The sequence below is a fragment of the Ambystoma mexicanum genome, chromosome 6p (genome assembly GCF_040938575.1).
Source record: "Ambystoma mexicanum isolate Mex_15411 chromosome 6p, UKY_AmexF1_1, whole genome shotgun sequence".
Classification (NCBI taxonomy): domain Eukaryota; kingdom Metazoa; phylum Chordata; class Amphibia; order Caudata; family Ambystomatidae; genus Ambystoma; species Ambystoma mexicanum.
In genome coordinates, this window is record NC_090935.1 from 572,677,441 (window position 1) to 573,785,463 (window position 1,108,023).

Sequence of the window (1,108,023 nt, forward strand, 5' to 3'; positions counted from 1 at the left end):
CAAGTTGGAGAGTTAGTCAGCTGCCTCCAACGCACTGTGCGGTCCAAGTAGCACAAAGAAGCTTTGGCCAGGCAGGAGATGTACATGTCAATGTAGCTCTCAATCAGTCCAATGCAGGAATCAGAGGCCAGAGCTGTTCCTTACTTCTGGGTTGCTGGGTAGCCCAATCCAGGGTGTCCAGGGACAAGATGAGTCATTCAGTCCTGCACTTCCGCCTGTGAAATTGGCTGGTAGATAAGGGCGGTCCTCACCTCCTGTGAACAGGGTCTGTCGTCCAGTGCAGGTATCAGTGAGACCTTAGTCAGTTACCCACAATGTTCCATGTGGATGCGCAGGAGATAGGTCTTCCCTCTTTCTCGGATGTCTTCTGTCTTCACCTCTAGGGTAGAGGACTTTGAAGTAGCCAATCATTCTAATAGAGGTCCACTGAATCATTCTTGTCCTTGTAAGAGTCCAAAGATGAATCAGAGAATGAGGGGGTGCCCCGCTCCTTTAAAGGCAAAATGACACATGGGACTGGTCCAAACCAATCCTGCTGTAGAGGTTTCAATCCCTGTTGTTAACAAATTCTCTTGGACGTATGCCATCACACTCAGAGTATGTGCCTGCAGAAGATGGAGGGCACAGGAAGAAGAAGAAAGCTCTAACAGAAACCAAGATGGTGGGACCCTTCCCTCAGTCCACCTCTCCCTTCTGTTTACTTTAACATCACCGCCTTCCCATGCATGCTGACTTCAAAGGGTGTCCAGCAATGTTCCCTCTAATTATTTTACTCTAAGTGTGGAAATGGTTGGCTTTCATGCGCACATTATTGTCCATTTGCGCAACTGATTAACAAGATAAGGCACTTGTGAGCATGCACAGTTAGAGAGCTAACAACTCTGAAGAGAACTTGGGAGGGAATTTCCCCAACCACTGCAATTCATTACAAATCAGTGCAAAAGGCACATCTTGGATTACTTTCCCCAAAAATATAGCCTTCAATAAACAAATTTGTTATATGTGATTATAAAGATTTATCATCAAAACGGACTTCAAGATCTGTCACAGCACCTAGCAAAAGTAATCCTATGCTGAGGAAAATATGTGTATGTGCAAAAAGAGCATTACATGCTCAGTACACACAATGGGCCTGATTCATGGAACGTTTTCCTATGGGATTGCACCATTATAAAACACTTCGATGAATCAGGCCCAATAGCTTTAGCTGTGGCTATTCCTTTGACCATGCTGTTCAGAGACAATGCAGAAATTGCTTTATGTCATTTGAAAAACCACTTGTACATTGCAAAAAACAAATCTAGTTTATCTTAACTGATGTAGCTAGCAACATATTCAGACATCATACTTTCCAATAAGAGTTTATGTGCCACTTTAATGAAGTAATTCAGGGACCAGGAGAACATCCCTCTCATAATTTGTTTCAGGATGATAATTGAGTCAGAATAACTGTACCAAAGTATGATAATCAGAATAGCTCTTCGCCTGCTTAACATAAACATTACATTGTCCTATGAACAGAGCAGCAACAAAACATACTCAAAACCAGCTTTACAGCTAAGAGGCATACAGACCACCCTTTATTACTCTGCAAACACAGTAAAGGTGTCCAAGAGAAAATGGGGAAAAAGGAACATATAGGAGCCTACCCCCACCCACAGAGTTCCACTGATATTTACGAATCAGTGACCAGCAGAGCAGTGGCATAGGAAAGAACTTTAACAATATAATTGGCTGGTCTTAAGAGAAACCTTATGGGGAAAGTGCCTCTTCTAATAAGCATAATGTATCCCATTTGCAAAGCTAATTACTTTTTTGCTTCCCAAAAATCATTTGAGTCCAAGTCGGAAATAAAATCTAATTAGAGCCATGCTTGTATCCCTTACATGGGAAATGAACCGACAGGGCACATAATACAGTTTAAAGTTGTGGCTACCCTTCCTGACCACAGCTAAGATGAAATTAAAGAAGTGCCTCACTATGTTTTCTTATGGAGCACCTTTGAAGGAAATCACATAGATGTGCCTTTTATGTTAATTGCAGCAATGCTCAGAGCTACAACAGATGGAGTACCTTCTACTGTAACTAGAGGCCCCTCTTCTGTAATTCACTCTTATCAGGCAAACAAAATGCATATGGATTGTAGAGCCACTAAAAACAACAAACACATTGTTGTATTGAAAAGCCCTCAGCAACTGAGCATAGAAAGGAACAGAAGGTGCAATTTCCTTGACAGTTACCCGAGGTTCATATCCTTTAATGGAAACAAAACACATTTCATTCATTGTACTGTACTGCAAAAACACCTGACTTGGATTTTGAAAGTTGCTGATTTTTGTTTTGCCCCCCAAGGGGTGTTATCCTGTGCTGCTTTTCAACACCTAAAACACCACCCTCCCCACCAAGCCCCTGTGCTAGCTTCCAAAACCAGTTGATAGGGCTCTTTAAAAAAGTGAGGGAAGGTAGCAGTAAAACAATCACTGGGATATTTGCATACCCAGAATACTTTGAAAGCAGAAAACATATAAAGCCTCACCATAATATAATGTGCAGTTTAAGAAGTACACACGTTTTTATGCAATACATACAAGATTGTTTGCAACATCACCCAACCTAATAATGTTGGGAAGGAATATACAACTGCTCAGTGGAAACATTTTTGTATAGCAGATAGTTACCATCTCATTTGTTGAGGTCTGTTCTATGCCCAATGGAACAATGAAAAGCTGGAGAGTATGTAGATTGAGTGAAAGCATTGTAGCTGTCGGGATATCTGTTGCCCTGAGGCTATGTGCGAGTAGTGCCAGGCCATAATTCCCTGCAGGCCAAGTAAATGACATTGCATTGTTGCTCTCCACTTATAGGCTGATGTCTGCAATGCTAAAGTAATAGATGATGATCATGACATTTGCCGTCTCAAATCCTTAGAGGGTAAATTAATATGTGAGTTTTATAATGCGGCACCACCTCAAAGTGCTTGTCAGGCAAAAAATAGGAGGCTTAGGATGAGGTTGCTGATCCACGTAGCTTGCTTACTTGCAGTCAGTATCCAATATTTGAGCTGACCGCTAGGTTACGTAGTATGGGTGACACTTTTGCTAAGGCACCATGGCTAACAAAGGTTGGTGCTCAAATGTTATTCATAGTACAACAAACATAAGACACATAGATGTAGGTTCAAGTCTGGGACCCTTTTGCAGAGGCATGGTAGGCAGCTTCAAGGTTGTCCGATAATAGGTTAATGTGGCCTAGACCGGGAGTTAGTCATAAGGTATAAGTGTTATAGAGTAAAGTATTAGAGTCATCGTCGTAGATCGTTTGTTCATGAATCCAGATTTTCCAAAACATTTTTTGTTTTTATTTATTGCATTTGTTTAAAATATCAATCTTTTACAATGCACCAAATTAGAAAAGTACATTACATACATTTACTTAGTACATTTGAATAAATTAACAATTCCCAGAAAGATATGAATTAATTTGTAGTACATTACCATTTAAACAAGTACAAGAATCTAAGAACCACTAAAACAAGTGAAACCCAGTCATGCGGTCACCCGCCTATAAGCATTGCCAAAGGATTTTGGTTCTATAAAGAACAAGCTATATACAAAACATTTCAAATACATAATCCTTTAAGACAGTAAGGCCGGGCAATACATCATCAAGTGCTTCAGATTTTCTTCTTCATCGATGTTGTTACAAAATCTGCAAAAATACAGGGACCTGTTTCACCAACTTAGATTTTTCTGGGGCAAGAGCCTCGATGGCACTGTTCATGGTGACAGTAAGATGTGCGGCAAGATCATTGGAGTTACTAAATGATTGAAGGGGGATAACCTGGCCATGAGCACAGTGGCCAATTTCTGTGGAGTAATGTTTTTGACATTTCTGTTTTTTTTAAATGTCACGGTACAGCATCCATTCTGACTGGGGTCGCTGGAAATAGGACTGAAGTGTTTACTACACATTGATCAGACCAGGGACATTGAGAGATGGTATTATTTATGACGGATAGGTGATGTGTCAACACCCAGTCAATCCTGTGTCCCCCTATATGAGTAGGGTAATTAACCGCTTGTGAAAATCCAATGGTGCCCAGGGAGGTAAGAAGAGACACAGCTTGCTTAACCTGTAGGTCATCGACCCAGAAATTAAAATCTCCTAGAATAATCACAGGGGTATTAGCTTTAGTGATGTTATTGAGGAGACTAAGGAAATGATCCTCAAAGGAGGGCATATCTCTGGGGGCTCTGTAGATAACACGGATAATCAAAGTTATGTTGCCATTGATTTTCATTTTATCCAGAAGGGATCACATGAACGGTACACTGTTTGTTAATAAGAATGGCTACCTCGCCCCTCCCACCTCTTTGGATGGAGCGATCAGCTCGATGGATTTGGTAGTCAGGCAGGATAGCCAAGGTAGCATCTGAGGGAGTAGCGTCATTCAGCCATGACTCTGTTATGGTGAGGAGGTCCAGAGAGGTTTCTGTAAGTAGATCTTGAATTTCCACCCTGTGCCGTAAAAGAGAACGTGTGTTAAGTAAAGAAAAGCTCAAAGATGTCTTGAGCCCTAGGCGGGGAGGCACTGGCAAATCGCTTGATCTAATTTCAGAGGCGATGGTAGAGAGTCCAATGACCTCCTGTGTGACGATGCCTGGGTCAGAATCAACCCCATAGTGGGCAACTGAGCTACTGTTTGTCAAATGGCAAATGCCTGAACCAGTGGCAGGATTCGGCAAAAGTACGGTGGCGGAAACTACATGAGACAGAAGGGACTCAGGGGCTGAGTGTGAGGTCGGAGCTGATGCCCAAGGGCAGAGCAGGGTCCGTAGCTTGCAACGCAATGCAGTAGATTGCGATGTGATTAGTCATGGCTTTAGAAAGTGTCTCAGGGGCACTGAATTTGACTAGGATATCTGCATGTTCTTTACGATAAGAGGCAATATTATGCGGTGCGGGAGCTGAAGGGGTTGAGCGGAGCTCTCCAATGGTGAGGTGGATGTCATGCATGGTGCAGGACGGGGGTAACGGGAAGAAAAATGGATACTGGCTGAATGTGAAGATTTGACAATAACCGGAGCGATTCAAATCTAGATGGCAAAACATTTCTAGATGTTATAGATAAAGATTTCAGTCGGGGATCGAATCTCGATGCAAGAGAATCAGCAAGAGTGTCAGCAGTTGAAATCTGGCAATTGTAAGGTAAGGCACTATTGTAAGGTACTAGTGCACATGTATGAAAAGCAACAATGCAGACCGTAGAATAAATGACTTTCACCCCTGCTCACAATTAATTTAACATTCAGCCATGCACAATACAGAACATATTTCACAGTGCAATTTCAGACTGCGCATCAGATTGCAGCGCTTCAGTCTCACACACACAGTGTTGGGGAGCTTTATCAGGTAAGATGCCAATGACCCACATTCTTGCTCTGCTCTGCTCCGAATTGAACATAAAAGGAGTCGTTTTGAATAGCAGAGCAGGTTTCTATACAATCTCTGCGTGTCAAAGCTAATTTCACCCTGCCAGGATTATGTATCAAAACTTTGTTGGTTAGATCCAAATCCAAAATCAATTCCCCAAATTTCAGTGCAAAAGCATTGGCCATATTGCCAGTAGTTTCAATAGCAATTACTGCAAGGTCTTTGTTTTTAACCTCTTGAGAGTAGACTCGATTTTTAAGGTTTTTAGGTTTTACGGTCACGCTTGCATAGTGTGTTAATGTAAATGGGCAAGCCCGGAATATCTATGCTAGTTAGTGTAGGTTAGCTTTATTAAGAAAGAAAGAAAATTGAGGTAAATGCTGTGGATTGTACCGTAATAATTCTTGAGAAGTTGGGGATTGCTTGTTTGCACTCTTCTGAGAAAAACAAAAGAGGTGATGGCTGAAAGGCTTGGAATTAATCCCAACCTCTGGCGTTGCTCTGGGCAACCCTCCAGACCATCATTCCTCAGCCTGCCAAGCCATTACAGAAGGGGAAAGACCATATTATGCGCCTTGAAACACAACTCTGCTGTATAGTGCGCATTACGAATAACCAATAAATAAATGAATATACAAATTTGGCTTTGTTCCCACCACAAAAGGGGCAGTTCAGTCCAAACTGATAGGTCACATCACTTCTGCATGAGACCGCAAACATCCCCAGACAGGTTTCGGCCTCAGTGGGCATCATAAGTGAGGAGTAGGTTGGGTCGCTAGGCCCATCAGGCTCGGGACGCACGTCTGGGCATACCCGCCCCACCCAGGGTGACTTATGCAAAACAAAAGAGGCGATGGCTAGAAGGTTGGGAATTAATCGTAACCTCTGGCATTGATCTGGGCAACCCTCCAGACCATCATGGGAAATGTTTTCACCATACAGCAGGCAAAAGTATTGGCTTTGTCAATGCTTGTTTATTTTGTGGCAGGTAAAGGTTAACTAAGTGTAATGAGGTGGCAAATGCCTTGCAGTTACCCTGGAGCATACAGAATGTTCTTGGGTCTAAAATCAAACCGAATTTAGAACAATTAGAAAACATTCTCAAAAATGATTGAGGCACCCCAGTCCAGGGATCGCGGGAATAAGGTTTCTATTGCACAACATCATGAATTTTGGGGCTTAAAGTATTGGTTAATCTCAATCGAACAAACTCGACATCAGCAGCTGATACCAATTCTCTGGAAAGGTGAAAGCCCAGGACAGCAAAAGTGTTGGGACAGTGTGATGAGGTCTTCTGCTCAACACTTTCAGGGTCATTATGAGTTGGGCGGTATTCCAATGGTAAATCCGCCAGGATACCACCCAATGGAATTACCGTTACCACCACTTGGTCTGGTCGAATTACCGCCAGATTACAAGTGGCGGTGGCAGAGTAAATCCCCATTTTTTCAGAGTCCATTGGTCTCTATGGGGCTTTTTTGGAGGAATTACCACAACAGTAATTCCGCTGAGGTGAAAGTCTGTGGATTTACCTCCAGCTCATATGTTAACACCACTGCATTTAACCCGCACCGTCCCAACTCGTAATGACCCCCTTTGTCATCTGCCCTTCTGAGAGGTTCGGATGGAAGCAGAGAGGGGTTGGCCTTCTGTTCACACACAAAGCAGGGAGTAAGAAGCACATGAAGGGGACACAGAGCGTGAGGCTAAGCCCCCACTTGATTACACTCTTCAATCTTTTTGATCTTATAATTACTGAGAAACTCTCAGCTACTACTCTTGTGAAAGATTAAAACATCATTATCCGCCGTACATAGTGCACGCTTAAGCAAATGTTAATAAACGGAGAGCATGAGAAATGACAGGACAGTTTCTTGGTATTGGGAGGCTAATGGAATTTCTATTGACTTTAATTCACATGTGCGAGCTGGAATTATTCTAATTCAGTCAAGGTGTCGGGTCCTGCAATCACCACTATCGAATGTAACCTATTGGACATGGAAATAGCCCGAACGAAGTCGTTCATCAAAGAATAATATGAAATATCTGTCAGCAGCCCGGGGTGAATATTACTTCTGGTGACCACCAATTCTTGATTATAATAATGCATTTTTAATGCCTTTGTGTTGCTTATTTACGACTTATGCGAGTATGGAAAAGAGAAATTTTCCTGAGAAGCAATGCATGCGAGTTCTTGTGCTGAGAAAACTACACAAGCACAAGTTGCAACACAATCTGATTTCTGACCAAAGTGGCTCGGACTTGGTTAAGATTAAAAACCAGTCTCACTGAGGACAACATTGCAGATTACCACACAATCACCAAATTTACCTACTGGGTCGAAGGTCATGGAGACCCCAGTAAGCATCCAATTTCACACAAAAAAGAGCAAAGAGTCCTATCACATGACTACGAAACTGGGTTCGGGCCCAGATGCAGCCGCGTGGCAGCAGCGATGCAGCACCGGGGCAGCCACCGTACAGGAAGCCGCTGGTGCCGCACTCCTTGTCAGAGGTAAAGGGGATTCATGAATCCTGGCTCTGCTCAACCTTACTGCAGCCTTTGGCCCCACCAACCGCAACACTAATCACACCACTAGAATCACAGCTGGCACCATTATTCTATGCACAAATTTTTTACGAGCTCTCCTCAATGACCTTGATATTTGAATCCACCATAAAGCAGAAAACACAGAATTATACCCTTGGGCCTCATTCCGAGTATGGCGGTGTGGAAAAAAAGGGCCGGTAACCGAATTACTGCCACTTTTCCCACTCCACCATACTACGTATTTAGCTCTGGAGTGGAGGATTTACCTCCAGCATCATTCAGGAGGTAAATCCTCCAATTTTATGCTGAAAAATCAGCAAAATCGATGGAATTATCATGGCGGTAATTCCACCAAAATCCCCAATCAATTCCACTGGGCGGTATAATGAGGCCCACTGTCTGTTGCACCCAAGATTAAAGCTAAGCTGCCTCATGCTTGTCCAATCTTGGATGTCAAGAACCTACCCAAAGCCAGTGGTGTAGCCAGGATTTCTTGCCACGGTGCACGCTACGCAGACGTGCTTAGGAGAGAAGCACTCAAAACCAAAAGAGATCTCGTGACTTTATTTGGGCATGCTCCCACACAGGGCCAATGTTTGAAATATTACAGGCTATTTTATACTTTATAAACTAACTGAAAGTCACAGTCCAACCCAATGCCCTCTTACATTGTACTACAACCAAACAGATGAAAGCCCAAACATCTCCTGATTTTTACTACTGTTTTTTAAGACCTACGACAAAAGAAACTAGTGATAAAGGCACCTGCTTTAAGTGATTGTTTTACAAGTGCCACCATCTATTTTTTGTCTGTGTGCCAAAAGATTTGAAGGGCTATAAAAAATCAAACCATTTTTATTGGTCCATCAAGCAGACATTATGAAAAGAAACTCTGCAGTTTAAAAAAAATATGATTTACATTGTGATCAGTTTGTTCAAATACATAACAGTGAGTACCAGTAGCTGCACAATATTGATATGACTCGATCTGGGACACCATGATCCAGTGTCAGGCTTTCATTTCTCCACTAATTAAACTGGAGAAGGCGTAGCCTTGAGTCACTTCAATTGAATATGATGGGGTGTCCCCAGCTATATGGATTCATCTAAATCATGCATGCTATTATACAATTAAATGGTATTCATTATGTGAACTGCATAAAGATGAAAGAAAATCAGCCCAGCCAGAATTCAAGCATATGCATGTTTTCTCTTTTGTTTACAACAGTTAAATGCATCAAAGGTAACTATTGAATATTTCTAATGCCTGCTAAAAGTAGCAATGCAGAAACCCACTATACACTTTGCTCAACTAACAACACTACTTGACGCACACACCTGATTCTCAAATATATACTGAGACACACCTTGCAAAGTATGTTGTATAAGTCATGGGGCCTCATTACGAGTTTGGAGGTAAGTAACGGCACTTACCGGCATGGAGCAAATACTGTGTCCGTGTTGCTTCAAGGCTGCTATTAGAGGGCCACTACGAGTACGCGGGCACGAGCTTTGCGCCATGCCGGTAACAACCTTACCGCCCTGCCGTTAAAAGGCGAAAAATCGCCTTTACCGGCATTGCGCAAAGCGCAGATTGCTCCACAGCCATCTATGCCACCAGCATTAGCGGTGACTGCTATTAGCGGTCACCGCTAATAAGCGGAACTGGAAGTAGCGTCATCGCACAGGAACGGGAAAGGAGCGGCCATCTTTAAAAACTCAATCCATTGCCATACTCTGTAACCAGGACCCATATCACCACCATACCTGTCTCAACATATACCTTCAGCATTTCACAATGCCCAAGGCCCTTAAAAAAGTGCTGAGTGCTTGCACAAGGAGCGCTTCTCACAAGAGGAGCTCAACATGCTGGCAGAGACGCTGGCAGAAAATGTGGATGTCATGTTCTCCACTAACATGCAGCGACGTGCAGCGCAAAAAAGAGATATGGGCGGAGGTGGCGCAGAAAGTGAGTGCCGTTGGCGACACCCCGCACACAGCTAAAGATGTCCAGAAGCGCTGGGACGACCTGCGCTTACGCGTCCGGAACATCATCTCTGCCAACCGTAACCTGGGGATGACAACAGGTGGTGGTGCGGCCTCCCCCATAAAGATGCAACCCTGGGAGGAGATCTGTGCAAGCACCATTGGGATGGAGTCAATTGAGGGAGTGGGGGATATGGAGCGTGGAGCCCCGTCCTCGGCTGATGCAGGTAGGTGTCCCAAGTGAAAAACTGTAAAGAACTACACGATGATGTCCCCCTGAAGTGACAGTGCAATGATGGGTAGCAGGGTCCACCAGACACATTTTTGCAAGACTGTCTACAGGCAGTGCACAGCACCATCTTGTCCCCATGCATTATGTACCCCATATATGTTTCATCCCAGACGCATCCATGCATAACCCACCAAAAAGGCAAGCAACGCGTATGTCACCACCCCAATGCCAATCACCTGCCATTCCATAGAAATGCAGCTACCACAATGCATGCCTGATGCATGTAGACCCATCACTAATGGACTCCCTCTCTTGGTCCCCCACAGGCACACAATCGGAGAGTGAAGATCAGGACCCCAGGAAGGATGCTGCGACACCAGCCAAGAGGTCTAGGGGCATGGCGCCAGCAAACCGTTCCTCAACATCCAGGGGAAGAGGGCAACCTGGACTACTGGGTAGGCCCAACACAACGCGGGATCCGACAGCACAACTTTCCATCACTGACACCACCACAGCACCCCCGCCAGCCACATCCACACAGGAGCCAGTGGCTGCAGGCACGGTTTCCACTGCAAGCAGTACCGTTGGTGAGACAGCTGCCACGGCAGCTGTGTCTGATGATGAACTATACACACCGACACCCGGAACACCTACTGGTACAGGCCCCCAGCAGTCACCCCAACACTCCCCACCCAGCAATCAGGATGCCAGCAGCCATGAGCTGTCCGCAGTGGAGTCCTGGCCAGGGAGCTTCAGCCCCATGGGGAGCATGCATGAGGCCCCAACCATTCTGCATGCACCAACAACATCCGCCAGTGTCCGGGACAGGCAGGAGGGCATCAGGGCAATACAACAGTGCCAGGAGGAGCTGACAGGGCTGCTGACCCAGCACATAACTGAATGTGGCCAGCAAGGAAGGAAATGAAGGAATGCACAGCATCCCTCAAATCTGCCATTGAGTCCACTCGCAAAGACAAATGTAGTGAAATGGTGGCTGTGAGGCAGGTCCTCACCCAAATGGTGTTAGCATTGGAGGCCATGCGTCCCACACAGGTGGTTCAATAACCAGAGACCTCCTCAAATAGCAGCTCCAGACAGACCAGCCCCCTGCGTAGGTCTGTCCGGAATGTGCGCAAGTCAGACAGGGGTCCACCCGATGTTGCCAGTGGAAAAGGGGTGTAGGTGCAGCCTGGCAATTCTAACTCCTGAAGAACAATGGTGCATGCAAGTGCAGGGGAAGTTGAGGGGGGAGGGGAAGGGGTGAGAGGATGTGTGTGGGGAAGTTGAGGGGGGTGGGGAGAGAGGGTGTGTGGGGAAGTTGAGGGGGAAGGGGAGGGGGAGAGGGTGTGTGGGGAAGTTGAGGGGGGAAGCTGAGGGGGGAGAGGGTGTGTGGGGAAGTTAAGGGGGAGAGGGTGTGTGGGGAAGTTGAGGGGGGAGGGTGTGTGGGGTGGAGGGCTTCTGCACTAAATATGTTACATTTCTTCAATACACCTGTTGTGAAATCAGAATTCGAATGAGCAGACATTGTTTATTGTGTACGTGTGCTTTATTGGTGAACAGTCTACAGTGTCCATGTCCCTGACACACCCAGTGCCCTGAGTCCCATCTCCATGTCACACTCCCCATCAATGTGTGCTAGAAACATTGGTTTATCAAAGTCTGACGCATGGCACGTCGCTCCTGTGCATCGCTGCCTCCCTGAAGTGCAGCCCCATCTCCACCCTCCTCATCCTCATCGTCAGGTGGTTGCAGTTCAGCATCAGGGGGCAGAGGTACATTCCGTCTGATGCACATATTGTGTAGCATGACACATGCCATGACGATCGTGCCCACCTTCTCATGCCCGTACAGGAGTGCCCCACCAGATCTGCTGAGGCAACGAAACCGTGCCTTCAAAAGGCCAAATGTCTGCTCAATCACCACGCGGGTACGTGTATGTACACGATTGTAGTCCTCTTCGTGCCTGTTCTGCGGGTTCCGGACTGGGGTAAGGAGCCACCTCTTCAAGGGATAGCCTTCATCACCTGCATGTGTGCAAGAATGGTTATGTGTAAGTGATCACATCATATGGAACTTGTATCAATGACACCATAGCATGCATTTATTTCCTGTTTGCACCCACATATCCATGCATGAATAGAGCCTCATGACGTTACTGCAATGTGTGTATTCATCAGATCGACAGATGTGCGTGGCATCGTCTAGTGAATGCAGGGGTGTCCTATTCCTTGTGAGTGCCCATGCACTGTGGTAGTTCATGCCGGTTGTTGCCATAATCTGGGCGCCGTGTGGTCAAATATATGCTTTCATCCTGTCACCGTTGATGGCAGACTCATGATGATCTCACTCTGCACAACAGATGTGGACATGCTGCTTTGGTAGGCCTCTGTGTTGGTGTTGAGGTGTGTTCATGTATTTTGCCCTCATGTGACTCCTTTGTATGCAGTAATGGAGAACTGTCCTTCTTGATGATGGTATTTGGTGCTGTGCATTGGCCATACTAACTGCTTGTCGCTGCATTATTGTGTTGCGGGGGCTACGGTCTGATTATGTGCAGTCTACATGTTGATGGCTGTGGAATGGTTGTAACACTGCATCATTTTCATGGTAGGGCAGCTTACGTCTTGCATTTTGAGGTCAGGTGTCAGGTGAAGGCTGGCCTGCTTTGGGGTATGAGCATGGTCCATCCTCTCAGGTACTCTCAGCCAGGTGTAGTATGCATCTCTCCCCCATCTCAGCCAGGTGTAGTATGCATCTCCCCCCCCCTTCTCAGCCAGGTGAAGTATGCATCTCTCCCCCCCATCTCAGCCAGGTGAAGTATGCATCCCCCCCATCTCAGTCAGGTGAAGTATGCATCTCACCCCCCAATCACCTACCCACATCGCGATGCCATGAGCCTGACATGCAACTCACCGAGAAGCCAGGATCTCTGCCCTGCATGTCGCTCCATGTAGCGTGGTATCGTGGAGTTCCGCAAGACCATTGAATCATGGGTTGATCCGGGAAATCAGGCACAACAATGGGCCTCATTACGACCCAGGCGGTAATTATGGCGCTAGTAGTGCCATGGTTGCCGCCGGTATTTTACCAACTCCTCCATGATGAATGGCGGAATTACCGCCCCTTTCCAAGGTTGGCGGGGCGGTAATTCCCCATTCACCATTGGCCCTTCCCCATTCCCATTTTTGCCCCATAGGGCTCAATGGGAATGGGGAAGGCGGTAATTATGGTACCGTAAATTGCGGTACCGTAATTAGCTCGAAAGTCCCTTTGCGGGTTCCTTCCTTAACGGCTGGTAAAACCAGCCGTTAAGGTCGGGACCCGCAAAGGGACCTCGTAAATTAGGCAGTAAGGGTTTAACGGCGCCGACACCTTTTACAGCGCCGTTAACCCCTTACCGCCTGGGTCGTAATGAGGCCCAATGTGTGATGATCTTGTTTGAGTCACATACCATCTGCACGTTGATGGAGTGGTATAATTTACGGTTGCGGTACACTGTCTCCATGGCATGTGGGACCACCAATTCAACATGGGTGCAGTCGATGGCGCCAATGCAACCAGGGATGCCGGCCAGTGAATGGAAACCAACTTTGGTGTTGGAGATCTGCTGGGTTGTCCGTGGTAGGAAAATGTGGTCGCCTGTGTGCTTCAGGAGGGCATTGAGCACTTGGTTCAGCGAACGTGAGAATAATGGCTGTGATATGCCATGCATGTGCCCCACTGTGTGCTGGTAGTTGCCTGTGGCCAGGAAGTGGAGCACAGACACTACCTTCAGTAGAGGTGGGATGGCGGTGCGTATTTCAATGAGGCTGACAATGTCGTCATGTATCATGTCCACAACGGTGGTGATGGTGTCCCGGTCAAGACGGTACAGGGTGTGGATCTGCTAAGGGGTTAGGTTGAATGGACTGGTTCTGATGCGAGGGATTGGGGGCTGCCTGCGTGGTACCACTGGCTGCAGAGGTTGAGCATGCTGGGCTTGCCTCACCCTCCTTCTCCTCCTGTGTCTCCTCTGTGCTGCCTGTTGTTGTTGTTGTTGTTGCTGCAGTTCCACTGCAATCATGTCCTCCAGCCCCAGCATTGCTAGTAGTATTGAAATCATTTTTGGGTGTGGCTGGGTGTGGGGAGGGGTGGGGTGTGCTCCTTTTGTGCTGGCCCAGTCTATATTGCCTCCACATGTGCTGATTGTGTGCACCTGTGACAGCTGGGAACACTGCACATGGCCGTTTACGGGTGGTCCGCGATGCCGGTATTTGCTCCATGCCGGTAAGGTACTTTTCTGTCTTGTGTAGGCCGTTATTTGCATGTCCGCATTACTTGTGTTCGGCTCCTGTTTACGCCATGGCGCTATTTCCGGCATGTGCGGTCGCGTGCCAGCGCCCATTGCGTTATTAGCGGCACCGTTATTTACGGTGCTGCTAATAGCGGGTTGGTGGGTAGTAATGGACCGGAGCGGTAGACGATGCCGGTTATCCTTTACCAGCATCGTTTTTCCGTTACCTCCATACTCGTAATGAGGCCCATGGTGTTTGTATTGCATGTTATTTTCATTTCTGCACATATTATGAATGCAGTTCAACATGTACCAGAATACAATATGATATAATAAATCAAACCTGTCGTTTAGGTCCACATCACAGGTGACACGGCACAACTCAAGATCTCTGTAAACTACGATATGACTAAACTATTTTCAAAATTACTTACAACACAGAAGAGCCTGTGTGATATTGGTAATATGCTTGTAGTTCTTCTTTGAAACATGAACGCTTCTTGGAACTACGCATAATATGCATAACATTTTCAAATCAGCAAATAAAGGTGTTTATAATCCTTTTAACAGATGCATAGGAAAAATCTAATGGTTGGGTCTGAGTTGGTACTATTCGGTTATTCAAGCACTTTCTTTTTTTTTCTTTTTTTAACAGAAGAAGCACCCAGTGCTTTCCCTTTGAGCCCCACGTGGGAAATACATTGTATTATGAATGTGCAGCTCCTGTGCAACCATTGTAGAATAAGAGTACAAAATCCCACTGTAAGAACAAATACTGCCTTCAGGTGTTTCTAATACTCATATTAGGCACAATTTCTATCTGTGGGAGGCACCAAAATAAGTGAAATATTGGGATGTGGTCGAAATGAGGGTGGTCTTTACCCCTTAGGCCACAGCCTCCCCACACCACTATTGAAATTGATGGGTAGTTGTTTAGTCTTGTAGATGCTTCCAGCATTGGCTGGTTAGGGGGGTCATTGGAGGTTTTTGGCATGCTCTTTATGACTTGCTGGATGTTTTTGATTTTGTTTTTTAAGGGGTCTGCAAGGTATTTGCATAGTTTTTTTGATGGCGTGGGTGTGTTGTTGCATGCTGTTGGGTTTCATAGCCGTCGATGATGTTAAACATACCTTCCTGGATATTGCTTGAGTTTATGATTCGTTCATTATAATGTGTCTTTTTTGCTTTAAGTATTTCCATGTTGTATAGTCGTATCTGTCTTTGATATGTGATTTTTTGTTTTGTTGATCGTAGTTTTTCCTACATGCTTATTCCACTTTCCTGTTAGTTTTCTTCAGTGCTCTGAGGTGAGGTGTGATGCATCTGGCCATTGTTTACTTTAGTGAGGGGGTGAATAGTTTTTCAGTTGCAATGTCATCTAGTGTTTTCGTGCTCCATTTTTGGATTGTCTCAATTCTTTCGTCGATGCTGGATGAGTCCAAGAAGTTGACTGATGGTTTTGTGGCTTCCAGTATGGTTTATAGGTCAGCAATGTTTATGGATTTCCAGTTTCTTTGATGAATTGGAGGATTTCTTGTGAGGTTAGTTAGTTTTTACGTTGGCAGATGGATCACAAAGGTGTTACGAGGTGGTTGCTCCAGAGGATTTGCATTAGGAGTGCAGTTGTGACAAGGTTTTTGGTGCAGAAGATTACATCTAGGGTGTGGCCTGCTGTGTGTGTCGCTCCCTTCACCAATTGCTGTAGATGTAGGGAGAGAAATATAATCTGCATTGCCTGGGGCAAATGAATCAGAGTGAAAGACATTGGGCCTCATTACGAATGTGGCGGAAAGGCAACAACGGCGCCGGTAGTGCTACCGGCGCCGTTGTTACCTCTCCGCCACATTCCGAGTTCTGCTTGCCAGTGCTGGACTGTACGCTGGTTTGACCAGGCATGCAAACCGGCACCCGCGAGAAGAACTCGTGATTGCAATGGCACCGTTATTAACAGTGCCGGTGCAACCATGCTCCCGACCCCTATTCTGCTCTATGGGGCAGCATGGGGATCAGAAGGTCGGCCATACCGACACCCGCAAATGGGCAAATTCATATCATAATGGGCCGGTAATGGCCCATTCGCGGGTGCCGCAGCCAGTAGCGAGTTTTGCCAAACTTGTAATGAGGCCCATTGTCAAGGTTTAATGCATCCTTGTAGAAGAAATTATTAACCCATTGTGGTCGTTGGAAATCAAAAGATGTATCCATGAAACAACTGTTGATTTAACTTTCCTCACTGAAGATTGAAGTGTGGAAAGTGTGAAGCAAACCTCACCACAAAGTATTGATAGTAGTTGTAGGAGTTTTATCCTAGCAGGGAAGTACACCAGGAAAGGGACATTGGGCCTCATTACGACCCAGGCGGTAAGTTACCGCCTGGGCCGTGACTTTACCACCATGGCGTAAACTACGTTTACGCCATGGTGTTTGGCGGACTTACCGCCCCATTCCGAGGTTGGCGGGGGCGGTAAGTCCCCAATCCCCATTTACCCTTCCCCATTCCCATTTTTGCCCCATAGGGCATAATGGGAGTGGGGAAGGCGTTAATTACGCCACCGTAAATTACGGTGGCGTAATTAACTCCATGGTCCCTTAGCGCCATGGATTTTAACACCTGCTAAAAGCAGGTGTTAAATCCGCCATGGCGCTAAGGGACCTCGTACTCAGGCGGTAAGGGTCGGCGCTGTTTACGCCGTCGTAAAACCCTTACCGCCTGAGTCGTAATGAGGCCCATTTAGTGGTTAGTCCTGGCAGGCGAGTGGACCAAGAAGAAGAGAAGTTGAAGTATTGTAATGTGGTAGAAGGTTGTGGTCGAAAGAATTTGGTACATCCACTGGTGTGCTTTATTGAACTATGGTGAAATCATCCTGACAAATCTGTGTTACTCATGAAGAAGAAATGTGATGTGATGAAGAGTGGTTGATCTTCAGAAATAAGAACATAGAAATAGAAATATTTTTGGTCTATCAAACAGCGGCTTGTGGATACTTTAACCATTGCTTTGAAGAGTGAGAAATCCGGTTGGAAAATAAGACTATTATATTGCCAAGTGACGAACCTATGGAATGAACAGAACTTTATGTCATATATCGAGTGGAACATGGATATTGAAAGAACTTTCTTTCTTTTAACCTTTGGTTGGAAACATCCTGAACTGATCCAGGGTGAGGGAAATCAACCCTGCACACAAGGATTTATGTTTATAATGTCTCCATTTGAATCTAAATGTTATTTTATGAAGTGTGAACAGCCAGATACGTCTTGTATGATGTGTTGTATGTATGAGTGTGAGGGACAGAGATCTTTGGACATTAGGTCATTTTCCTTTAGGTTTGGGTTTGATAGGTAGGGAAAACCTTGTTATGGTAGGGAAAGGCAGACGTTTGTCTCATCCTTATTGTTTAAATAAGTGGCCACTTGTGAGAAAACTCTATCTACTTATCGGTCTTGCATTTCTGACCCCTTACAGTAAATAAAAGGTGAAATTGATTAATGTTTCCATAAGATTGTGCCTTTGCTTTTTTTTGTTTGTTTCTTCATTGAGTAAGTAACAAAAGGTGGCATTTTGGGTCGATGTTTTCTTCCAAGCCATCTGTCTGCTTGTCTTGATCACTCTTTGTGTAATGCCAATTTTTTGTGACAAATGATGTGTTGGGGTTGTTTCACTCAGTTGTGCTTCTGTGAATTTCACGTCTGTATGGTGTGTTTCTGGCCATCCTCCTTATGTATGCATGGGTCTTATGGTTGGCTGTGCAAGTGGGTGGTAGGTTGCTAGGCAGCACGATAGGTAGAGTGATTTAGTCTTGTTCCAGCAAAGGGGCTTCCTCTGTTAGGCGGGTAGATGTGCGATTTCTTGATGTTGGTTGGTTCCCAGGTGTGGTGTTTTGAGATGGTTGGCCTTGTTCCATTTGGCTTGCTCTGTTTTGGCTGTTTCTTGTGCATTGGTCTTTCCTGGTACTGTGCATTTTGCGTTGTGGGCTTGTTGTCATTTGGGGGTTGGGTTTCTTGTTTGTTTATGTTTTTTCCCAATGCTGTTGGTTGATTAGGTTTTTTCCTGGTGTATTGTGTTTGTCCTAATGGTTTTTCTATTCCTTGGGCTTTTTGTGCTATTCCAGCATGGAGTTGAGATGTCGCTGGGTGTAGTTTGTAGGATGATATTATAGGGCTAGGCCAGTGGTCGAGCTATCCAAGGGGCTGGACTGTTTCAGGTGTCAAACCTTCCCATGGGTAAATCTATCTGTGGGGTTAACCTTGCCCCGGGGTCTAGCCTTATCTCAAATGGTAGCCTTATCCCTCACTGCGGCGCAGTTCCCTATTTTCTCACTCTTTGTGCGTGTCTTGCTCTGTATGTCACTATTTGCATCACTTTCTATATGTCTTTTCACTCACTTGCCCCCGTCCCAGTCCTATTTTCACCCTATTCCACTCACAAAGTCCCTTTTTTCTGAACTCGGGCCTTGGCCCCCTGGCACACTAAAACATTGCAATCAGTGATTCCAAGCAGAAAATCAGCAAAATGGAGTATTTTCACTTGGCATTTGATTCTGGCAGCTTAATGCAGTCACCTCTCAAAAACGTCCACCAAGCACAGACTGATGCTGCCCTGTTTTGGCACCAATGTAGTGATGCATAAAAGTTGTCAGGCTTTGATCAAAAAGGTGGGTCAGAAGGACAACTAATACTTTACAAATAACTAGGATCTATGGCTTACCAAAGGCGCTTAAAGAGAAAAGTCACTGATAAACTCTCACAATCCCCATTGACACCTGGTGAGGGACATGAGCCTGCTACAAAAATGAAACAATGAGCAGATGGGGGCAAAGCTGATCATCCTGATGAGTTGCTCTTCAGACTTTTAGATGTGTAACTTGGTTTCAAACCTGATCATCCAAAGGTAACCCTGGGCAACATACCACACCTACTCGTTGGTTGGAAGGGGGGCATTTTCTTTCCTCTGCTAATTGCAGAGAGAAGATGGCTCTTCCTAACATGGGCCTGTTAGCACTCCCTCCATGCAATTTTGATTTCTTGCACCACGAAGCATAAATGCATGGAAATTCAGGCGAACCCGAGTATCAGTTCATTCTTTGAACAATGCAGTCATCAATGCCTCCTGCCATGTATGTGCATGGGATGAGGCATTCCTATGGAATCCACCAGTTGCTAAAAGCCAGCGGATTCCATAGGAATATGATGCATGTCTGCCATCAGGGGGAGCGGCTGTGCTTTCCCCCGATTTGACGTTTCACAGGTCAAAGCGTGGACGCCGATCAGGAAAGGCTCTGCACTGCTGATGTATGTGGGTCACTGGCAATGTTTTTGAGTTCTGGCACTGTCCTCAAGCTTGGAGAAGTTCGGGCTCTCAAAATTGCCAAAAATCAGAAGTGCAGGTCCTGTTATAGAAGGCCCATTTAAACCAGGGCATATAGGAACATTTTTTTTAAAAGAAAGAGAAACGATATTGGTGAGGGGGAAAGAGTGGTACATGAGAGCAGTGAGGAAGTTCACTTCCATTTTAGAAGAGCTAAGCATCACATACCAGAATGTTGTCCAGTGATGGAAGTTGGAGAAATGGTTAGCGATGGTCAAGGAATGATCTAGAATGAGGGAGGGGAAGGAGAAGAAAATGTGGGTGTCTTAGCTGAATAAGTGACAGAACAAACTTGAAGAAGACATACGTTTGGGGTAGAGTGTGAAGAGAAGGGAATCCGGGCCTGATCCTTCAGGAACCTGTTATGTTGCACTTGAATGTATGAGTTTGTAGGAATGATGTCAATAAATGATGCCACCTCGCAGTGGTAGAAGTGTACCAAAAAAAGTAGTGGAACTGTGGTCTCTGCAGGGAAGAGGGTAGGCAGAAGCATAGTGCAAAATATAACAAGGTGTTGCAGCCTGGACATTGCAATAGTCTAAGTGACTAGTAACTAAGGCTCCTATTACAACTTTATGCTTGCACAGGGACATGATTGGTCAAATCGTCTATATAGAATGTGAATATTGTCGTATAAAGTAGAGGAATGGTAAACAGAAAAAAATAAAAGTAGTGGAACACTGCTCCTGACCGTTCCACTCAATTCGATCACTGCCACCTGGAGATGAGAGATTGAGCTGGACTCATGCTGTACCTCGAGGCAGAGGAGTGTTGCATCACAGGGCGCAACCCGAACCATGACTGAAACCAAGTTCTGGTGATTCGCAGCTGGTATGGTACATCCGTGCTGGAACACAGGTGGCAACCCGAACAATACTTTTAAGGTGCTGCCCCCACCTAATTACACAGATACAACTGTTGGGAATATAAAATGTTTCTGACAAACTAAAAAAACGGTTGGGTACAAAATAAGGAAGGCTGTGCTTTATGCAGTATTTCGCCAGATGACTCGTCGACGTTGATTACATTTCAGGTGGTTGACTGTCAGACTGGTCCTGCCTTCCAGCAGGGCAATATTGAGCGCCATATTGATTGATTGTTTGATTTGGTATTTATAATGCTCCGCTATGCAAGTGTTTCAAGGCGCAACAAGACAAGGGAGGGGGACAATGGGAGGACAAGACAAACAATCCTACTTGGCCTTGTGTCATTCGGATCGTGCAAGTGTGCAGCGAGAAGTGCAGGGAGAAGGTAAGGGGGAAGTGCAACAGGGCACCAAGACTCTGAGTTAAGTGCGAGGGAAAACAGGGTGCAGTCCCAGCCAGGAAGTGCAGGTAGACCAAGCGGCAGTGCAGGGGGGGCAGGCGGCAGAGAAAAGATGGCCAGGCGGCAGTGCAGGTGGACTGGACAGGGGGGGTAGCTGGTGCCCTGTATGACTCAGAGGGCACCGAGATGCCAGTCAAGCAGAGTAGGCAGAGCAGGAGGATAGATTTGCAGGGGAGAGTGAGTGAGAAGGCAGAGGAGAAAAGGAAGGTCTTGAGAAGCTTCCGGAACTTGAGGAGATCCGGCTCAAGACTGAGAAGTGCATGTAAGCCATTCCAGAGGGAGGCCTCAATTGAGGAAAGAAATCTGCCCATTCTCTGACTGGTGAAATTTCAGACCCGCAGACAGAGGAAGTCGAGAGGAGGGCTCTAGAAGAAAGATATTTAGGAAGAGAGAGTTGAATATAGTGTGGGCCACGGCCCCAGAAAGCCTTGTGGGTGATATAGAGGTGTGCAACGGGTGTGGAGGCTACCTGGGCCCAAGATCAGAGAGTAGTGTAAGGATCTGAGGAGACTGAGGCTGGAGCTATCCATGGAGTAAAGAGCACCATGGTAAGCAACCATGGAGCTATTTACTCCATGGATATCCGGCATGGTGAATGGAGTAATTACCGGTCCATTCCAAGGTTGGAGGGACCGGTAAGTCCCCATTCACCATACCGGTTCCCCATCCCCATTCCTGCCCCCATAGGGCTCAATGGGAATGGGGAAGGAGTAAATTACGGCACCGTAAATTACGGTGCCGTAATTTACTCCAAGGTCCCTTTGCGGGTTGGATTTTTAACGCCTGCTAAAAGCAGGCGTTAAATGCCAACCTGCAAAAGGGAACTCGGAATATGGTGGTAAGTGTTAACGGTCACCGTTGCCATTAACGGTGACCGTTAACCCTTACCTCCAGCCTCGGAATGAGGCCCTATGTGCTTTAATCAGAGAGATGATGCCATGATGTTGGAATGTATGGGAGACTAGAATGTTTCTCTGAGGGTTCTAGAGAGGACGGTTGGAGAGAGAGAGTGAGCTCTAATGAAGGGGCTGGTGGGTGTTCATAGCTCCGTCCTGATTTGACATATGAACTCATGTACAATCATTATAACTAGCACTGAGACTAAATAAAAGAGCTCTTAAATAAACGAAGCTTTGGACATGATTTATGTTAGGCGCACTTCGCTTCAAGTAGCCAGGTAAGCAGTGCAATTTCAGATTAAGCCAGGAGATCAGCAGTGGATAGGAGGAGAGAAAGCAGAAGCAAAGATAAAGGTCTAGATGTGCTTCTCGAAACAGAGATGCTTCTCCTCAAGTTTCAGAGAGGCATTGAGGCTGTTCCAGAGGGGAATCCCTGGCAGAAGAAAGAGATCTACCACCAACTCCCTGCTTAGAGATGCGACTGACCCTGAGGGAGTTGGAGGGGGATGAGCGAAGAGCTCGAGAAGGAAGATATTTAGGAAGAGAGGGTTGAAGATATTGAGGTTTCAGGCCCCAGAATGCCTTGTGGACAATGCAGAGGGTTTTGAACTTGATGCTTGCAGCCACAGGGATCTTTTCTCATTTGCAACCACCAACCGAAGGACAAGGATACTTATTCCACAAAGCTCCTTTCATGTCAATCTGTTTCCTTACTTCATCCCCCTGATGCGTAGGCAGACCCAATCCCAATATATAATAACCTTTTGATTTTGGGATACAAAAATAACTAATTCATTTGTTTTATTACAATTGCACAACAATAAGGGGCATTTGTTTTCCTTATGATCAACTAGTAAGAACACAGTTTATTAGTAACAAAATTGTCTTTTCAATTCTATATTTTTACTTGTTAAGACTTTATGTGTAATCCAAAAAGTGACGAAGAACAAATTTATGTTAATGTTCCCCACTAAGTGTTCTCATTTTTCTACACCAAATAATTGTATGTACCATTTATATCACTGATTTTATATGTTTGTACATGTTTGATTTCACCATGTGTGCTATTCTTGGTTTTTTTGACATAAAGCTTTTACTTTGCATTTTCCATAATGCTTATGCCTCATTTGTGAAGGAATGACTTCTACTTCTACCGCATGCAATATGTACAAATTACACTAGTTATACAGGTTTTGGACCAGATAAGCAATTATAATTCATTTATACCTTACACAGGCCAACCTTCTGATACACCAGGACTTCGTTTTGGTGTAATCTGCAGCCACAGGGAGCCTGTGGAGGGATTTCAGTGCCAGAGATGTGGTCCCTGGGTTTGAGGCCAAAGACATTCCTCACAGTCCTGTTCTGATTAGCTGAAGGGGCGGAGAGTAGAGTTATGAAGATTGAGAAAGAGGCTGTTCCAGTAGTCCAGCCTGGAGAGAAGCAGAGCTGTGGAGACAGTGAGCTTCTTGGGGAAGGTGAGAAAAGGGAGAATACCTCTGCAGACCATACGTTTATGCATGTACCTGTCTGATGATTCCCTTTTAGCATTAAAGTGTCACCTATTGATAGGTCTCCGAGTCTTTATTGTCAGAATTAGCAGCTTAATTGACTATGGCACAGTGTTAGGTGCAACAGTTTTTTTAACCTACATTAGAGCACTTTTTCCTTTCTAGTACACGAATATTTTTTTCCTGAAAAGGGGCATTGTGACATTCCCTATTTATCAATTTGATTAATATCGGAATCTATAGAAAAGTGACATTTTTAATACTATGCTCTCATTGCATTAATAGATTGCAAAACATTTCATTGTGACTGATCTGAATTTCAGGAACGTGTCGGCCCTCACCAGCCACACCATGCACTCATGTTTTTCAGAGGGAGCATGACTGAGCGTTACCAGATAGCGTGTGTTGGCTTCAATACGTGTGAATGTCGTTGTGCGCCCCTCGGCCTTGTCAGCCACTTGCGCCCGTGCCCTGTGATCACCTTCTGTTCCTTCCCGTGCTACTTAGTATGCTCCACTGGGGATATGTGTTCTGTTGTGTCTGAATGCATGAGCCTGTATGAGGGATGCCGTGGAAGGATGGCTGCATGGGCCCCCTCGCCTCTGGCTTAGTGACTCGTGTGAGTGGTCTGTGGATGTCAGTGGGGGATGGGATTTTCAGCTCTCTCCCTTTCCTTTCTTTTCAGTCTCTCTCTGCTCTCCTCTTTGGTATCAGGTCCTATGGATCTATGATGGGATATTTTATTGAATCGCGCTCATACACACGTGTTTCAGAGCGTGACTAGGCAAGGGAGGGATACAGGGAAGCACAAAAGAATGATCTTACTAGGCCCAGTGACATTGAGAACACGCAAGTGCAGGGGCGGAGTGGGGGAAGGTGCAAGGGGGAGGGGAGTAGTGGAAAGTGCTGAGCAAGGGATAAAACAACAACTGGTAGTGCAGCCAGCATGGTGGCAAATGCAAGGTTAAAGCGCAGACAAGGGGTGTCTAATAAGTGCAGGTAAGGGGACTGTAGGGTTGCACATACAGACCCACGTGCAAGGGTTGCCAGGAGGCAGTGCTGGTGTGTGACTGGGTGGGCAGGGACTTCGGCCCGAAAATCAGAGGGTAACCAAGTGCCCGGTGCTGAAGCAGGCAAATCAGCAGGGGAGAGGAAGAGCGAAGGCAGAAGCAAAGAGGAGGTCTTGAGGTGCTTCAGGAACCGAAGACGGTTCTCCTCAAGTTTCAGAGAGGCAGGGAGGCTGTTACAGACGGAAGCCCTAGCTGAGGAAAGAGACCTACCCCCAACTCGTTGCTTGGAGAAGCGACTGATCTGTTTGTATGTATTTTTATTTTTTTTTGCGTTAATGTATCATTATATTTTTATCTTTTTTTACTAGAAGCCTGCATATTTTAAAAATACCTTTGTATTTCTTGCTCGAAAGGCTTTTGCCAAATATAGATAATGGACAAAGGTATGAAATGAGCTAGAGGTTGACCGGTCGATTGTTGCACCCAGAGATGTGCATCGAGGGCCAGATCACAGGCAAGAAGAGTGAACATCAAGGTCAGTCTTTTTTTTTATATGAGTGTATCTTAGTTTACATAGACCTTTTTTACACATATTTAAAAAGACATAGAATACACAATATGAAAACGATACTGAGACATTCGATATAAAACCATAACTGTTTTCAAAAATCGAATCAAATACATTTGTAAATTGCCTGCGCCTTTCAAGTCAAATACATCCATAAAGTGCTTGTGCTTTCCCAAATGGCATTCAATTGAGCTTCTACCCCTTACTTAATAATAGGCAGAATAATAACATTTTAAAACTCTTGCAATGCAATGAGAAATAAAAAGTACACTCAACGTAGTACTTAAAAAGCCACTCATATTCCTGTCACAAAGTGTCTGTGCTATTGCAGGCCTCGGCTGAGCTCGCCTACACCTTACTTTATAGTAATTAAAACCTCAATCGTGAAAGTGCTAATAGTAATTTGTTCCCTCACTATATGTTGCCAGAATGTGTCCATCCAGCAGATATTGTCAACAAACTTCCGGAAGGTCTGATCTCTTGAGGTTTGTAAATCGGGGCATTCAATATCCAAATGAAACACATGTTCCTGGGCACCCTGTATCCTTTCTCAAGCTAGCTCAATCCTGGCCTGGGTTATTAGGGCATTACATATCGTCTTCAGGAGGGGTAGGGCTGTAGCCACATTGAAGAAGCCTGGACATGTCCCAGAGGTCAGTGATCATTTAAAGATGGGACAAGATACGGTAGCTAAGGAGTGCCCAAAAAACTTGATTGATTGGCAGGAATGGGTGAAGGGGATCACGGGCTAGTTTGGCTGGTTGGAAAGGCGGTACAAATTTGGCTGGGTGGGGGTTGCAGGAGAAGGAACAAAGAGAAGAAATGATGGGGGTGGGGTGTGGCAGGAAGGAGGATGGGGAAGATAGAAAAAGAAGAGCAGTGATAGTGCCCCTAACTTTGACAGTGCCAGAATGGAAGTAAAGGGCGGAAGTCTTGAGGAGAGAGAAAAGAGATGAGATGGGATGAGGATGAGCAAGCATGGAGTGAAGGGCTGAGGATAGCTTGGGAGATGGGAGCAAAGGGAAGAGATACAGTGCATGTAGTCATGTGATTTAGCACAGTACAGAGCAGTGGAGAGGCCGCAAAGACAGTCCATGCCTTTATTTTTTAAATTTTATTGAGCATGTGTTGGGCGCGTAGACAGCAGAATAGTGTTTCAAAGGCAAAGAGAGAGAGACAAGCGGAATCTCCACTTAGCTGTCCTTAGCTGGCAGGTCAGGTAGATAATCCAGGATTGAGGGTTGGGTTGAGTGGGAGAAAAGGAGTGAGCAGGTTAGTCATGTTGGAAAGGAGAGGCGAGTTCTGTGTTGAAATCTGAGAATGCCTGATCAATGTGGATGGCATGTGCTGCAATCTCAGCAAATGATAGGTCTAGGTGAGATCCGAAAAACCCTCATTTGCATAATTTGCACAAGGACTTGGAGGTCATCACCACTTATTGGCTAGCTAACTGTATAAAAGCAGGGCGTGTACCCCGCTGAGACACTCGGCTTCTGGGTTCAACCCAGACCCGTCTTCTGTCTCCTGCTCCGACCTGGAACCCCGAAGAAGCTCCTTGAAGGACATCATTGGAGCCTCATCAAGGAAGTGGTTGAAGACTGTGTTTGTTGCAGAATATCTGCAAGGCTAGCTGGGCTGGGAGAAGACCCTGCTAAGCATCTCAAGCACTGGGCATGGGCAGCAGCGTTCATTCTCTCAGTCATTTGTGAATGATGGGATCCCCTAGGTTGTTTTTACCAACTTGAACATGCAACATGAGTTTACCTGTAATCCACTAGAGGCTGAGCCCACCAAAATCAAACATCTTAGGTTTTTAGATATGACAGAGCAGCTGTGCCAGGGATAATAAAAAAGCCAATAAAAAGAGAAACTGAATAAATAAAACAAATACAAAATCTATTTCGCTGTAGAAGGCTTGGTGTGTGACTTTGAATCACGTTGTTGCTCAAGGTTATTTTCAGAAGTAGCTCTCATTACAGAAAAGGTTTATGTAAAAAAAAGAGAAAGCTTGGTGCATGCAAGGTAAAGTGCATGAGCGGCCTTATGTATGCACACAGGACGACTGCTTGAAGCCAGAGTGGAGTGGCAGAGGGAGATACAGAGAGAGAGAGAGAGAGAGTACCTCTGTAAAACGCTCTGGTATGTATCTGTATTGTTGTATACCTCTGTAAAGCGCTCTGTTGCTTCTTGAGGCTAGATCTGGGTTCAATAAATACCATAATAATTATTATAATAATAAAAGCAGCGAGAGAGAGGGGGATGTGAGGTTTCTCAATATGCCCCCGGTCCCCCCATTGACAGCCTTGCCCTCCCGTACCTGTAATGAATACGCAGGACACAGGTCTGCTTCGGATGAATGCCCGGCGTGCTCTGACGAGCTCCAGCCTGCTCACTTAATTAGTGCACATGCGCGACCTCGAACAGAGCCGTCGCACCCACGTGACTCTGTCACATCCCTCCCTTTTCATAACAAAACATTAGCTATGCTCAACTTTTAACTTACTGACAACATGACATACAAACATAAAGAATTATCATTAGCAGTGTCTGGGCCCAATGTGGGCAACCACTATCGTCTGCCGGCTTTCTTCAATCTGGGTCCAGGATGTAGTCCTTGAATCTCGCCGGCCGCCTGCGGCATTCCCAACAGTGATATCTCCCGTCGCTCTGCTCTTCCTCACATTCGGGCTCTTCCCTTTCGTGACCCCTCGGGTTTTCTTCGAGGGTATGTCCTCTGTGTGTCACCTGGAGCGGTGACATCTCTATCACTGGTTCAGGTTGTTGTTCCTCTGCAGCATTCTTTTTGAAGAAGCATGAGTTTCTCATTACCGATCCTTGCTGGTCAGCGGCCATCACCATGGACCCTTCACGTGTGTCACTCCCATGGGAGTGGGCTCATAGTTGAGGGATAATTTCCCTTCTGGCTGTCTGTTCCTCACCAAAACCATTTAGCCCGCTTCAGCGTACGTCTGGCAATTTCTTTTTCATTATGCATCTGCCTGTCATCGCGTCTTCTGATCATCAATGACCCCCGGTACTCGGCTGTCCATTTCGGGCATAAGTCCTCTCGGGTATCTGCTAAATAACGCTTCCACTGGAGGCATGCCTGTGTATTGGTGCGGAGTTGACCGATACTCTCTGAGGAACTGGTACAAGTTTCGCTTAAGTTCACCTCCTTGTCCCTGTGAGATGCGAAAAATGTTATTAAGCGTGCGCATAAAGCGTTCTGCACCCCATTAGCTCTCTGCCATCCCGGTGTTACCTTTCTGTGCAGGATACCATAGTCTTTCATACAATCAGCTAATTATTGGCCTTGAAACGGCAGCCCGTTGTCCGAGCATAAGACACAGGGCAAGCCATGGGTTGCGAACACCTTCTCTAATGCTTGCATGGTTTGTTCACACAATGTAGTCAACTAGTTCTACCTCTGGATATCATGACCTAGCACCAGAAAGTACATACCTCGCCCCATTGATCCAAAATCTGCATGCACAGTGTCCCACGGGCTGTTTCTTTGCTCCATGGACTCAATGCAGGGTTCTTTATTCAATGGGGCAGCTGCCTGGCACCAAACACAGTTTCTCATGGTCGTCAACCCTCTCCTCTAGTTCCGGGAACCACACTTTGGTTCTCTGCCTCACTTTGGTGTTTGCAGTGCTTTGGTGGCCACAGTGGGCTAATTCTATCACTCCACCGACCAGCTTTCTTGGTACCGCGATTTGTCGCCCTTGAAGGATCAGGCCTTCTGTCGACCTGGACAGTTTGTGTCAGACTTTTCATAACTGCTGCATCTCTCATTGAGTGTCTTTGTCTTTGCGGGACATGTCGGTGAGTGTCGAACTACAGTCCACACGTTCTACTGCCTCCTGGATGAGTTTGAAACATTTGTCCCCTCTCGATGCATCAGCCACCTCCTCCAGTGTCATGGCTACCGGTATGGCCGTGCCCACGACCAGGCAGATGTAATCCTCACACTCCCCAACTGGACTCGTCCCCTGCTCTCCATCACCCCTTGCATGACGGGACAGGTAGTCCACTGGGTTGTGAGTCCCTAGTCTGTACTGCAAGTTCAGCCCATATTCCGTGAGGGCTAGCATCCATCTCACTATCTTGGTGGTGGCTTGGAGGATAAGCCAGTCAGGATTGGGATAAGTGGCTTGTGGTCAGTGATGACGGATACTGTTTTTCCAAGAATATAAATGTGAAAATATATACAAACCCAAAGTATGGCCAGTGCCTCTCTTTTGATTTGGGTGTATCTTTGTTCGGTTGCTGTCAGTGCTTTGCTGGCATACGCGATGGGCCTCATTTGACCATGTAGATCAGGCTGGAGTAGCATGGCTCCTAGCCCCACAGGGCTGGCATCCACGACCAATTCGGATTCCTTCCCGGGGTCGAGAAATGCATGGTTTCACCCCCTGTGAGGGCTGCCTTCATGGTGTCAAAAGCCATCTGTTCGATGTCTGAGCAGACCCATGCAGTGTCTCTCTTTGTCAAGGCTCAGAGGGGTTCCGAAAGAGAATCTAGGTTTTGAATGAACCTTCCACAATACGTTACCATACCAAAGAAACTCCTCACCTCTGAGGCATTCTCTGGTGGCCTTGCGTCTTGAATGTCTTTCACTTTCTTCGGGTCAGGACAGATTCTTCTTGAGTGACAAATGAAACCGAAGAATTCTATGCTGTTTTTGAGAAATTCACATTTCTCGCGGTGTAAAGTTAATCCTAGATCCCTGATCCTCACTAATGCCTTCTCCAGCAGGATCATGTGTTCCGTCTCCGATGCTGCATATACCAATATATCATCACTTAAGTTGATTACTCCTTCCAGGCAAGCGAGGGGCCCTCTGATAACGTTTTGGAACACTTCCGCTGCCGAGGAGATGCCAAAACGTAGGCGCTTATATTGGTATAGTCCGTTGTGGTTGGTGACCATGGTTATGAAGCGTGAATCTGGGTGCAACTCAAGTTGGTGATATCCGGAGCATAGTTCAAGCTTCGAAAACACCTTGGCTCCTTTCAGCTCACCCACTACATCATCCAACGTTGCCCTGAGGTGCCATTCTCCTTTTATGGAGAGGTTAGGTAACCTCATGTCCACGCAAATGCGTACAGCACCTGGCTGGTTGGGTTTGGCTGCAACCACAATGGGGGACACCCACGGGATTGGACCTTCTACTTTTCAATGATGTTTGTGTCTTCAAGGCTTTCCAATTCTTTTTCCACTTTTGCAAGCAGATGGAAAAGTATATGACTGTGTTTGAGCGCCATCGGATGCACTGTTCCATCAATATGTAGCTTGATAAGTTCTCCTTTCAACTTTCCAACTCCCTGGAATATGTCTGCAAACTTTTCAATTATGTCTCGGATGTCTGCTTCATATAGTGAAAGCGCAAAATGCACAATATCTAGCACCTCTGAAGCGGCGCAGCTCAAGAGTGAGTGATGGCTGACATCCGTCATGAAGAATCTCGCTCTAATGGTGTTATAGGCGTGCGTAACTGGAGTTGTGAACACTCCCCTGAGAGGAAGTGGTCAGGCTCCTCCAAATGAGTATATTTTTGCTTTGGTCGCACCCAATGCCGGTGGTCCAGGGAGTGCCTCGTAGTGTTGTGTCGCAAGTATGCATACTGATGCACCGGTGACGATAAGCACAGTTCGAAGTCTCTCCGATGTTGACCGTGCACGTGGGTTGTGTAGTGATACACAAAATTGCAACCTTGCCAATCAGGGCTTTAGATGACAGCATTAGCCGCTGAAAGCCAATAGTGTATTCAAAGTATGTGCCAAAATGCTGACAGTAGTCTGTTGTAGCACTTCCATTATGCAGTAGTGAGCTACAAGGAATATGCAGGCCTAGTATGAGTGATAGGTCACATTATGCATTGTTGATAGACAGGCAGGGAGAGGGCCCTAGCTCTGTAGCTAATGGACATTTTTGGAGTGTTTGGAACATTATGGCACCTATATAGCGCTTAGATAGCCAGTCTTAAGCGCTATTAATACTAAGCTATGAGTGCATGCCTTTTAGAGCTTGCAGATGGGGTTAATACATCCCTGCTTCCCTTAAGAATATTCTGCCTCACTAACGGTATCCCTGCATGGCCCCAAGCTAATCTCCTTTTCTCTGGGAAGGCACTGATAAGACATTCCTGAGCTTTCGCGCAGATGGGAGCCAGGGAGGGGCTCAGAAGAAGGAGCAGTGGAAATTAACAGAGTTGGGTTTTTTCCATGAGCCAGCCTATATTTTGCACAGGGAAAGTTCTGGAACTGTGCGTCATGGACGGGCAGCACGAGATTATAATATATGCATGCTCACATGACTCGGGTGGGAGATCGTCCTGTGGACTTGATTCGAGCAAGATCAAGTGCCCGGAATTTGGAGCTCTGGCGGCACTCAGCAGCGCTGTTCTCTGAGCGGGGCTTGTTACAGCTAGCTTATGAGGGCCAGGGTCTCCCAGTGCTGATTGAAGGGGCGTAAGACTGTGTTTCTCTATGTTTCTCTATGTTTATCTAAGTTCTATGTTTCTCTATATTTTGCATTTCTCTAAGTTTTGTGCTTTGTAATCTTCTCTAACTTGAATCCCAAATGTATATGAAATTCACTGCTTAGAATAAATACTAAAACTTATTGAAGGTGTCATTTGTCACTAGCATGAGATCACTGCTCAGCACAATAGAACCTGTATTTTGGGCTGAATTGGGTATTTTTTGCTCTCAAAGGGCTGGCCCCGAGGAAGATTTTGCCCATATCAAGACATTTGGTGGCAGCGGTGGGATTTGTGAAGAGCAGTGCCTTGCTGTGAAATGACAAATTGTGTGAGAGAACACAGTGTAGAGTGAGGAGCAGGCTGTTGCATTTCCTTGGTGGTCTCACTGCAGCTCTGAGACTTCAAAAGACAGCAGCGTTGTGTCGGCTTGCCGTGGCCGATAGCTTGTGTGGTTAAGACTCCCTTCAGTAAATCAGTCGTGACTGACTTATTGCTTGGGAATGGAGCCAGGGAGTACAAGGCGATAAACAAGCGGGAAATGGCTTTGTTTAAAGCGCTCTGATGAATGGTCAAGAAAGATGTATGTTCAATTAGGAAAGAATTTTATCATGCGGTTTCCCCAGTTTAAAGTTGTAATTTGAAATGCAAAGTGAGACGGAGTTCTCATCTCTATTCTGTCATGAGGGCAGGGAAAAATAGTTGCGAGGATTTGACATGCAAATTGTGAATAGTAATCTAACCATTGACTCAGCCCCAGTGTGCTAGCGAGTGGGGGGCTGTAATTTTCGGAGGCGAAGGTTCGCTTTTTTAATGTATGCTTTTGAAGTGTTGACATTCCTGAAGATAACGTGGGGAATGAGCCGTGCTTAGGAGAAAGAGTAACATCTGTGCTGAGAGCCTAAAGGGTTTGTTTTTCTTTTGGCAACTGTAAATTCCATGTGCTGGTGGCGAATTATATTGCAATTTAAGCTGTGCCATGCTTATAATGGGTGAGAGACTCACTTAAAAAAGAAAGTGAGTGATGTTATTTGGATTTTCGATTTTTGTGTATTGATTTGAAATTGCAGAATCAGTTTGCAATGGTTTGGGGGGAAAAAACAATTTATATTTTTCTAAATTGCCTCTAAATTGCCCCTGGAGTATTTTTGACTGTTCCCACGCTATGCCATGGATTTGTACTGTTGCCTTATAAGTGATGTATGGTTTGGAAATAGTGACCTGTTGACTGTGATACATGGTGAAAAATGTTGTTGACACAATAACAGCCCACAAGCAATATAGAGTGTGGGTTGCTCTTGCAGGGAAATCGTGCAGGGAGCTGCACTAAACATGGCATTTTTTAAATGCACTGAAATAAGTGGTTATATTCTGGCAAGGGTACAACAGAATGAAAAATCTGTGTGTGATAAGATAGCACAAAGATTTAGTGGGTTGCAGGTTCTTTTGAAAGATCGCACATTGCATTGGAGTGAGCTTGTGAAGCCAAACTACAAGGTTACAAGAAAAAAAAACGTATGCTTTTAAATGGGACATTAATCAGTTCAAAACAGGCTAAAAGACGCTTTGACATTTTGCAAAATTACATGGAGTAGAATCTGATGACAAGAAAAGTGTCTCTTTTGAAAATAAGAGTCTTGCTGTGTGTGCAAAGCTTGTGCCTTGAAGCTGTCTTGGGCAAGGTGCGCGGAAAAAAAAAACTGTTGGAGGAAGGCAGACAAAAAGCAGAATACTGCACTCCTGTTTAATGAAATGGTGCTTCAGCTATGAGAGCTTTTCTGAGTTGCTGGAACAGTGCAGGAAAGAGTTAATCTGAATGAACTGTCTGAAACGAGTGCCTTTCCATTGAAGCCGCCACAGTGTAAGAGTTATAGGCAAAGAGATAAGCTTGCTGCGCGAAAGATAAACATTGACATTCCTGCATTCCATCCCCTGTGAGAGACACAGGTCAGTGTGAGCAAAAAACTGAGGAGAGGGGGTGCAAAGACAGAAATGCTGATCAGAAGTAAAGAATTTGCCCAGTAACACTGGAAGGAAAACAAAGGCTGCATGCAGGATGGCAGATGGGCACATCAAATCTGAACATTTGGGGAACCTGTGCATCTGTGAATGGGCTAAGAAAAGCCAGCTGCATATTTCAAGAGACTCCGTGCAAACTGCATTCCCATGCACCATGTGATGTGATGTGAAGCGACATTGCTGTGCAAGCGGCATCCCACTGCTCCATGTGATGTGAACTGAAGTAAAGCGCTGTGCACTGGAGAAGAAACCTCTAGGCGCTTTGAGAAATGAAAATACACAGCTGGTTAAAAATGCAAGCTACATTGCCAGGGCTGGAGTAACTGACAAAGACATTATGGCATTCCAGATGGAAGCAAAACTGACAAAAGCGCTTAGCCGTTTTGCAAGAGACAACATGCAGAGCGGGGCTTTGGAGTACAACATGAACACTGCACATTAGCCATGATCCAGAAGCCTCACGGCTTAGTGCAAGAATGAATGATTTGTTGAAGCAACAAAAGAAACTGACTTAGACTATCGCGCTCAAAGGGGTGGGCCAAGAAATCAGCAAACACCCTTTGAGAAAATGATAAGTGAAAAAAAACAGAGGCTTGAAAGACACTAGCTGTATGGAGAAAAATAAACAAAGCTGCTTGTGCAACTGCAGGCGATATTGGACTGAAACACTTTACCTTTGAAAAATGGAGTGATGCCAGCAGGGCAAACTAAATCAAGATCATGAGACACTGGAAGCAAGTTGGCGCCTGGCATTCGTGATCGCTTTGGTGAAAAAAGAAAAGCATTGTGCGACCTGGGTACTTATTATATGGCTTTTGTAAAAGCACAGATCAGTCTGAGGTACCATTGACCAACTATGATCGCATTGCACAAATGAGTTTGTGATTAGGCAGTTACACCCCGTATGGTTGAGTGTAAATAAGCCCCCAATAACATGCAGAAGGGTGATAAATAATTGCAGTAGCAATGATAAAGTGTGTAGTTACCTGGTGAGACTTCTGAAGATGGGGGTGGTGTTCAGGGAAGGGGTGGATAACGCTGATATTGAAGTTTTGATGACATCCTAATGTGAAGAATAACGACATTGTACTTTTGATGGCATCCTAACATTTCTGTTTGTATTTTGCCTAGGCAAAAAAGCAAGACAATAACAGAAGTAAATGTGTTCAATTTGCGGGTGACACTGATCAGTCAAGCAGACGCATTCTCAGAGAAAGCGAATTACTGCGAAACGTCCTGCACCGCACTCAATGCTGCTAACATGCATGACGTATGAGGACATTTGTTCTGCAACCTGCGAAAGGTGTCCAACAGAGTAATAACTTTTGCTAAACTGGCACGGTGCAGACTTGGCTAGTTATCAAATATTTGATGCTACACATTCAAATGATTCAGTTGCTGGAAATAACTTAATTGACATGTTTTGCCTTTCTTGTTTAAAGGACTATGGACAATGAGTTGTGGACTGTAACATCATGCACCACAAACAGCTGTGTGACACAGCACTTGAATGCTAACACATTGAAAAATGGTTTTTAAATGCACTTTTTGAGATGAATCTGAAAAAACGAAATGGTTTTGCTCTTCCAACTGAATTGCTTTAACCAGAGATGCTTTGTTTTTTTTGAAAAAAAAAAAAACTTCTACGTTGCACGTAGGCAGGAAAATGATTTATGAATTGTTGGGGCAGCAGAAATATGCAAGCAGGAGTGTAATTTATTTTGAGATAAAATTAGTGCGCACATCAAAGTCACCTGTGCGTAGGTTAAGATTCTTAATTTGAAGTAATGCTGCCAAGTGTGTGAGCTCTAATTTGAGATGGTAACCTTTGAAACACTGGATACTTTTACAGCCAGCTTTAAGGCGGGTAAATGAAACCATGACTGACTAGTTATTTGATTTTATGACACAGAGTGTGACACGGTTTTTGTTAAATCAACCAGTTTCATGTTTTTGTGGGGACAGCTGTCTCCAGCACACTAATGCAAAGAGTCATCTTTTTGATTGTAGACATTTGGAATAATTCTTTGGAAAAGCGCTACAAATGAGTATCCACATGGAATTGCTAGCGTACTGGCCTGGCACATTGTCAGACATCTTTTGTCACTGACTCATATGACTGGTGTCTATGAAGTCATAGGCCCAAATGTTTCAGTGAATGGATACAATGATTTGTTTCATTTGTTTAATGTTGTTTTTATGACCAAGAACTGCAGCGAGTGTTCTCGCCAAGATTTTATGGACTATAACTTGACTAAATGCATTTTACACAATGGTGTGATGAAACAGCCACTGCCGGATGGTAGTATGGTGTTTGTGGCTAAAACTAATATTGTATATGGTAGATATCCTACTTGAAGAAGGGTATTCTCCAAGTCACAATAGGTAGACACTGTGAACATGTTAGATTTTCCAGTAGTAAGGCTACATTTAAATTGTAGGCTGGTAATGCACACCTCCATTATTACAGTGATACACTTAGACATAGATTTATCATGAGGCAATGTTTCCTTAGTACTACCAAGCTGCTACAAATGGAGTCCATTTCTATGGCCCATCACTAGAGTGCGCGTAGCTAGGGAGCTAGATTCATTAATTGCAGGAGCTTTATATGCGTGTGACATCGAAACTGTGCACAATAAGCTAGCCACTATGGGTTCTGATGCCAGCTCTGCTATATAAATTCTGGCCTAGTGGGGCCTATTGATACGCCCAACACTGCTACAAGTATTGGCAACCACTGAAGATGGCAGAATTTTAGGTATGAAGACATTTTTTCTGCCATAGGGCAGGTCAACAAGACTGCTAAATACACACGATGCATTGTATGGCAAACATTGTTTAATCAGCAGGTGTTGGCTTTTTACTGAGTGGGGGCGACCATCCTCCACACACTGGCACGCAGAGCTACAGTTACCAGCATACATATGGATTAAATTGCTTGCTTTTGATTGCATGAATAACACATGCCATGCTTGATGTAAATTAGTAGAATTGTTTTTATTTAGATAACCTGGTGCCCAAGGGTTCACCTTGTTCACGAAATTAGGTGGTTTCTGGTTGGGTTCCACATACATGGGGGAAGTGGCTAGTCACACAGCCCATAGTCACGTTTGAATGCCCTGGAATCAGGGGGAGGGTAGGCCCTGAGAGTGAAAGGCTGCCAGGTTTTAGAATTGGTAGCCATACATAAATACAATAGTGCATTGTAGATTAGACTACACTGGATTGCCTTGACATTCTAACTGCATGCTGCTTTTTAACTGACAATCAGTTATACAATAATTATTTAGGTATTGTTGTGTAGGCCAGGTTTTGGCTAGAGTAAATGTCCATGTTCACTTTGTGTAGGTATTTTTGTGTAGGCCAGGTTTTGGCAAGGGTATATGTCACTGTTCACTTTGTGTACATTTTTGTTTAGGTAGTGTTTTTTACTAACCTTGCATGCCACGCTAACTAACCGCTAGAAGGTAGTTTGCTTAAACCTCTTGCAAAGCCCCAAGGTCTTTATCACTGCACTAAATACTATATTGATGTGTATTAGTCAGCATTTGTCGCACACACGTTGAATAGGGGTGGAATGTAGTGATACACAAAATTGCAACCTTGCCAATCAGGGCTTTAGATGACAGCATTAGCCGCTGAAAGCCAATAGTGTATTCAAAGTATGTGCCAAAATGCTGACAGTAGTCTGTTGTAGCACTTCCATTATGCAGTAGTGAGCTACAAGGAATATGCAGGCCTAGTATGAGTGATAGGTCACATTATGCATTGTTGATAGACAGGCAGGGAGAGGGCCCTAGCTCTGTAGCTAATGGACATTTTTGGAGTGTTTGGAACATTATGGCACCTATATAGCGCTTAGATAGCCAGTCTTAAGCGCTGTGAACACTAAGCTATGAGTGCATGCCTTTTAGAGCTTGCAGATGGGGTTAATACATCCCTGCTTCCCTTAAGAATATTCTGCCTCACTAACGGTAGCCCTGCATGGCCCCAAGCTAATCTCCTTTTCTCTGGGAAGGCACTGATAAGACATTCCTGAGCTTTCGCGCAGATGGGAGCCAGGGAGGGGCTCAGAAGAAGGAGCAGTGGAAATTAACAGAGTTGGGTTTTTTCCATGAGCCAGCCTATATTTTGCACAGGGAAAGTTCTGGAACTGTGCGTCATGGACGGGCAGCACGAGTTTATAAAATATGCATGCTCACATGACTCGGGTGGGAGATCGTCCTGTGGACTTGGTTCGAGCAAGATCAAGTGCCCGGAATTTGGAGCTCTGGCGGCACTCAGCAGCGCTGTCCTCTGAGCGGGGCTTGTTACAGCTAGCTTATGAGGGCCAGGGTCTCCCAGTGCTGATTGAAGGGACGTAAGACTGTGTTTCTCTATGTTTCTCTATGTTTATCTAAGTTCTATGTTTCTCTATATTTTGCATTTCTCTAAGTTTTGTGCTTTGTAATCTTCTCTAACTTGAATCCCAAATGTATATGAAATTCACTGTTTAGAATAAATACTAAAACTTATTGAAGGTGTCATTTGTCACTAGCATGAGATCACTGCTCAGCACAATAGAACCTGTATTTTGGGCTGAATTGGGTATTTTTTGCTCTCAAAGGGCTGGCCCCGAGGAAGATTTTGCCCATATCAAGACAGGTTGTTGCCATTTCTTTGCCTTCAAGTCAATGTTTGATATGAAGAACACCTCTTCGTCCTCTTCCTCTTCTTCGGCGATGTCCAGAACTTGGAACGCATCTTCCACTATGGCTACACTTTTCTGCCTGCGCGTCGCTGGATTGGTTGCTCTGCTCGGCCCCCTGGGCATTGCAGTCGGGGCAGCAGCCCGGCACATTCTGGCAAATTGACCTGCAGCCCCACAGCACCCACAGACTCTCCCTTTTGCCAGACAGTCACTAGTTTGCGGGAGATCATAGCTGCATTTTGAACAAGGTTGTGACAGGTCTGACATCTTCTGGGGCCAAAATGGTCATGACTGGTTGGCATTCGCTGTCCGTCTAACTGCGCATATCTCCTCACTCTTTACTACTTGACTGCGGCATCCATTCTTGCAGTGCGGCTTTCAGAAAGCTTATGGTACCTTCCCATATCCAGGATTCGTGTTAGAGAGCAGCCCAGGTTCTCGGAGTACCTGACGACGTAATTTCTCAGAGCTACAGCCTTGTTTCAGTCTGTTGCAGATCATTCCCTCTTCGTTCTCCCAGCGGCACGTGCTGGCTAGCTGACGTAGCCTTCGCAGAACTGATCAAGGGACTCTTCATCACATTGCTTTTCCCTACACATTACAAAACGCTCAAAATCTTGGTTAGCAAGTGGCAGAAAATGTTCCTTGAGTGCGTCTTTCACGGCTTGGTATGAGTCTGCAGTGAGAGTGAGAGATTTGTATATGCAGTGTACATCAGTTCCTGCAGCATACAGTAGCGTTGCCACCTTTGCCTCATCATCTGTTTCTCCCGTGGCCTGAAAATACATCTCTAGTTTCTTGAACCACAGCAGCCATTTTGGGCCTAGCTTCGATGGCGGGCCTGACATGTCGAACTCTGGCATGGGGGCCAGTGTGCCTTGTTGTCTGGGTATCTTCCTGACTTGTGGGGGATCAGCAGCCCCTCTGTAGGGTTACTCATGGCCACGGACGCACAGGCACCTAACACCTTGAGTGAAAGGCTGCAAGTCCGCCTAAGTGACAGTGCACCGGGGTGCAGCACACACACAAGCACGTTCAGCAGGTTTGTAGTGGGTCTAGGCGAAAAACACAGCATGAAGTGCCACACCTCCTTGGTCCTCTTGTCAGATGAAAAGGAAAAATAAATGTATCTGTACTAGAGAGTTCATCTATCTTGCTCTTCTCAGCATGTAATCTGCATATGTAATGCCCACAAGAGAAAAACTACGTAACGTTGAGATTGTGGCTTGTAAATAAACAATATATCTTTTTTGAAGAGATTGCAGGCCCCGCGGACATTTCCTGGTGGCCGCTGGTGTTCTTTTCTAAAGTATAGCCCTGGTAGGCTAAAAAAATTGGCAGGATGGCGCACGAGCACCCCACCTGTGGGCCCGCAACCATCAACGGCTCAAAATGGCGGTTGGGAAACTTCCTGCACCGGTAGCGCTCTTGGTAGGCGTCGGTACAGTAATCTGGATGATGATTCCGGCATCGGATTATGGACTCCCTACCCAGTCGCGTCCTGGTCGCCAGTGTGAGGTTTCTCAATATGCCCCAGGGCCCCCCATTAACAGCCTTGGCCTCCCGTACCTGTAATGAATACGCCCGACACAGGTCTGCTTCGAATGGGTGCCCGGGGCGCTCTGATAAGCTACGGCCCGCTCACTTTATTAGTGCGCATGCGTGACGGCGAACAGAGCCATCACGCGCACTTGACTCTGTCACAGGGGAGAGAGAAACATCCATCCATGTGCAATCTCTGCCCCATTCTGAACAGGGAAAGCAGATTCCCCCTTCCTCCACCTACTTAGTATAATAGTCCTGATTCCATGCAGCAGGGATCTGCAACCAGCGGCTCTCAGGATGGTTTGGACTACGTCTCCCATGATTCCTCACCATTAACTATGTTGGATGGGGCTGATGGGTGTTGTAGTGGAAACATCTGGAGATCCAAAGGCTGCAGACCCCTGCCCTACAGCCACAGAGGGCGGGAAGCAGCCATTTATGTTCTTATGTGAGCCACAGTTGCTTGTAGGCATTGTCCAAATGTGCCCAAAGCAGCCGAGTCACTGTGTCTGGTCGCACAGTGACTGGTGTGTAGTTCAGCAGAGTGCAATGGCTGTGTGCTTTAGGAATAATATTATGATATAACTTGTTCTCAAGAACACGCCTGCCCTTTTAATTTTGCACTTTCTTACTGATCATACACATAAATAATCCCTTATGCAAGGCTCAACCTCAAAGGGGTTAACTAGCACCTACAAAGGAACTTACACTGTGCTTGCTGGCCTGTTACACAGTTGAGGCCCGCATGACTGCTACTTTTAAAGAATGCCCGCTGTTTATAGTAAAACAAACCCATTTGAAGAATGGTGCTCTGTTTTTCAAAGACAGCCTTCTGCACCCAACCCTGGGGCTATTCCAGAGCCTTTGCAAAGGAAACTTTGCTGAATGTAAATACAGACGGCGAGAATTTCATTTTCAAAACACCCGTCTGCAGATGTGATAGTGTTGGGCCTGAGGCTCTCTCGGGCCCGGGGTGTCAAAGCAGGTTGTCCATTTGTCAGTAACACAAATGAGCTTCCCTTTTCACAGAACAAAAGCCTTTTAAGGAAAAGGTTCCGTCAAATATAATCTGGGGAAGATGGAGAAAGCACTCGAGGTCCACAGAGTTCAAATCCTGCAGAATTCTTGGCTGTAATCTTCGTTATTATTTCACGGTTATTGCCTACACTGGAGATCATGGTGTTGGATGCTTCGTTTCTGTAATGCTGCTGTTTTGTGTTAGTTGTTAGCGCTGATTTATCGGATAGTGTCATTTGGCTGTTTTGTGGTGGCTCCATTTTAGGGCCCCTTTCTGGGTGTTGGAAGACTCCAGGTTCAGTGGTACCGAATTGACTCTCGAGATGTCCCTCATTGACCTCTTTACAGTGTCGGACGAATTTAGGATTAGAGGTAAAGCTGCCTGACGCTGAAAAGGTCCCTCATTGTCCTCCTCTAGTTGTTGGAAGACTCTGTGTACAATGGTATTGCTGCTGGTGTTACTCTCGAGATGTTCCTCTTTGACCTCTTTACAGCGTGGGGCGACTTTGGGATTAGAGGTACTGCTGCCAGACAAAAGCGCTGACTCTAGAGATGGAGAGATGAGGCTTTGGATATGCAATGTGATAGGACTGATGTGTGTTCCACACAAGTAACAAAGCGAAAGAAACAATTCCCATCAGAGCAGCAGTGTGGTTGGGTGCAGTGCAGTGGTACAGTAAATTACTGTAATAAGGACAATGTGAGCTATCTTCGTAGCCTGCGGATGGGCGAAGGATTACAGTTGCCGAGTCGACGTTTGAAACTCTTACAATATGAGTAGGGAACTGTGAGAGACAAGACAGCAGAGTGAAATTGCACAATCGCCCTGACAGGAAATGGAGGGAAGTGTAGCGATTAGAGTGATCACCTGGAAATTATGCCAAGTAACTCAATACATATCAGAGAACAAAGGTCACTAGGGGAGGAATGAACAGCAGTACGTATGCCTCAAGAGTGTGTCCAGGTGAGAGAAGACTTAGAGCCTCATTGCGAGTTTGGTGGTATCTAGGCGGTAAACCTGGCCAGATACCACCAAACTGTATCACGGTTACTGCCACTTGGTTTGGCTGTATTACCACCGAATTACACGTGGAGGTCGCAGCGTAAATCCCAATTTTTTAGGACTTAATGGGGCATTTTCAGCAGAATTACGGCTGCGGTAAGCTGGCAGATTTACATTCAGCTCCTGGCTGGAGCCGAATCCTCCAACATTGCGCCACCTTGGGTGGTGTGGAAATGCGGCAGTATATGGTAATACCGCCACATTTCACCCGCATGGCCCAGCCTGTAATGAGGCCCTAATATATCCCATACGTATGCCACGAGAGTCTGTCCAGATGTATATCCACCAGCTCCATCAAAGAAGAGCAACTCAGGTGCAATGTGGTTTTTGGTCTTCGGTGTAGCCCTGGGTTTATATGGGCCCTTGCCCACTGAGGTAGCCATCGCAACTAGGCCAGGATGGGACCACTCCACACACATCCTCCCCACAGTCCAGCTGCCAGGAAATGGGGCTAGGCAACTTGCAAAAGAAATATGTCATCTCCCTATACCACACAAACAGTAAATGGGTTACCACCTGAATTTCTTAATTTTCGTTTTGCACCAATGACATCAGACACCAGGGTGGATATTTTAGGCACCAACGACGACCTCTATTTGATTAACAATAGTAACCTTAAACACAAATTCTTATCACCTTTTTGTACTCTTGACTATTTCCCTGCCCTGGCATGATCCTCCTCCTGGGGATCTGCTGCGTCACCCTGCCCTTCCTTAAAAGTGTCATGGGGGCTGTCAGGGTGAACCAATAGGACTGAGCCCTCCTTCCTGTCAGGCCCCAATCAGAGGTCGGGCCCGAGGTTGGCCCCTGTGGACGGCTCATTTCACAGGAAGGCATTTACGCAGGCCGAAACCTTAACTAACCCTCCAATGAAGTTCTTCCTCTAGCCACCCTGCTACTAATCCTAGCTACATACCCTCAGCTGGATCCTAACTTTTATGAAACTGTAACAAATACACCCACCCTGTGTAGTCAACCATATAAACCTATATAGGTATGTATATAAATAAATATATATATTACATGAAGGGGTGTGGCTGCTGCAGTCCACCACATCCAATGGTTCTCCTATACCTTGTTGGTCTTTTTGTAGGGTCGGGCCTCCCTCATTCAGCTCTTCCCTGCTGCTCCAGAGAGAATGGCCCACCCCAGGTGGCACAGCTCACCACCATGAACATCAAGTTCTTTCTCTTTCACATTGTGCACAACTACAAGGTGGGGTGCTACACACTGCATCCCTTCCATGTTCTAGGCCAGGCTCCTGACATTGGTCCCCTTCCAGAGAGCATGGGGACGGGGCTTACCCACTCATCATTGCGCCTGAGCGGCGCTGAAAGGCGGGCCCACTCAGTCTTTGCCAGTGCACATGCAGCGCTAATACCTCCCCACGCTGGGGACCGCAAAATCCTCTTCACCTGGGCCGCTGCGAGGACATGACCCGGGACTTCTGCCTTTGCTGGTCCGCCCCACCTGACCCCGGCATGCAGGCAGCACTCGCACTACTGGCATCACTCTTCAGGCTCACAAGCTGTAATGCCAACACATCCTGGGAACACAGAAAGCCTGGGCCCACCCCGACTGGCCCCAGGGCATGCTGTCTGCTCTCACGCCTGCACCACTTGGTTCCAGGCCTCCCTGCTCACACAATCCGGGTTGGGCAGCCCTGTTTTCAACTGGGTCGCCATCCATGCAGAGCTCAGGGCTTGCTTATCTTCTCACCCACCCCACCTGGCCCCAGGGTCTATGATGCTGCATGGGTCACTTTGGTTCCTGGACCGCCTCGCACATGAGGCATGGGCTGTGATCTTCTTAGAGTACAGGGTCTGGCCCCTAGGCAGGCCAACATATCCTCTGAAACTTCAAATGATTTTATCTTTGAGACTTCTCCAGTTCCCCAAGGCTACGAGAGCATTGGGGAACATTGGAGAATGTAGCCTTGGAGAACGTAGCCTTGAAGACCCTTCCAATGTTCACATTTCCTTATGATATCTAATCTCCCTAAATGGCCAATGTTCTTTTCTTTTAGTTAATTGGAAATGTTCTTTTCCAAAAATAAAACTTAACATAATATAACTTCAATGGGCCATGCCACAACGGTTCAACTGTGAAATCACCCTACAAAACTGCAGGTAACTAAGCCAGGCATCTCTCTACCTCGTCCAAGTACTTGTTTTTATTGGGACAAGGAAGAGTAGGGCTAGGAGTAGATATGATTAACAATAAGTAGCACATGCATTAAACACCACAAGCACACACCATTACCTCAATGTCACTCTTCCTCATCCCAGTACTCACCTATGGGGCACCTTGCCTCATCGGTAAGTACTGAGACGAGGAAGAGGGTATCAGGTAATAATGTCCCCATACATAATGTCCCCATACATAATGTCGCCGGGAAAAGCCATTGGCCCCTGCTCCCCTTGTAAAAAAGAAATCAGGGGTTGCGGGGGGGTGTAATAATGTAATAATGTCTCCGCAAAAATCAGCACCTTTTTTGTCAGGAGACACTTTTACGGGGACATTATTACATGGAACCAGGAAGAGTGGGATTAGGAGTTATGAAGACTACAGTAACTAAGCCAGGCATTACATCCACGTCCCTCTACCTCGTCTAAGTACTTGTGTATGAGGCAACGTGCCTCATACACAAGTACTGTGATGAGGAAGAGTAGGACTAGGTGTAATGAAGATTATCAGTAAGTAATCAGAGCATTTACCATACATTCACACATGCACACCCTGTCACCCATACATCATGCACTCACTCAGATGAGGTGCAGGTGCAAGTGGATCTGGGTCACCTGGCCTAAGCCCCGCCCACCTGGTGCCTTCCTGGTTGCTGCTCTTTTGACCTAAGCCCCGCCCAACTGGTGCCTTCCTGGTTGCCGCTCTTTTTCCCTGCTTAAGCAGCCTTCCAGCCTCGTTTCCTTTGCAGATGGGGATCAGGTGCAAGCATGCACCAACATGTGTTCACTCCCTCTATCCCCACAGGCCATCCCCACCTCTGTTCCCCTGTGATGTTCCGCTGTGTCCCTCCCCTTCTCGCCTACATGAGTTGCCTGTTTTGCTTGATTCTTCTACCCTGCTTCCCCTCACACCCTCTGGCCCTCTCCCCCCTACATCCTACCTCTGCAGGAGTCTGTCCTGATACATTCTGGTTTCACCATCAACGCCTTTTGCCAATGCCTGGATTTGACTTTTATGGACTTCATTGACTCACGGTGCGTCACCCTCTCTCAACTCTCATGCTGGACCTCCCCTGCATCTTGTACTCATGGTGGCCCTGAATCATGCTGTTCCCATTTTCATCTTGAATCCTGGCTTGTATTTGCTGTTCTGTCGCAACATTATTTATTACTACTGACATCTTCAATTGTATTCGCTCTCTCCTCTGGCTTCTCCACTTTTTCACTGCTCACTCTCTGTTCTCTCTTCCTCTCCCTTTCTCCCTTTCCTATCTCCCCCTCCTCCCCTTACTTTCTTCTATGCACTTGCTCTATCAGAATTGGCCTTGACCAAGTATGATAGCAACCTTGTTTTTCTCCTCCTTCTCCCCTGCTTGTTTTCTCCCCCACCCCCTCCAGCACTATCTGAAATGTCATCCGGCCTAGTATGTTAGTCGCTTGTTTTGTTCCTCCCCTCCCTTTCTGCATCCTTCTCCCTCACCTTTTGTTAATCCCCGGCTCTACCAGAAATGTCATCAGGCTTAGTACGGTAGTACGGTATTCGCCTGTCTGTTTCCATTTCCTTCCCACTCTCCCCCCTCCCCTCCTTAGCTATGTCTTAGCTCTTGCACTATCTGAAATGTCGGTCGCCGGGCCGAGTATGATAGTTCATGGCCTGTAAGAATGTCATTATATTTTTCCTTGTTCCCTCCCTTGCCTTGAAGCGCTTTGAAACACAGGCCTCATTACGAGTTTGGAGGCAGCCACGGAGCTATAAACTCCATGGCTGCCTTCAAACTGGGCTCCTTTACCTGGTTCCTGCAATGAGGAATAACTGGGTCATTCCGACATAGGAGGACCCGGTAATTCCTCCTTGCAGGAACCATTCCCCATTCCCATTCGAGCCCCGATAGGGCTCAATGGGAATGGGGATAGAGGCAACAAAGGGCACATTACATGTGTCCCGTTGTTACCTCCCTCTTCCCTTCGCGGGACCTGGAAAGGACGCCTGGTTTTGCCAGGCATCCGATCCGGGTCCCGCAAAGGGAAGCTTGTAATTGGCGCTCCCGTAATGAAGGGGGCCGGTCCCGTACCGGCCCCCTTCATTCCGGGAGCGCCAGGGTCCTAATGAGGCCCATTGTGTATAGGCGCTATGTAAATAAACTATCATGTCATATCATATCACTCACTCATTCACATATATACACTTACATTTACACAAAATAAATGTTCTTACTTTTGAATCCATTAATCCAGGACAGGGAACGAGGCCTCCAGTGCAGCAGGAACGCTTGTTCATGTCATGGAGCTGGAGGCCTCCATTTCATGGTGAGTGGTGAACCCCTATGACTTCAAAAATAAATAGTGTCTTTTTGTAGTCACTCTGCCTTCATAAAGAAATTATTTCCATTACAGGACCAATTAATATAATTGAAATAATGTCCTTATGGAGACAGAAGGACATCAAAAAGAAACAATGACCCTCATTCCGAGGTTGGTGCTAGTCATGGCGCTTTTAGCGCCATGACTAGCACCAATAGCAGTACCGCCACCGACGTGGTGGTATGGGGACTTACCGGTCCATTCCGCCCTTTGCGGGACCAGTAAGTACCCATTTGAAATGCCATTCCCCATTCCCATTTGAACCCCCATAGGGATCAATGGGAAGGGGGAAGGCGGCAATAACGGTACCACAAATTGCGGTACTGTTATTGACCCCGGTATCCCTTTGCGGGTCCCGTCCTTAACACCTGCTAAAACCAGGCGTTAAGGAAGGACCCGCAAAGGGACCTCGGAATAGGGTGCAAATGGATTACCGGCACCGGTGTCATTACCGGTGCCCGGTATCCCTTTGCGCCCGGTTGTAATGACCCCCAATTTCTTTTTGAAGTGATAAAGCTCCCCGACCCAGTGACATGGAAGTCTCCATGTCATTGGGGGTTAGGGTTACGGCTATGAATTCAAAAAGAAATAAAGTGCTTCTGCCTTCATAAAGAAATTATTTCTGTTACAGGAATGTATCGGAAATAATTTCTTTATGAAGTCAGAGTGATGTCAAAAAGAAAACTTTTCTTTTTGAAGTCTGAGGGCCCCCCAAATCATATGGCTGTGGAGGCCTCCGCTATGCCATTGGAAGAAATCTGAAAAATACCTTTGTGCAATGCAAGCATTCACAGAAAAAGCATAATTTGTTTGCTAAAAGGATACTTCCCAATTGTAACTAGGTTTTCCATCTTATACCTGCTACGATCCTCAGATGCTAGGAAAATAAATATGCATGTGTAATGCTCCTCACCATGAGCATAGACAGACACAAAACACAACAGAGTTTGAACAGGAAGATACCATTTCTCATCTCTCTCTGTGCTGTTCAGTGCACTCGGCTCAAAGACAAAAGTCTGAATGGCCTGCAGTTTCCTGTATGCGGAGAAAAATCAAAAGATGTGTTTTGGTGTCTGTCAAGTCTCCTGCCCTTTACAGTGACCTCTGCTCTCAGCTGTTGGTAAGTATAAAAAGATAAAAGGTGTCATATTTAGAAGATTTTTATGTGTAAAAGGGCCTGGCACCGCACTTATCTGGAGGCCTGCATCCGTCCCTTCAAAATGAACTTGTGTCAGTTGTTGCTGCTCTCGTCAGAGAGGGTATTGCTGAAAGCCTTAAAGGAAGCCCATTTTCTATTCTTGCTGATGACACTAAAGATCTCAGCAAAACCGAACAGCTGTCTGTTGTTGTGAAACACTTCCATAATAACTCTGTCCATGAAAGATTCCTGAAATTCTATGAAGCAGATAGCTTTGATGCAGAATCTTTAACATGTTATATATTTAATGTCCTGTCATCATTGGGCATTGATAAAAATGAATGTGTTGGCCAAGGGTATGATTGGGCCTCTGTGATGAGTGGTCGGGTTAATGGTGTACAACCACGGGTTCAAAAAGAGGTCCCCTCTGTACTTTATGTTCATTGTATGAATCACTGCCTTGATATAGTAATTGTTGACACGGTTAAGAACGTACATGCAGCAACTGAGGTTGTTTGTGAAATTGGAGAAATGCTAGTGTTTTGCAGTACATCTGCCGTTCACTCAGTGTTCATAAGTGTTCAAGCAAAAATGCCAAAACAGGTCATACGGTTAAAACACTTAAGTGAGACAAGTGGACATACTGATATTATGCCTGTAAAGCTGCCCTTCTAACCCTCAAGCCTCTTCTGGAAACCCTCAAAGTATTGGCAGAATGGAGACATACAGAGAGAGCAATAGAGGCAAATGGCATTCGGCAGTTCATTGACTTCAGCTTCATTCTAGCACTTGTGCGTTATGAAAACATATTAAAAAGGTCCCAGAATCTATCACATATGTTACAGCAAGCAGACCTTGACTTGGCCTTGTACGGACAGTCATACAAGAACTTGTGGAAATGCGTAATCAAGACTTGGCTGCAGCAATTCCAAATTTCTGGGATGAAGCAGTCCACCTGAGCAGTAAGTGTGGTATAGCAGTACCTATAAATGACAAACCTGAATTGGCTCGCAAAAAGCGTTATTGTCAACTGCCTTTTCACTTAAGAAATAGTGCCATACGTGAGACTGTGGGGCAGCGACCAAAACTGCGCACAAAAGACAATTTCACTAAATATTTTGTGCATGTAGTTCTTGAGCGAATAATCTCAAAACTAAAATCCTACTTTTCAAAAGATTCTTTGCCTGTCATGGAGGATATACCAGCAATGGCCAATGGCCAATGGCCACATTCTATTCCTGTGACCAGAAGAACTTGCAAACAGAACTAAAGCAGACCGTGGTAAACCTGGCAAGAAAGAAGGCATCTGAAGCCATTAAGGTGAACACAATTCTGAAGTTCACAAACTTTCTGCAGCCTTATGCTGTTCCATTCTTTGAACTGTACCGACTGTCTGAAATTGATTGTGTTTTGCCAATGAGTAGCACTTCATGTGAAAGAAGCTTTTTTGCACTAAAGTTAATAAAGTCTTATTGCACACAACAATGACCGAGGAAAGACTATCAAATCTTGCCACACTGACAATTGAGTCCAGACCTGCTGCCCAAATAAACATGGATATTGTAATTGACAGGTTTGCATCAATCCACAGAAATTCACGTTTAAATCTTTATTAACGTAAATGGCTTTCTGTAATTTGCGATCACAAACACCACGTTAAGCTTCATTCCTACCTTTCAGATCATTGGATTTCAAGTTAGGTTACATGTTGCAAATTGAGTGAAGAAAAACTGTGGAAAATAAATAGATTTGTAAAAGAATCTAGTCTTTAAATCCGGCCAGTTCTGTGTTTGCATGTCCTCAGGAGAGGCACTTTGTGCAGTGATGCAAAAGCTTACACATTGGTTACTTAGCAGGTCCATGAAGGCACTATTGGAGGGCATTTGAGAATCAACGTTGTACATGATGGCAGCATTTGATGCAAGGCTAGACCTTTTACGTGATGACTTACCAGGTATTTTAGGAGGCATTTGAATGTACACTTACAATATGATGGCAGCACCTGGAAATGGCCTGTTAGGCTATGCCTAACATATTGTGACTTTCAGCCTGTGTTGGGACTTTTGAGTTTGGACTTGTTTGGCTCAATCTTACATATGGTGACTCTACCGACAATCTAATACTATTAGTGGGGCTTGTGTGCTGCTGACTGCATCACCCCTCTGCAATGCCGGTCCCCTTTACTTATGTGCATGGGATCTGGTACAGCAGGCTCCTTTTTTAAAAAATGTTTCCTATCATGAGTGGGGGACACCCCCTCCACCCCTGTTGCCATTACAGCCAACAAGAGTGTGGGGGACACCCCTACAACCCCAGATTCCTTTGTTCGATATAATGGTAACAGTATGGTAGAATTGTTTGACATTTTTGGCTGTACGTACAGCAGAAATTGGAGAAATTCTACCGTTCGGTTTATTTTTCGATGTTTCATATGGATACTGTAGGGATGGGGGAAACCATTAATGAACTGTTGATTGCCAATGCTTCAAGTACTTCGGGTAGGGTTTTTCTTCCCAACCTTTGAAAAAGGGTATTTTGGACCTGTGCAGCTAATTCTAATGGGGTGTTTCATTATTCAGTGGATGGATTTCTTTGAACTTTAATCTATAGAAAGTTTCTGTTTGTCCTACTCTTTCTAGTAAATATGTTTTTATCTGAGATAATGAGGTAGTTCCTAGGGGATTTATAGTCTGATACAATGCTTGAAGATCACCTTTTAATAGTGGGGCAAGATTACACATTTTTACTACCTCATCCCATAGCAGCTGTGGACGAAATATCAAGGACGAAATATCAAGTGAATCTTCGTGGAAGAAACTGAGCACCGGTGACAAGCAACGGTGACAAGCCCCTGGCCTTGCTTTCCCGACCCGAACATGGTGACCGAATGGCGAATCCCTGGCTGGAGAGGACCCAGTGCGACTCAACACGATTGAGCCAGCCGAATTGACAGGGTGATCCGGAGCACAGCAACAGGAGGTGTGTGGCGGCAGCAGGAGAGGGGATAGAGCGGGAGAACCTAACAGAGAATGGTACATTACCCCTCCCTCACCCTGGCGCCCTCACCAGCATAGAGCCGCTCCAGCGGTCCGTAAAACACGTGGCTCCTCAGCGGTCACAACAGCGGTCTGCCCCTGACCGCTTGAAGGAGAGCGAGTGAGGCACCAAAACGCAAAGAGTGAAGTGTCAGAGGGGTCGAGCAGTGGCCGCGCAAGACCTCCAGCCCCCGGTTCATTGAGCAGAGGGGGTGCGGGGCGGCTGGGGGACCCCCCTCTATCCATAGCATCTCCCACCAGACAGAAGAAGGGGATCCCCCTCACCAGATCGAACGCCGTATCAGCGTCCACAATAATTATTAGTGCCAGAGCGGGCAGCGGCACCGCGGCCGCAAAGACACCAACTGCATCCATTAAAAGGACACTTCAGACACAAGGCGTGTGGTACACCTGGGCGGCATCAACAACGCTGCATACCTTAGGGCCACGGTCTCGGGTCCCGGGGAGCTACTGTGAAAACTCAACGGCTCACACACACCAAAGTGAGCAAGTGTGGGACAAATACCTATCAGCTAGGCTCCTTGCTCCTGGACTCATCAAGCCGCGACACGCACCCAAGTGGGGCAGTCTGAATAAATGGAGCGGAGCACTCCCCGCCTGCTAGTGAACTAAAAGGAGAGGGTGAAGGTTAGCAGGCAAACTCTGACCTGCATAAAGTGACAGGCTCGAACAACGTGCAAGCCAATGGCATTGGGGGCGCTCATACAGTAGCAGCAATACACTAGCGCCAACTGATATTAGGCTGGATCCAAACACCTTAGCGCTACTTCAAACGTTTCACTGTGCCAACACTGCCTTGTAGTCGAATGAAGTTCAGAGCTCCACAGAGATTCCAGGCAACAACCTTGATAGCGCCACCAAATCAGACATTCGGCTTCTGCTTGGTGAGATTAGGTCAATCAAGTCAAGCCTAACAGAGACCGTCTCAGATCTGCAGACCAAGATGGCCAAAGTTGAAGATCGACTGGATGCTGTGGAGAGCAACCAGCAATCAGGGGATATAGCAATGATGCAATATGAAGCCCGGCTTCAAGATCTAGAACAAAAGGAGAGAGACGTTGAGGTGAAGCTTGACGACTTCGAAAACAGAGAGTGAAGATAAAATATTCGAATACTGGACCTGGCAGAAGAACGGGAAAACCCCAGTAGGCTTGGAAAATAAAGTCAAGGCCCTTATCCAGACACTCTATGAGGATTTGGATCCCCAAAGCTGGAACTCGATAGAGTGCACAGGACTGGGGGTCCCTCGTGGGGTCCCCGATCAGTCCTCGTAAAATGCCACTACTATGCCCAGAGACAAGACATCCTGCTAAAGGCGAGAGTAAAAGGCATGATAGAATTCGGAGGTGCAAATGTGAAACTCTACCAAGACCTCTCGGCCATGACTCTTGCCAAGAGAAGGGCATGCCGCCCCCTCACTACCTGGTTGCAGGAAAAGGGAACTCGCTACCAGTGGGGCCACCCCTTCTCACTGTCGTTTGAATATGGAAGAGAGGACTTTTGAATAACATCGATATAAGAAGCGGAGAGAGCCCAGCGACACCTCCGAGACCCAGCAGAGGACATGGACACTGATCCCCGCAGTACACCTACAGGTCCATTGACAGACCCAGCGCCGAAGCCCCCCAGAAGAGTAAAAGCACAAACAAAATGGAAGTACAAGCACTTGAACACTCCATGATGTCGAACACTGAATCTTTTCCTTTTCTACCCGGCTTTTTTCATCTTGGTTGTCGCCGACTGGTAGATTAACGGAAGTAGCGAGCCTCATGCTGGGAGTTCTCGCCTAAATGAAGGAGGGATGGTTCTGATTCACCCATGTTACTAAACACCGTACCCATCGCATGTGTACAGTTGTATGTTTACATTTTCACATGAAGCCTGAAGAGGGGCCTCATCAGAGTGGCCCTTCTTATTTTAGGGCGTCTCCTTAGACGATAGAGAATGCTAGGTTTAGCTTTTCTCGGGAAAGTGGAGGGGGGGACACTCGACTAGAAGACGGGGAATATTAGAACCACAACATTAAATCGTGCTCACATTCAGCATTTGCAACATGAAAATTCCAAAACACTACAAGGAGGGAGCCTCATACAGCTCTAAGAACGCCAAACATGGAGGCTTTACACAACATACTTACACACCACTATGGCAAGGCTTGAAGGAATAGCCTTTGGATCCCTGAATGTAAGGGGTTTCAACTCCCCTCATAAAAGATCCATGCTAGCACAACAGCTTAAACAATCCAAACTAGACATATTATTTGTACAGGAAACAAAATATACCCGAGGGGAGGAACGCAGGATCGTGGGAAGGGATATCGGGGATACAATATGGGCCATGGGCCTCCAACAAAGAGGTGGGGTGGGCATTTTGTTTAGGAAGTCCTTGGCATTCCAATTAGAACATATACACAGAGATGCTCAGGGTAGATGTGTAGCGCTTAAAGCAGAACTGGGGACTCGCAAATTACCCTCTGTTCAGCCTACGCCCCAAATCAAAGTCAATGAAGTTTTTTTGAACTTTTTTGTTCGATTTTTTAGAGGACTGGAAGGCGGGTACACTAATTTGTGGGGTGGGGGGATTTGAATGTGGTAGCAGAATGGGAACTGGATTGGAACCCAGCACGGGAAGCTACACAGCCGCCCAGCAACCTGCAAGGAAAGCGATTCTTCAGTCAGCTGAAAGAGCACCACTTAATTGACACATGGCGCACATCCCATCCCAAAGACAAAAGTTTCACCTTTTTCTCCCCCCCGCATAAGATATTCTCCAGAATTGACTGTCTTTTTCTGGGGGCAGAATGCGAAAGTGAGATTCTAGAGACATCCATAGAGGTAGTGGCTTGGACGTATCACAAGCTATGCACACTCAGATTGGACCTGGGGCCCCCCTTTAGAGCAGATAGACGGTGGATCTGCAATGACTTCTTGTGTAGAGACCCAGTGTTTAAGGAGACTCCCTCGGAAACCATCACAAACTACTTTGAAATAAATGACGTAGATGGGATGTCACTAAATACGATATGGGAAGCAGCGAAGGCCACGATAAGGGGTATCCTAATATCCAAGGAGGCTTCTAAGAAGAGACGCAGGCTACTTAGGGGGGCAGAACTCAAATCCACTATTTTGCGTCTAAAACGCGATCTCTGCCAACACCCCATCCAAGCAGAAGATATGCTGTCTCAGATTGTGGGGCTAAGAGAGGAGCTAAAAGACATATGGAATGGAAAGGCACTCATACAACTCAAATATCTTAAACAAAACTTTTTCGAGAAGGGAGATAAAGCCCACACAATGCTAGCGAACCGGTTACAAAAACAGAGAGCTGACAGGACTGTATACAAAATACACGATAAAAGCGGAGCTGCGCTTACAGACCCCTATGAGATAGTGAACCGTTTTTCGAGGTTCTACTCGCAGTTGTATACTGCGGAAGGAGATAGTACACCCTCAGCAATCAACGAATACTTGGCAGATCTCCCTCAGCCTCCCATAGTATTAGAACATCTGGAAATATTAAATGCACCAATTACCACCATAGAGGTTCAAGGAGCCATCTCTAATCTGAGGGCGGGCTCGGCACCCGGGCAGGATGGCTACACCCCGGCCTTTTACACAATGAACAGCGGGACCCTCTCCCCCTTCCTCGCCAAGTTGTTTAATTCAATATTAATGACAGGTCAAGCCCCCAAATCATTCACAGAGTCGATAATCATAGTAATTCCCAAGGAAGGGAAAAATCCCCTGGATTGTACATCATACCGCCCAATCTCCTTATTAATGTAGACACGAAAATTTACTCCAGCATTCTGCCATACCGCCTCGCCCTGGTCCTCCCCCAGCAGGTACATACAGACCAGGTTGGCTATGTTAGGGGCTAACAGGGAACAGATAATATCAGGAAAACCTTAGATCTAATGGCTGGCCTCCGGGAGGCTGATGGTGACCCCCTTCTATTGTCCCTAGACGCTGAGAAGGCATTGAATCGCGTTGAATGGCCTTTCTTGAGGGCAGTATTGAAATGGGTAGGGTTGGGTACAGCATGGACACAGGGAGCTGGCGCACAATACCACACAACGCAGGCCAAGGTTTCCATCAATGGCACCTCCTTCGCCCCCATCGCCATCACACAAGGTACTAGGCAGGGCTGTCCACTCTCCCCCCTGATTTATGCCCTGGTTATTGAGCCCTTCGCTCAAGCACTGAGATCAAGCCCCCTAATTCACGGTGTGACACGGGGTGAAACAATGAATACAAACTGCCAATGTTTGCCGATGACATCCTTCTGTACTTCACCCGACCGGCAGAATCTATCCCAGTCCTCTTCCAAGAATTATCAAAATTCAGAGCCCTATCCGGTTTCTGTGCAAACCTTCAATAGACTATAGCAGTCCCACTGAGAACAGATGGTTATCTCCCCCAGTCACTTGATGCGAGCTGGGGCTTTCAGATACAATCCCAATCTGTGAGATACTTAGGGGTAAACATCACTGTGTCCCAATCGGACCTCTTCTAAGCAAATTATGTTCCCTTATGGAAGGCTGTCAGAGATAACATTAATGAATAGTCCAAATTGTCCCTGTCGTGGGCTGCAAGATTCACCTCCATTAAGATGAACATCTTGCCCCGGTTTCTGTTCCTCTTCCAATCCCTCCCGATACTTGTACCGGAATCCTTTCTTGCTGAAATTAAACGAACGTTATTAGTATACTTGTGTGCTGGAAAAAAGCCCAGAGTTCTCTATTCCACTCTCATCCGACCTAAGGAATCTGGTGGCATGGCATTTCCGGACTTTCAGGAATACTACAAAGCCACCCAACTGCAGGCTCTAGCTGACCATCTAGGGGAAAATCCTGAGAAACAATGGGTAGCCATGGAAAACATTGCCTTTGCGCCAGTCACTCTGGGGGAATGGTTGTGGGTACCCTTGCCAGCCATGACGCGAAGAATTCGAGAACATCCGGTGTTGAAGGTATTATGGTCACTCTGGCGTCCTTCCCGAGCCATGCGAGGAGTCACTACTTGGCCTTCCCCACTGAGCTGTGTCTGGTAACCCCGCATACAAAATCTTATTTGTGATGTCCACCTCTTTCAGGATTGGTATGAAGCTGGGCTTGTGAGGGCGGGCTGAATGTGGAAGGAGGGGGTGTACATCTCCGTAGAGGACCTTCAGGAGGCCCTGCATGGGGTCAACATATCTCCCATGCAATACCTCCAATTGCGGAGTGCCCTTAAGGACCCCCGCTGGGGAGACTCCGTCCGACGACCCCTTACTACATTAATCCTTATCGTCCCCCAAACTACAAAGGGCCTCATTGCCCGTATGTATAAAGCATTGATCACCAGAGGCCACCCGATTCGCCCGTCATCCGAGGTGAAATGGGAGGCAGAATTAGATCTGACAGACCAAGCCGTGGTTTGGAAGGCCATACGAAGTGCAGTATGGGCATCATCTATGTCTACACAATACAAGATGCATAATGCGTGCACATTGGTCAGGTGGCACTACACTCCTAAAAGGTTGTCCCACAATGTTGGAGAGGCTGTGGGGAAATCAGCGATTACTGGCATCAGTGGTGGGGATGCAGTAAAGTGAAAACGTACTTGAAGGAGGTCCTGGGGTGGATCCAAGGGATAGACGGGATTCCCAGAGTACTTACACCAGCACTAATTCTGTTTGGGGTGGAATCCGATGAGGATGATTCCCATGTGACCCTCTCACACATGCCACGTAACCTATTATCAGCAGCCAGAGTATGCCTAACCATTAAATGGAAGTCTGCGACCCTCCCCACTTACAGAGAATGGCTCATTAAAGCACATGCAATCTACGAAAAGGAAAGCCTGGCAGCTGCAGTCATGGAATCTTGAAAGAATGTAGATTTAATCTGGTTACCCTTCAAGGAATATTATGCAGAATACTGGAGTCCCTTAAGTCAAACTGAGTAAGTCCATCATCAAGTACTTACCACCATGCTATTAGGTAAGCCTCATGCCGTGTACACTTCCACAATCCAGCTGGAAATTATGTAATGCAAACTGAATGACACTCCGCACTGATGGTTTTGTGTGATTCTGTTTGTTTCCCACTTGTTCAATGCAGTTTAATTTCTTACCCGACGAGTGATGGAGAGGGAGGAGGGGGGAGGGAGGGAGAGGGGAGAGGAGACACACAAGTTACAGAATTCCGATCTATTGCATTCGCTTTCTTTTATGTTATAAAAATGTGTCACTGACCTTTACTGTGAATTCAACATGTACTATGTCAGACTTGTTATAAAATCTTTTTTTTTTTTTAAAAGATTTTTTTTTTTAAAAGAAGGCCCATAGATCTTAGCCTTCCTGATATGGTTGTGAAACTCCATGGGGAACTATATAGCCCACACTTGATCTAACCCTTCCTGAAGGCTTTGGTCTGCCAGGATCTGGTGGTATACCAGGTGATCTAGGACAGTTTCTCGGATCTTCATGATGTGATCTGGTTTACCCTCAGATGTTGAACTTTGGGGACCCTCACCCTCAGCTTCTTGCCAATTGTATGACGTTTCATTGCTATCTGCTTTATCCTCCGTTTCCCCTTCAATATATGAGTCATCAGGTAATTGTGAAGTTAGGGGAGTAGGGTTAATATTAATAACCACATGGTTCTTCCCTTTTATTAAGCTAGGTTTTATAGCCAATAACCTTACCGAAGGTAGTTTATTGATAGGTGTGGCCTTGTTCTCAGGGAAGGGTTTGGGTTGTCTCTATTTCAGGGCTTTATAATCCCAGTCCTGACACCAAATGTGGCATGTCAGAAGAATGATACATACTCTGATAATTCATTTCACTGGATTGTTTGTTAAAGAAAAGCATAAATGTCTATCTTTCCCTATACTATGAGGCATCCCTACCTAACAAAACTAGGGTGCTCATCAGTCATCAGTGAAAGTCTTAAAAGAATCTGTCCACCATCCAAACTAACCCTATCTGACCCTACCACTAACCTAATAACTATTCCAGGTGTATGTGCTTCTTGCAAACTTCAGTTCAAATGTTTATCTTCAAAAAGTCTCTTATGGCTCCTTTTATCAATTCATACAGTTCATTCAGTACTTCTTTGGGCTTTTCTCTCTCTTCTCATTGGTTATAGATTTGTGTTCTTTTTTGGTTTTCCTTTCGACTTTCTTTATCAATAATACTGTTTTTCTTTTCCCCTGGTAGGGTTATCCAATGTTGGCAAGTCTCTCCTTTGATACTTTCTATGTTTCTTGGCCTCTCTTTACTGATTGATCAGAGTATGACCATTCCAATACTGATTCGCATTCCTTCTTCCGGGTATTAACAGGATATTTTCATCTCTCTCTCACTGGGATGTGTCATGACCACTGTGAGGGGGCACAAGTTGTGCCACAAGCAGGATCCCACCAGAACCCTGAGGGCCTTAAAACCACTACAAAAGGACTCCTGGAGCCAGCCCTAGCGCCTTTGGCACCAGGCTCATATGTAGGAAGGAAGGGCTGTTCAAACTAGTTCCCATTTATGAACATGGGCCTTTAAATCCAACATGGAAGCACCCACACAGTCTAGTTCTAAGAACCAAGCCATGCGGTCTAGTGTTTTGGGTGTGGCAGGCCTGGAACTACTTTCCCTGGTACTAATTTACCTGGGCTATATAAACCACACCCTTACTGCAGAACACGCTGCGTGTTATTCTACAACCAGCAGCGTGACACTCACCGTGTCCAGCTCCTGGTCTTCAGCATCTTCCTGTAATCTTGCAAGAACAAGAACAAGATTATTCTGTCTTACCTGAGAAAACACCATCCAGCCATCAGCATCTCAATGGGCTGCAATCTGTGGAAACCGAGAGAAGAAGAAATATCACTCACCTGTGAGTACTAGCTTAAGGACTTCTGGCGAACCGCTACCACAGCTGCTGTTCGAACATTGCGACCTGCAATAACGAGAAAGGGAAAAACAATATTAGAACGTGCACTTCCAAAACATTGAATTTCATCGAGCTACGCCACACTTTCATCCGGAGCACCACAGCAACATCTGGTTTGCTTTCAATATTAAACAACCGCACAGTGCTGTACTTAACTTAATGGATTCCGGGGGGCCTGTTTTTCATCGCGCTCTCATCCACTCAGAGCACCACAGCGGCCTGTGAGGAGAAGAAGAAGAAAACACAGGTTAGCTTTAAAAGACAATAAAGGCGCTGCGCTTCGCGCTTTCTCTTACCTAGAAACGTGCCTCTCCATCCGGCACACCAGCATCAAGACCTTCGCACTTGAAAAGAAGGAGATAAAGACATTAACGAATTCCCACCATAAACAGAACAAAGACTTACAACTAACAAACCTACCTGCCTACCAGCAGATTCGGGGTCACAGCAGGCCTGGGCCCAAGGAAGGCGTACTGCACCAGTGAAGCAACTCGGGCAGCTCGCCAACAAACGTCAAGCGGCCCTACACAAGAAACGCAGGACGGATACCTCACGCTACAAATAACTAGGATTCATTATTCAGCACTGGGCAGCTAAGCATCCAGGGTTCCAGATCTCAGAGCCTTCCAGACGCCCCCAGGGATATCAGGTGAGCGTAACAGATGAGTATGAGGATTTCAGTAGTGAGTCTCCCTCACTTGTCGAGACATCAATGTGGTATACTTTTCTCCTTTACTGGGATGAGTATGAGCATTCCAATAACGATGATCATTTGCTTTTCTAGACATCCACGTGATATACTCTTCTCCTGTACAGGAACGAGTATGAGCATTTCAATAATGATTCTTTTTTGCTTCACTGGCTTTTAATATGATACTTAGGGGTGTACCAAAATTCAGCTTCGAGTGAGTATTCGGCTGATTTCCGGCTGAAAGTGAAATATTCACCTTTGGGCGTCTACTTAATTAATTATCACTTAAAGCTGAATAGTTTCACCTTCAAAATACATTAAGTACTGCTTTCGCTGCATGCCTGGAATCATTCAGGCATTTCATGTTTATCCCTTAAAAGGGTATTTAAATAAATGCAACTGTCACTTTTTTAATTTAATACGGGCAAATCAGTGATTTTAAAGTGCAAACAAAGTCCCTGTCCGTCATGTGCTGGACAAACTTTCATATGGTGGTTTGCTTAGGAGGGGAGAGCTGAAGCAAAATTCTTAATGTTTTGAATGTATCTCTGGTCTCCTCTGTATTTTGCAATTGAAAACCATTGAGCTGGAACAATAGTTTATGAAGTTGCTATTGGAAAATAGTATTTACTTTAGGTGCTCATGAATTTGCTAAGGATACATGTGAGAAATCTGAAAATTACAGGTTCCAATACCATTACTTAAAAACCCACATAATATAATTAAGTGGATGAATGTAGCTGTTGCAGACATCCCAGTTCCAAATCCGGAGTTAAATAGTTCAGGATGTAGTGTGCCTGCAGCAAAGAACTGTATTCAGCCTGCAGGCCAAGGTTATAAAGCAAGTAGAATAGCTCAGTAGGAAAAACACAATAGACGTGAGGGTCATCCCTACTCTGTCCAGGACTAGGGGAGCATAAGGTACAACACAACAAAGTGTCATGGCAGGGAAAAAGAACCAGATTATTCTAGAGAAATGAATCACTAGATTTTCACCTCAATGTTGAAAATTCACTGAGTTTGTTTATACTTGTTTCACCTACATTTTTTAGTGAGTACGTTTGGCTATTCTGTATATATTTAAACCAGAAAAGTCATACTTTATCTATAAATGTGTCACTTCAAATAGTCTATTGAGTTAATTTACAATGACAGAAAATGTATTCACATGTTTTTAGACATAAAAACGTGTGCAAAAAACAAACAAGAATGTATAGACTCAACCTTGACTACTGTAGAAAAATCTGAAGACAAAAAAGAGATAGAAAAACAATTATGTTAATGCAATTCTGAAAAACAATTTAAGCAGTTGATAAAACAGAGAGAATACAAAAGTACCGATTTATCTTTGCCTCTCTATCTAACTAGACAACTCTAATGTCTTGTTTCAAATGTTGCCACATGAATTCAATCGGACAGTGCAATAGGAAAAATGCCTGTGGAAAGGCCCCAGTCTGTGGCAGAAATATTCCTCCCAAAGTTAGGGTTAGAAAAGAGGGATATTTGCGTAATAAAGAAAGGGAGATACACATTTACAATTTAGAAACATTGGGCCAAATGGATGTACAAGTGAAACAAATATGTAAAATATACCTGCACATGCCAATTAAAGAACTGAAAATCATCACCGTTGCTTCTCTGTAGGGTCAGCCCAGAGCCATGGAGGACTCTGCATTCCCAATATAATTTTGTCTGGTGTCTTCTACCATGCCCCAAAACACCACAAACATGCTCTCCCCAAAAACAAACAAGAAAAATACAATCTATTAATGAAAAGACATTGTTCAAATACCTCATCTCCATTCAGTACCACAAGTAGAAAGCATGGCGTCCGTATCCCGAAAATGTGTATTCAGTAGCACTTCAGCAGTAAGCAGGGTGTTCACTCATGTAATCACCCCTTTCGTGTTTCAGTGCCTTGCTCAAACCAGAAAACGAAACATGAGCAGGCCTAAAACGAACATTTGACCGTATAAGTAGACACATTCCAGTCTCCGTCACAGTGATTGCATACGTGTATACTATACATTTGGGCTAGTCTTAAGTTATTTGGGACCTTCCCAACAAACGACACCTATAAATACAAACTCTGCCATTATGGAATAGTTTATTTTCTCATAATGTATTCCTTTCATGGTTTACACAAACACCTTCCGTAGACAACAAAGAAAAGCAATGCAAGAAAGAATGAATTTACAAATGTTAAAGTGTGTGTTTAATTTACAAAGTGTTTTTTCTTGTTGACATAACTTTATTATTATTATTATATTATATAATTATTTATTTTTAAAAGGCAAGTATTTGGCCCTGTATTCGTCTTTGGCCAAATACTTAAATCTACTATTCAGTACACCCCTAATGATAGTCTCTTTATCTGCGCTGGGTTGAGTATGAGAATTTCAATAAGGACTCTCCTTCCCCCCTCCCGGGTCTCCCGTCTTCCCTGTTACCTGTGGCTGGTATGGATACTATCACCTGGTCATCTTTCTTCTTCATCAAGTTGGCTTCTGATGTTTCCTTCACGCCTCTTTCTCTGTGTTGCCGTATTTGAAGGCCCTCCGGTCTTTCAGTTACCAGTTTGTTCCATTTTATTCAAACAGTATCAGCATTGTTAATAGGACCACAAGTCCACCACGAGTTTCCTGTGGTCAAGCCACCACTCTCCTTCTCGTTCCTTTCCCAGCTTCTAGGACGCAGTGCGTATAAATACGCTTCTCTCCTTCTCATCGCTGTGAGATGCTGCATGTGTCTCTCTGGTTCCAGGCTCCTCCCAATTCATATGCTATGTAGCCGTGGGACTTCCACAGCATATTTCCATAGTCCTTTCTCTCTGTCTCCCATGGCTTCTCTTCACCTCCACAGGTCATCTTTCTCATCTCATTTAATGGGGATTTCTTGGTTAAAGGAATATTCACAGATTCCTGTTGACAATAGTACATTCTGATATTTTCTTCATATATATCTTTACAGGATATGTTTGAAGAGGTGATATTGGAATGGTTTCTAGGGAGTTCCTCACAGGAATGAGAGTCCTTGTCCCCAAAGGGGCAGTCTCTCCACATGAGTTACCACTTGCCTTGAACTCTAGGCAGGGTTTTGCGCAGCACGCTCACCTCCCTACTCTCACAGGGGGGGCTCCCCTTGGGGAGAAGTGACATATTCTCGCGGTGTCACAAAGCCAGCCCCAATAACCTCTTATTATCCACATGCAAATTGAATATTGATGCATACCACACACAGGATCATCCCCCTGCACCCTTACTGCCCACTTATCTTGATGGACCACACACAGGATCATCTCCTTGCACCCCCACCTGCCGACACATGCAGGGAAGTGAGGACCTTCTCCCCCACTCGCTCCCAGCCCAGCACGAGCATGCTTGAAAATCACCGAAAATTGCGAAATATATTATTTAACATCAGCGACGTGAAACCTGCAAGCTTTCATCCAGCTCCTAAGCCACAGAAGGGTGCTGCCTTTATCTGCAAGCATTGGATGCCATTTTCCCATTGTTTGTTACACAAGGCTCTTTGCCATTCCAAGATGGCCGCCTCGAGTGCCTGTACCTCCTCTACCCCTCTGAGATCGTATCTACAAGCCCTGATTGGCTCCCTCTGCTGCTAAGAGGCCAATCAGGACACCGAGTAAGCGTGAGCCGGCCTCCGTGAGAAGGCATCGTGAAAAGGCTCAGGTCCTGACTGAGCTGACCGAACTGCAGGCTGTGCCAGGCATTAAGCCCTATCACCATTAGTCCTGTTTACTGCCCACTTATCATGCCCCTCTGGCTCCTGGACCTATCCAGACTATCCACTGGACCTGGCCCTCGCAGCACACCAGACTTCATTGGTGCTCCGTCGACGTACTCCATCACATCGAGGTAACTTACATGTGAACACTAATTACCTGTTACTTGTAACTGTGATACCAGTTGGCCCATTGGCAGTAACACTTGATAACTGCTCCCAAATTATGCCGTATGTTATCTAAACCCAGCCACCTGCTGCATCACCCTTTGTCAGATATACCCATCATATGGCCCCACAGCTGCACATGAATATGCATTTACATGCTACTATTCTATACTTTGAAAGCTGCATTTAGCTATTTAAATGTGCACCGCCATGGAAAGTTGCATTTAGCCTGCCATTGAAAGCTGCACCTAGCCTGCCTGCCACTACACTGTATTTTGATAGTTGCATTTAACCTGCCACTACACTCTACTTTGATAGATGCTTTCAGCCTGCCACTATATTGTATCTTGATTGTCGCATTTAGCTATCTATCCGGTATCTAGTTTCTGATTGTTGCATACTCATCCTAGATTAGCTTTGCCACTTGATTTCCACACCCCACTTACGGCCAACAAATTGTACCTACCAGGCATCTAATCAGTACTGGTGAGAGTCATTCTTTACCCGTAGCGCGTCCTCCATAGGCACCATTCCAACACCTTCTAGTATGCCTTACATCACAACCACTCTGCCCCAGTTCTCCAAACCATGTAGCTTCCCTGCGAGAAATACCAGACTACGTGCCAGACTACCAAAACTATACGAGCCTCGAGCCAGGGACGCCATCCAGTCTAAACTGACTAACTGCTCCCCAACTATGCATACGACCACTCTCGACAACATTCCTTTGGAAAGATCCAAGCATAACCCAACTAATACCATGACCAAGCATAAGGTGCACAACACAGACTCCAATCCTACCCACACCAAAAGTACTGTCTCGCCCATAAGAGGCTCCCTAATCAATGCGCACTCTATAGTAGCCCATGCCACAGACATAGCATACCTCATTCTAGCAGAAGATCTAGACATCATAGCCATTACTGAGTCCTTGCTCCATGCAGCCGCAGGTCCAGCCCTCTCGCTAGCCATTCCTGATGACTACACCATCCTCCGAGCGGCTAGAACAGAATCTAGAGGTGGTGGCCTGGCCATAATTGCCAAAACACACCTCAACATTAGACTTGACTCCTCTAACCACCTCCCATCTTGCGAATCGCTCACAGCTAAGCTGCCTACCGCCAATTCCCAAACTATATCCATTCACTTATTCTACAGACCTCCTGGACCCCTAGGTTCTTTCGAGGAAGACCTCACCATCATCTTCACGAATAACCTAAAAAACACCTCCCAGTGCCTCCTCCTAGGGGACTTCAACTTAGGCCTAAAAGAGCCCAAAGACCCCCAGGCCACCCTCATCAACAATACACTGTCAGAACTAGGCTTTACCCAAAGAGTGTCCAACCCTACCCATAATAAAGGGAGAACCCTTGGCTGGGTAGCAGACCATAACTGTGTGGCCTCCATCACAGCAAACTCCCCTCAACCATGGTCTGACCCCCATCTCCTTTCCTTTGCCCTCGTAGCCTCAAGCCCCATCACCAATAAAGTGCTAGCCTCAGCCATCCCTACGAGAAGTAAGAAAAATATCACAGTGGAAAAACTAATCCCCCTCATCTTACCGACTCTAAACCAACTCATAGCTACCTCCAACCCCCATGACCTTGTAGAAGATTACAACAAAATCATGAGCTCGGCCCTTGACTCTATTGCACCGTTAAAATTAAGAAAATGCAAGCGGAAAAAACACCTGAACTCCTGGTTCTCTTCTCACCTTAAAGCCCTTAGATTCGAGAAACGCAAAAAGGAACAAGCCTGGAGACAATCACCCACAGACAATAACAAGCTGATTCTCAATAAAATAACCTCCACCTACAAAAAAGAAATCATAGCCGCTAAACAAGAGTCCTACAACCAGAGAATAACACAAGCCAATTCTAGAACCAAAGACTTATTCACTATCATTAATGAACTGGAAACACCTGTCTTAATCCCAGACACTTGAGTAAAAGACAAACAATGGTGCACCAGTGTCCACAATGCCTTGTCTAACAAAGTAGCAGGCCTTCAAATTAAAATTAACAACAAGAAAGAATCCATAACTAAATTGACTAACTCCTCTAACACTGCCCCGTTGCCCACACCCCAACACCCTATACTCAATCCACTTACCCGCTTCAGCTTTTCCAAAGTCTCCACCCTACAAGTGGAAAAAATCATTCTCAGCCTTAAACCATCAAACTGCAAAGGTGACCCTTGCCCTTCACAAATTATTAAAGATGTGGCAAGAGACCTCTCACCATTCATTACCAAACTCATTAACGCTTCCTTTTCCTCAGGCACCATCCCCAGCAACCTTAAAGAGTCCTGGGTCCTCCCTCTTCTCAAAAAACCCTCTCTTGACCCTTCTATACCCACCAACTACAGGCCTTTTACCACCGTCCCCTTCTTGCTCAAAATATTAGACAAGACAGCATACCAACAAATACAAAAATACCTCGAACAAAACCATCTCCTGGGTATCCGGCAATTAGGCTTTAGACCCCAACATGGGACAGAAACGGCCCTTATCGATCTGAAGGCTCAAATTGACACCCTGAGAGACAATGAGAAAACTGCTTTACTGCTCCTCCTAGAACTCTCGGCAGCATTCGATCTAGTAGATCACAAAATTCTATGCAACCACTTGGACTCAGCTGCCCACTTCTCCCAAGAAGCCATCGGCTGGATCGAGTCATTCCTAAGTAACAGATCTATGCGTGTCTTCTCCACCTCAGCCGCCGCCGACCCCATCCCAATCACATGCGAAGTCCCTCAGGGATCTTGTGTCTCCCCCACACTGTACAACGTGTTCACGAAGCCCGTGTTTGATGATCTCGATGGCCTGGGTATCACCTACACTAACTATGCCGATGATACCCAGATCCTCATCCCGTTGACGGGAGATTACAACCATGATTTGGCCTTGGTGAACAGGGTGTACCTCATCATCCAGGCATGGATGGCCTCTCGTAGTCTATGCCTGAATGATGACAAGACCGAACTCATCATCCTCGATTCCACCCCCAACGTGACCAAATTGGATCACAAATACACCAGCTTCATCATTGACCGGAACCCAATCATGGTAGCCAAAGAAGTGAAAACATTAGGAATATACATTGACTACTCCCTCTCCTTCCACAAACAGGTTAGCTCCATGGCATCCTCCACTGCCTACACATGTAAGCTAATAAGAGCAGCCAAACCCTTCCTATCCTCACAGAGCTGCATCACGCTAGCCGGAGCCCTTGTACTATCAAAATTGGACTACTGCAAAGCCCTCTGCGTAGCAGCCAACAAGCAGGTTACCAATAAAATCCAGACATTGCAAAACAATGCTCTCAGAGCAGCGCTCAGTATCCCTAAGAGAGAACATATTTCCAATATCAGGAGAACCCATAACTGGCATACCATTACAGACAAAGTCCTGCTAAAAGTAGCCTCCCTAACTTATAAATGCCTCAACAATGCTGCCCCCCACTACCTAGTCGACAGAATAGGTAGATCAACCCCTAACAGACCAACCAGAACCGCTAATGCACATTTGCTCACAGTTCCCAGGTTCAAAAGAACCAAAACGGGCGGCAATAGCTTTCAGATGAAAGCAGCCCAACACTGGAACTCCTTACCGCCTTCCATAAGAACACCTCAATCCGACACCCACTTTAGACATAACTACATCCAGTGGATAAAAAACAATGACCGTTAATTGACTGCATAACTTACCCTGCCACTGTAAACTATGTAAATATGTATACTTTTAAAATGTATGTCACTGCCTCTATTGTAACTGTTCCAACCAATGTACTCACTGAAACCACTGTACAGCACTGTACCTAAGCTGAGAATAATCTTGTTTGCTCCTGCGCCCTCTTACCCTCGGGTCTGGCGCGCAATATAAATGAATAAACATAAACATACCACATGGGGCTGTTTTGCACCACCCTCACTTATTTACACTGGCCCTCATTACGACCCTGGCGGATTTTTTCTGCCGTCGGCGGACTTTTCCGCCATGGCGCAAAGTCCCTTTACGCCATGGCGGATGGCGGACTTACCGCCCCATTCCGAGGTCGGCGGGGCGGTAAGTCCCCATTGACCCATTTACCCTTCCCCATTCCCATTTCGGCCCCATAGGGCTCAATGGGAGTGGGGAAGGAGTTAATTACGCCACCGTAAATTACGGTGGCGTAATTAACACCAAGGTCCCATAGCGCCATGGATTTCTACGCCCGCAAAAAGCGGGCGGAAAAATGACCATGGCGCTATGGGAACTCGTAGTTGGCGGTAAGGGGTCGGCGCAGCTAACGCTGGCGCAAACCCCTTACCGCCAGGGTCGTAATGAGGGCCACTGTCTTTTGGAGACATATGGACATTATCTGCAGAGAACTCAATGGTTAAATATTGGCCAGGTGAAGGACTAAGGAACTTTGGTGCAAGTTCAGCCATGGTTAATTTAGGGAGTGTTGGGCAGGTGGAACCCTGGAAAAAACGTACTAGGTCACCAGCAACTGGGAGACGCTTTCTTTCTCCTCTGGTCTTGGAATACTGCAGTCAGCAAAATGCTGCGAAAAGCAGACACTGCAACCTTCCATCTCTTTACAATTACCGTGGTTGAGGGCTCTGGTTCCAGAGGACAGACAGCAGCAGTGTCACAGATCTTCTCCTCTTTACCTCTCTGGTTGTTGGGCTTTGGAGCTGGTGCAGCTCGTCCACAGTCTGAAGTGGGCTGCGGTTCAGTAGGGCACACAGTTTCCTCAGCTGAGTCCCCAAAACAGCAATCAAGTCTGGGTGTAGGATAGGACACGACAAAGGGCAAAACACCAAGCAACAAGGTCTCATGGCCAGGAAAAGGTAAGAGCACATGTGGATGCATGTACATGGTACCTAAAAGAGTGCCTCGAAAGCACAGACTACTGTGTAAGGGGCAAGGTAGATGTACCAAACAAGGGCATCGCTCATCTTTTCAAGGGTTTGGGAACATAGCAAGGACGTCCCCAGTACGAAACCTAGGGTGAGAGTGCAGTAATTATAAATGTTTACCTCAAACAAAGCATATGACTTCAAAGCTCGTGAGAAAACAGTGAAAGTGGAATTAAAATGGCGCTATTTTGAACATGGGTATAACAATATTTTTTGATAATAAAAAGTGAATGAATTAAAGCATCACATGGCTGTTCATATAGTTCAATGTTCATTTAAAGCACACTATTTCTTATGTATGTATGTATACACATTTAGTGATCGCAGACCAAGGCCAGAAGGCATCTGGGCGCTAAGACGCCAAACCGTGAAGAAGGACCAAACATAATGCCACATCACATCAAAACAACAGTGTCTTAAGGGCCTTCCAAAAGCAGACGTTGTCGGGACCCCCACAGATATTTTGGTAAGGAATTACCGGAACTGCAAAAGAACTACCCCCTGCTCAAGCTTTACAAAAATGCAGAACTTGCAACAAATTTGCAGAGTCTGACCTTAAAGCGCGAGAAGGCACATAGTGAGTATGTTTTGGCAAACGAAAATCCGGCCTGATCAAAAGGAAAGTGTTACGCTCACCTGGTTCCCACAGGGGCATCGATCGGACCCGGACAGCTGCGATCTCCACCAACATGATGCGTAGTGAAGAGATGACAGTCTGGACTGGCACACCTAATCTTGTCTGCTGGACTCGTAGAAGTATTCTCCTGCAAGTGGAGAAAGGGATTTAGCCACCCGTGGACTTTAGTGATGGCCCCCCAACAGTTCTCGTTCTCCCCACTAATCACCTCTGATATTCCCTTTTGGTAACCTCACCTTATGTTTTTAAATGATGAGCTCTCCATCCTGCATGGCATGCAGGGGCGCGTAGCTACCAGTTACTTCACTGGGTTGAAGGTACTGGAGGAGTTTCGGAAGAATATTGACCCCAGTGTCTATAAATTTCAAAGAGTTCAATATGTCCGATGTTCACTCTTGTTCCATTCCCTCGTTAGGTTGCAGCTGGGTCCAAAAGAATATTGCCTGGAGGCAGCTGATGGCGTTCAGGTAAGAGTCTGTATTACCAAACACTGTCCGGTAAAAGTTGCATGAGTTTAGCTTGCTGTTTTCTCTCCCTTTATAGGTGCGGCATTGGAAGATGCAGCGAATTAAAGAATAATACCTCCGGTGGTAAAGCAGGTAAGCCTATGGTGGCAAAGAGATTGTCCTTGTTGGTTTTCTCGGCTCACCTTGTTATTCCTTTTCTTTTCCCCCGCTGTATTTCGACGAAGAAAATGATGGAGGCAGCGCCGAGTCGAAAGATGCGGTGGACTGGTGAGTATAACGCGGCGCTGCTGCTGGCGAAGCGACGCGTGCTGAAATAATGTCCTTTCAAGGCTCGGAGATGTGCTGGGTCCGGAATCAGGTAAGGAATCAAATAATGTCTGTGATCTAACCTCTTCTCCTTTCTTTGCCTTTTGTCTAGGAGCTCCGGATTCGAGGCGGGCGTGGCAGAAGACTGGATGACACAGTGAGCGTCACGCTGCTGGATGCAGAATAACGCAAAGCATGGGCTGCTGTTCGGGCATGGTTTAAATAGCCTGCAAAGTAGTCCCAGGTAAGAAGTTCCCCAGAACCACACCCGAGTGAAAAATAGTCCCTGTAATAAAATAGTCCCATCCAGGCCTCACGTTGGCTTGGACTCATTTGCATTTTATGATGAGCCTGGCGCCTAAGGCACCAGGACTGAATCCAAACAGCCCCCAGCCGGGGCTGTTGGGGTTTTAATGAGTATCTGGATTCCTGCTCCCGGGGCTGATGGACTCGATCCGGATGCCCGGGGGTAGGCATCATGACAGCACTCCCCCCCAAGGCCCCTCCTAAAGTTGTTCTTCCCCTTGGCCGTGGCTTGTCTGGGAAGTCCTGATGGAATGTTTTCACCAATCGAGGAGCATGAACGTGGTCACTAGGTTCCCATGACCTTTCTTGTGGTCCGTAACCCTTCCAGTCGATTAAATAAAAAAGTCTTGATTTAACCATTTTAGAGTCCAGGATGTTTTTTACCTCGAATTCAGGTTCTCCATCTATTAGGATGGGGTCAGGTGGTTTAGTTAATCTTGTCCCGGGTTGAACTGGTTTTAGAAGTGAAACATGAAAGACAGGATGAATCCGCATATTAGAGGGTAATTCTAATTTGACGGCCACCGGGTTGATAATGGCCTTAATGGTGTAAGGTCCCAAATATCTAGGATTAAAAGCCTGAGTTCCTTTCAGAGGAATATGTCTTGTAGCCAGCCAAACTTGGTCTCCGATACGATATGGTGGGGTCTCACTTCTATGTTGATCAGCATTTTTCTTGTATTTCTCTTTTGCTTGTTTCAAATGTTTTGTTGCCTCTTTAAAGGCTTGTGTAATAGTAGAATGCAGATGAGTTACTGCCGGCATTTCTAAATGCTGGGGCGAATCGAGTTCTGAGGTTCGAGGATGATGTCCATATATGGTATAAAAGGGGTTTTATCCGGTTCCTGAATGTACAGAGTTATTGTATGCGTATTCAGAAATCCATAAAATGTCCTTCCAATTACCTTCGGTTTGGTGGAGCATACAACGTAGGTATTGTTCAAGAGTCTGGTTGGTTCTCCCCGTCTGACCATCGGTTTGGGGATGGTGACTGGTTGATAACCTTACGTCGATTTGTGCCAATTGACAACACTTCTGCCAAAATTGTGAAATGAACTGACTACCTCGGTCAGAGATCAATACGGAAGGAAATCCATATATTCGAACAACATTTTCGAGAAATTCCTTGGCCAAGATTGAAGCAGAAGGTAATCCTTTTAAAGGAATAAAGTGGGCCATCTTGGAAAAAAGATCCACAATAACTAGAATGGTGTTGAATCCATTACAAATCGCGGTAGATCTGTTATAAAGTCTAAAGACAAAGGCCCTCATTACGACCCTGGCGGAAAGTGACTGACCGGACCGCCACAGCGTAAATAGCGTTTCCGCCATTGCACGATGGAGCAAAGTGCGGCCCATTCCGACCCATCGGGCACGAGCACCATGGCATGGCGGAAGTGCAAAGTCCGCGATGGCGGAAATGACCCCAAAACGGCCCACACCGCCGCCGTACGGCGCCCTAGGTGCAATACCGCCACCCATTTTAGCGGACACCGCAGTGAGCGCCAACCGGAAAGTACGGTGACCGTAAATATACGGAAACGGAAGTAAAAACATGGGCCCGGAACGGGAAACAACACGCCGTACACCTATAAAACCACAAAATCCACACAACCACTAAAAACACTACCCTGAGACACATCCCAACCCGTCATCCACCCTAGTGAAACCAAGAAAAATGGGAAAAGTAGCGAAGAAAGCGTGCGACCGCAAGCAGCAGGTCCACTTCTCCCGTGAGGAACTCACCATGCTTACAGAGACCCTCCAGGAGAATGCCGCCGCCGTCTTCTCCACGCAAATGACCAGGACGGCACTTGCGAACAAGAAGGCCATATGGGCCCTGGTGGCACAGCGGGTAAGTGCGGTGGGGACCGCACCCCGCAACCCACAGCAATGCAGAAAGCGATGGGACGACCTGCGGATACGCGTCCGTAGCATACTTTCTGCCAACCGCAACATTGCCACAGCCACCGGGGGAGGATCGGAATCACCCATCAAGTTGACCCCCTGGGAAGAAATCTGTGCCTCCACCATTGGAATGGAGAGCATAGAGGGAGTCGGAGGGATGGAGAAAGGAGTGCAGACATCCGGAGAATCAGGTAGGTGGCCCAAATAAAACCATGCCAAATCCACAATGTCCAATCATGTGAATCACATGTGTCCACATAGCGCAACAGCAACACATGGCCAGGAGAACGTCCACACACATTGGCCTGATAGCGCACTTTAAAACTCACAATAAATACATAAATAATTAAAAACCCCAAAAACACCCACTACACGTGCAGCAGGCACACCCTAACTGCAGGCTGCCAAACAACTGCACCCTCACTCCACACACAAATGAAAGCACCTCCAAGGCCCCGACCCAAATCACCCTCAGGTACCACCCCAATGCATGTGATACATTGCCATTCCAATTCCCACAGACCCATTAATAACGCTCGCCCTCCTTTACTCCACCACAGGGTCCAATCCAAACGACGAGCTTCAGGACACCCCTACCAGCACACCTGCAAAGAGGGCCAAGACCGACGGCCAAAGACCCTCCACCTCAGCTGCACGCATCAAGACACGGCAGCAGCACAAATCAAGTGGCAGCACAGAGGAGGGAACATCAACAGGCACCCCAGCAGCCAGCATGCCCACAACAGCAGCACCACAGGTCCCCCCAATGGATGCCACAGAAGGCACTGCCTCTATTGGCAGCAGCACCATAGGTGACACCCCATTAATGGCAGCATGCTCCGACACAGAAGACGGGGATGTCGAAGTCAGATCCATCCATGACCTGTCCCAATCCCCCTGTCTGTTCCATCCCGTACACCATGAGGATACCACGCAGGGGCACCCACAAGACGACGACTGGCCATCCCCCACAAGCCCTGTGGCAGGGCAACATGAGGCGAACAGCCACTCTGTGATACCACCGCAAATGGCCATGGCCCAGCAGAGGCAACAGTCCCTCGACCAGTTAATCGTGCAACAGCAGCAACTGGCCACGCTCCTCAAGGACCATGCCGATGAATGTGGGGGCACTAAGGCAGACATAGAAACATCAACTGAGACACTTAGGGCAGAAATGGAGAGAAGTACAGAGACACTAAGGGCACAAATGGAGAGTAGCACCGAGTGCCTGAGAGTACAAATGGAGAGTAGCACCGAGAGCCTGAGAGTCCAAATGGAGAGAAGCACCGAGAGCCTGAGGGGGGAACTGCATGCGACGTCCAAAGACGTATGTGCCGAACTTGCCGCAGTGCGCCGTGTGCTCACTGAGCTCTCACAAACCCTTAGGGACATGCATGGACGTGAGCAGGCAGAGACATCATCCGTTGCAAGTTCCGTCCAGGGCAGCCCCCAACGTAGATCTGGGAGGAACCTGCGCTCCACAGGCAGGGGTGCCCCTGATACCCGCAGAGGGGGCTTGCAATAGCGACTGCCCACTGACAATGAGCATCTTTGGACACTGGTGTTCGGGGGGGAGGTAGGAGGGTGGAGGGGGTGTGTTGGGCTCACTTGGGTGGCGGGTCGATAGGGTGTTCAACATGATATCACATATGCCATAAACAATGCACGATCAACCAATGAGATGTGTGGACAATGATCTTTGTGTACTAGGCCATCATAGGCGTACAGTCCATATTGTGCATGTACCAGACACACACAGTGCCATGAGTCCCGTGTCCATGTATCAGCCACCAGGCGTGAGTGCTAGAAGCATGCATCAATGAGATGCTGACGAATGTCACGGCCCTCCTGTGCCTCGCGGACTCCTTGAGGTGCTGCCACATCCCCACCCTCATCATGACCATCTTCAGGTGCTTGCAGTTCAGCGTCAGGGGGCATGGGCACATTTCTACGTACGCACATGTTGTGTAGCATGACACATGCCATCACCATCTTTGCAACCTTCTCATGGCGGTACAGGAGTGCCCCGCCAGACCTGCTGAGGCACCGGAAACGAGTCTTCAGTAGGCCGAATGCCTGTTCAATGACTACACGGGTACGTGAGTGGGCATGGTTGTAGTCCTCCTCATGCTGGTCCCGTGGGTTCCGGACTGGTGTGAGGAGCCATCTCTTCAGTGGATATCCGGCATCACCTGTATGTGGACGATAAACGAATTATATGGAATGCCATTGCTACGTACGCACCCCCCCCCTTCCTGCTGCCAGGTCATTGCCGCATCACATACCCCACATCATCATGCATGAAATGAGACTCACCGAGTAGCCAGGATCTGTACCCTGCGTGTCGCTCCATGTAGCGTGGTATTGTTGAGTTCCTCAAGACCATAGAATCATGGGTTGATCCAGGGAATCGGGCACAACAATGTGTAATGATCCTGTTGGAGTCACACACCATTTGTACATTCAGAGAATGAAATTGTTTTCGGTTGCGGTACTGGGCCTCCATGGCATGTGGGACGACCAATTCCACATGGGTGCAGTCGATGGCACCAAGGCAACCCGGTATGCCGCCAAGTGCATGGAATCCGACTTTTGTGTTGGTAATTTCCTGCTCCGAGCGTGGTAGAGAGATGTAGTCGTCTGCGTGCTGCAGGAGGGCATCGAGCACTTGCAAAAGTGTCCGTGAGAACAGTGGCTGAGAAATGCAACTGTCCGACTGTGTGCTGGTAGGTGCCTGTGGCCAGGAAGTGGAGTACAGACACCACCTTCAGTAGGGGTGGGATGGCGGTTGGGCTATCTATCATGCTGACAAGGTCAGCCTGTGTCATGTCCACAATGGCGGCTATGGTGTCCCGGTCCAAACGGTAGAGGGTGTGGATCTGCTCATCAGTGAGGTTGAACGGATGTGCTCGGAGGCGTGGGATTGCGGGCTGCCTGCGTGGTGGTAGTGGCTGTGCTGGCGGCCCTTGCTGGCCCTGCCTTGCCCTCCTCCTCCTCCTGCGTCTCCTCCGTGCGGCCGGTTGTAGTTGGTGTTCGTCTTCTTCTTGGAGTTGGAGTACTTGCAGTGCTATCAGGTCCCCCAGGGCCAACATCGCGAGTCCTGCCGGTAGCATTTCGGAGTGGGTGTGGTTGTGGGAGGAGACTGGGTGTGCAATTTATGTGTTTTCAGGCTGTATGGCCTCCACCTGTGGTGATTCATTCCACCTGTGCAAGCTGCTCTCCCCTTTGGCCGAGCACGTCCCGCACACAACGCTGCAATTCGAGGAATGGCATCTTGCTATTACAATCATGTATTTATACCCGATGGCCGTGTAACATTGGTTGATATGTTCATTCGGCTATGGTCCCATTGTTTCACATACAATCTTTGCAGTCGCGAACAGACTTGTGAAGGGTCAGTGGAACGTAGTACTCGAGTAACGGTGGACCCTCATGCATCACTGTACCGAGTTGCAACGACGGGCGGGGCGTCCCATTTGTGAGTGAAGGCAGTTGCCATTTTCACACACAGCCGCACTAGATGTATTAATTTGTGATTTCAAGCGGCCACAGATGCCTTTTCGACGTGATGTTGCAAATGAGGAATTCGAAGGGCGGCGCTTTCGGTTATCAGCTAGCGGCGAGGAGATGCCCACAGGTCTGACTGCAAATATAACGTTCTATTGTTCAATGTCCTTGGGACAGGGGCCATGGCGAGGATGCAATGATTGATATGAATAGTTTGGGATGCGCAATAGCGAAGTGGACGATGAGGCCGGACATTCCCAAATACATGTTACTTCACAACACTGGAATTACGGGCTGGGGCACAGTGGATTTTGCAGGCTGCATAACGCACAGACTCAATGGAATTCTCACATGTTATGTGAATATGGAAACAGGCGTTATCATTACGGGATGAGGGAATGATGAATGGATGCATGGACAGATGATTTGATACAGTGTTTGCCATGTACAGGGCTTCTTGGAATCTGTCCGCCTCCCCTGCGCTATGTGATGCAGGGCTGCCATAGTGGGACCATCGTCTATCTGGCCTTGTTGAGCCCTCCCTGTCTCGACGCGCCTTCAGACACTTGTGTCCATGCACGTTACCAATCCCATCTGATGGATTCTGTTTTCACAGACGCATGCACAGGTACACTCGTTTGTGATGGTGTTTTCACCTCGATATAGATAGTTATGAGTCGCAAGTGGTTTTGGGGTGGTGATGATCCTTTGGAGTGGGCTAGCATGCATATGGCTGTGGATTTAGTGTGATCATTGAAGTGAGTTGTTCGAATGTAGTTCTGATGGCCATTCTATTCTTTTTCTTTTCTTTTGGTTGACAGGTATCTCCTCCCCTTTTGCCACTGCCATCTGTATGCCACTCCTGCAGATGGCTTTTACTCCCGACACCTGCTGCTTCGTGTTAATCAGTGGAGCAGCATTACGATCTTATGGGACGATCGCCAATGGGCCACATGCCCTTACGCAGTACTAGTGGCTCGGAGCAACATTTCGGCCTTTCAGCTGGACTAGTGCCTCCCTATTGGGACGGCCCTGCGGTTCTAGGCGCTTCCATGTTGCCTTTTCGTACGAGAATGTAGCCCCTGTGTACCATGAAGGAACAGGGCGTCACACAAGAAGTAGCTGGTCATTTCTTGCGGATGCAGCCCACAATGGTGAAATGTGTTTTGGAGTTCATGGCCTAATGGCTGTATGGGCTTGGTGAATTTGTTGTGCATTAAATTTCTATTCTGATATGGGCCGTGTAGCGTTCTTCTTTGCAAGTGATGTGGCATATTCCTATTTGGGGAGCGATGTATTGTGAGGAGATCTGCATTGGGTTCCAGCTTCGGAGTATAGTTGCGTGGTACTGTGCTGGGCGCGTTTGCCTACGAAGCCCAGTGAGGTCAGGGATGAGGGCTGCCAATATGACTGTTTGAATGATGTCATGCTCAGGGGCGGGGGATTAGGTTTTGTGTAACAGATGCCGGTCAGCCAGGTGGACTGGTGGAATGATGTGATTTTCGGAATATTGCTGGTCACAGGTGCCTGTGTTTGCGTGCGTTTCTTGGTGGGGGACTGAGGTCATGTCCATTGGAATGGCTTCTGTATTCGTGCCATCTGTGCCCTGCAGCTCCCATTGGCCCCTCTTGAGATTCTTTTGTTCGTTGGCATGCATGGGTGACTTGTACATTTCACTGGTTGCATTGTGACTTCATTGCACCTACGGGGAGTTGTACTATGTGGCCAGGGAGCGGTGTACAGGCACTCAGTGGGGCCGTTTACGGTTGATTCGCGATGCCGTACTTCTCACCATGGCGGAATGGTACTTTCCGCCGTGCTTGATGGCGTTAGGTACATGTCCGCTAGGGTCGGAATTCGCGTACCCTTGCGCCATGGTGGTATTTACGGTTTGGCATGGCGCGCGCGCGTACTTGGTGCAGTTAGCGTTGGCGTTCACTACGGTGTCGCTAATGGCATCGTACTTTGCGGTGACGGGTCATAGTCGCACCGAGCGCTATTCGATGGCGGTATTGCATTTCCGCCATCGTTTTTCGATTTCCGCCAGGGTCGTAATGAGGGCCAAAGTGTGCCATGGTGTGGGTGGAATACCTAAAGGTTGTAAAAGACCAGCTGGTTTCTTCTTTTGGCTTTTGTTCTGGGCGCAGATGCCACAAGAGAGTACAAATGACTTTACATCTTTTCGCCAGGTGGGCCACCAGAATTGTCTTTTAATTTTAGCTTCAGTTTTTGCAATACCTGGCTGCCCTTCCATCAGAGCTTCATGGTAATTGGAGATGACTTGTTCTTATAGTTCCTTGTGTGGTAGAAATAGACGCCCTTGATAGTAAGGTAGGTCATTGACAACTGAATAATCTTGGCCCTTTTTAACCCAGTCCTGCAGGGCTGCTGAATCGAAAAGTTGTTGGATCTTTAAATGAATATCTTCTAAGGTCTGTAGAGTAGTTATCCCAAGAATTCTTTGTTCAGGGATTATAGGCACCGGTTCCGGGTTTGATTATGCTTCTCCCATCCCTATTCGGGATAAAGCGTCTGCCTTACCATTCTTACAACCTGGTCGGTAAGTGATCACGAAATTGAATTCGGCAAGGAATAAGGCCCATCGAAGTTGACGCAATGATTGGGCCTTGGCTGTTTTTAAATACTGCAAGTTCCTGTGATCGGTGATTACAGTAATGGTATGCCTGGCACCGAGAAGATAATGCCGCCAAACCTTGAAGGCGGATTTGATGGCTGACAACTCTTTATCGGTAACTGCATAGTTTAATTCGGGGGCCGAGAATTTTCTGGACCAAAATGCTACTAGATGAAGTTGACCGGTTTCTGGATCATGGCTAAACTGGATGCATCGGTTTCAACTATGTATGGGAGCTCGGGGCGTTGATGCTTTAAGACAGGTGCCGACGTGAATTTCAATTTCAGTTCTTGGAAGTCTTTTTCAGCCTCTTGGGTCCACAAGAAGCGTTTGTTTTTTCGCAAAAGTGCTGTGATGGGGTGTACAATATATGAGAAGTCAGGAATAAATCTGCGGTGGAAATTAGCAAATCCAAGCATGCTTTGCTGCAACTGAACTGGGTGATGGCCACTTGAGAATTGCATCCACCTTTCGAGAGTCCATTCGGACTCCTTTTGGAGTCAGGATAAATCCAAGGAATTCAACTTCTGTAGCATGAAAAACACATTTTTCCAATTTTGCATATAACTTGTACTGCCGTAGTTTCTCAAGGACTGCACAAACGTGCTTAACATGGTCTGATTCTGAGGAGGAGTACACTAGAATATTGTCTATGTATACGACAACACAGACGTCAATGAGTTCACGAAGGAGATCGTTCATAAAATACTGGAAGGCTGCTGGTGCATTGCACAACCCGAAGGGCATCACCTGATATTCGAATAATCCGTACTTGGTGCGAAAAGCAGTCTTCCATTCGTCGCCCTTCATTACACGTACCAGATGATATGCCCCTCGAAGATTTAATTTAGCGTAGATGCAAGCATACTTTACTTGGTCTAGTAGTTCGGGGATTAGAGGCAATGGATATCGGTTCTTCACCGTGATCTGGTTTAATGCGCGGTAGTCTATACACGTTCTGAGGTCACCTTCCTTTTTGGGCACGAAGAATAAAGCTGAAGATGCAGGGGACTTAGATGGACGAATGAAGCCATTAGCAAGGTATTGGTCCAAGTATTGTCGTAGGTGATGGTTTTCGGGTTCCGTAAGAGCATAGATTCTACTGCATGGAGGTTGTGCACCGGGTATGAGGTCGATTTGACAATCGTATGATCTATGAGGTGGTAAGGTGTTTGCCTGTTCTTTTTGGAAAACATCCTGGAATTCTTGATATTCCTGAAGTAACTGCATGACTGGATTAGCGACTGTGGCCCGGCTTTTGTTCAAGGTTTTTTCCGGGTAACAGGTGTGTGCACACTCCGGGAAGGTTACTCTCTTCTCTCGCCAATCAATACAAGGATTATGTGTTTCCAACCAAGGTATCCCCAGTATTATTTGGAACTGCGGGGATTTGATTAAGTCAAACACAATAGTCTCTCAATGCCCATCTTGACCCAACAGTGTCATCTCTGTGGTGGAATGAGTTACAGGCCCAGAGGCAATTTCAGTTCCATCGACTGTGGTGATAACATCCGAAGTGGTCTTTTTGCAGATAGGTAGATTCATCCTAGAAGCCAATTCGTGGTCCACATAGTTTCCTACGGCCCCGCTATCAATGTATGCCCTAACTGCGTGCATACGTGATGGCTGCCTTGGATCAATAAGGACCATTGGTATGATTAGGTGCGAGGTCTGAGTGTCCTTCTTTAAGCTCGGCAAGCGGACCTCTACGCTTGTCGGGCGTGGTCGTTTCCTGAATCAGGCTCTGTTTGATTTCTATCAGCAACTCCGGCTACTTTCTTGGATGGTTTTATAGGGCAATCCTGTAGAAAATGTCCTGAGACCCCACAGTACAGATACAACTGCATCTGTCGTCTCCTTTCTCTTTCTTTTTGAGTTAAGGGTCACTTAACGCCCCCGATCTGCATTGGTTCTGATGCATCTGTTCCTTTGGGAGTAACATTGTGTTTAACCAATACCCGATTCTCGAACTTAGCTTGATTAGCTTTTCTATTCTGAAGTCGGTGGTCTAGCTGGACCACTAAGTCTATATATTCTGCGCAATCCTGAGGTGGGTTCACAACTTGGGCCAAAACATCTTTGAGTTCACCCCGAAGTCCACGATGAAATAATGTAATTCGCTTTACCTCTGGCCATCCGGTTTCCACCACCAACCTATTGAAGGTTGCGATATAAATTAGAAGGTCCTGGTTTCCTTGTCGTAGGGATAGAAGTTCGTTATCCAGGGCCTGTCCCTGTGAATGTCTGGCGAATAATCTTTCCATGCTCAATTGAAAACCCTGAAAATCCCGAAGAAGAGGGTCATCCTGGTTGACTAATGGAATTGACCAATCTGCTGCGCTGCCACTAAGGTATGACAGTACAAAGGCTACTTTGGCTTGGTCGTTTGGAAAAGCTCCTGGTCTGCATAAAAAGTGCAAGCGGCATTGGTTCATGAACACGGCGAACCTTTTCGGGTCCCCAGCAAAGCGTTTGGGTGGAGCTAAAGGAATGCTCCCTGGTAGAACCACTTGCACAGGGCTGCTCGATGAAACGGGGGTTGAATTCCCCCGAAGTCCAGGTAGTGGTGTTTGCCCAGCTTGGTTTTGCAGCAGTTGTCTGGCAAGATCATCAGTGCGCTCCTTTGACACAATCAGTTCTCGCCTGAGGGCATTAGTTTCTTGGCACGCGGAGTGGACTTCTGCCCTAAGTTCTCCTAACAATTGGGCTAGTTGGTCGGTTTCTGAGGTATCCATTATGCCCGGGTGGGGATTTGTAGATAGGCTTTGCGATCTGTTACGCTCACCTGGTTCCCACAGGGGCATCGATCGGACCCGGACAGCTGCTCTCCACCAACATGATGCGTAGTGAAGAGATGACAGTCTAGACTGGCCCGCCTAATCTTGTCTGCTGGACTCGTAGAAGTATTCTCCTGCAAGTGGATAAAGGGATTTAGCCACCCGTGGACTTTAGTGATGGCCCTACAACAGTTCTCGTTCTCCCCACTAATCACCTCCGATATCCCCTTTTGGTAACCTCACCTTATGTTTTTAAATGATGAGCTCTCCATCCTGCATGGCATGCAGGGGCGCGTAGATACCAGTTGCTTCACTGGATTGAAGGTACTGGAGGAGTTCCGGAGGAATATTGACTCCAGTGTCTATAAAGTTCAAAGAGTTCAATATGTCCGATGTTCACTCTTGTTCCATTCCCTCGTTAGGTTGCAGCTGGGTCCAAAAGAATATTTCCTGGAGGCAGCTGATGGCGTTCAGGTAAGAGTCTGTATTACCAAACACTGTCCGGTAAAAGTTGCATGAGTTTAACTTGCTGTTTTCTCTCCCTTTATAGGTGCGGCATAGGAAGATGCGGCGAATTAAAGAATAATACCTTCGGTGGTAAAGTAGGCAAGCATGTGGTGGCAAAGAGATTGTCCTTGTTGGTTTTCTCGGCTCACCTTGTTATTCCTTTTGTTTTCCCCCGCTGGGTTTCGACGAAGAAAATGATGGAGGCAGCGCCGACTCGAAAGATGCGGTGGACTGGTGAGTATAACGCGGCGCTGCTGCTGGCGAAGTAACGCGTACTGAAATAATGTCCTTTCCAGGCTTGGAGATGTGCTGGGTCCGGAATCAGGTAAGGAATCAAATAATGTCTGTGATCTAACCTCTTCTCCTTTCTTTGCCTTTTGTCTAGGAGCTCCGGATTCGAGGCGGGCGTGGCAGAAGACTGGATGCTGACTTGCAGACACGGTGAGCGTCACGCTGCTGGATGCAGAATAACGCAAAGCATGGGCTGCTGTTCGGGCGTGGTTTAAATAGCCTGCAAAGTAGTCCCAGGTAAGAAGTTCCCCAGAACCACACCCGAGTGAAAAATAGTCCCTGTAATAAAATAGTCCCATCCAGGCCTCACGTTGGCTTGGACTCATTTGCAGCATGGTCTGCATAAGGTAAGTAAAGTCTATGAGCCTGGCGCCTATGGCGCCAGGACTGATTTCTATGATGAGCCTGGCGCCTAAGGCACCAGGACTGAATCCAAACAGCCCCCAGCCGGGGCTGTTGGGGTTTTAATGAGTATCTGGATGCCTGCTCCCGGGGCTGAGGGACTCGATCCGGATGCCCGGTGGTAGGCATCATGACAGAAAGCCTGATAGGCAATACACAGTGCCTTAAACTTTATACAGCTTCTTGCAGGTAGCCAATAGAGTTTAGCCAATAGCAGCGAGGCAGAAGACCGTCTAGACACATTTAATGCCATTCGTGATGCAGAGTTCAGTAGTCTCTGATGCCATTGGATGAAGAAATCTATCTGTCCCAGGGAGATACCATTACAGTTGTACAGTGCCCCCATTATGGAGGCTGTGACTACTGGAGCATGAAATTGCAGTGGAACGAAAGGAAGAACCTTCCTAAGAAGTCTCAGTTTAAAAAAAAAAGTCTTCCAGATTGCTGCCATATGCCCTTCTCTAGAGCCAGAAGTGAGGAGTTTGACACCTAGGCTCTTGACAGATGGGCTAGGCGTTGAGCAGGGCCCTAAAGATTCTGGCCAGAAATCAGCATGCCAAAGTGAACAGGTCTCAGGCAGACCGACCACTAAGATCTCAGTTTTAATCCCATTTAGACTCAACCAATTTTGGGCCATCCAGCAGCCAATCTCTTCCAGGCAGGATTTCAGCCTCGATGGTGGTTCTAACACGGGGGAGTTAAGCTTGAAGGTTAATTGTGTATCATCGGCACAGGTATAAAAACTTACACCAAACGACATATAAGGTCAGCCAGCGGACTCAGATAGAGATTAAAAAGTAATGGGGATAAACCCTGAAAGACCCCACATAAGGTGGAGATGGAATGGGCGCCGAAGGGTGGCAATGATGTACTTTGCTTCCGGTCTGACAAAAGAGAAGAAAACCATCATTCCATTAATCTGAAAACACAGCTGTTACTGCCCACAAAAATGGTCCGTTTGTCACCTGCTCTTAGGACATGCCTTGCTTGACTGCAGCTTCAGACTGTCCATACTGGCACAGCACGATATGGCCTGCCAGTAAGGGCCTTGGGTCACACAGACCACTGGCTCTGTGTTGCAGACATACTAGTTGTACCACCTGTATTTCACAGTGGGCAACAATGACAATATGTGTTGTATTGTATATGATAGTGTATCTATAGGTGTGCCTATGCTGTGCCACATTGCAGAGGACATCAGTGAGTACAAATGAGTTGGGTAATAATAGCACCTATCATTTACAGTGTCTAGAAGTAGATGGAATCCATCATAAATACTATATAACATGATATCATTATTAGTAGCAGTAGTAATAGTAGTGGTATTAGTAGCATTGATAGTAATATGAATTATTAACATTAGTATTATTAATAATAATTAAACTCAATATGTGAAAGATCCCTGCTTTCAAGTATTTATCATATTAAGTCAGAGAAAAGCTTAAAGGGGAGGTTCGCTCAAAAATGTTATTCTTTTAAAAGAAGGCCATAATAAAAAATACCATAGAAAGACAGGGGGCACGTAAGACAAAGGCACCCAAGCACTTGCACACTACAATTGGTGTGTAAAAGGTTGTAGGGTGTGGGTGTTTAGCCCAACACTCCACAGTACCAGTAGTAAATGTATGAACATATACAGTCACACTGCGCCAAACACTGTAAATTTCATGCACAGATGCATGTATTTTTATTCCATCCAAGGTCAGCCTGACACGTGTTTCGAGACTAGGCTCTTCTTCTGAGGCTGAGATAGTTAATGCCATGTAGTTTATGAGTTCACAAATAGCAATAGTGAACAATATAGGTTGGACAAGGCAAAAACACAATGTTCAACAAGGGGTGTCATGAAAGTAAAGATTCCCATATATCAAAGGAAGTTCGCATAATGCATCCATAAGCATGATAATAAATAGAATTGTTAGAACACAGTGGTACAGGACATACATATAAGAGAAAGACAGAAGGAAATAATATAAAGGAGCAATTAGTAAATCCATGTCATTATCATTCGATTGACAAAGTACAAGAAAATATATATATTGTATAGTCATTTGGGTGGTGGGTCACATCACCTATGTCTCTTAAGTAAAGTCAGGTATTATTACCTTAAGTTATTCTTTGGTTCTCTTAGACCACTAGATAAAATAAATCAGAAAGTAGAAAGTGCTAGGAGTATTGAGATAAATAAAAAATGCTCACTAAGTTAAACATATAATTTAGTGAAACTTACTGCTACTCCGTCCTGCCACTTACCAATAGGCGTGTTGCCAAAAGATCAATTCAAAAACGTGCAGGAAAAATATTGGATATGATAGCCCATAACCATACAGTGCATGCTCTTTATCCATAGTGTATTATTAATTCACTATTAGTAAAAAAAACGTTGATTACCTGTATGTCACTGCGCTATTGCGTCTGCCCATCTGCCCAATTATAATTGCTGTTTTCAGATTGCGCAAGCCCATCATTTTCCATGGAAATCCAATCACACATTTATTTGCAATATGCATGTTTATCACAGTGAGGGTGAGGAAGCCAAAAATAAAAGCAAAAGGAGAAACCGAGCAAAACGACTTAATAAGTATTAATTGATAATACGATGTATTATCAATTATTATCAATTGTATTATCAATACAACAAGCCTGCCATCATTCTCTGCTCTTGTGGCAATTATCAAGCAAAAATCCCCTACTGGGAGCTTTTGCTCATTGCTGCCGGAGAGCAGAGAATGCTGGCAGGCTCGTTACATTGATAATTGCAGTTACTTTCTTTTTAAGTTCCCAGGGCTCCCCCGGCCAACAAGCACAGTGATCCCGATTTAACACAGGGACCACACAAACCATCTAGAATTTGATGGATTCAACCCTATAGATATTGACTTGCACATAAAATTCACTGTCTTTGAACTGTAGAGGATTACAAGACCTAGACCTAGTGCCCAGTTTTGAAAAAGACCTGAAAATGGTTGAAACACGTGTCAACCTAAGGGCACCTTCAGAAATAAAGGCAATTACAAACAACCATACAACACCTTGTCTCTTTGCAAGCTGAGTGCTGATGAGCAACATAATATTAATTATACATATCAGTGTACCTACCTAGTTGATGCCATTCTCAAATAGAGCAGGAAGCACTGGCTGTGCTGGAGGCGCTGCTTTCACTTCCACCTGTATGTTTATGGACCTCCGCTCACAGGGATCAGTGATCACAATCCTCTCCTGCCATTCACGTATGGCTCAGCACTATGTCCGCCCATTAGACTGGGCAGATGATTACTCGATCTCCAAGAGCATGGGATCAAATTCCAATTCCAAGATGGTGTCAACAATGCAGTGGAATACTTACTGAGGCACCCGCCTAAGCAGGCCAACATAAGAAAAGCCACAGACGATGGAGCAGAAGAACATGTGTGCATGGCAACAGGAGTGTCGGATCGTAAAACCACCCCTCTACCGGAGCCTGGTCTATTGTCCACCACGAAAGTCATGAAGATGGTTCTGAAACAACTTCAAAATGGGAACGGAACATTTTGTAGAAGAGCACTGCCAATGTATGGCCCCAGCCCAAATGTTCCTACAAGTCCTATGGAGGGAGAAAGTAGAGTTATCAGCCAGTCCTGATCGGATAATGCCATGTGATTCGTGATTGGTAATACCTCCTGATCTCATACCACAGGTAGTCCAATTGGCTCACACAGGGCAAAAAGGGGCATACAAGGTAGGGGGAAAGGTCTCATTACCACACCTTGAAAAAGTAGGTGATTCCTTCATTGTCTTCTGCACGTGGTGCTAGTCCACAAATCCAGCACCCCGTCCTCTGCCCATCCAATTTCCCCAGAGGAGCTCGAGCCGATAGCAGGCATTCGGCACAGATTATATCACAGTACTGAACTCACAACACCTTGTGATAGTCTTTGATACATTTTTCAGGTAGCCCAAGGTGAAATTCATACCGTCCACAGCAGCAGAGACAGTAATACCTACGCTGGAAGATATCTTTGCAACACACGACATTCCTCGTAGTTGAGGTCAGACAACAGGCCACCTGTCCAGGGCAAAGATGTTGGTTACTTCCTGAAAAGCTACAGGATAACCCACATGGGAATAAAGACTTGCTGACCCCATGCAAATGTGGACATCGGAAGATTCATGTTAAGGCTAACGATGGTGTTCCCAATATTGCACAAGATGGGGAACGTCTCCAAAGTGCTCTCATGTTATTCTTTATGGACTATCGGACGACACACCACACAATCACAAGAGTGAAATAAGAAAGTACGGTCAACCATTCCGGAATATGATTTGCGACAGAGGGCCAAAGTCAGCACAGAGGAAACACACCAGAGACAGCAACAAGAAAGCACTAATAGGGGGTGCTGCTGCGTGGCGAGCTAAGATGGCAGACGGCATTTGAGCTTAAAGAAGAGTGGGAACGTTTTTTATAACTTTCTCCAGTGGAAACCGATCTCTGCTCACCTCCTGATGATATTTTGGTGGATTAATGCTTGGTGCACAGCTAGAAGTGGCAGCACGAGAACAGCAGTGGAACTGGCTCCGACGCTAGAGGCCACTGTGCTGTGAGACGAGCTGAGCCTTGTGGAACTGAGAAGCGAGAGAAGGAGTGCAGCGGCAACTGGTAGCGAAGAGCAGGCGAACCGGTGCTGACCTGTGAGTACGCTGGGGTAAGAACTGTCAGCAGTTGCAGTTGACCGGCTCGCTCGGCCGCTGCTGCCCGCAGGGGTTCAAGGGGATTGGATTGCACCCTCAGAGGAGGATGATATAAGGAGTGGCGCTGGTCAGGCAGTGGTGAGGCGATCGACAGCACTGCTGCAGTGATTGTGTGGAGGTGGATTGGGCCCAATGTGGTCGAGCGCACATCTAGCCGACTGCAACGGAGGAAGCCCGTGATCATGGCACACTCTGTGCTGGGGAAACAGTGCTGTGACAACAGCAGCATAACGTAGGAGTCGGCGGTCTCTGGAGCTGGCGGCCCAGCTGCCATTTTGGATAGTGCTTCTCTACCTGTGAGGAGTAATTAATCACCTGGCAGGTGCCATTTCCCTGGCAACTGACTTGATCCCCTGGAAGTAGACGTGAGTGGACATGGTATCTGTACAGGAGTTGATCATTGAGGCTGCCCTTGAGACACAGAGAGACATAGGGCACAGTGCATGATTTAGGAGAGGCTGGCCGACCCCATAGCAACACGGACACCTCTAATGGCAAGATCCGGAGTGGTACAGGGCTCGGTGCAGGATCCAGGCACGCCCTCCAGGCCCCACTGTACTATGGGCATCTTGAGTGAGTGTAATTGTGAACTGTACTGATGTGTGGATGAACACTGGCTAGTTGAGGTTGAGAGGGGCTGGGGAAGGGCCCATCAGGAGGCCCCATGGTGCAGGAGGGTATGCGCCCAAGCAGTATTCAGAGTTACAATGAACAAAGGTTTGGGTGCAAAGAAAGGTGGCGTTATGGACCATTTCACTAAACCCACATCGTAGGCCCCTGCGGGCACAGGCAAATACCCGGCTGCTGCAAAATCGGCTGAAGTACCCCAGTTGCCATCTCCGGTGGACCTACATTGTTTGCTAAAGACATTGCAGCAAGGATTTGCCTCGGTAAACAACAAACTGGATAGCATCATAGCTAATATCTCCTCTATCCATGCACAGATAGAAAAAGAAACACAATGCGTAACGGAAGCTGAGCACTGGTTACGTTCTACAGAGGACACTGTGTCTACATTACAGGTGATAGTCTCAGTATTGACCCAGGACATGAGAAAGGTCCAAGCGAAATGCGAGGACCTAGAAGCCAGATCCCGCATAACAATGTCTGCATTATCGGGGTACCAGGAGATGCATTAAAGGGCAAGATGGAATTAGAGGTTGAGAATTTATTACAGGATCTGCTTCATAACCTTAATAACCTGCGGTGGCTGCTGCATTTCACAATGGAACAAGCTCACAAAGCACTGACAGCAAAACTGAAGCCAGGAGACTACCCCCAACCAATAATTGCTTGCATCATGAATTATCAAGACAGGGACCTGATTTTGCATGTGCCGCGGGAGAAGAAGGAACTAAAAATAGGCTCTAAAACTGTGCACATATATACTGACTATAATGTAGCGGTGCAACAAGAAAGGCAGAGATTTATATATGTGAAGAAGCTGCTTAGAGAATGAAACGTAGCCTATGCCATGCTGATCTTCGGATATACTACAATAACAAGTTGAGTTTTTTCACGGTTCCTGATGAAGCTCTGTCGTTTGTGGAGGCACAGATGCAGGTGCTGTCTAATCGTGTGACGGACTCCACCTGAATAGTCAGCCCGATACTAGCTGCGAGCAGTACATCCTTTGCTTATGTGTTAATAGTATCTAACAGATAATAATAATAATAATAATTAGGCTTTTATATAGCGCTACAAACCCTCAGGTATCTGAGCGCTGCTTATTATTACCCACGGTGTGTGGTGCTCATTTATCGACCTCGGAAGGATGAAAGGCTGAGTTTGGCCCCGCCGGGATTCGAACCTGCGTTAACAGGCTCTGCACGGGTGTCAAAGCGGGCGCTCTACTCGCTGTGCCACTTGACCGGCTGAGTGCTGGAGTGGGTATAATTGTATCCTGGCACTTGGATCACTGAGTGCATAATCACTATCCCACTTTGCATGATAACAGTTGCCCCACTATGCAAGTGTGTTTGTATTGTTCAAGGTTGGCCTTGTAGAGGGGTGGGATCCACACAGCCAGAGTTTGGGGAGCTATGAGGGAGGGGGTGGGAGTGGCGGGTTTACTTGTTGGGGGAGAGGCATAATAGAAAGCTCTTGGCGATGGTTTGGGTGAGAGTGGGAGAACCGAAAGGCAGGTCCATGGATTACAGAGGCCCAGAGGAGAACAGATGGCACAGACGGAAAGGGCGAGTCAAGTTCTCAACTTGCTGAATTGGAATTTTAGAGAAGTCGGGTGTCCCGTGAAAGCTTGTAAAATAATAGCCTATTCTAACCGGTTGGGGGCGAATGTCCTATTTTTGCAAGAAACGTATATGCTAGGTCCACATGCGGAGCGTCTGGCCCTGGGGTGGGTAGCAAATAGATACTTCACAAATTTGTCATCCCGAGCTAGGGGGTCATGATTTTGATACACCGTTCTTTCTCATTTGTACATTTCAATTCTAAATCAGATGAGAAGGGGCAATTTGTGATGGTTCATGGCATATTATGTGGGCGCAGGGGTGTTGCTAGGTGGGGCTAAGGGGGCTATAGCCCCTGATATTTTGGTTGTGGCCCTGGATAGAATCTCAGGAGCTACAGCCAAAAGGCTAGCTAGCCCCCAGTCCCAACAGTTCCGACATCAGTTTAGCCCCGGGTCTTTTCCGGACCTAGCAACTCCCCTGTGTGGGCGGGAGCCGAGGTCCTACTGATCAACGTTTCTGGCCCTAATATAGACGATCCTGAGCTCTATGATGAAGTCTTCCATCAATGTGCACGATATCCACTGGCTTTAGTGATCTGTGGCAGTACCACACTGAATCTGGGGCTAGACCCAACCAAAGCAACATTTAGGGCCCTTTCAAGCACAGCTCGCACTATCCTATTACATATGGAAGATTTTGATTTAATGGATATCTGGCACATCTTATACACCACGCATAGGGAATACACATATTATTCGACAGTTCACGATATGCATTCCCTCATATACTTATGGTTGGACACGGGGGCACTGTTTAATAGGGTGATCGAATGCTACATGTTTTGTTAAATTTGCGACTGGCAGAGGGTGGAAGGGGAAGGCCAAACTGGCATTTCAAACCTGGGGCAATGCATGACCTCGCCTGCATGACGAAATTGTGAGAACATGTGGCATTGTACTTTGAGGCCAACGTTGACTCAGTTACTTCCCCACTGACACCGTGGCCGGTGTTTAAGGCACAAATAAGGGGGAAAGGGATGCCGACTGAATTCGGGGTGTTGAAGTGTATTAGGAGGGAGATGCGATGTGATGGCACGAAGCCCAATTATCAATGTTACAGCACTGGAGGTGTTTAGAGATGCGGCTAGCAGAGAATTGCAATACTTTGACAGACCGGTGGCCCCTCGGCAATACAGAGAGGCCGATAGACCCGTCAGGTTGTTAGCTCATAGGATTGGCACAGAAAGAGGTACCACGCTTATGCCCTGTGTCCCGAAACAGGATGGCTCTATAGCACATGCAGATGCAAATATCAATAAAGTGTTTTTTGACTTGTATTCAGCGCTATACACTCCGAAAGAGGTAGCCACTGATATTGATAGCTATTTGAGCGGGATCCCGATAGCTCTGCACTCTGATAAGGCTAGAACTACGCTGGAAAAGCCTGTCAGTGTTGAAGAAATAACTGAAGCTATAAAAAACCTACCTAACGGGAAAGCAGTAGGGTCGGACGCCTTTGTATAAAGAATTTGGTGGGGTATCTGCCCCCTGCTTGTTACAAATATGGGTAGAGGCACTTTCGACAGGCAGGCTACCTGATACGCTTTTTGAGGCTATAATCGGTATACAGTGTTTATAACAAAATAAAAATAACAACAAGCTTTTTCAGTGAAACCTAAATAACAAATAAAATAATGATTTTTTTAGTAAAAGTATATATGGGATTGGGGTAAGGGATTAAAAAGGGTCGGGGGAGTTTGGGAGTGTAAAAAAAGCTATGAAAACAGGGGACTTGGGGGACCCCCAAATTAAAAAAAGACAAACTAATGGAACATGTTTTCATTCTTTTTATTTCCCCGAAAAAGTTTTTGTTATTTGTGTTGTCATTATAAAGACATGGAACCGCTACAGTCATCCTTCTTCTTAAGCCAGACAATGCTGTGTATGAGTGTGGATCATATAGGCCACTGTCATTAATAAATATCGATGCCAAGATATTTACCAAGGTCTTGGCATCCTGACTACCTCCGTTAATGCAATATATGGTCCATGAGGACCAAGCAGGGTTCATACCAGGAAGATCAACAGCACTGAACACCCATAGGTTTCATAACGTACTTGCACAAGTTCCACAAGATAGTTGCACTGTGGCAGTGTCCCTGGATATGCAAAAGGCCTTTGACACAGTCTCCTGGACGTTTCTCTTTTGGGTCATGGGCAATTATGGGTTTGGCCCCAACTTTATTTCATGGGTGAGGCTGTTATATATGCAACCGTTTGTGCAGGTGTATATCAATCGCATGCTATCTTCCATTTTACAGCTGGGAGGGGGTACCAGTCAAGGATGCCCCCTTTCGCCCCAATTGTTTGCATTAATAATTGAACCGTTGACTGATTCAATCTGTAACAGATTTAAGAGAGCTGGGATGCATTTAGAAGGGAAATCTGAGATAATATCCTTATATGCTGATGATATTTTACTGTACAGAGGCACAACTGCCTCGAGTGTTGGAGGCGGTGGTGGACTTCTCAAGTATTCTGGTCTTCGGCTCAATGGTAACAAGTCCGAAATATTTCCCTTCACAGAGGCCACACAGACACTCCTGGTCACGCTGGGGTTGCAGTGGGCTGCTGAGGACTTTAGATAGATACTTGGGAATAAGAGTAGCGCAATTGTGCACCTTGACATTCAAGTTGAATTATAAAGCGGACATGGTAAGGTTGAGAGCTAAACTTAGCAGATGGGGTAAACTTCCACTGTCGCTTGCAGGTTGCCTGGCATTGATTAAAATGACGATTTGGCCAAGCTCCTTTACTTCTTCCCTAATATTCCACTGTGGCCGGGGAAGGAGATTTTCTCTGAGTTAACTACGCTGTGCTCTTCGTTCCTTTGGCAGAGGCAGGTCAGGATGAAATGGCGGTACCTTGCTTGCCTCATTGAGAGGGGTGGACTGGTGGCACCTGATTTTGAACTCTATTACGTGGCCGCTCAAATACACTATGCTCCTATTGGCTATCTGAGTCCCCTACCACCCCTGAGGCACGTCTGGAGAATTTGCAGGGGGGACCTGACTCCATAATATTGTTATTGGCAGGCAATGGGTATTGTCATTCACATTGCCTAGATCCTGTTGAGGCAACATGCGAAGCGTCGGCCAAATTGAACAATCTTGCAAACAGGGTTGCACCGTACAACAAGAATTTACCACTGTGGGGGATGGCAGCGGTGAAACCGACCATGGATAGAGCAGTGGTGAGGGATTGAGGCAGTGTTGGTATTTAGAGGTTGGGCGACTTTTACGTACCGGGCAATTTCATTGCATGGGACTTGCAGAAGCTGCATGTTGGGGACACTATGATGCAACTGTTTCATTACCATCGTCTTGAAGTGGCCATTGCAGCGAGTTGACCGCCATTCCCCTCTGAGCCTGCCTCACATCTCTGCTTGACATAGTTAATATCCCAAACATTGGGGAAGAAGTCAATATCGTTTTTGTATAGGCAGGTGCAAACACAGTGTATTGCACTAGGTATGAACGCCAGGGTGAAGTGGGAAGGCGATGTGGGGCAGGTGTTCAGAGACATGCAGTGGGTACATATATGTAGGCTCACTAAGAGCGTTTCAATCAACTCAAGATATCTCCTGATACAATTAAAGTATTATACGCCTGCGCGGCTCATGACGTTCCAACCCAATGAAGTGAGAAAATGTCCCAGGTGTGGGGAGGCAGAAGCTCATCTCTTACATATGCTATGGAGCTGCCCAGAGCTGGTTGTCTACTAGGAGAGGGTATGCCAATCGTTAAATGATATAATGGGGAAGCAGCTGGGTCTGTCAGTGGTTGATTGCATGCTATGATATACTGGCAGGATGGCCACAGTGCAGTGTACATTTTTAAATTTGGGATTGTTATTGGAAAACAGGGCCATTCTGATGCGCTGGCCATGGAAGAACCCGCCTAAACTGTTGGACTGGCTGCACGATATGGTATGGGCGAATAACACTGAGAAGTTGTATGTGGACGCCAATGAATCGCCCCAGAGACGTATGGCAGGAATTCTGCCAGTACTTGGCCAAACTGGCTGCTTAAGGTGATGTTTTTCCGATCAAAGTCGTAAAGGTACTCAACTCTCTGGTGTATCTAGCCATATGACTGTAAAGTGTTGGACCGATAAAATTGTAACAAACGTTGACATAACCTGTTCACCAAGTGTCAATAAATAAAGTTGTTAAACATTATTTTTTTAAAGCAAGCCCTCACAGCAGGCTACAGGAAATGCCCCTCAGAATTGGAGACCACAGTCTCATTTCCACTCAAGACATCCTACACACAAGCTGTGCCTCCCATTTGTGACAACCCTGTGGACAGTGACAGAAAGTAAAGGCTCCATGATCCCTGCGGAAGCAGCATGCATCAACATCACAAGAAACTAGAGCTGGTTTGGAAGAGTACGGCTTTTACCCGCAACACCGTCGTTGTAGTTATGCTCATTGTATTGCACTAATGAGTTGTGATTTCAAGGTTGTTGTGCATGAAGAGAGATGTTGTGATGCGGGACACCCTGAGTCCTGTGATTTCAACCGTCACGGGTAAATGTCATGTGGTATTATAAAGAAACCCTGCCCCTTCCAAGTCGCGGTTAGTTCCGGTCTCATCTACATGTGTAGTGCATTATTGTGTGGCCTCTCCGTTATTTACCTCGTCGTAGGTCCGTCGTCGTTTTAGGTCTCCACCGCAGCGCCTACACGAGGGAGAAGGGCCAGTTCCTGCCATTTTCGTGTTATGATTCGCAAGAAGTTGCACATTTGACATTTGCACGTTGCAATTATGAATTCAAATATCATTTTCTGGTAAGCAAATATGAGTTCAGAATTCCCCAAAACAACACATTTTGTTTTTTGCTATTTTTTTCTAATGTAAAACCATACTGTATTTGCTTACAGCTACAAGAGGATGATGTTTCAGAATAGAGACTTGTAAGCAGATGTGTAGCGGATCATCGACCATAAACAAAAATGTTGCACGAACTCCAAAGCCGTTGAAATGATTGCAGTTGTCGCAAATTTCCTGATGGTGGTACTGTTGTACAATGTAAAACAAACATCAGGCAATCCATTGAGAGAACAGGTACACTGACATTTCAAGTTCGCAAGAGGTTGGGATTGCTGAAGAATCACAGCAATTAATCGAAAGCAATGAAATTACTAATGAGAGCAATGCACGGTCAGAGAACCTTTGACAGTGAACTGACTTAACAATTGCAAGTCGCTAAATATTTAGAAAAATGCAAACACCAATGAATGAAAGCGCTGGCTGTTCGTACACGTTTGAATAAGTATGTGTCCGTTTTTGTTGTCTGTTGCACCAGTCATACCTACCCAATGTTCACCCAAACTTCATACTGCCGCTCCTCACGCAGGCCTGGATGAACTTCCCCTGAGCGTCTGCCTGTTTGATGCACCAGTGTGCAGAGACAGAATGCCTTAAACTGCGCCATCGATGACTTGGTTTCAGAGTGACTGTCATATTCAGACAAAAAATAAATAACAATTAAGAGATTTGGTTCCATGTCATTTCCACGAAGCACATTGTTTATATATATATATATTTTTATTTGTTTTTCGTAGCAACATTTAATTTTTACACCTTTACATTCCTTTGTGGTAATTTACTTCGTGTAAATTATTTCGAAATGTTACCTCGAAATTGTTCTTTTTTTATGGGGTTTGGCCCTCCACAAACCCCCTCTATTAATACCCCTCAACCAAACCCCGCCACCCCCATTCACCCCTTAAACTATAAACACATACATTTCGAAGTATTGTCAAAGTAATTTCCGCAAAGTAAATACCCAGGAAGTAATTTACTTTGTGGAAACAACGGGAGGCCGAAGCTTGGACTAGTGAATGGAAGTCCCTTCTAGAGAGATGGCGCAGAGGCGACACTACTCATTACAAACACAAGAGCTCGGCAGATTGGACTCGATGGTTAACTATAACTTTACCTTACCGGCTGGGCTGCTCCACCATATGAGCTACTAGTCTCCAGCTTTGTTTTTTTGTTTGGCCAATCGTTTGCATTATGTGTGAAGTTTTCAAACTTCTCACAGATCCCTTTCCCTCAGGTTCACATATCAGTCTTTCATCCTTTACAGGGTGGTAATATAAGTACCATGTTAGAGGGTAATATCAGCTATTACGAAATGCTTCAAGAGAGGTCAGTTCAAATGCACTTCACAAATAGTGTGTCATCTGACTCCTCCATTGCTTCCATAATGCGCTCTACAGGATGCTGGAGAACAGTAGCCAAGAAACCCTAGCAAAACATGGCGGTGTTTGCACTTTATGAAAATCTCAGACTGTAATCTAGTGAGATAGCTCAGCAGTTACAGATTCCAATCCCAGTACATAGCTCTGCATGTTAAGGTGCCTTCAGAATTAGGCACAATGTAAACATGCTTAATTACTTTTCTTTAACGTTTTTATTAAATATGTACAAAACTAAATGCTTGAATTAAAGATGCACAAAACCACAATCGCTATAACATGAATACATGCACCAAGCAAGGTGCAGAATGCAACCACCCAGGACACCGCCAACAGACAGAAGAAGGAGCAATTGAAAAGAGTTTCCACCTCCAATGTGCAGACAAACGCATATGCAATGAGTCAACAGACTGTGAAATTAGATAAAAATAACTAAAAGCACAAAATATCTAACAGGAAATACACCTTGTGCCACGCTTGTGTGTTGACCCAGCACCTAACAGGTGTCTAAAATTCATAATGCCACATGGGAAAACAGATAAGAACCAAGCCACGAAGTTAGAAAAATGTCAAATGACAACTCGGGTTTCGGATAAAACTGGCCAAAGTGGTTTCAAAGGGCCAAGTCCTCCTCAGGGCAGAAAGAAGAATCGATAAGAGATCAGGCAGGTGCTGGACTCCTACCAATATATATATATATATATATATATATATATATATATATATATATATATATATATATATATATATATATATACGCTGGTTTAAATCATACACTGATATATTAAGCAAACAAGATCACGTCTAATGTAGTGTAAACATACCTAATTGTGTTCAGCTTTGGATGCCACTTTTTTCAAGTCTGTGTTGAAATAATTTGTGACCCAGCCTCTTCCTTTTGTGTTTTTTGTTAAGGTGGCTTCTGCAGAGATCAGTGTGTAGGCTGCTGTTTACAGGATGCAATCCTAATGAGCTAGCACAGCTGGATAATTTGCTGTAGAAATGTTCTCAATCACCAGGGCCCCCACAGTGATTGCACACCAAGCCCCCACAAGCTTCATCCAGACCGGTGGGCATTGCTGCCATTTGCATGGTCTCCAAATGCTCAGTGGATTTGAAAGAGGGGATGTGGTAGGTTAGTGGTGAGCATGCCGCATGTTAAAAGTTGAACATCCCAAAACAGATAAAGAAAGGATGTTGTTTGTTAACACCGAAAGCAAGAAAGTGAAAGTACATTTACCACAGAAGAGAATTTTTGAAGTTTGTCCCTATGTACAGAAAACAAGAAACAGTAACATGTTAGTACTTACCAGACAATAGGGGTCATCACAAGTTGGCCGGTATCCCAGTGGTAAATCCACCAGGATACCACCCAATGTAAATAACGTTACTGCAGCTCGGTCCGGCTGTATTAGCGCTGAATCCCTAGTTGAGGCAAGGCTGTAAATACCCATTTTATTACGAGTCCATAGGACTTTAGGGGTCAGTTTCAGAGCATTTACCGTGGTGCAATTGCACCACAGTAAATGCACCAAAAATGGGCATAAAGTCGGCAGATTTCCCTCCAGCTCACAGCTGCAGGTGACTCTCCTAACTTTCTTCCCAAACTCAGAATTGGGCAGAGCGGCAATGCGGCAGTAATAGTGTTACCTGTGCATTTTTACCTCTCCGCCCAACCTGTGTTGAGGCCAATGTGAATTAGCCAATAGCACTAAGGTAGTGAATTACCAAGTGTGTGACAAGTGTATGAATACAAGAAGCCCTGGCAGGTGAGTATACCAGGAAATCACAAGTGTGTGAATACAGGAAGCCCTGGCAGGAGACAATACCAAGCAATTACAAGTGTGTGAATACAGAAAGCCTTGGCAGGAGAGTAACCAGGCAATTACAAGTGTGTGAATAGAAGAAGTCCTGGCGGAAGAGTATACTAGGCAATTGCAAATGTGTGAATACAAGAGGCCCTGGCAGGAGAGTATACAGGCAACTACAAGTGTGTGAATATAGGGGAACAGAGAAACCCTGGCAGGAGAGTATACCAGGTATTCGGACAACCCAAAGGCTAAATGTAATTGTGCCTCATCCTGGTATTGATCAAAAGGAAAGATCAGAATTGTTATTTTCAAGAAAAGGTGAAGAAGAATCAGGGGGAAGGGAAACACCCTCTGGATTAAGATACAAAATCCTTGAAATACTTTTTTTAAAAAGTTATTTATTGCGTTTTCCATTATTGAACATCTATAAAATACTAAATGCTTAAAACAAAGGCCAAAGATAGTTGAATATAATTTTGGTATTAATCCAGAGAAAAGACAAGAATATTGGTTTGTAAGAAAACAGGGAGATGGATCCTGGGGAAAGGAGGCACCCTCTGGATTAAGGAGCAATATATATATATTTTTTTAATAATTTTATTGTTTTACATACAAACCTTTAAAATAAGTACACAAGACATTCATTCATTCCAATTCAAACCTTCTCTTTACAATCCTCCTTATCACTGAGTCCGACTCATCCATATAAGTGAGTGTTTAGCTGTTTCTACCTTATCGTAGGCTCGTCTTTGAAGGGTTTCACTAGAGGCCAAAAGGGGTTTTCACATCCTTATTTCAAGTACACTTGGGGCTAACAATCGATTTTCAATTATCACTAAGAAATGTGTTAAAGGCAGGACTAGTTTCATGTCTCTCCCGTTAAACATTAGTTGCCACCACTCTTCAGCGTTAAGAGACGGATGGGAATCACTCCAGAGGCCCAGATGATAAGTTCTTTCTGTCCGTAGACCACTACAAAATAGCACCAAGTGTTTTAATGTTTCAGGTTCTTGTGAGCAGCATCCACACATCGGGTTCAAGTTTGCATTTGTTGACCAGGCTCGCAACCGTTCATTGGTTTTAAACCCATTCAGCCGAAAACGCATGAACAACCTTCGGGCATTTGAATCCGGGAAGGAGCAATATCCTTGAAGAGACATTTTGTTGGAGTTATTTATTCCTTTTCCCATTTGAGCACTTTTGAAACACTGACGGCCAAAGACATTATCCTTTTCACCCTAAGATTTATTTCCTTTGAATGTGAGGGTCAGAAGAGTACTTTGGACACAGGAAGGTTTTGTTTTGGACATTCTGACACTGACAGAGCCTTAGTTTCTAGTTCAGGTAGGGTAACACCTCTAGCGCAGGGACAGTGAGGCATTTTCCCAAGCCCTTTTATTTATTTATTTTATTCATCAATTAAAGTCTTTAGCCAAAACCATATCTAATATGTGTCCAAATTTCATTGCTGACTCCTCACGCCTCCCATCCTTCTCTTACTAGACTTAGAGGGCCCTTAACACGATGGATGGCCAAGAAGAATCTCAAAGGGAATTAACCCTACTCTGTTCAGTGGCACCTGTCTGTAGGCAAACGGCAGTCATTACAGGAGAGCATGTCTCTTCAGGTGCTCTTCCAAGCCACCTTTCATGCCCTTTGGGGTTTTGTTGAATCTTGCCACAAGAGAATTTCCCTATCGGAGCGTTCCCTTTCATGGGGCTTGCATACTCCTCAAGGGGACTGCTTCAGGTACTGTGTGGCATGGTCTGACACTACCAAAATGCATTACTTCCCTAAGGTGGTTTGGAGAATTCAAATAACCCACAATGTCCAACCCTATCCTCTCAAAAGGCTGCCCAAACACTGTTGGACTTAGTTGCCACACTGAGTTGCCAGAAGCTTCGAAAAGGTAGCAGGAGTGCACACATTCCTTGATTTGTACACCCATCTGAGTCCAGTAAAAATGGGCTGACAACCTGTCACCTGTTTGGCCACTTCTTAGTGACCTGCAAAACGGATGTCTTCAGCTAAATTCACTAGAAACCTCCTGTGACACTTGGGAGCAATCCATCTTCAGGCCTGTTCCTCTGCCTGCTTTTACAGACCTGCCAGAGTGGGGCAGTCTCTGTGCCTGGAAAACATCAACCTGACTTGGCCTTCAGCTGGGGACAACTCGCTCATTTATGGAAGGCCCTTAAGGGCTGAAGCTACTGTGCTCTCATCTCAGATTAACTTTCTATGCAGTAGGCAACACTGGGATCAGTAAGTCCTGTGCTACAACAGTGGACAAAGTCTCTCTTCATCAGGAGCAGGCGCCCCAGAGGACTTAGGATATGTACAAGGCACTATTGGGGTGTCTCAACTCTCCAGTAGAAAGAGCCTCAAGGGCTTCCTCTCTTACTGCTTCTAAAGCTCTACAAAAACAGGAAGTTTATTACACAAGAAATATGCTACAAGAATGGAATCTTTAACTACTACACAACGTAAGGAGGGGTCTCCCCATCAAGCTAAATTCTACTATTGCCATCAAACCCTTCACAGAGCAGTGGGTGCCTTGGACATACTATCCATCCTTTATCCATTGTCACTTGATGGTAGTGACACTAGAAGCTGTGTCACTTAGCCCTCGAGCTTTGGTTCCATTAATGAAGATGAACTCCATAAATCGGAGTGTTTGCAGGACCTGAGGACTCAGTACCCTTCCTACTCAAAGTGGCTATGGAACATTCAGTCATCCCCTGACCTAGAGTGAATTCTTCAGCTACGAGTGCCACACAGATTAAGGACTCTTCCATGACACCAGCACTGACTATGGACTGTTTGGGTCTGTCCTTAAATGCTGGATCACGCTTCCTAAGGATCAAGTCCCCACAGAGAAAGCACTCTTGGTGTAGATGGGATTTGTACCTTAGTGTTATAGGTACCATTAGTTTTCCATTCTGTGAAAGCTGATGAGCTATGAGGCTGGGATTACCCATCGGATATATGGGTGCCTTTCTTGGAAGACGAGTTAGAACCTTTGTTCTTTCTCTCCTTGTATTTCCTTTTGTCAGATATCTTCGCTTTTGCTTTGGGTGTGCCCGCCTGAACATTTTCTGGATGTGAGCATTTGCATACTGATCAGCAGCCTTTGTAAGCTCTCTAGGGCCTGTGTTATTGGTGTCCACTGGATGCTGGTGTAACTCTGCCTCACAATGTTTAAGAATATTCTCATATGTAACAGAATTTTACATTTTCTCACATATGTCAACTTTGATTCTCGTCAACCACTCCCTCAGGTACTTCAGAGAAAAATACATAAACACCTCAAACATTTGCATTCTCCTTTCGATGAGTTCTCTATAACTCTGGTGTTGCTCTGGGGTTCTGCAAAACTTCCTGATGGACGGTTTCATTTTAGAATAAATGGCCCTCTTCTTGGGAACCTACTGAATGGTGACATCAATGCCATAAATGGGTAAACGGATTATCAGGCTGCACCCCACAATCCTTCTATCTCCTGGAGCCGAAAGGCTAATCCCAGTGTCTCAAACCAGTCACAGATGTCTTCCCCCACCTCATATGGGTGAACTAAGTCCTTTGGCACATGGCGCCTAGGCTCTCCATGGGTGCCAAGTCTTGAAACATTTCCCTTCCATGTAGAAGATTGTCTACAGGTCACCCTCTTTTCCTGCAAGGCCTAGATTGCACAGTTCTAGCATCATCAGATGTCCATGCTTGGATTCTGCTATTACTGCAAAATCCCACTGTTTCCTATCCTCTAAGGCTACCCTATCAGGGGGAAGGGAAACACCCTCTGTATTAAGGTGCAAAATCCTTGAAAGACTTTTTAAAAAAAGTTATTTATTGCGTTTTCCATTTTTGAACATCTATAAAATACTGAATGCTTAAAACAAAGGCCAAAGGTAGTTGAATATAATTTCAGTATTAATCCAGAGAAAAGACAAGAATATTGGTTTGTAAGAAAACAGGGAGATGGATCCTGGGGAAAGGAGGCACCCTCTGGATTAAGGAGCAATATTTTATTTTTATTTTTTAAATAATATTATTGGTTTACATACAAACCTTTAAAATAAGTACACAAGACATTCATTCATTCCAATTCAAACCTTTTCTTTACAATCCTCCTTATCACTGAGTCCGACTCATCCATATAAGTGAGTGTTTAGCTGTTTCTACCTTATCGTAGGCTCGACTTTGAAGGGTTTCACAAGAGGCCAAAAGGGTTTTTCACATCCTGACTTATTTCAAGTACACTTGGGGCTAACAATCGATTTTCAATTATCGCTAAAAAATGTGTTAAAGCAGGACTAGTTTCATGTGTCTCCCGTTAAACATTAGTTGCCACCACTCTTCAGCGTTAAGAGACGGATGACTACCCTAGATTTCTATCAGTGAGTCTACTCTGAGACCTAACTGAAACGCGGGATCTATGGAAACCACACTACCCGCCCTTGGAGAGGATTGGTGGCAACAGTTATCACTGTCCTGGACCCCATCCACTGCTACCACTTCCCCACTAGAATGGGAAACTGGCTAGGGGGAATCAGGGTCACTACCTGCCCCTGGGTTCTCCTTATCCACCCTAGCTCACTGAAAAGCTTGGCGGCTTTCCAGCATTCGATTCCTGCTAGCCTTACTGCATGGGGGAGTCACCATTCTTGACACATTTCACAAAGGGTGCTCAATTTCAATCCCTTCAGGGAATTAATGTGCAATTCAATAGTGAAAAAGAATTACCTGGCAGTGTTTCTAACATTGCCTGTACAGTTATTTCATTTTGGCTGATAAAGCGGCAGGAGCAGTCTGTGCTAGAAGCAAGCCATTTGATACCAATGTGACAAAATGACTACTGCTTTGCAGAAGTACAGGGATGAGTAGTGACTGACATTTCTACTCAGTGGAACAGTACTACTAAACCAGCAGTGATACCAATTGTAAAGGTGAAACAGGCCCAATCTGATACGTACATATCTTTCACCTCTTGTGGTAATGTGTGCCAGGGGCAGGGTATACTCTTCAAGGTGAATGTGAGCTAGCAAAGAAGCATCCAAGCAAAAATAATACTGTGGTACACAACTGTCCGACCAAGGTTCTATACAAATATAGGAGTCTTGAATTAAAACTGTAAGGGTGTGGAAGGAGGAGACCAGCACACAGGAGACATGTTTCTTGATATAGACGTATGTTGGTAATGAAGCAAAAGAGAAAACCCTGTCTGACCCTAGTTCTAAGAAGGGTTTCCCTGCCTCAAATAATACTAAGAAATGTATCAGGATGACAGTCTAAAACAAAGATTTAATCGTCCTGTGTCCAAAAACCTAATTCCATCCCTTACATTATATTCAACTAAAGAAAGTAATAGGTCTTCTTGGTTCAAAAGATAGGTTTCTTCCTTTGGGACGATTGCCTGAAATTTCAATTTTGGGTGATTGTTAATGAAATATTATTCTTAAGGGATACAAATCAAAAGTCTAAAAAAGGGTTCCTTGGGTTGAAGGTGCAATAAGGTACATAAGGCACCTACAATGTACCTCCAGGCTCTACGTAGTACTTGCAGCATCTCTTTATCTATGGCCTCAAGATTACGGTCGTCTAATAGCATCACTCCAACCTCATTCCTACCACCTTTCCTCCAAGAAGCAGAGACATTTTTATGGGAGGGCAAAATGGCACTTGCCCAGTGCCCCCACTTTGTGGGGGCCCCACAATGCTGCCTGATCTAAAGGAGTAAGATTCCTTTGTTCACCAGACATAAATTGCACACATCAGGATATTGTATTGCAAGGTGCCGAGGCTTTAAACCTATTGCCTGTCTGTTTTGGCAAGTACATTCTGCCTCGATCAATTCATCATGTAATGCTTTCTGTGTTCACTGTGGTATATATAGTTTGTGTTTTCCGTGTGGCACAACTCCTGTAGCATTCTTTCCTTCCTGTGGGAATTATGTTGATCATGTGCAATAGCCAAATTTCAAATGCATATTGGTAAATTGAAGGCCACAATGGTGCAGACGTTTGCTCAGTGTGTTAAGCACTCATTTCAGAGATATGTGTTACTATGCAAGATTAGAATATCACATTCCTGTAAGGCTGGCTGACCATTTCCTATGTCTGTTGTTTATAAATCTGCCTGCATATGTACTTGGGCTTTCAGCACAACAGGTGCTATTATCAGCAATGTACCAGCACCAGATAGGGGTTGCTATAAAAATGAACATGTAATCCTTATGGTGAAGATCTAGAAATTGGTTAGTTAAGGTGGGGTGTTTCAAAACCTAGGCAATCACCTCCAACGATGAGCATAAACTGTTAATCCAAGAGATGAAAAAGTATCCGAATTTGGAACCAAAGCATTCATGCTTGTATCCTAGCTTTGCCAGCAGACAATACAGTGGTCCTGGGCAATCATCTAATATCTTGTACATTAATGTACTGTCTTCTGTGAAGTTTGCCTCCTTGCATGCTGGTGGCATCGTTTAGCCCATTACTTGATCTTTCTTCTTAGGTAGGCCATTTGAGTGGAAGAGGTGGTAGACAGAAGGGAGCGGACGGGATGGTGAATGAGGCAAGCATATTTTAAAGTCTGCTCATTTGTCACAAAAAAAGCTTTGCATTTTTTGTAAAAGTCAAAGGTTTTTCTGCACGTTTATAAATTACAATTTCACAAGGCAGTGTTTTGGAAGTATGTCAAGCTTTAAAATACAAAAGACCAACCCAGATTAAATCTGTTAAATCACACTAATAGGTATTCTGGTACTTATATAGTTCTCTTGATGATGGGGAGAATGAAGCTAGAATCATTCTGTGTTACACCCTTCTATAATATTTAGTTTTTTAAAATGGTCATGTTTGGGAATATGATTGTTGTACTTTCCAAGTAGTTTTATAAAATGAGATTATTTTAGTTCATGCTAAGAACTGGTAATGAAAGTATTCAAATGCAGAAATGGCAGAGTTGCCACAAATCTCAGATCCACCCCTTAACCAGTGTGTGTAATGCTGGGCATCTCATTTAATCTTGTATTGCCCAGCCTCTCGAAATTGCCAGTCCCTAAACCTTTCAAAATTCCAAGCCCTTCAGAGAGATTTCCTTCACAGGGTATGCTCTTCAAAACAGCCTCAATCATAGTTGCGCTAGCTATAGTGTTGCTTTCACTATAACAGTGAGCATTGATATATTGCACACCATAGGCACTTTATTCTTTTGATCTCTAATGGCAACACTATTTGAAAACCGTGTCCCACTTCTAATCTCAGGCTGTCTGGATACAGACACCTTCCTGGTAGCTTCCAATCTGCATCCACTACCCATAATATGGTATGTGTAGCTTTCTCCTTCCTACTAATTGGTCTCCTCTATCCATGCTTGAACACGTTTGCATTCTGTGAGGCAGCAAATGTGAGTTCTATGTCTGTTCTGGGTTACATGTACCTTTTACATTCAGTCCTGCATTAAAACTACAGGCTGCATACCTTCCTTGATTCTATTGATAAAAAGTCTCCTGTATCTATGCTAGAACAGAAGTAACCTCTTCGTAGACTGATAAGGTTGGCCTTCAAATGGTAATTGTTTATCATTCTGATTAGAGCAAGAATGTAGTGGGTATGGGACTTAAAGGGAGTAAACATCCTTATTTTTAATGCTGTGAGGCAGCAGATCAACCTATGGGTTCTGATTGCGCCGTGGGTGGATGGAAGGAGGCGGTGCAGATATTCTTGATCACTTAATTCCTTTGGTTTGGTGAAGGGAGCCCCAAAGATGTCTATGCCCAGGGCCCCAAAAGTACTTAAAATGGCCATGCCAAGAAGAATCAATGTTCAAAATCCAAATAGCTCAAAATACCTCTCAGTCACTTTATCCCATCCAATGGATCAAACTTTTTGTCTCCAGACATACTCCTAACCAGACGTGCCCAACCACAATAAGGAACCTTAGACTAGGCTGCAGATTCCCACAAAGTATCTACTCAAACAACATTTGCAAAAGCAAACATTTCAACAATCTTGTGCCCATTATTGTGAATCAAACCCCCCGCAGTAAAGCCACTAATCCACCCTCTCTGCGAAATACTGCCCCTACTAAAGCAGACAGAAACACACGGCTCATTAAGGGAGCACTCATTAATGCCAGGTCTGTGACTGCCCATGCCCTTGATATTTCAGACCTTATAACCAACAATAACTTGACTACTTTCTAGCCTTCACAGAGACCTGGCTGCATGCAGCTGCAGAGCCACTACTCTCTCTTGCCATACCAGATCAATACACAATCTTCAGACATGAAAGAATATCCTCCAAAGGTTATGGCGGCGCCTTTATTGCTAAAACATAACTAAATCTCAGATCCCTTCCCAACCTGACTTTCCCGTCAGTTGACCTTCTGACAATCAAGCTAGCTAGCACTCCATCCCGTACCACAACTATCTACCTCATATACAGACCATCAGGTACTATATCTTCCTTTGAGAAGGACATGTCCCTACTTCTCATAACTAATACGAAACCAGGATCGCAAATGATCCTGATAGGTGACCTCAGCTTAGGACTGCACGACCCGAACGATGATAATGTGTCTGCTATCGCCAATACCATCTTAGAACTAGGCTTTGCACAATGCATCTCCCAACCTACCCACAACAAAGGGAGAATCCTAGATTGGATCAGGGACCTCAACTGTGACATCAGTATCCTCTCTAACACACCATGTGCTGCGTTTTCTGACCACCACATTATCCTATGCAATATACAGTACGGTAGCAACGTTAACCATTCTAATCCTATTAGACCCCCTTCACTCTCTAGGAACAATCACAGCATAACAGTGGCAAAACTACTCCATTTGCTACAACCTATTATTAACCATTCATACACTAGCACTGACCCATCTACTATAGTCAACATTTGTAATGTCACTCTCATCAACGCTATTAACACAATAGCACCCGTGAAGTTGCGAAAAGCTATAGCTCGTTCTCATATAAATACCTGGTTTACTCCCCACCTAAGAACTTTGCGCAAAAGTAAAAGAAACGCTGAAGCGCTGTGGAAAAGTCTCCCATCAGCACCCAACAAAGATAACTTCCTAAAAACATCCATTAGCTATAAAGCAGCAATCCACCAAGCTAAAAGCGACTCTTACAATGATAGAATCACTAAGGCTAAATCAAGCTCTAAAGAATTATTCAGCAACCTCAGAGAGTTGGAATCCCCCACTCCACCACCCGAGACTGCCACTAAAGACAAAGATTGGTGCAACAAAATTCAGAAAGCCCTCTCAGACAGAATTGAACTCCTCCAGGCCAAAATTGATCCTAAAAAAGCGAGCCTCACTGCCAACCTCGCTGAACCCCTGCCTCCAGTATCCTCACCTGACCTACTCAATCTATTCAAATTCTCTCCCATCTCCACCAAGGATGTTCTGAATACAATTTCGAACTTAAAACCCTCAAGATGCCAGGGGGAAATCATTAAGGAGGCAGCTAGTGAGCTAGCACCCTTTATTATCACCTCATTAATAAATGCCTCCTTCGAAACAGGCACAGTCCCCACAAGTCTCAAAGACGCCTGGGTCCCCCCACTTAAAAAAAAAACTACCCTCGACCCCATCATCCCCACTATCTTCAGACCAATTACTACAGTTCCGTTCCTCTTACAAATTGTTGACAGGGTAGCATACCTCCAGATTCAGGAACACCTAGAAAACAATAACCTACTAGGCCTTAGACAGTCAGGCTGCAGAACCAGACACGGTACTGAAACTGCCCTACTAGACTTAAAGACACAAATGGATAATATAATAGACAACAGCAACCTTGCCCTGCTATTGCTATTAGACCTATCGGCTGCATTTGACCTAGTAAATCACAAAGTCTTATGCAACCACCTCCTATCTGCAGCTCACTTCTCTGTCAAAGCGACCGCCTGGATCCAGTCATTCCTGGACAACAGAACTACAAGAGCATTCGCATCCACAGCATCAGCCGATCCTGCTCCAGTCACCTGTAGAGTCCCACAGGGATCCTGCATCTCCCCGACATTATATAAACATTTTGTACGAAGCCTCTCTTTGATGACTTGGACCATTGGGGTGTCTCCTACACTAATTATACGGATGACACCCAAATACTCATCCCCATCACAGGTGACTACCTTATCGACTCTAAACTTCTTAACAACATATACGCACTGATACAAGCCTGGATGGCTAAACATGGGGGGACATAACGAGTGTGGAGGAAGCCATGGCGCTATTAGCGCCATGGCTGCCTCCAAACCCGGGTCTGGTCTGACAGAATGGGGACTTACCGGGTCAACCCAACCTTGGAGGTCCCAGTATGTCCCCATTCTGTAGACCATTCCCCATTCCCATGTGAGCCCCCATAGGGCTCAATGGGGAAGGCACTAATTACGGGCCCACAAATAGCAGGCCCGTTATGAGCGCCCTGGTCCCTTAGTGGGACCCGCAAAGGACGTGTGGTCAGACCACATGTCCTTTGCGGGTCCCACTGAGGGAACTCGGAATTCATCTGTAAGGGTTTACCGGCACTTGTATCCTTACCGGTGCCCATAAACCCTTACGGCCCAACTCGGAATGAGGCCCATGGACTGTGCCTCAATGACGAGAAGACAGAGCTGCTCCTTTTAGGCTCACCAACCAGACTCAATAGACTCGACAAACAATTCAACTAATTTAACATTGACGGAAACAAGATTAATATCTCCGATGAAGTCAAATCATTAGCCATTTATCTCGACTCGGCACTAACTCTGATCAGACAAATCAAAGCCTTAGCCTCAGCCACTGCATACACGTACAAACTTATCACTGCTTGCAGACCTTTCTTGTCTACAACCAACTGCATAACAATAGCTAGAGCTCTTATCCTATCAAAGCTAGATTATTGTAACGCACTCTATCTAGGAACCTCACAAAGCAATACAAAAAAGCTCAAAATCCTTCAAAACAACGCGCTCCGAGCTGCAATGTACATCCCTACATCGCACCATATCTCTGAGATGCGGCGCAATGTGCACTGACTCTCAATCACATTCAAATCCTTATCGCTCACCCTTAAATGCCTGGCCAACCTAGCACCCAAATACCTGAGTGGCACGTTTTCCTTACATACCTCAATCCAACCAACCAGAGCATCTCAACAATCAATACCATAAGATCCCCAGATATGGACTACAGAGAGCAGGGGGCAGCAGCTTCCCTGTCCTTGCAGCTAAAACTTGGAACACACTACCATCAGCCTTCAGAACCGAACCATCTTATAGCAACTTTAGAAAAAAACGCCAGAAACTGGATCATCTCACAGGATACACAATAACCTACTCTACGATCAACTACTGTGACTCACCTCCTCTTTCTCCCGTATTGTACTGTATCAGCTTCATATATCTGCGATTTAAACTGTATCCTATGTAAGATGCACCTCTTTTTTCTACTATACTGTCTCTACCATCTTACATCTGTGATGTAAACTGTATGTAAATATGTAATTATGTAACCCCAAAAAATGCGCCCAGATACCTGAGGGTTAGGTGTGCTATATAAATAAAATAAATACAAATACAAATACCTAGAACAAAGAGTCTTGTATTTTCACAATGTCCACAAAACTCATCCAGATTCCTTTTACAATGTCCACAAATACTAGGGGATATGTCTCCTTCCCCATGTCTTTTCCACAATGCTCACTGTGTGCACAGCCTACCTGGTTCACTATCCTGCCAGGCACTGTGATCATAACTAAGGTTTTGTAGGGAGTTCATTTTTGGGTGTGGAACCTAATTCCTTCTTGGCTTGTGATGATTCTTTACAGTTTGCACTGGTTCACTATCCTGCCAGGTATTCTTGTTGTCGGGTCCCAGACGCCTGTGGTATTGGCATCCTTCTCTTTTTGGACCCAGAGGCCTTTAGTTTCTTGCTTTTGGGTCCCAGAGTCCTCCAGCTTCTTTCTCACGGGTCCCAGGCCCCTTTGGTTTCTTGCTCCCAGGTCCCAGACCCCTTGGATTTCTTGCCCTTGTGTCCCAGAACCCTTTGGCGTTTTTGCTCTCGAACTGGTCAGCCATGGTCTTCGATGCTCCCAGGGACTGGCACGAAGAAGATGGCTCTGGAGGACACGTCTTATTGGCTGCGGGTCTCTGACCCATGTCCCACTGCATGATAGTTTCTCTGGGTTCCCAGCAAGCCTACCAGTTTTCCAACCCTTCTCTGGTTGCTCACCGGTCTCGGTCGTCTGCTTCTGGGTCTCTCACCCTCGTTCGGAGACCTCATGCGTTCGAGTTCTGCGTTGACTTCCAGCTTTCGAGCTTTGCATCCCCGGTGGACCATGCTCTCTAGCTCCCTCGGTCAGCTGGCGCTTCATCTTCCTGCTTCCAGATGCAGTCCGACCACGGTGAAGCTCTCTGAAGCAGGTCTGCTGACTTTTAAGCGTCCCATCCTTGGTTGCTTCACTCGGCCCCTGACAGCTGTCTCCGCAGCTCCCGGTTCCTTCAGGATCTCTCACTGAGTTTTAATTTCCCTCTTCTATTTCACTCTTGTCTTGACCAATAGAAAATCCACAAAGACTACACTGCACAGTATGATTCACAGCAGTGCTCTCTATGCGTCCACACCTCGTCCTTGTCTCGGAACTGATCTTGAGTACTCTGTGAGGGTGTTGGAGTAAGAGTCAGACACAAGGGTGGCATGTTCATTGCACATTTTTTTTATTATTGACAAAAATGGGGGTAGTTGGAGGAAATTCTAACTAACCTTATCTCTAAGAGGGCTTCCCTGCCTCAACAAAACTAACTTGTGAAATGGTCCATTTCAGAATGTCCAAAGTAAAGTTTGCCATCCTGTATCCAAATCCTAATCTGTCCCTCACATGCTAAACTTAATATAAGGTGAAAAGGGAAATGTCTCTTGGCTGTCAGCCGGCAGCCCAGTTTTGCAGTTAAAAAAAAAAGTTCCAAAAGGGTGTATTAAAGCAAGTAAGAGTTCCACAAGACTCAAAGGGTTGACTCCCTTTCCCCACAGCCTTTCCACTTTGTTCAAACCTGTCGCTGTGTCTTTAATGGTTCAGATAAATCCTTATCTTTGCTTGGCAAGCCTGGGTCCCAGACACTGTAACACGGAAAAATGGGCTGGCCCCTTTTTCCAAGCCATCTCGGGTCCCAGACCCCTTTGTGAGCAGGCCCGACTACCAGGTACTGCATAGAGGAAGAAAAGCCTGGCTAACTTTCCCAGGATCTACTAAGGATCTTCTTTTCAATTGCCATGGGTCCCTGACCCTGTTCTCAGTACCCCTCATCTTGGTCCACTCTCCTACCAAGTGGGGTACTCAGCGTTCCTGCTTTCACAGACCACTATCACCCACAGCCTTGGTTTACTCTCCGGCCAAGTTCTCTGAGTGTCAGTTTTGCTCACACACTTTGGATTCCTCTTTACTACAGTTCGGGGTACGTCTCCCCAACATTGGTCTCAAACACTCTTCACTTGGTTTCTCTCACAGTGTTCCTTGACAACCCAAAACCTTGTTTACTCTCCTGCCAAGGTCTGTAAGTACCACGTGTGTGTGTAAAGTTTGTATCTCTCTTAGTTTCTGTTCGGGATATTCTTTCCCAATATGGGTACCAGGCCCCCTTAGCTTGGTTGCTTTTACAATTCTCACTGTCTGCTTTTTCTTCAGCCCACAGCCTTGGTTTACTCCCCTGCCAAAGTCTGTAAGTACCATTTCTGTGTACAAAGTCCATATTTATCTCATCTGCTGTTTGGGATATTCCTTCCCTAACTGGGTCCCAGACCCCCTTCACTTGGTTGTGTTCACAAGTATCCTTATCTGCTTTTTCATCAACCCACAGCCTTGTTTTACTCCCCTGCCAAGGTCTGTGAGTATCTCTAGCAAAAACAAAGAGGTGATGGCTGGAAGGTTTAGACTTAATCTTAACCACTGGCAATGCTCTGGGCAACCCTCCAGACCTACTCCTCACTGATGACGCCCAACAAGGCTGAAACATGTCTGGGGATGCTTGTGGTCTCGTGCAAAAGGGATGTGACCTAGCAGTTCGGGCTGGACTACCCCTTTGGGGGTGGGACCAAGCCTGATTTGCATATGGTTTTCCCCTTTTGTAATGGCTTGGCAGGCGAAGAACGATGGTCTGGAGGGTTGCCCAGAGCAATGCCAGAGGTCAAGATTTATTCTAAACCTTCCGGCCATCAACTCTTTTGTTTTGCTATTGTCACCCCGAGTGGGAAGGGTATGCCCAGACGTGGGTCCCTTGCCTGCTGGGCCTAGAGACCCAAGCTACTCCTCACTGATGACGCCCAACAAGGCTGAAACATGTCTGGGGATGCTTGTGGTCTCGTGCAAAAGGGATGTGACCTAGCAGTTCGGGCTGGACTACCCCTTTGGGGGTGGGACCAAGCCTGATTTGCATATGGTTTTTCCCCTTTTGTAGTGGCTTGGCAGGCGAAGAACGATGGTCTGGAGGGTTGCCCAGAGCAATGCCAGAGGTCAAGATTTATTCTAAACCTTCCGGCCATCAACTCTTTTGTTTTGCTATTGTCACCCCGAGTGGGAAGGGTATGCCTAGACGTGGGTCCCTTGCCTGCTGGGCCTAGAGACCCAAGCTACTCCTCACTGATGACGCCCAACAAGGCTGAAACATGTCTGGGGATGCTTGTGGTCTCGTGCAAAAGGGATGTGACCTAGCAGTTCGGGCTGGACTACCCCTTTGGGGGTGGGACCAAGCCTGATTTGCATATGGTTTTTTCCCCTTTTGTAATGGCTTGGCAGGCGAAGAACGATGGTCTGGAGGGTTGCCCAGAGCAATGCCAGAGGTCAAGATTTATTCTAAACCTTCCGGCCATCAACTCTTTTGTTTTGCTATTGTCACCCCGAGTGGGAAGGGTATGCCCAGACGTGGGTCCCTTGCCTGCTGGGCCTAGAGACCCAAGCTACTCCTCACTGATGACGCCCAACAAGGCTGAAACATGTCTAGGGATGCTTGTGGTCTCGTGCAAAAGGGATGTGACCTAGCAGTTCGGGCTGGACTACCCCTTTGGGGGTGGGACCAAGCCTGATTTGCATATGGTTTTTTCCCCTTTTGTAATGGCTTGGCAGGCGAAGAACGATGGTCTGGAGGGTTGCCCAGAGCAATGCCAGAGGTCAAGATTTATTCTAAACCTTCCGGCCATCAACTCTTTTGTTTTGCTATTGTGAGTATCTCTTGTGTTTACAAAATTTATATTTTTCTCAATTGCTGTTTGTGATATGTTTTCACAATATAGGTCCCAGGCCTCCTTTACTTGGCATCTCTGCCCTGGTGAAAATACCTTCTTTGCTTTAGGTTCAGCCTAAAGCAGCCTTCCCCAACTCTGGGTTTAGCCACTGTTGTACCTACAGGGTTGTGTCTGTCACTCTCTGGTACTCTATGCTTCACCTCTGCAGTTCGGCAGTCGTTGTCCTGCTCTCCAGCAGCCTCAGTCACCGGTGAGAACCTCTCCATTTCTTCTATGTTCCTTCTGCTTAGCAGGCCCTCCATGAGTGTGTCTCCCTCCCAAGCTCCCGACTCATGCCAAGCTCATATCGAAGACGCCATGGCTTTTTTTCCTCTGTCACTGAATAACAGCTGACCAATAAGATCGTCCGAAGGACTAGAGCAGGACCGCTTGTTCTCGCCATTGATCCGCATTACACGTGGCCTCTTCCTCGTCTCACTAGTTTCTACTGGGGATATATTACAAACATGCATGGGGGTATTGGGTGATGGCGAATTAAAGGGGGAAAGGATACTGCATTCTCCCTAAATATTCACCACTCTCAATGAGATTCCCCTGCTGACAACCACCCCCATGGGGACTATCGGCTAGCGGCCTCCCCTCCTGACCTCATGAAAAGGGGCTTCCCCATCTAAAGTAGTGACGACACCTCAGGATTCGTTAAAACTCCTAGTGAGTCAGTTGGACTCCTCCTCGTGCCAGTATTCCCTACCTTAGTGGTTTTAAGGTAACATATAGGAACACTAGGGATGGTGTTGTAGAGGGTTAGAGAGGAAGACTGGTTAGGGTTAGGTGGGCTATGGGGATACCATGTTCACCCTGTATTGTCCCCTCTCCCATAGGGGACTTCCCTCCTCATAAGATCCACTCACTGAGTACCACCCCCAGGGGGACTATCAGGTAGCCGCCTCCCCTCCCTAGCCTCATGTTAAGGGGCTCCTCCTACGGGAGAAGTGACGACATCTGGGGATTTGTCACAAAACACACTAATACACAACCCTCTAAGGAAATACACAGATTATACAGACTTTAGGATGAAAGAGGCACTCTGGTCTGAAGTCAGATGTAGACAGGCAGAAGTCTCTGCAGCAAAGATCAGGTTCAGAGAATATGCCTTTTAAATGTATAGAGTGGACTATTAAATGTCTCTAGGGTCCTCCAAACCAGGCCAGGGGGGCAGAACCACTATGAGTGGTTTTTTCCTTTTCTTTAGTGGCTCCACAGCATTGAGTCAGACTTCTTGGCATTTTCCAATGGGTCAAGTCAGTATCGAGACTGTCAAGTTGGGTGCTCCCACTGGACAAGTCAGCATTGAGATGGTTGAGTCTGTTTGATGTAGTTATGTGATGCGGGCCTGCAGCAGTGATCAACTTGAATCAGCTGAAGAACAGGCAGGCTATGGTCAAGTCGGCAGCTTGAAGAAGCCTTGTCGGTTTGACAAAGTCCCGTGATTTGATATGGTTCTTCAGCAGCAATTGGCTCAGCGACAGCTTGAGCATAGGCAGGTGATCGTTGAGTCAGTGGCTGGATGGCTTGAAGCAGTTAAAAATGTGGTGATTGTCAAAGGTAGCTCCAGGGCTCCTGCAGCAGCTCAGAAACGACTTGAAAGTGGTGGAGGTAGGAAACAGAGCCCAGAGCTGTCCCTTGGCTTCTTGGTTGCTGGGGAACCACATCCAGAATTACCAAGGAAAAGGTGAGTACTTCTTCTCTCCTTCCCAAGATGGCTTCTTCTTCTGTTCTTCCCGCCAAGGAAGATTGCCAGACAGCACTTGCAGTGGCTGTCTCCTCCATTGAGCAGGATCATGGTTACCAGTGTTCAGGCAGCAGACAGACCTTGTCCAAACACCAGTTCACCACAAATGGTCCTCTAGGATAATTCCTTGGTGTCTTCATCTTCACCTCTATGGCTGAGGATTTTGAGCAGACTGTACACAAGTAAATGTCCTGGTGAAATCGTCTTCTTCGGATGTCCAAAGATGATGTCTCAGAAGGATAGCTCAGGGGCAACGTGCTCGCCTTGGAAAAAGCATGACATCGAACACGACAGGTTTGATCGCCGCGCCTGCGCTTAGAAACCTATGGGTATTAAGCGTGTTATAAATAACCCTTCATATCATATCATTCAATTCAAGGGGGAGTCCCACTCTCTCATATACACATTTTGCTACAGGTCAATATAAAGCCTTCTGTAAATGTCCAATCCAATCTGGTATGACAAGAGTCTTTTCCTGGTGATGTGAGTCCTAGATGGCTTTGTCTGTAGGGTGTGATTAGGGCCACAGGAAGTGTGAGTGGCCTAACCAATCCTGAGATGCTGCAACCCCTCTCGTGCCTGCAACTTCTCTCCTGGGCTACTCTAACTCCTCCCACTCCTGTGGCAGTTTGACATCAAAGAGTACCAGTGATTACCACACTGGTGTCACCTCTCTATTGTACTGGCTGGGCTTGCCTTTGGAGCACTGGTTTCCAGCTAACTCCCTGGGGGTATATCCTGTGCTCTTGGGAAGGGAAGGTGAAAAATCGTCTCAGAGAGAACAGAAGGGTTTCAAGGGCTGAAACAAACCCAAAGTTTGTTTTGGGTGAAACTCAGCCGCATGCAGTGGTACACAAAATGCTGACAGTTGAACGGGTCACTAGAAGCTAGGTTGACAATCAAATGATATCAAAGGGTTTAGGCCACTATAACTGGATCTTTCCATAGACTACTGTTAGGGAGATGTATCATCGTTATGCTTCATCCCCTCTCTTAGTGAGACCCCGAGCACTTTTTCCTGGACTTCTGAACCCTTTTCTTTCTATCCTGAATGAGTGGAGTCTTTTTACACTCATTCATTATTATTTGCTCTGACTTTTGGAACTCTGTTCTCTGTGTTTTAACTTTACTATGGAGTCTATTTTCCTCACAATCTCTTTTAAGGTAACTTTTGCAGCACCCAGATCCTTATGGGCAGTGTTGCTGGGAACTTTTTGGGTTCTCCTTTGAGATTATTTTTTTTGTCCTCGAGTAGCTACAGTTCTTAAGGATAGAGGGATACTTTGTATCCCTCCTAAAACATTATACTAGGAGAGATTGGCACACACCACCTTATGTGGGGTGCCAAGGGGATACCTAGTATCCCCCCTATCTCTGATCCTGTGACTTTTAAGTCACATAGACAACCTTCTAGTTATGGCTGGTGGCAGTGGACGTGTTCTACCACCATTGTGCTCAGGGTGAGTGTTCAACCTTTTGTAGTGCTCATGCTCCATTTTTAAAACTGTAACATCTTGGATTTATATTGCGTTATTCTCTGTTAGCCTCAGCTGCATCGCACCTTTCAGAGCCTATTCGTCTTCTGTCTCTCATAAATTCCTCCACACTCCTGCCACTCCTCTTTCTGACACCCCTCTGGCCCCTCTGCCACCTCTGACGGATGTATCACACTCCTGTACCCCTCCTCTGAAGACTTTAAAAAGTGGCAACCTGGTCCGCTTAGCTACCCTCATGCTCTCGCTCTGCCGTCTAACACTCCTCTGACATCTGCCACCTCCCTGAAGACCTCACCCTAGACAGCTCTGCCACAGGTTTTGACACCTGAGTGGTACAAGATCCTCTGTAAGCCCAGGACTAAACGGCCCGGGGGTTCAGATTTGCCTTAATCTGCCTTGAGTGGGTCCCTGCTACTATCAAACCCACTGAGGCCTATTCCTCTTTTGAATGCCTTGTCTGAAGGCTTGGTGTCTCTCCTGGCCTCTCTCTGACTCTGACCATCATCTACAGGCACCCTGGCCAGGTGTCTCACTTCCTCTCAGAGTGGTCTGACCTCACCTCTTCTATCCTGGCCTCCTCCTCCAAGCTTCTCTTGCTTGGAGACTTCAATGTTCACCTTGACTCCCCTGATGGGACCTATGGGCTCTTCTGCAACCTCTGTGACTCTCTTTCTCTCTCCATTCTTCCCTTCAATCTGACGCACTCAACCGGACACAGCTTGGATGCTCTCATCTCTTCAGACATCCCTATCTCCAACCCTCTCTTTACTCCTCTCTCCTGGTCTGATCATGCTCTCCTGTCCTCTCACCTGGACCTCCTCGGTCCCCTGGCTAAACCCCTGCTTACATTTCCAGCCTCCTTCTCGGTCATTCGACCTAAGAAGCAAGTGTCAGTTGCCGCTTTTGCCGCCACCTTCACTCCACCTCCTACTCCTGCCACTGACTCTCACTCTGACACCGTCCTTACTAACCTTCAGCTCCCTATCTCCAACACTCCGGACATCCTTGCCCCTGTAATGAGGATCCACATGAAACCTGCCTCCAAGTGCAACTCCTGGTTTGACTCTGGCCTGGCCGCTCTGAAACGCAAGTGCAGAGCGGCTGAGCGGAAGTGGCCGGCTTTGAGAATGTCCTCTAACAAACTGGCCTGTCAGGCCAATACAGACTGTCTGTCTGCTCGAAGAAAAAGGCCTATATCCAAGCCTGCATCTCTGCAGCCACTAACAACACGGCTGAACCTTTCAACATCTGCAAGGAACTCGCCAACCCTACTGCAGTCTCCACTTCTCCTCTGCCTTCCCTGGCCCGCTGCACTTCTCTGGCCGCTCACTTCATTTCTAAAACTGGGGTCATATTGCCCTCACTCTCCCCTACTCCTCACCCTTCTCCCTCACCCACTGTCAGGCCCCCTTGGTCCCTCTCTTCCCTTCCCTCCTACTCTCCTCTTTTTCTCACATAATGCCTGATGCGATTTGTAGATAAGTCCACTCTATGAAAGTCTCATCAAAACAGGTTCTCCCCTTCTCCTCCAGAACTATCAAGGACAACATTGTCTCCGTTGCTCCAGCCTTGGTCGATTTCTGCGTTCACTCCTTTGCTACTGGATCCTTCCCCTCACTCCTCAAGCACTCCCTTGTGCACCCTCTCCTCAAAAAGCCTGCTGCCGACCCTTCCTGTCTGGCAAACTAACGCCCTATTTCCATTAGCCCCTTCCTGGGCAAGCTCTTTGAGAAGCTGCCATCTCCCAGCTTATCCACCACACTGAATCTGTTGGTTATCTCTACGACAACCAGTCTGGTCTCAGAGCTGCCAGAGGCACGGAAACTGCTCTCCTGAACACCCACGAAGACTTGCTCTCTATTCTTGATTCCAACTCTCCTTCCTTTCCCATGCTTCTTGAACTTTCCTCCGCCTTTGATATGGTCCATCATGCCACCCTGATAAATCGGCTCCATGATACCCTTGGCATCACAGACCTGGCTTTTGGCTGGTGGACCTCCTTCCTCTTGGACCGACCTTTCCAGGTTCAACTGGGCACTTTTCTCTCCACCTGTGGTGTCCTTCAGGGCTCTATCCTCTCGCCTTGCCTTTTCAATATCTACCTGGCCCTTCTAGCCCATTTGATCTCCAACTTCTCTCCTAACTTCCAGTGTTATGTGGATGACAGTCAGCTCTCCTTCAAGCTTCCCTCCTCTAGCTCCTCCTCTTCCTCTCTCATCCCTGACACCCTGTCTGCTATTCAGGCATGGTGCACTGCTAATTATCTCTACCTTCATGCCAGTAAGACAGAGATCCTTCTCATTTGGACCCCTGCTCCTTCTTTCCCCCCCACACTATGGCTGACCTCCATGGGTCCCCTCCCCTCACCCTCCTGTGAGGCAAAACACCTTGGTGTCACCTTCGACTCCTCACTCTCCTTCTGTACTCACATCTCAGACGTTGCCAAGAAGGCTCATTTCCTGCTGCACCTTCTCAGAGGCATTCTCCCTTTCCACACATTCCCCAGAAACTCAATGTCTACAGAGCTCTGTTTGCTCCAGGTTGGACTACTGCAACAGCCTCATCCTCAGTCTTCCTAACTCCTGCCTTTGCCCCCTTCAACTTATCCAGAACAGGACTGCGAGACTTATCCTTGGCCTCAAGCCCTAAAATCTCCCCACTTGCTCCTGGCTGCTGTGAAGTTCAAGTTCAAGACCCTCTGCATCATCCACAAGGCTTTCTGGGGCCTATGACCCCTCTATATCCAACTCTCCCTCCCTAAATACCACCCTGCCCTTCGTTCATCTAGCTCTAACTCTCTGCAGATCAGACACTTTTCCAAGCACAGGGTGTGACATAAATCCCTTTCCTCTGCTGACTCCTTGCTCGGGAACGGCCTCCCTGCCCCTCTCAGACTTCAGCCGGATCTCCTTATGTTCCAGAAGCTTCTCAAGACCTTCCTTTTCTCTTCTTCCTCCCTCTACCCCTCCCCTGCTAATGTCCCTTAGGCCTCTTGACTGGCTGCCTGGTTCCATCAGACACCAGGCCCCCCTAATCCAGACTACCCCTACACTTGGTCTCCCTAACCTCCCCATGTTCAACTTGCACATGCCCTTCCGGGCCCCTCTCCCTACACTAGACTGGCTGGGCCTGCTACTGTGTCGCCCTTCCAGCCCCTTAACTCGCACTTAGCTCATGGGTCCTCCTTCCACTGCACTCTCTGCTTTCCCCTGACTTGGTCTACCTGGTCTCCCCCTGCACTCGATTTTTGTCACGGGCCCCTCTGCCCCTGGCCGGCCCTTGCTCCTCTCCCCTGCACTTCTCTTTACTGCACTTGCATTATCTGAATGTCACAAGGCCTAGTAGGATCGTTTTTGTTTTGTCCTCCCTTTTCCCCCACCCTCTTGTCTTGTTGCGCCTCGAAACACATTGTGTATAGGCGCATTATAAATACCCAATAAAGAAAATAAATAAATATTGTGTTCTTTTTTACCACAGTCTGTATTTACAGTCTTGGTTGTGCACAGTAGGGTCACTTATGTTCTAACATGATGGCTACTTTCTTCACCATTTCTAGTGTGGTTGTTCTTTGTTAGCCCTTCTTCTACCATTTTGGGAGGGGGAGGTCTGTGTGTGTGTTTTGCCTTTGGCGGGAACCCGTAGGTGGCTTTGCTTAGGCTCCAGTGGGTCTAGGCAGGCAGGAAGTGGGGGAGGAGTTTTTCACTTCCCTGCTCTTTGTGTGCCACTGGGGGTCTGGCTGTCCAGATTGGACAGCCACCTGCCTCTTTCTGCAAGCTGCTGAGAGAGATTGCCAAGGAGTGTGTGCTGAAACTGAATAAAAGGTGAGGTTGCTGAGGTGAAAGACAAGTCATCCACTGGAAACTGAAGTAACTGACGAAGTCAACCAGATGAAATGCCTGCAGACCCTTTGCAACAACGTGAAGTTATCACTGCTGTCCTGACCCCTTTTTCTATGCAACAGGGTAGCTCCAAAGAGGACAACTCCTTCACTTTTGCTGGTGGCACCAACCAGAACTTAGACGAAATACAATTTGAGCCATCTCCCAAGGTGCTGTGCCTCCCCAGACCTGCAGACAGTGAATACCGGGAGAACTCAGACCCAATTGAAGTGCATCATCTTTGCAAGGCTGAATCCGTCCAAGTCTTTGCTGAGCTCCAGGTCAACCTCCAGAGACACAATCCAACTCACCCAGGTTTCCTCACCAGAGTGCAGACTCCAGGAATCGAAGAAGATTGACCAGGCGAATCGTGCCCTTTGTTGGTGCCACAGAAAAGGCTCCAAAACCACAAACTGACCAGAAGAGTTGAAGAAATCCATGCCAGAGGCCCTCTCTAGAATACTGCTGAGACATCCTGTTTATTGTCCTGCCTTTCATCACCAGAACAAGCAATCTGGACACTGGGTCGATCGCTGCTGCACAGAGGAGAATCCAGCCACGAACATTTCTTCTAACCTAAGGTACTGTGCAGTGAAAAGGTATTGCTAACCCTATTCCGAGAAGTTGCTTCAGAGCATTCGAGTGCATGAAGAGTTGTTCAGGGTGTCCACTCTTACCTCTGACCCAAGCTGCCAGCTTGTGTCCATTTTATGAGTCCTTTGACAGGGCCTCCACTGTTGTGTTGAGTCTTCAAGTATACTTTCATAGAGACTAGAAGAATCCTCATGAACCTTTGCTTTTCCCTGCTGCTTCGTAAGACTTTAAACCCTCTCCGACCTGACTTTTGCTGCTTGTTAGGGATTGGACTTTAAAAGCATTAGTTGGCTCCGATACCTCTCTAAAACGTAAAGCTCTGCTACTGTATGACCAACCAACTGTTTTCCTTCCCAAAAGACTTTACCTTATGTGGTTTTGCTAACTAAATACAATGTCCGTATTTCTTCTGTCTTATGCGAGTGCGCAGTAGTACCGATAATACTGTAGAACTGTCATTAGTGTCAAACGCTGTAACAGTTGTAACTGCGAGCAACTACACTAAGCAGTGGCATTTGAAAAGTATTCTTAAGTAATCCTATGTGTTTTGATTTTATGTGCTAAGTATTTTAAAACATATCTTGTGTAAATAAAATAAATATATATTTTATATACATTTATTGTTGTGTTTCTTTGAATTGCATTACTAACTGGGTTCAGTGTACTTACCTACAGCTTACATCTTGCTCTTATGAAAAGCCTCACTGCGCAGCCACTCTACCAAGTTTCCATGAGTAGTACAGACAGATACTAAGAGTTGGGGACCTGTATACCATTGGCATAGTTTTATGAAGTCTTACCTCTAGTCGACTTTAGCAAAACTCCCCTAACAACCACCATATAAAATCGTATATGGTATGTATTTATCCACAAACTGTTACCAGGCCCTGCGCCGGGGTATACAATTATATATAATCCGTATTAGGGTTGCCTAGGGTTAAAGGCAGCCCCTTGCTGTTGGAACATTGGGTTCGAGCAGCCTGTTTGTATAAATACACGTTTATCTGTAACTCGCATGTTGCAAATAACAAGGCGGCTGCTGGGGGTGTCAGTAGACTGTCACAGAGGTGATACATGTTTGCAGTATACCATTCAGCATACAGCATTATGAAAGTGAGGTCTGATTAGAAGATCTCACTTTCTAAGATAGAATAACCAGCACCATTTTGTTTCAAAAATCAAAAAAGCACAGGCTAATATGCCCTCACAGATGTCATTCTCTCACGTTAACCAATTGCAATAAGGGCTTCCTTTGCCACCCTATACATATAATATTCAGCAGGTACTGCAATGTTGCCAATCATCCTTGCACAAATACCCCTCCACCGTTTCTTATGCAGTATCTGTTGGTTTCATTATGCCAGAATACTGGAGTAGAAATAACTACTCAAGCTGGTCCAGATAACCTGTTTGTCAACTCTCCTTTCTTCTGTTTGTCATTGTTACTTTTTCACTGTCTGTTTTTTGTGGCCAGACCTCAGGAATAGAATTTGGTATATTGTCCTTAGCACATACCAGGTTTTTATCTGTTCCAGGGCCGTCCTCTCGCAGCCACTGTGCTGCGTGAAAATCTGGCTGACTTTGGTGGGCATTATTACACATATAAGCTGGTTCATATCAGTCCATGAGGCATTATAACACTCTGTCACTGGCACATATTGTTGGCTCTTCTCTAATGTTTGGCAAGACGTTGGGTAGGTTTCTGAGTTCCCCCATTGTCCATGGTGCATGAATTATCTTATTTCCTTTATCAGAGATCCCTGGGAGCTGTCACAGAGGGGTATGAATTATTGTTTTCTCTCTCCTGTAAGTGGTGTCTCCCCAAAAAACAGATAACTCCAGGGAGATTTGGCAGCATTCTGGGTGAACCAGGATGCAACCACCTCTTCAGGCACCTAGTTTGGAGAGTAAGCCGCAGGACCATCTGTGGGTATCTGACGTGGGGTAAACAATTGAGTCAAGAATGAGAAGGGAGTGGGAACCAGATACTGGGTAGAGTGCTGGTGGGTAATGGCCAGCTGTGGGCCCAGTTGGGTTGGAAGCTGGACAGTTTTCTGGGGTACAGTATGTTGGGCAGACCGAGCAGTGAATGGAGTAGTCTGTTGTGGATTAGTATGGACATTACTGGAAATATGTATATATATTCTATACTGTCCTCTCATCCTGCATATTATTTACCAATTGAGGACATGGCAGAGTGAGTGCTGGCCCAAAACCTATATCTTTGATCAATTTCTCTTTTGTTCTTTGGTTCTTCGTTTTTTTCTTAATTTTTAATAAATAATAATTTGGCATTTATATAGCGCTAGTGTGTGGTGCTCATTTATCGACCTCGGAAGGATGAAAGGCTGAGTTTGGCCCTGCCGGGATTCGAGCTCTGCACCGATGTCAAAGCGAGCTCTACTCGCTGTGCCACTTGATTCGTTTGAATCCTTAAATCCCTTTAATGTGGAGGCCTGGAGTCTGCTTGACAGGGGGGTTGCTAGGTCTGGAAAAGACCCGGGGCTAAGCTGATGTCAGAACTGTAGGGACTGGGGGCTAGCTAGTCTTTTGGCTGTAGCTCCTGAGATTCTATCCAGGGCTACAACCAAAAGATCAGGGGCTATAGTCCCCTTAGTGCCCCCCCCTAGCAACGCCCCTGCTGCTTGATGCATCATCAAGGCAAACTCAACGTATTGGACCGTTTTAACCCTTTTTATATTAGAGAGCATCCTTTAAATCTTCCAAATCTCAATAGTACCTTTAAGCAGGAATTAGTTATGCCGATGTTACTGCATACTTGCCATCCTTAGAAGTATCTGCCTGTTCTAGTGTTGTAATGAGTGTACATATAATGTGCTGGGGTGGCATTGGGTGGTGTGGGCTGACCTGTCCCTATTTATCTGGCCAAAGCTTCAGGATGTCTTAAAAGAGCCCCTTGGTTGCCTATTCTGTCCACACTCACACACAAAAGTAAACTGTTTTACTGGCCCTCAGTGGGAAAGATGTGTGGTATTAAGAAAGGGAAACCCTTGCTAAGTGGCTCTGTGATAATAAAGGAGATTATTAACTCATGAAAGCTCTGCAGGCGCAGAAGCAACAGAAAGAAGGCTGTCGAGTCATGGTGTTCCCCCCGCTCTTGGAGTGCCATCTGGTCTGAGTCGCAACACCAGATTGAGATAAACAGATAGAACCCATATAATTTATAAGAGTAGAAAGGAACACAGTTTATTACATTGCAGTGCAATACAAAAACCGAAAGCATTTTGCCTCCTAAACTTCACAGAACAACCCAACCTCCACCACCCAAATCGAACATATTTTTACAATTTTCAGAGCTGACGAATGATCAATAAAAGATAATGTGGCCCTAATGGGGGGTCCCCGTTAACCAGCTATAGGTTGAAACTCCACATATGAAGTAAGTTCCAAGGTAAGTGGCATACCCAGAATCAGTGAAAGAAAATCCTTTATTAAAAGAGAGAGAGACATGTATTTATAGAATGCTGTTTTTCTGGAAATAGAGAGTATTTACAAGAGCTTATTCCCATAAACAAAGAACCATGATTAGTATACCACAGAAGGCCTTTGTCAGGTGAAGATATTCTAATTGCAGTAGGTTTCCCATGACGCTGATCAAGATGAAAAACATTTGGCTAACCTGAAATCCACAATTGTAAATAATGACCAGAGCAATATTTTGGCCCATAATATCTAGAAACGAATCCCAAATCACTACAAATGTCACCCCAGTTAAATGGGACTGCTGCCATAGAGAAACCTGCGTCAATATCATTTGCACATATCCAGCAATCTGACACATTCTGGATGCATGCATAATGAAAGGTTGCATGCAAAAAAGTGTTCTTCCTCTCAATCCAAGAATGATCATTCAGGCCTCCTATTGGATGATATGGATGATATGAAGTATTTGAGGCATCAAAAAGTCTTGGCAGACAATAAAACCAGGAGATAGGGAAAGCCCATTTGCAAACAGTTTATAGTTTTTACAATTTAGAATCTTCTTAATGCAGGATGCCTGGTGCAGTTCAGAGGTCTATTTTGTCTTCACAGGCTTAAAATAAGTTAATTATCTGCATGTGATCCAAAACAGCAATAACAAGGAGTGTACACAGGGATTGTCATCTGGATGAGCCTGTGGAGGAACAGGACCATCAGCAATGTCCTGCATTATTAGAAATAATCGTAAATGTGCACAAAAATAGGATTCCAACTGTGAACAAGAGTACCAGTGATACAATTGTAGCGACCAAGCCAGGAATTTATCATGTCAAAGAGTTTCTTGCAGTTAATGTCTCTGTTTCTGTCATTCTCATCCTGATTGAAAGGTATCATAATATATAGGTGTGATGTTATTCTATCATATAGTGTGGCCAGCACATCAATGCATTATTTCCAGTGAATAAAGTAATCATGAGCTAGGGACCTATTGACTCAGTCGTTAGAGCATAGGGTTACCAATGGCAATAATGCATGCTCAAGTTCCCTCCTTGTCATGAAATGACACGTCCTCTGCATGAACGGAAATTATACCTGCACTGGAATGAGGATTCAGAATCTTGCAGGGCAAAAGGTGCTCTTCCTCTGCTTTTCTCTCAGCACTGATGGTGATGGGACTACACTATTGACTGGAGCTAGCGAAGAAGCCTGCACTGAAGTAGCATCGCCACTCTGCGCAGTCATCAAATACGTGGCTCTTGTCGTAGAAGAATGGCATGCAAGTGGAGATTCGGATGTAATGATTCTGCTGATGCAATCTCACCAGACGTGAGCAAAGCAGGGGTCTTCATAGACTTCGTAGTCAACTAATGGACCAATGCCATATCTTTTTAGCATTCAATGGTGGAATAATTGGTGAGTAAAATCTAGAAGGTTCCCAACCACCGTGGCTTCATTGTGGACTTCCTCTGGTGCACTTGCTAGGAAATCCGCTCTCTAGGTATGACAGATGGTAGGGTCCATCAGCAGGTTCTGACAGTCCTTCCTTGACCTGTGGACAAAGAGGTCTGAGGGCCTTCACAAGTGACTTAGAATAAGTCTCTCTAATATTTCTACTTCGCTCTTCTATTTCTTCTTCTTCTTCCTTGACGTTGAGCTATTCAAATTCTTCCTCCCCTATGATTTCTACATTATCCTCTCTCTCTGATGGTGATATTTCCCCTCCGCTAGCTAGAGCACATCCTACTTCTTCTCCTGATGACTCTCTTCCTTCTCCTTTTATCCACCTGGTTCGTTCAACATTTCTGCCATATCTCACTGCCCTCTTCAATGCCCCACTCTCTTCCTCTTCTGTTCCTTCATGTTTTAAACATGCTTCAATCCTTCCGATTCTGAAAAAAACTATGCTTGATTCTTCCTCGCCTTCTAACTTTCATCCTATATCTCTTCTTCCCTTTCTTTTTAAGCTTCTAGAATGCACCCAAGTGTTTGCTTTTATCATCTTAGACTCTATTCTTCCTCACTTCCAGCCTGGCTTTAGGCCACATCACTCAATGGAAACTGCCCTTCTACCTGTCACCAACACACTTCTTTATTCCTGTCACTCAAAACGTTATTCTCTTCTTGTTCTTCTTGCTCTTTCGCCCGCATTTGATACGGTCGACCACACTATCCTCCTCTCTTCTATTGACAATTTGCTTTTCTGTGATTCTGTTCTTAACTTCACCCTGCCCTCTGGGCACTCATTCTCTGTTTCCTGGGCTGGTAACTCCTCCCCCATTTTCCCCTCTTAGATGGTGCTCATCAAGCAGCAATCCTAAGTCCACTTCTTTTTTTTCTATACACTTTTCCTGTCTCTGATATTTCATCCTTTGGTTTTTTGTATCACCTCATCATTGTATAATTTGTGAATGTGGACGATTCACAAATCTTCCTATCTTTTCCCTCTTTTACTGTCTCTATCCACTCTTCCTTGTCTAATTGCCTCATTGCAATTCAATCCTGGATGTCTGCTCACTATCTTCACCTCAATCCCTTGAAAACTGAGGTTCATTTCCTCACAGTTTTGACTATCCCCCTCCCCTCTCTCTCACTTGCCTTTCCTTCCCCCTCTTCTCTTCCTATTTCTCCCTCTGCCTGTCATCTTGGCGTCAAACTCGATTCCTCACTATCCTTTTCTGCTCATATCTCTTCTCACTCCTGTTCTTGTCACTATCAACTATTTAATATTAAAAAAGCTAGAGTCGGATTCAAGATGGCCGCCCGCAGGGGATAGACGTGCCGGCGGTGCTCCCGAGTCCTGACACTGGGGAATGCCCACCACCCAGTCACGGGGATCGGAATAGTGGCGGCGGAACGGAGGTACACATACTGTGCAGTCTCCTGGTAGCGCGAACTGAGGAGGAACGGTGCGGCGGCTCATCCCCAGCGATCGCCGTGGCGTAGGTGCGGCAGAAGCGGGCCGGAGTCACTAAGGAGGAGGAGCCGCGTTGGATTCCGGCGAGGACAAGGCGGCGAAGAGAAAGAGCGGATCGCAGCCACCTGCAGGATTCCAGAGCCCGCGGTGAGGGAGCCAGGCCCGGGTCCGGCGGGCCCGGGAGAAGGCGGGGTGATTAGCAGTGGCTCCGGCACCTGAGAAGGCCTGAGGGGAGTGCCGGGAGGCCGGGATATCCAGGCGGGGGGTGCCCCGTGAGGAGCAGCAGGCCCCGCGAACAGCGTGTCCCCTTCGGCGGTGTGGAGAAGGGGCCCGGTGGTGTGCTACTGCCGACACGGCGAAGAGCAGAGGAAGAGGCGTCGGAGGGCATTGGAGGGCCACGGAGCAGTACCATCGGGGACTGTTCAAGGTACGGAGCAGTGTTGTTGTCCGGACTGGCTGGACTAGCCCCGTGGGGGCCCAAACTCGACCAGAGCAGCATTAGCCAGGTGGCCAAGAGGAGGGCTGCGAGACACAATTGGGGGAAGGGGGCTTGGACCAGCTCCCTATTGCGACATTGGGAGGGCCCCCCCCCCGAGAAGGAGAGCATTGGTGCCAGGGGCCTGGGGGAGTGCTGGCCCGGGAAATTCCATAAGGCCCAAGTCCCAGAGGAGAGTCACCTAAATAGCGCTGAGGGGAGATATAACCCCTGACGCCACAGGACCCCGCTGACCCCCCGGGTCTTCACTAGGAGAACCGTTAAGCGAGGGTAGCCCGCCCTCCATGGATGGGTGACTGTGGGATTATCATCAGGACAAGGCACGCCGCATAGCAGCCCAGGGAGCCGGGCAGATGAGCATCAAACTGAGTGGTGCAGCGAGGAGAACACTGCATGGTCAGACCCGGCACGGATATGGCTATGAAAGCTAAGGGGAAAAGTGCGAGAGCACTGCCAACCTCGGGGGAGGCCCCGGGCACCTTTCCTACCATAAAGCCAAAGCAAGAGGCAAGGGAGACGACTAGGGTCACAAAGGAGGACCTAGGGAGAAGTGCCTCACCAATTGAAGGGGAGAGCACAGCCACGCTGTCCTGGCAGGACTTTAGGGGGGAGATGCATGCTCTGCAGACCAGTCTTACAAAGACATTCCAGGATCAGTTCCAGCTCCTTCGGGCTGATCTCAGCTCAGCATTAGGGGAAATAAAACAGGAGTTGCGGCAGCAGGGTGAGCGGGCGGACCTGCTGGAGAGAGGCTTGCAAGAATTGGACAAGGAGGTGACGGCCAACAGTGAGGCAGTCGAAAGGCTAGACATAGCCACACATAACTTGGAGATTCAAATGGAGGACATGGAAAACAGGTCCCGTCGGATCAACATAAGAGTCAAAAGGCTACCGGAAACCGTCCACGACAAAGACCTAAAAGGGGTGATCCAATCTATCTTTGCAGAGATCCTGGGAGTCTCACCTTCGGAAAAGATTGAGCTCGATAGGGTCCATAGAGTGGGCAGAGGAGGCGCAGGACCACAGTCAAGGCCTAGAGATGTTTTGGTGGCTTTCACTAGGTATGCTCAAAAGGAGGAGGTCCTACGGGAAGCAAGGAAGCAAGAGCCAATCATGTTCCGCGAGCACCGCATCGCACTGTTTCAGGATTTAGCAAGCTTTACCCTAGTGAAGAGGCGCCTAATGGGACTGGTGCTCAAGGTGTTAAACGAGAGGGGGATTAAATACAGGTGGACCTTCCCATTTGGTCTGATGTTTACGTGGGAGGGGTCTCAGAGGCGGATAACTACGGTACAGGAAGGGGCAAGCACTCTACATCTGGACTTGGATGACGTCCCCTTGGGATCTAGGAAGCTGGCCACAACTGCTGGGTCAGATTCAAGGCCGTGGGCCTGGTCGACAGTGGGAGAGAAAAGAAGGAAAATGAAGGCAAGCAACAAAACTAGCAAGGAAAACAGTAAGGAAAGCTCTGCGGCAGTAGAAGGGGATGAGCAAGCGGAGACTTGAATTCAATATTAACGCTATAAGGGTGGTGGGCCACTAAAGGGAGCAATTTGGCAGGGAGGAGAGCATCCATCTATGAATCAGAAAGGAAGGGTATATCCGATGAGCGGGGGGAGGGGTAAGCGGGACGGGCATGTCCTTCTGGGAGTGGGGGGAGAGAGGATGCTGGATGGGCAGGTGGGGGGGCAGCAGAGGTTTCATGCAGGGGCCAGGGTACGGGGACCAAAAATCCTTTCCAGCACTAGGAGAGGAAGCGAGGTATCGGGGAGGACAGCTAGACCGCTCTGCCACTGGGGCACCCATAGAAGGGGAGACCTGGGGGGGGGGATGTGCGGGGTTAGGGAAGTGGAGATATACTAACTCACCTTCAAGTGGCTAACGCATAATGTGAGGGGTCTGAACACACCCCTCAAGAGGAAAAAATTAGAGCGATTTACGAGAAAGGAAAACCCGGATATTCTGGGACTTCAAGAAACGCATTTTAGACCCAAAGACCAGGAGCGCTTCAAGTTGCGGGGGTTTGATCGGATCCTACATGCCTCGGGCGGGAGCAGGTCAGCGGGGGTAGCTCTAGCTATCAAAAGCTCTGTGGGATTTAGGACCTCTGAAATTATAAGGGACAAGGAGGGCAGGTACATTATAGCAATCGGGATGCACCAGAGCAGCCCGTACACTTTGGCTGTAGTGTATGCACCAAACGTGGGCCAGATGCAATTTCTAGCATGTATTCTGGACAAGCTGAAGGAGAGAGCCCGGGAGCCAATTATTCTGCTGGGGGATCTCAACATAGCCTGAGAAGGGAACGAGATAGGTCGGGACGCCCAATGGGGGGAGGAGGAGCAGTGATGTCAACAACCCTAAAAGACAGAATACGCGGAATAGGGTTGAGGGATGTATGGCGGGAGGTTAAGGGGGAGGAGGAAGGGTATACTTACTTATCAGAGGTCCATGGATCTCAATCTAGAATCGACTACATCTGGGTGACCTCGAGTCTAGTGGGCCGGGTTCAAAAGGTAGCGACAGGCCCGGTTGGCATAGCGGATCATAAAGTGGTGTCCATGACAATGGATTTGGGTCGCAGGGAAAGAGGGGTATGTATGTGGAGATACCCAGGACACCTCCTTAGAGACCCGATAATTAGGCAGGAAAAAGAGAAGATTAGGAATTTCTTTGTAATTAACCAAAGGGTTGACACGAGGGAAGAGATAAAATGGGACGCCTTCAAGGCTACGTTGCGGGGGGAACTAATAGTGGCAATGTCTCAAAGGGAGATACAATTGAAAGGGCTGGAAATGCGGTTGGAAGAGGAAGTTGAGACCGCAAGGCGGAAGGCGGGGGTGACTCCAACAAGAGCATCCATGAGGGAGTATCGCAGAGCACTAGGGCAACTGGAGGTCCTCCGCACTAAAAAAGCTGAGGGAGCCCTCTTGAGGGTCCGCCAGCAATTCTACGCTAAAGCTAACAAGGCAGGTACTCTCCTTGCACATTTATTAAGGGGAGCGAAAGCCAGAAACACGATCACGGCCCTACAAACAGGATCGGGGGAAAGAATTACAGAGACAAGGGAGATACAAGAGTCGCTAGTGGCTTTCTACGAATCCCTATATGCGTCACAGTGCCTCCGGGATAGCTTGCAGTTAGAGTTCCTAGACAAGGTGGAGTTGGAGGGGATTAGGGAGGAGGCATCAGAATCATTAGACGGGGAGATTACTGAGGAGGAAGTAATGAAGGTGATCAGAGGGTTACCTTTGAATAAGGAACCAGGGCCCGATGGTTATACAGCGGCTTTCTATAACACCTTTGCAGTAGTGCTGGTCCCTGGAAGAGGCTAGATTGACCCTTGTTCTGAAGCCTAATAAGAACCCTGAGGAGAGATCATCTTATAGACCAATAGCACTGATTAACATCAACGCCAAGATCTTCACAAAAGTATTGGCGAATAGGTTGGAGAGTCTGCTTCTGGGCCTGATCCACCCGAATCAGGCGGGATTCATACGAGGTCGGCAGACAGCGGACAATATAAGGAGGGTGGCCCACTTGGTGGAGAAGACTCACAGAACGGACACTCCCGCGGTCCTCCTGTCTCTTGACGCAGAAAAAGCGTTCGACTGCGTGGAGTGGTCCTTTCTGTTTAAGGTAATGCGGACGATGGGTATTGGAGGGAACTTCTTACGCATGGTACAGGCCAACTACCAGACGCCCACTATGAGAATAGCCATGAACGGGTTCATGTCCAGACCCTTTAGAGTGAGTAGGGGTACTAAACAGGGATGCCCCCTGTCTCCCATGCTCTACGCAATTTATCTTGAGCCCTTATTGCAGTCGATTAGGGAGGCAGAGGGGATAAAAGGTATTCCATTTGGGGGAGTAACAAAAAGTGGCTGCATTTGCCGATGACATGTTACTAACCCTGACGGCACCAATGGAATCCATTCAACTAAGCAGGGTCTTACTGGAAGAGTTTGGGGAGGCTTCCGGCCTCAAGATTAACTTTGGCATATCGGAGCTCTTGAATTTGACTCTAGGGGCGGAGGATCGGGAATCCCTGAGGAAGGCTACCCCATTCATATGGAGCCCAGGGGGAATTAGATACTTAGGTTTAAAGATTACGCCGACCTTGACAGGTTGGTACCAAGCTAATTACCCACCAATATTGAAGGAAATTAAACAGGACTTTCGCAGGTGGAGGGGGCTTCGGATCTCATGGCTAGGTAGGGTGGCCGCAGTCAAAATGGTAACACTCCTGCGGTTGTTATATCTTTTTCAGGCTATACCTCAGGCAATTCCTGGGAGCTTCTTCAGGGAATTGAATTCCTTGACTGGAGACTTCTTGTGGGAAGGGAAGAAAGCGCGGGTTAGTAGACATTTGTTGATGGCTCCTAGGTGAGAGGGCGGTCTGGCATTGCCGAACTATCAACAATACAATGAGGCAACCCAGTTACGGGTAGTTAGGAACTGGCTACAGGAGGGAGAGGCCACACAAGACAAGCAATGGGTGGCGATGGATAGAGCAGTGGCACATCGAAGGTTAGCGGAAATATTATGGCTTCTAAAACAGCACAGGCCCAAGCATGTATATGAAAGCACCATCACGGAATTGATGGCAGAGAACTGGGAGAAATTGGTGAGGAACAGGGGAATCATGACCTTCCCATCTCCTTTCACACCCCTGTTTCACAACGGGGACTTCACCCCAGGGATGGAGGGAGGAGCATTTAAGCAATGGCAAGAGGGGGGTTGTAAGTGTTTGGGCGATATGTTCCGGGGGGAAGGTTTCTCTCTTTCGAGGAGTGTAAGAGGGAATACGGGGAGAAGGAGGGGGAAAGACTCAGATACGCGCAGCTGCGCCACTGGGTTCTGCACCCCCTGAATAAACAGGCTGTGACGAGGGCAAAGACACGGTTTGAAAGGTTCCTTTTGTCAAATTATGGGTCCAAGGGTCTAATATCTAATCTTTATAAGATTCTGGATGACGCCTCGGCCAGAAGTCAATGGTCATATATGGGGAGGTGGGAACAACTCCTGGGAAGGGCGATAGAGCGAGAAGAGTGGGAAAGTCTGTGGCCAAGCTGGTCAAAGCATCTCAGCTGCAGGAAATGTGGTATAAACTCCTGTTTGGGGGGCATTACAGGCCAGCACGTCTTCGGGAGATGTATCCTGCTACTTCTGGGAACTGTTGGCGGGGATGTGGAATGGAGGGCACAGCGCAGCACATATGGTGGACATGTCCCAAAATTAGGCCCTTTTGGTTAGAAGTTCAGAGGGCCCAGGAACAAGCATATTGGCCAGGAAGTAGCAGTCCTCCTGAGGAGGTCCTCTTGAGAGTAGAACGGGTCAACCGTGCGGTGGAGCCTAAATCCCGGGGGAAAGCAAGGGCGATCCTTACAATCGCAGCTATGACAGTAATAGCACATAGGTGGAAGAGCAAGGAAGTTCCTCTTCTGCAGGACCTGCTGCAAAAACTCTGGGAAATTGTGGCACTCGAATGGGCAACATATGCGAAGGATAACAATTTGCAGGCCTTTGCGAGGGACTGGGAGGAAACTTTGGCTTTTCTTAAGGATGACTTTCGGATTGGGTGGCGCCCCCAGCGCCTCGCTTATTGGACTTGTGCTGAGAGTCGGCTGGTGACCCTTGGAGGTAAAGGACCGTGGACAAGGAGGAGCCGCTTCGGGAGCAAGGGAGGGGGGGATTGTTGGGGAGTAATGATTGCCACTTATCTAATTTGACAACTTGGAGTGACTGGTCCGTGACGCTAATGGGCTACGGACACAAAGCTGCTGCCTTTGGGGGGCTTGAGGGTGGGTGGGGGTTGGGGCAATCACCTCTTTCATTTTTCTTGTTTCTTTCGTGTCTGTGTTGTAAAATCAATAAAAAAGAAGTTACAAAAACAAAAAGCTAGAGTCGGTTTCTTACCCTTCGCTCTGAGAAACGTCTTATATCCTTGCTAGTCTTCTCTCAACTGCTTTACTGCTCCTCTCTCCTCCTTGCACTCCCTGCATCTCATCTTGTTCCTCTCCGCTCTATATACCATTCTTCAATTCGGGTACTTTGCTCACTCTCTCCCCATGACTCAATCAAATCCACTCTGCACTCTTTGCATTGGCTTTCCTCTGAAAATCATCTACTTCTAACTTTGTCTGTATTGTTTTCAAAGGCTCTATGGCCTTGCTCTTCCATATCTCTGTTCCTTACTCTCTTTCTACTCACCTACTCATCCACTTCTTAACCAATTTCTCATCCGCTTAACTTGTGCCTGATCCCGTTTCCGTTCTTTTGCTTTCTTGGTCCCTAAGAATTGGAACTCTCCTCCCCTCTCTTTGTATTCCACACCATCCCTTCCCCTCTTCAAATCTCATCTAAATATCCATTTTCTATCCCATTAATATGTTGATTTTCTTGCATTTTCTCATGTGTTGTACCGTTGTTGCTATGTTCATTGCTTAGGCATGAAGCGCTATAATATTCAATAAAATACAAATGCAATAATTCATAATTGCATTATCTTCCAAATAGAGACTCAGACTGCTTGCCAACCTTGCAATAGCCCTCTGCATAGGGCACCCAGTAAGAATCATATAGGTTGACAGTTCATACTTTCCATTAGGATTAGTTGGCTTATGAAGGGAAACTAATGGGAGTGCCGCAGGCCACTTAATGCCAGTGTCCTTGCAGACTTCGGACAATCTATTTCTTTTATATTGCCACCCCTGCGTTCTACTTATTCACTAGATTTGGGTGTAATAAGCACAATGAAAGTGTTGGGAAATATTCAAAGCCTTGCAAGTATTTCTGGCCACAGTGAAATGTGTGCCTCTGTCACTGTCTATAACTGCAGGAAGACCAAAACGAGGAATACATTCCGCAAGAAAGTTTCTTTGCCACAGCGGCATAGTCAGCTTTTCGACATACATTAAGCTTCTACCCAACCAGAAAACATGTCAATAACAACTAAACAAAATTCAAAGGAAAGACATGGAGGTAGTTGTATAAAGTCAATGTGGGCATTCAAAAATGTAACTAATCAATCTGGGTGTGCATAAGGTAATACTTTTGCAGCTTGTTTCACGTGATGGGCCATGTGCACTGAACATGTGATGCAGTAGTTCTGCACAAAAGAAGGACAATATGGTGAAACCAGTCTCTGTTAACAGTGGAGACCATTGCCTCTTTATGGGAATGAGCCACTGAATGGGCCAATCTTGCAAGATATTACAGAAGCTATTTAGGCACAACCAGGTGATCCTCTGGACAATGCCACTGTGTATCAGGATGCAATTTACAACTCTTGCAGAACCCGTGAACTTTCTCTTTTTCAGGTGTGAAATCTTGAAGCACTGCCCGGCTAGAAAGAGCTGCAATCAGAGATGGATCCTCTGCAATACAGATAAGGACACCAATAGGAGCCAGCGTTCATTCTAGCACCACAGTTCAAGCTGTTTTATCGGCTAATGAATTTCCAATTGACACCACTGATTCTGACATGTGCCTTACACTTCACTACACACAGGGCAGAAGTAAAGCTTCAACAAAGCAGCAACATAAAGACCATCACATATAGGAGTACCACATGAAATCAGATTGGCACTCTTTTTCCACAATATGCCAAACTGTGAGTGGCACCATTGGCATAACAGGTAATCAGTGTAAATCGTGGCAGATTTCCAATTCACCAGAATTCAAGCACGAGACAGAGCAATCACTTCAGCAACCTAGACAGAATGAACATTTGGCAGCTGATATGCTTCTAAAACCTTAACCGGCACACAAATAGTAAAACCCAAAGTATTCTTCCCTGAGAATTCCTCAAAAAAGACACATATCACAGCGTCATGCAGTGGTACATACCATAAATAAATCCTGACAATCCAAAGATTTTCTGTTATTAGACCACCATCGTGGGGTACCCCATCAGACAGTGTTGGGACCACAGAAGGGGAGTTTAAAAAAGAGCATTGAGTTAATGTTACATTGGCAGCAGATAACTTTTAATATTTAGCTAAATGAGAATTAGAAACATGCTGTGATTTTCCTTTCAAAGATAATGCTAAAATGCCATGAGGTACTGCTACAGTCACTGGATGGCCCTGGATTAAAGCATCTACTTTTTCTACGAACATAACAGTTGTCATCACTGCACGCAAACAAGGTGTCAAGTCAGCAACCACGGGATCTAATGTTGCAATATAATATGCAATCAGACAGTGTTATCGCTATGAAGGGTAAAGAGTTTCTCATAATTTCGTAGACCTAAGGTTGGGGACTTTGACAATTCTAGGTTGATTTAAATACATGCCTCAACCACCTCAGTAGGCCATGGTAAGGGTTCAGAATTTTAATCAAGGGTAAGGTTTTGCAAAAGTTTTATCATTGAAGCATAGACCATTATCCACTTTCAGCACTACCAGCAATACCAAGAAATCCACTCTTTTGATTTTGGATCTGGTATTTGAGTACTTGTAAAATCACATTAATTCAAGCTTCAGACAAATGTCTCTCCCCAGCAGTGATTTCATGCACAAGATAATGAACTCAGGCCTGACACAATTGAACGTTTTCTTTCGAGGCTTTAGGTCCATCTAGGTCATGGGCTGTTTGTAAATCAAGAGAATCTTGTTTGCGGGTAACCAACTAAGAGGTCAGCAGTAAAAGGCCATACACGTACTGAATCAAAACTGACCCCAAAACATCAATGAATCAAGATTTTATTTTAACATTTTAGAAAACAGAATCAGACTTTCCGCAGAGCCTTGTGTGAGATGAGTAGATTGGTATTGTATGTTTTTATGGGGAGATTTAATATTGACTGTCAGAATGTACAGGTATAGAACAGAATGCAGAACATAAATCTACTAATGTAAGATATGTTGCAGTTGCAGGAATGCAAGATACCATGGTTGCAGGATTTGGCACAATGGGAAAGCTGGCAGAACCACTGCATTGATAGCACATAGGTCTTGCAGAAATCGATACACTCATTTCCTAGTTTTCTTCACAGTAAAAACAGGATTGTTGCAAGGACAACGAGTAGGCACAATCATTCTTTTCTGGAGTAAGGATTTAATAATTATTCCCTCTTCTGTTCCTTTTAAAATGGGATATTGTTGAATATACAGAAGAGGTTTGTCTGAGTTCAGAGTAATGCGTACAGGTTCTACATTCAATATTCGTCCAGCTTTGTTTGCTTGTGTGGCCAATATTTGTGGTGATACCTTGGTCCAACAGTCCCTTTTGCAACAAGGAAATGTCCAGCTGCTCCTCACTCAAATTTAGATTCTCTTATAACACAGCCAGAAATACTAGTTCCATATGTACAGGAATATCCAAATAAATGTCATCTGGGAAATAATAAGTACAGCAACCCATTTTACATAATAGACCCAAACCTAATAGATTCAGTGTGTGAAGGGATTAAAAAAAAAGGCATAATGTTCCGAAAAATAGGATCCAAGGTGACCGTCATAAGTCTTGGAACTGGGTGGGCTATTGGTAGAGCTTCAATACACACTGCATTTAACAGTTCATCTGAACGTGGAGCATGTGGAAATTCAGAGGTTCTTAGAGTGGAACCTAACACTCCAGTATCAACTAAACAAGTCACACTATTCCCCCTTACAGCACAATTTACATAAGAAGCACAACAATCAAGCAGAATCATGGTGCAACAATATTACTGTCCCCTGGGCTGTCCTATTGAGTATTAAAAAATGTAGAAGATGGAGGTTTTTGAAATGACAGCAAAAACAAAGAATGTAGCTGTGTGTCACGTAGCCTGCTAAGAAGGCCAATTCAGGTATTCAGACTTCCAATGTCCAAACTGTTTACAATAATTACACTGATCATTGTCTGGATTTTAACATCTGTATCTTGAGCTCATCTCTGTCCTATATTGACAGGGATTACTCTTCCTCTATCCCACCCCCGTCCCCAGCAGTTGGATCCGGTCCTGTTTCCTGCCATCCTTGTGAAGGTTGGAGCTGCTGAATTTGTAACGCAATTAGTTTAGCCTTGGTAGTCTCTACCTTTTCATAACATGCTGCACAGTTAACACCTCAGTCAATATCTTGCATTCCCAACCAATGAGTACTTCTTTAATTCCATCTACAATGTTGGGCTGCATCCTCATTACAATGCAGGAACTATGACTTTCGGCGCTGTTGCTCATGCATTGGTATCCCGCTGCACTGATCAAAACACTGTTTAAGCCTTTCAATATAATCTGCCAGATTCTCAGTGCTTATTCTGCTTATCATCATCCAAACTGTCATTTTGGAGAGGATCTCTGTAATGGTTCTTGTAGTTGGTCAGTAAATCTTGTTTAACTTAACTGTCAGGGGCCCTAGTAATGGCCAATTACTTCTCTGTCACCAGAAAGCAAATGTGTCAGGGGGATAGCAGCCAGCTCTCAACAGCTGATTAAGATAGCACAAGTGGGTTAAAAACAGTGTAGAATCGGATTTTAACTCATCTTTAAACTTAACTGCGCTTCAAATATTTTAGAAAGTCTTTGCACAATTTTAAATAAATCAGTGGAGCTCCATGGCACATACACAGAACCTATCATATTACCTGCCTCAGGAAACTCTCTTAAAAGGTAAGCTGCAGCGTCAGCTTCAGAAGATGTATTCAGCATAGGTGAGGTTCCAAAGATTGGAAATTGGCCATATATTGTCCAACGCATTGATAGCTGAAAGCAATTACGTAGTAGAGCCTCACGGTTATTGTACGGGGGTTCACTATATGCAGATGGTTTACTTAGGGATGAGTCCGGGTTCAGAAATGAATCTTGTCGACTTGGTTGAGATTGCAGAGCAGATGCAGCTCCTTGAGGTTGATAGGTGCCTGATTAGGCATAGGCTTTTATATAGCAGGATTATGTGCCTCAACATTAACTTCTAGGGATTCTATCAGAGACAGTTAACATTAGATCTTGTCTCTTCTGTGTACAAGTGGAAGGCTATTCCTACCAGGATTTCCTATATAGTCATTCACGAACTGGGTAGGACCCTTACAAGTATCAGGCCTTGCTCCAGGATTTGGAAAAACAGTAAAACCCAAAGAATTGTGGGAACACCTAGAGGTCAGAGGCCTTTCTAGGGGAGATGGTATTTCTGACAAATACTGGAACAAGGCCTGATACTTAGTAGGAATAACCTTCCACTTGTACACAGAAGAGACAAGATCTAATGTTAACTATCTCTATCCTCTCTCGCCCAGGGAATTGTTTTGTTTTTAATTGAGTGTGATGCAGTAAATGAATATTTGTTGAGGAGGGAAAGCTCTCTTGTTATCCCTATTAGATAGGCAGCGCACCACCGGCTACCTAGGGAAAGCTTGCCCTGAAAGGGTTAGGGAGTGCTTCCTACTAGGGACAGTCTATCTGTATTTCATGACAGTAGTGTATAAGTGCATACTAGTGTATTAATGCTCTAGTGCCTGTTTTTTTGTGTTACAAATTGTTGGCTTTAATGGCAGGAATGCAACAGAAGCAAGGATATGTTATAGTTTTACCCTAGGTGTTTTTGTATTCTTCGAGCAGCCCCTACGGGCTGTTGGGCCCGATTAGGTTCGGTCTAGGAAAAAGACATGCTTTTTCCATAATAATAAAACTTTCAAACAACCAGTATCCACCTTTATTCCCCCTTTTGCCCCACCCCCACTTTCCCCTCTCCCCATACCCCAAGACCTGTGTCCACCACATGACAACACAGGACAGGTTTCAATACAGCACATGAACATGCTGAGGAATTAGTGGAGGGCATTCATTCATTGCTCGGAGTAGAGCTGGGAACCAATGTTACCACCAACTCCGATGACTGGAATGAGATAGAAATCTTGAAGAAAAAGATTATACACACAGAACTACACAATGCCCTAATGACAGAATAACTATGCGCGCATGTGGCACCCAACTGACTAATTATTCGGATAGAACCACAGATCTTCCTGGAAAACCTGCAATTAAGAAGAGACTGGTCATGTATAGCAAATAAGTGTATGAGAGATTGGCTCATCTTAATTATTAACACCCCCAAGACAGTATCGGAACAAATGCTGAAAGAATTTAGTGAAAAAAGGGATGCCTTAAAAATCAAAATAGCTCTCAAAATCTACAACAACAGATTGACTGCTTTAGAAGCTATGATCAAAGAATTTAGAGATGTCAACCTTAGTAAAAAGATACTTAAATTAAAAAAGGACCTGTCAGCCTTCTCCCATGAGAAAGTATACACATATGTGGTAGAGGACTATTTCTCTGACAATGCCAAACAGGCGAGACGTGATGCAGCTCAGATTAGGTTTCAGAACATCCAAAGAGGCACAACCAGAGAAAGAACAGGATCATCTACATTCTTCAGCAACAGCTCAGACGATGATGTCCAGACTGGCCAGCGGGCGCAGTTCAATAGCTCAAGACAGAGAGGAGCTCCCTCAGGTCCTAATATGCCTTTTTTAGGACAACGCGGATCCGGGAGAGGCAAGCAACGGTGGCAGAAGCAATCGCCTCAGATCACCCGCAGCAGAGTGCAGGGATTGCCCCAACCAACCTTTGCCTAATAGTCAATTTGTCCACGCACAATCTGATGACGGCGGAAGAGGAGATCCTTCAGAAAGGACTGTCATTTGTGCCTACAGCACGCTAGGACCCTTTTTTCAGACAAGAATAGAACTGACCGAACTCATGCGGAAAGTAAGACTTAAAAACAAATTCCGATGATAAGACATTGAAACAACAAGATACCACCGGCTTAAGACCATCACCCAGTTCTTCTCTCCTTTTTTCTTTTTTATTGATCAATGTTTTAGTTGGAAACCCAACTTTTTCAATGGTTTATCTCACTTAATCTTGCACATAGTTTTACATATATGTTATATATTACACTCATCATAGCATAAATCAACACATCTTCCATAGATCATTTGGGTAGTCTCAATACAGTCAAGGGTTTGAAGCTAGAACATAGGTTAAAACAGCTGTATAAAATGTATTCTAATATTTATAAAGTAAAATATTGCGAATCCTTTTCTATTTAAGACATATAATTGATTAGGTTTTAAGTCTAATGGATAATATCACTTAAAAGAACTAGAATCTTCTTTAAAGGAATCCGGTATAAAAGTTACAACAATATTAAATAAGTTAAAATCTTTGATGTGAATGATGTAACAAAAGAAAAAGAAATTGCAATATTCTAGAGCCTGAGTACATGATTAGTGCGTGTAACAGATCTTTTCATCTTTGAATGCTATAGTAATAAGATGTTTCAATAAATATGCAACAAACATAGCTAGATTCCAATAAAATATAATACAATATATACATTGTTTGCTTCAAATAAATCTGTAAAAACAATTGGCTGGATTCTGTGTCTGAAGCATACTACCATTCACTGATTCCCTTTAGCTTTATATTACAGTTATTTTATTGTTGATCGGTCAGATATGTTTGGTGCTTGTAAATAATTTATGGTTGCTATATTCAAAGAGATTTTTGTGGAGTTGAATGTGTATATCCACATGTCATGTCCACATGTCATTCATTGTCATAGTATTTAATGGTTCCAAGTATTTGAGATATGTGTCTTTTCTCAATTGTAGTAAGGCAATACATTCTGTAATGAGATGGTGAAGAGTTTCTGCATGTTCTGCTAGTCTACAAAAACATCGTGTTATCTCAACAGTGGCGATTTTGTCATAACACACTAACTGAGTCTTTGTAGGCCATAAATCTAAGCAAAGTGTCATAATTGATGTTGCATATTTTGGTTGCGGTTATTTAGCAAGATATAATGGTATTTCATGTATTGGTTTAATTTGAAAAGGACCCACTCAATGGATATGATATGTATTGCATCTTTCCCATGTATTCAGCCAGTCATGCTGCCACAGCTTGAGTTTTGCCTTGTCAGGATTCTCTTTCAGTAATTGCAGTGAGATATCTGCATCAACTAGAGTGGACTTGCAATATAGATACCAAGGATTCAAAGGGTTTCATGTCTGCGAGATTAAACTTGATTCAAATATAGATAAAATAGTTTGAGGTTTGACATCATGGATAGTTGTAGCATGCTATTGTTTGCCAAGCTACTCTGGCAGCTATCGAGATGAGTCCAAGCTCAAAGTAGATCCCAGTTCTGACAGTTGGTCGGTAATTTCACTTGAGCTCCATAGATTATAATTGGGACTACTTTTTGGTTGTAAGAGATCATCGCTGGTTTAATGGAAAATGTACCATATTTATTTTGTATTGCTTTATCTTGAGCCGTAAGATTTTTCATTCTAGATCTTAATTCCGATTTGTATGGCAAATCCTGGGGATGAGTATTCACGTTTTGGCCTAGGTATTTATATGTTGAAACTTGGTCAAGTGATGATTTGGCTAATCTCCAATTGAATTTGTATTTTTGTTTAGAATCATTGTGTTGAAATACCATGGTATTTGATTTTTTGGCGTTGATAATTATATGGTTTTGTAGCGCATGTTTATCCTAGGCTGTCAATTTTCTCTGAAGGCCTATAGGGGTCTTATCTAAAATAATCAAATCATCTGCATATAGCAGTCAAGATATTTCCTTATCGCTAACTTTTAAGGGATACAAGTGTACTGAATTAAAAGCTTTATAAATATCTTTTATACAGAAATTGAATAAAATGGATGCAAAAATGCATCCTTGTTTAAGACCTGATGATGTTAAAATGTCTTTTGTTAAGAGACCATCCGTAGTTAATTTTATTATTACTGAGGTTTCAGAGTAAAATTGATAAATGAGATAAAAAATATAAGCAGGGTAATTTGCTTTAAGGAGTTTTAGACATAAAATGTTACAAGAGACTGAGTCGAATGCTTGTTTGAAGTCCACATAAGCTAGATGTTATTGCATGTTTCTTAAAGGCTGTCAGAAGGGTTAGAATAGGGGAGGTACCTATTCCTTTTATTGTCACACTCACCTGTGTCTCTGCAGGAGCGATGGACGAGCCTCCCTTGACCCCGAGTCTTCACTTCCCCTGTTTCACCCGGAGGAATACCTGTCAAATACAAGGTGTACACTCAGACCTGAATTCACCCGATTCCCCTGGGCGCTTCCATTCTCTTTACTGTGTGCTGTGATGTCCCCCTATGTGCTTACCTTGATCTTTAGTAGGGTGTCCACTCCATCCTGCATTTGCAGGGGCGCAAGTCACTCATGTGATTGGTGCCAATGTCTGTAGGCTGAGTTTAGATGCCAAACGCTGTTTTATGCCTTCACAGCGAGGCCGAGAGTTCAAGGCGCCAGTTTCTTCACTGGCTAGAAAGTCCTTCCCACAAGTGAACGTTGCACGGAGAATGTTGAGTGTCCAAAATTGTCCGTATGTTTGCCGGTATTTTTGTGGGTGAGTAGCGCTGCGTGTAGAAGCTAGCTGCTAGTAGGTTTGTGCAGCGCCTTCAATTCGAGCGCGCCTGTTAATGTTTCTCCCTTTCCCTTGCAGGAGGAATTATGTGGTATTAGCGCCTCAAGTCCGGGTTCAGCGCTACTGGAGACTTGGTGGTTAGGTAAGTTTGCACAGAGGCTTTTGGTAAGTATGCACCACGTAGAGAGAGAGAGCGCAGTGAAATAAGTGTCCGTTTTATTGGAGCGAGCGCAATGAATAATGTCTCTTCTTTCTTACAGGGGTTTGTGCGCTTGTGCAACTAACCTGGATTCCAGCGTCGCGGGAAGATTCGGTGAGTATGTGCAGCGTTACTGATGTGTGCGTGTTAACGCTGTTCTTCTTTGTTCTTACAGGTGCCGGTGTAGAAGTCCCCTCTTGACTGGAGATAGCTGCGGCATGGAGTAAGAACCAGGTAAGCTAAAGCTGAATGATCCAGAGCGGGTAAGCAGAAGCAGGATGATCCGGAGCAGGTAAGCAGAAGCAGGATGATCCGGAGCAGGTAAGCAGAAACAGGATGATCCGGAGCAGGTAAGCAGATGCTGGCTGATCCAGAGCACGGCAAGTGTGTTGCTGATACAGCTCACAGTAAGCAACACAAAGCACTGGAAGAATCTTGGGTGTGGCTTATATAGCCAGTCACACCCAAACACCAGAGAGCTCATGAGTTATCATGCACTCCCTGTTTGGCAACAAGAAGTGGTAACCAGGAAGTTACTACAAACACTAGGAAGGAATGAAGGGAGGGATTTGTTATGGGTTCTTTGTGTGCCTATGCCAGGCCTGCCAAGCCTCCAGCCAGCTTGCCCCAACTACCTGCCTGATACCCATGACAGTCTTCCCCCTCCCAATGGTGTGTATGAGGACTTTGGTTTCTCAGGATGGTCCCGATGACATTTCCACCAAATCGGGGGACATGCACATGCGTGCTGGGTTCCCATGATCTATCCTGGGGTCCGTACCCCTTCCAGTCAATCAAATAATACAGGGTCTTTCGTACTTGTTTAGAATCTAATATGTTCTTTACTTCATATTCTGGTGCTTCTTCACACACTTGTATGGATGCAGGAGGTGTGGAAGTTCAGGTTCCTGGGTGTGCTGGTTTTAATAGTGAGACATGAAATACAGGATGTATACGCATATGTTGAGGTAACACCAGTCTCATGGCTGCTGGATTAATTACTTTGTCTATTGTATACGGGCCGATGTATCTAGGCTGAAATTTCTTGGGACCCTTTAAAGCAATGTGTCTAGTTGCCAGCCAGATCTAGTCTCCCACTTGATAATCTGGGACTTTTTGTCGATGGCGATCAGCGTTTCTTTTCTGTGTTTCTTTGGCTTGCTGTAGGTTCCTGCTGGCTTCTCTGGCTGCTTTCATGATGCTGGCATGTAGATTCTTTACTGCGGGCATTTCAATCTTTTCTGGCTGATCGTAGACCGACGTTCTGGGGTTTCGACCATGTATAGTAAAGAAGGGTGTTGCTTGGGTTGATGAATGTGTTGAGCTGTTGTAGGCATACTCTGTCATTCATAGAATTTCTGTCCAGCTTTGGCTTGTTTGGTGTAATAGACAGCGCAAATACTGTTCCATGGTCTGGTTATGCTCTCGGTTTGGCCGTCCGTTTGAGGGTGGTGACTAGAAGACAGATGGACTTCTACTTTGCCAAGGCACAACATTTTTTCAAAAATCGAGATACAAATTGGCTGCCTCTGTCAGAAAGGATTATGGTAGGGAATCCATGTAACTTGACGATTCGGTCTAGAAAAACCTGCTTCAAGGTCTGAGCTGAGGGAATACCCTTTAGAGCTATGAAATGGGCCATTTTGGAAAACAGGTCCACTACTACGAGGATGGTATTATAACCGGAGTTAGGGGGTAGATCAGTGACGAAGTCCATTGATACTGTGTGCCAGGGTGCTGGCGAAATGGTGATTGGCTGAAGGAGGCCAGTTGGTTTTTGCCTGGATGTTTTGTATTTTGCATACACCTCACAGGTGCCTATGTAGGTGGCAATATCTTCTCGCCAAGTTGGCCACCAATAAGATTTGCTTACTTTCTTCATGATTTTGGCTATACCCGGATGGGCTTCTAACAGCGAGTCGTGACAGTCTGATATGATTGCTTGTTGCAGATCCTTAGTTGGAACGTAGAGGCATTTTTGGTAGTATGGTAGTTTGTCTTAAATGGTGAACTGATCTCTCTTCGTGTCCCAAGCCAGTAGGTCTTCTTCAGACATATTTTCTTTTATTGTTTCCTGCAGAGTATTTAACGGAGATGGGCCAATGCAGAGGCCGAGAATTTTAAGGCTGGGTATGATCTCCACAGGGCTAGGGGCATTGTAGACTTCCTCTCCTGTGCCAATGCGGGATAACGCATCCGCTTTCCCGTTCTTAAATCCGGTGCAGTAGGTGATTACAAAGTCGTATTCCATTAAGGATAGGGCCCAACTGAGCTGTCTAGAAGACTGAGCTTTTGCTGAGCATAAGTATTGCAAGTTCGGATGATCTGTTATTATTGTGATGGTGTGTTTTGCTCGTAGTACGTAATGTCACCATTCACACAGTGCGCTTTTGATTGCTAGGAGTTCTTTCTCAGAAATTGCATAGTTTAATTCTGCTGGGGAAAGTTTCCTTGACCAAAAGGCAATGGGGTGAAGGCATCCGGTTGCAGGATTTTGTTGAGAAAATACGGCCCCCATGGCAATGCTTGAAGCGTCCGTTTCCACGATGTAGGGTAAATCGAGCTGTGGGTGTTGCAGAATTGGGGCTGAGGTGAATTTTTCCTTGAGAGCTCGGAAAGCTTCTTCTGCTCCTGGTGTCCATTCGAACTTTCGGTGTTTGCACAGCAAGGGTGTTATTGGATGTACAATATGTGAGAATCCTGGTATGAAGCATCGATAAAAGTTTGCCAACCCTCGGAAACTCTGTACTCTCTTTACAGACGTGGGTGAGGACCAAGTGAGGATTGCGTCCACTTTTCTATTATTCAGCTTGATCCCCTGCGGTGTCAGTACATGTCCCAGAAACTCCACCTCAGTGATGTGGAAGGAGCATTTTTCTAGCTTTGCGTCAATTGGTTTTCACGCAGTTTGCGGAGTACAGCTCGCACGTGGGTTATGTGCTCTTGGGGAGTGGTGGAGTAGATCAGGATGTCATCGATATAGACGACTGCGCAGACATCGAGGAGTTCCCTTAACACATCATTCATAAAATGCTGGAACGCAGCCAGGGCATTGCAAAGCCCAAAGGGCATGACCTGGTATTCGTACAAGCCATAGCGGGTATGGAATGCAGTCTTCCACTCGTCCCCTTTCTTCATGCGTACCAGGTGATATGCACTGCGTAAGTCTAGCTTGGTGAAAATCTTCGCTTACCTCACCTGGTCTATGAGTACTGGTATCAAAGGTAACGGGTACTTATTTTTTATGGTGACTTGATTTAGGGCCCGGTAATCAATACACGTTCTTAAGTCCCCCTATTTCTTCGGTACGAAGAAGAGTGGGGAGGCGGCTGGTGACTTAGATGGTCTAATGAAGCCTTTGGCCAGGTACTGATCCAAGTAGGTCCTTAGATGAGTGTTTTCTTCCTCGGTTAATGCATAAATGCGGCTGCACGGTACTTGTGCCCCTGGTTGCAGGTCGATCTGGCAGTCGTAAACGCGATGTGGTGGTAGATTATTAGCTTGCTCCTTCGCGAACAAATCCTGGATCTCCTGGTATTCCTGTAAAGCTAACAATGGGCTTCCTTTGATCCCTTTGATGCCGTAACCAGAGGCGCATTTCGTGGAAAAGAGTAAGGTTCCAGCTCGCCAATCTATCTTTGGGTTGTGCGTCTCTAGCCACGGTATCCCAAGAATCAGCTGCAATTGGGGTGCAGCGATAAGGTTGAATCTGATACTTTCTCTGTAGCCATCTTGGCAGATTAAGGTGATGGTGGAAGTACACTGTGTCACTGGTCCCGAAAGGAGTTGTATGCCATCCACAGCTGTCACGCTTTCTGCGGTGTCCTTACGGTGGAATGCTAATCCCAAGGACTTTGCAGTGTTTATGTCCAGGTAGTTCCCAATAGCCCCACTGTTTATGAAAGCCTTGAGGGCATGCATTCGGGTGGCTGTGAAGGGTCTACCAAAACCACAGGAATACTAAAATGTGAGATCTGAGTGCTCCGTTCCTGGCTCGACAGACCGACCTCTACATCTGCCAGGCGTTGGCATTTTCCGCTACCGCACCTGTGTCTTCCCCAATGTTATCTAGAACCCCCATTGTCTTCCGTGGGGGTTTAATCGTGCAGTTCTGGAGGAAGTGGCCAGATTGGCCGCAATATAAGTACGGTTTTTCCTGACACCACCGTTCTCTCTCCGCCTTGGTGAGTGGTCCCCTGAGAACACCCAATTGCATGGGCTCTGAGAGTATTTCTGAGGCCAGTCGATGGGACACTTCCTTTGGTCGGACATACACTGGTCTATGCTCTGATCTGGTTCGGTCGGCCTTGCGATCCTGTAACTGGTGGTCTAGTTGCATAGTTAGGTCAATGTATTCACTGCAATCTTCGGGAGGATTAACTACTTGCGCCAAGACATCTTTTAATTCTCCTCTTAGTACTCAATAAAATAACGTTATTCGTTTCTCCTCTGGCCAACCTGATTCGGCTATTAAGCGATTGAATGTGGCGACATATGAGATTAGATCCTGACCACCCTGTCGCAGAGAGAGTAGCTCACCATCCAGGGCCTGACCTCGAGTCCGATGGGCAAATAGTTTTTCCAGTTCACGCTGAAAACCTGGGTAATTTCTCAGCACTAACGGGACAGACCAGTCCGCTGCGTGCCCTCCTAAATAGGAGAGGACAAAAGCTACTTTAGCTTGGTCGTTCAGAAAGGTGTCTGGTTTGCATATGAAATGTAGCCGGCATTGATTCATGCACGCTCCAAATTTCTTAGGATCCCCAGAGAAGCGTTCCGGGGGTGCTAAAGGGATGTTGCCTGGAAGCAATACCTGAACAGATGTGGCTACAGGTGCCACGGTAGGCTGCCCTTGTGGAACTCCACCTGGTAGGGGTGCTAGACCAGCTTGGGTCTGTAGGAGCTGTCTTGTCAAATCGTCTGTTTTGTCCCTGTTGACTACCAGTTTGCGCCTTAAGGCATTTGTCTCTGAGCGGGCTGCATGCACCTCAGCCTGTAGGTCACCTAACAATAGGCAAAGCTGGTCTACCTCAGAGGTTTCCATCGCTCGGGCAGAGGTATTGAGGATGGTTTCGTGTTCTGACACACTCAACTGTGTCTCTGCAGGAGCGATGGACGAGCCTCCCTTGACCCCGAGTCTTCACTTCCCCTGTTTCACCCGGAGGAATACCTGTCAAATACAAGGTGTACACTCAGACCTGAATTCACCCGATTCCACTGGGCCCTTCCCTTCTCTTTACTGTGTGCTGTGATGTCCCCCTATGGGCTTACCTTAATCTTTAGTAGGGTGTGCACTCCATCCTGCATTTGCAGGGGCGCGATTTACTCATGTGATTGGTGCCAATGTCTGTAGGCTGAGTTCAGATGCCAAACGCTGTTTTATGCCTTCACAGCGAGGCCGAGAGTTCAAGGCGCCATTTTCTTCACTGGCTAGAAAGTCCTTCCCACAAGTGAACGTTGCGCAGAGAATGTTGAGTGTCCAAAATTGTCTGTATGTTTGCTGGTATTTTTGTGGGTGAGTAGCACTGCATGTAGAAGCTAGCTGCTGGTAGGTTTGCGCAGCGCCTTCAATTCGAGCGCGCCTGGTAATGTCTCTCCCTTTCCCTTGCAGGAGGAATTATGTGGTATTAGCGCCTCGAGTCCGGGTTCAGCGCTACTGGAGACTTGGTGGTTAGGTAAGTTTGCACAGAGGCTTTTGGTAAGTATGCACCGCATAGAGAGAGAGAGCGCAGTGAAATAAGTGTCTGCGTTATTGGAGCGAGCGCAATGAATAATGTCTCTTCTTTCTTATAGGGGTTTGTGCGCTCGTGCAAATAGCCTGGATTCCAGGTAAAGCTGAATGATCCAGAGCGGGCAAGCAGAAGTAGGATGATCCGAAGCAGGTAAGCAGAAGCGGGATGATCCGGAGCAGGTAACCAGACACAGGATGATCCGGAGCAGGTAAGCAGAAACAGGATGATCCGGAGAAGGGAAGCAGATGCTGGCTGATCCAGAGCACGGCAAGTGTGTTGCTGATACAGCTCACAGTAAGCAACACGAAGCACTGGAAGAATCTTGGGTGTGGCTTATATAGCCAGCCACACCCAAACACTAGGAAGCTCATGAGTTATCATGCACTTCCTGTTTGGCAACAGGAAGTGGTAACCAAGAAGTTACTACAAAAACTAGGAAGGAATGAAGGGAGGGATTTGTTATGGGTTCTTTGTGTGCCTATGCCAGGTCTGCCAAGCCTCCAACCAGCTTGCCCCAACTACCTGCCTGATACCCATGACATTTATAAAAACCTGATTGGTATTTATCTAGGAGATTATTTTTGTTGAGCCATAAATTTAGGTCTCTTTGGACAGGTCTAGCATATACCTTTCCCGGTATGTCCAATAATGCAATAGCGCAATAGTTTAGCAGATCTGACTGCATGCCTTTTTTAAATGTTGGAATAATCACTGACTTTCGCCATGTTGGTGGAATTTGAGATGTATTGATTACGTTATTAAACATTATTTCAAGAATTGTGGCCCATTCAGATGGATGATATTTTATAATAATAATAATAATAATTTGGCATTTATATAGCGCTACGAACCCTCAGGTATCTGAGCGCTGCTTATTGTGTGGTGCTCATTTATCGACCTCGGAAGGATGAAAGGCTGAGTTTGGCCCCGCCGGGATTCGAACCTGCGTTAGCAGAGTCTGCACTGGTGTTCAAGCGAGTGCTCTACTCGCTGTGCCATTTGACCGGCATTTAGCATTTGCTAAGCTATCAGGTCCTGGGGCACGTGATGGACTTAGATTTTTGATTTAGAGGATTAAACCCAGTCTATCAAAAATCAGACTTTTAAGATCAGGAATTTCATCAAAAAAGTGTTATTGATCTTGAGTAGGATGATTCGCAAACAATCATGTGGAATGAGAAACCCACTCTTGTTCAGATACAGAAATGAGTAGGACTGAAGCTGTAGCACAATTATCTCTATTATTAATAAGGCTCCAAGTCTGAGAAGGGGATTTAGATATTAATGTTAGCAGCATTTTTTCTGTATTTGCCTGTTTCTGATTTAGTCTTGTTGTTTGATGCAATTCCTATGTATAGTTTTCAGGGTGCTTTTATTCTGAGAATCTGTGACCACAGTTAGTTTTCTCAGGTGTTGCTGAAGTTGTTTTTTGAGAATTCTTATATCTTCATTCTGAGGATGTTTGTATTTGAAAGTTGGTTTAGTCTGCAATAAAGTCGATTTGGTAATTAGTTGGATACAGTCAGTATAGAATATATTATTCGATATATCATGGTCATAAAAATGAAGTTTGTTTCTTAGAAGCTCTATACTATACAATGGCCAGATTAGACGATTTCTACCGTGGCTAATGTTTAATGGTTGTTTATAATGCTGAAGTGGTGCTGATTCATATGGAAGCCATGAAAGATCTGAAATATTATGATCGCTTGCAGAGTTTTCGATGACTTTGAAGGAGGCAACTTTTGGAATAGATGAGATAAAGACATAGTCCAGAGTTGAGCATGCAGATCCTCTTGACCATGTCGGGGTCGGTGGATGATCTACTATGGTTGTTCCATTAACCATAATAAAGTTGCGAACTTTCATTATTGGGAGCAACTTAGAGGTTCTTGATTGAAATTGTTTACTGGTTGTACTAATACAGCTAATATTAAAGTCACCTGCAATCACTGTACTTGCAATATGAGAGTCTGTGCAATGAGGTCCAGCATATCTTCTACATGCTCTAAGAATAATTCATCAGAAATGGTTAGCGGATTCCAATAAATATTGATAAGAGCTGCAGCGGGTTATAGTGGATGAAAAATGTTCGGTGTTGTGACTTTGGCTAACTGAATAGCTGAACATGGTAAGGCCATCTGTCTCAGATGAAGACTGGAATGAAGGTTGACTGTGATTAACAGGCTTGCTGCTGGGCGACCTTTAGTTGCTTTAGAGCAGCAACATGGGAAATGTGGAAGTCAGGCCATGTAGGAGGAGTAGTCATCCACGTCTCTTGTAATAGGAGGATGTCATATTTTTCAAGGGACTTTGCTTTCGAAGTGCAAATGTGAGAAAATCCCCTTGTAATCCATAACGCCATGATACAGTTCAATTATTTTTGACCTAAACAAATCTAGGTTTGTTTATGGTTTGCTTTTTCTATTATCGCTTCAGAGAGCCATGACCACTGAGATTGGGGGCCGACTTTAGCATTTGTTTGAGGTTGTGTCGAATTTCTCACAGATTTGCAAGAGCAGATGCATTTACATGAGGGTTGTAAAGAGTCTTTTATCTGTGACGTGTGTTCAGATACATTTTCTTTAGAGATGTTTGCAAGGTTTTGTTCTTTTTCAATATTGAGAGGTGGGTGTGTTATTCTTTTTTCAACTAGAAAACCACATGCTTTTAGATTGTCTTTATTCTGCCAGATCAGATTTATGATAATTTGAGAGGTCACATTTAGTTCCACAGTATTGAAATTTGATGCTTGTACAAAAGCTACTGATTGAAATTAGTTCAAGGTCAATAATTGAATTAAAAACTGTCAATATGGTCGATCTATTTGGATAACGATCAGAGAATAACGAACCTATTTAGCATCGTTATTCTACTATTCTCTGATTCCAAGATCGAATCTTGAGCAGCAATTGAATGGTTACCATGTATCATCAAATCATCATTGGTAGAGTTCTGATTCAAGGCTTGTTGATTGACTAGTTTGTCAGGCTTAGGATATATTTCATTTGATTTTATACAATTACCAGATGAAAGTAGTGTAAATTTCCTTTTTTGTTTCAAGGTTTTGAATTGTTCATAGTCCACACCTAAATTCACACAGATTCTTTGTTTATTTAGGTTTAGCCCTGACACTGGGTGGTGTAAGCTTTGGTGAACTACATCTATTTGTGGCAGGGATGAAACAGAATATACAGAGAAATTCATCAATTCAGCCTAAGTAATACCATCTGTGTTGCATTCAATAACAGCATTTTGAAAAATAGTACTTTCAACATTATTTGGTTTCAATACATTTGGTATACTACCTCGAGCTACTGCTGGTGATTGTAGTGAAGAAGTAGACAGGACGGCCTCCATCGAGTGTGATGCCATTTGGTGGGTATGAGACTTGTTTTCATTGGACTACTACTTGGGACTTCTAGACAACTCTGACAACTCTATGCTCAGCGTTGTGGTTTCTAAGCAACCGTGCTTAATAGCACCCAACATCCGCCGGAAGGCGGAAGAGCGGCCAGTATCAAAGGCCATTCTAAGGCCCTGTTTGCCCCTGTTCGCCGTGTTCGGCACGTGGCGAGTTACCTTAGTTGACTATAATGAACTATACTTCACGAAGGACCGAAACCGCTGTGAGTACCAATATGCTTCCCTCTACGGTGCACTGCATTAGCTGCTCCCCATTGCATATATCAGCACATCCAAATGTACGCGGCTCTTTAGCATAACCCTCGTACCTGCATAACCGATTGACTCAGCCCAGCACTCCTCCTATCTTTGCCCAGGCCTGTGATGTTCAGGTACATATCCTCATTGTACCTATGCAATGCGCTACCTGCCCACTGCTATCACCATTTTGAATACATGTCACCCCTGCATCCCTTCGCATTGCATGTGACATATAGCTGTTATTGCAGTGTGTCCTAAACTGTTAGTTAACTGCTGCATTGTGCCCAAACTCTTGCTACCTGGTTGCTGCATTGTGCCCAAAACTGTTAGTTAACTGCTGCATTGTGCCCAAACTCTTGCTACCTGGTTGCTGCATTGTGCCCAAAACTGTTAGTTAACTGCTGCATTGTGCCCAAACCCTTGCTACCTGGTTGCTGCACCGTGTCCTAAACTGTTAGTTAACTGCTGCATTGTGCCCAACCTCTTGCTACCTGGTTGCTGCACTGTGTCCTAAACTGTCAGTTAACTGTTGCATTGTGCCCAAACTCTTGCTACCTGGTTGGTGCACTGTGTCCTAAACTGTTAGTTAACTGCTGCATTGTGCCCAAACTTTTGCTACCTGGTTTCCCAAACTTTTGATACCTGATTGCTGCACTGTGTCCTACACTGACTGTACCTATAGATGACTGCTACCCTGTGCTCATCCATCATGGCAAACATCACACCCCCACCATCCGCACTCATCCCCCCTACTCCTTTCCTCCCATCATTCTTCACCAAACCTACAGAACACAAACCCATCACACTCTCAACGCGCCCCAGAACTACTAACTCCAGAAATCAAATATTAGGCCTCCGCTCTAGACACTCACCGCAAACCTCTCTAGGCAAAACTGAAAACAAACTTACCTCGGAACACCAGAAAATGACCACTACCAAGAAGGTAGCTAAAGGGCTTAATACCATTCCAACACCACTCCCAGACCTACAGTGTGCATTAATCAATGCTAGATCCCTCCCCACCCACGCTACTGAAATCCATGACCTTCTTACCAACCTCGACCTCGACATTCTCGCCATCACCGAAACCTGGCTACACAATGCCGCCGGCCCTGCCATCTCCCTAGCTATCCCATCTGGATACTCCATCCTCAGATAGGACAGAACACTGTCCACAGGTGGGGGAGTGGCACTCATAGCCAAAGACCACCTAGAAATAAGACACATTTCCTCCAAACTAGGGGATAACGTTGACTCTCTATCCGCCAAGATCGCACTCTCTCCCAACCCCACCATCACTTTTAATCTAATATATCGCCCACCAGGCCCGATACTGGACGCACACCTACTAGGTGAAAACCTTAAAACTACTACCAAAACCATTCTCCTAGGAGACCTTAACATGGGACTCCATGACGAGAAAGATAGACCTTCCGCTATGCTAGCACAAGCTCTCCAAGAAATGGGCTTTTAACAGAAAGTACTCCATCCTACCCACAGTAAAGGACACACTCTTGACTGGATAGCTGACCACAACTGTGGCATCGACATCAGCTCCATCACGCCTACCCCATGGTCCGACCACTTTCTCATTCACTTCCACATCCCTACACCGAATAACTTGGTAAAAAAAACTCATGCCCGCACCCCCAGCCTTGGCCAGAAGCACCAAGAACCTCACCAAAGAAAGTATTTCACCCTACCTAGACTCCCTCACAAACAACCTCCCTGCCACACCTGACCCAGCTGCACTGCCAGATATCTACAAATCCACCCTTAGCACTGCCATAGACATCATCGCCCCCCTACAAAAGAAAAAATCCCAAAATTCCAAACACTCCAATACTTGGTTCTCAGCAGAACTAAAAGAACTACGAACTAAAAAACGTAAAGCCCTAAACTTATAGCAAAATGCGCCCAACGCTTCTTCACTATCTTCCTACAAATCACTGGCCACCCAATACAAAAAAAGCATCATAGCAGCCAAATCCGCGTCCCAATAATGAAAGAATCTCCAATGCCACCTCAGAATCCAAAGAGCTCTTTGCCATCTTCAAGGAACTCTCCACACCGGCCACTAAGTCCCAAGAGATTGTCAAGGACCAAGCCTGGTGTAACACCATACAATCCGCCCTCCTAAAAAAAATTGAACTCCTCCAAGCTAAAATCCTAGACCATCACTAAAATCTCACTCAGCAAATCTTAGCAGCATCCCATAATGAAACAATGACTGAGAACAAAAAGACAAATCACATTACACCTTTTAAATTTAGAGAAGTCTCAGAAAAAGAGGTAGTCGATATCGTCAACAGAATCAAACCCTCCAATTGTAAAGGCGACGCCTGCCCTGCTAAACTAGTTAAAGACTGCATTGAAACATTAGCACCATTTCTCAAATCCTTCATCAATGCATCCTTCAACACAAACTCAGTCTCAACCAGCCTAAAAGAAGCTTGGGTGTGCCCTCTTCTCAAGAAACCCACTCTAGATGCGGAAAACACCAACAACTATAGACACATCACCACCGTTCCCTTCCTGCTCAAGATCCTCGACAAAGTTGCCTACACACAAATACAGCATTGCCTGGAAGAAAATCGCATTTTAGGAAAAAGGCAATCAGGCTTCCGACACCGGACATGGGACTGAATCGGCCCTACTTGTTCTAAAAATCCAACTCAATGACATCATGGACAAAGGCAAACCAGCACTCCTGCTACTATTAGACCTATCTGCTGCCTTTGACCTGGTCAACCATGACATTCTAGGCACGAAACTCAAAAATGAAGCTCACTTCTCGCCCGAAGCCATCACCTAGGTCAAATCCTTCCTCGAGGGTCGACTTATGAAAGACTTTTCTGAATCTGCGAACGCTACCCCCACCACTATCCACTGTGGCATCCCACAAGGATCCTGCACTGCACCCACCTTATACAACATCTTCACCCTCCCACTGTTCAATGACTTGGACCATCGCCACATAGCCTACACCAATTATGCTGACAACGCACAAGTCCTGCTCCCTCTTACATGTGTCTATGAACAGCATTAACCAAGATATACACAGCCATCCAAACTTGGATGGCAGCCAACGGCCTCTGCCTAAACGGGGACAAAACAGAGATCCTACTAGTTGGCACCAAAGAAACACTAAACAAACTCCTGCCGCAATACAGATCCTTTAACGTAGACAACTCCACCATCACAGTCTCCATTGCAGTAAAAACGCTAGGAGTATATCTTGACACCACTCTCTCTATGACACGGCAAGTCAATGACATAGCCTCCTCTGCAGCACTTACCACTAAGGTAATTAATGCCGTTAAACCCTTCCTCTCCTCTAAAAACTGCCTGGCTGTAGCCAGAGCCACAGTAGGTACCAAACTGGACTACTGAAATGCCCTCTTCCTCGGCATGTCTGCACAAAACATTTTTAAAAAATGCAAGTCACACAAAACAATGCTCTAAGAGCAGCCCTAAGCATACCAAAAAGGGAGCACATCTCCCAATCCAGAATAGAAGCCTACAGGTTACCTGTAAAAGAACGCATACTATTCAAATCCATGGCCATCACCCACAGATGCCTCTCTGCCAATGCTCCGCCCTATCTTTCTGAAAGAATCACCCTTAATGCATCCACTAGACCCACCAGGTCACACTTGACTAACCAGACCTACGTACCCACATTCAAAAGAAGTAAAGCCGGAGGATTCAGCTTTCAACACCTAGCAGCCAAAAACTGGAACGCACTCCCCACCGCCTTAAGGAATGAAAAATCATACCATGCCTTCCGTAGACTACTCAAAACCACGCTGTTTAACTAACCCATCCACCCCTCCTTACCTGTCCTCATGCATTTTGACTACTGTATGTAAATAACCTCAAATGTATGAAAATATGCACATATGCTCTGCATTGTATCTATATATATTCACCATATATGCCTGTAACAAGTAAAACGGCTTTCAGCGCCACGATGCCCCCGGGCAGATGTGCGTTATACAAATCCAAATGAATAAATAAAAATAAATAAATAAACTCATCATTCTGAGAGGAGGGAATTTTTAAAATACTTTGTTTGATTTTTGGTTCACATTTTTTTGCCGTTGGACAGGTTGGTTCTTCGTTTTTTTTTTTAGGTTGGGAGAGTATTGCCTCATTAGTTTGTCTATTTTTTTCTTCTTTGATTGAAAAACGTCATATAGAGCCTTTTCAGAGTTGTCAATTTCAATGGTTTCTAGATCTTTAATTAATTGCTGTTCTTCAGCTAATGAAGGAGATGTTGGTGCACAAGAAGCGATCGCCATCTCCAAAGATGTTATTTTGTCAGAAGAGACAGATTCCATTACAATCACCAGCAGGCTTTTCTTGGTAAGCATCAAGTTATCAGTATTTGTCACTCTCGGGTCCCTTGTATGAGGGAAATAATTATTTTTTTGCTGCACAATATACAAAGTCAACCAGTCTATGTTAGCAATTAGAATAAGGACGTTGTTATTTTGCTCTGTGATCCGCTGATCCATAGAGTCATGGAGTTTAGTCAGTATGATGATGTTTGGGTTGAGAGCAGCAAGAGCAGTATCCACTAGTAAGGTGGGATGTTGAGGGAAACCAAAGAAAGGTCTCAGTGTTGGTTTGCTGAAAGAGACAGCAGACACATTTTCAGAGAAAGAGGAAATGCTCTTTTCAGCAATGGTTTTATCTGTATAAAGTACGGGAGACATAGAGAGCCTGATTGGTGGTGGACCTGAATTCTCATCTGTGCCAGGAACTCCATCAGGTTTTAGGGATGATGAGATAGGGGGTGGAAAAACTGCATGTGAGGCTGTACTAGTCAAAGCTGTTACAGGGCAGGAGAGACTAGAAGGAATTAGATCATCCGCTACAGATACGTGTTGAACCACTTGTGAATATAGCCTCGGGATTTGTGAGGAGTCTGTTGTCTGAATAGCGACCTGCACATGCGATCCAAGCATGTTTTCAGATATAGCGGGAGGAGTATAGTAAAGATCTTGAAGCGGTTCTGCTAAGTGCGGGGTTATGCATGCTTTGAGATAATTCAGCATTTTGAATGAAAGTTGGTGACGGGTGCCTAGAAGAGGACAAAGAATGGGGAATTGTCATTGATTGCAGGGTAAGCACAGATGGGTGAGTATACGAGTGAATGCCCATTGAATCCTTGGGCATAAAACAAAATTGTCTGATATCCGTTCCTGCAATAGTGATTCGTTTGAGTTTTTGGTGGGGAGGAAGACGGCAAGTTGGAGTCATAGTGCCTGTGCTTTTCTGGTCTCCAGGTTTACTGAGAGGTGTTGCAGGGGTTCGAGGGGCGTGGGGCATTGTCGTCGTAAGTTTATAAATGCCATGAAGGAAATTAACCAGCTAAGAATAATTATGACAGTTCTCAAAGTGCTCAGAGTTATTAAGCATAATGGCCATCCGAGGAGTCCCTGGCACGAGCGGCACAGCCGAACAGCTGAACAGCACTCGCCGGTGCACTCCTCGGATGCGCACTTGCGGAGGCACACGCGTTCTTGGTTTTAAAGATTTTCATGTTGTTTGCGGGTGTAGCTAAATTAAAGAACAAAAAATGAAGTGTTTTAGCCACAATTAGTAGCGCTTATAAGTAAAATTACAGAGCATGTAATTGCAAGTCTATGTAAGAGTCCAAGTACGATTGGGTATGTGTAAAATCAGCTGAGAAAGTATCAGTTGTTGAAGACAGCAAGGCGGGCACTAGCAGGATGAGCAGAGTAACGGGCTGAACGTGGCTGAACAGCACTCGCCGGTGCACTCCTCGGATCCATCCTTTATGTATGAACTCTGCAGAATCAATCACGTTCGAACAAGCATTACTCAAGAAAATTGTTGAGTTTGAGAGCAACATACCCTTCGTACATGACAACTCTTCCAAGAAACAACTCTCAGCGCTGACAGATCTGGTCATGAATGATGCTGTTACCATAATTATTTCATAAAGAATGAAATACCCAAAATGAAAGCATATGTCAAAGACTCCACAGCCATGCTCATTCTCCTTCACACACTGGAGTTTGACAAGGCAACAGTATGGCTAGTGACCATGGACATAGAGTCCCTCTACAACAAAATCCAGCAGCAGGCAACTCTGTCCTTGATAAAGAATTTACTAGAATCGGGCATAGAACTTTACAATATACCCTCAGGTTTTATTATACAACTAGCCGAAATAGCCCTGACTAGGATTTTTTTTCTATGTAACGATACGTTTTACCAACAAATATCAGGGATGGTCATGGGTGTGATGTTTGCTCCCATTCTGGCTAATCTCTATGTGGACCTATTCGAGAGAAATCACATCCATCATGCCACCAACCCTTTTCTACATCAGATAAAGACCTGGCGGCGATATATAGATGATGTCTTCATGATTTTCCAAGGCACAATGGAAGAAATTAGAGCATTTCATCAGTAGATCAATGACTGCAATCCACATCTCAAATTCACTCTGGATCCGGACAAAGAGAATATACACTTTCTAGATCTCTAGATTGTTACATGTGACAGACGACCGTGTTCAAAAGTATAAAAAAAGCAGACGGACCGTAACTCATTGTTAGCGTATTACAGCTACCATTCACAAGCCCAGAGAGTCAATCTCACGTTTGGTCAGTTCTTACGATACTGACGCCTCTGCATGAAGACCTCGGATTATGTGGCCCAAGCCAAGACTCTAAACACACAACTGGTGAACTGTGGTTATCCTAAACGGATAGTGAACACCACGTACAAATGAGCTCGCAACATCTTGAGAGACATCACACTTCAGCAACAGCATAAAGCCCCCAAAAGGGAAAACATCACAGCGGTTTTCAGTTACTCTCCATTGTTTCATAAAATCAAAAAGGAGATTAAAAAACTGTGGCCAATCCTGAATTCTGGCAAACATCCCCTTCCAATGCCCTCCTTTGCCCTTAAACGCAAGCAAAACTTGAGAGACAAACTGGTGACGACACTGCCTGAACAAAGTAAAACAGACGATAACACCCAACCCACCCAATGGACCAGCAAGCCTCCGACAAGACATTCCGCCTGCGGGCAATGCTCCATGTGCACACAAACCTGACGGAGTGCACAAATTGATATTGAGTGGAAGACACTGTGGGTACAAAAACGTTTACAAATTACAATAGTTCTGGAGTCATTTACCTTATCACTTGCCGTTGCAATTTGAAATATGTTGGCATGACGACTCGGGCAGTGAAGAAAAGGATGATAGAGCACAAATCCTGCCTTAGGACAAATGAAATGACAGCACCTCTAGTATCTCATTTTGTCGCAGAAGGGCATATGATCATCGAAAAGATTCACCAAACCAGAAGGGGGTGGGACGGATTTCCAAAATCTACTGCTCCGGAGAGAGCAACACTGGATATTTAAGCTAGACACACACAACAGGGGTCTTAATGAAGCTGTGCAGTGACATGAGTTGGCAGTACTACCCCGGTTAGAGACCTCCAAGATCCATAGCAAAATCATAGAGTAGAGTGGCACGAGCTGATAGCATCACCCCGGTGTGAGCTTTGCAGCACTTAACTATCCATAATCACTTCAGGCGATGACATTTCCATCCTTAGCCACTTCATAGAATATAGTGGCACAAGCTGATTACACTACCCCGGTGTGAGTTTTGCAGCACTTTAGTGTCCAGAGTCACCTCAGGCGATGACATTCCCATCCATAAGGGTAACTGATCAGCCAAATAGGGGTGATACCACTCTATTGGTGCCAATAATTAATGGAGCCCAATGGACTATTATGGAATATGTAATTCAAATACAGTTGATATGGAGCACTTGGACAAAGAAATTGTCTTCAAGTGCTAGACTATTGGTGAGACACAGGTCTATGGAAGGACCCACCGCTGCATACGTCTGAAATGTAGCGCTAGGGAAAACAATTGCCAGAGAAAGATGTGGATTCTAGATCGGGTTGCGCTGGCCGAGCTGCTCATAGCGAGCAGGATACAATTGAGGTCAAGTGTAATATATACGCTGCTTATGTACACCAAAGATGCGCTCTTTCCGGTCTCCAGAGGAGGTCGTCACAGCTCCAACATGGCTGACCTCGGGTCTCACCACCTAAGCAGCCTCACGCAACACCACACCCCCTCATGACGTATACGGAAAAGCTCTCTTTACCAATACACAGCCGGCAGCGAGCACTACAGCAAGCACATTACCACGGAAGCGAGTTATCCGCATCATACCGGCTACTTACAGGTAGGCAGACCATGTCGCTGGAGATCTATGAACCTTAGCTCTGCCATACTCACACAAAAATATGAATAGAGTCCCTCTCTCCCCAGACCGAGGTAGACGAACGTAATGGAGAAGCATATTTGGCCCGTTCTCTGCAAAACCTTGAACGCCCTGATAGATGCCACAGATAGAGCTGGTAGGTGACACTTTCATCTATATGTGCATGCCTGATGACCGATCAGACACCCTGGAGGTGGCACAGTGTATCAGGTTATATGGGATTTTGGGTATTCTATCACTCCCCCCTTCCCTCAATCACTCCCCCCAACTTGACTCTCGTGTCTGTCACAGGACATTAAGCATGTCCTGAAAATTAGACACAACCAATTGGGTTGTTATAAGTAATCACACGACTGCATAGTACGAATCTAGCTACAATGAGAGTGCTGAGCAGCTGGGAATGACCCCCAATGTTTCACCTTTTGTCTCCCTCTAGGGGACGGAGGTACCGCCTGATCCGCAACTGCGGCTACTGATGGAGCAACGCCCATGATAGATGCAATTAGGTCCTGAAGATGATGACCCCACTTGTTTTGGTCATCGAAACGGGTCGACCCAAGGATCATGAGACTTCTCATGATCAAGATGATGTTCCTGTAAAATAAACAGGACACGTCAGAAATACCATCTCCCCTAGAAAGGCTTCTGACCTCTAGGTGTTCGCACAACTGTTTGGGTGTTACTGTTTTTTCCAAATCCTGGAACAAGGCCTCATACTTGGAATGGTCCTACCCAGTTGGTGAATAAATATATAGGAAATCCTCCTTGGCATAGCCTTCCACTTGTTCACAGAAGAGACAAGATGAAATGTTAACTGTCTCTATCCTCTCTCGCCCAGCGTTTTGTTTTGGCTACCTTTGTTGTATTTTTGTTTTGTTTTTAATTGAGTGTGATTCAGTAAATTAATATTTGTTGATGAGGGAAAGCTCTCTGGCTATCCCTATCAGATATGCGGCGCACCACCGGCTACCTAGGGAGAGCTTGCCCTGGCAGGGTTAGGGTGTGCTTCCTACTAAGGACAGTCTGTGTGTTTCATGGCAGTAGTGTATAAGTGCATACTAGTGTATTAATACTCCAGTGCCTGTTTTTTTGTGGTGTGGTACTTGCCATTTTACCTGAAGTCTGACTACTATTTTCATTTGGGAGGCGGTACTGTAGTCAAGCAAGAGCTGCATGCGCTTTAAAAAGTAATTTGCTACACGGAGCCCGGCGCCGAAAGAGCTGCCGTGGTGTGGACCTTGCCATTTCAGCAGAGCGGTTTATGTATGCATATTTGGTTCGTAGGGATTCGATAAAAAAGATATTGCAATTGTGGCCTGAGTCTCCACTGAGAGCAAAAGGAGCATATGAGCTCCGAATGAAAATCATTTCCTATGAAAAGTGTAAAACTATGTAGCAATATATTTATCTCTACAAAATAGACGCACAACTTATGGAAATGCTTGCCAGTGTTAAATTATTGCACGGGCCGCGCAGTTTCAAATGAAATACACGTCGTGTGTCACATGAAATAAACCAGTGGGTGTAATCGCTTCTTTATAAATTGAAAACGACACCAAACATCGCCGACTTTTTACGTAGGCTCTAATCAGGTCTTATTTTCTAGAACTCTTGGTTTGTATTGTGATATGACGTGTGGATGTCTTCTCATTTCCAGTGTTTTAATATTTTTTCGATACACAGAATTCTGCTGTCCTTGGTCCCGATGGGTCTGCCTTCAAAAGAACTCCTTCCGGGTGATCGGAGGCTGAGAAATACCGTCAGCCGGAATATACAGCCGTGCGTCTTAGTCTCCCTTATACTTCCGGTAGGACAGGCACAGACGATGGACAGAAATAGTTGGAATACCGGTGGTGTTGTGGTTGAGGGTACCCTAATTTGAGCTGAATTTCGGGTTGAAAAGGGGTTTCGAGATTGCAGCCTGCCTCCTGGCAACGGTCGGAGTGAGGACTACAAGAACAGAGCCCAGAACCAGTGCTGTGCTGTGACGTGGCCGCTTCCTCTCCCAACCCGGGTGCCCCTCCCTCTGCCCGGCTGTAGGAATTGCCTGGGTGCCCACTGCCCGGCATGGGAGCCGCGCTGGGTGACAGAGGGTGGGCCCTGTCAGGGGACTCGTGACGGACACTGTGAGTCGCCACTATGGAGGAGAAGTACAGCAGCAATGTGATAGGCAAGCTAGGGCCTGTGGAGGTGCCTAACTCCAGGTAAGGACAGCGCCCACAGGCAATTATGTGTTCCTAAGCAAAGATGTTACCTATTTCACTCGCCACTACCATTAGCTCTGTTTGAAAGCAATGCAAGCTGCCTTACCCACCCACAGCGTTACTTACAAATTTACCCGCTTAGACCAATGCCCGCCCAGGTAGGGTACACCCCATCTACTGCCCCCGATCCACGCTGGGGCATAGACACTAAGTAAAAGCAATACTGTACCTCCATACAGAGTAGCACCAGCCTTAGCATGGAAACTGATCTCCTCAAAGCAGGACAACTCCAGCCACACTAACGCCGATCATGCAGGGTAATGGAACCTTGTCTGACATCTCTACCTGAACCTGTCATCTGCTTGTCTTGGGTTGTAGCACACAGATGGTTTCCTGACACTTGAAACCTTGTACTACCAACCTCCTTCAATCCTCACCACCTCCATGTGTGTTGACTAACATGTGTAATCTCTCCCTATTGCAATTCCTTCTTGTTTTCTGGTCCATCTATTAGCTTGCTGCATGACTATCGCTCTCTTTTTCTGTTTCTCTTTCATGCCTCATCCCCATGCACCATGAACTCTTATTCCCATGTCAACCTCTTTTCCGTGTACTCTCTGTGCTACTTCTCGTTCGTCCATCGTAAAGTAGAATAGCAGAGGCACACACAAGATACCACAACAATGTAGTGTCTATCCTGGGTATCTGTAGAGACAGACATCCAGCAAGAACAACGCAGGACCCAGGATTATATAAAAGGAATGTTTTTTTATTGTTGCCGGTTACAAGGTATGTTGTTATGTTACTTGCCATTTATATAGCGCCTTATGTATCATTGGTATGATCTCAAAGCGCTGGTAGGTTGAACGCCCTCGGAAAGCAGTAGAGAGAGAAAGGGTCATAAGGTGCATGTGTGCACCGGCTATGTGTGCAGCCGATGTGGCAGTTGCGTGTTAACTGCTTCTTAGTGGTAGGTGTAGCGGTTGGGAGGTTAGACATATGTGTTCATTCTGGGGGGATGATGCCCAGACTGATTTGTGGCTGCGTTAGGCCTGAGGAGACGCTTAAGCTAGCGGTGTGCTCAGCTGATGTTTAGTTAGGATGATGGGGAGTATGTGGCGGGTGTTAGTATGAGAACAGCTATACTGAATGTGTCATAGTATCGCTGTGTTTTAGTTGAGTGTTGGTGTATAGGAGAGAGTAAGCGTGGTGGTGTAATATGTCAGTTATCAGTTATGGGCTTGAGATTGAGCACTCCATCTGTACAATCTAGCTATCCGTTTTGTTTACTCTGTCCGTTCATTCCACTTCGTCGGATCATCCATTTCGTCTGTTGCATCCATTTGGTTATCAGTAAGGCGTAACACTATCGTTTCCGTCTGGTCCATCCACTCTACCTGTTCCGTGGAATTGACGCTCCTGCCACTGCACCAGATGACAAAATGTTTACATTTGCTGGAGTAGCAGTGTCTGGTATTCGGTTTTCGTGCTTCCTGAAGTATGTCCATACATCCTTTAGGGAGTTTGATGTGCCCGAACACTATGACCTCAGGAGCCAGGCTACTAAGTTAAGAGTTTGAGGGCATGTATGTAGTGTTTCCCCCTTGTCTTGCGATAGCATGTTGTAAGGGCATGGCAGCTTTCTGGGAGGGAAGCCTGACATCGCCATGAGATGTGATTACCATGGTAGGCGGGCTCACATCGTGCACACCTGGCTCAGTTTGCCTGAGTCCTGGTGCATCTTGTGCACTATCTTGTTGAGCAGGGGGGCTTTGGTTGAGGTTGGAGCGTAAACAACTTTCCATGACAAAGTAATCCAAATTCCGTTCCCCCTGGAGTGGTTCTGCGGTTACCTGGAGGCGTAATCTGGCCATTGTGTGTTCTCCAGAGTTGGGAACTCCCAGCCTGCGAAGACGTTGAGAACAATGCTTCTTGTAGTCGCAACTCGCGCTCTACGGGTAGTGGGAAGTCTCTAATGAGCACATCCACCAGAAGATAAGTTTCCCTGGAACGTGTTGTGACAGGGGTAACATCTTGTGTTTGAGAGCCCATTTCCATATGTTCTGGGACAGTTTGGACAGCCCTAGAGAGTGAGTGCCCCCTTGTTTGTTCAGGTAATACAAGGCCGTGATACTGTCCGTGAGGGTTAGGACTGTCTTCCCCCAGAGATCTGTTTGGAATGCCTTCAGGGCCTTGAAAACTGCTAGCAATTCCAACAGGTTAATGTGGTTGCTTGCTACCACTGGAGACCACACGCCGTGCGCCGTCTGGTGAGGGAGTTGAGCCATCACCAGTCAGATTCGTCTGTGGTGAGAGTGGCTTCTTCTGCGGGGGTGGTGAAGGTTTTCCCCTACAAGAGGGTTTCCCTTAACCACTGTAATGCTGGAAATGCATCGGAGGGACAGGGCCTCTGTATCCTTGTACTTTACTGTTTTTTTATCATGTGCTCTGTCGTGTTTTCCACGCAGGAGTTCATGTGGGACTCCTGGCGGTGCAGCTATCTCATTTGGTTTGGTGTACAGATCCATGGGATACCCTTATGGCACCCATGGGTGGGGGTACAACCCTATGCCCCTAGTGTATGTTTTTGGCCACCTGTGTGTGGCCCACAGAGCAGGGTACTGGCTGGTGGCAGCTCTGTGCTGAATTGACAGGTGCCCTGAGTGTCCTCCATTTTGAGATGCCTAGGTCCTGTCATTGGAATTAGTAGATTCCTGATGGAAACAAGATGGCCCCGTGGCCTCTTGCCTTCCATCGACTGTTACTATGTTTTTCTGAAGTCCCGGGAAGCCCTGACTCTGTCCTTTCCCCCTGACTGGCTGTTGGGTGGAAGTTCCATATATGGTAGTGTGGGGAAGTGCCGAATAGACTGGCTGGAGCCTTCCCAACGACCGTATGTTGTGGGTACACCTGTGGGTGGGACCTGGGTGAATGGAGTGTGTGACGAATAGACGTTCTGTGTTGTGGATGTCTAGTATCTGGTGTTTGACACAATGACTGAGACAGCCCTGCCCGAAACTGGTATGAATGCAGTGTGTAGTGTTGAATGGCGTGGTACTTGTCCGAATCCACATTCGGTGTTTGTGTCTGGATGGAGAAGAATGTCCTGAATGCACCGTGCACCCGATTGGCTGACTGACTGCCTGAATGCCCTTCTGAGTGATTGGTTGCCTGAGTGTGACCCAGCAGAATGAATGGGAGATCCACAGTATATCTGGGGGCCTCTCACTGCTAGAATTCGTTCAGAAGCTGGAGTTGAAACTGACATTGAAACGGAAGCTTAACCTTGAAGCCCTGCTGGAAGAGAAGAATTGCTGCTGCTGCTCTACTTCATCGATCTGAAAGCTGCTGTGTCTTCAAGAACTGATGCAGAGAGGAACTAGTTAGGCACTCTCTTCGAGAGCTACGAGGGACCATCGTGCACTGCTAACCTTCACCAACGCTCCCTGGAAGTTAGACCCGAGACGGGGACCGACGAGTAGAATGAAGAGAAGCACCAGACATTCCGTCCACCGTCGTCGACCAGGGTTCGCAGGTTTGCTATAACCGCTGGAGGCCCGTCAAAGTTAGCCGCTCAGAAGCGGGGACTGCTTGATGTCGTGTCGTCGACGACCGGAGCCGCAACGCTCCATTGATTAAAACATTTGATTCCCGGACGTTCTCGTCTGCATCGCCGACCGCCTTATCCCGCCGAAGAAGGCCAGGCCGTCGACTTGCCGAGGAGCATCTGCCGGTTGGTTTCCCGCCACCCAAAGACCGTAGAGACACTGGATGACTCGACGCCCTTGCAGGGCCAAAGTTCTTCACAAACTCTTTACGGTCCTGAACCATTGTCATTGAGGTGCCCCGCACGCCTCTTCCTTGCAGGATGTCGTCGACGAGCACCGCCAGGACCGAAGCTGCTGCCTCAACGCCACCAAACTTTTCATCGAGGATCATCAACGCCAGGTTCACTTTCTTGAGGCCCATCGACAATCCGTGGCTCCTGCTTAAAGGGAGTTGCTCAAGAAGGATCCATCAACGCCTCCTCGAGGAACTCTACTATTCCAGGTACATTGGGGTGGTAGAAACACTTTAGAAGGAAATAAGACTAGTTGAACGATATATGGACTGGGCTTGTAGTATATCTTTATTTTACAGGTTGCCCAGGTGGGGGGATCTCCACACAGACCTGTGTCTAGTGGTAGGGGTCAGTATTCTGCCAATTGTTCTAACCAACTGCTTATTAATTGATTTGTGTGACATTCAAACAGAGTACAGTTGATGCACTTTAATGAGATCTGATAATTATTGTGGTACCACTAAGAACTGTATATATTTGCCATTGCAGATTAACTGAGCACAAAGTGAGTTATTGTGATTGTGTATATAACCTTGAACCTTAATTATATAAAGACTGTTTTCACTATTACAGTGTCTGGACATTCCCTTGTGGGTGCTTGGGGACTGTACTAAGAACCAGCCCGCATCACCTCCTGAGAAGCTAGGCCTTGATTGCTGGAACTGCGCTACCCTATAGAGAATCTTGGCTGGGGTCCTCTGTGCCTCTCCTCTGCCATATAGAGAGCAGGAGTACAGACACCCTCCTCCAGTCTTGACAACCACCAATGCAGAGACTGAACTAGGGCTGCCGAGACAACCACTAGATTGTAACATTGTCCACTGGCCTGACACCATTGGCTCGAGAGCCACTCCTGCATGGGGTACATGCGCAGACGTGCGCGAGGAACTAGGTAGATGCAAGAAGCCATCATCCCCCAACAGTTGCATAGCCTTGCGTATGGTGAACTCGTGACTGGCTACATAGTGAGGGATCTGTAACAGTATGTTCTGAACACTTTCGGAGGGAAAGACAAGGCTGTCTTGGTCCGAATTAGAGCCCCCAGAAACTGTTTGACTTGAATGGGGTCTAGATTGGATTTCTTCTCGTTGATCGAGAACCCTAGACTGAATGGGGGATCTATCGTCTTCTTGGTGTTTGTAAGGCATGGTCCGTACGAATCCCATGTTATGTGCCAGTTGTTGAGGTAAGGGTAGACTGGGATGGACTGCCTGCGCAGGTGAGCAGCTACTACCGCCAGTACCTTTTGTGAACACTTGTGGAGCCGAGCCAATGCCGAAGGGAAGAACTTGAACTGATAGTGCGCGTCCCCTATCTTGAACCTTGGGTACTTTCTGTGCGCTGGCAACATTGAAATATGAAAGTATGCATATTTCATACCCAATGTTGCCAAGTAATCCCCTGCACCAGCAGCGGGATTACTTTCTGCAGTGTAGTCACTACAAACTTTTGTGGTTTGACATGTTTGTTCGCTGGGCGCAAGTCTAAAACGGGGCACATGGTGAGATTTTTTTATGGGTACAAGTACACTGAATAAATACCCTTGCTTACCCGATGAATAGGGATGACTTCTATAGTGCCCTTTTCTTGAAGGATCTGCACCTATTCCAGCAGGATCTGCAGGTCTGCTGGTGATAGTCGTCTGCTCTTTGGAGGATATTGAGGTGGCCTGTGGAACTCGATATAATAACCATTGGTGAAGGTCTTTAGCACTCACTGGCCTGAGGTGATCCCCCTCCCATGCGTGAAAGAATGACAGCCGTCCCCCGACTGGGGATGCATGTTAGGGGACCCGCACTGGTGAGTCACTTTGGTGCAGAGGCCGGGGAGACTCTTGGGTGGAGTTTCTGCCCCTACCCTTGCCCCTGTGCTGGCCTCTTTGTTGATACTGGCTGGTGCCAGTTGAACCCTGTCCGGAGGACCACGCGGTAACCCCTGAGACGTATTGTCTGTGTGGAGATGGACTGCCCCCGAAAGGAACAGCGAGTGTTTGACCCTCCCCGCTGTTGAAATGGTTTGGCTTTTATTTGATTGAGGGATTTTAAGGTCTCATGCTCCTTCTTAGCTGGTTCTAAGGCGTCGTTCACAACCTTACCAAACAAGTTAGAGTCCTCTACTGGGTTGTTTATCGATGAGGGCTGGGTCTCCGGCTTTAAACCCGAATTCCTAAGCCACATGTGCCTTTTGAGAAGAATACCCTGTGCAAGGGTGTGTCCCGCTGTGTCTGCAGCATCTAGCGTGTTTAAAGATGTTGTGGGTCACTTGCTTTCCCTCAGAAACTATCGCCAGCAGGCATGATAGCACTGGTTCAGGGACCTCTTGGAGGCCTTCTTGAAGCAGGTTCCACTGCACATTGCTATAACTTGCGAGTAGAGTAGTGTTGTTTGGTATTCTGGTCAAATATGCTGCCGATGTGGTGATGTGCTTGCCAAGGGCATAGAGCTTCTTGCAGTCCTTGCCAGAGGGGCCTCTGCAGTAAATAATGGCACCCCAGCCCTTTTCCTGGTAGTGGTAACAACGAGTGAGTCTGGCGTGGCATGCCCCCGAATGTACATCGGGTCAGATGGAGAGGTACGAGTTTCTCAACACAAGGGTTGACAGCTCTTGTGAGTGAAGGGGACAGTAAGGAGGGTGCAAGGTGCTCCTTGACCGAATTCATCAGGGGAATAGTCTGGCTTGTGGGAGGTGTTTTCCTTTAGAATATACTTTACAAAATCAGATTCTTGAACAACCTCCTGAGTGGCGATTTGGAAGTGGTCCACAGCCCTCTTCCAGACGACATTGAAAGTCATTTGGTCGTCAATAGGCGACAGCAGCCTCTGTTGAGGCGAGGAGGGCGGATCCAGGCAAATTACGTCTAGGTCAGGAGTCGGTGTGGGTGAGAGCCAAGGTGCTTCACCTACTGGCTGATCTTGTCCCCAATCTGGGCACTGGTCAGTTTCATCCTGACCAAAAGGATTGTCCTTGTTAGGCAAGATTGTATGCAGTACCCTTTGGGTGCACTACAAAAACCCTGACCTCCTGGCAATAGGAACCCAGCCTTTGGTATAAATCTGTACTACACATGTTGGTAGCATGTTCAGCAGCCAGGCTTATCTCAAGAGGGGTCAATGTGAGCTGTAGGGGAGTTGCACAGCGATTCACAGTGACAAGTATTCAAATAAACACTTACACACAAGCTTTCTTGATTAAACACCTGTTCATTTATTTAACGGTCAGTTTGAGTAAGCCTTCTTCAGAAGGGGCAACATAATAGTAACACACAAACTTCAAAATACGCACTCTTAATATTTCTAAATCACAAGTACCCTTTTGGGATGGCACACAGACACCTCCTACACCCTCATGTGACTTTAGTAACTAGGACATTGATATATCACTGTTTGCATTTAGAACCAGACGTAAGAGTATCGCAAAGAAAAAGGTTATTAGAATAAAACAAGAGAACTCAAAAATATTCTGGAGCAGGTAAGTACTTTTGGTAACCCCCAATGCAAAGTAAGTTAACCCCTTCCTGAAGGAAGACTAAACACAATGTCAGAGGGAAGAAGAGTCATTCAGGGAGCCAGGCTAGGCCAAAGTCAATTGGGCAGAAGTCCAGGTGAGCTGAAGCACTTCTTGCAGGTAGGTAAAAGTCTTGCACAATGTCTTAGAAGTCTTTGTAGAAAAGAAGAAATGAAAGCATGGCCACAAGCTGATTAGGCTTGTGAGGTAAAGTAGCTGTTAGCTACAAAAGCAACCAAAACAAGTCCCAACTGAGAACAAGTGAGGTTACACAATCAGATGTACGTTCTTAGACATTACAGTACCTTTGGTTATAAGAAAAAGGGCTTTGGCTGGCTTCTGTTCCTGTGCAGCTCTGCAGATCCCGTTTTTCCTGGGCCTCACTCATGGGAACAAGAGGGAGGACGGCTGGAGGACTCCTGCACTGCGACGGGGCGGTCGGCGACAGAAAAGGACCAACTTCCATTCAGTGGCACTTCGCGGTTTCAGCTCCTTGGATCTAAGCAAATAGCAACACCACGGACTCTTGGCTGTCGAGATGGACCTTCCTTGCATCTGGGGTCCAGCACTCTGAGGTGGCTCAGGCTCGGCCAGTACTACTTCCTCGGAGTCTGGAGGATCTTCCTGGAGCTCTTGGCCAACTTAAAAGCAACTCACAAGATCTGGTGTTCCTCTCTCCTGGCTCTACCGTTTCCAGCAGCAAAGGCAGTGGAAATTCAACCAACTCCGAGAGGATGTCCAGGTGGCTTACTTTGAAGTTGATTGGTCCCACCAACTCAAGGGGAAAAGTTGTCCTTGCAGGGCTTCTCTAGTCGAGTCGAATTCGGAGCTTCAGCACAGCAGCAGGGCTTCACCGGGCAAACCAACGGACCAGGAGTTGCAGCAGGCGTCTCTTCCAAGTTCTTCTTCGGATTCCTTCGTCCACTGGTCGACTCTGCCTTCCAAACCAAAAAGCCTCGCCTTGTATGCAGGTTTCTCCCATTCAATCTAGCCTAGCTGTCAGTCACCCAGCAGGGTGGCTGTCATTGCCAGACAGCCAGCCGGCCAATCACCTAGGAGTGCATTCCTGTCTCCTAGGAGACTAAGCACAGGGAGTTTCGGGCACCTCCCTCGCTTCCTGCCCCCCCTCCCAGACACCCTGGAGCCAGAGGCAGAGGAATCCCGCCAAAGGCAAAAACAAGCAAAAGGACCAAACCTGGCTTGGCACGCAGAGTAAATCTCAAGGAGGACCTTTCCACAAAGAAATGCTGAGAAAGGAAGACCAGGGCCATTTTGATGAAAATGGCACCCTTGGGTGCTTTACTGCAGCTGCGAACGCAGCCCGCGGTAAAATAACACCACGGTAGCTAAAAGTAAACCACTGCCACCAGCCATTCATCAAGGAAAGGGTAACAAAATTGTTACATAAGAAGCTAGACAAAGGGGATACAAAGCACCATATTGTAAAATAGTGTGTTTTGGGTCTAGAAAGTTAAAAGTGTAAGTAAGTCAATTTCACTTCACTACTCTTGGAAACAGTAGTTTATTCAAGAGAAGGTAGTTAAACCTTAGGGAAATCTGAAAGACTTCCCTGTGCCACTACAATGAAGGTGCTGTGACACACAATGTAAAAGATGATGCCAGTGGAGTTTGTCAGACTCCACAACCAAAAGCAACGGTGTTCAAATCCCATTAAAAATGCAAGAGAGTGGGGGAAAAAGGATTTCACTCTCTGCAGGTTAAAAATTCAAGTCGTCAAAATCCAGCAAAGTTGCTGGTGATCTCTAAGGTAGAGCGGAATTAGCACATTTCCGAGAGTTCTCCCTAACAGCCCTTATGACTATAGGGGGTCCCCATATGGCCCAACTGGGTCTGAAAACTCAACTTCTTCTGGGTGAGTCGGAGTCTGGGTTGAAAGCCTCTGCAGCTTTGACAAAATGCGGTAGGAATCCTCCTCCCTAGGTTTGTTGGGAGTAATGAACCATTCTGAAAAGTCTATAAAAAGTGACATTTTGTCCATGTAATTTTCTAATCTTTCGAGGCAGAGGTGTCTGGAGGAGGGAAAGGCTCTCTAGAGAGGGGATGGAACAAGTTAATTATCTGTAACTGTTGTTCTCCAACACGGGTCTGGCATGGATTCATGGATTTGCATGCTCATGAACACTCTGCGTCGCGAGGCTGGGAATCCTAGACAAAGAAAAAAATAGCCAGCCTCAGCTTCACCTCTGAACTGTCTCCCCCTCCCCCCCTAAGCCCCGCCTCTGGCAGCCATCCTCAGTCTTGGTAGCACGTAAGGTGGCTGGCAGTAGGACCACCGGGTATCAATCCTTTCCAACTGTCACATGGAATTAAGTGAGCCTCAGACTTTGTTTGCTATTCTCATGAAATGTGGGTCTTGATTATTGTGGGGGATTGGTGCAATTTATTCCGCAGTGTTTTCACATAATTGGAATATGGGCTACTGGCTGGATATAAAGTTAACAAATCAAGGTCAGTTCTCTTTCCATTTGGTGATGAGCAGAGGAGAGATGTGGAAGCGTTGAAGCATTTGGCACTGGAGAGTTGCTCGGGAACTCTCACATATTTAGGGGTGATGGTGACTAGAACACTTGAAGAGTTATTTGAGGCTAATTATCCCCACCCCGCCCTTTACTGGAGACAGTGTATGGGGAAATGGAGCATTGGGGGAAACTGATCCTTTCCTGGATGGGACGACTGAACAATCTGAAGATGATGATTTTTCCCAGGGTTTTTTATTTGTTTCAAATGCTTCTGACAAGGGTACTGTTAAGGTGTGGGGTTGGGGTTATAAATAACCACTCAGGAGCCTTGTTAGGTTTAGGTATCTTTAGTAAGTCCACAGGAACATGGGTAAGTACATTAAGTATAATGCAGGACAAGTTCATAGGATAGAAGCGTCCACCGGTCCCCTTTCTCTTAGGCTTCAGTTCTCAACTGACTCTCTGTGGATTCAGAGCAGCTTCACACAATAACATTCCACAGCCAACACTCTATATTCCACACTACAAGCTCACACACACATAACAGGGAAAGACCAGAATAAGTAAAACCCAACACATCTCCCCCCCCTTACATAGCAATATAGAATAATGAAGAGACAGAGAATGATGGGCACTAAACAAATTTGAACAGAAGGATGATGGACACTAAACAGTTTTGAAACTAAACATTAAATGAAACACAATCTACAGACATCCTCCTAAAATATACCCATACAACAAACTGCTCCTAGCAAAAAGCTATCCCCTACAAGTCCTTAGAAAGCTACAATTAGCTAAACCAATCCCAACAATCACAAGAACCATAACAGACCTTTTATGGAACTCAACTTCAAGGGAACCAGCCCACACTCTCCTGCAAAACCATTTCCACCTACCTCACAACAATATTTCTACATCATCATCCACTAGCAACAAATTGTGTTAACACAATCTGCAGGGATAACCCCACTATCTGCCTAAAGCATAATATTTCAACTCCACTATGGGCGTCCTCAAAACACCCTCTAGAGAAACAAATGCTCACAACTGAGCATATTACAATTCCCTCCACTCCACCACTCCAGGCACCATGCCTGAGCTAATAAATGTTCACAATTGAACATCTCATGCTCACAATAGAGCAACCAAAACTCGCACTGCTCCACCACTCCAGGCACCATGCCTGAGCTAATAAATACCATTGAGCATCCCATTCTCACCATAGAGCAACTAATAACCCCCACTCCACCACTCCAGGCACCATGCCTGAGCTACTAAATGCTCATCATTGAACATCACATGCTCACCATCGAGTAACCGATGACCTCCACACCACCACTCCAGGCACCAAGCCTGAGCTACCAAATGCTCACCATTTGAGCATCCCATGCTCACCATAGAGCAATCAAAACACACACTAGTAACCTCCACTCCACCACTCCAGGCACCATGCCTGAGCTACTAAAAGCAACCTTATGCTCCACATTATGGTACTTGGCCTGAGCAACCACATGATCTCCACTCACTTGCACCACCACACACATTTCCCCCAAACACACCAGTCAGGAAAATTGAGCATTTAAATATGATAACAAGGGTTAAGCACCACACTTGAGTCCAATAATAAAGCTTACAAAGTCCTTCATGGTTGTTTTCCTGTGGAAGAATAATTGGTTAATACAGTGCAAAACATAAACACAACTCACATTAGGTTTTGAATTTCAGTACATAGCTTTTGAATTTCAGTACATAGCCAAGACATCAGAACTTCTCATAGACGCACCCATTAGTGCCACACAACGCCACCAATATTGGCAAAACACACCACCTCTTTAGGCACCTCAACACCGGGAACTACATCCCCAAACAAAATATGCCCTTAGAATGCCATATAGCATAATAACCAACACCACCAACTGCCACAATATACATTTGAGGTCAACACATCTTCTCACTGCAAGATCTGTAATGTTGAAATCTTTTGTCATTGACCCACCAATATCCAGCATTGCGATCAAACTGCCCCTAAAGCACACACTATCAGAGCATATGTCGAAAAGTGCCTGTGGAGAAATGGTCACGTTAGTGCAAATCAAACATTACTGAACATTTCTTCTAAAAGCAGTAGGACCAATCAATATTCAAAACTTGTCATAAACACCTTGACACCATGAAACGCCCAAAATCACATTTTGTCATCGCAAAGCACCACTTAAATTGGCACCATACCAGTAGATGGCTCCAACATAACAATTTTGCCCACCATAGAGCCATCATGCCAAATAATAAGGCTGTCCCTAGACTGGGAACAAACGTACACTACATGAAATAAAGACTGTAGCCACTTTGCAATCACCATGTTTCCAAACACACACAGTATATGTACAGAGAAGAGTACCACCATGTAGCAGCAGTGGTCTGACCCAGGAGTGACACACCAGGGGGGGTCAAAAAACATCTGTATGTTACAACAAAACAAGGTCCTGGTGTATCAAAGGTTGGCCCATACACACACAGCACATCCCTGTGACAGCACCACACACACAGGTTACAGCAGAACCGAGATCACCACTTGATGACTGCCAAAACATAGGTGACCCACCAAAAAAACATTGTGATATTCATTGAGATGTCACATTATGCACTACAACTTTTCCAATATTCGCGCACATCCCAAAAAACATTTCAAGCATGTATTGACCTTTGGTTTCCTATAAAAAAAAAATGCACAGCTAGTGACATGTTACTCTTAGTCAATTTAAATACTCGACCACTCAGAATGTCGATGTCAGGTGAGACTGGATGTAATTACTATCCCCCGTACAAATCGCTTTCTATATCCAGTAAAAGAAAGCGTTAGCACAGTACCTGATGACCACGGAACAGCAATGACACTGAAGTATGCGACGTGAAGCGTAAGTGGTAAGAACTGGCTTTTATTGTCATACAAAGATCATTGAATAAATAGCCGGCGCCCCGTACCGCAGCCTCCACCTTCACTCTCGCCTCCCTAACGGTTTTTCTCACCCCCGTCATCGCATTCCAAATTCTCTCATAACAATGGCTGGAGGCCACGAGATACGGAGCCTCGGGATGCTCATGGAATACCACATCATCCCCCCCTTACACAAATTTTGAAACAAATTACGAACTTGAATGTTCCTTAAACTTTTCCAGAACAATTAAAAAGTTAATACCGGAAGGAAACCTATTGAATAACATTACATAGATAAATGAATGCAACCTTATTAAGTCGTGAGAAAACTAACGAACTAGCATAATACAATTGCAATAATAAGTAATTTCACATGTCATAATCCCTAGACCAAAATGGTAATCTCCTCTCTCTTGAGCTACGCGCACTCCTATCATCAGACATCTCAACCACTTGTTGTCGTTGTGCATTCTCTCCACCAGATTGTCTCACCCTCACCAAATTATCATTCACCATATCCATACCCTTTAGAATATAGTCATCACCAAATAAATCACTCCCTCTTCTCCCCACTTTGGCTTGCATTAATCCCTCATTATTTCCTTTCCGCATCCACTTACTAACACTATCCAGATTCCAAACAGACCCTCCTACAACTCTAACTGCTCTCTTGAACACTTGTACCACCTTAACAGGTCTGCTGTATTTAGATTCACCCTTTTTGACACTCCGTCCAAGTCTGATTCGCACAAAATCTCCAGGTAGAATTCTCAATTTAAACTTCTCAGGAGGAGTATTATGTAAATCACACGTACCTTTCCATTTGTCGGAATTCCTTTATTTTGCCCTCACAACTTTCCTCCGATTAACCCATTCAGGAATTAATAATATATTGGGAGCTCTTCCACTCATTAATTCAAAAGGAGAAACCTTCATTCCTATCTTAACCGACATCCTAGTACTCCATACCCTCTCCTTTAGAACTTCATCAACTGGTATGTTGTTGCTCAATGCCAATTCCACTGCTTCTACAATTACACGGTTATATCTTTCCACCAACTCATTGGTTTGTGGGTGGTATAATGACGAGAACCTCCATTCAATTCCCATCTTCTTGGCAAAATATTTCATTTCACTACTTCTAAACTGAACACCATTATCACTTATTATTACTTTGGGAAATCCTTCCCTACTGCAAATCTGCATTAGAAACTTTACTACCTCACCTGTGTCAATTTTCTTCACCGCTTTGACTTCTACCCAACCTGAGTAATAGTCTACTAATACTATTAGGAACTTTTTCTCTCCCACTAACTTCATATATGGCCCGATGATATCAATTCCTAACATCTCCCATGGAGAATCACCCTTGTCCATGTTAATTGGCTAGGACTTGACAGTCTTGCAACTTTTATCACTGTTTTGACATGGCCAACAATTCCTGATATGTCTCAATCATAATATCCATGCCTGGCCACCAGTATTTCAAACGCACATTATTCTTAGTGCCTGTAATGCCGGGATGGCCTTGATGTGCCTTTTTCGTTGAGCTCACCCCAAAACCTGTGTGGGGGAATTAACTTATCCCCTCTAACTAAAAATCCATCCTCCATTGACAACTCATCCCTAATTTCCCAAAATCTCCTACAACCTTCGCTAATAACCTTTTTCTCAGGCCAACCTGACTCCGTGTACCTCTTTATCTCTTGCAACTCATCATCTTTGGCCAACTCCACCATCCACATCTCCTTGTGCGTGACCTCAAAAATAGTTGCTACTCTTTCTTCATCAGGATCAACACTTGTCTCATCACTCTTCAATGGCAACCTAGACAAATAATCAGCAATTGTGTTCCCTTTCCCTGTTACATACTTTACAGAGAAATTGTAATCTTGTAATTTTAAACTCGATCTAGCTAATCTCGGTGAAGCTTTACACATCCCCTTCACCGTGAGAACGTCTATTAAAGGTTTGTGGTCAGTCTGAACTATAAATTTATTTCCCCATAAATATTTTCTGAAATAATTCACTGCCCATGAACAAGCCAACAATTGCTTCTCGATCACAGAATATCTACCTTCTGTTTCTGAAATAGCACTTGAAGCATGACTGATAGTTTTCTCATTTGCCTCTTCATCAATCTGTGTCAACACTGCCCCTAAACCACTTACACTGGCATCCACTGTGATCTTGGTCAATCTTCCATAAACAAATCCTCCCTATTCTATAGAGTTACAAATTCCTTCTTTTATACTTCCAACTGCCTTACTACATTCATCACTCCAGGTAAATTTTGCATCCTTTTTTAACAGACTCCTCAATGGTTCTGTGGTACTAGCAAAATTCCTTACAAACCTGTTGTAGTATTCACACAATCCCAAAAATGACCTTAACTCGTCCTTGTTTTTAGGTTCAGGAGACTCCTTGATGGCTTTCAATGCATCCCCTTTTGGCTTATAGCCTTTGCCATTCACTGCATGTCCTAAAAACTCTACTTCCTCTACTCCAAATTTACACTTACTGTCTTCAACTTTCAATCCGACTTCCCCCAACCTCTTCAACACTTCCTTCAATCTTCTATCATGCTCCGCAGATCCCTTGCCAAACACTATTATATCATCTTGATATACAAGTGTTCCACTCAAACCTTTCAACACATTCGTCATGATTCTCTGGAATACTGCTGCTGCAGACGCCAGTCCAAACTGCATTCGTTTGTATCGGTACAACAACAAATGCAGTAATATCTCTACAATCTTCTGTCAGGGATATCTGATGATAAGCGCTAGATAGGTCTAACGTATAAAACACATCAGCATTATCAATACGATTTAGCATTTCAGATATGATAGGAAGTGGAAACACATCTGTTATAATGTTCTTATTGACGTCTCTTAAGTCCACACAAATCCTAGGTTTGCCATTTTTCTTTACTGCAATCACAATGGGGCTTATCCATTCAGATGACTCAATTTTCACGATCTCTCTTCAGATTCTAACAAAGTCAATTCCTGTTCTACCTTTTCAGCAATAGCAAACGGAATGGTTCTGGATTTAGTATGCCTGACAGGAATTGCTCCCTTCGTAAGGCGAATTCTGTGTTAAAAATCTTTCAACAAACCCAATTTAACCGATTTGTCCTGTTCTTTTTCTTTGACTTTCTTGCTTTTTACTGCTTGACTCTTGTTGACAACCAGGATTTGTTCTTCATTACTTGGATCCAACATGATCCCGAGTCCAGCTTGATCTCTCCAACCCAAAACGTTTACTCCCTTTTCTGCGACGTATACCATCACTTGAGATCTTCCACTTTTAAATTGAACGATGCTCGAGAACCACCCAACCATCTCGATTTTGGATCCCTCAAACCCACCAGGATTCAGAATGTCAGATGCCTCCATCCTGGTTTTGAGGCCACATTTTACTAAATTCTTCCATGTTTTCTTGGTGATAATTGTCCATGGTGAACAGCTATCCACTTTTACTTTTCTCTAAAAAACACGTAGCTTGTCCTAGGAGAGCGGGGACAGTTCCGCACAAACCAACGTGTAAACCTCAGTTCGGAGCAGCTGCTCTCTGTCTTGGCCTTGCACAACTGCACGAACCAACGCAATGCCAGTGCGCTAGTTCGGAGCGTCTGCTCTCCATCTGCACAAGCCAGCACACAATGGTGCAGCTACTTAGAGCACCCCCTCTCGGTGTCCACTATGACCGCTGTCGCTTCTGCTGACTTCTCCGACCTGTGGGCTCTCAAGGCGCCGGCATCCTCGTCGCCATTTGAAGTATGCGACGTGAAGCGTAAGTGGTAAGAACTGGCTTTTATTGGCATACAAAGATCATTGAATAAATAACCGGTGCCCCGTACCGCAGCCTCCACCTTCACTCTCGCCTCCCCAACGGTCATTCTCACCCCCGTCATCGCATTCCACATTCTCTCATACCATGGGCTGGAGGCCACGAGATACGGAGCCTCGGGATGCTCATGGAATACCACAGACACCATATGTACTAAGCAAAAAAAACACAAACTGATCCGATTCAGCAGCCTGTTCAGTTGATGCACTTGAATAATATCCATTCCATACGATGCCACAAACAAGTAGTCTGATCCAGATGTCATTTCCACACCATAATAGTACAACCTGCGCCATCCGGCGTATTGCCATTGTTGCCGTACTCTTCCCTGATGGATAGTTCATAGCACGCAGATGAAATGAAGTCTCAGACCCGGAAATAACCTCCGAGCACGTCGAAGGATGCGCTTTTCAAAGCTTCCATCCGCCTTCTGTGATGAGACGTTCTCCGTTGCAGAGTCCCAGAACGTTGGCATGAACATCCTGTGCCAGCAATCATCACCGATACCTTCAGCCGCCCAGTGACGTCATCACTTTAAAGATGAGCACAGCCACAAACGGAGCTCTCCGGGGCAACCGTCACCCACAGGACTGCTGCCCGACGCAGTGGACCACTGCCACAATATGCCAGCGCAGCAGCACCTCGACCAAAATCCAGGACGGTAATCACTTTGGGAAACACCTTAAACCTTTAATGTCTCCCTGACCGCCAACTGAGCTGCACACCTGATGTGCCCTGGTGCTTTACTAGCTGTATTTTCCCCAGCCCCTTGCGCGCTACTATGGCTGACTGAACTGCAGTCCCAAGCTCACCCACACACGAATGCCAAGTCGCACAGCGCAGCCCCTCCAGGCACAGATGCCTGCCTAAGTGAAAGCCGGCATGGGGCGCGCTTACCTTAAGGGCCAGGGGGGGGCGGTGGATGCCTCTGTGGTTCCTTCTTCTTACTGGTGGGCAACCTCCTTGCCACTTTTTTTTCTGGTAAGTCTTGTGCGTCTTTCCTTGTTCCTTTTCTGTTCCTGCTCCCTTCAGTTTCCAAACATCCTCGTCGCCAATGTTAAGGTGTGGGCTTGGGGTTATAAATAACCACTCGGGAGCCTTGTTAGGTTTAGGTATCTTTAGTAAGTCCACACGAACATGGGTAAGTACATTAAGTATAATGCAGGACAAGTTCATAGGATAGAAGCATCCACCGGTCCCCTTTCTCTTAGGCTTCAGTTCTCAACTGACTCTCTGTGGATTCAGAGCAGCTTCACACAATAACATTCCACAGCCAACACTCTATATTCCACACTACAAGCCCACACACACATAACAGGGAAAGACCAGAATAAGTAAAACCCAACAGGTACCTCAGGAGACGTTGAGGAAAGTGAAGGCTAAGAGATTGCGGTTCCTATGAGTTTAGTCGGCATATGCTGGCATGTGGTATCATCCTGCCAAAAGAGGGGGCCGGGGGGTTGGTTTCCCAGACTTGGCCACATACTATAGGGCAGCGCAGTTGAGGGGCATTGGTTCCCTATTTGTGTGGGAACCTACAAAAGCAATCAGTATACCTGGAAACCTTTGGCTACGACTGGTCATGGTGGGAGAATGGTTTTGGGTCCCCAGGGATAAAATCCCCAGAGGGGTTAGGGAGCACAGGATTCATGGGACGTTATGGGATATATCCACATAAGAAAGGAAGTTAACTATCTACCCGTTGGAAACTAGTGAAGGTATCTTCAACTAACTTTCCCCCCAGAGTCTCCCCAGTAGGCACACTGCTTTCGTCTCGTATATTGTTTATTGTTTGTCTCATGTGTCCATGTCTCTGCGCCCCGAAACTTGCGAGTTATCGGCGCAATAGAAATAGAAATAAATAAAATGGAGACAGCATCCGGGAATGCTAGGGGTCACTATGTGGCTGTCTCCATGGAGTCATTTTGGGGCCCCCGCAGTGAGGGGTAAGCTCCCTGACCCATTGTGGTTTCAAGCTTGGTATGAGACTGGGCTGAAATGTTTCTTGCTCATATACGGAGTGCTCTGCTTCCACCAGCACAGCAGTGCTTCAAGTGTGCACCGATTTAATGCACCAAATGTTATGCCCAAGTCGCATTCTGGGAAACCAAAATCCACAATCCTTTCTCAGTTTATTTTCAATATGCACAAACAACTTGTATTGTCTCCTGACCACATGGGACGTTCTCCACGGTGCCATTGACTCCTCTTGCACTTATTCCATCTGCGGCCACCACTGACATCCATGCCTCCAATGCTATGGGGGCATGCTCCTTACATCCTGCATCACTTCACGCGGTGCCATGACTCCACGTGGTGCCGTGACAGCAGGCACCGCTCCTGCTGATTCTCTAAGATGCCCTCTCTCCCTCAGGGCCGCCTTGATGCCTTTCTCCTTCATGGATGATTTTCACCAGCGCATCTCCATGAAACTTCCTCTTCCGTGGTCTTCATCTCATCATGGGCCCTCATTTCAACATCCTTGTCACCAAAATGTTGTATCTGTAGAGACAGGCAGCAAGCAGGAACACGAAGGACCCAGGATTATATGAAAGGAGAGTAAGTTATTAGTATCCACCAGGTATCGACTCCCATCCTGAATCCCTTTCAGCAACCACTCCTGGAACCTAGAGAGCCGCATATTCCAGACATTCCATGTGCCATTATGGCATTATACTTATACATTCCAACTCATGCACCCAAAGCAAAAGCCTAGTCACACACTTACTACCTTGTCAACCGCTTTTCCCTGTACTCTCTGTGCTACTTCTCGTTCCTTCATCCTACTCGCTTGCAACCACTGGAAAGCCTCTGCCTTACATCCAGTCCATCCTCACACTATCCGCCCTTAGTACTGTCCTAAAGAAGGGCCTCCCTTTACCTTGAAAGAGTACCCAAACAGTCTTCTAGTAGTTTCTTTCCCCCCCTTCCAATCCTGCCCTACCAACTGTATATACTTGTAATTATTGCAAGGTGGCCATATTGTAGCAAATGTAAATGTTCCAGACGTCTTATTGCACATTATGTTTTCCATGTAACTATGCATTAATGCCGTACGCTGTTTCTGACCCATTGCCTCCCCAATTACTTCTTAATGTAGCTCTGACTACATCTATTTTTTTATGGTAAGGCACCCAATCTTTTGATTGAGAAGTTAGTCAGAGGTGCTTAAGTACAGTTTCTGTTCAATGCTCTTCTCACTATCCAAACAAAAATACAAAAACATTTGAAAGACAATTAGTTCATTGTTTTGTCGTTCTGGCTTTGGATAATGGATGTTGTCTCGTCACCTCAGCAAAGTAATAATACATGGGAATCCTTCTTCAGTTCCCACTTTTTCTAATCGATTGCTCAACGCAATTAACCTTTTGATTTGAATGCTTCTCGTTTCCGTTACTTATTGATTACTATTGCTGCTGCTCACCTGCTGCCCGCTGTTAGATTGAGGATTTATGTGGACAACAATGTGCAATTCGAAACCTTTCTCTTGCATGGTGTGTGCTCAACTAAAATATTTTATGTGTGGCCAGTTCGATGTTTTAATGAAATTACTGTGAACCACCAGAGCTTGCTCTTTTGAAAACTGTGGCATAGAAATCATTTTCATTTTCTTGTTTTCCAGGGAGTTTATCTTTGAACTTTAAATAATATACATCTTATGTTCCTGCTCCTGATGTACGCACATTTTACCGGAACAGAGAGAAAGTGTGTGAAATATTTTTGTCACATGTATAACCTTTCCGCTTCTTGTGTACCCTTTTTTGTTTTTTAGTCCTTTCTCTTAATTTTCATAGAACAACCCCTGTTTGCGAACTTCCCAACTTCTTTGCAATATGCCTGATTCTGGTTTCAGAATGTACCCATTCTTTCGATTCCCCGCATACATGCCAAATCCTTCTTTAAACCCCGGCCAACGTCGTCCTCCTCTTTCAGCAGAGAATGGAGAAGCGGGTAGCTGCTCTCGTTTGTAGTTACATTGCGCACTGTGCCTGCATTAGCTCTGTACTTCAGCAACCTCGTATTCCCCCATGTCACTGTGCCCTGCCCCAACAATATATTGATTGGCCAGTTAAGGATCTCAGCGTCTGAAACCGATGCTCTCACGATTTCAGATAAGATTTAGAAGTGGGAGTAGTTTACTCCCCACCCCCCTTTTTTAAAAAAATGTATTATTATTTTTTTTGTATTGGGAGCACTGGGTTTAAAAAAAAAAGAACTTATTTTAGGCCATGTAATTCTTTGTACTTAGTAATTCATGCACATATAAAATGGGTGTTTTTTCTTTTTAAAGTTCCCTTTTCAGATCACTCAGTACTACAAGTAGATGGAGTTCCTTGCTGTATAGGTGCCTCTCAGTCGAATGTATCTGTACACCTGTGGAGTATCGTCATTTCTTATATCTTTTTTGATTTGCCTGTTTTTAAGGAGTAAACGTGAGTCTTAGACAGATTCTATGTAGGGCTATCTGCTCTCTCTCAGAAACTGTGAACATTTTCTGCTTTCCCACTATCGAATGGTGCTGAAGTACACATCTCTAAAGTAGCCAAACCCTTCATCAGCTCTCGAAGTCGAGGGTCTTGAGATGGGCCCCCCTGCACTCTGCCCATTTTGATTTGTTTACGCTCTTCCTATCTATCTTTGGATAGAATAATCCACCTTGTAAAGCACATCTTGTCCATGTGCCTTCTGCAGGGTCTCTCTGGGGCCACTGCTGGTATTTCATGTATCCCTCTCGAGGTTGTTTCATATTGGACCATCTTGCCCAGGTCAGTGAGAGAAGGATGCTCACACAGCAGGGGTAGGGGGCCGATTCAGACCTCTGCTGAGGTTCTAGGCCCCATACTTTGATGAGAGTTTGGTTAGACCTGATTGAGTTTGGCACTATAGTTCTGCTGAAGGTCTGGCAGTGTTGCCGGCAAAGCTGCCCTCATGAATGGTGCCATGAGTGGTTTGCATCATAGTTCATGGCATGGTTAGAAAGGAGCATTGGTTCACTTATCCTGGAGTAGCTCCAGGGATCTTGGTAGTTATAGGGGAGAACTTATGCCCGAAAACTACCCACCTTTGGGCAAAAGAAAAATATTGGGTTTTGTTCTCCTCCTGAAGGAATACACATCAAGATTTGAGTTTGTGCGATTGCGTTTTACCCTTACCTGGTCTGTTCTAACACTTTGCATTTGATGCACAGTATTATCTCAGTCCAGGAGGAACACTTTCTTGTCTTCCTGGACTTGGATAGCAATTGTAGTTTCAGATTGCTTTTGTTATCAAGTTTAGGGACGTGTATAAGACCTGTTTTGGTTTACAATGCCTGGAGAACTAAGGGGTGTATATATCGGATAACCGCAATCAATGTATCTGTGAAAGTTCCACTAACTTTACTGCCGCACCAAACTGAGGCCAATACCCCCTTTCCGGCACAGATTGGCAAGCCTGCAAATCATTTTGTCTTTCCAGAAGTATACAAACGGTCCTGTAATAACTGGAAAAGATGCATCTGCGTGGCATGAAGGTATGTTTATTCGTTACCATAAAGCCCGGCGCACCACCTGCATCCGCCGCCCTGGTCCGCACACTCTCAACTGCCTCTCACTTCCCACGCATTCCGACACGAACGCCCCAGCACTTCCAAACATAACATTCTATGCAGGCGGATGCAAGCAAGCACCAGCAAGCGTCATGGAAACATACCATGCAGTTTACAACACAACCCACCCTCCCCCTTATGAATAACGAACAATAAAATAAGAGTAACAAGAGAAACAAAGCATTTGGAGAAATGAAACTTAATAAACATCAAGAGAAACATGACAAATGCATAGTCTCAAAAATATTGATTAAAAAAAACACATTTGCAAAATCCTAATCCATAATATAATCTCTGGACCACACAGGATCTCTGGTCCTCTGCACTCCACCCCCACGCCCTCCAAACTCTCATACATATGCACTTCCTCATCAAACAACTAAACAGCTTTCCTTCTCTCACTCCTAGCCAAACCCTTTCCCCTCAAATAAGACTTCAAACCATTCCCTTGCCATCTCCACTTGCTGATGCGATCTAGATTCCAATTGGCTCCACCATGGACTCTGACAGGGCGTTTGAATACCACCTTCAACAGATCTGAATATTTAGACTCTCCTTTTCTGACAACTCTCCCCTTCTTTATCCTGACACAATCACGCAGAAAAATTCTCTATCTAACCTTCCCATCATTTCCAGTATCCACTCTGATGTTCCCTTTCACCCTCCTATGATTAAACCACTCGGGATTCAACAACGTGTTAGGCACCCTGCCCCTCATCTCAAACAGTGACTTGCCAGTCCCTATTGATTGCAATCCTACTGCTCCACAGTTTTTCCCGAAGGACTTCCTCAACTTGCATATTGTTCCTTAACACCTATTCTATGGTTTCCACCACCACCCTGTTGCACTTTTCCACCATGCCATTGGTCTGGGGTAAGAAGCCGAAAACCTCCACTCAATCCCCAATGCGTTTAGCAAAGCCTCTCATATCCTTGCTCTTGAATTGAACACCATTGTCACTTATCATCGTTCTTGGGTAACCCTCTCTCCTAAAAACTTGTAACATAAAGTTGATGACCTCATTCGTATCTATTTTGTTCACCAACTTGACCTCCATCCATTTGGAGTAATAATCTACCATGACCACAACAAACCTTTTCTTATTAGCCAAATTCTCATAAATTCCCACAATGTCAATGTCGACTCTCTCCCATGGTTGCTCAGCCTTACGTATGCTTATCGGTGCACTTTTGAAAATCTTACAACTTTTCTCACAGTTTTGACAAGGCCAACAATTCCTTACAAACCTCTCCACCATAATATCAATTCCACGCCACCAGTATTTTACCCGCACGTTGTTTTTTGTGCCCGAAATGCCAGGATACCCCTGATGAGTCTTACTAATTCTTCCGGCAAACTTTGGGGTGGAACCAACTTATCCCCTCTCAACAACAAACCATCTTCTAACGAGCATTCAACCTTAACCTCCCAAAATTTCAAACAATTTTCCTCCACCGCCCTCATATCTGGCCATCCACTTCTTGTGTACTCCATAACCTTGACCAATGTCTGATCCTTCATGAGCTCCTGCAACGATTCTTCTCTTGATGTCACCTCATTTACCACAGCTACCCCTTGTATATCCTCTAATTGACCAACATCTGGCCCTTCCAATGGCAACCTTGACAAAAAATCTGCAACCTGGTTTCTCTTGCCTGGAACATATTTTACTACATAATAATAATCTTGGAGCTTCAGACTTCAACGAGCTAACCTAGGAGACGCCTTGCACATGCCACTTACAGAAAGCACTTCCACCAGAGGTAGCCGCCCTGGTCCGCACACTCTCAGCTGCCTCTCACTTCCCACGCATTCTGACACGAACGCCTCAGCACTTCCAAACATAACATTCTATGCAGGCGGATGCAAGCAAGCACCAGCAAGCGTCATGGAAACATGCCATGCAGCTTACAACGGGTCCCATGCCCCACACAGTAGTTCACTGTAAAGAGATTAGAAAGACCAACAAGACTGACATTATTTCTATTATATAGCTTGATTTATTACATCACAGAGGAGTTCGACTTGTAGGCATCCCGTGTATGAGATGAGCTCAATGGTGTTAACCATGACAACGTCCACACACAGGTAGGAAGACCACTGTGATTCACGATATAGACTAACTTGACAATAGCAAACATAGGATAAGGGGAGCAACTGTTTCCATACTGAAAAGGTTGTCGGGGGGCTGAAAATATCTCTTTAAAGTCAGTCATATTTGAATAACAGAAACATCAAATTCCTAACCCAGGTCCTACATTTATATGTGGATCCTGAAATTAAGTTTAAAGTTCTCCGATAAGGCATCTTATTCCTTTCCCCCATGCACCCCTGAATTCACCAGCCCGGACCTTGACTCACTGTGTTTTGAAAACAAGCATTGGCAATGCCAATCTTTTGGGCTTTTGTGCAGGCATGAGAAAGGCACTTGCCAGGCACTGCGTAGTGGTATTAACTGATCATTGATGGTAGCAGGTGCACAATGGTGTGAGTACCTAGGCATCTAATAGCAGTTTCTGGCAACTGCCTCATGCTTATACACAAGCCAAAAATGTTTGCTTTGCCAATACTTGTTTTTAACCAGTACTTCAGTGAAGGACACAGAGTGCTCATAAATAGGGTGGTGGAAGGTAGACCTCGTAAGACACTTTTATTACACCAATAGCTGGTTTACAACTCCAATTAAGTAATATCAACTCACAGAAGACTGCTTTAAAAAACACTGGCATGCACTTTAAGTGCAAAGTTTGCTAAGGCTTGTGTAAATGTGCAAAAATAAGACTGACACGGAGGGGTCATCGTGGTTGTTACAGACTTTTATTAATGTGAGAAAATGAAAAGAAAACCCCATCATGCCCTAACTCGAAGAGGAGTTTACCTGCCTCAACACAAAAAACGAACGTCTCTGTCAGGATGTCCAAAAGCAAGTATACACTGTCCTATGTTGGAATCCTAACTGTGTCCCTCACCCTCTGATAAACTAAATCAAAGGGGTATTTTCCTAGGCCAGAGAAATTATTCCTTTCCCCTGGATGAAAGGTAGTTCTGGCTTTCAAAGATCAGTATCAACTAGTGAGGAAAAATGTCTCTTTCCGTGTCCCTATATATGGGTCCTTGTGAAAAATCAACTTCCGGGGCACCAGTGGTCCAGGAATGAATATCTGTTTCTAAACCCCACACCTCTAGTACACCAGAAGGGATCCGAACAGATTGGAATACAAGTGAATTATAAGACCCCCTTGTTCAATTTTGGTAATGTGGACGGAACGGCAGGCTTCTCTCTGCAAGTTCATGGATCGTTGGTTAGTTGCAAACGAGAATACAATTATTACCCAATGATAAAAGGGACTCTCCAGTCAAGGTTGTATAAAAAGATTTACTTTGTTATTACTACAACAGACAGTTCTAGCACACTACAAATAAGACCACCCTGTACAGGAACACAGAGGACCGACAGTTTCACAAAGGAAAGGGATGCACTCTGATAGGAAGGTAATTGGTAAAGTAATCGCTCTTACTGTTCAAGGTTATTCGGTTCCAGCACCAAGGGGGCAAAGGGTCGTAACGGTCTCTAGGGGCCTTTGGAGATGGGCCAGGGGGGCAGAACCACAATGTACCTGGCGCTGAAGAAGTTCCTGGTGGTCCACAGTGTTGAGGCAGTTCAGGGTGCTTTGCGGCCCATGAGACAAAGTTTGTGGTGGGAGACAGCTGCGGGTACCCGGCGGCAGGCAGTTCGGCAGGAGAGGCTGTACGGATGTCTGCAGGCTGTCCGGCATGGTGGCTTGGGGCCAAGAATCGTTGTCTCTGCGCTGGTTGGCGGATCTGGAATGCTGGTCAAGGTGGCTTGGACGGCTCTTGTGACTGCAGTGTGACAACAGTCGGTGGTGCAGCCGGATGCAGTTAGAGGACTAGACTGTCTAGAAAATGTCCTTCATAGATGGACGCTGGATGATGCTTGTGTGGCACTCCTCCTAGCTTCTTTGCAGGGCTCGTGTCCTTACCAGGCAGACAGCCCAAAGCTCAGGAGAGTGATTGCAGGCAACAGCCTTGTCCTTTGTCCAGAGACTCTCTGGCACTTCCCACCTAGGAAGCTTGCTGGCAGAACCTAGCAGGGCACGCTGTGTGCTGGCTGGGTACCGGTACTGGAGCTGCTGGACGGGTCCGTTGAGGCCGGTGTCTTCCCTCTGTACCCTGGGAGATGTTTAGGAGAGGGATCTTGCTTCCCTCTTGGAACGCCTGGCCTACCTTCACTGGCAGAAGATGTAAGGTAAACTGTACCTTCAGCTCAGGTCCAAATGAGTCCTTCTTGCTCCTTTCGAAGTTGTCTGATGATCTGCTAAATTAGGGGTTCAGCCCTCTTGTAAAGCCACGTGGGCCTCAGTGATTGGTGCAGCCTAAGCCTACCTTAATGAACCAATTGTCATGATCTCTGCTTCCAAAAGGTCAGGGTTTTCCCAACTCCCTTGGAAGCAGATCCATAACCCAGGTTCCGAGTGCCAACCAGTCCCAATTGGGACTTTTGGACCCAGTCCTGGCACCAGTGGCAGCAGGCTCATAAATATGCCCAGTCCCAGCGCTGGAAGCGGCGGGCTCATAATGCTTGGGTGGACTTACCTGCAGCAGACCATGCTGCTTACTTGCCTGCCAGTTGAGCCTCTGATCCTCTTCTGTTTGGAACTACTTTTCCTGTTGTGTGGGGCAGGAGCCACTCCCTAGATTCAGAACACTGGAACTCTTCTGGAAAGCAGGAACTCTTTTCTTACCTAGGCGTGGCTGTGGAAGGAGACACCTAAGCACTACAGGAGGCTATTTAAACCACACCCGATGGATGAATCTTGCTTTGCGTTATTCTGCATCCTCTGCAGCAGAACGCTCATTGTGTCTTCTGCATCTGATCCTGGGCCTAAGGAAAAAGGCTTACCATCCTGAATCCAGCCTTCAGCAACACCTAAAAAGACAAGAAAGAACAGGTTAGCATTACGGTCTTCAGTGACAGCTCTTCACTTACCTGGTCCATCGGCTGTCACCAACGCCTCGCGCTGCATTCCGGCATCTGAAAGACAAAAGCTTACCAACTCTTCGCACGCTCCGGAGGCCTTCGGCGCTGCATCCCGCATCTGAAAGACAAAACAAGGTGCGTTTAAAGACATTGGGGAACTTTAATACTCATGTGCCATTACTCCTTTCCACATCTAACCCAGTGGGTATTCCGGCACCCTGCAGCCGCTCCGAACTTGTACCTGCAAAATAAAAAGACAGTTAGAGCGCATCGTGAAGCAGGCAACAAGCGCTTACTTACGTGCTTCCAGGCGCTTCTATTCATCACACGGGCTCCATCTTCAACTCACTTCAGCCCGTCATCCGCCATCGCCGGAACCCTGCAAAACAAGAAACATCATTACTAAAGACTTTAAAGACATTAGAATTACTCGAAACTTACCGTTCGTGCAGTAAAAGACGGACAGCAGTCCTCTGAAGTCAAGAGGCCTGCTCCCCTTATCCAGTGAAGAAACTGGTTACAGCACCCTGCCCCGAGGCAGATGGAGAGCACGGCGTTCACTTACCTAAGGTGAGAGCGTTAACCTTTGGGGTTCTACAGGAGAAGAGAAAGGGAAGAAGAGAGAGACATTCAATAACCCAGTTCCTTAATCCCATATTTTCTATCTGCAGACATCTTACCCTTCAAGTCAGACATACAGTGCACAGAGGTCCAGCCCAAAGAGCCAGCCGTGTGTTACACATCACCTTTGAAGATACGGTATACGCCCAGTCAAGACCGGCGCCTCTACGGGAATCAGGTGAGCGTTACAGAACGCAAAGCCTACCACAAAACTCCCGTCCAGGCGCTATGGAAACCTCGGTTACCGACCAGCTAGCCCAGTTACTTGGGGAACTAAGGGCAGAAGTGCATGCAGCCCGTCAGGAAACGAACGCTCTAAGAAGGGAACTGATTATTTCCAAGGAGCGAACAGATGATCTCGCTAGACAATTGCTACAGTCACAAGCCGGACAGACCCCGTTACCCGCATCTCGGGGAAATCTTCCTTCTACATCCTCTATGAATCCAGTGCAGATCAACCTACCTGGGAATGTACCTCGATTTTCTGGTGACCCAAAGAGGTTTGCAGTATTTATCAATCAGTGCCGGTTGCATTTCTTATGCCGGCCAGCAGCCTTTCCAACTGATCAAGCTAAAGTAGCTTTCGTGCTTTCGTAACTTAGTGGCAATGCGGCAGACTGGTCGATCCCTCTAGTAAATCAAGATGATCCGGTCCTCCATGATTTTCAAGCTTTTCAGCTCAGTAAGGAAAAACTGTTCGCAAGACATTCACAGGGGCAGGCCTTGGACAATGAGCTTCTTTCGTTGCGACAAGGTAATCAAGACCTTTTGGCTTATATTGCGTCTTTCAACAGACTGATAGTGGAAACTCAATGGCCTGAGGACAAAAGGATTACGCTGTTTTATAGAGGTCTACGTGGAGAGCTCAAAGATGTGTTAGCCCAAGTAGTGAATCCCCCACAAGATTGTTCGGACTATATAGACTTAGTCGTTCAAATAGATCACAGACTGCAGAACAGGAAGGCCGATCGTTCCAAGTTTGATGCTCGAGTATTTTCCAAACCGCCAACTCCTTCCAAAGGAGTAGACTCCGGGGAACCCATGCAAATAGGGGGTCTGAAAGGTCCTCTAACACAAAAGGAGCGGGAAAGGAGAAAACAGTTGCAATTATGCCTCTATTGCGGAAATTCAGGGCACTTTCTTCGAGACTGTCCGGTGAAACCTGCCAAGAAGGCAGTAGGAGCTGCAGTTACCAAAGTTACAAACTCTGAGCAGGGAAACGACCTCGCCCGACAAGAATAGAGGTCCTCTTGCCGAGCGTGAAAACTATTTCCGTGACCTCGCATTTCGTGATACCTATGGTCCTCATTAGCCCTGATAATCCGGATCGATTACATGCAATTGAAGCTTACGTCGACAGCGGTGCCATCGGCAATTATGTGGATCATGAAATGGTTTTGAGGATGAATCTAACTCTTTGCCCCAAGGCTGTAAAGGACGTCATTACTACGGTGGATGGTACGGAGATAGCCTCCGGGCCAGTAACGCATACCACTCAAGAGGTGACGCTAGTAAGTCAAGATGGACACCATGAGAAGATCGTGTTCGATGTGATCAAGGCCCCTCAGTTTCAGATTATTCTAGGAATACCTTGGTTAGAGAAACACAATCCTCTGATCGATTGGCGAGCAAGAACGGTCCAGTTTCCAGAATGTGTCTCTACTTGTCACCCTCCACCTGGTGTTGCACTGGCAGAAATTTCTTCAGAGACTCCCCAGTTACCTCCCGAATACCTAGAATACCAAGATGTTTTCCGGAAGGATCAGGCTAACTCTCTACCTCCTCATAGGTCTTATGACTGCCAGATAGACCTGATACCTGGATCTACTCCTCCTTGTAGTAGAATTTATGCCCTCACCAAGCCTGAGAACCTTCACCTTCGACAATACCTGGATCAATACCTGGCAAATGGGTTTATTCGTCCTTCCAAGTCCCCTGCTTCTTCAGCTTTGTTCTTCGTTTCAAAAAAGGAAGGAGACCTTAGAACTTGTATAGATTATCGCTCCCTGAACCAGATCACCGTTAAGAATAGATATCCGTTACCTTTGATCCCTGAACTCCTGGACCAAGTCAGAAAAGCATGCATATATACAAAGCTGGATCTTAGAGGAGCCTACCACTTGGTACGAGTAAAAGAGGGCGATGAATGGAAGACGGCCTTCCGCACCAAGTATGGGCTATTTGAATATCAGGTCATGCCCTTCGGACTTTGCAATGCCCCGGCCGCCTTTCAATATTTTATGAACGATGTCCTCAGAGAGCTCATAGATGTGTGTGTTGTTGTTTATATTGACGACATCCTCGTTTATTCTTCATCGGAATCTGAACATCGGAAACACGTGAAAATGGTCCTCGAAAGATTGCGTCAACACAAACTTTTCGCTAAGTTGGAAAAATGTGTTTTCAACGTGACTGAAGTTGAATTCTTGGGATTCATATTATCACCTGGCGGAGTGCGTATGGATTCAAAGAAGGTCGATGCAGTTCTCAAATGGCCATCACCATCCTCCGTAAAAGGTGTGCAAAGCATTTTAGGCTTTGCTAACTTTTACCGCAGGTTTATCCCCGAATTCTCTCGAATAGTCCAGCCCATCACTGCCTTGTTAATGAAAAACAAACGTTTTGAATGGTCTACCGAGGCGGAACAAGCTTTCCAGGATTTGAAGACTAAATTTATCTCTGCACCAATCTTAAAACACCCTCGCCCCGAACTCCCCTACATCGTGGAAACTGATGCTTCAAGCCTTGCCATGGGGGCAGTTCTATCACAAAAGGACCCGGTAACCAATCAGTTGCATCCCGTGGCATTTTGGTCCCGCAAATTCTCGCCTCCTGAAATCAATTACACGATTACTGACGAGGAACTTCTGGCTATCAAGTCTGCCTTTAAGGCTTGGCGGCATTATCTGCTGGGGCCCCGACACACCGTTACTGTGATTACGGATCACCGAAACCTGAAATATTTGAAAACCGCAAAAGCCCAATCCTCTAGACAACTCCGTTGGGCATTATTCTTTGTCGAGTTTGACTTCATAATTACCTATCGACCTGGTACAAAGAACGGTAAAGCTGATGCCCTTTCTCGGATGGGAGTGGAAGGACACTTGATCAACCCTAAACCTGTACCAATCATTCCCGAACAAAGAATTCTGGGTGTAATCGCCACAGAATCCATAGAGGAAGTTAAGGATAAGGCCAGGCAACTTGTAACTCCAGCAGACATACAGAATTGGCATCTGCAGGGAAAGGACTTTGCAGTAAAGGACAACTTATTGTATTTCCAAGAACGATTATACCTACCCAGCACAGATTTACAGAAAAAAGTAATCTCTTGTTATCACGATTCTTTAATGGAAGGACATCCCGGTATGGCCAAGACCTCAGAAAAGATCAAGCGCTACTTCTGGTGGCCGTCTTGGAAAAAAGATATCAGAGACTTTATAATGTCCTGTGGAGTATGCGCCCAAAACAAGAGTCAAAAGGAAAGACCAGCAGGCCTCTTACGCCCTATTGACATCCCACCTCGCCCTTGGCATACGCTTTCTATGGACTTCATCACCGATCTACCTCCATGCTCCGGATACAATACGATTCTAGTAATCGTGGACTTATTCACCAAGATGGCGCATTTCATTCCGCTCAAAGGCTTGCCAACAGCAGCAACTCTGGCCCGAGAATTTCTCGAAAACATCGTCCGACTGCACGGTTTTCCTTCGGTTCTAATTTCGGATCGAGGTAGTCAATTTATTTCTCATTTTTGGCGAAGTTGCTGTCGGTCGGCTCAAATTGATGTGAGACTATCGACCAGTCACCACCCTCAGACCGACGGACAAACCGAGAGGACCAATCAAACTCTGGAACAGTATTTACGCTGCATGCTGCAACAAACTGAAAAAACTTGGAAAGACATCCTTTGGATAGCCGAATATGCCTACAATAACTCTGTCCATTCGGGAACTGGGAAAACCCCGTTTTTTCTTTTGTACGGCAGTCACCCTCGAACCTCGGAGTTGGATCCCCTCCAAGATCTTGAAACACCAGCAGTAGACTACCTGCATTCTACAATCACCCAAGCCTTTAAGGAAGCTGTTTCTCACCTTCAAAGGGCTAAAGAACAATACAAGAAAGGAGCAGATCAACATCGGAAGGAAGCCCCTCAATATCAAGTAGGGGATCAAGTCTGGTTATCCACCAAATATCTACCTCTAAAAGGGCCACGCACATTCAACCCAAGATACCTTGGTCCCTATTCCATCACTACCATAGTAAACCCAGTAGCAGTCAAGTTGGACTTGCCCCCGCACATGAAGATACATCCGGTCTTCCACGTCTCTCTATTAAAACCCGTGCAACCTCAAACCCGACTAACTAAATCTCCAACACCTATCCTAGTTGATGGAGAACTCGAGTTTGAAGTCAAAAGCATTCTGGATTCCAAGATCTCCAAATCTAAACTATTTTACCTAATTGACTGGAAAGGCTACGGCCCCCAAGAGAGATCCTGGGAACCTGCTGAATATGTCCACGCTCCTCGCCTAATCAAAAGATTTCACCGAACATTTCCTGACAAGCCAAAACCCCCGGAGAAGCCCGGTTTGGGAGGGGCCTTGAGGGGGGTACTGTCATGATCTCTGCTTCCAAAAGGTCAGGGTTTTCCCAACTCCCTTGGAAGCAGATCCATAACCCAGGTTCCGAGTGCCAACCAGTCCCAATTGGGACCTTTTTGGACCCAGTCCTGGCGCCAGTGGCACCAGGCTCATAAATATGCCCAGTCCCAGCGCTGGAAGCGCCGGGCTCATAATGCTTGGGTGGACTTACCTGCAGCAGACCATGCTGCTTTCTTGCCTGCCAGTTGAGCCTCTGATCCTCTTCTGTTTGGAACTACTTTTCCTGTTGGCTGGGGCAGGAGCCACTCCCTAGATTCAGAACACTGGAACTCTTCTGGAAAGCAGGAACTCTTTTCTTACCTAGGCGTGGCTGTGGAAGGAGACACCTAAGCACTACAGGAGGCTATTTAAACCACACCCGATGGATGAATCTTGCTTTGCGTTATTCTGCATCCTCTGCAGCAGAACGCTCATCGTGTCTTCTGCATCTGATCCTGGGCCTAAGGAAAAAGGCTTACCATCCTGAATCCAGTCTTCAGCAACACCTAAAAAGACAAGAAAGAACAGGTTAGCATTACGGTCTTCAGTGACAGCTCTTCACTTACCTGGTCCATCGGCTGTCAACAACGCCTCGCGCTGCATTCCGGCATCTGAAAGACAAAAGCTTACCAACTCTTCGCACGCTCCGGAGGCCTTCGGCGCTGCATCCCGCATCTGAAAGACAAAACAAGGTGCGTTTAAAGACATTGGGGAACTTTAATACTCACGTGCCATTACTCCTTTCCACATCTAACCCAGTGGGTATTCCGGCACCCTGCAGCCGCTCCGAACTTGTACATGCAATATAAAAAGACAGTTAGAGCGCATCGTGAAGCAGGCAACAAGCGCTTACTTACGTGCTTCCAGGCGCTTCTATTCATCACACGGGCTCCATCTTCAACTCACTTCAGCCCGTCATCCGCCATCGCCGGAACCCTGCAAAACTAGAAACATCATTACTAAAGATTTAAAGACATTAGAATTACTCGAAACTTACCGTTCATGCAGTAAACGACGGACAGCAGTCCTCTGAAGTCAAGAGGCCTGCTCCCCTTATCCAGTGAAGAAACTGGTTACAGCACCCTGCCCCGAGGCAGATGGAGAGCACGGCGTTCACTTACCTAAGGTGAGAGCGTTAACCTTTGGGGTTCTACAGGAGAAGAGAAAGGGAAGAAGAGAGAGACATTCAATAACCCAGTTCCTTAATCCCATATTTTCTATCTGCAGACATCTTACCCTTCAAGTCAGACATACAGTGCACAGAGGTCCAGCCCAAAGAGCCAGCTGTGTGTTACACATCACCTTTGCAGATACGGTATACGCCCAGTCAAGACTGGCGCCTCTACGGGAATCAGGTGAGCGTTACACCAATCCTGTGTCCCCCACCAACAATCTTCTGTTATGCAGGAGGTCAGGACCAGAGTGCTCTGCAACAGGACAGACAAGGGGTGACAGTATATACCTAAGTCCCACCCATCTTCCACCCATCTTGCTGTCTGTTGTCGATCAAAGTGTCTCTCTGGTTAACTGAGCCCTCTGTGACTCTAAGCACAGGTCTCCCTTGAGGTTTGTGCTGGGAACAGACTTCCTGTCGCACCTATATCACATCCTTCATCCCTCTGAAAGGGGTTTGCTCTGCAGGGACACCTGCGGTAGCTGCTAGACTCAGACAGGCCATTCACTGCCTTTCATATAGAGAGGTGGGAACTAGCTTCAAGTTGACACATTGCATACCAAAGGGTTGTTAGTCCGGCCTTCCTGTTGTCTCTTTCGACACTTATGCCTCCTCAGGCTTGCCTCAATTATCTCGTTAGTATGCACTGCCACCAGCCAGATTAGACAAAAGTAATGCAGATCCATGGAGCCTTTGTTATTTAAATTAGGCTGCCCATCACTGGAGGAAGGTGTGCCTTTCCCCCTTCTTGGGATGCTTTGATGTACATTCCAGCTGAATATGACAGGGGAAGATGGCACCTGTAGGCTGTGTCTTCATGGAGTACACGTGACAATGTGTTTTGTGCAGGAAGCAGATGAAATGTGCGTGGATTGGCCTGGCACATTTCTCAGGGGCTGATCTCCCCTCATTAATTTTCCTTATTCAAAAATAAAAAAATGCCCAGGCGAGTGCACTCACTGTGCAGCTGGTCGAATTCTTCAGTCGTAGACCCCTATTGGTAGACCTGGTTCACATCTCGCCCAGGTACTGTGACGAAGAAGAGTGGTTTGGATGCTTCTCCAACTGGTGGGACCCTGACACTGGTTGGCAGACTTGGTTCTCTTCTCTACCAGGTACTGCGACGAAGAGGAGTGGCTTGGCTGGTCCTTCAAACTGTGGTGGGACCCCGACCCTGGTTGGTTCCCTTCTCTCCCAGGTCTCTTAGTTTAAAACAGACTTGGTTTACTCACCTGGCAAGTTCTGTGTTCATATGTATTACTCTCACAGTTCTCTTCACGGTCTCTTAATCGCATATGCAGTCTTGGTTTGCTCTCCTGCCAAGTGCTGCGTCCAAAGGAATTACTCTCACAGCTTTATTCATGTTCCCCTCTGATTTTTGACAGCCCTGTGTCGTCTCTTCCCTCCCCCTCTCCCCTCTTCACCCCTATGGTACTGTCACGAGGAAGATAGGTTTCCTTGTTACATGATATGCTCTTCTCCGGTAAGGGTCCCAGAACCTATTCTCTGGTTATTGTGTCCTGATGAGGTTTCTCCTAATGTCCTGTTGGGGTTATCCTCTTTCCCTCACTTCACAGGCACTGTTTCTTTTTGGTTCCTTGTACCCTCTGGGGACCCCCAACCATAGGCATAGCCACCCAAATACCTTTATGGTCTTGGCTGCAGCCCTCTCGTCAGTCGCAGGCTTCCCCGTGTATCTTCCCTGTGTATCTCTGGTTCATCATCGCTGTGGAGCTGGCTCTGTGGCTCCTGACCCTGTTCGGCATGTTTCTCCCAGCCAGTCTCTAGATTCTCAGACTCTTGGTGTGTCCCCTTGCTTCTCGTCTTTCAGCGCTCCAGTCCCCCTGCTCTTCTCCAACACGTGCTTGGTTCCTCCAGGGAGGATCTGCTCCTCGGGTGAGTCTGTTGTCAGTTTTTATATTGGCATCCAGTAAGGTCTATAGTTGGAGACTAGACCATTAATGCAAGTTCATTTGATTGATCCCCGCAGAGCTACACCTCTTCCTCAACCTTGACTCTAACATTCCCTCTGTCCTCATCCTCCTCGATCTCTCTTCTGCCTTCGACACAGTCAACCATACCATCCTGCTCAACTGTCTCTGTGAAAACCTGGGTATCACTGATCAGGCTCTGGCTTGGCTGACCTCTTTCCTCTCAGATCAACCCTCCCAGGTCCAACTTGGGTCCTTCCTTTCATCTATCTTCTTCTCTACCTGTGGTGTTCCCCAGGGGTCTAACCTCTCGCCCTGGCTTTTCAACCAATACCTGGCAACTCTCGCCCACTGCATTGCCATTTTCTGCTCACATTTCCAGTGCTACGCTGACGACACTCAACTCATTTTCAGGCTGCCCTCTGCCACCTCCTCTCCCTCTCTCATCTCTGATTGCCTAACTGCCATTCAAGATTGGTGTGCCGCCAATGATCTTTGTCTGAATGCCAGCAAGACGGAGATCCTCCTCATCGGCACACCTTTACCATCCTTTCCCTTCACTCTCTGGCCGGCCTCACTTGTTCCTCCTCCTACCCCCACCTGCGAGGCTAAGAACCTCAGGGTCTTCTTTGACTCCACCCTTTCCTTCTCCGCCCACATCTCTGATGTCTAAAAAGTCAAATTTCCGACTGCTCCTCCTCAGAGGTACTCTGCCTTTCCTCTCCTTCCCCAGAAGCTCATGGTATCTCAAGCTCTGGTTCTCTCTAGCTTGGACTATTTTAACAGCCTCTTTCGAAATCTACCTGCCTCTACTCTCCGCCCTCTGCAACTAATCCTGAACAGGACTGCAAGACTTGTCCTTGGCCTCAAGCACTGGGATTGTACCTCTCCAGCTCTGAAATCCCTCCACTGGCTCTCAGTGGATGCAAGGATTAAATTCAAAACGTTATGCGTTGTCCACAAGGCTTTCTGGGGCCTGGGTCCAAAATACCTTCAGCTATCCCTCCGAAAATACCTCCTCTCTCGAGCTCTTCGCTCCTCTACCTCCAACTCACTCAGGGTCAGTCGTTTTTCTAAGAAACGAGCTGGGGGTAGATCTGTCTTCGGCTGGGGCCTCCCTTTGGAACAGCCTCTCTGCCACTCTAAAACTTGAGGAGAACCATCTCCCGTTCCGGAAGCACCTCAAGACCTTCCTTCTTTCTTCTGCCTTTGCTCCCCTCTCCCCTGCTGATCTGTTCTCTCTTGGCACCGTGCACCTGGCCACCCTCTGTCTTTTGGGCCCAGGTACCTGCTCATCCTGCCACCCTCCCGCACTGCCTCCGGGCCACCCCTTGCACTGGGGTCTGTATCTGTACCCATACAGCCCCCCCTTTTTCTTCCTGCACTTATCGGACCTACCCTGTCTGCTGCCTTAAACCTAGCACTTGCAAATTGCTGGCTGCATTACCACTGTTTGTTGCCTTTATTATTTATTTATTGTTATTTATCTGTTTCTCCTTTGCTTCGCACTTTCCACCTCCCCCCCCCCATGCACTTTTCCCCTTCCCCCTCTCCCATGCACTTGCACGTTCTCAATGTCACTGGGCCTAGTAAGATCCCTGTTCCCCTCCCTTGCCTTGTCGCGCTCTGAAACACTTGTGTACGAGCGCAATAGAAATCAAATATCAATCAATCAAATCAATCGTCAGTTTCTTGGCTTGCATCTTCATGATAGCTACATCTATTCTTCCTTGTCTCAGTCCTCATGGGATGGAGAGAGTGGGGGTGAAGGAGAGGTGTAGGTGTTAGGCAGATACCGTGTTCTCCCACAGTGTTCGTCACTGGTCCCATAGTTGGTTCCCCTGCCACAGAATCCATCCGCTGAGTACCACCCTCAGGGGAACTATCGGGTAACAGCCTCATCTCCCTGGTCTCGTGGGATGGGGCTCCCCCTACAGAAGCAGTGACAACATCCTGGGATGCGTCACACTTGATTAAAGCGAGCACAAATGGTTCCCACAAGGAGGTGTTTTGGGCATAGAGGGGCAAGGGCTGGGTGGGGAATGGCCATAGGGATTAGCATTGCCATGGGCAGTCAATAGGTGGGCACATAATCAAACAACACCTAGGGGCTGTCTGTGCCTCCTCATATGCCATTCCGCCCTATATGTACTCTAATGCAATGGTACCAGCGTATATAGGTGTTGCGTGCAACACCTAATAGCCAAAACTAATAACAAATGTGCCTTTTTAAATCATTCGCATTTTTTTTTTAAATGTTTATTTTAAACCAAGGCAGGAAAATTTACATATCACATTGTATAGAGATTTCACACCAATAACCATTCTCTTTCGCTCGTGTTCTCCCTCCCTCCTCCTCCCCCCCCTCTTGGACCCCATCATCCCCCCACCCCCCGGTCCTCACACTCCGCAGGGCTGATCGTCGCCCCCATCCCTCAGGTAGGCCCTTGATCCCTCAGTCCATTGCGTGCTGAGGGGTTTAAATGTTAAGGCGGGGAAACGTTGGTCGTACTCCAGCACAGGGTCCCATAAATTCTGGAAGCGGTGCAGGACTCCCGCCCTTGCCGCGGTCACCTTTTCCACGATCATGATATCCCAAAGTTTACCCCACCAATGGGCCATGCACGGGCCGTCCGGGGACTTCCAGAAGCGGGCTAGCACGGTTTTGCCAGCCAAAAGGCATCGAGTCACTAGTTTCGCTCTGTTTACGGAGCGTGAGTAGACCCCCGGGGTCGGGACCCCCAGCAGGACCGTCTCGGGCTCAAGGGGGAGAGACATCCCCGTAATGTGTTCGATCGTCCCCAGGCACTGTTCCCAGAATAGCTGAATCTTTGGGCAAGCCCACCACATATGGAAAAAGGAACCCGGCTGGAAGCCCCCCCCTCCAGCAAGAAGGGTCCACCCGGGGGTTCATGTGGTGTAGTCTAAGGGAGGGGGGTTAGTACCATCAAAGCAACAGCTTATATGCGCATTCCCTGTTGGTCACACAGGTAGATGAGGAGTGGGTGCGGGTCCAAATGTCTACCCAGGATTGGTCCTCGATCGGATGACCCAGGTCGGCCTCCCATTGGGCCATAGCCCGTGTTCTTGCGCTCCGGAAGTCCCCCAAGAAGCGTCTGTACAGGGTTGAAATCCTACTCCGGGATGGCAGGTCCTTCAGGGTTAGTTCCAGAGCGGTCAGAGGGCGGACCGCTGCCCGGAGGGTCTGGGGGTGAGAGCACCAGTGACGGAGTTGGCAGTATGTAAATCTATCCCTTTCCTGAAGTTGTAACTGTAGTGATACACGAAATTGCAACCTTGCCAATCAGGGCTTTAGATGACAGCATTAGCCGCTGAAAGCCAATAGTGTATTCAAAGTATGTGCTAAAAATGCTGACAGTAGTCTGTTGTAGCACTTCCATTATGCAGTAGTGAGCTACAAGGAATATGCAGGCCTAGTATGAGATAGGTCAAATTAAACATTGTTGATAGACAGGCAGGGAGGGCCCCTAGCCATGTAGCTAATAGGTTTTTGGAGTGTTTGGAACATCATGGCACCTATATAGCGCTTAGATAGCCAGTCTTAAGCGCTATAAACACTAAGCTATGAGTGCATGCCTTTTAGAGCTTGCAGATGGGGTTAATACATCCCTGCTTCCTCTAGAATATTCAGCCTCACTAACGTTAGCCCTGGCTCCAAGCTAATCTTCCTTTTCTCTGGGAAGGTACTGATAAGACATTCCTCAGCCAGCGCAGATGGGAACAAGGGAGGGGGTAGGAGCGAGCAGGGAGCATCTCAGAGAGAGCTGGGTTTTTTCCATGAACCAGCCTCACAGAGAAAGTTCTGGAACTATGCGTCATGGTGACTGACAGCAAGAGAGTATAAAGTATCCATGCACACATGGGATCAGGGGGAGATCGCCTGTGGACTTGATTCGTGTACAGTCAGGTGCCCGGAATTGGCTCTCACGGTGTCCTCCAGCCTTGTTTTTCTATGAGAAACCCAGGTCTCCCAGGGCTGAGATTAAGGGACGTAAGACTGTGTTTCTCTATGTTTCTCTATATTTCGCTATGTTTCTCTATGTTTATCTAAGTTCCATGTTTCACTATATTTTGCATTGCTCTTTGTTTTATGCTTTGTAATATTCTCTAACTTGAATCCCAAATGTATATGAAATTCACTGCTTAGAATAAATATGCTAAAGCTTTGAGGGTGTCATTTGTCACTAGCATGAGATCACTGCTCAGCACAATAGAACCTGTATTTTGGGCTGAATTGGGTATTTTTGCTCTCAAAGGGCTGGCCCCGAGGAAGATTTTGCCCAATATCAAGACAGTAACCTCGCCTTACATTGTTCAAAGGAGTGTGGCGCGTTTCCGGCGTATAGCTGCCCCAGGTTCTCGAGGCCTCCGTCGATCCAGTTCTGAAAGTTACGGGGGTTTGATCCTGGCGAGAAGTTTGGGTTGTGGAAAATAGGGGAGAGAGGGCTTTGTCCCCTTGGGATTCCTTTTTGTTTTAGGGCCCAGTCCCATGAGCTCAGCGTATGTTTTGTGGTTAGCAGGAGTGTTCTCGCACGGGGGCCTGGATGTGTGGGAGGAATCGCAGGGGGAGAGGCAGCTGGGCTTGCTCCAGTTCTACCCATCTAGGGCGGTCTGTAACGATTTGCCAGGCATGGATGTGTGCTAGCTGTGCTGCAGCCCTATAGGCCTGAAGATCGGGGACCCCCAAATCCCCCAGTCTCGAGTTCCCCAGCAGGGTTTTGTGGGGGATCCTGGCTTTCTTGCCTCTCCAAATGAACTTGAGCATTTTCTTTTGCAGGTCCTGGAGTGCCTGCCTTGGGATGGCCACCGCAAGGGCGGAGCAGGCATAGAGAAATCGCGGAAGCAGGTTCATTTTTGCAGCCGTGATCCGCCCCATTAAAGAGATTTCCTGGGTGGACCAGCGCCTCGGGTCTCCCTCCAACTCGCTAAATAATCTGGGGAAATTCGCCTGGTATGTGTCTTTTGGGTTCGCTGGGATGTGGACTCCCAAGTAGGGGATAGCTTGTTTATTCTATCTGATCGGGCATAGCCTGGATAATGCCTCTTGTTCCTCCTGGCGAAGGCCAATGCCCAGGCCCACTGATTTAGAGAAATTAACCGCGATCCGGTGACCTTTCCGGGCTATTTCTGCCAGGGCGTGTTCGGCTGAGGCGTTGGGATTCGAGAGTATCAGAAGGACGTTGTTGGTGTACAGTGCAATTTTATGTTGGGATGACCCTACCTGGGGTCCCTTAATGAACTCATTCCGTCTAACTCTTTGGGCAAACGGCTCCATTGTTAATGCGAAGAGGAGAGGAGATAGAGGGCAGCCCTGTCTTGTCCCGCAAGACATGGGGATCGGGGACGATAAGGAGCCATTGATCCTCAGGAGGGTCTTGGGAGATGCGTGGTTGGCCATTACCATAGATTTGAAGGTTGGACCAAAGCCAAAGGCACCTAGGGTGAGCTTCATGAATGACCAGTCTACTCTATCAAAGGCTTTGGTGGCATCTAGGGCCATCAGTGCGATACCCTGGGCGGTACAGTGGGCGATGTCAACCAAGTTCAGGGTTCTTCTGATGTTGTCCCCAGCCGCTCTGTTCCGAATAAAGCCTGTTTGGTCAGCCAGAATCTTGGAATAGAGGCTCGCGTCTATGTTCAGCAGGGCAATTGGCCTGTACGAGGCCGGGTCCCTCGGGTCCTTCCCTGGCTTGTGGAGGAGGATGGTTGTGGACTCCTGCATCGATGGTGTCACCGATCCAGTTTCCTTGAATGAGTTAGAGTGTTACCATAGGGGCGGATCAGCTGGGGTTTGAATATCTTGTGGAATCTCGAGGTGAAGCTGTCTGGGCCCGGGGCCCGAGTTTTGAGGGCTTTAATGGCTTCGACCTTCTCGTCCGTGATTGGGGCTTCAAGGACATCCCTCGTTGCAGTGGGCAAGAGTGGTAGGGTCGCCTCCCCCCCCTGTAGGTAGTCCTCCTGTTGGGACTGGTCCCGCGGTGGCGCAGTCATTACTTGAGCTAGGTGGTCCTCTGCCAATCGCTGTTTTTCTAGTTCGGTGTAGTGCGTCCTCCTCTGCGGGTCACGGAGCCCCGTGATGGTGTTGACTCGTCTCGTTTTGGCCAGTTTGGCTACTAGGAGTTTATCAGCTTTGTTGTTCTTGGCATAGTAAAATTGCCTAGTCTTGGCCAACAACTCTGCGGTGTGGTCAGCGTAATGGGCCTCTAATTTCTTTATGGCCAAGCGGATGGCTCAGTGAGACTTGGCAGACCACCCCTTCCGTTTCTGGGCCTCCTCTGCCATTAGCAGATCCTCTTTGGGGGCTTGTCAGGTTTGTCGGCGATGGCGGTGGAAGGCCACCCCTTGGGCTATCAGGGGTCCCCTGATCACTGCTTTCATCGCATCCCAGTTATTTGCAAGGGAAGTGTCCGTAGCAGGGTTGTCCTCGAGGAATTTTTTAAATTGAGGTTGCGATCCTATCCCTGACCAGCATGTCATTAAGGATGGGGTCGTAGAGTGTCCATCTGCGTGTAGAGTCGGCTCTGGGGTCCTGGGTTCGGAGCTCCATGATCATTGGTGCGTGGTCTGACAGAATGATTGGGCCAATGGAGACTTTGTTGGCTACGGAGAGGGTTTGGGGCGAGGTCAGGAGGAGGTCTATCCTTGAGAAGCTCCGATGGACGTGGGAGAAGAAGGAAAAGCCCCTCTCGGTAGGGTGAAGCACCTGCCACGCGTCCGCCACCTCCAAGGTTCTGAACAGGCGTAGGAGGCTGAGGGCTAGGGCGAAGTCGCCAGGGGAAGGCGGGTGAGATTTATCTTTGGTGGGGTCCGGTACTCCGTTAAAGTGCCCCCCCCCCCCCAGGATCGTCTGGCCTTCCGCGAAGCCCTAGAGGGCTGAGCCCAGGGAATCGTAGAAGCTTGCTTGTCCCGAATTGGGTGCATAGACGGAGACAAAGGTATATAGATCCCCCATCAGGAGGCATTTCACTGCTACGAAGCGTCCCTCTGGGCATAATATAGAGTCCAAGATCTGGGGATTGAGGCCATTTCTGAAGAGGATCGCCGTGCCCCCCTTCTTGAATCCCCCCGAGGTGAGGAATTGAAGTGGATATAAACATGAACGAAGGCACCAAAAGTCCGCTGGGAGGAGGTGAGTCTCTTGCAGCATCGCCACCCCGGCTGCCTCATCCTGCAGTTTCCGGAGGATCGATTTCCACTTAGTGGGGGAGTTCAGCCTGTTAACGTTTAGCGAGAGGCACTGTAGTGTCCGGTCTTCTTGTGTTGGAGACCCAGCTGTGATAAGTTCTGGTGGGAGGGGGCCGGAGGGCAGGTGGTCAGACGCCATTATTGGTGTTGGATAAGATTGAAATGTCCTGCTCTCGGGGTTTTAACAGGAGCCCCCAACGGGGGGGGGCTAACTTTTTATCTGGCGGGGTGGTGGACATTGTGAGTGCGGCCTTACCCCTGGCCAACAGGGCCAGTTGAGGCATCAAAGTAACTTGGATTTCCAAGGACATAAGGGTGGAGCGAACCTTGGAATAAGCATGGGCCGTAAGTAAAGCCCGCTGTATTTTGCTGTGGCAATTTTTGGCTACGTCGGAATGGGCGAGATGTTGCATAGGGAAGCAGGGCCCCTAGATTGATCATGTGACATTGATTCCCGTTGTCTGCCTGTGTGCCCTTCACCTTTTTCTGTTGTTTCGGGAGGTTCTCGACCATGCGGACCGCTTGGGCTGCGGGGCTGGGGTGGACTCCCTGTTATCTGTCGCCACTGAGGTTGACGTGGCGGCCTCCGTGAGGGAAGAAGGGTGCATGATTTTGTTGGCATCTTCTAGATGAGCAATTCTCTGCAGAGTGCCGTCGTATGAGAATTGCAGGGCCGTTGGGAAGAGCCATCTGTACCGGACCTGACGTTCTTGAAGGAAGAGGGTTAAGGGTCATAGAGCTTTCCTCTTCTGAAGGGTTAGGAGCGAGAGATCTTGGTAGATCTGGAGGCGCGAGCCCAGAAAGGTGAGCTCCTCTTTTGAGCGACTGATGGCGGATATGGCCTCTTTAGTGGAGTAGAAATGGTCCCTGGTGATAACATCTGGGGGAGTCTGATTCAACCCCCTGGCGAGGGCGCAGTCTGTGGGTGCAGTCCAGCAATAATAGGTGCTTGTCTAGGTCCGGGAGGAGGGCCTGGAAGAAGTCTCCTACATATTCAGCCAGTTGCTTGACCGAGGAGGGAACGCCTCGGATCCGGAGGTTATTGCGGCGGGCCCTATTCTCCAAGTCCTCCTGTTTGAACTCCAAAATTTCGCACCTGTCCTGAAGAGCTCTGACTGATTATTGGATTTCGCCCAGCGTTGTTTTGTGGTCCTGCGTGTGGGCCTCGACCTCTCCCAGTCTCTGCTCCACCTCAGCGACTCTGTTGTTGGTTTGTTCCAGGTTGGTGGAGAGCTCTGTCATGCAGGCTCTGAATTCGGCCTTAATGTCTGCCATAAATGCTAGTAGGTCGCCTCTGGTGGCCGGGGGATCGCCCTCTTTTTGTTGCTCTTGCAGGGTGGGACCGGCAAGATCGGGCTTCCTCCCCTTGTCTGAGGCTGTCAGCATGGTGGCTATGTCCGCATTTTTGATCACTTTTGCTTGTTTGGACGTAGTGCCAGGAGTGGGGCGGATGTTGAGCTGGGCGGCAAGGTTATGTTCTGGGTTGTGTTCTGCCTTGTTCCGTCCTGTGTCTTGCCTTGAGGATGCTGTCCCAGGCCGGGCAGCGCCGGGACCGGAGTCCACCCGCTAGGTTCACACAGACGACAGCCAGCGGAGATGAGGGGGGAAGAGATGGGCCGGGGCGTCCCAAGAAGAAGAGACTCGGGAGAAGAACAGGGCCCCAAGCGCCCACCGCAGAGACCCCACTGCACGGGTTATTGGGGTAGGGGGTGTTTGATGGGGTGAGGCTGGCCCTGCAGGAGAGCGTCGCAGGAACCCTGCAGGCCCCCGGCTGGAGCTTCCCAGGGTCGAGTTGGTGCTGACGTGGGGCCCACCAGCCTGCTGGGGGAAGGTGAGACCTCTGCTTGTGTTGTGCCAGGTGGGAGGATGGTGCTGGGCACCCCTCAATGCTGGAGGTGCAGGCCTTCTGCCGGGTCAGCACCCACTGGCCCTCGAAAAGGGGGGATGGTTAGGGTCCCAGGGAGGTGGGGCCAAGGTGTAGATGAGCTGGGGCGCCTCTGGAGTCGGGCCCGCAGGCCTGCAGTAAATGGAGCCGGCGGCGGCCCCCAGCGCGGAGCAGCCTGTGGGAGATCACGGGAGGAGGAGCCCGGTGGAGCCGGAATCCCTTCTCTGCTGGCGGGGGCCCAGGCGAGACGTGCTATGACCCCCCCCCCCTCCAGCGAGACCCACCTGGATGGGCTCTCCCCACGGCACCGGGGACAACGCCACGGGGAGCCCCCGCGCCGGGGACGGGGCCGAGGCTTCAGCTCCGCACCGGAGCAATGCGCTGGTGTCTCCTCCTCAGAGCTGGTGCCCAGTAGGCGCTGCAGGTCCCCGGATCGGGCACGCCGGAGCCGGGTGGCAGTCTGGGGGGGGGGCCCTCACGTATAAGGCTGCCCCTGAAACTCTCGGCGCTGTCACTGGACCAGCGGGCCGCGAGCGCCCGCCATTTTGGAATTTTGCAGCCGTCCAGCGCTGCGAGGAGGCGGCGGCGTAGCCGGTTCCCTGAAGAGCGGTATGCTCTGATCTTTAGGCACTCCATGCCCCATACGTTCTGATGGCCCCCGGTGTTACTGGGTCCCCGACAGGAGCTCGGGAAGCCGCATTTTTCGGGCTAACACGGTAGGCTTTGTACAGCTGGCATCATCGGAGCAGCCACATCGATGGTGCTCCAAGCCATGCCCTCCAATCATTTGCATTTATTGTAACCATTAAAGAAACTGCATAGCGAATGGCTCAAATCAAGAACGGACATTCATGTTCTTTTTATTTTCCTTTGCCATCGGAGACGGATTTCTCAATTCTGGCTTGTGGTTTCTTCTCTCGTATGATTTCCTTTTTGTCAGGGACATCCATTTTGCTGTTGCAGCAATATTGGATATCTACAATCAGTTTTCTTTAAATTCTGCTAGCTTTGCTTACATATGATATTGAGTCATGGGCACCTTTAACATTTTGTTACGAATGGAATTGCGTTCTCAGCCTTTTGTTATCGAAGGGTATGGGGTTCTAATCTGCAAAACTCCGAGCCCTGCGTCAAAAGCTCTGATATTTCAGAGGAAACCTGTTTTGGGTTAATTATTTCTGGTGCTGAGGGAGCCTAAAAATTCAGAATCGACAGCGAGAAACATATGCTCCCCACAGAGGAGGCTGTAACAATAACAATAAAGATCAAGATTGAGTTCCCAAGATGGTATTACTGCTGATAATGACAATGTTTCCGATGATCTTGCCCCTTTTGGATCAGGATGATCACATCTGTTAGAAATGAGAGGGGGGATTGCCAAGGATTTTACATTTTCTGGTTTATTTTAGTTTTTCTCCAAACCATTTACTTTTCAGTAATTTAATGTAAATAGCACCTAGGCAATTTTATATTGATTATCTGTGAAGTCTGGCCCAACTGTCCTTTCATTTTAATGGTATCGAGTTGATTTTTCCAACAGATTTTCAACGTCATTTTTAATGAAAACATTCCTTAGAAAAATCCCTTTGAAATACATGGGGGGGTATGGGGATAAAAGCGGTAGGGTTGAGGTAGGGATTCAAATATAAGGAACAAGGGTTTGTGGGACCCAAATATATATCTCAAAAATGCGAGAATTTTGTTGTTTTTTTAAAAAAGTTTTTTCGTCTAATAAAATAGCTTCGAAAAAACTCCTGTTGGCAAAAGGACATGCCGTTTTAACAAATTAAGACCCTGTCCTATATTCAGCTGTGTGTCGTCTGCAATTACTGGACCTTAATGTTGCTTGCTTTGGGGAAAACATGTACTGCTTTGACAGAACTACTAGATTATTATTTATGACTTTTAGGGATTACCTTTTTTGCGACTGTTAGATGCAGTGCTGGAAAGGACTGATACCAGTGCTCCAGATACGATTTGGAAGTGGGGGTGTTTTACTCCTTATTTTGTAAAGTTGGGAGTAAAATTTTGTAAAGCTAGGAGGAGGAGGATAATCGTGCGGCCAACAGGTGGCGGTGTATGGGTTAAGTGCAGACAACTAGTGTTGGATAAGTGCAAGTAGGAGGACTGTAGGGATGCAGATACAGCCAACGAGTGCAGGGTTGCCAGGAGGCAGTGCAAGTGTGCAACTCTGAGTGCAAGCACCTGGGTCCGTGATTCAGAGGGTAGCCAGGTAACAAGTGCATTTTCAGACGAGATCAGCAGGGAAGTGGAAAAAGAAGGCAGAAGCAAAGAGAAGTCTTGAGCTGCTTCCAAAACCGGAGATGGTTTTGGTCAAGTTTCAGAGAGGCAAGCAGGCTGTTCCAGAGGGAGGCACCATCCAAAGAGAGAGATCTGTCCCCAATTCATTGCTTAGAGAAGCGACTGACCCTCAGGGAGTTGGAGGAGAAAGAGCGAAGCCCTCGAGAAGGAACATCCTTCTGAAGAGAAAGCCGGAGGTATTTTGGTCCCAGGCCCCAGAAGGCCTTGTGGACAATGCAAGGGTCTTGAAATTTATCCTTGCAGCCACTGGGAGCCAATGGAGAGATTTCAGTGCTGGAGAGATGCGATCTCTGGGCTTGAGGCCAAGGACACGTCTCGCAGTCCTGTACTGGATGAGTTGCAGATGATGGGAGTGTAGAGGAGGGTAGATTTAAAAAGAGGCTGTTACAGTCATACCTATCCATGCATGACGACGGTACCTGATTCGGACCCTGCTAAAAGGGCAACAGTGTCATAACCTGATATGTTTATTTAGGTGTTTTATATTGCACACTTCTTGCAGTTAATTCTAAAGGGACTTGGTAAGATGATGCTAAACAATTGCAGTCTGTTAGTGGAATGCTTGGGTGAAGAGCAAGCGCTTCGATTGTGACAGAATTGGTTAAGGTTAGTCAATTGAGCTAAAGGAAATTCTCACAGACATCGCTGCGCTTCCTGTCAAGCTCCAAGCCCTGATTTGCTCACAGCTTTTCACTACATCTCCTAGATTTATTTCACCACTTTGCAAATACGGGAGAAATCATTGGTGGAGTCACTGAGTCTTCAATATTTGTCATCCCAAAAGAAAACAAAGACCTGCAACATCTGGCAAATTTATAGATCAGTTTTGATTCTCAGTGTAGATGGTAAGCTTTACACAAATATTATGGCTAATAGATTATCCAAAATAATACATTCCCTGGGTAAAAAACTATGAAGTTGCTAAAGCCATTCTCCACATGTGCACAGCACACGATTTCTTACTCATTAAGAGTCAACTATCCCTCACCAATGGCTAGGGGGGAGTGCAAATTCTGAGGCATGTTGCCTGCTGTCATCCTTCACCATCTGGGTACGCTCATAAACGTAGGCTAGCGATTATACCTGGTTGCTTTGCTGTATGTTACACCAAGCTCACAGAATCCCATATCCCGCAGCTATTGTAGCATTAGATGCTGGAAAAAAGCATTTGACAAGGGCTCTTGCCCATTCTTAAGTGGTATGCTCATAAAATTAAATTAAATTTAAATTTGGTTCCCAATTCATCAAACACATTGTGGGTCTGTATAACCACCCTAAGGCTTCTATCTGTGTTAATGGATGTCATTCTAATTGTTTCACCTTGAAACAAGCTACCAGAAAAGGATGCCCACTTTTCTCTTTGTTTATCATGGCATTGAAACCCTTTCTACACTCAGTTCGACATAATCCATTAGTAAAAGGTATTGCAATGGATAACACTTTTTTCTTACAGCGCTGTCTGCTGATATCCTCTCGCCATAGTCTCATCCGACATCCCTTCCTCCCCCGCTTCTCTGCACGAAACTATAAATACGTATTCTTAGCTATCTGGTTATACTCTAAATCAGATGGGGAAACCAATTAATATCCATTGCGCAAATGGTACGATACATTTTCTGTGTTACAGAAGTGCAACCTGGTCAACTAAAACATTTAGCCAGTACTCCACTACCGAGATCTACAATCTTCTCTTGAGGCCAAAGCAAAATATGAGATTGACAAAATTCTATGATTAACTGGGAAATGTGCCCCTAAATTCATATCTTGATGTGGTAGAATAGACTCGGTAAAGATGACACAATTGCCAATTATTGGGTCCAGTATCCGAATCCTTCAACTAAGATACTCAACCTCATTTTTCAAATCAATAGGCACCCAACTGTCTAACTTAATTGGATCTACTAAAAAGCCTGGGATTACCCTTCATAAACATAATGTAAGTCATAATTTAGGAAGCTTAAACATTGGTGAGCGTCATAGTGACCAACTGCCTTCTTGGCAGCACACGATGCAAAATGGTTGTCTCCCATTATGAATCCTCAGTACCTCCCACTCTGGCTTTTAGCAGAAGCTGAGCAAGTATCACCCCTTAGTCCTCTTGCTGTATTATCTACATCCTCTTTTAACAAAGACACGGACAACCCAGTCACTATTGACACCATTCCATCCCTACGTTTAATCGAGGGGAAATAAATCCTCCTTAAAATCAAAGATTCTATGTACACCACACTGTCAAAATAATCATATTGAGATTTCAATTGATTAACATGGATTAATATAGTAAAGAATGACAAAAGTAGAGTATCATTATATTGTTTAAGATTTGTCGGATGAAGAACACTTACTATCATTTGCACAACTCCAAGCAAGACACCCTCTTCAGAATATAGAATTGTGTAAGCTTTTTAAAGTTCAGAGCTTACCTTTTGTAAATTCCAAATATCCCAGAGAGTCCATAATAATTGAAACAAATTCTTGGTCAAACACCAACTACTATGGGCTTCTAGCTGGAAGTCTGCTCATCTTTCCAAATGTATCACTACCTTCTTGCAAACTAGAATTCTCACTTTAAACCATACAGATTGGACTCTTGATGAACTATGCAAAGCTGAAATGATAGGTTATTTATAAGGCGCTTAATACCCAGAGGTTTTTAAGCGCGGATCCGAGGATCAAACCTGTGTTGCTCCGGGTTGTCTTGCTTCCAAAGCGAACACGCTGCCGCTGAGCTATCCTCCCGAGAAATGGGAGAGATGAACCATTGCTGGCACTGTTCAGAAGGTACAGGAGACTTACTTGTTACATTCACATGTTATTCTGGTGCAAAAAGTTACACGTTTTTTCTGTCTTGCAATTTATTGAGAGATTAGCAATACATTCAAGTGCAAATTTAAAATCGCAGCTAACTCACCTGCTTAGGTGCCCTTGCCGCCCTGCTTAAAAGTCACTTTAGTTATCGAGACCTACTCCTGCTTGATTTCCTACTGACTCTTGTCACAAAAAATCTAGAACATGCAACTGGAAAAACCTCATTTCTCATCATACGTGTGGGGCATGGGTAAGCCAATCTTCAAATTATATTTAAACTACATATTGTGCCAATAATTTTGACATCTACTCTAATAATTAATTGACTACATGAGTAACTAGTTTCAGTTTTAATCGAATCTCAAAGATTGTCCTCACCGAAGCTTACAATTTGCAATGAGTGCATTATGATCGTCCATACATCTTTGGGCCCTCTTCCCTCACAATAACAAGGTTGGTTTTCTTGGTTTGGTCTATTTTACCTAAAACATTTGACCTTATCACATTTGATGTAATTTATTTGAGCTTTTTTTCTGTCTAAATTCCCCCCCCCCCAATTCCCCTCTCAACCTAATCTATACCCTTACCCACCCCCATAAATACATATATTTTTGATTAAATGTGACCGAAAAAATTGCCAAATTCAATCAAATGTTTTAGGTCAAATGTTTTTAGGTCAATTATCATAATGCCGGTTTTCTTACTTGTCTCCCATGATGGCTGCTTTTCTCCTTTTCGCCCTACTAATCTCTATATCCTGAACCCCCTTCCTCTCCACACCCTATACCTCTCGTAATGGTTTGTATCTCTTCTAAAATGCAATGCCTTGATTTCAGTATTGCGCAACCATCTTCAAATAGATACTTGTGTTCAGATAGTTTTGTTGTCCTGTTCTTTCTCAAACACAATGAAAAGCTTTAAAACAAAAACAAGTTTAGTCCAGGTTTGAACATGTTGGAGGAAAAAGTTCTAATGAAGCTTCTTGGACTGCAAATATTCTGCCACCCACTTTAGTATATTTACACACATTCTTGTGGGAGCAATAGAAGGGCTGAACAGGGCTGTAGTGAAAAGGAAGATTGGATAAGTGACCAGAAGCTTTGCCATTAAGCACTTTGTATACTGACCCCGGGGTCTTACATTTGCTTTGGCTCTCTCATTTGTAGCCTGATAAGGGATTGTAGAGACGGGTAAATGTGATCTTGGTGAGTGATGTTGGTGGTGAGCCTGGCTGTCAAAATCTCAAGTATTCGTTAGTGGTGTTGCCATTTGAACAGCTGCAAAAAGTCTATTAACAAAGAAGGTTAAGAAAGTAGATATTTATTTTTTGTAACCAATTACCCAAATTTATTTTTCTCAAATTCAGAGTTTTTTAATGTCTCTAATGATATTTCTGTTCATCAACATTTGATGGAAATAATATAAAAAGCGTAATTCCCATTCCAGCAAAAAGTTCTCTTGCTTGATATGTTTTCTTTTTATATTTGTTCTAGGTTGACAAGATACATCGTGCTGCTCTGCTTCACCAAGTTTTTCAAAGCTTTGGGAGTCTTTGAATCATATGATCTATTAAAGATTGTCCACATTGTACAGTTTATCTTTATTTTAAAATTGGGGTAAGTGGGCTTACTTTCCATCTGTGTATTTCAAGCTGTTACTTATAGCGTTTATCATGCAAAGAAACATTTCAAGCACAGAAAATCACAGTAATTATCATTAAAAATGTAAATATAATCTAACCTCTGTATTTTATAGAGCTACTCGCTCCTATAGGATTTTATTTGGCAACATTCCAAACCAATGTTACGATTTCATGTTAACCTTTCAAGTAGATAATCTAGATATTATTCGTTAACAGGTTATTTTGGAATGTAATTTTGCATGACTGACCAGGGTCGGACCAGTGCTTAAAATGAGCTTGGGTACTAATGAAAAAGTGGCGCACAATTGCAAGTAGAAACTTTTTCATTTTGTGACAAAATGTTTATACTCCTGGGCGAGTGTTTTGATTAAATGTGTTGCAAATTGAGTATTTTAAACACTAAGTGTTGAGCAACCCATGTCAAAACTACAAGCAGCGGAATAACGCATCAAACTGGCCGACTCTAATCGAAAAAACTGCCCAACACTAGCATGTAGGTGTTGCATTTTGGGTTTTGCCTTATAGGCCGGTCACAGCTTAACATTTCAACCCTTTTTTTACTTGTGAGTATATGGTTCTGGGTTGCCCTTAAGACTCCGAGACTCAGTGGTGTTTCTTAAGCACCCCTTCAGTGCCTTAGGTGTTATTTTGCGCTACATTGATTTTAGGAAGCAGTCTGGTGCCAACTGTAATTTAGTTTTGGCCACGTCCGGCAGTGCAAGCCATTTTGATTGCATTTGCACCCCAATTTACTTGTTGGTAGTCGTTAGGATACCATTTTTAAGTCCTGCTCTCTGCCATTTTGTTTTAGGGGCACTCTTTGTTTTAGGGAAACACAAGGTAGCCTTAAAATGACTGATCTGCCTATCTTTGTGAGCCCAGGTTGAAGCTTCTGTGTTGGGGTTTACTGGTTTAGACCAGTATCTGTCCCTGTGCTATTCCTATCAAATCCCATGGGGGTGGTCTGGGTTGGGTGGTAGTATTAGGGGCCAACAAGATTGGTTAGTTACCTGAACCCTTTGTCCATAGCCCCCCTTTTTAAGATTCGTAGGCTGGCTTTTGCAAGTCCCTCTCTGTGGTGGTACTTGAGGGGATACTCTGTTCCTAAACCCTATCACGTTGATGGATTTCTGGAAGAGGCAGGTTTACTTGCTGGAGGATTTCTTGCCGTTTGCCACAGTTGCTGCAGTGTTAGGCACACATTTGGCCCTATTGGCTGGGCGCAGGTTTGGGGTTCCTACTGATAGACATCCATGTTGGCACCGTCTCCACACTGTTTCCAGCTTTGGTGCTGGTCGCAGTTGTAGCCTGGACGGCTATTTAGGCAGCGATAACCCACCTCATTATCTCCTTGTGCCTTCATGGGTTGCCCCACGATTGTCTCTGCGCTGGCACTGTCTGTTGCTGGGTTGGTGCCTACTTTTCCATGTCGAAATCCACTTTGCCAAATTCCCTCACCAACATTGACTTCCTCGCTATTGCCATTGCTTCAGGCTTGAGGGTCTCCATCGTGGGAAGGCAGTTTGTTCTTCTTTTGCATAATTTGGAGAGCTATCTGGGTTCGAGCCCCAGGGAATAGCATCCTGTAAACCACACCTTGGAAACGAATCTCTGTACTTTCTGGATTATTTTGCTTTCTAGGAACTGCCTTTCTGTAAGCCTTTCCGGTAGCAAATACCATGAGAATCTACCTTTTTGGTTCTGAGGCGGTTTTTCAGTGGCATCTCTTTATTAACAAGTGTAAACAAAATAGATTCAGCAGGGATTTGAGAAGCAGTAGCTAAAAGCAGATTCTGTTTATCTGCCTCACCCAGTAAGCAGAAGATATCTCCTGGAGAATGAGGATCTAGTGCATAGCATAAGAATGCTTGCTTCCTCATGTGGTGCAGACTATCCTTTTGTCTATTGTATATGGGTCACTTATGTTTTAATATTGATGTGTCCGAGTGCTCCTTTAACACATTCCCAAATGTAATGTTGATGTCACAAGTTTGATTGTATGGCATGGGGAGCCAACAGTAGTTCCTGGTAACCTGTGTCAAGCTAACCAGACCAGTAGCGGAGATGGGAAATCGTATTCGCTGCCTGTTAATGTCAAAATGGGTGGCGGGCAGGTTGTGTTGCAATGTGGATGAGGTTCTTCAGGAAACCCGCGATTCAAGGTTTGAAAGGCATGTGTTTTGGTGCAACCAAAGCTTCTCCCCCCATGAACTGAAGTTGTCCTACTGAGCATATATGATTCGTGGTTTGGAAATATTTTCCTGTTGGGGCAAGTGTTGTGACACATGCACCAAGCCCATTATCCACCCAGTGCCACCTCAGACCTATTTCACAAATATAAAAATCTGTTGTCATTTTTTATGATCCCAAAATGATTTTATGTAAAGCATCCAGGACCCACTATGTGCTCTTTGGCAGCCTCCCTTTCAGGGACGTCATTTCACCAAAATGCCAGGGGTAGCGGAAGTGACATCACATGACACCTGACCTCCTGATGACATCACAGGAAGTGATGTCATTTCACCCGCCCCAAGTGACATCACACACAGTGATGTCCTATGGCATCGTCCCTCAGTACACTAAGACCAATATGGAATGTGACATAATAAGGCTACATATGATCCATTTTTGTCTGAAATATGTCAGTGTGTCAAGGCCCATGTTATCACGGGAAGTGTATGAACCCAAATCCCCTCTTTATGTGGATCCGCCCTGTTATTTCAACATGACTAAAGAGCGAAATCACATTCTGAAAAATAATTAAAATTATGCCTCCTACGGTACCATTATCAAAGGAAATTGGCTAAAATGTAATCGGTTACACGGGCAGTTTTGAATGAGAATAATACAATATTCCAATATGCCACGGCCTGTCACAATTCCAGAGCATCATTTTTTTCCAAAATTGCAAATGATGCTCTAATTTGAAGTACACCTCCAAGCAATAACAAACATGCCTTTTTTGTGACAAACAAGAGGGCTGTGCTGATTGGTCCTGGAATACCAAGCCTGTTAAATGTACGACAGCATGACAAAGGAAATTGTCATCTTTACGGCTGAATGGGCAGATGGGATTGGCATACATCCTCTGTAATCTATAGGACTCAATGATACAGAGCTACGCAATCTGTCACATTTAGGGCTCTATGCTCTAATGGAACTGGACTGGGGATTTACCTGTGGCCTAGGTGATTCATGGGCTGGCACAGGGTGGCATTTACCATGGATGATGGCAAGGTATCAATTTCCATTCCTGTGCACTCTCGTTCTATGCATTCCGTCTCCTCACACCCCAGTCACTGCACCCCACTATTGCTCTTCATCTTTCTCTTGTTACATCTGTCTCAGCACATTTGTGTTCTCTCAAGGCTTTCCCTGCAGCCTACCTTTCTCCCCAGACAACCCAACATGGGAGGTTCTGTCCTCAAACACCTACCCAATCTGCTCTATCTGACTATATTCATGCCTGTCGTTGCATTCTCTCCTCTTACACAACTGTCACAACTCTGTCACCTCAGACGTCTGTCACAGGAGTCAAACTCACTCCTCTTGTGGACCTATCCACCCCGCCCATGCCTCAAATACCTCTCTACTGACTTGTTCTACTCTCACACTATTTCCTAAAGCCTCCATCTTTTCACACATGCCTTGCAGTATGTTACACTTGTGTCTGCCCCTGTGAGGTCTCCCTTTCTCCTCTGCCTTGCCCTAGGGTGTTCCTCACTTCTCTCACCTTCTCTCACTCTTCGCTTACCTCTTTGGGCAGATTCTCTCATCTCTCACCGCAGCCCACTCTCTCCTCACTGCCTTACTTGTTAGTCTCTCATCACACACGTCCCTAAACCTGTAATTTCCATCTTTAAACCTGTGCCTGCATTCTCTCTCCAGCTCTCCTCTAACCTGGCTCTTCACTTTCCACTTAAACGGGTCTCTGCACTGAAATCGCTCTCGCTCATACACACTTCTTATCCATGTAGCATGGGGTCGTCCCAGATAATGTCTCTTCATACCTGTATTCTCTATCCCGATTTATCTTTATCCCATCACACCTGCTATATACACTGATTCCTCACACCACACCATGTAGACTACGAATGCTGTAGCAGCTCCGTGGGTACTAATATTTGAGGAAGGTCTTCGGCCAGTAAAAGGAAGCCACTGGGAGCATTGCCTTCATTGGATTGGGTCGACGTGTTAATGGACTGGTGAGGCAAGGCGATGCGTGGTGGGTAGATGAAAATGGCAGGCAGATGAAAATGGCAGGCAGAACAGGAGTGGCAGTGACCTCACACAGGTGGTACCGGGCGAAAGGACTGTGGCAGCTGCATTCAGACCCAGACCTGGCACATGGTAGATTCTTCCAGCCTTTCAGAGGAATGCCAATCCATTCTTCAAACCCTGGAAGACGACTGTCTTGATTCCACAACAACCCGCTAATTCCCAATAAACAAGTTCAAGAGGGTTTTTGTTTTCCATGGGTAGATTTTTGAGAGTCCGGCAAAGGGTCTTGAATCAAGCCCCACATGCTTACCTCACCCATCTTAAAAAAAGGCGGCTGCTGCAACCTCATTGCTTAATGGATTAGTCATCCTCTATATATTAAGTGTACTATGTATTGTGCAGCCAGGGATGCTTTGACTTAGCCACTTGCTAACCTCTAGAATTGTTAGAGGAAGGCTGAAGTACTGGACTTGGTAGAGGGCATACATGCACACATATCTCAGCTGCAAGCGCATTAAGTTGCAGAACTGTCTTTCTGTAGCTCACCTTATACAAAGTATAACAGGTGTATTTCCCCATGTCAGTTGAATCGTTCAGTGGTACTCACCAACTCTGTAGGAGGGCTGCAATGGGTTCTTTTGAACAGACGGGAATGCCGGAATACACAAAGGAATCCTTTGCCTCCAGCTCTCCCTTATTTTACCACTCAACAGTTTCGAGAAACAAAAAAGTGTGTCAAAATGTTAAAGGCAACTAGCAACAAGACGCCACTCTCGATGAACACATGAAATGGGTATCTGGCTGTAATATATGGGCCACTCGGGGGTACCTTTGCAGTCGTGCAGAGGACATGACTAAGTAGTGGCAGGCCGACTATATAATTGCATGCCTGGCAGCAGCTGTTTGTCAGTGCAATGTCATGGCTTTGAAAACAGAACTTGCCACATACACCAGAAACGTAAAAAAAGCCAGGTCTTATTTTCATGCCATTTCACCCTGCAATCTTTCCACGTGATTCCGGTGAGGTCGTCGAGCTCTTGCATTAACCCATGCCTTTCATGCACAGATTTCTTCCAATGTGTGAAGCTGCTTCCCGCCTGTTAATCATTAGTCCTGGATTAAGTTGACCTCCTTCAGGCCCATGGTGAGGGCCCCCCGCCCCCGCGCCGCGGACACCAATGGCAGATTCACCTGCATGACGGAAGAGCAGAGCAGCAGGAGCTCCAAGCTCCACAGGCTGAGGTTCATGTTTGCCGGGGTCCTGGGTCCTGTGCTGGGAGGAGGGAAGAGGAGCGAGGCGGGCAGCGGTGCTACGCTCATGGTTGCTCTTGAGACCAGTCCAGGCCAGATATATTGGCGCATGTTGGTTGGCTAACTGTGTTTGGTGGAGACGCTGGTGGTTGGTTTCAGCCATTGGTTGTAACCATGAAGTTCTTGGTTCGAAATAAAGGAGCAAGTCTTGAATTGTTGTCATCAGTGAGGGTTTAATGGTTTAATGTTATGGCACAAAAAACCGAGTTCGGGGATCAGAACACCGAACAACGGAATGCGTATCCGGCACGCCCAGATTGGCTAACCAGCCCGCCACCCAGAAGGACTAGGATTCTATTAACCAGACAAACTCATCCCAGAACTGGACCACCCATCATTGCCCGTGCCTTGATAAAGACCATGTTCGAAACATGTGTTGTCTCCCCTCTCACATGACCTAGCACAAGTTTTGTGCAATAACATTAAACCCTCACTGCTGACGACAATTCAAGACTTGCTCCTTTATTTCAAACAACCAAGAACCTCATGCTTATAACCAACAGTTGAAACCAACCACCTAGCACCTCCACCAAACAAGGTTTGCCAACCAACCCGCTCTAAATTAAATCCTTGGGAATCTTGGCGTTTGGTGCCCCGACAAACCATGTGCTAGGCTGCAGGTTCCATTACAGCAACAACTCTACCAACCACCAGGTAGCACAGGGGCCTGCTTGTCCTTCAAACTCCAACCAACCTTATCCAGATATAGTGGCGCCCCAAGGCAGAGGCAGGGCGCAGGCATCATTTAGCTTGAGCTTTTTAAAATAGTTTGTTGTTTTCAACAAACAATTTTTAAAAAACTGCAAGCTCCAGCAGGGGGCATGGCAGGGGACGCAAAAAATACCAGGAGTGACTGGGGAAATGCCAGGGGTCGTGCCTGCGATCCTCAAATGACGTTCATGTTTGCTTTTATCATAGGTGATGTACTCACTAAATTGGTGGAATTGTTTATGAATTTAGAATCCTGTATTCATAGATGACAATTTTATTTACCAACTGAGCCAGAGAGAGTTGGTTACAATATGCTTATTGAATGGAAAAAAGGGCACTTTTGCTGAGTGACCCAAAATGCATGTTTGCTGAAACGCAAGATGGTTGGGTCAGGCTCTGTGCTTTCTTTAGGTCACAGCCAGCCCTTAGGCGGACGACTCCCCTCACTGCCCCCTCGATTTCTTATCCCACTTAAAGCACTATTCACTGCAATGCCTACTGGAGCTGGGCTGGAGTTGACGCAAGAGCATTGCTTGCAAACCTTTTTCTGGTCCCCATGTCAGAAATCTGAAAGAGGATACCAAATATGTGCAGTTTTGCTTCGAATGAGCCAGTGCATGGCCTGAGGAGGAGGCAGGAAGAGTTGGGCACACTGAACTGGCATGGAAATATGGGAAAAGCCACATTGAGTGTTTAGTGTGGGCATACTGGCATACCAGCATGTACATGTTTTCTTACAGTGGCATGCCATTTATTAGGGACAAAGGCAACCAGGATGTATGTTCCTATGTGAGGATACTGACAGCCCCCCAGAAAACTCAAATCAGGCTTAGCTCTACTAGCGATTCCACGCTTCACTCCACTAGACTTGGTGGCTCTGCTTTCCCTATCCTAGCGCTCACCATCTGGAACACTCTTCTACTAAACATCCGCTGCACCGAAAACTACCTCTTCTTCAAAAAAGCCCTCAAAACCTGGCGCTTTACTACTCTATCCTAAAACCCCTTAAACCTGAAGTATATGAACTGTCTCCCCAGGTGGGGCTGCATTCGTGGCATCTTCGACTTCTTTGCTCCGAACTCCTGACGGTGCCGACTGTGTTCATGGCGGGCAGGACCCCACACACGCTCCTACACCTAGCACTAACCTACCGTCCCTCAAGATCCAGTAGCTGACTCATGGCACTCTCACAGGCATTGTGACACGACTGAACCTGGAAAACCGACAGAAAACAGGCAAATCACAACAATAGCAGTAGAAGCACAGCGGAGTGATTGAACCAACGCCACCTCAACTGCAATCAAATACCTAACCCACATAAAATAATCTGACCCACTGTGGCGATTAGTTGGAACATAGACTGTTGTTGCTGCTAACCGTTTCTATCACAGCCGCAAGAAATGGAAGAAGCCAACTACCTGAGTGGGCACCCTAACATCAAAGCGCCTCCAATTGGCAGCAGTGGTACTTATAATACACCACTCCACTGGCCGCAGGCATGACTAACCACACACATCAGTATACAGCAAGAACTATGACAACAATCCGGTCATGCTGTTCACATAAATTCTCGGTTTAGCTACACCCAACTATGCCTCAACACCTCATAACAGCAGAATAAGGCACAGTTCTACAATAAATTTGGGTACACTGAACACATAGCTAGTCACTAGTACTGACGCCACCCCCACTCCTCTCAGCACCCATACACATGCCTATCTAAATGGGTTTCTTTTTCTGCCAGAGCCTAGCCAGCCATGCCAAGTCTTTTTGGCCAAATGCACACGCATAACAATTGTGTCCCTAGACATGAAACACTCTGGTCTTCGGTCCTTCATGGGTGTTCCCATTAACCACACATAATGGTAAAATTGGCGCTATTCAAATGACAAGTACAATGCAATATATTGCAACAGCCAGCATGGACATGAAATATTTATCTCTGCTATAAAAATACAAGTTGCAAGCTCCTGGCCAGCAATAAAGTCCCTCGCCTCCTCGGTTCTCCACATGCACATAGCACACATTTTCTTCTCACCAGGAGTCACTTATCACTAGCCAACGGCTAGTGTTGGGTACAAATTCTGAGGCATGCTTATAGTATCATTTATTAGAAGGGACATATTGGGGAAAAACCTGTTGGTCCTCCATAGATGTTTTTCTTTGCAAATCATATGATATGAATTAGGGCTGGTATCAATAAATGGTATAATTAAATTGAGAGTGCTGTCTCTTTACTGTAAATTTCTGATAGGTGAAAGGAGAACACTGTATTCTGTGCTAGGGGAGGCCCTGAAATCTAAAGGTGATTCCTTTTTCTTGCAATGGGAATGGAGGTGTTCGAATTACATGGGGGTCGCAGGGGATAAGTAGGAAACTCATTTTGGATAACCCTGGAGGAGTAAAAATGTGTGGGATTGGATCAATACAAGTAACTAGTGTTCCACTATAATACCTTCAACTTATTAAGTGAAAATGCTGTACATCAGCAGCCAAATTATTTGTGGCGATTTCCCAACGCAAACTATAGAAAATGATTCATGAGATTTCATTTTGACTTGTACTTTACGAAGAATATACTGGAGAGACGAGCAAAATTGGCTAAAATTGCTCAGTGATGTAGATATTCCAAGGAGGTCGACACAATAGAGACGTTAAGATATCTGATGGTTTATTGTGCAAAGTTGGAAGAGGTGAGAAAACTGATATTTTGGAAAATGGCAGACCAATATAAGCCCTGTGATAGAGATGCCTGGTGGAACATGCTTTTTAGTGGTAAATATGTGAATATTGTTTTGGCCGTTTATAAGGTTTTTAAAGCGCCTTTTAATAGATAGAGATGGATAGTAAGAAGTGCACATTCAATGCTTTTTTTAAAAATTGTTTTTTGAAGGGTTTTATCAATTTTGAAGGGTTTGGTATAATGCTGATTTGGTTTTTGTATTTGTGTTTTATGCGTGAAAAAGGTTTTGTTAAACTATGACACAGTGATAATAAAAAATCATTACAGGCATTGTGGGCAAAGCAAATCTGAGAATTAAAAAAATGCTCCTGTGCATTGTTGGTGACTTGGCATCTATTTCTTTTTTCCTGTTGCCCTACAATGCCATATTGCAAATGGTGTGGCTTTTTACAAAATCCTACACGAAGTGTGCTGTAAAATACGCAATTTTACCTCTATTATTTAAAAATGTGTGTAAAGCCTGTGTCCACTGGCCAAAGTGCGTAAAGAAAGAAATGTTCAGAGTGTTAATGATTTATGTGGTATATTTTAATGTTAAAAGAAAAAAATATGAACACAGTAGGACAACTATAAATCTTAAGGCAACAGCTCCATCTAACGGTGACAACAGGCGAAGCTATGTGTGTTCGGGTAGTCTCTACGCGCACGACTGCATCGAATAAACATACATCTGACCTTTTTATGTTCTTTGACTGTAGCGCGGGACAGAAGCTGCCCCCCAAACCCTTCTTGGTTGGTCAGGGATCCCTCGCCACTTGCACACATTAATGGAAAATCGCCAGTTGCCCCTGCTTCTTAGGCCACTCTCAGTGGAGACAGAGAAGGCTGCTTCCTCCCACTGCAGTTACCTGCAGGGTGTAAAGTCTGCAGAACTGCGGTTGGATCAGCATCCATCTCTTGTTGTTGTGGGTGCGTCTGCAGACCCTTGTTCCTGGCTGTCCAGTCTCATCTCTCGATGGGGTGGAAAGATGATTCTAAGGTGTGTGTCAGTGCTGCCGATTGCGGCTATGGGTTAGCTGCACACTTTGCTCTGCTGAGGAACACTGCTTTCTAGAGCTCCTGTGTATGTGCAGATGGAACCTGCAGCGTGCATTATTAGTGGGTTTAAGAGCAGAGCCAAAGTGAGAATTCATAGGTGGGGATACTGGTAATGGGAATACCCGCTGCATGGACTTGTTATCTTGATGTGGTGTGGCATTAGTACCATTTTAGAGCAAAGCCAAAGTGTACAAGGTAACTTTATCTGATTTCAATTCAACAAAACGGTGCAAACCTTCAACCTCATAACTCTTATAAAGCACTCCTTGAGACCAGGATTTGATTCACTTCCCCGGCCCGGATCAATTCAGGAAAACCCTGGAAAAAGTTCGGATTCAACAAAGTTCTATTTAGTTCAACACAAAATGTCTTTTTCCTCCTATAAGTTCTTCCACTTGGCAAAGTAAAGTCTTTCACAAAAAAACACTTGTTATAAACTAAAGCAATTGTTTCCTCCACAAAGTATCCTTCCCAGGATGTGAAGCAGATATACGACTATCACAAGTGTTCTTCCAGTGGAATACTTTTGTCAGGACAGCACAGAAAAATTATTTTGTGATGCAGTGGTTTGTCAGGATGATAAAGTTAACAATGTCTTTCCACAACACTTATTTTTACCACAACCACAATTTTTCAAAGCAATTGTTTATTTCCTGGTATACTCTCCTCCCAGGAAGAACGGTTCCTACAACTACAATTGGTAACTTCTGTTCTTGGCAATATTTGTTTCAAGGTTCTCCACACCAGTATCCCGTGTGAGGAGTGTTGAATAATGTCTTTGTCTCTTGACTGTTGGCAATCCTCGGTTACAGGTTTCCCCAAACTGGTATCTCGGGGAAGGGAGAATTGTGCCCTTTTAGTTCTACTTTATGGCCTCTTGATTGTTGGCAACATGGGTTACAAGTTTCCCCAAGTTGATATCACAGAAAAGGTGAATTGTGCGAGTATTGCCCTTTTTACTCTATTTGTTCGGTATTCAAAATTGTCTGTCATTAATAAATGTTCTGCACTGAGCACCCCAGGGTTACCTTTTCCTCCAGGCCAACTGACCAGCTTCTTTCGGCGTCTCCTCATCACTCCCTGCTGCTGCGGCGGACCCTTTGCGGTTTGACAATACCTTTGACAGCTCCCTTTTAACTGCTGCCGCCTTCCCGGTCTTTCTCCGGAGATCCACTGACTCAGTCGGCTGTCTGCGTCCTCCAGCACACCTGAGTGACTCACGTCGGCTCAGGTGTACGTTTCCCACACAGCAGAGCTTCTCTCCCCGCTGCTGTCCATGACTCTGCTTCCTGCTGCGTGTACTCTGCAAAACCACACACCTTCTGTACCTGTGTCAACTCCTGGCAGCGCTCTTACTCCTATTTCAGCTCAAACCACTTCTCGGCAGTTGATGGCTACCCCGACATCTTCTGCCTCTCTCCTGACTGCTTCTGCTACTCCCTCCTTCTGCTGTGGCTCATTTCCACTTTTAAATAGCCCGTTTAGGTGACGTGAAACAACTAGACCGTACAGTTCATTTAGTATCATCGTTGGCTATGTTAGATATTCTAAAGTTTACTTGGGCCACCCGGAGGACCCATTGATCAAAATGGGGTTCGCTACCCAGAACCAATTGAGTTGGAAGGTCGGGTATTACTGCCACTAATTACAGTACCTCCTTTCCCAATATATTAGCATAAATCTGGGTTAAGGGTGTCACTTTGTCTGACCATGAACACATCCTACAGTTGTGTCCTGTAGGTTTCCAACCTGGAGGAAGATCATTGCGTTTAGGGCACATCTACTTCCTGAATCTAAATAGGCCTAAAAGTTTCTTTCCTGTGTTATCACTGGGATTCGATACAAATGCTTCTCCGAAATACAAAGCATTACATCATGTTTTTCCAAAGACATTGCTTCTCTGGAGTGGAAAGATATAGTGCTTCCACACGCCTGACATCTACCTTTTTCCGCCTTTCTTTAGGGGACTGTGGATAATGCAACAGGCACTTATGAGCTAACTGTTTGAAACTCCCACAAATAAAACATTCCCTATCTATTGGAGGAAGATTCCCAAAAGATTTAGGACCCTCCTAAGAAGGGTTCCATGTCATTTCATTGTCGGATGAAACGACGATGAGTTTTTCTCCCTGGTTACTTCAACGAGAAAACTCATCGTTTTTTGAAAGAAATTATTTTTGGGTGGTTCTCCCACCCTCTTGACCCCCCATCACCTTTAATTATTTAACTGTTCCCGAACACCCACACCCCATCTATATTTTTTTAACCCCCCCTACAAAATTTGATGGGTTTTCACATTGAAATAACAACGTAGAAAAACCGAGCGTCCTTTCATCCCACGACGAAAGGACGTTGTACTCAAAGAAGAATCTAATTCCTCATGATATAAGGCTTCAGAGTTTTGGTGTTCTGGCTTCAGGGTTTCTTGGGACGCTCCCTCCTAGTCGGTTTACTGTGCCGAGAAGTTTATTCAACTAACACACACACGCACACCCCAGCACCACTATGCCAATTCGATAACTCCAATTGCCCTGTTAACTCATGTACAATTTCTAGCAGCACCAGGTTCGCTTGTAACAAACAAACTTCGGTATGCTCCCCGGTCATTCTCTTGCATGTATCTGTTTCATCTGTGTTACAGGCAAGCTTACTTAGTAACAGCGCCACAATGCCCAAGGGCTGCCCTGTGCGCTTTCTAAATGTAAAATAAATAAATCCTCTTGCCTCGGAAGAAGGCTCTTATGTACGTGGCAACCAGTCTCTTTAGCCTTCCCAAGGAGGAAATATTTTCCTGGGATATTATTCGAGTAACTCTCAGGTTTAGCTGGGTCCCAAGATAACTCTAAATTATCAAAGTGTAACCCATTAGCTTCTTGATGGTCAAAATCCCAGGACCCTGACAAGGCCTTTTCAAAACATGTTAACATATTAGTGGATTCAACCTCCTTTTTGTTAGTGAACTTACAATTAGTTTCCTTTACCAAATAAGGGGGAAATATTTTGAATTGGTTGTTCTCCACATGGTTTTTAGGTTTATCTTTGTTCCAAGTCTTCCATGCAAGTTCATATACCAAATCCACCACTATATCACCCCTATTAACTTTAGGCGTGGGGAAGTGTTCAGGAACACAAACCTCAATTGTTTTCCACAAGAGATGGGAGGAAATATTTTCAGTCTTTTCTCCAGGGAAGGTATGATGTAGAGGGATATATTAGCAGGGTATTCGGTCTTTAATTGTAAACAAGGGGGCTATGAGATTTTTTTTATGCTCATGGAACACTCAAGGCCACTCTCATTACCCTCAGAGCATCCCAACACTCAACTGCTTTCAGATTATCTGTCTTCAAGAGACATGGCTCACCCAACAACTGGTGTCTGAAAACTATCTCACCATCATGAATCCAGCGATACAGGGACAAAAAGGTCACCCGGCTGCTGGCCTTCTGACTCTGATAAGAGTCGATGCAAATTTTGAAATCTTGGAATCCAGAAATGAAAATCCTTGGATCCAAATGACTACCTTGAGTTACCAACCTAATTGAAACTCATGGACCGTCACCAACTGACAAAAAGATCCTGACAATTGTGAATTTCTACTGGAATCCGGTAGCATTAAACGACAAGGTTTTTATAGATCACAGCTATTGACAACATCGATCGCTTTCAAAAAACAGAATTTATTATATGTGGAGATTTAAATTTACACCTATACGATCCTCAAGGGAAATTCCTAGACCCATGCTCTCTCACGCCCAGAGCAAGACGCTGGACTAAAAAGATGGACTGCCGACATCTCTTGCTCATAACCAAACTGTTGAACAACAAAGGGGAAATCCAGCCAACCTGGTCAAGAGGCCCGCTGTAGCAATCATCGACCACATGTATGCTTCTCAAGAAATAACACAAACCTTATTGGGACTTGATACAACTCATTCCAACACCAGCGACCATTGGATGCAACATCTAACCTGGCCATCAAAGCATCAAATAAGACCAAAGATGACGCTACCAAGAGTCGAGCTGGATGAAAGACAAATGACCTTGCGTCTAAATACAAAAAACACAAGCTCACTACCTGAAATCTTCCTGGCCACACAACAAAATGGAATGAGTTGTAAGTGATTTCAATTCAGCACTCCAACTAAGTCAATGCCTAGTATGGGATGCCCAATGGAAACCCTTCTTTATATATTTTTATGTCAAAAGTTCTTTTCATTCTGGATGATGTACCCTTATATAACGCCCCTCTCTTTGAATCCCCCCCGTCTCACTGAACCAAGAAATAGGTTTGTTTTGCAAATTAAAAGATGTATTTGAAGAATTGAACAATATATAGATTACACTTTTATGAATGTGAATAATATCTGAATATCACACTTATGAATATGAACAATGATCAGCAATGGGTAATATTACAATATCAACAATCTCTTTAATCAATTAGGAGTAGGAATAGGAAGAATAATGTAGCAGAGAATAACTTTGTATGGTTCAAGGAAATGCAATGATGGGAAAAAATGCAACACAGAAATAAAACTTGCTATGAATTCAATCAAAGACAATGGGATTACTCTTTCCCCCTGTTATTACTCACTCCCCACAATATGCAATATGAAGAGATGGAATGAGGGCACACAGGTATCAGGAATAACAATCAAAAATGCAGTTCAAATCCAATTCCCCCAGCAAGCTTAGAGAGAACAGGTATGATTTTAAAACTGGTCAATTGCTTTTCAATGTAATATGAAGTGATGGGAAAATGCTAAAAAAAGGATTTTAATTCTCTAAATTGAATTCAGAACAAGTGAGAGTAGCTTTGGATTGGTTCAGGTCAACACTAGCAATGATGGTAGAATGATTAGCAGATGGCAAACGAAATTCAGAAGTTGAAATCAAGAAATAGCTGTTTTTACATGTGGTGAACTTTGCCAATTGCAAATTCGCTGCAACTTTTCCGCGTGCGAGAAACGCGATTACAGAAAAACTATAAGGAATTGGAATGTCGTTTTGGGTTCGTTTGTAAGCTGAGGATGTTGGCTTCAAAATGACATTTCGTTTCTAGGACGTACGGTTCAACAGTTACAGAGGTTTTAGTAGAGGTCGATTTTTCTCAAAAGGAGTCAAGATTTCAAATGAAATTGCGCTTTGAATTACAAACAGGTTGGCTTACACTATTATCACAGGATTAGATGGATGAGAAAGGATTCAGAATGGACAAAAGAGATTCTACAATGCAGTCTGGATATGTTGGAATGTGTTGGATGGATTACTTTAAACTAAGAGATGACTAGGGACAGTTCTACGCTAAATACTCACAACTCTGGGTTAAAATGGACCCGTCAAGGGTTTGGCTGGGATTCGCTCGGGCACTTGGTTCTGCTCTCAGCACTCTGGTCTCTGCGCGGCCTCTTGGACTGGATGTGATGGGTTCTGGGTTACAGCTCTGCTGGACTGATCTGGATCTTGGGCTCTAGCACGGGTTTAGGCCAGAACCAGAAGCAGCAAAACAGCTCAGCCAGGCTGTTGAATGAGTTAGGTTAGGCCCCGTGGAAGTTTAGGGGTTAAATCAGGTTGCAAGATTTGAAAGGCCAGCTGAGAAGGGTTCAGCTTTTTGGATTGGCCTTTCTGCTTCAGAGTTCTGTAGTCTGGATCTAGGTTCTAGAGTCTGGATCTAGGTTCTGGAGTCTGGATCTTCCTGCAGGGTGCTTCGCCAGTGGATCAGTTGATGAATGAAAGTGTGTCTTTCTGCGTCCTCAACAGTCCCCATTTATCCATTTTCCAAAGTGGGTGGGGAGGCTGATTGTCTATGCCCAACCCTCTAAGGATCTGATAGGTCAGAGAATTCTCTGTCTGTCCCCTGATTTGAGAAAGTAACAGTGTGTCATGATGTGTCAGAGTGATGCTGCCGTTTACAATCTAGGGAAGAACCTCCCCTTTGCTTTTACCCAGCAAATCTATTTTTCCCAAAAACATATTTTCAATATGCACAACTTGTTAATAATACATAATTACATGACAGATTGACTAAGGAACGTTTCTGTCCAACTCTTATCTTCCTACGAGTTTTGGTTCATAAATGACAATGTTTCGCACTTTTGGTTGGTTACACATTTTCGGATCTGTACAATTTGTTTATACATACATGCACATACCCTCTGGGCATATTCCTGTAATTTTTCATGTTCCTAGCATAATCACAATAGCTACAATATTAAACATTTCGTGGTTCAGTCTCTGAATGTCGCACAGATTCCAGATTAGTTTTAAACTGAGCAAATTTTTCATTTTAATAATCTCTAAATTTCATATTTTTGTCAATTCGGCACAATGTTTTATGTCTTTTCCCAAAACATACAGTTACTTTAGTTTCCAATCCACATTTCCAGTCTGGCCCTCCTCCAAGCTTGGCTGAGTCAGAGAGTCACATGGTCTTCTTCCTGCCAGGGCAGCTGATGTCAGTCACACCCGAATTAGCATTTTCTATTCAGTTCAAGGAACACATTGTCTCTTTCCCAGATCAGCAGAGCAACAGGCCAAAGTGCCCCTCTTCCCCTTATTAGCATTCAAATGAAACTTCCTGTCCTTTTGGTGGGAAGCAAAAGGGTGGTATGTTCTCAGGAGAAGAAAGCCTATTTGAAGTTTTAGCTGAATCAGGTTACCTTAGGGTCAATTGTGACATAGTGCCTTGTAAATTACAGTTACAAATTTAAAATAAGCAAACATATCTTCAATTCCAGTCTTTTTTGAACATGAAAATCAATGTGTGGCACCCTATATTGCATTTGATGGAAATCCCTTCTTTGGCATATTTAGTTTTTTAGACACAAGTTTCTCCTGTCATGTTTAGGGATCGCCGGCGTCTGACGGAGGCGAGTAACGGTATTGCATCCATTTTTGACAGATTTCTTTCCAGCAAGCAATCTTCAATGTGGATTTTCTTCTGATAAGTGTACTTCTGTGGACATTTTATTTATGTGGATTCTTGAAGTAGAATGATGTTTAACACCCAACAAGGAAGTTGGGTCTTTTGGGTGGTTTGTAAGCCATGATTTTTGCAAATTTGACGACCAAGAAAAACAGATTTTCACACAGCTCTGTGTTTCTTTTGCAATCAGCCTTGCTCTGTGGGCAGCCAAATGATGGGTTTTGGCAATGGTCTCCTGTGTTACCACTGGCATAGGCAAAAGTCGATGGCGGCCTATTTTTCAGATTTTTACTACGCATTTCTGGGTGATTTTAGCGAGCAAAATGCTTTCCAGTGGCCATTCTGATGTTCCTGATGCAAGCAATGCACAGTAATGTTGCAGGGCCTAGACTATTGGGGAAAAACATCCCCCAGAGTAAGCTAAACTACGAATGGTTCCTACTGCCCTTCCAACAAAAAAGAACTTATAAGACTGCTCCACCGACACAACATCTTCATACTTTCAATCTTCAACAAAAAGAGAAACAAGCAGAGATGCCCAAGAATATCAAAACCATCATTAAAAGTCACAAAGCAAATAAACAACTTTTGATAAAAAAATGTGAAACATAAATACGCAAATTGGAGCAAAACCAATAGATACTTGTTAGTCCAACGGGACTCAGAAAGCATGCTTGAAGCCTTGTCCCATAAAAACACCAGGAATGCATGGAACATCCTAAACCAACGCGACAGTTCCAACAACAGATTAATCTCGAATGTACCTGAATCCAGTTGGATTACACATTTCACGAACTATATAAAACACGCGACTCAAACACAAAGGTAGAATTGGAGAAACATTCTGACAGATGGTCACTCGAGTTCAGCCAAGAGGACATTGCTGAAATAATATCGAAATTAAATGTGTCTCATGCCCCTGGCCCTGAGGGGCTATCTAACGCACTCATTAGATAGAATCCTCAGCAATGGACAAACCTTTGTACCCAGCTGTTCAGCCTGATTTTGGAATTAAATGCCGTACCATGTACATGGCAATCATCAATTCTGGTCCCCATTTTCAAGCAGGGAGATGGAAAACAACCAAGTAACTATTGCCCCATTGTCCTGCTTGGTCCGCTTGGGGAAAGTGTTTGCTCGTACCTACTGCAAAAACTATCTAATTGGGCTGCCAATAACCACAGACAAGCAAAAAGACAGACTGGATTTGTCAAAATGGTCGGGACCAATCTCAACTTGTTCTTATCAAATCTTCTAAAACAAGACGCCATCCAAGGAAAAATTCAAATGTACGCAGTTTTCGGCGATTTAAAACTTGCCTTCAACATGATCAACAGATAAGTGCTCTGGTCTAAACTGAAATCTTGGGGATGTCCTCCGGACATTTTGGAGCCCGTCAAATTATTATATACCAACACTAGTATACAAATACGTATGACAGCGGATGGCATAGTTTCGAAACCAATAACGACACCGAACGGCCTGAAACGGGGCTGTCCCCTGGCGGTGATACTCTTCAACCTTTTCACCTTTGATTTTGACGAGTATATGAATATTCCAACCCAAAATCCACTGAAACTCAACGCTACAGCCCTACCGCAGATGATGTACGCAGATGACATTGTGATCTTCGACAAAACACTGAGAGGCCTCCAGACCTGCTTAGATCGACTCGACGACTATATGATGCTGAACGAATTAAAGATCAATATTGAGAAAACCCAGATCATGCTGTTGACCAAGAAATAATCTAAGTCGAAGTCTTCATGGTTCCTACACCATAAAAAAACTTGTCCAGGTGAACTCTGTGAAATACCTGGGGTTATGGATTAACCAATCCAAATCTGAGACAGAATGGTGTCTTCACCTGAAATCTAAAACACATGCACTGGTGAGACAAGGCAGCTTCATTCATAGAAAATATGTGAAATTTTCTTCGACACTGGTACTAACTTTCTTTCGACAGAAAGTAGTAGCGATACTTACTTATGGAGCTGAAGCAATGATTAACCTTGACCCAGACATATGGCAACAACTCGAGGCCATATTCTGGCGTAAGGTGTTGTATCATTGCCTCCATCATTCCCCATGGCTAGGATTCGTTTCGAGATTGCCACCCAATCACTTCAATCCATTGTACTATGGAAAAACCTTGACACGTTCCGAAAAATTCTGAATGAAGATCAAGTCCCAGCTATGGAAATTCTTTCAAGTAACCCAACTGCAAGTAAAACAACCACCTCAAACAACTGGAAAAAGATTATGGAATTTGCACTTGTGAAATCAGAAATCTCAAACTAAATGCTGAATCAACGCCCACAGCATGCGAAAAAAAAAAATCATGCTCAATGACTGGATTCATACTATTGAAACCAAAACATACTATCGCACAATCTCAACTGTATACCAGTGACTAGGGCGATTAATCAGCTTCCAAACTTATTTGAAATTGTTCCCTGACAAAGACATACGTGATCTGTTCCTGCGATTATGTCTTAATTTGCTGGCAACGCCTGAACGGTTGATGAAAATAAAACAACTACCTACAGGCCAAGCATACTGCAGATTTTGTAAAGACCCTGACCACCCTGAATCTCTCTTCCATCTAATAATGGAATGCGAAGATCTGTTGGATCTGAGAAACACCTACAGGGAAATGTATGTGAAACTCACGACACAGTTGGATGAAAAAGATCGATGGGACCAAATTCTCCTAGGCAATAACAACAAAATGATATTTACGATCATTCAATCTTGGAGAAGAATACTGACGAAAGATTCAAAATCGGAGGATACAACTCCTTAGACTCTGTATCAATTTGTTTTAACACGATCAAATAAATTAAGAATTGTATATAAATTAAAAGTTTAGAAATAAAGAAAAACAATTGTAAAGAAACTACTATCATTTTGTCTTTCCCTGGGTCTATCACAGTCCTGAGGACAAAAAAGATGATCCAGATTGCCCTCCACAGTCTTTCTATTAGGGCTAATAGCTTGACTAGATAACCTTTGAACAATCACCCCTGCATTAACACACAAAGACCAACAATTTTCAGAATCTTCTCTCAATATTCCCGTCTCGCTGATACCAAAAAGGGTAATTCCCCAGGTATAGATGTGATAGAGCCCAGGTCTGGTGTTTGAGCATAAGACCTTTCAAGGGAAGGAGTGTACCCATGCCAGTCTTCCTCTCACCTAACATATGTGGGGTTAGTATCTGCCACACTCATGTGGGATCCCCAGTTTGTTTTAACTGAATCCAATCCCATTCCTGACACCGTAAGTGAGGGGGTCAGAAATGAAAGACGGATACAAAGTTGTTGTTTTTTCAATGTTTACCATTTTATTAAAAGTAAAGGCCCAGATAAATATATATCTGTCCCTATCTAACAAGAATGTTCCTACCTTGCAAACTAAAACTAAAGAAAGATGACCTTGTGTCCAAATGTATCTGACCCTCATACGAACACATAGAACCAAAGTGTACAAGGTAAATACATCTGCTTTCAATTCAACAAAACAGTGCAAAAGTTCAAGCTCCTAAATCTTATAAAGTACTCCATGTGGCCAGGGTTGGATTCCTTTCCCCTGGATCATTTCAGGAAAACTCTTGAAAAAGTTCTATTTAGTTCAACACAAAATGTCTTTTCCATCCATCATGTTCTTCCACTTTGCAAAGTAAATGTCTCTTTCACAAAAAAACACTTGTTCAAAACCAAAGCAATTGTTTCCTCCACAAAGTATCCTTCCCAGGATGTAAAGCAGATATAAGAATATCACAAGTGGAATACTTTTGTCAGGACAGCACAGAAAATGTCTTTTGTGATGCAACAGTGTATAAGGATAAGTTAACAATGTATTTCCACAACACTTTTCTTTTACCACAACCACATTTCTTCAAAGCAACTGTTTCTTTCCTGGGATATTCTCCTGCCATTACAAACTACCACTGATCCCCTTCCAGGTTTACTCACCTGCCAGAAAGAAAAGTTCCTACAACTACAATTGGTCACTTCTGTTCTTGGCAATACTTGTTCTAAGGTTCCCCACACCAGTATCCCATGTGAGAAGCGCTGAACAGTGGTTGTCTGTTTTAATAGTGTCTTGACAGTTGGCAATATAGGTTACAGGTTTCCGGAAACTGGTATCTTCGGAAAGGAGAATTGTGCCCATGTTGCCTTTTTATCTCTGTGTTATAGTCTCTTAGCTGTTGGCAATGTGGGTTACAGATTTCCCCAAGTTAGCTTTATTACTATGGGCATAATAGTGTTGCTTGGTTCTGAGTATTGCCTTAGCCGATCTGTCTGCTAAGTGCGCTTATAGTTTCATACGCATCACGTTTAGAGTATGAGTGTTGAGTGAGAACCTGCACTGGTGTGTGCAGAGTTAGCCACTCTTACCTCTGCTTCTAATTGGCTTTGAACCAGTTTGCGATCTCTAGTAAAGGCTGCAGTCCTGCTGATTAATTTCCCCCTCCCCTAACCACAGCCTTCATGGTGTCACATATGATGGCCATCTAGTGGTCTGTGTCGCAATTTTCTTTAAAGTAATTTGAAATGGCATCTGCAATGCTGGACATAAAACCAGGTGCCTCAATACCGGATTGTGCTATTTCAAGGGGTATGTAGTCGGCGGAGGCCTACCCATAATTGCTAAAGAGGCTAATACTGGGGCGTGATCGGCTAGTGTCTGCAGCTCCATTTCCACTCCCTGAACACATGGGTACAAGGCACTAAGAAGCAGTAACAGGTCGACATATGAATAAAATGAAAAAAAAAACCTTTCTTCCCCATTGAACAACCGCCATGTATCAACCAGTTTGTGTTAGAATGCAGCAAACGAGATGGTATTCTTATAGTCTGCTCTGGTCAGCTGTGAGGATTTGCTGATTATCAAATCTGGGACCAGGTTGAAACCCCCCCCCCCCCCCCACCCCAATTTCACTACCTGGCCTTCCTTCCACAAAGGCCAAAGCTTGGGGGACAAAGGTGTTGAGAAAGTGATCTTGCCCAATATTAGAAGCATACAAGGATATGAAGGTGAATTTGTGAGAAAATAGAGAACTTTAACAATGATAAATCTACACCGGGCGTCACGCAGAACCTCAACATTAGTAAATGGAACATTTCCAGCTATAAGGATAGACGCCCCTCATGCCCCTTGCTCCCCCCGCACCACCCCACCAGAAGCGAAGTATTGACTTGGGAAGGATCTATGCTTCAACCCTTTTTTTCATCGGGCGGAAGCAGGTGAGTCTCCTGTAAGAATACATTTGATAAGGACAATTCTAATAGTTTTTGAATGCTGATTTCCTCTTCACTGGGAAATTCAGGCCCTGAACCGTCCCCCACAAAGGCCAGACCGGCCAAACACAGAGTATTGAGCCAGCAGGCGCTTGCAAGAACAGTTGTCTAGGAGAAAACCAGCAGCCACAAAGAGTCACTGAGGCACAGCTATAGTTCCCATGTCAGTCGGTGCCTCGTGCATCAAAGGACAGACCTTTTGGTATCCTGGATTTTTCCACCTTCGATCATTTCCTTGCTTCCGCCGGACGTGAGGAGGAACCCGACTCTTCGACCTAAATGGCGGATTCATCACTCCCGGATCTCAGCAGTGTCTCCCCTCCTTCATGGATCTGATGGACCATCATCACCCCTGGTCCTCAGCCACTTCGTCATAGGGCATAGTGGTCGCCTTTTGGTTAAAGTTGAGGCTGCCATGTCTTGCAATAATGAGAGTGCAATATTTCTGAAGACAATAGTGGCTTTGGCAAGGGCAGAGGTCATTATGCATTCTTTAATGGTAAAAATAATGCACCTGTGTCAAAACGTCTGGAGGCATAGCCAGATTTGCAATGGTTGTTAGCCTCGTATGGTGGGTTCTGCCCAACTCCACACTGGATTCAGCTGGCAAATAGAGTATGGAGCGAAATAGGCTTTCAATGAATTTAGGAAGCTCTTTGTCCTGTATCATGAGTGGGAACCCCCTGGATACGCACGTTATTTCTGCGTGAGCGTTTCTCTGCATCTCCATCTCTCTGACCCTATTCTTATTCTCCGAAACTCTATCTAACGCCATGATCTTGCGTGATAGCTCTGCAGTGCAATTTTTGATTTCTTTCTTGATTTCGCAGAGCATGTCCTGCAAATCTGAATTGGTGGAGACCTGAGAGGTCTCTGATATGTGTCTGGAGCATGAACTTGGGTGGAAATCACTTCAGAGCGCTTACTCTTGACAGGTGATTGGAGCATTGTGGTGATGCCACTTTGCTTACCAGGTTTAGGTGTTTTGGCCATGCTCTGAGAGGCGCCAATCCAGATGGGATGTTATGTAATGTGCAACAGTTATGGAGAAGGGAGAGGCAAATCAAGTAAGGTTAGTTTGTGTGAGTAGTTAACCCCAGTGGCAGGCGTTTCTCTGCAATGCTCCACTACACGCATGGCTCAATGGGTGAGCTTCAAACAAGCTGTATGCAACAACGATCCTGGGTCCGTTCCCCTGCCAGTTTTGTGGGTCTCCACAGTCTGGAGTGATGTATTCCAGAGCTGATATGGACTGTCCAGCTGGGTCTAAACCAGTGCCCAGAGGGCAGGACGGGAGGTATAGCATCCCACAGAGCCTGCTAGTTGCAGGATATGAGGGCTAAGGGGGGGGTCGGCCTACGTGGGGTAGCCGCACAGGTCGCTTTAGTCTTGCATATGAAGACTCGCCAGAATGAAGATTTCTACATCCAGGAGCCCGTCTGCCACCGGTCCACAAGAGTGGCTTTGTAGCTTAGGTCATGGCCAGATTGCTGCTCTGTAGCTCTGGGCATTCAGAAGGCGTTGGGGGAGGTCGTGTGCAAGAGCCAGCGCATGGCGATTTCCCCCGGGTTATGCAAGCTATTGGCGGTGCGGCCCATGCTGTTATATTTTTACCTCTCCGGTCCGTGGGACCAAAAACGCAGTGAGCCGGCTCCCCAGGCACAAATTCGAGTTTGCAAGAAATTAAGAAGCATCGCAGCAACGCACCGCCCAAGATGCTGTCTTAAGTGGCTGCACAGCAGGGTAATATGAGCACCTCCAAGTGCTGCATGCCATCCTGAGATCGTTCGCTCCTCATTGCAAGGTTGTGCTTTCACTGCTTCCCACGTTCCACAAGTATCTGGAAAATGTTCCAGGTACTCGGCGGCAACTCCCCCACACTAATCCTGCATCTATCACCGACCGTGGCTGTGGGGAGAGGTGAGATCTTCTTTTGTTCGCTCTAGGCCACGCCCCCACAAGTAATTTTTGATAGCTGGCTAGTAGCTTGCAACTTGAATTATTGCCTCCCTGGACTAATGCAAAGTGAATAAATATATGTTTTATAGCTGAAAAACTATATATGCACTCTTATTGTTTTAGATGGCTTAGCAAGGGCCTATTATTATTATTATGATTATTATTAATAATAATATGATTTATTTTTTATAGAGCGCCATGAGCCTCAGGGTGCACATAAAGAAACTCAAAACACAAACATGACATACAAGGGTCGATGCTGGGGTGGAAGCTGCCAGGGTAGACTACTAAATCTGCCGGGTTTCAGGTTGAAAAGGTGGTAGTTTTGACCATATGGAACCTGTTGGAGCATTCCATGCCAGGGGGGCCCAGACATCAAAAGTAGTGCTGTCAAACCTGACAAGCCTGTATCTGGGTTGAAACCGTTTGGGATTGTCCTGGGAGCGGAAGTGGCGTACTGATTTGTTCACCTTGATCCGATCCTTACAGTATTTGGGCTGGTGTTGGTCCAACATTTATAAGACAGTGTTGGGATCTTATGCCTGATGCAGGGTTCTATGGGAAGCCAGTGAAGTTCTCTTCTGGCATCGGAAACATGATTCTGTCTAGACAGACGGTAAATGATGCGGACAGCACAGTTTTGAGATACCTGGAGCGATGGTAGATTAGCTTGTGTGGTGCCTGCTAGCAGCACACTATTGCAATAGTCTAGCTTTCAGTTCACCAGCGCAGTGGCTAGAAGAGAGCAGTTGCTTGCCGAAATGAAGAGGGGAATGTGACTGGAGAGCTTTGTTGTGTAACTGCATGAGGCGCGTGTGAAAAGACACAGAGCGTCTCCACACTCTTAGAGACACTGATGGGGTTGCCAGCAATGTTTAAAAAGCCATTTCCTGGATCATGTTTTTTCAGGCCAGGACCGAGGCTATGATCAGCAACTTAGTTTTGTGTCTGTTTAAAGCTGGTGAGTTATCGGCCATCCACGTCTGTACTTCGTTGATAGCATCAGAGTCCTTAGCATAATCCTTGGTGAGCTCAAGGACAACCTTTGTGTCGTCTGCATAGTTGGGATACTGCGCGCCCAGATGGTCCAAGAGACTGAGGAAGGGCCTAATATAGATATTAAAGAGTGTAGGAACAATACATGACCCCTGTGGGACACTGCATGTTTGTATGGTGCGCGATGAGTTTGCCTCACCAACCGCCACTCTTAACAGTGCGTTTGCAGAGAAAAGAACAGATCAATTGAGCTGCTAGATCTGAACACTGGGCCTGATCCCTTAATCTGGTGACAAGTAAGGAATTAACCAGATCAAAGGCCGCAGAGAGATCCAACAACATCAGCATTGCAGGATGGCCCTGATGCACTATGCCGGCCACGGTGGATATAAGGTCCAGCATGGCGGTTTCTGTCCCGTGCTGTGCTCTACAACCCAACTGGCGAGCCCCAAGGATACTATGTTCAATATGATCCTGCGGCTGTAAGTTAGCTACTTTATCCCTGATTTTCTGGAGAAATGGTACATTACTGATGGGTCGATAGTTTTTTGCCACTGCTGGATCAAGACTACTCTTCTTCAAAGGCGTAATCCAGGCCTCTTTAAGAATCGATAGAACCGTCCCTTCGTTGAAATAGAGATTGATGAGTCTAGTTATCCAGAGAACAAGAAGCTCCAAGTAGCCTTTTTAGGATGTGTACTGGGCAACTGTCTCTCAGCCATATCTGCTGTAATTTGCAGATAGAATACCGCCTCTGAGAGGGTCTCTCCCTTCAAGGACCATGTATGCAGAGGTTGCGCAGTGGGAAGCCTTAAGTATAGAAGCTTCCCCAGTGTGAAGTGGGCCCCGGGGGCAGGCGAGCACTGGAGTGTCCCAGAAGCGAGGAACGTTCCATTCCCGACCAGCATACGCCTCGGGAAGCGAAAAGGAGCAGTTTTCCGGGCGGAGTGCAGCAGAGAAGGCAGAAGACCCGAAGGCAGCCGAGTGAGCGGATGCGTATGCAATACCCGCTGAGTTTAATACTAGTGTGCGACCTGGAATGCTCCTTGATGGCCCACTAACCAAAAATAATGCTTTTGAATACCAAACGAATGTAAAGAACCTGAAGTGGAGGAATAATAATGCTTTTGAATGCCAAACAGATATAAAGCAGCTAAAGGGGCCCAATATTACCTCTTTTATATAGGGAAAGAGCTGCTATATTTCCAAGTGTGTAGGGTTAATGTCCCAAAGATTTTGCTATACATATTTGTTAGAAACATGGTTTATTTGTTAGAATATAAACTAGAAAGTGCTGGGAATCCCATTATGTACAAGTGCTCCTGTTGGCTTCATCTATTTTACCTTCAGTATTCTTTCTCATGGGGGGGACAAAATTCAAGTTGCATGCTACTAGCCAGCCATTAGAAGTCACTCACCACCTCAATTCTGTACATACACACAGCACACCATTCCTTACGCACCAAGAGTCAAATATCTAACTAGTTGCTACTGACGAGTGCACATTCACCCTGCCATTTCTATATTGGCTACATAAAGGAAATGGTCAGTGAATATGTTTGAGATGGAAATATTTCCTCCTCCTAAATTTCCTGAATAGTTGCTTCCAATAAAGTGGGTTCAATTTCCAGTGGTATCTGATTATGGTCTTTAAAGAGCCCCCTCTTTACCAAAGTATAGGACTGTGAATGGCGTCATCTTTTAAGCCCTTTTGTGCTAGTTACCAAGGATAATTAACTTTTCCACCAGTGTTTGAAATGTTAGTAGTTCCAATTGTATCCAAATGTATCAAAGTTCAATTGAACCAACATAAATAACACTGTTAGAAACACTAATGCACGGGTCTTTTGGCTCTCCAAATGTTTTGGTCTACAATGCCCATCAGCCCTAGCTAGTATAGCCAACGGAGAGGGATTGCAGAAGTTGTAGTCCAGAACATCTGAAGAGCCGAAGTTTGCAGACCCCATTCGTAATGTATAATGGTGTTCCCCTACTGCCTTTATTCTACAAAACCTAAAGATTTCTAAATAATGAAAAATAGCCAATGCTTAGACAAATCATCAACATTAAACTTTTCTTACGTCAAGTTGATTTGGTGTGGCTTTGCCACGCTGACGAAACTGGTGAAGGGGTGCTAATGCACAGACAACGAAATGGCCATAGATGCTCCTTCAAAGGTGATATCAAACATTTCTTCATGGCTCCCTCATGCAAAATGACAAAAAAGTAAAGGGGCCACAATCGTTACAGAATTAGCATAACACGATGATGATGCCTTCAACAAATAGTTTCTCCTCCCAGCTGCTAGTCACCTTTGTTTGGGACAAAATCCCCAATCTAAGTTCAGTGTACAGAGATCTCAATGGTAAGATGAAACATGCCAAAGGTATAACTATTGGCTACGTATCAGTTTTAAGCTGTGCCCTCTTTACTGATTACTTTAAGCTAGCAACCTTGCATACATGGACCATTTTCCACCATCCATTCATAGCGTTCCTCACTATATAATTTTCTAGCATCCAAGGAAAGTCCTATATCTCTCGGCAACCTATGTTGGCAACCTATGTTGCCAACCAACTTTGTGTTCTCAAATAATAGTGCTTCATTGGCTCTGTTTTTAAAGCAAACATTTGTTTCATATGGGACATCAACAGGGTCAACCTTTATATCAGTTCACAACTGAATCCAAAAAGGACTGGTCTAAAGGTCACTCTTTTCGTAATACCTTTATAGCATAGATTAAGTGTAAAGACCTAATGATGATCGTGTGTTTTCTGACAACCCTAGTGCATTGCAAATTGCACAGCTCCTTTAGTGCTAAGGAACAGGCACATCAAGCATGAAGGACCTTGTTTGATACAATACCACCAAAGCGTTTGTTAAATTGTTTTTTACCCACAGAGACCATTTTCATGACTCAATCCCTTTTTGTCACTTGTTCAGGCCAAGTGCATCTATGCGATAACCGAACGACTAAGTAATCGAATTACTTAACTGCATGCGTGGGATTGTTTTCTGAAGTCCTGGCCCAGGTACATTTCTTCGGATGCTGACCCCTAGTTTTTACCCTACGTTTCTAATAGTACATCTGTGTGATCCCCAGTGAATGAGTGATTGCATCTTCTCTTATCCATGGTGGCATACTCTGTGGCCATCATAGCCATTCTCCTACCATCCATGGAATTGGGGTCACTGGTGGTGCATAGAAGCAAATGTCTAACCTCAGTGGGACGATCGAAGTGGTGACCCTATGCTACAGTCAACATGTACTCCACAGTAGCAAAAAGACTCGTATTCCCTATATATCGGAATAAACTTGCTGTGCAGGTTGTGACTCCTTGCTAAATGGAGTAGTCTCTGAGGACAATACTTCTGAACACCAGGTTAGTCCTTTAAAGAAAGGGGCAAGAGTAACAAGGTTGGCCTGGACCGTGGTACAAGCAATGAAAGTGGGTCCTTCCCATCCACCCGGCACTGACCAAACATCTCTCACTCACCCTCGGCCAGTAATTTAATTTGTCAGACACTGAGGCAAAGGAGGCAGTGAACACCTCCTCTTCAAACATAAACCAGAGCCTGAATGGGAAGTAGCAGAAACTCCTGTCAATAGGCTGAGGTTTCCTGCTCTGCAGGTCTCTGGATCTCAGAGTATTGACTTGAATATTGCCATGTTGATAAATGGACAACAGCAATGGGGGCTTTATTTCAAGGCACACAAAATCAAGGCATACATTTGTTTTAAAAAATTGATCAGCAGAGTTTGCGAATTAAGCTTTTCTTGATTAGCAAACTCAAGTAATTGATTAGCAATTTTGCACTCCTATTTTCAGGGGTCGAAATTGAGATTAGATAAGCAAGAGCTAAAAACAGCTTCTGGATATCCGGCATAAACCAGTGAGTAGGAACTACCACTTGGAAGCTAGGAGCTAGTACATAGCGTTCTGCATATCTAACTTCAACATGAGATGTAAACAAACATTTTGTTTATTTTGTATGACCCATTATGCTGAAATGCACAGTGTTAAATTCAAATAGCTGTGTTTGTTTTTCATCAGTTGGCCTGAGGAGCCAAACGTAGCTCCTGGTAGCTGTTGTTGCCAGGCTAACCAGGCTCATTCAATTCAATTTCTTTATTTGTAAAGCACGCCTTGCCCTCAGGCATCTGGGTGCATATTTTATGGTTCTCCAGCATGGGGTCTGGCATGGATTGACATGCTCATGAATATTCCCTGTCGTCAGGCTGGGAATCCTCGCTAAAGAAAAAATCGGTATCAGTTTTGTTTTTGATCTGTCTTTCATAGTAGTAACCAATCATTGATATCTGGGTCATACTGGCCGCAGCCAATGACTGCCCTCTGCCTAAGCCCCTCCCCTGGCAGCCATCCTCAGATTTTTACCGCACGTTCAAGTGTTGAGTCCTCGTGCTATAGCTCTCGAGCTTTTGCTGCGTTTTTGCGCTTTTTCAAGATTTTCTCATTTTTCAGTCAAATCGAGCCTCAAGCTCCACCGTTTCCTCTTCCGATCAACGGGGACCCGTTTTGGAATTTCTTACGCCCCTCAAGGGTGAAGTTTTCATCGAGTGACGCTTCTTGGGGGGTTCCAGAAGATCTGAGGCCTACCATGGACGCGGCCCAGGACAAGGGTAGCTCGACGCCCGGATCCAAGCTGTTCAGGAACTGCCCTGGATGCTGGTTACAGAATGTTTTCAAGGAGGACGAGCATTCGAGATGTCTCTACTGCCTTCATGAGGACAAGACGCACGTGGAGAAGGACTGTGCGTTCTGCAAGAACCTATCGGACCATGAGGGATCGTCGTTCCCGCCTCGCCAGCTGGCTGGAGAAGGGCCCAGCAGGTGAGAAGAAGAAAAGGTCCGAGCGGTCTTCTAAGTCCTATGAGGGCGCCCCGGCGACAGGGGCCCAACAGAAGGCTAAGCACTGCGAGTCCGTGGGCACCGGAAGCGCCGAACGGTTGGGCTCTTCGGCTGCCAGGCAGGGCGCACCTTCCCCGGCACCATCAACCACGAGCCAACGCTCTGGTTCGGGGAAGAGGAAATCCGAGAACCCGGGTAAGCTTCTGGAGAGGCCCCAGTCGATCTTGAAGGATTCAGCCGAGGGGGAGCGAGGTGGTGACACTTCACCACCCCCCCCCTCAATGTTAAGGCCTCAGGCAAGCCCAAGGTGGTGAAGGCCTTGATTCACCCGGCTAAGGCCTCTATCGAGGGAGTCGCGGCGACCCTGGCGAAGCCTGTGGAGGCTACACCAGTGGAAGCGACCTCGGGGCCCAGAGTTTCCCTGGCACCGCAGAGGGAATCCTCTTTCCAGCCCATCGACAAGACCCCCGTGAAGACCCCGGTGGAAAAAGAGGTGGGGGCCGGTGGCCATTAAGGACACGGATTCAGCCTCTGAGAAGGAGCTGGTGGAGGCCGGGAAGAGCCTCAACGAGAGGTTCGAGAAGGTACGATCCCACGGGAGGGATCCCGAAGAGGTGGGCGGAGATAGCGACGGTGGCGCCGACGAGACCCCAGAGGAGGAGCGGCCAGCCCTCCCGTCACAGCCATTGCCCGAAAGCTCAGGACAACTCAGCGGCGATCCAAACCTTATGCACGGAGATGAGGACGAGATTACCACGAGCCCCGGCGGACGATCCAGAACCGGGCCCGTCGGGAAGCCCTCCGAACAAGCGGAGGAGAGTTCACCCCCCCCTGCCCTTCATGCCCTCGCGGCCCGTGTAGCCTTCATCCCCCCCCTCTCCGGTTCCCAGGGATGACACGGCGACGGACACGACGGGGACGGATGACGACGGTGTTGACGACGGGATCGATCTTCTATCACCACCCCCTCGGGCTTCCCCGCGCGATGAAATTGGCTCCTTTCATGCCATGATCGCCAGGGCATCCGAGCTCTTCCAGCTCTGCCCCGAGGAACAGAAGAAGGAAGGTTTCCTCTATCAACGGCGAGAGGCCAAGAGAAAGATGGTCCTCGTGGCACCATTACTCGACGATATCTGGGACGAGGGACTTGCGGTCCTGAAGAACCCGTCCACGATGCCTGCCAAGAGGGACCGGTACGAGAAGAAGTACCGGGTCCTCAATGCCACCCCCTTGTGCCTCAGGGCTCAGCCGACGCCGGATTCGGTTGTCTCAGCGGCGGCCAAGAATAAGGTGGCGGGGGCTTCAACCTCCACTTCCCCACCTAACGGCGAGGGAAAGAAATTGGACGCCATAGAGCGACGGGTCATCTCGTCGGCGGCGATGACAATTAAAGCGGCCAACGCCTTAGCGATTGTGGCCCGTTACAACAGGGAGCTATGGTACAAGATAGCTCCCCTACTGGACTTCCTACCAGATGACAAGAGGGTGTAGGCCCTAGAGATTCTGCAGGAAGGTGAGGTGGCGTCGGACCACCCCATAACGGTGGCAACGGACATTGCAGACACCGGGTTTCGTCAGTTAGGCAAGGGTGTTTGTCTTCAACGACGAGGCTGGCTCAAGGCGACAGACTTCCGTCAGGACGTGCAGACCAGGGTGTTGGACATGCCGTTCGACGGCAACAACCTGTTTGGGAAAACGGTGGATGAGTTGCTGCAGGCCATCAAGGCCGACACGGAGACGGCCCGAGCCCTGAGAGTCCTTCAGCAACAACATCCCTTTCGGAGCGCGGGAGGCAGACAGGGGGCCTCCAAGGGATCAGGTGGTGGTTCCTCTACGTACCGCCAGGCGGCCCGCTCCTTGTCCCAGGAGACCTACAGAGGTTGCGGCAAACAAGGAGGATCTCGTCGTTGCCAAGGTGCCAAGGCCGCCTCCAAGCAAGATTGAACCAGCCGTAGCGTCGGGCTCCGACAGAGCACCTTGCCAGCCGGCCTCCCACCGAAGTTCATCAGCGTGTGGGAGTCCATCTCCACCGACCGTTGGGTGCTGGATGCCCTGGCCCACGGGCACGCTCTCGAATTCCAAAAGAAGTGTCCCTGCATTCCTCCCGTGGCCAGGAAGGAAACTCACATCCCTCAACTGCTGTTGGAGGTAAAGGCGATGCTCAAGAAAGGTGCCATTGAGCTCGTCCCCAAGAGGCTTCGGGGCTCCGGAGTATACGCAAGATACTTCCTCGTCAGAAAGAAGACAGGCGGTTGGCGCCCCATCCTGGATCTACGTCGGTTGAACAAATACATCAATGCACATAAGTTCAGAATGGTCACTCTCCAGCACGTGCTGGGACAGCTGGAGGAGGGCAACTTGGAGGATGCTTACTTCCACATCCCCATCCTAAAAGGACACCGAAAGTTCCTCAGATTCGTAGTTCAAGGACGCCACTACCAATTCAGAGCTCTGCCATTCGGATTCAAGTCGGCACCCAGGGTGTTCACCAAGTGCCTAGCACCAGTGGCGGCGTGGCTGCGCCTGCAGGGGATCCACGTCTACCCCTACCTGGACGACTGACTCATCCGTGCAAGGACAAGAGAACTCGCCGGCGAGCACACGGCGAAGACCGTCCGCTTACTCACGGAGCTAGGTTTCTCCATCAACTACCCGAAATCCCATCTGGTTCCATCGCAGGTGGCACTGTTTCTGGGAGCAAAGCTCGATATAGTGGAACGATTGGCGTCTCCGTCGGAGGAAAGGACGAAGGCCATCTTGGGCAAGGTGCAGCGCCTGCCAGCCACAGACGTGGCCAGGGTGAGATCCATCAAGTCCCTCCTTGGAATGATGTCCTCCTGCATCTAGCTAGTGTGCCTGTGCAGGCTACGGATGCGTCCTCTACAGGAGTTCCTCGACGCCCGCTGGATGCAAGCGGCGGGCAGCTTCGAAGACAAGATGCTGCTCAACGAGGTTTTCCGCCGGGCGATTCAGTGGTGGGGCACCCATGCACACCTCACAGCGGGCACAGACCTCCAGACCCCGGCACATCAGGAGACGGTGACGACGGACGCATCCCTGGAGGGATGGGGTGCGCACACCGGAGATCTCCATGCAAGAGACCTTTGGCTCCCGGAGGAGAGGTCTCTCCACATCAACATCTTGGAGCTCCGCGCCGTGTTCTGGGCGCTCAAGTCGTTCCTCCCGTCCCTCAAGGGCAAGGTCGTGAGGATCTTCACCGACAACACCACCACGATGTTCTACATCCGGAAGCAGGGAGGCACCAGATCCCCACCCTTATCCAAGGAGGCCCAGGGTCTGTTTCTGGTTCCCTTCCATCTGGCAGGAATAAAAAACACCATCGCCGACGGCGATGAACTCCAAGTGCCAGAGGTTCGCCAGCAGGCTTCCCCAGCCAAGGAGCATGGGCCACGCTTTCTCGTTCCCCTGGTACGGCCTGTTCCTGTATGCCTTTCCTCGGTTGCCGCTGCTGCTTCGACTCATCAGCCAGCTCAAGTGGTCCCAGTGCAGGATGATCCTCGTCGCACTGGCGTGGCCGATACAGATCTGGTTCCCGGACCTTCTGGACCTCTCCGCGTCCCCACCAGTCAAGCTGTCGACGGTCGCAGATCTTCTCTCCAGAGAAGGAGGCGCCATTCTTCATCACGACCCGGAGTCGCTGAACTTGCAGGTCTGGCTCCTGCAGCACTATAGTTTGGAGGGTACGATATCCCGGCTGACTGCAGAGAGGTTCTTGCAAAGGCCAGGGCGTCCTCAACCCTCAAGTGCTACGGACATAAGTGGAAGAGGTTCTCTGTCTGGTGCCGTGCACAGAAGATCAACCCTCTACGGATTACGGCACCTCAAGTGCTACCATACCTACTGTCGCTGGACAAAGCTGGATTAGCTCACACTTCCATCAAGATGCATCTGGCAGCGATCTCCCGATACACCAGAACTACAGGACGGCCGTCCTTGTGGTCTCATCGACTGGTGAAGGAATTTATGAAGGGACTGTTCCGATCGTTCCCGCCGGTGAAGGCTCCAGCCCCGGCGTGGGAGCTCAACGTGGTGCTGAATAGGCTCATGGGGCCGCCATTCGAGCCCTTGCATTCGGCTCCATTGAAATTCCTGTCGTGGAAGACAGCGTTCCTTGTGGCCATCACCTCCGCACGACGCGTGGGAGAGATTCAGGCCCTATCCTGCAAGCCTCCATACTTGACTTTTCATGATACGAGGGTGGTGCTAAGGACGCACCCCTCTTTCATGCCCAAGGTGCCGTCGGACTTCCATCTTAACGAGCCCTTGGTGTTGCCAGTTTTCTTTCCATCGCCGGCCAAGAGGACTTTGCTAGATGTATGTAGATAGAGCGCTTAAGTTCTACGTGGACAGAAAAAAGAATTTTCGGAAGACATCACAGCTGTTTGTGAACTTTGGACCTGTGAACCAAGGGAAGGCTCTCTCAAAGGCTTCCATTTCCAGATGGCTCTCTGGCTGCATAATGCACTGTCATCGGTTGGCCAACCGACCGTTGCCCGGCCGTCCAAGAGCCCATTCGACCAGAGCGATTGCTGCTACAATGGCGTTCTTGTCTGGTGTGCCCCTGCTGGACATCTGCAGGGCTGCTACGTGGAGGTTGACGCACACCTTCACGAGATTCTACTGCGTCGACCGGGATTCCAGGGAGGAGTCCAGAGTTGGCCAAGCAGTGCTGCGCAACCTGTTCGCCTGAAGGTGGGCCTGGCGAGAAGGTAAGAGTTGCTTGATGTTGAGTTTATGTAATGCTTAATGTTGAGCCTTTTGCCACCTCCCGTGGTTGTGCATGTGTGTACTGCTGTGTAGTCTTATATTCATGAGCATGTGAATCCATGCCAGACCCCATGCTGGAGAAGGAACAAGTTGCTTACCTGTAACTGTTGTTCTCCAGCATGGGTCTGGCATGGATTCACATGCGAACCCTCCCTCCTTCCCCTCTGCGGCTCTTCACTTGGTCATACTGCCACTTTACGTGCTACAAAATCTGAGGATGGCTGCCAGGGGAGGGGCTTGGGGAGAGGGCAGTCATTGGCTGGGGGCAGTATGACCCAGAGATCAGTGATTGGTTACTACTAAGAAAGACAGATCAGAAACGAAACTGATACTGATTTTTTTTCTTTACCGAGGATTCCCAGCCCGACGACGGGGAATATTCATGAGCATGTGAATCCATGCCAGACCCATGCTGGAGAACAGTTACAGGTAAGTAACTTGTTCCTTAAGCAGACATATAAATGGAGTACATCATATAAAGGAAAGTACAGTCTCTATTTAAAATATTTACAATATTTACAGAGGTAAGTATATACACGTCATATGCAGGGTGGTTAAGTTAGCAGTGCAGAGATGGAGCAGGAAACGGTGCTAGTTGTCACTGTTCTGGAGCCACAATTTGGTATTGCGTTTGAAGGCATACGGGGAGGGTTCGGACCGGAGTGTGGGAGGCAGTGTGTTCCATAGTTTGGTTGCTGGAACAGGGAAGCTGCAGCCGCCCGCTTTCTGTCGCTTGAATTTGGGGAGAGTCAGACAATTGGCTTGTGCAGATCTCTGCAGTCGAATGGAGGTGCGAGATGCAAACCGATTAGAGAGATATGTTGGAGCCTGGTTGGACAGACACTTGTGGGCAAGTGTCAGGGTTTGCGTTACTGAGAGTCATTTTAGCTACACGCAGGAGCTAAATAGCTTCCAGCTCCCCTCAATTTTAAACCTTGTATTTTTAATGTCACGAGAAGTTATCAAAATAAGCAATGCACCATTTTTGTGTACTGCTTAAGTCAGACTTTAGTGAGACGAGTGGCTGTAAAATGTAAAGGTTAGCTGCACGAAGGACAGACATAGATGTGATTTAAAAAGGCTTTGAAAACAGTTTTTAGCGCAACGCTCTTTGCAGCTGAGTCCAATTGTTGTTTCATAAGCAGTGTCCAGTATATTGAAGGCCGGACCCATCATTTGATCTGCAAGGAGAAGTTCAGAGGTTTCATAAATCACAAAGTTCAAGGAACAAGGAACGTCATAGCCTGAGACTAAGTGGGAGTGTGGTGTTGCAGCAGGCAAGCTAATTACCAACATTGGGTGAGGAAGATATCCCTTGCTGTCATTGGTATCAACTGTTTTCAATATAGCATTAAATAACACTTTTGGGAGAGGGCAGAGGTGTTAACGGCTGTCAGGCCAGAGCCAGGTAGAGCCAGGCACAGCATTCCAGCCTGCGCACCCATGAAAGCCACATGAATCACTTTTAGCACACACAGCCTCCCTCTGGGGGTACTGATACATTTTGTTTGTTTGCTTTTAAGGGAAACAGTCTTTGTGCAATTCATGCTTCCCTTAAAAACAAATTGCACGTATGTCCACAATTGGAAATTATTTCCGGGACCTGGAGGTGAGCCAGGAGTTGGGCAGTGGAGGGAGGGGTTCAGGTGTGGCATTCCAGCAGCGCCTTGTCCTGGGGCTCCGCTTCCAAGGACAGGATGAAGTCAAGGAAGAGGCACAGCAGACTGGCTTGAAATGCGGGCAGCTACTTGTAGATTCCCCTTGCGTTCCTGACTTCCAGATTGACCAGCTCTCTTCTGCAGGTGCTAATCTATAATGTAATCCTAATTGCAGAGCAAAGCAAGCTCTGGAGGCTAACTGCAGTTTAAGATAATGCAGTAGATCTGTAGGTGTACAGACTGGATGGAACTATGTATCACTACTTTGTGAAAACATCTAGTTAGCTTTGTGTATTCATTATGTACAATGAAAGAAAGTACTAAGCAGAGAGGGTGGCGTAGCAGGCATAGAACCGGGCAAACTAGGTGGAATATTGTTTGCTGCCATCTCACTTTCATGCTAGCTGGTATACAGCAATAGGATAAGATGGAATGTCAAGATGTTTGGGATCAGCTCATGGGTTGAGCAACAGTTGCACAGATGTCTGCAACCAGCAGGTCACAGAATTAGGTGTGCCATCAAAAGCATTTGGCCATGTGATTATGTACATTTTCAAAAGTGTTCACTAGACAATATGCATCTCCCCCCAACAAAACGAAATATAGCTGACACTATGAGCGTTAGTTACACAAACCTAAACTTTACTGAAAAACATGAAGACAATGCAGTGTTTTCCAGCAGCAATACTGTAAAAGGGACAACAATTAAAGTTACAAGCTACTAGCCAGACATACGTCACTCGCCATCTCATTGCTATAGATGCACACAGCACAAAACCATTGCTTTGTCAGCAAGAGTCAAATATCACTAGCCAATGGCTAGTGGCGAGTGAACATTTTGCACCCTGCTGTAGATATGTATTATGTTACATTAAGGATTGGCGTGCAGGACTGTCTTTAAAAAATAAAGTGAATACAAACCGGTCTCTGCCAAACAGAATATAGTTTGCTTTATAAAAGTATCATCCCATTTGCTTCTGGTTAGCAATTATTTGTTAAACACATTTGCCTAGCACTCCCACATAGGACTTAGGCACTTTTAAGAGTGGAGGAGCGGATTACGCTGCACATATGCTCCAAATATCTCCTTTTGAAATTGCAGTGAAAAGAGAATTGGGGGGGGGGTGCAGGATGAGCTATGCTTTCATTGAACAGGGTAAATTAAATAGCTAGTTGTGCTACACAAATGTCAATTTAATTAGGAAACCTACAGAATTGCAGAGCAATTTGCTATGCGACACTGCTCATTGTATGCCTTGCAAAATTCATGAAGAGTAGCAGTAACCACATAATACGCAACGGTGGGTTTAAACTGACACATAGCAGTTTCTTTACTGATAGTCTATGCACATTGTAGTATTGTAGCAAAATAACACATATGTGAGAGCTCAATTATAAACAAATTAAATGGACCGAATAGGTGGTGGGGGTTAGTGTGTGTGTGTGTGCTTAATGGGATTGTTGCAAATATTTCAGACTAACTCCACGAGCGAGCATAGTGAGCGACCACTAACAAGCCATTGGGGGTTTTGGATAGGTTCTCCCCTGCTATTTATTTTAATTGGTTTAAATGATGTTTTTTATACCACACATTTTGTGAAAAAATGGGTACAAAGCCATACAGTTTACATTTGGTGTTGTAGTGCAAGACATGAGCAAAATCCAATAGTTGCCAGGTCACCAACAGTGCACAGGAACATTTCTCCCATCCCATTTCCATTATGCCTTTGCCCACAATATATGCCAGCATTCTTCCAGTGTAAGAAGACCTTTTCATGTTTGTTTTGTCCATTATGGCAGTAATGTCACTGTAAGAAATAACGTCAATGCTGGCTGTGTTTTTATATAATTGCACACTCATGGTTTGTTTGACCATAAAACCGGTAATGTCATGCTAAGAAATCCTGTCCATGCTGACTGTGCCAATATGTGCCAGCATTTCCCCTCCCTGCTGGCACCTTGATTACAGCCAGCCCATCACATTTGCCGCCACTCAACCCCATGCGAATACACACACCACTCGCGCGCACACACACCACTCAGACACAACAGATACACAAACACCACTCACGCACCCATTAATTCCGATGCACACAACTCCTCGCATGCATACATCATTTTAATGTTCTTACCTGCTTGTCTGGTCAGTTTGCCTCTACTCCCGACACCCATTCCCGCCACCACTCCAGATGGCCCACCCACCAGCATCTTGCAGCCATGAACTAGAAACCAGAAATCTGCAAGCAGGGAGTGTCAAATCATTCTCCTTGAGTCTTAGTTACTGGCGTGCATGGTGCACCTGGTGCTCCCGCCTCAGGAGAGCATGCACTGCATAGATGCACAGAAGTTCCCTCTACAAGCCTTTTAACCCACAGTACCACAACCAGCACGACCAATGGACCATACAAGTATAGTATGAGGAAGCAAAATGCCTTTGTCCTTGCATGGATCATTGGGCATGCTCAACTGGCATATGCCATGCCAGTGTAAATCTTGATACCATGCAACAGAGCCAGTCCAGGAGCTGCAGCTGTGGGAGCACTCAGATTTCCACTGTTACAGCTTTTGCGCCTCCATAATTGGTAGCTGGTTGGCATCCTGTCACCCTTCTATGGATGTGCCACTGCTTCGGGTCCATGGTTACAATCGAATGAAATGTTTGTTAATGTATCTAAAGGAAAGGAATGCATTACTGCGACTGTACTGAAAACTGGCAGGATTAATTGAATAACTGTAAATCTGTGTCAAATGCTACTTGATCTTTTCATCATTGCTACATGTACCCGCTAACAAGAAGAGTAGGCAGCAGCAGAAAGTAAAATGTAATTTGTTTAATAAGGCTTTTTGTCAAATATAATACTACTTAAAACTAATTATTCTGTTGTTAGTCAGAGTCCTTTCTAGTTGTTTTTGGATACAAGTTCAACAACTGAGCAACCAGTCATCTGCTATGCTGTTGTGACTGTTTCAAGTGAACTTTAAAATCGAATTTGAATTCTGACTTAACTTATGATCTCCTCTGTAAGAGCATAGCTGTGGTGCCATTCAGTCTCCGCTCCCAATTAAGAACCCATATAACAACAATAATAAAGTTGCAATTTTGGAAGCACCAGGTGGGGTGGGCTCCCAGTTTACTTTGGGCAGAATGTGCTGCTGCAAGCACAGTATGCTGCAGAGAAATTTGACAAATAACCGTGTAGTGCCATGAGCATTTGCTGAGTGACAAGGTCTGGGCTACCTTCCTGGGCCCCATTGCAGCTGCACTAGTTTCACCAGTGGTATTAACAGCCCGGTGTACAGCACCCTTCTGGAATGGAAATCATTTGTCACTAGATGCCCTCCTTTTTTCTTCAAAACCTGGCTAACTTTATTGACACACTTCATTCATCGATCTTGTACCTGATGGGGCTAAGTGGTTGAAATAAAAGCACGGTAACCACACTTGCTGTGCTATTATAATTTTCGAGGGGATTGGGTCCTCCGACGTATTTCATATCCATGACATGTAATCACCACAGCTGTGCTGCTTCAGAAACTTTTTTCGGCGTCTGCGTCGATGACGTCGATGCGCTGTCGTCGAGGACCTCCTCCAACGTCATCCGATGTGATAAGTAGGACGCACGACGCCCGTAGCCTCAGTTCCGTTTTTTCCGCGAACGTGTTGCTTCGTGAATCTCGGTTAACGCCTCGACTCTTTGGAGTTCTGTTCTTCGGACCTGTTCGTTTTTTGTGAAAATCCTTCGTGTGAAGATGTCTTCTACTTCGTCTTCGACCCCGCGTCTGGGCTTCAAGAAGTGCGGGGAGTGTGGGTCCAAGATGTCGGTGAAGGACTCGCACGACGCCTGCCTCTGGTGCCTAGGGGAGGCCCACGACACGGATGACTGTATCGACTGCCAGTCGCTCACGTCCAAAGCCTTACGCGAACGTAAGAAGAAGTTGTCGGTAGGTCGGGTGTCCAAGCCCCGGAAGTCGAAGTCTGCAGGGCTTTCGACGGATGATTCGAGAGGTGACTCTCCGCATCATCGTCGGAAGTCTCGTGGGTCTCCTTCTAGGAGTCGGTCTCGCCACTCCTCAGCCTCTTCGAGGCATTCTCGGAAGCGTCGACACCGGTCGTCTTCCAGGTCCTCTTCGGAGGACTCTGCCTGGCACGTCGCTTACCCCACCAGCCATGCGACGCCGGAGGAATGGGCTTCCTTCGGGAAGAAAATGCTGGCGATTCTCGAGTCGCAGGGTACTAAGCCGTCCGCGCCCCCGAGTGGGGTCGGTCGCGTGAGGTCGAGAGACACCGCTCGCAAGAGTGGTCGGCACGAGTCACGGGAGAGGTCCCGTTCGGACAAGGAGACTCGTTCTCGACGTACCCGTTCCAGGTCCCGGTCCTCGACGCTTTCGAGACCGTGTGCACCTGTGAGGTCTTCGAGGAAGACATCGACGTCTGAGGCGTCGACAGGCTTTCTCGAGGCTCCGGCTCCGAGGATGTCGACGAATCCGTCGACGCTCAGGTCGTCGAAGGACACGCTCGGGGCTCCGGCTTCGAGGGCTGTGTCGACGTCGCCCATGCTGGCGGCGCTGCATCTGACGTCGACGCCCATTTCCTCGACGCCGATCCTCTCGGCGCCGTTGCCTGTTCTCTCGACGCCGGCGCCGAGTCGCTCGACGTCATCGACGCCTTTCGTGTCGGAGGTACCCCGTGGCACGGGGGAACCCCCTAGGAAGGCTCTGGTTAAGAGCAAGCACTCTCGGGTGCCTTCCTTTCGCCACCTGGAATATATTTCAGAGGCAGATGAGGATTCTGATGGCCTGGTTCCTAGTCAGGTTCCAGATGAAATTGTCTCGGGCCATAGTCAGTTTGACGATTTGAGACAGTCACTGCCTGATGCCAGTGGACTGGACACCTCTCCGGAGGTGTAGTTTTGTAGGCCTGAGCCTGGCTCTCATGCCGATTCCTCGTACCGGCGCCTTATGGCTAGGGTTTCTGAGTACTTGGGATGGTCTGCTCCTCCAGGGGAGTCTGTGCAGGATGATCTAATGGACATCCTTGATGTTGGTCCCCCAACTGACCCAGTACTGCCGTTCCATATGGCTTTACAGAGAACGGTGGCGGCGGCTTGGACTGCTCCGGAGAGTCTCCCGGCGGTGGGCAGATCCTTGTCGCGAAAATACCGTCCAGCCAGCAGCGACCCCTGCTACTTGACCAGGCACCCCACTCCGGAGAGTTTGGTGGTGCAGGCGGCCACGGCCCCGGCAAAGCAGGCGTCGTACCCTACCATCCCTCCTGATAGGGACGACAAACGTTTTGACGGCTGGGCGAAGAAAGTGGTTTCTTCTGATGGTATGGCGCTTCAGGCGGCCAACTCCATTTGTGCTTTGTCTCGTTTCACACACACTCTGTGGAACTGTGTTGCGTTAGCGGCTGAACATATTCCCGAAGGGGACGAACGGGATGGTTTCCTTGCTATGGTCCAGAATGGTAAGGATGCCATGTGTGAACTGTTCAGTCGGGTTTGGACTTAGCTGAATGCGTCAGTGGGTCCATGGCGACGAGCACCGCGATACGCAGGTTTGCGTGGTTGCGGAAGTCGGGGTTTGCTCCTGATGTGCAGTCCCGGCTCCTCAACATGCCCTTTGACGGTGAACACCTTTTTGGCAGCAAGGCTGACGAGAGCCTTGAGAGGTTGCAGACCTCAAAAGCTGCAGCGAAGTCGTTGGGCGCTGCAGTTCACCAACCTCCGCCTTTTCGTCCTAGGGGACAGCAGTGGAGGGGTGGTTCCTTTCGCTATTACTCGTCCTTCAGTAAAGCGAGAGGAGCTGGCATTCAAAGAGGCCAATGCAGGGGTACCAGAGGTGGACGACAGGGTACCCGTGGTGCCAAGGCCGCTCGGGCAGTTGCCTCTTTGCCCTCAGGTAATGCCGCAGCCGCTCCCACTCAGTCATGAGGCCATGCCCCATGGTTCGCCAGTTGGGGGAAGGCTGGCGTAGCATCTTGTAGAGTGGCAAGCCATTACTTCAGATGTGTGGGTTCTGGAGATCATAACCCACGGCTACTGTCTTCCCTTTCGGCACAGGCCACGCGACAATCCACCGGGGAACCTCTCTTTGCAGAGTCCGGATCCGCTCCTTGCGCAGGAAATTCAAGCCCTGCTGGAGAAAGGCGCCATAGAACTGGTGCCTGTAGCGGAGAGGAACAAGGGATGGTATTCCCCTTATTTTTTGATTTCGAAGAAAGACGGGGAATTGAGACCCATCATGGACTTGCGCGGTTTGAACAAACTCCTCAGGAAGGACAAGTTCAAGATGGTTACTCTCTCTCAAGTCCTCCAGGCCCTTCAGATTCAGGACTGGTGGTGTCACTCGACCTCAAGGATGCTTACTTCCATGTGCCTATCCATCCCAAGCACAAGAAGTACCTGAGGTTCGCGGTTGGCGACTCGCACTTTCAGTTTCGGGTCCTGCCGTTCGGATTGACCTCCGCCCCGAGGGTTTTCACCAAGCTCATGGTGGTGGTGACAGCGCATCTCAGGCAAGGGGGGATTCACGTCTACCCCTACCTGGACGATTGGTTGATCAGGGGGAGCTCTCCCAAACAAGTCCTGGATCATCTGTCTGTCACCTGCCACTCCCTTCACAGGCTGGGCTTCTCCCTCAATTTAAAGAAGTCCCATTTGATGCCAACACAGCGGCTCCAGTACATCGGAGCAGTGCTCGACACTTCCCTGGGGCAGTGTTTTCCTCCCCAGGTGAGGGCTCTTCACATTCAGCAGATGGTGCACAAGTTTCAGCATGCCCAGATGCTCCCAGCGTTCGAGTTCTTGAGATTGCTCGGCCTCATGGCATCCTGCATTCTTCTGGTGCCAGAGGCTCACCTGCAGATGAGATCTTTGCAGTGGGCACTCAAGACGCAATGGTCGCAGTCCTCCGGCAGGATGTCGGACCTGGTTCAGGTGCCGCCCTCAGTCGCCCGGGACCTTCTGTGGTGGGCCGTCGAAGGCAACTTGATGAAGGGGGCTCCATTTTGGCTTCCCTGGCCGGAGGTGACGATCGTGACGGATGCATCCCTCAGGGGATGGGGAGCTCATGCCAACGGGCTGACAGTCAGCGGTCGTTGGTCTCCGTCGGAGTCCAGACTCCATATCAATCTGTTGGAGCTGAGGGCCGTCAGGCTAGCCCTGAAGGCTTTTCTGCCGACTGTGCAAGGAAAGAGTGTCTTGATCCTGACGGACAACACAGTGGCCATGCACTACCTCAACAAAAAGGTGGGGGCAGGGTCACTTCCTCTGTGCAGGGATGCGATGCAGCTCGGGTTCTGGGCCATCCAGCAGGAAGTTTCGATCTCGGCAGTTCATCTGGCCGGAGACGAAAACGTGACGGCGGACGCTCTGAGCAGGCAGAGCGCGATCTCTCACGAGTGGGAGTTGGCTTAGGAGATTCTCCTGGAGATCTTTGCCCTTTGGGGGACCCCTCAAGTGGATCTCTTCGCCTCCAGTGTCAACCGGAAGTGCAAGAGGTTCTGCTTGCGGGAATTTCCTCCAAACGGAGTCTTAGGAGACGCGTTCGTGGTGGAGTGGTCATTCCCACTGCTGTACACGTTTCCTCCAGTCCCCGTCATCCCGCAAGTACTGCAGAGGTTATGGAGGTTAGGTTCCCGGATGATCCTCATTGCTCCGGCGTGGGCCCGGAGGACATGGTACCCGGACCTTCTCGACTTGTCCATCTGGCCTCCACGTCGTCTTCCCTACCGAGACAATCTGCTCTCACGGGAGGGGGGTCAGGTTCTCCAACCAGAGGTCAGGTCCCTCATCCTTCACGCTTGGTTTCTGAAAGGTTGAGGTATAAGGATTGGGACATCCCTGAAGACGTGATGGAGGTGTTGCTTTCAGCCAGAAGGCCCGCAACAAAGTCCCTGTACCGTTGCCATTGGAGGAAGTTCTGCGACTGGTGCAGGGTTAAGAATGTGGATCCTTTTGCATGTGAAATTCCCATGGTTCTGTCTTTTTTGCTTTCCTCGGCCCACAGGGGCCTTCAAGTGGGTACCATTAAAGGTTACCTGGCGGCGCTGTCCATATTTAAGCGCTCGCCTGAAGAGTGTTCCTATTTTAAAATTCCTTTAACTTCTCAGTTTCTGAAAGGGCTCACTAATGTGTTCCCTCCGTCACCTTTCCAGGTGCCCGGTTGGGATTTGAACCTTGTTATCAAGTTTCTGATGGGTGCTCCGTTTGAGCCTTTGCATTCATGCCCTTTGAGATTCTTATCTCTGAAAACGGTATTTTTAGTTGCAGTCACTTCCGCTCGCAGAGTGAGTGAGTTACAGGCACTTTCAGTTAAGCCACCCTTCACTGTATTTCACAAGGACATGGTTGCCCTTAGAGTTCGTCCTTCTTTTCTTCCGAAGGTAGTGACGGAATTTCATTTGGCCCAGAAGGTTGTTCTTCCGGCATTCTATCCTCCTCCACATCCTGGTAAGGAAGAGGAGAGGCTCCATAGGCTTGATCCTAGGAGAGCTTCAAGCTTTTATGTTTCACGCATGTCCCGGGTCAGAGTGGACGATCAACTCTTTATTGGTTTAGCTGGAAAGCGTTTGTGTTAAGCTATGACGTAACAGACTTTGTCTCGCTGGATTATTTTGGCCATCTCGGAGTGTTACCGCTTGGCGGGTAAGGACCCACCGGCTGGCTTGCGGGCCCATTCTACCAGGGGTATGGCTGCATCTACTGCCCTGCAGAGGGGTGTTCCTATTCGCAACATCTGTGATGCAGCCACCTGGGCTTCAGTACATACATTTGTACGTCACTATTCCCTCGATTCCATCCAAGGACAGGATCTGGCCTTTGGCAAGGCTGTCCTTTGTTATGCTATTTGATTGGCTATTCTAAATTTTGATTCTAAATTCTGTCCCTCCTCCTTGCTCTGGTACTGCTTTGGGAGTCTGTCATAGATATGGAATACGTCGGAGGACCCAATCCCCTCGAAGAACAAGTTACTTTCTTACCTGGTAACGTTCTTTCGATGGGATGGTCCGACGACGTATTCCATATCGCTCCCGCCCTGCCTTCCCCGCTGCAGAATTTCTTTTGCGATTGCAGCTTACGTTCCGCAAGGCTTTGTGTCTGACTGGCAGTTGACTAATGTCACACGTTCTGGGGGAAAAAAACTACAACTGAGGCTACGGGCGTCGTGCATCCTACTTATCACATCGGATGACGTCGGACGTCGGAGGAAGTCCTCGACGACCGCGCATCAATGTCATCGACGCAGGACGCAGACGCCGAAAAAAGTTTCCAAAGCAGCACAGCTGTGGTGATTACATGTCATAGATATTGAATACGTCGTCGGACCATCCCATCGAAAGAACGTTACCACGTAAGAAAGTAACTTGTTCTACTCCACCTCAAGCCAAGAGTTGGTCCTTTTTGAGTATTCATATCTTTGTTTTGTGATGATGCTGCATCAAACTCTATCTCCACCCGGGTGGAGAGGCCACATGCATGTAGGGTTGATGTGACCCCTCAGTTGTCATTGGTGATTCCTATCATGTGAGTGACCATATTAATGAAGCTTGCACTGCAAACCTCTTAGTGCTGTTGTTTTTTGCGGAAGAGGCAAATCCCTTGTCTTTCAACCGGTAGAGTTTGTGAGGGGCTTTGACCTGCAGATGATTGGGCCCAAATTGGAGGGGCAGTACATAGGTTTTTCTCAGATAGAGGCCCCAGACCACAAAACAGCACCCATCCCAGGTTGAACAGTGCAGCTTCAGAACAACAAGCATACTGAAATTGGAGGGTCTAACAGGCCGAGGGGAACAATACCTGAGAATTGTCTTGGACAGCTACTTCAGGGCTTCAACCCACAGCCATTTATGCAAAAGAAACACTTAAAATTAATCCTGTCTTTAGCTAATCAATGTAAAGATCTCCACGCTGGTGATATGCAGTCTGGCAACATTGTGTTTTGCATGAAGATGATCTATGCAGACGCTGGAGAGCCAGAAAACTTGACATTGCTACAATCCTTTTGGGAATTAACTTGGGCTCAAACTCAATTTATATAGGAGAGATCTGTGATATTGAAGTGTTGAATTAGATTGAAGAATGGCACAATGCAAAAGTTATATGGAAGAGAGGCTCGTCGGGAAACCTGAAACAACGTACAGGAAATTGGCCTGGACAGCTGTGGTATGTTCCTCTCCCTTGTGATGCAAATGAACATATCTGGCTGGGACATTCTCCTTTATTCTGACATTTGCGATTGTGACAAACAGAATGTTTTTAAATTCAAGGGGTTTGTTGAGTGAGGAGAACTCTCTCTTTAGGCCAAATTTCCTAACCTAGTGAGTCCCCCAGCAGCTTTGCTGGATTTCTGGAGTTTGTTTTTTTCTCCTGCCAAGAGTGAGACTCTTTCTCTCCCACTCTTGGACATGATTTATGGTGTTCCTTTGACTGCTAATGTGTTTTATGGGCTATGGGATCATTTACTCCATAGGGTCTCATGTGTTTTTTTCTATGTGTGTTACACAGCACCCTCCGTGCAGTAACACCTGGGTGTCATAGTGACACCCCACCATAGACTCCATACCCTGGGACTGACTACTGTCTCCCAGGGCATGTAAAGTCACCATTGGCTTTACTAGTCCCAAATTATTAACCGAAACCAGTACAAAGACCCAAGAGCAGCAAAGAGTTTTGGTAGCCAGCATTTGCGCTGCCATCTTTTAATAGTAGCGCATTACTGTGAAGTCTGTGCATCCATTGGAATTAGTCCGAGTCAGGTGTTAAAAGAGCCATGTTTTGAGAGATATGCAACATTTTCTCATTTTTGGGACATTCCAAGCCTGCACCAGGATCTGGTCAGAGGGTGGGTGTATGACAATAGAAGGATCTTTTGCAGGTTGTCACTTTGGGGACAAGTTGTGATTCAAGACGGTTCGTCAATGTGCTGTGCGAGGAGCGTGTGTCACCAGATATGGAGAGCTGTGACTGCTTTGTAGGTGATGCATGCAGTCTTGAACAGTATCCTGGTTTGGAGTGGAAGACAATGAAGTTTGCGTAGGATGGGGGCAATTCGGTCAAATTTCCATGTTCCTTCCAAGTGAGCAGCTGGGAACCCTGTGATGAGAGCATTTTTCCCCATCGATGTGCAAGACCACAAAGGCCTGTACTACTGTCCGGAAGCCCTGCAGCAGGGTGAAGGGTTTGATTTTTCAAAGGGTAGAGATTGGGCCTTCTTGGCTATCTATGTATTTCTGGAAGGACAGGCTGCTGTCCATGGTGAAGCCTAAGGATTTTGCCAAGTCTGAGAGCTGTGGATCAAAGCTGTTAGTTTCTTGATGGGTGGTGGCCTGTCACTGCAGCGGATGGGGTAGCTACTGATTACAGTTTAGGGAATACAACTGCTAGGAGCTATTTAGTTCACCGGCAGCTTGTTTCCGGATCGGCAAACTACAAGTCTGCCTGCCGGAGCTGCTGTGCCAGACAGGTCTGACCATGCTGGGTGCAGCGGCCACGGTAAGCAGACTCGTCACGGGAGCAGCCGCACCATTGTTAACGGTGCCGGTGCTCCCATGTCCACACTCCCATATAGTCCAGTAGGACTCTATGGGAATGGGGATTAACAAAATTACCGGCGCCTGACTTCCCGGCCACCGGACTTGTAATAGCCCGGTGGCACCGGGAAGGCAGGCGCCGGTAATTTTTTATGGGCCCGGGAACCCGGTAGCACCGGCAGGGTTACCACTGAACCCGTAATGAGGCCCATTGCACTTTGGAACTTGGAGGAGAATGAGTTGGGTTTGGTTTGAAGGAGCAAAGGGAGCAGTGAAATATGACTTTGATGTTGTCTTGATGCTTGCATATAGTAAGGAAATTGGGTCTGTGTATGGGTAATTGTTTATCTGTAAAGCACTTCTACACAAGTGAAGTGCTTCAAGACGGGAAGGGAACAAGGGGCTGATATTATCATTCTTAGGCATCTAAGATTCCGAATGATCAAACAGCAAAAACTAGCATACTAGGCCGGGGAATTTCTACTAGTATAAGTGCGTGATAGAGAGTGGGGGGAAAAGAAAGTGGGGGGCGGGAGATTTGCATACAAGACAAAAAAGGTTGGTCATCAGTACACCTATGCATGCAGGCATAACAAGCTAGTGGGGGAGAAAGAGGACAGGACAGACCAACATGCTAGCCTAGTACATTCAAGGTTGTGTAAGTGCGCAGACAAAAGTGCGAGGGAGGGGGAGTGGGACAAGTGCGACCAGCTCAGGGGCCACGGTTAAGTGCAGAGTGGGTGCAACTCTCATGGAACAAATTCCGAGTCAGTAGTGCAGGACAGAGTGTGGAGGCCCGGAGGCAAGTGCAGGACTGACAAGGGAGCCTGGGACCTGTGATGCTCTGGATGTGCACCAGGTGACAAGCCAGCTGACTGAGCAGATTTGGGAAGAGAACAAGGGAAGGAAGCAGGAGAGAAGAGAAGGAGGTTAGCAAGGGAGAGGGAGAGAAAAAAAGAAGAGGACGGTCTTCAGACATTTCCAGAACTTAAGAAGGTCTCGTTCAAGACAGAGAGAGGCACGTTCCAGAGGGAGGCACCTGTAGAGGATGAGGATTTGCCACCAAATCTGTTTGGAAAAACGTCTCACACACAGAGAGTTGGAGGAGGCCGAGCGGAGGGCTCTGGAGGGAGAGCATTTAGGAAGAGGGCGGTGTAGATAGTCGGTGCCCCGGCTCCCAGAAAGCCTTGTGGACTATGCAGAGGGATTTGAACTTGATCGTTGCAGCCATGGCAGGCCAGTGGAGGGATTTCAGCGACGGAGAGATGCAGTCCCTGGGCTTGAGGCCAAGCATAAGTCTCACGGTTCTGTTCTGGATAAGTTGATGAGGTTGGAGAGTAGAGGTAAGGAGAATGAGAAAGAGACTGTTTTTGTAGTCAGTCCGGCGAGAACCAAAGCTCTGGAGACAGTGAGCTTCTGGGGGAAGGTGAGAAAAGGTAGAATATCTCTGAGGAGGTGCAGCTGGTATTGGGACTTTCTAGACATGTCTGAGATGTGAGACGAGAAGGAGAGAAGGGGAGAGTAGAGTCGAAGATGACCTCCAGGTTTTTTGCCACACTAGTGGGTGAGGATGCAGGACCAAGGGTGGTCGGCGAGAGTGAAAGTGAGAAAATGGGAGCAGAGGCCCCAATGAGGACGATCTCTATATCACTGGCATTAAGCCAGAGATCATTGGCAGCACACCAGGACTGAATTGCTGACAGACAATTCGGGATAAGCGAGGAGGAGGAGGAGGAGGAGGAGGAAGAGGCCGAGGGTAGCCTGAAGGAGAGCAGAGTGTCATCCGCATAACACAAACTTGGAGGGGAAGGCAGAGATCATATGGGCCAAAGGGGCCATGTAGATATTGAAGAACCAGGGGCATATATCGTACCCCTGGGGGACACCATGTTGGGAAGGAGCCTAGTGCTTTTTTCATTCCCAAGCTTTCCAAGCGCTTTAGAATTAGACGAGACTTGTGTTAACTCTTTTCTAAGCACTACAAGAGTCCAGGGGGAGGAGGGTCACTAATTAAAGATAGTTAGGATTGAAATGTGAGGTGCAAATAACTATTTAGATGGATATATTTTAAAACTGTTAAATTGTAGTTGGCTTTGCTCAAAGCACTTGGTGAATGCAGCCTGTGCTAAAAATAGACTACAGGCAGAGAGTGGCTGAGCAGCTGTTACCGTCCATCAAAAGTCCATGTACACTAAGAATAGGAGTGTACAGATTCAATGCATGACATACAGAGTTATTAAACCAGGTTTAAAAGAGATTGTAGGACCACATAAAAATGAGTAAGATGTGTGGACTGAATGAAAATTAGTTATAAAAATATTTAGTTTTTCCTGGGGATTAGGCCTCAAGGTTTGTAAAAATCTGCAGGGCTGTAGTGTGTGCCTATGTAAGGTATTAATATGTTGAGTAGCATGGCTGCCAGGAATTTCTGTTGATGAGGAAATAAAGACTTTGTCCTTCTTGCCTTTCAAGGGATTCTGCAATTTTGGATGAGCTCTGCCGGTATCCGGGGCCCAAGTTGAAGAGTATATAAAGGCCCCTTCTTGCCATCAGTCTGCAGGAGCTTGCAGCGGTTGGGGGGGCACAGAACAGACAGTTGAGGAGCAGAGTTCTTTGCTCCTAGCCTCATTTTCTGTAAAGATTAAAGTGTTATCCTTGCAAGATAGGGGTGCATTTACTCTGCTGTGAGCGTGATCAGGGGGTAAACCAATATATTTAAGGGGTACAAGTATGGGCTACCTTTCAACCACAAGGTGGTTATAGGTGATTTGTGTGCATTGGAATGTGACATGAGTTCATACTGAGGTGGATGCACATGTAGTGTTTCTGGTTGGTGTCTGTTGTGGTACATTTGAGCATTATGATCCTATGGTGTGGTCTGTGGACTATTGTCTTTGCTTCAAAGCTGAGTTTTTTTTTCCAACATTATTTTTATTATTTTTGCCATAACAAGCCATACAAATCATCAAATGTTACATACATTGCGCGCTTGTTATTGCATTTAAGAGAAGAAAACAGCGCTGGGTATGACTGAGAGTTAGCAGATCATGAATTTTCTTCAAAACAATTATTAATAACAACTGAAAAATAAAAAGGGGGAGAGGGGGAACAGGAGCTATATACACAGCGGGAACAGAGGACTGCTTTGTTCAATGTTGGGATAGTTTCAAAGGTTCGGCGTGACTCTTTGGCTGGCTTTGGGATGGGTTTCTTCGGTGTAGGCCCTTCAGGGTTGGGGTGTCTGGCCTGGTCAGTTTTTATCGACTCAGACGTATTAAGGAGCCTTTCAGCACTTCGGGCCTGGCTTCTGTTGTGTTCTCCTCAGTCCTGGGTGTCCATCCAGCGCAGTGCTGGGGGCTGTCTTGCCACCCCAGGGAATTGTTGCACGTAGTTCAGGAAGGGGGCCCATATGCGCTCGAATTTGGACTTTGCCCAGTCTGATGGCCGTGACTTTCTCGGCAGCGACGATGTCCCAGCATTTGGACCACCACATTTGCATGGATGGGCCCTCCGGGTTTTTCCAGAGTCTAGCGATGGCGATTTCGGCCGCTGTGAGGAGGTGGGAGCAGAGATCCGCCAGGCAGCCTGTTAGGGGGAATTGACCGTCTCCTGTCGCCTCCAGCAGCACGATTCCTGGATCCCAGGGGATGTTGAGCACTGTGATTGCTTCGATTTGTTCCAAAATGTTCTTCCAGAATCGGGTGGCTTTCGGGCACGTCCAGAAGAGGTGGAACAGGGTTCCGCTGTCTGGGCAACCCCTCCAGCACTGAGCCGGAATAGCTGAGTTATATTTGTTTACGATTACGGGGGCCCGGTACCATCTGTAGCAGACTTTGAACGCGTTTCCTTTGTCACACATTTTGAACTTTTATGTGCGCGGGCCCAGATGTGGAGCCATTCCTCTGGTTCAATCGTTTTTCCGAGATCGACTTCCCATTTCAGCATATATGGTTCTTTTTTGGTGGAGTCTGCTCTGTCTAGCATTTTGTACAGGGTGGAGATTTTCCCTCTCGGAGGGGTTGCCGAGAGAGTGAGTTCTAATGCTGTTAGTTCTCTAATGCCCTGTTTCCTGACCTGCTGGTTCGACAGCCAGTGCCTCAGTTGCGTGTAGCGAAACCTTTCAGGTTCCTGAATCTTGAATTTGGCTTTACACTCCTCGAAGTTTAACGGACGGCCATTCTCAAAGAAGTCTGCCATGGTCTCTAAGCCCCCAGCTCTCCACTCCGTAAACAGGTTTGGTGAGATTCCCGGGGAGAAGTCTGGATTGTCCCAGATGGGGTCCCGTTGTGCTTCTGCATTTCCATCGGCGGGCTGCCTTTTTCCAGCTAGCCACCGTGTTTCTTGTTGCTGGTAGGGGGCCCAGGTCTTGGGTCCCCTTGGGTTCTTTGCAGTGGGCAGAGATTCAATCGGTGCCTTGCTCCAGTCTTCTTCCTGTTGTAACCACCGGGGGCGGTTGACGAGGAGCTTCCAGGCGAAAGCTGGGGCTAGCTGGGCTGCGAGACAGTACCTTGCTACTTCTGGGACCCCTAGGCCGCCCAGGGCGGCGTTTCGGAGTATGATGCGTTTCGGGATACGTGGTTTCTTTCCTTCCCAGACGAGGTTCAGTATTTCTCCTTGCAGATTACGTAGGGCCTTTTCCCGGATTGCCACAGGTAGGGCTTGTGCGAAGTATAGCAGCGTGGGGTTAGATTCATTTTTATCGCCGTAATATGGCCGAACCATGAGATTTCTTGTTTTCTCCAGCATCCGATGTCCTTTTTCAGGTCCCTGAAGAGTGCCGGGAAGTTTGACATGTACAACTTCTCAGTTGTGTTGGTTAGTTGAACTCCTAGGTAGCTGATGCTGCTTCTTGCCCAGGGGATCCGAAACTCAGCTTCAAGAGTAGATTTGAGCTTACTAGGGATGGTAATTCCCAGTGCCACCGATTTGGAGATATTTATTGTGAACCCTGAGACTGCGCGAAATTCTTCTAGGGTTTGCCATAGGGCTCTTATTGATTCTGCAGGTCGGGTGAGTGTGAGGAGCACATCGTCAGCGTAGAGGGCGATTTTGTAGGATTCCCTTTTAATCGTGAGGCCTTGGATTGATGAATTTCGGCGGACCCTGTCCGCGAATGTCTCCATTGATAGGGCGAAGATAAGTGGGGAGAGTGGGCATCCTTGTCTCGTGCCTCTGGTTATATTTATTCTGCCGGATTTGGCCCCGTTTAGGCGCAGAATTGTAGAGGGGCTTTGGTAGATGGCTAGGACCCATTTTACAAAGTTTGGGCCGAAGCCAAAATGCAGTAGGATTTCCTCCACGTAGCCCCAGTCGAGCATATCGAATGCCTTGATAAGCATCCAAGGAGAGAACTATCAGTTTTGAGCCCGACCTGTTCGCTGACTCTATTATGTTGATGGTTGTACGGATATTGTCTTGGGTGCCTCGCCCCGGGATGAAGCCTGCTTGGTCTGGGTGGATGATCTCTAGGAGGGATGGGCCAGCCGGTTTGCCAGTATTTTGGCGAATATTTTCGCATCATTGTTTAGGAGCGTTATGGGCCTTTATGATGTGCAATGTGTCCGGTCTTTCCCCGGCTTTGGAATTGGCACAGTTATCGATTCGTTCATAGACACCATTGTGGAGCCAGTGGAGAGGAATGAGTTGTACAGGTTTGCCAGGTGTGGTGATAATAGGTGAGCAAACTTCTTGTAGAATTTTGAAGTAAGCCCGTCCGACCCAGGCTTTGTGTTTTTCAGATGGCAAATCGTTTCGCTATCTTCCTCCGCTGAGATTAGGCCCTCCAGGTCGGACATTGACGGAGATGGCTGTATCTTTGGGATAGAGGCCAGGAGTTGAGCAATTCCTGGGGCTAACGTTGGAGGTCCTGCCATGATTTCCTCATGGTGCTGCACCATTATTTCCAGCTTTTCAGGGTCCAGGTGGTGTAAGGAGCCATTTTTGTCCCTCAGGGCTTGGATGTGGTTCCTGGTGTGGAGCTTTTTCAGCTTGTGAGCTAGGAGTCGGTTCGCTTTGTTACTGTTAAGGTAGTAGTACTGTTTAGTATAGATTAATGCTCTGGCGGCCCGGTCTGCTAGGTGGGTTTCAAGCTCTCTTTTAGCTCTTTTTAGTTCGCGGTGCGTTGTTTTCATGTAGCATTGTTTGAGCTCGTTTTCTAGTTCTGCTAGTCTTTCTTCCAGCTTTCGTTGCTTCATCAGATTTTGGCGCTTGAGTCTGGCTGTTGAGTCCATCGCCACCCCACGGATTACCGGCTTCATGGCGTCCCACACTGTTGCCACTGAGGAGTCAGGGGTTATGTTCTGAGTGAAGTAATTCTGAATCGCCTCCGCTAGGTTGGAGCTGGCCACTATGTCGGTGAGGATGTAGTCTTGCATCTTCCATTGCCGCCGGATAGGTTTAGGAACTCCGTGGAGAAGCTGCATCATCGTGATCCGAGGTTGCAATAGGTCCGATTTGGACATCCTCCACGCAGGGGGCCATAGTATTAGCGGCCAGTAAGCGGTCGATCCGCGAATATCCTCTGTGTACATGCAAAAATAAGGTGTAGTCCCTTTCTCCCTGGTTGCGTAGTCTCCATATGTCTATGGTCTTGGTTTCTCTGAGGAACTCCGCTAAGGCCAGGGATTTGCTGAAGTCTTCCCTTGAGGCTGGGAGCGTCTTGTCCACACTCTGGTCTGGGGGGAGGTTAAAATCTCCTCCGATTAGTAAGTGGCCAACTGAGAAGGCCGTGATAATGGGGAGGAAACTGTGGAGGAATTGGTCTTGCTCTTTGTTTGGCCCGTAAATTGCCCCCAGGGTGATCGGTAGTTCGACTAGGAGGCCTTTCAGGAGCAGGAATCTACCCTCCGGGTCTCTTTTGACCATGATCTGCATTAATGGGAGATCTTGACCTAGCAGGATTGCGACTCCTCTCTTTTTCTGTGCGGCTGAGGCGAAGTAACATTTCGGGAAGCATCGGAAACAAATTCTCTTTTCATCTTCCACTGTCAGGTGGGCTTCCTGGAGGTAGACGACGTCAGCTACCAGTTGGTCGAGCCTGTGCTCCACCGATTTTCGCTTTCTTGGTGCATTGAGCCCCTGTACATTCCAAGTCGTGATAGTAAGTGTTTTGTTTAGCGAACCCATCCTTTGAAGCTGAAGTAGGTCGGTTCATAGTCTTCCTTGAAGGTTTCTTGTTCCATGTGTTACAGCGCTGCATTCCGCCATGTTCCCCCTTTTGTGAGGAACCCCCCTCCTCCTGGCCCCCCCCACCCTTGCCTCCCCCCAATCCCCCCCCAACAATAACAAGGTTTCCGGACCAGCCTTCAACCAACGGCCGGACCGGTGTAATAACTCTGCTTGGAGGCAAACTGTGCCTCTTCTGTTGACCAGTAAAACTCAGGTTGAGGATGTAGTGCGTTCTTTGGCGGAATTGAGATCAGGTTCCGGTGGTATTAGTTTCTCATCTCGAACCAGGCAGGGTGATGGGCCACCTGGGCACCTTTGCTTGATGGGCCTGGGGGCAAGCAAATAGGGTCGGTCTGAGACCTTTTGGTGTCTCTTCCCGCAATGTGGGTGGTCAGTCCAGGAAGGAGCGCAGGACCCCCCCCCCCGCCCGAAGGCCGTGGTTGGTAAGAGCCTCCCACTCAGCGGTTGTTGTCCCTTTTGGTCTTGCTCGGTGGACCTCTGAGTCTGTGGCGCCCCGTTATCTTGGTCCAGGGTCTAGAGGAGTCCCCCCGTGCAACCCCCCGGGGCCTCTGCGGCTTAAGCGGAGGCCCCCTCCTCGCTATCCGGATTCATGAATCGTTTGGCCTCTCTGAGGGAGGGGATTATCCGAGACCTGCCTTCCCAATTGAAGATTAGGGCCATGGGGAAGCCCCAGCGATAGTTCGTTATTCTCTCCCGCAGCCTTTCGGCAAGTGGTTTAAGGACTTTTCTTTAGCGAATGTGGCCGCTGCTAAGTCCTGGTACAGGGATATTTCGGCATCTCGGAAGCCAATTCGGGCCGAGCTTCTGGCTTCCTGCATGATTTCTTCCTTGACTCTGTAGAAATGGACTCTCGCTAGGACGTCTGGCGTGGAGTTTGCGCTTTGTTTGGCTCTAACCCTGTGAACCCTATCCAGTTCCAGGGGGGCTTCGTTTGAGAGCGTCGGGATGAAGCGGAAAAAGTCGTTGACATAGGTGTTGAGTTCCTCCTCGGGGACAGAGCTTGGTATTCCTCTCAGGCGGATATTATTGCGCCTGGATATATTTTCGGCTGCTTCTTGTTTGTTCTCAAGGGCCTCACATCTGGCCTCCAGCGCGGTGAGTCTATCAGCTCCCTCCGCGATCTCGAAGTTTTGCTCAAACAGGGTGGTTTCAATTTCTTCTGTTCTGGTTTCGACTTCTCCCACTCTCTTGTCCAGGGACGAGATTTTGCCTTTTAGTTCTTCTGTTCCTTTTTGGTACTCCTTAGTTATGGCGGATAGGAGCTCCTGGAGATCAGCTTTGGTGACTGCTTCGGTTGAAGGCTCTGTGTTGGGGTCCAGGGAAACTCCTACAGCGTCATTCCGCTCCCCTTTCTTAGTCTTTTCCCCCATGGTGGTGGACAGTAGGGTCGCTATATCGGTTTGTTTGGACGATTTCGAGTTCCTGGACATTACTCCTTCTGGCTCAGGCGGTAGCCGGACCCCTCCTCACCCGGGGCGGACTATGTTAGAGCACTGGGGGCCCTTCTTTTTCCCCGTCCCTCCGGCTAATCCGGCTTGTCTGGTGTCTCTGCTGCGGGGACGCTCTGGGTAGGCAGCTGCTGTGTTCTATTTAATATCTTGGGGCTCCGGTAAGGAGCAGCTGGGCCATAAACCGCCCCTGTACGGATCACTTCTCCGGGGGTGGAGCGGTGCCACTGGGGGGAATGTGTGATGGGACCCTCCAAGCTGCAAGGGTCGATGGGGAAGGAGGGACAGGGCCTCCTTTTCAAATTCGGGCACGGGCTACGCTCCCGGGGCCGTCCACGGCCGAGCAGAAACCCCACTTAGTCGCCCAGGAGCCGGAATGGGGGAGTTGAGTTGTGGGCCCAGGGAGCTCCTATATGGTGCGGCAGGTGCTGCCCTACCTTCCGCCAGGAGCGGGCACCACGAAGGATGAGCTGTGTCAGGGTGGTCTCCCGTGCTCCCAGCTCTGGCTGGGGCGGAGGTAGCCCTGGTTCACCCGTAGACCCCACGGGAGGGCCGTTCACCCTGGACTGCAGGTAGTGGGTGGTGGGAAGCTGGTGGATCTGGATCCAGGAGGGGTAGGGCCGAAGCCCTGCGCTGCACTTCTCTTTGGCAGGGCTCACCACACCGCTGTCGGCAGTTCCCAGGCCCGATGCTCTAGTCCTCACACGCCTGGGCAGAGGGGGTTGCTGGACTCCGCCAAAGGAGAGCATCCGCTGCTTTGTGTTGTCTGGTGCCGCAACCGCTGCGGGCGTGGACGCTCACCCGAAGAGCCGGTGGAGGCTAGCTGGTAGGTTCGGGGGAAGGACAGAGCCCCGTGCTGCGCCCCTGTGAGGCAGGGCTCGCCCCACCGCCGCTGATGGCCTCCGGGCCCGATGCTCTGACTCTCTCTTGCTGGAATAGGACGGTTTGTTGAGCCCTGTCGGGAGGCAGGCCCTGCGGCCGTGGATGTTTGCTCCAGCCTGCAGATGTCTGAGAATCCGTGGATTCGGAGAGGAGGGGGAGGCAGAGCCCCAGGCTGCCGCCCTCTGTGGCTGGGCTCGCTCCCCTCCCACTGTTGGTCTGCGAACCCGATGCTTTGGCCCTCTCACACTGGGCCAGGAGGGCTCGCAGGGCCCCATCGGAGGAGGGAACCGTTACTTTAGTTGTCGGACACTGCGCCGGCACAGGTGCGCTCCTCCAACGGGGGTCGACGGACGGCTCCGCTTAATGCCAATCCAGAAAGATAAACTGTGGCTGGCCCCTGGATGAGCTCCCACAGTTCTCACACAGCTCAGATGTACGGGGGGGAAGGCCAGCCTACGCAGATCAGCGGTCCGCCATCTTGGGCTGCCTCTGGCGCCGGCACACCACACCGGAAAATTCTGCTCGAACTCGGTCCCCTTCCAGGTTAGGGCGACAAGCTTGAGGCATAAGCTGCTCCAGCCTCACGGCTCTGCAGGACGCCGATTTTGTTCAGAGACCTTAATTTTACTGGGGCATTTTAGATAAATACGTGGTCGCGGCCGGGAGCTCTCACCGGACCAAACCGCTCACCATGGCACCAAGCCACGCCCCCTGAAAGCATCACTTACTCTCTGTTGGCTCTGTGCTATGTTGTGGTTTTGGGTATTGTTTGCTGAACAGTGTTTTGCGGTATTGAAGACTGGAAATGATACTGTGGTGCAGTTTACATAAGACTGGAGCACCTCATCAGTTTGCAGCCAAATGAGCAGATATTAACGGGAGCAGTGGCAGAGGCAGAGTAACGCAGGGTGCAGTCATGAAGCCATACATCAGTCTGGAGCGAGTATAGAACAGTGCTGTCACTTCGTAGATGCTGGGACCAAGCCTCCTCTGATCTATGATCCCACAACTGACTAGCAGTGACCAGTCACATTTTAAGGCTTTCGCCAGGGCCATTTCACCCCACCCCCAAGGTTGTACAACAGCAATGTTATTATCCCAAGGTTATACATCCTTGTAACGGCAGCATTCCTGCTTGAAGATGGCTATTAAAACTGGCTGTTCATTTAATAATATTCAACTTGGTCTAGAACCCATTTCCCCTGAGACGACGTCCTTGAGTTCTCTTCTGGGTCCACATTTACTTCACATTGTCAGTAAGATAATAGCTTTCAGGTGAATGGAAGGAATGGGTGTGACTTTAGGACCTTGTTAAAAACACTGGAAAGGGACATCCAAGTGCAAATTGGACTGTGTGTGACTAATTGCAGGGGTCAGCATTAGTTCCTACTCATGCCTTTAAAAGTTAAGATCACCTTCATTTATATTCTGCTTAGTCATTGGCTGACAAATGAGGGAGCACTTGCCTGTATTCAGATCTTTTCAGCTGGTGGCACCAGAGTAAAACTCTGATGAACCCTGGAAAATGAATACATTGAATGTGGTGTCTTTTGTGCAGGCTGTGATGCTGGAAATGCATTGGAGGGACAGAGCCTCTGTATCCTTGTTCTTTACTGCTTTTTATCGTGTGTTCTGTCGTGTTTTCCGCACATGAGTTCATGTGGGACTCTTGGCGGTGCAGCTCTTTTTTGGTTTGGTGTACAGACCCATGGGATCCCCTTATGGTACCCATGGGTGGGAGTACAACCCTGTGCCCCTAGTGTATGTTTTTGGGCACCTGTGTGTTGCCCACAGAGCAGGGTATGGGCTGGTGGCAGATCCATGCTGAATTTGACGGGTGCTCTGAGTATCCTCCATTTTGGGATACCCATGCCCTGCCATTGGAATCAGTTGATTCCTGATGGGAAACAAGATGGCCCCCATGGCCTCTTGCCTTCTATTGCCTGTTAACTTGTTTTCCCAAAGTCCTGGGAAGCCCTGACTCTGTCCCTTCCCCCTGACCGGCTGTTGGGTGGAAGTTCCATATATGGTGGTGTTGTGAAGTCCAGACTGGCTGGAGCCTTCCCAGTGACTGTATGTTGTGGGTACACCCTGTGGGTGGGACCTGGGTGAATGGAGTGTGTGACGAATATGCATTCTGTGTTGTGGGTGTTTAGTATCTGGTGGTTGACACAATGACTGAGACATCCCTGCCCGAAACTGGTATGAATGTAGTGTGGTGTTTTGAATGGCTGGGTACTTGTCCCAATACACATAATTTGTTGTGAGTGTCTGGAGAGGAGTATATGGCCTGAATGCACTATGTACCTGATTGGATGCCTGCCTGCATGAATGCCCTTCTGACCGATTGGTTGCCTGAGTGTGACCCAACAGAAGGAATGGGAGATTAACTAGTATATCTGGGGGCCTCTCACTGCTAGAATTCGTGTTCAGAAGCTGAAGTCCACTACGAGTAACTGGAGTAACTGAAGCTTGACCTTGAAGCCCTGCTGGACGAGAAGAATTGCTGTTGCTCTCCTTCACAATCTGAAAGCTGCTGTGCCTCCAAGGACTGACCCATAGAGTACCTGGTAAGGCGCCCTCTTCCCGAGCTACGAGGGATCATCGTGCACCAGCTGATCTTTGCCAAAGCTCCCTGGTAGACAGACCTACGACAGGCTGCCGACCGGAGACGGTGACTGCCGCGGAACCCCCAATAGAAGCGCCCGGACTGTTGTCCGCCACTGCCGTCGCCGACTTGAGCCGCCGTTCTCCCGTTTTGCCTAAGAACTTCATTTGATCCAAGAACGTTCTCGTCTGCATCGTCGCCCGCTTTATCCTGCTGGATAAGGCCCGAGCGTCGACTCGCCGAGGAGCATCCACCGGTGGGTTTCCTGCCACCCAACGACCACAGGGACACCGACGACTCGACGCCCTTGCTGGGCCACAGTTCTTCATCTCTTTGCGGTCCAAAACTATCGCCACTGAGGTGCCCTGCACGCCTCTTCCTTGCAGGACGCCAACGCTCAGTCGTCAATGAGCACTGCTAGGAACGAAGCTGCCACCTCACTGCCATAGTTCACCCTGTTCTCCGTCGGACGTTCGACCCATGACTCCTGCCTTAAAGGGAGGCCACTCGAGAAGGGCCGTCAATTTCCCGTTGACGAACGCTACAATTCCAGGTACATTGGGGCTGTAGAACTATTGTAGAAGGAAATAAGACTCATAGAATAATATATGGACTGGGCTTGTGCTATATCTTTATCTTACAGGTTGCCCAGGCCGGGGGATCTCCACACAGAACTGTGCTTAACGGTAGAGGCCAGTATTCTGCCTATTGTTTCAACCATCTTGCTTTCCTTCCTATTTCTATTGCTGGTTTCCTTGTTATTGATCTGTGTTACATTTGGACAGTAAAGTTGATGCACTTCAATGAGATCTGATAATACTTGTGGTGCCACTTTAGAACTGTATATATTTACCATTGTTGATTTTCTGAGCACAGAGTGAGTTATTGTGATAGTGTACATAACCTTGAATATTAATTATATAAAGACTGTGTTTTAACTAATACAGTGTGTGGACATTCCTTTGTGGGGGCTTACGGACTACACTGTACTTAAGAACCAGCCTGCATCACCTCCTGAGAAGCTAGGCCTTGATTGCCCGACCATAGCTAGCAAATAGAGAATCTTGGCTGGGGTCCTCTGTGCCGCTCCTCTACCATATAGAGAGCAGAAGTACAGACACCCCCCTCCAGTCTTTAAACAGGCCAATATGAGTTTGTTGATAAGATTGCTTCTCCATGAGAGGCACAAACAAAGTCTTATGTGATTAAAATTGACCTAATTCCTAAAAATAAAAATACCACGTGAAGCTTAGAACTTCAAATCTGATCACAAACTAATATATGTGAGGGGATAGTGTGAAACTTTGACCACTGCAAGAACATAACCTTCTGCAGGCAAATGCTTTTGTGAACATAGCGATGAGGCTCGTAGGCTCTGAGGCAAAATCCTAGTTTCCTCCGACACGTAAGGGATGCATCAGGATACTTCAAATTTCTCAAAATTTAAAAAAATAAGTTTTGATTTGCTTCATTTTTTCTTCAAAAACTAAGTACTCTGCATATATACGTTCTACCTATATTATGTGACGCTGCAGGGGCACTTTTACAGGTATTCATTTTGGAAGATGAGGTGGAACAGACCATAAAAGAATTTAATTTATATACGGTTGAAGGATCTGATGGCTTTCGTAACTCCTTTTGCAAGTCTTCAATTGGAGAGTTGACCATTACCTTATCTCCACCAAAAATATTTTTTTTCCTGCCATTGGATCAGATCACTAACACTATCATTGAATTAGTGTTTACCTATTTAATATAATTTGCCTTTACACATTAATTGGTTGGGAATGTTTTCAGCAATCTGTCATTGTGAGGATCATTCTATATTTTCATTTTATATTTTAGTTTTATACCATTTTAACAGATTTATCTTTGCTCATTAATACTCATTTTTACACCCTTTATATAGATCTGCTATTTTGATGATTTTGTTTCAAAAGCCATTTTCGTCTGGGAAAGCTGTTACAAGACGTCAGGTAAGTCTCATTGTTCAAATTAATGACCTGACAATTTAAATGGTGTCGGAAATGTGCAAACAATTGCTTGTTTTTGCATTTATAATTTTGAGTTGATATTTTTGTGTGCCGTCAAGCAACCATTGATCTGTATTTTTTACTCTGCTTTAAATTGCTGAATGAGCAATTCGGTGCTTGTTGTTGTATCTCGTCTGAATATCATTGTTTATATCCTACTTGTTTGGGTAAGGGCCCGCCCATTCAACAAATCGTTTTTCAGAGAACTCCCAATACCTACAAGCACAAGCATGAATATTCTTCAGAAATGTTTTCCAATGTGTTTTAGTTTTCCTGGGTTTTTCCCTTCTGTATTGTCCCTGTGTTTGTGCCAAATGCACTTTGAGAGCCCACATTAAACTTAGTGGACAGCCATCTAACACTTACGAGAAGTGTCAAAAACCAAAACCATACTATGCATGACCATTCATCCTCGGGCCAAGACTCAACCTCAAACTGTGGGTTAGCCCTGTTTCCGTTTCTTGTGCTAGTGAAGATGGACCTTAAGCCACAGAAAATGTATATATTGCTCTATAGACTTTTTTTTTTTTTTTTAACACTCTGATAAAACGCACAAAATGGCAGATATACTGTGATTAAAAAGTGATACCCAGTGACTTGGACAGAGGGAGAGTGTAAGGAAGGCATGGTATCAAAGTAAGACAGACACAAGTGACCACAGTTCAAAAATGTTTATTGAACCTTATCAAGGGTGCAAAAAAAAACGCCTATCTAAACCTGAATCTAAGATGGGAGCAAGCTACGACCATCAAATAATAATAATATTGCAGTCCTAGTGGAGTTTGTTTGTTTTGTTTGTTTCATTTATTTGTAGAGCGCTCCGGACCCGTAGGTAGAAGGGCGCTTAAGGAAGCGGTTACAAGCATAAGATATGCATTTATATTACAAGGTATATCAGTTTACAAGAATTTTACATAGTACAACAATTTACATATAATACAGGTATAATTACGGCTGTTAGATATTAGAGATGAGGATAGATGCTACTCTTTGTTCAGTAACCAGCCAATAACAAGTTTCCTAAAGATCTGGAAGGATTCTGTGGTTTTAAGTTTGAGTGGTAAGGTGTTCCAAAGTTGGGAGGCTAGCACAGTGAAGCTAGCGCCTCCTGCTCTTTTTAGGGCGAATCTGGGCACTAACAGGCATAAGGAGTTAGATGATCTCGTGGTTCTGTGTGTGGATTTTAAAGTGAATTTGTTGGAGAGGTATGGTGGGGCTAGGTTATTTAAGGCCTTGTAGGTGAGACAGATAGTTTTGAGGTCAATTGTTTGCTGTATGGAGAGCCATTTACACGCTTTCCTGGTTATGGAGATTTGCTCACGCCTTGCGATGTTGAGTGCTGCGCGTAGAGCATTGTTCTGGAGAACCTGGAGTTTGTTAGTTACGGATTGGTTGGCTCCTAGGTACAGGGTGTTGCAGTAGTCTAGTTTGGATTGAATGAGTGCTCTGGCCAGAGTGAGGCAGCTGTCGGGGGATAGGAAGGGTCTGCTAGCCCTGATTAGTTTACCCGTATAGGCAGTGGCCGAGGCAGTTGAGTTGATTTGTTTGGAGAGGTTGCTGTTGGCATCAAGGTGGAAGCCTAAAGTTTTCACACTTTTAGCGATAGGGATGGTGTTACCATCAATGATGTTCTTGTAGCTGGGACTGAGTTTAGATAGGTTATTAGTGGAGCCGACCAGCAGAAGCTCCGTCTTCTCATCATTCAGGCAGAGGCCGTGGGTGGCCATCCATGCCTGAGTGATGGAGAAGATTTCGTTGATCCGGGTGACGTCCGCATTGTAGTTGCCTGTGATGGTGAGGAGAATCTGGGTGTCATCTGCATAGTTGGTGTAGATGACACCCAGACGGTCCAGTTTGTCGAATAGAGGCTTCATAAATATATTATACAAGGTGGGGGAGACACCAGGAGCCTTGTGGGACTCCGCAGGTGATGGAGATCGGGTCAGCAGCAGCTGTAGTGGAGAAGACTCGCATGGTTCTATTCGCCAGGAAGGATTGTATCCATGCGGAGGCAGAGAAGGTGAAGTGGGCTGCGATAGATAGGTGGTTGCATAGTATTTCGTGGTCGACTAAATTGAAGGCCGCTGAGAGGTCTAAGAGAAGTAGGATTGCTGCATTGCCTTTATCTTTGAATTCATCAATCTGGCTTTTGAGGTCAACTAGAACGGTTTCAGCTCCATGTTGAGGTCTGAAGCCAGATTGACGTATACCAAGCAATTGGTTAGATTCCAGGTACTCCTGAATCTGGATGTAGGCGACTCGGTCCAGGATTTTTAACAGAAAAGGGACCGTGGTGATGGGTCTGTAATTGGTTGGTATGGCTGGGTCTAGGGATTGTTTTTTTTAGGAGAGGAAGCACCCAAGATTGTTTTAGGTTTTTGGGGAAAGAATTGTTAGCAAATGAGAGGTTGATTAGCTTAGTGATAAAAGGGGGGAGGTCTCTGGCAGCGTCTTTTATTATTTGGGCAGGGCAGCTGTCCCCTTTGAAAAATTAGAAGGTTTTAGGGAAGTGATGACTTTTTGGACTTCTAAGGCAGTTACTTTCTTGAAGGTGAAGCCTGTATTGGCTTTGTTAGGTGTTGGTGGGCTTAAGCTAGGGTTAGTGGTTTTGTTGCTGAGGAGTTGACGTTTGTTCTCAGTTTTGGTCTGGAGCCCTGTGATTTTATTGTTGAGGGCATTCTGGATGCTATTGCACCATGGTTTATCTTTTGAGCAGTTGTCAGGAGGGGGGATTGGGGTTTTCTAGCTCCTTTAGAATTTTAAATAGTTCTTTAGTGGAAGAGCCTTCCTGGTCAATCCTGACTTTTTTGGTGCGAATGATCACACTTTTGTATAACGCAGAGATGTTCTTGAAATTGGATTTGTTTTCAGGTGATGGGTTGGCTTTCCATAGTAGCTCTAGTTTGGCTTTCTTCTTCCTGAGTAGTTTGAGTTTGGGAGTGTACCAAAAGTTTCAAGGTTTATAGGTTTACTTTTACGTAGTTTCCGAGGGGCAATGGTATCGATGACGGTAGCCATGGAGTTGTTGAAGGTGTCAACTAGTAGGTTACGGTCAGCATTGTCTGGTAGAGCGTTAAGGGTGGGTAGAACCAGAGGTAATGGGGCTTCGGCCGTGATGTTGCGCTTGTTTCTGGTTGGGCAGGCTGGTGCCAAGGGACGTTACTTAGAATTGGCCGGGTTGATGTGAATTTCGAATGGGATAAGGTAGTGATCCGTCCATGTAAGAGGTTGGGGGTCCTTACAGGTGGTGTTGCAGTTGAGAGTTGCTACCCAGTCAAGAATTCTGCCTTTCTGGTGAGTCGGTGAGATGCTAAATTGAGCGAATCCATGCTCAGTTAGGGCATTTGCTAAGGATGCGGCTGGTGCATCCTTGGGGTCGTTGTAACCCAGATTGAAGTCACCGAGAATAATAATTTGTGCTAGAGGCTTGGAATTTTCAGTGATAAGTGCCGTTATGTCTTCCTCAAAGGTTCCAGGAAGGCCTGGGGGTCTGTATATAAGGTGTAGTGTAATCGTACTTGTGGGAGAAGTTTGTAACTTGATTGTGAGTAGCTCACAGGATTTAAGTGATAGGGTGGAGCCTATTCTGCAGTCTAGTGTAGATTTGGAGATGATCGGTACGCCTCCTCCCTTACCATTAGGTCTGTCTGCTCTGAGGATGGAGAAGTTGTCCGGAATGGCTAATGATAAATGTGGTCCTGAGGCCTCGTGTAGCCATGTTTCCGTTAGGGCAAGGAAGTCAAGATCATAGGTTAGAATAGTGTCAGCAATTTCTGTGGGATGTGCGGCCAGGGATCTGGCATTGAGTGAGGCTCCTTTTAGGGGGAGTGGGTCGGGCTCATTGGGGGTCTTTAATTTCTTCTTAGTTTTGGTGTTGGGTTTGGCAGGGTGGATGCTATTTGTGAGGGGCAGCCTAGTGCCTAGTCTGTTGTTGCGGGCAGTGATGTCTGGGTTGGTAGAATGTGAGGGTTCTGGAGATTTCATTGTGGGGGGCACAGTGAGAAATGGATCTCTAGGTGTACTGTGAATGGGAGTTTTGTTAGGGGTCGCATTGGCAAGGGAGCTGTTGTCTGCGGAGGAAGTAAGGTGCGAGTGGTGGTTAGGTGGAAAAGGCGGCTGGGAGGGTAGGAAGGGCGTGGGGCAACCAAGATTGTCTAAGCCGTTGTTGACGGTTATGAAGATGTTGCCGCTACAGTGTACATTATCCGGCATGGTGCAGTAAGGGAACATGGTGAGAGTGAGAATGAGCCAGGTGTTCATGGTCTGGGCGTACGGCTACACTATGCAGGTCTGGTACCCACTAGGGCTAGGTTGCAATGGGGCAGTGCCTAGGTTTGAAAGTGCACTCTGCGGATAAATGCCGTGCGGTAACAGCTAGTGGTACATGCTAGGCAGGTGTAGGGAGATACATAGAAGGGGGGCAGTAAGTACCATGACAAGAATGGTGGGAGCAAAACGGGCTGTTAAGGGCTTTTCCTATCGGCAAGAATCGCGTGTACAGCAGTGTAGGTGCTCTCTACAGCATATAAGATGCGGAAAAGGCAGAGAAAAAAGTTAGTTGCAAGGTCACTAATGCAGGATAGTAGGCTGATACATGCTAGAATAACACTTCTAAAAACAGCATATTATTTACTTGCATGTAATACCAGTCGGTCACAATATCATGTGCCATGCCTAACATGTAATATGCATGCGATAATTGCAGTTAGTTGTACAAATAATACGTGTATAAGCATTGACCTCAGTTTGGTTTTGCTAGGCTGCTGGGAGTCAGTTCAAAGGTGGTCATATAGATCACAAGGGATATGTGGCATACCCACCAGTCATAGATCGGAAAACTACTAGCTTGTGACAGTGAGAAGAGGTTGAACAGAGGATCAGAAGAGCAGGTCATATGGCAAGCGCATGGGGCACAGCGTTACAGGCATTGCCACAATACACAAGGGGCACCCAGATTTGACTATCCCACAATGGCTAAAATAGTCTTGTCAAAATAAAGGGGCCTATACTAAAAAAAAACTATTGCCAGTCATTAGCGCTAAATTACAAATGAACAGAAGCCTTCTTACTGTTCTATGCTTACTGAAATTCATTACATATTTTTACAAACGCTGGCATGTGGAGGCAAAGCCATCAGAGGTGTTTTTACAGGGACTTCGTATATATCAAATACATGAAATTCTTTGCAAGACCAGTGTTTCCCAAACAACCAGTTGTCAGCAGTCCCTACATCTGACTCGAATGCTTCGCACTGAAGTGTTCCTAGCAAGATAAGCACTTTTCAAACCAACACTGCCCCGTGGCACTGCTTCCGACTTTTCTGAAGCTGACACTGAAAAAAGGCACACCAACTTCCCATGACCTCTTCTCTATTTGGGTTGATCTCATTCTTCTGACAATACGCTTGTTTTTTCAACCTCCCACCAATTCCAAATCTCCCCTTGCCCTCTTTGTTCAGGAGCAAAATTTGGCCTTCCTGCCACTGTTTTAAACAGATTGGTTAATTAATCATTTGATCTCTCCTTCTACTTTATTGGATACTGTCCAAAATCCTGAGACTTCAAAAAGCTCATCCTTGATCTTGGATTTTTTTCACAATGCAGAATACCGTAGGCACTGACATCGTTCTTTGGTAAGCTGTTAAACCACTGGTATGTCCTTTCAGGTACAGTAGGCCACCATGGTCCATTCAGAAGGCTTAAATGACTGCTTCACTGGTGCTTCAACGTGTTTAGCTCTTTAGCTGGTGGACATGCAGTTCACAAGATTCAACCAGATAGTTTGGGTTAAAATCTGTATCAAAAAAAGATTTTGACTCTCCATCATAAGCCTCATGCATCACGAATGCAAAGTTTAAGAATGGAATGTTGAACTTGTATGAAGCCCCCAATAAATCACATTTGGAAAATCAAATTGATTCTGCGTGGACATAGACAAATTAATTTGAGATTGAACTTTTTTATTCAGTCTCCATCAAGCCCTAAAGGGAAGATTTTGAGCTATATTAAGCATCCTTCAAGTCTTAGTACCCAGCTAATGATGGGTTGAAATGAAGGCGATGTTATCAAGTTCTGAAAAATCAAGAGCCCCCTTTTGTTACTGGCCTATGGTTTCTTAGGGGAATAATGTGAAAACTTGATTTTAGGCAAATTTGTATGTTTGATTTCAGTTCACTGGATTTGGGACAATTCTAACGGCAGTTAGCACTATACAGAGAATGTACAGCTTGCAACTTTGTGTGCTTATAGCCGTTTAGGGTTATTTTGATTGTAGAAGGTGAACCACACTAGTTGCTCTAGCTGATATGATATGATGGTTTATTTATATAGAGCCTATACACAATGTGTTTCAAAGCGCTTCAAGACAAGGGAGGGAACAAGGGAAAATACAATGACATTCTTACAGGCCATGAACAGTAAGGATGTGAAATTAACTATCGTACTAGGCCTGACGACATTTCAGATAGTGCTGTGAGGGGGTGGACAAGTAAGGTGAGGGGGAAGGAGACAGACGAGGTTGCTATCATACTAGGTCCAGGGACGAAAGTAAGGGGGAGGAGATGGGGGGGGGGGGGAGAAAGGGAGAGGAGGAGAGAACAGAGAGTAAGCAGTCAAAAAGAGTGGAAAAGCAAGAGGGGGGATTGAATACCATTTTAGAAGTCGGTGCTAACGCATAATGTTGCAAGACAGGATACAAGATGAAGATGGGAACAGCATGATTCAGGGCCACCATGAGTACAAGATGCAAAGGAAGTCCAGCATGAGAGTTGAGAAAGGGTGACGCACACCGTGAATCAATGAAGTTCATGAAAGTAAAATCCAGCATTGGCCACAAGACCGTGATGTATCAGGACACAGACTCCTGCAGAAGTAGGCTGGAGGCAGGGTAGAAGAATTAAGCAAAACAGGCAACACCTCTGTGTGAGAAGGGTGGGGGGCACAAGGGAACATCACAGTGGGACCAGAGGGGGGGCATGGCCTGTGGGGACAGAGGCCATAAACACATGTTGGTGCATGCTTACCTGCTGTCTGAGAAGGGCGTCAGGCCCTGGGTCCTCCTGGTTCGAACAGGTCCAAAGAGGAATTGCCCTTTTCTTTGTCAGCCCTTTGGACCAGCAGGACCCAGGGCCCGACGCCCTTGATCTAACAGTTAAGAGCAAGAAGGAAGAGGCAGGCCTAAGAAGGTGGGTGGTGCTTGGACCAAGTGACCTAAATGCACTTGCACCTGCTCCCCATCTGCAAAGGAAAAGAGGCTGGAGGGCTTCTTAAGTAGGGAAAAAGAGCGGCAACCAGGAAGGCACCAGGTGGCCGGGGCTTAGGCCAGGTGACCTAGATCCACTTGCACCTGCTCCCCATCTGCAAAGGAAAAGAGGCTGGAGGGATCCTTAAATAGAGAGCAAGAGCAGCAACCAGGAAGGCACCGGGTGGGTGGGGCTTGCTAAGTGGGGAAAAGGAACATTCGTAAATGGAGACCATAATGCATATGACTATTATGATGGAGGCAGAATAGAACAAACAATCCTATCCAAGTTTTGTGAAAGAAAAAACTATTTTCAGTGAGCACACCAGGCCAGTAAATTGGAAGGTGAGGCAGGGATTTTCGGTTGCTCATCTTAGTCCTGGTTTTATTTTCCGTCGCTAAAGGAAGAATGCATCAGATCCATGCAAGAATGTTCAGGTCTATGGTAGTTCTTGCTTCCAGCTTCCATTGCTCCAAGCAGGTTAGTTACACTCTCTTCAACCCTAAAGACTCGAGTGTCATGTTTCAAGGTAGGAAACAGCAAGAAGTGTGAATCAAGTTCCATGAAACCGCTCAGACGAACAGCATAATGCTCGATGTAGACACCTGGATAGCTAGCTCTTCAAACAAGAATAGCGCACAAGTCATTTTTATTGCCAGGCATGTAAGAGCAGTACTTTTGCAACCGAGATTTTGAATAGAAACGCACATTGGATTGTAAAATTAAAAAGCGCACACTTAGCAGGAAGAAAGGACTTGTTTTAAAAATGCTCGTTTCTGCAGAATCCAGGATTTAGGAAATGCGCAACGTTCACGTCAACACAGAAATGGGGAAAGGCCATAAGCTTTGTTAAACAATTGGCGAGAAGAAAGAGCAGCATTCCTGTCAAGGGAAAACAAAGATTACTTTTGTAAGAGCAAAATAAGGTGACCTTCACATAATGAAGAATGCATACGCTAGTTATGAAAATGATGTTCGCAGATGGAAGTCATTACAATGCTAACGGTTCAAAGTGTCTATTGAGTCGCAGCCACAGTGTTTCATATCACTGTCAGCTTTGTCATATTAGAAAAAAAGTGGTCGCTGAGCTCACAGGTTTTGTAATTAAGTCAAATTATGGGTTAGAAGTACGACCTAGGATCTGGGGGGTGGCCCATACAAACCTGCGCGTTTGGGAGCGAGGCGTGATAGGCCTGCGCGTTGTGAGCAAAGGGTTGCAGGTAAGACTAGCTGGCTGCACAGAAAAAAATGCCAAGGGGGGCAGGAGCGAGCTAATACATGCCTCAGAAATATGGTTGGTATGTTTTTCAAAGAGTTGAGCTAAAACGAGCATGCGTTTTAGCAAACGCAGAGTGCATGTCCTTTTTGCATAAATTTGCAAAGCGAAGGGGCATGAGATTCTGGTTTTCCTGATTTCCATTGTTCTTTGACGTTCAGAGCCACATGCGTCTCTGTGATGGTCTATAGCGAAGAAACACTACGTAGCAAATGGGAAATTAAGGTTATCCGTTTAGGTGTTCGTTGGAACCAGTTTGAGAAAGAGTTATGGTTTTGTAATCTGCTTTAGAAATATATACCGTATTAATCTGTTGCTTGCGGCAGAACAGGGCGCACATTAGATTTTAAGCAAGGTTTTCTTTAGAAGCTAATGTGCTTAGTGTAGCAGTGCGCATGAATATATTAGATGCGTTTTGAAAGCAAAGTTACATTCTGTTTTAAGCTAATATTTTGTGAATATTAGGCTTATATTGGGAGTTGAGTGAAACCACAAACTAGAGAAAACCAGCATGTTATAACAACCGAATGCTGGATTAATGATTTGGGAGTGCATTGCAAACCTTATACAGTTGAACTACTGTTGCTTTGTAATTTTCTGAATCAATGTTGAATTTGGAGAACTGTTGTGGAGGTTAATATCAAGAGTACTGAGAATGATTTATTGCAATACAATTGGTATAATGTACAAGTAAATGTTTGGATCAAACGGAGCTATGCCTTAAATGTAACCCAGCAGTGTTTGAGCCATCCAGGCCACAGGTCAGTTGAATAAGTGCCTTCCTTCGCATAATATTGTGCTGTTAAAATGCTCTTGAGCACTGTTCAAATATAGACTGATAACCTTATGCAGGCAATGGAAGATGTGTAATGATTAAGTGCATAAGAAACCATTGTGTAAATGAATGCGTACTTTTGAGTTGTGTAAAAGATAATTGCTACCTTCTCTCGATGCTTTGCATGAGAGCTGAAATTTACGTTTGCCAAAATGAGATGATTTTCAAGCAATAGCTTAAAAAAGTCACACGTTTGGAGTGAATGCCAGCTATGCCTATCTTATCACACTAACTACATCTTAGTTCCTGGTAAGGTGGCCATTGGAAAAATAAATGTCACCAGAGAGTGTCTGCAGCCACCTGCCATGTTTTCTTTCTTCTTTCTTTGTGAGGCAGTTTGAGTACAAATGTTAAGCTATCAGAGGAAATACGGTTACTGATTTGGTAGATTATGGTCAGGGTAAAAACTTCAAGTTGCATGCTACTAGCCAGCTATAGAAAGGTGCTTGCCATGCATGCATACAAACAGCAAACCATTTCTTACTTGCCAAGAGGTGGTGGCGAGTGCACATTCCGATTGTTACATCATTGATAATTATATGGGCATCTACAAATGCCTATTGGAGCCGTGGAGCGGAGTGGAAGCGAGTGTGGGCAGTCTGTGCAGTCTGCCGTCCTATTCCAGTTTTTCTACAGTCTTTTATTTGTTAAGGAGGCTAAGCAGCACAGTGATTGAACTTTCCGGAAACCTAACGCAATACTTTTGTAATAGAGCATAGCTTCCCTCTGCATACCTATTTGAATTAACATCCCGTACCCTCCAACTTCAAATCATAACCTCAACTACTACAATTATCAAACATTTAAGAGCGAACACCGGACACCGTAGCAGTGGACGCCGCCGGCTTGCTCTTTCCTTTGGCCTCCTGCCGGTTGGTTATCCTGCCCTGTTGGGGGTGGGGGGGCCCTTGAGGTCGTCGTATGGTGGAGAGGCTAACTACGAGTGGAAGGAAAGTCTGGAGTGTCTTGATCACGGAGCTCTGACCTAGTTCAGGGCCCCTGAATACCACCTACCCCAGGCCGCGGGGTATAAGAAAACTACTCCCATCGTGTTCTGCACACGCAAGGTTAATTCATAAATCCGGGGACTGCGGGCAGATAGCCTTTGATCCATGTGCTGATTTCTCTGTAATGAGACTCCAAGAACTGCCAGATCTAAGGCCCCTTGGGTAAAATAAGGCCTGAAAAGAGACTCTGCGCAGATCATAGAACAACGTCAAACATATATAATCTCCGAGTGCCTCTCAAGGAAGCTAAATTAACTATACCAAATCAAACCAGGTTAATACCATCAACCAGGGCACGAATGCAGCAGGGAAAAGTCTCTTTAAATGCTATAAATCGGGGGGGGGGAAGGGGGTAGTCTTCCTCCCCCAGCCCAGTGTCTATCGGTACACCCCATTGAACCAACTTATTCGAGGCTCACTGCCAGCCAACCTCAATTATACCTTAAGAACCACTACAATGAAGGATGCCATTCTGGATGACTTCTCATTGGGCTCAGTGGGCCTGTCTGAAACTGCTGTTGCGGGGAAATCTATTGATGACTTGTAGCAAAGTCAACATTCTGGCGCCCAAAAAGAAACCGCTGTAAATTCCATCAATCTTCGAGATGAAGATCTGCTGGAGATGCGGCTGATTCATCCTATGAATTAAACACAATATTAGGAGCTTGGGACAAAGATGGCGGCCTAGCCATCATTCATAAAGCTACCTTACCTTTCAAACTAGCTACTACTCTGATATTCCCATCTTGTGAACTCCTTACTGCCAAATTGCACCTCTCTTGTAACCGGACTCTCACCCTGCATGCTATCTACAGACCACCTGGACCATTGGGAACCTTTGAAGACGACCTAACCAGCATCATAACTAATAATACTAAAGACCATGCCCAAATACTATTACTGGGAGACTTTAACCTGGGCTTTAATGACAGTAACGACAAACATGGCCTATCTGTCGCCTCACTCCTGAATGACTACGCCCTAACTCAAAAAGTCTCCTCTCCTACTCATGCCAAAGGTAGAACCCTAGACTGGGTTGCTGATTGGAATTGTAACATCAGCATTACCAACATAATACCACAATCCTGGACCGACCACCACTTAATTGTATTCAATGCCTCACTAGACCTTATCCGACCCAAACCTATACTCATGGCCCCCCCACTCCCCACCAGAAATAAAAAAGACATCACATCTGAACAACTCCTACCCCACCTTCTCCCTACCCTTAATAACTTAGACAACATCACAGACCCCACGTCGCTTGTAGAAGTGTACAACAGCTCAATGATCAAGGCACTCGACTCGATTGCCCCCACCAAGCTGCGCAAAAGCAAACAACTCTGTCACCTTAACAACTGGTTCACGCCATACCTGAAAGACCTTAGAATCCAAAAAAGAAAGTTGCAGTCAATCTGGCAACACTCACCCACTGAGGAGAACAAAACTAAATTAGCCACCCTCGCCAAACAGTATAAAAAGGAAATCATAAGTACTAAAAAAAATACCTTCAATGACAGAATCTCTAAAGCCAAATCAGACACTAAGGAGCTATTTTCCATCCTCCGTGAAATGGAAACGCCTATAACACCACCTGACAACATTCCTAAAAATAAGCCCTGGTGCACTAACATACAAAATGCCCTGGCGGGTAAAATTAGCTTGCTCCAATCTAAAATTGCTATCAAAAAAGCCTCCTTGCTCCTGCCAACAGAACCCATATTGCAACATCAGCTCCTCCCAAACCAATCTAACACCCTTCACCCATTTAGCTTCAGAAAAATATCCATATTGGAGACAGAAAAAATCATACTATCTCTAAAACCCTCCAACTGTAAAGGTGACAACTGTCCGGCCCAAATTATAAAAGATGCAGCTCGAGACCTAGCACCCTTCATTTCGAAACTCATTAATGCATCCTTTAAGTCTAATCTAGTACCTGACAACCTCAAACAATCCTGGGTGCTTCCCTTGCTAAAAAAACAAACACTTGACCCTGCCATACCAACTAACTACAGACCCATCACCACCATCCCTTTCTTACTCAAAATCATAGACAGAGTAGCATACCTACAAATCCAGGACTACTTAGAAACTAACAATTTACTAGGATCACGGCAATCTGGCTTCCGTCCCCTTCATGGCACTGAAACAGCCTTGATTGACCTCAAGACCCAAATTGACGAGTTGAAGGACAATGGTAAAACAGCTATACTACTCCTCCTTGACCTGCGTCCTTCGACTTGGTAGATCATGCAGTCTTATGCAATCACCGAAGTTCGGCCGCTCATTTCTCAAGTGATGCCATAACCTGGGTACAATCCTTCCTTGCAAACCGGACAATGAGAGTCTTCTCCCCCTCAGCTGCCGCTGATCCCATACAAGTTTCATGCGGTGTTCCCCAAGGATCATGTGTTTCTCCAACGATGTATAACATCTTTACTAAACCCCTGTTTGATAAGTTGGACAGACTGGGTGTTGTCTACACTAATTACGCAGACGACACTCAGATTCTAATCCCCCTTTCGGGTAACTTCTTGGAAGACACGGACTTAGTAAATAAGATATATCTCCTCATTCAGGCTTGAATGGCATCCCATGGCCTCTGCCTGAACGACGACAAGACTGAGCTACTGATCCTTGGCTCAGCGCTGGCCATCAAAAAACTCGGTCCCAACTATGCCTCATTTAACATCGACCATAACGTTATCAAAGTGATGACTGCAGTCAAAACCCTCGGGGTTTATCTTGACTCAGCGCTTACCTTCAAAAAACAAACGAACTCTCTAGCATCCTCCACGGCATATACTTGCAAATTGATCCGAGCATGCAGACCTTTTCTAACTGAGACTAGCTGCATCACATTAGCCAATGCTCTCATCATATCCAAGCTGGATTACTGCAATGCCCTCTATGCTGGTTCTAACAAGTATATCCTTGACAAACTACAAACTCTCCAAAATAACGCTATCAGAGTAGCGTTAAATATTCCTAACAGTGCCCACATCTCCACCTTTAGGAAAAATATCCATTGGCTAAAAATCAAAGACAGGATCACCCTCAAAATACTTTCCCTCACATCCAAATGTCTTAACAACATTGCCCCCCCCTTATCTGGCCAACAGAATCCACAAGAGAACCTCAAACCGTCCCACAAGACTGACCAATGCCTTCACCTTAGTGATGCCTAGATACAAAAAGAGTACAGCCGGCGGCTCTAGTTTCCCAATCATAGCTGCGCAAACTTGAAACAAACTCCCTCTGGATCTCAGAATGGACCAACCTTACTCTAGTTTCAGGTGAAAAGTCCTCACTTGGATCCGTGCCAATGACACCTAACTTGACCTCCCCCTCCCACACAGATACTAGACGTCTGCTACCAGCTGAATGACATCCGTTCAATTAGACTGTACCTTAGCTCTGCATATTTTTCTTCTCCTCTGCTTTCTTTCTATACTTTCCTTTGATCTAACATGAACTGTATTAACTGCACTTTTCTTGATTCAATTGCGATCTGCATAAATTGTATTTTTCCTGTAACTAAGTTCTCAAGTAATCTTGCACTGATTGCGCCCAGCTACCCCTTCGGGTTTGGTTCTGCGCTATACCAAATAAACAAACAAACAAAGAACAGGGACAGAAGGTATCCCCTTAGAAGCCTCCCCAGTCAACAGCAAGTCTTTCAAGCAAGTGCAATCAGCAACAAGAAAACAAACTGGAAGTTCTAGTACCTTCCACAATAATGGAACTAAACTTTGTACTAAGCTCTTTAGTCAAAGTTTTTGAAAAACTTAAAACTAGAAGTACAGCAGCACTCTGGTGTACTCTTAGATATAAATGAGATTACTATGGTTGCTATAAAATCATCAGTAAATGACTCTGTGGGAGAGATTGTGACTGAACTCCGCTCTACAACCAAGGCTCAGTCAGTAAAAATTGACTCCTTGACCGTGCAGTGGGGGGGATAAAGGACGAGCTAAGGTCCATTTCCATGAAATTATATCTTCCAGCCTATGCTGGATGCAGAAGATGTGCCTTTTGAACACCAACCCACAGATCTCACTGAATGATACCCCCCCTCTCAGCCTCAGTAATGGAAGAGTTCCCACGGATGGCACAAGTGGCTGAACTTGAGGCCTTCCATAAAGAAATCGATAAGGAGCCTGTAATAAATATCTTCTCAGTATTCAGGGAAACAGAAGTGCCTAACAAAAAGAAATCAAACGGCAAGACTAAGAAGCGGAGGAAAAAAATGAACAAGGGAGCAATTGAAATTCCAGACTCGGATGCTACTAAACAAGGGAAACGAAAGAGAAAAAACCAGTCAACAGACACTACTTGCTTCCTTAGTAATTTGAACGGGAAGACAGGATCCAAAGAGATAGCGAAGAAAGATAAGGCTCAAAATAACGGAAAAAGAAAAAAGGGGAAACGGATAACTAAAGCCCAAGATCCTATATGGGTTGATTCTACGAAAATGGTGCAAACAGCAAAAACTACAGTGGGAATCCAAACGGAACCAATCCAGCCGCCAAGGAAAATCGCTCCAATTTTCTTAAAAGCAAAACAGAAAACTAAAATGTTGAGTCCTACGAAAAAAAATTGCTCATTTTTTTAAAAGACAGCAAAAATCTAGACCCTAAAAACATGGGCAAAATGGATGTGGAAGGCTCAAAAGAGGGCGAAAGAAGTGCAGGCGTCGCCAACCAGTTAGGTGGCAAAGGTTTGCATTTTCCAAAGTGTGATGAATTTGTTACCGCTGCAACAAACCTTTGGGACATCAGCTAATAGGAACTGTGCGATTGAATTAGCTTCTTCCCTATTTCCATTGAGTAAGATTTCGGATGAGCACCAACAAAGAGCCACTTCTCTTCAACAAGCTTCGGAGCTGAAAGTCTTTATATCAAGAAAGATTCCTAACAAAAATTGAATATTAATTTTAAATCGCTATACAATCTTATCATAAATGAAGCTAAAGCCCTAAAGTACTTTTCCACCTGTGATCTTGAGCTTTCCCCTCAGCCCGGACACAAATATAGCTGAAGTGGTGCTAAAATCAAGATTAGGACAAGAATCAATCACGGGTGGTAAAGAGCCCTGGGAACAGAGGGGGCTGAGGGTCTCCAAGTCCTGCCCTCTGACTGAGAATATGCAACCATTGATCTCTTTAAGCCAGGATCGAAATCAAGCTTTGCGTAGTAAAGTCAGTGATGTCCCACTCTCAACGAACATTTGTATTTATTGATTTATTAAGCGCCTTACGCCAAAGAGCTGTACAATTGAACATAATATATAAACAAACAATATAATATTTGAAGCAAATACATTATGAATCATTCAACAAAAATAATGAAAAGAGCAATTAACTGAGGGGTGATAGGTAAGGAAGGGGGGAGGGAGGGATGGGAGTGGAGTGGTGAAGAATGGTAGGAGGAGGGAAGGAGGAGGGTGAAGGGGGGAGGTAGGAGAGGGGAGGGGAGGTAGTTAGAGGAAAGAATAAGGAGGGGGGAAATTAGCAGGGGGGAGGTACTTCAGGGAGGGGAATGGAGGAGGAGAGATTTAAGGGAAGTGCGGAATGAGGTGAGGGTGGGGGAGGAGCGGATAACAAGAGGGAGGGAGTTCCAGTGTAGAGGTGCTAGGAGTTGGAAGGAGCGGAATCGGGAGGAGGCACAAGGGGAGGGAGGAACAGTGAGACGGAAATGGTCAGCAGACCGCAGGGGACGGGAGGGAGAGTAGAAGGAGAGAAGGGAGGAGAGATAAGGGGGAGCGAGGCCATGGAGAGATTTGAAGACAAGGCAGAGAAAGTGAAATTTAAGCTGGGAGTGAAAAGGAAGCCGGCCAAGGGAAGAGGGAGAGAGGAAGAGATGGAGTCACGGGTGGTAAGTAGCAGAGGGTACGGACAGCAGAGTGGCAGATGGATTTAAGAGGGGCAAGATGAGAAGTAGGAAGTCCAAAGAGTAGGGAGGATCAGTAGAAGAGGCGGGAGAAGATGAGGGAGGAGATTAAGAGTTTAGTAGCGTGGAAAGTGAGAGAAGGATGGATTTTGCAAATATTGAAGAGGTGGTAGCGACAGGTGAGGGAAATACGTTGGGAGAAGGCGAGAGAGGAGTCAGAGAACCCCTAAGTTACGAGCCTGAAGAGCGATAGGAAGATTGGAGGGAGGAAAGTGAATGAATGGGGGAGGAGAGGAAGGGAAAGAGAGTTAGAGGGAAAGAATATAATTTCAGTTTTGTCAGTGTTGAGAGAGGAACCGGGAAGACATCCAGTTCTTAATGGCAATAAGGCAGGAGGAGAGTTTTTGGTGAAGGTCAGATGAGGAGGAGGAGAAAGAGAGGAAGAGTTGAGTGTCGTCGGCATAGAAGTGGTGGGAGATGCCAAACAAAGAGATTATAGGGGCAATGAGGGAGGCGTAAAGAGAGAAGAGGAAAGGACTTAGTACTGTCCCTTGAGGTATGCCATACTCAAGAGGATAGGTAGGAGAGGACCAGCCACCCCAGGATACAGTAAAGGAGCGGGAAGAGATGTAAGAGGATAGCCAGTTGAGAACAGAGCCTTTGAAGCCAAAGGAAGAAAGTGTGAATGAGGAGAGGATGATCGACGGTGTCAAAGGCTGCAGAGAGGTCGAGGAGAATAAGGATAGAGGATTGTTTGTCGTGGCGAGCAGAGAGAAGGGAGTTGAGAATAGAGGTGAGAGCAGTTTCTGTGGAGTGTTTGGGACGGAAGCCTGATTGGTAGGGTGGTAGGAGAGAGGAGTTAGTGACAAAGGATGAGAGCTGAGAGTAGGCAAGGCGCTCGAGAAACTTGGAGAGCAATGGGAGAAGAGAGATGGGTCTGAAGTTAGAGGTGAGAAGAGGATCAGCAGAAGGTTTCTTCAGGTCAGGGATGATCGTAGCATGCTTGAAAGCAGAGGGAAAAGTAGCTGAGGAGAGACAGATGTTGAAAAAGGAGGTGAGGTAGGAGATAAGAAGAGGGTAAATCTTAGGGATGGGAGGGGAGAGGGTCAGATGGGGCGGAGGTGGGGTGGGCTTTGGATAGTAAGGTGGAGACTTCAGAAGGGGAGACGGGAGAGAAGATGGACATGCAGGATGAGGGAGGAGGGGAGTAGAAGTGAAATGGGGGGGTGGATTTTTTGACAAAGGGTAAGAATCTTAGAGGAAAAGAAGTTGGCGAAATCGGAAGGGGAGAGTGTAGAATTGGAGGAGGGATCAGGAGTGGGGGGAGAGAAGTCGAGAGAGAGTTTGGAAGATAAGGCGAGGGTGAATGGCTTGAGAATGTAGTAGGTTAGAGAAGTAAGAGGATTTAGCAGAGGCGAGACAAGAGTCGTAGAGTGTGTGGTAAGAGAAGAGGTTTGGTTAGGGAGCGAGGGAGTTTTGAGCGAGGCCTCTCGAGACGACGGCGAAAGCGTCGCATAGAGAGGAGTTTAGGAGTAAGCCAAGGTTGAGCGTGTTTCCGGGTTGGGCGGAAAAGAGAAAGGGGGTAGAGTCGGTCAAGGGAGGAGGAGATAGCAGAGGAGAGGGAGGATAGAGCATTGTTTGCAGGTAACATGGAGAAGTCGTGGAGAGCTGGAAGGAAGGAAGAGCAGGAGTCAATAAAGATGGAGGGGTCAACGTTGCGGAAGTCCCGCTGTGAGTAGGTTGGAGGGGAGGGGTTAGGAGTGGTTGAGTGTGGGAGAGGAGAAAGGGAGAAAGAGAGTAGGGCATTATCGGAGAGATAGATAGGAAGAGTAGAGACAGGGGAAGAGGGGTAGGAAGAGTTGAAGATGAGGTCCAGGGTGGAGCCAGAGGAGTGAGTGGAGGAGGAAGGGAGAGGGTAAAGGAGGTCGGAGTCAAAGATGGAGAGGGGAGAGGATTGAGGGTGAGAAGGGAGATGGAGATTGAAATCACCAAGCACAGTTAGAGGAGAGGGGGAGGGAGAGATAAGCGAGAGGAGGTGATCCAGGTCATCATAGAAGGAAGAGAGCGGGCCAGTGGGATGGTATATGATCAGGAAAGAGATAGAGTGGGGAGAGGAGAAAGATTTGTAAAGGAATTCAAAGGTAGGGAAAGAAGGGAGAGATGGTGAGGAGGAAGAGGAGATGTACTTGGGGTGGTGGAGGAGGCCAACGCCTCCACCACGGCCAGTAGTGCATGGAGTGTGGATAAAGGAGCAAGAGGAGGTGGTTAAGGAAACGGGGACAGAAGTGTTATGAGGGGGGATCCAGGTTTCAGTTAGGCATGGAAAATGGAGGTTAAGGCGAAAGAACAGGTCAAGAACAGCTGCTGTTTTGTTGCAGATGGATCTGGCATTCCAGAGTGCCATGTTCAAGTGGCTGGAGTGGTGGACGATAGGCGGGTAAAGAAGGTTAGGGTGGTGAGAGAGGGAAGGAGTGTAATGGGTGGGGTGAGGGGGGTATAGGGGAGAGGGCTGTGCATTGGGAGGGAAAGGGAGAGTAGGAGGGAGAGAAGGGGGAGTAGGGGAAAGTGGGGAAAAGGGAAGGAAGGGTGGTGAGGAGGGGATTTTGAAAATTGCATAACAGGGGTTTCAAGGATAGGACGAGTATGTAAGGATCGTTGGTGTAGAGTCTTGTGGTGGTGAAGACAGAAACCACTGGGGCAGTTTGAGGTAGGGGGGTGATCAGGGAACCGAATTAGGAGAGTGATGGGGGGGAGGGTAGCAGCAGGTTAGGAGTAAGTGGAGTGGTGCCCGACACTGACAGATGGGGGGTCAGAATGGGGGAGGTGCAGAGTAGGAGCGGAAGCGCCAGGCAGTAGGAACAGATTGGCGCCAGAGGAAGTGTCAGGCCTTGCGATGAGAGGAGGAGGACAGGAGCCAGTGGGGTAGTAGACAGCCGGTACCCAGTACTGCAGGCAGAGGGGGCTCAGGCAGTTGAGGCAGGCAGGTTGCGGTTGCGGTTGCGATGCTGGGCTGCAGGGCCTGATCGTAGTAGTAGGGAAAGTTGCAGTTACTGATGGAAGGGGCCAGGTGGTTGAGGCAGGCAAGCTGATGTCAAGATGATGGGCTGCTTCCCTTGTACTTGGGCGGAGAGGCCCTTGTTCTTGCCCTGTGCCTGGAAGCACTGTGCCCTGTGCCTAGGCAGTTGCGCCCACACTTGAATGGGGAAGTCAGCATGCGGCGGTTCCAGGAGCAGTGTGTGGGCACCAGAAGAAGAATTAAGACTGTCAAGTGGAAGGGCTGATGCAGCGATGCTCCGTGACCGCGCCCATCCTTGAGCAGGGAAAATTGCTGGCTGCTGTTAGAGGTAGTGTGGAGGCACCGGCGGGAGAACTTCAAGCTGCTGCGGCAGACGGACTGTGGTCGGAACCCAGAGCAGTCACACTGGTCATAAAGCAGGGAGGGCTGCAAGCAGGGCACCAGATGAAGAAAGGAGGTGGAGATGAAAACACTGCTGTCGCGGCCGGCCGCTGAGTGGGAAGGATTGTAGGAAGAGCCAGGCTGATGAAGGCGATCTAGGACGTTTGTGCTCGAATCCGAGCAGGAGGACGGTCGATGGCGGCCCTAGGATAGCAAGGAGGCGCCCCAAGTAGTCACGACCCGACAGGACCGTGACAACCAGTGTGGGGGCAGGATGGCACCGCGGCAGTGTGGAGATGCCTCACGCAGCTACGGCCCCTCTGGGATCCCAAGCAGCGATGTTAGACTTGAGGTGGATGAAGAGCGCAGAACATGTGGGGAAATGGTCCCGGAGATAATCTCCCAAGTCTTCCTTAAAATGGATATTCCTCAGCAGAAGCTCTAGTAGGCTTTCAGATTAGCTTACTAACATGGAACACCAGAGGATGTGCCTCCTTTTCACAAGACCCCAGAAGAAGCCATATTTCAAGGGGATTGGGTCCTCCCGACGTATTCCATATCTATGACAGTAATGACCACAGCTGTGCTGCTTTTGAAAATTTTCGGCATCTGCATCCTGCGTCGATGACGTCAATACGTTGTCCTCGAGGGCCTCCGTCGAGCCGATGTCACCGGATGTTATAAATAGGACGCACAACGCCCGTAGCCACAGTTCCGTTTTTTCCACGAACGTGTTCGCTTCGGAGATCTCGGCGCGCCTCGGTTCTACTGAATCCTGTTCTTTTGGTTCTTTGAACCTGTTCGTTTGTGTATTGAAATGTCTTCGGCTTCTTGCACCCCGCTGTCTGGTTTTAAGAAGTGTCGAGTGTGCGAGTCCAAGATGTCGTTGACGGACACGCATGACGCTTGCCTCTGGTGCCCCAGGGAGGACCACGATACGGATGACTGTCGACTGCCAGTCGCTTACATTGAAGGCCTTGCGGGAACATAAGAAGAAGCTGACGGTGGCTTAGGTGGCCAAGCCCCAGAAGTCGGAATCCACTGGACTTTCGACGGACGATTCGAGGGGCGACTCTCCGCATCGTCGTCGTGAGTCTGAGGGGTCTCGGTCCAGGAGTCGGTCTCGCCATTCTTCTGCCTCTTCGAGGCACTCATGGAAGCGCCGTCACAGGTCGCCTTCCCCATCCTCATCCTCATCCGAGGACTCTGCCCGACGGTGGGTTGCTTGTCCCAACAAGCATTCCACTCCTGAGGAATGGGATTCCTTCCGAAAGGAAATGATGGCGATTTTTCAATCGCAGGGCTCCGGTCCGTCCGCGCCGTCGAAGGACGCCGTCCGTGACCATGCTAGAGACACCGCTCATCCGCCTTCGGGCTTGAGCGGTCGTCGTGACCATCAGGCGCTACGAGGTCCCGGTCGGACAAGGATGGTTGCTCTAGACATGCCCGTTCCAGGTCCCGGTCCTCGACGCCCTCGAGACCACATGAGCCTGTGAAGCCTTTGAGGAAGACATCTCTCGAAGCTCCACCTCCGAGAAAGTCGTCGGCGCCCAGGCTGTCGAAGGACACGCTCGGGGCTCTGCCCTCAAGGCCTGTGTCGACGCCGTCGAAGTTGTCGGCGCCTCACTCAACGTCGACACTGATTCCGTCGACTCCCTCGACACCTTTCGAGGCGGCTTTGACGGAGGTACCCCGTGGCACAGTGGAACCCCCCAGAAAGGGTCTGGCAACGATAAGAATGTCTTTGTCCCTTTTTCTGTGCCCTCTTTCCGCCCTCTGGATTTTATTTCTGAGGGGGATGAGGGATCTGAGGAAGGTTTAGTGCCTGAGGAGGTGCCTGACGATTTGTCTGGTCACAGCCAGATTGGAAGACTTGCGTCGGTCACTGCACGACGCCAGTGGTCTGGACACCTCTCCGGAGGTGGAGTTCTGTCGGCCTGAGCCTGGCACCCATGCCGAGTCCTTGTACCGGCGCCTTATGTCGAGGGTCACGGAATACTTGGGGTGGTCTGCGCCACCTGTGGATTTTCTGCAGGATGACCTGATGGACATCCTCGACCAAGGTCCTCCAACTGACCCGGTACTGCCATTCCATATGGCTTTGCAAAGAAGGGTGACTGCAGCTTGGACTGCTCCGTAGAGTCTCCCGGCAATGAACATGTCTCTGCTGTGAAAATACCGCCCAGCCAGTAGTGACCCCTGCCACTTGACCACGCACCACACTCCGGAGAATTTGGTGGTGCAGGCGGCCACGGCCCCAGCAAAGCAGGCGTCGTACCCTACCATCCCTCCTGATAGGGACGACACGCGTTTTGATGGCTGGGCGAAGAGAGTTTTCTTCAGGGGGTATGGCTTTACAGGCAGCCAACTCTGTGTGTCACTTGTCACGTTTCACACACACTCTGTGGAACTGTATTTCCTTGGCGGCTGAACATATTCCCGATGGGAGGAACGGGATGGTTTTCTTGCTATTGTACAGGATGTCAAGGATGCCATGTGTGATACCGTTCAGTCGGGTTTGGACATGGCAGATTGTGTCAGCCGGTGCATGGCGGCGAGCACAGTAATACGCAGGTTTGCAGGTTTCGTGGTTGCGGAAGCTGGGGTTTGCTCCTGATGTGCAGACCCGGCTTCTAAACATGCCCTTTGATGGGGAACATCTTTTTGACAGCAAGGTTGACGAGAGCCTTGAGAGGTTGCAGACCTCCAAAGCTACAGCGAAGTCGTTGAGGGCTGCAGTTCGCCAACCTCTGCCTTTTCGTCCTAGGGGACAGCACTGGAGGGGAGGTTCCTTTCGTTATTACTCATCCTTTAGTAAATCGAGAGGAGCTGCATGTCAAAGGGGCCACCGTAGGAGTGCCAGAGGTGGAAAACTGGGTACTCAAGGTCAGTCAGTTGCCTCTTTGCCCTCAGGCACTCCCGCAGCCGCTTCAGCTCAGTCATGAGGCCATGACCCATGGTTCGCCGGTTGGGGGAAGGCTGGCGCAGCATCTTGTGAGTGGTGTGCCATTACTTCAGATGTGTGGGTTCTGGAGATCATAGCCCGCGGCTGCTGTCTTCCTTTCCGGCAGAGGCCTCACGACAATCCACCATGGAATCTCTCTTTGAAGAGTCCGGATCTGCTCCTTGCGCAGGAATTTCAATCCCTGCTGGAGAAAGTCACCATAGAACTGGTGCCTGTAGCGGAGAGGGACAAGGGATGGTATTCCCCTTTATTTTTTGATTTCAAAGAAAGATGGGGGATTGAGACCCATCATGGACTTGTGCGGTTTGAACAATCTCCTCAGGAAGGACAAGTTCAAGATGGTTACTCTTTCTCAAGTCCTCCAGGCCCTTCAACATCAGGACTGGTTGGTGTCTCTCGACCTCAAGGACGCCTATTTTCATGTGCCGATCCATCCAAAGCACAAGAAGTACCTGAGTTTTGCGGTTGACGACTTGCACTTTCAGTTTAGGGTCCTGCCGTTCAGATTGACCTCCGCCCGAGGGTATTCACCAAGCTCATGGTGTTGGTGGCAGCGTATCTCAGGAAAGTGGGGATTCACGTCTACCCCTACCTGGACGATTGGTTGATCAGGATGCGCTCTCCCGGGCAGGTCCTGGATCATCTGTCCGTCACCTGCCACTCCCTTCACAGGCTGGGCTTCTCCCTCAACTTAAAGTCCCATTCGACGCCAACCCAGCGGCTCCAGTACATCGTAGCAGTGCTTGACACATCCCTGGGCAGTGTTTTCCTCCCCAGGTGAGGCTCATCACATTCAGCAGATGGTGCACAAGTTTCAACATGCCCAGTGTCTCCCGGCGTTCAAGTTCTTGAGGTTGCTCAGCCTCATGGCATCCTGCATTCTTCTGGTGCCGGAGGCCAGGTTGCGGAGAGATCTCTGCAGTTGGCCCTCGAGATGCAGTGGTCGCAGTCCTCCGGCAGGATGTTGGACTCCATTCAGGTGCTGCCCTCGGTTGCTCAGGTCCTTCTGTGGTGGGCCGTCGAAGGCAATCTGCTGAAGGGGGCTCCGTTTTGGCTACCCTGGCCAGAGGGGACGATTGTGTGGGACGCATCCCTCACAGGATGGGGAGCTCATGCCAACGAGTTGATAGTCGGCAGTCGTTGGTCTCGTTTGGAGTCCAGACTCCATATCAATCTGTTGGAGCTGAGGGCCGTCAGGCTTGCCCTGGGGGCTTTTCTGCCGACACTGCGAGGAAGGAATGTCCTGATTCTGACAGACAACACAGTGGCCATGCGCTACCTCAACAAAAAGGGGGGGGGGGCAGGGTCACTTCCTCTGTGCAGGGAGGCGATGCAGCTCTGGTTTCGATCTCAGCAGTTCAGCTGGCCAGAGACGAAAACGAGACGGCGGACGCTCTAAGCAGGCAGAGCGCAATCTCTCACGAGTGGGAGCTGGCTCAGGAGATTCTCCAGGAGATCTTCGCCCTTTGGGGGACCCCTCAGGTGGATCTCTTCGCCTCCAGTGTCAACCGGAAGTGCGAAAGGTTTTGCTCACGGGAATTTCCTCCAAAAGGAGCCTTAGGAGACGCGTTTGTGGTGGAGTGGTCCTTCCCACTGCTGTACGCGTTTCCTCCAGCCCCCATCATCCCACAAGTGCTGCAGAGGTTACGGAGGTTTGGTACCCGGATGATCCTCATTGCTCCGGCTTGGGCTCGGAGGACGTGGTACCCGGACCTTCTCGACTTGTCCATCTGCCCTCCACGTCGTTTTCCCTACCGAGACGACCTGCTCTCACAGGAGGGGTGGTCAGATTCTCCATCCAGAGGTCAGATCCCTCAATCTTCACGCTTGGCTTCTGAAAGGTTGAGGTATAAGGATTGGGACCTCCCTGAAGACGTGATGGAGGTGTTGCTTTCGGACAGACGGCCGGCAACAAAGTCCCTGTACCGTTGCCATTGGAGAAAGTTCTGTGACTGGTGCAGGGTTAAGAATGTAGATCCTTTTTTATGTGACATTCTTGTGGTTCTGTCTTTTTTGCTTTTGTTGGCCCACAGGGGCCTGCAAGTGGGTACTGTTAAAGGATACCTAGGGGCGCTGTCTATATTTAAGCGCTCGTCTGAAGAGTGTTCTTATTTCAAAATTCCTTTAATTTCTCAGTTTCTCAAATGACTTACTAATGTGTTTCCGCCGTCACCTTTCCAGGTGCCTGGTTGGGATTTGAACCTTGTTCAGAAAATCCTTATGGGTGCTCCGTTTGAGCCTTTATATTCTTGTCCTTTGAGGCTGTTAACCCTTAAAACTGTGTTTTTAGTTGCGGTCACTTCCGCTCGCAGTGAGTGAGTTTCAGGCACTTTCAGTTCAGCCACCCTTCACTGTGTTTCATAAGGACAGGGTTGTCCTTCGAGTTCGTCCTTCCTTTCTTCCGAAGGTGATGTCGGAATTTCATTTGAGTCGGAAGGTTATTCTTCCGGCATTTTATCCTCCTCCACATCCTGGTAAGGAAGAGGAGAGGCTCCATAGGTTGGATCCTAGGAGAGCTTTAAGTTTCTACATTTCTTGCATGTCCCGGGTCAGAGTGAACGATCAGCTCTTTATTGGTTACGCTGGAAGGCGTTTGGGACAAACTGTGACTAAGCAGACTTTGGGCCTCATCACGAGTTGGGCTGTAGCCCTTAAATGCGGTGGTAACGGTATTACCGCCACATTTAAGGGCTGACCGTATCGCGAGTTGGGCGCTAAATCGGCTGTTTTACCTCCAGCTTTTTTCTGGAGGTGAAAATCCCTGTTTTCGGCTTTTCTTAAAGCCGGCTCTATTAGCCCGCAGTATTAGCACCAAAAATTCCCCATTGGATCCAATGGACCCAATCAGGAATAGGGATTTACCGTTGAGGCCCAACCCGTGATCCGGTGGTAATACCACCGGACCGGTCGGTGCTAGGGCTATTACAGTCAGCGGTATTACAGCCGGGAATACAGCCCACCTCGTGATGAGGCCCTTTGTCTAGATGGATTATCTTGGCAATTTCTGAATGTTACCGCTTGGTGGGTAAGGACCCTCCGGTAGGCTTACGGGCCCATTCTACTAGGGGTATGGCTGCCTCTACTACCCTGCAGAGGGGTGTTCCTATTTGTAACATCTGTGATACAGCCACTTGGACTTCGGTCCATACTTTTGTACGTCACTACTCCCTCGATTCTATCCATGGGCAGGATCTGGCCTTTGGCAAGGCGGTCCTTTACTCTACCATCTTCTTTCAGCCATTAACTTAAAAGCCATAAATCTGGGGTCGCAAATGAAAAGGACTAGATCAAGATTCTGCAAATTCTCCATTTTGCCGTTGGTGAAGTTCTATATTGGAAAGGTGGTGCCAATTATTCTATTTGGTTTGGACTCAAACCCATTATCCATGCACATAGAGTGGGATAAAATTGAGGCCAAGCTTTGGAAGAGAACCCTAAATCTGCCGATCTGTGTTCCCATAGCCTGCCTCAGATATGAATTGGGCTTGGCCTCCTTAAGATCATGGATGGAGTGGAAATGGATTTCCATGTTCAGGTTAATCCTAGATCCACCGAAGAGCTCCCTCTATGAAGATGTGGCTGTGTTAGTGCAACAAGCTGATAATGTTTCTCAATAAGTTAAGATTGAAAGGCTCTGAAATACTACTTAATTCAGGCTGCACATTTGATCTCCTCGTCCAAAATCCCTGTAAAGTAAAAGAATGCATGAAACAAAGGGATTGGATAGGGACGATTGATAAAATGAGGAAGGATAAGATATCATCTTCATTTTCATTGTTGGACAAACCAAGGTTGTTATTGCCCTCATATTTAAACTAATCGTCAGATCCAATCTCAAGATCAGAATTTCTGAGATTTAGATTCAATCTACTTCCAACTTTAGAGATTCGGTTTATTCGGGACAGAGAGGAGTGAACCACTGATATATGTGATAAATGTGACGAAAATAACGACAGTCAATTAAACACCTATTATCAAAATGTCCTGGTACCTGAGATCTGAGAGTGGCAAGGTTTCAGAGATTTGTCCATGGTGTGTGTTGGCTAAATGCAGATGCGTTCTGGGACAGATTAGCATCAAGAAACAAAATCTTTCTGGCTGCTGAAGTTGTTATACTTCTGAAGGAATTGAAGTTGGGAGGAGGTAGAGAAAATAATTTTAGTTAAAGTTGTAATTACATGGATGAGATTCTCTTGTGTCTGGGACTATTTTCAGTTGAAGGTTATCCAGGTTTAAGCAATTGAGATATCTTTTTACGAGAAACTACTTCATTTTGATTGAATTAAGATAAGATTTTTGGTGTTTATACTTGTTTGATTTGTGTAAAGTTATGTGTCATTGTTTTATGATTTATGACTTATGTTTTCTTAGTAAATCATGCTTTGTGTTCGGTTGATTTTATGTGTATGCCATTTTTTTTTTTTTTGCAATATGTTTTTATTTTATTTTTTAGGGTCAAACAAACACACTACAACTGTTTCAAAACATAGAAAGCATCATATTTCAACACATTTCCAAACTCCCCAACTCCCCCCTCCCCCTTTAAACTAGAGCCGGTTCTCACATATCGTTTACGGGAACATCATTGGGTGGCACACTACCTAAACAGCCATCAACCGGGTCCTCTGTTTCGTTGTCACCCTGGTGAGGGTTTGCCAATGAGGCCACCAATTGCCGCCAGGCCAGCAAGGGCCCTACTTCGTCTTCGCCCCCCCCCTGGTGACCGCTTCAAACCAGACTACGGATTCAGCTTCCGCCCACCTCAAGAGGTCTGTCCACCATAACTCCACCCTAGGTCTGTGGGCCGCCTTCCAGCCCATGGCGATCCTACGTTTGGCCAAGACATAAACCAGGTCCTTCATCTTGCTTATGTGTTTCAAATGCCGGGGTCTAGGGAATAGTCCAAGCAAGCATGACCAGGCCGATTCCACATCCAGCACCACCCCCCCGCCAGCCAGTTTCGTCTTGACCTCGTTCCAAAATCTATGCACCTCCGGGCAAGCCCAAAACATGTGTAGCAGTCCCGCATTCACCTCCCCACACCTGGGGCATTGCTGTATAGATGATCCCCCAAACTTTGCAATCTTCCCGGGGGTTAAATAAGCCCTGTGGGTAACATACAATTGAAGCTGTTGGAATCTTGCGTTACGGGACACCTTTTTATGGTACCTCTGGGCCCGTTCCCACTGCCCATCCGTCATGGGTCCTCCCACCTCCTCCTCCCAATCTTGTCTCAATTGGAGCAACTCCTTCCCTGCCCTTGCTCGCAGGAGCTCATATATCCTCGATATTTCGTGCCAGCCCTCGGATACATCATACATGGTTTCCAGGGAGGCATCTGGATCCCCCGCGAGCACGGTCTCCGGCCATCTTTCTCTAGTCTTTCTCACCAGCCTAGTGTAGGTTATATATTGGCCACCATGTACTCCTGTCTCTTCCTGCAGCCGCTGAAAGTCCACCGCCTCCCCTTCCTGCCATATGTTCCCGAGGGTGGCTAGGCCTACCTGTTCCCAGTATCTGCGGACCGATTCAAGTAGTTGAGAGTCGCTCCCACACAGAGCCGCCAAAGGGGCCTGCTGGGAGTATGGTTCCGAGTCCCCCCCCCCAATCTTCCATGTCCTGTGCCACATCTCCCAGCCCAACCTCAGTAACCGCCCCTTGCCCACCAGTTTATCTCTGCCCAACCACACCACTTCCATCAGAAAGTATGGGGCTGTATCTTCGCGCAGGAGCCTGGCTTCCGCCGAATCTTCAGTCGAGAGCCACCTGGCCACGTACTGCAGCTGCCCCGCCAGGTAATAGAGTTCGAAGTTAGGCAGGCATATCCCCCCCCCCTGTCGCACGGGTTCTGGAGCTTCCACAGAGCCACCCTATTCCTAGAGCTGCCCCACACAAAACCCCTACACACGCTGTGAAGTTTCGCGAATAGGCTCCTGGGTATCAGAAACGGGACGTTTATAAAAAAGTGCAAGAGTCTAGGCAGGACCACCATCTTGAGCAAGGCCGCCCTCCCCATCATGGTCAGGGGCAGTCTGGACCAAAATACCATACTGTTCTTAATCCCCTCGATCGCCTTTTCCGTGTTGTGCTTGTGTTCTGTCTCGATCTTGTGGTAAATGTTTATTCCCCAATACCTAAATGTTACGGGCTGCCATGGTATTGGCAGAACAGGCAGCCTCTGCACCGGGACATTCCTATATCTGCCCAAAGGGAACAGGCTGGACTTTCCAGGGTTCACCGATATACCGGAGAGGATGGCGTACCGTTCTATCACCTCCAGGACGTACTGTAGGTTTTCTTCTGGGTAGCGTAAATAAAGGAGCATATCATCCGCATATAATGATATCAGATGCTCTCCACTGGCCGTGTTTATGCCCACCTCCCCATATTGTTGACGCAGGCATATTGCCAGCGGCTCCAATGCCAGTATATATAGCATAGGAGACCAGGGACATCCCTGTCTGGTCCCCCTGCCCAGTTGCCAAGAATCTGAGACCATGGACCCTGTCTTGATCCTCGCCATCGGGGTGCTGTAAAACAACTGTACCCATTTGAGGTATCCGGGTCTCACTCCATACCCCTTCAGGACCACTTTCAGCCAGGGCCATCGTACCGAGTCGAAGGCCTTGATTGCGTCTCACGACACTATAGCCAGCTCGCCCGTGTCCTCCTCAGTTTGGTCTATGACATGGTGTAGCCTCCGGTGGTTATCGGTGATGTTCCTGCCCGGAACATATCCTGTCTGATCTGGGTGTATCAGTTTCTTAATCACCCTCTTCAGTCTATTAGCCAGCACCGCCGTGAGTATTTTGCTGTCCTGGTTGAGCATGGACAACGGTCTATAAGACCCGCGCTCCACGGCCGGCTTGCCTGGTTTCAGGAGTGGGATGATTACAGCCTCACGGAGGGACAACGGGAGTTCTCCCTTCTCATAGGCCTCGTTGAAAGTGGCAAGCAGTGGCTGGAGCAACTCTTGCTGGTATGTTTTGTAGAACTCGCTGGGCAGCCCATCCGAACCGGCGCCTTGCAAGTGGGCAAGTTCCGAATCACTACCTCCAGCTCATCCGAGGTGACGGGTGCGTCCAACTCAGAACGTTCTAGATCATCTAAGGTGGGCAGGTCAATGTCCCCCAATGTGTCTAGTATGTCTTGGCCCATATCCTCCCCGTGTCCTCATACAAGTGTCTGTAAAACTTAAGGAATTCCTCATTTACCTCTTTCTGGGTGTTGCATATGCTACCTCCTTCGCCCTGAATCTCACTAATCACCGAGCGGGGGGTCTCACTCTTGTACAGCCAAGCCAGCAATCTGCCCGGCTTATCGCCCCCTGCGTGTATCCTCTCCGTATATTTCCTGTGGCTGAGTCTGCACAGTCTATCCCAGAGTGCCCTGCAGGACAACTGTAGCTCCTCTACTTTGGTTCTGTTATCATGAGCGGTGCTCACGCAACGCGTGAGCTCCTCTAGCTCCCTTTCCGCCTCCCGGAGCTCCCTTTCGACCCCCCTCTGTAGCCCCTTAACTTGGGAAATAGCTACCCCACGCACCACCACCTTAAACGCTTCCCACAGTGTGCCCACAGAGCTTACGCTTCCCGTGTTTGTATCAAAATATTCTTCAATGGCGTCCCTCAGGCCCTCCCGAAACCCCTCATCCTGCAGAGCCTCGGTCCTAAGTCTCCATGTAGGGATCTGCGGGCGTGGGTCTGGTGTCTCCAGTCTACCACCAAGGGCGAGTGGTCCGACAGCACTCGGGCTTTGTATTCTGCTCCTTCTATTTCTCTCACTATCCCGGCTGTTGCAAACATGTAGTCTAACCTTGTGTACAAATCATGTGGCGCTGTGTAGTGTGAGTACTGTCTATCCGTGGGATGCAGCCTTCTCCACGCATCCTCTAGGCCTAGGTCTTTCAGTAGGGTACTCAGCGCTTTAGCCGCCAGTGCCGTTTTTCCTGCCCTGTCCTTGGACCTATCCATACTGGGGTCTACGGTACAGTTAAAGTCCCCCCCCACACTACCGTACCCCCCGCCAGGGGGCCAAGTTTACCGTAGAGGGTCCTAAAGTAAGCCGCTGTATCGTTATTGGGGGCGTACAAATTTATGATAATTATTTCTCTGTTTTCCAAGAGACCCGTTACCACCACCATTCTACCCTCCGGGTCCACCGTAGAATCAAGCACTCGAAACGGCACGTAGGGCGCCACCCAAGTGACAACCCCTCTGGCATACACTGAGTACGCCGCCCCAACAACGGTGCCCTTCCATTTCCTCCCGACCACCTCCAGCCTTTCCCTAGTGAGGTGGGTCTCTTGCAGCAGGGCTATGTCTACGCGCATCCTCTTTAAATACATCATCACTTTGTTGCGTTTAAGGTAGCTGTTGAGGCCCCGTACATTCCAGGTCACAATTCTGAGATTACTGATGCCATCCAGTCGGTCTATCTTCGTCCCATCCCTCCCCATAATGTTCCCCATGTAGGGTCGTTTCCTGGCTCCTTCCCTTCTGTTAACGAACTGTGCCCCCCTCCCCCCTTCCCCAACCTCACACCACTGCACACAACTTCCCCCCCCACCTCCCCACCAACCCCCAACAATAGCCCAGCTCCATCCCTGGATCTCAGGCCTACCCACATCTGGACCCGTCTCGTGACCAAGAACAAGGACCCCGCAGGGTGTCACCAATCTAACAGTGACCTAACTAAGTGTACTACTATCGGGTGCAGAGGTTGCTCCCCAGGAGCTCCCAGTCATCTATTTAGGAGAAGTGAATTCAACGGGACCCGCCGGCAGATGGCTTGACTTCCCCCACACAAGCCCAAACTATATTCTAGTCCCAATGTCATAGCTATGGCCTCACGGGTGCCTCTGCAGCGTGCTACTTATCTCCATCCGCTTCTGTCTGGGCATCCGATTCCTGTGGTCGACCTTGCATATCCAGCCATTCCATCGCGTCGCTCGGCGTCTCAAAGAAGAGGGATCTGTTCTTATGAATCACTGAATCACCTTTAACCTAGCGGGGTAAAGCAACATGTAGCGGTGGCCTGCCTCTCTGAGCCTCCTCTTCACCGTTCCAAAGTTCTTTCGACTCCGTTGTACAAGCAGTGTGTAATCCGGATACGCTGTTATATTCGCTGACCCCCTTTCTATCGTGCCCCGTTTCCGGAAAAATGCCATTTCTTTTAAATGAAAAAAGTCCTTTTTAATTTATGAGATGTTTCTATGTTTGTAAATGTGTCAAAAGTCAACATTTTGGCTAAAACACAATAAATACATTATGTGCACTGTAATGAGTAGTCATTAAGAATTGTGACATGCGTAGATACAGTATTGGGACATGTTGGCTTGGTACCAAGTAATAAAGAAGACCGTACAAACGCTGGTGGCTGCATTCTCTTCCCATCCACCCAACTAGTGGGGCTAAGAGCAAGGGGCTCATATGGTGAGGTTGGGATGCGAAAATGGGTGGGTGGGTGGCATTGCATACTGTATAAATAATACATGAAGGGAGTCCTGCTTGCTGCATTTGTACCACCATCATTCTAACAGCAGCATATTCACAAAGAACCGCACCATCCAAACCAATATGAAAACCTGTACATGTTGGATGATTTTCAGGCTCTTGGAAGGAAAGCAGCGTACACCACGGTTAAGTTCGCTTTACACTGTTCTTTGAGCCACTAATTTTGTTGGAAACCTCTCCCTGAGCCCTTAAATGGCTTGTTTAGAAAAGGTACATACACAGGAGGTAGCCACGTTTTGAAATAAGTCATTGATATAATGAAAAATAACGTTTGGCCACAAAGTTGCCTTTAAAAAACGTGTCTCCAAGGATACTTCCACAGGTCGTTTGCAGCCATTTGCACTTAATGTGGACCACAGTGAAAAGAACATGAAAAGCTGTTTTACAAAACCAGATAATCTACATATTTAGAGCATCTGTCTGATTTTAAGGATTTTTTTTCTTTTGCCCTCTTGCAGTGGATCAGTATTGTGAAACATGCTTTGGCTAGCTGCATCATTTCACTCCTGTGGTTTTTTGGCCTTACTCTTTGTGGACCACTAAGGTAAGGCGCATTTGTCAAAAAACTGTTATTTCATTAACTTATGTCTAGTAAATGTCATGTTCAGAGAATACACTGTCAGTGTTTGGCTACCCTTAATTGTTGTACGGCTTTGCAATCTTCACTGTTCAGGAAATGCACTTGCAGTTTAATATGGTGGCCTTTTCTAATGAATACAGATGCAATCTTTCAAGTGTTTCAAATGTGGGTATTGTAGCAATCAAATCCTATGTCAACACCTAACTCTGCAACCCACTTCTTCACTTGGATCTCTTATTTTCTGTCTCAAAGATCCATGAGGGTCTTTTCATCTATTGCCTCAGCCCGTCCAGCCCCTGTCACTTGTGGGGTACCCCAGGGCTCATGTATGTCACCGACACTGTAGAACATATTCACCAAACCCCTTTTTGACTTCTTAGATCACCAGGGTGTTTCTTACACCAACTATGCAGATGATACACAACTACTGCTGCCCATATCAGGTAACTATGCCACTGACTCAACCACACTGCAATCAATTAAACAAACCATCCGGCCCTGAATGGCCTTGCACATGCCTTGCCTCAACGATGATAAGATGGAATACTCCTTGATGGCTCACAATCCCTACATAGTAAACGTGACCAAGCCTACAAATCCTTTGTCATTGATGGCAACACCATCCTAGTCTCAGACAATGTCAAAACCTTCGGCGTCTAACTAGACTCCATGCTATCCCTAACCAGGCATATCAACGCCATTGCCTCTTCGGCGGCAAACGCAACAAAAAGAATGTATGCCTGTAGAACCTTTTTGTCTCCAGATAATCGCCTCAATATTGCTCGCACCCTTCTTGGTTCCAGATTGGATTACTCCAACACCTTACTAGCTGGTACCTCCTCGCGAAACATCAGCAAGTTACAGGTCATACAAAACAATGCTCTGAGCGGCCTTAAGTATCCCGAGATGCAACCACATCTCTATGGCTAGAAGGAGCATACACTGGCTTCCGGTTCGTGAGCGCATCCTCTTCAAGTCCATAACAATCTGACACAAATGCCTCTGGTACAATGCCACTAAGAATTGGAATTATCTACACATTGCTGGGGACTCTAATTTACTTAGAACTTTTACGCATTAACTCATACATTTATGACATTGTTTAACTGTTCCTTGGTTTGCTGTAATTATTGTAACCAGTGCCTTGATGCATCCAGGTTTGGTGCGCTTTATAAATGACAAAATAAATAAGTCACAGAGTAAGATTTGTACAGGCTGCTTCATTACAGCAATGAAAGCTATTATTTTGGATGGAATTTCAGATGCCCCCTTTTTTGTGCCATTCTCTCACACGCTTGTACAATGACATCTTCAAGGTCATTGACCACTGCTTTGTGGTAGCTCTTTTTGCCATGGGAGTGCTTCATCGTTCTGTATTATAGAATGTTATTACTTGCATTTAAACAGGGATCAACATTAAGAATGGATAGGCAGGAGGTAAAAGCAGCTCCTGGGGTATCCAGCAATAAACTGGCCAGGAGCTACCACTGTGAAATTAGCAGTTGGCACATAAGGGTCCACAAAACTAACTTCCACATAAGAAGCAAACCATACTTTTGTCCATTATTTATGACCCCTTGTGCTTTAAATGTCATAGATGTGTACCAGTGTTCATTTATGGATTGTCTGAAATGCACAGAGTTAATGTCCCATAATTAAGTTTGTTTGGCATCAGTTGGCCTGTGTAGTCAAAAGGAGCTCCTGGTGGCTCTTTCATTCAAACTAACCCAGCTCTTCAAGGTTACAAGCAGCAGACAAATAGCTTCCAGCTACCCTTGATTTCAAACTCTGCGCATAAGTATCAAGCAAACAATTTTTGTATGAAAAGATTTACTTGACACAAGCAGGTGTGTAGATTGATGTTGAATGGGGTCCCTTGGTAAAGTAGCTAGATCCCTCAGCAGCATTTGATATAATTTGCGGTGGGGGTTCCTCATTCTTCTGTCCCAACAGATGAACTTTGAAAGAGTGGTTCATAACTAGTCATGCTCTTCCTGACCGGCAGCTCACCACTCTTAAGCCTCTCTCTATGCCTCATGATGTGCACGGGGGAGGGGTGGTCCTATTGCCTATGTTGGTAAAACTATACAAAGTGGTGGGGGGGGGGGGTTGGTTACCGGCTGGAGTGTTGCCGTGCAGATGACCTGCAGGTTTCATATTAGGCCATTACTCATCAACTGGGAGACATGCCATAGGCAGATCGAGAGCTTAATGGGTTTGTGTGGTTTTTTTTTTTGGTTTTCTTTATATTCAACATCACCAAAGCTGCATTTCTCAATTTTTCACATTCATATCCCTTCAGAGTTATTCTATTTGGTTATCGGAGGCAGCTGATCCTGCTGGCCCTTATTGTTCTGCTGCTTCTTCTTGTTCTGCTGCTTCTTCTAAATCCCTCGCCTTTGTGTTAGATCCTTCTTTCTCTTCTCCCTCACGTTAAGAAATCTGCAAGCTTGTAATCTATTTTGTTTGAAAGCTGTCAAGCATGTTCTCTTTTGAATTTCTGTCTTTTAATTTAAACTTGACTTGCTTCACGTATCAACAACGGTAATTCATGTCTTGCAGGTCCTCCATAGACTACGTTGGTCCCCTGAGTGCTGTCCTTCGACAGCTTGATTGCTAACCATCCCAAGAAATGTGACTATACAAACCCAATTCTGATGCTCCTGCCCTCACTGCACTTAGGGACTAGAATTTATTTAAAAATCTCTTGTTTGGCTCATAAAGTGGCTCATTCCAAGACCTTCAATTCTTTAGCTCCTATTCTGGGACCTGGAGCAGAGCCCATGGGAAATCTTTTTTTTAATTTTTTTTTTTAAGCACAGCAACACAGGTTTGTATCCCGGTCCTGCTCTTTGAGATAAAATAATTAATACTGGTAATCTCCTCTGGGTGCAGCAACCTTATGGTTAAGGAGATCCTTCTGTTTGGTCAGAAGACTCAGCTTGCAGGGTTGTGTACATGTTATTCTAAAATTAAAAAAAGTATGTGGGGACAGGAGTTTGTTTTGATTAGATGGCAAGATTCATGGAGGCTTATTGGAAAAGTTGTACAATCTAAGATAATCTATATGTTCTGGGGATCAGTTCTTGGAGAGGAAGACCAGAGAGATAGATTGACATTGTTGTGGAAAAAACTGTCATGCCCACCATGATTTTCCAAGGTAACATTATGGTTTTAGTCTCTTTGGCAAGGAAAAGGTCTATCTATCTGAAATGGAGAAGGGGGCATGGGCACTCAAACATGCAAGTCGTTAGATGACTCATATCTAACTTTTGAGACTTTGGAATTCTATAGTACTTCCGACGCGAAGGGTCTCAGTCGACCTGCTGATCAGCAACATGCTTAGACTATAATTGATCATTATAGATGGAGGTAACTTTTTAGCTCTGCTCCACAGTGAGGGTCATTTCTGGTTTATTTGCTGTTGCACAATAATGCACTCGGTTATAAATCTATAACGCTATTCACCACCACCAGTCTGTCCTGTTCACATCATAAATGTACCAAAGGTTTTGCTAGGAAAAAAAGGGACACAATGTCCTTTTGTATCAAACTTTGTGACATCTGTTTTCATTAAGGTATACAACATATGCTTCAGGAACATGTGCTTAACATTTCTGACAAATAGTAATATATTGTCCTAGGAACCATTTTATAGTTCGCTGCCCCTTGACAAACTGTCCCATAGGCCACTGGAAGGCTACCGAAGCAGATACATACACGAATAGCATGGTCTTGAATCTGAACCTTCCCAGTGGGTTGATGGAAATAATGGGCCTCGAGTCAGGCACAGCCCTATCTGGTGGTAGGCACTGGGCCGGTCTGAATTTGTCAACTTCCAACAGAGCTATAATTTCAGGCACTGTGGGCATGGTATATTGGTCCATACACATTATATAACTGAAGGACTCAACGTCCATGCAATGCTTGATTACCCATTGCTCTTCTTGGCAATGAATATGGACCAGCCCACTTGGTGGACCCTTCCTTTTCAATTCTCAGATTTGGTACATAATTTATGTAACCCCTCCTTTTAAAGATCACTGCAACATGAGGGGATTAGGGCACACTCTGTGCGCTATGGGAGCTGCATCATTCTTTAAAATGTTTTTTTGTTTAAAACCCCTTAACCCCCCATGGTATCTTTAAGTATTTTACTGGACCCGTATGTCGCCCTCAATTGATAAGATCATCTGTGGGGCATTGGGATGAGGCCTAATACCTAGGACCTTTTAGTGGCACAAGTGTATAAGGGAGTGTTGGGGCGATTTATCATTGCTATGCTTCATCCCCTCTCCTAGTGAGACCCCCAACACTTTTTGCTGAACTTGTGGACCTTTTTCTTTCTATCCTGAATGAGTGGAGTCTTTTTCCACTCATTCGTTCTTATTTGCTCTGACATTTGGAACACTGTTCTCTGTATTTTACATGTACTATGGCGTTTACTTTGCTCCATATCTCTTTAAAGGCATCTGTATTTAACTTTTGCAGCACACAGCTCCTTTTCCTCGAATAACTACAGTTCTTAAGGATACTTTTTATCCCTCCTAAAACGTATACAATGAGCGATTAGCACACACTACCTTATGTGGAGTGCTAAGGGGGGATTCCTAGTACACCCCTTTTCTCTGCTGCTGTGACTTTTTAGTCACAAAGACAACCTTCTAGTGGTGGCAGTGGACGTGTTTACCAACTATTGCGTTATTTCTTTACCGCAGATTGTATTCACAGTCTTGGTTGTGCACAATAGGGTCCCCTATGCTCTAACATGGTGGCTCCTTTATTCTTTTGCCATTTTTAGCATGGTTGTCCTGTGTTAGCACTTCTTCTACCATTTTGGGAGGGGGAGGTCTGTGCTTGTGTGCCACATGCCCCTTTCTATAAACTGCTGATGGAGAATGCAGAAGAGTGTGTGCTGAAACTGTGTGTGCTGAAACTGAATAAAAGGTGAGATTCCTGAGGTGAAAGGCAAGTCGACCACTGGAAACTGAAGTAACGGAAGACGAATAAAATTGGAGACACCTGTAGACCATTTGCAACACTGTGAAGCAACCACTGCTGTCCTGACCCTGGTTTCTATGCTACAGAGGAGTGCTGAAGAGGGCAACTCCTTCCCTTTGCCTGGTAGGACCAACCAGCGCTGAGACAAACTACAATCTGAGCCATCTCCCGAGGTGCTTTGCGTTACCAGAGCTGCCGACCGCTAATACGAGGAGACCTCCGATCCGTTTGTAGGGCAAAGTTTTGCTAAGGCCAAATCCGTCCAAGTCTTTGCTGAGCTCCAGGTGAACCTCCAGAGACAGTCAGACTCATCCAAGTCCCCACACCAGAGTGCAGGACTCCAGGAATCGAACAAGATTGACTGGGCGACTTGTGTCCTTTGTTGGTGCTGCAGAAAAGGTGCCAAAACCGAAGACTGACCAGAGGAGTTGAACAAATCCATGCCAGAGGTCCTCTCAAAAGACTGCTGCTGAGGCATCCCATTCAATGTCTGGCCTGTTACCAGACCAAGGAATCTGGAGACCGCGTTGATGACTGCTGCATAGAGGAGGGGGTAGGGGACTGCCGGTAGGGCGAAGTGCTAGGGGGGGGAAGGGAACTGCAGGGTAAAGCGGAGAGAGTGCAAGTGTGAAAGGGGGAGGTGAATGAGGGAGCAGGGAAAAGGGGAACAGGGCTAAGCAAGTGCTAAGGGGAGGCCAGGAGGGCAAGTGCCTTGGATTGCATGGAGTGCAAGGGGTGAGGATCCACATGCTAAGTGCGATGAGGGGGGTGGACTGGGTGGGGGGGCCTGGTGGCCTGTAAAACTCGGAGGGAACCTGGCAGCCAGCCACTGCAGCAGATGGGGCTGTTAGCTGGGAGGGGGAGAGAGGGAAGGAAGAAGAGAAAAGGAGGGTCTTGCGGAGCTTCCGGAATTTAAGGAGATTCGTCTCAAGCCTGAGAGCTGCAGAGAGACCATTCCAGAGGGAGGCTCCTGCCGAGGAGAGAGCTCAACACCCCCACTCTCTACTTAGAGAAGCATCTGTTCTGCAGTGATTTGGAGCTAGAAGACCGAAGGGCTCTAGCAGGGAGGTATTTAGGAAGAGGGAGTTGGATGTAGCGGGGTCCCAGGCCCCAGAAGGCCTTGCGGATAATGCAGAGGGTCTTGAACATGTTCCTAGCAGCAACCAGAAGCCAGCGGAGAGACTTTAGGGCTGGACAGATGCGGCCCCTGGGCTCTGGAGACATTGGGCCTCATTACAAGGTCAGCGATAACCTGCTGGTGCGACAAGCGGGATGCCACAAACCCCGTAACACTGTTTCGGCTGCCTGATATCCTGGCGGCACCCTGGTGCCACGGGATATCACAAGTTGCAGCCGAACAGTTACTCCCCTTTCCCGTGGACTCCACGGGAATGGGGACACTGAAGCACCGGCACCATTAGTAACTGTGCCAGTGCTTTAGCGAGAAGTCTGCCGGTAGGTGCCTGAATTACCGACAGGTCAGACCTGCCGGGAGTTCCGTGGTCCCTACCAGCAGACTCATATAAAGGGTGCCGGTACGTTGCTACCCCTTATTTCTGGACCGGCAAACTTGTAATGAGGCCCATTGAGTTTCCGGGGGAAGGGGAGAAAAGGGACAATGACCCCGAGGAGGTGCAGCTGATCGTGGGCCTTCCTGGCAAGGTCCACGATATGAGGAGAAAAGGAGTTAAACACGACACCAAGGTTTTTTGCCTCACAAGAGGGTGAGGGGAGGGGATCCATAGAGGGCGGCCAGAGGGAAGGAGGGAACCGGAGTCCCAATGAGAAGGATCTCTGTCTTACTGGCATTAAGGCAGAGATCATTGGCAGCACAACATGCTTCAATAGCAGTTAGACAGTCTGGGATGAGAGAGAAGGAAGAGGAGGCAGTAGAGGGAAGCTTGAAGGAGAGCCGAGTGTTTGAAAAAGTACCTGAGATTTGCCATTGGCAGTTCTCACTATCAGTTTCGAGTTCTGCCTTTCGGGCTGAACTCTGCCCCAAGGGTCGTCACCAAGTTGATGGCAGTGGTTGCAGCAAATCTAAGGAGGGGAGGGACTTGCATCTACCCCTCCCTGGGCTATTGGCTGATCAGAGCCCACCCGAACAAGCTCTACAACATCTCAACAGCACTTGCCACTCTCTCCACAAGCTGGACTTCTCCCTCAATTTCAAGAAGTCCCACATGACACCTTCGCAGAAGCTTCAGTTTATCGGAGCGGTCCTGGATTCTTCCTTGGGGAAAGCTTTGCCACTCGAGATAACGGCTCAACACATTTTGCAGATGGAAAACAAATTTCCAACGTCTACCGGCCTTCGGTTTTCTGAGGTTGCTCGGCCTCATGGCATCTTGCATTTTCCTGGTTCCAGAGGCGGCCTGAGGATGAGGTCTCTCCAGTGGACACTCCTGATCCCAGTGTTCACAGTTCTCCAGCAGGATGACATACCTTCTTCAGGTCTCGAACAGAGTCGCAGCCTTTTGTGTGCATGGAACTGGTTTAGACTGGGTTACTACCCAAATAGACATCCTAGATTTTGTGAGAGGTCATGGCTGTACCTAAGCTGACTGTCTATGATTGGACAACTGCTCAGTGCTTGAATGTTGTTCAGTCAACCACTGGAGCCAAGAATGTGAAACCTGAGGCCACAGAAGAAAACTGAAGACTACTAATGGGACAGTCCTTGCACAAGCCGTCTATCACAAGTCGAATATTTGGTCTTTTATCAACCACGGATACATACCACAGTGCTTTACCAGTCGGAGCCCTGCTTGCTGATGTCCTCTGCCAGAAGCTTCAAAGAGTCCATGTGCCTGTAGCTGGCACCATTATCCGAAGAGGACACCTTTCCTTGATCTCGGACAGTCTAATGCTCAAACAAGTAAATCCTCCTTGTGGGACTTTGTCTGCTCCGGTATGCAAGGAGTCTGCTGGAGCATGAATTCTGAGGTCCTGGGTCATCCTGCTTGCAGACTTCAATTGCTCATCTCTTTTCTTCTGGCATTCTTTGGGTTCTCCAATGTTGTCAGATCTAATGCTGAGCCCCTTTACCATCGGTACTGCCTGGTGTTATCTAAAATAGTTGTTTCACTGACAGACCGCAAACGATAGACCAAGCTGTCATTCTTGTCAAAAGAACAGTCTGCTACTGCCACTGCTGGAACCCCAATGCCACACCTTACTATCAGCAGATGTCGCCAATGGCTCTGACCTACCTGGGGTCGTTGCTGCTTTTGATTGTGTTGGCGTGCCAGAAGGAGGCCTCGGACCAGAGGACATGTTATTAAAGGGTTCTATTTAACTTTTAAAAAAACTCCTTTCTAGCCATATAGCCATATTGCTAAAATGAGAGTTCCCTTCCTAACAAACTAAACGAAGCTGCTTGGCAATAGTCAAAATGACAAAAATGGTCCTCTGTCCAAACCTATCCATTAAACTGGCCTTACCTCTTAGAAAAAAACACAAAAGAAAAACTAGGCAGTGTCTCCTTACCTCACATTTGTTCACCCCAATCTCTCTCAAGGATTCCAGTAATCCCTCCTGGTTTCTGAGCTAATGATTATCCATAGAAAACAACTATTTGCCGGCTCAACAGTTCTTGACAGCCTGTCAAAGTTCCAAACGTTTCTCAAGTTTACAAATTGAAGACTCAAGTTCCACAAAAGGTCAAATGTCCAAGTTGCCTCTGGGCTCCCCTTGAATTTGTTCTTCAGTAGTCTTAGTATGCCCCTCTAGCACCCTTGGGTTTCTCTGTTCCAATGTCTCGCTTATCTGCCAGGGTTAATGGTATGATACAATTAAGACAAATGCTTGTTTTGCTTAATAAGCAGCCATAACAAAAGCAAAAATGTGCTCAACAAACGACCCTAATAAAAGTGTTAAGAATGTGCCAAAGATTAGTACAAGTAATTCAGGACCATTAATACAAGAAAATCCATGAAACACGTTTTATCAACACTCAAGAAGTACACATCCCCAGTGACTAGAAACCTGTAATTCAATGCTCATGCCACCCAAGACAGTGTCTACTTTTGGGATGTTTTCCGGGATGCTGCGTGTAGAGGCAGCCAAGGTAGCAGAAACAGCTGAAAAATGCCATTGAAGACTCCTCTGAGACAACAAGACTCACCAGGACATAGACGAGCCAGACAACAGGCTGGCGCTCTGCATAAAGAGGCAGTCAGGGATGCATTTAAAAACCCTATTCAAAGTTTGGATACTTTTGTAGCCCGGGCAACACCAGGTATAACTGCTAGTTGATATTTTAAAAGTGGAGTTTAAACACATTTTTGATTTGTGGGCTGCAACGCCAAAAACAAGGCTTCAACCTGAGTTTCGGGAACTTGGTGGGGCTGTGGGATGGGCAGTAGGGAAACTATACAGAATATTTAAAAGAGTTAATATATTTGCAAAAAAGCAAAGGAAGACCTTGCTGTATTTTTCTAATGCACTTACTGTGATGCTGGCTTTTTGGTGACTGAGAGCCTGGAAGTTGAGCAGAACACGCTTGTCGGAGGTGGTGGGATATAACTACGAAAGGAATGGAAATCAAAAAACCTTGTGGTCCTTTTGGATTTGCAGCACATCGAAAATGCTAGCTTTTCACATGCTGACACCACCTGCAACACACAGAATTTTAAATCGCACAAAGTCACAAATAAAAAATGTATACTTTTGAAAAGGCGTTTAAGTTGATAATAGAAGAGATATGCTGACTCCCTATTTTCTCTTTCCTTTATGACGTGGGTAAGGTCCGTAAATGGATTTTGGAGTGCAGAATTTTTGGGGCAAGTATAAAGTGAGGAGTAAAGAAACTTTATTTGTATTGATGGACCATGGTTCCTTTTAATGTCTGGTCAAATTTAATTGAAATGAGCTTTCCATGTGGAACTAATTGATCATAACCTTTGTACTCTGTTGTGCATTGGGTATATTGGATGACACCACTGAAGTAAATAATGTACGAGATGTGGCCAGTGTTATTGAAAACACTCTATGGCCACCAATAGTCCTTGATAATGTGTGGCCAATTTACAAAGCCACTATTGTGACATACACCACCTTTTGTACTGTTGGATTTTAATCCTGCTAGTAAGGTTAAGAGTTTCGAGAAATTATTTGAGAAATGAAACCCATGCTTACAACCTGTTTCTCAAAAATGATTGAAGAGAAATGTGTTGTTTTATAATTAAGGTATGCAAAGTTTAAACCGGAACTGGACTGATTCTGGGCCTTAGCGTCACTGGATAATGCCACCATTAAGACCAGATTTGATCTTCATGCCAATATCCTGGAAGCGTCTTGTTTGGCTCATTTTTTAAACTTTATGGAGGGAATAATGACAAGTTTGAACCTCCTTAACTTGGATGCCATTATTAGCAGGAGAGGGAGGATAATGTCATTGTAGTGTTTTTGATAAAGGAGATGTCTGTGGCACTGTCCAGTATAAAAGACTTGGAATAGACAATTGTCCAATTGATCTTTTCAATATGAATCCAGAGTTTTGGATCCTGAGCTTACTAAATGTGCTTAAACTGGTTCTGCAATCCAGCCTCAATTGTTATTAGTTACATGAAGAAGTTCATTAGCAAACTATGTGAGTCCGAGAGGGATGTTTATTAAATCATCAAATAGACTTACTTGAAGCGTGAGAAAAAAGTTTAGGCTGGGTCCATAATAAATCTTTGTAGACCTTGCCTGAGGTCTGTACCATGGGCCCCAAAGGCAGATTTAAAGGGTTGAGCGCAGCAAGTGTATATGGTCCCATATTCCATGTACGTCTAGAAGGTGCTCTATAAAGCTATTTTGATCCTTGGGGTTGAAATCGAAGGAGGTTAAAAAGAAAAAACAATCTGCTGGAGTGGTTGGTGGGAGCGGCATAGTTCTGAGCAACCACAAACAGTGTGATGAGGATGGAGGAGCACGGCTAAGATTACAGCTGAACCACAGCTTCTGGGTGTGTCCCGGCAAGGTGAGTGATTGGCAGTGATGGTGGAGAAGCTGGGCTGCCCCTGCGAAGTGCGGCCTGGCAAAGATTCGGTAAGGGAGCAGACAAATACGCCTCCCACTTTTTTAATAAGGTACAGAGGAGGAGGTGGGAAGCTGGGGATTCACTGTGCTTGAGCTGCGTCTGTGAGGTGCGGCCCGGGTGAGACTTAACAGTGCAGGAGGAATGAAAAGGCTCTCAGCGCTGCTCTCCCGTGATAAGAGAAAGCTGTGCTCTGTGGTCCCTGCCACTGGCAGGGCTGTCTGCATGCCACTCCCTCATCATGGGTGCGCCACACTGACAACCCTGCAGGTGGCACTGACTGGGGTAGTCGCAAAGCTACTCCTCTTATTGGCAACTTTCTGGGCATTTTATTGTAATTACGAGCCACATCAGTTCTTATGGCTTTGAAATTGGCCAATGAGGATAGTGCCGCATCATTCACCAGGGTTATAGCATGTTCACAAGATTTTGAGTTAATCTAGTTATATTATATACACCAATTGGTCAGTGGGAAGTTAATGAAAACATCAATTTTAACTTAAGTGATATTTCCCTTGAAACCTTTGTTAAACTTTGAATTACTTTGCCCTTATTTGAAGGGACTCTGGGACGAATCTGTTCATTCTGTTGCTGAAATGGCATGCTTTTATTAAATATCGTCCTGTACCAATGATTTTAGCTTTTAAAGATCTGCTGACCTGCAAAGCATTAGAAAGCTAACTTTTGTAAGCATTCTGTACAAGAAAGAAATTATTAAAAGGGAATTGGGTTTTGCTTTGTATTGATTCAGGGACTGTTTTAAAGACTAAGAAGAAGTATGTTGAACACTGATTTATCTTTTGAATTGATAGAATGGATGCTAATTTGAGATGGTGTTCGAACAGTTTTCAATTTGTGTGAATACTTGTAGTCCATGTTTTTCTTCAGAAAAGTTTTATATTGATTGTCATTTTGATGGCAAATGATTTTCTGTAATAAAGCTTTAATGATGATAAACTGTAGTGATTGGTTATTATTGATTTAGTCTGTCCCCTTAACATCCAAGCCAGTGTGTTCACACAGTAAGTGATGTGACTGGCCACCACCATCAGATTTCTCTTTGCTGCCTGCCCATGACCCCAGTGTTCTCCTCCATTTTCTTCCTGTCTGCCGGGTGAGAAATCTCTGGTGTTGAATCTTATGTCGTGGACCACAAATGGTCTATCATCTCTCCAACATGGAAGCAGATACTAGATACATTTGTGCAGATGGCTAACAAGTCGGTTCAGCCCGATGTTCTACCAGATCTGAAGGCCAGTCCTTGCACTTAAAGATCTTAAATGCCTCGAAATGTATTCTCATTTATGTTCCGGACAATACGTCAGCATGTTGGTTTTAGGTTCATTGGTACCCTGCAAGGGGGTGTGTGGTGGCCTCCCAGCCAATGGGCGGGGGTTACCAGACAGTAATCCCACCGCTCTGAACCTCCTCAGGGCTGGCGGCTGCCATCTCCCCTCGCCGGGGAATGAGGTAAGTGCTTTTAACCTGCCTCCCCTTTCCCCACATTTCCCTTCCCTCCCTCTCTCCCTCCCTCCCTCCCTCCCACACTTACCCACTTTTCGGGAGCGGACGTGCTGGAAACACTACTGTCTCCAGCACGTCCGCTCCCGCTCTGCGACAGGCCACCATGGAAAGCAAGACTACACGTCCCTTCGCTCCTTTCAATGGCAGGCATTTTATTTTAATTACTTTTTTCATTTTTTTGAATGGCTTTGCTCGGGCGTGTAATTGTGGGCCCCGGGGCATTACCATGTAGTTCATTGTGCCATATGGAGAATCTGAGAAATACAGGCCAATCAATGTCCTCAAGAGTTTTTCATTCTTCCATCATTACTTTAGAACTACTTTGAAAGATTCTGTACTTGAGACTTCCGAAATCACTTTCCCTTCTGGTACCCATTTACTCATACATCTGTCATACAAACTAAGTCATTTTATAAAATGTGTGTTGATTACAGCATTTCGTAAATGGCAGATGAACATTTTGTGTCGCTCATTGTAATGACATCTGTTGATGCCCAAACACAGGGTTATGCAAACTTTCGGCTTTCCAGTTGTTTTGGACTAAAAATCTCATCAGCCCTAGCCAGCCAATGTTGAGCGTTCATGAAGTTGTAGTGCCAACCATCTGTATAGCTACAGTTAGCTACAATTTGCAGACCCTGGCAAGGGATACATCTTCACGAAAACTAAGTTTTTGTATTGTTTGTCATCCCATACAGTTGGAATAAAAATGTCTGTCTGTTGTGCTCCATTGTGCTCGACCTATAAACATGAACAAATTCTTTACTAAATTACCTACGAATTGTTGCTAGTCCCTTGCTCAAATATCTTCTAGTGTAGTGCATCATCTTTGTACATGCACGGTTTCATAGCCTTGCAATAGTCAAATCTTAGAGAATTTCGGTTAATTGCTGTACGTGAGGCAAGTTTCCAGGACACCACCATAGATTAAAAGCCATGAAAGTACTGATTTTTACCTTTTGGATTCTGGGACTTGTAGTTTTCCTACTAGTTTTCTTTCATTTCAAACGCCAAGTCCCAGAATTTCAAACAAAACCAGGACTGGAAGTCCTTCTCCCACATGGCCATGGGAAACTTGAGAGCTCTGTTAGCGTCTGGATTCATTGGATTTACTGCATAGGATGGGTTTCAAGTTGGATGGTCGAAGCCTGTACATTAATAGGCATCTGGATTAGAGGGACAAAGCGACCATTTCTAACTGAATGTTTTGGTCTGTGCTACCAGTGGAAGCCTCCTGACATTTGTAACCATTTAAACTGAATGTTGTTATGCAAACTAAAGCTAGTGTTTGCTGTAATGATCCCCTCACTGTGCTTCAATGTTTTTCTCTGTGGATTGCTGCACTTGTAGCATTACCTTGTTTTTTTCTTTCAGGACATTGCTGCTGTTTGAGCATAGCGACCTTGTAGTTCTGACATTGCTCACAGTATTATTCACTAATTCGGGAGGAGGGCCGGCAAAGGTATTTTTATTCTCAAAATGAATTTTGTTTCTTGGATGTTTTGTAATAGATTACACATTAAATGTACTGTTTGCATATTACGGAAGCTGTTTGAAAATGCAATTGAATTAATTTTTCATATTCCTTAATTTGCAGACAAGAGGGGCGGCTTTTTTCATCATTGCTGTAATTTGCTTGTTGCTGTTTGATAATGATGATCTCATGGCTAAGATTGCAGAACACCGTATCCTTTATCCTGTGTTTGGAGCCAAGATGAATTGTGGTGGCATTTAAATCTGTATACTGCAATCATTATACTGTACATTTTTTATTTTACTTTGTTAATGCTGCTTGTATTTTGTGTTAATTCAATTTGGCAAAATCATGTGAATTTAAGGGATGAATTTGAGGTGTTTTGTTAAGAGAAAAGATGTATGAGAAAAGGGAGGGGTTTTTGATTAGCTATTGGAAGTATGTGGGCCACCTCCATATATGGGAGACTTAATTTCTGATGCTTGTGGATGTGCTTAGTCACATGCTGTGCATAAAGTCTGACATCTAGTGGTAATCGCAGAGTATTGCATCTTTTTTTTTCGAAGATCGAAAGGGCCGTCAACCAGGCCGTGACGTGTGGTGTACCAAAAATCACTTGCGCGTCAAGGTCCTACAGTTTTTTCCGCCAACCTAGTTGGTCGCATATATGGAGCTCATAAGAGTTTTATATTGCTTATCTAATACCACTGCCCACAGTGGTTTAGTACATCTTCAACCATCATCTCAACGGCTCTTTTGTGGGATTACTGCTCGCTGATGCCGACATCCCCGACTGCTCGGTGACTGATCACTCCATGGCCTCTGCCTTCAGGCCCAGCATTTTAAAGTAGGGAGAGAGGGGCGGTTTTCTTCTTCTCTTTGAGAATGTATTTGTATCACCCATCTTACTTTCCTCTTGGTCTGGCTGCTGCTCACCTCTGCTGTGGAGAGGGCTCCCTTTAAATTCTGCCCATCCTGCAACTGTAAATTTCCCCAGAGAGGCACCCATCGGAAATGTAACGGGTGTTTTCCTTTCGACCATGACGAGTGCTTGTGTAAGGCCTGTAAACTCTTTCAGCCTAAAAAGCTGAAAGACAGGTTGACTAAGCGGTGGGTGGCCTTCGCTATGCAGGCTGAGAATCTTTCCCCCGCGGGCTGTGTCGCTTCGGACGAGGAATCCATCGGCAGCAAAGACTGCAGTTCTGAAGCCATCAACCTATCCGAGGAGCCTACGTGGTCCCATGTGTCCGTCCCTGCCCCCGACAACCATGCCGCCCGCACTGCTATGGGGAGGTTACACCCCGGCGACAAGTGCACCCGCACACCATGTCCATAAACACACAACCCACAAAGCTTCTTCGACGGGGATCGTCGAAGAAGGCCTCAACGCCTATAGGTGCATCGAAGTCTTCGGCGGAGCCTTCCGAACCTCGTAGTTCCGCGCCCTCCACGCAACTGCCACCGCGGCATGCAAATGGGCATGAGACATCTTCTGGAATGGGCAGTTCGCTTCAAACTTCCACCACTGATGCGTTACCGTCCAAAGGCGCTAGAACACCAAAAGACGTGGTAGCGTCATCGTCACCTGGAGACGCACAAAAATCTTCTAGGCCATAGATAATGCTTCCAAAGCTCTGCAAGAAGCTTTCTCCTACCATTTCAACTGCTAGGGACTGCAGGCAAGCCCTCTCTTCCCGGGGTTGGGGGGGGGGCTATTCTGAGGCCTCCCAGCCTCTTTCTAAGGTCTTATATAGGGATTCACCCCCTTCTGTGCAGCCCCTCCCCCCGACCCGCCAGCTTCCTCAGAATGGACCAGGAAATAGTTTGAGGAGTGTATGGCTAGGATGGCTGAGTTCATGAACGTTTCAGGCCAGTATGATAATATATTGATGAGGCATAGAGAAGTGGACTCATGCCCCATCCCCTCTAAATCTCAGAAACTTCCCTCTGTGCTCAGTTTCCCTCTTTGGAGGAACCACAGGAACACCACTTAAATAACTTTTGGGTATGACCCAGAGGATCCGGGTCAGGATGTTTCTTATGGGAGTTTTGACTGTTATTACCAAGACCCGGTCTGTCAGGATCCAGATTGGGACCAGGTGAATGACCAGGGCTTGTGGCACACACCACCACATAACGCTGACCCAGACGTCATCTGTCTGGATGCCCGCACTACTCCTCTGCCAAGAGATTTGTCGCCAGTTGACGACCAAATGCTGTTTAACTCCCTCCAAACAGGGCAGCCGACCTTTTTAAGATCGCTACGCATGTAGCTGCCTCTAACTCGGACTTCGTGGAGGACATCCTCACAGAGAAGCTCCGGTTAGCAAAGCCATTCCCTCATTAAACTCCATTAAAAAAACGCCTGGCTCCCTCCTTACTCTCCCCTTACACGGCAGTGAATCCCTACGTGGAAAAAATGTTTTGTCCGGTCCCCCCGAATCCCCTCTACATTAGGGGCCATGCCACACCATACTCTTTGGTCGTAACCACCACTCGCAAGCGGGCAGGGGTACCACTGTCCTCGGCAGAATCTCCTTCAGACAAGGATTGTAAAAAGCTTTACGCCCTTGGTAAGCGTGTCGCCGCCTCTGCAGCTTACTCCACGAGGATTGCAAACACCATGCTCCTTGCGAGCTATAGTGATGTTCAGTGGGGCCTATCACAGGATGGCTTTCAGGAATTTCCAGAGCCTACCCGATCATGCCTGCTGGCGATCGTGGCTGAAGGCAGGCAGGTTACCCAGAATATCCTGAAGAACACTCTGGACTCGGCCGAAACGCAGGGTGCAACCTTGCCCAGGCAACCCTGCTCAAGCGGGGCACGCCTGGTTGAAAAACTCTGACTTCAAGCTGAAACACAAGCCTCCTTAATTAATAAGCCCGTGGAGGAAACCAATCTGTTTGGGAAGGTGGTCGACACCGCCCTGGAAAAGGTGTAAAAAGTAGCACGAGAGATTAAAGTCACTTTGCCAGATCTCGGCTAAATTTTTTAACCAGCGCAGCGGCACAAATGCCCGCCAGTTCTTTCTTGGCCAATCCTTCTCCCGCTCACCCCATGTTCAGTATGGCTCGGGGGGGTTCCAACTGGTCCCCTTGACAGGGCTCCTCTGGCAATTTCCAGTATCAATAAAGAGTCTCTCGTCGGGTTAAGGGCATAGGTAGAAACTCTGCTTCCATAGGCTCCCTGGCCTCCTTCTCCAAGTGACTTGTCGGTCCAGGACCCCCTCCCACGCTTCCCCGGTCGGGTGGGGGGGTCACCTGTCATCATTCATCCATGCTTTGGAGGGGATCACATCAGGTCAATGCGTACTAAAGACTGTTGCCCACTGGTTCTGTATCGAGTTCCTCTCACAGCCATCTAAGCCATCCCCCTTCTCCAGGTAAACAAAGGTATTTATTCAGTGTACTTCTTGAACCCAAAAAATTCAGGATGCACTCTTCAGAAGGTAATCCCCCTGCTGCTACAGGGGATTATATGGCCACATTGGACATGAAATATGCATACTTTCATATTTCAATGTTGCCAGCGCACAGAAAGTACCTCGGGTTCATGATAGAGGACACCCACTATCAGTTCAAGGTTCTCCCCTTTGGCATTGCCTCAGCCCCAAGGGTGTTCACGGAGGTACTGGCGGCGGCTCACCTGCGCAGGCAGCTCATAGCGGGGGATTCATACGGAACATGCCTAGCGTACACCCAGAAGACAGTGGATCTTCTCTTTGACCTAGGTTTGTCTTATCAACGAGAAGAAATCCTGCTTGATCCACAGTCAAATAAAACCGTTTCCGGGGGCACTGATTCAGACAGAAGACAAGCATGTCTTCCCCTCCAACGAGACAAAAAAACATGCTGTTCCAGATCCCTCGCTATGTAGCCAGTTATCGGGTAACCGTATGCAAGGCCATGCGGCTGATGGCTTCCTGCATCATCCTAGTTTCTCACGCTCGTCTGCGCATGCGCCCCATGCTAGAGTGGCTCTCGAGCCAATGGTGTCAGGCCAGTGGCCAGTGGGATGATCTAGTGGTTGTCTCGACTGCCCTCGTTCAGTCTCTGCAATGGTGGTCAAGGGAAAACCTGCTGAAGGGAAAAACCTTCACCATCGCAGCAGTAGAAGCCACTCTTACCACAGGCGCATCTCTGTCGTGGTGGGGGGGTTCACCTCCTTCAACATAAGTTCACAGTGTATGTTCCCCATCAGTAGCGTCCAACCACATCAACCTGTTGGAGCTGCTATCATTGTTCAAGGCCCTGAAGGCTTTCCAGGCACACCTCCCAGGGGAAGACAGTTCTTATCCTCACGGACAGCACCACAGCCATGTACTACCTGAACAAACAGGGGGTGCTCTCTGGGGCTATCCACACTGTACCAGAACACCTGTAAGCGGACACTCAAACACAATATGGTCCTCCTTTCACAACATGTTCCAGGAGAACTCAATATTCTGGCAGACATACTCAGCAGAGATTTCCCCCTACACGTAGAGCATGGGTGGGAACTACAAGAGGACATTTTACTCAACGTCTTTGCACAATGGGGCTTCCCAGAGATAGACTTGTTCGCCACCCTGGAAAACGCCCAATGGCCAGACTATGCCTCCAGATACCCATAGAATCGCTCAGAGGGAACAGTCTCTGGATACCATGGTTTGGGAGATTTGCCTGCGCTCCCCCCCTGACCCCACTTCTCTCCAGAATAGTGCACAAGATGCACCGGGAACTGGTCACAATGACTCTGGTGGCCCCGATGGGGCCCACCAGTCCTGGCTCTCCCTTCTCATGGCAATGTCAGTCTCCCCTCCCAGGAAGCTGCCATGCCCGTACAACATGCTGTCCCAAGATCAGGGAGTGACACTACATCCATGCCCCCAAACGCTCAATTTAGCAGCCTGGCTCCTGAAGTCATAGGACTTAATTCACAGAAGAGTTTTATAATGGCAAAACCGGATTAGACATGCTACGGAAGGCACGGAAACCTACCAGCAGACATTGCTACTCCAGTAAATGGAAGCGCTTTACCTGGTGTAATACCAATGGCGTCAATCCCATTGATTGCTCTCTTAAAGACATCGTCCTTTACCCAACTCACCAGTTAGATTCAGGACTTGTTTTCAATTCTCTAAAGGTCCACTTAGCCGCTGTTTCGGCATACACCACATCCCAGAGCAAGGTTTTGTGGTGGAAGATTCTTGTTATAAAAGCCTCTATGGAGCGGGTAAAGAGACTTCATCCCCCTATCTCCAACCCAGCTCCCGGATGGGACCTGAATGTTGTCTTACCAAACTAATGGGACCTCCCTTTGAACCATTGCACAAGGCTAGCGTTAAGGCACTCGACTACAAGACTGCCTTCCTAGTGGCCAAGACCTCTATAAGGAGTGCTGGTGAACTGCAGGCCCTTTCAGTTCAGGACCCCTTTCTTACTATTCACAAGGACAAGGTGGTTTGCGCACACACCCACGCTTTGCACCCAAATTTATCTCAAAGTTCCATGTGAACCCATCCATTGAAGACCTACATTACTCGCCGTAATTGTATTTCCGATTATTGGTTCTGCTTAGAATCACATGTGCTTAACCTTCCTTCCCTCTTCGAGTAGAAGGAACATAGACTTCTTTCACCTTCTCTCTTCTGTGCTCACTCACGCAGATACAAGGCTCCCTCGCAGCAGAAAAAAAACAACCAGTGGAACCTTGACACTTGAGGGATTTTGGGTACACCACATGTCACATAGTGATAGTTACAGTCGCACGCATGTCGACGCCCCTTTCGATCTTCGAAAGAAAGATGCAATACTCTGCGATTACCATTAGATGTTGGACTATATGGACAGCATGGGAATCTAAGCAGATAAAATCATCAGAAATATGATTAGGGTGAGTAATGTATGTCATTCATTGTGGGATGATAAGGAGAATGCAAATGGTGACCCGTCGAGGCTAGCAGGGGCTTGCAGCCAATCACTTTAAAAAATAATTGCATTTTTACAATGTGAAGGATTATTATATGAACTAGGCTTCCTTTCGATTGATTCCTTGCAGTCTCAGTCCATCGTGTTTTAAAATGTAGTTCCAAAGAGGACTTTGTTTCATGGCTTTGGGCGGTGTTAAGAAGTAACTTTAACCATTCCAAAAAGCCGATTTAGGAATTAATCTTAGGGTGAGGTTGTTGAGTTAAAGAAGGGTTTGTCTTTTTTTTTCCATTTCCTCATCCTTGGATAATGTATATAGAGGTCTGTCTATCTCGCTTGCAGAATCCCGGACATTAAAAATCTTTTTGTGTAGATTCATTTATTCTAGCCTCCCTTCCTTGTTCAAGGGGATGGTTGCCTCGGTTCCTCTTTTGAGGACATTCACAGTGTTTTACATGATACTTCTGATGGAAGGGATCTGATGTCTATGAAATTAAATGCCCTTTTCTCACCTTGATCACCCAGCACAGTAGAATCGGTCTCAGAAATTATCCTCCATTTTATAAGCTTATCCCCAAATTTGATCCCTATTGCTGGCAGAAGTATTGTCCTAGCTATCTTGCCCTCTTGCTATGTTATTTCGGCCCTTGATTCCTTCCATGAGTTGAGCTGATAGACTGCTCCGGTGCTACTTCTTGTGGTATATGCTAAGAAAGGATTTGAGAAGGGATTTGATGATCTGAAATCTCCCTTATTTCTAACCTAGTTTCCATGCTTGGTTTCTGTTCAGAGCAGGCTGTTGGGTCTTGAAGCAGCTGTCTGAGGTAATGGGAGGGCAAGGAGACTAAATCCTGAACAGCTAATTGGGAACTGCAAGGTGTGGTTGGCCATGCAGCTTATTGTCTCTGTCGTTTTTCATCCAAGAGCTTGGCTGAAGAGGGAGTCAATTGAAAGACAAAGGTTGATAGAACTGCTTATTCTGTGCTTCTGTGGGCAAGTGTTTCTAGCAAGATGTAGTTATTTCATTTTGTTTTAAAAAAGGCCACTACTTGTTTGTTTTTTACTTTGCTCATCCCCATGAGGCCCATGCTTCATGGAATGCTTTCAGTTTCTAATAAGCCAAAAGGACCTGACTTTGGAATGTTTCCGAACCTAGCGCTCAACACTTGTGTATAGGAGCGTTATAAATGCCATATCATATCATACTATATCATACCATACATGGAGTTTAGTTTCATTGACTGCGATACTAGAGAACACCCACATCTTGCTCCTTTAAGTCTCTCAAACTGCAATACCCTAAGGTGGCATCAGGCTTTGATGAATCCTGTGCTTCTCATCTTAACCCTCTGTCACACATTGTTATTTTGATGCATTATTGTCATTTAGCTCTTAAATTGCCCTTGAAAGAGCATTAGCTTCCTTGCACACCTATTGTTTACTAATCTGACAGTGTCTTCTGTCAGTCAGCATAGGTGAGATGAAGGTGCTTCTTATTGGCCCATTGGCCTGTGGATTTGTTCCCAGGTTGGTACATTGTTTTATGGCTTTCTGAATAGTGGTATGTGTGTTGCATAGCGTATGTATGTTGTTAAGTATGTATTTTACCCCTTATTATTCAAAGGTAAATGAAACCATTTGCTGCAATGGGAGTTGTTTTCTTTTCATTCAGTGAGCAGCAGTGCGTTCCTTGTCCGGCTCTTTTTCCACTGTCCGTGGAGCAACACCAGTTGCTCTGTCCATGGGAAAACGAGGCTGTCAATATGCGGTACCTGTACAATTGTATTCTCTTAATTGTCTAACGTTGTGTGCCTAACCCTTGGAGGCTATTCCTATTATTAAGTACAATATGAAAGAAATGTCTTGTCCAGTGCTTGAAATAATTATTCTGTTCAGGAAATAATGATAAAATCAATCTTTCTTTAAATAATCAGATCCAAAGTCTTTTTGAAGTTTTAGAAATTGAAATCTTTGTTCTTGATTTCTTTTACATCCTACCAATGATCCTACCAGCACCCTTTGGTGTTTTTCATAGCTGGAATCACATATATTAAAAAGCAATACATTTCTTTTTTAAAAGTACTTATCTCACAGTGCGTGTGTAATCTGTTCATCTAACCGTGGGCGTGCTGCTGAACATGAATACTACCCCCCACGTGTGTGTGTGTGTGTGTGTGTGTGTGTAAAGCATCCACGATCTCTGCAGGGCAGGGCTCAATGTACAACAATCTGTTCTACTAGAGTGCTTTCTTGAAGAGGTGTGTGCGTGTGTCTATGCGTGTCGCTTTTTCTAGCATGGATATATGATGTTACATTACAGTCAGCAACAAGGTCTTACCGTAGGCTCTATTGTCGCAGCTACTCTTGCCTACGTATAATGCTCACCCGGCTCAGCATCCTCTCAAACTTCAGTCGCAAAGCTTTTCAGGAATGCTTTATTTCATGCCTTCTGATTTGCCAGATGGGGGTGTTTGAATGAGAATCTCAATCGTGGTACAAAGCCCATCCTTAGGCACCGTCCTGACAGTGAGAGGGCATTTACTTATACAGCAGAGCCATCTTTAATGCTCAATATAACGCGAGGCATAAGGTTGGCACGACTTGAGTACCACTTCCATAATGACTCCTTTTCACATGATCTTTGTACTATAGTTCTTACATTTCCATAGCTGTGTAAATAAAAGGGTTTCTTTTTTCCAAATCCGTGTAGCACATATCATCAAGCCAAGAATCAAACATACAATCTCCAAGTTAACTGCAGATCTTGGTAGCAAACTGTATCTTATGACAATCCCCTACCCCTTTCCCATGGGCTGCAGGCTTAATCATCATTTTCTATCCCCCATTGCTTGTGGTTGCCATATAGGCTGTGCTGCACCATGCATTGTCCCTCCTGTAAACACTTGCCAGTGGCTTACCCCTTAATTCGTGTCCTAGTTGGGTGGCCACCTGATTGAGAAGCTACACGTTACTACATGATATGTATGAGACCAAAGGCTCCATTCTAGCACCATCGTGCAAGACTTTGATTGTTTTCCGTGACTGATTTTCCTGATATTTAATTTCCTTGTTGAGTTCTGTGAGACGGGCATGGTATCAAGAGAAATGACACAGACAACAGATATATATTTCTTAACAATTAATAATCAGGATGGTGTAACACCTAAATAACCCTATGATATGGTGGGATTTCCCTACCTAAAAGAAATCTAAGGAAAGTCTGTGTCCACAAGACCGAACCAAAAAGTCAGGCTGTATCAAAACCTATGCTTGTCCTCCCAACTACAACATCTATTGGGGAAATGTTCTCAACCAGATATAAGTGTTCACAAGTAAATGTGCAGCTACTGGCAATTTAAGTTCATCTGGAGTTCTCTGTCTCGATTGCAACACAGTTCAATTGTAACTTCCTTTCAAGAAGGTTTGATCAAGTTACCTTCAGTCGGTTCACCGGTATCACAGTTCGCATAAAAAGAGGGTCTTGGGTTTCCCTTCCCCAAGTTCAAATGTAACCGAGTTCATACATCCTGGGACTCCCTTCCCCACGATTTGTACTGAGCAATTGACATGTTTCCTCTGTTCACAGGTTCACAAGAAAATACTCATCTTAACCCTCTGTCATACATTAAAGGTCACACAACCAGTAACCACATAACATGTCTGTGATTTGACTCTATAGGTTGGCAGTGTCTGTACTAGTTTAGTTTATTATTAGTAAACTTCTTGATCTAGGCGCAGTTGTCAGACCTGGTAGTGAGTTATTTGATATCTTCTAGTATCCCAGAATATTCATTCAGTCTTTTTAGCACTTCATAGTTTGATTAAGTAACGGCTGTCTTTTCATTCGCTTTTTCATAAATGAAGCATTTACTTGGTTTCTCTCAAACCACAACTCTCCTACCGCTCAATATTCAGTAAATGTGGTGTTAGTTTGTGTTCATCAGGATAGTGCTTTTCATTCATTTCTGTGTTCAAGAACTGTAACTTTAAATTATTAAACTTGAATAACACCTTTATGCAATTCAGTGTTCAGTTAATGCAATTTTCAATGATGCGGGTGTAAACGGCACCCTTCATTAAGTTTTGTTTTCAGAAAGTTAGCATTTCCAAGGTCCCTTGGAGCACTCCAGCGTTCCGGTAAGTGTCGGGAGACTAGGGTCTCTGCAGCTCCATTCAGCGGCTTTCCCCCAAGCGGGAAAACCAATTTGCCATTCACTGGGTGCTCTGCTCAGCATACGCCAGCCTTCGTGCTTGGCTCTGCCTCTGCTCCCTGGCAATGCCTGCTGTACGCCTTCCCTCACAAGGGCTCCCAGTCCTGCGCAGTCGCCCTGGCAAGGCTCTCAGGATCTTCGTCAGTGTGTTGGCGTCTCGGCGTCTTGCTCCTCTAAACGACAGTTCCTCAACTCTCTTCTCGCTCTGCGACTGCACCTTCTTTGTGCTTCTGGATTCCACCTTTTATGCTCTCCTCTACTACTAACAGGTTGTAGGTGAAACAAAGTATGCTCAGTTGCCTGACCGTGCTTAAGCCTATTAGTGTGACATGCCTGATCTACGTTGTCTCCAAACCTCTCTTCTTTGTCCCAGTACCAGAGTGTTGTTTATAATAGGAAATGTGCACTACTCCTAGTTACCTCTTCTTCTTCTCAGCAATTAAGGGAAAACTACCAGGAAGAATGAGATGAGATTGGCAATAGCCCATAAAGGCTAAGGCCGGGGAGGGTAGGTCAGTATCAGAAAAGGGGGGGGATACCCTGCCTCACCTTCAGGTACTCTTTCCCCAACTTTCAAGAGATCCTCCGTTGCTTGTACTTCCCAAGGGTTGCGATCCAAAAGCGATTGCCCTTCGCTGGCCACCTGAACAGAAGATCCCCGGGGAGCAGTTGTGAGAGTACCTTCAGGTTTCTCAGTCCTCTTTGGATACGTAATTACCGATTTGCTTCAATAAGAGACACAAAGTCCTGTTTACCCGTGCGGGCTGCACTCGTTGATGGTACCCTTTTTTATGTTGTATTTGTTTTTCTTTCTAGTGTCGCTATGGTGTAGCTTGTACACAGTTGGAATTTCCATACCTGGAGCAGCTGCATAAAACAAGTTCAGTGTCCTAGATGTGGTTCCTATAGGAGAGTGAGAGTGAGAGGTAGAGGGATATGGATGTTGCCATATATGCCAATAATTACTGCCTTCCTCAGAGAGTAAGCGCTACAGTTACTAAAACAAGATATGAGCAGTTTGTGTGGGATGTCTGAAACGGATCTGATACTTCAGTGAAAGGCATCTCACCTCAAACCCAACATCGATCTCATTGCAAGCAAATGCTTCAAAATTGCTTTTTTATTGGCTTTGCACCACAAGCCATGTATTTTTGGGTGTTGTTTTTTTCTTTTTTTATACTCCTCTTATCTTTGTTGCAAAACAGGAGAACCCTGGTTACCTGCCTTTTGCCCCCACTGACTTTTCTCTCCACTTTACTCTTATATTAATATGTGTTCCTTAGTGATGTTTCACTTTCTTTGCCCTATATAGTTAGTTTTTGTAATGTTAAAATGTTTCTTTATTTTTTCAAATTTCAGTGACTTTTACATTGAACCCAATACGCACCTTTTCAGTGGGAGAGCCCTGTAATGGTTTGGGATTTCATTGAAATGAGTTTGTGTAATAGATGATGAGGTGACATGGGTCTATGCTCTCCTTGTGAATGTGGCTCCCTTCTCGTCCCTGCCCTCCTCTACCAATGAGAGGGTACAATAATAGATGGTAACATTTCAAATCAATTTCATAACTTGGCTTGAGCTGGCGGGCCGTTTCCAGCCGTGAACACCCTGCACGTGGGGGTGATTGCTATAATAAGTTACATAGGTTAAACATAACACGTAGCAAAACACAGTATGCATGAAACAGCAATGTTAAATGAAGACCCCAACCACAACATTTGCTAAATGTAAGCTCACTGCCTGGTGGTAGGCACTATACATCTAACCTTACAGAGAAGAACAATTGAAACCCTAGACAATCGTAAAAACACATTTAGAGAGTCCTAAACCAGGCCCAATAGGACACACATGAAAGTCACCTCTAGTACATAGTAGCATTTATGATACAAATGTACATTTTATATTGTGCATGGGACCCAGATGGAGGGATTAATTGCTGTCCAACAAAGCCCACATGGCCACCAAAATGTGTGGTACAGTTAGGCTGACACTACCAGACCCATAAGGTCTGATTACATTCCAAGAAATTAGACACACAATTAACCAAGAATGACGCACTATAACTTTGCACATTTCAGGATACTGGAGTATGATACTGTAATGTAAATGTGCAGTTCATCTGGGATGTTAGCTAAAAATCCAGGGACCCAAAAGGGAACCATTATTAATGTCAATGTTCAGCTAAGTGACATTAAATCACGTTAGAGTTTGCAAGCCCAATGGGAAGTAACGGTCATTAGGACACAGTTATGGGTAGAGACAGTCCAAATCTATGGAAAACTGTGCAAATCTCCAGAAATATTATTCATATTCTTGCATGGTAAAGCATTCCATAGTGCAAATAACAAAGGGGGGCGAGGGGGGAGTGCTGGGAGAATCTCTGCCAGACATGAGTCCTGTTTACAAGAGCCTTACCCAGAGTCTTTAGCTTTGCTGGAACCGTCCAAGCATATCAAAATCTGCAGGTGATTTCTAAAATCTGTGGAGAATTGGGGAAAAAGGAGAAGGCTGATAACATAACATGGAAGGCAGCCAGCCTAACCTCCTTCTTGGCATTTGAGGTTGCATTTAACATTTGATGGCAGCACCCCTATACATGCAGGGTTATAATTTACATACAGTGCCTATACCAGCGATATGATGACATGTGGATGCTTGAGGTTGCACTTTGCATATGATTGCAGCACCTGGAAATGTGTGTGTTTTAGTTAAGCATGGTCACCACTTTGGTTATGATGCCATTTTTAGGACATTTGAGGCTCCACTTGACATGACATGGCCTTTGTCTTGTGACATAACCAGAGTGCCTTATTTTGCATGAAATGCAGGGGCAGGAGGACAGAGTTGTAGAGCGCCAGAGTAGAAACCTGCATGTCTAGGGCTACGCAATCTAGTATGTATTGCTATATTTTGCCCTGTTACTCACATTGGAGTAGTACAAATTAAATCAGCCTTCACTTAGACCTCACATGGCAGTGCCTCTCCAATGATGATCCTGGTCATTAGATGGCAAATGGGGTGAGTACCTGGGCATATGATGGGAGTACCTGGCTAATGCCTACTGATTATTATGTACATGCCATAACTGTTGGCTTTACTCCTGCTTGTTTCAGTTGTAGAGAGCCCTAGCAGAAACCTGTACATGTAGGGTTATACCATGCATCTAGAAAGGATTGCCATATTCTGAGCTGTTACTGGGGTAGTGCAAAATTAATTCAGCCTTCGCTCAGTGCTCACTTTGTGATTAGGCCAGACCTTGTGACATCATGCCAAGAGTGCTGTGTCCTGAGGAAAATGGGGATGACGTGAAATTGGAGAAAGCCCTAGCAGAATCCAAAATGGTGGAACCTCTCTCTTAGCCTCCCTCTCTCCTATGACTGCTCTAACGCTACACACTTTCCATGTCTGCTAAGTCCAAAGGAACTCCTGTTGTCAGCATGTGGTGTTAGTGCCTTTGTCAGTGCTGCCTCTGACGCACCAATTCCCTGGAGATCTCCTGGGGTGAGTTGCTGTGCCCTTGTGACTCTTCCTGCAGGAAGATTTATTTTCTATTTTAATTATATCTTTTAAAACGTGGACCTAGCTTGAGAGAAGCAGAGTGCTGTACAGGGATTGGATAGCCAGAGTTTGGGCTGGCATCTTTTAACAATAGCACTGTAATTTGACTTGCGGTTGGTGCGTACATTGGGATTAGTCCTTGGACAGGTGTTTGAAGCAATCACGTTTTGCAGCATTTGCGAAATTGGAGAATTTTGGGGCATTCCAAGCAGATACCAGGATAGAGTTTCAGAGGGTGAGTTTGTGACAAGAGAAGGGATGTTTGTGAGTCCCCTCTTTGCGGTTGTGATTCGAGCCAGTTGGTTGATTTGCTGCACGAGGAGCGTGCGCCACCAGACATGTGGAGCTTAGCCTCCAGGTAGGCTGGTGTACTACTTATGACTGCTTTTGTAGATGAGTGTCCTGGCCTGAAGAGGAAGCCAATGTAGCTGGCATAGGATGGGGGTGATTCAGTGTAATTTCTGAGCACCCCACTTGCTGCAGCCTGGTAGACTGCTTTTAGGGGAGCCGATTCAGCGGCTGTAGCCTTGTCAGGAGGGTATTTCCCTTCCCCCGCCATCGATATGCAAGACCACAAGGGCCTGCACTATGATCTGGAAGTACTGCAGCAGGATACAAGTTTGATTTTGCGAAGGGTGGAGTTTTGCAGCTATTCCGTTTGGGCCTCCTTGGCAATGTGTTTCTGTAAGGAAAGGCTGCTGCCAGTGGTGAAGCCAAAGGATTTTGATGAATCCGAGGGCTGCCGATCAAATCCTTCTAGGTGTATATCATTGCGCCATTGTTGGACAAGTTGTTGTTTAGCGGGAGGAGACTGATGAATTCTGTCTTTTTTGGATTAAGTTTGAGGAAGGCAATAGACATGTAGGATTGGATGATGGCTAGGTAATCGTGGAGACGACTGATGTCTTGTTTGCTTTTAACTTGCATGGCCAACTGAGTCTCGTCTGCGTATTGGTGGATGACTATTTTGGGATCTTTGAGGAGTGTGCCCAGAGGCTCCATGTAATGGTTAAAAAGGATTGATAAGAGGGTGGATCCTCGACTCGGCAGGAGACTTGGAGTTGGTTAGAACTCAAGGTGTTAATCTGGATTGCCTTGTGTCTGCCCGAAAGGAAAGAGGTAAACCAATTCGGGACAGTGCTAGAGAATCCCATTCTGTCTGCGAGGAGGGAGAGGAGGATGTGGTGGTTGCCGGTCTCGAATGTGGTCGAGGAGGACAAGGAGGCATGATCTGGAGTGCATCATCCACCACTTGAATGGTGGCTGTTTCAATTGGGTGGAACCCTGACTGATGGTCTTTTAGGATGTGTAGTTACTCAATTCTGGCGAGTAATTATGTAGCAACTACTTTTTCCAATATTTTGCCAATATTTATTTATTTTATTTTATTTATATTTATTTTGGTTGGTCAAATTAATTTAACCTTTCAAAACAAAACTTTTCTAAAAAATTAATACATAAAAATACATTGTTTTCATTTACAATGACCATAATGTACATACTCATCACAAATTCTCAAAATACATAAATGAACAATAATTTCAATTTAGTAAAAATAAGAATCCTAAAGATTCTAAAGTATACTCATCAAATAGTCATATTTACAGTAATAATAATTAATCAATTCATCAGAAGCCACACACCATAGAGTTCAATTTTTGGTGAATTTGCATTACTATAACATGATGTTTTAGCATTAGAACATAGTTGTAGATTCAGCTGGGTGCAGTATTGCTTTTAGAAACTGCATTGTAGCTATTCTTATTGAGATTTTTGATATAGCAAACAATTCATACCATAACTCATCATTAGAACGAGTTAAATAATGTGATTGGGTGAGTTTATGAATAATCGTTTCTCTTTGTGTTTTTAAACCAGAACATACAATCAATAGGTGTTTAAGAGTCTCTTCCATCTCAACAAGTTTACAAAATCGGCAATGTGCAACTTCTGCCTTGATTAGACCTCTTCTCAACAGAATTTGATTTGTAGGCCACAGATTTAATCGAAATCTTAAAATCTGATTTCTCAGTGTTACTGAGGGACATTTCAATAGATAATCGGCCGCCTTTCGAAATTTCTTATGACCGAATAGTGCTCTGTCAAAGTCCTTTAATGCTAAACATTTTTGTTGTGTATTTTGCCAGTCAAATGTGTACAATTTCAATTTGGCCCTATTCGGAATCTGCAGTAACAGTTCTAGTGATATATTCGCTTCACTCAAATCATTAAACACTGAGGTCCTCCAATTCCTTGGAAATGGATGTTGAGAGCATAGCAAATAGTCTGCCAGTGCTGTTAACACATTGTTCGTAGTTATTCCTAAGATACATTTCCGTAAAAGATTACATCTTTTCCAGACTGCTTGAATGTGCATCGAGAGAGTGCCCAATTCAAATCGCAGAAGAGCATTTGATGTCGAGCTCGGCAAATTTAGGTTTTTTTTCCAAAATTGAGCTTCAATTCTGTCCCAATATTCTCGTTTTTGAGGTGTCCACGTTTCAGCCCCATAAGTCATAATGGGAATTACTTTTTGTAGATAAAATATGAGAACATGAGAGCAAGAGAATTTGCCAAATTTGGCTAAAAGTATTTTGGCCTGCGAAATCAAAGATGACAGTTTTCTACTCAAACTACTTTGTTCTGGTTTGTTTGCAATGGAGTTACTAAACATTACACCGAGATATTTGTATTCATCAACTATCAATAATTTTTGATTAAACAAAACCCAATTATTATGTTTCCGAGGTTTCAGTTGATTATTTCTTAATTCCATAACTTGGGTTTTTTCCAAATTAATTGTCATGTTATTCTTAACAACAAAGCATTCTAGCTGGTTAAGAAGTGATTGAAGTCCACTCGGTGTTTGTGAGATAAGGACCAAATTATCCGCATAGAGAAGCCATGCGATGGTTTGCTTGCCAAGTTTAGGTGCATCATTAATTACCTTCAAGAGATCTACGCCTATGTCAAGAATTAACATATTAAACAATGTAGAGGCAAGAATACAGCCTTGTTTTAGGCCGCGTTTAGTGTGGATGGTTTTAGATAACAACCCGTCAAGGTTCAATTTCACTTGCATAGTTGTATCAGAATGTAACAGTTTTATTAATGAAATAAGTGTTGACGGGCAGCCAAAATTCGACATTTTATCAAATAATAATTGTCGATCAACTGAATCGAAAGCGACTCGAAAGTCGACAAATGCCAAGTACAGAGCTTGTTTTTTCCATGCATGTGCTGCTTTAATGGCATTGAGTATGGTTATGTTGATAGCAGTGCCTAGCCCCGCAACAAAACCCGTTTGAAAGGGGTCACGTCTGTTTTCATTGTTTAACCAGAAATTAAGATCCCGCAGAATAATTCTGGAGAAAATTTTCCCAGGTGCGTCCAGCAATGCTATTGGACGATAGCTTGCTGGGTTTGTGCGATCACCTTTTTTATAAATGGGGACTATCACAGCTTTACACCAAGATGGAGGAATGCTTTGTTTCACCAAAATGCAAAGAAAAATTGCATATAGAGCTTTAGCCCATAGAATCGGGTTCTGTTTTAGAGTGTAATTCGACAGACTGTCAGGACCCGTGGCTCTAGATGAACTTGCCTTATTAATATAGAATAGAATGTCGTCTATGTCAAACTGTAAAGAGAAAGGGGAACCTTCAAATCTCGGTAGCTCTTGTTTGCTGTTGTTTGATGGTATATCATACATGTTCGTGAAATATTCAACCCAGCATTCCTCTGGTACTCCATTAATTTGAGACGAAAGTTGTGAACATGTCGTGCCATAGTTAATTAATCTCCAAATTTGCGAAGTATTTTTTTTCTCAGCTACTCGAAGCCATTGTTCACCATCCTTTTGATACATACTTGCTTTATATGCTCTTATCCAATTTTAATAATCAGTTTTTATTTTACGTAGAGCTAAACCGCGATATTTCTGCGGTAGAAGCAAGGATTGTCTTTTTTGTTTTCGAAATAAAGATTTCCTATTTCTAATTGATTGATCATATACATGGGTAGAACGAATGTTATTGTTCATTTTATGCGCAATTGTGCTAGAAGAAGCAAAGAGGTGCATTTTGTCGTAATATTCTAATGGAATAGATGTTTTCTCTGATAGGAGATGATCATCATTAATCAGATCTTCACCCAACGCTTCTAAGTCAGGATTCGTCCAGTATAGCCTATTTAGCTGTGTATTGATCTTCAAATTTTTTAGTTGTCGTTGATGGGTCTGCAAATTACTCTGAGTGTGGACAGAGAATTCAATCGTCAGCATCATATGATCACTATCCACGGAGGGTAGAACAAGAAATTTAGATATCTGGTTAAATAATACTCTGTCTACATAGACATAATCGATAGTTGCTTTGTGTTGTCCGCTAGACCAAGTGTAAGAAGGTGGAATATCAGTTTTAGAAGCACCATTCAGCAATAATAAATCCCAAGTTTCTATAAACGAAAGCCACTGAGAAACCCGTTCCGAATTTCCTTTTTTGGATGTCATAAAAAGGTGAATATTCAGATCTCCAGCCAAAAGTATGTGCATAATATTGGGAGTAGCGGCAATGCTTTCCATGATGGCATTGAGATCTTTTAGAAAGTTAGATGTTAGAATAGCTACAGGATTCCAATACAAGTTAATGATTGCAAATTTCATATCTTGAATTAGAATTACAGACCATTGCATATAGGAATTCGGAGAGGGACAATCAGTTACATTAGTTACAGTTGAGATATCAGAAATTATTGTTAGACCAGACATTGGTCTACCTTTCAGTCCTTTGATTGCAGGAGTCAGATGTATGTGATGATTATCCCATGATGGGGAAATCGTAAGCCAGGTCTCTTGCAGCAACACTATATCAAAATTTTGCCAATAAACGTTAGGTTCGTAATGGGCTGGTAATTGGCCAGGTCATTTGGGTCTAGGCCTTGGTTTTTTCAAAAGAAGTTGTATGAGACCAGTCTTGAGGGTTTTCGTGAATTATCCTTCTGTGAACGAGGCATTGATGATTCTGAGGAGTGCGCTGAGCGCTGGGCCCATCAATTGTTTAATTATGTAGAATGGGATTATATCGACCAAGTAGGAGGTAAGGTTTAAGAGAGGCAATAGTTTTTAGGAGGTGTGGGCAAGAGGGGAGCGAATTTGGTCCAGAGGGGCAATATGCATACTAGGGTGAGGGGAGCTAATCCTGTGGGAGGTTGATTCGATGAGGAGTTGAATTTTGTCTATTGTGGTGTAGAAAAAGTTGTTGATTTTCCTGAGTTGCTTGCACGTCGGTGTTGGGTGAGGGTTTGGTACAATGCTTTACTATTTCAAAGAGGACTTTGCTCCTGTTAGAGGCTGCTGCAATGGTGGTGGAATAGTAAGCAGCTTTGGTTTCAGTAATCTGAAGATTCTAACCTCGAAAGATCAAACAAGGCAGGTTCCTGGCCAATGTCTCACATGGCAGTTGTGAAGATATCCAGGCCAGACTGCTAATACACATTAGCCCTGCCATAGCTGAAGCCCTGCTCATAGATCTGACACCTGTACGAAATTGCTGTGACTGTATAATTGTGTGATCCTAGCAGCCACCATGCCACAACCAGGCATGTCTTGTATTAAACATGCCACAAGTGGCTAGATTACTCAGTTATAATTTCTATCATACGTCCCACAGTTCAAATTCCAGCCCTTTCTGGTGTAACATTTTTTTCCAACAGTTGTCAGGACATTTAAACCTGCCCTGTGCCACTGCATGGCTGGTGCTGAGGATGTCAAAAGGCTATCTCAACAAAGTCATATTTTTGCACTATCATTTTCGCATTTAAAATTTATGAAAGGGGGCTTCTGTTTAGCATACCTCCATTTCAGAAATAGAATTACCTCCAACAATCATTAAACAAAAATTAAGAAAGTGAAGGTTTTTACACCCTCACAAATGGCACTCTGTTGCATTGGGAAGCGGACCATCCTATTGGGCATGGTACTAACTTAACGCAAGTTGAGTTGGGGCTAAACTAGAGGTCATACACTGATCACTGGAAGGTGAAGAGATCTTTGGAATGGAGGCTGTTTAGGGTAAGGAGTAACGTTAAGACATATATTGCCTACTTTCTTTGTATTTTATTGTACCAATCATGGCTAATTCTATTGCTTGGAGAAAGCTTTTGACATTTGGTCCTGGAATTTGTGGACTTACACCTGGTTAACAGCCGAGCAAATGATGGGTACCTACTAGGCCCCACTGCCTCTGACATACGGAAGCTTCTCCTTCAGGGTTTGGAAGCTGATTCAGGTGTATGGGGTGGTAGATATAAGGAGAGGGAGTAATCACTGGAGTAAAGCACACGCATCTTATTCAAACCCTCATAGAAGCTACTCTCCAGGTTGACTACATCTTTCTAGAAGAACAAGTTTGTTTATTGGAGGTGGCCCACGACTTGCTGGTTTATTTTATACCTTTACCTTCCTGCGGCAGACACTGGCTTAGGAAAGTAGCAATGTAACGACATAGTATCGAGGGACCAATTATTTTGGAAGTTTCTTGTAGATGAAATGGAATGCTTTTTTCAGACCAATGATACTGGGAAGGTTCCCAGTATGTTATGGGATGTGGCAAAGCAACCAGTTGGGGTCTTCTGATAAGAGAGTGTGTGAAAAAGAAAAGGATCCATATCCGAAAAGAAAATTAAAGATGCTCTTAATCTACTCAAGGCTCAGTTTTGGTTGTCTGATAATGAGATAGCTTAGTGTGATGGGTAGAGCTGTTATAGATGAGCTAAATTCACTTCAAAGAGCAGATGTAAAGCTACACTTCCGTGCTTGTGATAAATCCTGTGGAGTCATCACTGATCCCCAGCCTAAAGTCTGTTCCCATGTGGCCGCTACCTGATCCTGGGGGTGGTATTCTGAGGGTGGATGACATGGGAGGAGATAGCTATTGGGGGTTGGGGGGTAGGTGACTCCAGCTGGAGAGATGTGGTGTTCCTCAAATTTGTGTGAAGAAAACACCATGATTGCAGAATTTCAGATGGAATGTTGTCATTGTCCAAAACGTTTCAATTATAAAGACCTATAACCTACTTCCGTCAAATATTTCAAACATAATTCTATATACTTTTTAACTCAACTGCGTCCTGTAAGTGTGCGCTAACTGCGTGATGTTGTTTTGGAAAAACAAACTTGCTCAATTCTTCTTCCAAATGATTCTTATAATGTTTATAATCCCATGACTCGATCGCATCCAACTTGACATTCAATACTTTGTATTTTTCTTTAATGTTAATGGTCACACTGATTTGATGACATTCAACTTAATTTCATCGCATTGTCTTTCTCTCTACATGTGTTTCCCCAGTTCTCTCCTGGTTCTTCAGGAGAGAATTCTCTCTTCATCTTTAATTCCTCTTTCTTTGTAGATTAATTAGTTCCTCTTGTTTCTTATGTGTGTGACCTGGTTGTATTCTCCCGAAAGGATACGCTTGTCCTTGTTCCTAGCTTGCCACACTACATTTGTTGTAACTCCCTGTTTTAGACAATTGATATTAAAACAGTCGGATGAGACTTTGCCTAAATCGATCTTATTATTTGGTGTAAGAGTTGTTCTGCATCACATCCTTTGCATGACATGTTACTAATTTAAGGACCTTATGTTCAGGAGGCTGTAACGTCAGACCGCTGGGTCCTCGATACAGTGGCCAAAGGATAGTCTGTGGAGTTCCTCGAAACCCCTCGCCACCATCTACCGTGAGTAGGCCGAATGTCCTATGAACACCTTCACTTCCTCAAGGAGGAGATCCAAATCCTAGCTGGTACCCTTCATGGGACAAAATCAAGGTATTTATTCAATGTACTTCCTTGTTGCAAAGAAAGATTTAACCATGCGCCCGGTGCCGGACCTGCGCCCTGCAAACACATATGTCAAACACCAAAGATTTAGGTTGATAATGCTGCAAGAAGTCATCCCACTCTTGAAAATAGGGGATTACATGGCAACATTGGACATTAAAGATGCATACTTTCATATATCAATGTTGCCAGCACACATGAAATACCTCTGGTACAAATTGGGAGGCGAGCACTACCAATTCAAGGTGCTACCATTCGGCATTGCATCGGCACCCAGGGTATTCACGAAGTTTCTAGCAGTGGTGGCTAACGACTTCGCAGGCAGTCCAGTCTAGTGTATTTTCACTTGGATGACTGGCTTATTACCAAGACTCTTTCCCAGAAGTGCCTTCAAAACACGCAGCAAACAATCTGCTGTTTCAATTGGGCTTCTCCATAAACTAAAAGAAGTCAAGTCTGGTGCCCAGCCAAGTAAAGCAATTTATGGGGGCACTAATCAAAACGTACTTCGGTCTAGTCTACCCATCCGAAACATGCTATTTCAAACACTTCATTTCGTAGCCGGTCATCAGGTGACAGTATGATGCGCCTGTTTGGAATGATGGCTTCCTGCATCTACCTAGTGCCTCACGCCAGTCTGCGTATGCGTCCAATGCGTGGCTAGCGAAACAGTGGTCGCAAGCAAGCGGGTTGTGGGACGATCTAATGGCTGTTTCGCTACTTCTGGTTCACTTGCTACAGTGGTGGAACAGAGACAATCTGCTAAAGAAACAGCCTTTCCCCACACCAGCAGCTGCCTTCCTCATAGCCTTTCCACACAAGACTGCCTTCCTCATAGCCGTTACCTCGATCAGAAGGGTTAGCGAACTACAAGCTGTCAGTACAAGACCCTTTCGTAGTTATACACAAAGACAAGTGGTTCTACGCACACATCCTCGCTTCTCACCCAAATTCATATACAAATTCCATGTCAATCAAACTATGGAGCTTCCTGCATTTTTCCAGAACCCAAAAAACGCAGCAGAAAGAAGTCTACCTACACTATGTACGGAGAGTCGTCGTGTTCTACCTTCAAAAGACAAGGTCGATCAGGAAGACATATCGTTTCTTTTGTATCTGTAGCCACTGGAAGAGATGGGGACCCCAACTCTAAAGCATAGATTTCTAAATGTATTGTTATCTGCATCCAACTCTGTTACTCTTTTGCAAAGAGAACATTGCCTTTTAAGCCCAGAGCACACTCCTCTCGAGGCACTGGGGTGACTTTAGCTTTCATAGCAAATGTGCCTCTAGATGAAATTTGTGCGGCTGCCACTTGGAATTCAGTACACACCTTGACCCAACATTAGTTTCTGGACACACATTCACAGGTGGGACAAGCTCTGCTGAAACATCTCTTTGCAGTGCTACCTTTTAATAACCCACCTCCTTTTACTGGTACTTCTTGCAGATCTATGCAAAGCATGTGATTCTAAGCAGATCCACAAGCCTCAGAAGGGATACATAACTCACTGTAATCGTATATCTGATGCTCGCATCTGCTTGGATTCACATGCGCCCGCCTTTCCTCTGCTCTGGGAGTAGAAGGTGCTTGGGAAAGAAGCATAGATCTTTCACACCTCCTGGTATCTACCTACACTTCATGCTTACAACTTACACTCCCTCTTGCAGAAAAAATAGTCTGAAGGAATTCAATGCGTGAGTGATCATGGGTACAGGGTACGTCACACTAGGGATAGTAGTTACAGTCACGCCCTGTCAACGTTTTTTGAATTTTCGAAAAACTTCATGTGCAATGCTCTGCAGCTTCCTCTAGATGTCGGCCTATGCAGAGCATGTGAATCTAAGCAGATGAAAGCTTCAGAAATACAATGACGGTGAGTAATGCATCAAATATATATTTGTTTGTATCTCTACTTTTCTCGTTTTCTTCTTCTCTCTTTTTCTTTCTTTTTCATAATATTTGGAAAAAAAATTGAGTTTCTTTGTTAGAGTTTTCGATTAATTTATTCTTAGCATTTTGGTTATTTCTCATTAGACTTGTGTAGATCATGGCTCTCGCTTCTTTTAAATTTCTTGGGTATATTTTTTTCTTTTCCCCTTTTTGATTCATTTTCTTTAATATCTAGTCTGTTTTCACTGATGATGTTTTTAATTTGTATCCAACACTGGTATTAGGCCATTTTTTGCCTCATATTGAATTCACTTGCTGGAAAATTTTTATATGTACATAAGGATACATGCAATTGGCAATTTTGAGTATTTTATGATGGTGTTATTGCAATGTCTGCTGCTATCGTGCACTTTGCACTTTATTCGATATACTGTTTGACATATAAAAACGCAACTTTGCGTAAACTAGCCCTTATATAATGCTGCAGAGAATGCCTACATTTCTATACAAGTTCATTCATCTACTGGAAATAAGTCAGTAATACAATGACGTTTATAGCAATGCATGACCTAATAAACTATTTGGCAAATGATAGTTCTTCCAATGATTTTTTGACTTTTTTATGCCAGCATTATAAAAACAATCCTTGTAGAGACTAAGCGCATAAAAATAAATGCATATGTAATGTAATTTGTGATGTCATCTTTAATGTCATGGGTATTAGTCTTAGCAGTGCATGATGGTGGCGTGAGTTATGGTTGCTTAGCTTACCATAACTGGCGAATTTCTAGGGTTTTTCGGTTTTACTTAAAACCATATCGTCCATTTAACAAAGTTTTTTTTCACTGAATTTCATAGGTTTTTTGTAGCGCAACTTAACCATAACATCCTCTTCAACATCAACACTCTCCATTGTTCTTTCATGCAATAAAAACACTGAACATGTTCAAAGAGCAGCATATAAATAAGTTAGATTTAAAAAAATAAATAAGAAGTGCAAACTGTATATGTAAGACACCCACATTCCAATTACATAGCATATGGAACATATTCGAACATACCAAAAAAAATAACATATGCCTCCAGCAGAATTACCTCACAAAAACTGCACAGCAAATATCAACAGCACACCTACAAAGCAGTAACAGCAAAAGTAAAAAACAAACTGGTTCATACATTACATTAATTCCTATATTTATAAACTTTCTGTAGTTGGATACACTGAAAAATATATATATTTTTTTACTCAGAAAGGTCTAGTACTTTGGAATTGCGAGAAGAACATTTTCCTCAGGACGAAATGAGTGACAACATTGATACTAATGGTAGACACTACACATTTCTAAATAAGCCAATTAATAAACATTATTTTATGTGTACTTAATACATTTATTTTTTTTAATAGAACATACAGCCAATAAGAATAATACTGAAACAACCACTTTAGAAAATCATCTACAGCGTTTAGAGCAAAGAATTGATCAATGAATGATCAATTTCATTATTTTGAAAAACTTTGTAGAGAACCATATCATGGAAAAAATTAAATATCACTGTCCCACATGCACCTGTCCCCCTTCTCCATGTCCCAGCCAACATCCCCAAAAGATCCCCATCACGAAAAATGTTATGAGACTTCAATTCCTTCCTCCCCTACCATCCAACACGTACAAACTCCTAATTCCCCTGTATTTGTATCAATTTCTGCTTTCCCCTCTTTCATAATTTTTATATTTTATACAATAATAAAATAATATGTGCTGTTACTATATTCCTCTGTTTTTAAAAAAAAAAATGTTTAAGGCTGGTATGATGTCCACGTACGGCGCGGCTGTCTGGGATGTCCACAATTAACCAAAATGGGCATGTCCTAAGGACACTATGCCTGTCAGTACTGTTCACAATGAAAATGGAGGTGTCCGCAGGACACAAAATCTGTCCACCTGTCCCTTATTATTCAAAATAAGGTGTCCTAAGAACACCCCCCCCGTTTGCATTGTCCGCAATCAGAATGACTATGTCCGTAGAACACATAGCCTGTCCTCAAAGTTGTGACGCACATTTAATTAGTTTGGGGACCTGAACACTGTCTGTAGAACACCAGCACGCATGCGTATCGCACCCTTGGGTCCTACGCACCTCGCGCCTGTCCGTAACTGTCCACCGCACGTGTGGTGCACTTTTAATTATTTTGGGGATACGAACACTGTCCGTAGAACACTTGCACGCTTGCGTACAACCGTCCCCGCGCATTTGGTGTCCTACAGACACCGGTCCCATTCGCAAACCTGTCCGCAACATCATCATGTGACCGCACCCACGCTAAGCATGGGTCCTTGTTTGCAAACACAGTCCGTGCCCCGAACACCAAAAAAGTGCTTTTTTGAGAAATCCAAGGTATTTTCCCATGAAACTTCACGCTTGCGCATGTCCCAGACCATGTCCCTAGCAATCTGCATACTTTTTGGAACTTTTTTTAACCCTTTTTGGTGTTCTAAATGTTCGCGGACAGAACAGCTGTCCGCAAAGCGTTCCCCAGCACCGCTATAAAAGGCCACACCCCAGAGCTGCTTATCGAGTTCCAGGACAGACTCTGATGAATTTCATATTCTGCAAATTGCTGCCTTTGCTGTGCCTTCTGAGACAATTGAAGATGGCAACCATGGTGCTGCTGCTACTTCTGCCTCAGCACCAACTCCATCACCACCACCACCTCCCCAAGAGCCTGGAGAAGGGACCAGGCGTGAGGATGCAGAGGAGGATGAAGAGGATTACGAGGATGAGGTAGTGGAAGTCCCTACTACTAGCACTCACCGTGAATCTTGGGTGTGGAGGTTGTTTGCCACTCTTGATGGAGTACCGAAAGCTTGCGCAAACATGGTGCGCTGCACTCAGTGCCAGTTGGTGTGGAGTCGTGGCAAACCACGTTTGTACAGCTACGGTACTACCTCAATGAAGCGACACCTAAGGTTGTTCCGCGGTGGGGCTATTCGTAAGGTTGTACCCTGCGATAAATGTAGTAGGTTGAGTTCCTCTGCAGAATCCTCCGTTTCGCTCCTGCCACCACAAGAGGCACTCCTGTGGGGCAGCGCAACCCTCCAGCTGCCTTGCAGGCCATACGTGATGCTGTAGACCCTTACCTTTTGAGGTGCTTTTGAGGCTGCGGTCCGGAGGCATGAGAAGGGCTGCTTACTACCTGATTAAGACCCACCCTATATCTTCCTCTCTCCACCTGCTCTTTCTTATCCCCGTGGTTGGTGCCCCTTCCTTACCCTCCCTTCCCTTCTGTGTCATGTCTGAAAAACCCCAAAAAATACAAAACAACAAAAACCAAAAAAAAGGCTCTTTTCAGAGCCACCTTTCACAGTTCAAAAGATAAAAGTGCCAATGAAATGCTGCAGGGCACTGCATTTTTAGAAGTCAGCGGACAACTTTTTGGGTGCTGCCCTATCAAAACCACTCTTCTCCAGAAGGAAGTGGGGGCTCTGAAAAGAGCCCTTTTGTGGTGTTTTTTTGTGTGTTTCGAAAACCTAAAGTAGTCAAACCTACTGGAAAAGGATTGCTATAATTCCAAAAAGCGTCGTAATGCATTTTGTATATTTTGCAGAAAAATCTGATTGCCAGCATAACTAAGATGTACTCCATCTCTGCGAAAAATGTATGTACTACGAAACATAATATTTTCATTGTGAAAAGAGGACATGCAAACATCTCTCAAAAAGGCACAAACAGCCTTGTTGACTTTGTGCCTCGATTTCTCCATTTGTGGACCAAATGAAGAAGAATGCAGCCACATTTGTCTCGGCGCAATACAAAATAAAATTACTCTGGAGTTTGGAAACATACATGTCCATGACTTTTCCAAGTCCTTCTTTCATTGCAAATTGCAGAGATATTCCAGAGACCTGTCCTAAACTGTTCCCTCCACAATGAATAATAATAATGTCTGGATGACTGTGTCACCATAGTAGCACAAAGAGGTACCGAATCCAGCCACTTCATTCCACGCACTCCATGCCAGTGCACTTCCACATGAGGGAATCCAAGATTTGCAGCCACTCCACAGCAATCTGCATGCACCTCCAACCAATTTATCCACAAGTCTCCCAAAATCCACACAATCTGCCTTCTAAAAGACACAGCCATAGCTAACTGCTCTCCTCTCAGGAAACAGACTTTCTGCCAAGGTCTCTCCTTACACATCACACCCAGTAAACCTTATTGACCAATCCCTCACCCTGCACAGTCTCATTTGCATGCCACTCAGCCTCAAAATCCCTGTATGTAATATGTGCTGTCGGCAGACAAATAGTAAAATCTGAGAGTGGGGAATGAAAATTTAATTAGTGTGCCCCACTTCCCCTTTGAGGTTGGCTCTGAAAATTCAGAAAACTTTTATTTTATACTTTTATTTTGTTCTTCTTTTTAAACTTCTTCCTATCAGATTTAATGAGGAGAGCAAGATGGTCAATAGAGAAGCAGTTGGAGAAGATAGGAGAGACAGAGAGCACCATATAGTAGGTGGGAGAGGAGGGGGTGGAAGGAGAGGGGGAGACACTGGCGAGAGTAGGCAGACAAGATAGCGGGTGGCTTCAAGTTGCACAATAGGAGGTGAGAAGCCACCTAAGTTTTAGAATCCTGAAAGGAGAGAAAAAGAAAAAGGCCTAGTTTTCACAGTGCAAACATTTTTTAAATACTGATACAGTGCGTATTGCAACATGTGGAGAAGCCACCTAGGGGTAGGCAGGGAGGCTAGTGGGACTAACCTGTAGAGACTGACTGGCAACTGGCATCCCCTGTGGACACCTGCAGACACAACAGGAGCCGCTACAGTGGGAGCCGTCCTTTGCCTTAGGGGCCTTTAGCCACAGGGGCTGTCGGGCAGGGGGCTGCCCTGGGAGGAGGAACTAAGAGGAGGGGAGTTCCCAATCAACGCGAGGTGGGCGGGGTGGAGGGAGCGGGGATCCAGGCAGAGGGCGAGAGAGAGCACTCGGAGGCGCCTAGCCCAGCAAGTTACAAAAACAAAATAAATCGATCAACAACACACAAAATGCAGGGAGCAATGCAGCACTCCTTACCTCCGCCTGGATGGCAATGGGCAGGTCTTATGTGCCGCGGGGACTAGGTCCCATGCATCGGAAGCACGGCCCAATCAATCCTTTCAGTAGAACATCAAAACAAATTGGACTGTTACAAAGCTTCAATGGAACTACGCATAGTTTTCAAACAAATAAAAATGCTGTTTATAGATGAGGTAAGCATGGTTTCCAATCTAATGTTAGCCTTCATTCACCTCAGACTACAAGAGGTGCTGAAAACAAACTATGAAGAACTCTTTGGAGGAAAACACGTTGTAGTTTTGGGAGATCTTCTTCAATTAACACTAGTTAAAGGTGAACCTATTTTTAAGCCCTTAGGGCACAAACTATGCCATAAAACTCTCTGTAGCAAACGAAATGTCAACCTTTGGCAACATTTCCAATACAAAGAATTAACTGAAAACATGCGTCACTACAGACCTCACATACGCCAGCAATTTAAAAAGTATTAGAGTTGGTCTCAAGAAACACAATCTATATTAAAAACTAGGCACATCCATGCAGTCTATGGCCATAAGTCATGTGCTACTGATGTCACTGAACAATTAGAACACAAGAATGTAAACTGTATGTCCTTGATGCCAACTCTTGCAAGCTGGTCAGAATTCAATGAAATGATGTTAAAAAAAGAAATGCAACAAATACTTCAAATTTGCTCCACAGATGAACTGGACGTACATGGTATGACACTACACATGTGTCAACAAGCCACAACAAGGCTATAATACCTTAGACTACTCTATCTCTAACACAGCTGGTTTGGAGAAAATATTAAAATTATCTTAAACTGTAGAGTAATGCTTAAACGTAATCTTGACGTGGACCAAGGACTAGTTAATGGAGCACTTGGTACAGTTGTTGGCTTTCAAACATACCCACGTGACAACAACATTCAGTTTGTCAATATTCTCTTTGACAAACTATGAGAAGTTAAACGGATAGGATGCCCAACAGCCCGCTTCCTTCTTTTCAAAGACATGTATGTACGCAGAGAACAATTTTCTCTAACTCTAGCATACGCAGTCACCATTCATAAATCACAAGGTCTTACCCTAGATAAAGCATTCATAGATATTGGTAGCAGTGTTTAAAGAAGGCATGAGCTGTGTAGCACTACCATGCTTACGTACACTTGGACTATTTCTAATCACCTTTGATGCAAGTAAAGTAAATGCTGATATTCCTTGCATTTTAGAATGCAATAGACTGCGTTCACTCTATGCCCCATCTAAAAACCTATCCTCTTCCTCAAAAAGCAAACTTTTGTAAAAGAAAACTACTTCAGACTCAAATTATGCAGGATCTCACAGCAATTCCTCCAAAGAAATTAAAAGAAGCTAATACTTCATCAAGGACCACAACCAAAGAAGGATCTACTCCACAAACAATGTCGACTACCTCTTCAAGGAAACCGCGCGCACTCCGAACAAATGACTTGGACAGAGAACTGTCAGGTCCATTCAAATTTTCAAATACAACTGGTGTAAATTCCTATGCAAATGTAGCAATCAATATTCTATTCCAATTGCCGCCAATTATTGACAACATTTACTTACACGGGACAGACCAATTGTGTTTGCAAATGTTAGTCCTTCACAGAAATGCAACCAACAATCCTGACAACACTTAGTGTTTCTGGAATAAGAGAGGAATTGGACTCCTGGGCTGGAATGGTCACATTCACTATAAACACACAAGATCCACAAGAATTTCTAATGTACTTACTGTAAGTACTGGAAACCAAAAACATACCTATAAATTAAATCTTCCAGATTTCATACATGTGGAAACATACATGCACTCTTCGCAGCCATATGGCTCACGAAGAAGTCCCTAATGAACCCTTTGTGTATGTATCCATACCTAACTGTGAATCCATTCCATTTCAGCAACTTGTACAAAATGCAAACCCTGGCAGATTATGTACTACCTGCAATTCAGATAATCGCTCCACCTTACAAATACAGACACATAGTACATACGTAATAGTAATGCTTTTACTTTACAGTGCAGATGGTACCAAAAACAACTGCAAGCTGACTGGATTCACACATGGACAAGTATCACTTGCTAAGAAAACTTTCACAGCAATAGGTATAATCTACCACGCAGGAGCCACAACCAATGTAGGTCACTACACAGCATATATAAAAAAAGAATTGTGGATGGTTCGAATGTAATGTTACTACCATTACTCTAAAACAGAGATTACCAGCAAATCTTGTAAACACTTACTTAATATTCTTAAAACCAAAATTTAATAACTAATTGTATGAACATCAACAAAACTATGAACAGTATGCCAACAGGTATCCAACCACCCCAAAATTCTACAACAAGCAAACACATAGAAAATATTGCTAAAAAGCAACAAAAAAGAAACAGAATACGCCAACAGGTATCTAACTGCCCCAAAATTCTTCAACAAGCAAACTGATAGATGAATACCACTAAAATGGAACAAGAAATAAACCATTAGAATACACCAAATGCTATCTAATTGCAACTACCACTTCTAAATAAAAAACCATACACCTATTCAATTCCTCCTATTGAAATCAACCAAATAAATATATTGTACCATAACGTAGAATGTTTTTTTTTATCCAGCATGGATATTTTTAACACAGACCCAATGATTTAATGAACAAACACAGGAACTGAGCAAATTGCACAGTACACTGGTTTGAACTATAGTACTTCTAAAGTACGAACTATGAGGGTCGATAAAATACAGAAATGTCTACTATGCAATGCAATACTGATTATAAACTACCTACACTGTGATGTTTTCTTTTATCACAGAGATTGAAAAAGAATGTCTGCTCCAATTACCCATGTCATGAAAAAACTGCATACAACCACAAAAAGTCAAACACTAAGTATATAATGATTGGACTCAAAAACACCACAGCATAACACACCCATTCAAGCAAACACCGGACCATAGACCACAATTCAAAATATTTTTTCCATGGGTATTTTATGCTGCAGTGCTTGTTGCCAAACCCTACAATCTTGACTGAATGGTCCGGCCAAAACTCTACATACAGCCTCAATAAAGGAAACAGTAAGTATATAATAATTAGACTCACAAACACTGCAACATAACACAGCCATGCAAACGAACACCTCACCAATAAATACAACCCAAAAGGCCTAGAGTCTTCAATACCAACATTCTCAACACAATCCAACAAACATCTCACTATCCTATAAACACTATTACACTACTACCAATCAGTACACACATTTTTTAAAATATATCCCCTAAGCAGCCCACATACCACAGTCAAAATGTTTGGTAGCATGGGTGTGTTATGCTGCGATGGTTGTGACCAGGGACTAAAGTCCTGGGTGCATGGCCGAAGGCACCCAAGACTCTAGTCCCTGGCCACAACCACCGCAGCATAACACACCCACAGAAGCAAACTCCTACCAAATCACCACAACCGAAAAACATAACGTCCACCTCCAAAACCTATCCACTTCAATTAACATTCTAAAACAATAATTACAACCAACGCACACTCTTCAGTACATACACTCTTCACCCAATGCTCTACTAACGACCCAAAACCAACATCATAGTAAAGTAAAATAGCCAGTAGTGCGCCCAGTGTTTAGTATGTCCGCGGATAAACGCAGTGACCGCAGACACCGCAAGTACATCATGGCCTTCTCCCACCTAAACGAAAAAAAGAATACAGCATTTGACCCATCTCTCACTCCCCCACCCTCTCCAGCGCATCCTACATACCAACACACTCCCCAAAACGAGATTTATACTCACTTCCACGCCGCACTGTCCATGGATCCAACTTGGCGGGTGCATCGAAAGAATGTGATGCACCTCACGCATCACCCCAACCAATCGGCGAACACGTCGTGTGTCAAATACGGAAGTGTGTCCGTGGAGCAGACATAGATATCACAAATTTTTTTAGACCTACTTTTTGGTCCTTTTAAAAGAAACTACTGGATGGATTTCCATCAAATGTACAAAAGCACGCTTTCGGGACCAAGCCGCCGCTCCTGCCGCAAATTTGGTGAAAATCCGTCCAGCGGTTTGGGCTGTAGGAGTGAGCAAAATTTTTCTCAATCGGTTAATTATTGGAAAACCAAAAATTTGGGACCCCCCCCTTATAACTTTGACCCACCCCTAGACCAAACCTCACCAAACCTTAAAATTCAGAGTGGGCCATATACATTTTTGCAAAGTTTGGTGAGGATTCATCCAGGGGGAGCGAAGTTATAAGCCGCCCAGTCCACTGTACCCACGGTCCTTCATGCGTCGAGGTTCCTCAGATTGTTTTTTTCCACCATCATTGACGGACACTAAATCGCAGAGTTCCTATTTCGGCTAACGCCATTGATTGAAAATGTATGAGTCAGTTAATCTTTCTATCCTTTAAATCGCTGACTTTCATAAACATCTTTGACGGTGGTGAAAAGGACGAATGTCGGACAAAGACCTTGATTCAACGCACCCCTTCGACCTTGTAAGGCCGCTCGGCCCAGACAGTAGGGAGAGTGGGGGGTGGACATTTCTTAGGGCTCTAAGAGAATGCATGCTCCCCTTTACCCTCTCTATTTTCGCCTTGCTGCCATTGCATCCAATTATGGAACATACACCATTTAAATTCTGCCCTTGTTCCAATAAAAAGTACCCCTGGAAAGGCGAGCACCGGGTGTGCAACCTTTGTCTTGTACGGGACCACAACGAGGGCCATTGTCCAGCTTGTCAGCTCTTCAAACCGAAAACACTCAAGGACCGAAATACCAAGCGCTGGGCCCACCACGTCAGCCTTGGACGTGGAGGGTGCATCCAGCGATAGCAGCATCGCTGTCTTTTCGGTAAACAAAGGCAATTGGGAACTGGTTGATTCCCACGTGCTAGCCACCGACAAGCCTTGCAAGGTTTCCAAAGGGGCCAGCGTAGATCTCGTGGCTGGGGGAGGTCCTCCACTTCCAGAGGTGGAGCGACACCTCCTAAACAATGACCACCCGCCTCAGGTCCCCTCCCATGCCTCTCCAGTAGGAGGGCGTATAAGGCACTTCACCCACGCATGGGAGGGAATCACCTCGGACCAGTGGGTGCTATCAACCCTGGCGGGCGGTTATTGCGCTGTTATTTCAGCAACCTTCAAACCATCCCCCATGTCAAAAACCAACCACGAAGGAGGAGCAACGCCTCCATCTAGAAGAGGTTGCAACGCTGCTGCTCAAGGACGCCATTGAAATCGTCCCATCGAACCAGGTAAACAAGGGTATCTATTCAACCTACTACCTTGTGCCAAAGAAAGATCTAACAATGCGCCCAGTATTAGACCTGTGCCCTGCAAAAACCTATGTCCAGCCACAAAAATTCTGCATGACAACGCTACAAGTAGTAATCCCACTGCTAAAGCGGGGGGACTACATGGCAACATTGGATATGAAAAATGCCTATTTTCATATTTCAATGTTCCCAGCGCACAGAAGATTCTTGCGTTTCAAGATACCAATCCAGCACTACCAATTCAAGGTGCTACCCTTCGGCATAGCATCCGCTCAAACGTTACAAGGAGCAGTCATAACACGGAAGAAGGGTTAGTCTTTCCGTCAAAGGAAAGAATCCAAAATATGCTACTGCAAATACCTCATTATCAAGCCTGTCACCAGCTAAGCATACGCAAAATGATGCTTTTGCTAGGCATGATGGCATCTTGCATTTACCTAGTCCCACACGCACGTTTGCACATGTCCCATGCAGGAGTGGTTAGCAAAACAGTGGTCTCAGGCAAGCGGTCAGTAAGACGATCTAGTGGTCGTTTCGCCAACACTAGTACAAGACCTTTGCTGGTGGACAAAGGAGAATCTGTTGAAGGGGAAACCCTTCCACGATCCGGCGCTGCAAGCACTAGTAACAGACGCGTCACTCTCCAGGTGGGGGGGGGGCACATCACCTTCATCTCACAGCACATGGTCTATGGACTCACATCACGGCAATGAACCACATCAACCTGCTGGAACTTCTAGCGGTATTCAAGGCGCTTCAGGCATTCGAAGCACAGCTGACGAATCAGTCAGTACAACCAACAGCACCACTGCAATGTTCTACATCAACAAGCAGGGGTTACACATTCTCCAAATCTGTCCAAGCTAGCACAAAAATATGGGCACTGAAATGGGGGATGTTCCTATTTTCCCAACATGTTCCGGGTAACTCAACACCATAGCAGACTCGCTGAGCAGAGATCCCCTACCAGAGGAACAGGAGTGGCGACTAGACACAAATGTCGTAGACTGCATCTTCTCACAGCGGGGTTACCCCACACTAAACTTGTTTGCTACAAGAGAAAACAAGCAATGCCCAGACTTTGCGTCCAGGTTTCCCCAACCAGACTCCAAGGGGAACACCCTTTTCGCCAACTCCTATAATGAGCAGGGTGATGACGCTCATCCTAGTTGCTCCTATGTGGGCAAGACGACCATGGTATCCACATCTGCGAAACTGGCGATGTGCAATCCCATCAAACTCCCGTGCCAGACCAATCTGCTGACCCAACAGGGGGGAATAAAAGTTCACCCTCAACCTCACTCAATGAACTTGGCAGCATTGCTCCTGAGGTCATAGAGTTTGGACATCTAAACCTACCACAGAGGTGTATGGATAACCTCAAGGAGGCATGCAAACCAAACACCAGACACAGTTATTTCGACAAGTGGAGGAGATTTGTCATTTGGTACCAGTCTAAACAAATAAACCCTGTAGAATGTACTCCATCCCACATACTAAACTATATGCTCTACTTGTTAGACTCGATGTTAGTATTCCACTCTATAAAGGTTCATCTGACGGATTTATCAGTTTACACCACCTCTCAGAGTAAGGTATTGTGATTCCCATCATTAAAGCACTCATGGAGGGAGTAAAGAGAGTCCACCCTCCAATTTTGAACCCACCATCAGGCTGGGATATCAATGTAGTACTCGCAAAGCTCATGGGACCTCCCTTTGGGCCTGTGCATAAGTCAAGTTTTAAACACCTGACATATAAAATGGTCTTCTTAGTGGCTATTAAATCCATAGGAAGAGTTGATGAACTTCAAGAGTTGTCACTGCAGGACCCATTCTTTGTCATCCACAAGAATACATTGGTTTGATGAACACACCCTAGTTTTTCACCTAAATTCATTAAAAAAAAATTCACATAAACCAATGTTTATTGCTCTATTGAGCTACCAGCCTTCTTTCAGAACCCAACAAGGTCAGCTGAGGAAAAACTCCATACAATAGATGTAAGGAGGGCAGCCTTTACTATGTAAACAAGACCAGACCGCTCAGAAAAACAGACCAACTGTTTGTCTCCAGGCAGAGAAGGAGACTCGATTTCCAAGAATGCCATCTCCAGATGGATAGTCAGATGGATACAGCTCTGTTACTCGTTATCAAGTAAGACACACCAAGAGCTCACTCCACAAGGGGTACACAAGCTACTTTGGCTTTTATCGCAAATGTACAGCTGGGCACCATTTACAAAGCAGCTAAATGGAGCTCAGTACTCACTCTCACTCAGCACTACTGCACTGACTCATTCCAAATATACACAGGTGGGACAAACGGTTCTAAAACATCTATTTGCCGCTGGACCTTCTCACAACCCACCACCTTCTCATAACACTGCCGGCTAATCTATGCATAGCATGTGATCTAAGCACATTCCCCAAGCCTCAGAAGGGATTCATTACTCACCGTAATCGTATTTCTGATGCTTGTATCTGCTTAGATTCACATGCACCCACCCTTCCTCCACTTGGAAAGAAGGTGCATAGATGTTTATATGAGCTTTACACTTCATGCTACCTCATGTCAGAAACAAAACATTCTGAGGGACCTCGACGCGTGAAGGACCATGGGTACAGTGGACGTCACACTAGGTATAGTATTACTGGCACGCCCTGTCGACGTCCCTTTTCGAGTTTCGAAAACAACTGTAATACTCTGCAGCTTCCACTAGATGTCAGCCTATGCATAGCATGTGAATCTAAGCAGATACAAGCATCAGAAATACGATTACGGTGAGTATTGCATTTTATATATATATATATATATATATGTATATTACACAAAAAATAGTGTGGAATTCCTCCTCTGACAAAAAATTGGCGGCACTCGCTCCAGTTATTTAAAGAAATACTCTGGCCCCTTCAGAAATCACATATCTTTATTGGCTCCATGTGGACAACGCGTTTCAACCTGCACAGCCGTAGTCAGATTAGTCACTAGGTTCTTAAAATGCATTCAATGTCTTAAATCAATAAAAGAAGGTAAGAGATGCAATAAGATGGAACCAAGTCACAAGAAATATGCCCTAGCTTCAAAGGTCTACTCCCTATGAAGGGTGGGGCCTTGTGCCCAGCCCAAAAAGTCACAATGCTTCCTCCCAGAAAGTATCTGCTGACGGTAAAGTACTTGTGCTGGTGATTGTTCAAGAGAAAATATGCAACAAAGTTACTGATAAGTAAAAACGTGTTCTTATCTTTCAGGTTTTACTGCTCAGGTGTGAAGACCAAAAAGCAGTGGAATGGGAGGCTACTGTTGTCAATGTTATCCTATTGAGGACAAGGGTTACAAGTGCTTTTCGTTTACTTACCACCCTGACTCCGATTCTCCCAGAGTACTGGATGGGTCAACTGCGGGTTGCTGAAGATTGGATTTCCTGGCGTTGGTTCCAGTGAGCGGTGCCCAGGAGCTGCAGATGCAAGGATTCCCACAGTCAGTTCCAGCAGCAGAGTGCAGCCCTTGGCGATGGAGAAATGCAGAAAGCACTGATGCAAACCTCTTCACATGACTCAGAAGGCAAGGTCCAGAGACAGCCATCACACACAGACGGCAGGTGTCCTCCCAGTTGCGGTTGTAGAGATCCTTCCAGAGCAGGATCCCTTAAAACTGAGAGGCTGAAATTCGTCTGAAAGGCGACTTATACCACAAGCTGGCAACCACCAAAGTTATGGTTTCAAGTGCGGAACGTTGACGGTACTAGCTGTCACCAGGATCGGTGATATCCTCGTCAGTGAACGTAGAATCCGATTCACCACCCTCCCCTAACTCCTCACCTTCATCTCTTCTTCCTGTACCCTTCTTTCCTTTACTTCTTGGTCGCTCCTTTTTTTATGTAGGTAAGGGCGCCCACGGAAGGAAGCCACCGTGTCACCCAAGAAGGGTACCCGGTGCCTCCTCCCGGGAACGTCGGCAAGGGGAAAAAGCCAAAAGGCACAAAAAACCCCTAAGCGACCTGCGTGACTCTCCTAAGGAATTAGCTGATATGCTGGGGGAATGCAGTCGGCTGAAGCTGAACTCCGTGGTAGAAGGTATCCGAACAGTAGAATCAGCAATCCAAGAAAACAGGCCTAGGTCTGGTACACAAGGAGGCAGGCAGTAGGAAAAAAACAGGAAGGGGAAAAAATAAGGTAGAAGAACGGAAACCGAGAAAGACCGGGAGAAGGAGGGTGGCGAGGAGAGAGGAAGGAAAATAGCAGAAGAAAAAGGGCAGCAGGCAAAACAAGGAGAAGGAGGACAAGGACCCGATAGAGATTGGGTAATACTGCAACAAGGGCGAGCGAGGGAAGAGCAGGCAAAAGGCAGACAGCACTAACGGAGGAGACCGGAAGCTTTGCAACGCGTACGCAACCCGGAAGCAGCTGTATTTAAACTCCGGGCCGCGTCAGCGCGCATACGCACGGGCAGAGCTGCAGGTGGGCGTGACAGGCTACCAGCGTGCGCGGCGGAATAATGTCCGCGCCCCCAGCAGTTCCACAGGCGCCAAGTGGCACGTGGCATGACACTAGCCCACTCGAGACATGATGGTCCAGGGACACTTTTGAAGGCTCTGGAAAGTTGAAGCACTGCACAGGGCCTCTGTAGATCAGGTAGTCCAAAAGGGCTTCACTGGGCCAGGAAAGGATGCTGGGCCCCATGACATCACAAATATGATTGATGACATCACTGATGACATCACATGTGCATTTACTTTTCATAGAAGTCCCTAGAAGGGTTTGTGAATGCAATGTTGGCAAAAAGTGCCAGGGTTCATCTGGAGATGTGTGATGAACTACATACTTGATTATGCAATGTATTGCTCCAAAGAACATTCCATTGCAGGGTTGTTTCTAGTACAGGAACCTACTCATACAGAAACATAGGCATTGGCTGCAGCATACACCATAGAGATGTAATATTTCTAATTTTCCAATGTTGGATAGTAAAACGGTGAATGCTTTTGTGCCACACTTTTGCATACTGTAAAACAAATACCAAGTAGGTAATAATGTATCACTTACTACATACTTTTACTACTACACACAAAACATTAAGAGACCACAATGTATACAAATATGGGGCTTATACAGAGTGAGTAAAGTAAGTAAACAAGAGGCAGTATCGTGACCCACTGTGTATAACCAACATGATTATCTTTACGCATAGAAATGATTGCTGTGTTTCAAGCCTGCTTCTTCCCCTATGTATGTGCATCATAAGATGTGGTTGAATTCTAAGGAAAGTACTGTAAGAACATGTGAGAATAGCAACGTCTACAAATGTGATACCTTTTTGAATTTTAAGTTTTTGACTGTCGGTGAATAAACTCATCTGTCCTAGATATGTCAGTGAACAAAAAAAGAAGGGGCTAGAAATGTGACATCATCAGTGATGTCATCAATCATATTTGTGATGTCATGGGTGTTATTCTTAGCAGTGCATGGTGGTGGTGCGAGTCACAGTTGCTTAATTTACCATAACTGGCGAATTTTAGGGTTTTTTCGGTTTTACTTGTAAAAATAACATCCCTTTAACAAAGTTTTTTCGTTGAATTTCATACGTTTTTATTAGTGCAACTTAACCATAACGTCCCCTTAACAAAGTTTGTTCAGTGAATTTCATGGGTTTTTACCAGTGCATGCTATTTTCCTACAACTTACTAATATCATACTTACCCAATATAGCAATATTTGTGTCCAATTTACAAAGTGTCACCTTAAAACTTTGCCATTTCCCACCTTCTAGAATCATTTTGAACACTTCTATACACTTTTTGCAACAATTTCAACTAGTGTTGAATCCGTAGACGTCTACGAACTTCTGACTTCATTGCGAAACTTCCGGACAGTGCCACATGACCATACGCTGGCACGCGCCTTAATGACGTGTCCGAGAACCCGTCTGCACTTCACGATAAGATCGGAACTGCATTTTCTACTGATTCCAAATTTCCCTTGCACAGCTCCAACACCTATTCCTACTCGTCCATTAACAATCAAGTACACAGTACATACTTTTAGCAAAACTGCTATTTATCTTAAAGTGGAATCAGCTAATGCCATTCCTCCTCCCCAAGCGACACCACCACTGCTGTAATCAAGGAGCTTGAGAAACACTGCCCCTACCTTAGAAATAACACACGCACAACACTTTCCCCTGTCCACCTGCCCCTCCATATTAATGTTGGTGCCTCTTCCCTCATTTCCCTCCCCACCTTTCGTTCTAAGCTCTCTTGCCAAAAAAAAAAACATACATCCAAAAACAATAAAATAAATATTCCTTTAGAAACCACCTTTCACAGTTAAAAAATAGAACAATAAAAAACGTATAGACTCCATCTACTTTGTTTCTCAGTAAAGTACATAGACTCAATAAGATTTCCCAACATTTCCATTTGCATTTTGTGTTATGCTAATTGAAATATTGTAGTGTTTATCCCCCATTCCAGGGACTGGAACGGTGGATACCGGCCTGGCAGCCCAAGTTATCAGCCCAAGCAAAGCGAGGGTGGATAACGAGGTCTCCGGACCATTATCCCCCCATTCCAGACCCTGCCATGGGGGATGAAGGCCATTAGCACCTTAGGTTTCCAAAGCGGGAACCTGGGGTGCTAAAAAAAGGATTTTTCTTCCGACACCGGGATGCGAAAAATCCTTTTCAAGATGACCACCATGGAAAGGGAAGGTGGGGTTCAGTACAGGGCCCCTCTTCGCTTTCCATGGCAGCCTGCAGAAGGTGAAAAGAGAACCCCATGACCATATTACCACAAGCACATTTTCTTCCCTTTCAAACCCATCCCAATTTTGAATAATTTTACCACAAAGCCAGTCCCAGGTGGACATGGCCACTTTAACACCATGTGTTGTCCCTCATGGTCATGGCCAGTAGCCAGATTACCCGGATCATGACCTTATTCCATGACCCGGACAATCTGGCCACTGCCCATGGCCACAGGCTACACCTCAGTCAACAAAGGTATATCACTATTTTTTGTACCTACATTATGACACTTGTCAAAAAATAAAACACAGGCACATTTGCAAAACCATGCTTTCAGCTCATTGCCAATATTCCTTACACAAGTTTTCTGGAAATCCACCCACGTTTAATTTTTTCAAAAGTGTCAAATGTATGCACATACAATATCTAGCCCTCACTTGCCAAAACCCGTTCAGACTTTACGAAAACTTTTATATTTAGATCTATAATCTTTTTGCAAACCTTTGTGTAGATTTGTCAAATGGCACCACATTTATAAACCTTTACAATATTTTGGGAACCCCCTCTAATTTTGCCCCCTCTTGACAAAATCCCACCAAACTTTGCAAACTCATTCGGAATCAGGTCAGGGATACAATTGCAATATTTCATGCAGTTTCATTATGTGGCTCCAAAGTAAGCCATCCAAGAACTGCTTTTCACCAACCCTGTAATGCTGAGGTGTCCGCGAACTTCTCAGGACTATTCGCAGACATCTGAACTGTTCACGGACTTCCGCTGCGAAAAACACCATTTTTTTTTTTTTTTTTGCTTCTTGCAGCCATATCCCATCCCATCCCATTCTCATCACCCCTCACCTCCCCAGAGAATATTTGATAAGTTTGAAAAGTGCAATGTTGTGTTTTTTTATATGTTTTTACCGCAATGTCTGCGGACAGCGGCCGAAGTCTGCGAATTCCAAGATGGCGGGCGTTTCCAAAAATCTGACGCACTTCACGCTTTTCACCATCCAATCAGTGGGCGCGTCCGATGTCCGCGGACACCACGTTGCCTTCTAAGCCAATCGGCGTCCTGTCCACGGAGTGAACATAGAAGTGTCCGCAGAGCAGACATAGATATCACACATTTTTTGGGACCTACTTTTTGGTCATTTAAAAAAAAAAAACTACTGGTCCACCAAATTTACAAAAGCACATTTTCGGGACCAAGCCGCCGCTCCTTTCGCAAATTTGGTGAAAATCCGTCCTGCGGTTTGGCCTGTAGGCATGAGCAAAGTTTTTTTTTTTTTTTTTTTTTCTCTTCATTCAGTCTATGGGGGGAAAAAAAATTGGGACCCCCCTATAGCTTTGCCCCCCCCTGACCAAACCTCACCAAACTTTGCAAAAGAATTCAGAGTAGGCCATATACTTGTCCTGCAAAGGTGAGGATTCGTCCAGGGGAAGCGAAGTTATAAGCCGCCCAAAAAGTGCCCTTCCTATGGGTTCAGCAACTTGACCATAACTAGATGGCCGCTACTGCAAAAGAATAACGTTGCAAATAAAGTGTTTGCTCTCATGGTACCGAATTGGCAATCCTTGATGAGCTGCAGATATGGTACTTCAAGAGTTCTGACACGTGTTTCTATGTGGCAGCCAAGAGTTCTGATATGCTGTTCTATGTGCCCACTATTTATAAATGTCAGAGACTTCATCAGACATGTTAAGTGAGAAATTGTGTTGCTACTACTGAATAGCTGTTCTAGACAAGCGAGCAATGGCTTTTAGTGTTCAGCCAGAACTGGTTATTGTATGTTTAATGACTAACATTGTTTATGGCATTTGTGAGTCCTTATTTCATTCATGATCACTCGTGGGGGACTGTGACTGGCAGCCTGTTCTGCAAACACTTGTGTTAACTTAGGGTCAGCGTGGTACTTCTGGACGGTGAAGACTTTATTGTTCACACTGGTTTCGTAGGATATTGCTCTTTGTGTGTGCTATAAACTATATGGAAACAACGATTGAAGATTGGGATTTTGGAGACGTAAGCCCTAATACAATGTATATCTTTTTATGTAACCAATGGTCCCTCCAATTGTCATTGAACGTAAACATTTTTTAAAAAAAGCAATAATTTTTCTGTGCTCTTATCTTGATTTTTCTTTAATGTTTTGTAGCCCTAGTTGTGGCTTATCTCCCAATTAGTTTGTCTTCCTCTTTTTCTGGGCCTAGTAAAAGCTATAATATAAAAGCATGATATCCCACCTCGTTTCTACATTACTTTCACAGCCTCCCCTTCCTCCTATTCCTATGAAAGGGAGTCCTCCACTGGTTCAATGTGTTATAGCTGTGAAGGGGTTAAGGGACCTCTATAGCTTTTGAACTGTTTATTCAAGCTTGTGTGTGTGAGTGACTGTGTATTTTCATGTATAGTAAGTGTGGGAAAGTCCATTTTTGTAACTGGACTGGTCAAATCAAAAGCTGCCTTCTTGTCCCCTTTGTCTGCTCAGAACTTGCCAAAAGCACCCTTTCTATGGGGACCTATGGAAATACAAATATATTCCCATAGATGGAGAATTGTCATTCCAAGTAGATTTATTTTCAAGTAATTACATCTTCTATGAATAATTAAATAAGACTTGCATAACACAGTGCCATCTACTGAATCGCTTCCTGCCAGATGTGGAGGTGGTGTAATGGTAGAAAATCTCTTGGTGTTTGTAAACTCTTCTAAACATGAAGACTGTTGCCTCGATACTGATGGATTCAAGACTGTGCAGATGCTTACAATTTTCTTGTTTCAGAGTTAGCACAACGGCGTGTGAAGGACACGTCCTTTAAATGCAAGGTAGTTGCCTAATTTTTTCCCAAGTGAACTGTATCAAAATGCTAAATAGGGGGTCTATGCTTTTTTTGTTTGAAGTGCTTGGGATAGGTTAAATGGAGTTTAATCCTTAACTTGATTGACTTGTTCAGCTGAGGGTCATCACGACAGCGCTCTTACTCATTTCCTTTACACAGCCTTCTCTTTCTTAGGAGTTGCAGACCACAAGGTAACCCTTTTTTTTAATGCAAATGATTATTTGAATATAGTTCAAACATATTACATTTTGATTGCAATAAATGTATTGACCATAAACGAATCTACAGCAATTGCACAGAAGACTGAACCAGTAGATTGGAACAAACACAGTGCTGTAAGTATGGAAACCATATTGTTGGTGAACAAAAAAACAATCTTTTGCATGCCATCGCAAGAAGACCCAGTGGTTCTTTATGATGTTTTGGGGATTTTGTTCCAAGTACATTTTTCCTTTATTTTCATTTTCAGTAATGGTGTTCTCCTTTTCAGTGCCATTGATTTTATATGTTTGTCTGTCTGTTTATTAATTTGTAGGGTGCGCCGGACCCATAGGTAACTGGGCGCAATAAAGTACAGAAAACAAGGATACTTCAAGCTTAGTTACATAGTAGAGGAAGGATGCATGAGAGTATTACATAAACATATTAGACAAAACTGGTGAGGAATAAATATACATACAAAGTTGGCAAAAGTCAGGAGGGGATACAGGGGCTAGCTAGTGTGAAGTGCAGAGGTTAGTCATTGAGGTCGTTGGGAGTGTAGCCATGTGAGGATATTTAGTCTAAAACTGTAATAGGATTGATCTATTCTAAGGTTGAATGGGAGTGCGTTCCAGTATTGGGCTTCCTTAACCGGGAAGCTGCTTCCGCCTGTTTTTTTTAGCCTATATCTGGGTATTTGTAGGCAGTGGGAGTTGGCAGCTCTGGTGGGGTGGATCGATGTTCTTCTGACTATTCTCTCTGCAAAGTAGGGGGGAGCTGCATTATTCAGGCACTTAAAGGTTAGTGAGGCTGTTTTAAGTGAAATCCTGTCACTAATTTTTAGCCAGTGTTGTTCTCTTATCACATTAGATATATGAGGGCAGTTCTAAGGGCATTGTTTGCAATATCTGTATTTTGTCAGTGATGTATTTGTTGGCTCCCAGGTACAGGGCATTACAGTAATCGAGCTTAGAGAGTATTAGGGCATTGGCGAGGATAATGCAGCTGGCATGTGTTAGGAAAGCTCGGCATGCCCTAATAAGTCTGCAAGTATAGGCAGTGGAAGATGCTAAAGAATGTACCTGTTTCTTCAGTGTCAAGGAGGAGTCAAGGTAAAAAACAACATAAAGACAAACGCTGCAAAAGAAATGGTTACCTTTACCTTAGACATTCATAAAATTAGTAAAATACCTTTTGTTAAATGTACCAAATCTTACCCCAAGCTCCATCCTATTCATGCATACATTTGTGTAAATAAAGGCCACACCAGTCTTAATGTTTTTAAAATGGATAATTATTAATATAATAAGTGCACATTTCAGGTTGCATACAAAGAAAAAATATAGACCAGGTGCTTTTCATATATTGAACACATTGTGAGTGCAAAAAAGGGAAAAATAAAGGATTTCTGATTGCTAATCCTGTTGTTTAAAGATTGGAATGAAGATAGAAATAGTCAAGATACCAGTGAACAGAACCGCAGTGCTGAAGGGAGGAGGAGAGTAATTGAAAGTCGATAGACCAATGTTTCTGAATGTAGTAAGGTCAAAGAGTAAAAGTAGAAACTAAATGCTGGGTTATGAAAATGAAATTCCAGCTAGATATTCTCCCAAATCAAATCTGAATCGAAAATAACAAACGTAAATCGAAAAATCAAAAAAACAGTTTATAATGGTGATTCTGCGTATTTCAATTGTTACACCAGATATTCATTTGTGTATACTTATGATCCAATGTGTATACACATTTACCCTGTATACTAAATTCAAGATTGGTTCAATTTCCACAGGTATAATGCTAAATCCATGTCAATAAAAGGTTAATAAAGCAGGTCTGTTTTATGGTCTTTGCTGCTTGATTTTCACAAGTATAGTGCTGAGTCCAAGTCTGTAAATAGTTGGTTAAACCAATATGTTTAATGGTGCTTCCTGCTGTGTTGGTTTATTGCAATATGCTCATTTTATGGAGTCCACAAGTTTGAATAATTCACTCTGTAGATTCCATGAGGGGACCCCCCCATTGGGTCTGCCAACGCGTGTTAGGGGAATCACATAACAAAGGAACCAGAATCAGTTAGCTTCCAGACACTCTATAATATCCCAAAGGAGGGAGATTGTTTCATCTATCCACAATCTGGAAGCAGATTCCCATTTGTATTCTTCGCGTTTCGGTGGTCTTCGGCTACCACCTTCTTCAGGGCGAGTTCTTGATGCCCTATTGCAAAAGGGACAAAGAGAGGGGTCGGGGGGGAATGGTGACTTGCAAAGTTCTAGACAAAGGAAAATAAGGCTGGGTGGCAATTGGCTAGCTTGGAGTGACTTATTGAACCAAGCCCATTAAAAAGCTTAGCATGGATGAGTTTTGCATGCAGCATAGAAGTGCATTAGTCTCTAGGAAAGAGTGTGATTCTCTTCTCACCTAGATGGGTTGGAGCAGTCTCAAAAACATGAGACTGGACCTGCATGCTGGACCCCGTCGCTCCGGCGTCCAAACGGAGGGATGCCTAGACACCCTGATCTGTCTGACGTGCCAAGGTGTATTACATTCTTGTATCTGAATGCTTAATCAGATTCTTTTCTTGTTCCTGCATTGGAGCAAAAATGAAAAAATATTCATTTGCAAAACTCCCATATTTTACATGGATCTACGTACATGGGAAAACCCACGCGTAATAGATTGTGCAAAGGCTCAAAGAGGGAAAAGGAGGAGATTCGTGGTGCTGTGAGTAAAAAGGTAAAGTAAAATGCAACTACCCGAAGCCTCCTAATCTTGGCAAATTTCTCTGTGCGGTGGTATCTTGGCCCGGCGGGAAAGCAATGCACGTAGCTACTGACTGGCATTCATGGAAATGAGTGCCTAGGCCTAGGAGTTTTTTTTTTTTTTTTTGCCTGCTGCAGATCAAAAAGATTTGTATGAAATGGGTTAGTTAGGTGATGAAAGGGCGTGGTCTAAGACTGTTGTACATAAAATAATTCTTTGTTATTATGACGGAGTCAAGGTAAAAGCCTAACGTTTTCACTACTTTAGCAACTGTAATTATATTACCATCAATGTTAAATGCAGAGTAATTGGGGGTAAGTTCTTTTAGGTTGGCAACAGAGCCGAGGAGCAGGATTTCTGTTTTATCGTCATTCAGGCAGAGGCCATGGGGTTGCCATTCATGCCTGAATGAGGAGGTATATTTCATTTACCAACGCCGTATCTGAGACAAAGTTGCCCGAAAGGGGAATGAGGATCTGGGTGTCATCTGCATAATTTGTTTAGGTGACACCCAATCTACCCAATTTGTCAAATAAGGGCTTGGTAACTATTTTATACATAGTTGGCGAGACGCAAGAACCTTGGGGAACACTGCATGCTATTTTGATAGGGTCCACTGATGCCGATGTGGAGATGACTCTCATTGTTCTATTGTCCAGAAATGACTGGACCCAGGCTATGGCTTCGCTTCTGAAGTGGGCAGCCGATGCTAGGTGTTCGCATAAAACTGCATGGTCCACCAGGTCAAAGGCCGCCGACAGGTTCAAGGAGGAATAGCATGGCAGTGTTACCCTTGTCGTCGAGCTTGTCAATTTTGTCTAAAGATCGATTAAGGTTGTCTCAGTGCCATGTTTTGGTCTAAACCCGGATTGATGGACACCTAGGAGCTGGTTGGTTTCAAGATAATGCTGGATTTGTAGATGGGATACTCTGTCTATTATCTTGAGAAGGAAGGGTACCGTGGTGATGGGCCTATAGTTGGTGGGGATAGAGGAGTCTAAGGTTTTTTTCATAAGGACAGGTAAATCCCATGACTCTTAAGTTGTTTGGGATGGTGTTGGTAGAAAAGGAGGCATTAATCAATTTAGTAATACAAGGGGCTAGGTCCCTTGCAGCGTCCTTAATTAGTTGGGCTGGGCAGTTGTCCCCCTTACAGTTAGAAGGCTTCAGGGATGCGATAATTTTTTCAGTTTTCTGGATGGTTACTTTGGAGACTTTTAATGGGGCTGGGCCTTGTATGCTTATGGTAGGGCTGGTAGGTAGTGTCTCATTGGGAGTCAAAGCGGCTTTCTTTTTTTCAATTTTAGTTTGGAGTGTAGTTATTTTATTAGCTAGGGCATTCTGGATGCTGGTGCATCATTTCTTATCTTTGGGTGTGTTGTTATGGGGGGGTACAGGGGATTCCAGTTCCCCAAGGATAGTAAATAGTTCCTTAGTATTGGAACTTGCATTGGAAATTCTTTTGTTGACTTTTTTTGGTGCGTAGGATTTCTTTTTTGTAGTTATTTGCAAAGTGTTTTAGTTGCAGTTTATTTTCGTCCGAAGGGGTGTTTCTCCATAGAGATTCTAATTTCCTTTTTTGTAATCTTAGTTCTTTTAGGTGGGGTGTGAACCAGGCATTAAGGTGTGCTTGTTGTTTACATTTGCGTAGCTTCAGGGGTGCAATGGTGTCTAAGGCTTTAGCCATGGTGTTGTTGTAGGTCTCCACAAGGAGATCAGGATCTGAGTTGTTTGGGAGAGCATTGATAGTGGGAAGGAGGAGTGGCAGGAGGTTGTCGGGTGTGATATATTATTTTTATCTAGTGGGGGAGAGTGGAGGTTTTATTTTAAAGTTGTGGCGTTCTTGCTGCATTTTCTCAAGCTTTTGCCTTTATTTCCATTGGTTACTAAAGAACATGGGGAAGACAAAGAAGGTCACAACAATCCTACTGTTCTATTATTTTTGGTACAGTCAAGTATGTTTGTGTTAGCAATAGTGGAAACATGGTACCAATTACCAGAGACCTAGATTCCTAAACTGGTTTATTTGAGCATTATCTAAGGGCATGTGCCCAGTGAATGAAGCAAAATTGTGCACATTTCCTTCAAGCAAGTATGTCCTTGCTAGAAAGGGTTAGGGGGAAGCATGAATGTTCATTGTGGAGTCATGCCAATGTGGGTGAAGAAACCTCTGGGTTTATTATACCAGTATCTGTATTTCTTTGTCAGACTGGGTCGATATTATCAAAGACTAAGCACTTCAAAGTATGTCCTCGATTCCAAGATGACCACCGACGCAAGATAGACGTGTCGATGGCAACTGCAAAGCCAGCACAAAAATAAGGCTGTTCCACCACCCTTTGAGCACACAAAAGAAGGGCTGAACGTGTAGAAAGCGGAGCGGAATCCGCCCTGAGGATCGAGGAGGCAGGGGAATATCGGCACCCGAGGAGCCAAGCAAGATTGAGAGAGGCGGTGGGGCGAGGCCCACAGGGGCAGAGAGCTGGAACAAAGGAGGACATGACCGGGCCAGAGGAGGAGAGCCGGAGACCCGATGGAGAAGAAGCGAGGCGCACCCCAGAGGAAAGTCATGCTCCTGTGGGTAGCGAAGCAGGAACTAGAAGGGCCGCGGGAGAGGGCGCACGCCCGACCAAACAGCAGTATAAGCACGGTGGAGCTGGCCCTGAGGAACAGAGGCAAGGGGCAAGGACAGAAGCAGTCAAAGAAGAATGCAGTGAGTCGGGCGGTGGGGGGCATCATCGACCCGGACCTGGGAGCCCTAGGGGTCAAACTCACAGCACTGCGTCCCCGGAAAGTGGGCGTGGAAAATAGAGCCGACCCACCTGACATAGCCGACAGACAAAGTTCACGCTGCAGGGAGGAGGCAAGGAAAAGCGGAGGGGCCCGGGACTTACCTTGGCCTGGTCTTCATCGGCATAAGCCCCATAAAGACCCGGGAAACAAGATGCATCCAGAGCCCACCCACCCACGGTGGTAACACCCCTGCAAACAAGTGCAGGCAGCCCGGGGAGTGACCTGAGGCCGGGGCATTAGGACTGAAGAGGGGAAGAGTCCCCCCTCCCCCCCACGGCACTCAAGAATTGCCAAGGGTATAACTGGGGGCAACAGCATCAACCATGCAGAGATAGGAGCACTGACAGTGAGGGCGCCGGACCATGATTCACACCACAAAACAGACCAAGGCACTCAGCCTAACCCTTAAAATCGCAACGAGGACGAGGCAAAGCACAGGGGAGGAATGACTTCTAAACTAAAAGGTAGAGTCACGAAAGCAGCACCCACTATGGTGGATACACCGGGCACCCTCCCCACCATGTGGCCACCCTTAGAAGCGAAGGATTCCGGTAAGATCAACCTGGACCGGCCGATGGCGCGTAGAGACCTCGCGGAGGTGGAGCAATCAGCACCTATTTCAAGGCAAGACTTCCATGGAGAAATGCTGGCTCTCCAGATGACCCTACCCAAGACTTTCCAAGAGCAATTACAACTAATGCGCACAGACCTTAACTCAGCGTTGGTTGAAATAAGGCAGGAAGTGGGCTAGTTAGGGGAGAAGACTGATCTAATAGAAAGGGGCCTGCAGGAGGTGGACAAAGAGACTGCAACTAATAGTGAGGCTATACAACATTTAAATGTAGCAACCCAGAACCTGGAGCTGCAAGTGGAAGACATGAAAAACATGTCCCGGAGGATCAACGTAAGTTTACAACTACTGCTGGAGTCTGTACAGGATTGAGAACTAAAGGAGGTGACTCTGAGGTTCTTCGCAGACCGATTGGGAGGAACGGAGCGAGAGGCAATAGAGTTCACCAATATCTATAGGGTTGGCCGACAGAATAAGGGCCCCAACTCAAGGCCCTGGGACGTCCTGGCAGCATTTTCAAGGTATAGGCAAAAGGAAACGGTCTTGCGAGCAGTAAGACAACAGGAGCTGCTGCTATGCAAGCGCCAGCACATCTCCTTATACCAAGACATAGCGAACAGCATGTTAATCAAGCGTTGTCAAATGGGCCCAATAGTCAAGGACTTGAAAAAATGTGCAATTGGATATGCAAGTGGACCTTTCCCTTTGGACTTGTGTTCGAGTGGGAAGTGGTACAAAAGCGCAAAATCTCTACACATGAGGGAGCGGACATATTGCCTCTGGATCAAGACCAGCAGGGAGACGGGGGTCCCTGTAATAGGTAATAGGCCAAGGCCTAGACCATGGGAGTGGACCATGGTAGGGGAGAGGCGCAGAAGGAGAGCGACAATGCGAGGCCCATGCCGGAAAGAGGGAGAAGAGGCGGAGGGGTGCTAGAGGGCTAGGGGAGGCAACAAAGAACCCTCAAGCACGAATGGTGGACATACTTGTATGACCAAGGGCACAGGGAGCACAAACATGTTGGAGTTAGGAAGGGTGGACCAGCCCGGGAGAGGGGGAAGGAGCAGTAGGGAAAGAGGGGAGCGGTGTATTCCGAAGTTGGGGACTGGGATGGGGTAAGGAGGAGAGGAGCAGGAAGGAGGGGGAAGCAAGAGACAAGTTTGTGGGGGAGACGACAGGGGAGGGAACAGGGGGCAGAAAAGTTGCAACTCGGAAGAGACGAGGGGCAAGTACTGCCAAGGAAGGGAGCAGAAGCAGGCGACAGCCATGGGAGAGGGACAAGGGGAATGCAATAATGAGCGAGACCCACCCAATGGATAACCCATAATGTGAAAGACCTCAACCCCCCTCTCAAAAGGAAGACGTTGTGGAGATTCTCTTGGGTGGCTGAAGTTTAACAATTTGCGAAGGGACACATCCTGATGGGGGACCTCAACTTGGCATGGCTTAGAGACCGGGACAGGTCAGCGCAGGGAGGACGATGGGTTTGAGAGTGTGGGACTAAGGAATGTGTGGAGGAGACTTGGGAGGGTGTGGGGGGTGAAGAGGAGGGATATACATTCTTGTCGGGGGTTCATGGTACACAATCCAGAATTGACTACATATGGGTATCGGCTAACCTAATGGGGAGGGTGGAGGAAGTGGGGGTAGGCCCTCTGGGGATAGAGGATCACAAGATTGTATCATTGAAAATGAACCTGCAGGGATGCACACCGAAGGTATGGAGGTGGAAGATCCCGGGGGAACTGCTGGGGACCCAGTGATACGAGAGGACATGGGGACAAGATCAAGGCCTTCTTTGAGCTCAATAAACATCTGACACATTAGGTGGGATGCATTTAAAGCTACTCTGAGGGGGGAATTCATAGCGACAAGGGCATAAAGGGAGAAACAGATGAAGGCTCTAGAGATACAACTAGAGGAAGAGGTGGAGGAGGCCAGCTAAAGGCAGGGGAAACACATTCAGGGCCTACAGGCAAAGCTGTAGGGCAACTGGGAGTCCTCGGAACAAAAAAAGCAGAGGTTGCACTGCTATTTGTTTGGCAAAAATATTATGCTAAAGCCAAGAAGGCGGACGCACTGCTAGCGTGATTACTGAGGGGAGCAGGGGGCAAGAATAAAATTACAGCCATGAAGGATGAAAGGGGGAGCCTTGCACCCGCGCTGAAGAAATACAGGAATGTATGGCGAGGTATTACGAGTCCCTATACCACTCCCAAAACCCTCTGAGCCAACAACAGCTAGACTTCCTGGAAAAAAATACAGCTGTCCAGAACGGGACCCGGTATGCTAGTTATTAGGCCAGGAGAACCTGGTACGCGAGTTTTTAGGCCAGGAGATCACAGAAGAGGAGGTGGGTAGAGTAATTGCAAAATTGCACACAAACGGGGCCCAGGGACCGGACGGATATACGCTGTCTTCTATAAGACATATGCGTCACTGCTGGTTCCCCAAATGACGCTGCTTTATAACACCTTTAAGACAACGGGAAGCATTACATCTTCCATGGAAGAGGCTGAGATCACCCTCATACCCAAACCCAATAAAGATCCCATGGATCATAGCGCTTATAAATTTAGACACAAAAATGTACACTAAAATATTGGCAAACAGGTATCTCCCATCACTGATTCATCAGGATCGATCGGGTTTGTCCTGGGGAGACAAACAGCCAACAACATTAGGAGGGTGGCACACTTAGTGGAGAAAGCCCAGAAAATGCTCCCTCCCTCTGTCCTTTTATCACTAGATGCGGAAAAAGCATTCGACCGAGTGGAGTGGTGGTCCTTAGCAAAGGTAATGCCGAAAATGGGCCTTGGAGGGGACTTCTTAAAAATGGTCCAAGCCAACTACAGTTCTTCGGTAACGCACTTGATGGTGAATGGATCTATGTCACGCCCTATTGGCTTGAGAAGAGGGACCAAACAGGGGTGCTTCACTGCACTGCAAGAAGTACAGGTCAGATACAAAAATAAAAGCAAAATGTTTGAGGGTTCCATAAAGATGGAAGGAAAGGTGCAGTAAAGAGAAATCTTTCCTAATAGAAGCCCCCCGGGGGTGTGGGGACGGAACAGAGAGGGGGAGAAGAGGTGGGGATGGGGGAATGGGGAAACGTTTAACATGTTCTAAAATGAATAGAGAATAAAAATAAGTACGTCCTCAAACAATGTTGCAATTCAATCACACATGGGTTCATACTTTCATGCTTGGAAGTAAGGTAGTTTGTAAGGTATAGGCCATAACTCAAGTGACTGTTCTCTCTTGACATCTGAGCTTATTCCCGTAGCAAAGTAGAGTTCATCACCATATTGTCTGCTGGACACATGACACTTTTAGGCGGTAGCTTTCCCGGGGAAGGAATGCTGGCTATAACCGGTTGCCATACGTGTCCCTCATCTTCCACCTTTTAGCCTTTATAGATGAAAGAAACTGCCCCATTTGCAGATGGAGAAATGTGTAGTCCTCACAGAATCTAGACTTGGAAGCTTAGTATCCTAATTTTCACATCTACAATTTAAATAAATGCCTTTAACTTGCTAGTTAAAATGTTGGTGCTTTGTCAGCCAGTGTTGCCTGCTATTATGCCAGTTCTTTGGCTGTTACTGCTGCCACTTTCATTGATCTTTCACTGTCTCATGGGTGCGTTCTATCTTTCTTGAAGGTCTCCATGGTCTCTCTGCTCTTTTGAAGAAACCTTCTCTTGACCCTGGCGTTCTAAACAACTATCACTTTATTATTTGTCTTCCATGGCTGGCCAAAATAATGAAGATGGTAGTTATGCCTCAATTGCAGAGTCCTTTCAAGAAATGTGAAAGATTTTGGAACCTCTGCAATCAGGTTTTTATCCTATACATGGCACGGAAACTGCATTGGTTACCGGATGAGAAGACCTCTTTAGTTATGTGGACGAGGGACATTTTCTTATTTATGCTAGATTTGTTCACAGCATTCTATATGGTTTATGATAAAATTGTTTTGTCAGTCTTTCTACCAGTGCTGGCATTTCCAATCAAGCCTCGTCTGTTTTAGTCCTTCTTAGAGGGCAATCCCGTTCTGTTAAAGTTAGGCCTTTTCTTTCGAATGGATTGTGCCCTCCCATGTATTACTCATTTGGTAAACTCTGATATCCTGCTTGCAGCTCGGCAACTTTTCACAGCAGAGGGCGCTGAGCGTCGTCACCACGCCTGTTGCCTCAGTTCCGTTTTTCCACACAGCTTGCTTGAAATGGTTCACTCGCCTCAGCGTTCATCTTTACTATGCACTTCAAATTAGTCGGGGTCCATGTCTAGCCCGAAAACAGGATTTAAAAGATGCACTGATTGCAGCTTAAAGATTTCAATAACGTATCTGCCGCGACTATTTCTTTGGTGTTTGGGAACGGGCTACAAAGTTGATGACTTTGGCTCATTTCAATCGATGACGGTGAAGGCCTTAAAAGAGAGGAAGGGGAAACTCGTCCTGGGAAGGCCCCCCAACCCCCTGAAATCCACTTCGACCACTGCGTTGAAGCTTAAATCTTACAACGACAAAATAGTGAGAGAAGTTTCTGCTCGCCGATCCAAGAAAGGCAGCAAACATGCAAATCGTTCCAGGTCGAGGTCTCGTCACTCTTTATCGTCGTCCTCGAGGAAGTTCCTGAGAGAAAACTGGTACGCATCCCTAAAAAAAAGAGAATGATGGACGTATTTGCAAAGGCGGCAACAACTAACCCTTGAGAGAAGTCGAAAGACTTCCAACCCCATTGTGTAGCGTCAGGGTGTCAATAAAAACCACTGTTCGTGCACCTAAGAGCCCGGACATAAAGGTCTCGAAGGTCCCTCGAGCACCACTCGTGAACTCAACGCTTCCAGTAAATACTCCATCTTCACTCCAGTCTGTCCCTTCAAAGGTGTCGAGTCGACGTTGTTGAAACCTTTGACATCCTTGTCTAGCTTGTGAAAGGTTTTTAAACCACAGACAAAGAAATACTTCTTTAAGTCTATGAGCTCTATCTATGAGGAGGAGGAAGAGGAAGACATCTCTGTATTTGGGTTTGGCCTGGATTATGGCACTCCTGGCATTCCAGAAAAGCTTGTCTCAGAGGAATCTAAGATTAGGGACCTGGTTGACACACTTGGGGATGCTAGTGGGTTAGACACGTCTCCTGAGGTGGAATTTGGTACACCTGAGTGATCTGGGCATGCTGATGCATCCTACAGATCTGTGATGTCAAAGGTCATAGATTATCTTGGCTGGCGTACAGCTGCTGTGGAGTTTGAACAGGAAGATGGCACCCCTAAATTTAGGCCTCCCTCCGTTTACCCAGAGTTTCTCTCCAAACATCCAAGCCCGGAGAGCTTGGTTGTGCAGACAGCCACTTCTACTTCCAAGGGGGCGGTGTACCATACAATTCCCCCAGACAGATGAGATAAAGGAGTGGATAACCGACATTCCTTTCGTTAGTGATAAACGGTATCCCTATCACGGTCTCAACAGTAGCTGGGAATTTACCTGGATGCCACCCTAAACATAAGCCAGCGCTATTGCATCCTCTGCTGCCCACACCACGAAACGTTTAAACACTAGCAGAGCAGACCGTTCCTGTCTGTCAATAATCTGATCGCTATCGCACAAGCCATCATAGGATCTAAACTGGATTACTTCAACGCTATATTCACTGACGGAGACATGGCCAATGGCCACAAACTGTCTGTCTACTCTGGACCTACAACGGAAGCTGAGGACTAGCAGAATGCATTGATGATTTAAATCGAAGTGTGTGCTTAAGTTGGTAAAATTACATTTTATTTGACAAATATAGAGCAAGACCATGTACAGATTTAAAAACAAAGCAAATTATCTGAAAATTGACTATACGTTTTGTGGTGTGGGCAGCAGAAGACGCAATGGCACTGACTTGCCTGGTCATGTATAGGGTGGCATCTAGGTACATTTCCAGTGTTTTCCCTACTGGTGCAACTGGGATAGTGGTGCAGTCTATCACAAAGGACTGGAAGGGTGGGGACTAGTTTGTCGAGTAGGGCTTGGGTCCAACAAGTAGAATTTCTGTTTTTTTGTCATTCAGGCAGAGCAGATGGGAGGCCATCCATGTTTGGATGATCTCATAGGTGTTGTTGGGTGTGTTGGTATCCTGGGAATATTTTCCAGTGAGGGTGGAGGAGGATCTGTGTGACATCTGCATAGTTTGTGTATGTGATTCCAAGGACATCCAGGTGGTTGAAGAGATGTTTCGTGTAGAGAGTGGGGGAGATGCAGGAACCTTGCGGGAGGCAGCATGCGACCGGTGATAGGTTGGCAGGAGGCAGCTGCGGACTTATCCGCCAAGACTTGCATGATTCTATCAGCAAGGAAGGAAGCAATCCATTTTGTTGTTCCGGGGAGAGGTTGGTGACGGTAGTAAGATGGTGGCATAGGGTTTCGTGGTCAACAAGGTTGAATGTAGTAGATAGTTTTAGTAGAAGTAAGAGGGAAAACTTGCCTGCGTCAGTACATTCAGCCTCAGCATCTCAGTTCCTCGAGCGAAGGGCTTGGAGGTCTGGGGTAAACCCAGGAGTTTGTGTGAGGATGGTTTGGCCTTTTGCTGTGCCAGAGGGGGCAATTGTGTTTACTGCTTTGATGATAAGGCTGTTGTACTGGTCGAGTGTGGTAAGGTTAGTTGAGAAGGTTAGGGGAGGCCTAAGGTCTTAGAGTAGTTGCAAAGCCATTCCTTAGAGAGATTTCGAGAGCAGTGGGATAATCCAGGGGGCATGGTTGTAGTGGTGCTGATGCAGGGTTTGATGTTTGTTTATTCATTATGGGCTTATACACAAGTGTTTCAAAGCACAACCATGCATGGGAGGGGAAGACATAAGGAAGAAAAAACACGCAATCTTACTAGGCACGGTATATTCAGATCATGCAGGTGCACAGAAAAGGAAGTGCGTGGGGAGGCAATAGGGACCTTGTGTAGTAGTGCTGTGGCAAGTGCAAGGCCCCGGGGCAAGTGCAGGAGACTGGCGAGGAGAGCTTGGGACCTGTGAGGCTCTGAAGGTACACCAGGCAGCCAGTCAGCAAAACTGAGCAGAAGTAGAGAAGAGAGAGTGACTGAGTAGAAAGAGGTGGTTAGCAGGGAAGAGGGAGAGAGAAGGAGGAGGTAAAGAGGAAAGTCCTGAGGAATTTCCAGAACTTAAGGAGAACCTGCTCAAGATTGATAGAGGCAGGGAGGCTGTTCCAGAGGAAGGCACCTGTAGTGGATAAAGATCTCCCCCCAACCCTGAAGACTCCGCTTGGAGAAGCGGATCACCTGCAGAAAGTTAGAGGAAGACGAGCAGAGGGCTCGGCAAGGAGAGTGTTTAGGAAGAGAGCATTGCATACAGAGCGGACCCAGACCCCAGAAAGCCTTGTGGACAATGCAAAGAGTCTTGAACTTATTCCTTGCAGCCATGGGGAAGCAGTGAAGGGAGTTCAGTGCCGGAGAGATGTGGTCCCTGGGCTTGAGGCCAAGGATAAGTCTTGCGGTTCTGTTTTGGATGAGTTGAAGAGGACGGAGAGTAGAAGAGGGAAGGTTGAGAAAGAGGCTGCCGCAATAGTCTAGCCTAGAGAGGACCAGGGCTCTGGAGACGGTGAGCCTCTGGAGGAAAGTGAGAAAAGGAAGAATACTGGCATTGAGGCAGAGGTCGTTTGCAGCACACCACGACTGAATTGCAGACAGACAGTCGGGTATGAGTGAGGAAGAGAAATAGGGAGAGGGTAGCCTGAAGGAGAGCTGCGTGTCATCCGCGTAACACTGAAAGTTGGAGGTGAAGGTGGCTATCATATGGGCCAGGGGGGCCATGTAGCCATTGAAAACCAGGGGCATAGGTTAGATCCCTGGGGAAACACTGTATGTGGAGAGAGTGATATGGGCGAGAAAGGCCCCAATCCCACCTGAGATGGGCGGTCAGAGAAAAAGGAGGTTAGATACGCCAGGGCCTGATCAGTGATGCCCAGGGTATCAAGGAGACGTGCGATCAGGGTGTTGTGATTCACTGTATCGATGGAAGAGGAGAGGTCGAGTAGAATGAGGACAGAGGGAGAGTTAGAATCAAGATTTGAGAGCAGATCTCCACAGGTGTTCAGAAGAGCAGTTTCTGTGCCTCTGGATGCTCTAAAGCCAAACTGGTGGTCATGGAAGAAACCAACAGATTCAGTGTGGAGGGTAAGCTGAGAAATAGCCCTTGTTTGCCCAGGAAAGGATTGATAGAGATAGGGCGATAGTTTGCCGGAACGGAAGGGTCAGCAGAAGGTTTTTTTGAGGAGAGGGTGCGCAAGGGAGTGCTTAAGAGCAGTGAGGAAACCTCCAGTGGCGAAGGAGAGGTTGCAGAGGTCGGCCAAGGCTGGGACAAGAGTCTACGTTGTCCTTGATGGTTTTGGAGGGCCAGGGTCCACCTGTTTTGTAGGAGGCTTTCATAGACAGGACTTGTCTAGTGACCTCCTCAAGTGAGACAGGGGAGAAAGAAGAGAGAAGAAGGGGACGGGTGGGGGTGGTCATGGGCAGTACAGGAGAGGTTGGTGCATGCGGTGGTAAAATAGAGGATACGATATCCTGTTTTTGAGATGAAGTGTGCAGCCAGGGCCGAGCATAGGGCCTGGGTGGGTGCAATGGTGGAGGAGGCTGCGATAGGATTGGCTAGTTCCTTGCAGACTTTGAAGAGTTTGGCTGTGTTATTGGATGCCGTGTAGATGCAGGCTTGAATCAAGACTTTTCTTGGAGCGGATGCAGAGTCTATACTATCTTTGAAGGAGGTGGCAGGCCAGTTTGTCAGAGGGTGCCCCCGAGGAATCCAATTTGCGGTCGGCTACCATGCACTTGCATTTAAGGGCGGCTAGTTCGAAGCCTTACCAAGAGTTGCACTTTTTGATAGGCTTCAGTCGTACCCTCATGACAGGGGCAAGAATATCAAAAGTGTTGGAAACAGAGAGGTTAAAGTTAGAGAGGGCTGTGTCAGGGTGGGAGTCAGCCGCAGGAGTAGCAGAGTAGGTAGAGGCAAAGGCGGCTACTGACTCTATTCATGGGTCGGATGACCTTGTAAACGGGAGGCAGTGTTGTGCTTATTGATGCTAGAGTTGAAGGGAGCTTTAAGTGAGATGAGAGGAGAGAGTGATAATTCCACGAGAGAGAGGTAGTGAGAGGGATTGATAGAGGAATGTCTGTTGAGATGCAAGCATACAATGTGTGGCCAGCGATGTGCATTTGTCCAGTGGGTAAGATGGAAAGAGAGAGAGAGTCACAAAGATTGTAGAAAGGAGTCAAGATGGATGTTGAGATCACTCAATAGGAGGAGATGAGAAGAGGTGGAAAGGAGAGAGGAGGCCAGGTCAGCCCATTAAGAAAGGAAGAGGGAGGGATGTCCAGGTGGCCGATAGAAGGTGGCCAGCAGGAGTGAGGAGCTGGGAGAGAAGGAGAGCCTGCAGACTAAGGCATTCAAAGGATGAGTCGGCCTGAGTGGGAATGACAGACACAGGGATCCACTCAGGGAAGATCATTGCTACTCCCCCACCTGGTCTATTTCGTCTAGGCAGAGAGAGTATCTTTTAGCCTTCTGGCAGAAGTGTGTCAAAACATGTGACCGAGCTATTCTTGAACTAAGTTTCTGTGAGGGCAAGAACATCAAGATCCAAGAGTTAAAAGAGGTTGCAGATGTCAGAGGAGTGTTTGAAAGCTCAGCGTGTGTTAAGCGTGGCAATGTGGAGCAGATTGCCATCTGTGAAGGACTAACGGGGTAGCAGGGGACAGTAGTCCCCTACCCCCATAAGTGGCAAGAGTGCCTGGGGGACAGAGGTAGAAGGTGGCAGAGGAGCCAATGCCTACAAGGGAACCGGGACCGCAGCGGCAGAGAAGGGTACCAGTGCGGGAGGGGCTGCAGGGGGCAAGGGAGCCCCAGATACAGTGTTAGTGGGAGGCAGGTTCACCAAAGTAATGGGAATGGAAAAGGCAATGATGTGATGGTCTGACCATGGCAGGCAATATTGGATAGGACTGAGGTATCGCAGTTAAGAGCCACAAGCCAGTCCATCCTGCGACCAAGGATGTGAGTAGGTGCTGATACACATTGAGTGAAGCCAGAAGCATGTACAGCTTTGGCCAGGGAAATGCATCCTTTTCCCTAGTTTCATTAAAACCTAGGTTTAGATCACCAAGGAGAGGGAGTCTAGTCTTGGGTTTGTTGGTTGGAGGTGAAGTGTTGCAAGATGTCCTCTTCGAAGTAGAGGGTGAGTCCTGGAGGTCGATAGATTAGGTGTATCATGATGGTAGTTGTGGGCGATAGCGAAGGTTTGGCAGACATGATGTCACCGTTGGGTGGGGGGCTTGTATTGAAGGCTCTGGTGAGGAGGGGTTCTCTGTAGATCAGGGCTACCCCACCACCTCTACAATCAAATGTATCGTTGCAGAGAACTGTATAACCTGCGGGAATGGTCATTGTTAGGGCAGGGCCTGCTGTAGCAAGGAGCCAGGTTTCCGTTATGGCGAGGCTGTCTAGGTCGTTTGTAATGATTAGGTCATGTATGTCTGGGGCATGTACTGGGATGGTTCTGGCATTAATTAAAGAGCATTTCAGGGGGGGTGATGGTGAGTTGGGTGAGCTGCTAGTGGTGTGATTTGTGTGGTATGATGAATCGAGCGATGATATCATTCACCCTCTGGCGAAACTCTCTTCCCATATGGCCAGAAAAGGGGAGGCGCTACCTAATCCCATCCCTTCAGGTGGCTGCCAGAGGGATGATCATACGGCGGGCCCTCATGAAAGGGACAAAGACTGCTGGTCGGTATCCACCTTTCCACTCCAGGTCTAACCCCCCAAAAGTTAACAGACCGTCATGGTGTATTGTTTTATTTAACCCATACAACCATCTTATAGTGACTACAGGGTTCCTCCTGAAAAATTGTACCAAAATACTGAGAGGAGAAAGAGTGATGAAGGAAGGTTACCAGAACCAGGAAGCCTATGCTATGTTCTAGTGGTTGCCGGCGGGAGCTACATAGTAGCGGGATGCTTGAATGCGAGTCAGCTGTGCAAGAGAGAGACACAGCAGAGAGAGAGATGCTGCAGTGAGAACCATGCTGCAAGCAAAGCCAGTCAGAAGCTAGAAAGCAAGTACAGTGCTGCCTGATGCTGAAGGGCTGCTGGAAACACTGTGCACAGGAAGCAGAGAAGCTAGAGATCTGCCATGGTAAGGTTGAGTACAGCACAAGGCTGTTTGGAGACGCAGGAGACCAGGCGAGAAGCAGAGAAGGGGCGGAACGCTGTTAGTCACCGGCAAGCCACAACAACCGCGGGATGACGCAAAGAACGCTTGTTAGGGAGAATTCTCTGTTAAGGCTAATTTCCCAAACCTAGCGAGTCCCCCAGCAGCTTTGCTGGATTTTTGGGGTTTATTTTTTTCTCTCCTGCTAAGAGTGAGACTCTTTTTCTCCCGCTCTTAGACATGATTTGAGGTGTTCCTTTGACTTTGAATGTGTTTTATGGGCTATGGGGTCCTTTATCCCATAGGGCTTCATGTGTTTTTGGTATGTGGGTTACACAGCACCCTCCGTGCTTGTGTAACCCAAGGGTGTCATAGTGACCCCCAAACATAGACTCCATACCTTGGGATTGACTACTGTCTCCCAGGGTATGTAAAGTCACCATTAGCTTTACTAGTCCCAAATTATGAACAGAAACCAGTACAAACCATCATATTGTGGACGTACTGGTCGGGGCAATTCGATTGCCCCAGGGTCTGTTGTTCGAGGGGGCACGTCTCCGTCCCCCCTGATCGAGTTTTGGCTGGTGGCAGTGGATACTACTTTTTCTCCAGCATGGGGTCTGGCATGGATTCACATGCTCATGAATATTCCCCGTCGTCAGGCTGGGAATCCTCGGTAAAGAAAAAACCAGTATCAGTTTCGTTTCTGATCTGTCTTTCGTAGTAATAACCAATCACTGGTCTCTGCGTCATACTGACCACAGCCAATGACTGCCCTCTACCTAAGCACCGCCTCTGGCAGCCATCTTCAGATTTTTACCGCACGTTCATCTGTTGGGATCCTCGTGCTATTGCTCTCGAGCGTTAGTGCTAATTTTTCACATTTTTTCTCAAAAAACTTCGTTTTTTCGGTCAAAAGAGCCTCAAGCTCCACCGACTCTCCATCCGATCAACGGGGACCCGTGTCGGATTCGTCTGCGCCCCTCAAGGGTTTTGGAGGACTCCAGAAGTTTCTCAGGCCCGGACATGGCCCAGGAGAAGGGAAGCTCGACGCCCGGAAAGCTGTTCAGGATCTGCCCTGGATGCCAGCTGCAGAACGTCTTTAAGGAGGACGAACACTCCTTTTGTCTCTACTGCCTACATGAGGACAAGACGCATGTGGAGAAGGACTGTGCGTTTTGCGGCAATATGTCGGAGCGGACCATGAAGGACCGCCATCAACGTCTCGCCAACTGGCTGGAAGGGAAGAGCCCGTCAGGCGAGAAGAAGAGGAAGAAATCCGAGCGGTCTTCTAAGACCTTTGAGGACGCCCCGGCGACGGGGGTCCAACACAAGGCCAAGCACCGCGAGTCCGCTGGCACCGGGAGCGCCGAACGGTCGGGCTCTACGGGCGCCAGGCAGGGCGCACCCTCCCCGGCACCTTCAGCCACAAGCCAACGCTCTGGGTCGGGTAAGAGGAAGGGCGAGCACCCGGCGAAGCTCCTGGAGAGGCCCCGGTCGAGCTTGAAGGCCCCATCGGAGGGGGAGCGAGGCAGTGTCCCCCCCCTCAAGGATAAGGCGGTGAGCGCACCTAAGGTGGTGAAGGCCTTAATCCATCCGGCCAAGCCCTCTATCGATACTGTCGCGGCGGCCCTGGCTCAGCCTGTGGAGGCTACACCAGTGGTGGCGACCTCGGGGCTCAGAGTCTCCCTGCCACCTCGGAGGGAGTCCTCTTTTGTGCCCATCGATAGGACCCCCGTGAAACCCCCGGCGGGGAAGAAAAAGGGGGGGCAGGGCGTCGTCGTAGATTCGGCCTCAACCTCAGAGGAAGAGCTGATTGAGGTCTTAAGCCACGGCCTTGGTGTGGAAGAAGACCGGCCCGTCGGGATGGATCCCGACGCAGGTGACGACGACATCGTCGAGGGTGCCGACGGAGCTCCTGATCGCCCGTCGGATTCCCCTCTGCCAGTGACGCAAGACAACTCGGCGGCCATTTTGTTGGCTATACAGTCCTTATATTCAGAGATAAGGACGAGACTACCGTTGCCGACGGAGGAACCTCTCCCGTCGGGGGATCCTGAACCGGGACCTTCTGGTGCTTCCCCGCCCAAGAAAAGAAGGATTCACCCTCCACCTCCTTTTCAGCCGTCGCGCCCCGTCCAGCCCTCCTCCCCGTCCACCCGAGGGGATGATACGGGGACTGACACGGCAGCGACGGGTACGGACGACGAGGTATACGACGAGGATCTACCGTCGTCACCTCCCACCAGGGCTTCTCCGCCCGACGAGATTGGATCGTTCCACTCCATGATCGCCAGGGCATCTGAGCTTTTCCAACTCTGCCCTGAGGAGAAGAAAAAGGAAGGATTCCTTTATCAACGGCGCGAGGCCAAGAGGAAGACGGTCCTCGCGGTGCCTCTACTGGACGACATTTGGGATGAGGGCCTCGCCCTCCTCAAGAACCCTTCCACGACGCCGGCTAGAAGAGACCGGTACGAGAAGAAGTACCGGGTCCCGGACACGGCCCCCCTGTGCCTCCGCACGCAGCCTACCCCGGACTCCGTCGTCTCCGCGGCGGCCAGGAAGAAAGCGGGGGGGGGGGGGTGCGGCCTCCACATCGACTTCCCCACCGGACGGTGAGGAAAGAAATTGGACGCTATGGGACGCAGGGTCATCTCGTCTGCAGCGACGACGATTAAAGTGGCCAACGCCTTGGCTATCGTGGCCCGCTACGACAGGGAGCTATGGTACAAACTGGCTCCCCTGCTGGACTTCCTACTGGACGACAAGAGGGCAGATGCCCTGGAGATCCTACAGGAAGGCGAGGTGGTGTCGGACCACGGCATCACTATTGCGACGGACATCGCCGACACTGGGTTTCGCCAGTTGGGCAACGGCGTGTGCCTTAGGCGGCGTGGATGGCTCAAGGCTACGGACTTCCGTCAAGACGTACAGACCAGAGTCCTGGACATGCCGTTCGATGGGAACAACCTGTTTGGGAAAACAGTGGACGATTCCCTTCAGGCCATTAAAACGGACACTGAGACGGCCCGGGCCCTTGGGGGTTCTGCAGCAACGACGGACGCCCTTTCGGAGCAGCGGAGGCAAGGGTGCTTCCAAAGGTTCCGGCGGCGGTTTCTCCACCTACCGTCAAGCGGGCCGCTCGTCGTCTCAGGAGGCCCACAGAGGACGAGGCAAGTCTGGCGGACCCCGCCGTCGTCGCCAAGGAGGTCAAGGCGGCAAAGCCTCGTCGAAACAGGATTGAACCGGCCGTGGGGTCGGGCCCCGACCGAAGCACCCCGGTGGGAGGCCGGCTGGCGAGCTTCGTCAGCGTGTGGGAGTCCATCTCCACCGACCGTTGGGTGCTGGACGCCTTAGCCCGGGGCCACGCGCTCGAGTTTCAAAGAAGGTGCCCGCGCGTCCCCCCCGTGGCCAGGAAAGAGCTTCACGTCCCTCAGCTTCTCCTGGAGGTAAAGGCGATGCTCAGGAAGGGCGTCATCGAACTCGTCCCAAAGAGGCTTCGGGGCTCCGGAGTTTACTCGAGATACTTCCTCGTGAAGAAGAAGACGGGAGGATGGCGCCCCATCCTAGACCTGCGACGTCTGAACAAGTTCATCAAGGCGCAGAAGTTTCGGATGGTCACCCTCCAGCACGTCCTGGGGCAGCTGGAGGAAGGAGACTTCCTGTCGTCGTTGGATTTGGAGGATGCCTACTTCCACATTCCCATCCTAAAGGAGCACCGAAAATTCCTCAGGTTTGTGGTCCAAGGGCGTCACTACCAGTTCAAAGCCCTCCCCTTCGGACTACGGTCGGCACCCAGGGTATTCACCAAGTGCCTTGCACCGGTGGCGGCGCAGCTGCGCCGCGAGGGGATCCACGTCTACCCCTACCTGGACGACTGGCTCATCCGAGCCAAGACGAGGGAGCTCGCCGTGGAGCACACGGCAAGGACCGTCCAACTTCTCACGGACCTGGGATTCTCCGTGAACTACGCCAAGTCCCACCTGGTACCCGCGCAAAACGCACTGTTTCTGGGAGCGAAGCTCGACACAGTGTCCCTTCTGGCCTCCCCGTCGGAGGAAAGGACCAGGTCCATCCTGGGCAAAGTACAGCGGATGTTGGTTACATATGTAGGGCTGCTACGTGGAGGTCGACGCACACCTTCACGAAATTCTACTGCGTCGATCGGGATTCCAGGGAGGAGTCCAGGGTCGGCCAAGCAGTGCTGCGCAACCTGTTTGCCTGAGGTGAGCCTGGTGAGGAGGTAAGATGCTTAATGTTGAGTTTGATGTAATGCTTAATGTTGAGCCTTTGCCACCTCCCGTGGTTGTGCATGTGTGTACTGCTAGGTATTCTTTATTCATGAGCATGTGAATCCATGCCAGACCCCATGCTGGAGAAGGAACAAGTTACTTACCTGTAACTGTTGTTCTCCAGCATGGGTCTGGCATGGATTCACATGCGAACCCTCCCGCCTACCCCTCTGCGGCTCTTCACTTGGTCATACTGCCACTTCACGTGCTTCCAAATCTGAAGATGGCTGCCAGAGGCGGTGCTTAGGTAGAGGGCAGTTATTGGCTGTGGTCAGTATGACGCAGAGACCAGTGATTGGTTATTACTACGAAAGACAGATCAGAAACGAAACTGATACTGGTTTTTTCTTTACCGAGGATTCCCAGCCTGACGACGGGGAATATTCATGAGCATGTGAATCCATGCCAGACCCATGCTGAAGAACAACAGTTACAGGTAAGTAACTTGTTCCTTATATTCGACCGCAAATATTTTCCTATGGGATTTTCCCATTGTTCGAGGCTACCACTTTTTAATATAGCCTCGAACATACCGCCGGTTTATTAAATTAATATAAAATCACTGGTTGGTCATTTTTTGCCGAAACTCGGTTCCAAAATGGCGTTTGTGTTCGCTTCTGTGACTCCAACCCAAGTCAGGCCCTTTGTTCCACTTTTTGGCGTGCTTCTCCACAGAAGCCTCCAAAAGTGGTGCCACTCTGTCTGGGTACCACAGGGGGTGTGGGAGGGGGTTTAGGCACCCCGGACTGAGTTGCCTTGGCAACTTGTCGCACTCTTGTGTGATTGGCCCAAGTGGTGAGCCGCTCGGCTCACCACTTAGCATGTTTGATTGACAGCTAGGCTGAATGAATGGGGGTTTGCTGCATAAAAGCAGGGCTTTGGGGACTGGAACTTCAGAAGTCGCCACAGGACCTAAAGAATCCAAAGAGTGAGAAGCTGAGCCGACCTGCAACGACGACACCACCGGTGGAGCCCTGCTGAACCGTCTCACCACTTTTCCCGACGACAGAGGGAATCTCCAGTCCGGAGAGTCTTCTTCCTTTGACTGGTGGGGATAACCAGTTTGCCTGTCTTTTCGCCTTCCCGGATCATCTCGTTGCTGCCTTGCCTGTGCCAAGCACCCCGGCAACCGGGATACTGCGGTTTTTCCACTACGCGAATAAAAGGGTCTTACCTTTAAACCGGAGAACGGCTGGTTTCTTCCCTGGCAGTGCAACGACCTTCAGCTTTCCTCCACGTCGAGATCATCTCTTCCTCTGCACGACGCCGTGACTTGCAACTGCTGCCAGGAACAACTGCCCCCGCTGGAGGATCCTCTCCACTTTGAAGGTACTGTGTCCGCCTGGCCTCCCTCGCAACGGTCTGTGTGGGGTGACTCTTAAAGCCTCCACTTACCACTTGGGTTGGCCCTAGGCTGGCTAACTGAACTTTTCTGAGCTGACTTAATTCTTTTCTGAACTCCCTGCAAGACTTTTCAAGACTTTTTAGCTGTGTGATCTTGGGCGCATTGTTGCTCTGTTCTCTCTAAGAGGGAGCCTGGCCTCTGAACTTTTTGCTCACAAGTAGACTTAACTTTCCTGCCTTGCTGGGTGCTTCTAAAGTATTGTGTTGTGTGCTTTTCCTAATTTCTGCCTTTTCCCTCCCTTTTTGTCAACTTATTGGAGTGCCATCTTTAGTTAAGCGCTCACCTCTGTCTGGAAATAAGTGGTGTTAACTAAGACTTGTCTAATAAGGAATAAGGGATGTACATCTAGTAATTGTGACTGTGTGTTGAATTTACGTACCTCTTTTTGTGCTAGTGTAATTTACAATTGTCTTTAAATAAATAATTATATACTTTTACACCAAAGCTCTAGTCCGTGTTTGCTTGTACTACTGTGTCTCTGTACCTATTGTGTATACTCTGCATACTGCCCAACTCATCTTGAGAGAAGTCTGACTGCTCAGCCACAGCTACCAGGTAAATGTGGGTGGTACAGACTGCAACCAATTGGGTTTACTGCCAACCACCTGTAGTCCTAAATCTTTTGCAGTGGTCCCTAAGGGAACTGCACAGGTTTCTGCCTAACAACGCTGGAGCTGCCAAATCAAACCGGCGAGTCCAAAAGTGAAATGCGGGACACTGGGGCGATTCAGGGCGGATGCCGGCCACTGTGGGGAAAGTGAAGGAGTCTGCTAAAATGGGCCGGGGATTAGGGGACCTGCACCCAAATATATTTGTGGAACATTGTGAAGTCGAAAATGGAGACTCATACCTGAAAGGAAAAGTAACTTCTTGTAAAGTCCTGGCAGGAGAGTGAACCAGGCCAAAGCGAGTGTGAGTCTGGAGACCCGAATTTCAACTCAAGATTGTGAAATCTAGGGGAAGGGAATCCTACCCCCTGAGTGGAATAATTGTAAAAGAACTAAACTGTGGACTAAATCCAGGGGTGAGGAAGAACCCTGAAGTTTGTGATGCTAGGGGAAGAGGACCATACCCCTTTGATTGGAAAGCTGCCTTTTACCAGGAAAAAGAACTGCAATAGAGAGCTGAAGAGAAGCTGAAAACTCGGTAGGAGGAAAGATCTTCTCCCATTGTTCTGAGAGTTGTGAAACCTTGGGGAACTTCAATCATTTGTTCATTTGTGCACCTTTTGGAACTTTATGTTGAAACATTATGGAAGATGTATACAGATGGCCAGTTGAAAGACTTGATACCTTTACACCTTTTGTCAAGTGTAGCTGTAATGGTCAGGATAGGATTTTGGACACAGAATGGAGAAGACACTTGACATCCTTTAGTTTCGTCGAGTCAGGGACACCCTTTATAGTGTTTGGGCAAGATAAGTCTTTTCCCAATGCTTCTTTTACTTTAATAGGTCTATAGCAATCATCGCAATGTCTCTGTGTCTGAGCCTTACTCCTGGTTCTTTACACTGGGCTGAGAGGTTGTTTGAGATATGTTTGAGAGGAGAGTGGTGGGGGCAGTAGGATGGCGTATTGTCCTAGTGTTAGATGTGAGAGTTTATTAGTGTAGTAGAGTGTTTCTTGTGTTTGTGGGGAGTGGGATGGTGCTAGGTGGAGTGTGAGTTAGTGTGCAAGTTGCGAGACGGGCAAATCTAGCGTGGCCTAGTCATGGTGTCTGGGACGTCCGTGGTCTGCTAGAGCAGTATGCAGAGTTGATGCTGCAGAATGCGATTCGACTGGGCACTGGGGATTTGACAGTTATGGGTGAGTATGGAACCGGATGTGGAGTCATAGTGGGGTGGATGGTATCGAAAGGGCAGGAGTCTGGGTAGAAAATGAGTGACCGGAGAGGAGTGAAGGGTGAAGAGTGTGTACCTTGATGACTGGGGGAGCATGGGACCGTCCTGGTCCAGACAGGAAACAAAGGTTTTATTGGTGGGCGTTTGGTGAAGTTGCTATGTTGCTTTTGTGTATCCCAGTGGGGCAAGGTGTAACGGTGTAGAGGAGAGGAGATGGGTAATGTTGAGATCAGTGAACATTTGGGGCAGAAAGTGTGTGGGGGAGCAGGCACAAGTGAGGTTGCGAAAGGAAGGCAACATGCTTACTTGTGGTGGAGTGCCGCTGGCCGGGCAGGATGCAGGTGAGATAAACAGCTGTGGGCTTGGCAGGGTGTGGCGGTAAGTCTAGTGGCCTTGTGTGCCAGGAGCTACTGCTAGGTGGGGCAGGTTGCTCTGGGTCGCTTGTGGAGACTGGGCTGCAGGTAAGGCATAGTGGGTAAGCACCTTTCATGCCCAGAAAGGTACAGACAGGCAGGGCCATTTGGTGTGGGCCTTGGTGTGAGGCTGGTTGTGCCTCCTGGCGAGTGTGAGCCTCTGGGATTAATGGGGAGGCAGCAAATCTGGCGTACCGAGGGGCTTCAGGGAGCACTGCGGCTGGATGAAATGGGTCTGAGATGGCACTGGCCATCTTTAAATGGAGTGCAGGCTCCTGCAAGTCCTTACAAGGCCCAGGTGTGCCAGACCTGCGAAGTCCACACCCCCTGCCAGCAGGTCCACGCAGCAGGGCAGTGCCACCGGCACAACGCCTGTGCCCCACCACCATCGCCACCCACCACTGCAAGTGGAACATCAGTGGTGCCTGCGTCTGCCGCCCTCACCATACCGGTGGTCAGTGGCCCCACCACTGTTCAGCAGGGAGATACACCAGCCCCAAGAGCCACCAGGCCACAGTCTGAGCACCCCGTAATGCTGTCCCTCTTGTGCTCTCAACACAACCAATGGCACTGCAGCCACCATTCCATGGTGGCAGGGTCACAACCACTGCCAAGGATGACCACCTATCCTACCTGGCCCACCACACACCCCTCCGCCACTGCCCAGCATAAGATCGCTGGACGCACACCTGGGTGCGTGAGTGCAACGAGGTAGCCTCTGCCACAGCTGAGGCCATAAATCACAGCATCCAATTGACCCTGCAGCACAAATGAGGGACCTTGGATCTGGCCCACCAAGCTCCGTCGCCACCACTGAGGGCTCACAGCCTGGAACCTCACGGTGCAGCTCCCATCAACTCCAGTCATCACAGGAGCAGGCGAAGATGCATCACATGTGACTGTAGAACACTAGCAGGGTGCATCACTGGGTGTGTGGGGAAGGGGTGTGTGTGTGGAGGGGGAGGGGGTGTGAGGTGGGGGGATTTAGGGAGGACGGAAGGGTGTCTGTGGAGGGGTGTATTTGGGGTTGCCAATGTTTACGTTACAATACAATACAAATTCACTTGAAGCAATGACCGGACATCCATTTTTTCAAACGAGTGTTTACTGTGATGGTACATGATATTTACAAAGGTGCAAGGTTGTGCTGAGTCGAGGGTAAACTCAAAAAAAGTTATCAAGGCGTTCTTGCCGGGCCATGGGCCCATCCCTTGTCTCCATGCGCTCAGCGGGCACATGCATGGCACCGGCTGGCGTTGCATCCTCCTCATCATCATCATCATCCTCCTCCTCCTCCTCCTCCTCCTCCTCTCCCTCCTCCTATTCTTGGAGGCATGTCCAAATCTGGGAGCAGGGGTATGTTGCCAACATTGCACAGACCAGGAATATCTGTCCAACCTTGTCTGGCCTGTACATCACTGCACCCCCAGACCGGTGTAGGCATATGAATCATGCCTTCAGGAGGTTGAAGGTCTGCTCAATGGCCACCCTGGTCCACAAGTGAGCCCCATTATATGCCATTTTCTGCAGTGTCTGGGGATTCCTCAGAGGGGGGATCCTCAGCCATGGATGCAGTGGGTAACCAGAGTCACCTACAAGGGGGAGAGACACAGGTGTGACTCATGATGCCCAGCAGTGGAATTACCTGTCACGCGGCATCTCAATCTGTGCATCCATATCCCATTTTACATTGTGCCACACTGTTTCATATTCCAGTCCTTGCATGCGTATCGCAATGCCAAGGAGGTTGTCCAGTCTGACATGGAAATACTTGCACACAGCACGCAGCCAACACACATTGCATTTTGGTATCTGACTGTGAGGGTGCCATGCCATTGGTGGGAGGGGGGGGGGTCTAGGCCTGTACATTGCCACCATGGGTGGTACCTGATGGGAGTCTGGGTCAAATGTGAAGGTGGTCTGTATGGCATCCATGATGGTGTGTGTCATTATTTGTGAACGAAGTGCATGCCAGGTCTGATGGCAAGGTAGTGACCCTCAGTAGTTGTTTGCTCTTGCTGCAAGGTAGTTAGGATTGTACATGTACTCGGCCAACATCCAGGTCCTGTATCCTCTGTGACGCTCCATGTAGGCCGGCACGGTGCTGATCCGCACGACCATTGCGCCGTGGGTTGATCCTGGAAATTGGGCACACCAGTGCCTGATGGTAAGGTCGGCATCAGAGGTGACCTGGACATTCAGGGAATGGAACTGCTTCCGGTTCCTGTAGACCTCGTCTGAGGCATGGTGGGTGGGCACCAGCTCCACATGCGGGCAGTCCAATGCTGCCACCACATTGGGCATGCCTGCAATTCCATAGAAGTGGGTCTGGCGTTGAACTGTGCCTGGGTGGTGGGGAAGGCACCTGCACTAGTGCTCTGGAGAAGGCAGGCTGTGAAATGCTGTGCAGCTGGCTCGCAGAGTGCTAGAACGTGCCACTGGCCAGTAAGTGCAGGACCGACACCAGCTTTACCAGCGGCGGTATTGTTGACCTGATGCCGATCCTGCTTTCCAATGTCTACCTGGATGTGGGTCAGGAGGTAAAGTATCCTCTCCCTGTTTAGGCATTACAGGGTTAGTATCTACCGGTCAGTGAGGGCCCAGGGTGTGGCCCTTGTTTGAGGGATCACTGCATGTCTCCGCCTCGCCACCTGCATCCCCATCATCCTCCTCCTCCTCCTCGTCCTCGCCTCCTGTTGCCTCTGCTGGTACTCCAGCCCCTGCAGTTGTAGATTGGCATGCTGCGCCTCCAGCTCCATGTTTTCATATATGACTGGCGGCATGGTTGTGTTGGGAAGGATTTTTGGGGAAGGTGTGGCCCTTTTGTACTCTTCCTGTGTGCATTGGGTGCACTTGGGTGGATTAGGTGCACCTGTGGCCTTATTTCCTTCATCTGTGTCCATTTAGCGGCTGCTCTGAGGTGTTATCTCTGCCTTGGTTTTGCCCGTGTACCGGCCAGTCCAATCTCATGATATGGCGCTGATACCATTGTGCCCGTATTACCAGCGTAGGTTTCCATCTGGTATCTTCGTTGTTGGTATTACCAGCGCTGGTAATTCTGGATGAGGCGATGTCTGCACTGGTAATTCTAGCAACTGTGTTCCAGCAAACTTGGCCTGACTGGTAAAAGTGCCGGTAAACGTTATCACCTGCACTTTTACTGTATACTATCAAACTTAGAATAAGCCCTAATGTGTTTGAGCGTATGCAGAAGGTGGTCATATAGGACACACTTAGGCTTTTCCAAGTGGCTTATAAACATTGGATCATGATTCTGGAAAAAATGTGAACTTTATTTTGAGCAAACTGCTACTCAGTGGATTCACAATCCTTTAATGCCATCTCCTGTAACTTCAATAAAACAACTTTATGGTAAAACAAGAGAAGAGCGGGCCAACCAAAGAAGAATCCATAGCTTACTACCTAAACTTTAGACATCTTCCAATATGTTTTTTGATTTAAAGTATCATTTTCCACAAAGTTGCTGTGTAACTGTAGCTTTGTGATGTTAGAATTAAAGACAGCAAGAGGGTAAGCTTGCTCGGATTGGACCAATAATAGCTCTTTTCAGCATAGAAGAAATGTTGCGTTAAGGTAGAACCGTTGGTTGATGTGCTAAAGCCATTGGTATTCTGGGTTGGCTTGGTGCTTCTCCAGCACTGGGAGTTATTACCCTAAACCTCTCACAATAAAAGATAGCTAATTGTGTTGTGCCAGAGAATCACGATATACCTAGAGGATATTTTTTATACAGTCCATAAATCAACAAGGTTCAGTTTTGTTGTGCTATGAATTTATTCTTTTGTGACAGCCGACACTTGTATCGACACTGGGTCGTTTTCAAGGCTGCTAATTCATGCAGATTGATATCAAAATTATAAGATGTGATTACAATATCAGAAAATGAAGTTTTACATACCAATTCATAATTACAGGACAGGTAGTTGAAACATGAGAAAAAATGAACAAGAGTATGGTTCATTTTTGGCGGTGTCTCCCTGGCTAGTCCCCAGGGATCTGTTCTCCAGGTGACCAGGACACGGCCATCCCTATTGGATCCAAATCCTGGAGGTGGACCATTGGATCACCTGGATGGGGGGGGGGTCCTGTGGGAGTGGGACACAGACAGGCGAGACACGGTATCGCCCTTCTTTCAACACTTTTTCCCTATCCTACCAAGTAGGATATTCCAAAACACTCACCCCCCCACCCCCCCTTCACACAAACACCTTTGCACAACACAAAAGGCAACGGACTAACACCAGAGCAGTTTATCCGACGTGTCCCAATACCAGGGTCAGGCAAAGTCAGGCAATAGACCAGAATCCTACACACCTGACGGCCTTTTCCCTTCCCTGCAGGGATCAAAGGTGGAGCACAAGAGCACAATATGAGCAAGGCAAACCGCTTGACGTAAGAGCTAACTCAGCACGAGAGTTCAAGAGGAGGAGAAAGACGGTGCAGACCGAGAGGGTGACAAGGAGAGAGTCGACCTTGCCCTTCTTACCAAGGTCCTTGGAACCTCTGCAGAGGGAATGACAAGTCCGCGAACAATAGCCAACATATGTTGCAGCAGATGTCGCGGGCGTAGGAAGGCTGCACACTCGTGTTCTCAGTTTTGCATTCCTCTGATCAAGTGGCTTTGAGTTTTGTGATTCAAGAGCTCCTATTGGATCGTCTAGAGGCTCATGCACCATAGGTTGACTTTTGCCTAATTGCATAGGAGCTTTGATCTTTTTGTTCTGCCTTGATAATTGCTTATACTTAGATGTGATTGCTTCACTTGCTATTAGTTTTTGTTTACTCTGTCTCGTGAGATTTTTTATAAATTGCTTTGATCCAGATGAAATTGCAATATGCAGCATTTTCATGTTCTTGGTTTTTTTCAAGTGTGCAGGAGGCTTTCGTTTATCCAACTGCTATGTTGGAACCTTCCAGAATATGTCAAATTCAACTATTGGTTTTGCCTTACATGAATTTAGTGATGATGCTGTTTCCAAATCACCTGTAGGTTCGTTCAGTCTCAATTAGTAAGACAGAATCATGCACAGGTGATATTTTTTCAGCAACATTATTTGGAACATTAGGCATTATAACCTTCAAATGAGCTAAAGTTTGAGTCTCTACATTAACGTATAATTTATCAGACTCGTCTGATCCCAATTTCTTTGGTATCAAACAAGGCTTGTTGTTATATAGAAGTTTTGACTCTAAGAGCAACTGTTTACTTTCACGCCTGATGTGTAAGAATTTGTTCCAACAATATCGAATGGGTGACCTGTTTTTGTTCAAAGGCATCATAAAGTTTATTCATAGTGGTCAATGCCAAATTCATAGTTGTCAGTGTGGTATACAGCATAACGGAAGAGTTCAGCAGAGCTTTATCATTCCCTGTTAGTTTATCTCTCTATCTATCTATCTGTATTCTTGTATTGCGCCACTAACCCTAAGGCCTAAGGCCTTCGGTGTATGATCTGAAAAAACAATTGAAAGCTGTTCACGGTTGGGTATCAGGGATGGGTATCGCCACTGGATGGGGGGAAAGAGTGAGGTAGGTAGATTAAGGGACAGCAAGGGGCAGGGGGGTTGAAAAGAGATTTTGAACACCTGTCAAGAAGGACGTTGGGCTGAGAGCCCTGGGCCATGATAGTGCCATTACGATAGACCTTAATGATGCACCTAGATAATGAGAAATGAGCAAAGAGCACTTCCCATCTGGTACCACCATTAATGGAGGAGGAAGAGTAAGGGGGAGGACAGAGACCTTATGGGGATTCCATAAGTCAGGAGAAGGAACGGCAAAGAGCATATCAGTGATAATCTGCCTGAAGGAAGCATTGATGTAGGTGTCTGCTATGGGCAGACCTGGGTTGGAGACGAGGAGTGCCTTACATTTCTTCCTTCCAGACTTCGAGAGGGAGGATGGGTGATGGAGAAATAGTTTGAATAGATAGAAGAGATGGAGAGAACCATAAGGAAGAGGGGGCGGGATTAAGGGTGCACAGTGAAGGTGAGGGAGAGGACTGCACTATGCATGAAAGAACTCCCCAGGCGACCTTTCTAGTGAAGCACTTAAAATACAGTAAACAAATCGGTGAGCTATTGGGGGCACAGCTAGATTCGAATTAGTAGTGGGGGTAGATATATTGGACACCACAGATACACTGATGATGCCTCTCCATTGCCATCCTCTTCGTGTCAGTGATCATATTTACTCCAGCTAGGTAAGTCTCACTCTTCCTCATCCCAGTGTATTCTGTCTGGATGGTATCCTCTATTCTACAGAGATACATGGAGGTTGGGGGAACCAAAGATGGTGAATACTGCGTTATTCCAAGGTGATTTTTCACTGGTCCCATGGAGGTCTTACCTCCCCATGACATTCACCTGCTGAGTACCACCCCAAGGGGACTATCGGGTAGTAGCCTCACCTCCCATTGGAAGGGACTTCCCCCATGGAAGCAGTGACAATACCCTGGGATTCGCCACAGTATCCTAAGACAGCTGCAGGGCATTCTGAGAGCCTGATCTGGGCCCCAGGCCAGTGATTGCTCACCGCCCCACATATTTTGCCCCAACTCTTGATCAGCAACTCCCAATTTACAAGTGGGAATTTAGTAAAACACTCACTGATTAACCAATGGGGGAGTAAAACCTTATGTTGACTCTCTAGGAGCTTGTGATAGTTTTGTTCTTCAGTTTACAGCAGCTTTTTCGAATTAATGTATGTGACATTAATGTATGTGTGTATATTTGTAGGTAGAATAAACACAACTCTTTATTATTTCAGGGTGGTGTATTATTACTCGTGTTAGCATTATGCTGCAATGTTGGGTTCCATGCTGCGTCCAGGAAGCTGTCGTTGGATATTGGAGGAGCCAAGCGTCTCCAAGCTCTGTCACACACTGTTTCTGTTGTAATACTGTCCCCATGGGTCATTGTCCTCTCTGCAACGACTGAGGTAACTGCATACTGTTGTGTGTACATTGTATTGTCTCGCTAATGTGTTTTGGTGAAATATGCACATCTGCCATGCTCTTGGAATCCTCGTTAAGAAGCAGAATTATGATTCTATTAATGGACTGATACGACTGATCTAAATAGTTGTTCATATGTCATGATAATATCTGACAGTCATTTTTTGTTTTCCTTATGTAGAAATAACTTAATAAGAATTACTTTTCGGAGACCGCATTTATGGTGCATTTGTATTTCACAGGTGGGGGGGTGATGCCAAAGCCATCAGTGTCTATTTGGATTCAAACGTGGTGGTCTTGATCTACCACTACCTTTCTATGTATAATCTGCATAAAGAAGGAAGCTCTCTGAAATGCCCTTAAGATTACAGATGTGGCACTATGCAAACGCCTGTAATGTGCAATAGCAAGTGAAATTGGATGATGTAGAGATGCCCTTTTCGCTTTGCCACACTCCAACCCCCAAGCATCTGCCTGGTCCCAGCACCCAAGCCCTTCTTACTTTCTCTGGCAGTTGCGCTCTCACTCCTGAGGCTTGCTCAGTATTGGTGCTTTGCCAGTACTCCTGGATCCGGTTGGGGGATCTAGAGTTACTGAGCCACCAAGGCACTTGGCCAAAGTGTAGATCTTGAATACAGAAACGCCTTGTTTTCTGAAACAAATTATTTCATAATATACATATCTAGTTAATTTAATCCTGCCCACCCCCAGCTGTAATCAAATCATAGGAAAAACGGACAGTGGGATGAAGAGCTGTAATCCAGCAGTTTTGGAACCAGGGAAACCGAAAAGCAGGGGTGAACAAATGAGTGGGCCAAGAGGGGTGTGTGAGAAGAAGCCCAGGAAGGGCTAGAGTGAAGAACTACCTAAACCACGGTGACCATCCCCATGCTCCGCACTGGGCTGAGAAAGCAAATGCTGCGCACTGGACTGAGAAAGCAAAAAGCCAGCGAAGGGCTGACCTAAAAATACCCCACGAGGGGGTGAAAGCAACCGGAGAAGAGGATGGCCCAAGAAGTCGAATAGCCACAAAGGGCGAGACAGAGTACTCCACAAGTGGGTGGTTACTATCCAGTAGACCTTCAGCCTGGAGGGCAAGATAGCCCACACTGGGCAAAAAGACACTAGAAATAACACACAAATGGTAAAAAATAAAATTGCTGCCACCAGCTTGTCTTTTGACACGTATAAATGTAACCAAAAATTCCAAGTCTATAAGACGAGAGTGATACGCATGTATCCCTGTTGCACTTCATTATAAGCTGCTGTGTGCAATGTAAAAAAGTTACAAAATTGTTGAAAGTCAAAAGGGACCCCTAGTTTCACAGTGGGACAGACACCCATAAGTATAGATGAAAGGGAACTTCGATTTTGGAGTTAATGTAGTAACTACATAGAGTACATTTTACTAACAGCTGTTGCCAGCACTCGCACTCCAGCATTGAAGATAAAAGTGCCCTACTGAGGCCTTGACACTGCAGGGAAACAAAATGACTACCAGTATTTTACACAGTGCTCCCTTATCCCAGAGGGAGCAAATTGTTGGAATATTCTCCTTGCCCACAAACCCTCAGAGGGCTAATGGTCCCAGTGCTCACATGTAATACGTGGTACGGAAGAGTCAATTTCCACTCTGTATCCAAGAGGACACTGATGCCTTTTGCTGGTTGTGCAGGTCCAGTGTGGCTAGCCTAAGAAAATAAAGGGATTGCTGCCTATTCACATCACGCTTCCCGGTGTATGGAGTGCCGCGCCAGCTGTTGCCGGTCACATCTCTGTCCTTCGCTGCTCGCCTGCATATGATGTGTTTTTTGCAGTTGGAAAAAAAGACTTCCTTTGCTATCTGCAGTTATCCCAAATCCAGAGTGTTAGCACTGCATGCAAGTCCACCTCTGTCTGTGGAGACTGGCCTTACGTGCCCTTGTTCAGTTCTCCAATAATAGTTGCTGGGGTGTCACTTCCCACTCTAACGCTTTTGTACAGGAGGGAAGAGGAATGGAAATAAAGAGCAGTGGAGCAACAGTGACTTGCTGCTCTGGGTCGTCTCTCCACACTCAGGAATATATATACACACTGTCAAAGATGGTGTAATAATTTGCAAATACTCTGGGAAATTCCAAGGGTTTTTATTTTAGCACAGTGTTAGATCATTACAGTTCAATGAATGTCTTTCAGAATAGGGATTGGCAGATGTTTCAGTCTCAGGCAGAGGCTGGAAAGGGGCTTTGGGAGTGGAGCTAGGGTTGTCCCTTTCCCGGCCCCCTTGTGAAGCCCACCGCAGCCCATGTGCCCATAATCCTGGTTAGTGCTATCTAATGGTAACCCCTACTATCTAATAGCTGGCTTCGACTAATGATGTTTTCCCTAGGTGTCCGCTATCTACGTCCCTACTATCTAATGGGGCGGTTAGGGGTTGTGCCTTACAGTTACTCAGTAAGATTCACCTGGTTCCAGTCACATCTACAGTTGCGTTGCCTTTCTTCGCTATCTGCCTCCTCTTCTCAGCTCCTCTCCACCAACCAACAGATCCCTCCGATGTTTTACTCTGCCTTCCTCCAACATTTGACGTTAATTCATCTTCCTCATCCCACTCTACTACTCCCACTCCTCCTCCTACACTGCTTTTCTTCCCACTCTACAGCTACAATCTATTATTCCTTTTCAACTAGTACTACCACCCACACTCCTGCTACGCCTCTTCTCACTACTACCACTCCTCTCTTCCCACTACTACCTCTACTCTTCTCCCACTAATACCACGTCTCGCGTTGCACTACTACCTCAGCCACCCTCCTTTCACTCCATAACATTTGCCTCACAGTCACTCATTATATAGTCCTCCCTTCAGTACATGCTACATATACACGCACTCACACTCTGCAGATCACTTTTCACTCTTAACTAACTCCTCGCCTTGTCTAACAAAACGTCTCCACGAGCCACCATTTCCTTCTTCCTCCTGCTGGTCTCTTGGTCCATCTCCACTGCTGACCTCACCCAAATAATCCACAATGTTCCCTTCCTGTTCCCTGCTTAAAACTGCATTCCCTGCTTTTAGTTGCCCACTGGTCCTTAGCCAATCTGCTGTCTTATCCCCCCTTCCAGGGCATGTATGTGTACGGCAAACCTTCATAAGGGCTCTTAAATTTTTATACCCGCCCATTATTCCTGCTAGCAGCAATGTAGTTCCTGTGGCAAAGTTTGTTTGTTTGACCATAGTAAGTTCAGGGGGATCTTCCCCTTGTCATTCTCTGGTGGTCTAGGGTTGGTATGCCTTGAGCATTGCTGCTTAGGTGTTTCAGGTCCTTCACGCCGGTGGATCTGCGCTGTTGCATGGCACTGCTGGGTGTTTGTTCCTCACATGGCTGTGTTCTCATTTCCTCGGCCACATATGGTTCTTCTTGTGCTGGGGCTTTGCTTTGGCAGACATCTGCAGCAAATGTTCCTGGTGCTGTTGGGAGTCAGGAACATTCTTGATATTGTTGTGCATCTGTAGAGAGAAACAAAGACTGGCAAATCTCTGCACACTGGGATATGGAAAAAGTGAAGGTTCTGCCTTCATGCATGCAGGCACATAGGGAAGGGATAAGGACTTGGCCCCCTTCAGCTGCCCCCTTCCTCTTTGGGGGTTTAGAGCCTGCACTGAATTTTCACTTTGTATGCCCCCACCCTCAGATGAGGAGACCCGACCCCTCCTTGACAGGGCCGGGTTACTGGTGCTGTCACAAAATAAAAAATGAAACTGGGAAGGAGCATGTCTGCGTGCAGCCATACACACTGTTAGGGAGTTGTACAAATGTCCACCTTGGGTAGGACTTGAGAAGACTTGCACTTGGAACACAGGGCTCCAACTCTTAGTATAAGGCTGAACCACACATGTTTTGTTCGTAGCAATGAGCAGCCACCTAACGGGGGAGGAAGGGCTGTAGGGAGGTACAAAGAACTTTGAGTATACACATAGACCAAAGAAACACTAACACACTAAAAGTTATATAAAAATAATGGTTTATTTGATATATACACTAAGGTAAAGGTGATTCTTCAGAAAGGTTAGTACTATAACACACAATGAGTAACTAATGCAATCTTTACAGTATGTAAATACATTTTATAATACTTGTAGAATGGCACTATGCAAGTCAAAAGGTAAGTAAAATACTTTGTAATAATTATTCCCGGTAAGAATGAATGGGACACAACCAACATAAAGCAGGTAAATACATTTTCAACTTTCTTTCTTTTTCTTTTATTTGTATATGGTTACAAAGAATGTTTACAATATAAAAAATTAAAAATGAAGAATTATTACCATTCAGTCCCTTATTTCTAAAACAATTAACACATAATGTCGAAAGAGAAAAAATAAAAAAGTACAATATACAAACAATTGTTGACTTAACTGATCGAAAATTAACCCAATCTAGCCCCAAATTGAACAAAAACTACAAAAGAGAGAGAGGATGGAGATGCCAGAGTAACCAGAGAGGAACGATAATTTATCTTTAGACAAAAATATGAATCCTTTCCAACACCTGTATCACTTTTATTGTCAAACCAGGCTCTTGTCCTGAAATCAACCTCTCCCAGAACAAATATGTAAGGAACCCCTCCAATTTATCCACACCTCTTTTGAATAAAGCTGCTCTTACAGACCAGGTGCCCTCACACTCCATTAGAAGATGTTTTACTGTCGGCTTCTCAGGATTTCCACATACTGAACATAATTTCTGGGCAGCCTCCCCCTCCGCCCATTTTGAAAGAATTTATCCAGTGCACGTGATGTTTAAACAAAGTCTGAGAAAGTTTTGTCTGGCTCTCCAATCGGGGAACTTCTCAAGGTATCTTGGAACACACCCCAATTTTTTTCTAACAGCAAAGATGAGTTAGCTCGGGCAGCACCCCGCATAGCTTCAATTGTTTTAATCCAATCCATCCGTTCTATTGCTTTTTTTGACTTCAGGGGATTGGAAACCAGAGTCTCCAGATCTGTATCAGATCTCACTAGAATTTCACTAACCCTCGAATTCAGGTCAGTTAATATCGCTGATTTAGAGTGTTCGAGGTGGTCTTTAATATCTGCATATAAAGTGTGGGGTTTAGAAGTCTTAATTGCTCGAAGAAGGGAGACCATCCTTCAGTACGCCAATGATCCCAGTGATTTAAGCCTTAATTCAGATCTTAAGCATACGGTAGAGAGGCCTTGCCGGAGACTAAGGGCCTTCTTCCATATTAAATCCTACCATTTTCGCCAGTTTGTCTTCCAGAGTAAAGGTTTAGACTCCAGACCATACAGAACTACTGAACTGACTTTGGCCACATAAAATTTTATAAGGGGGGGTTATAGAGAATTTACAGTATTTTGTGTAAACATTTTTCATTTGGGAAATCAGCCACATGATCGTACCATCTACTTCTGATTCAACCTTCTCTATCAATGGTGATGCATACATTACATACCCCAAATAAACCACCTCTTCCATTTTTAGAATTATTTGACCTTTCTAGTTATGAGTGTCTCAGGGTCAGATTGGAGGGCAGGACAGGTACGGCACAAGCTGTAGAAAGTCAGTAGTTCCTGAGGAGACTTATGTAAAGTAAGTAAAGCTTTTCTGTCATAAAATGGGTTCAGGGACTTGGGAGAAGGTTCCCTGAAGGCACACAGGCATTCGGCCTGGGCGAATGTGGATGTGCGAACTCCCAAACACACAAATCGCTAATCCAGCAACACAGGAGCAGCAGAAGAATGCTAGGTAGGTTCTACCAAGAGTCTCACAGTACCTTAGCAGCACGATGTCCCCACGATGCATCAGCAGCAGACTTGGTTGCCGGATTCTTAGTCAGGCAGACGAAAGAAGGGACACTGCAATGGATCTCACAGCAGCTGTCGAGTTTAGAGCCTCCAGGCAAAAGATTATTTGTGGTTCTGTGATTTTGGTGGCCTTTTCAAAGCACCAGTGAAGAACAGTTACTTCCCTGTTGTCCTGCTTTCTCGGTCCAGCACTCTGGTGAGGGGACTTCAAGGAGTGGAATCATGCCTCTGGAGGTCTGGACAGAGTCCACCAAAGTTTCGGGAGGGTGGATTCGATCTTCGGAAGGAGATGCACTGCACAATGGCTACAGGTCCCAGATATTGGCGGTTTGCAGCCGGTGAAGGCAGCAGCTCGTCGTGAGATGGCTCAAGATGCAGGTCGTCTTGAGACTGATTGGACTCGCCACTCTAAGAGAGTCATCGTTTTCTGGGCTCTCCTGATGCTTGGAAGAAGGGGTCGAATAGCAGCGATGACTCAGAAGGCATCTCCGGTCATCTGGAAGTGGCTGCATGCATCTCTTAGATCTTCCTCCTCGTTGATTCTTCAGTTCTAGTGGTCCGCTTGTCTTAGCCTCAGGATCCATGCCTCTTATGCAGGAACCCAGCCAATCAGCACCCATGCACCATTCAAACTGTAGGTGGGGTCTGTCCTTTCAGGACAGCCAGCCTCCCAGTTGAAACTGGTTGTAGGCGGGCACAGCAGAAGACAAAGAACAGCAGAGGTTGAGTCCTCCCCTATTTCCTGTCCTCATAGACACATAGCGCCTTGCCTCATAGACACAAAGCGCCTTGGCGGACTGCACAAAGGGATCCCGCCAAAAAAGTCAAACCAACAACTCCCCCACCCTGCATGGCAGAAGAAGGACCAAGAAAGGACAAGCCATCTTGAACTGGTGAAATAAGAACCCTGTCCCTAATTTGTGTCAATGGTGCCCCTTCTGTGCACTACCGCGGCCCTGAGTACAGCGTGGGAGTGAAAATTGCACAAAAGTTGGTAGGATAAAACCACTGCCACCACCCATTCAGATTATCTTGTCACTGTCACCAAAACGTTAGGTAGGGGTGGGGTGTGCTGATATTACAATAGAAAAGATAGGAAGGATGCTAAATATCCCACTGCCTTTGGGAACATGTGTTCTCACAAGGAGAGTAACAGAAAATAAAAAGGGAAGCCCAAAGGGCTCCCATCAACACTGCAGACTGCTGTGGGCTGCAAAAGTCAATAGGACCTCATCATGAGTCGGGCCTCAGCCCTTGCATGCGGCGCTAATCCTATTACCGGCACGTTTAAGGGTTGGCCCAATTGGAAGTTGGGCAGTTGGAGTTTTACCTCCAGCAAAAAGCTGGAGGTAAAAATGTCCACTTACCGCCCAATGGGGAATGGGGATTTAAACACCTTCCCGCGCAAATCGGGATCCTGCGCAAATAGGGTTGGGCGGTATTCCAGTGCAATTAGCACAGAGATACCGGCCAACTCCTGATAGAGCCCAAAGACAGATGCCACAAAACTTGGAGGAAAACATGACTCCAAGAAAAAGGTATAACAAGAAATATAAAAGGATCCCAAAGATAGGGTAAAAGAATGAGTGAGTGTAGAAACATGTTCCCACTCGCTCAGGAGAACTGAAAGAAAATCCAGTAGTCCAGCAAAAAGTGCTGGGGTATTCACATGCAAAGGGGATTTCACATAAAAATGAAAATCTACCTAACACACACACACTCTAAAAAGAAATCTATGTAAAATACTGAATCCTGCAAGGTGCCTCCCGGGGCCCCGAAAAACAAAGGAAACCACTCCCAATCTGATGGGAAGCGCTCTACAAGTGAGCAAATATATTTTGCCCCTATGTTTAACTAAGGCCAAGATTGAAACTGTTAAATCGAGTTTGGAAAACCGTGTTTTTCCATTGCAACAGAGGAAGTACCTTCTGTAATCTGGTCAACCACAGGGCTTTTAATTGTTATAGGGCTTTTCATTGTTCTACTGTCCAGATCCTGAAAATGAATGCAATATTTGGCACTAAGGCCTGGGCCGTTGCACCAACCATCACCAGCCAACCAAATCCTTTTTACCAGCAAGTGCATTGGCCACTGCTGCCTGTTCTTGTCGCCATCCTTCATCTTTTGCAGGGAATATGTATTTCCTTTGGTATTTATAGTAAGAGTTCTTCCACCTTTAACATTCACAAGTTATTTTAGTCAAGGTTGACCCACTTAACAATATTCATGTTAGGAAAGATTTCTCTTTTAGCAACTTTCCCTCCATAGTTCTATGGACCCCCAAACGTCTTTGCTTTTGTTTTTTAACCTACCCTAACTTTATACAGGGCCTGCCTTTTTGCTCATTTTGTTATGGGGAAACTGATCAGTCCTTCAGACTATCAGTACTGGGAAACTGTTTCCCTTTTGACTTTTATACTTTTGTAACTTTTTAACTTGGCATAAAGAATCTTACCATGCAGTGCCCTGGGGATAATTTTGTACCACCCTAGCATTTTACACTTAGGATTTTTGCCCAGCTTCATATATGCCCTAAAGACAGGCTGGTGGCAGCAATTATATGTTTACCACTTATGTGTTCTTTCTAATGTGTGCATTTTCGTTTACCCCATATGGCTACTAAATGTGGCTAGTGCCCTAAAATGGCCATGCAACATGATTTTCGTTTGTTATTTGGCCATATTTATGTTTGGCCTTCTTTCTGCCTTGCCAGGTCAGGAAATCCCAAACAATGCCATGCAATTGCCTGGGAAAGCTGCAGCTTTCGCTGGCTAGTGTTGCCTTTGTGTGTGTGTGGCTCAGGAGTGGGGTGGGACTGTCTGGTCCCACTCTACATCCATGGTGTCGGTGAGCTCAGGTGTAGGGCATGCGTGACACCAATAGTTTCCCCGATTGGACAACTGCTGGCTGTTTGAACAGTGCAGGTGCTTCCCATTTGTGGGCTTGTACTTTCTTCCATGTTGGACTTTTGCAGCCATTTCTTCAGATCTGCGTTGGAGCCAAGAATCCTATTTCGAAGAATGGTGGACTGAAGAAGACTCCTGAAGAGGCCCTGCATCCTTCCTTGCATGTGGCCCAGTGAAGGATTGTTGGTTTACCTAATCTACGAATGCCCTGTGCGGTGCTTCAAACTCTGTACTGGTGGGACCAACCATTCCCAACGTGTTTGCAAGGATCCAGCCGTCCTGAGCCTTTGGAATTGTCTCTGGACCACTCAGTTGACTGACCAGCTCTCCAGTGGGCTACCTCGCTAGAACCGTCGCGGTTCTGCATTTGCAGCCCGAACTATGGTGGTCGCCAGCTTGTGGTGCAAGTTGCTTTCCTGATGAATTTTGTCTCCCAGCTTCAAGGGATTCTGCTCTGGAAGGTCTTCTTCAAGCCTGCTGTTGTCTGTGTGCAGTGGTCATTGCTTGAACTTCCTCCCCCGTCCTGTGAAGTGTCCTGAAGACATCTGCATCAGTGCTTTCTGCACTCTTCTCCTGGTCCCGACTAGAAGAATCATTGCACCTGTAGCTCCTGGGAACCTCTCACCAGAATCAACCTCCAGCAACCCCCCACCCCGCAACCCTCCTAGTCGTACCATCTAGTCCTCTGGGAAAACTGGAGTCAGGGGGGGTAAAGAAACGCAAAGCATTTGTCTCCTTCGTCCTCTATGGGATTAAATTGAGAACAGGTCTTGTTCCATTCCACTGCTTTTTATTTGTCGCACCCGAACAGTGAAACCTGAAAGCTGAGAACACATTTTTACTTGCCAGTAAATTTTCTGCATCTCTTCTCTTGAACAATCACCAAAACAAGTACTTCACTTGCATAAGATACTTTCTGGGAGGAAGCATTGTTGATTTTCATACCCTTCATAGGGATTGGATTTGAGAAGAGAGAGGGCTTATTTCTTATGAAACTATAATTGGATTGGGTTTAATTGAACCGTGATCTGCCTGCTTATACTGAGGTAAACAGTCTGTAGGAGATCCATTTATGGGCATCACACATGGCATGTGAATCAACTTTGCGAAACTAACCCAGGACTGCCTACTACTGATTTATTTTACGGGAACACGCCTATGTGATTGCACCATAGCAGATGCCAATGCGCACTTAACGGTCATAATCCAGAACTGATTATTGAGGCCCGGAATACGACTTAGGTCGAAACACATGTCGGCTGACCTTTATGAGAACAAAATCACTTACAGATGACTTACCTGATGAGATTGAATTGATTCCATATTAACAGACTGTTTACCTCCGTATAAGCGGGCAATGCGCGGTTCACCTAAACCCAATCCAATTATAGTTTCATTTTTTCAAGGTCTTTGTGGGTGGACCTTGTGGGATTGGTGACGCCGCTCGCCAGCGCCCATTATTTTTGTGGTCATGGCGCAATCTCAAGGACTCAAACCCATACACATCTCTTATGACTTGGTTGCATCCTACTGCATCACTTACCTTCTTATATTGATTTAAGTAATTGAAGGCATTTTTAGAACCTACGGGGGCTGTATACATGTTTATTATTGAGTATTGTGCAATATCGATATCATCAGCTTGTTTTCTTTTTTTTATTATATTTAAGGCCTAGAGTAAATATAGTATTTTTATACATTCCTGTCTAAATTGAATTATTGTGTGCTTCACTGTGAGGACTCCTTGTTGACCCCTGACCCCACACACTCTCTTAGGAATAGCCTTGACTGCTCTCCATTGCTACCTTGATTGGGTTTTGGCTGATGTGACAAATCAAGGGAATTGGTCCCTTCTCACCAAAGGGGAGCCCCCATGTGAGACTAGGGCGGTGAGCCCACTCGGCAACACGCTCCCTAGGGGTCGAGGCAAGTGAGAGCTCACCGGGAGAGACTCCCACTTAAAGGACAAGGACTCTTGTTTCTGTGAGAAACTCCCTAAAGCTGTGCATACCGTAGCCTACATTGGATGCTCTAAAATACCAGAGACTTTTAAACAACAGGACTGGGGTGAAGAAACACTAAATAGATATAATTCTCCCATAGAAAAAGAACATGTCTCGAAGTATCCAGTCCACTGGGACAAGTATGTTGAATAGCGTGTACTCGACGACCAACGGGGAGAGAGAGGAATGCTAAGCAGGCGAGGGAAGGTCGAGCTGCATAACACTTGGAGAAGGCAGAAGGAGTCTGCGCGTTTCAAACTCTCACTATACTGAGCAGGGGTACGCCACAGCCACGGCAAATCCACAGTCTGAGAAGCCAAAAGGGCAGGAGCGCAGAGAGCAGCGGTGGCATGACCATGAAGTATTTGTGGCGGATAGCCGGTCCACAAACCATTGCCGAAACCACAGCAAACATACAGCAGCAGGGTGTCCGTTCACTCAGTGGAACACAGAGATGCCACAAGGAGAAAGGAAAACCTGAGGAAGAAATTCTAGACGAAAATAAACTGATGTTGGCACAGAGCAAGAGAGAAACTCCCGGAGAAGTCCTCCTTATCGGGAGGCTCAGAGGCAATCCTTATACTGTGCAAGCAACCCACCCAGTGAAGGTTGTGTAAAAGTTAAATCTGAAACTGATGAGCTTAATGTGTTGTGATAAGAGAAAGAATTATTGAAAATCTGAATACTGAGAGAAAAGAACAGTGGATAATCACACCCTGGGGAAAGGGGAAATCAACTCTAGATTCTGTGCAAGAAGAACAGAACATATCTTACAAGAGAGTGAACATGATGCGCCAGAGTTCAAAGGAACTATTCAGCTGAACAATCTACTAAATCAAGTAGGCCAGACAAGCTGAACTAAAATTGGCCAGGTGGGAAAGCCTACCAGAGAAATGGGATTTTCCAAGGATACACTGAAACCACTAACCAGGAATACAGATCTTCTCCAGCATGGGGTCTGGCATGGATTCACATGCTCATGAATATTCCCCGTCGTCAGGCTGGGAATCCTCGGTAAAGAAAAAACCAGTATCAGTTTCGTTTCTGATCTGTCTTTCGTAGTAGTAACCAATCACTGGTCTCTGCGTCATACTGACCACAGCCAATGACTGCCCTCTACCTAAGCACCGCCTCTGGCAGCCATCTTCAGATTTTTACCGCATGTTCATGTGTTGGGATCCCCGTGCTATTGCTCTCGAGCGGTAGTGCTTTTTTTCACGTTTTTTGCTCAAAAACTTCGTTTTTTCGGTCAAAAGAGCCTCAAGCTCCACCGACTCTCCATCCGATCAACGGGGACCCGTGTCGGATTCGTCTGCGCCCCTCAAGGGTGAAGATTTCGTCGAGCTACGCTTTGGAGGACTCCAGAAACTTCTCAGGCCCGGACATGGCCCAGGAGAAGGGAAGCTCGACGCCCGGAAAGCTGTTCAGGGTCTGCCCTGGATGCCAGCTGCAGAACGTCTTTAAGGAGGACGAACACTCCTTTTGTCTCTACTGCTTAAATGAGGACAAGACGCACGTGGAAAAGGACTGTGCGTCTTGCGGCAAGATGTCGGAGCGGACCATGAAGGACTGCCATCAACGTCTCGCCAACTGGCTGGAAGGGAAGAGCCCGTCAGGCGAGAAGAAGAGGAAGAAATCCGAGCGGTCTTCTAAGACCTTTGAGGACGCCCCGGCGACAGGGGTCCAACACAAGGCCAAGCACCGCGAGTCCGCTGGCACCGGGAGCGCCGAACGGTCGGGCTCTACGGGCGCCAGGCAGGGCGCACCCTCCCCGGCACCTTCAACTACGAGCCAACGCTCTGGGTCGGATAAGAGGAAGGGCGAGCACCCGGCGAAGCTCCTGGAGAGGCCCCGGTCGAGCTCGAAGGCCCCATCGGAGGGGGAGCGGGGCAGTGTCCCCCCCCCCCTCAAGGATAAGGCGGTGAGCGCACCTAAGGTGGTGAAGGCCTTAATCCAGCCGGCCAAGCCCTCTATCGATACTGTCGCGGCGACCCTGGCTCAGCCTGTGGAGGCTACACCAGTGGTGGCGACCTCGGGGCTCAGAGTCTCTCTGCCACCTCGGAGGGAGTCCTCTTTTGTGCCCATCGATAGGACCCCCGTGAAATCCCCGGCAGGGAAGAAAAAGGGGGGGGCAGGGCGTCGTCGTAGATTCGGCTTCAACCTCGGAGGAAGAGCTGATCGAGGTCTTAAGCCACGGCCTTAGCGTGGAAGAAGACCGGCCCGTCGGGATGGATCCCGACGCGGGTGACGACGTCGTCGAGGGTGCCGACGGGGCCACTGATCGCCCGTCGGATTCCCCTCTGCCAGCGCCGCAAGACAACTCGGCGGCCATTTTGTTGGCTATACAGTCCTTATGCACAGAGATAAGGACGAGACTACCGCTGCCGACAGAGTAACCTCTCCCGTCGGGGCATCCTGAACCGGGACCTTCTGGCGTTCCCCTCTCCACCTCCTTTTCAGCCGTCGCGCACTGTCCAGCCCTCCTCCCCGTCCACCCGAGGGGATGATACAGGGACTGACACGGCAGCGACGGGTACGGACGACGAGGTATACGACGAGGATCTACCGTCGTCACCTCCCACCAGGGCTTCTCCACCCGACGAGATTGGTTCGTTCCACTCCATGATCACCAGGGCATCAGAGCTTTTCCAACTCTGCCCTGAGGAGAAGAAAAAGGAAGGATTCCTTTATCAACGGCGCGAGGACAAGAGGAAGACGGTCCTCGCGGTGCCTCTACTGGACGACATTTGGGATGAGGGCCTCGCCCTCCTCAAGAACCCTTCCACTACGCCAGCTAGAAGGGACCGGTACGAGAAGAAGTGCCGGGTCCCGGACGCGGCCCCCCTGTGCCTCCGGGCGCAGCCTACCCCGGACTCCGTCGTCTCCGCGGCGGCCAGGAAGAAAGCAGGGGGGGGGGGTGCGGCCTCCACATCGACTTCCCCACCGGACGGCGAGGGAAAGAAATTGGACACTATGGGACGCAGGGTCATCTCGTCTGCAGCGACGACAATTAAAGCGGCCAACGCCTTGGCTATCGTGGCCCGCTACGACAGGGAGCTATGGTACAAACTGGCTCCCCTGCTGGACTTCCTACCGGACGACAAGTGGGGGGATGCCTTGGAGATCCTACAGGAAGGTGAGGTGCGTCGGACCACGCCATCACTATTGCGACGGACATCGCCGACACTGGGTTTCGCCAGTTGGGCAACGGCATGTGCCTTAGGCGGCGTGGATGGCTCAAGGCTATGGACCTCCGTCAAGACGTACAGACCAGAGTCCTGGACATGCCGTTCAATGGGAACAACCTGTTTGGGAAAACAGTGGACGATTCCCTTCAGGCCATTAAAGCGGATACTGAGACGGCCCGGGCCCTTGGGGTTCTGCAGCAACGACGGACGCCCTTTCGGAGCAGCGGAGGCAAGGGCGCCTCCAAAGGTTCCGGCGGCGGTTTCTCCACCTACCGTCAAGCGGCCTGCTCGTCGTCTCAGGAGGCCTACAGAGGACGAGGCAAGTCTGGCGGACCCCGCCGTCGTCGCCAAGGAGGTCAAGGCGGCAAAGCCTCGTCGAAACAGGATTGAACCGACCGTGGGGTCGGGCCCCCACCGATGCACCCCGGTGGGAGGCCGGCTGGCGAGCTTCGTCAGCGTGTGGGAGTCCATCTCCACCGACCGTTGGGTGCTGGACGCCTTAGCCCGGGGCCACGCGCTCGAGTTTCAAAGAAGGTGCCCGCGCGTCCCCCCCGTGGCCAGAAAAGAGCTTCACGTCCCTCAGCTTCTCCTGGAGGTAAGGGCGATGCTCAGGAAGGGCGCCATCGAACTCGTCCCAAAGAGGCTTCGGGGCTCCAGAGTTTACTCGAGATACTTCCTCGTGAAGAAGAAGACGGGAGGATGGCGCCCCATCCTAGACCTGCGACGTCTGAACAAATTCATCAAGGCGCAGAAGTTCCGGATGGTCACCCTCCAGCACGTCCTGGGTCAGCTGGAGGAAGGAGACTTCCTGTCGTCGTTGGATTTGGAGGATGCCTACTTCCATATTCCCATCCTAAAGGGGCACCGAAAATTCCTCAGGTTTGTGGTCCAAGGGCGTCACTACCAGTTCAAAGCCCTCCCCTTCGGACTACGGTCGGCACCCAGGGTATTCACCAAGTGCCTTGCACCGGTGGCGGCGCAGCTGCGCCGTGAGGGGATCCACGTCTACCCCTACCTGGACGACTGGCTCATCCGGGCCAAGACGAGAGAGCTCGCCGTGGAGCACACGGCAAGGACCGTCCAACTTCTCACGGACCTGGGATTCTCCGTGAACTACGCCAAGTCCCACCTGGTACCCGCGCAAAACGCACTGTTTCTGGGAGCGAAGCTCGACACAGTGTCCCTTCGGGCCTCCCCGTCGGAGGAAAGGACCAGGTCCATCCTGGGCAAGGTACAGCGGATGTTGGCTTCCGACGCGGCCAAGGTGAGGTCCATCAAGTCCCTCCTCGGAATGATGTCTTCTTGCATCTACCTCATTCCCATGTGCAGGCTCCGCATGCGCCCGTTGCAGGAGTTCCTGGACGCGCGCTGGATCCAAACGACGGGCGGCTTCGAGGAGAGGATCACACTCGACGAGAGTTTCCGCCGCGCGGTCCGGTGGTGGGGCACCCGCGCGCATCTGACGGCGGGCATGGACTTCCAGACCCCAGACCACCAGGAGACCGTGACCACGGATGCCTCCCTGGAAGGGTGGGGAGCGCACACCGAAAATCTACACGCGAGAGGCCTTTGGCTCCCGACGGAGAAGTCCCTCCATATCAACGTCCTGGAGCTCCGTGCAGTGTTCTGGGCCCTCAGGTCCTTCCTTCCGTCCCTCAAGGGCAAGGTGGTGAGGATCTTCACCGACAACACCACCACCATGTTTTACATCCGGAAACAGGGTGGAACCAGGTTCCCAGCACTGTCCAAGGAGGCGCAGGACCTGTGGCATTGGGCCGTCGCCCAAAGGATGTTTCTGGTGCCGTTTCATCTGGCGGGGATAAAAAACACCATCGCCGACTCACTCAGCAGGGAGCTGCGCTCGTGCCACGAGTGGGAACTACGGCAGGATCTAGTGGATCGCCTCTTCCGACGGTGGGGCACACCCCAGATCGACCTGTTCGCGACGGCGACGAACTCCAAGTGCCGGAGGTTCGTCAGCAGGTTTCCCCAGGCGAGGAGCATGGGCGATGCTTTCTCGTTCCCCTGGGAGGGCCTGTTCCTCTACGCGTTCCCTCCTTTGCCACTGCTAATCCGGCTCGTCAACCAGCTCAAGAGGTCACGGTGCAGGATGATCCTCGTAGCACCTGCGTGGCCAAGGCAGATATGGTTCCCGGACCTTCTGGAGTTGTCAACGTCCCCGCCAATCAAGCTGCCAGTGGACGCGGATCTACTCTCCAGGGAAGGAGGTGCCATCCTCCACCACGACCCGAAATCGCTGAACTTGCAGGCCTGGCTCCTGCAGCGCTAGAGTTTGGAGGATACGCCATACCGGCCGATTGCAGAGAGGTTCTTGCAAAGGCCAGGGCGTCCTCGACTCTTAAATGCTACAGACACAAATGGAAGAGGTTCTCTGTCTGGTGCCACGCACAGAAGATTAACCCTCTACGGATTACGGCTCTCCAGGTACTGCCGTACCTGCTGACGCTGGCCAAAGCTGGACTGGCACACGCGTCCATCAAGATTCATCTTGCGGCGATCTCCCGATACACTAGAACCACGGGGCGGACGTCCTTGTGGTCTCATCGTCTGGTGAAAGAGTTCATGAAGGGACTGTTCAGATCGTTCCCGCCGGTGAAGGCTCCGGCCCCGGCGTGGGAGCTCAACGTGGTGCTGACCAAGCTCATGGGACCTCCGTTCGAGCCTCTGCACTCGGCCCCGTTGAAGTTTCTGTCGTGGAAAACAGCGTTTCTTGTGGCCATCACCTCCGCACGACGGGTGGGAGAGATCCAGGCCCTTTCCTGCAAGGCCCCGTACTTGACTTTTCACGACACGAGGGTAGTGCTCAGGACGCATCCCTCCTTCATGCCCAAGGTACCGTCGGACTTCCATCTCAACGAACCCTTGGTGTTGCCTGTGTTCTTCCCGTCGCCTTCGTCGCCGGCTGAGAGGACTTTGCACTCGCTGGATGTGGCTAGAGCGCTGAAGTTCTACGTGGACCGCACAAAGTGTTTTCGGAAGACGTCACAACTCTTTGTGAACTTTGGACCTGTCAATCAGGGGAAGGCTCTCTCGAAGGCTTCCATTTCCAGATGGCTCTCCGGCTGCATCATGTACTGTCATCGGTTGGCAAACCGACCGCTGCCTGGCCGTCCGAGAGCCCATTCCACCAGAGCGATCGCAGCTACCACGGCGTTCCTTTCTGGTGTGCCCCTGCTGGACATATGTAGGGCTGCTACGTGGAGGTCGACGCACACCTTCACGAAATTCTACTGCGTCGATCGGGATTCCAGGGAGGAGTCCAGGGTCGGCCAAGCAGTGCTGCGCAACCTGTTCGTCTGAGGTGAGCCTGGTGAGGAGGTAAGATGCTTAATGTTGAGTTTGATGTGATGCTTAATGTTGAGCCTTTGCCACCTCCCGTGGTTGTGCATGTGTGTACTGCTATGTATTCTTTATTCATGAGCATGTGAATCCATCCCAGACCCCATGCTGGAGAAGTAACAAGTTACTTACCTGTAACTGTTGTTCTCCAGCATTGATCTGGCATGGATTCACATGCGAATCCTCCCGCCTACCCCTCTGCGGCTCTTCACTTGGTCATACTGCCACTTCACGTGCTTCCAAATCTGAAGATGGCTGCCAGAGGCGGTGCTTAGGTAGAGGGCAGTCATTGGCTGTGGTCAGTATGACGCAGAGACCAGTGATTGGTTACTACTACGAAAGACAGATCAGAAACGAAACTGATACTGTTTTTTCTTTACCGAGGATTCCCAGCCTGACGACGGGGAATATTCATGAGCATGTGAATCCATGCCAGACCAATGCTGGAGAACAACAGTTACAGGTAAGTAACTTGTTCTTTATAAAAGATCCCCGAAAAGGATTCACAAGGAGGAGGGAAAAAATAGTCCATTTGAAGACTTACAAAGACTTATCCAAGAAATCACGAGAGTCCATTTGAGGATTATGTACGGATAAAGAGTCCTGCAGACTGGTACCAGTAGTATCCTAAGGAGAAGAGTCACTCTCCTGACCTAGGTTAGTTTTCATTGTGGTAGGGTCAGTTAGGTTAGTATTGGACAGCATACGTATGCCTTTGAACATTCACGAATGACTGACGAGCACCTTAGTAACATAAGCAGGGACCACCCATAGTGATGGGGAAAGTTAGCCCATATCATTTTACTTTAATAAAATCTCTTGAAACATGTCCTCGGAGTGTCTGCGTCCTTCTTCTGACTTGCCACAATAACCTCGGAGTTCCCTGGTCACTATACCTATGGTGGCCGTCTAGAATCTGTCCACCAGACCAGATTCTAGAAATCCATCCTAACACATATGAACTAAGCACATTTCCCGCTGCAACATTATAAGAACGGGTTGAGCAGACAAAGTAAGGATGTAGTGGTGGGGTGTGGCCTCGTAGGAGCATGATGGAAGACTTGATTCTCCGTGCTCTGCAGTGCTGCACTTAAGCGAATTTGCATCGTAAGCAGCCCTTTGTTAAGCACTAAGATGGAGGCATCTGAAGTGGGACTGCTTTGTGACCAGGGGAGTTTAACAGCGGAGCTATGAGTGAGACCTCGACTAACTGGGGCGTTGGCCTGGAGCAGACGTCAGGATCTCTCACGCTTTTGTAAGGGCTGACCTCGGATCTCTGCACTCTAAAATAGCCCACCTCTTGAGGTGAATGCACGTTGTCATTAAACCAAGTTTATTTCACAACGGCCACTGGGAGAGAGGCTAGACAGCTCCTTGGAGATTGAACCAGCCTGAGGCTCCCTGAACCACAGAACAGATACAGTATTTAAACATTTCCAGAGCAGTTAACACACTCCCACATCTCCCTTGTGTTCCCTTACAAAGTCATCACCCAAAATACAAATGGGTTGGCCCTATTCAAGGAAATCTATCCCCGCAATCTCATTAGCTGCCTTCACTGTGGCACCATCTGCTTAGACATACAATGTTCATGACCTTGCAAATGCAAGCCCAACCCTCTTCTTGGGTTTCTTTCTTCAAGACGCACACAACCCTAAGATGGGCATACAGTACATTCTTGGTACCGTTTCCACTTGGTGACAGACCTGCAATGCTTAATCTGACACACATGGTTTATGTATGGACACTTTATGAGGCTGTAGAGGGCTAACAAAAGGATCCTCTTATTGGGCACAAACTCGTTTTTCCAAACACTGACACTCTGGATATTTATTCTTGGCGTCCTCTCGTGCCATTTTTTTATGCAACCACTACTTCAATCTATCTGGCCTCTGTTCCCATTCATAATCTTTTCCCTGCTAATCTATTTGACCTTCTTATAGACGTGTGGTCCTCTCTGTTCCTAGTCACCCTTTTACAGTTTTAGCCACTAATCCTAGATTGACGTTGGCAGATGCTTCTTTGGCCACTCGCTCAACAATTTCCAAGCCCAAACCTTGGGCCCATGCACTTCATTCTATTTCAGCTTCAGATAACCGCTTTCATGTTGTCGCAGCTGTTCCTCTGCCAATTGACACTTTCCTCCTTGGCCAGCCAGTCTCCCCAAACAAGCTAGAAATCTATTTCACAAACCCAGGCCTCAGCTTACGTGTGTTCAAAACTCTGCATCCCCTCATAATGGGTTTCGTATTCAAGAGCCTATCCCTTTTGTATGAAGCTCTGTGCTTTAAACCTCATTGCGCTAAATTGTACAATGTGTTCCCATATTACGTTCACACAGTCTGTTATGTTGCTACATGTATGCAGATCTAAAATGTATTACACTAGACGCATAATAACACTAAAAGTAACCTTTAACAAACCTCAATTAACTATGCTAGATATGTGCAAAACTGCAACATTGTAACAATATTGCATCCATGCTTAACATTAATATGGTGCACGCAACGTAAATCTCTCCTTTCTATTGAGATAAAATCCATCTACCCCAACATTCCCCAAAATGTCCTGGACCCAAATCTGAACCCCCAGTTAATTCCCAATTTACAGTTTGAGTACCCACGTGACATCAAATGGCAGTGGCCCTAGCCTTAGACGGGTTGGCAGACATGATACGAGCAGTTCTTGGCATTTGAAGGAACAGCATCTAGAAAAAAACTTGACAAAAGCAAAAAATACACAACACAAAAACAATGATTGGCATCACAATCTTCAATGCAAGGCTCATCCATGGCGGAATTCACACGAACCAAGAGTCAATCCATGAATCTGATTTAATGGCAGCCTCACTTTCCATGGCCTGTTTCAGTTTATGCAATGCAGTAATAGTGTGTGGAAGTGTCTCCCCATCGTACGCTTGTATGAAGGTGCAACACAAACTATCAATTTTGCTACAAACCCCGCCCTTTATAGCATTAAGGAGGTCAAGGATGTAGCGATACTGTCATAAGCCTCAAAGCATGTATTCCTTGCTGGCACTACATGCAAACTCTGAAGAGTTTACCAACAAAAGCAGTTTGAATCGGGTACTCTGGAGCCATTTTGCATTTGCTACAGCTTGACTACGCGTGGCCAGGAATGAGGCAAACACCATCTCGGCTTTCCTAGAAAGTCTGTACTGCTCAGGAATCCTGTTAAGTGCTTCTGTGAAAGCTGCTGAAACATAATTTGAGTGTTTGATCCTACTAGGAAGTTCCATCTTCATAGGCTCAGAAAGGTTTGATGTACTTTTCTCATCCGAGGCAAGCTAGGCACAGATTCCATTTTTGATATCGTAGTTCCAAACATTGTGTTTTTCTGGAACCCCATAGGTGGGCTCATGCAGTGTAGTCAAACTGCACACACCCTGTCAGGCTGGAGGCAATTGCTGACAGGAGTTTCTTCCACAAGTCCACGCTGTCTCCAACAATGCAGATGTTCCTCCAGCAAGGTTAGCAAGACAGTTTACATTAGTGCCAAAAACACAGAGAAAAATGTGTTAGTAGCGGATTCTTAACAGGTTTCTCTGTCACCTTGAGCCATGTCGGGCATCTTTTGTGATGGTTCCCCATATTTCCACAATCTTGATTAATTTATGCTACCATTTCATCAGTATAGCTCCTCATTCCACCAGCTTTACAACTATTCACCCCTTGCTTCTATCGGTTATCTACGACACTTGATCCTTCAAGATCTAGTTGTATACTTCAAATACAATGGACGTTATTTTTCTGCTCTTTGACATCTTTTCTCACACACTCACCTTTGACAAGAATTACTGAAGCTGTCACAGACTGCCCTCTAACCCGACATAAGGCTAGGTGCACCAAACATAGTGCAACTCTAGGTTCTCTTTCATCTGGAATAAATAAGCTAGGTATGCCAAAAGCATGGGCAATGAGTGAGCCGATATAACAAGATACTGCAGATTTCTCTCCCCACCTCCTTTGTACGCCCATACCTGATGTTCTTTGCAGCAAAAACATGCACATTTACAATCTTATAAATATTTGGTTCATCATATAATTTCGTAGATTTTGTTTCCAGGTCTCTTGGCGACCATAACAATACTTCATTAAACTCTATTCCCCTAGACTCATGAATATTTACATTTGTTCTTCCTGATCCTTTAGAACAGAAAACTAAAGAAAACGTACGCAACAAAACATCCTAGTATTCATTTTATACTTGATATTTCTCATCCATCTTGTACTGGTCGACTGGGGTGAAAGGACATTTCTTAGGCCATATTTAACTTAAATTGGTAGCCTTCTCCTGTGTCGGTGGAGAGTCAGGGGAGGTGCGGGACGCCGGGAACACTGAGCACAGTGAATTGACACCCAACATCAGAGCGGGCCGCGGAGTGTGGCAGCAGTGTGTGCTGCAGTCAGTATATCCTGAGTATCCTGTGTATCCAGAGTCTTTTTGCCGTCTTCACTATCAAGAGGGAGGAGCTTGCTGCCCTGAAGCTGCCTAAATCAACTTTAAAAGCATTTTGCGACCACGGAGCGAGCCGCGGAGTGGGCCGCGGAGTGTGGCAGCAGAGTGTGCTGCTGTCAGTGCAGTATGTGCACGGATGGGCGGATGGGCGTACGGGCGTGGAGAAGACCCCTTGTACTGATGACAAACATCTGAAGGTAACCGCCCAGCGCGTCCGTGAGCAAATGCTCTCCCCCTGTCTCTGCCGGTAAGGGTGTGCCAGAAGTCTAGTGAAACTAGTCCTTATGCTTATGTAACACGGTATAGTGTAAATTTGCTCTCTGTTCTGCGACTCCATTTTTGGTTGCTTAACCTACTAATACCAGACATAGCAGCAACTCACGTTGCTGACCTGCTCCATTCAGAAGCCCCTTGCCGGTTGTGCAGGGCCTCTGAAATGCATTAGTGGCAAAGATACAGTTCACCGCTAGCGCTCTGGGAGTTCTGAGTGTCTTAGCCTCTGCCACTCAATATCGATTGGTACACATTGAACATTTTGAAACTATTTCTCATAGGGCCTTCTTATGAGACGCATGTAGAGTGCTCACCAAATCCAACTTCGGCACATAAAATGGGGGACTGTGGGCGGAAAGCCTATGACCCGTGTGCAGATTCTTGTGTCTGCTGTTACAAGACATTGCAGTATCTAAGCCTCAAGAAGAGAAGCTTGGAAGCTCCCGGGACTCGGTGCCAGAAAATAAAATTCTCGGTGAAGGGATAAAATGTCTAAGACTTATATCCTCCGGAGCGCTCCACAAGAAAAAGGTTACAGCTCTGCGAAATCAGATCATGTGAAGATCCTTAACCAAAACACAAATACAGTGGACAAATCTATTTTCAAATGCTAGAAGTCAGGGGGAGGTGTTTTCATTCCCCCTCACAGCGTCTATCCAACAGATAACCAACTACCAACAAGCTTGGGGCTCATGGGTCAGCTTGGAGCGTGCAGACATGAAATGGGGGAAATCTACCCCACTCAATCAGCCCATACGAGATCTACTCCCAGCCAATTTAAATTATACTTTAAGAACCACAAAAATGAATAATGTCATTTTGGACGATTTCCCAATGGGCGCAACCGGCTCCGCCGAAGATGGTGTCTTGGAACAGTCAAGTGGCCAATAGGACCGAATCCAACATCAGGGAGGCCACAAAGAAATCGCCACCAACACTATTGATTTGAAAGATGAGGACATGCTAGAGATGCAAAACCTAATCCCGGCAGATTCGTCGTATGAACTCAATGCAATATCGGTGTCCTGGGAAAATGATCAGGGACGGAAGGGTCCCAATTCGAAATCAACTCTGAGAACAATAAGCCCTCCTCCTAATGGCAACCCATTAGATGAGAATAAATCGCAAAAACTATGTCCTCCCACAATAATGGGCATTCATTTTGTGCTAAACTCTCTAGTTAGTCTATGAAAATTTGAAACTAAAAAGTACAGCAACACTCTGGAATACTCTTAGAGATTACGAACGAACTGGAAATAAATGAGAACTATGGTTGGAATAAAATCAGCAGTCAATGATTCAGTGAGAAAGATTTTGGCAGAATTTTGCTCTGCCACCAAGACTCAATCGGTAAAAATGGACACCTTGAACAAACGGTGGTGGTGGGTAAAGGAGGAGTTAAGGTCTTTCTGCGAGTCTGGATGGCTCTTGCCAAGGCGGATGCGGGAGCGGTGTTGCACTGATAACAGCTTACAGAACTCACTGAATGACACCCCCCCTCTCAGCCTCTGTGATGGAAGAGTTCATATGATTAGCACAAGTGGCCAACCCTGAGATCTCTCTGAAAGACACTGATAAGGTGCATGTAATAAATGTTTCCTCATTGCTAGAGGAAGTGGAAGAGACCCAGAAGAAGAAACCTAATGGAAAGACCAAAAAGCTGAGGGAAAAAAATGAATAGTCTCACCGATGGAAGTGAACAAACAAGTCAAACGAAAGAAAACAAATCTGAAGGGTGGCAGGTGACTGAACAGAAAATAGAGAAAATCAAGGCCTCAAATAATGGAAAAGGGAAAAAAGATCCCTAAAGCTAAGGAACCAATAGGGATGGCTCATATGAACATGGTGGAAACAGCAAAAACCACAGTGGGGATTCCAACAGAGCCAATATAGCCCCCGAGAAAGATTGCCCAAATCTTTCTGAAAGCAAAACAGAAAACCAAAATGAGGAGTCCTGCGAGGAAACTCGTGCCTATTTTCCTGAACGCTCGTCAAATACTAGACTCCAGAATTTCAGGCAAGATCGTCCAGGCTGGTCCAGATAAAATTACTATAGGTGCAACACACCATCAAGGTGGAGAAGGTCAGCCGGTCCCAAAGATTAAAGAAAATTTGCCCGTATTACAACCGATCTTTGCAGTGCCTGACAATAGAAGCCAGACTAACGGACCAGCCCTGAACTTATGTCCGTCAAGCAAGACTCATGACCACAGGCAATAAAGCTCTAAATCCCAGGAACAGTTTTCTGAGCTAAAGGTATTCTTATCAAGAAAGAACCTTAATAAGAATGAAAACCCACCCCTGAATCGCTCAACAATTTTATCGGAAATGAAGTTTATGCCACCTCTAAAGTACTTTTCTTCATCCGATATAGAACGAGTGAGCTTTCCCTATAGTCCGAATATGAATATTGCTGAGGTGGTGTTAAAATCAAGATTGGGACAAGAGTCAATCTTGGGGGTAAAAGAGGATAGGGCTCAGAGGGGCTTGCTAGTTACAAAGCAATGCCCGTTGATGGAGGATAAACCGCTACGGAAAGCTCCAAGTCAGGATCCAAATCATGTACTGTACAGTAACGTTAGAGATGCTGCCCTATCAACAAATATGTGGGAAATGGCTCCGGAAATAATTTCTCAGGTTTTTCTTAAAATAGGTATTCCCCAACAGAAGCTTTAGTTAGCCCCCAGATCAGTCTACTTTTCTGGAATACCAGGGGGCATACTTCCTTCTTTCAAGACACTAGAAGAAGCCAAATATTTCAAAATTATGACCTGATTTTATTTCAAGAAACGTGGCTAGTATCTCTACTGGGTGTTGATGGGTTTTTGACGAATCAACAGCTTGCATTGGGTTTGAGGGGTGGGCGACCAAGTGGTGGTTTGTTAATTGCCTGTAAAAATGACATTTTTCAAACTTCAAAATTGCTCTTGAATGTAATGCAGGGTATTTTGGTGGGGAGAAGTGGGTCTAAGCCTGGATCGGGTTGGATAGTAGTTGATGTGTATTGGAACCCCCAGGCCTTCCCTTTAATTTAATTTCTGCAAAATGTATCCGACTGTCTAGTAAAGTATTCATCCCTATTTCCTTCAGATGAAATAATAATAGCAGGTGTTTTAACTCACTGTACCACAACAAAAGATCAGAGTTCAGAGACAATCAAATTTAAAACCAGAAATGGAATTGTTTGGATTTGAGGCATGGGGATTTTCCAAGCAGAATGGTGCGCAAATCTGCGTTTTACATGCAAATAATTCCATGAATCAGGGTCTTAGTGCTTTCCTGTCTTTGTGAGTCTCTTTTCTTTTTCTCTTTCGTAAGCTGGTAAGCTGTTTTTTTTTCATAAGATTAAGCTAATTGATTTTATTAAGATATTAGTTTCACTATGTTCATGTTCTTGGATTGTTTTATGATGTGTTTTTATATTATGAATTCTCTTCCACACCTTACATATTGTTTGTATTTGAGCATTTCTTTTTTGATTGTGTAATTTATTCTGTTTTGAAGATTTTTAATTCAAAGAGATTTTGATGTATTAGATGTGTTAAAAGTCATAATTTTGTTTCATTTTTGGCTAAAACATAATAAACAAAAACAAAAAAAAGACACCCAACATCACTGCTGGGAGGCAGGAGAGTAGGCTAGCAGGGTGCAGGCACTGGTGTCGATGGATGGTGGTCAGCCCATACAGGTGAGTCGAACTGGCAGATGGTGAAAGACCTTTAACCTTCACCAACAGATAGTGGCAACATTATTGAAGGAGCGCACAAGCAGGGATGAAGTGAACTGGGCCATAGAGTGAAAGTACTGGAGCAACACCAACTAACCTGCACCTGCTAGGGACGTAGCGGGGAGGCCACCCAGGTGTGCAGCGTAAGCCCTGCTGCGGAACATGAGCAGCGGGCCCAGCCCATCAGCCGGAGGAGGTAACTGCGGGAGAGGAAGCAGAACCCCTGATCTAGACAGGGATTAGAGGGCAGCAAGCCGGACAGGCGAAGGCACTCCGAGAGACAGAGCTGTGTGGGAATTGGCACCCAGACAATATTGAAGAGGAAGAAAACCGGGGAAGGCAACTAAAGAGTGCAGGCTCTAGAGATGCATTCGAGCCACATTCTAGAGGAGAGATCGGGGCACATCAAAGATTGGCACAACCAGGCCACCTCCAGGAACTGGGAAATAAGAGAAGTGAGCTGACCTTCCAGTCGACTGAGAGGCGGAAGAGCTCACTAAGTGAAAGAGGAGTGCACCACGGACAGAGCATCAATGAGGTGCACCCCACTGGCAGCCATTGTCAGCAATCTCCTAATACTAGACTGTACATCCTGGGAGGTGGCACTATGGTGAAAGGTCAGCAAAAAATCAAGCACTATGCTGCCTCCAAGCAGAAGCCAGCTAAGCCGAGCAGCGAGGAAAGTGATGCAGCAGGGACAGGCCCATGGAGGAGTAACTATGGACAGGCTACTAGCGGTGATACAGGAATCCAGGATGAATCCAGGACATTCCTAGAAGGAAAGATACAAGAGGTGGGAGTTGACGTCTCCTTAGTGCAAGCTGACTTGTACAAGCGGGTGACGGAGGTGGAACAGCAGGTTAACACGGTTGAAGATGACCTTGCTACGCTCAAAATCCAGGTACGAGGCCTCTTAGGAGCAACGAGAAAACTAGAGGCGAAGCAGGATTCCAAAAGTCCATCCCGCAGGAACAATATCTGCCTGGTGGGGATCCTGGAACGAAGGAAGGGTCGAGCGCTGAGCTGAATGCTGAAAAACTGTTCATGGAGAAGCTACGCATAAGAGGCCTGTCCAAACTTTTCACTGTGGAATGGGCACAGAGTGCCGGGCAAGCCGTCACCACCAGGTGGGCAGCCTAGAGCAATGGAACTGCTGAACTGTAGGGATAGGGACACAATACAGGTTGCTTGCAAGGCCGGCCACTTTGAGGTTGACAACACCAGGATACTTATATTTCCGGACTTCACACAGGAGGTAAAGAAGCAGAGGAGTTTGTTCGATTCGGTTGGACGTAAGCTGAGAGACCTGAATCTCCGATCTATGACGATTTTCCCTGCAAAACTTTCAGTAATTGATGATACCACGGGAGGCATGGGACTGGCTGAAGCAAAGGGAACTGAAAACGACCCCAAGAGAGACCGGGAGCCGTCCCCATGGGGGGAGCGACCACTGTTTAGACGGAGACCATGAGGAGTCGGCGACAGCGGCTGAGAACTAAATGTGTTACCCGCGGGGGTTCCTTGGCAGGTTATTCTTATCTTCCTGCTGTGTCCAAGGAAGAAAGTGAAGCGGCTTGGGCAGACACTGAGTAATGTGGAGTCAGGTGTGGGATGGAGGGACATCTCGGTTGGTGTATGTTGGAAGGGGAAGCGAAGGGAGAAGCAAGGGGGGGGCGAGGGAGGGGGTGGAATGAAGTGGAGAGGGGGAGGTGCTGATGGAAGTTTGGGGGGGGGGAAGATACATTTTGAAGAGGAAAGTTATGACCAGTCAAAAGGTAGGAGACAGGCGACCTATGCAGAGATATGGGGGAGGTCCAATGGAACACAAGAGGGGGAAACCAACCCAAGCTGCAAAAAGGGTGCTGGCCTCATTAAAATAGCCACATGGAACGTGCGAGGACTGGGTAATGGAGGAAAGTGATTGCGGGTAGGACAGTATTGCAGGATACCCATTTACAAGGTGCAGGTCTTCCATTGGATGACAGACCCAATGTACCTAAATAGGACTTTATCGGATCACTTGCTATTGGCGGCCACTCTAGTGGACCCGCATGGGCGACCTGCCATAGGGTTGCAGAGGTTGAGGGCGGGAGTACTCGAAGACTGGGAAACTGTGCAGACATTACGAGAAACCATCACTTCCTCCTTTGAATTAAATGAGGGGTCAGTAGATGATCTACAGACGCAAAGAGAGGCATTCAAAGTGTCTTCAAGGGGACTATGCATATCCAAGGCGGTGGGGGTCAGAAGGGCACTGGACAACTCACGAAAAGGTTTAGAACGGGAAATACAGGAGTTGAAGAGAGATTTGGGGAAGGGGCAACAGGTAGGGGAGGAGCTGGCGGCAGAAAAGCAGGCCCATCAGAAGGCCCAAGACTCGCTCTCACAGTTCGACTGTAGACACTATATACAGCAAGAATGCAGAGAGGGAGGGATAAAGCAGGCCGCCTATTGGCATGGCTAATAAAGCAGGAACACCCAGGGACAACTATCACCCAAAATTAATAACCAGACAGGCGATCTGGTGCCCTCACAAAGAGAGATAAATGAGGCATTTTTAGGATTCTATCAGGCATTGTACACGACTGGGGGCATCTACTCTGAGCCGGAAGCCTTAGATTTGCTACATTTGGGGCGAATGCCCAAGCTGGCAGGTGAAGACAGGGAAGGGTTGGAGGCACCCATAACGGAGGAGGAGATACTGGCTGCGATACAAGCTATGCACACCAACAAGGCCCCGGGGAGCGATTGGTTCCCAGTGGAGTTTTACCGGAAATGATGAACTGGCCCCCCAATTGAAAAGAGTATATGATAGTACGCTTAGTAAGGGAGAATTGCCCGCATCAATGAGAGAGGCGATAATAACAGTACTCTTAACGAAGAATAAAGATCCGACTAAGTGAGCCTCTTACAGGCAAATTTCTCTGCCAAGAATCTTTGAGTCAAAATTCAACAAAGTGTTGGCTACACGTCTGGCTAGGGTGGCCCATATGTTAGTACACCCTGATCAGTGTGGGTTTGTAGGGATAAGGGATACAAGCATGTACCTGCAACGTATTCACCACGTAACGGACATAGTTAAGGACTTGTGACGGGAAATGGCGCTGGCTGTGCTAGACACAGTCAAGTCCTTCGATTCAATTGAAGGGATGTGGTCATTCAGGTTATTGGAAGCCTACGGCTTTGGGAGTTTGATCTTGAAGTGGTTGCAACGGTGCCCAGTCAAAGGGTCGAATACATTGATTTGAATTACCACAGGAGGCAAAGGGAACACTAATGTCTTCAAGGTTGTAGGTGAGATGTGGAAAAAAAACTGCTAGGGAAGCTGAAAGTCAAAGGCCTGTATGATGGGGAGATGCCTATTGAATTTGACACAATTATCAGGATGGCACTGAGGGGTATTCAGCCTTGAATGAGAGAGAATGTACCACAGTGGGAAATTTCGTCATGGGGACAGACTGATGACGCACAATGAATGGAGACACATTTATAGGGTGGCAAGTGGCCACTTGACTAGCGGAACTGTAGGAGGACATACTGGAGGAGCCGGAGATGAGCCCACTCATGTGTATGCTGCTGGGATTTGAAGGAAGTAAGTGGCGAATATCAGGGTTGTACACGGCTCTGCAGGCAGCAATTGGGGGGTGAAGGCAAAATGGGAGAGGGATGTAGGTCTACCAATCAATGACATAACGTGGGCAACAATGTGGGAGCAGGTGAGAAAGACATCCAGGAATGCACGCTTCCAGCTCACTTAATTCTGCTACTTGCATAACGCGTAAATGGCTCTGGAAAAGATGCATGGTATAGACTCATTGACTCATGATGGCCCATGTTGCGGGCAAGGCCACGCCGGTTTCTGGCATATGGTATGGAGCTGTCCAGTGATTATGCGATACCGGGGAGAGGTGGTGTGACGCATTAATGCGCTACTGGGGAGTAATTATAAAAGTGGACATAGGGTGTGTTTGTGGGGGCTACTACCAGGGATAAAGAGGTACAGGGTGAGGAATAAAATTGCCAGGTTCCTATTAATCCTGGCCAAAACACAGATAGCAATCGTATGGTGTGTAGGGCCAGCTGCTGAGACATTGGCTGGCTGCAAGGTGTACACAAGTGGGGGTGGGCAGAAGTGGAACTGCGCAAAAAAGGAGACCCTGAAGGAAGAATGATTTCGAAATGAACTGCAGACAATTATTGATCGATTTGGCTTCCACGGAGAACTTGAAACCCCTGTGAACTGGAACAGGGGGGGCAGGGGGTGGATAGGAGTGTAACATAATGGAATCCTAGTAATGATTGATAGGCCACTAGGAACGCACACAGCGTCGTGCAACGTATTCAGTGGAATGGTAGAGCGTCTGCAGACAATGGGAGGGAATGAAGGGGAGGGACGTGGAGCAGGTTGTAGTTGTATGGGGGGTAGAAAGGGAGGGGGAGAGCATTGGGTAGGGGGTAGAGTGGAAGTGGGGGGTATATTGTTTGGTTCCGGAATGTTGTATTTTGTGGAGAACTAATAAAAAGAAATGAAAACAAATCTCAATGTATCTGAGCAGGTTGACACTATTTCAGATGTGCAGCAGCGATTTGCGTTTCAGTGGACCTCCAGTTCATTGTAATACTTGAGGATTTCTCTCACTTTGACATACGAACAATTTTATCAACAAAATATGCCAGGTCTATTCAAGTCATTAAAAGAGGATATGATGCGATCGGAAAAGTCGGAGATCTCATGGTTGGGGAAGGTAGCTGCAATAAAAATGACTATTGTCCCTACACTATTCTATACCTTCCCTAGAGTATTCTATACCTTAGCCCGAAGAAATCTTTACAAGATTTGCAGTCTCATGTTTTTAAATTTATATCGGCCAAATGTTTTCGGGGGTTTTCTCGGTGAACAATGATGGCGGCCAGGGAAAGAGGCGACTTGGGTATAGGGACTTAGAAAACTTTTTCTATGCGACTCAATTGGCCCTTCTTTTGGAAAGTAAATCTGTAGGATTAGATGGCAAACAATGGGTGGACATTGAACGAGCGGGTTTAGAGGTTCCGCTACATGACTGGTGTTGGCGGTCTCTGGGAGTCAGGAAGGGTTATATTAAAATCCTTCCATCGACTCAGACAACGATGTCCCTTTGGGAAGAAATATGCCTTCACAACATTTGCTTCGAGGGGATTGGGTCCTCCGACGTATTCCATATCTATGACAGGTAATCACCACAGCTGTGCTGCTTCGGAAACTTTTTCGGCATCTGCGTTGATGCGCCGTCGTCGAGGACCTCGTCCGACGTCATCCGATGTGATAAGTAGGACGCACGACGCCCATAGCCTCAGTTCTGTTTTTTCCGCGAACGTGTTGCTTCGTGAATCTCGGTTAAGCCTCGACTCTTTGGAGTTCTGTTCTTCGAACCTGTTCATTTTTGTGCGAAAATCCTTCGTAAGATGTCTTCGACCCCGCGTCCGGGCTTCAAGAACTGTAGGGGGTGTGGGTCCAAGATGTCGGTGACGGACTCGCACGACGCCTGCCTCTGGTGCCTCGGGGAGGCCCACGATACGGATGATGGTATCGACTGCCAGTCGCTCATGTCCAAAGCCTTACGGGAACGTAAGAAGTAGTTGTCGGTAGGTCGGGTGTCCAAGCCCCGGAATTCGAAGTCTGCGGGGCTTTCGACGGATGATTCGAGAGGTGACTCTCCGCGTCGTCGTCGGAAGTCTCGTGGGTCTCCTTCTAGGAGTCGGTCTCGCCACTCCTCGGCCTCTTCGAGGCATTCTCGGAAGCGCCGACAGCGGTCGTCTTCCAAGTCCTCTTCTGAGGACTCTGCCCGGCACGTCGCTTACCCCACCAGCCGTGCGACGCCAGAGGAATGGGCTTCCTTCGGGAAGAAAATGCTGGCCATTCTCTAGTCGCACGGTACTAAGCCGTCCGCGCCCCAGAGTGGGGTCGGCCGTGAGAGGTTCCGTTCGGACAAGGGGACTCGTTCTCGACGTACCCGTTCCAGGTCCCGGTCCTCGACGCGTTCGAGACGTGTGCACCTGTGATGTCTTCGAGGAAGACATCGACGCCTGAGGCGTCGAGGGCGTCGACAGGCTTTCTCGAGGCTCCGAGGAAGTCGTCAAAGCCGTCGACGCTCAGGTCTTCGAAGGACACGCTCGGAGTTCCGGCTTCGAGGACTGTGTCGACGCCGTCGATGCTGGCGGCGCTGCATCTGACGTCGACGCCGGTCCTCTCGGCGGCGATGCCTGTTCTCTCGACGCCGGCGCCGATTCATTGGACGCCGGGGTGTCGGAGGTACCCCGTGGCACGGGGGAACCCCCTAGAAAGGCTCTGGTTAAGAGCAAGCACTCTCGGGTGCCTTCTTTTCACCACCTGGAATATATTTCGGAGGTGGATGAGGATTCTGATGGCCTGGTTCCTAGTCAGGTTCCAGATGAGATGGTCTCGGGCCATAGTCAATTTGACAATTTGAGGCAGTCACTGCATGATGCCAGTGGACTGGACACCTCTCCGGAGGTGGAGTTTTGTAGGCCTGAGCCTGGCTCTCATGCCGATTCCTCGTACCGGCGCCTTATGGCTAGGGTCTCCGAGTACTTGGGATGGTCTGCTCCCCCAGGGGAGTTTGTGCAGGATGATCTCACGGACATCCTTGATGTTGGTCCCCCAACTGGCCCGGTATTGCCGTTTCATATGGCTCTACAGAGAAGAGAGTCTCCCGGCGGTAGGCAGGTCCTTGTCGCGAGAATACCGTCCAGCCAGTAGCGACCCCTGCTACTTGACCAGGCACCCCACTCCAGAGAGTTTGGTGGTGCAGGCGGCCACGGCCCCGGCAAAGCAGGCGTCGTACCCTACCATCCCTCCTGATGGGGACGACAAACGTTTTGACGGCTGGCCGAAAAAAGTGTTTTCTTCTGGGGGTATGGCGCTTCAGGCAGCCAACTCCATATGTGCCTTGTCTCGTTTCACGCACACTCTGTGGAACTGTGTTGCATTAGCGGCTGAACATATTCCCGAAGGGGACGGTTTCCTTGCTATGGTCCAGGATGGTAAGGATGCCATGTGCGAGTCCGTTCAGTCGGGTTTGGACATGGCTGAATGCGTCAGCAGGTCAAAGGCGGCGAGCACCGTGATACGCAGATTTGCGTGGTTGCGGAAGTCGGGGTTTGCTCCTGATGTGCAGTCCCGGCTCCTCAACATGCCCTTTGACGGTGTACACCTTTTTGGCAGCAAGGCTGACGAGAGCCTTGAGAGGTTGCAGACCTCCAAAGCTGCAGCGAAGTCGTTCGGCGCTGCAGTTCGCCAACCTCCGCCTTTTCGTCCTAGGGGACAGCAATGGAGGGGTGGTTCCTTTCGCTATTACTCGTCCTTCAGTAAAGCGAGAGGAGCTGGCAGTCAGGGCAACGCAGGGGTACCAGAGGTGGACGACAGGGTACCCGTGGTGCCAAGGCCGCATCGGGCAGTTGCCTCTTTGCCCTCAGGCAACGCCGCAGCCGCTACCACTCAGTCATGAGGCCAGGTCCCATGGTTCGCTGGTTGGGGGAAGGCTGGCGCAGCATCTTGTAGAGTGGCAAGCCATTACTTCAGATGTGTGGGTTCTGGAGATCATAACCCACGGCTACTGTCTTCCCTTTCGGCAGAGGCCTCGCGACAATCCACCAGGGAACCTCTCTTTGCAGAGTCCGGATCCGCTCCTTGCGCAGGAAATTCAAGCCCTGTTGGAGAAAGGCGCCATAGAACTGGTGCCTGTAGCGGAGAGGAACAAGGGATGGTATTCCCCTTATTTTTGATTTCGAAGAAAGACTGGGGATTGAGACCCATCATGGACTTGCGTGGTTTGAACAAACTCCTCAGGAAGGACAAGTTCAAGATGGTTACTCTCTCTCAAGTCCTCCAGGCCATTCAGCTTCAGGACTGGTTGGTGTCTCTCGACCTAAAGGATGTTTACTTCCATGTGCCGATCCATCCCAATCACAAGAAGTACCTGAGGTTCGTGGTTGGCGACTCGCACTTTCAGTTTCGGGTCCTGCCGTTCGGATTGACCTCCGCCCCGAGGGTTTTCACCAAGCTCATGGTGGTGATGGCAGCGCATCTCAGGCAAGGGGGGATTCACGTCTACCCCTACCTGGACGATTGGTTGATCAGGGGGAGCTCTCCCGAGCAAGTCCTGGATCATCTGTCCGTCACCTGCCACTCCCTTCACAGGCTGGGCTTCTCCCTCAATTTAAAGAAGTCCCATTTGACGCCAACACAGCGGCTCCAGTACATCGGAGCAGTGCTCGACACTTCCCTGGGGCAGTGTTTTCCTCCCCAGGTGAGGGCTCTTCACATTCAGCAGATGGTACACAAGTTTCAGCATGCCCAGACGCTCCCAGCGTTCGAGTTCTTGAGGTTGCTCAGTCTCATGGCATCCTGCATTCTTCTGGTGCCAGAGGCTCGCCTGCGGATGAGATCTTTGCAGTGGGCACTCAAGATGCAATGGTCACAGTCCTCCGACAAGATGTCGGACTCGATTCAGGTGCCGCCCTCGGTCGCCCAGGACCTTTTGTGGTGGGCCGTCGAAGGCAACTTGATGAAGGGGGCTCCGTTTTGGCTTCCCTGGCCGGAGGTGACGATCGTGACGGATGCATCCCTCACAGGATGGGGAGCTCATGCCAACGAGCTGACAGTCAGCGGTCTTTGGTCTCCGTCGGAGTCCAGACTCCATATCAATCTGTTGGAGCTGAGGGCCGTCAGGCTAACCCTGAAGGCTTTTCTGCCGACTGTGCGAGGAAAGAATGTCCTGATCCTGACGGACAACACAGAGGCCATACACTACCTCAACAAAAAGGGGTGGGCAGGGTCACTTCCTCTGTGCAGGGAGGCGATGCAGCTCGAGTTCTGGGCCATCCAGCAGGAAGTTTCGATCTCAGCAGTTCATCTGGCCGGAGACGAAAACGTGACGGCGGACGCTCTGAGCAGGCAGAGCACGACCTCTCACGAGTGGGAGCTGGCTCAGGAGATTCTCCTGGAGATCTTCGCCCTTTGGGGGACCCCTCAAGTGGATCTCTTCGCCTCCAGTGTCAACCGGAAGTGCGAGAGGTTCTTCTTGTGGCAATTTCCACCAAAAGGAGCCTTAGGAGACGCGTTCGTGGTCATTCCCACTGCTGTATGCGTTTCCTCCAGTCCCCGTCATCCCGCAAGTGCTGCGGAGGTTACGGAAGTTCGGTTCCCAGATGATCCTCATTGCTCCGGCGTGGGCTCGGAGGACGTGGTACCCGGACCTTCTCGACTTGTCCATCTGTCCTCCACGTCGTCTTCCCTACCGAGACGATCTGCTCTCACGGGAGGGGGGTCAGGTTCTCCATCCAGAGGTCAGATCCCTCAACCTTCACGCTTGGCTTCTGAAAGGTTGAGGTATAAGGATTGGGACCTCCCTGAAGACGTGATGGAGGTGTTGCTCTCGGCCTGACGGCCAGCAACAAAGTCTCTGTACCGTTGCCGTAAGTTCTGCGACTGGTGCAGAGTTCAGAATGTGGATCCTTTTGCATGTGACATCCCCATGGTTCTGTCCTTTTTACTTTATTTGGCCCACAGTGGCTTGCAAGTGGGTATTTATTAAAGGTTACCTGGCGGCGCTGTCCATCTTTAAGCGCTCGTCTGAAGAGTGTTCCTACTTTAAAATCCCTTTAATTTCACAGTTTCTTTTTCTTTTAAACTTTCTTTCTTCATAATGCCATTACACATCACAAAGTAAAGGTGCTACGCAGTAACAAAGAGATATTGCCCCATCACACAATGAACATATATTGTCATTATGCACAGCAGTCTCTTCAGTTGATGGTGAAAAGAGTCGAACAGGAGCATACTATTGTCAACAAAGTAAGTATCAATTAAACATTCCACCAACCAAGCCAAGTCATTTGTGATAGTATACTGTGAGAAACATGAAGGTGTCTCACCCGCCCCGCTAGTCATCTGGGATCAGTCATCCAGGTGGCCAGGACACGACCATCGCTTTTGGATCCAGTTCCTGGGGATGGACCAGTGCGGAAGGATCACCTGGATGAGGGGTCCTTGGGTAGTAGAAGTGGGACTATGGAGGGTGAGACGCTGTATCCCCTTCCCAATAACACATTTTCCCCACCATACCAGGTAAGATACCTTGGAATTCAACCCCTCCCGCCCACCTTCTCCGACAAAAACACTTTCTCAGACAGTTCACTGTGAGCTACAATGGACTTAAACCAGAGCCGTATACCTGACATGTCCCAACACCATGGACAGGCAAGGTAATGCAATTATGGATTATTACACACACCTGACTTCTGTTATACTTCCCCACATGGATAAAAGGCGAAGCACGATACCACACACTGGGCGATGCAAACCACACGAGGAAACGCAGTTCCAAGATGGCAGTTTTTAATACAAGGAGAAAAACATTGAGACCAGAGAGAGTCGCAAGGAGGGAAGTACCCGTGACCTCTAAGGACCGAAACCAAAGACCAGGAACTAAAGCTGATCAAACCTGCAGAGTGTATCGGAGGTACCCAGGGCTCTCTCGCATCGATAACCAAGGCGGGGAGGAGCGATTGCCGCCAGCGTACTGTCTTTAGCTACTACAACAAGGTGGCATCAGAAAAGACGGCACAGCCGGTGAGTCTGAGAGACTTATACCAAACCAGCTTGGGTTTTGAACCAAGGTTGCAAGAGGAAACATTGTACAAAGAGAAGTGTGTGAGGCGTCTGCAAAGAGTAACACAGATATAATTGGAACCAAAGAAGCAATTGAACTTTATTTGAACTTTGGGAGGCAATCGAAGATACCATACAAAGTGGTCCGGCGCCACGTGGGCCCTTATTCGAAGGACTCTGTTAGATATCCAACTGATGCTGAGTGTGAGGAAAAGGAATACTGAGGTCAAAGTGCTCATGCAACGGGTCTTGCTAAATCCTGTGCACATTCGAAAGTCTTAGATAGTTTAAAGTACATCACAATTGGTCCGAGCCTGGCTAAGGGAGACTAATTGAGTGAATGAAAGGGATCTAAGCACGGCTGAGGGGGATCCGGGCTGACCCGGGAGTCACCTGAGAAAGTTTTATGTGAACATAATTTGAAAGAAATCTGAGCCCGGAAGTGGGGGATACAGCATTGAACTTTTTGGTTTGAAAGGGATCTGAGCCCGGTTGCGAGGACTGTGGTTCTTGTGCTAAAATAAACTCCAAATCACTACCAGAGACGACTGCGAAACTAGTGTTGGGTGCGTCCCCGTCAAAATCTCTGGCCCGCTCGACTGCCCGGTTGTCGGAACTCAAGACGCAGGCCCCACGCCGGAAACGGAGAATAGGCGGCATATGATTGCCAAAATGCACTCGCATTCGCGTAGTCATTCCTCATCCTCCTCCTACCATAAAAAGAAATGCTGTCATCGCCGCAGGGATGATTGTTCCTCTGACGAAAGCAGTAAGTCGGTTTCAGGCCCCACATCGAAAGCTGAGTCGGAGGCTTTTGAAGAGCAATTGCTTGATATGTTCAAGAAAGCGGCTGTCGGTACGGGTGACTTCTCGAAGCAGCACGCTCCATCTGCTCCAGTGGCGCCCAGAAACCCATGGCTCCAAGGAGACCGCACCGGCGCCCTCGGCGCCAATTGCTGCCTAGGCATCAAAGTCATTACCGGAACCGACTGGTGTGCATCCATAGATACCGATCGTACACCCCTCAGTCCCGATCTGAATCTTTCAGCACTATGGTGTTTATCTTCGGTGACGAGGACACCCTAGAGCCGTTTGGTGTCAATCCCACATATTCAGGCTCTGAAGGCAGAGATTTTTTCTCAGATCATGCTGAATTGAGAGCTTTGGCAGAGGGACTTGGAGAGGCAAGTGGCCTGAACACTTCCCCTGATGTGGAGCACGCCCACCCTTATTCTCACGCAAGTGGGACATATCATGCCACAGTGGACAAGGTGGTGGAGGCCCTAGGTTTTAGTGCCCCAGCTAGACATCTGTCAGGATATGAACTCAATAACATTTTGGATGAGGTAGGCCTTGCGCAAAGAGCCATGAAATTGCTGACCCTATTGCCACATGGTAGCAGAGGCCTTGTACTACACCAACTGGGAATTCTGAATTCACAAAAAAAAAAAAGCCGGCAAGGGAAGACCCACTGCACCTCTCCTCCTATTCTACATCAGAGGGGCTAGTAGTACAAGCAGCCGCAGTTGATACTAGACCCTCCACCTGAACCTTCATTCTCTCTACGGGCAAGGAAGGTAAAAATGTTGACACCCTGGCAAAGAAAATCTTTTTGTCAGGTTGTATGGCCATTAAGCTACGGTCTTGAGGAGGTAGGCCTACCTCCATACTTGAGGTTTCTCGCCAAACGTCCCGAACAAGTTGATGGATGTCACCTTTGATGGCGAGAATCTGTTTGGGGTAAAGGTTGATGAGTCCTTGGAAAATGGGACTCAAAGCTTGCCATAAAGTCACTGGGATTAGCTGTGCAGCAGAGGGCAAAACCTGCATTCAGTTTCACCTCTATAGGTAGGGGATACAGGCACTATGTCCCCTTTAGCAGGAAGGTACAGCTCCCGCAGCCCAGGCAATGGCAGACGCGTTTCTTGCACTCCGGAAATGTGTGGGGGTCTTCTAGGGACCAGCAGGCGGCGGCAGCAGCATCTGGTGTGGCACTGCCCTCAATGGCGCTTAGAGGACCCCCTGGATGCTTCACCGGTTGGAGGACGAATAGGCGAGCACTAGCCCCAATGGTCGGAGATTACCTCCGATGCCTGCGTCCTTCAGCTTGTCCAATGGGGGTTCTGTCAGCCCTTTCTAAAGAGGCCTCCAGACAGAGCAAACTACCCCTCCTCAACAGCTGGAACAGGAGCTGCAGGAAGAACGGCAAGCCCTGCTTTTGAAGGGTGCCGCAGAAGATGTGCCTCCCGAGCAGAGTATTGGGCCAGTATTCCCAGTATTTCTTGATACCCAAGATACCCGAGAAAGGGGGAGGACTCAGTACCATCTTGGACTCAGGGCCTTGAACAAGTTCCTGAGGGAGGACAAACAGCCCGCCCAGAACAACCCACTGCTGAGCCGCCGCAAGTACTGCGGATGCGAAAGCAGAGTGAAGGAAGCAAACATAGACCATCGAATGAGGCACGATAGAGACCCATAAGAAGGTACATGGGCTGTCTGGGTCAGGGAGATATATATATATTTTTTTCAAACGAAAATTAAGCCCAAAAGAGGGCCAAATCTGCGGAATGCACTCCCAAGAGCAGCCAGGTCCAGTGAATCCAGTACTTGGCAAATAAGGGGCTGCACGGCAAAGATCAGGTAGCACCAAATGTTCTTTATTCATAAAAGGTGCATAGCAGGGGAGAACCAAAAGGTTACATCGACGCGTTTTGCGATCAACTGACCGCTTGTTCACGATAGTAGGGTAAACACAGAAAATGGACTCATATAAACACAATACAAACTCTCTGCTTACAATGTATAGAGTGTCTCATACACCACGTAGCTCCAATGTAGAGAGAAAAACAATCGGCCATATTGTAGTGACCAAGTGTTACCTCATATCGACCTTAATAGTCTGAAATAAAACCATTAAATAGAATGCTACGCTTTGAACGGTAATTTACAAATGTAAATATTGCCGCTTATGTATACCCCTTCATCTTTGGTAATCTCGATCTAACCTATACATAGAGCAGACATCATGTATAAGATAGGGTGCAGAACGGGTCAAATCACAACACGGATAGAAATATTAAACAAAGGGTAAAGTGCTTAGTGCAAAGTGCCAAAGACAAAGTGCATAGTGCGAAGTACATAGCAGCAATAGTACGGAAGGTAAAGGTAAACAGGGTACAGGGAAAGGAGAAAGGGGGAAACGAGGGGAAATGCATGGGGATCAAAATTTCATTCTGTATAGCAAAGATAATACGCATAGTGCTCTACGTCCATGGGTGCACGGTTCGTGTAATCGGTGTTTGAAAACCATCCTGACCTCCCATATAAAACCAGGAGGATGGCAGAAGAGCGTGCAGCCATGGACAGCTAAAGAATGATAAAAACATATATAGATCCACAGTAAAGTGCAAAGTGCATAGACCATAAAAATGCTCCAATTTAAGGCGCACACAACTTTCCTAATATTCCTTAAAATTCACCTAAATAGTGCATACATGTTATATAGGCCCGTTTACTCATGAAAATGCAGTGTACATATATTATCCATAGTACCCTAAACATACAGTTAATGATTTCAAAATACGAGGCAAATGCAATATGAGTTGACTGTGTCTAAAAGAGTCCAAAAAACACTGTGTAAAAGGCAATATAATACATGATTATCAATCTAAAAAGATAGATATACTCCCTACTAAAATACATGTTAAAACCAGATAGTAATACAAAACAGACCAATCATAGTTTATGAAGAAATCACCATCAAACAAGTATCAAAAAAGTATCAAGGAGTGTCTAAGGCAAAATAGAATAATAGTATTAACATAGGGCAAAAGGAGAATGTTATGTCAGGGAACCCAGAAAAGCAACAAGAATGCATGCAAAAAATACATAAAAATGTGTGCTACTAGTTTCCCAAAAAAGTATATAATTCTTCATCCAGGTTGTGTGACCCCTGGGTTTCTTGGTCTCAAGGTCCAAAATAGATTTAGTCTCCAGTTGCCTTAGCAATAATTCTCGATTGCCTCCTCTTGGTGACTCGGGCACTGTGAGGATCCCAAAGAAGGAAAAACCCTCAAGTTTACTGTCATGTTGGGACTGAAAATGCAAAGCCATCGGATAATTGGAGTCAGTATTTCTGATGGCCCGAATATGTTGAAGTATCCTAAGTTTCAGTTTGCCTTTGGTACTGCCCACATACCACTTGTTGCAAGGACAGTTAAGAACATATACCACATGATCAGTATCGCAAGTAATTCTGGATGCGATCTTAATGTTTGTACCCAAAATAGGATGGGTATAGTGGGTCTTGTTAGCAGCGTATGTACATGCTTTACATTTGGAGCACTTGTAAAAGCCGCAAGATTTAATATTGAGCCAGGCATTGGTTGTAACATTATCAATGGGCTTCATAAAACTGGGAACTAAAGTGTCTTTGACTGAGGTCGACCGTCGAAAAGTAATATTAATATGGTGGCCCAAAATGGTGTTTAGATCATCAGATTTCAGACTGTGCCAGTGGCGTTGCATGACTTTACGTATACTATGTGCTTTAGCTCCAAATGTTAAAATGAGACGTGTCTCATTCAAATCAGTTGTAATATGTTCAGTAGCATCCTGCAACAATAGCTGTGAGCGATCCATACTTCTCACTTTCAGGAAGGATCTCTCAAGAATTTTTTTAGGGTAGCCACGTTGTTTGAAACTATTAGCTATGAGATCGCATTTGTAATCAAAGGTTTCAATCTTTGTACAGTTTCTGCCTATACGAATGAACTCACCATAGGGGATACTCCATTTGAGGGCAGTGGGGTGATTATTAAAAGCATGTAGTGGAATGTTTGAACTGGTGGGCTTTCTGTATAGGCTAGTAATGAGTTCACCCTGAGCCACAGTAACAAGAATATCAAGAAAAGTGATAGCAGTCTTGCTGTGGCCCTCGGTGAACTGTAGGTTCAAATGATTGATAAGTACGTTAACAAAATTTAACCAGTCAGCACTGGTACCCTCCCAGATTATAAACAGGTCATCAATATATCTAAGCCAAAGGGCAATTTTAGATGTGAAGTGACTGTTACTAGGATTCCAGACTACAAATTTCTCCCACCAACCCATCAACAAGTTGGCATAAGAGGGCGCAAAGGTGGAACCCATCGCAGTCCCCTGAAGTTGCATATAGAACTGTTTGTCAAAGAGAAACAATTATTAGTTAGACACAAATCAATCATCTCAAGAATCATCTGGGAATGTTGAAGATAATTCAGAGAGCGTGTATGTAAGAAATATTCGCACGCCTTCAGGCCATCACTATGTCTTATAGACGTGTATAAAGAAACCACGTCAAGTGTTGTAAGTAGGAAGGTAGATTCCCATGGAATGCCATCTATACGACTCAAAATGTCTTTGGTGTCCCTCACATAGGAGGGCAGAGAGGTAACAAATGATGCCAGAGTCTCGTCTATGAACCTAGAGGTGTGTTCTGGTAAGGCCCCACATAGTGTGACAATAGGTCTACCAGGAGGCTTAAGACTCTTGTGAATTTTTGGCAAAAAATAAATTGCTGGTATCACTGGGAATTTAGGATGTAGATATAGACAAATATCCTCGTCTAATAAATCCTTCTCCTTCCAAGTTTGTAAAAGATGACCTAGTGTGTTGCTCATGTTTTCTGATGGATCACCAGGCAAGATAGCGTAACAGTCCTTATTTAACAATTGTCTATGTGCCTCTTTGACATAGTCTACACGATTCATGAGGACAATGTTCGTACCTCTATCCGATGGTTTAATAATACGATCCGTCATCATACTCAAACGCTCCATGGTGGCTTGTTTGTGGTACTGTGAGATTAGATTTATAAGTCTCTCATTGCTTCCTAATCTTTTTTAGGTCATCAATGACCAAGTTCCTTCTTCACTCTGTTCGAGTTGTTCCAGCTCATTCTCTATATCCTGAATTTTGGCTAAAATCTTTTGGCGATCCATACGGCATATTTAATCAAGATATTAAGAAATGTAACTGAACAGGTGTTACTGGATTCGCCCCATTCCTGCAGCATAGCTGGATCTTGTTCCTCAAAGGAGGGTGTGGTGAGTATTCGCAGATCTCTTGGAATGCGTCCAACATTGAAGTAATTTTGTAAGGAGTATTCCTCCCACTACTTGCTAATCTCACGTCGTCTATATTTCTCCAATTCCCTGAGTAGTTTGATTTCAGTATTAGACTTAGGATCCAATGTGGGCACCTGCGATGAAGGTTTGTTGACAGGTTGCATTTCACAAAAAAGTGTGGCCGCTTTGGTTTTTCTGAGATTCTCCCTTTCAACTTGTGATGCCATAATATAAGGGCACTGTGCTATCTGTATGCATGTAGAAGCCCTTACACTTTAAGCAGTGTTAGCTCTCAAGCACACCAATGTCATACAGTTTGTGCTGTAATTCCTTAAACGGGTTATCCAATAAGCGCACGTAAGGTAGAAAAACAGAAGCACTAACAGAACGTAGTCCTACCTGGGTAGATGCAAATTTCACGCGTCCTCCGACGCAGAGAAAAGTCCACTCCGTATCCCAGGCAAGGCACGGTAGAGCACTGCAATTCTGTATCCACGCGACTTGAAATCAAGATGAATATACCGGAGCACTCGAGCGAGCCCTTTGCAGGATCCAAGAGGGAAACTCCTTGTGCGCTTCACGTAAATAGATGGGTGCAAAATCCAGCGTCGTAGATCCCATGGCGCGAAAATATTTTCAAACGAAAATTAAGCCCAAAAGAGGGTATTTCTGAGGCTTGTGGAATCTTCTTAGATCACATGCTGTGCATAGGCCGACATCTAGTGGAAGCTGCAGAGTATTACAGTTGTTGTTTCGAAACTCAAAAAGGGACGTCGACAGGGCGTGCCAGTAATACTATCCATAGTGTGACGTCCCCTGTACCATGGTCCTTCATGCGTCGAGGTCCCTCAGATTGTTTTTTTGCCATTCTAGACAGACGCCATTTTGCAGAGTTCTAGTTTCGGTTCACCGCCATTGACTTATATTAATTATTGATAGTTTCTCTTACTATACATTATATTCAATAACACCGACTATCGAGCTCTTCCGACAGCGGTGAAGAGACGACCGTCGAAGACTCCCGGCGACAGATTCGTCCGGCCTGGAAGGCCACCCTGGGCTTCGGCCCACACAGTAGGGAGAGAGCGGGGAGGACATTCAAGAATGTATTTGCCCTTTTTTTCGTACATTACACTCGCCAAGCTGCCGTGTCATTCCGTCATAGATAGAACCCCTTTTAAACTTTGTCCTAAGTTTAACGAAAATTTCCCATGGGTCGACTGGCACCTTGTATGCAACCTTTGTCTACCCCGGGATCACGTTGAAGGGACCTGTCGAGCGTGTAAGCTCTTTAAACACAAGAAGCTAAAGGACCACTTAATCAAACGCTGGGCCCTCCACGCCATGCAGGTTGAGGCCACCATGGATGTGAAGGGTACTTTCAGCGACGGCAGATCCTAATTACTTCACAAGTTTTCACTCCACCCATCCCACAACAGCGACCTCTGGGTCTCAGGCCACTGCTCAACCCCCCTCAAAACGTCTTCCCCTGAAGATTTAGCGGAAGAGCCCACAGTCATTAAGCTGTATGACCCGGACACCGATCATGAGGACCTCTTTGTTCAAGAGGCGGCAGACCCTTACTACAGGGATGATGAAGTTGACCCAGATCCAGACATGTATAAGATGGACTGTAACGTCATTCAGGACCCTCCTGTGACAGATTCACCCATAGATGATCTTTAGGTGATAGGAAGGCTGTAATGCAGTGTATCCCCCTCCTGTGGTCTGTTCAGCGAAAGATTCAACCTTCGCTGGAAACACCCTTTCAAACGCAGGTGGTGTACCCCCGCATAGAGAAGCGTTTCAAACCTGCCCCATCTGACCCTCTATACATCAGGGGGCAGCTCAAGCCTGACTCTCTCGTTATTACAACAACACGGAAAAGGGCTGGTACACACCTAGCCTCCGCTGAGGCACCTGGAAAGTAAAAATCTGTATACGATGGATAGGAAAGTGATCTTTTCCGCTGCCTTCCAAACCAGAATAGCTAATAGCTCCACCCCTTTAGGTAGTTATTACTGACATAAATGGGATGAGGTCTCCACCTTATTATCATCAGCTCCTGAACCCATCAAGACTCAATTGGCCCTTGTGGCGGCAGAAGGCAGGGCAGTTTCACGCTGCTTGTTGCTTGTTAACGAGTAACGCCTCGGACAATGCTGGCAGAATCATCACAGAGGGAACCATTAGTAAGCATCACGTTTGGTTACGCCAATCCAGTTTTAAGCCAGAGACGCAAGCTACCCTTAGCAATATGCCCGTTGAGCCCAATGTACTCTTGGGTAAGGCCGTCAAGGACGCCTTAAAGACTGCTAAAGAAGAATGATACATTGAAGTCATTGGGCCAATAAACCCTCTGGCCAGAGGGGTAACAGCAATTTTCATCGCTTACGCAGACAAAATTCCCAGAGGGGTTCGAACTACAACCAAAATCGGGGAACAAGCTGGGTGAACAATCAAGGCCAGGCCTCTCAGAATTACCAGAGAGGTCTGCGCAGATCCCACGGTCGGGGGAGGGGCTCCTCCTCTAGAGGTAGTACGCCACCTCCAAAACAGTGACAACCTGCTTCAGGTGCCCTCCCATGCCTCTCCAGTAGGTGGGCGCATTTCAAATTTCACCTGGGAGGGAATCACCTCAGACAGACTCTTTTTAACAAAGCAGAGACTTGTTACTGCCTGGTGTGCCAGCTGCGGGCAATGCAAAATGTCTGCAAATTGTCTGGTACAACTAGCTAACGACACAGAGCAAGGGTTCAAAGTCATAGAGGTGGAACTCTGCACCCTGAGGCTGATGACGATGCATAATTGCTACTTCCTAGATATTCGTACTGCAATGGAAGGAGGCATCCGCAAAAAGATCAGGGATTCCTGTTGCACATTTGTGCCTCTCAAAGATGCTGAGAATGAGACTCTGTCACAATGAAGATTGGTTTTATCCAACCTTCCCTTGGGCTCCATCCTGGCTGGGGGTGATTGTGAAGATGCTAGTGCCTGTCATCGTCTTAATCTTGGTCATCTTTTGGAAGTGCCAAATTGGACTCTGATGTTGGGCCAAAGCAGTGCCCAATTGCGCAATGATGATGGTCTCAATTAGGGTAGCACACAAAGCACCCTGTGGTACCACAGAAAGCAGTACCCAAATAGACGACCCAAACAAACCCTTTATGATAGAGATGTATCATCCCTTACACCCCCAGGGACAATCACCACACCCCCACCTCACCCTGAGATACAGAGCACTGGGTTAACTTCGCTGGAGACGGGGGGATATATTTACATGACAGGTACTCCAGAAGAATATGCCCAGTCTGGAGCAAGTTTGCGGGATGTTTGCAGAGCATGAGTTGCAAAGGACGGATGCCACCTTACCTGGAGGCTGAAAGGTTGGAGAGGGTGAGGAGGGAAGAGAGGAGAATATATATTGAGACTTAGTTGCCAATTACACTGCGGGGAAGTTCGTTAATTTGGGATGAACTAAAGGGAAGAATGTTGGGAAGGAGAGAGGGTGTCTGCCCCCCACTCCCCAGGCAATAACAAATGAGAAATAAATACTAAGAGAGCACAGTGAGGGAGCAGGGGGAGGCACATAGAGGAGTGTACGCGAGCACCTTAGTGCATGCATTACAAGCTATATGGTAGATGCAGGTGTGAACGCCATCTTGGCAAGCAGCAGCCCTCGTAGAATTAAGGCTCAAGCGCAGCGAACAACATTTTGTGTGTTGGTAGTAGACCCCTTTCATGAGCGTGAACATCACCCCAACCCTCGCCAGGTTTCAGCGATCCACAACACCCTCCATTGTCAAAGTTATAGGCCCTAGCGCCCTGGAAAGAATGCGCTCTGTGTTAGGGAGAATTCTCTTATTAGGTTAATTTCCCAAACCTAGTGAGTCCCCCAGCATCTTTGCTGGATTTTTGGGGTTTGTTTTTTTCTCCTGCTAAGAGTGAGACTCTTTTCCTCCCACTCTTAGGCATGATTTGAGGTATGTCTTTGACTTATTGTGTGCTTATGGGCTATGGGGTCTTTTACTCCATAGGGTATCATCTGTTTTAGTGTGTGTGTTACACAGCACCCTCAGTGCAGTAACTCAGGGGTGTCATAGTGACCCCCAAACATAGACTCCATACCCTGGGACTGACTACTGTCTCCCAGGGCATGTAAAGTCACCATTGGCTTTACTAGCCCAAAATTGTGAACAGAACCAGTACAAAGCATCATATTGTGGAAGTACTGGAAGGGGTTAATTCGATTGCCCCTGGGTCTGTTTCCAAGGGGGCACTGTCCAGTCCCCCCCTTGTCGAGTTTCTGGCTGGTGGCAGTGATTACCACGCGAGATATTCCACCGGAATATTTCCTATGGGATTTTCCCATTGATTTTAAATGCGCCACTTTTTGGTGCAATGTTAAAGATACCGCCGGTTTATTTATTTAATATAAAATCACTGGTTGGGTCTTTTCTCCAGAACTCTTTTCCAAAATGGCATTTGTGTCCGTCTCTGTAACTCCAACCAAGGTCGGGCCCTTTGTTCCACTTTTTGGCGGGCTTCTCCACAGAAGCCCTCCAACTGGTACCACTCTGTCTGGGTTCCACAGGATGTGTGGTTGGGGGAATTGGCACCCTGGACTGCGTTGCCTTTGTAAACCCAAGTCACACTCTGTTCTGATTGCCCCAGTGGTGAGCCGCCCTACTTACTCACCACTCAGCATGTATGAGTGACAGCTAGGCTGTTGAATGGGGGTTTTTCTGCATAAAAGCAGGGCTTTGGGGACTGGAACTTCAGAAGTTGCCACAGGACCTAAGAAATCCGAAGAGGGGAGAAGCTGAGCCATCTGCAACGACGACACCACCGGTGGAGCCCTGCTGCAACAACCTCACCACTTTCCCGACGACAAGAGAAGATCTTCTGCTGTAAAAGTCTTCTCCCTTTGAGCTGGTGCGGACAAACAGTTCGCCATTCGCCTTCCAGGACGTCCCTTGGTCGAATCGCTCGTGCCAAGCACCCCGGCGGCTGGATAGCCAAGCTTCACTACTGTGACCGCGAATAAAAGGAACGCACCTTTTTACCGAACGAACTCCGCGGCCAGTCTCTTCCGTGGGCAGTGCAACGACTCCAAGTTCCCTCCTCGACGAGATTATCTTTTCCCCTGGTCGAAACCACGAACTGCACCCGCTGCCAGGAACTGCCAATGCTGGAGTTTCCTCACTCTTTAAGGTACTGTGTTCCGCCTGGCCTCCCTTTCTGTGGATTGCTAAAGGTGACCCTTACATCCATGGCTTTCCAACTGGGTTGGCCCCAGACCTTCTAACTTTACCTTTCGCATCAAACCAACCTCCTTTGAACATTTCTGCAAAGACTTGAGTGCTTTTTAAACTGTGTGATCTTGGGCACATTTCGCCTTGCTCCATTTAAAGTGGGCCTGGCCTATGAACTTTGGCTCTACAGTAGACTCTGCCTTCACTAACTTGCTGTGGTCTTAGAAAAGTGTTGGGAACTGTTTTATTTTCATGACCTGCCTTTTTCTCTCCCTTTAACTTAATTATTGGTGTGCCATCTAAGTTACGCCCTCACATCTGTTTTTACAAATAGTGGTGTTTTGACCTAGACTTGTCTAATAATTAGTAAGGGAGGTGTGTATACTTTATCTGACTGTGTTTGAACTTGCTTTGATTTAGAGTGCTTAGTGTATTTCCTAAAGTGTGTTTTAAATAAATAATTATATACTTTTGATACCAAGCTTTGGTCAGTGTTTGCTTGCTCTACTGTGTTTTTAGCCCTATTGTGTATCCTCTGTATACTGCCCTACTCATCTTGAGAGAAGTCTGACTGCTCAGCCCAGCTACCAGGTAAATCTGGGTGGTGTTGACTGCTACCAATTGGGTTTACCGCTTACTCCTGTAGTCTTAATCTTCTTGCAGTGTTCCCCAAGGGAACTGCACAGGATTCTGCCTAACAACCTACATGGACATGGCAAGGCCCTCCTGCCACCAACGATCCACACATGAGAAATACAGCTTTGCCATGCTTTCATCCATGACCCCTGCATGCCATTGTACCATCCAAACCCAGACCACCGACTATAAAACTGTTGCACCCCTCGATCGATCACTAAGATATGAAGGCAATGCTTTCGCGCCTTCAGAAATGGATCACGCGATTTTTATAGCGAGGTGCAGGGAAGCATTACAATTAAAGCCTAAAACTAAGGCGAAGGACCTTTGGAGTTACTGGTCTGTCTGGGAGCTAGTGAAGCGTGTGAGGGATAAGGGATAAGAATGTGGACCCTTTTACATGCAGCACACCTATGGTGTTATCTTTTTTATTACACCTGGCTAATCTGGGGCTCCCCGGTTGGCACAATTAAAGGATATCTAGCAGCGCTATCTATTTTTAAGCGCTCCTCTGAAGAGGTATCTTTCCTCAAAATACCACTATGGATACAATTTCTGAAGGGATTGACAAATGTATTCCATCGGATTCCCGTTCAAGTCCCGGTTTGGGATCGCAATTTAGTTTTGAAATTCTTCATGTGTGCTCCGTTCGAGCCTATTCATTCCTGTCCTTTAAAATTGTTAACACTGAAAACCATCCTTTTGGTTGCTCTTAAATCAGCCCATTGGGTGAGTGAAATTCAAGCCTTGTCTTGCAAGCCACCGTACACAATTTTCTTTAAGGATAAGGTTAAGATCTGTATTTAATAACGGCTTTTTATCATCCACCTCATCCTGAAAAGGAAGACAATAGATTACAAAGGCATGAACCAAGGCATGCACCTAGCTTCTACATATCCAGGATGTCCCATGTTTAAGACGGGATTATCAACTTTTCGCTGGTTACACAGGCCATAAGTTGGGTATGGCGGTCACAAAGCAAACCTTATCTATGTGGATCATTTTAGGAATTTCTGAATGCTACAGATTAGCTGGACACAATCCTCCTGAGGGTCTCAAAGCTTATTTGACCAGGGGCATGACTACTATCACTGTCTTACAGAGCGGAGTCCCAATTCAGGATATTTGTGTGGCGTCCAAATGGTCCTCCGCCCACACATTTACAAAGCCTTATAGTCTGGACTCTACCACGGGTTGGGAAGGTGGATTTGGGAAGGCAGTGTTGCAATTCGGTACACACAAGCCAATAAGGAACTCCTAAATTCTGACTCCCTCCTCCAAAAATGCAAACACTGCTTTGGAAGTCTAGCAAAAGATGAGGCATACGTGGGAGGACACAATCCATTCAAAGAACAAGTTACTTAGCAGTGATTACGTTCTTTTAAGTGGATGTTCATCCCATGTATTCCTCATCACCCCTCAATTACGTTCTTTTAATTGGATGTTCATCCCATGTATTCCTCATCACCCCTCCCAGCCTACACTACAGTAGAATTTCCTTGTTATTGCAGTTTACGTTCTTTCAGTGTAACTGTCTTGCGTAAAGTACATCCAAAAGAAAATTGGATACATGCACAAAAACGGAACTGAAGTCAACGGTTGCTGGGCACGCTATATACCAGAGACGTCGACATCGAGACAGAGGCACTCGAGGGACATAGTCGATAGGCATTGATGTGCAGCGCCCCTACTGGAAAAATTCCCGAAGCAGCTAAAGCTGGATATGGATATATCAAAAGATGAGTAATATGTGCGAGCAACATCCACTCGAAAGAACATTACTGCGGGTAATGTAAGGAAGGCATGCCATCAACAGTAATATGGACACAAGTGACCACAGTTCAAGGGTGTTCATTGAAATTCAAAAAGGGTTTGAAAAACGCCCATCTAATCCTGAATCTACAGATGGGAGCAAGCTACGACCATCAAATAACTCTGTCCTCATAGTGTCTTGTCAAAATAAAAGGGCCTATACTAATGAACCTATTGCCAATCCTTACCTCTAAATACAAATGTGTGTGGGAATAATATTACGAAAAAGAAAAGTGTTCACAAAATAATATGTCATGATGTTCAGACCATTGGCCTCCCTTCCCTACGTTTTTAGCATGGGACAAGGCGGTGCACTCGAGCTTAGCACAGTCTCTGGCTTTTCTAGCAGAAAGACACAGTTCAACCATTATCGGGGCATTCTGTGCACAGGTCTCTTTGCCTTTCAGTATCTTCTTTCAGAGGGCCTGATGCGACAAACAAAGTTCACATGTACACAATTTTCACCATTCACCTCGGATCCCCCTCTGCCGTGCCCAGATCCCCTTTAACACAATGTTCTTAGGATTTTCACTTTATCCAATTTTACTCCTCATAAAGTGTTCTTTCTCGGGTGACTCACGGTTCACCCAGGAACCCCCTCAGTCAGGCTCAGATCCCTTTTAACACAATGTTTGTAACTTTACACATACTTGCTTTATCTAACAATTTTAGCTGATCTCCCTCCTCCGAGCTCGGACCAACTTCTGACATGATTTCATCAACTATCGAAGACTTTCAAATGTGCACTGGGGTTTTGCAGGACCACTTCGATATAACAACTCTGTCACTTTTCACAATTGCCAGCTTTCAGTTGTATACCTAATGGAGATTTTTTTTCAATGAGCACCCACGCGGTCCCGGACCACTCTGCCTATGGTATTGTATCTTGGCTTCAGAAGTTCAATCACTCATCTGCTGGTTTAATTGTGTTTGCGTCGTTTGCCACATACGCTTCATACACTGTTCTCTGCAGTTTTGACTATACAGTGTTGCCTCTTGCAACCTTGACTTCAACACAGCCTGGTCTGGTATCAGACTTCCCAAATCACCGGCTGTGCTGACTTCACTGGCGTTGTTTTGTTGTAAAAGCCAAGGGCAGTACCACAACAGCAAACGATTCTCCTCGCCTTGACTATAGACGAAGGAAAGCCCTGGGTATCTCTGATATACAAGGCAGGATTCTCCAGCTTTAATTCCTGGTCTTACATGTCGACATTTCTGAGACTCTCGAAAGTAAGTCTTTCGGTGAAAAGGTTAAGGGCATTTCCCTCCTTACAATCCTCCTCGGTCTTGCCTTCTTTCTCCTTGTATTAAACTGCCATCTTGGAACTGCTGCTTCCTCGTGTGCTTTGCCTTTCCCAGAGTGTGCTTTCGTGCTCCGCCTTTTATCTGTGTGGGGAAGCGTGATGGAAGTCAGGTGTGTGTAATGGTCAGCATGTATTGGGACATGTCAGGTATACGGCTCGGGTGTTAGTCCATTTTCTCTCACAGTGAGCTATCCGTGAGAAAGTGTTCCTAAGTAGGTTGAGGGTAAAGGTGTTACATAGATGGGGATACCGCGTCTCGCCATACAGTGTCCCACTTCCACTCCCGGAGGACCCCTCACCCAGGTGATCCTCCCGCACTGGACCACCCCCAGGAACTGGATCCAAAAGCGATGGCTGCGTCCTGGCCCCCTGGGTTACAGATCCCCGGGGATTCGCGGGTGAAACACCTTCAGGTTTCTCACAGTAAGTAACTTGTTCTTCTCTTGATTATGGTTGTATACAATTGTAACAGGAAAACAGTAGTTAGGCCTTACATTAGACCATTCTTCAGGGGAATGACACACTATTTGTAGGAAGCATTGACCCCTACATAAGTGCTCTTCGTCCACTTGTAGGATTATCTTAATGATAAAATTCTAAGATCATACCAGCTCAAAGTCATTTGTTACTTCTCGCGACCCAACCCAAACTTAATGAAAGATGATGGTTTTCAGCAGTTGTGCACAAAGAAATAGGATTCCGCATTTGCAGACAAACCATCTTGGACAGAATTGTGAATGGGTAAACAAACACCATTAAAATCCTGATTATATTCGAGATAAAATGAAACAATCTCAAAAATGAGGAAACTGTTTGCAGGAATGCAAACACGGATTCCTTATTTATTTATTTTTAGATCTTTTTATCTGCACTTTTTGAGCTTCAGTATCAAGTGTTTGGATGTATAGAAGCCAAACATGAATTTAGAGAGAAACCGATTAAAGAGAATGCCCCTTATTCTTTCCCATGGAAGGGCATTCCTTCCTTGTGTATTCAAGTTATTTTTGTCACCACACAAATAATTACTGTAAGTGTTTAAGATAGAAATCTTAGCATAGCAGTGTTTGGGAATGGAGTAGTACAAAATCTGCATCTCTCCAAAAATGACCCTTTTGGGTGCAAGTGCTACACCTGAGCTGTGGTCGTTTCTTTACCATATCTGTTTTTCCACTGTAATTCAAGAGCTCCTCTGAGCTTTCTCCATTGTTTTGTAGATGCCCTGATTGAGAGATATCTTTAGGGACGGTAACAAAGGGAACAGAGATAATGCTATTATCTGTGTGTCACCGTGCCTCGCATGTTTGTAGATTGCTTTTGTGGCTCATGTATTTGACACTTTAAATGTGAGCCATGCCTATGAATAGAGAGTGAGATGGCAGTTTAGGGTTTTAAACTTGTCATTCTGGAGCTGTGCTTTGGGTTTTTAGTTTGATATCTGATGACACCTATTTGCCCAATGCACGTGGGCCAGTATTGAATAGGGCATGTATGATGTAACTATAATTAACATTAAAACATCCATAGTACTTCCCACCATAAAATGTATTAAGGAAATACATGGCTTTCTATGGTCTCTGTCTGCCTTGTGCTTTTACCACCCTTCCGTGGGTTTAAAGTTTGTGGTATAAATATTACCTGTCTAAAGAAAGAAGTCTGGCTTCAGTCTGTGGTTGTTCAGAGAATCCCCTACCAAGGGTTGAAAAGTGTTTTTGTTGCAAATTATTGTTATGAGTTTGGTTACAGCCAGTAGCCATACTATACTTCGCTGGAGACACCGTTTTCCAATCCATAAGCCATTCTAATTGCAACTTGACATTTTTATCACAAAACTCAGAGGTGCACTTTTAGGGGCGATGTGGTCGTCTCCTGTGTGTTTTCTTTATAGATTGCATTATGTAGATGTTTTCATTACATTTGTAATGGAGGCAAGAATGAATCAGGCGCTAGGGGACCCCGGCCACTCTTAATCGCGGACAGAACTGTGAATGACACTCGCCTCCCCGCTGGCATGTGCGATAGTGCTTTAGGCTTAATCCCATCCCTGCCCCTGGGGTGGTGGGGGTTAGCGGGGTGTCTGGGCAGCAGTGTCATTATCAAGAGCTAACGCTGCATATAAACAGGCCTCCAAGTCACTGCACGCTTCTAGTTCCTTGAGCACCGCCCCACTGCTGTCAGCCGCTGTTTGTTGGCATCTTTGGGTGATGTGGTAGGTGCCATTGGCTGCACTGAGTCAAGGTTGCTGGAGTCCCATTTGGGCAAAGTGCTAAACGAGCACAGGGCGCGGGATTGAGGAGGTGCGCGTGTTTGCTGCAGGGGAAGCTCTCACGTGGATATACCCATTCCCAGTGGACCACTGCCCTATCCTGCTATTCTCTCTCTGCACGCCCTGAAGCCCAATGCCCTCCCCCGATCTTAATTGTACTCTGCTGCTACGCGAGCGTTGCCTTTCCACCCCAGAGCACTAGCTCTGCACACAGTTTGTTTAATGATCATTCCCGTTGTCACGAGAACACAACACCAATGTGGGTAAGAGTAAGTAGCCACTGGTGTCTGAATGTACTCGAGAAGGGTTTATCACCATGATCTAATCCCGGGTCCATGGGGGGCACTTTATTTACTTTTAAAATCATTACAATATGTTGCCTTACAATTTTGAATTATATGGTTATTGCACAATAATACGTCACTAAGTATTAAAAAGAGCTTTTATTTAGTATTCTGCAACCACTAAGTCTAATAGGACACAAGCGACACCCATGAGGATAGAATCCAGCATCCATAGCCAACCTTGACCCACTCGATAAATGCTACTATAGTGTTCATAACTGTATAAAGTTGGGTGAACGTTAGCACTGGCCACACTGAGCTGTGGATATTGGCTGGGGCATGGACCGAAGAGAATTGTGAATGACGGCAGACGCTGCGCCTGGACATAATTGCAAGCGTTTGCATTGCCACATTCCAAAGGGGGTAGGAGCAGTAACATGAATGAGCAACCGAATAAGAGGATGAATGCCAAGCAGCCCCAACACATGGAGGCAGTAAACCCGGGCTTACCGATGCCACCCTCCAGCTAGACTAGATTGGGAATGCTCTCTGGGCTAGATTGCAAGGGACGCACAAACGCCTGCCTGCCCCGCATACAAACAGGGGCTACGTAGGCGGCCGGTACCCAACTTGGTCAAGGTTATGCATATGAACGGATGCCATATGGGAAAGGGACTGCGAGTGTCATACAGCCCTGATCTGGACGCAGACAGAGACGCCCACACACCCCACCTAATTAGAAATAGGGACATTTAGCGCCTCACTTCAATACATCAATGCCAATTAACCAACCCACTAACATCTTCACCCTCACAACCACAAACCTACAACACAACAATCCGCCCAAACTTCACTATACTACAACAACAAAACAAAGCACACATGGACCCGCACAACAGCACACACTGTCTTCTGACAGTAGAACACCACAAGCCCAGCCAACCGAATTCCGGGCTGAGGCCGCCAACAGCACATCACTGCTCTCTTGCACTTCTCCAGCTCATTCCACCACCCCCCCTCCCTTTTTTTTCAGAGCCGCCAGAGCACCAGTGGACCACTCCAGTGGTGATAGTGCACGGTACAAATATCCTTTAACATTATAGTCCCAGGGTATTCTCTATCCACAGGTTCCTTTGGTTCCCCCCCCCCCCTAGTGTAGCACCAGCGTATTGCCTCACTGACTGCCTTAGCTCCATCATTCAACATGCCCCTAAATAACCCGCTACATAGAAGTAGATTTCAGAATGATTGCGGTTTTGTGTTTCTGCTATTTTTATATTGGCAGAACTTTACTGCTTTCCAGTCGCCTGTATCATTGATTTAGTGTCATTTTTGGAGGTGGGACGAGGGGTTAAGAAATAAAATCAACTGTTCTGCACAAATTCCAATTAACTTGGAAAAGTATATTAGTTTATTTGTAATATTATTTTCCTTGTAAAAACTGGGATCAGGAGCCAGAAAGTTCACAAAAATACTGCCAAGGCATGATTTGTCCAAGTATTGTATTGTTTGTAATTCAATCTTTGACCATAACACCGTCAATCATATTTCGTATCCTTTCTCCTTTAGAGTAAAATAGAATCCTGGGCTTCCCTTGTCATGCCTTTCGCAACTGTGATTTTCTCAGTCATGATCTTGGACTTCTATGTAGAGTCAGTTTGCTCTGTCAAGATGGAAACATCCAAATGTGCTCGATATGGCTCATTTCTTATTTTCACAAGTGCGCTTCTCCTTGGAAACTTTTGGACCCATCCACTAACAGATCAGCTGCGTGCAATGAACAAGCCGGCACACCAGGAGGCTACAGAGCACGTGTTGTCTGGCGGTGTGGTAGTGAGTGCCATTTTCTTCATTTTATGTAAGCATTGCATTATTTTAAAACGTTGCTCACTTTCATATCTGCTTGTATGTTAACCCCAAGTTCCACCGAGTTGACTAAGGTGGGGAAGGGGCATATTTTATTTTATGCTTTCAAAATGATTCTCTATTATAATCTTTGTGTCACCTAATTGTGTATTATTTAGATTTGTCCTATTCATACTCCAGGTTGTTTACCTGTCGGTTATATGGTTGGAATATGTACATGAGCAAAACCGAATATCTTCCCTCCAACTCGTATCTTTATCGCCTGTTTGAGATTAAATCACTTAGATGTTAATTTACTGTCATGTAGAATGCACAATCCCTCAATTAAGCTATATCGTTATATGTTTGCTTGATATTAATTGTATTTAACCTGCATGCCATTTAATGTAGTATTGTTTTCCTTTAAAGTTGTGTATTGAATCTTTAAGGCTATGTATTTCTCTCATCCTTTTATTGTTGCCGCCCCAAAATTACATAGCAATGTTGCGCCCAGTTCGCTTTCCCCTCAGTGTCATGAGATGCCCTGCTGCGGTAGCACATGGACTAGAACATTGTTTCCCAGCTGTATTTATGAATGATATGAGACTCCCTCACTCATGCACACTTCAGCTCCCAGTACCTAATTCGTATCCACTGCTCACAGTTGCATGTTTCTTTCTGAACTCTGTCTGCACTCTCAAATTGTCATTAACTTAACCGCCTCCCAGACTCCTCTATCCATTACCTTGCAGCTCGCTGTCCTTCTCCTGATCTCGAATGGATGGCTAAAAGTGTTGGCACTCCTTTCGGCACTGAGTTTTGGCCAGCATGGACTCTGCCTTCAGTGCCTGAACGCAGAAGCCATTGGCACTCTGCAGCATGGTGTCATTGCTGTTCCCTTTCAGCAGGTCCCCTCCCCTCAGCTTTTGCATTTTTCTGCTGCCAGAGGGATCCAGGATGTATGGCACAAATGTGAGAGCCCCTCTGCTGAGAGAAAATGTATTTGCTGGATTGGCCTAGGGGGTGTGGGGTTTGAGATGGGATTCACTGACTGATATGCACCTTTGGTATGGCATAGAGTGCTAAAATATGAGTGTAGCTCCTTTGAGTTGGCATTGTTGGGAAATATTTATCTTTAAGCAACTGTCCCTCTATTTTATAGACCCCCAAACTTTTTTTGTTTTGTTTTTGTAACCTGTCCTGACTTTTTTTAAAGGGAATTGAAGCCTTCAGATTCATTCCCCTGGCCCTTTGCTCATTTTGTTATGAGGAACTAATCAGTCCTTCAGACTATCAGTACTGGGAAACTGTTTCCCTTTTGTCTTTTTACCTTTTACCCTTTTGCTAACTTATTTACAGAGCACACATCATTTTACAATGCAATGCAGATTCTTTTGTATCACCTGTAAGGAAGGCATGGTATCAAAAATCCTAAATTTAAAGATGGGAGCTAGCAACGACCATCAAACAATAATAACACAGTCCTAGTCGAGTCTGTCAAAATGAAAGGGCCTATACTAATAAACCTATTGCCAATCCTTACTTCTAAATACAAATAGTGTAGGAAACAAAGTTATGCAATAGAAAAGTGTTAAAGAAATGATATGTCAGGATATTCAAGCCGTTGGCTTCCCTTCCCCACGTTTTCAGCACTGGACAAGGTGGCACACTCGAGCTTGGCCCACTCTCTGGCTCCTCTAGCATGAGGATGCAGTACAAAACCTTAACATCAGGGCCTTCTGTGCCAAAGTCTCTTTGCCATTCAAATGGCCTCATTACGAGTCCGGCGGTAGCCATGCCGGAAATACCGGCAGGCTGCCGCCGGACCGATAACACCATTCCGCATCCGTGATTGCTGGAATCACTGTGGCATTACAACCCCGGTGACCCAGTAATTCTGGAGGCGGAATTCTTTTAAACCTCATTCCCATAGGACTCCATGGGGATGGGGTACCATGGAAACACCGGTTCCGTCTATGACGGAGCCAGTGTTTCCATGTCCGTCTGCAAGCGGGTGGTGTTATTTCCGCCAGGTCAGACCTGGCGGGACTGACACCTCCCGCCTGCAGGACTAGGAATCAGCCGTTCCGGAAACAACGGTGGCGGCAGATTTACTGCCACTGTTGTTTCTGGACCGGCTGACTTGTAATGAGGCCCATAGTCTCTTATTTCAGAGGCCCTGATGCAACACGACACACATTAAAGTTCCTCTCTTAGGATTTCACATATACAACTTCTTGAGTGATTTACTGTTCACCCCGGGTCCCCCTCTGCCGGGCTCAGATCCACTTTAACACAAATCCTTCAATTGGTCTCTCTCCGCCAGGCTCATACTAAATGTATCTACTTTTCCAAACTTTCTCTACTTCATCAAAAACAAAGACTTTCAACTGTGCACAGGATTTTGGTTGACCCGTCACAGGACCACTTCGATTCACAATTACTCGTTCTCTTCTTGATATAACCTTTTCCTCACTTTCGCTTTTGCCACTTCTCAGCTGGATACCTTACAGAGACCTTCGATTGAGCACCCAACGCGGACGGCGACAGTTTGGTCCATCAAGTCACTGCTGGGTATGTTGTCCTCCTGCATCAGCCTCATTTGCCTCTGCAGACTTTGCATGAGCCCTCTTCAGGAGTTCATGGATGCTAGGTGGATGCAAGTGTCAGAGAACTTTACGAAATCTCCCTCAACGAGGAGTTCCGTCAGGCGATGCAGTGGTGAGGTATTCGGCAGCATCTCGTCTAGGGAACTCCGTTTCAGGTTCCTCCTTACCAGGAGATGGTCATCACAGACTCCTCTCTAGAGGGATGGGAAGCCCACACTGGACAGTTGCACGCCAGAGGCCTCTAGCAACCAGAAGAAAAGGACCTCCACATCAACGTTCTGGAGCTTCGGGCCGTATTCTGGACCCTCAAATCTTTTCTGCCATCATTGAAGGGCAGGGTGGTGCGGGTCTTCACAGACAACACCACCACCATGTTCTACATATGGAAACAAGGGGTCCCCCCAGACCACCTGGCATGCTCCAGGGAGGCCCAGGACTTGTGGTGATGGGCCATTCGTCAAGGCATGTTCCTTGTTTCATTTCACCTGGCGGGAGTCAAAAACAACATCATAGACCCGTTCTTGCGACGAGTGGGAACTTCGCCAGGATCAGGTGGATCTTCTGTTTGGCAATTGGGGGAAGCCCCAGTGCAATCTCTTTATGACGGCGGCTAACACCAAGTGCCAGAGGTTCCCCAGCAGATTCCTGCACCCAAGGAGCATGGGGGACGCGTTTTCATGGGTGGGACGGTTCCTCTACACTTTTCCTCTGTTTCCCCTCAGCTTATATGTGATCAACACACTCGGACAGTGCCACTGTAGGGTGATACCGTGACCGAGACAAATCTGGTATACGGCCCTGCTGCGTCTCTCAGTGGCCCAGTCCATCAAGTTGCCACTGTCTCTCGACCTTCTCGCCAGATTAAGGGGGGGGGGGGTGTTTCTGCAACACAACCCGGAGACTCTGAACCTGAGGGCGTGGCTCCTACAGCCCTAGAGTTTGGGGGTTATGCTTCACCCACAGAATGTAAGGACATTCTGGCCAGAGCCTCATCAATGTTGAAGTGCTATGACCATACATGGAAACGCTTCTCTATGTAGTGCTGGACTCACAATATTGCCCTGTTGCTTGTCACGGTCCGCAACCTCTACCATACTTGCTTTCCTTGGCTAAAGCGGGACTGACTCACGCCTCTATCAAGGTGCATCACGTCACCATATCCAGGTACACCAGGTCTGCGGGCAGACCTTCACTGTAGCCTCACAGACTCAGCAAGAAGTTCCTTAAGGGACTCTTCAGGACTTTCCCGCCTGTGAAGGCTCCTGCCCCGGCTTGGGAGCTCAATGTAGTGCTAACTAAGCTCATGGGAACTACTTTTGAACCTATGCATCAGGTCCCGCTCAGGTTTCTCTTGTGGAAGACACCTTTCCTCGTGGCTATCACCTCAGCCAGGAGGGTTGGGGAGATTCACGCCCTATCTTGCAAGCAGCCTTACTTGTCTTTCCACGCTTCAAGGGTGGTGCTGCATACACACCCAACCTTCATGCCAAAGGTGCCTTTGGAATTCCACCTCAACGAACATTTGGTGTTATCCGTCTTCTTCCAGAATACAAGAAATGTATCTGGCGATACAAAATTTGTATAACACGCGCATAGCAAATGCCAAATCAAACATGAAAGAACTGTTCAACATCCTCAAGGAACTAGCGTCCTCCATCCCCATCCCAGACATATGTTCCAAAGACAAAACTTGGTGCTCGAATATCCACCAAGCACTCTCCAACAAAATAATAACGCTTCAAAACAAAATATCTAAGAAAAAGGACACCCTTATCCAACTATCCCAGCCTAGCAACGGCAATACCGTGCAAACTCCCAACGAACTGGATCCCATTGTTGGTTTCACGTTCTCCAGAACTACTACCCTTGAGGTTGAGAAAGTCATCCTCTCCCTTAAGCCATCTAATTGCCAGGGCAAACCTTGCCCTGCCCAGCTTATAAAAGATGCCGCCAGAGACCTCTCCCCATTCATTTTGAAACTTGTCAATTCCTCTTTCGCGACAGGTATTGTCCCGACCAATTTAAAACAATCCTGGGTACTCCCTTTGCTCAAAAAGCAAACCTTAGACCCACTCATTCCGACGAACTATCGCCCCATCACGACAGTTCCATTCCTGCTCAAAATCTTGGACAAGATTGCCTACAACCAGATTAAAAAATTCTTGGAATTACACAAGCTCCTGGGAGCACGCCAGTCTTGATTCTGGCCACAACATGGCACAGAGACAGCCCTCATCGACCTTAAGGCACAGATTGATGCCCTGCGAGATAAAGGCAAATGGCTCTCCTCCTGTTTCTGGACCTCTCGGCTGCATTTGACCTCGTGGTCCATGGAGTACTTTGCAGCCACCTAGACTTGGCTGCTCAGTTCTCTAAAGAGGCCATAACCTGGATAGAGTCCTTCCTCAGCGACAGGACGATGAGTGTTCTCCCCCTTCCCCTCAGCAGCAGCCGACCCGATCCCCATACTATGTGAAGTCCCTCAGGGCTCCTGTGTCTCCCCCACTCTATACAACATAGTCACTAAGCCCCTTTTTGATGATTTGGACCATCTTGGTATCACCTACACGAACTATGCAGATGATACCCAGATTCTCCTCCCTCTTTCTGGGGATTACAACAAGGATTTGGCCTTGGTGAATAGGGTGTATATCATCATCCAGGCATGGATGGCTTCACACGGTCTATGCCTGAATGATAATAAAACAGAACTTTATCATCCTGGTGACCCATGCCAACCTAAAAAAACGAGGCCATGACTATGCCTCATTCGCGATTGATGGAACACCATCAAGGTGTCCAAGGAAGTGAAGACGCTCGGCTTCTACCTGGACTCCACCCTCTCATTCGACAAACAGGTGACGTCCTTGGCTTCAGCCACTGCTTACACCTGCAAACCCATTAGAGCTGGCAAACACTTCCTATCTAACAAAAACTGCATGATCCTAGCCAGAGCCTTAACCTTATCTTGGCTTGATTATTGTAATGCCCTTTACATTGGTGCTAACAAATCCATCATCAATAGACTACAAACCCTTCAAAACAACGCCTTGAGAGCTGCTCTCGGCGTGCCCAAAAGATCAGTTATCGCACATCAGGCACCAAAATAACTGGCTTTCCACCGTGAACAAAATACAACTAAAATCGGCAATCCTGGTTCACAAAGCTCTAAACAATGCTGCTACTTGCTATCTCACCGATAAATCCTCTAAAATATGCTCATCTAGACCTGCAAGGACTTCCAATGTCAACAGCCTCATCACACCTAGATTTAAATTGTCGAAGGCCGGAGGAACTAGCTTCCAGGTCCAAGCAGCCCAACTCTGGAACTCACTGACACCTACCTTACGTGAAGACCAGCCATTTCTGAAATTCAGATCTAAATATATCAATCTCTTGAAAGCTTCTGACATCTAGCTGATCAGTACCCACCCAGCTCCCTTACTCCCTAGAGTAGATTGGCTACATTTCTGAGCAGTCATGCTAGACACCTCCTGGTTACCACTCTATCCCACTTGCACCTCCTTGATGGGGGCTAGTTAGCCTGATAGTGCCTATTTAAACTAGTCTCGTCCTGCCACTAATCGACCTCTCTGGTCTATGTATATTGAGCCTGGCTATAGCCTGCTACTATTTCACCCTTATTCTGCACTCCATTATTCAAAAACCTAATTTTTACTTGTCAACATGCTACAGGTAAAATCCGGTATTCACTCAAATGTAACCTGTATATAATTCTACATATATGCACATCACTACACACTATTTGTAACCTGTACATTACTGTATATTTATGTTCTTCATTGTTTATTATCTGTAACCTAAGCTTCGCATTTTCTGTACTGCTTCACCCGGTAACCTCCGGGTATGGTGCGCATTACAAGTGATTAAAACAAACAAAAATCTTCGCCAGCGGCAAGCGTCTTGCATTCGCTGGACGTTGCTGGTGCCTTGAAGTTCTACGTAGCACATACTATGAATTTTCAGAAGACTTCTCAGTTGTTTGTCAACTTTGGACCTGTAAATCAAGGAAAGGCCTTATCGAAGGCTTCCACCTCCTTATGGCTTTCCGGCTGCATCATGCACGGTCATTGACTGGCGAGCAGGTACTGCCAGGTCGGCCTAGTGCCCACTCCACCAGAGCCATTGCAGCAACAATGGCATTTCTATTTGGTGTGTCCCTGCTCGATATCTGCAGGGCTGCTACGTGGAGGTCCATGCACACCTTCACGAGGTTCTACTGTGTCGACAGGGATTCCAGGGAGGAGTCCCGAAACAGCCAAGTGGTGCTACGCAACCTGTTTGTTTGAGGTGAGTATGTCCCAGAGGTGAGTGTATTGCTTCTGTTGAGCCTTGCCACCTCGCGTGGTTGTGTAAATGTACGGCTGTGTAATCGTTATTCATGAGCATGTGAATCCATGCCAGACCCCCATGCTGGAGAAGGTTTAAGTTACTTACCTGTACCTATTGTTCTCCAGCATGGGTGTGGCATGGATTCACATGCAACCCCTCCCTCCGTCCCCTCTGTAGCTCTTCTTGGTTCATACTGCCACTTTACGTGCTTACCAAATCTGAAGATGGCCACCGGGGGTGGAGCTGAGGGAGAGGACTTTTATTGGATGGGGGCGGTATGACACAGAGGACAGTGATTGGTTTAGAGGAGAATTGCAGTTTTGAAGTGAAAGTGGAACTTTTTCTTTTACCGAGGATTCCCAGCCAGACAACAGGGAATATTTATGAGCATGTGAATCCATGCTGGAGAACAATAGTTACAGGTAAATAACTTAAACTGTGCAGAGCATCAATTTGATTATTTTATGTTTCTGTGGCCCATTTTATTGTGAATATGAACATGCTCAACGTTTTGATGTTGCCATGTCCGTGATTTTCCAATATCAAAACCAATAGAGTGGGGGTCCCCTTCTTCATGGGCATCTGCGGATGAATCAATTGACCAAAAACAGAAAGAAATTAAGAGCGAAAAAATCCAGTATGGGCTATTCATATATTCACATTATTTGTTATCAAATTCTTTCATTGATTTTCATTTTCTTAAAAATCTAACACACAAACTTATTACAAATGTAAACATTACAACATAAAACACTTTCTATTTAAAATAGTGCATATATCAAAAAGGATCGTCAAATACTTTGATCTGCCTTTACCACAGAGTGAACAGTGAGTTTCAGCTTGGTATGAAACCCGGTGCGCAAGTGAATACAAGTGACTGGAAACACTGTAGCGGAGTGGTCGTGTGCGTTCGACACGTTGTCGAGTCTGTGAACGAAGGCGAGAAGCCTTAGCATGAGGACAATTGAGTGTAGAAGCAAACAATGAACTGAATGATGCAAAGGAAAGCTAAAGTGTGTGAAACATTATATCGCTGATCACGTATAAGGAAAGATATGTGTGTGAAGGTTTCTGAATAATGGGCAAACCCTTGCAAGTATCAAAGAAGGATATTGTGCAGTAGAAAAGGGGAGCAAAATGAAGTGTGAGCAAAATAACGAAAAGCAATGCAAACTGCAGCCCAAGAAAGGCTATCGTTAAAGAACAGAAGAAATAATTAAGAAATACAGAGAACCGAGTAATTGCTGAGAAACTTGAGCGAAATACAATGAAGAGAGCTTGGGAAACTTAAGGGAATATGGTTGTGCGACCTGTAATGGGTGGACCGTGTGGTCTATCAACTGCGCCTACACTAAAGGGCCCCAACCAACTATGAAAGTAATTAAGGCGAACAAGAAACCAGGCTGCTGTTGAATGTTGTGACAAAGTGCTTTGAACTTTGGGAAAGGTAATCCAGAGCTCTTGTCGAATATCGTGAGACTTTTGATAGTGCACAAGACACTTTGAACTTTGGGAAGGAGAACCCAGAGCCCTGTTGAATACTGGAGAACAGTTGTTGAACCTTATGAAACAAAAGGGCTTTGTGCTTGGGGAAGGGAACCCTGAAAAGCCTGTTGACCTTTGTGCATCAAAGCGCTTAAAGCTTGGGGAACGGAGCCCTAAGCTCCCTTGCAACATTGTTTTCTGAACAAGTGCTTAAAGTTTGGGAAGGGAACCCTGAGCTCCTTTGGGACATTGTTTTGTCAACTAATATGCTCCGTAGAAGAGCTCCAGCAGAACTGTTTTTGAATTTTGCTTTTGAACACTGTTTTTGTTGAGCAAGAAAATTCCTACACAGTGTTTAGTTAGATGTGATAACAAGCATAGGTTTTGACACAGAGAGACTTTTGTTTTGGAATTACGAACATAGACTTTCCTTAGTTGCATCAGTTGAGGGAAATCCCAAATTAGAGAGAGAGTAAGTTAGGCCTTACGCCATCCTGATCTTAAAGAAGTTTGTTTAAAAATTACAACATTGTTGTCTGTCATCTCTTGATACCATGCCTGTCTCACACTCAGCATATCTAGGACATCCCCCGGTTCTCGTCCATAAAGGAGTTCAAACAAGGAAAATCCAGTTGACGCCTGAGGGGTTTTCAATACCCAGGGTATCATTTGATCCCAGTTCTTACCATCCTGCTCAACTAACTTTCAGAGTATGTTTTTGATGGTCTTATTAAATCTTTCCAAAAGGCCATCTGTCTGGGGATGGTACATAGATGTTCTGAAGGTGGTTATGTGCAACAGTTCTTTAACTTCCCCCATAAGCTTGCTCATGAAAGTAATGAAAGTAGAGCCTTGGTCAGTCAATATCTCCTTCGGAAACCCTACTAGAGAGAAGAAAGGGAGCAGTTGTTTCAGGATGTGTGTGACATTTTTAATGTCGGCATGAATTCCGGCCCAGGAAAACTTGATTTCTTTATGTGTCTAAGTTTTGGACTGGCCCATATGGCCTCCCGTCACATGTGAATGGGTTAACTCGAAGATCACCTGTTTGTGACTTTTAGGGACCACCAACTGTGGTTTTAACAGGCCCTCTGAAGTAGTATCTCCTCTATAAAGAAGTTCATGTTTAAAAAAGAAAACGTTTCCTCTTTTCTCATGCCCTTCTGGCTCCGATACCACTTGAAGAAATGCTTCAGCTAACAAGGGGTCGTTTGTTTGGGCAAAGGCTAAGTCGGCAAGTGTCTCATGCTATTCCTCTTTAGCATTTCAGGGTTGGGAGGGCCATCAGATGTCTCATCGGCCTCACCAAAGCCTTGCGTTCCCCTATCTGTACTTTACTTTCCGGATTCTTCCTTGAGTCTAGGAAACACTGCTTTCGCAAGTACCCTTTGAGCAGATTTATCCCTTTGATGACTTTGGAATGGGTCATTTCCATGATTTTGTAGCAATACCTTAAAATCACCTCTAAAGTCTGGGTCTATTACTCCTGCTAATACATCAATTCCAAACCTCCATGCCAGCCGTGATTTGGGTGCTAGTCAATTTATCCATCAGGGGTGGAATTAGTATCACATCAGTCTTCTTTCATTTGGAGGAATATTCTCATCCAGACTACTACAGATATCAAACCCATTAGAGCCCTTGGTAGCTACCGAGGGGACTGATGCTCTGGCACTTAGTTTTTCAAATCTTGGGGTCCCCCAACTTTTATCGGTTAAGCTGCATCCCACTACTGACACTATTTGTGAAAGCATCATGAAGCAAGACACAGACAACAGATTCAAAGTAAAAAATAAAATGATTTATTAAATCAAATGTCAGGATGGAAGAAGGCCTAACTTGCCGTATGCTAAGGTGGGATTTCCCTACCTGATGGAAACTAAGAAAAGTCTGAGTCAAAGAGTTTAAAGTCAGTCTTATTCTTGCCCTCAAGACGAAAGCTAACCAATGTCAAGGGATGTCAATAATAAAAGAAATGGTGATCAACACAATGTTCTGAGCTTCTTCTATCCCTTAACATCCTTTTCAGCTCCCCTTCACCAAGTTCAAGAAAGTTCCACAAAATTCTCAAGATTACCTTTCTCAAGTTCAAGGCAATACAGTTCCACACAATCCTCCGGGGTTCCCTTCCCCAAGTTCAAGGCAACAAAGTTCAAAAGAAAAGGGTCTTGAGGCTTCATACTCAAGACAACACTTGTAGCACTTGTAGTACCTCAAGTCTCAGGTTTCCCTTCCCCCAGACTTTAACCCTGCCACTTGTACTTGTTTCAGTCTTTTCAAAAGTTCAACACAACTCTAGGTCAGCCTGACCCTCCTTCTGAATTGCATCATGGTAGGGAGAAGTCCTCAGAAATGTGCTAATTCCCTCTACCTTAGAGACCCCCAGCAACTTTGCTGGATTTTGAGGACTTGATTTCTTTTAACCTGGAGACAGTGATACTCTTTTTTTTTTTTTTTTTTTTTATTTTGTTCCCACTCTCTCATGTATTTTTGTTTTTTCAACAAGGCTTTTTATTGCCATGTATAAACAATACATGCTTCATACAGTATTCATGTCATCATGTAGGTAGAAAACACTGAACTTAAATCGGAAAAACCTCAACTGATGTAGACTTGTCGGGGGTGAGGAGGGGGGGTATCCGGAGTGAGCCAGGGGAAGGGCTGCTGCGGACTTGGGATAATGTTTCGGGGAACAGGCTCTAAGGATGGAGTTGGGTCGGGCTGCTGCCGCCAAGGTCTGTGGGGTCTAGTCAAATTTTTCCAGCCAATGGATGGATGTCTGGCTATCCGGGGGAATTTTTGCACATAGTCTAAGAAGGGGGACCAAATGCTGTTAAACTTGCTCCTGTTGCCAAAACGAAGGGCAGTGATCTTCTCAGCTGCAGCAATGTCCCAACACTTTGCCCACCACATTGGGATCGCTGGACCCTCCGGGAGTTTCCACAGCCTAGCTATTGAAATTGTGGCTGCTGTAAGTAAGTGCGTGCAGAGGTCCGCCAGCCTACCCGACATCGGAAATTGCCCCTCGCCCGTGTTGGCCAGCAAGACAATGCCTGGGTCCCACGGAATCGTTAGGCTGGTGATAAGTCTGATCTGCTCCAACACTTCCCTCCGGAATTAGACCGACTTGGGGCACGTTCACAGAAGGTGGAACAGCGTTCCAGTGTCAGCACAGCCTCTCCAGCAGTGTGGTGGTACGGCAGGGTTGCTTTTGTGTACAATCTCCGGTGTTGGGTACCACCTGTAACAGACCTTTATTGTCCCCTCTTTATTTGAAATGCATTTGGAGGTTCTGTGGGTTCTCGTCCAGATGCGGTTCCAGCTTGCCTCGTCCAATTCTCTGCCTATATCTCGCTCCCATCATTCCATGTACTGCTCCTTGGAGTCAGGGGGTGCTCTTTCCAACAGCCTGTACAGGGCTGAAATTTTCCCCTGGGGCGGGGTCGCCGTTAGTGTGCGTTCCAGTGCTGTTAGCTCTCTGTTCCCGTGTGTCCTCATTGAGTCGTGTATCAGCCAATGTCGGAGCTGGGTGTAGTGTAACCTCTCGCTTTCCGGAATCAGAAATTTCCCTTTGCAGTACTCGAAGGTGAGCAGGGCACGCTCTAAAAGCCTGATATACACTGCAGGCCACCTGCCTTCCATTTAGAGAAATCGTTCTGTCCCAGCCCAGGGGTGAAGTCAGGGTTCTCCCAGATCGGGGCAAGGGGACCCACTGTGCTCCTGCAGTTCCATTTCCTGGCCGCTCGCTTCCAGCTATCTACCGTGTTCCTGGTTGTCATGAGGGGTCCATCGTTTGTGGGATTCCTTGGCCAGGAGATGTGTGGGAGGGATTCCAGAGGGTACCGACTCCAGTCCTCCTCCAGCTTCAGCCAGTGGGGTTTGTTGGCGCCCGGTTGCCACATGAATGTCACCGTGAGCTGGGCTGCTAGGCAATACCTATCAATCTCGGGGACCCCCTAGCCGCCGGACCCGGGGTTTTTGAGCAGGACCCTCCTGGTAATGCGTGGTTTCTTACCCCCATACGAATTTCAGGATGCTTGCCTGTAGCTTCCGACTGTCTTTCTTGGGAATCGTGACCGGGAGAGCCGGGCAGTAGAAGGGCAATCTGGGGACCAAGTTTATTTTTAGTGCTGCGATTCTCCCCAACCATGATATCTCCTGGCTTTGCCAGCGGGACATGTCCGATTGCAGGTCTTTGAGCAGGGGTGGGAAGTTTAGCTTATAAGTGCGCTCCGCGAGCCTAGGGAAACGGATACCCAGATAGATGAGGTGAGATCTGGCCCATGGAATAGGGAGACTAGCCGCCAAGGTGTCCCATCGCTGCTCTTGGGATGTTGATGCCCATCACTGTTGATTTTGTGAGGTTGATGGAGAACCCTGAGGCAGATTTAAAGCTGTTCAATTCCTCCAATAGGGCTGCGAGAGACGTGTTCGGGTGGGACACAGTTAGCAGCACATCATCCGCATATAGGGCCACCTTGTAGGTTTCGTTTTTGAGCTTGAAGCCCTCGATCAGCAGGTTCTGGTGAATCCTGGAGCCGAAGGGTTCTATGGACAGCGCAAAGACAAGAGGGGACGGGGCAGCCTTGGCGGGTGCCCCTGGTGAGCATGATCTTCAGGGATTGATGCCATTTATTCTGAGAGTCGTAGTGGGGTGCTGGTAGTTTGCATCGTCCATTTAAAAAATCTTGGACCCGCGCCGTAGTGCTGCAATATCTTACCGATGTAACCCCAGTCAAGCATATCGATGGCCTTGTGCGCGTCAACCGATAGTATTGCTAGTTCCTCTCCAGATCTGTTTGCGGATTCTATGATGTTTAGAGTGTGTCTGGTGTTGTCTAGGGTATTGGGGCCTGGAATGAATCCCGTTTGGTCCGGGTGGATGAGATCTGTGAGGATTCCAGCAAGTCTGCGCGCCAGGAGCTTCGAGAAGATTTTGGAGTCCACTTTCATCAGTGCTATGGGGCGATACGATGTGCAGAGTTCCGGATTCCCCCCAGGCTTCGGTATCATGATTGTTACGGATTCCTCCTTGGGGGGTGGGGAGGGTGACACAGCCCGTTTCTAAGAAGGTGTTGAAGAGGGAGGCCAGCTGGGGCGCCAGGGTGTGGGCGTATTTTATGTAGAAGGGGGCAGGCAGGCCGTCCGGACCTGGGGCTGTATTCTTCATTGAGCAAATGACTTCAGTCACCTCCTCTGAGGAGATGGGAAGTTCCAAGGAGTCGAGTTGTGGGTGTCGGGCGGTGTCGGGCGGCCTTGGTTTGCCTGCAGATAACGGGTATGTAACTCCACGTTCGTGGGGTTCCCTGACATCACACTCCTGTGGTGTTCGGTCATAATGGCTAGCTTGTCAGTGTCTGTGCAGCAGGGTTTCCTCGTATGTACTTTCTTGAGTATGTGCACCAGCAGACGATTGGCTTTGTTGCTATTGAGATAATATTACTGGTTTGTGTGTGCCAAGGCTCGAGCCGTTCGATCCGACAGGTGGAGATCTCTCCACGTCCTTGGCGATTGGCGCCCTTTGTAACTCTCCTCTTTGTCCGCCACCTCAGTCTCCAGTTCCGCTAGACTGAGTTGGTGCCTTCATCTGTGTGCCGCTGTGCAGGCGATAGCCACGCCTCGGATCCCGGGTTTCATGGCGTCCCACACCGTCGCCTCAGAGGGTCCCTTGCCTGTGTTTTCTGCAAAGCAGTTGACCAGGACATCTGCCAATTATTGGTTAGCTGCTACGTCTAAGAGGATATAGACCTGTAGCTTCCAGACCCACTGCGGTGGTGCCGGCAGGCCTTCCGTTTGTAGCCGCGCTATCACTGGGGCGTGGTCCGAGATTACCCTCATGCCAAAGTGGAGGTCAGTGATACAGGGGAACAGAGCGCTTGATACTAGCACGAGGTCTATCCACAAGAAACCCCTATGGACATGTGAGAAAAAGGTGGTCACAGGCTCTGTCATTTGCTAGCCTCCATAAGTCAATTGTTTCTGTCCCCATTAGGAATTCCCCAAACCCCAGAGCCTTAGAGAAGTCTGATCTGGCGGACAGCAGTGTCTTATCGATGTTGGGGTCTGGGGTGAGGTTGAAGTCTCCCCAATCAGCAATTTACCTTCGGCGAAAGTGGTTATCGTTGGGAGGATCTTGCATAGAAAGCGGTTCTGGGTGTCATTTGGGCAGTATATCGCTGCTATAGTGATTGGGAGCTCAACAAGAAGGCCTTTAAGCAGTAAGAACCTGCCTCCTGGGTCGCGTTTGACTGTGACGTTTGATAGGGCGATCGATTGAGTCAGCAGGATCGCTACCCCTCCCTCCTTCTGCCCAGAAGATGCAAAGTATTTCTTGGGATAACGTCGGTACCGGATTAGTTTCTCGTCCGGGGTTAGCAGGTGGGTTTCTTGTAGGTATACCATATCCGCCTCGAGTTGGGCTAGACGGTGTTCCATGGACTTGCGTTTCCTGGGAGAGTTTAAGCCTTGGATGTTCCATGTAATTAATCATGATGACATCTTTAGTAGGAGATGTCATCCCGGAGAGCCGTGCTTGCGGATTCTGCTCTCCCCCAGTTCCTGCCGCACAGCCGAGTTGCCTGGTGAACAAGCTGTTCCCTATTTTGATGTCTCAAGTTCTCCAGCATGGGGTCTGGCATGGATTCACATGCTCATGAATATTCCCCGTCGTCAGGCTGGGAATCCTCGGTAAAGAAAAAACCAGTATCAGTTTCGTTTCTGATCTGTCTTTCGTAGTAATAACCAATCACTGGTCTCTGCGTCATACTGACCACAGCCAATGACTGCCCTCTACCTAAGCACCGCCTCTGGCAGCCATCTTCAGATTTTTACCGCACGTTCATGTGTTGGGATCCTCGTGCTATTGCTCTCGAGCGTTAGTGCTATTTTTTCACGTTTTTTCTCAAAAACTTTGTTTTTTTCGGTCAAAAGAGCCTCAAGCTCCACCGACTCTCCATCCGATCAACGGGGACCCGTGTCGGATTCGTCTGCGCCCCTCAAGGGTGAAGATCTCGTCGAGCTACGCTTTTGGAGGATTCCAGAAGTTTCTCAGGCCCGGACATGGCCCAGGAGAAGGGAAGCTCGACGCCCGGAAAGCCGTTCAGGATCTGCCCTGGATGCCAGCTGCAGAACGTCTTTAAGGAGGACGAACACTCCTTTTGTCTCTACTGCTTACATGAGGACAAGACGCACGTGGAGAAGGACTGTGCGTTTTGCGGCAATATGTCGGAGCGGACCATGAAGGACCGCCATCAACGTCTCGCCAACTGTCTGGAAGGGAAGAGCCCGTCAGGCGAGAAGAAGAGGAAGAAATCCGAGCGGTCTTCTAAGACCTTTGAGGACGCCCCGGCGACGGGGGTCCAACACAAGGCCAAGCACCGCAAGTCCGCTGGCACCGGGAGCGCCGAACGGTCGGGCTCTACGGGAGCCAGGCACGGCGCACCCTCCCCGGCACCTTCAGCCACGAGCCAACGCTCTGGGTCGGGTAAGAGGAAGGGCGAGCACCCGGCAAAGCTCCTGGAGAGGCCCCGGTCGAGCTCGAAGGCCCCATCGGAGGGGGAGCGAGGCAGTGTCCCCCCCCCTCAAGGATAAGGCGGTGAGCGCACCTAAGGTGGTGAAGGCCTTAATCCATCCGGCCAAGCCCTCTATCGATACTGTCGCGGCGGCCCTGGCTCAGCCTGTGGAGGCTACACCAGTGGTGGCGACCTCGGGGCTCAGAGTCTCCCTGCCACCTCGGAGGGAGTCCTCTTTTGTGCCCATCGATAGGACCCCGTGGAACCCCTGGCGGGGAAGAAAAAGGGGGGGCAGGGCGTCGTCGTAGATTCGGCCTCAACCTCAGAGGAAGAGCTGATTGAGGTCTTAAGCCACGGCCTTGGCGTGGAAGAAGACCGGCCCGTCGGGATGGATCCCGACGCAGGTGACAACGACATTGTCGAGGGTGCCGACGGGGCTCCTGATCGCCCGTCGGATTCCCCTCTGCCAGTGCCGCAAGGCAACTCGGCGGCCATTTTGTTGGCTATACAGTCCTTATGTTCAGAGATAAGGACGAGACTACCGTTGCCGAAGGAGGAACCTCTCCCGTCGGGGGATCCTGAACCGGGACCTTCTGGTGCTCCCCCGCCCAAGAAAAGAAGGATTCACCCTCCACCTCCTTTTCAGCCGTCGTGCCCCGTCCAGCCCTCCTCCCCGGCCACCCGAGGGGATGATACGGGGACTGACACGGCAGCGACGGGTACGGACGACGAGGTATACGACGAGGATCTACCGTCGTCACCTCCCACCATGGTTTCTCCGCCCGACGAGATTGGATCGTTCCACTCCATGATCGCCAGGGCATCCGAGCTTTTCCAACTCTGCCCTGAGGAGAAGAAAAAGGAAGGATTCCTTTATCAACGGCGCGAGGCCAAGAGGAAGACGGTCCTCGCGGTGCCTCTACTGGACGACATTTGGGATGAGGGCCTCGCCCTCCTCAAGAACCCTTCCACGACGCCAGCTAGAAGAGACCGGTACGAGAAGAAGTACCGGGTCCCGGACACGGCCCCCCTGTGCCTCCGGGCGCAGCCTACCCCGGACTCCGTCGTCTCCGCAGCGGCCAGGAAGAAAGCGGGGGGGGTGCAGCCTCCACATCGACTTCCCCACCGGACGGCGAGGGAAAGAAATTGGACACTATGGGACGCAGGGTCATCTCGTCGGCAGCGACGACGATTAAAGCGGCCAACGCCTTGGCTATCGTGGCCCGCTACGACAGGGAGTTATGGTACAAACTAGCTCCCCTGCTGGACTTCCTACCGGACGACAAGAGGGTGGATGCCCTGGAGATCCTACAGGAAGGCGAGGTGGCGTCGGACCACGCCATCACTATTGTGATGGACATCGCCGACACTGGGTTTCGCCAGTTGGGCAACGGCGTGTGCCTTAGGCGGCGTGGATGGCTCAAGGCTACGGACTTCCGTCAAGACGTACAGACCAGAGTCCTGGACATGCCGTTCGATGGGAACAACCTGTTTGGGAAAACAGTGGACGATTCCCTTCAGGCCATTAAAGCGGACACTGAGACGGCCCGGGCCCTTGGGGTTCTGCAGCAACGACGGACGCCCTTTCGGAGCAGCGGAGGCAAGGGCGCCTCCAAGGTTCCGGCGGCGGTTTCTCCACCTACCGTCAAGCGGCCCGCTCGTCGTCTCAGGAGGTCTACAGAGGACGAGGCAAGTCTGGAGGACCCCGCCGTCGTCGCCAAGGAGGTCAAGGCGGCAAAGCCTTGTCGAAACAGGATTGAACCGGCCGTGGGGTCGGGCCCCCACCGAAGCACCCCAGTGGGAGGCCGGCTGGCGAGCTTCGTCAGCGTGTGGGAGTCCATCTCCACCGACCGTTGGGTGCTGGACGCCTTAGCCCGGGGCCATGCGCTCGAGTTTCAAAGAAGGTGCCCGCGCGTCCCCCCCGTGGCCAGGAGAGAGCTTCACGTCCCTCAGCTTCTCCTGGAGGTAAAGGCGTTGCTCAGGAAGGGCGCCATCGAACTCGTCCCAAAGAGGCTTCGGGGCTCCGGAGTTTACTCGAGATACTTCCTCGTGAAGAAGAAGACGGGAGGATGGCGCCCCATCCTAGACCTGCGACGTCTGAACAAGTTCATCAAGGCGCAGAAGTTTCGGATGGTCACCCTCCAGCACGTCCTGGGGCAGCTGGAGGAAGGAGACTTCCTGTCGTCGTTGGATTTGGAGGATGCCTACTTCCATATTCCCATCCTAAAGGGGCACCGAAAATTCCTCAGGTTTGTGGTCCAAGGGCGTCACTACCAGTTCAAAGCCCTCCCCTTCGGACTACGGTCTGCACCCAGGGTATTCACCAAGTGCCTTGCACGGGAGGCGGCGCAGCTGCGCCGCGAGGGGATCCACGTCTACCCCTACCTGGACGACTGGCTCATCCGAGCCAAGACGAGGGAGCTCGCCGTGGAGCACACGGCAAGGACCGTCCAACTTCTCTCGGACCTGGGATTCTCTGTGAACTACGCCAAGTCCCACCTGGTACCCGTGCAAAACGCACTGTTTCTGGGAGCGAAGCTCGACACAGTGTCCCTTCTGGCCTCCCTGTCGGAGGAAAGGTCCAGGTCCATCCTGGGCAAGGTACAGCGGATGTTGGTTTCCGACGCGGCCAAGGTGAGGTCCATCAAGTACCTCCTCGGAATGATGTCTTCTTGCATCTACCTCATTCCCATGTGCAGGCTCCGGATGCGCCCGTTGCAGGAGTTCCTGGACGCGCGCTGGATCCAAACGACGGGCGGCTTCGAGGAGAGGATCACACTCGACGAGAGTTTCCGCCGAGCGGTCCGGTGGTGGGGCAACCGCGCGCATCTGACGGCGGGCATGGCCTTCCAGACCCCAGACCACCAGGAGACAGTGACCACGGATGCCTCCCTGGAAGGGTGGGGAGCGCACACCGAAAAACTGCACGCGAGAGGCCTTTGGCTCCCGACGGAGAAGTGCCTCCATATCAACGTCCTGGAGCTCAGTGCAGTGTTCTGGGCCCTCAGGTCCTTCCTTCCGCCCTCAAGGGCAAGGTGGTGAGGATCTTCACCGACAACACCACCACCATGTTTTACATCAGGAAACAGGGCAGAACCAGGTCTCCAGCGCTGTCCAAGGATGCGCAGGACCTGTGGCATTGGGCCGTCGCCCAAAGGATGTTTCTGGTGCCGTTTCATCTGGCAGGGATAAAAAACACCATCGCCGACTCACTCAGCAGGGAGCTGCGCTCGTGCCATGAGTGGGAACTACGGCAGGATCTAGTGGATCGCCTCTTCCGACGGTGGGGCACACCCCAGATCGACCTGTTCGCGACGGCGACGAACTCCAAGTGCCGGAGGTTCGCCAGCAGGTTTCCCCAGGCGAGGAGCATGGGCGATGCCTTCTCGTTTCCCTGGGAGGGCCTGTTCCTCTACGCGTTCCCTCCTTTGCCACTGCTAATCCGGCTCGTCAACCAGCTCAAGAGGTCACGGTGCAGGATGATCCTCGTCGCACCTGCGTGGCCGAGGCAGATATGGTTCCCGGACCTTCTGGACTTGTCAGCGTCCCCGCCAATCAAGCTGCCGGTGGACGCGGATCTACTCTCCAGGGAAGGAGGTGCCATCCTCCACCACGACCCGAAATCGCTGAACTTGCAGGCCTGGCTCCTGCAGCGCTAGAGTTTGGAAGATACGACATACCGGCCGACTGCAGAGAGATTCTTGCAAAGGCCAGGGCGTCCTCGACTCTTAAATGCTATGGACACGAATGGAAGAGGTTCTCTGTCTGGTGCCACGCACAGAAGATTAACCCTCTACGGATTACGGCTCCCCAGGTACTGCCGTACCTGCTGACGCTGGCCAAGCTGGACTGGCACACGCGTCCATCAAGATTCATCTTGCTGCGATCTCCCGATACACCAGAACCACGGGCCGGACGTCCTTGTGGTCTCATCGTCTGGTGAAAGAGTTCATGAAGGGACTGTTCAGATCGTTCCCGCCGGTGAAGGCGCCGGCCCCGGCGTGGGAGCTCAACGTGGTGCTGACCAAGCTCATGGGACCTCCGTTCGAGCCTCTGCACTCGGCCCCGTTGAAGTTTCTGTCGTGGAAAACAGCGTTTCTTGTGGCCATCACCTCCGCACGACGGGTGGGAGAGATCCAGGATCTTTCCTGCAAGGCCCCGTACTTGACTTTTCACGACACGAGGGTAGTACTCAGGACGCACCCCTCCTTCATGCCCAAGGTACCGTCGGACTTCCATCTCAACGAACCCTTGGTGTTGCCTGTGTTCTTCCCGTCGCCTTCGTCGCTGGTTGAGAGGACTTTGCACTCGCTGGATGTGGCTAGAGCGCTGAAGTTCTACGTGGACCGCACAAAGTGTTTTCGGAAGACGTCACAACTCTTTGTGAACTTTGGACCTGTCAATCAGGGGAAGGCTCTCTCGAAGGCTTCCATTTCCAGATGGCTCTCCGGCTGTATCATGTACTGTCATCGGTTGGCAAACCGACCGCTGCCTGGCCGTCCGAGAGCCCATTCCACCAGAGCGATCGCAGCTACCACGGCGTTCCTTTCTGGTGTGCCCCTGCTGGACATATGCAGGGCTGCTACGTAGAGGTCGACGCACACCTTCACGAAATTCTACTGCGTCGATCGGGATTCCAGGGAGGAGTCCAGGGTCGGCCAAGCAGTGCTGCGCAACCTGATCGCCTGAGGTGAGCCTGGTGAGGAGGTAAGATTGCTTGATGTTGAGTTTGATGTAATGCTTAATGTTGAGCCTTTGCCACCTCCCGTGGTTGTGCATGTGTGTACTGCTAGGTATTCTTTATTCATGAGCATGTGAATCCATGCCAGACCCCATGCTGGAGAAGGAACAAGTTACTTACCTGTAACTGTTGTTCTCCAGCATGGGTCTGGCATGGATTCACATGCGAATCCTCCCGCCTACCCCTCTGCGGCTCTTCACTTGGTCATACTGCCACTTCACGTGCTTCCAAATCTGAAGATGGCTGCCAGAGGCGGTGCTTAGGTAGAGGGCAGTCATTGGCTGTGGTCAGTATGACGCAGAGACCAGTGATTGGTTATTACTACGAAAGACAGATCAGAAACGAAACTGATACTGGTTTTTTCTTTACCGAGGATTCCCAGCCTGACGACGGGGAATATTCATGAGCATGTGAATCCATGCCAGACCCATGCTGGAGAAGAACAGTTACATGTAAGTAACTTGTTCCTTCCTCCCCCGTCCGATTTCCTCTTCTCCCCCATAAAAAACAAAACTTGGTCATCTGGGCCAGCCTTCGACCAACGGGGCCTCCGGCTGGGCCAACGCTACCTTCTGATGTGGAGGCATTTTGGCCTCTGCTGTTGAGTGATGAAAGCTGGTGTACGATCGGGAAGTTGCCCCACTTTGAGGCGCACCCTGTGCGATGGGGGTCCGTGGCAGTTGTCAGGAGTCCCAGCTAGGGGTTGTAGGTTCCGAGAGTCTGGCCACCCCGAATGCCTCGGCCCTATCCAACGTTGTTGGGCCGTTTACTTTTGAGTGCGTAGCCTCTAATCCTTCGACGTCGCCTCTCAACACGAGGCCAGGACCGGTGGGAGTCGTGCAGCTCCTCCCGCTCGGAAGGTTCGCCCCCATCGGGAATTCCCCCCCACCCCCTCCCAGGCTGGGTGCAGTAGTTTCTCAGCCTCATGCACAGTGCGTATGTGTCAGACGCTGCTCTCCCAAGGGAAGGTCAAGGATGTGGGGAAGCCCCAGCGGTATATGATGCCTTTCTCCCTTAGTCATTCCGTAACTGGCCTCAAGCTCTTCCTCTTTAGGAGTGTGATTGAAGCAATGTCCTGGTATAAGGAGATGGAGGTGTCCCTGAAGAGTAAGCGGGGGGAGCTTCTTGCTTCCTTCATGATTTCTTCCTTGACTTTAAAATAGTGCAGTCTTGCAGGGACGTCCGGTGGGGTATTGGTATTAGATCTTCTTCTGGTTCTGTGGACTCTGTCCAATACCAGGGGAGTGCCGTCCGGAAGGGTCAGGACAAAATGAAAGAGGTCGCACACATAGCGTTCTAAATCAGCTTCCGGGATGGAGGTTGAAACTCCTCTCAGGCGTATGTTATTGCGGCGGGAGCGGTTCTCCTCCTGCTTGAGTTCAAAGGCTATGCATCTGGCTTCCAATGCGGCCAGTCTATCCGCCCTCTTATCAATCTCATAATTGTGCTCACACAGGGTGGTTTCCGCCTCTGCCGTCCTCATCTCCAGTTCCACAACTCTCTCATCCAGTTGTTAATTTATTCTTCACCTCTTCGGTTCCCCTCTGAAACTCTTTGGTGAGCGCCAATAGGTGATCCTGCGGGTCAGATTTTGTGACTGCCTGAGCTGGAGTCTCCCGGGGTGGCTCTGTGCGGGCGTCTCCAGTTTTCACTTCCGCTGTTACCGGGTGGTCGCCTCTTTTGGGCCTTTCTGGTGCAGGGATTGACAGCAGGGCCACAATGTCTGTTTGTTTAGATAGTTTCTTAGCCATTGTGTAATCAAGCTTGTACCCAGAGTGGTGCTCAAAGTCCTCTATGTTATCAGAGGCAGGGGATCCGGCAGGGTTCCGGGCTCTGGGTGGGGTGTGCCCCCGGCGTGTTGTTGGCTCTCTGGATTTAATGTGTTGCCTTGGCTCAGAGGAGCTGTTGCCAGGTGTGTATAGCCGGCGTAGGAGGGGAGCGCCCGGATGGCGGCAGGTTATTTGGGTGGCCTGTAAATCGGTGTGCGGGAAGCAGATCTGGCTGTTAAACGAGCAAGGCTAGATCTCTGTAGTTTGTCCTGCGGCAAAGGCCTGCTGGGCCTACCGGTTCCAGGATCCCCAGACTCCCCAGGGGCCCTCTACGGGGACCAACCACCCACCACTCTGCAAAGGGGGGGGGGGAGTGTTTTAGTGTGTTCCCGTTGAGCCATCCTGGGTGGCGAGAGTCGTGCTGCTAGGGCTGTGTTCGTAGTTTGTATTCCCCAAAGACAGGCATGCGTCGCAATGGTGTGCAGTCCCTCTTTAGGCCTCGATGAACTGCCTCAAGCGCCGTGCCCGTCGTAGCTGTGTGCGTTCAGGGTATGGGGGCTGGTGGTTGGGCTTCTCCAGGTTTTATCAGGCCCCCAACTAACCGGGATCGTCCGCAGATGTTTGGGTAGGTGACGCTGCTCCCCTGGTTGTAATTATTCAGCTGCACAAGGGGGAAGCAGAGGGGACTTTGCCGCCCGGTCCCTGCTTAGGGGAAGAGAACAGCCAGGCCTCCCCAGCAGATCCCCCCCTCCGGAATGGGTGAGTCTGTTTCGCTACGTGGACTGGCCCACCAGGAGGAGCCACCGGTGTTGCCTCACCTTCGGTTACTGCTATGCGCGCCGCCACTTAGTGAGTGCTGGAGGCTGCTTTTGGGATCAGGGTGCTGTGAACCCAGTATCCGACTCTCCATTTGTCTGGAGCCCCTGACCCCTAGTTGGTGGTAGCGGGAGGAGCTGGAGTCCCAGGATCCCCACCAGGACGCTGAACTGTCCTTATGTCTGTGTGTTGATTTGCAGAGGACTAACCCTGGAGGGGTGCCCCGATGTCCTCTGCGGCCTCCCTCAGGCCCCTTCTGCGCTGGTAGTCTGTGTGGGGTGCTGTGTAGGTCCGCTCACCGCCAGTTGCTTGTTACTGGGCGGTTGTAGAACCTGCTCGGGAGGGGGGGGGGTGTTTGATGTGTCCTGCCTACGCTCTCCTAGCGGCTCCTCCAGGCACCGGCCCCCGGGTTGTGACGTCCCCTCTCCTCCAGGCACCGGCCCTCTGGGTGTGACGTCCCCTCTCCGTGGAGCCGCTCCACGTTGGGTCGGTGCATGGCTATGCCAGTTCGTCTCTGTTCCGCTGACCCTTCAGGGTGTTGGGAAGCTCCGGCTACGCATGGGTTCAAGTCGCCTGCTCGATCTGTCAGTGCTAGGTGCGGGTGACCCCACCAGCCTGAGCGCGGGCTGGGGACTGCACTGGGGCCGGGGTAGGATGCCCTTGTTGCTGTGTTCTCCGGGGCTCAGGGTATTAGGATTTGTACTGCGCACTGCTGCGCTTTGCATGGTTCCAGGTGCTCTGGTGGATCTGAAGAGTGGGTGGGTTTGGTTAATTGGGAGGAGAGGGAAAGACGAGATTGCAGTGCTTTGTGTTGAGGTTGCAGGTCACCGGTACTCCGAGCTCTGAGTGCCTGTAAGCATTTTAGGTGAGAAGCGTAGAAGTTATTGAAGGCTTTGTATCTAGAGGGTCTGCCTAGTACTTATATTATAATTGGTTATTTCTAATGCGCTTAATACCCAGATGTTTCTAAGCGCGGACCCAGGGATCGAACCTTTGTTGCTTGCGTCGTCTTGCTTCCAAGGCGAGCATGTTGCCCCTGAGCTATCCTCCCGAGTTATGTTGTGGGTGCGTTCTCTCAAGGGGCAAAGTATTTAGTTAGAGGTGTACGTTTGTGATGATTTTTTAAGCCATGCACGTGTGGTTGGTTTGCTTTGATATGTTGTATGGTGGAAAGAAATTAAGGGTTAGTCAAAAGATACGGATTGTTCTTGGGGTTTACGTAGTGTTTTCAAATTAATGGTCTTGCTTTTGGTTGCATTCTGGTGAGGTGTTTGGCTTTAATGGTTGATGTGCGAAGATGTCCTGTGTTGCAGTTTCCATCAAGGCACTGCCAAAACCAAAAGAGAATGCCTCCCCTCTCTCCCAGGAAATGTAATGTCTTCTAGTCGTATGTTGTGCTATAGGCAAACATTTGGGATCCAGTATGACGTTCCCTATATTGTATCTGCACATGAAAGCCAAACTATTGAGGAGTTGCTTGGTGGGGTGTAGGTTAAACATTGCATCTGTTAAGCAATGAACAGCCAGATTTGAGACGTTTCTTGAATTTCAGGTGGCCCTGTAGAGTGCAGATTTCCCTTGCTAGCGCATTCAAGTGTTTACCCATCATAGTGGAAAAGGTAGAGTATCTGTGTCTTTCTAAGCAAAATCTCCTGGTTTCTAATAGTCTGTTGTTTCCTGATTTTAGGTCTCTGGTTGGTTGGTAGTGTGAGATTATGTATTTGGAGGAATTGTGCTCCTTGACTTTCAAGGGCTCTGTGGGCGATGAAGAAAACCTTGAACTGGATCCTTTTTTGGATTAGTAGCCATTGAACTGTTCTGAGAAGCCAGTGTTATGTGTTCCTTCCTGTTGAGTCTGAGAAGTAATCTACCTTCTATATTTTGTATCCCTTTAAGTTTTTTGGTGAGGTTATCCATTTAAGTTTTTTGGTGAGGTAGTCCGGCATACATGGGTAGAATGTTTGGGGCATGGCCAAAGGCCCTGCACCAGTCAAGGTGGAGAGTCCATAGTAGGGCCAAAGTGCCCACCATGCATTGTTGTCAACCAAAAATCCATTTGAAGACACGATTTCCCTATGGAAGCATGACATGCAGAGTTATGAACAGTGCGTGGCAGTGGCCAAGTTATGGTGGCTTTCCAATTGCCTTGGCGTAATTATGGTGGTTTTAGAAGCCATTAAGCAAAACAAAACGTTGATGGCTGGAAGGTTTTTAATTAATCCTAACCACGGGCACAGCTCTGGGCAACCCTAAAGACCATCGTTTTTCAAACTGTCAAGCCATTACAGAAGGGGGAAAACCAGGCTTGCTCCCCCACCACAAAGGGGCAGTCCAGCCTGAACTGCTAGGTCACATCCCTTCTGCACAAGACCACAAGCATCTTTTGTTTTGCTATAGTCACCCTGAGGGGGATGAGTATGCCCAGGCTTGGCTCCCCTGCCTGCTGCGCCTAGAGACCTAAGCTACTCCTCACAGGTGAGGCCAAACAAGGCCGAAACATGTTTGAGGATGCTTCTGTGATCTCGTGAAGAAGTGATGTGATCAAGCAGTCTTCCTGGACTGCACATTTTGGGTGGGACCAAGCCTGATTTGCATATAGTCTTTCCCCTTTTGTAATGGCTTGGCAGGCGATGAACGATGGTCTGGAGAGTTGCCCAGAGCAATGCCAGAGGTAAAGATTAATTCTAAACCTTCCAGCCATCACCTCTTTTATTTAGCTTTATTTTAGAAGCTATAACTGGCGAGCTTTTAGAGTTTGTATCGTATTGTGCTGCAAACATTACATCCATTTTAATACCGTTTTTTTCATGGATATATATTTGTACATCCATTCATGCCTATCTTTTACTGTCTCACCCAATATATAGAATTGTTTTTAACAGATAGACCCAGTCTTAACTATCTAATGTTTGTATTCTGTTTTTAAAGCAGTCCGTTATCAAATTTACTATCTATAAATGACAGAATCTGTTCTCGGCAAAGTTTTTTGTCTTCAGATGGGGTCTTATTTTCTTTCTCTGCAGCTGCCAATATTTTGTCTTCTGCCTCTCGGAAAGGTCAGAAAGGTACTCTGGTTGGATATTCTCCTGAAGGCACGCCTTTATATAATTTCATGGGTGATGCTTTGCAGCACACCTCATCGTCTGTCCCAAGGTTCATTAAGGATTCACTGAAACAAATCCTTGAGGAGACCGACTCCAGGCAGATCTTCTACTTCTTGTGTCTAAACCTGGTAAGCTATCCCTCCATGTCTACTTATCTTTGGCCTGCTACTTAATTACGTTTATTTACTGAATGGTCCATTGCAGACTGTCTCAAAGTATTTAATTTGAGCGATTAGCATTCTAAAACAGTGCCATGATATGTTGGTGAAAGATGGCATGCTTTCTCAAAAGAATGTTTGATAATTAAGGGGAGTAACACACACTTATAATACTTATAATTACATACGTCATTACAAGTCGTGCATAATGTTATAACAGTCCAATAAGCACTGAAGGTATCGTACACAAATACAGCATGTATATAAAAACAAATAGTAGCTCAGAAGACCATGCACATTCAAGCCTGTGGAATCTGTAAGTTACCCAACCGTAACAATTTTATACACTTTCTAAGGATTTAAAAGGATGGGGAGAATTATTATTTAGAGGCATAGCAGGTGAGTTATTGCACAATTCAGGACCCAAGTAGAGGCACTTCTCACTCCTGGAACATGTTATTAAAACTTTACTTAACATTAGTAATAACACACCTCTAATGCTCCTAGGGTTAAGTACATGTGTACAGGCATAACGATCACAGATCAGTAGTAAGCAGACTTCACCCGCAATGCATGTGCTACATAGGACCCAATTTAATCCTAAATAAAATACCTGTGAAACTAAAAGTATGCTCAACCCAGCCACATTGTATTGTCAGTACACAGAGTGAAATGCAGTGATTTACACACACGTTATTTTTTTTTTAAAGCAATGGGGCACTTTAAAATTCCCAGGAATTGATTCATGAGGTCAAAGATCCACAGATATATAGTGAAGAATTGTAGATTTCAGGTACAGTAGCCATAAGGTCCCTTTTAGGGAGTTCTTAAAATCTTAAAAAGTGTTCCCTGTTGGAAATGATGGGGGAAACCGCTTAGGCCTGCTGCAATTATGATGTCAAGTAAAGTATTATTTATGACCCATAGGTGCACAAGAATATGCAACCAGCAGGCTGATGAGTCTGAGTGACCCCAATTTGGGGAGGAAGGGCTCGGAGCAACGCATTTGTCTTGAAAGCAAGACAACACAGTGTTAGGCAGAAACCTGTGCAGTTCCCTCTGGGACCACTGCAAAAGATTTAGGACTACAGGTGTTTGGCAGTAAACCCACTTGGTAGCAGTCTGTACCACACAGATTCACTTGTTAGCTGTGGCTAAGCAGTCAGATGTCCCTCAAGAAGAGTTAGGCAGTATTCACAATAGGTCAAGAGAACACAATAGAACAAGTAAACACTGACCAGGGCTTGGTGTAAAAGAGATATAATTGTTTATTTAAAACTACATCTAGAAAAACACACAGGCACTAATAGTAAGCAATTCAGAAACGCGGTCACTAAAAGATATACACTCCCTTAAAAGAATATTAGACAAGTCTTAAGTAAAGCCCCACTTATTTTCAGACAGCGGTGAGCACTTAACGTAGATGGTACTCTAATAATTCGTTTTAAAAAGGGAGAGAAAAGCAGAGAATAAATTGAAACGGATCCCAACACTTTTTCACGAACACAGCAAGAGAGGAAGGCAAAGTAACACCGTGAATTTAAAGTCAGTAGGCCGGATCCGCTTTAAGAGGATCAAAACGAAATGTGTCCAAGGTCACACGGTTGCAGTGCACAAAAGTCTTGTAATGGTTCAAAAAGGAGGTGGACCAAAGAAAGGGACCAGTTAGAGGGTCAAGGCGGCCAGCCCAGTCCAGAAGGTTAAGGGGTTATTTTACCTTGTAGCAATCTTTAGAAAGGGAGGCGGACACAGTAACTTAAAGTGGTGAGAACACTCCAGCGGGGGCAGTTGTTCCTGGCAGCGGATGCAAGTTGGTGCTTCGTCCGGGGGAAGAGAGGATCTCGTCGGGGAGGAAGACAGGAGTCTGTTGCACTGCCAGGGAAGAAACCAGCCGCAGAGTTTCTCAGGTACAAGGAGCGGTCAGTTGATTCGCGGTTCAGTGGTAATTGGCTATCCGGCCGCCGGGCTGCTTGGCACGGGCAGTTCGACCACAAACCGGTCTGGGGTGCGAAGAAAAGAAGGTAAACTGGTTGTGCCCACCAGTCAGGGGAAGAAGCCTCTCCAGCCGTGAGATCTTCTCTGTCGTCGGGAAGTGGTGAGTCGGTTCCGCAGGGCTCCACCGGTGGTGTCGTCGTGGTAGGTCGGCTCAGCTTCTCCCTCTTCGAATTCTCGGGTTCTGTGGCGACTTTTGAAGTTCCAATCCCCAAAGCCCTGCTTTTATGCAGCATACCCCCATTCACTCAGCCTAGCTGTCAATCAAACATGCTAAGTGGTGAGCCGGCCGGCTCACCACTTGGGCCAATCCCACAAGAGTGCGACTTGAGTTACCAGGGTAACTCAGTCCAGGGTGCCTAAACCCCCTCCCACACTCCCTGTGGTACCTAGACAGAGTGGCACCACTTTTGGAGGCTTCTGTGGAGAAGCCCGCCAAAAAGTGGAACAAAGGGCTCGACTTGGGTTGGTGTCACAGAAGAGAACACAAACGCCATTTTAGAATAGAGTCCTGGCACAAAATACCAACCGGCGAATTAATATTAATTAAATAAACCGGCGGTATGTTCGAGGCTATGAGAATTAAATAATTAAAGTTGGTAGCCTCGAACAATGGGAAAATCCCATAGGGAAATATTTGCGGTCGAATATAAAAAGTAGTTTCCACTGCCACCAGCCAAAACTCGATCAGGGGGGGACGGAGACGTTCCCCCTCGACTAACAGACCCCGGGGCAATCGAATTGCCACAACCAGTACGTCCACAATATGAAGGTTTGTACTGGTTTTCTGTTAACAATTTGGGACTAGTAAAGCCAATGGTGACTTTACATGCCCTGGGAGACAGTAGTCAGTCCCAGGGTATGGAGTCTTTGGTGGGGTGTCACTATGACACCCCTGTGTTACTTCACGGAGGGTGCTGTGTAACACACATAGGAAAAACACGAGACCCTATGGAGTAAAGGACCCATAGCCCATAAAGCACATTGCCAATCGAAGGAATACCATATATCATGTCCAAGAGTGGGAGAAAAAGAGTCTCACTCTTGGCAGGAGGAAAAAACAAACTGCAGAAATCCAGCAAAGCTGCAGGGGGACTCACTAGGTTAGGAAATTCAGCCTAAAGAGAGAATTCTCCCTAACACGCAGTGCACACAGGATCGATTCCCGATCCCGCGCTTAGAAACCATTTGTTGGTATTAAGCGCATTATAAAAGAACAATTATAATTATAATATTTGAACCAGCAGCCTTGGGTTAACTCGTTGCAGAGTGAACCACAAGTTCCCAGGTGTGTAGTATGGTGGAGTAGCAGGCAGTCACTAGAGTTCCAGACCAACACAGCAAGGAGTCGTCCAGCATGATCTGCCAGACAATCCAGCCAGGAAGACTGGAGGAAGCAACATAAGAGCCCTCTACTTAAGGACTGTAGGCCAGCACCAGGCAGATAGCATTAAGTAGGCTGCTGGTCTCGTGACTAGGCCCTGCCACTCAGTTGGTCTGCCCACCACATAGTTGATCGTGTCTCGTTAGGCATCCTCATCACTGGCGTCCCCAGCAAAGGACGTGTGAAGACAAGGACCTCAACTGTTTGGGCCTGACCCGCTAACCTGCATTTCACCTACAAACTAATCGCTACTACTGCTACTCGCCATGTATCTGTACCCTCAACAGCCAATTCCCACTCTCACTAGGGTTCGAATGGCCAAGTGCTCTGGGCAGCCCCAGCAAGCTACCCTATCAAACCTAATCAATGTGGCTCTTGCCCCCATCCAACACTCACGGACGACATCCACACACCGTCTCATGTTGATCGGTGCTCGCTCAGCAGTCGCTCATGCTGCGTAAATCGCTGACCTCCTCTCGTACAACAACCTTGATGCCTGTTCATCACTGAAATGTGGTTTGCCCCATCCACCCACATGTTTTCGATGTCCTCCTATCCCAAGGCTGCTGCATCCAACATGCCGACCGGCCAGGAAAAGCAGGAGGCGGAGTGGCAATAATCCACAGAAGGGATTGGCAATGCTCCATCATACCCTCTCCCAGAACAAGCTCATTTGAATCCCTTAACTGCCGGTTCCCTCTGTGGCACAAGGAATCCATAACCTTCCACCTTATCTACAGACCACCTCACAGCAGTGACTCCTTCATTGTAGACATCTCCAACTTACTCTCCTCTGCCAAATAATGTCTTTCTCTGTGATTTTAATGTCCCCGAGTCACTGGCCGACAACCACTCGAAGCACGCTTTTCGCACTGACCTCTTCCATGCACCTTAAGCAAATTATGCTCTCTGCCACGCACCCTAGGTCTTCACATCATCCCCTGTACAGACCATATCCTGCTTGACTGGTCTGACCACGCGCCATCCCACTATCAATCACCCACTCGACTACGGCTCACACAGGTCAGGCTAAGCACCCTCTCACTCAATGCCGCTCATTCAAAACCTTACCGGTCAATGAGCTACAAGCAAACTTTGTAGACTTCTCCACCACAGGGAATGCGTGGGGCCTCCTGGAATTATTCAGCAACTCTATGAAACTGGTGGACACTCATGCCCCCTAAACGTCAGCTGGGCTAAGACCAAACCTTCCACCACAAGTTATAACCCCAAGCTAGCCTCCAACATAGGCTCAATCAGAGCCTTAGAGAAACAGTGGTGCAAAACCCATAACTCTGGAGACCTCACCAACCTCAATTCTATGTGCACAAACCATTTGATTCTGATTACCAAGGCCAAAGCTGACTACTACTCCACCACCATTGCAGCAGCCTCTAACAGGAGCAAAGCCCTCTTTGAAGTAGTGTAAAGCGATATTGCATTGAATTCCGCCCTCTTAGCCTATCTCAAATCCAGATAGTGCACTGAAAGTTTACCGACTGTGCCACTTCTAGATAGTGCGCTCAAAGTGTACTGTGTTGTATTCTGCCTCTTAAGACTGTGTCACATCTTAATTCTGCCTCCTAAGACTGTTGCATCTTAATTCTGCCTCCTAAGACTGCGTCGCATCTAGATATTGTGCCATAGGCATATTGTGTTGCATTCCACCCTCTCAGCCTCAAATCTTGATAGTGCTCTGAAAGTCTACTATGCTGCACTCTTCCCCGTAAGACTGTCTCCTCTAGATGGAGATCCTGTTTAGCAAGTATCCTCCTCTCACACCCATCCCGATCCCTAGAACCCCCTGCTCCTGCCCTCCCGGCCTCAATCAGTCCCCACGGCTCGCCAACCGCACTCTTGCACCCGCCTTCTTGAGCCCCCCATCATTCCTTCCATGAGCACATCTGTAGAAATCCCTCCGCCCACCTCACTTCAACATAACACCACTCGCTCAATCTCCTACCCCCACCCCGCACCCAACCCAAAAATCAGAGCTGCACTCTGGCATGCCTACAACCTCCCTCCCCAGAAGCCCATTCCCCCCTCCCCTCCCCACCCTAACTCAGCACTCCCCACCCTCCCCCTGACCGCTATTGAGAACTCCCCTCTACACCACGCCACAACATCCGACCCCCTATCACACTCTAAAATCAGAGCTGCTCTCCTGCGCGCCAACCACCTCCCTCCTCAGATGCCGACTACAGCTCCCCCTCCCAGACTCATCGCTGCCCACCCTCCCTCTGGCCGCTACTGTGATCTCCCATAAACCACTCAGATAAACCACTCGCCTTGACACCTCCCCACCCCCGATCTAACTTCCAAGCCAGGGGAGCCGCTGGCGCACCAAACAGCAAACTCTCACCTTCTTGCACCCTCCAGCAATCTTCCCCCCCTTCCTTTCGCCCCCTCATACCTTAGAGTCCCTCTCCTCTAGCACATCACACAGAACTGCCCAGCCTCCCGCCCACACCCTCTCATCCCCCATTCCCCCCCTTAACCTCCCCTCGACACCAGCCAACAACCCCCCTCCATATCCCTTCCCCTCTCTAAAAACGGCCCGTCCCGCCCTCGCAAGAACAGTAGCCTTCTCTCCATCACCCTCCGAAACCCCCCCACCCTCTCTCACACCCCTACTACAAATAAACACCTGAAAAGTAGAAAAAGAGCATGGTCCGCCTCCACGACTGTCTACTCCTCACCACTTCTACCTCCACCCAGCCTCCCAATCTCTCCCTCCCCATTACACTCCCCACTACCCTCGCCCGGCTTCCACCTACTCTCTCGACTTCTCTCCCTGCATGCCGGACACCCACATCCCCCTGAGACTCCCTCGAGACTCTCATCCCCTTAACCGCCCCTCGCCCACTGACCATCTGTCCACTCACCCGCCCCCCTCAGCTCTACCCACACCCCTCACATATCCTCCTCCACATGCATACTATTCCCAACCTCAACCGACTTGGCCCCACCCTTCGTCACCCTGACCCCGCTGACACCCTACCCTCCCACAACCCCTCCTCTCCCTGCCACATTACCCTTGGGCGCCCCCCACTGTCCCCCACGCACCTCCTACTCACAACTCAACAACCTCCGTGACCGCACCCCTTTCTTGTGCATCCTTTTTAATGCCCACTCTGTAGTGAAAAACAGACAAAACATCTTCAACCTCCTCTCCTCCGACAAACCCGACCTAGCCTTTATCACTGAAATCTGGTTCTCCGATGACTTTGCCCCTGTTGCACATGAGGCATTCCCCTGCGGCTACTCCATCGCCCTCAACATACCCTCAAGAAGAGGCAGCGTTGCAGTCCCAGTCAAATCGCACTTCTCCGTCTCACTCGTTGATTCTCAGACAGGCATTCCATCATGCAAATCCCTTCTTGTTAAACTCTCACTACCTCTGACCTTCTCCCACAGCTTCCTAATCATTTACAGACCTCCTGGTTACGACAGACATTTCTCCACCAACCTCTGTGACTCTGTAGCCAGCATCCAAATAAATCACCCCTCCCTGACTCTCCTAGGAGAATTCAATATCTGGTTGGACAATCCCACCAACCCCATGACCCATTCACTCGTCGACAACCTTGATGCGCTCAACCTCTCCCTTCTTATGAACGGTCCAACCCACTCTAAAACGCACACCCTAGATGCCATCTTCAGCTCCCATGACCTGATACATCTGGCACCTCAAGCCCCCCCCACCTTACTGCTCCTCTGGTCCGACCACTTTATCGTCCCTTTTTCCATCCTCTTCCCTGCCCCTCTCCCTATCCCCCCCAAGCCACCGCGAATGTAAAGTAAAGATCGTTCCAGACCTAGTCGAAGCCCTCCTTCTTAGTCCACCTGCAACACTCCCTCCCTGACAGATCATTAACCATCGACTGCTTCGACTCATGGCTTAATGATTCTCTAATTCCTCTCACCCCTTCGCGCTCCCCACGCACCGGGCCATTTCCCAAATGTGTTACTCCAGAACTGAGGAATGCCAAAAAACTAAATAAATCTCGAACACAAATGGCAAGCAGAAAAAAAGTCTCAGCAGATACACTTTCGCCTTGCACCTTCGCAACTATAAAGCAGAAATACGGAAAGCCAAGAAAGTCTTACAACAATCAGATCCTCAACTATAGAAACCGCAGCAAAGAACTCCACAGAATCATATCTGAATTTGTCAAACCCACTTGCACTTCTTCCCAATCTGCCCCATCACAATCACTCTGCGACTCTCTCTCTCCCTCCACTTCTACACCACCGCTCTTAACAGGACATCTTGCCTCAACAACAAACTGTCCTCCCCCGCCCCCACACCTACCGACCATTCCAACAACACCCCCTCCCCCCCACCGGCCCATCTCCCCACTGCACCCACGTTTGACTCCTTCAGACCGATCTCCAGAGAAGATTTTCTTGACCTATCTGCTAGCAAACCAGCTGGCTCCCCCCTAGACTCCTGCCCTTCCCCGCCTCAGTCCTCAAAGAAATATTCTCTTCCACCTGTGCAGGAGAACATGCAAGAACCATTCTAAACAACTCACTCAGCTCTGGAGTCTTCCCCGATGCCTTCATAATTGCACATGTCAAGCCTCTTCTTAAAAAACCATCCCTTGACCCCAAAAACTGCAGACCCATCTTGAACACCAGATTCCTTGCAAAACTCATCGACCGAACAGCATACTCCCAACTAAACGACTTTGTGCGGGGTCGAGGAGGTTGTTGGATTTAACAATCAGGCTTCAGACCAAGACATGGAACAGAAACCACTCTGGCCTCAATCTGGGACGATCTCAAGAACACTGCAGACACTGCAGGATGCACGGCACTAATTCTTCTCGACCTGTCTGCAGCCTTTGACACGATTAACCACTCAATCCTCCTTGACCGTCTCCACGCCATTGGAATCCATGGAACCGCTCTCAAATGGATCGCATCCTTCCTCAACAACAGGAAACAAATAGCCCCTCCTCTCCCCTTTTGTCTCAGCTGCCCGCTCAGTTAATACAGGAGTCCTGCAAGGTGCATGTCTATCTGCTCTCCTATTCAACTTTTATATGTCCACCATCCCTGGAATACTCCGCCTGCACAATATCTTGTTCTAGAAATACGCAGATGATACCCAAATCATCCTTAAAATCCACAACTCTGACTCAAACCCCCAGCCGTACCTCGCTGCCTGCCTCCTAGATATCGACCATTGGATGACTACAAAACACCTCCTCTTAAACCCCACTAAAACAGAAATCATGGTATGCGGCAATACTGAGCTTCTACCTCATCCACTTCCTTGGCCCCCTTCGATGGGACAGCCCCCCCACCCCCCTTTCCATCACAGTAAAATACCTTGGGTGCACTATGGACTCTGGCCTAACCCTCTGCCGACAGGTCAACAACGAATCTAAAAATTGTCACTACCATCTCAAAATCCTCGCACATTTTTCCTACCTCTCCTTCCCAAACTGACTTGCTGCTGTTATGTCCATTGTAATGTCGAGGCTGGACTATGCCAACTCCCTATACCTAGGAGTCCCGGCACACCACCTTAATAAACTCCAAAGGCTGCAAATCGCTGCTGCTAAACTGCTCCTCGCACTGGGTCCAAGAGACCACACCTCTCCTGCTCTCAGAACCCTCCACTGGCTCCCAGTCGGACGCAGGGTCACCTTCAAGACCCGGTGCATCACCCATCGTGCAGTGCACAAGACCAGCCCACCATACCTGCAAAATATGTTAAAACGTTACCTGCCACCGCGCACCAGTAGATCAAGCACTGCCCTCCTTTTAGTGGTCCCAACCACCAACTCCTTCAGGATTGGAGAATCCTCTTTCTTAGCATTGGCCCTGACTCTGTGGCTCTCGCTTCCACCTCACATCCGACACACACACGCAAGACCGTATGACATTCCGCAAATTACTAAAAACATAGCTCTTTCCATAACGCCAACAACAAACGTAAAGATTTGTCTGTACTCCTGACAACCCAATGACTAAATACATATTGTGACTCCCAACCTCCTCTTCAACCAATACACCCACTGATTGGGAATAGATGGAATATATGTATATGGAACTGATGAATGGAATGGATGAACGAAATGCGTGGGATGGGATGGAAGGATGGAACGGAGTGATGGAATGAACGAAATGCATGAGATAGGATGGAACAGGTGGATGGAACGGAGTGATGGAATGGCTGAAATGGATGGAATGGCTGAAATGGATGGAGTGGTTGAAATAAACAGAATGGATGAAATGGAAAATGGATGAGATAGATAGAATGGATAAAATGAATAGAATGGATGGAGTGTATTGATGGTACTGATGGAATATAGCGAATGGATGAAAAGGATGGAATGGATGGACGAATTTGGAATGAATGGATGGCATAAATGCAGGTGGAATGAATGGAATGTATGTATATGGAATGGATTGAATGTAGGTATATAGAATTGATGGTTGGAATGGATGGAATTGATGTATGGAAGGAATGGAATCGATTGAGTGGATGTAATTGATAGAATGGAATGAATTGAAGAGATGAAGTGATGGAAGACATTGGATTGATGGAACAAATGGATGGAATGAATAGATGAAGAAATGGAAGAAACAGATGGATGCATAGATGGGATGGATACATTGAATGTATAGACAAAGAATTGGAAGAAATGGATAGATGGATTAATGTGATCGATGGATGGAATGAATGAATGGATGATGGAAAGGGAAGAAATGGATGGATGAATCGACGGTATGGATGGATTGAATGGATGAAGAAATGAACGGACGCATTGATATAATGGCTAGGTAGACTTTCTCATTTACCACCAAGGTGAGTGTTTGCAACATTGTGTACCCATTGTGCCTCTGTGTACCCTGCTTTCTTGTACCCAGCCCCTTGTCACTTTGTGTCCCTATGCCCCCTGCCATCCTGTTCCTGTGATGTTGCCATGTATACCAATGTATTACCCAACCATCTCATCACCACTGTGCCCATGTGTCTCTGAGTACCCCGCTTTCTTGTTCCCCATGCTGTTGCTATATATACATATGCCCCCCTCTTGTCGCCATAAGCTCTGCCCCTGTCAATGTGTGTCCGTGTGTCAATGTGCTCCCTGCCCTCCTGTTCACGTGCCTGGTCTTGGACCCCTTAAGGAAGAGCCCACATATCATATCACATCAATACGCCTACTCTCTACTTTACACCATCACTCATCTAGAACACAGCTATGCTGTTCACATACGAACACTACCCCATGCACAGCTCATCACCCTAATAAAACTCAGCTATCCAATGTCATTCATGCCTAGTTGCTCACATAAGCGTCCCTCGGGCCTAACGCAGCCAAACCCAGTCTGGTTGTCCACCCACCGGTCTGCGCGCATCCAACACCACACCTAATTCTAGGATGCAACTAACATCCGGCAATTACATCAGCTGCACACATAACCAGTGCACCCACGCACCCTATGACACCACCACTCTACTGACCAGAACTGCAGTTCCCAAGGGCATTCAACCTACCAGCGCTTTCAGATCATACCAATGATATATAGAGCGCTATATAAATGCAAAGTAACATAACATAACAACATTGTACCAAACCCTCACCTGAACCCCAGGTACCACAGCAACTCAGGAGGCATACGACAGAATCAACCGATTTTTTTTTTATTGGAAAATAGACAAAATCCGAGAGACCATTGAATCAACCTCTCGCAGCATTACCATCCCCTGCACCCTGGCATGCACACTGCCCCTCTGGACTGAATTCTCTCCTCTTTCCCCTGGATCGCCTAAAAATGATTGTCTCCCTCAAACAAACTCTGACAATATAATTCCAGCCTCCATCATTAAACAATTCACGGGCCCGGCGCACAATGCGCTCCTCAGCATCATCAATGCCTCCCTCTCATAAGGATCATTTCTGGACACCCTCAAGATTGGTCTTGTACGTCTTTTAAAAAAAAGAAACAACCCTAGATCCAGATGACCTGGCCAAAAACAGGCCCATTACGAACATCCCGTATATTGGCAAAATCCTGGAAAAATGTGTTGGTACACCACTACTCGCCAGAATAGAACTACTCCATTTCCTAAATGACTAACCGTTAGGGTTCTGTCCATGACGGCCACCATCCAGGTGGTGGATGATGTTCTCCATATCATGGATAAGGCTGACTCATGCCTCCTCATCCTCCTTGACCTCTCGGCTTCATTCGACACCATCGACCACTGCATCCTTCTCTCCCTCCTTCCTAACAGGATGAGATTCCCTGGCACTGGTTTACCTCCTACCTCTCAGACATCAGGCCGTCCAGATTAACTTGTTGCATTCTAACCGACTCCAGGTCTCCTGCGGAATGCCCCAAGGCTCCATCCTCTCACCAATCCTTTTTAACCTTTACATGGAGCCCATGGGCATCCTCCTCAAAGATCCTAATATAGCCATCCACCAATATACGGACCATACTCAGGTGTAAAAGAGAGTAAATAGCGTTCAGGACATCATTCGCCTCTGCGATTACCTCGGCATTATCCGGATGTCAACTGCCATTCAAGACTGAATTCTTCCTCATCGGTCCTCCCGCTAAAAAACAATTTATCCAACAGTTAGTCAATGGTATGCACCTAGAAGGATTTGATCCCAACTCCCAGACTCAACAAAATCCTAGGCTTCACCATTGACAGCAATCTGTCCTTCCAGAAACACATAGCCAAGAAGGTCCAATTAGCCTGGCTCAAAATCTCTCCTTTTTGAAAAATCAAACCCTTCATCCAGCCCCAGGACTTCCAGACCGTAGTTCAGGCCCTTGTGGTCTTGAACATCGATGAGAGAAATGCTCTCTTGACCGGGCTCCCAGCTGCTTACTTGGCTCACAAGCAGTCCACCACGCTGCAGCACGTCTTATTACGGGAGCACAGCATTTTGACCGAATTAACCCCATCCTACACAAACTACATTGGCTTCCCGTCCAATCTAGGATACTGTTCAAAACTGCATCCATTATCTACAAAGCAGTCACAGGCGTGGCCAGCTAGTGGAGCATGTAGAGGTGTTCTCCGTTGGCTCTGTAGCTGCCTGCAACATCCTGTGAAATATATCCTGATAGACCTACATGGATGGATGTGACATTGGAATCGCTGGATGGCAGTACCGTCATCCTGTGAGGTTGGAATCATGGAAGGAGACAGACCACAGATTCAAAGTTTGAACCATGTTTATTAAAGAAAAGGTCAGGATGGATTAAGGCCTAACTTGCCCTATATACGAAGGTGGGATTTCCCTACTTAAAAGAAACTAAGGAAAGTCTGTGTCTTAATCCTATACTTGCCCTCACAACGAATACAAAAACAAAGTGTAGGGACATCAACCATAACTCAAATAGTGTTCCAAACAAAGTTCTGAGCCACTTCCAGTTCTAGCTTACTTGTCAGCTTTCCTCTGACAAATGTCACTAAGTTCACTCAAAGTTCTTCTTTAAGTATAAGATGAAATGCAGTTTTATAAAGGTCAGGGTGCCCTTCCCCACGTTCAACAAAATTCCAGGGTATCACAGTTCCAGGACACCAAAACATAGGGTTCCATTCCCCAAGCTTCATGTCAATATCAAAATGAAATATCTTGAAGCTTTTGGTTTTCAGCTGCACTTTCTCAGCTCCGGCCTTCCCAAGTTCACTGTTCAGCAATATTTGGTTTCCTTCTTTCACCACAGCATGCTTCCTTGTTGATATAAAGAGGTTCTCTGGTCAAGGAACAGTTTTAGACCAAACGGTCCACCCATCACAGGTCACGCATACAGGAACTTTTGGGTTTCTTTCAAAGTTCAATATTTGACTCAATAAGCTGTTTTTTAAAGTGCAGCTTCGCAAGTTATATCTTTGCTTCTGCCTTTCAGTTCTGTGTTCAACTAAGGTCAGCTTGTTGCATTCAGAGTAATATTCCATAAATGGAGCTTTTGATGAGTTTACTCAATCTGCAAACCCTTTGCAAGACTGTGAAGCGACCACTGCTGTCCTGACCCCGTTTTCTATGTGACAGAGGAGCTCCAAAGAGGACTCCTCCTTGCCTTTGGCTAGTGGGAACAACCAGTCCTAAGACGTACTTTGAAACCAGCCATTTCCCAAGGTCCTAGGAGCTTCCAAAGCTGCAGAACCCCAATACCAGGCGACCTGCTGCCCATTTCGAGTACATCGTCGTGGAAAGGCAGACTCTGTCCAAATCTGTGCTGAGCCTGTAAGCACACTCCAGAGATCCGATCCGACTCACCCAGACCCCCTCACCAGACTGCAGGAAGCGAAGATTGGTGCTGCTGAAAAGGTGCCGATACTGCAGACTGAACCAAGAAGTTGCTGAAAGTCTTGCTACAGGTCTTCCCTCGAAACTGCTGCTGAGAGACACTGTCCATTGTCCTGCCTTTGGTCACCAGACCAAGGAGTCCAGAGGTTGGGTCCAGATCTGCCGACACAAACACTTTCTCCAAACCAAAGGTACAGTGGGGGAAAATGTTTTGCTTACCTGATTCCAAGAAGTCGCCCCAGAGCATTGGCGTGCACGTAGAGGTGTCCAGGGCAACCCCCTCTTACCTCGGACCCAAGCTGCTGTTTGTGTCCCCTTTTTGAGGCCGTTTTTGGGTCTCCTTTGTTAGTTGCTAACTTGCGGCTTAAAGAAATCCGCAGGAACTCTTCATTGTTCATAAGTTTGTCAAGACTTCAAGCCCTCTACGAACTGCCTTTAGCTAGGGTTGCATTTTTGGACTTAAAAGACTCGCCATGCGAATAAATCGCCTCTAGAATCTTGAACTAAGCTCATGTTGCACTAACCACTTATTTTCCTCCCTTTAAGTGACTTTTCTATATGTGTTTGCAGAGTAAATGCATTACCGTATGACCTGCTGAAAACAATTACTGGTAATATGATAACCTCGTCTTTTCCCTTTCTAACATTGCTACAAATGTAATCACGAACAAACCCAAAAGTGAAAGTGCCCTTTGAAGTGTATTATCTAGTATTCCTAAGTGTTCTACCGTAAACGTCTGAAGTATTTAAAGTGATTCTGGTGTAAATATATAACTTTTATATAAATATATGTGTAAGTGCTTCTTTGATGTGCCTGTCTAACCAAGATTCAGAGTACTTAACTACAGCAGCTCACATCTTCCTCTTAAGATAAGCCTGACTGCTCTGCCACACTACCAATGTCCTGAGCTAGTACAGACTGATACTAAGAGTTGGGGATCTACAACCCACTGGGATAGCTTACTAAAAGCTTACTGCCAGTAGGACTTTAGGAAAACTCTCCTAACATGAGGTACAGCCAAATAGCTGGACGCTTCACTTCGCATTTGCCGGCTGTCATGCAGAGCTTTGCCTTTCTGCAGTGCCTGGTGTCCTTCAGGCCTTTTCCTCGTCCCAGTATTTGAATGGGGAATGGAGGAAATCCTCACAGCTCCTAGTTGTTTCTTCCTCGTCTGAGTATTGTCATGCATCTTCAAGCGGCAGAGAAGTGAAATACTTTTATAGTAACCCATGATGGTTAGAGGAAGATTAGGTTGGTTATCCTGAGGAAAAAGGGGGATACCATGTCTCGCCCAAAGGCACCTCACTCCCAATCCTTGAAGGTCCTCCACCAAGGTGATCCTCCCTCGCTTCTCCACTTCCAGGGTCAGGATCCAAAAGCGATGGCATTTCCCTGGCCACCTGCATAGAAGATCCAAGGGGAGTAGGAGTGAGAATGCCCTCAGGTTTCTCATACACTCTATATCCTGTTTTCGGCCTGAAGTGAAACAGAGTCCAGGGCGCCGAACACTGGTGAACGACAGGGGAAGTCCGGGCAACTGGCACCATTTTGGATAGGAATCATTGAAGTCGTTGGATCGGTGAGCGCACACCACCCACCGCCAGCCCTCACCAGAACTCCTAACCAACGTCTGGCTCCGGCCAGACATACGATTCACTGTTAGGGAGGAGCTAACTACATTGTATGCATGGATGGCAAAGGAGCATGCACGCGACTTAGCACCATACTGCAGCGGTTCCGTGACTGCTGCATGATCCTTAGAGGCTGCACACCATCACCCGGGTCAACTTCCTGCTGTGCTGGAAGCCTTGTTGCATCGGCTGTCCAGTTGATGTGTAGAACACAGCAGTGACGCAGATGCCCTGTGAGGGCACTAATGAAATACATGATCCGTTCAGCTGAGAGCTGGGGAACGGATTCCTGAATGTTGGAACCCCTGGCCTGTCGCTGCATGAGGGGCACAAGAGTTATGGAGCAACGGCACATTGTGAGGGCTGGGGAAAGGCAGGCAGTGCGTGATCGGCCTGAGACATCTTCTCTTCCAGGGCACCACCTAACTGGCCGGGGGTACCATGATGTTGGCGGTGGTATTTCTACTAGCATGATTGACTGTGGGCTATGGTGAATGTCGGCGGAAGGCTCCGAGGGCTCCTTCTCCACTGGTGTGTGCAACAAATGGTGAGCCCCCCCATTTCCCACCCTCCCCCGGCTACCCGCATGGACCCAAGTTCATCTACAGAACACCATTTGCATTTGTACTGATCTACAACTGCTATCACTGTGACATCTGCGGCCTGCTATATGCTCCCTTTGTGCAGAGACTGACTCCAAAGTCCCCCAGAAACGGGCCATCTTGAACATGGTAAAAGACAAATCTAAGGAATACTACACACACTGCAAAATGGAGCAATATGCAGTGAACGCTTTTGCTACCCCAAAAACCCAGACACCTGTTGACGTGCCCGAAGAAGCTGGCATCACAGCAGACTCTCTCTCTTGATCATCCATGGAAGGGAAAATTGATGGCCTGAGTTCGGAAGTGTCACTACTGTGACACGATTTACAAACTATCTTCATGTATAGTGAAGAGTGCATATCAGACTTGGAAGATGCCTTTAAGTCACTGGAACATCAAATGAAAACTGTGGCACAACAACTCATAATAATGGAACATCAAGTTGATGAAGGTGAAGACTGGTCCTGGCGCCACAATATCTGCATTTTGGGTCTTCCTAGCATGGCACTCTTTCAAAGAAATGTTCAAATTTTTTTCTCAATCGAAAGAGCCAGTTGAATGCCTGTGAGCGGCTTATACCGGCCGCGGCACCACGCAGGGTGATCGCAAAACTATTGAACTACCGTGACCACACTGCTACAGATGGTGCAGGCCAGTGGGCCAGTTACCTACAACGGCTCCAAAATCGCATTCTTCCCTGACTATACTAGAGAATTCCAACGAGCCAGGCAATCCTTCTATTCAATCAAGAAGAAGCTATAGACTCGCGGCATTAAGTATGGTCTCCTATTTCCGACTAAACTCAAGCTTCATTACAGTGGGACCACACGTCAAAGATCCGCGCGAGGCCTGGACATGGTTTGAAACACATATGGAGACGTGCATGAATCCCATTGGGCACAAGGACAATGTCCCCGGCCGCGTGTACCAAGACAACCCACATATCCAAAGGGAAAACGAACTCTGGATCCTGACATTGCCGACGGAAATACCTTGGAAGGGATGATGACATAGACTGTGGTGCATGCTTTATTTCTGTTTCATAGCAGACTGTGATTTTACATTGTATGGTTTACCCTTTCCTCGACTACAGCTGCTACCCGTGGATGGGCTAAGGAGTCATAACACAATCCGTACTCTGTGTTTTTTAAAGATATTTAGTTGTTTGTATTGCATGTTCGGGCGACAGGTACTTTGGGTTGGGGTGGTGTATGGGGTGGGGATAGTTTCAATTGGGACACCACTTACATTGGAACACATAACAAGGCATGCACAGTTCCTCTCGAGTTAATTGGGCAGTTCGACATCAATCCTCTGTATGCAAACCTAGATTTATATGGCACAGAGAGACTTCTTAAATTCCTTGCATGGAATGTAAATGGTCTGGGCTCCGCCATTAAGCGACGACTAGTAATGCAATTTCTTTGATATAACACTTTTCACAGAAATGCACATGGCAGAGTCAGAGTGCACACACTTTCGCAGATCAAACTAGAAGACCTCATTAGATGCTGGCTTCTCCATGTGGGCTAGGGGAGTTTGTTTTACATAGACTTCTCCCCCTCAAATTGTTATTGGTACACAAGACCTGGGGGGCAGATTTGTCCTATTGGTTGGCAAATTATGGGGAGCCACAGTTGGCACACTGGCGGTGCGCGCCCCTCCACCACTATCTTTAGAACTACTAGATCACATACAGGCCATGCTCTCAGTATATCAGGCAGACTTATGGATTCTCAGTGGGGACTTCAATGATGTAATCGATGTAACCCTTGACCGTATGCATTTGCGGAGTAGGAATCCTGGCATACTCACAAAACTATCTGCCTTCTCGTTGGCATTGGGTCTCAGTGACATTTGCATCCATGAGAACGTGGTGACTAATTTCAATGTGGGGCTCACACCTCCTTATCACTACTAGATTACTTTTTCCTACCCAGGTAAGATGCATACAAAGTGATTTCTGCGCAGTTTCTTGCTCGTGGTATCTCAGACAACTCCCTGCTGTTGATAGAGGTTAAAAGCAACAAAACAAGACTTTCCCAAGGGTGGTGTTTAAATGTATACTATCTGCGCTCCCTGAATTTGTAGAGACCATAACGGCCAAAGCTACAGAGTACTTCACCATTAACATTGGATCAGTAGACAGTCCCGCGATACTATGGGAGGGATGCAAAACGGTCCTAAGAGAGGATATGATCTCGTGGATCTCGGCCTGGAAAAAAAAACAAAGGGTGAAAGATGCTGAGCGTGAGGCAGCAAGGCTGGAAACCGAATATCTTATGTCGGGTTCCCTCGAGACACATCACACTCCAAAATATCTCATTAGATAATGTACGTTTGGCCCGCTGGATGAAACACAGCCATATATATGAAGTAGGGGACAAAGTGGGAAAAATGCTCGGTTGGCTAGAAAGAAGGAATGAAGGCCACCAGCAGGTTAGGGCGTTGATATGGTCAGGTAAGATAAAGCTGTAGCAGAGGCTTTTGCGAATTATTATGCAGAATTATATTGAGACATGAGTTGCTCGCCATGACCATGCGATACCACCATGCTCTATTATCTTTCTCTCGTGCACAAAACTGTACTGTTTACTGTGTTAACTGCTGCTTGGATCGCGGCTGTGAATGCAGGAGGAAGTCGTTTAGTGCAACACAGACTTTGCCTGACCTAAAGTAATTATTTTTACAATTCCATTGATACCACATGTTTCAAATTAACTTTGCCCCCTGGTTCAGCCCCTCTGATTGAGCCCTGTAATTTGAAAGAGCCCCTTGTTGAGTTTGATGACTGCGTACTGGCACTGATACTATGTTTTTCCTTTGCTTTGTAGCACGCAGTGATTGACCAGGCGCCAGCGGTCCCTCCTCCCTACTTCCTCTGAGAAGAGTGAAATACCCACAATACAGCACACCACGTGCACGCACCGGGAAGTGCACAAAAGTGTACTGTTTACTGTTCACTGTGCGTGGTGTGCTGTATGGGGTAAGGTGCTGTGATTTTAGAAATGTGTCTATTTTATTTTTTCTTTTAAATGTATTTTAAACTCCTTGACTATCTTTTAATTGAGTGTGTGTAAGTGTTTAGTGAGATGAAAATTTGGGCCACAAGAGACACTAACTAAGGTAATGGAACTACGCTCTATAAAAAAATAACCAAGGGAAAATGGGCGTCTCCGCATTACACAAGCTTAAGCAAGTAGAGACTAGTAGTACTAAAATCATGCACAATGGTAGGACGAACCGAGCATGGAAAGGGAAGATAATTTCACAACCTGGGTTATTGACAGAGTGTAAGCTAGCCAAAATGACTAAATGTTTTTGTAAAATTTAACACCCTGACACCCAAACGAGGCCAGTGATCTAATAATGACCACTAAAGAGGTCAAATGTAGTACATTAGCAATTATGGATGAACTATCAGCGGCTTTTTCTTGTATTGGTAGTAAACTGTTGTCCCAAGTGTTAAAATGTACAGTAATTTGTCAAGAGAAGAACTGTACTGTATCACTGAGCAATAGCACACTATTGGGTCCGACAACTGATATGATGACTGAATCATTAATTGAAGAAAAAGTGTGTGAAAATGGAGGATTGTTAAATCCGGGGGAGAGGTTTGAAATTGATGCTAACTCTGGCTTAATAGTCATAAGGCAAGCACGTCTGGCAATTGATAACTGTACTCCTGATAAATTGATGAAAAGGCCGCCCAAATGCAAACCTGAGACTCCCAAAGTAGAGATTTTTTACGAAACAAGCTTTGAGTATGAATACAGAGGATCTATTTCAAGCATTGGAAAATGTTTGTTATTCTTGTGGAAAAATGTGATTCCATAGAAAATAAATTAGCCATACACTCATTGCTACTATGTGACATCAGTAAAAGAAGCAAACAAAAGATGTGTGATAAGAGTACGAATACTAACACAGAATAGAACGTGAAAATGTGAGTGACTATTCAAATAAAAATGATCTGAGAAAATTTGGTTAGTCTTTAGAGGAAGAAAATGTATATACAGTGGCTGAATATATTTCATCTAAGAAGAAGGGTAGTCGTAGTAAGGAGAACCTGGTAAACATGAACTGTAAAAGACAATTAGGACAGAAAAAGGCTAAGAAGAAAATACTATACGGACAAGCGGCCATATATAGTACAAATAAGATAAAAGATTCTAATAATGGCTGTATCATTGATGTGAATGGTATTTGAGAGATAAATAAGATAGAAAGATCTGAACCCGAAACTAATAAGAAAATGATATTGAATCGAAAGTAACAACGATATACAAAGAAGCCAACTGTGTGGGTGAACATAAGGTTGTGATACATGAACCCCAGGTGAAAGGTAATAGTAAGAATAATATCAACAGACAAAAGAAGGTTAATGACACTGACATTAGAGAATTTTTAATAAATCCATCGAAGATGAATACAGATAAACCCAGTAGTGGGTGGCAGGGTCCCCCCAAGAAGGCGGTAATACGAAAAATGAAAACGCTAAAAAACGTAGAACTCACTGATGATATATTGACTGATGTACATAAGCTATATGAGAATACCCCACGTATCTTTGATGAAGGGGAAAGAAAAGAACGTACGAAAAACATCAAACCATTGAAGGGTAGGGGGCACACTACTGGTACTCCACAGTATATTGAAAAGGTCAGTGAAACGAATGCCAAAACAAACAATAAGGAAATGGTCGAAATGAGTAATGACATTGGCTCTACAAATTGAAAAAATAGATACAACTGAGATGATTGTCCTTAATAGACACCAAATCATTTCAATATGTGCATCTATTGTACCTTTGCGAATGATTGTATCTGATGATTTTAAAATAGTTGATCAAGTGCTAAGTTCTACTAGAATTATTAACATATGGTGTTATGAACTCTCAATCATTAATAATGAGTCAGAGAAAACTCTTTGAGAAGTTAGGGTATACATGTAATGAAAGATACATGTTGAAAGTAAAATATGAGGTAGAAATCCCTAAACATGCAGCGAGTAAGAATACTCAAGAGGGCAAAGAAAAAAGAGTGAATATAAGGAATCCTAAACTACCTTATGTTGAAAAACCTAACAGACCGATTAACAAAGAAATTCCAGATGGGTATTGGTAATGGCTTCCCGCTGCATTTAAATCTCACTTTGAAGTCTGTTCCTGATGATGTGGCGATAAAACTATCTTGGAACACCCAAGGAAATGCTCACTATACAAGCGAATATTGCCAGGTTTAGAATCCTTGCTCTTCAGGAAACGTGGCTCATTGATGGACGCAGTAACCATGTAAGTAATGCAACACAAGGATCTAGAGGACGACCCAAAGGGGGATTAGTGACCTCTATCAAACAACCGTGGAGTGGGATAAAACATAAGGAATCCACCAACATGGTATTAGTCATTGTAACGTGCATGGCATCGACTATAGATACATTTATATTTGTCAATATATATAATCCCCCAAGAGGGAGGTTTAATAAAGAAAATATATCAACTGTCACTAAAATACTGGTGGAATATTGTAGTAAGATGCTGATAATTAGAGAAGGAGACCGAAATGTAAAGCTTAACTTTGTGTCTGAGATCATAACTCTAAACCGTTTATTGAGTGCCATTATAACAAGGAGGGTAAACCATCGATCTCCCTATTTAATCAATTCCAACTAACTATTTTGAATGGTAATACACCTGGGAACGCTGAGAAAAATGTGACTCGGATATGTGGCCGCAGTATGAGCACTCTTGATTACATGATTGTGAATAAGAGTGCGCAAATGCTGGTGCATGACATAGGCTGTAGGTTGTAGGGAGAAAAGTGATCATCTTCCCCTTTTATTCTGGCTAATTGATAAAACTACAACTAGAGATGAGTACCAAAAGGATGGGGATATTGGGGTAAATATTGCAGGTAATCAAATAAAATGGAATCCTAGGAATATTGAGAAAGGGAATGAGACGGCTATACATCTGTTGGAAAATTTTATTGAAGCATTTGAAGTTAGTCCATTGAATCCCGTGAGTAATATGTTTAGTGAATTTGAACATGTGACTTAAAAAATAAAAACAGCTGTAATGTTAAAACAAAGCTATAGGTCAGCGAATGAAAAATGGAACCTGGTACACCAAAAGAAATTCGATAAGGACATACATGCGGGGAAAAAAAAATGCCTAAATTGAATATCCGTAAATGTATAAAAGAAAATTATATAAATGTTGTAGATAAGATATATAAACTTAAAAGGCAGCATTATAGATGGCTAAAAAACAACTTAAAAAAAGAAAAGGATGAAATATGGCGTACCCCGGCACAAGCATAAAAAAATAGAAATAGTCAAGCCATGAGGGATATCATAAATAGTAAAAGAGAACGACTCGCAGAATGATATCATGGTGTGGAAGGGAACGTTCACTGTAGATTCCTTGACATATTTGATAAAGAAACTGCCTAAGTCAAGAGCAGCGGGACTTGACAGTACCTGTAATGCTTAGTTGCAACAGGCTCCAGAACGATTGGCTTAGGTGTTGTATATTATATTTCAGTGGATTGGAAGATATGGGAAGGAACCTGATTCATGGAAGAAGAGTATTATACTTCCGATCTACAAAAAAGGTGCCCGTAAAGATCCAGCCAACTATAGGATACTGGCCATGCTGGATATCCCAGCAAAAATGTTTGCTAAAATTTTGCTAATCAAACTCAATCAATGGATTTACAGCTGTGGGATACTGCCTGAGAATCAATCTGGATTTAGAGCGAGGTAATCAACATCCCACAATATAGCCAGCTTAGTTAGTGCTGTGGAAGACTCGAGGGCTGTCCGTATATGTTACTTTTATTGACTTCTCGGCAGCCTTCGATAACGTCTCACCAAGTAAGTTATGGGCTAAGCTAAAATTATGGGGACTACCCCCCTGGACTGCTGTATATGATACAATTGCTTTACCAAGATACGTCTGTCAGAGTCCGCCTTGACATGGAGGAGAGACTGTCCAAAGTTATCCCCACATTACGTGGAGTAAAGCAAGGCTGCACATTAGTGGCCATATACTTGGTAGACTTGCTAAGAGAGGTGGGGCAAACCCATATGAATGACATTAAGATGGGCACACGTAAACTAGGTTGGCTAGGGTATGCCGATGACCTCCTACTAGATTATACACCCAAGGAACTTCAAGTAAAGTTGGATGAACTGGCTAAATTCGCTGTTGCAAATGATCTGGTGATCAGTATAGATAAAACTAAAACAATGAAGTTCGAACATAAAACCTTGAATAAAAACAAAAATCTAAGACTGATGATAGACAAAAGACAGATCGAAGTTGTAAACAAATACAAATATTTGGGAGTAATAATAGATAACGAGCTTAATTGGAAATAACATTGGAGCGAAACTAAGCAAAAATGTATGATAGCTACCATGGCATTAAGTAAATTTATTGGATGCCAAGGGAATTTTTCAGTGAGTACGGTGTTGAAAATATATTCAACTAAAATTGTATCCTGTATGGTATATGTTGCAGAAATTTGGGGGTCATTTTAAAAAGGAGCTGGAAAGGTTTGAAGCTAAATTGTTGAAGATATTAATGAGAATGCCCAAAAATCTTTCGTATGAATATATCTTATTAGAATGTGAGTTGCCAAGTGCTAATAACCATATTGAACTAATGGTGGCTATGTTGTATGTTAAGTTGACAAGACTTACGGCCAAGAACCGTGAGTCCAAGTCCACCGGGGTCTCTGCGGAAGCGGGTCCCAAGGTGGATAGGGCGCAATGAACGTCACCCTCCGCCTCCATTGCCAGTCGTCAATCAAGCTCCTGCTCAAAATGGAAATCTACCCCGGCTAAACTGCGAGAGAAATCCGAGAGGCTACGGACAGAGGAGAAGGAAGGCCGAACTGACCAAGCAGGCCCTATCGGCACAGGCTAAGACTTTGTCGACTATAGAGTTGGTGGCAGCTGCTCTAACGACGGCTAAGGGAGCTGACCCAGTGAAGGTAGCCCCCGCAGCACAGAAAGTATCCTTGTCTCCTAGGTACGACACCGCCACAGTGACACAGTGGCAAAGTCTGCTAGCACGCCAGAAGGGAGGGGGAATCGGTTCAGGCCCCGGTTCAAGCCCCACAGGGGGGAAGAGGGGACCTAGGTCGTGGCACAAGCCATGGAGGTCTCGTCCACAGACGAGGACCAAGAGTCCTTGCACACCGTCCACGAGCACGTTGAAGAGGACGACGATGGAGACGAAGGCGCAGTCCTAGTTTTCCGATCCTGCCAGCTCACCCGAGGGATGTGCTTCTGGACATTCTGTTGACCCTTCACACTTTGGTGTCAGAGATCGCTCTTTTCCAGGAGTGGGAAGTTGCGTCAGATCATGCCATTACAGTGGCGTCGGATGTCGCTGACACAGGTTTCTGGCAGATGGGGACGGTGTCTGCCTTCGTCGACAAGGCTGGATGAAGACCACGAATTTCCAGCAGGAAGTCCAGCCCTTCGATGGAGAGAACTTGTTTGGGAAGGTCCTTGACGAGTCCCTTCAGGCTATTGAGGCAGATATGGAGACGGCTCATTCCTTGGGCACTCTCCCGCAGCAGCTCTCTTCTTTTCGCTCCTCCAGAGGAAAGTCGAGCAGGTCTTCCAAAGGCTTCTCGTTGTACCATCAACCTTCCAAATCCATGACCCAGAAAGTCTACAGAGGCCGTTCCGAGGCATATGGTAGCAGACCACACCGTTGCAATCGACTGCAGGGTAGGATGCCGGCTCCGAAACAGGCAGGGACGTCGGGCCCCCACCCACGCACCCCGGTTGGCGGCCAGCTGATGTGGTTCGCCAGCGAGCGGAAGATCATCATCGCCACTGACCGATGGGTGCTGGACACCCTCGCCAAGGGACACACCCTGTAGTTTTGACGCAAGTGTCCTCGGATTCCTCTGGTTACCCGTCAGGAGCGGTACATTCCTCAGCTGCTGGAAGAGGTACAGGCAATGCTGTGGAAAGGGGCAATAGAGCTAGTTCCTCAATGACTCTGGGGCTCCAGAATCTATTCCAGATACTTCCTGGTCAGAAAGAAGACAGGGGGCTGGAGACCCATCCTAGACCTGCGATATCTCAACAAATACTTAAGTCGCAAAATTCCAGATGGTCGCGTTGCAGCACGTGCTCGGCCAACTGGAGAAAGGATACTTCTTGACGTCGCTGGACCTGTAGGATGCCCATTTCCAAGTACCCATTCACAAGACACATCGAAAGTTTCTGCGTTTTGTAGTGCAGGGCCAGCACTTCCAGTTCCAGGCCCTACCTTTTGGATTGAAGTCGGATTCCAGGGTATTCACGTAGCACCTGGCACCGGTGGTGGCCCATCTACGTCTATGGGGTATACACGTATACGCCTACCTCGACGACTTGCTCATCCGTGCCCAGTCGCGAGAGTTGGCTGGTGGACACACTGACCGTCCAGCTACTGACTGATCTGGGATTCTCCATCAACTATCCAAAGTCCTGCTTGACACCATCGCGAAACGTGCTGTTCCTAGGAGCCACAAGGGCTCCTGTTCTACAACATCCGGATGAATCACGCCAATTTATCCTTGAAGCTGACTCCTCGGATCAGGCCATCTGGGCAGTCCTACAGTTTAATCCCGAGACCTCTGCTGAACACTCCATCGCTTATCATTCCCAGAAACTGACAACATGTGTAAAGAACAACTTGGTTATTGAGAAAGAAATCCTGGCCATCAAGGAAGCATTCCAGGAGTGGAGACCTCATCTTCTCGGAGTAATACATAAGGTAACGTGCGAATGGATCACCAAAATTTACAATATCTCAAAACGATCCGTTGTATCAACAGCCATCAAGCACGTTGGGCCTATCACTTCTCACAATTTGATTTCTCTATAACCTGCATACCCGAATCCCAGAATAAAAAAGCTGATGCTCTGTCCCGACTGCATGAGTATCATTCCAACAACATGGGGTAAAAAAGGGGAGTACACGTAAATGATAACTATATATCATTTAATGATTCTATGTAGCCTCAAGGTGCCGGCTTCAACACGTACATGTTAAAAAAAACAAACCCTGTGCACATATCCAATAAACCACAAAAGACACAAGAAAAGAAAAAGAATTGTGGTAAAGAAGTGTGAGTATGGCGAGCAAAGAGAGGCAAAATACACGAAACAATAGTAACACAATATCCTATACTGTTCAATTGGGTTCTGAAACAGATACTCCTCTTGAATCAGTCTGGTCTGCAGTTGCAAGTTAATAGTCAACCACAAAACCCAAATTCATTCAACCACAAAACCCAAATTCATGTTATCACCAACCATGGCTTCGCATTGAGACCTCCTTGAACCCAAGAAGGGACAAAATGAACAGAAATACAACCATATGCAGTCAATACAGTCATAGGTAGTGAACTAGGTGAGGCAAAATACAATTCAAATTATTGTCTTACATCCATAGTAATCTTGAGCGCTAAAGTTCCTAGTTTCAAGTAATAACCCAGATGGGCCTAGTTTTCTTGAAGACTGGTCTCCTGTTTCTACAATAAATGGAAATGGATGTGTGTCAAGGGCCATCCTTAAAATAAAAGTAGTATCAAAAAATAAAATTGAATTTGTACCACTGAGTGCACTTACTTCAATTAAATTAAGCATGTTCACAGTGTTCTGTTGGTGTGCCAAGATCACACGCAGAGCTCTAAAAGCAAACAATGCCAGAAAAAGACCCATTAAAGTTGTAAATCCGACATCAGTGAACTAGTTTTGTCTGGTTTATGTAAAACGAACAGGGGGAAATGGAGGGGGGAATTTAAAAATTGGAGAAGAATTCACTAACACGCCGGAGTGACACAATGGTCCTGATTACAAATGCAAAAGCCCACTGGTACCTGTGCAGCAAGGTACAGAGCAGAGGTTAACGGGTATCGGGAAGGCAAGGGACAAAGAAACACAAAGATATTTTCCATGTGTCATGGTAAAATATAGTAATACTGGAGGCAGTCGTGATACAGTAGACATTGCCGCTTTAGGAAATGGAAAAGGACTGGCCAAGCAACAACACTGAAAGTTAAATACCTGTGGGGGCGAACGAGATCCAGCGATCCTTCGTTTTGACAGTGTTCATGGTTACGATCAAGTGCGAACTGAAATAGTTCAAGCATGAAGCCGGAACTGTATTTGTGGCAACGCCTCACAGCCGGCATCACATGCTGTTGTGCATGATAGAGCAGGGCTGGCGAAACGTAACCATGGAAACGGCAGTGCTGCAAGGGTTTCATAGCAACGGAACAGCAGCTAGACAACAGGGGGAGTCCGGGCCCGCTGGGCTGGTGCTGAATAATGGTCGAACCCGGCTGTTTCGGGAGGCAGAAAAACAAACAGAGCTAGAATCTAGACAGCTGTGGGCGCAATGTGGGGGGGAGGATCATCCTAGTAGGCCGCAGATAAAGACCTCAGTCCCCAGTAGGATATGAGAGGGGTGCCAACCAGAATGAAAATACAACTTTCTATGCATTAGAAAGGTGCAAATGTTAAATGGCCCTGGGGCAGCACCTCATTGTGTACCTAATGCCTGCCATACTTGTTGCAGCTAGAGTTCACGAGGCTCAGGCAGAATTGGAGTCTAATAAACAGGCAGGGAAATCGGGGGAAAAGAGTAACCTCAGTAACCTATAGCACCGATGGAGGGTGCCCAGTGGGAAATGTAGGGGGGCTGCCATACAGTCTGGTGATCACGCTTAATTTGCATATAAATGAGCATGTGTGCAATGGCCCCTGAGGCGGCATCCCATTATATACCTAATGGCTGCCATTCTTCTTGTAGATTGAGTCCCTAGCAAAACTAGTCAAATTTATACATCCAGAATTTTTTTTTCTGGACAGCTTGTACTCCATTTCCCTGGTATTCGTTCCCTGGATTTTGTCCACTACCCACCAGTTGATATCGTTCTCACTATAGTCAATAGATATGAAGTGTTCGACCAGTGGTGCGGTCATTGTCTTTGTTCTGATTTTTGACCGATGTTCAATGATCCTGACTTTGACTTACCTTGTGGTTTTTCCAACATATGTGTTCTTACCAGGACATTGAATAACATACACTACATTGCTGCTCTTACAGGTGCTGTGAAAAGTCCGATTCCATTCTTTGTTATTCATTGCAAAGTTAAGAGTTTTCCTTTTGAATACAAATTACACAATTCCCACACAGGTAATGTCCCTTTACAAGAGGCAATCCCATAAGTGCTCTCAAATTAGTAGGGCGTTGAATGGAACGGTTGGTTGTTTGCTGATACTAAATGCTTTTTAAGAGTTTTGTCTTTTTTAAACGCAAATAGGGGAGGTTAATTTGGAGGATATGGCTATTTTTTAGAATACGTTTTTTCAAAGCATTACTCTGTGGACTAAAGGTAGCTACACATACCGTCCTGGGATTTTCTTCTTTTTTGTTCACTGTTTTGTCTAGGAGATTGGTTCTGTCTGAGAATTTCACCCTTTTTCTGTATTTTTTTAGTGCATGTCTAGGATAGCCCTTGTCCAGGAATCTGTTTCTTGAAGTCATGTATGAGACTACAGTTTCTTCTCACTCTGAGAAACTGTCCAAAGGGAATATTGTCAATGAATGCCTTAGGATGGTAGCTGTGGTGGTGTAAAATGGTGTTTTGGTCAGTGGGCTTTCTGTATAGACTCTTACCCAAAAACCCATCAATCTCTTTGATGGTTAGGTTTATAAAGGGGATGCGTTTGTTGTCTTTACACATGATTAATCTTAGGTTAGAGTTGAGACCGTTGACCCAGTCATGAATATGAATTGTTCTTCAAATTTGGACATATATGAATTAGCCAAATTAGGGGCAAATGATGCTCCCACAGCTGTTCCTTTGCTTTGTGCAAAGAATTGGCTGTTGAAGCAAAAGAGGTTTTGGTAGAGAGCTACTTCTAATATTTCCAAAACAAAATCAGTGGGAACCAGATGAGGCTCCACTCTTTTTGTCAAATAGTCATTGACCACTCTTAAGGCCTAACCCTGAGGTATGTTGGAGTATAATGATTCAACATCTACGGTGACCAAGAGGAAGTGGTTAGATTCAAAGATTAATGACATCAGTTGTATCGGACAAAAAGGCTGGGGTAGCCATAGCCAATGGTTTGAGAAAGTAGTCGATGAACTTCCTTATGGGTTCCAGCACCGTGCCGCCCAAAGACAAAATGGGTCTGCCAGGTGGTTTGGCAAGGTCTTTGTGAATTTTGGCCAAAATGTAAAACAAAGGTGTCCTGGGGTTCTTAACTTTGAGGAAATAAAAATTCTATGTTGGTTAAGAAACCTGCCTCTTTTCCCGACATCGGAATCTCTGTGATCCGTGTGTCATTATGCATCTCCCTAGGTGGCTTCCAATTAACCAGTATTGTCCGTCAAGCATTTCTTGAACACTGTTGTACCATACTTACAGCGACTGATGTAACCCGACGGATGCGGTTCTTTGTCAAGACCCATCAACGAGAATTGCCTATATATACCTTCTTGGACCCTTCGTTCTACATTATTGTCCTATTTCACGATTCTAGAGTTTCTGGTCATCGTGGAATACAGACTATGGTGGAGTTGTCACGCCAGTTCTGGCGGCCCGGATTGCGTCAACATGTGCAAGACTGTCTGTGTCACACCTATGCACAAAATAAGACCAACCATAAGTGACAAGCCGGTCTGCTACAGCCTTTGGAAAAACCACCCTATCCCCTATCCTTGGCATACCATTGCCACAGATTTTATTGTGGAACTACCGGACTCTTAGCGGGTACACCTGTTTCATCGTGGTGGTGGACTGCGTCTCTAAAATGGCTAATTTCATTCCCTTTGCCACGGTGTCTACGGCAGCCTAAATGGCCCAGACCTTTTTCCATGACATCTACCGGATAGATGGGCTTCCTGAGAAGGTTGTTTCAGACAGGGGGCTTCAGTTCACTTCCAGGTGTTGGGGAGAATTCTCTGTTTAGGCTGAATTTCATAACCTAGTGAGTCCCCCAGCAGCTTTGCTGGATTTCTGGAGTTTGTTTTTTCTCCTGCCAAGAGTGAGACTCTTTTTCTCCCACTCTTGGACATGATTTATGGTGTTCCTTTGAATGTTAATGTGTTTCATGGGCTATGGGGTCTTTTACTCCATAGGGTCTCATATGTTTTTGTATGTGTGTTACACAGCACCCTCCGTGCAGTAACACCGGGGTGTCATAGTGACCACCCACCATAGACTCCATACCCTGGGACTGACTACTGTCTCCCAGGGCATGTAAAGTCACCATTGGCTTTACTAGTCCCAAATTACTAACGGAACCAGTACAAACCATCATATTGTGGACGTACTGGTAGGGGCGATTCGATTGCCCCTGGGTCTGTTATTCGAGGGGGCACTGTCCCGTCCCCCCTCGTCGAGTTTTGGCTGGTGGCAGTGGATACTACTTTTTATATTCAACCGTGAATATATCTCTATGGGATTTTCCCATTGTTCGAGGCTAATACTTTTTAACATGGCCTCTAACATACCACCGGTTTATTTATTTAATATTAATTCACCGGTTGGTATTTTCTGCCAGAACTCGGTTTTAAAATGGCGTTTGTGTTCGCCTCTGTAATTCCAAACCAAAGGTCGAGCCCTTTGTTCCACTTTTTGGCGGGCTTCACCATAGAAGCCTCCAAAAGTGGTTCCACTCTGTCTGGGTACCACAGGGGGTGTGGGAGGGGGTTTAGGCACCCTGGACTGAGTTACCTTGGTAACTCAAGTCGCCCTCTTGTGTTATTGGCCCAAGTGGTGAGCCGGCTCACCACTTAGCATGTTTGATTGACAGCTAGGCTGAGTGAATGGGGGTGTGCTGCATAAAAGCAGGGCTTTTGGCACTGGAACTTCAGAAGTCGCCACAGGACCTGAAAATCCGACGAGGGAGAAGCTGAGCCGGCCTGCTACGACAACACCACCGGTGGAGCCCTGCTGAACCGACTCACCACTTCCCAACGACAGAGGAGATCTCCCGGCTGGAGAGTCTTCTTCCCCCGACTGGTGGGCACAACCAGTTTGCCTTCCTTTTTCGCATCCCAGGACATCTTGTGGTCGAATTGCCTGTGCCAAGCACCCCGGCAACTGGATAGCCACTTACCACTGGACCGCGAATAAAAGGACCGCTCCTTTTAATTGAGAACTCTGCGGCTGGTTTCTTCCCTGGCAGTGCAACAGACTCCTGCTTTCCTCCCCGACAAGATCCTCTCTTCCTCCGGACGAAGCACCGACTTGCACCCGCTGCCAGGAACAACTGCCCCAGCTGGAGCGTTCTCACCATTTTAAGGTACCGTGTCCGCTAGGCCTCCCTTTCTGAAGATTGCTACAAGGTAATAATAATCCCTTAACCTTCTGGACTTGGCTGGCCGCCTTGACCATCTAACTGGTCCCTTTCTTTTTGGTCCAACTCTTTCTGAACTTATTGTGAGACTTTTGGGCACTTTGAACCGTGTGACCTTGGACACATTTCGACCGGAGCCTCTTAAAGTGGGTCCGGCCTTGTTAACTTTGACTTTACGGTTTTAACCTGCCTTCTTCTCCTATTGTGTTCTTCCGAAAGTGTTGGGATCTGTTTCTATCTTTGCTCTGCCTTTCTCTCCCTTTTAAACCGATTGATTAGAGTGCCATCTTCGTTAAGCGCTCACCGCTGTCTGAAAATAAGTGTTGCTTTACTTAAGACTTGTCTAACTAATCGTTGAAGGGAGTGTATATCTTTTAGTGACCGTGTTTTTGAACTGCTTGATATTAGTGCCAGTGTGTTTTACTAGATGTGTTTTTAAATGAATAATTATAACTCTTTTACACCAAGCTCTGGTCAGTGTTTTCTTGTTCTACTGTGTTATTTTGACCTATTGTGAATACTCTGTATACTGCCTAACTCTTCTTGAGAGAAGTCTGACTGCTCAGGCACAGCTACCAGGTAAATCTGGGTGGTACAGACTGCTACCAATTGGGTTTAATTCAAACCACCTGTATTCTTAAATCTTTTGCAGTGGTCCCAGAGGGAACTGCACAGGTTTCTGCCTAACACTAGGTTCTGGGACGCTCTGTGTGGTCTTTTAGGTATACATCGCACACTTAATTCTGGATACCATCCACAGAGTAACGGCCAAACCGAACGCACCAATCGGACCCTGGAGCAGTATCTCCGTTGCTATGCAAATCCCTTAGTCTACCAGGAGTGAACATTTGGATATGGCCGAGGCGGCTTTTAATAACGCTGGCCATTCTTCCAACAAGACAAGTCTTTTTTTTTCTGTGATTATGGACAGCATCCGAAAACCATGCCAGGACACTGTACTGTGCCTTCAGTCGAGGATTGGCTGCAACATCTAACTCGGGTCCACCAGACGGTGTCGCGAGTTTTGGGACCAAAGCTCAAAATAAGTTGCAGCAGATCGCAAACGGTCCCCGGCGCCAGTCTATAATGTCAGTGATATGGTTTGGTTGTCCAGGAACGATCTGCCTTTTTGGAATTTGCCTGCCAAGTTGGCCCCCTGATTCTTGGATCCATTTCGTGTTCTTGCCTGTATTTCAACCGTGGCTTATCGATTACAGTTGCTGGATGGTTGGCAAGTGCATCCTGTGTTCCAGGTCTCCTTGCTGAAACTGTTTTTGAAGGACACCTTTGAACGTGCCCCGACCCGTCCGCCCAAAGTGCTTGTTGGCGGTCAGCCGGAATAAGAGGTCCAGGGCATTTTTGATTCTAAGTATGTCAGGGGCCGCCTCTGTTACCTGATTGACTGGAAGGGGTACTCGGCCTGTGATCGTTCCTGGGAGCCTGCTTGCAGCTCTCGCCTGGTTCAGCAGTTTTATTGTCTTTATCCTTGGAAGCATGGAGCTCTCGAAGGGGGGCAAGGTATAAGGCATTTTTCCTGTCACCACCACGATCCGTGGTCACTTACCTGGCACTGTTATTCACAATGGCGCTTGGGCCATAGAAGAGTGGGGAGGCATAGTGAGCATGCGCGAGGACTAGGCACTGGTCTCTCACGCATGCGTAACAAGGGCAGCGTCATGCAGCACCATGGCAACGCCGCCCTGCTGCACAAGTGTATTTAAACACTGTCTCCACAGCAAATGGACGCACTCTATAGTTCCTTTTTTGCCTTATCCCTTGTTGGGTTTTCCTTGCAGTCTTCATTGGCTTTCCGGTCCGACCAGCTCTATTTCTCCCTCTTGACCTTTGTTGTTCTTGTTTTCTCTGCTGGCCTTCCTCCCGTTACCTGATCATTGGCTGCTATCTTGCCAGCATTTCTTGGTTCTTGCCTCTGTTGTTTCCATCTGCACAGACTACCACCTCTTCTCTGGATCTTGTGTTGCTACTACCTATCATCTGCAACACCTGTGATCCTGTGGCTTCCCCCGCCAGTGCTCTGGCCCTGTCCCCACACCACGTTAATTCCGGGGAAGCTGTTCTGTGGTGTGGGGAGTTGTTTTCTATTCCTCTCCCCTCGAGTTACTATGAGTGGTGAGTTGGGAGACTTTTCCTCACGCTATCCTCTTATCAATTTACAGCCTGGACAAGTCAACAAAGACCAGCACCGGAGGGGATTCTTCACGATCTCGCCAGCAACGAAACCAGGTATTTGACACAGACTCCGAAAATATGGCAAAATACTACTTTATTATATTCTCAGTTCAATAAAGCAGGGTGAACTGGAGAACAACAGAGTGATGCTCACACACTCACACACAAACTTGATTATACAGAGGTTATATACCCCAATATGCGTCATCTATGATGTTATCCTATGTGGCAAACTACAAACCTATTGAAGGGAAGGATTGGGTAAGGGAACATATGTACCTATAGAGGACATTGGGGTTAGTAAATCATTGTCTGCCCCTTATCTGTAGTGCACTCCTCGATCTACCTGCAAATAGGTATAATACTGATTATAGCAGTGAAAATAGCAGCGGATTGGTCTATGCAACATTACATAGCTCGTTGCCCCATAGACCCTCTGGTTAGTTGGCATGCTCACCCAACCTTGGACTTTCGTCTTGTTAGCAGCACGTAAGCAAACCGAAACCCAGGTGCTTGAGTCACATCAGATTACTCCCCACTTTCCCGATTAGTACATCATCTCTCATCAGTCCAACCATAAGCCAAAGTTTCCCATCTGTAGTTGACCTTGTAGCCTGCTTTTCTGTTCTGAGACTTTCGAGGGGCTGTAAGCACATCACTATCTTCATCCAAAGTTTAATAAATGGCCCTTGTTTTTGACTTCTGAATCACATGTGAAGAGACCAAAAATGTGTCAATTTCGACCTAATAATTTACTGCTGTTTGATTTAATTATACTGAGTGTTCTTGCTTTTCTTGGACTCTAGAGACTTGCTCACTCCATCTTGTATGGAACATTTTCACTGTTAATTGTCCAATAGTTGGCTTTTACACATTTTTTCTTCTTTAATCTAAGAGAAATGTGTTTTACGTACATGGCTTATCCATCTGCCTCCCTTTGTGCCTTGGAATTATTTCTTAAAATAGCACCCTTGATAATAGGGGACAAGGGCAATATAGAATGTCTTTATTCTGCACACAAAGCTATTTCTCCAACGTCTCCTGACTCTACATCCCTGGTCTGTCTCTGAAGTAGCTGGATTAAGTCCAAACACAAGCCGACATCCATCTTCCTATCATGGCTGTCATAGCCACGTTATATTTTCCTCTATAGCAAGCTTCTATATTGCTCATCTCTCTTGCCTTACTGCGTATTTACACTTATTGGTTGGCAAGTTACTTTCTTCTTTGTATATATGATTACTTTATCATTTTGTACATGTTTCTGTCAGAAGTCTGGCCGGTGAGCACAGGGCAAAGGCTATATCTCATAGTATGCACTGTAGATTAGTGGAGCTTCCTGAAGCAATACTAGCATATAACAGAAACAGGGCACATACCAAGCTGATCTGAGTTGAAACAGGTCTTCACAGGAACTGCAGGGTCAGAAGCTGGATTTAAACAAAGAGACAGAGAGAAAGCAAAGACAAGCAAATACACTGGACAACACGGATTGATGAGAATAAAGGTTGAACTGGAATATGATAAGTGGTCTCCAGGGATTAAGCAAAGCCCTTGAGACCGGTACCAGCAGATTACTCTTAACAATGGTCATACAGCAGCGTTGTGAGTTAGGCGTGCCGAAGAAACTGTTGTACTCAGTGCAAGGGTAAAACTGGAGACCATATACTGAGGCAGATAAGACTTCAACGGACTAGGCAAAGGCCACCAAAGTCTTTCTGAACGGAGACCAACCCAGGGGTCACACTGTAAACTGATTCAAAGCGGAGGCACAACAGTGGACCAAGATGTAATACAGGTAGAAAGCAGCATTGAAAGGAATAACAGTTACAGGACAGGATAGAGAAACAAAGTACAAAGCATAGACTGGAATATAAGTATACTCAAGGCAAAGGACTAGGCAAGATAGGGCGTTGCCAACACCGCGAATACGAGGGATTCAGGAAACTAGAGTACTTAAGAACAGGCATTAGAACTATGGACAGAAGTCGGGAAATATCGCGGGCAAAGAACAAACAGGAGAACTTCAAAAGGCTGGCTTTGCAGAAAGAAAGAGAGAAAAGTAAGGCAGAAACAGTACGAGTTTGTGAAGCAGAAATGCTTAGAGAAAACAGGGTGTTTACAGAAAGGCAGAAAAGAGATCAGTAAAGAACTGAATGTCTTAAAAGGTATCAGAAGTCAAAAGCTGGAAATCAAGGAAAGGTTGAATAACAGGCAGGCTGCAAGGCAGGGAGCCCAGGGGAGCAGGGCAGAAGGTAGAGGAGAGTGGGAGGGCTGCTAGGCAGGGAGCCCAGAGGAACAGGGCAGAAGGCAGAGGAGAATGGCAGGGCTCCCAGGCAGGGAGCCCAGAGGAGCAGCACAGAAGGCAAAAGCAGACTGAAGAGGGTGCTGCAAGCAGCAACAGCAACATGATACAAAAGCCAAAATGAGGATTATCAGGAAAGGTCAAAAACTGATAACAGGAGCACAAGCACAAACTCCCAGTGGAAGCAGTTGACTGACAACTGCTTCTGTTCAAAGTGATCTTATAAAAGCCCTCCCAACCAGCAGGCCAACATGGTGGAGCTGATTGCAGACTCTGGCAGCTGTGTTCAATTAAGCCCAGCCCTGGCTTCAGTAGCCTGCGGCATTGTTTTCTAATTAAGGGCTCTCCAGCTCTCTGCAGCCTAGCCTGCAGTAGCTTGGAACAGGTGAATGCAATCAGCTCCTCATAGCTTGCTGCAAACAAATGTATTTAGTATACCTCCTCCAGCTCTCTGCCTTTTGGACAGCATACATGTACCAGAATGCATCTGCTGGTTTAACCCAAATGCCGGAATGGAACATGAAATTAGATTGGTCCAAAACTTTTGTGTTAAAACAAGTAAATAAATGCAGAGGCAGTTTGCAGCTTTTAACTTTGCAAGTATACCATAAACAGAGTCTCTGAATGTGCGCATGTAGCAGTGGTGGTTGGTAGGTGAGTAGGATCGTGACAGTTTCTCTTGTTACTGCAGTTACATTGTTACTATTTTCATATAGTTTGTGAATGTCCTCATATATCTTCTTCATGACATCACTCTGCCCTCATCAGATTTCACTTGGCACTCCATGATGTCCAATGGTACTTCCTGACATACTTCCACTATTTCAGTACGAGGGTACATTTGGTATGGTTGCCTGAGTGCATATTGTCTCTCATATACTTGATGTGATATAGGGATAACAAGTGGGGTCCCACGTAGAGCCCTTCTCCTGCTGTTCCAATATGCGGCAGTGAGGGGGCAGGAGCTAGGGAAAATGCATCCACCTGCTCCTCTACATTCCCCCCTCTGGTTGAGTCCTCGACCATATTTTCCTCTTCAATCTCCATCTTCTCTTCCTACTGATGTTTCTTTTGGATCCAAATCTTTTTCACCCCCTCAGGTGACCTGCATTCTTTATATGTTCATCCACACTCCTAGTAATGTGACAATCTCCTGATGGTGGACAGAATATCCAGTGTCCTACTTATTTTTTATGATTCTTAGGGTAGTTAAACGTAATTCCTGGAGGTGCTAAGGGACTTTTCTTTATGTTCTCATGGGTACTTCCCTCATCTTGCATTATTTCACCAGCATCTATATCAATCGTTCTCTTCATCCCAATAGCTTTCTTAACTTTATTCTGGCACTGTCCCAAGATGACCCTTATGAGACAAAATCCAAGCAATACCAACACCCGTATTGCTCCAAGTATTTTGAAGGCATTTGTCTGCCAGGTTGGAATCCATGACAATAGAAGTGAAAAACAGTCTTCTCCTTCTGTCTTGTCAGCTTCATCTTCCATCTTCGTATGCAGGGTCGCATCAGCATATCCATCAGGGTTCCATTTTCTCCATCATGAGAAGGTATAAATGCACAGCAAGAAGGCCCGACCTTGGCGCACATGCCTCCTTCCATTGCTGTAGGTCCAGGACAATACCTGTTTTGGAGAGTCATCAGCCTGATGGCTCTTAATTCTTTTCTGATTGCATTGAACCCATTTATTTTTGCATTGATAGTCTGTAACAGCTCACATCTGGTAATCCAAAAAGTCATTTGGCGTTCACTGCAGTCTGGAGTCCTGGCATTAACATAGATGTCATTATCATTGCTGTCTTGCTAAACAGATTATGCGCATCTAAAATGTCATCATAGGCCTTTATTGATTTTGATGAGCAGTAATTCTCCCTTTTCAGCCGACAAAGATTCAGCAAGATCTTCCTCCTCTGGTGATCATTCATTTTTGAGAATCCATCAATATTGAGGTCACTTTGAGGAATTGCTAATGCTAGAACACGCATTTCTACAATGGAGCATACTCTTCCCCAATTTCTAGGCAACTGCATCTAAGCTCTGTATCCACAGGCCCAATGTGGTCTATCACGACTGCAGTTCCTCCATTCATTCATGGGACGTTGATTGTCCACATCCTTTATTTTCTCCAACCTGAACCAAGCCTTCATTCTTGAAGCATGTTGTTCCATTCTTTAGTGATATTATAGATACTGGTCCTGATTCGTTGAGTACTTGGCCCATGACTCTAAGCATCTGTCATTCACTATCTGCAGTATGCTTACTGGTTCCATCTTCAATAAGTGTGCAGGGCAAGATAATAGTCCCTCTTCCCATCCGGTACTGGTGGCAACACACCTATACATCAATAGCTGAGGTCTCTCCCAGCATCCTGGTTCTCCTGATCTTCCAGTTATATGCGAGCAGTCCATCCTCCTCATCGTGACAATTTTTATGCGTTCTCCAATTTGGGCTGGATACATACGTTTTTTTTTGCTTGTTATTCTCCTTGTTTTCACATAAGTATCTTCATATGGAAATGTCCCTCTTGATCGCCATCGTAAAGTTTCCCATTTTCCTTCCAATTGCCCTCTGGTTGTACTCGTTGCTAGATGACCGAGACATTTTCCATCATGTGCAGGCATTTCTTTGGCAGTGAATGTCCTTGCTGCGTTCATGGCATATGGTATTAAGGAACAGATGTAGCAGCTTTCAACTGACATTTTCTCTCCCACCTCCTTTATGTGCTGATACCGTAAATTATTTTTTAAATGAGCCGAATTATCAAGATATGTATTTATATCTTCATGATCTTCCTCGACATCCCTTTTAAATCGAAATTGTTGCCTCGTAAGATTATAGAAAACACTGTTTGTACTTTCATTCAGGACAATAGTAAATGTATCATTGTCACCCACCATAATCTGTATTGTTTTTATAACATGTCTAAATTCCATGATAATCAGGAGGAAAATACAAATCTCAATACAAAATGATATCACAATTATTATTCCATGAAAACTCATTGATTTTCTTGATGGCAATGAGCCTCTTATATTCTGTAACCGCCTCATCTTATTTTGACTTTGAATATGTAACTTCTGTAATTCCTTATGGATCACACCCTTATATCGAGAACTGCAAAATATTTGCTATAATTATTCTGAAAATGATTCGATTGTTCTTAGGGTTGGCAAGAAATGTTACGATATTTACATGCCTTCTTACAAAAGCTGGATAAAATGTAATACATTTGTAAAAACAGCATACAAGAATGTGTGTATTGTTAATACAATGGGTAACATAAGAGAGGGAGTGTGCTTTTCTTTTCGGATCCGGTACATCAAAGCATTGTCTGTTTAGCCTATCTAAAAAAAAGTTTCAGGATAACTGTAAGTCTATATATTCCTTATCAAATGTGAAAGATATTGGTCCTCAATTTGAAGTGCTTCTGTACACTTAATTTGCCTTATCTTTACTCTTGGCCATTGAACGAGTCTTCATGGCAAGAACTTCTTCTCTTGCTTCACAGTCAGTATTTGCAGGTGAGCTCAGGGTTTTTCCTTTGTATGGTATGATGTCGTGCAAATGCAGCCAAGCCAAGCATAAAAATAAATACATTATCATATCATCGTAACTTGGCTGCTGTGGGGGTAACTTCTTCCACCTTGTACAGTCCTTCGAAATGGGGTATTCTCCAAGTGTGTACAAACGTCTGTAACAGCACCTGGCTCCCTGACTATAGACTGGGTTGTTTTAATACATTCTCTGAATCAATGGGTTGATTGTCATTATCACTGCTCTTTGACCACTTCCTTCAGTTATTGACATGCTGAGACATGAAAGAAACACTTGCAGTCATTGTTGTTAAGTAATCGTGCATCTCATCACCTAATGTCTTCGCTACACTATGGGCATCCGTTTTTAACCTAGTTGGAGGAGCAAGGGGGTGGGGACTTTGCATGCGGTATCCAGCTACCAACTCATGAGGAGTTAGATGGTGATCTGAGCCAGGCTGAAGACAATAGAAGGCAAGGGGTTAGGCAATGTAGCATCCCTTCGTTAAAGTCATTTTTATTTTTTCAATCCTTTCTTTTAATAGTTCATTTAATCTCTCACAGGCGCCATTCGCCTGTGGATGGTAAACTGAGGAAAACCTAGGCTTAATGCCTAATAGGAGAACTATTTGTTCAAACAATTCATTTACAAAATGCGGTCCATTGTCAGACCGCAAGACCTGACACACACCCCTTCTTGGGAACAGCTCACGCACAAGGAACTTGGCGGCGCATGTGGCAATTGGGTGCGTGCATGGACCTGCCTCAATCCATCTAGAAAAAGGACATACCACGACCAGCATATATCTGTAACCATTGCATATCTGCAGCATATCCACATAATCTAAATGGAGATGCTGAACTGGGCCTTTGGGTCTTGGGATTGCTCCTCTCACTGTTCGCAAAGTGTGTCGTATAGTACATTTTTGGCATACAATGCAATTTACATTAAACAGTGCCACATGTTCTAACATATTTTGTGAAAAACAATCTTCTGCAATTGTAGCAGCAATACTCTCGAGTTGTATGCACGGGATAGTGAAGCTGCTCCAGTGCTACCCTCAATAATGCTAGAGGCATAACTGGCTTTCCAGTGCTTTGCTTCCTCCAATTTGCCTCTGTGGGGGATAAATAAAACCACTGTTAACTCCATAAATCCTCCTCTTGTTGCAGGGCTCGTCCCTATATCTCAATTAACTGAACAATAGACGGCATGGTAAAGCCCTCCTCCACCAACATGTATCATCCTGTCATCCATTTAACGCTTTCTATTTCAATATTAGACATGGTTGGGAAATAGGCTTCGTTTGTGTGAGAAATTATATGTGCCCTTTTAGCATGCACTGTGCATTTTATGACTGCAAGCGTAAATGGAAGTCCCAATGCTTCAATAAGTTCATCCGATAGCAGCGCATGTTGCACTGGAGTGACGTCTACATGGAGGAAGCCCCTCCTTTTCCAGCGTGACAAACCTGCGTGCATTTGTTTATTTATTTGTATGACGCACCCGACCCGGAGGTAACTGGGCGCCTTGCACATTGAAAGTTACAGGAATGCTTTAAGCATAGTTACAGAGATGCTTGTTCAATTGACGTCACATAGGCGGAATCAGAGTACACCGTCCCTTCCTCATCTTCAAATCTCTGAAGTGCTGCGATAAGCACCACTAATTCTGCAGCCTCTGCTGAGTAACGAGAAAGGCAATCTCACGCTTGTCACTACCTCAAATTCACATTCTCGGTTCACCTTTACTACCACTGATCCAGTATGCCTTTCGTCAGTCGTTTGGTCAATTTTAGAAGAACCGTCAATATAGAGAACTCCCGCCACGCCCCCTACCAAGAGCATTTTCTCTAGGTTGGGGAATGTCATCATAGTATTCAATGTACATTGTGCAATAATGTACATAGTCAACCTCCCCTACTGGTTCTGCTTTGAACATTGCTGGTTTCACTATCTTGCACCTAACAATTTTAATCACAGGATTCAAAATAATTACTGTGTATCCTGATGCTCTTTGTGTTGTTAATGTACTTTTGGGCTTCTCTAAAATCGCGAATAATGCATGCTTTACAAATAGTGTTACTGAACACTCCATTGTTATACTTGAAGCTTTTTCAATCGCGAATGTAGCAGCCGCTAAAGATTTCTCACAGGGGTAATGCCCTTTCATAACTGGATCTAAAATCCCACTATAATAAACCAATGGTTCTAGTCCATGTCCTAATGTTGTTTTCTTCGTAAGGACTGCTGTCATAACTTCCCCATTTGAAAGAGAAAATAAGTAAAATGCTTCATGATTTAAAATTCCTAACACAGGGGCTGTACTGATTGCCTGTTTTAATTCATCTCATATGTCCACGTTATTTTACTCTTGTCCACTTATGATTCTTTAAGTCCTTTTAAAAGTGGTTGAATATATGTACTGTAATCAAAAACCCAGGCCCTACAATAGTTACATGGGCCTAAAAATGTTTGCATTTCATAATTGCTGCTGCTCTCTCGGGTGTCACTTTCCTCCCTTTGTGAGAAATCACCTGTCCTATATACAAGATCTCTTTCTGACAGTATTGCCACTTTTCTTTATCCACCTTATACCCTTTCTAGAGAGTGTGGTCATAAGCTTAACTGAGTCTTCTCTACATCTTTCTTCTGTCTCACTGCACATCAAAATGTCATCTGCATATTGTATTATTGCACTTTCGAGCTGAACATTACCTAGGTCCATCTAGAGGTCTCCGTTAAAGATTGAAGGTGTCTCGTAATACCCCTGGGGCAAACATATGTTTCTGGCAAATATTTCTATACGAAAAGGAAGTCAAATCTTGTGAGTCTTCATGGATGGGAATTTAAAATAATACATTCTTTATAACTGTGAAGTATCTGGCCTTAGATGGGATGTTGCACAATATTGGCATGGGAATTGGAACTAAAGGAAACTCAGCTTCGACTATATTGTTTAGGGGGCTATTGTCCTGCATAAATCTCCACTAGCCCCCCATTGATTCTTTTCACTGGGTACACAGCCGTGTTATATCAAGAATCAGATGGTACCAATATTCCTTGCTTCATTAAAGCGAAAATGGTCTCAAATATACCTTCATTCGCTTCTCTAGACATGGGGTATTGCTTTGCTCATGGCACAAGAGCTCCTGGTTTAAGCTTGATTTGACCTGCTCCTACTCTTGTGGTTCATAAAATATTTGGCACTTTCTCTAAATCCTCCTAGAAAAATTATGGTTTCTTTTTTACCAGCGCCATTCTCTGCGGTACGTCTCTATTCTCTATTTTAATCCAATAAGTGAGACTTATGAAAAATATGAATTCATCATCTGAGTACTAATCCGTAAACAGCTCCTCATGTGCCACATCTGTCAACCGGTATCCTTCACTGTGGGCCATCACTGTTCTCCATCCTCTTTCCTCATCGTCTGTCCCATGAAGAACCACGCTTTCCTCCCGGACCACTGCAGCTTCTAACTCCAGAGAGATAGTCTGCCCTTCTTCATCATCCATGAGAATTTCTAGTCTAAACAAAAACTCATCAGGTTTTTTTAATAGTTTACCTGTCAACCTGGTTAACCATTTTAATAAAACAGTCACTTCATACAAAAATACTTCTGAATCTAAGGTAACGCTACCTAATGCCTTCTGGCCTGCGAAAGCTAGTATAAGCGCTCTCACATTCATATAATGTATCCCTGGAGTGAGTGGAACACACTAGTCCTTCATTAGTAAAAGATATTGTCATGTTCGTTTCATCATCTAGTCACACCCTAATATGTTAACTGGCGTCTGTCTAGAATATAGTAATGGCATAGACACGTCATGTTCTCCTATAGAGATTGGTAATTTGTCTGTGAAACGAACTAAGGCCATCGCCCCAGAGACTCCCTGCACATTTATGACAATACCTGACATTGGATATTTTCCCTCACGGACGCAGAAGCAAGTTGTTCCAGTGTCTACAAGAAATTAAAATGTCTTGTCTCTTTTAGTCACCTTGACCCCTGGTTCCTCTTGGGGGGGGGGGGGTCTGGTGTCGGATAGTACTGAACACATCAGGTCACTCTGTGGGCTGTCCTAGTGTGGATTTAAATTCATCCTGTACCTGTCAAAGAATGTTCTCCTTCCACGCTCGCACTACCTAATTTGGGTGCAGGTGCTTGCTTGACTATTCATATTCCGTTCTGGTTTCATGGCCTGTTATGTCTGCGCTTGCTACGTTTGTACCTGTTGTGTTTGCATGGTAACTTGCTGACGCTGCCCTTGTGGCTATTGCATTTGTAATGGCACTTGCTGTCTCTGCTGTGATTACGGCACACTTTGGCCATAATACTCCTGTGGTTCTGTATTGTATTGTGGAACATAGCCCATCCACCCTCTTGGAGTTTGCCAATTTTGCTGCATGCCTCCTCTGCTTCTACATGCTCTGGCTATGTGTCCTATTCTCCCACAATTCCAGCATTTTTTTTTACAGCTGTCTGCCATTGAATCCTCCTCCTCCTCCCTGAGGGTTCTGAAATCCACCTCATCGTCCTCTAGGTTCATTCCCTCTTCCTCTAGGCCAAGAATTGTACCCACCGTGATCCGTAGGGTACACTACATTGTTTTGCTGTGCTGATCACATCTCCTGTGTCATGGTTACTCATCAATACAGCTCCATATATGACTAATGTTGAGAACTTCTTCTGAACTAACTTTGCATCCTCCTGCTTTCAGCTTTCTGCCTATTCTTCTCTTGTAACAATCGGCAGTCATGCACGATCGTCAACTGTATTCCTGGTTATGGTTGTGCTTCCATTCCCACCTGTTTCTTCATTTGCTGTTGCACTGGCTCGGGCAGTCCCTGACAAAAAATGTGATACAATATTGCCATTGTTTTATCACATGGTTCTCTTGTCTGAAGGCACCATCTCTCTTGAATATCTTCAATAAAGGCAACAGGGTCTTCATACTCACCCATTTTGCTAGCCATAATTGCACTCATATCTGATGTATCAAGATATTTCACCTGCGCATCCACCATACATCTGCTCTGCAATTATTAAATAGTGCTACATCGGGTTTTGTGCATTCACACTTGCATATCCTGCTAGTTTCGAAATAATATGATATGATATGATTGGGTATTTATAACGCGCTTAATACCCAGAGCTTTGTAAGCGCGGACCCAGGGATCGAACATGTGTTGCTCCGTGCACGTTGCCCCTGAGCTATCCTTCCAAGTCGTTAGCCCTCTTCCCCCAAAATGGCTGCTAGCAGGCCTTTCATATCACCTATGGTGAATGGCATTCCTGATGACATTCTCTGTAGCTCATAAATCCATTTCCCCACACTGAAAGTTAAACTCTGTAATTTACATTTTAAATTGTATTTATCCATTTGTGGCCATGGCATATATTGTGGTCATCCTCCCCCTTTCTCCAATAATGGGAATTGTGAAAATCCTGGTACATAATGATACCTGCCTACGCTTCTTGTTATCCAGGTGGGGCTAGTCTCGCCAGTTTGTCTCAATCCTGGCAGTGCCCTTAATCTGCTTAACTGCGCCATCATGCTTGTGGTCGCTCAGTGCATGGTGTTTATTCTGGTGTTCTTTTTTGGGGGGGTCTTCTAAATCTGACAATTTTACCCCTTTCTCTATACTCTATTCTTTTGAAAATATGCATTCGCTCTCCCTTTGCGCTCTCTCGTTTGCTTCCCTTTCTTCGTCTGACATCATTATGCCCCAGCTTGTATGACTATTATCTTTCTCTGCATCATCAAGTTCTAGTCTGCTTAAAGCCATTGTTCTCTGCTCGTCTGTTATGACATCATCTGGCCTACCTCCCGTTTCCCTCGAAAGAGATCCTTCTATATACTCTTTTTTTTTTATCCCTCATTTGCCTGTATAAATCCCCAATTCTTTTCCCTCCGTTTCCTGTGTCTTGTTCTTCTGCCCATGTTGGTATTCTTGGTATCCCTGCGGTGCTATTTTGACGCTCTCTCCTCCTCAAGTCATTCTTGTGCTTCAATCGGCACTATGCTATATGATATAGATATCTATCTCGTCATCTTTTAATCCGCTACTTATGTTAATTTCTTCTTCCCTTCTCCTCACCTCCCTCAATTCATCTTCCTCTCGCCTTCTTTGCAACCTATATACTTTCAGTCTTTGGGCTTCTACCTCCTCTCGTTTCTTCTCTTCTAGTCTCTCCTTTTCTTTCTGCAACTCATACCTTCTTTGTTCTTCCCTTCGCTTGCTTTCTCCTTCATTCTCTTCCTTGAATGCTCTCTCATCTTCCTTTTCTTTCTTTTCCCCTCTCTTTCTCAAACACCATCGACGCCCTTATCGTCCAGGTTAGGTATTATCTGTCCTCCCATTCATTCATTCTGTACTATTGTTATTCCCTTAGATTTGTCCTTTATTTCTTTCTTTGGTTCTGCCTCTATCTCCATCTGTCTATCTTGTCTGTCCTTTATCTCATCACGCTGTTTACTTTTAGTGCGTGTTGATCTATATTTGCACTCTCTGCTTTTGCTCTCTTCTGCATTATCCTCACTGTTAGAAGCGGGGGGCTCGTATTTTGGATTAACATACACTGCCGCTGATTACAATTCCTTTAAGGGATACAATTTCTTCTCCTCTGTGTCTACGTTCTTATTTTCAGGAGGCAAAAGGGGTGCCCAAGGCATTACATCCTCCCCTTTATGCTGACTAAGCATCCACTCTTTCTCGCTGGATCTTCTTTCTCACTCTGGTACATTTTCCATAACTCTAAAATAGCCAACCTTTTCTGTAACTTCTTTCCCTTACATGTAGCATGCACATATGTTATCATTTTTTTTATAAAGGTTTTATTGATTTCTCCACAAACAACCCATAACTTGCACTCCCGACATTTACAGTTACATGTGTATCACAGAATGCATTACATTTTTGTCTCTATAATGTCTTCCTCCCTCCCTCCCCCACAAACTCGAGCACTCCCCCTCTACGTCTGTGAGCGGCTTTCCAGCTCATGGCGATTCTCCTCTTGCCCAGGATGTATGCCAAGTCTTTGAGTTTGCATACATGTTTCAAATTACATGGCCTGGTAAATCCCCCTAGCATGCATGCCCATATGGATTCTATGTCTAATTTAATCCCCTTCTCTGACAGCTTGAGTTTAACCCCCCCCCCCCCTCCCAAAAAAACATCCCGACCTCTGGGCATGCCCAGAACATGTGGATCATCCCGGCTCTCTCCTCTCCACACTTAGGGCATTTTTGTGCCTCTGCGTTCCCAAATTTCGCTATCATATGGTGGGTCATATACGTTCTGTGAGTGACATATAGTTGAATTTGTTGTAACCTGGCATCTCTAGACACCTTCTTTTGGTATCTTTGGGCTCTCTCCCATTGCCCGTCTTGCATGGCTTCTCCTGCCACCTCCTCCCAAACTCCATCCTGAGGGACTTCTCTATCAGCGAATAGAAGGCATGGCAGTAGAAGGTCTCACCTTCTTCTAAGGGGTTCCTCTAAAGCACCTACCATGCTCTTCATAGTTATATTAAACCTCTCTACCAACCCATTCGTCTGGGGATGGTAGGCAGTTGAGAACTTGTAAATCACTCCAGTTTTTGCACATGGCCTGCATGTAGTGGGACATAAAGTTTGATCCCCTGTCAGAGATGACTTCCTTCGGAAAACCTACACTGGTAAAAATACCAAGTAGGGCCTTAGAAACAGCCTGAGCTGTAACAGTCTTCATAGGTATGGCTTTAGGATACCTAGTAGCATGGTCTACTACAACCAATATAAAACGATTGCCTTAAGAGGTTGGAGGGTCTAAGGGACCAACAATGTTGATTCCTACCCTCTCAAAAGGGACTCCCACCACTAGGAGAGGCACCAACAGTGCCACATTCTTGGCTCCACGCTTGTCAGATGTCTGACAAGTGTGACAGCTCCTACAGAATGTATCTACATCAGACCCCAACTTAGGCCAGTAAAAATACAGAGCAAGCCTTTCCTTGGTGGTCTTAAAGCTTAGGTGACCAGCCAAAGGAATCTCATGGGCTAACTGTAGGAACTGTTGTCTCATCACAAGAGGCACTACAAGTCTTCTGTAGTCCCCTGGGATAGACTCAGTAGGTTCACTGTAGGAGAGGCCATCTTCTCAGTATAACCTGTGCTTCCCTGGCTCTTGTTCATCCAGCTGGGAAGCTTCCTGTTGACGAAGTCCTTCAAGAGTAGGACACTCTCTTTGACCTCTGCTGAAGTCGGCCCTACAGGGGCCACCTTCTGCCAGTAAAGACTGCAGCTCAGGGTGGTCTTTAGGATCCAGATCTCCAACAGGGGGAAGGTCTTCTTCCAGCTCTGAATCTTCAGCAGCTGATTCAACCTTTCTTGGTTGTTCCTCACACTCAGCCTCAGCTAGCTGGTGGAGCAGTCACAGGTGTGACTTTGGACAGTCCTCTCGGGTATGTCCTTGTGGGTTGCACTAGAGTGGTCTCTGGCTTTTTCCTTGAGACCTTGGGTTTCCCCCTTGTCTCCTTCTTCTTAGAAATAGCAGTTAGTAATTCCTGTGGACTGGGTGTTATAGTTTCCTCTGTAACATCCTCTTGAGAGCCTGTTAACATACTCTCTCTCGCCTTCTTTGTCTGCTCCTGTTTCCTTTTACTAGGAGGCCTGGGGTGCCTGAAACAGCTCCAAGAGTTTTTAAGTCATTCCCCAACAGGACTCTCCCAGGCATCTCTCTTTGTACACTAACAGTCATGTTGTTGCACTCGATGAGAGCTGGAAGTCTAGGAAACATTTGGACAGGGCTTCCAGCAAGCTTAGTGAGGCCTTTGGATGCCTTTGCAACATCTTCAGGTTTGAAAAAAGTTTCATCCACCACTGTAATGCTGGCCCCAGTGTCTCTAATGGCAGGGGTCTCCTGGCCATTTACAAGTACACTGTCCTTGCAATAGTCTGTGTTATCTGGAATTGAATTATCCACATCTAAATTCTGCTGTTCCCACAGACCCAGGGACACTAAAGAAACACTGACAGAGACTCCAATGAGGTCTTCAGCCAGTAGTTGAAAGTTTCCACTTGCCATATGTACTTCCCCTTCTGGGGAAAAGACTAAGGAGGCAGTGTGGACCCCTGAAGGTTTACCCTTGCATCTGGGATCCCCTTTCACATAGTCAGTAGACTCACAAGCATAACATTTTCCAAATGTTTTGACAAATGGGGGTTTCTGCTGGCCTAGCTCTGGTTTGGCACCAGAGGATTCACTAGCCTGATTCGGTTTCCCTTGTGGCTTACCCTTTTCCTGTTTGGGGCCCTCTTTTGGATTGGAGGTATTATAATTCTCTTTGCCATCTTTCTTTTGCTGCTTCTCATCATCCTTTTTCTGAGTTACCCCAGAATCCTTGTAGCCATGTTGGCTACCCACAAGTCAACAGCTCTGGCTAGCTTCTTTAGATCAAGTTCCTTAAAGTCAGCCAAATGCTGTTTTAGCTCAGGAGAGCAGGCATCAAAAATAGATTCTAACAAAAATAGATTTTTCATTCCTTCAAAAGCGTTAACTCTGTAACCCTTTACCCAACCATCCAAGTTCTTCAAACATTCACACGCCCAATAGTTACCATCATGCTTTTTGAGGGTCCTAAACCTCTTAAGGTACTGGGAAGGAGTTTTCCCAAATCTAGCTATCAAAGATAGCTTCACATTTTCATACTCCAATCTTTCAAGTTCCCCCATCTCCATTACAGCATCAGTTGCAACCTGAGGGAGCCTAGACACAAAAGCCAAGGAATCCAAAATATCAAGCTTCACCTCATACATACTCACAACTTCCTTAGGCATGTGAGGTCTCTTAGTACTGGAAGACCTAGGAGACTGTATTTCAAGAGCTTGATGCATTTCCGTTTCTCTGAGTTTGATTTCTTGATGTTTACTTTCAGTTTGCATTTGGAGCCTTTTGAACTGTAACTCAATTCTCATTTTTTCAAGAGTGGCACATTCTGGACTCAGCACTGGACCTTGTAGGGTCCCTGTGGCTAAAGGTTGAGGCCCAAGAGCTTGTTGAGGTTGGAGTTAGACTCTGAATCATTATCATCCTCATCAACATTTCCCACATTTTCTGAAGGAGTAGCTGTAACAGACCTACTTCTCAGACTTTGATATTCCAACAATTTTTAAATCAATTTGTTTTTCTTTCCTTTAACAGGGAGATTCATGACCTTACACATATCTTTCAGTTGATCTACTGGTAGAATGATCAGGGGTTCCTGTTTGAGGTTATCCTTATCAGGCATGTCAAAATTACTTTTCTACTGGTGCTTATCCTTGTGAAGTTTACTATTTGAACAAAAGTAAAGCAGAACTCTCAATCTAACAACTATACAATTGATCCTCACCGCTTGCCACTAGTGTTAGGCAAAGATTGTGTGCAGTACCCTATGGACCACTACATACAACTAGGGCTACAGGTGTAAGCAAAACCAACCTTTGGTATACGTCTCTTGTGGTAGCGCTGCTGAGCAGTCAGGCTCATCTCAAGAGGGAATGTGAGCTGTTAGGGTGTTACACAGAGGTCTACAATAACAAGTATTCAAATAGACTCTTATACTCAAGGTTTCTTGCTAAAACACTTATTAATTTATTCCACATTCATTTATAAAACATTCACTAGAAGGAGGCAATCTATATCACACAAAAATATACTTCAGTAGATCAGATTCTGAGGCATTTAAACTACTTTGAAGGTGGAGCAAAATGGCATTCAGAGCATTTGAGGTACAAGCAAAAAGGCATAAGGTAATAAAACAAATATTACAGTTACTCTAAAACAGTGCAAATAGTTTGAGTTCACCAGAGGAGTTGATTCAATGCAATGGGTTAGGCCAAAGTCAATGGGCTAAAGTCTTGTATCGGATAAAGCAGTTCTGGAAGTTAAACGGAAAAGTCTTTGCCAAAGTTCTCAGAAGTAGTTTGTAAAAGAAAGATTCATATGTCGGGTCACAAGCTGATTAGGCCTGTAAGTTGCCAAAGTTTCACACACTTTCGCAGTGAGAGGTAAGTTCTCTCCGTCAGGTTTTCACATCACCTTACAATGAAGGAAAAGATGCAGCTGAAGACGTCTGTTCCTGGCAGTTCCTGCAGATCTCGCTGTTCCTGAGCCTCAGTCATGGGGACAAGAGGAAGGCCGTCGGGGGACTCCTGCACTGGGACTGGTCAAAAAGCTGGCAAAGGCAAATCTTCAATTCCGGTACCTGTAGTCAAGCACACAAACTGGTGTCCTCCTCCCTGGCTATTCGGTTTCCTGCAGCACTCTGAGGAAAATACAACCAGCTCTGAGAATTGTATCCAGGTGGCTTACGAGTTGATTGGTCCTACCAACTCAAAGGGAGAAGTCGTCCTTGAAGGGCTTCTCTATCGAGATGAACTTGGTGATTCGGACCTGCAGCAGGGCTTCACTGAGCAAACCAACAGTCCAGGATTTACAGCAGCCGTCCTCTTCCAGCTCGTCTTCGGTTCTTTCGTTCCAGTGGTCAACTCTGCCTTCCAAGCCAAGAGACTGCCTTTTAAACAGTTTTCCCCCAGTCATTCTGCCACTCACCCAGCAGGGTGGCTGCCCCTGACAAACAGTCAGCCTGCCAATCACGCCAGAGTGCATTTGGGTCTCCTAGGAGACTAAGCACAGGGAGTTTCGGGCACCTCCCTTACTTCCTGCCCACCCCAGACAACCGGTCGCCAGAGGTGGTCTTCAGACCTGAGGCCTGCAAAGGCATAGGAACAAAGGGGCCAAACCTAGAAGAACCTTTCCTAAAAGAAATGGTGAAAAAAGACGACCGGGACACGTTTAAACAAAGGGGGCTCAGATGCCATCTTGAAAAACATGGCTCCCGCGATTTAACGCTGCCAGTGTTTTCGGTCGGGGAAAATCATGGTAGTTCATTGTAAAACCACTGGCACCAGCCTTTTCGAGAGGAAAGGGTAGCATTTGACTGCTTTATGAGTTTCTAGACATAGGGAATACTAGGTAACCCCTCCAGCACTCTATTGTAAGGTAGTGTGTGCTGAGTCTAGGAATTTGAAAAGACTAGTAAAGTCAATTTCTCTTTACTTTCTCTGGGAAACAGTACTTTATCCCAGAGAAGGTATTTAAACCTTGGTACAGCCGAAAAGGCTTCCCCTGTGTCAATGCACTGAGGGTGCTGTGTGACACAAATGAAAAGATGATGCCTATGGAGTTGTCTAAAACTCCACAATCAAAGAACACAAGAGTAAAACGCACATTAAAATACAGGAGAGAGTGGGGAAAAAAGGCTCAAAATCCAGCAAAGTTGCTAGGGGTCTCTAAGGTGAAAGCAATTAGCACATTTATGAGAATTCTTCCTAACAACACTAAACCCTCTTGAGGCCACGGCATGTATGTCTTATTAGTCGTGCCTCAAAGCCATTCCGAATGATGCTTCCTTATCTTTGCTGTATATTTTGGCAATATTCTACATAAGTGTAGACGAGGAGTGTCCTCCATGATTACAAGTCATCACGAATGTATATACTTATCCACCCTTTTATTCTTCTCTTTATCTTATCAAATATACTGCACTGATCAATTTGGGCACCATCAATCGCTGCTTATTATCAGAAAATCCAAATATTTTAACCACTTTTAAAATCTATGCAACAATGTTCTTTTTGCTCCATCATTTAAACTTGCTATCAATGTTTAGTATTTCATTGTTTTATCATTGATATTTTAAGAATCTCTTCTTTATTTATTAGTTTCCTTTGATTTGTATCCTCCTGATTGACATTAATCCTTTGATTAAAAAATCTAATGATCACTTTAATTTCTTACTAATGTTTTATATCTATTAATCTAAATGCAACAAAAGTTTTTATACTGACATATTATAACCCCATACACAAGTGCGCTTTAATAAATTTTCCTGCATAGGCCTTTCTTTTATTACCTTTAGTAAATGTATTTAATCTAATTTTTTTACTCTATCTTGGATTTCGATACACTCTTCTTGTTGGTCTTGCCTCAGGCATCCTTAAGACCCCTATTTGGAGTCTTTTTAGTGTCTACCCTTCCATCCCCTTGGAACTTGGAATCGAGGTATCTACTTATCTTTATAATGCCAAAAAAATCATGTTACCTTTACACATTTTATTTACACCACACTCCCGCCCCCTATTTTTGCCATTTTCAATGTTCTACTTACATCTGTGGCTCAGCTTGAGTCCTCAACCGACCAGTTTGTCCTCAGTCTGCGGGGCACCTGCAGGGAGCAGACAGTAAGGACCAGTCAACCATATTTTCTCAAATGTGTTTTGTGACGCGCCATTCTCCACAGCAAGCTCTGATGTCTTCTGACTAATGGCGGAAGCAGCCAAAAGTCTGATGATCTGGATCTGGGCCTTGGCCAATTAGACCTGAACAATTCGCACAGTTAACAAAATGTGCTGTAGCACCTTGAAGCGTCTCTTGTGCTAGATGGAATTACCAATAAAGATCCTAGACCAAATAACCGGACAGACTCAGAAAATATGTCAAAATACTACTTTAAAGCAAACAGGCATAGAATGTATCTTAGGCAATCACCTCATATAGCATTGACAACTGTATACTGTTTTCCACCCCGACCCCTTCCACAAGGCCGGCCGCTCGCACCTAATCCCTTGGTGAAAGTCTGCAACAGTCCTAAACAGATATTCAACACTATCTACTCGTGCTGTAGGTTCCAGGTTTGCCAGAGACACAATAATGTGGGTTAAAGTTCCTTTCCCTCCACCTTCACATATGTCCCCTCGAATTAACGTTGTACCTCCCTCCTTCCTCCCTTCCGATACCTCCCCTTTGCCCAAAACCCCCTTTTTCACCCTCGTGGAGTTTTCAAATCTGGTGAAGAACACAGCTCCATTTAACAGTGGGCTCCAATCCACCTCCACCCCTTCCTCCAGTCCGGGGTCCCGGGTACTCTTCAGGACGTACCATTCTGCCAGCCCCCTTCTATGGATATCTTCCATCCACTGTCTCAAGAATGGCCCTTGGGGCTTTTTCCATGCTATGGCTACCCTTCTTTTGGCCAGTACTAGCATAAACTGGGCCAATCGTCTCTGTGCTTTGTAGCGTTTCCCACCTGGCAATAGTCCCCATAGACACACTCTTGGATTGCACTCAAAACTAGAGCCCAGTAGCCCGTTTATTTTTACTACCACTGCATGCCAGTAGTCCCTGATCACCACACAATCCCACAACATGTGCCAGATCCCTGCCCGTCCCACATCTTGGGCAGTCTGCGCTTATGGAGTCATTCATTGCATGTTGTTTCACGGGTGTTCCATATACTCTATGCAAAACATTATATTGTATCAACTGGAATCTAGCATTCCTTGAGGTCTTACGGATCTGCTCCCACATCTTCGCCCAATCAGCTTCGAGATCTGTTCCCCTGCATCACTTTGCCTCACTGTCAAATCTTCCGCCGGGAACAATCTCCTATTGAATGATAGGTGCGTGACACCCTGGCCCTCTCCCTCTCCTGGGATAGCAGTACTTGCATTAGTGGGACCGTTGCTGGATCTTCCGGAATGTCTACCCATAATTTCGCCAAGTGTGCCACCATTGTCCCATAGGCCAGAAATTGCCCCCTGTGAATCCCATACCACTGCCTCCATTCCTCAAACGGCTGGACCTTACCTCCTTCAAATAGAGATCCCACAGAGACGCACCCCCTCTCCGTCACTCCTGAGAACCCCATCCTTTGTACTGCCGCCCAAAGCCCCTGGTCCGCGCTCCATGGTAGGTCTGCACTATAAAGCTGGCAAAATACAACTTTATTCTCAGTTCAATAAAGCAGGGCGAACTGGCGAACAATGGACTGATGCTCGCACATACACAAACTTGATTATACAGAGGTTATATGCCCCAATATGCGTCATATATGATGTCATCCTGCGTGGCACACTACAAAACCTATTGCCAAGAAAATGGCAGCGGATTGGTCTATGCAACATTGTATAGCACATTGCCCCAGAGACCCTCTGATTGGTTGGCATGCTCACCCAACCTTGGACTTTCGGATCATTAGCAGCACTTAAGAAAATGAAACCGAGGATTGGTCTATGCAACATTGTATACCACGTTGCCCCATAGACCCTCTGATTGGTTGGCATGCTCACTCAACCTTGGACTTTCACATCATTAGCAGCACGTAAGCAAAATGAAACCCAGGTGCTTGAGTCACGTCAGATTACTCCCCACTTTCCCGATAGTCCATCTCTCATCAGTCCAACCAGAAGCCAAAGTCTGACATCTGTAGTTGATCTTGTAGCCTACTCTCTGTTCTGGGACATTCAAGGGGCTGTAAGCACATCACTATCTTCATCTGAAGCTTAATGACTAGCCCTTGTTTTTGACTTATGAATCACGTATGAAGTGACCGCAAATTTGTCCATTTTGGCCTCTTATTTACTGCTATTTGATTTAATTATACTGGGTGTCATTGCTCCTCTTGCCCGCTAGAGACTTGCTCACTCTACCTTGTATAGACTTTATACACTTTTAATTGTACAATACTTGGCTCTTGCAGATGTTTTCTTCTTCTTCAATCTTAGAGAAATATGTCTCATGTCCATTCCCTTTGTGCGTTGACGCTATTCCTCAAGAATAGCCTTCTTGATCCCAGGCCAACATAGACTTCTCTTTGTTTTGCACACAAAGCTGTTCTTCCAACGTCTCCTGACTCTCCAACCCTGATCGGCTTCTAAGGCAGTTGAATTGAATATTTACAGGAGCAGGCATCCATTTTACAATAATGACCGTCCTTGCCACGTTATATATTCCACTATAGCAAGCTTCTATGCGTCTTTTCTACCTTGCGTTACTGCGTATTTACACTTATTGGTCAGTAAATTACTTTATCTTCTTTTATGTTCATGATTACTTTATCGTTTCAAACTTGTTTCTCTTATTGCTTCAGTTACATCGTCACTTTTAAATATTTTCATATCGTTCAGTCAGTATGTCCTCATATATCTTCTTCATGACTTCTCTCTGCCCTCGTCGGATTTCACTCCGCACTCCATGATGTCCAGTGTTACGTGCTGACATTCTTCCACTCTTTCAGTACGAGGGTGTATTTGGTATGGTTGCCTGAGTGCATATCGCACCTCATGCACTCGATATGGTTTAGGGACAACACATGGTAGTCTCAGATAGAGCTTGTCTCCTACTGTTCCAATATGATGGCAGTGAGGGGGCGGGAGCTAGGGAAAATGCATCCACCTGCTCCTCTACAAAACATATATAAAGTAACAGTTATTTATTGCAATGTATACAGTTCACCATATACCCGAAAGGAAAGTTAACTAGTTAAGCAATTGTATTAACAGTGCACAGGAATAGAAGCCCCAACTTTATAAGTCCAACCAGAAGTTGAATGGGACCTTGTGCCCAGAGGTTCACAAAGTACCTTTAAACTTAGGACAAAGTTAGGAAATGTTCCTGTGGGTGTTACAAACAATGTTCAAAGGGATTTAGAGGTGTGTAAATGACTTTTCATAGCTTCTACAGCATCTTTTTCAACAAACGTTTAAAAAGGAATGGAAGAATAAAACAAAGTTATTCACAAACATTATAATGGAGGACATGGGGGCACCGGTAAGTATTGCGACTACTACTGCCCTTACTAGGATTTTTCCCAAGGTCTTCACAGGTTGAATGGCTTCGCTGAAGGTAGGTTTTCCCACCCTTGGATCCAGTAGAAGATGCCCAGGAGCTGCAGGTGCAAGCAAGTTTCCAGTTGGGTCCAGGAGCGGAGTGCAACCCTTTCCAACGAAGAAATGCATCAGGTACTGATGCAGGACTCTTTAGGACTCTAGCAGACGGGGTAAAGCCGATTCCAGCGACAAGTCACTGCACACGGGCTACAGCAGGTGTCTCACCAGTTGCAAACAAAGGAAACCTTCCAGAACAGGACCTGTCGATGCTGGGGCACTGAAACTTGCAGGAAGGAGACTTGTAGGATTAGTTGGAGACCGCCGAAGTTACAGGCCAAAATGCAGAACAGCAACGCTTCTAGAATGGTTACCCAAAACAGAGCTGTTCAGTCCATCGGGTGGTCCACTGACACTTCCGAAGGGCCTCGGCTGCAGGATCGTGAAAAGGTGTTGTGACTGGTTGGTCCCATTAGTCCAAAGGGTCAAAGTACTAGCAAGGGTCTTCTGAGATCGGGTGGTCCAGCAGGGCTTCACCCGGATAGAAGCAGGAATAATTGTCAGGCCTCTTCACGATTCTTCCTCGGGTGTTCTGTCATCTGCACAGTTACACAGGATACTTCGCTCCTCTTCTGATCTTCTGGAATGGCTGCAAAACATTTCTTATCCAAAATTCAGGTGAGTGATCAAACTCAGCCCTCCAATAGAAAGATAGAAAGATCTTCCCCACACATGTACACCAGCAGTGGTCCAATCAGGGACCACTCTGGGGCTGACTCATGCATGCACACTAGACATTCTGGCACCAGTATATGGATTGAGACCAGGCGGCCCCAGCCCACTTCCTAAGCCCATACACACATGGCATGCACTAGCCCACGAAAACGGCAGCTTTCTGGGCAAATGCATGGCACTATAAAATTGAATTTTTGAGCTGAGAAGGCAGGAAGAAGGCCAAACAACAAAATGGCCAAAGAAAAATTTATAATTCTCGTGGCACACCCATTTTAGGAAACTAGTCACAATTATTAGCCAAACACAGTAAACGTGAATGAGCTAACTATAAATATAGCACAAATGGTCAAAATGTAATTGCTGGTACCAGCTTTAGGCACATTTAAAAGTAACCAAAAATCTATTTGGTGCGAGTTTAGGGTGATAAAAAGTATCCCCATTGCACTGTATTGAATGATGCCTTGTGCAGTATGAAAAATAGATAACAAGTCAAAAGAAAAAAAAAGGAAACCTAGTTTCCCAGTACTGAGAGTCTGAAGGACTAAATGGTTTTCCCATAACAAATGAGCAAAGGGCCAGTGTAGTGCAGCTGAAGGTTTCACTTCATTTGGGGGTCCATAGAATATGGAGGGAAAGTTAACTAAAAGATAAATCTTTCCTAACACTTACCTGAAACCTTCACTACTCTCGCACCCTCCGAAGTTTAAGCCTTGCTGCTCGGTCACATAACCCGTTTAGAGTTTGGCTAGACATTGGTCTGTGTCCGCGTTCATCAGAATAGGGTGGCCTCTCAGAATCAGTTCACATGACTGATTTTGAAAATCCAGCTTAATAAAGCCACACATCGCTGACATTTGCATGCTCTCCAGTCATTCTGGAGGTTATGAAATCCAAAGGAATGTTATCTCTGAGACAATATTCCTTTGTATTTCATATACCTTCTCAGTAATACAGACGTACTATGTTAATATAATTGGCATGGATATCTGCCTTAAGCGTAGCGTGACCTATTCCTAGGAATTCCTATTTGGAATTATTTGATGCCATTCAGTGTGGTTTACCCGACACATCTTTTGGCTAGACATTGCCCTGATGGTCCAAAATGCATTGGCCAGCACTGTCTGCCTCACAACGTTTGAAGAAGATGCAGCTAAATTTACAGATGTTTAAAATATTTGAAGAGTTAAGGGTTATTTCTCAAGATGAATGTTGTGCAATAGCTACTACCAGGATGCAGTCAGATGTGTGGCTAACTTCCTCACTCTATTAAAGTAATGCCAGCCACATACAGGTCCATAAATGTTAGGCAATATTTGGAGTAGTACCCTTAGTGTGCACTACAATAACTTTGACCTCCTGGCAATAAGAACCCAACCTTTGGTATAAGTCTGTACTACACAGGTTGGTAGTGTGGTTGAGCAGTCAGGCTTATCTCAAGAGGGGTCAATGTGAGCAGTAGGGGAGTTACACAGAGATTCAAAGTGACAAGTATTCAAATACACACTTGCACACAATGTTTCTTGATTAAATCATTACTAATTTATTTAAAAGTCAGTTTGAATAAGCCTTCTTCAGATGAGGCAATATAATAGCAACACACAAATATACACTCTTAGTTTCTCTAAATCAGCAAATACCCTTTTGGGATGGCACACACACTTCCTACACCCTCGGGTGACTTAAATAGCTAGGACACTGTGGACATTAATATATCACTGTTGCATTTAGAGCAATACTTAGAAGCATGTAAAAGAAAAGGGTTGTAGAATAAAACAAGAGATCACACAATTATTCTTAAGCAGGTAAGTACTTTTGAACCCCCCAATGCAAAGTATGTTAACCCCTCCTGGATGGAAAGGTAGAACCACAATGTCAGAAGAAAGAAGAGTCATACAGAGAGCCAGGCCAGCCAAAGTCAATTGGGCAAGAGTCTAGGTGAGCTGAAGCACTCCTTGTAGGTGAATAAAAGTCTTGCACAAAGTTTTAGAAGTAGTTGTAAAAAAAGTAGAATCAATGTAGGGCCACAAGCTGGTTAGGTTTGTGAAGTAAAGAAGCTGTGAGCAACTCTACAGAAGCAACCAAGACAAGTCTCTACTGAGATCAAGTAAGGCTACACAAGAGGTACGTTCTCTTAGACTGAACAGTACCTTTGTTAGAAGAAATAATTCCAGCTGCTTCTGTTCCTGTGTGACTCTGCAGATCCTGTTGTCCCTGTGCCTCAGTCGTGGGGACAAGAGGGAGGACTTCTGAGGATTCCTGTGACACAGCGGGCGGTCAGCGACAGAAAAAGACAAATTTCTGTTCAACGGCACTTTGCGGTTTAAGCTCCTCACATCACAGCAAATAGCACCACCGCGGACTCTCAGATACCACTTTGGACATTCCTCGTGTCTGGGGTCCAGCAATCTGTTGAGGTGACTCCGGCTTGGTCAGTCCTACTTCCTAGGACCCCAAAGGATCTTCCAGCAGCTCAGGTCTGATTTAAAAGTGATGCACTCCGAATCTGGTGTCCCTCTCCCTGGCGCTTCGGTTCCTGCAGCAGCAAGGAAGCACAGCCAGCTCCGAGATGATGTCCAGATGAATTCACTTTGGAGATGATTGGTCCCACCAACTCAAGGGGAGAAGTCGTCCTTTCAGGGCTTCTCTAGTAGAGGCGAATTCGGAGCTTCATCACAGCAGCAGGGCTTTACCGGGCAAACCAACGGTCCAGGAGTTGCAGCAGGCGTCTCTTCCAAGTTCTTCTGCAGATTCCTTTGTCCAGTGGTCGACTCTGCCTTCCAAGCCAAAAAGCCTCACCTTTTATGCAAGTTTCTCCCATTCATTCCAGCCTAGCTGTCAATCACACAGCAGGGTGGCTGTCCTTGCTGGACAGCCAGCCGGCCAATCACCTTTGGGTGCATTCCTGTAACCAAGGGGATTAAGCACAGGGAGTTTTGGGCACCTCCCTCACTTCCTTCCCCCGCCAGGCATACTGGAGCCCGAGGCGGGCTACGCTCGTGAATCCTGCCAAAGACAAAACGAACAAAGGGACCAAACTTGATTTGGCGCACAGAGTAAATCTCAAGAAGGACCTTTCCACAAAGAAATGGCGAGAAAAGAAGACTGGGGCCATTTTCACAAAATGGGCACCCATGGGTGCTTTACTGTAGCTGTGAACGCAGCCCGCGGTAAAATCTCCCAATGGTAGTTAAAAGTAAACCACTGCCACCAGCCATTAATTGTAGAAAGGGTATTATAGAAATGTTGCATGCGAAAATAGACAAAGAGGATACTAAGTAACCCCTCCAGCACCCTATTGTAAAATAGTGTGTGCTGGGTCTAGAAAGTTACAATGTAAGTAAAGTCAATTTCACTTTACTGCTCTTGGAAACAGTAGTTTATCCAAGAGAAGGTATTTAAACCTTTGGGAAATCTGAAGACTTCCCTGTGCCACTGCACTGAAGGTCCTGTGTGTCGCAATGTAAAAAGATGATCCCTATGGAGTTTGTCAGACTCCACAACCAAAAGAAACACAGTTTAAATCACATGAAAATACATGAGAAAGTGGGAAAAATGCCGCTCTCTCCAGGTAAGAAATTAAAGTCTTCGAGTCCAGCAAAAGTGCTGGGGGTCTCTAAGGTAGAGAGGAATTGGCACATTTCGGAAAGTTCTCCCTAACACTTGTCCCCCCCATACTAAGGGACAAGAGGATTTATTCCACCTCTCGATGAATCGCCTTACTCCAGTTGGTCATACTTTCTGGAGAGACCATCAGCATTTTGGTGCTTACACTCTGACCTGTGTTCTATGGTAATATCAAACCCCTGAAGGCTGATAGATCATCTTAACAATTGAGGATTTTCCCCCTTCATCTGTGTTAACCAGCTCAAAGGTTGGTGGTCTGTTTGAATTACAAAAGTAGATCCATACAAGTATGGTCTAAAGCTCTTCAAAGACCACACAATGGCAAAACATTCATTTTCTATGGTTGCCCACCTTGTTTCAGGGTCCTTCAGTTTCCTACTGATGAAGCAGATTGGGTGTTCCCTGCCTTTCTCATCTAGCTGACTTAGAGCTGCATCTATACCTGTATTGGAAGCATCTGTATGTACAATAAAGGATTGGTTGTAGTCAGGAGCTCTTAAGACTGCAGCTTGACAAGGGTCTTTCTTAATCCTTCAAATGCCTTGGTGCACTCCTCATTCCACCTGACCTTCTTGGGGAATTTGGGTGAGGAGACCACATTCAAGGGAGAGGCTATGGTCCCATAGTTCTCAGTGAAGTTCCTATAGTGACCTGTGAGACCTAGGAAGGCTCTCACTTGGGTTGGAGTAGTAGTAGTTTTTTTCGTAAGGACTGCTGTCATAACCTCCCCATTTGAAAGAGAAAATAAATAAAATTCTTCATGATTTGAAATTCCCAACGCCGGGGCTGTACTGATTGCTTTTTTTAATTCATCTCATCTGTCCACCTTATTTTACTATTGTCCACTTGTGCTTCTGTCCTTTTAAAAGTGGTCGAATATATATACTGTAATCAAAAACCCAGGCCCTACAATAGTTACAAAGGTCTAAAAATGTTTGCATTTCACTCAGTGTTTTAGGTTCTGAAGTCTTCATAATTGCTTCTGCTCTCTAGGGTATCACTTTCCTCCCTTTGTGAGAAATCAACTGTCCTATATACAAGACCTCTTTCTGACAGTTTTGCAAGTTTTCTTTATCCATTTTATACCCTTTCTCAGAGTATGGTCATAAGCTTAACTGGGTATATAAGGAATGCCTATATTTGGGTATATAAGGAAGATGCAAGTGATGAACTAGGTTTGTAATTAAGTTACATGTTCTTATTCACCTTCACATACTAGGGGTTGCTTCCATGTACTTAAACATGTTTTGCATTTCAAGTTAGTAAAATCTGAATGTTTTACTACTACTTGTTGCCTAATCTTCATTAATCTTCAACTCTTTCCTGTTTTAGTCGTTCACTTTTGTTGAGCTCTTCTATGGTGTGTGGACCAATAGCCTTGGCCTTATTTCTGATGGATTCCATATGCTTTTTGACTGCTCAGCTTTAGTTATGGGACTCTTTGCGGCTTTAATGTCCAGGTGGAAAGCAACACGTACATTCTCCTATGGGTAAGTAAATTGGTATGTTTCCTAATATTTGCCCTTTTATTTTGGAAACGTATAAAACCCATTGTATAATTATAGTGATGCTGCAAGGATTTGAACTTCTGTGCAAGTGCAATGTCCATTAAAAAAACTTTACATTCAGTACTTACTGAATTTTAATATTTTGGTATTTGTGGTTAAGGTCAGAGGTGAAATGCGTATTTTAACAGCCCTGCATTTAGGGAGATTTTCCAAAAGTCCTCCGGTGAGGGCTTGGGGTGATTAATGCTTTGGTGGTATGCAGGGTTTCCCTAAAGTTATTCCTAACTCTCGGTGGTAACTGGCAGAGCAATTAAAGAGTTACTCCTAGGAGTGAAGAGGGTCAGTAGTAAAGGTACAGTTTACTCTCACATAAGCACCCAAATGAATGTTCGCAAAGTACACTACTGAAAATACACTCTTTATATAAACATGTTCATAAAAACATATCTACATTATAAATGTAAGTACTCAAAATCAGAAATGGAGCTTTAAAAATAATAAGGTTACCCCCAAAGGCACAAAACAACAACTCATGCAAGTATTCAATATTTTGTTTACAGGTGAGGCATTTAGATACTTTAGGATAGTTCAATTTTAAACGTCTGCTCATAGTCAGAAATGGGACAAAGACATATGCAGCATCCGGTTAGAGGGTAAAACGGTTAATAATTACGAAGGCAGCTGTACTGGAGGCAATTTTTGGCCAGATGCTGACAAAAGACCCAACAAGATGAGATCTAGCCCATAAATCAACCAAGCAGATGCCCATAAAGGACAATTGCAGATTTGAATGAAGAATTCAGAAGGCGACAATGCTGCAGCAGACAGAGCCCCCAGAAAGTGAAGAACAAGACCAGGTGCAGAATGTGTCAGAAGACCCCAAGATGGCATCAAGGTTGCTGGCGTGCAAATAAAAGATCCATGAACAGGGTTGCTCGAGTCATTTCCAACATAATGTTTTATACTGGTGTCAGGAAGGGGTTCTTGACAACATGAACTTTAGGTAGAGTCCCTGTCAGTGGAAGGATTGGACCAATGATATGTACTGGGTTGGAAGGACCGCCATCGAAGCAACACTGAGCTTGGTGGTCCAAACCACAGCAGCAGTTGTAAGTTAACACAATACTGATCCTTTGGGACAGGTCTGTAGATTCTCCGATTACACCTGGCACTGGAGGATGGGAAAATAAATATTCCCTAGGTGGAAGGACAGCTGCATTTCCTAGCCTGACTATTGCACCCATGACGCGTGCACCTTTGGTTATCAGAAACGACACTGTCCGGTTTCTGCAAAAAAACAGTACTTTCACTTCTGGAATGGTGCAACACACGACCATTCCCTTTAGGGGAGCAAAACACTACACTTCTCTTGATCAAGTGAGAACAGATCGCCAAAATGGCCCTGTGGGCATGAAGAAGCAGAGATTCATCTTCAGGAGGATCACGCGTCTAGTAACTAAGCTCCCAGCAAGCATTTGCTGCATTGTAGTCTTCTTCCAGGTGCACAGGAGCAGTTCATGGTGGTAGATTGGCGAATGACTCCATATCTCCACAGGTATACAAATTTACAGAGCAGGGTGTGAACCTAACTCTGCAATTACAGCTTGTGTAATTTTTAAACATTTGACTCCCTCCCAAAGAGTGGAGGCCAGCCTCAATCCTGTATCGCAGGCACACACAAATGGATGTAGATTCAAATGTTTGGCAAATTGTTAGGGGATTGTGCAAGTGTCACTGTCTGTGACAGGACTTGGGGAAAGCCCACCTTGGATGAACAAGGTCACACCTCTTGGGATCAGCCTGAACTACCCAAGGGATTGGTAGAGTGGACGAGCAGCCAGGTTTAGTCTAAGGAGGGAGGAGGACTGTAGTTGTGTACAAAGACACCCGAGCATACCTTGGTTCAAGGAAAACACTTACACACTTAGAAGTTATTGTAAGGGTGTAGAAGGAGGAGACCGACACACAGGTGGCATGCTTTTGAACTTTTATACCAAAAGAAAGGACACCTAACTATCCCTAACTCGTTTCCCTGCCTTAACAAAAGCTAAGGCGCCGTCAGAATGCTCGTAACTAAAAAGTCCAGAGTCCTGTGTCCAAATCCTACCTCTAACCCTTATACTTACAAATTAACAAAACTGGATCAGTCTCTTCTGAGTCCAGAAGAATGGCTCCCTTCTTCTGGACAAACACAGTTCACAATTAGGGGCAATGTCTCCCTTCCCCTGGCCTTTCTAATGGTTATTTTTACAGTTCCACAAATTAGGGGGACTGGCTTCCGTCCCCTGGCCTTTCTCGCTCCCCTGTTGAGCCCCTCCAGTGACTCACTTGACCAGACCTGGTATTCAAACTTACCAGGTACTGCGACGAAGAAGAGGGCTTGTTGGAGAACCTTGTCCTCATGCACGGTTTGGTGTCCTTGAATGCTTCTTCACAGTAACCCTGGTACACTCCCCTGCCAGGAATACTGTCTCTCCTTCAGGGGGTCCTTAATCCTGTCATTATGCTTTCTTATCCTTGGGTCCCAGACATTGGTTTCTCTTTCTCTGGTCCTTGACCCCTTCACACTGGTTTCTCGTGTCCCCAGACCCCTGTTTCTGTGTTTCTCTCTCTCGTGTCCCAGACCCCTTTACATTGGCTTCTGTTGTGCCCTTGAGATTTCCAGGCCGCCCGTACCTTCTGTATGGGCTCCCGGTCTCTCACCTCGTTCCGATGATTCTTCTGTGCTGTCTCCTACGTGTTGCCGTACAAGGCACCCCAACACTTCTGGGAGCCCGGCTGGGTGTACCTGCTGGACCGTCTTCAGCATTTTTCCACGTCAGGAGCCTTAGCCTCTTCCAGCCTTCGGTCCTCTGTCCTCTTCCACGCATCCTTACCAACCAGGTAGGGACGCAGTCTCTCCATCCGCCACGCCTCAGTTAGTAGCTGCAGTTCTGATGCTTGTTAATCTGCATAGAGATAGCGTTATTGTCCTTATTAACAACTTTGTCGTTATTCCCGTTAAGTCACTTTGACTGTTAAATCCTGTGAAACACTGAAGACTGCTGCAGACTTTCAACGCCTGTTGGTCCCGGTGGCGCTGCCGACCACGCGGCCGGGCCTTCTGGCCGGCCGAAACAGTAGGGAGAGTGGGATCGGGGTGGGCATATTCTTTACAAGTATGCCTTTCCTCTTTCACCCTTTCTGCTCCTTGGGTTTTGTCATCGCTGTAATTGTCTTTCAATATGGAAAAGACGCCATTTAGATTTTGGCCCCCGTGCAGGGCCAAATATCCTTGGAAAGACTAGCACGCTCGGTGCAACAATTGGCTTCCACTCGACCACAACGAAGCGCGTTGCGCGGCCTGTAGACTCCTGTGCTCTAAGACGCTTAAGGAGCACCGCTTGAAGCGGTGGGCGGCCTATGGCATGTCACAGGCCGAATGTTCTTCCCCTGGTGTTGCAACCTCTGAAAGTGATGGGGGAACTAGCGATGACCAGTCCTCCGTGTCGGAAGCCATTGACCTAATGGCGGATTGTTGTATTGTCCCCGACCCCACCAGGCCTGACGCGAGTCACGCTATGGGGAAAATACTGTGGCGATAGGGGCGCACACTATCATAACGCCATACACACAACCCAAGGTTTTGCTTCAGTGGCACTGTCGAAGCGTACCAAAGCGCCAAAGGAACCGCCGAAATCTTCGACAGGATCCTCTGATCGGCATGATAGTCAGCCTTCCCCGCAATCGCAGTCGTGACCTGCTACTTGCCAATCCAAAGTAAAGGGCGCTAACAGCCACGCGGACGTCGAGGCACGGCACTCCAGGAGGACGCACAGATGCCGCTTAAGGCCCGGGTGGTGGCGAAATCCACTGCTCAGCCTCCGGTTCACCCAATGGCATTGAATCCACCGCTCAGCCTCCTGTTCAGACCGTAGACCACCCGGATTCTGACCATTGCCGAGAACATCGCAAGGATTACTTCGGCAGTTAGACTGAAGGAGCGCTCGAAGGAGGCGGTGAAGCACAAAGAACGGCCTAGAGACGTGTCGAAGGACACGCCACAGCGCACCGAACCCCACCAGGACTATACTGAGATTCCTGTGCCTTTGTCGGGCACATAAGAGGAAAAATCTCGACGTCCCGGGAAAGATGATGAACCCTTTTCTCCCCTGCACCCCTCTGGTTCATCCTCATGGACCAGGGAGAAATTTGAGGGATGTATGGACGGATTAGAAAAATGTGTCTCTTATTCTGAGACCCTTGCTCCCAAGAAGTTTCAAAGGACCTTGGAAGATCCACCTGAGGAGTTTACTTGTGTCCTCACAGATGATGATGTTATGGACACTTATGATCAGGATGAAGATGGCGCCTTTCTGGAAAACTAAAATGTGGATGATCAGACAGGTCTTATGGACAATTTGGAAGACAGCCGTCAGGTTGATGCTCAACCCTGGACGTCCCCTACTCCCACCCAGGACCCTGATGTCCTGTGCATAGATCCCCCCCCTCCACTCTGGCTCGGCAAGCCTCCCAGTGGACGACCAGATGGCGTCCAACGCCATCTTGAAGAAGGTGGCTGACCATTTTCAGATCGCCACTCAAGAGGCCTTACCAGATTCGGATTTTGTGGAGGATATACTCAAAGAAAAACCTCCGGCCAGCCAGGCCATCCCTTTGTTGAACTCAATCAAGAGGAGATTGGCACCTTCTTTGTTGATGCCAGCCCTGACCAGGGCAGTGAAACCCTATGGTGGAGCTGTTTTGGCCTTCTCCGACCCTGCCTACATCATGGGTCATGCCACTCCAGATTCGTTAGTGGTTACCACTACTAGAAAACGGGCTGGTGTTCCCCTGTCTACAGGAGAGGCACCACTTGATAAGGAGTCCAATAGACTTTATGCACTGGGAAAAGGGTAAAAACGGCTGCTGCGTTTACCACCCGTATAGCCAATAACACCACGCTATTGGCTAGCTATGCAGACGTCCAGTGGAACCTTCTGCAAGAAGGCCTTCAGGAAATGCCAGAACCTACAAGGACCAATTTGCTCGTCGCCATTGTTTCCGAAGGCAAGCAGGTGAACCAGAATGTGCTCAAAAACACTCTGGGCGCTGCCGAGACACCGGGGAGAACCCTGGCACAAGGTACCTTTTTCAAGAGACATGCATGGCAGCACTGATTAACAAACCCGTTGAGGAGACCAACCTGTTTGGCAAGGCTGTGGATGATGCTCTTCAAACAGCCAAGAAATAAGATGAAACTCTCGTCCCTTCAACAAATTACCCAGAAACCCTCTGAGAGAAAGCGGCTCCTGCCAGTCCTTTCGTGGGCAGTATTGTTTTTCCCAGAACCAGTATAATGCAGGAAGCAACTGGAATTCGGGAGAAGGGTCTAATACCTCCACCACTTATCCACCCAGAGGATAGCGACGTGGGAAAGGTAGTGGACGAGGCTCAGGCCTCTGGTCAGAAATTACCTGCAGATCCAGGTCCCGTCCCATGCAACCCCGGTCGGGGGGCGTATAACATCTTTCCTTACTGCATGGGAGGGGATAACAACATAACAGACCAGTGGGTACTCAAGACGGTCACCCATGGGTACTGTATAGAATTCCCTGACCACCCCAATTCAGACCGCGAAGATCAAGACGCCTGACGCCAGACCACCTGCAAATCCTAATGCAAGAGGTGCAGTCCCTACTAGGAACGGACGCCATAGAAGTCGTCCCTATTCTACAGGTAAACAAGGTATTTATTCAGTGTACTGCCTTGTACCCAAAAAGGATCTCACCATGCGCCCTGTGCTAGATTTGCGCCCAGCAAACAAGCTTGTCAAACCTCAATAGTTTTGTATGTTCACTTTACAGGAAATAATCCAGCTGTTGAAACAGGGGGAATACATGGCAACACTGGACATGAAAGATGCATACTTTCATATTTCAATGTTGCCAGCGCACAGAAAATACCCAAGGTTCATGATAGAGGAGAAGCACTATGAGTTCAAAATACTCCCCTTCAGCATTGCCTCGGCACTGAGGGTGTTTACCAAGGTACTGGCAGTAGCGGCAGCACACCTGCGCAGACTATCTGTCCCGGTTTACCCTTACCTTGACGACTGGCTCATAACAGGGGAGTCCTATGAAACATGCCTATTGAACACCCAGAAGACAACAGACCTCTTATTCAGTCTGGGATTCTCCATCAATGAGAAGAAATCCAGTCTAGACCCCAGTCAAGTCAAACCGTTGTCTTCCCCTCCAACGAGATGGTTTAAAACATGCTGTTTCAGATCCCTCAGTATGTAGCCAGTTGGGAAGTGACGGTACGCAAGGCCATGCGACTGTTAGGAATGATGGCGTCCTGCATTTACTTGGGTCTTCATGCGCGTCTGCGCATGCGTCCCATGCAAGGGTGGCTCAACAGCCAGTGGTGTCAGACCAGCGGACAATGGCAAGATCTGGTAGTTGTCTTGACAGCCCTCGTTCTCTCTCTGCAGTGGTGGTTGATGGTAAACCTCTTGAAGGGGAAACCTTCACCACCCCCGCAGTAGAAGCCACTCTCACGACCGACGCATCTCTCACGGGGTGGGGTCTCACCTGCTTCAGCAGACGGCGCACGGCGCGTGGTCCCCACAAGTAGCGTCAAACCACATAAATCTGTTGGAGCTATTAGTGGTATTCAAAGCACTGAAAGCCTTTCAGACACAGTTACAGGGGAAGACCGTCCTGATCTTGACAGACAGCACCACAGCCATGTACTTCCTGAACAAACAAGGGGCACACACTCTCCAGGGCTATCCAAGCTGTCCCAAAACATTTGGAGATGGGCTCTCAAACACAGGATGTTCCTGTTGTCCCAACATGTTCCAGGGTAACTCAATCTTCTGGCAGACGTGCTGAGCAGAGATTTCCCACTGCCCGTAGAGTACAAATGGCGACTACACGAAGACAGTCTCCAACGTTTTCACAGAATGGGGCTTCCCAGAGATCGACTTGTTGGTAACTCTAGAGAATGCTCAATGACAAGATACGCCTCCAGGTACCCACAGAACTGCTCCAAGGGGTACGAGCTCTGTATAACATAGTCAGGGAAATTTGTTTACGCTTCCCCCACCCCTCCGCCCCGACTCCTTTACTCAACAAGATTGTGCACAAGATGCACCAGGAACCAGTCACCATGATATTGGTGGCCCCCATGTGGTCCCGCAAATCCTCATCGGATGGAGATGTCCCTCTCCCCTCCTATGAAACTTCCCTGCCCCTACATGTTGTCTCAGGACAGGGGAGAAACACTGCGTCCATGCCCGCAAACTCTGAAATTAGCGGCCTGGCTCCTGAGGTCATAAAGTTCGGACACCTTCAACTCCCTCGGATGTATGGACATTCATAACGCTTTATCTGGTGTAATGCCAAGGGCATCAATCCCATTGCCTGCTCTCCTACACACATTGTATTGTACCTGACTCACTTACTGGATTCCGGCCTGGTTTTTAATTCACTAAAGGTTCAGTTAGCTGCTCTCAGCCTACACTACGACAACAAAAGGTGTAGTGGAAAATACCAGTTATCAAGGCTTTCATGGAATGGGTTAAGAGGATTCATCACCCCATTTCAAACCCAGCTCCCGGATGGGACTTAAATGTGGTTCTGACTAGACTCATGCGGTCCCACTTTGAGCCTATGCACAAGGCAAGTCTAAAAGACCTTACCTATAAGACAGCGTTCCTAGTGGCAATCACTTCTATAAGAAGGGTTAGTGAATTACAGGCCCTCTCAGTACTAGACCCTTTCGTTACTGTTCAGAGATAAGGTGGTTCTGCGCACTCACCCTCGATTTGCACCTACATTTATTTCCAGGTTCCACGTGAACCAGCCAATAGAACTGCCCACTTTCTTCCAGAACCCCACTAACATGGCCGAAAGAAGCCTACACACGTTAGATGTGCGCAGGGCAGTCATTTTTTACCTGGAAAGAACAAACTCACTGAGGAAAACGAACACATTTTTCGTTTCAGTGGCAGCTGGCAGAGAAGGGGATTCTGTCTCTAAGTTAGCTATCTCAATGTGGATAGTCAAATGCATCGCACTTTGTTACACTCTTGCTAAGAGAGAACTGCCCTTCAAGCCTAGAGCACATTCTACTCGAGGCACTGGGGCTTCCATAATATTCATTGCAAATGTTACCCTAGAGTCCATCTGCAAAGCGGCAACCTTGAGTTCTGTACACACCTTTACAAAACACTATTGCCTAGACACTCATTCTAGGTCTGATTCTCAGGTGGAAAAAGCAGTACTAAAACATCTGCTCTCTACTGTTCCTTCTCACAACCCACCTCCAACTCAGGGTACTGCTCGCTACTTTATGCACAGCATGTGATTCTAAGCAGATTAACAAGTATCAGAAGACATGCATTACTCACCGTAATAGCATTTCTGATGATTGTATCTGCTTAGATTGACATGCGCCTACCCTTCCTCCCCGCTCGGGTGGAAGGAACATAGACGTCTTGCTACTTTCTCTCTTTTATGTACTCGCTCACAATATGCCTTGGGCTCCCTCGTGGCAGGGATAGTGCTACAGACACGCCTATGCTGTCATCCCCTTTCGATCCTCGAAAGACAAGATGCAATACTCTGCGGTTACCAATGGATGTCTGACCATATGCACAGCATGTAAATCTAAGCAGATACAATCATCAGAAATGCTATTACGGTGAGTAATGCATGTCGTCCAGCTCTTCCGTCTGCATGGTGCTTGACTTGCTTGTGGTGCTTACGGGCAGCGACTGACAATGTTGTTAATGCCTCTTCTCTATTTAAGGTCCATGGAACACAAAAGCTAGTCTCCTCAATTCAATGGTTTCGTGTTTTCATTCTAGCGCAGAGCTTCTTCCTCCTCTCAGTATATTGAGCTGCCAGTTCAGTGGAGTCAATCCACATCTTCCTCGTCCTAGTACAAGTGGTACTATTGCTTAGCAAAAATACATGGGGGGGACTTGTGTGACCAGAGGAAGGAAAAGATGAGGGAAGCTCCTCTTTGTAAGGCTTTTGGCTCCAATGACTGTCTTTAGGAGTCCTTTTCTTATCCTAATTTTGAGATGAGTCGCCTCTGAGCCCACTAATAGGAAAGATCTGCACCTTTCAAACTGGCTGGGGCTGTTCTATTATCCACCCACTACATCTGCCCAGCAACAGACACTTTGGCCAGGATGTGGACTAGGATAAGACAGTCCCAGCCCGCACATACAGCCACAAACGCAAACCGCTGCTTTGCCCAGGAAAACCAAGGTTCTCCAGCATGGGGTCTGGCATGGATTCACATGCTCATGAATATTCCCCGTCGTCAGGCTGGGAATCCTCGGTATAGAAAAAAAATCAGTATCAGTTTCATTTCTGATCTGTCTTTCTTAGTAGTAACCAATCACTTGTCTCTGGGTCATACTGCCCCCAGCCAATGACTGCCCTCTCCCTAAGCCCCGCCTCTGGCAGCCATCCTCAGATTTTTACCACACGTTCAAGTGTTGGGAGTCCTCGTGCTGTAGCTCTCGAGCTTTTGCTGCGTTTTCGCGCTTTATCAGGACATTTTTCAGTTAAATAGAGCCTCAAGCTCCACCGTTTCTACATCCGATCAACGGGGATCCGTTTCAAAGTTTTCTACGCCCCTCAAGGGTGAAGATTTCGTCGAGTTATGCTTTTGGAGGATTCCAGAAGTTCAAGGCCTACCCCGGACATGGCCCAGGAGAAAGGAAGCTCGACGCCGGGGAAGCTGTTCAGGACCTGCCCTGGATGCCAGCTTCAGAATGTTTTCAAGGAGGACGAGCATTCGTTATGCCTCTACTGTCTCCATGAGAACAAGACGCACACGGAGAAGGACTGTACGTTTTGTGGGAACATGTCGGAGCGGACCATGAAGGATCGCCACCTCCGTCTCGCCAACTGGCTGGAAGGGAAGAGCCTGTCAGGCGAGAAGAAGAAAAAGAAGTCCGAGCGGTCTTCTAAGTCCTGTGAGGGCGCCCCGGCGACGGGGGCCCAACAAAAAGGCTAAGCACTGGGAGCGCCGAATGGTCGGGCACCTTGGCTGCCAGGCAGGGCGCATCCTCCCCGGCGCCATCAACCACGAGCTACCGCTCTGGCTCGGGTAAGAGGAAGTCCGAGAACCCGGCGAAGCTTCTGGAGAGGCCCCGGTCGATCTCGAAGATTACGGCAGAGGGGGAGCGAGGCTCGGACCCTCCCCCCAAGGTGAAGGCCCCAGGCGTACAGAAGGTGACGATGGCCTTGATTCACCCTGCTAAGACCTCGATTGAGGATGTCGCCGCGGCCCTGGCTCAGCCTGTGGAGGCTACACCAGTGGAGGCGACCTCAGGACCCAGAGTCTCCCTGCCACCACGGAGGGAGTAGACTTTCAGGCCCATTGAGAAGGACCCCACGAAGTCCTCGTTGGAAAAGGTGGGGGAGGGGCTGGTGGCCATCATGGATACGGACACGACCTCTGAAGAAGAGCTCATCGAAGTCGTGGAAGAGGCCCAGCCCATCGGGAGGGGCGACGACGAGAGCGACGGTGTCGCCGACAAGGCTCCTCAAGAGCCCTCGCGCCCGTCGTTTCCAGCGCCGCGGGACACTTCGGCGGCCATTTTGTCAGTGATTCAGTCCTTCTGCTCGGAGATAAGGACAAGGTTGCCCCTCCCCCCGACGTAGGTACCTGAGCCAGACCCGACGGGGGAACCGAAGCCAGGACCTTCGGAAAGTCCACCGCATAAGAGGAGGACCACGCATCCTATGCCACCTCTGCGGCCTACTCTGCCTTTCCCCCTGGTCTACTACCCACTGGATGATACAGGCACGGACACGGCTACGACAGGTACAGATGACGACGGAGGCGACGACGGGATGTGTCCCCCATCGCCCCCTGATCTGGCATCCCCGCCCGATGAGATTGGATCCTTTCATGCCATGATTTCTAGGGCATCCGAGCTCTTCCAGCTCTGCCCAGAAGAGAAGAAGGAAGGGTTCCTCTACCAACGGCGCGAGGCTAAGAGGAAGGCGGTCCTCGCCGTACCGCTTCTTGATGACATCTGGGATGAGGGGCTCTCCCTCCTCAAGAACCCTGCCACGGCGCCGGCAAAGAGGGACCGGTACGAGAAGAAGTACCGGGTCCCCGACGCTGCCCCCTTCTGCCTTCGGGCGCAACCTACCCCGGATTCGGTCGTCTCGGCGGCGGCAAAGAAGAAAGCTGGGGGGGCATCGGCCTTGACATCAACTTCCCCGCCGGACGGCGAGGGCAGGAAGCTGGACACGATGGGACGACGGATCATCTCATCCGCAGCGACGACTATCAAGGCGGCCAACGCCCTGGCAATCGTAGCCTGCTACGACAGGGAGTTGTGGTTCAAAGTCGCCCCTCTGTTGGACTTCCTTCCGGACGCCAAAAGGGCTGAGGCCCTTGAAATCCTACAGGAGGGTGAGGTTGTTTCGGACCACGCCATCACGGTGGCAACGGACATCGCCGACACCGGTTTCTGTCAGTTGGGCAACAGCGTTTGCTTGAGACGACGAGGATGGCTCAAGGCCACGGATTTCCATCAGGACGTACAAACTAAGGTTTTGGACATGCCCTTCGACGGGAACAACCTGTTTGGGAAGGCGGTTGATGAGTCCCTTCAGGCCATCAAGACGGACACAGACTGCCCGGGCACTGGGAGTGCTCCAACAACGACGGCCGTCCTTTTCGGAGCACCGGAGGCAGACAAGGTGCCTCCAAGGGATACGGCAGTGGCTCCTGCAAGTACTGCCAAGCGGCAAGATCTTCATCCCAGGAAGCCTACAGGGGACGCAGCAAGTCAGGTGGTGCCCGTCGTCGTCGACCGGCAGGTCAAGGAGGCAAGGCGGCCTCCAAACAAGATTGAACCGACCGTGGGGTCGGGCCCCCGCCGAAGCACCCCGGTGGGAGGCCGGCTGGCGAAGTTCGTCAGCGTGTGGGAGTCCATCTCCACCGAACTTTGGGTGCTGGACGCCCTGCCCCAAGAACACGCCCTTGAGTTTCAGACGAAGTGCCCTAGCGTTCCACCCGTGGCCAGGAAGGAAAATCACGTCCCTCAACTACTGTTGGAAGTAAGGGCGATGCTCAAGAAGGGTGCCATCGAGCTCGTCCCAAAGAGGCTTCGGGGCTCCGGAGTTTACTCAAGGTACTTCCTCGTAAAAAAGAAGACAGGAGGATGGCGCCACATCCTGGACCTGCGACGACTGAACAAGTACATCAAGGCACAGAAGTTCCGTATGGTCACCCTCCAGCATGTGCTGGGACAGCTGGAGGAGGGCGATTTCCTGTCGTCGTTGGACTTGGAGGATGCGTACTTCCACATCCCCATTCTAAAAAGACACTGAAAGTTCCTCAGGTTCGTGGTCCAAGGGCGGCACTACCAGTTCAAGGCCCTCCCGTTCGGATTGAAGTCGGCACCCAGGGTGTTCACCAAGTGCCTCGCACCGGTGGCGGTGCGACTGCACCTACAGGGGATCCACGTCTACACCTACCTGGACGTCTGGCTCATCCGGGCAAGGACAAGGGAGCTCCCCGTGGAGCACACTGCGAAGACCGTTCAGCTGCTCACGGACCTGGGATTCTCCATCAACTTTCCAAAATCCCACCTGGTTCCATCGCAAGTCGCCCTGTTTATGGGAGCCAAGCTCGACACAGTGGCGCGGCTGGCCTCGCCGTCGGAGGAAAGTACCAGGACCATTCTGGGCAAGGTGCAGCCTCTGCTGGCCACAGACATGGCCAGGGTAAGATCTATCAAATCCCTCCTCGTGATGATGTCCTCCTGCATTTATCTGGTGCGCCTTTGCAGGCTTTGGATGCGCCCCTTACAAGAGATCCTCGACGCCCGCTGGGTCCAGTCGACGGGCAGCTTCGAGGACAGGATCCCTTTCAACTAGACGTCCCGTCAGGCGATCCGGTGGTGGGGTACCTGCTCCCATCTGTCGGCGGGCCCTGACTTTCAGACCCCAGCTCACCAGGTGACGGTGACGACGGACGCCTCCCTGGAAGGTTGGGGAGCGCACTCCGGAGATCTTCACGCGAGAGGCCTTTGGCTCCCGGAGGAGAAGTCACTCCATATCAACATCTTGGAGCTCCGCGCAGTGTTCTGGGCCCTCAGGTCCTTCCTTCCGTCCCTCAAGGGCAAGGTGGTGAGGATCTTCACTGACAACACCACCACAATGTTCTACATCCGGAAGCAGGGCGGAACCAGGTCCCCGGCCCTATCCAAGGAAGCCCAGGATCTGTGGCATTGGGCCGTCGCCCAAGGGATGTTTCTGGTGTCTCTTCATCTGGCAGGAATAAAAAACACGATCGCTGACTCACTCAGCAGAGAGCTGCGCTCGTGCCACGAGTGGGAAATACGCCAGGATCAAGTGGAACGACTCTTCCGACGATGGGGCGAACCCCAAATCGATCCCTTCGCGACGGCGACGAATTCCAAGTGCCGGAGGTTCGCGGCAGGTTTCCCCAGCCGAGGAGCATGGGCGATGCTTTCTCGTTCCCCTCGGACGGCCTATTTCTCTATGCGTTCCCTCCGCTGCCGTTGCTGCTCCGGCTCATCAACCAGCTCAAGAGGTCCCGGTGCAGGATGATCCTCATCGCACCGGCTTGGCCGAGACCGATCTGGTTCCCGGACCTTCTGGACTTGTCAACGTCCACACCAGTCAAGCTGCCGACGGACGCAGACCTACTCTCCAGAGAAGGAGGCGCCATTCTTCACCACAACCCGGAGTCGCTGAACTTGCAGGCCTGGCTCCTGCAGCACTAGAGTTTGGAGGGTACGACATCCCGGCCGACTGCAGAGAGGTTCTTGCAAAGGCCAGGGCGTCCTCACCTCTCAAGTGCTACGGACATAAATGGAAGAGGTTCTCTGTCTGGTGCCGTGCACAGAAGATTAACCCTCTGCGGATTACGGCCCCTCAAGTACTGCCGTACCTACTGTCGCTGGCCAAAGCTGGACTGGCTCACGCCTTCATCAAAATACATCTGGCTGCAATCTCCCAATATACCAGGACTACGGGACGGGTGTCCTTGTGATCTCATCGCCTGGTGAAAGAATTCATGAAGGGAATATTCCGATCATTCCCGCCGGTGAAGGCTCCTGCCCCGGCGTGGGAGCTTAATGTGGTGCTGACCAGGCTCATGGGGGCCCCATTCGAGCCTATGCATTCGGCACCTTTGAAGTTCCTGTTATGGAAGACAGCTTTCCTCGTGGCCATCGCCTCCGCACGACGAGTGGGAGAGATCCAGGCCCTATCTTGCAAGCCTCCATACTTGACTTTTCATGACACGAGGGTGGTGCTGAGGACACACCCCTCCTTTATGCCCAAGGTGCCGTTGGAGTTCCACCTCAGGGAGCCCTTGGTGTTGCCAGTTTTCTTCCCGTCGCCTTTGTCGCCGGCCGAGAGGACTTTGTTCTCGCTGGATGTAGCTAGAGCGCTGAAGTTCTACGTGGACCGCACAAAGAGTTTTCGGAAGACGTCATAGCTGTTTGTGAACTTTGGGACTGTGAATCAAGGGAAGGCTCTCTCGAAGACTTCCATTTCCAGGTGGCTCTCCGGCTGCATCATGCACTGTCACCGGTTGGCAAACCGACCGCTTCCCGGCCGTCCGAGAGCCCATTCGACCAGAGCGATAGCTGCTACCACGGCGTTCCTGTCTGGTGTGCCCCTGCTGGACATCTGCAGGGCTGCTACGTGGAGGTCAACGCACACCTTCACAAGATTCTACTGCGTCGATCTGGACTCCAGGGAGGAGTCCAGGGTCGGCCAAGCAGTGCTGTGCAACCTGTTCGCCTAAGGTGAGCCTGGTGAGGAGGTAAGAGATGCTTAATGTTGAGTTGTTGTATTGCTTAATGTTGAGCCTGTTGCCACCTCCCGTGGTTGTGCATGTGTGTACTGCTATGTATTCTCTTATTCATGAGCATGTGAATCCATGCCAGACCCCATGCTGGAGAAGGTACAAGTTACTTACCTGTAACTGTTGGTCTCCAGCATGGGTCTGGCATGGATTCACATGCGTACCCTCCCGCCTACCCCTCTGCGGCTCTTCACTTGGTCATACTGCCACTTTACGTGCTACCAAATCTGAGGATGGCTGCCAGAGGCGGGGATTAGGGAGAGGGCAGTCATTCGCTGGGGGCACTATGACCCAGAGACCAGTGATTGGTTACTACTAAGAAAGACAGATCAGAAACTAAACTGATTTTTTTTCCTATACCGAGGATTCCCGGCCTGACGACGGGGAATATTCATGAGCATGTGAATCCATGCCAGACCCATGCTGGAGAACTACAGTTACAGGTAAGTAACTTGTTCCCTTTGCCCCAGAAAAAGCTTGTTATTTGTGGCATATGTGGCTCTGAGAGGACAGGAAGGAGACCAAAATACAAGATGGCCAAAGGACAAGTCAAAATCTTGTGGCACGGCCATATTAGAGTGTATGGTACTCTCAAAGGCATTATTTAGTAAAAATGCAAAAATGCATGTAAAAAAACATGTTTAAAAAATATCTGCTGCCACCAGAACATCCTAGAGACGACTTGAAGGTAACAGAAATGTTTCTTAAAACAAAATAAAAGGGAATACAAAGTACTCCTGTCACATTTCACTGTAAAATGTGTGCTGCTTGAAAGAAACTAGGGATTTTGTAATGGGGACAGAGCCCCCCCCTACATTGGTAGCCATAGGTACTGATCAGTGCCCCCAAAATAGACAAGCCAAGTTAGATAAGTAAAGCCAAATGCATTTACTTTCCTTCAAAAATCAGGACAGGTTCGTAACAGCAGCAAAAGGTTAGGGGCTGTGGGGTTCTATACAGAGGGAAACCAGCAAAAAGAATATCTTTCCTCATAATGACCCAAGGCTCACACCCTTAATAGCTTGCATCCTTCATTACGGACTGAAAATACTGAGAAGAGCAAGGGAAAAAAGATTAGCTTATCACCAAAATGCCAAGAATTCAAACTATCATGACTTCGCTCTTCAGTTCAAGCAGCATGAAAGTCATACCACTGTGATAAATCCAGGAAATTCATCCCTGCTCTCCAACGGGGAACCACCTCCTCTGAGGCTAGGGAAGTAAGACCCTCCGTAGTGGTTTGGGCAAGGGGGACCTCACTGTGGAAAAAAATTATGTATTTTCTGATCAAGCAATGGAATATTTAGACGATAGGCAAATAGGCTGACTCTAAACACAGTGAAAAGAGAATTGGCCTCATTCCGACAATGGCGGTAGCCGTGCCGGTAATTAAGGGCACGGCTGCCACCTGAGTTGTTTTTTTACCAGCGCCCGGGAATGGGCAATTAACGGGTCATTACAGCTTTGCCAGACCGGTAATTGCCCATTCCCGGGCACCGGTAAAAAATGCTCCCTATTCCCATTCGAGCCCCATAGGGCTCATTGGGAATGGGGAGGCCAGTAGCACCGGCAGCGTTAATGGTGCCGGTGCTACCGTGTAGGTCTGCTTGCGTTGCCGTTCCGCCCGGCAGGTTACACCTGCCGGGCTAACTGGCACCCGCGTGAAGACCTCTTAGTTTGCTGGTCCCGTAACAACGGTACCGGCAAGCTTACCGGTACCGTTGTTACCAGACCGGCAACCTTGTAATGAGGCCCAATGTGTTTATGCATCCACGCAGGTTCAGTCATTGTCAGTTTTATTCCATGTATTGGAGGACTTGATGGCTCCACATTGATAAGTGATGATCATTTACCTGCCTTTATTGCAGTACTTAGTGGATGCCTGATTGGTACTTTGATAGTTCTTGCATCCTTTTGCCTATGGACAGCATGGGCTGAAGCAGACTAGCCCAAGCTCAATAAGACCTTTGATATTAAGACCATGGTAGGTTAGGTGGAGGAAAAACAACCCCCTTGGTTTGGGCTGGAAGGTTCTTGGTCACAAATAAAGGATACATTGTGATGCTTGTTTTCTCGCTGCAGATTTTGACGTAGGTTCCTTTCTGAGCCGAATGGAAGATCTCTCCTATTACTGAAGACCTGATAGGCTATGTGAGGGGTCAGAAATGAGAGACGGACACAAAGATGTAATATTATTAAAGTAAAAAGGTTTGCATGAAGGCCTTTCGGTCCCTGTCATAAAGAGTTTCCCAGCATATGAAATCAAAACTAAAGATCAGTCTGTGTCTCGTTGTCAAGATTATGCAAACTGTCCTTGTGTTCAAAACGTAGCTGACCCTGGCATTAAAAATGAACAACAAAAGGTGAAAGGTAAATGTCTGCTTTAAACTCTGCAAACTATGTACACAACCTAAGTATGAAAATCCAACAAAACAATCCTTGTATCCAGGGGATGATTCCCCTGCGCTGAACTGTTTCAGATAGAATGTTGAGAAAGTTTTGTGCAAACGGTGGTTCTTTAAGAGTAGTAGAAAAAGTCTCTTTCACATAACAGTTTCTTGAAGATGATGAAAGTGTCTTTTCCAAGCAATGGTGGTTTTAAGGATGGCAAAAGTGTCTATTTTCCACTGCAACTTATTAAAGATGTTCTCCTGGTATACTCTCCCGCCAGGAACCTTTGACAATGTCTTTCCTTTCACATACTTGAGATAGATTACCTGGTGTACTCCCCTGCCAGGGATCCCCCTCTGGGCTTGGTAGATCCCCTGGTATATCCTCTCCTGCCAGGTATCTTCCCCGCAAATGCTCACTGCCTGATGCACGTCTTTCACCAGGTCTTCACTGCCTGATGTACCTCTTTCACCAGGTCTTCTTGCAATACGTTTTCTTTTATCTTTCACTTCTCTTTAAGTATAATACTCCTTCACTGTTTATATTCTATTGACTCCAGGTATTACCTGTTCCAACTTTTCCCCTATTGGCACCTTATTTTTGGAGACTTCCTTAAGTAGTAGTATTCATTGGCTTCTGGCAATACTTGTTCCAATCTTCCCGATATTGACTTCCCATATATGAAGTTTTGTACAGATAATGCCTTTCAATCGCTTAATTAAAGTCCAATTGCTTATGACAGCGTTTACTCCAGCTTTCCCCCATATCAACATTTCATATATGGAGACTTGCGTAAATTCAATCATTAGATATGACTTGATTGATATTCAATATAGGTTTTAACTTGATTGTGCGCCTGTCCATATGCCCCAAGGCTCCCAATACTCCTGGTCAGACTCACCAGTGTTTGCTGGGATCTCCGATCCATGGCTTCTAGCTGCAGTGAAATCCGTGCTGCAGGAAAGCGTTCCCCCGCTCTGCAGACCCTCTCACGGTTCTCCCGCCAGCTTCTCCTTCACTCACTGGTGAAATTGCTGCTCTAACAGTGTGACCACACCCGACAACCTTTCCATTACTGCCGGCTCCTTAGCGGTCCCTCTTCAGCACTCGCTATGCTGTTGCCGCTCTCTCTCCTCTCTGGTATGAAGCGCATGCCTCGTTCAGCATAGCCCGCTCACATGTCTCTTCCTTCGGTTCTGCTTTCCGCTGTGCCCGCTTTGCATCTCTTTCCTCCTTACTTCCAATTTGAAAAAGGCACACCATTTTTAAATGTCCTGCAGAGCTGACTGACATCACAACAACTAGTCTGCACATTTAGTTTGGTGTGCTTTTTGCTCCACACTAACTCCCTTGTCCTCTTTCTCGTCCCAGTACTGTAGGTTTTATGGGAGTTGGAGTCCATGGGAGTTTTAGACTTTGTAAAGCTGTATTGCTTTGGATCTTTGTTCAAATTAAGACTGTCAGAAAAAGGAGATGGTAATAGAGCATTATATGTAATGGTATTTTCCTCAGATCTACAATATACCATCAGTATAATTCCGGGTGGGGGGAGAATACTGTCTCTTTCAATGGAGTCATCACTTCCTCCCGATAGTCGTCCCCTCCCACAAGATCCTTCCTCATAATACCACCCCCCAAGGTCAGGATCGGGTAGCGGCTTTCTTTCCCATGCCATGTGGGAGGAGATCATCACTGGGGAATTTGTGATGACTCTGTAGCTACATTTGGGAAAAAGCAGCTCAACTCCCTTTTCTTTCAATCAATCATATCTCCATCCCCTTATTTACAGGAGCATGCAGCATTTTGCACATGAAGCTGTTCTTGCAGCGTCTCCTGACTCTCCAACCCTGATCAGCTTCTGAGGTATTTAATTGAATATTTTACACAAGCCGGCATCCATTTTCTAATAATGGCCGTCCTTGCCATGTTATATATTCCTTTTTAGAATGGTTCTATGCATCTTTTCTACCTTGCGTTACTGCATATTTACACTTATTGGTCAGTTAGTTACTTTATCATCTTTTACATCCAACTTTATCGTTTCGTACATGTTTCTCTTATTGCTTCAGTTACATCATCACCCTTCAGTATTTTCATATCATTTCAGCATGGCTTCGTATATCTTCTTTATGTCAGATTTCATCAGTGCTCCATGATGTCCAATTGTGTATGCTGACATCTTTCCATGCGGCATCCTTCCACACTTTCAATGCGAGGGTACATTAAATACGGTTGTCTGATTGCATATTGTCTCTCATACACTCAATGAGGTATGGGCATAATGCATCGAGTCCCGCATATAGCCCTTCATCTGCTGTTCCAGTATGGCGGTGAGGGGGTGGCAGCTAGGGAAAATGCGTCCACCTGCTCCACCAACAAAGAGCCATGATCTTGGTAGATGGTAAAATCCCAAAAATGTACATCATGGTAGGAGAGGATATTGCCAAAAGTTGGGAATATGCAGCCCTTGAATATTCAAGGAACCTCTCATTTACCCCATTACAGACAGTTCCCAGGACTCGGTGAAGATCTGCCACAGATGTGGCTTGCAGGTCAGCAGAGGCGGGCATGGACAATTGGCCGGTGGCCACTTTGACAAGTCTGCCTTGACCCCAAGATGGCAGCCATCCCTCCAGCAGCCTGAGGCCATGGGCCTACAGCCAGTAAGCAAATGGGGCTAAGCAGAAGAATTATCCTAAGCTGCACAAAGATAAATTAACACTCTACAAGAGCCACTTGAGGTAGCGGCAGGATTAGAAGACAGATGAATACTGCAAGCCCTTTGAAGCAGCCATCAATCACAGTAGTTATTGTATCTCTTGGGGCATTATTTCATTGAGCTGTTTGAAATGCAGACTAAATTCTCTGCTCTAAGCACGCTGTTCTGAGAAGCCCGAGTACTGTGTGCCCCACGCTACCACTTCCCCATCATGTCCTCTGCAGCTCCTGCACTGGAATTCGCACCAGTGATCCTTCAACGTGGTTGCAAAAGGTGAGATAAACTCAAAAACATTTAAATAAAATATACATTTCGAAGGGATTGTGTCCTCCGACGTATTCCTTATCTTAGATAGAAATCCTTCAGCTTTGCTGGCCTCGGAAAATTTTTTCGCCAGAGGGCGCTGCGCGTCGATGATCGCCAAGTCGATGACCCTCGACGGCCTCCGTGCCGACGTCGACGTCATCCTGCCTATAAAGGCCGCGCGCAGCGTCCGTTGCTCAGTTCCGTTTTTCCGCGCTTCGTTGTGCCTCGGAACACCGTTGCTCAGTTCTCGTCAAAGATAACGTATATAATAACTACTATTTACCTCGATATCGATGGCATCCTCCTCCGACCCGACGACCCCTCGGTCCGGTTTCAAAAAGTGCCGAGACTGCGGGAAGAAAATGTCGTTGACGGACCCTCACAGGGTCTGTTGTGGTGTCTGGGAATCACGCACCAGAGTTCGGAGTGTGAGGAATGCCTTTCCATGACGGCGAAAGCCTTGAAGGAGCGTAGGGGGAAGCTCGAGAGAGGTAGGTCAACTTTAACTTCCTCGAAAGCTTCTTCGGTAGAGTCGAGACGTTCGTCTCCTCACCATAAAAAACACTCTCGATCTAGATCACGAAGTGGCTCCCACCACTCGTCGACATCGAGACACTCGAAGAAGAGACGTAGGAGATCCCCTTCGTCATCTTCGTCGAGTTCTCCTGAGAGAGTTCATTGCCCCACAAAACGCAGCTCGCAAGCTGAGTGGGAGGAATTCAGGAAAAAGATGCTAAGCGTCTTCGAGAAAGCGGCCTCGTCCCCCTCGAAGACAGCTGAGGGTGATACCCCGGGTAAAAAACCCAAAAAATCTAAACGCCGCGAGTCGCAGTACCCGGCGGAAAAGTCAACCCGAAAGCGCCTCGAGCCATCGGGAGATAAAGCATCATCGACGCCATCGTCGAAAACTCCTTCGAAACAGAGGTCGGCGCCATCGACGCCGTTGTCGAAGGATTCATCGGCGCATCAGTCGATCGAGTCGACGCCGACGTCGACGCCGATATCGACGCCGGTGAAGGAAAGAACCACGGCTACTCCACAGCCAACGGTTAGACAAAAGACCTCCGACTCGACGCCGAGAACGTCGACGTCGTTCTCGAGCAAGACTCCGATCCTTTCGAGTTCTTCGAGGCCTAGTACACATTTCTCGACGCTTTTCACGGCGCCTTCGAGTACTTTCACGTCGGTGTCGACGACATCGACGTTTTCAAGGCCTGTGATGATGGCTCCTTCTGCATTGGAAATGGGGTTTATACCATTCCAAAAAGATATTGATTTACAGAGGACCACATCACCAGAGCCAGAGACTTTCGCCTCTGAGGAAGGAAGATTAAAAAATCTTCAGGATGCACTTCAGGAAGCTAGTGGCTTGGACACTTCTCCTGAAGCAGAATTTATCAAACCAGACCCAGGAGAACATGCGGAGACTCCATATAGAGCTCTGATGTCTAGAATCATAGAATTTATGGGTTGGTCTGCACCTTCTCCTGCCTTTCAGCAGGATGACCTCACTGACATACTGGACAAGGGCCCACAGGAGGATCCTGTGGTTCCATTTCACTCTGCTCTACAGAGAAGGATTTTGACAAACTGGGAAACGCCAGAAATTATCCCGGCAGTAAATAAAAAACTGTCAACAAAATACAGGGTGGCTAGTTCTGACCCTGAATATTTGTCAAAACACCCTACTCCTGAGAGCTTGGTTGTACAGGCTGCAACCTCATCAGGCAGCACATCTGCATACCCCACTGCTCCGCAGGATAGGGATGACAAAAAATATGATGCCATGGCTAAGAAGGTTTTTTCTGCCTGTAGCATGGCGTTAAAGTCTATTAACGCGACCTGTACGCTCGCTAGGTTCAGCCACACCCTTTGGGAGTGCGCTTCATCAGCGGCTGACTGCCTCCAAGAAGGAGAGGAAAGGGACGCATTTTTAAACATCATCAGGGATGGTAAAGATGCGATGTGCGAGACCCTACAAACTGGCCTAGATTCTGCTGACAGTATCAGCAGGGCCATGGCGGCAAGTACCACAATCCGCAGGCATGCGTGGTTGAGGAAGTCTGGTTTTGCCTCTGACGTGCAGACCAGGCTTTTGAATATGCCCTTTGACGGTTCTACCCTCTTTGGAAAGAAGGCGGATGACAGTTTGGAGAAACTGCAAACGTCCAAGGCAGCAGCCAAGTCATTGGGAGCTGCTATCCGTCAGAATACCTTTCGTCCTTCGGGATCATCGTGGAGAGGACGGTCCTTTCGTTACTATTCCTCATATGGAAGGGGCAGGGGACGACCGGCTCAAAGAGGCCAAGGAAGATTTACCCGTGGTGGACGGGGTAGGGGAAAGAAAGCCGCACCCGCAGGAGCAGGAGCCACTTTACCTTCGGCAACTGCATCAGCCGCTTCAAAACCACTCTGAGGTCTCCCCTCACAGAACACCAGTAGGGGGCAGGTTAACTCACCATCTGACGGAATGGCAGGCTATTACGTCAGATGCTTGGGCTCTGGAGACAGTAGCCCAAGGTTATTGCCTGCCCTTCCTACATATCCCTCAGAGTCATCCACCGGGGAACAACCCTTTGAAGCTTCCAGATCCGCTCCTCTTGCAGGAGGTTTTAGACCTGCTAGAGAAAGGTGCCATAGAACTGGTACCTGTAGCGGAAAGGAACAAGGGTTGGTACTCCCCCTACTTCATAATACCGAAGAAGGACGGAGGACTGAGACCCATCTTAGACTTACGGGAATTGAACAAATTCCTCCGAAAGGACAAGTTCAAGATGGTGACTCTCTCTCAGATCCTTCAGGCCCTCCAGCTTCAGGACTGGTTGGTATCTCTAGACCTCCAGGACGCTTATTTCCATGTGCCGATCCATCCCAGGCACAGGAGATACCTGAGGTTCGCAATTGGCAGCTCTCATTATCAATTTCGAGTTCTGCCATTTGGGCTAACCTCCGCCCCGAGGGTCTTTACCAAGCTAATGTCGGTTGTGGCTGCAAGTCTAAGGAGGGAAGGGATTCATGTCTACCCTTACCTAGACGATTGGTTGATCAGAACTGTATCTTCGGAACAGGCTCAGAGACAACTAGATTATGTTTGCCACTTCCTTCACAAGCTGGGCTTCTCCCTCAATTTAAAGAAGTCACAGATGATACCATCACAGAGACTCCAATTCATTGGAGCAGTCCTGGACACTTCCCTGGGAAAAGCCTTGCCACCAGAGGTGAGGGCTCGAGATATTCTGCAGATGGTCATCAGATTTCAGAATGCCCAATATCTCCCAGCCTACGACTTTCTGAGGTTGCTAGGCCTCATGGCATCCTGCATATTCCTCGTGCCGGAGGCTCGCCTGAGAATGAGATCCCTCCAGTGGGCACTGAGAACTCAGTGGTCACAGTTCTCAGGAAGGATGACAGATCTCCTTCGGATCCCGGTCAAAGTAGCCCGAGACCTTCAGTGGTGGGCCTGTCGGGAGAACATCCTGAAAGGAGAAATGTTTTGGCAACCATGGCCGGAGATAACAGTAGTCACGGATGCCTCACTCACGGGGTGGGGAGCTCACGCCAACGACTTGACCATCAGCGGTCGTTGGTCTCCATCGGAGTCCAGACTACATATCAACCTGTTGGAGCTGAGAGCCATCAGACTAGCGCTGAAGGCTTTTCTGCCGTCTGTACGGGGAAGAAACGTCCTAATAATGACGGACAATACAGTGGCCATGCACTACCTCAACAAAAGAGGAGGCGTAGGCTCACTACCACTGTGCAGAGAGGCGATGCAGCTCTGGTTTTGGGCAATTCAGGAAGGAATCTCTCTATCGGCAATTCACCTAGCCGGAGAGAAGAACTTGACAGCGGACGCTCTGAGCAGGCAGAGCACAGTCTCTCACGAGTGGGAGATAGCTCAGGAAGTCCTTCAAGAGATCTTCGCCCTTTGGGGAACCCCTCAAGTGGATCTGTTCGCCACCAGTATCAACAGGAAGTGCGACAGATTTTGCTCAAGGGAATTTCCCCCGAGAGGAGCTCTAGGAGATGCGTTCGTAGTGGACTGGGAGTTCCCACTTCTGTACGCGTTCCCTCCGGTCCCTGTCATTCCTCAAATGATCAGGAGGTTGAGAAGGTTTCGGAAGACCATGATCCTAATTGCCCCGGATTGGGCCAGGAGAACGTGGTACCCGGACCTTCTAGACATGTCCATCTGCCCTCCAATTCGACTGCCATACAGAGAGGATCTTCTCTCGCAGAAGGAAGGTCAGGTTCTCCATCCAGCCATCAAGACCCTCAACCTTCACGCTTGGTGTCTGAAAGGTTGAGGTACAAGGATTGGGACCTTCCGGATGATGTTATGGAGGTGTTGCTTTCGGCCAGAAGGCCGGCAACTAAAACTCTATACCGCTGCCGTTGGAACAAATTTTGCAGCTGGTGCAGAGAAAAGAATATTGAACCCTTTTCTTGTGGTACACCTATGGTGTTGTCATTCTTACTTTACCTGGCTAATTCAGGCCTACAGGTTGGCACAATTAAGGGCTATCTCGCAGCGCTATCAATCTTTAAGCGCACTGCAGAGGAGCCTTCATACTTCAAAATTCCATTGGTAATACAATACCTAAAAGGATTAACTAATGTTTATCCCCCGAAACCTTTTCAAGTTCCCTTATGGGATTTAAACCTAATTTTAAACTTCCTAAAGGGTGCCCCTTTTGAACCACTACACTCTTGTTCATTGAAGCTTCTCACCCTCAAAACTGTTTTGCTAATAGCATTGACATCTGCTAGAAGGGTTAGCGAGTTGCAAGCCTTATCGTGTAAACCTCCACATACAATCTTTTACAAGGACAAAGTTGTTCTTCAGGTGAAGCCTAACTTCCTCCCGAAGGTAGTCTCGGAGTTTCACATCACTCAGAAGATTATATTACCTTCTTTCTACCCTCCTCCTCATCCGGGGAAGGAGGAAGAGAGACTGCACAGGCTGGACCCTAAGCGAGCCTTGAGCTTCTATATCAGCAGATTGGCTAAGATCAGACAAGCAGACCAACTCTTTGTAGGTTATGCAGGACATAAGTTGGGCCTTCCAATAACAAAACAAACCATCTCCAGATGGATTATTTTAGCCATTCTGGAGTGCTACAAATTGGCAGGAAAGGAGCCTCCTCAAAATCTAAGGGCTCATTCTACCAGGGGTATCGCAACATCCTCAGCCCTTCAAAGAGGGGTGCCAATTCGAGATATATGTGCGGCTGCCACATGGTCGTCCGCACATACATTTACCAAATTCTATAGCCTGGATTCCTCCTCTAGTCAAGAAACTAGATTCGGCAAGGCTGTGTTACACTCTGTCCATTCTGGAAGGGTAACATAACTTTTATTACTCCCGCCTCCAGTCACAATACCACTGCTATGGGAGTCTATCTAAGATAAGGAATACGTCGGAGGACACAATCCCTTCGAAGAACTAGTTACTCTTACCTTGTAACGTTCTTTCGATGGGATGTTCCTCCGACGTATTCCTTATCGACCCTCCCATCCATCCCCGCAGTATGACTTCCTGTGGGTTTGCAGCCTATGCTCCTTCAAGGTGATTAGTCTAATCCAAAAACATTACTGGGGACTACAAAACGGAACTGAGCAACGGACGCTGCGCGCGGCCTTTATAGGCAGGATGACGTCGACGTCGGCACGGAGGCCGTCGAGGGTCATCGACTTGGCGATCATCGACGCGCAGCGCCCTCTGGCGAAAAAATTTTCCGAGGCCAGCAAAGCTGAAGGATTTCTATCTAAGATAAGGAATACGTCGGAGGAACATCCCATCGAAAGAACGTTACAAGGTAAGAGTAACTAGTTCTTCTTGCTGCAGCCCTTCTATGAGCAATTGAAATTAAAACTGTCTGCTCAAAGCAAGGTGTCACGGGAAGAAGGATACGATTTCTCCTTTTTTATGTGATCTAGTCTTTAGCACCTGTGTCTGCTCATCCCAGGTGCTATTTTCCGTGGGGTTGGGCTGACCATGCTTAGCACATTCCCTGGGCTAACTTGTTAGTCAGGCCGTTACTAGAAGGGTCGGCCAGTCATCGTGGGTTATAACGCCTCAGTATAAAAAGAGATCCAAGTAGCCAAATGCTAAGAGAGCTTGGATGGCAGTTGTAAGCAAAGAGTTGCAGAGAGAGCTAAGTGGTGATACAGGAGGGAAAGGAGGGAGGTGAAACAGAAAAGGTTTGGTGTTGGAGGGAACGTGCAAGGGAAAGGAGCAATGGCTGAACTTAAACCACTGGGTGGCGTTGGAGGAGAGTGAAAGTGAGCATGCGAGTGGGAAGAGAGTACTTAGAGAGTGAAGAGGTGGCAAAAGAGGCTGAGGCTAAGAGTTGTTAACTAGTTTCGTTTTCAGATCCTGGCTGAGGCCAGAGACCAGAAATAAGAGAAAGAGACAAGTAATCCTTGCTGGGGTTGAGATACCCAGATGCAGGGAGGAAACAAACAGTAACTCCTTAAATGTGCATATACCATCCTTGAATGGAGGCCATGACAAGAGTGACTACAGCCTGGCAATCGAACCAGTGCAGACTGGGATGAATTACTTTCAATTGGCTGAAACACAAAGGTCTTGGAGTTGTGGCACCCTATGCTGTCCCCCGTACTTCAAGCCTAGGCGGGACTATTAGCATCAAACCTATGAGAGAAAAGCTTGGGTACCTTTGCAACTTCAAGGATTTGTAAGTAACTTCTGTTGCACCCCAGTCGTGATAAGTCCCTGACTCCGAACTGTTACAAACTATGGAATATTAGATTCAGAACCATGGTCCCACATTAGAGTAGGGTTTCCTTTGTACATTTCTCTTTTAGTTGTGTTAATCGTGACCCTATTGTATTATAGCTATTTGTTTTTTATTTAAAATGATTCCGTTTAAATTTTAAACTTTTCATTTATATCAATTAACTTATTAGCATACATTAAGAATTCAGTTGGGTTGTTGTGACACATTAGGGAGACAGTCGTGACAAAGGACACGGGAAACAGAAGGGAGGAAAACACATTATTCCATGGTCCATAGGATGATTGAATCTAGATTGTTTATGGTCCTATGATGTTGATTAAAAACTGCACAATGGTATAAATCAGTTTATTATCCTTTTCCAAAATAAAATGTGCCCATCTTAGTTCCGGGTCCATTGTTGTACTGAGATTTGAAAAAGATCTCTGTAGATGTTTCTTTTTTCTATTAAGGCTGGACAATCCATTATAATGTGTTGCAGTGACTCTTGCGCAGACTCTTTGTGGCAAAATCAGCAATGTTCATCTGAAATAGGAATTTGTTTAGTTTTCACAAGTCTTTATCTTGTTGGAAAGGTATTCAGACATACTTTCAAGTATGTATCGCGAATAAGCTTATCCGGGAAAAGATTTAGATAAGTTGGCAGTTCATTTAATGCCCTTATGTCGAGTTCGCAGTGTAAGTTCATCTGATAGATAGATTTTAATCGAATGGTCTCGGCCCAATCATTGCGCAGTAACTTAATTTTGGCATGCTGCGGACGTAGTAACAGCATTTCCATAGGTATGTCTTCACTTGCCAAAACACTTTCCATGTCCTTCTTCCAGACGTTCAAGATGATGTTATTCATGCTTGTTGGATTAGTTTCAGAAATCTGCAATGCCGGAGTATGAGTCCTGGTTATTTTGCTGAAGAGATCGAATTGTTTCCAGCGGGCAATATATATGAGGGATTGAGTCGCAATTTCAAATCTAATTTGAGCCAAGGAATACGTTTGAGGCAGGGCTAGGATCTTCTGCCAAAACATTGCTTCAAAATGTTGCCACATTAATTGAGGACATTTAATCAAGCTTTCGCTCCTGTAGGTGAGGATGGGGACCACTTTTTGACTATAAAAGGCAATGATGGGTTTAAGCGAGAATTTTCCATATTTGATATGAAGACATCAACCTTGTCTAGCTAATGATTGGGTTTTTTCTTTCAGGTAGTTCACCAAGTCTTGTTCCGTTTTTGATTGATTTGTCAGGATTCCGAGATACTTGTAAGAAGACACGACACCTAGATCCTGATAGTCTATGGTCAGCTTCAAGGGTCTTTTTCTTTTTACTGTCAAGTTGGTTAATTTCATAATTTTAGTTTTGTTTGTGTTAATGTGTAATTCATTGACTTTCATATAAATTCCCAACATGTTTAGGCTAATCTGTAAGCCCTTTGGTGTTTTGTCCATCAAAACAATGCGTCTGTGTACATCATTATCGGAACAGGTATTGAATTAATCTTTGGTGGATTTAAAGGGGGTCACTTGCATATGTTCTTCTATATCAGCTGTGAATAGGTTGAAGAGGGTTGCAGCTAATGGACAGCCATGCTTTAGGCCGTTGGATGGCTTTATACATGTTGTTATGGTCCCTTCTTGTGATAATCTGACTGTAATGGAGGTGTTTGAATATAGTAGCTTTATGGGCTCAATAATCTCTGCTGGGCACTTCCAAACAGTTAATTTATTCCAGTGCCTCTGTCAATTGCATCAAATGCCATGTGGAGATCGACAAATGCCACATAGACTTGGGTTTTGTTTGTGAATGCTTCTTGCTTGATAAGATTTAAAATCATTAGATTAACGTTTGTGCCCAGGTGAGCGGAGAAGCCAGTTTGTCTTACTGCAAACCTGTTTTCCGTTTTGGCCCAGCCAGTCAGATTTTTCAGCAGGAAGGTTGCAAATAATTTGCCCAGTGCATCTAATAGGGCAATGGGTCGGTAATTGGACGGGTCGTCTCTATCTCCCTCTTTGAATATGGGGCTTAGTGTTGTCATTTTCCAAGTTTGAGGGATCTGATTAAGTTTATCAATTAGGGAAAATAGGTAGTCGATGATGTCGGTCCATGCTTCTGGGGCTTGTTTGATGGTTGTATTCGACAGGCTGTCCGGGCCAGACGCTCGGGAAGAATTTAGCTTATTGATCATGGCCAGAATGGCATCTCTAGACCATGTAAAGTTCCATTTCTTTAATTGCAGAGTTTCCTTTGCCACGGAATCAGTGGATCGAGGATGGTATAGGGTGGAGAAATGCTGTATCCATTTACGTTCTGACACATTCAATATCAATCGATTCTGGTGTTGCGCATTGTTGTTGAGGAGATTCCACAGCTCTCTTAATTTCTATTTTTGAACGTCTCGAGGATTGCTTTGGCGTCCTGTTGTAAGGTTATCATTTTTGGAGATTTTAGCCAATTGTAATAAGTTTGTTTGGCTGTTTTGATCTTTTTGTTGTTATCCCCGGTTCTCGTTCTCCGTCAGAGGTTGAGGTTTCTCCATAGTTCCTTCTTTTTTTGATAATTTCACTATTATGGAGATGTTTATGGTTCTTTTTCGTAATTCCTTTGTGGAGCGCTTGGTGTTGGAACGGTATTAGTAACCACTCGTTGTTGAGTTTACCCTTCTCATCCATTGGTGCATCTTTAAAGCGTGCTGGTAAAGTATCCATCTGGATTTGAGTTAGTCGTAGTCCTGTTGTTGCACCATTAATTTCCAGAGGGGGGGCTTGGGATTTCTTTCTCATCTGATGTGATCCTGAGCACGAGATAGTGAGTTTATGATGATGATAATAATAATAATTTGGCATTTATATAGCGCTACGAACCCTCAGGTATCTGAGCGCTGCTTATTATTACCCACGGTGTGTGGTGCTCATTTATCGACCTCGGAAGGATGAAAGGCTGAGTTTGGCCCTGCCAGGATTCGAACCTGCTTTAGCAGGCTCTGCACGGATGTCAAAGCGAGCGCTCTATTCGCTGTGCCACTATGGTCGATATTGAGCGTCGGAATGTTTTCCGTATTCGCCATCGGGTCTATTATGCTATGGGAAAAAAAAGATAGAATCTATAATAGCTCTGGAGTTGTCGCGCGAACAGGTGGGAAAAAGTTGGCTGTGGGCATCAGTCGAGGATCTGGTAAGAATCAAATTTCTCATCGAGGTTTCTGTGTTCCATCTACAAGCACAAGCGGAGAGTTGGTCCTGTTCTAAAGGGCACCAATTTCCGTCGAAAAGATGAATGTCGCCACACAAGATTATTTCAACATTACAATGTTTGGCAACAGTTTCATCGATGTATGTGAAGATGCTGTCTATGAAAGTTTTGTCATTAATAGCCAACGGGTTCAAATAGAGATTTAGAATCACAGGAGTTAGGAGTGGGCAGAACTCGGGTGTTGATGTTCAAGCAATGCATCGTCATCATCTTCTGGGATTTGAATAATAGAGCATTGAACCCAAGAGTTCAGATTGATCGTGCTAATTATTATCCATTTTATATCAGTTTTAGTCATAGTTAGCATACCTGAAGATGGATTCCCTTGATTTCTCTGAATAGCTGGGTTAAAGTGGATTATCTATCCATCACAGCATAGAGTTTGCCCCATCCATGTTTCCTGTAGGCATATAATGTGGAATTTTTCAAATTCATGGATGGCTTGCTCGTAGAGATGGGAGTGGCCTCTGGTATTCCAGGAGCAGAGAGAAGTTATTATGCGATGTTACTGATGGTTATGAGTTTGTTGTATTCGCATTTGCTTCTCTCCGTTGAATATCTTGTGTTTCCCTCCATATAAAATGTTTTGTGTAGTTGGTTCTCGAAATGTTCATTGAGCTCTCCCACTGCTTGGTGTGATGTGATGGTATATGATTGTATTTATCTTGTGGTGCAATTCTTCTTTGGTGTGGGTCGCCTCTATAATCAACGTCATTATCTCGGGATTCTTGTTTCAGGTATTTCCTGGTATCTGTACCGTAAGGCAGATTATTTGGACCTTCATCATATCGAACTCTTAAACAATGCAGGGTTTGTTTCATTGTTAAGATTTGATTCATTACTTGTTTAGTATAGAGTTCAATCTGTTCTGTGTCCAAGGCATTCTCATCAAGAAAGATGACAACCCTGATGTCTTCTGAATGAATTCATTTCAGGTGCGGTATTGCATGCGATAAGCATATAACATTCGTCCTATTTAGAATTAAAGAACTATTTCTTTGTTCGTATCGTGATAAATGAATGATATAGTTATCCTTAGGCTGGCGTGGGTCTATAAATGTCAGCAGCTGGAGATCTTGGATATTCTTTCTCTGAGTTCCAGCCACGTCTAAATGGTTACTTTGTTGAGTTTCAGCGATCAGGTTCATGTGAGCGTTCCGCTTTGGATCATTGTTGGTTCGTTTACCCACCCTCCGAGGGGTCGGAGGTGTTTCACTGATTGATAATTCACTTACTGATCTTGTAATTTCGGTCGAGCAGTCCAGTGTTCTGGCTGAGATGTCTTCACAGGACAACAATCCTGAAATTGATTGGAGTGAGAAATCCACATCATATTGGTCTAAGATTATTAGTGATGTGTTATTTGGATCCTTAGCTAGCTCAATTGAGGCTATTGTAGATTCATCCATATGTGTCGTTAAATTTAACAAATCAGCTAGTTGTACTGATTCATCATGAGCATCTGGTGCCAGTAATAGAGACTTATGTTGATTCCTAGGGCATTCACTGGTTTTCGTATTCGTGTTCCCTCGATTTACAGGTATTTACAGTAGTTTGCTTCAATTGTGGCTTCGATAACTTCCTGAGAAATGCTCTTGATCCTCTTTCTTATTAGGTTTTTTTCCCCCGTCACTTTATTTTTTTGGGTACTTAAATTATTCTTTGGGTGTGTGAAGATTTGAAATGGATCTACCTATTTAAGCTGAAGTTTATTATGAGTTTGGTTGACAATTGTTGGCGCAAGCATCGTAGGATTCGATGTTGCTTCAAGTTGACTGTCTTTCATCATTAAGGATTGTGTCGTAATAATATCCAGTTGGGTCGTCAGCAGGATAGAGTTTGTATATTTCGTACTCTCATTTGCCGACTGTAACACTAGATGTTGCTGTGATATATCTTTCATCCAAGACATAATGCCAGCGGTCATTTGAGATTTACCCGCACAATCTTCCCTTGCCGTGTCAGCTAATCTTGTTTGCCACAAATGAGTTTCTCCAGCATGGGGTCTGGCATGGATTCACATGCTCATGAATATTCCCCGTCGTCAGGCTGGGAATCCTCGGTAAAGAAAAAACCAGTATCAGTTTAGTTTCTGATCTGTCTTTCGTAGTAATAACCAATCACTGGTCTCTGCGTCATACTGACCACAGCCAATGACTGCCCTCTACCTAAGCACCGCCTCTGGCAGCCATCTTCAGATTTTTACCGCACGTTCATGTGTTGGGATCCTCGTGCTATTGCTCTCGAGCGTTAGTGCTATTTTTCGCGCTTTTTTCACAAAAACTTCGATTCTTTCGGTCAAAAGAGCCTCAAGCTCCACCGATCCTACATCCGATCAACGGGGACCCGTGTCGGATTCGTCTGCGCCCCTCAAGGGTGAAGATTTCGTCGAGCTACACTTCGGAGGACTCCAGAAGCTTCTCAGGCCCGGTCTCGGAGATGGCCCAGGAGAAGGGAAGCTCGACGCCCGGAAAGCTGTTCAGGGTCTGCCCTGGATGCCAGCTGCAGAACGTCTTTAAGGAGGACGAACACTCTTTCTGCCTTTACTGCCTTCATGAGGACAAGACGCACGTGGAGAAGGACTGTGCGTTTTGCGGCAACATGTCGGAACGGACCATGAAGGACCGCCATCAACGTCTCGCCAACTGGCTGGAGGGTAAGAGCCCGTCTGGCGAGAAGAAGAAGAAATCCGAGCGGTCTTCTAAGACCTTTGAGGGCGCCCCGGCGACGGGGGCCCAACATAAGGCTAAGCACCGCGAGTCCGCTGGCACCGGGAGCGCCGAACGGTCGGGCTCTACGGGCGCCAGGCAGGGCGCACCCTCCCCGGCACCATCAACCACGAGCCAACGCTCTGGGTCGGGTAAGAGGAAGGCCGAGCACCCGGCGAAACTCCTGGAGAGGCCCCGGTCGAGCTCTAAGACAGAGGAGGAGCGTGGCAGTGCCCCCTCCCTCAAGGATAAGGCGGTGAGCGCACCTAAGGTGGTGAAGGCCTTGATCCATCCGACCAAGCCCTCTATCGAAACGGTCGCGGCGGCCCTGGCTCAGCCTGTGGAGGCTGCGCCAGTGGTGGCGACCTCGGGGCCCAGAATCTCCCTGCCTCCTCGGAGGGAGTCTTCTTTTGTGCCCATCGATAGGACCCCCGTGAAACCCTCCGTGGGGAAGAAGAAGGGGGGGCAGGGCGTCGTCGTAGATTCGGCCTCAACCTCAGAAGAGGAGCTGATCGAGGTCTTAAGCCACGGCCTAGGCGTGGAAGAAGGCCAGCCCGTCGGAATGGACCCCGACGCAGGTGACGACGACGACGACGACATCGTAGAGGATACCGACGGGGCCCCTGCTCGCCCGTCGGATTCCCCTCTGCCAGCGCCGCAAGACAACTCGGCGGCCATTTTGTTGGCCATATAGTCCTTATGCTCCGAGATAAGGACGAGACTACCGTTACCGACGGAGGAACCTCTCCCGTCGGGGGATCCAGAACCAGGACCTTCTGGTGTTCCCCCTACCAAGAAAAGAAGGATCCATCCACCACCTCCTTTTCAACCGTCGCGCCCCGTCCAGCCCTCCTCCCCGTCCACCCGAGGGGATGATACGGGGACTGACACGGCAGCGACGGGTACGGACGACGAGGCATACGACGAGGATATTCCGTCGTCGCCTCCCGCCAGGGCTTCTCCGCCCGACGAGATCGGATCTTTCCACTCCATGATCTCCAGGGCTTCCGAGCTTTTCCAACTCTGCCCTGGGGAGAAGAAAAAGGAAGGCTTCCTTTATCAGCGGCGCGAGGCCAAGAGGAAGACGGTCCTCGCAGTGCCTCTGTTGGACGACATTTGGGATGAGGGCCTTTCCCTCCTCAAGAACCCTTCCACGACGCCAGCTAGAAGAGACCGGTACGAGAAAAAGTACCGGGTCCCGGACACGGCCCCCCTGTGCCTCCGGGCGCAGCCTACCCCGGATTCCGTCGTCTCCGCGGCAGCCAGGAAGAAAGCGGGGGGGGGTGCGGCCTCCACATCGACTTCCCCGCCGGATGGCGAGGGAAAGAAATTGGATGCTATGGGACGTAGAGTCATCTCGTCGGCAGCGACGACGATTAAAGCGGCCAACGCCTTGGCTATCGTGGCTCGCTACGACAGGGAGCTCTGGTACAAGATAGCTCCCCTGCTGGATTTTCTGCCGGACGACAAGAGGGCGGAGGCCCTGGAGATCCTGCAGGAAGGTGAGGTGGCCTCGGACCACGCCATCACCGTGGCGACGGACATCGCCGACACTGGGTTCCGCCAGCTGGGCAACGGCGTTTGCCTTCGACGTCGTGGATGGCTCAAAGCTACGGACTTCCGGCAGGACGTCCAGACCAGAGTCCTGGACATGCCCTTCGACGGGAACAACCTGTTTGGGAAGACAGTGGACGATTCCCTTCAGGCCATCAAGGCGGATACTGAGACGGCCCGGGCCCTCGGAGTTCTGCAGCAACGTCGGACGCCCTTTCGGAGCAGCGGAGGCAAGGGCGCCTCCAGAGGTTCCGGCGGCGGTTCCGCTTCCTACCGTCAAGCGGCCCGCTCGTCGTCGCAAGAGGCCTACAGAGGACGAGGCAAGTCTAGCGGACCCCGCCGTCGTCGCCCAGGAGGTCAAGGCGGCAAGGCCGCGTCCAAGCAGGATTTAACCGGCTGTGGGGTCGGGCCCCCACCGGAGCACCCCGGTGGGAGGCCGGCTGGCGGGCTTCGTCAGCGTGTGGGAGTCCATCTCCACCGACCGTTGGGTGCTGGACGCCCTGGCCCGGGGCCACGCGCTCGAGTTTCAAAGAAGGTGCCCGCGCGTCCCCCCCCGTGGCCAGGAAAGAACTTCACGTCCCTCAACTTCTCCTGGAGGTAAAGGCGATGCTCAGGAAGGGCGCCATCGAAATCGTCCCAAAGAGGCTTCGGGGCTCCGGAGTTTACTCGAGATACTTCCTCGTGAAGAAGAAGACGGGAGGATGGCGCCCCATCCTAGACCTCCGACGTCTGAACAAGTTCATCAAGGCGCAGAAGTTCCGGATGGTCACCCTCCAGCACGTCCTGGGCCAGCTGGAGGAAGGGGATTTCCTATTGTCGTTGGATTTGGAGGATGCCTACTTCCACATTCCCATCCTAAAGGGGCACCGAAAATTCCCCAGGTTCGTGGTCCAAGGGCGTCATTACCAGTTCAGAGCCCTCCCCTTCGGACTACGGTCGGCACCCAGGGTATTCACCAAGTGCCTCGCACCGGTGGCGGCGCAGCTGCGCCGCGAGGGGATCCACGTCTACCCCTACCTGGACGACTGGCTCATCCGCGCCAAGACGAGGGAGCTCGCCGTGGTTCACACGGCAAGGACCGTCCAACTCCTCACGGACCTGGGATTCTCCGTGAACTACGCCAAATCCCACCTGGTGCCCGCGCAAGTCGCACTGTTTCTGGGAGCGAGGCTCGACACAGTGTCCCTTCTGGCCTCCCCGTCGGCGGAGAGGACCAGGACCATCTTGGGCAAGGTGCAACGGATGTTGGTGGCCGACGCGGCCAAAGTGAGGTCCATCAAGTCCCTCCTCGGGATGATGTCTTCCTGCATCTACCTCATTCCCATGTGCAGGCTCCGGATGCGCCCGTTGCAAGAATTCCTGGATGCGCGCTGGATCCAGACGACGGGCAGCTTCGAGGAAAGGATCAAGCTCGACGAGAACTTCCGACGAGCGATACGGTGGTGGGGCACCCGCGCGCATCTGACGGCGGGCATGGACTTCCAGACCCCAGCCCACCAGGAGACTGTGACTACGGATGCCTCCCTGGAAGGGTGGGGAGCGCACACCGAAAATCTGCACGCAAAGGGACTCTGGCTCCCGACAGAGAAGTCCCTGCATATCAACGTCCTGGAGCTCCGTGCAGTGTTTTGGGCCCTCGGGTCCTTCCTTCCGTCCCTCAAGGGCAAGGTGGTGAGGATCTTCACCGACAACACCACCACCATGTTTTACATCAGGAAACAGGGCGGAACCAGGTCCCCAGCGCTGTCCAAGGAGGCGCAGGACCTGTGGCATTGGGCCGTCGCCCAAAGGATTTTTCTGGTGCCGTTTCATCTGGCAGGGATAAAAAACACCATCGCCGACTCACTCAGCAGGGAGCTGCGCTCGTGCCACGAGTGGGAACTACGGCAGGATCTGGTGGATCGCCTCTTCCGACGGTGGGGCACACCCCAGATCGACCTGTTTGCGACGGCGACGAACACCAAGTGCCGGAGGTTCGCCAGCAGGTTTCCCCAGACGAGGAGCATGGGCGATGCTTTCTCGTTCCCCTGGGAGGGCCTGTTCCTCTACGCGTTCCCTCCCTTGCCTCTGCTAATCCGGCTAGTCAACCTGCTCAAGAGGTCACGGTGCAGGATGATCCTCGTCGCACCCTCGTGGCCGAGGCAGATATGGTTCCCGGACCTTCTGGACTTGTCAGCGTCCCCGCCGATCAAGCTGCCGGCGGACGCGGATCTACTCTCCAGGGAAGGAGGCGCCATCCTCCACCACGACCCGAAGTCGCTGAACTTGCAGGCCTGGCTCCTGCAGCGCTAGAGTTTGGAGGATACGACATACCGGCCGACTGCAGAGAGGTTCTTGCAAAGGCCAGGGCGTCCTCGACTCTTAAATGCTACGGACACAAATGGAAGAGGTTCTCTGTCTGGTGCCACGCACAGAAGATTAACCCTCTACGGATTACGGCTCCCCAAGTACTGCCGTACCTGCTGACGCTGGCCAAAGCTGGCCTGGCACACGCGTCCATCAAGATTCATCTTGCTGCGATCTCCCGATACACCAGAACCACGGGGCGGACGTCCTTGTGGTCTCATCGCCTGGTGAAAGAGTTCATGAAGGGACTGTTCAGATCGTTCCCGCCGGTGAAGGCTCCGACCCCGGCGTGGGAGCTCAACGTGGTGCTGACCAAGCTCATGGGACCTCCGTTCGAGCCTCTGCACTCGGCTCCGTTGAAGTTTCTATCGTGGAAAACTGCTTTTCTTGTGGCCATCACCTCCGCACGACGAGTGGGAGAGATCCAGGCCCTTTCCTGCAAGGCCCCGTACTTGACTTTCCACGACACGAGGGTAGTGCTCAGGACGCACCCCTCCTTCATGCCCAAGGTACCGTCGGACTTCCATCTCAACGAACCCTTGGTGTTGCCTGTATTCTTCCCGTCGCCTTCGTCGCCGGCTGAGAGGACTTTGCACTCGCTGGATGTAGCTAGAGCGCTGAAGTTCTACGTGGACCGCACGAAGTGTTTTCGGAAGACGTCACAACTCTTTGTGAACTTTGGACCTGTCAATCAGGGGAAGGCTCTCTCGAAGGCTTCCATTTCCAGATGGCTCTCCGGCTGTATCATGTACTGTCATCGGTTGGCAAACCGACCTCTGCCCGGCCGTCCGAGAGCCCATTCCACCAGAGCGATCGCAGCTACCACGGCGTTCCTTTCTGGTGTGCCCCTGCTGGACATATGCAGGGCTGCTACGTGGAGGTCGACGCACACCTTCACGAAGTTCTACTGCGTCGATCGGGATTCCAGGGAGGAGTCCAGGGTCGGCCAAGCAGTGCTGCGCAACCTGTTCGCCTGAGGTGAGCCTGGTGAGGAGGTAAGATGCTTAATGTTGAGTTTGATGCTATGCTTAATGTTGAGCCTTTGCCACCTCCCGTGGTTGTGCATGTGTATACTGCTATGTATTCTTTATTCATGAGCATGTGAATCCATGCCAGACCCCATGCTGGAGAAGGAACAAGTTACTTACCTGTAACTGTTGTTCTCCAGCATGGGTCTGGCATGGATTCACATGCGAACCCTCCCGCCTACCCCTCTGCGGCTCTTCACTTGGTCATACTGCCACTTCACGTGCTTCCAAATCTGAAGATGGCTGCCAGAGGCGGTGCTTAGGTAGAGGGCAGTCATTGGCTGTGGTCAGTATGACGCAGAGACCAGTGATTGGTTATTACTACGAAAGACAGATCAGAAACAAAACTGATACTGGTTTTTTCTTTACCGAGGATTCCCAGCCTGACGACGGGGAATATTCATGAGCATGTGAATCCATGCCAGACCCATGCTGGAGAACAACAGTTACAGGTAAGTAACTTGTTCCTTCATCGGCTTCAATATGGATTTGTTTAGTGAGAATCAAGACAAGTAAAGTAGCTTGATCAGTATGAGGTAATAAAATTGCATCAAAAATGTCGCTGGTAAAAATAATCACAGCAAAAATGCTGTGGTTTGACCGGTAAAGGTGTACCCCATTATACCATTTAAGGGGAGCCCCCCGATCCCCTTAAATTGTATAATGGGTTGCGGGGTGTCCCCCGCTTCCTTTACATGATTGTGGCGGCAAAACCATGGCATTTTTGCCGCAATATTTTGTATTCACAGCCATTTTTTCCGCGATTTTAAGACATGGAACCGCTTGATCCTTGAGGTTATCATTATTAGCTTCTTGTAGCTTTAGAAAGGGAATCACCGACTGAGATGTAATCATGATCAACATGTTTTGGAGATCTGACTTGTTGGTCGGTATGCGTTGATGATGACATTGTACTGCATCTTCACATTGGCATCTGTTTTCATTGGGTTCTTCTACTTGTTGTATGGATTTAGTCAATGCCTTCTATTTATCTCTTTTTCCAAAGGGTGAATCATCTTGATGGTCGCTATTATGTTTATATTGTTGCTGAGACTTGGGCTGTTGATTCACAGGTGCCTTCATGTCTGAATTGGCGTGAAGCGCAGCAAGAGGCTTTATTTGAGGTCTTCTATTTGCAGGGGTCGAGGTTGCTTTAGTATCCTTTTTTCATGTGTCACAGAGATCTCTGAATACTTCCTTCCTTTTTTCCATGCAGCTCATAAAGGACTCAATGGCTGTGATGTCCAAGGATAGTCTGGCTGCTCTAGTATTTGAGGTGTGTTGTACTCGTGGTGAAAAATCTTCAATTTTCATTTGTGAGTCGTAATGTTATTGCCATTTCTGCTTGGCCAGCCGTGCTTTTTCTTTTTTTGATAGTCCTCACGTTTCTCCATAGCAGTGTTGCATTGATATTGATATTTTATTTCTATTGCGCTCATACACAAGTGTTTCAGAGTGGGACAAGGCAAGGGAGGGGGAATAAGGGAGAACAAAACAACGATCTTACTAGGCCCAGTGACATTGAGAATGTGCAGGTGCATGGGAGAGGGGGAGGGGAAAAGTGCAAGGAAGGGGGAGAAGTGGAAATTTAAGAGCAAAAGGAGAAAGAATAAATAGTAATAAATAAATTAATAATAAAAGCAGCAAAAGTGGTAGTGCAGCCAGCAAGTGGCAAGTGCTGGGTTTAAGGCAGCAGACAGAGTAGGTCAGATAATTGCAGGAAGAAATAGGAGGGCTGTATGGGAACAGATACAGACCCCAGTGCAGGGGGTGGCACAGGGGCAGTGCGGGAGGGTGGCAAGGTGAGCAGGAACCTGGGCCCGGAGGACAGAGGTTGGCCAAGAGAGACCAGATCCGCAAGGGAGAGGGGGGGAGCAAAGGCAGAAGCAAAGAGGAAGGTCTTGAGGTGCTCCTCAAGTTTTAGAGTGGCATGGAGGCTGTTCCAGAAGGAGGCCCCAGCTGAAGACCGAGATCTACCCCCAGCTCGTTTCTTTGAAAAACAACTAACCCTGAGGCAGTTAGACGTAGAGGAGCGTAGAGCTCGAGAGGGGAGGTATTTGCGGAGGGATAGCTGAAGGTATTTTGGACCCAGGCCCCAGAAAGCCTTGTGGACAAGGCAGAGGGTTTTGAATTTAATCCTTGCATCCACTGGCAGTCAGTGGAGAGATTCAGAGCTGGAGAGATACGATCCCAGGGCTTGAGGCCAAGGACAAGTCTAGCAGTCCTGTTCTGGCTTAGTTGCAGAGGGTGGGGAGTAGAGGCAGGTAGGTGTTACAATAGTCCAACCTAGAGAGAACCAGAGGCTGGGAAACTATGAGCTTCTGGGGGAAGGAGAGGAAAGGCAGAGTACCTCGGAGGAGGTGTAGTAGGAACTGACTTTTTAGAGACATCTGAGATGTGGGCGGAGAAGGAAAGTGTGGAATCAAAGATGGGGAGGCCAGCCACAGAGTGAAGGGAAAGGATGGAGAAGGTGTGTCGATGAGGAGGATCTCAGTTTTGCTGGCATTCAGACAAAGATAATTGGCGGAACACCAATCTTGAATGGCAATAAGGCAATCGGAGATGAGAGAGGGTGGCCGTGGGCAGCCTGAAAATAAGTTGTGTCGTCAGCGTAGCACTGGAAATTTGAGCAGAAAATGGCAATGCAGTGGGTGAGAGTTGCCAGGTATTGATTGAAAAGCCAGGGTGAGAGGTTAGACCCCTGGGGAACACCACAGGTAGAGAGGGAGATACATGATAGGAAGGACCCCTGTATGACCTGGGAGGGTCGATCAGAAAGGAAAGAGGTCAGCCAGGCCAGAGCCTGATCTGTGATACCCAAGTTATCACGGAGATGGTTGAGCAGGATGGTATGGTTGACCGTGTCAAAGGCAGAAGAGAGATCGAGTAGGATGAGGACAGAGGGAATGCTAGAGTCTAGGTTGGAGAGCAGATCTTCACTGATGTTCAGGAGAGCAGTTTCTGTGCTTCTGACAGCTCTGAAGCCAGACTGGTGGTCATGGAGACAGCCAACAGAATTGGAATGAAGGTTAAGCTGGGAGATGGCCAGCTTTTCCAGGAGTTTGCCCAGAAAGGGAGTAATGGAAATCGGGCGATAGTTAGCCGGATAGGAAGGATCAGCTGTGGGTTTCTTGAGAAGAGGATGCACAAGGGACTGCTTCAGAGGGGAGGGGAAGGATCCTGAGGCAAATGACTGGTTGCAAAAATCGTCAAAGGCTGGGGCAAGGGTGTTGAAGTGGTCCTTGATGGTTTTAGAGGAACAAGGATGAACCTGTTTTGACGAGGCTTTCATAGATCGGACTTGTCTAGCAACCTCATCGGGGGAGAAAAGAGGAAAGGACGAGAAGGGGGGTGGAGGGGTGGCTGAAGGAGGGTCAATGAAGCACAGATGGAGAGGGGAGCGGAGGGGTAGCGGAGGAGAGGGAGGGCAGGATGTCCTGGGTTTTTGAAATAAAGTGAGAGGCAAGGGCATGTTACACTCAACTGGTATCCACTGGGACGCCACCCAGCCGGGTTACTCGCTGGTATGCTTCTCAACTTTGCCCTGATGTGGTCTGCGGAGAAGGTTCTGCCTGAAAATACAGGAGGACTATGTTCAAGACTGACCCACTTGGGTAAGTATCCTCCCTCCACCCCTGTATGATTTCAGTCCCTCTGGCGCCCTCTCCTCACCTTGTGGTAGAATTAGGCGTGCTCTACGTCCTGCCTTCTATGCAGGGGCGCGTTGTCTTTCATCGGCGAGTGCAGTCCAGTTACTTCACTGACGCCGGCCCGTTTGATATTGTTCAGGTTGGTCTTATTGCTGTTCTTTAGTTTTGTTGCTATCCTGCATGCCTTTCTTTGTTTAAAATGTCTCTTTTTTTCTCCCTTAGGTATGCAGAGCTTTAGCGCGGCGAACTGGCTTGGTTGAGCCCCGCTGGTAAATGATGGCGCATTAAGAGCGCTATGATGCGTTAAGTAAGCGCTATGCGCAGAGCTGCGAAGTCTTGCCTTTGCTAACCTGTGTTTTCCTTCCTTGTAGGTTGCAGTGTTCTTCAGCGCGAGTGGAATGTCCGGAGTGGTGCCAGCCGAGAGGCGACCAGCCAGGTACGTTTTTTGAGCAGTTCGTAATTTGTAAATGTCTCTACTGCTTTCTTTAATGTTGCCTCTATCTTCTTCTTTCAGGTCGTTCTGTCCGGGAGGCAGGCAGATTCGAGGAAGCTGTTCTCAGTAGCTGCAAGTGTTTAAAGATGAAGACTGCAGGTAAGATGCTGCTGCTAATGATGTTCCTTTTGTCTCCTTGCAGGTTCTGCTTCTCAGAGGTTCGAGGGAATAGCTGGACACGATGAGCGTCACGTTGCAAGCTGCAAGCGTGTTGTCTTGCCCGGGTGTGGTTTAAATAGCCCCAACAAAATAGTCCAGGTAAAGTAGTCCCTAGGCTACCACACACAAAACACTAGACCGCATAGCTTGGTTCTTAAGAACCAAGCTATGTGGATGCCTCCATGTTGGCTGACAATACAATAAAGTAGTTCCCAAGAGCATTGTTTTTCATGGTGTATGAGCCTGGCGCCATAGGCGCCAGGACTGGCCCCATGAGGGCTTTTGAAGAGGATGCCAGGCTCTAGAGGCCAGAGTCTGGACTCCACCTGGCCAATGGGTTTGCCAGAGGGGGTTTTGGCCGAGGGTCGTGACAGGGCATTGCAGAGAGCCTGTGAGGAAACATGAGGGGTAGAGATTGCAGCAGGGTTGGCCAGCTCCTTGCAGATTAAGAGTTCGGCGTAGTTGTTAGATGCCGCAGAGACACGGGTTTGAATGTGGACTCTTCTTGGTGAGGACAGAGAGTCAGTATTGCCTTTGGAGCAGGCGACAGGCCTGTTTGTCAGAGGATGAGCAAGAAGTCCTCCAGTTCCTCTCAGCCGCCCCACACTTATGTTTAAGTGTAGCTAGGTCGGAGTCATACCAGGAATTCCACTTGGCTTTGGACATGAAACTGATCCTCATGACAGGGCAAGAACATCAAGGGTATCAACATCAAGAGTATCAGAAATAGAAGAGTAGAGAAGGGCCAGGACTGTGTTCGGGTGTAAGTCAGCCAGAGGAGATTGGGGAGGGGAAGAGGGCAGAAGGTGGCAGTGAAAGCCTCAACTGACATGCGGCGTTCATGGGATGGATGTCCGAGAAGGTAGATGGCAGTGTTAGGGTAGGCTTGGCTTGGTGGGGAAGAGAGTGAGAGATGAGAGGAGGCAGTGTTCACTCCAGGAGAGTGGAGTAGTCAGAGTGTCCTCTCTCTCTTCCTCTCCCCTCCCTCTCCCTACTCCCTGCTCTTCCTCTGGCCCTTCTGCAGCCACCTCTCCTCCCTCCTTCTCTGTCTTTCCCCTGTTCTCTGCTGACGAGGTTTCTAGACAAGTCCGATCTATGAAAGTCTTGTCAAAACAGTTTCTCCCCTGTTCCTCCAAAACTATCAAGGTTCACATCGACTCCCTTGCTCCTGCACTGGCTGATTTCTGCAATCACTCCTTCACCACTAGAGTCTTCCCATCTCCCCTGAAGCGCTCCCTTGTGCAACTTCATTTTAAGAAACCCTCTGCCGACTCCTCCTGCCCGGCTAACTATCGCCCAATCTCGATCAGTCCCTTCCTGGGCAAGCTCCTGGAGAAACTGGCCATCTCCAAGCTTAATTGACACACTGACTCTGTTGGTTGTCTTCATGACCATCAGTCTGGCTTCAGAGCTGCCAGAAGCACAGAAACTGCTCTCCTGAACATTTGTGAAGACCTGCTCTCCCACCTTCACTCTAACACCCCGTGTGTCCTCATCCTGCTGGATCTCTCTTCTGCCTTAGACACCGTCAACCATGCTATCCTGCTCAACCGTCTCCGTGATAACCTGGGTATCACTGGTCAGGCTCTGGCATGGCTTACCTCTTTCCTCTCCGACGGACCCTCCCAGGTCCAAATTGGGTCCTTCCTCTCCGCTATCTTTTTCTCTACCTGTGGTGTCCCCCAGGGGTCTAACCTCTCTCCCTGGCTGTTCAACCAATACCTGGCACTCCTTGCCCACCGCATCGCTGCTCTCTGCCCCAACTTTCAGTACTATGTGGATGACACCCAGCTCATTTTCAGGCTACCCTCGGCCTCTTCCTCTCCTTCCCTCATCTCTGACTGTCTGCTATCCAGTAGTGGTGTGCCGCCAATGACCTCTGCCTTAATGCCAGTAAGACTGAGATTCTCTTCATCGGCACACCCGCCCCTTCCTTTCCTGTAGCTCTCTGGCCAGCCTCTCTTGGTCCTCTGCCTGCTCCCACCTGCAAGACAAAAAACCTTGGGGCCGTCTTCGACTCCACACACTCCTTCTCTCCCCACATCTCTGACGTCTCTAAGAAGTCACACTACCAGCTGCACCTCCTCAGAGGTATTCTTCTGTTCCTCTCCTTTCCCCCAGAAGCTCACTGTCTGCAGAGCTCTGGTTCTCTCTAGGCTGGACTATTGCAACAGTCTCTTTCTAAATCTGCCTGCTTCTACTCTCCGCCCTCTGCAACTTATCCAGCACAGGACTGCGAGACTTGTCAGTGGCCTCAAGCCCAGGGATCGTATCTCTCCAGGACTGAAATCTCTGCACTGGCTACCAGTGGCAGCGAGGATTAAGTTTTAAACCCTCTGCACCGTCCATAAGGCCTTCTGGGGTCTTAGGCCTGAATACCTTCAACTCTCTCTTCCCAAATATCTTCCTTCTCCAGCTCTTCGCTCATCCACCTCCAACTCCCTCAGGGTCAGTTGCTTCTCCAAGCAACGGGTTGCTGTTAGATCTTTCTTCGGGTTGGGCCTCCCTCTGGAACAGTCTCCCTACCTCCCTTAAACTTGAGGAGAACCATCTCCGGTTCCAGAAGCACATCAAAACCTTTCTCTTTGCTGCTGCTTTTTCTTCGCCTCTCCTCTGCTGACCTTCTGACTGTAACCGGTACGGCACTGGCTACCTGGACACCCTGTGACCGCGGGCCTAGGTCCCTCCCCCACCAAGCGTCACACACCTGCACTGCCCACCTGGCAACTCCCGCACTTGGAGACTGTTTCTATATCCCTACAGTCTCCCTTCCAGCCCTTGACAACTGATGTCTGCACTTACCCATGCACTTGCCACATGCTGGCACTTAGTTATTGTTATTGTTCTAATTATTCCCATGTATTGCACTGTCCCTGCCCCCTTCCCACGCACTTGCGTGATCTGAATGACACCTGGCCTAGTAGGATCGTTGTCCGTCATCCCTTGTTCCCCTACCTGGCCTTGTCGCGCCTTGAAACACTTATGATATGGCATTTATAACGCACCTATACACATCAGAGAGGGAGGCCAGAGGAGATGAAGACATGAAGTGTTTGACCTGCAGAATGAGTGGGGCCAGAGTGGAGGATAGAGGGAGAGGGAGTCACAGAGGTTGCCAAACAGCAAAGATGAGGGACAGTGAGAATCGAGGTGGATGTTGAGGTCACCAAGGAAGAGGAGTTGAGTGGTTGAGGCCAGGAGGGAGGAGGGGAGGTCAGTCCACTCCGAGAGAAAAGAGGTGATTTGACCAGGGGGCCGTTAGAGAGTAGCAACAGTAAGAGAGTGGCTAGGAGAGATAGAGAGCCTGCAGACAAGGATTTCGAAGGAGGTTTAGATATGAGTAGGAATGGCAGAAATCCACTCAGGAAAGATAAGGGCTACACCACCTCTGGGCCAGGTGGATCTGGGTGCGTAGAGGATCTTGTAGCTATCAGGGAGGAGAGTGGCAAAGCTTGTGACAGAACTGGCCGTGAACCATGTCTCAGTAAGACTGAGGACATCAAGGTCAAGTTCTTCGAGGAGGTGGCAGATGTCAGAGGAGTGTTTGACAGCAGAGCGAGAGTTGAGAGTGTCAAGATGCAGAAGGTTGCCAGCCTTAAAGAACTTCCGGGGAGGGGTACAAATTGGAGGTACTCCCTGCGGAGGAGTGGAGGTAGCCTGAAGTGTGGCAGAGGAGGAGGGAGGAGTGGGCAAGGTAGCCAAAAAATGAGAGGAAGGTACAGCTGGAGATGAAAGGAAGTTGATGAGGCGAGGGAAACGGCTATCGAAGAGGAGGAGATTGGCCTGAAGACCTTGAACCATGACAGTGCCATTAAGATAGACATTAAGGATGACTCTGGAGGAGTCGAAGGAATCCATGAGGACGTCCCAGCGAGTGCCACCATTTATGGGAGAGGAGACAGGATAGATCACAGAGATCATATGTGGGGTCCATAGACCCGGCGAAGGAACGACAAAGAGGATGTCGGGTCTTCCTTTTAGTGGAGGATTGATCTGAGGTGGTTAGGTTTTGTAGAGATGGCAAGATCTGTCTGGCAAGTTGATTCCATGTTAACCTTCTTTTGAAATGATAGTGCATCAGAGAAAGTTATGTCCTACTGTGGTAATGGGTCTTCCAGTACCAAGGCGGCTATTGGGTGTTTTTTAGATGTCTTTTCAACAGCACCACCTGCCTGTGCTGGCGTGGTAGCCTCACTTGTCTCTGTATCTGTTCTGATCTGTGCTGGTATCTGTAGCGAGACAGCATTCTCTTCCATATCAGCATTTGACTTTAGAGTTTGATTGAATTCCGGTTGTGCTAGTTTTCAAAATTCGTGGGACTCTATTCCATCCGTCACTTCGAACTGTGGGTTCCAGTTTTTTTCTTCAGAGGTTCTCGTTGTCTGATTATGCCAGGATCGCATTAGAGGTTCAACTATGGACATCTGATGAGTAGGCAGTTCAGGAGAGCGGACGCAATCTTGGTGGAAAGTTACAATTCCATCAGTGGCGTCGGCATCAGGTACTGGAGCAACAGGTGTTTATGATAGTCACGAATTCTGTGACGTTAAGTGGAGTATTAACTTCAGTCTTGGAGGTAGTCAGACTCACGATTCCAGTGTTTATTTTTCCATTCAAGATAGGCGACATGGGAAGCCGTTTTTGCTTTGTATTTTCATGTGGTGACAAATATCTTGTCTTTCTACGTTTGTGATTAAACATAGTCTGCTCAGTTGAGTGTTTGCAAGACGCGGGCGGGCGGCTCTTAATAAGGGCACGGAGCAGAGTTAACATACGACTTCACTTTATTCATACAACTCGGCAACTGCCGGAAACCCGTGTCCGCCCCTCCCTAACCCCAACGTCATGTCCTTTTGCTTCCGCGCGTGTGGGCTTCAACTAGGCCCTGCCCACATAACGATGTGGACTTGCGGACATCTCCCCCCTTTTTAGCATTGGCGTCCTTACCCCATTTCTTCTATGAGACAGAGTGGCTTCATGCGGCTCCTCTGCGGGCACCTTGAGCTTCTGCGGGTCAGCTACTCGTTTGCTGGATGTTCAGTGTTCCGCTCTCCTTCGGACTCCTCTCCATCTCCTTGGTATGGTTCATCCAGCATTCTTTCTTCCTCGCTTTCATTGTTCATTTCCTCCGTCATTATCCAGTTACGGGCCACGCGTTTAAAGTGTGATACATTTCGTGTTACTGATGAGCAGCCATTCCCTTGTGCAGTGATCATCGTGCCTTTCTTGTGGGTCACAATTTGTTTGTTTGTTTTATTCACTTTTTATGCGCGCCAGACCCAGGGGTAGCAGGGCGCAGTGGCAAGAAAATGCAAAACTTACATGGTTATAGCATAGCATACAGTATAAAGTACAATAAAATGTCTTTAGAACACAAATAATTACAAAAAGTACAATGTTCCAGAGAGGTCAATCAGAGTTGCAGATGTAAAGAATTAATGCGGGTAAATACAGTGGGAGGTAGGTGACACAGGTCATCTAAGGTCAGTCGAAGTGAGAAGTTGAATGACATTTTGTCTGAAACGGGGGTAGGGCAAGTCCATTCTCAAGTCTTGTGGCAGCGAGTTCCATGTTTTTGCAGCCTTTACCGGGAAGCTATTTCCACAGATTGTGGTGAGTCTAAAGTTTGGTATTGTCAAACAATTAGAATTGACAGCTCTAGTCGGTCTGAGAGATGTTCTCCTGTGGAATTTGTCAATCGGGTATCTGGGGGCGGAATTATTGAGGGCCTTGTGGGTCAGGGATAAAATTTTGAGTTTTATTTTGTTGTCCGTGGTCAACCAATTGTGATGGCGGCTAGCGGCAGATATATGGGATCGTTTGTTTATGCCTAGTGCTGCTCTCAGGGCATTATTTTGTAGTATTTGAAGTCTTTGAGTTATTGTTTTATTGGCTCCGGAGTATACTGCGTTGCAATAATCAATTCTGGAGAGTATTAAGGCTCTAGCTAGGATTAAGCAGCTCTTATTGGAGAGGAATGGTTTACCGTCTCTTATCAGTTTGCACGTGTAGGCCGTGGCGGAAGCAAAGGATTTTAGCTGTTTATCAAGTGATAGGGTGGAATCAAGGTAGAATCCCAGGGTTTTTACATCCTTGGACACTTGGATGATATTCCCATCTATGTTGAATGAGGAGAATTCCTGGCCTAGTTTTTTGATATTAGCTTGGGTGCCCAGGATAATCAACTCTGTCTTATCATCATTCAGACAGAGGCCATGAGTGGCCATCCATGCCTGGATGATGAGATATACCTTGTTCACCAAATCCGTGTCCTTCACATGATCCCCAGAAAGCAGGAGGCGGATCTGTGTATCATCTGCATAGTTAGTGTAGGTGATACCGAGATGGTCCAGATCATCAAACAAGGGCTTGGTGAAGATATTGTACAGAGTTGGGGAGACACAAGAGCCCTGGGGAACACCGCAAGAGATGGGGGTAGGATCTGCCGCTGCTGAGGGGGAGAAGACTCATCGTTCTTTAACTCAGGAATGACTCGATCCATCTAATGGCTTCCGGGGAGAAATGAGCGGCGGAATCTAGGTGGCTGCAGAGGACCAAATCGAAGGCAGCTGAGAGGTCCAGGAATAGCAGGAGTACTGTTCTCCCTTTGTCTTTCAGCTCGTCAATTTGGGATTTCAAATCAATGAGGGCAGTTTCCGTTCCATGTAAGGGACGGACGCCCGATTGTCTCTCTCCTAAAAGGTTGTGTAGTTCTAAATGCTTTTGAATTTGGTTGTATGCGGCTTTGTCCAGAATCTTGAGAAGAAACGGTACTGTAGTAATAGGGCGGTAATTGGTGGGAATGAGGGGGTCTAATGTCTGCTTTTTGAGGAGGGGGAGCACCCAGGATTGTTTAAGGTTGGCAGGGATGGTGCCTGAGGCAAAGGAGGCGTTAATCAATTTGGTAATAAAGGTAGATAATTCTCTGGCAGCGTCTTTTATTAATTGTGCAGGGCAGATGTCACCTTTACAATTAGATGGTTTGAGCGACAAGATAATTTTTTCTACTTCCAAAGTGGTCATTTTGGAGAAGTGGAAGGTATTACTGTGCGCCACTGAGTTATTAGTATGGGGCATTTTGGCCGAGTCCTGAATTTTGAGTGATTCTTTTTATGCTGTATTTTGTTTTGGAGTGTGATAATTTTATTAGCTAGGTCTTGCTGGATATCTGTGCACCAGAGTTTGTCCTTGGTACAGGTGTTCGGTGTGGCGATAGGAGACTCAAGTTCCTTAAGGATGGAAAATAGCTCTTTCATGCAGGAATTCGATTTGGCTATGCGATCATCATACGAATTGCGTTTTGCCTGGCAAACGTCTTTTTCGTACAGTGAGGAGAGAGAGGTTAATTTAGCTTTGTTATCGACTGAAGGGCAGAGTCTCCAAGTGGTTTCACTCTTTCTTTTCAGGATGCGTAGGTCTCTTAGCTGTGGAGTAAACCATTTGTTTAGATGAACTTTCGGTTTGCTTGATCTAAGTTTGAGAGGTGCCAGTTTATCTAGAGTAGAGAGCATGATATTATTAAATGCTTGCACTAGGGTGCTAGGGTTTAGATTTGCTGATAGAGCGTAGAGGGTCGGTAGTATAGCTGGGATAACTTTCTCCGCAGTAATGCGTTTGGTCTGGAGGTAGCTAGGTTAAAGGATACCAAAGAGTGGTCTGTCCAAGGTAAGGGCATTATGGACGAAATAGTTACTGAACAGTTAGTCAGCTAACCAATCTAGCGTTCTCCCCTTCAGGTGTGTAGGCTTGTCAACTCTTTGAGTTAGGCCTAGTGCGTGAATCATATTGGTTGCCACTGTAGCATTCGTATCCGTGGTGTCATGGAAACCTAGATTAAAGTCCCCAAGGAGGATTAGTTGAGAACAAGGTTTGAGGTTATTGGTGAGTAGGTTGTGGAGATCCTCTTCAAAGGTGCCTAAGGGGGCTGAGGGTCTATATAAAAGGTGAATGGTGAGTGATTATTATTTATTTGCAGTTTGGCAGATAGGGTCTCGCAGGATTGGGTCGATTGGGTAGATACTAGTCTAAGTGAAAGGCTCGTTTTAGGGATTATGGCAATGCCGCCGCATCTTGCACCTTCTCGGTCATGTCTGACTATCGTGTAGCCGTCCGGGATGGCTAGCATAAGCGAGGGTCCTGCGGCATTGTGTAGCCAAGTCTCCGTGATTGCAAGAAAGTCGAGGTTGCCTTCTGTGATATGGTCGGCAATGTCTAGAGCATGGGCGACAAGCGATCTCACGTTGAGGAGTGCTCCAACGATAGTTGGGGTCTTAGTGACCTCTGTGGCTTGGAGGGATAGAGTAGTGGATGTATTGGGTATCTTGGGCTTATTATTCTGAGTTTGGCGGGTATTGGAATTGGGTTGTAAAGGTAGCCTAGTATAATGAGGCTTCCAGACCTGCTGAAAGTTAGTTTTGATGTTGGTAGGGGGAAGGGATCTGCGGAGAGGTTCATACAATTTAGTCAGTCTGGCACGTAGTCTAAGTTTTCTGCTGGGTGTATCACATGGGAGTGATACAGCAGTGGCTGTCTCAGGGGACCTGTGGCTAGGATGTAAATATTGGCCAGGAAGGTTATGGTTCAAATGTATTACAGACGTCAAAGGAGGCAGGGAGTCAGGTAAGATAGCATCTAGCATGATGAGTGAGTGTAGGATAGTCCACAGTAGGACTGTGTAAATAGCTGGTAGATGCATATTTATATAAAGGTGGCCTGTCTAAAATACCGCATTAGTAGTAGTGCATAAAAGCAAACACAATATATGCTAGAAGTGTCAACATGTAGGAACAATTTGGTATCAACAATCGCCTAAATGCAAAACACAATATATGATAGAATATCCACATGTAAGAGCAATTTGGCAACAGGGTTTACCTGGGAGAGGGATGCAATGTATGCTGTTAATGCAATCTATCCTTTCTCTACTATTTCCGTAAGTGTGCATTAAAATATCACATGCATAGGCAGGGATAGGTCTCTAGGTAGAGAGCTTTGTTTACGATAACCGTAGGTTAGGTATCTAGCAGGACCTAGTTGTCGGAGACTCTGAGGGGTTAGTGCAATAAGGAGTGGATGGGAACTGCGCGTGTGAGCTATAACAGTGCAGTAGGAACAGTAATAGAGTAATCCTTAAGTTGCAGATATATATGGTAACATTGACGAGCATACATTTAATGTTAAAGTACTCACAGAGTCAGCATATCTCAGGGCAAAAGGCTAACCCGGGTAGATGGCACCTTGGCCGTGTCAGAATTGTCTCAGGGGCCAGCTGGAACCAGGTGGTATTTCTTAATGGGGCTTGAAGGAGGTAAAGTTATATTGTTATAGGGAGAGGAATCGGTGGGTCACCACGGGTGTTCTTGCAAACAGATGATTTGGGAGATGTCCACGTGCTCTGGATCTTAGGGGGGTGGCCACGCCACGCTCTTCAGAGCGAACAGGAGCTGAACAGGCCTTTTCTCCGTGGCCTTCGCGCCCAGTGGCCAGCTTCCGCCTGCCGGTATGGCCCTCTGGGAGATGAAAGGCTGCCGTTGCCTAGCAGCCAAGGGACAGCCTCGCTATCATGCCGAACTTTCCGTCGGCCATCTTCTGGTCAGGCAGCTGATCAGAACAGCTGATGGAAATGCGAGCGGCACGCAGCTGCTGCGAGGGCTCTCCTCACCTCTGTAGGGGAGGGGAGGGGGATGCCGAATGTGGGCAGACTGGGCCTCGATGAGATGGGGTGGATGGAGGCAAATGGGGCTCCTTCTCAGCTGATGCAGGGATTCCGACACCGATCAGAGCGCCGATGAGGATCCTCAGCTGGGGGAGGGGCTCCTGCCCGCTCCAGGGCTCCGACTCGAATGAGTGGGGTAGGTGCGAAGGTGGCATCTTCTTTTCTCGTCTTCGGTTGCCAAAGCCATACTTCATCTCCCAACTGCACGGGTGCCTCTCGAGCTCGTCTCTTGCAGTCTGCGACCTCTTTCATCTTTGCCTTGGCTGTTTCATCGTTATCCTTTGCTTCTTGTTCCAGGTTTGTCATTTCTGGTGTCCTGGGATCTTCTGGTAGCCTTGTCTTAATTGGTCTTCGGAACATTACGTCCGCAGGGCATATCCCTGTCGTGCTGTGGGGTGTGTGGCTGTATTCTCTCAGCAATTGGTTGATGGCCTGCTCGAAGGATTTGTTCTGGATGCTTGCTATCTGGAGAGTCCTTTTGATGCTGTACATGAATCTTTCGACCATGTCGTTTGCCTGCGGCCAGCGCGGGGTGATCTTGCGGTGCTGGAACCCCATGTATTTGGCAAAGTTGTGAAACTCGTGACTTGCGAATGTCCGATTTTATGATTTTGGGGATCCCATAGGCTGACAGCATTCGGTCCAGGACTGGGATGACACAGGCCGTTGCACTGCTCTCCACTATCTGCGCGTCTGGGAAACGTGAGTGTTCGTCCATGAGAACCACTACATGGGTGCCATCTCTGAGGGGTCCGAACAGGTCCACTGCGAGCTCCTCCCATACCTGTTTGGGCAGCTGTGATTTTTTTTTTTTTTTTTTTTTTTTTTTTTATTATTTTATTCAAACCACACAACAAAACATAATCAACACATTTTACAACTTAAACACTGCACTACCCCCACCCCTTATGAGCCTGTCTGTTCTTCACATTCAGTATCCTCCTCGTGTGTCAGGGTATCACTGCCCTCAGATTCAACTAGAGCCAATCTCGCCCCGAACATTTCCGCTATCAATGATTTCCATGCCATGAGGGAGCCCATTTCCTCATCCCCACTCGTGTTACTGGCCTCTTGCCACACCACTGTTTCAGCCTCCGCCCATTTTTGTAGGTCCTTCCACCAGACCTCCACTCGAGGCTTATGGCCCTCCTTCCACCCCATGGCAATCCGTCGTTTCGCGAGCATGTACGCCAAATCCTTCAATTTCGCTACATGTTTAAGTTTAGGCGCTCTAGGGTATCCTCCCAGCAAGCAGGCCCAGGCCGAGTCTATCACGAGCGTGACCCCCTTCCCTGCCAGTTTTTGTGCCACTTCATCCCAGTAGCATTCAATAACCGGGCACTTCCAGAACATATGTATCATGTCAACATTCTCCTCGTCACACTTGGGGCACGCCTGGCGCCCAACATTCGGAACTTCGATATTCTGAGAGGGGTCATGTATGCCCTGTGCGTTATATATAGCTGTATTTGTTTGAACCTGGCATTTCTCGACACCTTCTTATGATATCCCAGAGCACGTTCCCACGCCCCATCTTCTATCGGGACTCCCATCTCTGTTTCCCACTCTAATCGCAAGTGCGCCAGGTCCTTCCCAACCTTAGACATCAACATCTCGTACAATCTGGAGACCTCATGTCCACCTTCCGATGCATCGTATATTAACCCCACAGTGGCATCCGGTTCTTCCGCCAAAACGGTTTCAGGCCATATACTCCGAATCTCATGCGTTACCCTATGATAAGTGACATATTGGCCTCTGTGTAACCCGGCCGCTTCCTCGAGTTCTTCCAGCTCCAAAATAGTCCCGTCTTGCCAAATATCTCCCAACGTGACTAACCCCACTGATTCCCAATAGGTCCTAATGCTTACCCTCAGCTGTACGTCTCCCCTTGCCAATGCGACCAACGGTAACTGCGGAACACACGGCGCCACATATTCCGCCCCAACAACAACATTCTAGGGCGCTCTCTCATGTCTGAGCTAGCCATCCAAATAATTTCCCGCAAGTAAAAAGAGTGCAGTTCCCCCCGAACAACCTGTGCTCAGGGGTCTCTTCGTCAGAGAGCCACTGAGCTACGTATTGTAATTGTGCAGCTACGTAGTAGGCTTCAAAATTGGGCAGTTTAATAACGCCTTTCTCGTAGAAGTTCTGCAGCTTCCATAATGCAACTCTATTTCGGGTACCGTGCCACAAAAATTCTCTGCACATACTGTGCAGTTTAGCAAAAAACTTCTTGGGTATCATGTGTGGAATATTGTTGAAATAATGTAACAGCCTAGGCAGAACCACCATTTTGAGCATTGCACTTCGGCCCATCATTGCTAAAGGTAACCTCTCCCAAAACCTCATGCATTTCTCGATTTTCCTAACAGCCATTTCAGTATTGCACTTATGTTCTTCATCTGTCGTGTGATACAAATATATTCTGAGGTAGCGGAAAGAGCTAACTGCCCACGGGATCTGCAGCACGGCAACCTTTCTACTGGAATACCCATATATCTACCCAGCGGGGACATGCTGGATTTCTGGGGGTTCACCGCTATACTCGACAGCCTGGCATACCTTTCAATTACCTCCAAGACATACCGAAGGTTTTCTTCAGGCTATTACAGATATAGTAACAAATCATCCGCGTACAAGGATATAAGGTGGCGCTCCCCTCCTACCTCAATACCGATCGGGTCATATTGTTGCCTGAGGTATATTGCTAATGGCTCTAGGGCCAAGATATATAGCATCGGGGACCAGGGGCAGCCTTGCCTAGTGCCTCTACCCAGCCGCCACCTCTCCGACACTACTGAACCCGTGCGGACTCTGGCCAACGGTTCGCTGTATAGCATTTTAGCCCATTTAATGTAGCCTGTCCCCATTCCATACCATTCTAGAGCCGCCAACAACCACGGCCTCTTGACAGAGTCAAACGCTTTAACTGCGTCCAGTGCCACGACCGCCATTTCATCGTCCGTACTACACCCCCATTCGACCACTCGATGGAGTCGTCTATGGTTGTGAGTGATGTTCCTGCTCGGGACAAAGCCCGTTTGGTCTGGGGGAATTAATTTGCCAATTACTCTCCGCATTCTGTTGGCCAGGACAGCTGTGAGTATCTTACTGTCCTGGTTCAACATCGACAATGGCCTGTAGGAGCCGCAACTTCGCCCCGGTTTGTTGGGCTTGGGGAGTTTCACTATGATCGCCTCCCTGAGTGACTCCGGCAACCGCCCCACCTCAAACACCTCATTGAGCATAGCTAGCATGGGTGGGAGCACCTCCTCCCCATACACCTTGTAAAATTCGCTAGGGAACCCGTCCGCCCCTGGAGCCTTGTTGGTGGGTAACTGCCTTACAATCTCTCTCAGTTCCTCCAAAGTGATCGGTGCAGACCTTGGGCAGGCCTATATCCTCCAGCACCTCGTCTATCTCCTCCCGACTACTCCCCACTTCACCCTCGTATAATGCCTTATAATATTCTGCAAATGCCCTATTTACACCTTCTTGGGTGTCTACCATCTCGCCCTCTTCATTGATTATAGTCTGAATCGGGGATCTAGGGGTTTCGCTCTTGTACAACCACACTAGAAGCCGGCTCGCTGGCTCGTTTTGTCCCCTCCTGCATGCTGCCTTTCTATGTACATTTTGTAATTTAAGTTACAGAGCCTGTCCCAATGTTCCACACATTGCTGCTGCAATTTACCTACTGCCTCCGCATCAGCCCATCCCCTTCCCAACTCTCTTTCCAGCTCGATCTCAGCTTTGTGTAAATCAGCTAGGACTCCTCCCAGCAGTCCCTTAGACTTAGCAATGGCGATCCCCCGCATCACAACCTTAAAAGCCTCCCATACAGTGCCCGCCGACTTCACGCTACCAGTATTCACCTCAAAATAAGCAATAATCTCCTCTCTTATGTCCTCCCTGAAGGCTAGGTCTTTGAGCGCTTCTGCCCGGAGGCGCCATGTCGGTATTTGCGCCCTAGGCGGGCAGTACTGCCACCCCAGGACCAGGGGCGAGTGATCCGAGAGGACTCTGGCTTTATAATCTATATGGATGCTCGCAGCAACCACATCCGAAGTGGCAAAGATATAGTCAAGCCTCGTATGCAGCTGGTGCGGAGCCGAATAATGCGAGTACTGCCTCACGCCAGGGTGTTTCACTCTCCACACATCCACCAAGCCAAAGTCTGCCAGCAGCGTCTGCAATACTTTGGCCGCTGGGCTGGGCCTGGCCGTCTTGTCATCCGACCTGTCTACCTTTGGGTTCAATACAAAATTGAAATCCCCGCCCCAGATCATCGCACCCACTATACATGCACTTAGCTTGGTACACAGCGTCTTGAAGTATGTCGCTGTGTTTTGGTTAGGGGCATATGTATTTACGATGCACAATTCCTTGTTCTCTATCAGCCCCCTCAATATAACCAACCTCCCATCTGCATCAACAACCTCTCCAGTTAACTTAAATGGGACATGTGGCGCCACCCAGACAAGTACCCCTCTCGCATAGGCCAAGTACGATGAACCCACCGCTATCCCTTTCCATTTCCTCTCCACCAGTTCCATTTTCTCTCGCGTCAGATGCGTCTCTTGCAACAAGGCGACGTCTATCCTCTGCCGCTTCAAATACAGCATAACCTTATTACGCTTCAAGTAACTGTTGAGGCCTCTGACATTCCACGTTAATATCTTAGGGTCCCCCATGGTTCATCGATAGTCCCCCCTCCCCCTTCCGAGCAGCCCTCACCCCCCACACCAAGTAGATGACTGATTTTAGGTCTACCGTCAAGGCTCATATTTGAACTTAAACCCCCAACCCAAACAACTGCCGAGCTCCATCCCTGGATCTCAGGCATCCCCGCGTTTGGTTCTACCTTGGAAACCCAAATTAAGAACCCAGCAGGGTGTCACCTAACTATCAGTGACGTAACTAAACTCTAAATGGGGATATAAAGATCGGCCCGAGGGGCTCCCTCAACATGCAGCAGTTACAGTGCAGCCGGATCATGTTTCCTGCCAACCAGAGCGCGCCTGCCATCCAGTTACATCATTGACTATAGTCAAGTCCCACAGTACGAAGTCCCACCAGATTCTCAGCTTTACTTATCTCGTCCTGCTCTTTTTCCTGGATATCTGGCTCCTGAGGGCAAGTTTGCATGTCCAGCCACCCCATGGCCTCTTCCGGAGTATCAAAGAACAGCGTCTTGTTCTTATAGAAAACCTTTAGCCTGGCCGGGTAGAGCAGCATATATTTGTATCCAGCTTCCCGCAATCTTCTCTTGACCGATCCGAAGTTCATACGGCTCCGCTGTACCTGCAGGGTGTAGTCCGGATAGGCAGTTATATTTGCAGCTCCCCGTTTTATTGTTCCTCCTTTGCCGAAGTGTTCAAGAATTCTTTCCCGGTCCCGGTAATTGAGGATCTTGGCGATCAGTGGCGTGGGCGGATTTCCCGGCGGTGGCTTCCTCGTCAGGGCCCTGTGTGCGCTTTCCACGGCGAATCCCTGAGACAGGGTTCCCCCGGTGATTTCTTGTAGCAACATGGTTTCGACGAATTCCGTAGTGTTGTGACCCTCGGCACCTTCTGGCAGTCCAACAATACGGATGTTATTCCTCCGGGCACGCCCTTCCGCCTCCTCCGCTCTATTCTCCAAATTGCCCACCCGTTGCACCAGGGCATGTAGCTCCCGTTTGTGCGTCGCACAGTCCGCTGCAGTTGGACTCATCTTTCTCCAGAGTCTCTGTACGTTCCGCCAGAGTCCTTACATTCTGCCTGAGGAGATTCACATCTTCCTGTACCGCCCCCACTTGACGTTCCATCGCCGTCTTCAGTTCTGTCACAGCCAATTGGAGTTTGGTTTCCCAGGCCGCCTTCAAGTCCGCAATCGCCTCAAGGACCTCCTGGTTCGTACTCGCAGCGGCCATTCCCCCTGCTGGGGTCTTATCCTTATTCCTGGTTCCATCCGGGCCAGTCGGTGTCCTGGTGTATTCGTCCAGTATGGGCTGTTTGGCCTTCGCCCTCAGGGGCTTACTAGACATTTCACCGGTTAGGGACGGTCTCCTATCCATACTTAAATGCCAAGGGAGGCCACGTGGCCTCCAGGGCCTTGTCACTTCTTGCCGTGTTCACCGCTGTAATGGCCTCCGGGCCTCCTAGGTCTGTGCTGTTTGTCGCAAGTAAAGCATAGGGGGGGTTATTGTTCTGCAATGTCCGAGTTCTGGGACTATGTCATTTTGCTTCCAATTGGGTTATGACCCTTGCTTCTGCAATACTGCAGTCAGCTGCTCCCAGCACCAGCCAGGATCAGCGTGCACCACCCGTGCCCTCTGCCCTGGAGTGAGGCGGGTTGCCGTTTCAAACCCCCGTTTAGATCCGCCCGCTTACCAGCACGGCCATGCCCCAGTGCCGGCCGCTTTTCCTCCAGGGCCGCACTGTGAGCTCGCGCAACGCGGCGGAGTCTGCCGGAGGGTCCGCGCAGGCTCGAATGCTCGCTCGGCCCCCTCTGTGGCCGTCTGCACTAATATAGGAGCCCTGGTGTTCGGCCCGAGCTCCGCTCGATGCGAGCACGGCCGGGCCCTAGTGCCGGCCGCCCAGCCCCGCCGGGCGTTCCCACAAGTTAGTGGCGGCTACCGGGGATACAGCATAGTCTGTAATGTCCCTCTGGGGGTGCGCCGATGAGCACACCACCCGCCTTGCAGTCGTTTATCCGCCCGATCCAAATCTATTAGGGTCCTTTGTTTCACGAAGCCGCCATTTTGTCAGTGTCTGTTTGCGGCTCCGTGGACTTGTCACTCCTCGAATCGGACGTTGCCGGGGCTACTTGGATCTCATGTCTTCGGCGAATGTTGCCCGTGCCTTCATAAGCGGATGCTTATGTTCCTGGCATTCAATGATTCCCGTGGCTGCACTTTTTCATAGGATTGATGAAGGATCTCGGGGAGCTCTCCCACTGGCACGTCTCTTCACATGTCCTTCAAGCCACGCCCCGCCGCAGCTGTGACATTTGTAATGGTTTAGGGTGTGGAGGTGGCGCTACTTGTGCGCAGATGTGACATCCTCCCACAATGTTGTCTACCAGCTTGTCAAGCTGTGGGAACCAGACTTTTTGTCGGAGGAGGCGCTTGGTAGCTACCACTCCTCTGTGACCTTCATGTGCCAGGTGCACTGTCCGTTCCCGGAGTTCCCTCGGAATCACTACCTTACATCCTTTGAACAATATGTGATTATCCACCACTGTTAGTTCATCTCGAACCTGTTCGAGCCATTTGACGTCCTCTCACACCGTTTCTGTTTCAGGCCTGGCTTTTTGTCTCATGAGTGTTTTCTTGTTAGATTGTAGGCAGTGTCTCACGATTCTGAGGGCTGGATCTTGTTCTGAGTGTGTGGTCAGTTTGGGCCACCCTACCGGCAGCGGTTGCAGGTGATGTATTACATAGTTTATGTATGCATCCGCTATGGAGGGTTGTGATTCGGCTGGCCCCGTGGGGTATCGGGACAGGTAGTCCGCGGGGTTTTCATCCTTGCCCGGGCAGTGTACCACCACAAATTTGTAGTCCTGTAGCTGTATGCCCCACCTGGCGATCCTCGGGGGCATTTGTGCTCTTGGATCACCGTAGATGGTCAGTAGTGCCTGATGGTCTGTTACTATTTTACTATTGTGAATTTCTTGACGAACGGGAACAAGTGAAAATGCTCGCACGCCACACTACTGCCAAGCTCTCCTTTTCTGCTTGGGAGTATGCCTGCTCTGTGGCGGTGAGGCTCCGGCTGGCGTAGGCTACGATGAAGATGTTGGACGGTTCTGTGGGGTTTTTCTGGGTGAGGATGGCACCGAGGCGTACCGGGCTAGCATCGACGATTATCTCGGTGTCTCTCTGGGCGTCGAAATACGCCCTATCTTCCTCCTGCGAGATGGCATTTCTGATTTTCTCGAATGCTGTCTGCCATTCCGTGGACCAGGTAAAAGAAGCGTCTTTGTGGGTGAGCAGACGTAACAGGTTGCTTATGGTGGCGTAGTCCTTTAGATATCTGGAGCAGTAACTGGCTAGCCCTAGAAATGAGCATAGATCCGATGTGTTTTTGGGTGGTGGGGCCGAGTTCAGAGCTTTGACTTTGTCAGGGTCTGGTCGCATCCCCTTTTCTGAAAAGATATGGCCAAAGAATCTTAGAGCTCCTTTGGAGAATTCGCATTTTGTTTTGTTCAATGTATGTCCTGCTTCTTCTAGGGCCTGGCACACCCTGTGTAGTGCTCCGTCGTGTTGCTCTTGCGTCTTACCATATACGAGTACATCATCTGAATAGTTCAGACAGTTGGGGACGTGTCTGATCACCCGATGTATCTCCTCCTGAAATCTTAGCTGCAGACGAGATGCCAAAACTGAGCCGTCTATACTGGAATAAGCCGAGGTGGGTCACAAATGTGGTGATGTACCTGGATTCTGGGGCTATTTCTATCTGGTGGTACCCCTTCGTTAGATCCCGTTTTGAGAAGATTTTCGCCCCGTGTAGGAGGTGGATCATGTCCGTTATTCTGGGTGCTTGGTGCCTTTCCCTTTCGATGGCTACTTTGGCTCTGCGCATGTCGACACACAGATGTATGGATCCGTCAGGGGATTTTTTTTGGGACAGGGACGATGGGTGATACCCAGGGTGTGGGGCCCGAAACGGGCTCGATCACATTCATTTTGATGAGTTTGTGCAGCTCCTCCTCCACCTGTCTTTGAATGTTGATTGGTATGCTGCGATAGTGTTGCGCCACCAGTTTGACAAGCGGGTTGATGTGCAGGTGCACCTTCCTATTTTTCAATTTGCCGAGACCTCTGAATAGTTTGGGGAACGTTTGTTCAATAACCACAGGCTTGGCAAAGTATTTATGTGCCATCAGTTGGTCTAGTATATGCACTAGACCCATATCTACTACCATACGAAAACTCAGGATGCACCCACTGTTGGCTTCAGTTTTTAAGATGTGTAGGGGAATTTTGGCCGCATGTTCCTTGTGTTTCTCTGGTCTTCTTCCGACGATGGCGTGTCACTACTAGCGGGGGAGCGCATCTCGATGTACCGGATGAAATGTCTCCTTTGAGGGCGTCTGATCCCTTCACGTGATCGCATGTCTTCGCGGGGAGGTGGACCCATGCGGTCTCTCATCTCTTTGGGGCGCAGTTTGTTCATCCTCCCTTCTTGTGCTGGGCGGGCTGTGGCATGCTGTTCTTCGCCTGTCCTTGGTGCGTTGTCTGTTCGAGGCAGGGCCAGGTGCGTTTTTGCACATTGCCCGATAGTGGTCCATGCCCCCGCACGAGGCGCACTGTTGTCCCATGGCGGGACATTCGCCCACATGCAGATATTCGTAACCGCATCTGTAACAGGTGGCTTACGGGCGCTTGCTTCCTTGGCTAGGAGTTGCATACAGTTTGTTGATGATATCAGGATTGCTGGTGGGTTGTTGGATGGTAACCTTGCCCAGATTGTCCAGTTGTGACTCTACTGCTGCCTCCATGCGAGCCAGCACCAGAATGTCGTCCAGGAACCTCTGTTTCTGTAACAGTTGTTTGCGGAAAGGTTGTGAAAGACATCCTGCAATGACTTGTGATCTTAGTGCTTCCTCATTCGAGTATTTGTGAAATTCGCAATGTTTCAATTTGATGCGGAGGCGCATGACGAAGTTGTCCATGGATTCGCCTTTCTCTTGTCTTGTGGTGTGGAATATGTGGCGTTCATAATCAATGTTGGTGTGTGGTGCGAAGTATTGTGAGAGCTTGTCATGAAGTTCTCCGTATGTTACCGTTTCAACGTTCAGCAACGTTCAGCAATTCGCCCGCAATGTCTCTTACCGCTGGCCCTACTGCCATGAACAACGTGTTTTTAAGCCTCTCATCCTCTTTCAGTCCTATGGCCCCAGCATAGAATTTAAAGTCTCGAAGCAATGTGGTCCAGCGGGGTGCTAGGTTTGATGTGTCACGTATTTCAAACGGGCTCGGCATGTGCATGACTTGTGCTGTGCTGCCTGTGCCGGTTGACCATCCCCTTGTGAGTTGTCTGCGCTTCCTGACGAAGACGCCGTGGGTTGTGCCGTATCAGACATGATTTGTTATGTATTCACTTTTCTTTGCTGTTGTCCGACTTACTTAGTCGAGATGGTGTGGTGCGAGTGTCCACTATTTCACCCCCTTTAGTGCTGATGGGCTCTCCCTGTGGATGTGGCTGGTTTCCTGGTGTGCTGCTCTGGAGGCTGTCTAGTGGGCTGCCCTCAACGGTGTCCACAGCAGGGAGCAAATGCGTGAGTTATGGGAGTTGGGCGTGTCGGGACAGCATGGTCGCCCATCCGCTTATATTCGCGGGCATGAGACACCCTTCCTGTCGCTCCTGGAGCCTGCCACTCGGGTACTTAGCTCTAGTGCTGTCGGGTTGAGGCAGGCATTGTAGCTCCAGCATTCCGCGGGCGCCTCGCGTTCCTTTATTACTGCATGCGTATTCTGTCCTGCACGCTCCAGCGCGCCCGGCCACGGCTTGTGACCCCCGTGTGCGAGAGGCGCGCCGACGCGCTGCACTGCCCGACGGCAGGCCTCACTCGCAGGCATGGGTGGGCTGGTCACCCCTCGTCGCCATTGTTGAGTGTTTACAAGGCGCGGGCGGGCGGCTATTAATAAGGGCACGGAGCCGAGTTAACATACGACTTCACTTTATTCATACAACTCGTCAACTGCCGGAAACCCGTGCCCGCCCCTCCCTAACCCCAACATCATGTCCTTTTGCTTCCGCGCGTGTGGGCTTCAACTAGGCCCCGCCCACATAACGATGTGGACTTGTGGACATGCTCGATAGTTAATTGTGCTGCAGGCAGCAGAGATGTGATTGCAAGAATTTCAGTTTTTGCATGCAACCTGATGCGAGGCCTACCAGAGTTTGCCATCACCATTCCCTGTTGTAGTAGAGGGTAGATTTTCTCATCTCCCAAGAATTCCAAAGAGTTCCAATGTTGTCCTTGTTGCAAGGGGGGATAAGTTATTTTCTAAGAATAGGACTTCTTAGCTTCGCTATGGGCGGGCCACCCACGGGATCCAAGGCTATTATTAGTACGTCATTTCAGGATGGCACTACTAAAGTTACAAATGCTTTCGCGTGTTGCCAATAACTGGATATGTTGCTGAAAGATGAAAAGCGTGCAAGATCAAAGGGGCAGACCCCTGCAGTCTCTCGCAAGCACTTGACAGCACAGGAGCTCTCTGTTCGGCGGTAAGCAAGGCCAAGTAATAGGGGAGTCTGGGGGCCGGTCTCACGGGGGGTTTAACTTTATCTCAGAGAATCTTGTAATTTGTCTGAATATGTAAGTCTCACAAGAAAGAATACAGATTCTTTCAATTGTTCCGCTTAGCCAGGGTGGCAGCAAAACGTAGCTTCACTCATGCAGAAGGATGCAGGCGTGTCATCAGTACGAGGCTGGAGATGTTTCCACTTCAAAGCTCTGATGTTCCAATTTCACAACGGCGGGGGCCGCGGAGCCTGCAGAGCCCAAGGACTAAAAGACTCTGCTGCCTGACTCCGCGGCCCGCTCTGTGGTCTTTCAGAGTATTTAGGCACTCGAAGCAAAGGACATCAAAAGAGGACTGATTCTCACTCGGCAAACGTAGCGGAGTCTAGTGCAGCCAAAAGACTCTTCTGCCTGACTCCTATACTTTAGATCGTAGGCTCCTGTGTAGACTTGATTTTTGACCCCACATATTTAGTCTCTGCTCTTGATCACCTGGACTGAGACCCCACACGTAAACTAGAGGCGTCTGCTGTTAACGTACCAGGAAATCAAAATGCCAAGTCAGATTCCTTAAGTAGGGATTTAAGAATCCAGCCATGTTTATTACATTATTTAATCAACTTGCGTTGGTTTTTCGAATGCTCAAATGAGGGGGAGACAACGTTGTTACACAGACCTACTGTAGTCTGTGGAAGCTCATGCTCCATTAGTGAAACATCACAAACAGCTACCTGACAACAAGCCAAAATCTTCCATCACAATTTTCTCCCTCTCAATCTTGTAGTCTTCCTTTTAAAGCCTTTTAAGATTGGAATGTGTCAATATTTTGCTAAGGCAAGAGCGGCATCTACAAGATCTACTCTCTCAAAGACATGGAAACAGTTCTGCTATTGCTGTGCTACTTCAAATATACATCCTATATATTGTCAGTTTCATGAAATATTACTATACATGTTGATGGTAGCTTGGTCAGGCTTCAAACATTAAGCACTAAAACATTTTATTTTCATGCGAGTTGTAATGAAATGTTTGAGAGTTTTCCTTTGTTTTCAACGGTCGATAGACTTGCTCTGGCATGGGAGCTCAATGTTCTGTCCAAATAAATTGGTGCACCATTTGAACCAATGCGTAAACGTGATTTAAGTGCAAAGTGGCATTTAATGTATCTGTAACACTGGCGAGAAGGGTGTCCGACATTCAGGCAATGTCGGCTCAATAGCCCGTTTTTCTAAGTGGTTTTGAGGCCTAATCTTTTTTTATTCCCAAAGTGGGCTCAAGAGTCTGTTAAAAACCAGTGCAATGTGTGTGCCCAGTAATTCTGGGTTCCCCCACAGCCAGCAGATAGTGCTCGTCGTGATCTAGCTCCAAAAATAGCTTTGAATGACAAAACAAAATTCAAGCTAATTCTACAACCAATATAAAGAAAAAAGCTATATCCAAGCATGTTAGATTGATGGGTAGGGATTGTATGAATTGCCTAATGGCTGTGTTTTTTCTGGGCCTTTAACGTAATCATAAAATTATGAAATTACAGTTAAAATCTCGTACAACAAATTTGTCAATCAAGATTATCTGGGCCTATTGCCTATAAAACCAAACCAAATCGATAATTTGCTATTCTGATGCGCTAAGGCAATAAGAGTTGTGACCAAATTGTCCGCCTTATGCATAGAGCAGAAGTAACACAGCGGTCTAAACACCAGCACTGATTGACAACTGATAATTCAAGATTTTAAGCACGGGAATTTAAAAAACAACTCCTGGGGAAATATACCATGGAAATTGCATGTTAATCCATGAATCCAGTTTCAAAATATTTGAAATTATTGCATAGGAGTAATCGTGCAGATCAGTTAGCACATGTTTCGGAACGTTAGGCTCCTTGATCCAGTGCCGTAATACAAACAAAACATTCTATTGGAATAATCTATTGCATTTGAAATGGAGATAAATGAAACAAGTGGCAACTCAAAAATCAGATACTTTATAAATTGAGCTTTGCTTACCTCGGCCCAAATTATCAAATGCACTCCGGGAGCGGCAGTGATGAACAAAGCAATGCTACATATCTGAGTGTAACTAATGTATGTATTTGTTTAATTAATGTATTTGTTTTATATAGCTCACACAAGCCGCCTGGCATCAGGGCGCTGGAGTGGACCAGTTACATGAGGCCCAGAGGCACGGATCTTAGCATACAGGTAGTTGCATTCTGCAGGTATAGCACATCAAGCTGGTACATAATTAGAATGGAAACAGTTACCATTTCATGATGAGTAGTTAATCAAACAGCCATGTTTTAAAGGCTTTGTGCAAGGCCCAATATGAGTCCCCTGCGCTTCATGCATGTGGGAGAGAGCTTGATTGCTTAGCTGCAATAACTGGGATGCATGTCCCACCAGTTTTAGCACGTTTTGAATTTGGGTTGAACAAATCTGTGTCTCTAAGGGGGTTCTGGTGGGCCTAGACGAGTGAGTCTTTGCCAATTTTTTTAGCCAAGTCAGGCGGAGCAGATTTGGAGCTACATCTGTGGGTGATAGTGAGAGTCTTGAATGAGATTCTCTCCCGGATGGGAGCCAATGTACAGCTCCGTGTGCAGCTGATATGTTCTGATCTGGGGATGTTGAGGGCAGCGCATAATGCGCTGTTTTGGATGGTTTGGTGTTTCTTTATGTTGTGGGCTGAGGTCCCGACGAATAGTACATTACAGTAGTCCAGCCTAGCACCCACCACAGCACGGACCAACGTCAGGCAACAGGTTGAGTACTTGGGGGTTCCATTTTATTTGCACGGTTGAATGACCAATGATGAGAAGTTCAGTTTTCTCATCGTTGAGATAGTCCGTGGGCCACCATCCAGTCTTGGATAATGGCATAGGTAGCGCTTAGCGTGGCAGCATTATCAATCTAAGTTCCAGAGAGGGGAGGCGAATTTGCCCATTGTCAGCGTAGTTAGTATATGCTATTCCAAGGGAGTGGGCATATATGAATTGATAAAAGATACTAATACTGGCGAACTACAGTTAAAGGCAAGTTACTTATTTTGCTCCAGTACAGTCTTACAGTTTTACATACTTTCCATATGCATTACAAAGTAGTTCGAGATGCAAGAGACCCCAGAAAAATAAAACCTCATAACACTTAAGAAATGTATTGCTTACATATCTAAGATTTTCTTTTGTTTTTATTTGCATTTCATTGATTACAATTTTTTAATAAAACAATAAAACCAAAATATTCCTTTGCATCCATCATGATTTGAACATAAAATCTCTAAATGTCCTTTAACAGTTTTGTCAAAAATGTAACCGCTGCGATCACATATGAAGTCTTTGCCCCACTCATCAGCACAGTCCACCAGTGTTCCAGATCCTGTACCACGTAGTGTGACATCAGGTGTCCAAATTGCACAGATCGCTCGTTTTTGAGCTTAGGGTAGGATAGGAGAAGGTGCTTCCGTGTTTCCACAGGTGAATCCTCTTTGCAATAGCAACACTTGTTCTGTTGAGTTATGCCACATATTGCCAAAATCTTGTTTTTGGGCAAGAGGTTCAGTCTTGCACTCAAAAATTCGGTTCGGAAAATGTACTAAATATTTAGGTGGAACATTTAGTTTCCGAGATTCCTTTGCTAGATTAACTGTGGACTGGTAGCTTCCAGCTGGTTCTTAAGTCTGGATCCAATTGTTCTCGTTCAGTTTTTTCTTTATACTTGTTGGATTAGAAACTAGCATTTCGAGAGATCCTCCTATTTCGTTCAGTTTATCGATGTTTTTCTGTGCCCAGTTGTTCAGCATCAGATTGTTCTGAGAATGGCTCCCAGTGGCTGCAAGGATTAACTTCAAAACCCTCTACATTGTCCACAAAGCCTTCTGGGGCCTGGGGCCTCAATATCTTCAACTCCCTCTGCGTAAATATCTTCCTTCTCAATCCCTTCGCTCCTCCTTCTCCAAGCAATGAGTTGGTGGTAGAGCTCTTTCCTTGGCTGGGGCCTCCCTCTGGAACAGTCTCCCTGAAACTTGAGTACCACCATCTCTGGTTCCAGAAGCCCCTCAAGACCTTCCTCTGATTCTGCTTTCTCTCTTCTTCTCGCCTGCTGAACTCCTGGTTGAAACTGAAACTGAAACTGCACTGGTCACCTGGGTACCCTCTGATCTCGGGCCCAGCTCCCCTCCCCACCAGTTGCACTACTGCACTGGTTGCCCCCTGGCAACCCTTGCACTCTGGGTCTATTTCTGTATCCCTACAGTCCTCTACCAGTACTTGACACTTGATGTCTGCACTTACCCTTGCACTTGCCACCAGCTGGCCTCCCTTTTTATTTATTTGTATTTATTTGTTTTACTGTGTGATCCCATGTACTGCACTGCCCCCTCCCCGCCACCCCCTTCCATGGACTTGCACAATCTCAATTTCCCCAGGCCTAGTAAAATCGTTGTCTGTCTTCCCTTTGTTCCCCCTCCCTTGCCTTGTCACGCAGTGAAACACTTGTGTATAAAGGCGTGTTATAAATGCCATATCATATCATGTTAATTCCTTCTAGATAAGGTCCAGAATTGGCGGTCGAGGGTAAACGAAACATTTCCTATAAAGTGGTAGGCTATTACAGTCTACGGTAGCTTTTAGGGAAAGGAGGCCCAGCTTGCGACGTATGATCGGGATTGGGGTCGATAGTGGAAGTCCCAGGACTTTTTTCAAAACTGACCCTCAACCCTGGGCCAGACCGTACTCGGGATGCAGAACGTTACCTGCGCTCAGTAGGTTAAAGCGGGAATCACTTTAGCTTTGTAGAAATGTAGCGCTTGGTGTATCGAAAAGCAGACACATTTTTTGTTTAAAACTCGTGCTAGACTAGCTGATTTGCTTTTCTCTCTTAGATGGTTCACCATTTGGGTTTCAGATTGAGTGTCACTAAGCCAGACGCATAGTTATTTGAAGGATTGAACTTGTTCGATTTGCACCCCATCCAAATACCACACAATGTGGTTCTTCCCTCTGTTTGAGTTACCAAAACTTACGATCTTCGTTTTGTCTTTATCTCTAGTCCGTTGTTCTTGATATAAGAGTGGAGAGAGTCTAGCTGGCATTGGAGGCCAACGGCTGTCTGGTCGATCAGGACCTAATCATCTGCATAGAGCAAACGAGATAACTCGGTCCCCCCATCATCGGTGGGAACGATCTTACCAAAGGTTCTGGTTTCATCATGCCAGATAGGAAGAGGTTGAACTGGGCCGGAGCCATGGGGCAGCCCTGTTTAACTCCCCAATGGTTCCGTGCCTCTAGTGTAATCACGGGTTAGTTTGAGATACTCAGTTGCTGCATATCATTTCTCAAAAATGGCTAATCCAGTGTTGTTGACCTATGGGGTTCGCCTGGGACGCAATCGAAGTACTGCCCGTAGATTTTACCATTGCCCAGAAGTCGCTTATTTTCCGGCCACAGATCGCTCTGAGCATTGTCTCCGAGTCTGGTACATGATTACTCTTTGCGAACGCACCCAGTGCTTGTAGTTCCTTTTCTGTATTATTGCTGCAGTCACATTGTGCAGTTATCCTGATTTTTTTTTCCACACGTAACATCTTCCTCAGTAGTGTTCTTTTTTTAAATATTGAAAATTTTGGAAATTTGGGGCTTTCTTTTCAGATTGTGTTCAGTGTTGCTCCAAAAGGGGTGTTTACTCCACTTTAGATCCCTCCTGTACAAAATCCTTTGTGAACTTTAGTAATGATGTGCTTAGTCCGTTTTAGTTTGTTTCCCCCAGTACTCACTGATTCTGCCGCTGGCATAGTAAGTCTCTCACTTGATGTGGTGGCCACCCATTCCATGTGTAGCAGGTGATGGTCACTGTTCAACGTCTTTACTATTTTGAATTTGGTCACAAAAGGAAGAAAGCTTCTTGAAACAATAACAATAACAATATAATCTATTATCGACAAACGGTCATCACTCTCCCATGTTGCCTGGGGCGGCATATTCCCCTTCATGTTGCTATTGAGCATATGCAGGTCCTTAGATGTCATTAGTGAAACCCACGTATTGCCTCTAGTTGATCGTTTGCATCCTTATGTTGAATCCTTCCGCAGGTTGTCGGCTCGTATACACATTGTGTTCAAGTCTCTGCATACGTTCACATGAGGATCTGCTGGTTGATGTTGGCGTCGTCGATCAGGTCTGATATCATATCAGTAAATGCTTTGACCGTAACTGGTTGTGGGTTCCAATAAATGTTAATTATTACCAGTTGAGATAGTTTGTTGACAATGTGCGACTTTTCTGGAACTTGTCACCCTATGAGAAGCTCCTGGGGAAAAAGCGTTGCATGAAATAGTTTTACTGAGACTTGCTGTGCTGCCTGATTTGGCTGCCAATAGTAGGCCTGAAGTCGGGCGTCCTTTTTTACCCTCTATTGCCAGGCTCAGAGATATCTAAAATCCACCAAGGATAGGTTTTTTGCATAACCAGGTTTCTCGGAGACACACAAGATCATAGTTTCCCAGGTTTGTCGCCAGTTTTCATAAGGTGGGAAAAGCCCCTGGTATTCCATGATTCCATCTTGAATCGTGTCGTCTTTGGCTTTTCTCTTAGTTTCTGGGAGGCCTGTGGAAAATGGTACTTGAGCATCTTGGGTGGCTACGCTTTCTCATGTAAGGAGAGCGTGCTGGGCAACCAGGACCAGTCTGGGATTTTTACTTTCTCTGTCACAACCTTAGCCTTGTTATCTTGACACAGGCACTGGTTCGGTTTAAAGGTAACACTCAACTTTGATCCAGCACCCTCTGGAACTCGCCCTGTGTGTAGCTGGTCCAAGTACTTTGGGCCATGACTTTGGTTTGTTTTTCCTTGGGAGGAATTGTTGACTTCCCCTTTCGAGTTACCTTAATGCATTTGAAAGAAATTCCTTTGAATATGACAAGGAAGGTGGCTCAGAATTCTTAACCTGCGTGAGGTCAAAACCTAACATCAAGAAGCTTTCAGCTGCTTCTATCAGCATGCCCTTGACCACAGGTGAAATAATATTTAAAAAGATCGAGCCTGTCGGTTTTCATCTTCGAATTAGATGATTTTACAGGTGTTTTAAAGACAATTGTCTTCAATTTGGGATGCAGTACACCAGTTCCATCACCGTTCTTCTGTTAAGGATCAGATCGTCGTCCTTATCGAGTATTCTCTCCAGCTTCAGAGAGTGTTTACTCGGATGTTGTAATCTCTTGACTGGTGTCCTGGAACTGGGTTACTGGGTGAATTTGGAGTTCACCAGGCTTGGGTCCTGTGTACTCTTAGTAGGTGTTCCTCTAATTTGAGTTGCAGACTGAGCCCTGATGGTCTTCAGTCGTGTTTCCTCTAGCACTTTACCCACATTAGGGTTTTTTGACAAACTTGGCGAAGTTGTCCTTTGTTTTAAGTTCTCCCAAAGGTGAGCGACTCAGTAGATTTTTTAATACTTCCTTTCTTTTCTCCGAAAGAGTATGCAAGTTTGGAGACTGACTATCGCTGAGTGACAGTGGTGTATTGCAGTCTGCCTGGACCTTTTTTTTTTTTTAATCAAATTTTTATTATTTTGCATTATGACATTGCATAACATATTTAAACATGAGTCTCCAAAGCACAAGCAAAACATATCCCCCGTATCCCTCCCCCCACCCAGTTCGAGCACTCGTACATAGTCCACCAAGTGAGTTCATGGAGAGCATAACAGTGATTATTCATTTGTCTCTTTGCACGCTGGAGTTTTTGGGACAAACATTTAGGCAACATTCAATTGGTCTGGTCGGCAGTGGTCTTCCCCGTCCGAGGGGGAGGCCCTCGGTGTGGTTCTGTCCCATTAGGCCCGCGACCATATTTTTCAAAGAAGGGGAGCCATAGTTGTTCAATGTTTGATTTGGACTCATCAATCAAGTGGGTGAGAAACTCCATATCATAAATGGCCCTTACCTTCGTGACCCATACCTTTTCTCCTGGCATAGCTGAGCTTTTCCAATTCTGTGCCAAACAGCACCTAGCCGCCACCAACATAACCTGTAGCATGTGGACCTGAGTTCCCTCATGGTCATCTCCTACATCAATTCCAAAGAGGAGGAGCCAGGGGCACAGAGACTTCTCGACTCCATCCACCCCCTTGATCCAGGATAGTACCTCTCCCCAATATGTCTGGACCACCGGGCACTTCCACCACATATGAAAGTAGTCACCCTTTGCTTTCTTGCATTTCCAACAATGTGGGTCATACCTCGCCCTCATCCTGGCAATCCTCTGTGGGGGGCAATGCCACCTTTGTATGACCTTAAGGGCCTGGTGCCGGAATTGCAGCGAGGCCGTGGAGCGGATGGCCCGCCTGCAGATTTTGGATCACCTTGCATCATCTACCTCCACACTCAAGTCCTTTCCCCATTGCAAGCGTGCCGGTGGCGGGTCCCTCGGGGCAGAAAGAGTTTGTAGATGCGGGATATCGCCCCCCTGGAGCCCTGAGAGGAGATGAGAAGTCTTTCAAAGTCAGTTAGATCCCTCCTGAGGGCATCCCCTTAAGCTGGAGGTATCGGAATGGTGACAGGGTGACGATTCCCAGTGCCTCCTCTAAATCTATCAAAGGTAGGAATGAGCCCCCCCACCCAAAGGTGGCCAGTCCTTCTTAGACCGGTTTTGAACCATTTTTGAAACGTAGCTGGCTCTGCTATTTTGTCTATAAAGGGGGGGCCCAGATACAGCTCAGTGGGGAGGGCCAAGTTGTCAGCCAGTGATAGTAGCCTCCCTCCCTCTACAGGGACCATAACACCTTCAAGATTGGGTGGTTCAGGACTCTCCTGGGAATGTTTTTCCTTGGGACCCATAGCCATTCCTAAACTGTGACAGGTGCAAGGACCTTGTTGTCCATGGTCACCCATTTCTTTTCAGTAACTGGGGTGAAATGATCGACCAACACCCTAAACTGAGCGGCCATGTAATATGTCTCCAAGTCTGGGTATCGCACCCCGCCATCTTCCTTTGGCCTGGTTAATACCTCATAGGAGATCCTGTGTTTTTTGCCAGACCAGAGGAAGTTCAGGAGGACACATTTAATTTCTGTGAAAAATGTCTTGGGGACCTGCACTGGGAGCATTTGGAAGAGGAATAGGAACTTGGGGAGAATCACCATTTTTATCAGATTAAGGCGCGCCATCCAGGAGAGGCCCGATCTTGCCCATCTCTCTAGGTCCTTTTTAATTACTGCCCCGAGGGGGGGAAAGTTACATGGGAATAATTCATCAAGGTCGCCTGTTACTTGGACCCCTAAGTATCTGAACCCATCCTCTTGTAGTGTGAAGGGGAGCCCTCTGACATAGTTTCTCTCGGAGTCTGGCAACCACCCCCATAAATGCTACCGATTTCCCGATTTTGACCTTGTAACCTGATAAGTCCCCATAGCGCTTCAAGCCCTGAAGGATCCTGCGGACTGTCTTGGTTGGCTTTGTGATATAGAGTAACACATCAGCGAATAGGCAGATTTTCTAAGTTGTATCCCCGATCTGTACCCCTCCGATGGCCTCGTCCCCCCGTACCGTGATTGCCCAAGGTTCCATCACCAATGCATAGATTAAGGGAGACAGTGGGCATCCCTGTCTCGTTCCTCGCTCCAGAGGGAACTTTCTCGATTCAGACCCATTCGCTACCACCCTGGCAGAGGGTGAGGAATACAGTGCCGACATCCAACCCAGCCACCTCGGCCCCATCCCCAGAGCCGAGAAAACCTCCCCCATTAAGGCCCAGCTTACCCTGTCAAAGGCCTTCTCCGCGTCGAGGGCCAGCAAGACTGCGCCCTCTTCCCGAACTGTCCTTGAGCTGAGCACGTGAAGGGTTTTCTGCATATTATCGGAGCCCCGTCTGTTCAAGATGAATCCCGCATGGTGTCGGGGTGTATTAAGCGGGGGAGGCAACCCTCTAATCTGGTCGGCATCTAAATTCAAGAGCGAGATAGGTCTATACGACCCACAGTCATTGCCCGGCTTGGGTATTACAGTGATCGGGGCCTGTAAGAACGTCAGTGGAATCGAGTCCTTATTTTTAATGTGATTGAATAACTTGGCCAGGTGCTTCAACAATATTGATTGGCATTGTTTATAGAAGTGTGCCGCGTAGCCGTCTTTCCCCGGGGCCTTCCCCGCCTTTAGTCTTTTAATAGCACCTGTAAGAGGATTCAATTCAACACTACAGCTAAGTCAATGCCTAGTCTGGGATACTGAATGGAAACCCTTATTGATATATCTTTATGTCCAGTTCATGAGTTCTGGATGACTACCCCTATATAACACCCCTCTCTTGGAATCCCCCTGACCCCACTGAGCCAAGAAGTAGTTCTGTTTTGCAAGTTTAAAAGGTTTATTTGAGAATTTAAACAATATATATATATATATATATCACACTTTTATAATGAATTAATAATTGAATATCACACTTAATCTGAGCAGTAATCAATAATGGATAGTCTGGCACTAGCACACTTCTTTATAATCAATGATGAGTGGGTATAGGATGGATAAGATAGCAACAATACTTTTATGGTTTCAAATATGCAATGTGGAATGAAAATGCAGTACAGAAAATAACTTGATAGGATTTCAGCAAAAGACAATGTAATCACTTTCTTGGACAATTCACCCCCCCCCTTATGCAATGGAAGGAGATGAAGATGAGAGCACACAGTTCTTCGGAATGCAATCAAATAAAATTCAGTTCAATTCCCCCCCCAGCAGCTTATACAACAGATAGGAGTTTTGAAACACAGGCAAAATGCTTTGAATATGGTGACAATGCAGTGAGAAATTTGCTGAAAATGCTTTTAATTCCCTTCAGGAGGTTCAGGGTGAGTGGTATCTAGTTAATATTAGTCCAGGCTCACTCTAGCAATGATTCAGGGATGGTTCTTAAGAGGCAAACGAAATTTGAGCAGTTCAGGCAAAAGCTGCTGATTTTTACAGTAAAGAAATCGGGGCAAATTGCGGCAAAATTCGCGAACGCATGAATTGTGATTGCGGAGAAAGTATAAAGTTATAAAGAGGAAAGTTAAACCAAGTTCCTAGCCCAAACGGTTACGGAGTTATGAACGATTTTGTGAAGGTTGTTTTTCGTATTCGAAATTTTAAAAGTTCAAAGCGACAGGTTACAGCTTGAAGCTAGAAAATGACAGGTGACGGCTTTGCAAAATAACAAGTGACAACTTCTAGGAGGCAGTTCTGGTTAGATTAAAATAGTTTGGATTAGATTATTTTAACTAAGAGATTGGTTCTGCACAGTTCTGCTAGGTATTCACAATATATTTTTGAATTCGGCCTCGCCACGGATCTGGTCAGGTTTTGGACTGGACTCCGGTTCTGGTCTCGGCACTTCACAGTGATCTGGATCAGCTCTCTGGTTCTGCTAACAGCGGTCTGGGTCACTCTGGATCTCTGGCCTCTGGTTCTGGATACTGCTCTGCTTTCTCTGGGTACAGCACTGCTCCTGGATCTTGGGTTCTGCTGGTCTGGTCTAGCACCGGTCTGCACGGCTCCTAGTCCCGCTTTCTCCGGACACAGCAATGTTCTAGGCAGGGAATTCAAACAGCTCGCCCGGCTGTTGATAGTCTGCAAATGATTTTTGGGCCTGCTGACAAATACTTTTGCTTGCAGTGGGCCTTCTTGGTTCAAAGTTCTGTAGTCTCTGTTTAGCTTGGAAGTCTAAGTGTAGGATCTCTGGATGTGAAGTCGTCGGTCAGCATGCTACGCAGCAAATGGAATTGAATGTCTCTACCTGTCCCAGCAGTCTCTTTTGCGTGGTTCTCTTGGATTTTGGCGCACATGTGGGCTTTTTGGCCATCTTGGATTTTCTAAGCCCACAGCACCAAATTTTGCTGCATGATAGCTCAAACGTGGGTCAGGACACCCAACAAAGTCCCCCCACGCGACTGCACTTTGAATTTGAGTCGATGGGGAGTCGGGTGCACAGAAGGTGATGACCCACGCACTGGTATGTCCGCATAATCTTCTTCCAATTCTGCAAATGGCACAGTTCAGCATCTTTTCCTCCATCCGGCACTGATCGATCGGTTCTCCTCGCCGGTCCTGATGGGAATATTGGGCGGTACCCCGGGCCCCTTGGGTCTCTGCTCCCGGTCTCCGGATCGACCTCCTTGGCCAGTCTCCAGGTTTTATTTCTCCTAGGATGACAAAGGAAGAGCGGCAATACCTATTCATGGACATTTCTCCCCCACCATTGATATAGTGGGGTGGCATATATATTTTAGAACTCAACAGATATGAACATGCACATTTTTTTAAATTAAGAGACAAGAACACATAAACTTGAGAAACACAGAATTTGATAGGCTATCGGTAGGATCTTTTAGGGTTGGAATTGAATTACTCTGGAGCGGTACCCTCTGGGATTGCAGAGGACTCCTCCAGTTGCTGCAAAGTGTGCCTGAGATGGCAACACTTCAACTGGTTTATGTGGACCCAATTGTCTTTCCCCTCTGCCAAACCGCCTTTGGGGATGCGGATCTTGTAGGCCACAGGGGAGATCTTGTCTATAATCTCATAGGGTCCCTTCCATGTAGGCAAAACTTTTCGCTGCTTTGCCTGGTTTCTTTGGAAGTTGTATAAATAGACCCGGTCCCCCACCTGATATTCCTTCCTGGATGTTTTCAGGTCATAGTGGGTCTTCATACTCTCGGCTGATCTTTCTAGATTCCGCTGAGCATAGGCAAAAGCATGCTGAAGGTGTTTCCTTAAATTCTCCACATACTGATGAGTTGTGGAGGCATTTATCAGTGTTTGCTCTTGGGTTCTGTAGAGCAAATGCTGAGGAAGCACCATCTTGCGTCCAGTCATCAACTCAAATGGTGACATTTTGGTTGCAGATGAAGGGGTAGATCTGATGGCCATTAGGACCAGAGGTAATCAGATATCCCAACTTGGCCCAGAATCTGCCACAAACTTTTTTAAGATGCTCACAATTGTCCGGTTGTAGCGTTCCACTGCTCCAGAAGAAGCTGGCCTGTAAGCAATGTGTAGCTTTCTCTTGACCCCCAGTATCTCCCACATGTTTGTCATCACTTCACTGGTGAAGTGGCTACCTCTGTCTGACTCAATCCTTTGAGGTAGACCAAAACGGGAAAAGATGTGGTTAATCATCAGGGCAGCTGCTGTTTCTGCCTTGCAATTTGGGGCTGGGAGACATTCCACCCACTTGGTAAACAAGCATGTAACGGTCAACATGTACTTGTTTCCTCTAGACGAGCGAATCACAGGGCCTACAAAGTCGATTTGCAAATCTGACCATGGCAGTGTCATTCCCCTCTTTTGGAGAGGTGCCCGGTGTGTGAGGGATGTTGGCTGAAATTGTGCACACACAAGACACCCCTTCAAGGATTGGTCGAGGTCCTGCCCCATGTGTGGCCAGTATGCAACCTCTCAAGATTTCCAGTGTTGTGTGAAACCCCCTATGACCGGCGGTGGCCGCATCATGGGCGTGACTTAACATCAGGCTTCGGAATGAGGTAGGAACCACCCACTGATCGTGGCCAGCTTTGGATTTCCTTACCAGCAAACCGTCTTGGATCCGGAACATTTTTGGACATTTCATCAACACTCTTAGGTCCTCTTTCCCAATGTAATCGGTATTAGCCATCAATTCTGCCACCTGACTACGTCGGGGACCAATTTTGTATCCAGCGGAGGGTTCTGGAAACTCCTTCACCCATGCATTCCCTACGCCAGCCACCAGTTCTTTCTCCCCGTCGTTGTCAACATGGTAAGAGCATCCATCCACATAGACAGTGGGCATTCCCTCACACTTGTCTTCTTCAAAGACTTTGTGTGGGGAATTAAGGTATGCCTCCGTGTTGTCCTTGATTTTTAGACTTTCGCCCTCGAGACAGTTTTCTCTGGCACAATCATGCAAGTCAGCCAGACCTTGCGCGAGGGGACTCTTCTTGTTTTGGCCATATCTGACCTCCACAGGAAAGCCTTGCATTGACAGAATCCAGGAAGTAATTCGGGAATTACTCACATTTCCGGCCCGGATTCTGTCACTTTGGAGAAATTGCAGAGGCTGGTGTGGAGTCTCCACTATGATGTGTTCCCCCTGGATAAACGGCCGGTAATTCTTCAGTGCCCACACCGTTGCCAGGAGTGCCTCCTCACAATCGTTGAATTTTTCCTCCACAGAGGATAAAGTTTTGCTCGCATAGGAGATTACTTTATTGACCTTGTCATGCTTTTGGTATAATACTGCCGTCAAGCACGTATTAGAGAACCCCGTCTCCAGGAAGAACTCCTTGTTTCTGACAGGGTAAGCTAGGCAAGGCGCTTGTGAGAAGCTTCTTTTGAGTTGTTTTACCGCCTCGGCTTGTTCTGGACCCCATTCCCACTTGACCCCCCCTTTCAGGAGATGAATCAGGGGTCTGGTGATCTCTGCGTAGCCCTCAATTAACTTTCTGCTGTAATTAGTCAGTCCCAGGAGGCTCCTTAGTTCCCGCAGAGTTGTGGGGTCTTTCAGTTTTTGGAGTGCTTCCACCTTCTTTTCCTGGGGACAGAGACCCTGAGGAGTAATCTCATGCCCCAAGAAATTAACACGGGTTCTACACCACTGTGCTTTCTGAAAGGAAAGTTTTGCTCCGGTGGCCCTCAACTGGGTCAGAACATAACGGATCTCCGCTATGTGTTCCTCCACAGATGAACTTTTGATGAGGACATCATCTACATAAGCCAGGTTACCCCTTGCACCCAGGTCGGGCATGGCCTTGTGTAGGAAAATGTTGAATTCATTGCCGGAGTTGAGGTATCCGAAGGGAGTCCGGGTCCATGTGTACTGCTGGCCCCCAAAGGTAAAAGCCAGCTTGTATTGGTCCTCCCTACTGACAGGCACAGTCCAGTATCCATTGGTCAGGTCTATTGCAGTGAATACCTGTGACCACTGGATCTGGGCCAGCCCTTGGTCAATATAGGGCAGAGGCCATCGGGAAGTATGGACCCGTTTGTTGAGCTCCCTGAGGTCGGCGCAGAGTCTCCACTGGCCGTTTGGCTTCAATATTCCCAGCAACGGGTTATTGAAGGTGCTGTGAACTGGACGGATTATTACCTGGGACTCCAGGTTCTTAATTATTTCAGTAAGGGACCCCATTGATGCGAAAGGCAAGCGATATTGCTTCACAAACACTGGAGTCATGCCAGGGTCCGTGGGGATTGTTGTTGTGTGGATGTCGGTGCGACCACAGTCATATGAGTCTACCGCAAAGAGATCTTGGAAATCCAAGAAAACTTGTTTCAACTTTTGCTTCTGTTCCAGAGTCACACAGGCATCAGCTAGGTTGACTCTCTCTTCCACCATCTGCCTGAAGCCTGGAAAGACTTCTGGTTTGGCTATCTCGGCGGCCTCCTCCAGCTGGGTGGAGAAGTCCCTGGTCAGAGTGCTGATTTGGACTGCAGGCTTCAGGTGGGAAAGGCAGCCCTCATGTACCTGGAAAATCACCTCATCCCTCCTGAAGTCGCATCTTCCTTACCATAGGGGCAGGAAGTGTACACCAGGAAGATCCCCCCATGCCGGGTAAAAATCCTGTCTGGTGTTGTATTGTCATCACTGTCACTGTCAAAACAGTCCTTGGGGATTGGTCCTAACAGTTCATTTCCTAAATCGATGGAAAAATGTCGGTCATCAACCGCCATTCGAATAATGGTGCCTGCGGCTAGAGTAATACTCTTTAAGTCGCTGTTATCCACCTCTATTAGAATGGTGTCATGTTCTACGTTGACTAATGGGGTTGGGTTTACCCCCAACCCTTGCTGTTGGAGAGAAGCGTTTAGATGTATGTAAGCATCAGGGTTTTTCAATGTTGTCCTCTTTTAACTTTCACTTCCAGGGAGAATTGTCGGGTCCTTTCTGGGATGGTGACTTCCTCTTCGATCTGAATTTCAACTGCATAAGGTAGCAATTGAGCTGACCTAAATGCTTTTTCTGGATCATCAAAGCCCATGGGATTATCCGCTAATCGGGACCAAGCTTTGAAGTTTATTAGGTCGAAACTAATGGCAAAGCAATTGAGAATGTCACTGCCTAAGTAAAAAGCGGCAGTGACGTCTCGCACGACCCAACAATTGTGGACTATGCTCTTGTTGCCAATGGAGATTTTGAGCATACACCTGCTTGGCAGGAGATGTTTGGAATTAGGTGCTTCCAGGTCCATTTCCCATTTGTCTATCAGTTTGAATGTGGGAATGGCTGGATCTTTTGGGAGTTGGCGGAACATGGCTTCGCTGATGAAGCTCTTACCGTTGTTCACACACACTCAAGCGAGAACAGAGTCCTTCCCATCATTTAACTGAACAGGGATGAACAACTGCTCTCCACTTTGCTGAATATCAGCCAGGCTCTGAGCTGATTTCACATCTTTCTGGACTATAGGAGTGAGAGTTTCTGATTGTGGATTAGTAAAGAATTTCAGGGTGTTTCCTTCCAGTGTGGAATACCACCTTAAACTGGAAGGAAGGTTGATTTTCAGAAATAGAGAGGACCCCCCCCATCATCAGTCTGTTGTCCTACTGCTATTAGTGTCACGTCTGGAGTTTGGTTGTTCTGGAAGTGAAATTCTACTTGGTCAGATTTTTGTTCAACCATGTGGCAGGTGCCGTTTAAACTAACATGTTTTTGATTGGTCGGCTAGTCTGGGTCCAGAGGACCTTGTTTACACAATCTATTAGGGGTGACAACCTTCTCAGGAGGTCAATCCCTAGTAAACAAGGGGTGCCCTCTGGAGTCACTACTATGACCGGGTGTTTCACCTTGTGTCGCCCAATTGTAATGTCCAAGTCTGCAGTCCCCTCCACGGGAATTTCCTTCCCGTTAAAGTTCTGCAGTTGTCCAGGCAGAGAGGTGAGAGGAATACGGTAATTCTCCCCCCTTCCTGCATTTAGTTCATCAAAGGCCCTTTTGGACAGAAGGGTAGCTTGGGATCCAGTGTCCACCAGTGCCAAAATTGTACCCTGCCCCTGTACTTGTACCGGGGCATAGTATCTTCCCTCCTTCTCCTCGAGGGGGTACAGATAATGCACATTTTTAGACAACTGGTGGGCTAACTTTCTGGTTTTGGACATTGTTAGCGAAGAGATTTGGGCAGAATTCTGTGGAGAGCCTTGGGAATCTGAAAGAAAAAGTTGGCAACTGGAGATCAGAGCCATTGTGGGTTCCCCTGGTTCCGGTTCTGGGCCGCCCCCCCCTTTTTGGAGGCAGTCACCCGGATGGGTTTGAACCAGGGGATTTTGGTATTGTGGGTTCTGGGATGAGATGATGGGTGGCGGTAGCTCAGTCTCCATATCTCCCCAGTCTGGATTGGAATCCCTTGGGACCCATTTTTCCTTGGGAGGAGTTCCCCCATCTCTGAAGGAGAAGATCCTTTTCCCAGGATCTTCTGAGGATCCCTCTCCCTCAAATTGGAAGACCTGTACCTCCTTCACAAAGTGGGTCTGTTTGGGTCCTTTGTTTCTCCTACCCCCCCTCTGCTCCTTGCCAACACTGAGCGCGGGCCCCTTCCGCCACCGCCTGTTCGGTGGACCCTGTCGAGCAGGAGTGTCTCTCCGGAGTCTGACCCCAGAACGATCCTGATAATATCCTGGTCTTTCCCCTCCAGGCCCACTTGGGTCTCCCACTCTGTTTCTGCCAGGCCGAAGATCCTTAAGTTGTTTCTCCTTTCGCTATTTTCCATATCGTCGACCTTGACGCAGAGATCCTCCTCACGGCGCTGCAGCTCCTTGAACCTTACATCCATCTGTGTTTCAAGGAGGTCCGTTGATGCCTGGTTATTCTCTACCCCCTCCATCCGGTCTTCCAGTGTGGAGAACTTAGCTGTGAGGTCGGCCAGCTTGGCGCCCATGTCCGTCCTCATGCCTCTGATTTCTTCGAGGATTGTCTGAATGTTACTTTGTATAGTGTTCATGTCTGGAGCCGGCGTGGAGGGGGAGGGGGGGGGTCTGTTCTCCATCTCCGATTACCCTGCCATAAACTGGTATTTCGCAAGGGTCTCCTTCCAGCTCATGGGATTTCACCAGCCCTAGGTTGCTGTGATACGCTGGTGTTTTCGCTCGGGTCTTCCTGGCACCCTGGGTCATCAACGCTGTTATGGAGGGTGGATCTTTGACGTCTTAATTCCCCCCCCCTCGTGTTCAGGGTAAGTGTAACCCCTCGTGCAGGTCACTGCTGTGGTCACCCCAAGTTGGCCTCCACTGGTGTCCCACTTCTCGATCTGTGCTATGGAGGGGGGGGGGATTCCAGCGCCCTCTTTAGTACACCCTTCGGGGACCAGGCGGTTCCTTACTGGAGTCTGAGAGTTCAATGGTGAGGACTCTCCTCTTTGGTGCAACCCGCTCTGTATTTCCTCCCTTTGTCCCCTCTCTGTGCCCCCTCAGTGTTATGGGGAGGGACAGTGTTATCAGATGGCCTCCTGTAATGTCCTCGGGGCTGATTACCTCATGCAGTGGGGTATTAATGTGTATCCCCAAGTTTCGTTGTGTGGCAGGGTGGTGGTGATACAGCTCCTTATTTTGGAGGGCCCGGTGTGGCCTCTTAATATGAGATGAAAGATTTTGTCTCACCTTGTCTGCAGGGCGTATTCAGCCGCATAAACGGCACCAGTGTGTCCAGATGAGTGGGGGTGGGCCCGGGCACGCTCCTGCGTCGGCCCGGATCTGTTGAAGAGGCCGTTTGGGGGGGGGGGATCCTCCAGGGACCACGATGTCGCCACAGCCCCACAGCCTTTGCTGGTGCCCCTCTCTGGGGTGCTCTAGGCGAGCCCCCACCGTTGGTGGTCTATGCCGGCGTTCGCTCCTGCAGGGCTGGAACGCTGCCTGCAGGGAGAGGGGCCCGGGCCGGTGGGTGTCACGGCTGGTGTAGATGGGGGGGGGAGCGAGAAGGACACGGCCCCCGGCACTCCCCAGTCGCAGAGCCAGAGGCGCGTCACAGCTCACTCCGAGTCCTCCTCCAGCCGTCAAGCCTCCAGGCAGCATCGCACCACGGAGGCGGAGGAAGGGCTCAGATCCGAGGTCGGCAAACCCCGGGGGGGGGCGAGACCACTGCGGCACTTCAGGGTCTCCTCGGGTATCCACCGGTGTGACTCGATGGAGGCACACCGCTCCTCCCCCCATGGTGCAGCAGTCCCCGCTCGAAGTTTCCCTCTGTGCTTCTCGGGGGAGGGGGAGAGCTGGGCTTCACGCCGACCTATCTCTGCAGCAGGGGCGCCCACGGAGGCCGCTCCAACGACTCCAAACTCTCTGGTGTCTCCTCTCTTAATTCTCCATTAGTTGGCGGGGGTCACTGTCCGACGGGGCGCTCATATCTGCAGGTTTCCCTGGGGTGCACGTAGGTTAGGCGGCCATCTTGCCCGCGCCCCCTGGTGGCCTCCGCCTGGACCTTTTGAGCAAGAGAACCTGTTGTCTCATCCTCTAAAATCTGCTTGCTGTCTTGAGCCTACCTTTGAATAAGTCGATAAGTCCATCAGGACTTTGAGCGTTGGGCTGAGTTCCTTGTCTTTCGGGAAACAATCATCCAACTCTGCTGATTCTGGAACCGACAAAAGTGGAGAGGGAGCAAGCGGGGCATGGGAGGCTCCTGGCACATGTTTCCTGGGCGCAGGTTTCGGAATGCCCTTGCCGATGTTCTGTGGTTGGGCGGTGTTGGACTCATGCCTAGGTGTAGAGGTTTTTAGCTGGATCACCCGCTGGTCCCTCTCAAAGGTGCTCTTTTGTTTCCTCTATGAGAAAATAGCAAATGCAGGATTTGTTGGGTCCTCCGAGCTTGAAGCCAAAGTCTGGATATCATCAGCTTTGTGATCCACTGCTATGCAGGGGTTTTTCGTTTTAGTTGAATCAGCAGGGATCTCCTTTGCCAGCGAGTTGTTTTTTTCCCCTCTGGCTGTCTCCGCGTCTTCTCCCGTTAGATCAACTTGCTATACGGTTGTTTTTATCTGCGTAGCTTGCACTTGCATTAATGCCTGTATGCCGTTGTTGGGGAATGTGGTACTACTACCGTCAGACAGGCCCATAAAGTATCATTTATGGATTCATAAAGCTTTATGAAAGGTGCCAGAGCTATGGTTAATGTTGATATCATTGACCTCCAATCAAGTTAATTTTTTCTGGTTGAGGAATTTGTTTGTTTTCGCTTTGTTTGCATTTGGAGAGTCCATATTCATTGTTCACAATGCTGAGCGTTTTCCACTAGCCAGCGGAGAGCGACTGTTACAAGCGGTTTAGAGCCGCTCTGGGCTAACGCTGGTGTTCCCAGGTACTTGTGGCGAGCACAGAGATGTTGCTCTGTCCTCCTGAGTCCCTTTCTTGTTGGCCAATCTCGTGGGTGGAGACGTGTGTTTCCCACCCCGACTGAGGCTTTGGCACTCGCTGTCCTGGACTTGTTCAAGGTCTGGATGTTCTTTTAAACGGTCATTAGAATAAGTTCTCGCCAATTGTGCAGAAGACGGCAGTTGATATACACCTGACAGAGTAATTTGTGGTGTCATTTACTGTGTGTACTCATTGTGGGCTTTCGATCACCCTCACCCCCCCCTGAGACCTAGTCTTGACCGCCGCTAATGCAACCTTGATTGGTGTGTCTTGTCCAGAAGGTTACCCTGTTCGAAGAAACTAGGCTGGCCTTCTGAACCTCTGTCCACCAAGTCAGAGTTCAGAAATCCATTTTAACAGTGACGTGGTCATGTTCTGTGTTAATCGGGTCAACAATGGACACCCGTGGGTTGATGGAGGTTGGAGAGTTAACCAGTTCAAATACTTTGTCCTCTCTAGGCACATCTTGCGTCTTTGCCCTTGTATTTACCATTGACGCAGGAGTATACTGCGTTGCCAGGGACGTTATCAAAGTCTCTAGGGGGGGCCTGATCCTAAGGTAGGTCGAGAACCACTGTTTTTAGGCCTGATCCAGTGGTCGGTCGAGATCCACTGTTTTTAGGCCTCTAGTTTATTACAAATGGGGACCACGTCCCTTCTACTGGCTTATCCTGGTTGGACGGGCTTTGCGTAGCACAAATTGGAAGGCCTACTCTGGTGTCCTCTCCCAGACTTTGAGGGGCAGAATGTGTTGTGCCCTCCTTCTGGTCACGCACCAATGGCCATGCTTGTGAATAGTCTTTGGTGTTGCCGCTAACTCCAAACACTAACAGGGAGACCCTGGGGGCGGTGAGCTCAAATACGTCAGGTGTCTGGGGAGCTCAAGGTCCGCACTCATCCTTTGGTCAAGCCCAGAATCAACCTTGACGTTTGGTGACAAAGTAGGAGGTTTGTCAAAAGGTTGAATCAGACTCGGGACATCTGAATAAGGATAAGGACGCAAGCTGTACGGAGGAAGAGGCAGCGTCTTAGGTGAAGGAAGTAGCAGAACATTTAAAGTTGCTGTTTTATTAAACTGCTTACCTGCTTGCACAGGTGTGGAAATTGGAAGCTTTTGTGGTTTACCACTCGGCGAGGTCAAGCTCCTTGTCTCGAGTTGGTACGTTGATGTCAAGATTAGACTCTGCAATGACTATGTATACCTCCGTCTCCAAGCACCGGCCAGGGAGGGACCAAAGCTACTCCCTGGCCAGTTATTGAGGCCACAGGTGCAGAAAGCAGGAACACGGGTACCCAAGTAGCTGCAAAGGAACAGTCAATCAAACGTGAATTCCAAAACAGTAATGTGAGAAAATAGCCTTTTAACAAAGGAATGAAATGACACCTACCAATGTATTGCCCATAAAGATGCAGTATGGAAGGCTGATCTCTAAGTATCCCTCCCTTGGGTGGACACCGGTAAGGAGGGAACCCAACAGCAGCAAGATGAAAGCGGGGAGTCACAGAGATTCGTAGCAACCCAGTACCTGCGGAGTGCCGTGGATGTCACCTGCACCTGATGATAGGGGAGAAGTGACAATCTCCCAGGAGGCACAGTTCAGTGTCCAAAATAACCTTTGCCAAACGGTAGTCCAAGAAGAGGTCCATGATCCAATGGCCAGAAATCCAGAAACCGTGAAGACAATAAGTCCAAATCACCAAATCCAAGGGGTATGCAGAATCGGGTCCAAAAAGCGTAAGCAAGGTCCAAAACAGGTGAACAGGGTCCAAATCGTCCAAAAGCGCCACTCACCGCAAAGAAAACAGCTGAGAAGCGTGGTAGTGTGTTGCCGGCGTTCTCTTATACTGAGGAACTTCCTTATTGGTCACGTGAGTGCATCCTCACGGGATCACGTGAGCGGCGCTGTGGGCAATCACGCGACCAGGAAGTAACAGTAGGCTTGGTTTGCGATCTGCATCGGCTGCGACCCGAGAACCCTGGTGCCCCTCAGTGCCACCGCAGCCACAGCCGCCAGGTCCTCGGACACCACCATCCACCCGCGGCCTTTCTGATGCAGCGAGGCGTCTTTGTGGCATCCCGCTCCTGTTGGGAGGGGAACTTGGTGCAGTTACTGTGGTGTGGGAAGGATCTGGGCGGGACGTGTGCGGATGCAGTGGAGGATCTGGGCGGGACGTGTGCAGGTGCAGGCATGACAGAGCTGGATGGATAGTCTCGATGGAACCTAGAAACCAAGAGCGGGGCATGCACATTGGAAGCGGGCTCGCACGATCTTTCCTCCGGACTGAACCCAGACCAGTCCACCAGATAATAAAGTACCCATCTACTGATGCGGGACCCCAGGATACCACTGACCTCATACTTAGCCGCAGAGCCATGCCCAAGCGGGTACGGGGGAAAATGGTTCTCAAGGTAGGTAGGTAGGTAGGCAGGGTTTTAACAGGGAAGTGTGGAACACAGGGTGAATGCGGCATATAGGAGGCAAGAACAAGCGGTAAGCCACTGGATTGATGACTGTAGTGACGCGGTAAGGTCCTACAAAACGAGGAAGCAATTTTTGGCAACCAGGTATATGTAGGTGCCGAGTGGACAACCAGACCTTGTCACCAACAGTATAGCAGGGGGCAGGAGTACGTTTCTTGTTCGCTGAGTGACACATGGTGGCTTGAGCTTCCCTAAAATGGGTAATGGTCTGAGCGTGAATGTCCCCCCAAATCCCTAAGGCAAGCGGCAGCAGCAGGAGCAAGGGCAGCAGAAAAGTCTGGAAAGGGCAAGACCCGGGGATGTTGGCCGTACAAGGAATAGAACGGGGAAAATCCAGTAGCAGAGTGTGGGGCGTTATTGTAGGCAAATTCAGCTATATGTAACATTTGATACCATTTGTGTTGGTGTTGCAAGGAGAGACAACGTAGGTATTGCTCGAGTGTTTGGTGTTAGGCAGAAACCTGTTCAGTTCCCTTAGGGACCACTGCAAAAGATTTAAGACTACAGGTGTTTGGCAGTAAACCCACTTGGTAGCAGTCTGTACCACACAGATTCACTTGGTAGCTGTGGCTGAGCAGTCAGACCTCCCTCAAGAAGAGTTAGGCAGTATATAGAGTATACACAATAGGTACAGAGATACAGTAGGACAAGCAAACACTGACCAGAGCTTTGGTGTAAAAGTATATAGTTATTTATTTAAAGACACCCTTGCAGATTACACTAGCACAAAGAGTTAAGTAAATTCAACACAGTCACTATTATATATATACAACCCGAATTACTTATTAGACAAGTCTTAATGAGAAACACCACTTATTTTCAGACAGAGGTGAGCGCCTAACATAAGATGCCACTCTAATAAGTTATTAAAAAGGGAGGGAAAAAGGCAGAGTTATGGAAGCACACAAATTTCAATACTTTTAAAAAGAACCACAGTAAGGCAGGATAGGCAGAGTTCTACTGGAGAGCAAGGAAGTCAATTGCAAGGCCCACTCTTGGAGAGAGCAAGCAGAAGGGGTCCAGGTTCACACAGTGGGGTTATGCCCAAAGAGTCTTGTAGATAGTTCGCACACAAAGAATGAAATTAAAGTCAGGAAAAGTTAGCTAGGTTGTCCCAGGCCAGCCCAGGTTAGAAAGTCGAGGCTTTACTGTCACCCCGAACGATCTGTCGCAAGGGAAGCCAGGCGGGACACAGTACCTTAAGTGTGAAGGAAGCTCCAGCGGGGGCAGTTGGTCCTGGCAGCGGGTGCAAGTCGGTGTTTCGTCCAGAGGAAGAGGAGGTCTCACCGTGGAGGAAAGATGAAGGTTGTTGCACTGCCAGGGAAGAAACCAGCCGCGGAGTTCTTCGGTTAAAAGGTACTACCCTTCTCTTCGCGGTAGTGGTAAGCCGTGGTATTCAGGTTGCAGGGGTGCTTGGCACGGGCAAGGCGGCCACGAGATGCTCCAGGAAGGTGAAAAGAAGGCAAAACTGGTTATCCCCACCAGTCAAAGGAAGAAGACTCTCCGGACTGGAGATCTCCTCTGTCGTCGGGAAAAGTGGTGAGCTGGTTCAGCAGAGCTCCACCGATGGTGTCGTCGTTGCAGGTCAGCTCAGCTTCTCCCTCCTCGGATTCTTAGGTCCTGTGGCAACTTCCGAAGTTCCAGTCCCCAAAGCCCTGCTTTTATGCAGCAAACCCCCATTCATTCAGCCTAGCTGTCAATCAAACATGGCCGGCTCACCACTTGGGCCAATCACACAAGAGTGCGACTTGAGTTGCCAAGGCAACTCAATCCAGGGTGCCTAAACCCCCTCCCACCCAACCTGTGGTACCCAGACAGAGTGGCACCACTTTTGGAGGCTTCTGTGGAGAAGCCCGCCAAAAAGTGGAACAAAGGGCTCGACTTGGGTTGGAGTCACAGAAGAGAACACAAACGCCATTTTAGAATCGAGTTCTGGCAAAAAATACCAACCGGTGAATTAATATTAAATAAATTAACCCGCAGTATGTTTGAGGCTATAGAAATTAAATAATTAAAGTTGGTAGCCTCGAACAATGGGAAAATCCATAGAGATATATTCGCGGTCGAATATTAAAAGTAGTATCCACTGCCACCAGCCAAAACTCGATCAGGGAGGACGGAGACGTGCCCCCTCGAACAACAAACCCCGGGGCAATTGAATTGCCCCGACCAGTACGTCCACAATATGATGGTTTGTACTGGTTTCTGTTCATAATTTGGGACTAGTAAAGCCAATGGTGACTTTACATGCCCTGGGAGACAGTAGTCGGTCCCAGGGTAGGGAGTCTGTTTGGGGGTCGCTACGACACCCCTGGGTTACGGCACGGAGGGTGCTGTGTAACCCAAATCAAAAACACATGAGACCCTATGGAGTAAAAGACCCCATAGCCCATAAAACACATGGAAAGACAAAGGAACACCTCAAATCAGGTCTAAGAGTGGGAGTAAAAGAGTCTCACTCTAGCAGGAGAAAAGAATAAACCCCAAAAATCCAGCAAAGCTGCTGGGGGACTCACTAGGTTTGGGAAATAAGCCTTTACAGAGAATTCTCCCTAACATTTGGTTAACACGCTTTGTCTGGCCGTCTGTTTCAGGGTGATAAGAAGAAGAAAACTGGGCGTCAATACCTAGAAGACTGGTGAGGGAGCGCCAAAACCGGGAGGTAAACTGGGAACCCCTATCGGATACAAGAACAGAAGGTAGCCCAAAGAGACAGAAGACGGACTGAAAGAATAGTTTGGCTAAGGTTGGAGCTGAAGGAATGCCAGCACATGGGATAAAGTGCGCCATTTTAGTGAATGCGTCCACAACAACCCAGACTGTGTCGTGGCCCTGGACCTTCAGTAGGTCAGTGATGAAGTCCATGGTAACCGTATGTCAGGGGCATGGTGGAATAGGCAGGGGTTGAAGCATTCCTAAAGGACGACCCTTCCTGTTCTTACACTTGAGCACATATCGAACAGCTTGACACATAATTGTTTACATCCCTGCCACCAACACCATCTCTGTAATAAAGCAAGGGTCCGTTTTTGCCCTGGGTGTCCATTGATCAGGGCATCATGTGACCACTCAAGCGCCCGAACACTGGTATCCTGGGTGGGGAGATACAACCAGTCCTGTATGAATGGTAAGCCTTCATGGAACACCAGGCTCCATTCGTCAGTGCCGTTGGGATGTAAAGAAACCCATTGACGAATGGGGTCAAATAGTCATGTTTTTTGTCCAATAGTGTTTCGGGAAAGATCGCAAGGGATTCCCCACCCGGCAGGCACGATCGAGCATCTGCATTGCCATGACCCGTGCCTGGGCGGTGACGTATGACAAAGTGGTAGGCGGAACAAAACAGGTGCCAGGATACCTGCCGGCTGTTAAGACATTTCAGGGTGGCTAGAGCCTGTAAATTACAGTGATCAGAATAACCAGTTATCTGGTGTTTGGCCCCTAACAAATGGTGTCTCCAAACCTGAAATGCGTTCCTAAAAGCTAGGAGTTCTTTCTCTGTGACAGTGTAGTGCTGTTCTGTTGGCGTAAACTTGTGGGAATGGAAGGCAACAGGGAGGAGAAGCCCAGTGGCAGAAGAAGCCTGGGAAAGGACTGCACCCAGCGCATATGAAGAAACATCGGCTTCTACCACAAAAGGCAGCTTGGCGTTAGGATGTTGCAGAATGGGGGCTGATGTAAATGCTGCTTTCAAATTGTTGAATGCCTCGTCCTGTTTTGGTGTCCAAATGTAGGGTTCCCGTGGACTGGTAAGTCTGGTTAGGGGCGCTGCTATGGAAGAAAACCCTGCGATGAACCTCCTATAGAAGTTTGCGAACCCTTAACTGTTGTAGGGATAGGCCAGTTCAACACAGAATCGACTTTGGCTGAATTCATGGAAAGCCCCTTAGAGGTGATGTGAAATCCCAAGAAGTCCACTTCTGTGGCATGAAAGACATTTTTCGGGTTTCTCAAACAAGGCATTGGTTCTGAGTCTGTGGAGCACTTCTCGGACATGACCCACATGGGACGGGAGAGTCGGCAAGAATATTAAGATATCGTCCAGGTATACTATGACATAGGAATCTATGATGTCATGGAATAAGTCATTCATGAACCTCTGGAATGTCACGGGGGCATTACACAAGCCAAAGGGCATGACGGTATATTCATATAAACCGTGCCTAGTACAAAAAGCGGTTTTCCACTCGTCACCCTGTCTAATCTGAACTAAGTTGTTTGCCCCCCTGAGATCAAGTTTGGGAAAGATAGTGGCATGTGTGAAGTTGTCAAGGAGTGGAGTTATAAGGGGAATAGGGTATCGATTCTTGACTGTTATTTGGTTAAGGCGACGGTAATCCACACATGGACGTAAGTCTCCTTCTCTTTTGGGCACAAAAAAGATCGAACTAGCAGCAGGAGATTGGGAAGGACGGATGTGTCCTATTCTTAAAGCGGTCTGGAGATACTCTTTTAGGGCTAGGTCTTCTGTGGGTGACAAAGAATATATCTGCCCGCAGGGTATAGCTGCCCCAGGGACGAGGTCGATGGGACAATCATAAGACCGATGCGGTAAAAGATGTTTGGCACACTTTTTATCAAAGATATCCGAGAAGTCACAGTATTCTGCAGGAACACCGGAAACAGTGGTCCCCAAGACATGACTTGGTGGGTCACAATCCATAGGTTGTTCTTCATTGAGCTGCAGTTAGGCTAATGCGCCCAAAACTTGGGAAGGGGATGTTGCATTGCCTGGAGAGGTGAGACATTGATTCTGGCGGTGGGCAGATTCGAAGAATAACCCTCCACGATACCAATCGATAACCAGGTTGCGGGTTTGGAGGCCCAGAATGAGCCCAAACTGAGGTGTGGAGATTGGGTCAAATGACAGGGTCTCTCTATGTACGTCTTGGATGATTAGTGTCAAAGGGGCTGTTTGTTGTTTGATTCGGTCTGATACAAGAGTGGAACCATCAACAGCCTGTACGGGTTCGGGCCGACGCTTATTCTGAAGGGGCAGGTTAAGAGACGCGGCCAAGGCTATGTCCACATAGTTTCCCGTCGCCCCTGAATCAATAACTAGCTGTACCTTGTGACGAGTGTTGTCTACGGAGACCAGAAGGGTTTGGATATGCATAGGCCCCATAAAACCTGATTATTCTGAGGAGGATAAAGGCAAGCCCGTCCGACCCCCCCCCCCCCTCCTCTAGGGACGGGCTTCCTGAAAAACTGTTGTCTTGGGTTTGGGACGTCTGGGACATTCTCTCACATAATGGCCGTTGAGCCCATAATAAAAACAGGCATTCGAGGAACAATGGCGCTCCCTCTCCGTGGCTGTGATCGGAATGCGAACACCCCCTCTCTGCATGGGCTCACCTGCGGATTCGCTTGGGGAAGGACCAGAAGAGAAAGGCACGCATTTTCGTGTCTCCTGTCTTCTCTCTGCCCTTCGGGCATCCACCTGTAAGGCCAGATCTACAGGTTCGGGATATTGGGCTGGTAAGGAAGGCACAACCGCCAGTGCGGTAAAACACCACAGCCTTCTTGTTCTCCGGCCAGGATGTTTCTACTGATAACTGGTTAAAACGGGTGATGTAGTCGACCAGTGAGGTTTTACCCTGGGTTAATTCCAACAACTCCAGATCCCAAGCTTGTGCCTAGTGCCGAATACCGTGGTCATCTCAGTTACCAACAAGTCAAAATCGTACAAAACGGGACTATCATTCTCCAACAACGGCTTGGCCCAAGCGGCTGCTATACCCTCCAAGTGTGTGAGAGAGTGAATGCAGCTTTTGTTGTGGAGTCTGGAAAAGCCTCTGGGCGACACAAGAAATGGAGTTTGCACTGGTTTAGAAAGGTGCAGAACTTACGGGGGTCACCCTGGAATTTCTCGAGGGGTGCCAGAGGGAATGGAGTAGTGACATAGACGGGTGCCGGTGTCGGGGCAGGACTTGGCAGGTTCACCTGGGGAGGGGCATCCCCATACTCAGGGTCAGCGGGTAATGCATGGCGCTCGCTCTGTATCGCGTCCAATCGCTGATGAATGGCGGCCGACAAATCGGCTCTCAATACTGAGATGGCCTGCACCAAGGCAGCAACCGGGTCCCCGGCCGCGGCAGCATCCATAGCCAAAGTGGAAAGGCTTCTCAGTCCGTCAAGATTAGACTCTGCGATGACTATGTATACCTCTGTCCCCAAGCACCTGCCAACGAGCGACCAAAGCTACTCCCTGGCCAGTTATTGAGGCCACAGGTGCAGAAAGCAGGAACATGGGTACCCAGGTAGCTGCAAAGGAAGAGTCAATCAAACGTGAATTCCAAAACAGTAATGTGAGAAAATAGCCCTTTAACAATGGAATGAAAGACACCTACCAATGTATTGCCCGTGAAAATGCAGTATGGAAGGCAAATCTCTTAAGTATCCGTCCCTGGGTAGACACCGGTAAGGAGGGAACCCAACAGCAGCAAAATGAAAGCGGGGAGGCACAGAGATTCGTAGCAACCCAGTACCTGCGGTGTGCCTTGGATGTCACCTGCATCTGATGATAGGGGAGAAGTGACAATCTCCCAGGAGGCACAGTTCAGTGTCCAAAATAACCTTTGCCAAATGGTAGTCCAAGAAAAGGTCCGTGATCCAATGGCCAGAAATCCAGAAACCGTGAAGACAATAAGTCCAAATCACCAAATCCAAGGGAGTATGCGAAAGCGTAAGCAAGGTCCAAAACCGGCAAACAGTGTCCAAATAGTCCAAAAGCGCCAGTCACTGCAAATAAAACAGCTGAGAAGCGTGGTAGTGTCTTGCCGGCGTTCTCTTATACTGAGGAACTTCCTTATTGGTCACGTGAGTGCGTCCTCACGGGATCGCGTGAGCGGCGCTGTGTGCTATCACGTGACCAGGAAGTAACAGTAGGCGTGGCTTGCAATCTGCATCGGCCGCAACCTGAGAACCCTGGTGACCCCCAGCGACACCGCGGCCACAGCCGTCAGGTCCTCGGACACCGCCATCCTCAAGCGGCCTTTCTGATGCAGCGAGTCGTCGTCGTAGCATCCCGCTGCTGTTGGGAGGGGAACCAGGTGCAGGTACTGTGGTGGTGGGAGGATCTGGGTGGGACGTGTGCGGGTGCAGGGGAGGATCTGGGTGGGATGTGTGCGGGTGCAGGCATGACAGTTGAGCTCTCTCCCTCTTTCTGCACCTTCGTGCTTCTGAGGGTCTGCCCCTCCTCCATAGCGGCTGCTAGCAAACCCCCTCTGACTGGAATTTCACTGGGTTAGGTAATCCTCTGTTACTCCGGACTCTTCACAGGACACCAGACACTCGTCCACTCTCACCTCTTCTAGCTGTAGATGAAGGTGGGCGTCAGCAGGAGGGGCGAGATTCAGATGAAAAGGGAGAAAGACTCCTGCGTGTGTGTGTCTCTCTCAGCAGCACGGGAACAAAACAGTGTGTGCAGACACGCCAGACACTGGTCCACCTAAGATTCATCAACGCTGCCGAGGCTACTTGAACATCATCTTGTGCTATGTTCAGACAGTTATGTTTACAAGAAGGGTGCATGTTGCTTCATTTAGCTGCCTTGAAGACTTTTCAGAGAAAATAGTTGCAAACCAGGTGCAAGTCATTGACTATTACTCTCGTGAAATTCATAGATGCTCTTCCTGGTAATATTCTATTGTATTGGAAAATGTACATTTTAACATTTTTGGGGTCCACATTGTAAGGAACCCATGGTGGCAACAATAAAGACAGACACAAGTGATCACATTTCAAGGGTGTTTATTAAACTATATAATGGGTAAGAAAAACGCCTAATCTAAACCGAAATCTAAGATGGGAGCATTCTACGACCTTCAAATAATAATAAGGCAGCCCTAGTGGCACCTTCTCAAATAAAAAGGGCCTATACTAAAAAAAGCTGATTGCCAGTCCTTACAACTAAGTTACAAAATAGTGTGGGACAAAGTTCTCAAGAAAAGAAAGAAGTGTTCACCAAATGATAAGTCGGGATGGTATGGCTGGGGTCTCCCTTCCCCATGTTTTTAACACGGGACAATGCAGGTCCTTTGAGCACAGCACACTCCCGGGCCTTGCAGCATGAGCTTACAGTTCCTTCCAACCATGCCAGAACCTTACAGGCTCAAGTCTCTTCCCTTCTTCCCTGCAACGGTTTCTTGCCTTAGAAGGCCTGGTGTACCATAAACAATAAACAAACACATGTTCCTTCTGTAATCCTTTCATGTTGGGCGATTACTCTTCGTCCCTTGGATGCCCTCAGCCGGGCTCTGATCCTTCTTGCAACGTTAGCCTCTCTCAGTCGGGTTCACTACGGCCTTTCACTCAAGAAACAAATCATTGAACAGCCTCAATGTCCTTTTGACCAACTATCCATTGTTGACATCCCTCAGCCGGGTTCACACGTGTCGTCACAATGTTCACAGGTATATCATAATTGACCCTCAACTCGTAGGCATCCCTCTGTCGGTTTCACAATTGCCAGTTACGCAATTCAATCGGTTTTCTCCAATTTGTGAAATTACCTTAGAGTGTAGGAGGGGTTTTGCTTGACCCTCGTAGGACCACTTTAACACTTCACACTAGCCTCTCCTAAGGCCTCTTGGTTTACATAGTTCCAACAAAACACCCCCAAAAGGGCTTCAGTCATGAGCCCCCCGCAACGCCTGACCACTCTGCTTCTGAACCTTTTATTAGGCTTTCTTTAATGTTTAATTACACAAGTTCTTGGTTCAACAAGGTTGCCGCCTGCAACCTTGGGCCCAGCACAGTTTTTTTGATCTCTTTTCTCCGACTCACCAGCTATGCTGAACTGTTGGAGTTTGTTGTCTCAGGAGTCAAGGACGGCACCACAGCGGCATGCGCTTCTCCGTGCTTTGGCTATCATCGTGGGATCACCCCGTGTGCCGTTGACACCTGTCACACCACACGCCATCTGGACTTCCTGGTCTTATGATTTCCCTTTCGGAGGCTTTCACAGGTATGAGTTAAAAAGGCAAGGGCAATTCCCTCCTCGTTGTCCCTCCAGGTGTATCTGCCTTTCTCCTCCATTTGAACTGCTGGTCCACAATAGCTGCTTCCTCGTGCGTTCGGCCTTGCTCAAAGTGTGCTCTCGTTCTCCGCCTTTTATCCCTGTGGGGAAGAGAAAGGGCCGCCAGGTGTGCGTAGTTATTGCCAAGTGCCTGACTGTGCCTGACCCTTGTTTTGGGACAAGTCAGGTAAACGGCTCTGGTGTTAGTCCGCTGTCACAGTGTAGGAAAGTGTTCATGTTGGAAAAGGGGGGGTGGGCAGAACTTCTGAATATTCTACGGGGTAGGATGGGAAGCATGTGTTATAGGGAAGGGGGGAGGGGACCGCTCTCACCCATCAGTGTCCTGCTTCCACTCCCCCGAGGACCCCTCATCCGGGTGATACTCCCATACTGGTCCACCCCCAGGAACTGGATCCAATAGCAATGGCCGTGTCCTGGCCACCTGGATGACCGATCTCCTGGGACAAGCGGGTAAGACACCTTCAGGTTTCTCACAGCAGCTTAAAGTATCGTAACATAGAAAAGACACCAATACTCATTGACTACACCTATAGGTAAGTAATTTGCCTATTTACAGCACATTGATGATTTGTTTTTGTTCTGGAGTCTTTTTTTTGTTGTTTATGGATTGTGTGCTTTAGTTTCATCAAACAACACTTTTCACACAGAAGAAAACCAAAACAAAGGAAAACATCAAACCGTATATTCGACACTAACCAATTACTCCTAAAACCACTGCGTGTTTCATTAGTCCGATTTTAAAACGAATAAACAGTTAACATACGAAAAATATTAAAATCATTTAAAGGATTGAATTACAAATCCACTACATAGTTCCCAAGGCCATAGTAAAAGGCAGAAATAAATAATAAAATTGTTCTGCAAAACAATTTGTTACATATTCACAGTAAAAATATCATCAATGAAGTGCATTGCTGAAATTGCTAGATAATAATTCGGTGCAATTAACAAATGCCACCATAATTTTTCCCATGGCAATGTATGCTGGTGCAACGTAAACTTTTAAAAATGGAGCCGACGTAGGCTTGAAAGGGGTATACATTCATTCACCAAGTGTTTTAACTTCGAGGGGATTGGGTTCTCCGACGTATTCCATTTCTATGACAGTAATCACCACAGCTGTGCTGCTTCGGAATATCTTTCGGCGCCTGCGTCCTGCGTCGATACGCCACCCTTGAGGACCTCCTCCGACAGCCGACGTCACTAGATGTTATAAGTAGGACGCACAACGCCCGTACCCTCAGTTCTGTTTTTTCCGTGAACGTGTTCGCTTCGGAGATCTCGGTGCGCCTCGACTCTTTGGAGTTTCTGTTCTTTCGGTTCTTCGAACCTGTTCGTTTGTGAAGTTAAAGTCCTATCGTGATGTCTACCTCTTCTTCCACCCCACATATGGGCTTCAAGAAGTGCGGGGACTGCGGGTCCAAGATGTCGGTGACGGACTCGCACAACACCTGCCTCTGGTGCCTCGGGGAGGCCCATGACACGGATGATTGACTGCCAGTCGCTTACGTCCAAAGCCTTGCGGGAGCGCAAGAAGAAACTGTCTGTCGGTAAGGTGTCCAACCCGCGGGGCTTTCGACGGACGATTCGAGGGGCGACTCTCTGCATCGTCGTCGGATGTCCAGTGGGTCTCGGTCCCGGAGTGGGTCCTGCCACTCCTCTGCCTCTTCTAGGCACTCCCGGAAGCGCAGTCATCGGTCGCCTTCCCCATCCTCATCCGAGGACTCCGCCCGTCGGCGGGTCGCTTATCCCACCAAGCATGCGACGCCGGAGGAATGGGCTTCTTTCGGTAAGAAAATGCTAGCGATTCTTGAATCGCAGGGCACTGGTCCGTTCGCGCCTCCGAGTGGGGTCGGTGGTGAGCAGACTAGAGAAACCGCTCGTACGCCTTCGGGCTCGGGTGGTCGGCACGATTCGCGGGAGCTGTCCCGCTCGGACAAGGGGAATCGTTCTAGTCACGCCCGTTCCAGGTCCCGGTCCTCGAAGTGCGAGAGACCGTGTGAGCCTGTGATGCCTTCGAGGAAGACGTCGACGCCTGTGGCGCCGAGGTCGTCAAGGGACTCTCTCGAGGCTCCACCTCCGAAGAAGTCGTTGACGCCATTGGCGCCCAGGATGTCGAGGGACACACTCGGGGCTCAACCCTCGAGGCCTGTGTCGACGCCGTCGATGCTGTCGGGGCCGCGTTCGGTGTCGACGCCGATTCCCTAGACGCCTTTCGAGGCTGTTTCGACGGGGGTACCCCGGGGCACGGTGGAACCCCCTAAGAAAGGCTCTGTCCAAGGTCAAGCATGGCTTTATTCCCCATTCTGTGCCCTCTTTCTGCCATCTTGAGTACATTTCGGAGGTGGATGAGGGCTCTGATGATGGCATGGTTCCTGAAATGGTGCCAGATGAGATTCTCTCGGGCCATAGCCAGATTGAGGACCTGCGTCAGTCCCTGCACGACGCCAGTGGTCTGGACACCTCTCCGGAGGTGGAGTTTTGTAGGCCTGAGCCTGGCACCCATGCCGACTCCTCTTACCGGCGCCTTATGTCTAGGGTCACCGAGTACTTGGGGTGGTCTGCTCCCCCAGGGGATTTTCTTCAGATGACCTCACGGATATCCTCGACCAAGGTGCACCAACTGACCCGGTACTGCCGTTCCATATGGCTCTACAGAGGAGGGTGGTGGCGGCGTGGACTGCTCCGGAGAGTCTCCCGGCAGTGGCCAAGTCTTTGCCGCGAAAATACCACCCAGCCAGTAGCGACCCCTGCTACTTGACCAAGCACCCTACTCTGGAGAATTTGGTGGTGCAGGTGGCTACGGCCCCAGCAAAGCAGGCGTCGTATCCTACCATCTCTCCTGATAGGGACAACAAGCGTATTGATGGTTGGGCGAAGAAAATGTTTTCTTCAGGGGGTATGGCTCTTCAGGCAGCCAACTCCGTATGTGCCTTGTCACGTTTCAGCACACTCTGTGGAACTGTGTTTCCTTAGCGGCTGAACATATTCCCAAAGGGGACGAACGGGATGGTTTTCTTGCTATGGTCCAGGATGGCAAGGACGCCATATGTGAGGCCGTTCAGTCGGGTTTGGACATGGCAGATTGCGTCAGCCGGTCCATGGCGGCGAGCACCGTAATACGCAGATTTGCGAGGTTGCGGAAGTCGGGGTTTGCTCCTGATGTGCAGGCCCGGCTCCTCAACATGCCCTTTGACGGTGAACATCTTTTTGGCAGCAAGGCTGACGAGAGCCTTGAGAGGTTGCAGACCACCAAAGCTGCAGCAAAGTCGTTGGGCGCTGCAGTTCGCCAACCTCTGCCTTTTCGTCCTAGTGGATAGCAATGGAGGGGAGGTTCCTTTCGTTATTACTCATCCTTTGGTAAAGCGAGAGGAGCTGCCAGTCAAAGGGGCCACCATAAGAGTGCCAGAGGTGGAAAGCAGGGTATTCGAGGTGCCAAGGCCGCTCGGGCAGTTGCCTCTTTGCCCTCAGGCAACGCCGCTTCAGCTCAGTCATGAGGCCATGTCCCATGATTCGCCGGTTGGGGGAAGGCTGGCGCAGCATCTTGTCGAATGGCGTGCCATTACTTCAGATGTGTGGGTTCTGGAGATCATAGCCCACGGCTACTGTCTTCCCTTTCGGCAGAGGCCTCACGACAATCCCCCGGGGAATCTCTTGTTGCAGAGTCCGGATCCGCTCCTTGTGCAGGAGGTTCAAGCCCTGCTGGAGGAAGGCGCCATAGAACTGGTGCCTGTAGCGGAGAGGAACAAGGGATGGTATTCCCCTTATTTTTTGATTTTGAAGAAAGACGGGGGGATTGGGACCCATCATGGACTTGCGCGGTTTGAACAACTCCTCAGGAAGGACAAGTTCAAGATGGTTACTCTCTCTCAAGTCCTCCAGGCCCTTCAACTTCAGGACTGGTTGGTGTCTCTCGACCCCAAGGACGCTTATTTTCATGTGCCGATCCATCCAAAGCACAAGAAGTACCTGGGGTTCGCGGTTGGCGACTCGCACTTTCAGTTTCGGGTCCTGCCGTTAGGATTGACCTCCGCCCGAGGGTCTTCACCAAGCTCATGGTAGTGGTGGCAGAGCATCTCAGGAAAGGGGGAGATTCACGTCTACCCCTACCTGGACGATTGGTTGATCAGGGCGTGCTCTCCAGAGCAAGTCCTGGATCATCTGTCTGTCACCTGCCACTCCCTCCACAAGCTGGGCTTCTCCCTCAACTTAAAGAAGTCCCACTTGACGCCAACTCAAAGGCTCCAGTGCATCGGAGCAGTGCTCGACACGTCCCTGGGGCAGTTTTTTCCTCCCCAGGTGAGGGCTCATCACATTCAGCCGATGGTGCACAAGTTTCAGCATGCCAAGAGTCTCCCAGCGTTCGAGTTCTTAAGATTGCTCGGCCTCATGGCATCCTGCATTCTTCTGGTGCTAGAGGCCAGGTTGCGAATGAGATCTTTGCAATGGGCACTCAAGCTCCAGTGGTCTGTCTTCCGGCAGGATGTCGGACCCTGTTCTGGTGCCGTCCTCGGTCGCCCAGGACCTTCTGTGGTGGGCCGTCAAAGGCAATCTGATGAAGGGGTATCCGTTTTGGCTACCCTGGCCGGAGGTGACGATCGTGACGGACGCATCCCTCACGGAATGGGGAGCATACACCATCACTGCAGTAAATACTTACCTTTTAAATGCAGAATTTTACAAATGGGTACCTTCCCTGTTGGTCACTGATCGAGTCCAATAGGAGCACCTCTGGATACTTCCTAAATGCTATCAGGGCCCCCGCCTTCTTCTCATTCGTTTTAGCTTGGAATATCTGTGAGTAACCTTGTAATTTAAAGCGCAATTTATCTTTCCTACAGATGTGTGTGTTGGAGCGTGAGAAAATCTGGTTTCTCGCACCTCAGGAATGATCCCAGCTTACTTCGTTTTGCTGGCGAATTTAACCCTTGAATATTGTACTTGAGCTTTTTAAAGCCCATAGTGATTATTATATCTAACCAATCTCATTCCCTTCCATTGCACCTTAATCTTTATGCCTCACATAGGTCCCCCAGACGTTACATGGATCCCATCTTCCTTAGATTTAAAATAGGATGTGCACCTCCCACTTCTTGAAAGTTGTGAGCCTCTACTTCACCTGTCGCCTCCCCCATACCATACCTCCGGTTTATCCTGCTGTTGATCCCCCCCCTCCTTACTCACCCCAACCACCCAACCCTCATTGCACCCAACTCTTCCCCTCTCCCCGATCCCCTCCACCCCAAACTTCTACCCAGGCCGGTACATGTGTCCTAGTGACAACCACAGGAGTACCCGTCCATGTGACAGTAATCTACCTGGGGGCAACCAACTACGGAGACTTAAACTAACCCTCTGCAAAAGATTGCAATTTGATCCCCTGTTTCATCTCCATTTCTCATCTTGTCCTTCCATCACAAGTTCTATTCACCCTCCCCCATTTATTTCCAAAAGTCCCCTTCACAATTTTCCATGTAACTGATTTGTCGTGTCCCCACCGCCTTCACCCCTCAGACTGTGGTCTGACCTTCCCTTTGTCCCAGTCTTTCGGTGTTCGAGGGACACTGCAGTCCCTCTTATCTTTGACTATTCCCATCGTCGCCGTTGTTGGGTAGTTCCTCTCCTCGCATCCGACGTCCCAGTTTGATCTCCACTTTCCGGTGCTACCCCATCCAACCCTTCTTCACGTGTTGTAACTCGAATTTGCCTCCCCATCCAAGAAAATAACAATCAAAAGGGGAAAGTCCACCTATGCCGTACCTTCTCTCGGTTGAGGATGCTAGTGACCGGATTTGTAAGCCTTCTTTTAAATAGAATGGAAAGTGCAAGATCTTGGTAAAGCTGTAGTTGGCAATGATCCTGTCCGTGCCGCCCTCAAGACTCCCTCCTTCTGCCTATATGATGTAAATGCAGGCAGCACATCTCTGGGTCGAGCCCCCTGTTCTTTCCTGGGGGTTGCTACCCTATGGATGCGATCCAAGATAAACTCGTCCAACGGAATTTCTAAAAACAAGCCCGCACATAGGGTTTGTATTGAATGCTTAAGTTCTTTATCTGTAATTTCCTTTGGAACATTCTTAAAGCATGTTTTAAATCACCTTGACCTGTTCTCTAGGTCTTTGCATTGAATTTCTAAATTGTGAGTCATCTGTGCGAGTTGTTCCATAGTTTCATCATTTTTCCGTGAATCTTCTGGCAATTCTTGTAAAGCGTGTTTTGCAATGTCTACACGTTCACCAAATTTTGAGATTTCTCATAGATTTTATATCCGCTTTTACAGTGGTAATCTGTTCTTGAAAAGACTTCTTCAGTGTTTCCCCCAGGCGCTGTTGGCGATCGGCCAAACATTGCATTAATAATAAAATAATAATAGTATTATCCTCTTTTGAGATTGCCATTGTTCCTCCTTGTTCTATAGTCACTGTTTATGGCGATTCCTGTCCTGGAGATTGTTTTATTTGCTTATATAGCGCACCGAACCCGAGGGTATCTGGGCGGTTTACTTGAGGAACTTCATGGTTACAGAATACATACAATAAGAAGTACATTAATGAGCAAGATAATGTACAACAAGAAGTATACAAGAAATACAATATTGACATAGTTAATATACAGGAATGTACAGGAGAGCTACAGGAATAATAGCAGTGCAAGGTGATAATTGGTTGGCTTGTGAGAATAGCCAGGATTTTACTTTGTGTCGGAAGGAGAGGAACATAGGGTCTAATCTAAGAGCCAGAGGTAGCTTGTTCCAGGCCTTGGCTGCAAGCAGAGGGAAGCTGGAACCTCCTGCTTTAGACAGCCTGAATTTAGGAATGCTCAGTCAGTGTGTATACATGGCTCTGGTCGGTCTGGAGGTTTAGTTCCTGGAGAATGTCGGTTAGATACTTAGGGGCAGAGTTGTTTAGGCACTTATGGGGGATCATGAGTGTTCTGAACGGGATTCTATCTTGGATTGGAAGCCAATTCGTGTTGCGTCGGATTTGTGAAATATGATAAGACCGCAGAATGTTTATGGCAGTTCGGAGGGCATTGTTTTGCAATACTTGAAGCTTATGCAGGTTTCTTTGACTGGTGCCGAGGTAGTGGATGTTGCAATAGTCCAATTTGGACAATATTGGGGCTATTGCAGGGGTGGTGCAGCTGTTAGTGGACAAAAAGGGTCTGCAGGCATTTATCAGTTTTGATGTGTAGGCTGATGTGGATGAGGTGGCGTTAACTTGTCTTAGTAGGGTTAAAGCGGAATCAAGGTAGAAGCCTAAGGTTTTGGCTTCATTGTCCACTTTGATGAGATTGCCATCAATGTTGAAGGTGGAGTAGTTGAGGCCAAGTTTGTTAAGTCTAAATTTTGATCTAGTGAGTAATAACTCTGTTTTATCTTCATTGAGACATAATCCGTGCATGGCCATCCAGGACTGAATTTTGCTGTAGATATTATTTAGGAGAGCGGAATCTGTTTGATAGTCACCTGAAAGTGTGATGAGAATTTGCGTATCATCAGCGTAGTTAGTATATGATACACCAAGGTCATCTAGGAGGTCAAATAGGAGCTTTGTGAATATGTTCTATAGGGTGGGGGGACACAGGAGCCTTGTGGGACTCCACATGGGATGGGGGCCGGGTCAGCTGAGGCAGTAGGGGAGAAGACCCTCATGGATCTGTCCGAGAGGAAGGAATTGACCCAGGCTGCCGCTTTGTTGGAAAAGGTGTCTGCTGTGGTTAGATCGTTGGTTAGGATCTTGTGGTCGACTAGATCGAACGCTGCTGACTGGTCCAGTAGGAGGAGTAAGGCAGGTTTTCCGTTGTCTCTTGCCTCGTCCATTTGGATTTTCAAATCTAAGAGGGCCGTTTCTGTCCCATGCCTGGGGCGAAATCCAGATTGTCTTGAGGCCGAGAAGGTTGTTGGTCTCGAGATGGTTTTGAATTTGGACATAGGCTGCCTTGTCCAAGATTTTAAAGAGAAAAGGCACTGTGGATATTGGTCAGTAGTTCGTGGGAATGTTGGGATCCAGGTTAGGCTTTTTAGGCAGGGGCATGACCCATGCATCCTTGAGGTTTTTGGGAATGGAGCAGGCGGCGAAGAAGGCATTTATGAAGGAGGTGATGAATGGGGGAAATGCTTTGGCTCCTTCTTTTATGATTGAAGCTGGGCAAATGTCTCCTTGGCATTTGGACGGTTTGAGACTTGTAATGATGGACTCTACTTCTGAAGTAGTGACGGGAGAATTTGAAGGCTTTGGTTTGTGTGGCAGGCGAGGGTTGTTGTGGGTTCAGCTTTGGAAGTGGGCTATTTAGGTTGCTGACTTTGTTGGCGGACAGTAGGCTGGATTTTTTGGCTTCAATTTTGGCTTGCAGTAGTGCAATTTTGTTTAGTGGGGCCTTTTGAATATTAGCATACCAAAGGGCATATTTTATGCAGGTGTCTGGTTAGGATATAGGATTTTCCAATTCTTTGAGGATCGTGAATAATTCCTTAGTGCTAGATTTGGCGTTCGAGATTCTGTTGTAATAGTTTTCCTTTTTAGTTTCTAAAATCGCTGTTTTGTACACAGTGGAGGCAGTAGTAAAGTTAATGTTATTCTGTGCTGATGTTTTTTTCCCAGGATGCCTCTGCATCTCTTTTGGATTTGGGTAAGATTTTCAGCTCTGCAGAAAACCTTTTGTTAAGATGTGCATGTGATTTGGCTTTCCTTAGTTTTAGGGGGGCTAGTTGGTCTAAGGCCTTAAGAAGATTTTGATTGTACATTTCTACCATTTTTGATGGGTCTAGGTCGGGGGCAGCTGTTGCAGGGTAATGGGTTTAAGTAAAGGTAGTATACTTTCTAAGGAGATGAGACGGTTATTTCTAGTTAAAGCTGGAGGGGCTCGGATGTCCTTAGGTGTGGCTTGTTTGGAGTTGTGGATTTCTAAGGGGATGACATTATGGTCAGACCATGCGCAGGGCGAGTTGGAAAGGATTTTGGTATTCCATTAAGGTCAGCAATCCAATCTAGGATTCTGCCCTTGCTGTGTGTGTGGTCAGAGATGCGTAATGAAAGGCCTAGTTCAGCCATAGTGTTTTGGATGATCAGGGCATTAGTATCCCTTGAGCATTCGACATATGCTTCCTTGGTCTTTCCCTGCTTAAAAGCCTGCGTACCGTCAATTGATGAAAGCCTGCTTTTACCCACTTCTCGTCACCTTATAGCTTCAGTGGCTGTCATGTCCATGCCCAGCGTCGGTGGTCGCTAACTCCAACCTTCAGGTCTATCTGTGCGGTAGCTGTTATCTGTATCCTTCTGTTACTCTCACAATCTGAAAGGGACCGCTTATATCACAGTAATGTCATTCTCCCTGAAGTTCCCAGCAGATAGTCTCCTTTTCACCTGTATGGGCCTTGCTTCCCACAAGTGCTGCCCCAGCCCTCTTGTGAGTTATTAATGGGGTTGTCCTTTAATTGTAGCTTGAGAGTGGCAGGGGGCCACATAATTATGCCGTTGTTCACTCGTCGAGTCGCCATACCCCAGGATCGGTCCTTGGTTCATTAGTCATTGTTCTCGAGGACCCAGCTCCTCCTCACCTATGCCACTCGCCATATCGCTGCTAGTTCTGGGGTGATTAGCTTCCTTTATGTGAGCGGGATGAGGTTCCACCCACTTCCACTGTGTAATCGACACGGGTTTCAAAATATCATACACTGAGGTCTTCACTTAGACTGTTGTCCCTAGATGCCTTTATATAGGGGCCATTTGCAGTCATCCGGGGATATAGATTCTCAACATATAGAGCCAGCTCTGTGTATGCTGCGCTCCTCCTCTGTTTTTGTATTCCCATTGCCTGGCGCCTCCCTCTCGCCCCGCCAGGGAGTTGGGGGGTAGGGGGGTTGTAGGGAGTGCCTCTTCTCACAATGCCACTCGGTCTACTTCTCCACAAAGTTCTCTTTTAAATGCCACTACGAACACAGGTGATCCTCTGCTTAACTAGTGGCCCCAAGCAGGGCTATGCCACACCCTTTGCTTCCTGTAATCCAGCATCATGAGGGATCCACTCAAACTCGTCCATATTCCTCAGCTTCTCCCGGGCCTTCATTTCATGGGTGGTGGCTCGCACATGCCTGCTTCCCACACCTGAGGGAGGGGGCGAGGAGTCGTAAAGTGGGGCCGGAGATGAGCTATATTTAGCATGTCCTCCCTCTAACGGCGGCCATCTTGGAATCCGTTGTTCAGGTTTTTAAAGGTGAAATTTCACAGAGTAGGTAGAACTAAATAGGGCTGTGGAAGAGGTAGTAAGGGAGCAGAAGTAGTGTGCATCTAGGGCGTCTAAATGCTTTGGTAGCTGCGCCTGAGCTACCACTTCAACCTTGTAAGAGGCCTTCAGCAAGATCACCACAATGGGAGGACACTGCCAATTCCTCCTCCGTGTCACCAGAATGAGTGGTTAAGATGCTGGAGTCAAAAGAATCTACCAGTGGTTCCCTTGACTTTTGGTTTCAAATGAGGTTATTAAGGTATTTCCCTTCGTATTAGATTGTGTCTTTATGACTGAAGAAGACCCATTCAATCGCTTATTTTTCTGGGTTTTATAGCAGCCCACCTTTAATGAAATAGGGAGGTATGGAGTTGGAGGATCTTGTATGGATATCCGCATAGTTTTGCACAATTCCTCAATGTCCGCCTAAAGGGAGCAAATGGATTCGCGAGATCCACTTAAACAAGGCCCCTGGAAATGTTTTGCTTTCTTCAGGTGTTAAAGCTTTCTTATCCTCTTACCGCCCTTGGGTACAGCCGCATCTAAAGGTTTTACCTCATACAACAAAGTAACACCGGGAACAAGATCTGATGTCTTAAATGTACCCAGCACCTTTACTAGAGCTTCCCCATCAGCCTCCGTACCCACAAGAGCAGGATGACATTGTGAAGTCGAGCCTATGGCTGCATGTACCATTACTGCATGAGCTTGAATGCCCACAACATTTAAGAGGGCCGTCGGATGACTTGGACCTCCCTCCTCTAGCATTTGACAAGCAACAGCCCTCCTGGAGTCAATATGCTTCGTGTATAAGGGATCACAACAAGAATTACCCATCTTGTTACCATATGCTTGAATAAATCCTTCAAGTAAGTTCATCTTTGCGTAGAGTTGCTTCAGAGTTGGTCTCACTTCACGGATTTCAAATTGGGTGGTATTGTGACCACTGTCCAGCAAGTTCAAAATTCTAGTTAGAACTGGAAAATAACAAAGGTCAGTTGGAGGGTCAACCTGCGTTTGAGAATGGTCAGAACGAGAGGGAAATAAAGGACCCTTGTGTGTTGGTATACCAGCATCCTATAATGTGTCCAACAAACGGGGAGAACTAGTTGACCCACCAAGTCCAAGAAAGCCTTCTGTTTGGAAGGGAGTGTGAGGCTGTCTTAAGATAAATTCTGGCGACGATGATGGGTATTGTTGATGGGTCATCACAGCAGGACTTGGCAAATTAGGCCTGTGAAGATGCACATCCTCTACGCCTGCAAGAGAAAAAGAACGAGGAGTAGCAGGTCCAAGTGATGGGCAGTCCCTTTTAGCGAGCTCATGCGACACAACTGATTCCAGTATGGACACATCCGAAATACAAATATTATCGGCGTGTTTTAACAGGTCCTCTGGCTCAACATGGTCCAATGAGAAGGACATGTCCTGAGATAGTTGTGGTGAGACCACCGATTCATTAGCTGCAATATGTTCCGCCCTGTCCGTAATCGTAGTGTTAGAAACTGGTTTAGTGTCATTTGCGCTGCCATTTAGGTTTCCAGTAGGAAGAGCTTCAATTGCATCCAAGTGAAATGCTTCACTGCTACTAGAAGTAAGCATCGGTTGGACAGGCAGCGGCAGGGCGAAAGGTGTCCCAGTAATCCTGGGCGTCGGAACTGGCCGCATAGCGTGACTAAGCGGTACTGCAAATGCAGCCTTGGGTGTACGCGGAGACGGCTCCATTTAGTGTTTTCCCCTTCTCAAATCGATTACCAAAGGCAAGGAACAAAAAACTTGCAGTGCAGAAATATAGCTGTTGGAAGGTAGTTAAACAGTACCTTACAGGTATCTCTGGGGCCAGGCCGGTGTGTGCACGGAGTCTGTCCAAGAGGTCCACAGGAACACAAACACACTGTGCACACTGCGCGCCAGTGTTAGTTTTTCAACTCCTCCTACAACCAAAGAATGAAAGAAGTAGAAGGACTTTTCAGGACTTGTAGCTAGCAGCAAATTGACATATCACCCGGCTTCCAGGCTCCACAGAAACACACTGCCCACACCAAAGAAGTATTGAATCTTAAATTCTAAAAGCCATTGGCCAATAGAAATCAGTGTGGTATAACTATAGTAAACAAGGGCCATTTATTTCATAATATTCCAGAAGTGGACACTGCATGTTATCTCTACATTCAATGTCCTGTTTCATTGGAGATTGGATTGCAAGCCTAATGTTTTTGGTTAATCATCTTGCAGCGACACAATACTGACAGGCTGCTTCATTGAGTGTTCTAACAGTATATCCAGCACTTTTGGATAACATTTGACAAAATTACTGTTCATGTTTTATGCTGTAGGGAAAAAAGTTTGGACAGCTGATGCCAAAACAAAACCACTTTGTGCTGTTTCTTTCTTACCCAGTAGCTTATTTAACTGTGGCAAAAGCAGAAATACTCTTTTGTGGTCCAGTAATGCATTACTGTACGTTGATGTGAAACCCCAGTATTTATCCAAATAATCCTCATAGATGGTTATATTGATGTAGTTAATTATTGAACAAGGAATAGGACAGTGAATGTTGATAAACATGTGGCTTTCACTTCTTTCTGCAGCTCCGTAATCATCACCACTAGTCAATTGTTAAATAGCAAGTTGTCTATATATGCTATAATTAGTGTCCATGTACGGTAGCAAGCAATATCTGGGAGCACCCTAGATCACTTCCATCAGTACTGCCGGTCAGAATGAAGACTTTTACACACTGTTCTTTAATAGAGAACTACTGTAGGAAGGCTAGCAACTTTACTTCGGATGCAGGGCCCTGTTCTTGCATAAACAATTCTTCACTATTAATGCTGTGTAACCGTGGGTACAGTTTGTATCAAATCTCATTGATGTGTTGGACATGCCTTCACCAGGCTGGAACCTAAAAATAAGAAATGTCACACAGCTCAATGATCAAGGGTTTAAAAAATGGAAATCCCTAATCCTCCCCATCACCCATTCATAACTGGTGCTGATCATCAAAACAAAACATTTTGGTTGACAGGATGGTTTTGATTCCTATTGGCGCATGGGTTTTGGTTGTTTACCAAATCAACTTGACAGATCTGGGTGAGTTGTAAAGCATTTATGTCTGTAGGATCTGTGGTGGAGGATGCAGATTGAAAACCAGCTATCCTATACAATGTTTTAAAGTAGAGAGGAGCACATATATGCACTCTAAAGTAACCCAGATGCTATTCGCCTGTCCAGTCTATCCCCATGTGGTAAGGGGACACTTCTGTGATTGCACATTCCAGCTGCATTTATTCTCCAGGTGTTTAACAGAAGAGGGTTTTTATCAATGAAGACTTCCAGTTTCTTAACATTTGCTTAACATATCAAATACAAACATGTGCATGTTATTTCAGTTCTTTACTTTTGGCTATCTTTATTCTAAGACTCTTTTCCTTTTTCACTTTCAGATATGGTCGTGTGGAAATTCTCTCTGGATTTATCAATGGTCTTTTTCTAGTGGTGATAGCTTTCTTCGTATTTATCGAATCCGTAGCAAGGTTACTTGATCCTCCAGAAATAGATACAGATATGTTAACAGTAAGTTCTATGCATTTTTAAATGTGTTGCAACTTTTAAATTGCAAGATGGTTTGCTTTCAGATTATCGTTGTACTTTTTTATTGCATTAATACTCTGGCACAACAGTCTGGGCACTGTAGAATTGTAGTGTAGAATATAGAATGTGCAAATTATCCAATCCACTAGAGAGTGCAGATTCCTGTCCTTATAAGTAGAAAACCTGTTTTAATAGGACGTGCGTGTTTGTTTTCTAGTGGAATAAAAAGGACCACAGGATAAGGTATTTGTATGGCATCTATACTTTAAGCTCCTAAACATTATTTAGATGTAGAATCAGAATAAATAGGCAATTGGTTGCACCTACATTTAGCTTTCAAAGAGGCTACACTGTATAATTCCACAGTGGGACTATTTTAGGGTGCTGCTGGTGCAAGAGTAACCTAATCATGCGAGTTGTAGTTGCCATGCGCAGCTTAATACATTTCTTGTCTTTTGTGAGTCCCTTTAACCTTTGCTGTTCCTATGTGATGCACTGACCATTTGTCCCCATTGAGACCTATTCAAGTCTCATTGGGGGCAAGACTATGTAATGTTTGTGCCCGCATGGGGATCCTTATGGTTCCCATCATGGGGGCCTTCCTCAACGGTGCACTTTACGCTCTGTGGTTGACGTGACCCAGACAATGTGCCCATATTCTGGTTGGTGGCAGTGTAGCCTTGCATTGTGTATGCCCTATGTGTGTCCATGGTACCATGCAGGTAGGCTTTATCCCTGCTTTTCTTGCTAAAATGGCAGCTCTTGCTTGTTACAACTTGATAACCTGGCAAATGTACTTGGTGGTTGTTAGGAAAGATTTTCTATTTGCACCTTTCCCTCCATAGGATTCTATGGATCCCCCCCCATGTGTGTGCTTGTTTTGAACCCTGTCCTGACTTTCAGGTCAATAAAGCCCTTTACTTTACTTCCCTTGGCTGTTTGCTCATTCATGTGGGGAAACCGACCAGTCCGTAAGGTTGTCAGTACTGAGAGACTAGGTCTCTCTTTAGGAATTCTTGTATTTTTACAATAGCACAGATCACTTTACAGTGAAGTGCAGTTAGGATACTTTGTATCCTCATAGCTTTTTATGTAATGCCATTTTTTGTTACTTTGACAGTGTGCCTGGTGGCAGCTGTGTGACTTTTACCCTTTTTTTGAGAGATTTTTCTCGTGCACTTTTGCATGTATCGGTAATGGCTACTAAATTCGGCTAGCAACCTAAAATGGCCATGCCACAAGATTTTTCACTTGTTCTTTGGCCATACTGTTCTTTGGCCTTCTTCCTGCCTTCTTAGGTGAGGAAATGCCTTATATGTAAATCCCTTTCCTGGGCAAATGGGGCTTTGTGTGATGCAATGACCAGTGGTTGTCCAGGGTAAGACAACCCTGGGCTGTTTGAATGTTGCAGATCCTTACCATTGGGGGGCTTGAGCTTCCTCCCAGCCCTTCTCTTGGATAAAAGGAGGGCTCCTGCAACAGTTCATGAGATCAACGCTGGAGCAAAGACTTCTATGACGAAGAGCAACCCACTGATGTCCCAAGGACGACCCATGCAGTGATTGGCTCGATGAAGCCCTGCTCCTTTGTAGGATCTCCGAAGACCCTCATTGGTGCTTCGACCCCAGTGGAAACACCCATTATCGACCCCTGCTCGAGGGTGCGTGCTTTCGAATGTTTCCCTGGGCTAACCAGTGGCCTGACCAGCTACCTTGCTGCAGACGTTGTCGTTCCGAGCAGAGCCTTGGAACGTAGATCTTCAGCCTGTGCCACAAGTTGCCTGCCCTGGCAATTTCAGCTGTCTCACTCCAAGGCAAGCTGTGATGGGGCTGCTTCTGTGTTCACTGCTGTCCAATTGCCTGTTGCCGCCTGAACCTAGTGACTTTCGTTGGATCTTGTTGCCTTTGTGTCCCTAGGTGTCCACTGGCTCTCTCTGTTCCACAGAGGTTGTCCTTTGTCTTCGTTTGGTTCTTTGACTGGAAGCTGTCCAGAAACTACTCTAATCCTGTGCACCGCAACCGGCCAAGACTAAATCCCAGAAAACAAAGGTTCCTGCTGTCTAGATGACTCGTGGTGGGAACAAGAACAAAACAAAGAACCTAGAATGAAGTCTGGAGCCTGCACAAGTGGAATGGGGAACATCTCAATTCAGAGGGTTACGACTGCATACCTTTAACCTCCTGTCTCCCATAGGGTGCTGTGACCCATCTCAGGAATTCGTCCCTTCTCCCCATGGGGGATCCCCCCTTCACCCTGTGCGGCTAGGGAGGTGAGCCTGTTCGGCAAAACACTCTCCCTAGGGTGTAGAGGCAAGCGCAACCTCACCAGGGGAGACAAGAAATTCCGTCCCTGTGAAGAACTCCCTAAAGATCAGCCCAAGAGAGAGAGAGAGAGAGAGAGAGAGAGAGAGAGAGAGAGAGAGAGAGAGAAAATATATATATATATATATATATATATATGTGTGTATTGTCTGCAAGAAACTGTTTGTCCCTTTAAAAAGGAAGGGGGGGGAGATATATATATATATATTATTCCCTGCATTTTCCCTTGGAAAACTGCTTGCAGACGAAAAACCCGAGAGCTGGACATACAATGTCCTATAAGTTGGAGAGACAGAAGAACAGAGTGGTGGTGTGACCACAAATATCTTGTGGTGCAACGCCCGTCCCAGAAACTACGCCAACACCACCACGCAGTCGTAAGGTAGCCAGAAAGGCGAAGAAGACCAATCCCGAACATAGAGAAACCCCAGTTATCCCAGAGAGTATCAGGTAACGGGGGGAAACAGGAGACCAGAGAGGAGGACAGAGAACAGTTATGGGACTATTCATACTCGTCCCAGTCGGGATAATGAGATTATAACATTGAAAGCAAATGAGAAGGGTTCTCGTTATCTTGACTACTCGTACTTGTCTCAGTCAAGATAACAAGATTATAACATTGAAAGCAAGATAAGTGAGTAAGAATCATTATGGGATTACTCCTACTCGTCCAGGGAGAAATGGATGAGCATTGTTATAGGAATATGTGTAAGGTAGAAAGCCAATCATTTGCCCACATTGAGCCCGTTTATTTGATTGTTTGCTGTAAGGTAGACTATTGTTCCCCAGTGAGTTTTAGTTCAAAGTCCTTTCTGGTTTTCCTTTTGCCAAGTGTGGAAGTCCCCTAAAACGTATGCTGGCTTTTGTGAATCCGGACTTATTTTTTGCTACAAGAGATACTTATACGGAAGTCTCCCTGAAATCTGCAGGTGTATTTTGGTGTGCTGCTCTTAGTAGCTCAAATAGCCACCTATGTGGGTGTATGCTCAGCACACTCCATTTGTACCTGGGGTATTTCTCACCCAGAAAGTGCAGTGGGCTATTGGCTGGTGGCAGCTGTGATTTTGCCTTTGACAACACCACTCTAGACTTTTTACCACTTTGAGAGCCACTTTCTCCCTGAACAGGAACAAAGTGACTACAAACATTTTTAAATCCTAGGGCCAAGCCATTTTCTTTTTGATAATTTGTGTGTTAACACAAGGAACAGACACTTTGGCTGTTCTGCCTACGTAAGCTCTGAATGAATGGAATCTGGTTGAGGCTAGATGAATGTCTCCTAGACATCATGAATCCACATCCCTGTATGTGTGCCTGTAAAAGGGAAGTTTGTCTGGCCTTTCTTGAATGGATGCGCACCATGACTTTGCAAGGTACACAAATGTCGATTGTTGGCAAACCCAAGCTGTTCCAGACATTATCTACTTGGACGTTTATGGAAAGTGACGGACATCCCTGATGATCTTTGCTGTTGGATGTTCTGCAGACCCATAAACCTCCAAAAGGTAAAAACTCTGCCTTTTGCCTTAGTGAATCTTGCTTAAAGCACTTTCTCCTCTATGATCCTGCAACAATAGCTAGATCAGGCAGCCCTGTTAGGACAGGATTCTGCAGTCTTATTATATGGGGCCCCATGCTTTTTTTGGCTTTCTTCCATTTTAGTTTTTAGGTTTTCTGATTTATTTTGGTGGTTAGAGGGACTTTTGCTGAAATCCCCATACCACTGTGCAAAATACCCCCTACCACTACACCCCTTATATGGTCATGTGGTAGCCATATGGCTCCTGGAACAGGTGTGCCTATTAATTACCCCAGTGTTAGCTAAGTGTTGTCAGTGTTGACTTGTGCTGTTGCTCATCGCTCCCAAGCTTTTGTCTGGTGGGCATTTGCAACCTGCTATTTGGAACTCTTGGAAAGTGCACTGCCTGGACCTTATTCTAGTGCCTGCACCTTTAATGCGGACTCTGCTGCAGGTTCACCTGACCTGGCCTGGCCCTGGCCACCCCCTGGTGGAGTACAAGCACACTTCTGGTGCACGAAGCGTGTGTAAAGTGTTAGCCAAGTGGTGTCTGAGGCCAGTGCCTGGTGTAGTGCCGCAATTAAATTTCGTTGTAACATTTTGTACCAGCTACTTTGATTGGAATATCGTGATTCTTTTTTTTTACTCTGGTTTGGCCTCAATTTGAACACAACTGGTTTATTTAGGAATGAGGATTTATAATCTGAGAAGCAATCCCATGGGGATGGGGGACTGCCCGGGAGCCGAAGCGGTTTTGTTGCAAATTAATAAATCACTGGCACTGGGGGCATTAAGTTCGGCGGATAAGTGTATGTGATTCTATACAGTGGGACAGCACCTTGACGTCACCATTGAATCACATGAACAGTGAAGTGCCGCTGACTCCTTCAAATGTAAAAACAACAAAGGAAAACAGCTTATGTAGGTGGCTGCCCCTTGAGGGCTTGGCGGATCCAACGACCTCCGCAAATGACCTGGCTCTAAGTAGCCCATGTGTGCAGGTTATCTTCTCACCCGCTGCAGCTACCTCCCGGCAAATGTACATATCTGCAGATATTTCTCAGCTGGGACCTCTTGAAGAGTAGGAGCCCTTTATTGTTGCAAGTACACCTCTACACACAATAGCAAGTAGTGCTCCCTCAACGGATCCTTGGGAACCCCTTTCCTCTGTTCTTAATGGCAATACATCTGACGCTGGTGTGGGTGCCATAGCCAAAGGGACACCCTTTTGTTTTCAGCGATTATGACGTAGACGTTGCCTGTTTGGCTCCCTCCTTAACAGCAGCTATTGTAGACACTAGTACTACTGTATTGTCTTTACCATTAGGAAAGTCCCCAGGGGAACGGTAGTGTGGCTATGATCCTAGCGAGTGACGCACAAGATGGGATCTTGTATGCTTCTACTGTGGATTCCCTGCCAGTGGAAAAACCTTTGGCAGAGAACGCATTGGTAATGCTTCCAGGGACCAGTAGGGCGGATACGATCCCTGTGAATGAGGTTCAAGAAAAGTTACTGATCCTTCTCTGAGCTTTCCGATAGTGGAAGGACCACACGTGGGCTGTATCAGAGCTGGCCCAGTGGAGCGTGGCCACAAAACTGGCACTATGAAAAAATAACTGTTGAATACTTAACAATATTTCATCAGCGATCAGAGCCTCTTGGAATTGGGTCCACTGACAGATTTGGGCCCAAGATAGTAAGGGAACAGGCTAAAATAGTGGACCATATTGCCCCCATTGAAATTGATGACCCTCCTTCGTTTCTAACAGAACATCCAACAAGCTTCTCTGACTCCTTCTTTGATGCCCCGCGGGTCAGCCCGTTGGTGCCACAGCAGACTTTGTACCATAATACTCTTTGAGATTTGGACAACCAGATTCGACTAACTGCTCCAGAAATTCCAGCTATAAACATGGTGCTAAGTTCATTCTCAACTTTGTACGATAATATCCGTCTAGAGTTGTCAGCACATACTTTTCAGTTGAGTGATGTAAAAGTAAATCTTGTAAAAATTAATAACTTTGTGTCTGACCTGACGGGTGCTGTGGGAACGCTGGAGAAATCTCTTGGTGATCTGGTATCTATATTGGCACCATATCAAGCTGTGCCTGCAGCCCCTTCCGTAGTACCACTAATAACATGACGCCCTCTTGAAATGAAGTCGACTAAAGGAGGGAAAAAACAGAAAAAGGCGAATAAAACTAACTTTGGAAATTCTTGAGAAATCTCCATTTGACAGAAGAGGTTGCCTGCGCTGCTCAGGAAATCAACATTCTACAATGTTATCCAGTGCAGCCAGATTATCTCGTTGTCCAAGTTGCCTCTGCAGCTTATGCTTGCGAGGCAACATCCTGCCGCAAATGACCAGAGCCAAAGTTTAACATTCTTGGAGGAAGTAATGGTTGGTTCTACAGTCGCCAATCACTTAGCAACAGTATCAGAGACTGGGACCCAAATGAGTTCTGCAGTGAAGTTCATGCATCCCGTTGTGCTTAGAGTTATCTAATGTTTACATCGTGCCACTATTAACTATTATGCATGCTCATTAACCTGACAAACGGGATAGTGCCTCGCAATGCTCCATTGGGAGCAATGATGCTTTGCCTAAACAAAATCGGGTAAACTCCAGCCTATTTGAGATTCGGTTGCTTGAATGTTACTTTTATATTCATCAAGAGCGGTTTGTGAGACCAGAAAAAAGGCGATGGGTGTCCGGTGTTGTTTGGAGGCCTGTCTGGTACAGGTATACAAGTTAAAAAAGGTACGCTGTCAGTCTCTGCCCCCGGCAATTAAATTTCTGCGCATGCATCGACTCAGGCAAATAGTTATGCCGGGGCTCTTAAAAAGGCTATTGGTCTGAAATGCCATATTGCTGGAGACAACCTTTCGCAAGTTTCAATTTTGGAAGCTCTATCAACAAATAGTTTTCAAAAGGGCGCTTGTTTTTTTCACCCTTTTATGAGTAATCGTGAACTCTGCAAGAAGGATATGGGCCTCCAATGCAGTTTTGGTACTGTGGCTCAACCTGATGGGTCTCCAGAACGTATGCTTTCATCAACAAAATGTGACCAGAAGGATGTGCCTTATGCTTCAAGTAGGGATCAGGACGGCCTTCACTGTACAGGGGTGTGGGACACCTGCCCACAACGTACCATTCGTAGGGGTCGGTTGATAGTCTACTTGGCTGAAATAATGGAGTGGGGATGTTGATCAACGCCCCAGTGGTTCAAGGTAGCCGCTGGAGTGGGGTTGTCATTTACCGAGTGAGAGGGCGGTTTCCTCTTGCCCTCCAGCTGCCCCATCTCTGTTTCGGCCGTCCCATGCAAAGAGGTTCATGTCGGGTGGTATTGCCAACAACACTATCTGGAGGGATTGGAAAATGGCTATGACATTCTGCTGAACAGAACCAATGTAATCCAGCTTCTCCATGAAATTCCCCAGCTACGGTTGCTTGATACCATGGACATTGATGGGTTTTATTTTCCCTATGATGACAGAACTATGTCCAGTTAGACTTTCTGACATTGTGGTGCAAATGATTGTCAGAAACCAATTGAGGGCTATGATCAGTGTCGAGGTGGCTTGTTGTTGATGATGAAGTGGAATCACCAGGCACTGGGACCTTTCGCCTGGGATCCCGCCCTCCTGTGAAGGTTACATGTTTGGTGAGAAATAGGATGGTGCAATTATTTCAACCAGTGACCGCACTGAAAGAAAACTCACAAAGATTGTCATTGGTTACCTGAATCGCTTATGGGTTCCTTTAAGAAATTGGGTGACCATGGGACGGGGGTGCTTTAGTCCATTTGGTAGCCGTGGAAAAACTCGGAATATTGAGCTTTAACTCATGAGGATTGTTTTTTGGGTTCAGTAGGAGAGGCTAAAGATTCTGCATCAGCATGATATATTTTTACAGGTGATGTGGCTGTCTCAATAGGTAGTTTTGGATAGGTACATGGTTTTCCAGCAAATGTCGAGAAAGGGCTTGGGTGGCCGTGCATTGGGCGGCTTCATAATCGCTGTCAATAATTCTATACTTAAGAAGTTTGAAATTGAGTTTTCCCTCCTTTTTAGAAAATATTTATGGCAACCATTGGTGCAGTGAGTTGGGCAACTTTCCGGGAAAGTTGTCAGATATATGCAGAATTTGTTGATGTGATAGGAATGTCACTCATATGCTATTGACAGGTGACCTTAACGCGGACTGCATCTTTACATTGTACGAGGATTGCTCAATGTCTGCGGGTAATCCAATGGTTCAATATGGATCATTGATGGAGGGTAAACAATGGGTCGAATTCTTCAAAGCCTTGAATTTGAAGGTCGCTAATGGCTCCATTTGTGGCGATGTTCCACCGAAGCTAACGTGGAGATCAGGTACGAAATCCTTGTTCTTGGACTATTTTTGTCTTGTCGCCAATGTTGTTCCATCTTTGCGAACAAATGAGGAACGATGACACTGATTTTAGCAAGCATCAGATGATCAAACTAAGAATGAAATGTGAAGTAATTAATGCTTCCAACGGACTATTTAGCAATTTACTAGTGAACCAGAGTGGCAATCGTATCACTAGGTACATTTGAAATACCAGCAACTATAATAACAAAATCCAGGATTTCCTTACAGCATCAACATTGGAACTAAAGATCGACCTGATTAGACCGAATGTTACAGGCTTTCCTTGATGGATTCAATTGTAAACCCTGGGATAATAACACCGGTACATGCTCAACAACCCACCCTTTTCACCCCATGATTCAGAATAGAAAGAAAAACCTAAGAACAGAGATAAGAGCTTTGGGGAAGAGTGGCCTTGCTGCTGGGGCCTATATGTCAAATCCTAAACAATTGAATAAAAAATTAATAAATTGGATTAAGGGGTATAAGTGTATACAGCTACATAATGTATGGACTGAAATGTTACCAATTTTGACCCAGCAGAATTCTCTGAATTTCTGGGAGGTGATTAAAGGTATGAATGTTACCTAGGGGCACTGACAAAGAAATCCTGTAACGGAGGGCGTGTGGATGAAGCATTTCCTCCATGTATATAGTCCGCACTTTTGTCTACACAGAAACCCCTTGGCATTTGTCATTGTCTGTTGAATCCATCGAAGCCTTGATTAGAAGGGCATCCAGCTCGAGGGCCACTGGCCCTAACAGATTGTCTAATGCCCTCCTGAAAGATGATTCTGTTCCATGGTCAAAGATCTTATTCTTTTTAGTGCAATTTTGACAGTAAGGGAAATCTCTACTTCTTGGCGTAATGCAGTCATGTGCCAATTTATAAGAAGGGAGATGGGGATCATCCAGAAAATTATCAACTTATCTCCCTTCTTGACTGCGAGAATAAAATTTGCAGCGTCCTGGGTTACTTTATCTGGCCATCTACAGAAATATCAAACCAGCTTCCAAAGGGGGCTTGGTACTGAATTGAACGGTCTTGTGATCAGTTGGTTAAAAGAGTCAGCGAGGGCTGCAAGTTTGCCTTTATATATGGCAGCGATTGATTATACTTATGCCTTCGACTGGATTAATGGAAACCTCTTGTGGTGTGGTGTAAAATAAGGGACTGGCAAATACCTTGGCCCCTACTATCCATCTTGGTTCACTCACACGAGAACACCTTCCTCCAAGTTAGGCTGAATGGGCAGGGTGCACTGATGGAGAGCCTCCAGTCAAGGAGCGGGCTCTGTCAGGGCTGTGTATTCGCTCCCTGCCGTTTCAACCTTTACTTGTCTGATTTGTGATATTGCCTGTCAAAATATGTATTTGCACCACCAAGGATTTCCACTCTATCTGTCCCGTACCTTACGTACGCGGACGACGTGCTCCTCCTTGAGAGGACTCTGCAAAGGCAACTGAACTTGATACAGGAATATTAGATGATGAATATCGATGAGAATAAAACTAGTGTTGTTAGATTCTCCAGCGCTCCTAAAAAAAAAAAGGGTCATTTGTATTTTATGAAATTTATAAAACGCCTTTCACCAAAGGCGCTGAACAGTAAAAAGAATCCAAAAACAGTACAATAAAATTGATACAAATGAGTAAAGGTTACATCGGCAGAGAAAAAGCAGAATTTTTAAGAAACAAGAGGCGAAAGGAGGTAGAGTTTAAGATTTGTTTGGAAAATGCAAAGAGATGAGAAGGAGTGGAGTGAGAGAGGAAGAGCGTTCCAGTGTTTAGTAGCCAAAAGAGCACAAACTAGGTGAAGCAGATGGGGCCTTAGGAACCGTTAAAAGAAATAGTTTCTTAGATCGTAGGGCGGTGGAGGGACATAAAACAAGAGTAGGAAGGAGAGGTAGAGCAAGGCCAAGCCATGGGTGCTTTTGAAGATGATCGAGAGAAAGTGATACAAAAAACGGGATTCGAAAAGAAGTAGTGAAATTGAGAGCAGGGTGGGTGTAATAGAGGATCGAGGAGGTAAAGAAAAAATGATGAACAGAGGAGTTCAAGATAGAACGAAGAGGGAAAAGGTGGCAGGCACGTAGAACAAGCAAAAGAGATTAACAGTAATCGATACGAGAAAAGACAATGGAAAAGAGAAGACGTTTAGTAGTGTGAAAGGAAAGATACACGCGAGCATGACGAATGTTAAACCGAGCATAGCTACAAGCGGGCAATGTAGGAGATATGATAGGAGAAGGAGAGGAAAGGATCAAAGATGACGCCTAGGTTGCACGCTGAACGTGAAAATGAAAAAAGAGGATGGGGAAGAAAGAGGAGTGGGGGAAGGGGTGCAAGAGATAGTAGAGGGGGAAGAACACAACCTCAGTTTTTGAGGGATGGAGATGTAGGAAATGGAAGACATCCTGTGCTGAAAGGCTGAAAGACAGTGGAGTGCAGAGCAGAAACAAAGGAAGAGAAAGAGAGAAAGATCTGGGTGTCCTTTGCATAAAGGTGAAAGGAAAGGTGAAAGGGGGAAATGAGGGCAGAGAGAGGAGCAGTGTAGAGATCTCCAGACTCCATTGGTACCACACCCAGTAGTGGGTATACCATATGAGAGGGTTGGGATTGATGTTGTTGGTCCCCTTGATCCTCTTACATCCTCTGGAAGTAGGTTTATCCTTGTTGTAGTTGATCATGCCAAAAGATATCCTGAAGCCATCCCACTCAAGGACAGTATCTGTTAAGTCAGTTGCCAGAGCATTGCTGGGCATCTTTACTAGGGTTGGCTTCCCTAAAGAATTTGTGTCTGACAGAGGCAGCAACTGTATGTCCAAGTATATGCAGGTCATGTGGAAGAAATATGGGGTGTCATATAGGTTTCCCTCTGCATATCATCCACTGGCCAATAGCCGAGTTGAGAGTTTCAACAGAACTTTCAAAAGCATGATTGGCACTCTTGAAGAACCCCAGAAGCAAAGTGGAATCTCCTGTTCGAGGGGATTGGGTCCTCCGACGTATTCCATATTTATGACAGGTAATGTCCACAGCTGTGTTTCTTTGGAAAATGTTCGGCGTCTGCATCCTGCGTCGATGACGTCGATGCGCCGTCCCTGAGGACTTCCTCCGACGGCCGACGTCACTCGATGTGATAAGTAGGACGCACGACGCCCATAGCCTCAGTTCCGTTTTTTCTGCGAACGTGTTCGCTTCGTGAATCTTGGTATGCCTCGATTCTTTGGAGTTTGTTTTTTTCTTCTCGGCTCTTTGAAACTGTTCGGTTTTTGTGAAAACCTGTTCGTGACGATGTCTACCTCGTCTTCAACCCTGCGTCCGGGCTTCAAGAAATGCGGGGACTGTGGGTCCAAGATGTCGGTAACGGACTCGCACGACGCCTGCCTCTGGTGCCTCGGGGTGGCCCACGACACGGACGACTGTGTCGACTGCCAGTCGCTCACGGCCATGGCCTTGCGGGAGCGCAAGAAGAAGTTGTCAGTAGGTAGGGTGTCTAACCCCAGGAAGTCGAGGTCTGCGGGGCTTTCGACGGATGATTCGAGAGGCGACTCTCCGCGTCATTGTCGGAGGTCCAGTGGGTCTCCTTCCAGGAGTCGGTCTCGCCACGCCTCTGCCTCTTTGAGGCATTCCCAGAAGCGCCAGCATCGGTCACCTTCCCCGTCCTCTTCCGAGGACTCTGCCCATTGGCGGGTCGCTTATCCCACCATGCAAGCGACACCGGAGGAATGGGCTTCCTTCAGGAAGAAGATGTTGGCGATTCCTGAATCGCAGGGCACCGGTCCGTCCGCGCCTCCGAGTGGGGTCGGTCGAGAGACACCGCTAGCAAGCTTCGGGCTTGGGTGGTCGGCACGGTTCGCGGGAGAGGTCCCGCTTGGACAAGGGTAACTGTTCTCACCATGCCCGTTCCAGGTCCCGGTCCTCGACGCGCTCGAGACCGCGTGATCCTGTGCTGTCTTGGAGGAAGACGTCGACACCTGTGGCGCCGAGGTCGTCGACCTCTCTCGAGGCTCCTCTTTCGAGGGGGTCGTCAGCGCTGTCGGTGCCTAGGTCGTCGAATGACACGCTCGGAGTCCTGATTCGAGGCCTGTGTCGACGGCGCCGTTGCTGGCGGCACTGCTGCTGACATCGACGCCGATTCGCTCGACGCCGATTCTCTCGGCGCCGACTCGTTCAGCGCCCTTGACGCCTTTCGAGGCGGTGGTGTCGGAGGGGCCCCGTGGCATGGGGGTAGCCCCTAAAAAGGCTCTGGCTAAGGTCAGGCATAGCTTCGGTCCCCAGGTGTCTTCCTCTCACCGCCTGGAGTACATTTCAGAGGGTGATGAGGGCTCTGATGAGGGCTTGGTTACGGTGCCTGATGAGCTTCTCTCGGGCCATAGCCAATTTGATGACCTGAGGCAGTCACTGCATGATGCCAGTGGACTGGACACCTCTCCGGAGGTGGAGTTTTGTAGGCTGGAGCCTGGCACTCATGCCGATTCTTCATACCGGCGCCTTATGTCTCGGGTCACCGAGTACTTGGGATGGTCGGCTCCCCCAGGGGAGTTTGTTCAGGATGATCTCACGGACATCCTTGATCTTGGTCCCCCCACTGACCCGGTACTGCCGTTTCATATGGCTCTGCAGAGAAGGGTGGCGGTGGCTTGGACTGCTCCGGAGAGTCTCCCGGCAGTGGGCAAGTCTTTGTCGCGAAAATAGCGTCCAGCCAGTAGCGACCCCTGCTACTTGTCTAGGCACCCCACTCCGGAGAGTTTCGTGGTGCAGGCGGCTACGGCCCCTGCAAAGCAGGCGTCGTATCCTACCATCCCTCTGGATAGGGACGACAAACGTTTTGATGGCTGGGCGAAGAAAGTGTTTTCTTCAGGGGGCTTGGCGTTTCAGGCGGCCAACTCCGTATGTGCCTTGTCTCGTTTCACACACACTCTGTGCAACTGTGTTGCATTAGCGGCTGAACATATTCCCGAAGGGGACGAACGGGATGGTTTCCTTGCTATGGTTCAGGATCGCAAGGATGCCATGTGTGAGGCCGTTCAGTCGGGTTTGGACATGGCAGATTGTGTCAGCCGGTCCATGGTGCCGAGCACCGTAATATGCAGGTTTGCGTGGTTGCGGAAGTCGGGGTTCTCTCCTGATGTGCAGTCCTGGCTCCTCAACATGCCCTTTGACAGTGAACATCTTTTTGGCAGCAAGGCTGACGAGAGCCTTGAGAGTTTGCAGACCTCCAAAGCTACAGCGAAGTCATTGGGCGCTGCAGTTCGACAACCTCCGCATTTTCGTCCTAGGGGACAACAATGGAGGGGTGGTTCCTTTCGCTATTACTCGTTCTTCAGTTAAGGGAGAGGAGCTGTCAGTCAAAGAGGCCACCGTAAGAGTGCCAGAGGTGGAAAACAGGGTACTCGAGGTGCCAAGGCCGCTTGGGCAGTTGCCTCTTTGCCCTCAGGCAACGCCGCACCCGCTACCACTCAGTCATGATGCCAGGTCCCATGGTTCGCCGGTTGGGGGAAGGCTGGCGCAGCATCTTGTAGAGTGGCGTGCCATTACTTCGGATGTGTGGGTTCTGGAGATCGTAACCCACGGCTACTGTCTTCCCTTTAGGCAGAGGCCGTGCGACAATCCACCTGGGAACCTCTCTTTGAAGAGTCCGGATCCGCTCTTTGCGCAGGAAATTCAAGCCCTGCTGGAGAAAGGCACCATAGAACTGGTGCCTGTAGCGGAGAGGAACAAGGGATGGTATTCCCCTTATTTTTTGATTTTGAAGAAAGACGGGGGGATTGAGACCCATCATGGACTTGCACGGTTTGAACAAACTCCTCAGGAAGGACAAGTTCAAGATGGTTACTCTCTCTCAAGTTCTCCAGGCCCTTCAACTTCAGGACTTGTTGGTGTCTCTCGACCTCAAGGACACTTAATTCCATGTGCTGATCCATCCCAAGCACAAGAAGTACCTGAGGTTCGCGGTTGGCGACTCGCACTTTCAGTTTCGGGTCCTGCCGTTGGGATTGACCTCCGCCCCGAGGGTTTTCACCAAGCTCATGGTGGTGGTGGCAGCGCATCTCAGGAAAGTGGGATTCACGTCTACCCCTACCTGGACGATTGGTTGATCAGGGGGAGCTCTCCCGAGCAAGTCCTGGATCATCTGTCCATCACCTGCCACTCCCTTCACAGGCTGGGCTTCTCCCTCCAATTTAAAGAAGTCCCATTTGACGCCAACACAGCGGCTCCAGTACATCGGAGCAGTGCTCGACACATCCCTGGGGCTGTGTTTTCCTCAGGAAAAAAACAACAGGGTAAATTAAAGCTCAAAGAGCCAGAGTGGCAATTGCCTTCCCAAACCGTAGGGAGATACTGATACACAGGGAACGGTTTACTGGGGGAAACGTGCCGATAAGGGCAAGACAAAATAACTAATGAGATTTGTATTGACTGTGGTCCTATTCTATTGGACACAGGGTAAGGAGCTGGTCTGGTGCTTTATTGGGTGGAGGAAGGTGTCGTGTGGGATATCTGGTCCCAAGCAAAGTTGGGCGTGCTACCTGGAGAGGGGGCAACCAGCACTATTATGTGCTTCACCACAACATTTTATGATACCCCCAAGACCAACAGGGGTTACTGCATGAAGTTGAGAAAAACCCAGAAAGCATGGGCTTTTCCATCCCATAACTAGTGGGATAGTGCATTTGTTAGTGATAATTTGGCATCACCCAATACACCCCACGGGCAACCACCCTTTTGCAAGGAACTTTTGAGTCATCAAGGTTAAAATAAAATTATATGACCATCCGGATGCCTCCTTTTTTGCACTTGTCATATCTAGCTGTCTAGATTTAAGAATACGAGATTTAATCCCCCTCTCGCACTCTTTCACATAATAGTGCTGGTTGCCCCCACTCCCATCCTGGTTTTCCGCTCCCTCGCCCCCTCCCATCCTTCAGGTTGTTGGTGACCAGACAAACCAAACTAAGCCAGACTACCCTCCAGCCAGGTAGCACGCCCAACTTTGCTTGGGACCAGATATCCCACACGACACCTTCCTCCACCCAATAAAGCACCAGACCAGCTCCTTACCCTGTGTCCAATAGAATTGGACCACGGTCAATACAAATCTCATTAGTTGTTTTGTCTTCCCCTTATCGGCACGTTGTTGAACCTTTTCCCCAGTAAACCGTTCGCTGTGTTTTCCTCCCCAGGTGAGAGCTCTTCACATTCAGCAGATGGTGCACAAGTTTCACCTTGCCCAGACTCTCCCAGCGTCCGAGTTCTTGAGACTGCTCGGCCTCATGGCTTCCTGCATTCTTCTGGTGCCAGAGGCCAGGTTGCGGATGAGATCTTTGCAATGGGCACTCAAGCTCTAGTGGTCTCAGTCCTCCGGCAGGATGTCAGACTCTGTCCAGGTGCCGCCATCGGTCACCCAGGACCTTCTGCGGTGGGCCGTCGAAGGCAATCTGATGACGGGGGCACCATTTTGGCTGCCCTGGCCGGAGGTGACGATTGTGACGGACGCATCCCTCACGGAATGGGGAGCTCATGCCAACGAGTTGACAGTCAGTGGTCGTTGGTCTCCGTCGGAGTCCAGACTCCATATCAATCTGTTGGAGCTGAGGGCCGTCAGGCTAGCCCTGAAGTCTTTTCCGCTGACTGTGCGAGGAAAGAGTGTCCTGATTCTAACGGACAACACGGTGGCCATGCACTACCTCAACAAAAAGGGGGGGGCAGGGTCACTTCCTCTGTGCAGGGAGGCGATGCAGCTCGAGTTCTGGGCCATCCAGCAGGAAGTTTCGATCTCGGCTGTTCATCTGGCCGGAGACGACAACGAGACGGCGGACGCCCTTTGGGGGACCCCTCAAGTGGATCTATTCGCCTCCAGTGTCAACCAGAAGTGCGAAAGGTTCTGCTTGCGGGAATTTCCTCCAAAAGGAGCCTTAGGAGACGCGTTCGTGGTGGAGTGGTCATTCCCACTGCTGTACGCGTTTCCTCCAGTCTCCGTCATCCATCAAGTACTGCGGAGGTTACAGAGGTTCGGTTCCCAGATGATCCTCATTGCTCTGGCGTTGGCCCGGAGGACGTTGTACCCGGACCTTCTTGACTTGTCCATCTGCCCTCTGCGTCTTTCTTCCCTACTGGGACGATCTGCTCTCATGGGAGGGGGGTCAGGTTCTCCATCCAGAGGTCAGATCCCTCAACCTTCACGCTTGGCTTCTGAAAGGTTGAGGTATAAGGATTGGGACCTCCCTGAAGACGTGTTGGAGGTGTTGCTCTCGGCCAGGCAGCCGGCAACAAAGTCTCTGTACCGTTGGCGTAAGTTCTGCGACTGGTGCAGAGTTAAGAATGTGGATCCTTTTGAGTGCGACATTCCCATGGTTCTGTCTTTTTTTGCTTTCTTTGGCCCACAAGGGCTTGCAAGTGGGGACCATTAAAGGTTACCTGGTGGTGCTGTCCATATTTAAGCGCTCGTCTGAAAAATGTTCCTATTTTAAAATTCCTTTAATTTCTCAGTTTTTGAAAGGGCTCACTAATGTGTTCCCTCCGTCACCTTTTCTGGTGCCCGGTTGGGATTTGAACCTTGTTCTTAAGTTTCTTATGGGTTCTCCGTTTGAGCCTTTGCATTCTTCCCCTTTGAGACTGTTAACTCTGAAAACTGTGTTTTTGGTTGCGGTTAATTCCCCTCGCAGAGTGAGTGAGTTACAGGCACTTTCAGTTAAGCCACCCTTCACTGTGTTTCATAAGGACAGGGTTGTCCTTCGAGTTCATCCTTCCTTTCTTCCGAAGGTGGTTTCGGAATTTCATTTGGGCCAGAAGGTTGTTCTTCCGGGGTTCTATCCTCCTCCACATCCTGGTAAGGAAGAGGAGAGGCTTCATAGGCTTGATCCTAGGAGAGCGTTGAGCTTTTATATTTCGAGCATGTCCCGGGTCAGAGTGGACGATCAACTTTTCATTGTTTACACTGGAAAGCATTTGGGACAAGCTGTGACGAAACAGACTTTGTCTCGTTGGATTATTTGAGCTATCTCCGAGTGTTACCGCTTGGCGGGGTAAGGACCCTCCGGCTGGCTTGCGGGCCCATTCTACCAGGGGAGTGGCTTGAGGGGTGTTCCTATTCGTCACATCTGTGATGTAGCCACCTGGGCTTTGTTACATACTTTTGTACGTCACTACTCCCTCGATGTCTGACTGGCAAAAAACGGGTGTCACACGTTCTGTGGGAAAAAACTACAACTGAGGCTACGGGTGTTGTGCGTCCTACTTATCACATCTGGTGACGTCGGCCGTCGGATGAGGTCCTCGGCGACGGTTCATCGACGCAGAATCCAAAGGTTTTCCGAAGCAGCACAGCTGTGGACATTACCTGTCATGGATATGGAATATGTCGTCGGACCATCCCATCGAAAAAACGTTACCAGGTAAGAGAGTAACTTGTTCATCCCATGCTTACTATTTACCTACAGAGAGGTACCTCAAGAAGGGATTGGCATTAGCCCGTTTGAACTCTTGTTTGGTCACCCTGTCAGGGGACCCCTTGCCATAATCAAGGAAGGATGGGAGATGCCCACTCCTCCTGTCACAACCAAATGTAATGGACTATGTGTTGGGCTTGAGGAATAGTTTGGCCTTACTGATGGCTCAGGCCAATGGCGAGTTGAAGTCTGGTCAGGCTTTAGTCAAGCATTGTTATGACTAGACGGATTCACTTGTACATTTTTCCCCAGGCCAAGAAATCCTGATTATGAACTCTATAAGGTCTAGAGCTTTACAGGATAAGTGGTCAGGTCCTTACCATATTGAAAGACTGGATGAGGTAAACTATTTAGTGGACCTTGGAAGATCTGGAAAGGCTTCCAAAGTGCTTCATGTAAATCAGTTGAAGTCATTCATTCCTAGGGTGGGTTAAAATGGGAGCCCTATTTCTGGCTTCAGTTGGGGGAAGAAGAGGAATCTGAACCCCTTCCTGATCTGCTCCAAGGTAGCCCTTCTGATGGCTCCATTGAGAGTGTCCAATTCTCCCCTCAGCTAATTTCATAACAACAAGGTGAGCGTAAGACTTTGCTTAAGCATTTGTCCCCCTTCTTTTCACTCTAGGCTTGACACCTTGGTGCAAGCATGACATTAATACTGGAGATAGTGTACTACCAAAAGTAGGACCTATACGATTTCAGAGAAAGTGAGATCCCACGTAAGGTCTAGGTCAACATAATAATGGATCTAGGTGTCATAGAGCCCTCTAGTAGCCTTGGTCCAGTCCTGTGGTTCTGGTGCCAAAAGCAGGTACATCTGATTTGAGATTCGGTGTGGTCTACATAGCTCTTAATGCTGACACCAAGACAGATGATCACCCCCTTCCACAGACAGATGAGTTGGTGGACAAGCTAGGTGCTGCCATGTACCTGGGCACCTCTGTCCTTACTTCAGGGTATTGGCAAATATCCCTGACGGTGTGCAGTGAAAAAGTCGAAAACATTAGGTCGAATGCCAAAAATGTCGAAATAAATGTCGATTTATTATTTTTTTTTTTTTTATTTTTTTTTTTATTTACATGTTTTTTTTGGGTTCCGCAAGTAACAAAAAAAAGGGGTAAAACAAAAAAAGAAATTACTAAAAAGGGGGTTTGGGGGGGAACCCCCCATTTCGAACAAAAAAGTAAAAGATTTGGAAACATTTTTTTTCGACTTTTTTTTTTCTCCACATTATGTATTTCGAAAATATCACTATAAACCATCCCTGACAGATAATGTCAAGGAGAAGACTGCATTTTCAACACCCGAGGGACTTTACCAGCTCCGGGTAATGGTAATCCCCTTTGCTTTGAAGAATGCACCTGTCACTTTTCAGGTTGGTCTACCATGCGCTGAATGGGTTGGATGAATTCTGCATGGCTTATCTGGATGATACCTGGAAATAGTGTTGCAGACTCTTCAGCAGGCTACCAAGTGCCAGATTGATCAGGGTTCAGTGACATACATTGGGCATAATTATAATTTTTCTTCTATAACGTGCTTCGAACCTGTGTTAGGCTACGTTGTCTTGCTTCCAAGACAAATGCGTTGCCCCTGAGCTATACTTCCTCCCATGAGGTTGGTGTGGGCAATGATTCCCTATATCATGCCCCTGTTCTCAGGGCACCTGATTAGCAGAGAACTTTTATAGTGTATACAGATGCCTCTGACACTGGGATAGGTGCTGTCCTTTCACAGTTAGATGATAAAGGCAGGGAACATCTTAAATGCTTTATTAGTCGCTAGCTTAAGGACAGAGAGCTCAGGTGGGCGACCTTGGAAAAGGAGTGTTTTTCCATAGTGTGGACCCTTTGGAAGCTGAAACCCTACCTATATGGTAGTCACTTCACTGTGCAAACTGACCATATGCTCCTAAAGTGGCTAATGAGCATGAATGGAGATAATCATAAGTTGCTCAGTTGACCCATATGCCTTCAAGGCTTTGACTTCACCATTGAGCATAGGCCACGTGCACAACAGAGCAATGCTGATGGTCTGCCCAGAATGTATAACCAGCTGGAATAGGAAATACAGTCGGTGGTGGATTAGAACCCGCTGTCCCTAGTCTTGGGGTGGGGGGGTTTAGATAGGGGGCAGTGGGCGGGAGTGTTAGGAAAGATTTCTCTGTAGGCAATTTGCCCTCCATATTCTATGGACCCCCAAACTTATTGCTTTTGTAATTGACCCTGTCTTGACTTTTTACAGGGAAGCCTTCAGCCTTTCTACAGGGAAGCCTTCGGCTTCACTCCCCAGGCCTCTTGCTCTTTTTGTTATGGGGAAAACTGATCAGTCCTTCAAACTATCAGTACTGGGAAACTGTTTTCCTTTTGTCTTTCTACCTTTTAGGTAATTTTACCAGTGCACACAGCATCTTACAATGCAGTGCAGCGTGCATACTTTTGTATCATCCTAGTCTTTTACACTTGATTTTTGGTTACTTTTATATGTGCCTAAAGACCAGCTGGTGGCAGCAGATACATGCGTTACCGTTATTTGTAGTGTGCACATTTGTATTTACTGCGTCTGGCTACTAAACATGGCTATTGCCCTAAAATGACCATGCCACGAGATGTTTCGCTTGTCCTTTGACCATATTGTTGTTTGGGCTTTTTCTTGCCTTCTCAGGCCAAGAAATCCCATATAATCATGCACTTACCCGGGAAAGCTGCTGCTTTCGCGGGCTAGTGAGGGTGTGTGTGTGTGTGTCTGTCTGTCTGTGTCTGTCTCTCCAAGGAAGTGGGTGGGGCTGTCTGGTCCCTCTCCACATCTGAGGTGCCAGAGAGTCTGGGTGTTGGGCATGAGTGAAACCCACCGTGGTCCCTGAATGGACCACTGCTGGCTGTTTGAATGGTGCAGATCCTTAACACTGGTGTGCTTGGACTTGCTTAATAACAGTATTCAGGATAAAAGAGGACTCCTGCAGATTGGCATTGTAGTCCATGATCCTGTGTAGAAGTGCAGCCGAATGAAGAACTGTGGATGACTCCCGAAGAGGCCTGACATCCCTTCCTGCATTTGGCCTGGTGAAGCCCTGCTGGACAACCTGATCCATGAAGGCCCTCTGTGGTGCTTCAGCCCTTGGACTGGTGGGACCAACCAGTCTCAATGCATTCTCAAGGATCCCAGCCATCCTGAGCCTTTGGATGCGTCTTTAGAATCCTCACCGTTCCTCAGTGGTCACCAGCTTGTACCACAAGTCTCCTTCCTGCCAAGTTTCAGCTTCCCGTCATCAAGTGATCCTGCTCCGGAAGGTCTTTTTCAACCGTGACTGGAAAGAAAGACGCCTGTTGTCGGCCATGTGTGGTAGCCCATGGTGAAACTCTTTTCCCCCCTCCACACTCCACCCTCCCCCCCCACCTCGTGTAGTGAAGTGTCCTGAAGAGGTCTGCATCGGTGCCTTCTGCATTTCTTCTTCGCAAAGGGTTGCACTCTGCTCCCGGAACCTACGAAGAATCCTTGCACCCGCAGCTCCTGGGCATCTTCTACTGGATCCAAAGTGTCAACCTGCTTAGTCACTTGGGAAAATTGTCAGGGGGGCAAGTAATTGCAACGCATTCACCTCCCCCTGTTCTCCTGAGAACAAACATAGGTTATTCCATCGCTTTTTGATCTTCAGATCTAAAAGCTGTATCTAAAAGACAAGACAATAATTGTACTGACCGGTAGAATTGTTGAAGTATCTTCTGGAACATTTTCATCACCACAAGAACTCTTACTACATCTGTCCCTTCTCCTAAGAAGAAGCTTTGTGTCTTTTGGGCGCAAGGCCCCATGCATCGTAGGGATTGGATTTATAAAGTCAGGGCTTAATTCTTGTGAACTGGTTTAATTCTACTGCATCACTACTTACCTCCTTTTAGCTATTTGTTATTAGTTCAGTTTATTTGTACAGCGTGCCATGTCCATAGGCATCTGGGCGCTATGCTTACAAGTTACAACAACAGCACAAAAAAGAGAATACAGCAGTATGATACATAAGGGTGTTGCATATATACATCAGACATTAGAACCTACAATGTAATGGTATATAAAAATGCCATTAGAACAGCATTACATTAAACATTGGCCACAATTGAATAAGCTCAGCTCTGTAATCACAATGTAAATCTCCACACGGTCTTGTTGGATAACAAAAATGCTAATTTCTTAACTGCGGCAGTACGGAGTTCAAAAGGGTAGGGCGTCAGTTTCCAACCTTTTTATGAATTCTGTGTTTGCTTGCGAAACACAAAACGGGGGTATATATACCAGCTACCACCTGCCTAGAGGCGGGCTGCAAGAGCCAGTTTCCTGCGTTACAAGCCTTTCTCAGACCACACACGTGTTTTGGAAGTGGTTTTTAAAGACCTTTCTAGCTGCCCTTTGTTAGCTATAGTGCTAAAGGAGAAGCTGAAGAAATCCAAGATGCAGGAAGGTACTTAGAAAAGCTAAACGTTAGAGCTGAAATTCTACCTTCTATATGTAACAAGCCTTCCCAGAAAGCATTAAATTAGGTTTCGCCATTCAAAGTTACAAAGATCTTATACAGAGTGGAACATTTGACCTAATGACTTAAGAACGGACATTTAGATGTTCCAACTTACTAGCCGCCATTTTCTGGTAGCTATTTAAATATATTTAAGCCAGGCAAATTTATTGCATGCATTCCTAAAAACCTAAAGGTCATTGTATATATGTTTGATAATTGAGTATTGTGTGATATTAGTACCTGCTTGAATCATGTTTCTAGTGTGTTTTGGGCCTATAATAAAGAGAATACTATTGTACTTACCATACTAAATTGAATTATTGTGTCCGTCACTGTGTGGACTCATTGTGGAACCCTGACCGGCCTTTCTCCTGGGAGGTAAATCACACGGTATGTAGGTTATATTGGGTGGTACAGGAAAGCAAGACCCTACCCCAACTGAAGGCTAAAGAAAAATGGGAGGGGAATTTAGGCATACCACTGAATGAGGGGGCGTGGTCCAAGATTTGCTTGCAACCTAAAAAAGTATCAAGAAACACCAGTTTTAAATGAATACAGTTCAATATCCTACACCCGGGTTTACCCCTCAGAAGTTACACGTAACGTGCATAGATGCCGAAGATGCCAACAGGAATAGGCTGGGTTCTGATATATGGTTTGGACCTGCCCTGTGATTGGTAGGTTTTGGCAAATGGTAATGGAGAAGGTTAATGACCTTTTGAGGGAACGGTTTCAATGTACTCCTAAGGTGAGTTTGTTGGGGATGTTTCCGGGAGGGAAAAGGCAGAAAGGCCAAAAGAAAATAGCAGAATTACTAGATCTATTGCCAAAACATGATGTACAACGATGGGTAACCGCAGAGAGACAGGCCTGCAGAATCGGAGGCGGGAAGAAGAGGGCAACACATTGAAATCGACTGGGTGATCCTCCTGAACAAACTGACATTTTATCCAGATGATAAGCCGCTGTGCATCTGCCCTATGTATTTATACGACGATGGGTCATAAATGGGAATATGAGATGTCATTACTATGGAATTGGTGCAGGGACGTGGGGTTGGGGGTAATTGTGTGATGTGCTAGCTGTGTTATGATGTGGCGGGAGGAAGCGATTGATCCGGGGCTCAGGGGAAAGGAGGGGGTGTGTTAGGGTTTTACCAGTTTGTTCATTTCTTATACAAATGAGAATAAATATATATATTTCTTTATATCGTGTAGACTGGTTTAAAAAGACTTCCAAGTCTATATCATATGTGAGTGGGACAGTGTGGTTGGTGGGTTTTGGGGTGAGTCTGATTGCCTGGCTGGCAAAACATTTGTCTCATCACCTCTGATGTGATTGCAGGGCTCGATTAGGCAAGCCACTGAGTCATTGTATTATCAGTGAACCCCTGTGCATTCCTAAAATTCTGTATCTGTTTGTGGAAGACTGCTTCTGAAGATGGGTCACTGCTGTGGACCCTGGTGTGGCCATACCGGCTGGGCCCTTACTCTCTTATCCTTGCTGCCTGCTTCTCCTCTACTGGTGGAATCCCCTACATGATCCTTCCTTTGCTTACTGCCATCGTCGTAGCCAGGTACTGGGGACAAAAAGCGCAGGTACTCTTGGAGAAAGCCTGCTCTCAGCCAAGGCAAAATGAGTGCTTGGACTTAGTCAGAGAGAGGATGAGAATCATACTCAAACATTACATACCAAATAGATATGCATGCTCTTTACATTAGGTTTCGTATTAGCACCCTCCTGATGTATTCAGCAATAGGAAGATCTGTCAGAAAGCCTGTACAATTGTATGTGGTTTGCCGCTTATATATCTAGAAGCACTGCCTGGCTGAAGCCGTTTCTCTGGTCGGCCCAAATGTGACATTGCCAAGAAAGCTTGGTCTGGGCGCATAACGCCACCAGTGTTGCAGTGGTTTTTGTGGTAACCCAGTACTTATGGGATGTCCGGAAAGTAAAAAGCTAAATCGCTAAGTAACCTATCAGATTTGTGTATCAAGGTCTTGGGAGTAGGAGAGTTAAGGGGCTATTATGATTTAAATTATACGTTTTAAACTCTTCTGTTGTATTCATCATTGTCATAAAACTAGTTGCTGATATTTAAAAAAATACTTGCAAATGACTTCATAGGAATCCTTCAGTGGGGCTCCTTATCTCTTCTAGGTCATCTTTGAGCTCCTCCAGCATAGTGTGCTCCGTTTGCAGACCCTGCATCTTTGAAGATAGGCTAATATTGGAAGAGGTGCACCTATCTGGGATAAGGAACCCCGCCAGTGGGCCTGGAATGTTTGAACCATTTTGTTGATGTATTTTGATTTTTTTCTGGCCCTCATTGATGCCAGGCTAATAAGATTAATGGGGTAAGAGTCGTGGGGCCACTATGAGGCGTAGCTTTTTCTTTATTGTTGGCCAATTCATTACCCTTCTTGAAGCTGTATACATATCTTTTACACAGGTTCCAATCTTAAAATTATTATCATTTTCATTTGGTAGCATGTAATAATCCTCCCAGGTCAATTCTGTGATGGTTCTATAGGTATTAAATATTCTAAATAAGGTAGTGAAACATCTGTCATCTCCTTGGTTTTAATTTTGCAACGCTGGGCTGCCTTTTCCTCTTAAACTAAACACAATTTTCAAAGAATCAATATGTCATCTGAATGTTTTAATTATAATTACATATGCAAAAAGGCATATATATTATTTGGCAGTAACTTTGGGAGTTTTGGACATTTGCTTAATTTACATTACCTCATACAGGGACTTGTTTTCTCACATTTAAGTGGCAAAAGTTAAATGATGGTGAAGCTGTGGGGACGTAGGATATTTCAGTGAACATTGGTGAATTTCGTCTATGCATCACATTAAACACTTTATTTTTTCTCTTTGATAGCCTGTTTCAGTTGGAGGGCTGATTGTAAACCTTGTTGGTATCTGTGCCTTTAGCCATGCCCACTCGCATGGGCCTGCTCGAGGAAATTGTAACGCTCATGATCACGGCCATTCACATCATGGACACAGTCATGGACATTCCCACAGTGACCATGGACACGGTCATGGGCATTCACATGGAGCGACCGGAGGAGGCATGAATGCAAACATGAGAGGTAAGGCCTTGTTGTGTTAGGTTTATAGTTTGAAGTCTAAATTCCTCTTAGGAGAGGAGAACACAGCCTATTTGAGAACTTTGGGAACTTCTCAGAGCAGACTCCACTATTCAGGTCCTTGTATATCATCTCACTTTATAGTGCCCAAGGAATTTTGTTGAACAATATTATCAGTAGATTACAGCTGTTAACTTTCATCACAATGTGTAATTTAGCTGCAACTGCACAGTGAGATTTGAAATCCCTTGGTCCTATTCTTGAAGCACAAATTATCTGTTTATTTAATGTTTCTGATAATAAAGCACTCTTTTTATTGAATTGGAAAAAAGAAAAACAAGGTAGGCTATCATGAGATTTGTAAAGGGCTGCACACATAAATACTGAACTTGACTGTAGTGTGTATTCGCATTTTTCATGTGCACAAAGGGCTGGCTTAAGTCCACTGCTGTGCCATAGGTAAGAGATGTGGTCATGGATATCATTAGTGGTTGGAAAACGGGTATTGCTTGGGAGACGGGTTATGCTGTTTTTTTAAACAGGAACGTGTGCTTATAATTGGAAATAGGTTTGTAAAAGGGTGATAGACTTCTATTTTTAATGTGCAAGATGAAGCGATGGGCACTTCTTCCTCACAAAGCGAGACAGGGTATGTTATTGAGTGGATGTCCTTTAAGGGCCCAGTTTTTCAGTATTGGGGAAAACATGCTTCTGTATCAGCAGCCAAACATATGACATTCATTAATATACAGGAAATCATTTGGAATTTCTTTCTTGTAATGCTTGATGCACACTCTGCTTTAATTGTCTGTACCTTCTGATTTCTGCTACTATTTTTGTGTATTCTATAGATAAGCAGTGTCTTAAAGTGCATTTAAAAGCCCTAAAGTTAGTATGTTCTACACTCCACTACCAAAGCCTGTAGTGGTATAGCAAACTTTTTCTTAAATTGCTTTGTTTAATATGAATGTTTATAAAAATTCAAACTTCAGTGTAAGGGCAGTAAGTTGCTGCACATTCTAAGAGTAGAGAACAATATCGAAGATTGCATAATGATAAGTATGCTGTAGAAAGCTAGTATTTCTTTAAAGCATGTCAACCTCACTCAAAATGTTTATTCAGGGGTGAACATATTTTTTAAGATAGAAATTGAAGGAAAGCTTCACAAGTTGGATGATGGCCGAACATTTTCAATTGTGATTAGAGTTAAAAAAGAAATAACAGCCATGTTGTAAACCCTATATAGAAAACAGCCAGGAGATATTTGTTGTCTGCGTTTAGACTGCTAGATGCCTACGAGAGCCATAATAAAATGACCTATGTACTGTGGCGATCCAGGAGTCGTCGTCGGACGCAAGGTGGACGTTTTGTATGCTCTTTATTTGACCAAAACAAATAAAATGCTGATCTTGCCCTATTCATACGGGGGTTTTCCCTGCCTAACCAAGCTAACTAAATGGTGCTCGTCAGTCGTCGGAAGTCAAACACAGAACGTCCTCCATCCAACAGCCTAACCCAATCTGGCCCTCCCAGTTAGAGCTAATGAATAAGGTAGCTTCCTTTGAGCCGGGCCTCTCCGCTTTCCCTCAGGGTTCCCAAGCTGGAGCAGTTCCAAAATTAGGTATAAAGTATTTATTACTTATTCATCCAGGTTCAGCAACTTTCACTGATGAGCTTCTGCAGCTCTTGATATACGCTTAAACCTTTGGTCTCTGGGAACTTGTGAGACCTTCTAGTCTCTCGCGTGCACCCTTTATCACAGCAATCTCTTCTGTTCCTTATTACCAACTTGAATGTTTTTACTGTTGAGGTTGTCTCTTCCTCTTTGTTGGGGTATCTTATACCCTTTTCCTTCACTTGATAGCCCCCCTCTGGAGCCTTTCCTCTAATTCTTGTTTCAAGTGTAATTGTCTTTTATAACTGGTGCTTTACATTGCAAGTTGTGTTAACTAGCTCTCTTGGAGTCTCCCTGTACGAAGCTTGCCACTTTCTTAGGGTTTCAACCTCAATATTGAAGTTTCTTTGGTAAAGTTCATGCAGTCCCCCTTGCCTCCCCCTTTTTAGAATCACCCCAGTACCTTCAATTTGAGTGGGCTGATTCACTGGGCTCTGCATTGGGACGTACCTGCTTTGGCTGTTCTCAGTCTCTGGTTTCTTGCCTCTCTCCCAGGCTTGTCTTTCTCGCTCCGTTAACTTGCGTGTCCGGCACAGCAGTACCAAAGGAAGTGTTCCTTCCTCACACTTGTTCGGGTCTCATCATTGTTAGTCGGGCCCAAGACCCACCACCATCATCGCGTTGTCACACCACACTTTCGGGATGGTCTCCTGGACTCAATCCAAACAGTGGTTGCTCCACTGCGGGCAACTCTCGACCTGTGGCATTCCTTTTCGGCATTCTACACTTTGCAGGGTTCCTCTAGCTCTGCCGCTCCACTCTGTTCTCCCTATACAACGCATGCGCACATCAGAGGGCTTCCTCTGTGTATGCTTCTCTCTGTGTCCATGATTTGCTTGTTCCTTTTACAGGCTGTTTAGTGTTCCAAAACGTGGTTCCATTTCTCTTCAGATGTCGTACTCTGTCCAGCACTACCTAAAGTCAATAGAGAGGAAAATATGCTATTAACATTTAAAGGCAATCCCATTTATGCAGATAGTATTGCTTGTGTATGGAGTTCCTTGTGGGATTGGGAGTCATTGTCCCCAAGAGGGAAGTCACTCCAGTGAGGTTCCACTTGCCCAAACCTGTAGGGAGGGTCTTGCTAAGCAGGATCTACTTCCTAGCCTCAAAAGGGATGCCCCCCTTCAGAAGAAGGGACAAACAGGTATATTTGTCACAGTATGAGAGAGCTGGAAAAGATGAGGCTGTGTGGAGGGAGCTGCAAAAGTCAAAGCGTGGAGGCTGAACAAGCTTTATGGAAGTAAAGTGTCAAGAGAAATAGTGTTAACGAGGTGCAACGCTAGAATGGAAGAGCTACAGAGGCTGCAGGACAGGCTGTGAATTGCAAACTTGCACCCAAAAGGAGCATGGAAAGTAGGAACAGCCTTACTGAAATGCTAATCTGCCTTCTGTTTGAGGTCCTTCTGCTCTGCTGCTTCTTCCCCTGGTAATCTGGGTCCATCCTTGGCCCTCCACTTCTTTGGAGTCTCCTCTGGCCTTCCCTGTGGTTGCTCACTGCCGAATCTGCACCTGTGTAGCAGATCTTTCTTGCCTCCACTGAAGCAGATGGTCCATTGGCGCTTCTCTGATGGTTTCCTATGGAACTTTAAACCTACTTCGTAAAAGTAACTCTGAGGTACTTAACCCGCCTCTGGCATTTTTCCTGGATTCCAAGGTGTCCAGTTAGCTCTGGACCAAAATTTGTAATTTTGATACTTTTCTTTAAAGTCAAGCTCTGCACTCCTCAATAGGAGTGTATGTTTTAACATTGTGACTTATTTTGTTAACTATAAATAGTTTTCCCTGAAATGTATGATTAAGGTAACCGTTTCTAAACTTTTGTTGTAATTATTCTTCAAATCCTTTTGGCATTGATTTCGAATTATTTACTACCCTCTAAGGCTTTGAAGTATCATCAAGTGTGCATTTGCATTCATTTTAATATCCTATCCTGGGGGGTCTAAATTAATGTAGAATATGGTTATATGCCTTAAGGATTATTTAGCCTATTTTTTTTATAAATGTTTGCTTTCCTTTTTTCTCCCATCCCCTTTCCATATATGTGTTAGGTGCTGATCATTTGGTATAGGGCCTTCCACATATACCAGGGTTGGTTTGTGCCTTTAAGACACTTTACAGAATTGTGCATGCCCACAGGGGGATTACCTGCTTGTTAGATTGTGTGGTTCCCTTACTGTACCCACCCCTGCTCCCCTCTGCCCACTGTTATTTTTATACCACAGTACTCATTTTTGACCTGCTAATTATGTGTGTGACTTAAACAACGTATATGTTTTCAGTATATCAGTATAGTGTATTTTCTAGAGATGTGTATGGGTTTATTGTACCTTTTGTGTCGACCTGCTACCCCTAGTTGAGAGTTAAACTTTGTTGCTCTGTCCAGGTTACCTACGCTTTAAGAGAGGCTGGTCTTACCTTTCATGTCAGGTGTGTTAGCCCCCATCAAGGGCAGTGGTTCTAGTACCCTCAACAGAGGGTGGTACAAAAACGCCCTTACCAGTCAAAAAGTCAGAAGTATAGAGCAAAGCGAAATAAGGAGATCTTGGATTAAGACAACAATTGAAGGAAAGGCTGTAAATGGATGATAAAGCATGGGTGATATAAATAATCTAGATCCTGATAATTATTGAAAGTTAACTTTTACAAATATGTTTCTGTAATTCAACTTTATTTCTATTGTGCAAGTTTAACACCACTCCTAGAGTCTGACTTGCCCAGTCCAGGGTTGAAGATTTAGTTTGGGTGTCGCATTTGCCCCCAGAGTAAGATCATTTCTTTCCAGGATGGGTATTTCGATGTAAACATCATATTTTAGTCAAACTGTATCTTTACTTTGCAGAAACTATGTACGTGGAGGTAACCGGTATGTATCTGTAGAGTTCTTTTAGTCTTTTGAATCCAAGCATGTCAGCTGGTGCCTTGGCAGAGTTTCCTGGGGAGTCTGGACCTCCGGGCACTAATGTTGAACAGTTTTTAGGGTTTGAAATTTTCAAAATCAAAATTTATCCTAACAAGAATAGGGCTCCCTAGGCTCCAGTGCTAGCGGTACAAAGACAATGGGTCTTCTCTTGTGATCATGAAAACCTAGTGAATATGTCAAGATGGACAGATTTCAGGAGGCCATCCTAGTTTTAGTGTACAGGCGAACTCTGAGAGGTTAGCCAAACCCATTCAAGGTAAGCGTGGAGAGTGGTAAAGGCTTAATCTCAGGAGAGGTGAGTGGGGTCAAGGGTCCACAATGAGTCCACACAGTGACATTTATAGAAATGCATCCAATTCACCTCAAAACCTGAAAGGAAGTTAAGTAGTTATGCAATGAGCAAACCAGTCCACAATAATAGAAGACCAACTTTATAAGTGCAATCCCTAATTTGAATGGGGCCTTGTGCCCAAAAGTTCCTTTAGAATAGCGGACAAAGGTAGGAAGAATTCTTGTGGTGCTGAGAAATGTTCCAAAAGACTTCACAAGAATTTTACTGGTAAGAAAGATACTTTTCCTAGCACTTAGAACAGCTTTTTAAGCAAACATTTAAAACGCAAAGGTATGGAGTAAATCAAAGTTATTCACAAACTTTTAGAATGGAGGAGATAAGGGCAGCTGTAAATATTGCTATTACTCACCAACCTTACTCCGATTTTTCCAAGTGACTTGGAAGGTCTAATGAGGTCTTTTGTGAGTTTCTGGAGGTAGGTTTTGCCGCCATTGGATCCAGTAGAAGATATCCAGGAGCTGTGGGTGCGAAGAACATTTCGGTCGGGTCCAGGAGCTGAATGCATCAGGCACTGATGCAGATCTCTTCAGGACACTGTACCAGACACGGGTTGGCCAGTTCCAGCGACTGTCACTGCACACGGACGACAGCAGGAGTCTCTCCAGTCGTAAACAAAGACCGACTTCCAGGAAGGAACGCTGGATGCTGGTAAGCTGAAACTTAACAGGAAGGTAACTTGTAGGGCTAGTTGGCAACCACCGAAGTTGGTTTTCTGAGAATGATGCCCCTCCTTCACAAGAATGCAGTGAATGCATGAGTTGAGCCCCTTTAATACAAATGCCCTCCTTGTACAGTTATAGATTATCCTATTTTATATGGCTGTTGGGAGCAGAGGGTGAGCTCTGTTCTTTTTAGGCTAATATCTTGTTAATCATGCATTATCTTAATCTTGAACACACTGACTATGTGGATCCGTCTATCAAACGTCAGAAAAGAATTAACTCAGGCAGGAAAAAATGGGGAATAAAGAATCTGTATACATTTTAAAATGGCTTTTCAACTATTGAAGTATAATAAGCAACCTTTGAAACAACCAAGCAAATAGTTAACATTAGTGCTCCGAAATGTAATGGACTGCCCCTAGCCATGATGCCCTCCTTACCTAGAATATCTAATGTAAAGTGGACTTATGTAGCACCCTTGCATGCTCTCGTTGTTGCTCATGGCTCTGTAAGAATAGGGGGAGAATATTGATAGTGAGATAGCAGGCGAGGCAAATGCAAAACCTGTGGTGTTAATGGGTGCAGGTTAGAAGAACTCTGGGTCCTACCTGCTGGTGTGCTTATATAGATTTAACAGAGACAGATGGGGAATATGCTATCTGTAGGGGAGAGCCCAAGATCTAAAGATGTGGTATGGTAGTGGTGCAAATATTGTGAGAAAAGGGAACTTACTCCAAGCTCAATAAATGTTTGTGTGGAAACGGCTAAACCTGTGGTGGCTATCTGTCAGGAATTTGTGTCAGTAGTGTAAGGTGGTAGAAAATAGTCTGTTGGGAAGAAGAGGGCGGAGACAAACAAGGTGTACAGGTAGTGGTGGGAGGGTAAAGCATTGAGCGCCATTATGGAATGAGGTAGTATGCACCACCCAGAGAAAGGTTGGCATGGGTCGTTAGCTGATTGTGGTAGTATTAGTTTGAATCTTTTTTCAGTTGTGAAAAGGTCTGGCCCAGGCATGGCCATTTTCCGATAATCGTTCATCAGTTGGTTGCATGCTGCTTCCAGGCATTTACTATAATTTAAGGGACACCTTCCATTAGATTGAAAGTCAGGCGAGTAATTTTGTTTTTGCTGAGGTAGTGGTGCTGGTCTTGTCTCTTGAGCTAGGCGAATAACTAGGTTTTTAGCTGTTTTATGAAGCTTAGGTAGTGGTCTGAACAGAGGGGTTTTGGCTTAGAGTTCTAGAGTTAGTTTGCTAGAAAGATGGTAAAGGACCCTCCATGTAGTTTTACAGTTAAAATGTGGTACCATTACCTGCGTTGTTGCTTAAGCGGAATGTTCTCAATGGTATATAGCTTACTGCGTGGTACCAGCAGAAAGGAGACGGACACAGGGTGTTTGGCTTCAAAATGCTTTTATTCAAATAATAAGAGGGGCTGGAAAAACGCCTCACTAGCCCTAACCCTATGACGAGTTTTCATGGCTCAACAAAACTAACTAATGGACCAGTTGTTGTCAGAAAGTACAAAAAAAGTCCACTGTCCTGTGTCCAAAACATATCCAAACCCTCACACTACAGTCCTACCAAACTACTATGAGGTAAAGTAGTACATTGGCTGCTTTCTTGCAATTGTTCTTCTCCTTTGGTCTCACACTGCCTATTTGGCCCAGTTCTGCCTGTGTACTGTTCAGTGAAGGGATCCTCTTCCATAGTCTTTTTTCATTCAAGGGAACAACCCCTTCTGTGGTCGTTTAATGCCAGGGAAACAACCCCTTCCCTGGTCATTTAATGCCAGGGAAACAACCCCTTCCCTGGTTGTTTAATGCCAGGGAAACAACCCTTTTCCCTGGTATTTTAATGCCAGGGAACAGTCACTTCCCTGGACTTCCAATGCCAGGGGAACAACTCCTTCCCTGGACTTGGCTTCTGTTACTACAATATATGTTTTGTTCCCACCAATGTTTATACTGGTTACTATATGCTAACCAGTATGGACTGGACTGGACTGTTATGTGTGCAGGCCTTCAATGTTTGTAGGTGACCCATAGCATTATTATACATAAACAATGGTTTATGTTCCATTCGCTTGTTTCTGGCAGAGTTGAATTTAGTCCTTGTCAAGCATTGTCAATGTTAAACCTCAGAGCGACTGGGGTTGCTGCTTTACCCAGTACTCTCCTGTGTTTCACAACACCATTTGTTAATTGTTCCCTTTCATTTCCATAGCCACTTAGTTTGTGTCACACTTGTTTCCGTGTGACACTCTAGTAAACAGATTGGGTTCTCCTGCCTTGGCAATGGTCAGCTGTCCTCCCCTTCGGCGTTGCTCTTCTTTGCCGAACACTGCTTTTCTTCTGAGGTTGGGTCTCTCCCCTTTCCCATATCCCGGTACCTCTGTTTGTTCTGCAAAGCAGAGTTTGGGTTAGCTGCAGTAGTCCAGCTATTTCCAGGCATCCCACTCGCTATTTGATATCCGTATTTACTTTGGTAGTTAAGCACTGTATCACGTTGCTGTTCGTTGTTTTCCAGCTTTTCTGGTCCACCGTTATACCGGTGTCCAATTCCTCTCCTATTCCAGAGACCCAACTACCCGATTTTAGTCCCTCTTGTTTTCTTGTAGCCCAACAATTCTGCGTCAAAGAAATGGGACTAAGGAGGTTCTCTGATCCTCCCATCTCTCCATGGCGTTTCCTCGTCTCAGTACTTCGAAAGTCCCTTACCGGCTCAGCTTTACACCGCAGTGCTGACTTGATTGCTATTAGTGTTACCTTGGTCAAATACATGTACCCATACAGTATTTGGGAATTGGATTCCGGCATTTCTCTGAGAATCTTTGGGAGACCTCTTGGTTTTGGAATGGGAGGGATATTTCTATTGTAACTAATAAGGGCAAGACCCTCTGTCTCGTCTCAGTACACATTTCCTTCTGATAAATTCCAAGCCTCTGCCATAGTATGCAAGGCAAGCTGTTTTCCGCTAAGCACTGCACATGTGTGTTTGTCCAGATTCCCCAGGGGTGCCTCTCAGAAGAGCATTAACGGCACACAATGACAATCACCACAATCTCCAGAATTCATAAGGCAAAAGCCAAAGGAGTTGCCTGCGATTTGCTTTCCCCAAGAGTGCTAAATTGTACTAACTAACCTCGATATTCTGGTCTAGCCGTGTTTACAATACACCCACCACACAAAGGTTACCTCACAAACCTATTACTTTGCCCTTCAAGGATTTTACATAGGCAGATTTTATTCTCCTCATCTCCTACTTTAGGTTTGATAACATTAACATTACCCTACAAAGGATAGTGGGTATGGCAGTTGTCCTGGCACTACTCATACACAGTATTAGGGAAATGGATATTCAGAAATCTATAATGCTTTTCAGGCAGTCTTCACACTTTGAAAGTTTCCAGAGTTCTATTGGGAATATCATTTTCGGTTATTGTTAGGGAGATGTATGCTGTTTGTGTCATCCACCCTCCTAGTGAGACCCCCAGCACTTAAGCTGGACTTCTGGACCTTTTTCTTTAAATCCTGAATGAGTGGAGCCTTTTTCCACGCATCCATTCTTGTGGGCTCTATCTTTTGAAACTCTATTCTTTGTAGTCTACCTGTACTATGGAGTCTGTCTGCTCCATAGCTCTTAACGGCATCTGTAGTTTAATATTGCAGCACACAGCTCCTTATGGACAGTGCTGCCGGGGCCCCTTAGTGCCCTCCCTTAAGATTATTTTTCCGTATCCTCAGGTAACTATAGTTCTTGAGTATAGATACTTAGGACCTCATTACGACCCAGGCGGTAAGTTACCGCCTGGGCCGTGACTTTACCACCATGGCGTAAACTACGTTTACGCCATGGTGGTTGGCGGATTTACCGCCCCATTCCAACCTTGGCGGGGCGGTAAATCCCCATTTTCCCATTTTCCCTTCCCCATTCCCATTTTGCCCCATAGGGCATAATGGGAGTGGGGAAGGCGTTAATTACGCCACCATAAATTACGGTGGCGTAATTAACATCAAGGTCCCTTAGCGCCATGTATTTTAACACCTGCTAAAAGCAGGTGTTAAAACCTCCATGGCGCTAAGGGACCTCGGAATCAGGCGGTAAGGGTCGGCGCTGTTTACGCCGCCGTAAAACCCTTACCGCCTGAGTCGTAATGAGGCCCTTAGTGTCTCTCCCAAAACTCTATAGTCTGAGAGATTAGCACTCATCACCTTATGTTGAGTGCCAAAGGGATACCTAGTATCCCCCTTCTATCTGCTCCTGTGACTTTTTAATCACATAGTCTCCTAGCTATGGCTGGTGGCAGTGGACGTGTTCTGCCAACTATTGTATAATTTTTGTGCCACAGGCTATGTCCATAGCCTCGTTAGGGCACACTACAGGCACCCAAGTACCAGCTTGGAGCCTCCCTTGTTTTCTCACATTACTAGTGTGGTTGTTCTTTTTTAGCCCTTCTTCTGTCATTCTGGGAGGGGGAGGTCAGTGTGTGTTTTGCCTTTGGTGGGAACCCTTGGGTGTCCCTGCCTAGGTTCCAGAGTGTCTGGGCAGGCAGGAATTGGGGGAGGAGTCCTCCACCCCTCTGACCTTTGTCTGCCAGTGCATATGAATAGGACCAGCTCCCACAGAGGGGTCTGGCTGTCCTGATTGGACAGCCAAACCCCCCTTTTCTGTAAAATGCTGAGAAAAATTGCCTAGGAGTGTCTGCTGGAACAGTATACAAGGTGAGGCTTCTGGAGTGAAAAGTAAGTTGACCACTGGACGCTCAAGTAACCGAAGAAGAAGACCAGAGACGTCTGCAGACTCTTTGTAACACTGTGGAGCGACCACTGCTGTCCTGACCCTGTTTTCTGTGCGACGGAGGGGCTCCGAAGAGGACTCCTTCCCTTTTGCTGGTGGGAACAACCAGTCCCAAGACAAACTTTGAATTGAGCCATCTCCCGAGGTCCTAGGAGTTTCCAGAGCTTCTGTTACGCTCACCTTGTATCCACAGGGACGCCACCCAGCTGGGCTACTCGCTGGTATGCTTCTCAGCTTTGCCCTGATGTGGTCTACGGGGAAGGTTCTGCCTGAAAATACAGGAGGACTGTGTTCAAGACTGACCGACTGGGGTAAGTATCCTCCCTCCACCCCCCGTATGCTTTCAGTCCCTCTGGTGCCCTTTCATCACCTTGTGGTAGAATTAGGCGTGCTCTCTGTCCTGCCTTCTTTGCTGGTGCGCGTTGTCTTTGATGGGCGAGTGCGGTCCAGTTACTTCACTGACGCCGGCCCGTTTGATATTGGTCAGGTAGGTCTTATTGCTGTTCTTTAGTTTTGTTGGTATCCTGCATGCCTTTCTTAGTTTAAAATGTCTCTTTTTTCTCCCTTAGGTATGCAGAGCTTCAGCGCGGCAAACTGGCTTGGTTGAGCCCCGCTGGTAAATGATGGCGCATTAAGAGCGCTATGATGTGGTAAGTAAGCGCTATGCGCAGCGCTGCAAAGTCTTGCCTTTGCTAACCTGTGTTTTCCTTCCTTGTAGGTTGCGGTGTTATTCAGCGCGAGTGGAATGTCCGGAGGGGTGCCAGCCAAGAGGCAACCAGCCAGGTAAACCTTTTGAGCAGTTCATAATTTGTAAATGTCTCTACAACTTTCTTTAATGTTGCCTCTATCTTCCTCTTTCAGGTCGTTATGTCCGGGAGGCGTGCAGATTTGAGGAAGCTGTTCTCATTAGCTGCAAGTGTTTAAAGATGAAGACTGCAGGTAAGATGCTGCTGCTAATGATGTTCCTTTTGTCTCCTTAGAGGTTCTGCTTCTCCGAGGTTTGAGGGCATAGCTGGACACGGTGAGCGTCACGTTGCAAGCTGCAAAGTAACACGAAGCATGTTCTGCAGTCAGGGTGTGGTTTATATAGCCCAGGTAAAGTAGTACCAGCGAAAGTATTTCCAGGCCTGCCACACCCAAAACACTAGACCGCATAGCTTGGTTCTTAGGAACCCAGCTATGTGGATGCCTCCATGTTGGCTGACAATACAATAAAGTAGTTCCCAAGCACATTGTTGTTCATGGTGTATGAGCCTGGCGCCATAGGCGCCAGGACTGGCCCCATGAGGGCTTTTGAAGAGGATGCCAGGCTCTAGAGGCCCGAGTCCTGACTCCACCTGGCCAATGGGTTTGCCAGAGGGGGTTTTGGGCGAGGGTCGTGACAGCTGCGGAACCCCAATACCAGGAGACCTGCGGCCCATTTCGAGTGTATCGTTGTTGAAAGGCCGATTCCGTCCAAATCTTTGCTGAGCCCTCAAGGACACTTCAGAGACTCGAGCCAACTTGCCCAGACCCCCTAACCAGAGCGTGGGACTGCTGGAAGCAAAGAAGATTGACTGGGTGATCCGCATTCTTTGTTGGTGCTACAGAAAATGCACCAAAACCGCAGAGTGAACAAAGAAGTTGCTGAAAGTGGTGCCCCAGGTCCTCCCTCGAGACTGCTGCTGAGAGATCCCGTCCATTATCCTGCCTTCAGTCATTAGACAAAGGAATCCGGAGGTTCGGTCCACAGCTGCAACATCGAAGAGCATCCAGTGCAAACATTTTCTTCGAACCCAAGGTACTGTGGGGAAAAATGTATTACTTACAGAAAGTCATTCAAGAGCGCTGGAGTTCACGTAGACATGTCCAGAGCAACCCCTTCTTACCTCGGTATTACCCAAATTGTTCGTTTACAATTGTTCGAATGAACAATTGACCGAATTTAATGGGTCACAATTGACCTTTTCACAATTGACCGAATATATATGTGTGTGTGTGTGTGTGTGTGTGTGTGTGTGTGTGTGTGTGTGTGTGTGTGTGTGTGTGTGTGTGTGTGTTGGGGGGGGGGGGGTTGTGCGGGGTTTCCCCCCACATATATGGTACAATTGACCTTCACAATTCGGTCAATTGTGAAAAGGTGAATTGTCATTCGAACAGTTGTAAAACGAACAATTCGTATACAACCCTTACCTCTGACTTAAGCTGCTGCTTGTGTCGCTTTAGAGAGTTCTTTCTCAGGGTGTCCAACATTGGTTAAGCCTTCTTATATCTTCTCAAGAGACTAGAAAGTATCCACAGGAACTTTTGATTTCTTCTGCTTTGCAAGACTTTAAACCCGTTACTAACTGCCTTTTAGCTATGGTTGTGTTTTTGACTTTAAAGGCCTTACTGAACTGCAAAACTGCCTCTAAACACTAACCAACTGTTTTCCTCCCCAAAAATCACTACTTTATATGTGTATTCAGACTAAATACAGTTACTGTATTATTTTGTGGGTGTGCAATATTGCTGATAAAACTGTCAGACTCCTGTAACAATTGTATGCATTCAGCAACTACCAACTAAGAAGTGACTATTTGAAAGTTTTGAAAGCTATACCTATGTGTGATGGTTGATGGTGCTTAGTATTGAACAGTGACTCTTTTGTAAATATATTTTGATATACATTTAAGTTTAAGTGTTTCTTTGATGTGCTTTATTTACTGGGTTCCTTGAACTTACCTACAGCCCACATCGTCCTCTTAAGAAACGCCTGACTGCTCTGCCACCCTACCAAGGTCCTGAGTTAGTACAGACTGATACTAACAGTTGGGGGATCTACAAACCACTAGTATAGCTAACTAAAGTCTTACTATCAGTAGGACTTTAGGTAAACTACCCTAACAGTTACATTGGCCAAAGAATTAATATTAATTCTCCTATAAATGAATGGTTGAACTAACCACTTGTATATTCCTACCTCACATTTTACTGACCCCTCAGCGAGTATTGCAAGACAGTACAGAAGCCCATGGGGCGTTGGAGCACTTCCTTGGGGGTGAAGGACAAATAAGCCACGTAAAAAATCTGATGTTTTGCAACCTCGAATAACAGTCTAGGGAACTGCACCTTTCGTGGTTTTTCAGTTTGCAGCTGCTCGTGGCTTTTCATGAATTCCTCTATTAACGTTTAACCATGAATTGCATAATTTTGATCTATGTCTACAGGAAAAGGCACTCAGAGTTAAATGTCGGAGCAGTGCTGCTAGTATATTATAAAACAAAGCCATTAAATGTGCTCCTTAAGGACCCTCAGTGACCCTAATTTATGTAGGCGTCAAAACAATCCTATTCTAAATTCTGTGCCCAGTCATATAGCTTCCTATGACGGGCTTAGCAGCAGGGCTCCAACAGGATATTAATTTATATTTTTGGAAGTTGGAGTCATATGATTTTTCCGAGCGTAAATAAGTATTTTGCTTTGCCAATGGAGATCATTTTTATATTTTAACTCTAGAACAGCTATTTTAGAACCCACAATTCTTTCTACTAATAATTCATGCTTATTAAAAGGTGATTTTTTTTCCCCCTTAACGTTCATCTTCATATCAGGCTAGGAGGTGGATTTTGGGATGCCAGCCTATTATGGTGAACAAGAAAGACACTGAAGTCTAGCCAAACCCAATCAAAGTAGGTAGAAGAGCACCAATGCTCCCACTCAGGATGGTTGTGAGAGTGGTCTAGGGCTACAATGAGTCCACACAGAGCAACACAATCATTCTGGTTAAACCAAGAAGTAGAAAATAGGCCTTTAAAATACACACTACACACTAAGCAATTAAACCTCTAGGTAAGTATTGTCAAACAATTACTATAAAATACATATGGACATTCAATCTTGTAAAACGATAGGAAAGCATTTGGTTCGAACCAGTGCAATACAGGTAAGTCGTCTGATACAGTAAATACAGTAGAAACTCTTAAGAGCAGCTCTAGGATAGTTCCTGATCATTTAATAAGTTCAGCCCTAAGATGGATTGGGGCCTAATGCCCAAAAGTCATTAGTTATAAAAGATATACTTCGAATGGATTGTGTCCTCCCACGTAGTCCTCATCTTTCACATTTATATCTCGCCAGCTTTGCTGCTTCAGAAAATAAGATTCCTCGGCAGAGGGCGCTGAGCTCGAGGTCGAGGCATCGATATCCCTCAGAGGCCTCCGTCAAATGTCGATGTCACTGTCAGTACAAATAGCTTGTGCAGCACCAATTGGCTTCAGTTCCGTTTTTCTGCAAGCTTTTGCTTCGAGTTCCTAACGGCACGCTTCAGTTCTCTTGATTGAAAATGTCTTCATCAACTCCTTCAACCCCAAAGTCTGGTGTTAAGAAATGCTACGACTGCGGGTCGAAGATGTCTATAACGGATCCTCACTGCATCTGCCTGTGGTGTCTGGGCTCCGGGCACCGTACCAATGACTGTGGGTCCTGTCAGTCCATGACAGAAAAATCTCTCCAAGAACGCAGAGGTAAACTGGCGGTGGAGAGGGAGGCTTCGAAGTCTTCTTCGAAGAGAAAAAAGAAGCCTGGTGCGTCTTGAGACTCCTCCCAGTTTAAAAAATCGAAGAGGTCCCGGTCGAGGAGTCAATCGAGGCAGTCTTTGTCTTCTTCTAAGAAGGCGAAGAAGAGACGCCATAGGTCTCCCTCTTCATCATCCGATTCCTCTACTGAGGTAATCGGGTGCCCGACAAAATCAGATTCCCCACGTAAATGGGATGCCTTTCAATCTGAAATGATGCAGATTTTTGAGAATGCAGCCTTGACGCCCTCGAAAGAATCGCGCAAGAGCTATGCCCCGGTTGCTTCTTCGGACAACTCAGGGAAGTCGAAGGCTACTACTTCAAGGCGGAGCATGAAGCCGGCCGTACGTCGAGAGGGTACTTGACCCGACGAGAAGACGTTGAGTGTAGTGACTAGAGAACTGAGTCCTTCTTCGATATCTTCGAAGAAACACAAATTGTAGAAGAACTAGGCGACTTTGTCGACGTCAGCAGCATCAAACATCTCGACGCGGAAGTCGAAGGCGATATCGAGTAAATCGGCGCCTTTTTCGAAGCCGTCTTCAACAACGTTGACGGAAACTTCGATTTCATCGAAGCCTTTGCCCATTCAGGAGAGGATTTACAAACCAGTTCTGAATAAAGACTTTAAGTCTGTCCTCAATATATGAGGAGGAACTGCCTTCTGAAGAGGAGGCCTCTCCATTTGGGGTACAATTTGGCACTCAAAATGTGCCTGAAGAACTCATTGATCCAAAATCTAAAATGAGACCTTCATGATTCTCTCAAGTCTGCTAGTGGTCTTGACACTTTGCCAGACCCCTGTGAACATGCAGATCCTACTTATAGAAATCTCATGAATAGGGCCACAGAATATATGGGTTGGAGGAGAGCTTCCCCTGCATATGAACAGGATGATATGACAGACATTCTAGACCAAGGACCACAGAAGGACCCAATTTTGCTCTTCCACAAAGCCCTTCAGAGGAACGTTATTGGAAATAGGGAAGCTTCAGAGTCTGGACCTGCAGTTAACAGAAACTTTGCAAGGAAGTATAGGCTCTCAAGCAGCGATCCAGACTACCTGAGCAAGCACCAAACTCCTGAAAGCTTAGTAGTTCAGGCTGCCACATCAACCAGGAAATCTGCTTATCCCTCTATCCCCCCGGATAGAGGTGACAAAAAGGTAGATGCCTGGGCTTGCAAGGTGTTCACATCAGGCAGGATTTCTTTATACCGTGTGGGACTGTGTTGCCATGGTGGCTGATCACATCCTGGAAGGCGAAGAAAGGGATGGCTTCCTGGCTCTAGTTAAGGATGGAAAGGAGGCAATGGGGAGGCTCTCCAGTCAAGATTGGATACTGCTGACCGCATCAGCAGATCCATGATTGCAAGCACCGTGCTACTCGGGTTTGCGTGGTTGAGGAAGTCTGGGTTTGCACCGGACATGCAGTTCAGACTGCTCAACATGCCCTTTGACGCCTTTAGGTTGTTCAGCAGCAAGGCGTATGAGAGTCTCGAGAAACTGCAGACCTCCAAGGCGGCAGCTAAATCCCTTAGCGCACAAAGGGGATGAGCAAGGGGTGCTAAATCATCTCCAGCAGCGGCATTTTTACCCTCAGCTGCTGCTGCAGCCACCTCTAAGCCACTCTGAGGCCTTGACCCACAGGATCCCTGTGGGAGGCAGAATTTCTCAGCATCTGAAAGAATGGCGGGACATTTTCTTCAGATGCTTGGGCACTGGAAACGGTGGTCCAAGGTTACTGCCTTCCTTTTCAAAAAAGTCCTCGATCATCCACCGGGATACAACTTTGTCAAAATTCTGCATCCACTCCTTGTGCAGGAAATCTTAACCCTGCTAGAGAAAGGTGCAATAGAACATGTACCTGTAGCAGAGAGGAACGGGTTGGTATCCCCCTACTTTCTCATTCCCAAGAAGGACAGAGGATTGAGACCCATCTTGGACTTAAGAAACTTGAACAAGTTCCTCATGAAGGACAAGTTCAAGATGGTTACCCTTTCTCAGATCCTTTAGGCTCTCCAAGACTGGTTGATATCATTGGACCTTCAGGATGCTTCCTTTCATGTGCCAATTCATCTCACGCACAGAAAGTACCTGAGGTTCGCCGTTGGCAGTTCTCATTATCAGTTTCGAATTTTGCCATTCGGGCTGACCTCCACTCCGAGGATTTTCACCAAATTGATGGCGGTAATGGCAGCAAGTCTAAGGAGAGGGGTGATTCACGTCTACCCCTACCTGGACGATTGGCTGATCGGGGCTTGTTCACCCGAGCAAGCCCAGGGACATCTCAGTATCAGCTGCCACTCCCTTCACAGACTGTGCTACTCCCTCAATTACAAGAAGTCCCATATGATACCATTCCAACGACTCCAATTTATGGGGGCAGTCCTGGATACCTCCTTGGGGAAAGCTTTGCTTCCCAAGGTGAAAGTTCAACACATTCTGCAGATGGTAACAAAATTTTAGAATGCCCAGTATCTGCCGGCCTTCGATTTCCTGAGGTTGCTTGGTCTCATGGCATCCTAATTTTTTCTGGTGCCAAAGGCCTGTTTGAGAATGTGATCCCTTCAATGGGCTTGCAGGACCCAATGGTCCCAATTCTCAGGGAAAATGTCAGATCAATTGCAAGTTCCGAGCAGGGTTGCTCAGGACCTTCTGTGGTGGGCTTGCAAAGACAACGTTTTTAGAGGGAGAATCTTTTTGTCAAACATGGCCGAAGATAACGGTAGTGACGAACGCTTCACTCACAGAGTGAGGAGCCCACACAAACGAACTGAAAATGAGCGGTTGTTGGGCTCCATCAGAGTCTAAACTACATATCAACCTGTTGGAGCTGAGGGCAATCAGACTAGCGCTGAAGGCCTTCCTGCCCTCTGTACAAGGAAATAATTACCTGATAATGATGGACACAGTGCACATGTACTACCTCAACAAGAGAGGAGGTGTAGGGTCACTACCACTGTGCAGAGAGGCAATACAGCTCTGGTTCTGGGCAATATAAGAAGGAATCTCTCTGTCAGTAGTTCACCTAGCCGGAGAGCAGAACACGGCGGCGGACGCTCTGAGCAGACAGAGCAGTCTCTCACTAGTGGGAACTAGCTCAGGAAGTCCTTCAAGAGATCTTCACCCTTTGTGGAACCCCTCAAGTGGATCTGTTCGCGACCGGTGCGAGCGGTACTGCTCCAGGCAATTTCCCCCAAGAGGTGCTCTAGGGGGCGCGTTCGTAGTGGACTGGGAATTTCCACTCCCTTACGCGTTTCCTCCAGTCCCTGTGATTCCTCACGTAATTAGGACGTTGAGAAAGTTTGGGAAATCCATAATCCTAATTGCTTCGGATTGGGCCAGGAGGACGTGGTACCTAGACCTTCTGGACATATCCATCTGCCCTCCAATACGTCTTCTACACAGAGAGGATATTCTCTCACAAGAGGAAGGTCGGGTTCTTCATCCAGAGGTCAAAACATTCAGCCTTCACGCAAGGTTACTAAGAGGCAGAGATAAAAGGATTGGGAGCTCCCGGATAGCGTAAGGGAGATTTTGCTTTCGGCAAGAAAGCCAGCAACCAAATCCTTGTACCGGTGTCGGAAGAAATTCAGTAACTGGTGCGAAGATAAGAATGTGGATCCATTCCAATGTGGTACACCTATGGTGCTTTCTTTCCTATTGTATTTGGCCAATCTGGGGCTCCAGATTGGAACCTTAAAATGATATCTGGCAGCACTTTCCAGCTTTAAGCGCTCCTCTGAAGAGGTTTCCTATTTCAAAATACCCCTAAATGTAGGGTCTTAGTAATGTGTACCATCCAGTCGCATTTAATGTACCTGCTTGGGATTTAAATCTTGTATTAAAGTTTGTCATGTATCCCATTCGTGCCCTTTAAGGCTCCTAACTTTGAAAACAGTCCTACTTATCGCATTAGCATCAGCCCGCTGGGTAAGTGGGTTGCAGGCTCTTTCCTGCAAGCCTTCTCATATGACTTTCTATAAGGATAAAGTTTTCCTCAGGGTAAAACCATCATTCCTATCGAAGGTAGTCTCCGACTTCCATCTGTCGCAGAAGATAACGCTACCAGCTTTCTACCCTCCTCCTCATTCAGGCAAAGAGGAAGAGAGCCTACTTAGGCCAGACCCGTAAATCGCATATATTGCAAGAATGGCTAAATTTTGCCACGATTATCAACTTTATATTGGGTATACAGGCCCCAAATTGGGCCTGGCAGTCACAAAACAAACTATATCCAGGTGGATCACACTGGCCATTGGAGAATGTTATAGACTTGCGGGAAAGGACCCGCCGGAAGGGCTATGGGCTCATTCCACAAGGGGCATGGCAACCTCTGCGGCGCCCCAAAGGGGTGTCCCTATAAATGACATCTGTTCAGTGGCCTCTTGGTCGTCCATTCACACATTTGTCAAGCATTACTGTTTAGACTCCCCTACTGAAGAAGGTCTCTTTGCTAAAGCGTTCTCCATTCGGTTAATGATTGAATACACTGATACTCCCTCCTCCAAATTGTCACTGCTTTGGGAGTCTATCAAAGATGAGGAATACGTGTGAGGAGACAATCCATTCGAAGAACAAGTTACTTACCCTGGTAACGTTCTTTCGATTGGATGTTCCTCCCACGTATTCCTCATCACCCCTCCCAGCCTACCCTGCTGCACAATTTACATGTATTGCACTGTGCATTTTCTGAGAGCTTGCGGCCGTGGGTACGCCTGGTTAGTTCCTCGATAAAGGGGAACAGAAAAACAGAACTGAAGCCAACGGGCGCTGCACAAGCTATTTGTACTGACGATAACGTTGATGTTAGACGGAGGCCTCCGACGGACATCGATGCCTCGACATCGAGTGCAGTGCCTCGGACAAGAAATTATTTTTTCCGAAGCAGCAAAACTGGTGAGATATGACTATCAAAGATAAGGAATATGTGGGGGGAACATCCAATCGAAAGAGCGTTACCAGGGGTAAGTAACTTGTTCTTTTCAGGTAGGTATTATATTATTGGCGATGCCAGTGGCTGCGATTCACAGTTCCAAAAAGTTAAGAAAAGTTAATGCACGTGACTCTTTCAATCCCACTACACTAGGGTAGGCCCAGGAGGTGATTCTTGATTAGACCACCACCGATTGAAGTCAGGAAAGAGAGAGATGGGGTCAGGAAGTTGCGCCCTTGTAACTTAATGGATGATTGGGGTCAAAGAAACTCGTATGTTAATTTATCACACTACTCCAATTTCTCCATTGACCATTTCAGAGGTTCCAGATTCTGTTGGAGACGTCTTTTTTCTGTGCTTGGTCCAGTTGAGTGAGACCCAGGTGTTGTGGGTTCAGAGGTCACCACCAGATGCAGGATTTAGTTTGTCTGTTGCGGTACCTGTGTATGGTTGCAGGCACTGTCAAACTGAACACCCTTGTGATCAAAGGAAGGTGTTTTGCAGAGCAGACGACCTCTAGTTACAATAGGGTCACCACAATCATTTGGCGACAGGTGATCTTCGATGGACGAACAACGGATCAGGTCTTGCACGGCTTCTGTTGGGACAAGAAGACTGAAAATGTAGGAGCAGGCGTCTTGTAGCACAAGTTGAAGATTATCGAAGTTCCAAGGATGCACTGAGAAAGGTGATGACTGCAGCAAGGTAGTCCAGGAGAGAGCTGGTCAGTGCACCGGGTGGTCAAGGGACACTTCAGAAGGCTCAACAGGCATGGATCCTTGAACTGAACAGGGGTCTAGACTGGTTGTTCCCACCATTCCAGGGGTTGAAGCACCTCCTTGAGATCCGGACAGAAGAACAGGACTTCACTAGAACTTGGCTGGAGGCAATGCTGGCCAGCTTTAACAGTTCTTTGGTTAGCAGCAGCTGCACTTCTTTGTAGGGGTATTGGCTCCAATGATCTGTCGAATGGCAGCAGGAGTCCTCCTTTTAGCCAAGATAGGGACTGGAAGCTCACCCAAGTTAAGGATCTGCACCGTTCAAACTGGCAGAGGCTATACAATCATGGTTAGCCACTGGCCACACAATCTGCCCAGTTACAGACACAGAGGTTGGATGTCCCAGACAGTCCCAGCCCCCACATCCGTCCACCCACTTAGATTGCCTTGTTACAAAGGAATGCAGATGTTCCCCCCCCCCCCCCCCTCCAAACCTCCCTGCAAAAGAGCATCCCATATATTCCAATTCCGGACCCGAGAGGGCAGTAAGAATGCCAAAAGGCAATATGGCCAAAGAGCAGGTGAAAATCTCAAGGCACGTTCGTTTTTAGAATGCTAGCCACTCTTAGTAGCCATTTGTAGTAATTGCAAAAGTGCACTAGTACAAATTTCAATTCACAGTAGAAAAATATCCACTGCCACCAGCTCATCCTGGACAACATTGCATTTGTAATGTAATAACATTTCTGATGCTTGCGAATCGGCTCAGAATCACATGCTGTGCATATAGTCCGACATCTAGTGGAAATCGCAAAGTATTGCCTCTTTCTTTCGAACATCGAAAGGAGACGTCAACATGGGCATGACTCTAACACTATCCCTAACATGAGGTGTAGTGTACCCAAAATCCCTCACACGTAGAGGTCCCTTGCATTGTTTATTTCTGCCAACCTAGGTTGTCACCTATGCAGAGCTCGCAAGAGTTTTATATTGCTAACTTTGTCCCCCCGACCTACGGTCGTCTAGTCTCCCGACTAATCTTCTCGATGACTGCCTCGTGGGTTCCTGCCGCCGCCGACATCAAGAACTGCTCGGCGAATGTCCAACTGCTCGACGACTCTCCACCGCGTGGCCCCGGCCCTCTGGCCAGGCCTTTACAGTAGGGAGAGTGGGGCCCTGGGTTTATTCATCTCTAAGAATGTAGTTCGTTTACCCCTCTCCTTCTCTTCTTAGTCTAACTGCCACTACCCTCTCCTATGGAGAGGACGCCCTTTAAATGTTTCCCATCGTGTAAGGGCAAGCTTCCTTGGAAGAACAGCCATCGACCAAGACCACGAGCGCTCATGCAAGGCCTGTAAGCTCTTTCAACCGAAAACATTGAAAGACAGGTTGACTAAACAGTGGGTGTACTACGCTATGCAGGCCGAAAGCCTTTCCCCCGTTGGCGCCGTCGCTTCAGATGACAAGGAATCCGTCGGTAGCCATGGCTCCGAATTAGAAGCCATCTAAAGCCATCTACCTTTCGGTGGAGCGTGCAGGCTTCCAAATGCCAGTCCCTGGCCCCGACAGACAGGCCACCAACTCAGTTATGGGGAGGTCCCACCTCGGCGACAAGGACACCCACGCACCATGGATACAAAAACACACACCCTTGGACGGAATCATCGAAGAAGCACACAACACCAACAGGGCCGCCTGTTGGCACCTTCGACAGCACCTTCTGAACCTCGCGGTTCGGCACCCTCCACACAACGGCCTTCGCGGCATGCGACTTGGCATCCCTCTAGAATGGGTGTTCATCTTAAACATACCGTCGTCGACACACCGTCCAAGGGCGCACAAGCACCTAAGGCCTCGGTGGAGTCACCGACTGCACCGCCAGGTGCATCGGAACCGTCGATATCTTGGATGTCCTGGAGGACGCAACACAGGAGGATACTTATGAAGACATTAATCCTTTTGCACAAGACACGGCTGATCAAGACCCAGACTGGGAACAGGCGAAGGATCAGGGCCCTTGCTATCACCAACACATACCCCTGACCTGGTCATCTGCCTAGATCCCCAGCCAATCATTTCGAAATTGCAACACATGAGGCAGCTCCAGACTCAGACTTCGTGGAGGATATCCTCAAAGAGAAGGCTCAGACTAGTCAAGGCATCCCTCTATGGAACTCTATAAAGAGGGGTCTAGCCCCTTCCTTGCTGTCCCCGTCTTTCACACGGGCAGTCAAATTATTCTGCCCCGCACTGTCCAACCCACTCTACATAAGGGGTCATGCTACACCAGATTCCTTGGTGGTCACTGGTTCTACTGTCTTCGGTGGAAGCTCCTCCGGACAAAGACTGTAAAAAGCTTTATGCACTGGGTAAACGGGTCACCGCCTCTGCGGCCTACTCCACAAGGATTGCAAATCATACCAATCTCTGGAAAGTTACAAGTACAATGGGGCTTAGTTCAGGATGGTCTTCAAGATGTTCCAGAGCCCATCCGAGCACGCCTGCTGGCGGTCATCACTGAAGGCAGACAAGTCACCCATAACATATTGAAAAACACTCTAGACTGTGCTGAGACCGCTGAACGCACCCTAGCCCAGGGGACCTTACTTAAGACACTCCTGGTTAAAGAACTCTGGCTTTAAATCCTAAACTCAGGCCTCTCTAATCAACAAGCCATTTGAGGACTGTTGTTCACGATGCCCTGGAGACGGCTAAGAAAGAACAGGAAACACTAAAGTCGCTTAGCCAGATCACGGCTAAACCCTACCATCAACGTGGAGGCTCTAATTCACGCCGGTCCTTTCGTGGCCAATCTTTTTCCCGCTCTCCCCAAGGACAATACGGCTCAGGGAATATCCCCATGTCCTCTGGCCAAAGCACATTTGGTAGCCACCAATACCAACAAAGAGGCCCTCATATGGGCAAGGGTAGAGGCAGGAACCCTACTCCTAGAGCCTCCCCGGCCTCCACCTCAAAGTGACTAACCGTTTCGGGTCCCCTCGCACACTTCCCCATTTGGGGGTTGCTTGTCATTCATCCATCCCTGGGAGGGGATCACATCAGACCAGTGGGTGCTAAAGACAGTTGCCCACAGCTACTGCATCGAGTTTCTCAGGCCACCTCATTACCACCCACCAAGAAGCAAATGCCTGTTGCCAGAACACCTGTGCATCCTGCTGGAAGAGGTTCAGGTGCTGTTGAAAAAGGGCGCCATAGAAGCCATCCCCATTCTCCAGGTAAACCAGGGTATTTATTCAGTGTACTTTCTTGTACCCAAAAAGGATCTCACCATGAAACCTGTTTTAGACCTGCACCCTGGCGAACCTCAAAAATTCAGGATGACAACACTGCAGGAGGTAATCCCCCCAAGGGGATTACATGGCCACATTGGACATGAAAGATGCATATTTTCATATTTCAATGTTGCCAGCGCAGAGAAAGTACCTCAGGTTCGTGATAGAGGACACCCACTATCAGTTCAAGGTTCTATCCTTCGGCATTACCACAGCATTACGGATATTCACGAAGGTACTGGCGGTAGTAGCTGCTCACCTGTGCAGGCAGTCCATCCCAGTCTATCCTTACCTCGACGACTGGCTCATAACAGGGAATTCATATGGAACATGCCAAACAAATACCCAGAATCTGGTAGATCTCCTCTTCAACCTAGGTTTCTCTATCAACGAGAAAAAATCCAGTCTAAACCCCAATCAACTTGAACAGTTTTTGGGGGCTCTAATTCGGACCAAAGACAGCCTCGTCTTTCCCTCCAACGAGAGGGTTCAAAACATGCTGTTCCAGATCCCTCAATATGTAGCCAGTCACCAGGTGACCGTATGCAAAGCCATGCAACCGTTAGGGATGATGGCTTCCTGCATCTACCTAGTTTCTTTTTTTTTTTTTATTTGAAAAAATCTACAGTTTATGCACAAAGCACAACTTTTGTTTTAAAAGAAAAAAAACTTCCTCATACATACATCTGTAACAAATAAAACCAAAAGCGGTTTTCCCACATTCACTTTCTCGTTTCTTCACACCAAGAATCGCCCATCTCAGAAATTCGTTCATTGGCTACTTATGAAAACCCAAAATAAGGACTACAGATTTACTAGTGATGCGCTGCATTAAACAGCCACTGCCAATATCATGTCCAGATAGTTTACGATTGCACAGACGAGTTTGGTGTTATGCCCAGAAGTACACCTTATCCACCACTCATCCATGTTATCTAAAGGGGCAAACTTTCCAAGATGTAAAGAACGATGATTTGCTAGCTGAGTGCATTCAGTAAGCAAGTGTCTCGAAGTTTCAATACATACTCCACAAAAGTGGCATAGGGTATCATTTATGTATTTCTCCTTCCTTTGCCAGAGTATTTCTTTTGTTTTTAGGATGTTTAGCCGCAACCTGAGGAATTGGTCACGATGGTGCCTGGATGGACAAAGCAGAAGATGGCATAGATTTTATTGATTCCATTTTTTGACGATTTTATTGATTCACCATCCACGCCCAGTTATCAAATTTATTTTTAGCACTTTGCGGGCGGTTTATGATCTCTTGGTTGCTTATATCTGCGGCTTCCAAGAAAGACAATAGCTTGCTAAACCACAAATTGAGTAAATTGTTATTTTCTTCAATTTTTTTTTTATTTCTTTTTATTTTTAATCATAAAGATTTTTACAAGAACATTTTCATAGAGCAATTACATAAACATTTCCCAGATTATAAAATACATATTGACTATAAAATGGCATTGGTATCATCAGAGTTTACATTGCCTTACATCAAGTTCATAAGCATATTAGTACACTTTACATGTGAACAGTTTAACAAGGCATATCTTTATGGACATTTCAGGCATAGGATGGAGTGCTTAAGCAAATATTATTAAGAAAGTTTACTGACGCAATAAACAAACTCAGGTTGGTGGAATTTAACAGGGAGGACCATCTCCTGGTCGGCTGAACACTAGCAACCGCAGACATATGTTTCCTGAACACATTATTTCTTAATGAGCGCAAGGCCGGGCATTCCACTACTAAGTGTTCTAAGGTTTCTTTTTGAGACACATTGAGACAGAACCTGCAGAAGTTATCAGACATGACTATCTGTTTCCGCTGCGCTAAGATATCTCTAGTCAACCATCAATTAAACGCATTCTCATGATTGCTATACGGACTTGAGGGGAAGGCGATTTTAACAGTTTTCAACGGTTCCCATTTTTTTGTCTGGAAATAGGTGACTAAATTGTTATCTTTGGGGTCATACTTGTTGGCGAAGATTTGGTAGGCTGGTCCTGGAGCCTTCAAGGCCATCTTGCGCATTGACATAATAGATTTCCACACCACTCTATGTATTGAGTTTGTGACGCAGTATTGTTACTGATGTTGATTGTGGCAGCTTTAATACATAACGCCAGAATAGACCTTATAGCATTTTCCAGGTTTCTTCACCTATATTCCACCCTGCCTCAGCGCCGAACGTTATAACTGGCACTGCTTTTTGAAGATAAAATCTTAAGACCGGTTCCAGCGAAAACTTTCCATATTGCCTATTAATTTTCGCTGCTTGTTGGGCAAGCATCAGCGTTTTCGCTTTTAGTTTTTTAACCCAATGCTGTTCACAGATAGAGTTGTTAAATTCAATGCCCAAGTATCTTATGGAGTCGACTTGGGTGTCCGCCACTTTCCATCTAAAGGCTTTATCTTTCTTTGATTTCAGGTTTCCCAATGATATGATTTTTGTTTGTGCTATGTTTATTGTCGGCTCATTTGCTGTCATATATTCCTGCAGACTTGTAAGAAGGCGCTGAAGACCTACATGTGTTCTCTCAGTCAGTACCAAGTCATCCGCATATATGATGCACTTGATTGGTATTTGGTTGATCATTAGCGAAAAACAATGTACCTGCTCAAGATTCTTTGGGAGATCAGCCAAGAATAGTTTAAAGAGATGTGCCGCGAGCGGACAGCCTTGTTTAACGCCTTTGTGAGACCAGATTGTATCAGATAGCAGCCCGCTGTTATTTAGTCTCTCTCATGGATGTTTGATCATGAAGGGCCATTATTGGATCAAGGATAGAATTCGGACATGCCAATTTTGCCCAAAGCAGGCCACGATTTATGCTATCGAAGTCCTGCTTCATATCTACAAAGGCAAACTTGATTTTTCTATTTGCTTTTAGCGATTCAAGTTTCAGGATGTCAATTAACAGGTTTACGTCCACCCCAACACCCTTCGTAAAGCCAGTTTGTCGTATGTCATCAATCTGGGAGATCTTAGCCCAATTTGCAAGTTTTTCTCTTAAGTTTGAGCCAAAAACTTTGCCAATCGTATCCAACGGGGCAATTGGGCGATAGTTGTTCGGCTCGTCTCAATTGCCCTTCCTGTGAATTGGTACGACTATCGCAGTTGTCCACGAGACAGGCAGTTTTTTCAATGCCGCAATTTTGGAAAACAAGTTTCCAATAAAGAGTGCCCATTCACTTGGATGTTTTTTAAGGGCAACGTTGGAAATTAAGTCGGGTCCAGCTGCACGCGAGTTTTTCAGTGCTTTTATGGCTGTGATAATCTCGTCATGCGACATCACCACGTCCCTTTGACTGTCCTCAATAATGGGCAGTGGTGCCGTCGCAATATTTGACTTTTGGACTACTACCGAGAAGTGAGTAACCCAAGCCTCTCCTGAAATTATGTTTGTTAGCATAGGAGTGCATTTTGAGAGTTCCATATTCAGAAACTGCCAGATTTCACGTGTATTCCTCATGAGAAGTAAATTCAGCATTGTTTCAGCTTGATCTTGCTCGATAACAGTAGCATGTGCTCTTGCCCAGTTTCTATACGGGGCTCGTCTTGCTTTCATTGCATCTGAAATTTCTAATCTTGGCAGACATTTTTTTATTTTTCTTCGATCTTTTCTCAAAGTCCTTTTTGCTCTGTGGACCGCCATGCTGTAACAATGTAGGTGTGACTGCCCTTGATTCATAGATGAGTTTGAGGTATACGCAAAGTCCATTAGTAAAGGTATACAGTCAATGCCTTGAATAGCTGACATACGCCTTAGACTCATCCCAAGCCCGTGGATTTGCTTCCCATTAATTCGAAGTTGATTGCCCTTGCAGTTTGTTTCTAAATCGCTCTGATATACGACGGCTTCAGAAGAGGTGGTCATCATGCAACTAGTTTCTCACGCTCGTCTGCGCATGCACCCTATTCAAGAGTGGCTCTCGCGCCAATGGTGTGAAGCCAGCGGCCAGTGGGACGATCTAGTGGTTGTCTCGGAAGCCCTCATTCAGTCTCTGCAGTGGTGGTCAAGGGAAAAACCTTCTGCAAATGAAATTAAATTATATTTTATTTATATCGTGCTCATACACAAGTGCTTCAGCGCCCAACCAGGCAAGAAGGGAGGGGAACAAGGGAGAAAAAACAGAAAAACAGCGATCTCAATAGGCCCAGTGACATTTAAGAAAGTGCATGGAAACGAAAAATTGGGGAAAAGTGCATGGAAAGGGGGAGGAGTGGAAAGTGCGAGGCAGAGGAAAGAAAACAAAAATAAATATTAAATAGAATAAATAATAAATAAGGGTGATAAATCATAGTAGTGCAGCCAGCAAGTGGCAGGTGAAAGTTAGTCAGAAAGGTATATCTGATAAGTGCAGAAGAAAAGTGGGAGGGGGACTGTATGGGTACAGATACAGAACCCTAGTGCAGATGGTGGCCTGGAGGCAGTGCAGGAGGGTGGCAGGGTGAGCAGGTACCTGGGCCCGAAAGAAAAGAGGGTGGCCAGGTGCACAATGCCAAGAGAAGAAACCAATGAACAGGGGAGAAGGGGGCAAAGGCAGAGGCAAAGAGTAAGCACTTGAGAAGTTTCCGGAACCGAAGATGTTTTTCCTGAAGTTTCAAGGTGGCTGGGAAGCTGTTCCACAGGGAGGCACCAGCCGAAGACAGAGATCTACCCCGAGCTCATTTTGTTTGCAAAACGACTAACCCTGAGGGAGTTGGAAGTAGAGGAGTGAAGGGCTCGAGAGGTGAGGTATTTACTGAGGGATAGTTGAGGGTATTTTGGACCCAGGTCCCAGAAAGCCTTGTGGACAATGCAGAGGGTTTTAAATGTAATCCTTGCATCCACTGGGAGCCAATGAAGGTATTTCAAGGCTGGAGAGATACGATCCCAGGTCTTGAGGCCAAGGAGAAGTCTCGCATTCCTGTTCTGGATTCGTTGTAGAGGGCGGAGAGTGGAGGCAGGTAGATTTAGAAAGAGGCTGTTACAGTAATCCAGTCTGGAAAGAACCAGAGCTTGGGAGACGGTGAGCTTTTGTGGGGAGGAGAGGAAAGGCAGAGTACCTCTATGGAGGTGAAGTAAAAAGTTAGATTTTTTTGGAGACATCAGAGATGTGTGCCGAGAAGGAAAGTGTAGAGTCAAAGATAACCCCAAGGTTCTTAGCCGCGCGGGTGGGGGTGAGAGGAGGGCCAAGGGAGGCCGGCCAGAGAGTGAGAGAAAAGGATGGAGATGGTGTACCAATAAGGAGGAGATCAGTCTTGTTGGCATTTAGACATAGATCATTGGCTGCACACCAATTTTGAATGGCGATTAGACATTTGGAGATATGGGAAGGAGCGGAGGAGGCTGAAGGAAGCCTGAAAATGAGTTTGGTGTCGTCAGCATAGCACTGGAAAGTTGAGCAGAACATTGAGATGCAGTAAGCGAGAGATGCCATGTATTGGTTGAAAAGCCAAGGCGAGAGGATAGATCCATGGGGGACACCACATGTGGAGAGGGAGATAGAAGATAGGAAGGACCCAAGTTGTACCTAGGAGGGTAGATCAGAGAGAAGAGAGTTCAGCCAGGCCAGAGTCTGATCAGTGATACCCAGGTTGTCACAAAGACGATTGAACAGGGTGGTATGGTTGACCATGTCGAACGCAGAGGAGAGATCAAGTAGGATGACGACAGAGTGAATGTTAGAATCAAGGTTGGAGAGCAGGTTTTCACGGATGTTCAGGAGAGCAGTTTCCGCACTTCTGGCAGCTCTGAAGCCAGATTAGTGGTCATGGAGGGAGCCAACAGAGTTGGAATGGAGATTAAGCTGAGAGATGGCCAGCTTTTCCAGGAGCGTACCCAAAAAGGGAGTAATGGAAATTGGGCGATAGTTTGTCGGACATGATGGATCAGCAGTGGATTTCTTGAGGAGAGGATGCACAAGGGAGTGTTTAAGAGGGGAGGGGAAAGAGCCAGAGGCAAAGGAGAGGTTGCAGAAATCAGCAAGGGCCAGCGCCAGGGTGTCAATGTGGTCCTTAATGGTTTTAGAGGAACAGGGATGGACCTGTTTTGATGAGGTTTTCAAATATTGGACTTGTCTAGATATCTCATCAGGGGAGAAAAGAGGAAAGGAGGAGAAAGGGGGATGGGGGGGTAGCTGAGGGAGGGTCAGCAGGCCGAGAAGGAGAGGGAGGCGGGGGCGCGGAGGAGAGGGTGGACAGGATGGCCTGGGATTTAGAGATAAAGTCAGAGGCAAGGGCATTGCAAAGAACCTGGGAGGTGAGAGGAGGGGTGGAGATTGCAGCAGGGTTGGCCAGCTCCTTGCAGATTTTGAAAAGTTCGGCCGAGTTGTTAGATGCCGCACAGACGCTGGCTTGTATGTGGACTCTCTTCTTAGTCCGGACAGCAAGTCGGTATTGCCTTTGAAGCAGGCGGCATGCCAGTTTGTCACAGGATGAGCAAGAAGCCCTTAATTTCCTCTCCGCCACCCTACACTTCCGTTTAAGTGTAGCTAGGTCAGAGTCATACCAAGAATTGCACTTGGCTTTGGACCTCAAACAGATCCTCATGACGGGGGCAAGAGTAGCAGAAATAGAACCGTAGAGAATAGAGAGGGCTGTGTCAGGGTGTGAGTCAGCCTGAGGTGGAGGAGGGGGGAGAGAAGGTTGCAGCGAAGGCCTCGACTGATGCACGCTTCATCAGCCGGATATTTGAGTAGGTGGGTGGCAATCTAGGAGTGGGCTTGGGGGGAGGCGATAGAGAGATGAGAGGAGAGGAGAGGAGGCAGTGATCACTCCAGGAGAGAGGAGTGGTAAGGGGGGGGCAGAGAGGGGGAGGCCGAATGAGATCAAGGCATCAAGTGTGTGGCAGCCAAGTGAGTCGGGCCGGCGGGAAGGATAGAGAGGGAGAGTGAATCGCAGAGGTCGCGACAGAGTGAAGATGAGGGACAGGTAGAATCAAGATGGATGTTGAGGTCACCAAGGAGGGGAAGTTGAGTGGTTGAGGCCAAGGGGGAAGAGGAGAGCTCAGCCCACTTGGAGAGAAAAGAGGTGATTTGACCAAGGGGCCGGTAGAGAGTAGCAATATTAAGAGAGTGGCTAGGAGAGAGAGAGAGAGAGAGCCTGCAGTCTAGGCATTCAAACGAGGAGTAAGACCTTCACCATCCCTGCAGTAGAAGCCACTCTCACCACAGACGCATCTCTGAGAGGGTGGGGAGTTCAACTCCTTCAACAGACGGCGCACGGCATGTGGTCTCCAGTGGTAGCATCCAATCACACCAACCTGTTGGAACTGCTAGCAGTGTTCAAGGCCCTGCAGGCCTTCGAGACACACCTCCAGGGGAAGACAGTTCTAGTCCTCATGGACAGTACTACGGCCATGTTTTACTTAAACAAAGGGACACTCACTCTCTAGGGTTGTCCAAACTGTCCCAGAACATATGGAAGTGGGCTCTCAAACACAAAACGTTCCTCCTTTCACAACATGTTGCAGGTGAACTCAATCTCCTGGCGGACGTACTCAGCAGAGACTTCCACCTACCCGAAGTGCACTAGTGAACGCTATAGGAGGACATTGTACTCGACGTCTTCGCAGAATGGGGCTTCCCAGAGATCGACTTATTTGCCACTCTGGAGAACGCCCAATGCCCAGATTACACCTTCAGGTACCCTCAGAACTGCTGCAAGGTGAACGGTTGTTGGATAACATGGTCTGGGGAAATTTGTCTGTGCTACTCTCCCCCCGCCCCCGTGATTCCCCTCAACAGAATAGTGCACAAGATGCACCAAGAGCCAATCAGGATGATTCTGGTGGCCCCGCCAGCCTTGCTTCTCCCATCCCATGGTAATGTCAGTCTCCCTTCCGAGGATGCTGCCGTGCCCGTACAACATGCTGTCTCAAGACCATGGGGAAACACTACATCCATGCCCTCAAACTCTCAAATTAGCAGCCTGGCTCCTGAGGTCATAGAGTTCGGGCACCTCCAGCTCCCTCAAAGATGCATGGACATACTCAGAGAAGCACAGAAACCTAACACCAGGCATTGCTACTCCAGCAAATGAAAGCACTTTGTAATCTGGTGTAATGTCAAGGGCATCGATCCTATGCAATGCTCACCTAAAGATTCAGGACGGGTTTTCAATTCTCTTAAAGTCCACTTAGCCGTGCTTTTGGTGTACACCACGTCCCAGAGCAAGGTTTCATGGTGGAAAATTCCTTTAATTAATGCCTTTATGGAAGCAGTAAAGAGACTTCATCCCCCTATTTCCAACCCAGCTCCCGGGTGGGACCTGAATGTTGTTCTTACCAGACTAATGGGGCCTCCTTTTGAACCAATGCACAATACTAGCCTTAAAGGACTCACCTACAAGACCGCCTTCTCAGTGGTGATCACCTCTATAAGGAGAGTTAGTGAACTATAGGCCCGTTCAGTTCAGGACCCATTTGTCACGATTCACAAAGACAAGGTGGTTTTGCACACACACCCTTGCTTTGCGCCCAAATTCATCTCGAAGTTCAATGTAAACCAATCCATAGAACTACACACTTCTTTCAAGAACCCCACTAACATGGCGGAAAGAAGCCGCCACACACTGGATGTAAGGAGAGTGGTTATCTATTATCTGGAAAAGACAAATCCACTAAGAAAAACAAACCAGTTCTTCGTGTCAGCGGCAGCTGGTAGAGAAGCGAATCCTGTCTCTAAATCAGCTTTTTCTAAATTGAACGGTAACTGCATCACACTGCGTTACACTCTTGCCAAAAGAGATCTACCCTTCACGCCTTGAGCATACTCTACTCGGGGCACAGGGGCTACCATAGCATTAATTGAAAATGTTTCTCTTGATTCCATTTGCAAAGCAGCAACCTGGAGTTCTGTACACACCTTTACACAACACTACTGCCTAGATACACAGTCTAGGTCTGATTCTCAGGTGGGACAAGCTGTGCTAAGACATCTCTTTGCTACTGTTCCTTTAGACATCCCACGACCATCTCTAGGTACTGCTTGCAAGTCTATGCACAGCATGTGATTCTAAGGAGATTCACAAGCATCAGAAGACATGCATTACTCACCGTAATAGCATTTCGAGGGGATTGGGTCCTCCGACGTATTCCATATCTATGACAGTAATCACCACGAAATTTTTTTGGCGTCTGCGTCCTGTGTCGATGACTTCGATGCGCCGTCCTCGAGGACCTCTTCCGACAGCCGACGTCACCCGATGTGATAAGTAGGACGCACGCCGCCTGTAGCCTCAGTTCAGTTTTTTCCGCGAACGTTTTCGCTTTGTGAATCTCGGTACGCCTCGACTCTTTGGAGTTTCTGTTTTTCATCTTGGTTCTTCGAACCTGTTTGTGTACGATTTCTTCGTGAAGATGTCTACCTCGTCTTCCACACTGCATCCGGGCTTTAAGAAGTGCGGGGACTGTGGGTCCAAGATGTCGGTCACGGACTCGCACGATGCCTGCCTCTGGTACCTCGGGGAGGCCCATGACACGGATGACTGTGTCGACTGCCAGTCGCTCACGTCGAAAGCCTTGCGGGAGCGCAAGAAGAAGTTATCGGTAGGTAAGGTGTCCAAGCCCCGGAAGTCGAGGTCTGAGGGGCTTTCGACGGATGACTCGAGGGGCGACTCTCCGCGTCATTGTCGCAAGTCCAGTGGGTCTCGGTCCCGGAGTCGGTCTTGCCACTCCTTCTGCCTCTTCGAGGCACTCCTGGAAGCGCCATCATCGGTCGCCTTCCCCGTCCTTATCCGAGGACTCCGCCCGTCGGCGGGTCGCTTACCCCACAAAGCATGTGTCATGATCTCTGCTTCCAAAAGGTCAGGGATTTCCCAACTCCCTTGGAAGCAGATCCATAACCCAGGTTCCGAGTGCCAACCAGTCCAATTGGGACCTTTTGGACCCAGTCCTGGAGCCAGTGGCACCAGGCTCATAAATATGCCCAGTCCCAGCGCTGGAAGCGCCGGGCTCATAATGCTTGGGTGGACTTACCTGCAGCAGATCATGCTGCTTACTTGCCTGCCAGTTGAGCCTCTGATCCTCTTCTGTTTGGAACTACTTTTCCTGTTGGGTGGGGCAGGAGCCACTCCCTAGATTCAGAACACTGGAACTCTTCTGGAAAGCAGGAACTCTTTTCTTACCTAGGCGTGGCTGTGGAAGGAGACACCTAAGCACTACAGGAGGCTATTTAAACCACACCCGATGGATGAATCTTGCTTTGCGTTATTCTGCATCCTCTGCAGCAGAACGCTCATCGTGTCTTCTGTATCTGATCCTGGGCCTAAGGAAAAAGGCTTACCATCCTGAATCCAGTCTTCAGCAACACCTATAAAGACAAGAAAGAACAGGTTAGCATTACGGTCTTCAGTGACAGTTCTTCACTTACCTGGTCCATCGGCTGTCACCAACGCCTCGCGCTGCATTCCGGCATCTGAAAGACAAAGGCTTACCTACTCTTCGTGCGCTCCGGAGGTCTTCACACTGCATTCCGGCATCTGAAAGACAAAGGCTTACCTACTCTTCGTGCGCTCCGGAGGTCTTCACACTGCATTCCGGCATCTGAAAGACAAAAGCTTACCAACTCTTCGAACGCTCCGGAGGCCTTCGGCGCTGCACCCCGCATCTGAAAGACAAAACAAGGTGCGTTTAAAGACATTGGGGAACTTTAATACTCACGTGCCATTACTCCTTTCCACATCTAACCCAGTGGGTATTCCGGCACCCTGCAGCCGCTCCGAACTTGTACCTGCAAAATAAAAAGACAGTTAGAGCGCATCGTGAAGCAGGCAACAAGCGCTTACTTACGTGCTTCCAGGCGCTTCTATTCATCACACAGGCTCCATCTTCAACTCACTTCAGCCTGTCATCCGCCATCGCCGGAACCCTGCAAAACAAGAAACATCATTACTAAAGACTTTAAAGACATTAGAATGACTCGAAACTTACCGTTCGTGCAGTAAACGACGGACAGCAGTCCTCTGAAGTCAAGAGGCCTGCTCCCCTTATCCAGTGAAGAAACTGGTTACAGCACCCTGCCCCGAGACAGATGGAGAGCACGGTGTTCACTTACCTAAGACATCTTACCCTTCGAGTCAGACATACAGTGCACAGAGGTCCAGCCCAAAGAGCCAGCCGTGTGTTACACATCACCTTTGAAGATACGGTATACGCCCAGTCAAGACCGGCGCCTCTACGGGAATCAGGTGAGCGTTAGAGCATGCGACACCGGAGGAATGGGCTTCCTTCCGGAAGAAAATGTTGGTGTTTCTCGAATCACAGGGCACTGGTCCGTCCTCGCCTCCGAGTGGGGTCGGTCGTGATCAACCGAGAGACGCCGCTCACACGCCTTCGGGCTCGGGTGGTCGTCACAATTCGCGGGAAAGGTCCCGCTCAGACAAGGGGAATCGTTCTCGGCATGCCCGGTCCAGGTCCCGGTCCTCGACGCGCTCGAGACCACGTGAACCTGTGAAGTCTTCGAGGAAGACATCGACACCTGTGGCGCCGAGGTCATCGACAGACTCTCTCGAGGCTCAGCCTCTGAGGAAGTCGTCGACGCCATCGGCGCCCAGGATGTCGAGGGACACGCTCGGGGCTCCGCCTTCGAGGCCTGTGTCGATGCCATCGATGCCGTCGGCGCCGCGTCTATCGTCGACGCCGATTCTCTCGACATCGGCGCTGATTCCCTCGACGCCTTTCGGGGCTGTGTCAACGGGGGTACCCCTTGGCTCGGGGGAACCACCTAGGAAGGCTCTGGCCAAGGTCAAGCATGGCTTTGGTTCCAGTTCTGTGCCTTCTTACCGCCATCTGGAATTCATTTGAGGTGGATGAGGGCTCTGATGATGCATGGTGCCTGACACAGTGCCTGATGAGATTCTCTCGGGCCATAGCCAGTTTGAGGACCTGAGGCAGTCCCTGCATGATGCTAGTGGGCTGGACACTTCTCCGGAGGTGGAGTTTTGTAGGCCTAAGCGTGGCACTCATGCCGATTCTTCGTACCGGCGACTTATGTCACGGGTCTCTGAGTACTTAGGATGGTCTGCTCCCCCAGGGGAGTTTGTTCAGGATGACCTTACGGATATCCTCGACATTGGTCGACCAACTGACCCGGTATTGCCGTTCCATATGGCTCTGCAAAGAAGGGTGGCAGCGGCTTGGACTGCTCCGGAGAGTCTCCCGGCAGTGAGCAAGTCTTTGCCGTGAAAATATCGCCCAGCCAGTAGTGACCCTGCTACTTGTCCAAGCACCCTATTCCGGAGAGTTTGGTGGTGCAGGCGGCTACGGCCCCGGCAAAGCAGGCGTCGTACCCGATCATCCCTCCTGATAAGGACGACAAGCGTTTTGACGGCTGGGCGAAGAAAGTGTTTTCTCCAGGGGTATGGCGCTTCAGTCAGCCAACTTCATTTGTGCCTTGTCTCGTTTCACGCACGCTCTGTGGAACTGTGTTTCCTTGGCGGCTGAACATATTCCCGAAGGGGATGAACAGGATGGATTCCTTGCCATGGTTCAGGATGGCAAGGATGCTATGTGTAAGGCCGTTCAGTCGGGTTTGGACATGGCAGATTGCGTCAGCCGGTCCATGGGGGCGAGCACCGTGATACGCAGGTTTGCGTGGTTGCGGAAGTCGGGGTTTGCTCCTGATGTGCAGGCCCGGCTCCTCAACATGCCCTTTGACGGGGAACATCTTTTTGGCAGCAAGGCTGGCGAGAGCCTTGAGAGGTTGCATACCTCCAAAGCTGCAGCAAAGTCGTTGGGCGCTGAAGTTCGACAACCTCCACCTTTTCGTCCTAGGCGACAGCAATGGAGGGGAGGTTCCTTTCGTTATTACTCATCCTTTAGTAAAGCGAGAGGAGCTGCCAGTCAAAGGGGCCTCCGTAGGAGTGCCAGAGGTGGAAAACAAGGTACTCGAGGTGCCAAGGCCGCTTGGGCTGGTGCCTCTTTGCCCTCAGGCAGCGCCGCAGCCGCTTCAGCTCAGTCATGAGGCCATGTCCCATGGTTCGCCGGTTGGGGGAAGGCTGGCGCAACATCTTGCAGAGTGGCGCGCCATTACTTCAGATGTGTGGGTTCTGGAGATCATAACCCACGGCTACTGTCTTCCTTTCCGGCAGAGGCCTCAAGACAATCCACCGGGGAATCTCTCTTTGAAGAGTCCGGATCCGCTCCTTGCGCAGGAAATTCAATCCCTGCTGGAGAAAGGCACCATAGAACTGGTGCCTGTAGCGGAGAGGAACAAGGGATGGTATTCCCCTTATTTTTTGATTTCCAAGAAAGACGGGGGATTGAAACCCATCACGGACTTGCACGGTTTGAACAAACTCCTCAGGAAGGACAAGTTCAAGATGGTTACTCTCTCTCAAGTCCTCCAGGCCCTTCAACTTCAGGACTGCTTGGTGTCTCTCGACCTCGAGGACGCTTATTTTCATGTGCCGATCCATCCAAAGCACAAGAAGTACCTGAGGTTTGCGATTGGCGACTTGCATTTTCAGTTTCGGGTCCTGCCGTTCGGATTGACCTCCACCCGTGGGTCTTCATCAAGCTCATGGTAGTGGTGGCAGTGCACCTCAGGAAAGGGGGGATTCACGTCTACCCCTACCTGGACGATTGATTGATCAGGGCGCGCTCTCCCGAGCAAGTCCTGGATCATCTGTCAGTCACCTGCCACTCCCTCCACAAGCTGGGCTTCTCCCTCAACTTAAAGAAGTCCCATTTGTCACCAACTCAGAGGCTCCAGTACATCGGAGCAGTGTTCAACACGTCCCTGGGGCAGTGTTTTCCTCCCCAGGTGAGGGCTCATCACATTCAGCAGATGGTGCACAAGTTTCAACTTGCCCAGACTCTCCCAGCGTTCGAGTTCTTGAGACTGCTCGGCCTCATGGCATCCTGCATTCTTCTGGTGGCAGAGGTCAGGTTGCGGATGAGATCTTTGCAATGGGCACTCAAGCTCCAGTGGTCTGTCCTCCTGCAGGATGTCGGACCCGGTTCAGGTGCGCCCAGGACCTTCTGTGGTGGGCCGACGAAGGCATTCTGATGAGGGGGGCTCCATTTTGGCTGCCCTGGCCGGAGGTGACGATCGTACGGACGCATCCCTCACGGGATGGGGAGCTCATGCCAACGAGTTGAGTCAGCGGTCGTTGGTCTCCGTCGGAGTCCAGACTCCATATCAATCTATTGGAGCTGAGGGCGGTCAGGCTAGCCCTGAAGGCTTTTCTGCCGACTGTGAGGAAAGAATGTCCTGATCCTGACGGACAACACAGTGGCCATGCACTACCTCAACAAAAAGGGGGTGGAGGGGCAGGGTCACTTCCTCTGTGCAGGGAGGCGATGCAGCTCTGGTTCTGGGCAATCCAGCAGGAAGTTTCGATCTCGGCAGTTCATCTGGCAGGAGTTGAAAACGAGACGGCGGACGCTCTGAGCAGGCAGAGCGCGATCTCTCACGAGTGGGAGCTGACTCAGGAGATTCTCCTGGAGATCTTCGCCCTTTGGGGGACCCCTCAAGTGGATCTCTTTGCCTCCAGTGTCAACCGGAAGTGCGAGAGGTTCTGCTCGTGGGAATTTCCTCCAAACGGAGCCTTAGGGGACGCGTTCGTGGTGGAGTGGTCATTCCCACTGCTGTATGCGTTTCCTCCAGTCCCCGTCATCCCGCAAGTACTGCGGAGGTTTGGTTCCCGGATGATCCTCAGTGCTCCGTCGTGGGCCAGGAGGACGTGGTACCCGAACCTTCTCGACTTATCCATCTGTCCTCCACGTCGTCTTCCCTACCGAGACGATCTGCTCTCACGGGGGGGGGGGGGTTAGGTTCTCCATCCAGAGATCAGGTCCCTCAACCTTCACGCTTGGTTTCTGAAAGGTTGAGGTAAGGTATAAGTATTGGGACCTCCCTGAAGACGTGATGGAGGTGTTGCTTTCGGCCAGAAGGCCTGCAACAAAGTCCCTGTAACGTTGCCGTTGGAGTAAGTTCTGCGACTGGTGCAGGGTTAAGAATGTGGATCCTTTTGCATGTGAAATTCCCATGGTTCTGTCTTTTTTGCTTTCTTTGACCCACAGGGGCCTTCAAGTGGGTACCATTAAAGGTTACCTGGCGGCGCTGTCCATATTTAAGCGCTCGTCTGAAGAGTGTTCCTATTTTAAAATTCCTTTAATTCCTCAGTTTCTGAAAGGGCTCACTAATGTGTTCCCTCCGTCACCTTTCCAGGTGCCTGGTTGGGATTTGAACCTTGTTATCAAGTTTCTGATGGGTGCTCCGTTTGTGCCTTTGCATTCATGCCCTTTGAGACTGTTAACTCTGAAAACTGTATTTTTAGTTGCGCCACTTCCGCTAGCAGAGTGAGTGAGTTACAGGCACTTTCAGTTAAACCACCCTTCACTGTGTTTCACAAGGACAGGGTTGTCCTTAGAGTTTGTCCTTCTTTTCTTCCGAAGGTGGTGTCGGAATTTCATTTAGGCCATAAGGTTGTGCATTTTATCCTCCTCCACATCCTGGTAAGGAATAGGAGAGGCTCCATAGGCTTGATCCTAGGAGAGCGTTAAGCTTTTATATTTCACGCATGTCCCGGGTCAGAGTGGACGATCAGCTCTTTATTGGTTACGCTGGAAAGCGTTTGAGACAGGCTGTGACGAAACAGACTTTGTCTCGCTGGATTATTTTGGCTATCTCTGAGTGTTACCAGGGGTATGGCTGCCTCTATTGCCCTGCAGAAGGGGGTGTTCCTATTTGCAACATCTGTGATGCTGCCACCTGGGCTTCGATACATACTTTTGTACGTCACTATTCCCTCGATTCCATCCGGGGGCAGAATCTGGCCTTTGGCAAGGCGGTCATTTACTGCGCAATTTGATTGGGCATGCTAAATTTCTGTTTTCTGAATTACTTTCCCACCTCCTTGCATTGGTACTGCTTTGGGAATCTGTCATAGATATGGAATACGTCGGAGGACCCGATCCCCTCGAAGAACAAGTTACTCTCTTACCTGGTAACGTTCTTTCGATGGGATGGTCCGACGACGTATTCCATATCGCTCCCTCCCTATCTTCCCCGCTACAGAATTTCTTATGCGATTGCAGCTTACGTTTCCGCAAGGCTTTGTGTGTCAGACTGGCAGAAGACTGGTGGCACACGTTCTGGGAAAAAAACTACAGCTGAGGTTACGGGCGTCATGCGTCCTACTTATCACATCGGGTGACGTCGGCCGTCGGAGGAGGTCCTCGAGGACGGCGCATCCACGTCATCGACGTAGGACGCAGAAGCTGAAAATTTTCCGAAGCAGCACAGCTATGGTGATTACTGTCATAGATATGAAATACGCCGTCGGACCATCCCATCGAAAGAACGTTACCAGGTAAGAGAGTAACTTGTTCTTCTGATTTTATCTCCTTAGATTTGCATGCACTCACCCTTCCTCCCCTCTTGGAGTAGAAGAAACATAGACATTGTATACCTTCTCTTCTGTACTCACTCACGCTGACTATAAGGCTCCCTCACATCAGAAAAAACACAACCAAAGGGACCTCGATGCGTGAGGGAATTTGGGTACACTACTCGTCACGTTGGGGATAGGGTTACAGTCACGCCGATGTCGACATCCCCTTTTGATCTTCAGAAGAAAGATGCAATGCCCCACAATTTCCACTAGATGTCAGACTATATGCACAGCATGTGAATCTAAGCAGATACAATCATCAGAAATGCTATTACGATGAATAATGCATGTCTTATAGAGTGCAAATTAAGGCCAAAGGCATCTAGGGGCTGAGAAACAGCAGGGTAGAAGGAAAAAGTCCACTCCAAGACTTCAACTAATATAAAAACGAAAAAAAAAATGTTTTTAAGGCTTCCCGGAATGCAAATTGATCTTTGATGCTACACAGATGATTGGGTAGGAAGTTCCACCTACCAGGTGCCCGGCTTGAGAAGCCCGGCCTCCCATCCGGGTTCTTCAAAAACAAGGAATTCTGAGACTGAGCGCAGACATTTAGAGGGAGTGTAGGGAATCAATTTTGTCTGCAGATATTCAGCACCCTGTTGGTGGACAGCCCGATGAGTAATACAGAGTCCTGAACTCAAGACGTCTGTGCACTGGGAGCCAGTGAAGTTGATGCAGAAGATCAAGGGAATGGGACATTTGGCCCACTCCCAGGGCCAAGCGGGCAGCGGCATTCTGTAAAAGCTGCAATCTGAGGACCAGGAAAGCGGGTTGGCCCGGATAGATTCCATTGCAATAATCAATAGCCCCAAGAATCGAGCTTGCAGCCACCTTAGCACAAGATTCAGGGGGGAGAAATGGCAAGATCGTCTTCAGGATTTTTAACTTAAAAAACCCAGAGGCGCATACTGATGCAATTTGCAGCTCCCGGGAACCAGAGGCCTGGACCTTAATGTCTAAACTTTAAACAAAATTTGCAGGGACCGGGCAGGAAACTAGCCAGAAATTGGTGTCCAGGATGCTTGTGATTCAGCAGCACTTGTCGCCATAATCTCTTGGCCTCATTATGAGTCCGGCAGTAGCCATGCCGGTAAAACCGGCAGGCTGCTGCCGGACTTGTGTGTTTTTCCAGCACCTGGCTTGCCGGTAACAGCGGGGGATTCTAACACTGCCGGTCCGAGAAGTCGGGCACCGGAAAAATGGTATTCCCCATTCCCATTGAGTCCCATAGGACTCAATGGGAATGGGGATAATGGAAGCACTGGCACCGTTAATAACGGTGCCGCTGCTTCCAAAAAAGTCTGCGGGCAGGTGCCGTCCAACCTGCCCAGTCTGACCTGGCGGGCAGGACGGCACCCGCCTGCAGACTCGTAGTGTGCTGGTCCAGTAACAACCAGACCAGCACACTCGTAATGAGACCCTCTGTCTTTGCACCATTTAATATAAGCCAATTATTGGCCACCTAGTCCCTAACTGCTATAAGGCAGTTCCTCAATTGAGACTGGGATCACATTCTGGGGAATCAAGCTGAAAAAGAAGCTATATGTCATCTGCATAGGTATAAAACTTTACCCCAAATTCCTGAATTACATCTGGCAGAAGGCGCAGATACAAATTAAAAAGCAGCGGGGACAAGGAAGAAACCTGAGTGACCCCATATGACAAGACCCTAGCCGAAGATTGTAACTGCAAAGTTACAAAATAAAACGTTTTATAGCGATACAAAGTATGCTAACCGTCCTTCACTTTAAAGTGATGTGTGCACCCTTAAAAAAACAAGAAGTTCACCAAGGAAGACTTACTCTCCCTTTACTAATAGTCTTAGGGATTGATCAGTTTCCCAATAAAAATTAGCAAAAAGACAGAAGGCTTTACTTACCTCCTGAAGGGTCAGGTCAGGAATGAAAAGAGAGCAAAAAGAAAGGGTGTCCTATTGAAGTATAGGTGAGAAAAGCTGCAAAAAGAAAAATGTTCCTAATGTCACACGATAATAATATCAACTCCCTCAAACACCAGCCATGTGTGGACAGCAAAACCCTGCATTCTGAGGCAACTATTCGCTCCCATGTACCACAGCGCCATTGTCTGCCTCCACCCCTAGCTTATCTTTTCTCCACCAACCCCATTGATGCCCCATCCCATCCACCCCACATCCCCCTGGTACCCTCACTGGACTTCCGTGATCCATCTGTTACCCATTTGTGACACCGGCTGCCATAGGCCACTACAATGGGCTGACTGCAGAGCTTCTCTCATGTTCATGGCAGTCTTCTTAAAACAGGTAAAACCTTCACTCTTAGAAAGAGGCATACAACCGCACGTGCCTCTTCACCAAAGTGAACTTTTTTGTTATTGTTTTTATTGCAAACAGAGTACTAATGCCGTTAACCCCTGTGGCTTGTGTGAGGGGTCAGAAATGTGAGTTGGACAACTTTGCAAAGAGGTTTCAACTTTAGCCATTTGAAATAGATTGGATAAACACCTCACTACCCTTACTCTGACGAGAATGTCCCTTCCTAAAATAAACTAAACAAAACACTCTAACAAAGGGATATCTAACCCTCACACTTATACAACAAGCAAAGCAAAATGGAATTATATGGCAATTCAACTGAACAATATATAACATATAACCTGGTTCACAATATGATCAATGTCATGACGTGGGTGAACTTCCCTTCCCCAGATCCAAATAAGGGTTTTCTCCACAGTTCAAAGGAAAACATGGAAATCCTGTGCAACACAAAGTTCCAATACAGTTCTTAAATTCTTGTACTCAAATTTGCAAAGTTCCTCTGCTTCAATAAAGCGTCTGAAGAGGCATAAGCTCTCACTCCTCCTGGAATAAGAACTGTCTTACATTTGTAGTAACAACATATATTTTGGTCAGGATGGTTTACCACGATTCTAGCTGCAGAAAGAATTGTAACTTTTCTTCGACCAGCTTCACAATTCTTCCCCAAATGTAACAACTCATATGTTTTTTTCTATTCGTACCACTCTTCAGCTCTTGCACCTTTTACTACCTGGCTTATTCATTCACCAGGTTCCTCTGCTGGTATACTCGCCTGCCTGTCTGCTACTTCAATAACGAAAACAGAAAAGTGCTTCAATGGTAACTTCCAACTTGGAATAACAACTTCAATAGTCTTCTCCAGTCTCAGACTTTAGACAAGTTAGGGGAAAACAAGGAACCACATTAGTACTATTTAGGATTCCTGGGCAATTCTACTCCTTTGCCTCTGGAAAACCCTCTCAAAAGGGCAGTCTGTTTGCCATCTTCCTGCCCCCTTTGTAACGACAGCCAAATAGTGGTAAGGACAAAGTCTTATTCTGCTTCGGCCTTGTCTTTGATACTGTTAGTTCAGATTAGCCAGAGTTTTAGATTTCTCAAAACAAAATTAGCCGATCTTACAAGCTGTGTGCTTTTTACCAATCCCCTCTGGCTTTTGGCAATGCTAGTTTGTTTGGTATTGCTCAGATCTCCCTCTCTTGGCATGGGTATTGGTTGCACAATCCAGTTCTAAGCTTACAAGAGAGGGAGACACTTTAGAGACAGATTGGTGAAAGCAGAAAGAAACCGTGCTGATGCTCAGAGAACTTTGACAACACATAAGAAGGGTACATTCACCTGTTTACAATGTAGAACTGTAATAACGTCATCAAAGGCAACACACTATTCAGCACCCCCATACTGACCAAAAGATTGCTTTAAAAGACTTTGCGACCTGCAATAGCACAGGAGATGTGTATGCAATAAAATGCCCATGTGGCCTTCTATATGTTGGACAAACGATTAGATTAGCAAGAGAGCGTTGGCTAGAACACAAGTCCAACATACGTACTGTAAGGAACTCATGGTGGCTACAGTAAAGACAGACACAAGTTATCACAGTTCCCGGGTGTTTATTAAACTGCATGCAGGTTGGAAAAACACCTCATCTATACCTAAATCTAAGATGGGAAAAAGCATCGACCATCAAATGAAAATAAGGCAGTCCTAGTGGCGTTGTGTGAAATAGAAAATAAAAAAGCCTCTACGAAGAAACCTATTGGCAAACCTTACAAATAATACAGAAAGCGTGTGGGATGGTTTTCAAAAAAAGAAAGAAGTGTTCTCAAATAATATGTCAGTATGCAGTAGCTTGGATCTCCCTTCCCCATGTTTTTAGCATGGGATAAAATGGGATCTATTCTTTCGGTGATGGGTTCACCGTTGGATCCCCCTCTTTCCGGCGCTGACCCTTCACCAATCGTATTCCACAGATCAAATAAACAGTCCCCTTTCAGTGGGTATTGGGTGATGACTTTCAACCCGGGATCCCCCTCCTCTAGGCGCAAATCCTTAGAACATTCTTTATGGATATCCGGACCTCGGATAGCTATGTTCTCTCGCTTTCAAGGCTATCAGGTTCTGAAGTATCAAACAAAAATTCAATCAAAAGGTTCTTCTCATTTTCGGATGATAGTTCTCCACCCGTAGGTCCCCCTCTTCTGGGCGCGGACCCGTCTCAACTCTGACTCCCTCTACTGGGTTCACTATGGCTTTCTCTTCACGTTGGCAGGATTCACTTCCCTTTACTTTTCAGTGGGCCTCATTACGACTGTGGCGTACACGGTATGAACGGTGCCGGTAATGGACCGGTACCGTTCATACCGGGCTGCCACATTACGAGTTCTGCAGCGGGTCCTGCTCTGCACGCCTGATCAGACCAGATGTGTCTGTATTCTTTTGGAAATGTGCATTTGAGAATTCTTTTTCACTGATTGTGATACAATTTGCTATGCAACTAATGCATTTATGTATTTTGGGATGTTATATTCACCAATAAGGTGTGCAGAGAACGGGAGTGTCTGATGTCACACCGTTTTAATTTATTGACTATACAACTCTGTGTCATGGTTGAGTTTTCGCCCCTGCACCCAAGTTCTTTCTAAAGACTGAGTCTTACATGTGTACTTACATGTGTACTTACATTATCAGATTAAGATGTGCTTTTGTGCGAACAGTACTCTCGGTGGAGGCCTGGCCAAGGATCCCCCCAGTGTAACACCTAGTGTGGTGTATTTGTGAGAGTACCCTTAACATATTTTTACCTCCTTTAAAATGCATTTCTTCTGGAACAGTTACTCACCTGTTGGCTTTTCCACTACTTGTTTTGTGACTTTGAAGTCTTCCAACTCACATCATTAGACACCAGGAATATTGACATTTTGAGGTGCTAGGCTTATAGGAAAGGGCTTCTTTATTTATTGATACCGTACGAATATAAGGCACGGGATATGTTTTCATTGTGCTGCACTATTTTCATTTCACTTTCTATTGTTTTGCTATTTCTGAACTTCTATTACTATTAGTGTAGGTTGTCTCACTTTTGTGTTCACCAACTGTTAGTGTGTACATATATATGCATGTGTTTATAGGGTGATTTAGGGATAGATATTTACATTTTAAATGTACATATCTAATAACGTGTTTTTGTTCTTCTGTGTTCTTTGACTATTTTTAGTGTTTTATGGAGGGTTAACTGTACTACTACACCACTCCTATATCTCCCGCAGTCTTGACTTACTGCTCAGTCTACACCACCTTTATGAAGTTTGACAAGACTGAAGTTCATCAGCTAGGGTGGCCTCTCGGAACCCTTCCACAGAGCTGGTTGGTTCTGTAAATCCATCCTAACACCCTTTCTTCGCTAGCCCTATTTGAACTCTGGCTTCTAAGCTGTTAATGGCCAAGCCCATCTGCAAACGCAGTTATCGCCACAGTGGAACATCTTGGGTGAAGCAGCTGGTAGGCTCCTATATGTTCATTGTTTACCATTTTCTTGTTGAGAGCATTTGCCTGTTTTTAGAATATAAATTGCTGGTATGTCTTATCGGTACAGCAAGTTATGAGTAAGTGCTGTCACTGTTCTGTTCGCAGGCAGTGTATTGTTGATGGTAAGCACTGGCACAGGAATTCTAAGTGACATTTATTCGCTCGACCCATAATGAGTGACATGCTCTCCTGGCAACTGAATTATTTCATTCTAGTGGCACCTGAACTTGCCATTATTCAGTCTGGAATAAAATGCAAACGTACGTTATTTGCCATTTATGAGTTATGATAACCGATATGTGTTTTTTGCAAAACAAAAGCTTGTTTTGCCAATGGCATCAAACATGTTCTGAGCAGTGTCTGCCTGTCAGCAAAAGAATGCCTGCAACTAAACACATTTACCATCGATCATGCACCTTGACTTCATTTTATTCCTCCTTGTACTTGCTATGCTCCTCCTCATCTCTCGTAGCCTTCCACCACAACTGGATATCATTCTCACCTCATTCTTCGATTCACCCCCTCCAGCCTCATCTACCCCATTCACCTACTGCTCGGCACCTGCTTTTTTCCCTACCTCCTGTCACTCGGACCTGTGGAATGTATAAACACTCTGCAACAAGTCCTCCTGCATTCCAACCACTTTTATCACCATAAACATTGGTTTCTTGCGATCACAGAAACCTGACTATCCCCTTATGAATCTGCTGCACTAGCGGCTTGCCAACTTGATGCTGCTACCTTCTCCCGCTCTCCTCAATCTGATGGGAAGGGTGCTAGGGTTCCTTATCAATAAGGCCCTCACCACTCCATTAGTGAGCTCACTGGGCATCCACTACATTTTTCCAAAACTCCATCAATGGTGACATGACAGAGCAGTCTCGCTTCACACTTGGGAGGGGAGAAAGCTTGTATCGAGGCACTTTCAAGCATACAACAAAATACACAACACAATATATACTAAATATATTTATTCAATGGATTGCATTCCCACAAGGATTCATAATATGTATAGATATCCTCCAGTGCCAGCTGTTCTCACAAAAGCTCGACAAGAGGTTCCAATAGGGCTCAATGACATCTGTCCGGCTCACATTCAGCACTTCTTGACTCCAGACATGACGTTGATGGCCAAACTTCTAGTACTCACTATGGACTCCTACCTCCATTCCTTTTTTCCATGCAGTCAGCATGCTGTTGGAAACATGATCTCAACATTTTCCATGAACCACAATGTTTGGCTCCAAACCGTTTGGTTTCAAATGCTGCTGAGACTGCAATTCCAAGATGCTCATCACCGACGCACACAACATTTGTACATGGTGTCTAGGGGTGGACCATGACCTGGAGCAATGCAGCTGGTGTCTATTGATAAAGGCCTTAAGGGAGCGCTCAGCGAATTGGGCATTAGGTCGGCCCCTTTCAGAGTCACAAGCCTGCTCGGTCACAAGATCTTCAGAGGCGACACTGAAGGCTGACCCCAGAGAATGACGAGAGGGAGGGCAGGTGACTCAAAACATAAAAAGGTTATCCCACTGCCACAGTGAGCCCATGAGTTCTCTTCCCACAAGAAGGCATAAGCATAGGCAAGACTACAGCAACTCCTCCACTGATAGTTCTACCTTTCCAAGAGGGCATCTTAGGAGGAGTCCAAGCAGCCTATGCTTGATTTATTTTTTATGGCCACAACTGGTATGGCTTCGGCCTCAACGTTGTCAACCGCACAGCCAACTACTGTGCGTGAGGGAGCCTGTACAAATGCATCCAAGGTGGATCGTATGCCCTTGAGCTCAACCATCTAGAACCCGAAGACAGTGCTAAACTTGTCGTTTTCCACTGGAGGCGCATAGTTGCTGACTACTGCGTCCACTGCTTCAGCTTCGTGAGGCTGAGAGATGATGGCTGGGATTTAACAGGTGAGGTTTAAAGGTGTTGCTGCCACTCTACAAAGTCTATCTATGCGCGCAGACTCAGAAGATTCATGGCATGATGTAGGGAGAGCCGTGCAGACCTGATTTCGTGTTTCTCTTCAGTGGTCTTGAAGTTTCTGCTGTTCCTTGCCAAGGAGGGGTCTACAGGTGGGCACAGACAACATTTCTCTTTTTAAGAGACTGCCAGACCTGTTTCTTTCTTTTCAGTCCCTGTGTTTGCCTATTTTCTCATGGGACTGGTAAATATGGTTCCTTTAAGTCAGTTTCTGGAGCTTGTGAATCTGCTAAGATACACATGCTTTGTGTAGTCAGTCCTCCAGTGTTTGGCTCGGAGTATAACATCCAATCCAAGACATACCACAATGGAGCAGAGATGAGGTGCAGCAGCAAACCTCTGTGTCCAACCAAGCTTTTGCATTAGGCCCAGCCAAGGCTACAAGCACAGCAGGCATGGAGGTTCCAGCACGCAAAACTGGAGCGAAGCAGAACAATTGCTTGCTTGCATCCACAAAAGGACAGGGCTCAGCCAGCACAACAGAGTCTGGATCCTTGGGAGCAGCCTATTTAACCAACAGTCTTATTGGTACATTTTTGCAAATCAATCTCCCAAATAGCCAGGAATATCCCCAGAAGTACACACTCTGAGGGAGCCTGCCCACTAATCCACAAGTGTGCACTGTCTGGTATCAATTAACATTCCTCTGGAAGATTAATTCCTTTCTCTGTGACAAATCTGAGGATGCCGTCCCGTCTTCCTTAGGGGGAGACCTTTCCCATGGGGTCAGGGCGGTGCATACACAGTATAATAGTACCCCTGGGGGTGGTGTACCGAGGGAGGATCACATGAGGAAGGAATCCACCTATGCGATTGGGAACGACCATCACCAGAGAACTCAGTATCAGCCCGCTTTACTACCCCCAACCCGTTCTGCAACTTAAATCCGCTTTCCTCCTTCCTGGATAGAGCTGAATTATTTAGTTGTCAACTCAGTCCACCTAATCTACATGACGCTGAAAACCCAGATAATACAAACTATCCTATATGTAGCTTTAAGGCTGATACTGTGACAAAGAAGAGGGCCACGAGTACAAAGATCACACGCAAGAAGCAGAACGAGTGGTCTAGTTTACAAAGGCCAGTGATTGGCCCTAAGCAGTACATCAGACCGACGCGGGCAGTTCAATCTCAGACCAAAGCGCATGGGAGACACGAGATGGAGAGAACCGTTCCCAGAAGAGGAATAGCGGGAGCTGTGTAGGGAAGCAGCTGACGCGAGCTGCAGGACCCAGTGAAGTGCAGAAGAGTCAGAACTCGCAGCTTGAGGAAGGCTTCAGTCTGCAGTGCTACTGCAGACACCGCTGGATGCCCAAATACCACTGGAGCCTCCAGAAGGGATACAGCTGCCTGGGAACCGCTGGTACCACCGAGAAGGAAGCAAATGGCTATGCAGGTTGCCAGGGAGCTGTGAGAGGTCCGGGGGAGCAACTGGGTGAGCCGAAAAGTGACCCTAGAACCCTGAAGTGAATGAGAGTCAGTTGTATACTTGGCAGGAGAGTTAACTAAGCAGAGATAGCGCAACAGTGCAAGTCAGGGACCCACACTCAAAAAGAGGGTCTGGGACCCTGAAGCCAATGAGAGAGAGTTGTATACTTGGCTGGAGAGTTAACGAAGTGGATAGAGTGCAACAGTGTGAGTCAGCGACCCGTACCAGAGTAAGGGGTGAGGAACCCTGAAGAAAACAAGAGAATGTTGTATACTTGGCAGGAAAGTGAACAAAGTGGATACAACTCAGCAGTGTAAGTCTGGGACCTGCACCCATATGGGAAGCCAAAGTTTAAAGTGAAGAGGGTCTGGGATTGTGTAAGAGGAAAAGAGACAGCCCAAGAAAGAATACTTGCTTGGAAGGAGAGTGAAGCAAACCATATAAAGTATTGCAAGTCTGGGACCTGCACCCATATCAGAGATTGAGAATAAGTGGGTTAAAACCCTATGTTTGATAAAAGGAATCCTATGCTTGGTAGCAGACTCTGCCAAGCTGGTAAGCTGGCAGAATATAAGAACTGTGAGGCTAAAACAGTTCCTCGTGATTTATCCAGCAACTTGGGATAAGAAGTAGTCTATGGGAAAGGAGCACAACTTTAGCTTTGAAAGCCTATATTTTGGAACATTATTTTGCATAACTTTTTACCACAAGCAAAACTGGGAACTTTTCTGTTGGTTGAAAACCAAAAGAACACTTTTTACTCTGAGAAGAGATCATCCTTGCACAGTTGTTTTAGGTTATTAGTGTTGGGGACAGCAGTACGTTTTGGGACACGACAGTGACAGACTTCCTAGTTTCGGACTTCCTGACAGTTAGACTAGTTTTCTTTGAGGTAGGGAAACCCCTCTTAGTTTTAGGGACAGAGGCATTTTTCCAGACCTCTTTCTAATAGTAAAAGTCTTTAACCTGTGAGAAACCTGAGGGCATTCTCACTCCTCCCATTGGATCCTCTGCGCAGGTGGCCAGCATAAGGCTCATCGCTCTTGGATCCTGACTCTGGGGGTGGAGAAGCGAGGGAGGAGGGTCCTTGGCCACTGGAGGAGGAGTGCCCTTGGTGAGACATGGCACCCCCCTTTTCCGATTCGTGACCAACCCAACCCTTCACCCACCTTCATGGGCTGCTATAAGCCAGTTCCCCTCATGTATTCCCATTTGACACTTGACAGTACTGGGACAAGGAAGATGTCTGCTAAGAGCTTTAAAGGTCAGGCATGTCCCGTTGATTGTGGTCAGACAGGGCTGATTGGACATCCACACCTGCAGCCTGTCAAGGGACTGCAGGTGTATAAAAGGAGACCAGCCCAGCAACAGAGGCAACAACAGGGAGACCGTTGTGTGGAGGAACGACAGGAGCACCAGCAGGACGGCCGGTGCAAGCAGCAGGGGACCATACTAGAGATATGCTGAAATGCTGAAGTCTGCAGAGAGAGGAGGTTTTTGGAAGCTTGGCGTGGGAGCTAGGGCTCTGTGGAGCAGAACAAATGTTACAAAACGAGCCGCGTGGCGAGGCTGTCTTTGTGTTCAAGATGCTTGTTCCCTTGTGCTGGGTCGTCGACACAGGAGTGCCTGAGGGGCAGGAGTGGAAACCCTGACTTGAAGAGCAGAAGGCTGTATGATCCATGCTGCTAGGAAGCCTCTGAACGCGACCGGTGAGTTTCTAGCAATTGAGAAACCTGGGGCACGCGTGTTCAAACTTTGCTGTTAGAGGAATACTTTGTATCACAGTGGTCACATGTTTGAGGAAACACATTTTGGAAGTTCTCTGATTTCATCCCATTGTTCAACATTAAAATACTAGGAATACTTTGTGTCGGAGTGGTCGCTTGTTGGAGAAAACACATTCTCAAAAGTCTTTGAGTAATGGACATTTCATTTGAAGTGAATTAAAAGAAATATTACACAGCAGGTTGAATGAGAAGTGTTTCTAAGCGTAACCTGTGCCTATTGAATAGCGAACTGATTGAGCATCTTAATAAGGGCAACCCATGCATATTGAATACTGAATTGAGCACAATCCATGTTTCTTAAATACTGCACTGAATGAAAATCATAACAAGTGCAACCCGTGCTTATTGAATACCGAATTGAGTACAATCTGTTTCTTGAATACCGAACTGCGTGAGAACCTTACAGGAGAGCAAAACGGTTACACCTCAAGTTCAGAAGTAAAACAGAACGTGTTTGGACCCGGATACCTTGCGCTTGAAAAAATTACTCTTTACATTCTTGTTTACAGTGGGTTGCATGCATTTTATTTGCGTGATTTGGATGGTCAGCTGGGTGTTCCCCATCTCCCCAATCTCAGCCATCTTATTACCCTTTACCCTGCAAGAACCCTCATTGGTCTTGTCCCATCTCCCCCTCCCCATTTCCAACAAACACTGAGACAAGGAAGATGGAACTAAAAGCAATGAGGATTACCCATAGGAATAGCATTGAGAAGCAAGACTTTTACAAACTGCCACTACTACAAACTACCTACTACTACAAGCTACCACTAGGCTGTCCCACTAATAGCCAGGTAAGATCAGGCACTTTATCCCAACTGTGCACACCTGACTCCACTTGACACTTCCCTACACTATAAAAGGTGGAGTTCTGCCAGTAGCAGGTTGCGAGCTACAGATGCCATCTGGGCCATAGGAGCAGAGGGGGGCAGGAACTGAACGCTGGAGGAGAATGGCATGCGAATACGCCGGCCCGATGTCTGTGAGGGGCTGCAGCATGGCGGACAGCAGAGTGCTCGTTCCGTTGGGACCTGTACCAGCCCCAAGCATTGTATGAGGGGCAGGTAGTGGGACCCTGACCTCAACCCTGTGTATCCTGGAGGGACTGCCTGTTAACGCGACACTGCCCAGTGAGTTTCATGAAAGTTAATGAGAAAGAAACTCGGGAGCTTGCGTGTGACTGTGACAGAGCGGAGGAAGGCACCGAAAGAAAAGAAAGCAGCACAGAGTGAAAAGCAAGTGACAGATTGTGAAAAGGCAGAAAGCAAGCAGAAAGAGTGTAAAGCGGCGCAAAAGAGAGAAAGCGAGCAGAAAGAAAGCAAAATGTGCTAGGGTCATTGAAATAAGAGGAAAGAAATATAACAGAAAGAAGGGTGCGAGTGACCTGAAGCAGGAAAGACGATGTGAGTGACCCGCCAAATTTAAAAAGGGAATTTAAAAGCGTCAGGAAGTGAAAAGAGGGTACAACTGACCCGAAAGTGAAAACAAGAAAGTGCGAGCAGCACGAGAAAATAACAAGAAGGTACAAGTGTGCACAACCAAAGAAACAACCAAAGATACAGAGGATGCCAGGGGCATGATAAAGGTAAGAGAAGTGTGCAAGAGGCACGGCAAGAAAAAAAGAGGGTTCAAGTGTGCACGATGGAAAAGACGTGCACAGTGAAGTGGAAAAGAACATTGCAAAAGAGGCACTGAAGAGAAAAGGTGCCAGAAGAAAAGTACAAAGCGCAAGGAGAGGGGTTGCAGGCCAGAGTGGTTGCACTTGAGAGGAGCAAAGAGCCCAGCGTTCTCGTAGGTCTCTGATACGTTGGTGGGAGCAGGTACAGGTGGATCTTGGTCACCTGGCCTAAGCCCTGACCACCTTCTTAGCCGTGCCTCTTCCTTTCTACTCTTCACTCTTAGATCAAGGGCATCTCTCGGCCGGCAGTCTGAAGAAAAGGCCAATTCCTGTTTGGGCCTGTTCGGATCAGGAGGACCCAGGGCCCAAACCCCTGCTCAGACAACAGGTAAGCATGTGCAACATGTGCTTTCTCCCTCTGTCCCCACATGCCATCACCACCATCATCAGGCAACGTCAACTTCTCAGGTGCTGGGCTCAGGGCAGGTGCTCCGTGGCACAGTAAATTGTGCTCTCTGACCTATTGTTGTCACCCCCCTTGCTTACTGTTCCGTTCCCATTCCACTGTTTGTTTCATTACCGTGCCTTTGCCTGCACTCCTTACTTCTAGGTTCTTCAGTTGTGTACTGTGCCCTGTGGGTTCGGATTCTGCTCATTGTCGTTGTTTTCTTCCCTGTTATGTTGACATTGTGGTGTTCTCTATGGTTTTTTGCATTACTTGCATTGCCTGAATTCCTTACTTCTAAGTTCCTTGTTGTGGTTTTGGTATCTGGTGATTATATTTGACCCTGGTTGTGCTCTTGGTTTTTGCCATTACTTTACATTGCTGCACTCTTCCGTACTGTGTTTTGTGTTTTGTTGATGGTCCTTGTGTACATCTGATTTCGTAGGTCCGTTGTGTCTTGTTCTGTGCCGTTTCTCTTCCCTGTTGTTCCTTCCCTTGTGCCTCCCTACTGTCTTCTCCCTGCACTACACCCCCCACCTGCTTGGGCCCCCCACTTCTCGCCCGCCCTCTTTCCCCGTACCCTCTATGGTGCTCAGTGTCTCACCTATCTTCTCTAACTGCTATTCTATCGACTATCCTAACCCTCTCACTAAGTCTGGCAGGAAGAAGCTCAATAGGGAATCTGTCTCCAACCCAGGGCTCCCTATACCTACACCAGTGCCTCCTCCAGACAGACCCTCACTGACATCCTCTTTGTCGTTCCCTCTCCAGGCCTGTGGACCCTCATATGGTCTCTGTTCGCTCTCCTTTTTCTTCTCCCATTAATTGTGGCACCCAGTGGGAGGCCCTCCAGGTCCCCTTCCATTCCTATAAAACCATCATTAGTGTCTACCTAAATGGCACCATCTTGGTCCAGGGCCCTCAGGCCAATCGCCTCCTTTTTAATAGAGGCTTCCTGCGCCTTATCAACTTTGTTCTCCTGCTATCCCTACTTACCCCTCTCTGGCTCCTCTGCCGTGTCCTTCCTCTGCCACCTCTCCGGCACCCTCTGCTGCTTCTCTGGCCACCCTGTTGCCTCCTTCCTCAGCTACCTCTCTGGCGCTCTTCCTCCTCTCCAACTACCCTGCCTTCTCTTCCTTCCTCCTCTGCCCATTCTCAGGCACCTACGTAGGGCACACCTCTAGCCAGTACCCCTCCAAGGAAGTCCTTCAAAGGTGGCAACCTGTTCAACATCGCTACTCATAACTCTCGCTCTGCTGTCAAGCACTCCTCTTGACATCTGCCGTCTCCTGGATGTGCTCTGTCTCACAGAGACTTGGTTCACCGCCAGCTCCGTCACGAGTTTTAACACACTCCATCCTGATGGCTACAAGATCCTCTACAAGCCCAGAGCTAACCGGCCTGGCTGGGGTGTAGTCTTGATTTTCCCAGAGTGGATCCCTGCTTCCATCATTCCTACGCAGGACTACTCCTCCTTTGAATGCCTGGTCTGCAGACTCTCTATCTGTCCTGACATCACTCTCACTGTGGCCACTATCTACAGGCCGCCTGGCCGGCCAAGTCGCCCTCTTCCTCTCTGAGTGGACTGAACCATACTCCTTCCTCCTTGCCTCGACCGCTTAACTTCTCCTCCTTTGTGACCTGAACATCCACCTGGATGCCACCAGCCCCTCTTTGGGGCTCTTTCACAACCTATGTCTCTCTCTTTCTCTTTCTTCCTTCTTCCTTCTCTCTCTTTTTTCTCGCTTTCTTCTCTCTCCCTCTCTTTCTTCTCTCTCCCTCTCTTTCTTCTCTCTCCCTCTCTTTCTTCTCTCTCCCTCTCTTTCTTCTCTCTCCCTCTTTCTTCTCTCTCTCTCCTCTCTCTTTCTTCGCTCTCTCTCTTCGTCTCTCTCTTCTTCTCTCTTTTTCTCTTCTCTGTCTCTTTCCCTCTTCTCTCTCTTTCTCACTTCTCTCTCTTTCTTCTCTCTCTCTCTCTCTCTCTCTCTCTCTCCTCTCTGGCCCGACTCACTCTGCAGGGCACACCCTGGATGTTCTGATCTCCTCAGACCTTCACCTCTCTAACCCTCTCACCACTCCTCTCTTGAGTGACCACTTCCTCCTCACCTCCCACCTCCCTCTACCCCTCAGGTCAAGCCATCCCCAGAACTGCCACCTACCTTTCTCGGTCATCTGGCCCATGAAGCGTGTCAGTGGAGGCTTTTGCTGCTACTTTCTCCCCTCTTCCTACACCTTTGGCTGACTCAAACTCTAACTTGACGTCCTTGCCCCTGTCATGAGGATTCACTTGAAGCCCACTTCCAGTTGCAACTCTTGGTACGATTCTGACCTTGCTACCCTTAAACGCAAGTGTAGGGCGGCTGAGAGGAAGTGGAGGTCATCAGGCGCACCCTCTGACAAACTGGCCTGCCAACTGTTCCAAAGGCAGTACAGACTCTCTGTCCTCTCTAAGAAGAGAGCCTACATCCAAGCCTGCATCTCTGCGGCATCTAACAACTCGACCGTACTTTTCAAAATCTGCAAGGAGCTGACAAATCCTGCTACAGTCTCCACCTCTCCTGTTACCTCCCAGACCCTCTGCATGGCCCTGGCTTCTCATTTCACCACTAAAACTCAGGACATCCTGTCCACTCTCTCGCCCTCTACCTCCTCTTCCTCCTCCTCTGCCACCCCTGGCCCGTCTTCGTCTGCTTCCCCTCCTGCTTTCCCCTGTTCACCCCTGACTATCTCTGAAAGTCTCGTCAAAAGCAGGTCCTCCTCTGCTCATCCAGAACCATCAAGGAACACATCGACAACCTGGCTCCAGCCTTGGCCGATTTCTGCAAACACTTCTGTGCCATTTGCCACTGGAACCTTCCCCTCCGCCCTTAAGCACTCCCTTGTGCACCCCCCGCTTAAGAATCCCTCTGCCGATCCTTCCTCTACGGCTAACTATTACCCGATCTCCATCACTTCTTTACTGGGCAAACTCCTGGAAAAGATGGCAATCTCCCAGCCTAATCTGCATACTTAATCTGTTGGTTGTCTCCACGTCCACTAGTCTGGCTTCAGAGCTGCCAGAAGCATGGAAACTGCTCTCCTGAAAACGTTTTTCTAATCTTCCTTCTGTCCTCATTCTCCTCGATCTATCCTCTGCTTTTGACACGGTCAACCATGCCATCCCACTCAATCGACTCTGTGACAACCTGGGTATCACTGGTCGGGGCCCTGTCCTGGTTGACTTCCTTTCTCACTAACCAACCCTCCCAGGTCCAACTTGGGTCTTTTCTGTCTTCTAGCTTTCTACTTGTGGTGTTCCACAGGGGTCTTACCTTTCTCCCTGGCTATTCAACCACTACCTGGTACCTCTGGCCCACTGCATCGCTACATTCTGTTCTAACTTTCAATGTTATGCGGATGACACCCAGCTCTCCTTCAGGCTCACCTCAGCCACCTCTGCCCCTTCTCTCATACCAGACTGTCTGGCCGCAATTTAGGAATGATGTGCTGCCAATGATCTCTGCATTGATATGATATGGCATTTATAACGGGCCTATACACAAGTGTTTCAAGGCGCGACGAGGCGGGGGGGAACAAGGGGAGACAGACAAACGATCCTACTAGGACAGGTGGCATTCAGATCGCGCAAGTGCAGGGTGGGGAGGAAGGGAAAAGTGCAAGGGAGAAAGGGAGAGGAGAAGTGCAGTACAGGTTTAGTAGAACAAGATAAATAATAAGGGCCAGCTGGTGGCAAGTGCAAGATAAATGCTGGGAGGAGGGGCTGTAGGGATACAGAGACAGTCCCACAGTGCAGGGGTTGCCAGGTAGGCAGTGCAGGGGAGAGTGGTAGGGCCACAGACTGGTGTAGGTGAGTGGCCCCGTTGCAGATTCAGTGCAGTTTCAGTAATATTTACAGGGGAGAGAAAGCGGAGGCAAAGAGGAAGGTTTTGAGGTGCTTCCGGAACCAGAGATGGTTCTCTTCAAGTTTCAGGGAGGCAGGAAGGTTGTTCCAGGGGGAGGCCCCTGCAGCGGAGAGAGAATTACCCCCAACTCGTTGCTTAGAGAAGCAGCTGACCCTGAGGGAGTTGGAGGTGGATAAGCGAAGAGCTTGAGAAGGAAGATATTTAGGAAGAGAGAGTTGAAGGTATTTTGGCCCGAGGCTGCAGAAGGCCTTGTGGATAATGCAGAGGGTTTTGAACTTAATCCTCGCAGCCACTGGGAGCCAGTGTAGCGATTTCAGTCCTGGAGAGATACAGTCCCTGGGCTTGAGGCCAAGGACAAGTCTCGCAGTCCTGTTCTGGATGGGTTGCAAAGGGCGGAGAGTAGAGGCAGGCAGATTCAGATAGAGGCTGTTACAGTAGTCCAGCTTTGGGAGAACCAGGGCTCTAGAGACAGTGAGCTTCTGGGGGAAGGGAGAGGAAAGGAAGAATACCTCTGAGGAGGTGAAGCTGGTAGTGTGACTTCTTAGAGACGTCCGATATGTTATGAGAGAAAGAGAGTGTAGAGTCAAAGATGACCCCAAGGTTTTTAGCCTTGCAGGTAGGAGCAGGAAGAGGGCCAAGAGAGGCCGGCCAGCATTAATGCCAGTAAGACCGAGATCCTCCTCATCGGGACACCTGCTCCCTCCTTTCCTCTCTCATACTCTCTGGCCGCCCACCTTGGCCCCTCTTCTTTCCTATGAGGCTAATAACCTTGGTTGCAGAGTAGTGAGTGTGCACAACCTCTTTTTTTCTGTCCACTTCTATTCAGATTTTAAAGTTATAGTATTTACTCTGCGTTGCGTGCAAACCCACTGAAAAAGTGCCTCTCTGAAAAGCACTACAAATACAAGCGCAAAAAGATCTTGGCTTTAGAGCCAGTGGTGTGGGCTGCACTCCCCAAAACCACATAGCGGTATGTAATAATATTTTTGGTAGATTCAAAGGAAAAATACATATAGGTTCAAAAAATCTAGTTTTTCAATCTTTTTTTTATTCGCAATTTATTTTGGAAGATAATGTCATCAGTAGTCTGCAGATGCATATCAGAGCCAGGGCATATGCATTTCGGATGGTAACGTCCTTCATCAGGGCCAGTGCTGTCTATTCGTTAGGTCAAATAATTAGAATTGATAGTCCATTACCAAACATCATTTGATTATATGATCCACGTTATCAAAACCCAAATTTACATTAATTTGGTACAAAGTGAATTTCCACATCAGTGATATACCATTATCATACCAGATGTCAACATGTATTAGTAACACATGCATATAACAATCTTGCCAAAATTCATACATACGTAAAGTCGAATTGCATGGGTAGAAAGAAGGAAAATAAAGAAAAAACTGTTGTCAACTAAGGCTGAAGGTAATATGGCATAATTCTCTGTATAAGCTAATGTGGTTGTGAACTGTCCTGATACTGATTATATCATTGATGTCTCTTTAAAGTAATAATAATCATCATAGTGTCACTCGGATTTGTAGGCACAAGAAATACTATGCATTTGAGTGTAGCCTTATGCAGTGATTTCTTACCTATTCAACTTGCGATTGGAATGGATCGTGTAGGGAAAGTAGCGTTCTGTGTGTCTGAAAGGGCTCCCACTGAGCATAAGTCTTTGTTTTAATGATGCAGATAAAATAGTCAGAATCGCGTGTTGATTATTCTGGAATGATAGTATGACTGTGCTTGTGTGGTCTGCCGTATATCTTACCTGTGAGAACGATCAATGTGTGCCCTTCGAACGCCGCAGGGATGCGTTGTTTGAAGCGTTAGTTATTCTGTGCTCCCATGCGTTTCCATAATAACTATGTTGATTGTCAGTGCCGCACACGGTCGGCCATCTTACAATGGTCTATGTATGCCTCTAATATGTATGGCGCTTCATAATAACGGGGATATAATCACTGTTACTAAACCCCTAATCTCTCGGTTGCTATTAATTTGAATGAAAGGATAATTGACTACTCGGGCTGCCCCGATATCAAAGATGGATATCGGCAGTCAATGATGGACACACATATACATTTGTTGTCCCTTATTAAAACGTGTCTTGTAGTGTTGGACATTTTTTTAACGAGAGATAAAAACTAGAAGTGTGTTCGTTTTTCTGGGCTACAATGCGTTGCTATAGTAACTGTATTGATCTTCAAAGCCGCACACGGTCGGCCATCTAAGAATGATTAATGTATGCCTTTGATCTGTATGGAGCTTCACAATAACAGAGATATAATCACTGTTATTAGACCCCTAATCTCTCAGTTGCTATTAATTTGAAAGAAGGAATAGATGACTGCTCGGGCTGCTGCAAGTATCAATATCAATTTTCAATTCCAAACAAGAAAATGTTCATATTAACTACACACATATTACAATAAAATTCAATTCCAAAGATCACTCATGACACGTTTTATCAAAAATGAAAAAAAAAACAAATCAAAAATAATTAATTTTAAGTTGAATAACTAATGAAGCTTTTCCAAAAACACTTTCATAAGATTCTTTCAAGAGGAATTTACAAACATATACAGGACATAACATATATTCAGCCTTATTTTACATAAACACTTTTCAAACAATAATTACACTAAGATCACATCTAGTCTCTGGGCCGACCCGTGTTGAATCAGAATTACATTTGATCTTCTTCTAGTTAGATCTAAACTTTACATCCCCCTCAATATACAACTGATTCTTTTGTTCGAGAGCCTCTTCAATGACATCTAAGAGATGTATTAGTCTAATTACAATCTTTTGATTGTTTCCCCACATATAAGTTACCCAAAGATTTTCTCTGCTGAGCCATGAATCTAGGGATGAACACGAGCCAAAAATCTTACCTTAAAAAAGCTCACAATATATGACCAAATGCTTTAACGATTCTAATACAGTGATTTGGGCACAAAAACAACATCTTCCGAATAAGTTGTTAACCACACCTTGCTTCCAATGTTGGGGCCTTTCATTGGTCAGCAATTAATAAACTTATACCGCATGTACTTTTTCCTCGCCTTGGAAGATCTCCAAGTGGCGGGCCCTGTCTCCCCATTTTATGCGAAAATTGGCATATTCATAGTAAGCCTTACTCATGCCTATTTTATCTAATATCATACACCAATACTAAAGCTGAAATTTTCTTTTATAGGAAGGGAGAGCCATAAGGTTTTCCTTGTCTATCAAGGTCTCTTCCAAAATCAATTCCATTTTATTCTAAAATTTTATAATTGGCGCCACCACGCCGTCCATTAACATTATAGCAAAATCGTCATATAAGGATTGATTTGGAGGCTCAAGCATTCTTGTGTAATTATTGAGCATCCGCCAATGCCATTTTACTGACAGAGGCAAAAGCCCAAGTTCATGACATAAAATCACATTTGGTAGTGAAAGCGCTATACCCAATATCTGTTTCCACATTCTACCTTGTACCATATCAAGGAATCCCTCCATCTCAAAAGTGCAGATATGTAGTGCATAAAGTACTATAGGTTCTACTTTCAATAGATAAAATTGTATACAGGGCAAGAGTGAAAATTGACAGTACTTGTTAAAAAATAATCTTCATTTGAGACATAAGTGACTTAAATTTATCATTGAGCAGGTGCTTCCACATCAGTATAGAATATGTACTTGAAAGGCAATATCCCAAATATCGAATCACAGGCATCTGCGGAATGCATACTTGGTTTAAGTGCCAATTAAACTTGCCAATGTTCCTCTTACCATCAGGAAATGCAATAATAATGATTAATTTGAAGATTGTGTTTTACTGCAAAATCATGAAACGGATTTAGTTTAGTTTGTAAACCAAAAGGGCTACGATCCAAAAACAACAAATCGTCGGCAAAACCTATCCAGTTTAATGCCAATTTCCCTAATTTGACAGGATATTTAACGCTATTGATCCAATTAGCGTCAAAATCTGACAAATATCGATGAAACGGGACTGCAGCTAAATTGCAGCCCTGTTTAAGTCCAATCAGGGTTGTAATAGTGTCAGTGACCGCCTCTTCTTTGGTCAGCCTTATTTGATCATAAGTATTTTGATGGAATAATGCAATAATACTGACCAAATCTAACGGAAAACCTAGGTGAATCATTTTTTCCCATAAAACATCTCTAATCACGGTATCAAAGGCAGCCGCAAGATCTAGGGCTATCATATAGATCAATCCCGTTCTAGAGTGTCTAGTAGATTCATATAAGTGGGCCATGATTGATGCATTTAAGGGACATCCCATATATTTTCTAAAGCCTAATTGAAAACGTGGCAACAACTTAAGACGACTAATGTGGGCCTGAATTTGGTCTAATAACAAAAGGGTAAATATTTTGACCGCAGCATCCATTAAGGCAATAGGCCTATAATTGTTTGGATCATGTGCATTGCCTTTTTTATAAATGGGCACAATGATTGCCGAGCACCACGAGCATGGAATTTCATGTAAATGGAATCAAATTTGATTTTTAAGATATGTGCCCATAACTCAGGATCAGCTTTAATTAAACAAGGTGGGATACCATCGGGCCCTGGAGCCCTACAACATTTGATCCTGGATATAGCACCTCTAATGTCTCCATAGGCCCACAGTGAACGTTCCAAAATCAAGTTCTCATATCTTCTAGACAATATATGTTCCAATCCCAAGGGCAGGGCATATTTGTTTTTTATAAAGACGACCCATGAAGGCGCAGAAATCGCAGCTTCTTGAAGCGGAATTCCTGCTCCTGTAATTGCTCTGAGCATAGACCACACTTGTCTGGTGTCATAGATTAGAAGACGATGTATCATTTTTTGATTATCATTTCTATAAAGTTCATAATTTAGTGCCTTCACCTGATTCCGATATAATTGGGAAATGTTATGCTTAAGACAATTATATTGGATCCCCTCCAAATTAACTAGGCAGAGGTGTCTAAATTGCCTTCTAGTTTCCTTGCAGAGGTTATATATGATTTTGTTAAAGCAATGTTGATGAGTAGGGTAACCTTCAGACTGGTTTAATAGCATCCAATTCAGATGCTCTTGAAGGCGCCCACGATTATGACATTCTACAATAATACATACAGGTCCTAAGAGTCTAGTTACATAACAAATAAGCGGGTCCTCTCGAATTCTTTGAATAAACCTTGCACATGTTGTATGGTCCCTTCTGAGTGAAATCCTGGGCCGACCAATTTTCATAAAGTTCAAAGCCGGAAGGGCTTTGTATCTGCCTATAGGAATATTCAACTTCCTACGAGGATTACTAATAACCAGTCGCTCTACTGTCTGAATTAAGCTAGTAGATCATTCATACCCTCTACACCAAGTGTAGTCAAAATAATCCTGCGAGGGCGGGATAAATTGTAAATCCCAGGTAATAAAATACTCCACCCATTTGGTGCCATCCATAGCAGAGCGACTTTCAGGGCCTAGCTGGGAAACACTGCTTTCTCCTCGACGCTTAAGGCAGGTAAAATTGAAATCCCCACCCACGATAATCCTTAAGCAGGGGTTTCTAATAACTGCTTCTTCAAAAGTCCGAGTCAACAAATCACAAATATCTGACATGGGGATGGCCCATCTATGCCAGTATATACATACCACTAATATGCCTTCCTTTGGATAAGCTGGAAAATATAATTCCACCACTAGAATAGACTCATGCGCAAAAACCAATTTGGAACCAATCCTACAGGACTTTTCAATCAATTTGGCAAGGCCTCCCGAATGGCGGCCCAATCCTCTCCATCTAGCAGCCTGACAATAAGTCTCATATCCCTCTAGATTAAAGTTAGTTAGTTAGATGCATAGTATCCTGTACCAAAATGAGTTCCGGCCGTGCCTCTACGTGAAGGTGTGCGGCCCATGACAAAACATTTCTCAGACCGCACGAGTTCCATGACATACAAGTCACCCCGAACAACTCACTTTAGTAATTCTGATTCGAACTATGGACCTGGTCAGAAGTGGAGGGGTTGGCTCCAGCCATCCCTGTAAATGCAGTCGCGAAGCTCATAAATTGCTTGAGCAACTCTTCAGTAAACTGAGGATTGATCTGCCCCCCAGATGCTCCAACAATTGCCTCTATCTTTATTGGCGGCATTTCAACAAATTCTGTTGCTTCTGCTTCAGAATAAAATATAGAGGGGTTAAGTCCAATCAATTAAAAATCATCCTTTTGTTCCCAAATCATTTTCATGATGATATACGAGTGATACCCGCATATCATCCATTGAGGGTTGAAATGGGATAACCGGACCCAATCTAAATCATCCGTTCTTATAGTTCGTAAGGAAGGGATCTCTTGAAATGCCCTAAGCATTGCGGAGCGATTTAAACTGGATTTCCCTTTGGATCCCAACTTTGTTTCCCACCCCATAATATATTGCATTTCCGGGTTAAGGATTTCACGCTCCACAATAATATCACACTCTTGTTGGGCATCTTTCAAGTTACTTTCTAGAGGTGCAATAGAGGGGTTACAGCGTTCCTTAGCCACCCGCTGTGATCCAGAATTCCTCCTTTCCTTTACCACATCTGGAGAAGCCATCACTTGCTGGATACTCTCCAACCTAGGTTCACCCGAATCGGAAGTCTGCTCTCTTCTCTTTGGGGGCCTGGATCATGGCTTGATTTTTCGTTCCGTGTCTAGGTTGATCAGGCAGCACTACTCCACGCAATCCTTTAATCACATTTGCTGCTTTTTTTATCACAAGTGCGGGATAAAATGCTAATATGTCAGATTGTTTTAGTTGCCTATCAGTGCCTGGTTCCTCCATAAAAGTCCCTATAGCCTTGTTAGTAGTAGCTTCATGAAGAGAGATTTGTTCTAAAGTTGTTTTGTTTTTATTTTTTATTTTTGGGAGATTTGTGTGGTGTAGATAAATTGCGTTAATCAATGTTCAGTAAAGCTTTAGACTCCGAAATAAGCCGTTGTAAATGCAATATCTTCAGTAGATAGTCATGCATCACATATTAAAGATATCTATAATCTATCATTTTTTTTCAAGAACTCATTCTTAGATTTTTTTACATTTAGATTCAGTGACTTGTTCTGATGAGCCCTTTGTTTTTGTGCCCTGACGGCCAATTTCTTCTGTTTACGGGACATCACGGGAACAGGGCTTTCCACTTTTTCCCCAGGCACTAACAATGGAGAAACCTGTTCCTGATCACCATAATGCTCATCTTCGAAATCTATCAAATTAGTTAGGGCAGTGTGACTATCAATGGGTTCCCTGTAGGGAGCCTCCACAGGGTTCATCTGACACTCAACACTTACGTGGTCTTGATTCCCAAACTTACCCTCTGGAGTTTCCATGATATCCTGCACAATTTTCTGAATCGCCATTGAGTTTGAAGTAACAACTTGTGCAAGTTCCCTCACTACAAGTGTCAAATTGGAGTCTACTTGGGACACATTCGGAGCTGCCAACTCGGCAAAGGACTTTATGGGGTTTCCCACCATCCTAAAGTCGGCATGTGTTTGTACAGCCTTTTCAACAGAAGTCACATTAAATTGATTTTTTGCGACTGTTAAGGCAGCCACTGTGTCACAGGCAAATAAAAGCCCTTCAATACGATTTAGTTTTCATAATATTTGTACCAGTGAACCTTTCATGACTCCAATTTCGCAATGTGTTTGCTTGTGCCCTCGTTCCAGCAAATTTAAGATCTGTGTCAGCACTGAAAAATCATTACCGAATTCCAAAAGGTCTTGAGAGTTTGGTCTACCCATCTCACGAGGATCTGGAAGATTCCTCTCAGTACTGGTGATGGAGGTGCCTAAGTCAGGATCAGAGCATATTAAATCGGCCATAGATTTAGCTAGGCTCAACATTAGAGAATTCCTCCCTAGAATAATCAATCTTGAGGGGCCCCCTTCCGGGGGCTTACTGAACAACTGTACATTTTCCCTGCCCCGTCCACCTTGATCTTCCTCAACAGTCATTAAGAGCGGGTTAGTAGGATTGTTTTTAATTCTAATATAGAGTTCAGCTCTCTTCCGTAGCACAATAGCTGTAAAGGAGATTATTCCTAGCTCCAGCCTAATAACAGCCATAGGGATGCACTGAGGGAGTCTGAGAATTCTTCTTCAAAACCTGCCTTCAACGAACTGCAGCCATTTCAAATTCATGTTAATCAGTGGGTCAAGACTGTACATTACCATTGGTACCAGACATTGTATACACAATTGACGTGCAGCCCAGATTGAAAAACCACTCTGATCTCGTGTGAATTTATAGATTAACTCAGTAAATTGTGCCGCCTTTGTTTTACGGACCTGCATACAGGTGATGTAGTTTCCCTTGCTCTCAAAGTCCACGCCTAGGTATTCCCACAAGCATACGGGGCCTTGCAACCTTGCCCGCTGTATACAGAATCAATTCCGTTTTGCTGTGATTAATCACTAATTCATTGACCTCAGCATAGCGCCAAAGTTGCTTCGCTGATCTTAGAATCCCACTAAATGTGTGATCTAAAATCACGAGATTGTCCGCATACGCCAATATCATACAATGTCTAGTACCAATCATTGGCGGGCAGTTGTTGATCCCCCGGAGATACTCTGGGGCGTCGGAGACAAATAAATTGTACAATGTAGGGGCAATTACACACCAATGTTTTACACCTCTCAGCTGTAGGATAGAATGGTGGTAGACCCACGATTATCTAACCTTAGCTGCACCGTAGTTTTGGTATGTAAGAGCTCAAGATAGTATAAAAGAGACTACGGGCAGGCAAGTCTTCTCAATTTTCTCCACAGTATGGCTCTGTTGACAGAGTCAAAAGCCACCCTAAAGTCTACATACAGGGCGTATAACGGGGGGCTAGAATGTAAGAGAGCCTTATTCCTCAGAGAATCCATAATAAGCAGATTATGGGATGTGAAACTATGACTGTCGAAACTATCACTAGGAACCGGAGTAGCTAGCTCTAAAACCGGTCTAAGATTCCCACTCCATCAGCCCACTTCTGTAATTCCTTCAGGAGGAGAGAAGCAAAAATTTTTCTCCAGCATGGGGTCTGGCATGGATTCACATGCTCATAAATATTCCCCGTCGTCAGGCCGGGAATCCTCGGTATAGAAAAAAAAATCATTATCAGTTTCGTTTCTGATCTGTCTTTCTTAGTAGTAACCAATCACTGGTCTCTGGGTCATACTGCCCCCAGCCAATGACTGCCCTCTCCGTAAGCCCTGCCTCTGGCAGCCATCCTCAGATTTTTACCGCATGTTCAAGTGTTGGGAGTCCTCGTGCTGTAGCTCTCGAGCTTTTGCTGCGTTTTCGCACTTTTTCAGGAGATTTTTCTCATTTTTCGTTAAATAGAGCCTCAAGCTCCACCGTTTCTACATCCGATCAACGGGGATCCGTTTCAGAGTTTTCTACGCCCCTCAAGGGTGAAGATTTCGTCGAGTTACGCTTTTGGAGGATTCCAGAAATTCCGAGGCCTACCCCGGACATGGCCCAGGAGAAAGGAAGCTCGACGCCCGGGAAGCTGTTCAGGACCTGCCCTGGATGCCAGCTTCAGAATGTTTTCAAGGAGGACGAGCATTTCTCATGCCTCTATTTTCTCCATGAGGACAAGACTAACTCGGAGGACTGTGCATTTTGTGGGAACATGTCGGAGCGGACCATGAAGGATCGCCACCTCCGTCTCGCCAACTGGCTGGAAGGGAAGTGCCCGTCAGGCGAGAAGAAGAAAAAGAAGTCCGAGCAGTCTTCTAAGTCCTCTGAGGGCGCCCTGACGACGGGGGCCCAACAAAAGGCCAAGCAGCGCGAGTCCACGGGCACCGGGAGCGCCGAACGGTCGGGCTCCTTGGCTGCCAGGCAGGGCGCATCCTCCCCGGCGCCATCAACCACGAGCCAACGCTCTGGCTCGGGTAAGAGGAAGTCCGAGAACCCGGCGAAGCTTCTGGAGAGGCCCCGGTCGATCTCGAAGATTCTAGCAGAGGGGGAGCGAGGCTCGGACCCTCCCCCCAAGGTGAAGGCCCCAGGCGTACAGAAGGTGACGATGGCCTTAATTTACCCTGCTAAGACCTCGTTTGAGGATGTCGCGGCGGCCCTGGCTCAGCCTGTGGAGGCTACGCCAGTGGAGGCGACCTCAGGACCCAGAGTCTCCCTGCCACCGTGGAGGGAGTCTTCTTTCAGGCCCATTGAGAAGACCCCCACGAAGTCCTCGTTGGAAAAGGTGGGGGAGCGGCAGGTGGCCATCGTGGATATGGACACGACCTCTGAGGAAGAGCTCATCGAAGTCGTGGAAGAGGCCCAGCCCATCGGGAGGGATCCCGACGAGGGCGACGGTGTCGCCGACGAGGTTCCTCAAGAGCCCTCGCGTCCGTCGTTTCCGGCGCCGCAGGACACTTCGGCGGCCATTTTGTCAGCGATTCAGTCCTTATGCTCGGAGATAAGTACAAGATTGCCCCTCCCCCCGATGGAGGTACCTGAGCCAGACCCGACGGGGGAACCAGAGCCGGGACCTTCGGAAAGTCCACCGCATAAGAGGAGGAGGACGCATCCTACGCCACCTCTCCCTCCTCTGCGGCCTGCTCTGCCCTCCCCCCAGACTACTACCCACGGGGATGATACAGGCACGGACACGGCTACGACCGGTACAGATGACGACGGAGGCGACGACGGGACGTGTCCCCCGTCGCCCCCTGCTCGGGCGTCCCCGCCCGACGAGATTGGATCCTTTCATGCCATGATTTCCAGGGCATCCGAGCTTTTCCATCTCTGCCCAGAAGAGAAGAAGAAGGAAGGGTTCCTTTACCAACGGCGCGAGGCTAAAAGGAAGACGGTCCTCGCCGTACCACTTCTTGATGACATCTGGGATAAGGGGCTTGCCCTCCTCAGGAACCCTGCCACGGCGCCGGCAAAGAGGGACCGGTACGAGAAGTACCGGGTCCCCGACGCTGCCCCCTTGTGCCTTCGGGCGCAACCTACCCTGGATTCGGTCTTCTCGGCGGCGGCAAAGAAGAAAGCTGAGGGGGCATCAGCCTTGACATCAACTTCCCCGCCGGACGGCAAGGGCAGGAAGCTGGACACGATGGGACGACGGGTCATCTCATCCGCAGCAACGACTATCAAGGCGGGCAACGCCCTGGCAATCGTAGCCCGCTACGACAGGGAGTTGTGGTTCAAAATCGCCCCTCTGTTGGACTTCCTTCCAGATGCCAAAAGGGCTGAGGCCCTTGAAATTTGTAGTATCGGGGATGGTAAGAAGACATCTGGGTTCAGGTAAGGCACAGGAGACCAGTATATATAAAAGGAGTGAGTTTATTTATAAGTTACAGGGCTAGTTATATAGAAAGGGACAGGGAGCTAAACAGATGACATCCTTTCAGTAAGGTTCTCCCATCCTGTGTTCCCAACTGTAGTTCTTGGAACCTTCAGGTCCCATCACATTCCATATGACATAGCTGTGTTCTACCATCAGCAGCACTGTGTGCACCCAGTGCAAATGGATAAGTACAACACTACACAATCCTACAGGAAGGTGAGATTGCTTCGGACCATGCCATCACGGTGGCAACGGACATCGCCGACACCGGTTTCCGTCAGTTGGGCAACAGCGTTTGCCTGAGACGACTAGGATGGCTCAAGGCGACGGATTTCCGCCAGGACGTGCAAACCAAGGTTTTGAACATGCCCTTTGTTAGGCAGAAACCTGTGCAGTTCCCTCTGGGACCACTGCAAAAGATTTAGGACTACAGGTGTTTGGCAGTAAACCCACTTGGTAGCAGTCTGTACCACACAGATTCACTTGGTAGCTGTGGCTGAGCAGCCAGACTTCCCTCATGAAGAGTTAGGCAGTATACAGAGTATTCACAATAGGTCAAGAGCACACAATAGAACAAGTAAACACTGACCAGGGCTTGGTGTAAAAGAGATATAATTATTTATTTAAAACCACATCTAGAAAAATACACAGGCACTAATAGTAAGCAATTCAAAAACACGGTCACTAAAAGATATAAACTCCCATAAAAGAATATTAGACAAGTCTTTAAGTAAAGCCCCACTTATTTTCAGACAGCAGTGAGCGCTTGACGTAGATGGCACTCTAATAATTTGTTTTAAAAAAAGGGAGAGAAAAGCAGAGAACAACTTGAAACAGATCCCAACACTTTTACAAGAACAGAACAGGGAGGGGAAGGCAAAGTAAAACCGTGAATTCAGAGTCAGTAGGCCGGATCCGCTTTAAGAGGATCGAAACGAAATGTGTCCAAGGTCACATGGTTGCAGTGCACAAAAGTCTTGTAATGGTTCAAAAAGGAGTTGGATCAAAGAAAGGGACCAGTTAGAGGGTCAAGGCGGCCAGCCCAGTCCAGAAGGTTAAGGAGTTATTATTACCTTGTTGCAATCTTTAAAAAGGGAGGCCTGGCGGACACAGTACCTTAAAGTGGTGAGAACGCCCCAGCGGGGGCAGTTGTTCCTGGCAGCGGATGCAAGTCGGTGCTTCGTCCGGGGGAGGAGAGGATCTCGTTGTGGAGGAAGACAGGAGTCTGTTGCACTGCCAGGGAAGAAACCAGCCGCTGAGTTTCTCAGGTACAAGGAGCAGTCCGGTGATTCACGGTTCAGTGGTGAGTGGCTATCCGGCTGCCGTGGTGCTTGGCGCGGGCAGTTCGACCACAAACCGGACTGGGGTGCGAAGAAAGAAAGGTAAACTGGTTGTGCCCACCAGTCAGGGGAAGAAGCCTCTCCAGCCTGGAGACCTTCTCTGTCGTCGGGAAGTGGTGAGTCGGTTCTGCAGGGCTCCACCGGTGGTGTCGTCGTGGTAGGTCGGCTCACCACTTGGGCCAATCACACAAGAGTGCGACTTGAGTTACCAAGGTAACTCAGTCCAGGGTGCCTAAACCCCCTCCCACATCCCCTGTGGTACCCAGACAGAGTGGCACCACTTTTGGAGGCTTCTGTGGAGAAGCCTGCCAAAAAGTGGAACAAAGGGCTCGACTTGGGTTGGAGTCACAGAAGAGAACACAAACGCCATTTTAGAATAGAGTCCTGGCAAAAAAATACCAACCAGAGAATTAATATTAATTAAATAAACCGGCGGTATGTTCGAGGCTATGAGAATTAAATAATTAAAGTTGGTAGCGTCGAACAATGGGAAAATCCCATAGGGAAATAGTCGCGGTCGAATATAAAAAGTAGTTTCCACTGCCACCAGCCAAAACTCGATCAGGGGGGACGGAGACGTGCCCCCTCGACTAACAGACCCCGGGGCAATCGAATTGCCCCGACCAGTACGTCCACAATATGATGGTTTGTACTGGTTTCTGTTAATAATGTGGGACTAGTAAAGCCAATGGTGACTTTACATGCCCTGGGAGACAGTAGTCAGTCCCAGGGTATGGAGTCTATGGTGGGGTGTCACTATGACACCCCTGTGTTACTGCACGGAGGGTGCTGTGTAACACACATAGGAAAAACACATGAGACCCGATGGAGTAAAGGACCCCATAGCCCATAAAACACATTACCAGTCAAAGGAATACCATAAATCGTGTCCAAGAGTGGGAGAAAAAGAGTCTCACTCTTGGCAGGAGGAAAAAACAAACTCCGGAAATCCAGCAAAGCTGCTGGGGGACTCACTAGGTTAGGAAATTCAGCCTAAAGAGAGAATTCTCCCTAACACCCTTCGACGGGAACAACTTGTTTGGGAAGCCGGTTGATGAGTCCCTTCAGGCCATCAAGACAGACACGGAGACTGCCCGGGCACTGGGAGTGCTCCAACAACGACGGGCGTCCTTTCGAAGCTCCGGAGGCAGACAAGGTGCCTCCAAGGGATCCGGCAGTGGCTCCTCCACGTACCGTCAAGGGGCAAGATCTTCGTCCCAGGAAGCCAACAGTGGACGCAGCAAGTCCGGTGGTGCCCGTAGTCGTTGACAGGGAGGTCAAGGAGGCAAGGCAGCCTCCAAACAAGATTGAACCGACTGTGGGGTCGGGCCCCTGCCGAAGCACCCCGGTGGGAGGCCGGTTGGCGAGGTTCGTCAGCGTGTGGGAGTCCATCTCCACCGACCGTTGGGTGCTGGACGCCCTGGCCCAAGGGCACGCCCTCGAGTTTCAAAAGAAGTGCCCTCGCGTTCCACCCATGGCCAGGAAGGAAAATCACGTCCCTCAACTACTGTTGGAAGAAAGGGCGATGCTCAAGAAGGGTGCCATCGAGCTTGTCCCAAAGAGGCTTCGGTGCTCCGGAGTTTACTCAAGGTACTTCCTCGTAAAAAAGAAGACGGGAGGATGGCGCCCCATCCTGGACCTGCAATGACTGAACAAGTACATCAAGGCACAGAAGTTCCGGATGGTCACCCTCCAGCACGTGCTGGGACAGCTGGAGGAGGGCGATTTCCTGTCGTCGTTGGACTTGGAGGATGTGTACTTCCACATCCCCATTCTAAAAAGACACCGAAAGTTCCTCAGGTTTGTGGTCCAAGGGCGGCACTACCAGTTCAAGGCCCTCCCGTACGGATTGAAGTCGGCACCCAGGGTGTTCACCATGTGCCTCGCACCGGTGGCGGCGCGGCTGCGCCTACAGGGGATCCACGTCTACCCCTACCTGGACGACTGGCTCATCCGGGCAAGGACAAGGGAGCTCGCCGTGGAGCACACTGCGAAGACCATCCAGCTGTTCACGGACCTGGGATTCTCCATCAACTTTCCAAAATCCCACCTGGTTCCGTCGCAAGTCGCCCTGTTTCTGGGAGCCAAGCTCGACACAGTGGCGCGGCTGGCCTCGCCGTTGGAGGAAAGGACCAGGACCGTTCTGGGCAAGGTGCAGCGTCTGCTGGCCACGGAGATGGCCAGGGTAAGATCTATCAAGTCCCTCCTCGGGATGATGTCCTCCTGCATTTATCTGGTGCGCCTTTGCAGGCTTCGGATGCGCCCCTTACAAGAGTTCCTCGACGCCCGCTGGGTCCAGTAAACGGGCAGCTTCGAGGACAAGATCCCTCTCAACGAGACGTTCCGTCAGGCGATCCGGTGGTGGGGTACCCGCTCTCATCTGTCGGCGGGCACAGACTTTCAGACCCCAGCTCACCAGGTGACAGTGACGACGGATGCCTCCCTGGAAGGTTGGGGAGCGCACTCCGGAGTTCTTCAAGCAAGAGGCCTTTGGCTCCCGGAGGAGAAGTCACTCCACATCAACATCTTGGAGCTCTGCGCAGTGTTCTGGGCACTCGGGTCTTTTCTTCCTTCCCTCAAGGGCAAGGTGGTGAGGATCTTAACCGACAACACCACCACGATGTTCTACATCCGGAAGCAGGGCGGAACCAGATCCCCTGCCCTATCCAAGGAAGCCCAGGATCTGTGGCATTGGGCCGTCGCCCAAGGGATGTTTCTGGTGCCTCTTCATCTGGCAGGAATAAAAAACAGGATCGCCGACTCACTCAGCAGAGAGCTGCGCTCGTGCCACCAGTGGGAACTACGCCAGGATCAAGTGGATCGACTCTTCTGACGATGGGGTAAACCCCAAATCGATCTCTTCGCGACGGCGACGAATTCCAAGTGCCAGAGGTTTGCCAGCAGGTTCCCCCAGCCGAGGAGCATGGGCGATGCTTTCTCTTTCCCCTGGGACGGCCTATTTCTTTATGCGTTCCCTTCGCTGCCGTTGCTGCTCCGGCTCATCAACCAGCTCAAGAAGTCCCGGTGCAGGATGATCCTCGTCGCACCGGCGTGGCCGAGACAGATCTGGTTCCCGGACCTTCTGGACTTGTCAACGTCCACACCAGTCAAGCTGCCGACAGACGCAGATCTTCTCGCCAGAGAAGGAGGCGCCATTCTTCACCACAACCCGGAGTCGCTGAACTTGCAGGCCTGGCTCCTGCAGCACTAGAGTTTGGAGGGTACGACATCCCGGCCGACTGCAGAGAGGTTCTTGCAAGGGCCAGGGCGTCCTCAACTCTCAAGTGCTGCGGACATAAATGTAAGAGGTTCTCTGTCTGGTGCCATGTACAGAAGATTAACCCTCTGCAGATCACGGCCCCTCAAGTATTGCCATACCTACTGTCATTGGCCAAGGCTGGACTAGCTCACGCTTCCATCAAGATACATCTGGCCGCCATCTCACGATACACCAGAACTACGGGACGGGCGTCCTTGTGGTCTCATTGACTGGTGAAGGAATTTATGAAAGGATTGTTCCGATCATTCCCGCAGGTGAAGGCCCCTGCCCCGGCGTGGGAGCTCAACGTGGTCCTGACCAGGCTCAAGGGGGCCCCATTTGAGCCTATGCATTCGGCACCGTTGAAGTTTCTAGCGTGCGAACCCTCCCGTCTACCCCTCTGCGGCTCTTCACTTGGTCATACTGCCGCTTTACGTGCTGCCAGAGGCGGGGTTTAGGGAGAGGGAAGTCATTGGCTGGGGGCAGTATGACCCAGAGACCAGTGATTGGTTACTACTAAGAAAGATCAGAAACGAAACTGATACTGATTTTTTTTTTTCTTCTATACGGAGGATTCCCGGCCTGACGACGGGGAATATTCATGAGCATGTGAATCCATGCCAGACCCATGCTGCAGAGCAACAGTTACAGGTAAGTAACTTGTTCCTTCCCGTACAGTCCAACATGGACAGTAACCGATGGTTCCCAGGCTCCGTTTTCTTTCCTTTTTTAAATACTGGACTGAGAATGGCAGCTTGCCAAGAAGCGGGGATACGACCCTCCGCCAGAATTTTCTCAAACAGAATTTTCAACAAACCTGCCCAGAATTCGGGATTATTCCTCATAACCACATTAGATAGGCCATTAGGGCCCGGTGCACGGGAAGAGTTCAACTCTCCAATTCTATGTAGGAGCTCCTCTGTAGAAACAGCAAAGGGAGGGGTGATGGATTGGATGCTATTTTGCACAGTGACCTTACTACGCTCCATACCATTGCGGTATTCCAGGAAGGTAGTCCATTCCTCAATACCAATTGGATTGATCATATGGGAGGTTCTCCTTCGCTTCCCCCAGAAGTGACCAGATATTATGTGTATTTCTGCTGCATAATGTTTTAACAGTATGCTGCCATCGTTCTAGTTTCCTGATTGTTGTATATTTTTAACCAAGAGCGGTATCTATTTTTTAATTTCCTGATAATGTTGGAGATTACCACAAAGGAATAGGCCACAGTTTTAAGGTTACGAATGTCTTTTCTAAGCCTCCGTTTTATACCTCTAATGACTCTGTCGAAAGAGGTGTCAGTCAGGGATTTCCCCACCGTCATCGGGAATCTGCAGGAAGCATGTGTCCCCGAGAATGTACATATCCATCTCTCAATTCACCTGCAGAGTTGGCTGCCTTCGGAATATTTTTCCCTGACCATATTATAATTTTTAAAAAAAAAAATTTTATTTGATTTAGTTGAATATCAACTTTACAAATATATAAAATATTCATCATTATTACAATATAATCAATTAATTTATAGCATTCAAGTTACACAATAAAAAGAAAAAGTAAAAGCACATAATGGATCAAATTTAGGAGATAATACAATTATCTTCCAAAGACGTCAAATGTTGTCAGCACAGTTACATTTTTCCTTATCACATGACCATTGTGTTATTTCTTTTGATCAAATGGAAATGCAGCATCAAGTATGTTAATGGTTGCAATTCTAACCGAAATCTTTTTAGTGCTGAAAATTTCGGCCCAGATTTCATTTGCAGATCTTGTATTAAACTTATGTTGCATGCATTTGGCCAATTTAATTCGGTTTTCCCCAAAAGCCTCACATTCTGTGACAATATGACAAAGAGTTTCTATATGAGATAAATTCTTAAAGAATCGACAATAGATTAGATCTTTTTCCACTAACCCTCTTCTAAACAAAATCTCATTTACCGGCCATAGGTTCAATCGAAATCTTAAAATTTTCTGTCTGAGGACAGCAGACGGGCATTTCACAAGATAATCAGCCATCAAGCGAAATCTCTTATGACCAAAGACAGTCCTATCAAAATCTTTCAGCTTCATGCAGTGATCTTGAGTGAGTATCCAATCGAACTGATATAATTTGCTCTTAGCTCTAGACGGATTTGTGAGCAATAATTCAATTGAGATTTCTGCATTGGCAAGTGCATTTAATACATAATTTCGCCATTTGGATGGAAATAGCTGATTTGAGGTCAATAAATGGTTCGCTAGGATGGCTAGACTATTTCTGTTAGATATACCCAGCATACATTTTCTCAACAGTGTGCACATTTTCCAAGAAATTTGCGAATGCCTAGACAAAAGCCCTAATTCAAATCTTAATAGCATAGTAGGAGTACTTTTTGGAAGATTAAGCACAGATTTCCAAAATGTAACCTCTATTTGGTTCCAAAATAGTGGGGTATTGGGCAACATGGATTCCATTCCATAAGTAATCACAGGTATGACCTTTTGTTGGTAGTAGGACATAATTGGATTACATGTAAACTTACAATATGTCGCCAACATTATTTTTGCTTGTGATGTTAACATAGTAAGTTTTTAAGATATTATTTCAATCGATTTATCCGATTTTAAGTTGTTAAACATCATCCCCAAATATTTGTACTCTGAGACTATCTGTAGCTTTGACCCAGAAATTGACCACTCATGCTTGTTTGAGAAGGAGGATTTTGGTTTGTTCAACATCATTATTTGTGTTTTGTCTTCATTCACCGTTATTGGCACATACATAGCGCTCCAGTGTATCAAGGAGAGTTTGTAGACCTGCTGGAGTTTGTGAGATTAAAACCAAATCGTCTGCGTATAGCAGACAAGATATAATTTGGTTTTCTATCTTTGGAGAGTCTGAAACAGCTAGAGCCAAGTCAACCACAATGTCCAACAGAAAAAGATTAAACGATGTTGAAGCAAGAATACAGCCTTGCTTCAAGCCTCTGGCGGTGGGTATAGTCCTAGATAAGAGGCCTTCCATATTCAGCTTTATTTGTATGGACGTTTTTGTGTGCAAAAGATTCACCAATTTTATCAAAGATTCAGGGCATTTATATTTCATCAATTTTTTTATGAGAAGATTTCTGTCAACAGAATCAAATGCCATGCGAAAGTCAACAAAAGCCATGTATATGGGTTGTTTCCGTGTAGTGCATGAGGACTTGATAATGTTAAGTAATGTGCGGTCGATAGAGGTACCTAGACCTGAAACGAAACCCGTTTGAAACGGGTCTCTGCACTGATACTCCAACGACCAGGCATTTAAATCACGTAGAATTAATCTGCAAAAAAATTTTCCTGGCACATCTAAGAGTGCAATAGGCCGATAGCTCAAAGGATTTTGTCGATCGCCCTTTGTGTATAATGGCACAAAAATTGAATGAGTCCAGGATTTAGGCAGCTCTTGGTTGCATATGATCAGTTTGAATAAAGTGTACAAAATTGGTACCCATAGGTCAACATTTTTTTTCAATGTTGCATTTGAAAGTCCATCGGGACCCGGGGCTCTAGACATGCTAGCCTTGTTAATATAAAGACGAATGTCATCTTTGTGAAATTGTAGATCAAACGATAGGCATAGGACTTACAACAACCTGTTGAACAGGAGAAGCATAAATGGCTGAGAAGTGGTCTATCCAGTCATTTTCTTTGACTCCATTTAGCTCTGATGTTAATGGTGGAGCCTTGTTGGTTGCATTAAGCAACTGCCAGATCTGAGCAGTGTTCTTATTTTGAATATGCATTATCATGCTCTCACCCTCTTTTTGTTGTAAAAATCGCCTGTATTCAATCATCCAATTTCTATAAGCTGATTTAATGGATTTCAAGGCTGCATCTCTAAAAGCCGCAGGTACCAAACAGGCTTGACGTTTCTGCTTCTTAAATAATGCTTTCCTAATGCTAACAGTGTTATCATTAAAGCGAGGTATTTTTGATTTTACGTTCTGACAAGTAGCATACAACTGCATTAAATCAAAGGGCACTACATAGTCCTCATCTGTGTCATTCATACCCGTCTGATCAAATCTTTTCAGATGATCTCTATATTTAACAAGGGATTTTTCCAACCATTTTAATCGGTTGTGGGAGTTATTTGTATTCACCACACCTTGAAACCATTGTCTTTGTGGACAAATGGGGGATATGACCAGTTTGAAAGTTAGCGGTTTGTGATCGCTTTATTCAGATGATATTACTGCAAATTCTAAAGTGTGAACAAGCAGGTTTCTGGTTACAAAAAAGTAATCAATAATCGCACTCTGGTTGCGGCAGGCCCAAGTTGGGTTTGGGGGAGAATCATCCACACTAGTTCCATTCAGCATTACCAAATTCCAAGCCTTGGAAAAAGTGTTGCATGATTTAACTCGGTCCTGGTTTCCTGATACGGGCTTATTTACAAGATGGATGTTCAAATCACCTGCAATGATGACATAAATGATGCCACTTTCCAACATGATATGCTCCATTGAGGATGTCAGATTTTTAAAAAACAGGTTAGTCGATATGCCCACAGGGTTCCAATATATGTTAACACATGCTATTTTGATGTGATTAATAACAAAAAAAGAGCATTGTATAAAAGGATTAACAGGGGGCAAGGAATGCAGATGCAAGTTAGATGTAGATTTAGAGGCAGTTAGCAATCCTGACATTGGTCTACCCTTGGTTGCACGTATAGCAGGTACCAGATTAATATCATAGTTGTTCCAAACCGGAGAACTAGTCAGCCAGTTTTCTTGGAGGAGAATAAGATCGTAATTTCCCAGAATAGAACAAAGGTTATTAATAAAATGGCTAAAACCTCGGGTATTCCAACTAATTACTGTTAAGCTCACTTTGTCAGTATCGGAATCTAGTTACACTCTGGTGGTGTAATTAAATTCTTTGTGTTCTAGAACATTTTGTCTAGGAATGTAAGAAACAGGATTCCGCGGATTCTTAAGACAAGATTTTAAAGGACTTTTAACATTATAATTGGATGTAACCAAGAATCCCAAGTTAAACAGGGCAACCTCTGCAGGACAAATGATATTATGTATTATTAAGGAGCGAGTCCATATTAGAGCTGAACCCAAATTATTTTGGTTGGGGAATTCAATCTGATCTAAGTCCCCTGATCGAATTTCTTGTAGCTCAAAAGTATCAGAGAAAATTTTTAATATACTCTGATGGTTCATAATATACACAGGAGAGACTTTAGGACGACACGATAACAACATAGAATATCTCGTTTCTGGCATGGAATTTGTTTTTTTGCTAGGGGGTAATGGACGCTTTTGAGATGACCCCGGCATAATGCTAGAATCCTGTCTATACATTGTTTGAGATTTTTGGCCTTTGCGTTCTACTGGATTACCTGATTGGGGCATTGAGCCATGTCTCTCATTCAGTTGCCATAACTGAGTAATTGAGTCTCTTAACTCCTGAAGTTCGTTTGGAGAAGAATGTGCATAGTTCGTGTTCTTGGACAAAGTGTAATCTGTCGCCTAAGACTCCAATTCTGCAAATGATACTTTTTTAGACAGGAGACTTATTCTCATTAGGGATCAATGACAGTGCAGTTGAAATTGGGAGAACAGAAGTGCATTTAGCAGGTCCATTTGTAATGATAGGAATGGCAGGGGGACCAAATGTGCGCTGTTCTAGGTACAAATCAATTTCTCGCCTTAATGCTGTTCTCGCATCAGTAGGGTTTTTGAGAGATCTATTTTGTATTTTGGAGGCGCAACTGGCGAGAACAGTTTGAGAAGGACACGATTGATTCTCAGTGATTGTTGATTGAGATGTCTGCTGGGTTACTGCTAATTTAATCAGTTCATCTAATGGAGGATGGTCAATAATTTTTCTGGGAGAAACACTTGATTCAATGAACTTATTTTTCTTTAAATTTACCAGCGCTGTATATTTTTTTGTTATATTATTGGATACAGCAAGAGTTCTGCTATTTGCACGCGTTAAGTTATTAATAAACTGTTTTGTGGCAGAGGTCGGAACTAGTTTCACAGTCTTCACATTTTTCGTTTTCTTTTGCGCCTGGGTTTTTTTAGGGTTTAAATTCTTTGGGACCAAGATGTTGGAGGTCCTTGCATCAAAAACAGGGTATGGGGATTTCAAATCATGAGAGCCACTCATAGGATTATTAGGGTGACTCGAGTGTTGTGTGTCAAGTGGAATAGATGTTGAATCAGATGCTACACATTTTTCTCTAATTATTCCTTTAACATAAGGCAATGATGTTTTCAATGTCTCAGTTTTCAAAGGCATGATATTTTCACAAGCAATAGAATCCGAAACAGTTATAACAGAATGGCACTCAGTAATTTTGGTTGTTTGTGTGTCACCATCAGTATAAACTGCCATAGCATTTAAAGGACCTTTCTGTTTCTCAACCAGCATCTGGGAACACTCTTTGGATGCTTTAATTGCCTTGTCTAGTTTCTCATTTAGACTATTCTGTAAATGATCAAACGCTGTGGTCATAATTAACTGATCATGTCTCATAATGTTGACATTTTCAGAAAGATCTTTCAAGTTATTATCAACAGATTCAAATAATTTGGCAAGTGCCATTAAGGCAATATTCATTACCTCTAAGGTCAAATGTGGGGTCTTGGAGGGCTCGATGTTTTTTGCCAACATTGGCAAGTCTCCATTGGATCTCCGAGGTGTAGGTGCTCTATAGGATGCGTCTATTCCTGATATGTTGCAGCCAGATTGCTGGAACAAATCAGGAGATTGAGAGAGATTTGCAGCCTCTGAGATAGCCAAAGAACAGGATTTTATAGAGTCTAGCTTCTTGGCTAGAGTTGGATGAATTCAAAATTACTTGAGCCGGAGCTCCTGACAGTGCATTGCGTGGGATCATGCTATCCGTAAGGGAAGTACTAGTGCCATCAGAATTAGGTTGTATTTCCACCCTGCTGGACCGTTGGTAGACATTCCCACTTTGGAATTCGTGTCACCTAAGCCAATATTTTGAACTGGTAAAGGAGCTGTTGAAACATCTTTCATGGACGGCAGAGACACAGCAACATTGCCAAAACCATATTTGCGAATATCAATGTTATGTTGCACTCCCCCTTTTTTCTTATTGTTTGTTGTTTTACGTCGGGGAGTTCGCAAAATTGGAGTTGAACAGACGTTCGTGGCTACCTTAGTTGCTGGCTGCTCTTCATAAATTTGTTGAGATTCCGACATAATTCGCTGCCGAATGTTTACCGGCATCGCAGTTGTTAAACGATAGATGCCCTTCGAAGTCATAAGTCACGCAAAGGTGTTTCTCCTTAGGTCTAACCAAACAAACAATGTGTGCTGGTCACTCAAGCTGTAGGAATTGAGTTAACATATAATGATACAGGCAGTGAAATAAAGCACCTCTGGATCCCCGGGAGCCGCGGCGAAGCGGGACTCTTCAGGTGTGTGAGCGCGATGCACGCGCAGATGTTGCTTTATGCACACACCCACTGGATGTTACAGAATGCCTTGTGGGAAGAGTAGTCCACGGCAACAGTTCTCTTCTTTTGGGCAGCACAGAGAAAAAGTCAAGACATCCAGACAAAGCGGGACTCTTCCCTAGACCTTGCCCTAGACCTTCGGGCAGTCAGTGTTGCTGAGGCTTACCTTAGTCTCAGGAACGGGATCAAAGAGGGGATACCTCCGCAGTCTCCCGTTCACGCCAAACAGTTGCACAACAGCCAGCGGGCTTGTCTCCTCCGGGCTTAGCGCCGCAAGGGTGGATGGCAGGGTGCTTTAAGGATGGAGTTGGTCACGTGATGATTCACATGACTAGCACAGGCCCCGCCTCCTCACTGCAGCACTCGAGGTCCTGCAAGAGCCTGGTAGCAGCTGGCAGTGCAGGCAAGTTCAAGGAAGAGAGAAAAAAAAAACGTTTGTTTCCACAGTTAAAAGCACGTAATTCCAGCAAAGAAGACCATATTATGCGATTTAGAGTGTGACGGGCGAAGAGGTCCCCTAGTTTAATGCTCCCCACTGGAGGAGAGAAGGTCCCAACCTTCATTATAAGGGGATCATGGTCGCTCCACTCAGTCTCCAGGACCCCCATTTCTTCTACAATCGAGGAAACCTCAGCACTGGTAAATATATAGACAAGGGTACTACACCCCCCATCCCCCTCACCATTCCTCCAAGTAACCTTGCCCAGTCTATCACTCTTAGTGCGGCTATTAATTATCTCAATATCCCAACACTTAAAGAATCTAGACCAGCAGTCGCCTTCAACATCTGAGGTTTTGTGATCCACAAGGCTAATGTTGCTTAGGGAGGGGTTATTGCCTGTGCCTATCTCACCTTTAATGTGGCAGTTCAAATCCCCAGCCAAAATAACAAAATAGTTCTCAGTGTCAAGTCTCCATCTGCCCAGTAGTTTGTGTAATGCCTCCTGGATAAACTCGCTGTGCTTAGCCCAGGTGGATTATAAATGTTAATAAAAACATTTCCCAAGTTGATTTTATCATAATGGTCACCCCGGTAGCACAGATATAGTTATCGTATTCAGTTGTGATCTTTCTACTGGTGATCATGTTGGTATTCCTAATGATAAGGCCCCCATATGGACATCCACGCTCCCCCTTTAGAGCTAGTGTATGTTACAGAATGAAGCCATCCATAGCAATAGGTAAAAGTAGCCACGTCTCCTGAAGGAAGAACATGTTTTGATTGTCAATGAGGGGTTGGGGTCCATTACATACCACTATGTGGTTTTTGGGAGTGCAGCCCACACCGCTGGCTCTGTAGCCAAGGTCTTGTTTTCACTAAGAACCTTGGTGTCATCTTCGACTCCACCCTCTCATTCTCTCCTCACATCTCTGATGTGTCTAAGAAGTCACCCTTTCATCTGCACCTCCTCAGAGGTATTCTGCCTTTTCTCAATTTTCCCCCAGAAGCTCACTGTCGCTAGAGTGCTGGTCCTCTCCAGGCTCGACTATTGCAATAGCCCATTTCTAAATCTGCCTGTCTCTACTCTTTGACCTTTACAACTCATCCAGAACAGGACTGCAAGACTTTTACTTGGCCTCAATTCCAGGGATCGTATCTCTCCAGCTCTGAAATCTCTGCACTGGCTGGCTGTAGAGGCAAGGATCAAATTCAAGACCCTTTGCATCATCCACAAGGCTTTCTGGGGCTGAGGACCGCACTACCTCCAACTTTCTCTTCCTAAACATCTTCCTTCTCGAGCTCTCCGCTCACCCACCTCCAATTCTCTGAAAGTCAGACACTTTTCCAAGCAGAGAATGGGGGGCAGATTTCTTTCCATGGCTGGGCCTCCCTCTAGAACAGCCTCCTGCCTCTCTCAAACTTGTGCAGAACCACCTCTGGTACCAGAAGCAACTCAAGACCTTCCTTTTTGCTTCTGCTTTTACTCTTCTCCCGCTAATTTCCCTGATAGCTCTGCGCACTGGTCACCCCTGAACGCCCAGGCTCCTGCATGTCCAGTTGCCCTGGCACTGCCTCCAGGCACCATCAGCGTTTAAGGGTCTGTATCTGTAACCCTACAGTCCCCTCTTTGCACTTAAGAGCCAACTTTTGGCAGTGCTTATTGAGTCACCTACACTTCTCCTAACCCCCCACCTCCCCTTCGCTTTTCTCCCATCTTTCCTGCACTTATGCGATCTGAATGACACAAGGCCTAGTAAGATCGTTGTTTCCCCCTCCTTGTCTTGTCGCACCAAGAAACACTTGTGTACAAGTGCGTTATAAATGACTTATCTCATATATCATATCATACTACCCCATGTAAGAACTGTAGAGTGAAAGGTACATCCTGACTAGGAGAAATGCGTTTGTATAAAGACGAAAGGGGCCTAAGCTTGGGGAAGGGAACCCTGAGAGGCCTGAACGGAACAGTGTTTTTTTTGTTGTTGTTTGGAACTGGAAGAGTCCGAGCTTGGGGAAGGCAACCCCAAGAGACCCATGGATATTGTTATTGGATTTGCTGCAAGAGCCCTTCGTGGAAGGTTCTAAGGGCTCCCCTTTTGAATTAAACTATCTTGCACTGGCAGAACTACACCCATTGGTAAGACTATCTGAAACCAGCTGTGGTTTATATTTCCTTTTCTTTGAATCATTATTTTCTTTAAGAAAACTTCCCATCACATTTTGTCATAGACTGAGGGCAAGCATAGGTTTAGACACAGACAGATTTTGGTTTTCAACTTGTAGACATCGACGGTCCTTAGAAACATCATTTCAGGGAGCACTCCCTTTAGAGTTAGGGCTCGTTAGATATTCTATGACCCCAACCAAGCTTTTAAATAAAGGTTTTTGAACAGTTGTCTTTGAGTCTGTGTCTCTCTTGATACCATGCCTGTCTCACACCACCCAAATCACACAAATAAAATGCACGCAACCCACTGTAATCAAAAATGTAAAGAGTAATTTTTTCAAGCGCAAGGTATCCGGGTCCAAACACATTCAAGTCCTAGCACGTGGTGTGGGCAACAACTCTCCTAGCCATGAACTTGCAGCCAACTAACTCGATACCACCAGAAATCCTCAAGTGCAGCGTGAAGTTGAGTCCAAGCCTAGTGTCCAAACATCTCTACGCCGAAGTAAAACAGGACTCTAAATCTGAGTAAAACCATTAAATGCTGCATACTTACAAGAATGACACTTTAAATCCAAGGGAAACCAGTATGTGGTGTATTCTAAAATAAATGGAACTTTAATATTGAAACAAAGAAAGGCATACTGGATACCAGATTATGTGAAAATTACATTGAAAGCAGAATTAACTAAAATGTTGAAGGTTATTCCAATACAGTCACAATTTGCGCATGGAAAACCCACCATTAAAAGAAGGCGCAAAAGTGGCAAAGAACTTTAAAAAGACAATGGATATTTTTGGTGCTGCTGAAATGAAGTCTTGGGGAAGAGAATCCTGAGACTTGAGACATTAAGTGACTGAGCTCAGAGTCTCAAGGTTCTTTGGTGCTTGGAATTGTGTTACTTTGAGCTTGGAGAAAGGAACCTTGAGTATTGGTATAAACTGCATCATCCTGAACTCGAGAGGTAAATCTGAGACTTTTGTTGGAACTATTTAATGCTTGTGGAAGGAAGCTGAAAGGAAGCTGCGAGCTGGAAGGGGCTCAGAATTTTATGTTGCCCAATGTTTCTTTTGCTTGCTGACATCTCTACACATTGTATAGATAAGTTGTGAGGGCAAGTATAGGCAGACAGACAGATTATTCAGTTGAACTCTTTGACTCAGACAAATCCCACCTTAGCATAGGGCAAGTTAGGCATTCAACCATCCTGACATTTAAGTTAATAAAAGTGCTTGTTTTGAATTCAGAATCTGTTGTCTGTGTCTTGCTTCATGATGCCTTCACAAACCAAAGGCATGCCACCATTGTGTCAGAGCCTTACTTCTGCACCCTTACACCTTCCTCCTGGAGGTTTCAGAACCATGGTCCAGGCCCTGCTAATTTCTCACCTTGGAGGGGAACACCTTCCTCACGGTTGTCCCGGCCACACACAGCTTGTTTTAGGGCCATTAAACATTCTGATGCATGCCTCATAACGAACTGAGAAATGTGACCACCTCTCCCCCTTCCGAAGATTACCTTTACCACCGCACCAGGAGACTCTTCAAAACTGCCTGCAACACATATAAGGTAACTGCTGAGACTAAACTGTCATGCAAAGAGAAAAACATGGCTAGTGAATATTTGTTTTTTATTGGCGGAGCATAATCATTTGTAATATACTTCCTCCTCCCACTGATTCCTTATCTTTGATATCTATCTCCTTGTGCAGCTGCTCTTTGGAAACTGAGCTCTCAACCCCCTTGTGGCCTTGCAGGCCACATTCTTTCTGGGATACAAACACTGGCAACATAAGACAATGGAAGGTCTATGATGTCTGCAACTCTGGCCTTTCTCTCCAGTGCCCATGCTACAACCTATTCTCGCATGCAATCACCTACTTCCCCATGCTTTTATCCAAGATGGTGTTTAGTTCCCCATGTATACAAGAGTAAAACAGTACTCTACCCTCCCTGCATAACTGTCCCTAACGATACCCCTCTACCCCTTGTACCCTCCCCAAGCTCCTACTGCACAGACCCAGGCCTCTGCCTCATCTGAAAGCAATGGGGGGGCCTGGGGCGGGCATCGCTCTTCCCAACATTCCCCACTTGCGTTAATACTACATTAACAAACTCCAATGTGAGTTTGTTGTCCTCCTCACCACTTCTTTCCCTTTCAGCTTCTAAATATGGGGGTGACCCTTTCTTTGGTACCCATGCCCTGCACACATGTCGCAAGCTTTCCCCTGCTTGTGCATATTACTCGGGAGTACACGCCGCCCTTCATCCCCCTGCTAAATCTACCCAGTATTTGGGGTTGTTAGGCAGAATTGCGTGCAGCACCCTCTGGGACCACCACACACAATTAGGACTACAGGTGTAAGCCAAACCACCCTTTGGTATAAGTCTGTACCACACAGTTTTTGGTAGCGAACTGAGCAGCCAGGCTTATCTCAAGAGTTAATGTGAGCAATACAAAAAGTTGCACAGAGGACTTTCAATCAGAGTGGTTCAAGTATACACTTATACTCAAGGTTTCCTGGTAAAACACTTCTGAATGTATTACACAGTCATTTAGAAAACATTTCACTAGAAGGAGGCAACTTAATATTATAAACCAATGCACTTCAATACAAAACTCTTTAAGATTTTTAGACAGTTTGAGCTCTCCTGAAATAGGAGCCAAATGGCAGGTCAGTTACTTAGAAGTGAGCAAAAAGGCACAAGGTAAGTAGAATAGATCACATATATGTATTAAACAGTGCAAATACTTTCATTTCACCAGAAGAGTTCAATTCAAGTCAATAGGCCTAGGCCAAAGTCAATGGGCTAGAGCTCGGGATAGGAAAGAGCAGTTCTGGTATCAAACGGTAAAGTCTTTGCGAAAGTTCTCAGAAGCAGTTTAGATGAAAAATAATAATTTGTTGGGTCACAAGCTGAATAGGCCTGCAAGTTGGGAAAGTTTCACAAACTTTCCCCGCGAGAGTGGCGTTCTCTCAATCGGGTTGGCACAGTACCTTTAGCATGAAGAAACAAATGCAGATGAAGTCGTTGGTTCCAGGCAGTTCCTGCAGATCTCACTGTTCCTGAGCCTCAGTCGTGGGGACAAGAGAGAGGACATCAGGGGACTCCTGCACTGCACGGGATCATCGGAAAATGCAAACAAAATGGAGTCACTTCAGTTCGAGTAGCCGTTCTTCAAGCACACAAGCTGGTGTCCTTCCCCTAGTTAATCCTAACCAGCTTCGAGAACGGTATCCAGTTGGCTTACAAGTTGATTGGTCCCACCAACTCAAAGGAAGAATTGGAAGGGGCTTCTCTATCGAGATGAACTTGGCAATTCAGACCTGCAGCAGGGCTTCACCAGGCAAACCAACGGTCCAGGAGTTGCAGCAGCCATCCCATTCCAGCTAGTCTTTGTTTTTTTCGTTCCAGTGGTCGACTCTGCTTTCCAGTCCAAGAGACCCGCCTATTAAACAGTTCTCTCCCTTTCATTCCAGCCTAGCTGTCACCCAGCAGGGTGGCTGTCCTTGCCGGACAGTCAGCCAGCCAATCACGCCAGAGTGCATTTGGGTATCCTAGGAGAATAAGCACAGGGAGTTTGAGGCACCTCCCTCACTTCCTGCCCACCCCAGACACTCAGGTGCCAGAGGCGGTCTTCACTCCTGAAGCCTGCCAAAGGCATATGAACAAAGGTACCAAACCTGGTTTGGCGCGCAGAGACAAACACTAGAAGGACCTTTCCAAAAAGAAATGGTGAAAAAAGACGACCGGGACCTGTTTAAACAAAGGAGCTTAAGGCGCCATCTTGAAAAACATGCCTCCCGTCATTTGCAGCTACCGGTGTTCGTGGTCGGGGAAAAATCGTGGTAGTTCATTGTAAAACCACTGCCATCAGCCTTTTCAATAGGGAAGGGTAGCAGTTGACTGCTACATGAGTAGTTAGACACAGGAGATACTATGTAACCCCTCCAGCACTCCTTTGTAAGATGGTGTGTGCTGGGTCTATACATTTGGAAAGACTAGAAAAGTCAATTTCACTTTACATTCTCTGGGAAACAGTAGTTTATCCCAGAGAAGGTATTTAAACCTTTGTTAAGTCTAAAAAGACATCCGTGTGTCACTGTACTGAAGGTGCTGTGTGACACAAATAAAAAAAATGATGCTTATGGAGTTGTTTAAAACTCCACAATCAAAAAGAAATAAACACAGAAAACAAACAGAATTAGAAAGTACAGAGTCCCAAAGTTCAGCAAAAGAGCTGGGGGGTCTCTAAGGTAGAGAGGAATTAGCACATTTTTAGAATTCTCCCTAACAGGTGTAGTGCTCTGGATCGAGTTAAGGGACTGTGGTGGTGACTTGGGGATGAAGGCGTTGTTCCTGAAAACCATAAAGGGCTTGTTTGGGTCATCAGTTTGTACTGTGCTATCCTTTGCACCACAAGGTGCCTCTTGTACCCCAATTGAGACCATCATTGCGCTGCTAAGCACAGCACTGAAGTCCCAGCTGGCACGTGCAGAATATCACCAATACAAACACGATTATGGGGCCCAACATCTCCACGATAGCTCCCATCCAAGACGGTGCCCAAAAAAAAACCAGTCCGTCCCTTGAATGCCAGCCTCTGTTTGCATGTGGGTGCCGAGGATGTGCAGGGCCCCTAATATGTTGATGTTGGACCCGTTGTCTGCATTGTTTGAGGGTACATAAGTGCAACATGAATCCCCAATCTTTTTGTAGACCCCTCTCTCCATGGCTGTGAGGAGGTCTAATACATATCTGTTCTGCAACGTCTTCAGGCTAATAGCCCGCATTTCCATTTTGATCGCATCGAGGCCCTGTTCAGTGTTGTTGGCCAGCTAGATCACTTCCCAACCCACAATTTGGAGCTACTTGGCATTCATGGCTATTTGTACTCCTGGTAACAGCTGGGAAGCAAAACATTTATTTGCTGTAGAATCAATATTCATCAGGTATCTCAGGTATCTCTGTAAGCAACTCTGAAGAATCTTGCGACAGGTAGTTCGACCTTCTTCACGCGTTTTATTTTTTCACCTTTCCTGTGAGAATACGTAATATCGGTTCCTACTGTGTCATTGCAGTGGGTGTGTTGGGCACTGTAGATGTCGGGATTGAAAAGCCACCTTGTCCCACTATCATATGTTCTTAACATATGACATATGATAGTGGGACAGGAGTGCTGAGTGTAGTGATGCCAGGTGGCAGGTGCAAGGAGTCCTGCTGGCCGCACACCCAGCAATTGTCCATCACAGCTGCTGTCCCTTTCTTGAGGTCAGGGATATATAAGGTCTTGTTGCACCTCCTATTGGACCCCACAGAGGCACTTCTTTGTTATAAAAACATAGTTCATATTCTTTCTGCTTTTGCACTTTTACTGGTTTTTCCAGTTCCTCGATATATGCAAGTTTTGCCACTTGCTCATTCCAGTATCCGCTACATACAGTGTTCACTTTATCTATCACTTCTTCTCTGAATCCTACCTCTTTTCCTGCCAGACAGCTCATTGTTGTTTCCTGCCATCTGTTTGACAGAAACCTGGCACCTTCCAACTGTAGATGCAGTCTTTGCAAGCACTGAACACTTTTTGGGTATTGGGCACATCGCAGTTTATCAGGGTCTGCCACTTCTAAACGCACTGTTTGTGCCTAGAACGTGCTTCGCAGCCTGTACAATGTCAGATGGAGTAAACATTAGGCCTCTACCATAGGTATTTCCTGCAGCATTAATACCTTGGGGGCTCCCGACGTGTGTGGCATTAAGGAACACGCGTAACAACTTCAATTAACTTTAGTTTTCCCCAATGAGCTCATGTCTGCGTACCACGTGTTACAAAACTCTGGATGGTACACATCCTCTATTGTATCTAATCCAAGCCCTTGATATTTGTCATGCTTGACACTTCTAATTTGTCTTTTCACATGTTTTGATACATTAAGTTGTGAAACACCAGGCAGAAAACTGTTATTTACAAGTGTATCATAGAGCACAGGAAAAGGTGATGAGAACATCAGCGTATCTGTGAGTTTTCCCATATGCTGGTGGGTAACCCGTGTTTCAGTAATAGATGCATTAGACTGCAGTCTCAGTATAATTTACTTCACTTGTTTAGTTAGTACAGATACATTTGCAGCACTGGGGTGTGTAAAAATAAATAAAAATAAAACAAAGGCACCATTAACTACAGTGGCATTTGTTATATTTACATTTGTGGTGGTATCTGCAATATTTGCATTTGTTATATATATATATATATATATATATATATATATATTTCTGAGGCTTGTGGAATCTGCTTAGATCACATGCTGTGCATAGGCCGACATCTAGTGGAAGCTGCGGAGTATTACAGTTTGTTTTTCGAAAGTCGAAAATGGGCGTCGACACAGGCGTGCCAGTAATACTATCCCTAGTGTGACGTCCACTGTACCCAAGATCCCTCACGCGTGTAGGATCCTCAGATTGTTTTTTTCCGCCATACTGGTCGGAAGCATCTTGCGGAGTTCCCTGGCCTTAGCCATACTTTTGCTGTTATTATAATTTTAATTCTTATTCATTCCCTTCCCCACCCCAACGTCGACCCTCAACCTCGACGACGGCTGGAGAAGTCATCGACCGTCGACTGCTGCACGACGGATCTGGGCCTCGGTAGGCCGCTGGCCTCGGCCCGGGCCTAGTAGGCCGCTGGCCTCGGCCCTTACAAGTAGGGAGAGTGGGGGGTGGTACATACTCTTCACTCTTGATATATAGTTACATTTATATATATTCCTACACTTAGCAGCCCGCTGCCTTAAGGTGCGTATGGAGGGTACCCCTTTTCAATTCTGCCCCAAGTGCAATCGCAAATACCCTTGGGTCGACAGGCACGCCACGTGCAATCTCTGCTTGCCGAGGGATCACCCCGAAGCGAACTGCAGAGCGTGTAGTAGGTTTAAACCTAAGACACTTAAGGACCGTTCGACAAAGCGTTGGGCCCACCACGCCAGGCAGGAGGCCATGGCAGCGGAGGGCGCCTTCAGCGATGGCAGCGACGCCGTACTTTCGGACGGCGAGGGCATTACGGCGTCGAAAGACAGCCGACGAGCGCAGGTCCCCGACCTCGGAAGGTCGTCCGGCAGGGCGGCTATGGGGAAGACCCCCGGCGACGCAAGCGCTACACACCTAACACACACTAAACACACGAAGACCAACCGGACCTCGACGACGTCGACTTCCCGGAAAGAGGCACAAAAAGAACGGTCCGACTCGGTGTCCTCTGGGCGCTCTCGATCGAGATCGCCTCACGACGCAAGGCAATCATCCACTCTTGCCAAGAGTGCCTCGCTACACACACTAACGGAAGTTCGATCGTCGGGAGACGAAGACGACTTCCACCCCCAGGCCGCGCTCCAAGATACCGAGACCGCGGTTAACACCAGTGAGGCCCCACGCCCGAAGCACACAGATACCTTTCCAGACCCTCGACGCCAGGCGTCGAAAGTCGCTGGGGCCCCCAAGGGACAGGGAAAACATTTTTCCACGCACGGAGAAGGGGGGAAACAGCGGAAAGCACAGCCTTCCACCCCTGTAAAGCCTAAGCAGACAAGCAAACACAAGTCTACCCTTGAAAATAAATCACCTGCTAAATTAATACCCTGTTCCAGGGAATGGTCCAGTGAAGACATAGACAGGGTTATGTCTAGGATGTCTTCCTTGGCTGATTTTTATGATAAGAACCCAGAACACTTTCTTTCATATAACCCTCAAGGGGCCACACCCTCAGGCTCCTCCGATCCTATCCCGCTAAGTAAAAAGCCCCGGGTCGAAAGACCTGAACCCTTCGAGGTTCAGCCTTACTCCACTCCATATTCTACTCCACTCCCCAGTTATCAGGGACAAGTTTTCCCTGAAGAGGACCAGGAGTTTGCAATTATGGAAGAACAAACCGGGACAGATTACTATGCAGAGGATGAGGACCTGGAGGAGGGAGAAGATGAGCAGGAAATTTACAGAGTAGATTCCCCAGTACAAAGCGAAGCCCCAGTTACTGACTCTCCAGTTGATAACCAGCCCCTCCTTAACGAGGTTCTCGCTCGAGCAGCGGAACACTTCCACATCGACACCCACGGTGTACAGGAGGAAAGGGACTTCGCGGAGGAGTTTGTAGGAGAGAGAAGACCGGTCGCTCAGACCATCCCTATCCTCAAATCCATCCAACGAAGAATAGATCCTTCCCTGGTGAATCCTAACCTCACCAGAGCTGTCAACCCCAGAATTGAAAAGATTTTCCGGGCAGCCCAGTCTGACCCTCTGTATATAAAGGGACATCTTAAACCAGATTCCCTAGTGGTGACCAACACTAGAAAGAGGGCTGGCACGCCCTTATCTTCATCAGAAGCTCCTCCCGACAAGGAGAGCAAAAAACTTTACGGGTTTGGCAGAAAGGTAGCCTCAACGTCCGCCTACCAAGCAAGGATTGCGAATTCCACCACCCTGTTGGCTAGTTACAATTGCCATCAATGGGAAGAAGTCGCGGCGCTCATTGCCTCTGCTCCAGAACCGTTAAAGGGCCAGCTGGCTCGGATCTCGGCAGAGGGGAGAGCCGTGTCTGGTTGCATTTTAAAAGCAACTTTCGACGCCGCTGACAACGCAGGGAGATTGATAGCAGAAGGTACTGTTATCAAGAGACATGCGTGGTTACGGCAGTCGGGATTCAAGACAGAAACCCAGGCTTCTTTAATAGACAAGCCAGTGGAACCCGACCTATTGTTTGGGAAAGCGGTCGAAGACGCACTTAAAAATGCCAAAGATGAATATGAGACTCTCAAATCCCTTGGCCAGCTTACCAACAAACCCCCTAACCAGAGGGGGAACAATAATTTTCGTCGCCCACGCGGCCAAAATTCACAAAGAGGCAACTATGCCCAGGGACAAGGTACACAATGGAATAACAACCAGCAGTCTACCCAGAGTTACGGCAGGGGTAACAAGAGAGGTCGTGGAAGAGGCAGAGGCAGCCCCAACAAGGGCGGTGGCACGCCTCCACCAAAACAGTGACGCTCAGTTCAGGGTCCCTTGCCACGCAACCCCAGTAGGGGGACGCATTTCCACCTTCACCCAAGCTTGGGAAGGGATCACCTCAGACAGATGGGTGCTGTCAACAGTATCCGCAGGATATTGTATAGAACTACTACAGCGTCCCCGGAATCATCCTCCACGACAAAGAGTGCACTCCCTAGAGCATCAAAGGATCCTTCTCGAGGAGATCGCCATTCTGCTAGAAAAGGACGCGATAGAACTCGTCCCAGGACACCAGGTAAACAAGGGTATCTATTCAACTTACTTCCTTGTGCCAAAGAAAGATTTGACAATGCGCCCAGTATTGGACTTACGGCCTGCCAACAAATATGTCAAGCCCCAAAAATTCCGTATGACCACGCTACAAGAGGTAATCCCCCTCCTAAAAAAGGGGGATTACATGGCAACCTTGGATATGAAAGATGCTTATTTTCATATTTCCATGCTCCCAGCGCACAAAAAGTACTTGCGCTTCAAGGTGGACAGTCGCCACTACCAATTCAAGGTACTGCCCTTCGGGATAGCTTCAGCACCAAGGGTATTCACCAAGGTACTGGCGGTGGCGGCTGCACACCTACGCAGGGAAGCAATCCCGGTGTACCCTTATCTGGACGACTAGGAGCTATCCTAGATACTCAGAAAGGATTGACCTTCCCTTCGGAAGAGAGAATTCGGAATATACTTCTGCAAATTCCGCATTATCAGTCAGGTCAACAGATAACAGTACGCAAAGCTATGCGGTTACTGGGCATGATGGCGTCATGCATTTACCTGGTCCCCCACGCGCGTCTGCGCATGCGTCCCATGCAGGAATGGTTGGCGAAACAGTGGTCTCAGGCAAGTGGTCATTGGGACGATCTAGTGGTCGTTTCGCCAACACTCGTACAGAGCCTACACTGGTGGACAAGAGAGAATCTCGCAAAGGGGAAACCCTTTTACGATCCCGAAGTACAAGCCGTGGTGACTACAGATGCATGCCTGACTGGGTGGGGAGCTCACCATCTCCACCACACAGCTCAGGGTCTCTGGTCTCACTCAGTAGCCAAGAACCACATCAATCTGCTAGAGCTTCTGGCAGTATTCCGAGCGCTAAGGGCGTTCGAGCCCCATCTACTGAACTTGTCGGTGCAGATCAGGACGGACAGCACGACAGCCATGTTCTATCTGAACAAACAAGGGGGGACTCGTTCGCCAAATCTGTCCAAGCTTGCCCAGAAAATATGGATATGGGCACTCAGACGGAACATCTTCCTGTCATCGCAACATGTTCCAGGGGAGCTCAATTCCCTAGCGGATGCTCTAAGCAGAAACTCCCTCCCAGAAGAACACGAATGGGTCCTTCACAGAGACGTAGTAGAAGATCTCTTCTCTCAGTGGGGTTTCCCCACTATAGACCTATTCGCCACAAGCGAAAACAAACAATGCCCAGGATTTGCATCCAGGTTCCCCCAGCCGGACTCCCAAGGGAATGCCCTGTGGATGAACTGGTCAGGGATGTTTGCGTACGCTTTTCCACCAACTCCTCTCATCAGGAAGGTGGTGTACAAGATGAACAAGGAGTCTATGACGCTCATCCTAGTTGCTCCCATGTGGGCGAGACAACCATGGTTTCCACACCTACGCAGGATGGCGGTGTGCGAACCCATCAGACTCCCAGCCTGGTACAACCTACTGTCCCAGCAACAGGGTCAAACAGTGCATCAGGAACCCAACTCTATGAACCTAGCAGCATGGCTCCTGAAGTCATAGAGTTTGGACATCTCAAATTACCACAGAGGTGTATGGACATTCTAAAGGAGTCCAGGAAACCAAATACAAGGCACTGTTACTTTGATAAGTGGAAAAGATTCGTTATCTGGTGCCAGAATAAACAAATCAACCCGGTTGATTGCACTCCTTCCAACGTTGTGACATACATGCTCCACCTGCTGGATGCAGGGTTGGTTTTTAACTCGCTGAAAGTACACCTGGCAGCCCTCTCGGCTTACACCACATCCCATAACAAGGTCTCGTGGTGGAAAGTACCAGTGGTTAAAGCCTTCATGGAAGGAGTAAAGAGACTTCACCCTCCTATTTCGAACCCACCGCCAGGATGGGACCTCAACGTGGTGCTAGCTAAGCTCATGGGACCCCCATTCGAACCCATGCATAAAAGTAGTCTCAAACACCTGACTTATAAAACGGCCTTCTTAGTAGCCATTACCTCCATAAGAAGGGTCAGTGAAATTCAGGCTCTGTCAGTGCAGGATCCTTTCTTTACTATCCACAAGGACAAACTGGTTTTACGCACACACCCTAGGTTCTCACCTAAATTCATATCCAAGTTCCATGTAAACCAGTCCATCGAGCTTCCGGCTTTCTTCCAGAACCCGCTAAGCTCGGCTGAGGTGAAACTACACACCCTAGATGTGCGTAGGGCGGTCCTATACTATGTAAATAAAACCAGACCGCTAAGGAAAACAGATCAACTGTTTGTCTCCGTAGCTACAGGCAGAGAGGGGGATCGCGTCTCTAAGGGCGCTATCTCGAAGTGGATTATCAACTGTATACAGCTGTGTTACTCTCTTTCTGACAAGACTCTGCCTTTTACGCCAAGGGCCCACTCTACTAGAGGCATTGGTGCCACTCTGGCTTTCATTGCAAATGTTCCCCTCGACACCATTTGCAAAGCGGCTACTTGGAGCTCTATTCACACTTTTACTCAGCATTACTGCATTGACACTCATTCCAAGACAGATACACAAGTGGGACAAGCGGTTCTAAGACACCTGTTTGCTCATGACCCTTCTCACATCCCACCTCCTTCTTCTGGTACTGCTCGCTAATCTATGCACAGCATGTGATCTAAGCAGATTCCACAAGCCTCAGAAGGGATACATTACTCACCGTAATCGTATTTCTGATGCTTGTATCTGCTTAGATTCACATGCGACCCACCCTTCCTCCCCTCCGAGAGAAGGCGCATGATTGCTTGTAGTCTTACCTTTTCTGTCTATCTGCTTGGATTATCTGTACTCACGCTACTCCTCATGCTTCCTCATGTCAGAAAAAATACAATCTGAGGATCCTACACGCGTGAGGGATCTTGGGTACAGTGGACGTCACACTAGGGATAGTATTACTGGCACGCCTGTGTCGACGCCCATTTTCGACTTTCGAAAAACAAACTGTAATACTCCGCAGCTTCCACTAGATGTCGGCCTATGCACAGCATGTGAATCTAAGCAGATACAAGCATCAGAAATACGATTACGGTGAGTAATGTATCCCATATATATATATATATATATATATATATATATATATATATATATATATATATATAGAGAGAGACACAGAGAGAGAGAGACACAGAGTGAGAGAGAGAGAGAGAGACAGAGAGACAGAGACACATGGCAACTGCTAATGTACCAGCTAGGTAGCTGTCATTCAGTAGTTTTTCTTTTTTAGTTTAAAAAAAAAAGGAAAATCAAAACACAAAAAGGGGAGTTTCTTGCAAAAAACACAGAACAGGGAAGTCTCCCATTCTTTCTTGGGAGGCAATTCAGTAAGTGCTGTTCGGGCCACGCAATTGGAAAATTTCATTAAGCTTGGGTACAGTGTGTGTGGGCTGGGGTGCTTTGCGAACATCATATAGGTGCATCCAATACCGCAATTTGCTAGCTTTTACTGCAAGGGGGGGTAGCATAGACAACCTCAAAAGGGCCGTTGTACCTAGGCTCATTCCATCGCTGAACAACATTTTTCACAAAAATAGAAATCCCCCGGAAAAAGTTGGGGAAGGGGGTGAGTGACGTGAGCTGTGAATCAGATGCAGCTCTGGTCGTTTCTTCAGTTCTTGGAGGTGCGATCTGCTGAGAAATAGATTTTAGGTTAGGGCATGCAAGTAGCCCCCAAAATAGATGTAAGCCTGTGAGCATCACATGCTCTCCTGATTGGAGATATGGGCGTGTGCATTTGCCACCCTGTTACCACCTCATGGGGTGATAGATGATCATTACAGGGTTGCGTCCGCATGCTACCAGAGCAAAGGGTAAGCAGTGCACCCAATTATTCTTCAATGTGGTGCACAGCTTAGACAATGTACTTCTGAGAAGTTCATTGATCTGTTCTACAACCCTGTTGGCCTGCGGGTGATAAATTGTACACATTCGAAGCTTAATATCCAATAAGGCAGTGAACTCTTTAAAGAGCTCATTGAAAAACTGCATGCCATTGTCAGACATTAAAACTTCGCACACACCCCATCGAGGGAAAACCTCCCTTACCAGGAATTTGGCCACACATTTTGCATCAGGGTGTGCACAAGGACCAGCCTCCACCCATCGTGAGAAGCGTGCATAACAGCTATGAGGTATCGTGATCCTCCACACCTTTAACCCATGTCCGCGTAGTCAATATGTAAATCGCGGAATGGCCCAGTAGGATGGGGCAGTGTGCCTTGAATTGTTCTTGAAGTGAGACCAATACTGCAAGTCTGACATGCGATGCAGTTAACACCCATTTTAGATATGGCCTCCTACAGATTTGGGACAAACCAGTCCTCCTGTATATCTGCAGCAAAATGCTGTTTGGACACGTGGGATGGAAGATGCAGCTGTTCGAAAGCGACCTGCAACAACTCTTGCGGCATACCCACCTTGCCTGATGTTTCTTGTCGCCACAATAAATCTGTAGGGGACTGCTTGCATCCCTATTTCAACCACAAATCTTTTTCTTCTTGTGGAGCTTGTCCCTGCAGTTTAATTAGCTGTGCAACAGGTAAGGCAATGTAAACATTTGGCAGCTGTTCTTTGCCCTGTGCTATGTGTAGAAGCAATGAACCAGGCCAGATGAGTTTAACGATTGGTTTATTGCTTGTAGGGTAGGCTGGATAGTAGAGACCCCCAACCATCTCAACAGGATGGCATCAACTGAAAAAGTCAAGCAATAACATTCTAACACAATGCTTCAGAACTACACATCATGACATCACTAACCAGAGTTCCATTCAGCATAAAGAGACTGAATAAGTTAAGTCATCAAGACAACACACCCCCCTCCCTTATCTGAATAACAAAAACTATGTACACAAAAATAGCTAAATATATAATGCAGAATGAACAACTCAAATATTCAATGTATGTCTCCCAAACAATGATGAATTGCATCTCATCACCTCAACAGATTTTACCTCCTCACCCTCGCAACTCTTGATAGACTCCACACCTGTCCACTTTCCAATTTCACAGCACCTTCAAAAACTTGTGCAACCTTAACGGTATCCGAATATAAAGGATCACCCTTTTTTTTTTAATAACAGCTTTCCTTATTCTAACCAGATCACCCAATTTCTCATTGACTTTCTTGACCTACTTCCTCTTTCGGTCATCCATACTTCTTTTCACTTCATCTACCACCTTATCTGTTTCTCTCGCCCGGCCTAGCCAAGCTGGGGATAAAACAGTGCTACTCCTCCGTCCTCTCATTAACTCAAATGGACGAACTCCTGTTTCAGTATTGGGAGCCATCCGCAAAGCATACATTCGTCCTTTTACTGCAACCTTCCTGTCTAACCCACACGCACTTGCACTCCTAATACCTTCCATTATACAGTGGTTGACCCTCTGGATCATTCATTGGCTTGAGGGTAATACAATGCAGTCTTTTTATGTTTGATGCCACATCTGTACATGTACTCCTGAAAGAAACCTCCAGTAAACTGTGGACCATTATCTGTCAACACACTCCTTGGCAACCCTTCCCTCTCAAATATTTCTTCCAAAAATGCCACAATAGACTGTCCCGTGACTTCCCTCATTATTTTGAACTCCGTCCAGCACGAGAACATATCCACTAAAGCCAACACAAATCTACCTTAACCTCTACCCATATTCACTGGGCCTAAGACATCCATGGCAAGATCCTGCCAAACACCCTTCAGACTTTCAACTCCTCTCACTGGTTGCGCTACAGCAGATATACTCTTCCCCGACTTTATACAGTCTACACATCCTCCCACTGTCTTCTCAATCTCCCGGTCCATACCGGCCACCAATAATCAGCCTTAATTACTCTTTTGGTCTTATATGTGCCAATATGGCCTTGATGCGCAATAGCTATAAGTCTTCTCCTTAGACACACGGGAACAACAAGCTTGTCCCACCGATATATTAGCCCATCCTTCACGGAAAGCTCAAATCTCACCTCCCACAAAGCCCTCTCTTCTCCAGATAAGTATTTTCTCTGGCTAACCATCTTTAATGAAGTTTGTTAAGCGCCCCCACACTTCATCAGATGACGATGCCTCAACCCATTCTTCTTTGTGAAGCACACTTCCACTGTGGCAAATACCATATTCTCAATTTCAACAGACCCCTTCTCATCATCATCATCCTCATCTTCAACTCTTATTCTAGATGCATGATCAGCCTGCACATTGTCCTTACCAGCCACAACCTCAATGTTAAACTTGTGACATTGCAATCTCGTCATCCAACAGGCAACCCTCCTCGAAACTTTGTCCAAACCTTTGCTTTCAAATATAGCCTTCAACGGCTTGTGATCCGTTCTCAACACAAATTCCTGACCCCACACGAAGTTTTTTAGCTTTTCTATGCCCCAATGACATGCCAAAGCCTCTTTTTCCAAGACTGAATAATTCAGTTCGGGACCCCTCAGCATGCGTGAAGCATGTAACACCACTGACTCTGCCCCATCAATTCCTACCTGTGACATAACCACTCCAATCCCGGTTTCACTCGCAACTACAGACAATATTGTCCTTTTCTTAGTGTCATACATTGCCAAAGGTTTGGCCATATCGATTTTGGACTTAATCTCAATGAATTCTCTTTCGCACTCTGTCCCAAACAAACTCCATCCCTTTCCTCAATAATGTTCTCAGTGAGGTAACTCTATCACTATCAGCTGGCCATATCTAATTTTGCAAAGTATTTGGCGTTCCCTATTCTAGTCAAAAGTTCTCCCATATTCGGGAGCGGATGCCGATCAGCTACCACACACCGGTTCAGTTCTCTTATATCTATACATACCCTCAAATCCCCACCAGACTTTTTCACAACAACAATGGGGGAAATAAATTCAACAGCCTTGGCTGGTTCAATAATGCCAGCTTTTTCCAATTTCTCCAACTCCACTCTCACAGCATCACGCATTGACACTGGCAACAGTCTGAGTTTTGTCGCCACAGGCTTGCGCCATCCTTCAAAACAATCTTACGAATCATCCCTTTTAGGCAACCAACACTTTTGTTAAAAACATCAGGGTATTTTGCAATCAAATTCTTGGAACCATCATCTAAACCACGGTCCACAGATACTTTTTCTACATTCAATACCTGTTCTTTGCTATTTGGATCTAGTTTAATGCATAGTCCCCTTTGCTCGTTCCATCCCAACAATGTCTCACCCTTCTTAGTGATGTATATTTTCTCCAGCATGGGGTCTGGCATGGATTCACATGCTCATGAATATTCCCCGTCGTTTGGCTGGGAATCCTCGGTAAAGAAAAAACCAGTATCAGTTTCGTTTCTGATCTGTCTTTCGTAGTAGTAACCAATCACTGATCTCTGCGTCATACTGACCACAGCCAATGACTGCCCTCTACCTAAGCCCCGCCTCTGGCAGCCATCTTCAGATTTTTACCGCACGTTCAAGTGTTGGGATCCTCGTGCTATTGCTCTCGAGCGTTAGTGCTATTTTTTCACGTTTTTTTCTCAAAAACTAACGGGGACCCGTGTCGGATTCGTCTACGCCCCTCAAGGGTGAAGATTTCGTCGAGCCACGCTTTTGGAGGACTCCAGAAGTTTCTCAGGCCCATCTCGGACATGGCCCAGGAGAAGGGAAGCTCGACGCCCAGAAAGCTGTTCAGGGTCTCCCTGGATGCCAGCTTCAGAATGTCTTTAAGGAAGACGAACACTCCTTTTGTCTGTACTGCCTACATGAGGACAAGACGCACGTGGAGAAGGACTGTGCGTTTTGCGGCAATATGTCGGAGTGGACCATGAAGGACCGCCATCAACGTCTCGCCAACTGACTGGAAGGGAAGAGCCCGTCAGGCGAAAAGATGAAGAAGAAATCCGAGCGGTCTTCTAAGACCTTTGAGGACGCCCCGGCGACGGGGGTCCAACACAAGGCCAAGCACCGCGAGTCCGCTGGCACCGGGAGCGCCGAACGGTCGGGCTCTACGGGCGCCAGGCAGGGCGCATCCTCCCCGGCACCATCAACCACGAGCCAACGCTCTGGTTCGGGTAAGAGGAAGGCCGAGCACCCGGCGAAGCTCCTGGAGAGGCCCCGGTCGAGCTCGAAGGCCCCATCGGAGGGAGAGCGAGGCAGTGACCCTCCCCCCAAGGAAAAGGCGGTTAGCGCATCTAAGGTGGTGAAAGCCTTAATCCATCCAGCCAAGGCCTCTATCGAGACAGTCGCGGCGGCCCTGGCTGAGCCTGCGGAGGCTACACCAGTGGTGGCGACCTCGGGGCTCAGAGTCTCCCTGCCACCGCGGAGGGAGTCCTCTTTTATGCCCATCGACAGGACCCCCGTGAAACCTCCGACGGAGAAGAAAAAGGGGGGGCAGGAGGTCTTCGTGGGTTCGGCCTCAACCTCTGAGGAAGAGCTGATCGAAGTCTTAAGCCACAGCGTTGGTGTAGAAGAAGACCAGCCCGTCGGGAGGGACCCCGACGTGGGTGACGACGATAACGTCGAGGGTGCCGACGGGGCCCCTGACCGCCCGTCGTTATCCCCTCAACCAGTGCAGCAAGACAACTCGGCGGCCATTTTGTTGGCTATACAGTCTTTATGCTCGGAGATAAGGACGAGACTGCCGTTACCACCAGCGGAGGAACCGCTCCCGATGGGGGACCCGGAGCCAGGCCCTTCTGGGAGCCCTCCCCCTAAGAGAAGAAGGATTCATCCTTCACCTCCTTTTCAGCCATCGCGCCCCGTTCAGTCCTCCTCCCCGTCCACGACTCGTGGGGATGATATGGGGACTGACACGGCCGCGACGGGTACGGACGACGAGGTATACGACGAGGATCTGCCTTCGTCACCTCCCACCCGGGCTTCCCCGCCCGACGAGATTGGATCGTTTCACTCCATGATTGCCAGGGCATCCAAGCTTTTCCAGCTCTGCCCGGAAGAGAAGAAGGAAGGTGTCCTTTATCAACGGCGCAAGGCCAAGAGGAAGACGGTCCTCTCCGTACCTCTACTGGACGATATTTGGGATGAGGGCCTCGCCCTCCTCAAGAACCCATCCACGACGCCGGCTAGAGGGGATCGGTACGAGAAGAAGTACCGGGTCCCAGACGCGGCCCCCTTGTGCCTACAGGCACAGCCGACCGCGGACTCGGTCATCTCTGCGGCGGCCAGGAAGAAAGCGGGGGGGGGCGCGGCCTCTACATCGACCTCCCCGCCGGACAGCGAGGGAAAGAAATTGGATACGATGGGACACAGGGTCATCTCGTCTGCAGCGACGACGATTAAGGTGGCCAACGCCGTGGCTATCGTAGCCCGCTACGACAGGGAGTTGTGGTACAAACTGGCCCCCCTGCTGGACTTCCTACCGGACGACAAGAGGGCAGATGCCCTAGAGATCTTGCAGGAAGGAGAGGTGGCGTCGGACCACGCCATTACGATTGCAACGGACATCGCTGACACTGGATTTCGCCAGTTGGGCAACGGCGTGTGCCTTAGGCGGCGTGGATGGCTCAAGGCTACTGACCTCCGTCAGGACGTGCAGACCAGAGTCTTGGACATGCCGTTCGACGGAAACAACCTGTTTGGGAAAACAGTGGACGATTCCCTTCAAGGCAGACACGGAGACGGCCCGGGCTCTTGGGGTTCTCCAGCAACGGCGGCCGCCCTTTCGGAGCGGCAGAGGCAAACAGGGTGCCTCCAAAGGTTCCGGCGGTGGATTTTCCACCTACCGTCAAGCGGCCCGTTCGTCGTCGCAGGAAGCTTACAGGGGACGAGGCAAGTCAGGCAGACCCCGCCGTCGTCACCAAGGAGGTCAAGGCGGCAAAGCCTCGTCGAAGCAGGACTGAACCGGCCGTGGGGTCGGGCCCCCACCGAAGCACCCCGGTGGGAGGCCGGCTGGCGAGCTTCGTCAGCTTGTGGGAGTCCATCTCCACCGACTGTTGGGTGCTGGACGCCCTAGCCCAGGGTCACGCGCTCGAGTTTCTAAAGAGGTACCCGCGCTTCCCCCCTGTGGCCAGGAAAGAACATCACGTCCCTCAACTTCTCTTGGAGGTAAAGGCGATGCTCAGGAAGGGCACCATCGAGCTCGTCCCAAAGAGGCTTCGGGGCTCCGGAGTTTACTCAAGATACTTCCTCGTGAAGAAGAAGACGGGAGGATGGCGTCCCATCCTGGACCTACGACGACTGAACAAATTCATCAAGGCAGAAGTTCCGGATGGTCACCCTCCAACACGTCCTGGGTCAGCTGGAGGAGGGCGATTTCCTGTCGTCGTTGGATTTGGAGGATGCCTACTTCCATATTCCCATCCTAAAGGGACACTGAAAGTTTCTCAGGTTCGTGGTCCAAGGGCGTCACTATCAGTTCAGAGCCCTTCCCTTCGGACTGAGGTCGGCACCCAGGGTGTTCACCAAGTGCCTCGCACCGGTGGCGGCGCAGCTGCACCGAGAGGGGATCCACGTCTACCCCTACCTGGACGACTGGCTCATCCGAGCGAAGACGAAGGAGCTTGCCGTGGAGCACACGGCAAGGACCGTCCAACTTCTCACGGACCTGGGATTCTCCATAAACTACGCCAAGTCCCACCTGGTGCCCGCGCAAGACGCACCGTTTCTGGGAGCGAAGCTCGACAGTGTCGCTTCTGGCCTATCCGTCGGAGGAAAGGACGAGGGCCATTTTGGGCAAGGTTGAGGACGCGGCCAGAGTGAGGTCCATCAAGTCCCTCCTCGGAATGATGTCTTCTTGCATTTACCTCATCCCCCTGTGCAGGCTCCGGATGCGCCCGTTGCAGGAGTTCCTGGACGCGTGCTGGATCCAGACGACGGGCAGCTTCGAGGAGAGGATCACACTCGACGAGAGTTTCCGACGAGCGATCCGGTGGTGGGGCACCCGCGCGCATCTGACGGCGGGCATGGACTTCCAGACCCCCGGCCACCAGGAGACAGTGACCACGGATGCCTCCCTGGAAGGGTGGGGAGCGCACACCGAAAATCTGCACGCGAGAGGCCTTTGGCTCCCGACGGAGAAGTCCCTCCATATCAACGTCCTGGAGCTCCGTGCAGTGTTTTGGGCCCTCAGGTAGTTCCTTCCGTCCCTCAAGGGCAAGGTGGTGAGGATCTTCACCGACAACACCACCACCATGTTCTACATCAGGAAACAGGGCAGAACCAGGTCCCCAGCCCTATCCAGGGAGGCGCAGGATCTGTGGCATTGGGCCGTCGCCCAAGGGATGTTTCTGGTGCCGCTTCATCTGGCAGGGATAAAAAACACCATCGCCGACTCACTCAGCAGGGAGCTGCGCTCGTGCCACGAGTGGGAACTACGACAGGATCTAGTGGACCGCCTCTTCCGACGGTGGGGCATACCCCAGATCGATCTGTTCGCAACGGCGACGAACTCCAAGTGCCGGAGGTTCGCCAGCAGGTTTCCCCAGCCGAGGAGCATGGGCGATGCTTTCTCGTTCCCTTGGGAGGGCCTGTTTCTATACGCGTTCCCTCCATTGCCATTGCTGATCCGGCTCATCAACCAGCTCAAGAGGTCACGGTGGAGGCTGATCCTCGTCGCACCTGCGTGGCCGATGCAGATATGGTTCCCGAACCTTCTGGACTTGTCAGCGTCCCCGTCAATCAAGCTGCCAGTGGACGCGTATCTTCTCTCCAGGGAAGGAGGTGCCATCCTCCATCACGACCCGAAGTCGCTGAACTTGCAGGCCTGGCTCCTGCAGCGTTAGAGTTTGGAGGATACGACATACCAGCCGACTGCAGAGAGGTTCTTGCTAAGGCCAGGGTGTCCTCAACTCTTAAATGCTAAGTACACAAATGGAAGAGGTTCTCTGTCTGGTGCCACGCACAGAAGATTAACCCTCTACGGATTACGGCTCCCCAAGTACTACCGTGCCTACTGACACTGGCCAAGGCTGGACTGGCGCACACATCCATCAAGATTCATCTTGCTGCGATCTCCCGATACACCAGGACCACGGGGCGGACGTCTTTGTGGTCTCATCGTCTGGTGAAAGAGTTCATGAAGGGACTGTTCAGATCGTTCCCGCCGGTGAAGGCTCCGGCCCCGGCGTGGGAGCTGAACGTGGTGCTGACCAAGCTCATGGGACCTCCGTTCAAGCCTCTGCACTCGGCTCCGTTGAAGTTCTTGTCGTGGAAAACTGCGTTTCTTGTGGCCATCACCTCCGCACGACGGGTGGGAGAGATCCAGGCCCTTTCCTGCAAGGCCCCGTACTTGACTTTTCACGACACGAGGGTAGTGCTCAGGACGCACCCCTCCTTCATTCCCAAGGTGCCGTCGGACTTCCACCTCAACTAACCCTTGGTGTTGCCTGTTTTCTTCCCGTCGCCTTCGTCGCCGGCTGAAAGGACTTTGCACTCGCTGGATGTGGCTAGAGCGCTGAAGTTCTACATGGACCGCACAAAGTGTTTTCGGAAGACGTCACAACTCTTTGTGAACTTTGGACCTGTCAATCAGGGGAAGGCTCTCTCGAAGGCTTTCATTTCCAGATAGCTCTCCGGCTGTATCATGTACTGTCATCGGTTGGCAAACCGACCGCTGCCTGGCCGTCCGAGAGCCCATTCCACCAGAGCGATCGCAGCTACCACAGCGTTCCTATCTGGTGTGCCCTTGCTGGACATCTGCAGGGCTGCTACGTGGAGGTCGACGCACACCTTCACGAAATTCTACTGCGTCGATCGGGATTCCAGGGAGGAGTCCAGGGTCGGCCAAGCAGTGCTGCGCAACCTGTTCGCCTACGGTGAGCCTGGTGAGGAGGTAAGATTTGCTTAATGTTGAGTTTGATGTAATGCTTAATGTTGAGCCTTTGCCACCTCCCGTGGTTGTGCATGTGTGTACTGCTATGTATTCTTTATTCATGAGCATGTGAATCCATGCCAGACCCCATGCTGGAGAAGGAACAAGTTACTTACCTGTAACTGTTGTTCTCCAGCATGGGTCTGGCATGGATTCACATGCGAACCCTCCCGCCTACCCCTCTGCGGCTCTTCACTTGGTCATACTGCCACTTCACGTGCTACCAAATCTGAAGATGGCTGCCAGAGGCGGGGCTTAGGTAGAGGGCAGTCATTGGCTGTGGTCAGTATGACGCAGAGATCAGTGATTGGTTACTACTACGAAAGACAGATCAGAAACGAAACTGATACTGGTTTTTCTTTACCGAGGATTCCCAGCCTGACGACAGGGAATATTCATGAGCATGTGAATCCATGCCAGACCCATGCTGGAGAACAACAGTTACAGGTAAGTAACTTGTTCCTTACCATACGTAACCCTGTCTTTAAATTTGAAAGTTGCGGAACAGCATTCTAACACGTCAATTCTACTGCCATTATAGCCCCCAGGCGTCTTGTCTGATGGGCTTAAATCATCCATCCTACCCCCAACCACATTTTCATATACAGCCTTCGACATCAAAGTGATTTTGGAACATGAATCTGCCAGCATTTTAACTTGGCAACCATTCACTTCAACCCAATCTGAAGGGTGCTCGCATTCATCAATTTCTGAACATTGAACCATATTTACTGTAACAATTTCATTTTCTGAACCTTCATATTCGTCTGAGGATGGTCCATCAGCCTCCTCAACAAACATGATACTCCTCCCAGCACCGACATTGTAATTGGCACAACAATTTTCAAAATGCCCCCATCTTTTACAAATATAGCTCTTCTCCCAGGACATATCGGAGAGGTAGATAGGTGACGGGCACTCCCACACCTAAAACATTTCCTCTCTCCTTTTTCCCCCCTTGTGCATTTTCTCTTTGCATAAGCTTATTTACTGTTTGAGCATTATTACCACCCTTCCCTTGATACATGTCGCCCTGTTTGGACGTTTTCCCCTTCCTTTTCTTTTGGTCCTTGACCGCGTCTCTTTTTGTCACCAACTTTCAAGACTTCGACCTGTTGGACAGCTTTGGATTCTTTCACGGCAAGCTTCGCCACACATTTCAAAGTATGCTCAATTCTTTTTGCCATTCCAACTACTTCATCCAAGCAAGGGTCATCTTTTAGCCATACTTCTTCCCTAATCTTGTCATTAGAACAGTGTAACATGAACTGATCCCTAATATGTTCATCCAATCTTTCACCAAACCTGCAGTTCACTGACAAATGTCTCAGCGCAGTAATGTATTCCTCTACAGTCTCACCCTCATGCTGAGATCTCATGCCAAAGTGATGGCGTTCCAACACAGTGCTTATTTTTAATTTGAAATGTTTGTCCAGTTTTGCCAATGCTGCATCAAAATCATTCATATCTTCTTCAATATCCAATTCACTCAATTCAGGCAATGTTTCAAAAATTTGCTGCCCCTCATAGCCAAGAAGATGCATGAGCATAGATGCTTTCCTTTCTACTGACATGCCATTGCCACATGTGGCTTTCACGTAATGCAGAAACCTCTCTTCCAGGGTCCCCATTTAATTCTTGGAGGGCCAGGAGTCGGTAAGAACATCTGCGGACCCGGAATTCCAGACAAAGCCATGGCGCTTATTGAATGTCTGTCGTGCACTCAGAGACTGCACACCAGCCCACCAAGCACAGAAGACTATATAGCCAATGCTCACCTCCTATGTAGTCAATGCTCACCTCCTTCACGATTCTACAGATAAATCCAACCTGCTTAACAATCCTCTTGGTTCAAAGACGGCAGCGTCGAGATCCGACTTCCCAATTCGACTTCTCAACGCTTCTCTTCCGCACACGTGATGCGGCGCGTGACGTATAGGCAGCTCCCCTTCCAATGTGCGAAGAACCTTGCGGAGGGTAGGCTCCCTTTTGCGCACGTGATCTGCCACGTATTGACCGCTCGGGTGGCTTTTTCCAGCTCCCCTCACGCGGTGACTTCCTTCCTCGAGCAGCTCCCTTCGCGCGATGGCGATCTTCCGCACACGTGATGCGTCACATGCTGCCCACCCGGGTGCTTTCCTCTGGCTCTCCTCGCGCCTGCTCCTCCCCAAAAGCGATGCCGGTACCAACAAGGAAATGTTCACTCACCCCGCTCACACCCTATCTGGCTCGCCACATCGAAGGAGCCTCGGGGTGGTCGGACGGTCTAGCTGAGCCGCCGCCTGATGAGGTGCAGTCTGCAACCAGTTGCAGTCGTCACCGGGTAAGCGCGATGAGTGCAGGTGCTCTCCCTTCGACCCGGACAGCGCAGGCGAGGGGTGGGGGGGCAGCTCCTCTTCTCCAGGCCTCGCGGTTGGGGGTCTCTATTTTCAGAATTGGCTCCTACTCCAGCCGCTGCTCTCCTGCTGCAGCATATCCCATCCTCGTCGCCAATGTAGAAGCAATGAACCAGGCCAGATGAGTTTAACGATTGGTTTATTGCTTGTAGGGTAGGCTGGATAGTAGAGACCCCCAACCATCTCAACAGGATGGCATCAACTTATAAAGTCAAGCAATAACATTCTAACACAATGCTTCAGAACTACACATCATGACATCACTAACCAGAGTTCCATTCAGCATAAAGAGACTGAATAAGTTAAGTCATCAACACAACACAATGAGTGGGTATTCAGAAACACTCAGCATTTGTAAGTATGCTGCTTGTTTGGCCGCTGCGTCCGTGGCAGTGTGACTGAGTGAGACCTCGTCTGTATCATTAGTATGGGCAGCGCGTTTCATCACCGGTCTCAAGGAGGGTTGCCAGAGTACATCAATTAATTTGTCTAACAGTAATGCATGTTGTACGGGGGACCTGTCAGTCCTTCTGAATTCCTTCCTCTCCCACCACGGCAGAAGCACGTGTACCGTAGTGGTGACCTAGGCAGAATCAGAATTGATGGTGACACAGCACCCCTGAGACACCAGAAGTGCCTCGATGAGCGCTATACGTACTGCTGCTTGGGCCGAATAGTGCATGGGTAGTCTTGTTTTACAGCAATAACTCATAGTCCTAGGCGGACCAGTGCTGCCTCCGGATGTTTGGGCTAGACGGGATAATCTCCTATGTGGACGCACGCTGCATGGTCAAAGTTGATATGGAATGCTCTAAAATGGCGAACACTGCATGTTCCACGTACAGTGTTACAGAGCACCCATGACAATTGTGGAGCTCTTTGAGGGGATTGTGTCCTCTGATGTATTCCACATCTATGACAGGTAATGTCCACAGCTGTGCTGCTTCGGAAAACTTTCAGCAGAGGGCGTCCTGCGTCGATGGCATCGATCCGTTGTCCCTTGAGGGTCGACGTCACCGGATGTTATATATAGGAGGCACAGCGCCATAGCCTCAGTTCCGTTTTTCTGCAAGCGTGTTTGCTTCGGAATCTCAGTGCGCTCGATTCTTCTCTTCGAAAGCGATGTCTTCATCTTCTTCTACTACCCGAAGTCGGGCTTTAAGAAATGATGGGACTGCGGTTCAAAGATGTCCATCACGGACCCGCATGACATCTGCCTCGGGTGCCTCGGCGAAAGCCACGCCACAGATGACTGCGAGGATTGCCAGTCCCTGACGTCTAAGGGAACGTAAGAAGAAATTGAAGGTAGGTAGGGTGTCTGAGCCCCATAAATCGAAGTCCGCTGACTCGAGGGGCGACTCCACGTCGGGGAAAATCCAGGGGGTCGCGGTCTAGGAGTGGTTCCCGCCATTCCTCTGCCTCGTCGAGACATTCCAGGAAGTGCCGGGCTCGGTCCACCACTCGCACGCCTTCAGGCTCGGGCAGTCGGCGCGATCATCGGGAGCCGTCGAGGTCCCGTTCGGACAAGGGAGATCCCCATAGCCGTGCCAGATCCAGGTCCCGGTCCTCGACGCCATTGAGACCATCGGAACCTGTGAAGCCTTCGAAGAAGGTGTCGATGCCATTAGCGCCGTGTCTGTTGAGGGGCTCTCTCGAGGCTCCGCCCTTGAAGAAGTTGTCGACGCCGTCAGCGCCTCGCTCGACGCCGATTCCCTCGACAATGTTTGTGGAGGGTTTGCCAGAGGTGTCCCGGAGGGCTGTGGAACCTCCGAGGAAAGCTCTCAGTAAGTCTGTGAGGCCTGTTTTTGAGCCCTATTCTGTTCCTCCTCCTAGATTGAAATTATTCCAACCTTTACAAGATATTGCAGAGGTTGTGGAACTGTCTGATGAGGAGATGGTTGTGTCTCCGGATGTCCCTGATGATCTTTTGTCTGGGCATAGTCAGATGGAGGAACTCAGTCAGTCATTGCATGACGCTAGTGTCCTTGACACCTCTCAGGAGGTGGAATTTGGCCGACCTGAGCCTGGGGCACATGCAGATTACTCCTATCGGCGTCTCATGTCAAGGGTGACAGAATACTTGGGGTGGTCTGCTCCACCTGTTGATTTTACTCAGGATGATTTGACGGACATCCTGGATCAAGGTCCACCAACTGACCCGGTGTTGCCGTTTGACATGGCTTTGCAAAGAAGGGTGGCGGAGGCTTGGATTGCTCCAAAGAGTCTACCGGCAGTTAATAAGTACCACCCATCCAGTGGTGACCCCTGCTACTTATCGATGCACCCTACTCCGGAGAGTTTGGTGGTGCAGGCGGCTACAGCCTCCTCGAAGCAGGCTGTGTACCCTACCATCTCTCCTGATAGGGACGATAAACGCTTTGATGGTTGGGCGAGGAAGGTATTTTCTGCTGGGGGTATGGCATTGAAGGCGGCCAACTCCACTTGTGCCTTAGCGAGATTCACTCACACTCTGTGGAACTGTGCGTCTTTGGCGGCTGAGCATATTCCCGAAGGGGAGGAACGGGATGGTTTTCTAGCCTTCGTGCAAGACGGCAAGGATGCCATGTGCGAGTCCGTTCAGTCGGGTTTGGACACGGCAGACTGTGTCAGCCGGTCCATGGCTGCGAGCACCGTGATACGTAATACGCAGGTTTGCGTGGTTGCAGAAGTCGGTGTTTGCTCCTGATGTGCAATCCCGTCTTCTGAGCATGCCCTTTGATGGTGTTCATCTGTTTGGCAGCAAGGCTGACGAGAGCCTCCATAGCTGCAGCGAAGTCTTTGAGCGCTGCAGTACATCAACCTCTGCCTTTTCGTCCTAGGGGACAGCAATGGAGGGGAGGTTCCTTTCGGTACTACTCTTCCTTTGGTAGTTCGAGAGGAGCTGCCAGTCAAAGGGGCCACCATAGGAGTACCCGGTGTGGAAAGCAAGGTACTCGGGGTGCCAAAGCCGCTCAGGCAGTTGCCTCTTTGCCCTCAGGCACTGCCGCAGCCACGTCAGCTCAGTCATGAGGCCATGTCCCATGGTTCGCCGGTTGGGGGCAGACTTGCGCAGCATCTAGGAGAATGGCAGGCCATTACTTCAGATGTGTGGGTTCTGGAGATCATAGCCCACGGCTACTGTCTGCCCTTCTGGCAGAGCCTCACGACAATCCACCGGAGAAGCTCTCTTGAAGCGTCCAGATCCGCTCCTTGCACAGGAAATCCTATCCCTGCTGGAGAAAGGCGCCATAGAACTGGTGCCTGTAGCGGAGAGGAACAAGGGATGGTATTCCCCTTATTTTTTTATTCCGAAAAAAGACAGGGATTGAGACCCATCATGGACTTGCGTTGGTTGAACAAGCTCCTCGTGAAGGACAATTTCAAGATGGTAACTCTTTCTCAAGTCCTCCAGGCCCTTCAACTTCAGGATTGTTTGGTGTCTCTGGACCTCAAGGATGCTTACTTTCATGTGCTGATTCATCCAAAGCACAGGAAGTATCTGAGGTTCGCGGTTGGCGACCCGCATTTTCAGTTTCGGGTCCTGCCGTTCGGATTGACCTCCGCCCCAAGGGTCTTCACCAAGCTGAAGGTGGTGGTGGCAGCGTATCACAGGAAAGGGGGGATTCACGTCTACCCCTACCTGGATGATTGGTTGATCAGGGCGTGCTCTCCCGAGCAAGCCCTGGATCATCTGTCCGTCACCTGCCACTCCCTTCACAAGCTCAATTTAAAGAAGTCCCATTTGACACCTACCCAGCGGCTCCAGTACATAGGAGCAGTGCTCGACACATCCGTGTGGCAGCGTTCGCCTCCCCAGGTGAGGGCTCATCACATTCTGCAGATGGTGGAGAAGTTTCAATGTGCCCAGCGTCTCCCGGCGTTCGAATTCTTGAGGTTGCTCGGCCTCATGGCATCCTGCATTTTCTTGGTGCCAGAGGCCAGGCTGCGGATGAGATCTCTGCAGTGGGTTCTCAAGATGCAGTAATCGCAGTTCTCCGGCAGGATGTCGGATCCCGTTCAGATTCCGACCTCGGTCGCCCAGGATCTTCTATAGTGGGCCGACGAAGGCAATCTGATGAAGGGAGCAGCATTTTGGCAGCCATGGCCGGAGGTGACGATCGTGACGGACGCATCCCTCAGAGGTTGGGGAGCTCATGCCAATGAGTTGACAGCCAGCGGACGTTGGTCTCTGTCAGAGTCCAGAGTCCACATCAATCTGTTGAGCTGAGGGCCGTCGGGCTAGCCCTGAAGGCTTTTCTGCCGTCTGTGCGGGGGAAGAATGTCCTGATTATGACAGACAATACAGTGGCCATGCACTACCTCAACAAAAAAGGGGGGGCAGGGTCACTCCCGCTGTGCAGGGAGGCGATGCAGCTCTGGTTCTGGCCCGTCCAGCAGGAAATTACGATCTCGGCAGTTCATCTGGCCGGAGATGAAAACGCGGCGGCGGACGCTCTGAGCAGGCAGAGCACGGTCTCTCACGAGTGGGAGCTGGCTCAGAAGTTCTTTTGGAAATCTTCGCCCTTTGGGGAACCCCACAAGTGGATCTACTGAGTTCCATGAGGACAGGGTTGTCCTACGGGTGCAACCTTCTTTTCTTCCGAAGGTTGTGTCGGAATTTCATTTGAGCCAGAAGGTGATTCTTCCGGCGTGTTATCCTCCTGGCAAGGAAGAGGAGAGGCTCCATAGGTTGGCTCCTAGAAGAGCTTTGAGTATCGATCTCTCATGGATGTCCCGGGTCAAAGTGGATGATCAGCTGTTTGTTGGTTATGCTGGAAGGCGCTTGCGTCAGGCTGTTTCCAAACAGACCTTGTCTAGATGGATAATTTTGACAATCTGAGTGTTACCGTTTGGTGGGAAAGGACCCTCCAGTAGGCTTACGGGCTCACTCTACAAGTGGTGTGGCTGCCTCCACAGCAACGGACACTCACAACGCTGTCCGTACCAGCAGAACTGCAGACACAGAGCCTTGCTACTATCGAACTCTAGAATATTACTAGTCCTCATAATTTCCAGTCGGTCCAAACTGGGCCACACCATCACTATATCAGAAGACACATGATACATGAATCCACCACAAGATGAAGCCTTAAGGACATCCCTGGGGACTATGAATCTGGGCAGTACCTAGGCACTATTTACCGATACTTAAGAGACGGTTTGGCCTGGTACTTTCAACCTGTATTAAGAAACAGAGATTGTGAACAGTTATCAATCTAGAGTCATCCTCTATAAATACGATCAAGGACTCTACGCTGCTGCAGTAGCCTGAACGAGTTCTGTTCTATCAAGCTTCCATCCTGACTTAAACTGAGGACGTGTTCAGTCTCAAGCTTCCACACCCCCCTGAAGAAGTTCCTAAAACCAATCCCAAGGACTACAGGAACGAAACATGTAGGGCTAATGTAGATACTAACACCAAGTACCTCAATAAGGATTAAAAATCTGCCAAGGTGTATTTTAGGTATTTTGTAACCAAAGCACCATGTTTTGAGATATTCGCAAAAGACAGGTCTCATTTGTTGTATTTTGTGTGGCTCTCTTTTTTTGTTTACTATAACAAGTCAAAGGTTGCGTTCTCTTACAAGCTTCTATACCAAAATTGTAAATAAGTATCTGTTTATTTAGAACTCAAATATGCTTGTAAATTAGTTACAGCTATATGATGCATTTTGTACTCTATTAGCACTTTATGGTGATTAGCACAAAGCACTTTATTCAACAGCACTGGTCACTTGGTTTGTCAATTCATTGACTAATTTTAATATGTATGTTTTTTTAACTTTATATGCTTGATATTAAAATTGTTTTTAACAGAAGTAGCAATGAAGTTAGGTTGTATTTTCCATGAACTTCTAAACGGTATTGTTTTGAATCATGTGTTACTGTGATAATTTGTGTTCAACCAGTCAATTGAGTGTCCAAACCCTGATTAGGTACAGGTGCCTTATGGTCTATTGTTTTCTGATAAGATATTTCAGGTTTGCTCCCCGATTACCTCCAGTATGCCTGATTTCCCTCTAAGTGTGTATAGTTGCCTCCAGTGCTCTACAGAGGGGTGTTCCGATTCGCAATATTTGCGAAGCAGCCCCATGGGCCTCTGTCCATACTTTTGTGAGCCACTATTCCTTGGACTCCATCCATGGGCAGGATTAAGGCAGTCCAAAATTCTAAATTGTAAATTCTTTTCCCACCTCCATAAGTTGGTACTGCTTGGGAGTCTCTCATAGATGCGGAATACGTCGGAGGACACAATCCCCTCGAAAAACAAGTTACTTAACATATCTGGTAACGTTCTTTCGATGGGATGTTCCTCCGACGTATTCCATATCGCCCTCCCAGCCTGCTCCTCTACTGAATTTCCTATGCGATTGCAGCTTATGTTTCCGCAAGGCTTTCTGCAGTCATACTGGCAGGAGATTGGTGCCACACGTTCTGGGAAAAAACTATAACTGAGGCTATGGGCGCCGTGCCTCCTATATATAACATCCGGTGACATCGACCCTCGACGGAGGCCCTCGAGGGACAACGGATCGACGCAGGACGCCCTCTGCCGAAAATGTTCAGAAGCAGCACAGCTGTGGACATTAGCTGTCATAGATGTGGAATACGTCGGAGGAAAATCCCATCGAAAGAACGTTACCAGATATAGTAAGTAACTTGTTCTTCTCAATCGCAAATGCAGCCAGGGCAAGTGCTTGTTCACAATCAAACTGGCCCTGCATCACAGAATCTAGCAGCCCGATGTAGTAGGCAAATGGTTTGTGGCCCATAGTGCTTTTTTGTGTTAGTACTGCCCATTAGAATGTGAAAATAAATAACTTGTGTATAGTCAGGTATAGCCAGTATTGGGCAGTAGATGTGACCTCTTTTAGATCCTTGAAGCTGTTGAGCATGTCGTCTGTCCATGTAAGCTTATGGTCTTTTTTTCTGAGCCTCCTTGAGGCCATCCAATAAGGGCCTTGTGTATGCAGCATGATCTAAAATCCATTTTCGGCAGTAGTTACACCACCATAGAAACTTCTGCATTTCTTTGACAGTTTTAGGCTGAAGAGTACTGCGCACTGAGGCAGCGCGATCAGTGAGAATTTTCGTCCCGGGGACAGATATCAATTGGCCCAAATAGAGCACTTCCTGAAGGCAATACTGCAACTTTGCCTTATCGACCTTGTACCTTGTGTACGCCAGTAGTTGCAGGGGTGTAATGGAATCATTCCTGCACTGCTGCTCACTGTTGCTGCACACCAGCAAATAGTCAACATTCTGAATGATGGTACTGGTACTTGAATATTCCCTAAGCCAGCATGAAAGATCCTGTTGAGATTGCTGGGGGAGGGGGAACAACTCACAATATCCTTGGTGCAATCTTGTGTGCTTGAAAAGCATTCCCCCATGCATGAACGCGGTAAGGTACTGCGAATCGGGATGCAGGGCTATGGAGAAAAAGGCATTCTTAAGATCCACCACAGTGATGTGTGTTGTCTCTTTTGGACTGCTGCACAATATTGTTGCAGGATTCGGTACTATTATTCAGGTGAAGATCCTCCAACTCCCCCCATTTGCCTTTTTTATCAGACAGTTAGCCATGTTGCATGTGGAAGTGAAGGGCACTATTATGCCCAGGATTAGGAGTGCCACAATGGTGTCCCGTATGTCCTCTTCTCTCTCTCTTTGGAGAACGGGTACTGTTTAGCTTGGGGTAAAACTATACCTGGCTTGAGTGTTCGAACCAGTGCCACCCCCTGCAGGAGCCCGACATCATGAGCAGTAGTTCTCCATAATCTCTCTGGGACCTGCTCTAAGTATGTTTCAATGAAAGGGGGTGGGGCCACAAGGGCCATCAGGGAACATTGCGCTTTGCGGTATTGTACCATAATTTCACAGGGGATGCAGATTTCTAATACAATTTCTCCATCGTCATCCCTGTCTTCGAACCATTCTGAATTGGTCACCTCCTTAAGAGACAATGCGCCTCGTTATGAGTAGCCTGGTAAAAACAGGGTAATTACCGGCATGGCGGAACGAGCAGGTCCGTGCTCGTATGACGCCGCTAATAGCGGGTGATTACGAGTGCGCGGGCACGCGCGAACCCCCATGCCGGTAATGGCCATACCGGCAATGGCCATACCGGCATGACGCAAAAGGCCCTCCAACCCCCTGATAGCGCCATCACGGGACCCGCCGATACTGCCACCGCCTAGGAGGAACCCCTAAATACCGACCCGGTAATACCAACATGCTAATACCGGGCTTGTAAGACCGGACCCGGAAATGACGTCATCGCATCGGAACGGGAAATGGGCCGGCGGCCATCTTTAAAAACACAATCCATTGCAATCCTCCCAAACCACCAGTTGATTCCTGGAGAGCTCTGTGCCAATACTTTGAGGATGTCTAAGGCTACCCGGGAGACCACCCCTCGGCTGTGGAAACAGCGTTTCTCTGACGCTGAATTGAATGTTAGCGGACACACTTGCTGCACATGCAGACCTCATGAAATCCCATGACATGAAGCGTGAGGTGCAGCAGAAGGAGGCCATCTGGCAGGAGGTAGCCCGCAAGGTGTCGGCCGTAGGAACCACCCCACATGGTGTCAGTGTCAAGGACTGCAGGAAGAGGTGGGATGACCTCCGCTTGAGGGTCCGCAACATCATGGCAGGTAACAGGAGGCAGGCCATGGCCACCGGCGTGGGACCCCACTCTCCCGCCAAAATGATGCCCTGGGAGGAGACCGCAAGCAGCTTCATAGATCCAGAGTCCATCGAGGGATTCGGGGAGATGGAGACGGGTGTGGCATCATCCCCAGAAGGAGGTAAGTGACCCTGCAGATCCCTGTAGGGGAAACCATGACGTAGCACAAGTGATGTGGAAGAGAGTCTAGGCAAGGCAATGCATGTCCCAACACCCACATCAACATATCCAAGTCCAGATGGCGGCCCAAAACCTGCCAGACCGAAATGCATGCTGAGTGCCAATCCCATAACCAACACACAGCCAACACACCTGGACCATGATCATGTAACACATCACACAAATCAACGGCATGCCACCTGCCATGCAGTGAATGCCAGAAATGCCCCATCAGAATACCCTGTGTGACACACCTGTAAGACATGAATGCATGATTAAATGAACAATGAACAGCACCATTGTATGCTTCTGGCATGTAACACCATCACTGATGCCCTCATCTCTTCTACCCCCCAGGCACCGATGAGGAAGATGCCAGGCAAGACAAAACCGCAAGGGCATCCACGTCCCACCCAAAGAAAAGGGCTACCGCCACGTTGTGGCAGCCAAGCAGGCCACACTCACAGCCAGTGTGCCTGACCGAGCCGCGACACAGCCAACAACACCTGCTGCCAGTGTGCCTCACACACTAGAGACCCAGCAGCCCACACCCACACCAGTTGAAGGGGAGTCCATACAAGCACCGGCCACAACTGAGGATGACATGGATGGCAATGTGGACCAGGAGGGAGTCACAGAAGTGACATGTCCACCCAGCCAGCCCAAGCCCCGTGTGCACCCCCCCACCCCATATCGAGCCCTCACCCACCTACAGCAGTGCTGATCCCTGCCTCCATGACTCGGACCTGAGCCCCTTTGAGGAGGACAGCACCCAAAATGCAGGCCCTGTGAGTGCACCACCCACCACTCCAGCTCCCACCAACACCCTCGAGTCACGTCTGTCGAGGGTGGAGGTCATGTTGGAGCTCCTGTGGCAGTACGTTGCCGGTGGAGAGGACACCAGGTGGGGAATCGCCACTTCCATTGCAGGGACCACAGCGGCCATTGCAGCAAACACAGCCGCTGTGAATGCGTCGGCTGTGCTGATGAGGGACTGTCTGGGGGCAGTAACACAAGTACTTACTTCAATCCTGCTCCACATGCAGCGGCCACGCCTTGCAGCAGGCGTGGAACCTGTCACCGACTCATCATCAGCCACCACATCTGCCTCCTCAGTCCCCACCAGCCCTGTGCGCCAGACCCGAAGGAGTGCACGAAACACTGAAATGCCGCCCCCGGACAGAAAAAAGTCCCGCAAGTAGTGTGGGCGGAAGATGGGAGTGGGACACATGGTTGGGTGTGAAGGGGAGCATTTTGTGGAGTTTATTGGGGTTTTTTGGAGTTTGTTGGGTGGGTTTGGGAGTTCACTGGGGGCTGAGGGGGGAGTGGTCACATTTTTGCTGTTTGAACTAATACACCCGTTGTGAGAAAAAACATTCAATGGCTGGACATTGTTCATTCCGTGTGTATCCATTTAATGTGTGACGCTGTTCAGTGGCCAACTCCCAACAATCCCTGTGTGCATGTCCACATGGACCCAGTGTGCACTGACGCATGTCTATCATGGTCCCTGTGGTTCAAAAGTATTCGTGAATCAATGCTTGGCGTACTGCATGGCCATCCCAAGCATCACGTACTGGCAGGGGGGCTACTTCACCTCTGTCTCCATCCTCATCATCCTCACCCGGTGCATGCATATCAATATCAGGTAGCAGTGGTACATTTCTCCGGACGCACATGTTGTGCAGCATGACTCAGGCCGTGGTGATCTTTGCCACCTGCTCAGGCCTATAAAGGTGTGCCCCACCAGACCGGCTTAGGCAGCGGAAACGCGCCTTCAACAGGCCAAAGGTCTGCTCAATCACAACACGGGTATGGGTATGAACATGATTGTACTCCTCTTCATGGCTGTTCTGCGGGTTCCGCACAGGGATAAGTAGCCACGGCCTCAAGGGATATCCTCCATCACATGCAAGCAAATTTAAATAGGTGTGTGTCGCTCTGAGCTGCCACCTTCAGGAAGCACAGTCATGGCCGCAGCTATTTGGTGTGGACATGCACATGTCCCTGTACGTATGCAAGAATGTTAACTAGATGCATACTATACTGCTATGAGGTGTGGTAGTCTGGATGGTGTTCAGTAGATGATGAAGGGTGAAATAATGCATGCTGAGGCGGATGAACTGTGGTTGCATGACAATGCTTAGCCTCCCATTTATGCTGTGTATTATACACTGTGCATGGTCACACTAGCCACATTGGCACAGTTGCAATCCTGTTCAGTCATGCATTGCTTGACATACCCATGGTGGCCTGGTTGTGCCTCTTACTTGTTGTCATCCATATGCATAATTGGTAAAATGTTTGCCTGTGATGTCATTTTGGGTTTGGGAGATTCAGGTCAGGAGTGTCTAGCTCTGCATTCATTCTCTAATCACTGTCAATTGCCACCCAGGTGGAGTATGCACCCCCCCTTTCCCACCCAGGTGGAGTATGCATCCCTACACAGCAGTAGCCCATTGCACTGCCATGGCCCACTCAGGCAACTCACCAAGCAGTCAGGCACGTGGTCCTTCATGTCGCTCCATGTGACTGGGTAGCGGTCGAGTTACGCAGCACCATGGCATCATGTGTTGATCGGGGAAATCGGGCGAATCAATGTGTGATGATCTTGCTGGAGTCACATACCATTTGTACATTGATGGAATGGTATTGCTTGCGATTGCGGTACACCGCCTCTATGGCATGGGGGACTACCAATTCCACATGGGTGCAGTCCAGGGCACCAACACAATTGGGCATGCCTGCCAGTGCATGGAAGCTTACTTTGGTGTTGGCTATCTCCTGGCCAGTCCGTGGTAGGGATATGTGGGTGCTTGCGTGCTTCAGGAGTGCATACCAGCACTTGGTTCAGCATGCATGAAAATAGTGGTTGTGAAATGCCATGCAGCTGCCCCACTGTGTTGATAGGTGCCTGTGGCCAGGAAGTGGAGCACAGACACCACCTTTAGTAGCGGGGGGGATGGCAGTGCGTATTTCTATGAGGCTGGCAATGTCATTTTGTGTCATGTCCACTATGGTGGTGATGGTGTCCCGGTCCAACCGGTACAGGGTGTGGATCTGCTCAGGGGTTCGGTTGAATGGCCTGGGTCTGGTGCGAGGGATTGGTGGCTGCCTGTGAGGCACTGCTGGCTGCGCTGGTGGTAATTGCTGGCCCTGTCTCGCCCTCCTTCTCCTCCTGTGTCTCCTCTGTGCTGCCTGTTGTTGCTGCTGTAGTTGTTGTTGGAGTTGCTGTTCTTGCTGTAGTTGTAGCAGTATAGGCATGTCCTCCAGCACCTTGATTGCAACAGCTAGTGGTAGCATTTTGGTGTAGGAAGGGGTGTGGTGTGTGGGTGTGCTCCTTTTATACTGGCCCAGCCTCCATTGACTCCAACTGTAGTGATTGTGTGCACCTGTGGCAGTTGGCTTGATTGCTGTTTGCGGTTGGTCCGCGATGCCTGTATGGCCGGCATTGTGCAGCCCCTGATTACCGCCTTCGAGATGCCGGTATTTGCATGTCCGTTTGGGTTGTGATGTCGTCCTATTACCGGCATGCCGGTAATTGCTCCCCGAAGGGGCACGTGTACGCGCCCATGCCGGTATGAGGGGGCATGGCACGGGCGGTGCCGGTATTGGCAGTTTGTCAGGTCGGAATACCCCGGACCTGTTAACGATGCCGCTATTACCATTCCGCCTTCATTTTTCCATTAGCTCCATTCTCGTAATGAGGCCCAATGTAGTGTCAATGCACAGCACCGTCCACCACTCACACCCATGTGTATCTGTCCCGACCACAACAATCCTCTTGGCCGACATGACAGTATGATCTAGGGACAGTATTGTACTTGCCAAAAGCTCTGGGGCAACCACATGGTGGAAGATGAAATCCCTGGGCATCCGTCAGCAAGCCTTGCCAATTTGGGGCGCTGCATCAAGTAATACTGTTATTCCATTGACAAACATGTCGGGGTCTACTGGAATGCCGTGGACCACCACCACCTCCCTTGCCCGTGCCTGAATGATGGCCATTGCCCTTAAGGCACACATGCCTGGGGTGGCGCATACACCCCATTGTCGGTAAAGGAGAGGGTCATGTTCATCTTGCTCAACAAATCTTGTCCTAATAGATTTATGGGGGGGACACTTTGCAGTATTGCAAGGGGGCACGTACCACCTTTCCTCCTATTTTGATGGCTACCTCTTTGGTGTAGGGAACCATTGCGACAGCCCCAGAGAATCCTTCTGTGTCCAGAGTTTCACCTGATAGCGGGAAGTTTCCCTCACTGGTGCATGATTTAGTGGCACCTGTGTCGACCATAAGGATGAACTGCTTCTTACCCATCTCAGTGCCCACCAAGGGTTCCTCGTCTGGGTGGATAGTCATGGACAGGACTAGACACGCAAGGGCTTTCTGTGGGCTGTCATAGTCAGGGTAAGTATTGGTGCCTGTGAACGTGAAAGGGTTTCCTCCCATAACGCTGACCCCTCAATAAGACACCACTGTTCATTTGATACTGCGTTTGATGTGGGCATTTCATCCACTCTGCTGGGCCGCCTGTGTGTGGGCATTAGGTGATGCTTGTGCCTACATGTGTGGTGGTTTTGGTGGTAACGGAGTGTATGCCTGGTGTATTTCATAGGGTACAGATGTGAACATCAGGCGCTGGGGTGCAGATGGGATGGCTGTGGTGGTGTAGGGATGGGTTGGTTATATTGGTTGTATCCTCCCCCTGCCTGCTTCTGCATTCTCTCGCAAAATGTTCCCCCTTCCTACAGCTACAACACTGAGACGATCCCATACCACCTCTAGGCCCTATTCCCCTGAACCCTCCTCTACTCCCTTGAAACCCTCCTCTGCCCCACTGCTGACCTCCTTGGTACCATTCAGAGTACTGGTGCTGAGGTTCACCACTCCACTGCCCCTGTGCTCCACCTGACCTATTCTCACATCTGCACGTGCTGCAGCCTGCTTCGCTGAGTCTGTCTCTGTACTTGCTGCTACCATCCCCTCCAGTCCTATTTTTGCTATCTTTTCCAGCATCAGTTATGCTTCCTCAGCCTGCAATCTCTGAGCCGGTTTCCTTTTCTCTTTCCTGAATACTTTTTCAATGATGTAAAATAATAGTCTGAATTTGGCCTACCTCTTCGCTTCAACGCCCACTATCTTATCAAGTGCTTTCTGAACTTCCTTTGGTAAGCCCCTCTTAATAATGAAATAAAAAGAAGGAACGGATCCGTCACACTGGTCACCCATCACTGCTCGCCACATCTCCTGCACTTTTAAAATGTATTGCGCAGGGTGCTCATCGCCCCCCCGCCCCCATAGTGTACTGCATTATGGACTGCGGTCCGGAATGTCTGATTACGCCCACCGCAGTGCGTCCCACACTTGTTGTTAAAAGGGGCCCCATAGTGTGCGTCATCTATCTTTAATCCCGGATACCCAGCCTAATCCACTCATCTCCCGCCTGGTCTCTCACGATTGCAACAAGTAAACTTTTCATGTCTCCTACTGCTAGGACAATCCCTGCTGTTTGGTTTTCGAAGGCATATATCCACTTTTCCGGCCCTGGCAGTGAGGGGTGGGAGTGTTGTAATCAAATAATTTTTATCAATCTGAGCCCATGGCACATAATGCGCCCTTTATGCAACAATGGCAGCTGCGTGCCCACTCCCCTCCTCTCCTTCCGCCCATCACTTCCCTTTGTCCTTGCCAATGCTACCTGTCCAAATCGGTTCCTCATTTGCGGTCCCCACAAGCTCTCTAATCTAGGTGATATCACGGTCACCTCCTGGGCATCACACTCGTCAACTTCAAATTCGTACACAGTAACCCATTCTACTTCCCGCAGTCCCCTGTCTGCACCCACATCCAGCCTCACTGTTCCGTATCCTACGCTTTCCATTCAGCAGTGGTCACCCTTCCCTCTCTCCACATGTACATCCCTTATTGGAGTGATATCCAGTCTGAACAAAATGTCTCCCGACTTCCACTCATCCAACCCTCACACCTTGTTGCCCTCTCCTTCCTTCACTGCCCTTAGACGGGCCAGCTCTACCTGCATCGCCTCTAAAGCCTCTTCTAACTCCTTTTACGACTTGCTTTCATATGGCACAATGCTGCTGGGTGTTGGTTGATATGGGGGTGGGGTGTTGGCAGGTGCAGGCACATATGTCGGGTTAGTAGATCCTGAGGCTGGACGGGTGTGAGTAGGTAAAACGCCTCGCTAGGCGCAGGCTGTGGCTCTTCCTCTGGTGCTGTGGTGTTTACTATATTTAAGGGTGGCACTATCTTCGTGTTGGGGCACACATCTGGCGGTATCTTATACATCCTCTACCATCTTCCACAGGTCTAAAATCTCTTTTCGTTTCTGCAATTGTTTGCCCTTGTATTTAGCTGCTAGGTACGTACTCGTATGTTCAGTATCTCTCTGTCATTATTTCCTTGCTCCGGCCAAGGGCGGAGCATCCCCCCTTGAGTCCGTCACCCACTGACGATGATACTTCTCTATTTTATCTTTGTATAATGTTAAAGCACTATGTATATACTCCAGCTGAGTCATTACTCCCATATCGACAATTTTATTCTCAAAAAGAACCTTTTAATATGTCACGCACAATCCTTGTGCACCCGTCCCTACCAGTCCGCCAAGCCCACCGACCAGTTACCCCCTGTTTTACTCTTCCATCCGCCCCATGCGCCTCACTCCACATACGCACTCGCAACACTTCCACAGGCCCTCTGCCAAATCCAAAATAATTCAATAAACTAAAATAACAAGCAAAAATAAGAACCACTACTTTTCCTTCTTCCACAGGAATCCAAGCTCTCCAACTATACAGATCTCCTACTTTTGTATCTTCCTTATCACAATAAAAATGGCGCCACCTCCCTCCTCACTCAGGAAGGTTCCCACACTTCTGTTTTCCTCCATGTTATCTCCTCAATAATAAATGTAATAATAATAAACAAAATTTTGCCACATGGTCTTTCACACTCTCCTTCCACACATACCGCACACACCCCACTCACTCTCGTCTCCCGTTGTCAATCGCAAGAGGTGTACTTACGTTTGCTTGTTCACCCGAGCTCCTTCATCACAGGGTCCCAACAATGACCTGTACCCTCCTAGGAGCCGCACATCGCTTCAAAGAACAGACAGGAATTCTGGAAGAGCAGCTCCTGTACACCACTGCAGATTTGTGCTTGAGACTGGTCATTGTAGGTTCGCGCGGCCCCTCCAGAGGTGCGGCCTGGAAGCCTCGGTCTTCGCGGGGGCCACTGGGATCACTTCGGGGTCACCAAAAATGTAGAGACGCCCCTCAACGCTCACACCAGAAAAAAATCCAACCCACTAGGGGAAAAAAAAAACAGCACACCTATTGCAAGGAAAACTTTTTATATTTCTACAAATATAGAAATGTGCCAGTGAAGAGCTCTGCTGCCACCAAACTTTCTGCTAAAAGTAGTATGAGCAGCATTTTATAAAGACACACAGTAGTCGATGCAGGGGACAAGGACGCTCGTTCCCACAAGGAACTCCCTACACAGACAACGCTATCTGTCCATGCTTCAATCACAAATAATATTCCTTCCTTATTCTTGGCTTCAGTTAATGCTGGATACACAACATCAACATAGGGTGTCAGAAGTGGGTTGTTAGACCCATGTGTTATTTGTATGGCAAGGCCCATTGACAAACTTCCACCCACAGGCCATTGGGGTATAAAACCACCCCTAGGAATAAAATCCACACACCCCAACATAGAGGACTTGGAAACAACAGCCTTCTCTTTGAGATGCACTAGAGATTCTGACGAAGAGGAAGAAGTTGAAAGCATCTCCTCTGAGACTTCTGTAGATCCAAACTCCCCAGAAGTAAGCATGAGTACTCTTCAGACCCTTCTGGAGCATATTATAGATCACCAGATTCAGGTGGATCACCGTTTCCAAGAACATCTCAACCAATTGACAACCAACCCAAGTCAGCCCGTAGTACCTTAATGGCATATTCCAACTATAACAGCAGGGAGAAGACCTGGGAGCTTTCTTTATAAATTTTGAAAGTATAGCAGCCCGATTTAATTGAGATAATTGTTAGGGAGGTTTACAAAAGTCCAACTTAGGTAGGACGAGAGAAGGATCTCACTTGGGATACAGGGCTCCAACTCTTAGTATAGGCATGAACCACACAGGTATGTCAGTAGCAATGGCTGAGCAGCCAGGCTTATCTTAGGATGGAGAGGAGGGCTGTAGGGGGTACAAAGAATTTAGAAAATACACATAGGCCCAAGAACCACTGGCACACTAAAGTTATATAAATAGAATGGTTTATTTTATATATACACTAAGGTAAATCATTGTTTAGCAAGGTAAGTACTATAACACACAATAAGTAAAAACCAATGGTAAGTAAACCACTTTGTAATACTTTTTAGAAAGGCAGAATGCAATTCAAAGGTACGTAAAATACTTTTGCCATAACTGTTTCAGGTAAGATAAATGAAACAAAAACAACATAAGGTAAGTACATAGGTTGCAATGAGTGCTAACACTTTAGAAGTTCATCCTTAACTAGTTATGAGTTTCTCAAAGTCAGTTTGGAGGGCAAAACAGGTAAGGCACAGCTGTACAAAGTTCAAAGGTTCCAGAGGAAATCTTCAGTAGCAAGTAAGTAAAGCTTTTGATGTAAAAAGCGTTCAGTGACTTCAGAGAAGTGTCCATGAAGGCACACCAGTGTTAGGCCTAGGCAAACGTGTATGGGCAAACTCCCAAACATACAAATTAGCACTCAAGTAACACAGTAGCAGCAATTCAGTTCTAGGTAAGTTCTACCAAGAGTCTCACAGTACTGTAGGAGTGAAGAAGTTGTTGCAGAACAATGCCCCCACGATGCAGCAGCAACAGACCCAGTCACAGCTTACTGGTCAGGCAGACAAAAGTAGGGAAACTGGTGGATCTAGCAGCAGCAGTCGACGAAAGAGGCTTCCTGCGAAGGATTCTTTGTTTCTTCTCACGTCTCTGTGGTTTTGGCAACCTTTTCAAGGTACCAGATGACGAACAGTTGTCGTCTGGTTGATTAGTCTCGCTTTCTTGGTCCAGCACACTCTGGTGAGGCGACTTCAAGGAGTTGGAGTCTTGCCCTGGAGGTCCAGAGGGAGTCCACCGAATTTTCGGGAGGATTCAATCTTCAGAAGATGATGGTCGCAGGTCCCAGGGTATTGGCGGCAGGAAGGTTGCAGCTCGTCGTGAGATTGCTCAAAATGCAGGTCATCTCAAGACTGATTGGTCCCACCAGTCTAAAGCGGAGAGTCATCCATTTAGGAGTTCTCCTAACACTTGGAAGAAGGGGTCGAGCAGCAGCGATTGCACAGTAGGCATCTACAGTTGTCTGGAAGCGGCTGCGAACACCTCTCTTCTTCCTCGTTGATTCTTCTGTTCCTCGGGTCAACTTGTCTTCAGCCTCAGGATCCATGCCTTTTATGCAGGAATCCAGCCAAACAGCACCCATGCTTCATTCAAACTCTGGTTTAGGACAGCCAGCTCCCCAGTCGGCATTGGTCCCAGGCAGGCACACAGGAATACTAAGAACAGCAGAGTTGTGGACTCCTTCTCTGTTTCCTGTCCTCACAGACACGCTGGAGCCTTGGTGGGCTTCACAAAGGATTCCTGCTGAAGACCAATGTCCAACCAGGACCTCCCCACCCAGCACAGCAGAAGGACCAAGATAGGACAAGCAACCAAGAAATGGTGTAAAAGAAAAAAATACAGTCACTGTTTTGGGTCAATGGTGACCCTTTAGTGCACTATCGCGGCTGTGAGTAAAGCATGGAAGTACAAATTGCACAAAACTAGGTAGGATAACACCACGGCCACCAGCGATTCAGGCTAGCCTGTCACTGAAACCACAAACCACGGGAGGAATGAAACCTCTCGTCAGCTTGCCTACGCCGAACATAACAATATGGCAAGACGCCAGGAACGATTCCATTGCAGAGTCGAGAGTGGATCAGAAGAGTTGAGGAGACCGACTCGCCCAATGCCAAGCCCAGGGAGACCCCCCCCCCCCCCCCCCGCACGTCAGAGGAAGGTACCGGGTACCAGGGTGGATCAGGTTAAGGGGAGGCAACCTGGCATAAGCGAGAGGAGTAACAGAAGTTACAATAGCGAGTACAGAACATGGTGACAGCCTGAGCAAATGTGCTAAGAGTTACGAAAGAGGGTAGTCACCAATATTGACTGAGAATATATAAGAAAGCATGACGATAAATATTGGGTAACAGTGAGGAAGATACCCAGTATAGTTGTGAAGGAACAACGGAAGGCATTGACAAGAGACAATGAGAGTGATTTTGCATTAAGCCTAAGTATCATTCTAAGAAACCAAAGAGAGGAAAAGGGGAGCCTGCTAGAGAGGTCCCATGACTGGTGATGCCACTCCACCACTAAGGAGAATACAATTCTCAACCTAAAGAAATGCTAGAAGAGTGTCTGAGAGACTGAAATACACAGGGAGGAGTGAAAAGAACTATTTCCAAAAGTATGAAAAGAAATACATTGAGAGACTTTGTACATTGGAGACATCAGGCTGAGGAATGCATTCAACGAGCTACAAGAGCTCATGAGGGAGACACTATGAAACAGGAGCTATTGCATCTACTAAGAAGTCTCCCACTAACTGGCATTTAAAGACATTTTATACCTTTATAAAGAACACTGAGCAAAGCTCCAAGATGTTGGGCCAAAAGGGAACATACCAAAAGAGCTCTTCCGTACCATCTTTAGTTATTAGCTTAGTGGTAGGATCAGTTAGAATTAGATTTTTGGACTGAGGACATTTTTCCGTTGGACTTGATGACAGACAAGCCTTAGTTAGTTCTGTTAGTTGTGGAACATCCCCATTGCAAAAGGACAAGCCTGGCATTGTTCCTTTTCTATTTAATAAAAAGCATTAAACGTGGCCAAGGCCTGTCAGAGTCCTTCTTCTGATCGGACACAATCTTCATTCTAAAGGCACACAAGAATCCCCTCAGGATACAGATACCTAAAACGCTCCGGACTAAAACTACCTAGCAACAGTCCCACACACAGTATCTTTGTATCCCAAACTGCACGCATCGACAAAATTGCATTTTCCATTTATCCCCACCAACCAAAGCCATCCCTCCTTTTTTTTGCAGGCACCAAAAGAAAAACAAGGCCCCGCAAAATGGCAACGGAGTGCAGAATATAATACCCAATACCCAATAACATTACTAGTGATGCTTATCTAACTGCCCAAATCGGTAGGCTGATTCAGTTTTATAGACAAGTGCATATTGAGGACCATGTTAATTCTGGGCATTCATGTTTGATTTCAAGTGCACCTGTCACTGCCATTCTTCCTTTTATTTTTGGTGGTCTGTATTTTTCAAATGGTGGTTTATACAGAACCTTCAATATGGCAATTATATTTACAAAAATTATCGTTGATATTTTGGTTACTTCATGATTAGGAGACAATCCAAAATTGATGCAATTTCCACTTGTTTGCTTCTCTCTGCCCCTAAATATCTTGCACATGAGAATACATGTATCCAATATCTGCCTTCTTTCCCCATTTTGCTCATAGTCAAGGATGGAAAGTTTGGTAATTGTTGCAGTGTTAAATTGTATGAGATAATTTGCAATAGAAGTAACAAAATTAATCGCATCATTTACTTGGGTGTATGTGGTTCCGGTCAGAAAAAAGTGTCTTCTACAGTATATTGTTTGCTATGTTATTTAGAATCCTATTGTTTCACAGTGCTAATTAGTATGAAGATTAGAAAACAGATTTGTTTAAAAGGTAGAATGTTTGCATTTTAACCCTATAAACCTATGGTCATTTTATTTATTTTTTGCAGGGGTGTTTTTGCATGTGTTGGCGGACACACTTGGCAGTGTTGGTGTTATCATCTCCACAATCCTCATTCAGCAATTTGGGTGGCTGATAGCAGATCCCCTGTGCTCCCTCTTTATTGCAGTGTTAATATTCCTCAGCGTTATCCCACTTCTCAAAGATTCTTGTCAGATTCTTCTGCTACGTGAGCCTGTAGAAAATGAGAGAGATCTACGTATGGCTCTGGAAAAGGTCAGTTTGTCAGTCTTGTTTCGTGTCTGTGTGTACTAATAAATGACTACCACCCTCAAATATGAATTAAGTAAGCCATGTCTTGCACATTGACATTGCTTCTGTTTAACACTATTGCAGGTCTTCAGACTGACTCGTCTTTGCGAAAAACATTCTGTAAAAGAGCATGATGTTCAACGCCTTTTGTTGACATGCTTCACATCTTACATTTGCTGCTCTTTGTTCTCAGAACAGCACTGGTTGGTGAACTGGCTTTGACCCACCAGCTTGTGTCTGTACAATAGTGCTTGTGTTCACAGTTCACTGAAGTTCTGAAGTGGCTATTGTGAGGAATCCACATGGTACTAGGTTATTTAAGACACAGTGAACCAGTGTGGGTGTGAACTATCGTTCTTGTTTGCATGAGAAGTATGTGTGGTCTTCTTGACAGGCTTTGAGATGCCACCCTATTCTGGTAACAGGTATTAGACTGTAATATCTAGCCAAACTCTGTCTGGGTAGTGAGACTGACAACTAGGCTTTAGACTTAGGAGGGCGTGAGAGTCGTGAAGGGTTCAGTTAAGCACACACAGGGTACTCTTAATAATGTAAATTAGGCAGAATGTATACAAATAGTTATTTATTTAGGCCTTGGACAAACTCAGCAATAATAAACCACAGGCTAGTAACGCACTAAACATTTACTACTATTATTATATACACATTCACTTTGGTATGCTCTGCTAAGAGTACTAACACTTTACGTTTAGAATGCATTTGAATCAGTTTCAGAATACTGTATGATAGCAAAGCAAGTGAATGCACGAAAACAAGCAAGTAACCATTAGTTGGGGAACTGGTGTGTAAAATCGAGAAGGTAGAAACACCATACAAAGCATTTTAAATGAAGACACTACACCTTAGGAGGCCCTTCCCCAGCTACAATAGAGGGGTCCTAGTTCCCTAGAGTCACAGGTCCCAATGATTTTGAGAAGTGTTTGCAAAGCAAACAGGCAGTTGTTGAGGGTGCCAGTTAGAAAACAATTGAAGAAACGTTTCTAGCAGATCCTCTCCCTTTCTAAACACTTTAAGTAAAGCCCAGGGCAGAATCCTTGACTAGAACTCCCCCCAAGCACAGTCGTGTTAGAGGTAGGGCAAGGACTTTATACCTTTGTTACCCTATGGAGGTAGCGATAGTAGGAACAGTAAGGTTTACTCACCCCTAGTACTCGATTCACCTGGGGACCACTGTAGAGGTTTCCTGAAATGTTCAGAGTTGCTTCAGTTGGTGGCCTCCAGCAGAGGTCCAGTAGGGGTTTTTCTCCAGCTTTGTCAAACTTTTCAAAAAGGACAAAGTGGGTCTATGGACAATTCTAGACATTTCTGATTTCAATTATGTATTGACCAAGAAGAAGGTCAAGTTTGTTACCCTAACCCAGATCCTTTCCGGTTTACAGCAGGGGGGCTGGAACGCTGGGCTTCATGACCTTCAGCAGCCCACATGCCCAAACACATTTTCCCAACACCATACATTTTTGTGCTTTATAACCATGGTCGGGCACTGTTAAATTCTACATGATCCCATTCTGCGTCAGTCCAGCCCCCAGCATCTTTTACGAAGGTTATTTTTACAACCTAAAAACTATTAATTTTTTTTATGGTCTTTATGGTTTAAATGAACCTTACATAAGATTAGTACAAACATTAAAACATCAACTACACATAAGAAAAAGGGTGCAGTCTCTATATCTAAATACATTTTTTTCTCCACTTCATTGTGGTCACTTCTCAAGATTAACATAAAAAGATTAAAATAAACAAAATGTATCACCCGTGTGTTTTACTCTTTATAGAAGGCTAGGTAACATTGTTTCTCTGTTAAGCTTCTTTAGTTTTATTTAATTGAGGGCCTCTGTGCATAGAACTAGGTTGACTTAAGGCTTATCAAATTAATTATGTGCAAACATTGCAATAGTGCAAACATGAATGATGTTGAGGTCCCACTACCAATCCTTTTCCACAGATTATCACTAAAGGATAAAAGAAGGGTCATGTACAAATGAGCTCAAACCCAGGATACGTAAATTCATGAGAATTGAACAATCGAGAACAAGAGGTTTCAGGTTCTCCATTTCTATTGCACAATACAGACAACTTGCTTGCTTTTCCTGAATATGAATTATGTTCCTCGTCTTAAATAGATTAAACCTAAATCTCATGATGGCACTTCTGTGGCGAGCACTCGGAAATTGAATCACATATGGGGCTTGTGGGATGTATTGACCCAATCCGCTATGCTTTGCGGCATCACCCTGATAGTATGGTGCAAGGAACTGCAACAATTGCGGCAAAACTCTTGTGCGCGCCAAAAACCTAGAAAAACCGCATTCTCAAGCACACAATAAGATGGATGCACAACCAGTCACCCATGGTGCATGTGTGTTGCAATAGAGCACTGTGAGAGACGGGCCTCAACGACCGGTGGGGGGTGTCTGTACTTCCGCTCCCTATATGGTGGAGGAGAGGCACAGGAGACCCCAGCCAAGATTCTCTATTCGGTAGCAATGGTCGAGCAATCAAGGCCTAGCTTCTCAGGAGGTGATGCAGGCTGGTTCTTAAGTACAGTGTATCCCCCAAGCCCCCACAAAGGAATATCCACACTCTGCATTGGTTAGAACACAGTCTTTATATAATCAAAAGTTAAGGTTATGTACATTTATCATGATAACTCACTTTGTACTCTGGCAAAATCTACAATGACAAATATTTACAATCCTAAAGTGGTACCACCCTAGATCTCATTGAAGTGCATGAACAATACTGTACAATATCACACAGACCAATAGAGTGAAACCAGCAATAGAGAGAGGAGAGAAAATAGATGGTTGAGCAATAGGCAGAATACTGATCCCTACCACTAGGCACAGTTCTGTGTGGAGATCCCCCCACCTGGGCAACCTGTAAAGAAAGATATAGCTCCAGCCCAGTCCATGTATTGCTCTGCAAGTCTTATTCTCTCCTATAATGTTTTTACCCCCCCAATGTAACTGGTGGAGTCGAGCTCCTCGAAGAGGCGTCGACAAACGTCGAGGGACTCGCTGTTCGGCGACGGGGACTCGACGGCCCTTCTTGAATGCCTTCCCTTTCAAGCGGGAGGCACGGGGCGTCGAACGTCCGTCGACAAACGAGGTTGAACGATGTCGAAGAGGCGGCAGCTTCGTCCGAGCGGTGCTCGTCGGCGTCGGGCGTCGGCGTCCTGCAAGGCGGAGGTGTGCAGGGCACCTCGATGACAATAGTTCTGGACTGCAAAGATTGTAGAGACGGAAGCCCAGCAAGGGCGTCGAGTCGTCCGAGTCTTTGAGGTCGTCGGGTGGCGGGAAACCCACCGGCAGGTTTCTCCTCGGCGCATTGGTCGGCCTCGACTTTCTCCGGCAGGATAAGCGGTCGACGATGCGGTCGAGAGAGTCCTTCGATTGAATGTTCTTAGGCAAAGGAGCGGACGGCTCCGGTCGTCGGCGGCACGGCGTCAAGTGGTTCCCACGGCTGGGCAACACAACTTCGACGGGCCTCCAGCGGTTTCACAAACCTGCGAACCCTGGTCGACGGCAATGGACTTGGACGGCGTCGATGTCCGGGTGCTTCACTTCGTTCTCCTCAGCGGTCCCGTCTCGGGTCGACAGCCTTTCGAGGGTCTGTCTTCCAGGGCGCTTCGGCGAAGATGGAGCGGTGCTCGATGGTCCCTCGGAGCACGGGAAGAGGGCGCCTTACCAGGTCCTCTCTCGGGTCAGTCCTCGACGATCTCGTCAGCCTTCGGATCGGTCGAAGCAAATGCCACAGCAAGTCGTCTTCTTCCAGCTGGACGTCGAGGATCAGCAGTTCCAGTTACTCGTAGAGTGGAGACTCAGCTCCCTGGCTGCTTCAGGAGCACAATGGTCGCTTCTCAACCAAAGGTCCCTTCTGAACACCTTTCCAGTGGTGAGAGGTCCCCAGATATACTATCCTCTCTCTCATCCACGCTGCTGGCACACACTCAGCAGCCAATCATACTGCAGGGCATTCATGCAGTCAGTCAGCCAATCAGGCACACAGTGCATTCAGGCCACACTCCTCCCTTCCAGACACTCACAACAGGGAATGTGGATTGGGACAAGTACCCAGCCATTCAACACTACACACTGCATTCAGGCCAGTTTCGGGCAGGGCTGTCTCAGTCTTTGTCTCTCATGCCAGAAACCAGACAACCACAACAAGAAGTGTATATTGGTCACACACTCCATTCACCCAGGTCCCACCCACAGGAGGTACCCACAACATACAGTCACTGGGAAGGCTCCAGCCAGTCTAGCTGGGCCTTCACAACAATACCATACATGGAACTTCCACCCAACAGCCAGTCAGGGGGAAGGGACAGAGACAGGGCTTCCCAGGACTTTGGGAAAACAAGATAACAGGCCATAGAAAGCAAGAGGCCACAGGGGCCATCTTGTTTCCTATCAGGAATCAACAGATCCCAATGGCAGGGCCGGGGTATCCCAAAATGGAGGACACCCGGAGCACCTGTCAATTTCAGCACGGAGCTGCCACCAGCCCATACCCTGCTCTGGGGTCACCCACAGGTGCCCAAAAACATACACTAGGGGCACAGGGTTGTACCCCTACCCATGGGTGCCATAAGGGTATCCCATGGGTCTGTTCACCAAACCAAGAAGAGAGAGCTGCACTGCCAGGAGTCCCACATGGACTCCGGGGCAGAAAACATAACAGAACACACGGTAAAAACAGTAATAGGACAAGGATTCAGAGGCCCTGTCCCTCAGATGCATTTCCAGCATCACAAGCACACCCTGCAGAAAAGGTGCCCGTGGGCTCCATGACCAGCAAACAGAGTGCAGGGGGAGAAGCAGCGCTTTGCAAATGAAACTCCAAAATGTGCCGATAAATGACATTTGCTTTATGCTAAAAACTCCAAAATGCCTATAACACAACACTTCTCAACATTCAAAATCTTGCTTGGCACTAAAATGCATGTAATCTAATGAAACATTGCGAACATACAAAGTCCTAATGTGAAGAGCAAAACATTCATCAGACAAACTGGATTGTCTGTAAACTGACAGCCCCAGTCAAAATCTGGGTGCAGTACCTTGGGCTACCTGAATGACAGCTGTCAGATGAATTACTGATGAAACTTCAAAGTGATCTAAACTAAAAACTCTGCTGGATTAGCAAACATAAAGAGGATTGTTGCAAAAAAGAATACAGATCTCAGTTGCTTTTTATCCCACAGAGTTAAAGCTAAGAAAGTAATGCATTTATGTTTGATGCAACAAAATTGGTTTTTCCTGGATCTTTAATTAAGAATAAATTAGCTTGGCTGAGCTGTAACCCTTTGGAAGTGGACAAACAGGTTTCTCCCAGGGGGAGGGAAATTCTCTCAGCTGAAACTCACGCGGAGATGATAATTTTGGGTTAACCCAGACTTTTGTCTACAGAAAGAGAATGAACAATAGCAGTCCCTTCAGCCCAGGAAACGGAGGTGTGAGAGGGTCGTAAATTGCTTCTGGAAAGAACTTCCCCGAGGAGGGGGATGCTCCTGGACTCCCAGGAGAGACAAAGTGGTGGAGCCAAGCAACCATCTGCTGTTAAACATGAACAAAGAACACTTTTTAAAGACTCATAACTTGTGATTCAAAGTGGTGAAAAATATACCAAGGACATATCTGTTAATCTAATTTCTGGATGCACGTTTTAAGAGGCGGTAGAACTGTGTGACATGCTCTGGACAGGAATGGCAATATATGTGGTTTTATGTGAACGGTATTAATCCTAGAATTGTGAAAAGTTATACACACATTCCTATATTAAACACACACATTTGTGGAAATTTAGATAAAGTTTGGAAATTGTGTTCATAACGGAAAGGACAAAATTCCGTAGAGAGTTGAAACAAGATCACACAGCTGCGGGATTTTGAGGAACAGATGCTACATAAAATATGGAATCTTTGTGTGTGATTTGTGTAAAAGTGACCAATGTAGAAATATATATTTAGGATGAGATCCGATTTTGGTACTAGTAGCTAAAGGGAGGTTTCTTAGAACTGTAAAGCAAACCATAAAATGTGACATCATCCTGCCTTGATCCAATCACTCAAATGCAATGCGGAGATGAAGTTTTGATCCAATCCCAGCTCACAGGGGCACGTTTAGCTAAGCCGGCCCATACACCCATTTGTGATGTCATTGTTAAGGATAAAGAGAGACAGCTGACAACACATAGGGACTCACTGAACCACTCACTTTCCTGATTCCGGCGAAGCACTCTGATCCAGCATTCTACATCCAGCTTTAACATCCTTCCAGATCAAGATGCCAAGACTCTTGCCAGCAGTAGAGATCTATTGATTTCAGCAAGGTCCAAAGCCACAAACTTATTCTTGCAACCCAGTGAAGCACTGTGGTGTGAAAAGGCCTTTTGAACCAGTATCCTGAAATTCTCTAGGTTGCCACCACTAGGCTTGCCTGAGGGACTCGCTATCCAGCTGATTGAAATATCCACAAATAAGGAGGACAGATCCTGTGCAAATCCGGTGACCGGCATAGCTGATCCAGTACCGTGCCTGATGTGCTGTCCTTCCTAGACGAGACCCAATCCAAGGACCAGAACTGACTGTCCCATTTAATTACAAAGGACTGTGAGTATTAATACGAAGAACTGTGACCCATAGTATATTTGCATTTTCTTATCCCAATCTCAACCCATCCGATCTGTAAATTCCGAAGTATAGTATTCATAGTATTGTCAGAATCTTTCTTGCGCTGATTTTCCCTCATTTGTGTTATAAAAGCATAAGTCATTCGTGATTCTGAGTTACTCAAGTGAATTCCCAAAAGAAATTGAGCATCCACTACGTGAAGGGTTACGCCGGCCACGTAACTGTGGAGATTCATGTGTGGCATCCTCTTTTTCATAGTCATAATATAGTGTAATCAAACCCATCATTCTTTTCAAAGTGCATTTCTGTTTTCCATTCTCGCGCCTATTTTGCAAAAACGACTCTCGCTAAAACCTCTATAACTCCCTCAGTTTTTATGATCGAGGCGAAATCTCCACTCCTACTTGTACCCAACATCCTTCACTATCCATAGAACCCAAAACCGCATTGCAAAACAGTGCGATTCACCCGTCATCGAGAATATCGCGCAAGGAAAAGTTTGCCGCAAATTGAAATTCTGAAAGGTTTTTACACATGTGAAATAGCTTTAAACTTATTCCCACTTGGACTTTGAGATTTCAAATGCTTTCATTTGACTAAATCATTGTTTGTGATTGTGTGCAACTGTTCAAAGCGGCTCCCATAGGAATTTATAACAATTTAAGTATTTTTTTACCACATTTGGTGTTTTTGCTCAGTCAATTACAAAGGCATCTGACAGCTGAAAGGTCAATTACGTTTTTCTCTTGTGTTTGAAGGGGGAAGGTGGGACTAATATTCTGTTTGATTTGTGCTATTCCTGAAAACCTGCTCCCTCCTCCCATCTCTTTACTTTGTCTATTGGGGGGTTGAGGTGTGTTGCTATCTGTTCTAAACCAATTCAAAAGTATTCTTTTCTGTGCTGCATTTGTTTTGTGCTCATTATTTTGACTCCTGGTGTGTTAAGGGTACTATTCAGTGTTCTGTCACCCCCTTGGTAATTGTTGTTTACCTATTAAAATATATTCGGATTTGAATTCTATATACATAAATAAATATTTACCTTTTCAAACTAGCCTGATTCCTGGTTCTGTGTGACCGGGAGGGGGTGGGGGCAGGAGAAGGGTGTGATATGAATGGTATATCGTTCAGAATATTGAACTTCTAGATAAAAAATAAATAAGGGTTTCAATTACGCACAACATTCTGGGCTTGACTTGGGTGTGTGCCTGATTGAAATCACTTACAGGCTCTCATTCCCAACTTTTTGTGTTCACATTTTAAATGATTAAAATGTTTTCATTGCTTAATACTTTTGCCAGTATTACACCATTTATTTAGGCAGGCAGAGTTTGCCTTAATATGGATAACTAGAGTCACTGAGAGAACAATAGATTTTCACATAATCTTGCATAGTTAATGTTGTCATACTGGGAAACAGTTGTAATGTCTTCATAAAGAAAATTGTGAGGAGGCTCAAGGAAATTCTATAAAAAGTAAGTCTTTTCCAGGTTAGTCTCAAGTTTAGCAAGACTAGCCTTAGCTCGGAACGAAGGATGGACATAAGTTAAAGCCAAAAGGACCCTCCAAATAGATCCCTCTATGGCTGTTAAATCCAACTCATCCAAAAGATGGTGAATTTATAACCATAGATCAGGGAGGGGTACAACATTTATTTAATAAAACTCAATAACTGGCAAGAGCGAAAAATTCCTGTATTTATTTGTATATTTCATTTGTGGTAGTGATTGTATCGCTTTTATTTTTGTTTTTGATTATGCTCTGCCAAGTATATTTTATAGGTTTCAAACCTGCTGCAAAATGATTTTTTTTTTTTACTATTAATCACTAGCTCATTTTTACGTGTGTATTCATGAAATGCTGTTAGAAGTCTTTGGACGCCTATTTGTGTAATGTCAAATCATCTGCATAAGACACAAGATATCTTGATCCCATTCATTTTTGGAGGGATGAACACCGATTTCTCAAACCCTAATGATGTCTGATCTGGGCCTCCTTCAAGGGGTCCTCGTCCCTACCCACAGGAGTGATAATACTCTTGATTTAATCTTTACACCCCCCTCCTATGCTGATATGGCTAGTCCTATACTGCTCATTTGGTCGGACCATTTTTTCTTGCCTTTTTCCATTTCTCGATCAGCTGCTCCCACTGTCATTACAAAGCCTGCGATTCGCGAACACAGCTCGAAAGCTGTCCCTAAACCTAAACTTATTAATATGCTTCAGTCTCACTGCATCTCTGTGGAGTGCTGCTCCTCAAATACATTACAGGAGGATTTTACTGCCACAGCGGATGCTTTAGCACCCCATAAGCTATGTCAACAACGCAGTCGTCCACCTGAGCCTTGGTTTTCGCAAAAACTCAAGTGCAGGCAGACAGAAAGAAAATGGCACAGGAGTTACTCCCCACACTCCGAAACCCGTTATCGTAACACACTTGCCGCTTATCACAAAGAAGTGATCAATGCTAAAAAAGCCTATTTCGCCCATACGGTGGAAGAGGCCATCAACAAACCTAAGGCGCTATTTAACTTGGTACAGTCTCTTTCTACACCTTAAGTACCTCAAGACATCGTTCCTCCCTCCCAAGAGCTCTGCGATTCTATCTCTACCTTTTTTCTCTCTAAAATAACCACTATTCGAGACAATATTAAGACTGAGGCTGCAGCCATTTTGGCTGGCCCAGTTTTTGTGAAGCCTCCTCCTACTAAAGGCCACTGGTCGACCTTCCCCCCTCTTCTCCAATACTGAAGTCCTATCTGTGATCCATAAACTCAAATCTGCATCTCCTACAGACGCAATACCACTGGCTCTTCTGCAAGGAATATCCACTGACTTGATTGATCATATTACGTCTGCTGTCAATCAATCATTTAACACTGGAACCATCCCGGATTCCCTAAAACATGCATTGGTAATCCCCTTGCTTAAGAAGCCCTCTTTGGATCCTGAAGTGCTTTCTCGTTATCGCCCGATTTCCCTCCTGCCTTTTCTGATGAAGGTTTTCGAGGCGCTGGTATCTCCTCTGCTTTCTACTTTCCTGGAATCCACTCAGTTCCTTGATGCATTTCAATCAGGCTTACGGCCGGGCAGAGGCACTGAATCTGTGCTTAACTCGGTGATGGATGACCTTATGTGTCTTGGTGATCAGGGTGGTGTTGGAGCAGTCCTGCTGTTAGATCTGTCGGCTGCTTTCGACCCTGTCGATCACGCACTTCTGATCTCCCGCCTCTTTGAAGCCGGTCTATCTGGCCAGGTTCTGGAATGGTTCACAACCTTCTTGACCGGTCGCTCGCAATCGGTGTCGATGCCTCCGTTTTGCTCTGCCCCAATCCTTCTATCCTGTGGTGTACCTTGGGGATCGGCACTCTCCCCCATCTTATTCAACATCTACATAACATATTTATTGTTTCTGATTGAATCCCATGGGTTCCGTTTTTATTCTTACGCGGATGAAACCCAGATATTGGTCCGTCTGAACCTGACTAAACTGGAAACAGCAAGAGGCTAAAAATGTGCCTGGAAGAGCTGGGTATCTGGATGTCGATGAATTGGCTTAAATTGAATGGTTCCAAAACCGAAGTTCTGGTTGTGGGTACAGCTACTCCACAGTTGTTTTGGACGGCCGCCTTATGGCCCTCCTCATTAGGTCCCCTCCCGATACTGGTTCTATCCGTCAGGAATCTGGGTGTACGTTTCTCAGCGACCCTTACCATGGATGAACAGGTGGGAACAGTTTGTAAATCGGGCCATTTCAAATTTAGGGTCCTTCGGAAGGTCCTTCCCTTCATTCCTACGGCCAGTCAGGCGCCTGTAGTTGGAGCTTTGGTCCTTAGCATCCTGAACTACTGCAACTCATTATACCTGGCCCAACCCAGTTATCTTATTGGGCGCCTGCAGCTACTACAGAATGCTGCCGCTCGCTCCATTATCCGTCCTCCCTTTGGTGCTCATATGAGACCCATATTGAGACAACTTCATTGGCTTCCTGTTGTCCAACGGATACTGTTCAAATCTATGTGCATGGTCCACAGAGCCTTTAATGGAAAGGGGGCAGAATATTTGCAAATCAAATTCACTCCCTATCGACTCGCACCCTTCGATCTCTCACTGCCCGACGGCTGACGGTTCCTCGTTTCAGGTTAGCCCGTAAGGGTGGCCGTGCCTTCTCTGTTGCCGCTGCTGAAGCTTGGAATCGCCTTCCCATCACTTTGCGAGATATCTCTGACCATCTGGCCTTTCGGCGCAAACTGAAAACTCTTCTTTTCTAGTGGCCCTACATGATCCTGCTTCACCTTTGTTTGCTCAGCGCCAAGATGCCTGTGGGTGCATGTGCGCTTACATAAATGCCAATAACATAACGTAACGTACATTACTCACATTTCTGATGCTTGTATCTGCTTAGATTCACTTGTGTCTACCCATCCTAGAGTCGAAGGTGTATTAATGTTTCTTGCTTTATCTCAATTTCTGCTTTATTACCTCTGTACTTGCGCTACACTTCATGCAACCTCATGTCAGAAACAAAACAATCTGAGGGACCTCGATGCATGAAGGACCATGGGTACAGTAGGCGTGCTAACACGCCCAGTCGACGTCCCTTTTTGAGTTCTGAAAACAAATCATGTAATACACCGCGACTACGACTAGATGTCGGCCTATGCATAGCATGTGAGTATAAGCAGATGCAAGCATCATAAATACGATTATGAGTAATGTATGCTATCTGAGGCTTGTGGAATCTGCTTAGATCACATGCTATCCATAGGCTGACATCTAGTGGAAGCTGCAGAGTATTATAGTTGTTGTTTTCGAATCTCGAAAAGGGACGTCGACGGGGCATGCCAGTAATACTATCGCTTGTGTGACATCCACTGTACCCATTGTCTGTCACGCGTCGAGGTCCCTCAGATTGTTTTTTTATGCCATTGTGAACAGTCGCTTCTCACAGAGTTAAATTTCGGCTGACGTCATTTGCTTATCCAAAGTTTAAAATATAGTTACTCTTTCTGTCTTTTTCGACCGTCGCTGCACTTCTAGACGCAGTGAAGAATCAAGGCAAGGACAACACAGCCTGTCGGACGAAGTCAACTTTCGACAGACCCCTTTCGGCCTTGGAAGGCCCAACATGCCTAAGCCCTTACAGTCGGGAGGTTGCGGGGGGGGGGCTGTCATTATACCATGTATTTTCCCACCCGTTCCCCTTACCGCCCGGCTGCCTTCCCCAGACATGGATAGAACACCCTTTAAATTCTACCCAAACTGTAATAAAAAGTTTCTGTGGATCGATAAACACAGAGTTTGTAACCTGTGTCTAAACCGCCAACCACGACGAAGGCACTGCAGAGCTTGTAAGCTCTTTCGACCCAAGACCCTTAAGGATCACAGAACAAAACGTTTCGCCCATCACGCCATGCAGGCCGAGGCCGCCATGGATGTGGAGGGAGCCTCCAGTGACGGCAGCGGTGCTGTTTTTTCGGACGGCGAGGGTGACTGGGAACAGCCACGTTCCCAAGTGCTAGCCCTCGACCCTGGAAGACAAATTTTGGGGACTACACTCGGCGGTAAGAGCACTCCATCTTCCCACACTAAACACACACCACGTGACGATGTGGCTGCTCCGCCGAACAAACGCCCAGATTCAGCGTCTAGGGGCAGATCAGTGGATTCCCTGTCCTCTGGGCACGCCAAGTCTCGGTCGCCTCATGACAGGCCCCATAAAACAAGAGACTCCTCCCATAAAACGTCTTCAATCGAATGTCGGCAGATGTGGCAGAAGTCCTTCCCAGTGCCGAAACTTGACGCATTTCGTCAAAACCAAGGATTCAGGGTTATCACACCTGATTTAAAAATATGTCCCAGAAACTCTTACCAAATCTTCTAATTCCAAAATATCTTCCTCTAAGAGCTCTAATCATAGAGACGAGACCCACAAAGACAGGTCTCATAAGGGAGAGTCTAACTCTTCCAAGGAAACTGAATCTGTCCCACAAGAGGAGGGGGAGGGTCCATTAAGTGGGGACCTACATAATAAGGACCTACCTACACCCCACACACCTGCTGTACCTTACCCTGGGGTCATCCCCAGCTCAGCCACATAGTCAGCAGAGGACATATATAGGGTGATATCTAGAATGACTTTCTTTGCAAATGTCTTTGAAAAGAACCCCCATGCCTTAGAACATTTCCCAAATACACATCCCACTCATCAGACCTCAATCTTTCTGCCCCTATCTTCCACTCCTCAGCCCCTCTCTTCATCCCAGCCACCAGCAAAGAGGTCTCGCACATGGACACAGAAGGGGATCAGGAGGAATATCAGTACTATGGTGTGGATGATAATGGGGATAATAATGATGATGAGTCAGGGTTTACACTATGGACTCTCCAGTTCCACAAGACTCCCCTTTACCTGATTCCCCAGTGGATAATCGGCCCTTGTTTAATGACCTCATGATCAAAGCAGCCGAGCACTTCGGGATTGAAACTCGCGAAACTCGAGGACAAGGATTTTGTCGAAGATATCCTGGGGGGACAAAGAAGCTGACACCCAGTTTATACCCATTCTTAAGTCGGTTCAAAGGAGGATCCAACCCTCACTTGAAACGGCCAATCAAACAAGGGCAGTCAATCTGCGAATAGAGAAACTATTCTGCCCGGCACCATCTGATCCCTTATATATCAGAGGACAATTTAGGCCGGATTCACTAGTTGTCACAACTACCCGAAAGAGGGCCGGTACACCTTTGGCCTCTTCGGAAGCTCCCCCAGACAAGGAGAGCAAGAAGCTATATACCATGGGTAGAACAATTGCAACCTCAGCAGCATTCCAAGCTAGGATCGGCAACAATTCCACACTGTTGGTGAGCTATGACTGCAATAAATGGGATGAGATTACGGCCCTTGTTGATACTGCTCCAGAGCCTCTGAAACCTAAACTTGCCCTTGTAGCAGCTGAAGGCAAGGCCACTGCCAACAGCCTACTAAAGAACAACCTCGACCCTGCAGACAATGCCGGACGCATAATTGCAGAAGGAACCATTCTTAAGTGCCATGCTTGGCTTCGCCAGTCCGGCTTTAAGCTGGTGATGCAGGCAACATTGCTCAACATGCCGGTGGAACCAAATGCACTGTCCGGCAAAGCGATAGAGGATGCTCTGAAGTCGGCCAAAGAGGAGTATGATACACTTAAATCCCTTGGGCACTTTTACAATAAACAAACTGGGCAAAGGGGCGGGAACCATTTTTGACACTTTCGCAGCCAAAATTCCCGAAGAGGCTCCAGATATGGACAAAACCACAGTTCTTCATGGAACAACAACCAGGGTCAAGCGTCCCAGGGCTATCTAAGAGGCCAGTGCAGGTCCCGCAGCCGGGGGAGATCCTCCACTTCCAGAGGTGGAGAGACGCCTCCCAAACAATGACAGCCTGCTACTACTCCCCTCCCATACTTACCAGTAGGGGGACGGATTTCAAACTTCACCCACGCATGGGAGGGAATAATCACAGACAAGTGGGTGTTATCGACAGTAGCGGGAGGTTATTGCGTGGAGCTCCTAGAAACACCATCAACCACCCCACACCCCGCGCCAAAGGAAGACATCAAGAGAAGAACAACTCGTCTTGGTAGAAGAGGTCAACGCGCTGCTCCTCAAGGACACCATCGAGATTGTGACACCCAACGAGGTAAACAAGGGTATTTATTCAACATACTTACTTGTGCCAAAAAAAATCTAACCATTTGCCCAGTATTAGCCCTGCAAACACTTATGTAAAGCCACATGACAACGCTACAAGAAGTAATTCCCCTGCTAAAATGTGGGGATTACATGGCAACATTGGATATGAAAGATGCCTATTTTCATATTTCAATGCTCCCAGCGCACAGACAACTCTTGCGCTTCAAAGTAGCAAACCAGCACTACCAATTCAAGGTGCTACCCCTTTAGAATAGCATCAGCTCCAACGGTATTCACCAAGGTACTGGCAGTGGTGGCGGCGCACTTGCACAGGGAAGCAATCCCAGTGTACCCTGTTAGGGAGAATTCTATGTTTAGGCTGAATTTCCTAACCTAGTGAGTCCCCCAGCAGCTTTGCTGGATTTTTTGGGGTTTATTTATTTCTCCTGCCAAGAGTGAGACTCTTGTACCCTCACTCTTGGACATGATTTGAGTGTATCTCTTTGATTCTATATGTGTTTAATGGGCTATGGGGTCTTTTACTCCATAGGGCTTCATGTGTTTTTGTGATGTGTGTTACACAGCACCCTCAGTGCAGTGACACAGGGGTGTCATAGTGACCCCCCAGTATAGACTCCATACCCTGGGACTGACTACTGTCTCCCAGGGCATGTAAAGTCACCATTGACTTTACTAGTCTCAAATTCTGAACAGAACCAGTACAAACCATCATAATGTGGACGTAGTGGCCGGGGCAATTTGATTGCCCCGGGGTCTGTTAGTAGAGGGGGCACGTCTCCGTCCCCCCTGATCGAGTTTTGGCTGGTGGCAGTGGATACTACTTTTTATATTCGACCGCGAATATATCCCTATGGGATTTCCCACTGTTTGAGGCTACCAACTTTAATTATTTAATTCCCATAGCCTCGAACATACCGCCGGTTTATTTATTTAATATTAATTCTCCGGTTGGTATTTTTTGCCAGAACTCGGTTCTAAAATGTCGTTTGTGTTCGCTTCTGTGACTCCAACCCAAGTTGAGCCCTGTGTTCCACTTTTTGGCGGGCTTCTCCACAGAAGCTCCCCAAAGTGGTGCCACTCTGTCTGGGGTACTTAGGAGGGGTGGAGGGGGATTTAGCACCCTGGACTGAGTTGCCTAGGCAACTCAAGTCGCACTCCGTCCGGATTGGCCCAAGTGGTGAGCCGGCCGGTTCACCACTTAGCATGTTTGAGTGACAGATAGGCTGAGTGAATGGGGGTTTTCTGCATAAAAGCAGGGCTTTGGGGACTGGAACTTTAGAAGTTGCCACAGGACCTAAGAATCCGACGAGGGAGAAGCTGAGCCGACCTGCTACGACGACACCACCGGTGGAGCCCTGCTGAACCGTCTCACCACTTTTCCCAACAACAGAGGAGATCTCCAGCCCGGAGAGTCTTCTTCCTTCGACTGGTGGGGATAACCAGTCTGCTTCCTTTTTCGCTTCCTGGAACATCTCGTGGCCGCCTTGCGTGTGCCAAGCACCCCGGCAACCGGGATACCACGTTTTACCACTACCGCAAATCAAAGGGTAGTACCTTTAACCGGAAAACTCTGCGGCTGGTTTCTTCCCTGGCAGTGTAACGACCTTCATCTTTCCTCCACGTCGAGATCTTCTCTTCCTCTGGACGACGCCGCGACTTGCACCCGCTGCCAGGAACAACTGCCCTCGCTGGAGGATCCTTTCCACATAAGGTACCGTGTTCCGCCTGGCTTCCCTTGCAACCGACTGTACGGGGTAGATTTAGCCCCCGGCTTTCGACCCTGGATTAGCCTGGAACACCTTGGCTAAACTTTTCTGAGCCTAACTAAAACCTATCCGAACTCCCTGCAAGACTTTTTAAGCCTGTTGTCATTGTGTGATCTTGGGTGCATTGGTGCCCTGCTCTCCAAGAGTGGGCCCGGCCTATGAACTTTGGCTCACAAGTAACTTTTGACTTTCCTGCCTTGCTTAAGAGTTCCTAAGTATTAGTGTGGTGTACTTTCCTACATTCTGCCTTTTTCCCCTCCCTTTTGAGTTAACTTATTGGAGTGCCATCTATAGTTAAGCGCTCACCTCTGTCTGGAAATAAGTGGTGTTAACTAAGACTTGTCTGATAAGGAACAAGGAGTGTATATATAATAATAGTAATTGTGTGTAGAGTGATTTACAATAATAGTGCTGGAGTGTTTCAATAAGTGTATTTTTAAATAAATAATTATATACCTTGTTACCAAAGCTCTGGTCAGTGTTTGCTTGTGCTATTGTATCTGAGTGCCTATTGTGTATACTTTGCATACTGCCTAACTCTTCTTGAGGGAAGTCTGACTGCTCAGCCACAGCTACCAGGTAAATCTGGGTGGTACAGACTGGTACCAAGTGGGTTTACTGCCAAAACCTGTAGTCTTAAATCTTTTGCAGTGGTCCCCAAGGGAACTGCACAGGTTTCTGCCTAACATACCCCTACCTGGACGACTGGCTGATCACAGGAGAAACTCCCCATGTTTGCAAACTAAACACGCAAAGTACCATAGCTCTTCATTTCCAATTCGGCTTCTCGATAAACGTGAAAAAGTTGAGTCTTGATCCAAACACATCAAAAACAGTTCCTAGTAGCTGTATTAGATACACGAATAGGCTTAGCCTTTCAATCCATGGAAAGAGTGCAGAACATGCTTCGGCAAATACCCCAGTATCAAGCCGGTCTCCAGATAAGCATACGCAAAGCAATGCCTCTGCTAGGCATGATGGTATTGTGCATATACCTAGTCCCACGCGCACGTCTTGGTTGTAGGTCAAAGGATCGAAAATAAAGGATCGACTGGTAAAAGGATCGATTCTAAAGGATCGAATACAAAAGGGTCGGATTTTTTCCCCCTTTTTTGTGGTAAAAAACACTTTTTTTTCCAAAACGGAAACCAAAAAATATATATGTTAAAAAAAAAAAAAATTCGACCCTTGTGCATTCGATTCTTTTGAGTCGATCCTTTGACTTTCTATCCTTTGACATTCAATCCTTTAACTGGACACCGTCCCACGCACACGTCTTCGCATGCGACCATTGTAGGAGTGGTTGGCGAAACAATGGCCTCAGGCAAGTGGTCAGTGGGACGAACTAGTGGTCGTTTGGCCAACACTAGTACCAAGCCTACGCTGGTGGTTAAGAAAAAAAATCTGTCAAAGGGAAAACCCTTCCACGATCCTGAAGTGCAAGCGATTGTCACAACAGACGTGTCACTCTCGAGAATGGGCGTCTCATTACCTTCACCACACACCACACAGCACATGGTCTGTGGACTCACGTCACAGCACAAAACCATATCAACCTGCTGGAACTACTAGCAGTACTCCAAGCACTACAAGCCTTCGAAATACAACTATCGAACCAAGCGGTTCAGGTTCTTACGGACAGCACTACTGCAATGTTCTACATCAACAAACGGGTACACACACTCTCCAAGTCTGTCCAAGTTGGCGCAGAAAATATGGAAATGGGCACTCAGACGGGGGATGTCTCTATCCTCCCAACACGTTCAAGGGGTACTCAACACTCTAGCAGACTCTCTGAGCAGAGATCCACTACCAGAGGAACATGAGTGACAACTAGACTCAAGCATCGTAGACCACATCTTCTCGCAGTGGGATTACCCCAATGTAGACTTTGTTCGCTACACGAGAAAGCAAGCAATCCCCAGACTTCGCGTCCAGGTACCCCCAGCCAGGCTCCATGGGGAACGCCCTATGGATGAGCTGGTCAGGGAAATTTGCTTACACTCCCCCTCCCCCCCCGACACCCTTAATAAGCAGGATAGTGAACAAGATGCACAGGGAAAAGATGACTCTTCTCCTAGTTGCTCCTATGTGGGCGAGGCAGCCATGGTATCCACATCTGCGCAAACTGGCGATTTGCGATCCCATCAAGCTGCCGTACCTAACCAACCTATTAACCCAACACGGAGGAACAATGGTGCACCCACAACCACACTCGATGAACTTGCCAGCAATGCTCCTGAAGTCCTAGAGTTCGGACACCTTAATCTACCACAGCGGTGTATTGATATCCTCAAGGAGGCGCGAAAACCAAACACTAGGCACTGCTATTTCGACAAGTGGAGAAGATTTGTAATTTGGTGCCAGTCAAGACAAATAAATCCCATAGAATGTACTCCTTCACACATTCTAGATTATATACTCCACTTGTTAGATTCAGGGTTAGTATTGAACTCTATAAAGGTCCACCTGGCAGCTTTATCAGCCCATACAACCTCTCAGAGTAAAGTATTGTGGTGGAAAGTGCCGGTCATTAAGGCATTCATGGAGGGAGTTAAGAGATTCCACCCTCCAATTTCAAACCCCCGCCAGGATGGGATCTCAGTGTAATACTAGCAAAGCTCATGGTACCCCCTTTCGAGCCTATGCATCAGTTAAGTCTTAAAGACCTGACATACAAAACTGCCTTCTTAGTGGCTATTACTTCCATTAGAAGAGTTAGTGAATTGCAAACATTGTCAGTGCAGGACCCTTTCTTTATTATCCATAAAGATACATTTTTCTACGTACTCTTCCTAGGTTCTCCCCTAAATTCATTTCTAAATTCCACGTGAACCAATCCATTGAGATTCCGGCTTTCTTTCAGAATCCAACTAGCTCAGCTGAGGTTAAACTCCACACACTAGATGTGAGGAGGGCGGTCCTCTACTACATAGACAAGACTAGGCAGCTTAGAAAAACAGATCAACTGTTTGTCTCCATCGCAACAGGCAGAGAAGGAGACCGCATTTCCAAGAATGCCATCTCCAGATCGATAGTCAAATGTATACAATGATGCTATTCATTATCAAAAAGATACCAGGCCTCATTACGAGTCCGGCGGTAACCGAGCCGGAAAAACTGGCAGGTTACCGCCGGACTCATATTACCGTTCCACCTCTGTGATTCCCGGAATCACTGGGGCATTACAACCCCGGTGACACAGTAATTCCAGAGGCGGAATTTGAAGTGGAAACACTGGCACCATGCTGTAATGGTGCCAGTGTTTCCGTGTCTGCCTGCAGGCGGGTGGTTTTAAACCCGCCAGGTCAGACCTGGCGGGAGTGACACCTCCCTCCTGCAGGACTCGAAATCAGCCGGTCCGGAAAGAAAACTGGTGGCAGATTTACCACCACTGTTCTTTCCGGACCGGCTGATTCGTAATGAGGCTTCCTGCCTTTTACATCAAGAGCTCACTCCACACGGAGCACAGGAGCTACTCTGTCTTTTATCACAAATGTCCCCTTAGACGGCATTTGCAAAGCTGTTACATCGAGCTCAATACACACCTTCACTCAGGACTACTGCATTGAGACACATTCCAAAGCAGATACACAGATTGGACACGCGGTTCTAAAACATCTATTTGTCGGTGCTCCTTCTCACAATCCACCACCTTCTCATAATACTGCTCGCTAAACTATGCATAGCATGTGATCTAAACTGATTCCACAAGCCTCAGAAGGGACACATTACTTGCTGTAATCGTATTTCTGATGCTTTTATCCGCTTAGATTCACATACGCCCACCCTTCCTCCCCTGAGAGAAGGTGCAAAGATGTTATGAGCTTTCTGGTTGGCGCATTGAGAACTATACCCAGTATTTTGCCTTTTCTTACCAAATTACCAGTGTGACAGCCACACTCCTTTGGGAAACATCTCTGCTTGACAACCACCCCACGTGTGAACCATTTGAGGAGTCGCCAAGGGTTAGCTCTGTTTGGCTGCTTTTTTGATTATCATTGAGCTTTATCTATCTTCTTGGATACACCTGTACTCGGCTACCTCATGTTGGAAAAAAACAATCTGAGGGACCTCGACGCGTGAAGGACCATGGGTACAGTGGACGTCACACTAGGGATAGTATTACTGGCACGCCCTGTTGACGTCCCTTTTCGAGTTTTGAAAACAACTGTAATACTCTGCAGCTTCCACTAGATGTCAGCCTATGCATAGCATGTGAATCTAAGCAGATGCAAGCATCAGAAATACGGTTACGGTGAGTAATGTATCTCATATATTTCATAGCTTTTTATTAGTGCAACTTAACCATAAGGTCCCTTTAACAAAGTTTTTTTCAGTGAATTTCATGGGTTTTTATCAGTATACCCTAATCTGCCACATCATACTTACCTCAATATAGCAACTTTTTTTCTCCAATTTATAAAGCTTCACCTTAAAACTCTGCCATTCCCCACCTTCAAGCATCATTTTGAACATTTCTATACACTTTTTGCAACTTTTCCCACTGTTTTTGTGTTGGTCGACGTTCGCAAACGTCTTACGTCCTCGCTGACTTTTTGGCCAGTATCACGTGACCATGTGCTCGCCCACGGCCTGATGACGTGTTCACGAACGTGTCCGCACTTCGTGAATGGTCCGTGCTTCGCGAATAGTTTGGAACTGCATTTTTCTTCTGAACTAGGAACTTTGAAGCTCAAAATGTGACCTTGTACAGCTCCTGCACCCATTCTTACTCATTATCCATTCACAATCTAGCACACAGCACATACTTCAAAGAATATTAGGAAAACTGCTATTTATCTTAAAAATGGCATCCGCTATTGCCATCCCTCCTCCCCAAGATCCACCACCACCAGCAGGAAGACCTAAACAACAGAAGAAAGAAGAAGCGCAATACTTCAGAAGACAATCAAGAGGACCAGGAAGATGAGGTAGAAGTGCCTATCTGTAGCATCCATCGTGAATAATGGGTGTGGCAGTTCTTTACCATGGTTGGAAATGTACCAAAGGCTAAAGCTACCAAAGTGAAATGCACTAATTGCAAAATTGTACTCAGTCGCGAACAACATGGGCCTTATTCCTACGGGACCACCTCCATGGGCCGCCACACCAAATCCAACGACCGCAATGCTCTCAGAAAGGCTGTTCCTTTCTTAGGAAGTAGTAGGCTGTCTTCCACTACCTCATCTTTCTTAACCAATGATGTAACCACCCAGCCAACATCTGTGGCACACAAAATCCCACCGGCTACCTTGCAAGCAATAAAACAGGCTGATGATGCATATCTTTCGAAAACAGTACTCTGTATATACTGCAACACACCACTCTGCAGAGGGGAGCAATTTCAAAGTGCTTTTGAAGCTCTAATCAAGGAGCATGAGAAACCCTGCCCTCTCTTAGATTCAACACACACGTAACATCTTTCCCTGTCCACCTGCCCCTCCATATGTGTGGTTGGTGCCCCTTCACTCATTTCCCTCCCCACCTTACTTTCTGGCCTCTCCTGCAAAACAAACACACAAAAAGGTGCCTTTACAAACCACTTTTCAGTTAAGAAGTAGAACTAAAAAATAAGCTTGTAGACTCCATCTAATTTACATTTTTCAGTAAAGTAGTTAGATTCATAAAGATTCTCCCACTTTCCCATATTCTACTATGCTAATGGGAATACTGGAATATTTTATACTAGAGAAAAAGAAAAAAAGCACAGAAACAAATTTGTGTCTGAAATTCTTCTCTCTAGTATACAATAAACCCCATTGCCATTTTTAACTATCCACAGTCTCCGCATTCCCCTGTCTAACCCATGCCTTATTAGAAAACCCAGATTCCCCATGCACACCATCACACAAAACAGCCCATCTACTCTGTTTGTAACACTCCCTCATTGCCTGTTTTAAACCATTCACGCATATATCCACCAGTCACTTAAAAAAACTCTACGTATAGCCTATCAACATATTAAACTTCCACCCACCAACTGCCACTTAACAGTGTTCTACAAATCATTTTGTGTCTACGTTTCCCATACTTATACCAATAAATTGTACATAGTGCTCCTATAAATGCACATATGCATTTTGCAGTGACAGAAGCGCATAAATAAAAGGGGCAGTACGATGGATAAGTGCTCATGGGAGCCCAGAAGGGCAGTGCCAAAGGATCCCAAGGTGGGAGGCCTCTAGCTAACTATTGGGGCAGAGGAGTGCCAAGGATGGGGCACATATTAACCGTAAAGTCCATTTAACAAAGTTTTTTTCTTTCAATTTAATACGTTTTCATAAGTGAAAATGTTTCAGAATGTTACATCACTGTATATGTTATTAATAATTCCTCTTTTAACATATATGAAACAACTATAAATCTGCTTTAACAAACATATTTTTTGCAATGCATACTTATGTGAATCGTTATCAGAAGCGCATACCCCAGTATGCAAATCAGAAAGAGTAGACGTTTGTCCTTGCAAAAGGCCAGGCCCTCTGCCCACGGCAGAAAAGTTATATAACTATTTTTTGTACTTAAATTTCACTAATTTCAAAAAAGTGAAACACAGGACATATTTCCAAAAGCATCCTTTTAGGTCATTGCTGATGCTCCTCGCACATCTTTGCTGCAATCCCGTCCAACACTGCGGGCTGCAGCCGCTAGCAGATTTCTTTCCCCATTTAAATCTACAGCTTCAGCCATGCGATTGCCCTCACAACTGCCTTGCACGGGTTTGTATATTTTGGTTTGTGATAATTTACTCATGATTTTGTTGATTATGTTTATGTTCTTTTCTATATTATCGGAGTATTAGTGAAATACTGAAATTGCAATGTAAACACAATGCGGTATTGAACCTGCATCTTTAAAAACTGGCTAAATAAACAAGCTAAAGTGTTACCTTTTAAAAGTTTGTTTGCCCACCTTTTCCTATATGAGAGTCAGCTTAGAAACTCAGCTCTACATCTACTAAGCATGCCAAATGGTTGAAACTTTACAGGAAAATATGTATGTAAAGTGACTAAATATATGTGGCAGGACGCCACCCCTTTGTTTCCAGTATTATCAGCTCATAAATCCTCCCACATTTTTGAGCAGTCCCTCCAGTTAGCTACATGCACATGCCCTCAACATTTCTACAAACCCGTCCAGCACTGCGGGCTGCAGTCGCAAGGAGATTTTCTGTTTCCGTTTAAACCTATACCGATTTTGAAAAGCTTCACTACATAGCCAGTCCCTGGTGGCCATGCCCACTTCAACCCCATTGCCAGTCCCTCGTGGTCATGGCCAGTAGCCAGATTGTCACAGTCATGGCATTTGGCCTCAGTCACCATTTGGTAAATCGCTATTTTTTGTACCTACATTATGACACTTTTCAAAAAATAACACTGACACATTTGCAAAACCATTCTTTCAAGTCCTTGCCCATGCTCCTTGTACAGCTTTCCTGCAAATTCATTGATGATTTATTTTTTGAAAAGTGTCAAAATGTACGTACATAAAATAGTCGTATAACTTTGCTCTCATTTCTAAAATCTTTTGTGCACATTCGTCAAATGGCAACAACGTTATAACCCCTCTAATTTTGCCCCCTCATCACAAAATCCCACCAATCTTTGCAAAAACATTCAAATGTGGGCCGTAAATCTTTTTGCAAACACTTGTGCAGATTCGTGAAACGTCACCAAATTTATAAGCCTTTCAATTATTTTGGGGACCCCCCCTCTAATTTCTTTCCCTCTTGACAAAATAGCACCAGACTTTGTAGAACCATTCAAGGTCATGTCTAGAATAATATCAAACATTTTCATACAGTTTCATTGAGTGGCGCCAAAGTTATACGCCATCCAAAAACTGATTTTCACCAACCCTGTAATGCAAAAATATGTATGGATGTCACGAACATCTGAGATGTCCGCGAACATTACTGGGATGTCTTGAACTGTCTGCGGTCTTCGAAGGTGGAAAAACACCAGTTTTCTGGCTTTTCATGGCCATATACCATCCTCATCAACCCTCAACTCCCCACAGTTTATTTTATTGTTTTGACAAGTGTAATGGGGGGGGGGGGGGGGTGGGTGGGTGTGTGTGTGTGTGTGTGTGTGTGTGAGAGAGAGAGAGAGATTAGAGCTTTGTGGCGGCACTCTCCTCCTCATGAATAAACATCAACCAGATGAAAAAAGGATCGTGGGTCTCCTTCTAGGAGTCAGTCTCGCCACTCCTCAGCCTCTTCGAGGCATTCTCGGAAGCGCCGGCACAGGTCGTCTTCCAGGTCCTCTTTGGAGGACTCTGCCCGGCACATCGCTTACCCCACCAGCCGTGCGACGCCAGAGGAATGGGCTTCCTTCGGGAAGAAAATGCTGGCGATTCTTGGGTCGCACGGTACTAAGCCGTCCGCGCCCCCGAGTGGGGTCGGTCGTGAGAGGTCGAGAGACACCGCTCACAAGAGTGGTCGGCACGAGTCACGGGAGAGGTCCCGTTCGGACAAGGAGACTCGTTCTCGACGTACCCGTTCCAGGTCCCGGTCCTCGACGCATTCGAGACCGTGTGCACCTGTGAGGTCTTCGAGGAAGACATCGACGTCTGAGGCGTCGAGGGTGTCGACAGGCTTTCTCGAGGCTCCGAGGAAGTCATCGAAGCTGTCGACGCTCAGGTCGTCGAGGGACACGCTCGGGGCTCCGGCTTCGAGGGCTGTGTCGACGCCGCCGATGCTGGCGGCACTGCATCTGACGTCGACGCCGATTTCCTCGACGCCGATCCTCTCGGCGCCGATGCCTGTTCTCTCGACGCAGGCGCCGATTCGCTCGACACCATCAACGCCTTTCGTGTCGAAGGTACCCCGTGGCATGGGTGAACCCCCTAGGAAGAGCAAGCACTCTCGGGTGCCTTCTTTTCGCCACCTGGAATATATTTCAGAGGCGGATGAGGATTCTGATGGCCTGGTTCCTAGTCAGGTTCCAGATGAAATTGTCTCGGGCCATAGTCAGTTTGACGATTTGAGGCAGTCACTGCATGATGCCAGTGGACTGGACACCTCTCCGGAGGTGGAGTTTTGTAGGCCTGAGCCTGGCTCTCATGCCGATTCCTCGTACCGGCACCTTATGGCTAGGGTTTCTGAGTACTTGGGATGGTCTGCTCCCCCAGGGGAGTTTGTGCAGGATGATCTAACGGACATCCTTGATGTTGGTCCCCCAACTGACCCGGTACTGCCGTTCCATATGGCTTTACAGAGAAGGGTGGCGGCAGCTTGGACTGCTCCGGAGAGTCTCCCGGCGGTGGGCAGATCCTTGTCGCGAAAATACCGTCCAGCCAGTAGCGACCCCTGCTACTTGACCAGGCACCCCACTCCGGAGAGTTTGGTGGTGCAGGCGGCCACGGCCCCGGCAAAGCAGGCGTCATACTCTACCATCCCTCCTGATAGGGACGACAAACGTTTTGATGGCTGGGCGAAGAAAGTGTTTTCTTCTGGTGGTATGGCGCTTCAGGCGGCCAACTCCATTTGTGCCTTGTCTCGTTTCACACACACTCTGTGGAACTGTGTTGCGTTAGCGGCTGAACATATTCCCGAAGGGGACGAACGGGATGGTTTCCTTGCTATGGTCCAGGATGGTAAGGATGCCATGTGTGAGTCCGTTCAGTCGGGTTTGGACTTAGCTGAATGCGTCAGTAGGTCCATGGCGGCGAGCACCGTGATACGCAGGTTTGCGTGGTTGCGGAAGTCGGGGTTTGCTCCTGATGTGCAGTCCCGGCTCCTCAACATGCCCTTTGACGGTGAACACCTTTTTGGCAGCAAGGCTGACGAGAGCCTTGAGAGGTTGCAGACCTCAAAAGCTGCAGCGAAGTCGTTGGGCGCTGCAGTTCGCCAACCTCTGCCTTTTCGTCCTAGGGGACAGCAGTGGAGGGGTGATTCCTTTCGCTATTACTCGTCCTTCAGTAAAGCGAGAGGAGCTGGCAGTCAAAGAGGCCAACGCAGGGGTACTAGAGGTGGACGAAAGGGTACCCGTGGTGCCAAGGCCGCTCGGGCAGTTGCCTCTTTGCCCTCAGGTAACGCCGCAGCCGCTCCCACTCAGTCATGAGGCCATGTTCCATGGTTCGCCGGTTGGGGGAAGGCTGGCGCAGCATCTTGTAGAGTGGCAAGCCATTACTTCAGATGTGTGGGTTCTGGAGATCATAACCCATGGCTACTGTCTTCCCTTTCGGCAAAGGCCTCGCGACAATCCACCGGGGAACCTCTCTTTGCAGAGTCCGGATCCGCTCCTTGCGCAGGAAATTCAAGCCCTGCTGGAGAAAGGCGCCATAGAACTGGTGCCTGTAGCGGAGAGGAACAAGGTATGGTATTCCCCTTAGTTTTTGATTTCGAAGAAAGACGGGGGGATTGAGACCCATCATGGACTTGCACGGTTTGAACAAACTCCTCAGGAAGGACAAGTTCAAGATGGTTACTCTCTCTCAAGTCCTCCAGGCCCTTCAGTTTCAGGACTGGTTGGTGTCGCTCGACCTCAAGGATGCTTACTTCCATGTGCCGATCCATCCCAAGCAGAAGAAGTACCTGAGGTTCGCGGTTGGCGACTCGCACTTTCAGTTTCGGGTCCTGCCGTTCGGATTGACCTCCGCCCGAGGGTTTTCACCAAGCTCATGGTGGTGGTGGCAGCGCATCTCAGGCAAGGGGGGATTCACGTCTACCCCTACCTGGACGATTGGTTGATCAGGGGGAGCTCTCCCGAGCAAGTCCTGGATCATCTGTCTGTCACCTGCCACTCCCTTCACAGGCTGGGCTTCTCCCTCAATTTAAAGAAGTCCCATTTGACGCCAACACAGCGGCTCCAGTACATCGGAGCAGTGCTCGACACTTCCCTGGGGCAGTGTTTTCCTCCCCAGGTGAGGGCTCTTCACATTCAGCAGATGGTGCACAAGTTTCAGCATGCCCAGACGCTCCCAGCATTCGAGTTCTTGAGGTTGCTCGGCCTTATGGCATCCTGCATTCCTCTGGTGCCAGAGGCTCGCCTGCGGATGAGATCTTTGCAGTAGGCACTCAAGACGCAATGGTCGCAGTCCTCCGGCAGGATGTCGGACCCGGTTCAGGTGCCGCCCTCGGTCGCCCGGGACCTTCTGTGGTGGGCCGTCGAAGGCAACTTGATGAAGGGGGCTCCATTTTGGCTTCCCTGGCCGGAGGTGACGATCGTGACGGATGCATCCCTCACGGGATGGGGAGCTCATGCCAACGGGCTGACAGTCAGCGGTCGTTGGTCTCCGTCGGAGTCCAGACTCCATATCAATCTGTTGGAGCTGAGGGCCGTCAGGCTAGCCCTGAAGGCTTTTCTGCCGACGGTGCGAGGAAAGAGTGTCCTGATCCTGACGTACAACACAGTGGCCATGCACTACCTCAACAAAAAGGGGGGGGCAGGGTCACTTCCTCTGTGCAGGGAGGCGATGCAGCTCGAGTTCTGGGCCATCCAGCAGGAAGTTTCGATCTCGGCAGTTCATCTGGCCGGAGACGAAAAAGTGACGGCGGATGCTCTGAGCAGGCAGAGCGCGATCTCTCATGAGTGGGAGTTGGCTCAGGAGATTCTCCTGGCGATCTTCGCCCTTTGGGGGACCCCTCAAGTGGATCTTTTCACCTCCAGTGTCAACCGGAAGTGTGAAAGGTTTTGCTCGCGGGAATTTCCTCCAAAAGGAGCCTTAGGAGACGCGTTTGTGGTGGAGTGGTCATTCCCGCTGCTGTACGCGTTTCCTCCAGTCCCCGTCATCCCGTAAGTGCTGCGGAGGTTACGGAAGTTCGGTTCCCGGATGATCCTCATTGCTCCGGCGTGGGCTCGGAGGACGTGGTACCCGGATCTTCTCGACTTGTCCATCTGCCCTCCACGTCGTCTTCCCTACCGAGACGATCTGCTCTCACGGGAGGGGGGGTCATGTTCTCCATCCAGAGGTCAGATCCCTCAACCTTCACGCATGGCTTCTGAAAGGTTGAGGTATAAGATTGGGACCTCCCTGAAGACGTGATGGAGGTGTTGCTTTCGGCCCGAAGGCCAGCAACAAAGTCTCTGTACCGTTGCCGTTGGCGTAAGTTCTGCGACTGGTGCAGAGTTCAGAATGTGGATCCTTTTGCATGTGACATCCCCATGGTTCTGTCCTTTTTACTTTCTTTGGCCCACAGGGGCTTACAAGTGGGTACCATTAAAGGTTACCTGGCGGCGCATCTTTAAGCGCTCGTCTGAAGAGTGTTCTTACTTTAAAATCCCTTTAATTTCACAGTTTTCGGAAGGGATCACTAATGTGTTCCCTCCGTCACCTTTCCTGGTGCCCGGTTGGGATTTAAACCTTGTTCTTAAGTTTCTTATGGGTGCTCCGTTTGAGCCTTTACATTCTTGCCCTTTGAGGCTGTTAACTCTGAAAACTGTGTTTTTAGTTGCGGCTACTTACGCTCGCAGAGTGAGTGAGTTACAGGACTTTTCAGTTAAGCCACCCTTCACTGTATTTCACAAGGACAGGGTTGTCCTTAGAGTTCGTCCTTCTTTTCTTCCGAAGTTAGTGACGGAATTTCATTTGGCCCAGAAGGTTGTTCTTCCGGCATTCTATCCTCCTCCGCATCCTGGTAAGGAAGAGGAGAGGCTCCTAGGCTTGATCCTAGGAGAGCTTTAAGCTTTTATGTTTCACGCATGTCCCGGGTCAGAGTGGACGATCAACTCTTTATTGGTTACGCTGGAAAGCGTTTGGGGCAAGCTGTGACGAAACAGACTTTGTCTCGCTGGATTATTTTGGCCATCTCGGAGTGCTACCGCTTGGCGGGTAAGGACCCACCGGCTGGCTTGCGGGTCCATTCTACCAGGGGTACGGCTGCATCTACTGCCCTGCAGAGGGGTGTTCCTATTCGCAACATCTGTGATGCAGCCACCTGGGCTTCAGTACATACATTTGTACGTCACTATTCCCTCGATTTCATCCGAGCACAGGATCTGGCCTTTGGCAAGGCGGTCCTTTGCTCTGCTATTTGATTGGCTATTCTAAATTTTGATTCTAAATTCTTTCCCTCCTCCTTGCTCTGGTACTGCTTTGGGAGTCCGTCATAGATATGGAATACGTCGGAGGACCCAAACCCCTCGAAGAACCAGTTACTTTCTTACCTGGTAACGTTCTTTCGATGGGATGGTCCGACGACGTATTCCATATCGCTCCCGCCCTGCCTTCCCCGCTGCAGAATTTCTTTTGCGATTGCAGCTTCTGTTCCGCAAGGCTTTGTGTCTGACTGGCAGTTGACTAAGGTCACACGTTCTGGGGGAAAAAACTACAACTGAGGCTACGGGCGTCGTGCGTCCTACTTATCACATCGGATGACGTCGGACGTCGGAGGAGGTCCTCGACGACGGCGCATCGACGTCATCGATGCAGGACGCAGACGCCGAAAAAAGTTTCCGAAGCAGCACAGCTGTGGTGATTACATGTCATAGATATGGAATACGTCGTCGGACCATCCCATCGAAAGAACGTTACCAGGTAAGAAAGTAACTTGTTCTTCTCATTTTAAACATTTTACAAATCAAACTGTCCTCCTTTTCTTTCCATTAGCTTGTATACCCAAGTCCATTTCTTATTTCCATGGGTGCCGTGTTGGAAGTGTCTCTTGTGTTTGATGTTATTCATTTGTCCATCTATAGCACACCCATTTGGAGTTGAATGAGGCATATTTTAAAAGCGTCCATTATTGTCGTCTTTAAAACTACGTGAACTCGGCTCTCATTGCTGATACTAGCTGTTCCATTTGAGAGCCAAGTGTCATGTGCTTTCGCAGAATAAATTGCACCAGAAGTGTAGTTACAGAACATTAATGTTGCTAAAGTGCATGGTGCTTGTAAACAACATTGTTACTGCATTTACATTATTGCTTGCAACCAAAATCCAAAGACCAAAATGCTTGAAAGGTAATTTCACTATAAATGTACACTAAGGTCAAAGCCAAGCAGTTTGGAATAAGGTGTCTTATTCTATCACAAAGTACTTATGTACATGGCATTTATAACCAGTATTATTACGTAATTTCAATTCTTACTTGGTACTAAAGACCAGAATGCTTGCAAGATAATACGGTATCACTATATATTGAAATTACTACCAAACAATCTAGACTAAACTGTCATGTACTTTCACAAGGACCTTTGTGTGAACAAATGCTTTACTATATGATAATGTTGATATAGTGCATAGTGCTTGCAAAGTAAAAAACAATGTCACATCGATATCAATATATTTTGAAGTTGGCGCTGAACAATTTGAACTAAAGTGTCATGTGCTTTCACAAGGTCTTTTGTGCAAAGGAATGCTTTCACATATAATGTCAAAAATATATATAAAATAAGCACAGTCCAAGGATACATCCTTGTATAAGGCCACGATGGGTCTCTATTTTTTTTGAAGAGATGGCCCTGCAATAATTCTGAGAACGGTGTCAGTATGTAGGTAAACTCAGAGGCGTTGCTAGGGGGGGCTAAGTGGGCTATAGCCCCTGATCTTTTGGTTGTAGCCCCGGATAGAATCTCAGGAGCTGCAACCAAATGGCTAGCTAGCCCCCAGTCCCGACAGTTTGAAAATCAGCATAGCCTCGGGTCTTTTCCAGACCTAGCAACACCCCTGGGTAAACTTATATATTCAATAGCTTGTCTCCTTCTGGCGCCTTGTCCAGCAAGTGCAGTTTCCTCCCCTGCGGGTCACCCTGGACCTTGTTTCCTGTACACTTCACAGCCATAAAAAGCATGTTCAGTTCATTACATAGGTTTTCCTGAACTGACCAAACTATTTGTGCTATCATGCTCTGCTGCAAATAGAATTCATATGTTCTCTTAATGTAATGATTGGTGGTCAAGAGTAGAGGACATCCAAATGTCATACATCGTGCTACACAGGACCACATTACTTTACATCACAAATCTGAAGGGGCAAAATAATTGATGTAACTGCAAATCTCAAATCTATTTTCTTTTTGCAGTGTGGCTGTGAACTGGGATGGTAACGGCAAGCTTAAAGGTCTGATTCCTAGCAGCCGGCACCATGAAACCTATCTGGGTTCAGGTCTAACTTCTGCTGCCACATTCCCTACTAATGATAAGAAAAACCTGTCTCTGACATGAATATTTATTCTCTAAAAAGGACTGTCTTTTTATGTTTTCAGTGATAAACATTCAATCCATTTAGTTTGTGTGGTGTTTTAAGTAAGTGACTCGTGGAGCAATGCAGGTCCCATTGAATTGAAAAACTGCCTGAAAGTGTTACAGTAAGGAATCGTTTAACAAGCTATTGTGATGAATTTCTAGATTTCGTCACTTCTCCCCGAGGGGGAGCCCCTTCCCACGAGGCCACGGTGGTTAGGCCACTACCCAACAGTCCACCTGCCGGTGGTATTCAGCGGGAGGATCTCATGGGGAGAGACTCACACTCTGGGAACAGCAACAACCTTCTAGGGTTTTGCCCGGAACACCACACCACAACCACACATCCTCACTTTCCTTGCTCCTCTTCTGAGAGCTCAGTACCTTGTAGAAAAAGGTAGACTCCCTTGTCTATCTTGGAAGTACTGGGATGAAAAAGAACATGATAGACCCAAGTAGATCTAGGTCTGAGACAAGTTGGCCCTGTGGAACGATGAAGATCTCACCCGGGAAACAGAACTAGTACTTAACGCTTACACCAAGAGTATGCTTGCAACATAGTATAAAGGTCAACAAGGGACTAGACCTTTTGTCAAATTCCAGCCAAATGAGGCATCAGGTGCAAGGAAACTCCAGCGCGAGAGATTCAAATCCTGTCTTGAGAACCAACACAGACAGGACATACATTTGTGGCTCTTCTGTTGGTGGGGTGTTTTGTTCACGGGGGGCATCTGGCACTCCTTTTCCCCCAACAATATGACTCTCCAGAATCACCATCAACGCTGAGTGTAGTGTTGCCAACAAACACGTGCCCCTCCAGGACTGTGGGAGGTGCAAGTACGCCTGTTTGCCGCAGACCCAGTAAGTGTCCATGAGTCCTGCTGTTCCTTTTTTCATGTCTGGGATAGTGAGTGTCCGATTACATTTCCTGTTCACACCCATTGGGTTCTTTCCTTCCCCATAGAAGCATAGATCATAGGATATTTATTTTTGCAATTTGAACTGCTTTTCTATGGCAGTTACCCAGGTCAGTTTCGTGATGTGCTCTTTCCAGACTGGCGTGCATGTTTTTTCAACCCACTGTAGTTTTTCTGCTGTCTGCCCTCGCAGTGCCTCAGCTTTGCACGATATTTCTTCGTCTTTCCATTTATTGTCCAAAAACAATGTCCCTTTGATCACGAAAAAAGGTTCTTTCAAGCATATCACTCCTTTCACTCTTGAGTAGCAGGTTTTCTCATTTTGCAGCATTTCAAAGGATACTTTGTGTGCCTGAAAGGTGTTCTTAATTCTGCACAAGGTGAGATGAAGGAGACGTTGGGCATCTGCAAGAGGCAATTCTTTTGGCAACAGAACTTTAGGTGTGCCTGAGGCGTGGGGGATCAGGGAACAGACATAACTCTCGTTGGTTGTCTGTTTTGCGGTGGAAGTCATGTTCGCATACCATTTGTTTGACTGGTGTGGATGTCTCGGGTCTTCTTTTGTGTCTAGACCCAGGCCAGAGTACTCATATTTCCTTCTCCCCACCTCCCTCTTCCTCCTATTGCTTCTATGGGAGCTCCTTGCTTCTCGGGCTATGTGTGATATTGGACCCCCTTTCCCTGCACTCCCCTTTTCCCATTCATCATATAGAAACAGAAACTTCTCTGACATTTCTTCATTCTCTTCCTTTTCTCCTATAGGTAGTGTAATGTTTGTTGTGAGAGTAGCTTCTAATGAGGGTGGTGTGGCAGTAGTATCGTATAGCCATGATATGACAGAAGGGTTGCTGTCATTTAAACTGTACAAATTATATTCCGAGACATTTGGGAGTGAGGTTGGGTTTATACTCGAGCTGCTATGGATATTATTTGAGGGCTGCGCATTGGGCGGAATTGTACCATAGCTCCATACAATCTGAAATCCATCCCATATTAAGTAATCACCCTCTTTTGCCACTTTGGTTGCATTTTTCATGTTAGTTTCATTCTCCCCCTCCCCCCTCATTCATCTCTATAGAAATGAATGAAATGAACCAGTATGTAACGAGACCAAACATCATTGTAAAGGAAACAGCACACACAAACGGGCCACATTCATACGAATATCTACACCAATTAAATACATTATTTACATTTGTAACTGCCCTAATGCTATTCGTTACGGGCTGCCCGTTCGTTGCCATGGTCACTCCTATATGTTAAAACATAAAAGTGCATTAAGCATACTTAAAAAGTTGAGATCTTCATTTGAGAGAGTGAGAGAGAGAGAGAGAGAGAGAGAGAGAGATTATATTTACAATCCAACCTTATTTGTATTTTCATTGTTAGCTTTCATTTTATCAATTTTTGGCATTGTACATTTTTTCTTATTTTCAATCTTTTACTCTGTATCCATGTTTAATGTGCATTGTTTTCCTTCCTCCCTATTGTTAATTCTCTGCTGTTGTCTGTACTTCCTCTCCTCTTTCCTCTTGGACACTATCATATGCTTTGCGTACGTCAGTTAAATGTGTCAAATATCTCAAGCCCTTTACTTTCACTGCCGTCGGTGTGCAAAATATCACTTCATAAGGGCCATGAAATCTTGGAGCATTCCACCTCCGTACAAAACTTCTGACATAAATCCTGTACCCTGGCATTAACTGCCCTTGTGGGCTTTGCTCGACAAATGTTACTGTCTCATTCCCTTCTTCTCAAGTAAATGGTGGTGTGAGCTGCCTTAATATTATGCGAGCTGCTCTTGTGAGTGTTGTCAGATAATCAGTAAACTCTTCTCCTAGTATCGTGGCACTTTTGTGTGCATCTTAATGTCTGCGGAGTGGAGAGTGTGCTGTAGGCATGCGCCGTCCCGTCATGATCTCGTGCGGTGACAAATGGTGGTCCTTGCTTGGCTGATTTCTCAGCTCGAACAAGGCCAGAGGCAGGCAATGGACCCAGTTCTTTTTTAGAGAAAAAAACAATTTTGACAGCCTGCCTTTTAGGAGGCCGTTGATCTTCTCAACCACGCCATTACTTGCGGATGATAAATCGAGCATAGCTTGTTTTATTCCTAACAAGGCTGTTACTTCATAAAACAGCTCGTTAACAAAATGAGTGCCGATTATCTGAGCGAATCACGTCACAAATTCCCCAGCCCGGGAATACTTCCCTCACTAAGAACTTTGCAGCGCATTTGGCATGAGGTCGCGTACACGGCCCTGCTTCAACCCATCTGGAGAAGGGACAGACAACCACTATCATATATCGGGCCCCATTACACCTTTCCCCCATATCTGCATAGTCAATATGCAGCTCTTTGAAGGGCCCTACTGGTTTTGGTATTGTTCCTCGTAGTGTCCTCCGTGTCATTCCTGAATTGTATATTTGACATGTCGTGCATTCCATTGCTAGTTTTGATATATGTTCCTGGAGGCCTGGCACAAACCAGTCCTCTTGTATCTCTGCTGCTATATGTTGTTTAGCATTGTGGGCTGGGAAGTGTAGTTGCTGAAATGCTATTTCTAGGAGTTTGAGAGGCATTACCACCTTTCCTGTATTATTCTGGCGCCACAGATCTGTTGCTGATTGACTACAACCTCTCTTTTCCCACAGCCCTTTTTCCTCCTCACTCGCTCCTTCCTGTAACTCTAGTATTTGTGACACGGGCATGGTGTTGTATCCGTCTAGAAGCTCCTCCACTATCTGTTGGTGCACTAAGTACTTACCTGTTATTTCTTTTACTAAATGGGACGCTTCCTTGGCTGTGGCGTCTGCTGCAGCGTTTCCCAAAGAGATGACATCCGTATTGGACCTATGGGCTTGGCACTTCACTATTGCTACCATAGTGGGTTCTTTCAATGCCTAAATTAGTTCTTTCAGGAGCTTGGCATGTTGTACTGGTGACCCATCTGCTCTGTGGAAACTTCTCCGTCCCCATGTTGCCAACCCACCGTGTACTGTAGTAGTCCTATATGCTGAATCTGCGTAAATAGTCACTGTACATCCTTTTGCTGCACGTAATGCTTCAATGAGGGCTATAAGCTCAGCCGCTTGGGCTGAATAATGGGAGGGCAGGCGATGCTGTACTATCACTTCGTACTCACCTTCTTCCAATCTCACAACTGCCACCCCCACATGCTTTTCCCATTGTGTCAGTGTTGATTGATGCTGACCCATCTATGAAGTAAACCTCTCCTTCATTTAGGGCATTTTCACTTACCATCGGGCCTTCCCCCTCCTCTCCATTGTAAGTGGCACAGTTGTGTTCCTGCATGTTTTCTAATGTGCATGGCTCTGTAATTAATGTTGCTGGGTTTACTGTTTTGCATCGAACTATGTGTATGTTTGAATGACGTCATTGAGTGGGCGTAGGTCTTGGATCATCCTCCATGCCCCACCTTTTGCTTTTTTAATTGGATAGATATGGCGAATTTGAGGGCACTATTCCTTGGGCCAGTAATGCACTGATTGTTTCTTTTATCCCTTCTTCTGCTTCTCGGGACAGGGGGTACTGTTTTACCCTGGGCAAAATGGCCCCAGGTTTAAGTTTTATTTTGACTGGGGTGACTCCATGCAATAATCCCACATCATGGGGGCCTGTAGTCCACAGATTACTGGGCACTAATTTCATATCATCATCAAAGAAAGAAGGTGGTGCCCCCACCACTGCCATCAGCTGTACTGGCACCTGCCTTTCTTGTATCATGATGTCACAGGGTATTGCTATTTCCATTATCATCTCTCCGTCACTTTCAGAGTCTGAGAAAAGATCTTCATCTAACAGATCCCGCAATGCAATGTCGGCATTGATGCACAACACTGTGCGCCATTCGCAGCCGTGTATATCCATTGCAATTACGGCTATTCTCTTGGCTGAAATTTGAACTGCATGTAAATCTAGGGACATCACTGTGCCTGGCACAATCTCTGAGCGTGCTATTGGTTGGAAAATGAATTCTGCTGGCACTCGCCATTCTAGCTTTTTCAGCTCGGGTACTACTCGTGCCAATGTTTTCAATCCTTGAATGAACACATCGGGATCCACCGGTATGCCACGCACTTCTGGTGCTGTTGCTCGTGCATGCACTACCAGCATAACGTGCAGGGGACAGATCCCCGGGGTGGAGCAAACTATCCCTCTCTCCGTGAAGGAGATAGTCATAGTCATATTAAGCTTGCTGAGAAGGTCCCTTCCGAGCAAGTTAATAGGGGACTGTTCGTAGTATAGTACCGGTGCTCTCACTGTTTTACCCCCCACTGTGACGTCCAAATCTTCTGTGTAAGTAACTTCGACAGCAGCCCCAGAGAACCCCTGCGTCTCCAATTTACGATTAGATAACGGAAACCGTCCTTCACGTAAACATGATTTTTCAGCTGCTGAGTCCACCATAAATATGAACTGTTTATTCCCTATCTGCGCCCCTATCAATGGTTCCTCTGCTGCATTGTAGGTCGTAGATAGAACTGGACACGCAAGTGCTCCCTGTGGGCTGTCCTATACTGGATGTCTCGTGCTCCCCCCTTGACTGAAGACATTCCCTGATACCACTGCCACTCCACCATATGGGGCTGGTGCACCGTTGGCAGTCGTGGCGAAGGGGTTACCTTGTGTGTATTGCATGTGGTTGCGGTTTTGTGGATGCTGCTGTACATTGTGAGGGTGTTCTCTTCGCTGTTCTACATACCCCTGCTCTGGCTGCCCTTGTTGTCCTCCCATGCGTAATCCATAGGGGCTCCCCGGGTGAGGATGACCACATTGTTCGATATCTTGATACAGATTGTTTGGTCTACTTCTGCATTCTCGTGAGAAATGTCCTCACCTCCCACAATTCCAACAGTTCCCCTGTCCCCCCCTTGGACCTTGTCCTCCATACCCTCCATTTCCCCTGTACCCTTGACCACCCCCTCTGAGGCCCCTGTACCCACCTCGTCCTCCTCGGGAGGGGCCCACTCTTGCCACTGCGGACCTCCGTATTGCTCCTGTCCATTCCACTGTGGCTGCCCGTTGCCTGCCCAATTTGCTGCCATCCTGCCTTGTATTGCTACCAGCCCCTCATCCCCCTCCCTGTCATGGGGGAGCGCCGCCACAGCTGCAGCGACCTTCACGAGTTTCATTTGAACTAGCTTGGCCTCGTCTGCCAACCTTTTTTGAGCAATCTCCTTCTCCCTTTCCTTTTATCCTTTTGCAGTGGTGTACTATTATACTTTGTATTTCCGGCCATCCTTTTGCTTCGATCCCTGCTATTTTGTTGAGTGCTTTTTGCACCTCTTTTGGAAGCCCTCTCTTTATTAAGAAGTAAAATAAGGATGTTGACTGATACCAGGGTGTGCCCGTTTCGGCTCTCCACATCTCCTGTACCCGGAAAATGTAATCCATAGCATCCTTCCCATCATTCATTGTGCACTGCATTACTGATTGTAAATCTGGTGTGTCTGGAAATGTTTCTCTTAATGCATCCCATACCGTTGCGCGCACTGTGTTAAAAGATGCTCCATCATGGCGATCACAATCCAGCGTCACTCCCGGGAAGCCAGCCTTTGCCCACACTCTATCTGCTTGGTCACCCACTGCCGACTTTTGACATCTCCTACTGCTAATGACACTCCTGCAGTGTGCTTTTTCAAAGGCATATATCCACTTACTTGCCCCTTCTGATAGCAGGGGCAATGATTTTAACAAATTGGCTTTGTCCATCTGAGCCCAGGGTATATAATTTGGTCTCCCACCTCCCCTATGTATCAATGGGGTTGTAGTATGCCCTTTTCTGCCGTTTTGCCAGTACTCACCTTCAATCCTTTCCTTCCTAACGGTGCCATTCTTTCCATTCTATTCCTTAACCTTCCTGTCCATTCCTCTTCCATTGTTCTTCCCAGAGATGTTCCTTCTCCTCTACCGGACCCTCCTCCCATTGCCACTCTCGACATCCCACTTTCCTGTTCATCATCCTCAATATCGCACCATAATTCTTCCATGCCCCCGGAAGCCATTCCCTCATCTCCTGTGGCCCCAGTTCTATTATTCGAGTTGGCTCTTCCTGAATTCTGACCAGTATTTCCCCTTTCTTCCATCCCTCTTCAGATGACATGTTAAGTGGCTGTGTCCTGGGTGTTTGCTCACCTCTAACACGAGTTCCATTCTGCTCACATATATTTCTTATTCTAGATAACTCATCTCTTGCCATAGACAGCCTGGAGTCCAGGTCTTCCGTCAGTTTGTCTATATCTACTGCGGGTGTGCTTACCTGTCCTCGCTGTCTGGGGCACTCATATGGTGGTGGTGCAGTGGGTCGTGGGGTGGCTGTAGGTGCTGCAGGGGGTACATATGTGGGGTCACCATAACCTTTTGCTGGCACTGGTTTGTTTAGGAGGGGGTACAATCGTGTTACCTCAATCGATCCCTCTGTGTCATGATCACTGTTTCCAATGAGCCAGGACCAGCCCAACGTCCTTGGAAGCAGGCCCCTAACCCTAATCCTACTGGGACCTTTTGGACCCTGTCCTGGCGCCGGTGGCACCAGGCTCATCAAAACCATCGGTCCCGGCACTGGAAGCGCCGGGCTCATAATTGGTGTGAAAGTGCTTGGGTGGACTTACCTGCAGCAGACCATGCTGCTTACTTACCAGCCACTTAGAAGCCCTCTGTGAACAGGAACTACTTTCTTACCTGGGTGGGGCAGCTCCACTCCCTGGATACAGCACTGGAACTCTCCTGGAAACTGGAACTCTTTTCTTACCTAGGCAGGGCCGTGGAAGAAGACTACTCATCACTCCAAGGCTATTTAAACCACACCCGATAGATAAAACGTGCTTCGCGTTATTCTGCATCTGCAGCAGAATGCTCACCGAGTCTGTTCCAGCCTTTCCTCTTTCGATCCTGAACCTGCACGAATTATACTTACCATTCCTGTATCCAGTCAACATCAGCACCTGCAAAAGACAAGAAACAACAGGTTAGCAAGACAAACTTTACACACACTGCTTTCTCACCTGATCCATCAGCAGCGGCCGTGTCTTCACGCTGCACCTTCGCCTGCAAAGACAAAAGCATTGTTATACTTACCGGCACGCCGTGAATTCCGGATTTCTTCATTCTGCATCACCGCCTGTGAAGACAAAGTATAGTTAAAACTTACTAGCATTCCGCTGACTCCGGCGCTGCAAACCAACATCTGAAAGACAAAAGAAAAAGACATTAAGCAGGTATTTACTCACGCCCATCACGCTTGTCGCAATAAAACGCCTGCGAATACTCCGGCGTCTCTTTAACACGAACTAAGCTGCAAGGAAAGAGACAGAGCGCTTGCCATACTTACGAATTTCCAGGCGCTTCACTCCATCTTCCATCCCAAGAGTCCTGCAATACATAAGGGAAAAGCATTATACAGAGTCTTCAATATTAACGTGCCACGCATTTAAAGACTATAAAGACAAAAGGTGTCCAGAAACTCACCGCTCGTGCAGATAACGACGGTAACCCTCCTCTGAATTCAAGAGGCCACTGTTTCACCAGTGAAGGAACTGGCAACGGCACCCTGCACCAGACGCAGATGGAGAGCCCAGCATTCACCTATCTAAGGTGAGCACGTTGACCTGGGGGGGCTCTACAGAAAAGCTGGGAAGAGAGAGAGAGAGAGAGAGGGACATTCAACAACCCAGGCCATTAACCCCCATATTCTTTCACCTGCAGAAACCTCACTCTTCGAGTTCGACACACAGTGCGAAGAGGTTCGACCCCAGAAGCCAATCGAGTCCTGCACATCACTTTTCGAGTCACAGACACCTTCCTGCCAAGACCCGCGCCTCCGTGGGAATCAGGTGAGCGTTACAGAACGCGAAGCCCACCACAAAACTCCTACCCAGGCGCAATGGAAACCTCAGACACTGATCAACTAGCCCAGTTGCTCTGAGAATTAAGAGCAGAAGTACATGCAGCTCATCAGGAAACGAACTCTCTAAGAAGAGAACTGATAATTTCCAAGGAGCGAACTGAGTGTCAAGCTGAGATGTACGTGAAGACTGCGTACCTGTTTTCCTTGATGTGGATCTTGTTGGGGCCGCCAGGCTGCAGTCAGCTGAATGACGAGTGTGTGACTCGGGGAACCCGCCTCTCCACCACCCAAATGGTACAGGGTGGAGGATGGACAGACTCCCAGCGTCACGGAAGGCACTCTCCTGATTAACGTGACGGTGGGACTGTGCAAGCACAGACAGGAGAGGCAGTTGTCAGGTTGAAGATTCGGAACCAGGTGAAGTCCAAGGTGAACGCGGGAACACACCAAACAAGGATTAAGTCGGGACACCAAACCGTAGGAAGACACTTTCCGGCGAACTTCAGATAGCTGGTTTGGAGATGGCTGACTGGTCCAATGGTCTGTAAATCCCAATAGGATGAGGCACCATGCAGGAAAAGGGGAACCAGATTGAGAAGGGTACCAACTAGGATTAGCCCAGGGAATAGAAAAAAAGGATGAAGACTCAATTGGTCCCAGGGAAGTCTGCGGGAAAAACTGGAGCCAAGGGAACCCAGGGCGAGAACAAGGAACCCAGGAGACTGGAGGTCAGGGCAAGTGAAACCCAAAAGCCCCTTGAGCTAAACTTGGCTCCCAAGCAGGTGAAGGGCAATCAGGACAAAAAGGGACCCAGGCAGGCTGGAAGCAAGGCAGGGCAAAAGGGAGCAGGAAACACTGGGAACCAGGAGCGAGCAACACGAGCGAAGCTTCCGCGTTGAGACGCGGTTAGCTTCTGCTAGCGGTTCTCTTTTATGGGCCGCCGACACCGGCGAGGCTTGAAACGCAAGCCGTTTCGTCTCCGGGTGCCGGCGGACCCGAAACGAGGCTTGGAAGGCAAGCCCTTCCCAATGCACAGGCCCAATCCACGGCGCATGCGCGGAACCGAGACAGCGGTTTCCCGCGCATGCGCCGCAACCCTCCAACAGTGGTTCCAGAAGCTCTCCTCCCGGCGGCTCCCCAGACGCGAAAGCGCGGGTAGATACGCCAGGAGGGAGAAGGGAGAGCGATCGAAACGGACCTCGGTCTCCCCAAAAGTGGCGTGACACTGAGGACCTCGCTAGGCAGTTGCTACAAACGCAGGCAGGACAGACACCTTTGCCCGCTCCAGGAGGAAGTTATCCTTCTGCATCATCTTTAAATCCAGTGCAAATCAATCTGCCCGGTAATGTGCCCTTGGCTCCGCCCGAACGCTTTTCTGGTAATCCAAAGAAATTCGCGGTGTTCATCAACCAGTGCCGCTTACACTTCTTATGTCGACCAGCTGCTTTCCCAACAGACCAGACCAAGGTGGCTTTCGTGCTTTCTTATCTCAGTGGCAGCGCCGCAGATTGGTCGATCCCTTTAGTCACCCAGGATGATCCGGTTTTACATGATTTCCAGGCCTTCCAGTCCAGCATGGAGAAACTGTTCGCAAGACATGCACAAGGGCAGGCCTTGGACAATGAACTTCTTTCATTACGACAGGGTAATCAAGACCTCTTGAATTATATAGCCTCATTCAACAGACTTATAGTGGAAACTCAATGGCCCGAGGATAAGAGAATAACGCTTTTCTACAGAGGCCTGCGTGGAGAGCTCAAGGATGTGTTAGCTCAAGTTGTGAATCCTCCACAAGAATGCTCAGACTATATTGACTTAGTTGTCCAATTGGACCACAGACTACAGAACAGGAAGGCAGATCGTTCCAAATTTGATACCCGAGTGTTTTCTAAACCACAAACCTCTACTAGGGGAGCTGACACGGTGGAACCCATGCAAATAGGGGGCATGAAAGGACCTTTAACCCAGAAAGAGCGGGAAAGAAGAAGGCAGCTGCAATTATGCCTCTATTGCGGAAACTCAGGACACTTTCTTCGGGACTGTCCAGTGAAACCAGCTAAGAAGGCTGTAGGAGCCGCGGATACCTATACCACAAATTCTGAGCAGGGAAACGACCTAGCCCGACAAGAGTAGAGGTCCTCTTGCCGAGCGTTAAGATCTGTCCCGTGACCTCGCATTTCGTGGTACCCATGGTCCTCATTAGTCCTGAACGTCCGGATCGTTTGCATGCAATTGAAGCTTACATCGACAGTGGAGCAATCAGTAATTATGTGGACCGTGAAATGGTATCAAGGATGAATCTACCCCTTGTCCCTAAGGCTGTAAAAGACGTCATTACTACTGTGGATGGCACGGAGATAGCCTCCGGACCAGTAACGCATGCCACCCAAGAAGTGACGCTAGTGAGTCAAGATGGACACCGGGAGAAAATCGTGTTTGATGTGATCAAGGCTCCTCAGTTCCAGATCATTCTGGGAATCCCTTGGTTAGAGAAGCACATTCCTCAAATCGATTGGCGAGCAAAGACGGTTCAGTTTCCAGAATGTTTTACCACTTGTTATCCTAGGCCTGATGTTTCACTGGCGGCAATCTCTTCGGAGGAAGTTCCCAAATTACCTCCCGAATACCAGGAATTCCAAGACTTCTTCCGGAAGGATCAAGCTAACACCCTGCCTCCTCATAGGTCTTACGACTGTCAAATAGATTTGATACCCGGAACAACTCCTCCTTGCAGCAGGATTTATGCCCTCACCAAGCCAGAGAATCTTCACCTCAGACAATATTTGGACCAATACCTAGCTAACGGGTTTATCCGTCCTTCAAAATCTCCAGCTTCATCGGCTTTGTTCTTCGTTCCGAAAAAGGAAGGAGACCTTAGGACTTGCATAGATTATCGCGCCCTGAATCAAATCGCCGTTAAAAACAGATACCCGTTACCTTTGATCCCTGAACTCCTGGACCAAGTCAAAGACGCATGTATATATACAAAATTGGATCTCAGAGGAGCCTACCACTTGGTACGGATAAAAGAGGGCGATGAATGGAAAACGGCCTTCCGCACCAAGTACGGGCTATTCGAATATCAAGTGATGCCCTTTGGACTTTGTAACGCTCCTGCCGCTTTCCAATATTTTATGAACGATGTCCTTAGAGAACTCATAGACGTGTGTGTTGTTGTCTACATTGATGACATCCTTGTCTATTCATCATCCGAAGAGGAACACCAGAGACACGTTAAAAAGGTTCTCGAGAGATTGCGTCAACATAATCTTTTTGCTAAGCTTGAAAAATGCGTTTTCAACGTAACTGAAGTCGAGTTCCTGGGATTCATATTGTCACCTAACGGAGTCCATATGGATTCAAAGAAAGTCGATGCAATCATCAAGTGGCCATCACCAACCTCTGTAAAAGGAGTTCAAAGCATGTTAGGCTTCGCTAACTTTTACCGCAGATTTATTCCTGAATTTTCTCGGATAGTCCAGCCCATCACCGCTCTGTTAAAAAAGAACAAACGTTTTGAGTGGTCTTCTGAAGCAGAACAAGCTTTTCAGGACTTAAAAGCTAAATTCATTTCTGCACCTGTTCTAAAACATCCTCGCCCAGAACTCCCCTACATCATGGAAGCGGATGCTTCTAGTCATGCTATGGGGGCAGTTTTATCACAAAGAGATCCGGTCACACACCAGTTACACCCTGTAGCCTTTTGGTCCCGCAAGTTTTCGGCTCCCGAGATCAACTATTCAATTACAGACCAGGAACTTTTAGCTATCAGATCGGCCTTTGAAGCATGGCGCCATTATCTTTTAGGAGCCAGACACACAGTCACCGTAATGACTGATCACCTCAATTTACAATATCTAAAGACTGCCAAAGCTCAGTCTTCCAGACAGCTTCGCTGGGCTCTATTTCTGGCTGAATTTGACTTTATAATTACTTATCGACCAGGCAGTAAGAACGGAAAAGCAGATGCCCTCTCCCGGATGGGAGTAGATGAACATTTGACCAATCCAGAACCAATACCCATAATCCCAGAACAAAGGATTTTGGGTTTGGTCAGCATTCAATCTTTTGAAGACGTAAAGACCACGGTTAAATCACTCCTAACTCCGGCCGATTTGCAGGACTGGCAATTAAAGGGAAAAGAATTCTCAGTGGATCAAGACCTACCATATTTCCGAGGACGATTGCACTTGCCCTGTGAGAAAATACAAAAACAAGTAATCTCCTGTTATCACGACTCTCTAATGGAGGGTCACCCTGGCATTACCAAAACCATGGAAAAGATTAAAAGACATTTCTGGTGGCCATCATGGAAAAAGGATATTAGAGACTTTGTAATCTCCTGCGGTGTGTGTGCCCAGAATAAAAGTCAGAAGCAGAAACCAGCCGGCCTATTACAGCCACTAGACATCCCTCCCTGTCCATGGCATACCTTGTCCGTGGATTTTATCACAGACTTACCTCCATGCTCGGGGGATACTAACATTTTAGTAGTCGTGGATCTATTCTCCAAGATGGCTCACTTCATTCCCCTGAAGGGTCTACCTTCAGCCTCAGTATTGGCCCGAGAATTCTTGGAAAACATCGTTCGCTTACACGGTTTTCCCTCGGTTTTAGTCTCCGATAGGGGAAGTCAATTCATCTCCCACTTCTGGCGCAGTTGCTGTCGTCTAGCCCAAATTGATGTAAGACTTTCGACCAGTCACCATCCCCAAACTGACGGACAAACCGAAAGGACAAATCAGACACTAGAACAATATCTACGTTGCATGCTCCAACAAACTGAAAACCCCTGGAAGGATATTCTTTGGATCGCTGAATACGCTTACAACAATTCGACTCATTCTGGAACCGGGAAGACTCCTTTTTTCCTATTATACGGACACCATCCTAGAACCTCAAGCCTGGATCCTCCCCAAGAATTTGAAGCACCTGCTGTGGATCACTTGCACTCGGAGATCACCCGGGCTTTTAAGGAAGCCACTGCCCATCTGCAAAGAGCTAAAGCTCAATTCAAAAAAGGAGCAGATCGACACCGTAAAGAGGCCCCTCACTACGCTGTAGGAGATCAGGTCTGGTTATCCACTAAGCACCTGCCTCTAAAAGGACCCCGCACCTTCATCCCGAGATACCTTGGACCCGACCTCATATCTGCCATAATTAATCCGGTGGCTGTCAAATTGGAATTACGTACGCATATGAAAATACATCCAGTATTCCATGTCTCCTTATTAAAACCAGTACAACCAGAAACCCGATTGACTGAACTTCCAGAACCGGTTTTAGTAGATGGAGAACTTGAATTCGAAGTGAAGAACATCCTAGACTCCAAAATCTCCAAATCTAAGTTATATTATCTGGTTGATTGGAAAGGATACGGCCCCCAGGAGAGGTCTTGGGAACCCTCAGAATATGTCCACGCACCTCGTCTGGTCAAGAAATTCCATCTGAATCACCCCAACAAGCCAAAACCCCCGGAGAAGACACGCTTAGGAGGGGCCTTGAGGGGGGTGCTGTCATGATCACTGTTTCCAAGGAGCCAGGACCAGCCCAACGTCCTTGGAAGCAGGCCCCTAACCCTAATCCTAGGCACCAGCCGGTCCCTACTGGGACCTTTTGGACCCTGTCCTGGCGCCGGTGGCACTAGGCTCATCAAAACCATCGGTCCCGGCACTGGAAGCGCCGGGCTCATAATTGGTGTGAAAGTGCTTGGGTGGACTTACCTGCAGCAGACCATGCTGCTTACTTACCAGCCACTTGGAAGCCCTCTGTGAACAGGAACTACTTTCTTACCTGGGTGGGGCAGCTCCAGTCCCTGGATACAGCACTGGAACTCTTCTGGAAACTGGAACTCTTTTCTTACCTAGGCGGGGCCGTGGAAGAAGATGCCTCATCACTCCAAGGCTATTTAAACCACACCCGATAGATGAAACGTGCTTCGCGTTATTCTGCATCTGCAGCAGAATGCTCACCGAGTCTGTTCCAGCCTTTCCTCTTTCGATCCTGAACCTGCACGAATTATACTTACCATTCCTGTATCCAGTCAACATCAGCACCTGCAAAAGATAAGAAACAACAGGTTAGCAAGACAAACTTTACACACAGTGCTTTCTCACCTGATCCATCAGCAGCGGCCGTGTCTTCACGCTGCACCTTCGCCTGCAAAGACAAAAGCATTGTTATACTTACCGGCACGCCGTGAATTCCGGATTTCTTCATTCTGCATCGCCGCCTGTGAAGACAAAGTATAGTTAAAACTTACTAGCATTCCGCTGACTCCGGCGCTGCAAACCAACACCTGAAAGACAAAAGAAAAAGACATTAAGCAGGTATTTACTCACGCTCGTCGCAATAAAACGCCTGCGAATACTCCGGCGTCTCTTTAACACGAACTAAGCTGCAAGGAAAGAGACAGTTAGAGCGCTTGCCATACTTACGAATTTCCAGGCACTTCACTCCATCTTCCATCCCAAGAGTCCTGCAATACATAAGGGAAAAGCATTATACAGAGTCTTCAATATTAACGTGCCACGCATTTAAAGACTATAAAGACAAAAGGTGTCCAGAAACTCACCGCTCGTGCAGATAACGACGGTAACCCTCCTCTGAATTCAAGAGGCCACTGTTTCACCAGTGAAGGAACTGGCAACGGCACCCTGCACCAGACGCAGATGGAGAGCCCAGCATTCACCTATCTAAGGTGAGCACGTTGACCTGGGGGGGCTCTACAGAAAAGCTGGGAAGAGAGAGAGAGAGAGAGAGAGAGAGGGACATTCAACAACCCAGGCCATTAACCCCCATATTCTTTCACCTGCAGAAACCTCACTCTTCGAGTTCGACACACAGTGCGAAGAGGTTCGACCCCAGAAGCCAATCGAGTCCTGCACATCACTTTTCGAGTCACAGACACCTTCCTGCCAAGACCCGCGCCTCTGTGGGAATCAGGTGAGCGTTACACTCTGTTCCTACCTCTTCCTTCCCAACTTCAGATATAAGTAAGGGACTATCAACTGTGGAGGGCAGGTTAGACACCGACTCCTTCCTTCTGATGGGAGGCACTTCCTCAAATAACCTCCACAAGTCTAGTTTTTCTCTTCTATTATGAAATTGTTTTCCTTTGTATTTCATGAATATGCATGTGGCTAGCATATCTAGGACACTCTTATCAAATGATCCCCCTTCTGGCCATACTTGGGGTAGTCCTTCTCCCTTCAGTTCTGTGACCCACTGATCGTGGTATTTTTGCTATACATTCAGCATACCCAGGTAGATTTTTACAGATGTGGGCCAGAGGTGTTTCCGCCCCCATATTGTATTTTTGGCTCTTTTTGTTTTATATCCTCTTCTACTAGTATCTAACGCTGTGTAGTATAAGTGTGTGCGTGGCTTCTATCTTAGACCATTCTTGGGCATATGCAAAAGAAACGCTTGCTCACACTATTACTACCTTCAAATCAAAAACATTTGCTCACAATATTATTACCTTTAGATCTTACCGGGTCACACTTACGATGACCATACCATAGTGCTATACAATGTCATCAATTCAACATCATTTCTTTGCAATTCATTAAAACATTGTTAACTCAACATATGCAACATGGGACAGACACTTAACAGAATTTTGACATACCACACATAACATTTAGCCCTCCCTTTTCTCCTTGCCCTGTGTTTCTCTCCCTGGTAAGGTCCTTTTTCCCTAGATCATCAATTGTCCCTACACCGTTTAAACCTGTTATCTTTTGCTCAATACTAAGGTACCCTGACTAGAGTAGAAAGAGAAAACAAGTAGCAGTTTCTAACGTATACGCCCGTGTCTCCCTATTATCAGACACTTTTATTTTATTCTCCACTTTTTTTACTTATTCCCAGTACTAGTTGAGATAGCACTACGCGGCGCCGCCTTCTACCCCCTTGCAGAGCTAGGTTCCCGTCTCTTATCTTCTCTTATTTCACCTTTGTTGTCCTAATGGCCATATGCAGAGAAAGTAAAGTAAATACGAATAGCAGTAATGGTTAAAAGTATCCCTCTAAATGACCTTGTGTACCCTGACTCCCTTCCCCTTTACCCTTTACAATCACTCGCACTTAATACTCACATGCCCGTCTTGAATCGAGATTCTCCGGACTTGGTCTGTCCAGGCGGCACTGCCACACACTCAAAGGCCACCCCCGGCTCCGGCGAGCGGTACTCAAAGGGGTTTTTTGGAGCGGTATCCCGTACCCTATTCTGTGCGCACGTCTAAGCATACCAGTTGCTGTAGGCGGGCAGCTCTCTTGAGCGGTCACACCGTGCGTCTCCACTGCCGCCCGGAATTTCTCGCGTCAGAGGGAACGATGAAGAAATTTAAAAATGTAATCACGCTTTCAGGGTCACCACTGAAGGCAAGCGTCCCCAAAAGGCATTACCCTCCCCGCAATGAGAGGCAGTAACGGACACACCCCAAGAGGGAATGAGGCCAAGACCAAGTGCAGGTAAATGTAAAAGGTTCTTTATCTAATCAAATAGGGCATGCAAAGGATTCTGCAAGCTCCGAGAGCGCTCTGTCTGACAATAGCAAAGACAGTCTTATTTATTACAAAATGTTGTCATAAACACCTACACACTATAGGGGGCACATAGTCTTGGGGATTGGGTGGCGTCGACTATAGGTGCAGTTGTGGCGAGCAGCTCCATGATTGGTGGATATCAGCGTGGTGCCAACGTGGGGCGGATAGGTCAGCTAGGCTCATCGGTGTGGGGCTGCCAGGCCAGGCGCGGTCAGTGTCATTGATGGACGGGTGCCCTAACATTCTGCCCTTGTGGCCACACACACAACATTCATTTGTTTAGATAATTCCGGTTGTCCTGTAAATCCTGCAATAGGTTACTCTAAAGGTTAATAAGACACAAGCGGAATACATCTAATGTGAAGCTTTACCAATACATCAAGACACTGTTACTTCTGACCTGTTGACCGGGCGTCATAAACCTAGGGGTCTGGTCTGAGGGCATGAGGTGAGCTGCACTGTCATTCTGGTCTCGTTAGATGTAGTGAAGAATTACTTTATGATGTGTTTAGTACAGGGTTGAATATCTGCTCTCCGAGACCCATTAGCTTGGGGTGAACCGGAGTACCACTAGATTAGCGAGGGTATACCTCTGGCCCCTTTGGGCGGTGGGGTTTTAGGACCGGGTTGTAAATAATTCATTTGGCCGACCATGGCGGCCTGGGACATGGGGGGAGGCAAATACTTGAAGCGGGTCCAGCAGAATGGGGGGAGGTGAGGCTGTGCTGCTCGCACACCAGCTTGTCCTGGCGTGCCTTGGTGGGAGGGGAGATGGCCTTGGGTGTATGTGTGTGTGAGGAATTCTCTGTGCTTGGGCTGCACACTATGTAAAACAAGGACATGATTAATAAAGTTAGTGATATTACAGCAATCACACATTTCTACTGTCTATACATTTGTGTATTATTTTATGTTTGTCTACAATAACTTGGTAGTGTCTCATACATCGCTAAACATCGGACAACTATATTTTAGCAATTTCACACGGCATTAGCTGAATAACACATGAAGGTAGCATTAGGTTTGGTGGTGTACTCAGGAGCATAGAAGCAATACATTAAGAGTCGATATTACATTTTCATTCTGGCTTTTACATTTAAACTTGTCCCTCTGTGTGACGCACACATGCTTGCAGTAATACATTTTCTGCCTTTCTTTGTACTTGGGAGCATTCGTTAGTTAGCACTAGGTGTTCTGTACCAATTTCTTTCATTAAGTAGTCTAGGCACATAGTACCGTGTATGAGCTGAGGCCATGCTTACTTTACCGAGACTTATGAACTTTCTTCCCACCCCTAAAACATAGCTGTGTGCGATTAGCGCAATAACCCTTATGAATCATTAGGTTTTGGGGGTTGTTGAACATCGATAGGGGTTCATGTGCGGAGGGTGTTGGCACCATATGGTTTACATGTTAGGGGTTAGATACATGGTCGAGGCCTGTTCTATTAGGATGGTTTTCTGTTATTTTCCAGACCTGAACCTCAAATCGGGTCAATTCGGGGACAGTGATGTACTGCTGAAGGTAAATGATACATTGTTTGTTCTGATGCTTGTTCGTGTCTGGTTGCTCGTGAGAACGGGCCTTCAGCGGATCTGCCATAGCATGGAGGTGCCGGGGAAGGGCATGGCCCTCTGTGAGTTGGGCCATGCTGCAGCATTCGCAGGCAAGGTTGTCTCGTTGGGATTCGGGTCGCTGGTATCTAACATGGAGTCCTGATGCTTCCAAAATGGTGTCCATGGTTTGTTACAGTACAATTCGGTCAGTCCCGTGTGTCGATCAGTAGTCACCCCGTCACCTAGGCCTTGGTGACAGGGGGCCCCTGACGAGCCACGAACCTCACGTAGGTGGGGCTTGTCAGGGAGGGAGGTCTTCTAGACCTGTCCTCCCATACACTGTGAACTGGCATGGTAACGGCAAGCTTAAAGGTATGATTCCTAGCAGCAGGTACCATGAAACCTATCTGGCTTCAGGTCTAACTTCTGCTGCCACATTCCCTACTAATGATAAGAAAACCTGTCTCTGACATGAATATTTATTCTCTAAAAAGGACTGTCTTTTTATGTTTTCAGTGATAAACATTCAATCCATTTAGTTTGTTTGGTGTGTTAAGTAAGTGACTCGTGGAGCAATGCAGGTCCCGTTTAATTGAAGAACTGCCTGAAAGTGTTACAGTAAGGAATTGTTTAACCAGCTATTGTGATGAATTTCTAGATTTCGTCACTTCTCCCCAAAGGGGAGTCCCTTCCCACGAGGCCACGGTGGTTAGGCCACTAGCCAACCGTCCAACTGGCAGTGGTATTTAGCGGGAGGATCTCATGGGGAGAGACTCACACTCTGGGAACAGCAACTACTTTCTAGGGTTTGGCCCGGGATACCACACCACAACCACACATCCTCACTCTCCTTGCTCCTCTTCTGAGAGCTCAGTACCTTGTAGAAAAAGTACTGTTGTAAGACCGCCTTGTCTATCTTGGAAGTACTGGGATGAAAAAAACATAATAGACCCAAGTAGATCTAGGTCTGAGACAAGTTGGCCCTGTGGAACGATGATCACACCCGGGAAACAGAAGAAGTACTTAACGCTTTCACCAAGAGTATGCTTGCAACATAGTATAAAGGTCAACAAGGGACTAGACCTTTTGTCAAATTCCAGCCAAATGAGACATCTGGTGCAAGGAATCTCCAGCGCGAGAGATTCAAATCCTGTCTTGAGAACCAACACTGAACGGAGGTCGCAAGACTTCCTGAAGGTCTTTGCAGGAGCGGAGCCGCATCAACTGCTCTGAAGAAGGGGAGCTGAGCAGCCCTAGAACAGAAGTTGCTGGACAACCACAGGCACCGCCGACGAGAGCCTGTTGAAGCCGAGAGGCAGAGTCCAGCCCCAGGAAGCCCTGGCAAGGTACAGAGTCCCAAAGCAAGGTAACGGACAGTATGGGAAAACCAGAGGGGGCACAGGGACAGTCACAAGGCAGACAGAGGCAGCTCCCTCACGGCCTACTAGCGAGCAGGCGGCTACAGGCTCACTGGAAATGTGTTAAGGTGGCATGCGAGACATATAATGGGGTTCAAAGAGAGAAGGTGGTTCTGGGACCCTAAAAGTTACCGTCATGGCCACTAGTCAAGGGCCATTACCTTCTTGCTCCAAAGGGTCCAAATGGACCGTGTCCTGGCACCTTTGGCTCCAGGCTCATATGAAAGTGTGCTCTGCACACTTTGTGCCTAAGGCACGTGCCTCCAGGCCGGGCGTGGCCATTCAAAAGCATAGGAAGCACGTGCAGAAGTCTGTGGGAGTGGTAAGGTGGGGCCACAAGGTGGGGCTTAAGAGAAGTGGCTGGGGCCAGGCTATATAAGCCAGCCCCACCCGCATGCAGGCGCTTTGCGTTAGTCTGCTGTGTGCTTACCGCCATCTGCAGCCTTCTTACCGGTTTTCAGCTCTGCAAGCTTCTATTCAGGTTCTGGAACATCTTCTTCAGCGGGCACCTGCCTGTCTCCAGCTACTGCATCGCTTGAAGCGCAGCTAACCTGACTTCAACTCTGCATCTACAGCGCACAACTTACCTGACTCCAGCCACACCATCGCTCTAAGCGCAGCTAACTGGACTTCAACTCTGCTTCTACAGTGTGCATCTTACCTGACTCCAGCCACACCATTGCTCGAAGCACTGGTTACCTGATTCCAACGCTGCATCTACAGCTCGCGGTTTAGGGTGAAAGGGTTGAATACAAAGTTCCGAAAGGCAATTGTTTCAAATCAAAAGGACTGTCGAATGCACTTTTTTTTTTGTTCTTTTTTTTTTGGGAGGGGGTCCCCCCACCAAACCCCTGTCTTTTGGGCAAAACCCACAAATTTAACCTATACCAAGGCCAAAAAACAAAATACATTTTAAAAAAAAGGCATTCAATCCTTTTTTTTCAATCCTTTTGAGTCGAACGTATTGTATTCGACCCTTTTGAATTCGACCCTTTGACTGGACGCCACAGCGCGCATCTTACCTGTCTCTGCAAATCCAACGCCTGCAGCGCTTGGCATCCTCACCTGTTTCGAGCGTCCAACTACGCGGGAGTCATCTTCCGGCTCAGCAACCTCATGGATCCATCCATCTGGCAGCCGACAGGTCCTCTGAAAGCCGCTGTCCATCAGGCGCTGCCAGGCCATACCTGCAAGAGAAAAGGAACGCACAAGGTTAGAAACTGCATGAACATTTTACGCTTGGCCGCGCAACACTCAAGCCTTGCGTACCACCTTGAACCCCAATATTTACCTTCTAGTGGGGTCTTCCCAAATCCCCTCTGGCACCGTCTGAACTCGCTTCCAACATCTTTACACCTATTGGGAAGAGAAAATACATTACAAACGTTACGGACAATAATAATTGGGGAAAGACATTGCAAAAGTATACGGACAATAATCACTGTTACGAACACTTACCTTCAAAGTGGATTGGTCACAGCCGGTCTGGGCCGCCATGCACGCGGACCAGTGACGCAACTAGGTCCATCAACAGCGCCCCTGCTGATGAGAAGCAGGACGGAGAGCTCATTCTTACAAAACAACAGTTGCGACCATATGGAAAAAGGCATGCGCATCTCATTCTGGAACGAAGGGTTCTAGGGGGATCGCAATTCAACCGCAGCATTCTCATTGCCGCTTACCTTCTCCCAAGGGCATTCTCAGCAACCAGAGCAGTCCACAATACAGCAGCTGCGGGTAAAGCCTGATCCAGAGGAGTCAAGGCCAGGGAGGGCTCCAACCGTGCCCCAAAGTCCCCGCAGAGACCAGGTGAGCGTAACAGTTACAGAGAGGCAAGTCCTCTCCCTTGTGGCAGTACTTGTCAGGAGAGTGAACCAAGTCTGCCAAGTCATCAGAGCAGAGAAATACCATCTGGGACCTGCACCCAAATAAGGAGAGATGTACAAGTAATCTTCCTCATAGCAGTACTTGGCAGGAGAGTGAATCAAGTCTGCCAAATTACAAGGAGAGAGAAATATGGGTCTGGAACCTGCACCCAAACAAGTAGAAAGATTCAAGTCATCTTCCTCGTGGCTGTACTTGGCAAGCCAGGAGACCAAATGGGCTATACTGGGGAAACCTGGGTCAAGGATCATACTTGTACATGATCTGTTGAGAAAGAAGGAAAATAGTGATACAGGCATCATCGGGGGAAGGGAGTCATTCCCCCTTAACATCGCTGAGGGTAAAGTGACAGGGAAGACAGGATACCAGGAGAAGGGAAGCATTTTCCTGGTAGTGCTACATCCACAGGGAAAAGCCAAGGACCCTGGGGAAGGGAGTCATTCCCCCAGGTTGGAGAAAAGCTACAGTCAGGAGTCTTTCCTTTCACAACTAAGAGAATGGAGTATGGAACCTTGAGGCCAGAGGAAGGGATTAATTCCCCTTGGCAAGACTTAAGTACTGTGATTCAGAAGAAGGGAGTCATTCCTCCTGGAATGAAGAAACAGTGGCCTTTCTGATACAGAGTGTTATAAGATTGGCAATCCTTTGTGAAGTATTCGGACCAGGGGAAGGGAGCAATTCCCCCAGTTATGAATTTGCAAACAGAACTGTGCCACTCAGTCCAGGAGAAGGGAGTCATTCTCCTGGGCCAAGAACATTGACGCTACGATCTACTTTAGTTTAGTAAGGGACAGAATTGGAGATTTTAACACAAGACAGTGGACTCTTTAGTTTACAAGGACATTCCGTCAGACTCTTCAGTACATTAGTTGAGGCAGGAAAACCTCTCATAGAAGTAGGTAAAGTTTGGGATTCTCTTTATTTTCTTGATGAACAAGTCTATAAAAATCACTATGCCACCTTTGTGTCAGTCTCCTCCTTCTGCATCTGTACACTATATTTTTAGCTCTAGTTAACAAGAGCAACACACTATAATGCACCTCCGTACAGAGAATTCAAAACTCCATGCTCCCCCCATCATTTAAAATCCTTACAATGTAAACAAAAGCTAGTTGTATTAACTTCTAATACAAGTACGCACAAGTAATAAGCAGACACAGCAGAGTTGGCAACAATATTGCAAAAAAGTGTTCCTTTCAGTATTGCATACATACATTCATTGTGAAGATTTTCCTGCTGCAAAAGTTTTCATTGCAGCTCTGTAATCTGCCACGATTTTGCTCTCAATTGAAAGTATTACTAGAGCCAACAGCCCCTTTTCAGTCATTAAAGACTGTAAATTCGTTTTTCAGATTTAATTTAATGAAACGCCTCTCAACAATCTATGCCAGCACTTATAACTAAGATCTTCAGGGCAACCCACATATTTTGAAACAACAAATGTTTCTTTGTATGGTGAATGAGTTGCAATAAAGAAAGTGTTTTCACTATCCACAACATGTTTCATACCTATAGTTGACTTTGTCATAACCTGATTTAGTCACAATCTACTTCCAGAAGCGTTGCACTCCTGACTTTGTTGTACTTGGGCAGGCACCTTGTGGCAAAGACCAGTTGGGCTGTTTTAAAATTTGGACTCAGCCGCTTTCCATCATGGCCGCCACAACATGCAGCACAGGAGTGCCTGCCCTGCCCCCGCACTGATTGGCCCAGTCTACATCTTCAGGGCCAGTCCTTGGAGCTGGCATGTGAAATCTGGCCCCCTCACCAAGGCCCCTGTCTGAGCCTGCCCCGGCCTTGGGAGAGCTCTGAGACCTACCATCTCCTCCCCGTCACACTTCACGCTGCCCATCACCTTCCACTTGCATGGATCAATTCCCCAGCATGCAGCTAGCTACTCCACAAACTCTTTGTCCGCCAACTCTAGAGTATCTGTAAGCTATTTCCCGGACTACCTGATTCACGAATTCACAAATGTTGAACCTAGTTGTGCCCTAGCCAATTTCTGATGTTTTCCCTATGCCTTACTGTAGCCTCATTTCCTTTCTACGTTGTGTGCTTTTTGGAAATTTTGAAGCTTGCTGTGTTTATATGACGACTCCACACCTCCAATTTTGCATTGCATTTGTGTGTTTTTTGGTAATTTTGAACCTTGGTATGTTTTCTGACAACTCTACACCCCAATTATGTACCCAAGTGTTTCTACTACATTTGTTTGCTCTCTTTTTTGGCTACTGGGCCTCCTGGTGAGTTTGTGGGCGTACCGGGCAGCCCCTTCTATCCTCCATCCTTATCTCTCTGCCACCCCTATGTCGCTCATTATCTCGCCCATTTATTCTAACTGCTATACTATCACCCATCCTACCTCTCTTACAAAATCTGGAAGGAAAAAGTTTTAAAAAGGCTTCCTGACCTCCAACCCTGGTCTACCCATTGCAGACACCTACTTCAGCGCAACATACAGATTGTCACTGATATCCTCTTTTCTGTCCCCTTTCCAGATCTCTGGACTTCTCACCTTATCTCTACTCTCTCTCTCCTGTCTTATCCTTACCCATTAATGGTGGCCCTAGATGAGAAGTACTCTTGGCTGGCTTCGCATCATCCAGGTGTATCATTAATGTCTATTACATTGGCACTAACCTCCTCCTCTTTGATCTGCACCTGCCGTCCCCCATCAACTTCCTTCCTGCGCCTGCTACTACTACTACTTCCTCTCTCTCTCACTCTTCCTCCTCCTCCGACTGGTGTACCACGCCCCTGTACCCCTCATTGGAAAACCTTTAAAGGCAGTGACTTGCTTCATCTAGCCACCCTTAATGCTTGCTCTGCTATCAAACACTCTGCTGACATCTGCCTCCTCCTCGAAGATCTTGACCTCGATATCCTTGCTTTTACTGAGACGTGGTTCAATGCCAGTTCAGTCACTGCTTTTGACTCCCTTCTCCCTGATGGCTCCAGGATCATCTCGAAGCCTCGCCCTAACTGTGCTGGCGGTGGGGTTTGCCCTGATCTTCCCTGAGTGGGTTCCTTCTTACCTCATACCCACCCAGCCATACTCCTCCTTCAAGAACTCTCCTACCTCCTCCCTGACCATTGCCACTATATATAGACCACCTGGCTTTATCACCCTGTTCCTCTCAGAATGGGCTAATTTCTCTTCCTCTCTCCTGGCATCTTTCTTTAAACTCCTTTTACTGGGTGACTTCAACATCCACTTGGACTCCTCAATCACAGTGTCCACTTTCGTCCGTGACCTCTGCACCTCACTCTCCCTCTCCATTATCGCCTCAGGTTCTTCCCCACTCTGCTGGACACACTCGCAATGCCTTTATCCACACTGATCTTTTGCTCTCCGCCCCATTTGCCAACCCTGCTCACCTGGTCAGACCACTCCCTCCTTTCACTTAGGTCCTCTTAGCCCTCTGACCACAACTCCCCCAGCTCTGCCAACCTCGTGCACGGACATCCGCCCGATGAAACGAGTGTCAGTTACTGCCTTTGCTTCCACCTTCATCCCCTCTCTCCTCCCACCGCAGACTCTACCTCAGACTCTATCAGCAACCTCCATCTCACCATCACTAGCACTCGACATTCTTGCATCAGCCATGAGGATCCACCTGAAACATGCCACCAAGTGCAACACATGGTACGACTCTGATCTTGCAGCCCTGAAGCGCAAATGCAGAGCTGCGGAACAGAAGTGGCAGACCTCAAGCTCATCTTCTGACAAACTGGCCTGTTGCCTTCTCCAAAGGCAATATCGTCTCTCCATTCGTTCCAAGAAGAGGGCCCAGATCCAGGCTCGGGTCTCTGGAGCATCCAACAACACGGCTGAACTCTTTAAAATTTGCAAGGAGCTAGCAAATCCTTCTGCAGTCTCCACCTCACCTCTTCCCTCTCAGGTCCTCTGTACTGCATTGGCCACCAACTTCATTGCAAAAAACTCAGGACATTCTGAGCACTTTCTCTCTCCCCTCCTACCATCACCCTGCTGCCCCTTGGCTCCCATCTTCCCTCAACCTCTCTCTCTCCTTCTCTTGTATCACATCGGACAAGGTCACTAGGGTTGTCTGCTCTATGGAGGTCTCTGCCAAACCGGTCTACTCCTGTTCCTCCAGAACTTTTAAGGGCAGCATTGGCTCCCTGCACTCACTGATTTCTGCAGTCAATCTCTTGCTACTGGGTCTTTCCCCTCTTCCCTCAAGCACTCTCTTGTGTGCCCCCTCCTGAAAAAGCCATCCGCCAACTCCTTGTGTCCGGCTAACTACCGCCCCATCTCGATCACTCCCTTCCTTGGGAAACTCCTGGAGAAAGCTGGTCAACCCCCAACTGACCCAGCATACTGAGCTTGTTGGTTGCCTACACGACCATCAATCTGGATTCCGAGCATCCAGAGGCACGGAAACTGCTCTTCTGAACACCCTTGAAGAACTGCTTGCATCTCTTGGATCTAACTCTCCCGCTGTTCTCATTCTACTTGATCTCTCCTCTGCATTTGACACGGTGAACCACTCCATCCTCATAAAACGGCTCCATGATACCCTTGGTATCTCAGAGTGGGCACTGGACTGGCTGACCTATTTCCGCACCGACTTTCCCTCCCATGTTATCCTGGGCTATTTCTCCATTCCCACCTCTATCTTCACCTGTGGCGTTCCTCAGGGCTCCAACCTCTCACCCTGGCTCTTTAACATCTATCTTGTTCCGCTTGCTCACCTTATTTCCACTTTCCCCCTCACTTACAGTGTTATGCAGATAACACCCAACTCTTCTTCAAACTTCCCTCTGATCCTCTACCTGCTTCCTCTACTATTCCTGACTGCTATCCAGTCCTGGTGTGCCTCTAATGATCTCTGCCTCAATGCCAGCAAGACTGAGATCCTTCCTATTATCAGGACTCCTGCTCCCTCTTTCCTCCCTTCACTCTGCCACCCTCTATGGGCTCTCCCTCTTCTTCCTCCTCTGAAGCCAGAAACCTGGGAGTCCTCTTCCACTCCTCTCTTTCCTCCCTCACATCATGGGCCTTGCCAAGAAGGCACATTTTAAGTTCCACCTCTTCGGAGGTATCCTTCCTTTCATCACTTTTCCCCAGAAGCTTAATGTCTCCAGACCTCTAGTCCTCTCTAGGCTGTACTACTGTAACAGCCTCTTCCTTAATGTACCCTCTTCCTCTCTCTGCCCCCCCCCTGCCACCCAGTTTATCCAGAATAGGGCGATGAGACCTGTCCTCTGGCTCCAACTCTGTGACAAGTGCTTCCATAAGCAGTGAGCTGGTGGCCAATCTCTTTCCTCGGCTGGCTCCCTCCTCTGGAACAGCCGCTGCCTTCCTTTCTATCTTGAGCCAGATTTCCTGAAATTCCAGAAGCTCCTCAAGACTCTTCACCTTCTCCTTCCCCCTTTGCCTCCCGTAAACCCCACAGTCACTGAGATTGGCAACCTGGGCCCTTGTGTCCTTCTGGGTCCTGGACTTCCGCCCAATCGCCTTCTGCCTTCCGCCCTCTCCCAGCACTTGCCTATGGGCACCCACTGGCCTGTGTTGTCTCACAGGCCTGCACTTATTGTATTGGCAGTTGACCACTCTTTGGTAGTGATCTCTGCCAGTACCTGTTGCCTGCAATTGACTCCGTGGCACTTCCCCCTCTGTGGAACTCCTAGCTCTTACCCCCTTCCCTTCTCCCTTCTCTCCCTCTGCACTTGCATGTTCCGAATGCTCACAAGGCCTAGTAGGACCGCCTCTTTCTTGTTCATCTTTTTATTCTATTTGACTTTCGTTCCCATGTTCCCTCCCCGTTTACCCTGTGGGCTCTTTGAAACACAATTTCTTAATGCCTTAACAATGCACACTAAATAAACCATGAGTGTGGCCTTTTTACAGCAGACACTGTACCCGATTCACTTCTGTGGACTACCCATTTTCGTATATATTTAAGACTGTGCAATTGAATAATTTGCCCAGCATCACAAGATCAAGTGGAAGCTGACATGTTAGCCCAGTCTGCAATTCAGGCAATAGGCCAAATATCTTCCCAGCTGCATCTGGTACAGAGATGTTAATTAAATCTTAATTAGAGCTCAAACATATTTTCTCTGGGTTTTACACCTGCACTTTGGAAAATTAGTAAATGCATAATGTCACCTGCTTGTAGTAATTGATTTCACAACATGGAGCTTGTCATGCACCCCTACTGTTTCTAATCCCGCAATAGTTGCAATTCACACTAACACCTGTGACTGCAAGTTACACATTTACAGCTGTGTCTGCAGTCAGGTACCACTAGTATTTATTTATTGTTCCCTTATTAGGAGCTTATCCAGGAAGTAAATACTTTTTCAAAGCACCCACAGGGAAACAAACTGGGAGGGGACAGGGGATGTGAAACAATGAAAAACATAACCAATATTAAATACAATAAGGGGGGTGAACCTACTATGCCTTTTGAGCGTTCAGAACTTGCAAGTGCAGAAGGTACGGGGAATGGGATAGGTGCTGGGGTTCTCGTGGTTGAGCAACAGGTAAGTGCAATGAAGGTTAGTACAAGCCTCCAGGGTGGAGGGTGAGCCGAGGCAAGTGCTGAGGATAGACAGAAGCTGGGGGCGATTCAGTGTGGGAGGTCAGGGCCTCGAGGATGCATAAGGGCCCTGAACACCAAACAAACAACTGTGAGATTAGCAGAGGAGACAGGGGCGGGGGAGCTAAAGAGGAAAGTCTTAATGAGCTTCCGGAATTTAAGAAAGTCCTGCTCAAGACAACGAGGGAGAGGGAGGCTGTTTGAAAGAAGGGAGCCAGTTGAGGAAAGTGATCGGCCTCCTGCCCTCTGTTTAGCGAAATATTTTACACACAGAGTTGGTGCCAGAGGAATGCAGATGTCTAGAGGCGGAATATTTAGTAAGAGAGAGTTGCAGATGTTGTGGTCCCCGGCCACAGACAGCCTTGTGGATGATACAGAGCAATTTGAATTTAATCCGTGAAGCAACCAGGAGCCAGTGAAGACTTTTTAGGGCAGGAGAGATGCAGTCCCTGGGTTTGAGGCCAAGGATAAGTCTTGCTGCCCTATTCTGCATTAGCTGGAGGGGTTGCAGAGTGGAAAAGGATAGATTCAGGAGGAGGCTACGGCAACAGTCAAGCCTAGAGAGAACCAGGGCTCGGGTAACATTGAGCTTCTGGGGGAAGGTGAGAAAAGGTAGAATTCCGTTGAGAAGGAAGAGCTGAAAGTGGGACTTTTTGCCAATGTCCTGGGTGTAAGGGAGGAAGGAGAGAGAGAGGAGTTGAAGATGACTCCAAGATTTCTGGCTTCAGAAGAGGCAGCAGGGGGAGAGCCCATGGAGGAAGGCAGAGTGAAGGGAAGAAGGCGGGAGCAAGGGTCCCAATGGGAAGAATCTCAGTGTTTCTGGCATTAAGTCAGATCATTGGAAGTGCACCACGCCTGGATGGCAGAAAGGCAGTCGGGATGATGCAAGGTGCAAGAGGGTCAGCAGGAAGTTTGAAGAAGAGTTGTGTGTCGTCAGCATAACACTGGAAGTTGGGGGAGAAAGAGGAGCTGAGGAGTGCCAGCTTAGTAAGGTAGATATTAAAGAGCCAAGATGAGAGGGTAGAGCCCTGGGGGAAACCACAGGTGGAGAAGGAAGTAGGAGAGGAGGAGGTGCCCAGGATGACTTGAGAGGAGCGGTCAGTTAGGAAGGAGGTCGGCCAGTCCAGTGTAGTTGCTCTACTTTTTATAAAATGCTCTGTTGACATCAGGCACCTTGAAAACACTTAACAGGCTCTGTGCTGTCCTGTTTCGTTATTTGTACTTGAAATGCATATTTTAAGAAAAACAATCATAACGAACAGGGCTCCTAAATTTGTCTTCGAAAACTGGCTGGGATACTGTTCGGGCCACCAACTACTTTGCCGGCACCAAGAAATGGCCATTTGGTGCAATCATGCACAGAAACAGAAAGGTGTAAACACTCTGTAACCAACTGTACAGCCAGTTTTTGTCATCCTGGATTTTGGTTTAGAATCACTTTGAGATCCAGCCAACAGAACATTCCTATGCCATTGTACTGGGAGACCGCTTTCTGGGTTGTTTGCAGCACTTGCTTAAAGCTTAAGCGCACCATGACATCATGATCTCATTCAAATAGTTGCTACCTTAGTAGGCACTCAGGGCCCTGGCGATTGGGCGTGTGCATCATAAAGAATGGAAGCGATTTACAAAGAGATAGAATGGAGGTGTCACCATTCATCACAAACACAAGAGCTATGCAGAGGTGGACTCAGTTTTGAACTGCACGTTCACTGTATCAACTACACAACCATATGCAGTTCTAGTTTTAAGATTTGTTTTTTTGGTTTGTCATCACGACTACAATATGTGTGAAGTCTACACACGTCTCACAAATCCCATTTCCTAAGCTTCACATGTCAGCTTTTGTCCTTAGGTAAAATAAGTGCCACTGTAGAGGGTAATAGCATCAGTTAGCAACTGCCTCAATGGGGGTCAATTCAAATGTACTTCACAAGTTCTATTTATCCGACTACTCCAGTGCTTCTATTAAAGCACTTCCGAGAATGCTGGTAACCAGTATCCCCACAAGGCCTAGCAAAACCCTGAGGACAGTGCACTCTATGAAAGTCACCTATAGTAAGCTGGTAAGATGGCACTGCAGCTAGATTCCTATCCCAGTAGCACTACTCTGTATTTTAAGGTGTCTGCTGCAGAGATGTGTGTAGCCTGCTGGTTACAGGTTCTAATCGTAGTAGAAATCACTCCGCTCGTTAATGCGTCTGCTCCAGAGATACTGTCAATCACTTGGGCCCCAGAATGATTTCACACTGACCCGCTGGAAGCTTAATCTAGCTCTGGGTACTGACCCACTCTTTGCAATCCATTGGTGTCATCTGGGACACCCATCAGGGCAGAGCCTGTCCCCCAGCAGACCTTACTGTAGCCTAACACTTCACAGCAACTCTAATGCATTAAGCACCATCTGTACTGGTCTTTACATACCAGACAATGCTGGGTTTGATGGCCCCCTGATGGTTTGATGGTACGTTCGATTGTAAATGAAGAAAGCTCAACTGCACTTTTTGGAATCGGGAGACACAATCTTAGTTGATCCTAGTTATGGGCTCCTTAGATTTTGAGCGAATATCCAAAAGTGAATGGAAAACTACAGCCTTCGATGGGGAGTAACTTTCCATGAACCAACCACACAGTATCTGTGTAGATAGATTTCCAAAATCAACCCGGGTTGGGGGAGGTTTTTGGGAGGCCACCCTATTATATTTAACAGGGAGACACTGACATTTTAGCTGAACCCAATCAAGTTAAGTAGCAGAGCGGCAAGTCGTGGTCTCAGGAGGGGCATGAAAGTAGTCTAGGGCTACAATGAGTCCACACAGAGCAACACCAACAATTCAAGTTGGACAGTTAAGTACAACAATTGAATTCTTTATTAGGCCTTTAAAATACACACTAAGCAAGTAAAAACTTCCAGTCAATTATTTACACAGAAACACATATAATACAGATTTCTAAAGCTTGATCTGATTAGAATGACATGCTCTGCATTGGCCGACATCTAGTGGTAGGTGCAGAGTATTGTATGACTTGTTTTTGTTGATGTCGACTGGGCGTGTTCGTAATACTATCCCTATTGTGATGTGTACTGTACCCATGGGCCTTCACGCGTCGAGGTCCCTCGGATTGTTGTTTTTCCACGATCGTGGTTGGTCGCTCTATGCAGAGTTCCTTGGCTAACGCTGTTATTATTGAATTAAATTTAACTTAAACTTATTCGTTCGCAATCATTTGACGATCATCGCTCCTCAGTCATCTATTCAGCAACTTTCGAAAAACCTCAACAGTTTTCTAAAGCTTTCCAGAAGCAGTTCTTCACTTCATCTCAACGACTCGCTGGCTTCGGCCTACACCATGCTTCGGCCTACACCAGGCTTCGGCCTGTCACATTAGAAAAAGTAGGGGGACTCTTATACTTTTAACATTTTATAGAATGTCTCTTCACTCCCTTCTTATAAACATTGTATGTTGCTGCCTTTTTTAAACATCATGGTGAATACTACTTTTAAATTCTGTCCATCCTGTAGTAAGAAGTATCTGTGAAAAGATATGCATTGCATGTCAACCACTGCCTTCTGCGAGCCCACTCCAAAAAGCGCTGTCCTTCCTGTAAATTGTTTAAACCCGAAACATTAAACTATATACGTATGAAATGTTGGGCGACCTACACCATGCAGGCCGAGGCTTACTCTGATAACCCAACGGGTGCGGATGAAGAGTCTAATGAAGAGCAAAGAAGCTACGACACACAGTGACGCCAAAGACATTATGGGTTCTGCTGAATCCCATGTGCCAGTCCCCGCCTCTGATGAGCAGGCCAGCGGTCCTGTCATGGAGACCACAGTCTGCAACAAAGGTACAAATAAACGCTCCCACACTAAGGATACAACCCCATACCCATTTGTCAACTAAAAGGTCGAAACATAGATGCATGTTATAAGATAAAAGCATCACCGCTGATTCTAGCTGGACACGTCCTTTGTCCTCTGGGCCCTCGTCTTCAGGTTCGCTGCAAGACAAACATGAACAGACGTTAAGCGATACAAATAATACTACAGCGCATAAACGAAGAATACATTCGCGTGCTGAATGACATGCGTTGAAAATGAAAATCTTGGACACACTCTGATGGTATATTGAAACACACACAACACAAACGAGCTTCAAGTCACCTGCATCCTTAGAAGGTATCTTGAAACACACACAGTATACATCCACCCCATCTCAGATAGCACAGCAAGTTGAGCGCTCATTTTGATATTCGTGCGTAGTCTGCTGACGTAGGTTCGAATCCTGGCAGCGCCAGGTCATCCTTCTGAGGTTGATAAATTGAGTACCACACAGTGGGATAATAATATCAACTGTTAATGCAGCGCTTAGATACCTGTGGGTTTGTAGCGCTAAAGTTATTATTATTATCTCCTTTGTCTGAGGCCTTACAGTCACATCACACCCATCAAGCTGAATGTGATTCTATAGTTTTTTAAGATCAACATGGTCCAGAAGGTCAACATATAGGTGATCAAGGTGATGACCTGCAATGTTTTTACTTGTACCCCCACCCCGCCCCATGACCCGTGTTGTTCCATGTGTGCCCCCAACCCCTCCCAATGACCCTCGTTGTTTTTAGTTGTCCCCCCTCCCCATGACCCGCTATGTTTTTAGTTGTGCCCCCCCCATGACCCGCGTTGTTTATAGGTGTCCTCCCACCTCCTCCTCCATTGACCCTTGTGGTTTTCTTGCCTCCCACCTCCGTTGTCCTTCGCTCTTCCTTTTCTCCCCCCTTGTACCCTCTCTCTCCTCTCCCTGTCCTGTGTTGTCTCTGGTTTTCCCCCCCTCCCCTTTTGTCTACCCTTGTGGTGATTCCTGCTTCTTGTCTCCGTCCCCGCCCTTTTTATTTTCCTTTGACTTCCCCACTGTTCTACCTCTTCCCCCACCCCCTCCTTTGCTCCCTTCCCCCTTAGCACTTATGTTTTTCTAAATATGGCATCTCTGTCCTTTTTTAGAAAGCCACTTGTTCTTTCTTCCGCTCCCTCTCCCCCCCCCCCTTCCAGCACTATCTAAATCATTGGCAGACCTAGTAAAATAGTCGCTTGTTCTGTTCTCCTCCTTCTCACTCTTTCTAATCCCCCCCTCCCTCCCCTTCTCCTGTTTACTTTCCGGCACTACCTCTATTGCTGTTGGGCATAGTAACGTAGCCGCTTGTCTGTTTCACTCTCCTGCCCACCCCGCTTCCCATTCACTGTTTTTTTTGTTGCTCTTACTCTTCAGTTATGTCCGCCTGACCTATCTGTTGCAGCTTGTTTGTTCTCCCCTCCCTTCAGTTTCCCCCCTCCTACTGCCACCCCTCCAGCACTATCTGAATTGTCGTCAGGCATAGTAAAATTGACGCTCGTTTTGTTCCTCTCCTCCTCCTCCTCCTTTCAAATACCCCCTCCCCACCCTCCTCCTGTTTTACTTTCCGGCACTACCTCAGTTGCTGTCAGGCATAGTAATGTAGCCGCTTGTCTGTTTCCTTCTCCCTCCCTCCCCATCCACCTTAGCACTTGCACTATCTGAAATGTCGTCAGGCTGATTACGGTAGTTGATCTTCTGTTCTTTTCACATTTTAACTGTTTTCAAGGACTGAAAGAATGTACGTTGTATTTTTTCCCATGTTCCCTACCCTCCTTGTAGCGCTTTGAAACAAAATCAATCAATGATCAAGGTGACCATGTTTACGTTGATGATTATCAAGGTCAGTTTTATGATCAATATACACAAGATCAATATGAAGATGGTGATCCTGACATTTATGTTCTGCAGATCAGTTCAGGATCTGCCTATTACTGAATCCCTGATACATGACTAGATTCAGTCGTTTAAGATCCAGACTACAATACACAGACTTTGTCGATGACATCTTAGGGGAGAAAAAGTCTGTATTGCAGTTTATTGCCCTACTGCAATCAGTTGCTAAACGGATTCAGCCCTCTTTAGTTACTCCTTCCCTAACCAAGGAAGTTAACACCTGTATCGAGAAGACGTTTAAACTTGCGCCTACTGATCCCCTCTACCAGGAACGTCCTTTGGGGGTCGAGGCTGAGACCCATGGCATTTCCCCAGCGACTCCTGGCATGTTTTTGCAAACCCTGCTGGAGCTTGCATTTAAAAAATAATAGTTTTTTGAAAACAATAAACTATTTTAAAAAGCTCAAGCTAAATGATGCCTGTGGCCTGCCTCTGCCTGGGGGTGGGGGGGGGGGGGGGGGGGGGGGGGGGGTGTGTAAGGGGGATCCACTATGTCTGGTTTGGACTTGTTGCTAGCTCATGGTTGCCTAGCAACCCTGACCCGAGCACCGCCGCCCGCCTCAGTCCTCTTCACAGCCCAGGGGCGTGATGAACATGAAACTCAGACGGTGGAGATTGGTGCTCCTGCTAGTCTTCCGCCCGTGGAGGTGAGTCTGCCATTGGGGTCCGCTGCGCAGGGGGGCCCTCACCATTGGGCTGAAGGGGGGTCAAGTTAATCCAGGACTAATGATTAACAGGTGGACAGCGGGTTCGCACAGTGGCAGAAATCTGTGCATTCCCGGCATGGGTTAATGCAACAGCATGACCACATTGGAATCACGTGGAAGGATTGCAGGGTGAAGTGGCATGAAAACAAGACCTGTCTTTTTTACGGTTTACATTGTGTGTGGCAAGTTCTGTTTTTGGAGCCATGACTGTAGTGCTGCACCTTTAAGGGAAGGGCACGCGGCAGAGTGACGTTGCACTCCACTGCGTGCACTATAAATAAAGGGGGCGTTCCCAGCCGCGGTAGTGCGACCGGGGAGCCCGAACACCGCAGATGTCTCCGGCTGAGTCTGTGGAGGGTGTTTGGGGCTCACAGGCGTCACGAGCTGGGGGCACCGATAGACACCCAACAGTGGCGACGAGTCCGGGATGTCGCCCGGGCCCGGCGGTGAATACTGATTAATTTTTCAACGCGGAGCGGAAGAGGAGGCTCGTTCGTTCCATGACGCGGGCCGGGTGATTACTACGCACAGGCTGCCATTTTGACTGCTATGCAGTGGATGTTCACGGCGCTCCAGTAGGGCCCGTGATTGACATACAGGCATAATTATTGGACACAATGATGGCGGGCAGCTATATCTGCCTACACATGCCCAAATTTGGAATTTTTGATTTTTGGGCGAATTACACTGAGTGAAGGTGAGGTGCTGAGGGGAAGACTGCTGAGTCCTGCCTCATCCCTAGACCTCCCGCAGACTATGAGAGGTTTGTAATGTTGTCGGCCTGCCAGAAGATAGTAAAACCTTATGCTATGCTTCACTTGCCCATTTGCTCATTCTCATGGGGAGATTGATCAGTCCCTAAGAGTCCCTGTTGAGATTCTGTCTCCCTTTTTGAATTTCTTGTTTTGTTATAATTGCATTCATCTCCTTAAAGTGAAGTGCAGTTCGGCCTCTTTGTATCCCTGTAGCTTTTTCTGTAATTAATTTGTGGTTACTTTTACAATGCTCCTAAGACGAGCTTGTGGCAGCATAATTTTTCTACTTTGTTTTTGCAAATTTTACTGGTGCACTTTTGCATTTATCGTAAATGGCTACTAAGCGTGGTTAGCACCCTAAAATGGGTGTGCCACAAGTTTTTCGCTTAGCCTTCTCAGGTCAGGAAATGCAATATATATGGGGAGCCCTTTCCCGTGGGAAGCTGCTGCTTTCGCGGATTAAGGAACTGTTTGTGTGTGACCCTGGTTGTGGTGGCTGGGACTATCTGTCTAGATTACACATCCCGGTGACTGAATGTATGTTGCTGGGCAGATGTGGCCAGTGGCTATCCTTGGTTGGATACCCACTGCCAGTTTCAGTGGTGCAGATTACTTACCATTGGTGGGCTTGGACAGGTTCCTGCAGCCATTCAACAGATCATTGTTTGAGCCAAGTCCTCTACGAAAAAGAGCAGCCAGTTCACAACCGGAGTACAACCTCTGAAGCTGACCAGAACCAACTCCAGTAAAGTCCTGGACAAGCCCTGCTCCTCTGGCTGATCTTAAAAAGACCTTAGTCAGTGCTTTGACCATTGGACTGGTGAGAACAACCAGTCTCACCCTCTTCTTGAGGATCTGTTCCTTCGGAAGTGTCCCTGGACCAACCAGTGGACTGACCAGCCCTCCTGAGCTACATCGCTGCTGTTCCAAGTGCATCTGTGGAACTTGAGTATCTTCAACTTGTGTAACAAAGTACCTGTTCCACCATTTTCAGCCTTCTTGCATCAACAAAAGCTGTTCTGGGAATACTCCTTTGTTTGTTCTTTGAAGATCGCCTGTCACCACCTGATCTTGGTGAATCCCATTGCAAATCATCTCCATGCCCTGGAGATGTGCAGACGTGGTCTGCCCCACAGAGGTGTTCATCTTTTCTTCATTTGAATGTTCTCCTGGAAGCTGTGGAAGCTGTCTGGAACAGATTCCTAAGCAATGCGACTGTCAAAGTAAATTCTGGATCCGAAAGTGACATCTGCACCCAAGACCTCTGTGCTTGGTCTAGTCAAGGAAGGACCTGAAGACTGTGGTCCCAACAGAATCTGGAGCCTCAGCAGTGATCTCTGGAGAATGAGTCGGGGGTAAGTTAACATACCTGTTTCTGCCCCCCACTCCTCCTCAGGTTTGCAGGGTCCCTAAATCACTGTGCTCCCCATACTGAAATCTCCAGAACCCCCACGCTCTACCATCGCAGACATCACTGCCCGTAACAACAGACTAGGCACCAGGCTGCCCCTCACAAATAGCATTCCCCCAGCCAAATTTAACACCAAAACCTCAAAGAAACCAAAGACCCCCAAAGAGCCCGCCCCACTTTCCTTAAAAGGAGCCCTACTCAATGCCAGATCCCTGGCTGCACACCCCACTGAAATTGCTGACACCATTCTAACCCATGATCTTGACTTCCTTGCCCTAACGGAAACATGGCTACACGAGGCCTCAGGACCACACTTATCGCTAGCCATTCCTGTCAACTACTCCATCCTCAGAGCTGACAGACCTAATGGCAAGGGAGGAGGCGTAGCATTCATCTCCAAAACACCACTAGGCTGCAGACGAGTCACCACCCTATCTCTTAAATCATGTGAGTTACTTACAAACATCCCCCACAAGTACGATCACACTTCACCTTATATACAGACCCCCAGGCCCGCCTGGAACCTTCGAAGAAGACATTACAGCGCTCATCACTGAAAACTCCAAGCCACTAGCACAAATTATTATCCTTGGCGACTTCAATCTAGGCTACAATGACCCCAAAGACGCACCAGCTGCATCCTTAGCAAACGCCCTAACTGAGCACGGACTTGCTCAACTCAGTATCGCACCGACTCACCAGAAAGGCAGAATTCTCGACTGGATAGCAACTCTTAACTGCAACACTACCTGTAAGGACCCCCAACCTCTAACATGGACGGATCACTACCTTATCCCACTTGAAATTCACTTCAACCAGTCCACGCCTAAGAAATACCCCCTGGCACCATCTTGCCCAACCAGAAACAAACGCAACATCACTGCCGAAGCACTATTACCTCTGGTCCTACCTACCCTTAACGCTCTACCGGACAATGCTGACCTTAACCTCCTAGTTGACACCTTCAACAATTCCATGGCCACCGCCATCGATACCATTGCCCCTTTGAAACTACGCAAAAGTAAACCAATAAACCACTTGAATTCGTGGTACACTCCCGAACTCAAAATACTCCGGAAAAAGAAAGCTAAACTAGAACTACTATGGAAAACCAACCCATCACCTGTAAACAAATCCAATTTAAATACCACCTCTGCACTATACAAAAGTGAGATTATTCGCACCAAAAAAGATGCCTACAACGTTAGGATTAACCAGGCAGGTTCTTCCACTAAAGAATTATTTAAAATTCTAAAGGAGCTAGAAAACCCTAATCCCCTCCTAGACAACTGCTCAAAAGACAAACCGTGGTGCACTAGCATCCAGAATGCCCTCAACAATAAAATCACAGGGCTCCAGACCAAAATTGAGGACAAACGTCAACAACTCTTCAGCAACAAAACCACTAACCTTAGCTTAAGCCCACCAACACCGATCAAACCCAATACAGGCTTCACCTTTAAGAAAGTAACTATCCTAGAAGTCCAAAAAATCATCACTTCCCTAAAACCTTCTAATTGCAAAGGGGACAGCTGCCCCGCCCAAATAATAAAAGACGCTGCCAGAGACCTCTCCCCTTTCATCACTAAGCTTATCAACCTGTCATTTGCGAACAACTTTGTCGCCAACAACCTAAAACAATCTTGGGTGCTCCCCCTCCTAAAAAAACAATCCCTAGACCCAGCCATACCAACCAACTATAGACCCATCACCACTGTCCCTTTTCTGCTAAAAATTCTGGACAGAGTTGCCTACATCCAGATTCAGGAGTACCTGGAATCTAATCAACTGCTAGGGATACGTCAATCTGGCTTCAGACCTCAACATGGAACTGAAACCGCTCTGGTTGACCTCAAAAGCCAGATTGACGAAATCAAAGACAAAGGCAATGCAGCCATCCTACTTCTCTTAGACCTCTCAGCGGCCTTCGACTTAGTCGACCACGAAATCCTATGCAACCACCTATCTATCGCAGCCCACTTCACCTCCTCTGCCTCCGCATGGATACAATCCTTCCTGGCGAATAGAACCATGCGAGTCTTCTCAACTACAGCCGCTGCTGACCCCATCCCCATTACCTGTGGAGTCCATCAAGGCTCCTGTGTCTCCCCCACCCTGTACAATATATTTACGAAGCCCCTATTCGACAAACTGGACCGTCTGGGTGTCACCTACACCAACTATGCAGATGACACCCAGATCCTCCTCACCATCTCAGGCAACTACAATGCGGACGTCTCCCGGATCAACGAAATCTTCTCCATCATTCAGGCATGGATGGCCACCCACGGCCTCTGCCTGAATGATGAGAAGACGGAGCTTCTGCTGGTCGGCTCTCCTCATAACCTGTCTAAACTCAGTCCTAGCTACAAGAATATTATCATTGACGGTTACACCATCCCTATTGCTAAAAGTGTGAAAACCTTAGGCTTTCACCTCGATGCCAACACCAACCTCTCCAAACAAATCAACTCAACTGCCTCGGCCACCGCCTATACGGGCAAGCTAATCAGGGCTAGCAGACCCTTCCTATCCCCCGACAGCTGCCTCACTCTGGCCAGAGCACTCATTCAATCCAAACTAGACTATTGCAACAGCCTGTACCTAGGAGCCAACCTATCCGTAACTAACAAACTCCAGGTTCTTCAGAACAATGCTCTGCGTGCAGCACTGAACATCCCATGGCGTGCGCACATCTCCACTACCAGGAAAGCGTGTAAATGGCTCTCCATACAGCAAAAAATCGACCTCAAAACTATTTGCCTCACCTACAAGGCCTTAAATAACCTAGCCCACTGTACCTCTCTGACAAATTCACTCTAAAATCCACACCCAGAACCACCAGATCGTCCAACTCCCTATGCCTGTTAGTGCCCAGATTTGCCTTAAAAAGAGCAGGAGGCGCCAGCTTCACTGTACTAGCCTCCCAACTCTGGAACACCCTACCACTCAACATTAAAACCACTGAGTCCTTCCCTATCTTTAGGAAACTTGTTATAGGCTGGTTACTGAACAAAGAGTAGCTTTTAACCTCATCTCGAAACTCTAACAGCCGTAACCACACCTGTATTATAAGTAAATTGTTGTACGTTGTAAAACTATTTGATGTACTTTGTAATTGTAAATGCTCTTTGTAACTTGTTGTACTCTGTATCTGTAAATGCTTATTTTACGCCTGTAACCGATTCCTTAAGCGCCCTTTTACCCACGGGTCCGGAGCGCTCTACAAATAAATAAACAAACAAACAAAACAAACAAACTATTTCCTGGCTTTGGTTGGTGGAGGTCTGGTCAAGGATCCCTTACTAGACCTATTCTAGTGTGTGGGATGGAGCAAATTTACTTACCTAAACTTTAACTAACATTATGACTATTTTAATCATAACCAGTGGCATTGCCAATCTCATGGTTTTTCGTTTTTTTAAAGCATTTTTTTAAACCTTTTATTTTTTATTTTTCATCACAACACATGTCTTACATTCTTTAAGCATCTTTCAAAAGTAATTCCACAGCCTGTAAACTCGCAAGTACATAAAACTCAATTACAGCTTTGTAACATTAACCATAATTCACCAGCACTGCTCTGTATTTGTACTCTCATTGTTAAAACCCTTGCCGGCCACCCCTTTCCCGTACTGTGAAGAAAGTCCACCCTCTAGCCACCACATGGGGGTTGCAAGTCCGGGTTCAATTCCAGTTTATCACAAGCCTCATGCCACACTGAGTATCTCAGCTGTGCAGTTTCCCTTGAGTACCTCAGGACATTCAGATCCATTTCAGCCCTGACCCATTTACGAAAGGCTCTTCGCCAGTCTCCCATCTTGGGGCCCTCCGCTGCCTTCCAGGCCATGGCAATCGTTATTCTAGCCAGCAGCAATCCGAGTGCCAGAACCTTAACTACCCCCTTGCCTCGTCTGCCCTTCCCACGTGGCATGAGCCCCATCAGGCAGTGTTTGATCGATAGCTGAACCCTTACCGCAAACATTCCAGACAGCTCAGAGCAGATGGCCTCCCAGAAGCCCACCACCCGGTCGCATTGCACCACATGTGTATGAACATGCTGATCTCTCTTCCACACCTCCAACATGTTGAGTCCACCACTCAAACTACAGAAAATGTGTGCGAGCAGACGGATGAGCCGCCTTAAATTCCTGATACGTAATTGCTCTATCGCTTGTATACAAATCATCCACAATCCCAGCCCTCCCTGGTTGCCCATCCGCCTCCCTTACCCTTCTAACCCTTATCCCCTTTAACCTGCTGCAACCCAGAGGCAACACCAGTAGAAAGGGAAACCTCTGTCCCACCTGCCCCGGATAATGGTTCCCATCGGTGTGAGAAGACCTCCCAGCTTCCTTGCTCGCCCTCCCAGTACTGGCACTCGCCTAGGTTCTGACTCCTTTATAATCAAAAAGTAGTGATGCAGCCTTTGTGCAGTTGGGCAAACCAGTCCCCCATGTGCTCTAAGGTTGATGCTCAACAGCATCCCCTGAAGTCGGGTGCCCCAATCCCCCCTTTGCCTGCCAAAGGCTGTAAAGTGCTCTGGGCAATCCTCAGGGTGCCCCCCTTCCATAGCAGTCTAGGTAAGGTGCTGTGTAGCAAACGGAAGCAAGCAACCTTCAGCAACATCGGCATAACCTGGAAAACGTACAGTAATCTAGGCAGTATGATCGTTTTAACTAAGGCCAATCAAGGAGATGGGAACTTGATCCAAAATTCTTTTAGCCTCTCAAATGCTACCTTAAGTCTCCCAACATTCTGCTTGTACACCCAATATGTACTAACCATTATCTCCAGATATTTCAATCCTATGATCGGCATTTCCGTCCCGAAATGCCCAAGTCCTTTGTTGGCTCCCCTGGGCAACACATACACAACCGATTTGGATTTATTAACTACCAGGCCGTTTAACCCCCCCAAACTCCTTGATTGTTTGCATGGCTTGCCCCAAGTTCAAGTCTGGCTTCTGAATATATAATAGCATGTCGTCTGCCTAGAACGATATACATTTTTTTAAATTTAACGTATTTAGTTTGAAAACAAACTTTTACATTTATGATTCTGAATATCGCGAAATATTCATTCAGCTTCATGATTGATGTCCAAAATTGCATTATCATGATGATCAATTTGATATTTTTGCCGGAGATTATTTGGAGCCAAATTTCTTCACCTCCAAAAGGTGTTCTAGGATATTTCATCATACTGGCAAAAAGAGTCCTGCGCTCTGTACTCCAGAAGGATGTGGTATATCGTCTCTTCTTGGTTTCTTTGTTCACAGAATCTGCAAAAATGTTCTTCATTGGGTATTTTCTTAATGACTGCAAGATACTCTCTGGTGTGCAGAACATTAAGACAGTGTCGGAAGTATGTATCTCAAATTGGTTTAGAGGGAAACTTTTCTAAGTAAGGAAGTAGTTTGTTCACTGCTCTTGATTCGAGTTCCGGAATAATGTTCATTTTGTACATTGCTTTTTCTTGAATAGTTTGAATCCAGTCGTTCTCCTTGAGCTTCTTTTTCGCCTTTGTGGGTCTATTGATCAGAGTCTCGAGTTGTATGTCGTATCGAGTGAGCAGGGCTTGACCGGCTTCTTTGCATGCTCTCAGCGTGGGAGAGATAGGAGTCTCTTTGGTTTGCATGAGAATCCTTATTGCTGGCTTGTCGTCATTATTGACAATTTTACGGGATATGTCTAGCTGCTTCTAGTTTTGAATGGATTCGAGTGACTGTAGGGCTAGTTCGTATCTTATCCTTGATGTCGGAAAGGCGGGGGCCCAATGATAGGACTTTGCGCCAGAATATGCCTTCGACCAACGGCCAGATGTTTCTCGAGATGTTGATTAGGCTTTCACTCCCATATAGTAAGAAATGCAGTTGCCTTTTGCCTGTAAAAGGTTATCACTGGTCTCATTGTATAGGCGCCATATTTTCTGTGAATAATCAGGGCCAGCCTGGGTATGGTAAGTGCTTGGTGCTTTAAATGGAAGAACCAGCTCTGTTCCACCTGTGACTGATTGAGCCCTATACCAAGATATTTAATCTCCTTGACTGCCTCAATTATTTTCCCTTCTAGGTAAACCTTGAGAGACTTAAGTTGTTTTTGGTACACTGGCCCAATGACATTGCTTACGTTTTGCTTGCATTGATCTTCATGTCATTTTTTTTAATGTAAGCATCCAGATTGTCCAAGCTTTTTTGGAGACCAACTTTAGTCTTATCCATGAGCACAATGTGTCAGCATATAATATGTACGGGATTAGAGTCACATTCAGTCTCGGAAGGTTGGTGGGTGGGGGCGGGCCATTTCCAGCTATGTCGAAAAGGTAGAATTTAAAAAGGATGGCAGCCAGAGGGCATCCTTGTTTCAGTCTGTTGGTAGTTTTTATTACTGAAGATAGGGCGCCGTCTTTGTTCAGGCGGATTCAAACAGTGGTATCACTGTAAAGGGCTTTAATAGGATGCAGCAATTTGCACAGGCATTTTTCTACAATATACAGTGACTGACCCCTTTCTCCCCCATTTGCAAGCCCATTTCCTTGTGCCTGCGACAGAACACCGTTCCCAGAGGTTCGATGATCAGAGCAAATATCAGCAGGGAAAGCGGACAGCCCTGCCGCGTCCCCCTACGCACACACCACAAAGTAGATATCACCCCATTCACCTGCACCCTAGATGTCGAGCCTTCATAAAGTAGCTTCACCCACTTAATGAATCTGACCCCCAGTCCAATCCTCTCTAAAACCATCCACTGAAAATCCCAAGAAACCGAATCAAATGCCCTGTACAAGTCCAAACTGACCACCGCCGTCCTCTCCTTGGTATGTCTGTCTGTCCAAGACCAGAAATAGATGTCTCAGGTTATCCATAGTAGCCCTCCCTGGGATAAACCCAGTTTGTTCAGGGTGGACCAAGGTCTGCATAACCAGGTTCAGTTGACCTACCAACACATTGCGCAAGATCTTAACGTCCACATTTAACATGACTCGGACTCAGTCGGATCCCTCCCATCCTTGGGCAAGGCGACTACCAGGGTCTCTAGCATGGACAATGGCAGACCCTCTCTCGACCTAGCTTCCAGGAAAACTTCCAGTAATCTAAGGGCCAGCATATTCACGTATTCATGATATACTTCAACTGGGATCCCGTCCATCCCAGGTGTCTTACCTGGGGACAGATCACGGATTGCTCTCGACGCCTCCTGTACATCCACCTCACGTTCCAGCTGCTCCCTCTGCTGATCATCCAGACATACCAGCACAGCCTCCTCTATCCAGTGAGTTGCCTGCTGTGCATTAACCCCTCCTTTTCCTGATACAATTCAGCATAGAAATCTCTCAATGCAGCACATATCCCTTTATTTGTGGTAACTGACCCATCTAGGCCGCGGATCCCCTCACACCACTGTGTCCCCCCTTCTATTCTAACCAACCAGGCCAGCAATTTACCAGCCTTCTCTCCTTCGGCATGTTGCAGAGAGACATACTCTGCATAAGAGTGGGCGTTAAACGGTTCCCTTGCTTCATGTAATTCTCTCCTAATGGCATTCACCTCATCAGGCAGGGCCCTTGCCAGTTCCTGGTCCGGCCGTGCCACTTCCCATTTGAGGCCTCTAATTTCCTCTGTGCGGGCTCTAGTTGCTCCCACACTAGTCGATATACACAGTGCCCTTATCTTCAGGGCTTCCCATTCAGTAGATCTACGTGCAGTGGTGTCCCAATTATCTTTAATAAACTGATGAATGCTGTCCCCCCAGTGAAGCCCTGAATTCAGCATCCTCCAGCATCTGATTGTCAAACTTCCACGTCGGTATGAGCGGGCAAACCTCTCTACGACCCAGCTCCACCAAGAGAGGCGAGTGGTCTGTCAACCAATCCAAACACTCTTCCCCCAGAAATGCGGAATCAATTTGTGAATGAGATCCGTGGACCGCAGAGAAGTAAGAGTAGCTACACTCCACCCCCTGGAGCTCCCTTCAGGCGTCTCTCAGACATAGGTCATCAACCACACACGCCAGAGTTTTCATTGCCGCACCAGTCAGCATAACCGCGGCACTAGCCTCATCATTCATGCCATTCAGTACACAATTGATGTCCCCAAGCCACAGGTGGCAGACATCCCTACGATGCACCAGCAAGTCCTGCATGTCATGAAAAAACTCTGACCTAAATTGTCCCAAGCAAGAACAATGGTGTCCCCAGTAACTCCAAACCAGCACTCCCCTGCCGTAAGTAGAGAATGTAGTGCTAACCACCACCCCCTCCACTGAACACCCTGCAACCCGTGTGCATCCAGATGAGTCTCTTGAAGTATGGCCACGTCTATTTTGTGCCTATGCGGGTACGACTGGATCTTGCCCCTTTTAATAAAATTATTCAGCCCTCTCACATTCCAACTGAATGACCTTATCTTAGCCATTCCGTGCAGTGAAGGATTTTACAGGCAAAATCAAGCTCTAGAGGACTATTTGATATTTTGAGGGACTTTAAGAGCAAACCTCCCCCCAAACCTGCACCGTCTAAGGACTCTGCCTGGTGCCAAATAATTTGACACCTTTACTGCTAAAGTTGACTCACATTTGCAATCCAGCACATCTTACAAAGGCCTGACTGGTATCCCGAGGCCGCCCCCAGAGAGCACAGGACTCCCTTCTATCCCCATCGCCAAATCTCAATCGGCATTCTCCTTCTCTCCGAGTACTGTGGCCAAAATCACCCAGATCATATCTAGCATGAAGCCTACCTCATTGAAAGGTGATTCTTGTCCCTCAAGGCTTCTGGTCAGCTGCCTTGATATCCTATGCCCCTGGGTGACTAAACTTATTAACCTGTCCTTTGATGAAGGGTGTGTCCCCCTCCATCTTAAAGAAGCATTGATCACCCCCCTACTCAAAAAAGACAACCTTGACCCCCTTCAGTCATATCTGCAATTTCAGAAATTCACTGAGGAAAACAGCATTTTGGGCCCCAGGGCATCTGGCTTCATAGCTAAACATGATATAACATCTACTTCCTCTCACTTCTGGCGATTCTTGATGACTTGTGTGTCCTGTACAAACTATGCACATGACAATCGGGTCATCCTAAAACTCTCAGGCATCTACTCCCAGGATTCGCATGCCATGAATTCTATATATTCCACCATCCGTTCCTGGATGGCAGCGAATTCAATACCCTTAACTCGGAGAAAACCGAGATCCATATCACTGCGTCCAGCCATATGCTAAAGAAACAGGCCCCAGAGTATGCTAATGTTTCCATCGCCAATACAACTATACCGGTCGCCATGAGCCTTCAAAACGCTGGGTGTTACGTTGGATGATGAACTTAACATGAGGCAGCACGTCGCTAAGACTTGTGCATCATGTGGGCTCTTTAACAAACTCCTCAGCCACATTCGCCCCTTTCTCTCATAGAAAAATATGTCTCTACTGGCCTCCTCACTAGTCGACTCACGGCTTGACTATTGTAACAGTCTCCTGGCCGGCACCGCCCAGTCCAATTTCTCTGCTCTTCAAGTGACCTAAAACTGGGCAGTAAGAGCAGTTCTAGGTATTCCTAGACGACATCACATCTCTGAGGCAAGAAGACAGCTGCATTGGTTGCTTGTGAGGCAAAGTGTGAGATCTTGACCCTAACTCACAAGTGCCTGACCCATGAGGCGCCCATCTACCTTGCAGAACGTCTGAAGCCATATCTACCCTCGCGCTCCTTTAGATCACAGGACCAGGCCAGAATAGTTCAGCCTATATTCCGCCTGGCTAAGTACGGGTGGACAAGCTTTGATGGCTTGGCCCCTGTTATCTGGAACACTATCTCTCCTGAACTCCTGAAAATCCAAACTACGACCAAGTTCAAAAAATTGCTGAAAAACCTTCCTTTTCAATGCACTCTTTATCTAAAGTCAACCTCCCCAAAGAGCAGACAAGTGATCCATTAACCAACAACATCCCAGTCCCCCGCCGTCCCCATCCTCCACCAGGCATCATACCCCCTCCAACCCCTCTCAACAAGACCCTTCAAAACTGCTGGTCCCCCCTCAACCCCCATTTCCGACCAACAAGGCCAGTTACAGCGGTAGAGCTAGAACACTGGTGGGTCACTACCCCAGCGCAAGTACTGATATTGTGCCCCTCAAATGCCCACAGTGATCCAAACCTGTTAACACATTGCGCCTCCAACATTTCCCAATGCCCCCGACCCCACAGAGGTAAGAAATTGTCCTACAACACGGAGCAACACAAGTTCGATCCCCGGGTCCGCGCTTAGAAACCTCTGGTTATTGAGCATGTTATAAATAACCAATTACAATTACCCAATGTCCCATATTGCAGCCCTCAGCCATTGTTGTTCACATCAATTAGTCCTGTTCTGCCAACTGTCACCACATCAAGGGCACAGCTGCAGTCAGGGCTGGCCGGCCTCCGCTCCCTTCTTCTTTCGATCATGCCATCGCTAGACATGCAAATTCTCCCTGTGTTGTCGTCTGTTGTCGATTTCCCTGGATGGGGAGGGGCGCTCGCTCCACTCATGCCCCATCCTCGGCCACCATGCTGGATGGTCCCCTTGTCCCCATACTCAAACTCCGACCAGTCCCATACCTTGGCCGGATGTTGAAAAAAGTGGGATCAGCCATTTGCGAGTACCTTTAAATTCACAGGAAAGAACATATATTTCAGACCCAGGTCTCTGAGCCTTCTCCTCACACCATCATAAGATCTGCGCTGTTTTTGCACCTCTTGGGTGAAAATGGGGTAAACCATGGTACGCATACCCCCCAGTTTGTAAACTGAGGATCTGTGTGCATCTTGGAGAATTGCATCGCAGTCTCTGTAGTTCAGCAATTTTGCCACAATTGGTCTCGGAGGAGCACCAACTGGGGACTGTCCTCCCTGCACCCTGTGTGCCCTCCCAAAAGTAAACCACATAGACAACCCATTGATCTTCAGCACATCCATGTAGAGACATTCCAGATACAGTTACATACTGGGACCCTCCTCGCCTTCCACGATTCCCAGGATCCTTATATTGCTACGCCTGGATTGGCCCTGAGCATCCTCCGCCCGATTCTCAAGAGCTCTCGTCCCCGTTGCAAGCGCATTAAATCTAGCCTGCAGTGTCATGACTGCATCTTCAACTTTGCCCACCTTTTTTCCGTTTCTGTGACTCTCACCCATCTTCTTGAGGTCTGCTCTTACCAATGGTAACTCCACTGTCAGTCTGCACCTTGTCAGAGGAGCTCCTCGAGTCTTGAATGGCCGCCAGTAATTGTCCCATGGTAACCGTCTCTTCTGGTGGAGCTGGGATGGAGTCCACATCAGTAGGCATTTTCCGTTGGGCTTGCTTGTTCCTACCACCCATGTACTGCTCCAATTTTTGTTGGCCCATCACAATTTTCAAGTAGGCCTCTATCTCGTGCAGTGGCCGGCACCCAAAGACGATATCCCGAGGATCCCCTCCCCCCTGCGCGGTCAAGCCAGGGAAGTCACCAGATGGGCCATTCACAGATAGAACATGTCCTGCACCTCCAGTCCCACCAGTCAGGGGGAGCGCAGCTCGTTGGCCTAGGCAGCCCTAAACGATGACCACAATGCAGTGCTCGCCCAACAGCCCTGAGCCAGGTCTTCGCTCTCCAGGCTCCTAGCTCTGCCCTTCCAGCAGCGTAGGACCAGTCATCCCACTACTACTCACCCTATATCCGCAGTGCCGAGAGGCCACCATGCAGCACTAGTCTAGTGCAATACCCTCAGCATCTCACCAGTGAAACGTAGCTCCACCGCCTCACTTAGCCACAGATGCAAACTTGGGATATGAGGCGGCCAGAAAGGCATCCTCTAGCACTGCGCACCGAGCCTGGCAGCCCTAGCGCGTGAGATTCCCCCACCACCGGGGGTCCGTGGTATCCGATCTCAGTGCCGCCTCAACTGAAGTCCAGGGCTCCCCCCGCCTCACCATTAGGGGCCAGATGTTCAGTCCAGCTCCACAGTGGGCTGCCCACACGTCCGCCCAGGGCCACCTGGCACCCAGCGGGAGTTTCTGTGACTGCGGGGATCTCTCTGTGCTGCACTCCTCGGGTCACCATTCGTCGTGATCATCTGGCAACACCAGGCGCTGGCCGCACTCCAGTCCCTGCTTCTCTGCCCGCCTTCAAAACTCCTCAGAGCCCAAAGCAATGCCGATGCCTCGCAGATCGGAGCTAGAATGCTGGCCTCAACTCGCCAAGCCTCACTGATGTGGGGGATCACGCATCCATTGAATGCTCCGCACTTCGCCAGTCGGGTGCAGCAGCTGACACGCCACAGGGACAGGATATTATCAGGGTTTACAGGGCGCCCGTGCCAAGCCTTACAGAGCTCACAGACAGTCATGTTGGTCGGGCTTTCTAGCACCTCCCGTGTTCATGGTTATTCTTAAGCAACCTTTCTATTTCTAATGCATCAGAGTACTTATCTGTGTTACACTGGTCATTGAATCCACTGCTTTCCTATATCGCCTATGGGTACATGTTTATGACATGCATTACTTACCGTAATTGTATTTCTGATGCTTGTAGCTGCTTAGATTTACGTGCTTTGCATAGGGTGACATCTAGTGGTAGATGCAGAGTATTACATTACTTGTTTTTGAAGTTTGAAAAGGTACGTCGACTGGGCGTGTTTGTGATACTATCCCTAGTGTGGCATGTGCTGTACCCACAGTCCTTCACATGTCGAGGTCCCTCACATTGTCTTGTTTCTGACATGAGGGAGCATGAAGTGTATGAATGAGCACAGGAAAGCAAAGAAAAGGGGTAAGATGTCTATGTACCTTCAACTCCAAGAGGGGAGGAAGGGTGGGAGCATGTGAATCTAAGCAGATACAAGCATCAGAAATACAATGACGATAAGTAATGTATGTCTTCTGAGGTTTGTGGATCTGCTTAGAATCACATGCTTTGCATAGACAAGCGAGCACTACCTGGTGGTGGGTTATTAGAAGGTACAGCGGTAAACCGATGTTATAACACCGCCTGACCCACATGTGACTCTCTCCTTGAATGAGCATCTAAGCAGTAATGATGTGTGAATTGAACTTCATGTAGCTGCTTTGCAAATGGCATCTAAAGGTACATTTGCAATAAAGGCCATAGTAGCCCCTGTGCCTCGAGTAGAGTGTGCTCTGGGTGTGAAAGGTAAAGTTTTCTTGGCCAGAGAATAACACATTTGTATGCATTTGACAATCCTTCTAGAAATAGCTGTTTTAGAGACAGGATCTCCTTCTCTACCTGCAGATATGGAAACAAAGAACTGATCTGTTTTCCTTATTGGCTTTGTTTTGTTTAAGTAGTACATTACAGCTCTCCTAACATCTAATGTATGGAGACTTTTCTCTGCTGAATTAGTTGGATTCTGTAAGAAGACTGGAAGCTCTATGGATTGGTTAACATGGAACTTTGAGATATGTTTAGGAGAAAAACGTGGGTGTTTTCTAAGAATCACTTTGTCTTTATGAATAATAACAAAAGGATCTTAAACTGAGAGGGCTTGCAGTTCACTGACCCTTCTTATCGATGTAATGGCGACCAGAAACAGTCATGTAAGTTAGGTGCTTAAGACTGGTTTTATGCATTGGCTGAAAAAGTGGGGAGGGGGCATGTGTTTAGAAAGTAAGACATTTAAGTCACATCTGGGAATCGGTTATGAAATGGGGGGGTGTAGGCTTTAAACCCCTTCCATAAATGCCTTAACTACTAGTATCTTCCACCATGACACTTTAGTTTGAGAGGTGGTTTATGCTGAAAGAGCTGCTAAATGAACTCATGGGGAATTAAATACTAATCCCGAGTCTAAAAGGTAAAGCAGATAGAGTACTATATGTGAAGGTAAGCAGTCAAAGGGGTTGATGCTGCCTGTTTTGCACTAAATTACAAAGCGTTTCCACTTGTTGAAATAGCAGTGCCTTGTGTTGGGTTTACGTGCTTCCCTTAAGATGTCCATACATTTTTGTGGCAGGTTTAAATGTCAAAACTCTCTGACTTCAGGAGCCAAGATGCCAAGTTCAGTGTTTTTGGGCATGTTTAGAGTCTGATCCCTTGATATTTGGATAGCATGTTGTAAGGGCACAGTAGGTGACTAGTGTACAGAGCGACATCTTGAACATGTGGGAAAACCATGGTTGTCGTGCCCACTAAAAACCAGCTCCACCCAACATGGCCTACTGCTTAGCTTAACTTGGTGGTTGGGATTTGTAAGGAACGCTTTCTCTTTTTAGCAACTTTCCCTCCATTTCGATGAACCCCCAAACTTTTTACTTTTTGTTTTTGTACTGTCCTGACTATCCACTGAAGTGAAGCCTTCAGCTTCACTCTACTGCACATTCTCCCATTGTTATGGGAAACCTGACCAGTCATTAAGGCTGTCTGTACTGGGAAACTATGCTTCCCTTTTCTTTATGCATGTTAACTATTGTTTGGGTAACTTTGTATCATTGCACAACGAATCTTAAAATGCAATGTAATGGGGTTTATTTTGTATGGCCCTAGACTACACTCAAAGGGATCTGTTGGTTACTTTGGGTGTGCCTAAAGACAAGCTGGTTGCAGCAGTTGCAGTTTTACTATTTTTGCAATTCATTTGGTTAGCATTACTGTGTTTACTGCATTTGGCTACTAACTGTGGCTAGTGTCACAACATGGCCGTGCCACAAGGTTTTTACTTGTTCTTTTGGCCATCTTGTCCTGTGGCCTTCTTCCTGCCTTGCCAGGTCAGGAAAATCCTTTTATGGTCATGCACTGCCCGGGAAAGCCTTGGTTTTCATAGCGTCGTGCAAGGCCATGTATGTGGGTTCCCAGGAAGTGGGCTGGGATTGTCCGGTCCCAATCCACATACTAGTGCCTGTATGTCGAGAGAGTATTCATGAGTTTCACCATCAATGGTCTTGATTCGATCGCTGTTGGCGTGTTTGTGAGGGGCAGATCTTCCATTGGGTGAACTGAGTTTCTGTCTCACCTGAGTTTATGGATAAGAGGAGGAGTCCTGCAGCCATGCATCAGAGATTCTGGAGAGATCCTGCAAGGAGCTTAGTATCCTGCCCAGCTGTGAAGACATGTGGACCTTCTTAAGAAGGTCTGGCAACCTTTGCTGCAGTCCCAGTGGAGCCCTGACTGGCTGGTGATCTTTAGAAGGCCTTCAGTGATACTTCGACCCTTGGAGTGGTGGGACCAACCATTCCCGACGTCTGCTCGGTGCCCAGCTATCTGGAGTTTTCGGAAGCGTTCCTGGAACCATACGGTGGACTGAACAACTCCAGTTTGGGCTTTCGCGATAGAGGCATTATGGTTCTGCGTTTTGGCTCAGAACTTTCAGGACCCTCAGCTTATACTACAAGAGTCCCACCTGTGAAATATTGGCGTTCCAGCTTCAGCGGGACCTGAGATAGGCGGCTGACTCTGACCGAGACATTTTTGTCCCTTTCTGTCACAGTGCAAGGGTGACAATTGTCGAAACCGGCTCTCCCGCGTCTGTTCTACTGCCTGGAGAAGTGCTTTATTGATGGAAGTTGCATTTATCGGCCGGAGCAGGTTGCACCTGTTTCTGTGTCCAACCGGGACATCTCTTGCACATGCTACTCCTGGGCTCTGGTGTCCAGAACCAACAGCGGGAAACCTGACCTCTGATGACCTGCCAAGTGTGAAGAGAAACTGGAGTACTGGGGATGAGTTACAGTAATACATACCTACCCCACCCCCCTATCCCTACCTGTAAATGTTTGAAGACTTTTAAAGGTTTTGCCTTTGTTTTACTTTGGTAATACTTGTAACGAAAGACTTCTGAAAGCTGGGGACAGTTTTATTTACTAAAATAGATACTTACCTGATGGGTGGAAATGATTTCCCATCCACAAGACCCTCCGCCTAATCTTTTCATGGCTCTCGAAACTACTGTAAACTTCGTGAACTTTCAGGACACAAGACCCTAGTCAATTTAGGCTTGGACTTCTAAAGTTAAGGTTGAATTCTTGTGGACTGCCATTGCATATCTAACCATTGCCTTTGCGCTCAAGATTGAGGGTTGGGGTTTTTGGGGTTAGAGTGCACTGGCTACTGGGGCTTTATATATGTATTTTATTATGAGTGTTGTGTGATATTATTACTTGCTTATAGTCATTTGTATAGTGTTTGCTTGGCCATAAATATATATAGTATTTGTATAACTACTTTTCTTATTGTAATCTTTGGTTAATTACCTTGTGGACTCATTGTGGACCCTTTGCTAGGCTCACCCCATTCTGAGACTTAGCCTTGACCACTCTCCATACTACCTTAATTGGTTTGGCTACAGCTCCCAGAGTTGTCCCTGTTAACAAACTAGTTTGGCCTCCTATACATCTGTCCAACAGGCCAGAGTATAGAAATACAGTCTAACAAGATTCAACAACGGCTGCAGAGATGGGCCTATCCCGCTAGCAGCAACAAAGTAGAAACCGAAGAGCATTTCAAGGGGGTGGAGCCCACTGATCTTTGTGAAACATTACAGACTTAATGAATTTTAAAGAAAGAGGCTTGTTTTGAAACATTTGACTTTCTTGAAGAAATGCCATCCAGTTTCCTTTCGTTAAAATAGGTGGCTACATTGAACTACTAGTCTAAGAGAGGTCATACTAGTCTGCCTTCCCCAGTACTGCTAAGAAGGTTCCAAGTGAACCAGCAAGTTCATTTTTCCCCAGGAGAGGAAGGTTCATACTTGGAGAAAGATCGGTTGAGTCCCAAGTTATCTGATGGGAGAGTTGGGGTATTGGGTCCAGGCTTGGGCCTCGTGTACTTATCATTCATGTTGTAAGTTTTCCAAGCTGCACATTTACATTGGTTCTACCCTAGAGCCATTCTAAAAAATAAAACCACCTTCAACCACTGGCCACACTTGCCTGTCAAGTCATTGATCCAGGTCGACGTATGTTGTAGCTGTAGAGCTAAAGTGGTGGCTGCCACGTACTATCATATAGCATCATGTTTCTACAGGACAATCGCAGGTGGCCCAGTGTATTAAGAAAAACAGAAGAAGCCCCTTGATAGCCACATGTGAAATTATAGCATTTTCCACAGGATTCCCAACCAGGACCCTGCACAGAGCTGATACCCTCCTCCCTGCATGTATAGGCCTGGGTCTGTTGTGGACACAAGTCTGAATGCAAATTGGAGTAAAAAAACATTGAGCATAATTACTCATTGGTGATGTCCATCTTGTGGTTACAATCTTCCCAAGGCTCTAAAAGTGACAGTGTACACGTCCTTAAAAGGCCAGAGCTACTGAAATCTGAATGAGACTGTGAACTGACTATTGTACCAGTCCGCAGACAAGACTAGCCACTTGGTGGAGCGGGCATTCCCAGGCAGCAAATTGTTCTTTGTACCTGGAGACCATGCTGGCTTTTCATTCTCATACTGAGAACCACATACAGATCTGATTTGCCCATGTATCTCAGTCCTTACCATCTTAGGCCTCTTTTCTGATGGCCATGCAATTGCCATAGGAATATCACCAAATGGGAGCTTCAGCAATGGTAATTATAGATCAGTTATGAACAATTGCTAACTAAAGTACCGAATACAATGAACACATTGAGATTAAATACCAGACTAGACAAACGTGTGCCCCAGACTATAGCAGACCTCTTCTTGGTTTGCATAAAGCTGCATTGTTGCAGGATGAATATTGCATTATGTAGATTCAGAAGGGTCCAACGCCCTTATACTCGTATTTTCCTTCTCCCTGACTATAGTAAATGAATCGCAGGTTTATTATCCTTAGCTCCTTAGAGTTTTGTGATGCATGCTTAATTTTTTATTAAGTAACCCATTATACTTTTTTCAAACGTACGTTTCTAAATTTAAAATAAGCCTATCAAAGGAACTCCAAAGTGTCATTTCTTTAACTCTTAGAAGTGCATGCAGAGAAGTTGCTTGATCAATAAACTGCCTTTACTTGGCAAAAGGAAGTCAGTAGACTGTACATTTTCCTTACATTTGTGAACATGTGCTGTGAATTAGGTGCATTGGCATGACTGTAAATTAATTGTTTTGCAGATTCAAAAAATCGATGGCCTTATCTCTTACCGGGACCCACATTTCTGGCGTCACTCAGCTAGCGTAGTGGCAGGAACAATACATGTGCAAGTGATGTCCGATGTCGTGGAGCAAAGAGTTATTCAACAGGTAACCTAAGAAAAGCAAACCTTTAAGTACTTCTGTTGCTTTATATCCGGGTATGCTATTGATCAAATAATCGGAGAAACCTTAAAGTACGGTAAGCCGTATTTTCTGTGCATTTCAATATCCGCTGTACCCACAAATGACATTTTTTTTATTCTTTAGTAACATGTCGTGTAGGATCAAAAACAGAATATCTTTTCTTGCAATTGTATATGAATACTTACTACTGCCGATCCTTCCTTCCTCTCTGGCTTCTGCAAGGAGCTGGCCAATCCTGCTGCAGTCTCAAACTCTCCTGTCCCTCCAATGCCCTCTGTATGGCCTTGACTTCTCATTTCACCACTAAAACTCAGGACATCTTGTCCGCCCTCTCTTCCTCTTCTTCCACCTCCTCCACTCCTGGTCTTTTTGTGGCTGAACTTTCCTCCCTTCTCTTCCTTTCCACTGTTCACTTCTGATGACTTTTCTAGACAAGTCCGAGCTATAAAAGTCTTGTCAAAACATGTTTTTCCCTGTTCTTCCAGAACCATCAAGGACCACATCGACACCCTTGCTCCAGCCTTGGCCGAGTTCTGCAATCACTCTTTTGCCACTGGAACCTTCCCATCCTCCCTGAAGCACTCCTTGTGCACCCCTCTTAAAGAAGCCCTCTGCCAATCCTTCCTCTCCGGCTAACTATCGCCCAATCTCTATCACTCCTTTCCTGGGCAAACTCTTGGAAAAGCTGGCCATCTCCCAGCTCAAACTTCATACTGAATCTGTTGGTGTCTCCATGACCATCAGCCTGGCTTCAGAGCAGCCAGAAACACAAACTGCTCTCCTGAACATCCATGAGGACCTGCTCTTCAATCTTGATTCTAACCTTCCTTCTGTCCTCATTCTCCTCGATCTTTCTTCTGCTTTCGACAGGGTTAACCATGCCAGAGCCTCTGTGATAACCTGGGTATCACTGATCAGGCCCTGGCCTGGGTGACCTCTTTTCTTACTGACCGACCCTCTCAGATCCAAATTGGGTCTTTCCGGTCTTCTTTCTCTCTCTACCTTTGGTGTCCCCCAGGGGTCTAACCTCTCTCCCTGGCTGTACAACCAATACCTGGCACCTCTTGCCCACCGCATCGCTGCTCTCTGCTCTAACTTTCAGTGTTATACAGATGACACCCAACTCTCTTTTCGGCTCCCCTCAGCCACCTCTACTCCATCTCTCATTCCCGACTGTCTGTCTGCAATCCAGGAGTGGTATGACGCCAATGATCTCTGCCTTAATGCCAGTAAGACTGAGATCCTCCTCATCAGAACACCAGCTCTCTCCTTTCCTTTCTCTATCTATGGCCACCCACTCTAGGTCCTCTTCCGCTCCTACCTGTGAGGCTAAGAACCTTGGAGTTCTATTTGACTCTACCCTCTCCTTCTCTCCTCACATCTCCGACGTCTCTAAGAAGTCAAGCTCCCAGCTGCACCTCCTCAGAGGTATTCTTCCTTTCCTTACTTCCCCCAAAAGCTCACTGTCAACAGAGCTGTGGTACTCGCAAGGCTGGACTACTGTAATTGCCTCTTTCTAAATGTCCCTGCCTCTACTCTCCATCCTCTACAACTTATCCAGAACAGGACTGAACAGGACTATGAGACTTGTCCTTGGCCCCAAGCCCAGGGATCATATCTCTCCAGCCCTGAAGTCTCTTCATTGGCTCTCAGTGGCGGCAAGGATCAAGTTCAAGACCCTTCACATTGTCCACAAGGCTTTCTGGGGCCTCAGACTGCAATACCTCCAAACTCTCTTTTCCCAAGTATCTACCCTCTTGAGTTCTCCGCTCATCCACCTCCAACTCTCTTAGGGCTAGTTGCTTTTCCAAGCAGAGAGTTGGGGGCAGATCTGTTTCTTCGGCTGAGGCCTCCCTCTGGAACAGCCTCCCTGCCTCTCTTAAACTTGAGCAGAACCATCTCCGGTTCCGGAAGCAACTCAAGACCTTATTCTTTGCTTCCGCTTTCTCTCTGCCTCTCCCCTGCTGATGTCTGATCTGTTCCACGCACTGGTCACCTGCCCACCCTCTGATCTTGGGCCCAGGTCCCTGCTTGTCCAGTTGCACCCTGCACTGCCTTTTGGCTCCCCCTGCACTTGTGCTCTCTATCTGTAACCCTACAGTCCCCTCTCCCTGCACATGTGAGCCACTCATTGGCTGCACTTTTGATTACCTGCACTTCTCCATTCCTCCGCCCCTTTTTTGCACTTCTCCCCTTGCCTGCGCTTGCGTGATCTGACTGACACATGTCTTAGTAAGATCGTTGTTTTGTCCCCCCTCTGTTTCCCCCTCCTTGTCTTGTTGCGCCTAGAAACACTTGTGTACAGGCGTGTTATAAATGCCAGATAATATCATATACGTGTGTCATTCTAAGTACAAAAAGCCATTTCAAAACCGTTTCCAGTAACTTCCTTTACTCGTCCCCCCTAAGTGTCACACAGTACCCCAAGTAGAACCACTTTGCCCATATAATCTTCTAATCCGTTCAAACCTGCTACTTTATGATTAGGCATTAATTAATTAGATTCATAGTTCTCAATCTACTAGGGCAGGGCTTTTTGTTTTCAAAGCAATTGGTAATCATTTCAAAGATGAGCACTGGTAAAGCCAAAAGGATCTCGATATCGTATGTCAAATGCAGCCTAAAATACCATTGTATGCTTGACATAGTCACTTTATGGCAAGTTATGGCCCCACGTGTACAGCTGTTGCCGTCATATCTCAACTACTTTTCTGCCAAATCGCCGTAACACGGATATGCAAATGCAGACTACTACTATGCTGTCTTTTGTGTGATTTTCACTTTTTAAAAACAGTGTACACGCTATGGTTTGCATATTTTGGAGTAGCAGTAGTATTAGTATTGAGGCTTCCCATTCAAGTCCACAGGCATTAAATTGTTCTCCCAATGAAGGACGTATTGCCCTTTTTGTTTTCTTTTGACTGTCAAAGAACAATTGGATCTAATCCCCTTTTTGTGCTTGAAATTGTGCCCGAGTTGTGTGGTTAAATTTCATTCTAAATTCAGGGTAGTAGTCCACTTATGTCATGCCCATGTGCCAACACTCTACCATTGGTAATGGGGTGGTCAATTTTATCTATTGCATGGGAGTATAACTTGCCTCGAAACCCTCAAAATAAGTTTGCTCACATCCCATATGTTCCTCTATCCATGGGTTCTTGATTCACATTTTAATTCTCTAAATCTGTAGCCCTGATAACGTGATATGTGGGGTTCTAGAATGTAGAGTGGCATGTGCCTGTAATCCCTACTCGTGCAGGGGGAGGCTCAGACTGTCAGAGGGCATCCCACACAAGGTCATCCTTGGATATACAAACCCCAGTGTGCAGGCATTCTGAGGACGACACCCGGAGCCAGGGGAAGAGATGATATCACTGGTACTCGGATGACTGCTTCACTTCAGTATCTGATGGCTAGCTCCCTCCCACAGCTTACTTCTCTTGAAACGCCTGGAGGCGCAGACTGTCACATCCACCAAAGGGCAGGGCAGAGCACAGCTCTGTCACTGGAAATTACATGCTTAGTAGATTAGCTGTGTAGATAAGGATTAACTTTTGGGGGAAGTTTTATCCTTATCTACCTACAAAAGATTTGTGTTTTAAGCGTCATTGTCCCTGGTCGATTTCAATCTTGATACAGTTAAATGTTACTCGGCAGCCCTTTCCTGTTTTCAAAAGAGCAGAAGGAAGGTTACCATTCCTCCATTCCAACAGTAAGGCAAGTTCTTAAATGTTTGGATATTTTTCCAGGCAAATCTTTTGTCGACCCATCTTGAGGACTCCTACATGATTTTTACATTTTTCGGGGGAATTTACTGTCCAGGTTGTGTATTCGGTTAAAGTTATTTCATTTAGAGTGGTGAGGAAGCTTTAGGCGTTGTGTGCGCAACCACCCTTTCTATTGTTCTATTTTTCTCCAAGTAGAAGTTTACCCTAATGTTATGCCCGTTATTTCTCCCCCAGGTGGTGTCGGAGTTTAACCTTCATCAAACGATCCATATTCCACTTTTCTTTCAGGCTTCTTACCCTTCAATGTAGTGTTTGCACACACTGAACCCTACGCGTGGTGTCAGTTTTTATGCATCCAGGACTCGTGAGTTGAGGATCAGGGACCAGCTTTCTGTCACCTCATATTATCCTAGAAAAGGTAAAGTGAAGAGGCAATCACCTGGGAGGAAAGTATCCATTCCCAAGAAGTAGATTACCTTCTGATATGTTATTCCTGGTGGATGCAGTATTTCTCGCACATAATCCTCATCTACCCTTCCATCACCTGAATCTAATTACTCTTAACCTATTTTAGCAGTTCTACCATTCCTTGACATCTGTTCACTGGAATATGTGGTTGATATGAGGTAATGCACTTCTGGTGCCAGCTGTGCCAAAGATACCATGATGGAGTTGGAACATAGGCACGTAGCGCCTCCTTGGTGGCTTGGTGAGAGATTATGCCCAGTCTGCACATGAGGCTGTTTCAAGAGATGATGGACTATGCCATGGGAATACTCTGTTTGAAAAAGCATTACAGAAGATTTTGAAAGACCTGATTGGAGTTACAGGCTGCACCTTTGTGGCCAGACCTGACTGCCTACAATCTTCAATGACCTAGCTACACTCCCCAAAGTTCATTCCTATGCCTGTGGGGGACAGGAGGTCCTCCACTTCCAGTAAATTGGTTCCTGCATTACCACCCAGCTGCCACCAACCCAGACAGACCAGGCAAACTATGACCTGGGATCTACAGACCCATCTCTGCCTTATGCCATAAGTTTGGATGAGGGGCATGAAGAATTGTTCTCTGCTACAACCATCAATGATCTGATGACTAGCCAAATGGAATTCTGAGGTGCTCCCACCCAAACACGGTGCCTATGAAAACTGGTGTTCTCCCATCTACAGGCCATGTCCTGTCCTCTACTCGTGATGGCTGCCATGTTCTGGGGCAAGGTCACCTTGCTGGTTTCAACATCCTTCATAGCTCCTTCAGGTAAAGAGGGAAGGAATCTGGAGGTAGTAGAACTCTGTGCTGCACCTCAGATGCCACCTCTTGTTGGCAGCCAGCCTGCATCACCTGCAGTTTCTGTTTGAGCCTTTGTGATGCCAGACATGGCATCAGATGTGATGGAGCATTCACTGCATCATATTGCTGTGAAGCTGAAGGTTCTGCCATTATTGCAAAAGCTACATTTCAACCCAAAATACAAAAAAGACCTTCGTCCTCCCGTTTCACTGTTTCATCTCACAAAGGATGAATAACTGTTTAAAAGATAATGTGCACCCACCCACCCAGGTGCCTTTATGTGTACTCCCCAAACAGTTTCTTGGCTTCATTACGAGTTTGGCAATGGGGTAAAAAATTGGCAGTAATTCCAATGCCCCACTTTTTACCACATCACGAACTCTGAGTTTGTAGGTAAAGCGTTTCACCTTCAGAAAAAAGCCTCCACGTTACCTCAAAAATCTGTGGGATTACTGTTTGCTCTAGTTCTGCCAAAATCCACATGAAGTCCTCTGGACTCCAAAAATGAGGATTTCCACCACCTTATCACCACTCGTATTCCTGTGGTAAACCCACGGGGCTAAGTGGAAGTGATGTAAATAATTTTGGTGGCAATGTGCGATTTACTGCAAAATGACCACCAAACTCGTAATAAATGCCAGAGTGGTGTTCATTCTCGTCATCTCTGCCCAATGTCATTAATTCATCCCAAAAGGGTCAGAGCAAGGTTGTTCGCAGGCTTTCATGTCTTAAAAGAATGATCTGCTTCCCACCAAGATTGCTCCGAGCGTACATAGCAGCACAAGCAGCAAAGCTCCTCCGCAGAAAGATTGTCGTCCTCCAACTCCATTCAGTGCTTTCCTTAACATACCTTAAAATCTGTTGAGGCATACTACTAAGCAAAGGTTGTGTATGGTAAGATGTATGCCGTGAAAAGGGCAGACATGTATTTGGATGCGCGCATCATGCGAAGTAGGCACAGAACTAAATCTGATGAGGATAAACCGATTCGGCGAGTACAAGAAAGAATAACTGTAAAGAAGATATTAAAAATGTGTCCTGATATTTCCAGACAAAGTTAGGTGGATTTCAGATTCAAATAAGATTAAAGAAAGAACGGTTAGAATCTGTCTTTGCAAAAAGTGAGAATAGTTCCTTCTGATATATTCGTTCCACAGACTCCTCACCTTCTGAAATCACCATCAGACAGTCTCCTCTGGAAGGTTTCCCTTAGCTATGCAGCACTGAAATGCTATGCAATTCTCATTTGAACGAGTACCATCCGCAACCCTAGGCATGTCGTTTTGCCTCGTTACCCATCAACAGTGAGGTGGAGCTGTGCCTCTCTAAGTACAGTGAGCAAGGGGGGGCCACTTCTAGATTACCCTTCAGCATTATTTGGCCCTGTTTGCTGTTAGTCGAGGGACTCGCACTTTTTGGCATTCTTTTTAAAACGTTTTTAACACTAAATTACGAAGGGTTATCTGACATGAAGCCTCTGCTCACTGTGCTTATAGAAGGACAGCTTGAACACGTTTCTGGGTCTACTGTTGGTACTCGGTGCTGGACTGCCCTTGTGGGCGGGATTACAATGATATACAGACGGAAATCTCTCCTTCTGAAATGTACAGTGAGCTAAAACGTGGTTGTAGACTCTCTACTGGGGTCGGCTGTGGCCTAGGTGGCAGCCGTCCCATAGTTAAATACACAGATACACACACACACTTTCATATTATATAGATGTAACTGCATTTTGCTTGTTAAAATAGGAGCATTCATGGTTTAATTCTGCATTATAAGGAAAGTTGATGCGTTGTAGCCGCCTGCTGTTGTGTTAGGTCATAAAATGTTGAGGGAGTACTATGAGTTTTAAATTTAAGAGCGGTTGAAAGACTGCTGATTTTAACCAGCTGTGGTAATGAGGTGCTCCTCTGGATGTAACTTCGAATAACCTTTGTACCTAGGAAGGGAGAGAACTATATTGTCAACTATTTACTATTAACTCAACCATCCCTCTCGTTTTCTCATTTAAAGGTAACATCCTTTCTCAAAGATGCTGGTGTGAACAATCTGACTGTCCAGGTGGAGAAAGAAGAATACTTTCAGCACATGTCTGGCCTCAGCACAGGATTCAATGATGTTCTAGTCATGACAAAACAGATGGACTCTGTGTCCTATTACAAAGATAGAACTTACATCATGTGACCAGCTGGGTGGACCGGTTGTATCATTTAGAAAAGAAAAAATGCCCACTCACTGTTCGAGCTGCTTTTGTCAAGATTGGAAAGGGATACCTACACAGAAACGCAAACGATCAATGTGATTTTTTTGCAAGATCACATTCCATTCAAACATTAATCCATCTTTGAAACCGGATCAAGATGTTTTTATATTCGAATATGGACTTTACTGTTAATTGTATATCAGGAAAAATACAGATTTGATATCCGAACATGCTACTGTACGCTGTTTATTATATGCACTCTATTTCGTTTTTCAATTTTCCTATGGAGGGTAATATGAGCGAGAAATGGAGTACATAAGTGAACTTTGTGTTTCTGTTATGTATTGGACATTCTCACATCAACTGCAAACCGCTGTAGTAAAAAGCTGAACAAACCATTCGCTTGCTCCTGATTGGGAAGTGAATGGAGCCATGCAACAGTATCACTGCAGGTACATTCCGAAGAGAGAGGCCACATGACGTCATGCGTGCAATTTGCGATGATCTAATCAACAAGTCATTTACACCTGATTGCCGTTCAAAACATGACAAGCAGTAATATTTACTAGTCTTCTTTCCTATGACGGCCGTCATCATTTCTCAGAAAAACTATTATTGAAATTGTATCAAGTCTTTTGAAGGTTGGGCCAAAAATGCATTCCAGGAATTCAAAACACGGGACATAAATTATTGTATCCCCCAGAGAGAATGTACATTTTTTGTTTACATTCATTGACAGATTACACTTTACAGTTTTGTTGTTTGGCCAGTGGTCGGTCGGAAGTGACTAGAGTCGGTATCCTGGTCAGTTTCAGCAGAAAAAAGTCTGCAGAGTAAGAAATAAAATCTATATTTATGAATTTTCTGTACAAAAGGCTGATTTTTAAACCTACATTTTTTATTAAAGAAAGTTTGCAAAACAATCATTTTAAATGTACTCTCTCTCTCCCACTTACTCGAATATCGTTTTTGAATTATGATACTTTTGCAGTGCTACATTATTATTTCTCTAGTATGTTACACTATTCCAGGTTTTTGTTATGTGGTTGTGCTCTCGTATGTAATCTATGCTGTGCTCAGCCCGGCTTTGAAATCCTCTGTTTCAATGGATTGCTTTTCTCCTGCAGATTCCTCATCAGATGGATATCCCCATCCAGCTCTGCTGCTCGGAAAAACCTCAACAGGGGGCGTATTCGGACTCGATCGTCAATCCGTCTTGCTCGTAGCTCGATCGGCTGCTCCGGACGTGACATTGGCCATTGTATATATACTGTGTCACTACGCCCTGTACCTCATTACCTTTTATCCGTGCGCTCGACATGCTGCTCTTGAGTAACTTAGTGCTTACTCATCGTGTCCTCCACTCTATTCAATGAATTTCTTGTCAACTTTTTTGTTTTTTCCTGACCCCGACATGTCTGTGCCTCAGATTTTTAGGGTTCAAGCACTGTACTGACTGTGACTCCAAAATGTCAATAACCGACCCACATGACGTGTGTGTGGTGCCTTAGCACAGGTCAGGACACCAAAGGGTGGGCGGTGTGCGGGTAAATGAATCCTAAATCCCTTCGAGAGTGGGCAGACAAGGTTGTGGTGAGCTGATTGCCATTGAAATCACCTACGCAGTTGACCGTTCGGTCCTCTGAGGACGAAACAGAGGGATCTAACCCCGAGAAAGAGAAAAGACATTGGCACAAAATGAAGAAAATATCTCTTGCTGAGCCACTCTTCTTTGTCATCTTTTCATTAAAAGAAGAGGCGCCACTGGGACAGACGCGATTCTGACTCCTCCTTTTTGGTGCCGACAGTGGGATGATCAGGGAGACATCAACCCTATTTATTCAGGGGCTGGTGGTGTTGACTATTTTGATGACCAGCCAGACCTCCTGGCCTTGGCACTGGGCCTGCATGATGTGAGTGGTCTTATACATCACCAGATGTTGAATTACAATTGGCTCAGCCTTACACTCATGCCCATGCAAAATATAGGTCATTAGTGGACAGGGTGGTCAACACTCTGGGGCTGAATGCTTCTGCAATTCCAGTCCAGGGTTACGAGTTAACTGACATTTTGGAAGAGGGTCCCACTACAGAAAGACACATGCCACTGAATCCGGCTATAGCGGACCCAGTCGCCTCCTTGTGGCAACGGCCCTGCTCTATTCCTCCTGTCAGCTGCACCACGACCAGCAAATGCAGGTCGGCGAGAAAGGATCCGTCGTTTTTGTCCTCTCGTCCTTCCCCGGAAGGACAAGTTGTTCAGGCGGCCACTGTTTCCACCTGGGCAGCTTCATCCACCTGACATCTACCTCCAGACAGGGAAGGCAAGAGGCTAGATTCTGTTGAGAAAAAAGATTTTTTGCATTTGGCATCATAACCCCGAAGGTGAAGAATGTGTCCTGTGGGTTTGCCAAGTATTCCTTTGGCCTCTGGAAGGCGACGAAATACTCAGCCCAATACAAACTGATGGGGAGCTGCAAGATGGTTTTATAAAGCTGGTGGATGATGGGAAGGAGGTGGCCAGGCAGTCGCTGTAAATGGGCCTGAACTTGGCGGACTGCATGGCCTGGTTAATAGGGTCGGCTGTGGCCTAGGTGCGCTCCTCAGGTTTTCCCCCAACGTCCAGAATAGACTGCTGGAGATGCCTTTTTGAGGGAGAATTCATTTTTGAGGGAGAATTCCTTTTTGGTCCAAAGGCCGATGACTCCCTGGAGAAGTTCAACGTATCAAAGATGTCGCAAAATCGCTGGGCATAGTTGTGCAGCCGGCCAAACCTGCCTTCAGCTTCGCCTCTAGGAGCAGGGGCTACAGGCGTTATGTGCCTTACGGCAGGTAGGCGCAGCTCCCACAAGCCAGGCAGCGTTTCTCGTGCTCCGGAAGGGGCAGAGGGGCTTCCAGAGTCCAACAGGCAGCAGCGTCGGGGGCGGCTCTGTCCTCAAAGTCGCTTTGATTTTTCCCTCCCACAACTCACTGGTTGATGGACGGTTCTCCAGCATGGGGTCTGGCATGGATTCACATGCTCATGAATATTCCCCGTCGTCAGGCTGGGAATCCTCGGTAAAGAAAAATCAGTATCAGTTTCGTTTCTGATCTGTCTTTCGTAGTAGTAACCAATCACTGATCTCTGCGTCATACTGACCACAGCCAATGACTGCCATCTCCCTAAGCCCCGCCTCTCGCAGCCATCTTCAGATTTTTACTGCACGTTCAAGTGTTGGGATCCTCGTGCTATTGCTCTCGAGCTTTAGTGCTTTTTTCGCGCTTTTTCTTAGGAAAAATTTCTCTTTTTCGGTCAAAAGAGCCTCAAGCTCCACCGTTTCTTCATCCGATCAACGGGGACCCGTGTCAGATTCTTCTACGCCCCTCAGGGGTGAAGATTTCGTCGAGCCACGCTTTTGGAGGACTCCAGAAGTTTCTCAGGCCCATCTCGATCATGGCCCAGGAGAAGGGAAGCTCGACGCCCGGAAAGCTGTTCAGGATCTGCCCTGGATGCCAGCTTCAGAATGTCTTTAAGGAGGACGAACACTCCCTTTACCTCTACTGCCTGCATGAGGACAAGACGCACGTGGAGAAGGACTGTGCGTTTTGCGGCAATATGTCGGAGCGGACCATGAAGGACCGCCATCTGCGTCTCACCAACTGGCTGGAACGGAAGAGCCCGTCAGGCAAGAAGAAGTCGTCCGAGCGGTCTTCTAAGACCTTTGAGGGCGCCCCGGCGACGGGGGTCCAACAGAAGGCCAAGCACCGCGAGTCCGCTGGCACCGGGAGCGCCGAACGGTCGGGCTCTACGGGCGCCAGGCAGGGCGCATCCTCCCCGGCGCCATCAACCACGAGCCAACGCTCTGGCTCGGGTAAGAGGAAGGCCGAGCACTCGGCGAAGCTCCTGGAGAGACCCCGGTCGAGCTCGAAGGCCCCATCGGAGGGGGAGCGAGGCGGTGACCCTCCCCCCAAGGAGAAGGTGGTGAGCGCACCTAAGGTGGTGAAAGCCTTGATCCACCCGGCCAAGGCCTCTATCGAGACAGTCGCGGCGGCCCTGGCTCAGCCTGTGGAGGCAACACCAGTGGTGGCGACCTCGGGGCCCAGAGTCTCCCTGCCACCGCGGAGGGAGTCCTCTTTCATGCCCATCGACAGGACCCCCGTGAAACCACCGACGGAGAAGAAAAAGGGGGGGCAGGAGGTCGTCGTGGATTCGGCCTCAACCTCTGAGAAGGAGCTGATCGAAGTCTTAAGCCACGGCGTTGCCGTGGAAGAAGACCAGCCCGTCGGGAGGGACCCCGACGTAGGAGACGACGAGAACGTCGAGGGTGCCGACGGGGCCCCTGACCGCCCGTCGGAATCCCCTCAATCAGTGCCGCAAGACAACTCGGCGTCCATTTTGTTGGCTATACAGTCCTTAGGCTCGGAGAAAAGGACGAGATTGCCGTTACCACCAACGGAGGAACCGCTCCCGACGGGGGACCCGGAGCCAGGCCCTTCTGGGAGCCCTCCTCCTAAGAGAAGGAGGATTCATCCTCGACCTCCTTTTCAACCATTGCGCCCTGCTCAGCCCTCCTCCCCGTCCACGACCCGTGGGGATGATACGGGGACTGGCACGGCCGCGACGGTTACGGGATCTCGCGTCGTCACCTCCGCCCCGGGCTTCCCCGCCAGACGAGATTGGATCGTTTCATGCCATGATCGCCAGGGCATCCGAGCTTTTCCAGCTCTGCTCGGAAGAGAAGAAGGAAGGTTTCCTTTATCATCGGCGCGAGACCAAGAGGAAGACGGTCCTCGCTGTACCTCTACTGGACGATATCTGGGATGAGGGTCTCGCCCTCCTCAAGAACCCATCCACAACGCCTGCGAGAAGGGATCGGTACGAGAAGAAGTACCGGGTCCCAGACTGTTAGGCAGAAACCTGTGCAGTTCCCTTATGGACCACTGCAAAAGATTTAAGACTACAGGTGTTAGCAGTAAACCCACTTGGTAGCAGTCTGTACCACCCAGATTTACCTGGTAGCTGTGGCTGAGCAGTCAGACTTCCCTCAAGAAGAGTTAGGCAGTATGCAAAGTATACTCAATAGGCACTCAGATACAATAATACAAGCAAACACTGACCAGAGCTTTGGTATAAAAGTATATAATTATTTATTTAAAAACACACAGTTGAAACACTCCAGCACTCTTATTGTAAAATATTCTAAACACAGTTACTATTATGATCTACACACCCCTTTTTCCCTATTAGAAAATCACAGTAAAACACCACTTATTTTCATACAGAGGTGAGCGCTTAACTAGATTGCACTCAAATAAGTTTGTGAAAAAGGGGGAGGGAAAAAAGACAGAATATGAAGGGGTACACCACTCTATGATTCCAGAACACTGTTAGCAAGGCAGAGAGCAAAAAGTCACTGGTGAGCCAAAGTCCAAAGGCTGGGCCCACTCTTAGAGAGGGCAGAGCACAAATGCGCCCAAGATCACACAATTACACTAGGCTTAGAAAGTCTTGCAGAGGGTTCAGAAAAGAGTTTAGAGAGGCTTAGAAAAGTTTAGCCAAGGTGTCCCAGGCTAACCCAGGTTCGAAAGCCGGGGGCTAAATCTACCCCGTACAGTCGGTTGCAAGGGAAGCCAGGCGGGACACGGTACCTTAAGTGGGAAGGATCCTCCAGCAGTGGCAGTTGTTCCTGGTAGTGGGTGCAAGTTGCGTCGTCGTCCAGGGGAAGAGAAGATCTCGACTTGGAGGAAAGATGAAGGTCGTTGCACTACCAGGGAAGAAACCAGCCGCGGAGTTTTCCGGTTAAAGGTGGTACCTTTGTCTCGCGGTCGTGGTAAAACGTGGTATCCCGGTTGCCGGGGTGCTTGGCACGGGCAAGGCGGCCACGAGATACGTCGGGAAAGCGAAAAGGCGGTGAAACTGGTTATCCCCACCAGTCAAAGGAAGAAGACTCTCCGGCGGGAGATCTCCTCTGTCGTTGGGAAAAAGTGGTGAGGCAGTCCAGCAGGGCTCCACCGGTGGTGGTGTCGTGGCAGGTCGGCTCAGCTTCTCCCTCGTCGGATTCTTAGGTCCTGTGGCGACTTCTGAAGTTCCAGTCCCCAAAGCCCTGCTTTTATGCAGCAAACCCCCATTCACTCAGCCTAGCTGTCACTCAAACATGCTAAGTGGTGAGCCGGCCGGCTCACTACTTGGGCCAATCAGGACGGAGTGCGACTTGAGTTGCCTAGGCAACTCAGTCCAGGGTGCCTAAATTCCCCTCCACCCCTCCTAAGTACCCCAGACATAGTGGCACTACTTCGGAGGGCTTCTGTGGAGAAGCCCGCCAAAAAGTGGAACAAAGGCTCGACTTGGGTTGGAGTCGCAGAAGAGAACACAAACGCCATTTTAGAATCAAGTTTTGGCAAAAAATACCAACCGGAGAATTAATATCAAGTAAATAAACCGGCGGTATGTTCGAGGCTACCGTAAATAATTAAATAAAGATAGTAGCCTAAAACAATGGGAAATCCCATAGGAAAATATTCGCGGTTGAATATAAAAAGTAGTATCCACTGCCACCAGCCAAAACTCGATCAGGGGGGACGGAGACGTGCCCCCTCGACTAACAGACCCTGGGGCAATCGAATTGCCCCAGCCAGTACGTCCACAATATGATGGTTTGTACTGGTTCTGTTCAGAATTTAAGACTAGTAAAGTCAATGGTGACTTTACATGCCCTGGGAGACAGTAGTCAGTCCCAGGGTATGAAGTCTATACTGGGGAGTCACTATGACACCCCTGTGTCACTGCAGTGAGGGTGCTGTGAAACACACCTCACAAAAACACATGAAACGCTATGGAGTAAAAGACCCCAGAGCCCATTAAACACTTCTAGATTCAAAGAAACACACTCGAATCATGTCCAAGAGTGAGGGTAAAAGAGTCTCACTCTTGGCAGGAGAAAAAAATAAACCCCAAAAATCCAGCAAAGCTGCTGGGGGACTCACTAGGTTAGGAAATTCAGCCTAAACAGAGAATTCTCCCTAACACGGACGCGCCCCCCTTGTGCCTTCGGGCACAGCCGACCCCGGACTCGGTCGTCTCCGCGGTGGCCAGGAAGAAAGTGGGGGGGGCCTCGGCCTCTACGTCAACCTCCCCGCCGGACGGCGAGGGAAAGAAATTGGACACGATGGGATGCAGAGTCATCTCATCGGCAGCGACGACGATTAAGGCTGCCAACGCCTTGGCTATCGTAGCCCGCTACGACAGGGAGTTGTGGTACAAAATCGTCCCCCTGCTGGACTTCTTACCGGACGACAAGAGGGCGGAGGCCCTAGAGAACTTGCAGGAAGGAGAAGTGGTATCGGACCACGCCATTACGATAGCGACGGACATCGCGGACACTGGATTTCGCCAGTTGGGCAACGGCGTGGATGGCTCAAGGCAACTGACTTCCGTCAGGACGTGCAGACTAGAGTCTTGGACATGCCGTTCGACGGGAGCAACCTGTTTGGGAAAGCAGTGGACGATTCCCTACAAGCCATCAAGACGGACACGGAGACGGCCTGGGCTCTTGGTGTTCTCCAGCAACGACGGCCGCCCTTTCGGAGCGGCGGAGGCAAGCAGGGTGCCTCCAAAGGTTCCGGCGGCGGATTTTCCACCTATCATCAAGGGGCCCGTTCGTCGTCACAGGAAGCCTACAGGGGACGAGGCAAGTCGGGCGGACCCCGCCGTCGTCGCCAAGGAGGGCAAGGCGGCAAAGCCTTGTCGAAGCAGGACTGAACCGGACGTGGGGTCAGGCCCCCACCAAAGCACCCCGGTGGGAGGCCGGCTGGCAAGCTTCGTCAGCGTGTGGGAGTCCATCTCCACCGACCGTTGGGTGCTGGACGCCCTGGCCCAGGGTCACGCGCTGGAGTTTCTAAAGAAGTGCCCACGCGTCCCCCCCGTGGCCAGGAAGGAACATCACGTCCCTTAACTTCTCTTGGAGGTAAAGGCGATGCTCAAGAAAGGCGCCATCGAGCTCGTCCCAAAGAGGCTTCGGGGCTCCGGAGTTTACTCAAGATACTTCCTCGTGAAGAAGACGACCGGAGGATGGCGTCCCATCCTGGACCTACGACGACTGAACAAATTCATCAAGGCACAGAAGTTCCGGATGGTCACCCTCCAGCATGTCCTGGGCCAACTGGAGGGGGGCGATTTCCTGTCGTCGTTGGATTTGGAGGATGCCTACTTCCATATCCCCATCCTAAAGGGACACCGGAAGTTTCTCAGATTCGTGGTCCAAGGGCGTCACTACCAGTTCAGAGACCTTCCCTTCGGATTGAGGTCGGCACCCAGGGTGTTCACCAAGTGCCTCGCACCGGTGGCGGCGCGACTGCGCCTGGAGGGGATCCACGTCTACCCCTACCTGGACGACTGGCTCATCCCAGCAAAGACAAAGGAGCTCGCCGCAGAGCACACGGCGAGGACCGTCCAACTACTCACGGACCTGGGATTCTCCATAAACTACGTCAAGTCCCACCTGGTGCCCGCGCAAGACGCACTGTTTCTGGGAGCGAAGCTCGACACAGTGACGCTTCTGGCCTCTCCGTCGGATGAAAGGACGAGGGCCATCTTGGGCAAGGTGCAGTGGATGCTGGTTGCGGACACGGCCAGGGTGAGGTCCATCAAGTCCCTCCTCGGAATGATGTCTTCTTGCATTTCTCATCCGCCTGTGCAGGCTTCGGATGCGCCCGTTACAGGAGTTCCTGGACGCTCGCTGGATCCAGACGACGGGCAGCTTTGAGGACAGGATCACACTCGACGAGAGCTTCCGACGAGCGATCCGGTGGTGGGGCACCCGCATGCATCTGACGGCGGGCATGGACTTCCAGACCCCGGGCCACCAGAAGACAGTGACCATGGATGCCTCCCTGGAAGGGTGGGGAGCGCACACTGAAAATCTGCACACGAGGGGCCTTTGGCTGCCGACGGAGAAGTCCCTCCATATCAACGTCCTGGAACTCCGTGCAGTGTTTTGGGCCCTCAGGTACTTTCTTCCGTCCCTCAAGGGCAAGGTGGTGAGGATCTTCACCGACAACACCACCACCATGTTCTACATCAGGAAGCAGGGCGGTACCAGATCCCCAGCCCTGTCCAAGGAGGCGCAGGATCTGTGGCATTAGGCCGTCGCCCAAGGGATGTTTCTGGTGCCGTTTCATCTGGCAGGAATAAAAAAACACCATCGCCGACTCGCTCAGCAGAGAGCTGCGCTCGTGCCACGAGTGGGAACTACGCCATGATCTGGTGGACCACCTCTTCCGACGGTGGGGCACACCCCAGATCGATCTGTTCGCGACGGCGACGAACTCCAAGTGCCGGAGGTTCGCCAGCAGGTTTCCCCAGCCGAGGAGCATGGGCGATGCTTTCTCGTTCCCCTGGGAGGGCCTGTTCCTATATGCGTTCCCTCCATTGCCGCTGCTGATCCGGCTCATCAACCAGCTCAAGAGGTCACGGTGCAGGATGATCCTCGTCGCACCTGCGTGGCCGAGGCAGATATGGTTCCCGGACCTTCTGGACTTGTCAGCGTCCCCGTCAATCAAGCTGCCAGTAGATGCGGATCTTCTCTCCAGGGAAGGAGGCGCCATCCTCCATCACGACCCGAAGTCACTGAACTTGCAGGCCTGGCTCCTGCAGCCGTTAGAGTTTGGAGGTTAGGACATACCGGCCGACTGCAGAGAGGTTCTTGCAAAGGCCAGGGCGTCCTCAACTCTTAAATGCTATGGACACAAATGGAAGAGGTTCTCTGTCTGGTGCCACGCACAGAAGATTAACCCTCTACGGATTACGCTCCTCAAGTACTGCCGTACCTGCTGACGCTGGCCAAGGCTGGACTGGCGCACGCTTCCATCAAGATTCATCTTGCTGCGATCTCCCGATACACCAGAACCACGGGACGGACGTCTTTGTGGTCTCATCGTCTAGTGAAAGAATTCATGAAGGGACTGTTCAGATCGTTCCCGCCGGTGAAGGCCCCGGCGTGGGAGCTCAACGTGGTGCTGACCAAGCTCATGGGACCTCCGTTCGAGCCTCTGCACTCAGCTCCATTGAAGTTCTTGTCGTGGAAAACAGCGTTTCTTGTGGCCATCACCTCCACACGACAGGTGGGAGAGATCCAGGCCCTTTCCTGCAAGCCCCCGTACTTGACTTTTCACAACACGAGGGTAGTGCTCAGGACGCACCCCTCCTTCATGCCCAAGGTGCCGTCGGACTTCCACCTCAACGAACCCTTGGTGTTGCCTGTTTTCTTCCCGTCGCCTTCATCGCCGGCTGAAAGGACTTTGCACTCGCTGGATGTGGCTAGAGCGCTGAAGTTCTACGTAGACCGCACGAAGAGTTTTCGGAAGACGTCACAACTTTTTGTGAACTTTGGACCTGTCAATCAGGGGAAGGCTCTCTCGAAGGCTTCCATTTCCAGATGGCTCCCCAGCTGTATCATGTACTGTCATCGGTTGGCAAACCGACCGCTGCCTGGCCGTCCGAGAGCCCATTCCACCAGAGCGATCGCAGCTACCATGGCGTTCCTATCTGGTGTGCCCTTGCTGGACATCTGCAGGGCTGCTACGTGGAGGTCGACGCACACCTTCACGAAATTCTACTGCGTCGATCGGGATTCCAGGGAGGAGTCCAGGGTCGGCCAAGCAGTGCTGCTCAATCTGTTCGCCTAAGGTGAGCCTGGTGAGGAGGTAAGAATTGCTTAATGTTGAGTTTTGGATGTAATGCTTAATGTTGAGCCTTTGCCACCTCCCGTGGTTGTGCATGTGTGTACTGCTATGTATTCTTTTATTCATGAGCATGTGAATCCATGCCAGACCCCATGCTGGAGAAGGAACAAGTTACTTACCTGTAACTGTTGTTCTCCAGCATGGGTCTGGTATGGATTCACATGCGAACCCTCCCCCCTACCCCTCTGCGGCTCTTCACTTGGTCATACTGCCACTTCACGTGCTACCAAATCTGAAGATGCCCGCCAGAGGCGGGCTTAGGGAGATGGCAGTCATTGGCTGTGGTCAGTATGACGCAGAGATCAGTGATTGGTTACTACTACGAAAGACAGATCAGAAACGAAACTGATACTGATTTTTCTTTACTGAGGATTCCCAGCCTGACGACGGGGAATATTCATGAGCATGTGAATCCATGCCAGACCCATGCTGGAGAACAACAGTTACAGGTAAGTAACTTGTTCCTTATCAGAGCATTGGCCCCAATGGCGGGAGATTACCTCCGACACCTGGGCCCTGGAGCTTGTGCGGTGGGGTTATTGTCTGCCCTTCTTAAGGAAACCTCATGGCAGACCTCCACCACCTCCATGCCAACCGGAACAGGAGCTCCAGGAAGGACTGCAAGCCCTGTTGTTGAAGGGTGCCGTGGTAGAGTTATTGCCTGAGCAGAGAGGGTCAGGCTGGTATTCCCAGTATTTCCTGGTACCCAAGAAGGGTGGAGGTCTCCGTCCCATCTTAGACCTCAAGCCTTGAACAAGTTCCTGAGGCAAGACTGTTAGGCTAATTTCCCAAACCTAGTGAGTCCCCCGGCAGCTTTGCTGGATTTTTTGGGGTTTATTTTTTTCTCTCCTGCTAAGAGTGAGATTCTTTTTGCTCCCACTCTTAGACATGATTTGAGGTGTTCCTTTTAACTTTCCATGTGTTTTATGGGCTATGGGGTCTTTTACTCCATAAGGTCTCATGTGTTTTTTTGATGTGGGTTAAAGAGCACCCTCCGTGCCGTAACCCAGGGGTGTCGTAGCGACATAGACTCCATACCCTGTTACTGACTACTGTCTCCTAGGGCATGTAAAGTTACCATTGGCTTTGCTAGTCCCAAATTATGAACAGAAACCAGTACAAACCATCATATTGTGGACATACTGGTCGGGGCAATTCGATTGCCCCGGGGTCTGCTGTTCGAGGGGGCACGTCTCCGTCCCCCCTGATCGAGTTTTGGCTGGTGGCAGTGGATACTACTTTTTATATTCGACCGCGAATATATCTCTATGGGATTTTCCCATTGTTTGAGGCTACCAACTTTAATTATTTAATTCTTATAGCCTCGAACATACCGCTGGTTTATTTATTTAATATTAATTCGCCGGTTGGTATTTTTTTCCAGAACTCGATTCTAAAATGGCGTTTGTGTTCTCTTCTGTGACTCCAACCCAAGTCGACCCCTTTGTTCCAGTTTTTGGCGGGCTTCTCCACAGAAGCCTCCAAAAGTGGTGCCACTCTGTCTGGGTACCACAGGGGGTGCCGGAGGGGGTTTAGGCACCCTGGACTGAGTTACCTTGGTAACTCAAGTCGCACTCTTGTGTGATTGGCCCAAGTGGTGAGCCGGACGGCTCACCACTTAGCATGTTTGATTGACAGCTAGGCTGAGTGAATGGGGGTGTGCTGCATAAAAGCAGGGCTTTGGGGACTGGAACTTCAGAAGTCACCACAGGACCTAAGAATCCAAGGAGGGAGAAGCTGAGCCGGCCTGCAACAACGACACCACCGGTGGAGCCCTGCTGAACCGTCTCACCACCTTTCCCAACGACAGAGTAGATCTCCAGCCCGGAGAGTCTTCTTCCTTCGACTGGTGGGGATAACCAGTCTACCTTCTTTTCACCTTCCTGGAGCATCTCGTGGCCGCCTTGCCTGCGCCAAGCACCCTGGCAACCGGGATACCACGTTTTCACCACTACAGCGAACCGAAAGGGTAGTACCTTTGTACCGGAGAACTCCGCGGCTGGTTTCTTCCCTGGCAGTGCAACAACCTTCATCTTTCCTCCACAACGAGATCTTCTCTTCCTCTGGACGATGCTGCGACTTGCACCCGCTGTCAGGAACAACTGCCCCCGCTGGAGGATCCTCTCCATTTAAGGTACTGTGTTCCGCCTGGCTTCCCTTGCAACCGATTGAACGGGGTGTATTAAATCCTCGTCTCTCGAACCTGGGTTAGCCTGGGACACCCTAGCTAACTTTTCTGAACTGAACTAAACCTTTTTCGAACTACCTCCACAAACTTCGAAGACTCTGTGTAACTGTCTGATCTTGGGCATCTTCCGCCTGGCTACCTGGAAAGTGGGCCTGGCACCTAAACTTCCTTGCTCACCAGTAGACTGTGTCTTCCTAACTTGCTGTGGTTCTTTAAAAAGTGTTTAGTGTGTATGCTTCCATAATTCTGCTTTTCCCTCCCTGTTTATTTAACTTGTTGGAGTGCCATCGAACGTTAGGCGCTCACCTCTGTCTGGAAATAATTGGTATTAACTAAGACTTGTCCAACAAGTAATCAGGGATGTACATATGATAATAGTGATTGTATTTTGAACTTATCTTACCAATTTAGTGCTAGTGTGTTTTACAAGTGTGTGTTAAATAAATAATTATATACTTTTACACCCAAGCTCTGGTCAGTGTTTGCTTGTGCTACTGTATTTCTGTACCTATTTTGTATGCTCTGTATACTGCTTAACTCTTCTTGAGGGAAGTCTGACTGCTCAGCCACAGCTACCAAGTGAATCTGTGTGGTACAGACTGCTACCAAATGGGTTTACTGCCAAACACCTGTAGTCTTAAATCTTTTGCAGCGGTCCCTAAGGGAACTGCACAGGTTTCTGCCTAACAAAGACGAAATTCAAGATGGTGACGTTGAGAGAGATTCTCCACACTCTAGAGTTGCAAGACTGGCTGGTGTCCATAGATCTTCAGGACGCTTACTTCCATGTGCCGTTACATCACAAACACAGGAAGTTCCTTAGGTTCCTTATAGGGGACAAGCACCATTAGTTCAAGGTGCTGCCCTTTGAGTTGACCTCCGCTCCAAGGGTCTTCACCAAGCTCATGACAGTAGTCGGGGCTCACCTCAGGAGATCCGATGTCCACGTATTCCCATACTTGGATGGCTGGCTGATCCGAGAGAGATCGGCGGAGCGGATGTTGTCCCACCAGGAGGACACCTGCTCACTACTTCACAGTCTGGGCTTCTCCCTGAATTTGCAGAAGTCCTGCATGACACCAGTCCAGAGGCTCCAGTTTATCGGGGCAGACCTAGACACCTGGGTAGAGAAGCCCTTCCCTCCTGAGGAGAGAGTAAATCGGCATTCTGCAGATGGTGAATCTATTGCAGAGCCACGCCACCTTACCAGCAGCTTTCTTCCTCCTCATGGCCTCCTGAATTTTTCTAGTGCCAGAGGCCATTCTGTGAGTGAGATCTCTGCAATGGCTCCTACGAGGCCAGTGGTCCTAGTACCTCCGAGTCCTCGAGGATTTCCTCAGGGTGTCCAGGTCAGTGGTCAACAACCTTTGTTGGTCGGCCGACAGCAACACTTTACTGGTGGGGGAACCCTTCTGGCCTCCGTGGCCTCCAGCCCGAGTGGTCACAAATGCATCTCTGAAGGGTTGGGGTGCTCGGCCTTTTGTCAGCAATAGAAGCCAGGTGGCACATCAACAGGCAGGAGTTGCGAGCCATCAAGTGTCACGACCCTCGCCCAAAACCCCCTCTGGCAAACTGATTGGCCAGGTGAAGTCAGGACTCGAGCCTCTGGAGCCTGGCATCCTCTTCAAAAACCCTCATGGGGCCAGTCCTGGCGCCTATGGTGCCAGGCTCATACACCATGAAAAAACAATGTGCTTGGGAACTACTTTATTGTGTTGTCAGCCAACATGGAGGCATCCACATAGCTTGGTTCTTAAGAACCAAGCTATGCGGTCTAGTGTTTTGGGTGTGGTAGCCTAGGGACTACTTTACCTGGACTATTTTGTTGGGGCTATTGAAACCACACCCGAGCAAGACAACACGCTTCGCGTTACTTTGCAGATTGCAACGTGACGCTCACCGTGTCCAGCTATTCCCTCGAACCTCGGAGAAGCAGAACCTGCAAGGAGACAAAAGGAACATCATTAGCAGCAGCATCTTACCTGCAGTCTTCATCTTTAAACACTCGCAGCTACTGAGAACAGCTTCCTCGAATCTGCACGCCTCCCGGACAGAACTACCTGAAAGAGGAAGATAGAGGCAACATTAAAGAAAGCAGTAGAGACATTTACAAATTACGAACTGCTCAAAAGGCTTACCTAGCTGGTCGCCTCTCAGCTGGCACCACTCCGGACATTCCACTCGTGCTGAAGAACACCGCAACCTACAAGGAAGGAAAACACAGGTTAGCAAAGGCAAGACTTTGCAGCGCTGCGCATAGCGCTTACTTCTCCAGCATGGGGTCTGGCATGGATTCACATGCTCATGAATATTCCCCGTCAGGCTGGGAATCCTCGGTAAAGAAAAAATCAGTTTCGTTTCTGATCTGTCCTTTCATAGTAGTAACCAATCACTGATCTCTGCGTCATACTGACCACAGCCAATGACTGCCCTCTACCTAAGTCCTGCCTCTGGCAGCCATCTTCAGATTTTTACCGCACGTTCAAGTGTTGGGATCCTCGTGCGTTAGTGCTATTTTTTCACGTGTTTTCTCAAAAAATTTCTCTTTTTTCGGTCAAAAGAGCCTCAAGCTCCACCGTTTCTTCATCCGATCAACGGGGACCCGTGTCGGATTCGTCTACGCCCCTCAAGGGTGAAGATTTCGTCAGCCACGCTTTTGGAGGACTCCAGAAGTTTCTCAGGCCCATCTCGGACATGGCCCAGGAGAAGGGAAGCTCGACGCCCGGAAAGCTGTTCAGGGTCTGCCCTGGATGCCAGCTTCAGAATGTCTTTAAGGAGGACGAACACTCCCTTTGCCTTTACTGCCTACATGAGGACAAGACGCACGTGGAGAAGGACTGTGCGTTTTGCGGCAATATGTCGGAGCGGACCATGAAGGACCGCCATCAACGTCTCGCCAACTGGCTGGAAGGAAAGAGCCCGTCAGGCGAGAAGAAGAAGAAGTCCGAGCAGTCTTAGAAGACCTTTGAGGGCGCCCCGGCGACGGGGGTCCAACAGAAGGCCAAGCACCGCGAGTCCGCTGCCACCGGGAGCGCCGAATGGTCAGGCTCTACGGGCGCCAGGCAGGGCGCATCCTCCCCGGCGCCATCAACCACGAGCCAACGCTCTGGCTCGGGTAAGAGGAAGGCCGAGCACCCGGCGAAGCTCCTGGAGAGACCCCGGTCGAGCTCGAAGGCCCCATAGAGGGGGAGCGAGGCGGTGACCCTCCCCCCAAGGAGAAGGCGGTGAGTGCACCTAAGGTGGTGAAAGCCTTAATCCATCCGGCCAAGGCCTCTATCGAGACAGTCGCGGCGGCCCTGGCTCAGCCTGTGGAGGCTACACCAGTGGTGGCGACCTCGGGGCCCAGAGTCTCCCTGCCACCGCGGAGGGAGTCCTCTTTCATGCCCATTGATAGGACCCCCGTGAATCCTCCGACGGAGAAGAAAAAGGGGGGGCAGGAGGTCGTCGTGGATTCGGCCTCAACCTCTGAGGAAGAGCTGATCGAAGTCTTAAGCCACGGCGTTGGCGTGGAAGAAGACCAGCCTGTCGGGAGGGACCCCGACGTAGGAGACGACGAGAACGTCGAGGGTGCCGACGGGGCTCCTGACCGCCCGTCAGACTCCCCTCAACCAGTGCCGCAAGACAACTCGGCGGCCATTTTGTTGGCTATACAGTCCTTATGCTCGGAGATAAGGACGAGACTGCCGTTACCACCAACAGAGGAACCGCTCCCGACGGGGGACCCGGAGCCAGGCCCTTCTGGGAGCCCTCCCCCTAAGAGAAGAAGGATTCATCCTCCACCTCCTTTTCAGCCATCGCGACCTGTCCAGCCCTCCTCCCCGTCCACCACGAGTGGGGATGATACGGGGACTGACACGGCCGCGACGGGTACAGACGACGAGGTTTACGACAAGGATCTCCCGTCGTCACCTCCCACCCGGGCTTCCCCGCCCGACGAGATTGGATCGTTTCACTCCATGATCGCCAGGGCATCCGAGCTTTTCCAGCTCTGCCCGGAAGAGAAGAAGGAAGGTTTCAACGGCGCGAGGCCAAGAGGAAGACGGTCCTCGCTGTACCTCTTCTGGATGATATTTGGGATGAGGGCCTCGCCCTCCTCAAGAACCCATCCACAACGCCGGCTAGAAGGGATCGGTACGAGAAGAAGTACCGGGTCCCGGACGCGGCCCCCTTGTGCCTTCGGGCACAGCCAACCCCGGACTCGGTCGTCTCCGCGGCGGCCAGGAAGAAAGCGGGGGGGGGGGCGCGGCCTCTACGTCGACCTCCCCACCGGACGGCGAGGGAAAGAAATTATACACGATGGGACGCAGAGTCATCTCGTCGGCAGCAACGACGATTAAGGGGGCCAACGCCTTGGCTATCGTAGCCCGCTACGACAGGGAGTTGTGGTACAAACTGGCCCCCCTGCTGGACTTCCTACCAGACGACAAGAGGGCGGAAGCCCTAGAGATCTTGCAGGAAGGAGAGGTGGCGTCGGACCACGCCATTACGATTGCGACGGACATGGCTGACACTGGATTTCGCCAGTTGGGCAACGGCGTGTGCCTTAGGCGGCGTGGATGGCTCAAGGCTACTGACTTCCGTCAGGACGTGCAGACCAGAGTCTTGGACATGCCGTTCGACGGAAACAACCTGTTTGGGAAAACAGTGGACGATTCCCTTCAAGCCATCAAGGCGGACACGGAGACGGCCCGGGCTCTTGGGGTTCTCCAGCAACGGCGGCCGCCCTTTCGGAGCGGCGGAGGCAAACAGGGTGCCTCCAAAGGTTCCAGCGGCGGATTTTCCACCTAGCGTCAAGCGGCCCGTTCGTCGTCACAGGAAGCTTACAGGGGACAAGGCAAGTCAGGCGGACCCCGCCGTCGTCGCCAAGGAGGACAAGGCGGCAAAGCCTTGTCAAAGCAGGACTGAACCGGCCGTGGGGTCGGGCCCCCACCGAAGCACCCCGGTGGGAGGCCGGCTGGCGAGCTTCGTCAGCGTGTGGGAGTCCATCTCCAATGACCGTTGGGTGCTGGACGCCCTAGCTCGGGTCACGCGCTCGAGTTTCTAAAGAGGTGCCCGCGCGTCCCCCCTGTGGCCAGGAAAGAACATCACGTCCCTCAACTTCTCTTGGAGGTAAAGGCGATGCTCAAGAAGGGCGCCCTCAAGCTCGTCCCAAAGAGGCTTCGGGGCTCCGGAGTTTACTCAAGATACTTCCTCGTCAAGAAGAAGACGGGAGGATGGCGTCCCATCCTGGACCTACGACGACTGAACAAATTCATCAAGGCATAGAAGTTCCGGATGGTCACCCTCCAACACGTCCTGGGTCAACTGGAGGAGGGCGATTTCCTGTCGTCGTTGGATTTGGAGAATGCCTACTTCCATATTCCCATCCTAAAGGGACACCGAAAGTTTCTCAGGTTCGTGGTCCAAGGGCGTCACTACCAGTTCAGAGCCCTTCCCTTCGGATTGAGGTCGGCACCCAGGGTGTTCACCAAGTGCCTCGCACCGGTGGCGGCGCAGCTGCGACGAGAGGGGATCCACGTCTACCCCTACCTGGACGACTGGCTCATCCGAGCAAAGACGAAGGAGCTCGCCGTGGAGCACACGGCAAGGACCGTCCAACTACTCACGGACCTGGGATTCTCCATAAACTACGCCAAGTCCCACCTGGTGCCCGCGCAAGACGCACTGTTTCTGGGAGCGAAGCTCGACACAGTGTCGCTTCTGGCCTCTCCGTCGGAGGAAAGGACGAGGGCCATTTTGGGCAAGGTGCAGCGGATGCTGGTTGCGGACGCGTCCAGGGTGAGGTCCATCAAGTCCCTCCTCGGAATGATGTCTTCTTGCATTTATCTCATCTGCCTGTGCAGGGTCCAGATGCGCCCGTTGCAGGAGTTCCTGGACGGGCAGCTTCGAGGAGAGGATCACACTCGACGAGAGTTTCCGACGAGCGATCCGGTGGTGGGGCACCCGCGCGCATCTGACGGCGGGCATGGACTTCCAGACCCCCGGCCACCAGGAGACAGTGACCACGGATGCCTCCCTGGAGGGGTGGGGAGCGCACACCGAAAATCTGCACACGAGAGGCCTTTGGCTTCTGACGGAGAAGTCCCTCCATATCAACGTCCTGGAACTCTGTGCAGTGTTTTGGGCCCTCAGGTCCTTTCTTCCGTCCCTCAAGGGCAAGGTGGTGAGGATCTTCACCGACAACACCACCACCATGTTCTACATCAGGAAGCAGGGCGGAACCAGGTCCCCAGCCCTGTCCAAGGAGGCGCAGGATCTGTGGCATTGGGCCGTCGCCCAAGGGATGTTTCTGGTGCCGTTTCATCTGGCAGGGATAAAAAACACCATCGCCGACTCGCTCAGCAGAGAGCTGCGCTCGTGCCACGAGTGGGAACTACGACAGGATCTAGTGGACCGCCTCTTCCGACGGTGGGGCACACCCCAGATCGATCTGTTCGCGACGGCGACGAACTCCAAGTGCCGGAGGTTCGCCAGCAGGTTTCCCCAGCCGAGGAGCATGGGCGATGCTTTCTCGTTCCCCTGGGAGGGCCTGTTTCTATACGCGTTCCCTCCATTGCCATTGCTGATCCGGCTCGTCAACCAGCTCAAGAGGTCACGGTGCAGGATGATCCTCGTCGCACCTGCGTGGTCGAGGCAGATATGGTTCCCGGACTTTCTGGACTTGTCAGCGTCCCCGTCAATCAAGCTGCCAGTGGACGCGGATCTTCTCTCCAGGGAAGGAGGTGCCATCCTCCATCACGACCCGAAGTCGCTGAACTTGCAGGCCTGGCTCCTGCAGCGTTAGAGTTTGGAGGATACGACATACCGGCCGACTCCAGAGAGGTTCTTGCAAAGGCCAGGGCGTCCTCAACTCTTAAATGCTATGGACACAAATGGAAGAGGTTCTCTGTCTGGTGCCACGCACAGAAGATTAACCCTCTACAGATTACGGCTCCACAGGTACTGCCGTACCTTCTGATGCTGGCCAAGGCTGGACTGGCTCACGCGTCCATCAAGATTCATCTTGCTGTGATCTCCCGATACACCAGAACCACGGGGCGGACGTCTTTGTGGTCTCATCGTCTGGTGAAAGAATTCATGAAGGGAATCTTCAGATCGTTCCCGCCGGTGAAGGCTCTGGCCCCGGCGTGGGAGCTCAACGTGGTGCTGACCAAGCTCATGGGACCTCTGTTCGAGCCTCTGCACTCGGCTCCGTTGAAGTTCTTGTCGTGGAAAATAGCGTTTCTTGTGGCCATCACCTCCGCACGAAGGGTGGGAGAGATCCAGGCCCTTTCCTGCAAGCCCCCGTACTTGACTTTTCACGACACGAGGGTAGTGCTCAGGACGCCGCACCCCTCCTTCATGCCCAAGGTACCGTCGGACTTCCACCTCAACAAACCCTTGGTGTTGCCTGTTTTCTTCCCGTCGCCTTTGTCGCCGGCCGAAAGGACTTTGCACTCGCTGGATGTGGCTAGAGCGCTGAAGTTTTACGTGGACCGCACGAAGTGTTTTCGGAAGACGTCACAACTTTTTGTGAACTTTGGACCTGTCAATCAGGGGAAGGCTCTCTCAAAGGCCTCCATTTCCAGATGGCTCTCCGGCTGTATCATGCACTGTCATCGGTTGGCAAACCGACCGCTGCCTGGCCGTCCGAGAGCCCATTCCACCAGAGCGATCGCAGCTACCACGGCGTTCCTATCTGGTGTGCCCTTGCTGGACATCTGCAGGGCTGCTACGTGGAGGTCGACGCACACCTTCACAAAATTCTACTGCGTCGATCGGGATTCCAGGGAGGAGTCCAGGGTCGGCCCAGCAGTGCTGCGCAATCTGTTCGCCTAAGGTGAGCCTGGTGAGGAGGTAAGAATTGCTTAATGTTGAGTTTGATGTAATGCTTAATGTTGAGCCTTTGCCACCTCCCGTGGTTGTGCATGTGTGTACTGCTATGTATTCTTTATTCATGAGCATGTGAATCCATGCCAGACCCCATGCTGGAGAAGGAACAAGTTACTTACCTGTAACTGTTGTTCTCCAGCGTGGGTCTAGCATGGATTCACATGCGAACCCTCCCGCCTACCCCTCTGCAGGTCTTCACTTGGTCATACTGCCACTTCGCGTGCTACCAAATCTGAAGATGGGTGCCAGAGGCGGGGCTTAGGTAGAGGGCAGTCATTGGCTATGGTCAGTATGACGCAGAGATCAGTGATTTGTTACTACTACGAAAGGACAGATCAGAAACAAAACTGATACTGATTTTTTCTTTACCGAGGATTCCCAGCCTGATGACGGGGAATATTCATGAGCATGTGAATCCATGCCAGACCCATGCTGGAGAACAACAGTTACAGGTAAGTAACTTGTTCCTTACCGCATCATAGCGCTCTTAATGCGCCATCATTTACCAGCGGGGCTCAACCAAGCCAGTTCGCCACGCTGAAGCTCCTCATACCTAAGGGAGAAAAAAGAGACATTTTAAACAAAGAAAGGCATACAGGATAGCAACAAAACTAAAGAACAGCAATAAGACCTACCTGAACAATATCAAACGGGCCGGCGTCAGTGAAGTAATTGGACCGCATTCGCCCTTGAAAGACAACGCGCCCCTGCAAAGAAGGCAGGACGGAGAGCACGCCTAATTCTACCACAAGGCAGAACCTTCCCCGCAGACCACATCAGGGCAAAGCTGAGAAGCATACCAGCGAGTAACCCGGCTGGGTTGCGTCCCTGTGGATACCAGGTGAGCTTAACAGAACGCAAAGCCAACCATAACAAATCCACCTGGGCGCCATGGAGACATCAGAAATGGACCAATTGGCCCAATTACTACGAGAGCTTCGTGCTGAGATTCATTCTGCCCAACAAGAGACTAATGCCCTCTGGAGAGACCTAATAGTGACCAAAGAACGCACTGAAGAGATTAGCAGGCAATACTTGCAGTCACAGGCACACACACCTCTACCTGGAAGCAATCCAACGATGCAAAACCCCGCCATACCACCCACTCCGGTACAGATCACGTTACCTGGAACAGTGCCCCTGGCACCATCAGAAATGTTCTCAGGCGACCCACGGAAGTATGCGGCATTCATCAATCAGTGCCAGCTTCATTTTCTTTGTAGGCCTGGAGCATTTCCAAACGACCAAGCTCGGGTAGCTTTTGTCTTATCATACCTGAGTGGTAGTGCAGCAGATTGGTCGGTGCCGTTGGTAACCCATGACGATCCTCTATTACATGACTTTGGGGGGTTCCAGAGAGAAATAGAAAAACTTTTTGCTCGCCATACCCAGGAACAAGCAGTAAACCATGAACTTGTGTCCCTCCGACAGGGGAATCGGGACTTGTTAACGTACATTGCTACCTTCAACAGACTGGTTGCCGAAGCTAGGTGGCCAGAAAACAAAAGACCCACGTTATTTCATCGAGGCTTACAAGGAGAATTAAAGGATGTCTTAGCCCAAGTGGTTGATCCACCCAGAGACTGTGCAGAATTCATAAATCTGGTCGTGCAGCTAGACCACCGTTTGCAGGACCGAAAGGCAGACTGGTCTAAAATGGACCCTCGAACCGTGTATGTTCGACCAAGGGAAAACACACCCCGTGTACCTGAAAATGCTGTAGAACCCATGCAGATTGGAGGGATACGGCCTCCATTAACAAAACAAGAGCGGGACAAAAGAAGACAACAGCTTTGTTTGTATTGTGGGAAACCAGGACATTTCCTGAAGGACTGTCCAGTAAAACCCCCAAGAAGAACAGTCGGGGCCACAGAGAAGGATGAAGCTAAGGAATCGGAAAACTACCAAGAAAGAGTTGCTGACCTCGCACTTTGTTGGTGGTTAATTAAGATCACTGGTATTGCAGTCGTCAAGAATGCATGCCGAGAGGCCACCAGGGGGCGCGCAGGTGATGGCTGCCTGAGCGTTGCTCTCCCGCCGTCCGAGGCCGGTTAACGGGGATTGAGCCCCCCCCCGGACCCACCCCGGCGGCAACGCAGAGCGGGATCGGCAACCAGACCCCCCCCCCCCGCACCCACCGCGCGAAAGAGCGGACTCCGGGGTCCACGAGGAGCCGGAGAACGGACTTTGCGGCCCGGGACGAGGGCGCGCCAAAGGCGCCTGGTGACTCCCTCGGCTGAGACATCGCAGGCGACAGGACCCGGAAGGTGAGGCCCTCTCGGGGAGCCCTCGGCCCGTCCCGCAGGAGGACGCGAGAACCAGGGACGCAAGTCCTGAGCGGGACAAGGACACCAGTGCCTACGCCCCCGGGCGGGCTCAGGCGCGGAAGGGGAAGCCGCAGACGGCCCTCCCACAGCAGCGGAACTCGAGTGCTCCGCCGACCCCTGCGGAGCGGAGCGCGGGAGGCGCCGCGACAAGGGCGGCCCCCGCTGCCCAGTAGAAGCACAGGGCTAACGCAGCGAGGCCCCGGGGAGGCCCCCTCCCCCCAGCGAGGTCCCCTCTGGCCCTCCCGAGGCCTGAAACCGAGGGAAAGGCAGGCGACGGCGTCGGGGCTCGAAGACCTGGAGGGCCCCGGACAACGGTCCGCCCCCCCCCCCCCCAGACCCAGAGGTACAGCACAGCTACGCCGACGGAATCATCTGGTACTCGACCCCGGTGGGTGGAGGCCCCTGCACTAACTCGCCCGCCAACAGCCCCCCAGGAGCGGTCAGAACTAGGAAACGGACCCAGGCGCGAGGCCCCCACTTGGCTCTCGTGGGGCGTGTGCCCGCCTGAAGGCTCTCCTCAACCTCCCGGGCCCCCATTGACTGGGGCCGAAGAACAACTCCCGTGGCCCTGAGCTGGCGGTGGACAACGAAACAGGTGCGTAGAAGGCCTGCATGAACTGGCAGGAGGCCTTGCAATCTTTTCGCTACAAAGGGGCTGGGAAAAATAGCGAGAACCCCACAATCTACGGGGCCATGGCCCACCCGGAAACCCCAACGCCCTCCACCACAGCCATGGAGAAGGGATTTGCATCCATACTCCAAGAGATCCGGGATATGCGGTCAGACATCGCGCAAAAGCTGGAAAAAATGGATAACAGGGTGGATAAGATGGAAGACAGGCTCCTGCGGGTGGAGACCGACCAGTCGTCCTCAGCCATCCAAGAAGTGCAAATGGAAATGCGGCTGGCTGCCTTGGAAAAGAGGGACGAGGAAAGGGCCAGACAAATGGATGATTACGAAAATAGGGAAAGGAGGAACAACTTTAGATTTTTTGGGGTCCCGGAAGTGGAAGGGGAAATGGAGAGAGACTTAATTCGGGTGGTTCGAGATATAATCACCCTTCTCTTTGCCAAAGAAATGACAACGGAATTGACATTCGACCGCGTGCACAGGGCGGGCGGCAGAGCGGGAAGCCCCCGATGGATCCTTGCACGATTTCATTAATATACGGACAAGGCAAAGGTCCTGGAGGAGGCAAGGAAAGCAGGGGTGATCTCTTACAACGGTGCAATTACTGAAAGATAAAGGAGTACGCTACAGGTGGGGGTACCCATTCTCCCTGGCTTTTGAATACATGGGCCAAAAGACGTCGCTAACCACGGAAGAGGACATAAGAGGGGCCATTCAGGACTATGTGACTGAGCCCACCGACAGAGGAGGCCCGATGGGCCCGGCGGGATTGGGGGAGGGGTCTTTGGACCGTCCTGGGCCCAGGAGGAGAAAAACCGGCTCAAGAAAATACAGGAAGCTTAATACCCCCCCGGCTGCGAGGGAGGGGGAGCGCAACGACACAGACGACTGAGAACAGGGGCGACTGGCCCACTGGAGAGTCGATGCAGTGATGGTCCGGTTGACCACACACTTCCCCAGGACAGCAAGTAAGGTGGGATCGAAGATGGGGGAAAAAATGGGGGGGAGGGGGGCTCACAACAAAGAGCTTAGCTCAGCGTGCCCGGCTGGGTAGGGCAGACTGGTGGTCCGGCCTAATGCCAGGAATGGCGGAACTCAATGGCTGGACGCCGGGTACGGGGGAGGGGGGGACGAAGTTACCAGGGGGTTGTTGTTGGGGGATGGGGGGATAGGGGAAAAGTTGAGGGAAGGTCCGAATAATGCCCGACCAGTGCGATTACGGGAGCAGATAACGAACAGTGATGTTAAGCGGGTGCCCAACAGCTTTGATGACTTAGAATATGGCTGACTGCCGACCGGCCCTGGGAGTGGGCTCTCTGAATGTACGGGGCTTGAACACACCCACCAAGAGGTCCCTGGTTTGTCGCGAATTCAGGGGGGCGCAGCTGGACCTGCTGTTCTTACAAGAGACACATTGGGCGAAAGGGAAGGAACCCAAAATGAGAGGGGGAGGTATAGGGGAAGTCTTTCACGCATCCCATAAGGGGAAGAAAAGAGGGGTGGCTATCCTGGTCGCCAGGGGTCTCCGCTTCACAAATGAGGCTACCATGCAGGACCCCGAGGGTCGCTTTCTTCTGGTGAGGGGTACCCTACAAGGAGCCCCCCTGACACTGGCTGTGGTGTACGGTCCGAACGACGGCCAGGCCCAGTTCTGGGAAGAGGTCAAGGAGAAGCTTAAATTATTCGTGAGGGGCACACTAGTGGTGGGAGGAGATTTTAACATGGTGTTGGTCCCGTCCATGGACAGGAAGAGGGTGGGCCCCCAGAACCCTAGACCCTCGGAGGAACCCACGGCGCGATCCTTCCGGAGAGTGAATGAGGAGCTAGGCCTCGTAGACTCAATCCCGACCCCCAGAACAGGTGTCCCCTCTTATACGTATTACTCGGCCATCCACGCCTCGTTCTCGAGGATAGACTATATCTTGGTGGATGAAACACTTCGCCCGTATGTTACAGGCTATAGGGTCGATCCTGTTCCCTGGTCCGACCATGACATGGTAAGGGTGTCAATATCGGGGGGGATGGTGTGAGGAGCGCAGGGGCCGTTGGAGATGCAACGATGCCCTACTGAAGGATGAGGCTCGTGCCCAAGAGATTGCAGATGCCATAACAGAATTCTTTGAGTTAAATGACAATGGGGAAGTGGCCACGCACACGCTCTGGGATGCCTTCAAGGCGACTTTTCGTGGTATCCTCATCCAAAAAGGTGCAAGGGTAAAAAGGGAAAGGGAGGTCCAGGAAAGGTCCCTGCGGGAAAAAATCGCCTATCTCCAACTGAGGGGGTCCCCAGACCGGACCCCAGACCGCGATCGAGTGGCCGCCCTGGAGGATTACAGACTCCAGTTGAAGGACTTACTTCTCCACAAAACGGAGAGAAGTCTTCAGATGGTAAAGCAGAAGTATTATGAGAAGGGGGACAAAGCGGACAGGATCTTGGCATGGAAGCTGAGGGAGGTCCAGAGGAGCAGAATGGTGAGGGAAGTGAGGGACGCCCAGGGAACTTTGGGTTGCGAATCCTCCCATATCGGAGGAGCCTTCCGCCAATATTATAAGACCCTGTACTCATCCGAATACAACGAGGGAAACTCCCCGAAAGAGAATTTTTTGAGCTCCATCCGGCTCCCGGCTCTATCCAGGGAAACATCCGAAGGGCTGGAAGGGCCAGTGACCGAAGATGAAGTGGATAAGGCCATAGGTGGGATGAAAGCGGGCACCTCCCCCGGGGAAGATGGGTTCTCTGTCTTTTTTTACATAAAATTCCGATCTTCCTTAATCCCGTACTTGGTGAGGGTTTTCAACTCGGTGCTAGAGGGGGGAACCCTACCCGACTCCATGATGGGGGCTATCATTGCGGTATTACCTAAGGAGGGGAGGGAGATGGATCTCATCCTGAGGAGGATGGGTTTCGGGGCCCACATTATGAGCTGGGTAACGGCCCTTTACCGAGCTCCCACGGCAAGGGTCCAAGTAAATGGGGAGTTGACCGACGCCTTCTCCCTCTCTCGAGGGACAAGACAGGGGTGCCCTCTCTCCCCTCTGATATACGTCCTTACGATAGAAGCCCTGGCCATAGCCATCGGGGCCCACCCAGGAATTAAGGGGATCAGCAGGGGGGAGGTGGAATTTAAACTCTCCTTGTTCGCAGATGATATCTTGGTCTACCTGGTGGACCCTAGCTCCTCACTCCCCCCCCCTGCTGGACCTGATATCGGAATTTGGTCGCTTTTCGGGCCTGAAGATTAACGCTTTGAAATCGGTCCTGCTCCCCATGAGACTCCGAGACCCGGGGCTAGACCCCCTGAATAGACTCCACGGGATTGCAGTAGGGAAGGCTGAAATTCGATACCTGGGGGTTCTCCTTACACGGGATTTAACTAAACTGGCCACTGCAAACTATGACCCCATAATAGAAGGGATCACATCAGATTTAAGGAGGTGGGGAAGGATGATCCTCTCCTGGTATGGCAGGATGACGGCGGTTAAAATGAATGTACTGCCATGGCTTCTGTACCTCTTCACGGCACTCCCAACCGGTGTTCCGCAGCAGACTTTCAGGGTGTTACAGAACTCCACTAGGGACTTCATATGGCAGGGGAAAACACCGAGGACCAGGAGGACTACGCTGACGCTGCCCAGGGAGGAGGGAGGGTTTGGACTACCGGACTTCGGCCTGTACTTTCGGGCGGCTCAGCTGAGGGTCCTCCTGGAGCACATGAAGGAGGGAATGGGGACGTACTGGTCGTATCTGGAGGACATGGACACCCACCCCCTGAAGGTGCGCAACCTCCTGTGGGCCCCACGGAGAACGATCCCGAGTCACCTGAAGGCTCACCCGACCTTGGGAGTCCTGTGGGACATTTGGAGGGAAGGCCCTCAGACGGCGCATCTCACTACATGGCCATCCCCGATGTCTTCCCTCTGGGGGCATCCCCTTAACCTGGGTAGCAAAGGGTTCAGGTTCTCCCAATCCTGGTCGGACAAAGGTCTGGAGTGGGCGGGTCAGCTGTTCAGGGAAGGTGAATTCTTGCCCTATGAAGAATTGAGAGACACACTCGGCCGGGGATCCCTGTCCGTTTTTGAGTACCTCCGTTTGAAGGGTATATTGTGCGATCAATCATGGGGCTCCAGTCTGAGTAGACAGCTAACCCCCTTTGAAGAGCTGATAGACACGGCGACCTCTAGGAAGGGGGCGGTTTCTAGCATGCACAAAATCCTCAATACGTATGACCTCCAAGGAAGGAGAACCTTCCGTAAGTTCTGGGAGGAGCTGGCGGGAGAGGAGATCTCAGAGGACTCCTGGTCGAGAATTTTCAAAATCGCCTTCCATGGGAACCTTTTCACGGCCGATATGGAACACAATTTCAAGGTACTACAAGGGTGGCACAGGGACCCAGTGAAACTGTCGAAGATGTTCTCGGGGGTGTCCCCACTGTGCCCGAGGGGGTGTGGGCAAACAGGCTCCAGGAGCCATATGTGGTGGCACTGTCCAAAGGCACAGGTGTACTGGGGGTTGGTGAGGGGCTGGATGGCGGAAGTGATAGAGGAACTTTTACCTCTCAAACTCTGACGATGCTGTTGGGCCTCCCCCCAGTGGAAATAGAAGTTCACAGGTACCCGAGGATGTGGGAGACAATGCTGCGGGCGGGCAGGGTAGCCCTCGCACAAAAATGGAAAAGCCCGGAGCCACCCTCCAAGGAAGAGTGGATGAAAAAGGTTAAAAATATGTTTACAATGGATAAACTGACTGCCATGGTGAACAATGACAACAATGGAATACAACAAACTTGGGGATGGGAGATCCACTAATCCTTCCGGTGAGAGATCCCGGTCCCAATGGGGCATCCAAGCGGAGGTTGGCACCTCAGCGGTCGGGGAAGCCCAGTACCCGGGGCGAGACGGCACCAGACCAGACGGTACTAAGGGCATCAGCTGCATCACACTTGGAGGGAGTGTACACGGCGAGTCTCCCGGCACAACAGACTGGGCTTGGGCATTGGACAGGGGGGGTGGGCACAAGTTGGGGCGGTGGGGGTGCGGGGTGGGGGGGACATGGGGAAACTGTTTTTCTGTAAACCTGAATAAAAATTGAAGTTTAAATAAAAAAAAAAAATGTTAAAAAAAAAGAATGCATGCCGTTGAAGCATACATCGATAGCGGAGCAGTTGGAAATTATATTGATCGTGAACTGGCAGCAGAGATGGGGCTTTGTTTGTGTTCTAAGCCAACTATGGACAAGGTAACCACCGTGGATGGGACAGAAATCGCTTACAGTAACCCAGTGCACAGCCAGGGTAACCTTGCTGTACCAGGACGGACATCGGGAGTCTATTTCATTCGATCTCATCAAGGCAACTCAGTTCAGGCTAATACTTGGGATGCCATGGTTGGTTGCTCACAACCCTTTGATAGACTGGCGGGCACGAAAATTAACCTTCCCCGGTGACTGCTCCCCTGCCTGCTATTACCAAGAGGAGAAACCCGACGTCTGTATCCCCATGACTCCCGGAGCGACAGTATCAACCCTGGGAGCAACTAATACCTTGCCAAGTGAATACCATGATTTCCAGGATGTTTTCCGAAAGGACCAAGCCAATACATTGCCGCCGCACAGGCCCTATGACTGTCAGATCAACCTTGTTCCTGGTGCACAAATTCCTTGTGGCAGAAACTATGCTGTCACAGAACCAGAAAACCTTCATTTGAAATCCTATCCGTCCCTCGAAGTCCCCCGCAGCCAGTCCTTTGTTCTTCGTACCGAAAAAGGAAGGAGACTTGAGAACCTGAATTGACTACCGCGCATTGAACCAGATCACCGTGAAGAACCGCTGCCCCTTGCCACTTATCCCTGAGATGCTAGACCAAGTTAAAGATGCCCAGATTTATACCAAATTGGACCTTCGAGGAGCGTACCACCTGGTCCGAGTCAGAAAAGGAGATGAATGGAAAACCGCCTTCCGTACTAAGTACGGCTTGTTTGAATATCAAGTCACGCCCTTCGGGTTATGCAACGCTCCTGCGGCATTCCAGTATTTCATGAATGACGTCTTAAGGGAGTTAATTGATGTGTGAGCCTTAGTGTACATAGATGACATCTTAGTATACTCAGCCTCGGAACAAGATCGTGTTAGGCACGTTCGTTCAGTCCTCACCAAGCTCTGTCAACATCGCTTGTTTGCAAAGCTTGAAAAATGCTTTTTTCACGTCACCAAAGTAGAATTTCTTGGTTTTATCCTTACTCCAGGAGGCATCAGAATGGACGTGCACAAGGTAGATGCCATTCTGAAATGGCCTTCACCGACGTCTCTGAAAGGGGTACAAAGCATGCTGGGCTTTGCGAACTTCTACCGCTGGTTCATCCCAGATTTCTCTCAGGTTGTGCACCCAATCACAGTACTATTACAAAAAAACAATAAAAAGTTAGCTTGGACCGAAGAAGCAGAAGAAGCCTTTCAGGAACTTAAACAAAGGTTTACCTCTGCTCCAATCCTGCAACATCCTCATCCAGACCTCCCTTATGTCGTTGAAACTGATGCGTCCAGTCTCGCAATGGGGGCTGTCCTTTCACAGAGAGACCCGGAAACCGGCCAGCTACATCCTGTAGCCTTCTGGTCGAAAAAGTTCTCACCTCCAGAGATTAATTATGCCATCACGGACAAGGAACTCCTGGTTATCACATCCGCCTTTAAAGCCTGGAGGCACTACCTTCTGGGGGCTAGACACACCATTACAGTCATCACAGACCACCGAAACCTGCAACATCTCAAAACAGCCAAGGCCCAGTCATCGCGCCAATTACGGTGGGCCCTTTTCTTTGCCGAATATGATTATATAATCACATTTCGACCAGGAGTCAGAAACGGAAAGGCGGATGCCTTATCTCGCATGGGCATAGATGAAATAGTATATACAACTCCAAACCCAGTACCTATTATACCTGAAGACAAACTCTTGGGTATCACGACAGCCTTAACACAAGCAGAACTACGAAAAGAAATCCAACGGACAATGAATCCTGATGCATACCTCGCATGGCAAACTGAAGGAGAACAATATACCATCAAGGACCATCTACCCTTTTTTAGGGATCGCCTATATGTACCCAAGAAGGAATTACAACGGCATATTATTTCAAACTATCACGATTCACTGATCGAAGGGCATCCTGGGATCGCCAAAACCCTAGCTAAGGTGAAAGAGAACTTTTGGTGGCCTACCTGGCGTAAGGACATCATTCAGTATATTCAGTCCTGCGGTGTCTGCGCACAAAATAAATCACAGAAACAAAAACCATCTGGTCTCCTACAATCATTGGACATTCCTCCAGTTCCATGGCACACTCTTTCCCTTGACTTCATCACTGATCTACCTCCAAGCCAAGGGTTCAACACCATCCTTGCAGTTGTGGACTTATTCTTGAAGATGGCCCATTTTATTCCTCTCAAAGGCCTCCCAGACGCAGCCACTTTAGCAAAAGTGTTCCTGGAGGCCGTGGTTAAGCTACATGGCTTCCCTTCGGTTCTGGTTTCTGATCGAGGCAGCCAGTTTGTTTCCAAATTCTGGAAAAAATGTTGTGCAATGGCGCAGATCGATGTTCGGCTATCTACCAGTCACCATCCCCAAACGGACGGCCAAACCGAGAGAACCAATCAGACACTCGAGCAATATTTGCAGTGCATGCTGCACCACGAACAAAGGAATTGGAAAGACCTACTATGGATAGCCGAATATGCATATAACAATTCTTCGAAGGGATTTTGTCCTCCGACGTATTCCTTATCTTTGATAATTCGTCTCCAGCTTGCTGGCCTCGGAAATTTTTTCTCAGAGGGCACTGCGCGTCGACGTCCGCCGAGTCGATGTCCCTCGACAGCCACCGTATCGGCGCCGACGTCACCATGCCCATAAATCGCCACGCGCGGCGTCCGTTGCTCTGTTCCGTTTTTCCGCGCTTCGTGGGGCCTCGGAATATCGTTGCTCAGTTCAGTCAGATAAAACCTCTTAAATTTACTCGATAAAATCAACTCGTTCTCGATGGCTTCTTCATCCGAACCGACGACTCCGCGGTCCGGCTTAAAAAATATCGAGACTGCGGAAAGAAAATGTCGATAACAGATCCTCACAGGATCTACTTGTGGTGCTTGGGAGTCGAGCACCATTGTTTGGAGTGTGAGGACTGCATGTCCATGACGGCGAAAGCCTTGAAGGAGCGCAAGGGGAAGCTCGAGAGAGGAAAATCAGTCAAAACCTCCTCGAAAGTTTCTTCGGCCGAGGCATTTGTCTCCTCGCCGTCGAAAGCATTCCCATTCTAGGTCTCAAAGTAGCTCCCACCACTCGTCAAGATCTAGACATTCAAAGAAGAGACGTCGAAGATCCCCTTCCTCGTCTTCTGTTTCCCCAGAAAGGGTCTCCTGCCCCACAAAACACAGCTCTCAGGCTGAGTGGGAGGAATTCAGGAAGAAAATGCTAAGCGTCTTCGAGAAAGCAGCCTCGACCCCCTCGAAGACAGCTGAGGGTGATACCCTGGGTGAAACCCAAAAATCGAAACGCCGCGAGTCGTTGCACCCAGCGAAAGAGTCCACCCGAGAGCGCCATGGGCCATCGGGTAAGAAAGCACTATCTTCGCCGTCGTCGAAGATCCCTTCGACGCATGGATCGGCGCCATCGACGCCGTTGTCGAAGGGTTCTTCGATGCATCGGTCGATCGAATCGACGCCGACATCGACGCTGATAAAAGAGAAAACTACGGCTACTTCACAGCCAAAGGTTATACCAAGAGCCTCCGGCACGACGCCGAGAACGTCGTCGACATCCTCGAGTAGGATCCCGATCCTCTGGAGTTCTTCGAGGCCTCTTCCAGTTTTCTCGACGCCTTTCTCGGCGCCTTCAAAGCCTGTCACATTGGCGTCGACGACATCGACGTTTTCTCGCCCAATAATGACGAGTTTGGCTCCTTCTGCCTTAGAAATGGGTTTTACACCATTTCCGAGGTCAGAGTACCCCGGATTATCTTCAATCTATGAAGAAGGGGAGGATTCTGACCAGGAAAGACCCTTTGGGTTGCAGAGGACCACACCACCTGTTTCAGAGGATTTTACCTCTGAGGAAAGAAGGTTGAAAGACCTACAAGAATCATTACATGAGGCAAGTGGGCTGGACACTTCCCCAGAAGTGGAATTTGTCAATCCAGACCCAGGGGAACATGCCGAAACACCCTATAGAACCCTGATGGCAAGGATTATTGAATTCATGGGTTGGTCTGCGCCTTCACCTGTTTTTCAACAAGATGGCCTTACAGACATACTAGACAAAGGTCCACAGGAGGATTCTGTGGTCCCCTTCCATGCAGCCTTGCAAAGGAAGATTTCATCAAATTGGGAATCTCAATAAAAGATTGTCAGCTAAGTATAGGGTAGCTGCGGCTGACCCTGAATATTTATCAAAACACCCGACTCCAGAGAGCCTGGTGGTTCAAGCGGCAACTTCATCGAGCAGCAGATCCGCTTACCCTACTGTCCCACAGGATAGAGATGACAAAAGGTACGATTCTATGGCAAAGAAAGTATTTTCTGCTTGTAGTATGGCGTTGAAGTCCATCAACGCCACCTGTACGCTCTCCAGATTCAGTCACACACTGTGGGAGTGTGCTTCATCAGCGGCTGACTGCATAGCGGAAGGAGAGGAAAGGGAAGCCTTCCTTAACATCATTAAAGATGCCATGTGCGAATCTCTTCAAACTGACATTGATTCCGCTGACAGTATCAGCAGGGCCATGGCGGCAAGTACTACAATCCGCAGGCATGCGTGGTTGCGAAAGTCTGGTTTTGCTCCAGATGTAAAGGCCAGACTGTTGAATATGCCCTTTGACGGCTCTTCTTTATTCGGTAAAAAGGCTGATGACAGTCGGGAAAAGTTGCAAACATCTAAAGCAGCAGCAAATTCTTTAGGAGCTGCAATCCGCCAAACTCCTTTTCGCCCCGCAGGAACCTCTGGGAGAGGAAAGTACTTTCGCTATTATTCCGCATTTGGGAAAGGCAGAGGACAGCTTGCTCAAAGAGGCCAAAGAAGATCCACCCGAGGTGGACGGGTCAAAAGTACTAAAGCCGCAGCAGCAGCAGGTGCCTCTTTACCCTCGGCATCTGCATCAGCCGCCCCCAAACCACTCTGAGGTCTTTCCACACAAAACACCTGTAGAGGGCAGGTTAACTAACCATCTGACGGAATGGCAGGCTATTACATCAGATGCTTGGGCATTGGAGACAGTTGCCCAGGGTTACTGCCTACCCTTTCTACACATCCCTCAGAGTCATCCACCGGGGCACAGCTCTATAAAAGTTCCAGATCCGCTCCTCTTGCAGGAAATTGTAGACCTGTTAGAGAAAGGTGCCATAGAACCGGTGCCTGTAGCGGAGAGGAACAAGGGCTGGTACTCCCCCCTACTTTCTCATACCAAAGAAGGACAGAGGACTGAGACCCATCTTGGACTTACGAGAATTGAACAAGTTCCTCAGGAAGGACAAGTTCAAGATGGTAACTCTCTCTCAGATCCTTCATGCCCTCCAGCTCCAGGACTGGCTGGTATCTCTGGACCTTCAGGATGCTTATTTCCATGTGCCAATCCATCTCAAACACAGGAGATACCTGAGGTTCGCAATTGGCGGCTCTCATTATCAATTTCGAGTTCTGCCATTTGGGCTGACCTCCGCCCCGAGGGTCTTCACCAAGCTAATGTCGGTACTGGCTGCGAGTCTAAGGAGGGAAGGGATCCACGTCTACCCCTACCTGGACGATTGGCTGATCAGAGCTGTATCTTCGGAACAAGCTCAGATCCAGCTAGATTATGTCTGCCACTTCCTTCACAAACTGGGCTTCTCCCTCAATTTAAAGAAGTCACAGATGATACCATCACAGAGACTCCAGTTCATTGGAGCGGTCCTGGACACTTCCCTGGGAAAAGCCTCGCCACCAGAGGTGAGGGCTCAAGATATTCTGCAGATGGTCACCAAGTTTCAAAATGCCCAACGTCTCCCAGCCGTCGACTTTTTGAGGTTGCTAGGCCTCATGGCATCCTGCATCTTTCTTTTGCCAGAGGCTCGCCTGAGAATGAGATCTCTTCAGTGGGCACTGAGAACTCAGTGGTCGCAATTCTCAGGGAGAATGACAGATCTCCTCCGGATTCCGGACAAGGTAGCCCGCGACCTTCAATGGTGGGCCTATCCAGAGAACATCTTGAAAGGAGAACTGTTTTGGCAACCATGGCCGGAGATAACAGTAGTCAGACACCTCACTCACGGGGTGGGGAGCCTATGCCAACGACTTGACCATCAGCGGTCGTTGGTCTCCATCGGAGTCCAGACTACAAATCAACCTATTAGAGCTGAGAGCGATCAGACTAGCGCTGAAAGCTTTCCTGCCATCAGTACAGGGGAGAAATGTCCTGATAATGACGGACAACACGGTGGCCATGCACTACCTCAACAAAAGAGGAGGCGTAGGGTCACTGCCACTGTGCAGAGAGGCAATGCAGCTCTGGTTTTGGACAATTCAGGAAGGAATCTCTCTATCGGCAGTCCACCTAGCCGGAGAGAAGTACTTGACAGCGGACGCTCTGAGCAGGCAGAGCACAGTCTCCCACGAGTGGGAGCTAGCTCAGGAAGTCCTTCAAGAGATCTTCGCCCTTTGGGGAACCCCTCAGGTGGATCTGTTCGCCACCAACAGGAAGTGCGATCTGTTCTGTTCAAGGGAATTTCCCCGAGAGGAGCTCTAGGGCACGCGTTCGTAGTGGACTGGGAGTTCCCACTCCTTTACGCATTTCCACCAGTCCCTGTTATTCCTCAAATGATCAGGAGGTTGAGAAGATTTTGGAAAACCATGATCCTAATTGCCCCGGACTGGGCCAGGAGAAAGTGGTACCCGGGCCTTCTAGATATGTCCATCCGTCCTCCAATCTGCCTTCCACTCAAACAGAATCTTCTCTCACAGAAGGGAGGTCAGGTTCTCCATCCAGACATCGGAACCCTCAACCTTCACGCTTGGCTTCTGAAAGGGTGAGGTACAAGGATTGGGACCTCCCTGATGACGTCATGGAGGTGTTGCTTTTGGCCAGAAGGCCAGCAACAAACTCTTTATACCGCTGCCGTTGGAACAAATTTTGCAGCTGGTGTAGAGAAGAGAATATCGACCCTTTTTCATGTGGTACACCAACGGTGTTATCGTTTCTACTGTACTTGGCAAACTCAGGCCTTCAAGTTGGCACTGTAAAAGGCTATCTCGCAGCGCTATCAATCTTCAAGCGCACTGCTGAGGAACCATCGTATTTCAAACTACCCCTAGTAATACAATTTCTCAAGGGATTAACTAATGTTTATCCTCCAAGACTATTCCATGTTCCCTTATGGGACTTAAATTTAGTCTTAAATGTCCTAATGGGTACTCCCTTCCACTCCACTCTTGTTCGCTGAGATTTCTTACTCTTAAAACTGTCCTATTGGTAGCACTAACATCTGCTAGGAGGGTGAGCGAATTACAAGCTTTCTTGTAAACCCCCCCCATACAATTTTCCATTAGGACAAAATTGGCCTACAGGTGAAGCCTAATTTCCTCCCAAAGGTGGTTTCTGAATTTCACATCACTCAGAAAATTACCTTACCTTCGTTCTACCCTCCTCCCCATCCGGGGAAATAGGAAGAAAGGCTACATAGGCTGGACCCAAGGCGAGCTCTAAGCTTTTACATCAGCAGACTGGCTAGGATTAGGCAAGCAGACCAACTGTTTGTAGGATACTCAGGTCACAAGTTGGGACTACCCATAACAAAACAGACCATTTCCAGGTGGATTATTTTGGCCATTCTGGAATGTTACAAACTGGCAGGGAAAGAGCCACCCCAAAATCTTAGGGCTCATTCAACCAGGGGTATCGCAGCCTCTTCGGCCCTCCAAAGAGGGGTACCGTTCCGATACATATGTGCGGCTGCCACATGGTCGTCCGCACATACATTCACAAGATTTTACAACCTGGATTCCTCCACTAGTCAAGAGACCAGATTTGGCAAAGCCGTATTACATTCGGTTCATTCCTAAAAGGCATAAATTACATTATTACACCCACCTCCAATTACATGCCACTGCTATGGGAGTCTATCAAAGATAAGGAATACGTCGGAGGACACAATCCCTTCGAAGAACAAGTTACTTCTTACCTTGTAACGTTCTTTCGATGGGATGTTCCTCCGACGTATTCCTTATCGCCCCTCCCATCCATACCCGCATTAATACTTCCCTTGTGGTTGCAGCTTACGCTCCTTCAAGGTCAATAACCAATTCAGGCATGACTTATGCTACAAAACGGAACTGAGCAACGGATGCCGCGCGTGGCTATTTATGGGCATGGTGACGTTGGTGCCGATACGGTGGCTGTGGAGGGATATCGACTCGGCGGAGATCGACGCGCAGCGCCCTCAAGCTGGAGACGAATTATCAAAGATAAGGAATACGTCGGAGGAACATACGTCGGAGGAACATCCCATCGAAAGAATGTTACAAGGTAAGAAGTAACTTGTTCTTTGCATTCAAGCACGGGACAAATGCCCTTCTATACCCTGTATGGCAGACATCCACTTACCTCTGAACAAGACCTTCCAGCCAGCTTGGAAATGCCAGCAGTAAAGACTCTACACACAACCATTACTCAAGCTTTCAAAAGGGCAAAGGAACACCTTATTCATGCCAAAGAAAAACAAGAGATTCGCCGACCAACACTGGAAAAAGGCCCCTGATTATCAAGTAGGAGACAAAGTTTGGTTAGCCGCTAAATTCGTACCCTTCAAGGGAACCCGGACCTTTCATCCCAGATTCTTAGGACCCTACACCATTAAGGCAATTATCAACCCAGCAGCCATGAAACTGGATTTACCACCTAATCTACACATCCACCCGGTATTCCATGTGTCCCTCCTGAAACCAATGCAACCCGGCACAAGGATTGGGACACCACCTAAGCCCATACTTGTTGACGGAGAACCAGAATTTGAAGTCAAAGATATCTTGGACTCTAAATACTCTAGGACCAAGCTATATTATCTCGTTGATTGGGAAGCATTTGGACCACAAGATAGATCCTGGGAGTCCAGTGAGAATATCTACGCACCATGTCTAATCGGGCAATTCCATCGGAACTTCCCAACCAAACCGGAGCCAGACAGAAGGAACACCATGGGAGGGGCCTTAGGGGGGAGTGCTGTCACGGACCGCGCCCAAAACCCCCTCTGGCAAACCCATTGGCCGGGTGGAGTCAGGACTCAGGCCTCTAGAGCCTGGCATCCTCTTCAAAAGCCCTCATGGGGCCAGTCCTGGCGCCTATGGCGCCAGGCTCATACACCATGAAAAACAATGTGCTTGGGAACTACTTTATTGTATTGTCAGCCAACATGGAGGCATCCACATAGCTTGGTGCCAAAGAACCAAGCTATGCGGTCTAGTGTTTTGGGTGTGGTAGCCTAAGGACTACTTTACATGGACTATTTTGTTGGGGCTAGTGAAACCACACCCGAGCAAGACAACACGCTTCGCGTTACTTTGCAGCTTGCAACGTGACGCTCACCGTGTCCAGCTATTCCCTCGAACCTCGGAGAAGCAGAACCTGCAAGGAGACAAAAGGAACATCATTAGCAGCAGCATCTTACCTGCAGTCTTCATCTTTAAACACTCGCAGCTACTGAGAACAGTTTCCTCGAATCTGCACGCCTCCCGGACAGAACGACCTGAAAGAGGAAGATAGAGGCAACATTAAAGAAAGCAGTAGAGACATTTACAAATTACGAACTGCTCAAAAGGCTTACCTGGCTGGTCACCTCTCGGCTGGCACCACTCCGGACATTCCACTCGCGCTGAAGAACACTGCGACCTACAAGGAAGGAAAACACAGGTTAGCAAAGGCAGGACTTCGCAGCGCTGTGCATAGCGCTTACTTACCGCATCATAGTGCTCTTAATGCGCCATCATTTACCAGCGGGGCTCAACCAAGCCAGTTCACCGCGCTGAAGCTCCGCATACCTAAGGGAGAAAAAAGACATTTTAAACAAAGAAAGGCATGCAGGATAGCAACAAAACTAAAGAACAGCAATAAGACCTACCTGAACAATATCAAACGGGCTGGCGTCAGTGAAGTAACTGGACTGCACTCGCCCATGAAAGACAACGCGCCCCTGCAAAGAAGGCAGGACGGAGAGCCCGCTTAATTCTACCACAAGGCAGAACCTTCCCCGCAGACCACATCAGGGCAAAGCTGAGAAGCATACCAGCGAGTAACCCGGCTGGGTGGCGTCCCTGTGGATACCAGGTGAGTGCAACATCAAGTTTGCTCTGAAGCCTGTCGCGCCTTCAAACACTTGTGTATACGCACGTTATAAATGCCATATCATATAATTTGCTCCTTCTCTGAAGGGGTAGCATGTCCAGTGCTTGACGGACAATACAGTGGCCATGATCTGAACAAGCGCTTACTCCCCCCTGCAGAGAGGCGATGCAGCTGTGGTTCTGGCTGTTGGATAACCGGATCTTGGTCTCGGCAGTTCATCGGGTGGGGACAGAGAACGGCTTAGTGGATGCTCTGAGCAGGCAGAGCACAGTGTCACGCGAGTGGGAAGTGTGCCAGGAAGTCCTAGAGGAGGTCTTCTCTTTCTGGGGTATGCCAGCAGTAGACCTGTTTGCCCCGTAGTCCAACAGGAAATGCTGACAGTTTTGCTTCAGGGAATTCCCAGCGAACGGCATGCTATGGGACGCATTTCTAGTGGATTGGACCTTCACTCTCCACTATGCTTTTCCCCGATCCCTGTCATTCCTTGGGTTCTCAGGAGGTAGAGGAGGTTTCGAGCAAACATGATCTTGATCGCCCCAGACTGGGCGAGGAGGACATGGTACTCGGACCTTCTGTGTCTACCTTCTGCCCACCTCTCCGGTTGCCTCATCGCCCGGATCTACTAACCCAGTCGGAAGGTTGGGTGCTTCACCCGAGCCCGGAGTCCATCAACCTTCATGTGTGGCTCTTGAGAGGATGAGATATGATGACTGGGACCTCTCTGAGGAGGTTCTCGAGGTGCTGCTGGCTGCATGTAGACCATCTACAAGATCTCTGTACGCGTGTTGGTGGAGAAGATTTTCAGGCGTGGTGCAGGGAATGCAAGATTAGCCCAATCTCTTGTCCCACCACTACAGTGATGGAGTTCCTTCTGTCACTGGCCTTGGCAGGCCTTCAGGTCACCACAGTCAAATTATATTTGGTGGCTTTGTCCGTGTTCAAAAGGTCATCGGATGAAGGTACCTTTTTTTACGATCCTGGTTATGGCCCAATTCCTAAAGAGTCTTGTGAATATGTTTCTGCCGATCTCACTTTCCTGATGACGGCTTCCTTTGAGCCCTTGCACTCTTGCACTTTGCAGCTGCTTACACTAAAGATAGCCTTCTTGGTTGCCATTACTTCCAACAGGCGGGTCAGTGAATTGCAGGCCCTTCGCTGTAAACTCCAATTTTCGCAGTTCTTTCACAAAAAGGTCTCTCCTAAGGTAAGGCTGGGGTTCTTTCCAAAGGTGGTGTCAGAGTTAAACTTTCGCAGGCTATAGATCTGACTGTAATTTACACACTTCTGCACCCCTGTAAGGAAGTGGAGTGGTTCCATCAGTTGGACCACAAAAGGGCCTTTAGTTTTTATGTTGCACGGAAGGCAGAATATCGGAAGACTGATCAGTTATTTGTGGTGTACTCCTTAGCCAGAAAAGGTCTAGCTGTGACTAAGCAGACACTTTCCCGATGGATCATCTTTATGCATTGCAGAATGCTACCAATCCACAAACCTGGAACTGCCTCTAGGCATTAGAGCACACTCGACCAGAGGGGTCTCTGTATCTACAGCCTTGCAAAGGAGGTCCCAGTTAGGGACATTTGCCAAGCGGCAACTTGGTCCTCACTCCATACTTTTACAATGCGCCAGAGCCTGGACGTCGCCGGTGGGTCTGACGCACGCTTTGGCAGGGCAGTGTTACAAAGCCCTTTATTGTGAACTTTCTGCCCACTTCCATTATTTCACTGTTTTGGGAGTCTATTAGATGAGGAATTAAAACTCAACATAATATTCTTTCTAAGGATTATTTTCACACAGATTCCTCATCACTCCTCCCTTCCATCCCTGCTCAGAAAGCATTAGCTTTTGGTGTGCGCCTGTCTTGGTGAGAAGACATGTTAGTCCTAGTACGACCGGTTTCTTTCTAACGAGCCGCATATCTTTCTCACTCTGTTTTTTGAAGAAAGAAAAATGTATTGGTGTCAGTTTTTCCCTCTCTCGCTATTTTCCTCTGCAGCGGTCGAGCATGGGGTGGAAAGAGCGGGAACTGAGGTACGAGGCGTAATGAAGCACTATATATACGATGCCAAACGTCACGTCCGCAGCCGACGACAGAGTAAGACAGATCAACAGCCAAGTCAAGATCCACTACGCGCCCTGTCAAAGTTCTTACCGAGCAGGAGGAATGAGGATGTCTATCTGATGAGGAATCTGCGGGAGAAGAATCCATAGAAAGAATAATACGGTGAGTAATTTCTCCTTTCTTAGGTTTGGTATTCTGTTATTTTGTTATCCTACGCCATATCACAAACTACTGGTTTGTTTTATGCAATATTGGTCTTTTGGGGGCTATGTGTGTTGTTTCCGGATGCATCTTTGCTGAAAAATGTTAGCATGAAGTCATGCTTTTTATTGTACACCTTAATTTCTCTCCACATCCCCACTTCCTCCATCACTGCATTGACAGTTAACCATGCTCCAGCATAGTGATTTAACTTTTTATCTCTTCGCTCCCAGTTTCGATCTGGTAACAGAATTGTATTTCTTTGGGAATTTTGATACTTTTTCGTTTTGTTTGTCTATTCCTCTCCCTCACCCATTCATTTTTTTGGATATAAACAGCTTATATAAGAAAAATATTATGTTAAGCATCGTCATTTCATACCACAACATTTACCTCTCAAGCGTCCTTCTCTTGGAATGTGCTTCCCTCTGAGCTGACTTTGCGGTCCCACAATTCTCATTCGGGAATTGACCAAGGGGCGCAGCATTTATTTTAAGCCTACGTATCTACCAGGATTTTGCAGGCACGCTCTTGAGCCCCTCGAGCACTCAACACTATTAGATCTCTATCTTTTAATGCTCCAAAGCTGCCTTGGAATCAGAGTGCTCATATTTGACTCTTCTGTGTTGCATCTGTCCAGAAGGTAGTCCATATGCAATTAACAAATGCTTGTCCACACAAATACTAGCCTTTAGCTCAGATTAAGTTCCAACCTGCATCTGTAAACTCGTTCCCTCACTCTTACCTTAGAGTAGATTTACCTTTTTGTGTAAAATTCTCTCCACCTGTGAGTCCCCCAGCACGGTTTGCTTGAACACTGGATTTTGACTAGTTCTCATGAGTGAGAACCTTTTTCCACACTCGCTCATTATTTTACTCTGATCCTGGGAACCCTTTTTACCTCTTTGTAGTATTTCTTTTTGGAGTTTAGCGTTCCTCCAACTTTTCTGGCATCTACCTTTTACTATTGCAGCACACTGCACTTTCTGTACAGTGTTGCTGGGAGCTCCTCGAGCTTGCACTGTAGATTTTTCTTTATTTTCCCTTGTTTAACTCTGTTACCAAGGCAGGGGGATACTTTGATTCCTCCCTGTATTTTCTTTTGTGAGATCAGCACACCCCACCATTAACCCAAAATGGTGGCTGTATTTTTCTAAGCCCTAAACAAGATGACTTGTCCTTTCTGATGTCGTCTTCTACCTTTCTGGGTGGGGGAGGATTTTCTGGCCCCTTTCTTTGCTGGGCTTCCTAATGAAAGCCTGCAAAGGGTCTCTGAGTGACTGGTAGGACAGGAAGTGGGGCAGGTGACCGAACCCCCCTGGTCTTTGTCATGCAGTGTGGCTGGCTATAATATGATATGACATTTATAACGTGCCTATACACATGTTTAGACTGGGAGGCTGGCTCTCCCCATTGGACAACCACCCCCCAAGTTTGAATGGTGCATGGGTCTTGATTGGTGGTATCAGCCGGTGTTCCTGGATACATTCCAAGGGCCTGCAGCTGAAACTCATTCGGCCACTGGAACAGAAGATTCCGAAGAAACCGGAGGAGGGACGAAGCCAGCAACTTCCAGCAACCGCCAGAGCCTGCTGAGTAACCACAGCTGTTCTGACCTCAACCTCTAAGCAAAATAGAAGATCCAAATGTAAGGGCTTCCTCCCTTGGACTGCTGGGCTCAACCAGTGCGAAGATGGACTGCATTTTGCACCATCAGCGGAGGAGCTGTGACCTCCATGGCATGCAATTCACCAATACCAGGGACCTGTACTGCCTCGCACTGCATCTTCGACCAAAGCGCAAATTTTCCTGGAACTTTGTGGGCATCCTTCTAGGCCTGCAGTGACTCAAGCTAGCTCCCCAAAGTCCCCTCACCCGAGACGAGGAGCGAGAAAAGGAGAAGAGTCTACCGGCGTGACATCCGGCCTTCATCCAAGCATGAAAAAGGTGCCAACAAGCCAGAACTGCAAATATCGACAAAGGGTGGACAACCCATTGTACTGTAATACTGCCTTAGGACATTGGTGCTTGGGGCAACCCTTCAAGGAAACCTCTTGATTTCCTTGACTTGTGAAACCTAACTTTTACTTACCTGCAAAACCAAGAGGAGATCATGTGGGAATCTGCTGCTCTGAACCTTTTACAGAGTCTTCCTGCCTTTTCCGCCCTAGCCCTGGTTATTGGTGGCTCAGTGCCCCTTTTGAACATTGTGAGACTCTCATAAAATAGGGCTGGACTCTTTAAGACCGGCTGAAACAACGTTACTAAAAGTTATATAAGAGTTTGGAAAGGGTTGCATATATGTTTCAGGTGGCTTTACTGTGTGATTTGGTACTGAAAAATCTATTGTAGTGTGGCTACATCTGTGATGTATTCCCCAAAGAATATTGCAAGTGTTCTTATATTTTACTGTGTTACAGTACTTACTTGACTTCAAAGTTACAACAGTGTGCCTTAGTGTATATATTAAATAACTATTTTTGTATATAACTTCTAAATGTATCAGTGTTTTCTTGGACTACGTGTATGCTCTGAGTTCTTTGTACCTCACTACAGCCTCCCTCCTTGCACTAAGCCTAGCTGCTCGCCATTCCACCAAACCCTTGTGTGGTTCAGGCTAAACCTAAGTAATGTAACCCTGTTCACCCAAGGCAGGCTTTCCTAAGTGCTGTCTCAGACAGTACATTTGTAAAAATAAAAAAAATAACACTCGCCCTCGATCATGTTATTCTTTCCAGCAGACTAAGGTCTGGTTATCCTGGACGGGTGCACAGTATGCCTCAGCAAATAAATGTGTAAGCAGACTACACACCTCTCCAAATGAAAATCTCCATCCTTTTAGTAGGACGAGGCAACTGCAGCTGCGATCCAGAAGGGTAGACAAGACTGAGTTGTGCAGTTTAACTCCCAGAAGAATTCATTCGAGGGGATTGGGTCCTCCAACGTATTCCATATCTATGACAGGTAATGTCCCCACAGCTGTGCTGCTTCGGAAAATCTTCAGCGTCTGCGCCCTGCGTCGATGCGCCGTCCCCGAGGACCTCCTCCGACGGCCAACGTCACCCGATGTGATAAGTAGGATGCACGACGCCCATAGCCTCAGTTCCATTTTTTCCGCGAACGTGTTCGCCTCGTGAATCTCGGTACGCCTCGACTCTTTGGAGTTTGCGGTTTTCTTCTCGGTTTGTTGAACCTGTTCGGTTTTTTTGTGTAGACCTGTTCGTGGCGATGTCTACTTCGTCTTCAACCCCGCGTCCGTGCTTCAAGAAATGCGGGGACTGTGGGTCCAAGATGTCGGTCACAGACTCGCACGACGCCTGCCTCTGGTGCCTCGGGGAGGCCCACGATACGGACGACTGTGTCGACTGCCAGTCGCTCACAGCAAAGGCCTTGCGGGAACGCAAGAAGCAGCTGTCGGTAGATCGGGTGTCTAAGCCCCGGAAGTCGAGGTCTGCGGGGCTTTCGACGGATGACTCGAGAGGCGACTCTCCGCGTCATCGTCGGAAGTCCAGTGGGTCGCCTTCCAGGAGTCGGTCTTGCCACTCCTCCGCCTCTTCGAGGCATTCCCGGAAGCACCGGCATCGGTCGCCTTCCCCTTCCTCTTCCGAGGACTCCGCCCATCGGCGGGTCGCTTATCCCTCCATGCAAGCGACACCGGAGGAATGGGCTTCCTTCGGGTAGCAGATGCTAGCGATTCTTGAATCGCAGGACACCGGTCCGTCCGCGCCTCCAAGTGGGGTCGGTCGGCACCGGTCGAGAGACACCGCTCGTACGCCTTTGGGCTCGAGTGGTCGGCACGGCTCACGGGAGAAGTCCACTCGGACAAGGGTAGCCGTTCTCGCCATGCCCGTTCCAGGTCCCGGTCCTCGACGCGCTCGAGACCGCGTGATCCTGTGCCGTCTTCAAAGAAGACGTCGACGTCTGTGGCGCCGAGGTCGTCGACGATTTCTCTCGAGGCTCCGCCTCCGAGGGGGTCGTCGACGCTGTCGGCACCTAGGTCGTCGAGAGACGCGCTCGGAGCTCCGGCTTCGAGGCCTGTGTCGATGCCGTCTATGCTGGCGGCGCTGCAGCTGACGTCGACGCCTTTCGAATCGGAGGTGTTGGAGGGGCCCCGTGGCACGGGGTTAGCCCCTAGAAAGGCTCTGGCTAAGGTCAGGCACAGCTTTGGTCCCCAGATGTCTTCCTCTCACCGCCTGGAGTACATTTCAGAGGGTGATGAAGGCTCTGATGATGATGGTTACGGTACCAGATGAGCTTATCTCGGGCCGTAGCCAGTTTGATGACCTGAGGCAGTCACTGCATGATACCAGTGGACTGGGCACCTCTCCGGAGGTGGCGTTTTGTAGGCCGGAGCCCGGCAATCATGCCGATTCTTCATATCGGCGCCTTATGTCTGGGGTCACCGAGTACTTTGGTTGGTCGGCTCCCCCAGGGGAGTTCGTTCAGGATGATCTCACGGACATCCTTGATCTTAGTCCCCCCACTGACCTGGTATTGCCGTTTCATATGGCTCTGCAGAGAAGGGTGGCGGCGGCGGCTTGGACTGCTCCGGAGAGTCTCTCGGCAGTGGAAAAGTCTTTGTCGCGAAAATACCGTCCAGCCAGTAGCGACCCCTGCTACTTGTCCAGGCACCCCACTCCAGAGAGTTTGGTGCTGCAGGCGGCTACGGCCCCGGCAAAGCAGGTGTCGTATCCTACCATCCCTCTGGATAGGGACGACAAACGTTTTGACGGCTGGGCGAAGAAAGTGTTTTCTTCAGGGGGTATGGCGCTTCAGGTGGCCAACTCCATATGTGCCTTGTCTCGTTTCACACACACTCTGTGGAACTGTGTTGCATTAGCGGCTGAACATATTCCCGAAGGGGACGAACGGGATGGTTTGCTTGCTGTGGTTCAGGATGGTAAGGATGCCATGTGTGAGGCCGTTCAGTCGAGTTTGGACATGGCAGATTGTGTCAGCCGGTCCATGGCGGCGAGCACCGTAATACGCAGGTTTGCGTGGTTGCGGAAGTCTGGGTTCGCTCCTGATGTGCAGTCCCGGCTCCTCAACATGCCCTTTGACGGTGAACATCTTTTTGGCAGCAAGGCTGACGAGAGCTTCGAGAGGTTGCAGACCTCCAAAGCTGCAGCAAAGTCGTTGGGCACTGCAGTTCGACAACCTCCGCCTTTTCGTCCTAGGGGACAGCAATGGAGGGGAGGTTCCTTTCGCTATTACTCGTCCTTCTGTAAAGCGAGAGGAGCTAGCAGTCAAAGAGGCCACCGTAAGAGTGCCAGAGGTGGAAACAAGGGTACTCGAGGTGCCAAGGCCGCTCGGGCAGTTGCCTCTTTGCCCTCAGGCAACGCCGCAGCCGCTACCACTCAGTCATGAGGCCAGGTCCCATGGTTCGCCGGTTGGGGGACGGCTGGCGCAGCATCTTGTAGAGTGGCGATCCATTACTTCAGATGTGTGGGTTCTGGAGATCATAACCCACGGCTACTGTCTCCCCTTTCGGCAAAGGCCTCATGACAATCCACCTGGGAACCTCTCTTTGAAGAGTCCGGATCCGCTCCTTGCGCAGGAAATTCAAGCCCTGCTGGAGAAAGGCGCCATAGAACTGGTGCCTGTAGCGGAGAGGAACAAGGGATGGTATTCCCCTTATTTTTTGATTTCAAAGAAAGACAGGGGATTGAGACCCATCATGGACTTGCGCGGTTTGAACAAACTCCTCAGGAAGGACAAGTTCAAGATGGTTACTCTCTCTCAAGTCCTCCAGGCCCTTCAACTTCAGGACTGGTTGATGTCTCTCGACCTCAAGGACGCTTACTTCCATGTGCCGATCCATCCCAAGCACAAGAAGTACCTGAGGTTCGCGGTTGGCGAATCGCACTTTCAGTTTCGGGTCCTGCCGTTCGGATTGACCTCCGCCCCGAGGGTTTTCACCAAGCTCATGGTGGTGGTGGCAGCGCATCTCAGGAAAGGGGGGATTCACGTCTACCCCTACCTGGACGATTGGTTGATCAGGGGGAGCTCTCCCGAGCAAGTCCTGGATCATCTGTCCATCACCTGCCACTCCCTTTACAAGCTGGGCTTCTCCCTCAATTTAAAGAAGTCCCATTTGACACCAACACAGCGGCTCCAGTACATCAGAGCAGTGCTCGACACATCCCTGGGGCAGTGTTTTCCTCCCCAGGTGAGGGCTCTTCACATTCAGCAGATGGTGCACAAGTTTCAACTTGCCCAAAATCTCCCAGCGTCCGAGTTCTTGAGACTGCTCGTCCTCATGGCATCCTGCATTCTTCTGGTGCCAGAGGCTCGTCTGCGGATGAGATCTTTGCAGTGGGCACTCAAGTTCCAGAGGTCTCAGTCCTCCGGCAGGCTGTCGGACCCTGTTCGGTGCCGCCCTCGGTCGCCCAGGACCTTCTGTGGTGGGCCGTCAAAGGCAATCTGATGAAGGGGGCCCCATTTTGGCTGGCCTGGCTGGAGGTGACGAACGTGACGGACGCATCCCTCACGGGATGGGGAGCTCATGCCAACGAGTTGACAGTCAGCAGTTGTTGGTCTCCGTCGGAGTCCAGACTCCATATCAATCTGTTGGAGCTGAGGGCCGTCAGGGTTGCCCTGAAGGCTTTTCTGCCAACTGTGCGAGGAAAGAGTGTCCTGATTCTAACGGACCACACGGTGGCCATGCACTACCTCAACAAAAAGGGGGGGCAGGGTCACTTCCTCTGTGCAGGGAGGCGATGCAGCTCGAGTTCTGGGCCATCCAGCAGGAAGTTTCGATCTCGGCTTTTCATCTGGCCGGAGACGACAACGAGACGACGGATGCTCTGAGCAGGCAGAGCACGATCTCTCACAAGTGGGAGCTGGCTCAGGAGATTCTCCTGGAGATCTTCGCCCTTTGGGGGACCCCTCGAGTAGATCTCTTCGCCTCCAGTGTCAACCGGAAGTGCGAAAGGTTCTGCTCGTGGGAATTTCCTCCAAAAGGAGCCTTAGGAGACAGGTTTGTGGTGGAGTGGTCATTCCCACTGCTGTACGCGTTTCCTCCAGTCCCTGTCATCCCGCAAGTACTGCGGAGGTTCGGTTCCCAGATGATCCTCATTGCTCCGGCGTGGGCCCGGAGGACGTGGTACCCGGACCTTCTCGACTTGTCCATCTGCCCTCCACGTCGTCTTCCCTACCGAGACGATCTGCTCTCACGTGAGGGGGGTCTCCATCCAGAGGTCAGATCCCTCAACCTTCATGCTTGGCTTCTGAAAGGTGGAGGTATAAGGATTGGGACCTCCCTGAAGATGTGATGGAGGTGTTGCTCTCGGCAAGGCGGCCGGCAACAAAGTCTCTGTACCGTTGCCGTTGGAGATTCTGCGACTGGTGCAGAGTTAAGAATGTGGATCCTTTTGAATGTGACATTCCCATGGTTCTGTCTTTTTTGCTTTCCTTGGCCCACAGGCAAGTGGGGACCATTAAAGGTTACCTGGCGGCGCTGTCCATATTTAAGCGCTCGTCTGAAGAATGTTCCTATTTTAAGATTCCTTTAATTTCTCAGTTTTTGAAAGGGCTCACTAATGTGTTCCCTCCGTCACCTTTTCTGGTGCCAGGTTGGGATTTGAACCTTGTTAAGTTTCTTATGGGTGCTCCGTTTGAGCCTTTACATTCTTGCCCTTTGAGACTGTTAACTCTAAAAACTGTGTTTTTGGTTGTGGTTACTTCCGCTCGTAGAGTGAGTGAGTTACAGGCACTTTCAGTTAAGCCACCCTTCACTGTGTTTCATAAGGACAGGGTTGTCCTTAGAGTTTGTCCTTTTCTTCCGAAGGTGGTTTCGGAATTTCATTTGAGCCAGAAGGTTGTTCTTCCGGCATTCTATCCTCCTCCACATCCTGGTAAGGAAGAAGAGAGGCTCCATAGGCTTGATCCTAGGAGAGCGTTGAGCTTTTATATTTCGCGCATGTCCTGTGTCAGAGTGGACGATCAACTTTTCATTGGTTACGCTGGAAAGCGTTTGGGACAAGCTGTGACGAAACAGACTTGTCTCGTTGGATTATTTTAGCTATCTCCGAGTATTACCGCTTGGCGGGTAAGGACCCTCCGGCTGGCTTGCGGGCCCATTCTACCAGGGGAGTGGCTGCGTCAACTGCCCTGCAGAGGGATGTTCCTATTCGTCACATCTGTGATGCAGCCGCCTGGGCTTCAGGACATACTTTTGTACGCCACTACTCCCTCGATTCCATCCGAGGGCAGGATCTGGCCTTTGGCAAGGCAGTCCTTTATTCCGCAATTTGATTGGGCATGCAAAATTTGTGTTCTAAATTCTTTTCCCACCTCCTTGCTTGGTACTGCTTTGGGAGTCTGTCATAGATATGGAATACGTCGGAGGACCCAATCCCCTCGAAGAACAAGTTACTTTCTCACCTGGTAACGTTCTTTCGATGGGATGGTCCGACGACATATTCCCGATTGCTCCCTCCCTACCTTCCCCGCTACAGAATTTCTTTTGCGATTGCAGCTTGCGTTCCGCAAGGCCTTGTGTGTCTGACTGGCAGAAAACTGGTGGCACACGTTCTGGGGGAAAAAACTACAACTGAAGCTATGGGTGTCGTGCGTCCTACTTATCACATCGGGTGACGTCGGCCGTCGGAGGAGGTCCTCGGGGACGGCGCATCGACGTCATCGACGCAGGACGCCGACGCCGAAGATTTTCCGAAGCAACACAGCTGTGGACATTACCTGTCATAGATATGCAATACGTCGTCGGACCATCCCATCGAAAGAACGTTACCAGGTAAGAAAGTAACTTGTTCTTCTCCGCCCAAAAGGAATTCTGCCGACTTTGACCATCGCCTACCAGGTCTCAAGAAACTGCAGACAGCCAATTCCAAGGCCTTGCTCTCAGAGGGGCTGCAGTTCAAAGCCCATTCTCCCAACGCCCATAGTTCCACCCAGGTTTCCTGCCTAATGAACCTGGTTGTTTGGGGCAGATGGATTAAATAGAAGGCCACTTGCTCTACTGTTTCCTTGTGTGCTGTTCCAACCCACCCATGCACTCACTGATGCACAGGTGTTGCAAAAGGGTTCAAAGCCTGGCCACAGCTGAGCAAGTCATAATCTCATCACTACAACCTTTCACAGAAAAAGGTGCCAGACTTTAATCGTCATGTCCCTATCTACATGGCCTGTATGTCTCAATCCACATTCACCACTAACACGGATTTAGCCACTAGACTTGGTATTACAGAATTAGAATTCTGATGTTTGTTTTATGTGAGCAATTAAACGTACTCCCCATTAAAATCCAACACGCTAAGAGGATCTGCTTGAGGCAATCGCACAGCTGCACACTACCGTGCGTAATACCGGTTTCTGTCTGAAACTGTCCTCGTGTAACCATTATGTTCTCTTTCAGACACTTTGGTTTCAACCTCCACGTTTTTCTGCAATCCTAATCTATGGTCTGCTTTGGCTACCACGCGCTATCATCCTTCCTTTATCCCGCTCTGCCCTCATTTGAATTCATTTTTTTTACCTGTAGTCTTCACCCATAGCTTCACCCCTTCCCTTTTCAATTACTCTGCAGTGTAACTGCACGAAATGCCACCTCACGATCAAGCGTTGGTGCTTTAAAAGGACCGCAATGGTTATTTGTTGCAGTATAAGCGATTTCTAACGCAAGAGTTAACACACGTGGTTTTTTCCTATTGTACGTGCCATAATTCCCCTCGTGATTGAGGCATAAATGATTTCAGAGCATCATTTGGGTTTACATAGTGTTTTACCAAAGCATAGGGATACAAATAGTTCCCTTTGTCCCCCATCGTTTGACCTCTTGCTCGAGCAGGCCAGTGGCCCCACTGTCAAGACTCTAATGCTCTCAATAGTGGCAAACGAATCTTAAACCACAAAAGTCCACACAATCTCGGTACAGAGCAATCTAGCAATTCCTGCTGACCAATGTATGTTATGGGAGGAATGAGGTGCTCCACTGAGTGCAATGGTCGACTCTAGGCATTCCAGGCTGTTGAAGCTCTGAAGATTAAGCCCTAGCTGAATCATTGCTGTGGTGTGGGTCCTGAGGTGCCACAGAGATGCTCCTACCCAGAGGATTTGCCAGAACCACCACAAGCAAAGGCAGTGGTCCGTGAGTGAACCGGAAGAACCGGGAAGAGCAATGGACTGCAAGCGTTTGCTCTCTCGCCCTTGGAATGCAATACAATACGGTATGTTTCTTTGGGCTGAGTTTAGCGTCCCCTCCAGTTGATCTGTGGCCATTTAGACTTTTTAGACTTGTTGGAATGTAAATGCTTTTAAATTACTCTCAGCTCCTGTGCGTCATGGGGCAGGCCTTGGCTGGCCTCAGCGGTCTGCAACTACGGTATATTGCTTCTTTTACCTGAGATCAATATATCACAGACCGAGGGCGCCATAACCAAGTGGCTGAGCTGGGGGAAAACAAAATTTGGCCGACTATTTCCCATTTCCACAATTGCACTTCTAGTCTGTCCTGTTGGGAGTTTGGGATGTCAAGCCAATTGCCACTGACTCTACCTCATATGTAATCTGTCGTGGGAGCACTAGGACATGAGGGCCATGAGTTTCAGAAACATCAAAGCCAGAAAGGCTATGTACTGTGCCTTCAGAGCTGAGCACAAGTTGGCATCCTGACCTCCAGTGAAAAGGCTTTTCAATCAAAATGTCCCACACCTAACCTGTAAAGGAGGCAACCTATGAAAGAGGCATTGGGTTTGCTTGATGGTTGACTTCTTCGAATTGTGTTAAAAACACAGACAGAAGGCCAAGCCCAGAACACTTGCTGTGTCGTGGGAGTCCTGTGCCACTGAGGACAATATTACCCAGCCATTCGTCTATGTAGGGTTATCTGTAAATGCCCTCTCTGGCGTGTGACAACAGCCCCCATAGCCTTTACGAAGACCCTGAGAGCTTATCGGAGCCTAAAGGACCATGTGCTCAAGAGGACGGGACCCCAGTGAAAACATCAGGGACTCCATTAAGGAAGCCAGATGGGTATATGCAGGTTAATTTCCTTAAGTCTACTGCCCGTATATAATGCCCTTCCTGCAGGAAGGAGTGAATTTGGGCAGGTGTATGCTTCTTGCATTTTTCAGGGGGGAAGAAAATTATTGAAGCTTTACAGGTCAGGAATTAGCCCCCATCCAGACCTAGGCCCTTTTCAGACTTGAGAACTTTCACCACAGTGTGGGGATCGAGGTGCGTGGCAATTTCTGATGAGGGCACGAAGGAAGAAGACCTATTTCTCTAATTTCCTACCAAGGCCTGGCATTGTTAGCTACCAAGATTGCATTGGCATTTACCTGACAAAGGTGGAGTAAGTTTGCATATACATTTTTCTTTCTCGCCCTGGACCTTCTCCTTCTTGCCGACCGGGCACTGAGATGCATGTTTTGACTGAGAAATAGCTGCCATATTATGGACTGGTCCAGAGGAGATGCGGTTCCAGCATGGCGTCAATGTAGCTTATTGTCATCCAATAGCCTGTAATATGCTTCCAGGCATTTGTCCACGACCACCATGGTGTGCGGCTTATCCCACATCCTCTTTACTACCACAATTGCATCCAGATGGACGGTTCCTTCCATTCTAGGTGATTTGCCCTGGTGTAAGGAAGCCAGGAAATTGGTCTCAATCTCAATGGGTGATGGGGCCGGTATATGCAGTCCCAGGTATGTCATTATATCCTAAAGCCTCTTGTGGACAGTCCAGAAAGATGAGGGCATCTCCTCCTCTTCTTGGAGTAAATTTGCATCTGTGATGCCACCCAATACCGTTTTAACATGTGTAAGAGGCAGAGGCGCCGGTAAGGAAGCCAATGTGGGAGGGTCCCCTCATGTGTCCATACCGCCTGAGGGAATCAGTAAAGCAGAGATGAAGACAATAGAACATACATTCTTACATGCAGGGGCGTTGGTGAAGACCACTGTATCATAGTATCCTGTCCAGGTCTTTCAGAGATTGTGGATCCTGAGGAACCTTTCCTCCGAACATTATGAGCAGCAATGTCTGTAAGACATCTCCTCTGATGAGACTGCAGTTCCCAAGGGTTCTCTGCAGTGCATGTTAAGAGGACTCTGAGCCCTCCCCAAAGCTGCCTACGGTTTTGGGCATTTTGACACCATGGTATGCACCGTGACGTGTAGTGATTGAGCATGGCCCTGAAGGATGGTGCCCTTTGTCTGAAGCCGAAGGACCCTTGGAGGCTGGCTTGAAGACTGTAGCAATCCTTTGGGAAAGGCTGGGCCAGTAGCCCTCGGGGAGATCCTGCTCACTGGTCTTAGATTATCTTTTAAACCTCTTGAGGCCCCCGGGTGCGTGCTTAGGGGAGGACCCACCAACGAGGACTGTTGTGACCCCTCGACACAGCCAGCAGCAGGCCATCAAGGCGGCACCTTATAGCGGTCCCTGGGATTGTCTGGCTGTGACCACTAGTGGACTTTTGGGCTGGTGTGGGGGGGGGGGGGGGGGGCAAATAACCATTCCTGCCAAGCGGGTGTAAATAAGTCGTGTCCCTTACCTCTAACAAAATCGTCAAAGGACTAGTGAGCCAGCCGATGAAACTAGCCCCCTCCATGAAAGCCTCCTGGAAAGTGAACATTTAGCAATGGGCATCGCACACTCCCGAGGGTCTGTGTGAACAAACAGGCCTGCCACAACAGTGACAGCATCTGCAACCCCAAGAATAGTACTTTGACGTGACTGGCAAAAATGTGACTACACCTCAAGTAGTGCCTAGCAGGGAAAACGTGTGGCCTGCACAAGACGTACCATGTTGCAATAGTGCTCCTCACACCTACACACAGAGACAGGGACTTGGGGTTGTGATCCGAGATGCGCACAAGTGTGTACCAGGATGCAGGTTGTCCTGTGCATGCATCCTCTGCATTTTTCAAAGTCTGCTGCTCAGAGTGCTCCAGTCCTGTTCTCTAAGGTATACCATCCCATGATTATGAAGGAAATCAAGTGGGATTTAAGAGAAAGAGTGATGTACAAAAAGTGATCCGAGGGGCTTTGGGCTCATTTTGTCTTGCGACCTGTGCTTTTCTGACATAAGTCTGAGCCATGTGAATTGTCTTACATTTACGCTTTGTGTCACCAATAGAAACTGAAGGTTTGTTAGATGTTAGTGATTTGGATTCATTTTTTGCTTCAAATGTGTTATTGCTTTTTATTCTGATTATTTACTTAGAAGGATTGGTTTATTCTGCTGAATTGCATATGTTACTTGTGTGTTGTTTGTTGTTACCTTTTAAAAAAAATGTTTAATAGATTTAAAAAAAGAAACTGAAGGATTAACAAAGGATTTAATTAAGCAAACATCTTACATCAAGGCCACAGTTGGATCAGTCTAAATGCAACTGTAACTCTAAATCAACCTATAAAAACTCTGCACTTTACGAATCGTATATCTCATGTTTAGCTAAGTGCTACCTTCTGTCCGTGAATGAGAAGTTCAGACCTGCTGTACTCACACAATGGGCTAGAATATAAGAAGGACCAATTAATGCAGTTGATCCAGGACTCCCTAGACCTGCAAGAATCTAGTACAACTACTTGTCTAGTGATTGATGGACATAAGACACCAATTATGGACTTGCAGAAGAAAATGAACTATTATGGCCACTCTTAAAACCCCTCAATAAAAGGTATGCAAGTATTTGTGATTCATGTTACTCTGAAAAAGCACATTTCCTCAATGTTCTTTTTTTTCCAAGTTGTCTTTTTATTGCAGTTTCGATAGATAGCTTATGCTTGAACAATAATACAGATTATAATAGCAATAGCGCTTTATCGAAACTAAATTTTTCCAATTATAACAATACGCCCCAAGAGCTAAGAAAGAACAGAGTAAAAAAGAAAAACATTTATTGTTTTTACACGATTGAGATCAGCGTCATCCCAGTAGATCTGATACACATCCGTCAGTAGGCCTGCCCCTCATTTGAGTTCCCTCTCCCCAGAAGTATGAGCCCACCAGTGAGGAACATCTCAGCACTTTAACTATTCCAGAGGTAGGTGTTTCATTAACTGCAGCCTAAAGAACATGTGTTCCTTTTCCCAAATCAAGTCCAGAAATGAGGCCCAGACCCATTCAAACCGATAAAAGTGCTGACAGTTTCTCCTTTGCAAATATTTTCCCATATTTTCACCGCCAATAAGATAGACATGACCCTTCTGGAGTCTTTCAGAATCTAGCACAATTTATTTTTACAGACATTAACAAATGTGATGTAAGATGCGCTCTAGGGCCAGACGTGGGGAACGTGTCATCCTCGGGGGCATCCCCCAAGACAACGGTCAGAGGACACATTGGGAGTAGCTTGTCTGTTATATCTTTGATGTTAGAGTGCATCTCCTTCCAATAGGTCTGCATGGTCGGGCAAGACCAGCACATATGAGCTAAGTCCCCCAGCTGGCCACATTGGTCAGTGTACTCAGGGCGGATCACATGCAACCTACGGGGGTCATATACAAACACCGTTTTAGAGCTCCCTCTTTGATCAGAGCGCACCAAGAGCTTTAATGTGCTCGGGCTCAAATTCGTGGCCATGATGCATCTGGAATATCATGCCCAAGTTCACGCTGCCTCAGAGATGCGTTTTCTAGCAAACCATAGCATGTAGAATCCTTCTGGGATTCTTACCCAGAGTTCTCACCACATAGTAGGGCGGCATATGGCCTGTTAAACTAGTTTATTGGTGATCCAGTGTCTTAATTGTGAATAGCGGAAATGCTCTGTTCCTGGCAGGACAAACTTATCTTTACATTCAAGGAATGCAAGAGGGGTGCCTTCCTTATATAGGTCTCCCAATCGATTTTGGATCTCCAGAGAAAGAGGCCCCAGTCCCGATCGAAATCCACACTGAGTGCATGCCTTGTCCCAGTTTTGCAGCATGGTGTTGGTGGTTACTCGGAAGCCCTAATGCATGCGTCTTGCTTCTTTAGGATGGAAGGGGAGGTAAGCTAGTGTAAAGGGAGAGCGCATTTGCTCAATCCCTTTCAGAGTCCTCTCTTCTCATGCCCAATTCGGCATCATCGGTCAATCTATTGACTATTTCCTTAAACCCTTGAGCAGTAAAACCCAATCATATCTCAGGGATACGACACATACCATTCAGGTGTTTGAGAACCTGTCGTTTGATGGTTCCAAACAACTTTTGGTTACCATGGACATACAAGCCTTATATACGTCTATTCCACAAGATGCAGCGATTGATTGTATCTATGAACATTTGACCCGGGACCACACTGAGACCGGCCTATGCCGGGTACCACCAGAATTCATCATTGAATTAGCCACGTTTGCTCTATGCAAGAATTTCTTTACTTTTGACAATCGGTTTTACTTGCAGGTCAAAGGTACAGCTATGGGTGCAACATTCGCACCTAGCCTTGCCATTCCTTTCATGGCCTCTTTTGAGGGAAAATACATCTTCAGTCAAATCAACCAGTGGTGCACCAAGATCTCTCACTGGCATCGATATATCGATATTATTTTCATCTGGACAGGCGACGACACATCCGTCCAACAATTTTTTGAATGGTTGAATACTTGTGATAATAATATCAAATTCACCATGGAACATAGTACTACACAGATTCACTTCCTGGATTTAGAGATTACAGGTCTCAACAACAAACCAGCCTGTAACCTATTCAGGAAACCTACAGACCGCAACACTCTCCTTCATTATCAAAGTGACCATCCACTACATATTAAACAGAACTTGCAATATGGGCAATTACTAAGAATCAGAAGAAATTGTACTTCTCTGAAAGATTTCTATGAGAATGCCAAAGCACTTGGTCAGCGCCTACACATACATGGATACCCCAAAAGGTTGGTGAATACCGCTACCAAGAGAGCTAGGTTCACGGACCGGGATTCACTTTTGATATCACGGCCGGAACCGAATACCCCTGATGCAGCAAGGTTAACATGCGTCTTGACTCATGGACCCAATGTTTTTGATTTTAAAAAAATGATCAGAAAATATTGGCCCACTATTAGATTACAACTGGTGGATGAGCCTATACCTTGCTTTGCTTTTAAAAGAGCAAAAAACATCAAAGATCATTTAGTTAATTCCTCATACAGCAAAATTCCACTACGCACAGGCCTGTGGAACTTACGCAAGGTCACCGGACACTATCCTTGCGGATCCTGTTCGGTATGTAAATTTACTAAGAGGATCCAAACATTCAACATTGGCGATAGACAATGGGTCTTAAACAATCAATCCAATTGCAAGACCAGTCAAGTGATATATTGTATTAAATGCCCTTGTTGGCTCAGATATGTGGGACAAACTATGCGGAATGTAGGGACTCGGATCTCAGAACACCGCTCGAGGATCCGGTGTAAGAAAACTACATCTCCGTTGGTCACACATTACCTGACCAACTCCCATACCCCTGATGACATCTTGTGGTGGGTCCTTGATAGGATCCATACAGGTCAAAATGTACAGCACAGACTTCTCGAATTGGAAAAGAAATGGGTGTATAGATTGGACTCCCTGGACAATGGTCTGAATGAGCTACCTCCTTCCTGAATCCTTCACCGTTAACAGAGATCCTTTTTAGATAATTTTTTCGAGCTGAGCTTTCTTATGGTCTTATTGTCATCCATATTATCCCTACATAGGGACCTCCAGGTTATTTATCATGCTGCGTACATTTACACCCGGGACTGCCCACACAAGACTATTCAGTCCCGGCATGCATACACTGTTTACATGCACACCCACAAGTTTTTCCTTACCTGGCAGAATTCCATGTCTAGGTAGACTTCCCATTGCATAAGAGTCTAGATACCTTGGGAGCCGGTCAGGAGATTAGGTCCCTATCACATGGGTCCTAACAACATGGGTGTAACACAGATCCCAACAATACGGGTGCAATTCGGGTCCCAGCACCACCTCACGCGGTTAATTCCTGGCGTGTTTAAACGCACAAGAATCTGCTCTTCTCAATTGTACAGTTTTCCTAGACCAAACTTTTGGCACAAGGGGGTGTCTCCTCTGGCCTGGTCCGTGGAGAATATCATGCCCCGGGCTTTGGATTCTCTATTCAGTCAGAGGCGGTACGAAGAAACGCGATCCCCTTTGTGTCTCCAGGTGGACGCCGGCCCCAACATCTATCACTTGCCTGCCTGACGCCGCATTGTATTTATTACAACCCGGCTAGGACTCTCTATCCCAGCTGATAGGCTAGGCGGGACACACCCACCCCCTGCCACTCGGCGGACACACAGGGTCCTGATTGGGTGCCCCGCCACGTACCAGACACCGGCCCACACACCCCCCTCCACACGTCATGGCGTCCTTCCAAATAGAAAGGCTCCTTTTCCGCATTCCAGGAGCCAGTCGCAGCAGAATTTGCAGCGCGGCACAGGCGCAAGCCGGAGGCTGTCTTTCCCTCCCTTTTCCTATCTGCCTAAGCTGTTCGCTATGGAACTCGGCTACACCTAATAACAGGTACTGAACTACCTGCACTACAGCTTCCCTACACATGAGTTTTCTTTCCTGTGTTTTACAACTTTGAAGGCTAACCGCCCTTTAATTGGGTTTTGTTCCTTTCTTTTGGTCCAGGTTGGTTTCTTCAACGGACCCCGAACGCATCTGGTGATATCTCCTTTGTGAGGCAGCTGCCTATTTAACCGACACCACACAGGACTTAGCCACTTCCCAACGAGCAACAATGGGCTCACTTTTTTCGTTGAGCGTAACATAGGATCACGCTCAAAGTAATACTTTTGCTTCATTTTTCTTCTTCTCCATATGGGCCAAGCTTACAGATATGCTTATACCCTACTATGCCTTTTCTCTCTAGATTCACAGATATGGGGAACACGGTCGGATGCAACTGACTGCAAGATTTTTTTTGGGAACAAATACATTTTTTTCCCAGCTCTCTATAGAGGCGCCACATGCACTCTTTGGATGCATGAACTGTTTATTACATGCCATGGTTTTTTCATTTTTTTACCATCACCTTAGGTAAGTTATCTTTACGATCTCCCTGGCAATTTCTTGCTTTGACTATCCACTCATGCCCAAATTGGGGTTTTTATTTTTAATTGTACTCTTTCCGCCCTTTCACCCTTACCCCGCGGGGGGGGGCGGGTTCCGTTTGGTGTGTTCCAAGTCCCTTGCGGTTTTGTTCTCAGAAGGGGATTTCTGGCCAGGTCCTTTTGTTCTCCACGGGGGGGTCGCACTAGTATGTTACCAGGTGATCCCAACACGTTAGGAGATTTAGACTTTGGCATGATGTGAGTTGCAAACATGACTAGGATCATGCACTTTGCAGTTTTTTGACTCCAGCAATTCTAATACATAATTTTGTTCCATATCAATCATTCTCTTCATCATTTTCTACACATGTTTCTTTTTTCTGTTTTCCTTCGAATTCAGTTCTTTTCTTTTACTAAAACATTCCTTCCTCCTTTCCTCTGTTGTTTCCCACAGGGTCTTGCTATCACTACCCTGATGAAGGCGGAGCTGGTACCGCCGAAACGCAATATTGTCTAGAGGGGATTGGAGGTCCCTCAGAATAACATCTGATCTACATTGGACCTCTCGTCTATAACAATACATGTTTTGTTGTTTCTTCAGTTAGCCAGGATTTACAAAAACATTTGTTCAGTAACTCAGTTGTTTTCCTGAGATCACTGTCTATTGAATTAGCTTTATTCATTTTGTCATATCAGCATTGTTCTTTTTTCTTTTCCCCCTCATGCGTTGGCAGACCCCACCCCATTGTTGTATGAACAAATATTCACACTGGGGTTTCATTGGTACTTATCATGACCATATAATATTGAAAAAAGTATTTTCCTTTTTCCAGTGTTGATGCTACTACATTGGGAGAAATACTTTCTTTATTTCTTTTTATGCTTCATTGACTTTTCCATTTTTTCTTCTTTCCTTTTTAACTAAAATTCATAATTTCTGTTTAGCAATTCTGCATTCTGATTTATGTTTAGAAGGAATTTTATATGTATGTAACCTCAAAAATGTTTTATTGATTGTATTTGCCCTCATGGTTTAGGGCATTTATTTCACTTTTTGCATGGATTTTTGCACATAAAATCTTGTCTCTAACTTACAATAATTTGTATGACTTTCCTTGATGTGTTGCATTATGATGGATACCAATTATATGTAGATGCAATTACCCCAAATGGGGCACTTAGGTTTGGACCAGTGGTAGGACCTTAATTCATTCACACCTTCCTATAGGCCAACCTACACACATACTAGTACCTTGTGTTAATATCAATTCAGCATCAGATCAATCTGTGCTGCCCGAAAGTACCTCTGTATTGATGGGTCATTGAGCCCTCCTACATGCTTAGCTCTGAGGAGATGCTTGCGTGGAATTCTGGGGGAGACTATTGGCAGCTCTCTAAAGATCTAGAGCAGCTTTGGGAGCAAAGTCATTTTGATTGCACTGATCCGACCCAGCCAGAGATAGACGGATGAAGGCAAATCCTCTGTTCCAATGGCTCTATAGCGAAGGCGAATACTAAGGGAGACGTAGGACAGGCTTGTCTTGTGCCTTTGCCCTGGGGGATCGGAGTGGGGCCATTGCGTATTCAACTTAATTTATTTTTATTTCTTATTTATTTATTTATGTATTTGTACTGCACTGGCTGCCCACATGCATCTGGGCGCAAACATAGACACAAGGGGAGAAGATACCAAAAATGCGACATTGAACTAGAGATTAATCAGGCAGAGGTCAGGCAGTTGAAAAGAAAGCTTTTTAAGGCCTTCCTAAAGGATAACAAATCAGGGTTGAGTCTAAGAGAAAGAGGCAGGTCGTTCCAGAGGCTTGCAGCTTTAACTGGAAAGGATCTGCCACGCCCTCTGGTGCATTTCACTGAGGGGTCCTGAATAAGTCCTAGCATTGAGGAGCGAAGCTGGTAAGGCTCAACCGGGATTAGAGATAGTCATGGGAGGAGGCAAAAAGGCAACGGTGCACCGTAGAACCAACTTTAAAAGCTATTAGTTCCTTGATCAGTAACAAGAGCAGGCACCGCCTATGATCAGAGATGTGAGATCTTCTGAAAGTGTTTGTCACAATTCTGACCGTGTCATTCTGGATTGCCTGACATTTTACTATGTTAGAAGAGGAGACGCCGATGAGAAGCGAGTTACAGTAGTCAAGTCTGTGTGAGCATCAGCATTTAAAGACGCTTCCAATTGGACCCCTTGGGTTTTGACTTTTTTCTGGATCTTGATATTGTTATCTTTTGTCAAGAAACTGCTATAATCTGCAGACAGTTTGTCCCTCGCCTGATTGGTACCGAAGATCAGGAGCTCAATCTTTGTTCCATTCAGGCATAGCTAATTTTCTGACATCCAGCTATCAATATGATCGTAGATGTTTGATAGGATTTGGTGTCTGTGGCATAGATCCCTGTGAGTTTCAAAACAATCTAGTTGTCATCGGCATAATTTGTGTAAGTGACACCCAGCTTGTCAAGAAGGACGCAGAGGGATCTGATGTAAAGATTAAATAACACAGGGTAGATAGAAGCCCCTTGAGGTTCACCACAAGGGATTGACGCGGTCTGAGAGAAAACTGACCCCCCACTGAATTCTGGCTTCTCTATTAAAGAGGAAGTATAGGATCCGTTTAGCGGACTCATCGGAAGGGAAGATAGCTCAGCAGCAACGTGCTCGCCTTGGAAGCAAGACAATACAATGCAATACAGGTTCTTTCCCCGGCTTCCGCGCTTAGAAACCTCTGGGTATTAAGCGCGTTATAAATGCCAGATCATATCAGATGGTGTCGGAACAATAACATTTGAACAACCAATGGAAATGGAGAAATCCTCCAACAAAGGCATGAACCCGGCAGGCAGAGTTATTTAAAAGTGGCTTACCAGCCTTTCTGGCCTGATGCTACAACACAGGTCATTGGGTAACAACCCCATGTTTTTCTTGGATGAGCCCTTCATGGGGTTGGGCTTCCTGGATGAGCCGCGGGGCATAGGACCTGGATGAGATGACAAGTCAGTTTCCTCTCCCGCTGGCCAAGCCTCTATAGAAGAGTCCAACAGTTCTGCCGCGTCTTCCTCCAAGCTGATGGCATAATGTTTATTGATATTCAAACAGGAGCTTGCAGGGAACCCCCATCTATACCAGACTTTACATGCTTGAAGCCAGGCCGACACTACATTCAGCTAGAGCTGGTTACCGAGGATTTGTTGCCCCACGAAATTCCACAGGCTCTTTCTTCTGTGCTGCTGCCATGATTGCCTCTTGGTTGAAAGAAGTACACTCTTGAGTACATCAGGCAAGGGATTGTGACGTTGCTGAGAGAATGACTGGACCCAATGTGTTCAATCTAAGGCCAATACTTCAGTGCCATCAAGCGGCTATCGAAATAGGTTGCAGACATAGTCAGCCAATTCTTGGTCTTGGATGTGGCGCAGGATCCTCCGTCGGATATTATATATCATTTATAACACGCCTATACACAAGTGTTTCAAGGCACGATGAGGCAAGGGAGGGGGAACAGAGGGAAGACAGACAAACGATCCTACTAGGCCAGGTGTCGTTCAGATCACGCAAGTGCATGGGAGGGGGAAGGAGGGAAGGGCAGGGGTGGGAGAGGGGACAGTTCAGTACATGGGATAGTAAGATAAATAGCAAAGCTAAAAAAAGTACAGCCAGTAGGTGCCAAGTGCAAGGGTAAGTACAGACAACAGGTGTCGAGTGCTGGTAAGGGACTGTAGGGATACAGAAACAGTCCCCAAGTGCGGGGGTTGCCAGGAGGGCAGTGCAGGAGTGCAGCTGGCGGGCGGGGGCCAGGGCCCAAGATCAGCGGGAGGCCAGGTAACCAGTGCAGTATCAGTATCAACCAGGAAGTCAGCAGAGGAGAGGAGGAGAAAAGGCAGAAGCAAAGACAAAGGTTTTGGGGTGCTTCGGAACCAGAGATGATTCTCCTCAAGTTTCATGGAGGCAGGCAGGCAGGCTGTTCCAGAGGGAGGGCCCAGCCGAAGAAAGAGATCTACCGCCAACTCGTTGCTTGGATAAGAGTCTGACCCAGAGGGAGTTGGAGGTGGATGAGTGAAGAGCTCAAGAAGGAAGATATTTAGGAAGGGAGAGTTGAAGATATTGAGGCCGCAGGCACCAGAAGGCCTTGTGGACAATGCAGAGGGTTTTGAACTTAATCCTCGCAGCCACTCGGAGCCAATTCAGGGATTTCAGTCCTGGAGAGATACGATCCCTGGGCTTGAGGCCAAGGACAAGTCTCGCAGTCCTGTTCTGGATGAGTTGCAGAGGGTGGAGAGCAGAAGCAGGCAGATTTAGAAAGAGGCTGTTGCAATAGTCCGGCCTGGAGAGAACCAGAGCTCTGGAGATGGTGAGCTTCTGGGGGAAGGAGAGGAAAGGAAGAATACATCTGAGGAGGTGCAACTGGTAGTGAGACTTCTTAGAGACATCAGAGATGTGAGGAGAGAAGAAGAGTGTGGAGTCGAATATGACCCGAGGTGTTTGGCCTCACAGGTGGGAGTAGGAAGAGGGCCAAGAGAGGCCGGCCAGAGAGTGACAGGAAAGGAGGGAGTGGGTGTGCTGATGAGGAGAATCTCGGTCTTACTGGCATTAAGGCAGAGATCATTGGCGGCACACCACTCCTGGATGGCAGACAGACCGTCACAGATGAGAGAGGGAGAAGAGGTGGCTTAGGGAAGCCTGAAAATTAGCTGAGTGTCATCCGCATAGCACTGGAAGTTGGGGCAGAGTGCGGCAATGCGGTGGGCAAGAAGTGCCAGGTATTGGTTGAACAGCCAGGGAGAGAGGTTAGACCCCTGCAGAACCCCACAGGTAGAGATAGAGGAGAGGAAGGAACCAAGTTGAACCTGAGAGGGTTGTTCACAGAGGAAATAAGTCAGCCACGCCAGGGCCTGACCAGTGATCTCCAGGTTATCACGGAGACGGTTGAGCAGGATGGCATGGTTGACCGTGTCAAAGGCAGAGGAGAGATCAAGTAAGATGGGGACACAGGGGGTGTTGGAATGAAGGTTGGAGAGCAGGTCTTCACGGATGTTCAGGAGAGCAGTTTCCGTGCTTCTGGCAGCCAACAGATTCAGTGTGGAGATTAAGCTGGGAGATGGCCAGCTTTTCTAGGAGTTTGCCCAGGAAGGGAGTGATCGAGATTGGTCGATAGTTAGCTGGGCAGGAGGGGTCGGAAGAGGGTTTCTTAAGAAGAGGGTGCACAAGGGAGTGCTTCAGGGGGGATGGGAAGACTCCTGTGGCGAAGGAGTGGTTGCAGAAGTCGGCCAGAAGGTTGTTGTTCCTTTGTGACCGGTTTCAAGGTCCTCTTGGCTGATCCAAGCCAACTGCAATTGCTCCTCCAGGCCCACCATTCGATTCATGAGCTCTTCCTGGTCTTGGGCTTGTTCCACGTCACTTTCCTGAGATTTCAACCCTAACAGGTGATTATTTAAATTGGCTATGGATTTGGCCAGGGTATCACTGGAGACCTTGATGTATTGGGTAATATCCTGTTTCAAAGTAGAGAGCATATCAAGGAGGTTTTGTTTAGTGAATGGGGAGTCCATCGGGTCGGCCCTAGGGGCAGGGGAATGAACCTCTGAACAGAATTCCTGCGAGTGCTTAACTTTGATGTCCTCCATGGCCAAGAGAGTTTTGATATCTGCCGATTTGGACTTTGCTGCTGATTTGGGAATAGCAGGACGGGGTAGAGAGTGGTGTGTTGTATCGATTGAACCAGTCCTTTTCCAGCAAAAACTCACTCCTGAAGCTTCCTATCAGAGCGTCTAGGCTGAAGGGTTGTTGTGCCAGGCTGGGGAGGCTGTGGAACCAGTCTGAACTGAAGCAAGGCTGTTCATAGAGCTTTCAACCTCCCCATCAGCTCAGGTTAGTGAGAGATTCCATGGAAAGGACAGGGTTTGGACCCCCACAGCAGGAGAACAGTGAGGGGCCCTCCTCACCCCCTCCCCACAGGCACAGATGGCAAAAAAAGCACAAATGTTAATCCCCACAAGGGCACAGAACAGAGATACCAACGATAGGCAGGGCGCCTCAGTCAATTATGCGGTCATCAATCTAGTTTCCGAGGAAAGACCCGCCGAGGTGATAGGTAGGGGAGCCAGGCGGGAGCAGCCCACTGGGCGGACCTCTCAAGATGGGTCTGTTTAGGTAATGCACCCTTACCACTGCGGTAATTAGCTGGTCCTGCGGCTGGCCATGTGTGGGGAACGCAGGTAGCGTCACTCCACCACCCGCTAGTGGCGGACAAAGTGCCCGGTATCAGGGCGCTCAGACGGCACACCCAGAGGCTGCTCTGGCTCCCACAGTGTCTCTGGCTGCCTTGGAGACTTCTCCGGAGTGGGGCTTTGATGCCAATGGCGATGCACCCAGTGAAGAATTTGAAGGAGCCTGCCGTTGGGCTCTGCCGAGCGAACACCACTGCCATCTTAGGGTAGCTATCGGTGGAGGCCCTCTGCAGCAATCTGCACTCATAGAGCGAACAGACCCCTTGGCTGATCTCATCACTGGGTCACGGGTGTCATGGAGCCTGCAACATCCAACTGAGGGGGATTCAAGGTTTTGGCATAGTGGGTTATTTGTGTGTGGACCGACGGAGCCTATGGCTGGAACGTCCCCATCGGTTACCGCCTGCCGACACCTCCACTGCCTCAATTTTCTTACATTGTCGCCCCATTCATTATTTTGAATGTGATAAAGCTCTGTCTCATCTTTTGGTTAATTTATTGTTCCGTGATGCTACCTCCTTGAACTAGTTTAGTTCAGCTCTGCCCAAGAATTACAAGTTGCTTTGATTTAAATGAAATTAAATAATAGTAATCCCGTGAATGTAGATATAATTCAGAAATGCCCTCACAATTATGTTTGGGGGTATTGGATATTAAAGGACTATAATTACTAAATTCCCAATATCAAAATTCCAGTATACGGCTAGAAATAATGGAGTGATGCTAACTTGCCAGAATGCCTCTGAGCCAGCCTGCCAACCAGCCAGCCAACCAGGTGGGAGAGAGCAGTTGCTTTCCTGTGCTTGGGAGCCAAATGGGAAGCAAATCCCTTGCATTTATAAGTCATGAGAGTGTTGCATTTGATCTGGGAATCAGCCCATGTCGACTGTTTCTACTATTAAACATTGTAAATTGAGGACTACCTGTGCTAATGCATTAATGGAAAATAACCAACTTTTACTTTTTAATGACTTAACTGGGGGCTGAAAATATTGATCAATGTATTATCGTTAGATTCAAATGTGCCAATTTTATTGCATATGAATGAAGAGCAAGACCTCCCTTCTGAAGAGGTACCTGCAGTGGTGATTCCACATGAGTGTACCTCCAGTCTGAGTGGAAATGACTCCCTTTCATTGATGTGATAGGTTATTTATAACACGCTTAATACCCAGAGGTTTCGAAGCACGGACCCGGGGATCGAGCCTGTGTTGCTCCGTTTCGTTTTGCTTCCAAGGCAAGCACGTTGCCGCTGAGCTATCATCCCGAGACGATTTAAGTAGAGGGTATATCGAGTCATGTAAGGGAACTGAAATACCTTGCACTCACGAAATTGTAGTTCAAGTGGAAGGTAGTGGATAGAATAAAACAGGAGTAAAAAGGGGAAAAGCAACCAAGTACTATGGTGCAGAAATAGTGAAAGGGTATTTGAATATTGTAGATTCTGCTTCTAGATAGACATCATGTGGACCCACAGAATTCAGTAAACCCTCGAATAGCTGAGGAGGAAGGCGCTGCTTCATCTAGTAGCAGAAAAGCCTTTAACCCTATAGCATATTGTTGGCGCTAGATTACTTTCTCCCAGGGATCGGAGATTATTCTCAGCTCCAAGATGTCCATTTGGACCCCATTAATGTGATACTAGGTGAGAATCCGGCATGTAAGGCGTTACTGGTGGTTTATGGCCAAGTATCAAAGGGGTACCTTGTTGGCTTTTGTTAGGTTTATCCTGGGGGAACAAGAGGATAGGGAAATCATATTTAAATATAAGATTCTGGATTTGAATCTTGACCTCGTACAAATGCACTCTATTAATTCAAGAGACAAATATCTTGTTAAGTATTATGTAGTGATTGCTTGGGGGACTATAATAAGGATGGTATTTATTTATTTTATTGTTTTTAGTTAAATGAATTAACTTTTACAATCTTATTTTTACATAAAACAAATAATTCGTAGAAATTCCTTGTTTTCATTACAAGTTAAAACAAAATTACAAAATGAAATACATAGTTGACTGTTTTCATTTCATTTCCTGTGCACATGGTTACATTCGTTCACATATATATTATAAATTCAAAGCATTCAAGAAATTAGCAGTTGCAATTCTGATTCTCACAAGGTGGGCCGAAAAGATTATTTTCCATCGTAACTCTTGATTTACATTCGCAAGAAAACAATACAGGTTTGCAAAGTGTTTTTTCCTCAATGAAACCAACTGAGAGCATTCAATAATAAGGTGTTTCATGGTTTCCTTTTTATCGATCAACTGACAAAATCGACAGATATTATCTGATTCCTTAATTATGCGTCTATCGGCTAGAACCTCTCTTGTTGGCCATAAGTTGAATCTTAAACGCATAATTGCTGATTGAACGGCCAGAGATGGGCTTCTCACTAGATAAGGTATCATTATTCGAAACTTTTTGTCAATCATGTAGTTGCCATCAAAGCGTTTATAAGTCAGGCAAACCTCTCGTGTTTGGATCCAGTTAGTGGTAAAGATCTGCAATTTGGCTTTCACCGGATTTCTCACAAGAAGATCAATTGTTACATTTGCAGTAGTTCAGTAGTTAGTATGTGATAAATACTTTGCAACCATCTCTTAGCAAATGCATGATTAGATGAAAATAAGTAAGATAACCATGTCTTCAAAAGAGTTGTGGTATCATTACACATAAGGTATTTCCTAAATAAAGCGCATAGGCGCCAGTGATATTGGGCAGCCAATGAAATCAGACCTAGTTCATAACGGATCCACACTATTGGAACCCCTTGCGGTAAGTGTATAATCTGTCTCCAGAATAAGGCTTCCAGTTTATCAAAGGTATGATCCTCAATTAATTTGAACACTTTCATACCATATAACAACACAGGGGTGCATTTTTGGGTGTAGTGGGTCCAAGCTGGCATAATAGAAAATTTGCCGTACTTCCTCATTATAATTTTTGTTTGGGATATTGATGTTTGTATTTTTTGTTGCAATCTTTCTAGATGGCTTTGATTGCGCTGACTCTTGTCAATAGTGATGCCCAGATAAATATATTGACTTACAACATCGATTTTGATGTTTTGTATGGTCCAAATCATTGTGTTGCGAGTTGTCTTTTTCGGAGCATACATGACGATTTTGGTTTTCCCCAAATTTATACTTAAGTGATTGATCTGGATGCACTGTGTCAAAAGAGTCAGTAGGGTTTGTAGGCCTACCAGACTTTTGGAACAAAGGACTAGATCGTCTGCATATAACAATGCTGCTATGGACCTACCATCCAATTTCGGTGCATCTGTTAGTTGGTTTGCAAATGCTTCTTTGATGTCATAAATAAAGAAGCTAAATAAAGCAGACACCATTATGCACCCTTGTTTCAGACCCCTAGCAGTTTTAATTGCTGGGGAAAGTAGCCCTTCTGCGTTAAGTCTTATCTGTATGGAAGTTTTTGAATGGAGTGCATAAATGATGTCTTTGAATGTTACTGGGCAATTTGCTTTTGATAATTTGGTCATTAATAATGGGTGTGAAATCGAATCAAAGGCCAAGTTAAAGTTGACAAAGGCCAAATAAATTGGCTGTTTGGTGGCTTGTGCTTGGCTCTTGATTGCGCTTATGCATGTAAGATTAATGGTAGTGCCCATACCTGGTACAAACCCAGTTTGATTAGGGTCACGTCTTTGATGGGATTTAGTCCAGGAGTTGAATTCTTGCAACACAATTCTTGTAAAAATCTTGCCTGGTGCATCAAGCAATGCAATGGGTCTGTAATTACAGGGCTTGGATCTATCACCCTTTTTGAAAATGGGTACTACAATCGAGGTTCCCCAGGAATCAGGGATGCTTCTGTTGCATACAATGGCTCTAAAGATTTTATCAAGTATGATCGCCCAAGCAGTTGGATTTTCTTTAAACATAGCATTGCTTAGACCATCAGGTCCTGCCGCTCTAGATCTACTTGATCGTTTTATCAGGTCTTCTATTAATATTGGTGAGAACTCTAGATTCCATGTGGTTTCTCCGGGGAAGTCATAATTGAAATCTGAAATGCTTGTGTCACTATTGTCAGGCTCCAATCTTCAAGCACAGGAGTGGTACGAACCAACCACCCCTCCGCGGTCTGGGTGCCTGCAAGTCACAGCTTACACAGACCTCCAAGACCCCGGCGGGGAAAGAGGGTTAGGGAATCGTTGGTTGGATAGGAACAGGTTTTCAGGATAACCGGAAAGAGGGTGAGGAGAGGGAAGGTGGATAGGATCGGGGGAGTATGGTTAAATACAATACTAACAAATAAACATGAGCACCAAAACCATTATACACATTACATGCCCACATTACAGTCTGTCATCAATGAGGCAACGAGAGCAAAAGGACTTATCTCTGGTTTTGAGTGCTGGCCTCCTGCCTGCGCACCTCAGGTCCGGTCTCCGGAGCAGATAAATGCTGCAAAGAGAGTTTTGAGTTATTACCTTGTGGGCGTTTCCTCACACACACAACATGGTGCATTCAGTGGGTAAATGACATTTCCTCATGCAACCCCCACTCGTCTCTGAGTTGTCACGTACTAACTCGTATGCCCCCTTGAATGGGTTTAGCCCTGATATGCGGTTAAGCCGCAGGTGGCGCCGCAGTAAACACGACTCCACGCCGCCTTCCCAATTGCGGTTCTCTTAGGTGGCGCACATGGCTAATTATGCATGTTAATGATATGCACTGCTCGCGGGATCGCTGCGCTTCAGAGTGGCCCTTGCGCGGTCTTTAGGTATGGGTTTAAACGCTGCTGCGTGCTGCACTTATCTTTACAAGAGTATGGGCGGTGCCCCCCTTGCGTGGGCCCCGCTTCGCGTGGGAGATTCCTGGCTGATCGTCTTCTGAACGCGGCTTCGCTGGCGAAGACGCGTGTTTCCCAGCATATGCTTAAGCTCCCCTGCGCTTGCGGTACTTATCTCAGGCGTATGAGGGGCCCAGTTGAAGGCTGGCTGGGGTGTGACCCCTCGCATGCATCCCCTTCCTCGGAGCTCCGGAATACACGTCCTCTTCGCTCGGGAGTGTGAGCACAAGCCCCGTGCTGTTGTGTGCGCGCGCGCATGCGCGAGCGTGCTCCACCCAACGTGGGTGGGGTTTTGTAGTTTCTGGCCCAGAGCCTGCTGGGTAGTGTAGTTTGCAGGTCCTTATTCCTGCAGAGGGGGCACAAAAGCCTTCTATAAGGCCAAATTCGTTTTTGTAGGGGTTTTTTGTGGATCCTCATGTGTGGACCACGTCCACAACTCACTCCGGGCTCCTGACCACACAACCCCAATGCCTGCATCCTGACAGTACTCCCCCCCCCCACACAGAAGGCTCTGGGTTTAGGTCTGTTTGGGTAGTTTTGATGAAACGCTTTAATCAATCTAGGTGCATGCACATTGCAGGCCGGCTCCCAAGACCGGTCCTCAGGGCCATATCCCACCCAATCAATAAAATAATACAAACCATTTTTTTGGTGCTGAGAATTTAGGATTGCTCTAACCTCGTATTCTGGGTGTCCCTGGACTAGTATTGGAGGTGGCTTTTCAGTAGGGACAGTGGAGGGTGCTGGTTTTAATAAAGACACATGAAAGGTGGGGTGGATCTTCATTTGTTTTGGCAAGGCTAGCTTTACTGCCACCGGATTAATCACTGCAGAGATGGTAAAGGGACCCAGATATCGTGGTTGCAACTTACGTGGACCAGACATTCGAATATTGCATGTGGATAGCCAAACGCGATCCCCTTGTTTATATGGAGGGCTTTGTCTTCTTTTCAAATCGGCGTAATGTTTGTATGATTGCTTTGCAGCATCCAAATTCTTTTGTATACTAGACCAGACTTGTTGCGCATAAACATGATGCCCCCTGAGTGTGGGTATATCTTCCAGGGATGGACTGGGAGCTGTGGGCAAAACCCTAGGGTGGAAACCATAGACCCCAAAAAATGGGGTTTGTTTTGTGGAACTATGAAGAGCGTTATTATATGCGATTTCTGCTAACCATACATACTGCACCCATGAAGTTTCGGTGTCTGCAGTATAGCAGAGCAGATACTGCTCCAGGCCCTGGTTTAACCTCTCGGTTCGTCCATCGGTTTCTGGGTGGTATCCCGAGGATAAATTTACTTCCATACCGATTAACTGGCAAAAAGCACGCCAGAAGCGAGAGGTGAATTGTGGGCCGCGATCAGTAATTACTCGTGTTGGAAGGCCATGCAGCCGCACTACGTTTTGTAAGAACAGTTCTGCTAATTCCCCAGCTGTGGGTACACATTTACATGGAACAAAGTGATCCATTTTTGTGAGTGAGTCAACCACTACCAGAATGGAAGTGAATTTTTGGACAGGTGAATTAAATCCATGGTAACGGTGTGCCACGGGGTAGGAGGAGTTGGTAAGGGTTGTAGTAACCCTGCCGGTTTTTGATGGCTGGACTTTTGCCTCCCACAAATGCTGCATTCTGTCACGTAATTGCGCACATCCCGAAACAATGTAGGCCACCAAAAATGCAGAGCCACATTCCGTTGGGTTTTGGCTACACCTGGGTGGCCTGCGGTAGTGGCATCATGGCACCATTGCATAACTTCCTTTCGAAGCACTTCTGTGGGCAGATATAATGCTTTAGCATAATAAGGGAGGCCATTCACCAAAGAATGTTGCAATCCCTTACCACACCAATCTTGCAACTCTTGTGTAGTCATGGCTGCTTGTACATCTTCAAATATATTAGGGCGTCCGACTACCCCAATAATTTGCAGAGGGGGCACAATAGGCCGACTTTCTATAGTTTCCTTATTTTCAGAATCAGGGTATCGAGACAAGATATCCGCTTTCTTATTATCTGCTCCTGGCCGATAGGTAATAAGAAAATCATATGCAAACAAAGGGGGGTCTGGGAATCTCTCTACCAGCACGAACACAGCCCAATGACCTGTTCTTGGGTGAATAACCCCTGGGAGAGACTCTACCAAGTCTTTAGCTCACTGTCCTTTTCACAGAGAAGAAATTTCCCCACATATCAGCCTTTGTCCTGCCCAGGGGCAGTCCAGCGCCGAAATGCTAGGCAATTCTCCTCGGAACAAGAGTACCATCAGTAACCCCATACACGTGTTTCAGCCTTGTTGGGCATCATCAGTGAGGTGAAACTGTTGCCTCTCTAAGAACAGTGAGCAAGGGGTCCACGTCTGGATTGCCCTGTTAACTTAGGGTGAAACCCAAAGTTAATGTATGCAAACAAAGGGGGGGTCTGGGAATCTCTCTACCAGCACAAACACAGCCCAATGACCTGTTCTTGGGTGAATAACCCCTGGGAGAGACTCTACCAAGTCTTTAGCTCACTGTCCTTTTCACAGAGAAGAAATTTCCCCACATATCAGCCTTTGTCCTGTCCAGGGGCAGTCCAGCGCCGAAATGCTAGGCAATTCTCCTCTGAACAAGAGTACCATCAGTAACCCCATACACGTGTTTCAGCCTTGTTGGGCATCATCAGTGAGGTGAAACTGTTGCCTCTCTAAGAACAGTGAGCAAGGGGTCCACGTCTGGATTGCCCTGTTAACTTAGGGTGAAACCCAAAGTTAATGTATGCAAACAAAGGGGGGTCTGGGAATCTCTCTACCAGCACGAACACAGCCCAATGACCTGTTCTTGGGTGAATAACCCCTGGGAGAGACTCTACCAAGTCTTTAGCTCACTGTCCTTTTCACAGAGAAGAAATTTCCCCACATATCAGCCTTTGTCCTGCCCAGGGGCAGTCCAGCGCCGAAATGCTAGGCAATTCTCCTCTGAACAAGAGTACCATCAGTAACCCCATACACGTGTTTCAGCCTTGTTGGGCATCATCAGTGAGGTGAAACTGTTGCCTCTCTAAGAACAGTGAGCAAGGGGTCCACGTCTGGATTGCCCTGTTAACTTAGGGTGAAACCCAAAGTTAATGTATGCAAACAAAGGGGGGTCTGGGAATCTCTCTACCAGCACGAACACAGCCCAATGACCTGTTCTTGGGTGAATAACCCCTGGGAGAGACTCTACCAAGTCTTTAGCTCACTGTCCTTTTCACAGAGAAGAAATTTCCCCACATATCAGCCTTTGTCCTGCCCAGGGGTAGTCCAGCGCCGAAATGCTAGGCAATTCTCCTCTGAACAAGAGTACCATCAGTAACCCCATACACGTGTTTTAGCCTTGTTGGGCATCATCAGTGAGGTGAAACTGTTGCCTCTCTAAGAACAGTGAGCAAGGGGTCCACGTCTGGATTGCCCTGTTAACTTAGGGTGAAACCCAAAGTTAATGTATGCAAACAAAGGAGAATTGCCTAGCATTTCGGCGCTGGACTGCCCCTGGGCAGGACAAAGGCTGATATGCGGGGAAATTTCTTCTCTGTGAAAGGGACAGTGAGCTAAAGACTTGGGAGAGTCTCTCCCAGGGGTTATTCACCCAAGAACAGGTCATTGGGCTGTGTTCGTGCTGGTAGAGAGATTCCCAGACCCCCCTTTGTTTTGCATGAATTAACTTTGGGTTTCACCCTAAGTTAACAGGGCGATCCAGACGTGGACCCCTTGCTCACTGTTCTTAGAGAGGCAACAGTTTCACCTCACTGATGATGCCCAACAAGGCTGAAACACGTGTATGGGGTTACTGATGGTACTCTTGTTCAAAGGAGAATTGCCTAGCATTTCGGCGCTGGACTGCCCCTGGGCAGGACAAAGGCTGATATGCGGGGAAATTTCTTCTCTGTGAAAGGGACAGTGAGCTAAAGACTTGGTAGAGTCTCTCCCAGGGGTTATTCACCCAAGAACAGGTCATTGGGCTGTGTTCGTGCTGGTAGAGAGATTCCCAGACCCCCCCTTTGTTTTGAATAAGAAAATCATAATCTGCAAAGAATAACGCCCAACGTAATTGGCGTGGACTGAGTGTCATATCAGTTTTGATGAACTGTAGGTTCCGATAATCGGTGATCACAGTCACGGTATGATGAGCCCCCATGAGGTAATGTCTCCATTCCTCAAAGGCCGCCTTCACTGCTAATAATTTCCGATCAGCTGTGGTGTAATTAGCTTCGGCAGGGAGTAATTTGCGGGAATAGTAAGCCACGGGATGGAGCATTCCTGTCTGCACATCTCGTTTTGAAAGAACTGCACCGATGGCGTAGCTGTAGGCATCTGTCTCGACCACAAAGGGCTGAGCAAGATCGGGATGCTTTAGCACCGGGGCAGACGTGAAGGCCTGTTTTAACTGCTGAAAGCCTTATTCGGCGGCTTTGTTTCATAGATATTAGCGTCCCTTTTTGAGTAAGGAAGTGATGGGGGTCACCAACTCCGAGAAGTTTCGGATAAACCGCCGATAGATATTAGCAAAGCCTAGGAAGGATTGCACTTCCTTCACTGACTTGGGCGCTGCCAATCTAGGAATGTTTGTACTTTTCGTTGGTCCATTTGTACCCCAGACGGAGTTAAAAAGTACCCCAGAAATTCCACAGTAGTACAGTGAAATTCACACTTTTCCAGTTTAGCAAACAAACCGTGTTCTCCCAAACGTTGGAGTACTGCCTTCACGTGTTTGACATGTTCGTGTTTGTCTTGCGAGTAAATCAAGATATCGTCTTTGTATACGACCACGAAGATATCTAGATATTCACGTAGCACTTCATCCAAAAAGTGCTGTAAGGCAGCTGGGGCGTTGCACAGGCCAAACGGCATCACCTGATACTCGTACAGGCCAAACTTAGTCCGGAACGCTGTTTTCCATTCGTCCCCAGCCCGTACTCGTACCAGATGATATGCCCCCCGGAGATCCAGTTTGGTGTAAATGGTCGCCTTCCGCACTTGATCTAGTAAGACCAGGATTAACGGTAAAGGGTACCGATTTTTGATCGTAATACGATTAACTCCGCGATAATCGATAAACGTTCTCAGATCTTCGGTCTTCTTTGGTATGAAGAATAGAGGCGAGGAGATTGGGGAATTAGAGTGTCTGATAAACACGCTTCGCAGATTATAGTCGATATATTCTTTTAGATACTTTGTTTCATCTTCAGTGAGCGCATACACCCTACTGCAGGGTAAGACTGCTCCAGGCCCTAGGTCAATTCGGCAATCAAATGGCCGGTGAGGTGGCAGGGTTTCTGCAGCTTGTTTGCTAAACACATCAGCATATTCTGCATACTCGGCGGGCAAAGCACTCATGTCTAAGGGTTCTACTGAGGCTATACATGGTCTTATTTCAGGTTTTATACAATGTGCGAGACAGAATTCTGACAGAAAACCCACCTTGCTTTCTGACCACACTATTTCAGGATTGTGTTTGTATAACCAAGGGAGGCCCAAGATAATCCCGAAATTGTGGTGCAGCAATCAAATCGAACTGGATATCTTCCAGATGATTTTGCTGACAGCATAATGTTACTACCTGTGTACTTTGGAAGACGGGCCCAGAACATAATGTGGTGCCATCGACCGCCCTGACGGATTCCGGAGTAGATTTACTACACAAAGGTAGTCCCAGCTTGATGGAATACGCGATATCAATAAAATTGCCGGTGGCTCCCGAATCCAAAACTAACGTAACCTTGACCTCTTCACCCAGAAAACTCAACAAACCTGACAATGTGACATGCAGAGCATAATTGCTGAAACCAACAGCTGGGGTAATCTCCACCACCTGGCTCGACTGTACCACCCCTACTACTGCCGAGCCAAGGCGTTTCCCTGCGGCTTAGGCTTATTAGGGCACTCTTTTACAAAGTGACCCGAGGTACCACAGTATAAACATAGCCCTTCTTTACGTCTGCGCTCTCTCTCCTGTTTAGTAAGGGGACCGCGAACCGCTTTATCTGCATTGGCTCGTCTCCTGTCGCTTTTTCCACAGATGTGGGAGGACGGGAAGTCCCAAAGGGGTCCAACCTAGCTATGGGACGTGGATCCCCACGCTTTTTGTCTCCACGACGTTCAGCTTGCCTATGATCCAGTCTTAACGCCAGATCAATCACTGAGGGGCAATCCTGGGGCTGTGGGTCTACCTGGGCTATGAGATCTTTTAGTTCATCACGTAACCCTAGGTAAAAGAGAGACATTTGCTTTTCGCGTGGCCACTCGGCTTCTGCTACCAACCTATTAAACTGAGTGACATAGGTCATTAGCTCCTTGCTACCTTGACGTAAGGTAAGCAACTCTCTGTCCCTACACGTGGCGGCTGCCTTCCGGTTGAATATTTTGCCGAACTCTAACTGGAATTCGTCCCAGTCGTACAACACTGTGTCATCTCTATGCACTAAAGGATTTGTCCAAGCCGCAGCGTCCCCAGTAAAATAGGAAATTACAAAAGCAGTCCGGGCTTGAATGGTTCGGAATGCTGCTGGTTTAGTAAGAAAGTGAAGCTGGCATTGGGTCATGAAGGTCTGGTATTTCTTGGGGTCGCCCGCATACCTTTTTGGTGGAGCCAAGGGCACTACGGGCTCAGGAGTAACCTGGACTTGTACGGGCGTAGGGAGTGTGGGCTCCGCAGGGAGGGGGGCTGCTTGTGCAGCTAAACTGTGCACTTGTGTGGCTAACACAGCGTAATCCTGTCTGGTGGCAGCAAGCGCAGCCTGGAGGCCCTGCAGGACCTTAGTAAGCTCCTCCATGACTGGCTGGCTCGCACCACTCGGGCGCCTGTTACACTTGGGCTTGTGCTTCTGTCAGGCTCCAATCTTCAAGTGCAGGAGTGGTACGAACCAACCACCCCCTCCGCGGTCTGGTTGCCTGCAAGTCACAGCTTACACAGACCTCCAAGACCCCGGCGGGTAAAGAGGGTTAGGGAATCGTTGGTTGGATAGGAACAGGTTTTCAGGATAACCGGAAAGAGGGTGAGGAGAGGGAAGGTGGATAGGACTGGGGGAGTATGGTTAAATACAATACTAACAAACATGCGCACCAAAACCAGTATACACATTACATGCCCACATTACAGTCTGTCATCAATGAGGCAACGAGAGCAAAAGGATTTATCTCTGGTTTTAAGTGCTGGCCTCCTGCCTGCGCACTCTCAGGTCCGGTCTCCGGAGCAGATAAATGCTGCAAAGAGAGTTTTGAGTTATTACCTTGTGGGCGTTTCCTCACACACACAACATGGTGCATTCAGTGGGTAAATGACATTTCCTCATGCAACCCCCACTCGTCTCTGAGTTGTCACATACTAACTCGTATGCCCCCTTGAATGGGTTTAGCCCTGATATGCGGTTAAGCCGCAGGTGGCTCCGCAGTAAACACGACTCCACGTGTTAATAAACACACGTAGACTAAATGGAAACGTGCAGCTAGCCGCACGTGGCGCAGTGCGACTTCAGTACAAGTCACGCCGCCTTCCCAATTGCGGTTCTCTTAGGTGGCGCACATGGCTAATTATGCATGTTAATGATATGCACTGCTCGCGGGATCGCTGCGCTTCAGAGTGGCCCTTGCATGGTCTTTAGGTATGGGTTTAAACGCTGCTGCGTGCTGCATTTATCTTTACAAAGCAAGGGGCCTCAAGAGTATGGGCTGTGCCCCCTTGCGTGTGCCCCGCTTCGCGTGGGAGATTCCTGGCGGATCGTCTTCTGAACGCGGCTTCGCTGGCGAAGACGCATGTTTCCCAGCATATGCTTAAGCTCCCCTGCGCTTGCGGTACTTATCTCAGGCATATGAGGGGCCCGGTTGAAGGCTGGCTGGGGTGTGGCCCCTCATGTGCTTCCCCTTCCTCGGAGCTCCGGAATACAAGTCCTCTTCGCTCGGGAGTGTAAGCACAAGCCCTGTGCTGTTGTGCGCGCGCGCATGCGCGAGCGTGCTCCACCCAACGTGGGTGGGGTTTTGTAGTTACTGGCCCAGTGCCTGCTGGGTAGTGTAGTTTGCAGGTCCTTATTCCTGCAGAGGGGGTACAAAAGCCTTCTATAAGGCCAAATTCGTTTTTGTAGGGGTTTTTTGTGGATCCCCAAGCGTGGACCACATCCACAACTCACTCCGGGCTCCTGACCACACAACCCCAATGCCTTCACCCTGACAACTATAAAGTTCAGAGAAATTGTGTATCCATTGCCATTCCATGACCCCATTAATCTGGCTGTGGTTTTGTTTATCGTATTGCACATTATTTAGTAATGACCATATTTCTGCAGTACTTTTGTTCTCCATAGTGTGCAGCATACATTCACTGTCTGCCTGAAACATAAGGGCAGCTCTTCCACAAGTCCAATTTCTAAATTTGGTTTTAGCTCTTCTAATGGCTTGAGTTTGATGTTCAAGTGGAAGTGACTGAATTGCTCTTTTTTCTCTTCTCAGCTCAGCTTTCCGATCTTTCACTTCTTGATTGAATTGATGTTTGTGGAAAAAAGCATGCTTATCATTTTTACTGAACATCGTCCTGTATCTGTTCATAACTCTTGCATAAGAGATGCTGCTCTTATCTTGCATATCCAGATCATTTCCCAACATATATAGGTTCTTGTCGGTCCACCTAAATCTTGTCTTTGCATTGTTGACCGTTACGCTTTGCATCATGCTTCTATTAGAATTAGTGGATTGCTGTGAAGACCATGACCAGGTTAACGAGAGCAGATGGTGGTCACTATTTGTTTGTTCCATGATTTTGAACTGGGTTGCTAGATTGAATAAGTTCCCATCTGCATAGATATAATCATTGATCTTACCTGTATCTCCGTGATACCACTTGTCCAGCGGGGGCACATCCCCTGGGAGAGAACCATTGGCCAATCTGAAGTTCCTGTCAGCCATGAACAGGATCCACCTTTCCACTTGCTCGGGTCGGCTGTTTTTGTCGGTTGGAGATGCAGTTTAGGTTGATGTCCCCTAAAAGGATAGTGGCCGAGATGTCCGTCAAGGCCAATATCAAATCCAAAAGTGTTGTTAAAGCACCATAGAATGCATCATCTGTGATGCCCGCTGGATTCCTATACATGTTGATTAGTGCAAATGTCGAGTGTTGCAATTTAATCCTTACCAGCAATAGGAAATCATTTGGTGTGGCCCATGGCACAATGGTTAGCCCACTACTTTATTTGACTGCTACTAATAATCCCGAGGTGGGTCTGCCCTTTGACGCTTTGGCTGCTGGTAGCAAAATGACGTCATGGTTGTTCCAGAGAGGAGTATTCCTCAGCCAAGTTTTCTGTAGGGCGATAATGTCATAATCTTCCAGGCAATTTCCTTTCTCGATCTGTAAGTGGGTGTGTCCACGAGTATTCCATGAGGCAAGTCAGATGCTCTGTGTACGAGTAGCTAATTGTTATGCTCTATAATTCATCACAGTTTCTGGTGCAGACTTTTGATAGATTTGGGGCATATGTTTAAGATCCTGGCTAGGTTGTTGATCTAGTTGTCCTTTGGCATGCAGATCTTGTACGATAATGAATCCCAACTTGAATATCTTCATCTTCGCTTTCCACAGTGCATTCAGCACCACTCTCGATGGCAACCATAGTCATACTATTGAAAGATCTTCATCACTCAAAAATTCTATTTGATCGATGTTGGTAGTTGATATGTCTTCTAAATCAGGAATGTCTCCAAATATGTTCAGAACACTTGTTCTGCACAAATCTAATGTTGTGTACGGGGCTTCACAACATTTCATGATTAATGAGCATCTCCTTTCAATCGCCATGCTTGCTGGTTCCTTGTTGTTGGCTTTGTTTGAGTTACTCAATATTTTGGCTTCAAGATGCTGATTCTTGTTATTCGTGGCCTGTGAACTGCCTTTCTTTGGGGGAATAGAATGGGACCAATCGTCATGACCATGTTGTATTTGTTGGGACACATTATTAGTCATGGATGCCGTTGGATTTTTCTGGTAGGAGCCTCCGGGGCCATTCCTGGGCTCATTCTTCCAAAAATAGGCATCCAAGCACGACTTTATTGACATTTCAATGTGTGTCTTTTCTTGCAGCAGATCTCTCGAGACTTGTGTTGGAATATGTCGAGTCGCTCCTTCAGTCAGAGAAGGAATGAGTCCAAGCTGTCTCTCTTCACCAATAAAGCAATCATGCTGAGGACACTGCTCATTTGATGAAGTCTTCTTTGTATTGGATACTAGGTCTTTAATCTTCTTTGTATTGGATTCTAGGTCTTTAGTCTTCGTGTTTTTGGTAAACTAGTGCCTGTGCTAGCATTGTATTGTGAATGCATTATGGCGGCCTCGCTTCTTTGTTGGGCATTCATATATGCATCAGTTCCTTTCCGATAAGATTCTCTTTGTTGAACGAATTGGGCTTCATTATGCCTCATTGATGATTCTCTTAGTATTGTTTCCATATGATCAGCTGATTGCTGCTCTTTACAAATTCCACTATGATTTGGGATTGTTTGTCGCATTTGTGTCACACGATGGAGGCTGCTTCTTATTCAGACATGCAACAAGAGGAGTGTCTCTATACGGCTCAGGCGGCAGAAGCTTTGAGATGTTATTATCCTTTACTTTCAAATGTTTAAGTATGCTTTGACTTCTTTTCTGATGTCTTGTCTGCGTTGCTCGTAATACATGTCATCATTGAGACCATTCATTTGTTTGTTTCCCATTGTGGAGTTCTCGGCAATCTTGTGTTCCTTAGGAGCTTGTAATCGGTTACTTTTAGCTGCCAATGAGTCCATTGCTCTCCTCTCCAGAGACTTGTTGGCATTCCTTTAATGCGTTGAGTAGGTGGTTTAGGGGCGGATGCGTTAATGTATGATTTCCATGAGGCGAAGTTAGGACATTGTCACAAGTATCTTCGCGACAGTCTTTGGCTGATTCAGGTTGATTCACTTCAGCACCATTTGATTTGTTCTTACATACCAATGGTGGTGGTTGTTGTTTTTTCCTCCTCCCTAGTCTTGTCTTTCACATGTTCACAGAAAGCTTTTGTTATATTTGCTGAGTTTTTTTTATTTTTGGCAAAAATATCAATCTGAGTTTGGTTTGGATCTGGTATATTTTCCTGTGAGTTTTGCTCTATGCTGATCTAGGAGTTTTTTTTTTCAACTCATTCCCTGCACGGATATCTGGTGCAGCTTCTTGTGATAACACGGGTAAAATCACTTGTTCAATAAACGGTACTGCTAACAGACTTTCCGCCACAGGTCACGAGCAAATATCTGCTGTTTTAACAAAGGAGGTGTTAAGGCGTTGTGCATCATTGTCCGTAGCTCGCTTATTTTTAGATGCCAATTCATCCGCAAACCAATCCGAGATGCCTTGTATTAACTCAGTTTGCTTCGCTAATTTTGTTTCTAGCGTTTCAAACAATTTGAAGAGGCTTATTATGGTCATGTTTACCGCTGATAGGGTAACTTCTAACATGGTGCGGGGCACTGGCAACATTGCATGTAGCTTTGGTCGAGGTGCAGTATTTCTACGTGGAGTAGGGTGCACAAATGATATAGCTGGAGACCCTGAAATTGCAGAGCTATTTGTGCTGGGCGTGGAGGCAGTTTGGGCTTCAGAATGGCTTGAAAGATCATAGTCACCAGCATGTAATGATATGTCTGGTATTACATATCTGGTGTCTGGACTTTCATCTACAACTCCATGTATAGGAGTTTCTGCTGGGGGCAAGCGAGGAGGTAACCAAGTGGTTCCTAGCAATGTTTCATCCGAGACTACTGGTGCTTTTTCAGTATTAGTTTCGGAGTCGTGTGCATGAATAACCTGCGACCTCGGAGCAAGATTACATGATTGCCCGACTGTTTTTTGGTTGGTGTTACACGGAAGCACATTCACAGGAGGTACTTGTTGGAAACTCTCCGGAAAGAACTTTCGAATGTCGCGTGTCAGGGTGAGAGAGGAGCAGCGGGTCATGGGTGTTAGAGTTATGGCTTTGCGTGAAATTCGCGTGGCACTACCTCCTTTTGTTCCTCTCCCTCCCCTTTTTTGTGGTAAAATTAGGTCTGCTGGCATGTCTGACTTGAGTGAGTATAGGCGCTGCAACATACAATCACCTGTGTGTACAAGTACTATTCAAGATGAAGCCGTAGGACTTTGCTCACTTACACGAAAGCAATTTGCAATTACCAATCACCAAGCAAACGCCTACACCCAACACTTCAGCTGTGAGTCAGTAACTCAGCATATAAGGCAAACAAAATAAATGTTTAAATGATTATGGTACGGGCAGAACTCACGAGCACACGACGCTGCGGCAAAGTGGCAAAGTGGTCCTTGCCTCGGTGCGCGTGCGCACATTCCAAATTTATGGAAAACGCCGAAAAAAGGGGTGTGGCAAATAAAGTTAAACCTCTTTACAAGGCAGCAAATAATTCCCATAGAAAAACGCTCAGGGCAGGCTCAGAAGCGGTTGGAGGAGACGTCTGTGGCAAAGTGGTCCTTTCCGGTCCTTGCCTCGGTGCGCAAGTGGTCCCATGCAGCGCACCTCAGGCTATAACGTGATGCTTTACAATCCCTTGATTAAAATTGTGAGGTGCTGCGTTGTTTTCATGCTACTTTAATTGCAGAACCAGGAGGGTGAGGCCTCAGATAGGGAGAGAGCACAGAAGGTCCCAGTGTGCAGCAGCACTCTTTCCGGTCCTGTATCTTGATCCGCGGGAGCTGCTGAGCCCCACAGTCACTCTTAAGATGTGTAGACTCTTATGGAATTCCTATCGTCCCTGAAAACTCAATCGCCGACGTTGAATGATGTCCCTAATTACATTCACGCAGGTGCACAGGACGTGCTCGCAAGTGCCTTTGACAGTAGATTGGACGTCAACACGCATGCTATTTATTTATTTAGTGTGTTACAGTTTATCCAAAACTTTTCAAACCTGTAGAAAAAATCAGAAACCAGTTTCATCCTTCAAAGTTAAAACATTAATATATCGTTAAATAACAGTTTTAAAGATCTCATTGTAGCAATGCACAACGAAGTTTTTGAATCGCACATCAAACGGTGCCATAGAAGTATTGGAGCTGCTATTTCATGGCAAGTCAAGTTAAACTTACAAAATACATGTGTACGAATTTCAACCAGTTTGTTACAGTCGGAAATCAAATGCTCCAATGTTCCAACCAACCGCAGTTTCGGAAGTGACAGTCTATCTTTTGTGGGAATTTTTTGGCTAGCACCTCTTACATCGTTAGTTGGAAATAAGGTCAGCTTCTGCATCAGCATCCGATGTCTAAGGCTTTAAGAGGGATATTTGACTAAAACGACTGCAGAACATTAAAAGGTTTAATATCATACTTAAAAATCTTTAAATTAAATAAATGCTCTCTATAACTGATCCAATCGAGATTAAAAAGTTTCTTCTTAGTGCAAAGCGGGCGACATATCAACTCTTCCTCTGTTGACCCAATGACCCTCAAGGTTGATAAACCTGTTTCTCTCCAAGAATCCAATGCAGTACATTTTTTACTCATTAATACGCCATTCAATACAGTATATACAGAGTCAGCTGGGGATAGAGGGGTTTAAAACACTTCTACATAATTGTAATCTACTCCAATCCACCCGTGAGTGAAAAGACAAAAGTCCTAGCACATGTCTAATTGCTGGAGGGGGGACCCCCTGAGGTAGGCCCAGCACGTTTTTCCAGATGTTTGCCCGTACCTTATTCCAGTCGCCTGATGTGAACGCAGTCTCTGCACCATACAATAACTTCCGAGTTATTTTCTGCTGCTAATAAGTATACTATTGTTGAATTTTATATCCAGACAGCAGATACTGAAGTGTGTAGCTCTGAGGGCTATTCTTTGCAAAGGGAAATCAATTGGAAAGATTACTTTGCGGCTTTGCTCCCAGAAGTCTTGGGTAATAATTCATTATGAGGCCAGTAAAGATGTAGAGACCGTTTGATGAGTAATGTGGGAGGAAAGGATGGGCCAGGGTGTAATGCAAATGTTAAAAATAGGGAAGGCTATAATATTCATATCAAAGTTTGACACACACATTGTGGGTTCTCCCACTTCCCAAAATCCTCGAATTAACAGGGAGCAAACCTGCTTACAACACTTACAATGGCATTGGTTAGTGGGTGCCTTGAAGCAAGTTAATTCCTGATGTGCTGGTTTTTTAGATGTTCCCTATGATCACCTACAAGATAGAAGCCATGACAAGTCTATAAAAAAGAAAAAAGTGTGAACACGTTCTCGATCAATTTTGGATTATTTCTATTCAGGTTTATTTGTGTTTATAGTGCCTTGCGCGAAGGTGCTTTGCAAAAATGAAAGAGATGGTACAATACATGAAATGATGGCAAATAGTTCCAGAATACGGCAGAGAAAAAACATGTACAGAAAAGAAAAATAAATGATGGTCTGTAAAACCGCAAATATGAAAGGCAAGCAACATGCGAAGTTTGCAAGACAAAAAAACAGGCCACCCTTCTACATAAGATATAAACATTAGAGAGGGGACAATTTAAAAGCCCATCATAGCAGGAATACCTCCAGATGATAACTGTCGACACAATGCATCGAATAATAAACACAAGGTAAAACCTGGGCACTGGTTGAACGCACGCACGTTTTTGCTTGGGCTTGAACACTGACTCTGTCACGTAGGGATGGGCACTCCTCTCAATCTAGGACAGGAGGCCTACCTGAGTGTGGGCCAGAGCTAGGCCTGCCCCAGGGGTGGGATGTGAGGATAGCGGCTAGAGCAGAGGACGGGCCTTGACTGGACCTAGAGAGGGATAGGACTGTTTCTGGGGTAGGTCAGAGTCCCATGAGTAGCCTGTGACTGTTGGTCTCTCCCTAATGGACTATCCGAGCCCCCGCCTGCATGGGGTACAGAGGTCTCCCTCATTCATGCTTATCATAACGCCCAAGCATGGGCTGAGCCGCTATTGAAACATAAGCAGAGATTAGATTAGTTTAAGTCTCTGGGGGATTGTGATGCCATGGGGTCCACGTAAAGACAATATGACAAATGACTCAATGTAGAATGAGATAACTAATTTCCCCCACGTGGTTACTTACTGGGCCAGTCTCCCCCTTCCTCTTACACGATCTAGAGGCATCTGTGTCGCCAACCTTCCTAAACAAGGGCGTATTTGTTTAGTCTGTAAGTGGCAGTGGCCGCGTTTCTTAAACTTAAGGCCAGTCCACCTGTATCAGGAAATTGGTACCCGTGCTTGCTGCTGCCTGCAAACAGGTTCCTAGGTATTAACTATAATGTATTATTGCAGTTCAACCAAACTGTAAATGTAGATAGCCCCATCCCCCTTCGAGGTCGGTCCACTCAACATGTAATGTGAATAATCATTTCCTGGTCAGGCTGAACGTTGAGGACATATGTTCAATTGTAATAATGGTCTGGGAAACCCCAGTTCAAGCTGAAATGGTAGGCCGGGAAATCCCAGATTCAATAACGTAAATAGTTAAAGAAAATGGCAAAACCCGGCTTTATTAAAAATCCGCATAAAGCAGGCACAGCATACAAACAAAATAGCTGTGAGCTCTCTAACCTTCTCGTGCAGGACAATAGTTTAAAAACAGAAAATACGTCATCACTGACGTCACATTACAATCTCGGTTACTATAGCCTACGAGGTACGGGGATTGGTTAAGGGAATTGTATACATACATGTAGAAGCTATAGGGGTCAGTCTTTTCATTGGTTATATTCTTATCTGGTGGGTCCACCTGAGACCCCTCTAAATTGATTATAGAGAACACAGGTCTTTATTTATTTTATTTATTGGATATTTGTAAGGCGCCTATAAGGGGGGGGGGGCAAGGGAGAAAGATACAATAACGATCCTACTAGGCCTTGTGACATTCGGATCGTGCAAGTGCAGAACAAGAAGTGCATTCGGGTTGCGCAAGTGCAGAACAAGAAGTGCATTCGGATCGTACAAGTGCAGAACAAGAAGTGCATTCGGATCATACAAGTGCAGAACAAGAAGTGCAAGGGAAGGGAGTGGGAGGGGGAATGCCAGTTTGCTTAAAAACTAAGTGTTAAGATGGGAAGGGAAAAGGGTGAAGGGGAGAAGTGCAAGTCCGGATGGGCGGCCAGAGGGCAGGTGCCAAGGAATGCAGGTAAGTGAAGAGAAGAGGGGGTGTACTGTGGGGGGGGTTCCCGGTGCCCTGTAGTACTCAGAGGGAACCAGGCATTCGGTCACTGAGGCAGAAGAAGGTGTTAGCAGGGGAGGGGGAGAGTGAAGGAGGAGGAGAAAAGGAGGGTCTTGAGGAGCTTCCGGAGCTTAACGAGATCTGGCTGAAGCCTGAGAGGGTCATGGAGACCATTCCAGAGGGACGTTCCTGTGGAGGAGACATCTACCCCCCCACTCTTTGCTTAGAGAAGCATCTGATTCGCAGACAGTTGGAGCTAGCAGACAGAAGGGCACTAGCAGGGAGGTATTTAGGGAGAGAGAGTTGGATGTAGCAGGTCCCAAACCCCAGAAAGCCTGGTGAATGATGCAGAGGGTCTTAAATTTGATCCTAGCAGCAACTGGGAGCCAGTGGAGAATAATTAGGGCTGAAGAGATGCTGTCCCTGGGCATGAGGCCGAGAATAAGTCTTGCAGTCCTATTCTGGATTAGTTGAAGGGGACGAAGGGAGGATAATCAAGATTGACAAAGAGGCTGTTACAGTATTCAAGCCTAGAGAGGACCAGAGCTCTGGAGAAATTGAGTTTCTGGGGTAAGGTGAGGAAAGGGAGAATACCTCTGAGGAGGTGCAGCGGATAGTGGGCCTTCTTGTCAAGGTCTGCAATGTGAGGAGAGAAGGAGAGAGAGGAATCAAAGATGACGCCAATGTTTTTTGCCTCACATGAGGGTGAGGGGAGGGGACCCATAGAGGGCAGCCAGAGGGAGGGACGGTCGAAGGGAAGGAGGGAAGGTGGGAGAAAAGGATCTCAGTATTACTTGCATTAAGGCAGAGAACTTTGGCTGTGCACCATGACTGAATGGCAGTCAGTCAAGGATAAGAGTCCTTGAGGAAGAGCAAGGGGAGGAATGCTTGACAGATGCGTGTCTTATGCATAACACTAGAAGTGAGGTTAGAAGGAAGAGATCAAGTGCAGAAGGTAGATGTTGAAAAGCTATGGCGAGAGGATAGTGCCTTGAGGAATGCCGCAGGTGGAGATTGTGATTGGGGAGAGAAAAGGGTCCAGTTGAACCTGGGAAAGTCAGTTGGTGAGGAAGGAGATCAACCAGTCCAGTGGCTGGCCGGTGATGCCAAGGGTGTCAAGACTGACTGTGTCAAAGGCGGAAGAAAGATCCAGAAGGATAAGAACAAAGGAAGAGTTAGAGTCAAGATTAGAGAGCAAGTCGTCACAGGTGTTCAATAGAGAAGTTTCCATGCCTCTGGCTGCTCTGAAGCTAGACTGGTGGTTGTGGTGGTCGTGGAGACAACCGACAGATTCAGTATGTTGGCTCAGTTGGGAGATGGCAAGCTTCTCTTCTCAAGGAGTTTGCCCAGGAAGATGGTAATGGAGACAGGGCGATAGTTAGGAGGGCAGGAGGGGTCAGAAGAGGGCTTTTTAAGGAGGGGATGCACAAGGGAGTGCTTGAGGGTTTGAGGAAAGGAGCCAGTGGCAAAGGACTGGTTACGGAAATCAGCCAGGTAAGGTGCAAGTGAGGGAATGTTGACCTTGATAGTTGTAGAGGAGCAGGGGAGCACTTGTTTGGAGGAGACTTTCATAGAGAGTACTAGTCTAGAGACCTCATCCGGTGCTAAAATTATAAATGTTCTTTTAAAAATAAATGTGTATTGTTCTTTTATAGCACGCTTAATACCGGAGTGGTTTCTAAGCACGGGATCAGGATTGGAGCCTGCGTTGCGCTGCGTTGTCTTGCTGCCAAGACAAACTTGTTGCCTGTGAGCTATCCTTTCTCCCCTATGGGAGGGAAGGAGGAGAGAAGTAGGGAAGGGGAGAGAGTAGTCAAGGGAGGCATGACAGCTGGGGAGGGAGGAGTGAGGGGGTAGAGGAGAGTGAGGACAGAATGTCCTGGGTTTTGGAAAGGAAGGTGGAGGCCAGAGAGGTACAAAGAGTCAGAAATGGCAGGAGAGATGTGGACACTGCAGACGGATTGGTGAGTTCCTTGCACATTTTAAACAGTTTGCCAGAGTTGTTGGTTGCCCTGGATATTCAGGCTTGGATGTGAGCCCTCTTCTTTGAGCAAATGGAGAGTCTGCTTTTGGAGTAGACGGCAAGCCAGTTTGTCAGAGGATACATCTGATGCCCACCACTTCCGCCCAGCCACTCTGCACTTGCATTTCAGAGAGACTATGTCAGAATCATACCAGGTGTTACACTTAGAGGTAGGCTTAATTCGGATCCTCGTGACAGGGGCAATGATATCCAGAGTGTTGGTGATAGAAAGGTGAAGATTTGCAAGGGCAGAGTCAGTTTGGGCGTCCGTGGCAGGAGTGTGAGGGGGAATGAAGGTGGCAGCAGCTGGCGCTCGCTTCATCAGTCGAATGACGGAGAAAGTGACAAGCAGTGCAGGCAGAGTCTTTGCAGGGGGACCCAAGAGATCCGGATGAGAAGATACAAGGGAATGGCCAGACCAGGAGAGAAGTGTAGTGAGAAGGTTGGAGATAGGATTGTCTGAGGAGATGAGAGCATCCAAGGTATGTCCGGCAGAGTGCGTCAGACCGGAGGGATATCTTGGAAGAGTCAAGGTGAATATTATCGTCACAGAGGAGGAGAACTTTGCAGGTAGAGGCAAGAAGGGAAGAGGTCTGTTTGTTTGTTTATTTATTTGGTAATGCGCACCAAACCCTCAGGTAGACGGGCGCAGCAGTAAAAGAATTCTCGATGCTTGGTTACAGTGCCTGTTGTAGGCAATTACATACATGCAGATGAGGTACAGTAAGTAATAAATTCAATGGAATACAGTATCTAGAAAGGGGGTATACCTGATTAGGTACAAATCAAGGCCACTTATATACCATAGGTTTATACAGCATATACAATATTTATGTGCAAGTGCAGATCATACAATACAGTGTAAAGTATTAGAGCTCGCTGACCCAGGTGAACAGTTGGAGGCCGGGCTCGGCCAATGTGTCCAGAAGGATAGTAAGCTGACTAGGGTTAAAGTTTGTTGGTGCAGAGCCAGTTAATAGCGCTATGTCTAAAGCTGGTGTAAGGTAGTGGGCGTCTAAGGTCAATTGGGAGTGTATTCAAATATTGCGCAGCTTTGACTGGGAAGCTGGTTCCTCCAGCCGTGGAACGCTTGAATCGTGGGGCTTCAAGCATGAATGAATTGGCAGTCCTAGTGGGTCGGATTGTGGATTTCCTCAGAATTTGTTTCTCTAGGTATGGCGGAGCTAAGTTGTTTAGGCATTTAGAAGTTATGGAGATAGTTTTGAGGAAGATTCTGTCTTTTATTTTTAGTCAGTGGTTATTTTTCCCAATTATAGAGATGCGGTCTCTGGATGGGACATTCAGTGCTGCTCTTAGGGCATTGTTTTGCAGTCGTTGTAATTTGTCCGTGATATATTTGTTAGCTCCAGAGTACAGGGCATTGCAATAGTCTAGACTAGACATAATTAATGCATTGGCCAGGGTAATGCAGTTAGTGCTAGAGAGGAAAGGTCTGGCAGCGCGGATTAGCTTGCAAGTGTAAGATCTTGAGGAGGCGAGGGAGCTAACTTGCTTTTTGAGGGTGAGGGCGGAGTCTAAGTAGAAACCTAGGGTTTTTACTACAGGCAGAACTGTGATGGTGTTCTTATCAATATTGAAGGAAGTGTATTTTGGTGGTAGTTTTTTTAGGTTAGAGGCAGATCCACGGAGCAATATCTCAGTTTTATCGTCGTTCAGGCATGGTTTGCCATCCATGCCTGAATGAGGATGTATATCTTGTTCACCAAGGCCAGGTCTGTTTCATAGTTGCCGAAAGGGGTATGAGGATCTGGGTATCATTTGCATAATTTGTGTAGGCGATGCCCAGCCTGTCCAACATATCAAACAATGGCTTGGTGAAGATATTGGCAAAACAGAAAGGTGATGGCTGGAAGGTTTTGAATTAATCATAACCACGGGCAAAGCTCTGGGCAACCCTCCAGACCATCGTTTTTCAGCCTGACAAGCCATTACAGAAGGGGAAAAACCATATGCAAATCAGGCTGGGTCCTACCCCAATACGGGCAGTCCAGCCCAAACTGCTAAATCGCATCCCTTCTGCATGAGACCACAAGCATCCCCAGACATGTTTCAGAGGAGAATTGCCTAGCATTTCGGTGCTGGACTGCCCCAGGGCAGGACAAAGACTGATATGTTTGGGATATTTCTTCTCTGTGAAAGATAGTGAGCTAAAGACTCTGGGTAAGTCTCTCTTAACGAGGACTAATGTCTGGCAGAGAGACTCCCAGGACCCCCCTTGTCAATTTGCATTGGTGAAGATATTGTACATGGTGGGTGAGACACAGGTGCCCTGTGGGACTCCGCATGTTATTTGGATTGGATCAGCACAAGTTGATGTTGAGAAGACTCTCATAGTCCGGTTAGCTAGAAAGGATTGGACCCATGCTATAGCTTCCTCTGTGAAATTGGCAGCGATCTTGAGGTGGCTGCATAGGACTGCATGATCCACCAGATCGAAGGCGGCCGACAGGTCAAGTAGGAGAAGCAGGGCCATTTTTCCGCTATCCTTCAACTCCTCAATTTTAGTCTTGAGGTCAAGCAAGGCTGTTTCAGTGCCCTGGGGAGAGGGGGGGCGGAAGCCTGATTGTTGGGTGCCTAGCAAGTGATTAGCTTCCAGGTAGTCCTGGATTTGTAAGTATGCCACTCTGTCAATAATTTTGAGAAGGAAAGGCACTGTCGTGATAGGTCTGTAGTTAGTGGGGATGGAGGGGTTGAGGGTTTGTTTTTTAAGTAAGGGGAGGACCCAGGATTCTTTAAGGTTATTTGGTACTGTGTTGGATTTAAAGGAAGAGTTTATAAGTTTCGATATGAAAGGGGCTAGATCCCGAGCTGCGTCCTTTATTATTTGCGCTGGGCAACTGTCTCCCTTGCAGTTAGATGGTTTCAGTGAGAGAATCACTTTTTCAGTGTCCAGCACCAATATGCTTTTGAAACTGAAAGGAAACATGGTGTTGGATTCGAGGGGGGGTGGTGGATTATGACCAGGGAGAGGCAGGGAGTAATTTTTTGTGTTATTTTGTGTTGGAGGGTAGTGATTTTGTTGGATAGGGCAGTTTGTATGTTAGTACACCAAATCCTATCCTTCGGAGTGGTGTCTATAGGTTGTAAGGGGGATTCCATTTCACGGAGGATAGAGAAGAGTTCCTTAGTATGTGACTTAGCTTTGATGATTCTGTTGTTAAAGGGGTTTTTTTGTATTAGTGATTTCTTTCTTATAGAGTTTGGATGGCTGGGTTAGTTTAGCTTTATTATTTTTGGTAGGAACAAAAACAAAAAAGATTTTTGGTAGGAACAAAAAAGAAAGCTCCATGCCATCTGGCGTAACGCCAGATGGCATGGAGCTTTCTTTTTTGTTTTCTTAGGTCCTTAAGTTGGGGTGTGAACCAGGTATTCAGGTGAGCATTCTACTTGCTTTTGCACAGTTTGATCGGAGCAATGGTGTCTAATGCGGAGGTCATAATTTTGTTAAAGATGTCCACTAGGTTGTCAGGGTCAGTTTTATTGTCGAGGCTATTAATGGTTGGGAGGAGGAGCGGGATTAGTTTTTCTGCAGTAATCTCTTTCTTACTTCTAGTAGAGAGGGGTGGTGCCATGTTAATGATTTTAGGGCTCAAAAGGTCAAGTTTGGCGGTACAGTTTATTAAATCGTGGTCCGTCCAAGCTTGTGGGACGATGTAGGTGATAGCAATATTGCAGTTGATGTCAGATACCCAGTCGAGGGTTCTGCCTTTAATATGAGTTGGGGTGAGGACTTTTTGGGTGAGCCCATGGTCATTGAGTAGGGCTGTGATAGTGTCAGCATGTTTGTTATCGGGGTCATTAAGGCCAATATTGAAATCACCCAGCAGCAGTGTTTGGGAGTGGTTTTGAGTGTTGTTCCCGGAGGAGGCCTGTAAATCAAATGGATGGTCAATGTGCGGTTGTGAGATAACAGCAGTTTTGCTGTGAGTAATTCACAGGAGGAGCACGAGGGAGAGGTGACAAGCCTAATTTGCAAGGAAGTTTTCATAAATAATGGCTAGGCCACCTCCTTTAGTGTTCGGTCTATCTACCCTAAGGATCTGGTAGCTGTGCGGTATGGCTATCATCAGGGTGGGTCCTTCAGCCTCGTGGAGCCAGGTTTCTGTCATGGCTAGTAGGTCCAGGTTATCATTGTTTAATAGGTCTGCAATGTCCGTGGCCTGGGCAACCATAGATCTAGCATTAATATGAATGAGGTCAGACCACTCAGAGAGGGTGAGGGCGACCGGACCCGGGGACCTGTAGATGGTGGCAAAAGTCAGCAAAAGGGTTCGAGAGATGCTGAGCCTGCAGACAAGGCATTCAAAGGAGAAGTGGGAGTGATCGTGGCAGGGATCCAGTCAGGGAAGATCAAGGCCACTCCTCCTTCAGATCTGGCCTTGGAGAGGATCTTGTAACCCTCAGGCAGGAGTGTGTCAAAAGCAGTGACGGAGCTGGCAGTGAACCACATCTCGGTGAGGGCAAGAACGTCGAGATCCAAGTCTTCGAGAATGTGACCGATATCAGAAGCACGTTTGAAGGCAGAGCGAGAGTTGAGGGTCTCTAGGTGGAACTGGTTACCACCTTTTGAAGGTCTTCCGAGGGGGTGTACAGGGACGTGGTATGCCCATCGGAGGTGAAGGGGCGAGGGGGTTGGCCGCTGGAGGAGTGGTGGGATAAGGAAGGAAGCTGATGGGAGACGGAAGACACCTATGAAGAATTAGAGGTTTGGACTGAGATTCCTGGTCCATAACAGTGCCATTGTGATAGACATTAATGGTGCACCTGGAAGATGAGAAGCCTGCCAAGAGTACTTCCCATCTGGTGCCTCCATTCATGTCGGATGAGGAGAGGAGAGAGGAGCAAGGAGCAAGGACAGAGACCAGATGTGGAGTCCATAGGTCCGGGGAGGGAGCAACAAAGAGGATATTGGTGACAGTCTGCCTGGAAGAAGCGTTGTCATAGGCGTCAGCGATGGGCAGGCCTGGATTGGAGACCAGGAGATTGTTTTTGAACTTTTTCCTTCCAGGCCTCAAGAGGGAGGTAGGATAGGTGCTAGCAGTTAGAGTAATTGGCGAGATGGTGAGCACCATGGATTGGGGAGAGAGCAGAGAGATGGAAAAGAAAGAGGGTAGGAAAACTGCACAAAGCATGACAAACTCACCAGGCGGCCTAGCACCAGACAGATGACGATAAACGGGAGCAGACAGTGCTTTTTCAGACTCTGGGTAGGGAGAACGGAAAACTGCACAAAGCATGACAAACTCACCAGGCGGCCTAGCACCAGACAGATGACGATAAACAGGAGCAGACAGTGCTTTTTCAGACACTTCAGGGGTGCACAGTCAGTCAGGCACTCTTTCAAACAGGGCAGATGCAGCAGCTAAAGGCCTTAGGATCGTAAGTCAAAAATTGTAGGTAGGTACATTTCCTCTCCGGGGAAGGCCTCATGGAGGAGGCAGAGTGCTTTTTCATTGATGTCCAACTTCCCGCAGTACGTTGAAAAGCATTGTTTGGATAGTCCAAGTACAATTAGTGGTCCCAGATCCCCTCAGCACTAGGGGAAGGGTAGGAACGGGACATCAATGCCAGGCAAGCCACACGGCCCTCCAAGAAGGCCCCTCTCTGTATCACATGGAGTCAGGATTCAAAAACTAAAAGGTCTTCAGCGTATATAAGAGCAAAGTAGGTGGCGCTGGACCATTCACTCCACAGACTCAATCCCTCACTAACACAAGGGAGGCGGGGGGACCAGGCCACAGGCACCGCTCCTTAGCACCCCGAAAACCAGGCCAGGCTGAAAGCACCGTGCCATGGAGCATTAGTGTGAGAGGGTCCCTTCTATCAGGGAAATAGGTGGAGCCTCCCGTGACCACTTAGCCCACGGAATAGGAGAACATGCCAGGAGGAGCCAGCAGGGCATGCAGCCACTCAATTAGCCCAAAAAGATTGAATTGAGACTATTGGTTAATGCAACATGTACTGGGTGGGACAGCATTAAGAGTTTTCATTGGTTGGCATCAGATTTACCAACCTTGGCTATGACAGGTCATCAGCACATGAGCCAAAAATGGGAGTAGGGGGAGAGAAACCCAAGACCTGCACTCTTCCAATTAAATAACATACTACTCCCTAGGCCATAAGCCAGTGTCCTCCTTTGTATTTGACCTTATTTGGTCCCTTGGTTTTGGGAATATGTGGGGAGTTGAGGCAGGTGCTGGCCCATGTCTTGCCCTAATGACTAGACACTGTTCTTGAGTTATGGGTCACGTGTGAGAGGACCCTATTCTGAATTATTTCACCCGGCCTTTATTGGGGTTTTAGCTAATATGACCGGTAGGGTTATTACTTTTCTAACGACTGGGGACTTGATCAATCCATTCCTTGTATAGTTTTAGCTCATAATTAGTCTGCGCCTGGCATTCGAAGGCTGGTTGTTCCATAATTAATCTAAGAGAAATATGTCTTGTCCTTGGGAATTATTATCTCGTGTTTCTTCCTGAACCGTTAATGTACTTTCCAATGTCTCTGTTACCTTGGTGAGGGGCCTCGCAGCTACTGCATGAGCCCTGCCCGAGTCTGTATTTCAGTGAATTCAGCAGTTCTGGGTCTCATGAAGCTTCAGTGCCTCCTATTCATTTTAATGCATGCCAAGTCTTCCATTTGAATAAAGATGGCTGCCTTTTACTGTGGTGTTTCTATGTTAGCAAGCTATTTACATATATCGTTGGTGTTGCATGTCAGCGTACACATTGCTCATGTTATGTTATTCATGTCTTTATGTTGCAAGAGATGTTCTTCATGTATAAATGCACGTTTGATCTAATGTTCGTGTTTTTTCATGGTGAGTGCTTATGACTTCGTGTCTATTGCATGCACGTGTGTCCGTTTACAATGAGTTTTCCTCCTCACGTGATCTTTAGTTACATCAGGTGCATTTCTTCCTGTATTTGTCTGGGATAAAGCCGATATGGTCTCCTTAGTGCGTAGCATTTCTCCCCTATGTGATAGTCGGTCGGGGGAGGGACCATAATGTAGGATAACTCCACAATAACCAGACACAGAAAAAAACAACCCGCTAGGGAAAGAAGCTAGTGCACCCTTTTTGGAAAAGAACAAGAGCTTTATTTTGTAAGGAAAATGGTTGCATGGTATTATAGGTTCACTGCCACAGAGCTTGCTCTCTCTTCATCAAAATGGAGGTCACCTTATAAACACAAATTGCCATCCCTGACACATTCAATATACAGTATTAATCACCACCCTCATTAGCTGCTTCCTATTTATATGCTAATGGTTACATGTAGCCCATTTGCTCAATGGTTGTGCCATTTTCTCCTCCATCTTCTCCACACATGGGTAACACGCTCTTCACCTCGGAGCGCTGCAAGATAATTGGTTAAGCTTAAAAGGCAACACCCTAGTTTCACTTCTAACCACATGATGTGCACCTGGTTATCAGCATGAACCTTGCAGAAAACTTCGAGGTCAGCCTGGTCCTTACAAACAGAGCAACTCTTTTCCCATCCCAGACACATAGGCGCACCTCTCATGCCTCCCCATCTTATTCTTATAAATTGACATCAGCATTTCCTCTCCCCGGTACAAATCCTAGACCTTGTTGTGCTCAGCTCCCACCTGTATCAGTTATCCCTCCCGGGAAATTGACCTGGTGTCACAGTAATCCATCCAATTCATGAAGGATTTAAGAGCACTATTCCTGTACATCTTCTAGTTCAAATAGAATGACCATTCTTCTGTGGGCCACCAGTACCCTAAATCTCAGTTTGTTTTGTTAGCTCAAGACCTCTGCCCTGGCTCCCATGAGTGTGGCCTTCATACTGGGCCACAGCGTGTCTCCCGTTCAACTTCTAACATTCCTACCTAATTGTTCAAGGGGCTAATCTGATACATTCAAACGTGGGTGTACGTGCTTCTACCTTGCCGCGCCTGGGAATTGGAATGCGATAATCAAGCAAAAGATGAGGCCTCGTTCTGTGTCTCTAACACGGCCTGCACAGATGGAGGCCTATTTGTGAATGTTGTGCACATGCAATGTATTCTAAATAACACTATCAAAACGCAAGTGTTGAGCGCCTAAAGTACATGCCACCCGTCAACTACTTCCATCCATAGGTTTCCCCTGCCCCTACACCGTCCTCTGTGCATTTTTGTGAGTCTTAATATATTTTCTGCAATCTGAATCGTTTGGGAGGGGCGGTGATTTTAGCATGCATTCCAACATTCCGCCCTTTAGTTAACCCTTTATTAAATAAACCACCTAATTCCTTTCTTCTATAATCATCATCTTTGGGCCCCCATACTTTACGTACATGATGCAAACTTCCCCCTTCTTGGCCATATTTTTCTGGAGTAGATGTGAGGTAAAGAGAATGCCTATGCCCTGATAAATCAACCGAGTGCTCCACATAATTCTCTGGTCCGGTCGGTGTGAAATCAGGAAAACATGTCAAACTAATCTTATGCCTACACACCTGCCTCACTTTGCATGCCTGTCTAGCTTGTGCAGGACCCCTATGAGGGGCATCAGGGACCTGTTCTCAGCGTCAGTTGGAGGTACATATGTGCAACAAGATATCCCTTTATTTGTGCACATGCCACCTTCCATCGCCATCGGGAGGTCCAGGTTTTGGACCATCATCAACCGGATCGCCCTCAGATCGCTCTTGATAGTGTTCAAACCTTGCTCAGTGTCATTTGCTAATTGGATCGCTTCCCACTAGACAATCTGCAACCGCTTGGTGTTTGTTACAGCCTGGATCCCTGCAGATAAGGGTGACATAAAGAATACCTCTGTCATGGTGTACAGCCAGTATTTATCTGGAATTGCTTTGCGCAACTTGAATGAATCTTCCGACAGATAGTTTGACCTCCTCCTTTGCTGTTTCACTGACCACTTCTTTGTTTCCTGAGGTTGGATGGAGGCTAAGATAGATTGTGACACTCCATGCTTGGATGCTCTTATGAAATGAGCTTCCGACACCACCAGGATAGCAGAGTGCAATGTTGTTAATGCACACGTCCCTTGCCAGGATAGAGGGAGATGCAGGTATGCTTGTTGACCGCATACCTAGTACAAATCCATCAAGGCTACAGTTCCTTTTGCAAGATCTGGAATGAACATTGTCTTGTTACACTTAGTGTTAGTGCCTACAGGAACAGTTCCATGCCCTCGAAAACAAAACTGATATTCTTCTGCTGGTTGAACCTATACTGGTGTTTCTTGTGCTTCAATCCATGTTAGTTTTGGTATATATGCAGTCCATATTGTGAAAATGTTCTTGTGGACATTCCATATCACTTCTTCTCCGAACCCTGCGAACCCCCCTGTCGCGCAGCTCACCACCACCTTTTCCCATCTATTCAACACAAACTGTACTCCATCCAGTTTTAACATGGGCCGCGGCTTGCATTGGGGTGACTGTCGTGTTTGGCACACTTCTTTTCATCCTTCTCCATTAGTACAGTTTGTACTTTGTGCCCCTGGAACAGACTGCAAACCCCATGCAGCACTGAATGCACCAAACAATCGGCTTCAAGGGCAATATTTCTTGGGGTACTAATATTTTAGGTGCCCCAGATGCATGGGGGATGAGGGAGCAGACATAACTCCCGTTATACCTCTGTTTCCCCACCAAGTTCATATGACTGTACCACATATTACTGAATTCTGGGTGGCACACATCAGACATTGGAGGTCATTACAACCCAGGCGGTAACCATGGCGCTACTAGCGCCATGGTTGCCGCCGGTATTTTACTGATTGCGTCATGGTGAATGGCGGAATTACCACCCCATTCCAAGGTTGGCGGGGCGGTAATTCCCCATTCACCATTGGCCCTTCCCCATTCCCATTTTTGCCCCCATAGGGCTCAATGAAAATGGGGAAGGTCGTAGTTACGGTACCGCAAATTGCTTTACTGTAAATACCTCCAAGGTCCCTTTCCGGCTCCAATCCTTAACGGCTGGTAAAAACCAGCCGTTAAGGTCGGGACTCGCAAAGGGACCTCGTAATTAGGCGGTAAGGGGTTAACGGCGCCGGTACCTTTTACAGCGCCGTTAACCCCTTACCGCCTGGCTCATAATGAGGCCCACTGTATTGAACAGTACACCTTTGTATTGGTTATATTCGTGTTCCTCATCGATTCCCCTTCAAACCCGCAACTTTATATTCCATATTATTGTGTCCTGTATCTTCATTCAGCTAAACGCCATTTCAATTGTCATATTTTCGACACTTGGTGAAAGAATTGAGTAGTTTCACATCCCCCTATGTTACAACCCCACACCCTTTTATATGACCTAACCATGTAACTTCACTAGATCAATATAGGAAAAATCCAAAGAAAAATCCACACATAAGGGGAACAAACATTCTTCTACACAACACATGAAAACCTGTAATATTAATACCTTCAAAAAAATGCAGAAAATGGCGAAACCATATCCAAAAAAAATTCCTTAATAAATCACTGAAATCAAATGTCCAGATGATGTTCAAACACAAAAACACAAATGACCATAAAAAAGAAATGATGCAGATATTATCTTTACATAAAAGAAAACTGCTAACTCAGAAACATTCTGATAGAATGCTAGTTGGGGGAGATAATATTTGTGGTGCCTTTCTAACATCAGTAATATGTACCCAGTACTTAAATTATTTCACTTTCACTGCAAGCAGATTATCGTACACCGCAGTGTAAGGGCCATTATACAGAGGATGAAAGAGGAGTATAGGGGTGCACAGACAGGTTAAGTAAAAAGTCTGAAAGTAGTAGGATTTATAAATAAGAAATGTATCAACAAAGGGTAGTGTTCAGTATTACAATCAGTCTTATGGTGCAATCGGGCTGTAGTCACAAGGCCACTTGGGACAGAAGAAAGCAAAAGAATCCAAAGCTGTGTATTGCTACACAGAAAGCCCAGATGCACTCAAATAGGGAAAAAGAATTCCCTATTTGAGTGCATCTATTGAATTCCATTAAAATTCATTAAACATTTGGTGCCAAAAGAGGCGTACATTTTACGATGTGTTAACAACGTGTGAACTTCTCTAATTTGCAACAGAAAGGGTCATTTAGAGCATTTGGCAGTATTATTCAGGATAAAATATACAGTCATAGAGGTCAAACCGATAGAACAATCAGAACGAAAACACTAGAGCTGACTTATGGATTTTAATCTTCTGAGTCCAACAAGTCGTACATTAGTAAGCAAACTGTAGTACAATCAGTGTTCCCTATTTGCACATGGAAAGGACACTTGTAGGTATTCAATATAACAAAGGTGAGAGCAACAAGCGTTTACAAAAAACCGCTTGTAAGGAGTAACACAATTGTAAAGCTGTATAATAGTTACAGTGCAAACAAACTCTAGATGTATGGATATGATCATTCAACAGTTCATAAATGAAGTCTCATATTCAGGTGTGACCCGAATAAGACCGACACGTTTTGGTTCATGGAACCATCTTCAGGGGATAGACTTCATTTTTATTTTCAAAAACATTAGATTCTAACACAGTCTCTGTGGGGTAGGAAAGAAAAAAGATATTTCAATAAAAACTCTCTGATTTACATGAAGTCAATTAACATAGTGAGACGAGTCAGAGTCGCTAACCTTGCTGATATAAGTGCCAGGAAACAGACAGGTAATCCAGACAAGAAACAACGGATAGCCAAAAACCACAGTATGTTGGGGGTATCTATGGAGGTAAGGACAAAAGTTAAGCTATTAAGCCCACCAATAACGGGCAATCAGTCCATAGTGAAGAGAAAGAGAGATTTAGAATATAAGTACAGACAGTAAACAATGACAGACTACGACAAATCGTTAGGCATTAGCCTGTGCGAACAAATGCAAGTAAACCGCATGAACAAGGGGAATTGGAGGCTTTAGAACACTGCACAAGTGCAGCAACACATACCGGTAAGGTTTAGCTGTACAGTGACATCCAAGGTATATAATAAAAGCGAGTACAATAATATAATACTAAAGTCTCAACCAAGCGAGGTACGTGGACCAGGTTCTTGCAACGGGTAACTGGTTTCAGGGAAACAAAAAATGCATACCTTCCAATGCGAACACGCAATGAACATCTCGCCGCTGCAGTGCGAGCGAAGTAACTGAGCTTCCCAAAACTAAAGCGTCGTCTTGGTCACCCCGCGCATGCGCGTGAGAGCACCAAAAGCGACGTCCATCTTGGTGTGGGCACCAACGAGTGCAGCGTTGCCAAGGTAATGTAACACTAAACAAGAGTGACACACTGAAAGAGACTGGGCGGTCTCGAGCAGTCCGGAGAAACGGCTGCACATAACAGCTGTTAAATGACAAATGGTCATTAAGAGAAGGGCAGTACGTGTCCAACATAAGGCCTAGTCAAGGGGTTAAAATAACACGCGCGTGGGGGCAACAATCGTAGTTCAAAGGAACTACGGGGTGCCCCCACGGCACGGCAAGTGATTAATCATGGCGATCGGTCAGCAGAAGCTAACCAGCATCCACAAAGGTAAGAGAAAAGGTCTAAAAAAAAACAAAAGGAACGGAGACAGCAATCGACAACAATGGAGGAGTCTAATCTCCATGGGCAATTCAAGGAGGCCACGAGATGTATGGAAACATAGAGGAGAACTCAAAGCCCTGGGCGCGGGCAAGCAGCCAACAACAAGGCAGAAGGGAGAGTCAGATTCATGTCAGAACTTGAAGAATAGCTGACAAGGAGACATCACAAGTCGGAGGAGAACTGAGAACATCAGGGAGGTAAAAGGTCAACAGTCTACCTCGATGAGAGGTGAGGAGGAACTCAACAAAGCAATGGGGTAACAAATGAAAATACATCATGCGGTAAGTACCGTACTGGATGGTACACGTTGTCAAATTTAAAACACACAAACAATAATGATCGCAGAGTGTGTGAATGGTGCTAATTGGAGTGACATATTAATACAAGCAGAGCATACTAGTTTTCAAAGAGACAACAGGTTTATACAAAGCACATAAGGTCGAATTCCGTATTCATGCCACGTGGGCTTAGAGAGTCCAACAGTTCAATCCATAAAATCTCACGTTGCAATAGTTTACGCTGCACATCTCCACCCCTGCTTCCATTATACAGAGGCCCACTCCACCTGCAGACAACGCTTTTAATGTACAGCTTATCGCCAGGGAACAATTGTAATGGTAGTGAGCTTGCAGCCTCCGATGAAGTGCGGTTTTTACCTTCTTCCGTTCCACATGGAGCAATCTGTTCAGAAAGGTATTTAATACATGTTAACTAAGTTAAATACGAATGGAACTCATCCCCCAAAATTGACTGAGCCATGTGAGCATCAGATGCGCTGTGCACGGGCGATAATGCTGTGTGCATGCCTCTCCCCATCACTATTTTGTGGGAGTGGGGGTGAAGTGATGATCCTTACAAGGCTGGGTCCTCAAACTGAACAGAGACATAGGGAGGCAGTAAACCCAATTTCTTTTTAATGTCACACACAGTTTAGATAGCTTAGTCTTCAGTACATGGTTCATCCTCTCCACAACACTGTTGACTTGGGAGGGATAAATGGAACACATCTTGTGTTTAATTCCCTAAAGAGATGTAATTTCCTTAAACAGTAGCATTGTCCCTTTTAAGTGTATCGCATCCCCCCACCAGGGGAACACTTCTCTGACCAAAAACATGGCAGCCGATTTGGCATCAGGATAGATCTTGAAAAGGACCAATTGGACAAGGCAAAGTTCCCCTTAATGTTTTCAATATTTTCCCAGTGCTATATGTCTGGCAAACCACACAATTGGATGTGAACATGGAAAATACTTCCTGAATATTGGGCTCATACCAATCCTCTTGAATAGCTGCAGCAATATGCTGTTTGGACATGTGAGTGGGGGAGTGGAGCTGTTCAAACACCACTAAGTCTGAATCCTGGGGATCACCACCTTCCCTGTACTAGTCTGTCTCCACACCAAATCAGTTGAAGACTGCGCACAACCCCTTTTCTGCCACACCAACTTCTCACTTTGCGGTGCCTGGCCCTGTATATCAATTATTTTGGTGACAGTGAGTGCAGTATGTGGAACCTGCAATTGTAACAGCATTTTTGCAAACTCTGGATGCTCGGAAATTTCGTGTATCAGCAAGAATGCAGCTAATTCTGCTGCCGTGTCCGCTGCTATGTTCCAGAGGGAAACAAAGTCGGCACCACTTGTGTGGGTGCACATTTAATGACACAGGCAAGTGTGGGTTGTGTCAGAGCATCGATCAATCGGTCTAACAGAGCCACATGCTGAACTGGGGACCCATCTGCTCTACGAAATCCCCTTCTCATCCATCTCAATAATCCTGAGTGAACAGTGGTGGTGACATAAGCGGAATCTGAATAGATTGTAACTTGACATCCTGGCACTGCCTCGAGTTCTTCAACAAGAGCAATCAGTTCTGCTGCCTGTGCCAAATAGTGGTCTGGCAACCTTCACCGAACAAAAACCTCATGCATCTCATCCACTAATCACACCACTGCTGCCCCAGTATGTCGATGGCCTATCTCTTGTAAATACTAGAAGACCTGTCAACAAAAAACACCTCTCAGTCATTGAAAGCAAAGTCACATACCTTGGGGAGATCATCCTCAGAGCCCTCATACGTAACACAATTACGAACTTCGTCATCATCAGTAAAGGGTTCAGTTAGAAACATAGCTGGATTCGCTGTTTTACAACAGAAAATGTGAATGGATGGGCTTGAAAGAATACGTTCATAAGCAGCAGCCCTCTGCGTCAATGTGGATTTAGACCTTTACAATAGTGCAAAAACAGCATGTTCGACATATAGCGTCAATGAACACCCCATGACCATAGTAGTTGACCTCTCAATAGCAAAAGCAGCAGTATCCAATGCCTGTTCAACGGAAACTATACCTGCGTAATGAAATCCAGCGTGCCACTGTATTATTATAAGGAATTTAGTGTAGTCAGCGGTTGCAAACACAGGAGCAGTGTAAATAACATTTTCAGCTCCTTAAAACTGTTAATCATCTCATCAGTCCAAACAATAGTATTTTTTGTTTGTTGTGCTTCTTTGTGGGCCTGAAGTAATGGTCAAGTGTATGACCTGTAATCAAAGATCCAAGCTCTACAGTCATTACATAACCCAAGAAATGTTTGCATATCCTTAATCGTCATTGGCTGGGGAGTAGTGCGCATTGCTGCTGCACATTCTGGGGTTACTTTCTTCCCATTTATTGAAATTAATTGACCCAAGTACAACACCTCTTGCTGGCAGTACTGCAACTTTGCTCTGTCGACTTTATATCCCTTATGAGCCAACAATTGTAACAAGGCAATGGAGTCCTCCCTGCCGTCTTGTTCGGTGGTACTACATACCAAACTATTGTCCACATATTGAATAATCATGCTAGGGACATCAATATTTCCTACATCTTCATGGATAACCCTGTTAAAAATGTTTGCGGATTCACATTACCTTTGGGGAAGCTGAGAGTGTTGGAATTGGCTCCCAGCAAACATAAACACTGTGAGATATTGTGAGGCTAGATGCAAGGGCGCTGAGAAAAGGGCCTTCTTCAAATCCACCACAGTCAAATGGGTTGCATTAATGGGTATGTTGCACAGTATTGTGATAGTATTTGGAACCACCAGAAATTCTGCCAGTACCACATCATTGAGGGGGCGCAAATCCTGAATCATCCTCCAACTAGCCTCCTTTGATTTCTTTATGGGGTAGATCGTATGACATGGTAAATTAGATAGTACTACAATGCCCTGGCTGTCATGACCCTTGCCCCTGACCCTCACTGCAAGTCAGCCTTCCAGTTAGGGCCAGGTCAAATGCCTTAAAACCACATCCAAGACTCTCTTGGAGTCAGTCCTGATGCCTTCGGCCTTCGGCGCCAGGCTCATAACCATCATGAAGACCAACATTAGAATGGGACTATTTACTTGGGACTATTTAACTTGGTAGGGTTCAGCCAACATGGAGGCACACACATAGCACAGTTACAAGGAACTGAGCTATGCGGTCTAATCTTTTGGGTGTGGCAGGCCTGGAACTATTTTACCTGGACTACTTTACCTGAGACTATTTAAACCGCACCCAAACAGCAGAACATGCATCGCGTTATTCTGCTGTGGGCAGTGTAATGCTCATCGTGTCCAGTTCTTTGATGCCAGCTTACCTGAAACCAAGGACCTGCAGAGAGAGAAAGAACACTACAAAACTTACCTGGAACAGTATCCTGTCTTCAATCCAATCCATCGCCGACTACAGTTCCACTCACCTGAAGGTACGAACACCAGCATCCTGCACCGCATGCATCCTGGAATACCATAACCTGGAAAGAGGATAAAGAAAGACAGCATTAGTAAGCGTTTACTCACGTTTCCTCCCGAACGAAGAAAGCCACACAATTCTTACCTGGGTAGTCATCTCCTGGTCAGTATCATCGCAGGAACATTACGGCACTCGGCGAGGAACATCGCGACCTGCAAGGAGAGAAAAGACACAGGTTAGCAATATAAAAGGGCAAAACAGCGCATCGCGCATTACTCACCGCACAGCATCGCGCACACCACGCTTTCGCCTACCGGCCCATGCTCCTCTTCAAGCTGCATGACAACACCAAACTACCTTTCCATACCTAAAAGGAAAGAAGCAAGACATTATTATTCGAGCTAAGAGGAACATAAGAACTGCATATAAAGACTGTGAAGCAGCAAACCTACAGAGTCGCAGCAAGCCCGGATTCCCACAGGAGGGCTTGCACCAGTGAAGTAACTTGGTCACTGCTCGCCCCCCACATCTACGCACCCCTGCCATGAGGAGCAGGACGGAGAATCCATCTTTTACAATATTAAGGTGAGGAGTAGGCCCAAGGGGGAGGAAGGAGTTGAGGCCGAGGGAGGTGGGAAAACATAAAGACAATCTTGTATTGTATCCAGCTCTCCTATATTGCAGACCCATCTTTGACCAGAGGCCTTACCAAGGGACCGGGAGAGGGTTCGAGAAATCATCCAACCAGGGCTGGGTGGCGTCCCTGTGCCCTGTGGATACCAGGTGAGCATAAGTTGTCCTTTTCCGATGATTGTGCTTGCACCTGTTATTACCAAGAAAAGGGGAAAACATTATGTACATCTGCTACTCCCAGTACGGTGGCGATTGTACTAGGTGTGACTAGGTGTGTCTACCAAATTAATACCAAGATTTTCAAGATGTGTTCCAGAAAGAACAAGCCAATACTCTACCACCGCACAGGCCCTACGATTGTCAGATCGACCTCATACCTGGGACAAAATATCCTAGTGGCCGAATCTATGCAATTACTGAACCAGAAAACCTCCATTTGAAATCTTATCTTGATCAGTACCTGGCAAATGGATTTATCCGCCCATCTAAATCACCGGCAGCCAGCCCCTTATTCTTCGTACCAAAGAAGGAAGGAGATTTGAGGATTTGCATCGACTATCGCGCATTAAACCAGATCCCAGTAAAAAAACATTATCCACTGCCCCTTATTCCCGAATTATTGGATCAAGTCAAAGACGCCCAAATCTATACCAAACTGGACCTTAGGGGGCGTACCATCTTGTTCGAGTGAAGAAAGGAGACGAATGGAAAACCGCCTTTCATACCAAATATGGCTTGTATGAATACCAGGTAATGCCTTTTGGACTTTGCAAGGCTCCCGCTGCATTCCAGTACTTTATGAATGATGTTTTGCGGGAGTTAATCGACATTTGTGCCCAGGTTTATCCTCACACTAAAAGGTATGAGAATGGATAGGCACAAGGTAGATGCCATTCTTAACTGGCCGTCACTATCTTCATTTAAAGGAATCAAGAGTATGTTGGGGTTTGCAAACCTTTACCGCCAATTCATCCCAGATTTTTCCCAAATAGTGCATCCAATTATATCACTATTGAGAAAAAACAATAAAAAGTTCCATTGGACCGAAGAAGCAGAGAAGGCCTTTCAAGAACGAATTCACTTCTGCTCCAGTTCTACAGCATCGTCGCCCAGACCTCCCTTATATAGTTGAAACCGATGCGTCTAGCATGACTATGGGAATGTTCTCTCACAAAGGGACCCAGGAACTGGCCAGTTACACCCTGTGGCCTTCTGGTCACGAAAATTCTCACCTCCCGAACTCAACTATGCTATCACAGACAAAGAACTCTTGGCTATAAAATCGGCTTTCAAGGCATGGCAACACTATCTCCTTGGTGCTAGACATACTGTCATGGTCATAACTGATCATCGAAACCTGCAATACCTAAAAACAGCAAAGACTCAATCATTCAGTCAACTGCGGTGGGCTCTTTTCTTCGCTGAATATGACATTGTGATCACCTACCGGCCAGGAGTCCGAAACGGAAAGGCTGACGCCTTGTCCCGCATGGGTGTTGATGAAAAGGTATACATAACTCCAGATCCAGTAGCCATCATTCCAGAAGAAAAACTCCTGGGTCTTACAACAACATTGACACAGGGTGAACACCAAAACAAGATCCAACTCTTAATGGATCCCACTTTCTCACAAGAGTGGTGCACTCAAGGAGAACATTACACCATTAAAGACCAGTTACCATATTTTAGGAACCATCTATACTTGCCAAGTAAAGATTTACAAGAGCAGGTTATTTCGGGTTATCACGACTCATTGATTGAAGGTCATCCTGGAATTGCCAAAACTCTAGATAAAGTTAAACGAAACATGTGTTGGCCCACATCGCGTAAAGACATCATACAATTTATCCAATCTTACAGTGTGTGTGCACAAACAAGTCCCAAAAGCAGAAACCAGCTGGTCTTCTCCAACCATTGGAAATTCCTCCCGCACCATGGCACACACTGTCCCTTCATTTCATTACAGATCTACCTCCCAGTCAAGGATTCAACACCATCTTAGTAGTTGTAGACTTGTTCTCTAAAAAGGCACACTTTATTCCTTTTAAGGGTCTTCCAAATGCATCCAGTTTAGCAAAAGTATTCCTGGAGGAAATTGTATGGCTACATGGCTTTCCATCGGTCTTGATCTCAGATCGAGGTAGTCAGTTCGTATCCAACTTCTGGCGGAAATGCTGTTCAATGGCCCAAATTGACATTCGACAATCCACAAGTCACCATCCTCAAACAGATGGCCAAACAGAAAGATCAAACCAAACCCTCGAGCAATACTTACTTTGCATGTTACATCAAGTGGAAAGAAATTAGAAGGACTTGTTATGGATAGCTGAATATGCCTATAATAATTCATTACACACCAGCACTGGACAAACCCATTTCTATACTATTTATGGTAGACCTCCACATACTTCAGAATTGGATCTCCCAACCCCTTTGGAAATGCCAGCGGTTAAAACCCTACATATGACTATTTCCCAGGCCTTCAAAGAAGCAGCAGAACATTTACTCCAAGCCAAGAATAGACAAAAGAAATTTGCTGACCAACATCGTAGTAAAGTCCCCGACTATGAAATTGGAGACAAGGTCTGGTTAGCATCAAAATATGTGCCCATAAAAGGGACTCAGATCTTTCATCCCTGATATCTGGGACCTTATTCTATTTAATCCATAATAACTCAAGTGGCAGTTAAATTAGCCCTACCACCCACTATGTAGATTCATCCTGTGTTTCACATATCACTCCTGAAACCGGTTCAACCTGGTACTCGGGTTACAACACCACCAAAACCAGTATTAGTTGACGGAGAACCAGAGTTTGAAGTAAAGGATATCCTAGACTCAAAATACACCAGATCCAAACTATACTACTTAGTTGATTGGAAGGGATACGGCCCTCAAGACAGGTCATGGGAACCTAATGAAACCATCCATGCACCTCGCTTAATTAAAAAGTTCCATCAGATTTACCCAGCCAAACCAGGACCAGGCAGAAGTGCCACCGTGAGAGGGGCCTTGGGGGGGGGGGGGGAGTGCTGTCATGACCGTTGCCCCTGGCCCTCACTGGCAAGTCAGCCTTCCAGTTAGGACCAGGTCAAAGGCCTCAAAACCTCATCCAAGACTCTCTTGGAGTCAGTCCTGGCACCTTCGGCGCCACACTCATAACCATCATGAAGACCAACATTAGAATGGGACTATTTACTTGGGACTATTTAACTTGGGAGGGTTCAGCCAACATGGAGGCACACACATAGTTCAGTTACAAGGAACTGAGCTATGCGGTCTAATCTTTTGGGTGTGGCAGGCCTGGGACTACTTTACCTGGACTACTCTGGGTGTGGCAGGCCTGGGACTATTTTACCTGGACTACTTTACCTGAGACTATTTAAACTGCACCCAAACAGCAGAACATGCTTCGCGTTATTCTGCTGTGGGCAGCGTAACGCTCACCGTGTCCCGTTCTTTGATGCCAGCTTACCTGAAACCAAGGACCTGCATAGAGAGAAAGAACACTACGAAACTTACCTGGAACAGTATCATGTCTTCAATCCATCGCCGACTTCAGTTCCACTCACCTGAAGGTACGAACTCCATCATCCGGCACAGCATGCATCCTGGAATACCATAACCTGGAATGAGGAGAAAGAAAGACAGCATTAGTAAGCGTTTACTCATGTTTCCTCCCGAACGAAGAAAGCCACACAATTCTTACCTTGGTAGTCATCTCCTGGTCAGTATCATCGCTGGAACATTACAGCACTCGGCGAGGAACATCGCGACCTGCAAGGAGAGAAAAGACACAGGTTAGCAATATAAAAGGGCGAAACAGCGCATCGCACATTACTCACCGGACAGCACCGCGCACAACGCGCTTTCGCCTACCGGCCCATGCTCACCTTCAAACTGCATGACAACACCAAAATACCTTTCCTTACCTAAAAGGAAAGAAGCAAGACAGTATTATTCGAACTAAGAGGAACATAAGAACTGCATATAAAGACTGTAAAGCAGCAGACCTACGGAGTCACAGCAGGCCTGGATTCCCACAGGGGGGCTTGCAGCAGTGAAGTAACTTGGACGCTGCTCGCCCCGCACATATATGCACCCCTGCCACGAGGAGCAGGATGGAGAATCCATCTTTTACAATATTAAGGTAAGGAGAAGGCCCAAGGGGAGGAAGGAGTTGAGGCCAAGGGAGGTGGAAAAACATAAAGACATCTTGTATTGAATCCGGCTCTCCTATATTGCAGACCCATCTTTAAACAGAGGCCTTACCAAGGGACCGGGAGAGGGTTTGAGAGTGCAAATCATCCAACCAGGGCTGGGTGGCGTCCCTGTGCCCTGTGGATACCAGGTGAGCATAACACTGATGCAATAGGGCCATATTGGCGTCATAAATCCCTTCTTCCGCTTCCTTTGACAGGGGGTACTGCTTAACCCTGGCGAATACGGCACCAGGTTTCAGCGTGATGTGTACTGGTACAACACTCCGCAAGAGCCTTACGTTGTGCGGGTTACTCATCCACAACGTATCCGGTACCTGAGACAAATCTGCTGAAACAATAGAGGGGCATTCCCTACTAGTGACATAGAACAGGCTACATTCCTATATTGAATCATAATCTCACACAGGTTGCATACTTCCAATATTATCTTCCCCCTTGTTTTCTTTGTTCTCGAAAAAAGATCTTCATCTGAAACATCTTTCAGCGATATCGTAGGGATGATGCACAACACTGTAGGCCACTCCCCATTATTGGAATCAACTGGAATCAACACAATTCTGTCTTTTGATACTAGAACCAATTTGATGTCCAGCATAATTGTCCCTGCAAGATTTTTGGCTCTTCGAACCTGGGTCTGTGGACTGTGAATGCCTCACACATTCTGGCCAAGTTCTCCCTTGCCCTGTAGTTGGTTATGGCAGAGGCATAAGAGCAAATCCATGAAGGGAAGATGCCTCACAGTTTTGAAGCCCTGATCAGCGATGGCAAGGAAGCTTCGCGATAGATACTGCAGTCTGGTTTGGATTTTATGGACTGTGTGGCAAGAACGATGGCCACAAGCATGGTCTTGCACAGATTCTCTTGGCTCATGACATTCGGTTTTGCTACAGACATCTAAGATAAATTTCTGGACATGCCTTTCGATGGCATGAACTTATTCGGCATCAATGCAGAGGAGTTTTTAGAGAAGGTTCAGGTCTTAAAAGCAACCACTAAGTCATAATGACTGGCAGTCCAGCAGCTGCTGGCCCAGCGGACAGAGAGATGGGTTTTTGCCTCTTCACCACTTATGCCCAAATAGGTAGAGGCCATGCCCCATAGGGCAGTGCCAGTCCTACAGGGGTGGGGCCGAGGTGTGCCCAGAGGAGGCGCCTTCACCACCACTGTGCCCTCCGCAGCCATCTCTCTGAAGTGGACGTTCTGCCATGAGTCCCCAGTGGAAGGCAGGATATAGCTGTTTGGTGAGGAATGTAAAGATACCACCTTCAATGCCTGGGCTTTACAGATCATACAGCAGGGGCACTGCCTCTCTTTTGCCACTAAACCCTTGCCTCTGGAACCTCTCCTGCAGGAGGAGATTTGTCAACTTCTGGCAAAAGGGGGTCATAGAGCTGGTATCCTGCACGAAACAAGGCTGGGGTTAGTGCTCAGCCTATTTTTCAGTGCCGAAGAAGGGCGGAGGCCTGATATCCATCCTGGATCTGTGTTTTCTGAACTTGTACTCACACAAAGACAAGTTCAAGATGGTAACTCAAGTCCAAATCCTCCAGGCTCTGTACCTGAGTGACCGGCTAGTTTCCCTGGATCTTCAGGATGCTTACTTCCATGTAGCCATCCACAAAATGCACAGGAAGTACCAGAGATTTAAAGTAGGAAACAGTCACTATCAGCTCAAGGTCCTGCCTTTATGGGACTCTCTTCAGCACCAAGGGTTTTCACCAAGCTGCTAGCTGTGGTGGCAGCTTGTCTCTGAAGAGAAGGCATTCATGTGTTTCCCTATATGGATGACTGACTAATTCAAGCCTCCTCCCCAGTCCTAGGGTCGGTACACCTGTACCAGACTGAAGCCTGTTGCACAGCTTGGGCTTTTCCCTGTATTTCAAGAAGTCACAGGTTTGGAAGTCCCAGTCCCTCTGATTTATGGGAGTGGTCTTGGACACTTGCCTGGGCCAGGGACTCCTGCTGGAGCACAGAGAGGCGAATATCTACAAGATGGTTCAAGTTTTCCAACCACAGATGAAAGTTCCAGCCTCAGAATTTCTGCACTTGCTGGGTCTATGACCTCTTGCATTCTAGTGGTTCCGGAGGCCTGACTGTGCATGAGGTTGCTGCAGTGGCCTCTGAGTTCACAGTGGTCGCAGTTTCAGGGGCTAACATCGGACCTTCCACTGGTCTCAATGAGAGTATCCTGAGATCTGCAATGGTGGTCTGTGAAAGACAACCTTCTGAAAGTGTTGTTTCACCAACCTTAGCCACAGGTGACTCTTGTCACAAAGGTGTGCCTGAAAGGCTGGGGCACTAACCTCCAACCCCTTCTGGTGAGGGGACTGTGGTACCAGTTGGAGTGCCGGGAACACATCAGTCTGATGGAGCTGAGGGCAATCAGGCTGACCCTGGTTACTTCCCACCCCTCTGTGAAGGGCAAGACCATGTTGGTCCTGACAGACAACACTGTAGCCATGCATTACCTCAACAGACTGCGTGGTGTCGTCTCTTTGCCTCTGCAATGAAGCGATGCAATTGTGGTTCTGCGTTCGGGAGAACAGCGTGTCTCTGGCTTCGACCCACCTGGCCGGCAAAGAGATCATGCTGGTGTATGGACTGAGCAAACAGTCTTCAACCTCCCACGAGTGGAAACTCTGAAAAGAGGTTCTGGAGGAGATCTTCTCCCTTTGGAGTACTTCTCTAGTGGATCTTTTTGTATCCAGTGTGAACACGAAGTGCAAATGTTGCTGCTCCAGGGAATTCCTTCATCAGGGCGCTCTGGGGATGCCTTGACAGTCGAGTGGGACTGCAACCTTCCCTGTGTGTTCACACCGATCTTTGTCATACCGCTGATTCTTAGGCCACTGCACCTGTTCGGGTCCACGTTGATCTCGATCGCTTCAGACGGGACCAGGAGAATGTGGTACTCTGAGTTGCTGGGCATGCTCAGCTGCCCTCCCTGGCATCTACCGCAATGGATGGACCTCCTCTCTCACTCAGGGGGAGGGTCCTGCACCTGAAACATGACATCCTAAACCTTCATGACTGGCTAAGGTATAAGGAGTGGGATTTGTCCGAGAACATTCTTGACATACTCCTCTCTGCTAGAAGACACTCCAACAAATCCATCTATGCCTGCAGGAGGCTTCGGTTTTTGGGTTGGTGCCTGGAGAGGGAATTGGACCCCTTTGTGTGCTCCACATGGCGTCAGAAAGGTTTCTGAAGAGCAGTTGCACTGGGACAGATATCAAAGATAAGGAATCCGTGGGAGGAATGTCCATCAGAAAGAACTTTACCGAGAGGTAAGTAACTTGTTCTTCACTACAAACCAAGAGCAGCTTGGTGCCAAAATGAAATGGTCTAAGGTATAGAAAACCCTAGGGCTGCTCTGATATTTTGCTCCAATGAAGTAGAGATACCATGAAACGTCTCAAGTAGAAACTGGCATTCCATTTGAGGAGCAGGAGAATTTCTGTGTACCTCGATCCTGTCACTGATGCTTACCATACTGGTCAATGACGTGGAAAAGGGTATGTTCAACTAAACAGCTATAATAAATTGGAACATCACCAACATCTTTCACCATTTTGAGCAACATGAAACATGTAAACTAGAAAGTTGTCAGTCATCAAATTACATTCAAATTGTGTCCTGTTCATGTTTTGGAAACAAACCTGCAACCTAACCGAAACCAGCCTATAGCACAAGGCCACAAATACCATCTGTATCTCATGCTGGCTTCATCTGTGTGTGCCCTGATGGATCAATCTTACCCAAGAGCCACACTGACCTTTTACTTTGCTTGGGTACATTTCCTTTCGGACTGCAATGAAATCAGCTGTGAGAATGTAATAAATCCTGTCATCTAATGTGAACACTGACAAGGTTTATGGTTAAGATATGATTTATTGTGCACCTCTGTGCACCTCTGTCTACTTACCAAATCACAGACAGAATTTTCGATGAGGTTTTTTTAGCAGGAAAGCTTCTGTTAGAGAGTTTTTCCATTCTCAAAGCACAATGAATGAGGTCCCAACACGTTATATCTGAAGTGCCCAGTTATACAGTGCATTTGCAGTTTTGTGCCATGGAAGTCACTTGGGGGAATGTAGTGTCCAGGAATTGGTGACTTATGACACATTTAGGGATGGAGTATACCCTGTCAACGAGGATTATATTTATGGGTATTAGTTGGAAGAGGGTGTCTGTTCCCCCTACCGGAGAATCTGTTTTTTATGCTTGGCAAAATGAGTAGTAAGGCCGCCTGGAAAAGTCATGGATTGGAGTGTGAATGCCATGGAAAGGTTTAATGCTGTATCTGGTTTCTAATCTCATTTGGTAGGGTGCAGGGACACAGGTATTTTGCAACTCACTATACATTTGCTCACACATTCTAGTGATGATTCATGCTCAATTGCTCTGCATGCCTGCAGTAGTTGGGATTTGTGATGTTTAAACTGATGGTTGTGACGGTAGGTGGATTAATATGATTCGTTGATGGTTATAATATGAGAATTCAGGCTTTGTCTAGGCATGAGATTGACACATGGTGTGGTATTTAGTGTTTTTGAGTATGAGATGTTGCGTCTGTTCAGGAATGCTTTTATTCGTGCTTTCATTTGCTTGAGAGTTGTGGGAATTAATTTAGACCAAATAGTATTTTTAACTTCATTTTGAATTTGACCAAATGTGGTCTGTGGCACCTTTTTGGGCTTTCTATAGGCTGACCTAAGGGAGGGGGGGGGTAGTCCCGTTCGGCGTATAGCTGGAAGGGATGTTTTGGATGGTTGGGTGGTTCAAGCCCAGGAGTGTTTTTTTATTTTTTATTTTATTTCTTTACTTGACTATAGGTTTAGGTAGTATTGTGTCTTGTGAATTCATTGCAAGGATTGGGAAACGAGATCTAGCAATGTTTTACACTTATCAGAGGAATTTCAGAGTGGTATCTTGGAATGTGAATGGTGCACATTGTGCTGTTAAGAGGAAGGTGATTTTGAGTAAATTAGGGGAGATGGGAGTGGATGTCGCGATGCTTCAGGAGACTCATCTGTTGGATGCGGATATAGATACGTGGAAAAAGGAGTGGGTTGGTGATGTTTATGGTTCGTCGTTTACTTCTGGATCTAGGGGTGTGTGTATTCTTTTTAGGAAGAATCTCCAGCTCACTATGGTGAAGTGTGTGAAGGATGGGGATGGAAGGATAGTGTGTGTCACTGCACATATTCAGGATGCTCAGTATTGTTTTTGCAATATATATGCTGCGAATGGGGGTGATGGTAGTTTCTTTGAAGCTTTAGCGCAAATGTTGCAGAATGTAAATATGATTAATGTAATTTTGGGAAGGGAATTCAATGTGGTTTTGGAACCTGGACTTGATAAAAGTGGGGGGGGGTGTGGACAATGCCAACGATCTGAAAAGAACAGCATTAAAGAGACTAATTGATGAATGGAACCTCACAGATGTTTGGAGATTGCAAAACCCTTCTATGAGACAATATACTTTCTTCTCTACAAGGCATAATGCTTACTCGAGAATTTACCTCCTTATGACCTCTGGCCTCTGTACACAATCATTCCAAAGGGGAGACATCGGATTACTACTTGTTCCGGATCATGCTCCAATCTCCATAGACTTGCAATTGAACTTCCCGGTTCCTAAGTCTAACACCTGGCGGATGAATGTCTCCCTCTTGGACGACGATGAAATTGTGGACAAAATTGTTCAAGAGGCGAGATTCTTTATATCTGGTGAAGTCAGGGTGGAGTTTGTGTGGGAAGCCTTTAAATCATATATGCGAGGATTGTTGATTGGTTTGTATAGCAAAAAGAAAAAAATGAGAGATGCAGAAGTGAAAAAGCTTGAGAGAAATAATATGCAAAACTTTTCAGATGAGACTTTAAAAATATTGAAGCAGAAAAGGAGACGATTGGAAGATTTGTATTCTTCAAAGGCTGAGTGGTTGCTTTTTAGAACCAAAAGCAACTACTATGAAAAAGGTGAAAAATGTGATCGGCTTCTGGCACATCGGTTGAGGGTTATGGATAATGGCAGATCTGTCAATGCAGTGGAAAGACAGGATGGGTTGGTGACTTTTGATCCTGCAGAGAATAATGCGGCATTTCTGTCATATTATAAATCCCTGTACTCTTCAGAAACCGACTTATCTGAGTGTACAATTGGTCAATTCATTGAGGACTGCCATCTGAAGAAAGTGAGTTTGGAATCCTTGGAGTGTATGGAAAGAGATTTGAGTGTGTAGGAATTCAGGTTGGCTGCTTATGCGTTGAATTCTGGGAAGTGTCCAGGTCCGGATGGGCTACCAGCTGAACTTTTTAAAATGTTCCCAGAAGAGGTTTTTGCTTTGATGCTAGAGATGCTGCGCGCCTCTTTGAGGAATGGGTGCCTTCCAAGTTCAACAAGACATGCTTCAATCTCTGTTTTTCTGAAGGAGGGACAAACACCAGTGAAGACTGGCAGCTATAGGCCGATCAGCTTATTGAACACGGACAACAAGATTTTCACCAAGGCGTTAGCTTTGAGGATTGAGAATCCGCTGATGGATATCATAGATGTAAGTCAATCTTGATTTGTAAAAGGCAGACATGTTTCAGAAAATATGAGACGATTGTTGCTGGCACTATATGAAAGCAAAGAACACCATAATGATGTGGTGACGTTATCCTTGGATGCTGAGAAAGCTTTCGACCGTATTGAATGGACATATCTTTTAAGTACATTGAAAGGCTTTGGTTTTGAAGATACCATGATCGGATGGATAAGACTGCTGTATTCACGGCCGACTGCTTGTGTTCGGACTAATGGCATGAACTCGGGCATTTTTGAACTTGAGAGAGGCACGAGGCAAGGCTGCCCACTGTCGCCGATTTTGTTTTTGATCGCCATGGAATTGCTAGCTGTGAGGATAAGAAAAGAGGATAGAATTGAGGGCGTACGCTTTGGTGCAGCCTCCCAGAAAGTTTGTTTGTACTTGCCGATAGTGAGACAACCACTGCCCAGAGAGGTTAAGTGTCTGCGAGGTTAGTAGGGAGAGAATTTGATAAATAGAAGGGTTTGTCTTTTTTCATACACTGCTTTAACTAGGCACACATATTTAAATGCAATGCTTTTAGCAACTGGTTGCCAGAGCAGCATGGCCACAACTGGGGACACGATCACATTTTATAGGCCAAATGATAGCCTAGCCGCCGAATTCTGCTCACATCGCAATTCGGACAAGACTAGCTATGTGGCCGAGGTATACACTATTACCAAAATCAAGCGTAGATAAAACCGAGCCATTAACTTAATGAGGAAATGCCAATGGAAGTAGGGGCCTGAGGCGTTTTTAGCTGAAAGAAACAAGTGTGGGTCACTGCCGATATCCGTGGAGCAAGGGTCAAATCATTGTCCATGAAGATACCCAGATTGTGTACTGGGACAGGCGTGTCATTGCCAGGTCTAAACTGTTAATGCCGATATGTTGGGCCACATTGATTCAATCTGTTAGTAGCTACAAGAATCTCTGTTTTGCCAAGGTTTTCAGGTAGTATCAGACATCAAGATTTGTAATGACATCAGCCAGTCCTTTAGTTTATGTTACGTTGAGGTATACCATGCACCGCTACCACCCAGGGGCAGTCTCCAGGCGCTCACGTGGCTCTGGAAGAAAGTGGGGGGTGGTTGGTTGGTGAGGGTTGAACGATAGGATAGGTCCAGAAACTGGCGTGTGTTGGCTTGCAGATGGTTGATTGCGTGCACTGGCTTCTTGTATCCATATGGGTAGGTCCAGTGCCTGGGTTGTTTCAATGTGAATGCATGTTATGTTGGGGTGTCTTATGTATATATTGGCTGGGATTTAAGGTTGTGCGCCCTGGCTTGTTGTAGCCGTACAGGTAGGTCCAATGCCTGGGTTGTTTCTATGTGGATGCTTGTTGTTTTGGGGGGTGTATGTGTGTTTTATGTGCAGATTGGCTGGTATTTAAGCATGTGGTTGTGCGCACTGCATAGTTGTATCCGTATGGGTTCAGTGTCAAGGATTGCAAGGATGTTTGTTGTATGCAAGTTCTAGAGAACATGGGTATGGTTTGTAAGGAACTGAAATTGAACGTCCAAAGGTGGTCGGTATTGCATCTATCTCTGTGGGGTAAGGTAAATGCGCTAAAGATGAATTCTGCACCAAAAATTAATTATATTCTGAGTATGCTTCCCCTGAAAATTGGTCAATCTTTTTGGAAGTTGATGGATACCACTCTCCTGTCCTTTCTTTGGGATGAGAAACAGCCAAGACTGAAGCTTTGGAAACTCCAGCTTCCGGTTGAGAAGGGGGGACTAGGTGTCCCAAATTTTAAGGCATATCATTTGGCCTTCTCGTGCCAATTTTTTCTTCCTTTTTTGAAGGATTCTCCTAGTGTGTGGGCGATGGCAGAGGCAAGTGTGATGGGCCCACTCGCCCCAAGAGCGATATTCACGACTGTTAGCAAACATGGTAGTACATGCCCCTTGACAGAGTTTCTAAGAGACGTTTGGAAGAATATCTATGATATGTGTGGATCGGTTGCTCTGAAATCGCCTGATGCATCTCTGTGGTTGAATAAAGCTATAACGGACAATGGCAAGTTGTTGTTTTGGCCGGAGTGTTTTCTTGGCGGAATTCAATGGATTAGTGATGTTGTTAAAGATGGAAAATGGATTGACTTTGCTGAGTTAAGTGCTACTTTTACTGTTGAAAATGTTTCTATCTCGGACTTCAGGAAATTGAAGAGATGTATTGGTGAAGTGCATTGTGACGGGGATGCGAATGTTGAACTTTTCACTACTGGCGTTCAGTCACTTGCGAGTAGGGTTTATCATCGAATTGTATCGAATTATAAGGAGAATACTGAATTACTTAATGAATGGAGCAGAAGAGTGGGTTGTGAAATCACTTCTGACCTGTGGCTTGTGATGTGTGCGAATGTGAAGCTTTGTTCGATAAGTTTGACTGAACGTTCAAGACAAATTAAAATTCTCAATAGAGTTTTTTGGAGCCCAGAAAGGCTTAGAAATAGAGGTTTGTCTGATTCTGATGTTTGTTGGTGTTGCTGGAGTGAGAAAGGCAGTATGGAACAGTTGCTGTGGGACTGTGTGAGGATTCGTGGTTTTTGGCATGAGGTTTGTATTATTTGTCTCAGGGTTCTGAACCAAAATGCTGACTTGGATTTTAAGACTATGGTGCTAGGCTGCAATGATTTACTTGACGACCTTTCACTATCGGGAAAGAAATTTTTGTTAAGAGGTGCTTCTATTTGCAAAAAAATGATTTTGAGGAGCTGGAAATCATGTGTCTCACCAATATTGGAGGATTGGATTACAGAAATGAACTGCTTAGCGAATATTGAGAAATTTATATACAGAAAAATGGGGAAATTGAGTTTATATACGAAGGTCTGGGGAGCTTTTTTGAGTAGGTACTAGTTCATCGTTAAATTCTTTCTTTTTCTATTCCTACATGTTTATATTCTTTATGCTGTGTTATGATACTTTGTGATTTATTGTTCAGTCCCGTTCTAAGTACTAAAATTAAATTAAAGAATTAAAAAAAACAAAAAAAAAGCAAGTTCTAGTGATGTTGTGTGTGCTTGTGTGCATAAAATGGCTAGCCCAGTGGTATGTATAACAGTTTGGAGGTGTGTTGGAGGGGAGAAGGTGTGGGGTTGTTAGTACATTGGATACTCTCCAAGTTCTTCTAAGTGGCTAATCTACACAATTCTGTCTAATGTGATGTATAATTAATCTTCACAATCCTATCTAGTGATGTGCATTGATAAATTCCCAATCTATCCAACTGTGTCTCGTGGCTGATCTTCACAGACCTTTCCAAGTTGAACACATGGCAAATGTTCACAAATCAGATTGTGACGCATGGTTAATCTTCACAGTTTAAAGGAAACAAATGATTGGTCACCAGCTAGACTCACAACGTTTTGAGTATCACCTGCATAGGCCTGGCTGTTTGTTCTCCGAGAGAAAAGACTGGATTAAACTCTCAATTTTCCTCCAATGGCCCGTTTTAACTTCCAGGGGAAGCACACTGAGCACATAGTTGATTTGTGGTGTTGATGTCATTTTGATGGTATTCACTCTCCCCCAGAGACTCAATTTAAGTGCACTCCATCTCTTCAGGTCAAGCTCCAAAGATTGAATCACATGTGTAATATTGACATCCATTATTTTCGAGACATCATTCGTTAGCCAAATCCCAAGGTATCTCATCTTATTCGGACACCACTTAAAGGGAAATCCCCGCATCTTCAAAACAGTGCAAGTGGTTGATGCCTGCAGCGCTTCCGACTTGGTCCAATTGATCTTGTATCCGAAAACCTTGTTGAACACATCGATCAACTCCATCAGCGCAGGAATGGAGCTCTCCACATTCTGAACCACCACCAACATGTCATCCGCATACATGAGATGTGGTTGACAAGTGGCAATCTGTACCGGCTGCAAAGAGATAGAATGCGCTACCAGTTATGCTAGAAACTGAATTCATTTACAGGACATCCAGAAACAAGTTGAGACCTCCACTGCCCCCAGACCCCCCTCCCCGCAGCATCTTACTATTATGTCACCCTCTATAGGCAATTTTCTGAGCGCTATGACGCTGCTTTGTGGTGAACCGCAGCACATTGCAGAATGGCTCCTTTCAGAGACTTGACGCTCATAACCACCGCCCAGCCCAGGCTGGGGGAAGGGTCGTGCCCCAAACGATCTTCATTTGCAAGTGTAACGTCAAAAAGATGAAACACCGCAGAACCCTTCCGTTAATAGGCACTGGAAGACGAAGAGCAACATGATTGATACTGCGCTCATCAAAAGGGAGACTATTAAACGGGGAGACAACTTTGCTGGCATAAAAGAGAAGGAAAAGGCAGCCAGGACGATCAAACCTCTTCGACCACTAAGTATATCCGCAGAGGACTTCTAGGCACATCAGCATTTACTTTCATAGTATGCAAAGGTGATCTGCGCTGCGGCAGCAGCAGCTTCCGCCGGGGGTCTCCTACACAACGGATTTTCTTTCAAATTAGGCAGAACTGTAGTATTAGCATTTCTGCTAATGACAGAGAGCTCGTCATCAGGCAAGCACGAGAGGTGATCCATTGAGGCGCGTCACAGTGCGGAGGATGCTTCGAGTGTGAGCGAGGGAGAGATTTGAATGGCTAACGGTAGAGGTCGTTAGCTGGTGGAGCCTGATACTATATATCTACCGATCCCTATAAGATATATGTAATATACAATAAATATATATACTTACCTAATACGCCTCCGTGTTAACGATACTTCAAGTGGCGACGAGGATTCGGGCTCCACCGCCTCCTTTCGCCGTTGTGTCCAATCGCCGGAGAACATTTCCAAGGGAACCGGGCCGCTCCGCTCTGTTTCCCCGAGCGTGGCAGTGGCCCAACGATGTGTATGGCCGCTCCGTTCATGTGAACGTTGCAGCGGCCACCTTTGAACCTTTCTATCTGTGAAAAACACATCATCAAGTAAGTGCCTTTGTTTTTCTCATTGGAAACAGTCCAGGAGAATACCACGCCCGCTCGACCTGATCACAGTGTGTACACGGAAATTGTTACCGTACACCACGTTATAGATGCGCATGTAAACTCTAACTGACAAACTACCTTTAATAGCAGGGAAAGGTAAAAGTAAAATTTATACTGCACACCACGTTATAGATGAGGAAGTGAACTCAATTGCAGGTGTGAAATGCATTGTAATGAGAAACACTAATGTTGAAAAGTGAATGAGAACTGGATTTTGTGTTACCACAGAAGTACACTGCCAATATTGTGCGCACTACTAATAATTAGGCCAAGTTTTAGTAAGACATTCAAAATGGCATTCAGTGGTGTTCCACCTCCCATGTTCTTTTTGACGGATGTAGGGGAACCTTCAATACCGTGGAAGAGATGGATCAAGGCTTTTGAACACTATGCAGGAGTAGTGTGTGGTCCAAATTGTAGTATAGAGAAAAGAAAATCTCTTCTGTTACACTGCTTAGGACCGGCTGGACAAGAAAAATTTGAAGATCTGCCAGAACTATTGCCAGAAGAAAGTGCAGATTTAAACGACTATGAATGTTCTGTGAAGAAGATGAGTAAACATTATGAAAAAAAATTAAGCACTATACTAGAACGGTACAAATTCGGGAAGAAAATTCAAGAAGAAGGCGAAAGTGTTGAACAATACATAACTAATTTAAGGAAATTAGCCAGAACCTGTAAATTCAATGCACAATTGGATGAGAGGCTACGTGACCAGTTCATGTTAGAGTGCAGAAGCGGCAAGGTGAGGGAAAAATTGTGGGCTGAAGATGACCCACCCCTCGACACGGTTCTGAGGATAGCCAAAGAAGTTGAACATACGGAAAAATGTGTTCAGGAACTAGAAAACAGGATGCAGTCTATGGAAATTAGACAGGAAGCTCCAAAGAGTAATAACACTACAAACACAAATAAAAGCACTGAATCAATAACCCAAGTGATGGATGCAACTAGCAACAGAGACAAATCAGGAAGACCTCGTAATTCATTGTGGAATGGAAATAGAAGGGGCAGAGGTGCAACCAAAGCAAATGAGAAAAGAAGAAGTCCACGCAGACAAGGAGGCAACCCAAGAAGAAGAAATGAAGGAAGATGCTTTAGGTGTGACAGTACTGACCATTGGGCCGATTGTCCTGAATGCCCTGCTTTGAAAATTATATGTGGCAAATGCAAGGGAAAGGGCCACTATGCAAGATGTTGCAAAGCATCAACTACGTCCATGAATTGGATTGGTAGTGACAATGACAGTAATATCGATGATGATGAATGTGTTTTTGCCATATCTGATGAAGAACAAGAAGAAGAAATAGAAAGCCCTAAAGCCATGGTGTGTGTTGATGGAGTGAATATGCACATGATGGTTGATTCTGGTGCCAAATATACATTAATACCACAAGAGATGTGGGACAGAAAGAAACATGAATATTTGCTTGAACCTGACATTCGACCCAGAGCCTATGGTGGCATTAAAATAGATATCATTGGATGGTTTTGGGCTTCACTCAAATTTAAAAACAGAAAGGCAAATGGGAAAGTTTACATTACGAAATCTGGGAGAATTCCTTTATTAAGCTGGACCCATCAGAGCAAACTCAGAGTGAGATTGGATGCCAATGCTGATGAGTCAGTGATGAATATTGAAAATGATGAAACAAGAAAACGTTTAACACGTGAGAAAATGGAAGAAATAATGAAGAATGTGTTCAAGAACGAAATTGGGTGTTTATGTGGGTATTCTCATAAAATCAGAATGAAACCAGGATGTATTCCAGTGGCGCAGAAATTACGGAATATTCCCCTTTCTATGAGAGAAGAAGTCAAGAAGGAACTGAATGATTTGGTTGACCAAGGAGTCATAGAAAGTATTGACGCCAGCGAATGGGTATCCCCGTTGGTTGTCTTAAGGAAGAAATCTGGAAAATTGAGAATATGTGTTGACATGCGTGAGCTGAACAAATGTGTAATTCCTGACAGACACCCACTTCCAAATATTCATGAAATAGTTTCCACCATTGGTCCATCGAAGCATTTCTCCACCCTTGATTTGACTTCGGCATACCATCAGGTAAATCTACACAAAGAATCCAGATGCATGACAGCATTTATTACGCCAGATGGTCTATATCAGTACAAGAGACTACCGTTTGGGCTGATATCAGCTGCATCTGTTTTCCAGAAGGTCATGCATAAATTGTTTGCAGGAGATCGCAGTGTTATATGCTTCCAGGATGATATTTTGATACATGCCACTGACCAGGAAACGCATGACGAGAAAATACGACAAGTATTCAAGAAATTGTACGAAGCTGGAATGACCCTTAGTAAGGAAAAATGCAGGATAAATTGTGGTGAAATTGAATATTTAGGACATACTATATCGGCAGAGGGAGTAAGACCCAAGAAACAGCTAGTAGAAGCAATAGAAATTATGCCAAGGCCCAAATCTAAAGAGGAAGTACGTACATTCGTCGGCATGGCTGAATACTATTCAAAATTCATGCGTGATTTTGCTACACATACTGTTCCATTTGCATGGGATACAGAATGTGAAGAAGAATTTAAGTGGATAAAACATGAACTAAATAAAGCACCGTCATTGCGAAATTTCAAGAGTGGTGAGAAAACCGTTATCACGACAGATGCCAGCAATGTAGGTCTTGGTGCAGTTATCACTCAAAGAAGTGATGGTAAAGAGAGATTGATAGCCTTCGCATCCAGATTGCTGAAGGGAGCTGAAAAGACATATGCAGCCATTGAAAAGGAGATGTTGGCCATTAAATGGGCGGCAGAGAAATTTCGAAATTTCATATGGGGAACAGAAGTAGAGTTTCGCACAGATCACAAGCCATTAATTCATGTCATAATGAGTAAGGGTTTGGATAATGTCTCAAATCGTATGAAAAGATGGGTCATACTTCTGCAAGAGTACAATAGCACAGTGAAATATGTACCAGGAAAAAAAAATCGTGCTGCTGATTGTTTATCGAGACTCACTAATGTCTTGGAAGTAGATGACGTTGAAGATATGGAGTCTGAAGTTGTGTTAAATGTTGAAGAACTGTCCATATCGGAAAAGGAATGGAACGAAGCAGAAGAGTTGGATGATACATTCAACAAGTTGAAACACATCATTATAAGTGGTGATACATTGACCAAGACCAAATATGAAGAAAATGGACTATTGGGATTCTGGAAAGTTGCGAATGAACTGAAGGTGGAAAATAACAGAATTATGAGGAGTGACAGAATTGTCCCACCTGTAAGCCTACGTCAGAAGATCATTGAGTTAGGTCATGAAGGTCACCAAGGAATCGTAAAGACGAAAAGAAGAATAAGAGATGAATTCTGGTGGCCAGGATATGATCTACAGGCTGAGAGAGTCATACGTGACTGTATCCTTTGCAAAGAGAGTGATAGAGGATGTGTGAGTGAGAAATACCCCATGGTAATTACTGATCTTCCAGGTAACATATGGGAAGATTTGGGTATGGACATAATAGGTCCGATTCACAGTGAGGGAAAACAACAGTATTGTATAGTGATTATTGATCTTTTGACTAGATGGGTTGAAGTCATGATTAAACCATGCATGACTGCAAAAATGGTGGTTGATTTCTTAAAAGAAGTATGTGGAAGGGAAGGGTTACCCAAAAGCATACTAACAGACAATGGAGTTCAATTCCGTTCAAAAGAAATGGAGAAATTTTGTGTGGAAAATTCCATTGTACATAAAAGAAGTGCCATATATCACCCACAGACTAATGGGGTAGTTGAGCGTTTTAACAGAGTGCTTAAAGATGCTGTGAGATGGGCTTGGGCAAACGGTGTGAAATGGGAAGAAGCTGTTAAACAAAAGATTAATGCACACCGTTTCACAACACACTGTACGACTGGTCTGTCGCCATTTGAAATGAGTAGAGGTAGGAAAGCTAACACTAAGTTAACACCATCCTGGTTAAAAAGAATGACTGTGATAAGGAAGGATTTCGGAGATGCATGTCAGAACATCAGAACTATGCAGTTAAGAAACAAAAGAAATCATGATGTGTCTGTTAGCAAAAAAAAAAAGGGGAGTCCAACGTTGGTGGTTGGAGGACGAGTGAGAATCAAACTTCCGCCTGTATTGAGAAATGGTCCATGTAAATGGTCCAAGCCAGTTGGAGTCATTGAAGTTTTTAAACATGCAGTGAGGGTTGAAGATGGAAGAGTCTGGAATATGAAGAGAGTGTATGTGTGGGATACTCCTGTAGAGAATGCACCAATGCACAGTAGTCGAGGGAAGTTAAGAGAAGGTATGAATGCTAATAGTACTAGTGATGTTGAGAGATGTAACACAGGAGAAAGATCCATCAATGATTTCCTTGCCAAAACCAAGAACAGATATCTCACGTACATCAAGAAGAGGGAGAGTCATTCATCATCCCTACAGATTGAAAGACTTTGTGTGTGGACAATGAGCCCAATGCAATTTGTAAAGAGACAGTCTTGTTATGTTTTCGTATATTAAGAAGGGGAGATGTGTAGTATTAGCATTTCTGCTAATGACAGAGAGCTCGTCATCAGGCAAGCACGAGAGGTGATCCATTGAGGCGCGTCACAGTGCGGAGGATGCTTCGAGTGTGAGCGAGGGAGAGATTTGAATGGCTAACGGTAGAGGTCGTTAGCTGGTGGAGCCTGATACTATATATCTACCGATCCCTATAAGATATATGTAATATACAATAAATATATATACTTACCTAATACGCCTCCGTGTTAACGATACTTCAAGAACCAAAGTGTGAGCAGGGAAGTATTCACAATATGCTTGGCACCTATGCTGATGCTGCACTTGCAGCGCCTGCTCATTTCTATAACTAGTTTGAATTTTAAAAGGAAAATATTCCTCCAACAACAACAAATAATATCTTCATTGCTGGCAAACAGACACCCTCGCTGCTATCAACTCATGCGCCTTAAATCAAGGTCTCTCGCGAGAGATAAGGGACAAGTAGAGAATGAGCCTGTGCCGCCAGATTCTCATCCTCAACTTGAAACACTGGCACAAGAGCACGATCTGAACATTTGGACCATATTTTACTGCAGATTCTCCCATCCTGCCTTTCTTTTTTGCATTTCGTCCCGCAAGCGCGTGCCACCTTTTACATTTGTAATATTATATAAATGGAGAAATCACCAGAGCACCCGTAATGTAAGAATGCATACAGTTTCAAATAATCAGGGTTTCCTAGCCAATCTGCTCCTCTAAAACCATTTTATCCCATAAACTCTTCAGATCCAATTTAAGCTTTTCTTTAACTTGCAAAAGGATTTAAGCTTCATCCAGGGAGCAGTTGGTGCACAGTTGCAAGGCCTCCTCACATCCACATTCTCCAGTTCAACACCCCCCTGCACTGGTTACATCTTTGATCAACAATGTGAATCTTGCTATGTTGATGGCGCCCTCGACAAACATAATCTGTGCCTGATTGTGTACTGTTTTACAAATGAATCTCAATAATGTATTTTGTTGTGTTAGGTGCCATATTGTAGCAAGACTTTCCAAAGCACACAAAGTAAAATCAGAGTGTGGAGTAAAAGGATCACACATAATACACCCTCACAGAACAGAACAAGCCCCTGCCTGACTGCTAGCCATGCAAATCTTCATAAACAACACCAGGACTCATTGTATCAGTGAAGGCATTTTAGAGGTGCATTGTCTGAAGGACACAAATTGGGGTGGTCAACCCCCTCAAAAACTGATCCGTAGGAAGGTCAATTTTCCAGATGAGTTATACCCACCCCAGGTTTTACCAATGGCCTAAACACACGCCGGTCCTCAAAGTAGGGTTCTAGTCCTACTGTCCAGTTGTGAGGCCCGAGACTTGAGAAGGGAGTTCGACTGGCCATTAAGAGATTGTGGGCCGTTCTAAAATGGGATAGTCTTCCATTGTTGCTGTTTGTCCACACTGCCGAGAATGGCACAGACCGGATGGTGAAGTGAACTGGCATGCAAGACCATTCATTATCTGGGAGACCTGGTGTATTGGTTGTGGTCAAGGGTCAGCAATGATAGATGTGGATATATGCAGTGAATCAAATAATAAGACTGCTTTGATTTCCTAGGTTAAAGAAATGGGAACCAATATGCCAGTCAATGTCATCAGAGTTAAGTATCCTCAAAGATGGAATTTGCTTAAAGATGTTGAGGATGGAAGACCGATTGATCCTCTCCGTTCCATTAATTTTAGTGTTGCTCTCCCACCCAAGAACTTTGGAGGTCACGGGATTCGTAGAAATGGAGTTTGGTGTGTCCAAGGCAACTGGACCTAATTTATCCGGTGTGTCTTTAGAGAAGTCCACCTTTTTTTTGTGTCAAGACAACTCGTACCACTTTCCAAAGACAGCTCAGCAGCTGTGCTTACATGCGTGTTGGGGCTGGAAATCGAGTCTTCTGGAGTGCTAGACTGGTTGTTCAAGGGTGCAAAACCCCTTACATTCAGAGGAGTGCCACGTGCTTTTGCTTGATACCTACTAAGAAAGAAGTTGGACAACGTGGTTTGTTTTGTCACTTGTCCACCATTGAGCAGTAGATAAGGAATGAGAATCGAGTCAACTGACACAGAGCACGACTGAGGATTAGGTACAGAGCCTGTTTCTGTAGAGTCGTTGCCCCTACCAGGTTGTTTGCTGTTCCGTTTGGTGATTGTTTCAGATGTGGACTTTTTAGTGAGTACCTCTGGTTCTTGTAGGTAATTTTTACTTTCTTCATTGAGCTGATTTAGGTCTATGATCTCGTCCTCTTTGAATATGTGCATGGGTTCTTAACAAGGGAATTGTGTCCAGAGATTCTACTACTTGGTTGGTTTTTAGATTTCTTTTGAGGCAAGTCAGTCATCTTTATTCTGTTAGCTCTTCCTTTCTTGGCCCTGAGATCTCTATGTATGCTCTTTCGAGAAAAAAGACCTCTGAAGTCTGAGAACGATGAGGTGAAGAATCCCGAAGGGATTTGTTTGGTGAGATGCAATAAGAGGTCTTAGGGCCTCATTACGAAAAGCGTGGTAAAAACGGGTTCATTACCGGCATGGAGGAACTAGCGGGTCCGTGCTCGTATGACGCCACTAATAGCAGGTGATTACGAGTGCGCGAGCACGCGTGAACCCCCATGCCGGTAATGGCCATACTGCCATGGCGCTAAAGGCCCTCCAACCCCCCCATAGCGCCATCACGGGACCCGCCGATACCGCCTCTGTCTGGGGGGCACCCTTTAATACCGACCCGGTAATAACACCATGCTAATACCGGGCTCGTAATACCGGACCCAGAAGTAACGTCATCGCGTCAGAACAGGAAATGCGACAGCGGCCATCTTTAAAAACACAATCCATTGCAATTCTCCCAAACCACCAGTTGTGTACAGGAGAGACCAGATGCAGTTTACAGCACTCACGGAATAATTTCGCGCGCCAGGATACACGCGTATGCCAAACTGATTGAGACAGTATCCGGGCACAACCAGGCAGACTGACCAGATTTATACTGTAAAGTGTTCAAGATAACATCACTGACAGAACACTTAACCCGCGAGATCTTACCTCGAAATATAGAGGAGGTTGGGAAATATTTGCTCGCCCTAGAAGATAAAATAGCCTATTTATGAAGGCTACTTTTCTCCTCCACAGAGGGACCAACTACACTTGGAAATTCAGTTGCTCCTTTTTATAGTGAACTATAACTTCAAAAAAAGAAGACCCTCATCACTCTAATATTGTTAACAACTACTCCTGAAGAAAGTCCCATCAACATCCAGAGGACTGAAACATGTTGAGTTTACAGTCCAGGAATCATCCTAGACTGTCGATAAAAAATAATTAGAGATTGTGACTGACCTAATATCCCGACCTAATAGGACGCTTTTCCTATAGGCTGTTTTACATATTAATGAATGTGTTTTGAAATAATATTTTTAGAAAACATTTTTTGTTACTATCTTTTGATTGTATCTTTAGAGTATCATGATGAATGTATTGAACATGAAAAGCGTTTCTATTTTTAAGACATTTTTATACAGTAATTATTAAAAATAAATATAATTTGTAAAGAAAGTATGAAATCTTTTTGATAGAGAGTACCTGTTGATAACAACCACGGTCCTACCTCCCCTTGTATTTAAAGCTCTTCCAGTCCCAAAATTGAGGTAGGACTCCATTCTTGATAAAGAATGGGTTTTGGGATCTCCTCTTAATGTATAGTATCAGGAGAGACCAGTGCCAATCCCTTCACCATGTCAAAGGCTACCTGGAAAACAACACCCCCGCCTGCGCAAAAAGTATTTTCAGATGAGGAACTGACCATGCAGGCAGACACCATTGTCGCACATGCAGACGAGATCAACCTGCAGAACCTGAAGAGGGAGGTGCAGCAGCGCAAAAAGGAGATCTCAGAGGAGGTAGCCCGCAAGGTCTCGGCAGTCAGCACCACCCCACGGACAGTGAAGGACTGCAAAAAGATGTGGGATGACCTCCGCCTCAGGGTTTGGAATATCCTGGCCAGCAACAGGAGGAAGGCCATGGCTACAGGCGGGGGTCCCCACTCACCTGCCAAACTGTCATGCTGGGAGGAGACGGCAAGCACGTTTATTCAGATGGAGTCCATCGAGGGATTTGGGGAGATGGACATGGGTGCCGCAACATCTGCAGATGGAGGTGAGTGACCCTGCAGATCCCTGTAGGGAAAACCATGACGTAGCACAAGTGATGTGGAAGAGAGTCTAGGCAAGGCAATGCATGTCCCAACACACACATGAACATATCCTTGTCCAGATGGAGGGCCAAACCCTGCCACACTGAAATGCATTCTGAGTGCCAATCCCATTACCAACATACAGCCAACACACACGAACCGTGCGCATGTAATACATCAAAAAACCCCAATACAACGGCATGCCACCTGCCATGCAGCAAACGCTAAAATGCCCCCTTCATACTACCCCATGTGACACACCTTTAATATATGAATGCATGATAAATGAAATACTCCACAGCACCATATAATGCATCTAGCATGTAACACCATCACTGATACCCTGCATCTCTTCTACCCACCCAGGCACCGATGGAGAAGATGCCAGCGAGGATCCAACCACAAGGGCATCCACATCCCGGCCAAAGACAACGGCCACCGACAACACCACCTCCGATGCAGCCTCGCAGCCCACACCAACACCCAGGGCGTCTGACACCGTGAATACTGAGCTGGCTACACCAGTGGAAGGCGAGGCCTTTGACCCACTGAGCAACACTGATACTGCAGTGGAGGAGTATGTGGACCAGGATGGACTGACCCATGTGGCATGTCCACAGTCCCCAAGCCCTGTGTCCACCCCCCAACCCCACACTCAGCCCTCACCCACCTGCAGCAGTGCGGATCCCTTGCTGCAGGATTCTGACCTCAGCAGCCTCCCCAAGGACAGCACTGCCAATGCAGGCCCGGTCACAGCACCCTCGACCACTGCTGCTCCCACCAACAACCTTGAGGCACGGCTAGCGAGGGTGGAGGCCAGACAGGACTCTATGTTGGACCTGCTCCGACAATATGTCGCGGATGGGGAGGACACGAGGCGTGAGATAGCCCCGGCCATAGCAGGGACCACAGCCGCCTTAGCGGCGAACACAGCCGCCGTCAATGCCTCTGCATTGTTGATGAGACACAGTCTGGGGGCCATCACACAGGTCCTCACCTCCATCCTGCTGCACATGCAGCAGCCACAACCCGCCCAGCCGTGCAAATCACCACGGCTTGCACCCCATCCACCACACCCGCTTCCTCTGCCCCCACTAGCCCTGTGCGTCTAACAAGATGGAGTGCGAGGCACTCTGAAATGCTGCCCCCGGACATCAAGAAGTCCAGGAAATAGTGTGGGAGAACTATGGGAGTGGGTGAGATGGTGTTGGCCGTGAATGGGTGTATTTGTGGGAGTTCACTGGGGGGGTTTTGGGAGTTCACTGGGGGGTTTTGGGAGTTCACCGGGGGTTGGGGGGGTTGCACTTTCTGCAGTTGATATCAATACACCCGTTGTGTTAAAAATCATTCAATGCCTGGACATTGTTCATTTCGTGTGTATCCATTTAATTTATGACGGTGTACAGTGCCCAATTCCCCACAATCCCTGTGTGCATGGCCACATGGACACAGTGTACAATGTGTCATTGACACATATTTATCAACGTCCCTTTGGGTCAGAAGTATTCGTCAATCAGTGATTGGCGTACTGCACGGCCATCTTGTGCATCATGTACTGCCAGGGGTGCTGCTTCTCCTCCGTCTTCATCCTCATCATCCTCACCTGGTGCATGCATGTCAATGTCAGGTGGCAGTGGTACATTTCTCCGGACGCACATGTTGTGCTGCATGACACAGGCCATGGTGATCTTTGCCACCTTCTCAGGCATACAAAGGAGTGCTCCACCAGACCTGCTTAGGCAGCGGAACCGCGCCTTCATCAGGCCAAAAGTCTGCTCAATCACAACACGGGTACGGATATGTACCCGATTGTACTCCTCCTCATGGCTGTTCTGCGGGTTCCTCACAGGGGTTAGTAGCCACGGCTTCAAGGGATATCCTCCATCACCTGCAAGCGAATACAAATAGGTCTATGTGAGTCACTCTGAGCTGCCACCTTCAGGATTCACAGTCATGGCCGTAGCTATTTGCTGTCGACATGCACATGTCCCTGTACATATGCACGGATATTGTTTAGATGCATTCTATACTGCAATATGGTGTGGTAGTCTGGATGGCGTTGTTCAGATGATGCAGGGTGTATTCTTGCATGCTGATGCGGATGTACTGTGGTTTCAGGACAATGGGCCTCATCACGACCCTGGCGCTAAGTGAAAAACGATGGCGGTAAATGGTTACCGCCATCTTTTTCCGCCAGGTCCGATCATGACATGTGACCGTTAACTACGATGCCATTAGCGGCATCGTAGTCAACGCTGCCGCTAACTGCGACAAGGGTCCGCGCCCGCGCCCGCCCACACCGTGCTTAGCGCCATGGCGGAAAGTTACGCAAATCCCGACCCAAGCGGACATGCACCTAACGCCATCACCCAGCCCGTTAAGTACCTTACCACCATGGTGCTAACAACGCCATCGCGAACCAACCGTAAAGGGCCATGTTAAGTGAATGCAGCTGCCACAGGTGCACTGAAACAGCACAGGTGAAGGCAATACAGACTCAGGAAGTACAAAAAGAGCCCACCCCACCCCTTCCCACACCCAGACACACTCCACAATGATACCAATTCGAATGGCAATGTTGGGGCTGGAGGACCTGATAGCAATGCATGTGCTACAACAGCAACAACAACAACAACAACTACTACAACAGCAACAACACCAGGCAGCACAGAGGAGACGCAGGAGGAGAAGGAGGGCAAGGCAGGCCCAGCAAGCCCCACCTGCACAGCCAGTGCCACCACGCAGGCAGCCCCCAATCCCACGCATCAGAGCCAATCCATTCAACCTCACTGCTGAGCAGATCCACACCCTGTACCGTTTGGACCGGGACACCATCACCGCCATCGTAGACATGACACACAACGACATCGTCAGCATGATAGAAAGTCCAACCGCCATCCCCCCCCTACTGAAGGTAGTGGCTGTACTCCACTTCCTGGCCACAGGCAGCTACCAGCACACAGTGGGGCACCTGCATGGCATTTCACAACCATTATTCTCGCAAACACTCATCCAAGTGCTCGATGCCCTCCTCAAGCACACAGACAACCACATCTCATTACCACGGACTGCACAGGAGATAGCTAACACCAAAGTGGGTTTCCATGCACTAGCCGGCATACCCGGTTGCATTGGTGCCATCGACTGCACCCATGTGGAATTGGTGGTTCCACGTGCCGTGGAGGTACCGTACCGCAACCGGAAACAGTTCCACTCAATCAACGTGCAAATGGTCTGTGACTCCAACAAGATCATCACACATTGTTGTGCCCGATTCCCCGGATCAACCCATGATTCCATGGTCCTGAGGAACTCCACAATACCACGCTACATGGAGCAACATGCAGGCCCAAGATCCTGGCTACTCGGTGAGTCCAATGTAATGGAAGTGGGCAGGTGAATGACGTACCGATGCATACTCCACCTGGCAGAAAGGGGGGGGGGGAATGCATACTCCACCTGGCTGAAAGGGGGGGGGGATGCATACTCCACCTGGATGAAAGGGGGGGGGATGCATACTCCACCTGGCTGAAAGGGGGGGGGGATGCATACACCACCTGGCTGAAAGGGGGGGGGATGCATACTCCACCTGGCTGAAAGGGGGGGGGATGCATACTCCACCTGGATGAAAGGGGGGGGGATGCATACTCCACCTGGCTGAAAGGGGGGGGGATGCATACTCCACCTGGCTGAAAGGGGGGGGGATGCATACTCCACCTGGATGAAAGGGGGGGGATGCATACTCCACCTGGCTGAAAGGGGGGGGGGATGCATACTCCACCTGGCTGAAAGGGGGGGGGGATGCATACTCCACCTGGCTGAAAGGGGGGGGGGGATGCATACTCCACCTGTCTGTGAGTAACACGGAGATCGGAGACAGAGGATGGGCACTTACAATGCACACAACCCCTCTGCATACATTGGGTGATGGCATGCAAAACAGGCCATGGAAGCCATGAGCATATACAGGTAGCATTGTGTGAATAAATTAGGTCATGTAGATGTGAGCCAAATTAACAGTTGGAAGCAAGCCATGATGGAACATCATGTTCCTGATCAGACAACATGACTGACACATACATTCTCGCCTACATACAGGTGATGCTGGCTATCCCCTGAAGAGTTGGCTCCTCACACCAGTCCGGAACCCGCAGAACCAGCACGAGGAGGACTTCAACCGTGCACATACACGTACTCGTGTGGTCATAGAGCAGACATTCGGCCTATTGAAGGCACGGTTCCGAAGCCTCAGTAGGTCTGGTGGGGCACTCCTGTATGGCCATGAGAAGGTGGCAAAGATCGTCATGGCATGTGTAATGCTACACAATATGTGCGTCAGGCAGAATGTGCCCCTGCCCCCTGACGCAGAACTACAACCACCTGACGATGAGGATGAGGAGGGAGCAGATGGGGCGGCACCCCATGGAGGAGGCGATGCACAGGAGGGGCGTGCAATGCGCCAAACTATCATCGACCACTGCTTCTAGCACACATGGCTGGTGTGTGTCATATGGTGACTGCACTTGGGGCACTGTGTGGCACCGGGACATGCACACTGTGGACTGTACACCAATAAAGCACACATGCGCAAAGAAAAAATCAACACACTCTGGGTTTTTTTCCAAGGTAAAAGTGTATTCAAGACATGGAACGTTGTGACCCACCACCTCCCACCTCCCCCCTGCACACACACCCCCCAAACTCCCCCCTTAACTCCCCAACACACCTCCCCGCCACCCCCCTGCACACCCCAACACACCCACTCCCCCCTCCACCCTCCCCCCCCCCCCCTGGAATCCCAACAAAGGTGTGAGTTAGTCTGTGCAGCAGTGTCAGAAGTAGGATTCCTACACTGTCCGGCCACTATTGGCAGCCCCCTCCACTGGCCCCCGGGGCACCCCTGCCTGTGCTGCGGAGGTTCCTCCCCGATCAGCGGATGGGGCTGCTCGGTGTCGAGCTGGCAACCGAGGAGGATCCTGCCTGCTCATTTGGACGCATGGCCCGTATTGTCTGCACAAGGTCAGTGATGGCGTGCCGCACAGCAGCTAGTTCCGCGCAGATGTCCTTTGTGGACGACTCTATAGCTGCCTTCACTGTCTCTGCACATTTCTCCATTGCTGCACATGACCCCCCACATTCAGCAACATGTTCTTCGAGCAGCGAGGAAAGTTGCTGCTGCCGGGTGGCAATCGCCTCCAGAGAATGGTTGGTATTCTGGCCCATGGCTAATGGCAGTGGTATTCCCATTGGGCTGATCTGCCCCTGCAGCGGGGATGGAGTGGCTGGCCAATCGTCATCCTCTGGCTGACCCTGTGTGGCATCCGCATGCGGGCTGCTTAGGGACAGGTAGGGGGAATGAGGGTGGCCTGTGGGGCTTCTGACATCACTCTCCTCAAAGATCCCTGCTTCGCTGTCGGAGGAGGCAGCAATGGCAGCAGTTTCCCCAATTGTGCTGCTTGCAGCAGAGGCTGTGGCTTCTGTGGGCATGATTTGTGTGATGTCTGCTGCTGCTGCTGCTGCTGTACTGCCTGCTGGGGTGGCTGTCTGTGCCCTGTCCTGTTTCCCTTGCATGGATTTTGGCTGCTGTGGGGTTTTCCTCGGGAGGGCAGAGGTGGAGGGTTGTGGTGTTGGCACAGTTGGCCTGGCCCTCTTGGTGGGTGTGGAGGCAGTGGTGTCCTCTTCCTCAAGGTCGGAATTTGAGCCTGTGGTGGGACAGAGGAGGGAGAGTGTTATTGATGGGTCTGCGGACATTGGCCGGGCATTGTGGCGACTGGCATCTTATCAGTTAGTACATGTGGCACATTTCATGCAGGGGAAAAAAGTTGTCTCCCTTTTGTGTGGAAGTAGCATGGAGGTATGTGGGTGGCTGCTGTTAGGGTGTGCATACTGCATGTGTACAGGGTGCAGATCGGATGTATCTGTGGGCAGTCTCCGGCTGATGTGTTGCATTTACACTATGGGCCAACATTGTACTTCACATGAATGGACTTAGGTGAGATTTGCATGCCTTGATTTGAGCCACTTACCTGCATCGCCCGATGTCGGGGCTCCTCTCTCCATTCCTCCTACTCCTTCAATGCTCTGCATTCCGATTGTGGAGGCACAGATTTCCTCCCATGGCTGCAATTTTATAGGGGACTCCGATCCTCCCCCAGTTGCCATTGCCAGGTTCATGTTAGCTGATAGTATGCTCCTGACTCTGAGCCGGAGATCGTCCCACCGCTTGCGGCACTGTTTGACATTGCGGGGTGTTGTTCCCACGGCACTGACCCGCTGAGCTACCAGTGCCCATATGGCCTTCTTCTTGGATATGGCCGGTCTTGTCAGTTGGTTGGAGAATACCACTGCAGCGTTCTCCTGGAGGGTCTCCGCTAGCATGGTAAGCTCCTCTCTGGAGAAGCGGTCTTGCCGCTGGCGGTCACAGGCTTTTTTCACAACTTTAGGCATCTTCCTGCAGGTAGAAGGTTGAAGCCGGTATTTGCGGGGTCTCAGGCTCGGATGTCCAGTGGTTTCGGAGGATGGCAATGGATTGTGTTTTTAAAGATGGCCGCCGTGCTCTTTCCCGTTCCGCCGCGGTGACGCTACTTCCGGTTCCGCTTATCTACGGTCAACGCTAATTGCGGTGACCGCTAACTACGGTCACCGCTATGTACGGCGGTGGCGGTGGTGCACCTTGCGCCGCATACGATGCCGGTAGGTGCCGTTTTGGGGGCACTACCGCCATGGCGCAGTTTACATTACCGCCATGGCGTAATGCTCGTGCGCGATGGGTCGTAATGTGGCGCCCTTTACGCCATCGTCCCACGGCGTTAACGTTCATTACGCCATGGCGGTAATGACGGCGGATTACCGCCAGGGTCGTAATGAGGCCCAATGTTTTGCCTCCCATTTTTGCTGTGTATACTACACTGTGCATGGTCACACTAGCCACATTGGCACAGTTGCAATCATGTTTACTCGTGCATTGCTTGACATGCCCATGGTGGCCAGGTTGTGCGTCTTACATGTTGTCATTGATATACTTAATTGGTCCAATGTGTGCCAGTGATGTGTCATGTTGGGGTTGGGAGGTTCAGGTAAGGAGTGTTTAGCTCAGCGTGCATTCTCCACTCACCGTCCATCCCCACCCAGGTGGAGTATGCATCCCCCATTCCCACCCAGGTGGAGTATGCATCCCCCCATTCCCACCCAGGTGGAGTATGCATCCCCCTCCCATTCCCACCCAGGTGGAGTATGCATCCTCCATTCCCACCCAGGTGGAGTATGCATCCCCACTATTCCCACCCAGGTGGACTATGCATCAGCCCCCCCCATTCCCACCCAGGTGGAGTATGCATCCCCCATTCCCACCCAGGTGGAGTATGCACCCCCCCATTCCCACCCAGTTGGAGTATGCATCCCAACACATCACTACCCCGATGCACTGCCATGGGCCAGTCAGGCAACTCACCAAGCAGCCAGGCACATCGTCCAGCATGTCGCTCCATGTGACGGGGTAGCGTGGTGTTATGCAGCACCATGGCATCATGTGTTGATCCGGGAAATCGGGCGCAGCAATGTGTGATGATCTTGCTGGAGTCACATACCATCTGCACATTGATGGAGTGGTATTGCTTGCGATTGCGGTACACCGCCTCTACGGCATGGGGGACTACCAATTCTACATGGGTGCAGTCCAGGGCACCAACACAATTGGACATGCCTGCCAGTGCATGGTAGCCTACTTTATTGTGGGCTATCTCGTAGGCAGTCCGTGGTAGGGATATGTGGGTGCTAGCATGCTTCAGGAGGGCATCCAGCACTTGGTTCAGCATGCGTGAAAATAGTGGTTGTGAAATGCCATGCAGCTGCCCCACTGTGTGCTGGTAGGTGCCTGTGACCAGGAAGTGGAGCACAGGCACCACCTTTCGTAGGGGGGGGGGTGGCAGTGCGTATTTCTATGAGGCTGACAATGTTGTTGTGTATCATGTCCACTATGGTGGTGATGGTGTCCGGGTCCAACCGGTACAGGGTGTGGATCTGCTCAGGGGTTAGATTGAATGGACTGGGTCTGATGCAAGGGATTGGTAGCTGCCTACGAGGTACTACTGGCTGCACTGGTGGTAATTGCTGGGCCTGTCTCACCCTCCTTCTCCTCCTGTGTCTCCTCTGTGCTGCCTGTTGTTGCTGCTGTAGTTGTAGTTGCTGTTGTTGCTGTAGTTGTAGCAGTATAGGCATGTCCTCCAGCCCCATGATTGCAACAGCTAGTGGTATCATTCTGGTGTAGGAAGGGGTGTGGTGTGTGGGTGTACTCCTTTTGTACTGGGCCAGGCTCCATTGACCCCACCTATGGTGATTGTGTGCACCTGTGGCAGTTGGCTTGATTGCAGATTGCTGTTTACGGGTGGTCCGTGATGCCTGTGTGGCCGCCATCGTGCAGGCCCTAATTACTGCCTTTGGGATGCCGGTAATTGCATGCCCGCGTGGGTTGTGATGTCCTCCTATTACCAGCATCCCGGTATTTACTCCACGAAGGGGCACGTGTACGCGCACATGCCGGTATGAGGGAGCACGTTATGGACGGTGGCGGTATTAGCGGGTTGTCGGGTCGTAATGCCCCGGACCCCTTAACGATGCCGGTATTACCATTCCGCCTTCCTTTTTTCATCACCTTCATTCTCGTAATGAGGCCCTTAGTCATTTGTTCAATTATTCCTGTTAAAACAGATGGACTATTTGGAGCGTCAGGGTCATAATCAATAGGTTGCTCATTGGTTTGGGATGCCTTAGTTCTAGAATTAAGATGACACCCTGCTGCATCTGTTAGTACTTTTAGATTTAGTTCAAGCTCTGTGATTTTGGCCAAGTTAGATTTAACAGTTTCCCATCAGTCCTTAATTGTGCTTTGAAATGTGTCATTAAAATACCTGATGCTGTTTTCTCTCACCGCAGCTAGTGACAGTGGAATGGCCTGAGAGACCGTGGTTTAGGATGATTGAGTGGAAGAGAAACAGTTGTAGGTTTGGGACATTATGGAAATGAAGGCCACCTGTTGGAAGTCAGTTCCCTTTTTATGTGCTAAATTTAATCTGCTCTCTTGTGAGTAGATAAAGCCCTCTAATTTGTACATTTTAGCAAGTATTTCAGAAAGAGATGCCTTGATTTCACAGGTCTCATAAGGAGTTGCCTTGTGCCCTTTGTGCAATAGGTTTAGAATGCGTGTCAAAACAGGAAAAGAATACATGTCCGGGGAGTTCGAGTCTTGTGAGATGGTTATGCTTGGTGCAGGTGAATTAAACCCGGAGACTCTCCGAAGATTAGACTGGGGACGCTCTGTTTGCAATAGTTGTGACCCCTTTTCAATTGCATGTTTGCCATGAGTGAAAATGTCTTTCTCTTCAAAAAACAACTTTATAAACAACTAAGTGGGGTGACCATGGGGGCAACATTTGCTCCTGATATGACCAACTTGTACATTGCTAATTTTGAGAACGTACATATTCTGGGTGTAGATAACAGACTCAAACAACAGGCATTTGGAGATAACGTGGTGATTTGGAAATACTTTATAGATGATGTGTTTCTGGTCTGGAGGGGCTCGAGTATATCCCTCCAGAGTTTCTTCGATTGGATAAACACTTGTGATGTGAACATTAGATTCACTATGGAGTGAGATACAAAACAAGTACGTTTCCTAGATCTATTGATCTGGAAAAATGATACATCACTCGATGCAACACTCTACAGAAAAGCAACAGACAAGAACACCCTCTTGCATTACTCAAGTTTCCATCCTAATGAACTGAAATTGAATTTACCATATGGGCATAATATGAATGAGTTTAAAGACCATTCAACCCTTCTGAAGGGGAGATTGACTGACAGGTGATATCCTAAAAAGCTAGTTAGACAGCACTATAAAAGGGCCTACAACACACCGAGACATCTGCCTAGCGCCAATAGTCAAACCTATGAACAATCGGTTGATTTGTGTTTCGACTTACTCACCAATTAGCAATGCACTTAAGAAAAGTGTTAACAAAAATTGGCATTTGGTGAAACAGACGGGGAGTCTGGCTTAAAAACCTTTATTTGCATTCAAACGCAACACAAATCTAAGGCAAAAACTGGCTCATACTTATATTGAGACAGAGGTGAACCAAACAGGGAGAAATCAATGGGGACTACCACCTATAATTGGACATTACAAATGCGCAAGTTGTGCCGCATGTCCCTTTACGGAGACAAGAAAGTCCTTTGAGTATGACGACATCAAATGGAAAATGAAAGGCCATACCAATTGTCTTACTAAGAATGCCATCTATATAATTATGTGCCCATGTGATATGTTATATGTGGGAAAAACAATGAGACAAGTGCGTCAACGCATTTCTGAACATCGATCATGTATATGTAATAAAGTACAGGATAAACCCCTGGTTGATCATTTCAGCAGAGTTGGACATATGGACCGGGACATTAGATGCTTTGTACTTCAGACCATTAAAGTACCGATGCGGGGAGACAATATGTCTACCATGCTACATAGTATGAAACAGAGGTGGATTTATGCCCCAGACACGGTGAAGCAGAGCCTGAATATTTCCATAGAGTGGAACAAACTGGTGGTCACATAGGTGTTCCCAGAACCTGGGTTTGTTCACCTTGTATATGTCACGCCATGGAGGACAACTTAACTGGCTCGGAATAATTTTATGGATATGTTGACCCTGCACCAGGATTAAACATATTTACCTTCAATGGACACTACACCCAGACTGGAGTATATTGATGTCTTCAATATCAAAAATTGTTCTACTTAGATTTATATCTGTTTACTATGCTAATTTTCATTTGCAACATCTAATAAAGGAATCATTATGATTAAGTGATTATATCAACTGGTTTGGCAGTGACACACAGGGATCATACGGGTGCACTGTGACTACCCATGGAAAATTGCAGTCTGCTCTCTACTCTGATTTTCAGTGAGAGTTGGCCACGCCCCCTTCTGTCTCGACCTCAGGGCATAGTACACACTGCCCGCTCTGAGTCTACAAAGTAGGATGCCATTCGGAGGAACAGGACACAGACAGGAAGCAATATACCACGGCAGATGTACGTTTATAGGTATATTGCCACTGGGACTGAATGCAGCCGTAATAAATGATGTACCACGCTAAGATATCCCTTATTTGATGTAAGGCTTAGGACATAATGAGCAAACACTGGGAGATTGTGCAATACAAATGCGCATGTTAAGTGTTTGGGAAAGGGATTTAAAGCCGGCCAGCACCCGCTAGGATACGGCAGAGGTGGTAGATTGGAGTGATTCTAGAAGTCGGCACTATGACTCCGGCACCAGAGTATATATAAAACAATCATTAGCGAGGAACATTGCTAATATATACAAATTTGTTAACTTCCCTATGCCCCATGACAGTATGGAGCGGTATTAGATAGAATGCAGGCTATTAACAGTGCCTAGTGAATAGTTAGGCTTTTGTTGTTTTATTAGATTTCATTGGATTGGAATATTTTCGACACCTTACTGTTTGGAAGAGTGAATTATCGCATCCATAAGCGCCTGGAAGTGAACCCACTCCAGGACCCGGAGGTCCACTCTGGTGAGTCTGGGCCTCATTATCCCTGAATATATTGAATATGACATAGAGCTAGACAATATACACACGGTATCAAGCTCCCCTCCTTCTGAAGTACTTGAATCTGTTTGAAAGTCCCCCTCCTCACCTGATCTACTTGGCAAGCCACCTTGACTGCAGAGATAAGCAGGGCAGGGACTTCATTTCCGGAACAACCGAGTAAATGGGGAAAAAGCCAAGAGGCATACAAAAACCCTAGAGAGATGATGGATGGGAGATTCTCCAGAAACTGTAGCAGGCAAGCCGGAATGCAGATTCCCATTGGTTGAATGCAGATGCCCAGTAGTTGAGTGCAGACTTCCAATAGTTGAGAATGTAGGCAGAGTAACAATTCGGAATATGGCCGAAGAGCAGGTAAAGGCACCAGACCACCGGAATGGCGGAACAAAAAAGGGCTAAGGTAAGTGTAAGTCTGGCTCCAGTACTGCCTGATAAAACTAGGCAAGATAGAGGTTGATGAAGGCAGAACAGCACCGTCACCAGAATGGTGCACACCGAAACCAGTAGGGCACACAAAGAAAACCCAAAGTAGAGTCGGGAAGCCGCACCAAGCACTGGAAAAGCAGGAAAGATCCAGCCGCCCACCACACAAGAGAGGTAAGCAAAAGGGCAAAACCCAGAAAGAGGTGCAGGGGGAGCCGAAGGAGGAGAGCAGCCAAGAGACGCTGCGAGAGGAAAGAAACAGAAGCGAGGCGGAGCGGGGCAAAAACAGGCAAGGGCGCCAAAAGAAAGTGCAGAAAAGGGAAACAGAAAAGGAAAGAACGAAGGGCAGCAGAGGACTAGCAAGAATAGAGGTGGATCACGGCCAAGGGGAAATCACAAGGGAGCGAGAGCAACAAAGCTCAGCAGAACACCTAACAAGTTGCAACGCGCCAGCCGTCAGGGATCCGAATGAATAAATGCTTCCCGGCGGTGGCCATGTTGCAGGAAGACTAGACCCTGTGAAGCTGAACGCTGCAGGGCGTAACAGCAACATCAATGGAGCCGACTCCTGCAGCGGTTCCACAGTCTCCACACTAGAAGCAGGAAGGATTAGATCTTCTGTTGACGCTACCTCCATAAAGTGGTGTTGGAGGTGAGTGCCAACGAGTATAATCAATTAAGATTTGTACACACAAGTAGTATGTGTCGTTTAAAATGAATAGGTTGAAGAGTAATATATTGTATATTGTTTGTTTGATTTTTAGATTTGTATCAGAAGACATCATTCACCTGATGATGTTAGTGGGTTAGGCTATATTGTAGGTCTACCCAGATCCTGAAGAAGGTCGAGGAAGATTAGGCTCATTGTTAAAAAGCCGTATGATTACGACCGAAACATATGTAGCTCTTGGTAATAAGCTGAAGTGCTATTATACAGAATTACATATTTAAAATTGTTATAGGTGTAACGAAATGATGCATTGAAGTGTGTGCTACGATCAGGTCTAAATACCTGTGGTGATGTATAAAGTGATCATTTGATGGGTGTGTATGTGAATGTGTATGCATGGTGAAACAAATGTGAAGATGTCTAATGTAAATGGATTTACATGCTCAGCGAGCAAACAGTATTAAATATCCTATTTTTGGATACATTTGTTTTTTTTAGATAAAATACTGCCTATTTGGTGTATGTAATATCTCTCTAACCTCAATTACCAAGGCCCATTTCTGTACATGTTTGGATGTGTACAGCACTTGATGAGTCACTGACATATCGAGTGGGGGAGCTAGCAACAGGAAAAGAAGAGATGTGATTGTGAAGACAAGGGATCCACCACAGCTGACGCCATGGAGTTTGCGTTGTTATGAAGACATATCTCATCTATAGAACGAGGTAGCAGCGCTCTAGAAGTGGGGGACCTTTAGACAATTTAACCCGTTTGCCTAGCCGTTTGCCTGCTAAAACTGCTGGTTCCAACATGGAGACATCTGATACAAAGGGGGTAATTCATAGACTTCAGCACAGAAGCAGCGCATGCGAGCAGCGCAGAGAGGGAGCCTGCGCCAGCGTGCACCAACCGTGTGCGCTAAACAGCATTCTGGCGCAGGGCATATTCATGGAATTTACAAGCCATTTAGAGCGCTGGCTCAGCGAACATCCCGCAGCACCAGTTATGCCCCCAAGAACGCCCCTTGCGCAAGGAAATGCCATTGAAATCCCCAATGCAGTGCAAAGGGCCGCGCTAACCCTGGACCAGCTCACAGTGCCGCTACACTGTAATCGCATGAAAATACTACGTGTACCCCGCTCACAGCAGCCAAAACGCATGAAAATGTACTCGCGCACCCCTCAGAATACGCGTATCCCGCTCACTCCAGGTAAATTGCGTAGAGAAAGTACCCTCTGTGGAGTGGGCTGCCTGTGGGGCATGGGGAGTGTGAGTGGGGTACCTGTGGGGCATGCCCAGGGTGGTTGGGGTGCCTGCGTGTATTCTGGGGTTACGTGGGAAGTCTCACACGTGAAAGGACTTGGGCGAGCGGGGTACGTGTATTTCGGGGGTGCGCGGGAAGTTTCACACGCGATAGGCCTTGGGCGAGCAGGGTACGTGTATTTCGGGGGTGCACGGGAAGTTTCACACGCGATAGGCCTTGGGCGAGCGGGGTACGTGTATTTCGGGGGTGCGCGGGAAGTCTCACACGCGATAGGACTTGGGCGAGTGGGGTACGTGTATTTCTGGGGTGTGCGGGAAGTTTCACACGCGATAGGCCTTGGGCGAGCTGGGTACGTGTATTTCGGCAGTGCGCGGGAAGTTTCACAGGCGATAGGCCTTGGCTGAGTGGGGTACGTGTATTTTGGGGTGCGCGGGAAGTTCCACAAGTGATAGGCCTTGGGGGAGCTGGGTACGTGTATTTCGGGGGTGCGTGGGAAGTTTCACACGCGATAGGCCTTGGGCGAGTGGGATACGTGTATTTCGGGGGTGCGCAGGACGTTTCACACGCGATAGGCCTTGGGCGAGAAGGGTACGTGTATTTCGGGGATGCGCAGGAAGTTTCACACACGATAGGCCTTGGGCGAGCAGGGGACGTGTATTTCGGGGGTGCGCGGGAAGTTTCACACGCGATAGGCTTTGGGTGAGCGGGGTACGTGTATTTCGGCGGTGCACGGGAAGTTTCACACGCGATAGGCCTTGGGCGAGCAGGGTACGTATATTTTGGGGGTGCGCGGGAAGTTGCACACGCGATAGGCCTTGGGTGAGTGGGGTACATGTATTTCGGGGGTGCGCGGGAAGTCTCACACGCGATAGGCCTTGGGCGAGCGGGGTACGTGTATTTCGGGGGTGCGCAGGAAGTTTCACAGGCGATAGGCCTTGGGCGAGCGGGGTACGTGTATTTCGGGGGTGCGCGGGAAGTTTCACACGTGGTAGGCCTTGGGCGAGCGGGGTACATGTATTTCGGGGTGCGCTGGAAGTTTCACACGTGGTATGCCTTGGGCAAACGAGGTATGTGTATTTCGGGGGTGCGCGGGATGTTTCACACGCGATAGGCTTTGGGCGAGCGGGATACGTGTATTTCGGGGGTGCGCAGGAAGTTTCACAGGCGATAGGCCTTGGGTGAGCGGGGTACGTGTATTTCGGGGGTGCGCGGGACGTTTCACACACGATAGGCCTTGGGCGAGCAGGGTACGTTTATTTCGGGGGTGCGCAGGAAGTTTCACACGCAATAGGCCTTGGGCGAACGGAGTACGTGTATTTTGGGTGTGCGCGGGAAGTTTCACAGGCAATAGGCCTTGGGCGAGCGGGGTATGCGTATTTCGGGGGTGCGTGGGAAGTTTCGCATGTGGTAGGCCTTGGGTGAGCAGGGTACGTGTATTTCGGGGGTGCGCGGGAAGTTTCGCATGTGGTAGGCCTTGGGTGAGCGGGGTACGTGTATTTCGGGGGTGCGCGGGAAGTTTCACACGCGGTAGGCCTTGGGCAAGCGGGGTACGTGTATTTCCGGGTGCGCAGGAAGTTTCACACGTGATAGGCCTTGGGCGAGCGGGGTACGTGTCTTTCGGGGGTGCGCGGGAAGTGTCACAAGTGATGGGCCTTGGGCGAGTGGGGTATGTGTATTTTGGGGGTGCGCAGGAAGTTTCACACGCGATGGGCCTTGGGCGAGCGGGGTACGTGTATTTCGGGGGTGCGCGGGAAGTCTCACACGCGATAGGCCTTGGGCGAGTGGGGTACGTGTATTTCGGGGTGTGCGGGAAGTGTCACACGTGATGGGCCTTGGGCGAGCGGGGTATGTGTATTTTGGGGGTGCGCGGGAAGTTTCACACACGATGGGCCTTGGGCGAGCGGGGTATGTGTATTTCGGGGGTGCGCGGGAAGTTTCGCATGTGGTAGGCCTTGGGTGAGTGGGGTATGTGTATTTCGGGGGTGCGCGGGAAGTTTCACACGCGGTAGGCCTTGGGCAAGCGGGGTACGTGTATTTCGGGGTGCACAGGAAGTTTCACACGCGATAGGCCTTGGGCGAGCAGGGGACATGTATTTCGGGGGTGCGCGGGAAGTTTCACACGCGATAGGCTTTGGGTGAGCGGGGTACGTGTATTTCGGCGGTGCACGGGAAGTTTCACACGCGATAGGCCTTGGGCGAGCAGGGTACGTGTATTTTGGGGGTGCGCGGGAAGTTGCACACGCGATAGGCCTTGGGTGAGTGGGGTACATGTATTTCGGGGGTGCGCGGGAAGTCTCACACGCGATAGGCCTTGGGCGAGCGGGGTACGTGTATTTCGGGGGTGCGCAGGAAGTTTCACAGGCGATAGGCCTTGGGCGAGCGGGGTACGTGTATTTCGGGGGTGCGCGGGAAGTTTCACACGTGGTAGGCCTTGGGCGAGCGGGGTACATGTATTTCGGGGGTGCGCTGGAAGTTTCACACGTGGTATGCCTTGGGCAAATGAGGTATGTGTATTTCGGGGGTGCGCGGGATGTTTCACACGCGATAGGCTTTGGGCGAGCGGGATACGTGTATTTCGGGGGTGCGCAGGAAGTTTCACAGGCGATAGGCCTTGGGTGAGCGGGGTACGTGTATTTCGGGGGTGCGCGGGACGTTTCACACACGATAGGCCTTGGGCGAGCAGGGTACGTTTATTTCGGGGGTGCGCAGGAAGTTTCACACGCAATAGGCCTTGGGCGAACGGAGTACGTGTATTTTGGGTGTGCGCGGGAAGTTTCACAGGCAATAGGCCTTGGGCGAGCGGGGTATGCGTATTTCGGGGGTGCGTGGGAAGTTTCGCATGTGGTAGGCCTTGGGTGAGCAGGGTACGTGTATTTCGGGGGTGCGCGGGAAGTTTCGCATGTGGTAGGCCTTGGGTGAGCGGGGTACGTGTATTTCGGGGGTGCGCGGGAAGTTTCACACGCGGTAGGCCTTGGGCAAGCGGGGTACGTGTATTTCCGGGTGCGCAGGAAGTTTCACACGTGATAGGCCTTGGGCGAGCGGGGTACGTGTCTTTCGGGGGTGCGCGGGAAGTGTCACAAGTGATGGGCCTTGGGCGAGTGGGGTATGTGTATTTTGGGGGTGCGCAGGAAGTTTCACACGCGATGGGCCTTGGGCGAGCGGGGTACGTGTATTTCGGGGGTGCGCGGGAAGTCTCACACGCGATAGGCCTTGGGCGAGTGGGGTACGTGTATTTCGGGGTGTGCGGGAAGTGTCACACGTGATGGGCCTTGGGCGAGCGGGGTATGTGTATTTTGGGGGTGCGCGGGAAGTTTCACACACGATGGGCCTTGGGCGAGCGGGGTATGTGTATTTCGGGGGTGCGCGGGAAGTTTCGCATGTGGTAGGCCTTGGGTGAGTGGGGTATGTGTATTTCGGGGGTGCGCGGGAAGTTTCACACGCGGTAGGCCTTGGGCAAGCGGGGTACGTGTATTTCGGGGTGCACAGGAAGTTTCACACGCGATAGGCTTTGGGCGAGCAGGATACGTGTATTTCGGGGGTGCGCGGGAAGTTTCACACGTGAAAGGCCTTGGGCGAGCGGGGTACGTGTCTTTCGGGGGTGCGCGGGAAGTGTCACACGCGATGGGCCTTGGGCGAGCAGGATACATGTATTTCGGGGGTGCGCGGGAAGTTTCACACGTGATAGGCCTTGGGCGAGCGGGGTACGTGTCTTTCGGGGGTGCGCTGGAAGTGTCACAAGTGATGGGCCTTGGGCGAGCGGGGTATGTGTATTTTGGGGGTGCGCAGGAAGTTTCACACGCGATGGGCCTTGGGCGAGCGGGGTACGTGTATTTCGGGGGTGCGCGGGAAGTCTCACACGCGATAGGCCTTGGGCGAGTGGGGTACGTGTATTTCGGGGTGCGCGGGAAGTGTCACACGTGATGGGCCTTGGGCGAGCGGGGTATGTGTATTTTGGGGGTGCGCGGGAAGTTTCACACGCGATGGGCCTTGGGCGAGCGGGGTATGTGTATTTCGGGGGTGCGCGGGAAGTTTTGCATGTGGTAGGCCTTGGGTGAGTGGGGTACGTGTATTTCGGGGGTGCGCGGGAAGTTTCACATGCGGTAGGCCTTGGGCAAGCGGGGTACGTGTATTTCGGGGTGCGTGGGAAGTTTCACACGTGAAAGGCCTTGGGCGAGCGGGGTACGTGTCTTTCGGGGGTGCGCGGGAAGTGTCACACGCAATGGGCCTTGGGCGAGCGGGGTATGTGTATTTCGGTGGTGCGCTGGGAGTTTAACACGCAATTTGGCATTGTGGCCCCTCCCGGGTGTGCCCATTCCCCCCTCCCCATGCCCTGCAGGCAGCCCACACCACAGGGGACTACCCTACATCCCTCACCATGCCCTGCAGGCAGCCCACATGGCACCATGCACTTGTGAGCGCACTGGTGAGCCTCGACTCATGTCCCCCACCCACCGTTGACGGGCACCTGCCAGCAGGCCCCGACTCATGTCCAGCACCCACCAGCCCAGCAACCATTGACGGGCACCTGCCAGCAGGCCCCGACTCATGTTCCCCACCAAGACGAGCATGCCCATGAATACATGTCCCTCAGACCCACACAATGGTGACACATGACTGTAAAAAACCACAGTGTGACATGCACAAAACAAATGAGAGATGACCACACAAGTAAAGTATCGAAAAAAAGTGTATTGAAGAATAAACCAAATGAATAAAACAAAAGATAACACAACAATAATAAAAAAATTCCAAGTCCGGAAGTCCAAAAATGAAAAAAAAAAAATTAATGCTGTAACCAATAAAATCCAAACGAAAATGGCTCCAATGGGTCCGTCCATCAAACAAAAATCAGAGTTTTAAAAAGAAAAGTATTCCACCATGGGTCCAAGAAAATGAAATCCAGGTCCAAAACAATTTACAAATGAACATCCAAGGTCCATGAGCCCAACAATCCAAAGGAAACGTAAGCTAAATCCTACCTAATAAATAACTATATACAAAAAGGCGGGGCATAGTCCATGAGCCCCAAAGGAAAAAAAAATTGAAAGGAAACTTACACCTACAGAACTATTTACAAAGGCGGCGGGCAAGTCCAACGGCTCACTTGTTGATGTACCGGGCCAGGGCATCATCGAACTCCTCTTCAACGTCCCGGAAGCGGGCCTCTTCCCTGGCCCCGATGTCTCGCAGGGATGCAGCCATGCACTCCTCCAACTCCCTGCGAGTTGCCTCGAGGCACTCAGCCCGCCTCAGCGCCCTACGCATGGAGTTCTCCGCCGTGACCATAGTGAGCCGTGCTTCTTCCGCCCGCTGCTGCTCCGCATCTATTTGCCGGCCCAACCGCTGCCACACGGAAGACACTCCCAATCCAGGGTCCTCCTGCCCTCCGGCCGATGCCTGCCCCTCTCATGTTGATGGCCCCGAGCCATCATCGCTCCCACCTTGAGCCTGCTGCTGCCGTGCATGTGCCCTGCCTGTTGATGCCTGCACGTCCTCCTCCTGCTGGGGTCCAGTTGATGTGGTGGCCAACCCTACTGGACCTCCGACTCCCGACTGTGGCAGGGATATGTCCTCCACCAGCCTGGCCGCTGGGTCAGGGGTAGCTCCACAGGGTGCCCAGGTGATACTTGGGCAGGAACATGGCACGGAGGATGACTGGCGCATAGGGGGTTCAGTTTGAGGAGGGGGTTGGTAGAAGGTCCAGCACACGGAGGAACCCAGCACTGGTGACCCGTCCTAGGAGGTTGACGCGGTCAACTAGGCATCCGAAATAACGTGCAGTGTCCTCACGAGAACCCTGCACTTCATCCCGAATGCCATGTTGACGCAACGCCACCCCAGCCAGGACAGGCTCAACACGGTCCCGGATATCCACACCCGCAGGGAGAGGTAGGCCAGTTGTTTGCGCATCCCCTCCCTGAAAACAGGTCGGGCCGAAGGCATCCCTGATGGTGCGGGATGATGCAGTCACAGGATCGGGGACAGGATTACACACAGGCACCTGCACGGCCGCATTTGCTGCTTCCTGTCCCTGCCCATGGACTGCACCACTAGCACCAGTGGAATCTCCCCTCCAGACCCCGTACATGGGCCTTCCACGGCCTCCTCCTCAACCAAACCCCCCACCAACCTGGATGACTCTTTGCCATCTTCCTCCATAGGCCCTTGTGGGGTCTCAGCTGCCCCTTCTGCTGCCGAGGAGTCCACCTCCGACCTCCGCCTCTTGGACCTACCCTTGGCAGCTGCCGCCGTGGATGCGGCACCAGACTCCTTACTCCCCGACGAGATGACAACATGGGAGGGGAGCTGGGCCTTGCGTCTCCGGCTGGCAGTGGGATCTCTGCCGCTGTGCTCCACAGCACCGTCTCCGCCCTCTTCATCAGTTGACCTGCAGACAGGGAGAGAAAGAACACAGGCATCAGGGCACTGTACAATGGTCTGATACACACATGACAGTTGCACATGAGTGGCAGTGTTAAACTTCACACATGGCATCACACTCCCCAACACACATATCATTTGAACCCACACACATGTGCAAATTAACAGGAATGTTGCAGCAGGCAGCACTATCCATACACATACAACAGCATGACCATCCGAAGGTTAGCCTGACATCACATGCAACACCAGGAGTGCCAAACACATGCACACACGCCACTAGACATACATGCATCTGTACATCTCCACCACCTGTCGCAGTGAAATCATCGGCATCCATGTCACATCTGCCAATCAGCCTCCTACATGTCGGTGTCACATGTGTCCAGGGTGTATCACAGTGGCACACATGTCAAATATACACACACGTACATGTACATTGTGCACATACATGAAGGTGAAATCAGCATCCATGTGTCACACCACAACAATGCCACAGTATATACACAGAAACGTATACTGAAGTTCGGGTGTGGTTTATATAGCCTGCATGCATCCCAGGTATCACTGGGCCTGCCACACCCAAAATGCTAGACCGCATGGTTCAGTTTAGGAACTGAGCCATGTGGAGGCATCCATGTTGTTGTGCAAGGCCCTTATGGGCCCTGATTATTGCTCTAGCATATGAGCCTGGTGCCAAAGGCTCCAGGACTGACTCCAAGAGAGTCCGGGGGCAAATGTCAAGGCCCTTGAGGGCCTGATGGGGGTAGAAGTAGTCCACCTGGCCTGGCTATCCAGGCTTAGGGCAGGGATTGTGACAACACTCCCCCCTAAGGCCCCTCTCAAGGTGTTCCTTCTGTCCAGCCCAGGTTTAGTTGGGAAGTTTCGATGGTAGCTTTTAATCAGACGTGGTGCGTGAACATTTTTGCAGGGTTCCCAGGATCTATCTTAGGGTCCAAAACCTTTCCAATCGATTAGATAGTATAACTTCCCTCTTGAGTACTTAGAATCCAGTATGCCTTTAACTTCGAATTTTGGTTCCCAGTCGACAAGAATGGGTCTCGGTGCAGCTTCAATCCGTGTATCAGGCTGCATTGGTTTTAGAAGGGACACATGAAATACCGGATGGATGCGTAGATTTGAATGGTAAATCTAATTTGACGGCCGCCGGATTGAAAACCGCCTTGATGGTGTAGGGTCCCAAATACCTGGGTTGGAAGGTCCGGGTTCCTTTGATGGGTATGAACCTGGTGGCTAGCCAAACCTTGTTTCCTACTTGATAATCAGGGGCCATAGTCCTGTGTTGGTCGGCAAATTGTTTTTGCTTGTCTTTGGCGTGGATTAAATGTTCTTTGGCCTTTTTGAAAGCCTGAGTGATGTTGGTGTGTAGGGTTTTTACCGCTGGCATTTCTAAGTTGGTTTGGAGATCCAATTCTGAGGTACGTGGATGTCTGCCATACATAGTATAAAAGGGTGTTTGTCCAGTACTGGAATGTAAGGAGTTGTTATAAGCGTACTCTGCTATCCATAGCAAGTCTTTCCAGTCTCTTAGCTCGTGATGTAACATACACCGCAGGTACTGCTCAAGGGTCTGGTTGGTCCTTTCGGTCTGGCCGTCTGTTTGAGGGTGATGGCTAGTGGATAGCCAAATGTCAATTTGTGCCATAGCACAGCACTTCCTCTAAAAGTTAGAAATGAACTGACTACCTCGATCGGAGATCAGGACAGATGGAAAGCCATGTAATTTAACAATATTGTCCAGAAATACCTTGACTAACGTGGATGCATCTGGAAGACCCTTGAGTGGAATAAAGTGTGCCATTTTTGAGAATAGGTCAACAACTACAAGAATGGTGTTAAACCCTTGACTGGTAGGTAGCTCAGTGATGAAATCAAGGGAAAGAGTGTGCCACGGCGCTGGAGGAATGTCCAAAGGTTTCAGAAGGCCAGATGGTTTGTGCTTTTGCGATTTATTCTGTGCGCAGACTCCACAAGACTGAATGTATTGGATGATATCTCTTCGCCAGGTAGGCCACCAGAAGTTCTGTTTAACCTTGGCTAAGGTTTTGGTAATTCCGGGGTGCTCTTCGATTAGGGAGTCATGGTAACTTGAAATAACGTGTTGTTGTAAGTTCTTGGTGGGTATGTATAAGCGATCCTTTAAGAATGGTAAGTGGTCTTGGACGGAATACTGTTCTCCTTGCGCTTGCCACGCAAGGTAGGCATCCGGATTTATGCTCTGTTGAATTTCTTTTTTCAGTTCCGTGTGGGTTAAGGCAGTAGTAAGGCCTAAGAGCTTGTCTACTGGTATGATGGGGACTGGATCTGGAGCCGTATAAACCAAGTCATTAGAGTCAGTACGAGAAAGTGCATCAGCCTTTCCATTCTTGATGCCGGGTCGAAACGTTATGACAAAATCATATTCGGCGAAGAAGAGAGCCCATCGCAGCTGACGTGAAGATTGGGCTCTGGCTGTTTTAAGATATTGCAGGTTTCGGTGGGCAGTGATTTCTGTAATGGTGTGTCTGGCTCCCAGAAGGTAGTGTCGCCAGGCTTTAAAGGCGGACTTGATTGCCAAGAGTTCTTTGTCTGTTATGGTATAATTTTTTTCTGGGGGTGAGAACTTCTTTGACCAAAAGGCTACGGGATGTAGCTGGCCAGTTTCGGGATCCTTTTGAGAGAGGGCAGCCCCCATTGCTATACTGGAAGCGTCCGTTTCCACGATGTACGGGAGGTCTGGACGTGGATGTCGCAGGATTAGTTCTGAGGTGAATCTCTTTTTTAGTTCCTGAAAAGCCTTTTCTGCGTCTTCAGTCCAGGCAAATTTGTTGTTGTTTTTTCACAATAATGCGGTGATTGGGTGTACGATTTGGGAGAAGTCTGGTATAAACCGGCGATAAAAGTTTGCAAAGCCTAACATGTTTTGTACTCCTTTTACAGAAGTTGGTGATGGCCATTTCAGAACGGCGTCGACTTTATGCAGGTTCATCCTGATGCCTCCGGGAGTAAGAACGAAGCCTAGAAACTCTACTTCGGTTACGTGAAAAAGGCACTTTTCCATCTTGGCAAATAAACGATGTTCATGGAGCTTGGCGAGGACTGAACGGACATGTTTGACATGGTCTTGTTTGGAAGTTGAGTACACCAGGATGTCATCAATGTACACCAAGACGCAGACATCAATTAGCTCTCTCAGGACGTCATTCATGAAGTATTGGAATGCTGCTGGCGCGTTGCATAACCCAAAGGGCATAACTTGATATTCGAACAAACCATATTTAGTACAGAAGGCAGTTTTCCATTCATCACCGCTTCTGACCGATATGCTCCCCGAAGATCCAATTTGGTGTAAATTTGAGCATCTTTAACCTTTTCCAGCATTTCCGGAATGAGTGGCAAAGGGTAACGGTTCTTTACAGTGATCTGGTTCAATGCGCGGTAGTCAATACAGGTCCTTAAGTCCCCTTCTTTTTTCGGTAAGAAGAACAAAGGACTGGCTGCAGGGGACTTCGACGGATGGATGAATCTGTTTGCGAGGTATTGGTCTAAATAGGACTTCAGGTAAAGGTTTTCGGGTTCAGTTAGAGCATAGATTCTCCCACAGGGGACTTGGGCACCAGGGACAAGGTCGATTTGACAGTCATAGGGTCTGTGGGGTGGCAGGGTGTTTGCCTGGTCCTTCTGGAATACATCCTGGAAATCGCGGTATTCCTCAGGCAGATTACTGATTGCACCCAAGACAGATGTCGTTGTTTGGGGAGTTGTTGAACTACTGCAAGCTGTCTTCTGTTCTTGGTAATAACAGGTTGGAGAACAGTCACTGGGGAAGGCTAATTTCCTGTCTCGCCAGTTGATCAGAGGATTATGAGCGACTAACCATGGCATCCCTAGTATAAGCCGAAATTGAGGCGCTTTGATGATGTCAAATGAAATGAGTTCTCTATGCCCATCCCGACACAGTAATGTTATTTACAGCTGTGCTTTGGATAACGGGTCCGGAAGCAATTTCAGTTCCATCAACTGTAGTCACCTTATTAGTAGTCGGCTTGGAACATAAGGGGAGTCCCATCTCTGCAACCAGATCCTGATCAATATAATTTCCGACTGCCCCACTGTCGATGTAAGCCTCAATGGCATGAATTCTTGAGGACCGTTGGTTGTTGATTAGGATTACTGATATTGCAAAGTGTGAGTTTGGTGGCTCCTTTCTCTCACTCGACAAACTGACCTCTACGTTTGTCGAGCTGGGTAGTTTTCCGACTTAGGTTCTTTCTCTTCATCTTTCTCAGTGGCCCCGACAACCTTCCTAGGGGGTTTTACTGGGAAGTCCTTCAGAAAGTGTCCTGATTTTCCACAGTATAGGCATAGTTGTTGCTGCCTTCTTTTATCTCGCTCTTGTCTGGTTAACGGGGGTCGCACTCCCCTAAGTTGCATGGGCTCCACAGGGTTTTCTTGTGCACGAGTTGCATTGTCTCTTGACCGAACATACACTGCCCGTGGATCCATTTTGGAAAGATCTGCTTTTCGGTCTTGCAGCAGGTGATCTAATTGCACGACTAAGTTTATGAACTCCGAACAGTCTTGAGGGGGTCCACTTCTTGAGCTAGAACGTCTTTTAACTCTCCCCTTAACCCCCGATGAAACAATGTGGTTCTTTTGTTTTCAGGCCACCTGGCTTCAGCGACCAGTCTGTTGAAAGTTGCGTTGTACGTTACCAAATCCTGATTTCCCTGTCGGAGGGAAAGGAGTTCATTGTCCACTGCTTGTTCTCGAGTGTGACGGGCAAACAGTTTCTCCATCTCCCTCTGAAATCCCCCAAAATCATGTAATATAGGATCATCATGGGTCACTAATGGTACTGACCAATCTGCTGCGCTACCGCTCAAATACGATAGAACAAAGGCCACCCGAGCTTGGTCATTTGGAAATGCTCCTGGCCTGCAAGAAAGTGAAGGTGGCATTGAGTCATGAAAGAGGCATATTTCCGTGGATCGCCTGTAAATCGTTCCGGTGGGGCTAAAGGAACTGCTCCTGGTAGAGTAATTTGCACCGGAGTTGAAGAAGTGGAAGGCAGTGTAGGGTTCTGCATCGTTGGGTTGCCTCCCGGCAGAGGTGTCTGGCCTGCTTGTGATTGCAAGTATTGTCTGCTAAGGTCTTCTGTGCGCTCCTTAGTCACAATTAAATCTCTTCGGAGAGCATTAGTCTCCTGACGGGCAGAATTAACCTCGGCGCGTAATTCTCCTATCAGTTGGGCCAATTGGTCTAGTTCAGAGGTTTCCATGGCGCCCAGGTGGATTTTAGTTTGGAGGCTTTGCGTTCTGTTACGCTCACCTGGTTCCACGGGGGCGCCACCCAGCAAGCGATGCCCTGTAGTGACCAGCGGAAGAATCCTGCCAGAAATACAGGCAAACAATGTTTAGGACCGGGCAACTGGGATTAACAGCCTCCCACCACCCGGTATGTCTGCGGCCCCTCTGGGCTTCCTCTCACCTTGTTCTTGATGTTGGCGGGTTCTCCGTCCTGCTGTCTTGGCAGGGGCGCGTAGTGCTTTGCGGGCAGTGGCGGTCGAGTTACTTCACTGATGCCGGCCCGACGTGAGTCTTTCAGGTAGGTCTTATTGCTATGGTGTTTTGCTGTCCTAGCATGCCTTTCTGGAATTAACAATGTCTTTTTCTCTTCCTTAGGTACGTGGAAGTCCAATTCGTGGCGAAGAGTGGATTCGGGATTCGCTGGTAAGAATTAGCGTTTTTGGAGCACCTGGAAGCGGCGAGTAGGCACTTTACGCAGCGCTAAGGTCTCTTGCCTTTGCTAACCTGTTATCGTCTGTCTTCACAGGTCGTGGTGCTCCGCCGGAGTGTAGAATTCCAGAGGTGTTGCTGAATGAAGTGTGAGTGGCAAGGTAAGCCTTTTGGCGGAATTAGTTAATTATGCACAATGTCTAATGCTTTGTCTTTCCCTTTCTGCAGGTCCGTCGATCCAAAGGAGCGCTGGTTCCAGGATACCGGTCAGAAGAGCTGAGGACCGCTAATGATGAAATTCAGGTAAACTGCAACATTTTCTAACAATGTCTTTTCCTCTTTTGCAGATGCTGTTCTTCCGAGGTTCGTGGCTGAAGCTGAACACGGTGAGCGTCACGTTGCAGGGTTGCAAACTAACGCGAAGCGTGTACTCGAGTTCGGGTGTGGTTTATATAGCCTGCATGCATCCCAGGTATTACTGGGCCTGCCACACCCAAAATGCTAGACCGCATGGTTCAGTTTAGGAACTGAGCCATGTGGAGGCATCCATGTTGTTGTGCAATGCCCTTATGGGCCCTGATTATTGCTCTAGCATATGAGCCTGGCGCCAAAGGCGCCAGGACTGACTCTAAGAGAATCCGGGGGCAAATTTCAACGCCTTTGAGGGCCTGATGGGGGAAGAAGTAGTCCACCTGGCCTGGCTATCCAGGCTTAGGGCAGGGATCGTGACAGCAGGTTTGGTTCTGCAGGGTGTTGGTACGGAGATCCCCATGCAGCACATCACAGGTAGCATGCATTTCTGCCTGCAAGGCTTCGCGTAATCCCCGGATCTCCAACCGCCTGGAGTTCAGCTGAGAGTGTGCGTGTTAGCTGCTCCAGCTGCTGTTCTGACCTTGTACACTGGGACACCTCAAGTGCGCCCAGAGTATCTCTGAGGGACCTGTATTCTAACCTAAGGGCATTCCTGTGGGCCTGTGACTCTGCAGATATGGCTGTGCGCAAAGTCTCCAGTCCAGCCCGTCGGTCCCTGTTGGACGCCAACATGTCCTCCCTGTGTGAGCGGCACATGGACTCTGTTGCCTGCTGCTGGAGCTCCACCTGCCTTTCAGGGGAGAGAATGGAAGTGGCCACCCTCTCCACGGCCTGAGCCATCATTTCATACGATGCCCCCTGTTGTGCTGCAATAGTATACATGGAGTTCTCCCACACATTATTGCCTGGTGGTGCATGGCCACCGCGTTGGCGGGCACCACACTTGTTTGGGGCAAGGTGATGTGCACCTTGCTGTGCTGGCACTGCCTGAGGCTGCAGGACTGCATTCCTCCTTTGATCTGCTGGCCCAGGAACAGGAGCAAATATTGTGGAGTGTGACCCTGCATCCGTAACCGCCACAGGCGGACTTTCCAACACTGAATGCCCCATAGAGGGTTCTACCCCCAGTGCAGGTGGGTTGGACAGAACAGCATCCCTGCCAGAAACACTCACCTGCGACGGGACATATGTTTCAATGTCAGATTAAGCACCTGATTCATGGAGGTCTCCGGAGGTGTACCCAGAGACACCCGTGGACAGGATGGTCTGTAGGAGTAATGGATTTTCACCCACCACCACCCCACGTCCTCCACTGGTGCCTGGTTGTGGCTGTGAGTACTCCTGCCTCTGCACCATCTCCTCCTCCTAAACAGCATCTAGTGCCTCATCACCTGCAAAAACATAAAAGAAAAGTAATGAAAACAGGCATGAGGAGCATAGCCCACACACATAGGCATGACAAGGTAGACATTGAATACATAAATGACACATGTCACACATGACAATAACTCTGGCATGCATCCACTGGCAATGAAGTGGAATGGGAGCCAAAAAGCAGACACTGAGGACTCCAAGATGGAAAATCAACACATGTGCTGTATGCTGCATAGCACCTGCATCACACATCAGCCTGTGAGTGTCATGGATAATCCACATACATGACACATGCCAGCACACAGATGGCACGTAGCATAGCCATGGCAGATTTGACAAGGACACCCAGATGGTAGCAAATCAGTACTGTCACCCATCCATGTGAGATGGACATCATGAAATAGAACATGCAAAAGAGTGTGACAAAACACGCATGTGCCACACACTGCAACAAAGCCAGTGTTCACTAATGCAGTGATGGGAGGCACATGAATACATCAATGGTTGGTCACTTGGACATGACAGAAGACAATTGTTATGTTGAACATTCAAACAGGGCCCCGAAGTGATTGTGTGCAGGACATGTGTAGGTGCACAATACTCAATCAGCCTGATTGATGAAATCATTCCCATAGTAAGTAAAGAAATGCGGGGCATTGTGGGGTGTAATCTATGTCTGAAGTATGTTAAATTTGGGGCACAACGGCACATAAATGTGTGTTAAACATGCACAGGATTCCATCAATCAGGCAGAATGAACAGGAAAACAGTATGAACAATGTTGTGGCACGATGGCAGTTGAAGGGCAAGTACAGTAATCAGGTGGAAATTGTTAACTGCGGTCAGAAGGGTAATGTAAATCCCAAACCCAAACCCAAGGCCAGGGGATGGTTTGGAGGCACCACATGGGTGAAGCATAGCAGTCATGACTACACAGCCTCACCTGGCACTCAATCAGAACACATCACCCAAGCAACATCCACATGGTTTGCACACACATTCATGGCCACTCACCAGACATTGCCTCAAGATCTGGTAGGTCTCCCACACCTTGGATCTGATCCTCTGTGATGAAGCCTCCAGTGATAGACTCATGTTCTGTGAGTACTTCCTCCTTTGGTGGAGACCCACTGCCAGTCACCAGAGTAGAGCCAGCTTGTTCTTTGCTCTGCGTTTGAGGTCATTCCACCGCTTAGAGCAATCATCAGCTGTGCGCCTCACAAATCCAAGGGAACTAATCTGGTTTGTGATGCACTGCCATTGGGCCCTACGTTGAGCAATCGTAGTCTTGCATCCTGCAGTCACCAGCATTTCGCGGCCATGGGCCGACACGTACCCCAAAAGTGCGTCTAGTTCCACATCCTTGAAACTCTGCTTCGTTGACGTGCCGGAGGGGAGAGCTGTGTCTGAGGTCCCAGCCTGTACCGCAAGAGCACCCTTCTTCCTCTTGAGAGGTGGTGCGGACCCTGAGTGGCTTACGCTGCTCTGGTCAATAGGGGCTGAAGCGCAGGTGGACTGGCACTGGAAGTAGCCAAAGGCACGATGACCAAAGGTCTCACTGCAGGCATTGGCTGCTGACTGAAGTTGGCAGGACCAACCTTGGTGTGATGGTCTTGAACCAACACTGTCCCGGCTGGGTGACTCAGAGCTGGGGTGGATTGAGCTGCAGCTGCCCCTGCAGCCTCCTCACGCTGGCTACTTGGGGCAGCAGATGACATTGCTGCCCCAGATCCACGTGGCCTGGTGACAGCAACTTTCACCACCACACGTGGCTTTGACTTGGTGACACAGAAGTTGGCCTGTGAGTCATCCTGTGCCACTTCGGTCAACAATATGGGCCAGGTTAACAAGGCCTGAGCTGGGATGGTGTCAGCTGCATCTCCCCGACCCATTGGGGGGGAGCCGAGGTGTCCCTCATTGGTCCTCCACACACTGGCCTCTTGGGCCACCCTGCACATCCTGGCCACGTGTCCTACCACGGACACCTCTTGTAGGTTGGCCGCCTTTGCCTCCCTTACCACTTGGTTGCCTCTCAACCATGGCACTGATGTTCTTGTGCGAATGGGAGGTGCAGTAAACAATTGTCTTGGGCAATTGGGGTGAAAGGGTAAGGGTACTAGATGGAATACGTAACCTAGTGCTCTAGCAAGGCTGTCTGTGACCCCTGGGGGAAGATGACAGGTCACGCAACGCTCAGGCACCCCAAAAACAAAATTTAACATGCACGTGACCCCTGGTAGCCCACGTGCGTGGAATAAAGAACCCGCACTATGCTGTGGCACCCAGAAACACAAAAATAAGCGTACATGTGGTACACGCAGGCTACAATGACCTCTGAATGGGAACGCGACACACGGGGGCAACCACAGTAAAAAAATGTGTGCGCGACTCACCATCTGCCTGGAAAAAGAACGTGAAAAAGACGCGCATGTGGGCGTTGGCAACACCCCCGCCAAAAGAAGAATTGAATTGAACGCTGTCTGAGTATACAAGGAGTACGAACTGGAACCGTTGTGAAGTAATCGTGTGTGAACCGACAAGAAGTACAAGAATCACCTGCTCGCTCTCCACCAAAAGCACGTACAAGAAAATGGCGTCCTACGCGTACCTTTTAACCCAGCCCACACGTGCGACGTCACTTACGCACGTACGCGCTAAGGGTCATTCCTACAATTACACGCAGTATACAATCAACATGCACCCGTGTGGAGGGAAATGCCTGCGCGCGTTAAGCCACAGACGCGCTTACGCGCTAAGGGCCTTTCCTCGAATTACACGCTGACGTGCTATTTTTTCACGTGCCAATTCACTCCGTATCAAGCTGGCCACATGACAACACACGGAAGACCACGCTCCTGCCCAGAAGGCCATTTTCCTGCCCCCCAGAGCCCCGAGCATGCTCCCACCTGCCATCTACTGCTGCCTGCCTGCCTGCTGGCCACGTGCCCTGTTATTTGGTGCCTGCACGTCAGCCATCTGCAGGGGTCCAGTTGCTGCGACCACCCCTGCTGGAACAGAAGACTCCTGACTGAAGTTCCATCGCTCCACAGCCCAGCACCCAGTTGCCCATCCACATCTGTCAGGGGGAACACCATCGAAGACCACTGGCAACCCCCAGCCAAAGAGGCAGAGGGCTACCAGCTTCAGTGCCGCAGAAGTTGGTATCCTGGTGGAGCAAGTCCTGGTGCATTATGATGCCCTCTTCGGAACACCACACGCCGACAATGAAGGACGGAAGAGGATCTGGAAGGACATCATGGCTGCCATCAACGTGGAGGGGGTGGCAGCCCGCGACATGCAACACGTCCGGAAGCGCTGGGAGGACTTCAGGTCCAGGACCCTCAGCTAGGCCCGACACCTCTTGAAGGCAGTGCATGCAGAGGGGTGCTGGGTCCGCCTTGCCAACATCCAGATGAGGGTCCTGGAACGTATACACCCAGCGCTCCACCTCCAGGTCATTCAGAGGCAGACCCATCCGGAGTTGAGCGGTAAGTGTCCATGCATACTGATTGGACGCAGTGCATGTTGAGGTGTGCCAGGAGTGTGAAGGTTGGCATATGTCTTGAAAGGCCCATGTATGGATGTGTATGTACAGGGACATGAGCCTGCCGTATGCGAGTACAGTCATGTGTGAGGCATATCAATGCATGTGTATGTGTTCAAATGCATGATGCCCAAATGCATGTGTGGGTGCCCAAATACCTGGGTTGGAAGGTCCGGGTTCCTTTGATGGGTATGAACCTGGTGGCTAGCCAAACCTTGTCTCCTACTTGATAATCAGGGGCCATAGTCCTGAGTTGGTCGGCAAATTGTTTTTGCTTGTCTTTGGCGTGGATTAAATGTTCTTTGGCCTTTTTGAAAGCCTGAGTGATGTTGGTGTGAAGGGTTTTTACTTCAGTACACGCTTCGCGTTAGTTTGCAACCCTGCAACGTGACGCTCACTGTGTTCAGCTTCAGCCACGAACCTCGGAAGAGCAGTAACTGCAAATGAGGAAAATACATTGTTAGAAAAGGTTGCAGCTTACCTGAATTTCATCATTAGCGGTCCTCAGCTCTTCTGACCGGTATCCTGGAACCAGCGCTCCTTTGGATCGACGGACCTGCAGAAAGGGCAGGACAAAGCATTAGACATTGTGCACAATTAACGAATTCCGCCAAAAGGCTTACCTTGCCACTCGCATTTCATTCAGCAACAACTCTGGAATTCTACACTCCAGCGGAGCACCGCGACCTGTGAAGACAAAAGATAACAGGTTAGCAAAGGCAAGACACCTTAGCGCTGCGTAAAGCGCCTACTCGCCACTTCCAGGCGCTCCAAAAACACTAATTCTTACCAGCGAATCCTGAATCCACTCTTCGCCATGAATTGGACTTCCACGTACCTAAGGAAGAGAAAAATACATTGTTAATTCCAGAAAGGCATGCTAGGACAGCAAAACACCATAGCAATAAGACCTACCTGAAAGACTCACTTCGGGCCGGCATCAGTGAAGTAACTCGACCACCATTTCCCGCAAAGCACTATGCACCCCTGCCGAGACAGCAGGACGGAGAACCCGCCAACATCAAGAACAAGGTGAGAGGGAGCCCAGAGGGGCCGCAGACATACCGAGTGGTGGGAGGCTGTTAATCCCAGTTGCCCGGTCCTAAACATTGTTTGCCTGTATTTCTGGCAGGATTCTTCCACTGGTCACTACTGGGCATCGCAGGGAGGGATACCTGGACCCTGATTGCTGGGTGGTGCCCCCGTGGAACCAGGTGAGCGTACACCTTTCAGACCAGCATGCTTGCTGCCATGGAGGAGTATGCCAGGGCTTTGCGTGGTCTGCCTCCCATATCACGCGCACCTTCTAATGTACCTACAGAGGGTGATGACAGCGACGGCAGTTCTCCCACTGTAGGGTAGCCGTGCAGGCCATGAACCCATGGAGGGTTTTTTATTTTTTTTCTCAACATCCACACATGTGGATGTTGGGGTGCACCCTCTACCTCCTCCCTCCTCGGTGCCCCCCCGGTCCACACATGGCCATTTTTTATTTTTATTTTGTTTTTTTTCATATTTCATTCCGAATTGCAAAATAGAATTAGTATTTAATTAATTTATCTTTTTTTCATCTTCTTTTTTCTATTTATTATTTTCATTTTATTTTCATTTTTAATTTATTTTTATTTTCACACATTTATTTTTATTTAATTTGCATTCTGATTTTCACTTTATTATTTAATTTATTTGGTTTACTTTACATTTACTTTTTCTTTTTCTTTATTTAATTTGCATGTACTTTTTTGTTCATAACCATTTTCTTTCAGATTGTGAATTCATGTTACAGTGTGTTGCTTTGTGTGGCTCCCGTAGGCATCCACTGTGTATTCCAGCTGGGCACATGCAGGCCTGTCCTGTTTTTGGGTTAGAAACTTGGGTTCCTGACACACACGCCCCTCCTGCTTCCCCTTTCTATGGGCTCGCAAAGGATGTGACCAAGTGACAGTAACTTACACAGAGGCATTGGGCTCCCATAAATTGTGTGTCCAAATTGTGTATACACCCCTAGTGGGGATTGTTGTTCATTTCTCCACTGCATGGTGGATTTGTATATGGTTTTACAAGCAGGACTTTTTGCATATATACATGTAGCTTCTTCATGTCTTAAGGAGCCCGTCTCCATTGCAGATGCAGTTCATGTTGTATGCAGTACACTGCCACATTTGCCTACCAGCAACACACTGCAGTTGGAAGGGGTCGATGTGCTGCCTTTGTCAGGTTGTGACACTTGCACTACTTTCATTTTTTACTGTCATATGTTGCCTCTGTTGGACCCTGTACTGATGTTTTGTCTTGCTGGTAAGTATTTGTTCATGTGTCCTGTTTTTTTTTCATTAGTGAGAGGAAATTGTCTGTGGCCTGTTTCCATTTGGGACGGTGCACTTTGTGACACTTGTGTCATGTGTTGTGCATTCATTTGGTTGCTTTCACATCGCATGCCATACCATGGTGTGTTGGGTAGCTGAGATGGGGTTAGGGAGGGGTTGGGTGACATGCCACTATTTGGTTGTAGTATTTTGCAAGGGGGTAGTCCTTCATGCTGCATGAATGTGTGCCTTTTACTGACACAGCATTGGGTGTGTTTAAGTAGCTAGGGATGCCCACAATGTAGCACTTCCAGGTAAACAATCTCAGGGTGGTATGGTTGTGACTGTTGACTGTCCCTTTTGTCATCATCATAAATTGTCAGTTGGTATGTGCCAGGCCTGTGTGCACTCCGCAGGGGTGGGATTTTAGTTGAAGAAATTTGCCACAAGCTGGGTACGGGCTGCCTCACCATGTGCCCTTTCACCTCCCATGTGCAGTGGCCGTGCATGTGGTTGGGGACGTGGGGGCACCACCATGTCCACCGGCATGCCCCGCCAGGTTGCAACGTTGTGCAGGACACATGCTGCCACTATCATCCTGCACACTACTGGGGGCGCATATAGCGGCTGCCCACCAGGGCGGTCAAGGGAGCGAAAGTGTGACTTCAGCCCTCCGAATGTGTGCTCTACTATGCCCCGGGTTGCAATATGGGCTGTGTTGTATCTTACCTCGGGTGGTGTGGTGGGGTTTTGTATTGGCGTCATCATGTAGGTGCTCAGAGGGTAGGCACTGTCCCCTGGGGAGGTGATAATGGTTGTCATTAGTTGGGTTTTCCCATTTCTCAGTGTCTGACATGCATGCATGTGCAGAGGCATTCATACTCACCAATTAGCCATGTGTCACCATGACTCCCAGCTTCCAGGTCCCGGTTTAGGGGTGACATTCGGAATATGAAACTATCATGGCTGGACCCCGGATACTTGGCATATACTGAGATGATGATTCCCTTGGCATCACATACAACTTGCACGTTGATGGAATGCCAGTGCTTGCGTTTTTGATAGATGTGCCCAGTGGCCCTGGGAGGACGTAGAGCCACATGGGTGCAATCAAGGGCACCTAGCAATTTGGGGAAGTGTGCCACTCTGTAAAAGTCCTGGACGACGGCCTGCCTTTCTGCAGGTGTTCTGGGCATGTATATGTGCCCGCGGACTGAGGGGTGTACAGTCATGATCGCCAACACCTGGTGTAGGCAGCGTGACTGCGTGGCCTGTGAGACCCCCCCAGCTATGGCACTTGTCTGCTGAAATGACCCAGTTGCCAAGAAGTGCAGTACCTTGAGCACCTTTTCCAAGGGGCTCAGTGCTTGGGAGCACAGGGTGGGTGATGTGAGGTCATCCTCCCATTCCCTAACCAATTCTAGGATTTTTAGTGGTGGAAACCTGTACCTCCCATAGACCTGGTCATCAGGCATTCCAAAAAGGCTGGTCCTGGGTAAAAAAATGCGGGGCCTGGCTATACTCCTCCGTCTGCAGTGTCCCATGACCACTGCTGCGAGGAACGATATATTCATTGTAGCGTATGAGCTTGTTTGTTGTTTGCACACACTTTTATGCTGCGCAGGCCGCTTACACCTGCTTCCTGCTGGCGTATGTGTTTCCGGATTAGCACGTCTTTTTTGGCGCACGGGTTTCCCCTGTTCGATTCCATGAATACGTGTTGTTAGCGCATGTGTGGGCGTTGTGAGCATTTACCTCTGGTACTTCCCCCGTAACGCCCACATTTTCACGCGTTGTTCCCCATTCCGCGTGTTACGCCCCGTGTTCCGCCCCCTTTTCTTGTGTGCGCTACAAGTTGTGCGCTTTCGCTGTTGCGCGTCACGCACAGCGTTTAGTGAAGTCTGCGCCCGTGTGCGCCACCCACGGATTTGGCGCACATCCAGGGTTAACACGCGCAGCGCATTCCATGAATCGACAAACGGTTGCGTGCGCGACTTTCGCACGCGTGCGCTGAATTTTCACGCTTGCGCTCCCCTTTCCGACGCACATTTATTCCATGAATTACCCTGAAAGTCGTTGCCACCAATGTCCGATAGAACATCGTCAGCCACAGCAGTTACTGCACCATATTCACTACTAAATGACTTCAGCTCTTTTACTTCCATATCACAAAACTCATGCAATGAATAAGATGGAAGGTCTGTTTTATAAGAAGAAGAGTGATGAATCATTGCGATGACATCTTTGTGTATCTGTTCTTGACAGACTAAGGGCCTCATTACAACTCAGTAAAACCGGCAGGTTGCCGCCGGAGTTGTCATTTTTTCCGGTGCCTGGATACACAGAAACACTGGAGGATTACGTCCCTGGTGTTCCTGGAAGTCAGGCACCGGAACATCGTTAATCCCCATTCCCATTGGGTCCCATAGGACTCAATGGGAATGGGGATGACGGTAGGTGCCGGTGCTTCCATGAAAGTCTGGCGGGCAGGGCAGCAGCCCCCCACAGTCTTGGAGGGTGCCAGTCCGGTGCCAGTAGTATTACAGGCACTGTTGCTACCGGACTGGCACACTCATAATGAGACCCATAGTCGGAAGCAGGAGCAGAGACACATTTATCAGGCTCCAGGAGAAGATTAGACTAAAGAATAGGTTCCTTTGATAATGTGTCCCAATAGTGTAATTATCTGCGCCAGATGATTTTGGAGGTACATTCATATTTGCGGTCGTAGAAACTGCAGACTTAGAGAGGCACCTGCCACTTCTGAGACCAACAACCACCTTTTATATATGACACCACAGTGCCCTTTTATTTATTTATTTTTTAATTTATATTTTTCTACGTATTAACAAAGGATATTCAATGTAGAAAGCACATCCAAACGGACCTTGTTGGATGAATACGTCCAATGCAGCTGATGCAATGACGGTCCAACGTTGTGAGCTCCACCATAATGACGCCAGCGAACAGCACACTTCAAGCGCACATCTGGTGCGCGCACGCTGAATACGTGCGTGTACCCAATTAAGTAGTGCTTTGGTTAAAAGGGGGGCAGGGCCTCAGATGCATTTCTAAAACGGAAAGAGGATACATTATAAAACACTGTTCGCGCAAGTGTTAACAAAAGATATTCAATGTAGAAAGCACATCCAAACACACCATGTTGTGTGAATAAGTCCTATGCAGCTGATACAATGATGGTCCAATGTTGTCAGCTTCACCAGAATGACGCAAACGAACAGCACACTTCAAGAGCACTTCCGATGCTTGCATGCCGGTTGCTCGCACGCCGAATGCGCGCATGTACCCAGTTAAGTAGTGCTTCGAGAAAAAAAAGGGGACGGGGGCTCAGATGTATTTCTTGTTGTATGGATAAATCCACTGCAGCTGATACAATGAAGGTCCAACTTTGTCGGCTCCACCAGAATGACGCCAGCAAACAGCACACTTCAAGCGCACTTCTGATCCACAGCACTTTGCATCTGCACACCCTCCGCTCTGAAGACTTGCACTTACACCTCCCACGGCTCTGGCGGTGTAGCACTCAACATTCCTACCACTTCCTCCATAGCTCTCCCACAAGCTCGGACGCCCTAGCACTTGTTAAGGATTTCAATCAGTGGATACGCACAGCTTGGTCTCGGCCTAGTATGTAGCGCCTAACTGAGATGCGTTTCTCCTTATTTATGTGGATTCAATTTTGGGATGATACACCACTCATATTACACCCCCTTTTCAGATACCCTGGGTCACAATGGACCATGAACCAGGTGGTTGGTCAAATGCAATATTTATTTATTTATTTAAAATTCAAAAGAAGTCACAAATTTTTAATATAGGGCAGCAATCACCAATGGAGTGATAGTTACAAATGAGAATGTGAGCAATGCACTGGGTTTGACTTTTTAGTGGGGTACATACACAGCACAGCAGAATAGGAGCACTTTTGATTTAGGACAGATAGCACCCAAGTTAGAATTTCCCCCTGGAATGTTCCCTCAACCCACCAAAGATCAATTCTGTGTGGATATAAGGAAGCAGCAAGTGACAAGGAATAAGAAGCTGAAAACGGAATTCAAATCTGACCTTCCCTCCCCAAATAAGAGTGAAACACGGATTTGAAACCCTTGCAATGTTAAAAAGGACACTCGGAAATTGATGAATAAAATAATGAATGTGTGCAAAAACCTTGAAGCAAATACAGTTCTTCACTAAAGCAACAATGTAAAGGTACTTACAATCACAAGGAATGGATTAGCAAGAGCATACAGTTCGAAAAACGAATGGAAGATTTAAAACCGTTTACAATCAAAATGACACGTTGGAAACTTTGCAAATATTCCGTTTTCTGTGTAAATTTACAAACACGGTTTTTTTGAAAAACAGGTGAAATGTAAATCGCAATGCGTTTTTTGGTTGGGGGTTAGCTATAGATCACAGGTACACTATGGAAGTGAAAGTAAGTCTCTAGCTGGTAAAGGTGCACTTTGAGTAAATGAAGGCACGAAAGAGTAAAGAAATCAGTTGTGACAAGAATAGTTTTACTCTACACTAGACTATTCAGGCTAGACCACCAAAGAGGGACACAGTAAGCACCAGGGTTGATTCGCGAGTTCAACCCCCTCGCCCCAGCGCCCACCCTGGTGGAACCAGTCTGATCACTTGAAATAGGATTAATGGCTTAGGATTTTACAAAAAATTACTAAAGAGATGGCGCTAGCACTAGAAATCAATGGCAGGGTTGCAAGAATGATTCTGACAGTTTTACAAGGTATCAGGATAAGGATAGGGTGACTTAGAGAGTGGGATGTGGACAAAGACAAGATAGGCTATGGGTTTAGGTGGGGTGGCAATTGATACTCACAGTCCACTTTTTAGTTTTTGGATTTTGGACAGTCAGCGGTTCTGGTCACTACACGGCAGGGCGCCTGGCAAATAGCTGGGTAGTTCTGGTTACCGGGTAGCACTTCTGGACTGGCAATTCTGGTCACTGGATACCGTAGGTCATCAGGGTAGCAGGATTGCAGCAGCATGCAGTGAGTGGCAGCAAGCCAGGCTGGATCAGGATGCCAAAGGTAACACAGATTTCCACTTGTTAATGGGAGATTTAGTGTTTTTTTTATATTGGAGGCCTTGCTGGGAATGGGATCAGCACTGATTGGGTTTTGCAGAGGGCCCTGGAGTACGATCAACAATGCTTGGCCTTGTTGTCTTGTCTGGATCAGGAAGATGACGGGTACAGGAACGCAGCGCAGGAAATCAGGAAGTGTGTGTGTGTCTAGAGTCTTGTCAGGGACCCTTATTTATAGCGCATAATGACATCATCAAAGAATAGGCTGGGCAGGGTTAACTAAGCACGCCCCTAAACTACTTGGATTGGACAGGGATGCTAATCTCCGCCTTGCTCTCAACTGGTTGGATTTTCAAGGGAATGATGTCAGATTTATGAGATGAGTTTTACAATGTCCAACAACTCGCACATTTACTTTACTTAAAATCCGATTTTGCCAAAAACATACATTTACACCATTGCAATCTCTTGGCAAATTATATACACAGGTTACATATTTTGTGCAGCACATATGCGTCCAATCCTCCAGTCTGTGGCACCTGGTTTCGCCCTTCTGATACATTTTGGCGATTTTGAACATGAAAAATTCGGCCTACAATTCCACAACTTTACACACAGATGCAAATTATTCCAAAGAATGTATGTACAAAATGTTATGTTTGCAACATTAATACTTTTTGATTTATCCTCAATACTTTGACCTTTCTATACCCAAGGTGTCATTGAGTTCTATCATGTCTCAAAAGAAAGCACGAAAAAATCACTTTTAAACGGCGACATACATTTTTACAATTTTTCAAAGTCTTGCTGCAGAGATAGGAGTCTGGTTTGGCTTGGTAGGGCTTTTTAATCACAGTGGCTTTAAGGAACAGAGGGAATTAGCGTCAAAGGCGCCTTTTTTAAAGGTGAAGAAGGGTTTCTTTTCAATGGAGAATTTGGCTTTTGCAGCAAAGCAACGCTGCTTTTTCCACTTTCTTCCTTTAATTTATGTTGCAACACACTGGCAATCTCCTTCAATGTGCCCCCTGGTTCCATCCTGCCCGATGTGTGCTTGGCAGGACGGTGCAGCCCTTTTTGTTGTTGTTGCAAAACGCAGTTTTGAGCCAAGCCATGGCTTTCACAGGAGCCAGTGCAGCCCTTTTGTGGTTGTTTCTGTGCAATTGCAGCTTAATGATGAGGGGCAATGCCGTTGAGTGGGTCAATATACCCCACACACTTACCCTCTTCCTTTCTGCACTTGCACGTTCTGAATACTCACAAGGTATAGTAGGTTTGTCCCTCTTCCTCTTCCCCTCAGCTCTTAATATTGTGTTGTATCGTACCCTCCGTCCCTGCCCTGTGGGCACTTTGAAACAGTATATTCTTGTTGTATAAGTACCTAACAAGCAAACAATAAATACAAATACAAAAAATACAAATACATCAAATGGGGCTTTTCATAATATTTTTGGGAATATTTGAACAATTTATATGGGAGTCACGGTTCTCAGGTTAATGTACAACATTTTATTCTCCATACACTCCTATGGCATCCTATTAATTGCATGCATATTTTGTATTCCAATTAACTAGCATATTTTTGCTCCCATGATCTGTGCCAAGGCCTGGTTATCTCCTACTGTGGATATAGTCAGCAATTCTTCTGTCAGAGGGTTGATTGACCATCTGTGTTCTTATCTTCCTTGAGCAGAGGGGACACTTCTGCACCCTGACTCATGTGACATTCTCTTGTAACATGTCAATTGTCATCAGCTCAGGGCCTGACGGCAAACTGGATATAATTTTGACTGTTTTTTGTAGAGATCACCATCCATTAGCAGCATACATTTTTTATTCAGTGTTGTCATTCCATCCCCAATGAAACCTCTTCCCAGACACAAATTCTGCCCCCTTCCTGGCTCTGCTGAGGTTTCAAAATAGTTGACCAACTGTGTCTGGTACATGCAGGAGGAGGTGGGCAGTACTTGATCTTTGAATCTGATGTGGGGAAGGCTTCTTTGGGCTTAAACAAAGGTTTTCGGTGCTCTGATGAACAGAAATTAGTGCTTTAAAATGCATTTTTATTTCCATTACATGATGCCTCCTTCAAAGTCTTGTATCAAATGAGATGCCTTTTGCTCCAGCATCTGAATTCTCGCAGCTTTATTTTGAAACAGTTTTTTTTGTAGCCACCAGTTTTCTTAATGTGTGCCTTTGAATGTGCTTCTGCAGTGGTGTTTCATCTGTAGTGTAGTCATTTCCCTGCAAGCTGCAAAATACACACATTTCTCCCTGACATCTCTCTGTTTTAGCCAACTGTATTCAGGCTTTCAAATAGAGGCTGCACTGAATTTGTACTTTTCTGAAATTAGCCCTTTTATGTTTGGCAGTTGAGAATGAAATGCTGGCCTTTTTGTCTCCCCGTTACCAGTGTGCTTTCACATTCCCTCACCTTTGGGCCCAACCTGGCCAGGGGCAGTGCACTGATGTACTGTGGCTGAATTTTCCCCACAGATCCCCCACCCCCTGTTCTTATTCATGTTGAAACTAGTGTGAAAAGGTAGGGTCCAGTGACAACGTTTTTTTCTTTCAATGGAAAACATCCCATTCTCTATATATCGACCCATAGTGGGTGGCCTTGCTTCATTCCAACTTTTAGGTTTCTGGGGTATAGAAGGAAGCTCCTTTGTTTTCTTTCCCAGTTTCCAGGATCCTCTTTGTACTTATCCTCTGCCGGTCTCCAGGCTTGAATGAATTTGTATTAGTTGTTCTAAAGAGAGGAGTAAAAAGAGTTGTTAAGCATTTTTATTTAAACCTTATTTCACAGGATAACATTTCAGAATGAGCAAATACGTTTCAATCAGAGACAATATTCATTTACAATCTACAATCATAGATTACCATTTTAATTTAATTATGCACCAGTTATGTAAGTTATTTAATTTAGTTCCCATCAGGGGTTTGGTTTTGATCTTACTTTTAATTCCTAAATTCAATGGGCTACTCAATCACTCTTAAAGCGAGTCTGGGATGACATCTTTTTAACTGATTGATATGCACCCATTTATTTTCGATCTGTTCTCCTTTTGGGAAGTGGATCTTATAGGCAACAGGTGATATTTTATCCACAATCTCAAAACCAATGTGCCAAGAGGGGAGAAACATCTATTCTTTGGTTTGGTTTCTCTGAAAATTATAGATATAACCCTTGTTACATATCTCATACTCCTTTTTCCTGATCTTCAAGCCATAGAAGGATGTCATCCCTTCAGCCAACTTCTTGAAGTTGCGCTGGGCATAACCAAAAGCTTGCTGGAGGTGTTTCCTTAGATTTTCAATGTACCCATGAGTGGTGGACGAGTTAATCAGCATTTGCTCCTCTTTTCTAAAGAGAAGATGCTGAGGGAAAGTCATTTTTCATCCAGTCATCAGTTTAAATGGAGACATTTGAGTTGCAGAAGCTGGTGTCGACCTAAGAGCCATCAGGACAAGCAGTAATCAAATGTCCCAACTGAATCCAGAGTCAGCCATGAACGTCTTCAGTATGCTTACAATGGTCTTATTGTATCCCTCAATGCCTCCGCTCCATGGTAAGCTATGTGGAGTTTTCGTTTCATCCTTAGAATCGCCCACATATTGGTCATCAGCTCACTAGTAAAATTACTTCCTCTGTCTGACTCAATCCTTTGCGAGAGGCTGAAACAAGAGAAGATGGGGTTTGTCATTAGCATGGCAGCTGTCTGCACCTTAGAATTTAGGACTGGAAAACCTTCTACCCAGTTTGTAAACAAGCATGTTAGAGTCAACATGTACCTGTTTCCTCTAGAGGAGCTAATCACTGTCCCAATGAAATCGACTTGAAAATCTGACCAAGGCAGTGGCATTCCCCTTTTCTGTAGGGAAGCTGTGTGTGGATGGGAATTTTGTTGAAATTGAACATGCATGAGAAACCCATTTAGATATATGTTGAGGTCCTGGCTCATGTGTGGCAAGTATGCAACCTCATGCAAGATTTCTAATGTCTTTGGAAAAGGCCTATGACCGGCAGTAGCCACGTGATGGGGGTGATTCAACATCAGACTTTGGAATGAGGTAGGTACCACCCATTGGTCGCATCTGGATAGTGATCTCTTTACCAACGTCTTGGATTCAAAACATTTCGCATAATTTCAACAGCACCCGGAGATCCTCTTTTCCGGCATAATCTGGTTCCTTTAGAAGAAAACTCAGTGGGTCTTCAATAGAATTTTCCAAAATGATGGTCCTCTTTTTGTGCAGTGATCAAATCTGCATCCGGGGCATCCTTACTCCACTGAGCAGTTTCGAGGACACTGTTGGCATGAGTTTGAGACCTGGTCACAGCTGCGACTTAGATATCACCGAGCAAGGATTCCATATCTATGAAATCCCCCTTCCGAGTTTCAGTTTTAGACCGCTGGTCAGCCAGGTTGTTCCTAGTCTGTTCTGGACCCTCTATCTAGGAATGACCGCTAATCGTTTTCCAACTTTGTAAATATTGCAAGGGTTGGTGAGGGCTCTCTACAATGATGTGCTGCCCCTAGATAACAGGGCAGTGATTTTTAAATACCCACACAGTTGCCAGGAGTGCCTTCTCACAATTATTGATATTCTCATCCACAGCAGACAAAGTTTTGCTTGCGTAAGAGATAACTTTGTTGAACTTGTCATGCTTTTGGTACACTACCGCCGTCGGGCAGTTGTTTGAAAACCCTGTCTCTAAAGATAACTCCTTATTCTTAATGGGGTAAGCCAAACAAGGAGCTTTAGTAAATGGACCAGAGGTCGAGTGACCTCTGTGTACTCTTCAATGAACTGTCGACTATAATTAATGAGTCCAGGAAGGCTTCTCAATTCACACAGAGTGTTAGGGTCTTTTATTTACAATAATGCTTCCAATTTGATCACCTGGGGGTTGAGACCCTAGGGGTGATTTCTTGACTGATAAAGTTCACTCTGGTCTTCCACCATTGTGCCTTCTGAAAGGAAATTTTGGATCTGACTTTCTGCAACTGGGCCAGAACATAGCACATTTCTGCAATATGTTCCTTCACAGTTGAGTTATTGATGAATACTTCAGGCTATCACTTTCGCCCAAGTCGGGCATGGCCTTAGGGAAGAATATGCTGAACTCATTTCCAGAGTTCATACATCCAAAGGGTGTTTAAGTCCATGTATATTGCTGCCCCGCAAAGATGAAGGAAAGCTTGTTCTGTTCTTCCCTACTCACGGGTATCATCCAGTATCTGTTGGTCGAATCAATGGCTCTGTACACTTTTGACTCTTGGATCTGCACCCACCCTTGATCGATGTAGGGAAGTGACCATCTTGGCACATGGACCAGTTTGTTCAACTCCCTCATGTCTGCACATAGTCTCCATTGCTGACTGGGTTTCAATATCTCAAGTACTGGGTAGTTAAAGGTACTATGGATCAGACAAATTATCCGACAGGGTTCCAAGATCTCGATAATCTCTGTGGGTGACTCCATGGACGCAAGAGGCAACCGGTATTGTTTAACAAATACTGGAGCCATCTCGGGGTCGTTCGGTATGGTGGTTGAATTAATCGAATCATGCCCAGAATCTACTGAAAAGATATTGATATTTTATATCTATTGCGCTCGTACACGAGTGTTTCAGAGCGTGACAATGCAAGGGAGGGGAACAAGGGAGAACAAAACAACGATCTTACTAGGCCCAGTGACATTGAGAACGTGCAAGTGCATGGGAGAGGGGGAGGGGAAAAGTGCATGGAAAAGGGAGAAGTGGAAAGTGCGGAGCAAAGGAGAAACAGATAAATTATAATAATATTAAAGGCAACAAACAGTGGTAGTGGAGCCAGCAATTGGCAAGTGCTGGGTTTAAGGCAGCAGACAGGGTAGGTCTGATAAGTGCAGGAAGAAAAAGGGGGGACTATATGGGTACAGATACAGACCCCAGTACAAGGGGTGGCCCGGAGGCAGTGCGGGACAGTGGCAGGGTGAGCAGGTACCTGGACCCAGAGGACAGAGGTTGGCCTGGTGCACGGTGCCAAGAGAGAACAGATCAGCAGGGGAGAGGGGAAGTGAAGACAGAAGCAAAGAGGAAGGTCTTGAGGTGCTTCCGGAACCGGAGATGGTTCTCCTCAAGTTTTAGAGTGGCAGGGAAGCTGTTCCAGGGGGAGGCCCCAGCCATAAACAATGATCTACCCCCAGCTCGTTTCTTTGAAAAACGAGTGACCCTGAGGGAGTTAGTGGTAGAGGAGCGAAGAGCTCGAGAGGGGAGGTATTTGCAGAGGGATAGCTGAAGGTATTTTGGACCCAGGCCCCAGAAAACCATGTGGACAATGCAGAGTGTTTTGAATTTAATCCTTGCATCCACTGGGAGCCAATGGAGAGATTTCAGAGCTGAAGAGATACGATCCCAGGGCTTGAGGCCAAGGAGAAGTCTTGCAGTCCTGTTCTGGATTAGTTGCAGAGGGCGGAGAGTAGAGGCAGGTAGATTTAGAAAGAGGCTGTTAAAATAGTCCAACCTAGAGAGAACCAGAGCTTGGGAGACCATAAGCTTCTAGGGGAAGGAGAGGAAAGGCAGAGTACCTCTGTGGAGGTGCAGTAGGATGTTTGACTAGAGCCTGGGAGACCATAAGCTTCTGGAGGAAGGAGAGGAAAGCCAGAGTACTTCTGAGGAGGTGCAGTAGGAAGTTTGACTTTTTAGAGACATCTAAGATGTGGGCGGAGAAGGAAAGTGTGGAGTCAAAGATGACACCGGGGTGCTTAGCCTCGCAGGTGGGGGTAGGAGGAGGGCCAAGAGAGGCCGGCCAGAGAGTGAGGGGAAAGGATGGTGAAGGAGTGCAAATGAGAAGGATCTCCATCTTGCTGGCATTCAGACAACTATCATTGGCGGCACAACAATCTTGAATGGCAGTTAGGCAATCAGAGATGAGAGAGGGAGAGGAGGTGGCCGAGGGCAGCCTGAAAACGAGTTGAGTGTCGTCAGCGTATCACTGGAGATTTGAGCATAAAATGGCGATGCAGTGGGCAAGAGTTGCCAGGTATTGGTTGAAAAGCCAGGACGAGAGGTTAGACCCCTGCGGAACACCACAGGCAGAGAGGAAGATAGATGATAGGAAGGACCCGAGTCGGACTTTGGAGGGTCGATCAGAGAGGAAAGAGGTCAGCCAGGCCAGAGCCTGATTAGTGATACCCAGGTTATCACAGAGACGGTTGAGCAGGATGGTATGGTTGACAGTGTCGAAGGCAGAAGAGAGATCGAGGAGGATGAGGACAGAGGGAATGTTTGAGTCAAGGTTGGAGAGCAGATCTTCACGGATGTTCAGGAGAACAGTTTCCGTGCTTCCGGCAGCTCTGGAGCCAGACTGGTGGTCATGGAGACAGCCAACAGAATTGGAATGAAGGTTAAGTTGAGAGATGGCCAACTTTTCCAGCGGTTTGCCCAGAAAGGGAGTAGGGGAAATTGGGCAATAGTTAGCCAGACAAGAAGGATCAGCTGTGGGTTTTTTGAGAAGAGGATGCATGAGGGAGTGCTTGAGAGGGGAGGGGAAGGAGACTGAGGCAAATGAGTGGTTGAAAAAATCAGCAAGGACCGGAGCGAGGGTGTCAATGTGGTCCTTGATGATTTTAGAGGAACAGGGATGAACCTGTTTTGACAAGGCTTTCATAGATCGGACTTGTCTAGCGACCTCATCAGGGGAGAAAAGAGGAAAGGACGAGAAGGAGGGTGGGGGTGTGGCTGAAGGAGGGTCAGCAAGCACAGACAGAGAGGGCAAGGAGGGGGGTTGGAGAGGATGGACAGGATGTCCTGGGTTTTTGAGATAAGTGAGAGGCAAGGGCATTGCAAAGAGCCTGGGTGGCAAGAGGAGGGGTAGAAACTGCAGCAGGGTTGGCCAGCTCCTTGCAGATTTTAAAGAGTTTGGCCGAGTTGTTAGATGCTGCAGAGACACAAGCTTGAATGTGGACTCTCTTCTTGGTGAGGAGAGAGAGTCGGTATTGCCTTTGGAGCAGGCGACAGGCCAGTTTGTCAGAAGATGATCAAGAAGCCCTCGATTTCCTTTCAGCCGATCTACACTTACGTTTAAGTGTAGCTAGGTCGGAGTCATACCAGCAAATTGCACTTGGCTTTGGACTTCAAACGGATCCTCATGAGAGGGGCAAGAGCATCAAGAGTATCGGAAATTGAAGAGTAGATCAGAGACAGGGCTGGGTCAGGATGTGAGACAGCCAGAGGTGGAGGGGGGGAGAGAAGGTGGCAGTGAAAGCCTCAACTGACACACGCTTCATGGGCCGGATTCCTAGAAGGTAGGTGGCAGTGTTGGGGTAGGCTTGGCTTGGGGGGAAGAGAGGGAGAGATGAGAGGAGAGGAGGGAGTGATCGCTCCAGGAGAGAGGAGTGGTCAGAGGGATGGGGAGAGGGAGGTCAGCGGATCTCAAGACATCAAGTGTGTGCCCTGCAGAGTTAGTCGGGCCAGAGGGGAGGATGGACAGGGAGAGGGAGTCACAGAGGTCACAGAACAGTACAGAGGAGGAACAAGGAGAATCTAAATGGATATTGAGGTCACCGAGGAGGAGGTGTTAAGTGGTAGAGGCCAGGAGGGAGGAGGAGAGGTGCGCTGACTCAGAGAGAAATGAGGTGATTTGGACAGGAGGTCGGCGGATAGCAGCCACAGTAAGAGAATGGGTAGGAGAGAGAAAGAGAGCTTACAGACAAGGCATTCAAAAGAGGAGTAGGTCTGAGTGGGAATGATAGAGACAGGAATCCACTCAGGAAAGATCAGTGCTGCCAACCCCCACCGGACCCGGAGGATCTGGGTGCGGAGAAGATCTTGTAGCCATCAGGCAGGAGAGTGTCAAAGCTTGTGACAGAGCTGGCCATGAACCATGTCTCAGTAAGACCAAGGACATCAGGGTCTAGTTCTTCAAGGAGGTGGCAGATATCTGAGGAGTGTTTAACAGCATTGAGAGAGTTGCGAGTGGCAAGATGAAGCAGGTTGCCTTCCTTAAAAACCTTCTGGGGAGGAGAAGGAGCCCTAGGAGGGGCAGAGGAGGAGAGAGAGGGCAAGGTAGACAACGGGGGAGAGGAGGGGACAGCATAAGATGAGAGGAAATTGATGAGGCGAGGGAAGCACCTATCAAAGAGGAGGAGATTGGCCTGAGGGCCTTGGATCATGAGAGTTCCATTAAGGTAGACATTAATGACATTATGACTTTAGAGGAGTCGAAGGAAGCCATGAGAATTTCCCAGCGGCTGCCACCATTAATGGGAGAGGAGGAGATAGGACAGAGCACAGAGATCATATGAAGAGTCCATAGATCTGGCGAAGGAATGACAAAGAGGATGTCGATGAGGGTCTGTTTGGAGGAAGTATTGGAGTAGGTGTCGGCGATAGATAGACCAGGGTTAGAGGCCAAGATATCCTTTTTGAACTTCTTCCTACCAGACTTAGTGAGAAGGGAAGGATTGTCAATGGAGAAGCAGTTGGAAAAGATAGGAGAAACAGAAAGGGTGGAAGCGAGGAGAGGATGGAGAAACTGGAGGGTGGGCTGAGGCAGGTAGGCGTGGGACAAAAGAGAGTGGTGAGGTCACTGGGCTGGCAAGTTACAGAGAAGCAACAGTATACAAGCAAAATAGACAGAATTTAGCAAAAACTGCAAGATTTGTCTTTCCAATTAAGGATTCAGATGTTAGCAAAGGGTTAGCAAAGGGTTTTAAGGAGCACTGCGCATCTGGATTTTTAAGGAGCACTGCGCATCAGGATGACAACATGGGAGTAAATAGCAGAAAGAACAGTGATAGTCAAAGGTGGCAGTAGTGACTCCAGAAGGAGGGAACTGACCCATATTTCTGAAGGTGACAATGTCAAGGCAGTCTGGATTTTTTTAGAGGAGCGAGGTGGGAGCATCATTGTGGTTAAGGAGCAGGGAGAATTAGTGTTCCGGAGGTGGACAGGGAGCAGACAGGGGCCTTAGAAATGGGCCTTTGATGAGAGGGCCAGCTAAAGCCTGCTGGTCCCTGGTTGGATGGAAGAAAACACTCCGCAACCAATGGGAGTGCTGCACAGGGAGAGGTAGTTCACCCAGCCTGCCTACACAACAATGAAAGCCATGGAAGTCCAGGAATACCTGTTTCATCTTCTGTCTTTGCTACTCAGTCTCACAGGCATCAGCTAGATTGACCCGTTCCTCAAACATTTGCCTGAAATCTGGGAAGACCTCAGGCTTGGAAATCTCAGCAGTATCTGCCAGTTATGTGGAGAGATCTCTTTTAATGGTGTTTACCTGGACATGAGGTTCCATGGATTTGAATTAGTTGTGGTTGAATAAATACCACCTCACCCTTCCTGATGTCACAGGTTACCTCTTCCACCCCATAAAGGCATGAAGAGTACACCAAGAAATTCCCCCCATGATGGGTACACATCTTTTCTGGAGCGATACCATCTCTGGTGTCATAGCAGTTGTGAGGAATTGGACTGATTATTTAATTCCCTAAATCAATCGAATTGTGTTGGGCATCATCCGCCATGCCAGTGCCCAAAGTAATAATTTGAGGGTCACTGTTATCCACCAATATTCAAATAGTGCCGTTTTCTAGATCTACCAGAGGTGTTGGATGTAAATACAAAGTCTGTTGTTGGAGGTGAGATTTCAAATTTATGTAAGCATCCTTACGTTTGAGGTTCTGTCCTTGCGTAACTCTGAGGGGAATCATGAATTGTTGCAATTGTACTGTGATGGTAACCTCTTCTCCCACTTTAACTTCAACTTCATAAGGCAGCAATTGGGCTGACTAAAATTCTCTTTCAGTGTTGTCAAAGCCCATGGGGTTACCCCCCAGCCGTGGCCATACTTTGTTGTTAATTAAATCTAGGCTAATTATGAATCGATTGAGAATGTCACTACCCAAATAAATATCAGAAGTGACATCTCTAATGAACAAACAATTATGTTCTATAGTTTTGTTGCCGCAAGCCATTTTAAGCATATACCTGCTAGGCATGAAATGCTTAGAATTTGGTGTTTCCAAACCCACTTCCCATGTATCAATCACTTTAAATGTGGGAATGGCATGATCTTTTTGGACTTGCTTTTCCATTATTCAGACATACTCTGACAAGCACTGGCTCCTCCCCCTCACTTATCTGAATGGGGAAAGACAAGTGTACGCCCTTTTTCTAAATATCGGTCAGACTTTGAGCAGGTTGTTCATTTTCCTTTTTGAATGGACTTGGGGTTAATTAGACATTTTGATTTGTATAAAATCTCACTGTATTCCCTTCCAGTGTGGAGTACCACTTGTAACTGGGAGGAAGGTTGATTTTCAATAGTTGAGAAGAGTTCCCATCACCAGTTTGTTCTCCTTCAGAGATGTTGGTGCTTTCTGGAACTTTGCTGTTTTGGAAGTGAAATTCTAACTGTTCTGAATGCCGCTCAATCAAATGGCAGGTGCCATTCAGACTTAAATAATTTGTGCTTTTCTTGAGTTTGATAGCTTGGTTAGTTTGGGCCCAGAGGATCTGGTTCCCACAATCAATTAGAGGTGATAACCTCCAAAGGTTATTGTTCCCAAGTAAACAGGGAGTTCCCTATGGGTCACGACTTTCACAAGTTGTTGCAAATGATGTCGGCCAATTTCTATTTCTAGATCTGCAGTCCCTTCGACAGAAATATCATTCAAATCAAAGTTTTGGAGTTATCTGGAAAGAGGTAAGAGGGGAATCTGGTGAATCTCCCCTTCCTAGATTTAGTTGTTTGAAAGCCTTTTTAGACATGAGAGCTGCTTGGAATTCACCAGAGTTGATCATTCACACTGACCGTGTACCTTGATGGGGGCATAGAACATGCCCTCTTTTGCCTCAGGTCTACAGAGAAAGTGTGAGTTAAATGCCAGCTCCGTGGCCATCTTCTTAATGTTGAACTTTGTCACTGTGTGACCTTGGGTGGTTTCCAGTGTCGGAAAGCGGGAATATGTAGGAAAACAATCTACATTTTGAAATATTTGTAGTCTAGGGATCCTCTTTCTTCCCAGATTCTTTGCTGTTCCCCTTTGTCTGAAGACAGTTCTCAGAACCTGTTTGTGGGGAGGATACATCTAAGGCCTTCGTATGATTTGGCTTGCATGGTTTGGGTCTAGGAATTTCTCCATTTCTACACTGTCAGACTCAGGGTCTCTTATGACGCATTTTTCTTAGAGAGGGATTCCCTCATTCCTGAAAGGCAAGATTTCCTCACCTGCCTATCTGTAGGATTCTTTTCTCTCAAATGGGATGATTTTGTTTTCTCACTCATAGTGAGTTTTTCTTCTGCCTTTTCTACTTACCCTCTGTTCTTGGGTTCCAGCTCCCAGGAGTTGGAAGAGTCAGTATCGGGTTGAGAAATTTCCAGAGGTACTTTTCAGGTAAGAGACGAAGCCTCCACAAGAGCTTGACATCTCCCATCAACCAAGGCCCAATCCCCCAGAAACTGTTCATGGTCTGGACTTTATACCAGTCACTCCCCCCCACCCCCATCCCCGGAGCATCAGACACAAGTATTAGGGCATTTTGAGGAAAATAGTTGGTCTTCAGGATTGACTGAGTCCTTATCATGCGCCCCAAGTCTTCGGTCAACTTTTGAACCTGTCGCTCCAACATGGTAATTTTCTCTTCCTTCAGTGCTGTAGGGAGGTCTTTGCTCATACCTCTGTTGCTCCCTAAAATGGTAACTATCCCTTCTAGGGAAGTAACTCAGGTATTGAAAATGTCCCCCATACTTTCCAGTCCTGATTCTCCCTTCTCCTTGGTTCTGGGATCTGTTGTCCTGGAACCGGAGAGGAGGAGGATTGTTTGGAAAATTAGGGTTTGGAAGATATCTGTTGAGACAATGCATGTTTGGCGGTGGTGTGGTACTTCTTTCTTGTGGGAAATTCAGAGGGAAATTCCCCAGGGAAGTACTTACCTGGTGTTCACCACCTTTTCTGCTGGCAGAGTATAAATGAACCTTGGGACCGACCTTGTACTTCTATGCCTTACGTAGGTGGTGGGGTCAGAAGGGTCATTGTTTTGATACCTTGATTGACTGCCGCTCAATTGGGCGTGGGCAAAGGGTGTCCTCTGCCTCTCATTCTGCTTGTCAGCTGGAGGATTACTTCTAGGCCCCCCCCATCTACAGGTCCAAAGGAGGGGTAGTTTTCACCTTTGCCACTTTCACAGCGGGAGGTGTGATATTAAGTTTTGAGGGTTTGGGGTTACTTTTATTGTCAGTGGATGTCTGTACCTCATAAATCTGAGTGGCTTGCTTTACTACTCAATCCAGTGTCCTCAAACTAGTTGGGTAATAATATATTTGGGAAGTGCATGGAAGTTTGTGGTCACAAATTCCCTGCTAGTTGTACTCACCCACAAACGCAATAGGCACCTGATCTTCCCCACATTTTAAGCTATAGGCAGCCTTGCATGCCTCTTGTGGGTTCCTGTGAGTAAGAAAATTGTTTCAAAATGTCTGCCTTATAGGCGCACCATTTATATTGATCCTGGTCTTCCAGTCCTGCAAAGAAACTGGAGTACTCAGGGGAAAACGTCCATTTTGCAGATTCCTTACAATTGACAACATTTTGGATTTCAAACAATGACATAATTCGTTTGTACAATTACAAGTGCTCCAATGGGGTGTAAAGGCCCATCCCCGTTTTAAACGTGCAATGCAAAGAAATAAGACACACCCCAACGGGGAATGAGACTAAGAGAACAGGCTGCGAGAGTTAGTTGTCGTCATATAAAATTGGCATCCAGAGAACTCTGCTGCCTGATAGTGCTCTGATAAACAATACATGTACAATTGATTATAAGAACAAAAATCGTCATCAATGAGGTCAGACATAAAGATTACAAAGTATGCTGTGGTTGGACACACGTTTGCGTTGCCTATGGATGTGTAGGTGTTGCTCCCTCAGGATTGGCTGTTCGGTTGGCGGGAGGGTGAGCATCACGTGGTTCAGCTGCCAGTGGCCAGGCAGGGTGAGGATCAGGTCGCTGTGGAGCACGGTGGCCACTAACCAAGCTAACATGAGATACTATTGGTAGACATGCACTAAATAATAGTCACTACTGCTCCTTTGAGCAAATCATCACAAACTTATCAATTGTATATATATATATATATATATATATATATATACGATCATACCATCACTGATTAAGGCTTATATGGAGTACTGGGCTTAGGGGTCTTGGCGGGTGTGATAACATCGATCATGGGGTGGGTCTGGGCGCATCAAAGAAAGTAGGGGCACTCTGATGTTTGCTAGTTCTAGAGTGCAATATACTGTGACAGAGGTCTGATTGTAGTTGGGGGCACACTGAGATGGGCTTCATGGCAGGGTCGTGTATCTGGTACATCAAGAGAATACCTTGCAGGGACACAGGGTTATACTCGCAGTAATTTTCCAATGGCGGGGTTGAGAGGGCACAGGCAGGTTTGTGGAGATGGATGAGCTGCAGGGACTGGATCAGGCCGGTTCACACATGGGGCAGTGATCTCAGAGGAAGAGTGAGATGTTACATTTGTTCTGTAGCAATTACCTCTGGCTCAGGCATGAGAACGGAGCTGCAAAGCTTTCAGACACAGGGAGAAGAGGTGGGGGCCATGAGCGTGGTGTGCACGGTGCTGCAGAGGAGAGAGAAGCCTTTTTGCATAATTGCAGTAAGGCCTAGTCCAAAATGGAGTCGAGGGTGCACAAAATGGATGCCAATGGTCTCTGCAACAGTCCCACCTATGTTATTGTCAGCATGAGGGCTGGTTATGAGCATATGGGTAATGGAGGCGTCCCCAACTGTTGGTCGAGCAAGTGATGCACATTGCACTGAATGCATGAGGGGGGCAAAAAACGACCCCTCACTCCCACACATTCCCCCCTTTCGTTACATCTAAAGTAACAAACTAATTTTTATTATTATTCTCATTCCGATAATACTCTGCTTCTGCTATTGCTTCGTCCCAAGCAGTGGTACCTTTTATTGGCATCCAAGCCCGACATACACTTCCCAGGCTATGCCCATTCCTAGCATACTCGTCAGGTGTGCATGTCATATATATTCCTCCATCCCCATCCAGGTCCACGCACACCTCCCTGTACCATTGCAGCTCCCTTGGTTCCTTTATAGTTGTGTGATACAAATTATTCACCGTATCGCCATTCTGGTGGTAGACAGCTGTCATGCGATACTGTGGTGGGTTTGATTCTCCAGTTTGCATTCGTGCATCTATCATGGTGGCTGCTGTTGTCTGTCTGCCTATTGTTACCATCATCATTGCTGAATTAGGCATAGATTTTGCACAACATCAGATACCTAGTTGACACACCCAAAAAAATAGTAAAACAAAAACGATGACTGGAACAAAATCTTTCATCATGATGCTGAACCAGGATGGTATCCAATTGAACATGTTGTCGAACCAGTTACTTGGCTCTATTCCTCCTTCTTCCCGCATTCTTTCCCCCAAGCTGTGTACTGCTGAGATGATGTGGGAGAGGGTCCCATTATCTGCGTCTTCAGAAGGTACGAATGTACAGCATGCGCTCCCGATTTTTCAGCAAACACCACCGTTCATCACTGTGAGGAGGTCTAGGACGTACCGGTTCTGCATTGTCATTAGACGCAAGGTGCGAAGTTCCACCTTGATCACGTTGAATCCCTCTCCAGTGTCGTTAGCCAGTTGGATCAGCTCCCAGCGGACGATCTGTAACCATTTGGCGTTTGTCCATGCCTGAAGTCCTGGCATTAGGAGGGAGGCAAAGAATGTCTCTGCAGAGTTAAAGAGTTTATACTTTGCCGGGATCTCTGCGAGAAGATTTGTGGACTCATTGGAAATATAGTTTGACAACCTCTTTTTGCGGGACAGTCTGTTTTTTAAGTCGCTTTCAGACAGAATGTCGTATGAGTAAAGCTCTGTGGCTGCTGGTTGGGGCGCTGTCGATGTATCAGCCGATTGCCCTGCTGCCGATATGCCAACCAATTCCCTTGCTGCCGATATGTCAGCCGATTCCCTTGCTGCCGATATGCCAGCCGATCCTCTCCCCCTTGGATATTGCTTTCAGTGCGGAATGCAGTGTGGCTAGGGTGCAAGTGCCTCTCTATGATGCTGGCAGATGCAGGTAGGCTTGTTTGCCACGAACCCAGTACATGCCCATGAGTGCTGCTGTACCTTGTCGGGAATGATGATTGTTTTGTTGCATCGCCATTGGCACCTTTCCCTCTCCGTGGAAACAGAGTTCATGTGAGATTTCTTTTTGTGTTTTGATAGGTTTTTCGAGAGCAGTAACCCATGTGAGTTTTGCAATGTGTTGGGACCAGACAGGATCACACATTTCTTTGACCCATTGAAAGTTTTCTTCAGTTAGTCCTCCAAGTGCTTCAACTTTGCACTCAATTGTCTCATCATGCCTTTTATTGTCTGTAAATCGTATTCCTCTTATGACGAAAAAAGGTTCTTTGATGCAAATCACTCCTTGCCGCTTGCTCGTACATGTTTTGTCATTCTGCATTGTAACTGTGTGTGCCTGGAAGGTGCTCCGAATCCTACACAATATGAGATGAATCAAACATTGGGCGTCTGACCAGGGCACTTCTTGGGGTACAAGTATTTTGGGCGTGCCTGATGTATGCGGTATGAGAGAACAAACATAGCAGCTCTCGTCTGTTGCTTGTTTTGCTGTTGCACTCATGTCTGAGTACCATTTGTTAGACTGGTTTGGGTGGCGGGCGTCTTCTATTTCATCTAATCCCAGGCCATGGTAGACATGTTATGTTATGTTATAGGTATATTATAGTGCACCGTCACCAACGGAATTGGTCCCCAGGCGCTCTGGTGGATATGTAACCAAGAGGGAGGGTGGGCAGGGTTAGTTGGGTGGAGAGGGTGTAGGAGAGTGGGAGAGGTGGTGTGCTGTTGGTGGCTTCAGTTCGGTACACACCGCGTGCTGAGCTTTGATGCAAGTATCGGACCGGACGAGACCACATGTGCTGTTGGTGCTGTTTATGTGTTGTTTGTATGTTGTTGATGCAGTGTGGTAAAGTGCGTGCGGATTGCTGGGTGACAGATGGTTGTGTGAGTTTTGTGTGGGTTGGGTATGCAGAGAGCTGAAAGTAAAGTTAGTGGGTTCTGTATCCTGGTTCTAATTTGAGATGTATTCCTGTGGGTGGGGTTGCTACTAATTTCTTATTTATGAAACCCACTTGTTCTGCATGAATCAGGGACGGCATCACATCAGTACTTAGCAATGAATTTGGGTGGTAGGAGGCACATCTCTCTGGGTCGCGGCCCTCTGTATCTATTGCCACAATCACTGCTTCCAGCATGGGGCTCGGCAGGGGGTCCTCCAAAACAGTGTGTTGTATAATCGAGCCATATATGGGGCCAACGTGGATCTGATTCACTTGTAAAATAGTGCAGAGAACCCGTCACATCATATCTTTTTCCTCTGGCCCCCCTTTTCCATCTCTTCCTCCCCCTTCCCTGTCATTGATCGTTTTTACTTTTCGCTAGTGTATGGGAAAGACACCTTCCCATGCTGTGTCATGTATGGGAAAGACACCTGCCCATGCTGTGTCATTTCATTCATTAGCAGCTTGCCAGGCCTGAGGGCCTGGCATTTCTGATCTATTGGCTATTGGTAGCTATATTTAAGTGCAGTATAGTGCCTCGTGAGGTAGGTTCTGGGGTTGCTTATATGTCAGTATCTATCAGATCAGTTTCACTCTCCCAAAAGTAATCCCCATCATACTGATTGGTCTCGTTCACATTAATCGGTTTTATAGTAACATGTGGAAAAAGGGGTACTGGTTCCGTGCAGTTCTTATGCAGCGTGGTGAGGTTTGCATGGGCAGAGGGACTATGTTTCCACATTGTTTTCATCCCGGCCCATATAAGTGTTGAGCCTTGTCGTATTAGGTTTACCACACTCCCCCTTCTTTTATGTCACTCACAATAAAAAACACAGTATAGTACCATGCCATAAAAAACTACATTGCAGAAAACACTATTATTGAATATTTTATGCCACATTTATAATTATAGTACTTGCTGGCTCTATTAACTACTCTATCACTAACTAAAATTGCGTTGTCATTGGTGAGTGCACTCCTTTCTGCCATTGTGTCACCTGAAGGGGCGATATAAAATTGTTAAGTCACATGCATACATACGTTATCATTTTACAATTGTTATTTTTTCACTAACACTGTAATTGAAACTCTACTGGTGTGCACACCCTATCATTATTTTCATAATTTTTCTGAAACTCAATACGAAAACATCTCATGTTCTACTTTGCAAACTCTTCAATGCACGCAATCAATCATATTGTTGCTCATTGACCATTAGAGAGAGATAGAGAGAGAGAGAGGGAGAGAGAGAGAGAGAGAGAGAGAGAAAGACAGAGAGAGAGAGAGAGAAAGAAAGCATAATAGTTCAACATAATTATTTGTCATTTCATTACATTTTTATTAATTTCTGTCTTTGTGTACCTTTGTACCTTAATTTTACCCACTTGCAATTTCGTTGCTGTTATTGTGTTCATTTTGAGGGATTGCACTATCATGTGCTCATCTCACATCAGACAGATGCAACCAATATTTCAATCCTTTAACTTTCACTGCAGTGGGTGTGCAGTAAATCACTTGATATGGCCCATGAAATCTTGGAGAGTTCCATCTCCGCACAAAACTCCTCACATATACATTTTCACCTGGCATCAATTGACTCTTTGCACTGTCATCTGCTGCTATTGCAGTGTCTGTTGTAGCGTTTCCTGTGAATGGTGGTGCAATTTGTTTTGCTATGCTTCGCACCGCTCGTTTCAAATGGGTGAGATATTCCTTTAATTCATCCCCCAGCACTGTGGCAGCTGTGTGCGCATCTGAAGCTCCTCTCACAGGGGAGAGTGGCATGTGAATGCGCCTTCCCGTCACTATTTCGTGCAGGCTCAAATGATGGTCTTTACTTGGCTGCGTCCTGAGTTGAAACAGTGCTAGAGGCAAGCAATACACCCAATTCTTTTTGCGCGTGTTACATAACTTTGATAACTTGCTTTTTAGCAGACCATTGATCTTTTCCACCATTCCGTTTGGCATCGGGTGATAAATAGAATACAGTTTATGCTTGAGCCCCAGTAATGATGTTACTTCTTTGAAGAGGTCATTCACAAAGTGTGTGCCATTGTCTGATCTTATTACGCCGCATATGCCCCACCTAGAAAAAACTTCCCGCACTAAGAACTTGGCAGCATTTTTTGCATCTGGGTACGGGCAGGGTCCAGCTTCCAACCACCTTGAAATAGGGCACACAATCACAATCAGGTACCTTGCACCATATCTTTCCCCCATATCTGCATAGTCTATGTGGAGCTCTCTAAATGGACGCACAGGGCGCTGCAATGTTCCTCTCAATGTTCTTAGGATCATTCCTGAATTATATGTTTGACAGGTTGTACACTCTATTGTCAATTTGGACAAGTGTTCGTGCAAGTTTGGAATGAACCAATGCTCTTGTATCTCTGCTGCAATGTGTTGTTTGGTCACGTGTGTCAGAAAGTGCAATTGTTGGAATGCTATTTCTAATTTCACTGGCATCACCACTTTTCCTGTTAATTCCTGTCTCCTTATGAGGTCTGTTGGTGACTGTTTGATTCCTCTTTTCCCCCACATGTTTTGTTCTTCTGCAGGTGCACGCTTTTGTAGCTCTGTTATATGGTCAATTGGTGTGTGACTGTATCCTTCCTCTAATGCATCTGCGCTTGGTGTTTTTATAATGCATTCTGTTGCTTGTGGTATTTTGAAACATGTAGCGTCTTTTGCTGCTACGTCTGCTGCCGCGTTCCCCAATGACATTGCGTCCGTGTTGTTGGTGTGTGATTGGCACTTCACCAAAGCTACTACTGATGGCTCTGCCAATGCTTCTATCAGTTCATTTAGAAATGTGGCATATTGTACTAGTGAACCATCTGCCCTTTGAAACCCTCTGCGCCACCATTGTGACAAACCTGAGTGTACTGTTGTTGTAGCATATGCCGAGTCAGAGTATATTGTCACTGCACATCCTTTAGCCATGCACAGTGCTTCAATTAGCGCTGTCAATTCTGCTGCTTGAGCCGAGTAATGGGAAGGGAGGCACTTTTGTACAATAATCTCATATTCTTCCTCTTCCATCTATGCCTACGTGTTTTTCCCCTGTTTCACTGTTTATTGATGCTGACCCGTCCACAAAGTATATCTCTCCCCCTGTAATGCATTTTCACTGGCTTCGGGAATAACATCTTCCTCTCCCTCGTATGTGGCACAGTCATGTGTCTGGATATCTTCAACTGTGCACGGTTCTGTGATGAATGTGGCTGGGTTCACTGTCTTGCACCTGACCACATGAACGTTTGTGCTTGATATTATTATCTCATAGGCCGTTGCCCTTTGTGTTGTCAGTGTTGATTTTGACCTTTCTAAAATTGCAAAGAGGGAGTGTTCTGCATATAGGGTCACTGAGCATCCCATTACAATGGTTGCGCTTTTTCTATGGCGAAGGCCGCTGCAGCGAGAGCTTGTTTGCACACAAAGTGACCTTGCATTACTGAGTCCAATGTACCGCTGTGATAGGCCAATGGCTTGTGGCCTAAGGATGTTTTCTGTGTTAATACTGCTGTCATTAAAATGCCATTGCAGTGGGAGAATAAGTAAAACTCCCGGTCATAATCAGGGTTCGCCAAAACTGGTGCGTGTGCAATGAGATCCTTCAGTTTGAAATACTGTGTTATCATGTCATCTGTCCATTTTAATGGGACATTATTCTTTTGCGCCTCTTTCAGTGCCTGTAGTAAAGGGCGTGTGTATGCTGCATAGTCAAGTATCCATGCGCGGCAGTAATTGCAGATGCAGAGACATTTGTGTATCTCTTTTACTGTTTTTGGTATGATCAGGTCGCGTATGGCTGCTGCTCTGTCTGGTAGTATTCTTTTGCCATCTTTTGAAATTAATTGTCCCAAGTATAGTACTTCTGCTAGGCAATATTGTAGTTTGCCCTTCTCTTCCTTGTACCCTTTTTTGGCCAACAAATTTAACAGTGTGATTGAATCTGTTCTGCACTGCTCTTCACTTTTACTACAGACAATTAAATCATCTAAGTACAGTATTATCGTGCTTTCTACATCAATATTGCCAAGATCTTCATGAAAAATTCTATTGAAAATGCTGGGGCTTTCACAGTATCCTTGGGGTAACCCGCAATGTTCATATCTGTTCTCCCCTAGCGTGAACGCTGTGAGGTAATGGGAGCTTGGGTCAAGTGGTATTGAGAAGAAAGCATTCTTCAAATCCACTACTGTGAAACACATCGCCTCTTTAGGTATGCTGCACAATATTGATGCAGGATTAGCCACTTATGTGAATTTGTTCTGTATGATGTCATTAAGTGGGCGTAAATCCTGGATCATCCTCCAAGCCCTGCCTTTGCTTTCTTGACCGGAAAAATCACTGTGTTACATGGTGAATTTGATGGTACTATTATTCCTTGTCCTAGTAATGCGTTTATTGTTTCTCTTATTCTTTCCTGTGCTTCCCTTGATAATGGGTACTGTTTTACTCTTGGGGGTATGGCACCTGGTTTCAATTTTTTTCTGATTGGCATAACGTCTTGTAATAGCCCTACATCATGGGGGCCTGTAGTCCATATTTCTGGCAGGACCTTTTCCATATCTTCCTCAAATATGGTGGGTGGTACATTAACACTGGCTATAAGGGGGTTGTGTATCTCCCTGTGTTGGATCATGATATCACATGGTACACTAATCTCCATTATTATTTCCCCATCACTCTCATTGTCAGTAAACAGTTCTTCATCAGTTAAGTCGCGCAACATTATGTTTGGGTCTATGCACAATACTGTTCTCCATCCGCACCCATGTGTGTCCAGTCCTATCACTGCAATACGTTTGTTCGAGACCTGTACCCCTTCTAGATCAATGGGCAAGACTATCCCGGGTACAATATCTGTATTCACAATGGGGCGGAACAAAAAATCTGAAGGCACCTTCCATTCCTTTCTTGTTATCTCTGGCACCACTCTGGCTAACACTCTGATACCATAAATGAACATATCAATGTCTATGGGCACCCTTCTTACCGCCACTTTGTTTGTCATTCTGCTAATCATCAACATTGCCCACACGGGGCACACTCCTGGGGTGGAACAAACTATTCCCCGCTCAGTAAAGGATATGGTCATATTCAACTTACTCAGGAGGTCTCTTCCTAACAAATTTATTGGTGAGTCCTCGTGATACAGTAGAGGTGCTCGCACTGTTTTCCCCCCACCGTTATGTTGAGATCTTTTGTGTAAGGAACTTTTAAAATAGCCCCAAAGAACCCTGGCGTTTCAAAATTTCTGCCCGAGAGCGGGATCCGGCCTTCCATGAGGCACGATTTTTCAGCTCCCGAGTCCACCACAAAGATTAATTGTTTGTTGCCTATCTCCGCCCGCACTAGTGGTTCCTCTTCTGCATGTAGGGTAGTGGATAGGACTGGACACGCAAGTGCTTTGTAGGCAGTCCTAATCTGCATATGTCTCTGTTCCTGAAACAAAGAATACATTATCTCCCACCACTGCTACACCGCGGAATGGTGCCGGTGCAACGTTCGCAAAAGTTGCAAAAATATTAGTGTTTGCATTGGCCATAGTGTTCTGCCTCATCATTTGTTGTGGCATACCTCTCTGCTGAGGTTGTTGTGGATGTTGCTGTCTTTGTTGCATTTGTGGCTCATTACAAAATCATTCATTCTGCCCATTCCCTCCCATTGGTAACCCATAGAGACAGCCTGGGTGCGGGTGACCATACTGCTGTTCGTTCCCCATGGGGGCTGTCCTTGATAATAACCCATAGGTCACATTCTGCATTCTCTTGAATAATGCCCCCACCTCCCGCAGATCCAACATGATCCTTGTGGTCCCCCTCTCATCCCAGGCCCTCAAAATCCTCTGTTTCCCATTCCTCCGACTCCCCCTCTTTGTCCTCTGTGCCCACCTCGTCCTCTTGTAGGCCTCTCTTGCCATTGGGGCCCTCCGTACTGCTCCTCCCCGTCCCACTGCTCCTGCGCATTTTCAGCCCATGTTGCGGGCATTCTTGCTGGCATATTTCGTACCCCCTCTTCTCCTTCGCCCTGTCTGTCAGTTGATTTTGTTGCATTAATCGTCGCGACCTTCACTAATTTATTTTGGAATAACTTCGCCTCTTCTGCCAACCTTCGCTGTGCTATCTCCTTTTCTCTTTCTTTGATCCTCCTACAATGGTGTACAATTATGGTCTGAATCTCAGGCCAGCCCTTGGCTTCTATCCCAGCTATTTTATCCAAGGCCTTCTGTACCTCGTTCGGGAGCTCTCTTTTTATTATAAAGTAGAACAAGGCAGTAGATTGGTCCCACGGCGTACCCGTTTCACTTCTCCACAGGTCTTGCACCCTTGAGGATGAATTTCGTAGGCTCCTCCTCCTCTCCCATAGTGCATTGTATCACTAAGTGTAAGTCTGGAGTGTCTGGAAACGTCCTCTCCAATGCATCCCATACTTGCGCTCTAACGTTGTTAAATGCTGACCCGTCATGGCGGTCACAGTTAGTTGTTACTCCCGGAAACCCCGCCTTTACCCACACTGCATCTGCTTGGTCACCAACAGCGGACACCAACAAACTCTTCACGTCCCCTATAGCTAGAGGAACCACTGCTGTGTGCTTTTCGAATGCGTGTATCCACTTCCCCGCTCCACCCGAAAGTGGAGGGAATAGTTTTAACAAGTTATTCTTGTCCATCTGTGCCCATGGTATGTACTGGGGCCTTCTGGCTCCATTGTGTATCAAAGGCATTTGCAGTTTCATTTTTCCTCCTTTCTTACTTAACATTCCCTTCTTTGTTTTACTCACCAGCATGTTCCCTACTATTTGCCTTAATCTCCCTTGCCACCTTGGTACAGCCCCTTCGTCCTCTTGGTCAAAGCGGAATGGCAGCGGAGATCCCGCCGCTGCCGCTCCTTCTTCGTATTCATCTAGATCACTATATACTTCCTCTACCTTTACCTCTGGCTCCCTTTCTCCTTGCTCCTCTCCATTTTGGCTGTCTGGCATTGGAGGTCGTATTATTCTCACTGGTTTGCCATTTAAATGGAACAGGAACTCTCCTCTTTGCCACTCTTGTTCTTGCCCTTTTGGTATTGGTGCTGACGGCAGCAGGGACGGTGTAAATCCCCCTGCAACACTTGGCGGGGGCGTGAGGGCAACAGCCATTACTGGTGGCACTTCCCCTCCCCCTGGCAACATTTGGCCTTTATCACACAGTGTCCTTAAACATGTTATTTCCATCTGTGCGTGTACAAGTTGCCTATCTAGGTCTCCTGTTAACCGTGCTAGGTTCACTGGCGGGGCACTAGTTGGGCCGTATAGCCCACCCGTTTCATATGGAGGCGGGGCCGTGGCTGTTGTTGTTCTCCGGGTAACTTGTGTGGTGCACACTGGCACATACAGAAGCTCACTGTATCCTACTGCAGGCCTCGTCAATAACGGGTATATTCTTGTGGGGTCATTCTCTATAGTGGTTGTCACACACTCACCTCCTGTGGCCCCTTCTCCTTCCTCTTGGCTCTCCTTCTTTCAATCATTGTATCTTTACTTACCTTGCCACTAGGCGCTACTTCCTCAAACATCCGCCACAAGTCTAGCACCTCCCTTCTGTTGTGCAATTGCTTTCCTCTGTATTTTGCTAGCAAGTGTGTTGATACTTGATCCAACACCCTCTTATCAAATGACCCTCCCTCCGGCCATATAGGCTGTACGTTGTCTCCTTTTATTTCCATCACCCATTGATCATGGTACTTTTTAATGTTTTGACTATACAAAGGGAGATGTTGACAAATATGCGCTAATGGTGTTGTCCCTCCCATGATGACATATTTTTTACTCTTACTTGTGTTTACCTCTTTTTCTGTGTATAAATACGCATTGTCAATTACTTAACAATCCTTGCAACACTTTTACTCAGTCTTGTTTTTCTCTTGACACCACAAATTTCAAAACTCTTTTTACTTACACCCTTTCGCTGGGACTACAAATTATGTCAACCTGAAATATTAATTATACTCCAATATTTGAACTATTTGTGAACATCAATCACTGTTTTCGTTACCAATATTTCTCATTAACCGTTATGTTTGTCAAATCAGAGATGCAGAGGTACTTATTGACAGACCAACATGTAACACTTCAGCACATAGAACACACAAAACAAACGCTACCCCCCTTTATTCTCCTTGTTGGCTTATTTTACTTTATTGCCCCTTACTCTTGCTTTCTCATGCACTCCCCACCTCTGAGCCCCCTCAGGCTACCTCTCCAAGAATTCTGCTCACGCAGAAAAAGAATGTTCTAAATTACTACTCTGACTCTACTTAATATATGAGACTCCTACTTTTTTTCTCTTTATCTTCACTTGTTCGCTGCATTGGACGAGACAATGCTACGCGGCGCCACCTTCTACCCCGTTCGGGCTAGGCTCCCTTATTTCTCTGGACCTCTTTTTACCACAAAACATAATGGCCATATAAAGGATACATAAGAAAAAGCCTCAGTGACATTCACACAGACCCTAAACTTTATCCCAACTTTTCCCGAACCCTCTTCTCTCCCTTCAAGGTCTCGCAACCGGTACTCACGTGTTCAGTTGGGTGGTCTGAGAGCCACCGTTCACGGTCTATCCACAATCTGGTCCACACCCCAACCAAGCCGTGGCCCGCCTTGGCGACCAGTTTTTAGTTGGGTATTTGGCAAATGGGAACCCTTGGACCCTCTCGTTTGTGCACATGAACTGGTCAACCATGGAGGTGTTGATTTCGATGGGGGCGTCCTGGATCTCGCCGCACGGCACGGGCCTCGGGGCACCTGTCCCAATCACGTTGCGGGGGGTCACCAAATGTAAAGGCCCATCCCCGTCTTAAACATGCAATGCAAAGAAATAAGACACAACCCAAAGGGGAATGAGACTAAGAGAACAGGCTGCGAGAGTTTGTTGTCTTTATGTAAAATTGGCATCCAGAGAACTCTGCTGCCCGAGAGCGCTCTGGCAAACAATACACGTACAATTGATTATAAGAACAAAAATCGTCATCAATGAGGTCAGACATAAAGATTACAAAGTATGCTGTGTTTGGACACACGTTTGCGTTGCCTATGGATGTGTAGGTGTTGCTCCTTCAGGATTGGCTGTTCGGTTGGCGGGAGGTTCAGCATCACGTGGTCCAGCTGCCAGTGTCCAGGCGGGGTGAGGGTCAGGTCCCTGTGGAGCACGGTGGCCACTAACTAAGATAACATGAAATACTATCGTTAGACATGCACTAAATAATAGTCACTACAGCTCCTTTGAGCAAATCATCACAAACTTATAAATTGTATATATATATGGTCATACCATCACTCATTAAGACTTAAATGGAGTACTGGGCTTAGGGGACTTGGCGGGTGTGATAACATCGATCATGGGGTGGGTCTGGGCGCATCAAAGAAACTAGGGGGCACGCCGACGTGTGCTAGTTCTAGAGTGCAATGTACTGTTACAGAGGTCTGATCGTAGTTGGGGGCACACTGAGATGGGCTTAACGGCAGGGTCGCGTATCTGGTACATCAAGAGAATACCTTGCAGGGACACAGGGTTACACTGGCAGTAATTTTCCAACGGCGAGGGTGAGAGGGCACAGGCAGGTTTGTGGAGATGGATGAGCTGCAGGGCCTGGATCAGGTCGGTTCACACACGGGGCAGTGATCTCAGAGGAAGAGTGAGATGTTACATTTGTTCTGTAGCAATTACCTCTGGCTCAGGCGTGAGAACGGAGCTGCGAAGCTTTCAGACACAGGGAAAAAAGGTGGGGGCCATGAGCGTAGTCCTGCAGAGGGGAGAGAAGCCTTTCCGTATTATCGCAGTGAGGCCTAGTCCAAAATGGAGTTGAGGGTGCACAAAATGGGGCCAAGCGTCTCTGCAACAGTCCCACCTATGTCATTGTCAGCATGAGGGCTGGTTATGAGCATAAGGGCAATGGAGCCGTCCCCCACTGTTGGTCGAGCAAGTGATGCATTGTACTGAATGCATGAGAGGGGCCCAAAATACCCCTCACTCCCACACAGGGGTCATAAAGACTTTTATGGCTTTAACGTTGCTAATGGGGTCCTTAACAAAACCTTGTCTCAGTTTTGTATTTCTTCTGCACCTCTGAACCTGGGTCTAGCCTCTTCAGAATCAGTGATGTCCCTGTCTTCTAGGCACTCCCTAGCTCTGTGAGATTGGGAATGCCTTCCAAAATCATGGGACCAGGATTCCTCCTTTCGTCTGTTTCGCTGTGAGCTCTCACGGCCACTTTCCCTGTGGTAATTTTTTGGCACAGGATAATACACAGACTGTTCTCCATACATTTGCAAATGTTTACTATACCTCCTTCCAGGTAGTCTGGGGAAATGTACTCATTCACCTGAATGTGTGAAGGTTTTTAAAATGCCCTTCCTAAACTGAAGCTTTTGCCTTTTTTTTTTTTTTTTTAAAACTTTGTGTTGTTTTTCAATAAAATCTTTACAACAACTAAATTTTATAAGATCACATAAAAATTACATAAATCCAACCATATTCATGTTGCTCTAGTATAACAATTTCATTTACGTAATAATAAAAACAGAGCAGAAGAAAAGAAATGTTATCACAGAGAACAATTAGGTAGCAGTTAACATTGAGGCCCAATCACATCATTATCATCATCTCATTATCCGCTTCTCTTTCCAATTTACTTTCGATGACAATCAAGAAATAATGCAGATCAGCAATCAATGATTTCCTTACTCCCCACATACATTGGATCCATAATAATTCAAGGTCATGGTTATTAGATTCATTCAGATATTTTCCCAGAAAAAGTTGCCTCTGCATGGAAAAATAGGGGCAGTAAGTGACCAGATGTTTCAAGGTCTCAATTGTTGTTACATTGCAAAATCTGCAACCTTCTACATAAACTGATACCATCTGATTCCAGTTTTTAATCCTCTCTCTCGTTCTAAAAAGATTGAATCTAAAACGCATATAGTTCTCTCTAAACTTTTGACCAGGTATCTGCATGATATATCCCAGTACTGGTTTTCTGGGATGACGGAATTTTGCATATTCTCTATACAATTTATAGGACCCAATTTTGTCGGCTGTATCTGCCCAATCAAATTCACGTAGTTTTAACTTCACTGTTTGTGGTCGTGTGATTAAGTCCACTGAGTTCATTGCAAATCTTTCCATCGCTATTATACATTGTTGTCCTGCATCTACTATCCATTTAGGATTTCCCAGTTTTAACATTTCACCCAGATCTACATACAATGAATTTGGTACTGGGTCTAACATCTTTGCATAACTGGCAATTTTGCGCCACAAATAATTTGAGGCTAGTGAGTTTTTCTGCCAAGAGGGCAAGGTGGTCTATACGCAAGATCATTATGTGTAAATCTAACTCTCTGATTTTCTAATCAAATGTGTTTTCAGAGTCAGAAGTACTTACATTACTATCTTTGACCACCCATGAAAGCACTAGTCCGGCCACCTTTTCTTCTATTTGGTAAGGGCGAATAGTAGTCAAAATAAGATAAGGAGTGGCCTTCCTGAACTGACTGGATAGCGATATGCCAGACTATCTTGCCCTTCAGAAAAACTGCTGGCCCTATTGTGGGGTGAGTAAAATGAAAAAGTATTTACTGTTTTCTTTTGCACTCCTTTTAGCAAAAGTGGACAATTATGTGCAGGGGACCCACCAGCATGCTTGTGCTAACATTGCCGGTCCCCTCCATGCAATAACTACATTTAACAAAATGAGCCTGTCTAATTAAATAGTTTTTATACCAAGTGAGAGAACATTTTATCTAAAGACAGTGATTTATTTACAACATCCATAGTGGATGCTAACAAGACCACCAGAGATCATGCTGCGTGACCCCAATCATGTTTGGAGGGTCACTTGATTTATTGTTTGAGGCCTACACCACCCCTCCATTTGGCAATGCCATCACTCTTTCGCCACCCCTTTTCTAAGCGGCCCACTTGAATTTGGCATTTACTGGGTTTTTTCTGTGTTACCCTAGGGAATTGGAAATTGCATGGCCTCTTGTCCAATTGTTCTAAAAAATAATGCTGCAAAATGCACCCCTTAAAAATGTTGCCAGAGGGAGAACCCAGCTGAACCCGCTTAAATGACTTAAGGCTATCTTGCTACGTTTAGTCTCTCATGCAAATTTATGCAAGATGTTAATGTTTCTCCACTACAAGGTACCCGCCCTCCTGCCCAACACCAAAAGCTGCCTCTGCCACTGGCAATAATATTACTGACAGCATACATTGGCGGTTGGTATGTTTGGGTCCCAGGGGTCAGGAGCCTCCATCCATTACATTAGGTAAAAGATTTACGGTTTGATTAAAACATATAATTACATCTTTTGCATAGTGTAGTGTACCTTGAAGCAGCATGACCACCAAGTGCCTTGCATGTGCAGAATGGCCCAGGATGGCCTGGCAGTCTGTGGTGTGGTGGCACTTCCTTGGGGACCATCTCAGGAGGACTCACAGGTGGCCCCTTATTTTGTGCCACACAGAGACATTAATCTGGCCTGGTGATAACACGGTCATATGATGAGACTGTCCAAATCTGCTCACCTTGCTTCCAACATGCTGCCTATATTTGACTTACGATGGCTGTTTAATTTCTTGGGCCTCATCTGCTGCAGCTGACTGTTACTTTGTTAAGCATGCAGCATGCTGCTGTGGGCTTCCAATGCACAAGCCTGGCCTTGGTTAAATTGATGCAAATGTTTCTAAATTGGGCAGAATCTTGCAGCATGGTCTGTTGTCATGGAGGTGTTAGCTGTTGGCACATGCGATAAGTGTTCGCATCACCACAGTGCCAGGCAACAAAGCCAGAGAGAGAGACAATGCCAGACACTAGATTGAGAGACAAGAGACCCGAGACATCCGCAGTCCCAGCCCAGCCACCAGTAATTCCCCTTCGAGTATAAACACATGCCAAATTCCAATCCCTATTCATGAAGAAATAGAGTGTGCACCTCAACTTTGGTTGAGATCTCTCCCGAGAGAGAAGACTGCATGAGCATTGATACAAAAAGCCTTATTTCTAGAAGAGTGTTTACTGTAATATGCTGATGACTTCATTGGCATAGTAGTCAAAATCACTCCATGATTTCACACCCTTAGAGAGCTCAAAAGAACTGATGATCTGGTCAATTTAACAACCTCAATGTGAGGCCTCCAGCAAGAGAGCAAGAAACACACGACTGGTAAATCCCATTCTTGAACCTTTCAAATAGTGGAGTATTGAGCTAGGCATCCTGTGCAATTCCAATAAGTGCATTCATTCTTAATTAAGGGTGCTTTTAAAATGAATGTCAACCCCTTTGTCAATTTCCTAAGCCTCATGTTCCTGCTAACAGCTCTGAATCCATCAAGTCCGAGGGATAGCAGGTTCTGTTTCTTTGCTAAAGACTTTGTCCCTTTCCAGTCTTATTTTATCTATCCACTGTATGAGGTGAACAACTTTGTATAACTGCTCTGATCCACTGAGCTCATCTTCCACTGCAGGTAAAAGGCACTACCTCCGTTGGATAACCACTTCAGACCATTCTGTGCATTAGCGGGAGCATTTGTATCTTTATTTATTTATTAAATTGTACATTTCTATGGCACCTATACACAAGTGTTTCCAGGTGCCACAAGACAATTTGGGGGTGGCAGGACATAGGAAAACAGCAAAAACGGTTATATTGGCCTTCTGACAATCCTACTATGCACATACAGGACAAGGTGATAAGTGCAGGGGGGAGCGCGAGAAGTGCAGGACTGACCAAGACAGCAAGTGCCAGGGGAGAAGAAAGGAGGGAAGGGAGGGCGAGTGGAATGGACTGGGAGCACCAGATTAGAGCTAATCTCGGGAAGGACGGCCGATGCAAATGCTGGCAAGGGAATGCTGGGGGCAGTGGTGGGGGGGCTGGTGTCATGGGTATCAGGCAGGTAGTCGGGGCAAGCTGGGTGGAGGCTTGGCAGGCCTGGCATAGGCACACAAAGAACCCGTAACAAATCCCTCCTTTCATTCCTTCCTAGTGTTTGTAGTAACTTCCTGGTTACCACTTCCTGTTGCCAAACAGGAAGTGCATGATAACTCATGCGCTCTCTAGTGTTTGGGTATGGCTGGCTATATAAGCCACGCCCAAGATTCTTCCAGTGCTTCGTGTTGCATACTGTGAGCTGTATCAGCAACACACTTGCTGTGCTCTGGATCATCCAGCATCTGCTTACCTGAACACGCGCACATCAGTAACGCTGCGCATACTCACTGAATCTTCCCGCCACGCTGGTATCCAGGTTAGTTGCACAAGCGCACAAACCCCTGTAAGAAAGAAGAGACATTATTCATTGCGCTCGCTCCAATAACGTGGACACTTATTTCACTGCGCTCTCTCTCTCTACGCAGTGCATACTTACCAAAAGCCTCTGTGCAAACTTACCTAACCATCAAGTCTCCAGTAGCACTGAACCCGGACTCAAGGCGCTAATACCACATAATTTCTCCTGCAAGGGAAAGGGAGCGACATTACCAGGCGTGCTCGAATTGAAGGCGCTGCGCAAACCTACCAGCAGCTAGCTTCTACATGCAGCGCTACTCACCCGCAAAAATACCGGCAAACAAAGACAATACAGACAATTTTGGACGCTCAACATTCTCCGCGCAACGTTCACTTGTGGGAAGGACTTTCTAACCAGTGAAGAAACTGGCGCCTTGAACTCTCAGCCTCGCTGCGAAGGCATAAAACAACGTTTGGCATCTGAACTCAGCCTACAGACATTGGCACCAATCACATGAGTGAATCGCGCCCCTGCAAATGCAGGATGGAGTGCACACCCTACTAAAGATCAAGGTAAGCCCATAGGGGGACATGACGGCACACAGTAAAGAGAAGGGAAGGGCCCAGGGGAATCAGGTGAATTCACGTCTGAGTGTACACCTTGTATTTGACAGGTATTCCTCTGGGTGAAACAGGGGAAGTGAAGACTTGGGGTCAAGGGAGGCTTGTCCATCGCTCCTGCAGAGACACAGGTGAGTGTGACAGTTGGTCTGGCCCCTGTGTATCTCTGAAGGGAACAGGCCCCAGTCTCAGCGGCAGAGGAAACGTTTACCATGGGAAGGAAGAGGAGAAAAGCAAACTCTTGAGAAGTTTCCCGAATTTAAGAAGATCCGGCTCAAGTCTGAGGGGGGTAGGGATGCCGTTGCAGAGGGAGGAACCAGGCGAGCAGAGGGATCTACCTCCCACTCTCTGCTTGGAGAAACATTTGACCTGCAGATAGTTGGAGCAAGAGGACCGAAGGACTTTGGCAGGGAGGTATTTAGGGAGGGAAAGCTGGATGTAGAGAGGTTGTGGGCCCCAGACATCCTTGTGGATGATGCATTGGCCCTCATTACGACCCAGGTGGTAAGTTACCGCCTGGGTCGTACCCTTACCACCATGGCGTAAACTATGTTTACGCCATGGTGGTTGGCGTATTTACCGCCCCATTCCAAGGTGAGTGGGGCGGTAAATCCCCATTTCCCATTTTACCCTTCCCCATTCCCATTTTCGCCCCATAGGGCATAATGGGAATGGGGAAAGGCGATAATTACGGCACCGTAAATTACGGTGCCGTAATTATCGCCAAGGTCCCTTTGCGGCATGGATTTTAACGGCTGCAAAAAAGCAGCCGTTAAAAGCCATCCCGCAAAGGGAACCTTGTAATCAGGCGTTAAGGGTCGGCGCCGTTTACGGCGCCGTAAACCCCTTAACGCCTGAGTCAGAATGAGGGCCATAGTGTCTTGAATTTGATCCTTGCTGTCACCGGGAGCCAGTGGAGAGATTTTAGGGCTGGAGAGATGCAGGCACTGTGCTTGAGGCCAAGGATAAGTCTTGCAGTCCTATTCTGGATTAGTTGAAGGGGGTGAAGGGAGGAAAGAGCCAGATTGAGGATGAGGCTGTTGCAATAGTCCAGCCTAGGGAGAACAAAAGCTCTGAAAATGTTGAGCTTCTGGGGGAAGGTGAGGAAAGGCAGAATGCCCCTGAGGAGGTGGAGCTGAAAGTTGGTCTTCTTGGCAAGGTCCGTAATGTGTGGAGAGAAAGAGAGAGAGAGTCAAAGATGATCCCCAGGTTTTTTGCCACACAAGTGGGAGAAGGGATGGGACCCAAGGAGGCTGCCCAGGGAGTGGGGGAGGGGAGCAGGGAGCAGACATCCCAATGAGAAGGATTACCATCTTCCTGGCATTAAATCAGAGATCATTGGCAGAGCACCATACCTGAATAGCAGTCAGGCAGTTAGGTATGAAAGAGGAGGGGGAGGTGGTAGAGGATTGCAGCTTGAAGGAGAGCTGTGCGTCGTCTGCATAACACTGGAAATGAGGCAAGAAGGTGGAGATCAAGAGGGACAGTGGGTCCAACTAGATGTTGAAGACGAATGGCGATAGGATAGAGCACTGAGGGATGCCACAGGTAGAGAGTGAGGTCGAGGAGAGAAAAGGACCCATTTGCACTTGGGAGGGTCTGTTTGAAAGGAAGGGGGTCTGTTTGAAAGGAAGGAGGTCAGCCACTCCAGTGTATGGTTTGTGATGCTAAGGGAATCATGAAGGTGGTTTATGAGGATGGAGTGGTTGACTGTGTCAAAGGCAGAAGAATGATCGAGGAACAGAGGGTGAGTTTGAGTCCAGGTTAGAGAGCAGGTCTTCATGGGTGAAACCGGACTGGTGGTCATGGAGGTAGCCAGCTAATTTGGTGTGGAGGGTGGCATGGGGGATGGCCAGCTTCATCAGTGAGTTTGCCCAAAAAAGGGGTGATGGAGATAGGGCGATAGTTAGCCGGGCAAGAAGGGTCAGCAGACAGATTTTTTAGGAGAGGGTGCACAAGGGAGTGCTTAATGGGTTAAGGGAAGGACCACTGGCAAAAAAATGGTTGCAGAGGTCAGCCAGGGCTGAGGCAAGAGAGGGGATGTTTTCCATGATGGTTCTGGAGGAGCAGGGGGGGACCTGTTTAGAGGAGACTTTCATAGAGCTGACAACTCTAGAGATCTCAACTGGTGCAATGGGAGAGAAGGAACAGAGTATGGGGTGGTGGCCAAGGGAGGCAAGAGAGGGGGGGCTGTTTGGGCGAGCAGATGAAAGAGAAGATAGTATGTCCTGGGTTTTGGAGAAGTGGGCAGCCAGTGCAGTGCAAAGGACCTCAGAGGGAGGAGGAGAGGAGGAGACTGCAGTAGGATTGGCAAGTTCCTTGCAGATTTTTTAAAGTTCAGCCGTGTTATTTGTGGCTCCAGAGTTGCGGGCTTGGACATGAGCTCTCTTCTTGAAGCAGATGTGAGACAAGTAGGCGGCAGGCAGGCCAGTTTGTCAGAGGATGAGCTAGATGCCTGCCACTTCCACTCAGCAGCTTTTCACTTGTGTTTCAAAGCTGCCAAGTCAGAGTCATCCCAAGAGATGCATTTGGAGGCAGGCTTCATGTGGATCATCACAACGGCGGCAAGGATTTCCAGGGTGTCAGATATAGAGAGATGGAGGATAGCTAGAACAGAGTCAGAAGGAGAGTAAAATGAAGGGGGAGGAGGAGGGATGAAGGAAGAGGCAAATGCAGTGACTGACACAAGCTTCATCAGTCGAATGATGGAGAAGGAGACTGGCAGTGCGGGCAGAGTCATCATCAAGGGCAATGGGAGGTTAAAGTTGGAAAAAAGGAGAGAGTGGTCAGACCAAGAGAGAGGGGTAGTAAGAGGGTTGGAGAGTGGGATGTCCGTTGAGATGAGAGCATCCAAGGTGTGTCCGGCAGAGTGGGTTGGGCCAGAGGGAAGCCTTGCGAGGGAAATAGAGTTGCAGAGGTCACGGAAGAGTACAATAGTCACATCTGGGGTATCAAGATGGATGTTAAAGTCCCCAAGGAAGTTTAGTTTGGTGGAGGAGGCAAGGAGAGAGGAGGACAGGTCTGCCCATTCTGAGAGCAAGAGGGAGGTCGGTACCTGTGAAAGTACTCTGGACCATCCAGCCTGAGAGATGTGAAGCTCCATACCTATGGGCTAATACTAGAAGTCTGTATTGTTTGACAGGTTCTCTGCCGCTTGGTAATATAATGTTTTCATGTAGCACTTCCTGCTAAATTTAAGCCCTGTAATAATAGGTGTTGTTATTAGCTATTGTAATGGTACTTAGTTTACAGACCTCAGACTGGTGGAGGGTTCAGTTGGCCTTGCCAAGCTTTGAAACAGTGCCCTCTAGACTAAAAATGCAAATGTCTGAGGTCAGCATTTACCTCGCCAAGAAATCCTATATGCTTAATCACCAGAAAATATCCATTATTCATATGACTGGTTCTATTACTCCTCTATGAATCCTGGGATGCCCATCCTTCCTGTAGGCAAAGTCCCCAGTTCCTGGAGAGGATGTCCAGACCCATTCTTTCTCCATATGGCATATTCTCCTTTCCTGCATGAACCCATCCTTACTATGATCAACCATTTCCCCACCCGTATGAACACAAAGAACCCACGTTTGCTACATTTGAGCAGATGTATATGCCTGTGTGGCTGATCAGAACCTATCCCTACTACAGGTGACATGTTGTATGTCCTTAGTCGATAACACAGAACTGGTTGTTCCTCTGAGTGACAGGTTTTATATCCCTGTGTAAGTGAATTCCAGAATCCATCCTTCCGAAAAGGTAACAGAGTTTGTTCCCTGTGTTAATCTCATTAATCAATTTTTGAACATATGTTTTTTTTTTATCACTTAATTGCATTGCACTTGCTTGTCATTAACCCATGGCACATCTGATGGAGCTAACACTTGAAGCTGGTCTATGATACATAAGCTAAGGGTACTTTGTGGAGGAACCTGACCTGTCTCTGACTATGGCTGGTTGAATAGGGTGTTGTGGGACCAAAGTGCAGCCGTAAATCTAGTAAAATAATTCAAAATATTGACCATTGTAACATATTAAGAGTTTACCACAAGTTGTGAAAGGCTGACCTTCTCCAATCACACACCGTTGTGGGAGCTCACCTTGAGTAATTAAGCCACTCTGTTTGTTCCCCACTGGTTCTTGATCGCCATTTTATTTTTATTTTATTTTGAAAAAGCATTCTTCCTTCAGGTGACCAGTTTCTCTGTCTATGGTGAATCCCTAAAGCCTGTCCCTCCCGCAAGTAACTAGATGATTATAGATCAAGAAGATATTCAGTAAAATGTGCCAAAGGTTAATTTATTGGTATGACTCTATGCCCATTGGTTAACATGTGTTTCGGCCTTGGGGCCATTTTCAAAAGCAGATATATACTGGTTAGTCATACATAATGCACCATCTATTTACATTTGCACATGCAAGACAGAGAAAAAGGGGATGGCGAGGGGTAGGATTCGAAGGTAAAAGAAAGACAAGCATCGGAAAAAAAGTATTGTTTACAAATATTGAAAAAATCTCCCCAAATCAAAATATAAAGACTTCTAACATAATATTATCATGCCAATGTCATTCTATTGAGAAAAGTAAAGCAACATTTTGATGAATAACATTGGTATCCTGGTGTGGTCCCATGATCCCGATCACCATTTTATAATATGCCAGAGATAACATCTTCATGTCAGTTGACAAAATGCATAGTTAGCATTGTAATTCCCACCCATTCCTCACATTACTTGGATCCAAGCAAGTTATTTATCCTCCTACCAGCTTATTCATATATGATCTATCATTAGCCACATGTCATATTAGAACAGTTTCCCCATGTCCTATGTGAGCCTTTCATATCTTGAATCCATAAACCTTTTTTCTATGCATTACTCACCAAAAATATGTGTACATCTGTCACTTGCAATGAAGAAAATTACATTTTCAGTCAGTATCGGGTTAATCCCTCATTACACTGTTGAAATAAACATTGAGTACCAATTTGTACTAGATAAACACAAAACATACTGTGTTCCACGTAAATCTACAGACAATTACTGAATGGTGAAAACCAAAAAATCTCCCAATCCATCCGTGATCTTTGGTCTATCATTTAAAATATATTCTTGAAAGTTTCTAGCGCAACTCCCCCTCACACCAACGACTTCATTACAGTCGAGTAAATGTCCACCTAACATTTAGCTTGCAAGCAAGATGCTGTCTAATTGAGAACCCCCGAACCCTCATCAGCCCAGTGCCTCCATCTGACACCCACTGAGTTTAATTGGTATAATTGCCACAGGGTTGGTATACGAAAAATAAGTATAATCCCCAAAGTCCTGTTCACAAAGCAAAAAAGCTCCTTGAAAATCCTGAAGCGCTACTCCAGAATGTAGTATTCTCATTCCCTCAGATTTACCATAATCATGAAGTTCAGTTCCCCTCGTGGCCGTGATCCCTGTAGGAATCACGGCTGCCATCTTGACTGCACAATTTATGCCTCAGCCTGCTTGAGGCCACACCCGCTATTCGACTATACCATTATGCGCTGGGGTTGCTCCAAAACCTCTGTCAAAATCGAGTGTTCAATTCCCTTCTCACCATGGTTCCCAGTCTAGAACATCAGTGGACCTTAGGTGGCGCCATTGAATTCAATATTGCAATATCAGACAACGTTAAGCACTGCACTACTTACAGTTAGTTTTCCACTGTATGTCCCATTGGGATAATTCATTACCGCGATCCACTGCTTCTCATTCCTTTAAACGTTAATTACCATGTTGCTTAGTGTGGCATGCTTGGCAATGAGTAGCTAATTGGGATTTAAGCTTGATATTTTCCGTATGTTTGCGCTATTTTTCTGCCACACTAGGCAACATGGTAAAAAATCATTTAGGTTCAAAGGAATGAGACGCAGCGGATCGCGGTAATGAATGAAGGATCCCTAATGGGAAATTAAGTGTTATGTCCCTGGGACAACGGTCAGACTCTATACTTCTTAGCAGTGAAATGTGAGGCTGTCTTGGTGACAATGCCCGCAATCCATCTGCCCCTATGGATGAAAACCATTTTATCCATGAGCAAATCTCCAGACTCCATCAAGTCAATCAACTTTGGGGGGACAGTCTGTGGACACTGGTGAGTCCTCTTAGCTCATGCTTGCCACGGGCAAAAACCAATCCCAAAAACTCATCCTTCTTAAGTGAAAGGTAGCCTTCACTGAATCAATAATTCCTACAGGCTTCAGCCCTATTGCCATAGTGCTTCTTAATTAGGGGATGGGGTGGATATGCGCTTAGCACCATTACATTAAGGCACAACAATGATAGTTTTGATGCTTTAATTGAATCACGAACAGCCGACACGTGTTTCGACACACAGGTACTCCTCAAGGCGTTCACCACTTTAGTTGTGAACATCTTGTAGACCCCCTAAAGGGAGGTAGTATGAATACAGAAGTCAATGATTCACAGGACGTCGTGCAATTAACACGAGCAGACAAGGTAATGCCGTGATGGCCGACTCAAATATATAACTCGTACAATCGAGTAGTATGGCAATAGAAAGGGGAAATCCCAGCAACCTATTGCCATAGTGTACAGTTACTTTACTGTACAACAGAGAGCAACGAGTAACTGCGTGAAGTACTGCTGCTAAACCGCTCCAAGGTCACAATCCTAAATATACATCTAGTAAGATTGGTCCCCCAAAGTTTCAATGGTTGTTGCTCCCCTGATTGTGAGATGAAATTGCCCACATCAATACAAATACAAAAAACAGGGCTTCTACACCCTTGCTAAATGGCACTTGCTTAAATTCCCCCTCTTGTATGAGTTATACATTCCCTAAACCACCTCAGATGCTTGCACATAATCCAGCCCTTGACCCAATACACCCAGTTGCTGGAGGAACACCGCAGGCCAGGACTATCCCATCCCCTAATCTCCTTTCCTTAAATTCCCATCCTCTCCTGCAACAAGCAGTAGGGGGCTTCCTCCCCTGCCCCTGGTGTAGTGCCGATGAACAGGCTTGTGCTGGGGAGGGAGGGGATGGATGAGGGGGAGAGGATGATTGCCGTATCACCAGCACTGCAGAAACGTATCCCCTGAGTGTGCCCACAGTATCAGGGCATCTAATTGTGCCCACATCACCCACCTTCCCACACCCTGAGCCAGCCGAAAGCAGGCCAAACAAGCAGGCCAGTGCAGGGAGATGACTTCCTGCTCCAGTGGCCACAGAGGAAAGTGGTCGTGGTGAAAAGAGGACAAGAAACGTGGAATGGGCCTGGCTCCACAGAGAGAGAAAACAAAGGGGAGGTGGTGTGGGTGGAGAGTGGCCTTCATCTCCTCCC

The 1,108,023-nt window shown here is 47.2% G+C and overlaps 1 protein-coding gene across 1 annotated transcript; it reads left to right on the top strand.

Annotated features, from left to right (window-relative positions):
• The first annotated feature begins 161,832 nt into the window (after positions 1-161,832).
• SLC30A5 (solute carrier family 30 member 5) lies at positions 161,833-900,758 on the top strand. The gene is made up of 16 exons (XM_069627390.1): positions 161,833-162,238; positions 213,527-213,649; positions 275,772-275,838; positions 308,482-308,567; positions 322,528-322,615; positions 322,751-322,838; positions 366,117-366,193; positions 398,273-398,443; positions 454,107-454,395; positions 480,690-480,898; positions 542,657-542,814; positions 651,552-651,681; positions 676,789-677,002; positions 805,448-805,674; positions 892,449-892,577; positions 899,646-900,758. Exons 1-16 carry the CDS (start codon positions 162,174-162,176, stop codon positions 899,814-899,816), a joined length of 2,292 nt encoding a protein of 763 aa, XP_069483491.1. The 5' UTR covers positions 161,833-162,173; the 3' UTR covers positions 899,817-900,758.
• The last annotated feature ends 207,265 nt before the right edge of the window (positions 900,759-1,108,023 follow it).

Excerpts from the sequence above, each read along its gene's own strand:
- SLC30A5 (XM_069627390.1), top strand. The coding sequence starts at position 162,174 with ATGGAGGAGAAGTACAGCAGCAATGTGATAGGCAAGCTAGGGCCTGTG. Across the intron at positions 275,839-308,481 it reads AAGCTGTTACAAGACGTCAG|TGGATCAGTATTGTGAAACA; the intron begins GTAAGTCTCATT and ends GCCCTCTTGCAG. Across the intron at positions 454,396-480,689 it reads TGCCATTTTCTTCATTTTAT|CTGCCAATATTTTGTCTTCT; the intron begins GTAAGCATTGCA and ends CTTTCTCTGCAG.